The 1,095,759-nt window shown below is 39.4% G+C and overlaps 3 protein-coding genes, 1 long non-coding RNA gene and 2 pseudogenes across 20 annotated transcripts in view; 4 read left to right on the top strand and 2 right to left on the bottom strand.

Annotated features, from left to right (window-relative positions):
* Window positions 1-86,808, top strand: part of CDK13 (cyclin dependent kinase 13) — a 122,890-nt gene extending 36,082 nt beyond the window's left edge. The window contains exons 3-15 of one of the 4 annotated variants that reach the window (XM_032305812.1): window positions 1,290-1,460; window positions 2,788-2,927; window positions 4,380-4,550; window positions 40,771-40,960; window positions 42,168-42,224; window positions 63,300-63,401; window positions 63,500-63,577; window positions 73,100-73,216; window positions 73,758-73,889; window positions 78,850-78,897; window positions 80,399-80,604; window positions 82,857-83,129; window positions 83,758-86,808. In XM_032305812.1, coding sequence (XP_032161703.1) covers window positions 1,290-1,460; window positions 2,788-2,927; window positions 4,380-4,550; window positions 40,771-40,960; window positions 42,168-42,224; window positions 63,300-63,401; window positions 63,500-63,577; window positions 73,100-73,216; window positions 73,758-73,889; window positions 78,850-78,897; window positions 80,399-80,604; window positions 82,857-83,129; window positions 83,758-84,608 — 2,536 coding nt within the window. In that variant the 3' untranslated portion in view covers window positions 84,609-86,808. Of the gene's footprint in view, window positions 1-1,289; window positions 1,461-2,787; window positions 2,928-4,379; window positions 4,551-40,770; window positions 40,961-42,167; window positions 42,225-63,299; window positions 63,402-63,499; window positions 63,578-73,099; window positions 73,217-73,757; window positions 73,890-78,849; window positions 78,898-80,398; window positions 80,605-82,676; window positions 83,130-83,757 lie in introns of all 4 variants that reach the window. The other 3 variants (XM_032305810.1, XM_032305813.1, XM_032305811.1) reach the window with 3 other exon arrangements.
* On the bottom strand, window positions 50,360-80,401 carry LOC116569518. Its single transcript, XR_004277064.1, has 3 exons — window positions 79,363-80,401; window positions 72,557-72,719; window positions 50,360-51,130 (listed from the first exon to the last, which is right to left on the bottom strand). It is a non-coding gene; the product is annotated as an uncharacterized LOC116569518 (long non-coding RNA).
* Window positions 86,809-121,620: 34,812 nt separating the features above from the next.
* MPLKIP (M-phase specific PLK1 interacting protein) lies at window positions 121,621-125,281 on the bottom strand. Its single transcript, XM_032304196.1, has 2 exons — window positions 124,675-125,281; window positions 121,621-123,713 (listed from the first exon to the last, which is right to left on the bottom strand). The coding sequence occupies exons 1-2, from the start codon at window positions 125,011-125,013 to the stop codon at window positions 123,513-123,515; spliced, it is 540 nt and encodes a 179-aa protein (XP_032160087.1). The 5' UTR covers window positions 125,014-125,281; the 3' UTR covers window positions 121,621-123,512.
* Window positions 125,282-125,388: 107 nt separating this feature from the next.
* Window positions 125,389-912,432, top strand: SUGCT (succinyl-CoA:glutarate-CoA transferase). Of its 14 annotated transcripts, XR_004276715.1 has the most exons (15): window positions 125,390-125,591; window positions 153,995-154,046; window positions 155,220-155,293; window positions 162,234-162,319; window positions 162,806-162,856; window positions 169,181-169,301; window positions 238,036-238,127; window positions 273,771-273,914; window positions 325,969-326,064; window positions 474,695-474,766; window positions 481,201-481,298; window positions 531,360-531,462; window positions 664,513-664,622; window positions 665,476-665,488; window positions 665,695-665,764. XR_004276715.1 is itself a non-coding variant. In XM_032304183.1 (14 exons), the coding sequence occupies exons 1-14, from the start codon at window positions 125,492-125,494 to the stop codon at window positions 535,296-535,298; spliced, it is 1,224 nt and encodes a 407-aa protein (XP_032160074.1). In that variant the 5' UTR covers window positions 125,389-125,491; the 3' UTR covers window positions 535,299-535,603. The 14 variants fall into 14 exon arrangements, 13 of the variants coding, with proteins under 13 accessions (XP_032160074.1, XP_032160078.1, XP_032160070.1 ...); XM_032304183.1 differs by lacking the exons at window positions 664,513-664,622; window positions 665,476-665,488; window positions 665,695-665,764 and adding exons at window positions 532,871-532,945; window positions 535,239-535,603 and having other exon boundaries at window positions 125,389-125,591; XM_032304179.1 differs by lacking the exons at window positions 664,513-664,622; window positions 665,476-665,488; window positions 665,695-665,764 and adding exons at window positions 805,604-805,667; window positions 910,550-912,432.
* LOC116569500 lies at window positions 377,054-378,652 on the top strand (annotated as a pseudogene).
* Window positions 912,433-1,016,626: 104,194 nt separating the features above from the next.
* On the top strand, window positions 1,016,627-1,017,535 carry LOC116568890 (annotated as a pseudogene).
* Window positions 1,017,536-1,095,759: the final 78,224 nt, after the last annotated feature.

Genomic DNA, 1,095,759 nt, shown 5'->3' with positions numbered 1-1,095,759 from the left:
GTCAGTTAAGCCTCTGACTCTTTATTTTGGCTCAGGTCATTACCTTGGGTGGTAGGATCCAACCCTCAGTGGGGTCCATGTTCAGTGCGGAGTGTGCTCTGGGTTCTCTCTTTCCCTCTCCCAATGCCGTGCCCCTGCTTAGTTGTTCTCTGACACTAGCGCGCTCGCTCTCTTTCCTCTTTCTCTTTCTCAAATAAATAAGATCTTAAAAAAAAAAAAACCCTTCTAGTGAGTAACACAAAGTTATGAAGAAAAGGCACAGTTTTGTTATAGTTATTGGTAAATGGTTTTTATCAGATGGTATTAAATCATGCATTTGTACAACAATATTAATGTTCAGAATGAATAAGAGAAGTTAAAATGATTTACTTTGCTAATGTATTGATAATTTGTGACCCCAGTATTGTAGTCTCACTAAACTTTTTCATTATGGGACTCATAACTGATATGAAACTGTGGGAAGTCCAAATTCTACTAAAATAAGATTCTCTTTCAAGAAATATCTTACTATTAAAGAGATTTTTTTAGTAACTGGGAGGTTTAGTATACTTAAATTACCTAATTAAGATATATTTTATGCATTCAAAAAAGTACAGAACTAACTGAACTTAAATTTTTACCTGTAACATCAGTAAGCTAGAACCTTAAAAAATTTTAAAAGAATTATTGTCTAGTTTAAGAAAAGTAACCCTATAAAGGGGCAAAGCTAGACTAGTTGTTTGTGGTTATTTAAATGGGCAAGATAAATAATAGCATGTAGTGTTATTTCTTAGAAAACCTCTTTATGTCTCTAATAGTGTCAAACAAAACGCAATCACAAAACTATTCAATTTTTCTGTGAAGCATGGCAAGTTGACTTTTTTTAGTATTAATATACAATTTTATAGTAATTCTGTATCATCTTTAAAAGTATACTTTTTTTTGAACAGTGCTAGATTTGCGTAAACATTATGGTACTGCAGAAAGTCCCCATATACCCTGTAGTTAGTTTCTTCATTATTAACATCTTATATTAGTATGGTACCTTTGTTACAATCAGTGAACACATATCAGTACATTATCGTAACTAAACTTCACACCTTGTTCAGATTTCCTTAGTTTTTCTCTAATTCTGTATCATTTTTACCCCCAAATTTTATATTTTGTAATTGAATATAGTACATTATTTTAGCTGGAAAGTAAAGAAACTTAGTTTAGTATATTGCCATTGCTATTTAAGTGTGAGATGTGGCTGTGTTTTTATTTCTCAGATGTTTGGGTTTTATTTGTGTGACTCCTTTCTCTTTTAGCTTACGTGGAAATATTTCGGTAAAAGCGGTTAAAAAGGAAGTAGAGAAGAAACTCCGATGTTTACTTGCTGATTTACCACTGCCCCCAGAGCTACCAGGAGGAGATGATCTCTCGAAGAGTCCAGAGGAGAAGAAAACAGCAACACAGTTACATAGTAAAAGGAGGCCTAAGTATGTGCTTGCTTTCCGCCTGCTCTTACATTGGCCAGAAATGATTCTGGGTCATCATAAAATCATAAAACAAAAAATTAAGATTTAAAATAATAAAAAGTGTATTTATTCTTTAAACTTAAGTATATGAATAAATCCTAGAGTTTTAAAAAAATTTCACAATTCCCTGCATCCCTATTCAAAATGACTAATAAAACCAGATTTAATTTTCTCTCACAGTTTGTAATGTATTAATTTCTTGGGTTACTATATGTTAAAGATAATTTCTATAATTAAGATACTTAAATAATATAAAACACTGAAATTGGAGAAGATGGAAGTCAGCATTCAGTGAGCCCAAACAAAATTAGTAATGGGCAAGCTGCTGTGTTTTCCTTTGCTTTTTAGCTCCATTTGCTCCCCTAACTAAATGTATTTTTCATTCTGCAAGAGGTGGAGTGGAAGAAGGTTTGAAATCTGTATCCTAAATTAGCTTCAAGTAAGTGCCTAGAACCAACTCTTTCCCTTGAAACCTGTTTATCAGTTAAAGGGGGAGAACACTGATTCTTTTTTTTTTTTATTTCTACTTAATCAAGGGAAAGTGTGAGTAAGAACTTGAGTTAGATCTGATTTTAGAATTGCCGTTCAGGTGCCTAAAATTTTGAGTTTTGTAGCTTTATTCCTTTAGTGAATTTCTGTTACATAACAGAATATTGAGAGACTACAAAATAACCTATTTTTTTTTTTAAGAATGTCAAATATTTGTCATATATGTATATGACACACAGAAACACATACACAGGGTGGATTACTGAGAGTTGATTATAGTAATACTTTTGTACTTTCTTGGACTAAAAATCCTTCTTGTGTTTTCATTTTTAAGGGCCATAAGTTTAAATTTGTCAATAAGCTTTATAGTTAGATTTTTTGGTAATAATATTCATTATTAAACTTGTTCTTGAAAAATGAGTGACATATATATATATATATAATGGATGAAAAGAAAAACTTCTGGAGGTTGGTTAGAGAACGTTGACTCTTTGTATTAGTGTTGGTTTTATCCATTCATTGAAAATTGCGTTATATTTTTGAAAGTTCTTCATACAAGCTTTACTTCTTTTTCTCAGCTTGTTTGTCTGTAGAAGAGCTGGTATGGAGAAATGATGCCTTGACTTTCGTGATAATTTATAATAGCAAATTACAGTGTTACTTGTCTTACATGATCACAAGTGTTCGAGGGTGGAGGGAAATAAAGGATTTAAGATTGGGGGAGGGTGGGTATTAAGTATTAAACAGTTTATTCAGCTTGCTTGATTGCATATAAAAACTTCAGAACTATATTTGATAGAATATGTGGGCCTCGCTATGGTGAAATCAAAGAAAAAGATATTGACTGGGGAAAGCGCTGCGTGGATAAATTTGATATCATTGGAATTATTGGAGAAGGTACCTATGGACAAGTTTACAAGGCCCGGGATAAAGACACTGGTAAGTATGTCAGCTGCTGTGGATCTCTAGATCTATTGAATGTACTTAATTTGTTTTTCTCCTCAAATGTGTAATTTGAAGGGTTTTTTTTAAGTTAAATTTGAATTTATTATGCTTTTGTTTCGTCTTTTTTGTTTTATGTGTGCGCTTAATGTAAGGTATGAATACCTCTAAGTGGGTATGTAAATAAAGTTTTTTAGTATTTGTGATGTGTAGTATGGTAGGATTTCGATTTCTTTAATTGTGAATAAATTCTTATGTTATTAGTAATCAGGGAACAAAAGTATCTTGACCAACTTAGTAGTACATTTTGTTGTATTAAGTCTTATGTAACACTTTTTATTTTACCCAAAATATTCTTCTTTTGAAGTTACCCTTTGTTTGGAGGCTAGATTTAGCAGCCTAATCTTCTAGAACATAATCAGGAACCTGAGAGAAAGTTTTAAAAGTTTTTGCAGCAGAGTAAAAAAGTAACGATGTTAGAGGCTATGTATTTTAGCAAGTAATGGGTAGAGCCTGTACTTAATCTTTACTTATAATTTCTTGTTAAAATAAACCAGTAGATTAAAATAGCAGAGTTATTTGAAGCCATTTAGTATAAGAAAACTCTGGAGGGCAATTATAACATAGAGTAATAATATTTATAATGATTCCGTATTATCAAAAAGATTAAATTATAACTTCTAAGAGCTGTTTATTAAACAAGGAACCGTACATTTTAGACTTATGTCAAAAAGAATCAAGGAAGTTTTGATAATTAAAAACATAAATGTTATAAATGACCTTTTGGAAAATATTTAAGTACAAAATTCCTTTTTTCTCCAAAGAAGTGGAATGATAGTGAATTTTTTCTTATAATGGGGTATGTGTTTGTGTGTTCTATTTAATAGTTAGATCTTCCCTGATCAGAACTCATTGGTATCTGAATTGTGAAGCCATTTAGTATAGTGGGAAAGAAATACTTTTGAGATAGCTGATTCAGATTTTGAATCCCAGTTTCACTGCTAGGCACCTGGGCAGCCTTGTACAAGTTAATAGGTCTGAGCTTATTTTCTTACCTTCATAATGTACAGAATTTCTGTTCAGAGATTTTATGCATGTGTAAGCATATTGGGTAAATTTATCCACCCCTCCTTCACTTTTTAAAATTAGTATTGTAATACATCTACTGTTCATCACATCATCTGCTTTTTTTAACTTAATATATCTTGGAGAGCCAAAATAACAGTACTTATGTACCTAACCCCATCCTTTTTAACAGTCGTATAGTATTCCACAATTTGGGTAAATATTTTATAATTTTATCTAACCAGATACTTAATTTCTTGTACTATAAACATTGTAATTTCAAGAGGTAGGAACAGGCATTATGAATTAAAATAAAGTTAAAATTAAGAAAAATGTCATTTCGTTTTATCATCTGATTAACTTGATTTTACTTAATTTTTATAGGAGAAATGGTAGCCCTAAAGAAAGTACGTCTAGATAATGAAAAGGAAGGCTTTCCAATTACAGCAATTCGAGAAATTAAAATTCTCCGGCAGCTTACCCATCAGAGTATTATCAATATGAAGGAAATAGTGACTGATAAAGAAGATGCTTTGGATTTTAAGAAGGATAAAGGTATGCATGCATATTTACATAACCAGTTCTGCATATGCATGATGTTGCTAACTTGGAGATTTTGTCAGAGGTATTGATCAGTTGAGTAATTGCTGGGTACATAAAACTATTGTGTTAATGTCATACTCTAATTTTAAATGTGGTTGAGCTGAAGAATTAATTTACTTCAGTAGTTTTTGAGTCACCTTAGTAAACAAAAAAGCATATTTGTCAGTAGTAGTAGTTGTTTTTTGAACATAAATGTGTAATTTTTAGTCTGCTTTTTTTAGTTGAAAAATAATTTATAGTAGTATAGAATATATTTACCTTACATTTTTTTAATATCATGCCTTAACATATAAGGAAACTTTATGGTAAACATGTTATTTCTGAAGGTGTGGAGGCCAAAATCTTATCTGAAGTTGACTTTAATAAACTATAGTGGCATATGCTTGATATTTAGTAGAAAAGCTAAAAAGAAATTAGCATGATTATTAAAGTAGTTATCATAAGGAATATGGTGAGTAAAAGATTGTACTTCTGCTAGGTTTTGGATCTTCAGAGTAAGATGTCGGAACCAAAATTGACTCAATTATAATCTGTAGTTTTCAAAGAGAAAGGATAAAATAGGTACGTTCTGATTGAACATGGTATTTAGCCCCCTTCCATCCCCAACTTACACAGATGCATATGTGTGTGCACACACCCACACTTACTCTTCTGGGGAACAGTATCAAAGTGATTGACATAATACACAGTAATTTTGTAGAAAGGAACTTCTTTTGTCAGTATTCTGTATGTACTATGAAGATAATTAGAATCATCTTTTTAATTGGGGACTGTTTTTGTCCGTGATAATACCCATATTCCTTAGCTTGATTGTTAATCCAGTTTGTACTTTTCACCTTATTTTTTTTATTCCTTTATGTAGTAGAAAGGTGTGACTTGTGCTGCAATGTCTGGAATTCATCACTTTGCTTATGAGCAAGTTCTTAGCCCTTCTGAGCCTCTGACCTCTTCATCTGTTAAAGGGAAACATTATTTCTCTTACATTATTTCTATTCTATTCTATTCTATTATAATATAATTGTATTATAATATAATATAAATTAAGATCTTATACATGAGGGTTGTTTGTAATGTTGTTTTCCATTAACCTCCTCATGTAGTCAAATTAATATATTTGTTCTTCCTCCAACGTACCCTGGACCTCCTGCTTCTTTGATCTTTAGGATCATGCCCCATGCCTCATCTCTGCCGTTTTTCTGGTTTTTCCACCAAGCTTCAGTCATATGGGTGTTTTGAGTTGTCAAATATGCCAATGTGCTTCTCTGTCTTAGAAGTCTTTCCATGTGTAGCTTTCTGGGCTTACACTTCACCCCCATCACACATGTGTGTACACGCACGCATGCATGCACACACACCTGTGCACACACCATTTGGAAGGCTGGCTTCTCATCCTCTGGGTCTCAGACTGAATGTTACTTTATTTATCAGTGAGGCCTAACTGGACCACTTTCTATTTTATGTAGACACGTGCCACTTAAAAGGCTTATTTTTTTCTTCATAACTTTTCCAAATAACTGATTTGTTACTTGTTTACTCCACATGAGGATGGGAATCATATCTGTTTTATTCATTATTATAACCCTTACTGGTTAGCTCACTGGTTAGGCCATGGAAGAAGATACTATGAATAACTGATTGCTGGATGTCTAAGTCAGCTCTAGGTACTATATCCTGTCCATACTCTAAATGACTTTTTAAAAGACCTTATCTTTGAACATAAAAGTATTCATAGTTTTCCTTGTATTATATATATGGCTGTAAGTTATTTTCCTTACTATATTATAAATTCCCTTGAGTACTTTGTTTTTTGTTTTGTTTTGTCTCCCCCACAATGCCTAGCACTGTATTTTACAAATCATAGAATTTCATATATTTGCTTCCTCATCTTCTTTTCCCTCCACCATAATCCTGTTCATAATTATTGGAATCATGATAAATAAGAAAAAGTATTTTACTACACGAGAGGTTATATTCAGATGCCAAGTATTAGTTAAATATAGTACAGTATGTCAGGGATATAATCATGGGATATAATTTATGTCAACATAAAATTCTCTTTCAAAATTATTGAGATATAATTGATTTTAACTAATACAAGGATTATATTAACATACATATAATATTTAACATAAGGATTTAGTATTACATATACTGTGAAATGAGCACTGTAATAAATCCAGTTAACGTTCTGGATTTTTGTGTGTGTGTGTACACATAGAATATTTTTTGTGTGTGTGTGTGATGAGAACTTCTAAGATCTCTCCTAGTAACTTTCAGCTGTCGATACAGTATTTTTAACTATAGTAACCATAATGTGTATTACATCCTCATGACTTATTTATTTTATTATTGGAAGTTTATACCTTTTGACCCCTTTCGCTCATTTTGCTACCTCCTATTTCCTGCCTCTGGTAGCCACCAGTCTGTTCTCTGTATCTCTCTCTCTATATATATATTTTTTTAATTCTTGTTTTTTGTTTTGGATTTTGCATATAAGTGAGATCATACAATATTTGTCTTTCTCTATTTGACTTCTTAGTACAGTGCCCTTAGGGCCCATTCATGCTGTTGCAAATGACAAGAGTTCCTTCTATTTTATGACTGAATATTCCATTGTATATTTATAATACATTTTCTTTACTCATTCATCTTTTGACAGACATTTAGGTTGCTTCCATGTCTTGGCTATTTTGAGTAATGCTGCAGTGAACGTGGTGGGTGCATATATCTTTTTGAGTTAGAGTTTTATTTCTTTTGGATAAATAACTGGAAGTGGAATTGTTGGATCATATAGTACTTCTATTTTTAATTTTTTCAGGAACCTCTATACTGTTTTCCATAATGGCTGTACCAATTTACATTCCTGCCAACAGTGCCTGAGGGTACCCTGTTCTTACATCCCTACATTGTTATTTCTTGACTTTTTGATAATATACATTCTAATAAGTATGAGATAACACAATCCTTTTTTAATGAATCTTAATTTTGGGGAACCATGATGAAACAGCCTGATTTGGTGAAAAGGGAACTAGATTTAAAGTCTTTGGGTTCTAATCTAGCTCTGTGCCATTATACTAATTGTGATTGCTACCCTGTAGCAGAAGGACAGTATGGGAACTTTAATAGTTCATATTAAAATTCATAAGGCTAAAAAAAAGTAAAACCAAATACTTAAAGTTTATTTAAATATGAAAAATTTAGGGCGCCTGGGTGGCTCAGTGGGTTAAGCCGCTGCCTTCGGCTCAGGTCATGATCTCAGAGTCCTGGGATCGAGTCCCGCATCGGGCTCTCTGCTGAGCAGAGAGCCTGCTTCCCTCTCTCTCTCTCTCTCTGGCTGCCTCTCCATCTACTTGTGATTTCTCTCTGTCAAATTAATAAATTAAAAAAAAAATATGAAAAATTTAAACAACACACATACCAAGTAAATTTGCTGATATAAAAATATAAATATTTGCATTATTATAACACAAGTATTTGACTATATAAGAGTAACACCATAAAGAGTTTTTTAAAAACTTGGCTCTACTTAAAGATGAAAAAAAATTACAAAAATTGGAGAAGTTGAAAATAAAATACTATTTTGTTTAAAAAAAATTTTTTTTTTTTTTAATTTATTTGACAGGAGATCACAACTAGTCAGAGAGACAGGCAGAGAGAGAAGGAAGCAGGCTCCCCAATGAGCAGAGAGCCCGATGCGGGGCTCGATTCCAGGACCCTGGGATCATGACCTGAGCCGAAGGCAGAGGCTTTAACCCACTGAGCCACCCAGGCATCCCAAAACTATTTTGTTTCAGAAAGGAAATCATCTGGGCACCTGGGTTATCCTGGATAACCAAAAACCAGTGTTAATAATTGCTATGTTCAGGGTGCCTGGGTGGCTCAGTGGGTTAAGCCACTGCCTTCGGCTCAGGTCATGATCTCAGGGTCCTGGGATCGAGTCCCACATCGGGCTCTCTGCTCAGCGGAGAGCCTGCTTCCCTCTCTCTCTCTACCTGCCTCTCTGTCTACTTGTGATCTCTCTCTGTAAAATAAATAAATAAAATCTTAAAAAAAAAAATTGCTATGTTCAAATTAACTTAAGCTGTGATGCTTTCAATATTAGTATTTGAAGAGAAAATTCTGATTTGGAATTTTCTTAAAAATCAGGAAAAAATATTCTATAGTAAATGCGTGTGGCAAAATGTCACTGTATGGTTGAGGGAAAAAGTCTCAATGTCACTCTTTCATAATCTGTGATTTCCACATGGTACTCCCCTGCCTTTATCGCATGTTAACAGTTCTGTTAGACAGTGGAGCCCAATATCCTTCCATTCTAATGTCTTTGTACATAAAGCTCTTATTCCATCTGATTATTCCCTAAGTAAATTAATATAAGTAGGATTACTCGGATTTGAACTTTGAAATTTCTTTCTTTTTTTTTTTTTTTTTAAAGATTTTTTCTTTATTTATCTGACAGAGATCACAAGTAGGCAGAGAGGCAGGCAGAGAGAGAGGAAGCAGGCTCCCTGCAGAGCAGAAAGCCCGATGTGGGGCTCGATCCAGGACCCTGGGATCATGACCCGAGCCGAAGGCAGAGGCTTAACCCACTGAGCCACCCAGGTGCCCCTGAACTTTGAAATTTCTTGACGCGTATCACCAAGTTGCTTTACAGAAAGATTGTGCCAATTTATAAGGCAGGAATAGAACAAACTAGGAATAGAAGGGAACTGTCTCAACCTGATAAAGGGCATCTGTGAAAAACAAGGATGTCTGCTCTTACCATTTCTGTTCAGCATTGCCAGGGCAATTAGGCAAGAAAACTAAATAGGAGATAATAAGATTGGAAAGGAGGAAGTAACTATCTCTAATGTGTTTGTGGTACCCATATGTGTGTATATACACACTTTATAGAGAATTCTATAGAATCCATTAAGAAACTTTTAGAATTAATAAATGAGTTCATCAGAGCGGAAGAATACAAGATCAGTACTGAAAAATCTGTTGTAGTTTTGTACACTAAGAATGAAGACTCCAAAGTGAAATTAAGAAAAGAGTACAGGGGCACCTAGGTGGCACAGCCATTAAGCATCTGCCTTTGGCTCGGTTCATGATCCTAGGGTCCTGGGATCGAGCCCTGCGTTGGGCTCCCAGTTCAGTGGGAAGCCTGCTTCTCCCTCTCCCCCCAACTCCCTGACTTGTGTTCCTTGTCTCTCTCTGTCAAGTAAATAAATAAAGTCTTTAAAGAAAAGAAAGAAAGGAAGAAAGAAAACAGTTCAATTTGTAATAGCCTTAAAATGAATAAAGTATCTAGGAATAAATCAACAAAAAAATCTAAGGTCTGTACCTTGAAAATTACAGAATGTCATTGAAAAAAATTAAAGAAAACCTAAATAAGTGGAAAGACAGTCTCTGTTCATGGATCCTACAAATTCCATATTATTTAAGATGGCAAATTGATCTGTATATTCATTTCAATTTCTTCAAAATCCCAGCTGGCTTCTTTTCAGAAACTGACAAGCTGATTTTAAAATATATGTGGAAATTCGAGAGTGGTAAAACAGTCAAGAAATACCTTTAAACAGAAGAACTTATACTTCCTGATTTCAGATCTTAATACAAAACTAGAGTGATCAAGACTGTATAGTACTGGCTTTAGGGTAAACATAAGATCAGGAGAATAGATTTGGAAGTCTAGAATAAAACACTAACATTTTTGGTGGTCAACTGATTTTCAGTGAAGACACCAGGACAGTTTAGTGGTAAAGAACAACACTTCAGTAATCATTTCTGGCTCAGGTGGATCGCCATATGCAAAAGAATGACATTGGGCCTCTTCCTCACATCATACATAATAATTAACTCAAAATAAATAGGTGACTTAAATATAAGAGCTAAAACCTTAAAACTCTTTACAGAAAATATAAGAGTAAATCTTCATGACCTTGGGATTAGCTAAAGCCTTCTTAAGACACCAAAAGCAGAAGTAATAAAGGAAAAAGTAGATATATTGAACTTCATCAAAATTAGAAACCTTTGTGCTTCAATGGATATTACTAAAGAAGTGAAAAAACAATTTATAGAATGGGAGAAAATATTTGTAAAGTGTCTATTTGATAAGGAACTTATATCTAGAATACATAAAGAATTCTTAAAACCAAATAATAAAAAGACAACCTGTTTAAAAAGTGTACAAAAATCCGAATCAGCATTTTTTCAAAGAAGAAATGCGAATGACCAGTAAGCACCTGAACAGATGTTCAATATCATGGCTATCAAGGAAATGCAAATCAGAATTACAGTGAGATTCCACTTCAGTGCACAATAGGATGGCCATAAGAAAAAGGGTAGATATTAAGTGTTGGGAAAAATATGGAGATTGAAAGATTAAAACATTACTTACTGGTGGGAGACTCATACACTACTGATAGGGTTGTAAAATGGTACAACCATCTTGGAAGAAAATCTGGTATTTTTTCAAAATAGTAAACATAGAGTTATCATGAGACCTAAAACTTCTACTCTTCAGGATATATCCAGGAGAAATAAAAGCAAATGTCCACACAGAAACCTGTATACTAATGTTCAGAGCAGGATAATTCATTATAGTCAAAAAATACAAACAACTCAAATGTCTATCAGTTGATGAATAAATAAAATCTGGTGTATCCATACAGTGCAATATTATTATGCCATAAAAGGGAATGAAGAACTTACACCAACAAATTTGATAACCTGGATGAAATAGAAAAATTCATGGAAATGTGCAACTTAAGAAGAATTATGAAGAAATAGAAAATCTGAAGAGACCTATAACTGTAAGGGAATGAATCTGTAGCAAAAACTTCCAGCAGTCACAACTAAAAAGCCCAGAACCAGAATTTCACAGGTGAATTCTACCAGTCATTTAAAGAATAATTAACACCAGTCCTCTCCAGACTCTTCCAAAAAATTGACCATAAAGAAACACTTTGAAACTCATTCTCTGAGGACAGCATTACCCTGATAACAAACCCAGGCCAAGGCATGACAAGAAAAGAAAACTATAAACCAGTATTTCTGATGAATATTTATGCAGAAATTCTCAGAAAACACTAGCAAACTTGATTCAGCAGCATATTAAGAGGATTATGTGCTATGACCAAATGAGATTTATTCCTGGAATGCTAAGACAGTTAACATACGAAAATCAGTCCGTGTAATAATACATTGCTTCAACAGAATGAAGGAAAAAAATCTCACCATCATCTCAATAGATACAGGAAAAACATTTGACAGAGTTCTGCATTCTTTCATTTTAATGACACTCAACAAACTAGGAATAGAAGGAAACTATATCAACATATTAAAGTCCCATTTATGGAAATTTCACAGGCAACATCATACTCACTGCTGAAAGATGGAAAGCTTTTCTTCTAAATCGGAGAAAACAAGGATACTCACCTTTGTCACTTCTATTCAGCCTAGTGCTGGAAGTCCTAATCAGAGCAATTAAGCAAGAAAAAGAAATAAAGTCATCGAAATTGGAAAGGAAGAAATAAAATTACCTTTGTTTATAGATAATATAATCTTAATGTCGAAATCCCTAAAGATTCTACCATGCTAAATGTTGAATTAATAAGTGGACTCAGCAAATGGAAGGGTACAAAATCAATGTGCAAAAGACGTGAGTTTCTGTTTTGTAACAGCAAAAAATCTGAAAAGGACATGAAGAAAACAAGTTCATTTCCAGTAGCATCAAAAAGAATAAAATACGAATAAATAAACCAAAGAGATGAAAGACTTGTGCATTGAAAATTACAAAATATTTCTTAAAGAAGTTAAAGACATCATAAATTAAAGACATCGTGTGTTCCTGGATTAGAAGACTTAATATTGTTAAGATGTCAATACTACCCAAAGTAATGTATAGATTTAATTGAATTTTAATGAAAATCCCAACAGTGGTTGTTGCAGAAATGGAAAAATTCACCCTGAAAATCATACGGAATTTAAAAGGACCCCCATATAACCAAAACAATCTTGGAAAAGAATGAAGTTGGAGGTTTCAAATTCCTAATTTCAAAACTTACTACTGAGCTACAGTAATCAGATTGTAGTACTGTCGTAAATACATGTATACACCAATGGGATAGAATTGAGAGCTCAAAATGAAACCCTGACGTATATGGTCAAATGATTTTTGACAAGGGTGCTAAAATGGGAAAAGGCAGTTTTCTCAACAAATGGTATTAGGGAAACTGGATATCCTTATGTGAAACAATGAAGTTGGACTTTTAACTAACACCATATAAAAAAAAAAGCAACAAACGCAAAATGGATCAAAGACCTAAATATATGAGCTAAAACAAGAATACTCTTACATATGGGGGAGCTTCACTACCTTGGGTTTGGCAGCCATTTCTTAACATCAAAATCACAGGCAACAAACCCAAACAAACAAAAAATTGGATTACATGAAAACTAAAAAACAAAACAAAACAAAAAAAACCCTTTAAACTCTACACCAGATGTAACATGTGGCTCAAACTCATGACCCTGAGATCAAAAGTCCACATGCTCTGCCGACTAAGCCAACCAGGTGCCCCCCCAAAATTTTTTTATGCATCAAAGGACATAATCAAGAGAGTAAAAAATCAGCTCATGAGATAAGAGAAAATATTTGCTAATCACATCTGATAAGGTTTCGTATTCAGTTTAAGAACTACAACTCAACACAAATCAAAGAGCAAGGGACTTGAATGTATTTTAAGTATATGAAAGACATTCAACATCAGCATTAGGGAAATGCAGATTAAAACAACAATGAGTTACCACTTCATACCCATTAAAATGGCTATTGCCGAAAGAACAAAACTAAAAACGACAGAAAATAACAGGTGATGCCAAAGATGTGGAGAAATTAGAGCCCTTTCTTTTTTGCCAGTAGGAATGAATAATGGTAAAACTGCTGTGGAAAATGATACAGTGATCCCTCAAAAAGCTAAAAGTAGTTTTCCCATATGAGCCAGCATTTCTGCTTAGTTACTCAAAAGAACTGAAAGCCGCATCTTGAAGAGATATTTGTACCTTATGGTCATAGCATTATTCAGAGTATCCAAAACGTGGAAGCAACCCAGATGTCCTCAGATAGGTGAGTGGATGAGCAAAATGTGGTATATGTATGCAATGAAATATTATTCAGTTGTAAGAGGGAAGGTAATTCTCACACAGCTACAGCATGGCTGGACCTTGAGGACATTATGCTAATAATTAAAATAAGCCAGTCACAAAAGGAGAAATAAAGGATGATTTTACTTATGGGAAGAACCTGAGGTAGCCGAATTTATAGAGAAACTACTTTCTAGAGAAAGTAGAATGGTGGTTACCAGGGAGTAGAGGTGGGTGGTGCAAAATGGGCAGTTATTGTGTACCAGATACAGAATTTCAGTTTTGCAAGATGAAAACTGTTCTGGAAATGATGGTGTGATTGGTTGCGTACAGTGTGAATGAGCTTAATGCCACTAAACTGTATACTTCAAAATATGTACCATGCTTGATTTATGTATGTATGTATGTGTGTATATATATATGTATATATACATATATATAACCACAATTTTTAAGAATTTTTTAAAAGAAGAAATCAAGAACTGATAAATGTTGTAACATGGATGAACCTTAAAAACAATATGCTAAGTGGAAGAAGCTAGTTTAAAAAAGACTTGTATTATTCCATTTATATAAAATAGGCAAATCTGTAGAAAAAAATAGAGTGGTTGTTGCCCGAGGCTTGGGGAGGGGCTGAAAAAGAGGGGTGACTGCTAATGGGTATGTGGTTCTTTTTGAGGTGATTCATTGTGGAGATGGTTGCACAGCTCTGTGAAAACATTAAAACCAATGGAATTGTATACTTCAAATGGGTGAATGTATGGTATGTGAATTAGATCTCAATAAATCTGTTATTTAAGACAGAAGCCCAGAGAGCTCCCCCAGATTCTTGGTTTTGATGAAAATACCATGTAAGCTGAGAGGAGTTAAGTGTCAGTATGGAAGAGGAGGCTGGAAAGAAAGCCTAGGACCAAAAATGGTGCTTGACCTTAAATACAACGCCAAGACACCAAAATATTTTTTACTTTTTTCAGAAAAAATAGCTCAGAACAATGATTTTGTAGATCTTTGACAATTTGGATAGGTAAAAAATGGTATCCTGTCTTTTTAATAATTATTTTTATTACTGTAGAGGTTAGACAGTTTCCTGCGCTTATAGGCCATTTATATATCTTTATCCATATATTGCTTATTTTTATGTCCTTTGCCTATATTTTTTAAAGTGAGTGCATTTCTAGTGTTAGTGTTTTTCTTAATTGATTTGAATATATTTGTCACATAGTAAGGATGCTCGTCTCTGGAGTGACTTATATAAAAACTATCCAGGCGTCTGGTTTCCTTCCTCTCCTGTTTCTCACGGTAGTGTTCAGTAAGTGTTTGAGTTGAATTGAGGAGGAAAATGTTTATAAAACAGATTGTAGTCTGTTCCACAATAACCAAATGAACCTTAAATTATTGCAAATTTTGCATAATCAGTTAAAAGATATAGGAAAGTATTTAATTAAATATAGCATGTAACTTTTTAAAGGAAAAAATGTAAAATCTTAATTAGAGTGACTCTCTTTGGATCACAAGGAAATATAGAGTTAGCATCTTGTGTTGAAATTTATCGTTTAATTTCATTTATTTGTTTTTTTAATTAAGTAAGCTCTACGTCCAAGGTGGGGCTTGAACTCACGACCCCGAAATCAAGAGTTGTGAATTCTGCTGAGCCAGTCAAGCACCCCTGAAATTTAGAGTTTTAAGAATATAGAGAAGTCAGAATGTAGGTGCCCACCAGGAGATGATTTATGGCAAAAGGATTGTAGAATTTAAGGGACAAGAAATCTGTGGGAATGTTGGGAAGGAGTAGATGGGCATGAAAAGTGGGGAGTGCCTTTCTCTTGGCAATATATCCTTTACAAGAAGTATGTTCTTTCAGGGCACATGTTATAAGGTAGTAGTGATGAGAAATGTGTGTAATGGTTAGAAGTGTATTTTGAATCCATGCTTCTTCCATCGTGTGTTATATTATATGAAATAATGCATATGAAGCACTTAAGAATATTACAGACCGTAAGCACACAGTCCGGTTTGCATTTATTATAGTTTAATAGTCTATTGATTGAGAGGGCAGAAATAGATCAGTAATACAATAATTGTTTATAATTGAGCAGAGAAGATGGAGGTTTGGGAGAACTAAATATTTTAGTTTTAGTCCTCTAGTGAAATTTTATTAGGTAGAGAGCAGACCCAGAAATTAAGAAAAAGAAACTTTTTTTCTGAAAGCTTCAAAGTAGTCTCTAATTACTAATAGTAAAAGTTGTCAAGAAGATTGTAAAACTTGGGGTGCCTGGGTGGTTCAGTGGGTTAAGCCTCTGCCTTCGGTTTGGGTCATGATCTTGGGATCCTGGGATTGAGTCCCACATTGGGCTCTCTGCTCGGTGGGGAGCCTGCCTACCCCTCCCCCTCTGCCTGTCTCTCTGCCTACTTGTGATCACTCTGTCTCTCTGTCAAATAAATAAATACAGTCTTTTTTTAAAAAAAAGAAGAAGAAGAAGAGTGTAAAACTTGTCCCATATGAGTAGCTTTAACTGACTAGTTAACCTACCAGAAGTTAAAAAAGTGAGGTCCTCAGTTGGATCAAACCCAGGCCTAGAAAAGGAAGTCATAAGAATGAAACTCAGCAACAGGGCATGTAAGACAGATGCCGAGTGCAGAGGCCGTGGTATCAGTTTGAAATGGAGAGTAAAGGGGGAAGTGAAGAAGCAGGTGATCTGTCATTGAGAATACCTTTGCCATTAATAAAGAGAAAAAATTCTGCACTTGAATTCTGCAGCAGGGCTGGTGAGGGGTGGAAGTAGCAGAGCACCATTTAGGGCACCATCAGCATTAGAGCAGTAAACAAAAGGCTCAAGATTTTTCATGTTTTTTTTTTGCTATTCTCTGAATTGCCTGTTTCTTTGGCATTGGCTACTCACAGGATAGTTTTATGAAAATATAAATGTTTTGTGTATTTCACATACAGATAATTTTCCCCATTTCCATTGTTTGCCCTTAACTTTGTTTTTCTCTGTTCTTTGTTATTCTGAAACTTGTATGTGGTCATGTCTGTCAGTTTGGGGGATTTTTTTGAGGGAAGGTGATTTGTCTCATGCTCAGGAAGGCTCAACCCTCTGGAAAGGTATAAGAATGTTTTTTAGTTTTTTAATTGATTATTTTCAGGTATTAAAACAATTTTTTAAATTTTTTATTTAAATTCCAATTAGTTAACATACAGTGTAATACTAGTTTCAGGTGTACAGTATAGCGTCAGGTATACAATATAGCGATTCACTACTTCCCTACAGAACCCAGTGCTCATCACAATTGCGCTCCTTAATTCCCAACACCCAATTACCACCTCCCTGTAACCTCTTCTCTCTAGTAACCATCAGTTTGTTCTCCATCAAGACTCTTGGTCTGCGCCTCTCTCTCATTTTTTTTCGCCTTTGTTTAGTTGTTTTGTTTCTTAAATTCCACGTATGAGTGAAATCATATGGTCTTGTCTTTCTCTGACTTATTTCGCTTAGCATAATACTCTTTAGCTCCATCTGTGTTGTTGGAAATGGCAAGATTTCATTCCTTTTTATGGCTGAGTATTTATATATATATATATATATATATATATATATATATATGTAAAATCACATCTTTATTCATCTATCGATGGACACTTGGGCTGTGTCCATAATTTGGCTATTGTAGATAATGCTGCTACAAACATCAGGGTGCATGTATCCCTTTGAGTTATTTTTGTCTTAGGGATAAAAACCTAGTAGTGCAGTTGCTGGATTGTAGAGTAGTTCTATTTTCTGATTTTTAAAAAATTTCTGTTTTTGTTTTGGGTTTTTTTTTTTAAGATTTTATTTATTTGTTTGACAGAGAGAGCGAGAGAGGGAATACAAGCGGGGGAAGTGGGGAAAGGGAGAAGCAGGCTTCCTGCCAAGCAGGGACCCCAGGACCCCAGGATCATGACCTGAGCCGAAAGCAGATGCTTAATAACTGAGCCACCCAGGTGCCCCCTCTATTTAAGTTTTTAAAAATATTTAGATATCTGAATTTCTTATGTTATTCTGTCATGTCTATCCTGTATAAAATTTGTACATGTTCTGGGCTCTCCTGTTCTATAGATCCTTTTGCATGTCCTGTTAGCACACATTGTTTTAATTATTGTAGCCTCATATTACATTTTAATTACTGTTAGATAAAGGTCTCCTCCCAAATTCCACTTGCTTATTTTATGCATTTTAGATGTTTATGAAGTGTGAAAACTTAACAATGGAGATTTGACTGGAATTAATGTTCAGATTTATTTGGGGAAGGATAAGGATTTTTTTTTTTTTAATTTTCAGTGTATGAGATCATAGGTAAATTCATGTAATGCCTGAGAGTGAAAATTGGTAAAGTTTTCATAGAGTAAGGGCATGTATGGTACATGGCACACACTAAATGTGTAAGTATTTAATGTTGATCTTATAATAATTATTTTTAAAATGTAACGTGTTCTTTAACTTAGCAGTTCCTTATTAGAAATATAGAAGGAAGTAGTCATGACTTCACATAAATACAGCTATGAGAATGTTCTTCATAGTATGACTTACAATACTAAAATGTTAGAAATAATGTAAATATCTAACAACAGAGGATTATTTAACAGGACTATGGCGTATTATTACTGTGGAGTACTGTGTAGCCATTACAATTGTGTAAAAGTTCAAGATAAGGAAAATCGTTCACTTTATATATTATGAACTGGAAAACGTTTACAAAGGAATATATAAAGTTTAATCCATTTTCTGTATTAAAAGTATACTCCAGGAGCACAGGGAAACCTTTTGAGGGTGATGGGTGTCTTAGTTGTAGCCATAGTCTCAGAGGTGCTTACCCACATGAAAACTACTTAAAGTGTACCTTCTAATTTATTATTGTTAATTAACACATTAAAACTTTAAAACATTCTTGTTCTGTTAAAATGTAATAAGCTCAAGGAAAACTATTGAGTTTATTACTTCAAAAATGAAACCAATAGAATATATGCACATATAGGGATTTGTTTTAAGAAACTGGGTCATAGAATTGTTGAGGCTGGCAAGTCTGAAATTTGTGAGAGTGGCTAGTAAGCTGGAAATTCTGGCAGGAGTGTGTGTTGCAGTCTTGAGTTCAAAGGCGTTCTAAAGGCAGAATTTCTTTAAAGGACCTCAGTCTTTTCTTTTGAGGCCTTCAGCTGATTGGATAAAGCCTGCCCACATTGTTGAGAGTAATCTGTCCTCAGAGTCTATCGACTTGGGTGTTAATCTCATCTAAAAATACCTTCACACTGGTCATTGTAGCCTAGTCAAGGGAACACATCAAATTAACCATCATACTGTATCAGAGTGATTTTAGCAGTGACAGGAAGTTCAGTTGAAATGGTTTAAATCCTGTGGGAATGTATTAGCTTACATAAGCAGTGGTCCAGAGACTGTGCAGGCAGGGTTAGTTGATTCACTAGTGGCTTAGGGATGTCATCAAAGGCTCAAGTTACACCATCCACAGTGTCTGTTTCATTCTCACTGTAGGATAGGGGGAAGAGGTGATTGATTGTTCCTCTCTGGTAAGGGGGAAGCCTGGCTTCCCATGGCTTTCTAAAGTCCATGAAGGGTTCTCTCTTAGGGGCCTTCCTCAGTGCCTCAGTGGGCCCAAATCTGTGCTGTGCCTGCAAATCTGTGAACCACTTCCCCACGCAGGAGGGTTATTAAGAATCTACTTAGGGGCGCCCTGGCAGCTCAGTTAAGTGCTTGCCTTCAGCTCAGGTCACAATCCTGGAGTCCTGACGTCAAGCCCTGCTGTGAGCCTGTGTTGGGCTCCCTGCTCAGCAGGGAGCTTACTTCTCCCTCTCCTGCCCTTCCCCCCATGCATTCTCTCTTTCTCTCTCAAATAAATAAGAATCTTAAAAAAAAAACAAACTTACCATAAAATGTGCTGTAATTAGAATATGATTAAAAGAAAAGAAACTTAAGAAAAGTACCACTTTCGGCACTTGGGATTTGTTAGGAGGGAGGAGATAGCTGTGTCAGACAGAAGCTGGATCTTGGCCTCACATGAGATTTGAAGACACTGCAATATAATAGAAGATCAAGAAATACCTACTCTGTCATGCAAGAAAAAGTTACTCAAACTTTTTTCTGTTTAAGTTACTCTATGTCTCTAAGACAGGTGGGAATTGGCAGCCAAAATGCTGAGTCATAAAGTTAATGGAATTACTGATTGTTTTTAATTTAGGATATGGAAAGTTGCATTGATATCCTATTTTAATGTTCTGACTTCTGTGTTTTATTTTAGTGAATGTAGTAATTATTTCCTGACTGCTGCTTCTATCACTGGGCTTGTTTAGTAGGGTTTATGTTCATTTCACTCTTAAGTTTTTCCGGTACCAGACTTTTAATTTGGGGATTTGGGGTCATTTTTGGGTACAGTGGGATTTTTCTAACAAATGCTGTATAATCATAAGATTTTTCCATTATTACAGATATTTGGGGTAACAGGAATTGAATGAGTTTGTACTTCTCGACAGCTTTTTTTTGTTATTTGTTTCTGGTTATAATAAGTTTTCTGAAAGTGAATTGGAATTTTATAGTATGTTCTAGACTTAATAGAACCAGTAAACTTTAAAGTTCCACAAGTTCAGATTCTTTTACCACCTCGTATTATTTCTGCTGCAGCCACTTGGCCAGCCTGGATTCCCTTCACTGACAAGTCTACACGCTTTTACTCTTTATTTTAAAAGCTGTTCCTTTTCTCCCAGCATATTCAATTGCATAAGAAAGCCTTGATTGGCATGCTCTCCCTAAAATGCTTTGTGATTATATTTGTCCCAGAATGTAATTGAGGTCGCACAGACTTATTGTCCATCCAGCTCTCACAGCAGAAGCTGCATTAAATGATGTCAGTTTAGAGGTGCCTCGGTGGCTCAGTAGGTTAAGCCTCTGCCTTTGGCTCAGGTCATGATCTCAGGGTCCTGGGATCAAGCCCTGCATCAGGCTCTCTGCTCAGTGGGGAGCCTACTTCTCTGCTCTCTCTGCCTGCCTCTCTGTCTACTTGTGATCTCTCTTTCAGTCAAATAAATAAATAAATCTTAAAAAAAAATGATGGCAGTTTAATGGAGCACTCATGATTAAGGTAAATAGAAGTTGCTTAAACATAACAAAGATACTTTTAAGGGGGTGATAATTATAGCTGTAGGTAAAACAGGTTGTAGATAACATTTTAAAAAAGCAAGGCAACGGGGCGCCTGGGTGGCTCAGTGGGTTAAGCCGCTGCCTTCGGCTCCCGTCGTGATCTCAGGGTCCTGGGATGGAGTCCCGCGTCGGGCTCTCTGCTCAGCAGGGAGCCTGCTTCCTTCTCTCTCTCTCTCTCTGCCTGCCTCTCCATCTACTTGTGATTTCTCTCTGTCAAATAAATAAAATCTTTTAAAAAAAATAAAATTTAAAAAAAAAAAAAAAAGCAAGGCAACTTTAGGAAAGATTAAGCCTTACCGGGAAGTTACAAATGATAAAGTTATAAATTAAATTAATCTGAAAATCCCAAAGAGCAGTTGATGTGCTAGTCTTCAGAAATGATAATTTTGACTGTGTGAATGCTAGACATTCCTTTTTGAGGTAGATTCAAAAAAATTATGAAAACATCACTAAAAAGGTAAAGTGAAGGGGTGCTTGGGTAGCTTAGTCTGCTCAGGTCTTGATCTCAGGGTTGTGAGTTCAAGCCCCCTGCCTTGGGCTCCATGCTGGGCTGAAGCCTACTTAAAAAAAAAAAAAAGTAGAGCCAAATATATTTTTTTGAAAATTATTCAGAAAATTAATTTAACATATTTGAAAGATGAAGTAGTGTTTTATTTAGTAAAATAATAATGATGATAATGATGCTTACTGTGGGCAAGGCACTATCCTAAGCAGTTTATAAAGATTTCATTTAATCCTCATAAAAAATCTCTGAGGAAGAGAGAAGGAAATGAGATACAGGAAAAGTCAGAACCACTTTCCGATGTACACAATACCTGATATATGAAAAATAGTGACTAGAAATACTTCTTTTCGAGCAGATAGTCATTTCAGTTTGTTTGATTTTAGTAGGATGAGGGAAATTAACTGTGGTGTATCATAGTATACCTGTGGGGAAAGTTATTAGGAATACAGATATCAAGGCCAGGTACACACCTGTTTCCTCCCATTCCCAGTTGTGGCATTAAATGGATTTCTCCTCTTTCTGGTTCTTTTACTTTCACATGGTGGGTGCGTGTTTCCTAATCCAGCTCGCTGTCACTGGTAGTGGCCTTGGAGGCCGGAAATGAGGAATGGAGAACCTCAGGTGACGAGCCAGGAGCTCTCAGGTTTTCAGAGTTGGAAGCTTCGGGCCAAATCCAGATAAATATCTCTGGATTTGAGGTATTTGGTTTCAGGCTCTCACAAAGTCTCTCTTCTGCCATTTCAGAATTGATCTATTTCTCTTTTGATTGCTACTGGCTGCCACTCCCAGCTGCAACTTCTTGTAATGTATAACATGTATATATCCGGTTTTTTTGTTTTCTATCACTAATACCAATGAGAATGAGGGGGACGGGTTTCTGCCTTCTGTGTCAATACCCACACACCAGCCCCTTAACCCAAACACATTTTTCTGTCTCTTTGGCCTGTGGGAAATGTGAGCTACAAAAGTGACTTTTGAGTAAATAAAAATGCTGAAATAAGATTGTCTGGATACTTTCAGAGAGATTACTTAAATATTTGTCGAGTACCTGTCATCTACCATGCGTTGTTCTAGGTGCTAGGAATAGGCAGTAAATTAGATAGACAAGATTCCTATCTTACAGTGCTTAAGTTCTAGTTGAGTAAGGCGCAGGCAGTCTTGGATATTCTACCGTAAGAACTGAGGATTGGGGTTAGGCTGGGGCAGATTTAACAGAATAGGGGAATGAAGAAGATGCTTTTCACTGCTCCAGCTTGAACAGAATGACAGAATCAAAAGAGAGGGGAGCAGTGTCCCCCATCTACTCCAGTGACTCTGTGGCTGGGATGCTGGTGTTAGGTTAATAATTTCCTCCTGTTAAAGCAGGAAATGTTTTCTGGCAATTACAGATTAAAGGCAGAGATGACCAGAAGAAGAAATATTTTTGCTTTCTTTTTCTTTCTTCGCAGATTTGAGGCAGAAATGTTTTTGAATTTTATGTAAATGTCTTGAAAATTTATACATTACGAATTGAGTCTATATGATTCTTTTACTTGTTTTAAGAACAATGCACTTTAGGTGCCTGGGTGCGTGTTAGTTAAATGGCTGCCTTTGTGGCTCAGGTCATGATCCCAGCATCCTGGGATCAAGCCCTGAATGGGGCTCCCTGCTCAACGGAGAGCCTGCTTCTCCCTTTCTCTCTGTCTGCTGCTCTGCCTATTTATGCTCTCTATCTTTCTGTCAAATAAATAAATTAAATCTTTTAAAAAAGAAAGAAAACAAGGCACTTCTTGCAGTCCTTAGTTTTATAGTGAGAACTGTTAAATCATCTCCATAAGCTTTTCTTCCCTGATTATTTCTGATGTTATACAACTTATACTTTATTTTTGATTATACATTTTCAGAAAGTAAAGATACTTGGAGTCATAATTAATGGCTTTTGCCAGTCAACTCCTACCTCTTGATATTTGTCCTTCTGTCCTAGCTGTCTGCCCTAACCTTCAACCTTAATCACTTTTCTTTTAAAAAGATTTTATTTATTTGACAGGGAGAGCGATTACAAGTAGGTGGAAAGGCAGGCAGAGAGAGGGGGAAAGCAGGCTCTCTGCTGAGTAGAGAGCCCGATGTATGGCTCAATTCCAGGACCCTGAGATCATGACCTGAGCCGAAGGCAGAGGTGTAACCCACTGAGCCTCCCAGGTGCTCCTTGATCACTTTTTTGATACTAAACTTGCTTGAGAAAAATCACTGAAGTGTAAGGGTTTTCTTCCTCCCTAGGTTTTGGTTTATATTACTAGGACTTCAAGGCTCCTTAGACAACCCTTAGCTTCTTCTTTAAGTCTTCATAGCAAAGCTGATTCCTTCATGTTCCTAGCATCTTGGTTGCTTGTTATTTCTTCTGCATTTCATCCATTTCCCTTTTCTGCTCCTTTCTTTCAGCACTAAACTTACTTAGATCTCTTCTATCTTGAACAAAACAAAAAATTTTTTTCTGATAGGAGTCTACCATGACTCCATTACTCTGTCTTGTTCCTTTCCTTTATTGCCAGACTTTCAGAAAGAGTAATCAGCAATTGCTGTCTCTACTTCCTTTTTCATTCACAAAGTGGGTCTGAATTTTCCTACCCCTTTATTAAGATAAGGTCACTAAAGATCTCTTGCCAGCCAGTGGTAATTTTTCAGTTTTTTCTTTATGTGGGCAGCATTTATTACATTGATTTGCTTCTTGAATGTCTTCTTGGCTTGTATGAAAAATTCTAGTCAGATTTGCTTTTCTTTGTGGCTTCATAGTCTTAATTGTAGGCCCTTTCTTTGCCTTATCCTTAAATGTTGGTATTCCTCGGGGTTATGTCCTTGGTGGTCTTCTCTCTTATTCCAAATACTCTTGTTGGCTAAGGTTGTTACCATCACTGACTGTGCTATTACCTTGTAAAAATATTTCTACACCTGAGCTCCAGATAGTTACAGGCTATTCAGTTGATATCTCCATATTGACATTTCTCAAGCATTTCTCAAACTGAGCGTGCCTCCTGTACCCATCACCCTGCTTGCTCCTCGCCCTAATTTTAAGCCCCACTTAAAATATTCCTTCTTGATTCCCTAATCAGGATACCAGCTGCATTTTAGGCCTAGCAATTGAAGTATTGTAGTGTTATTTTATTTACTTAATGTCTGCAGTGCTACCTTATTAGGCTCTTGATGTCAGCAGCTCTTAGTCATCTTTGTACTTCTAAACAATAAACTTCTGTTGACTTTTATTGAAAAATGTCTCAGGTAAAATTATAAAATGATTGAGATCATATAAAGAGCTTACATAAAATATGTAACTAAAAAATAAATTACGATTTACAAATGGAAACTTGTAGTTTCTCATTCATATTCACTATTTCTGTTCAGGCATTACTGATTTATTAGCCTTGAACAGGTAGAATCAAAGTTAATGTAGATGATTTTTAGAATGGATAATTGAAAGTAGATTGGTCTTTCACAATCTTTCTTGAATAGTTTTCCCTATTAGGAATAATCTTACTGTGTAAGAATTTTAAAACATTTTTATAAATTGTGCTAGATGTGATTTTTTTTTTGAGAGAGAAAGAGAGCGAGAGCGTAATGAGCTGGGCAGGGGAGGAACAGAGGGAGAGGGGGAGAATCTTAAGCAGGCTCCACGCCCTGTAGGGAGTGGGGCGTGGGTTGGATCTCCAGACCCGGAAGTGCCCCACCAATTATTTTAAATAATACTTAATCTAAAACACCCCAAGGTGCATGTGCCTTGGTGGCTCAGTCGGTTAAGCCTTGAAAGACCCGCGGATCCCCTTACCCAAGAATCCAACACTGCCACTGGATGCAAACAGCAAGAGGTTTATTGGGACGCAGGTACCTATGTACACACAACATTCTGTCTTGATAATTGCACATGTGCCACCCTGGGCTGCTGTCAGGACATCTAAAGCCATCCTATTTATCTCTTAAGGGAGGGGACTCTCCAGGGCAGGGGTCTTTCAGCCTGAAGTCTTGATTTTAGCTCAGGTGATGATCTCAGGGTCGAGGGATCCAGCCTACTGTCAGGCTCTGCTCTCAGCAAGGAGTCAGTATCTGCCTCTCTCTCTCTCATTCTCTCTCTCTCTATCTCCACCCTCAACTCCCTCACCCTTCCCCTACTTGTAGATACTCTCACTCTCTTTTAAATAAATTAAATAAATAGATAGATAAATCTTTTTTTTAAAAGATTTTATTTATTTATTTGACAGACAGAGATCACAAGTAGGCAGAGAGGCAGGCGGAGAGAGAGGAGGAAGCAGGTTCCCTGCTGAGCAGAGAGCCCAATGCGGGGCTCGATCCTAGGACCCTGGAATCATGACCTGAGCCGAAGGCAAAAGCTTTAACGCACTGAGCCACCCAGGCGCCCCTAGATATATCTTTTTTAAAAAAAAGATCCTCTCCTCCTCTCCTGTACACACTCTCTAAAATAAAATAAAATAAAATAAAAAATAATATATTACATAATATATTAATATTTTGTAAGTATTTTATTTAAAATACAAAATATATTATCTATAAAAATAAATAAACAAAATTTCCTCAAGTACTATCATTTCAGCATGTAATGAGTATTTAAAATTTATTGAAATATTTTACATGTTTTTGTACCATCTTCAAAGTCCATGGTACATCCCGTCTCATTGAGTTTAGCCACGTTTCAGTTGCACCATAGGCACTTGTGACTGAGGCCTTTGAATGGACAACATGTTCTAGAATATAGCTTGATATTGGCTTTACTTTGGGGTTGATACAGTATTTGACATGTTTTGGTGTCTCCTACCACCAGTTTACCCTACTTCTTAATGTCTTATTTCCTGTAACAGATGTGGGCTTTTTGTTTTTGAGGCTCTACCTTTTACCTATTCATGTAGCTGTAGAGCTAACTCCACTCCCAGCTCCTTAGGGGCACACCACTGGCCAATTACAGTAAGGTTTTCCTGTCCATGAGATTGAGACTTAGTCCTCAGATTTCATGCATAGAGTGGGGTCCTCTTGCCTGTGAGTTATAAGCCTGAGAGCAAGAAGGAGCTGTTGTTACAACCACCACCTTGTGACAGTCTGGGTTCTACGTGTAGAGCTAGCACTGAGGGGTAGATAGGGAACCTAGACTTCTGCCATCTGACTTTGAGAGCTCTGTTTCATTCTGTACCTGAATCAAAGAATGTTTAGAAGATTGATAAAATTTTTTTTGTTGTTCAGGTCAGTGTGCATTGGCTCGTAGGTATGGATTAGGGAGGTCCATCTTAAAATGGCCTGTGGTCTTAGAATGCCCTAGTAGCACAGCGTTGTTCTGGGATTGATCAGAGGGTTTCTGCCAATTATAATTCAGGTCAAGTTGTGATTCCCAGGCCTCAGGCCTCAGATTCTTCACTTGACTTCTTATAAAGGGTTATTCTAGATCTGGTGTGGCAGACATTTAAGGATTTAATCTAATTACTATGAACAGCAATGACTCAACTATCTGTTCAGTGAAAGTGATCAGAAGTGCAAGTAAAATATAATTTAGCCCCCCCAATTTATTTGTTCTTCTTATTGCATTTTATTGCTTTGCCTTTGAGTGTAGAGCTTATTGTGATTAGCTTTTACTGAATTTAAAATCTCTTATATTCAAGGTCTTTTAACTTTTAATAAATTTTTTATTTTTTTTAAGATTTTATTTATTTATTTGACAGAGAGAGACACAGTGAAAGAGGGAACATAAGCGGGGGAAGTGGAAGAGGGAGAAGCAGGCCTCCTGTGGAGCAGGGAGCCCAATGTGGGGCTCGATCCCAGGACCCTGAGATCATGACCCAAGCCGAAGGCAGACGCTCAACGGCTGAGCCACCCAGGCGCCCCTATTTTTTAAATATTTTCTTGAAAATAAAGTTCTGTAATAAGCATAAAAGTAAAAATGATTTTATCCTAATCATTGAAATAATATAAATATATATAAAGAAAAAATTTCCCTTTTTTTTTTCTTGCTACTTCCCAATCCAGGGTTAATAGCATGTTACATATCCTTCAAGACGCTTTGTGCTTAAAAATGAAAATAGAAATAATAGAAAAATATATTTAAATGTATAAATTGAGAGAGAGTCAAACTGAAGCAGGGATACAGGGAATTCAAGTTTTGGTAGTCTGAGAGAGACTGTGAGAGACACAGGGAAAGAGAGACAAAGAGGCACAGAAAATCTCACAGGCACGGAGAATCTAACATCCCCATGCACAGAACACTCTCACTGTCTTAAAAATTTATCCTTGTGTTCCATCTGTTTATAGCCACTTTTTGAAACTCTGGCAAATACTAATTTTTTTTTACTGTCTCCATAGTTTTACCTTTTCCATAACATCATTATAATTGGAAACATATGGTAGGTAGCCTTTTCAGATTGTCTACTTTCACTTAGTAATCTATATTTAAGTTTGCTCCATGTATTTTTCATAGTTTCACACCTCACTTCCTTTTTAATGATAATTAAAATTCCATTGTATGGTTGTACTACATTTATTTTTCCATTCGTCCACTGAAGGACATACTGGTTGTTTCCAAGTTTTGAATAATTATGAGTAAAGCTGCTGTAAACATTCACATGCATGTTTCTGTTTGAATCCAAGTTTTCAGTTTTTTTGATTAAATACCAAGGATTGGTATTAATCCAACGATTGCTGGATCATGTAGTAAGAGTATATTTGGTTTTTGAAAAACTTTCAAACTGTTTTTTTTTTTTTTTTCAAGAGAGAGAAGAAAATTCATTAGGTAACAGAAAACTAAATAGATTCTACAAAACAAAAAAATGATATCATCCTGTGAAATAATTACCACCCAAAAAAGACTGGGAAATGACATCTCACAGGAACACCACTTGACACTAATAATTACAATCGGATTTAGTAGTCACAAACTCTGTTAGTGCTTGTTTGTCTGGGAAACTCTTGATCTCTCCTTCGATTCTGAATGGTGCCCTTCCTAGATAGAGTCTTCTTGGATGCAGATTTTTTTCCATTCTTTTTTTTTTTTAATTCAGTGAATTAACATCTGTTATTAGTTTCATAGGTGGAGTTCAGTGATTCATCAGTTGGGTATAACACCCAGTGCTCATCACATCAAATACCCTCCTTGATTTCCATCTCAGTTATCTCACCTCCCTACCGATTTCCCCTCCAGCAACCCTTGTTTGTTTCCTATAGTGGAAAGTCTCTTATGGTTTGTCTCCATCTCTGATTTCATCTTGTTTTATTTTTCCCTCCCTTCCCCTATGATCCTCTCTTTTGTTTCTTAATATCCACATTTGTCCAGAAAACAGTATGGAGTTTCCTCCCAAAATGAAAAACTGAGCTACCCGATGAGCCAGCAACTGCACTGCCTGGTATTTATTTACCCAAAGGATGCACAGAGATTAGAAGGGGCACGTGCGCCCCAGTGTTGAGAGCAGCATCCTCCCCAATAGCTGAACTATGGAAAGAGCCCAAATACCCATCGACAGACGAATGGCTAAGAAGATGTGTTATGCATATTGTGTGTGTGTGTGTGTGTGTGTGTGTATGGATATACAGATTATGGAGTATTCCTCAGCCATCAAAAAAATGAAATCTGCCATTTATGATCAAAAATTTCTTCCCATTCAGGGCATTGAATAGATCATGCCACTCCTTTCTGGCCTGCCGCGTGTCTGTGGAGAGATCTGTTCCTTCCATTTTCATGTTCATTGCATCAAGTGTTTCCTGTCTCAGTTACTGCATTTTTCATTTCTGATTTTTTTTTTTTAAACTTTTATCTCTGTGGTAAGGGCGTCCCTGAAGTTCTTTTCTTCATCCCAGCAAGTATCCTTAGGATTGCTTTAAGTTCTCCATCAGGTGTTTTACTGCCTCGCTTAGATCTCTGGCCATGGCTTTCTCTCGTTCTTTCATTTGGGATGAATTTTTCTGGCATTTTGTCTGACTCTCTGCCTTCTGGGTGCAGGAAAAGTTCATTTGTTTCCCCACTTTGGAGAGCAAGGGCTTTATGAAGCCGAGGGTATGTAGTGCCTGGTATCTGGCACCTGAGCAAGCGTCTGTGCATGCGTCGCATGACTGCTGCTGGGGTTTGGCTGCTCTGGCCTTCAGGCCAGTCATCGGCACAGGCTCTCCTGGCCGGCTGTGGACAGTGGTGGTCCCTGGCTGGAATGTGGCGAGTTTGCACTAGGTGTGCTCTGCTTTGCTTGTGAAATAGGACCTGATGCTACTCAGCTAGAATTGCAGCCCCGCAGAACACTCTAGTCGGGATGCCGTATGTGCGGGTGCTTGTGCTGCTCTTCTGGGCCGGGGGCCTGCCACTCTGGGACTGAGGCAAGCTTGACGGAGAAGGACAGCGGGGCCAGAGTGCCAGAGTGTGGGACTTGGCATCAGCAAGTTAAGCGGCCCATGTTCTTGCTGTGCTGCTTACCACCTCAGGTGACTCTGTGGTCATGGAGGAAAATGGCACTCTCCATTGTCCCTGGAGAGCAGTCGGCTTTTGAGGAAGGTTCTCTGAGAAGAACAAATCATCTCCCCCTGATGTGTCCCAGGGCTTTTCCAGGTTGCTCTTTCCAGGCCATATGCTCCTGGCTTGCCGGCCTTCCTCCTGACCAGGAGCAGCGCAGTTGCCCTGTGGGTTCTATCCCAGTCGAGCCTGCTGACTTCTCAGATTCTAGCCGTCGGGGATATGATGTGGGCAGGGGTCTGTGCTGCTCTTCTGGGGGAGGGTCTCACTGCGCTGGGGCTGAGGTGAGCTTGACCTGGAAAGACAGTCTCACCAGAGTGCAGGGAATTGGGGTTTGTTGGAAGCAAGTGAGGCAGCCTCTGTTGTCTCAGTGCCGTCTCCTGCTGGTGCATCTGTGTTTCTGCTGAAGGGAGGGGAGAGAAATGGCGCCAGCCCTCTTCTGTGTGTCCACTGAGGCCTCTCCAGGAATACTACCTCTCCAGCTCCTCCTGGAAGGGCTCTTCAGATGGCTTTTCCCATGCCCTCTGCCTCCGGGGTGTTTGCCTGCCTTCTCTCTGGGAGCAGGACAGCACCCTCAGGGCTCTAGGCCAGCCCAGCCCATCGACCTTTCAGACTCCAGGCTTGAAGCCCCGCTGGCTGAAAAAACTCAAAAAAACTCACCGCCTCTTTTTCCCAGAAAATGACTTTGGGGAAATGTTCTCCCGTAGGTTCCCCTCTGTTCCTCCTCTGACTCTCTTGCTTATTACTCTGTCTCTTTACGTCTCTCTCTCTCTCTCTCTCATTTCCTCCACCAAGGGTCTTCCTCCTCCACAGCAGTCATGATCCCTTTCTCCTCCAAACCACACCTCTGCCCTTCCTGCCCCCTTCGACGAGGCGGCTTCTCTCCGTTTAGTTGTAGAGTTTGTTCTGTCAGTCTTCAGGTGTATTTCTGGGGTACTTAGGATGACTTGATAGTTACCTCTTTGTGTTTCACCGACAAGACCAGCCTAGGGTCCTCCTATTCTGCTGCTATTTTAGCTCCTCCTCAAACTCTTCAGAAGTGAGCTGTATGATTTTGTGTTTCCGCAAGAAATGAATGAGATTTTGTTGTTCCATAGCCTCATTAGCCTTTAGTGTAGTCATTGTTTTGGATGTTGGCCTTTGTAATAGGTATGTATGGAACCCATTGTTGTTTCAGTTTACCATTCTTTAATGAGATATGATGTTGAGAATCTTTTCATATGCTTATGTGCCATCTGTGTGTGGGTATTTTTCTTTCTTTGTTTTTTGTTTTGTTTTTTTTTCTTGATGAAGTATCTGTACACATTTTTTGCCCATTTTTTAATTGGTCTGTTTTTTATTGTTGAGTTTAATGACTTTTTTGTACATGTTTTATACTAGTCCTTTATCAGAAATGCCTCTTCCTATGAATTGTAGAATTACTCTGTCAGTATTCATAAAATAACCTGTTAGGATTTAATTGGGATTGTGATAAATGCATAGATGTGACTGTGAAGAAATGACATCTTGACAATCTTATGTCTTCAGTGCATGTACATGGAATATCTCCATTGATAAAGATTTCTGTGTCTTACATTGAAGTTTGTAGTTTTTCTTATGTAGATCATGTACATATTTTATTAGACTTATAACTTAAGTATTTAATTATTTTTGTTCCTAATGTGAATCGTATAATGTTTTTAATTGAAAATCTCCATTCATAGCTGGAATATAAGAAAGGTGCTAACCTTGTACATCACTTTTACATCTTGCAACCTTGTTACAATTGCTTATTAGTTTCAGGACTTTTTTTGGTGACTCTTTGGGATTTTCTGTGTATACAGTCATGTAATTTGTGAGCAAAGACATTTTATTTTTTCATTTCTAATAGTGTATACCTTGTATTTCCTTTTCTTGTCTCACTGCATTAGCTAGGTCTTATAGTACTGCCTCAAATAGAAGTGATAAGAGGGGCTATCCTTGGCTCATTCTTTCTTGGTGGGAGATCTCTCACTGTTAACTATGATGTTAGCTCTAGGTTTTTGTAGATACTTTCATAGAAGTTCTCTATTTTTGGTTTGCTGAGTTTTGGTTCTTTTAAATCAAGAATGAGTGCTGAATTTGGCCAGATGTTATTCCTGCCTCTCTTGCTATGATCATAAGAATTTTTTTTTTTATTAGCCTTGATGGTATGGTTACATTAATGGATTTTTGAATGATGAACCTGGCTTGCATATCTGAACTAAATTCCACTTGGTCATGGTATAAATATTTTTTCACACATTGTTGGATTCTATTTGCTTAAATTTGGTGAGGATTTTTTTTTTTAAACTTTTATTTCTTTGAGAGAGATCGGGAGAATGATTTTGGGGTGGGGACAGTGAGAGAAGTAGACTCCTCACTGAGCAGGGAGCCCAAGGGACTTGATCCCAGGAAAAGTCAGAAAATGGCAGCGTAACAGGAAAGTAAAAATCACCCATCTGCTCACACAGAGATAAACTCCTCTTAGAATTTTGATATTGGACATTTTTCTAATTCTATGTATGTATGTAAGTTCCTACCAAAATGAAAGTTTACTTGGCCTGCTGTATTATAAAAATACTATAACATATGATTTTATTAATGTTTAAATACAATATAAGGAAAAATAATATGCAATAGAATGAGCTTTTTAAAAATGCAGGTTGTCGGGACACCTGGGTGGCTCAGGCATTAAGCATCTGCCTTCAGCTCAGGTCATGATCCTGGGGTCCTGGGATCAAGCCCCGCATTGGGCTCCCTGCTTAGCAGGAAGCCTGCTTTTCCCTGCTTGTGTTCCTCTCTCTCACTCTGTCTGTCTGTCTGTCTCTCTCTCTGTCAAATAAATAAATAAAATCTTAAAAAAAAAAAATGCAGGTTGTGAGACGCCTGGCTGGCTCAGTCAGTAGAGCGTGCAACTTTTGATCTTGGGATTGTGGGTTTGGGCCCCACATTACATGTACAAACTACTTAAAAATAAAATCTTTAGGGCGCCTGGGTGGCTCAGTGGGTTAAGCCTCTGCTTTTGGCTCAGGTCATGATCTCAGGGTCCTGGGATCGAGGCCCACATTGGGCTCTCTGCTCAGTAGGGAGCCTACTTCCCCCTCTCTCTACCTGCTTCTCTGCCTACTTGTGACCTCTCTGTCAAATAAATAAATAAAATCTTAAAAAATAAAAAATAAAATCTTTAAAAATAAATAAAAATTAAAATGTGGGTTGTGACCTACTAAATTGATTACATGACACAGTTTGAAACATTTGAAACGATTGGAAACATTGACTTTGAAACATTGCCTAAAACTATATAAATATAAACCTTGATAAAAATAAAACCAAAGTTAAAATACAGGAACAATATATTGATTAATTCAGGATAATTTGAAAGCCTGTTAAATTTTTTATTTATTTTTGTTTTGGACATTTAAAACAATATTATTGGGGTACCTGGTAGCTCAGTGGGTTAAAGCCTCTGCTTTCAGCTCAGGTCATGATTGCAGAGTCCTGGGATCGAGCCCCGCATCGGGCTCTCTGCCTGCCTCTCTGCCTACTTGTGACCTCTGTTTGTCAAATAAATAAAATAAAATCTTTAAAAAAAAAATAAAAATGAAACAGTATTATTGAAGTACTCAAACATACTTAAAATAAAACGGGATACTGAACTCCAGTTACCACATTTTACTAGTCTTGTTTTATCCTTCCCTACTTGTTTTTATTTTGCTTGACTATTTTTAAGTAATTCCCAGGCATCATATTGTGAACATAATCTGTCTATAATAATGAAATTGTGTTTATGTTAGAAAGAGGCTTTATACCTAACAAAATACACAGTTTTATAATATTATCTAACAGTCAGTGTTTACATTTACCCAGTTATCTTATAAATATTTTTTATAGGAGCTTTGTTTGACTATGGATGCAAACAAGATCTATATTGTATGTGGTTAATTATCATTTTAGGTCTCCTAGAATCTGTGGTATCTTCTCTTGCTTTTTTGACGTTTCATTCCACTTATTCATTGAGGAATAAGCCACATTTTGGATTTGGCTAAATGCTTCCTTTTAGTGTTTTTAGCTTGTTCTAACTCACATATTTCCTATGAATGGTAATTAGAGCTAGAAGCTTCTTTAGATATAATCCAGTTGTTTGGCAGTTATACTTCAAAGATGATGCTGGAAGCCATTATCTCTTGTGGTTTCTATGGGCAGAAAGCAGGGAGCCTGCTTTCTATGGGCAGAGATTTGGGAGCATCTTGGCTGGGCAGTTTTGTCTGGCTCAAGTTGTCTCATGAGTTCGCCATGAGTGTTGATCAAGGCTGTAGTCAAAAAAAGAAGGCTTGACTAAGTTGGACAATCAACTTCCTCACATGGCTGGCAGGTTGTAGTTCCATTACTCGTGGGATGTCTCAGTTCCTTACATTGGCCTTTCAACGGAGTTGTTTGACTATCTTCACAGCTTGGTGGCTGGCTTTCCCCAGAGCAAATTAATCCAAGAAACTAAAATGGAGCCTTTATGTGACCTTGCCTTGGTAGCTAGTGACATCACTTCTGCAATACTTTGTTGGTCACACAGACTGTCCTTAAATCCCTGTGTGAGGGCATAGATACTCGGAGATAAGAAGCATTGGGGCCATTTTAGTGACCTGCTACCATAGATTTTTTTTTTTTTTTAAGAGAAACTCTTACTTATTTTTTTATTTTAAGTAGGCTCCACATGCAACACGGGCTTGGACTCATGACCCTGAGATCCAGAGTCGCACATTCTATTGACTGAGCCAGACTGCTGCCCCTACCATAGATGATTTTAATTTAAAAGAACAGGGTGTCTGTTTTTTTTATCTTCTTTTTTTTTTTTAAGATTTTATTTATTTATTTGACAGAGAGAGATCACTAGTAGGCAGAGAGGCAGGCAGAGAGAGTGAAGAGGAAGCAGGCTCCCTGCAGAGCAGAGAGCCCGATGCGGGACTCGATCCCAGGATCCTGAGATCATGACCTGAGCCAAAGGCAGCGGCTTAACCCACTGAGCCACCCAGGCGCCCTGTTTTTTTTTTTATCTTAAACTTGTCTTTATTTTATACTAAAAATCTTGATTCCAAGATATTAATGTAGACCTACAATATACATAAAATAATTTTAAGATAACAGTATTACTATTAATTACTAAAAAGACTACTAACTAAAGTTTTAGATTTCATAGTGTTTCTTTTTATACTTAGAATATACCCCACTGGGGATGGTTAGTCAAAATACTATGATATAGACCATGTGCAGCCAGTTTGATACACATTTAGGTTCATCTGTTTCCAATTTTTAGGCATTTATTTTTTTACCCTTTTGGTTTAATGATATATATTAATCATGTAAAATATTATGTGATTCCAGACTCAAAACTTTATAATAAATAGGCCATATGCAGAATAGTCCCACTTCATTTCTCTTGTTTTTGTTTTCTCCCTTACCTATGGGCAACTGGATTTTATTTTTGAAAAGTTCAATTCATCATTTAGTTCCTATATATTCACCCTCCCCTCTGTATATAAGAGCAGCGTAATAATAAATGCTGTATTGTGTATCCTGAAGATTACTCCCTGTCAGTAGAGATTGTCGTCATCCCTTTTTATGGCTATACAGTACTCCACTGTGTGGATGTGCCGGTGTATTCAGTCAGCCTCCTACTAATAGACATTTGCATTGTTTTCAGTATGTTACTGTTAGAAGTAATGCTGGGGGCGCCTGGGTGGCTCAGCTGGTTAAGCGTCGTCTGCCTTCGGCTGGGGTCACAATCCCAGGGTCCTGGGATTCAGCTCTGTGTCGGGCTCCCTGCCCAGTGGGGAGTCTGCTTATCCCCTCTCCCTGCTGGTGCTGTCGCGCTCTCACTCTCTTAAGTAAATAAATAAAATCTTTTAAAAAAAGAATGGTGCATTGAATAGCTCTGTGCCTGCATCATTTTGTATTTTTGTCAGTGAATTTTGGGACAGGTTCCTAGAATTGGGCTTAAGTCAAAGGGAAATGCTAAATGTGATTAAACTTGATATTGCCAAATTCTTAGCAGTGTATGAGGGTTTCTCACAGCTTCTGCAGTAGAGTGTTGTGTCATTCTTCTGGATTATTGTCAGTTTGTTATTGTGGTGAAGTTTCAGTTTGAAAAATAAATTTTTTATGAGTAAGGTTAAGCATCTTTCCATTGATTTAATGGCAGTTTACTGTCCTTTCCTGCTCTCCTCCCGCCCACCATCCCATGAGTTTTCTGTCTTTTGCTCACTTTTCTGTAAGGTTGTTAATCTTTTTCTTTCCACCTTACAGGGACGTTTTATGATGGATATTATTTAGTTATCTGGAATGTAAGTTTCAAATGAATATTTGCCAGTTTGCTTTACTCTTCTAAATTTGTAGTGTTTTTAGCCATGCATTAGATTTTTTTTTTATAAGATTTTATTTACTTATTTGACAGAGATCACAAGTAGGCAGAGAGGCAGGTGGAGAGAGAGGAGGAAGCAGGCTCCTCGCTGAGCAGAAAGCCTGATGCGGGGCTCCATCCCAGGACCCTGAGATCGTGACCTGAGCCGAAGGCAGAGGCTTTAACCCACTGTGCCACCCAGGCGCCCCATTAGATCTTTATTTTTACCTAGTGACATTATTGAAGTGTTTTCTTCTTATTTTTGCTTGATTTGATTCATAGTTAGGAAAGTTTTCCTCGATCTGAGGCTATGAAGAAATTAATGTGTGTGTGTGTGTGTGTGTGTTTTTAAGATTTTATTTATTTATTTGACTGAGAGATCACAAGCAGATAGAGAAGCAGGCGGGGGGGACGGGAAGCAGGCTCCCAACTGAGCAGAGAGCCCAATGTGGGACTCGATCCCAGGACCCTGGGATCATGACCTGAGCTGAAGGCAGAGGTCTAAACCACTGAGCCACCTGTGCCCCCAAATTCATGTTTTTTAAAAAACCTGTTTTCATGACTTTATTTTTTTATATTTAGCACTGGTTCATGTGCTTTTTTATGCTGGTGTATGTTGTGAGAAACAGATCAGTTTTATCTGTTTCTGCCTCCTCAGTTCCTCAAATATTGCTAGTTAATCAGTCCATCTTTTGTCCCATTGACTTGATATGCCATCTTTATATTAAAGTTCTGTACATGCTTGGACTTATTTCTGGATTTGTTTTATTTCATGTTCACTTAGCAATATTACACTTTTTAGTTATAGACCTTAATACCTGGTAGAGCCTCATGCCTAGATCCCCTTTTCTCTTTTAGGTGTTTTCATTGCTCTTCTTTCTTTATTTTTCTATGTGGTTATAACATGGACTTCATGTTTAATTTTAGGGAAAAAAACCTGTATTTAAAAAAAATTGAGCTGTGAGGGCACCTGGGGGGCTTTGTTAGTTAAGTATCTGACTCTTGGTTTCAGCTCAAGTCATGATCTTGGGGTCGTGAGATTGAGCAAGCCTTGCTTGGGGCTCTGCACTCAGCGCAGTCGGCTTGAGTTTCGCTTGCTCTCCCTTTCTCTGCCCCTCTCCCTGCTTGAGTTTTCTCTCTCTCTCCCCCCCTTTTTTTTTTTTTTGAATAAATAGATAAAATCTTAAATAAATAAGTAGAAATTGAGCTTGTGTTTAATTTATAAATTATTTAGGGGAAAATTTTTGACATCTTTATCAGGTTGAGCCTTCCTAAGAATTTATGCATTTTTTTGTGTAAAGTTTTTTGTCTTCTTAGTTTATCTTTGAAGGATTTGGTACATTTCTAAGTTTAAAAAAATCTCTTAGTAGAAATGGTGTCTTCCCTTTTGTCTTTTAATTGGTAGTTATGTTAATGACTACTGAATTTTTTCTGCTGTTTTTCTAAATTGTGATACTGTTTTTAATAATTTTTTTGTTGAATGTTTATGTCTTTTGGGGAACAAAAGATCATGTTATCTGCATAGAGAGATAATTTTAGCTCTCTTATTTCAGTTCTTATATCTCTAATGCAGGTTTTTTTTTAATATTTTATTTATTTATTTGACAGAGAGAGATCACAAGTAGACAGAGAGGCAGGCAGAGAGAGAGAGGGAAGCAGACTCCCCGCTGAGCAGAGAGCCCGATGTGGGGCTCGATCCCAGGACCCTGAGATCATGACCTGAGCCGAAGGCAGCGGCTTAACCCACTGAGCCACCCAGGCGTCCCCTCTAATGCAGTTCTAATAGAAACAGAATGCAAGCCATTCTGTTTTATTTTAAAATAATCTCTTAGCTGCATTTTAAAAAATCAATTGCTAATTCAAGTATTTTTACTTAATCCAGTATATCTAATAGATCAGTATACTCAATACAACAGTTATTGGGGTATTTTGTATTCTTTTTTTGTTGCTGTAGGAAGTCTTTGAAATCTAGTGTATACGTCATACTTCCAGAACATTGGTCTGGCCACATTTGAAGTATTCAATAGCTGGTGTGGCTTTGTTGCACTGTGTAGACTCTAAGTACTTTCTCGTTATTTAATGCCATCAAAGATAGATCTATCAAGTAACTATTATTTTATAATCTACTTACTTTAACTCAATATGAGTAATACATTTCCACATTAATATTATACCTCTGCAGTGATTTTCAAAGTGCATGGTATGGTATAGATCTACCATAATAACCAGGTTTTTTGTTTTTTGTTTGCTTTTTGTTTTGCTTTTAAATATTTAATTCTGCATTGCTTTTAGTGAACATGCTTATAGCTAAATCTTCGCAATCTTTATTTCCTTATGCTAAATATCTATTAATGTACTTGCTATTGTAAAAGGATATGTCATTTTTAAAGCTTTTCATGTATATTGCCTGATTTTAATCCTAATTTTAATCTTCTGATTTACTAGCACTCTATAACATTATCTGTTTACCTTACAGTAAAGGTTGTTACTACTGTGTATTTATTGTCTGTCTTTTTGAAATCTTTTCCCTTTAGTTAAAAGTATTATATTACTTTGTATATTTTGATTAATAGTGGGAGTTTTCATGTATTTTGTACAAAAATATCATTTGCACATTGACAGTTCATTTTATTTCTCATTTTCTCTTGTGGGATTGATCTTCTTTTGTACTGATTTTTAAGACTTTGTCTTATATTAAGGATATTAACCCATTTTGTAGCAAATGTGTTTCTCTGCTTTATCATTTACTTTTCCCTCTCTTCCATATTGTTTACTTATATATGTTTTATTCTAAATTTTTATTTAATAAAATTTCTTGGTTTTTAATGGGGTTTTGTTTTGTCTTTGTTATATAACTCCCCATCTTACTAAGGTGTCACACATTCGTCCCATTAACCAGTTTGCCTCTTTATTTTCACTGATAGTTGCTTTCATAATTATTAGATGTATATTTAGGCTCTGTTTTCTGGTATATATCATGTTATACTTTCATATTTGTCCCTATAGGTCATACTAATCTCTGGTAGGTTAATTTTCAGAAACATTTTAGCCTGGTACTTTGGTTCTTGTTTAAGGTGAACTTTAGAATTATTTTGTGAAGTATTCTCTCAGTAAAAGAAAAGAGAAGCAAATCCTTGATTTTCTTATTGTTTTATAGTTTGGTATTTAATGAATTTGTATAGTTCTTGTTAAAGTTTATTCCTAATCCTTTGTAGTAATTTTTTTTTCCTTTTGTGGAGTTATTTAAATTTTATTTTCTAATGAGTTGTTAATTGCATAGATGAAGTTTTTTGCTTTTTATATATGATTTTCTCTAACCCAGGTACTCTCTTTATTCTGTTGGATTTCGAGGAAAATAGTCATCTTTATCAATAATTATATTTTTCTCTATTTCAGTGTTCATACATTGTCTTTAATTTTATTTACTAACAATAATTTTGCTTACTAAACGTTTAGAGCAGTTACTAGTAATGAATGTTTTTGTCATGTTTTACTGGCATTTTATTCTTCATTAAGACTTGTTGATTTGAGAGAGATACCATTATAAACTTAAAAAATAATTTTTAAATTACAGTTATAACATACAAGTGTTTCAAGTGTTAGTTTCAGGTGTGGAATTTAGTGATTGAACACTTGTATATAACACCCAGTGCTCATCACAAGTACACTTTTTAATCCCCAACTTTTAAGAATCATTCTAAATTTACTGTGAGTGAGATGTTTGTTTTTAATTAGGAACTGATTGTTAGCTTTCTTCAGATGACTTTTTTGACATATAAATAGGTTTTTTCTTTGATAGATATGTTGAATTTTGTTAGTTTTTCCATTCTTGAATTGATAAATTAAACTTAGTCTGATTGGAATATTTTTGGATACAGCTTTGGTTTCAGTTTGTATGAGCTTCAGTTAGGATTTTTGAATCACGATTGTTGTGTATGTACTATGTGCAATTTTAGGTTTGGGTAGCAAGTTTAAGCTGGTCTTATAAAATACAGTTGCAGTTTGTGTGCTTTCAAATGCTTTGGAGCTGTATAAACAGAATGAAATTATATGTTTTTTGAAGGTTTAATAGAAATCATCTAAAGTCCCAACTGGGCCCAGAGTCTTTCTTTTTTTTTTTTTTTTAATTAAACACAATTGTTTTAACACTTTTAGAATTTTCTTTGATGAACTACACTGATTTTATTAAACTTCTGCTGAGAGACAGTTTGTTCAATATATACAACAGTTAAGAACTTATTTTACATGAATCACCACCCAGAAACTATGCATTGTAGAGTTGATTTGATATTTTAACAGTTTTCTTCTTCAAAAGAAGAAAATTGAGTTAGATGTTTCCTTGGGATGCATTTATTTATATTAAATTCAGAGAGAAAGATGAATGTTACTGAAATGACAAAGTAGGACTTCTTTTCAAGGAATAATTTTCTCCATAGCATTTAATTTTTAAAAATTTTGAACCTATAGAAAAGTTATAAGAATAAAAACTTTAATGAATTAATTATTCTTCTTCTTAGGTGCATTTTATCTGGTGTTTGAATATATGGACCATGATCTGATGGGACTACTGGAATCAGGCTTGGTTCATTTTAATGAAAATCACATAAAGTCATTCATGAGACAGCTCATGGAAGGTCTGGATTATTGTCATAAGAAGAACTTTTTGCATAGAGATATTAAATGTTCAAATATTCTTCTAAATAATAGGTATGATGTGAGTTTGATATATGTGTTTAAAATGAGTGTTGTATAATATATGCCTTGATTCTGTTAAAAAGACCTAAATTTATTTTATTGCTCAAACTGTTTCAATATAATCAGTATTATTGCTTGAGGTATAACTGGACTTGTGTTAAATATACTTTAATTAATTTCTAATGGTAGTTTTTAATGTACATAAAATAATACTTAATTGAATTTCTCATTTGATATTCTTCCAAATAATGTGAATGGATATTCTAGTAATTAATAATGTGATTTCAGCTTTAGGTTAAGAATAGATCTAAGAATTTTTTATTTAGAAATTGTTTTTACACCAGTATCACAGTTTTAAAAAGAGCTTTTCTGACGTGTGTATACACACACATATGCATAAGTTGATTCCCCCACCCCCAAAAAGAAATGGCAAGTGGAGGGTGGGGGACAGAGGGAGTGAGAGAGAATCTTAAGCAGTCTCCACACCCAGTATAGAGCCGGACAGGGGGCTCGATCTCATGACCCTGAGATCATGACCTGAGCCTAAATCAAGAGTTGGACACTTAATCGACTGAGCCACCCAGGTGCCCCTGCATAAATGGATATTTAAAGTGTATGTTAAAAACATTTTACTGACAACATAACCTGAGCTCTGGTAATTCTGTTACAGTTGGTGTTACTTGTTAGTTTAAGTGAGGCATGCCTAGTTCGACTTTAGTGTGCGAAAGGGTTTTATGTCCCTAGTCCCTCTAAGAACTAGAAACTAAACATAGATTTAAAATAATGTGGTTTAGTCTTATGCATTATTGATTTGAATTTAACAGGTAATACTTCTAATTACTAAGTAGCAGAAATTATCTCCGTTTATTTTCATTGTCATATACTTTTCTAAATAGGAACTTAGGTAGTACTAAAATACTGTTAATACTAGTACAATAAAAATAGCGGTGGTGGTGGTGGTGGTTCTAGATAGAATAATAATAATAACTGAAGTCTCCAAAGGAGAAGTACTACTTTTTTACTTTGTTGTGAGTTTATCTTTTTGCCTTTTCTTTTAGGACTTAGGGTACTGCTGTGTGATCAAAGTTAAAGTTTACATATTTTTAATTAGTTTTAGGAACAGAATATGAATGTGTATAATTAGACATCAATGAATGGATACAAATGTGTATGATTTCAGAGAACACTAATGCTTTTTGTTCATTTTGTCTTCTACCAGAGGGCAAATAAAACTTGCAGATTTTGGACTTGCTCGATTGTATAGCTCAGAAGAAAGGTAAGAGTACTTTCAAGTGACTATTAAAGATAATAGAGACCAGTTTTAAGAATACCTTATTAATACTTTATTTTTTTAAGAAAAAGGAAATTTACTTTTCATTGTTAAATATGTGAAATAATATAATTTTGTACCATATTGGATTGACTATTTTAATTGCAAATTTTATGCATTTATCTCAATTTAAAAAGAATTGGGTTTTGGCATTTAGAGGTAAATATAATTTCTTTTTAAAAAACTCATACTTAAATTTCTAATGTAGACTCAGATATTAAGATGTTTATGATTTTTGTGTTTGGTGAAAAATCTTAATATATACCTTTTTTAATATTGTGTGTTTAAACATACACACTTTTAGTTATTATTTTGGACTTTTTAAAACTATACTTTTATCTACAGTTATATTTGTTTTAATCTCATTAGAGCCTTTTATTTAAACAAACTATTGTGAGGAATTTCCATTGCATAACTTTTCTTTGTGGAGCTTCTGTGGCTGCAGTTAGGATGTATATTTCTTTGGCTCCTTTGGACATGGTGGTGGTGAAATATGACTTGTCTTATTAGAACTAATATGGGGTTACTTGGCTGGCTCGGTCCATAGAGCATACGACTCTTGATCTTGGAGTTGTAAGTTCGAGCCCCACATTGGGTATAGAGGCTAGTTAAAAATAAAATTTTTAAAAAACAAAAGAACTGATACGGAATTTCAAAATAAAATACTTCTGTGATATAATGGATTTTATGTAAATATATTACAGACTTAATTCAGTTTAATATATCTCTAGTGTGACCCATTTCTTTCCTGTCAAACAGTACTGTTTCTTAATTTTCACTTACATATTCTAAAGTACTTTATGTTTGTCAATTCTGTAATTTCTTCAGTGTAACCATACTTTAATGTAATGATGCATCAGTTAATTGGAATTCTTAGAAGTAGGTGTTTACTTTCACTGAATGTTGGGCAGTTTCTGGTTAGTTGGTAAAATATTCATGTTTGAATTTTTTACAGTGAAAATTTGTTTATTTTTGAATCTTGCCGTGTCATCATGTCATTCTGAAAATTATTTTCATTATTTAGTGTGGAGAGGTTTTTAAATGGTGTGTTTAAGATCCATTAGAATTCATTAAACCCTTCAGAAAACTGTGGTGTAGACAGTTGTTTTGGACAGGGTTCCAGTCCCCTACACTTCCTTTAGTCAGAGTTTTCCACTTTTGTTTTACTTGCTACACTTTTTTAAAGAAACCATTGTGGGTTGGTTTTTTGTTTTTGCTTTTGTTTTTGTTTTTGTTTTTTTAAAGTTTAACACTGTTTAGGTGGCTTTGTGATGATCATTAGGGAGGGTATGTGCTATAGTGAGCGCTGTGAATTGTGTGAGACTGAGGAATCACAGACCTGTACCCTGAAACTGTTAATTTTTAAAAAACTGTTTTAAAGCACAAAAGCGTAACCCTCATTTGTATTTGAGAAAACTGAGACCTAGAAAGGGTTGGGTGACTTTAAAGATCAGAAAATATTTGTTGACAGAATCAAGAGTATATAATTTCAAGTTTCCAGCTATCAGGTTGTTTCTTGTTTTGTTTTCCATCTTATATAATAATACTTCTTGGTAGAAATTGAAGGAAAAAACAGACTGGCCAAATACACACTTAATTGAAAACTTCTCTTGATTTGTATTTGTATATTTTATTTTTTTTTTTTTTTTTAAGATTTTTTTATTTATTTATTTGACAGAGAGAAATCCCAAGTAGATGGAGAGGCAGGCAGAGAGAGAGAGAGGGAAGCAGGCTCTCTGCTGAGCAGAGAGCCTGATGCAGGCCTCGATCCCAGGACCCCGAGATCATGACCTGAGCCGAAGGCAGCGGCTTAACCCACTGAGCCACCCAGGCGCCCTGTATTTGTATATTTTAATAACCAAATTTCAATGACTGTTCTTTGGGGTGGGGGGAATTTTGCATAATTAAGGATTCTATTTGCATAGCTGGTTAATTGAGATTTCACTATAGTTTAGATCATCCTTAATACAGGTATATGTATTTGTCATTCTTGAATGTAAATCCCTTCATGTTTTCACGTTAGGTTTCAGTGGAGATGGAGAAGAGCTAAATTATTGTTTTCATCTTCTAGATTCCTTTTTTGCTGATATTTATTCACATATTAGATACATTCCAGGATAACTGACTGTAAAGTCAAATTTTACGTATTAGACTCCCATTTTTCCCTGTTTACTTTACCTTTTTTTAAAATGGAATGTTGGGTTTCAGTGGAGTTCCAAGGGTATGATATGTTCATTGAGCCATGATCCCCATTGCTCTACTGAATTGATACAGGAATTTTGAGATTACTAAAGTAGAAAATTTAAAATTTGCGTCTTCAGGTAACATATACTAAACTTTCCTGCTTACCCAAATTCGTAAGTTCCTAAAAGACAGGGCTTGGTGTATTACTTTGTTTTGTAAGCAAATATCCTGTCTTTTAGGGGCTTATGTATTCCCTTAAAACTTTTCTTTTTCATTTTTGATTTGAATAATTCTTTAAAATTAGAGAAGTAGGCTTAATTTTAAAGGAATGACTTTAAAAATACATGTTTTGTTCTAGTAAATCTTAATAACATACCAATTTTTACCATACTGCCTTTAGCAGATTTAATATTGTCCCAACTTTTCTAGATATTTCTTTTTTTTTTTAAAGATTTTATTTATTTATTTGACAGACAGAGATCACAACTAGGCAGAGAGACAGGTAGAGAGAGACTGAGAAGCTGGCTCCCTGCTGAGCAGAGAGCCTGATGTGGGACTCGATCCCAGGACCCCAGGATCATGACCTGAGCCCAAGGCAGAGGCTTTAACCCACTGAGCCACCCAGGCGCCGCTCTAGATATTTCTTGAAATAAACATGACAAATGACTTTTCATTCATATTTCTTTGTCATTATAAGCAGGAAGAAGGGTAAGCCTTTATCGTGATAATACCCATCCAAATGTTAAGTCACTTTGAATTATTTTCTATGTAATTAGCTATTACAGATAGAGTTAACTGAAGTGTTCAAGAAATTATTGCAGTGTTTTTTGTTTGTTCCCAAGCAGAACACATTTCAGCTAACTACTGTAATAGCTTAACTACATTCTCACTTACTTGGTTTCAGATATTTTTTTGAACTTGAGAACTGGGTGGAGTGTGATAGTCCATACTTAGGAATTGAGGATCAGGTGTGATGCGACCCATGTGGATCTCCTCTGTCATGTGTGCTAAGTGGAAGAAAAGAGAACCACTGGGTTAAAATTAGGGGGGAAAATTATTTCTTTAAACTTTAATAATCATTTTCTTTTTTTTTTTTTTTTAAAGATTTTATTTATTAATTTGACAGAGAGAAATCACAAGTAGATGGAGAGGCAGCCAGAGAGAGAGAGATAGAGGGAAGCAGGCTCTCTGCTGAGCAGAGAGCCCGATGCGGGACTCGATCCCAGGACTCTGAGATCATGACCTGAGCCGAAGGCAGCGGCTTAACCCACTGAGCCACCCAGGCGCCCCAATAATCATTTTCTTATTTTGTATATCAGTATTTATACACTGTCCCATCTGGCCTTGGAAAATACAGAACTGGAGACCATAGGTTTTTGCCCATTTCTTTATACCTGTTCATTTTTTTTCAGTAGCTATTTTAAAATCAACTTGTCCTGAAACTTTTAGCCACAGTAATATATAACCCATTTCTGAGTTTTTATTTTACCAAGTCGTTGCTCCAGTGTTTTTCCAAATTACAGGATATTTTTCTCTTTATGTGACCATTCCATATGAGTAAATACATGCTTTCCACATAAACTGAAGATAATTTCATTTTCTAGAGATTAAATTAGAACTTAGCACATTTTTTAATGAAAGGAACATAACACCCTTCGGGCTCAATCAGGGAGACTTTGGCTCTAGTCCTGTCATTGCCCTTTATTTAAGCAGTTGTGGAATCTTTGACAAGTTACTTAATCTCTATCTTATCATTCTCAACTATAAGATGAAGGATTGAAAATCTCTAAAATCTTTATTTAAAGGGTATTAGAAAACATCTCTTACAGTTCTACAAGTTACTGAGATCAAAATAAGTTTCTTGAACATTTTTAAGGCAATATCACCACCTAGTGGCTTTTCATAAAATTGCCATTAAAAGCAAAACTAAACTTTTCCTATACATAGGAAGGCTATTTATAGGTATCAGTGGAAGAGGGAGAAAGTATTACCTCTTGCAGCTTATCCAAGGACTAGATGAAATTTATATCCAGGACTTATTATTTGTATTCTTGTCTTTACACTCAAGCTAGAATTCTAGTCGATTTAAAGACAGGGACCATATTTTAAATGTTTGTTTTTTACCCTAAAGTTTAAAACATATTCACAGTAATTGCTTGATCAGTTCTGATCCAAGAGAAGGTCATTCTGATCTGGAGGACCCTCCTGATATCAGTTAGTGCGGGGAGCCTTGGGGACTGTAGATAATTCAAAGGATCTTCTGGGCCACTTATTAGAACCATAGTAATAAGATCATTAATAACATTAATAATAGTAAATAATGTCACTAATGTGACTAAACAAGCTTTAGGAATAGAAATCTCATTTAGATTGCTGACCTAATCATAAGATCAAGATTAAATTGTACTTCCTTTGGCGTTAATGGAGTAGCTTACATTTTTTAGTATGTAAAATGGGAAAGGCAATTTAATTCTCTAGGGTATGGTGTGCCCCCTCTTCATGTAGGGGAAATTTGATCCATTCCCTTAATGTTGAAGATTTACGAATCCCAACTTCAAGACTTCATCTTTCTTTTGATCTCTAAAGCTATGTGTGTACGGACAGCTCCACCCAGGTGATATAGGTACTATAAGTTAAACATCTTGTTACAAAGCCTGTCTTCACATTCCCCAGAAAAAAGTCTGCTCCTTTTCCTTTATTTCCTGTTTTAGTTGAAGATACCCAGTCACTTATAGATATGTCCCTGTAGACCACTGTAAATAGAATTATATTGGTTTTTGTGCTTCTGGTCTTTTTCCCTAACATTATTTTCTTAGGTCATTCTTACTACTGTCCCCTGCCTGCTACTCCCCACCTCAACCCCCACCCCGCCAAGCAACCCTTGAATTATTTGTAGTTCCCTAAACAAGTTAAATGCCTCTCTGAATCTGCATAAGTTCTTAACTTTTATATGGAGTTAGACTCTGCATTATGTCAATCTGACAGATTTGGTTTTTTGCTTCAGTTTAGTCACTACCACTCCTGAAAAATTTACCCTGATTCTTGTAGTCAGCGTTGGGCATGTCTTCCTTTATGTGGCCAGAATACATTTTTCATTAATTTACATAGTACTTAAAGTGTATTATTATAATTTCTATCACTACCAGACTCTTAATTAGGCTTTAAACAGTTCCAACCGTGTTGGTGGTTGACTCTTTCGGCCAGCCATCTCTTGGTTCTTAGTACAGTACCGAGCTCAGAGTTTCATAAATATTTGTTGTTTATAAAAAAGGAACAAACTTAACTAGCATTTGTGCATGGTAGTTTATTATATATAGTCCTCTTTCACAAGAATTATTTTAAGCAAAAGCAGCAGTTTTTCTGAAACAGGTGGTGTAGATATCATTCTTATGTACATTTTAAATATAATGAAACTGAAATTTACAAAATTTCAGTATATTTTCAAGATCACCTAATTAGTGGTAGAGCTAAGAATTAAACTCAAATCTTTTGACAGAAAGCCTTTTTATTTTCATTATACTGGAGTGCTGCTTCTGTAAGACTCTGGATCTAACCTTGATTTCCTAGAAGTATGTTCTTTTTAAATTTCCCACTTCTAAAAGTATCTTCTAAGTGCTGAATTCTAGGGGCATCTAGAGTCTGCTTTGGAGGTACCATTAGGCTGATGGCAGGTTTTTCAGTTGTCAAAACAAACAGTTACTGAATTTCATTGTCTCTATTTTCTTGGCCTTCAAATAATATATTTTATTTTTGCCCATTGAAGAATACTCATTTAGTTTTCCAGCAAGTTGTATGATATTTCCATTTCTGATTCTCCTGTAAAGCTCCTTAAATACCAAATGAGAAAGATGTAATTGAGAAGTATTTTGATAGCACCAGATATTTTAAATAACCTGAGATTTCACATGGAAGTTTTATTATATACAAGCCTGATGACTTACATTTTAAAACCTTGTTGACCATATTAAGGTAGAAGTTTTGAAATAACAAAACAAAGGGAGTATTCTTCTTGTTGTTTCTGAAGTGTTGGGTTTTTTTCCCCCTTGCAGAAAAGAGTATCTGCTTTCTTCTCAAAAACTATGAAGATATTCAATAGAAATTGAAATTCAGAATATTTACTGTTGAGACCATTATTTCTGGATCCTTACAAAGTTTAGTTTTTACTAAGAATAATAGCTTATTGGAATTACTGTTTTGTTTTTTTAAATTTAATGCCAGAGGGATTGCATGTGTTGTCTGTTTTGCCAGGTTATGGAATTTATTACTTGGGAGTTTAACTTAATTATGGGAGTAAATGGGGTGGTTTATTTTCCGGTTTTTGGCCTTTTTTTTTTTTTTTTTTTTAATTTACTTATTTGACGGAGAGAGATCACAAGTAGGCAGAGTGGCAGGGTGGGGTGGAGGGGAAAGCAGGCTCCCCACTGAGCAGAGAGCCCGATGTGGAACTCGATCCCAGGACCCTGAGATCATGGCCTGAGCCAAAGGTGGAGGTCTAACCCACTGAGCCATCCAGGCGCCTAGGTTTTCTTTCTTTTAAAAGACTTACTTTAGAGTGCGCAAGCAAGGGGAAGGGGAGAGGGAGAGAGAGAATCTCAAGCAGACTCCCCAGGGATTGGGGAGCCTGATGTGGGGCTCAGTCCCAGAACCCTGAGATCATAACCTGAGTCAAAACCAAGAGTCAGACCCTCAACCAACTGAGCCACCCAGGAACTTAGGTTGTCTTCTTTAAAGTGTATTTATTCTGTACCATCTAAGTACCATCTTTGTTTTTCATTCCTGTTTCTTTTTTCATAGTTACAAATTCACTTTTTATGGAAATACTGGGTAGAGATATCAAGAATGTAATTTTTTAAAAAATTCATGAAAGAAAAATAAAGCATCATATATGAGGTGTCACATCAGTTGCATTTTTGTGATCTAAGTAAGACCATCTTTAGGATGTTGATAATATATAGCTAAACTTGGTAACCAAATTTGACAGGTTTTTGGGGATTTTGGTTTTTCACTTATTTGTCTAATTTTGGATGTTCTGTTTTCATATTACAACAGTACTTTAGTTTTCTTTAGATTTAAACTTACTGGTTTTTTATTTTTCAAAGATTTTGTTTCTTTATTTGACCCAGAAAGAGAGAGACAGAAAGAAAGGGAATACAGGAAGGAGGAGTAGGAAAAGGAGAAGCAGGCTTCCCATTGGGCAGAGAGCCCAATGTGCGATTTTATCCCAGGATTCTGGGATCATGACCTGAGCTGAAGGCAGACGCTTAATGACTGAGCCACCCAGGTGCCCCCAACAACCTAGTTTCAGAACATAGTTTTGGTTATTTTTATTTTCATCATTATGTTTGTAAAAACAGTTTCATGATCATAACATAGAATATTTTCTTTAATACTTGTTTGTTAATCATTTAAATTAGTGAATTAGGTGATTTGAAATTGACTTTATTTGCTAACTCCATCTACCTTGGAATTTGCTTTTATGATTAATGTCTTTTTCTGTCTGTGTACTTTCTCAGTGTTTGCTTCCTTCTCATTTAACACCAAGGTGGAAAGTGAGTCAGGACACCTGTTTTGCAAAATTCTTGAATAAATGGTGTGTTTTTTTTCTTGAGTAATAAAACCATTTTCATTATCTTTTGTCAATGTTAACTTCTAAAAGTTTATTTTAAACTAGTTTATTAAAAAGCTTATTTAAAATGTTTATTTAAGGGGCGCCTAGTGGCTCAGTGGGTTTAAGCCTCTGCCTTCGGCTCAGGTTGTGATCCCAGGGTCCTGTGACTGAGCCCCCATCAGGCTCTCTGCTCAGCGGGGAGCTTGCTTCCCCACCCTGCTTCTGCCTGCTTCTCTGCCTACTTCTGATCTCTCTCTGTCAAACAAATAAATAAAATCTTTTAAAAAAAAAAAGTTTATTTAAAAAATGCCTATCTCAAACATTTAAAACATAATTATAGCACCACTGTCTTCTTGAAAGTTTTCCTGCCAGCTCTGCTCTCTCCCTGGCTTTTTCTCCTAGCTGTAGAAAATGAACATTTGCTCAACCTTCTAAGGGAACTGATGGTTCATTGTGGTTGGAGCAAGAACCAAGTAATAGATATTTTTATGGGCCTTGTGTGCATATTCTCTAGGAGGTAGGAGGCAGCAGTGTGTATTAAAGGTATAAGATACTGACATTTAATGCTATCACTTTGACTTTATTTTGAAAAGGGGATTGACCTTGTAAGTATGGAAACAAGGGCAGTCAGTTAGAAAGCTGTTTCAGTAAACCTAGGCAGGATGATTATGGTTAGAATTAGGGAATGGGCATAGGTGTTAGAAAGATCAATTATATCATAAGATATAAAATGGTATTGTTAAACACATCCCAGCTTGTGCCCCTGCTGTAAGATTTTGCTTAAGCTGCTGGCTACACAGTTTGTTAGGGTAAGTTAAGCTTTTACAACAAACAAAACCTCAAAATTCAGTGGCATAAAGATAGGAAATTTATATGTAGTTCTCACTTAAGGATCAGGAGTGGTTGTTGCTTACCTCAGTAGACAATTAAGAATATTTAACCATCTCATTATCATTAGATCAGGGGGTGTCAACTTCATACAGTCATTCGGGGATCTAAGTTGGAAGATCTGCCGTCTTCATATGCCTTCCAAGGTATACCACCTCTTGTCAGCCAGAAACTAGAAAAAAGGAGGTAGGGGCGTTATGAGCCAGACCTAGAAACGGCACTTACCACTTACATTCATGTTCCACTGGTGAGGACTTGGACATGTGATCACACCAGCTACAGTGAGGATGGGAATGTAGTGTAGGTGGGCAGCTACCGTTGAAGAAAAGAACAGATTTTGGAGGACAGGTAGTAGTCTCTGCTGGAAGTGATGATGGTGTTTCCTGGGACAGGAAACAGGCAGCAAGTGGGTAGCAAAAAATGGTAAATGTCCTTTTGGATGTGTTTAGATACGGGTACTTACAGGACTGATAAATTTACATGAGTAGTAATAGAAAAGTGATTGTAAGATGATTTCAGTTGGGAAAAAATTACTTTGGTTTCTCTGTACCAGTGTTATAATACAGAAATTTCAGAGTTACTTTTCATGGAAAATATCAAAAGATAAGGGTAAAAATGTGTTATATAACATTTATGGCATAGGTCAGTTGATTAAAAATATCAATAAGTGCTTATTACTTTGTGGCTAACACCAACCGAGGTAATGCCTACAGGTTAAGTATTGGAACTGCAGCTATGACAGACAGACTTGGTCTCTGATCGCATTTACATGGTGGTGAAAGAAGGTAGACAACAAGTCTATGGAATAAAGAATTTAGAATACTTAAATGCTACAAAGCAAATAAAATAGTGACAGTAAGAACACTCTGGGCATATGGGTAATTTTTAGGTAAGGTAGTTAGTGCATACCTTTGACAAAGTAAAATTGAGCTAGGACCAACCTGAGTGATGAGAATGGGATAACTTAATGAAGGCATAGGCCACGGACATTGCAAGTAGAAGGAGCTCAGCAGCTGCAAAGCTTGGGACTAGACTGGGAAAGTTTAAGAGCTAAACATTTGCCCAGTGTAAAAATAGGAAATGAGACACTTGGGAATATGGTCTTACCCACTGAGGTAAAGTTTAAATGTTATGTAGTTACAGTAATATGAGCTGGTTCTATGCTTTAAAAAAAAAAAACCTTAAAAAAAAAAAATGGAGAAGGCAGGCTAGGGATAGGTACGGCAGAAAAACTAGTACCAGTGCAAAGATAATGGTGGCTCAGACCAAAAGATAATCTTGGCTTACACTTTCTGAAATTTTGGAAAATTGTTGGATTTAGGATCTATTTGGATGTAGAAATAATGGAAGTTGTTGATACATCAGATGTGAGATTTGAAGGAAAGAGAATAAAAGATGACAGAAGATTTTTGACTTCTGAAGCATAGGTGTTAAAATCAGACCCCAGATTTCTTTTGTAGGTTTGGTAGGTGTTTCTGCAGTAGATTCTGAGGGAAGACATGGCATTTGTGCAGATGATAAATTTTGTTAGCTGAAGGCTCTCCCATGTTTTTCTTAAAAATATTATAGTCTAAAAGAAGTATAGACTATTACATATGTTGAAAAAATGAAGCATTTAGAGCAATTTAGGTATTTCCTTTAATATAATTCTCTTTTTATTTCTTGTAAGGGTCTTTAAAATTAGCAGCTCTGGCTTGTGTATTTTAATTATCCAGAACCTCCCAAGTACCTCAAGGGCCTAACTAAGATCTTGCTCTGAGCAGTTGCTTTATGCCTTTTATCTGTTTAGACCAAAGGGCAGGCTCAGCCTTCTGCCAGCCTGGGGACACACCCTTAATGGTGGTACTTTTGTTTGTTGGGGGTGAAGGTAAGGAAGACCGTAACTATTTCTCATCTCCCCTGATCCACCCATCTTTTGAATTCCTGGGATTATCTAAGGGCAGAGTATTGAGATCTGTCTTTGATCTCGATTGATACGTCATTGGATGTAAAGAAAAATACATTGAAAATTCAGTGATGGTACTTTGTTTTATTAAAAGTATTTATCAGCCTGAATATTTTATTCATTTTACAAATGAAAGCATTTCCACAGTTTTGAGATATTTGTGTTTTAAAATTGAACTTCTGGGCGCCTGGGTGGCTCAGTGGGTTAAGCCGCTGCCTTCAGTTCAGGTCATGATCTCAGGGTCCTGGGATCGAGTCCCACATCGGGCTCTCTGCCTGCCTCTCTGCCTACTTGTGATCTCTCTCTGTCAAATAAATAAATAAAATCTTTAAAAAAAAATAAATAAAAATAAAATTGAACTTCTGGTGTGCCTGGGCGGGCTCAGTTGGTTAACTGTCTGCCTTTGGCTCAGGTCACGATCCTAGGAGTCCTGGGATGGAACCCCGCAGTGTGTTCCTGGCTCGGGGCGGGCCGGGGATGGGGGATGTAGAGCCTGCTTCTCCCTCCCCCTCCCGCTTCCTCTCCTTGTGTGTGCCTGCTCTCTCTCTCTCTCTCTGTCAAATAAATAAATAAATCTTTAAACGAATAAATAAAATTGAACTTTCTGTGTCATATTTTACAATTGAATGTGTTTTCTGACTTTACATAGTTCTTGTGGCAAAAACTAAGAATTTAGAAAAACTTGAAAAAGCCATTAATTGGTATACATGAAATACTTTTACCATATATTTAGAAGTATATTTCATCTAGTTTTGTGTTTAATCATTTCTTTAAAGATTTTATTTTTTTATTTGACAGAGATAGAGAATAAGTAGGCAGAGGGGCAGGCAGAGGGAGAAGGGAGAAGCAGGCTCCCCACTAAGCAGGGAGCCTGATGTGGGGCTCGATCCCAGGACACTGGGATCATGACCTGAGCTGAAGGCAGTCGCTTAACTGACTGAGCTACCAGGTGCCCCTATCATTTTCGATAATGCACTAAATATTTTCACTTCTAAATTTGATAGAAGAGTTTAAAAAAACTAGTCTTAATTTTAGCTGCTAAAGACAACTAGGTTCTAAATGCTGCCTAGAACTTAATACATAGTATATAAAATAATATTTCAAATATTCTTTTCAATAAAATTTAATAACTTTAATTTGTGTGATTTCTCTATATAATTTAACATATTTTTACTTTAAAAAATATATTTAAAAACACTAAAACAAAAAGATAAAGTATTCACTGTTTACAGAAGGATTTATATTAATTTAAACATTTTCTTGAGACCATAGGTATTCAGTTACACTTGAGTTAACAAGACCATAGGTTTCATATGCTCACAGATCCTTGAAATGTTTTTTGAAAGCTGGTCATTATAATTTTCACAAACTTTGTTCTCCCACCCAGCTAATGCATGTATGTCAGCTAAACTTAAAAGGCCACATATAGGGGCGCCTGGGTGGCTCAGTGGTTAAGCTCTGCCTTCAGCTCAGGTCATGATCTCAGGGTCCTGGGATCTAGCCCCCCATTGGGCTCTCTGCTCAGCAGGGAACCTGCTTCCTCCTTTCTCTCTCTCTCTCTCTCCCTCCCTCTCTCTCTCTGCCTACTTGTGATCTATCTTCCTGTCAAATAAATAAATAAAATCCTAAAAAAAAAAAAAGGCCACATATATATATTTTTAAAGATTTTATTTATTCATTTGAGACTGTTAGAGCGTGAGCAGAGGGAGAAGCAGATCCCAGAACCCCAGAGATCATGACCTGAGCCAAAGGCAGACACTTAACCGTCTGAGCCATCCAGGCATCCCTAAAGGCCATATACATGAAAGTATCTGACCCATGCCCCACGTTGTTCTGGGCTTTGTCTGTGGGGGTCATACCAAAAAATGGCACCTGGGTTTTTTGTCTTCTGGGAAAGATAGAAAACCTAAAAATAGAATATAGTCTTAAATATGATTTAAAAAATAAGAACGTGAAATTAAATTTGTTGATAATAGAGATTAGAATTTACAGAGATTGGTCTTTCACTATGTCTTGAAGGAGGTGTAGGATTAAAGGAGAAAAATAGGGAGGGGATTTCAAATTTGAAAGGAGTTAAGGCATAAACAGGTGAACTTTTTTTGATCAAGGTGTAATTGACATACAGCACCGTATTAGTGGGGCACCTGGGTGGATCAGTTGGTTGAGCGTCTGACCTTTGATGGTCATGATCTCAGAGTCATCAGACTGAGCTCTACGTTGGGCTCCACATTCAGCTCAGAGCCTGTGCTGCTCTGGGGCTCTGCTTCTGCCACCTGCCTGTCTCTCAAATAAATAAATAATAATAAATCTTTAGGGTTGCCTGGGTGGCTTAGTCAGTTAAGCATTGCCTTCCGCTGGGTCACAATCCCAGGGTCCCCGAATCAAGCCCCGCATCAGGCTCCCTGCTCAGCGGAGAGCCTGCTTCTCCCTCTCCCTCTGCCTGCCACTCTCCCTGCCTGTGATCTCTCTCTCTCTGTCAGATAAATAAAATCTTTTTTAAAAAATTAAAATAATAAATCTTTAAAGATTTTATTTATTTGTAAAAGATTTTATGTATTTATTTGAAGGAGAGACAGAGATAGCAAGAGAGCGAACATGAGCAGGGAGGAGAGCGAGAAGTAGGTGATGTGGTGAGATGTGGTGCTGGATCTCAGGACTCCAGTATCATGACCTGAGCCAAAGGCAGACGCTTAACTGACTGAGCCACCCCAGGAACCCCTATAATAAAGATTTTTAAGTAAAATCTTAAAAAAAAACACATTAATCTTAGAATGTAATGATTTGGCAGTTGTGTACACTGTGAATTGACCACAATAAGTCTAGTCATCATTTGTCACTATAAAAAGTTACAAAAGAAAAATTTCTCTTTTATTCTTGTGACGAGAACTTTAAAGATCCACTCTCCTGGCAACCTTTAAATATGTACTATAGTACCATTGATTGTAATCACCAGTCTCATATCACATCCCTATGACCTGTTCATTTCACAGTGAAAAGTCTGTGCTTCCTGAACCCCTTCATCCACTTTGCTCTCCCTCCTCCTGGCAACCACCTTTCTGTTCTTTATATCCATGAGTTTTTTATTATTTGCTTGATTTTTAGATTTCATATATAAATGAGATCATATGGTATTTGTCTTTTTCCATCCACTTATGTCACTTAGTATAATACCTTCATGGGCCATGCATGTTGTCATAAATACCAAGATTTCATTGTCTTTTATGGCTGAATAGTATTCCATTATATATGTGTAATCTCCCTGTCTGGGTTTTGTGTTTCACAGATTCAGATTACTGCGATTAACCCCAGTCCAGAAGCAGATGATCCTTCTGATGTATCATCAGAAGGTCACTAGTAGCCAAATGCTCCATCACAGTGCCTACACATCATTCACCTCACTTCATCTCCTCACATAAGCATTTTATTATCTTACATCATCACAAGAAGGATGAGTACAGTACAATAAGATAATTTGAGGGAGAGAGAGACCATATTCACAAGTTTCATTACTGTATGTATTATAAATGTTCTGTTATTGTTGCTAATCTCTTATTGTATCTAATTGATAAATCAAGGTTTATTATAGTTATGTATGGATTAGCAAAAAACATAGTATATATAGGGTTCAGTACTATTGTGGTTTTAGGCATCCATGGGGGGTTTTAGATGGTATCCCTTATGGGTGAGGGGGGACTTACTGTGTGTACCACATCTTTTTTATCAATTCATCCACCTAGAGACACTTAGGTTATCCCATATCTTGACTATTATAAGTAATGCTGCAGTGAACATGGAAGTACAGATTAGTATTTCCATTAGTGTTTCCATTTTTTTTGAATAAATACACAGAAGTAGGATTGCTGGGTCATATGGGATTTCCATTTTTAATTTTTGAAGAAACCTCCATACTGTAACACTCCATAGTGACTCTACCAGTTTTTACATTTCCACCAACAGTGCACAAGGGTTCCTTCTTTACATGCTTGGTAATCCTTATTATTTCGTGTCCTTTTGATAACAGCCATTCTTACAGGTGTAAAGTGATCTCATTGTGGTTTTCATTTCCCTCATGAATAGTGAAGTTGAGCATCTTATATGCCTTTTGGCCATGTGTGTGTCATCTTTGGAAAAATGTTTCTTTGGATCCTATGCCCATAATTTAATCAGATCTTGGGGGGGTTGTTTTGCTGTTTGGTTGTATGAATTCTTTATATATTTTGGATATTAACCCCTTAGGAGATACATGATTTGCAGATATCCTTCCATTCAGTAGGTTGTTTTTTCTCCTGTTGATGGTTTCCTTTGCTGTGCAAGAGCTTTTTAGTTTGATGTAGTCCCAACTTATTTTTGCCTTTGTTGCCTTTGCTTTTGGAGTCAGATCCAAACAAACAAACACCTGATGTCAGGGAGCTGGTTGCCTGTGTTTTCTTTTAGAAGTTTTATAGTTTCAGGTGTTAACATTCCAGTCTTTAATCTATTTCAATTTAAATTTTGTGTATGACATAAGATAGTAGTCCAGTTTTATTCTTTGGCATGTGGCTATTCAGTTTTCCCAGTACCATTGATATTTAAGAGATTGTCCTTTCCCCAGTATGTGTGTGTATATATATATATATATTTTTTTTTTTTTAAGATTTTATTTATTTAGTTGTCAGAGAAAGAGAGCACAAGTAGTGGGAGCAGCAGGTCAGGGGAGAAGCAGGCTCTTTGCCAAGCAAGACGTGCAGTGCAGGACTCAATCCCAGGAGCCTAGGATCCTGACGTGAACTGAAGGCAGACGCTTAACCCACTGAGCCACTCAGGCATCCCTCCCCAGTGTATATTCTTGCCTCCTTTATCATAAATTACTTGACCGTCTATTCATGGGTGTATATCTGGGCTTTCTATTCAGTTCCATTGATCTATGCGTCAGTTTTTATTCCAATACTGTAAAGTTTTGATTACTATAGCTTTGTAAATTTGTTTGAAATTAGGGAGTGTGGTGCCTCCATGGCTGTTTGGAGTGTTTTTGGGTTCTGTATAAATTTGGGGGTAGTTTGCATTATTTTTGTGAAAAAAATGCCTTTGGTCAAAAACCAGTAATGTATTATAGAGTGGCTAACCAAACAGAATAAAAAATAATGCCATTGGGATTTTGATAGGAATTTCATTGAATCAGTAGATTGCTCTGGGTCGTGTAGACATTTTAATGATACTAATTTTTCCAATCCACGAGCATGGAACATCTTTCCATTTATTTATGACTTTGGTTTCTTTCATCAGTGTCTTTATGGTTTTCAGTGTATAGGTCTTTAATCTTCTTGGTTAAACTTCTAGGCATTTTTTTTTTGATGCAGTTATAAATGGGATTGCCTTCTTAATTTCTCTTTCTCACATTTTATTGTTAGTGTATAGTTGATTTCATATCCTGAAATTTTACAGAATTTATTACCTTTAACAGTATTTTGGTGAAGTCTTTAGGATTTTTTATATATAAAATCATATCATCCACAAATAGTGACAGTTTTACTACTTCTTTTTTCAGATTTAGTGCCTTTTTATTTCTTTTTATTAACTAATTGCTGTGGCTAGGATTTTTCAATACTATGACAAATAGAGTGGATCGAGTGGGCATCATTGTCAGGGATTTTTGTATTTGTATTCATCAGGGATACCAGCCTGTAATTTTGTTTTTTTGTGATGTCTTTGGTTTTGTTATGAGGGTAATGCTGTCCTTATAAAATGAGTTTGGAAGTGTTCTCTCCTCATCAATTTTTGGAAGAGTTTGGGAAGGATAGGTATTAAATCTTCTTTAAATGTTTGGTAGAATTCATCAGTGAAGCTGTCTTTCAGGTCCTGGACCTGTTTGTTGGGAGATTTTTGATTACTCGTTCATTCTCCTTACTAGTAATCAGTCAGTTCGGATTTTATTTTTCTTCATGATTCAGTCTTGGAAGATTATATATTTCTAGGAATTTTTATTTGAGCCTTTTCTCTTTTTTTCTTGAGTCTGGTTAAAAGTTTGTTGCCTTTGTTTGTTTTTTTTTGTTTTTGTTCTTTTTTCAGAGAACCAGCTCATGGTGTCATTGATCTTTTCTGTTGTCTTACTAGTTTCTATTTCATTTATTTCTGCTCTTTGTTATTTCCTTCTTTATAATACCTTTGGGTTTTGCTTGTTCTTCTTTTTCTAGTTCCGTTAGGTGTAAAGTTAGATTGTTTATTTGAGATTTTGTTTTTTTGAGGTAGGCCTCTATCGCTTTGAACTTCGTGTTAGAACTGCTTTTGCTGCATCCCATAGATTTTGGTAAGTTGCATTTTCCATTTTCATTTGTTTTGAGGTTTTTACTTACTTCTCCTTTGATTTCCTTATTGACCCATTGGTTGTTTAGTAACATATTGTTTAATCTCTATGTATTTGTGATTTATTTCCCAGTTTTTTTCCATTCACTTCTACTTTCATACCATTGTGATTGAAAAAGATGCTCAATGTGATTTCAGCTTCTCAAATATATTGAGACTTGTTTTGTGGCCTAACGTAATTTATCTTGGAGAATGTCCATATGCACTTGAGAAGAATGCACATTCCGCTGCTTTTGGATGGAGTGTTCTGTATATATCTTTATAAAACCATATGATCTAATTGGTTGCTTAAAGCTGATGTTGCCTTATTGATGTTTTTTGTCCACATGATCTGTCCATTGGTGGAAGTGGGGTATTAAGTCCCCTGTATTATTGTGTAAGTCCCCCAATTAGGTCTGTTAATATTCACATTATCTAGATGCTCCTATCTTGAGTGCTTAAGCATTTAGAAATGTTAAATCTGGGCGCCTGGATGGCTCAGTTGGTTGAGCGACTATATTCAGCTCAGGTCATGATTCTGGAGTCCTGAGATTGAGTCCTCGATCAGACTCCCGGCTGAGCAGAGGGTCTGCTTTTCCCTCTGACCTTCCTCCTCTCATGCTCGCTTGCTCTCTCATGCTCTCTCTCTATCAAATAAATAAGTAAAAATTTTTTTAAAAAAAGAAAGAAAAGAAGTGTTATATCCTTTTGTTGGATTGACCCCTTTATCATCATAAAGGTCTTCTTTGTTTCACTCGCTCTCTTTTTTTTTAAGATTTTATTTATTTTACTTGAGATAGAGCACATGAGCATGGGGGTGCCGGGGAGAAGCAGACTTCCCACTGAGCAAGGCGTGCAGTGTAGGGCTCAATCCCAGGACCCTAGAATCCTGACCTGAGCCATAGCCAGATACTTAACCAATGAGCCACCCAGGCATCCCTCTTCCCACTAATAAGGGTCTCTTATTACACTCTTGGTTTTAAAATCTATTTTGTCTGACATAAGTAAAGTCACCCCTGCTTTCTTTTGGTTTCCATTTGTATGAAACGTCTTTTTCTATCTCTTTCAGGCTGTGTGCATTCTTAGATCTGAAGCAAGTCTCTTGTAGGTTGCAGATAGAAGGATCTTGTTTTTTTGTTTGTTCGTCTTATTTATTCAGCCACTCTGTGTCTTTTGGTTGGAGAATTTAATCCATTTCTATTAAAGTAATTATTAATAGATCTGTACTTATTACCATTTTGTTCATTGTTTTCTGGCTGGGTTTTAGTTCCTTTCTTCCCTTCTTGCTCTCTTCCTTTGTGGTTTGGTGGTTTTCTTTAGTGTTATGCTTAGATTCTTTTCTTATTATCTTTGTGCATCTCTTATAGATGTTTGCTTTGTGGTTATCATGAGCTCACACATAACAGCCTATATATAACAATCCATTTTAAGTTGATGGCAATTTAAGGTTTTTTTGTTTTTGTTTTTAAAGATATCCTTGTTTTAGTGAGAGCATGCATTGGAGCAGAGGGAGGGACCGAGGGAGAGAGAATCTCAAGCAGACTCTGCTTAGTGTGGAGCCTGGTGCAGGACTCCATTGACCTGAGCTGAAACCAAGAGTTGGACCCTCAACCAGGCATCCTGATAGCAGCTTATGTTTGAATGCATTCTAGAACTCTACATTTTTACTCACCCTGGCATTTTATGTTTTTGATGTCACATTTTATATCTTTTTCCTTTGTATATCCCTTAACTGATTATTGTAATTACAGTTTGTTTTACTAATTATGTCTTTTAACCTTTATAGTAGCTTTATGTGATTTAATCCACTGCCATTAGTCTATCTTTACCAGTGAGATTTATACTTAAATGTTTTCTTGTTATTAATTAGTAAAGAAAGTTTCTTTTCAGCTTAAAGAATTCCCTTTAACATTTCTTGAAAAGCCAGGTTAGATGATGAAATTATTTAGCTTTTACTTGTCTGGAAAACTTTCTCTCTCCTTTAATTCTGAATGATAACCTTGCTGGGTAGAGTATTTTTGTTTGGGATTTTTTTTTCTCTCAGCACTTTGAATATAATGTGCACTTTCTTCTGGCTTGCAAAGTTTCTGCGGAAAAATCTGCTGAGAGTCTTATGCAGACCTGGGGGAGGGGAGGTCCTTTGTATGTAAAAGTTGTTTTCCTCTTGCTCCTTTTTAGATTATCTCTTTCTTTTACTTTTGACATTTTATTTATACTATGTCTTGGTGTAGATCTTTTGGAATTCATTTTTATAGGCTCTTTTGGGCTTCCTGGATCTGGATATCTGTTTTTCCACGTTAGGGAAGTTTACAGCCACTGTTTCTTCAAATAAGTTTTCTTCTGAGGTTTTACCTTTTTCTTTCATTTGGACATATTTTTTCTGTTTCCTCTTTTTGTTTGATTGTGGTTATTTCTATGTTTAGGGAAAACAGCTGTCTCTTCTAGTCTTGAAGGAGTGGCCTTGTATAGGAGATGATCTTTATCTTTCAGCCTTGCTCTAGCTCTTCTGTTTCTCAAACCTTTGTGTTTGTCTAAGCAGTCTGATTTATATTTGATAGGAACCAACTATTGAGGATGTTCCAAGACCCGTCAGTGTTGCAAAGGCAGGGCTTTCAATCAGCACCTAGATTCAGGCTGATTGGAAGCCAGACCCTCAGGCAGTAGCTTTTAATGTATGCAAATATATATAGTCATATGGGACCACAATTGTAAATCCTCTGGCCTGCAGACCAGGTTATTCTGGAGTATCCCTTGGACTACAGTTGGAAAAGTCAGAGCATAAGATGAAGTAAAAAGCTCCTTTCTGAGAGGTACCAGTAATGAGGTCAGTAGAGAATGCAAGGATGGTGTCCCCTGCCCTACTGTCCCTGAGAACACCTCTGTAGACTTCAGATGTGCGGCAAACCTGAAGTCTGCCCCTTAGGCTGAAGCTCCAGGGCATCTAAGTAGGCCTGCCCAGAAAGACTAGGGGTTTGTTTCAGTCTGTATAATGCCCTGGGCATGGTAGCCTGCCAAGAACGGTTTGATTATTACTTTCCCATGGGACCCAGAAATGCAGGTTCCCCTGGCAACCAGAGCCAGGTGATCAGGGAGCATCTCCTTTGTGGAGTGTATGTGACCAACAGCTTTAGTGCAGCTGGGGGAGAATACAGGACTGGGGTGCACCTGCCAGCTTTAGTGGGGCCATAGGAGAGTACAGGGTCGGAGTGTACCACCAGTGCTATCAGAGTAGAGGGAAGGTGCAACAGTGGTGCCTGGCAGCACCTTTGTCCCTGGACAGAGCCCCAACAGGCCCCTGCCCCTCTTGTGGCTGGCTTAAGATCAGCCAATGAATCTTCCTCACAACAGTCTAGTGGCTTTTCAAACAGCTGCATTGTGTTCATCCCTGGCATGAGTGACTCTGCAGGCAAGCCTTTTAGAGAAGTATCTCAGTTCCATTCCCTACAGCCTATTTGGTCCACCAGATAAGCCCTACTGGCAAATAAAGAGGTAGCAGTATGTGTCTATCCTCTCTTTTAGAAGGTGACAAAAGAAATTATCTTGATAAAGTATTGTATCTATTACCAGTGGTACTTTGCAGAATAGATCTCAGCGACTACAGTCTACATTTACGTACTTTGTATTTGCATACTGAAGTGGAGTTGCAGTCAGTGAAATACTGTCAAAAATAAGCCCAAGTGAAAATTTTTGTTAGGTGATTCCAATTTGTACTATATCTTGCCACACATTAGTAATTTGCCAGATTTGGTCAAAATCAATCAACTTCCTTTAAGTCAGTTAATCCCCTTTAAAGTTATGGAAAGGAAAAAACAGAACTGAACAGTTGGGACCATTTTTTGACCAGATGACAGTTAAAATCAGCCAACTACTTGGAAATTTTCAGTTAATCATGTTGCTCTCAAATGTATTTTTTGATCACATATGTCAGATGTAATAGCATGGCTGAATTTAGTAGGAAGATGAAATTGGTTTTAGTTAGGATTGTAGGATTGCTTTAATGAGCCAAAATAATATTTCTTAAGAGAATCTCTCTTATTAACAGATATTAACTCAAAAGAGTGCTTTCTGTGTTTTTTAGTCGGCCGTATACTAACAAGGTCATCACTTTATGGTACCGTCCACCTGAACTGCTGTTGGGAGAAGAAAGATACACACCTGCTATTGATGTATGGAGCTGTGGGTAAGATAGGCTTACTGACTGGTTTAATTTACTTGAAATTTTTGGTAGTAAAGTAAAATCATATCATTTTATAATGATGCATATTTTTTTTCCTCTAGCTGTATCCTTGGTGAACTCTTCACAAAAAAACCTATATTTCAAGCAAATCAAGAACTTGCACAACTAGAGTTAATAAGGTAAGCTCCTGATTGTAATATTTGTTGAGGGGTGTGTAATACTTCATAGGAAGTTTAAAGTCTTTCAAGTTTGTGTCTTTAGGAGAACAGCATGGTTTTCTTGAAAGCTAATGATTGCTGCATGGAGGAGAAACTAGAATGTGGGTACTTCTTGATACTTGATCTAGTAAAATTAAAGATCTCAAAGTCCCTAAATCTTTTTGCAATTAAATGAAAGGGGGGGGGGCCCAAAAAATAAGACCAGGAAGAAAGAGTAAATAAATATGAGGAAGGAGAGAATAAATGGTAGATAAATTTTTTTTTTTAGTATGGCAGGATGGAAGAATTAGTGTTTTGGGGATACTGTAAAGACAAACTGTTTTATATACACATATGCATACATGTTTATATGTGAATGTTTATACATGGAAACATCTATATGTACCTACAGGCGTCAGTCTTCGTTATTTGGAGTCTATTGTAGTGCCTAAGTCATAAGGGCATACATAATCACTTTTCTCTTCATGTAATGTTTTAAAGTAATTCTTTTCTTTTTAAAAAAAGAGTTTTGGCTTTCATATATAATAATGTCAATTTGCAACTTCTAAGTTTTGTGTGTGTCTCAAAATATGGATGAGAACTTTTAGGAAAGATATTGGTATGAGGCACAGATACCAATATACTATGAACCTTCCCTTCAACAGACTTATTGGATTAATTGATGCTCTCCAGTCCCTCTGTAAGTAACAGTAGCATGATAACATGACACGCTGAATGTTTGCAGCTGGTAGACTACTACTCTCTAGTAAGACTATGTATTTATCCTACCCGTTGAAGTATAATGACTAAGAGATGGTTGTTTCCAATTTTGTATACCAACTTTTTATTATTATATGTGTGTCCTTTAAATATATACAGATGCAGTGCTTGCAAAGACTTAACAAAGTTGCTATCAAATTAACTGGGTGGGAGGCAAGTTACTTTAAGTTAGAAAGGTAAGTCATAAAAATTTAGAAGAATTTAGTACTCAAATTGCTTTAAATCCTTAATAATAATGTGGTTTGTTCAAGAAAGCTAATGCTGAGTCCCATTCAACAAATCCTCTGTTCAAAGAGAGGCCTTGCCCTGTGTCAGAAAATTGGAAAATGTATATTTTAAATTTTTCAGTTATAATAAAATATTTAAATTATGTATCTGTGTTTCTTTATTTTATTTTATTTTTTCATGATTCCCTCTTACCCATTTTTTTCACTTAATAAGGCAGTGGTCCTGATTCTTTGGATACTAGGGATTCTATTAATGATCCTAACTTTTATTTATACATGATGCAAGCATTTTTCTAAGAATTTCTCTTGAATTAGCTTCAGTTAAGCTTCATACAGCCTTCCATTTACTTTTTATAATTAAGAAAATGGAACCTTAGAAAGTGAAGAATTTGTCTAGGGTCATATAACTGGCAAGCAGCAAAATCGAGATTTGAATTTAGACAGTTCTACCTTAGTAGCGAAATTTTAATGAATTCTCTACACCATGTGGGAAATAAGGCTTCCTGAAGCTTTTAGGTTAGTATGACACATACATCAGTAATTGACAAAAACATCCTGAAAAATTTCTATAGAATATTAATCCAAAAATTCTGAAGGAAAGATTAGCCAGTCGTATCTAGCTTTTCATTAAAAATCAACTTGCTGAGTCAAGTAGGAGTCATTCAAAGAATACACGAATGTTGCAGTTTTAGGACATCCATTATTATAATTCACCACTTTTAGAAATAAGGTAATATGTTTTTCTTAGTAGGTGTTGAATAAGCATTTGCTGGAATACAAACTAAGTGTAAAAGTATATTTCTTTAACATGGTGAAAATATGTATTAGCCAGAATAATATTTAGTGGTGAAATACTAGAAGATTAAGACAAGAATGATAAAAAGCGTCTTCTAGTATCATTATTTTCGGAGTGTTTTAGAAGTACTAACTAGTAGGGCGCCTGGGTGGCTCAGTGGGTTAAGCCGCTGCCTTCGGCTCGGGTCATGATCTCAGGGTCCTGGGATCGAGTCCCGCATCCGGCTCTCTGCTCGGCGGGGAGCCTGCTTCCTCCTCTCTCTCTGCCTGCCTCTCTGCCTACTTGTGTTCTCTGTCAAATAAATAAATAAAATCTTTAAAAAAAAAAAAAAAAAAAAAAAAAGAAGAAGTACTAACTAGTTAACTGGTAAGTGACCCAGTAAGAGGTATAAAGAGTGGCAGGATGAAGGCAGTATTGTCATAATTTGTATATGAGAGCATTGTATACAGGCAGCCTGCAAGGAAATTACCTGAAACACCTTAAGTAAAAGAGTCTAATAAAATGACAAGTGTTGAGAAAATATGTGCTTGTGTATATTGTATGTAAACTTATGAACACAGTATCCTAATATGACATACGAATACATACATACTAAAGCAGTAGCTTCTTAAAAATATGTACCAGCAATAAGCAGTTAGAAATGTACATGAGGAAGAAGATGCCTTTAACAAAAGCACCACCATATATACTCCAGGGATATTGAAAACTATAATGTCTCACTGAAAATTGTAAAGTAGATTTAAAGTACCTATTGGGAATGGCATATCTCATTTTTGGTTGGAAGCCTTAACTTTTTAAATATGATAGTTCAACCTGTATTAATCATTATAGGCCTAATGCAGATTTCAAATGACAGTTTCCCTCCAGATAAACATTAAAATAACCAGAAAAAGTCTTAAAAAGAAGGAAAATTTGGCATATTGTATGTTAAAATTATGGCAACTAAAACCATTTTACTACAAGATACATAGATGAAGTGGTGGCAGGACAGGGAAAGTCCTGAAGTAAAGCAAGTTTATATGGACCTCCGAATATGAGACAGAAGTCATTTCAAGTCAGGGGGATTAACAGAACACGTATCCATTGGTTTCTGGTTGTGTGCCAGGGCACTGAGAATACAATGAAGAGTGGGGGTTGTATCCTCAGTGCCTAGTAACTAGCACACAGCTTCTTCTGGTTTCTAATTGGGAGAGACGAGACAAATGAATAAAATACATCAGGTGCTTATAAGGGTAAGGAGATAGAAAATTATAGGAGGCAGTGTTACAGAGAGAGTCCGGGAGTTTCTCCCAGAGGTATCATTTGAGTGAAGTGAGGGAACAACAAAGTAATAACGATCCTGAGGCATGAGTGTACTTGGATTATTTTATGAACATGTTAAGTCGGTTAGTGAACTATATAGAAAAAAGAAAGCTCAATCCATCCACTTGGTGATATACTGTATAGATATGAAAAAGGAAATGGTAGACCTGGGGATGCTGACACAGGAAAGCAACATCGTTTCATGATGAGCCGCTCCATAGAAGGCTGTGTTTGGTTTGCAGAAGAGTCTGGAGTTGTTATGTGAGCATGGATTTGTGAGAGGGCTGCGAAGAGGACTATTTTACATTCCAATTTATATATTTCAGCATGTTTTTGTTGGTAAAATACCAAATATTAATAATAATATAAAAGTGTTGCAATTTTGATTCTGTGGCATTAAGTAGTTTTAAAATATGAAGGAAAAGTTAAGTTTCTGACAAAAGAAATAGTTTTCTCCCTGTTAGGAAGGAGGCAGCAGCGTATTAATTGAAAGGGTGGGCTTTGGAATCTTACAGACCTGGGTTCTAATGCCAGCTCGGCTGCTTCCTGCCCTTGGGACTTAGGGTAAGTTCCATAGTGCTCTCAGTTTGTTTCTTCACAAGTAAAACAGTACTAATCGTATTCTTAGGGTTACAGGAATCCAATAAATGTAAGTTTCCTACATATTTCTTCCCCTCACTTTACCTGCAGTAATGCTGGGATATATCCCCAATCTAAAGCCCCAGGAATGATGAGTTCTAGTCTGCATGGTACAGAAATACGTATGAACTAATGAAAGGTGGGAATACTAATCAGAATCTATCTTAAAATGTTTCACACAGCAGTGATCAAGTTATTTGTACTTAGCTTGTTCCAAACACTATTTTAGGCAAAGTACAGAAGTTTTGTGATAGAAATAGAGGGGGTTTAAAAGTGATGGCAGGGGCACCTGGGTGGCTCAGTTGTTAAGCGTCTGCCTACGGCTCCGGTCATGATCACAGAGCGGGAAACCTGACTCTCCCTCTTCCACTCCCCTTGCTTGTCTTCCCTCTCTCGCTGTATCTTTCTCTGTCAAATGAATGAATGAATGAATAAGTAAATAAATAAAATCTTTTTTTAAAAAGAGTGATGGCAAAAAGCGCCTGGGTGGCTCAGTCAGTTAAGTGTCTGCCTTAAGCTCAGGTCATGGTCCCAGGGTCCTGGGCTTGAGCCCCACATCCCGGCTCCTTGCTCAGCAGAGAGCCTGCTTCTCCCCTGCTTGCCATTCCCTCTGCTATCTGTCTTTCTCTCCCTTGCTCTCTCTCTGTCAAATAAACAAATAAATAAAATCTTAGTAAAAAAAAGTGATAGCAAAAGAAAATGAAAAACAGGTGATGACAAGATGGGATGAATAAAGGCAAAAAATGTTTTTAACATAAGGGTCACACTTATAACCCTAAGCCTTTTAGCAGCCAGAAAGAACCTTTATATCACATAGTATACATTGCTTATGAAATTTTTTAAAAATTACAATCATGGAAAAAATTAGATTGGAATAAAAAGAACCCTTCTTCTGTCTGACCTCCACTCCCTTCCCCCGGCCCTATGCACACAAAGCCTGAGACCTAGATGGTCACACGGGTGAGATTTTTATAATTTTAAAGGCTTAGACTTTGATTGTTCTAGAATATAGGTAAAGAAGGGAAGCTCCCAGATTTTTAAAAATGAAGCATGTGTGTCTTCAAAGAACAATAGCATAAAAAATCCTGTAAATTGCTACTTTTTGCGCTAAGAATTTCTCTGCACTCCTAAAAATTATGAAAGATCCCAGGAGCTTTATTTATGCTAGTTATATCTATTGATCAATATTTATCATACTAGAAATTAAAACTGAGAAAGTAAAAATACCTATTTTAAAACAGTATGTTAACATTGTTTAATTATAAAACGTCTGTATTTTCCAAACTAAAATAAATGTTGGTGAAATGAGTAGCACTGTTTTACATCTTTACATAAAAAGATATTTTACATATCTTTTACAAAAGATTTTACATAAAAAGACATTAAAAGAAATGTCTGGCTTAATAGAGTAACATCTGGATTCCCTTTCTGTAATATGCTGGTTTCGGTTGTCTTTTCAGGTCATTGTACATGTTCTTCTTTGAAATTACACTAAGTAAGTGGTAATTTCTTATAGGTTAGTTGTAATATACGGTCTGAAAACATATGAAGGCATATTTTGTATTCTAATATATTAAAATGCATTAGTCTGTCTTGCACTCTGGATCTGTGATGATTTTGTAACACTGGTAATACAGAAAATAGTGGGTCCCCTATTTCAGCAGATCTTCTAAATGTAACATTTCTTTATATAATTTTGGTTATCACCACTAATCTCATCAGAAAAGCCCACAGATATTTATTGTGAAGCTGTCGAGTCTATGGCATAGATGTAAGCTTCCTAGTAATTCTAATTTTCTCTTGAAAGCTTGGATTTTATAATTGAACATAAATACTGCAGTCATCATTCTTGAAGTAACAGGTGGACTCGTTCACACGTGAGAAAATGTCTGGCAGACACCCAAGTCTGAGTGACCATAGTGTGTTGCTTGTTCATATAGGTAAAAATGACCGTCCATGAAAAACACATGGCTACTTCAGCTTGCAGCTCAAATAATTGCACAAGTGCTTCTCAGGGTAGCTGTCAGAATTTCTTGAGCAGCAGAAGTGCTTATGAGTATTTTCTGCTTCATCATTGAAAATATAAAGAAGATATATACTGTTCCAAATAGTGTTAGGGTTTAATAACATTAACGATTTTTTACCACTTCAACAAGTACATTCTTAAGTGTCATGTGGTGTGTCTCTTCCCCACCCCTGCCCCCACCCCAGGAGATGGTATAGTCGTGAAGAGTATTTACTGCCTGATAGTTTGGTGCCACTGCCTTGAATCTTGCTAAGGTGCTGGTCATTCTCCACCATAGGCTTTGTACCATCAGTGCAAAATCAACACACTGAAAAAGGCAAATAATGTATTAGTAATACCTTTCACCTAAAGAGTCTGAACTCCATTTTTGAGAAGTCCTGTGTACTAATCTCACATAGGAATATTGATGTACAATATCTAAATGAACAAGTAGGATACAGCATTACACTAAAATGATAGTATTTTACTAAGGCCAGGAAGTACTCCTCTATTGAGTGTAAGTGTGGGTATTAAGAATGCTTTTAGTATGATTCATGACATGAGTTATTCAGGGGGAAAAATGCAGATGATGATTATAATAGTTTCTAAAAATGAAACTAACAAAACGGAAGTATCTTTTAAAATTTAAAAGTTACAAAAATAAAGCCCACAGTAAAAAGGAATAAATGAATTCTTAACAGGATATATGCGTGAGTTTGTGTGTGTGGCTGTGATTATCTTTATTATGTGGTGTTTTTCTCAAACCACAAGTCATTATCCTTCCCATTTGTAAACAGTGAGAGGGAGTACTCCCATTAAAGTTAGAAACCAAACAAAACTACCCAGTATTGTGTGGCATCATTATCATTGTAACATTGTTTAGAAATTGTCACATACCGTACCATATCAGGAAAAAGAAGTATCCATGTTTGAAAAAACAGAGAAAAAATTATTATAGGTGATAAGATTGTAAACCTGGAAAGCCTCAAAGAAACTATTAAAACTGTGGTAGGAGCCATAGGCTCTCAGATGGCTATCTAAAACTTTGTATGTCATATATAAGAATGTCTTCTGTAACAGAACTTCCCTATTTACTGCTTAGACTGTAAATAGGAATAAGAATACATTCAAAAACGTCCCCAAAAACCTGATAAAAAGCAATATATAAGATCTAATTGAAGAAATGGAAATATAAAACTGAAGGAAATAGAAAAATGGGGTATTTCTGGGACAGAAGTGTTAAGCCTTCTGAAGATAGCAGTCCTTTCTAAATTAATCTATAAATTCAGAGCTGCAGTTGAATCCAAACAGATGCTCTTACTTTTGGAGTGTGACAGCATTGATGCTAGGTTCATCCTAGGAAAATGCTGAGGAGACTAATGGATTATAGAAGGCTTTGTTCTGTTGGCCTTACAAAAATTAAAAGCTACCATATGGTACTGATACATAGATCAGAATAGATTCCCAAATAGACCTCAGGTATTTGCGGATTTAGTGTATGATACATCTCAAGACCTCTTCGGTAAGTGATTTTGAGATAACTGGCTGGCTATCAGGCTAGTTTTTGCTAATAAGCAATTACCATCAATTGCTGTCCTGTCTGCTTCCTTAGTTCCTAGTAAGTTTCCCTGCCTCAGTGGATCTGTTCTGTCCTGTGTGCTACTACCAGCTAGATAACCACTCAGCTATCTTCCCACAACACAGAGTAAAATAATTGAAGCTTTTTAGCTAAGAGGTAATGAAACTTACTTTTATCGAAGGGCTTTTGAACAGTCCAGATGCCAGCTCATTTAATCTCACAGCTTTGAAGGGAAATGAACCTCTCTTTTACAAAAGAAGAAACAGATTCTTCAGCAATGCAGTTTGACCAGTATCACAGACAGGATTCTGTTTTAAAGTTTGTTTTCCAAGTCTGTCTTCATTATAGTTAGGCTTTTAAAACACTGTGTGGCTCCTATCTGTGCTCTCAGCTAACCCTCCCTGAGCCCCATGTTCCACCTGTTTCCTTGGTCTTCTTCCCACATGTCTGTCCTTGACTACTTCATGGCTCTGTCTATGGACTTCTCTTTGCCAGGAACATTTCCCTTACTTACTTTTGACCTGTCTGTTGCTTGCTTATCCTTGGAGCTGTAGCCAAAATTCCACACCTCGTCCATATCTTGAGTGCATGTTCCTGTATTTCTGCAGTTGAAAGTATCCTTCATTTTTAAATATTGCAGTGAACTTCATACTTCTGCAATAACACATCAGTCTGCCGGGGAGTATTTATATTTATATACTTACTTGGAGAAGTACACAAAACAGTGAGAGACACGGTTCACTTTAGTGAGCGAAACAGGCAGGTCAACCAAGATACAAAGCAGCATGAAATATGAAAAAGTGTCCAAAGAAGCAAGTAGAATGCTAAGGGACCCTTCTGAGTGGCCATGGGGATACAGAAGACTGCACTGAATGGATTACTTGATCTGAATCTTGAGCAATGAAAAAGATTCTCCACTAGTTAGAATCTAGGGAAAGAGAATTTGATCACGGACATTGAAGAGTGTGATTGGGCAGTGGGGAGAGATGAACTGGGGATTGAGATTAGGAAGGCAGATTGAGACCCAGGGTCAGCCTTGTTTCCTAAGGGAGCCACTGTATTTTTGAGGAGGTTGTAAAAATCCAGTTGGGAGGAAGAAGAGACTGGCCGTGTGCAAAGGATAGGCTCTTACTACTTTCTTAGAAGCTTGTGTTTCCAAAAATCGTAAACTCTGTTGAAACCAAAAAAGTACATTTTAGGGACATAGCTTAAAAAAGATGAGCAGTTGTCTTATGTAAATATGTATGTTTTCTGAGATAGCGTTCTACAGCTCAGCTGAAGGATGGCTGGACAACGTTAGTCATCCCTTGTTTATGCACACTGGTGCATTTATATTTATTACGTACAGAACATTTTTATTTTTAGTCGGTGATGCATGGACACTTCCTCTTCACATGTGAAGATCAGCTGAGGATTTTATGTTCAGTGTACATTTATTTTTGAGGTTCAGTATATGCAAGCTTACCATATTTAACAAATTTTTCATCTACTTATTGGCGAGTGAGTTTTTAAATGCTTACCAGCTGGAGTTACCTCTACACATTATTGTAACAGGGACTTAGTCGTTAGTACAAAAATAGGGCTTTCAAGCTACAGATAAGCACAGAGTAAAGCAGTTAAAATTTCTCAGTACCTTGAATTCAGTGGCATTACTTAAGCTGAAGAACTTCTGTGTTTCAAGAGTGTTACTTTGAGGGTCCTTCTGTTGATGGAATGCAGCAGCAGACATGACCGTATAGTTCCCTTCCTGTGTGGAAATTTGTTTCCGCAGTTCTCACAGAAGTAATGACAGGTACCTGTAAGACCAGAGAAAGACATAAACCTACACTCTGGTTCCTTAATTTATTGGCATAAAATTTTTCATCTCGGTTCAAGACATGGTCAGCGTATTTGGAGTGTTACCTGTGTTTTAAGACTTGATTTTGCAAATGTGAAGGTTTTCTTTTTAGGAATTGGAATGTTTGGAGTGTTAGAAATATCCACTGACAATAAATTGATTCCTTAAAACAAGTAATTAAGTTGGGATGCTAAAATATTTAATGAAATTTCTTATATATTGTATCAAGACTCCAACTTTTCTGTGTTGAAGGATGGGGGGATTTTTATATAGCAGTTGTCTGTATTTTTTTCTTCTGTGGAGTTTATATTGATGTACCTCTTTTTGTGTATTGTTCAGCCGTATATGTGGGAGTCCGTGTCCTGCAGTGTGGCCCGATGTAATCAAACTACCATATTTCAACACCATGAAACCAAAGAAGCAATATCGTCGAAAGTTAAGAGAAGAATTTGTTTTGTAAGAAGGGGATGCTTAAGTGTCCATATCGCATTGAATTTTTTTCTTTTTTTTTTTAGTTATTTCTTGAGAATTCTAAATGTCACTCTGTCCTCTATTGATCCAAGGTAGACCTATCACAGTTCTTCTGTGTCCTTTACTTTTGAGTTTCCCTTTGCTACATGCAAATTACCATCTCACTGTCATTATGGTATCGGTGATTTAGGGGTGTGTGTTTCATTTGGAGCTCACATGACAGAGCTGGAACACCATTTAATGAAGCTCCGGTTTTTATTTTGTTATAGGAAACTGTTCTATTCAGTTCTTAATTTACGGCATAATCGCAAATTTCCAACAGTAATAAGATACACCATTGTTGGCCAAATTTCAAATTATTTAGAATAGCAGTTTAAAAAAATTATGTGAAAATGACTGTGTCTTAAAAGGGAAATTTGGAATCTATTGGAATAAAGTAGAGCAAACATGTTACGAAATGTCAACTTAAAGAAACACTAAGTTGTGTCAGAGACCATGCATGACTTCTGTCGTCCTCTCCTGCCAGTATTCCTGCAGCCGCACTAGACTTGTTCGATTACATGCTCGCTTTGGATCCCAGTAAGCGCTGCACCGCAGAACAGGCGCTCCAGTGCGAGTTCCTGCGGGACGTGGAACCCTCAAAAATGCCTCCACCAGAGTAAGTGGCTTTTCATTATGTTAGATCCCATCTGGCCAGTTTTAATAGCATCGCTATAAAACAGTCAGAAACTCTTCCATGATTAGTTAAGTCAAAAGAAGTAGCATAAATCAAAAGAGTAGTAGTAACACACATAATTCGTACATCTAGAATGCAGAACCTCGTTTCATGTTCAGCTAACCAGGATTAGCAAAAGCAGCCTTCCTCTTTCTAATTTTACTAGATTTCAACTCTAATATTCCTGCTGCCAATATTATTCTGGTAGTACTTCTACCATACCTCATGTTTATCCTGCTGCTAGTTCCTATAGTTAAAAACTTGAGTGCTCTGCTAAGCATTTTTCTTGTATTCCCTCCTATCAGGTGGTTATTATTATTGTCACTGTTCTACAGAGGAAGAAGCAGGCTCAAAGAGGTTAAGAAACTTGCCCAAGAATACAAATCTAGTTCAGGGTGGAGCCAGCAAGTTCAGTAAGAAAGAGCAGTTCTGAAATGCTCCTTGGCAGACAATCCAGTAGGAAATCCTAAGAGCGTTAGTAACAAAAGCCAGTATAGAATGAATTTATTGTATGATTGAGAGAAAATGTATAGAGTTTGGGAGTCACAGTAACTGGGTTCTTGAACCTTCATTCCCTCGTGGCTCCTATAATTTCTCTAGATTTATTTGGGGGGGAGGGGGAGGGGACAAAGCGGTCCATTTGGTTCTTTTTGATAGGCTCTAGAAACTTTGTAGGGATAACTTTAAAAATTGATAAAAAGCAAGCCTATTTCTATAATAAAATGTTTCCATGTAATAAAATCAGTGTATTATGAATGAACAAACGTGGGCTTTGGAGTTCCAAATCCTGGCTCTTCCACTTATTACTTAGATTGGGCTTATTATATTTTCTAAGACCTTCATATTCAGCTTTATTAAGTTTTTATTGAACTATATATGAATTGCCATTACTGGATGGTTTGAAAGACAAAAAGGATCTATCATTTGAAGTTGAAGGATCTGAATCATTCTTTTGAAACTTTGACTCTTCTTCCTTCAAAGAAGAATTCTTTTCAACTTTTGATTTGGAAACATTTCACCTCTACAGAAAAACAGGAAGAATAGTACAATGAGCATTTGTATACCCTTCATGTAGATTCAATAGTCACTGACATCTGCTTTATCACTATATATAATAAGCCTTTTTTCCTGAACTATTATATTGTGAGAGTGACACAACACTTATCAATAATTTGCTGTGTTTCTGTAAGAACTAGGACTTTATAACTACAGTACGATTATAAAGCGTAAGAAATTTAACATTGCGGTATCTAGTAGATAGTCCATATTCAGATTTCTCCAGTTGGCCCAGTAATTTCCTTTATAGTCTGGTTTTTGGGGTTGTGTTTTTTTGTTTGTTTGTTTGTTTTTTTGTTTTGTCTTAGATGAAGAATTCATTCAAAGCTCACACATTTCATTTAGTTGCAGTGTCTCTTCAGTCTTTAATTACTCTTTGGGTAGGGCTTTTATGACATTGACATTTTTGAAGAGTTGAAGCTACCTGTTTTGTAAAACATTCTATAATCTAGCTCTGATTGCTTTCTTGTGATCAGAATTGAGTAACCTTGTGTATGTGTCAAGAATACTACCGAGGTAGTGAGGTGAGCTTCTTGCTTTATCCTGTCAAGAGGAATATAAGGTCATTTTTCTCCCAAGGTAATACTAAGTTGATCTCTTGGTTTAATTGGTCCACAGGAAAGATTTCTGGTAAAAGCTATATTGAGCATATTTTTTAATTGGTGTATAAACTTTTATTAATCAAGGGTTGGAATAGTTGCAAAAGATATAAATTTCAGTGTATGGTAAGTGTTGACATTTTCAAATGGGCAGTTATATCACTCTTGTAAATGTGTCCAGCGGGATCAAAATATCTTAGCATTTTGATATTCACCAAGAGTCATTTAGAAAATACAAAGCCTTTTTTTTTCTTCTTGATCAAATGATCTTTGCAAATATTACTAGTATGTATTTAAGTTTAAAAATGGAAAGAAAATTGTTGAATCACTATGTTGTACCCCTGAAGCTAATATAATGTTATATGTTAACTCTACTTCAATTAAAATTTTTTTTTTTAAAAAAAGGGAAGAAAGGGGTGCGTGAGTGGCTCAGTCAGTCAAGTGTCCAACTCTTTGATCTTAGCTCAGGTCTTGATCTCTGGGTCATGAGTTGAAGCCATGTTGGGCTCCATGCTGGGTGTGGAGCCTACTTAAAAAATAAAAAATGAATGTGTGTGTGTGTGTGTGTGTGTGTGTGTGTGTGTGTGTGTGTAAATTTGGTTGATGATGCAACCTAATGAAATAGTAGGGCTGTGATCCCCCATGTAATTTTAATATCTATCAGTTGATACTCCTTATTCTAGAATGACAAAGTCCCACATTAATTGTAATTTTATTTTTTATTTTTATAAGTACCCTTGTAAATAAGCCTTCACGAACAGATGGACTCTTGTCATAGTTTTGTCACTGATTTCTTTGCATTTCTTCCACATGGCTTGCAAAAATCACATAGTGATTTGTCATCAGAGATTTTTTTTTTTTAAAGATTTTATTTATTTATTTGACAGACAGAGCTCACAAGTAGGCAGAGAGGTAGGCCGAGAGAGGAGAAAGCAGGCTCCCCGCTGAGCAGAGAGCCCAATGCGGGGCTTGATTCCAGGACCCTGGAATCATGACCCAAGCCAAAGGCAGAGGCTTAACCCACTGAGCCACCCAGGCACCCTGAGATTTTTTTTTTTTTTTAAGATTTCTATTTATTTATTTGACAGAGAGAGAGATCACAAGTAGGCAGAGAGGCAGGCAGAGAGATGGGGAAGCAGGCTCTCTGCTGAGCAGAGAGCCTGATGTGGGACTCAATCCCAGGACTCTGAGACTGTGACCTGAGCCAAAGGCAGAGGCCTAACCCACTGAGCCACCCAGGTGCCCCTGTCATCAGAAATTATTATAATGATCTTTCAGATGTCAACTTTAGGATTCTTTCTCATAATTTTCTTGATAGTAAAGAATTGGAAACCACGTGACTTGAAGAGACTTTTTTTTAATCCAGTAATTAATCATTTTTTTCAAAATTTGAGAAAGTAAGCTAAAGAAGCTTTATCAATACTTAATAAATGCCTTCTTGTTTTGTTTTTTTGGTTTTTTTAGAGGAGGGCACATGAACCAGGGGTGGGGGGCTGGGGAGGGGAGGAGGAAGAGGGAGAGAGAGAATTTTTTTTATTAAAGATTTTTGTTTATTTTCGAGAGAGAAATCCCAGATCTGGGGATCATGACCTGGAGCCAAAGGCAGGCGTTTAACCAACTGAGCCACCCAGGCACCCGGGAGAGAGAATCTTAGGCAGGCTCCACACCCAGTACAGTTCCAAACATGGGGCTCAAATCTCTCAACCCTGAGATCATTACCTGGGCCTAAGTCAGGAGTTAGTCACTTAACCAACTGAGTCATCCAGGTGCCCCTAAATGACTTTTTACACTTGGTACTTTTTCTTTTATTAGTGCTTGTTTCATCTAGTATACGTAGAAAAGTTTAGGAAGTCAACATGTAATGTCAGTACAACTTGGCCAGTCTGTATGTTAGATTGTTTTTCTTATTAAATGTTATTGTGGAAACCTTGGAACCGTAGATACATCCCATTAATGGGAAGCGCGTGCCACGTAACCTAATTGGAAATTCTCTCCATATTGTCAAACACATCACCTAAATTCACTTAATTTTTATCAGAACACAACTGACTGCATTTCTCCATTAAAAATAAGGAGGTTAAATACACATTTTGGTGAACAGGCTGTAATCCAGTAATAAATTAGGGATATATCACTAAAGCAGTCAGGTTGAAATTATAATGCTATCGATTTAATATATAAATTAAGAGTTATAGAAAAATCTCATTATTTTGTAATATGTAATAGGTAGTTAAAATGATCAATTATCTGTGAGGTGAGGACTGTGAAGAAAAGCATTGGCGTGGTATTCCTTTGGGAGCTATGTGTATTTATTAAACTCTTGTCATTTTTTTTGGAATAATCAAATGAGAATGGGATATTAAAAAACCAAAACAACTACATTAATTGTATGAGACGTGGTGTCAGATTTTTCTGATTTAACGAAAAGAAGGCATTTTCTGCTAAAAAGTGAATTAGAGTGACAGCTAGCCTATAATTTTATTTTTTCTTAACAGCAAGTAAAAAGCACCGAACAATTTCTAAGATAAAATGTGATCAACTGTAATTGGAATAAATATTTCATGATGTGATTTGATTAAAGTAGTTTTCAGCTGTCATGTTGAATGATGGTAAATGGCATCAAACATGAATATAGTGCCTGCTGTGTGAGAGGCACTGTCCAGCGCCTGCGTATGTTAACATGTATTACCTCTACCCCATAAGGTAGATTGTATTGCTGATCTCATTTTTAAAGATAAGGAAACTGAGGCACAGAGGTCAAGTTACTTGCCTGATGAGACACAATAAGTAAGTGGCTGAGCCAGTATTTGAACCTTCAGAAAAGCAAATAAAAATGTGGTCATCCTGGAAAACATTGCTGGTGTATCCAGAGTCAGAGTCACTAACCTGTACGTTTCAGCTGTTTGTTGGGTATTGCTTCTCTTTCCTAGAGATGAGTGTTGAGATAATCCATAGAGGAAGCTCTTAGCTTTAAACTATGGGAGGGAACCAAAGCCCTTGTTAGTGGAGTTCTTTGCTTGCTTTCTTCTCATGGGGCTTTGCCACAAGAGCCTCGAAGTGAGGTCACTCCAGTTTCCCTACTCCGCAGCGTATCTGAATTCAGAATATCCCAGCAGGGACTAAGGCCACACATCTTATGATACATGCACACGCACAGCGCACAGAAAGGAAAGTCTTCGGCGGGTTTATGATGCCTTAAAGCTTCCCAATATCAATATTTCAAATTGTACCTTTGTTTGTTACTCCAGGAGGTTTTTACACGCTGAGGCAATGCACCATAGTAAGATGGCTGAGAGGTATGCCTTTGTTTTGTTTTTGGACCTCAGGTGCATAGACTTGGTTTAATCATAATCCTCGTGTCACTCATCATTGGTCCATGCATGGCTCTCTTTTTTTTCTTTTAGTTACTTAGTTATTTTAAATGATTTTAATAAGCAGCCATGAACCTACCAAATAAAAGCTAGAACCTTGACAATAACCTCCGTTAGTCATATCATCCCCTCTCCCCACCCCCTGCCCTACGACCTATCCCCTTGCCTCCCTCCACCTGAGGTAACCATCATCCCTGTTTTCTTTTGTATATACTTTTGTTGCCATCTATATGTATTCATAAAAAGTTATATTTAAAAATTTTAGTTGTTTTTAATTTTATTAAAAATTTATTAAAAGGGTATCATGCTGTTTGTAATCTTTTGGGAATGACTTTTTTTACTTAATATTATATTGCTAAGATTGGACCCTGTTGTTGCATATGCCTTTACCTTATAACGCGAGATGAGAGTAACTGGAAGAGGAGGTGTGAATGAACTTGCTGTGCAGGCCACTCTCAAGGATCGAGGTCAGGAAAGAGGACAGAGAGAGATGCGAGTTATTTGACAGCAGTTTCAGGTGTACCCCTTGGAGAGCGTCCCTAGAGGGAAACATATCCAGGTTAAAGGTGGCAGATCTATCACCAGGTTGGGGCTGTGTAAGGGCATTTGTAGTTATTCTGGGCAAGTTTATTAACCTTTCCAAGCCTCAATTTTCTCATCTTTAAAATAGATATAATAGTAACTTCCCATTGGAATTTTTATTAGCATAAGAAGAAATCAACTTCTAAATCAAACGTTTATGTCTTTAAGCAAAAGTTACTCTATAGTGTTTTCAGTTTTATGAAATGACATTAAGGCAGAATTGTTTCAGAATTGTGGGTAATTTTGATAGTTGCTAGTTTTTCAGAATCTTTGTTGACAGGTAGTCATGAGCCTGGATTACCTATTTTTGAAACTTCTCTGTAGCATAGTTTAATTTTAGAGCACTTCATTATGGAAGTAAATAAGAGGGCATTAAAAAAGTAAGACGCTTTTACTAGGAAGTTTTTCACAGATGTCATCTCCTAGCTTTTGCTACTTTTTAATCCTGTTTCCATTTTCTGCAAGTGGCATTTTTTCCCCTTTTTTCCCCATGTCCTGTTCAATGTGTGGTGGACTGTGAGAAGAACCGGCTTTAAAAGGTTGCACCAAGGATGATAGTAACATACTTTTATGAACTTGTGTTCTTCGTTCATAGTTTTACTAAATGATTATTTACTGATCATTCAGAAGTCACAGAAAAATAGTCTGGCTGTAGAGGTGAAGCCCTGAAGTTGGGGGGCGGGCGTCAAGGCTGATTTTTACTGAGGAGTCACACAGCATGTGTCTGCAGTCTTCTGGAACGACTGGCAGGGTGTGGGGGGGGAGCAGCTCTGTAGTGACTGTTAGCATTTTGGGGTGTTGTTAAGAAGTAACATTGCACACAATTGGATACTTTTTTTTCCAGCCTCCCTTTATGGCAAGATTGTCATGAGCTGTGGAGTAAGAAGCGAAGACGACAGAAGCAGATGGGCATGACTGATGATGTGTCCACAGTGAAAGCCCCCAGGAAGGACTTGTCTCTTGGCTTCGACGACAGCAGGGCCAGCACCCCGCAGGGCGCGCTGCCATCTTCGCAGCTGAAACCTCAGGCCAACTCGAGTCTCGCACCTGGTCAGTAGTGCTTTGCGCGGCGTCGGTGTTCTTCCCTTGTTCTGGCCTCACGGTGATGAGACTGCTCTAGTGTAAGCATCTGTGGTTGAAACATTCAGGTTTATTCCCCGCACTCAACACTTCCCTGGGAATTGCCTGCGCAGACGCTGCAGAAGTCACCGTGGGTTAAGATGGACTCGGCAGAGAGCGATCAGTGAGAGGCCAGGTTTCCTGACTTTCTGCCTGCTCTAGTGCGGGCGTTCATAGACAGATACAGGGAAACAGCCGAATTCCTAAAAGAAGCTGTTTTATATGGTTTATAATGTCCACTCACGCTTAATATATGTCCCATTATATTCTAGAATCTCAAAGATTGGACTCTCCTGTTGTGCCAGAAAGGACTTGATGTATGATGAAGAAGGCTATTTGGGGGAAACAGATTTCTTCCTCTGACTCAGTTGTTAGAAGAGTCAGCTTCTTCCTGAGAATGAAACCTTTTCAGTGTGGTTGGAAATCTTACTAAACTCATTCTGTCATTTAGGTTTAGGTTTTAAAGGTCAGTTGGTTGATGAAAACAGGTCTGATCAGATTCAATTTTTGGTGGTGGAGTATAAATATAGAGTAGATTAGCTGAGAAAGCCTGAGAGAGATTACCTTTAATGCTTTCCCATGTAAGCTGCAAGCTTATACTTGACCTTGGTCAGACTACATTAAAGCGCTGATACATGTTACATTACAAACCAAAACCAGTTGTTACTTGTTGGTCAACATTTCATTTTTTGTCCCCCCCCCCCTTTTTTAACTGTCACTGTTAAGAAGTGAGAATTCTGGTTTTGTGAAATAGAAATGAATCCTCTGTGCTCCATTTTTGTTATCATCAGCTGTCTTAAAATAAGAAAATGCCCTTTCTGTAGAGGAGAGAGCATCATTACAGAACCTCTGCTGATAGAGGTTAAACGTCCATGAACTGGAGAATGAGGGAAACTGGCTCTTAGCGCCACAACAAACAGGCTTGGCTCCTTACTTATTAATGCCTGGGGGTCATGAGAAGAATTTGCAAAAGTTTGTTTCAAGTTAACCTAAAAATAACTAAGAAGTAATAAAAGTATCTCAAGATATATAAAGAGAAAATAAAAGGATAGCCTTAATCATCAGTGTTTCATCTTCTTGAAGTCTCTCTTCTATTTGCCTTTTATTCTTAGAGAAATTGCTTATCGATGTAGTGTCACTGAGCTTCCATGGTAGTATATACCCTCGAGCCTTGTTCCATGTGACTCACAGAGGCTTGCACAAGAACCTGTGTAACCATCACAAGTCTAAATGGAAAATTCGAGAAAAACAGGTGTTTTGCTGATGCTGAGCTAAAACCCTCTTGTGTCCACATCATAAGCATGTTTCTGTAGGAGGTCCGAGCTTCCCAAAGTGAGTTAACTTAAAAAATGGTAATTTGAATAAAATACATTTATGAAAGAGTCACAACAATAAAAACATCACAGTGTGAATTTACTGCAAAAATAAGGTACAGTCCTTAGATATAAAAAGTATTATTTTAGATGAGCAGTACAGTGAGTAGAGCTGTGAGTCTGGAATCAGAGCACCCAGGTTCTCACCTCAACTCAGCCACTTAGAGTGCGTGACTTTGGGCATGTGAGTTAGTGTCTCCGGAGGTCAGTTTCTTCAGTTAAAAAAAAAAGGGGGCGGCGCATACTAATAACAGATCATGGTTTTAAGGTTGTTGTGAGGAGTAAAGGATGTGAAATGCTTAGAGAATGCTGACTCTGTAGGTGCCCTCCTCCTCTGCCGTCCTGGTTCCTGCTTCTGTGTAGGGTGTGGGCTTCCAGCCATAGTCTCACGTTTCCTTTGTGAAGTATTTCCCCCTGAAGAATGGGCCACAGTTTCAGTTGTTTTAACTTCAGAGCAGTTCCATCTTAAACGTCCATGAAATTAGAACTAGACTGAGATGCCTTTTTCACAGCATTTCTTAAACACTGTCCCACAAATGTACATTTGAATATGGTCACACAGGGCCGTTTTAGGGGGCGGGATGTGCTATGAATTATGGCAATGCTAATTAATACAAATTTTGTCTTTAGTAAAAACAGGCCCTGGACCGCAGTTAAACCACAGTGAATTGGCCATTCTCCTAAACCTACTGCAGTCTAAAACAAGTGTTAATATGGCTGATTTTGTCCAAGTGTTGAACATTAAGGTAAACTCTGAGACTCAACAGCAGCTAAATAAAATAAACCTTCCTGCTGGAATTTTGGCAACAGGTGAAAAACAGACAGATCCATCCACACCACAGCAGGAGTCTTCGAAACCATTGGGAGGAATTCAGCCTTCTTCTCAGAGCACGCAGCCTAAAGTGGAGACGGACGCTGCGCAGGCGGCCGTGCAGAGCGCGTTTGCGGTTCTGCTGACTCAGTTAATAAAGGCCCAGCAGTCAAAGCAGAAGGATGTGCTGCTAGAAGAGAGGGAAAATGGATCAGGACACGAAGCGTCGTTACAACTCAGGCCACCTCCAGAACCTAGCACCCCGGCGTCAGGTGAGTGTGCAGATGGCCCATCTCTAACACGCTGCTGCCCGCGCCGTGTGCGTGGTGTTGGGGGGCAGCGGTGACGCGGAGTGTCCGTGGCATCACTGGTGGACGGGTTCTGAAAAATCCCAGGTGGTGGGTTGTCTCCTTAGTCGTTTTATTTCTAGGAGCAGCTTCTTTAACAAATTCTCCACGTGTGACTTGGCTCATTATGAATGCTGTAGAGCCTTCTCATGTAAACCTGTAGTTGAGAAAGTCTTTACTCCAACTACAAGACGATACTGACCAAGGCAGAGACTCTGGATAGGAGCTTTTTGTTCTTCAAGCGATAAATAGGTTGATGTGAGACACCTTTGAGAAGTCAAATGCAATTAAATTTTTCAGTCACCGTAGACTTAAGCGGTAGCCTGCAAATTAGCACTTCCGTCCCTTTTTCCTTCTTTTGCTTTCCCTTCCCTTCCTTTTTTCCTTCTTTCCGTCCTTCCTTTCTCTCTCTCTCTCTCTTTTTTTTTTCCCTTTCTCCAGAGATGGAACTTCTGATGTTCATTACAACCACCCATAGGAAACATGGACTGTTTGGAACTTCTGGTTTTCCATGATAACTTTTAACTCTTCTTTTTTGCTTTGCGTCACTTAGGGCAAGATGACCTCATTCAGCATCAAGATATGAGGATGTTGGAGCTCACACCAGAACCAGACCGGCCTCGTATTCTGCCTCCTGATCAGCGACCTCCTGAGCCACCTGAACCACCACCAGTCACTGAAGAAGATCTGGATTATCGGACAGAAAACCAGCATGTTCCCACCACTAGCTCTGCGTTAACTGACCCTCACGCCGGAGTGAAAGCTGCCTTGTTACAGCTGCTCGCCCAGCATCAGCCCCAGGATGACCCCAAAAGAGAAAGTGGTATTGATTACCAGGCAGGAGACACTTACGTACCCACTTCCGACTACAAGGACAATTTTGGATCCTCCTCTTTCTCTTCCGCTCCCTACGTTAGCAGTGACAGTCTGGGAGGTAGCTCTGCTCCAACACTGGAACGACGGAGCTTCATTGGAAACTCGGATATTCAGTCTTTGGATAACTACAGTACTGCTTCATCTCATTCTGGTGGTCCGCCTCAGCCTTCTGCCTTTTCCGAGTCATTTCCCAGTTCAGTAGCTGGATATGGAGACATTTACCTCAATACCGGTCCCATGTTGTTTAGTGGAGACAAGGACCACAGGTTTGAATATAGCCATGGCCCCATTGCAGTCCTGGCCAACAGCAGTGACCCTCCCGCAGGGCCAGAGAGTACTCATCCTTTGCCAGCAAAGATGCACAACTATAACTATGGCGGTAACTTACAGGAAAACCCGGGCGGCCCCGGCCTCATGCACGGGCAGACCTGGACTTCTCCTGCCCAAGGACCTGGATACTCACAAGGATACAGGGGACACATTAGCACACCAGCTGGCAGAGGTCGAGGCAGAGGGTTACCATACTGAGTATCTGTTTTTCCTCAGGCACATCATTTTTATCTGGAAAGACTTTTCTAGCTGCAATTTAAGGCAGCAATCCAAGAGACTTGAATAATATTAATTCAACAACAGCTTTATTTTTATGTGGAAAAGGGTCTTGCATACAATAGTTAAAAAAAAAAAAGAAAAAAAAACCTTTGCTTAAATTCATGCTGTTCTAAAAACTAGATCTGTTGATTGTACATCTTCACAAATTCTAGTTAACAGTTTTATTTTGTATTCTTGCAGTTTTAAGTGGATGCTGATCTTAGGGACATAAGAGTCTTTTATGGCCCTCTTGCAGATCTTCTGAACTATGCACATTTGTGCTTTTTTTGTAAGTTTGGACCAACTTTTATGTAACAACCAACCAACCCCTCCCCTGCCCCCCTCAGTTTTACAACAATCAGAAAGGGCACTGATTTATTTGGTATTTTCTTTTTACAAAGCTACCTTTAGTCAAAGGTCACTGTCAGTCTTTGCACCTGCTTTCAGTGTTATTGTGAAAGGTGTACTTTGTGCTCACTTCAGAAAATAAAACACAACCTTTCTCTTGATGCAACAGTTTTATAAAAAAAAAAAAATGGTCAACGTTATTTTTGTTTTATTTTGCAGATTATCATAGCCGAGCAAAATGCATTCAAATGAAATAGTGGGTTTTATATGAAAAATATGGGGTGGGGAGGGTAAGTAAGTGCCTTAACAGGTAAGCTTAAGGTCTGAAAAAGCAGTTAACCTTTATACCCATTTGTCTTCTAAAGGGAATCAATACACTGTATTGAAGAGGCAGGGAGCTCTCCAGTGTTTTCGGGGCTGCCTGTCAGTTCCTGCTAGATCCATTCCCTCTGCCTGTCCCACTTCTTTCCTGCCTATCGCTGGGCTGTGTTACCTTCCACTATCACCTGGTCTTGATATGAGAGTGAGAGCAAACAAAGGGACTAGAACTCCAGTCAGGACCTCGTTACTTCCAAGAAGTTCTACAAAGTTATGTCATTTAAGTGGTTGAAAGTAATAGCTAAATGAGCATTTCCAAGTACCATTTTTTTCGAGGCTGCCATACTGTCCCTGTTTCATTTTGTCATGGATCATTGGAAGGCAGTAGTGTAGACGCGAGGCTTCAGAAACAGAATTTCCCTGATTCTGTTAAAGTTTATGGCGGGGGGGGTGGCAAACATCATATATCTTAAGTTATGCAATGCCATTTTAAGAAAAAATTAACTGTTCAGTTTGTTAACTAGAAACATTGCCTAGATTGAATTTACTGATGCTAAAAAGAAAAAGTAGTGAAAGAAAACCTCTTATCTTCCCTCCTCTTACCTTCTGTGAGGTTTATTACGACTTCTGCCAGACTTAGAGCAACTTTAGTTCATTATTAACATTTTTTTCTTTTTTTAAAAGCAACAAAGAATGACAGACTACCCCTTATGTAAGCCGTAATGGTGTCAAGTCTAACTAACTTTTCGTGCACGCTCACGCACACACAGAATTATAATAATTCTCGAAAGGAACCAAAGGTGAAGAACCAGTGTTTCCGTTAATCACTAAATGGAAAAATAAACTCTGGAAATGAGAGTCGTGCCAATTAGCCATTTTGTTTTAACTGCTCTCCGGTTAACTTACTTTTTGATTGGAATTGTAAATTGAAAGAACTGTTTTAGAATGGAAATTGCTCCAGTTCTAAACTCAGTCTTTTTACCCCCACGCCCTCTATCTGACTTGTGACCCTTCATTTCAAAACAGTATATGGGAAACATTGTAGTTTGGTGACAGGATATTTTGAAGTGGATATTTTACCATTTTACTGCTATAAAATGAGTTGATGTCAGTTGATCATTTTATTTTTTCGATGGAACTTTTTTTTTGTTGTTGGGGAGAAAGAAATGAATGGAAGAAAAATTATTTTGCTTTTATTTGAATATTGCGTACTAACAACTTATAATAAAACTACATTGCAGGAAGTGAAGAAATATTTTGAAATTTAGCAAAATAGCTACAGTATTCAAGTATCTGAAATTTTAATATGGTGAGTCTTAGCGCTTTAGACTTTCCTATAAGTGACAGTATCTAAGTTATTCTTAATAGTCACAGTCGATAATTCTGCTGACCATAGCAGCTAACCTAAAATTGAAGATATTTATGTGACATGAATAGCCTGTGTTTTAAAAATTAAATATTTTATATAAAATTGAACTGTGTTTGGATAGTTCTTCCAACATTTCAGTGACGTATGTATTTTGGGTGAGTGGCTGGGAGGACAGGGAAACGGTTGATGGAATTGGAAATCTGAACTACAGCTTCTAATAGTACCCTAAGACATCGTTAATTGTGAGACATACCAATATTTTACGTACCACTTAGAAAAAAATTGTTGCCGGGACGCCTGGGTGGCTCAGTTGGTTAAGCAGCTGCCTTCAGCTCAGGTCATGATCCCAGGGTCCTGGGATCGAGTCCCACATCGGGCTCCTTGCTCGGCAGGGAGCCTGCTTCTCCCTCTGCCTCTGCCTGCCTCTCTGTCTGCCTGTGCTCGCTCGCGCTCTCTCCCTCTGTCTCTGAAAAATAAATAAAATCTTTAAAAAAAAAAAAAAAAAAAAAAAAAAAAAAAAAAAAAGAAAAAAAAAAAAAAAGAAAAAAATTGTTGCCAATTAAATGACAACACAATGCTAAGATGCATGAATTATAAGACACTTCCCAAATTCAGAGATGTTAGTCTACAAAAGAATCAATGAAATATGGTAGTAAAACTCTTCATGCATCCCTTCTGTACCATTGAATACTTGAGCAAATTTGGTTTCATAAAAAGAACAGGGATGGAAGTCACTAATTCCAAATTATAATTACCGTAATCCCTGAGTATTCCGGAGTGAAATCTCAGGAACATAATATATTACTTAAGTTTTGGGGACAGACACAGGTAAGTCAGATGGCAACTATAAAGATGAAAGTTGAAGGCTCAGAAGCCTGACCTACCAAAACAAGACATTTTACTGTCTCCCCTGTGAGCTCCCTTTTGTGTTTCCTGACCCAGGAAGTTCCTGCATGCAACTCATGTCTCCTATTTGTTGGAGACTTGGGGTCACCCATGAAATTTTAAGAGACTCATTTAAGGGGTGATTGATGAAAATGGTTTGGGGGAATGTGAATTAGGATAATGCTCTAGCTGTGATTAGGGCTTCGTTCTGTCAGTGAACATACAGTCAGCGCCTGCCCAGTGCCAAGCACTCGGGACGCGTCAGTACAGTCGAGTACTTGGTATGTCAGTAATGCCTGCGAAGGGCATTAAGTCATACTTGTGGTGGGCTGACAGGCTACTCAGCTGTATCTAAATTACACGTAAGTGAACGTAAGAGATGACAATGTGAGTGTGAAATTTTATAGTCAAATTGGAATAGAGAAATAACATTCCAGAAAGAAATAGAACAGCTGGAAACTCTATCATGAAAACAAATTTTAACTTGCATCTGACCAGTTTGTAAAAAGCCAATCTGCAGAAAAGATCAGGATTTCTTAAGAAAGGTGGAAGGTGAAATGGGTTAAATGCTTCCAAACTACTCACAGGAACTTGTGTGTTTGCTGGGAGCACAGTCCAATTTTACGCAACTTTCCACCATAAGTCCTTTTTTCTTTCTTTCTTACCTTTTTTTTTTTTTTTTTTAATTAAGTAAACCTGAAATACAAGTTCTGAATGAAGATCTACGGATCCTCAGGGATACTGGTTTGGGTACTTTTAAAGTCTGAAACATACATTCTAATAATCTAGTATCATACGATACATCCCCTTGCTTTATATAGCTAAGAAGAAGATTCAGAGATGGGTTGCCTGGGCTGTCCCTCTAAGCCTTATCTAAATTCTGCAGGAAACACTTAACTTTTTAACAAGAAAATGGACTTAAAATAGTTACCAGTGTCTAAAATAAATTTATAAACTGAACAATGAGTTTAACACAAATGACTTCAAAAAGTCAACTTGAAAAACAAAAAATAGAGAAATAGAAAACAACAAGAAGCCTAGAGCAGGATGGCTAGGTTTTAAAAAGGAGGTTCCTCTTTTTTTTTTTTTTTTTTTTAAGACCGTAGTTATTACAATTCGGTAGTAAGACAAAATCTTTCATTTAAATCTGTTTTCTGTTTGTAGGAGGAAAATCAGCAGTCCTCTGCAAACATTAATTTTAAATTCTTCCAAGGTTTTATAATTTTCAATAGTGTTAGGAGAGAGCAACAGTTTCTCATTTATCAAAGCCTCTTCAGATAATTTCTTAAAGTGTTTTTAGTTTAATTAAAAATAAAGCTATTAAGAACAAATTAATAAGCTATCAAGTGACCCAGTTGAAGATGGAGAAAACAGAGTATTGACCATAATGGAAAAAAAACTTGTCCTTTGAATTATGTAGACTAACAAGTTTTGTGGGTCTTACTCCTTTCACCATGTCAAATGTCCTATTAAAAAAGAATTTTTAGTTCTAATTGCATTCAGAATGAGGCCCTGTAAATGAATCACCCTTTGGGGTTTTTTTTTTTTGTTTTTTACAGTCAGTTTGTTGTAAAGGTGTTGTGCTTTCTTGCAAGAACTTTTAGTAAAGTCTTGTAACTGTGAATCTGATGTGTTTAATATAAGCCATTTGTTTAAAAAAAAAAAAAAGGCTGTATATGTTAGTCTGTAAATAAACTGCCATAAGAATTCCAGGCCATTTTTAGCCTTGTTTTATTCTTGCTTATACCCAGAACAGACTTTCAGAAACAATCTTGTCTGACAAAGAGGAACTTGTTATCCATTGTGCCATGTTGTAGGGGCAAAGCTTAAAACCCAGAACACTGAATTCCCAGGGCGCCTGGGCGGCTCAGTTGGATAAGAACACTTATTTTTCCCTTTTTAGCCTGGTACACACCCGAAAATGTAGGAACACATCCAGTCATAACCATTAATATTTAGCCTTGATGGATGTATATAAATGAGCATCTACTCTTCTTACAACAAATGGGTTTATATTGCCCATAAGTTTGTGGTTTAGTTTTTTCATTTAATAATACATTGTGAACATCCTTCTCTGTCAATAATTACATTCTACCTTCTTTATTTTTTTCCTAAATCATAGAATCTTAGTGGTTTTTTTAAAGATTTTATTTATTTATTTGACAGAGAGAGATCACAAGCAGGCAGAGAGGCAGCAGAGAGAGAGGAGGAAGCAGGCTCCCTGCTGAGCAGAGAGCCTGATGAGGGGCTCGATCCCAGGACCCTGAGATCATGACCTGAGCCGAAGGCAGAGGCTTTAACCCACTGAGCCACCTAGGCGCCCCTCTACCTTCTTTTTGATGGTTATCAATTATTCCTTTATAGAAGAACCATAACCTAAAATGTCTTCATTGCCAGACACAAACTATTTCTAACTTTTCTGTTAAAAATGACAGTGTGCTAAGAATCTGCATAAATACACAATACCCATGATTTCCTTGGCATTGCTGGTGCAAAGAGTGTCCTTCTAAACCCCTGCTGAACCCAAATTGCCCAGGAAAGGTCTATAAGTTTTGCATTCACTTCTGTCACTCTTCCTTTAGCTCTGTTAAAACTTTTAAAGCTACCATTTGGACTAGTGATATATCATCTTAATTTGTATTTCTTTGATTGCTAATGAAATTCATTATTATTTCATGTCAGCCGGGTATCTTTTCTTTTATTAACTATTCACATGTTTAATTTTTAGGTGTTTATCTCTGTCTCTTTGAAGAGCTCTTTGTATAAGAAAGAGAGCCTTATGGAAACTATAACTTTAAAAATACTGAATGGTGTGTTTTGATGTAGGAAAATTTTAACAGTTACATATATATGTAGTCAATTCTACTCTGTTCCTATGGTTTTCCTTAGAAAAGCTTTCTCCAAGATTATTTTAATTTTCACACAAGTTTTGTTTTACTTCTCTGGCTTCCTACTCTTGCCCTTTAGTGCTAAACCATTTTAGAATTTAATCGATTAGATGTTGTGAGGTAAGGGTCCAACTTTGTTGCTTTCTTTGGGGGCCTTCTGTTGATTTGTAATGTTCCTGTTTAGCTTTAAATGTTTGGAAGACATGTAAATTATACAAACAGCCTTGGTGAACCGTACATCCTAGTCCTAGTTTGTAAATACCATCTATGTATTTTTGGAGTCTGTTTCTGGGCTTTCAGTTACATTACACCCTGATTTCTTTTGTTACAAGTTTACTTGGATCATATCTTTATAAATTATGCATCTGACATTGTAGTGTTTTTATCACTGTATTTTCAATTCTTAGAACAATGGGTAGTACATTGCAGACAGTAATACTGTTGTAGGAGGGAACTTAAGTGTCCCTTTTTCAAAGGTTTCTATTCTGGCCTGTTTATTTTTCCCTGTGACTATCAGAATCATTTTGATCACTTTTCCAATGGTATCCTCTTAGGATTGTAACTGGAAACATAAAGTGTTTAATTTACTTGGAAGTCTTTCTGTTGAGAGCACAGAATTGGGTTTTTTTGCATGTTCCTCCTTAAAAGTTCCAAAATTTTCTTTACCATAGTTCTGACATGTTGCTTTTTAAAATAAGTTTCCAAAAAATATTTTTGTTGACTTTAGAAATTTTGTTGACTCGTATTATATAAGTACAGTAATATCTTAAACTGGGCACTGCATAAATCAGAAAGGTGTCATGTGGGTTTTTAAAGCACTGTCCACAATAACTTTTTTTTTTTTTTTTAAGATTTTATTTATTTGGGCACATGGGTGGCTCAGTGGGTTAAGCCGCTGCCTTCGGCTCAGGTCATGATCTCAGGGTCCTGGGATCAAGTCCCGCATCGAGCTCTCTGCTCAGCAGGGAGCCTGCTTCCTCCTCTCTCTCTGCCTGCCTCTCTGCCTGCTTGTGATCTCTCTCTCTGTCAAATAAATAAATAAAATCTTAAAAAAAAAGATTTTATTTATTTATTTGACAGAGAGAGAGAGATCACAAGCAGGCAGAGAGGCAGGCAGAAAAAGAGAGGGGGAAGGCTCCCTGCTGAGCAGAGAACCCCATGTGGGGCTGGATCCCAGGACCCTGAGATCTTGACCTGAGCTGAAGGCAGAGGCTTAATCCATTGAGCCACCCAGGGTCCCCTGGCCACATTAACTTTTATTATGATTTTTAATAATTTTCAGTTGATTGAATATGATAATGAGCATTCTTGTTTCTGATTTTATGAATATCTAGTTTTTAGTATTTCACTCCTGTGTATAATTTTAAGTACGAATTAGAAATTGAATATTAAGAATATGCATGAAGCCCATTTATTAGGAACAGACATTAAATTTTTTTCAAATGACTTTTCAATGTCTACCGTTACACAGATTTTCTCCTTTGAGCTACGATAATAGAAACAAACTATGTAGTAGAATCTAATATTGAGCTGCTCGTTTAAAATGCTGCTGTATTCTGTTGACTAACCCTGTATTTAGGATTTTGTTTTTATGCATAAGAGACAAGTCTGGTTTTGATTAACAGGTTTTGATAGCTTTACAGAATAAACTGGGAAACTATCTCATGCTTGATTTAGAATAGTTTATATATTGTGAGGATTATGTTTATTGACCTTGACTCTTCTGCAAGGTGATTATTTCAGTTTTTTTACTTCCTCGTGTTCTTTCTTTTTTTTTTTTTTTTAAGATTTTTTACTTATTTGACAGAGAGACATCACAGGTAGGCAGAGAGGCAGGAAGAGAGAGAGAGAGAGGGAAGCAGGCTCCCTGCTGAGCAGAGAGCCCGATGCGGGACTCGATCCTAGGACCCTGAGATCATGACCCGAGCCGAAGGCAGCAGCTTAACCCACTGAGCCACCCAGGTGCCCCACTTCCTCTGTAAAGGGTATGTCCTTTGAAACAATGTGTCATGTAACAATTAGGTCAATGTTATTAATTGAATAGTGGTAAGAGTGTCTAGATCCTTCCTCGTGTTCTTGCTCCGTTCAGGGTTCTGTTTTTAAGTACATCTTGGTAGTTTTCCCTTTTCTGGAAATTCATCATGTGGTCTACCTTATATTTAAAATGTTTTCCTGGGGTGCCTGGGTGACTCAGTCAGTTGAGCGTCTGTCTTCAGCTCAGGTCATGATCCCAGGATCCTGGGATTGAGACCTGCGTTGAGCCCTGCATTGGGCTCCCTGCTGCACAGGAAGACTGCCTCTCCCTTTCCCTCTGCCTGCTGCTCCCCCTGCTTGTGATCTCGCGCTCTCTCTCTCTCTCTGTCAAATAAATAAAATCTTTAAAAATAAATAAATAAAAATAAAATGTTTTTGGCATTGGGGTACCTGGGTGGCTCAGTTGGCTAAGTATCCAACTTCAGCTCTGGTCATGATTTCCTGCTCCTGGGGTAGATCTCCCCCTCAACCCCTACCTTTACCTCCCCTTGTTGGCTCCACACTAGTGGGGAGTCTGCTTGTCCCTTTCCTTCCCTCTGCCCCTCCTGCTCTCTCTCTCAAATAAATAAATGAAATCTTTTAAAAAGTAAAATGTTTTTAGCATATAGTTGCACTTAATAATCTCAGTGTTGTAATACATTTATTATCTATTATAATATCTTGATCATTATAACATTATAGTATTATCTATATTATAATCTCAGTGTTGTAAATACATTTATTATCTATTATAATATCTTGATCATTATAACATTATAGTATTATCTATATTATAATGTATCATTTGGTATAATGTATCATAATGGCAACCTTTGTCCTTCCATTATTTCTTTCACCACCAGAGAAGAATAATCTCTTCCTCATTTTCTCATTTATTTCAGCATTTTGACTTTGATTCCTTTCTTCTACTTCCTTACTTATTCCTACCTCTTGAGGATCCATTACTGACTGATACACTTGTTTTCCTTTCTCCAATTCTAAAACCAAGTTACTGTTAGGAATTCTCTGATGGTTTTAACAATTTCCAGTTGATTGAATATGATAATGAACATTCTTGTTTCTGATCTTATGAATATCTAGTTTTTAGTATTTCACTCCTATGGCTCTATCCGATAGGTTGAGAATGGTGTGTTTTCATTACTGGCTGCAAATTTGATTGCTCGTTCGATCCAAGGATTATTTAGGATAGCGTGTTTCAGTTTCCAGGTGGCTGGCTGCATTTTTTATTTTTTTACCTTTTTGTTGTTGTTGTTGTTATTAACTTATAGCTTCTATTACATATAGCCAGTGCACACAGGCTGCTTTTTGAGAATTTAATAAGGATTTCTTTTTAGCATGCTAAGCAAACACATTTTGTAAATATTTCCTGGTTCTCTGTAAAGGGTATGTCCTTTGAAACAATGTGTCATGTAACAATTAGGTCAATGTTATTAATTGAATAGTGGTAAGAGTGTCTAGATCCTTACCATCTATGCTCTACTTCTCTCAAGGAGAAATGTAAATTCTCATTCTGCTCTTACGTATTTTTCCTTATACGCCTAATCCTCTTTGTCTTACCTAGTCTGTGCTACATTCAGGACTTACAGGTTCATAGATTCATAATCTTTATTCCATTTATTCAAGTTTTTTTTTTAAGATTTTATTTATTTATTTGACAGAGAGAGATCACAAGTAGGCAGAGAGGCAGGCAGAGAGAGAGAGAGGAGGAAGCAGGCTCTCTGCTGAGCGGAGAGCCTGATGCGGGACTTGATCCCAGGACCCTGAGATCATGACCCGAGCCGAAGGCAGCGGCTTAACCCACTGAGCCACCCAGGCGCCCCTATTCAAGTTTTTTAAACCTTTAATTCTACTAGGTCCAGTTTTAATATTATCAAACTTACCTAGTCTTTTGTCAGTTTATTTTATACTCTTCTTTTTTCAGTGTCACCTTGCTGGCTTTGTTTTTAACCTTCTGCTAACTTTCTTTTTCTCTCTCTTTAAAATTCGTGTTTGGGGGCCTTCTGTTGATTTGTAATGTTCCTGTTTAGCTTTAAATGTTTGGAAGACATATGTAAACCCATTTTTTGAATGAATAACCTCAGGTATAAAAGAGTTGCTGTAGACCATCACCAAATAAAAAAGAAATTTGCCCACTTTCCCCTTTTCCTAGCCCTCTATTTCCTAATGTATTTTTGGAAGTAAAATTCATGATTTTAGACTCATTTAAGAAAATAATGATGTTTCAGTTCTGTTACATAACTATTATAATCATTACCTAAACCTAAAGACACATGGAACATATTGGCACAGAATGTTAGACATGCTCGTTTTAAGATCAGGAAGGGACAAAGATGCCCATTATTAGTTACTACTTGGTATTCAGCATTTCGTGGCAGGTCTTTGTTACACAGTTACGAAAGAGCTGGGGAGAGAGAGAAAGGAAGAGAAAAGTAGGTTTGGAAGGCAAGAAAAAGTTCCTAATGGCAGACTATATGACTTTCCACACAGGACACCGAAGAGAATCTATAGGAAAGTTAATAGCATTAATACACGATTTGAGAAAGTTGCTAGAAACATTTATACAGAAGAAGAGAGGGCCGAGAATAGCCAAGGTAATTTGGGAAAAAAACCCAAACAAACAAGAATTTGGACTTGCTCTACCAGACATTAAGTTTGCTGGGACAATTGGTTATATACAAGTACAGATACTAAAGTCCAAAAGAGAAAATGTTTAAAATACACATTTGGGGGGCCCTGGGCGGCTCAGTGGGTTAAAGCCTCTGCCTTCGGCTCAGGTCATGATCTCAGGGTCCTGGGATCGAGCCCTGCATCGGGCTCTCTGCTCAGCAGGGAGCCTGCTTCTCCCTCTCTCTGTCTCTGCCTCTCTGCCTACTTGTGATCTCTATCTCTGTCAAATAAATAAATAAAATCTTTAAAGAAATAAATTTAAAAAATAAAATACACATTTTTGAGGGTCTGAATAACAAAAATTTAAAAATACTGAGGAAGGGAAAATGCACTTTGACAGCAATTCCATTTCTGAGAATCTGTTATAAATAACCTCATTATTTACAAAGTAATAAGCATGAATATCCTATAAACATCCATCTCTTGGAGAATATTGTTATGGATAAAAAGTATAGTAAGATTCCATTTGATTAAAGAAATATGTCTATATATGGTGTATAGAAAAATATTTTGAAACCTAAAACTGATTGTGGGTAATTATACAGCACAGTGGTTTAAAAAGCAGGCTCCTAAGCCAGCATCAAATTCTGGCTTTACCATATTTTGTTTTGTATAATCTTAGAGAAGTTATTGAAACTCTTATCCTCAGTTTTTACATTTGTGAAATGGGTACAATACTAAAGTGTTATGGGTTAAGTAACTCGATAGTGCCTGGAATATGGTAAGTGCTTCATGAATATCTGGTCTTGTTATTGACAGATTGGGTGGGAGTGGGGAAGGGCAAATTTTGCTTCCTCATTCATGCTTGCTTTTTATCTTAATATCTTTTTTATTTTTAAGATTTTATTTATCAGAGAGAGAGCAGAAGCAGGGGGAGCAGCAGGCAGAGGAGGTAGAGGGAGAAGCAGGTTCCCTCCTGAGGAGGGAGCCCAGTGCGGGACTCAATTCGAGGACCCTGGGATCATGACCTAAGCTGAAGGCAGCCGCTTAACCGACTGAGCCACTCAGGCGTCCCAATATCTTTTTTTTTTTTTTTTAAGATTTTATTTATTTGACAGAGCGATAGAGTGTGCACAAGCAGGCAGAGAGAGAGGGAGAAGCAGGCTCTCCACTGAGCAGGGAACCGGATGTAGGGCTTGATTCCAGGACTCTGAGATCAGAACCTGAGCTGAAGTCAGAGGTTTAACCGACTGAGCCACCCAAGCGCCCCTCTTAATATCTTTTTGTAATAAAATAAATTTTAAGTTGGAAGATACGAAGCTTAGTCAACAAATAATAACATTCACCATTGAGGCTTTCCACAGAATATAAAAACAGTCTTGAAATATCTCCTGTCTGGTCTCTTCTTCTTCTTCTTTTTTTTTTTTTAATTTTATTTTCTATTTTATTTTTTAAAGATCTTATTTGAGACAGAGAGAGAGCATGAGAGTAGAGAGGTCAGCAGAAGGAGCAGACTCCCTGCCAAGCAGAGAGCCCAATGTGGAACTCGATTCCAGGACACCAGGATCATGACCTGAGCCAAAGGCTGTTGCTCAACCAACTGAGCCACCTAGGCTGCCCTGTCTGGTCTCTTCTTAAACATCAAAGGAAGAGATTAACAGAGAACTGTGTGTTAATTCGTGCACTCTTTTTCCTTTAAACACTAATGTTTACTACCTTCAGATTTGGAGAAATGACTTTTTTCTCTATTTGCACCGGAGGAGGTAAGAGTGGGCTAGTTCTGTGTTTACTACAAGGAAATGGTCTAAGTCTTCCCGCACTGGAACCACTCACTCTGGAGATGTGGTCTCCCTCCGCGTTCAGATTGGCTGCCTCAGGCCACATTTGCATACAAACGCTTCAGCCCCAGGTGGGCATCAGAGTCACAGGTCAGTCTGACTTTTAACTTCACATTTAAACTTTTATGTAAATATAACATGGATACATTAATGTAAGAGCATCTAAGGCTTTTTTTCTATAAGTTTATACCAATGTAACTACCACCCGGATCAAGATAGACAACATTTCTATCACACTAGAAGGTCATGCTCCTTCCCAAGCAGTACTCCTAGCAACTACCCATCTAACTTTTGTCACCTTGGATTAGTTTTGCCTGTCCTTAAGCTGGATAATAAGCGGGATAGACAGTATAAACTCCTATTAACAAATTTGTTCCAATGAATTTGATAAATTTGATGAAACAGACGAATACAACTTAAGACTGACAGAAGAAGAGATTGAAAAGTCTTATTTCTATGAAAGGAATTGAACCTACAATTAGAAATGTTTCCCCCAAAAACAAAACAAATATAACTTCAGGCTCAGAATGCTTTGCTGATGAATTCTTCTGCCTCTTAGAGATTAGATAAGGGATGTGTTCCAACTCATATTAGGAGTTCAGCATAATCCTGACAACTCAAACCTGACATGGACTTTACAAGAAAATTGCAAGCCAGTGTCTCTCATTGAACATCCCTTAAAAAATGTTAGAAAATCCATATTAAAACAACAACAACAACAAACAACGATGGAGGCATGATGACCAAGTGGAGTTTACTCCAGAAATGCAAGGCTGGGTTAAAATTCTTAAATCAATGCAATTTACCACATTCACATGATAAGAAAAACTGTATCATCATCTCAGTAAATGCAGAAAGTATGAAGATCAAACACCCATTTAAGACAAAAATTCAGAAATAGAAGGGAACTTCCTTAATTTGATAAAGGGTAACTATTTAAAACCTTTTGCTATCATACCTAATGGAGAAATAGCAGACCCTTCCTCCCTGAGGTCCAGACAAGGTAAGAATGTTATCACTGCTGCTCATCAATATTTTACTACAAGTTGGAACCATAAGACAAGGGAGGAAATGGAAAGTTTGGGAAAAAAAGAAACAAATATGTCTTTATTTGCAGACAGAAAATACAAAAAAAACCCACAAAAAAGTTAATTTAGCAAGGAAACTGAATAAAAGATCAAAATGCAAAAATCAAATGTATCTGTATAAAATAGTACAGTTGGAAAACTGAAATTCCTTAAACATCACTAACATTAACATTAAAAAAACAATATTTAGGAATAAATCCTACAAAAGATAGTATATTTCTATGCTAAACTGCAAAACAGGGTGCCTGGGTAGCTCAGTCAATTAAGCATCTGCCTTCGGCTCAGGTCATGATCCCAGGGTCCTGGGATCAAGCCCCACATCAGGATCCCTGCTCAGTGGGGGTTCAGCTTCTCCGTCTTCCTTTGCTCCTCCCAACTTGTTCTCTCTCTGTCGCTTACTCTCTCTCAAACAAATAATCTTAAACAACAACAACAAAAAAACTACAAAACATTGCCAAGAGAAGTTAAAGGAGACCTGAGCATATGGAGAGAAAGAAAGAGAATGAGCTAGCTCACGGATATGAATACATTAAGCTCACAGATTGGAAGCCTCAGTGTTGTTATGTCAATTTTACTTGCACTCGGCTATGTGTAGATTCAATGCAATCCCAATCCCAGCAGGGTGTGTGTGTGTGTGTGTGTGTGTGTGTATGCACGAGAGAGAGAGAGAGAGAGAGAGAGAGAGAGAGGAAGAGGAGAGAGAGAGAATTGACACATTGAAATTAAAATTTAAGGGCAAGTGGGAAAGGAACAAGGATGGACCTTGAAGAGCAAAGTTGAAGAATTTACTCTTCAATGTTTAACATAAAGTAACAGCTTTTAACGGCATTGACACAGGGTAGACAGGGACCAATGGAACAGAATACAAGTCCAGAAATAACCCCCACATACGAGTTCACTTTCGTGTAATTCAAAGAGATAAAATCATTTTTTTTTTTTTAAGATTTTATTTATTTATTTGAGAGAGATCACAAGTAGGCAGAGCGGCAGGCAGAGAGAGGGGGAAGCAAGCTCCTCACTGAGCAGAGAGCCCGATGTGGGGCTGGATCCCAGGACCCTGAGATCATGACCTGAGCCAAAGGCAGAGGCTTTAATCCACTGAACCACCCAGGTGCCCCGATAAAATCATCTCTTTAGTAAACGTTGTTATTGTAATTAGTGTCCATGTGGCGGGGGGGGGGGGGGGGGGGGGGGAGGAATGAAGCTTGAGTCCTATATCCTATCATATTCAAAAGTTAATTTGAGATAGATCATAGCCCTAAATGTGAAAGACTGAGAAAGCAAAGCTTGTAGAAAACAAGAGATCTGTTGTGACTGAACGAAACACAAAGCACTAACAGTACTTCATCACATTTAGGGAGAAGGTCACTTCTTGTAGTCACTGTAAGTGGTATCCTCAGATTCAAGTGGAATTCAGAATATTTAAGTACTTAAATGTTAACGTCTTCTTGATAGTTTGCAGAATGACCTTAACTAACATTTTACTGTATGCCTTCAGCTTTTTATCTAGATACACTACTCGTGAAATTAGGACTACATTTGCAGTAAGTGATTCTTTAACCAACACTCTGGTGTTTACTGTGTTAAGCACTGTCCGAAGCCCTTTCTAAATATTAACGTACTTAATCCTAGTAAGTCTTAGGAGCTGGATACTAGTCATAGTACATTTTACAGAAGATCATACTGGTGAAGAAGCATTAAACAAATTGCCCACAGTCACATAATCCATTACAGGCAGGGCTGGGGTTTGAACTGGCCGTAAGAGACTACCACAGGTGGGGGGGCTGACATTTTAAATGGGAATTTGCTTCTCCCAGTCTGGAGGCTGGAAGTCCCAGACAAAGGTCCAGCAGGGTTCTTTTCTGGTAAAAGCTCTCTTCTGACTTGGAGATGGCCTCCTTTTCCCTTTCTCTGAGTGTGTGGGGAGGCGGGGGTGCGGGGAGAGAGAGCGGGTGAGCAAGTGCAAGGCCGACAGCTCTCCGGCATTCTGTTCTTGTAAGGACACTAATCCTCATGGACCAGGGGCCACTCTAATGACGTCATTTAACCTTAACTACTTCCTTACTCCATATTTAGCTACAACAGGGGGTTAGGGCTTCGGTTTATGAATTTTCCAGGTGGGGGGCCGGGGGGACCCAAATATTTGGTCCCTAACAGTCGGTCTCGCTCCAGAGTCCACATAGAAGCACATATTTTAAGGGCCACAGAAAAACAGTTTCTTGAATAAATCGGTGCAGGAAGAGATTCGCACATTGAGCACACTCTCCTCCTAAAATGTGTGTTTTTACAATTCGGGAACAGCATTGGAACACAGGCCTCGGTGTCCCAAAAGTTTTTAGAAATTCTTGGAAGACAGAAAGCAAATGAAGTCAGAAAAATTTGAATAGAATACAATGAAAACAAAGGGGGAGACCACACGGTGAAAATTTTCAGAGAAATTCCAAGCTCAGAGCCACTGAATGTAGATCCTTCTGATGCCAGTGGAATTGGTGCTGCAGAAAACTACTCACAGGGAATCCACTTACAATGGGAGGGTGGAAATGGGGGTGGGGGTTATAACAGGGAAGAAAGTTTGCCTGGTACCTGATCGTTAATGATTATGAAAGCTATGAGAATAAATGTATTAAATTTATAGTCAACAAAACTCATCATAATCACAACTGTACTGTTTCTAAAAGGATACCAATTGAATCGCCTTTTTTTTGGTTTTTTTTTTGGTCATTTGTGATGTAATATTTCGGATGAAGCAGTGTGAGAATGAGACCCTGTTCATTCCAGGCTTCGTTTTGTAATCTCTGCGTCCCTCCTACTTTTTCCTTCAGGACACCTGGCCTTGAGACGTGTGAAACAACAGCCTTGGGTCGGAAGGAATGATTCATGGTCCCGCAGTTCTGAGAAAGGCAGAGACAAGTTTATCTTTTTTCTCAGTCTTATCTCCTCCTTTGTCTTCCACCTCCTGGGGTCGAGTCTTCAGCTTTTCAGGTCCCGTGGTCTTGACTTGGATGGCAGGCTGTATGGAGAAAGGATTTCTGCTTTCGGGAAGGTCACCTTCCGCGTGACACAGCCCTTTCTTGTGGGCTACAAGAAATAGCCAAGTCCAACATCCTAATTATTCTTCCCACCATTTTGCTAAACTATGTTTCTGTAGGTGCACCGCAGAGTGTCCCAACATATAAGGTAACAACGTAGCCAAACGCCAAGGGTTGTCCAAACCTGGGACAGTGGAGGTCACGTTGTTTGATTTTCTAGCTCCTTCACCTTGCTAATTATATACACTTTAGGATTCGCCAGAACTACGCTACATATACATTGCCAGTTAACTCCTGAAAGGAGCAATGAGGTTACATGGTTAAAAGAACGTTGGGAGAGACATTTCTCATTAAGCATTTATTTAAAAAAAAAAAAAAAGGCAGGTGCCCTGGTGGCTCAGGCGGTTAAGCATCTGCCTTCTGGGGTGCTGGGAGCGAGTCCCACATCATGCTCCGGGCTCAGCGGGGAGCCTGCTTGCGCTTTGTCTCTCTCAAATAAATAAGGTCTTAAAAAAAAAAAAAAGAGGGGCACCTGGATGGCTCAGTGGGTTAAGCCTCTGCCTTTGGCTCAGGTCATGATCTCAGGGTCCTGGGATCGAGCCCCACATCGCACTCTCTGCTCAGCAAGGAGCCTGCTTCCTCCCCCCACAAACCCCGCCTGCCTCTCTGCCTACTTGTGATCACTGTCTGTCAAATAAATAAGTAAAATCTTAAAAAAAAAAAAAAAGGCTGACAAAAGTAAGAATCAGAGTTCTTGGGTATTAAAAACATGACTGCAAACAAACAAAAAAGTGGCGGGGCTGTGGAACCAAATATCCACAGCTGAAGGTCAAATCAGTGACCCTGACAGAAGTGCTGGCGACGGTCCTTCCCAACATTTGCCACAAGACATTTAAATGAAGAGAAGTATAAAAAATTGAGTAGGGACATAGATAACGCTATTTATCTGATAGAAACTCTGATAGAAAAAGGGGAGAACAGAGCAAATGGAGAGGAGGAAATAAGCAAAAAAGTAGTAGAAGAAAATTTTCCGGAGCTGGAAGAGGCAGGAGGCTTCTCATTGAAGAGGCTGGAGCAAGACCTGTGATCAAAGAGTCACACGTGAAATACATCAAAGTAGTATCTCAGAATTTTAAATTTTTGGAAGTTTAGATTTATTTATGTTGAGGAAGTGACAGAAGAGACCGTCCAGAGAAGACTCAGCCTGCCGTCGGACCGCTCACCGTGAACACTGGAGGCTAAAAGCTACAGCCAAGTCTAAGGGAAATAACTGGGACCCAAGGTGTCATTGCGTTCCCCAGGCCTTCCTGCTTTGACCGACACCTGGCTCCTCCCTAAGGACCCTGACTGCCCTGACACCTTCTCAGGTGACAGCTGTTTTCTCTTCCTCATACCATGGGGCCGGAATCTAGGTAGGTTTCCTTCTCGACCTTCGCTTTCCATTTCAGACTGCCCTTGCTGCCTCCTCAGAGTGACAGGGTTTCCACTCTGCTGTCATCAGACTGTTTGACTCCCTCACTCCGGCCTGGTTATTTTACTGACCTCCGAGTCATCCTTCCCTTTTCGCCTGCCCTCCCCACTGCACTCCTTCCCCTACGCATTCGGAGAGTTTTAATTCCTGGCTAACTCACTCTTGCCTCTTTCTATCTTGATTTCCACATGTGGATGATCGTGCAAGTCTTGGCTTGTTTCTTGGCCACTTCTCCAACAGTCTTATACTCCACCTCATCTCGTGGCTCATACCCTAGTCATACACTGGGCTTTATCAACACCGATAACGCAATCCTCCCACAAATCTCAGTTTCCAGCATACTGCTTGCACTGCTGTTTGAAACCCCTCCGACATTGCAGCTTGCTCCCCCTCATCCTGGGACTCTGGCTACCAGCTTCACTCGAATCTCTCCTTCATCTACCTCTTCAGCTGCCTTGGGCACCCCTTTGTTTTCCTGTACTCATTTGCAAAAATGAACACTATTTAGATCCATGCTGCAGAAACACTATTTATTTTTAAAATTTTACTTATTTGTCAGAGAGAGAGAGAGAGAGAGAGTGAGCACAAGCAGGGGGAGCAGCAGCAGAAGGAGAGAGAGAACCAGGCTCCCCGCTGAGCAGGGAGCCCAACGTGGGACTTGATCCCAGGACCCTGGGATCATGACCTGAGCCAAAGGCAGATGCCCAACCGACTGAGCCACCCAGGCGTCCAAGAAACACTGTTTAAATCCACTCTATGTCCACATGCCTTGCAGCAGAACATAGTTGGAAAAACAAACCGTGCTGACCAGTTTCACCTTCCCTCATTATCACGTCTCTCTGTGGACCCATGAGGCTATCCTGCCACATAATAGGTTCTAGAACGCACCCATCTTCACACTATGTATCTCCGGAATGAGGGTGTGTCTCACATGTGCCACTAGGACATGCCACGCTGTAACTGGCAGGGTTTCCCTTTCCTGTGGTTCCTAAAATATTGGTGTGTCTTTCAGTGAGCGGCATTTTAGATTCGATGAAGGATAGCATGATTCTCTAGTCCTTCCACGTGATCATTTCGCCCGCCCTCTCTCTGCAAACCCCCAGGACTTCCAGGAGGAAGTTGCTAGAGCTGCCAACGCTGCCTTCTTGCCGTGTATTCACACGGTCTTCCTTCTGCGTGTGCCCACGTGTCCTTCCCGTGTGCCCAAATTTCCTCTTATCTGGACACAAGTCATATGATTAGGGCCCACACTGACAGCCTCATTCTAACGCAATCACCTCTGTAAAGACGAATCTCCAGATACAGTGACATTCTCAGGAACCAGAGGTTAGGAGTCCAACATGGGGATCTTGAGGAGACTCAACTGAGCCTGTAACACTCTCCCATTCTAACTTTCAGTTGACGATGTTGTTCTTACAGATACAGAGATGAGAAATTCCAAAGTTCCTACCACATTACCTCCATCTTCCAGGAATCGCCCCCATTTCTTTAACTCCTTTCCTGTTACGAAGCATAAAGCATTGGACTCCCAGAAAATCTCTTCTTCCCAAACCAGGAAATCCAGCTCACTCCTCTATCCTGCGTTATCAATTTTCCCCATATAAACTCTGAAGGCGGGGTGCCTGGGTGGCTCAGTGGGTTAAAGCCTCTGCCTTTGGCTCAGGTCATGATCCCAGGGTCCTGGGATCGAGCCCCACATCGGGCTCTCTGCTCGGTGGGGAGCCTGCTTCCCCCTCTCTCTCTGCCTGCCTCTCTGCCTACTTGTAACCTCTGTCTGGTCAAATAAAAAACAAAACAAAACAAAACAAAACACTCTGAAGGCACTAGTTTGGTTGGTTGGTTGGTTGTGTTCTCTACTTCCAGCCTCTAGAAATGCCTCTGGCACACCATACAAACTCCATATCCAGTGAGCAAATACTGATTTTATATGTAAAAAGGAAACTCTTCGCTGGAAGTATAATTGTAACGACATCGAATGAGACAATAAAATGACATGAAGTTAAGTGAGTCAGTCTAAGAAAGACAGCACACTTGGTAGGAAAAGCAGCGGTCCCCTGAAGGAAAAAGCCTCCAAGTTCATCTCAGATATTACCATATGCCAGAGAAGAGATTCAGAAAGAAGCACAGCTGATGAAAAATCTCACTTGACTGTCCAGATACACTTTGCTCTTCTTTCAGTTAGGGTACACGTGTGTTTCCATTTCTTTCCTATCCTGATGGAGCCCATCCTTCCTCTCTTCCTCCTCCTCTTTCTCTTCCTCCCTCCCTCCCTCCTTGGTTCCTTCTTTCTGCCATCCTTCGTCATCTCCTCCCTTCCTCCTTCTAGCTGCAAATAACCCGTCTCCTTGCCACCACTGCAATACTAAGTGTGGTGAACTAGTTGCGTTTGTGATTCAGCCACACTTTGCCAGAAGGAGTTGTACTGTATCAATCCCGAAAAGAGAAATACAGATCATCCGGGGCTTTTTGAACTTCAGTATGAACGAATAACGAGACAGAGTTGTTCCTGTAAAAATATGTGTTTTGACATATACGGTAGCTACATTTTATCAGATGTCACTATTTAAAAAAGTGTATGTAAGTTGATTGCAGTGAATCCTGCATTGGATCCAAGAGAAGACATCAGTAATGGAAGCCTGATGAAATCCAAAGCCTGCCACTTAGTATTCTTAGTCTTGACAAATGTACTGTGGTTATGTAAGATGTTAGCATCAGGGAAAGTTGTGTGGACGCTATCTGGGAACTCTCTGTCCTATCCTCGCAACTTTTCTGTAAACATTAGAAATATAAAACAAAAACAGCGTATGTATAGAGAAACCTATATATGGCAACTGGGCTGCCGAGAGATGGGATGTCTTTTCTTACTTAGCATTCATTTTCCCTTTGTGAAGAATATGGTTTCTAATGGGAAGCTACGCATTCCTTCGCTCTCAGTCCTCATGATTAGGAGAACCACTAACTTGCCTCTCTGGGTGGCGGGTGCCCCAAACATGACCTACAGATTCACACCACATTCTCTGAGTCACATGACCTTCAGGGATGGGCACGGCCCTCAGTCAATGCCTGCGAGACTCAATTCCAAGACTCTCATGAGACTGTTAAGAAGGTAGGATCTCTCCTCTCCACTGGGGTTGCTAAGGGTTGTATCAGCCTTACTATCATGAAGCAAGTCTGCTGGAACATGGCACCAAGACAGGAAAGAGCAGAACAACCAGCCAAAGGGATCAAACCCAGGAAGTGATAACATTATCCAAGCTCCTCTCTCCAGCCATCCTCGGACTTGGTCAATAAAGTACATTTGCTGTGTGGGTCAATTTAAGTGGGATTTCCCGAACCTTGCCATTTGAATCCAGTACCAGAATATCTAACTATAGTGGGTTAATACTAACCTGTGCATCTAGTATGATACCTATTAAAATGTACTTGTACATATAAAATCTCTGAAAATATTTAATCCACTAATTAGGCTGGGGTCACAAGACTTTCACATCCTACTTTATACAACCCTGAATTGTTGGGATTTTTCATAAGAAATGTATGTTATTTCTATCATCAGAAGTAGCAAACATTAACCAGAACTGCTGTCCTACGAAGTATCCATGATAAAGAAAACAAAACAAAAAAAATAGCTCAACGTATTTTAATTTGCCTTGTTCAGTTAGGTAATTGAACCAATTCAAGGCATAGACTGAGACACTAAAACTTTTTCCTTAATAAATGCCATATAGCTGAAAGTGATAAACACTTAGCTCATGACAACGTACAGAACTTTGTGTAGGCATGAAAAACATGTGGCTTTTGAGAGAAAACTCTAGCAATGTGCAAACTTTTATTTTGCTAACATCTATTCCTTATAGTTTTGATTTTTGGTCCAATTCATTTTTGAGGGTTATGAATTCAAAATGATTATAGCATAGTACATAGTCCCAAAGTTTGAGATTAAATTTGTCATTGTTTTAAATTCAGGATTCATAATACAGTATTATCTTTCAACAGGAGTTTAATCACACGTTCTATAGGCTCGTGTAGTGATGTTAATTACATTAAAGAAAAAAATCACCATCATCTATTAAACTTTGTTGAATTACAAAACTGGTTGTAACATGTAGAATGTCAACCGAGAATTCCTTTATATCTACATATTTGGGAATTATTCAGAAAAGTTACTTAATAGATTCTAATCCTAGCTTAAATAGTGGCCTCCCCCCATCCCTGGCCCAGCATTTACTGAGTGACATTAAAAGCATTTACTAAGGGACAACATGTGTAGATTTCTCTGCTGACTGCTTAGAACAAAGGTCATAAACTGATGAGCCAAGGTTGGGATTCAGCTTATAGGTGGTTTTCTTTTACATAAAATGTTTTAACACTTAATTAATTAGAAACTGGGAGGGTTTTTGTAAAAAAAAGTTCAGATTCTAGGAGTCATTTGAAAAATGGGAAAACCTGGCATCATTGCATTTCTGCATCAGGCATTTCGTACAAACTTACAAAGCGATTAGTTTCTCTACATTAGGAGAAGAAAGGAAAAGTGAAGTGGGGGAAATTGGAGGGGGAGACAAACCATGAGACAATGGACTCTGAGAAACAAACTGAGAGTTTTGGAGGGGAAGGGGATGGGGTTTGGGTGAGCCTGGTGGTGGGTACTGAGGAGGGCACGTATTGCATGGAGCACTGGGTGTGGTGCATAAACAATGAATCCCGGAACACTGAAAAAAATAAAATTAAACTAAAAGAAAATTCTCTGCTTCTGTCATGTGTAAAAGTAGGTCAGAAAAAGATGTCAAGAGAAATGGCTCCTCCTCTTGCTCTCTCTCTCATAGCTGAATGTTGAAGATGCTTCAGTAACAGAGCTCACTGTTCTACAAGAAGCATTAGAGATTCTGATTTTCAAAGGATTAATAACAATATAAAAGACCAAAGGGAATGGTAATATCCAGTATTTATTTTAAATGTTGCTTGAGCAGCATCAAATTACAGCTCTAGTATGTTTAAAGGCCATTTGATAAAATCAAAACAAATGAAAAGCATGCTGATACTTTCTTATGGGGAAAGCTTACCCTAATTATAAAATGAAATAGAAGAAATGATATTTGAGTACTAGATACTAGGTATTTATACAAAGGATACAAACATAGTGATCTGAAGGGGTGTATGCACCCCAATGTTTATAGCAGCAATGTCCACAATAGCCAAAATATGGAGGGAACCCAGATGTCCACCGGCAGAAGAATGGATAAAGAAGATGTGGTGTATAAATATATACAATGGAATATTACTCAGCCGTAAAGAATGAAATCTTGCCATCTGCAATGATGTGGATAGAACTAAAGGTATTATGCTTATTGGAATAAGTCAGTCAGAAAAGACAAACATCATATGATTTTGCTCAGATGTGGAATTTAAGAAACAAAACAGATGAACATAGGGGAAGGGAAAGAAAAAATAAGATGAAATCAGAGATGGAGAAAAACCGTAAGAGACTCTCAACTATAGGAAACAAGGGTTGCTGGAGGGGAGGTGGGTGGGAAATGGGGTACCAAGGTGATGGGCATTGAGGGCATTTGATGTAATGAGGTGTTATATGCAACTGATGAATTACTGAATTCTACCTCTGAAACTAGTAATATGCTCTATGTTAAATTGTTTTAAATAAAAAAAACACAGAAATTTGAGTGCTAGACATGAAACTCAACCAAGTATATTTATTTCAGATGATATGGTCACCTAAAGAAAAATAAAATTTTGACAGTTTCCTTTGACTCTTCTTACTCTAGCCTCATGGGCACTGGTTTTTGGTGCTCTTTAACAAAACTTAACTACTAAAAAAGTTAGTGACCTATCAGGATTTGGATAATATAGATGGCCCAGACCCTCACTGATACTGGTGAGGTAATGAAAGTTGGTCTGCTGGTCTGTATGCAACCATTGCAGCCTAACAGGGTTATCTATCCATTCTCTTCCCATTCCTTATTCCCCATTACAAAAACAAAGAGGGATTTCCAGATAACAGCAGAACTTTACTTTTAGTATCTCTATGGATTGTTATAGCTAATCAATCAGAGTTTAAGGCTGAAACAAAATACACTATATTTATTAAGTGGGGAGGTTCTTTTTTTTTTTTTTTAGGATTTTACTTATTTATTTGAGAGAGAGAGAGACGGGAGAGCATCAGAGGGAGAAGCAGACCTCCTGCTGAGCAAGCAGCCCACTGTGGGACTCCATCCCAGGACTCCAGGGTCATGACCTGAGCCAAAGGCAGTTGCTTAACCAACTGAGCCACCCAGGCACCTGCGTGGGAAGGTTCTTATAACACCACCGAACACCCGAAGGAGCAGGATCTAAGCTGGGCCCCTGGAAGGCTGTCTGCAAATAGAGAAGTCGTCCTTAGGGAGGTTCGGGCACTGAGGGAAGACTAGAACTGGAGATACGACCAGCAGCAACTGCATCCAGATTAACAGGAAGACAACTACATCCAGGTACTAGGGAATTAGATCAAGAAGCTGGAGGCACCTAGAAAGCTGGCAAATGAACTCTGGAATCTTCTCAGGAAAACCACAATCTTTCTAACCTGTGCCAAATCTTGGGCAAGTGTATCTAATTGGCAAAACCAGATTTTGATTCAGAAACTGAGTCCAAAGGAGTCAGAGCATTTAAAAAAGCAAAACAGCTTTCTACCAATGTAAAGTGAAGGAAAGTTGAGGGCCCATTGAAGTATTTACTATATCCATGTTTTTGAAAACTACTTTGTGTCGAATTATTTTCACAAACGTATATTTAAAAGTATACAGAGTTAAGGTGGTCCAGTGACCATTCTATGCATTTACAAATATTTAACACAGATTATAATAAGGGAATAGGACTGAGAGAAAAACAAGAAATAATACCTCTCTCCACAGAAGCTGTAGGACTAATACCATAAACCTCCTTATTCCAGGAATCCATCTATTTCTAGCTCCACTATTGCTATTTTAATGCAATTCATGACCATCTCTGACCCTGATTAACTTAGTGGCTTACTAAATGGTCTTTGAGAATCTATCAACTCGTTTCCACACAAAGTCAAAGTAAAAAAAAAAAATTAAATTAACAGACTTTATTTTTCTCACTTCAGGTTTACAGAAAAATGAGTTGAAAACAGAGAAAGTTCCCATATATTCCTTCATTCTCCCTTGACCCCCATTTCCCCTGCTATTAATGTCTTGCATTAGTGTGGTACATATTTTATAGCCGATGAGCCATTATCAACACATTATTTAACATGTAAGGTCAGAGATTAGAATTCACTCTTTGTGTTGTACATGCTGTGGGTGTGAGTCAATATATACTGACACGTATCCACCATTAACAGCACCATACAGAGTAACACAATAGTTCTACAGGCCTAAACATCCCGTGCCTCAGAAACTTATGCCTCCCTCCACCCACCAACCCCTTCCAAATTCGATGACCATTTGTCTTTTTAAGTCTTCACAGTCTTGCTTCTTCCAGAATGTCACATTGGTGGAATGGTAGGGTGTCAGGCTTTTCAGACTGACTTCTTTCCGTTAGTAATATGCTTCTAAATTTTCTCATGACTTCTTGTGACTTGGTAACTCATTTCTTTTTATTGCTCGGTAACTTCAGTGTATGGATGTACCACAGTTTGTAACCTATTGAAGGGTAAGGGATTGTTTCTAAGTTTTGACAATTATGAATAAAGCTGTTATAGATACGGATATGCAGGTTTTTGCGTGGACATGTTTTCAACTCATTTTTGTACATGCCAAGGAACATGATTGCTGGATCATTTGGTCTGAGATCATTTAGTTTTTTAAGAAGTTGCCCCCATTCTGCATTCTCCCTGGCAATGCCTGAAGGTTCCTGTTGCTCTAAGGCCTTGTAAACATTTAGTCTTCAGTGTTTTGGATTTCAGCCATTGGATTAACCATTATAACAGTATCTCACTGTTTCATAAATGTTTTCCCCCGATCCATGGCTTGATTTTTCATTCTCTGAACACTGTCCTGAAGGGAAATTTTCAATATTAATGAAGTTTAACTTACTTTTTATTTTATGGATCATGCTTTTAATGTATTTAAAAAGGTCATCACCACAGCCAAGGTTACCTAGATTTTCTGTTATCTTCTTTTATAGGTTTGTTTTACATGTAGGTATATGATTAACTGAGTTAATGTTTTTTGAAAGGTGTACTAGATTCACTTTCTATGGTCTGCAGATTTCCAGTTTTTCTAGTGCCATTTGCTGAAAGACTGTCCTTTCTCCACTAAATTGCCTTTGATCCTTTATCAAAGATCAGTTGAGTATATTTGTGCTGGTCCGCTTCTGGTGGTTGTACTCTGCTCCACTGACCTGGCTGTCTGCTCCTCCGCCAATACCACATGGTCCTGGTTACTGCAGCTTTGTAGGAAGGCTTGAAGTCTGATAGTGCCAGTTCTCCAGCTATGTTCTTCAATATTCTGTTGGCTATTTTGCTTGTATAATTAACCTTACAATTGGTCTTTTGCCTATGAAATTCAATGAAGCTTTAGAATTAATTTGTCAGTATTTGCAAAATTACGTCAAGATTTTGATTGGGATCGGATTGAACCTATAAATGGACCTGGGAAGAACTGACATCATTGAGTTTTCCTGTGCACATGGCATAGCCCCACTTACTTTGCTTTTACCAGTATTGTAGTGTTCCTCATAGGGATCTTGCATGTATTTTGTTAGATTTATACTTGAGGTTTTTTTGTTTGTTAGGTGCTAATGTAGGTCACTTTGGATTTAAAAAAAAAGATTTATTTAGAGAGAGAGATGGAGAGAAGGAGCAGGGGGTGGAGGTGGGTAGGCAAAGGGTGAGGGAGTCCCAACCAGACTTAGTGTGGAGCCTGACCTAGGGCTCAATCTCACGACCCTGAGATCATAATCTGAGTTGAAACCAAGAGCTGACTGCTCAACCGACTGTGCCAATGAGGCGCCCCACCCCAGTGGATTTTTTGGTTCAAATTTTAATTGTTCACTGCTGTAAATAAGAACGGAATTAACTTTGATATTAACTTTGTATACTGCAAGCCTTTTATAATTGCTTACTTCGGTTGTTGGTTTTTTAATTGTGATTTTCTACATACACAGTAGTATTACTTGTGAATAGGGTTTAATTTCTTCTCAATTTGTATACCTTTAATTTCCTTTTTTTGGGGGGACTTCCAGTACACTGAAAAGCCATGATGTGAGGGGACATCCTTGCCTTGTTCCTGATCTTCGCTGAAATTTATTTTCTCCTGGGGTGCCTGGGTGGCTCAGTCCCTAAGCATCTGCCTTCGGCTCTTCATGATCCCAGGGTCCCAGGGTCCTGGAATGGAGCCCTGCATGGGGAGCCTACTTCTCCTTCTCCCACTCTCCCATTTGTGTTCCCTTTCTTGCTGTGTCTTGTCAAATAAATAAAATCTTTTTAAAAAAAAAAAAGCAACTTACTTCTCTCATTAAGTATGGAACTAGCTGTAGGTTTTTGTAGATATTCTTTCTCATACTGAGAAAGTTCCTTTCTATTCCTAGTTTGCTCAAAGTTCTCATCATGAATGGGTGCTGGATTTTGTCGAATACTCTTTCTGTATATATTGATAAGATCATATGATTTTTCTTCTTTAGCTTGTTAATGTGATGAATTACACTGATTTTTGAATACTGAATCAGACTTGCATACCTGGAATCCCACTTGTTCACAGTATATGACTCTTTTAATACCTTGTTAGATTCAATTTGCTAATATTTTGCTGATGATTTTGGCATCTTATGTTCATGAGATAATGGTGTACAATATTCCTACCTTGCAATCTGTCTGGTTTTTTACTTGGGCGATTCTGGCATTACAGAATGAGTTAAGAGGTCAAAATGAATTTTTTATTATGAAATACTTTGAAGAAATGAGGAAAATAAACATGTATACCTCATAGTCAGTCTTAATAAATCTTAATGTTTTCCAAATTTTGATAGCTTGTAATACACTCATCTATCCATCCACCCAAATTCATTTGAAGCCTAAATTCCCCTACCCCAAAATCGTTACTATCATGAAGAGTATTTCGTACTTTTATTCATGCTTTTATACTACTTTAGTTTGGCAGACTTTTAAATTTTCATGTAAAGGCTATCACTACCTTTTTTCTCTTCTTTACATAAAATTATTACTATTCTTGAAAAGATTTATTTATTTGACACAGAGAGAGAGACAGCGAGAGAGGGAACACAGGAGGGGAAGTGGGAGGGAGAGGCAGGCTTCCCACTGAGCAGGGACCCTGAATTGGGGCTTGATCCCAGGACTGTGGGATTATGACCTGAGCAAAAGGCAGACACATAATGACTGAGCCAGCCAGGCGCCCCCATAAAATTATTTTGGATTCATTAATATTGTGTCATATAGCTCTAATTAACTAGACTGCTGAATTCTATTACATTTTGCAAAATTACAACTTACTTAAGTTATCTTTTTCCTATTGATGGTCATTTTGATTATTGCCAATCTTTTGATCTTACAAACATCCCTGCAAAGAACATTCTTGAATGTATCTCTGTAAAAATACAAGCTCAAGTATTTATCTAGGTTACATACTGCAGAAGGAGACAGTTCATATTTTAATTCTCTAATTTATTTCTTAAAATAATTTCCCCAGGGAGATTTTCAGATACTTTATTCAGTAAGAGATTTAAATATATTTTTATGTTGAGTTCATTGTAAAAACAATGAGATCATGGTCAGCAGGTTATTATACAAAGTTTGTGAGCCAATTCACCTATAACAACTTAAGTAAACATAAATTTTATGCAAAAGTATTTTTTAAAAAAGATTTTATTTATTTATTTGACAGAGAACACAAGTAGGCAGAGAGGCAGGCAGAGAGAGAGAGAGAGGGGGGCAGGCTCTGCACTGAGCAGAGAGCCCGATGCGAGGCTCGATCCCAGGGTCCTGGGATCATGACCAGGGCCGAAGGCAGAGGCTTTAACCCGCTGAGCCACCCAGGCGCCCCTGCAGAAGTATTTTTAATAGTTTACTTTTCTATACCCTCATGTTGATATGTAATAATCCTTGGAGGACAACAGTAAGTGCAAATCTAAGATTACAGCAATGTCTCTGGGCTTCTGAGTAAACACTTAACATTTACCGTAGAATTTATAAAACGTATGCAAATATTCTTTTAAAAAAACTTTTCTAAACATATTTGCATTCTCCAAAGTACTTTTCGGTCTCAGAAAGCTTTCCTACTATAACCTTTACTGATTTGTCGCTAATGATTTCAGCTACAATTTTAGACAAGTCTGAATTACACTAACACTTATAATCTAATTTTGTTCCACAATAGCTAGATGTGGATTTGCTGGGTTTCAGGTTTATGGAGCATTTCCAGCTTTGCTGTCTTACCAAATGCTCTCCGAAGTGGTTCTACCTTATTATACTTTTTGTGGGAACTTATACTGGATGCTCTGACACTTTGTGTTGCCATAAAAGCACAGTGTGATAGCTCACTGCGACTTCAGTTTATAGTCTTTTAATTACTAGGGACTCATGTACTTATTGTCTGTATGGATTTGCTCTTCTATAATTGTCTTCTTGGCTCATTGAGTTGCTTGATTTTTTCACTGAATTGAAGGAATTTGTTATATATTCTGATATAATTTGTTATGTGTGTTGTAAAAATCCAACTTTTAAAAAAGATTTTTATTTTAGAGAGTGAGTGAGAGCAGGGGGAGAAGTAGAGGGGAAAGTAGAGGGGATGGAAAGACTCTCAGGCAGATTCTGTACTGAGCATAGAACCCCAGGCGGCACTTGCTCTCATGACGGAGATCAGGACCTGTGCTGAAACCAAGAGCAGATGCTTAATCAGCTGAGCTACCCACACACCCCGTGCCCCCTTTTGATTTTGTTTAGCTCTTTATTTTAGAGAGAAAAAAAAATCCCATCTTTTAACTGTTTATAATGCCATTTGTTGAGTTTTTAATAGTCAAATCCGTCAACATTTTATATGGTTTCCCTATGTGCTCTAAGAAATCCTTCCCTGGGGATGCCTGGGTGGCTCAATTATTAAGCGTCCGCCTTCGGCTCAGGTCATGATCCCGGGGTCTTGGGATGGAGCCCTGAGACCGGCTTCCTGCTCAGCATAGAGCCTTTCTCTTCCCTTGGCTTGTGGGCTTGCTCTCTCCCTAATAAATAAAATCTTTTTTAAAAAAAAAATCCTTCCTTATTACCAGTTGATAAAAAAATGCTGCTGCCCATGTTTTCTTCTGTTTATTTTTATTTTTACTGTTCACATTTGGGTCTTCATTTTACTTTAAAATTTGCTTTTGAGTGGCATAAGGAACCACTTTTACCTTTTTTGTAAGCCTCAATATTTTGACTTGTTAGCACTTGTCTGTCCCTTCCCCAGTGAATTCCAATTCTATCTTAACCATATATCAAGTTTCTATAAATGTGTTTCTGACGTCTCTTTTTTTGTATCATTAGTCTTTTTATTCCTGCGCCAACCAGCCATTATGTTTACAAGCTTCTTTATCTGGCACAGCAAGTCTGCTTACATTTTTCAACATTATTATGACGAATCTTGACCACTTCCTCTTCCATATAAATATCTGGATCATTTTGCAAGGTCTGTAAGGATTGAGATTTTTATTGGATTGAATTTATAATTTAAGGATGGACAAATTTACAATATTGTCTTTCCATCCATGAATAAACTCTCCATTTACTCATGTTTTCTAAAAAGTTCTTCAAAAATGCTTTGCAGTTTTCTCTGTAGTTTCCCCCTACAAGATTGATTGCAGCTTGCTATAGAGGAGGCGCCATTTTTACCTGTCATCTTTGATTGATGTAATGCTGTAATTCTGTATTGCTCTTGGATTCAGAGCAGTTAATTCAGAAGTTTGCCTCCCTTGCAGTTGTACGCAGATGTCATCTGCAATAGGATTAGTTTCTCTTCCTTTACAACTCTCATACCTCAGGTCTCTTTTGGAGTTCCCACTTCTCAAAGACTTTTGTGTAATTTTAAGAAATGATTTGTCTTCGTTAGTGTGTTATTAGTACAGATTTTCTCCTTCAATCAGGTGTAACAGAAACAAATTTTCAGATGCCAAAGCATCACTGCAATCCTGACATACACCCTTTAGTTTTTTCTTCACTTTTCTCTTGTTTCGTAATTGCTGAATTGTGACCTTATTTAAGATTTTTAACGACTATGTTCGTAAGTTAAAGACTACAGTTTCCATTTATAGTCCTTGGCCAGGCCTGAGATCAAGTTATTATGAAGATTGTAGGCTGTGTTCGATACTTTCTCTTCTCCTTCTTTTTTTTTTTTTTTAGTAAGTTTTTGTGATACAGGCATTAATGTGTCCCATGAAGACTTGGTAAGTCTGGTGTCCATTCATGGGGAGAATGATGATCAACTCAGTATCTTTCACCCCTACTGGTTTATTCTGGCTTCCCATTCTGTTTGAGTCAATTTTGATCATGGCCCTTTCTAAAAAATTACTCATTTCATCTGTTTTCAAATGCTTTGGTCATACTATGTTTGAGTGACTCTCAAACCCTCTATCAGTAGCAATGTAATTTCTTCATCTTAATCTTCAGAAAAAAGATAAATGTCATTTGTCATCTGGGTCCAAAAGACCCTTTTAATTTTATAAGTATTTTAAGTCAGCAAAATGTACAGAATATACAGTGAGACACAACTTTACTAGATATTAGAATAAAAATATAAACATAGCAAATCCAGTTTTTATTTCCCTGGTTTTCATGGTACTAAAATATGAGATATTGGGTAATGTACCTCGAATCCAATGGACATTCCTTAATTGTCCCAAAGCCTAGAACATATTCAGTGCATAAATCTTGACGCCAGATTCCAAGTATAACTCTAATGGGCTCTGAATTAGTATTCCTTTTGGTTCTTCTTACACTTGAATCTTCAAAATGCAATACAGTTTAAACTCTGATGTCACATTTTGGAAGAGGATGGCCATCTTCTGTGCTTCATAATTGCAAAACATTTTCACTTTTAGATGTGTAAACACCAATTAGAATGGTCAGTCCAATAGATTTTTCACTTTTATATCATTTACTTCATTTCAATCAACTTTGAATATGCACCTTCCTTTAAAGTTTGTCTCACAAACTCATCATATAAATTTTGATAAACAAACCCAAGAGGTGTTCTTATGACATAGTATTGTGTGATGAAGTTCTTTCTTTTGGATGACTAACTAGATGATGTATTTCCTTTTGTCCTTAGAAATGTATGTTCATTCATTGATTCCTAAATTTGAAAAAAATTTTCTAGGATAGTGTCAACTGAAAATTTTTTATAGTTAGGGTTAGAACCCAGAGTGCTCATTTGTCTAACAATCATGAAAAACCTGTTAATTTTTTCTTTGCCATATGAACACAAAATAAAAAATGACAAATTCCTAACTGTGCTCAATGAAAGCTTAAAAACTTTACATGGATAGTGTTCTCTAGACTTCTTTTATACCTTCTTGAAATATGATACATGACTGGGGCAATGCAATAAAAAAATGAAGGGTGATGCAATAATGAAGATTTATTTCATTTCACTATTGCATTATCCTTCTTGGTGATTCTATCACTGTTGTTTTCCTACTGTAGTCATTTTTTTTTTTTTTGCAGAGTTTCTGATGTTATACCAAATGTTAATATTATATATCCCCCCCCCCAACCAATTTTTGTTTAGTTTATCCAAATAGTCTTTTGCTTTCTTAACATTCATCATAGTTTGTCTTTTGTGTCACGGACTTTATTTATTCTTTGATGGAGGGTACTTTTTGTTTTTAAATTCATCAAACATTTTGGTCAGAAAACATGGTCTGGATATCAATTGTATCTTTGAAATTTGTAGACTTGGTGATTTAGAGCATTTATAGAAGTTATTATATGCTGTGTGTACTTGAAAAAATATACATATAATATCTACAATCTCTGTTTTGTGCACCATTTCTCTATCCTTACAAATTCCACATCTGCTTGCTATATCCATGCCTGGTAGAGCTGTGCTGAATTCCCACTGTGAATTTGAATCTTTTTATAACCCTTCATTTTATGATCTTTCATTTTACTTTTTTTTTTCTTTTTTGAGAGAGAGAGAGAGAGAGAGCACATTTGAGGGGAGGGATAGAATCTTAAGCAGGATCCATGCCAGCATGGAGTGTGATGTGGTAGCTTGATCTCACGACCCTGAGATCATGACCTGAGCCAAAACCATGAGTCGGTTAAGTGACAGCCACCCAGAGGCCCTTCTAACTCTTAATTTTAGATGTATCTTTGTAAAACAAGCAAATAGATGGATTCCATTTTCCTAATCCAATCTGATGTTTCTTTAAAATGAATTTTTATATTTCTTAGATTCATTGTGATAGATTTCCTTAGGACTGTCAGTTTTATTTTTTCTTCCTTCTCTGATTTCTTTTGGATTTATAGTTTACTGTATTGTATTTCCTTTCTTCCTTCTCTGCTGGAGACCTTTAAAATTTTTGGTCAAATATTCTCTAAAATATTTTGAAAAGTAATATACCCTCTTCTACATGGTCAAGTCAATATAAAAATATTTTTACCTAATCTTAAAAACTGTAAAGGAAGTTTCTGTAATACTGAAATTTTAAGCTAAATTTAGTACATTACAAAGATATCCAGCTGAATCAATAAATCACAGCAATTTGATATTCACTATCACTCCTTAAAACAGTTAACAGAAATTTTATGCTATTTTATTCCCAATTTGTATCTTCATTGTAGTCTCCTATGTAATTTTATCTCATTGCAATAGTGTATTGCTTCAAAGTTTTTTACTGATACTTATTATACATCTGTCCCAAAATACATGAAATACATATTTACTGAAATAAAAAATATTTTTAGAAATTAAAGAAATACATTTCCAACAACTATAAAGCTCCAAGTGTTGAACATTGTGCGGATTATTATTATTCAAACAATAAAAAATATATTAGTTTTTATAAATTAAAAACACAAAACAAGTTTTATTGGAAATGTTTCTCAATGAGATGGATGGTGCTGCATTTTCTCATACTCATGGATAAATTCTAGCCATTGCTAGAATAAAACATCAATTTTATTACTTTTTATGCTGAGGTATAAATGTGGAGAAAACACATGTAAAAAGGGACAGAAAGAATTGTTATAGTGATGCTACTCAATTCCTGGACTCCTTTTAAGTTATATGCCAAAATTATAAACTGAGCTGTCATCAAATTATTTTTAATAATTTTAATTGACAATCTGATTGAGGTTTCTTCAATTTTGAAAGCAAAAAATTGAAAACCACTCTCATGGGCGCCTGGGTGGCTCAGTTGGTTAGGCAACTGCCTTCCGCCCAGGTCATGATCCTGGAGTCCTGGGATCGAGTCCCACATCGGGCTCCCTGCTCAGTGGGGAGTCTGTTTCTCCTTCTGACCTTCTGCCCTCTCATACTCGCTCTCTCTCTCTCAAGTAAATAAATAAAATATTAAAAAAAAAAAAAAAAAAAAAAGAAAACCACTCTCACTAAAGACCTTGTTGTTCAAGCCATTCTCCTTAATTCTTTGGAAAGTTAACCAAAGATGTTTAGTAAGACTTATCTGTAACTTTTTCACTTACTCATCTAGCTGATAGAGCATAAAATTAAGACACAACTGAGTAAAAAACACCCTCTACAAAACTGGAAATAGCATAGATTTCTTGAGAATAACTCTATATAGATTAGAAATTTTACGTCTGAAAAACAATCATGTTTTTTAATAGAAATTAGGATGTATATAAATATCTGAAAAGGAAGAATTAATTATAACTAAACTTGTTTTCCAAAATTAAATGCACAATGTCCTAGTACATATTTTGGGAATATTTATTCCATTTACCTACACCTGAGTTTATGTTCTGCTTTTATGATTTTTGTTTGCAGTATCTTATCAAACTAAGACACACATCTGAACATTTTTGAAATTGGGATGCATCTTAAATTGATGGCATAGGGGTGCCTGGGTGGCTCAGTGGGTTGAGCCTCTGCTTTCAGCTCGGGTCATGATCTCGGGATCCTTGGATCGAGCCCCATGTTGGGCTCTCTGCTCAGCAGGGAGCCTGCTTCCCCCCCTCTCTCTGCCTGCCTCTCTGCCTACTTGTGATCTCTGTCTGTCAAATACATAAATTAAAAAAATCTAAAAAAAAAAAAATTGATGGCATAATTTACTGGGCAGTGTTTTTACTAAGTGGTATGTAATAGTGAGTCATACAATAGTGTCTTAGATTAGATGAAAAATTAGATCATGGAAATTAGGAGCAAAAAAGATAATGAATCACTAGCAAGTTCTGGAAACATGCAAGGTATACTGATGACTATTAGATGTCTTATTTACAACAAAACCCGTTAAGATATGTTTATCTTAACATGGGGGACGCCTGGGTGGCTCAGCAGGTTAAAGCCTCTGCCTTTGGCTCACGTCATGATCCCAGGGTCCTGGGATCAAGCCCTGCATTGGGCTCTCTGCTCAGTGGGGAACCTGCTTCTCCCTCACTCTCTTGACTGCCTCTCTACTTGTGATCTCTGTCAAATAAAGAAAATCTTTAAAAAAAATGTTTATGTTAACTTAAACCTAAATACATGTTAAGAAAGAATAAATAGGAAATAAAGAAGGCAGCTGAGCTAGGTAAAAGATTAATATGGATTTACAGAATATGATAATGAACTGGCAAAGGTTAATAAAAATGTTTCTCCTAAGAATCTGAAAAATATACCATCATGAACTTACCTTTGATATGGGATCTTTTCACTGGAAAATCTAGTATTAGCATATCAGAAATAAACATGGAACTTCTTACTTCTTCCTCCTTGAAACCATGCTAATTATGCTACTGAGACAGGTTTGAGACATATTTATCAGGCTCTTTACTGTTATGGAGAATGGTAAAAATAGCTTGCTTAACAGCATTCACCCAAACCCATCATGCTTTGCACCCATTTTGAATATTCTAAAATAGATGAGGCAAATAATCTAATTATTTGTTGCCTTAAAATAAGGTAACTTTACCTTCATGTTATGTTCTTGTTCTCTGCTTTACTTTCACATGATTCACCCACAGGAAAAATGGTTTTTTGAAGTCAGGAAACAAAAAAGTCAAGGCCATTAAACAAAAACTGTCATTATATACTATTTCCTACTTGACAACACATCTGAATTCTGAACATCTCCACATGGGCCAATAAACCCATTTCTAAGACCACACTTCACTAATAATGAAAACTAACTTCTACCATACTTTCTTAAATTGGGCAGTCAGAAAGGTCTGTCTGGAGCAGGTTGAAAGGGAAGGGCTGTAACTCCACATCTTGATGGTGATGGGGTAGTGCAAGGTTCTATAAGACTATGTGGGACCTGAAATATTGTTAGGGTTATTATAATACACATGCTTGTCATAGTTTTATTATGTAAAGTGGGAGAGGGTTACAATGAAAACACAGAAGGTAAAGAGAACTGGCATAATCCATTGAACATGGAAATGTTCTTTAGACAGATCATTTTAACAAAGAGTATACATATATGGGAACTGGGGATCTGGAATGTTTTCTATGCCTGCATTTCCCTTAGAAGGTTGAAGACTCCCAGAAGTACACATACCTTTGTCTGAAGACGCAACTTCTGTTCTTGAGTTACCTGAATATTTAAGATGCATACTTAGCCGAAAAATTTTCTAAGTTATATAGCATTTCTATGGAGGTAAACGTGTATTTTGGAACACTAAAAAACAATTATTTTTCATTTTAAAGAATGATCAATTCTTTGATTCAGCTAAACAAAGATAAACTAATAATAGGAACAAACCAAATTAACAATGTCACAAGAATTTTGTTAACTGAATACACTACCAACTAGAGCCAAACAGTAATGCACCTTTCCTGAGGTCAAAAGTTTCTCTCAGCAAAGTCAGAAAAGCTCGGCTCTGAAGTGGATGTTGGTGACTTAGCAAAAAAGAAATTTTACATTTAACTAAATATTTAATATTATACTTACAGTGAAATAAAATGCACGTAAACCATTAGAACTGTTACAATTTGTATATCTTCCAAATACACTATGAATACAATGAATACAATGGCACAAAATCCTTTCTCACTTCCTTTTTCATCTTTGCCAATAAGCCAGTGATCTCTAAGAGGTGGTTTAATAATTATTTCCAAATGCCACTTCCTAAAGATAGTATTTCTTACCTCTAAAATTCATTAAAAGGTTTACAAAAGTATTCCATTTGCTCTAATTTTCATCACACTTCATGACCTCAAATCATCTGGGAAAGACGTTAGAGAATAAAGACATTTCCTTTAAAATACTGGGGAAAATTACTAATTTACTATTCCTTTTATAACAGGAGACAAGGCAGAGCAATACAGTAGTTATAATCAGAATGCTTGCATTCATTCACCAAATATTTATTAAGCACCTACTATTTCCCCAGACATCATTCTAGCACCTGAGGCTTTATAGGGGTGAATGAGAAAGTAATAGCTACCATTTATTGAGTGCTTACTATGTGCCAGGCTCTGGCCTAAGAGTTGCACACATATAAACCCTTTTAATCCTCAAACACAACACCTCTATGACATGGGTACTATTTTCATTTTACATATGAAAAAATTGAGGCATAGAGAAGTTAAATAACTCATCCAGCTTTTAATTGGTACAAATAGTCCTGGCTGTTGTGGAGCTTCTATTAGTCTAAACTCTTTCCCTCTGCTTTTCTTCTTTGCCTCTGAGACCCAAGAGGTAAGAAACTGAGTATGGCTCAAACAGGTTGTGTGACCATTTCATTTTTAGATGTTTCTTTTTGGGAATGTTTAAAGAGAATTTTAACTAGCTTTATCTTCATCATGTTGTGATATCAAAATATCTAAAAAGCCCGAACGTTAGAAGACTTAGTTTTGTTAAAATATTTGGGAAGAAATAGTTAATTCAGGTATACACGTGTAGCATCCCTTCCTTTGGAAAACCACTTTTCTAATCCACGCAGGCCTAGTGGAGCCCTGTCTCATTATAGGGGAGACATAGCTCATAGCTCAAGCTAATTAGGCCTCATTGCTTGGTTCAGGAACACAGAAACATGATCCAGGTAGGACAAATCGGTCTTTCTTGGGATGGACAGTGTTGGGAGATGTTCTCTTCACAAAGGAAGTGATTTCAGAATGCTGGTACCCATCTTCCTTGGCTCAAGAGAAAATAACTCCAAAATATAGAGAGATGCTGAGAAATTCAGATACAGAACACTTTAACCTAGCTATGATCTATCATTGCCTTTTCCAGTTAAATGAATATAAAAAGTATAAATACCCTTTAAGTGGGTTTCTGTGACTTTCAAGTTTCAATGCATTTACAAAAGCATTACATAAAATATGCACAAAGAACAATGGTTATAATAAATATGAATAGAATTCTTTTCTGTTCTCTTCATTCACCCTCTTTCCCTGTGAACAAATATATAACTGTCTGTATCTCTAAGGATGGTTTATTTCATTTTCAAAAGTAGTATGCAAAATATTTACCTATGAATGCTAAGCAAGTGATTACAGGCAATATTTTAATAATTCTACTTCTTTAGCATATGACAAAACCACAATATATCTAAAAAGACGAAATGTTTTATTTTAAAACATTGGAAAACCACTGAAAGACAAATGTCCATTATATAACCATGAACGTTAAATATTTGGAAACTGTGAATCTTCTAAAATGTGGTAGGCACTTCCAAAGAGCTAAATATTGCAAATTACTCTACTGTATGTCTTCTCTAATCTCAACAATACTTGATAAGATGAAAAATACCAAGAAGACTGAACTAATTATTCAAAGTCACCATCTTAGGGTTCAACTTAATTACAGGAGTAAAAGTTTTGTCCAAGATGTTCCTGACACATGAAGCTTCCGGGTGAATTTCAGAAATGTTAACAAAAGTATCTTCCTTTTTTGCCTGTGAATGTTTGAGTATTGCTGTATTGCTGGTTAATATCCACTACAGATATTGGTTCTAGGCCAGCCCAAGGGTCTTCAAGCATTGAAGGCTTGAAATAATTTTCCAACTCATTAGACATTCTTTTTTCTCTACCACGCCCTGATCCAAATGGTGTAGATGTCCTTGGAGAACCCTTTAGAAAAAAAATCATCAGTTAAAAAAATGTTTTGTAGAGATAATTGGCACTTTTTTTTTTTTAAAGCTAGTGGGGATCACACTGCTAGTTAAAAGTTATTTTGAACTCAAGCATGTTCAACTGCAAAGTCCATTCTTCTTTTAATCTAGTGTTTTTGTTTGTAAAAGTATTTAAGCCAATTTGACATACTCGTTTATTAATAATTCCATTATGAAAGCTCAAATACTTTCTGATTTCTAATGTAGCAACTCTGCAGAACTGGTGATGAAATAACGAACTGTGCTTCAACCCTGCGGCTTCCAAATTCCATCCTATGCAATTTTATCTACTTAGCTCCAGACTCAAAAGGGGTGGGGTTGGTTTAGCACAATGGAAAGCAGAAAACCGTTTAAGTTTTAAATCACACGAATCCTAGGCACACCGGAAACACTCCCTCGGCCTCCTGTCTTCACGGAGAGTAACGGGAAACTTCCAAAAAGCACCGATTTTTCCCTAGAAGACGTGGAGCAGAAGCCGGTGTAGTCCGAAGCTCCCCTCCCCCCACCCGCCCACGCCAAAACAGTGGGCCAGTAGTGGGAAAACGGCGCCAGTCTCTAACCCTACAACCCAGAGAGCTCTACGCTGGGAGGTCATTCGTTCTACCCGTCGGAGGGAATTTACCCCGGCGAACCGGCACGATCGCTGGCAAGAACAGGAGTCAGGGAAGTGTGCGCAGGCACCGGGGTGTCCTAGTCCAAAGCGCGCGGGCTCGAGAAACCGCAAGTGCTCTGCTGCCTACGCTCACCTACAGTAAGTTACTTAACTTCTCTCTCAGCCTCAGTTTACTCATCTGCAAAACAGGGCCAACAATAGTATCTCACCTCATAGAGGATCAGACAAAATAACCCGTGTAAAGGGATTATTATTAGTACCATGCCTGCCATACAGTAAGAGCTCGGCAAACGCTGGCTATTATTACCTGGGGGTGGGTCTGCTGCTGCCCTGGGGAGTAGCCGAATTGCTGCTGGGACCCCGCGGGGGACTTGGAGTAGGAGCCAGGGTAGCCGCCAGGGGACGGAGACCCGAATCGGCCCCCCGGGAAGCTGCCGCCGTGTCGCGGAGAGTGGCTGCTCCCGTAGGGCCTAGACCGGGGCCCGTACGGCGGCGTGTGGTGCGGACTCCCGTACCCGTCCCGAGGGGAGGGCGGCCGCGGTCCGCCTCCGCCCGGGGTACCCCGGAAGCTGCTCCCGCTACCCCAACCTCCTACACCCGCGCCGGGGTAGGGAGGAGTCGGGGGTCGAAAACTCTGTCGGTGCATCTCAGGAGACGAAGACGAGGACCTCACCGCCGCCTTCTCCCGCCGGAACTGTCCCGACCAACCCTTCTCACAGACTTGGTGGTCCGGGCCAAAACAGTCCTCCGGCCGCCATCGAGGCACAGCATATTGGTTCCGGCCTCACAAAGGTTCTGGCAGGCGCACGGTAGAAGTGGGTTACTGAATTGGGCAGAGATCAAGCAGATTTAAATAAAGGCAAGAGAAAGAAAAAGGTCAAAAGCCGAACGCGGCTGCAGCAAACAAAGGCCTGCTCGGGACCGACAAACCGAACCACTGCACGAACTGGAAGCAGCCGCCCGGAAAGCACTAACGGCGCAAGCACTGCCCGGCGAGGCCCCGCCCACTAGGCGGGAGGGCGGGGCCTGGTTTGCTCACGGGCGCCCCCTGTGGCGGCGGGCCGCGGGCGGCGCGCGCTGCACTCTCTCCTCACGCCGGGACTAGGCTATCTGAGAGGCGCGCGATGCTGGCGACGCTGGCGAGGGTCGCGGCTCTGCGGAGAACCCGCCTTCTCTTCGGCCCGGGCCGCGGGAGGGGTTTGTGGACCGGCCGCCCGCAGTCAGGTACCCTCCGAGACGCGGTCCGGGCGGCGAAGGGGACTCCGGCCGCGGTCTCCCCCTCCGGCGGCGCCGTGGGGCGAGCACCCGCGCTGTCCCGTAGCGTCTCCTGCCCCCACAGCCCACCCTGTGGCCTTTCCCGCCTCTCGGGGCCCTCGCTCGGTGACCCCCCGGTGTGCCTGGCCCCGCACCTCGGCCGCCCCGGGGTCACCCTGCTCGGCGTCCGGGTCGGGGGCGGAGAGGTCGCGCCCCAGCGCGGTCGTCCTGGGCTCGCCTCGGCCCCTTCCCCCTGCCCTGCCTCATGTCCCGAGTTCAACACACTCTGAGAAGGTGCCCCGGCCGCATTGCAGAGCGGACTTCCGAGCACAGCTCTGCGGGACGGGGGAGAGGCCGAGGGAACTCCTGTCGGACTCGACTCCTTCCCTGTTCTCGTTACTCGGAGCGGGGGAGCGGGGTGGGGGGGAGCTCCGGCGCGCGGACGCTGATTCTCGAAGAGCACACTTTGGCCGAAGCTCTGAAATCCTGACTGTTTCGCAGACTTTCGGTTAGAGACACACGTGCTAATCCAAGCATGACACCTGATGTCTAATAAGACACGCTGTGGTACCAGACACCTGTCCCAGAACTTTATTTAGGGCTGCGATTTAAAGTTATGGCCGTTTTATAGCACTTTGTGGACTCCCTCGGAGCTTGGGGACGATGGTCCCGTGTGACTCCTGGAATCAGCTTGTGGGAAACAGAATCCGGAAGAGCTTTGGGACTCCTGAGATCACATTCCGGGGGGTGGCGGGGAGCCGCTCCTCGCTGTCGTGTGACACGTGCTTGGGGACAAGGCCAGCTGAAGTGCGATGTGTTCTCAGCTTGGATCCTCCTCGGGGAGCGGAGACACCAATGGCTTTCGGTTATTCTGAGGGAATTCTGTTCACCTCAGTTCTCCTGTCGACGCAGTTGTAGAATCCATCAAGTCAGGATAATGCCTTCAAGGAAGGCTTCGTGAAGCGTGTAGGGCGTGAGGACCCCAGATGATCCACTTCAGTGTTTATTTCTCTGTTTCGCCCCAAAATTTAGCCTTTGGGCGTTGTCTTGGTGCTTAGCTTAATGCCAGGTAGTTGGGCACTCAAATATTGATCGAATGAACCATGGGGTCGGTCACATCATTATGGTTCAGTGATTCTCTCTTGTCTTACCTTTCATATCACCAACCAATCTTTTTTGGGTAGAGGTGGCAGAAAAATGAAGGCGATGGGGACCAAAATTACTTTTGTTAATTTTTTTTTGTAACTGGCAATTGATTTGCAGAATTGATTAAAATACGGTATGTTGTCTTTTTACTTGGCCTACACTTCTAGAATGTTCTTTTCTGTACTGATCTTGCTGTCTTCTATACACGGGAACTTCCATTAGAAATGGGGGAAGGAAAGAAGTACAGTGCAGAATTTTTGACAGGTAGATTATACATAACAGTGTACCCTTCATCAGGTTTGCAGGGATATAGAAGTGTTGAGAGTTAATTCTTTTTTTTTTTTTTTTAAGATTTTATTTTTTTGAGAGAGAGAGAGTGAGAGAGAAAATAAGACCGTGGTGGAGGGTCAGAGGGAGAAGCAAATTCCCCACTGATCAGGGAGCCTGGTGCAGGGCTCTATCCCAGGACTCTGAGATCAAGGCCTGAGCCAAGTAAGACGCCAACCGTCTGAGCCACCCAGGCGTCCCAGGAGAGTTAATAATTATATGAAAACTCTGAATCCCACTTGGATCACTTCTGAGAATAGGCAATTTGCCCTTTTAGAGATGAGAACCAGGCCAAAAGAAGTTAAGTTACTAGCTTAAGTTCACACAACAAGCAGAGGTGCAATGAGCACTCAGGTTTCTTGAATCCCAGGAGATTTTTTTTTTCCCTTAAGTAAAGATATATGAATTGACAATAAGTCTGTCCTTTTTTTTTTTCCTTTTTTTTTTTTTTTTAAAGATTTTTATTTATTTATTTGAGAGAGAGGGATTGCACGCGTGTCTGTGCGGGTGCTACCAGAAGCCTGAGCTGGGGGGAGGGTCACAGGGAGCAACAGACTCCCTACTGATCAGGAAACCTGACACAGGGCGCCATCCAGGACCCTGGGATCGTGACCTGAACTGAAGACAGATGCCCAGTCGACTGAGCCACCCAGTCTAACCTTTGGAAAATGCAATAGTTAAGAGGCGCCTGGGTGGCTCAGTCAGTTAAGCATCTGCCTTAGGGTCAGGTCATGATTCCAAGGTCCTAGAATCAAACCTGCCATCAAGCTCCCTGTTCAGTGGGGAGCCTGCTTCTCCCTCTCCTTTCGCTGCTCCTCCTGCTTCTGCTTTCTCTCTCTCAAATAAATAAAATCTTTAAAAAAATGCAGTAGAGAAACGTAAAATTTTGGAAGTGCTGTATAGCGTATTATTTTAGATTTAGGGACTAGCACGTATAACCTTAATATTGAATTTTTATAAATGTCTCTAGAATCTTCCCATGTGTCAGTGTGGGAATTGCAATCTGGGTGCCTGAACTGGTGGGTCTGAGGCATCTATTTGTATTCAGTCTTTTTGTATGGTGGTGAGTGCAGGGGAAGAGAGGTGAAGGGAGGGGGAGGAAGTTTTATGTTGGGTTACCTGGAAGTAGAAAAGTGAGGAACTGGGGTGGTGGATATGAGAGTACAGTGGCTGCTCCTTGAACTCTGAGTCCCATGAAAAGGGCACCTCTTATTTTTGTGAGCAACAGAGGTTTTGGTTCCCTCCCGAAAGAGAATTACAGCACTGTTTAGGGAGGATCAGTAATAGAAAACAGGATACTGCATAGGGCAGTGCTTTCATGGAAGACACTACTAGTGTTTAGGTACTTTTTTTCAAGTGGCATTGTATACATAGGACATCAACAAGCAGAACATCAGGAACTTTCTGAGTACCTGTGAACTATATCTGGAGCCCCAGAAATAATTGATTAACTTTGTGGTGTTCTGTGTTTCATTAGGTTTCACATTAATGCAAATAAGAGCACCACATCAAGAAAATTTAAGTGTAGACATAAATGAAACCATGTGTGTTTTTATAAGACAGGATTTTTATTTAGGTTGCCCAGGAGTTTTTGGTGGGTACCACCCCTGCCAAGGGGATTTCAAATATATATATAGAGAGAGAGAGAGGGAGAGAGAGAGAGAGCGCCTTATCTTCAAAAAACATTGGAAGCCCCAAATTTGAGAGCAGATGGGATGTATTTGAAGCAGGAATTGGGGTTTCAGAGTTCTGCTCACTCTGCACTTCTAAATGCCCCCCTCAAAAGAGGCTTCTGGGGCAACTCTGAGGAATTCCCTAGGGCTCTCTAGAAATGGTGTCAAATATTTTAGGAGGTGTCAGATATTGACAAGGGCTGCAAATATAAATGTTTTGGTTCATTTTACTGTGTATTAATCACGAAGTATATATTTTCATGTTTCTGTATGGTCACAGCTTTGTAAGCCAAGAAAACTAGAACTTGGGTTAAAGGGCAAGACTTAGAAGTTAAAAGATTGTTAAGAGATTAGATTGTTAGAGAATGCCCAGGAAGTTTGTTTCTTCTTTCAAAGGGTTATAAAACTCAGAGCCTGAGACACATTCAAGATTGAGATTGTAAACCCTGTGAAGTTAATCTTCCCTCAAGAGACATTTATTTACATTCCAAAGGGTAAGAACTCTGAGACCTTCTCTCTTCTAAGGAGAATTTGCTTCCATTAGGAAGATTAGCTTTTTTTCTGCCTTTCTCTGGGAAAGTAGCGTTTGGGCAGCTATGATAGTTTTGGGGCCCTTCCCTATGATTCAACCCCTGTATATACAGGCCTAACCAACTGGCTCGCTATAGGATGCCTGTGACATATTAGGTGTGGGAAAAGTGGTATACATTTTTTGGTGTAGGTAAGAATAACTCTGATCTCTACTCCAGAACCTTGTGTTTACTCTCAGGCTAAAAAATGCATACATGTAAATATTAAAAACATGTTTTGATATAAGACATTTTGTTTTATAGGAGAGTATATTTAATAATTTATATGTATAGAAATGTTTATATGTGTACTTAGAATATAATATTTACCTTGGTATTTCCTGAAACTTTCAGATTATTTCCATTTTTCTTATAGAGGTCCTGTTATTAGCTGTTTCATGTGAAAGACTTCTAGTAGTAAAAACATCAGTGTATCTCTGGGATGTGATTAATTCAGTCATTTATAGGGTTAGGTCTATACTGAACACAGTGGATCACTTAACTATCACCTACATAATATTTTCAATGATAAAGCAAGTATTAGAAGCAACTTGTTCTCAGGAGTCTCTGAGAGCCAAACTTCACTGATGATCATCTTCTTTTCAACTCTAAGCATGTATGCATGGTCTGTGGTAGTCACGCACTGGTGAACTGTTTTTTTTTACATGATTACTTATTTGTAGGCTAATATTCTTTTAAAAAATACATATATATTTTAAATAATTATTTATTTGACACAGAGAGAGAGAGACAGTGAGAGAGGGAACGTAAGCAGGGGGATTGGGAGAGGGAGAAGCAAGCCCCCTGCTAATTAGCAGGGAGCAGGGTGTGAGGTTTATCCCAGGACCCTGGGATTATGACCTGAGCAGTAGGCAGACACTTAACAACTGAGCCACCCAGGGGGCCCTTAAATATATATTTTTAAAGATTTTATTTTTTTAACAGACAGAGCCAGAGTGAGCCCAAGCAAGGGGAGCAGGAGACAGAGAAGCAGTCTCCCCACTGAGCAGGGAGCCCGACATAGGGGCTTGATCCCGGGATCCCAGGATCCCAGGATCATAACCTGAGCTGAAGGCAGACGCTCTGTAGACCAATATTCTTTACTCAGGTGTAACACAGGTGTTGAAGCATTAACTCACGCTTATAAAAATTTTCATTGTGAATAAAATTGTAGACAGAATACTTCAATATGAAGGAGAATGTAAGAGTATAATTATTGTTTTTGAGACACAAATTTTTATTTTGAAATTAGAAAATAAAATTTTATTTTCACCGGAAGTTGTATATTTGTACTTTTCCAATTATAAAAATACAGACATTTTGTAGGTAACCTGAAGTGTTAAGAAAATAGAAAGCAAGAAAAAATATTAATTGCTATCCAAGAAGCAACTTTTAATATTTAAATAGAAAAAAATAAGCCTTAGATAGTTTTAGTCTTTAAATAAAATAGAAGCTTTTTAAATGGGAAACCCACCTATACATGAGCATTTAGGTGATCTAGGTTTGGGAAAACATCGTACCTGTGCAGAAGAGTTAACATATTTATTTTTTGAGAGAGAAAGTGGGAAGGATAGAGGGAGAGAGAGAGTCTCAAGCAGTCTCCAGGCCCATCTTGGAGCTTGATGCAGGGCTCAATCTTAGCTCTCTGAGATCATGACCTGAGCCGAAATCAAGAGTTGGACACTTAACCGACTAAGCCACCCTGGCAGCCCTGAAGCTGCTGTCTTTAGAAGGACCATCTTAGAAGTTTAGCCCTTGGATGGCATCTGGAAACTTGGGACTTGAACTGCTTCCTAATTAATAAGGGTGCCTAGATAGTTTGTACAATCCTTGTGATTTATGGTGAACCTACTTTTCCTCTGAGTCTGGAAAGACTGGGAAGCAGAGCATATCTATGTGAATAGCACTCAGTGAAAACCTTAGATTCTGAGTTTGTAATAAGATTTCCCTGAGCAGAAGCATTGGACTTGTTGCCTTTTTGTTTGTTTGTTTCTGGAGAAAAAAGCTGCTCGATGTGGCCCTTCACAGAAGGAAGAGAACATAAGAAGCCTGTGCATGGATTTTTCCAGACCCTACCTGTCTTTTTCCGTTGCTGATCCTGTCATATATCATTTTGCTGCAATAAACCTTAGTCACAAATACAACTGTATGCTGAGTCCTGTGAATCCTTTTAACAAATCCCTGGAAGTGTGGGTAGTCTTTTTTTTTTTTTAATTTTTAAAGATTTTATTTATTTATTTGACAGAGATACAGCGAGAGAGGGAACATAAGCAGGGGTAGTGGGAGAGGGAGAAAGCAGGCTGCCACTGAGCAGGGAGCCTTGATGTTGGGCTCTATCTCAGGACTCTGAGATCTTGGCCTGAAGGCAGACGCTTAAGATGAGCCACTCAGGTAATCTGGAATTGTGGGTAGTCTTTTCTTTTCTTTCTTTCTTTCTTTTTTTTTAAGATTTATTTATTTATTTGACAGACAGAGATCACAAGTAGGCAGAGAGGCAGGCAGAGAGAGAGGGAAGCAGGCTCCCCACTGAGCACAGAGCCCGATGCGGGGCTTGATCTCAGGACCCTGGGATCATGACCGGAGCCGAAGGCAGAGGCTTAACCCACTGAGCCACCCAGGCACCCCGGAATTGTGGGTAATCTTGAGGAATCCTGATACAGTACCAGAGGCGGAAAGTAAAATGATTTTTTTGAAAGCGAAATTCCAATATAAGTCAGAAGGCAAACAAGAGATAGGGAAAAGTTATTTTCACAAAATGTGAATGATAAAAAGTTAATATTCTTTCTCCAGAAAGAATCCATACAAATCAGTAATAAGATAAATGCGGCTTAGCAATATGGGGCAAGATAATTTACAAGAGAATTTATAAGAATAATTTATAAGAGAAGAAGAAGAAGAGAATAATTTATAAGAGCAAATATGATTTCAGAAGTCATTAAATGCAAATTAAAATGACAGTGGCATGCAAATTTTTAACTGTCAAATTTACAACAAACAAGTAAAAAAAAAAATCCCACAAAACCAAGAGATCATATCCAGGGTCATGGAAGATAATGGAGAATGTATACCATTTTCGTATACTGCTGGTGCCAGTATATATGGACAATTTGATAATTGGTATTAACAGTATTGAAGAGTTTGTAACATGAACACATGCTAGGCCTGCCTCTGTACTTGCAAACATGCTCTTTGCTTTCCCTTTTCCATCCCCCAAAACTAAAGTCTTGAAGAATAATTTTTATCCCTACTACTTGAAGAGAAGTTTCTGGGAGGGTTTCATAGATCCTCACATGGAAGCACTCTAAATTCTCTCTAGACCTCTCTTCTGCCCTTCAGAATTACCCACTGGAAGCTGTTAAAACAAATCAGGGGCCCCTGGGTGGCTCAGTGGGTTAAAGCCTCTGCCTTCGGCTCAGGTCATGGTCCCAGGGTCCTGGGATCGAGCCCCATATCGGGCTTCCTGCTTGGCAGGGGGCCTGCTTCCTCCTCTGTCTCTGCCTGCCTCTCTGCCTACTTGTGATCTCTATCTGTCAAATAAATAAATAAAATCTTTAAAAAACGAAAAACAAATCCAATTGTAAAACATATTCTTTTTCACATGTATGTCCACCCCACACACTTTCTCCAGGCTGTGCCTTCCTTTGCCTTCCCTTCCCCTCTATTCCTCTTAGTTAAATATTTGCAGTGTTTTGTAAAATAGGAATCAATACCTTTTTTGTGTGTTAAACGAGAGCTCATCCTATAACGAGAGCTCATCCTATTCACAGTCTAACACTGCAACGTCCCCACCCCTCCTTGCATACACATTTTTTTCTTTGCTGTGATTAAATGACAATTTTCCTCAACACCATCAACACATAATGATAGTGTTTCATGAACAACCTAGAGGGAGCCCTGTTTTGCCAGTTCTCTAGAAGGAGATGCCTTTTTCTAATTTGTGCAAAGAACTTACATTTGGTTAGTCTTCTCGCAGAGGACAGCCACACCACCAACGTTGAGTTCAAGGAGCCCCTGGGGTTTGTGAGCACTCATTTTCAATAGTTAGTAACTATCATTTGCTCCACTAGTTCCTGGTTCAGCCACTTTGATCATCTGAGTAGTTAACTTCAGGATGGCCCATTAATGAGTCCTGAACATTGACTTTTTTTTTCCTCTGGCTGTCTGACTTCTGGTTATAAATTCTATAACTCTAAATTGATTTACGTGGTCTATAAATTGGTAGTGTTCCTCCTTTCCACATACCAATCTATAGTAGTGGTCCATCTCCTAAAGGACTGAAAAAACAATCCCTTGCATATAAGTTGATATTTAAAAATTTTTATCGCTTAAAATACATTTTATAATAACTAAAGTGAGAGTAAGATCTGAGATGTGTAGGGAATATACTTTTCTTTAGCCAAGTGGGCAGAAGGGTTGTGAAAGAAGGCTTAGTTGTAGGCTGATTAATTTTAGGCAAGAAGATGTATGGAAGTTGAAAACCTGGAAATTGATTTCTTTAAAATGATTCATGTATCTCGTAGAAAGTCTCCCCAAATCTCAAGGGACAGTAAAACAATTCCCCTGAAATGGACTTATCAGTTGTTAGCTTTGATGCTGTGACATTGCCTCGAGGCTACCATTTTTCTCCTCCAATGCTGGGATCTCTAGTAGTCACAGTAGGCTTGGTTGTGTTGCAGTACAAATTAGCCCATGATCTTCGTGCCTTAATACAATAAAAACATCTTTTTTGGACATCTAACTTCACTCTTTGTAACTTGCAGCCTCCAAGGTCACGGTAGTGTGAGAAGAGAAGCCCGGAGGATTTCATGCAGTATTTTTAAGGGTCGGGCCTAAAATGGCTTTTGTTACTTGTGCCTGTTCATTTCATTGGCCAGACCTCAGGTATTGGACCCCAATCTAACTGCAAGAGAAAGTTGGGAAGTGTAGAAGAACAGAGGGATTTTGGATTGGCACTGACTTGTATTTTGGTTGTGCATGGTTTACTCATGACTCAAAAGCCCCCTTTCTGATCTTTTTACATCATTCTTTCTATAAACTCCTCAAGTTTTCCTTAAAATAGTGGCATCCAACAGTTCCAAGACCTGTTTGATTGCAAATCCCACAGAAATAGCGGAGTTCTTACGGGTGAAGGACAATTGTTAAGAAATAGGATGGGGGCAACTGGGTGGCTCAGTGGGTTAAGCTGCTGCCTTCAGCTCAGGTCATGATCTCAGGGTCCTGGGATCGAGTCCCACATCTGGCTCTCTGCTCAGCAGGGAGCCTGCTTCCCTCTCTCTCTCTCTCTCTCTCTCTGCCTGCCTCTCTGCCTACTTGTGATCTCTCTCTGTCAAATAAATAAATAAAATCTTAAAAAAAAAAAGAAATAGGATGTCAGCTATAAGTTATTGTAAGTAATTACCCACCTAACTACTCTCTGGTGGTCTCTGTGTGATCGCCTTGCAACTTGAGCATCACTCCCACTCCACCTTTTTACAGCTCCGAAATTCTACTTTCCTCGGAATGTCTTCCAGTGGATACTAATTTTTAAAGTACTCTAAACTCCTACAGATACCTGTCAAACTATACTGTTAGGAACAGAGCTTTTTTCCAAGACTTCTAACCCATGATAGAGAGAGAACATCCTGCTAACTATCCTAAATAAAGCTTCAGCAGATTTAGAGAACATGCATTGAGAAGATGTCTATCTCCTGCTTTCTTACTCCTAAGCTCTGGTAGTTAAGTTCTCTGTAAAATATCAAATTAAAAAATCCTTTTAGTGTATATTACATGTTCTATTTGACATAATATTTGATCAGTTTGTTTTATGACTTGTTTTTTTTTTTCCTTTTTTAATGTTGGCTAGTACAGTGGGGAGGGATGCCATGATTGCTGTCACACAGATGAGCCACTTAGGTGGGCATCTGTCAATTATGTCTACTCTAGTCTGCTTAAGTTTGTTTGTGTCCTGGAAACCTTAAGGCCAAATACCAGGGGAGACTTAGAAGCAGCTCTGGCAAGCATAGAATTGATGGCGCCTTCGTTATAATTATACTTCTTTGCGTGATTGCTCAGCTGTATCCTTATAATAGCTTTTACTCCTAGAGGCTAAATAAGGTAGAGCGGTATACAAGCTGCTTAATAGATCACAACAAATTAACAACTGATGCCCCTTCCAACTGTTTTCCCTCTTATAATCACCCTTTATTCCCATCCAGCTTATTCTTTTCTTTCACAAACTGGCAAAATAGGGGTGTGTAGATATCCTTCTTAAGTATAGGGTATTGAGAGTCATGTTTATTTCTGTTTCTTCAAATAATCATGTGGTTTTCTTTTCTTTTCCTTTTTTTTTTTTTAAGATTGTATTCATTCATTTGACAGAGATCACAAGTAGGCAGAGAGTCAGGCAGAGAGAGAGAGAGGGTGAAGCAGGCTCCCCGCTGAGCAGAGAGCCCGATGCGGGGCTCGATGCCACGACCCTGAGATCATGACCTGAGCCAGAGGCAGAGGCCCAACCCCCTGAGCTGCCCTGGCGCCCCATGTTTTTCTTTTCTTGTTTTAACATTTGGAATAAGTTATTTACTTTAATAGGTGGTGTGACTATATGTAATACATGTATGATAGTGATAATAATGACAAAAGGAAACTTTTAGTAGGGAGTTACCATATGCCAAAAAGTGTGCTGAACACTTTATATACAACATCTCATTTAACCCTTGCAAACTCTATGATTTAGGTGTTTCAAATGAGGAAACAAGTTTAAGAGAAGTGAAGTGATCTTGAAGGCCAGTGGAGGGTAAGTCCTGGGGCAGAAAATTGAGTCTAGTCAGTCTCCAGCATTCATGCTTTTCACTGTGTAAAACTCATTCATTTGACTTCAGTGTGCTCTGGAAGTTCTGTCTGGTAGTTATCTTGTATTATTTACTTGTATTATCTGTCTTCTCGAATAATACAAGTAAAATTGCCTGATGTGAAATGAGTTCAGTTTAAAAGTTTTTGCTTCACTAAACAAAGTTTTACTAATTATGGCTGTGAGTTGGCATCGGTAGTGAAATGTTATCTTGTATTATTTACTTGTATTATCTGTCTTCTCAAATAATACAAGTAAAATTGCCTGATGTGAAATGAGTTCAGTTTAAAAGTTTTTGCTTCACTAAACAAAGTTTTACTAATTATGGCTGTGAGTTGGCATTGGTAGTGAAATGTAGAGTTCTCTTAATAGATTTGTGATGAAATGAGATGTATGGGATGAAGAGACCCCTAAACGTATTTCATGCATCATTTCAAATAAAACAGGGGTCCTAAAAAGAGATCTGAGTACAGATGACCAGTACTTTTGAAGATCTATGCAACAAGAGGAATTACTTGTATATTCATTCCTAATGTCAAAATATTTTCTCATATCTGAGGTCTTTTTATGTTTTTTATTGTTGAAAGTATTTTTCTAATTTTGTTGAGTCTTTATGTTTTCATTTTTTGCTTTTTGTCTTCTTTTTGCTGATTAGAAGCATAATCACAGTAAGCAAAATTACAGAAATATATAATTTAGCTGGTAAAATTTCTCAATAAATTCTTTCCCCAAGATTTAACCACTGATAGAATTTTATGAATGCTCCTACAACTACCAACATTTATTATTATTATTTTTATTTAGGGAGAGAGAGAGAGAGAGCGAGCTCACATATGCATGAACCACGGGTGGGGGAGGGAGAGGGAGAGAGAGACTCTTAAGCAGGCTCTACACTGGTCCTCTATCATGACCCTGAGATCATGACCTGAGCCAAAATCAAGAGTTGGTTTGCTTAACTGACTGAGTGACCCAGGTGCCCCTACCAATATACACTCTTAATGTTATTATATATTTAAATATATGTATTTATATATTAACAAAATAGGATCATATTATACATCCTATTCTATAATTTGATTTTATTTTTTAATTTAGAAATGTATCTTGGGTCAACTTTTCATGTCAGGATATATAAATCTGTCTTATTTTTCTTAGTATCTACTTGAGAGTGTATTGTAACAATGTGCCAGTGCTTATTTAACATTTCACCTCTTGTTGGATTTTTGTATTGCTTTTAATATTTTTCTTCATTATTAAACTTAGAGGGGCAATTCACAAAAGAAGGTATATGAATGACCAATTATTACATGAAAAGTTGTTCAACATTATTCACCAGGGAAATGCAAATTAAAACCACAGCAAGAAACATTATCTACCCATTAGAATGACTAACATTAAAAAGAGTAACAATTCCCAGTGTTGTAAGGACGTGGAGCATCTAGAACTCTCATGCTCTGTTGTACAACACTTGGAAGATCTGTTTGGCAGTTTCTTAGAAAGTTAAAGATACACTCAGTGTATTACTCAGCCATTCTACCAGGTATTTACTCAAGAGAAATTAAAGCATGTTCACACAAAGACTTGTACTTGAATGTTCATAGCAGCTTGATTCACTTAAAATGGAAACAACTCAATGTCCATCAATAGTTGAATGGATAACAAATATAGTAGACTACTACTCACTTATAAAAATGCAACAACACGGGGCGCCTGGGTGGCTCAGTGGGTTGAGCCGCTGCCTTCGGCTCAGGTCATGATCTCACGGTCCTGGGATCTAGTCCCGCGTCGGGCTCTCTGCTTGGCAGGGAGCCTGCTTCCTCCTCTCTCTCTCTCTGCCTGCCTCTCCATCTACTTGTGATTTCTCTCTGTCAAATAAATAAATAAAATCTTTAAAAAAAAATGCAACAACAGGGGCACCTGGGTGGCTTAATCAGTTAAGCAGCCAACTCTTGATTTCGTCTGCCCCTACTCCTGCTCATCCTGTCATTCCCTCTCTCAAATGAATAAATAAAGTCTTTAAAAAAAATGCACCAACATGAATAAATCTCAAAATTATTATACTTTATGGAAGAAGCCAAACACAAAAGGATCCTTACTTAATGATTTCATTTACATAAAATTCTAGAAAATGCAAACTAAATTGTAGTAACAGAAAGCAGATTAGTAGTTTCCTACAGCTGGGATTGCAGGGAAAGATAGTTTGCAAAAGACTGGAGGAAACTTTCAGGTGATGGAAAGTTCTGTTTCTTGATTGTGGGCGTGACTTCACTGGTGTATGTATCTGTCAAAACTGAATTAATTGTTACTAATATTTTCTTAAAATTTTTTTGATCTTAAGTAATCTCTACCCTCAATGTGGGACTTGGACTCATGAACTCAAGACTCTGAGAGCAAGAGTTACATGCTCTGCCCACTGAGCCAGTCAGGTGCAAAACTTAATTAATTATATAATTTATTATATATGAATTATTTGTAACAATGCTGAATGAAAGACATCTGAAGTACAGCAGAAAATCAAAACAAGTTCTGCAGTGAACGTTTTACCTATGTCTAGGCATAGTTGTGGAATCTTTTTGTGAATTATATTCCATCAACAGGAGAACCTAGTCAAAGGATTTTAACATTAAAAAAAAATTTTTTTAAAGATTTTATTCATTTATTTGACAGACAGAAATCACAAGTAGGCGGAGAGGCAGGCAGAGAGAGAGAGAGGAGGAAGCAGGCTCCCCGCTGAGCAGAGAGCCCGATGCGGGGCTTGATCCCAGAACCCTGGGATCATGACCTGAGCCGAAGGTAGAGGCTTTAACCCACTGAGCCACCCAGGTGCCCCAACATTTAAAATTTTTATGGGAAGTGTTAAATTGCTGCAGTACAGAGTCATTAGTGATTTACATTCTACAGTGTATGAAAGTGCCCATTTCACCACACCCTTGCCAATACTGGGTGTTAATTTATGAATGCTTGCCAATGTGGTAAGGAAAAAAATTCTTACTGTTTAAATTTTCATCTTCTGCTTGTAAATGAAATTGGTATAAACATTTTTTGGTAGCATACTGGAAATTTTTATTTATCTATGAATTGACTATTCATATATGTCTTGTACTTTTCCATTGGGCTTTCTGTCTTACTGATTTTTTAAATATAATTTTTTAAAAAGATTTATTTATTTATTTGTCAGAAGGGGAGAGAGAGAGATGTGGGACTCTATCCTGCACCCTGGGATCATGACCTGAACCGAAGCAGACACAACAAACTGAGCCACCTAGGCGCCCCTCTTTCTTACTGATTTCTAATATTATTTTATATATTGTAGAAACCTTTTGCTTTTTACATATATTGCAAGTTTTCTATCCTTCGAGTCTGTTACTTATCTTTTAAGTTTAATCATGGTATCTTTCACTGTATTGAGTTTAAAATTTTATGTAGCCAGACTTATCAACTTTGATGATTTAATTTCAAAATTTTGGGGGGTAAAGAAGAGCTTTCCTCAACCTAAAACTGTAACATATTTCTTTCATCTTCTTCCAGTGTTTTAATGGTTTCATTTACTTAAAATTTAATTTGTATTTAGATCTTAGAACTTAATAGGATTATGTGTAGGTCACATTTCCTCTTTTTCTAGATGGATAATCAGTTTTCCCAATATTGTTTATTAAGTAATTTATCCTATTCCCATTGATTTGAGATTTTCTCTGCATTATGTAACAATTTTTCATTTCTTTGTATGGCTGTTTCTCTCTCCATTTGTTTTAGATGTTAATAGCATATTTTAAAAATTTTACTTTTTTTTTTTTAACTTTGTAGGCTAAATATTCTTCCTTCCACAAAAAATTCTGGGCTATTCCTGATCATATACTCATCAAGATGAATTTTAAAATCAATTTATCAAACCTTTGCTTTTCCTCTCCCTGTTGCCCACCCTTCTAAACTATGTTTGATGACGGTATTCAGTTTTGTTTCAATGCTTCCCAGGGCTGGTCAAGGCCGCCTTTGTTGAGCTAGCACTAATCTTTTTCTTACCTCTTCTATACAGGTATTTCCTGTTATTAGAGGTAGTTATATTCTATAAACTGAACACCTAGTTAGTGAATACTGAACCATTGCTCTTAGGGGAAATAGAGGATTAAGTTCCTGTCAGTCTTTGGTCACACATTTTTTTTTTTTTAAGATTTTTATTTATTCATTTGACAGACAGAAATCAGAAGTAGGCAGAGAGGCAGGCAGAGAGAGAGAGAGAGAGAGAGAGGAGAAAGCAGGCTCCCTGCCAAACAGAGAGCCCGATGCGGGGCTCGATCTCAGGACCCTGGGATCATGACCTGAGCCAAAGGCAGAGGCTTTAACCCACTGAGCCACCCAGGCGCCCCTGGTCACACATTTTTGACCACTGATAAATACACATAATGTTGTTAAGTGTGTGTGTTTTTGTTTAAACTCACCTTATTTAATATATATTGATGTTTCATTAACTTTGAACTTGGTGCATAGCATTATAATTTCTATAGTTATAGTCATGCTTGAACAAAGCTCAACTAACATATTTTCTCCATGGGGCACCTGGGTGGCTCAGTCAGTTAAGCATCTGCCTTCAGCTCAGGTCATGATCCTGGGGTCTTGGGATCGAGCCCCTGTGTTGGGCTCCCTGCTCAGCAGGGAGTCTGTTTCTCCCTTTCTCTCTGGCCCTCCACCAGCTTATGCTCTCTCTTGTCTCTCTCTCCGCAAATGAATAAATAAAATCTTAAAAAATGGGGGGGGGGGGTTTACCTGGGTGGCTGCCTTCAGCTCGGGTCATGATCTCGGGGCCCTGAGATCAAGTCGTGTATCAGGCTACCTGCTCAACAGGAGCCTGCTTCTCCTTCTTCCACTCTCCATGCTTGTGATCTCTCTCTCTCTGAAAAATAAATAAATAAAATCTTAAAAAAAAAAAAAAAAGCTCATCATAGTCTTCTTGCACTTAAAAACACCAGATAGCAAGCACTTCCACCACTCTCTTGGGGACCATTTTTTTTTTTTTTAAGATTTTATTTATTTATTTGAGTGAGCGAGACAAAGCCTGAGCAGTGTGGGGACAGAGGAAGAAGCAGGCTCTCCACTGAGCAAGGAACCAGTGCACGACTCAATCCCAGGACCCTGGGATCAAGACCTGAGCTGAAGGCAGACGCTTAACTGACTGAGCCATCCACACGCCCCTTGGGGGCCAATTTAAATGGCGGGATCACCAAAACAAGCACAGAAATGTGAAAATGTGATACTAAATAAACCACATAAAGGACACTTGCTTACAGTGTGAGACCTGAAGCAAGAAGGCCAGTGCGTTGCCCACTTTGACTTCAGATGGGAACATGTACATCAAGTGACTGAAAATTTTCTGCTTTCTGTTCCTGTCCTGGAATGAGTGCAGAAGCCCTGCAGTATTGATCTTGGAGTTAGCGAGTAGTTGGATTCTCTAATATAGAATCTGCGAGTAATGAGAATGGACTGTGATTCCCCTTTGAAGCTGCAGCCGCGTGTATGAATAATGAGTCAGGGAAGGCTTCAGAGTGACTGTGTTTGTCAAAACACTGCAGGGGGCATCACAGCAAAAATGACTCTTCACATGTTGCTCATCAGTTTAACATAACTTACTTGTTTTTTAATTTTTTGAAAATCAAGGTTTTACGTATACTTCAGATCTGTAAAGTTAATTATGAAAAACAGTAGCCTCTTATGTCTTTCTGTCCCTTTCCTTTTTCCAGAGATAACAAATTTCAGTTCTCTCAGTTTCTTTTGTTTTTTACCTCCAGATCTCTAATAAAGGTGATTATGATGCTACTTTTTTTTTTAAAGATTTTATTTATTTATTTGACAGAGAGAGAGAGGAGGAAGCAGGCTCCCTGCTGAGCAGAGAGCCCGATGCGGGACTCGATTCCAGGACTCTGAGATCATGACCTGAGCCGAAGGCAGCGGCTTAACCCACTGAGGCACCCAGGCACCCATGATGCTACTTCTTGATTTTGTTTTTAGGCGTTATCTGTAGTGATAAAGACTAGCTTTGTCTTACTGTCTTCCAAGGATTACACATACACTTTCCATCTTACCAAATGGTAAATTTTGCTAGACCAGTTCAGTACTTAAATTGTTAGGATTTTTTGATTACATTGCTGCCCCACACACTTTTTTGTTTTTTCCTTCTGTTAATATTCGTCTGGCTTCTTTATTTACTTTCTCAATATCTTTCCTGAATTCATTCCCAACTGTACCATAAGTGTAAATATTTCAGCTATTGTGTTAGTATTTTCTTTACTATCATCCTGAGGATTCCTTTCATCTTTAAGATCCTACATTTTCTGACACCATATCTTATTTCTTATTGTATTTTTGGTGGAGCATATCCTCTAGAAATCATTTTCCCAAGAAAGGATAGGAGGGCAAAGTTTTTGAAAATTTGTTTGATTAAATATATTCTTTTTCTACCCTCACACAAGACTCATGGCTTGCTTGGGTTTAGATTTAAAAGAAAAATTTTCCTCTCAGAGTTTTAAGGTTTTTGTTCCATTTTAATGTTTTAGTTTTCAGTACTGTTGAGAAGTTCAATGACATTCTGCTAGCCAGTCTTTTCTATATGCTTTTTTCTCCCTAGAAAGTTTTCAGATCTTCTTTTGGCAGAGAAAAAAAAAATCTTAATGTTCTAGATTCTTTTTTTTTTTTTTTTTTTTTAGATTTTATTTATTTATTTGACAGGGAGAAATCACAAGTAGATGGAGAGGCAGGCAGAGAGAGAGAGAGAGAGGGAAGCAGGCTCCCTGCCAAGCAGAGAGCCCGATACGGGACTCGATCCCAGGACCCTGAGATCATGACCTGAGCCGAAGGCAGCGGCTTAACCCACTGAGCCACCCAGACGCCCCATGTTCTAGATTCTTAAATTGAAAATTTTTAGCACTTTGTTATTTTTAAATTTTTCTATTGAAGTATAGTTGAAACAATGTTACATTAGTTTCAGGTGAATAATATCATGGTGTGACAACTCTGTATTATGCTATATTCACAACTGTAGCTACTGTCTGTCATCATACAATGCTATTACAACACCATTTACTATATTTCCTATGCTGTACCTTTCATTCCCATGAATTATTCATTCTTGGTGTGTGTCTTTATTTTTATTAATTTAATTAAATTAGTTAATTTTTTTCAAAGATTTTAGTTATTTATTTGACACAGAGAGAGAGATCACAAGTAGGCAGAGAGGCAGGCAGGGAGAGGGGGGAAGTAGGCTCCCTGTTGAGCAGAGAGCCTGATGTGGGACTCGATCTCAGGATCCTAAGATCTTGACCTGAGCCGAAGGCAGAGGCCCAACCCATTGAGCCACCCAGGCGCCCCAAATTAGTTAATTTTTTGAATTTTAGTGTAGTTGATATAGAATGTTGCATTAGTTTCAGGTATACAATACAATGATTTGACAAATCTGTACATTGATGTTATATTCGTCACAAGTCTGTCACCAGGTAATGCTATTATAGTATCACTGACTACATTCCCTAGGCTGTGCCTTTAATTCCCATGACGTATTCATTCTGTAACTGGAAGCCTGTATCTCCAACTCCCCTTTACCCATTTGCCCTCTGGCAACCCTCTCCCCTCTGGCAACCATCAGTTTGTATTTATAGGTCTGATTCTGCTTTTGGTTTGTTTATTCATTTGTTTTGTTTTTTAGATTTCACCTGTGGGTGACATCTTACATGATTTGTCTTTCTGTCTGACTTATTTCACTTGGCATAATAGCCTGTAGGTTTATCCATGTTGTTGCAAAAGGCATGATTGCATCTTTTTTCAAGGCAGAGTAATATTCCTGTGTGTGTGTGTGTGTGTGTGTGTGTGTGTACACATCATGTCTTCTTTATCTATTTACCTATTGATGGACACTGGGGCTGCTTCCATAGCTTGGCTATTATAATAATGCAGTAAATAATGCAGTAAATATAGGGGGTGCATATATCTTTTCAAAGTGGCGTGTGCCTTTTAAAAATCTGTGCAGGGCTTGCAGAGGGCCTTTTCAATGTGGAAATTCATACCCTTCAAATCTGTGAACATTTTCTGAATTATTTTTTTATTAATGTTGTCTTTTCTGTTTTTGCTGTTAACTCTTTGAGCAGCCTGTATTATCAGAATTCCTGGACTGATCCTTTATTTTTCCTCCTTCTTCTCTGTTTTTTACTTTTATTCTTTCTTTTTGTTCTATCTGGGTGATTATCTTTTTTTTTTTTTAAGATTTATTTATTTGAGAGAGAGAGGAAGAGTGAGTGGGGAAATGGACACACACACAGAGAGAGAGAGAGAGAGAGAGGCAGAGAGTCCTCAAACAGACTCACTACTGAGCGTGGAGCCTGAAGCAGGACTCAATCCCAGGACTCTAAGATCATGACCTGAGCCAAATCAAGAGTCTGCTGCTTAACCAAATGAGCCACCCAGGTGCCCCATCTTATTTTTATTTTTCTACCTTTCTCTTAAATTTTCATTCTTGTATCTTTTTCTAAAGTTCTAAGATCATACTTTTATTGTCTAAATATTATTTACAAGTATCTTTTTTTGTTTTATTGGTGCAAGTTCTTCATATTTCTGATAATGTTGATAATTTTTTATGGAGGTAAAATTTGCATACATTAAAATTCTTTTTGGTATATAGTTCCTTGAGTTTGGACAAATGTATAGAGTCATGTAACCATCACCATAATTAAGGCACAGAACACTTTCCTTCCCCCTCAAAATTTGAGTCATTCCCTCTCTTCATCCCCAGTTTCTCCCAGCTCTTACCTGTTTCCTGTCTTTATCTTTTGCCTTTTCCAGAATGTCATGTTGATGGAATCATAATGGTAGTTTTTTAAAAAAGTTCTTTTACCTGCCATATATCTGTTTTCTCTCAGTTTCTTTTTCATGTTTGCTTTTGTCTCTTTCTTGATACAGTTTTCCCTATATTTTGCTGATTTTTGGCTGTTCTACATGATAAGAGATGGATATTAAAAGAACTGTTTGGAAACTGCATGCATGGGTAGAACTTTATTATGGGCTGAATTGTGTCCTCTCAAATGCATATGTTAAAGTCCTAACCCCTTGATCCTCAGAATGTGACTATTTTTGGAGGTAGGCTTCTTAAAGAGATAATTTAGGTTAAAATGAGGCCATTCTGGTGGGCCTTTGCTGATTGGTGTCTTTCTTTTTTAAACATATATTTTTAAAGATTTTATTTATTTATTTGAGCAAGAGTGATTGAGAGAGAGAAAGCAGAAGAGGAGGGAAGTTCAGAGGGAAGCCCACTCCCTACTGAACTGGGAGCCTGATGCAGGTCTCAGTCCTGTGGCTCCAGGATCATGACCCGAGCTGAAGGCAGATGCTTAACCAACTGAGCCACCCAGGTGCCCATAACTTGTGCCTTTATAGGAAGAGGTTAGGAGAGATATCACGGATGTACTCCGCAGAGGGATGACCAAGTGAAGAGGCAGCAAGGAGGTAGTAATCAGCAAATGAAGGAAAGAGGCTTCAGGAGAAAATCAACTTCCTAATATCTTGATCTTGGACTTTTAGACTCTAGAACTGTGACAAAATAATTTCTGTTGTTTAAGGCCCTTAATCTATGGTATTTTGTTATGGCAGGGCTAGCACACTAAAGTAAGGCTTCTTTTTTTTTTTTTTTTTTTTAAAGATTTTATTTATTTGTTTGAGAGACAGAGATCACAAGTAGGCAGAGAGGCAGGCAGAGAGAGAGGAGGAAGCAGGCTCCCTGCTGAGGAGCAGAGAGCCCGATGTGGGGCTCGATCCCAGGATCCTGGAATCGTGACCTGAGCCGAAGGCAGAGGCTTAACCCACTGAGCCACCCAGGCGCCCCTAAAGTAAGGCTTCTTGACTGACTAATTTCAATACAGGATAATATGGCTGGACTTTTATGTATGAATGACTACTATCAGTATTTTCCGTTATTTTCTCTTGGGTTGATAAAATTCTTCCCCAAAGAATAATTTTCCAGTAAGCTCATTTGACATGAAAGCTAGAGAAGAAAGGGATTTAGAGGCTTAGCGAATGGAGAGGATTTGCAGTAGCTGTTTTGGGAAGAGATTGTTGTTGGGTAGCAATGAATTTGAAGTTAGGCAATTTAATTTTGTAGGGGACAAAACAGACAGCCCTCTCCAAAAGCTTGATATTTATGTTGCAGTGTGTTAAGTGACAAGGACGGTAAGGGTTCTTGAAGTCATGGTGTGTACTCTCATTAAGGGAACTGAATCAAAAACAGACAAAAGTTTCAAGTAGATGTTTAGTAGAAAAAAGACATGACAATGGCAAATAAACATATGAAAATGTGCTCAACATCACTTGTCATCGTGGAAATACAAACTAAAACCACTTTGAGTGCATTGCCCAGTTTCCAAGATGGCTGTAATGATCCTTTTTTCCTCATACCACCTTGTGTGAACACTCCCTAACTCTGCACCAGTTGGCCTGTGTGACTAATCGCATGTGGCAGAAGTGATAATATGTCGCTTCTGAGATTAGGTTATAAAACACTGCGGCATCCATCATGGGCACCAAGAAGTCCTACTTATCATTGCTGCAGTGGGCCTACATAATATTTTTTACAGTGTTCCATTATGACAGTCTATTAATACATTGTAAAATGTGTTACATTGTAATACATTTTATTGTATATTATATATGTATATTGTATATGTGTATTATATATTGTATACAATGTATGTATACATTGTATATATTACAATATTACAATATGTAATACAATATTACAATGTAATACATTGCAAAATGTGAGGACATTTTTTCTTCCATTCTGTCCTGTCTTTCCTTCCATAAATATTTATTGAGTTCTTACTACATTTCAGATGCTAGTGTTTGATATTGGAAACACAGAATGAAAGTCACTTTTCTCAAGACTTTATCATCTAGTTAAGACTGACTAGTAAGTCATAATTCAGAAGAGTGCTATTGACAGAGACTTGCTCAGGATGCTGTCGAGCAGGGATGCCTTCTAAGGATGTTGACTTAGGAAAGATGGAAGGACTTGTATAGGTGAGACAGGGCAAAGGATTATTAGAGTCAGAGGAAAGAGCACATACAGCAGCCTGGAAATGTGAGCGATTTGAAAGAAGTATGACTGGTAAGACATTTCTTTTTTTGCAGATTGAAATTGAAAAGGTGGACAGGGGTGAAATCATGAACAATGGTCTCGTTTGCAGTTTTAGGAGGAAAATAGACTGTAAGATTCATGAGGGAAAGGACCATGAGTGAATGTGTATATGAACAAGAAAGTGGCATAATGGGTTCTTCATTTTGGAAGATTACTCCGGAAGCAGTGTTGAGAATGGATTGGTAGGGACGGAGTTAGGCAGAAATAGGTTAAGATGCTTTTGCAGACAGTTGGGACAAGAAATGATGAAGGCCTGAGCAGAGGCAGTACCAGGGAACTGGGGAAGAATCAAGCAGATTTAACAGAAAATTGATGGCTGATTGAATGTGGGGAGTGAAGAAGAAGACATGCCTGGGAAGGTTCTAAATTCTATCTTAGAGCAGTTGATGATGCCATTAACTGAGATAAGGAAGAGAGGAATGAGAAACTGATATGGTTGAAAAGATTGGGCCAATTTGCATTTTGAAAAATAATTCTGGCAGCATTATGGAGGGTGCCTTTTCTTTTCCTTTTCTTTCTTTTGTTCTCTTCTTTCTCTTCTGTGCCTCCTCTCCTCTCCTCTCTTTTTTCAAAAGATTTTTTATTTCCTTATTTGACAGACAGAGATCACAATTAGGCAGAGAGGCAGGCAGAGAGAGAGAGGAAGGAAAGCAGGTTCCCTGCTGAAGAGAGCCCGATGCAGGGCTCGATCCCAGGACCCAGGGATCATGACCTGAGCTGAAGGCAGAGGCTTTAACCCACTGAGCCACCCAGGCACCCTTTCTCTTCTCTTTTTAATGTAGGCTCCACACCCAGTGTGAGTCCAGCAAGGGGTTTGAACTCATGGCCCTGAGATCAAGACCTGAGCTGAGATCAAGAGTTTTATGCTTAACCTACTGAGCTACCCAGGCGCCCCTATGGATGTTGTTTTGAAGAGAGTAAAGATTGAAGCCTGGCAGAAGAATTAGTAGGTTTTTAGAGCAACTCAAGAGAGAGTTGATCGTGATGTGAGCTATAATGGTGGCAGTGGGGATGAGAGAAGAGAAGCGAGCCAAGAGATATTTTTGAGAAAGACTGCAATGAGTTCTTTATTAAATTTAAGGGGTGCAAAAAGAGAGAGGGTTGAAGAATTTTGTTTGGGTTTTTGGCTTGGGTAACCAAGTGGGTAGGAGTGCCATTTACTGATTCAAGAAACACAAGACAAGTTTGGGGAGAAGGTAGAAATAATACTGACACGAGCTGACATTTATTGAGCACCATGGCTAAATGCTTGTAAGGCAAGATTTCATTCAATTTTTTAGTATCCTTGTGAGATAGGCCCCAGTATTTTCCCAGTTTTACAAATAGGGAAATCAAGGTAGAACAAGGTCATAAGTACTAAATAGAGTAACAATTTGAACCTAGGGTGATACTTTTTTTTTTTTTTAAAGATTTTATTTATTTATTTGACAGAGAGAGATCACAAGTAGGCAGAGAGGCAGGCAGAGAGAGAGGAGGAAGCAGGCTCCCTGCTAAGCAGAGAGTCCGATGCGGGGCTGGATCCCAGGACCCTGAGATCATGACCTGAGCCAAAGGCAGCGGCTTAACCCACTGAGCCACCCAGGCGCCCCTAGGGTGATACTCTTAATCATAATAGTAATTGTATCTTCTGGTTTTCCCTGGTAGATCATGAAATAGGAGGAAGGGGTATGATGCCTCTCATGCTGTATCTTCATAGAATGATTAGCACATAGTAGGGACAAAGGTTGTTTAATGGGAGCTTTTACTCTTGTCCTACTTAGTGTACCTATTCTACTCACTCTGCCACAGCTCCAACTCACCCTTTTTAAAAAAATCTTCCCAAGAACCACTCACATAAGGTATTTGGGTTTGTGCTAGACTTTGCTGAATGAACTTGGTAATTTTGTTTAGGTACCACATATAATGTAAAATCTAATGCTAACTCTTGTAATATATTAAAAAAAGGTCTTTGAGCTGTCTTGTTAATAGAAGTTTTTCCTAGGTAGTTTTTCTTCTGTCATTTTTCGTCAGCTTCCTCTTTCTGTCTTATTTTCCTTTCTATTCCAGCTACTTACCTATATCTTCAGATGCCCACTGAGAGTTCTTTGGCAGAGCATTTTCACTATGTCTTTAACTGTGTCTTTTTTTTTTTTTAATATTTACTTATTTATTTTAGAGAGAGAGAACACAAGAGTAGGGGAAGGGGCAGAGAGAGAGAATCTCAAGCCTACTTCCCACTGAGCACAGAGCCTGATGTGGGGCTCGATCTCACCACCCTGAGATCATGACGTGAGCCGAAATCAAAAGTTGGATGCTTAACCAACTGAGCCACTCAGGTGCCCCTAACTGTGTCTTTTCCCACTGTACTCAAGCTCTCTCCAGGTTAGAAAAAAAATCAGCTATCTGACTTTGAAGATTCTGGTCTCTTTCAATGATTTTAGTAAGTTTGGGCTGCTATAATAGAATATCACAGACTTATATACAATAGAAATTTGTTTCTTATGGTTCTGGAGGCTAGAAATGTGAGATCAGAGGGCTAGCATGGTTGGATTCTGGTGCAGTTCTCTTCCGGGTTGGGGGCTGCTTACTCCCTGCTCTGTCCTCACATGGCGGAAGGGGTGCAAGGAAGTTCTTTGGGGCTCATTTAAGGGTACTAATTCCACTCATGATGGTTCCACCCTTAAAGGTCCCACTTCCTAATATTATAACTTCGGGGGCTAGTATTTCAACTTACGAGTTTTGGGGGGACACATTCAGTCCATTGCAATGATCATATGAATTATTAAGTATATGAGTTCTTCCTCCCTCTCTCATCGCTTCCCCGTGTGACCTTTCAGCTAATTCTTAGAGAGTGCCTACTGTATGCCAGCCACTATTCTGGCAGGAGATACAAGACAGACAAGTCCGGCCTTCATTGAGGTTACGTTCTAGTGGAAAAGACAGTACAATAAATAAACATATCAGGTAATGTGAAGTCATGGTAGGTGTTATAAAGAAAACTAAAGCATACTGAGATCCAGAGGGGTGCTGTTTGAGATCGGATGATCAGGCAAGATTTCTCTGAGAGTGCGGTGTTTGAGCAGAAATTTGAGTGAAGTAAGCAAAACGTGCCAATGTGTGGAGGAAAAGAGTTCCAGGACTAGAGAATAGCAGGTGCAAAGGTCCTGTCACATCTCGGATTCTCCAGAAAGCAGATGTGGAGACAGAGTTGGAAGGACAGAGGATTTATTGGGGAGTAACACCCGTGAAAGGGAAAGGAAAGAAATAGGATTGGCCATCAGACTCGCGTGCACCTGTCAAATTCAGTACACCAAGGACAGCTGCAGGGGGTGGAGGAAACGAACAGGCCTTTCTGCCCAACTTTGCTCAGTCATTGGACCAGGGACTGTCCTGAAAACAGAGTGCTCTCAGCTGAGTGAGGAAAGGTGGACCTTGAGGAAACCAATGCTGGAGCTGTAAGTTGACCATGCTTCTTTCTTGTAGGTTGGGCAGAAATTCCTTTCTCTGAAGGGGAATCTTGGTGGTCCAGCTCTGTTTCTGCCATAGGCCCTAAAACAGAAATAGGCTCAGTTTGTTCAAGGGACTGCAAGAAGGCTAATGTAGCTGGGGAAGCCTGGGCGGGAGGGATGGGGTCATGGCCGGAGAGGTAGCAGAGGGCCAGAGCAAGCAGCATCCGTGGGCTTTGGGAAGATGCTGAGTTTCATTCTAAGTCTGGTAAGAAGCCATTAGAGGATTTCAAGCAGGGGCATGACATATGTTTTACATTTTGAAAGGATTGCTCTGCCATAGCCATTGTATCTGTTTATCTATTGCTCTACAACAGACCACTTCAAAACTGAATGGCTTAGAACAACAGTGGCTTATTTTTTCTCAGAGTTCTGTGAGTGTCCTGCTAGACTCACCTGAACTCACCTGCCTGGATCTGAGTGGTTTTTTTTTTTTAAGATTTTATTTATTTATTTAACAGATAGAGATCACAGGCAGGCAAAGAGGTAGGCAGAGAGAGAAGAGGTAGCAGGCTCCCCGAAGAGCAGATAGCCCAATGTGGATCTTGATCCCAGGACCCTGAGATCATGACCTGAGCCGAAGGCAGAGGCTTTAACCCACTGAGCCACCCAGGCGCCCCCCGGATCTGAGTGTTTTAAGATGGCTTCACCCACAAGTCTGGACCTCACCTGGGACAGCTACAGACTGGGATGGCTAAGCCTCTCTCCATTTGTTCTTTTGTCCTCTGCTTTTTCATCTGAAGGTGGAGGTGTTCCCAAAAGTCAAGTCCTACTATGTAATGTTCCCTTGGCTTAACGCAAGGCGGTTGTCCAAGCTCAGAGTCAGCATGGAAGGAGAATGTACAAGTGTGTGGATATCTGGAAAGGTGATTCATGGTTACCACATTGAACATTGTTGTAGTTACTTCCCTTTTTCTGATCCTCTGCTCATCAGTTTATCCTCTGCATATAATTTAGTTTCCTACGTAAGTGTGTTTCCAAGAAAATAATGCACCAGTCTTCATATATTTCCTACTGCTGTGATAGCATTTTTTTATTGTAAAAGAATACATTGACTGGTTTCAAGGACAAAATGCCTTTTTCTTATTTCTTCCTAGAGCAGTGTGGCCTGGGGACCCTCCTAGGTAAGAATTACTGTGCCACTGTGATACTTCTCAAGACTGTAATGGTGTATGTATAAATGTGTGACTCCTGTTACTTCCACTGGTGATGGAGATGCATTGAGATTTTTTAAAAAATGTATTGGACTAAGGAATTCTCATTCATTGCTGGTGGGAATGCAACATGGTACAGAAGGAGTGGAAAACTAAACATACTCTCATCATACTATTCAGTAATCGGTATTCCGTGATAGTTAACCAAATGGGTTGAAAACCTAAGTCCACACAGAAATGTGTACACAACATTTTAGCAGCTTACTTCATAACAGTCAAATCTTGAAAACAATGAAGGTGTCCTTTAGTAGGTGGATGGATAAATAAACTGGTGTATCAAGGTAACGGAGTATTATTCAGCACTGAAAAGAAATGATCTGCTGAGCCATAGAGGAAACTTAAACACATAAAGAAGCAAATCTGAAAAGGCTGCCTACTGTATGATTCCAGCTATATCATGTTCTGGAAAAGGCAAATTGTGGATACAGTAAAAAGATTGGGTTCTGGAGTTTTGAGGGGAGGAATGGATGAGTAATCAGAGCACAGAGGGCTTTTAGGGCAGTGAAACGAATCTGTATATAATAATGTTTGGTACATTCCACTACGTGTTCGTCTAAGTCCATAAAACATACGAGACCAAGAGTGAACTGTAAATTAAGTGATAGGGACCCTTCAGTGTATCTTCATCAGCTGTAACAAATGTGTCTCTCTGGTGAGGGATGTTCAAAGTGGGGGAGGTTGTGCATTCGTGGGAAAAGAGGTACATGGGAATTCTTGGTACTTTCTGCTCAGTTGTACTGCCCAAATCTAAAACTGCTCTAAAAAATAGTCTGATTTAAAAATGTACTGAACCAGTAGTTCATCATTTTCTCCCAATAATTCAGCTTGGTACCAGTCATTATGATATAAACTTTGTAAACCACTTGGCAAGAATTTAACGTTGTGATTTAATGTTGATGTTAAATGTTTTCAGTGAATTAGTGATATGATTGTTGACCTATCTACTTATTTTTATAGCTGGTGGGTAAAGAGAAAAAGGACATACACATTTGATTGTTTAATAAACCTTTGTTTATTAAATTGTTTAATAAACTTAAAAAAAAATCATTTTGTCTCCCTGTCTTAATGTGGAACAGGTTTGTGGAGGTCTTTGTTGTTCCTTTTTTGTTGTGTAGTTCATTATTTATTTATATTTTATTTATTATTATTATTTTTTTTTATTAAAGATTTTATTTATTTATTTGGCAGAGAGAAATCACAAGTAGACAGAGAGGCAGGCAGAGAGAGAGAGAGGGAAGCAGGCTCCCTGCTGAGCAGAGAGCCCCATGCAGGACTCGATCCCAGGACCCTGAGTTCACGACCTGAGCCGAAGGCAGCAGCTTAACCCACTGAGCCACCCAGGCGCCCTATTTATTTATTTTTTAAAGACTTTTAAAGTATTATTATTTTTTACAGCAGTTTCAGGTTTACAGCAGAATTGGGAGGAAGGTACAGAGAATTCCCATCTGTCCCTTGCCTTCACACATTCCCCCTTATCAGTATCCTCCCACCAGAGTGGTATGTTTGTTTCAGTTTGTTACATCATATATATATAGATATAGATATCTATATCTGTAACTCTCTCTCTATCTATATATGTTATGTTCAGTTAGCCAACATATAGCATGTCATTAGTTTTTGATGTAGTGCTCAACGATTCATTAGCATATTAGCATAGTACCCTAAAAATCCTTTGTGCTCAGCCGGATGTTCCTCCCCCACTACTTTTATTTTTCATTAGACAAACTATCTTAAGTGTAGCTGCGGACTTCATTAACTGTGTATTAGCCCTTGTAATTTTTACAGGTTGACTTCACTGAATCAGGTCAAGGTTTCTGTGTTACATAGAAAGCAGAAATATTGTGAAGGAAAACATATGTTTTTGGTAGTGATACAGATTACTTAAAACACAATATGAAGAATTCTGCATTCTTCCTCCTGAAAATTAGTAATCAGTACTCTTAAAATATTTTCTGTGTTTTGCCAGATAGTGACAATATGAAGCCCTTGGAGGGTGTGAAAATTCTGGATCTAACAAGGTTTGTATTGGTTTATCTGTGTTTTGGTGATTGAAGTTTTCCCTTCTTTCAAAAAAAAAATACATTTATTTTTTGAATTATATTGCTTACTATCCAAGTTTTAGAAAGGAAAAGAAAAAAGAAAATTTTTTTTATTGCATAATTCTAAGAGCAAAAAGTATATTTGTGCATTTTTTCTAATCTGCATATTTATATATAATTTTTAAAAACAAAAATTGGAACCATATTGAAGGTATAGTTTGGTGGCATCTGGGTGGCTCAGTTGGTTAAACATCTGCCTTTGGCTCAGTTGCTCAGCTGCTTCTCCCTCTCCCTCTGCCCCTACCCTTGCTCATGCTCTCTTTCTCTCAAATAAAAAATAAAATCTTTATAAAATTTGAAATTACAGTTTTGCCCACATTTAAAAGACAGTGTTATATTTTGAGTGTTTTTCTGTGTCATTCAAAATTCCAGAAAAATGTGAGATGATACTTTATTATATAGTTGTCATATAATTACTCTTCCCCTAATATTTCACAATTACAAATTAGGTTTCCTTTTTCATAAATCCTTGCCTCAGGAAATCTTAGGATTTCTTCCTTAGCATAGAATTCTGGAAGTGGAATTACTGAATCAATGGGAATATACTTTTTTGGAAAGATTTTATTTATTTATTTGAGAGAAAGCATGGGGCAGGAGGAAAAGCAGACTTCCCACTGAGGGGCTCGATCCCAGGACCCTGAGCTCATGACCCTAATATCATGACCTGAGCTGAAGGCAGATGCTTAACTGCATCACCCAAGCACCCCGCGGGAATATACTTTTTTTTTTCTTTTTAAAGTTTTAATTTATTTATTTGATAGAGACACAGCGAGAGAAGGAACACAAGCAGGGAGAGTGGGAGAGGGAGAAGCAGGCTTCCCACCGAGCAGGGAGCCCAGTGGGGGGGACTCAATCTCAGGACCCTGGGATCATGACCTGAGCCAAAGGCAGATGCTTAAAACTGAGCTCCCACGTGCCCTCGGAATATACATTTAAAGCTCTTAATACATAGTGCCAAATTGCTATTTTTGAACAGTTTTAATAATTTTAATTCTTACTATAATTATATGAGTTTATCTATGTTAGTGAGTTATTAAGAATTAATATAAAAATATGCAAGGTGGTAATTATTTATCATTGTTAATATTGTAGAGTACTGGCGGGACCTTTTGCTACTATGAATTTAGGAGATCTTGGAGCAGAAGTTATAAAAGTGGAAAAACCAGGTAAAGCTATTGCTCTCTTTAAAACGTGGAAACTAATACAAGTTTCTCTTTTTTAAAGATTTTATTTTTAAGTAATCTCTACACCCAACGTGGGGCTTGAACTCATAACCCTGAGATCAGAAGTCACATGCTCTTCCAACAGAGCCAGCCAGGTTCCCCAGACTACTACAGTTTTTAGCTGTTTTTAAAAAAAATAACTATGTGTCTGTATATGGGATGACGGGAGAATATGGGATGACGGGAGAATTGAAATGAAATGATTATTTTTTTTCTTCTCCATTCCTTACTTTCCTCTGAACCTATACTAGTGATTTCTTCTTACTCATTAAAAAAAAAATATTTTATTTATTTAACAGAGAGACACAGCAAGAGAGGGAACACAAGCAGGGGGAGGGGAGTAGGAGAGGGGCTTGATCCCAGGACCTGGGATCATGACCTGAGCCGAAGGCAGATGCTTCATGACTGAGCCACCAAGGTGCCCCTCCTCTTACTTTTTGTAAGTGCCAGGTTTTAAGGCTTTAGCCAGGCCCTTCACACGTACCTGAAAGCCTCCTGTAGAGACAGAGATGCACCATGCACTGTCACCATGACAGTGATGCTAGCACTTGCAGGGACAGGCACAGGTCTTAACATGAGGCCTGTATTAATTTATTTAATGTCTGCTACAACCTTATGGGCTGACCCTGTATTATTCTGAGATTATAAACACAGAGAAACAGAGACATAAAGCAGTTTGTCCAAAGTCACACAGCTGATCAGGAATATCCACGCACTCACCCTGGTCTGGCTCTCCTTAGCCCCGCGCCAGCCTATCATTGAGACTGACTTTAGAGCTGGCCTGACCACCCTTCCTTGCTGGGGGATGGAGGGAAGGCCAAGAGGGGGGGAGGGTAAAACGGTAGATGCAGGACACACAGGAAGGAGAAAAGGAAAAGGAATCAGCGTCCTTCCAAAAGGAACCCAGATACTCCAAAATAAGTCATTCTTTTCTGTTTTTAATAAAAGAAACATTTTCTCGTTTTATAATTGTAAGCATTTTGAGAGAGGAACACTGAAACTCAGATCAGTTCTTTGGGTTTGTTTTTCATCACATCTTTCCCATTTTTCCTTTCCTCTTGGTCCACCAAATAAATCTATTCGGTGTACACAATTCTCACTTTTATTTGGTGCCTTCTTAGTATTTGGGTGTTTAACTCATGCTCTTATTGAAAGTTATTTCAGTACTTACTATTGAAAGAAATTATTGTATGCTCCTTCTCTCCTACAAGCACTTAAAGAGCAGAGTCCATCTTCTCCATGTCCTCCATATCATCCTATAAGGAGCTCATTTTGGATGGTTTCAAAACTTAGCATTATTATTTAGTCTTCAAATTGGATCCTTATGGATATGGAACAGAATTACCAAATTAGTGAAAATGGTCTAGCCTTGAATAGTATGAGTATATCTGCAAGACTCATAAAAGACTAGTTTATAATTACATCACCTGATTAATTTCCCAGAAGTGATTAAACACTATAAAGTAGAAGATATGGTGTAGAAGATTCAACTTTCTGCTTATTAGATTTCTTAGGAGGACAAAGCAATTAGCAGAAGATTCTCTGATCAGCATGGGGAATACTCTGTTATTATTATATCGTATTTATTTGACCCTGTGTTTATCAGGCTCCGGGTGGTGAAAGAGTCTGGTGAACCCTGCTTTCCAGATGTAACGAAAGCTTCATTTACCTGGTCATTGATGTTCATCACATTTGGTTGTTGTGGGATGCATGCTGAATAATGTTTGCTTTCTGGCTGAATACCCTTTTTGTCTTTTCCAGGTTTCATAAAACTTTGATTTCCGTGTTATTATGCAAATTCAATACCATGGCACTTTCTCATTTTAGCCATTGGGTCTTCCCGTCCTAGATGGAGCATCAGGTCTACTTTCTCTTGCTATTTCAGTTGAGCACTGATCTAAATGTGTATGTTTATATTCATTTTAGAGATCATTATTCCCTCTCTATGTAGGCCTCATTTCTCCTTTGTACGTTTTCCTTTCTTCAGTAGAGGGTACCTTCCTTTGTCTAGGACTTTACATCCCATAGTCATACACTTGGGATTGAGCTTTGTTCGTAGTAGGTTGTTGTTCATTTTTTTTTCCTGATTGGTCTCTTTCCCTTAATCCTTCTGCATGATGCATTTTATTTAATTAATTAATTTATTTTTAAAGATCTTATTTATTTATTTGACACAGAGTGAGAGAGAGAGAGAGAGAGAGAGAGAGAGAACACAAGCAGGGGGAGTGGGAGAGGAAGAAGAAGGCTTCCCACTGAGCAGAAGGACCCCAGGATCATGACCTGAGCTGAAGGCAGCTGCTTAACAACTGAGCCACTCAGGTGCCCCTGCATGACGCATTTTAATGTTTCTATTATGTGTTTAACTGTTTCGGGTTTTGAGATAGTTATTCAACACAGATCTGAGGAAGAGTAATTTGGCAGGACTTTCAAAGTTCAGGAGAGAATTAGTCTTTTCTCAGGCCACTCCTCTAGTTCTTCCTTCCCGCTTGCTTGCTTGCTTCCTTCTTTCCTTCCCTCCTTCCTTTTTAAAAAAAATTATTTATTTATTTGAGAGAGAACGAGCATAGCAGGGGGAGAGGCAGAGGGAGAGGGAGAAGCAGAGTCCCCATTGAGCAGGGAGCCTGATGCAGAGCTCAGTCCCGGGACCCTGAGATCACGACCTGAGCTGAAGCAGACACTTAACCGACTGAGCCACCCAGGTTATAGCTTTCTGATTTGGGACTTAGACTATTCTTTTTTTTTTTTTAAAGATTTTAGTTATTTATTTTACAGAGAGAAATCACAAGTATACTGAGAGGCAGGCAGAGAGAGAGAGAAGGAAGCAGGCTCCCTGCTGAGCAGAGAGCCTGATGCGGGACTCGATCCCAGGACCCTGAGATCATGACCTGAGCCGAAGGCAGCGGCTTAACCCATTGAGCCACCCAGGCGCCCGGGACTTAGACTATTCTTATATTTGTAATCAAAGAGCCCATAGATTTTCTTTCTCTTCTTTCTTAGTTACTTAGCTGGGCAAAGTGGACTAGGGAAGGCAGCAAATGATGCTGCTGGTACTCGTGGCTTGTGGCCCTTAGGCAGGAGTATGAGGGCAGAGGTGTGTGCGGTCCTTTGTTCACTGCTGTGTCTCCTCTGCCTGGAGCACTGTCTGTGACGTAGTAGGTGCTCAATAAATATTTTTTATTGAATGGATTGAATGTGTCAAAATATCTTTTAAGAAAGCAGTCTGAAATTTTATATGAGGTCTCCAGACTTTGAAGTCATGGCAGCTAATTAAAAACTTTAAATTTTGTGTGGGTCCAATAAAACATCTTTCAACTGTCAGTTTTCCCAGTTGGTGACCTTTAGCCTTTATTTCTTGTCCATGCTGATTCTTTCCAGGGGCCACTGATCCTCTCTAAAGTCCTGGGTAGGAAAACCATGTAGGCCTCCAATTAAGATTCCTGACATTATTTCCACTTTGAGAGATGAATGTAAACATGTGAAATTACCTAATTTTAGCCCTCCCTTGACGTTGCTTTATTTTAAGAAAATTAGTGTTTTGAAAGCTTCAGGAGAGTAGATTGGCTGGACTTTCTCTTTACTCCAAGAGGTCCTGTCTGATCCTGAAGATCTAGATTCACACCTGCCGTGAAGACTCTTACTGGTTTATTCCTAGAAGATTGCCTTTCTGGGATCTTATAGTTCACTTTTTCCCCTTTTATTTTGAGCTTGCTATTCCATTTGATGCTTACCATGATTTCTTTGTTTTGTTATTGGATCATCTCCAGTTAGAAATAATGTGTCTTCTTTTTTTGTTCAGATTTTATTTATTTATTTATTTATTTGAGAGAGAGAGAGAGAGAGAGAGAGAGAGAGTGAGTGCATGAGTTGGGGAGGGTAGGAAGGGAGAGGGAGAAGCAGACTCTTAGCTGAGCAGAGAGTCTGACAGGACGTGGGGTTCGATCCCAGGACCCAGGGATCATGACCTGAGCCAAAGGTAGACGCTTAATGGACTGAGCCACCCAGGTACCCCTGGAACTAATGCTTCTTTTCTCCTCTGGCCTGTGTTCTGTTTTTTCTCTTGGGAAGTTGTTGTTGTTATTATTATTTTTCAATAAATGAATCTATTCTTTGGCCTCTGTTTTTTTTTTTTTTTTTTTTTCCCCAAAAGGTTATATCTGCTTTTCTTGATCAGTTTTAGTGGTAAAGTCTAATGGGCTAATAGGTTAATTATATTATTTAGATGAGATTAGAATTTCAAGTCTAACTCATATTCACAAATATTCTCTTCTTGGGGGCCAGTCTTTAATTGTAATTACTTATATAGTGATTAGTTTCTTTTTTAAAAAAAAAAAATATATATATTTATTTATTTGACACAGAGAGGGACACAGCGAGAGAGGAACACAAGCAGGGGGCTGGGAGAGGGAGAAGTAGGCTCCCCGCCAAGCAGGGAGCCCGAAGCTGGGGTCCATCCCAGGACTCTGGGATCATGACCTGAGTGAAAGGCAGACTCTTAACGACTGAGCCATCCAGGCCCCTCATAGTGATTAGTTTCTGATACCAATATTTAATCAGGCCTTATATTATAAGATTCTTAAATGATACTATTTTGTGCCATTTATACATTAATGGATTTTCTGAGTTTTGTCTACATAGTCAGTTGCTTTTTGTGCCAAGGAAAATTTTTCTGTAACTCTATAGTTACAGAATCTAACACAAACATGACTTGAAGTAGATGTCCAGAAAAAAACCCCTGTATTTTGATGGTTTTAAACTTCTCCTTTGAAGCAAGACCTAGGTGACTAAAGCTTTATTCTAGAATACTATTTGAAATTAAATGAATCTGCTGTTCAGTAACTTATTTTGCCTCTCATGATTTGTTGCTATAACACAAATGTTTTTCCTAGTTGTATTGAGAAATAGTCAACATACATCATGTATAAGTTTGAGGCACGTGGCATGATGGTTTGATTTATGTACATCGTTATCACATTATTACCACAGTAGGTTCAGCTAACATCTGTCTTCTCATGGAAATATGATAAAAGGAAAAGACAGAAGAAAAGAAAAAAGGAAAAAAATTCTTCTTATGATGAGATCTATTAGGATTTGCTTTCTCAACAAATTTCCTGTATAACATATAGCAGTGTTATATGTTACACCTTTTGACCACCTTCCTCCGGTTCCCTCCACCTGCACCCTCCACCTCTGGTAACCACAAGTCTGATCTCTTATTCTGTGAGTTCATTTGTTTTTTTAAAAAATTCCACATATAAGTGAGATCATACAATATTTGTCTTTGTCTGACTTATCTCATTTAACATAATGCTTTGAAAGTCCACCCATGTTGTCACAAATGGTAGGATTTCCTTATTTTTTATGGCTTAATAGTATTCCATTGTGTATATATACTACAACTTTATTGATGGATATATCCATCAATGGGCACAGGTGTTTCCGTACTTGGCTATTGTAAATAATGCTGCTATGAACATAGGGTTGCATATCTTTTTGAGTTAGTGTTTTTGTTTCCTTTGGCTATATTCCTAGAAGTGGAATTGCTGGATCATATTGTAGTTCTCTTTTTACTTTTTCTGGATCCTTCATACTGTTTTCCACAGTGGCTGTACCAACTTACATTCCTACCAGCAGAGCAGGGGTGTCCCCTTTCTCTGTATCCTCAACAGTATTTGTTATCTCTTGTCTTTTTGTTTATGGCCATTCTAACAGGTGTGAGATGATTATATCACTGTGGTTTTAATTTGCATTTCCCTAATGACTAGTGATGTCAAGCTTCTTTTTCTGTACCTGATGGCCTTTTGTCTGTCTTCTTTGGAGAAATATCTCTTTGGGTCCTTTGCCCATTTTTTGATTGGGTTATTTGTTTTTATTTGAGTCGTGTGAGTTATCTGTATGTTTTGGATATTAATCTGTTATCAGCTATATGGTTTGCAAATATTTTTTCCCATTCTATAGGTTGTCTTTTCACTTTGTTGATGGTTTCCTTTGCTGTGCAGAAGCTTTTCAGCTTGATGGAGTTCCACTTGTTTATTTTTGATTTTATTGCTTGTGCTTTTGGTATCAAATCCAAAAGAATCATTACCAAGGCCCATTTCAAGGAACTTTGTTCCTATGTTTTCTTCTAGGGGTTTTATGGTTTTAGGTCTTATGTTTACGTCTTTGATCTTTTGAGTTAATTTCTGTGAGTGATGAAAGGTGTAAGCTATGGGTTCAGTTTCATTCTTTTACATGTGAGTATCCAATTATCCTATAACCATTTGTTGAAAAGACTGTCTTTTCTTCATCAAGAGCTCTTGGTTCCCTTGTCATATATTAACTGACCACGTATGCTTGGGTTTATTTCTGGGATTTCACAGAAACTTAAAGATTTATTTATTTATTTATGATGCCATTTTATTATAAAATCTCGCTTACCATTATTCTGGTTTAATTATTTAACAAAAATCTTTCACAGACTCAGCATTTCTTTGCACATTTAATGCCAAGAAACACAGAAAGAGCTGAACTAAACTACCAAAGCCTTTTACTTTTTGACCTAAACTGCCAAAGATTTTTACTTTTTGCTTGCCAAAAACTGAAAGTAGGTTTTTTTCTTTTAAATTTGCCATTTATTAAATCTGAAGACTGCTAAAAGGATATTTCTTTCTGGATATTGACTTTCAGGGATGGATTCTAGTGAGAGATGATACAGTAGGACTTAGTGAATAAGGTGGAGTTTGGAGAGTTGCAACAAGTTCTTATGGCCCCTGTGGATTGCTTAATTCCCCTGAAATGAGGTGATTTTGTGAAGGCATCTGTGAATGTATATGATGGGTGAATGTTGGTTTGGATGTCTCATGATGTTTAAGAGTTAAAAATTAATAGCTCATACTGTTATTTTCAGGAGCTGGTGATGACACACGAATTTGGGGGCCACCTTTTGTGGGGACAGAGAGTACTTATTTCCTCAGTGTTAATCGAAATAAAAAAGTAAGAATATATTTTCTTTCTTTGTTTTTTTTATATAATTCTCTTGTAATAACAAAACTTTTGTTTCTATCCTTTTCTATCATTCGTTTCTATCCTTTTCTTGTATATATAATTAGTACTTAAAAGAAGGTGAAATTTTATTCATTCACTAGTTACAAAATAGAAACGAGAGCTTTTTACTAATTTTCCTTCTCTACTAACTTATTTCATGAGAATTTATAATGGTTTATAATGGAATAATTTTATTAAAGAGAAAAATCATTTGATTCTTTACATTTTATTCTTTCAGAGATTGCTAATTGCCTAACATTTGGTATTATTATTTGAAAAAATTTTACTAGAATCCTTGCTATCATCCTAATATATCGCCATTGCAAATAAAATCAGTAAAGATAGTTCAGATGTTTCTTCATGAGGTATCCTTATTGAACTGTCAGTAATATGAAAACCTTTATATTATTTTAATATATATATTTTAATTTTTAGAGTATAGCTGTAAATATCAAGGATCCAAAAGGGGTGAAAATCATCAAAGAGGTACAGTATGCTCTATGGAAGATATCTTACCACCTGGGTTGTAACTGGGGATTTGAACATGAGTTGAAGTGTTTTAAAACTTTATTTCATTGGCAATCACTAATTTTCCTGTAAACGCCATTTAAGAATTTAACTTTACATTTATTATAAGTGAAATTTGCTTTCTAATTTCTTATATGTTTTGTATAATATTTCTCTACCCTGTGAAAGTTTTCAGTCATAATATTATCTACTGTTGACCGAATGCCTACTCTGCATCACTCTTAGGCTTGGACACTTTCCATATATTATTCCCTCAGATCCTCAGGATTTGACTTGTAAATTGGTATCAGAATCCTCATTTTCACGGGAGGGCAGTGAGTCTCATGGCCTCAGGGGATGCTCCAAAGAGGACAGAGCTGGTAAAGGGAAGAGCTGAGTTTTGAACCCCGTGATGGGCGTCCCATCACTGGAGAGCCCAAGCTCTTCTAACCTTTATTCCGATGGCTAATATGTCCAGAGCTGATTTCAGCATCTTTGCTTGAGGGGCAGGATTGGGTACTGGTTTGGTGCACCCTAGTTCTCCACTGCTGAGATTCTAATCCTTCTTTCTTTACTTACTAATTTATGTGACTTCAGGTAGATGATGTAAGTTTTTTTTTTTTTTCAAGATTTTCTTGCCTTAAGATTGTTCTTGCCTTTATTCTCCTCTTTCTGTTCTCTCAGTATCATCTTCAGTGTTCACAGTTCCTGCTTTTTTTTTTTTTTTAAAGATTTTATTTATTTATTTGACAGAGAGAGAGATCACAAATAGGCAGAGAGACAGACAGAGAGAGAGATGAGGAGAATCAGGCTCCCTGCTGAGCAGAGAGCCCCATGCGGGACTCGATCCCAGGTCCCTGGGATCATGATCCGAGCCGAAGGTAGAGGCTCAACCCACTGAGCCACCCAGGCGCCCCCAGTTCCTGCTTTTTTGCTTCTATTTCAGAGCATTCTGATATTTTATCCTAAGTAGTCAAGGTTTCAGATTTGTTTGAGCAAATACTTTGTAGTTTCATTAGAGCTTCTCAATAGGTGGAATTCCTAATTCTTGCTACTAATGCGTAAGTGTGCTTTTGAGTATTTTAGGACTGCATGTATGATTCTGACCAAAGTACACAAATCTCTAGGACTTCCTTCTCGCTGTCCTGGGATCTTGCCAGTCTTTTACTATTCTACTTTGAATTATGTTTACATTCTACCTTGAATTAACTTTCTTTTTCTTTTTTTTTAAATAATTAAAAAAAATTTTTTTAAGGATTTTATTTATTTATTTGACAGAGAGGGAACAGAAGCAGGGAGAGTGGGAGAGGGAGTAGCAGGCCTCCCACCAAGCCGGGAACCTGATGTGGGGCTTGATCCCAGGACCCTGGGATCATGACCCGAGCCAAAGGCAAATGCCTAATGACTGAGCCACCGAGGCACCCCTATAATTAAAAAATTTTTAAATTTATTTGACAGAGATAGAAACAGCGAGAGAGGGAACACAGGCAAGCGGGGGGGGGGGGGGGGAGAAGCAGGCTTCCCGCTAAGAAGGGAGCCTGATGTGGGGCTTGATCCCACGACCACGGGATCATGACTTGAGCTGAAGGCAGATGCCCAGGTGCCCCTGAATTAACTTTCATTATGAGCTTGATTTCTCTTCATGTCTGATTGATAATAAAGTACATTTCAAGTCATATTAAACTTAAATAAATTGTATGGGGACGTTATTGATGTCTGTTGCTTTTAGCTAGTTCCATGTTTTTAGCTTTTAGTATGTTATATATCTTATTGCCTAGGGAAAAAATTATTTTTTGCCTAGTCTTTTTATGCTTTCTGGCATCGATTTCTCTTTTAGCTTAAGAGTAGCAAAACAACCTCTTTATTCAGACCATGGTGGCTATGATTGCTAATATATTGAGTTTAGTTTATGGAAACAGTTCCAAAGTAGCATACAAAGCAATCAGCTGGATACATGAGAGCTTCAAAAATATGACTCCTTTGTCTACTAGGCTAACTAGAAACAGCTTGAGCAAAAAACAAAACTCTGCTTAGAAAATCTATGTAGAGCCCAGTATTTTCATAACAATATGATTTGTTAACTTTCTGACATATCATTTATATTTCAAATAATTCTCTATGTTAACTAGTTGACAGTCACAATATCCATATTGAGTGCACATGATATGTTCCAAAGAGCAATGTCATGGATTTTATTTTCTTTCTTTCTTTCTTTTGTTCTTTCTTTCTTTCTTTTTTTAAAGATTTTATTTATTTATTTGACACAGAGAGAGATCACAAGTAGGCAGAGCAGCAGGCAGAGAGAGGGAGAATCAGGCTGTCTGCTGAGCAGAGAGCCCAATGCGGGGCTTGAGCCCAGGACCCTTGGGACCGTGATCTGAGCTGAAGGAAGAGGCTTAATCTGAGCCACCCAGGCGGCCCTGGATTTTATTTTCTTATGAGAAATTCAGACGTACAAAATAGCTGAAAGAAGAGTATAATGAACTTTCTTCAACCCTATGCCTAGATGCAGTGTTGTTAATATATTGCTGTATTTGCTTATTTACATATGTATGCCTATATGTGTGTTTGTGTGTGTATTTTTAAACTATTTTATATATTTTATTTTTCTAAGATTTATTTATATATTTATTTAAAGAGTGTGAGCAGGGAGAGGGGCAGAGGAAGAGGGAGAGAGAATCTCAAGCAGACTCTGCACTGAGCACGGAGCCCAGTGTGGGGCTTGATCATGACTCTGAGATCATGACCTGAAGAGTCCAACGCTGAACTAAGCTGAGCCACCCAGACGCCTCGTGAACTATCTTAAAGTGGATGATAGGAAACTTTGTGCTGAAATCTTTCAGAATACTTTTCCTACCAATAAGCATATTCTTCGATATAACATTTAAAAAATTACTTTATGATTTCTTTAGCAATGTGGTTAAATTATTATCATCACTTTCCTTTCTATTTCTGATCTCCACTGTGTTCTTAAATTACATGTAACAAAGGGATCTCAGAATTAGATACTCTGTATTTCAACTTAATTTTAGTTCTTATTTACTCTTTGGCTAGATGGAGGATTTTCTTTTTTCTGTTTTAGAAAGAAAAAGGTAGTAGCTTCTCTAACTCATGCAAAATTGTGCTTGCTTTTTTTTCTGGGCCAGATTCTAGGATACGTGTTTTAGGTGATTGATGAGCACTTAGATGAGGAAGAGGTGATCAGCAGTAAAACTGGAAACTAGTCCTCTCACTTTATTTCTTAGTAGATTATTGTATTTGGGAAATGCCAGTAAATAGTTGGTCTCCTTTGAAGCAATTGTCAGACATAACACTTGTAGTTAGAGTGGGGAGCAGTGTAACTCAGAGGGAGTTTTCTGATGTTATGATTTTAGCATCCCCTTTTTTTTAAAAGAGATTTTATTTATTTAATTGAGAGAGAGAGAGTGAGAGAGAATGAGCAGTGGGGAGGAGCAGAGGGAGAGAGAGAGAGAGAGAGAGAGAGAAGCAGACTCCTTGCTAAGCAGGAAGCCCAATGCAGGGCTCCATTCCAGGACCCCGTGGCCCTGCCCTGAGCTGAAGGTAGATGCTTAACTGCCTGAGCCACCCAGGCGCCCCAGATTTTAACACTCTTGTGTTAGAATTTTTATGAATGATTAGATGAAGCTTTAGAAAACATACATGATCTTGAAATGGGTGAATATCCTGAAACAGAGGAGGAGAGACTATGTTGAATGACAGAGCAACTAAGAGTCAATATCTAGTAAGTGGCTAAGACATCTTTAAAATAAATATTTATAAAATGGAGAAAAGAAAAATTTCTGCCCTATATACTTTTTTGGGATAGTTCTTTATAAATATTAGAATGCATACATACTCAGTTCTTGGGTAAGCTTAAAAACTACTGTGCATCTTGATGAGTAGAAATGTGTAGCTCGGGGCACCTGGGTGGCTCAGTGGGTTGAGCCTCTGCCGTTGGCTCAGATCATGATCTCGGGGTCTTGGGGTTAAGCCCCGCATCGAGATCTCTGCTCTGGCGGGGAGCCTGCTTCCCCCCCTCTCTCTGCCTGCCTCTCTGCCTGCTCTTTTCCAATCTCTGTCAAATAAATAAATAAAATCTTAAATTAAAAAAAAAATGTGTAGCTCTTAAACTCACCTGCTCCATATTTTTTTAATAATGTGATAGAGCCAGACCACCTGGTGCTCTGAGCACAGCTCTTGTTAGTTAAAAGAATATTTGTCATGTTACACAAATACTAATACATGTAAATGGAAAAAAAATTAACATTTTACTGTATCATGTCAAATCTCTTTATACCCTTGTATACTCATTTTTCCCCAAAACATGAGATAATGTAATGTATATTGTTTTTTAATCTGCTTATTTTGAGTACTTTATAATATTTTTAATACTTTTTTATTAGCATAACTTATTCGTTTTATTTATTTTTTTTGTCTTACTGAAATAGTGAATTTATTTGTGGTCCATCTGGATACTTAATGTAGGTTGAGATGTGATTTAGAGTTCCACAAGGTCTGAAAATACAAATAGCCTATACAGTTAAAATGTTTTTTGTTGTAGTAGAATATATAGAACATAAAAATTTCCATTTTAACCATTTTTGAGTGTACAATTCGGAGGCATTAGTTACATTCATAATAGTGTGAATCACTACCGCTATCTGTTTCTAAAATGTTTCTTCACCCCAGACAAAAACTGTACCTGTTAAGCAATAGCTCTACACTTCCCTCTCCCTCCAGCCCCTGATAAACTCTCATCTACTTTGTGTCTCTATGGATTTGCCTATTCTGAATATTTTATATAAGTGAAATCATACAAGTTTTATACTTTTGTGTCTGGTTAATTTCATTGAGCATAATGTTTTCAAGATTTGTCCATGTTGTACCGTGTATCAGAACTTTGTTCTTTTTTTAATGGCTGAATAATATTCTGCTTTATGGGTACATTTGTCCATTGATGGGCACTTGGATTATTTCCACCTTTTGGCTATTTTGAGTCATTGCGCTATGAACATTTGCATAAAAGTACCTGTTTGAGTCTCTGTTTTTGGTTCTTTTGAGTATATACCTAGGAGTGGTATTGCTGGGTCATAGGGTAATTCTATGTTTAACTTCTGGAAGTACCCACACAGGGTTTTTTAAAATTAAAATTAATTCATTAAATGCCGTTTGCAGGGCGCCTGGGTGGCTCAGTGGGTTAAGCCGCTGCCTTCGGCTCAGGTCATGATCTCAGGGTCCTGGGATCGAGTCCCGCATCGGACTCTCTGCTCAGCGGGGAGCCTGCTTCCTCCTCTCTCTCTCTGCCTGCCTCTCTGCCTACTTGTGATCTCTCTCTGTCAAATAAATAAACAAAATCTTTAAAAAAAAAATAAATGCCCTTTGCGTAAGGTACTACATAATGCACATGCTGAATGTATGCAACGAGAGCTGACCCATGTAGAAACCTACATGTGTTTGATGTAGTTTGTGTCCTTTACTGCCGGCAGGAGTGCCTACACGGGGTTACTGTTTAATAGTTTTTTTTATGGTTAATTAAATACATTTAGAACTTTTTGGAAAGGAAGCATCTGAAAAGTATAAAAGGATTTCTGAATGACATTTATATGTATTACATACCCATATGTGCAGGTTGTAATGAGGAATATTACATAGTAAGGATGGAGAATAGCAAAGACATTGTATCTAGTTTCTTCTACAGGATTTAAGATGTTTTCCATATATTTTAATTTATTTATTTAAAGGTTTTTCTATTTACTTATTAGAGAGCGAGAGAAAGAGAGAGAGAGAGAGACAGCGGGAGAGGGAACACAAGCAGGGAGAAGGAGAGGCAGGCTTCCCTCCAATCAGGGAGACCAATGCGGGACTCGACCCCAGGACCCTGGGATCATGACCTCAGCCAAAGGAAGCCGCTTAATGACTGAGCCACCCAGGCGCCCCTGTTTTTCATATATTTTTGTACATGTATTTTAACTTTTCTATCTAAGCTACTTGAGACTATATTAGGACCATGTAACCTAGATATTTCTTACATTTAATGTAAGCATATCCCCTTAACACCATGCTACTTGCTATTTTAGTGGCCATTGTCTTATTGTCCGTAATAATCTCGAAGTAGTTGACCCACTGGTGCCTTTATGTTCATTTAATTCTACTTTGTAATTCTACTTTTCCTGTGATTTTTCTTGACTATTACAATGTGAGGATCAGCTGTGTTTACTAAAATCCAAATTGTGTCATGTGGGGGTTTGTTCAAAGGTTGGAAGTCCCTTAAGAAGTCTGACTCATCTTCCCCTCCTTCCTCAGCTTGCAGCTGTCTGTGATGTATTTGTGGAAAACTACATCCCTGGCAGACTGTCTGCTATGGGCCTTGGATATGAAGATATAGACAAGATTGCCCCTCACATCATCTACTGTTCTATCACAGGTATTTTGATCCCACACTCTTGTCAGCGAATAGATTTTCTAGTTAGTTGGCTTTCTTTGTTCCTGTAAGAAGCCTCTTGCTCGTATTGGTTTTCTTGAAGTGATTCTGTTCTCCCTAGCCCTCGCCCTCTGATTAATCATTATAGGTAACCGAAATGAAGATTTTTCATGTATTTATTGGCTGCTTGTATTTCTTCTTGAATTGTACGTCTGTAGTTTTGTTTGTTTGTTTTTGCAAATTTTTCTATTGATATTTTACAGACATTTACAAAATACTTTGTATTTTGTATTTACAAAAATACTTTTGTATTTATAAAATACAAAATATTAATTCATACATAGAATTGTAGGTGAAATATTAATTGGCTTTAGCGTAGCACAGGAAATCAACATATCCCCTTAATTTATTCAAAGGTGTTAAGCCAGGTCAAGGAAAAGAGTTCAGTAGTCTTCCAGATTGTTTAGCTGGGGAATGTTGTGGGTGTTTGTGTGTGTGTATGTGTTAGGTCCAAGGAAACAAGGTTATTATTTGAGTTAGTTTAATCTATTTTTAAGCACTTATCTATTAATTTAGGGAGGTAATATAGAAAAGTGGCTGTGAAAATTCTTAGTTACATTAATAGTTTTTATCAGAAAAAATTATAGTATTTTCACTCTTCATTCATCTACCAAATATTTACTGCAGGTGTGTGATTTGCCGGGCAGTATTCTAAGGTTCTGGGTTGTGGCAGTGGATAATACATGGAGGTTTGCCTTATATTATAGGTTAAGTAGATATATAGTAAATAAATAAATAAACTTATTCTTTAAGTTTTTAATTTTTTGTAATTGAGCCCATTAATGATAAGGGCTAAAGAGAAATAAAGTAGGGCAAGAGGGATGGGGTGAGGAGGAGCTATTTTATACTTGGAGATAGACCTCTGGTCCTACAGCGTCTCCCTTGGGGGTGCCTGGGTGGTTCAGTCGGTTAAGCGTCTGCATTTTGCTCAGGTCATGATCCTGGGGTCCTAGGATTGAGCCCCACAGTGAGCTCCATGCTCAGCAGGGAGCTTGCTTTTCTCTCTCCCTCTGCCTCTCCTCCCCAATCCCTCACCCCACTCATGCTTTCACACTCTCTCTCTCAAATGAGTAAATAAAATGCTAAAAAAAAAAAGAGAGAGAGAGAAGTCTCCCTCGATAAACTGACATTTGAGCAGAGACCTGGATGAAGTAAAGGAGTGAATCATACAGATATTGGCAATGATGGCTTCAGGAAGGGGAAACAGCAAGTGCAAAGGACCTAAGGCAGGAGCGTGCTGGGCATGTCTGAGGACCATCAAGGATGGCTGAAGCAGGGAACAAGGGGAATGTAACAGTAAGAAAAACAGGAAGATGTTGGTTAGCAAGATCTCGAAGAGCTTGTTGGCAACTCTTAAGGAATTTGACTTTTACTTTGAATAAGTTTGTAAGTTAATGGAGTATTTTACAGAAGAATGATAATGATCTGACGTATTTTTATTATGTTATTTTTTAAAAATTTCACCTGTTTATTTATTAACATATAATGTATTATTTGTTTCAGGGGTACAGGTCTGTGAATCATCAGTCTTACACAATTCACAGCACTCACCGTGGCACATACCCTCCCCAATGTCCATCACCCAGCCACCCCATCCCTCCCACCGCCCTCCACTCCAGCAGCCCTCAGTTTGTTTCCTGAGATTAAGAGTCTGTTATGGTTTATCTTCCTCTCTGGTTTTGTCTCATTTCATTTTTTCCTCTCTTCCCCCATGATCCTCTGCCTTGTTTCTCAAATTCCCTGTATCAGTGAGATCATATGATACTTGTTTTTCTCTGATTGACTTATTTTGCTTCGCATAATACCCTCCAGTTCCACCCACGTGATCTGATGTATTTTTAAAAGTATCACTTTTCTTTTCCTTTCCTTCTCCTAACGTCCTGAGAAACAAAAACTGAGGGTTTTGGAGGGGAGAGGGGTAGGGGCTTGGGTGAGCCTGGTGGTGGGTATTAAGGAGGGGATGTATTGCATGGAGCACTGGGTGTGGTACATAAACAATGAATCTTGGAACACTGGGAAAAAAAAAGCCCCCCCCAATAAAAGGATCACTTTAGCTACCGTGTTGAGAACAGACAGTAGAGGACAACGTTACAAGTGGAAGAACAATTGTGAAGCTATTAAGCTACTCCAGGCTAGAGATACTAGCAGCTTGAATTAGGGTAGGAGTGGTGGGGGTAGTTGAGGAGCGATAGGATTAAAAATGTTTCTTTATTAGTCATAAAGTAATAATAACCAAAATACTCCCATTTCTATGCATTCAGGTTAATTGAGATATAATAATGCTTTGACTATGACATATTACTTTAGTATAAATGATGCTTTTCAAAGTATAATTATGTGGTGCTTTTTAAATGTAGATTAAGCTATAACTGCAATGTTTGGTCGATACTATTTTAGAGGGGATGATCGTTAACTTCGCTACTGAATCAACATGAGAGCCAGCGTCTGTAAATTAATAGATGACTCTTTATCACTAAATCTGACTCTTTCTTAAATGTACTATTGTATAGCTATGTAATCACACTTCAGTCTTTGTGTCTGAATATCAATATTTATATGTGTCAGAAAGAGGGAAAGGTTTTTCCTTAAAATTTCACAGTCTATTGGAAATGTGGAGGTCTAAATTACTAAAATAGGTAAAATATTATCTTCACATTACCTTGTTATCATAAAATGCTACATAACTTGCAAATGCACTATCTTCAATGACGGTAAATATTTATTTCTCATTCCCATGAATTTGCATTGGCGGAGGTTCAGCTGATCCATACTGGTTAGATTTGGCTCCAAGTTTCAGGGGTGGGGGGCCTGCTGTGCTGGTCCTGTCTTTCACACTCCTTGGACCAGTGGCCACCAAAGGCGCGTTTTCCTCATAATGAAAGGCAAGAGTACAAGAGAATGAGCCTAACCTCACAAGCACGTTTAAAACATTAGCTACATCCCGTTGGCTTGCATTCCTTTGGTCAAGGCAAGTCACTCGACCAGGCCCAGTACGAATGCATGGTGAAATATGTTCTACTCTTGTGGCAGGATCTACAGAGTCACATGGCAAGGCATGGATTCCAAGAGGGGTAAAGATTAGGAATAAGAATGTATTTTATCACATCCTCCAGCCAAACAAAAATGTTAATTCACTTGGGGGGCATCTGGGTGGCTCAGTCAGTCAAGCATCTAACTTATCTCAGGTAATGATATCAGGGTCCTCAGATGGAGCCCCAGGTTGGGCTGCCGGCTTCCCTCTCAGCAGGCAGTCTGCTTCTTCTCTTCCCCTGCCCCTTCCCCTGCTCCTGCGCTGTCCCTCAAATAAATACATAACATCTAAAAAAAAGAAAAGTTACCCCACTTGGGAAGCCTCACAGTTCCCAAAGTTTCACATCTATAACTAACTACAGTTAAAGCCAGCAGTTCTTCTGGGTCTTGGCTTGTGGTTAGAGGATCTCTGCATTTTCTTCCAGCTCTCAGATCCCGTGTTCACATTTTAGTGTGTCAAAGAGCCCTGGAGATAGACTGTATAATGTGGAAGTTCTCAGCTATGGGGAGAGTGCAGATTTGATATGCTTTTCGGTGATAGGGATGGGGGAATAAGGAGGTGATGGGGAGAGGCACTTACAGTCTGAACAAGGACCTTCCATAATTCTGTAATCCTCTACATCCCCATCTCCTGACAATCATGAGAAAAACACCCATACAGTTCATTCTCCTTTATTTCCTGATAAGGAAAGAGGTCCGCAATGTCCAAGAGACCTCTGGTCCTACAGCTATTTCATGGCAGATGGCTTTACAATTCAGGCCTCTTGACTAAATATTAATTGCCTCTGTGCTTTCCCTACTTAGATGTATATCATTGTTGTATGTTACATTGTTATAACTTAAATTGTCAAGTGATGACAAGACACTGAACAGCTTGACTTGAGAAGAATATAGTCTTGGTCTTTCATTTATTGTTAATCATATTTACTCGTCAGGGAGTCTAAATGTCAACGGAGTCTTTGGAAGCAAAGGTCGTTTATGAGTCATGAATCTATGTGTATATAAAGTAAGGCCATCTCTTTTGTAAAAGTTTGATATTCTGGTAATCAGTGTTTGTTTTTCATATTTTTTTTAAATAAGACTGATTAGATCAGTCTAAAGTTGCACATGCTATGATTGGGATCCTAGACTTCCCTGATGTTCCCCAGTGGCATTGCTGTTCTGTCAGTGCTGTCCAAGCCCAAATAGTCTGTTCTCACTCACATGTTGGCCTTACTGCTGATGAGAGTAATCTTAGAATGGCTGGGAGATTTAGTTTAATGCACTCTGACAGTTGTGTGGTTGAGATTGCCTCAGTCTGTGAAATCTGGTCTGCAGAACAAAAATGCTCAACTGATCACAAGGGAGGAAGGATTATTTTTGTAAGGTCCTCTTACCATTTCGGAGTATGAACATTAGGGGGCAGTGTTTAAAAAGCTATCATTCACTAGGAATTACTTCTTGAGGAAACTCATGTGTCCTTTGTACCAGGGGGTGAAGAAAATCTCCGAAAGGGCATATTTATATTCTTAAAGAAGTTTTGTTTTTTAAACTGACCATTCTCTACCTCTTTATACTTTTAGTATAATGATATTCTCCATGGCACTTTAATTTTAAGTTGTACCCTCTTTCCTTTGTTTCTTCTGAGCATGTTATTAATTATAAAAAGTTAGCAGTAAAAATCCTCTCTACCACATTTAAAAATATTTACTTCTTTTCTTCTTATTAGCTTCATTGCTCTTTTTTTCTAGAAGGATAAACATTGCATTATATTATTGACCAGAATAATTTTGTGGTAGGAACATTGTGTATGCCCTTTAATAATTTTTTTTGGGGGTTGGGAAAGGGCTTTGCCAAGTACCTTTTTGATTTTTGTGAATTCCCCAATGGCATTTTCTTAATCTCTGTCCTTGTATGGACAGATTACAGGATTCTGCTTGAGGATAGGTCCTCAAGAGGGACCTCAGAACTCATTATCAGAGAGAATATTTTAAGAGAATATTTTAGATCCATTCTTTAGTTTTAAGTAGAAAAAAATCTGAGAGCTCTACTTATGAGCTAAGAATAGCTAAGATAGTTATAAGGAAGAACCTGGTGGGCAGATTTGCCTTATTAGATAAAAAGACTGATACAACCTGTAGTAATAGTATAGTGTGGTATTAGTATGAGGATAAGAAATACATCGATGGAACAGAATAGAGAGCTCAGAAACATGCTGGCATATATATGGAAACATTTTTTTTTTTAGGGCTTATACTCCAGATCATTAAAGGGTAGAATATGCAATAATTGATGGTAGAACATTGGTTATCCTTAAAGGAAAAGATAACCTTGATCTTGAGTTTATTCTATATAGTAACATAATGTTGATTTATACCCTAAATATGAAAAGTAAAACTCTAAAACTTTTAGAAAACAATATAGGACAATGTCTTTATGACCTTAGGGCAGGGAAGAATTTTGTAGACAACATACGAAAAGTATGAACTACAAAGGAAGAGACTGATAAACTTGACTACTTATTAAAATGTAAAACTTTTGTGCATCAAAAGCCACTATAAAAAAGCAAGCAGATGAGTCACAGATCCCTGGAAGATAACTGACAAAGGATTAATAACCAGAATATCTTAAAATTTTTCTTTAAATCCAATAGAAGAAAAGAGAAACAGTTCAACAGACAAATGGGCCGAGCTCCAGAAAAGGAAACCCGAATGGCTGTAGAAAGTTACTCAGGGTCAGTAGTTTTTAGAAAAATGCAAATTACACTGTCTGTTAACTAACTAAAATTTAAATAAAAATAGAAAAAGGCAAATTAAAACAAGAATAGTATTCCACTTCACACCTAAGAGATTGACAGACATTTAAAAACCTGACTCTACCAGACAGAGGAATCTGTGAATGTTGCTGGAGGACAGATACCCAGGTTGATACCCAACATGGGAGTAATTTGGCAAGCTGTTTTGAGATTGTACACAAATCTACCCTATGATCTCCAGTTTTCACTTTTAGGTACGTCCCTATAGAAAGTCTCAAACATGTGCATGAGGGGACATGAAGAATTTTCATAGCAGCATTGTTTGTAATAGCAAAAAGGTGAAAATATGAGATGAAGTATATTTTAGTAGGAGAATGGCTAAATGTGTAATATAATGAATGGGATACCATTAAGCAATGGAAAGAGTAAGCTGGAACAACATGAATTCAGTTAGATGAATTTTCCAAACATAAAATTCAGTGAAGAAAGCAAGTTACAAACAGTTATATGCAGGATGATACTGTTTATGTAGAGTTAAGACAATAAAAATCGTATATATTTTTTAGTAATTCACTTAAGTGGTTAAAATATAAGTGGTTAAGTGGTTAAAATATAAAGACATACATGGTGATGAAAAATGCTAAATTTGAGAGAATGATTACGCCTGGGGAGTGGGGAAGGAGGGATATGGGACAGGGTAGGGACATACACGGGACTTCAACTGTATTTGCCAAATACACATGCATATTTGTTATATTATTCTGTGTACCTTTTTATGTTCAGCATAGCAAAAGATCCAGAAATGCCCAAGTAATTCCCTCTCACCTTCCCTCCCTTTCTCTGTCTCCCTTCTCCCACTCCAATGCATATTTCATGAAATTCTGTATTGCCCGGCTCATTGAGTGTATGGAATGAACAATACAGACATGATTTCTGCATTTAGGAGCTTACAGCCTACTGTTAGAGACATTTTATAAAGAAGTTAAAAAAATCGTATGGCAAGTACTAATAAATTGTGTTAGTACTATGACAGAGATTCATAGAGGAGGAGATGCATAGTGTCAGAAAAGCCCTTTCTGGGGAGTTATCATTTAAAGACCTAAAACAGGAGAAAGAACCAGCCATTTGAAGATCAAAGGGAGGAGCATTTCAGGCAGCAAAAATATCATGTGCAAAGGTCCTGAGGTAGGAAGGATCTAAAGTTCTTTAAAAGCCTACGAGAAAGCCAATGTGCCTGAAATACCAAAACAATCAGAATGCTTGAGAAGACACTGTGTAGGGGTGAAAATGCTATGGCATACAGGGAAGGATTTGAGCTATAGAGGGATATGATACAGAGTATATTAAAAATAATCTTTAAAATAGGTAGGAATCAAATACTGACTAACCTGCTGAAGGACCTTGATTAGTAACATTGGACATGGAATTATACAACCATAAAAATGGATGAGGTCTGGCATTTGTGATATTGAATGGACCTAGAGCACTATGCTAAGTGAAATAAGTCAGGGAAAGACAAATGCCATTTGATTTCACTCATATGTGGAAGCTAAGAAACAAAACGAATGAATAAATAAACAAAAATCAGAATCAGACCTAGAAATACAGAGAACAAACTGATAGTTGCTAGGGGTGGGGAGGGGGTGGGCCAAATAGGTGAAGGGAAGTGGGAGGTACTGGCTTCCAGTTAAGGAATGAATAAGCCCTGAGAATAAGAGGCACAGCACAGGGAATATAATCAGTAATGTAATAGTATTACAGAGTGATAGAATGTAGCTACATTTGTGAGCGTAACAATGTATAGAGAGTTGAATTACTTACATTGTACACCTGAAACTAATGTAATGTGTGTCAACTATGCTAAAAACAAAAAACAAAAAACTGACAAACTTCTAGTCATGCTGACCAAGATAAAAAGATACAATATTGGGAATGAAAGAAGGGTCATCACTTCTGACAACAAAGACATTAAAAAGATATCAACAGAGTATTGCAAATAACTCCATGCCCGTGAATTCAAAAACTGAGATGAAATAGAATAGAATAAATCCTTAGAAGACACAATGTACCAACACTTACTCAAGAATAACGTGAATTGTGCTATACCTATTAGAGAAATTACATTTTTTTAAAGATTTTATTTATTTGACAGAGAGAGAGAGATAACAAGTAGGCAGAGAGGCAGGCAGAGAGAGAGAAGGAAGGAAGCAGGCTCCCTGCAGAGCAGAGAGCCCGACGCGGGGCCCAGTCCCAGAACCCTGGGATCATGACCTGAGCCGAAGGCAGAGGCTTTAACCCACTGAGCCACCCAGGTGCCCCGAGAAATTACATTTTTAGTTGAAAACTCTTTGGAAAAAACTTCAGGCCCAGATGGTTTCACTGGTGAATCTCACCAAACATTGAGTAAGAAATACTACCAATTCTACACAATGTCTTCCAGAAAAGAGAAAAGGAGGGAATCCTTCCAAATTCATTTTATGAGGCTAGCAGCGTCCTGATTCCAAACTAAAGACATTCCAATAAAAGAAAACCAATGACCAGTATCTCTCATGAACATGGAAGTAAAAATTCTCAACAAAATAGGGACAAATTGAATCCAGCAGTATATAAAATCACAATACATCACAATCGAGTGGGATTCATCCCAGGAATTTAGGCCGAGTCAACTTTCAAAATCTATGCTAAGCATATTAGCGCACAAAAGAAGGACATAGGAGAAAAGCTGCATGACCTTTGGCTTTGGCAGTGACTTTAGACATTTGATGGCAAGAGCATGACCTACTTTGGCCATCAAAGGGAGTGTAGTCCTGCTTCATACTACAGATGGATGAACCTCAGAAACATCAAACTATATGAAACAGTGCAAGGTGCAAAAGGCTAGGTATAGTCTGATTCCATTTATATGAAATGTCTAAGAAAAGACAAACTTATAAGCTGGAAAGCAGATCAGTGGTTGCCTAAGGCTGGAGATGGGCTTGGGGGATTAACTGCAAAGAAGCATGAGGAAAGTTTTTAGATTGTGGTGATGTTTGTAAAACTCTGTATGTTGATTTATGGACTTTCAATGGATGTATTTAATGCTGTATAAATGATGTTTTCATAAAGCTGCCTAAAAAATGAAAAAAAGAAGCCACTGGACATTGAGAGAAGGTTCATATTCCAGAGAGTAGTGATTAAGATAAAATTTCCTTAGATTACTGAAGAAATCCCCATGCCTCCATAGTGTTTCAGAGTCAGTAGCAGAGAACGGTGAGCCCAAATAGCCATGGCAAACCGTCCAGTGACTGCATCCAACATTCATATCATGGCAACGACTACAAAACAGAACATTGCTGCACTTGGATTCTTAGGGAGTGAGCTGGTCTGTGTGTGTGTGTGTGTATCTATTCTCATCATTTTCTGCATATTCACCACATAACCTCATCTCTTAAAGAAGACTTACTGGGGTGCCTGGGTGGCTCAGTGGGTTAAGCCTCTGCCTTGGGTTCAGGTCATGATCTCAGGGTCCTGGGATCGAGCCCTGCATCAGGCTCTCTGCTCAGCCAGGAGCCTGCTTCCCCATCCTGCCTCCTTCTCCCCTGCCTGCCTCCCTGCCTACTTGTGATCTCTGTCAAATAAATAAATAAAATCTTAAAAAAAAAAAAAGAATATCTAGATGTCTGCCTGCACTGTAACCCCATAAACATGTTGAAGGGGAGAAAAAGAAGGAAGGAAGGAAAGGCAGGAGGAGTGGATGGGGGAAAGAAGGTTGGAAGAAAGAAGGGAAGGAAGGACAGAAGAGAAAGAATTAAGGTATGTGGGATAACAATGGGCAAATTTTATTTTTTTATTATTATTATTTTTTAACCTCTCAAGATTGTAGTCCAGTTTAGGGTACATGACATTCACATGGCAGTAAGCATCATTTCTAGACTGAATAAATAGTTTGGATATGACATTGAAAGGAATCCTTATAGTCAAAATAATTGGAAACTACTGGTCTGAATTATGAATGTCTTGGTTGCACCCTGTTCTCTCCGGAAATGTTTTTCTTTTCTCCAGAAATCCAGAGTATTGTGGCCATCTGTCCAACTTTAGAGTCAGTGATCCCCAGCAAAAGTGTGGTTTGACATATTTACCATTTCATACCAAACTCATTATTTAAACAAATAATGACACCATCTCTGCTGGGGAAGGGAAACTTAACACATAAATACAGGATTTCAAAACACAGCCCATAAAGCTAGGGACTGAGATTATATTTTGTCTGTAGACATGGACTGACTCCAGAAAGTGACTTTATGCCTTTATTTCATCCCCAAAGGGAATAACCTCTTTATCTTTAAATACTTCTTTTTACCCTTACACATATAACAGATGTGTTGTACGAGTTGGACTCAGTGGAGTAGATGCAGAGACTATTCTCTCCCACCCTACCTCTGCAACCTGTATCCTTGACTTATTTTCATTTTTCATGGATGAAATCCCAGACAAGTCCTATGTTTTTTTCCCTGGTTGTTTCATTTAAAGTATTAAAAAGTCCAGCCCAATCTAAAACCATAACTTCAGACTCTTGTGCAGTTTATGACTTTTCCCTTTCCCCAACTTGGGCCTGCCTTTTTGGGAGTCTGGGGAGAGAGAGAGAGAAGTGGAAGGGGAGAGAGAGAAGACAGAGAGAGAGAGGGAAAGAGTAGGTGTGTGTTGGAGGTTGACAGTTTCTTCATTCTTCCATGATTCTTCTCTTCCCTGTTGCTAGCTTCTATGTGTAATTCCTTCAGAGTCAGGCTCTCTTAGGGAAGGGGAAGTGAGTATCCCTTTAGGGTACACAAAAGCCTTTGATTGATGGGTATAGTTGGAGCCTTGCATTGGAGACTTCTGTATACCTGAAACTCAGTTGGTGGTTCTTTGTCTTGTGGGGAGTTTTGTAGGATCCTGAGACCTCGGACTGTAGTTCTTCCCCTTCAGCCCCTGTCTTTTTGTGGTCCTCTGTACACAGTCCTCTATACAACACACATGTTCCTATAGGCATCAGAATAAAGTTTCTGCTTAACCTTATGGGTAGAATTCCTTTTAAACAAGCTAGTTCTGCTCTTCTGATGGGACACTGATGGCTCACAGGGCATACCATCCGTTTCTATCATTGGGGGTTGTGCAATTTATTTACAAACCTGTTACTTTTGCTACATTTAACTGATGAAACCTTAACATCTTGCTTTTGGTATGTTTTTAGGCAACAAGTCAAGTCCTTAGGTAATTTCAAGTTCTCAGAACACAGGCCAAGATCACAGATGCTTTTTTTTTTTGGAAGTCTCCTTCAATTAGCTTGAAGTAATGGGGAAGCAATTTGCCCCTCCCCTGTGGCAGGGTGAAATGCATAGCATGCTGACAACTCTTTCTAAGGAAGCCCTTGCTAAAGGTTTTATTTGCCTCCCTACCTTTTCTTGCATACCTTCAAATGGATGATAAGCCAAGGGCAGCAAAACAGGTTTCATATTTTAGCCAGATAACACATGCCAGATAACACAGTCCTCCACACTGGTGTTCTGGCACTTCCGGCATTGTTTTTGGGTTTGACGCCTCAGATGAACAGAGACAAGGGAGTTTCATTTGAACATTCTTTAACTCAAATTTTGACAAACCTGAGATATTGGTCTTAAAATTTTTAAGTATGAAAGGATAATATTTGATGATAAAGTATCTTGACTGACTTCATATGCATTCTCAAATATTTAAACACAAGTGTAAAGGTCAAGTTTTTCCATATACACAATTTCTAAATAAAGATCTTTTCCCATTAGCAAATACTGCTTTAAGGCTGATACGGAGTTGTTAATGGATATAAGGAACATTATGATAGTTTCCCTTGGGAACTCTTCATGAAACTGTGAAATTAAGGGAATCTACTGGACTGGAACATGAATAAAATGACTTCCCATTACGTTAAAAGAGACGAAGTTGCTCTTCTTAAAAGAGTTCTGCTTAAAAGCGTTCTGTATTTATGGGATTTATGTGTATGCACTGAGTACTATTTCATCACACAGTTTTATACATGAATGTATGTTTGACCTACTTCAGTCCCTAGTTACTTTTATTTTTCATATACTATTGATCAATAAAAGAGGAGCTCAAGACCTGAGAAGGAGGTCGAGCTGCTTTCTGAATGCTTTGTACTTCCAGAAGCAAAGAAATCGGCTCGGCCTAGCAATATGGTATAAATCTAGAGTCAATTGGTTTCACCTTTGGTCTCTGATTTCTAATATATGGATGATAGTTCCCAATTTAAGGAACTCCTTGGGAACTCGAGACCAGCAGGAGGGAAAAAGATGACAACATTAGTTCATGTTAAAGTAATTATTTCAAAATCTTCACAAATCAGATGATTTATGGATCATGCCAGATAACACATGTCAAGACTTAGCCCTCATCCCAAAACCCTGTCATCAAACTGAATCATTTCCCTTTATGGTATTAGGCCTGGGAAATAAATCCATAAATTTAAAGAAGTAATGCTAGATAAGAAGAAATATTATACTTAAAAGGATGCAAAAAATAAATGTTAGATAAAATTTAGATAGCATGTATTTCATGAGTGCTAATAATACTTTTTCCATTCTGTCGATGGTCTTCTTAGCCAGCATTAGTGCACTGCTACAACTTTCAGTCCTTTACTTGAACTACAGTATTTTTCATCACAGAGCTTAAAAGTATGTGCAGTTACATCATAGTCACGCAATCCTGAAAGATCAGAGATCTTGATAAACTATCAGATTGTGGAATCAGTGATTCTGTTTTGTAAACAACGTAAAACCCACAAAAGTTTATCAAGTGAAAAAATACCAGTGTTAAAAAATTTGGCAAACATATTTGGATAGAAGGAAACCTAGTCTAACAAACATGCCAGTTAAAAAATAGGCAAAGGACCTGAACAGACATTTCTCCAAGGAGGATATACAAATGCCAACGAGCACATGAGAAGATGCTCGACAGTATTAATTGTTAGGGAAGTTCAAATAAAGACCAAAATGAGATACCACCTCATATCGATTAGGGTGGCTACACAAAATTAAGTGTTGGTGAGGTTATAGGGAAATTGGAACCCTTGTGCACTGTTGGTGGGATATGTAACCCACAATGGAGGCTCCTCAAAGATTTGAACAGAATTACCACATGAGCCAGCAATTCAACTTCTGAGTATCTATGCAAAAGAATGGAAACTGGAGGCTTGAACAGGTGTTTGCACATGTATGTTCATTGAAGCAGCATTATTCAGAATGGCTGGAAGTTGGAAGCAACCCCAGTGTCCATTAATGAAGGCATGGGTGGATGAAAAAACTGTAGTATATACATACAATGGGATAACATTCAGCTTAAAAGGAAAGGAAATTCTGACACTTGCCACAATGTGGATGAACCCTGAATATGTTATGATACGGGAAATAAGCCTGACACAAAAGGACAAATACTTACATCCCGTTTACAGCATCCTGATTCATAGAGAGAGGAAGTAGAAGGGTCATTCTGGGGGCTTGTGGGGAGGGGAAAGTGGGGAAGTGCAAAGGTTCAGTTTGGGAAGATGAAAAGTTTAGGACCCAGTCGGTGGTAATGGTTGCACAACATCAACGCTCCTGCACTGTACACTTGAGCCTGGTTAAAATGGTGAATTTTATGTTGTGTGTGCTTTATCACCATTGAAAATGTAAAAATTAGCATGAAAAAATAGAATAAAAGAAAACATTTTAGTAAAAGAGTTTAAACTACAAGGTAGACTATAGGAAAAATTATAAATATTATGTCACAGCCACAGGAAAATGTCTTGCTGTATCTGGAATAGTGGTACGCAGATACAAGTACTTGATGACTAAGTATAAAACGCTCCTTTGTTCAGGAATAAACTGATTCTTATGGGGGTAAATTAAAAACCCTTTATTTCAAGGATTTTTCTTTTTTGTTTCTTTTCAGTCTGATGGGATTAGCGTATATATTAGAATATACTTGTACATTTGCTTAATACTAAATACTGATCAACATTCCATTTTTGGGGAGTCAAAATCCTATTGTATAATAGTATTTCTATGCACCCTATATTTATCATTCCGTTGTAAATAATTTATCATTCCTAATATTGTCTAGGAAATACTCAAAGGGTTGAGGCAAATATTTATTCATTTAAATGAATACTTTCTGGAGAGAAGAATTGCCTGCTAGGATAAATAGTTACAATCATGCATTATAATTGATCAGAATTGCTGGTCTTAACTTTGAAAGAAAGGTAGAAATGCTTAAGTATTGTCAATCTGACAAATGAAATTTTATGGTCCCAAATATTTATTTATTTATTTATTTTAAAAAAGATTTTATTTATTTATTTGGCAGGCAGAGATCACAAGTAGACAGAGAGGAAGGCAGAGAAAGCAAAGAGCCTGATGTAGGAGCTCGATCCCAAGACCCTGAGATCGTGACCCGAGCCAAAGGCAGAGGCTTAACCCAGGCAACTGGTCCCAAGTATTTCTAAGAGGGTACATTTCTGCCACTCCAGCCAGAAATTTCAATCTTGTTTCTCACAGCTCTCTAAGGAAAGCCAAAATGATAGTGAGGGATCTACTTTTATCTCAGTTAGATACACCCAGAATTTTATGTGTTCTCTTTACTATCCTTATATTTTGAGTCTTCTACTCTTCCTGTACAGTGGTGTCTCATGTGCTTGGGCTTATGTATTCTCAGTTCTGTTTCTAACCCACCATATGGGTTACAAACAGTGATTCTCCTAAGCTGTACATCCTGTCCACACAGATAACTCTCATTTAGACCTTCTACCTGCCGGTGTTTGGTTGAAGGTGCTCAGGATCATTTATCAGCAAAAGTCTTCAGTGTTTATCTTCAGTGCTTCTGTGTGTCTTTCCTTCTTTGAACAGAATACTGTATGCCTGTGTCCTCTATTCCTCCATCATTTCCGGTCTGATCTGCCCTTTGGACTTGAACCGTTTCTTAGGACACCCGGAGACCCTGGGGGTTATGGCCGTAGGTTGCTTGGTCTGTCTTTTTGACTGTCATGAGTTATGCAGTCTTAAAAACAACCAGAGCTAATGTGAAAGGCATACAATCATTAACCGTGTGGCCCAAATACTTCTCAGGTGAAAAATAAGAAGTGGGAAAGAGGGAGATAAGTCACAGGAGGAATCTCACATTGTGAGACGTAGGTGTGGAGAGGCACCTTTTGGAATGTTTCCCTCTTGTTCCGCCTCCCACCGCACTCCCAGCATTTCACTGGATTCTTTGCAGTTCCCCAGTTCCGTTACAAGAGGAGGGGCCTGCCATTTTTGAACATAAAGTTTTATAGGAACACAGCCATGCCCATGTGTTTATGTACTGTCTACGGCTATTTTTGTGTTGCAACAGCAGAGTTGAGTAGTTCATCAGAGAACATCCTCACACCTCAACTCACAAAGCCTAAAATATTTACTATATGGTTCTTGGCAGAATTTGCAGGCCCCAGATCTAGAGTATTTGGTATGCATGTCCTGGATAGCAGGGTGACACCACAGGATGGAGAGGAAAAAACCCAACCTTTTCCTTTTATTTTATTTATTCATTCTCTTTTGCTCCCTTTTGAGGCAAAACTCTGAGGGTCTTTAAGATAGAAAATGCATTATGATGTTAAATTTGGGAGTCTAAGTCCTGTGCCTACATTCCCAAGAATGAAAATAATTCTCTGTAACAAAAGTGATTACAGATGTAATAAGAAACGAAATCAGGAAAATATTTGCATTTGGCTTGGCTATATAAAATAAATATATTAGATATAAAATATCTAAGATTTATTGAGTATTTATTATGTGTTAGGCGCTGTGCTAAATATCTATTATCACATAAAATAGCACATAATTGACATAATTTACATATAGGCAGATCTTGTAATTATATTGATTGCTTATCAATTATAAAAGACACTAGGCAGTGTCATCCAAAGAAGCTCTCAACGAGGATTTGTGAGACTTGTATGAGAGTGTCTTCTGACCTTGGGGAAGTCATTACATTGATCTGATCTTAAATGTTCTCATCTTTAAAATGGAGGTAAATCTGCCTGCTTACTTCATAAACTTCTAGTGGAGTCTGAGATATAATTCGTGAACGTTCCTTCAGATTTGTAAATTGTTATGGAGATATTAAAGATTAAGTCATTAAATATGTTTCAGGTTATGTTACATGAGTTTTATAGGGGGTATAATACTAGTCGTACTTGGAACTCTTTTTCATGAGACTACGTAATGGAGAACAAAGGCTCAGGGGTTGGGGGACCTGGGGTGAATTCCTAGTTCTACCGTTATGGCTGTTTAACTTCTGTCAAGTTTTTAATCTCTTTTAATTTCTGTTTTCTGGCTGTAATACAGGAACATTGATGCTGGCCGCTCCCCCAGCAGTGGTATTATAAGGATTCAATAAAAGCGCAAATGGATCCGTAAAAGTGATACAATCTTCACGTGTAACGTTTCTCTGAGACCTGAGTCTTCTACTCCTGCTCCTCCACAGTCCTCCAGACATTTCCCTTCCACACACTCTCTGCTCTGGCATGTGGACAATGATGCTCAAAACTTGACTCGAAGCTGCTCTCCTGCTACCATGTCTCAGGGCAGAGGCTGAACTAACTGTACTAATCCTCACATTCTAACATTTCCCAGATTCTGTGGCTCAGGGCTGCTTTCTGTGCTCACTTCACTGTATACTGTATTAAGATGCGGTTATTTTTGCTTTGTTATCTGAGCCAAAATTAAAAAGAATACAAATGTTAAGGAAAAAAAAAAAAAGAACTTGTGGAACCTATACTGATGTGACGGAATAGCTATCCATTCAAGAAATATGTATTGATGCACATACTGTGGTGAATAAATGGGGTGTCTCGATCGGATGGGGGCCCCCCAAAAGTGGGGCAACGATCGGGTGGAAGCTGGTGGTGTGGCAATGAAAGGGTTCACCGGAGGGAGAACAAAGGGGATAGAAGTTTAGATAGAATACACTTCAAGAGGAGCAGTGGGCAACTTAGCAGAGGAGAGACACTGTCTGCCGCGAGGCAGTGCGTGGGGCTGTTTTTAAAGGCGGAAGATGAGGAAGTATGGTGACATATGGAATCTTCCCCCTTTTGGGAACTGTGCCTAGTTGTAAGTAGATCATTGGGTACTCAGGGCTTCTGGATATTTTGAGGTGGGTCGTCTTATGGGCCTGCCTGTATTCAGCCAGGTGGTCACTGTGGGCCCTTTCTACATTCCATCGCTCAAGCCTGTTTGTGCAAAAGTGGCCTCTACAGATAATTTGATAAGTACCAGGAGCATAAAGATTAGTAAGACACAGGGGCAGCCAGCAGGCTGACTAATGCCGTGGTGGTTGTGGGGTGCTAGGGAAGTCTTAGCACAGGAGGTCATCATTAAGTTGACTTTGAAATTTGATTATTTTTTTTCTTCCCTAGGCAGGGAATGGAGGTAGAAGACATTTTAGACAATTTGGCAGAGGAACTGAGACGCAACTGACAAGGCATGTTCAAAGAGCAATGCAGAGGCCTGGGTGGATAGAGCGTGAGGTGGAAGATGAAGCTTGAAAAGTAAATTGAGGCCACAGAGGACTTCCTATGCCAGATTTTCAAGCTTAGTCTCTATCCTGTTATTAATAGGAAATCATCAGAGATTTTAAGCAGGGAAATGCCCTGGTCAAATCCATTTTAGGAGGATAATTAAGTGCAAGTAGAGAATTGCATTTAAGCAGAGCATATCCTGATAGCAGTTCATGATTTTCAGTAAAATAATGGGAGAAAACAGAAGCAGTGGGTAGAGTAGAGCAGGTGGATCAGAGAAGGATTTAGCACATGCCCCGAGTGACCAAAACAAAGGAGAAAGAAGGGAATCGAAATGATTTCAAATTGCCTGGCTTGAGCCATTCTGGGATCTGGGAGAAATGAGAAATGAAAATAAGTTCAATATCGGGGGGCACGGGAAGAGAGAATTTCAAGGGAAAGATAAAATGATCAGGGTCAGATACTATGCAGAGAACATTTTTGACTTGTAAGTTCATAGCCCTTTTTATACTCTTTCGATTTTAACATTTATTAGATTGTATTTATTCATCTAAACATGCAGGCATGCATGCGACCACCCATTCATTCATTCATTCATTCAGCAAAATAAGTGTTGTGTCTACTCCATGCCAAGCAATATAATGTAACTCTTGAATTTTTAAAATATTTTATTTATTTATTTGACAGAGAGAGAGAGGGAGAAAGAGTACAAGTAGGGGAAGCAACAGAGCGAGAGGGGGAAAGCAGGCTCCCCATTGAGCAGGGAACCCAATGTGGGGCTCGATTCCAGGACTCTGGGATCACGACCTGAGGCAAAGGCAGATGCCCTACCAACTGAGCCACACAAGCTCCCCAGTGTAATGTAATTCTTTGGCTGACTTCCTTCTCCCTTCAGTATAAATCTGTGATCACCTTGATAGCACTACTATGTCTTTTTTCCTTTGCACTCCCAATACTAGCACAATATCTGTAATGCAGGAGTAATTCAAACAGGTGCCTGGGTGGCTCACTCAGTTAAACATGTGACTCTTGATTTCGGCTCAGGTCATATCAGAGTGATGGGATCAAGTCCTATGCTCAGCATTAATCTTCTCCCTCTGCCCCTCCCCCACCCCCAACTCGTGCTCTTTTTTTCTCTTTCTAAAATAAATATTGTCTGCCTTGGGGCGCCTGGGTGGCTCAGTGGGTTAAGCCTCTTGCCTTCAGCTCAGGTCATGATCTCAGGGTCCTGGGATCGAGCCCCGCATCCGGCTCTCTGCTCAGCAGGGAGCCTGCTTCCCCCTCTCTCTCTCTGCCTGTCTCTCTGCCTACTTGTGATCTGTCTGTCAAATAAATAAATAAAATCTTAAAAAAAATATATGTCGTCTGCCTTTGGCTCGGGTCATGATCCTAGGGTGCTGGGATCAAGCCCCACTTTGGGCTCTCTGCTCAGTGGGGAGTCTGCTTCTCCTGCCTGCTGCTCCCCTTGCTTGTGCTCTCTCTCTCTTTCTGTCAAATAAATAAATAAAATATTAAAAAAAAAAACAAATGAACTCCTAAAAAAAAGAAATAATTCAAACAGATGTTCATTGGGTTCATTATTGATCCAAATAGGATATGGACTAGAAGAAAAACCATTAAACAATTAAGAGGCTAAATTAAACAATTGAAAGGTTATTGTTAATCCTGCAAGAACAATTCACTAGACTTCTGGGAGAAGAAGCCAAATTATAAGGGTGTTTAGGAGGGAATAGGAGGTGATAAAATAACAAGCTGTCAATTTTTCAAGAGTTTTTAGGTTAAGGGAGGGATGAGAGTTTGGATGGTTGTTTTGAGGGCAGAAAGTGTTGAGAAGGCTTTGATAATACATGTGTTTCCTGAAATGCAAAAAAAAAGTGTCTATATATATATTTTTTTAAAGATTTTATTTATTTATTTGACAGACAGAGATCACAAGTAGGTGGAGAGGCAGGCAGAGAGAGAGGAGGAAGCAGGGTCCCTGCTGAGCAAGAAAGCCCCATGCGGGACTCGATCCCAGGACCCTGGGATCATGACCTGAGCCGAAGGCAGAGGCTTTAACCCACTGAGCCACCCAGGTGCCCCAAATGTGTCAATATTATATAAAATTTTAGAGACTGGATAATGCAACATTTAACTGTATATACATTTTTAAAGTCAGTCTTTCGTTTTGCTGTATAGAACGGCAGATGACTTTGCTGACTGAATGATTTTTAAATTGTTACTGCCCAACTTTCTGCTGAAAATCCTTTCCCATCCCTAAATATGTCCTCATCAAATTCAAGGCAAGTACTTGTTCATATTTTCCCTTATTTCCTTAAGTACCGTACCCCTGGGCTGTCCCCATTTCTGTATTCTCAGTTTAGCAGACATATTTGCTGTCCAATGCCAGTTTACGTGTTGTATAGGTCAGGGTTCTCCAGAGACATAGAATCAATAAGGTATCTATATCTATCGATACCAATATATATGAGGAGATTTATTATAGGAATTGACTACTGACGTTATGGAGGCTGAGGAGTCCCAGGATCCACCCTCTGAAAACGGAGAGCCAGGAAAGCCAGTGGTGTGATTCAGTTCAAACCCGAAGGCCTCAGTATGGGGTGGGGAGGGGCCATGGTGTAAATCCTGGTCTGAAGAAGTCTGAGAACCAGCACTGTCTATATCGGAGGGTAGGAAGAGACAGACGGTTTAGCTCAAGCAGAGTGTGTGTGTGTGAGAGAGAAAAAATGTGCCTTTCCTCCACCTTTTTGTTTTATTCGGGCTCTCAGCAGATTGAATGATGCTAATTCACATTGGAGAGGGTGATCTTTACTCACTCAGACCACTGATTCAAACGCTCTTCTCTTCCTGAGACACCCTCACAGACACACCCAGAAATAATGTTTTACTGACTAGCTGGGCATCCCTTCGGCCAGTCAAATGGCTACATAAATTAACCATCATACATGTACTTCCTTGATTTCAAGAATCCTACCTTAACTAATAATAGCTTCTATTTATTAATCTTACCATGTGGTCAAAGCTTTAGATGCATTACCTCATTTGGTCTTCATAAAAATTAATGTGTACTAATTATTTTTATTTCAGTGATGAAGCAGAGGCCGAGAGTCTTGTCCAAAATCACGTCTGGTGCCAAGACTCAATCCTTAACACTAATAAATTACCTCAACTTTTTAAGATAGAATATTGCTATAATAACTCCAAATTCTCCATTACTTTATACACTAGAAGTTAATTTTTTTCTGATGTCACAGCCTAAGTTGTGTCAGTGGGGGCTTTGCTCATGCCGTCATTCAGGTATCTAGGTTTCTTAACTGTTATGATAAGTTCAAAAAACTCAAGTCATCTTTGAAAACCATCAGTGGGAAAAGGGGATTAGGTAAGGCCCCATAAATGGGGGGGGGGTGGCATTGTAGCAATGGCCTAAATGAAGTGAAAGAATGCATATATAAACTTGTGTCTCGAAAAAGTACATTCTAAGCAGGTTCAAGGAAACTTGAGCAGTTAATGTGGCTGGATCCGATGAGTGAGCGGACAATTAACGAAGTTTAGATTAGAGAGGGGGTTGGGGATTGGAACCCTTGGGGCCTTGTGAGCAGCTTTAAGGACTTTGGCTTTTACTCTGAGATGCCAAGCCCATGGGGGATTTTTGAGCAGAGGAGTGATTTGTGTTTTGAAGGAATTAAGGACAATTTGCACGTCTCACACAGGGGCAGTGCACACAGGAGTGGAGGAGCCAGAGAAGGGCCTGGGGAAGCCAATGGGTGAAGGATACACCAAATGCAAGAAAGTGGCTATTTGCCAAGGCGGGGGAAGAAAGGGAACTATAAGCTACCCACCCCCCCCTTCCTTTTTTAACCTTTGCAGCTGAATGTAAATTGAAGATTTGGATCAATTTGGACAAGAAAAGAAACGCCATTCTTTTAAAGTAGATTGAAGAAGTGATTTTTTATTTAAAACAAAGAAAGCAGAACTAGAGCATCTTCAATTTTTAATCCTTTCTTGACAGGTTACTTAGACCACTTGTGATTAACACGAGTAGAGAGTGAGTAACTGGCCGGAGCCTACGCCAGGCGGCGGTGCGCGTTGGTTTCCAGAGTCCTGCTTTGGGGGCGTCTGCGTGCGCCCATGTGATGGGGGGTCCCCGCGCACACTCCCCCAGTCGGTCGCGCCCGGTATTGCTTTGTTGAGTCTACAATGTTCTTACGAGGTTTTTGCGGTCCTTATTTTTCAGTGAGGACAGCCCGCAGTGGGTGCTGCGGCTGGGGTAGTTCACCAGCGCTGGGAGGGACGGGTTACTTGGTAGGTTTTGGTTGCTGACTTCCAGTTTTTAGCGCTCGTTACCGGGCAGACCTGCCCCCACTCGTCATTGTCCTGGTGATCTTTCTTTCCAGTGATGTTTGGTGGTTTGAACGGGTGCTCTGTTGGAAAGCTGATTCCCATGACAAGGGCCCCCTTATTGATGGAGACTGATCAGGAACAGTAAGTCATTGCCAAGGTAATGCAGTAGCTTCATCGACTTGGATGTGGCCCAAGATTTTCATTCTACCTTTGCGGGTTTCTTCTACCTCCTTCATCGGCCTCCGGTTGGTCGCTGTCTTGGATCTGGTGCTGCTCTACAATCCTTTAAATAGATTAACATTACCAGTCAATATCAAGGATTGTCAGACTAGATTAAAAAAAAAAAAAAAACAATGCACTTTAACTAAATATTGCTTATGGGACATACCTTTTTTTTTTTTTCTTATTTTTTTTAAAGTAGGCTCTACACCTAAGGTGGGGCTTGAACTCTCCACCTTAAGATCAAGAGTCACATGCCCTACTGACAGAGCCAGCCAGTGCTCCACTTATGAGACACATTTAAGACAAAATAATTCAGAAAAGTTGAGAACAAAAAGCTGGAAAACAATGTAAGCATTAAAAGAAAGTTGGGGGTCGCCTGGGTGGCTCAGTAGGTTAAAGCCTCTGCCTTTGGCTCAGGTCATGGTCTCGGGGTCCTGGGATGGAGCCCCCTGTTGGGCTTTCTGCTCAGTGGGGAGCCTGCTTCCCTTCCTCTCTCTCTCTGCCTGCCTCTCTGCCTACTTGTGATCTCTGTCAAATAAATAAAATCTTAAAAAAAAAAAAGTTGGTGAAACTATGTTAATATTAAACGATAGATTTTAAAGCAGAAAGCATTTTTAAACAAAAGAAAGGGTACCTGATAAGGATTCATGCCTTACAATTCACATAGTTTGTAATGATAAATTCATGAGAAGTCTGGAGATTCTAAAGATACATACCACAAATCCTATGGCCTCATAATACATAAGAATTGTCAAAACTATAAGGAAAAACACAAACTCACAGTTACAGTTGAAGATTTTCATTTTAAGATTTTATTTATTTGAGACAATGAGAGCAAGAGAGCATAAGCAGGCTGCAGGGCAGAGGGACAGGGAAACATGAGCAGGGAGCCTGGCACAGGCTCAGTGTGGGGCTTGATCCTGGGATGGGGGCTGAAGACAGACCCCCCCTTTTTTTAAGGTTGAAATTTTAAAAATTAAAATTAAATTTTAAATTAAATTAAATTTTAAATTTAAAAAATTTTAAAAATAAAAATTTTAAGGTTATTTATTGGTCAGAGGGATAGAGAGAAAGTAGAAGCAGGCAGAATGGCAGGCAGAGGCAGAGACAGAAGCAGGCTCCCTGCTGAGCAAGGAGCCAGATGTGGGACTGATCCCAGGACCCTGGGATCATGACCTGAGCTGAAGGCAGCAGCTTAACCAAGTGAGCCACGCAGGCACCCCTGAAGACAAACCATTAACCAACTGAGCCATCTAGAGACCCCTAGAGTTGAAGATTTTAGTACATCTTTTTCAGTAATTCATAGGACAAGTAGACCCAAAAAAGTCATTAACAATTTGGAAGATTTGGATAATACAATTATTTATCTTGATCTACTGGAAAGAAACCTTCCAAATTTTAAGGCAGAATGGTATTTTTAAATTAACATATAATTTATTATTTGCCCTAGGGGTACAGGTCTGTGAGTCATCAGACTTACACATTTCATAGCACTCACTATAGCACATACCCTCCCCAATGTCCATAACCCAGCCACCCTAACTCTCCTCCCCTACCCTCCAGCAACCCTCAGTTTGTTTCATGAGATTAAGAGTCTCTTATGGTTTGTCTCCCTCCTGATCCCATCTTGTTTCATTGTCTCCCTCCCTACCCCCCATGACCCTCTGCCCTGCCTCTCAAATTCCACATATCAGAGAGACCATATGATAATTGCCTTTCTCTGACTGACTTATTTCGCTTGGCATGATACCCTCTAGTTCCATCCATGTCGTTGCAAATGGCAAGATTTTTTCTTTTGATGTTTGCATAGTATTCCATTGTGTGTATGTGTGTGTGTGTGTGTGTGTGTGTGTGTGTGTGTGTATACCACATCTCCTTATACATTCATCTGTTGATGGACATCTAGGTTCTTTACATAGTTTGGCCATTGTGGACATTGCTGCTATAAACATTCGAGTGTTTACAAATGGTAGATTTGTACCCACACTATATAATACCCGCACTACTGGGTATTTACCCTAAAGATATGTGCACATTCCCCTACATTTTGTATCTTTAGGGTAAATACCCAGTAGTGTGATTGCTGGGCCATAGGGTAACTCAACTTTTTGAGGACCCTCCATACTGTTTTCCAGAGTGGTTGCACCAGCTTACATTCCCACAAACAGTGTAGGAGGGTTCCCCTTTCTCTGCATCCTTGCCAACACCTGTCATTTTCTGACATGTTAATTTTAGCCATTCCAACTGGTGTGAGGTGGTATCTCAGTGTGGTTTTCTTTTTTTTTTTTTAATTTATTTTTTATTTTCAGCGTAACAGTATTCATTATTTTTGCACCATTATTTTGCACCACACCCATGCACACACTCCATGCAATCCGTGCCTTCTATAATACCCACCACCTGGTACCCCAACCCCCACCCCCCCACCGCCCCTTCAAATCCCTCAGATTGTTTTTCAGAGTCCATAGTCTCTCATGGTTCATCTCCCCTTCCAATTTCCCCCAACTCCCTTCTCCTCTCTATCTCCCCATGTCCTCCATGCTATTTGTTATGCTCCACAAATAAGTGAAACCATATGATAATTGACTCTCTCTGCTTGACTTATTTCACTCAGCATAATCTCTTCCAGTCTCGTCCATGTTGCTACAAAAGTTGGGTATTTGTCCTTTCTGATGGAGGCATAATACTCCATAGTGTTTATGGACCACATCTTCCTTATCCATTCATCCCTTGAAGGGCAATTTGGCGACCGTGGCCATTGCTGCTATACACATTGGGGTACAGATGGCCAACACCTGGAAGCTAAAGACCACCTTGCTTAAGAATGCTTGGATCAACCAGGAGATCAAAGGAGAACTGAAACAATTCATGGAAACCAATGAGAATGAAGACACTTCGATCCAAAACCTATGGGATACAGCAAAGGCGGTCCTAAGGGGGAAATACATAGCCATCCAAGCATCCCTTAAAAAAATTGAAAAATCCAGAACACACCAGCTGTCTCTACACCTTAAGGAACTGGAGAATCAACAACAAATCAAACCAACTCCACAGATAAGAAGGGAAATAATCAAGATTAGAGCTGAGATCAATGAGGTAGAAACCAGAAATACAGTAGAACGTATCAATGAAACTAGAAGCTGGTTTTTTTGAAAGAATCAATAAATCCATAAACTATTGGCGACACTAATCCAAAAGAAAAGAGAGAAAGCTCAAATACATAAAATTATGAATGAAAAGGGAGAGATCACAACAAACACCAAGGAAGTAGAAAAAATCATCAGAAATTATTATCAACAGTTATATGCCAATAAGCTAAGCAACCTAGATGAAATGGATGCATTCCTGGAAAACTATAAACTCCCAAAATTGAACCAGGAAGAAATTGACAACCTGAATAGACCAATATCTAGTAACGAGATTGAAGCGGTGATCAAAAACCTCCCAAAAAACAAAAGCCCAGGACCTGATGGATTCCCTAGGGAATTCTACCAAACTTTCAAAGAAGAAATAACAACTATTCTTCTGAAGCTGTTTCAAAAAATTGAAGCAGAAGGAAAACTTCCAGGCTCTTTCTATGAAGCCAGCATTACCCTGATCCCCAAACCAGGCAAAGACCCTACCAAAAAGAATTTCAGACCAATATCACTGATGAATATGGATGCTAAGATTCTCAACAAGATCCTAGCAAACAGGACTCAACAGCACATTAAAAAGATTATCCACCATGACCAGGTGGGATTCATCCCTGGGCTATAAGGATGGTTCAACATTTGCAAATCAATCAATGTGATAGAACAAATTAATAAGAGAAGAGAGAGGAACCACATGGTCCTCTCAATTGATGCAGAAAAAGCATTTGACAAAATCCAGCATCTGTTCCTGATTAAAACGCTTCAAAGTATAGGGATAGAGGGAACATTCCTGAACTTCATAAAATCTATCTATGAAAGACCCACAGCAAATATCATCCTCAGTGGGAAAAAGCTTGCATCCTCATCCTTCCCGTTGAGATCAGGAACACGACAAGGTTGCCCACTCTCACCACTCTTGTTCAACATAGTATTAGAAGTCCTAGCAACAGCAGTCAGTGTGGTTTTCATTTGTATTTCCCTGATGCCAAGTAATGTGGAGCACTTTTTCATGTGTCTTTTGGCCGTTTGGATGTCTTTTTTGCAGAAATGTCTGTTCATGTCTTCTACCCATTTCTTGATTGGATTCTTTGTTCTTTGGGTGTTGAGTTTGATAAGTTCTTTATAGATTTTGGATACTAGCCCTTTTTTGATATGTCGTTTGCAAATATTTCCCCCCATTCTGTCAGTTGTCTTTTGGTTTTGTTGACTGTTTGGTTTGCTGTGCAAAAGCTTTTGATCATGATGAAGTCCCAGTAGTTCATTTTTGCCCTTGCTTCCCTTGCCTTTGACAATGTTTCTAGGAAGAAGTTGTTGCGGCTGAGGTTGAAGAGGTTGCTCCCTGTGTTCTCCTCAAGGATTTTGATGGATTCCTGTCTCACATTGAGGTCTTTCATCCATTTTGAGTCTATTTTTGTGTGTGGTGTAAGGAAATAGTTCAGTTCTATTCTTCTGCATGTGGCTCTCCAATTTTCCCAACACCATTTGTTGAAGGGACTGTTTTTTTTTCCATTGGACATTCTTTCCTGCTTTGTGGAAGAGTAGTTGACCATAGAGTTGAGGGTCCATTTCTGGGCTCTCTATTCTGTTCCATTGATTTGTGTGTCTGTTTTTGTGCCAGTACCCTACTGTCTTGATGATTAGAGCTTTGTAATAGATCTTGAAGTCTGGAATTGTGATGCCACCAACTCTGGTTTTCTTTTTCAACATTCCTCTGCTATTTGGGATCTTTTCTGGTTCCATATCAATTTTAGGATTATTTGTTCCATTTCTTTGATGAAAATTGGTGGTGTTTTGATAAGGATACCATTAAACATGTAGATTGCTTTAGGTAGCGTAGACATTTTCACAATATTTGTTCTTCCCATCCATGACTGTGGGACGTTTTTCCATTTCTTTGTGTCTTCCTCAATTTCTTTTATGAGGACTTTTTAGTTTTCTGAGTACAGATTCTTTGCCTCTTTGGTTAGGTTTATCCTAGGTATCTTGTGATTTGGGGTGCAATTGTAAATGGGATCAACTCCTTAATTTTTCTTTCTTCTGTGTTGTTGTTGATGTATATGTTGTTGATGCAGCTGATTTCTATGCATTGATTTTATATCCTGACACTTTACTGAATTCCTATATGAGTTCTAGTAGATTTGGAGCGGAGGCTTTTGGGTTTTCCACATATCGTATCATATCGTCTGCAAAGAGTGAGAGTTTGATTTCTTCTTTGTCGATTCAGATTTCCTTTATTTCTTGTTGTTGTCTGCTTGCTGAGGCTAGGACTTCTAGTACTATGTTGAATAGCAGTGGTGATAGTGGACATCCCTGCCGTGTTCCTGACCTTAGGGGAAAAGCTCTCAGTTTTTCCCCACTGAGAATGATATTCACTTGGGTTTTTCATAGATGGCTTTGATGATATTGAGGTATGTACCCTCTGTGCCTACACTGTGAAGAGTTTTGATCAAGAAAGGATGTTGTACTTTGTCAAATGCTTTTTCAGCATCTATTGAGAGTATCATATGGTTCTTGCTCTTTCTTTTATTAATGTGTTTTTTTTTTAAAGATTTTATTTATTTACTTGAGAGAGAGACAGTGAGAGAGAGCATGAACGAGGAGAAGGTCAGAGAGAGAAGCAGACTCCCCATGGAGCTGGGAGTCCGATGCGGGACTCGATCCCGGGACTCCAGGATCATGACCTGAGCCGAAGGCAGTCGTCCAACCAACTGAGCCACCCAGGCGTCCCTATTAATGTGTTTTATCACAGTGATTGATTTGTGGATGTTGAACCAACCTTGCAGCCCAGGAGCAAATCCCATTTGGTCGTGGTGAATAATCCTTTTCATGTACTGTTGGATCCTACTGGCTAGTATTTTGGTGAGAATTTTTGCATCTGTGTTCATCAAGGATATTGTTCTGTAATTCTCCTTTTTATTTTATTTTTATTTTTTAAAGATTTTATTTATTTATTTGACAGACAGAGATCACAAGTAGGCAGAGAGGCAAGCAGAGAGAGGAGGAAGCAGGCTCCCTGCGGAGCAGAGAGCCTGATGCGGGAGTCGATCTCAAGACCCCTGGAGCATGACCTGAGCCGAAGGTAGAGGCTTTAACCCATTGAGCCACCCAGGCGCCCCTGTAATTCTCCTTTTTGATGGGGTCTTTGGTTTTGGGATCAAGGTCATGCTGGCCTCATAAAATGAGTTCGGAAGTTTCCTTCCATTTCTATTTTTTGGATCAGTTTCAGGAGAATAGGTATTAATTCTTCTTTAAATGTTTGGTAGAATTCCTCTGGAAAGCCATCTGGCCCTGGGCTCTTGTTTTTTGGGAGATTTTTGATGACTGCTTCAATCTCCTTACTGGTTATGAGCCTGTTCAGGTCTTCTATTTCTCCTGGTTCTGTTTTGGTAGTTTATATGTCTCTAGGAATGCACCCATTTTTTCCAGATTGCCAAATTTGCTGGTGTATAGTTGCTCATAACACGTTCTTATAATTGTTTGTATTTCTGTGGTGCTGGTTGTGATCTCTTCTCTTTCATTCATGATTTTATTAATTTGGGTCTTTTCCCTCTTCTTTTTGGTAAGTCTGGCCAGGGGTTTATCAATCTTCTTAATTCTTTCCAGGAACCAGCTCCCAGTTTCATTGATTTGTTCTACTGTTCTTTTGGTTTCTATTCCATTGATTTCTCCTCTGATCTTTATTATCTCTGTTCTCCTGCTGGGTTTTGGCTTTTTTTGCAATTCTCTCTCCACCTCCTTTAGGTGTAGGGTTAGGTTGTGTCCTTGAGATCTTTCTTGTTTCTTAAGAAGGGCTTGTATTGCTATAGCCTTTCCTCTCAGGACTGCCTTTGCTGTGTCCCATAGGTTTTGAATAGTCGTGTTTTCATTTTCATTTTTTTCCTTGAATTTTTTCAATTCTTTAATTTCCTGGTTGACCCATTCATTCTTTAGTAGAATGCTCTTTAGCTTCCGTGTATTTGAGTTTCTTCGAACTTTCCTGTTGTGATTCAGTTCTATTATCAGAGCGTTGTGGTCTGAAAATATGCAGGGAATGATCCCAATTTTTGGTACCATTTGAGACCTGATTTGTGAACCAGGATGTGATCTATTCTGGAGAATGTTCCATGTGCACTAGAGAAGAGTGTGTGTTCTGTTGTTTTGGGGTGGAATGTTCTAAACATATCTGTGATGTCCATCTGGTCCAGTGTGTCACTTAATGCCTTTATTTCCTTGTCGATCTTTTGCTTAGATGATCTGTCCATTTCCGTAAAGGGGGGGTGTTAAAGTCCCCTACTATTATTGTATTATTGTCGATGTGTTTCTTTGATTTTGTTATTAATTGGTTTATAGAATTGGCTGCTCCCATGTTAGGGGCATAGCTATTTAAAACTTTTAGATATTCTTGTTGGATGGACCCTTTAAGTATGATATAGTATCTATCCTCATCTTTTATTGTTCTCTTTGGCTTAAAATCTAATTTATCTGATATAAGGATTGCCACCCCAGCTTTCTTTTGATGTCCATTAGCATGGCAAATTGTTTTCCCCACCTCATTTGAAATCTGGAGGAGTCTTTGGGTCTAAAATGAGTTTCTTGTAGACAGCATATTGATGGTTTTTTTTTTTTTTATCCATTCTGATACCCTGTGTCTTTTGATTGGGGCATTTAGCTCATTTACATTCAGGATAACTATTGAAAGATATGAATTTAGTACCATTGTATTGCCTGTAAGGTGACTGTTTCTGTATATTGTCTCTTTTCCTTTTTTGGCCTGGTAGTTTTAGCCTCTCTCTTTACTTAGAGGAACCCTTTCAAAGTTCTCTGTGCTTCCTGGATTTTGATGCTTGTTCCCTTTGCCAAATGAGGGAAATTCTATGCTATAATTTGCTCCAATATACTTTCTGCCCCTCTCTCTCTCCTTCTTCTTCTGGTATCCCAATTATTCTCATATTGTTTTGTCTTATTATATCACTTACCTGTCAAATTCAACCCTCATGGTCTCCTGGCTCTGGAGTTCCACAGTTCTTGTTGATCGGTGAACATGATCTTGGCTGGATGTTCTTGCTGATCTTCTGGGGGAGGGGCCTGTTGCAGTGATTCTCAAATATCTTTGTCTGAGGCGGAATTGCACCACCCTTGCCTGGGGGCCAGGCTAAGAAATCTGCTCAGGTTCGCTCTTGGTAGCTTTTGTTCCTTGAATACTTTCCGTACAGTTTTGAAGATGGGAATGAAAATGGCAGCCTCCCAATCTCTGACCCAGAGCAGCCGAGATCTCAGGGCCTAACTCCTCATTGTGCCCTCAGAGGAAAACTGTCAATCCCTCCAATCTCCCTGGTCTCTGGCCACACTCTGAGCTCATCGGCCTGTGACCGAGCATTTCTATCTCTGGCGCATGAGCCCATTTGGAGTCTTCAAACCCAGCAGATTCTTGCTGTGTGCTCCTGCACCACTCCTCCTGGAGGAGTAAGGAGGGAATCTCCCCAGATCTGGTGCTTGTGGGGTCTCTGTTTGAAGAGCAGTGGCCCAACTGTGCCTGGGATCATGGTTTATGGTAATCTGACCTGAGAGCCCCTCCTCGGCTCCATCTCTGCAGCCAGCTTCCCTGCTTCAATACCTGGGAGCTCTGACACACTCAGACACCTCTGGTGTGTCCTGAGACCACACTGTGCCTGTGAGGCCTCTGCCCTCACGCTTAGCTTCTGGAGCAATGTCCCTCAGTGTATCACACTTCTAAATTTGTGATTTTTTGCTCCGCTGCTCTCTCACTTGCCAGGAGCTGGCCCCTCCCCTGGCGGTCTATCTTCTTGTCACTTCAGATTCACTTCTCCACATGTTCTACCTTCCAGAAAGTTGTTGATTTTCTGTTTCTAGAATTGCTATTCTTCTTTTCTTCTCTCTCCTGTTGAGTTTTTAGCTGTTCAGAATGGTTTGATAACTATCTAGCTGAACTCCTGGGACTTGATGATATCTCAGTCTCCTACTCCTCTGCCATCTTGCTCCTTCCAAAATGGTACTACCCTTGAATTCTACACCCAGACAAATCAAGTATAAGAGTAGAGTAAAGGTTTTCAGATGTGTAAGTTTTACTCAAATTCAGAAGTTTTACTTCTTTGCATACTTTCTCTGGAAGTTACTGAAGGATGTTTTCCAGCAAAATGAGGGAATAATAATATAATTAATTGATAATTCAATAGTAGTGAAGGAAGACCTGGGTTTTGGGAAACAAGAGATTCAACAGCATAGAGCTAGGTGTAGGAAAGCCTTAGAAAGCAGGCTTTGGAGCAGGTCTGAAGAACATCTGGCCCAGGCTGGATAGGAGGACACAGGACTCCAATTAAAAAAAAAAAAGTGGAACTTAGAGATTGCCTCATGTGTTTGGTCATCAGATAGGAAGTTCAGTTCTCTTGGAAGGGTAGTGGGGAAAGATTTAGTATTAGGTATGTAAAAAAACTAAGCACACTGAAAAGTAGAGAAAAAGTAAGATAATGTGACTCAGAAGTAGACAATATTTTCTTTTCTTTTTTTTTTTTTTTTTGTATTTTTTATTTTAGGTAGGCTCCACACCCAATGTGGGGCTTGAACTCATGACTCTGAGATTTAGAGTCACATGCTTTATGGACAGAGCCTGCCAGGCACCCCGACAATATTTTCATGGCCATACCAAGATAAATACCAAAATTGACTATATGATTTTATCTGGGACATGATGTAAGATCGCAAAATCTTCCATAGTTGAAAGCTAATATTTAATGTCTGAAGTTGGAATTCTAGAAATAGTAATATGGATATCATTTTTAAAACTATTAAGATAAATACTTAAGAAATTATCCTATATTGTTTTCTAAAAGTTTTAAAGTTTTACTTTTTATATTTATGGCATAAATCACTATTATGTTACTATATAGAATAAACTCAAGATCAGTGTTATCTAGCTAAAAGGTTAGGAATAATTGTGGGTAGTGGGATTTGAGCCTAGGGAAGTGTGAGATGGAAGATTGTGTTTTGTTTTTTGTTATAAGTCTTGTAATACTATTTAACTTAATAAACTAAATATGTGTATTACTTATATGAAATGAAAAGTGCATTACAGCAAACTCAAGTTTAGCAATGAGGCGTTATTGACATTTGCATTAAATATCTCTAGCACTTCTTGTTGGAATTGGTGATAGTAAAACTCCTTTGTGGTTTTGTGTCTCCATTTGCTTGCTGCTGCACAGCTGCAAGTCAGTACAAAGTTAAGATTTGTGTTGTTCCTCCGCTCCCCAAAGGAATAGGGTACTTACCGCAGTTATACATGATGCCATTCTCTCAACGCTTTCCTTCTTTGAAATTACTGCAGAACCACGCACCATGATATTTGGATTTCATTAGGAACAAACTTGGCTGTAAACACATTAATGCATGCATTGAAATTCTGGGTTAGTGCTTAGTTATGAAGTTGTCAATTAGCTGATTAGGCTATGTTGCTGTTAATTATTTTGGGGGAGGGTTATTACTGAATTGAAAATAGAAAATTCAAAATTTTCTAAGAAAACACTTATCCATGAGAATATTTGCCAACCCTCTGCTGCCGTCTTTGGTTTGAAAAACTTAAACCTCTGCTCTAGGCCTTGTTATAATAAAGTCCTAAATCCTTAGAAGATGATTAGATCTCGTATAGGGCTGGTTTGACCTTGAATTGAAATGCTTTTTAGTTCAGGGATTTTTTTTGATTTAGCAGTGATTCATTTATCCGATAGGCTTTCAGAAAGACAAAGGCAGATTCAGGTTTTCAGACTGTCCAGGTTACCTCCTCGGCCCAGAAGGTTGGGGCAGTGTCTTGGTTGTCTCTGCTTCTACTGCTATGTTCTCCTCTAACAGCAGCCAGAATGACTGCAAAGCAGATCATGTTACTCTCCTGTTTTCTACCCTCCGGTGGCTCCCTCAAAACCCCTCCTCACGTAGGTGGAGTAGGATCTAAGCCTCTCATTATGGCCTGTAGGACCATGCCTCTATCTACGACCTCATCTTATAGTATATCCTAGGCTACCGTGCTCACTGAACCCCTGTCACTCTTGTGTTTTTCTTGTCCTTCAAACTTCCAGGCTAATTCTTAGTGCGGGACTTTTGTGCATGACATTTATGCCTAGATTTTCTTTATCCAGTCCTTCTAACGGAGGTTCTTGTGTCTTCATTTAGGACTCAGGTAAATGTGATCCCTAAGAGAGAGCCGAAGTAACTCTCTTTCCACCTCTCCCATCCCTGCTGTCGCTTTGCCCCTTTTTATTGTTTTGAAAGCACTTACCCCCTAAATTATGTGTATTTCCAATTCCATGCCAGCTCTTTTCTTTGTTTTCTATGGCTTTCTTTCCTCCAACATTTCTAACAATTTCCAGGAGTACTTACATGGGTGGCATCAGCATCCCTTTGTTAGTGGGTCCTGATTAATGTCACTTTTCCTCTAAGAGAGCATTTCTTAACCCTGGCTACACAGTAGCATCACCTGAAATCATTTAAAATATGCTGATGCCAGGCTCCACCCCATTCGGCCATAATCTCAGAGTGGGCGGGGTGAGGCCTGGCTCATACTTTTTGCAGATGTTCATCAGGTAATTAAAATGTGCAGCCAGGGTTAAGGACCTGCCTTCAAAGTTAGTGGAGGTGGCAGTGGAAGGAGGACAGGAGGGAGGACAGTGGTTTTTGTCATATATAACCTGAGCTACTGCCTGAAGCTTTCCAGGCCTGTTGCCCTTTCTGTGGCTGTTACTGTCCCCTAAGTTCTGTTGCTTCCACCAAGTGTGATCTAGTAAGAGAGAGCCTCTAGGGACCCTGCCCAAGCTGGAGCCAATCTGTTCTAGACCACTGGGCCCCTGCCCTTTCTTCTCTCCATCTCAGATGCTCTGTTTATTTTCTAACACTTATTGGTCCTATGTGGTAAGGATATGATAAGTTCCTAAAAAATTTGTATTTTGGCATAATTTTAGATGGACAGGAAAGGAGCAAAGATAGTGCAGAGAGTTTGTATATGCTCTTTGCCTTTTTCTAATAATGTTAACATCTCCTATAACAAGGATACATTTGTCAAAATTAAGACATTAACACTGATATCCTATGCTAAACCCCACTCTTTATTCAGATTTTACCAATTTTTCCACAATGTCTTTTTTCTGTCCCAGAATCCATTCCAGGATATTCCATTGCATATAGTTTACTATGTTCCCTTAAATTTTTCCAACCTGTAACAGTTCCTCAAACTTCCTTTATTTTTATGTCCTTGACACTTTCAAAGAGTGCTTGTTAGATCTTTCATAGAATGTCCATTACTTTGGGTTTATCTGATGTTTTCTTTTCTCTCTTTTTTTTTTTTAAAGATTTTATTGATTTATTTGAGAGAGAGATTGAGATCACAAGTAGGCAGAGAGGCAGGCAGAGAGAGAGAGAGAGAGAGGGAAGCAGGCTCCCTGCTGAGCAGAGAGCCTGATGTAGGGCTGGATCCCAGGACCCTGAGACCATGACCTGAGCCGAAGGCAGAGGCTTTAACCCACTGAGCCACCCAGGTGCCCTGAATCTGATGTTTTCTTATGCTTAAACTGGGGTGATGGGCTTTTTGGGAAGAATGTCACAGAGATGAAATGCCCTTCTCATGGTATCATATCAGGGGTACCCAATGTCAGCATGGTCCATCACTGATCATGTTAACTTTAATCTCCTGGTTAGAGTGGGGTCTGTCAGCTTTCTCTACCATAAATTCACTGCTTTTCCCTTTCTGTACAGCATTCTGGTCACTAAGCCATCCTACTCTCAAGCTGAGGGGAATTAAGCTGTACTTTCTGGGGGTGGGCAGTATCTACAGATACTTGTAGTTATTCTGAAAGGATGATTTGTCCATTCTTCCTCATTTATTTGTTTACCCATTCATATCAGCTGGACTCATGCATCTATGTCTTACTCATTTGGTTATAATCAGTTGCTCTTGTTATTTATTTTGTTGCTTAAATTTCTCCAGCTTGGGGCATCTGGGTGGCTCGGTTGGTTAAGTATTAGCCTTCGGCTCAGGTCATGATCCTGAGGCCCTGGGATGTAGCCCCACAGTGGGTTCCCTGCTCAGCGGGGAGCCTGCTTCCCCCTCTTAATTTGCCCCTCCTCTGTGTGCTCTCTCTTTTTCTCTGTCTCAAATAAAAAACAAAAACAAAAACTGTGAAAGTTTCTCCAGCTTTGGCCATGGGTTGCACTTTTAGGTTGGATTCTGTGTCTGTCTCCATCTTTTCCTTTCTTTTGCTCTCTCTCTCTTTCTCCCTACTTGTCTCTCCCTCTCTTCTAGCTTTTCTCCGCCTCTTTTTAGCGTCAGTTTCTGGCACCAGGACAAGTTTATTTTTATTTTCCTTGCCTTAGCCCTGCAACTAAGTGCTTTTAAAAATATATATATATAGATATAGATATATCTATCTATATATATCATATCATATCACCAAATCCTCAAGATAGCCCAATGAGGTGGATAGGCATTAACTCCATTTTTACAAATCTTTGAGGCTGAATCCATGTATCAAGTGGCCTACTGAGAAAATGAAACAGCATTGTTTGAACCAAACAGCACCATTTTGTTACTGACCACTAAGGTATGGCCTTCTCCTTCTGAGAAGTTCATTCTGAGACAAATCTGTGGAGAAAACACTGACTGGTATGGTGCAAACATTTTCCCATAACCCTTCTTTCTCCTCCCAGGCCTTTCTATCCCTGGGAACTCAGCAATGAACAAAACAGAAAAATCCCTGCCTTTATGGACTCTACACTGTAGTAGGATAATAATAGTAATTATTGAACATAAAGAATTTTAGGTACTGTTTGTCACTTTATATGTATTAAGAGAGAGAGAACTGAGTCACAGTGAGGGTAAGTTACTTGTGCAGGATCGCCCTTCCAGTTCAGTGACTCGTCCAGGATGCCCTTCCTGGTTCATTGACTTGTCCGGGATCACCCTGCCGGTTTAGGGACTGGTCCGTGTTTGCCCTCCCATTTCAGTAATTTGTCCAGGATCACCCTGTTGGTTCAGTGACTTGTCCAGGATCCCCCTGCCAGTTCATTGACTCGTCCAGGATCCTCCTGCTGGTTTAGTGACTTGTCTGGCATTGCCCTGCTAGTAAGCAGTAGAGCCAGACTTTGAACCAGGCAGTCTTGCTGTTCTGCCTTTACCACTACATACTCTCTACTGTTGCCTTCCTGTGAGGAGAGGAAGCATAGAGGGGTGAGTTACATATCTACACTCTAGACCTATGTTCATACTAATCCCATTTGAGTTGTGTGTAATAGAAGTTCCTGATAATTTGGAGGCCACATTACAGATTTCCTACTTTTTGTAGTTCTTTGGTTATTTCTGTTAGAATGGGCAGAGCTCACTATCTGTGCCTGGAAACCCACTGGACATTTTAAAATAGGGTTTTGATTAGTGCCTCTTTGTGCGTCAGAACTGTGGACTGGAAGCTGAGGTTGGGGTTACAGTGGCGTTCTTCATGAGGCGTGTCTTGGGTCTACCCTGAGACTTAAAGTGGAAAGGCTGAATGGAGATGAGGGAATGTGTAATCTAGAAGATAACCCAGGTGTCAAATTGATAGGCCTTGATGATGTGGGGAATCAGGTAGAGGATGAAAAAGATCCCCAAAATTTCTAGCATGGGCAGATATTTTAGAATCAATCAAAATTAGTGATGTCTCTCTTTTCCTGGGCTATATTATGTGTTGGTATTTTTAGCTATAATGATGCAGAACTTTTAGGATACCAACAAACAAGAGCCGGTCTAAGAGTTTTGTGTGTCATTTATTTCTTATCAAATGCAGATAATATTTAGAGTAAGCTGAGGGTTTGGAACTTTTATATTTTGAATGGCTCTGGATTTTGGAATGGCTGTTTCTCCATTCGTAAGTAGAGGTAGGTGACTGCAACCCACAGGCCAGATCTTTCAGGAAGAGCTGGCTCTAATTTTCTTTAGTAGGAGAGAGATATTGGTTCAAAACTGAAATTTACTTATAATTTTCCTCATAGGAAATCCCTGTTCTACTTCTTTTACTTGTTTTGGGAAATAAAACTGTTTAAATTTTTTTTTCATTTTTCTTTTCTTGGTGCAGACATACAGATAGCTTGCAAGAAAGCATGAAGGGAGGTGGGTAGGGGATGGACAAAACAGATAAAAAGGATTCAGAGGTACAAACTTGCAGTTATAAAGTACATAGCTCACTGGAATGAAAAGCACAGTATAGAGAACATCGTCAATAATTCTGTAATTACGTTGCATGGTGACAGATGGTGACTACACTTACCCTAGTGACCACTGAGTAATGTACAGAATTATTAAATCACTCTGTTGTACATCTGAAACTAATATAACATTGCATGTCAATTGTACTTAAATAAAAAAGGAAGCATAAAGGGACAAGCTGGCTAAACCTGCCTCAGAAGGGTGTTGTAATGTATCTGTACCCTCTTTCTGTTAGGAGGGGAGAAGGAAGACGGGCCCCTGGGGAGGCCACGTGCGAGGCTGTTGCTGGTGGAGTGTTCTCTTCTGTTCTCTCCACTAGGTTGCTGGTGCCTCCCCTCTCTCCACACTAGGTCGCATGGCTGATTGTTCATGGAATCCGTATCTGAATTTAGCTAGACGTTTGCTGCGCTGTGGTTTTTAGTCTCTTGCTTTTGTAACCTGATACTATGACGAAGCTAGGGCCGCAGAAATCGCGTGAAGTACCCTCCTACTCCATCCCCAGCCAAATTCCCGGCCCTGAATTGCTTCCAGAGTTACTCTTGTCTTCACTCCTGCTCACAGTGCTTTTGCTTCAGTATCAAAGCATCCTGGTATCCTGCTCGTCTACAATCCTTATGCAGTTTCTCCTCTGTTTTGTACTAGGAATTTGTTGGAATTTGAATGGTTATAGAAACAGAAAAGTGAATGGAACTGATGGTGGACCCAAATTCTGGTTCTGGAAATCTTCTGTTTTTATGCAGTTTATGGATTCTAGAATTACCGACTGTGCCAGGGTACTCTTGGAAAATCTTGCATTTGTGGACAGAGTCACTTGCTATGTGATAATCCTTCTGGAAATAGATGGCCTTGAAAAACTGTCACTAGTGTCCCTCGGGTAGGTCATGCGTGGTTAGGGAGTTTCATTCCAAGAGGACAGTTCACACAATTTAAAGGAAAGGGATGAAAGCAAGAGATGCTTATTTTACTGTTCAGGGAACTATATTACTATGCTATTACTACGTTGTGGTAGTAATTTTTCTTTCTCTCTTTTTTTTAAAATTTATTTTTTATTTATTTTCAGCATAACAGTATTCATTATTTTTGCACCACACCCAGTGCTCCATGCAATCCGTGCCCTCTATAATACCCACCACCTGGTACCCCAACCTCCCACCCCCCCGCCACTTCAAACCCCTCAGATTGTTTTTCAGAGTCCATAGTCTCTCATGATTCACCTCCCCTTCTAATTTCCCCCAACTCCCTTCTCCTCTCTAGCTCCCCATGTCCTCATACTTTTCTATTCCAGAACAGAGGAAACCTGGCTTCCAATGCTCCAAATGAGAAAAAAAAAAAAAAAGGTTTATAATTGGATATCACTCATTTATTGTCACTGGATGATCAGTCATCATAATTATAAACATCCGGTCACCTTGTCTCTTTGAGAGGCAGGGACCAGGCCATGACTGTAGAGATTCTCCTTGGGTGAACCTTTCTACACCAGTCATGCTGATTGTAGGGGTGGTGACTGCTGTCTGCATGCTTGAAGCAAATGTCGAGCAGACACAATAAAACAAAAGCAAAAAATTAAAAAGTTCTTATCTGCAAAGGACTGAAAGAAACCACTGCAGATAATAACAATGTAGAAATTAAAAGGGATCTTATTAAAAGAAATGCCTTTGACCAAACTTTTTTCCTTAGAATTTTTAATTTTCTGTTCACTGTCTCATAAAAAGTATCAATTACTTAATTAGAACCTTGTAAAGATAAGGAAGTCTACCCTAATCTCTGGCTGGTTTTCATTAGCATAGGAACATGTGGGGGAAAAAACCCTTTCTTTCCCCCTATTTGTTTGAAGGTGGCCTGTATGGTTCTGGTTCAGAATAGTATGCATGTGATGTATCGCTCAAGAATGTGCCTTTTAATTCTTTGCACCAATGATGCTTTTAGTGGAAAGTCTGCACCTGACATTGTTGGTGATGTTATCTTCCCTTCAAAGTTTTTTTCTTTCTTCCTACTCCACCTCCACTGGGCTCCATCCCCACCCCCCGCACCCAGGTTTTGATCTTTACTATATTTCTCTAGGTATTTTGATGGGATGTTGAGAGAAAGCGTATTGGCCTGGTAGTCTCCTGACATATTAACTCAGAAGTCAGAAGAACCCTGATACTTCATCTGGCTCTAATGATATTCCCAGAGTGCTCCAGATGTTTATTTACATCTGGTGCAAAGATAGTATTAATTAAAAACATAAAGCTGGCTTTGGAACTTGACTGTATCAGGAGGAAGCTTGGCATTGGTTCCCAACTTTGTGATAAGTCTGTTACCAAGTACTTTTAGGCTATCAGACCATCAGGCCGTGATAGTCCCTGAGTGATGATGGAGGAACGAGCTGCTTAATGGAAGTTGCATGTGGAAATGACAAAATCTGAAAGTCTGTAATCACTTCATCAAGGATATTTAACTGAGGGCCGCAACAGAGAATACGTGTTATGCAGTGATTTCTCATATAATTTGGGAAGTTTTCTATTCCTAGCACAGTTCCTTAAATAAATAGAAATACTTATTTCCTACAAAATAATGTTAGCCTCACCTTAGTTTCTTATTCTAGCATGGCAAATTCGAAATTATTTATTTTTGGATTATCCACAGAAAAATGTTGAACCTGGTTGGACTCTCCCTGACACAAAATGTTTGGAATCATCTTTCTTTGACCTTGTTTGGATACTTGAAAGGAAATGTAATTCTTTTTTTTTTTTTAAAGACTTTATTTATTTTTTAACAGAGAGAGAGAGAGAGAGAGAATAAGCAGGGGGAGTGGGAGAGGGAGAAGCAGACTCTTGCTGAGCAAGGAGGCCGATGTGGGGCTCGATCCCAGGACCCTGGGATCATGACCTGAGCCGAAGGCAGATGATTAGCTGACTGAGCCACCCAGGTGCCCCCAAAATGTAACTCATCTTGACGTGAGTTTAATTCAGACAATGAGGAAGATACATTTATTGACATAAAACCAGTTTTATAGTGGGAGTACAGTAACTGGCAATTTTTTTTTTCTTTCTTTGAGTCAGTGTCTTTATCATTAGTGGACATACCATAGATGAGTATAGTTAGATTTCTTCTTGACATTTGCCATGCAGTTAGGGGAAAAAAAGCAGTTTCCCTTCAATATTGGGAAGTATGCTTTGAAACTCTTGTTCATGGAACATCTAATTGTAGAATAAACCAGATATTTACATTATCTATGTTTTTCTTTAGTTAAAATATTTGTTACTGCTTTTTGTCAGTCACAATAGGGACAAATGTTTATTGTGGGAAATTCTGAAAATAGAGGACTATAAAAAAGGAAATGATTATGAGTTACAGTGCTACCACCCTGAGATAACTGTATATGATTTTGGTGCATTTCCATAATCATTTTTAAATTAAAAAATTTTTAATCCAACACTTGCAGTCTCAAAAGAAATAGTTCTTCTAATTTACAATCTTAAACAAAAGGAAAGGACCTTAAATGGGACCTCTGGGAGGATTTGGTGTTTGTTCCCTTGAGCTTGGTAGATAAGTGGATTGATAGTGATTCATGCCTGAGATATTTAGGGAGACAGAGGATGTCTGGAGGGCTGCGGTTTGGGAGCCACTGTGGTCTTGCCAATATTTCCTGTGGATCAGAGTGAGAAAGAGAAAAACACAGTGTGACTGCTTTAGATCCTGTCCAAGAGGGCAGAAGGAAGCTGTGGTGTGCTGATGATGTCTGGGGCTGAGGAGGGAACATATGTGATTAGCTGGAAAAGAGAGAGATTCTCCAGTGTCAAGAGACCCTAGAGGTGAGAAACCCGCACTGATGGAGTAGGGGAGTGTTTGAAGAAGCCTTTAAAGTACTCTATGAAAACAGTAGGCTTTTAACCTCTGCCAAGCCTAGATCAACATGATAGTGCCAATTAAGTAAGACATTCCATACTGACTATGCTCTCATTTTCCTCTACTCCCACCCCTTCTAGCATATGCCCAACCATGGGTGCACCAGAAACTGTACTTAGCAAAAGGGAAAGCTACATTGGGTTGGATTCTGTCATTATTGGACACCAATGGTTTTCCAATGGTAACATTTTTCTTAAATGCTACTGATTTTCTATCAAGTAACATTTACACATAGTAGATATTCAGTAGATACTTATCAAATCAATATTAGTGGAATAAAGTGTTGTTGTAACTGATTTACTAGAATGAAAGGCCTATCCAGGTTCCTGCTTTGGGTTTGAGCACCATGGTGGGTGTGCTTTTCCTTCCTGAAGTTTTGCCGGGGCTTAGCTCGTCCTGACCTCTTTCTTTATAGCCTTGGTCTTATGTGTTCACAATGATACTGTCATTGCAGCTTCAGGGAGGTATCTAGGAACATTATGAGGGAGGATAGTGTAATAGAGTGTTTTAAAGTTATTTGGCCTTTTCTTCAAATACTTATATAGAAGCCTAATGCAGAGAAAGCTGGACCTGCTTGAATCAAAGCAGGGCAAAGAGAGCAGGGGGTTGTCCCCAATATAGTGGACGGGTTGAAATGTTGGCTCTGTCACTTACTGCTTATGTGGCTTTGGATAAGTTGCTTACCCTTTCCTAGTGAAATTTTCTCATCTTTAAATTTTTTAGGGTTCTTATAAGGGTTAGTATAGGGTTATTACAAGGAAATGTTCAGGAAATGGTAGCTATGCCTCCTTCGATGCTGCTGCCTTCCCCTCCTCTTCCTGTTTATCTTCCTCTTCTTCCTCAAGCCTGGGGCAAGTTAAATGGTGTTCAGGTATGTGTTAGAACTCATTACTAAATAGAGATAATTAAGGAAATAGAAACAAAAAGAACTCATTACTTACTGCTTATTATCCCATGAAGTAGGATATAAAAATACTTTTGCTCTAACCTTCTTACTGCCTCTATCTATCTATCATCTATTTTCTTTCTACAATTTTAATAAACGCATTAAGAGTAACTTTTTACAAGTGTAACTTTTTATAAGTGTCCCTTTTTACAACAGGGGAGAGCTTTCCTTTTCCTTTCTGTCAGTGTTGGATTCATGTTTTATTCGATCAGTTCCAATCCTTTATTATCATTATTTATTTCCGTGCAGATTACCCCAGATTTGGCCAGTGGGAATAACTTCAGGGTGTCCTCTGTGTCCTTTTGATATATCCTCACCATTTTTTGAGCACTTCCTAAATTTTTGGCACGAGATGTTCTAGGTTTATCCTGTTTTATGTCACTCTTTCTCTCCTGTCCTAGTCATGGAATCAACCATTTCTCCAAGGAGCCCTGGTTCCATGGAACAGAGAATGGTATTTAAAAACCAAGGTCTGAGCACTGGATGTGCTCTCAACTGCAAACTTTTTAGAAGCTTCCTTCAGTTTATTCTACAAATGAAGATTTTCACCAGTGCCATTACATACTCTTTGTCCTGATTTCTTGTTATTTTCCTGGTTTTGCATTTGTTGTATACACATATATAATACTTTCTATTTCCTCGTTTAGGAAACATTTCTTACCCAGAAGTCTGCAGTTTTGGAAAGACTTTAATTGCTCCCAACTTTGGCCAGTTCAAGGATAACTGGATTTTATTTAATATCTTTCTTCCTTGGGTTACTGTTATGCTGTTGTTTCATTGATCTCTATCAAATAAAGATGTAGACTGCACTTAACTGAATATTTTTCTCTTGCCAATGAAAGAAGGCTAAAGGTGATTATTCTTAATTTGTTACTCAGTCGAGTTATCCGCTTAACTGGATTTGATTTGAGTTGGTGTTTAGTCTCTAAAAAGAGGTCAGTACTGCACATTTTTATGTTCTTTGCCTAGAATGTTCTTTCACAGTCTGACGTAGTGCTGCTATTTGGGGTGTGGGAATCTAGCTATAGGGAATTGGTTTTATGTGAGAGTCTGGCTGAATTTTTATTTTCTTTTCTACTCCAGAGTATGTTTTATGTTTCTGACATTTAAAATTTGATTTTGTACCTGAAAATGAAAAATACATAGCAGTGGAAATTCTGTTATTCTTTAATGATTTTGTGGGGTCATTTATCAGAATATGAGCTGCTTTTGTCTTATAGAAAATGTTGACTTTGGGGATATAGATATAACTGCTAATATAATTATTTTAGAATACAGCCCATGAAAATTGAGTTCTTTTTTTAAATTCTTTTTTTTTTTTTAAAGGATATTATTTATTTATTTATCAGAGAGAGAGAGAGAGCGAGAGTGAGAGCGCACGCGAGGGCAAGCAGGGCGAGCAGCAGGCTGAGGAAGAAGCTCCCTGCTGAGCAGGGAGCCCAATGCAGGACTCAGTCCCAGGACCCTGGGATCATGACCTGATCTAAAGACAGATATTTAACCCACTGAGCTACCGAGGCATCCTTATATTTGAATTCTTATTTGAGAAAAAATTTTGCAATTTATTTTCATTATATAAGTTTGGTTTATAGTAGTGTTGAATAAGTTCTGGGATTTAGGATAATTGGTTTGTGTGTGTGTGTGTGTGTGTGTGTGTGTGTGTCCCCGTGATTGCAGTGTAGTTAAAGTCATGTTTAACAGGATGCGTTGATGTGATCCTGAAAGTCTTTGAAATTGTAGATTCCAGTTTCATGATGGAGGTATTAAAAAGTTTTAATTACTTTTCCTTAAAAACATTGTGTATATTATAGACAAGACAGTATCTTGATATTCAATTATTCCTAACTCCGGTCAGTCCTGTAAAAACATTTATTTTTATAGTTTATGTGAAGAATATCATAGGCATGCGTGAAATACTGTAAAATACAAAAATATGCACCAGTCAGGTGACAAATGTTTATGTTAAGTGCTTACTGTGTGCTTATTGTTATGTTAACTAGTTGGAAAAAATAAAACCTATGCCTAAGGAACAATTCTTTTTGTTTGTTTGTTTAATTTTTTATTTTTTTAATAAACATATAATGTATTATTAGCCGCAGGAGTACAAGTCTGTGAATCACCAGGTTTACACACTTTACAGCACTCACCATAGCACATACCCTCCCCAACGTCCATAACCCCACCACCCTCTCCCTACCCCCTCCCTCCAGGAACCCCCAGTTTGTTTTGTGAGATTAAGAGTCTCTTATGGTTTGTCTCCCTCCCAATCCCATCTTGTTTCATCTATTCTTTTCCTACCCCCCCAAACCCCCCACTTTGCATCTCCACTTCCTCATATCAGGGAGATCATATGATAGTTGTCTTTCTCCGACTGACTTATTTCACTAAGTATAATACCCTCTAGTTCCATCCATGTTATTGCAAATGGCAAGATTTCATTTCTCTTGATGGCTGCATAGTATTCCATTGTATATATACACGACATCTTCTTTATCCATTCATCTGTTGATGGACATCTAGGTTCTTTCCATAGTTTGGCTATTGTGGACATTGCGGCTATACGCATTCAGGTGCATGTGCCCCTTCGGATCACTACATTTGTGTCTTTAGGGTAAATACCCAGTAGTGCAATTGCTGGGTCATAGGGTAGCTCTATTTTCAACTTTTTGAGGAACCTCCATGCTGTTTTCCAGAGTGGCTGCACCAGCTTGCATTCCCACCAACAGTGTAGGAGGGTTCCCCTTTCTCCGCATCCTCGCCAGCATCTGTCATTTCCTGACTTGTTGATTTTAGCCATTCTGACTGGTGTGAGGTGGCATCTCATTGTGGTTTTGATTTGCATTTCCCTGATGCCGAGTGATGTGGAGCACTTTTTCATGTGTCTGTTGGCCATCTGGACGTCTTCTTTGCAGAAATATCTGTTCATGTCCTCTGCCCATTTCTTGATTGGATTATTTGTTCTTTGGGTGTTGAGTTTGATAAGTCTAAGGAACAATTCTTAAACAAACATACACATATATATTAACATCATCAAATTGGATATTGTGAAACAAAGTGGTAATTCTGTGATAAACACAGGTATCATCAATGTAAAGAAACTTTTTTAAAAAATATTTTATTTATTTATTTGGCTCAGAAAGAGAGATCACAAGTAGGCAGAGAGGTAGGCAGAAAGAAGGGGGAAGCAGGCTCCCCCATGAGCAGAGAGCCCAATGCGGGGCTTGATCCCAGGACCCTGAGATCATGACCTGAGCTGAAGGCAGAGGCTTAACCCACTGACTTACCCAGGCACCCCAGTGTAAGCATTTTTTAAAATTTTGTATTTTCTTAGTATGCTTTTGCTGCATGGCAGAATACTGCTTAACTCACAAGTTTATTTACTCTTTCTGACTGGGAACATATGCTTGTTATATGTTATACGTTAATTATATTTAAAATGCTTTAGGTGCTGTATAATCAGCCAACCAATTTTGCTGCCTCTCTGGTAGAGAGTGAGGGGTCTAATTTCAAAGGCTATTGAGACAGCAGACCTAATGATTACTATATCACATTTTTGGTCTTGGAACAATGTATGAACTATTGATACTCATGGAGATATTTTGTAAAAGTGGTTGCACAGTAATGAGGGTCCACAGTTTGATGATGACTTACAGATATATGGTGAGTAGCTATGTGACCTTGGGGGAGGCACTCAGTCTGTCATAATTTTATTTTCCTCAATAGTAATTAAAGTGCCTCATGTACTTTTTGTGAGACTGTGATGAAATGTCACAAAGCACTAGCACAGTTCCCAGCATGTGCTCTGTACATGTTAACTATTATTCTTGAATCAATTGTATGAAATAGAAAGTGGCTCAGAAGATTCTTAAAAGATTCTCTTACACCGTACACAAAGATAAACTCAAAATGGATAAAAGACCTCAACGTGAGACAGGAATTCATCAGAATCCTAGCGGAGAACATAGGCAGTAACCTCTTCAATATCAGCCACAGCAACTTCTTTCAAGATATGTCTCCAAAGGCAAAGGAAACAAAAGCGAAAATGAACTTTTGGGACTTCATTAAAATCAAAAGCTTCTGCACAGCAAAGGAAACAGTCAAAAAAACAAAGAGGCAACCCACGTAATGGGAGAAGATATTTGCAAATGACAGTACAGACAAAAGGTTGATATCCAGGATCTATAATGAACTCCTCAAACTCAACACACACAAAAGAGGCAATCATATAAAAAAATGGGCAGAAGATATGAACAGACACTTCTCCAATGAAGACATACAAATGGCTATCAGACACATGAAAAAATGTTCATCATCACTAGCCCTCAGGGAGTTTCAAATTAAAACCACATTGAGATATCACCTTACACCAGTTAGAATGGCCAAAATTAACAAGACAGGAAACAACATGTGTTGGAGGGGATGTGGAGAAAGGGGAACCCTCTTCCACTGTTGGTGGGAATGCAAGTTGGTGCAGCTTCTTTGGAGAACATTGTGGAGATTCCTCAAGAAATTAAAAATAGAACTTCCCTATGACCCTGCCATTGCACTCCTGGGTATTTACCCCAAAGATACAGATGTAGTGAAAAGAAGGGCCATCTGTACCCAGTGTTTATAGCAGCAATGTCACGGTCGCCAAACTGTGGAAAGAACCAAGATGCCCTTTAACGGACAAATGGATAAGGAAAATGTGGTCCATATACACTATGGAGTATTATGCCTCCATCAGAAAGGATGAATACCCAACTTTTGTAGCAACATGGACGGGACTGGAAGAGATTATGCTGAGTGAAATAAGTCAAGCAGAGAGAGTCAATTATCCTATGGTTTCACTTATTTGTGGAGCATAACAAATAGCATGGAGGACATGGGGAGTTAGAGAGGAGAAGGGAGTTGGGGTAAATTGGAAGAGGAGGTGAATCATGAGAGACTATGGACTCTGAAAAACAATCTGAGGGGTTTGAAGTGGTGGGGGTGGTGGGAGGTTGGGGTACCAGATGGTGGGTATTATAGAGGGCACGGATTGCATGGAGCCCTGGGTGTGGTGAAAAAATAATGAATACTGTTATGCTGAAAATAAATTAATTAATTAAAATTAAAAAAAAAAAAGAAGATTCTTCAAAGGAATAAAAGTCTCCTTTTCAGATGAAAGAGAACCTGGTAGGGAAAAGAAATCTTGAGTGTTCGTTCTAGTTTTGCTAATGATTGGCTTTATGACCTTGGACAAGTTACTTGACCTCTGTAGTCCTCAGTTTTCATGTCTGTAAAGTAGGAATTTTTGCCCCAGACCCATTCAGCTTTAATATTCCTTGGTGTACTTTAAGATGTACACAGTGAAATTTTCATATCATTAAAAATTTATTTTTTGACATTTAATGTAGTTACATGAAAGTAGAGAGAGTAGTATAATGTTTCTTGAGGTACATGTACAATCATCTCATGGCCAATCTTGTTTTGTCTATAATCCCACATATTCTCCCTCTCCTGATTATTTAAAAACAAATCTCAGATTTTATATCATCCAATTTCTAAATATTGCAGAATATATCCAAAAGAAAAGGACTCTTTTTAAAGCAGCAACTCCTAATACATGTAAATAAAAAAAATTAGTATAATTCCTTAATATCATTAAATATGCAGTTGGTTTTCACATTGTCCGAATTCTCTCCATCTTTCACTTTACAGTTTGTTATTTTGAATTGGGATCCAAATGAAGTCTAGTCATTGCAACAGATTGTTATGTTTCTTTCTTTAAAAAAAATATTTTATTTATTTATTTGAGAGAGAGAGGGCACACAAGTTGGGGCAGGAGGGATAGCGGGAGGGAGAAAGCAGACTCTCAGCTGAGCAGGGTGCCTGTTGTGGGGTGAGGACACTGAGCCCATGACCCTGAGAACATGACCTGAGCTGAAGGCGGATGTTTAACATACTGAGCCACTCAGGCACCCTGCAACTGATTGACGTGTCTTAAATCTTTAATTTATATAGTTCCTCCTCAGTCTCTCTTTTCTTGTAACTTATTTGCTTAAAAAATAAGTTTGTTGGTTGGGTTGTTTGAGTTTGCTGATTATATTCCCATATGTTTAATTTTGTTGTTGTTGTTCTTTAAAAATTGACATCTGTAGGCTTGCTCAGATTTTGGTTTGATTTGTTGTTGTTGTTGTTGTGAAGACTACTTCATAGGGGGTGCCTGGGTGGCTCAGTCATTAAGCATCTGCGTTCAGGTCATGATCCCAGGGTCCTAGGATCGAGCCCCAGGGAGCCTGCTTCTCCCTCTTTCACTTCTTCTGTTTGTGTTCCCTCTCTGGCTATCTCTTTCTCTGTCAAACAAATAAAATCTTAAAAAAACAAAAAAGAATATTTCAGAGAAGGTGATGTGTAGTTCCACTAGGAGGCAGATAAAGGCTGGCTCTTGCTCTCTTTGTGATGTTAGTAGTCATTGATGATGATTGCCTAGATCTATTAATTCATTAGAAATTAGAAAATGATAACATCCTAATTCTGCCATTGGTTCCTCATACGTTGGTTGGAAAATTTCTATAAAAGGATAGCCTCTCATCAACTATGTGATTAGCTTGGATTAATAAAGGCAAGATGCATGTAAATTCTTTCCCTTTATTTAATACTGGTTGTCTTAATAATGAATTTATTTCCTCTTATCCTCCAAGGGTGACTGATGACTTAAAAAAATATCATATGGCTTTTCAGAATCTAAAACATTTGATTTATTTCAGTCCATTGCAGCTATTATTTTTATTCATACTCAAAATGATTTCATTTTTGGCTATCGTGGGCCTTTTCAGGTGTGGATTCTGCATTTTTTTGACATGACCAGTAGTCTTTGATAGCTTCCTTGATTTCTGGTATAACAAGATATTCTAGGTGGATTTTCTATGTTTCCTGCCCCATCCTGGAATCAACAATTTCTCCATGTAATCCTAGTTCCTTTTCGTAGGAAATGGCATTTAGAGACCGCAGTCCGGATGGAGGAATGCTCATTGCCACTGGGTTAGTTTTTGGTTCTAGGCCTTTCCAGGGGACAGATAAAAAAAAAAAAATAAATATTAAAAAAAAAAAATCCAGGGGTGCCTAGGTGCCTCAGTGGGTTAAACCTCTGTCTTCAGCTCGGGTCATGATCTCAGGGTCCTGAGATCGAGCCCCACATTGGACTGTCTGCTTAGCGGGGAGTCTGCTTCCCTCTCTCTCTCTACCTGCCTCTCTGCCTACTTGTGATCTCTGTCAAGTAAATAAATAAAATCTTAAAAAAAATAAAATCCATTAGTAGTTCATAATCTATCATTATTGATTCAGAAACACTTTACACATGAGAAAATGAGCAAAGAAAGAAACGAAGTCAAGATTCAGTGGTTCTTGAAAATGTGGGGGTTAGAGGTGTTGAAATTCATGCAGTTGAAACTCTGTATAAAACTTTTGGCCCTCCAAACTTAACTACTACTAGCCTACTGTTGACTGGAAACCTTTCCAATAACATAAACAATCAATTAGCACATATTTCATATGTTCATATATATTATGTACTGCATTCTTAAAGCAAGATAGAAAAAAGAAAGTTTTATTAAGAAAATCATAAGGAAGAGAAAATATATTTACAGTACTGTGCTATATTAGAAAAAATCTGCGTCTAGGTGGACCTGCATGGTTCAAACTTGTGCTGTCCAAAGTAAACTGTATTTATATGTATTTTGAAGGCTACTTTATTTATTGTAAAATATTTTATTATTGCCTTCTGATCTTCTTTCAGGTAAATAATCTATTGTTGGAGTTTCTGTAATTGCGGAAATAGTCATATTACCTATCTAGTGAGTATTAGCTTTAAACATACTTCTGTTTTGGTTTTGGGTTCATTAACAGGATAGATAGTAGTCCTCTTTGAAACCTCCTTCTTTATTGTCCTTACTAGCCCATTATCAACTAAGTCTGTATCTTGAGGAAGAGTATCTTTACTAGACAGGTGGGGGAGGTAGGTGGGGTCACAAGTAAAATGGCACATACAGAGGCCCAGAGGAATGAAAGAGCCTTGAATAATTGGAAAGCAGCTATACCAAGTATGAGCTGCTTTGGAGGAGTGACAGGAGACAAGATGTATGGAGTAGTTAGGGGCCAGGTCACAAAAGACTCAGTCTGTCATATTAAGGAATTTTTATCCTGTAGGGCAATTGGAAATGAATTGATCATAATTACATATTTGAAAGGTCTCTGTAGCCATGTGAACAATAAACTGAGACGGGGGACCAGTAAGGAAGCTCTCCTAAGACATGAGGGGTTAGATGGATTTCAGAGTTAGGATATTGAGGGACATGGATCTCGCCGCCAGTGAGCTCAGCATTTATGACAAACTTTCAGAGACTATTGCTTTGGTGAGACTAACAGGCCATCACTGTGGCATGTCAGAGAAGGCAATTGAAAAATTTATCCGACAGCTGCTGGAAAAGAATGAACCTCAGAGGGGGCCACCCCAGTATCCTCTCCTGATAGCTACATGTAAGGTCCTTGTAACCCTGGGATTAATCTTGCTTACTGCCTACTTCGTGATTCAACCTTTCAGCCCATTACCACCTGAACCAGTGCTCTGTGACCGATTGAATATGAGCAGGAGCTGAAGGAATTTGTGACTGACTGGATATGGGCAGGAACTGAGAGAAAAGAGTCCAGGACGCCTCTTCAGTTTCTGGGTTGTGCAGATGTGTGGGTGTGCAGATGTGTGTGTGTCAGTGACGTGAATGTGGGAAAGGGAGCAGTCTGGATCGATGGCCTTTGGGGGTGACTGAGGTGGAATGATACTTTCTGATTAGGGTATCTTTAACTTGTGGTACCTTCGATTTTTTTGGTGGGGATGTCTGTACACACACAAGCAAACATCTTTAGATATAAGGATTCAGACTTGGGTTAAAATCTTAGCTCTGCTACTACCTATCCATGTGGCCTTGGACAAGCCACTTAGCCTTTCTAAGCTTCAGATTTTATAGCTGTAAAAAGGGGATAAATGGTACCTAACTGGTAAGGTTTTTATGTGAATTAAGTGATCTTGTGGACAAACATATACCAGTGTCTAATATGTAATGACCTGATAAATAGTCATTATTATTCTAGATAGGGGGTTGCCAGTATCTTGTTTGGAGCTGCAGTAAGGAGGAAAGTCATGAGAGAGAACACTGAAGATGGGAGGGGACCAACGATATATGGATTCCTGGGGAAGGTCGGCAGTTGAACCTGGGGAATTTAGTTGCCTCGACCTTCCCATATGGTTTTTCTGCCCAAGCCCCAACCAGGTTATTTCAGGTATTACTAGAGGAAGTACAGTTTAATCTTTGTTTTATAGCCAGTAGAAGATAAGTGTTATTTCATTTTCCCTAGCTTATTTATTAATATTCATTTATCTGTTAATACACATTTACTGAGATACTGGTAGACCTTATTCGAGGTGCTGAAGATATCACAGAGAACATACACCCCTGTCACAGCTAACATTCTAGAGGAGAGACATACATTCATCTGAAAAGTTAAATATCAGATAGTGATAAGTACTTTAGAGAGAATGAAAATATAATAAGTTGCTAAGGAGTTCTTAGAAGCCTCTGTTGGATTGGGTGGTCAGGAAAGGTGTGTTCAGGATCACATAATCAGTAGTAGCCAGCCATGTGAAGATTGGAAGAAAGACCATTCTAGGTCGTGCAAAGTTTCCAGGACGGAAATAAGGAAGCTATGGGTGTGTTCAGAGAACAGCAAGAAGACCAGTAGGACCCACGATAGAGGGCAGTGAGAAAATTGATGAGATTAGGCCAGAGAGCAGACAATGACTAAGACACAAAGATACGGAGTTTGGATTTACTCTGGGTGACTTGGAAAGCCCATAGAAAGCACTAGGCAGGAGAGTAGGACACTCTGATTTAGATTTTCAGGAGATCACTATGATCACAAGAAGCGAGCATGAGGGAGGGAGACCAGAGCAGGAGGCTAATGATAGAGGCTGTGAGAGATGTTTTATTTTGTTCCCTCTTTTCTTTTTATGATCAAGTCAAATCGCTAGGCGGGAGCTCTCAGTTGTTTGGAAGCCTCACAGCTGTCCTTGAACTGATACCCCTCAGGAGAGTTATGCTGATCATGGAGGTGCTGTGGGCCTGGAGTGGACAGAGACAAGCAAAGGATTTGCTTGCTGAGGGCCCTTGACCTGCCTCTTCACCAGAGCTGCATGAATGGGATTTGAAATATGTTCAGTTATTTTCTTCTGGGGAGAGTTCATAGCTTCTCTCGCCGGTTTGTCAAAGGCCTGTTTGGCCGTCAGAAAGTTAACCTTTGATAGTGTGTTGAGCACTGTGGGAGGTGTCATAGGAGTCATAGAAAGCAAAAGCACCAGTGGGAGTTCCTGCTTTCTAAGCACTCAGAAGTTAAGAAGAAAAAGAAAACACAGTTAGACACAATTAAGAAGAAAGGTGAGTGAAGCCAGGAGCGGGAAGGCCAGATCATCTGGTATTCAGGGCAAATATTAAAAGAAGAAATCTTTTCCCTTTAGTTTCTTTTCCTCACAGTTTGGCTTGTATGTCTAGGAATGCAGGTTTTGCTTTATCGTCAATGTTCATAAAAGCCACAAGATGGCGGGGTTGCTCCTTAAAATGAATGTGAGTAAGGGGGTGGGAGGGAAGAGAGGAGAGATAGATTGACAGACAGAGAGAGGAGAAAGGGAGGGAAAGAATGAATCTATGTGTAGTGTTCCTCTCAGATTTTTCATAACCTTCTTAATTTTCCTCACCCCATTACTTGAACATACAATAGAACTGGCATGCTTAGATATTTTCTCTTTAATCTAAATTTTGATCATGGTGGTTTTGGAATTGTAAAGCTAGAATAAAATTAAAAAGAAATACCCGGATCCCATGCTTACCATTTTTTTCAGCTCTTTATTGAATTATTAATAAATCACTCTTCACATTGCTTTACGAAATACCATTTGATAATATCAGTTCCCTGCTTTAAAGCTTTCTATTTATTGTCAGAAATATTTGGTGGTTGTCCCAATAGTCAATATTCAAATAGTTAAGGTTAAGTGTAAGATGAAATGGTAGAACGATTTTTGACTAATACTGTTGCAGGATGGTCAAGTACAATGGTCAAGAAAGAATTCTTGGGAGGTTTTATGGTGCACCTTAGTAAGTTTATTTAAGTAGCATGGGGAGAGGGCCCAAGGGCAGAAAGAGCTGCACTTTTTGCTGTATGAAGCTGGCAGTTATATGGTTAGTGTTCAAGGGGGGGAGGGATGTGCAGGGAGTATTAGATCATAAATGTCTTAGAATTTTTACTTATAAAATAGTTTCGCAAGATTTCTCTGGTACTTATCATTCATTTTGATACAAACTGCCAGTGAGATGTGTAGGCAGTCATGAGACCCTTTAAGAATGTGGCAACCAGCACATATTTGATCTTTATAGAAACTGCAGGCTGTAGGTCAGCCTTCCAGGCTAAAGATGGACATTTTTCTACTTCTATCCCTCATCAGTATGTGTGTGTGTTTGTGTGTGTATTATATATATGTGTGTGTGTGTGTATTGTATATATATACCACATATATAATTATGTATATTTATTGTTAGCTTCTTCTCTAAAATGAACAAATGCAAGTTTCCAAGTACAAAACTTCCATTTTTAATGTTTTTTAACAACATAATTACAGTGCTTTGAATATTTATATATATATAATATATTTATATATATAATATATTATATATATATAATATTTATAACATACCTTAAGGCAACCTTCTTTTTGTTATTCTCAATATGTTGTGGAAAGGGTAAGCTACTATGTTATTAGTATATTAATTAATTAATACATTAATTAATTAGTATATTAATTAATATTTATCAATGAAGTGTATTTAGCTTTCAATGTAAAATGTGCTTTGGTTATGCTGTCTTATCAAATAGAATCCCCATAAGAAATCTATGTGATAAATGTGAATATTGCCATTTTACAGATGAGCACATGGAGGACCAGGGAAATCAGATAAATTGTTGAAGATTTAGTAGTTCACACAGGGATAATTTGAATCCAGGTTTTTCCAATCCTGAAACTCATCCTTATTCACTATGCCATACTACCTCCATAAGAATATATTTCTCTTTATTTTTAAAAAATTAAATTATTTTTGAGAGAGATAGAGATAGATTTTTAAATAATTTTGAAATTATTTTTTGAGAGAGTTTGAGTTGCAGGTAAGGGCAGAGGGAGAGATAGAATCTTTTTTTAAAAAAATATTTTATTTATTTATTTGACAGACAGAGATCACAAGTAGGCAGAGAAGCAGGCAGAGAGAGAGGGAGGGAAGCAGTCTCCTGGCTGAGCAGAGAGTCCAATGCAGGGCTTGATCCCAGTACCCTGAGATCATGACCTGAGCCGAAGGCAGAGGCTTCAACCCACTGAGCCACCCAGGAACCCTGAGACATAGAATCTTAAGCAGGTTTCACGCCCAGTGCAGAGCCTGATGCCTGGCTCTATCTGACCATCCTCAGATCATGACCTGAGCAAAATCAAGAGTTGGATCCTTAACTGACTCAACCACTCAGGTGCCCCTGTTTCTCTTTAAAAGAAGTACTTGGGGGTGCCTGGGTGGCTCAGTTGGTTAAACAACTGCCTTCGGCTGAGGTCGTGATCCCAGAGTCCTGGGATTGAGCCCCACATCGGGCTCCCAGCTCCGTGGGGAATTTGGTTGCTTTTTCCTCTGACCATCTCCCCTCTTATGCTCTCTCTCACTCTGTCTCTTCTCAGATAAATAAATAAAAATCTTTAAAAATATATATATAAATGAAGTACTTGTAAGTTGTAATTTAAAGTAATTAGGTATTTATGCCTTCTCTTTGTTGTAAACTGAACGAAAGAATTTGTATCACAAGGCCACTATTCTGGTACACTTTTATTTAGCAAGTTGTTTGTTTTCCTGAGCATATTTTCCTGCAGGCCTTTATTTAGAAGACTCCCTTTAGAGTCATGCTAATGGTGAGGGTCCTCGATTTGTCCCATTTGAGGGATTTGGGCTCCTGGCCAGATTCCTGAGCACCTGACTTTTTTCCTCACTGAGAGCGGACTGAAACTTAATTCCTTCTCTTGACTTCCTGTTGAGATAACAGGTGGTTCACGGAACCCAGCGTTCCTATCTTACGGTGGAGCTTCTCTCTGCTCCAGGGGGCCAGTTTAATGCTGTAGATACCGTTGTGTTAAAAACTATTTTGTGGAATATTGGAAGCCTCGTGTAGGGTGCCCTTTATAGTTGTAAACTAGATGCTCTGGAATATAAATTCACTCCTAATTCTTAATATTAATATCTGTATTTTTGCATAGAGAATGTTGCCTTAACATTGTTTCCCATTATGTTCCCTAGGTATCCCATTTATGCTTATCTAATAAAGATTTAAAAAGTAACAGTTCAGAATTTACAGATTTTCTTTTTTTTGAAATTGGAATACAAATATGACAGAGGGTAGGATTTTGTGTGACTAGTTTTTACCTGAATCAAGACTTTTTTTTTAATGGTTTTACTTTGTTCTTCATATAATAGTTTTTTAGAAAGATTTTTAATAAAAAATTGAAAAAAATTTTTTTAATTAAAAAATTTAAATTTTTTAAATTTAAAAATTTAAAAATTTAAAATTTTTTTATTAACATAAAATGTATTATTTGTTTCGGGGTACAGGTCTGTGATTCATCAGTCTTACATAATTCACAGTACTCACCACAGCACATACCCTCCCTAATGTCCATCACCCAGCCACTCCATCCCTCCCACCTCCCTCCGCTCCAGCAACCCTCAGTTTGTTTCCTGAGACTGAGTCTGTTATGGTTTGTCTCCCTCTCTGGTTTCACCCCATTTCATTTTTCTTCTCTTCCCCCATGATCCTCTGCCTTGTTTCTCAAATTCCACATATCAGTGAGATCATGTGATAATTGTCTTTCTCTGACTTATTTTGCTTAGAATAATACCCTCTATTTCCATCCACATCATTGCAAATGGCAAAATTTCGTTTTTTGATGGCCATGTAATATTCCATTGTATATACATACACACCACATCTTCTTTATCCATTCATCTGTCAATGGACATCTAGGCTCTTCCCATAGGTTAGCTATTATGGACATTGATGCTATAAATATTGGGGTTCAGGTGCTCCCTTCTTTTCACTACATCTGTATCTTTGGGGTATATACCCGGTAGTGCAATTGTTGGGTTGTAGGGTAACTCTATTTTCAACTTTTTGAGGAACCTCCATCCTGTTTTCCAGAGTGGCTGCCCCAGCTTGGATTCCCACCAACAGTGTAGGTAAATGGTTTTCCACCCCCTCACTTTAAATATGGGGTTGTCTTTGGGTCTAAAATGAGTCTCTTGCAGACAGCATATTGATGGGTCTTGTTTTGTTTTTGTTTTTGTTTATCCAGTCTGATACCTTGTGTCTTTCGATTGGGGCACTTAGCCCATTTACATTCAGGATAACTATTGGAAGATATGAATTTAGTGCCATTGTATTGCCTGTAAGGTGACTGTTACTGTGTATTGTCTCTATTCCTTTCTCGTCCGTGTTACTTTTAGGCTTTCTCTTTGCTTAGAGCACCCCTTTCAATATTTCCTGTAGGGCTGGTTTGGTGATTGCAAATTCTTTTAGTTTTTGTTTGTCTTGGAAGCTTTTTATCTCTCCTTCTATTTTTAGTGATAGCTTAGCTGGATATAGCATTCTTGGCTGCATATTTTTCTCATTTAGTACACTGAATATATCATGCCAGTCTTTTCTGGCCTGCCAGGTCTCTGTGGATAGGCCTGCTGCCAATCTAATATTTTTATCATTGTAGGTTACAGACCTCTTGTCCTGAGTTGCTTTTAGGATTTTCTTTTTGTCTCTGAGACAAAAGTTTTACTATTAGATGTCAGGGTATTGGCCCATTTTTATTGATTTTGAGGGGGGTTCTCTGTGCCTCCTGGATTTTGATGCTGTTTCCTTCTGCAAATTAGGGAAGTTCTCTGCTCTAATTTGCTGCAGTATAGCCCCTGCCCCTCTCTCTTCTTTTTCTGGAATCCCAATTATGCTAATATTATTTTGCTTTATGAGAACACTTATCTCTTGAATTCTCCCCTCGTGATCCAATACGTGTTTATCTCTCTTTTTCTCAGCTTATTTTTTTCTCCATCATGTGGTCATTGTCACTAATTCTCTCTTCTGCCTCATTTATCCTAACAGTAAGAGCCTCCATTTTTTATTGCACCTCATTAAAAGACTTTTTGATTTCAACTTGGTTAGATTTTAGTTCTCCAGAAAGGGATTTTCTAGTATCTTCTGTGCTTTTTTCAAGCCCAGCTAGCATCTTTATACTAGTTATTTTGAACTCTAGTTCCAACATCTTACTAATGTCCATATTGATTAGGTCTCTGGCAGTTGGTACTACCTCTTTTTCCATTTTTTGAGGTGAGTTTTTACATTTTATCATTTTGTTGAGAGGAGAATAGATGAATGAGAGAACGAAATGCTAAAAGGGTAACATTGACCCCAGAAAAATATTTGCTAAATTAATCAGAGAAGACCTGAAACTGGAGGTGGGGGTGGGGAAAAAGAATATGATCAGGCTGGTGAATAGAACAGAGCCACACACTAGATTGTGCATGTATTTTGGTCTATTAGAAGAAACTGTCACCCAACATTTTAAAGAAAGGAAAAATTACATATATACAAAAATAAGGGAAAATATGATGAAGGAATGACTATGACTATAAAAATGAAATTTAAAAAAGTTTTTTAAAAAAGGAATTGATAAGAAGTTGATTGAAAAAAGAAAGAAGAAAGATTAAAAAATAATGAGAGAGGGGCGCCTGGGTGGCTCAGTGGGTTAAGCCACTGCCTTCGGCTCAGGTCATGATCTCAGGGTCCTGGGATTGAGTCCCGCATCGGGCTCTCTGCTCGGCAGGGAGCCTGCTTCCCTCTCTCTCTCTCTGTCTGCCTCTCCATCTACTTGTGATTTCTCTCTGTCAAATAAATAAATAAAATCTTAAAAAAAAATAATGAGAGAATGTGATCAGGCAGGTTACTAGAACAAAGCCATACACTAGATTTAGGGTATATTTTGGTCTGTTACATGAATCTGCATCCCAAGATTTTAAAGAAAGAAAGAAAAAAATATATATATATATACACACACACAAATAAAGTTAAATACAATGAAGGGATAGAATATGACTGTAAAAATAAAAATTTTTAAAAAAAGATTTTAAAAAAGGAATTAATAAAAAGTTGGTTGAAAAAGGAAAGAAAAGGGGCACCTGGGTGGCTCAGTTGGTTAAGCAACTGCCTTTGGTTCAGGTCATGATCCTGGAGTCCTGGGATCAGGTCCTGCCTCAGACTCCTTTCTCAGCAGGGAGTCTGCTTCTCCCTCTGACCTTCCCCCTCTCATGCTCTCTCTCTATCTCATTCTCTCTTTCTCTCTCAAATAAATAAATACAATCTTTAAAAAAAGGAAAGAAAAAGAAAAAGAAATAGAAAATGAAAAAAATTAACCTTGAAAGACTAAAGAATTATGGGAAAAAACCCCATGAATTCTATGTGCTATATTCCACTATGGCTGGAGATTTGCAGTTCTCATTGATCAGTAAACTTGGTCTTGACTGGATGTTCTTATTGATCTACTGGGGGAGGGGCCTGTTGCATTAATTCTCAGGTGTCTTTTCCCCAGATGGAGTTGCACTGTGAGGGACCAGGCTAAGTAATCTACTCTGGTTAGCTATATGAGGTTTTTGTTCTCTGAAGGCTTTCTGTGCAGCTTTAGAGGATGAGAATGAAAATAGCTGCCTCCCAGTCTCTGGCCCTGGAGCTGAGTGTTTGGCCCCTCTCCTCAGTAAGCCCTCAGGGAAAAACAGTGAATCACTCCTGTCTCCCTGGTCTCCGGCTACACTCTCTACTCACCTGGCCTGTGACTGAGCATTTCTATCTTAGGCTCATGATCCCATTTGGAGTTTCCAAACCTAACAGATTCCTGAAGTGGGCTCCTGTGGTGTGCTGTTGTGCTCCTCCTCCCAGGGGGAGGAAGGGGAGTCTCCCCAGATCTGCCACTTTTTGGGTCCCTGCTCAAAGACTAGTGGCCCAGTGGTGCTGCAGATCATAGTTTATGGCAACCCCGAGCTGGCAACCCACTCCTCTGTTCACTTCTCTGCTCCAAAACTGGGAGCTCTGCCACACTCGGGCCCCCTCAGTCTTTCTGTGATCCCTAGAGTCCTGAGACAACACTGTTCTCAGCGAGGGTTCCACCCCTGCTTAGCCACTGGAGTGATGTCCCTCAGTGGAGCAGACTTCTGAAAGTTCCAATTTTGTGCTCAACTGCTCTGTTGCTTGACAGGAGCTGGCTGATGGAGTCTCTCTTCCCCTCTTGGTCTGTCTTCCCATATATTGCCCCAGATTCACTCTAAGTATGTCTTACCTTCCAGAAAGTGGTCATTTTTCTATTCATATAATTGCTGCTATTCTTTTCTTTGATCTCCTGTTGAGTTTGTACATGCTCAGAATGGTTTGATAACTATCTAGCTGAATTCCTGGGAACAGATGAAATTCAGATCTCCTATTCCTTTGCCATCTTGGACCTCTGAGTCATATAATAGTTTTAACTGAAAAATAAATGTAGTGGAAAGAAGACTGTCTATGAATAATTATGGAAGTTGCTGATGGATTTATTGTATGATTCTCTCTACTTTATGTATGAAACTTTCCATAATAATGCATAAAGGAGATAGATACATGTTGTGACATCTTTTCTGTCATCAGTCTTGATAAATATAATTTAATCTTGAACTACTTTAATTTCTTAATATTAAGTGATAATTTTATCTGGGGATTTTATTTTACATATCTATATTTTTTCTTTATTCCCAAGCCACATGAGAAAAATTGACAAAATTGTGTATATTTAAAGTGCACAGCATGTTTCTGTATCTTTGCTATTGTGAATAATGCTACAGTGAATATAGGAGTCCAGATACCTTTGGAGGCACTGATTTTATTTTATTTGGATATATGTACCCAGAAATGGGATTGCTGGATCATAGGTTAGTTCCATTTTAAATTTCTTTTCATAGGAGAGTTCCATTTTAGATTTGTTTTATTGAGGAATTTTCATAATGTTTTCTGTAATAGCTACACCAATTTACATTCCTATCAATATTGCTGAAGAGTTCCCTTTTTTCCATGACCTTGCCAATATTTGTTAGCTCTTATCTTTTTGATAATAGCTATCCTAACAAGGATGTGATAATATCTCACTGTGAGTTTGATTTGCATTTCCCTGATGATTAGTGAAGTTGAGCATCTTTTCATGTAACTGTTGGTCTGTTGTTATGTCTTCTTTGGAAAAATATCTATTCAGGTTATGTTTGCCCATTTTTAAATCAGATTACTTGATTTTTTGGTGCTACTTGGTTGTATGAGTTTCATATAAATTTTGGATATTAACCCTTTATCAGAAACATGGTTTGCAAATACTTTCTCCCATTCTGTAGGTTGTCTTTTCATTTCTGATTGTTCTCTTTGCTTCACAGAAGTCTTTTTAGTTTAATATAATTCCATTTGTCTATTTTTGCCTATGGTTTTGGTGTCATATCCAAAAATTATTGCCAAGGTCAGTGTGAAGGGGCTTTATCTTTATGTTTTCTTCTAGAAATTTTATGATTTAATATATTATATTTATTCCTTTAAACTATTTTGAGTTGATTTTTGTGTATAGTGTAAGATAGGAATCTATTCCATTTTTTTTGCATGTGGATATCTGTTTTTTTCAGCACCATTTATTGGACAGACTATCCATTACCATTCTGTGTTATTGGTACTCTTGTCAAAGATTAGTTGACCATATATGCATGGGTTTATTTTGGGGCTCTGTATTCTGTTTCGTTGGTCCATTTGTCTGTTTAATGCCAGTACCACATACTGTTTTGATTACTGTAGCTTTGTAATATATTTTGAAATCAGGAAGTGTGATGTCTCCAGCTTTGTTCTCCTTACATTAGCTTTGGCTATTTGGGGTCTTTTGTGGTTTCATATAAATTTAAGATTATTTTTCTAATTCCATAAAAAGTGCCATTGGGATTTTGATAGAAATTATGTTGAATCTGTAGATGGCTTTGGGTAGTGTTGATGTTTTAACAGTGTTCATTCTTCTAGTCCAAGAGCATGGGTTATCTTTCTATTTAATGTGTTTTCAGTTTCTTCCATCAGTGTCTATTTATAATCTTCATTGTATAGATCTTTTATCTTTTTGGTTAATATATTACACATGTATTTTTTAGAGATTTTATTTATTTGAGAGACAGAATTTATTCTTTTATTCATTTGAGAGACAAGTAGGGGGAGAGGGAGAAACAGACTCCCTGCTGAACTGGGAGGCTGATGTAAGGCTCAATCCTAGGACCTGGAGATCATGACCTGAGCTGAAAGCAAATGCTTAACTATCTGAGCCATTCAAGTCCCCCAGTATTTTATTATTTTTGGTACTACTGTAAATGGGATTGCTTTCTTCATTTCTCTTTCATTTGATTTGTTGTTGGTATATAGAAATGCAACAGATTTTTAAAAAATTTATGTATTTATTTGAGTGAGGGAGGGAGAGAACAAAAGAGAGTATGAATGGGGGAAGGGCAGAGGGAAAGAGAAAATCTCAGGCAGACTTACCCTTGAACACAAAACCCCAAAATGGGGCTTGACCACAACCTGGAGATCATGACCCAAGTGAAACCAAGAGTTGGAGACTCTACCGACTGAACCTCTGAGGCACCTCAGATGCAACAGATTTTTGTATAATGATTTTGTATTCTGAAATTTTACTAAATTTGTCTCACAATTTTTTGATGGAGTCCTTAGGGTTTTCTCTATGTAAGATCACATCATTCAAAAACAGTTTTACTTCTTCCTTTCTGATTTGAATGCATTTTATTTCTTTTCCTTGCTTAATTGCTTTGGGTAGGTCTTCCAATACTATGTTGAATAGAAGTGGTGTGAGAGTTGGTACTATTGTTTTGTTCCTGATTTTAGAGGAAAAGCTTTTGGCTTTTCACCATTTCATATGGTGTTAGCTCTGGGTTTGGCATATATGGCCTTTATTATGTTGTGCTACATTCCCTCCATAGTCAATTTATTCAGAGTTTTTATTAGAAATGGATGTTGAATTTTGTCAGATGCTTTATCTGTATCTATTGAGATAGTCATATGATTTTTATCCTTCTCTTTATTGATGTGATATATCACATTGATTGATTTGTGGATGTTGAACCATCCTTTCATTCCTGGAATAAATCCCACTTGGTCATGGTGTATTAATGTTCTATTGAGGGGCACCTGGATGGCTCAGTGGGTTAAAGCCTCTGCCTTTGGCTCGGGTCATGATCCCGGGGTCCTGGGATTGAGCCCCGCGTCGGGCTCTCTGCTCGGCGGGGAGCCTGCTTCCATTCCTCTCTTTGCCTGCCTCTCTGCCTACTTGTGATCTGTCTAACAAATAAATAAAATCTTAAAAAAAATATTCTATTGAATTTGGTTTGCTAATTTGCTGAGGACTTTTGTATCATTGGGGTTATTGACTTGCAATTTTCTTTTCTTATAGTGTCCTAGTTGGTTTTGGTTTCAGGGTAATGCTGACCTTGTAAAATGAGTTTAGTAGCATTCCCTTCTCTTCTGTTTTTGGGAAGTATTTGAGAAGGGTTGATATTAGTTCTTCTTTAGGTATTTATAGTAGAATTCACCAGTAAAGCCATTTGGTCTTGGACTTTTGTACTGTAGGTTGTTTTTGATTATTGATACAATCTCCTTATTAGTAATTGGTTGGTTCAGATTTTATATTTCTTCATGAATCATTCCTGGTAGGTCATATGTAGAAATTTATCCATTTATTATAGGTTGTCTCATTTGTTGTTGTATAATTGTTCATAATAGTCTTTTATATCCTTTGTATTTCTGTGGCATCAGTTGTAACTTGTCTTTCATTTCTGATTTTTCTTATTTGAGTTTTGTCTCTTTTTTCTTAATTATATACTAAAAATTGTTTTCTTAGTTTTTCATATTTACCTGTTCTGATTTTTGTTATTTCCTTCCATCTGCTAACTTTGGCCTTAGTTTGTTCTCCCTTTTTCTAGTTCCTTGAAGTGCAAAATTAGGTTGTTTGAGGTCTGTCTTTTTTCTCAGTGTAGGTATTTTTCACTGTATACTTCCATCTTAGAATGGCTTTTACTATATCTTACAAGTTTTGTTGAGTTGTATTTTCATTTTCATTTGTTTCAAGATTTTTTTTGGTTTATCTTTTGATTTCCTCTTTGACCCATTTTTTTTTTTCCAGGAGCATGTTTTTTAATCTCCATGTATTTGTGAATTTTCCAACTTTCTTCTTATAATTGATGTCTAGTTTAATACCTCATTGATCAGAAAAAGTGCTTGAGAAGGTTTCAATCTTCTTAAATTAATTAAGACTAGTTTTGCAGCATAACATACGATCTATTCTGGAGAAGGTTTCAGGTGTATCCTTGAGCAAAATGTGTATTTTGCTGCTGTTGGATGGACTGTTCTATAAATATCTGTTAAATCTATCTGGTTGAATGTGTAGTTTAAGTGCAATGATTTCGTATTGATTTTCTTTCTTTATTATCTATCCATTGTTGAGAGTAGGGTAGTCAACCCTACTGTTATTGTATTTCTATCTATTTCTCCCTGCATGTCTGTTAATATTTGCTTTAAATATTTAGTTGCTTCTATGTTAGGTTCATAAATATCTACAAATGTTATATCTTCTCATTGGATTAACTTTTTTATCATTATGTAATGCCGTTCTTTGTCTCTTATTGGAGTCTTTGGCTGAAAGTATATTTTACTTGATATAAGTATACCTACCCCTGCTTTCTTTTGGTTTCATTTGCATAGAATATTTTTTCTATCCCTTCATTTTCAGTCTCTGTACTTGAATCTTAAATAAATCTCTTGCAGGCAGCATGTAGTTGGGTCTTTTTTTAAAAGAAATCCGTTTAGCTATTATATGCTTTTGATTGAAGAATTTAGTGCATTTGCATTAAAGTAATTATTGATAAGTATGGACCTTACTGTGTCATTGTTTTCTGGTTGTTTTGTAACTGCTGTTTCTTCCTCTTTTGTTTTCTTTTATGATTTGATGATTTTCTGTGGTGCTATGCTTAGATTTCTTTCTCTTTTGTGTGTCTGCTATAGGTTTTTGCTTTGTACTATCGTGAGGCTTATGTAAAACATCTTACAGTTATAATAGTCTATTTTACTTTTACTTTTTTAAAAAAATATTTATTTATTTATTTATTTGAGAGAGAGCACACAGGAGCAGAGGGGAAGGGAGGGAGAGTCCTAAGCAGACTATCGCTGAGCATGGAGCCTGATGTGGGGCTTGATCTCATGACTCTGAGATCACAACCTGAGCTGAAATCAAGAGTTGGACACTCAACTGACTATGCCACCCAAGTGCCTGTATAACAGTCTATTTTAAGCTGATAACAACCTAACTTGGGTTGCATGGAAAACTTCTGAATTTTTACATTCTCCCCTGACATTTTAAGGTTTTGATTTCATAATTTACATTTTTTAATGTATCCATTAGGAAATTGCTGTGATTATGGGAATTCTTAATACTTTGGTCTTTTAACTTTTTTTTGTCTTTTAACTTATATATTACAGTTATAGAAGTGACTTACCTACCACCACTACAACATTAGAGTATTCTGAAATTAACTATATATTTACCTTTTCTGTTGAGTTTTATACCTTGACATGTTTTAATGTAACTAATTAGCACTCTTTCATTTTATCCTGAAGAACTCCTTTTAACATAATTGTAAGGCTGGTCTAGTGGTTATGAAGTCCTCCAGCTTTTGTTCGTCTGGAAAATTCTTTTTTTTTTTTTTTTTAAAGATTTTATTTATTTATTTGACAGAGAGAGATCACAAGTAGGTAGAGAGGCAGGCAGAGAGAGAGGAGGAAGCAGGCTTCCTGCTGAGCAGAGAGCCCGATGCGGGACTCGATCCCAGGACCCTGAGATCATGACCTGAGCCGAAGGCAGCGGCTTAACCCACTGAGCCACCCAGGCGCCCCGTCTGGAAAATTCTTTATCTCTAATTTGATTTGGAAGGATAACTCTTAGATAGAGTGTCTTTGGCTGGCAACATTTTTTATTTCAGCATTTTGAATATCTTATTCATTCCCTCTGGCCTACATGGTTTTTGTAAAATCCACTGATAGACTTATGACAATTTTCTTGTATGCATCAAGTTGCTTCTCTTTTGCTGGCTTTCTTTGTCACCTTTGACAATTTAATTATAATGTGTCTGCATATGACTCTCCTTAGATTCATCTTATTTGGTACTTCTTGGGCTACCTGAATCTGGACATCTTGTTTTTTCTTTCAGATAAGGACAGTTTTGAGGCATTTCTTTAAATTTGCTTTTGCCTCTTCCTCTCTCTCTCTTCTTCTTCTGGGATCTCTTTAATATGAATATTTTTCTTTTTGATGATGTCCCATAAGTCCCTTAAGCTATCTTCACTCTTTTTCCTCTTTGCTTCTCTGATTAGGTGTATTCCATTGCCTATCTTCTAACTTGCTGTTTTTTTCTTCCCGTTGATCTAGTCTGTGGTTGAGTGTCTCCATGAAATTTTTCACTTTAGTTATTGTATTCTTCAGCTCTGTCATTTCTGTAGCACTTTTTGATATTCTCTGTTGAAATTGTCACTTTGTTCGTACATCACTCTTCTGGTCTTGGTGAGCATCTTTATGTTATTTTGAGCTCTCTATCAGATAAATAACTTATTTCTATTTCTGTCAGATCAGTTTCTGGAAATTTACCTTTTTCTCTTGTTTGGAACATATTCCTGTTTCTTCACTTTGATTCTTCATGTTGGTTTCTATATATTAGCTAAAACAGCCACCTTTCTCAGTCTTGACACCGGTCTTGTGTAGGAGATGACTCTCATCAATCACTCTGGTCTGAGTGCCAGGTTCCCTCAGATCTTTATGATTGCCTTTGTTCTTTGTGGCTCCTCGTGGTTGGGGGTGTGCCAAGATCCATCTGTGTCCCCAGGGGAATGATAGCAGTTGGGACCTAGATGCATGTTGATCAGACAACAGCTGGGAAAGTATGCAGTCATACCCTTCTGGGGAGAAAGGTGAAACACCTGGTGAGAGACAGGTGTTTGTGCCTTCTCCTTCTGCACTGAGCTGGGATGTATAGCCATGGAGTTTGCTCCTGAGCCTGTTTAAAAACTGCTTCTTTGTCTGGTATAGCCCTGTGTCTGCAAAACCCATTGGCTATCAGAGTCAGGTGATCTGGGGGCCCATCCCTTGGGCAGTAGGTGCAAAGGCTGATGTGCCAGACATGTGTAGAAGCTCTTTCCAGAGAGACACTGCTTACCTCATATTGGAGTGAGCAGGAATGTGACCCACTAGTTCTTTTGGGTTCTAGGAGGGATTGCAGTGAGCACCTAGATATATATTAATTATAGTCCAAATCCTCAGGTAGCAGCTTGTGAAGTATGCAGTGAGACCCTTTGCAGGGAAAGACTGGGAGATGGATGGTTTACCTGATCCCTCTGTGCTGATCCCTGGAAAGATAGCTGTGGTTAGTGCTCCTGTGCCTGTCAACACCTTCTTTTTCTGTTTGTTATGGTCCAAAGGGACTCATGCATGTAAGCTCTGCTTGGTCTTACAGCTAGGTACTTTGGGGCCTGCTCCTCATGTGGGAGCCTTTAAAGTTAGGGCCCCAGATATGTGGTCCAAACCCTTCAGTCCTTGAGGAGAAACTATGAGTTGGGGGTTCCCTCTTGAATATATGGTGTTGTGCCTGGAGTGGGGTTTAAACACCCATTTAGATGTGGGTATTTTCTCTATCACCAATGTATAGGAATCAAACAAATAGTTCTGGATTTCTCTCAGAGGGAATTGCTCCACGTGGCGCTGTACATTTGTCGTGTCTGTGGGAGAGGGACAATCCAGAAAGCTCCCATATTGCCATTTTGGTAAAAAACAAAACAAAACAAAAACTTCTTTAGTTTTTTTTTTTATTAATTTAGTAGTTATAGTTTTTTTTAAAAATTGTTTTATATGACAAGTATTCATTCATTCATTCATTTTTATCAATGAGTGTTATTAAATTCTTCTCTAGATGCTGTGACTACAGCAGTGAATCAAATAGAAAAAAGTTCTGGAGCACAGATTTTGGTAGGAGAGGAGACAGAAAATAAATCAATAAACACATAGCTATATTATGTATCTTGTAATAAGTGCTACAGAGACAAATGTCAGGGGGATTCAAAGTGAGAAGTGAGAGTGCTCTTTTACAAGTGTTCTCTGGGGAAGGTCTTTCTGGTAAGGAGATGTTTGAGTGCAGCTTTGGAGGATGTGAGAGAGTGTGAGATGTGTGGATATATGGCGTGAAATGGAGGGAGAACATTCCAGCTGCCTGGAGAAGCAAGCAAAGGCCCCGAGGTACCTCTTTTTGATCTTTCTAAAGTGAGGTATGCAGGACATTTCAGCTAATAGCTGATGGCTGTTTCATGTGTCCTCTCTCTGGTTGATACCATAGGATATGGAGACAGATACATGTAGCACCTGAAATAATCTTTTCCATTTAACAGTAAGTGCCAGGACTGGAAGAGAGCAGGAGAAATTATTGTGTTCTTTCGATTTTTGCTGATGGCCTCCCCGCCCAAAAAAAAGGAAAGAGAAAAGAAAAAGTAATACCTTCACTTTCTTTTTGTAATCTTAAAAAGCACTGTTAGGTTACGTAATCATATTGTTTATGATCAAAAATTTTAGCTGGGGTACCTGGGTGGCTCAGTTGATTCAGTATCTGCCTTCAGCTCAGGTCATGATCCTAGGGTCCTGGGAGCTAGTTCTGCACTGGGCTCCCTGCTCAGCGGGGAGCCCGATTCTCCTCTCTCCTTGCTCCTCCCTCCGTCCCCTGCTCATGCTCTCTCTCTTTCTGTCAAATAAATAAATAAAATCTTTAGAAATAATTTTTAGTCATCATTTATATATATATGCATACACACACATATGTGAAAAATGTCAACAGCATCTAGAGAAACACTATTTTATTTTACTTTGTTATTGTTTTGTATAGAACAAGAGTAACACATATGAATGGAGCTGGGAGGCAAGATTAAATCAGTGAATCAGGCTCAGGCATTAAGGAGTAAGAGTCATGGAGGAATGGCAAATTGAGAATTTGTTTCCCTGTATAAAGGGAAGAGCTGTTATTAACTCTAATTAATTGTTGTGTGGGCCTAGTTTTGAACTATTTTCTGGTTTTTCAAGAAATTTGCATTCTATGTGCTATCTCCTGCTTTTTTAAAATGTTGGAAACTACATGAAGACATTTCAGGACCCTCTTCAGGACAGACAGAACATTCATGCAGTGGGATCTTGCCCTCAAGTTACCAGTTTAAAACGTTTTGGGATATAAGATCATGAATAATTTTTATTGCTTCCTTTTCAAGTACTATCGATCTCATAGTAATAAATTGCTCAAGATTTCTGGCTGCAAACATGTCATTTTACTCTTCTCTCCTTGCATGATGCTGCTGACTTTGTCCATTCTTCTCATTTTAGGGTATGGCCAGACAGGCCCACTGTCTCAGCGAGCTGGTTATGATGCTGTTGCCTCTGCTGTTTCTGGTCTGATGCATATCACAGGGCCTGAGGTAGGTATCAGTCTTTAGAATATTAATAAATTTCCCCCCTGTTTATTCCAAAGGGATTTTCTTATTCACTAACCTATAAGGTTAAATTTGAGTTAATTTTAGAAAGGAACTAGGGAAAGTGAAATCTTATTGAAAATGGAAGTGTTTATTACAAATGTACTTGAGGTTAAATGTCAATGTGACTCCATGGAAGAATAGCAATTTTTTTTATTAACATATAATGTACTACTTGTTTTGGGGGTACAGGTCTGTGAATCATCAGTCTTACACAACTCACAGCACTCACCATAGTACATACCCTCCCCAGTGTCCATCACCCAGCCACCCTATCCCTACCCCCACCCCCAGCAGCCTTCAGTTTGTTTCCTCAGATCAAGAGTCTCTTATGGTTTGAATTTGTCTCCCTTCCCAGTCCCATCTTGTTTCATTTTTCTCTCCCTTCCCCCCCAAAACCCCCTGCCCTGCCTCTGAAATTCCTCATATCAGAGGGATTATATGAATAATTGTCTTTCTCTGATTGACTTATTTCGCTTAAGCACAATACCCTCTAGTTCCATTCACTTCATTACAAGTGGCAAGATTTCTTTTTTGATGGCTGCATAGTATTCCATTGTATATATATACCACATCTTCTTTATCCATTCATCTGTTGACGGACATCTAGGCTCTTTCAATAGTTTGGCTATTGTGAACATTGCTGCTGAAAACATTCGGGTGCATGTGCCCCTTTGGATCACTACATTTGTATCTTTAGGGTAAATACCCAGTAGTACAATTGCTGGGTTGTAGGGTAGCTCTGGAAAATAATAAATTTTTTTTTTTTTTAAGCAAGAAGCAACAGACCAATTGATGAGCACTTGATCTGTTTTTGTATTATAATTTTGCATTTGTATTTAATTACTCAAGCTTGGTATAGGCCCTGGGTGTGACTTATGAATATTCTTTCTGTGAAGTAGAATAGTTGACTAGACCAGATGGCAGATGCCTATTTCTGTCAGAGTACCTTCATGTGGCATATGTACTCAGTGGAGGGTCTCTTTCCCTCTGCAATATTAATAAGTGGTTATGTATGTTAAAATTTGTTACTTAAGGCCTTAGGGGGAGTTGTGTCTGATTGTTGCATACATTAGGTTCTGACAGTGGGGGAATTATTTGATTTTATAGCAATCTTTCTTTTTTGTTAGAAATTTCCTAGAAAGTATACAGATGGCTAAAATGTGTTATCTTAGATGGAGGACTCTTAGAAAATGGACTCTTTGAGAAAACAGTAAGAATGGCATGAAAGTTAAAGGAAAGTGTGAGAGCCTAATAAATAAAAATAATGAAAGGCATCCATTCTCAAAACAGCTCGGACTGGTAGGTGTAAAAACTTTTTCCACTTAGGTATTCCTTCCCCGAATTGCTTGCGTCAGTGATTTCTTTAGGGAACACAGTTGCATTTCTGGGATGAGCGGAGGCAAAGTGACCTCGAGTTTTAACTTCTTTTTGTTAATTTTGTTAATTTTTGTTAATTTTAAAGCAGCTGGTGGGATTTCAGTGACCTGAGATATAGGTATTTGTACTTTCATTGTCTGTTTCATTTTCATAAGTCTAGGAAAAGAGATGTATGACCTTTCCTTAAAATATTTAAGGATACCAGATTTCTTCCCATCCTCTGAGAGAATGGAGCACGGATCTCTTTCTTTGCTCTATCCCACAGAAGTGCTTATGTGTGTAAGCACATAAGAAGTGCTTATGTGCTTATATGTGTAAGACAGGATTGTTGAAAGTCAACATGAGTTCAGCCATGAATATGTGAAAAGATCTTGGGCTGTTAAAGTTGCACATTCACATGTTAAAATGAATTAACTCAGAAATCCCTGCTATGAAGGGTTACTGTGGTTCCTTTACTGCGTGAAGCTCTGCTCTGACAGGGTTAACCACACAGCGCATGCTCGGCCTTGTCATTTGTCAGACACTCACAGGCCCTCTCTCTTCTATTGTACTACTGGTAGATGATGAGAGCATTGACTGAGTGCTCACTAGGTGCCCAGCACTACTTTATACACTTTACATGTGTTAAGTAAACTGCACTTCTGTACACCATGTTTCTTCCACGTGGACACACCCTTACGTCTTAAATCATCGATCCAGTGACAGGTCATTGCACATACTCCTTCTGTATGCTGGGAACTGGCAGGCACTTGGTGATACAGCGGGTGATGGGGTAGGCACAATCCTTAAGTAGAGAAACAAACATTAACAGAAAGTAAACAGTAGATACAAATAAAAAGAACTCTGAAAAAGGGCTTGGTATACTATTAACATATGTCTCAGTGTGCCTCAGACCATTAACATACTTCCAAAGTTCTCTGCAAAATGCAGTCTGACAATCAGGGATAAAAGCAGAAATGAGGAGAATTGGGGCATGTCAGGAGTTGCCCTTAATAGCACTCCCTGTTAGACAAACCATAAGGGACTCTTAATCTCAGGAAGCAAACTGAAGGCTGCTGGGGGGGGGGGGAGGGGTAGGGTCGTTGGGTGATGGACACTGGGGAGGGTTTGTGCTGTGGTGAGTGCTGTGAATTGTTTTAGACTGATGATTCATAGACCTGTACCCCTGGGGCAAATGATACATTATATGTCAAAAAAAAAAAAAATAGAACTCCCTGTTATCAGCAATGCATTCTGTGTCATGGCAGAGGAGGGGCTACTTCTGAAAGCCCTGGCTACCATCACAGGTGCATTATTGTCAGTTATATCGTGCTGCTTGTGAAATTTTATCGATACAAATACACAGCTGTGTATTTGTGCTGTAGCATAACTCCATTTTGTTAGATGACTGATGGGAACCCAGGCTTCTCCGTCATTTATCGTTATCTGGAAGCTTCACCATATCACCCTGTACGGTGCAGCCTGACCTTGCCAGGATGGAGGCTCAGAGAGGGCTTCTCTGAGAACCAGATGTTTAAAGTGGGACCCAGTTAAGCATTAGGTTGGTGACCAGAGGACCTCGCCATGCATTGTGTGTTTAACTGCTGGGGAGTCTGGTAGGTTTGAGGAGCCAAGGAATGCCAGTGTCACTGGGTTGTTGTGAGCTGGCAAAGAAGGGAGAAAATTAGGTTGGAGACGTAGGATGTGGGAGCTGGACTTACTATTTAGGGACTTACTATATCACTCAATATTTCGATAAGAAGAGATGATGTATTAGTATACACATACATTTTTTTTTTTTTAGCGATGATCTAATATATTCTTTTTTTTTTAAAAAGATTTTATTTATTTATTTGACAGAGAGAGAGAGATCACAAGTAGGCAGAGACCCAGGCAGAGAGAAAGGGGGAAAGCAGGCTTCCCACTCAGTAGAGATCCCAATGCGGGGCTCAATCCCAGGACCCTGAAACCATGACCCGAAGGCAGAGGCTCAACCCTCTGAGCCACGCAGGCGCCCCTGATGATCTAACATATTCTGCCTTGAAAATGAGTGATAGTCCCACAGTATAGAGTAGTATTTTGATTATAAAAACTCTCAAAATGCACGTTTTTTTTAAATAATGGGATAATATTGCCTTTTTTATCCCAGAAGGGCAGCATCTAAGTATATAATATATGATCAAATTTGTGAAAGCAGTCTTTACGATGAAATTTAAGCAAACTAGTGACAGTTGACTTCCAGTAAATCTAAAATCTAGCCTTTTAGGTTAGGTGTGCAGTGGTATAGTCAGATGAGATTCACATTTGATTTGGGGAAAGAGAGAACCAGTAACATGGGCCTACATTCTGCTAGACCCATGCTTGATCCTCACACTGATCCTTCCAGGGCTATTGATAAATTGGTATTGATAGGTATTGATAAATTCTGTAACTAAATCTTTTTTTTTTTTTTAAAGATTTTATTTATTTATTTGACAGACAAAGATCACAAGTAGACAGAGAGGCAGACAGAGAGAGAGAGGAGGAAGCAGGTTCCCCGCTGAGCAGAGAGCCTGATGCGGGGCTCGATCCCAGGACCCCGGGATCATGACCTGAGCCGAAGGCAGAGGCCTTAAGCCACTGAGCCACCCAGGCGCCCCTGTAATTAAATCTTAAAAGCTTAGATAACTTGTCCAGGTTGCTGCCTTGGTATACGAAGTGCTGAGGGCAGACTTTGAACTCAGGTTTGCTCTACTCCTTAAACTCTGATGCCTCGATCCACTCTCCCTACTGCCTGCAGAATGAATCCTGATTTTTATTGTATTTGTATCTTGCTTATGCATGCTACATGATATGATGCATTACAGTCAGTGAACCAACCATTTGGTGGCGTGAGAAAGCACTCAATTAAGAGTCTGGGGGCGTGGCTCTATCTAATTACTCTTGTGTAATGCTTACTGGCTGTCTAAACTTCTCCCCAGGAGAGTATGTGCCTTGTAGGAGTCTTTGCTTTGTCGCTGCTGTATCTCTATGCCTAGACCAGTCTGGAACTTAGTCAGCACTTGACAAATTCATGTTGGATGAAGGAATAAATGCATACCTGGCATTGTGCTAATTGATCTTGAGCATATATAGCTTTTCTGTGTTTTAGTGAAGTGCATCTGGAAGTGATACAAACTTTCTCTTCAAGATACGGTAATATGCAAATAAAATATCTTTTATAAGACATAAAAGCACACAATTGTGTATAATGCAAGATGCTACACAAAATAATCAGCCAGGGCTGGGTATATCTGCAGATTTCTCAGCTCCACTCTTGTGGGCTTTAACCCAGATCAGTAATGTGTATTTAATGATGGCTTCACATGCTTCTGATGGAGATGGTTTGTGGGTAACCCTTAGAAACACTATGAGAGGTGTTATTATTGAAAACCCCTTTGCATTAAAGGAGGTAGCAGATATTCTTTGATAGTCTCTAACAGAAGTTAATGACATGTTAAGGTCTATATATTATGATCTTCTGATTCAAATAAAGTATTTTTTCATATGCATGGCTCAGTGCTAACCAGTTATTACTCAAAGCAAGTATCTATCTATCTGTCTAGCTATCTCATTTTTTTTTTAATGCATAAGGAATTTGGAGAGGGGATTGGGAAGGAAATCAAGGAGTATGAGATTGTGGAAAGTAAATGACTGATAAATATGTAATATGTATTCTAAGTAATAAGTCATTAAGCATTAAGAAAGTTATATTCGTCAATTGATGAACAATGATGTATTGACTATATGGGTATAGTGTTCCCCATTGACGGCTTCTTAAACTAAGACAACAGAGTTTGCTGCATTGATTACTCTTTCTTTCATGAACTCTTTCTCAGCAAGTGATGCTGCTTGATAGCATTTTACCAGAGTTCATAGTTTGAGAGTCAGTACTCTCAAACAATGCCATTGTTTTATCAGCTAAGTTTATGTCCTATTCTAAATCTGTTTTAGTCATTTCAGCAGTCTTCACAGCATGGTCATCAGGAGTAGATTCCACTTTTTTGCTCACGCATCAGAAGCAACTCCTTGTCTGTTAAAGTTTTTTTTTTTTTTGTTCATGAGATTTGCAGGAATTCAATCACATCTCCATGCTCTAGTAGTAGCCTCAGATATCACCGATCACAGATCACCAGAACAAATAGAGAATGAAAACTTTTGGAATATTGCGAGAATTACCAAAATGTGACACAGAGACATAGCAAATGCTATTGGAAAAATGGTGCAGACAGACTTCCTTGATGTAGGGTTGCCACAGACCTTCAAAAAAATACAATATTTGTGAAGTGCAGTAAAGCTAATTGCATTAAAACAAAGCATGCTTATAACTAGAGATATGGCTTATCTTAAACCCATACACGTAAACACATATTTTCCTTTTTAAAAGTTCTACTGTATTTGATCATTGGTTAAAATATATGCTTCTTGACATTATTTTTATAACACTAGTGCCTAGTGCATTAGTTTGTACTCATTAACTATTACAAGGATTGTGAGTTCTTAGGTTCATCAAGCATATTTTCTTATTTTATGACTCATGTCAGGATAATATGTTTCCTTGATCTTAATCTTATTCATTAATTACGAATATTAATGTATTAATAAAAGAAGTTAGGGGTGCCTGGGTGGCTTAGTGGGTTAAACTTCTGCCTTCAGCTCAGGTCATGATCTCTGGGTCCTGGGATCAAGCCCCGCACCTGGCTCTCTGCTTAGCAGGGAGCCTGCTTCCCTCTCTCTCTCTCTCTGCCTGCCACTCTGCCTACTTGTGATCTTTGTCAAATAAATAAACAAAATCTTAAAAAAAAAAAAAGAAGTTAAATAGTCCATATTAAATAAACAACTTGCCCTTAATTCATGATTGTAAGGTGACACTGCTTAAACATAGCTGATCATTGATTTGTCAGAGTTAATGGTGAAGTAACTTGTAAGTTTTATTTATATTTTATTTTAAATTAAAGTAATTGATTTTATAAATAATAAATACTCATTATAAAAGGTTAGTTTGTGACCACTAAAATAGCCCTTCAAGAAATATTAAAGGGGACTCTCTGAGGGCAAAAAGGAGTTCAAATGTGGCAGAGACAAGAAAGGATTAGAGAAAATCTCCAGAAACAATGAAAAAGCAAGTAATAAAATGACAATAAATGTATATCTATCAATAATTACTTTGAATGTAAATGGTTTAAGTGGTCCAATTGAAAGACATTGAGTGTCAGAATGGATATAAAAAACAAGACCTATCTTTATGCTACCTATAAGAGACTCATTTTAGATCTAAAGATACCTGCAGATTGATAATAAGGGAATGAAGAAATATTTATCACGAAAATGGATATCAAAACAAAGCCAGAGTAGCAATGTTTATACCGCACAAACTAGTCTTTAAAACATAACCTGTAAAAAGAGACAAAGAAGGGCATTATATGATCATAAAGGGAACAATCTGACAAGAAGATATAACAATTGTAAATATTTATATTCCCAACACGGGAGCACCCAAGTATATAAAACAATTAATTACAAGCATAAAGGAGCTAACTGATGATAACACAATAATAGTAGGGGACTTTAATACCCCACTTACACCAGTGGCTAGATCATCTAAGCAATGTAAACAAGGAAACAGTGGGTTTGAATGACACACTGGACCAGATGGACATAACAGATTTATTGAGAACATTCCATCATAAAACAACAGAACATACATTCTTTTCATGGATACACAGGCATTCTCCAGAATATATCACATATTATGTCACAAAACAGTCCTCAGTAAATACAGAAAGATTGAAGTAATACCATGCGTCTCTTCTGACCACAGTGCTATGAAACTAGAAGTCAACCATGAGAAAAAAAACCTAGAAAGACCCAAAGACATGGAGGTTAAATAACATGCTACTAAACAATGAATGGGTCAACTAGGGAAGGGAAGAAGAAATTAAAAATACATGGAAACAAATGAAACTGAAAACACAGTGATCCCAAACCTTTGGGATGCAGCAAAAGTGGTCTTAAGAAGGAAGTATATAGAAATACAGGCCTACCTCAGGAAGCAAGAAAGATCGCTCAAATTCAACCAAACCTTACACCAAAAAGAGTAGAAAAAGAACAATGAATGAAACCTAAAACCAGCAAGAGGAAGGAAGTAATAAAAATTAGACCATAAATAAATGATAAGAAAACTGAAAAGAAAAAAAAAAAAGAACAGAGCTGCCTGGGTGTCTGAGTTGGTTAAGCATATGCCTTTCCATATGGAAAGGGTCCTGGGATTGAGCCCTGCATCAGGCTCCCTACTTCTCCCTCTCCCTCTCCTGCTCCCCCTCCTTGTGCTCTTTCACAGGCTTTCTCTCTCAAACAAATAAATAAATAAAATCTTTAAGAAAAAAAAAAAGAGCACACTGTTTTCCAAACAGTTGGCTGTACCAACTTACATTCCCACCAACAGTGTAAGAGGGTTCCCCTTTCTCCACATCCTCTCCAACACTTGTTGTTTCCTGTCTTGTTGATTTTGGCCGTTCTAACTGGTATAAGGTAGTATCTCAATGTGGTTTTGATTTGAATCTCCCTGATGGCTAATGATGATGAACATTTTTTCATGTGTCTGTTAGCCATTTGTATGTCTTCTTTGGAGAAGTGTCTGTTCATGTCTTCTGCCCATTTTTTGACATGATTATCTGTTTTGTGTGTGTTGAGTTTGAGGAGTTCTTTATAGATCTTGGATATCAGCCCTTTTTCTGTAGTGTCATTTGCGAATATCTTCTCCCATTCCATGGGTTGCCTCTTTGTTTTGTTGACTCTTTCCTTTGATGTGCCGAGGCTTTTGATCTTGATGAGGTCCCAAAAGTTCATTTTCGCTTTTGTTTCCTTTGCCTTTGGAGACATGCCTTGAAAGAGGTTCATGTGGCTGATGTCGATAGAAGAAGGGCCATATGTACCCCAATGTTCATAGCAGCAATGGCCACAATCGCTAAACTGTGGAAAGAGCCAAGATGCCCTTCAACAGATGAATGGATAAAGAAGATATGGTCCATATATACGATGGAATATTATGCCTCCATCAGAAAGGATGAATACCCAACTTTTGTATCAACATGGACAGGACTGGAAGAGATTATGCCAAGTGAAATAAGTCAAGCAGAGAGAGTCAATTTTCATATGGTTTCACTTACTTGTGGAGCATAAGGAATTAAATGGAGCACATTAGGATCAGGGAAGGGAAAGTGAATTGGGGGAAATTTGATGGGGGAGATGAACCATAAGAGACAGTGGGAGGTGGGGGGTTAGTTGATCCTGTTGGTAGATATTAAGGAAGGCATGTATTGCATGGAGCACTGGGTATGGTGCATAAACAATGAATCTTGGAACACTGAAAAAAATAAAATTAAATAAAAAAACCCAGAACAGATAAATTAAACCAGCAGCATTGAAAAATCAATAAAATTGATAAACTTCTAACTAGACTTATCAAAAAGAAAATGACCCAAATAAAATCACAAATGCAAAAGGAGAAATAACAATGAACACTGCAGAAATACAAACAATTATAAGAGAATATTATGAAAAACTACATGCCAACAAATTAGGCAACCTTGAAGAAAAGGACAAACTTCTGGAAACATATAAACTACCAAAACTGAAACAGGAAGAAATAGAAAACTTGAACAGACTGATAAACAGCAAAGAAATTGAGTCAGTCATCAGAAGACTACAAACAAACAAAAACCCAGATAGTTTTACAGGCAAATTCTACCAAACATTTAAAGAAGAGTTAGTGGGGTACCTGGGTGGCTTAGTTGGCTAAGTGTCCAACTCTTGATTTTAGCTCAGATCATGATCTAGTCTTGTGAGATTGAGCCCTGTTGTCAGGGTCTGCACTCAGTGCAGATTAAGATTCTCTTAATCTTAATGCAGATTAAGATTCTCTTTCTCTTTCTCCCTCTCCCCCTCTCTTCTGCTTACAAGTTCTCTCACTTAAAAAAAAAAAAAAAGGAAAGAAAGAAGAGTTAGTATTTATTCTTCTCAGACTATTCTAAAAAATAGAAAAGCAAGGAAAATTTCCAAACTCATTATTTGAGGCCAGCATTACCCAGATACCAAGACAAGATAAAGACTGCACTAAAAAAAGAGAACTACAGGCCAGTATCCCTAATGAATAGGGATGCCAAAATACTCAATAAAATACTAGCAAATTGAATCCAATAATATGTTAAAAGAATCATTCGGCATGATCAATTCAATAGATGCAGAAAAAAAACAGTTGACAAAGTACAACATCCATTCATACTAAAGACCCTCATCACAGTTGTTTTAGAGGGAACATACCTTAACATAATAAAGGCCATATATGAAAAACGCTCAGCTAATATCATCCTCTGCAGTCAGGAGAAAGACAGGGATGTCCACTTTCAACCCTGCTACTTAACATAGCATTGGCACAGCAATCAGGCAACAAAAAGAAAAGGCATCCAGATTGTCAAGGAAGAACTAAAACTTCCACTGTTTGCAGGATGACATGATACTATACCTAGAAAACCCAAAAGGATCTCCCCAAAGTTTGCTGGAACTGATAAATGAATTCAGTAAATTTGCTGGATGCAGAATATGCATTTCTATACACCAATAATAAAGCAGCATAAAGAGAAATTAAGATATTAATCCTATTTACTACACCCAAAACAGTAAGATACCTAGGGATAAATCTAACCAGAGAGGTGAAAGACCCGTACTCTGAAAACTATAGAATACTGATGAAAGAGATTCGAGATGACTCAAAGAAATGAAAGAGCATTTCATGCTTATGGATCAGAAGAACAAATATTGTTAAAATGTGTATACTACCCAAAGCAATCTACACATTTTATGCAATCCCTATAAAGAAATCAACAGCATTTTCCACAAAGCTAGAACAAAAAATCCTAAAATTTGTATGGAGTCACAGAAGACCCCGAATAGCCAAAGCAACCTTGAAAAAGAAAGCAAAGCTCAAGGCATCATGATTCCAGATTTCAGCCTGTATTACAAAGCTCTAGTGATCAAAACAGGATGGTGCTGGCACAAAAACAGACACATAGATCAATGGAACAGAATAGAAAACCTAGAAATGAACCCACAATTATATGGTCAATTAATCTTGGACAAAACAGGAAAGCATATCCAATGGAAAAAAGACCATGTCTTCAACAATTAGTGCTGGGAAAACTGGATAGCCACATGCAAAAGAATGAAACTGGACCACTTTCTTACACCATACACAAAAATAAATTCAAAATGAATCAAAGCCTTAAATGTGAGGTCTGAAACCATAAAAATCCTAGAAGAGAACACAGGCAGTTACCTCCTTGACATCAGGCATAGCAGCTTTGAGCCTGCATCAAGATAAAAGGTTCTGCACAGTGATGGAAACAATCCAACAAAACTAAAAGGCAACCTTTGGAGTGGGAGAAGATTTTCATAAATGACATAGCCAATAAAGGGTTAGTATTGAAAATCTACAAAGAACCTATAAAACCCAACACCCCCCAAAACCAAATAATCTAGTTAAGAAGTGGGCAGAAGACATAAATAGACATTTTTTCCAAAGAAGACATCCAGATGGCCAACAGACACATGGAAAGAGTCTCACCATCACTGATCATCAGGGAAATGCAAATCAAAACTACAATGAGACGTTACCTCACACCTGTCAGAAAGGTTAAAATGAAAAATGCAAGGAACAACAAATATCGTTGAGGATGTGGAGGAAGATGAACCCTCTTGCACTGTTGGTGAGATTGCAAACTGGTGCAGCCACTCTGGAAAACAGTAGGGAGTTTCCTCAAGAATTTAGAAATAGAACTACCCTACCATCCAGCAATTGCACTACTAGGTATTTACCCAAAGGGGAAAAAAAGTACAAAATTACTACCTCAAAGGGGTGCATAGACCCCAACATTTATAGCAATATCATCTATAATAGCCAAACTATGGATACAGTCCAAGTGTTCATTGATGGATGAATGGGTAAAGAAGAGGTGGGGTGTGTGTGTGTGTGTGTGTGTGTATATAAATATATACATAGTGGAATATTACCCTGTCATAAAAGGGATGGAATCTTGCCATTTGCAATAACATGGATGGGGCTAGAGAGTAAATGCTAAGTGAAAAAAGTTAGTCAGAGGAAGGCAAACACCATATGATGTCACTTATATGTGGAATTTAAGAAATTAAAGAAATGAACAAAGTGGGAAAAAAAGAGAGAGAGAGAGAGAGAGAGAGCCAATCCAAGAAACAGACGCTTAACTGTGGAGAACAAAATGATGGTTACCAGAAAGGAGGTGGGAGGGAGGGATATGTTGAATAGATAGTGGAGATTAAGGAGGTTGCTTGTGATGAGCCCTTGGTGTTATATATAAGTGTTTTATCAACCTATTGTACACCTGAAACTAATAATACACTGTATATTAACTGATTGGAATTTAGATAAAAGTTTTAAAAAAGAAGTTAAGCAATGCAGGAAATAATGGATAAGAAAACAACAATTTTACCACTCAGAAGTTACTAGTAGTAATATTTGGTGAGCATCATTCCAGACATCTGTTTATGCTTTATAAGTGGACATAGTCACAGGGCATGATGACGGGAAATAATTTCATAACAAGATCATAATATATCTTGATCATAATATTCTTGTTAATTTAAAGCAAATAAGTATTAAGCTTAGTTGAATTTAACAGGGGAATAATAAACTGAAGTGAAATGGAAGGCATTGCTCAAATTTAGCTAAGTGTTTCTTTATAAAAATAATTGTTTGTAACAGATCCTTTCAAGGTTGAGACAAGAGATGATGAAAACCTTTAAAATGATGCTGGAGCGATTTCATGCTTTGTTAACTACCTTCATGTTCAATTTTAAACATTATGTGTTGATTTCTTTTCTTTTTAATTAATTAATTAATTAATTAATTAATTTATTTTTTAGTGGTTTTTTTTTTTTTTAATAAACATGTATTTTTATCCCCAGGGGTACAGGTCTGTGAATCACCAGGTTTACACACTTCACAGCACTCACCAAAGCACATACCCTCCCCAATGTCCATAACCCCACCCCCCCTTCTCCCAACCCCCCTCCCCCCAGCAACCTTCAGTTTGTTTTGTAAGATTAATAGTCACTTATGGTTTGTCTCCCTCCCAATCCCATCTTGTTTCATTGATTCTTCTCCTACCCACTTAAGCCCCCATGTTGCATCACCACTTCCTCATATCAGGGGGATCATATGATAGTTGTCTTTCTCCTCTTGACTTATTTCGCTAAGCATGATATGCTCTAGTTCCATCCATGTTGTCGCAAATGGCAAGATTTCATTTCTTTTGATGGCTGCATAGTATTCCATTGTGTTGATTTCAAGCTGTGAGTAGTTATTAGCACTCTTACATTTCTTCCGTCTATCTCTCTTTGTCACTTCCCAATTCTTGCCAATGAGTAGTTTTACTTAGTCAAAGTTTAGTTAGTATTTATACTTTAGTACTTTTACTCACTTATCCTATCTCTATTACCAGCCCTAAGCCAAGTCAAGTTCCATAGCCCTGAAGATCTGGACTGCAACAGTCACTTCCCCAACTTGGAGCTGCTTGAGGAATGGGTCGAGGGTGAAGAAAAGGTGTGGGATGAGGCCAAGTCTTGCAGGACTGCAACCTTTACTGGGGTTTAGTGTTGCTGTTTTTCTTAGACCCCAACAAGTGCACTGTGCTAGGTCAGCTTCAGCCAGCTAAGGGTGAATGGAACTCCCGTATGTATGGACAAGGATCCTGGTGGCACTTTTTGCCTTGGTTCTGGACCTTAGACTTTCTCCTTTAAGGTTATTATTATTATTTTTGAAGATTTTATTTATTTGAGAGAGAGACAGAGTGTGAGAGCACAAGCTGAGGTTGGGGGAGGAGTGAGGAGGGAGGAGCAGAAGGAGAGGGAGAAAGAATCTCAAGCAGACTTTGGGTTAATTTGATTAATCTGCTGCGGGGTTTGATTTCACAACCCTGAGATCATGACCTGAGCTGAAACCCACCAAGTCCAGTGCTTAACCAGCTGAGCCACCCAGGCTCCCCTCCTATAATGATATATTTTTAAATTTTTCTCAGAGTTTTTATTTTTTGTTTTCCCTTTCATTTTGCTTCTTTCCTCTTAAGAGATTTTTCTTCTGGATTCTCAGGATTTGGTCAAATAACCTATCTTTCCTTAATACTGTGTGGGCAAGGAAGGAGAAGGGAGGAGCTATACCTCATGGGTGCATCTCAGTCTTTGGCTCTTTTCATCTTTTCATGGCCTCTCCCATTCAGCGTTACCACATAAGTTTTCCCTAATCTGTAGTTTTATTATAATAAATGTTTTGGGATAGCATCCAGAAAATGGAAGATGTTTTTTGAGACACAGCAAATGTTAGTAAGAATTTTCAAATATTATTACTTCAGAAGTTATAAGTAATAATTCTCAAAGTACTGAATTTTTAGAATTAAGACATATCATTCCTCTCATTTCCTAACATCTCTCAGAAATATAGCTTATCAGAAGGATTTGATTTATGAAAACTTATGAAAGCTAATGAATGTTGTAATTGTGGTAAGGAACTGTAGTTTGGAAACAGTGACGCCATCTTGATCCGTATCAGAGCAGTTGTGTGTTAAAGGCAAAGAGCATGGACTTGGGAGTCACAGAGAGTTTGAATGCAGGCTCTGCTCTTTCTTATGTAAGTAACTTTAGACAAGCTGCTAGCAACCTCCATTTCTTCATCTGTAAAATGGCAGTAATGTACCTGTTTGTCATGGTTGTCATTAAGTTTACACCTACTTTGTGTCTAAATAAGAACATGTGCTCAGTAAATGGAATAGTTGAATTAATGTCCTACTAAGTAGAGTTCAATCCCAAAAGGGCAACAACCCTTTTAGCTTGTCCACCCATTTCCCTAAGATTTCCAGTTACTTTCCAATGCCTTATCCTTCTTTATTTTTCTTCATAGCACTTCCCATCATGTGTGAAATTATATTTCATTCTTACCAGTTTATCATTTACTCTCTGTTTTCACCTTTAAAATATAAGCTCTGTGAGGTCAGGATCATGTTACTTTACTGCCCGAATCTATGACAATGCATGGAACATAGTGGGCACTCAGATATTGGTTGACCGGATGTAGATATACTTTTACATGCATTAAAACAACTAGATCCTAAGTCAGTTCAGTGACACTGCCAATAAGTTTAGAGAAAAGAAGTCATCCCGTTTTTTTCCCTTGTGTGTAGCTGATTTGTTGGTTGACTTACTGACTATCCAGTTTACTTTAATTAGTTTAAATAGAATTGGATTTATTTATTTATTAATTTATATAAATTTTTTTTAAAAAGATTTTATTTATTTATCTGAGAGGGAGAGAGAGAGAGCGAGCAAGAGCACAAAAGTAGTGGGAGGGAGAAGCAGATTCCCCATTGAGCAGGGAGCCACTGCAGGGCTTGGGTCCCAGGACTCTGGGATCATGACCTGAGCTGAATGAAGGCAGATGCTTAAACTGACTGAGCCACCCATGCGCCCCTATCATTTAATTTCTGAAGTGCTATTTGTTTATTTTAGAGAACTCAAGAGACTGTGAGTGGAGGAAGGGGTAGAAGGAGAGGGAAAGAGAGAGAATCTCAAGTAAATGCCTTGCTGAGCATGGAGCTGAACAACCCAGGGCTTGATCTTATGACCTTGAGATCATAACCCTGAGATCATGACCTGAGCTTAAATCAAGAGTTGGATGTTTAACTGACTGAGCCACCTAGGTCCCTAGTGTTAATGACTCACATTAACACTACTGATATTTATTATTGAAGCTTATTTGATATTTTAGCTGTTATTCCATAGAATGTATTTGACAATGTAGTTTCGGTTTGTTTTTCTCACATTTGACCCCTAAATGGAGCTAAACACAAAGAAAGACAGGGTCATCTGTGAAATTAACGAAAGAATGCAAAAATTCTCAAATTCCTCAAAAACAGATTTCAAATAAGTGATTTCACACACATGCATGCATATACACTCACACAATCCCAGTTTTTCAAGAAATGAGCTATGGTTCTTTGGGGGAGGAAAGGACTCAACTATTTCAGATAAGTGTTTTCTTTCAGAGAAAGCATTTTGTTTTGGAAGGATTATGTCTTATTCTGAAATATCTAATGCTTGCTAAAAATTTCTTTATAGTATGAAAAGTATGCAGTTTCCTATAGTTTAATATGTTGAATTTATTATCTATCACTGTTCCCTTTTCTGTAACTCAGATGCTTTTAAAAACGTACCTGTTCTTTTTTCTAGAAAACTCCTTTTTCTTTTTCTTTTTTTTAAATTAATTAATTTATTTTCAGAAAAACAGTATTCATTATTTTTTCACCACACCCAGTGCTCCATGCAATCCGTGCCCTCTATAATACCCACCACCTGGTACCCCAACCTCCCACCCCCCCGCCACTTCAAACCTTTTTCAAAAATTTAATAAATGTATGTTTAATGATACTTTATTTTTCATAGGATAAAAACCAAATATTTGCTTTAAACTTTGAAAGAGAGTAGTAATAGAGATGTCCTTCAGTTTGAACTTATCCATAAATTGCAGTGGAAAAGAACAATAGGAGGGTTAGATAAGATGTGATTAATTAATTTTATATTTTTAGAGGGGGGAGGGCAGAGGAGGAAGAAGAGAGATAATCTTTTTTTTGTTTTGTTTTTCTTTTTTTTAAAGATTTTATTTATTTATTTGTCAGAGAAAGGGAGAGAGAGATGGTGGAAGACAGAAGGAGAAGCAGGCTCCTTGGGAGCCTGATGTGGGACTTGATCCCAGGCCCTTGGGATCAGGAGCTGAAGGCAGAAGCTTAACCGACTGAGCCACGCAGGAGCCCCCCAAGAGAGAGAATCTTAAATAGGCTCCATCTCACAATGCTGAGATCATGACCTGAGTCCAAATCAATGGCCAGATGCTTGACTGACTGAGCCACCCAGGGACCCCAAGATATGATTTTTTTTGCTTCATTCCATGAAAGAGTCAAAAAAGAAACAGGCTGAATAGTCTACTTATAATCTGTAGGTTTGTATATTTTCTCTTATTCATAATCTCATTTTCCCTTGACATTTCCTTTTGACCATCAGTCTAAGATTATCTCATCTAAAAAGCTGTATGTTGGGATTACCTAGACTGAGGAGTGAGGGTGCATGTGTATTACCCTTCTTGGGGTGAGGAAGTCTAAGCACCTAGTTTGTTTGGGAGTGAGGATTCTTACTGGTCAGTAGTTCTTGTTATAGAGGCTATTATTGTTACCAACTTTCTAAACTGTCTAGTAGATAGAATCTGAATTCGAATACATTATTTTTATTTAACATTTTACTCAACTGAATTATTTATTTATGTTGATTGTTTTGATATTGTCAATGTCATTTTGAGCTCTAACCACTCTTGTTTCACATTGAAGAGCAAGAAGATTATTATAGTTTATCTATATATAGTACTGGTACTCCTGGAATTATAATACTGAGTTGATTTGTAAACACCAGAAATGCCAGAGAAATGTCAACAAGTTGGAAACATCCCAAAAATAATGTTAAAAAAATAAACTTTTTTTTTAAACCAGGAGGAAAGACTGAAGTAAATATAAACAGTTTGTTTAAATGTTGTAGGACAAAAGAGACATTTAATACCAGTATAGAAAGGGATTATAGATTGGGATAATTGTTTTGAAGTATTATTTTATTATGTATGGGTAATAGTCACTTTTTTTTTTTTCCAAATTCCTCTCATTGGAGGATGCTCATTCTTGCTATTACACCTTCTACAAACTTCAGGCTAAGGGTGGTGTCCCAGTCTTCTTGCTGTCCACCCTTCTTCTAGTCTGTGGTCTACAGTGTAGGCCAACACTCACTCCACTTCCCAAATCTCTGCACAAACTCTCTGTTTCCCAGGATTCCAGCTTCAGTCATCCTGGTCTTGTCTCTCTTCTGCCATCCAGGAACTGGACTCTCACAGTTGTCGTGTCCAGTCCAGTTCTTGTCATTATCTTGAACAGTTTTAACATCTCCATTAATGACTGTTTAACACCTTCATTGCATGGCGTCAGGAATTAGAAATCTGGGTTTGAATGTTCGTCCTAGTCTATCATTCAGTGTACCATTCGAAATGTTGTCTGCATTTAAGTTTCTCCCTCTGTAAAATAGAGAAGATACCATTTTAAAATGGTGATTGTAGAGTTGTTAAGTGATGGTAGAAGCATCACATGAATTATAGGTGAAACTACACTGAAGTCTTACTCAGTGGCTGTTTTAGAGTTATGTTTACTCAATGACAGTTTGATAAACCAATTTATATGCTCAAGTTTTATATTCTATTTTCTATATGAAGATTGTATTTTGGGCTGTATTCTATGATTGCTTCTTCCACACTACAAACTCCTTGACCATATTATCTTGTAATCTTTTAAACCCATCTTCTTATTCATTTAGTCATTCACCTTTCTTTTACTCCATCTCCCCTGCTACTGTCCTTACTGAGAAGAAGTAGGATGATGGTTCTCTTCACTATGTTGGTTCTGAGCTTGAGGTATCCTGTGCTCTAACAATGGTTTTCATTTGGGGTAGTAGTCCTCACCCCTACCCCAGGGGAGTTTTAAAATGACATGTGAGGTATTTGGGTTGTTATTAACATTTTAGTGCTTGGGATTGGGATGGGTAAACATCCTTAATATTTGGGATGGGCTCACGAATCTAAAATTCTTTTTCCAAAATGCCAATGGTGCCCCTAGATATCCAGGACTTTTGTTCATCCTTTAGTTACTTTCTTAGCCTTTTTAAGGCAAAACTTGCCACTTCTTTCTCTATGTCCCTGTATAATTTTTGTTATGCAGTTAATTGTGTGTCTATCTCTGTCTTTAGAATATAAGGGGCATAATTCAGGGAAAGTGTCGCAAGGACACTTACTCTCGTATCCTAGGGTATAATACAGATCTTATGCATAGTTGGTACTCACTGAGCGTTTGCAACATTTGAATTTGGAATCTCTCTTTGTTCCAGGAAGGATTCAGCTTTCATTTGATAATAAGAGGTTGATAAAATATAGCAACTTTTTTGACGTTTGAGTTTCTTTCTAAAGTTCTTTAAGAGACAGAAAAATAAAAAGAGAATCTTTCCAATTGGGTAGATCACTTCATGTAAACATCTCATTCTCAGAAAATGTGAATAAGAGAATTTTTGGGTTGTGATTGTTTGGAAAAAATATGGTAAAAATATTTGAAAAAATGTACAGTCTGAGGTAAAGATTAAAAAGTATTTAAACAAGTTTCTTTCTAATGTTTTTGTTCTTTGAATCATAATGGAAATATCTTTTCCCTCCCTTTTTTTTTCTATCTTAGTAAATGGTTACTTTTTAGAGATTTGTGTTTATTTTGAGTCATTGTGCTTTGAAAAAGTTTATAATCAGGGAAGATCTTGAAAAAAGAATGGCCAAAATTATCCCAGGGATATAAAATAGTGTTTTTTGTTTTGTTTTGTTTTGTTTTTTTTCTCAATGAAATCCCATAGGGACTGGATTTGTTTACTGTAAATAGGGTAAAGAAATGAATTGACTTCTGTTTTTATCTGTGTTTGAGGAGAGAATGTGGAATAGTTATTTTCATTGTTCATAGAATAATGAATAGAAAAACATGAGCTCACATCAAAGAAGAGATTTTAGTTAGCTGAATGAAGCTTTCTGACCATTTGGGCGTTGAACAGTGCAGTGCCTAAAGAAACAGGTTATGCCTTTTCTTCTGGCATTGTGGGGTGGAAAGGCACTGGGCTTTGAGGCAGGAATACTAGTCACTTGTAATATCTCTGAACCCCATTTTTTAAAATTTGTAAAAATGAGAATACTAAAGCATGGCCTGAAAGATGTCCTCAGATTAAATGAGATAATGTGTAGGCAAGCACTTGGGAGATAATGCGGCTCTGTTCCCCTTTCTGGCACATGCCTAGTATGTCCTAGATTCTCAACAATGGTTCTTCTTCCTTTGGAGATCTTTAAGGAGAGGGGGATAAGCATCACTGTTGGAAGATTAAGAAATATACCTGTCAAAGGGTAGCACTATAAAGGAAGAGTTTAAAGGGGTCCCTAAAAGGCAGTAGGCATCTTTGAGGAAATAAGATTTAGGTCAGTTAGTCTTAATTCTGAACCACATTCTTTTGACCCATTATTATCCCTCTTACTTGCCATCAGGCACTATAACCCTCTTTGGTGGTAACTGAGAAATAGTTTCCACATTAATTTTTGAGAAGGAAGTTTAATTTTCTGTCTTTTACTACAAGTTCAAAGAGGAATAGACACCTGCATTTTTGGCATGAAAAAAATCTAAAATATTAGGAGGAATGAAGTCTGTAAAAAACAATACCTTTTAGTAGAGTCAAATGCGATTTTAGTCAAATGCTAGAAGTAGTGTTTCCCTTTATAGGCTGAGGATAAACAAGTGCACAAGTATTAAATACTGGGCTTGGAGTCATAGTCACTGGTGAAAAGAATTTTGGCTTTTTAGTAAAGCTCACACTTGTGTTAGTAAATCATAATTCCTCTCCTGACAGGTAAGGGAGGTTGAGGGACTGTCACCACAGAGGAGGGTCAAGACTGCAGCTGGGATCCTGGTGTTTCCTAGGTGTCCTTTCACAGTGTGTGCCAGTTTCCTTCTTGGCCAGTTGTAAGCTCAGATTTCTGTTCTGCTAATAATTACTGTGTAGTTAGTGACCCTCAAACTTAATGTCTTAAAACAGGAACAATTATTTTATTAACTCTCATAGTTTCCATGGGTCAGGAAATTGGGAAGGGCTTAGCTGGGTGGTTCTGGCTTGAGGTTTCTCAAGCAATTGTAGTAAAGCAGAGACAGTGGGGGCCGGAGCAGTGTGGGGCTGCCAGGCATCTCTCCCATGTGATCTCAGGGCTTCTCCACATGGAATGTTTGCATGGGGGCTCCAGGGTCTGCTTGCACAGATGTTCCAGTGAGCCAGGCAAAGGCACCATTATCTGTATGTTTGGTGACATAGTCGTGGAAGTCACGCTCTAACCCTTCGGTAGCATTTTATTGCTTCTCATCATGTCATAAGCCCACCCAGATTCACAGATCAGGAAGTGGCAAGGTACTACCAGAAGGGCATATGGGATGGGAGATATTGCAGCCATCTCTGGGAAATACAGTCTACCAGTCTCCGAATGTGTCGCAATGCTACGTGAAGAGCAGTGGGATGTAGGTGCAATCTTCCCACTTTACAGGGAAATCTATTAGTAACAATGGACTTTCTGTAGATTTAATTGATCTTTTCATGGCATTGTCTGTGGTAAAAATTGGTTTTGGACTAAGCTTTAATGATATCAATATAAACCTTCTTTACTGTTAGTGTTGTTATTAACCTAATTACCAAAGAAGGAACCAGGATGAGAGGAACAAAGCAGTTATCTCTCGACACATTCAATAGCAATATTGAGCAGGTAACATGATATGTTATCACTATTTATTCTTCACCTTTTAAAACTTGAATCTTAAGGACTTGATAATCCTTTTGGATAAAGCAAATACAGTGCCATAGACACCAGAAAGGTAAATTTTTCTTTATGTGCTGATGGTTTCTCATTAGGCACCAACATTGGTTCTATATATATTCTGTCTAACTTTTGTCATGACTAAATTACACTAAAATAATCATTTTCATTAGATTATTTCATGTTTTTATTTGGCTTATTCTGGCAATTCCATGCATTTGGAGGGTTCAGGAAGAGTCATATTGGATAACTTATGGTACTGATGTAGAAAGATTCTTCCATCAAAGTAATTGCATTCAACGTTCATAGTTTGGGTCTTTGAAACATCATTTATTGGTGGGGAAGTAAAATTAAATGAAGTAGGTAAAATCAGAGGATAGGAAAAGCCCTCAAGAGTTCATCTGTTTTGTTGCTTCTAGGTATGGCTTACTTAAGTTGTACCAGCTGTAGACTACTCCTGACTAAGGTCTGGGGTGGTCTTGAGCAACTTGCTGAAATACAATGTGAGGCTGTGTTCAGAGGAGGTTTTTAAAATGTAGGATTGATTATGGCAGATCTTAGTGGATATGAATGTTATTTTGTCTCAGAAGTTAGAAACATTGACTTTTAGTCTTCTTAAATTTATATTTGTTATGTCTCTTTTTATGTGATTTGATCAGGGGTTTCTTCCCTGTGTACGTAAAGAAAATGTGTATTCTGTTTTTCTTGGATGGGATGTTTTATATGAATCTTTGAGAACCGTGTATTCTAAGTATGCTTCAAGTAAAAAAAGTTCTTGAAAAACAACTTTAACTGCGGGTACTTGTTTAAAATAAAGCTTATCAGAGGGAGGCATGTGGGGGGATGGGTGAAGTAGGTGATGGGGATTGAGAGTATACTTTCCATGATGACCACTGAGTAATAAAAAAGAATAATTGAATCACTACCTTGTGCATCTGAAACTAATATGACATTGTATGTCAACTATACTGGAATTAAAATAAAAAAATATAAAAAAGAAACATTGACTTTTTTTTTTAACATTGACTTTTAGATTTGTTTTTGCTTCTTGCTGATGCATCAGAGAAAGCTATAATACAGAAACTATTCTTGAAGAACAACATGGAAAGAAGTAAAAAAATTTCCAAATTATTTCTTAGTCCACCTCTTAAAATAGCACAATTCCCTAACCATCCATTCCGTTTTCTCCCAGTCTTACCCTATTTAAACTTCAGAGGACAGCCAGGCGGGGTGATATTTTGGGCATTTCACTGTGGGAGTTAGCTCAAAATGATTTAGATGGTATTTAATTGCTGGATAAGAAAATATTGTAATTGGTATGTTAAACATTTTGGAAATTTGTAATTTTGTCTACTTTTCAATTTGGTGGGCTCCCAATGAGTGGATTTTTCTAATTTTCTGAAAAATGTCTGGTTTACATTTTTCACACTGGTAAAATCGTTTTTCTTGGTTAAGTGCATTAGATTGTGCGCAACTCACTTGAATTGCTTTGAACAAACCATCCATATCAGGAATGATGACTTCTTAACTGCAGTTGTAGGAATGACAAATCACCTCACCTCTTTAAAATTTTTGCTCTCTAGTAATCATCTGAAGAGGAGAGATATGAGGTATTGGTATTAGAAAAATGTACAGAGGCAAGATGGCAGCGAAAAGAACAGAAGCTTTAGGGTCAGGGTTGGTGAGCTCTAGTTCTAGTTGTACCATTTGCTGTCTATGATTTTGACAAGCTCATGTGTCATCTGAATCCTTCCTTCATAATCTGTAAAATGGAGGTAATATTGGTACTTATAGAATTACTGTTGAGAGCTAAATGTAACAGCATATGTTGAAGTATCTTGAAAAGCATGACATCTTATATATAGCACTGTAGAAATTCAGGAGACCTCCAGGGATCTCCTTACTGGCTTACCAAATAGAAGATAGTTAAGAATCTAGACCTGGTAATGAATCCTTAAGGAAGACAGTTGAATGCGGTAATATGGTAGAGGCAGTGAGCTCAAGGTCACTTGATTTGGGATCTCAGCCTGACTCAGCTACTAAATGGTTGTAACATCTTACAGTATTTAATTAACCTAGCTGTTCCTCAGTTTCTTGTCCATAGCAGGGATTGCTTACTTCTGATTGTGCAAAGAGTTAGATCCTGGTTTTAGAGTGCACTATGGAATGTTATATTCTGTAGGAATACCTCTAAGTTATACTTTTAATATTTAGAAGTAAAAAAAGTTTAATTTATTCCCAGAAAGAAATTCATAATAGGTAGCGAAGCATTCACTAGCTGCTGGAGAAAGGCTCAAATTGGTTTGTTTCATTTTCCCTTGAGCTGCCTGTTTGATATGGACTCTCTGATCTTTTTTCTCTTGTCGTCTCAATTTTTCTTTTTCTTCCCTCTTTCTGGGGTCCCAGTTTGTTGTGGTTTTGGCTTCTGACTTGTGCTTTGTCAAGGTTGAAATGGAGATGTGTGGATGATGGATGGGTTGGGCCTTCGAGTTTTTTTTTTTTTTTTTAGAAGATTTTATTTATTTATTTGATAGACAGAGATCACAAGTGGGCAGAGAGGCAGGTAGAGAGAGACAGGAGGAAGCAGGCTCGATCCAGGACCCTGGGATCATGACCTCAGCTGAAGGCAGAGGCTTTAACCCACTGAGCCACCCAGGTGCCCCGAGTCTTTCGATTTTTGATGAAGAAAATGATCTTCCTGTTCCAGTCTCTAGGTGAAATGTCTGAAGATTTTTGTCTTGTTGGTACTGTCCACCCCTGAGAGCCTGGATTTAATGTATTACAGTGGGAACACTGTTTGCTACTAAGTACCAGGGATTGATCTCTTCACAACTATATACTCTCCTGCTTTGCTGTCTTCACCTATAAGAGGACTGAACTATTAGATCCTTTCAACTTCTAAAAAGATGTGATTTAGGCTGGAGGCCTCTGTAGTGTCAGTGAGGCACGTACTGGCAGATTTTGTTTTGTCTCTTTTTAGGTGGGAAAGTGAAGGCACCTAGGAGTTGGATCTGCAGCGCTGAGTTCAGTGTTGTAGCCATTACTTGGAATCTCCTTCCTGTAAGGGAAGTATTGCTTCGTAGAAATTTGTGTGTGGATGTCAATATAAGCATATTTTTAGCTTTAATAAGTGGTTTGAGGTAGAGTGTGTGTTTAGAGCAGGAGGTTCAGATACTGTGTGATTCCATAGTCTGCACCTATGAAATGGAAGGCCATGACTATAGTGACCGCATTCTTGTGCGCTAAAATAATTATTTGTTCTGAATATACCATTTTTTTGTTCTCCGTGTTGCTCTTTGTACTAAAGATACTTTCCTACTAGTTGGAGCTGTAAGTCTTACTTACAGTGGTTTTCATAATCAAAATACTACTCTCATATTAAGAAGCAATTTCCTGTTGATTGTTTTTCCAAATTAATTTAATTTTAACCTCTCTTAACCCAATCCATACTCAAAGTCTAAGAATTCAAATTTCTAAGTATCTCTGGAGTCAATGTGTGCTCTCTTCCTTAATTGAGGTTCGCTTTGGCTCTCTCCCTTGGACTATTGCTAAATGTTTCTGATGGGTCTCCTAGCATGACACCAAGTATCTCATAAAATGTCACATTTGTGGGGTGCCTGGGTGGCTCAGTTGGTTAAGCGACTGCCTTGGGCTCAGGTCATGATCCCGGAGTCCCAGGATCGAGTCCCACATCGGGCTTCCAGCTCCATGGGAAGTTTGCTTCTCCCTCTGACCTTCTCCCCTCTAATGCTCTCTCTCACTCTCAAATAAATAAATAAAATCTTAAAAAAATCACATTTGTACATAAAGTGCTTTTATACATGTTTTCTTATTAAATTCTCATACCTACTGGTGAGGTAGATTTTATCATTACCTAACTTTGACAATTGGGAAAAAAGTAGAAAGACTAAGAACTTTCCACAGATTACATGGTGAGTAAATGGTGGAAGAATTCATATTTCAGAAAACAGGTCACTAAAAAATTCATGGCCCCCAAGGTAGAAACAAAATTTTCTTTAAATTACATTAGTATAGTGAATGACTGAGTATGAAATAAAAATATGACATCTAGACAGATACATTTAAGGATATATATATTTTTAATTTTGGAAATGAAGCCAACTACTTAAAAAAAGTTTTCACAATTTTGTTGTTTTGTGAAGTAATTAGTTTGGGTAATATAAATAAAAAGAAAAATGCGTGACTTCAAATTCATGCCACTTTATTGAATACGTGCCAGAATTGATTTATAGTTTCTTACATATTTTTCTTAACAAAACAAGGTTTTAAGTAATAACTTAGAAAAACACAATTTTTCTTTCTTCCATCCTTCCTTCCCTTAAAAAGTCTATTTGGTAAGCTCTGAAAGTAGTGGGAATAGATATGCAGAAATGAGTGAAAATATTATACAGTCTTAAATCCTGTATGAGAAATAATCTTTTAAAAATTCTTAATTTTATAATTTAGGTCACCATGATGACCTAAATTCCTATATGCTTTAAAAGTACCCTTATATATATCCTATATCCTTGAGCCCATACCTTTTACAATTTTAACTCTTTATGAAATGTTAACTCTTTATGAAGCCATAGTATAATGATCAGAACTAAGAAATTAACATTGGTGCAGTACTATTAACTCTACTTTATTTGGATTTCACTAGTTTTTAAAATTTTTATTTATTTTAAAAATCTTTAATTATTTTTTATTAACATATAATGTATTATTAGCTTCAGGGGTATAGGTTTATGAATTGTCAGGCTTTCGCATTTCACAGCACTCACCATATCACACACCCTCCCCAATGTCCACAACCCAACCACCCTCTCCATACCCCTCCTCCCCCCAACAACCCTCAGTTTGTTTTGTGAGATTAAGAGTCTCTTATGGTTTGTCTCCCTCCTGATCCCATCTTGTTTCATTTTTTCCTTCCCTACCCCTCAAACCCCACCCTGCCCCTCAAATTCCTCATATCAGAGAGGTAATATGATAATCGTCTCTCTCTGATTGACTTATTTCACTCTGCATAATACCCTTTAGTTCCATCCACATCGTTGCAAATGGCAAGATTTCATTTCTTTTGATGGCTGCATAGTGTTCCATTGTAGATATACACCACATCTTTTTAATCCATTCATCTGTTGATGGACATCTAGGTTCTTTCCATAGTTTGACTATTGTGGACATAGCTGCTATGAACATTTGGGTGCACGTGAAGTTTTTTTTTTTTTTTTAAACTAATGTTTAGGTTTTACTTTTGAAATGCATGAATGAATGGGGATGAGAGAGTTTAAGAAAACAACACAGGTAACAGTGAAACTGCAGAAATACATGAATGAATATGAAAACTGAGTAATTGAGAAGACTTAATTTTTAAAAAGATTTTATGTATTTATTTTTTTAAAAGATTTTATTTATTTGAGAGAGAGAGAGAGAGAGAGCACACAAGCAGTGGGATTGACAGACAAAGGGAGAAACAGGCTCCCTGCTAAGCAAGGAGCCCTTTGCAGGACTCGCAGGATTCCATCCCAGGACCTTGGGATCATGACCTGAGCAGAAGGCAGGGGTTTAACCCACTGAGCCACCCGGGTGTCCCTGAGTGGTACATCTAGTTATTGTTACCAAACAGCTTTGGATGAAATGTAACTTCTAGAGTTTCCACTAAATATATGTTCCTTAGCAGGCCTTTAAAAAGACTTCTTCAAAACTTCATTTCTAGGGGTGCCTGGGTGGCTCAGTCGGTTAAGGCCTCTGCCTTCGGCTCAGGTCATGATATCAGGGTCCTGGGATGGAGCCCCGCATCGGGCTCTCTGCTCAATGGGGAGCCTGCTTCCCACCCCGCCTCTGTCTGCTTCTCTTCCTACTTGTGATCTCTGTCTGTCAAATAAATAAATAAAATCTTAAAAAAAACAAACTTTATTACTAATTATTTCTGTTTTGTTTTATTATCATCATTATAATGATGTTTAGAAAAATAAAACAGTTTTATGAACATGTAATTCATGTACCATATAATTCACTCATTTAAGGTGTACAATTCAATGGTTTTATATTCATTGTGATTTTTATATTCACAGAGTTGTGCAGCTATCACCACAATCAATTTAAAACATCTTCATCTCTCTAAAAAGGAACCCCAAACTCATTAGCAGCACTTCCTGTTCCACTTCCTCTCAGTCCCTGGCTCTACTTTTTGTCTCTATGGATTGGCCTTTTCTGGACATTTCATATAATGCGTGTGTAAGGACCTATTTAGCCAGAGGCTTCCATCCAGGTTAAACAATAACTTTGTTGTTTAACCCTTAAACTTTCCCTGCCCCCTTTCCCCCAAGGGACTTACTCAAAAACAAGTCCCGGAAACCAGCCCCAGGTAACAAAGCCCAAATACAAGGGTGGGTCAGGCCAGGTGGAGACATCCTGTCAGTGGGGGGATGCATACTGTCTCCCTAGTTACCAAGGAGTATGAGCCCCGCCCTTTGGGCACCTTTTGGGCACCAATTCTGACCATGGTGATAGGCTGGTTCAAATGTCTACTATAGGGTAAATTATAATTCAATTGGTCACTTATGTGTGACCCAGCATGACTGTGCAGCTTTCTCTCTGCACAATTTCATTGGCCACCTGTGCATGGCTAGGCCCAACCACATGGCCTTTGCCCTTAAAAGCTAGTCTGTGAAACAGAGAGGTCGCCCTCTCTGTAAGAGACGTGGCCCTGGCTGGTCAGTTTGATTCTTGATGCTTGGTGCAAAATAAAGCTTTGCTTGACCTTCGCTTTGTATCAGTCTCCTTCCTTTAATCACGGACCCATTATTGGGGACCTAACAGTGTGCCGTTTTGAGACTGACTTCTGTCACTTAGCATAAAGTCAGTATGTATCAGTACTTTATTTCTTTTCATTGCCTAACATATCCCATTGTATGGCTATCCCACACTTCATTTATTTATTGGTTGATGGACATTTGGGTTCCTTCCACTCTTTGGTATCAGCTTTTTGTGAGGATGTAGGCTTTCATCCTTTTGGGTATATTCCTGGAAGAAGAATTGCTGGGTCATATGGTAAATGTATGTTTAACTCTTTAAGGAATGGCCAGACTGTTTTCCACAGTGAGCATAGCATTTCCAATCCCACCAGCAGTGTTTAAGAATTTTTATTTTTCCACATCCTTGCTGACACTCGCTATTATCTCTCTTTTTCATGACAGCCCTTCTAATATGTATGATGTGGTATCTCATTGTGGTTTTGATTTGCATTTCTCTGATGACTGATGACCTTGAGCACCTTTTCATGTACTCATTGGTTATTTATATGTCATTTTTGGAGAAATGTGTGTGCAAACCCTCTGTTCATTTTTAAATTGGACTGTCTTTTTGTTGTTTAGTTGTAAGCTCATTGTGGTTTTCATTTGCATTTCCCTGATGGCTAATGATGTTGAGCATCTTTTCATGTGCTTATTGGCTATTTGTATATCTTTTTTTGAAAGTGTGTCAACACTCTGCTCATTTTAAAATTGGGTTGTCTTTTTATTGTTGGGTTGTAAGCTCATTGTGGTTTTCATTTGCATTTCTCTGATGGCTAGGGATGCTGAGCATCTTTTCCTGTGCTAAAGGCCATTTGTGTATCTTGGAGAAATGTCTATTCAGATCCTTTGCCCATTTAAAAAAAATGGGTTATTTCCCTTTTTACTATTTGAGCTGTAAATTACTGATTTTCTTTATAAATTCTAGTTATAAGTTCCTTATCGGATATGTGACTTGAAAAAACTTTTAGGTTGTCTGTTCATTTTCTTGATGGTTTTCTTGGAAACACATATGTTTTAAATTTTAAACATGTTCCATTTATCTCTTTTTTCCTTTTGTTGCTATTGGTGTCATAGCTAAGAGAATTGCCAAATTTAAGATCATGAGAGTTTACTTCTATATTTTCTTCTGCTTTATAGTTTCAGATCTAGTGTCTAGGTCTAAGATCCATTTAAAGTTAATTTTTGTATATGGTGTAAGGAGGAGCTCTAACTTCACTCTTTTGCATCACCATTTTTTGAAAAGACTATTCTTTCCCCATTGAGTTATCTTGGTATGCTTGTCAAAAAGGAATTGAAAGTAAACCTGAGAATTTCCTTGGTCTGTATATCTGTTTTATTCAGTATATTTTGAAATTGGGAAGTCTGAATCTTCCAACTTTATTCTTTTTCTATATTGTTTTAGCTGCTTTCCTCATATTTCCATATGGATTTTAGAATTAGATTTTATTTCTACAAAACAAGGGACCTAGGATTTTGGTAGATGAAATTGCATTGAATCTGTAGATCAATTTGAGGAGTATTGCCATATTAACAATATAAAGTCGTCTGATTCATGACAGTGGGATGTCTTTCCATTTATTTAGGTCTTCTTTAATTTCTTTCAGCAGTGTTCAGTAGTTTTCAAGATATAAGTTTGTACTTCTTTTGTTAAATTTATTCTTAAGTATTTTATTCCTTTAATGATATTGTAAATAGAATTGTTTTCTTATCATTTTTAATTTGTTTATTGTTACTGTGAAAAGACAGTTGACTTTTATATATTGCCATCTATCTTGCAGACTTGCTGAACTCATTCATTAGTTCTGAGAGTTTTTTAGTGGATTGCTAAGAATTTACTATATATAGGATAATGCCATCTGCAAACATGGTTTTACTTCTTTCTTTCAGTCCAGATTCCTTATATTTCTTTTTCTTTCCTAATTGCACTGGCTAAAATTTCCAGTGCGATGTTGAATTGAAGTGATGAGAACAGGCATCCTTCTCTTTTTCCTGATATTGGGGGGGAAAGCATTCAATTTTTCACAGTTACTTATGATATGACCTGTGTTTTTCTTCACATATGTCCTTTGTGGGATTGAAGAAGTTCACTTTTCTACCTAGTGTGTTGAATATTTCATCATTCAGGGTGTTGAATTTTATCAAATGCTTTATCTGCATCTGTCGCGATGATCATTTTGCATTTGTCCTTTATTTTAATGATTTGATTGTTACATTGATTGATTTTCAAATGTTAAATCAACCTTGTTCCTGAGAAAATTGATCCCAGTTACTCATGATGTATAATCCTTTTGTATATTGCCAGATTCAATTTGCTAGTGTTCTGTTGGGAATTTGTGTTCACACTCATAAGACATACTGGCCTGTATAGTTTTATTTTCTTGTGATGTCTTTGTGTGGCTTGACCTTAGTATATTACTGGCCATGCAGAAGAGGTTGAGAAGTGTTCTTTCCTCTTCGAGTTTTTGGAAGCATTTGCAAAGAATTAACATTAATTCTTTAAATGCTTGGTAGATGTATGATTTTACTCATATGTGGAGTTTAAGAAGCAAAACAAATGAACAAAGGGGAAAAAAGAGAAGCAAACCAAGAAATAGACTCTTAACTAGAGAGAACAAACTGATGGTTACCAAGGGATAGGTGGGTGGGGAGAGACAGGTTAAATAGGTGATGGAGATTAAGGACAGCATTTCCTGTGATGAGCACCTGGTGATGTATGGAAGCATTGAATCACTATATTGTACACCTGAAACTAATACTACACAGTATGATAACTAACTAGAATTTAAATCAAAACTTTAAAAAATGCTTGGTGGAATTTTCCAGGACTTTTTGAATTTTTTTGGAAGATTTTGATTACAAATTCAGTTTCTCTAATTGTCGTATCTATTCAGTTTTCTATTTATTTGCTAGTTAGATTTATTTTTCACTTTTTTCTAAAAGTTCAGCTACAGGGGCACCTGGGTGGCTCAGTTAAGCATCCACCTTCAGCTCAGGTCATTATCCCTGGGTCCTGGGATCAAGTCCTGCATCAGGCTCCCTGCTGAGTGGAGAGTCTGCTTCTCTCTCTACCACTCCTCCTTGCTCATGTTCTCACTCTCTTGCTCTCAAATAAATAAATAAATAAATAAATAAGTAAAATCTTAAAAAAATAAGGTTCAGGTACAGATTTGTCAACTTCTGTTGATCTTTTCAGGGAGCCAACTTTTTTTTGTTGTTGATTTTTCTCCATTGGACTACTATTCTCTATTCATTATTTCCTGCTCTACCCTGTATTAATTCCTTCTTCTCACTTGCTTTGAGTTTTGTTTGCTTTTCTTTTTTCAATGTCTAAAGGAGGAATGCTAAGTTATTGATTTGAAATATTTCTTCTTTTAAAATATAGGTATGTACAGCTATAAATTGCCCTCAAATACTGCTTTAGCTCCATCTCATAAATTTGGGTATGTTGTACCTTTATTTTCACTTGTCTTGAAACATTTTCTTTTAAAAAGTATTTTTTTTTTACTTGAGTATAGTTGATATACACTGTTACATAAGTTTCAGGTGTACATCATAGTGATTCCACGTGTTTATATATTATGCTATGTTCACCCAGGTGTAGCTACAATTTGTCATATTCCTTATGCTGTGCCTTTTATTCCTATGACTAATTTATTCCATAACTGGAAGCCTATATATTTCTCACACCCCTTCATCCATTTTGCCCATCCCCAACCTCCCGTCCCTCTAGCAACCATTAGTTTGTTCACTGTATTCTGATTCTGCTTTTTGTTTGTTAATTCATTAGTTTTATTTTTTTAGATTCCACATATAAGGGAAATCATATGGTTTTTGTCTTTTTGTTTGACTTATTACATTTAGCATAATACCCTCTAGGTCCAACCATTTTGTCTCAAATGGCATGATCTCATTCTTTTTTTAAGACTTTGTAGTATTTCAGCATATCTGTGCATGTGTGTGTGTATGTGTACATACACATGTACATACATACCACCTCTTCCTTATCCATTTGTCTACTAATGGACACTTAGGTTGCTTCCATATCTTGGCTATTTTAAGTAATGCTGCAATAAATATAGTGTTTATATAAGTTAAATAATGCTGCAATAAATATAGTGTATATATCTTTTTGAATTTGTAAATATCTTCTCCCATTCATTAGGTTGCCTTTTTGTTTTGTTGGTGGTTTCTTTTACTGTGCAAAAGCCTTTTATTTTGATGCGATCCCAATAGTTAATTTTTGCTTTTGTTTCCCTTGCCTTAGGAGACATACCTAGAAAAATTTTGCTGCAGTTGATGTTAGAGAAATTAGTGCCTAGAATTTTTATGGTTTCAGCGCTCACATTTGTGACTTTAATCTATTTTGAGTTTATTTTTGTGTATGGTATTAGAAAGTGGTCCAGTTTCATTCTTTTACATGCAGCAGTTTAGTTTTCCAGCACCATTTATTGAAGAGACTGTCTTTTCTCCATTGTATATTCCTGACTCCTTTGTAATAGATTAATTGATCATATATGTGTGGTTTCATTTCTGGGGTCTCTATTCTGTTCTGTTGATTTATGTGTCTATTTCTCTCTCTCTCTCTTTTTTTTTTGGCAGTACCAAACTGTTTTGGTTGCTACAACTTTATTTTTAAAGATTTTATTTATTTATTTGAGAGAGAGAGAACGAGAGCACAAGTGGGGTGAGGGACAGAGGGAGAAGCAGATTCCCTGCTGAGCAGGGAGCCCAATGTGGGACTCAATCCTGGGACTCTAGGATCATTACCTGAGCTGAAGGCAGGCACTGACTGAATCACCCAGGTGCCCTTATTATTTTAGCTTTGTCGTATAACTTGAAATCTGGGGTTGTGATACCTCCAGTTTTGTTTTTATTTCTCAAGATTTCCTTGACTATTTGAAATTTTTTGTGGTTCCATATAAATTTTAGGATAATTTGTTCTATTTTTGTAAAAAAAAAAAACCCACTATTGGTATTTTGATAGGGATCACATTGAATCTGTAGATTGCTTTGGGTAGTATGCACATTTTAAATATTCTTAGTTCATCTAATCCATGAGCATAAAATATCTTTCCATTTGTTTCTTCTTCAATTTCTTTAATCAGTGTTTTATAGTTTTCAAAATACAGGTGTTTCATCTCTTTGAGTTTATTCCTATGTATTTTATTCTTTTTGGTGCAATTGCAAATGAGGTTGTGTTCTTAATTTCTCTTTCTACTATTTTGTTATTAGTATATAGAATGCTACTGATTTCTGAGTATTAATTTTGTATCCTGCAACTTTACTGAATTCATTTATTACTCCTAGTAGTTTTTTGGTAGAGTCTAGGACTTTCTGTGTATAGTATCATGTTATTCACAAATAGCAACATTTTAACTTCTTTACCAATATAGATGCCTCTTATTAATCTTGAAGTATTTTCTAATTTCTTATGTGATTTTGTTTGTTACTTGTTAATGCTTTGGAATTATGTTGTTTACTGTACACATATTTTTGGTTTTCCAAATTATGCCTCTGTTAGTGATTTTAAGTTCATTCAGTTATTATTTGAGAACATATTTTGTATGAACTCACTACTTTTAAATTTATTTTAGTTTGTCTTATGGCCTATGATATTGTCTGTCCTAGAGAATTTTCCATGTGCACTTGAGAAGAATGTGCATTTTGTTGTTGTAGATGTTTTCTAGATATTAAATATATTTGGTTTATGGTGTTCAAATCTTTTCTTTCTTTCTTGATTTCCTATCTAGTTGTTCTATTCACTATTCATATTTGAGTTTTGAAACCTTCTATTATTCCTGAAGTGTCTGTTTCTCCTTTCAAATCAGTCACTTTTGGCTTTTTGTTTTTTTCCATATATGGAAACATGTGCATATATGTTTATACTTGTTATATCTTCCTAATGCAATGATCCCATTTTCTCTTGTGACATTTTTTTGGTTTGTTTTAGTAACTCTTTGGTCTGATATTAGTATAGCCACTCCAACATTCTTATGGCTATTGTTTTCATGACTTATTTTTTCCCCATGCTTTCATATTTTCAGCTTATTTGTATCTTTGAATCTAAAGTATGTTAGCAAGCCCGATTCATACTTTGAATCTAAGTATGTTAGTAAGTTGGTGTTTCACTAAAATTATTTGATATAAATAATTTTATTACCTTTAACAGTGATAATGTTGTCTCTGATATATTGACGAGTTAATGTTTGTTTAATACTTATAATCTCATACTGTTATTCTGGATAATGATGTTTTTGGAATATTAAGCAGGTAATAAAAGCCTCCCCTTTTCAGGAAGTTTAAATATAAGATAAAGGATTTATTGTCTAATTTATTCCTATTGGTATGAGAAGTAGAGCAGATAAAATATGAGTTTATTCATTTTATAGCAAGAAAATGTGTCTATAAACTTAAATTTGTACTTTTCTCTCATTTTTTAAAATTTTATTTATTTATTTTTTCTTTTCTCTCATTTTTAACAATATAAATAATCTTAAATCCCAATGATGATTTTAATTTTAAATTTAGTGATTCAAGCCACTACAAGCTTTTCCAATCATAATGGGTAGGAAACAGCCAGAGGTTTCCAATTTTCATTGCTGTATCTTCATTGAAATTGTGTTAAAGAGCAGAGAAAAAGTTTAGTTATTAAATATTCTCATTTACTTGATTTTAACGTTATTTAGCACTCTCATAAGATGATTGGCGTAGTTCATGTATGGATTGCAGGAAAGGAAAAACTACCTTCTGAAAATGATTGAATAGCAGCTGGAATTAATGAATAAGGAGGTGATTGAATGAGTGTATCAACCAGATGAAATATAGGCTTTTTAATGTATTCTGTGTGATGAATGGATTAACAAAATTCGAGGTAGTGCAAAAATAGAAACTCTATGATATAACAATGAGTGATAATAATGTTAATGATAGTGTTAGCTGATTTTTATAGGAGACTTCTTGTTTGCCAGGCGCTATTCTGGTATCTTTACATACAGGTCAGTGATTGGATTGTCAAATCAGACTGACATGAATTGAAGATGTTAATCAGTATTAAGCTTTACTTGTAATTTTAAGGATACAAGGAACTGAAAGTCACAGGAAAAGCAGACAGAGGTCCTGGACATTGAGAGAGGCCCCTAGATTCTTTGTTCCCATGGTAGACAAAACTGTCCATCCCGGAGCAGTAGATATGATCTCTAATGATGTACATGGGTTACCTTGTACAATAGGGAACATTATAGGCTATGAAATATTCCATTTTATACTACGAAAATTGCATAGGTGATGTCTCTTACAAACCTATAGATTCTAGGTTTGTTTACCATAATGGTTCTAAAACAAGAGTATTCTGCTAAAAGCTTTCTATGGATGAGTACTTTTTTTTTTTTTTTTAAAGCTAATACCATTAGTATATTCGTCAGTAACTAACGTGCTTATAAGGAGAGTAGACCAGGTCTTCTGCCTTCTTTTTTCTTGGGAGACCCTCCTACCCAACAAGAAACAAAAACAAAGCAAAACCAAACCTCTCTTTCATTTCCAATGAATTTCCTTATTTGAATTCAAATTCAGTTATTTATTTTTTTCTGTTAAACTAGGTAAAATATATTAAGAAGGAACTTCAGGCATATTTAAAATAGTCTATTTTATTTTATTTGGTTTGGTTTGGTCTGTAGGACATGGAGTGAGAGATACAGTAAATAGAAATATATTCTTACCAGCAGCAAATATCCACTATAGCAGCTTGGTGTATTCCTTTTGTGTGTGTGAATGCACATGTCATCTACCATTCTTTCTTCTGTTTTCTCTTAGAATATTTGAGAAATCATATGATGGTTTCAATTTTCAATTTTCTCTGATTTTCTCTCCCCAACCCAGGATGGAGACCCAGTTCGTCCGGGAGTGGCCATGACTGATCTTGCTACTGGCCTGTATGCATATGGAGCCATTATGGCTGGATTGATACAAAGATACAAAACAGGGAAAGGACTGTTCATTGATTGTAACCTACTGTCATCTCAGGTACCAAGCCAAAGAACATTTGAGATTGTGGTGTAGGCATATGTCTGGGTTATACTCTTTCATATTGAATCCTATGGTCAAAAATCCCATCTGCAAAAAGAAAAAAAAAAAAAAACAAACAAACCAGGAAAAACGCACAAACAACAACAGCAAAAGCTGTTCTATTTTGGTATACTTAATTATTGTTAAGTTAAAATAAACAGGCCATGAAGATTTTGTTATATGTAGACATTGCTGTTGAATTAGAGTTTTAAAGACTGTATTAAAATGGGTCTATTACTATTTGTGAGAAAAGAGTACATTTGGTTCTATTTTATTGTCACATGAGCTCTGTAACTCCTTTTGACCAGGATTTCTTCACCTTTTATGTACTATGGTCCCTTTGAATAGTCTGGTGAAGGCTATGGACCTTTTTTCAGAATTTTGTTTTTAGATGCATAAAATGATATACTTATCATTACAAGGGAGCCAGTTTTATTAAAATATGGTTATTTCTATATAAAAACCAGTTTTGCGTTGTAATAACACATGTAGTTTTTTACTAATACATTAAACCGTATGGTCTATTATCGTAACTATTGCAATTTTGAGGTAATGTTGAACATAAATGATGTTTTAAGATATTTGCAATATCTAGAATATGATATGAAAATATGGATAGTTTATTCGTAATCAAGCCATATGAACTACTAGCACTCCTGGAGTTTGTTGCCTACATTCATAATTGAAGAAAATGCTAAATTTTGTTAGAAGTTGGATGAACATAGAGATATAATTTTTTTTCCATTTAAATTAATTACTTCCCAGAATTCTTTCCACGGACTCCAGGTTAGAATCCCTGGTTTAGAGAGTTATCAGTTATGTCATGCTAAAAACTAACCTGGTGGAATTAAAAGGCTAACTAACTCTAAGATTGCCATTTTGTCTCCTTTTTATTGGAGCAGACCTAGATGCCTATTCAGAACTGATAAATTTTCAGGAATAGAAAAAAAGAAAATACCAAATTTATGTAAGGTGATATTTTACTATGGGAAAAATTACTTTATAGATGGAAACCTCAGTTAGGAATTTCAGATTTAAATGGCATACCTGGGAGACTAGTAAACTTGGAAATCTGTTTGGAGATTTGTTCTCATAGACAAAATTAAGGACTTGTCTAGAGGTTAGAAAAAACATCAAAATGGTTGAAGGTAAAATACTGCATATGGGGTTTCAACATTAGCTTTCAGTCACAGTGAGCATTTTAATGGTTATATAAAAGGGTAAAATAATTCTCTCCAAATGAATGAACTGCCTTCTACATAGAGAAACACAGATGTTGGTTATGGAAAGAAGCTGAAAGCCTTTTCTTCCTTCCTCTAATTTTATATCTGTAAGGAACCTGAGGCAGGGTAAGTTCACTGGCTACAAGTTACACATTCAATAATGTTGGAAGCCAGGAAGGCTTCAGGGGGTTTGACCTGTGCAGTCACAGAGGGTCCTAGGCTTAGTTTAAATACTCTGTTATCACTGCCATGAGATTCTTAATTATTTTTGAATAAGAGACCCTACATTTTTTTCACTTTGCACCAGTACTTGCAAATTATGTGGCTGGTCCTGGATTTGGGACTCTATTTAAATCTCCTGATCTTTACCTAGTCTGCTTTACTTACATGTCAATGATTAATTAGCTTTGGAAGAAATTCTCTTGTAGCGTATGGTAGAATTTAATTCTCTTCCAGCACCTAGCACAGTGAGATTCATGGTGTGGAGGTGTGTGGTTCCCTGGGGATGGGAGTGGAAGAGGGGGTTTGATATCACCAGTGGGGCTGTTTCAAAGTGAGGGTACAGGAAGTGCAAACTCATGCATGCATACCTACATACACTGCTTTCCAGTCATTTGGGGTATGTGTGTGTGTTTGTTGCTCATGTTGTCCCCTGAGCCGATAAGTCCCATGAATGCAGGAATAATGTTTGTTCCTGCTTATAGTGGTATCTTCAAAGCCTAGCCCAGTACTCATCAAATAGCAGGCTCTTCCAATCTTTTGAGATCAATAGGACACCCACTGTTAGCAGTGGGTATGTCTCATGGCCCTTAGGTTTCATAGGAAAGTTAGAAAAACATAGAAAACCGTAGAGTTAGGATAAGCACTTGATAAACAACTAATGATGAGATGATTTGCTTTTAGCAAACTCGGTAGGAGGGATTTAGCCCATTTGCTGTAGCTGATCCAGTCCAAGGTTGCTAAAGTTATTAGTGTGTTTTAGACTCATTAACTACCTTTTTAAAATCGAGGTAAAACTGACATAAAACATTATATTAGTTTCAGTTATACAATATGATGATTTAATATTTGTATATATTGCAAAATGATCACCACAATAAGTTTGGTTAACATCCATCCTGATACATAGTTGCGGTCTCTTTTTCCCCACAGTATTATTAGCTATAGTCACCATGCTGTACATTACATCCCTGTGACTTATTTATTTTATAGCTGGAAATTGTACCATCTGACCCCCTTCACCTATTTTACTAGCCCTTTGCCTCTTGCAACCACCGATCTGTTCTCTATGAGCTCAGTTTTTTGTTTTTTTTTAAGCAAAAAAAAATTTCTTCTAGAGTCCACATATAAACAAGATTGTATTTCTCTGACTGGCTTCTTTTACTTAGCATAATGCCCTCAAGGTCCATCTGCGTTGTTACAAATGGCAGGATTTCCTTCTTTTTTTGATTCCTGAATAACATTCCATTGTGTGTGTATATATGTACAACTTTTTTTTTATTTCGTTCATCCATTTTTTTTTTTTTTAGATTTTATTTATCTAATTGTCAGAGAGAAGGAGAGAGCACAAGCAGGGGGAGCAGCAGGCAGAGCAGGCAGAGGGAGAAGCAGGCTCCCATTGAGCAAGGAGCCTGATGTGGGACTCGATCCCAGAACCCTGAGCTGAAGGCAGCCACTTAACCAACTGAGCAACCCAGGCGTCCCTATCCATTCATCCATTGATGAACACTTAGATTGTTTCCATATCTTGGCTCTTGTCATTACCTTTTAACAGTAAAAATGGATTAAGTCTTATTTTAAAGCCATGGATTTTCAGATCTAATGTTTTATATGATCTTCATAAGAATCACTTGAGGTAGGTAGGGCAGGAATTTTTTTAAAAGATTTTATTTATTTATTTGAGAGAGAGCACAAGAGTGAGAGAGGGGTGAAGGGCAGAGTGAGAGGAAGAGGGAAAAGAATCCCATGGAGACTCCATGCTGAGTGCAAGTTTGGACTCCATCTCACAACCCCAAGATCATGATCTGAGCTGAAACCAAGAGTTCAATGCTCCACTGGCACCCAGGTGTATAGGGCAGGACTTTTAATTCCTATTTTATTTGGAAAGAAACTGAAGCTAGGAGATGTTGATCTGCTTGACCAACAGAGTCACAGTAAGAATTTTGGTTTCTCTTTCCCTTACACAATAAAGACAAAAGCTTTGGCACCGAGGGACAGGCAAGATCTAGCTTTCCTGTGGTGAAGCTCCAGGGAAGAAGGCAAATTTAGTAAAAGGCAGAGGGAAAAAAAAGATCACTCAGTGGAAAGGGTACATGTAACAAGACCGGCCCCTCCTGTGCCCACGTTGCATTCCAAGAGTCAGAGTAAGACAGTGCGACAAAGTGAACCTGTCTGGATCATTATCTAATCATGTTCGGACTCATGGAATTTAACCTGATGGACAAGTGTTTCTGTTGAAATATGGGAATTTTGAGAAAGAGAACATTTGGAGTGGGTTTTTTATGAGCTCTTGTCAGCTGAGGACTCACTGTGCCCCAGGCGCTGTGGTAGCTCGGTTAGAGCGGGAGGTGACACGTCTGTTCAAGGCTTAGTAGTAGAGATGGTCTTGTCCTAATGGAGAGCTGGAGGTGATGCATGGTTCTCTGTAGGAGAGAATTTTAGAACACAGTTGGGCCAAGAGTATTAAGGGCCTCACATGTCATGCTTAGGAATCTGGATTTTTAACCTCTCAAGGCCTCTGGTTTTTTATCTAGCAGTTCCCTCGGTGATGGTCTTTTCAACCAAAGACTGTGTCTCCTTGGAGACATGCTATGGTTGCCACAACCAGAAGAGCTTCTGAGCTGGGAACAGTGCTAAGTTTTCAAGGGCAGTGGTATAGATAATAGTTTCTGTTGAAGCCAGTCTGAAGTGCAAGGTGGTGGGCGATAAGACCATTTTCATTCTCTTCTCCCGCTGCTGCCCACCTTCTGTTCTCGTTTTGCCTCTACCCTGTTTCTTTTCTCTGTAACTTCTTTTCTTCTCATCTCATGTGCCGCTCAAGTCTTGGGCATCTCTTTTCTCTTTTTCCCTCTCGTCTTTCTTTACTTCCCTGTTTTCCCTCCTATTCGGCGCTGCCTTTTCCAAGTCCCCTTTTCTCTGTCTTTCATTACACAGAGCTATAGTTGAAGCAGTACTGCTTCCAGATCTTACATCTTTATACTGTACCATGAGGGAAACTTACAGAATCTTTTAGCAGTTTCCATGGAAGAAAAAGGAAGACCTTTTTCATAGAAGCCCAGAAAACAAGACCATATATTTCACTGGCTTAAGTGACCATTCCTGAACCAATTAATGAGGACTGAAAAATATGCTGTTTGTCTTAAGCTGTTCTAGGTACCAGGGATGGGGTTCACTCCACCCAAACAATATGACCGTAACGGGGGAAAATGTGATTCCCCCAAAGAATGGTAAGGTTATTTTTTGGTCAGAGGCAGGGGAAATAGATGTTGGGAGCCAATCAACATTATATTAACAATACTGAGTTGTTTTGAGAATCTAGTGCACTAAAGGATGTGAAAAATTCTGCATAAATTAGAAAGTATTCCGATGACTTGCATTAATTTTATTAGGTTATTGAGAAAATATTTTGCAGTGTTAGAAATGTGCTGAAATTAAAAAGGTGGCTATTGACATAATGATTTTATTATCATAATTATTGTAGCTTTTCATAGAGAAATCTTGACTAACTTTACTTCGTCTTTCAATTTAACATAACATTTATAGATTCTAGATCCAAATACCAAACCACAGAATGATTAAACTTTGCTTTATGTAAATGTGAAGCACTATTTCTAGGTACTTTTCAAAGTAGTATAATAGGAAACTTCACCTTTTAAAAAATGTGTTCATTTTCTTTTTTTATATAAATGTTCACCTGCATTGAGCAGATAACATTTGAACTTAATTTCAGCTGCCTGGAAAATGATGGTGATTTCATGCCGTGGGTAAAAAAATGTACTTCTCTACTCATTTTGATTGCATTACATAGGATGACAAACGAATGATTATAACATTCGATATCAGTTGCTAAAAATGAAATTTTGAACTCCTTCTCTTAGAAGTGAGCTGGTATACAATTACGCAAATTACACTTGATTTGAATAGTAGCTAATTATTAACTCGTAGTTGATTGCCTCAACCACAACAAAACCATTTTATTGTAGAGACACGACAGTGGCCGGGATGTGGTTTACAAGTGGGCACCAAATTTTTCATAGTTCCAAGGCTATGAACTTTTAACCCTTGTCATAAAATTCTTTGATTTTTTTTTTTTAGTCTTAATATGATTTAAAGTTGTCAACTGAAGATTGTCTAACGTCAGCATCTAAACTGTATTCTTCAGATGATGTTGGTAAATAACAAGGAAGTGGGTTTGGATGTGGTTCCAATTACTCTGTTGCTCTTATTCTTCTGTTGTGGCTTGCAGAAATATCTTTTGGAAGTTTTAATATCCTTCCTGTACTTAATTGCAACCAGGCTTCCCTAATTACTACGACAATGAATCTTTTTAGCACCAACCTTGCATAATTATTTTCACATATAGAATGTTTTGGCATTTTTGATGTCATTATCCCTTCTCCATGTTTGTAACACTGTTCATATTTAGGGTAGATAAAATTTCAGCTGTCATTATTGTAGCACACCTTTCTGGATAAATTTCTGAATTTCAAACAAGTATCGTAATCTGAAATTCATCTTTTTCTGTCTTTAGGTACCTGTGTTTCTTCTTTTCTTTTTTAATTCTGTATCTTTTTTTAAAAAAACAGCTCTAGTGCTATGGTGAGTGCTGTGAAGTGTGTAAATCTGGCGATTCACAGACCTCTACCCCTGGGGATAATAATACATTTTATGTTAATAAAAAATAAAAAACTAAGAAAAAAAAACCCCCCCAAAACAGCTTTAGTGAGATGTATTTTTTAAAAAAGTATATGTGAAAGAGAGAGAGAGAGAGGGAGAGTGATAGAGCATGAGTGGAGTGAGAGGCGGAGGGAGAGGGAGCCACTGAACAGGGAACATGATGCGGGACTTGATCCCAGGACCCCAAGATCACGACCTGAGCTTAAGGTAGATGCTTAACTGACTGAGCCACCCAGGTACCCTAGTGAGGTATGTTTTGTACATCATAACATTCACCCAGTTTTAAGGGACCATATAATAATTTCTAGTACAGTTAGTAAGTTATGCAACCATTACCATAAATCAGGTTTTGAAATAAATTCTCATACAGTCATTTCTGATCTGGGTTGTACCCATGAGGCTAGAAAGGATCAGTTTTGAGTGGGAAAGAATGTAACACTGGGTTGACTTGGAATTCAGGGCCCATTTTGATTCTGTGGGCCTTAGACGATTTTACCTTTGTGGGTCCTTTCCTCCATAAAAATACTAAGAACTATCGCTGCATTGGTATAAAGATGAATATAATTCATTATTATGTATTAATTATTTTTGTGTTAGTTTTTTTCTCACTTTGAAATTAAAATTAAAACATTCTGTGTACCTCTGAAGTATGGTGAGCAGTAGGCCGAAAAAGTCCACTCTGGAAGAATTCCCTTAAAGATAGCCTGTAAGGGGTGCCTGGGTGACTCAGTCAGTAAGCATCTGCCTTGGGCTCAGGTCATGATCTCAGGGTCCTGGGATTGAGGCCTGCATCAGGCTCCTTGCTGGGCAGGAAGCCTGCTTCTCCTCCTCCCACTCCCCCTGCTTGTGTTCCTGCTCTCGCTGTCTCTCTTTCTCTGTCAAATAAATAAAATCTTAAAAAAAAAAAAAAAAGAATAGTCTGTAAATGTGCTGAATTTGTGAGGAAGGACATTATGTATCCAGGAAGGAATTGGAGGTTGGAAATTGAGATCTTGCTGAAGGGTGAACAGAGGATGGGAAGGGAGAGAAGCAGCAGCCTATGACCAAGGAAGCTGACAGCATGGAGCAGGGAGAGAAGAATGAGGAGCTCATATCAGAAAGCTTAAGAAATCAGAGAACTGTGAGTTTACATTTGAACCTCCCTTTTTTGACAAGCCTGATGCATTTCTGCCGTGAAGGTCTGTGTTAGCCTGATCATCCTTCATTACTTGGGGCCAATTTTTAATGCGTATCTGGTTTCCATTCTTAAGTGGCATTCTCCCTAAGTTGTCTCCTACCGTTTATTAAAGTTCAGGAGGTACAAATAAATATTAACATTTCTGATATCAAGATAACTAATTAGGGGGGCACCTGGGTGGCTCAGTGGGTTAAAGCCTCTACCTTCGGTTCAGGTCATGGTCCCAGGGTCCTGGGATCGAGCCTCACATTGGGCTCTCTTCTTGGCAGGGAGCCTGCTTTCTCCTCTCTCTCTCTCTCTGCCTCCTTGTGATCTCTGTCTGTCAAATAAATAAACAAACATTTATTAAAAAAAAAAAAGATAACTAATTAGGAAGGTAAAGACACACCCAAAAGTGAAAAATCAGATAACTTCCAAAGAAAATGAGAATTTTAGATAATCTGTTTTTTATGTTATTATTTTATACTATTGGTTGGATTGAATACAAGTTGGCTGTAATATAAAACATGGTTTGCTTTTTAAAATTTTTTTTATTTTTAAGAAAATCTGGTGAAATATGTGTTGGGAGGATGCTCTGGTTTTGTATAACTGAAATCCTTAGCTATAGTCATTGGCATTGAATATTTTTATATGACATGGACCACAGTGAGGGAAACTGGAGCTTTTAATTTGTGATAATTGATAATTACTAGTGGGAGACTATTTCAAAGGAGAACAGAATAAAACAAGACAAGTTTCATTGCGATCCAATTTAATTCTCTTATTAGATACTTTAAAACAATTTGATATTTTTCAAAATGTTCTGAAAAATAGAAACATAATTAGGAGCAAGATATAGAAGAGTCGCGGAGAAAGATCCATTGGTGTTGACAAATATTCACCAAATTTAGATTTTGTCTTCGCAGAATCTTGTAGAATAATGAATATAATGGACTGTTCCTAAAGGTGGGTTTAATAGTCTTAGAATCATCTTTATTCTTTCTTTTACCAGAGTTGGAACAATTTGTTTTTGTTGCTAAGTGAGCTGATCCTACCTTCATCCTTGTACTTCTTAGGACTGGAAAATTTTATGTAGAATAAAATGTAATCAGGGACACCTGTGTTGCTCAGTGGGTTAAACCTCTGTCTTCAGCTCAGGTCATGATCTCAGGGTCCTGGGATCAAGCCCCACATCCAGCTCTCTGCTCAGTGGGGAGCCTGCTTCCTACCCCAACCTTACCCCCCGCCCCGCCTCTCGGCCTACTTGTGATCTCTGTCAAATAAATAAATAAAATCTTAAAAAAAAAAAGTTGTAATCATATCCTTCTGTGTTAGCTAATTAATGGTGGCTCTATACCTGCCATAAGTTATGGACCAGCTGATTCCTACTGGAACTTGTCTATTTGGCCCCAATTTTTATTCCATCATTGTAGCTAAAGGATAAGTAAACCACTAGCATCAAGCATTGTGGCTGACATTTAATTTCTAGGAAAATCACTTTAACTCTTTACAGAATGTATATGAAGAATAATGGTGAAGTTTTTTTTAGACTTAGAGTCATTACATACCAGCAGTATATAATTTTTAAGGTTTTCTTTTCTTTTTTTTTTTTTTTTTGTAGCTATACCAGTAATATACAGTAAGATCTTGATTAACTAAAGCACTTAGCAATTTGGATATTCTGGTTGATTTCATTTTCTACATGACTGAGGGCTAAAAGGAAGCTACTTTGGTTTCAACCATTTTCATAGAAAATCCTCTAAAATGCTTTAATTTACCTTTCTGTTATGGTAAATACCATATACCAAATATATTTTCACCTTAAATATTATTATTCACATCTCTCTCTCTTTTAACCTACTGATACTCCCTTTGGCAGTAAAAAGTGAAGTTGAATCCTCACTAATAAACTATTTGTCATCTACCCATTATTCATCTATCCATCCATCCATCCATCCCTGTTTCTCTTCTACTATATGGTGGAGTATACAATACATGATAAGCCAGCAAGTTCTCTGCCATATCAAATTTACATTGTCATTGAGGATGTAGATAAAAAACAAGTAATAAGTGATGCATTTGCAGAAGGAAATAAACCGTGTAATAAAGATAACAGGGGCATTTCTGTTAGTGAGGAGGGCAAGATCATTCCAGAGAGAAGGAACAATAAATGCAAAGGCGTGTAGCAGGACAAGACTTGGCATGCTCTAGGAACTGACAAAATGTTGATATAACTGACCGAAAGACATCCCTTGAAGTTACTGGCATTGAAACTGGCTATTTATTAATAATCATCTGAAGAATAAACATGGGTTGTGACATTTAAATAATAACCTAGTAATCTATAGTTAGTAGGCCTGTTAGAAGTTAGGAGTCAGTAACAGAATCTGGTTTTAGTGGGGAAGGAATTTATTGGAGGGGACTAGGTCAAGCCTACAGGGTAAGGGTTGAGTTCTGATGCTGTTTTGGTAGGATGAGCGTAGAAACAAGGACTGCCTACAACTTTAATCTTTTCCGCCACTTGGGCTGACTGGAGGCCAGTACTGAGACGACTGAGACAGGACGGTTGTGATTATTAACAACAGTGCCTGCCAAGGTGCAGCATTGGGAAAGTGCCATTCAACTTGCCGACCTACTAGTAGACACTGTTTTATATAGGCTTCTTGTATTCTCGAAAAGTTGAATTATTGAGAATGTCTTTAATAACATAGTAAAACTTGTATAATGTTTACTTTATACTAGACACTGTTCTAAGCATCTTGCATATATAACCCAATTTATTTCCTTGGTGGCTCTTTTATTTCCCATTTTACTTAGGAGGAAACAGAGGCACAGAATAGTAATGTAACTTTCCCTATGTCACATAGCCATTCACTGAGTCGTCGAGCTAGAACCTGAATGGTCTGGATGCAGAGACTGCCGTACTTTTACTCTCGAGTGTATAAGGCCCTCCCAGTATTCACTATTCACTAATTTATTTGTGGACTTACATATTTAAATGTCCAACACTAGGAATACAGTGTTATGGCAAATAGGGATGTTTGGGAATATGTTTCAGCTATAAATCTTGACTTGTCTTTTGGGAGAATGATTTTAATAAGCACAGTGATCAGCACTGAGCAATAGAACTTAATATGATTGCATATTGATCTCATATCTTGCAACCTTGCTGGGCTCATTTTTCTAGTTCCAAGTGTATTTTAGTGGATACTGTAGGATTTTCCATATAGAAGACCGCATCATCTGTGCAGAGAGATAGTTTTACTTTTTCCTTTTCAAAATGGATGCCTCTTACTTCTTTTTCTTGCTTAATTTCCCTGGGTAGAAAGAACCTGAGTACAATGTTGAATAGAAGGAGCAAGAGCAGGCAACCTTTTCTTTTTCTTCATTTCAGAGCAGAGCATTGCCAGTATGTGTGAGGTGAGTTGTGCTCTTTTCACTGATGCTCTTTATCTTTTTTTTTTTTTTAAGATTTTATTTATTTGACAGACAGAGATCACAAGTAGGCAGAGAGGCAGGGAGAGAGAGGAGGAAGCAGGCTTCTCGCTGAGCAGAGAGCCCGATGTAGGGCTCGATCTCAGGACCCTGAGATCATGACCTGAGCTGAAGGCAGAGGCTTAACCCACTGAGCCACCCAGGCACCCCTGATGCTCTTTATCAAGTTGAGGAATTTCCCCTTATTCTTGGTTTGCTGAATTTTTTTTTTAATCACAAAAGTGTTAGATTTTTGGCAAATGCTATTTCTGCAACTATTAAGATCATGATTTGGCTCGCATCACTTATCCTATTAATATGTTATTTGATATTGATTGGCTTACATTGATTTTTGTATATTGAATGAGTTTTGCAATCCTGGGAAAAATCTCACTTGGGCAAGTCTAATCTTGTGTATAGTTGCTATATTCTCTTTGCTAGTATATGGTTAAAGATTTTGGGGTCTATTCAAAAGGAGAATTGATCTGTAATTTTCTTCTTCTGGATGTTTTTTGTATCAGGTATATCTCAAGAATGAGTTGTTCCCTTCTCTCTTAGTTTTGGAAGAGTTTGTGAAGAATTAGCATTTTTTAGAATTTTGTTTTTTAGTTCTTTGGTAGAATTCATCAGAAAAGCTAAAAAAGCCTGAATTTTTAATTTATTTTTTGTAAATTTTATGAGTACTAATTTATTTGTTCTAAGTTATGTAGTTTTTCTATCATTTGTCAGTTTCAGTAATTTGTGTCTTTGTAGCAGCGTGTCATTTTATTTAGGTTACTTTTATTGACATTATTGTTCATAGCATTTTCATATAATCCTTTTTACTTCTGTGAGTAGATGTCTCACTCTTTTATTCCTGATTTTAGTAACTTGAGTCTTTTCTCTTTTTTTTTTTCTCTCTTCAGTCTCCCTTAAGATTTGTTAATTTTGTTGATCTTTCCAACAAACTAACTTTAGATTTCATTGGTTTTCTCTATTGGTGTTGTCCATTCTATTTTATTTATTTCTGCTCTTTATTATTTCCTTCCTTTTTCTAATTTTGGGTTTAGTTTGCTCTTCTTTTTTTTGGTATCTTGTGATGGAGTGTTAAGTTATTGATTTGAGATCTTTTATTTTTAAATATTGTCAGTTTCAGCTGTAAATTACCCTCTAAGAACTGTTTTACCTTCATCTCATAAGTTCTGGTATGTTGTGTTTTCCTTTTCTATTATCTCAAATTACATTCTAATTTCCTTTTGTGATTTCTTCTTTGATCCATTGGTTTTTAGGAAGGTGTTGTTTAATTTCCACTCATTTGTGAATTTCCCAAATTCCCTTCTGTTATTAATTTCTCACTTCATTCCATTGTAGTTGGAGAACATTTTTTTTTTTTAAGATTTTATTTATTTATTTGAGAGAGAGAGAACTTGAGTAGGGGAAGGGACCAAGGGAGAAGTACAGGCTGACTCCATGCTGAATGTGGAGCTAATATGGGGCTCGATCCAGGACCCTAAGATCATGACCTGAGTTGAAGTCAGATGCTTAGCCAAATGAGCCACCTAGGCACCCCTAGAGAACATTCTTTGTGTGAATTTCAGTCTTTTTAAATGTACCAAGGCTTGTTTTGGGCCTAATGAATGATCTGTCTTAGAGAATGTTTCTGGTGTACCTTCTCAGGTGTGTTCTGCTGCTCTTATGGAGTGTTCTATAGATGACTGTTAGAACTAGTTTGTTTATATGGTAATGTTATATTTAATATTTTGAGGACCTGTCATTTTTTCCCCTAAAAAAGCAGCTTGATTTTACAGTCTCATGAGCAATTTATGAAATATCTAATTTTTCCAGGTCTTTGCTACTGCTTGCTGTTCTGTTTTACTTAAGCTACTGTAAAGTAATTAATATAAAGTGGTTTTGATTCGCATTTCTACCCTTCTATTTCTCTGTTGATTTTCCACCTAGTTGTTCTATCCATTACTGAAAGTGAGATATTTAAGTCTCCATGTGTTACTGTTGGACTGTCTCTTTCTTCTTTCAGTTCTCTCAGTTTTTGCTTCAGGTCTTTAAGTACTCTGTTGTTAGGTTCATGTATGTTTATAATTGTTACATCTTCTTGGTAAATATTATTGTTATAAAATGAATTAATTTGTCTCTAGTAACAATTTTTTGGTCGTAAAGTCTATTTTATCTGTTTTTTGCTACCATTTTCATCATGTATTATTCCCTTGGGCTATCATAATAAAGTACTATACATGGGTTGCTCTAACATTAGAGATTTATTTTCTCATAATTCTGGAAGGTTGAACTCTGAGGTCAAGGCGTTGTAAGGGTTGATTTCTTCTGAGGGCCATGAGGGAAGGATCTGTTTCAGGCCTTTCTTCTTGGCTGGTGGATGGTCATGTTTATCTGTGTTTTCACATCATCTTTTTTTGCACATCTGTGTTCAGTTTTTCTCTTTATATAAAGAAATCGGTTATATTGGATTAGGGCACATCCTAGTGATCTCATTTTAACTTAACTGCCTCTTAAAAGACCCTGTCCCAAATATGGTCACATTCTTATTTTTCTTTTTTTAAATATTTATTTATTTATTTGTTTAGAGAGAAAGTGCAAGAGAGCGCAAGTTGGGGGAGGAGGGGGCAGGGAGGAGGGGCAGAGAATCTCAGACAGACTCCTTGATTGAGCCATCCAGGCACTACACCAAATGTGATCACATTCTGTGGTATGAAGCTTAGGACTTCAATGCATGAATTTTTGAGGAATCACTATTTAGCCTATGACTCATGGTATATCTTCTTTCATCTTTTTAGTTTGACCTCTTTGTGGTTTTGAATCTAAAGTATGTCTCTTCTAGACAGAATATAGTTGAATCAACTTTTTTATGCCTTCTGCCAGTCTCTTTTTTTTAATTTGACATTTGCTATTGTTTTTTAATATATTTTGTGTTGTTTTTGTTTCTTTGTTCCTTCATTAATACCTTTTTTTTCTAAATACATATTTTCTAGTATACTATTGTAATTCCCTTCATATATATATATTTTTTGTTTGTTTGTTTTGTTTTGTTATTAGTGCTGCCCTAGGAATTACAATTAACATCTTAATCTAGAACAATCTAGTTGGATTAATACCAACTTCATTTGAATATTCTGTAAAAACTTTGCTCTAATATAACTTTGTTTCCTTTTTTCTTCTTTGCATTATTGTTCATACATATTACATCTTTATACATTGTATGCTCATCAACACAGATTTACCAATATAGGCTCTATTCAGTTCTCTTTTAAATCAGGTAGGAGAGGAAAGATTTATAGACAAAATATGTTTATATTATCTTTTATGCCTACTTGTTTTAGCTATCTCTACTTGTGCTCTTTATTTCTTTGTGTGGATTTGTGTTACTGTCTAGGGGTGGTTTTTTGTTTTTTGTTTTTTTTTTCATTTCTGTCTGCAGGACTCACTTTGTATTTCTTGTGGGGTAGGTTCGCTAGCAACAAATTCTTTTCCTTTTTTTTTTTTTTTGTTTATTTAGGAGTTTTTAATTACTCCTTTATTTTTGAAAGATCGCTTATTTGCCAGAAATAGAATTCTTGGTTGCCATTCTCCCTTCCCATAGCACAATGAGTATGTTCTTATCCTGTGGCATCTGTGATTTTTAGTGAGAAATGAGGTAAGAAATCTTGCTACTTTCAAGATTCTTTGTTTCCATCTTTTGACAGTTTGTTTCTGATGTATTTAGATTTGTATTTCTTTGGATCTTGATTGGCTTTTGTTGAGCTTCTTGGATGTGTAGATAAATGTTTTCCATCAAATTTGGGAAGTTTTTGGCCATTGCTTTTTCAAGTATTTATTTTTCCACTGTATTCTTTCCTCTCCTCTGGACTCCGATGTTATAGTCATTCTTACTCTTCTTTTTCAGACAGGGTTCTTTCAAGTCTTTGTATATAATTATAGTAGCTGATTTAAAGTCTTTGTCTAGAAAGTATAACACTGGAACTTCCTCAGAGACAGTTTCTGTTGACTTTTTTTTTTTTAACTTGCACATGGCCATACTTTCCCATTTCTTTACATGTCTCATAATTTTGTTGTTGTTGAAAACTGGATATTTTAAAGAATAGAATGTAGAAACTGTGGAGTTTGAATTTCTTCTGTTTCCAAGGGTTTGTTGTTTTTTTAATGACTTTACCAAATGAATTCTATAAAGTCTTTATCCTTTGTCTTGTGTAGCCACTGGAGTGTGTGTTCACTTAGCTTAGCGGTCAGCTACTGATTAGGCAGAAAATTTCTTTCTTGTCTTTTTTTTTTTTTTTTTTTTTAAAGAGATAGAAGTTTATTGAATACATTGCAAGGGAGCAGCAGGGAGGACAGCAAAGCAGGGACTATTTGCCAGGTGGCTATGATTGGGGTGATAGTTCATAGGGGAAGTAAGGAGGTATGGAAACATGGAATTTTCCTTTTTAGGTATTTATACCTGATTTTAAGTAACACACTGGTCAGCTCGGACTTATGGTTATTTTAAGGTGGGTCACCTAATGAGCCTATTTGCTTCCAGCCTGGTGGTCACTGTGGGCCCTTTTACCTTACTCAGGTTTCCATTCCTCAAACCTGTTTCCTACAAGTGGCCTCTACATTCCCCTGACAAAGATAGATTTTTGGCATTTGGGTGGAGGTCTCATCTTCAGTAGCTGCCTCATGCTGGATGGGGGTGGGGGCAGACTATCCCTACCTAAACTTGTTGATCATCGGGGATTCTGTGCAGTTATAGACCAGAGCATGATATTATATTAATATACTGGTAGGCGATTTGAGTGACATTTCTTGGTGGCCAGGTCAGTGGGATTTAGGGGGAGGGGATCCTCTGATGGTATATGCTGGAATCCTTGTTGAATCATCATTTGTATATGGAATTGTTGGATTCACTCCAGACATGTAGGGATGTATTTTGCCTGTAGATTGAGATGGTGGCTGGATCCGCAGGAACAAAGGTATAAAGGGGGACCTACAAGAAGTAAGGCAACTGAGAGTCAGCCAGGATCAGGAAAGGGTCCCATATGAGTTCAAAATGTGTGTGAATTTACCCTGGACAAGCTTCCACTGCCAAGTGCATCATCACATGTTGGGAATGGAGGCCTCAGGGGGATAGAGTGGGAGAGGAAAGGAGAAGAGTCCTTAGCCCTCACAGGCATGGAGAGTCTGGTCTGTTTTCCCTCAGACCTTCAGTCCACACCAGGGAGCTGACCTGGGCATATATCTTCAGTTGTCTGAGGAGTAGTAGGGTTAGACTATTGAAGGTCAGCAGAGAATTTCTTAACTGCCTTGAACCAATATATCTGTTAGCTTTTGCACCATGTGTGTTGGGGCAGAGTTCATAAGTCTACTTTTGCCTTCACTGAATATTTGTGGAGAACCTGAAGTTTGGCTGTAAGTAAAACATTAGGCCTTTTCAACTCTTTCTTGGTCATGTACATGGCCTTGCACATGCATGTGGCCTTCCAGATTCCCAGGGAATATGCAGGAGCTTCTCAACATTCCCTATGGACATGTCTTTTCCCCCATGTTTCTTTTTAAATTTTTGGGTAGTCTCTTGTTTGTTCTAATTGGTATTGCCACCTCAGCTAGCTGTAATGTTAAACAATTATTGCTGATTGTTTTTCACAAATACCCTCAGGATAGGGCTTTGTGTACTGAGTAAGCTCTGAGGCAGGTCAAATTAAAGCAACCCAGAAAATGGGACTTTTCCAGGTCACTGCCAGACAAGTTAAATAGTGACAATTTTCTTTTTCATAAGCTTCAAACTCATTCTGCTTACTTCAGTGGCTTCTAGGTTGCTGGTATTCTCAGCTACCTCAGCTAGCTGTTGGTTTTCAAAGTTGCCTCAGAGCTAGTCGAGATGGATGGAATTATGGCAAATTAAGACATCATAAAGCTTACTGTTCTTACATATATTCAGTCATTGTTTTTGAATACTCATTTTTCATTTGTTCCAAGGATTTGCTTAGCTTCCAGGTTCTGAAAAAGTTGATCTTGAGAATTTTTCCAGTGTTTTCATTTTGGAAGTTGTACTGACCAGGGTTCTCTAGAGAAGCAGACCTACAGTGTGTGTGTGTGTGTGTATACATATATATACATATATATGTGTGTGTTTATATACACACACACTGTAAGTCTGCTTCTATACATATATGTATATGTATACATACATATATATATGTGTATATATATATATATATGATATAGGAATGCCAATAATTTAATTCAGTCCATGTTTGAATGCCTAAGAACCAGTAGTGCTGATGTCTAGGGGCAAGAGTAGGTGGACATTCCAGCTCAAGCAGGTTGGATGATGGACTGGGTCAGTTGATGCCCACTTGAATTGGTGAGGAGATCTCCATTTGCTCTTTGTTTAAGTGCTAATTTTCTCTGGAAACACCATAAATAATGTTTTACTAGATTATCTGGGCATCCCTTAATCCATTTGAATTGACACATAAAATGAACCATCAAGGAAGTACTACTTCCCTACATATGTAATTTAAATTGTTCTAATAGCCACAATAAAAAAAGTGAAAAGAAACCAATGAAATTAATTTAATTATATTATCATTAATTTCAAAATTAATTATAATTTTAATTATATATTCCATTTAACAAGATATACCCAAGGTATTTTTATTTCAAATGTGAAATTGATATAAAATTAAGAAGGAGGTGTTTTACATTTTTTTTCTGTACCAAGTCTTTCACATTTGATAAGTGTTTTATACTTATAGCACATCTTAATTTGGAATATCCTCATCAAGGGCTCTGCGGTCACATGTGGCTAGTGGCTTTTGCAATGGGCGAAATAGTCTTAGAATGCAGGAGAATGGGTAGATGTGTTGAAATTCCAGTATTAGAAATTCTAGTAAAAGAAGTCTTTGCCTACTTGTGTTGCAAAGGAAAACTGTTTAACCATCTGCTCCTTCACTGTTACCGTCTGTGGTAGACTGGTTAATGGCCTTGAGAGATGTCAATGTCCTTATTCTAGAACCTATGAATATTTTACCTTACATGGTAAAAGGAATGTTGTGGATGTGATGAAGCTAGGATTTTGAGATGGGGAGAATATCCTTTGTACTTACAAAGGTCCTTATAAGAGGGAGGCAGGAAGATCAGAGTCAGTAGTTTGAGATACACCGTGATAGCAGGAATGTAGTGTTGTGTGAAGAAAGAGACCACACACAGGAGGAATGTAGATAGCCTCTGGAATCTTTTGAGGGGAAAGGAAACAGATTCTCATCAGAGAGCCTCCAGAAAGAACAAGCCTCATCTGCCCACTGACAGTGATTTTAGACATCCGACCTCCAGGACTGTAAGATAGCAAGTTTGGGTTGTTCTGAGCCTTTACATTTGGGGTCCTCTGTAACAGCAGCAATGGGAAATTAATTCACCATCTAAGCAGGCACGAGTAACTGTGGCAGAAAGTGGCAGAAAGTTTGTTTTTTTAATATAAATTTTTTTTGGGATTAAAGAATTCATGGTCTGTGCAAGTTAAGGTCCATATCAATTCTGACTCAAGCTTTGCATCGCCAATTATGGCACTCATTTTTAGTTTCAGCAATTTTACATTTTAGATGAATCTTTACAAGGGTAGAGGACTTAAAGAACATGGCTGAGAGACAATTCCCAGAAATTTCAGGGTAGCTCTGGAATCCATATATTTATCTCTAAAATTCCAGGAACACTGTGTCCTCTTGGTGGGATAGTTTGTTTTCAGTTCAATCAATTCTTTGTGAAACTGAACCACACTTACAGGATAGAAGATAATACAAATGCATTCTGAGGTTTCCTCTAAAGGAAGCTGCAGAAACTTAAAGCATGATTTGAAATCATGTAAACCATTGAGTCTTTTCTGAAATGATGACTTCCTTTCCACCAAATAGTTCTGTAATTCTTTATGTTTTTGATTTTATTGAACTCAAGCCAGGTCACGATAGTAAAATGAATACACGACACTTTTGTGTTCTATTTAATCTGTAGGCCCAGTGTGAGTCTGAAATTTGTACGTCTTTGGGTAGAACTGTACTCTCTAAATTCTGTGACTGTATTTTTCCACTGTATTCAGATATATTGTCTCAAATTTAATAATGTAGTGTCTTGTAAGCCACTGAGGGAAAACCAAGTGCATCTGTCAAGTGTTTTCAACCACAGAAAAAAGATTTGACCTGAGAAATCGTTTTATTTCTCTGACATTCGTGCAGAATTGAATATTTAGTTTGTTTTGATACACATTCTGCTTCAGCATCTTACAAATATCCCCAAACTGTTGCAGATTGATTTGTAACAGTATGAAAAAAATGTTCGTCACTTCCTCCATCGTATTATGTAATGAAACTGATTTACAATATTCAGAGCATAAGGTTTCTGTGCATGAAGGTTGGACTTAATAAGTTTCCTTTTTGTTTGACTCAAATCGTTGAAAAACTCGGCCCCCCCTTCTTTGTATGTTGTCATATTGGTAATAAGTATTTTTCCATGTTTAAACCATACTTAATTTTTCTTAATGGCAGTGTGTTAGGTTTTATTTGCTGCCACCATGACTAAGTGGGTATTAAACATTTTTTCTTGTTGTTATTGTTAAAAACTTTAAGTTGAGCATGTCTAGGTACCAAGGAGTACTGACTTTGGTCCCTGACTTGTACCTTTATAACCAGTGCTCAAACTGGGCTACAACTTGGGATCACTTGGATATTTCAGAAAGTGCTGCCTGTGTCTCACCCCCAGAGATACCAATAATTGGTAAGGGATATGACCGGGCATTGGGATTTTTAAAAGTGCTCTAGATGATTCTAATGTACATCAGAGTTTGACAACTTGTACTCCACAATCTGTGGATTCCCCAACTTAGGATGTATGGAAATCATGAAGGAACTTTTTTTTTTTAAAAGAGTAGTTTCAGGTTTACAACAAAATTGCAAGGAAGGTAGAGCTATTTCTCATATATTCCCTGCTCCTACACTGTTATCAACATTACTGTCCAGAAGGATACATTTTTTACCAAGGATGAACCTACACTGACACATCATAATCACCCAAAGTTTAACTTAGGGCCCATTCTTGGTGTTGTAACACTCTGTGGATGTAGGTAAAAGTATAATGAGATATCCATCATTTTAATATACAGAGTATTTTCACTACCCTAAAAATCCCCTGTGTTTGCCTACTGCTGATCATTTTACTATCTCTCATTTTGCCTTTTCCGTATGTCATAAAATTGGAATCATACAGTATGTAACCTTTTTGGATTGGCTTCTTTCACTTAGTGATATGCATTTGAGGTTCCTCCATGTCTTTTTGTGGCTTGACAGCTCATTTCTTTTTTATGCTGGATGATATTCCATTGTCTGGATGTACTACAGCTTTGATAACTATGAATAATTGAAGTTTTGGCAATTATAAGGTTTGGGAATTATGAATAAACCTGTTATAAACATCCTCATAGAGGTTTTGAGTGATGTGAGTTTTTAACTTTTTTGGATAAAATAATGCAGAGTGCTATTGTTGCATTGTGTGGTGAGAGAATATTTAGTTTTGTAGAAAACCACTAAGCTGTCTTTTTAATTTTAATTTTAATTAATTAATTTATTATTAAAACATTTTAGAAAAGATTTTATTTATTTATTTGAGAGAGAGAGAGAGAGAAAGAGAGCTAGAGAGGGAACACAAGCAGAAGGAGTGGGAGAGGAAAAAGCAGGCTGCTTACTGAGCAAGGAGCCCGACGAGGGGCTTAATCCCAGGACCCTGGGATTGTGACCTGAGCTCAAGGCAGCTGCTTAATGACTGAGCCACCCAGGTGCCCCTAAACTGTCTTTAGTCATGGCTGTTCACCATTTTGCATTCCCATTAGCAATAAATGAGAGTTCTTGTTACTCCACATCCTTCCCAGCATTTGGCATTGTCCGCGTTCTGGATTTTGGCCATTCTAATGGCTGTGTCGTGGTTCTGGGGAGATTAAAACAAACAAACCAGCAAATGAAAAACCCAAACAGACTCCTCCCAGGCCTCATGCTGGGGCAGGACTCAGGAGCCTGCCCTTTTTTAAATTTTGTTTTTAGGATTTTATTCATTTATTTGTCAGAGGGAGAGAGAGAAACAGAGAAGGGGCACACAAGCAGGGGGCATGGCAGGCAGAGGGAGAAGCAGGCTCCCCACTGAGCAAGGACCCAGGTGCGGGACTCAATCCCAAGACCCTGGGATCATGACCAGAGTGGAAGACACACACTTAACAGACTGAGGCACCCAGGTGGCCAAGGGGCCTGCATTTTGATGCAGCATCCCAGGTGACTCTGATGCACTAGACCCGTGGGTCACAATTTTAAAAGGAGGTGTGTGTTAGCATAAACCTGCAAGGTGTATCTCTGCCATGTACCGTCTTGATACTCTTAAAATTAAGTGGCATTAAAATTTCCCCAGATAGGGCGCCTGGGTGGCTCAGTGGTTTAAGCTGCTGCCTTCGGCTCAGGTCATGATCTCAGGGTGCTGGGATCGAATCCCGCATCGGGCTCTCTGCTCAGCGGGGAGCCTGCTTCCCTCTGTCTCTCTCTGTCTGCCTCTCCATCTACTTGTGATTTCTCTCTGTCAAATGAATAAATAAATAAAATCTTTAAAAAAAAATTTCCCCAGATAAAATTTTTTTTAAGATTTTATTTATTTATTTGACAGAGATCACAAGTAGGCAGAGAGGCAGGCAGAGAGAGAGAAAGGGAAGCAGGCTCCCTGCTGAGCAGATCCCAGGACCCTGGGATCATGAACCAAGCCGAAGGCAGAGGCTTTAACCCACTGAGCCACCCAGGCGCCCCTCCCCAGATAAATTTTTGAAAAAAGATTTTATTTATTTAAGAGAGAGAGGGAGCAAATGCACCCAGGAACAGGGAGAGAGGCAGAGGGGGAGGGAGAGGGAAAGGGAGAGCATCTCAATCAGACTCTGTGCTGAGTGCAGGGCCCTGAGACTGGGCTCAATCTCATAACCTTGGGGTCCTGATCTTAGCGGAAACCCAGAGCTGGATGCTGAATGGACTGAGCCACCCAGATGCCCCACTGCCACATAATTGTTTAATCAAAACTCAAGTCATACCTGATGTAACATTTTTGGCTAACCTGTGGGTTTAGTTGTTGGCATCACTGTACTTCAGCTCTTCATTCTACAAGCTTCCATGGGACCTTTAGCTAGACAGGGAACTAAAAGAACATAGAGGGGCTTAGAAAGAACCTCAGTTTTCTGACTGTAAGGTAAATTGACCACAACTTTAGGCAAGGATAGTGTGGATCAGCTGAAAATCAGCAGCTGACTGACAGTGTGACTTGCAGTCTCTAGGAGTGTGGGAACTCTTCTTCATCCTGAACCCTTGACTTAAAGGAAACCAGCTGGAGAGAGGGACATTCCAGGGACCACAGACATGAACCTCAAGTCAGACTCCACTTCTCACACGCTGGCGACCAGAGTTCACATACTTGTCTTTTTAATCACATTTACACCCATAGGCATGTTATCAATCATGGCATTTTAAAAATGAAAGAATTTAAAAAGCTGGCTTAGCTGGTAACTGGGAAATATACTTGACCAAATAATTGGGTTTGTAAGTCGTTCTTTGTTATTTTAAGCAAAAAGCTGTGTTTTAGAAGTGTATGTGAAAATCTCAATTGCATAATGATTGAAATGTACAAGGGATATGTAGAGGAGAGAGGCAGATGTCTTAGTCAGTGTTTCTTCCTGATGACCGTAGTAGAGTGAGCACAGGACTTTTGCTGCACTTTCAACAAAAGAAATGCATGTTCATAAAAAAAGAATGTTAAAAATATACAAATGTGTAACTTAGTAAGTGAAAGTTTTTTTTGAAATTCCACTCTTTAGCAATAACTACTTTGAAAAGTGGTGAATATTTCAGGAAAAAAAAGGTTTTATGAAAAGAACTCACTAATGAATTTTTCTTGAATGTCTTCCAGGGACATATATAATTATTTTGTCTTAAGATATAACCTGCTATGTAATATTACCGTTTTTGATGACAACGAAACCTTAGAATTCAGTTAAGTCATATGGTAAACATTCCCAGTGTGAGAATTTTTTTTTTTTTTTAAATTATTATCTGTGTCGGTCTGTCGATACATTTTGCCTTGTTTGGCGCTTGCTCAGCTCCTCTCCCTACTCATCTGACTCTCTTCCACCACCTGGTGCTACATCTGCATCATTGTGGAGGTCCACAGGGCAGGTCCTGCTGAGGGGGGCCTCCCCACAATTTGCGTTGCTATTTGAAGTGGATAATTCAGCTTTCCTCACGGACTACTTTTTTGAACTCTACTATCCATGAATTGAAAAGCTTTTTTTTTCTTTTTAAAGATTTTATTTATTTATTTGACATACAGAGATCACAAGCAGGCAGAGAGGCAGGCAGAGAGAGACAGGGGAAGCAGGCTCCCTGCTGAGCAGAGAGCCCGATGCGGGGCTCGATCCCAGGATCCTAAGATCATGACCTGAGCCAAAGGCAGAGGCTTAACCCACTGAGCCACCCAAGTGCCCCTGAAAAGTTTTATTAAAAAGCACTGATGTACTCCCTATGGTGACGGTATTGTAATGTCACTCAGTGAAAGATGCTATTAATCGATAGGTTGAATGATTTCTTGAGGAAAATGAAGTACTCTGCTACATTACCAGCAACCTTTCTTACCCCTCAGTTTAATAGTTTGGGTTGTTCTTGTCAAAGTCGTATTATGTTTAATTCGGAAATGAGTGGGGAGGAATTTAAATGTAAGGGTCATTTGGCAAAAGTTGTAGTAAATTAAAAGATAGGCATTACTCATGTAGGTTGCCTCTTTTGTGTGAAAAGTCTGGGTTAGTTATCAAAAGATTATGGTAACCTGCAGAAGACCATGGACACATGCTTCACCTACCTTATCACTGGATGGCGCTGTGGGCTCAGGAACTGCAGTAGAGATCCACTCTCTCTGGTGGTTGAAATCTTGTGCTCCCATCTTTCTGTTTTTTTTAATATGCATTTCTAATGTTTGTAATTGCACTTGTTACCTGTTGCCAAATATGTATTAAAATTTATACTGTGTTTGTTGGGTAGAACGTTTTAATCTGAATGCAAAATGTATTTTTTTTCCTTATAAGGTAAAATTTCAGTTCTTTTTTTCTTTTTTTTTTAAAGAGCTTAATTTTCAACTCATTGTTGAATTAACCTCTCTCCAGCTGGTAACCTTCCTATTTAGCTTATGCAGTAGTGGTTCAGAGCATGGACTCTCCAAGTCAGAGTGCTGAGATTTGACTCCTCAATGAGCTACTAAGTCGTAAAAATGGCTCTCAGCCTCAGTGTTCTCATCTAGGAAATGGGCTAACAAGTGTTTGTCTCCTGTGGTGTCTGCGAAGATTAAAATGCATTAATGTACATCAAGTACTTACCACAGAGCCTGTTACATAGGCGGCACTAAATAAATGTTAACTTTTATTATTATATTACCATTATCCTCGACCCCTCTTCTGCACACTCTCACCTTATCACGGCCTTCCTTAGCTTTGCATGTCCTCACATAGGAGCACACTAGTTGCAGCAGAGACTGATATTTTACCCAGAGCCTTTACTTTTTTTTTTTTTTAAAGATTTTATTTATTTATTTGACAGAGAGAGATCACAGTAGGCAGAGAGGCAGGCAGAGAGAGGGGAAGGGAAGGAAGCAGGCCCCTGCTGAGCAGAGAGCCCGATGTGGGACTCGATCCCAGGACCCTGAGATCATGACCTGAGCCGAAGGCAGTGGCTTAACCCACTGAGCCACCCAGGCGCCCGAGCCTTTACTTTTGATTAAGTCTTGCAGTTGATTACAATATAAACATTAAAAAGTAAAAGTCATTTTTTGCTACTGCCTTTTTTTTTTTTTTAATGTTAGGGAATGTGCATGCTACAATGCCTCAACCAAAATTAAACTAAAAACACTGATGACATATTGCCTATTGTCATTATGCAGGTGAGACCCGTGGAGGCTGGAGGGAGCTTAAGCTAGGCAGAGGGCTGAGTTCACTTGTTCTAAGTCCAGGAAATAACTTCCGTACCAGTTAGCTGCAGTATAAACTTCAGAATTTTGAGTAGAAATACTAGAGCTCACCGTGAGTTCTTTTACTGAAAGAACTCAGGACACCTGAAAATAATACAACACTGCATGTTAACTATACTGGAATTAAAAATAAAAAGAAAAGAACTCTGTTAATCTTGTGGTAACTGAGGCCTGGGCCTTTAGCATTAAATCAGTGAGAATATATTAAAACAAAGCTCTACATTTATTAGTACAGTTAGTACAAACTACTGAATATAGGTAAAATTCGTGCTCGTTTTGTTACTGTTTTGCTTTGTTTTTGTTTTTGGCACTATCAACAAACTTTTTTTAAAGATCATTTCCTGAGCTTTCTTTCCCATGTATACTGGAGAATGTCCCATGTATGGGATCTGAAGTAGAAAATCAGAAGAAAATGTTTTTCACTGCAATCAGTAATAGTATTTGGATTCTACCCCAGCTCAAAATTTATATTGAGCAATCTGTTGCTTTCCATCTTCTTCTTCCTCTTCTTCTTCTTCTTCTTCTTTTTTTAATCTTGGTCCCTTTCTCTCATGTTACCTCAAAACACGCTTATGACCTTTCTTTGCTCTTGCCCTCTGCCCCTCCAACCTTTCCTTCCTTTCTATTTCTTTCCTTTCTTCCTATTGCTTTACTATCCTTGATTTGTTGTTAAAGTAAAATTGAGCTTATTATAACTTGGGGGCTAGGATAGAATTCCAAATAGTTGCTATTTCGGGGCATCTCAAAAACATAAAAGAAAAGGCTGGTGATTATGCTACAGTAGGTCTGAAACTGAAAACAAGTTTAGTGGGAAGTAGTGGAGAGGAGATCGAATTTTAAAAGTGGTGCATTGAGGTGAGTCTCTTGATAAATGCCCGCATTGCCCCTTCCTTATGCTGATGGTGATTATTGCTAGGACAGTATCCAGAAATACAAAACCCAACAGTGGGAACTGTTTTAGGAACTTCCATTGGTTTGTGTTCCTTCCCAAATTTTGTTCTCTGTCTTTGTTCTTGGGGCTGTGGTAGTGGTTTCTGGAAAAATGCTTTTCTTCTGGTGGGTGAGACTGTGATGCTTATGCCCCAAGGGAAAGGAGGGATAAATGAAAGCATTATTGTGTTTGGCAGCACAGACCTATGTATTAGGGGAGGCTAAGCAACAGTCATCTGTGTGTGAACCCACATGGTGTGACATGAAAGGGAGTTTTCCTGACCACTATCATATCTGATTTCATGTTCAGACATTCTTATCGAGAGTCATTTAATCAGAGGTTTGTCTTGTGTCAGATTTTTTCTTCCCAGGTTTTCAAAATTTCTGTCAAATAGCCATTTGTCTGCAGACAAACTGAAAGCCTTCATAGTTTTATGAAGCAGTGATGATCTTTTCCCTCAGAAATAAAAAATAAAAATTCTCAGTTTTTCATTTTTTGTTTCTGGGAGTATAAAACTAAACAATACTCTTATCATTTCAAAACTATCTATTTTTGCCAGCTATTCCATTTATGACTTAAAAATCATCACAGTGTTCTTGTTTGCCTAAATAACACCATGATTAGAAAAGAGAGAAGAAGGAATCTAAAGATGGTATTTCAGTTTGTCCAACAGTATTCCATTTAAGCCTGGTCTTTGTTTTTAACTCTTAAGCAAGCATAGTGGTTTAGGTTTTTTAAAAAATTTTTTCCTTTGTTATCATCTGAGAGGTTTTTTTTTTTTTTTTTTTCCCCCATCTAAGTATTATTTTGAAAAGAGTATGCCTGTAAACCAGGAGTTGCAAAGTTAAATACTAAAATATGTCAGACGGGTCATTAAGATGAGTGAACTGAGCTAGAGAAACAGTGGGCAATGGTGGTGGAGATGGGCTAAGGAGGGCATTGTCACCATTCACTCCAACATTTGATGCCATGTGAGACTGCGGTCCCAAATGTGGCATATGCTTGTGCTTTCTTCGGGAAGAAAAGAGCTGTGATTTGTAGCATTTGACAATTCTCATTTGTGTACATTTTTCCACATAGCTAATTTTAAGCCTCTATTGAGATTGTGACTGAACATGTTTGGAGGAGGTATTAACAGTTTTACCATGCCATCGCCCAGTGTGGCCAGATTCCCAATTTTTTGAAGTAAGAAATTTGAATTTTTATATAAAACTTTTCAATTTTGGAAATACTACATAGCCCAGACAATACAGTCGTGAACTGAACCATGATCATGTTTGCAACCTCTGGTGATGAATCGCTGGTAACTTGTCTTAGAAATCTTATCAGAAATCATTTTTTGCAACTTTGTAGTCTAATTGCAGATTTAATCAATGGTTTTATTCAAATGGTTTGATTCAAACATTGATTTTTTAAAACAAATTTAATTCCAGTATAATTAACCTACAGTGTTATATTCATTTCAGGTGAAAATGTTGATTTTTAATCAGCGGTTCCACTGGTATTTTTCTGAACCAACAGTGTTTTATTTTTAATTATTTTTATTTTTATTTTTTTTTAAGCTTAAAACAACAGAAGTTTATTCTCTTACAGTTCTGGAAACCAAAAGTCTAAAATCCGGATGTCAACAGGGTCATGCTTTCTGGTAGAATCCTTCCTTGACTCTCCTCAGCTTCTGGTGGTAGCCAGTAATCCTTGGGGTTTAGGAGCCAATTCCATCCGAGGAGTTGGCTTATAGTTTCCATCTAATTCCATGCAAGGAATTGGCTTGTAGATTCTTTTTAAAAAAAATTTTTTTAAAATTTATGTTCAGTTGTTCAGTTAGCCACTGTATAGTACATAGTTTTTGATGTAGTGTTCAGTGACTCATTAGTTAAGTATAACACCCAGTGCTCATCACAGCATAAACTCCTCAATACCCATCACCCTGCTACCCCCCCCCCCCAACTCCTCACCCTTCTGAGACCTTCAGATTGGTTCCCGGGATCCATAGTCTCTTATGGTTCATCTCCTTCCCTCTCTGATTTCTCCCCCTTTAGATTTCTCTCCCTTCCTCTATGGTCCTTCTGAACCAAGAGTGTCTTAATGTGTGTTTTGATATTTATAAAACTTAAAAAGATTTGCAGTTCAGGAATTTCTTTCATTAATAAAAACAATCAATATACTTGGAATTTCTAAAGCTGATTAACCTGTTCTGCCATCTTTGGGAATTGTTTTTCCTAGATGGATTTTTGGTATCCATGAAGGATGGAAAGCACCAATCCAACTCATAGAAATTACTAAATTGTTACGTAGTAAACCCCGTGTTAGCTGTTTGGTCTGTATTGGTATGGACAACAGGTTTTTTTAAAGGGTAATTTTTCATGACGCTTCCTTTTGAGTATGTCCAAAGTGCTTTTACCATGTTCTTCTGAAATCATACAAACAAGAGCTGTGAGAAAGTTGGTGATGTTTTGCAAACTTGAGTCAGGGTTCAGAACTTTGTTGTGAAGAGCCAAGCTGAGACTCAGGATCCAGATTTCTTTCCACCAGACTGCTGAGGATGTCAGAAAGATTCAAAGACTCTGTGCTCTTCAGAACTGTCTCGCCCTTCAATTGTGGTTAAGGAGTAGGTGGCGGATGTGGCTAAGAATGATCATTGTCTGAGGAATATGAGAATTGACACAACAAAGCAGAGTGGCTCCTTACGGGTTCTATCATGTTACAGTCTTCCAGCATATAAAAACAGATTTGTGGATACGTTAGAATGCAGATCGTATGCAAATGCCCCAAATGAGGGGCATATGAGAATATGGATATATGATACAGTGTATCATCAAAGGCCAATTATGTCGGTGTACCTTTGAGGTCTTTTAGAGGTGATGTTGAAAAGTCCAAACCTGTCCACAATTGGCAGCTTAGATCTGAAAACCCATCCAGCCTGTGCCACGAGGCCTGTTGTTGATGAGTTCTGACTGTGATGTAAGTTAGCGAAGCTCTGAAATCAGTTTCCTTGATTTTGCTCTCTGGAAAGAGGTTCGTAAGAACAGAGAAGAGATCGTATAGGTGGCAGTGTATTCTCCTTGTTTCTGTTCCCCGGGAGGTGACTCTCAAATTCGTAAAGATGGCTGTAACGTGGCAGATGGATTTGCCAAAAGCATTTTGTGTGTTGGTGTCAGGAGGGGAGCAGGGAAGTGTGAAAAGAATGTGCTTATCATCCAAAGTCGACTTAGAGACCAGTCCCCGAGGTCTGCTTCCGGTCACATTGCTGCCCCCCTACCCCCAGACCTGCTTCCGGTCAGATCTCTGCCTCCAAAGTCCTCACGAAACTTCATGTGTTTAACAGGCCTTCTCACTAGATTCTGTGTCCCCTGAGGGCAGAGAATCCTTCACTCTCACTGCTGTGTTTCCAGCACCAGCCTGCTGCCTGCGGCATAGTCACTCAAGAAATATTTGCCAAATGAAACCATGAAATGTTAAATACAAGATTAAAGTTTCCGAGTAAACGGAGTTAATATATAAAATTACTGAATGTGTTGTTTTTTTCTCTTTTGGTGTTCTTAGAGTTTGCTGTTGTTGTTTCTTAATCACCGAGTTGGTTTTGTGAACTAACACGGCAAGCCTTCATGGCATGCATTTTTGCTTGAAGTGTAATGACATAACACATATTTTACCTGCTGAATCATTTGGTCACTGACATGATTTCTTGTCCTAATTCACGCCGGGCTTTGCGCTTTCCCTTGAACTCCCACGAGGACGCTTTAAGGAGAGTCATCGCTGAAGAACTTAATCAGGTGCGGCATGCTGGTGAGTCTGTTGTTCTGGGAACTGTTCCACAGAAGCCTGTAGAGCAGTGCCACGCGACAGGGCCGGGCAAAAATCATCATCTGAATCACCTTTACAGTCTAGCATTTTCATCAGTGTGATGGATCAGATGTAGGCAGAGTGTACACATTCGTTTCTGTTCTCATGTCAGAGCTTAGCTGATAAGTTGTTGTGTGCAGGGTTGTTTTACAGAGCTCTGCGACTTAAAGGTTTTAGGAAAGTGACCCAATGAGAAAATCCGTCTCCCATGAACTTGGGGGAAATGCCTGAAATTCCACTAAGAGAAATTCATTCCTTTAGCTCTAAGGCTTTTGTGTCTTCATTAGCTTTCTATTAAAGTCCATATACCCTGGAAAAGGTAACCTCATGCACAGTCTTCACTTGACACCATTTTTGGTAATTTGACTCACATTCCGGCTATTGTTCTGTCTCTTTCCCCTTCTTACTGCCAAACTTAACATATTATTGTATTTTAGTTTTCTGCCTTCTACCCACTTTTCTTAATCCTTGGCGTTATGATACCCCCTCCCGTCACTCTTCCGACACATACTGCCTTTGGAGGCTAATTCCTTTTCGTTGAGTCCGGGATTCTCACTGTCCTCCTTCTTGACCTCCCTTGGCTTATTTGACACATGTTCACTACGATTCCTTCTGACTTGCTTCTCCTTTGGCCTCCAAACACCACAAATTTCTGTTCTACTTACTACCCTTAGATTCCTTACAGTTCTATTCTTTTTTTGTCCCCTCCTTGGGTGACTCCCGTGCTGTGCCCTTGTCCTCTGCTTTTCCTCTCAGTACCCAGCATAGTCATCTACTTTGATGGCTTCAGCCTGTGTTAATTCTCTATTGCGACAGTAAATTAACATGAGTGTGGCTTGAAATAACACAAAGTTATCATCTCATAGTTTCTGTGGGAGAAGAGTCCAGGAAAGGCTAGATCATGTGCTCAGGTCTTAAAGGCCCACAGTCAAGGTGTCTGCAGGTCAGTGGCTCTCCCCTGGGGCTCAGAGTCCTCTCCCAGGCCCCTTCAGGTTGTTGGCAGAATAGTGTTCCTGTGGCTGCTGGGCTCATGCAGACTGGGTCGTCAAGGCCAGTGACGGCATGTCTCTCTGAGCTTAACTTTAATTAATTAATTAGCTTTTTAATTTAAATTCCAGCTCATTAACATACAGTGTAATATTGGTTTCTGGTGTAGAGTATAGTGATTCAGCACTTCCACACAACAGCCTGTGCTCATCACAGATGCCCTCCTTCGTCCCCATCACCTGTCCCCCAGCCCCTGCCCGCCTCTCCTCTGGCAACCATCAGTCTGTTCTCTATAGTTAAGAGTCTGTTTCTTGGTTTGCTTCTCTCTTTCTCTCTTTTTTTTCCCCTTTGCTCATTTGTTTTGTTTCTTAAATTCCACATATGAGTGAAATCCTGTGGACTGACGGACTTATTTCACTTTGCATTACACTCTCTAGCTCCATCCCTGTTACTACAAATGGCAAGATTACGTTCTTTTCTATGGCTGAGTAACGTTTCAGCATGTGTATGCACACGCACCTGTGTGTGTGTGTGTGTGTGTGTACCACATTTTCTTGATCCATTCATCTGTTGTCAGAACCTGGGCTGTTTCCATAATTTGACTATTGTAGATAATGCTGCTATAAACATCGGGATATGTTTATCCCCTCTAATTACTGTTTTTGTGTGTTCTTTGGGTAGATACCGAGTAGTCCATTTGTTGGATGGAATCTTCTATACTGTTTTCCAGAGTGGCTGCACCAGTTTGCATTCCCACCAACAGTGCAGGAGGGTTCTCCCTTCTCCACAACCTCACCAACCTCACTTGTAGCTTGTGTTGTTGATATTCTGACAGGTGTGAGGTGATGTCTTGTAGTTCTGATTTGTATTTCCCTGATTATCAATGATGTTGAGCATCTTTTCATGTGTCTGTTGGCCTCTGTCTTCTTTGGAAAAATGTCTGTTCATATCTTCTGCCTATTTTAAAAATAGAATTATTTGTATTTTGGGTATTGAGTTTGATACGTTCTTATATGTTTTGGATCCCAAGCCTTTATCAGAGGCATAATTTGCGAATATCTTCTCCCATTCCATAAGTTGCCTTTTATTTATTTATTTATTTATTTATTTATTTATAAAGATTTTATCTATTTATTTGTTAGAGATAGAGAGAGTGCAAGCACAGGCAGACAGAGCAGCAGGCAGAGGCAGAGGGAGAAGCAGGCTCCCTTCCAAGCAAGGAGCCCGATGTGGGACTCGATCCCAGGACACTGGGATCATGACCTGAGCCAAAGGCAGCTGCTTAACCCACTGAGCCACCCAGGCGTCCCCATAAGTTGCCTTTCAGTTTTGTTGATTGTTTCCTTCGCTTGCAGAAGCTTTTTATTTTAATGTAGGTCCAATAGTTTATTTTTTATTTTGTTTCCCTTGACTCAGGAGACATACCTAGAAAGCAGTTGTTACAGCTGTTTTCAAAGAGGTTACTACCTGTGTTCTCTAGGAATTTTATGGTTCAGGCCTCATATTTAGGGCTTTAATCCATTTTGAATTTATTTTTGTGTGTGGTATAAGAAAGTGGTCCACTTTCATTCTTTTGCATGTTGTTTCACTTTTCCCAACACTGTTACATGTTGAAGAGACTGTCTTTTTCCCATTGGATATTCTTTCCTGCTTTGTGCAAGATTAATTGTATAGTTGTGGGTTCATTTCTCGGTTTTCTATTCTGTTCCATTGATCTCTGTGTCTGTTTTTGTGCCAGTGCCATCCTGTTTTGCTCACCAGAGCTTTATAATATACGTTGAACTCCAGAATTGTGATGCCTCCAGCTTTGCTTTTCTTTTTCAAGATTGTTTTGGCTACTCAGGGTCTTTTGTGTTTCCATGCAAATGTTAGGGTTGTTGTAGCTCTGTGAAAAATGCTGCTGATATTTTGATAGGAATTGCATTAAATCTGAGTATATACATTTTAGCAATATTTGTTCTTCCAGTGTCTTTTCATTTCTTTGTGTCATGTTTAGTTTCTTTCATCAGTGTTTTATAGTTCTCAAAGTACAGGTCTTTCATGTCTTTAGTTAGGTTTATTCCTAGGTATCTTATAGTTTTTGGTGCAGTTGTAGATGGGATCGATTCCTTAATTTCTCTTTTTTTTAAAAAATTGTATTTATTTCTTTGAGAGAGTGAGCGTTAAAGAGAGGGCATGAGTGGGGAGTGGTGGGGAAGGAGGGGCAGAGGGAGAGGGAGAAGCAGATTCCCCGCTGATCAGAAAGCCTGGTGAAGGGGCTCGATCCCAGGACCCAAGATCATGACCTGAGCCAGAGGCAGACACTTAACCGACTGAGCCACCCAGGTGTCCTAGGCTCTATGGAACACTGAGAGACATCAACCAGGTCAGTGGGAGTCGGCCTTTAGTCAACTTCTTAGCCTCTGAATTCCCTCCTAGGACCTATCGGTACCCCTGTTACAGACTCACCTCTCTCCCACCCCAGGCTAATTCTGACTTAAGGGAAGAGTTGTAGTTTCCTCTTTCCACCCATTCGTAAGTCACGAGCATCATCTACTCACTTTTCGCCCAGTGAGGTCTTGACTCCTAAGATTCCCTTTTCCTCTCTGGGCCACTTTTGTTGTTTACTTTACCCTGAAGATGAGGCCTCGGGCCCTGACGTGGATCTCTAGCTGGGCCTTTCTGCTTATCCACTTGGTACATGGTAAAAGAGGGAATGGACTTGTGTGTGACTCCGGTGGGCAGAGTTAGCATTTAGAGGGACAAAGAGGCAAATCTCAACCTGTTCTTCACATTCTGTGAAGATGTCTTCTACTATTCTGTTCTTCTGTGGGGATTGCCTCCAAATTTTCTTTTTCACTTTCTCCTGCTCCCTCTGTCTCTCCATATGCCCCCACCTCTCTAAAATCTTAAAATCTTAAAAAAAAATTATAAAATTATAAATTTAAGAATCTTAAAAAGATTCTTCTCCCAAATTAGAGGAAAACTGTGTCATTTATTCATTTTTTAGGAGTTCAGTAATTACTGAGGGCCTACGGTATCTCTCAGGCAGTGTTTCTGCTGTTGGGGAGAGAAGCAAACAAATTACATCAGTCCTTTCCCTCATGAAGCCTGCATCCTAATGGACGGAGCCAGAAGAGGAAATGACTGCAGCTTAGCCGTTATTTAGGGTAGACGGCACTGAGAGATGATATTTTAATCATAACTCCTTCACTCGTACTTCCTTTCTTATCCTTGTCTATCTTGCTTAAGACTCCACACCTACAATTATCCCTTTTGCTTGCATAATTAAATGCACTTTAGGGTTTTTTTTTTTTTTTATCTTCCAAAATAAAACCTTTATCTTCCTGCCTAACATGTGTGAGCTGTGGTCCACTCTCTCTCCTTCCCTTTTCTTTTCCTTTATTATTTTTTTTTAAAGATTTTATTTATTTATTTGACACTCAGAGATCACAAGTAGGCAGAGAGGCAGGCAGAGAGAGAGGCAAGCAGACTCCCTGCTGAGCAGAGAGCCCGATGCAGGACTTGATCCCAGGACCCTGAGATCATGACCAGAACCGAAGGCAGAGGCTTTAACCCACTGAGCCACCCAGGCACCCCCCTTCTCTTTTCCTTTACACAAGCCTCAAAAGTACTCTTGTGGCTCCTGTGTTCTTTTCATTCATTCCTTAGCTCCCTTTAATCTTGCTTTTGTTTTTACTGCTTTACTGTATTGCATCTTAATGATCATTATGATCTCCTTTCTGTTCATCCAATCTAATGCCCTGTTTTTATTTTTCATTCATTCACTCATTTATTTGTTCATTCATTCATTCATTCAGAACCAATACTTTTCCATCTCTGCCGTGACTTTGCCTATAGTATTTCTTTCATGTGGAAGATCCTTTTCACTGTTTTTACATGACTACATTCTCTTTATCAAAGGGTCAGCTCAAATGTCATTTTTTATCTCAATTTGATATCGTTTTAAAAGTATCTTGTGGGACTGATTATTTCTATTTTTAAATTATAGATTTTAACTTTCTTGAGACAGAAAACCCTCTTTTGATGACTTTGGGATCTGTGACTGCACCTGACAAAGTGCTCTGCATATAATAAGGGCTTATTAAATATTTGTGCTGAATGCATGAAGGAAGCAATAAACAAAAGCAACTTTCATTTCTCATAACTTCTTTTTAAAACTAGGGTTGCTGAAAATAAAAAATAAAAATTAAAAATAAAAAAATAAAACTAGTGTTGCAGCACAATGTATTAAAACAGAAATTAAAAAAAAAATTGAGTATAGTTGACATACAACATTCCATTGGTTTCAGGTGTACAGCAAGTGATTCGACTTCTCTGTTCGCAGCCTGTGCCCAACACAAGTGTAGCTGCCATCTGTCACCATAATCACTGACTATGCTGTGCCTTCTATTCCTGTGACTTCTTCATTCCATAGCCGGAAGCCTGTATCTCCCATTCCCCTCACTCATTTTGCCCACCCCCTATACCCCTTCTCTCTGGCGACCCTTGGTTTGTTCTCTGTATTTGGAGGTCTGATTTTGCTTTTTGTTTGTGTATTCATTTGTTTTTAAAAACAAATATTTTAATATTTTATTTATTTATTTGATAGAGATCACAAGCAGGCAGAGAGGCAGGCTGGGGTGCGGGGGAGGGGGGAAGCAGGCTCCCTGCCGAGCTGAGAGCCCATTGCGGGGCTCCATCCCAGGACCCTGGGATCATAACCTGAGCTGAAGGCAGAGGCTTTAACCCACGGAGCCACCCAGGTGCCCCTAAAAACAAATATTTTAAAGATTTATTTGTTTATTTGCGAGAGAAAGAGAGAGAATGTGTATGAGTTGGGGGCAGAGAGGTAAAGGGGGAATCTCCAGCAGACTCCCTGAGTGCAGAGTTGATCCCAGGACCCTGAGGTCATGACCTGAGTGAAACTGTGTCGGACACTTAACTGATTGAGCCACCCAGGTGCCCCAGATACAAATATTTTAAAGCATGAAGTTATTTAAAATGCAAAAACATATTTGAAGAAAACATTTGAAACTGAAGACATCATGGGACTAAATAAGTAAACCAGGTTGTTAAATGCTACTTTTCTCTATTTCCACTTACTCATCACATTTTTTTCCTTTTAGTTATTTATAACCACTTTCTGAGTGAAATGATTGACTGGGTCAGTAGTTAATGGTAAGAAATATGTTTGATGTATTATCCTAAACATGCTTTTGAAATTCTGTCTCTCTGTGTTGTCTGGTCTTCCCTTCTGGCATTTGATATCCAGTTTCCTCCTGTCTGATTTTGATTCAGATGGACTGGCAAAATTATTCTGAGTATAATGCAAGTATTTTTTTCTTCTGCATTCAGTACATAAAATAAACCTCAATATGATTTGACTACGATTAATGATAGTTTAGAAGAATGTGAAATGTGTATGTTTCATTAAGTTAAAAAATTGCCATGAAGAAAAGGATTTGATAATATGTTTTTCCTTTGCTAAACAAATAAAAGTAGAGATTTTAAAATTACATTACAGCTCTACTGATTTTTTTCAGTGTTTATAGGTAAAATGTTTATAAGTTGAAGTTTATTTCTAATTACTTTGGAATAGAAGCCAAGACATGGTTGCTGCAAAGCAGAAATCTTTGAATCATAAGTATTATGTAATAATTAAGGTCATGTTTATCCGTAGAGGTTTTCCTGCTAGAAAAGGAGGTTTAATGACAGATTTTTCTTTACCAAGGTAGAACAGTTCTGTAAAACTTGTTCAGGATCGTGGCCAGCTTAACGTGGTAAATGTGGTATGAATGGGTAGAATTCTTATTCTTTTTTCAATATGGGACAGCCTCAGTACCTTCTCTATGATACTGCAGGACTCCATTTACTTTAAGCTGTGAGGGACAAAGTGTGGCAGATTCAATTGCCTAAGGAATTTTGAAATGTAAAGTAATGGTGTTAGGATGAAAAAGATGTCAAGATCTTAACAGTTCTTTCTGATGGGAGGATAAGTCTTAAAAGATGTCTTCTCTATGGATGTTGGCCCCTTCATTTGTTTTTAAATGTATTTTCCCCAGAAGATGTTTTATAGTTAGTGAATGAATGAAGTTGAGCAGAAGAAAGGGAGAATGACTGATCCAGTTAATGACGTGCTGTGTCAGCAGATATAGAGGACAACTCAATGATTGTGTAGGGATTCCAGTCCACTTGGTGATCTGGGGACCCGTGCAGGGAATATAGAGTGTGAAGCCAAGGATATGATGAAGGTTGTAGAACGTGAAACCAGGCACTACGAGGATGAGAGGGAGTGGGAGTCGAGACGTTGAATAGAGAGAGTGAGGAGGTAAGGAGGTGAGTTCATGTAGGGATGGGTTGGAGAGTAGAATGACCTGTGTGTCAGTCATAGTTTTGCCATTCAGCAGCTCGCTGTTTGATCTCCGCCCAGCAGAGAGCCTGATACAGGCTCGATCCCAGGACCCTGAGATCATGACCTGAGCCGAAGGCAGAGGCTTTAACCCACTGAGCCACCCAGGCGCCCCTGAAATACAATAAATTTTTACTGCTGTTAAGTCTCTTAATTGATGTGGTTGCCTAGAAACATTGCCCTAGATTTTTCACATGCTTTCTACAGGTCTCAGGTGAAGTGTAACATCTTCCAAGAGGCTTTTACTAACCTGCTAGTCTAGAAAAGCCCTCTTATCATTTCTTGATATTTTCCTGTTTGTTTATGCCTGAATGTACCTTACCCTGGAACGTAAGCTTTGTGAGAGCGCAGCCCTGTCTGTCTGGTTCATGGCTACATCCCCTGTGCCTCGAACAGTTTCTGGCACAAGGTAGGTGTGATATTGAGATCTTAAGAAAATCTTATTTATTTATTTAATTTTATTTTTTATTAACATATGATATATTATTTGCTCCAGGGGTACAGGTCTGTGAATCATCAGGCTTACGCACTTCATAGCACTCACCATAACACATACCCTCCCCAATGTCCATAACCCAGCTACCCTCTCCCTTTCCCCCCACTCTGACCCTCTTTGTTTCTAGAGATTAAGAGTTGCTTATGGTTTGTCTCCCTCCCGATCCCATCTTCTTTCATTTTTTTCCCTCCCTACCCACCACGACCCTCTGCCCTGCCTCTCAAATACCTGGTATCAGAGACCATATGATAATTGTCTTTCTCCGATTGAATTATTTCACTTAGAATTACACACTTTAGTTCCATCCACTTCATTGCCAATGGCAAAATTTCTTTTTTGATGGCTGCATAGTATTCTAGTGTGTGTGTGTACATACATGTATGTATATATGTATGTATATATATACATACACACACACCACATCTTTATCTATTATATATGCACATATATACATACATGTACATATATACATACATGTACATGTGGCTGTACATGTATGTATATATATGCATATATATATATATACACATACACACACACACCACATCTTCTTTATCTATTCATCTGTTGATGGACAATGCTGCTATAAACATTCGAGTACACATTCCCCTACATTTTGTATCTTTAGGGTAAATACCCAGTAGTGTGATTACTGGGTCATAGGGTAGCTCTATTTTCAAGTTTTTGAGGAACCTCCATACTGTTTTCCAGAGTGGCTGCACCGGAGGGTTTGCCTTTCTCTGCATGCTTGCCAACACCTGTCATTTCCTGACCTGTTAATTTTAACCATTCTGACTGGTGTGAGATGGTATCTCACTGTGGTTTTGATTTGTATTTCCCTGATGCCAAGTGATGTGGAGCACTTTTTCATGTGTCTTTTGGCCATTTGGATGTCTTCTTTGCCAGAATGTCTATTCATGTCTTCTGCCCATTTCTTGATTGGATTCTTTGTTCTTTGGGTGTTGAGTTTGATACGTTCTTTATAGATTTTGGATACTAGCCCTTTATCTGATATGTCATTTGCAAATATCTTCTCCCATTCTGTCAGTTGTCTTTTGATTTTGTTGATTGTTTCCTTTGCTGTGCAAAAGCTTTTGATCTCAATGAATAGTTCATTTTTGCCCTTGCTTCCCTTGCCTTTGGCGATGTTTCTAGGAAGAAGTTGGTGTGGCTGAGGTCAAAGAGGCAGCTGCCTGTGTTCTCTTCAAGGATTTTGATGGATTCCTGTCTCACATTGAGGTCTTTCATCCATTTTGAGTCCATTTTTGTGTGTGGTATAAGGAAATAGTTCAATTTCATTCTTCTGCATGTGGCTGTCCAATTTTCCCAACACCATTTGTTGAATAGACTGTCTTTTATTCCATTGGACATTCTTTCCTGCTTTGTCGAAGAGTAGTTGACCACAGAGTTGAGGGTTCATTTCTGGGCTCTCTATTCTCTTCCATTGATCTGTGTATCTGTTTTTGTGCCAGTACCCTACTGTCTGGATGATTAGAGCTTTTTAATAGAGCTTGAAGTCTGGAATTGTGATGCCACCAACTTTGGTTTTCTTTTTCAACATTCCTCTGCCTATTTGGGGTCTTTTCTGGTTCCATATCAATTTAGGAATATTTGTTCCATTTCTTTGATAAAAATTGGTGGTATTTTGATAAGGAGTCCATTAAACATGTAGATTGCTTAGGTAGGATAGACATTTTCACAATATTTGTTCTTCCCATCCATGAGCATGGGACGTTTTTCTTTCTTTCTTTTTTTAAATTTATTTTTTATTTATTTTCAGCATAACAGTATTCATTATTTTTTCACCACACCCAGTGCTTCATGCAGTCCGTGCCTTCTATAATACCCACCACCTGGTACCCCAACCTTCCACCTCCCTGCCACTTCAAACCCCTCAGATTATTTTTCAGAGTCCATAGTCTCTCATGATTCACCTCCCCTTCCAATTTCCCCCAACTCCCTTCTCCTCTCTAACTCCCCATGTCCTCCATGCTATTTGTTATGCTCCACAAATAAGTGAAACCATATGATAATTGACTCTCTCTGCTTGACTTATTTCACTCAGCATAATCTCTTCCAGTCCCATCCATGTTGCAACAAAAGTTGGGTATTCATCCTTTCTGATGGAGGCATAATACTCCATAGTGTATATGGACCACATCTTCCTTATCCATTTGTCTATTGAAGGGCATCTTGGTTCTTTCCACAGTTTGGCGACCATGGCCATTGCTGCTATAAACATTGGGGTACAGATGGTGTTTTTCCATTTCTTTATGTCTTCCTCAATTTCTTTCAGACTTTATAGGTTTCTGAGTACAGATTCTTTGCCTCTTTGGCTAGGTTTGTTCCTAACTATCTTATGGTTTTGCGTGCAAATGTACAAGAGACTGACTCCTTAATTTCTCTTTCTTCTGTGTTTTTGTTGATGTATAGAAATGCAACTGATTTCTGTGCATTGATTTTATATCCTGACACTTTACTGAATTCCTGTATGAGTTCTAGCAGTTTTGGAGTAGAGTCTTCTGGGTTTTCCACATAAAGTATCATATCATCTGCAAAGGGTGAGAGTTTGACTTCTTTGTTGATTTGCATGCCCTTTATTTCTTTTTGTTGTCCGATTGCTGAGGCTAGGACTTCTAGTACTATGTTGAATAGCAGTGGTGATAGTGGACATGCCTGCCGTGTTCCTGACGTTAGGGGAAAAGCTCTCAGTTTTTCCCCACTGAGAATGATATTCACTTGGGTTTCTCATATATGGCTTTGATGATATTGAGGTATATTCCTTCCATGCCTACACTGAAGAATTTTGATCAAGAAAGGATGCTGCACTTTGTCAGATGCTTTTTCAGCATCTATTGAGGGTATCATATGGTTCTTGTTCTTTCTTTTATTAATGTGTTGTATCACATTGATTAATTTGTGGATGTTGAACCAAACTTGCAGCCCAGGAATAAATCCCACTTGGTCGCAGTGAATAATCCTTTTCATGTACTGTTGGATCCTATTGGCTAGTATTTTGCTGAGAATTTTTGCATCCATGTTCATCAAGGATATTGGTCTGTAATTCTCCTTTTTTATGGGGTCTTTGTATGGTTTTGGGATCACGGTCATGCTGGCCTCATAAAATGAGTCTGGAAGTTTTCCTTCATTTCTATCTTTTAGAACATTTAAGGAGAATAGGTATTAATTCTTTAAATGTTTGGTAAAATTCACCTGGAAATCCATCTGCCCCTGAGTCTTGTTTGTTGGGAGATTTTTGATGACTGCTTCAATCTCCTTACTGGTTATGGGTCTGTTCAGGTCTTCTATTTCTCCTGGTTCAGTTTTGGTAGTTTATATGTCTCTAGGAATGTATCTATTTTTTCCAGATTGTCAGATTTTCTGGTGTATAGTTGCTCATAATATGTTCTTATAATTGTTTGTATTTCTTTGGTGTTGGTTGTGATCTCTCCTCTTTCATTCATGATTTTATTTATTTGGGTCCTTTGTCTTTTTGATAACTCTGGCCAGGTGTTTATCAATCTTATTAATTTTTTCAATGAACCAGCTCTTAGTTTCATTGATTTGTCCTTTTGGTTTCTATTTCCTTGATTTCTGCTCTTTATAATTTCTCTTCTCCTGCTTGGTTTAGGCTGTCTTTGCTGTTCTTCCTCTAGCTCCTTTAATTGTAGGATTATGTTTCATACTTGAGACCTTTCTTGTTTCTTGAGAAAGGGTTGTATTTCTATAGACTTTCCTCTCAGGACTGCCTTTGCTGTGTCCCATAGGTTTTGAACAGTTGTGTTTTCATTTTCATTTTTTTCCTTGAATTTTTTCAATTCTTCTTTAATTTCCTGGTTGACCCATTCATTCTTTAGTAAGATGCTCTTTAGCTTCCATGTATTTGAGTTCTTTCCAACTTTCCTGTTGTGATTGAGTTATATTTTCAGAGCATTGTGGTCTGAAAATATCAGGGAATGATCCTAATCTTTTGGTACCATTTGAGACCTGATATGTGACCCAGGATGTGATCTATTCTGGAGAATGTTCCATGTGCACTAGAGAAGAATGTGTATTCTCTTGTTTTGGGATGGAATGTTCTGAATATATCTGTGATGTCCATCTGGTCCAGTGTGTCATTTAAAGCCTTTATTTCCTTGTTGATCTTTTGCTTAGATGATCTGCCCATTTCAGTAGGAGGAGGTGTTAACGTCCCCTACTATTATTGTTTTATTGTCAAGGTGTTTCTTTGATTTTGTTATTAATTGGTTTATAGAATTGGCTGCTCCCATGTTAGGGGCATAGCTTTGTAAAATTTTTAGATCTTCTTGTTGGACAGAGCCTTTAAGTATGGTATAGTGTCCTTCCTCATCTCTTATTATAGTCCTTGGGTTAAAATCTAATTTATCTGATAAAAAGATTGCCACCCCAGTTTTTGTTTGATGTCCTTTAGCATGGTAAATTGTTTTCCACCCCCTCACTTGAAATTTGGAGGTGTCTTTGGATCTAAAATGAGATTCTTATAGACAGCATATTGATGTGTATTTTTTTTAATCCATTCTGATATCCTGTACCTTTTGACTGGAACATGTAGCCCATTTACATTCAGGGTAACTATTGAAAGATATGAATTTAGTGCCATTGTACTGCCTGTAAGGTGACTGTGACTGTATACTGTCTCTTTTCCTTTTTAATCTGGTAATTTTTGGCTCTCTCTTTGCTTGGAGGACCCCTTTCAGTATTTCCTGTAGGGCTAGTTTGGTGTTCGCAAATTCTTTTAGTTTTTGTTTGTCCTAGAAGCTTTTTATCTCTCTTTCTATTTTCATTGACAGCCTAGCTGGATATAGTGTTCTTGGCTGCATATTTTTTCTTGCTTTGAATATATCATTCCAGTCCTTTCTGGCCTGCCAGGACTCTGTGGAGAAGTCTGCTACCAACCTAATATTTCTACCATTGTATGTTACAGACTTCTTATCTCAAATGGCTTTCAGTATTTTCTCTTTGTCACTGAGACTTGTAAGTTTTACTATTATATGTCAGGGTAGTAACCTATTTTCATTGATTTTGGGGGCGTTCTCTGTGCCTCCTGGATTTTGATGCTTGTTCCCTTTGCCACATTAGGGAAATTCTGTGCTATAGTTTGCTCCAATATACCTTCTGCCCCCTTCTCTCTTTCTTCTTCTTTTGGGATCCCAATTATTCTAATATTGTTTTGTCTTATTGTATCACTTATCTGTCAAATTCTTCCTTGTGGTCCAGTAGTTGTTTGTCTCTCTTTTGCTTAGCTTCTTTATTCTCTATCATTTGCTCTTCTATATCACTTATTCTCTCTTCTGCCTCATTTATCCTAGCAGTAAGAGCCTCCATTTTTGATTGCACCTCATTAATAACTCTTCTTATTTCAACTTGGTTAGATTTTAGTTCTTCTTTTTCTCCAGAAAGGGATTTTATTTTTTCAGAAAAGGACTCTGTAATATCTTCCATGCTTTTTTCAAGCCCAGCTACCACCTTGATAATCGTCATTCTGAAGTCTAATTCTGACATCTTACTAATGTCCATACTGATTAGGTCCCTAGCCACCAGTACTGCTGCTTGTTCTTTTATTTATTAATTTTTTTTTGTGATGAGTTGTTCCACCTTGTCATTTTATCCAGATAAGTTAGATAAAGAAGAGAACAAAATACTAAAAGGTTAGCAACAACCCCAGAAAGATATACACTAACCAAATCAGAAGAGATCTGAAACCGGGAAGGGGGGAGGGGTAAAAAAGAAAAAAAAAATATACACATATATATATATTAAACTGTTGAATAGAACAGAGCCACACACTTGATTTTGGGTGTATTTTGGTCTGTAGAAGAAACCTCCTCCCAAAATTTTAAAGAAAGAAAAACTTACATTTATAGAAAAATAAGGGAAAACACAATGAAAGGATGGAATATGACCATAAAGATGAAAATTTAAAAAGATTCTTAAAAAGGAATTGATAAGATAAGAAGTTGGTTGAAAAGAGGAAAGAATGTGATCAGGATGGAGACTAGAACAAAGCCATGTGCTAGAATTAGGGTATATTTTGATCTATTAGAAGAAATTATATCCTGAAATTTTAATGAAAAAAATAACCCATATGTATACAAAAAATAAGGTTAAATACAATGAAGGGATCAAAAGTGATTATAACAATGAAAATTAAAATGATTTTAGAAAGATGTTGATAAAATAAAATAGTTTAAAATGTTAACATAGGAATTAGGAAAAATTTAAAAAGTAGAATAAGAAAAAAATAAAATTAAAAAAATTTAACTTTGAAAGACTAAAGGATCATAGGAAAAAGCCATGAATTCTATGTGTTGTTTTCTCTTAGCTTTTGAGTTCCACAGTTCTCATTGGTGGGTGAACTTGGTCTTGGCCAGATGTTCTTACTGACCTTCTGGGGGAGGGGCCTTTTGTAATGATTCGCAAATGTCTTTGCCTGAGGTGGAATTGCACTGCCCTTGCCAGGGGTCAGGCTGAGTAATCTGCTTGGTTTTGGTCTCAGGAGCTTTTGTTCCCTGAACACTTTCTGGACAGCTTTGGAGGACAGGAATGAAAATGAAGGGCTGCCAATCTGCAGCCTGTAGGAGCCAAGAGCTTAGGGCCCCACTCCTCTGTGTGCCCTCAGAGGAAAGCAGTCAGTCCCTCCTGTCTCCATGGTCTCCAGCCCTACTCCATGCTCACCTGTCCTTGACTAAGTGTTTCTGTCTCTGGTGCAACGCCCCATTTGGAGCTCCAAACCCAACTGATGCCTGAGCCACTCCTCCCAGAGGAGGAAGGTGAATCTCCCTGGATCTGCTACTTGTTGGATCCCTGCCTGAAGAGCAGTGGCCTGACTGTGCCTTGGATCATGTTTTAAGGTAATACTGAGCTGAGAGCCCTCTCCTTGGCTCTGCCTCTGTAGCCTTCTTTCCCACTCCAATAGTTCTGACACACTCAGATACCCCTGGTCTTTTTGTGACCCTGCTGGTCCTGAGACTACACTGTCCCTGCATGGGCTCCACTTCCCGCTTAGCCTCTGGAGTGATGTCCGTCAGTGAAGCAGACTTCTTAACATTCTGATTTTGTGGTCCACTGCTCTACCACGTGCCGGGAGCCGGCCCCTCCCTGCACAGTCTATCTCCATGAATGTTGCCTCAGATTCACTTCTCTGCACATCCTACCTTCCAGAACGTGGTCGATTTTCTGTTCCTAGAATTGCTGCTCTTCTTCTCTTCTCTCTCCTGTTAAGTTTGTAGGTGTTCAGAATGGTTTGATAACTACCTAGCTCAACTCCTGGGACCTGGTGATATTTAGGTCTTCTACTTCTCTGCCATCTTGTTCCTCCGATACTGAGATTTTTGAATAAGTGAATGAATGAATGAGGAGCTGGTTGACACTAAAATAAGTAAAATTTATAATACAAAAATAAGATAAACATTCCCTTTCTTTACCTTATGACTCCCCTTCTGTTTTATGCTTTATTGTAAGACTGGAACATGACATCTACAGATGAGCCTGGGGGAGCTTGGGTGGCTCAGTTGGTTGAGCCTCTGACTCTTGGTTTCAGCTCAGATCAGGGTTGTGAGATTGAGTCCCACATCTGGCTCTGTGCTCAGCAGGGAGCCTGCTTGAGATTCTCTTTCTCTCTTGCCCTCTTCCCTTCCACCCCACTTGTGCTGTCTCTCTCAAAGAAATAAATCTTACAAACAAATAAATATAAGCCTGGAGCATTTTGTAGTGCCACAAAAGGAAGTGCTAAAAACAAAAAAATCCTCACAATGATGGGTTGTGTGTCAGAGGGACACAGGCGCCAACTGAAAAGAGCTTCCAGTGGTCAGAACAAAATGATTTGAGCAACAAAATAGAGTAGTATTGGATTATAACCCAAAGTATAAAACAAATACCATGGCTCTGGGCTGATGTAAATAAATGATTGAATAAATGAATAGGGGAAAAGAGACAAAGTTCCTGGGAAGAATTCTAATAATTTATGGGGACAGTTCATTCTCAAGAAGGAGGAACACAGGGCACCTGGGTGGCTCAGTTGGTTGAGTGACTGCCTTTGGCTCAGGTCATGATCCCAGACTTCCAGGATCGTGTCCGGCATTGGGCTCCCAGCTCCTTGGGGAGTCTGCTTCTCCCTCTGACCTTTTCCTCTCTCATGCTCTCTCTCACTCATTCTGTCTCAAATAAATAAAATCTTAAAAAAAAAAAAAGAAGGAAGAACACAACTCCCCACCCCTTAAGTGTGGGCTGTGCTTGGTGACTTCCTTCCAAAGAGTACAGTATGGAAAGGGGGAGAAGTAAATAGAATGATTTTGCAGTGGAGATGGCTGATAGCCACCATCTCAGGCAGGTGATCAAGGTCAACGCCAATGGTGATAAGTCCTATCCACTGTTTTTAACTTGGATATAATATGGATATAATATGATGAAAATCTTACGCTTGTGGGTTTTCTTCCCCAAATTCACATGCCCCATAAATTTAACCCATAATTTTCTAATTATGAGAAAAACATATCAAAAAATCCCCCTCGAGGAACATCCTCCAAAAATATCTGAACTGTACTTCTCGAAACTGTCAAAGTCATCAGAAGGAAGGAATGTATGATAAACTGTTACAGTCAAGAGTAGCCTAAGGAGACAATGATTAAATATAATGTGATAGGTACGCTGAATGGGATCTGCGAACTGAAAAGAACATTAAAAACTAAGGAAATCTGAACATATGGACTTTAATAATAATGCATCAGTGTTGGCTCTTTAATTGTAAAATTCAGATCACACTGAGGTAAGATGTTAATAATAGGGGAATTGGGATAAATAAGTCACGGAGATGAAAGGTGCAGTGGGGAATACAGTCCGTCGTTCTGTAGTAGCGTTGTCTGGTGGCAGATGGTAGCTACACTTATGGTGAGCACAGCATAAGTATGGAGAAGTTGAATCGCCATGTGGCACACCTGAAATTAATGTAACATTGTGTCAACTAAAATTTAAAAAATAAATGAAAAATACAGCCAAGCTGAGAAAAAAAGAAAAGTAATAGGGGAACTGGGTGTGGAGTATATGGGAACTCTTTACCATCTTGGTAAGTTTTCTGTAAATCTACACCTGTTCTAAAATAAAAGTTGGAAAAAATTGTAAACGTTTCCCCACATGGGACTATGTTCTTCTGTCGTATCATTTGAATGCCTACTTTGTCTGGTATTACATATGGATATTGCAGTTTATTTAACTTACCCCATTTGGGGGTGTATTGGCACTGGTTGTTTGTACTTGCATCATTGGCCGTAACTATGATTAGAGGAAGGGCTGTTTTTGACATGGAGGCTTACATTCTTTTATCTTATTTATGATTTCTTCTTCTTCTTTCTCTGTATTTTCCCCTTAGGGAATGACTTTAAATACTTTCTATATGCTGACGACTCCAGCCCTGTCTCACAGACATCTCCAATTCAACATATGCAAAGATGGTTTCTTATTTTCTTTCCCTTTACCTCGTTCCTCTCTCTGACTTCGTTATTTCTGTTGAGGCCTTCTGAGCTGACCCAGATATTCAGGCAGAAACATGTTCTGTCCAGTCTGTCCCTAACATATATGTTAAGCCCACTAATTTTTCTGTTTCCACTGCCACCAACCTAGTCTGAGCTATCATCAGCTTATGCCTGGACCTGCACAATTTCTATAACTGGTCCCTTTTCTCTCTTGTCTCTATTCAGTCCATTCTTTGGATTTTATTGCAAATTCAGTGGGAAGCTCTATAACTTTTTAATAGAAGGATGATGTGCTATAGTTCTTGATTTTAAAGTGATCATGGTGAGGGGCACCTGGCTGGCTCAGTCATTGGAGCATGCATTTTTTGATCTCAGGATTGTAAAATCGAGCCCCACGTTGGGTATAGAGATGACTTAAAAAAACCAAAATGATCATTTTAAAAGGTGTGCAGAGAATGAGTCCTTCCTTACTCATGACCTGCAGGAGGTGGCATGATCTGTCAACCTCTCCAATTTCATTTCCCATCTTTTTCTTGTCATGCTTTAGTTACTTTGGGGGTACTTTCAGATTTTTTTTCCTTTTCTGTTTTTGTATTCTTTCCTGTATGCCAGTCTCTTGCCTTATGGCTTTCGCATGTGTTATTCTTTTTGTTTTTAAACTTTTCCCCATGGCAGTTCCTGTAACTGTTTAGTTGTCTTCTCCACTATTCTTGAGTACAAAGGGGGCAGGACTGCATCTTTCCCTTTACTGTTGCATACCCAGTACCTAACATAATACCTTCTACAAAGCAGCACTCCATATTTGTTGAATAAAGAAACTAGTAATCACTATTTTCATTTGTGTGTTAAAAAAAAAAATTACTGTAGAAACTCTACGTTAGGCCCTGTGAGAACGTATGAAGGATTTGCAGTGCGCAGTTCTTAACTTGGAATAGTTCCAATTTAAAAGGAGGGAAAGGATCAGCTATGAGTAATATTGGAGCGTGGAGGAGGACACTGTAGTTGGCGTAGTTTAAAGCGCTGTCATTAGCAAGCTCTGTGACCTCAGATAAGTTATTTCCTTCTCTGTTTCTTTCTTTATCCATGTCTAATATTAAGGGGTTTGGCTAGATTTTCCTGAGGTTTTGGTTCTCAGATCTGGTGTGCTGTGTATGATGTATTAGTTAAGTTATTTTTTTCCCCCAGGCTCCACCCCTAGAGAGTCAGATTCAGTAGGCCTGGGGCAGGATCGAGGAATTCTGTAGGTGATTATGATGCACAACTAGGTTTAGGAACCACTGATCTAGGTCTTCTTAACTTGCCATCTTGTACGTGTAGTACAGGGTTGTTGTAGTTGTAGTACAGGGTAGACTGTGAGAGTGCAGCCTGAATAGGTAGGTTAAGGTGTTGTGTTTGTTCAGAGGCAAGGAAAATAGTGTTTTTATTTGGTGATGAGGGGGACTTAATGGAAATGGTCGTGTAAGAGTGGATGGAGAGATGGGCAGGTGCAGAAGCGAAGCGTGACTGGTGTTCAGCGCAGCTCACGTGGAGGCCAGAATATGCAAGAGAGCAGGAGGAAAACATCCACCAGTAATGATGTCATGGACCAGAGTTCGAGTATTGTTTTCCCCACTTTACCCGTCATACTTGTTTGTCCTTTTGGAGATGAAAGGTTCTGTTATTGCAGCTTGATCCTCATTTGCTAGAAGTGAGGCATGGGGTGGCAGAGAGCATGGGGCTGCTTTGGGAAATAATTGGGTGTATTCTTCCTCATGTCTTTTGGGGCTGTGCCCTTTGAGATCCACTTTGACCATCCATTGGTTTTCTGGTTAGACACATAGGATACCAGGACCCACTATGTTATCTAAAATAATAGTTTTGCTGTCGGAATGATTATTATTAAACCAAAGTTAGCCTTTTTGTTTAGATGAAACCATATAAAGGCAACATTCTGAGTAAATTATATAGCATCCACATGATGAAATAATGAGCCTAAGTTTAGGAGATGAAAGTAATGATCTAATGCAATATTTAGAATGGATATACAGTATGTAGTTATTAACCTAAAAGTCACATCCCGCATTCCTTTGATTTGTGGAAAATTTGTCATTAATTGCCAGGAAGCCTGATTTTTCATACAGAATCACGTCATAACTGTTGACTTTCTCCCCCTTCTGCTGCCTTAAAATACTTCATTGTAAATAGTAGATTACTCTCAGATTTGCAAGCCCCTTTTAAACACTGGGTTGCTAAGTTTAGCCCTGTTGCTCTCTCTTTTTTTTAAAATAGAATTCTCCCCCCACCCCCAGATTTGCCTCTGAATACTGAAGAATCACACTTTGTTTTTGAGTGGCCATGGTTTAAAAACCTTATCTAACCTTTCTGCCCAGTGGGAGCCTACTGGTTCTGAAATACTTTTTGTTTTCATGAGTTACCACTGTGGAGGAAATTGATAGGGCATCCCATTTAGAAATAGCCTATGAGATGAGTTTTGATTGTCTGTTCAAACTTACTCTGAATAGGGCTGCTTTTATGAAATAGTTGTCAAAGATACAGCTTAGCAAGGTAGGGTCAGAAACACAGAAGTCAAAATTGAGAAGAAAGAAAGAGGTCGTGGACCAGAAATGAGGCAGTCAGGCTGATCTCCAGCCCAGAATCCAGCCCATACCTACTGCAGTCAAGCATCTCAGATCAGTTTAGGATTCACAGGTTAACCTGTGATCATCCAGTCAGTCCTACCTCTTTTTTTTTTTTTTTTAACTTTTTTCTATTTATTTGAGAGAGAGAGAGAAAGTGTGTGCACATGAGTGGGGGTGGGCAGAGGGAAGGAAGAAGTGGACTCCCCACTGAGCAGGGAGCTTGATGTGGGGCTCAATCCCAGTACCTCGGGATCATCATCTGAGGAAGGCAGATGCTTAACCGACTGAGCCACCCAGGTGCCCCATTCCACTTGCAGCTATGCTGATGTTGGTCTATTGCCTATCAGCTGATTTTGAAATTAAAAAAAGTAGAGATACCAAGCTTCTTATGATTCTTTGCTTGTAAAGTATTACCTTTATTAATGTGACTCATTGGCCCCCAGTAGCACCAGAATTTATTTCAAAGGGAACAGCCCCGATTCCTACTCCCAACAGAGGTAGATCAAAGAAAAACCTTTCTTATAGAAAAACCTCAGACTTGAGAAAATCTCCCCAATTTCAAGAAGAGCTTTTATGGGAAAATGACTATACCTGCATCTCTATTATCTGCCAGACTATTAAGAATAATAGTCAGAGGTGTAGACCTTAGAAGCAAATATAAGACCATTTACTACTTTGCAAATTGTGTTCTGTGTTTATGCTGCCCAGGGTGACATTGTGACATTGGAGGCCTGCTTCTGCTTCAACCAGAACACTGTGGGTATTAACCTGCTCACATATTAGGATTTCATGCATTAATTCGGTTTGATACAGGAGTTCGGCTTTAAAAAAAAAAAAAAGATTGAGAACCATCCCTTTTGGTCAAATGCCCAAGATTTTATAGAGAATGTGTCTGAAGGTTGACGTATTTCAATTAAATACCGAAAGTCGTACAACTACTTAGAGTTGACAGAAATGAAAAACCGTGAAACTGGACTTCCCATCCAGTGCATTTTTTACTACAAAATGTTGATTTGATTTTCCATTTTGAAAGACACAGAAGTGATCTGTGAAATGGCGATTAGCACTAGGCAGCCCCAGGCAGCCCTGGAATGCTCCATGGTTCAAATGCCCGAGACCAGATGGAGGTCCAGAAGTGGATGACTCAAAGTTTATTAGTTTTGCCACCTGGGCAGTACAGCCGAACCAGCTGCCATAAGGCAGTTCCAATTTCAACAGAGCAGTAAATGAACATAAAAGTGAGTGTAAATCCCAAGAATAAAGTAAAGGAGAATGTCTGCTGCTCTAAGGAGATTCGTGCAGGCTGAGCCCTATGGAGATAGGCTATGTGGGAGGCAAGCTGCCGGGCCAGGTAGAGGCCAATCACAGGTTGCCTCCGCAAGCCCTAAAAAACCATCCCTGGAGTTGTTCCAGCAGCCGAACTCAGTTTGGGATCTGTTTGACTTGCTGGCTTGGGAGCCACATCACATCTGATGATCTAGGGTGGGAAAAATGAGCCCATGGTATATCATGATTATGTTATGAGGCCAGAAGCTTTTTTTTTTTTTTTTTCTGGAAACTATGGAAGGTTGTTATTAGGTTTGTCTTTCATAGTTTGGGGCCCTTGGTGTCATGGGCGTTCGTGAGAACATAAGCTCCTTATGGCGGGTCACCGGGAATGGAGTTCATTCTCCTCCTGTTCTCCCCATATGGAATTGGATGGTTGTAGGTTTTTAAGCGATGTGTATAAAATACTGCGGGAGTCAGAGGTTGACCTTAAGGCTTTAGATGACCCCTTTAAATAGGTCTAGGGCTTTTGAAAACTGAAATAATTACAATAATGAGGCTGTGGGTTTAAGACTAAGTTGAGGGAGGGAGAGCACTTTTTGTGTAAATGAGGATGAATCACTGAGGAATTTTCACAAGTCAAATAATTTGGACTCTGTGTGTCCATTAAGGATGCTGTGGGCAGCTAGCAACAGAAAACTTGACTGAACAGACTTAAACAAAATAGAGGTTTATTATTGTTGTTTTTGTCACAAAATGAGAAACTTGGAGGAATATGGTTCATGACTGGTTCAGCTGCTCAGTGATGACACAGGCTCTTTTTTTGTCATCTTGACAGAAAGTAAAAGGATGTGGGTGAAGAGGGGAGAGGAACGTACCAGTTGCCGATGTATTTTGCTGTGGTCTTGACGCTAAAGGCTGGCCCAGGGTTTTATCTGTTGGGTCGACCTCTGTCTTCAGGTGATCTTTTTGAGCGCCGAGTGCTGTTCATACTTAATCTCATGCGATAATGTAATACTGCTCTTCCTTTCTTTGTACGGTGATGCCTGTATGTTTTCTGATCTGCTTGGAGTTGCTTCTCTCTCTTTTTGCAATGACATGAAGTGAATTCAAATGAGAACTTTCGTAGTATGACCTTCTGCTTGTGATTGTGGATAAACTCCTTTTTTTTTTTTTTCCTGGCAGGTGGCATGTTTGACCCAGGTAGCTGCTAATTATCTCATTGGCCAAAAGGAAGCAAAACGTTGGGGCACGGCTCACGGCAGTATCGTTCCTTACCAGGTAGGATTGATACACACAGCGAGTGTTGGGCTGCTCTGATCTGCAGTTTTGTATGATATGAGTTTGGGAGATTATTTCCCTTTGTAAGAAAAAAAAAATCCTTTCAAGATATTCTGTTGTATATCTTTGTCTGACTGTAACAAGGTCCTGTTGTTCATTTTAAATGCAGTGTTTTGCACATTTCTTTGTCAGAAGATTAGTAACAGGACACTTAAATGGATCAAAGGAACTTGCTGAAAGTGAGTGACTTTTGGCCTCATATGATGGTTTATTTTTTTTTTTTCGCCCCAAAGAAGCACTGATTGTAGCCATTTTATAAAGCATGGTTTGTTCACCATGTCAATTATAAACCAAATGTTACCTACCCCAGCTGACAATAATATTCTCACAGGGTTGGAGTAAAATGAATATTTGCGTGTGACGGATCTTTATTTTCAGAGCAAAGCAGATGGTTCGGGAACTGCTGTTCTTTATTAAGTGTCTAAACTTGTCCTTAGAAATTCTTGACGTTGGCTAGTGTGAATGAATATGTGAGGGAACTGTGATCCTTCACAAACAAAAATGAGAACAAAAACTCTAACTCTTCCTCCAAACCCCTAACCTTTGCTTGACTTAGTTGTAGTATGTCCTGCTGTATTTGTTATGTCCTCTGTCAGATGTTGGAGGTTTGAGAGTAGAGGAGTCTTTTTCATCACTGTATCCTTTCTCGCTTCCACCAGAAGCCATTCCAGGCACCGTATTAATATCCATTGAATGAAGGGGTAAATTTTACTGTGGCCATTTTGGAGCTTGTGCTGTGGACGGAACACATCAAAGCCAGCATTTTGCATTTGCCAGCAAATCCATCAACACTGCTAATCATCCTTTTAGTGTTAAGAACATTATTTCCTTCAGCTAAACTAGTTTCTTTCCCATTTCTTTTAATGCAAATTTGAGCAATTCAGTGACCCAATGTGAGTCTAGAATTTTTCGCTGTTTCTATTTATGGTCTCTTTACACGTAAGGCGTTACTGTGATTTCCCTGCAGAGCTGCCCTTTGACATAGCTATGGTTGTAGAACAGTCTCCTTAGTGCCTGCCCTCTTTTCTTGAGCGTGCTTTTATGACCAGCATTAGTGACATTTTGGTTCCCTACTTGAGAGCCCTGTACTCTTTGAGCCAGACCTACCATGTGTCATGAAAGTGGCAATTTTGCACCTTTTAGAGATCACCAGTTTTAGCCTTCTCTCTTCTCAGATAGCAAATTTGATACCTGAATTGAGTAGATGGATCCCAACTCTGATCTGCCTCCTTGTAGAGTTATCTTTTAGATCTGCTGCCTTTGACTGGAGAGTGCTAGGATTCCAGTGCCTTCTTGTACTCCAACCCACACCATCTCCATCAGACCTGCTCCTACTGACGGGTTGCATTGACTAACTGATCCTCATTGTTGACGATGGAAGTGCCTCTCACAGGCATTTTAGCAGAGGGAAATGTTGGAACACCTGGAAATTCATTGCTAATAACGGAAGTCCAGTCTTCAGTTTTTGGTGTGTGGAGAAAATGTGTTTGACTTGGAAAGCTTTACAGTATAATTCTACATCACATCACATGGGAGGTGTTCACTATGTTCTAGTATAAGGTTTATAGTTTTTTTTTTATTTTTATTTTTTTTAAAGAACGTCTTTTAAAAAATTTGGTATAGACCTCTGCTGTCCCTCCTGAGTGTTTGTAGTGAGAGCTCTGGCACCTTGGGTATGCTCACGGTTATTTCACTGTGAGGTAAAAAGAAATTTAGAATCCTTGGCTTTTATTATGGTAGGCAAAAGATACTCTGTGTATGTACGTGTGTGCGCGTGTGTGTATTCTGTAAAGACAGAACTATACTTTTCCTGCTTGAATTGCCCCAGTCACATAAAGTGGATATTGTGCTTATTTGATCTAGTTGATTGTAGCTTTATTATCTGCAAGAAATAAGAGGAGATCTACTAGGATCTTTCCTCAGGAACTCAGAATTAATTTGTTTCCTCTTGGTGGAGGACCGGTTCAGCACTGTGATTAAGGAACAAATGCAAATTCAGCTTGAATGAAACTAGCGTACTAAGATGGATCCTAGATATGCTTCTAGACCTTGGTCTGTTTTTAATTTTTAAAATAGATTTGGGAAATATTTTTATGGGTGAGTGCCAGGATAATTATAATTCAGTTTTCTAAAATAATTATAGCTTTGCATCTAATTTGAGTTGTCTGAGTTTTGAGCTGAAAGTCTATAATGGAGGACCCCGATGGTCTCAGGAATTAGTTAGGTACCCCGTTCACTCTCCTGAATTCTTGTTGAACCCCACCTGAAATATCACAGACCTTGAATGCATGAATATAAATTTCTGAAAAGTAGTGATCCTTGATTTGTGTTTTATTTTACATACACGTAATTTTTAACTTCTCAGGTTGATTATCCACTTGTGTTGTTTCCTCCCTATTCTTTGCCAACTTTATAAAAATGAGTAAGCTAAACAAAAGTAGATAGCATTGAGATAGTCATTTTGCTACTTGTAGAATATATTGATGGATGCTTTTCAGATTTTTAGATTGATTGATTGATTTTAGAGAAGGGGTGGCGTGAAGAGAGAGAGAGAGAACAAGGAGGGGGAGGGAGAGGGACAAACTGACTTTGTGTTGAGTGCAGAGCCCAACTTGGAGCTCAGTCTCACAACCCTGCGATCATGACCTGAGCTGAAATCAAGAGTTGGATACTTGACCAACTGAGCCACCCAGGTGCTCTGCAAGAATTCCGGTTTTTAAAAAGAACTTGTAGATTTCAGTGCTTCCTTTGTTTCCATTACCATTAGAGAAACACATAGCCCTTGCCCTTGAGAAACACATAGCCCAAGGGATAATAATTACATAATGTTCACGTGTGTGTGTGTGTGTGTGTGTGTGTGTGTGTGTCTATATATATATGATCTTATTTATTTGAGAGAGAGAGGCTGAGGGAGAAGCAGATTCCCCACTGAGCAGGGAGCCCAATGTGGGGCTCAGTCCCAGGACTCTGAGATCATGACCTGAACTGAAGTCAGAGGCTTAACCCACTGAGCCACCCAGGTACCCCAGAATGTTTCTTAGATGTTCAGTTATATTGATAATGACAGGGGGGGTTGTGGGGGATAGGATAGGAGAGTGCAGAGAAAGCAGTTGCTGGTCTTCAAAAAGAATGTGTTTTATTGTGTAAGATAGTGATCAGTGGGGCTGATGCCCTTTATGTATATAGGATTAACATCATAATCCCCCTAATTTCATAACCTGCGCTTATCCAAAACTCTCTCTCAAATTTCTTCAACATCCGAGGACCCTGTATTTGCATGTCTTCCTCTGCTTTGGGGGCTCATGATCCTCCTGAAACCTCAGCCTCTCTCCAGTCTCAACGAAGATCCATTCACAAGTAGAGTCACAAAGAGAGGAAACTATACTTTACATTTTCAAGGAAAATGGGGGAGATCTTTACAGAAAAATCTTGTACAGTCTCGGATAGGAGGCTTCATCTCTCTTCACCATATGCTTGGGCTGCTACTCGGGAGTTTCATTATCCTGAAGAGCATATGAATCTCCCGTTGTTTCTGTTCCTCCTTCTCTCCTTTTTTCTTTTCTGCTTCTCTTTGAGATCAGTGAATTTCTCTACTCTTAAACAGAATTACTGTGCTTGCTAGTGCAAGCATAGATCTTTGGGTGGCCACTTTTATGCTAAATGCTTCACAACATACTGCTTCTGTGCCCTAAGGAGAGTGCTGGCGTGTGGATCTAACAAAAGCCTGCTCAGCTCTTTCTGTTTCTGATAAGACCATCTCTCTCCCAGTCTCTACTGTCTGCAGCAGGTCTTGGGGGGAGCTCACGGGGTTCTGTGTGCTCCTCGTCAAACCATAGCTTCTTCAGCAACAGCATCGCCCGTGTGATCGGTATAGCCTGCTAAAGAGACTAGTCTGGATGCGACAACAACAACTACCTCCTTCCCTTAAAAGAACACCAATCCCATCACCCTTCAGACATTTGCCTCAGTCGCCAGCAGGACTCCAAGCCTTCCAGGTCATCTTATGACCCCCTGGACAGTCATTCGCATATGGCTCTGTGCATCTCTTCCTTTGACCCAGTCATTTCTTCTGCCAACAATCTTGGTGCCTTTACAATGCTCTTAGATCACCCCAGTAACATCCTTGATGATTTTTCTTGTTTACACTTGGCCACCACTCAGGTATTTCTAAGACTTTCACATGCATCCGAGTCTCTAAATAGACATCTTGTGAAGATGCTTTGCCTGATTCCTGGTGATACAGATGCTGCGCTGTGAGTAAGAAGGTTCCCAATGAGACTTTATTATTATTGGTGACGATGTTGTCTCCTTTGTATTCAGCTGGCAAAATCCAATTAAACTGCCGATTAAACTTCATTTGTAGTGTATGGCTGGAGGAAAACATAGCTACCACGTGTACAGCCTCACTCCCAGCTCGTGGCCATCTTTCTCAAGTGGGCCCTCAGCCTTACCCACAGACCTGGCACACTACCTACACATTTATTTCCTCTGGGATGACGACTTCACTTCTTCACTCTCCTCGGATCTTTCCCACCCCCCTCCTCTTCCTTAGCCAAAGATGGTTTCTTATTTCACTGAAAACAGATACAAGTGGAAGAGAACTATCTCATCTTTCCTCTGCCATACCCCCCAAGCCCCTGCTTGTGTGTTCTCTTCATTCCTCCCTATCACAATGAATGACTTGTCCCCTTCCACATTTTCTCTACTTAAAGGCATCGCTCCTGCACTTTATCTCCTCTGATACCTGCATTGCTATCAGTGGGTAATGATATGACCATGTCCTTCACCTTAAAAAAACCCAGCAACCTTCCTTAGACTCCCAGGGCACATTTTTCCATCTACCATCCCATTTCTCCATGCTCTTCTGTTACGCAATTCCTCAAAAGCGGTTTGGCTGGTACCTCCTGGGAGGAATCATTAGTCTCCAGTTTACATGGACCTCATAGGCCAAGAGACGTTGGAGTCTTCAGTCCTCAGCAGTCTGAGTGCTGCGGAGTAGCTAGGGGAAGTTGACTTTCTGAGCAGTTCATTAACATGACTCTTTATATACTTTTTCTTGAGCCTTCAAAAAGAATTTTTCCTTTAAATGGTCTGATAATTCACGTGGCAATTTCTTTTAAAGCCTTCCCCCCCCCTGCTCTGGAGTACCTTCTAATTCAAGAAATCAAAGAATACAATTATTCAGATGATTAAATAAAATCATGTCTCCCTTTCCTCAGTTTGGGCTCATTCAACCAAGGAATAGAGCAGGAAGCTGTGCTATGTTATTTCTGGTATGGACATTATACTGTATATTTAATTTGGCACAAGCAGAGACTCAGACAGGCAGTAAATTCCAAGTCTGAAGAGATGCAGCACTTTGCTATCATTCCTTAGAAACGTTAAAATGCTGTTAAATCATAACAGATTAGGTAACCTTGGGAATCTTTTTTTTAACCTATGTTAAGGATTTTTCAAAAAGTGAAAATGTAAATGATATACATGTGCCTCTTCTTTCGTGACTTTTTTTTTTTAAACCATAGTTACACTAAAGCATTCACTAAAGTTTGGAAGTATGATTTTAACAGGCATATGATTGTATCACATCTTTAATTTAATTGATGCATTGGTAATAACAGTAAAAATAATCATGCAGGCTTTCATTGAACATACATTCTGTAACCATTTTATGTATGTGTATATAATATTATATATATGTATAATAATATACATAATTTTTTTTTCTATTTTATATTGATGAAAGGGAGACCGAAGAGAGAGAAAGAAAGTTCACTATGGCTATAGGTAGAAAGTCAAAGAACCTGGATCAGAACCATGGTTTTAATATTTCAGAACTTGTTTCCTTTCCTTCTGTATTCAAAGTAGTCATCTTTTGGTGCTTGATACATTGTGGATGCCTGTCTTTTAGTTTCTTTGATAGATGGTAGAATTCTTTAATCTTTTCCATCATCTTTTTGACAAATGGCCTGCTTATCATAACTCTAGTAGGTATCAAACCCATAAGTGACTTTGAAGTATGTTTGAATTTTGAGCTATGGGGGCAGTTAATTTTAGGTTTCTGCCTACCACGTTTTCAATTTATGCTTTCAAAATGACTTTTGCTTCTTCAATTAAGCAACAATTTCTTGAGTCCCCTGTGAAGCAGGCAGTGGTTTAGTTCCTGAAGTCTTCTGGATGAGGAAGAACTGGGCCCTTGATTTCAAGACATTGAGAAGCCCTACAGCAGGCACAGCTGGGGGAACTTGAGCTTTGGAATGAGCACCAGGACTCAAAGCCTTCCAGGTCATCCGTTAGGATGTGTGCTCTGCCACTCACTGACTCTGAAATCTTGGACAAGTCTTTTAATATCCCTAGTGTTAGCTGCTTCCTATGCAGAAAGGTCAACAATGACAGTTGTTTCCATGTTTTTTGAAGGAATTAAATGAGACGGTGTACGCTAAGTGTTTTGTGCCATACCTGACTCTTGTAAGAATTCAGTGGAAAGTGGCTCCTATTATTATTTCTGTAGTTGACCTAATGATTCTAACTTTGTAAAATAGTTTCTAGGAAGCTACAAAATAATCTCTATGAAGGCTACCCATGGCAGCTAGGAGGCAGAGTAAATAAAGAATAAAGATACATAGATGAATTTCTTTCTTAAGGGAATTTCTACTTTAATTTCTTTCTTTCTTTCTTTCTTTCTTTCTTTCTTTCTTTCTTTCTTTCTTTCTTTCTTTCTTTCTCTCTCTCTCTCTCTCTCTTTCTTTCTCTCTCTCTCTCTCTTTCTTTCTTTCTTCCCAAATGGAAAGGAGAGAATACCACATGCTGTGGTATTTTTCTTTGTTTGTTTTAAAAAACTGTGCTTAGATCACCTTTTAAAGAACTTATAGTTGAGTTGAGTTGAGTCATTACTGAAATGTAGCATTCTTTTTCCCCACAGTTTTATTGAGAAACAATTGATATACATCACTGTTTAAGGCATACAGTGTGATGGTTTGATTTACATATATTGTGAAATGATTACTACAATAACTTCAGCTAACAGCCATCTTTTCTTATATTTACCCCCCCCCAAAATAAATAAATAAAAGAGAGAGGGAGTGAAAGAAAAAAGGAAAAAAAATCTCCTTGTGCTGAGAACTTTTTTTTTTTTTAAGATTTTATTTATTTATTTGACAGAGAGAGATCACAAGTAGGCAGAGAGGCAGGCAGAGAGAGAGAGAGGAGGAAGCAGGCTCCCTGCTGAGCAGAGAGCCCGATGCAGGACTCGATCCCAGGACCCCGAGATCATGACCTGGGCAGCAGCTTAACCCACTGAGCCACCCAGGAGCCCCATGTGCTGAGAACTTTTATACAAACTTCTTAAAACAAACAGAGTTTGAGGAGAATCGTATATAGCAATGTCACCTACTTGTGTCAAAGCGAATAAGGCTTCTAGTTTACTGAATTTTCTAGTTAATTGAGATTTAGTCTAAATTCATGGTTAACAAAATGAAGCATGACAAAAATGATTTTCCAAAGTAATCTCTGAGAAGCACACAATATGGGAACCTATCTCTATAAGAGATATATCTCCCTTTCAGAACCAAACATTGTGCTGATTTGTCCTGCTGTCTTAAAAACTGAGAGAACTACAGAGTATTTTAAGCATCTGTTCTTGTAACATTGAAATGCAGTGAACTTTGATAATCTTTACCCTGTTAAAAATGCCTAGAGGTTCACTTGGAACAGAAGTGCTTTTGGTGATGAGAGGGAAGACATTAGGCTACATCTCACAGGTTTCTGAAAAGTTCTGGATTCCTCAGTACTGACATCTTAGAATATTCCAAAGACTTTTTTTTTTTTTTTTAAATTAAGGCAGGAATTGTCCGAATTTCTCCCATCCCCTTTGTTCTAAAGCTTTTGGCAAGGTAGTTTTTGAATATTTGCTCTAAAGCTTATATGTGCCTCAGGTCCTTCTGAATTTTGGATTCTTGTTAAAACAAAAAAAATTTTTTTTAATTTGAAGGTTCTGGTTACTTTGAAGCCACGTGTCCAGGACTTTGGTGCACAGTCCTAAGAATATAGAGAATTGAGCAGTCCAACAGGCAGATAAAAAAATGGTGTATAGGCCAGCTGCTGGCGAACCAGCTGCCACCCTCTGGGCCTCTCCTGAGACAAAGTTCAGCTTACCTTGATTTAAAATAAAATTCTTAAATTTAAAATAAATTACACAGTGTGATGTTTAAGGAGATCGTATTGCACAAAGAATAAACATAGTTATGACTGTTCAAAAACTAATATAATTTTTAAAAATCAGAATTGCCTTCAATTGATATATATATAAAAGATTTTATTTATTTGACAGAGAGAGACAGAGTGAGAGAGGGAATACAAGCAGTGGGAGTGGGAGAGGGAGAAGCAGGCCTTCTGCCAAGCAGGGAGCCCGATGCAGGGCTCGATCCCAGGGCCCTGGGATCATGACTGGAGGTGAAGTCAGATGCCTAACGACTGAGCCACCCAGGTGCCCCAAATATATATATTTTTAAATGCATTTCACCAAGAGGTAAAATAGAAAGAGACACAAGGATAGGCACTGTTTGCTAAGGAATATATCTGAAATTCATTTAGGATCTTATTAGCTTCTCTTGCATTCTCAGTATTCTCAACATATATGCAGAATTGATGGTACTATTTGTTGTTTATGCCTCTCAGTTTTGACTAAAATTTGATGGTGGGAATGCCAGTTGGTGCAGCCACTTTTGAAAACAGAATGGAGGTTCCTCCAAAAATTAAAAATAAAATTATCATATGATCCAGTAGTTCCCAAAGACAATGAAAACACTAATTTAGAAAGATCTATGTATCCATATGTTTATTGCACATTATTTACAATAACCAAGGTATGGAAGCAACTCAAGTATCCATCCATTGATACCTGGATAAAGAAGATGTGCTGTATATATACACACACATGCATATATAAACAATGGAATATTACTTAGCCATAAAAAGGAACGAAATCTTGCCATTTGTGATGATTTGGGTGACCTAGAGGGTATAATGTTAAGTGAAATAAGTCAGAGAAAGACAAATACCATATAATTTTGCTCATATGTGAAATTTAAGAAACAAAACACAAACAAACAAAGAAAGACAAAGAAAAAAAAACAGACTCTTCAATACAGGGAACACATTGGTTGTTGCCAGAGGGGCGGTGGGTGGGGGTATAGGTTTAAGTGTTCACTTAAACTCTTTAGAGTCTAAGGGGATTAAGAGTTCACTCACCTTGAGCAATGCTGAGAAACTTATAGAATTGTTGAATTGTTACATTCTGTACCTGAAAGTAATATAACATTGTAGGTTAATTACACTTGAATTTAAAAAAAAAAGGCATAATAAATACCTAAAAAAATTTTGCAAATACCATTGTGAATATTCAGGTAAAGAAGAATATTAATAGACACTATTCCTAATAATATTATATTAATAATTGTAATAATCATTAGAGGTAACATTTCTTGAATGATGACAGTTACTAACTACCTTACATGTCTTAATTCAGTCTTCACAACAGCTGCATGAAGTGGGTATTGCTTCTGTCCTCTATTCAGATGAGCAGAGTGAGGATAGAGATGACTGACTTGTCCCAGGTCCCATGTAGTGCCATAACTGAAATTCTAACCGAGGCAGGGGCTCCCGACTATGCAGGCAAGCGATGCAGTGCTCCTTACTGAAACTGGCATGTTGAGTTTCGTTTTCTATCTTCATCCCCCTTTTGAGGAAGAATTATGTGACATTTTCTTCTACCTATTTTCCCCTTTAGGACTGCCAAGAGTAATTGAAGAGATATAAACAGTTCTGTTGTTTACTCATCACAGAGATCCTTAATTATGACTTAAAAGCAAATTTCCGTAAGGAAATCAGGTTGTACATCTTTTGAATAAATCCTTTGATTGCAGATGCTAAAACTGTTAGAATCATAACTAAATCAAGTTATAGTGAGACAGGTATCTCTAGCTCCATCTGGGGAATGAAAACAATGTTGTCCTTGAGCAATAAGGGAGTTTGGGATGGTTTTAGCTATTGTGAGAGCCATCGTTTCTGATTCAAACTGGGCGGTCGCTGGGGGTGGGCTTTAGAGTGGAAAGGAGTATTTGGGGCATGAAGAAAAGTATTCAGGGGTGTGGGGCAAGGGGCAGCCTGGGGAGAAATCAAGTGGGCAGATCTCCAAGTATTCCAGCTTCATTTCTGCCAAAACACTTTTGTGTTTGTTTGAAATAGGAATTTCACTGCTTAAGAAATGATCATCTTAGATCAACCCACTTGTCCTAAATGATTTTACTGGACTAGAATGTAGGTTTTGTACAGATTTGTGTGTGTGTGTGTTTGGGGAAAGAGAGACTGATTTTTCATCAATGGTGATGGCTTCTCGAACTGTGACCTCGAACCAAAGACGGGGTCTACTGTCGCTGAGGTGGGAGCCCTGGCAGGAGTCCAAGTGGGGCCTGGCAGAGCCGCTTTGTGGAGGACCTCACACCCGACCTTCAGCTGAGGGTCTCGCCTGGAGGCTATGTGTGGAGGTCAAGGCTCTCTGGCTCAGATAAATCACATAGGACTGGATTCTGGAAATGGCTGAATTTGGATGTAGTCACACATCCTGTTCTGTTCCTGGGGTGTCCAGGGCAAATGTTGCTGAAATTCTGAGTAGCTGTGCTTGGTGCTTAGACAATACCCCAACAGCCTCCTGCTCAGGTGCAGGGCATCTGGGAAAAAGAACTGAGTTCTGATATGGTACAAATTACCTTTAAAAAAAAAAAAAGATTTATTTATTTATTTTTTGACAGAGAGAGAGAGAGAGAGAGATCACAAGTAGACAGAGAGGCAGACCGGGGTTGGGGTGTGTGTGGAAGCAGGCTCCCCGCTGAGCAGAGAGCCCGATGCAGGGCTCGATCTGAGAACCCTGAGATCATGACCTGAGCTGAAGGCAGAGGCTTAAGCCACTGAGCCACCCAGGTGCCCCTGGTACAAATTACTTTTATATTATAATTCAGTATTGGGTAAATAAAATAATAACAGTGAAGGAAAACTTGCAAGATGTTAAGTTCTGAAGTGATCCTGTGTTGGAGACTTGAGCAACTCATATCACAAATAAATGTGATTGTGAAGGAAGGTCTTTTCCTTCTTAGTTTGGTCCCCGGCACTCCGGACAAGGAGTATGGGTATTGGGCCTCTGTGAAGGCAGGAGCTTGTAAGTGTGCATGCTGATTTGGGCTAGTGAACTAGGAACTTAAAAAACTCATGTTAATTCATTTGGCCTAATTTTATCCTGGAAACAGTTCTCAAATGTCCCTTCCTTCTTTTCTCTCCTGAGGGTAAAAGCAGGTACGAAATGTTCTAGGTCCTTGCCACAAAAGGTCCACGGAGCGGTGGCATCAGCATTACCTGTGGCTTGTTAGAAATAATAGTTTCTAGTGTATTCTACTGAATCAGAATCTGCTGTTTAACAAGATCCTCAGGTGATTTCGATGTCATGTTAGATTTTGAAAAGCCCTGGTCTCAAGTCCTTTTGAAATCCTTTTGGTCATTGCGGAAGAGTCCACTAGATGTCACTCTTGTAACCTGCTAATGGGATGGCACTTTTCAATGGGGACTTGAAAAAAAATATGTGAATAATGAGCATATTATTAGGTGATTTCCTCCCTATCCTTAGAGCTACTGATATTCTACATTGATTATTTAAGGTAAAACTACCTTTCTTTTTGGTTCAAAGTCCTGAAGAGTGATTCCTGGGGATGATTTTCATTTTATTAGCACTCATGCCTTTCCTCTCCCTCCGTCAAGCCCCCTGTTGCTTGGGCCAGTTCTGTCATTATATAACCTTAGCACAGACTATGCTGCAGTTGCTCGGACTGACTGGCTGATGGAGAGAACAGCATCCCGGCCTCCTCAGCGCAGTGATGCAGCGTAAATGTGTACAGGTTTGATTTCCGTAGAAGTGATTGAGAGCAGAAAGGAGGCAAGGCTATATCCTGAAATTAGCATCCATCTCTGCGTGATTGTGGGAGGAAGTGCGGACCTTTCTGAATTCTTTGGGTGTCCCCAGGGTGGTTTTACAAAAAAGATCGGTTCACTTCTGCTTAGAAAGAAATGTCCCGAGTGTAATCTTGGAGGGCGTTAGTTCCAGCCATGAAAATGAATATAAGGGACATTTATGGGTAAGTTTTACTGTAGAGTAAAATCCACAGGGAGATGATATACTTGCAGAGACATATGAGGCCCCTAGGACAAGTCCTGCTAACAACTGGTTAGGTCTGCGTATTAGGAAAGGGGGTGAAAAGGTTAAGGACTATGCTTTAGAATTTTCTTTTTTTTTTTTCCCCCCGGATGCCCAGCTTGAGAAAAGTTAGTTCTTGAAATAAATCAAACCCTTGCAAAACTCTCCTCCCTCTGAGTCTGATGTGGTTTTTCATCTGTTTCAGTTAACAAGGGTAGCAAACAACTCATAAAGTAGCAGGTGTGTGTGTGTGTGTGTGTGTGTGTGTGTGCGTGCGGGTGCATCATTGGGTGTGTTTGGTGAGCGTATGTTTCCTCTTCTTGGTCTGTGGGAGGGGCAGTTAATTTATAATATCACCATATAAATGCAGAATGTTTAATTTGGTTGATTTCAGTCAAGTACATCTTATTGATGTGAAAACAATATGGTTTTATCTTAAATAACATTTTTCTTTTGTTCAAAATAGTTAAGGAAACTGTAGTATTTACTTCTAAGCTTTAGAGTCCTTTTTGCAATGTCATTTATTATGATGTGATTCTTAATGACAGAGAGCAGAAGGAAGCATTTCAAGCATTTTACTGAAAACCAGTTTCATTTTTTAAAGCAGTATCGAAATTATGGAAAACAAGACAAAAATGCTCATTACCGTTCCTAGCCACGGTCCAAATTTCTACTTCTGCAGGGATAGGATTTTCCACCATCATCCCCTTTACTGTTGAATTTCCTTCCCTCCCATCTTTTTTTTTTTTTTTTTAAAGATTTATTTATTTATTTATTTGACAGAGAGAGAGAGATATCACAAGTAGGCGGAGAAGCAGGCAGAGAGAGAGAGAGAGGAGGAAGCAGGCTTTCCATGGAGCAGAAAGCCCGATGCGGGGCTCGATCCCAGGACTCTGGGATCATGACCCGAGCCGAAGGCAGAGGCTTTAACCCACTGAGCCACCCAGGTGCCCCCCCTCCCATCTTTTTAATTGTTGCTGCTGAGACGTCAGATGCTGCCAGATACGGCAGCAGACTTTAGATGTATTATTTAAAACCATGGGCTTTGGAGTCAGACCTTGGGCAAACTGCTTCCTTTCACTGAGCCTCAGTTTCATTTGTAAAATCAGGATAATATTTCCTGCCTCCGTGGGTGGTGGTGACAAATCAGCAAGACGGTGCATCTGAAGTATGTGGCGTAGAGTCTGGGACATTCATATTTAGCTGATGGTAGCTTTTATCATCATTACTGTGCCCATCCCACAGACCCCACGCCTGTGGCTTATCCCCATCTCTCACATCCACCATCTGTAGCAGGAGCTCCCGTTTCTATACTTGGTCTCTACCAGAGGACAGCTCTAAGCCAAGGAGTCTTCCTTTCCTCTGCCTGGCGGATGTGTGTGTGTGTGTGTGTGTGTGTGTGTGTGCTGAGGTGGTGGGTTGGTGTGGAGCAGATCACTAGGGTAGGAGAGTGGTGGGGAGGATGTGGATACTAGGACTGCAGCAAGGACAGAAAGCTGTCCTACACAGCCTACACTGCAACGCTCAGTGAACTGAGTTCGGCAGAATTGGGAGCATTGTTAGGATAGTCCATACGTCCGCATGACAGGCTGGGCCAGGATCCTGTTTGCCAATATAATTGATGTTTCTAACAGAAAAAACAAACAAACAAACAAACAAACAACCCCAAAAACCTCTGAGATGCAGACTGCCAAATCTCCATGAATTTCTGCAATATACGTTACAGCTTACCTGCTCTTTTTTTTTTTTTTTTTTATCTTATCTGCTATGGAGTGACCCCTGTGGTCCGGGAGGACCTCTAGACCGTGGGGTCACTAGAACATGACCTGGGTAGCAGAAGCCTCCATAGGTTGCCGTGCGGAAGTATGAGGAGATCTTTCATCCTGAGAACATCCTTGTAAGGGTCTTCACCATTGCATTGTAAGCCGCCCTAGGGTTTCATTGGATAATATTCCGTTGCTGAAGAACAATGGAGATTTTGATGGAACAGTAACTGTATGAGTAACTGTATGCCTCAAGTAGGAGACGACTGAAAATACTAAGAATTGTGAGTGTGATGCATTCTTAAAAATATACTCTCACTTTTTTGCTAGACTTTTAGAATCTGTATTGGAGTTTTTTTTTACATAGTTCATTTTAATATATATTTTTGGTTATTGTTTAAAATACCTTCTCAAAAAACCTTAAAAAGGGCACAGAACATTTTTTTCTTCCCTCCCATATCATTCTTGTCTCCATTGCAAGGAGTCAAATCAGTAAGTTCAGTCCAGTTCAAAGAAGAGGGGGGTAGGGCACAAAACTTATAATGGTGTTACTGTGTCGATTGCAAAAGAATCTGAGGTTTGTTCAGCAAATATAATGGTGCATTGAGGTGTTGTGTTAATGTGGGGGGCCAGAAAATGAGCTCTGTGTGTAGCAAATCTGTTAAGTGCCAGTTTAGCATTTAACCTAAAAATTGGGAGAAAGTTGATAAGTGCAGAGGAAGCATGAGACCCAGTTTGACACAGACCTTGCTGGGACGATGCTAGTGGGGTGAGGAGGGAGGAGCATGAGGAGAAGGGGATTCTGTGGTGTGTTGGATGAAGATGGGATGGCAAAACTCTCTCTTCATATAAACAGAAAATGGACAGTTTTATAGAAAAGGCAAAGCCTCAAGTATTTAAATGCATTCTGAATCTATAAACTCTAGAAGTATAAAAAAGAGTTGGTAGAGTGATTGGTAGCAAGTAAAGATCCCAATTCCATTTCCCCCCTCCCTTGGGGTTGGTAGAAGGAGAAAACTGGTAAAAATTGGAGAAATTGATACTGTAGGTTTAGGAGATCTATGGGAATATTAGGGATGGATGAAATGATGGGATTATAACATTTTGTATACAGAAATAATGAGAACAGAATAGGTATAATAAAAACAGTAAATAAACATGTACACAATACTGCTGGAGAAATAAATTCTCTGTGGATGAGAAATGCATGCTCAATAATAATATGTTTAGGGACACTGTGGACCAGTGACTCTTAAACTTTTTTGTTTGTTTGTTTCATAATTCCTGAGAGAAACTGGTATAAACTATGGTATTCTTTCTCAGAAAAGTACACATTCCCATAGACATACATGGTTTTGCCTATGATTTCAGGAGTTTCTCAGACCTCCCATCCCTGGGCCCTGGTTAAGAGTCCCCACCAAAGACCAACCGATTAGGGTCAGGATATTGAAATTCTATTGATATCACTGGAAAATTAGACCAAATAATAGTTATCAGGGAAACCATATCCTGAGACTGGAAGATCTCATATGTTTCTTCAGGCAAGAAGTTTTGGAATTGAGGAAGGAATGGAATTATACTGGATTTGGGCCCAAGATTAGACAGGGATTGGGGCAGGAAATTATCTGTGACTCTTGTAATAATGCTCACAACTCAATTACATTCAGCCTTCTGAAGGGGAGTAAAGGCAAAAAAAAAATCCTGTCACATTATTATTTAGTTTTAGAGAATGGAACTATGATCAAATCAATGTGTGCATGAAGTTAACATTGAAAGTAATATTTTAAAAAGTCTGTAACTTGTAGGAAACCTGGAAATGCTTTAAACATATTAATGGAAGGGCAGGAAAATATGCCACATACCAAAGATTAGGAGCTCACATAAAAACTTTTGCATCCATCTCATAAAGTGTAAAAGAAGAAAAAGTTAGGGGTGTGTTGGGGGGGAGGGAGGCAAAAAATTGTTCAAGTGAGAACAGGGAAGGCCTTCAAGTGTGACAGGTCAGGTGTAAATAAGTCAGACTGTAAAGGAATGGAAGAAACAGCACAAAAAGTACTGTCATCCAGAAATAAAAGCTTTTGTGTACATGAAAGGCAGAAGGTCCACTGGGGAATCAATGGGACTGCTTGATGATCAGGGCGCGAAAGATGTGCTCACGGGGAAGAAAGGAGATCTGGAGCCTCAGTGATTTCTTTGCTTTGGTCTTTGTTGAAACATAGAAATTTCCACTGTCATCATGTCTTTTGAAGCAAAGAGGTGAGAGATGTGGTATTAGATCAAATGGCGGTAAGGGAACCGGATGTTCTACCTGCTTGGCGTGCCGAATATAAGTAAATTGCTGAAACTTTGTGGCATCTGTTACAAGGGCCTGAAGAAGGGAATAAATGGCCCACGTGTAAGACAACTTATTGCACTTGTTTTTCACTATTTGTGAATTCCACTCTTCTTTCCATTCTGAGCTAGAAACCTGGTGAACATCTGCTGGTGAGTCTCATTCATATTGGTAAACTCCAAAAATTGTAGGACCATTGACCGCTTAGTGTGATGAATGGAGAAAAACATTCAGTTTTCTAGAACGTATCTGAATGGTTGGAGGAGGCACAGAAGCACCAGGAAAAGAACAACAAATGTAATCTGTTTGGACTTTCAAGGAGTCAGTTACAAGTTTTACAACAAAGCTATTCCAAATCGTGTTGCCGTGGTATTAGGAGGACAGTTTTGTCACCTGGAGGTATGAATGGAGGAAACGGAAGGAGGATGTGTGAGCCTGCTGTTGATGGAGATGTGTAAACAGGGAGGCCCCTCCAGAGATTTCTGCTGGGCCTCTTTAGTAAATGTGTTTATAGATAATCTGGAAGAGGAAGTACACAATGAAGTTTTGGAGGGTACGGGCCTGAGCTCTTTTGGCTAGTGAAATTAAAAATCAGCAGGATCAAGCTTTTGAAAGATTGTGTAAGTGGAGAAGAAGGTGGCAAGGCAGCTCCAGTACTGTGAGAAGTGCTCCCTATTTAGGGAGAAACCAGACTCACCTTGTAAAATTGTGGGCTCCGAATGAGAAGGGAAGGGAATTTGGCGCCACTGTCATTTCATCCTTCTGAGCAGGCCACATGGTGGGGGATCCTATGTGAAGCAAAACCTCTGTGTCTGTCCATTGTTTGGGTTTTGACTCTCCTATCTTAGAAAGGAACATGAGAAATAACCTGGTTTCAACTCCTGATACAGTCCCAAAAGATTGTTACGGGGACCAAATTAAATCTATGTAACATTTCCCTGAACCATGGTCCATGGCAACTATTGAATGCAGAGTCTCGGGAGTGGGGGATCTGATGAAATTAGAATCTTTGTTGGAAGAAATCATTCATTCTCTCACCTGGCACAAGATAGTCTGTTCCAGATGCTGATCCAGCTTCTCTCCAACTCAGCTACAAGGAACTTGCTTCTTACCAAGAAGACGATTTAATTTTTAAACAGCTCTAATTGTCACTGAGGACTTTATACTTGGTTGAAAGCTACCTTTGTGTAAGTTATAGACCAGCAGAATAATGGAGAAGAAAGACCTGAGATATCACTCCTTGCTTTGTGGATGAGAACGAGGAATGTAAAGTGAAATAAAATTTCAGGAAAGTAAAGGAGAGACAAATGATCAATTTCTGAACTCTGATTAATAATTAGTAGATCTTTATCTCAGAGTGATGGGCCTTGTGGAGAGTGTATAGAGTACTAGACATTCATTCTCAAGAGCCTTTAAAATAATGTCTGGGCCCCCTATTACCCATATTGACACCTTATAGTCCCAGAATATCAGAAGGTAAGAGAAGGTCCTAATATCTTAACAGATGGTCCCCCTCAGTCTTGAAGTGATGATGCCTAAAATATCTTGCTGATTTTAGAAGAGTGGCATATAACAAGTTTTCTATGTGATGTAAAGGCTGTTGATAAACATCTTTATTTGCTTGTTTATTTGTTTGTTTAAAATCCAGGTTGAGCAGTGGAGTGATTTCGCTAGTCATATGCAAGTACACACATCTGCATCAGCTTTTCACTCTCACGTTTATCTCAAAATGTTGTCCTAATCCATCTGTTAATTCCTAAGATTGTTATTGTTGTTTTTATTTGAGATTACCATTAGCTCACTAACTCATAGCTATTATAATTACTTGCAAAATATGGTTTGTGGACTAGGAACTGATGATATTTTTCTATATTAATGACCAGCAGGCCACCTCACAGAATGTTTCTGGGCAAGGTGACAGCAAATGAGACAGGCTTGGGACTTAAATCCAGATTTTTCCGAAAGCCAAGGAGTCAGAAATCTCTTTGAAAATATGCCTGGTGTTTCAGTCATAGAATCTTTTAGGAAAAAAGAAAAAGGAAAAGGAACCATAGATACCTACAGAGATGATGGTATTTTACAAAATTTATCAAGAGCAGAATCTCTTGGGCTGATCCTCGTACTTGAAACTATATCTTTTTCTTCCCACCATTCCTGGCTCCTTCTTCACCTATAAACATTTCTGTTAGTAGGAAGTCTGATCTCCTTTTTCCTCCCCACCTTCCACATAAATCTCAGGACTGTTTCCAGAAGGGTGAATAATCGCTACTCCAAATGCCTCTTTTAGCCCCGATGCAACTGTGGTGAGATACATTCTGGTTCAATACTTGCACTTTCTTTTCTTTCTTACTTCCTAAAACTCGGGAAATTATAAACTTAAATTGCCAGCTTGAGATGTGTCTCCACACACGTGAGTTCACAAAACATTGCCTTATTGATATTTTTGTTTGCATTATTTATTAGTGTGTAGGTTTCATTTTGATATTTATAAGCTCTTCATATGCACGACCGTCTTGACCTTCCTCTGTTTAGCATTCATTATCAGCTCCTAGTACTTATCCTACCTTCAGGTTGATTTAGTCCATTTCCTATATTGCAACTGGCAGTCCTGTAGAGCGGGGGCTGGCAGACTATGGCCATGGGTCAAATCCAACCTGTACTTGATTTAATGTGGTCTATGAGCTAAGAATAGTTTTTACATTTTTAAATGGTTAAGACAAATCAGGTAAATATTATGTAACACATGAACAAGTGGATATTTCATAACACATGAACATCATGTGCAATTTAAATTTCAGCGTTCATCAATAAAGTTTTATTGAGTCTCAGATGTGGTCATTTGACTATGTATTATCTATAGCTGCTCCTGTGCTATAACAGAAGAGTTGTGGCAGAGACTGTACTCCCTGCAAAGCTGAAAATATTTGCAGTGGGCCATTTGTAGAAAAAGTTTGCTGCCCTTTCTTTAAAGTGTCTTCAGGGTACCTGGGTGACTCAGTTGAGTGGCCACCTCCGTTGTTGCTCAGGTCATGATCTCAGGGCTCTGAGTTGGGTGTCCGTGCTCAGCAGGGAGTCTGCTTGAGGATTCTCTCTTTCCCTCTCCCTTTGCCCCAGCCCCCGCTCATGCATTTACTCTCTCTCTCAAATAAATAATTAAATCTTAGGAAAAAAATTGGAAGATCCCATTAGTATCACTCTCTATACCCCTTGGACCTTTCTTTCTCAGTTCCAGCTTAAATTTCATTTCCATCATGATCTTCCAAAAGTGTTGATGGGTAGCATCTCTAATAGCTTTATGTATATTAAGTTTTGTCTCAAAAAAAATATATTTTTTTTGTAAATATAGTCTTTTTAAAGGCAGGAAGGATGTAATATGTTTAGCAACATAGCCCTCAGCCAAGGATTAAGAATATAGTGCTTGATTCCTACTAGAGACTTGCTGAATTGAATTGAATTTCTTTAAAGTGAGACCCTCCAGAGTTCATAGAAGGAACCAGAGTGGGGAGGACAGGATTTTGATACAAATGAATTTTGTGATTAGTGCTTTAATTGGGGTTTTACCAAGAACTGTGGGAGTCCAGAAGAGCAGGTAACCAGAAGAGTCAGAAAAGGCGTTGTATAGGATATGAAGTTTGTGTTAAATCTTGAAGCCTGGGTTTATGCTTGGTAAGTAAGAGGGGGAATGGGGAGAAGAGGGCTTGAGCATTCAAGGCCTGTGTGCGTACTAGGTGTGGATTGATAGATGCATGAGGGAGACCTCCTGTTCCCTTCCTTCCCCAGACAGGAATAATACTGTCCTAAATCTGGTATTATCAGTATCATGAATATTTTTAGCCTTGTATGTACATATATCTTTTTTTTTTTTAGATTTTATTTATTTATTTGACAGAGATCACAAGTAGGCAGAGAGGCAGGCAGAGAGAGGGGGGAAGCAGGCTTCCTGCCAAGCAGAGAGCTCAACATGGGGCTCAGTCCCAGGACCCTGAGATCATGACCTGAGCCAAAGGCAGAGGCTCAACCCACTGAGCCACCCAGGCGCGCTTTACTATGTAAGAATACATAGTACTATTTTAGGTGCTGATATATCATTTTGAAAATTGCCTTTTTATCTTTCATTTTATGTTTTATCTGCATTAGCACATACAGTTCAAATACATTCATTTCCAGGCCCTATATTATTCCATTCCATGGGTGGCACAGTATTTACCATTTACCTGTTATGATGTTTAGATTGATTTCCCATTTTTTACATTTACTGTGAAATGTAAGCATTTCTTAGATTTTTGTTGTTGTTCATATATCTGAAGTTCTCTGGACCCTAGACCTGAGAGTAGAATTGTTGGGCTATAGGTATGTATATCTTCAACTTTGCCTGAATTATATAAATAGATTTTCTAATATTACATAATTTTTTGCATTCCCAGGAAAATCAATGAGTATAACATACCATTTTTACACCTTTATAGATTTATTTTTCTGAGTTTTACATCTATTTTACATTGTAAGTAAGCTGGCATAGAACTTTCTTTTTTCATGTTGTTCTTGTTTGTTTTTTATGTAAATTTCATGAAATGAGAGAGAAAATATCCATCCCTTTACTGTTCTCTAGATTAGAATTATCTATATATTAAAAGTTTTGTAGAAACAGTCTACTAGGCCAAATGGGCCTTGTAGTCTTTGGATGGATAGATTTTAAACTAAAGCTTTTTAAAAAGATTAACAACTTATATATATGGATTTTCTATTTCTTTTTAAGTCAGTTTTCTCAGTTACATTTTTTCTATAAATTTGTTCATGTAATCTAAGTGTTCTAATTTCTTCTCATAAAGTTAAGTATATTCTCCCATAATTTAAAAAAAAACACACATACCTCTGTTGTACCTATTATTGCTTTCTTCTTTTCATTCCTAACATAGGGAAAGTAACTATAGGGTAGTGAATGAAAGCACAGACTGTGTAGCCACATTATCTAGGCTTGAATTCAGGTTACACAATTTTCTGGTTATGTGAGAAAGTTATATAACTTCTCTATGCTTCAGGTTTTCAACTACAAAAATGATAGTAAATAGCATCTACCTTGCAGGCTATACTTAGAATTTTTTAAATCTAAAAACAGGTATACACACATAAGTACCTGTGGAGACACATATATGCATATATGTTCATGTATCTTATCTGCACATATATGTACACACACATGCACATATATACATCATTATGTATAAATACAGATGAAATCTATTGATTTTTGAAATATCCTTAAAGTTCTAGATTTCTTGAGTAGTCATTTATGATTTTACTGTGGCTATTCTAGTCTGTTTTTGGCAGCTAATTTTTGCATTCTTGGCTGGTTCTGGTCTTGGGTACTTGCTTGAAGATCATTCATGTTTCTAACTATCGCTTATGTTTTCTGTGCTTAGAACTATCTCATCATCTCTGACTTTAGTCATTGTGCCCCCATTTAATATTTAATATTTACTTAGATCCCAGAACAAACTATCTACCAGGATTAATAATAATTACATGATTTTTTTATGCTTAGGTATTTTGTAGAAACATTTTATTTTATATTAAACAATAAATTGATTTCTCTTAAGATCTGGATTTTTCTCATTTAGTTTTGCCTATAGAAATCCTTTTTGGGTTGTGTAGGCATAATGCATATGAGGAAGTGATCATTTTTATGAACACTGTTTAAAACTCACAAATCAGTGAAGAGACTATAAATACTAGTGATGCTGTTATACGTAGAAAAATGGATTGGATGGACTCTTGACTTGCTTATTATGTCATAGGTTATGTGTATGTACATAAGGATACATGTGCATGTATATATGTACAAATGTGTATATATCTGTGATATATTCTATGTGTTAAGTGGAGTCGAGAGGTTGTCCTGCTTACAGTTGAATTTCTGTCTTCTCTTGACCCTGTATGGCTCTGATTATAGATTATCCTCTAATATAAGCTTGACTGTTTCTAAATTTACATGTGAAATGTCATTATTGCCAAGAAAGAAATGTTCAGTAAATTACAAAGTTAATCAGGAAGCACTGGAAATAATAACAAAAACAATGAAATTCTATAATTTAATAATTGAAATTGACTGGATAGAAAAAATTTATGGCAATAATATTTTTATTTATTTGTATATATATTGAGTTGAGCTGCATGGATGGCAAATGAAGTTTTGAGATACCCAGAATAACCAGACATTAATTTTTATAGAGAATAAATATTGAGTATATAAAAAGGAAAACATTGGCTGAAATCCACCATCCAAGAGATAACTACTACTGAAATTTGTGTGCGTTTTTTTCTAGTCACTTCTTTCTCTTTTTTTAATGTGTGTGTACATGTGTTTATGTATATGTGTTTGTGTGTTTATTTGGAAAGGCTGGAGAGATGTATATGTTGGTGTGCATAGGTGTGCATATACATATATTTGTGTATATCTGTGTACACACATGTGTATATGTGCACACACATAAGCATATATATGGGCATGTCTATCTTCCATTTTCCTTTATCCTGAGCATCTGCCATATCATTATGTATCTTTCAAAAACATGGTTTTTAGTGTCACATGGGTTAAGAATGATGATGTGATGAATAGGCATGTATAGAACTATCAAAGATTTTTAGAGGAGGAAATTACCCACTTGGTTTTCCTAGCATTTTTGTGGATTTGATTATTATGTTTGATTATTGTCACTTGTAACATTAAAAAGCATCAACAGTATATTTTTTTCACTTGAGTTTAAATGTAAACTCCTCAACATATCACAGAAGGGATCTATCCTGTTCCTGTTTCAAATTCTTAGTATCTTGTCACTCTCTCCCCAGCCATCATCAGCATCTGCTCCTTGTCTTGTGTTCTAGCCCAACCCTAGAGGTTTCTATGTTCTGCTTCCTCCACCTACACTATCATTTTTCTGTTGGTTATTGGTTAGTAAGCTTTTTTGCACTTTTTGTTACATTAACCATTTATGTATTTAATCTTTTTCCTATTGATTTGTAGAACTTATATGTTGAAGGTATTAATCTTCTGATATATAGTTGCAGTATTTTTCTTATTCACATGTGGATTTTGTATGTGGTGGTTTTATTTATACAGGATAGTTTGTTTTTTTAATGGGATCAAATCCATCAGTCTATGGTTTTTGGAGTAATTCTTAAAATGACTTTCATAATTTTGTTTTCCCATTTTTTGGATTTTAAATTCACCTGAAATTTATTTTGCTATATAATATGAAGTAAATTTTATAGTGGGTTCCTCTTAATAATATGCTAATTATTCCAGAATTTTTAAATAATCCAATCTTTGTCCACTGTTTAAAGTGTTAATTTTATCACATATTAAATTGTGTTGATTCTGTTGATTCTACTGATGTCTTCTCTCAAACCTGTGTCACGTTGGGACTCTGTAATATGCCCTGATACTCTGTGGTGAACATCTGCCCCTTGTTTTCATTTTCATCACTTACTTAGATTTTTTGTTGATGATTTCTTTCAAAATAGGTAAAAAGTTTTTTAAAAAAGATTTTTATTTTTATTTATTTGACAGACAGAGATCACAAGTCAGCAGAGAGGCAGGCAGAGAGAGAGGGGGAAGCAGGCTCCCTACTGAGCAGAGAGCCTGATGTGCGTGGGGCTCAATCCCAGTGCCCTGAGATCATGACCTGAGCTGAAGGCAGAAGCTTAACCCACTGAGCCACCCAGGTGCCCCCAAAGCTTTTTTCAATTTAAAAATCCCTTTCAAGTGTTCTTCAGAATTGCATTGAACATAAAAGTTGTTGGACAGGAATTTTCCCTCTCACTTACTGATTAATGCATTAGTGTAATAGGTTTCTTTTTAAAAATTTTTTTAATAAAAGATTTTATTTATTTATTTGACAGAGAGATAGCACAAGTAGGGGGAGTAGCAGAGGGAGAGGGAGAAGCAACCTCCCTGATCATCAGGGAGCCTGATGTGGGGCTCAATCCCAGGACCCTGGGATCATGACCTGAGCCGGAGGCAGCCACTCAACCGACTGAGCCACCCAGGCACCCAGTGTAACAGATTTCTTAATATCGAGTTATTCAAAAATTTCTGGGACCAATTATATTCAGCAATAGTTTATTTTTCTTTTATATGCTGCTGATCTGATTTGGTAGCATTTTACTTAAAATGTTTACATCTACTTTTCTAAGTTTTGTGTGTTTAGTTTATTATGTTTCAGGTTGTAGTTTGAGGGCACTGCTAGATTTGGGGATCAAAGTAGGCAGTTTTCCAGTTTTATGAAGCTTTGAACTTCTTTCTTTAAATTTTTTTATTGTTAGGATTTAACTGACATACAGCATTGTGTAAGTTTAAGGCATAAAACACATCGATTTGATACATTTCTACATTGCAACACGATTACCACCATAGCGTTAACTAACACCTTGATTACGTCATATAATTATACTCTGTTTTTTGTAGTAAGAACATTTAGGAGCTAGTCTCTAAGCAACTTTGAAGGTGACCTTTATGTAATAGGAGATATCTTTTCTTAGACTGTTTGATGAAAAACTTTCCTAAAATCTCTGACTATAGGGCTTTTTTTGGGGGAATAATTTTTAGTTCATAGTAGTTTCTTGTCTCTTCAGCTGTTCCACTTACTTTGTGATCACTTCTCTCAATTATATAATGTTTCCGTATGATTTTATTAATTGCCTTTATTTGTCACCGGGTCTTTGTTCTAATTTTGGGTGTTTGGTTATTGTTCTTATTTCAAGTACTCAAGTTTAGTTTTAGTTTTTTTTATGAAAAAGAATCTCATCTTTGATTTATCAGAATGGTGGTTTTTTTCCCCCTGGGAATTGGAATTTGCAGTAGGATATTTTTAGGTTGATCTTCATTTGGTAATTTTTTTGGCTTTTAATTTACAAACCTGTCTTTTTTTTTAATTAGGAAGGCATACTCCCATTATCTTTTTATCTCTTCTTTAGAAATACCAGATTATCTATATCAGGTGTCTGTCTGTCCTCCATACTTACTATGTCTCCTCACTTTCATTCTTGTTCTTTCTCTTCTTCATTCTGGAAGAATTTTTGAGGTTTTTCTCCCACATGACTTACTCCAGTCTCTGCAGTGCTGAAATTTGCTTTTTGCTTTTAATATATTTTTGTCATAGTGTTCTTATCTGTCTCTACTCTAATTTCTTCTCTCAGCTCATGCTATTGTCTCAAAATCGTACGGCTTATTGCTTATCTCCAAGGGACCACATTTCCTTGAGTTTCGTTGAGTGAATAAAGCATGTGCATAAATAATTTTGAAATTTTTGTCTTTTCATGTTTCTGGAGTTCTATGTTCTTTTTCTTCTATGTCGTAGAATATCTTTTAAAAAGACTTATTTATTTGTTTCAGAAAGAGAGAGCATGCCAGCAGGAGGGGTTGAGGGAGGGAGGGAGAGACCCCAGGCAAACTCTACACCAAGTTTGGATTCCTTTGTGGGACTTGATCCCCTAACCCCAAGATCACAACCAGAGCCAAAACCACGAGTCCCACGCTCAACTGACTATGCCACCCAAATGCCCCTATGTTGTAGACTATTTGATAGGACTTCTCCATCTCTCTTCTATAGAATCCTCATTGAGTGAGTTCTCATCTGTGTTGTCTGGTGCTTGCTGAGAAATAAAGTAGGTGGCTTCACTTCTCTTTAGTGCTCGTAGCTATCTGGTTGCTGTTCCGAAGGCTTCTTTTAAATCTTAATGTGAAATACTCACTGATAAAAATTCAAAAGGCATCAGGAGAGTGAAGTCACTTTTTTGTTCCAGTATGTTGATTTGAGCTCAGCAACTGACTTTCTGTATCTGACATTATAATAGTCTTTTTTTCCAAGTACAAACTGAGTCCTCTGTCAGAAATATTTGAGTCTAGCCCTTGGTATTCTGCTTTTTATTTGGTATTGTCAGTGCACAAAATCCTCCCAGAGCTCTGCTTTCAAATACTGCCTTTTCTCAGTTGCAGAATGGAGGCTGTGGTGTTTGCTCCCACCACTTGTATTATCTTGTTGCTCTAACAAGGTCTTTTGCATTTTTGTCAATGTTGATTTCTACTTCTGTGAGTTATCAGTGGGTGCCTGATGATTTCATTTATTTTGGTTTGTTTAGAGTATACCTAGTGGAAAATCTTCAACATTTCTGTTCCAGTACCCTTTATCCTCGTTGTGTTCTTTTCCTTATTTCAAAAATCATTTCGTTGGGTAGCTCAGTCGGTTAAGTGTAGGACTCCTGATTTCTGCCCAGGTCATGATCTCAGGGTCATGAGATTCAGCTCCCTCCTTGGGCTCCCAGCTAGGCATGGAGGCTGCTTCAGATTCTTTCTCTCCCTCTGCCCCTCCCCCTCTCCCTCTGACATGTAGGGGCTGTCTCTCTCTCTCTAAATATATATATACATATACAGAGCTTATATATATTATACTTATATATATCATATATTATAAAAATATATTTATGTATTATAACAATCATTTTATGTGTATAATAATATATCCATTCAAATGGAGGTATGGGAAGAGTAATGGTTAATACTTTTACACTTTTCAGTAGTTACACATTGTTTAAAAAAAATCTTTGCTTATTTGATAGGTGAAACATACTCATAACTGTGTTGTTTTGTTATATTAATGATTCTGAATGCTTTTTCTCAGCTGTTAAGTACATACTGAACTGACTGTGATTTTCGAGTGTCACATGGTCGGTCCTCTCACTGGCTGGCCACGCCCATGGGCAATACCCCTCCCATTTTGCAGCTGTTGCAACTGCTTTTTTCCTCACTTGTCTCTTAGCTTTGTTTCTGTGTTTAATGTATAAAATGTTATGCTTAGGTATTACATTTAATAATTTTTTTTGGTGACCACACTGTTTTTGTGCTGAAAAAGTATGTTCCATCCAGACAAGGATTGATTCCCTTTTGTCAAATTTTTATGATTTCCCATGAAAATATTTTAATATTTATTTCCCCTTTTTAAAATAAAAAACCAATTATGTTCCAATTTCTTTGAATATATTACTAGATTTATTTTGGGATTCAATATAATATTCTAATAATAGTGTATATTTTCTTCCACTGTCCTTCCAAGATTCTCCAAGCCTTTACTAGCATTATCTCATTAATTCATAACATACCCTTGTGGGTTAGGTAATAACTGTGATCAGAGTCCCAAGCCTGCTTTTAGAAAATCTCCAGGACAAATAAGGCTTAATTTTGTCAACAAAACATTTATAAGCCGTCTTTAATGACTGCCTGACCTCACATTTAGATTTTGGGCTAAAAGCATAGTTCTATTTAATGGCAGTTTTGCCAACTTTTTTTTCTGACTTCATTTTTTAGTCTGTGGAAAATTTTCTAATCTCGTACATCTTTCTTAAATGATGTAAGATGGATTATGATTGAACAAATAGAGATTTTAATTCTAGACTAGTGGTTCTTGACTTTACATTAGAATTGTCTGAGAAGCTTTTTAGAAAATATTAGTACTCAAATTTCACCCCCAGAAATGACTGCTTAATTGTTCTGCGGTGGGACTGAATATTAAGAGTTATTAAAAAGCTCCGCAGGTGATTCTAATCTGTAGCCAAATAATGGTTTTCTTTTTGACATCAGCGGTTCTCAGAGTATGGTGCCCAAACTTGCTGCATCACCTGGGTATTTGTTAGAAATGTAAATTTTCAGGCCACATCTGAGGTCTGTTGAATCAGAAACTCTGGGTTAGGGCCTAGCAATCTGTGTGTGTGTGTGGGTGCATTAACTTTTTGTTATGAGATAATTGTAGATTCACATGCAATTGGGAGAAATAATATAGAGATCCCTTTTTAGCAGTTTAATGTACATTGGAGCATGTGTTTGGTTAAATGAAACTTCATGTGTCCTACCATCAGAGTCAAGATACAACAAGAATCTATGTTTTCTCAAGCCTCCAGGTAATTCTAATGCAGCTAAAACTTGAGAAAAATCACATAGTAATAATAATAATAATAATAAAATTAAAAAATAAAGTGAAATTACAAGAGCAGGAACAGAGAGTCGAACTACTCCAAGTCCCTAACACACCGCTTGGATAAATAGGTCTCACCAGGGAGCTTGACAGAAATGCAGAATCTCAGGGTCCATCTCAGACCTAATGAATGAGAGTCTACATTGTACCTTGATAACCAGGTGATTTGTGTATACATTGAGGATGAAGGGTATGTGACAAATGGGTAAAACAAAAACTTGTCAAACAAAAAACTCAGTTTTCTGAAATTGGGCTTAGGTATTTATTTTTGTAGTAATAACTCTTGTAGTCAAGATAAAATCAATTTTTAAAAAATATTTTATTTATTTATTTGAGACAGAGTGAGAAAGAGAGCATGAGTTTGAGCAGGGAAAGGGAGAGGGAGAGAATATCCAGCGGATTCCATGCTCAGTGCAGAGTCCGATGCAGGGCTTGATCCATGACCTTGAGATCATGACCTGAGCTGAAACTGATTATCAACCTACTGAGCCACTCTGGTGCCCCAGTAAAATCAATTTGTAGGCCAAACTAATATCAGTTTTTCTGCCTTTATAGCCTAGACATTTCAAGATTCTTTTATGCTGTTACTTTTATCTGGTGGAGTTGGATTTTTTTTTTTTTTACCACATATGATATAAAAGTTGAGATTTTTACATTAATTAGTCTTAATATTATAACATCTTACATATGAGAAATATGCAGCCATCATCATCTTCATCAATATCAAACATGAATGTGTCTGAACCTTTTTTCCCCACCTCTCTCTCCCTCTCTCTCTCCTTTTTTCCCCCACTTCAGTCACTTCTGATAAAATTGAAGATTCTGGGTTTGTCTCAGGTTCGTTTTGTAGCTCTTTTGCTGATTATCACTATTTTGTGTTTTCATTTTTATGCTATTTGTTTTAAGAGTCTGAGAAAGTATTTTAAGGAAAACCTGCTACATTGAGGAAAACAAGTGGGGGTAGGGAACCCTATTAATAATAGGCCATCATTTTAGGCCATTTTCCAACTTCCTCTTCCTTGCACCCCACCTAAGAGTAATGAGGACGTTTATAGTTTTTCATTGTCTCCTCCCTCTCTTCTTCCACACAATATAAGGTGCCAGAGATTCATCAGTGAGCAAGATATGACTCTGTTTCCTAAGGAGCTGATATTCTGTTGGGGACAAGTAAAGCCAATCACAATATGGTGAAGAAAGTATGAGAGGAACATCAACAAGAAAGTCCTCAGGAAAAGTGTTGCTGACTAGTGTTTCATAGAAGTACATCCATTCAGGCTGAATGTAGAAGGCTGAATAAGAATTTGCTAGGCAGATTTATCAGCCAGAGGTCAGCAGGAAGTAAATCCAGGCCTGATAGCTTAAATCTGGATACTGCATGTGACAGGGTAGGCAGAAGGCAAAGAAAGGATGGAGAGGCGCACAGAGTGGGAAACTATTACCTCTTTACATGACCAAAGGGACAAGAGGGAAACAGAGGTACCGGAGCCCAGTGTGAGCTGAAACTCTGTAGGAGTGGCCCCTTGGTTGAAGATGCAGTAGTGGAGGCAATGGGCTCTTTCCAGAGATACAGTGCCTAAGCTGGGAGAGAGCTGCTAAGAAATCTCTCCATCTCTTCCTCTTCCCATTAGTGCCTCTCATTGGTCAAATCTAATTAAAAGTCAGCTGGCAAGGGAACTGGGCCCTGCACCATACAGTCAGTGTTAAGAATACTGAGCAGAACAGAGCCCACTGAGAATGGATGGAGGTTGGACAAAGTAAAATAGTCAGGAGATAAGGCGGAAATGGTGATTTCAGGGAAAAGGAACATTATGTGCTGATGCACAGAAGTGCAAAAGGTTGGCAACTCAGGAATAACAAGGAGCACAGGAGGCAAGGAATGTGAAAGGAGAGTAGTAACAGATGTGGCTGGATAAATATTAATAATAGCCAGTATTTTTGGTCCCAGGCACTTAACTAAATACTTTGTATAATTTGTTCCATTCAGTCCTCACATGGTTAGGAAGTTGGCCATGCCATGTACAACTATGACTCGTGTCCACAAATACGTATGCAATTATTTTTTTTTTTACGTTGACTCAGATTTGGCTGTGAACTTATAACCCATCTTTGGAAATTGTATCTCAGTCATTATTTTGGTTCTTGAACTCTCCATTAAGTTGCATGGAGAGATTTGCATGGTGCCCAGATAAATAAGGAGGACTCTAATTTCCAGGCCACTGATCCTGCTGACCTCATCCTTGTTACTTCCCTGGATTCTCATCTAGGGACACGAAGCATCTTGGTGGAGGTTGTGGGTCCCAGAGGGAGTCCAGCCTCTTCATAGATTCTTTCTTCATCATCATTCCTGATGTGATAATTTGTGTCAGATGTTTTGGTAAGAGTTTTAGGAGGTAGGTTGTACTTTGTTCCTTTTTCAGACAAGGTTATACTTAAAGACTTTTTGATTTATATCAATCATAATCTATGATAACTTTTTATTTTTATATTTTTGTAACCTATTCTACTTTGGGGAATTAACAGTTTATGCTCCTTGAAGACTGTGACATGCTCCATTTTACCACCATGCTTTTTTTTTTCTCTTAGAGAGAGAGAGAGAGAGTCGGGAGGGACAGAGGGAGAATTTTAAGCAGACTCCACACCCAGTGCCTAACCTGATGCAGGGATTGATCTCATGACCGTGAGATCATGAGCTGAGCTGAAATCAGTAGTCAAAGCCTAATGGCTGAGCCATCCAGGTGCCCCACTGCCAACCCTTTTGAGCAGGGGTTGGGCAAACTTTTTTGGTAAAGGACTATGTAGTAATTTAGGCTTTGCTAGCCAAGAGGCAAAATTGAGGGTATTCTGTGAGAGCTTATATACTAAGAGAGAAAACAAATTTTCACAAAATGTTGATTAATTAAATAAGAAATAAAATAATTAAGTATAATTTTTTGATAAAACAGATTTGCTAATGAAAAGAATGGAATTTGGGGGGTAATATTTATAGTTAATTAGGGGTACAGAGTTAGTGCTATCACCAGAATTGGTTGCAAATGTTTTTCTCTTAATGTTGATGTGTAGTAAGAATTTACGTATTTCATCTTTGAAATGTTTTTTGTTCACAGAGAAATGTGCTGCCAAGTAGTGATATCAATCCACCAGCAGCTGATTTTAATCGAGCATATTCTTTGCCTGGACAGCATTTATAGAATTTAGTAGATTTTTCTCCCGGTACTCTTCTTTTATATGTTGTGATATTGCAGATTAATCACCTAAAATTGAAAGTTAGGTGGAAGGTCCTCAATTGCACAGTTAAATGGATTTTGAAATATGGAAATGTCCTTTGCGATTGCCTGGAAGCCTGAAAAACATTGCTGTAGTTTGCACTCCGAAAACATATCCACTGCAAGTTTGTGTGGGAACGGGACTCTCACTTTTTGTTTTAACTTTTGCCAGAATGGAAAATACAGAAAGCGGGCTGATGGTACTTGTGATTCAAACATTAGTTGTCAATGAAATGACTTTATCACCATGAAGGTTTTGCATATTAGTTCGTTTTGCCTTATAATTTTGGGTTGAATTCATTAAGAAGCATTATCAGTTCTGCAGGAAAATCTCATTTCCAAAGCTATTCAGTGTTCATTTATAGTGGTTGAGGGTTGTTCTTCTTATTCAGAAAAGACTCATTCTTGACCTTCAGCTTAAAACAAATCATAGTCAGACTTGACCATTGTTAAGTCATAGTACTGCTGTGTGGGAGAGTGGGTCAAGCTATTCAAGTTTTATTTTTTTTAAAGATTTTAAAAATTTACTTAGAGAGACAGAGTGAGTGCAAGCATGTGGGAAGGACAGAGAGGAAGGGAGAGGTAGAGAATCGCAAGCAGACTCCGTGTTGAGCATGGAGCCCAATGTGAGGCTCAGTCTCACAACCCTGAGATCAAGATCTGAGCCAAAATCAAGGCAGTTGCCTAACTGACTGAGCCACCCAGGTGCCCCTATTCAGCTTCTATTTTTGAGAAAACTGCATGAGACTAATGATGGTTAAGGCTATCAGAGCAAATGAAAACCACCATTAACACTGCAGGTCAAATGTCATTTGATAGATTAAAATGTTTTCCTCAGTAGTACCTGCTATCAATAAGACAATGACTAAGCCCTCGGCTTTAAACACCTGGCATTTTTACAAAGCTCAGCCAGCTTGGCCAAGTAAGTCTCTTTTACTCCACACATAATTTTTACCACCCTAAGTTGTAACACATCCTAGCAGATTCCACTTAATAGCTTAAGTTGTATTAAATTAATGCTTTTTCAACTTCTTTGGAAATATTCTTGTTTGTAGTTGTGCCATGCAGCCTATTCATAGAGGCTAAGTTTTCAGTCACTTCAAAATCAGCAAAATTGACTCTTTTTATAAAGAACAACTGAGCAGTATCCATAACATCTGTCAATTCATCAAAGCCAAGGAAAACCACTCAAAATAATTTGCCTCATTTTTAAGTTGACTATTGATATTGCTCCCAATGTCTTCAACTCTTTGAACAACTGTTCTTACCAAAAGACTAATAATCCTAAACAAGTTTATTTTCTTTGGACACATTTCTCCAGCTGCTGCAATCAAACACAATTTAATTAGCTCACCATTGGTAAAAGGCTTTCCTTGCTTGGCTAACACGTGAGCCACTCAGAAACTGACTGTGGTTGCAGTCTCATTTTTATTATTTTATACTTTTGTGAAGAAATTCTGTGATGAGTTATTCTGTTTTGAATTTTATGATTTTTCTGACCACTGCTTTTCCTAGGAGTTGGAATACTGTGATGAGCACTTAATTGTGTCTATTATATTCTTTTTGCATGGATCGAATATCACTGAATGATAAACAAAATACTTCGTTATCTAATTTAATAAAAAAATTGTCCATGTTCCAATGTGTGCTTAAAATATGGCACATTTCTCCTCCTGTTTTGACATGATGGATATGCATTGGTCATAAAAGATTGGGTAAGGTAATACATTTGAAATGCTGTTGAGTTACAGCTTCATCACTGTGATTTGTAGTGTGCCAGGCAAGTGTGCAAAGCCATGAGAGTGAGAGTGCCACGTGGGGTCATTGTCACCACCGCTTGAATTTTGTAGTGCAAAGGTAGCCGTGGATGTGAGCAGATTAGTGTGGCTGTGTTCTAATAAAAATTTTATTTATGAATCCTGAAAGTGGAATTTCATATAATTTTTAGCTATTATAAAATATTATTTTTCTTTTGCTTTTTAAAAACCATTTAAATATGTAAAGATAATTCTTAGTTTATGGATTGAACAAAAATGAGCAGAAATTATACTGATTATCTCGAGTCACTCAGAATCTTAGAGATACTGAAAAGTACAGATTGGTGCAGCCACTGCGTAAGACTTGGCATATAGGGATGCCTGGGTGGCTCAGTTGGTTAAGCTGCTGCCTTCGGCCCAGGTCATGATCCCAGGGTCCTGGGATCAAGTCCCACATCTGGCCCCTTGCTCAGCAGGGAGCCTGCTTCTCTCTCCTCTTCTGCCTGCTGCTTTGCCTGCTGTGCACTCGCTTTCTCTCTCTCTCTGACAAATAAATAAATAAATAAATAAACAAACTCTTAAAAAAATTATAAATTAGGAATAAATTATGAATAATAAATTAGGAAAAACTGACTATCTTGTTTAGCATTAAATATCTAGCAGTAGATGCCGAGTAAGTGTTTTTTTGAGTAAGTTAATGATAGACTATTTCTGGCATATAAAATATAGCCTATAGTAAGTCTATTGGATGAATGAAATGAAAGAATGATTTATTATATATCATACACATATATGGGATCAGGTAATTCAGGTGTGAAGGAGGTATAGCAGTTAAGCAAAAGAGTCTATAAGACTCTTTACCATTAGGTATTATCATTAAATCCCTCAAAAGTGTTATGCAGACTCTATCAAATTTCCATTGACATTTTACACAGAACTAGAACAAACGATCCTAAAATTTATATGGACTCACAAAAGATCCTGAATAGTCAAAACAACCACGAGAAAGAAGACAAAGCTTGAGGTATTACACTCTTTGATTACAAAGTCTATAAAAACAATATTACGAAGTATAGTAATCAAAACGCTGTGGTATTGGCATAAAAGTAGACATAGAGATCAATGGGACAGAATAAAGAGACCAGAAATAAACCCAAGCATATATAGTCAATTAATTTATGACAGAGGAGCCAAGAATAGACAATGGGGAAAGGACAGTTTCTTCAGAAGATGGTTCTGGGAAAACTGGACAGCTACATGCCAAAGAATGTAACTGGACCACTGTCTTATACCACACACACAAATTAACTCAAAATGGATTAAAGACTGTTAAGACCAGAAACCATAAAACTCCTAGAAGAAAACATAGGTGGTAAGCTCCTTGACATTGCTCTTGGTGATGCTGTTTTGGATCTGACTACAAAGGAAGTGACAACAAGCCAAACTAAACAAATGGGACTGTGTCAAACTAAAATCCTTCTGTACAGTGAAGGGAATCACCAACAAAATAAAAAAGCAACCTACTGAATGGAGATGATATTTGCAAATCATGTATCTGTTAAGGAGTTAACATTTAAAATATATAAAGAACTCAAATAGCTCAATACCAAAAACCCCAAATGGTCCAATTAAAAAAATGGGTGGAGGACCTAAACAGACATTTTTCCGAAGAAGACACCCAGATGGCCAGCAGACACATGAAAAGATGCTCCACATCACCAATCATCAGGGAAATGCAAAACAAAACCACCATGAGATACTACCTCACACCCATCAGAATGGCTATTTTCAAAAACACAAGCTACAACAAATGTTGGTAAGGATATGGAGAAAAAGGAACCCATATTCATTGTTGGTGAATGTAAATTGGTGCAGCCACTATGGAAAACAGTATGGAAGTTTTTTAAAAAAATTAAAAATAGAACTACCATATGATCCATCAGTTCTATCCTGGGTATTTTCCTAAAGAAAACAAAAACAGTGGTTTGAAAAGTTATATACACCCTGATGTTTATTGAAGCATTATTTACAATAGCTAAGGTATGGAAACAACCTAAGTGTCCACTGAAGGAAAATGGACAAAGAAGGTATGGACACACACACACACACACACACACACACACACACACGGAAATGTTATTTAGCTATAAAAGAGAATGAAATGTTGCTATTTGTGACAATGTGGCTAGACCTTGAGAATATTATGCTAAGTGAAATAAGTCAGATGAAGAAGGACACATACCATATGATTTCATTTATGTATGGAATCTAAAAAGACAAAAATTAACAAATAAAACAAAACATAACTCATAGATCAAAAGAATAGATTGGTGGCTGCCAGACGGAAGAGTGTGAGGGATGGATGAAATTGTTGGAGTCAAAAGGTACAAATTTCCAGTTATAAATAAGTTATGGGACTTTAATGTATCACACAATGGCTATAATCAATAATATTGTATTGTAGGTTGAAAGTTGCTAAGAAAGTGAATCTTAAAGACTCTCAGCACACACACAGAAATTGTTTTGTAATTTTGTACAGTGAGGGATGGTAACTAGACTTGCGGTGGTGATCATTTCACAATGTTTACAAATGTGGAATCATTATGTTGCACACCTGAACTAATATGTTGCATGTCCGTTACATTTCAATTAAAACAAGTTATGTAGAGACAATGAAGAATTTTCAACAAGGGAAGAATTTCAAGCCAAAGAAGGTAGTAGCTAATTGCATTTTCCAGGAGGGTGAACTCAAGTGTATTTTAGCTACTTAATATTCTAGTGTATTTAAATAAAATTCCCCTCACCAATTAATGTGTGCTTTAAGGAGCGTGGTTTGACTCCAGGATATAGGTAACTGTGACTGCTAGCCAAAGCTGCCTACTTTATGCTGCATTTCACACTCTTTTAGATCACATGTAAGTAAAGAACTCAGTCAACTCTTCAGCTCTGGCATGGGGCTGTGTTCCATGGATATGCACTATTGTATCCATCCCGCAGCCATAACTTGGTGTTCTGTTAACTAGAGCAAGATTAAACGTGACATGGCTATGTAAGTACAAGTTTCCTGTTCGTTTTTTTTTCCTGCTATAACGGTATATAAGAGAAGGGTTGGTATACTGGCTTTTTCAAAACCTAACTGTTCTGTTGGGAAGTGCTTCCCCTGACTGAGCCTTGGTTTATTCCTCTGACAAGTTGTAACATGATCTACTTTAGTGCTTGATTATGGAGATTAAATGAGACAATATGTGTCCACTGCTGAGCACAGTGCTTGGAGGATGGTAATGGTAGCTATTATTTATATTAAATGACAGATATCACACTTTAATATTTCTTAATATGAGATGACTAGGTGACTGTTGACACTGCATAATACAAGGTCATTATGGGCAGAGTTAAACAGTAACTACTTACAAATGTTGGATAAATGAACTACAGCGTTTTAATATCCACAGGGTAGCCCGTGGGTCTGCTGTACATGTGTGTGCAAGATTTTTTTAAACTACTCTTTTCCCTGTATTCTAACTTTTCTTGAAGAGGATTAACGCAAATTTTGTTGAGATCTGTGGGAAGGGATACTAAGGGTTATAATTAATTAGTTAATTAGTTAATTAATTGCTTATTTCCACAATACTGAGCACCTACAGTGCGCCAGGCACTGGGTGACAATGAAGAATAAGACATTGTCTCCGCTCCTAAGGAGCTCATTTGTAGTTGGGAAGACCGTCAAATCAGTGATTGATGCAGTAACAGAGTAAGGGCATGATGTTATGGGCTTGAGTGAAAGGGGCACCTAACTTGGTTTTGGGAGACTAGAAACTTCCCAGAGGAGAAAATCTGAAGCCAGGTGAAGCAGTGATGGGGGCATTGGGCTAGCAGCAGAGGGAGCGGTGAAAGCATCTGGAGAGATTTGTACGAGCCTCATAAACCATGTTATGAAATGTGAACACTATCCTGGAGGCAGGAAGGAGCCTCTGAAAGGTTTTATGTACACAAAGACATTTGTGTTTAGAAATACAATTTTGGTGGGAGTGCAGAATGAGTAAAGATTGTGGGTAAGAAGACCAGTCAAGAGGCTGTTGCTGTGCTCCAGGTGAGAGGAAATGGTGGTTAAGGGGATGGAGAGAAAGCAAACAGCTACAAGACCTGTTAAAGAGTTAGAAGTGATATTACTTGGTCTCTAATTGAAGGTGAGGATATATGAAAGATAGAGGACTTAATCATGATTCCCATGGTTTTTTGCTTTGGCCTCTGGGTGGCCATTCTTTGAGATAGGAAACATGAGAGGAAGAGCAGGTTTTATCTGGGGGAAATGAGGAAATGATGAGTTCTTTTTTTAGACATATTGATTTTTTTCATGCTTATGGGATCTTCAGTTGGAGATCTTCTCCACCCCAACATCTGCAATTTAGGAAAGGAAACTTAGGAAAGGAAAGGAAAATTCTAGCATTTGTCTGATTTCCCAGCAGACATTCTAGTCAATTTTTTGAGATACCAGCAAAACACAGGCATCTCACACCTCAAAAAAAGAGAGAGAAAATTAGAAAAATTTAGAAAGAAGTTACTTAAACTTCAGCATGCTTTTGAATTTTATGTTATCTTAAAAAGTAAAATTTTATTTTGTTGTTTAGTGTTGTTTTTATTTGAACAGTAAAGGCGTTGAAAACTGGAGATAACAGATTTGTGAGTCTTTGGTGTAAAGATGCTAATTAAAGTGACTGAGTGGATGAGATTATCTAGGGAGGGAATCAAGAACAGGAGTTTTCTTTCCTGACTGTACACTGAAATCCTTTGGGGAACTTTAAAATAATTCTGATGCCTGAGACCTGTCCCTAGACATTCTGACTTTACTGATCCATGGTCACCTGGGTCAAGGTTTGAGAAGCTCTAGCTTAGAGGGAGAAGAGATCCCGGTAAAGAACATGGAGGACCGTGACACTTAAGAGTCAGGTCAGAAAGGAAAGTAAGACAGGTGGGCTGACTCAGAGTCCAGGGAAACAATACTCTTTAGGGTAATTAGGTGTAGCTGCTTCATATGTGCTTGATTCAGATGATCGAGTTCAAAGAATAACAAACAACCGATCAACTGATCAATCATCGTAATCCTCCAAGGTCTCCCACACTGCCAACTAAAGTAGCCCTGCTGGGATGTGTAGGATGAAAATGGCTGCTCTGGTTAAAGACTTGGGTACTAAGTCTGCTGCTAGAGAAGGGAGCTTGGCAAAGGCATTCATGCATGTATCCATCTTCAGAGAGAGAGAGAGAGAGAGAGTGTGTGTGTGTGTGTATCTTTTTCCGCTGTAGTACTATATAGCTGTAAGTATTAATGATTATATCCAACACAGAGGGAAAGTTGAGAGTGGAAGCTTAGGTCTGGAAGCAATAATATAGTTTTTTAAAAAATTGAGATATAATTCATACTATAAAATTAATCCTTTAAAAATGTATGGTTTACTGTTTTTTTTAGTATATTCACAAGTTTATATAACTTACTGCTATCTAATTCCACAAAAAAATATAGTTTTGACCTATGTGATAGAATAAGAATTTGCATTTAGTCATTTTATTTGTAAAATGTGACTTAATCTAATAGTATATGAAAACAGTTCTATTTTAAAAATTACAAAGTGAAATGCAATCACCAAAAAACAAACCAAAAAAACCCAACCCATTTAAAAAAAAACAACTGCTGGCATTGAGATATTTACTAAAAGTATATCAACTCACTAAACAACACCACCCCCCCAAAAAAATCCCTTATTAAAAAAAAAATTATAGATGCCTGAGTGGCTCAGTTTGTTAAACTTCTGACTCTTGATTTGGGCAGAAATGTATGATCTCAGGCTGGTGAGTGTGAGCCCCGTGACAGGCTCTGCACTGTGTGTAGAGCCTGCTTAAGATCCTCTCTCTCTCCCTCTGCCCTCCCCCCACCCTACATGTGCTCTCTCTTTCAAAAAAAAAAAAAAAAAAAAACCCAAACTGTTTTACTTCCATACAATGAAACCCAGCATCATTTGCCATAAATAGGAAGGCAAGAATAAGAATAAATACAATGGAAATTAAGATAATAAGATTTAACTAAGGTTAGGATACTTATTTTCAGCGTCTCTCAGATCTCTCCTGTTACATCCAGTTACCTCCCTCACTGCTATGCCCCCCATCATCCCTCAGAATACTGTAGCTTCTCATTTCCCCCTGCTTGCCTCACAAGCACTGAAGACCCAGTTCTAACCTGCCGTCCTGGCTCGCATGAACTTTCCTTGCTTCCCTGCCCTTGTTCATCTCCCACCGTCCTCTTCCATCTTCACCGCACTCCATGTACGCTGCCTGCTCATTTCTTCACATGAGTCACTCTTCTTTCCACCTCCAAGTCTTTCTTCCTGACATTTTCCATCTCCCTGGAACACACTCTGGCCTCCTCTCTTGGCCTCATAAACTCCCACTAGTCTTTTAGTCACCTTCTCAGGAAGTCTTTCCTGACCACATTCTTCTGGCCCTTGCCTACCGAGTCAGATCTCCCTTTGTAAGACTTTATATGAATGTGTTGTTTTTGTGATTATTTGTGTAATGTTCATTATCTGTCTTAATGGGTCATAAATTCAGTAAGGGCAAGGGCTGGATCTGTTTGGCTTATTCTTGTATTCCCCTCACAGAGCACGTTGTTTGGCACATAGTAGGTTCTCAGTGTATATCGTCTTGAAAGAAATGAATGAATAAGTAAGCGAATGGGTCCATTGTCCTTGACTGCTTGTGTTCTGAGCTCCGTGTTCTGTCTTACTCTCTCTTCTCTGGATGCTTCTCTTCTGCTGAGCTGATAGGATGATGGCATTAATTTGTCATCTTCTTCTGCTGTCGTCTGAAGTTCAGACTCGAAGGACAGAGTGTGCTCATTGGCTACATATCCATAGCTGACATTAATATCGATTCTGACGTACCACTGCTCAGAACTAGGCAATCATAAAATTGAAGAAAATCCATTTTCCTATAATGTATGGATTCCCCAATTTGCCAGTTTTCAAATTCATCTGGAGACCTTATCGAAATGTAGATTCCTCTTCATGGGAGATTGGTGGGGTTTTCTGAACTCTACCTGCTCCTTCCTGCCCGTATATTCTTCTCACTTTGCCCGACCTGAAGGATCAAGACTGATTTTCCCCCAGAGGGGTAATTGTTAAGCCTCTCTGTATGAAGTTGATTGCTCTATATGTGGCTGGGGCTACAGGAAGAACTGCACATCGGAGTCCTCATCTGCAGGGGTTCTTTTCACCATGTTTAGGATGAGTGTGGAGTGTAGAATGAGAGAGGGAGAGAGAGAGAGAATGCAGGGACATGAAGATATACCTAAAGGCTAATGGTGATTATCTCAGTTGTAAGATTTGGGTAATTTTCGTTTTTTCATTTGCTTCTCAGCATTTTCTAAACATTTGTACAATTTGTGTATATTACTTTTTAATAAGAAAACAGTGTTTTAATAAAGCACCTCAGCTATAATTTGCATCTGTGCAAAAATGTGAACACAACATGATTTAAACCAACAAATAATAAGCTCAGTGGTAATTTATTGAGTACCTGCCCTATGTGAAACATGTCATCTTAAGTAACTCCTAGTAACATTGTGCAACATATATTATTATTATTATTATTTTACAGATGAATAAACTGATGCTCAGAGAAGTGACATGACTTACCCAGAGACTTTTGTAAAATGGCATAGAGCTAGATAGTCCCAACTCAGAAGGCCATAAATGATTCTTTTATGCTAATTGTTTCATCATTACGAACATTCGTAAAAAATGCCAGAAAAGAAGAATCCATTTTGACCAAGTTCTCAGCTGTGACTTATTCAATTTGTATTCTCTTTCTCTCTCTTTCAATTGCTTGAAAACAGTTTATTGCTATATAAGTACTCAGTAATGTTGCTTGGTTACTTTTCGTGACTCCCGAAGTTAAATACAGGGCAGGATGAGCCGGGAACTCTTATTTTATGCTTTGCATTCAGTGCTTTGTTTGATTTGTTATTTTGATTTCTCCTACAGCTTGTGAGCATACAGACGGTAGGCAGTATGCCAGTGAGGAAAGACTAAGAAAGGTTACTGTACAAAAAAAGTCAGTTATTAACCTTCGGGAATGGAGGTGTAGAGTCAATGGAAGGCAAAGCATGATTTCCTAGGCACTTCAAGTTTCTAAAGTAGTATAAAAAATGTAGATAATGAATTCATTATATTTTATTTTCTCCTGCTGAGTATGTTTGAGAACTTGACAAAATATTACACATTGCTTAAAAACATTACTAAGAAATCTTAGCTACACACCAGAGATTCACTAAACTTAATATTTTCAGAAGATATTTTCAGTCGTGAAAGACTTGGTATTGTTTCCTTAGTACCATAATCATCACTGCTCGGAGTAACATTCAGCATTGTACTGATATTCAGAAAGATTATTAACAAAGCTTCCATTTCATTTCCTGAGGTATGGGAAGAAAAGAATCTTTTGATTTTCTCCTCCCTAATTTAAAAATCATGTTCACAGGAAATTCTTTATAATTCTTTTAAATAAACAGGAAACACAATTATTTGCTTGGGGGTGTATATATGTGTGTGTTAAAAATAGTATAGGTTGAGGAGTACAATGTGTTTTTAAAAAAAAAAAAAATCAGGATTGTGTAACATGCTTCAAATGAGATCCAGGGTTGTGTGTGTGTGTGTTTGACATGGTCTTACTGGCTTAAGATTTTTTTTTTTAAGTTTTGTTTTCAAATTTTATTTTTCTGACACTTCCTGTTTTCTTATAAGTCCAGCAATGGAATTAGAGTTGAAGAGCTGGTGGATTCACATGGAGACAGTTTTTGTAACATCATCTGTCAGGTGTCTGCTTCTTCTTATTAGTCATCTGGCATTTTGAAGACCGATTGAGGCCATTACAAAATGTACTGAAGATCATAGACCTTACATCTTTAGTTAATTAATGTTCACAAAGCACTGTGCAATTGATTAATAAAACTGGCTGTTGAAACATACTGAATGGGTAACTCTTTTTATATTTTTCTCTTATTTCCACACCAAATGCATGAATCTAATTTATTTTTTTAAAATGTGCCCTAGCTGATCTTAAACACTTTTCTTTTGAACTTTTCCTATGTTATTTACCATTCTTATAGGGATATCTTTCACAGTTTTGCTTCTTCTGATTTTCCTGGTACATATATATTCCTGATGGATATAGATTTTTCTCAGCTGGGAAACACCATTCAAATGTTATTTTCATTCTTAATAGAATTAATTTTTGATATCAATGGAAAAAAATCTATAAAATTATTCAAGTCATTAAACCAACATCTATATAAACTTTGAAAGATGAAATTAAAGATCACAGGGAATGCTTTCTAAGAAAAAAGACTTTTCCAGGAAGAATGTTTATTTACAAGAAAAGGTACTATTTGTTATAAAACACAGCAATAAACGTGACTCTAAGGAGCAGATACATCATGAATCAAATAATTGTAAAAGATTCAATGCAAGTAAGCTAGGTATGCTGTCCTCTAGGAATTCATAATCTCAAATCCGTACTGATTCTTCATAAAAATAAGTTGTAGCACAAATTTATATAGACAGAGGATTATTAGTTTGCAAAAGCCAACTCTAAGAGTAAAAATTTATACTATACGTAAAAATTATATCCTGTGGTTTAATTGTATGTCTTAGCAGTAATTATTACTAAACAGTTTCAGAGAATTCATAGTTGAAAATACTATCAGTGAAACACAAAAGAAATAAAACTGTGATAGTATGAATTCCTAGATGATGTGATTTGAAGTTAGAAAATCCCATTTTTGTCTCCTTTTGCTTTGTATGGAGAAGTTAAATGATTCTGGAAATAACAGGTATTTAATTCTGTGGTTTTCCACTTCACTATGATAGAGTAGGATTTATACCAAATTTAGATCAGTGAAAGGTAACCCTAAAGTTTATAGATTTTATCCCTGAACAGCATTATAAGATTTTAAAATAGCTTTTAAGTTAATAATAGCCTCACAATCTGCAGATATTAATTTCTAATGTGAGAATTGTTCATTGGATGAATATGTATTCTTGAAGAAGGAATAAAATACAAAGAAGTCCTCATATTTAAATCAGGAAGATACTGAGTGTCCGTGGATGTCAGTCTGTCTATATGTGTGTATTTCTGATTGTCCTTGATGTTGGAAGTTGAATGCAAATTTATTTTTGTAAGTCACAGTGGAGATAGACAAGTGATTTACCTATGATTGACTCATCCTGTTTGTGGCAAATCACTTTTGGAAAGTATTTTCAGGCGTTTTGACAAGATAACTGGTTTTAATAGGAATGAGTCAATGACAGCAGTAATGGAAATCTGTGAGGATGTTTCAAATATTCTGTAGATAAAAAGTATATGCAAATTGAATTCATTATCATAAAGAGTTCACATAGGTAGGTACAAAATAGCTATATTAAATTTTTTTTTCTTTTTTTTTTTTTAAAAGATTTTATTTATTTATTTGACAGAGAGAAATCACAAGTAGATGGAGAGGCAGGCAGAAAAAGAGAGAGAGGGAATCAGGCTCCCTGCTGAGCAGAGAGCCCGATGCGGGACTCGATCCCAGGACCCTGAGATCATGACCTGAGCCGAAGGCAGTGGCTTAACCCACTGAGCCACCCAGGCGCCCCTTAAATTTTTCTTTTTATGTCTGCTGTTTATTGGCATATATACATACCTAGGCTCCCTTTTGTATCTGGTCAAATACAAAAATGTACTGGTAAATTAAAAAAAAAAAATTATGTTATGCTGTGAAGTAAGACTTGAAGCCTCTGAGTTACACTGCACTGTGTTAGAGAGGTACACTGCTACTGTACAGACCAGACCATAAGCCAAAACACTGATCAAATGTGCTGGGTACTTTCCTGGGCAAGTTTATACAGGAAAAGACTCAGGAAAGTGAGATATTAATCAATTTAGCCCTGAGCAAAAGCTATTTCTAAGTCGAGGATGAAGAAGATCAACAATTACAGTTTGAATTAATATTTATATAGTGATTTTTGCTTGTATTTTCTGATTCAGCCTTCACAGTGACCACCTGATGTAGGTGTTGTTATCTTACAATGAGGAAACTGAGAGTCAGAGATACTGCCTTCAATTACAGGTGAGCAAGTGAGTTTAACTCAAGTCTTCTGGTTCCATATTCTTTACGTTTCTTTCCATCAAGTGGAGACAGAGGCAAAGTGTTAGTTCAGGGGGTCAGCGCACAATGTTAGGGGAAAGACAAGACCTGAAAGCCTTAAAGAAAAGGCAAAATCTAGATGTGTGGAACTAGGGATGTCACACACTGCATGAATGATCCATTAAGTGGATTCAGCCTGCAGATGAGTTTGATATGACTAGTCTGGTATTTTCTTTCTTTTTTTTTTTTTTTAAAGTCTGGATTTGAATGCCTTACGTTTCTACCCAAGCATTTCCTGGTTGTCTCAGTCTCCACTACTCTCCCATCGAATTGCACTCACTTCTAATATCTGCTCAGACTCTGATGTTCTTTGAATGCACAGTCCTGAGTGGAGTGAGTCACATGAACAAGAACATGGAAGAAAAAATGAAGGTGAAGACACAGTACAATTCATGTGGCCTGATTAGAGGTTTTTATCCCAGGAACTTCAGTAGGAAGTTGTTAAGGACCAGATTATCGATGCTGTTTTTCCCTCTACATCCCCAACTGTCCTGCCTCTTCCGTGAAATCTAGTTTGGATGAGTGGTCCACGTCCAAGTGAGTAAGAATTATATTGTGGCCTATGAGGCTGAGTTCTTGGAAAGGAGGTCCTGAAATTTCAAGCTTAATTGAGGTGGGTCCTATTTCTTGGGACAGCACTAATGGAGAAAGGGTGACAAAGCTGTCTTCTGAACTTGCAAAAGGAGTCATGCTAAGTGAGGTAAGGTCCTGAGTGTTGCTCTGAACATTGGCTGATGTTACTAGTACACTTTTAAGTGACACTGGAAAAATGTTGTTTTATTGATAAGTTTTTTAAGGGTCAGAGGAAGAGTAGAAAGGTTGGTGTTTTTTGTTTTTGTTTTGCTCGCATGTATAAGATTGTCTCCTGGGATACCTAATTAAGGCAAGCCCCTTTGATTGGGTACTTTGTGGAGGGCATTGCTTCTTTTCTTCCAATGGACTTTTGAGTCTTTGGAGGGGAAATAAGATTATGAAAAATGACTTATATATATCTATATATGTATTTATATCTATATCTGGATTTTGAAATCATGGACTTCTTTTCCACCTCAGGGACTTTGCACATGCTTTATTTCCTGAATGTAATGTTCTTCTCCAATGGAGAAGATGGAGCTGATTTGTTTTTATCCTTGAAATTCTTTACCTATCAGCACAACTATCTCTCCTTTGAGAGATTGTCTCTCACCCATCTAAAAAGTAATTTCCTGTCCTAGACATATCTAGAAAATTCCTTCCACCTTTATTCTCTTCTTTATCTGTTGTTAATTTTCACCACAGCATTAATCAATTTATAATTATTTTGTCTACTTACATATTTGTAATAACATACCCTCATAGTAATGTACCCTGCAGTATCTTCATAGAATGTAAATTTTGTAAGGATAGGGATTCTGAAGTTAGAATCTAGTTCCACAACAGACTGGATCCTCAAATAAGTATTTGCAAATGAATAGATAGTTGGAATACAGTTGAAGAAAAAAAATATGATGGATATTGGTAGGAAAATATACAATAGATTCCCATGTCAGGTGGAGGGTGTGTAAGATGCTTTTCAGGTGTGTATTGTAATAGGAATTTAATGTGTAATACCAACAGGGGATCTTATATATATATATATCTGATGGAAGTTTCATACTACTGATGTAGAATATTGATTAATTCTTTAAAAATTATATATTGAGGGACGCCTGGGTGGCTCAGTTGGTTAAGCAGCTGCCTTCGGCTCAGGTCATGATCCCAGCGTCCTGGGATCGAGTCCCACATCGGGCTCCTTGCTCAGCGGGGAGCCTGCTTCTCCCTCTGCCTCTGCCTGCCATTCTGTCTGCCTGTGCTTGCTCTCTCCCACTCTCTCTCTGATAAATAAATAAAATCTTTAAAAAAAAATTATATAATGAATAAATTTTGAGTATAAAAAACTTAAATGACTGAAAAGGCTATAAAGAGAGAGTAAAACTTTTTCTTCCCCCAATTCCATTTTCAGTAAATTACTATTCATACATTCTTAAATATTTTTCTAGAAATTTTATGTGTATATATCTGTCATTGGTTTTATTTACCTTATTAGATAGTGAACTAGTTATCTACTTGTTACCTAAACCATTTTGATTATAATAGAAGTATGGTTCTGCCATTTGCAATTTTCTGGATATTTTTTCATGTGAACCTATAAATCTTATTTAGTTAGGGTGGTTCCTGGGTGGCTCAGTCAATTAGGTGTCTGACTCTTGGTTTTCCGCTGAAGTCATGGTCTCAGGTTTGTGGGATCAAGCCCACTGCAGGTCTCTGTGCTCAGTGCAGAGTCTGTTCCTCCCCTGTTGTCCTTCCCCCAGCTTGCATGCACATTCCCTCTCAAGTAGATAAATAAAACCTTTAACAAATCTAGTTTATATATTTATAGCCACTTCATTTCAGTATTATATAAAACTTGGTTTCTGTAGCTCCATTTTCTCCCTATTCCTTTTTGCTGTGATTTTTGTACAAATTTTATCTTTATAATTGTATATCCATCAACATGGACTTGTAATTGTTACTTCATGCAGATATCTTTTAAACCAGGAGGAGAAAAGAAGAGTTACAAATGAAGATACATTTATGCTGTTTGGTGTTCTTTATTTCTTTATATGATTCCGAGTTACTCTCCAATGTCCTGTCATTTCAGTTTGAAGGACTCTTCAGTATTTTCTGTAGGGCAGGTTTGCTTCCAGTGAATTTTCTCATTTTTTGTCTTTATTTTTTCAAATTTTAATTTATTTTTTTCAGTATTCCAAAATTCATTGTTTATGCACCACACCCAGTGCTCCCATGCAATATGTGCCCTGCACAGTACCCACCACCAGACTCACCCCCAGCCCCACCAAAATCCTCAGTTTGTTTCTCAGAGTCCACAGTCTCTCATGGTTCGTCTTCCCCTCCAATTTCCCCCAGCTCACTTCTCTTCTCCATCTCCCAATGTCTACCGTGTTATTCCTTATGCACCACATGTAAGTGAAAACATATGATAATTGACTCTCTCTGCTTGGCTTATTTCACTCAGCCAGTCCTGTCCATGTTGATACAAAAGTTGGGTATTCATCCTTTCTGATGGAGGCGTAATAGTCCATTGTATATATGGACCATATCTTCTTTATCCCTTCGTCCATTGAAGAGCATCTTGGTTCTTTCCACAGTTTGGCAACTGTGGCTATTGCTGCTATGAACATTGGGGTACAGATAGCCCTTCTTTTCACTACATCTGTATCTTGGGGATAAATACCCAGTAGTGTAATTGCAGGGTCATAGGGTAGCTCTATTTTTAATTTCTTGAGGAATCTCCACACTGTTCTCCAAAGTGGCTGCGCCAACTTGCATTACCACCAACAGTGTAAGAGGGTTCCCCTTTCTCCACTTGTTGTTTCCTGTCTTGTTGATTTTGGCCATTCTAACTGGTGTAAGGTGGTATCTCAATGTGGTTTTGATTTGAATCTCCCTGATGGCTAATGATGATGAACATTTTTTCATGTGTCTGTTAGCCATTTGTATGTTTTCTTTGGAGAGGTGTCTGTTCATGTCTTCTGCCCATTTTTTTGACATGATTATCTGTTTTGTGTGTGTGGAGTTTGAGGAGTTCTTTATAGATCTTGGATATCAGCCCTTTGTCTGTAGTGTCATTTGTGAATATCTTCTCCCATTCCATGGGTTGCCTCTTTGTTTTGTTGACTGTTTCCTTTGCTGTGCAGAGGCTTTTGATCTTGATGAAGTCCCAAAAGTTCATTTTCACTTTTGTTTCCTTTGCCTTGGGAGAAATGTCTTGATAAAAGTTGTTGTGGCTGATGTCGAAGAGGTTATTGCCTATGTTCTCCTCTAGGATTCTGATAGATTCCTGCCTCACGTTGAGGTCTTTTATCCATTTCGAGTTTATCTTTGTGTATGGTATAAGAGAATGGTCGAGTTTCATTTTCTACACATAGCTGTCCAATTTTCCCAGCACCATTTATTGAAGAGAATGTCTTTTTTCCACTGTATATTGTCTCCTACTTTGTCAGAGATATTTGACCACTGAGTTGAGGGTCCGTATCTGGGCTCTCTACTCTGTTCCACTGGTCTACGTATCTGTTTTTGTGGCAGTACCATGCTGTCTTGGTGATTACAGCTTTGTAGTAAAGCTTGAAGTCCGGCAATGTGGTGCCCCCAGTTTTGTTTTTCTTTTTCAACATTTCCTTAGCAATTTAGGGTCTCTTCTGGTTCCATACAAACTTTAGGATTGTTTGCTGCAGCTCTTTGAAAAATGCTGGTGGAATTTTGATTGGAATGGCATTGAAAGTATAGACGGCTCTAAGCAGTATAGACATTTTAACAATGTTTATTCTTCCAATCCATGAGCATGGAATTCTCTTCCATCTTTTTGTGTCTTCTTCAATTTCTTTCATGAGTGTTCTGTAGTTCTTCGAGTACAGATCCTTTACCTCTTTTGTTAGGTTTATTCCCAGCTATCTTACGGTTCTTGGTGCTATAGTAAATGGAATCAATTCTCTAATTTCCCTTTCTATATTTTCATTGTTAGTGTATAAGTAAGGAACTGATTTCTATACATTGATTTTGTATCCTGCCACATTACTGAATTGCTGTATGAATTCTAGTAGTTTGGGGGTGGAGTCTTTGGGTTTTCCATAGAAAGTATCATGTCATCTGTGAAGAGAGAGAGTTTGACTGCTTCTTTGCCAATTTGAATACCTTTTATTTCTTTTTGTTGTCTGGTTGCTGTTGCTAGGACTTCTAGCACTATGATGAACAACAGTGGCGGGAATGGACATCTTTGTTCCTGATCTCAAAGGGAAGGCTGTCAGCTTTTCCCCATTGAGTATGATATTCACTGTGGGTTTTTCATAGATAGATTTTATGAAGTTGAGGAATGTTCCCTCTATCCCTATACTTGGGATTGTACTAATCAGGAACGGATGCTGAATCTTGTCAAATGCTTTTTATGCATCAATTGAGAGGACCATTTTAAAATTATTAATTTGTCCAGGGTGCCTGGGTGGCTCAGTGGGTTAAAGCCTCTGCCTTTGGCTCGGGTCATGGTCCCGGGGTTCTGGGATCAAGCCCCACATCGGGCTGTCTGCTCTTCAGGGAGCCTGCTTCCTCCTCTCTCTCTCTGCCCACCTCTCTGCCTACTTGTGATCTCTGTCAAATAAATAAATAAAATCTTAAAAAAAAAATCTTAATTTGTCCTTAATATTTGAAGTGTAGTTTTGCCCAATACAGAATTCTTCGTTGACATTTTACTTTCTTTTAGCACTATAAATAAGTTATCCCACTATCTTCTGGCCCCCATGGTTTCTTATGAAAAGTCAACTGTTAATTCTGTTTAGACTCACTTCTATGTGATCAGTCTCTTCTTTCGCTTCTTTCAAGATTCCTTCTTTATCTTTATCTTTTGATTGTTTGATTATGATATGTCTATTTGTGGAACTCTTGATTTATCCAACTTGGGGTTCATAGAGCTTCTTGGATGTATAGTTTTTTTTTTAATATTTTCATCAAAGATATGATGTTTTGGCTACTAATTCCTTAAGTTTGTTTTGGTTCACTCTGTCTCTCTGTCTCTCTCTCTCTCTCTTTTTTTCTCTTCTTCATCTCCTCTTTCTCTCTCTTCTCCCCCTCCTTTTTCCTTTTGGATTCCCATTGTGTCCTATTGGTACACTTGATTATGTTCCACAGATCTCTGAGTGTTTTTAATTTTTAAAATTTTTTTTTCTCTTTCTGCTACTCAGACTGGGTAATCTGAATTGACCTATCTTCAACTTTGCTTTCTGCTGTCAGTTCAGATTTGCTATTGAGCACTACTAAGTGCATTTTTAATTTATATCATTGTACTTTTCAACTTCAAAATTTCTTTTTTAATTTTATTATTTTTAAAATTAACATGTAATGTATTATTTGCTTCAGGGGTACAGTTCTGTGAATCATCAGTTTCACACAATTCAGAGCACTCACTGTAGCACATACCCTCCTCAATGTCCATAACCCAGCCTACCCCACATCCCCCTACATCCCTCAGTTTGTTTCCTGAGATTAGGAGTCTCTTACGGTTTGTCTCCCTCCCGGATCCCATCTTGTTTCATTTTTTCCTTCCCTACCCCAGACGACTCCCTACCCTGCCTCTTAAATTCCTCATATCAGAGAGATCATATGAAAGTTGTCTTTCTCTGATTGACTTATTTCATTTAGCATAATACTCTCTAGTTCCATCTACATCTTTGCAAATGGGAAGATTTTATTTTTGATGGCTGCATAGTATTCCATTTCAACTTTGAAATTTCTATTTTGTTCTTTTTATAATTTCAGTTTCTTTATTGGTATTATTTGGTAAGACATTGCTTTCATACTTTAGTTCAGAAGACATGGTTTCCTTTCATTCCTTGAAGATATCTTAAATAGCTGGTTTAAAATTTCTGTGGTGGGCTGAATGTTGTCTTTGATGATATATTCATATCCTAAACCTTGAAGCCTGGCTTTCATGGCAGAAGAGTAATTTATGGAAAAATATGTGATTAAGTTAAAGATCTTGAGAGGTGGAAGATTATCTTGGATTACCTGAGTTGGCTGTAAATGTAATTGCATGCATCCTTATAAGAGATAGGGAGAGGGAATTTTGAGATACACAAAATAGGAGAAAGTAATGTGAAGATGGAGGCAGGGATTGGAGTGATAGAGCCTCAAGCCAAGGAGTGCTGGCAATCATCAGAAGGTGGAAGAGACAAGGAAAAAAATCTTCCCTAGAGACTCTGGATGGAATGTGGTGATGCCTGCACCTCCATTTCAGGTTTCTGATCCCCAAAACCATATGAGAATAAATTTACGCTGGTTAAACCCACCAAATTCATGATAACTTGTTATGGCAGTCATAGGAAACTAATCAAGTCTGTCCAGTAAGTCCAATGGTTGGCCTTCTTCAGGAACAGTTTCTGTAGACTGCTTTTTTCCATGTTAATGGCCATAAATTTTGTTTCTTTGCATATTTTACATTTTTGTTGTTGTTAAAAGTTACACATTTAATATAGTATTATGTGGCAGGTTTGACTTTTGCTGAGTCTTGGGGATGATTCATGTTAGGCCCAAAGTGCTTATGTCAGCATGGCTCCCAGGTTGGTGACTGGGTTCTTGCGTTCAACCTTCTAGCTGCTTGCATCTCTAACAATGTGACTGGAACTGTATTTAAGGCATTGGTGGGTCTTGGTCTCATCCATGTGGATCTCAGCCCAGACACTGTGCAGAGGAGATAGCATTTCATCCTTACCCCATCAGCTAGTCTGGTGATTTTATAGTGAGATGCTGTTCTTCACAGTGATGCGCATATAGCCATACAAGTCTATACCATCTTGACTATCCATCTCTTTGCATTCTTACACCTACAACCTGTAGAAACAGACATTTTAGCATATAATTTTGAAAATGCATCTCAGACATTTGATGACCTCTCAGCAAGATTTGGTTATAGACTCCCAGCTGAAGGTTTAAAAGGTTTTTTGATTAACTCAAAACTAGAAAATGCCTGTGAACCTATAACGGCTCCACCACTGAAAGACAATTCATCTGGTGCTTTCATTGTGTTGATTAGAAGACTTGATTGTAATTTTGATGTAAAGGTTTTAAATTCATAGAGAACAGGATACAAACCAGCCATAGTTCACAATATTGACTCTAATGACCTCATTAGCATTGGATCCAATGACATTGATGTGCTAAATAAAATGGACATTCCATCTGTCTTTATTGGGAAAGTATCAGCTAATTCTTTGAAAGCAAATTCACATAGGAAAAAAGGTGCCACATCATCTTAGTCTTAGAATTTAGTCTTCGTTTGGAATACTACCTAATCCCCTTGTTTATTGTAGTGAACATCTATCTGTCTCATCTTGATAGTTGTTTTCATTAAGTAGTAAATTAATGTTAAATATATTTAAAAAAATAGTATGGATGGTTCTAAAAATCCTTGTATTGAGTAAGAGGAGCCTTACATAAGGGAGTACATATTGTTTGAGTCAATTTATATGGTTGAGTCTGGAAAAGGTAAAGATAATCTGGGTAGAAAAATCAGAGCAGTGATTGCTTCTGTGGGGCTAGGAAAGGGTGAGAGATTTACTGAGAAGAGTATGAGGGACCTTTTGGGGGGTGAGTCTTGTTCTGTATCTTGAGAGGGATTTAGGTTTCACAAGTTTCTGTATACTTAAATTTTGTGCATTTCTTTGTATAGAAATTTTACCTAAGGAAAAGAAAAATTAAAAAAAAGTGTTAACTCTAAGTAATTCTACATCTGCTAAAATGGGGGGACAGATACTGATGATCTGCAACCTACTTTGAAGTGTACTGTAAAAGAATGAAGAGAAAAAGAGATGTATTGATGGGTCGATAGAGGGATGGATGGGTATGTGATAAAAATGCAGTGTAATGTTAATTGTAGATTCTAGGTAGTGGGTATATGGGAATCATATACTTTCTTCAAACTCTTCTCCATATATGTAAGTTTTCATGTTAAAATGTAAATAAAGAATAGTCTGAGGACTTGAAAAAAATATTATGTGGCAAATCTGGAAATCAGATTCTTCTCTCTCTTCAGGGTTTGTTGTTGCTGTTAGCCTAATGATTTTTCTGAGCTAAATCTGTAAAGTCTGTATTCTTCATTGTGTGTGACCTCTGTTAGCGGGGTGATCAGTTAATGATTGGACAGAGATTTGCATAAATGCCTGGAACCAATAAGATTCCCAGTTTCTGCCGAGGGTCTCCCCACGTGTGCTGGGACGTAGATCTTTCACACTCAGCCAGGTTGACAACTCTGCCTTCTGCTTCACTTCCTGCTTGCGCAGAGCTTCGAGGTCAGTCACAGCTGAGAACAAGGGTCTTCTTAGCTCTTTTCTGAGCATGTGCACAGCCCTGGTAAAGTGAACAGCCCCATACCTGTCAATGGACCTTTTAGATTTCCAGGAATATTTTGATGTTTTTCAAAGCTCCTTATGGACATTTCTTTCATTCCCCAGATTTCCCTTGATAGGCTTTTTGCTTAATCTTTTGTTTGTCCCAATTGTTAACCACTGCAGTGATGCTTAAACATCTAACAAATGCCTCCAGAGACAAGGCTGTTCACACAGGGAACTCCAAGTCAGAGTCAGGTGAAAAGAAGACTTCCATAAACGGTGTGCTTGTCATGATGAGCACTGCATGATGTATGCAGTTCTTGAATCACTGTCTTGTCCACCTGAAACTAATACAGCATTGTATGTTAACTATATTGAAATTAAAATTTTAAAAAAATTAATAAAAAAGTCTTCAAAATGGGGTCTTCCAGGTAGGTCAAATACTGACAATTATCTGGTAATGAGACTTTGGAAGTTCTAACCCCATTCTGTAGCCTCTAGTGGCTGCGAGACTCCTGGTTTTCACTGTGATTGCAGACTATTGATTTTCAAGGCTCCTGTGTACCTGGGAGCTGCGGGATGGGAATAGGTCAAGTTAAAATGCCATAAAGCTAACTGTTCTTACTGTGATTTAGGTGTTTTTCTGAAATAAATGCTCTCTGGATTGCTGTAAGCCTTCGGTTAATATTCAGAGTCCTAAAAAATTTTTTTTTTCAGAGTCTTGAAAAGGTTGTTATCGACCATTTTTGCCAATGATTTTATTGTTAGTGGAGGAGAGGATTTGGGGGGTCTTTAGTCTTCCTTCTTTCCTTCCTTCCTTCCTTTATTTATTTATTTATTTTAATGTGACTTCAACATGTGGTTTTTGAATAAAGTGTATTTTTTTGTTATTTTTTAAATTTTTAAAAAGATTTATTATTTATTATTATTTATTTGACAGAGAGAGAGAGAGAGATGGAGATCACAAGTAGGCAGAGAGGCAGGCAGAGAGAGAGAGGAAGGGAAGCAGGCCTTCTGCTGAGCAGAGAGCCCGATGCGGGGCTCGATCCCAGGACTCTGAGACCATGACCTGAGCCGAAGGCAGAGGCTTAACCCACTGAGCCACCTAGATGCCTCAAGTGTGTGTGTTTTGTTTTTTTTTTAAAAGATTATTTATTTATTTATTTATTTGACAGAGGGAGACAGCGAGAGAGGGAACACAAGTAGGGGGAGTGGGAGAGGATGAAGCAGGCTCCTTGCTGAGCGGGAATGCTGATGGTGGGGCTGGATCCCAGGACCCTGGGATCATGACCTGAGCTGAAGGCAAATACTTAATGACTGAGCCACCCAGGGGCCCCTGTTTGTTTTGTTTCTTTAAGTTTTTATTTATTCATTTTTTTGAGAGAGAGAGAGAGAAAGTGTGAGTACACAAGCCAAGAGGAGTGGCAGAGGGACAGGAAGAGAGAGAATCCTCAAGCAGGCTTTTCGCTGAGCAAGGAGCCGGATGTGGCGATCCCAGGACCCTGGGATCATGCCTGAGCTGAAATCAAGAGTCAGACACTTAACAGACTGAGCCACCCAGGCGCCCCTTGGGTGAAGCGTGTTTAAAGGATGGAGGGGAAAGAACTTCACAGTAGTTTTGCCTCATGACTTCACTATTGTTTTTGCATGATTTCTTATTTCTTTCTCTTTCCTTTATGTAAATACCAGTTTCTGTTTCTTTATTGAGGTAATGAAGAAGTGTGTAGCCTGCCTCCTAAACAGGGAATAGCCAAACGGCGCGTCCTTTGAGTTGTATTTTATGGTTTACCTCTGGAGGGACAAGATGCGTTGTGTTGGAGAGGCATTACTGGCTTTTCCCCCAACCCTGCCCCGTCCCCCCACAATCCTACTGGCCTTTTCTTTGGGTTGTATCTCATCCCCAAGATTCTCCTTCATTTCTGATTGGGAGATACCAGTTGGAATTTTCGGAATTTTCTGGATTCAGTTTCTCTCATCTCTGCAGTGCTTCTTCTTCTTCTTCTTCTTTTTTTAAAATGTTCTCTCATTTTATTTTATTTTTTTAAAATTAATTTATTTATTTTCAGAAAAACAGTATTCATTATTTTTTCACCACACCCAGTGCTCCATGCAATCCATGCCCTCTATAATACCCACCACCTGGTACCCCAACCTCCCACTCCCTCGCCACTTCAAACCCCTCAAATTGTTTTTCAGAGTCCATAGTCTCTCATGATTCACCTCCCCTTCCAATTTACCCCAACTCCCTTCTCCTCTCTAAAACCCCTTGTCCTCCATGATATTTGTTATGCTCCACAAATAAGTGAAACCATATGATAATTTACTTTCTCTGCTTAACTTATTTCACTCAGCATAATCTCTTCCAGTCCCGTCCATGTTGATAAAAAAGTTGGGTATTCATCCTTTCTGATGGAGGCATAATACTCCATAGTGTATATGGACCACATCTTCCTTATCCATTCATCCGTTGAAGGGCATCTTGATTCTTTCCCTAGTTTGGCGACCATGGCCATTGCTGCTATAAACATTGGGGTACAGATGGCCCTTCTTTTCACGACATCTGTATCTTTGGGGTAAATACCCAGGAGTGCAATGGCAGCTTCATAGGGAAGTTCTATTTTTAATTTCTTGAGGAATCTCCACACTGTTCTCCAAAGAGGCTGCACCAACTTGCATTCCCACCAACAGTGTAAGAGGGTTCCCCTTTCTCCACATCCTCTCCAACACATGTTGTTTCCTGTTTTGTTAATTTTGGCCATTCTAACTGGTGTAAGGTGATATCTCAATGTGGTTTTAATTTGAATCTCCCTGAGGGCTAGTGATGATGAACATTTTTTCATGTGTCTGATAGCCATTTGTATGTCTTCATTGGAGAAGTGTCTGTTCATGTCTTCTGCCCATTTTTTGATGTGATTATTTGTTTTGTGTGTGTTGAGTTTGAGGAGTTCATTATAGATCCTGGATATCAACCTTTTGTCTGTACTGTCATTTGCAAATATCTTCTCCCATTCTGTGGTTGTCTCTTTGTTTTTTTGACTGTTTCCTTTGCTGTGCAGAAGCTTTTGATTTTGATGAAGTCCCAAAAGTTTATTTTCGCTTTTGTTTCCTTTGCCTTTGGAGACATATCTTGAAAGAAGTTGCTGTGGCTAGTATCGAAGAGATTACTTCCTATGTTCTCCTCTAGGATTCTGATGGATTCCTGTGTCACGTTGAGGTCTTTTATCCATTTTGAGTTTATCTTTGTGTACGGTGTAAGAGAATGGTCAAGTTTCATTCTTCTACATATAGCTGTCCAGTTTTCCCAGCACCATTTATTGAAGAGACTGTCTTTTTTCCACTGTATATTTTTTCCAGTTTTGTCGAAGATTAATTGACCATAGAGTTGAGGGTCCATATCTGGGCTCTCTACTCTGTTCCACTGGTCTGTATGTCTGTTTTTATGGCAGTACCATGCTGTCTTGGTGATCACAGCTTTGTAATAAAGCTTGAAATCAGGTAACGTGATGCCCCCAGCTTTATTTTTGTTTTTCAATATTTCCTTAGCGATTTGGGGTCTCTTCTGATTCCATACAAATTTTTTGATTATTTGCTCCAGCTCTTTGAAGAATACCGGTGGAATTTTGATCGGAATGGCATTAAAAGTATAGATTGTTCTAGGCAGTATAGACATTTTAACAATGTTTATTCTTCCGATCCAAGAGCATGGAATGGTCTTCCATCTTTTTGTGTCTTCTTCAGTTTCTTTCATGAGTGTTCTGTAGTTCCTCCAGTATAGATCCTTTACCTCTTTGGTTAGGTTTATTCCCAGGTATCTTATGGTTCTTGGTGCTATAGTAAATGGAATCGATTCTCTAATTTCCCTTTCTGTATTTTCATTGTTAGTGTATAAGAAAGCCATTGATTTCTGCACATTGACTTTGTATCCTGCCACGTTGCTGAATTGCTGTATGAGTTCTAGTATTTTGGGGGTGGAGTCTTTTGGGTTTTCCATATAAAGAATCATGTCATCTGCGAATAGAGAGAGTTTGACTTCTTCATTGCCAATTTGGATACCTTTTATTTCTCTTTGTTGTCTGATTGCTGTTGCTAGGATTTCTAATACTATGCAGTGCTTCTTGAAAGGAGCTGAATGTTGATATCCTAAATCTTCAATCTCTTGTCTCTGACGGCCCTTATCAAAACTTGTGGTGTCCTCCGTTTGACTGCTGCTCACTCATTTTTGTTCTTTTTTTTCTTTTTGTCTCTATTTTGTTAGGTTATGGGGGTAGAGGTTTAGTGATTCAGTTTCTTCTTTGTACGGACTATTTGAGATGATTCAGAATTATTTATTTTAAAATAAATAGTAAATGTCTGTCAAATGAGAATTTTGGTTTTAAAAATGTAAGTGTGTAGGCCTTTCTTTCTGGTTGTAGTTTATTAATAAGGCCTGTTGCTTACTGCAGTCACACCTTGTTTGTGCCATCTCCATGCAGGATGTACTAATATTTCTTCTCAGTAGGAGGAGTCTAGTGGGACATGTCAAGAAAAATAAGATATAGAATCCATTTTGTTTTAGCTCTTTAAATACAAGTTATTAGATTCTTCAAGAGTCACCTCCATCTTATAATAGTTTTATGCTGCAGGTTTGTATGATCCTGAATGTGTCTGGGTATATAATACATAAATAATAGAAATAAAAATACTACTAGTAGTAGTACTAATAATAAGGAGTAATGAGAAACTTTTGATAATATTTAAATGGTATTTTTGTGCAAGAAGGTTATAAGGCAGTTGTATTATTTAGATTTATTTGTCCAAGTCTTATAGAATGCTTTCTTTTGTTCACATGGTTAGAATATCGAAATGTGAATATGTCATCTTCACAATTTTATGTTCTTTTAAACTCCAGTTCCTTAAAAAAAAAATCTACAAAGCATTACCAGTTTTGCTTTTGTAAAAAACAAAACAAACAACCTGCTCCCCAAAGAAACCCCTAAATTTATTGATTCGTTGTTCAGAAAAAATGATAAAATTCAGTAATTTCTAAATCGGTGTGATGAGGTTATTTCCTTGTCTCAGGAGACTCCCTAGACCCAGTGGTGTTGTTCTGGTGTGGATGTAATGAAACTTAATACATTAAGGATTATATTGGCAAGTCCATAATATGTCATTCCCCTGTCTCTCTTACTGTACCAGATATCCTAATTATTAAAAAATCACAAACAGACACACAAAAATTCCACCAAACCAGATAACGATATAACATCTGGAAAAATGGTTTTGGTTAAGGAAGAAAACAATGAATGGTCTTTTTTTTTTAATGCTAATCATTTGTGTTTAAATTTATCTTAAATAATACATTTTTAAAAATAAGCAATTATTTTATTTTTAAAGATTTATTTACTCATTTTAGAGAGAGAGAGAAAGAGCACACATTAGAGGGGAAGGGCAGAGGCAGAGGGAGAGAAAGAGAAGCAGACTCCCCCTGAGCATAGTGCCTGATGCAGAGTTTGATTCCTGGACCCAGTGATCATGACCTGAGCTGAAACCAAGAGTCAGACGCTTAACTGACTGAGACACCCAGGTGCCCCTGGACAGTTATTTTAGAAGAGATGATGAACTGAACTTAAACATGTAATACATCATACAAGTGCAGCTGATTATATATACCTGGAGTAAATGTAGCTCCTACCTTCAAAGGAGGGGTCTGTATAACTCTAGAAATTTCTTGAGTCCGATAATTAAGACATGGACTCTTATTTAATCATGGTGGTATTATTTTTCCAAAAACACCTAAGATATTTTAAATATAAGCACTGCCCTGTCATATATTTATTTTCATATGTCCCTGGGCAGCCTGTTTTAAGAGTTTTATGGGCATGTGGCTTTTCTGATAGACTGAATATGTTTTTCAGGATCCTACATAATCTAGTGACTCTCAGAATTATGTTGTCAGGAATAGAATTTTATTGGTTGTAGGTTTACTCTTCACATGCTTATACTCTTCATATATTTATAATTTAAAAAGTGAAGAGCTATTTTAAGGTGGAAGGAAGTGAGCTTAGCTCATCTTGAGTTGTCCTTTGAGAGAACCTCACTCTCAAGGATTTGGCACAGCCAATCCACTTTATTGGATAGGAAGAGTTCATGGGTTACCAGTTTCAGTCAGGTTCTCCATTTTATGGAAAAGAATATTCCCCAAGTGTTTAGAAAGAAGCATGTGAAAGAAGGTACAAAGCTTTGGCTTTGTGTCTAAGATCATACATTTAACTCACAATTATAGTGCCAACAAAATGGCTTATGGGAATGTATTGAGGAATAAAGCATTACAGCTTATTGAGTCTACTATATTTGTGTTAATTCAGATATATTCATGAGATAAAGAAGCCAATAAGTTTCAAATGTTCATATCAAATTGAGTATTTCAAAGTTTATTTCCTACTGCTTTGATTAGCTGTATTCTTAAGAATAGTAGTCTTTCCTTATTATTCACATAAAAGGTAGCATTTATGACTTACACGATTTACGTCAATGACTTCATTGATATTTCACTTAACTAATATGACTAATTTTTATTTTTTGATTTAAAAATCAAATATTAAATTGTGGCTGTTTACAAAGAAACATTTTTGTTTTTTTCTCTGCTTATAATAAGGGGTTTGCTTTCTATATCATACATAGAATCTCTAAATTGGTATTTTTACCTAATGATCCAAGAAAACATATGTAATGAGTTGTTTTATAGATACATTTATTTTAAGTAGAGAAAAATACGGATGAAAATAGCAAAAAGCTGAAATAAAACAAGAGAAATTAATTTAGGTTTCATGCTTAGAAATGTCTGAGACCATATTCTTTGAATATATAACCTTTGATGAAATGACAAATTGGATAGTTTGAAAATTACATTAACTCTTTGAAGTTGTGATCACCTAGCTTTTGTCCATATCTTTGAAAATCATTTAAGTGCTGAAACATACATGGTTATATAAGTTACAAAGGCAACTACTGAAAAAAAATACTTTATCTTTGTAATATCTCATATTCTAAGATAGATTAAACTCATTTATTCATTTTATTGAATATAGAGGGGATACGTGGGGATAGACTTTAATTAAATAATACAGAAATGAGTAGAAGTCATCAGTATCTTAAGTCCTGCAGAATGGAGATTTATAACTCTGTGAGAGCATTATGTGGGGGGATTTGATGTAGTCATGGTCATCAGGGAAATTTCTCTGTGGAAGTGATAATGAGTTGAGCTCTGAAAAAAACACTGAGAATTACCTGGCAAAGGGTAAGGAGAGTCATATTTCCTCTGCTTATATATATGTAAAAAAATAATTTATATATATATGTATTTTATTTTATATATATAAATATATATTTTATAAAAATATATTATTTTATTTTATATATAAATTATATTTTATCTCATATATATGTGTACATATACACACACACACACATATATATATATTATTGACATGTTCATTTTGGCCTGAGAGAGCAGCTCTAGTTCATGTTCTTTTTCAGACAAGAAAGCTAGAACCCATGGAGGTTAAGTGACCTGCCTAAGATTCATAGCTACTTCTGAGAAAAATTAAATGAGGATGTATGATTTATGATCAATGTCTTTTCTAGTAATCCAGGTTCAAGACCTACGAATAACAGAACAAAGATGCACTTAACTTCTTGTTCATTCATTTATTTACTCAACTTAGAAAGCACCACTGTGTGGAAGAGTCTGTGCTACTTGCTGTGAAAGATACGGACGCGAATAATAGGTGGCATTTGCCTTTAGGGAGCTTGTCATCTAATAGGGAATATAAAACAATATCTGAATTTATAGAGTAAAATTATACATGTCAACAGAAAAATACAGATAAAATATGGGAATTGAGATGAGGAAAGAATTACATCCATTTGGGATGAGTCTGTGAAGTCTTCCTGGAGAGAATGATAATTGAGCTGGGCTCAAGCATGAAAATGAAGGGCATTTGATGCAAAATGAACTGCGTGAGAAAAGAAGAAGGTTGTCAGGACATCAGCCGTTAGTTCTCGTTAGATGATACTAAAATGGGTCAAGAGAAAGATAGTGGGAAATAAATTTGGAACATGAAACTTGATTGTGGATAAATACTAAGGTAAAGGAGAGCCATTATTAAAAAGGGGCATAAATAAATATAAAACTAACTGTAGGTCAGTGCTAAGGGCACTGGGTTGAAGATAAAGATTGAATGCGTAGTTGCTCTAAGGGGGTGCTGGCGATAAAAAGATGAATCCATACAATTTAAGAATAGGAGTTAAGTGTGCTGTAGGCAATGTGGAGAAAACCAGGTATGAGAGTTTCATGCCTAGGTTAGGGCTATCTTCCTAACCTAGGCATGAGTTCTCCTGTGGAGAGTTTTCAAGGGCTATGTAGTTAGGTGGAGTTTCAGTCGTTCATCTCTTTGGACCACTGCGTCACTCCAAGTCAATCAAGATCCAGCAGTTGACAGTGGAGTCTTACTGAGCCAGGTGTTATGGCTATGCCATGCGTCCTTTAGCTTACAAGGCTGCCCTGGCTCCCTCAGTTGTTCGTTCACCAAAGGTTTACTGAGAGATTACTATGTGCCAGGCACTGTGATCAGGTGTTGAGTATCCTCAAGGGTCTTATGTCTGGCATGTTAAACCAAATAATTAAAAATACAGTGTGATCAGTGTTAATGATAGAGGAGGGGTACTGGGAAGTATGGGGGATAAAGCCAGGGCTCTTTTCAATGATCGTTACATTTTAAGGAAATTGAAAATAGCCCAATTAGCTCATATTTGAGTTGTCAGTGCCAGAGTCATTAATGGCCACTAGGAAAAAATAATCCATATTACTTCTGAAATGTATGAAATTTCCTCACTGCATAAGGGGTAAAGAGAGAAGGAGGACTCATAGCTGGTTGCATGGCCTTGGAGTCCCACTGTTCTGGCTGGATTTCAGTCAGTACTTACTTGCTGGGTGACCTTCTGTAAGCTACTTAATGTCACTGCCCTCAGTTTCTCCAGCTGTAAATGGGGGAAAATTAGATCCACCTCTTAGTCAGACTTTATTGAGATGAATATCTGAAGCATACTAAGTGTTCAATGAGCGACATCTTTTTTTTACAAAGATACAGTGCTTGTAAGAGAATGGAATCCAACCAGCGCCTTAACCTACATGTAGTATATGGACCCCACCTTCACTGATTACTGTCCTTGGGCAAGCAACCTGAACTTGTGCTGCTTCTCCCAAACACAAAAGGGATGTGTTGACCCATCGAAGTTTTTAGTAAAGGTCTAAATATTAATTCTACCATATAGTATCTTTTTTCACTTTTAGAGAAGATGCTACATCAAGAGTGTTCTATTTCTTTACTCAAATTTATTTTTCTACAAAGTTGAAAATGCTTCATGTCTCTTTCTGATCTTTTTTTTTTTTTTTAATGCATGTGGCTGTTTACAGCTTTTAAGGTGATGTGTGGACATTTCTCATGAAACTAATAATTTGTATCACTTTATAAATTATTGCCCGAGTCCTTTCTTGCCAATCTTCTTATGACATGTAGCAATTGTTAGGTGGGATGGATGCATATACAGATGCTTAACCAGATTTTATTGATTATAAATAAAATAGCTTAAAAATAAAACGTTAAAAATATAACGACTGCTGCCATTTTCACAAGAAATTCAGAATAAAGAAATATGGGGTATTCTCTTAGGGACGGGAACATGGTTTGATTCTTTCTTCACTGCATTTAGACATAGATGCAATCTAGAAAGCCATTTTCAGAACTGTTACAGTACAAAATAGAGTAAAAAAGAGCATTCGGAAGATAGGATTGGAGATGATCATGCTTTCAGAAAGGCCTTGATACTATTCTCTTAAAAATGAAATAGCTATAGGGCATATCAGTCTTCTTAGTAAGCTCCAGTGTTTGTAAGAAATGCCATGCTATTTATTTCTTTATTTAAATTTTATTTAATTATTTAATTATTTAATTTTTTAAAGTTTTATTTATTTGAGGACTAGAGAGAGAACATGAGCAGGGGGGAGGTGCAGAGGGAGAAGAAGCAGGCTCCCTGCTGAACAGGGAGCAGGGAACCTGATATGTGACTCAAACCCAGGACCACAGGATCACGAGCTGAGCCAAAGGCAGATGTCCAACCAACTGAGCCACCAGGCACCCCTTTAATTTTAATTTTTAAAAATTTTTAAAAATTGTGTTCAATTAGCTAACATATAGTACATTATTTCTTTTAAATAAACCTAAATCCAACTCTGAACTCCCATCCCACTAGCTTGAAGGGAATTCCGTTTCAGTCATAAGGGCACTCCTTCTCTCACTCACAAAGTTCTGGCGTCTGGTTCCTGGGGCTGTTGCACAGAACAGTGTTCAAGGGTGATCCTTGGTCTATTAGTCCAAATTAGTTTCCAGTTTGATACCCATTGTCCACCAATTTCTCTCAACTCAGTGTTACTGGCATTTTGGGTGGAAAAGTTTTTGTGGTGTCGAACTGTCCTGTGCACCGTAGGATGTTTTTGGCATCCCAAACTCTCACTCTTTTTGACGATGACAACAGCAACAACAAGAACACCAATAAAAGCCTCCCCTACCTTTCCAGAGTCCCTTAGTGGAGCCCCCTAATGTGTGACTTTCACCTCACCAGCCAATCTTTTGGGATCTGATGGCGATGTAGCTACTGCATCGCCCAGTATGTGGGGGACCCAGGGGTCTCAGGTGCTCCTGTGTGGCCACCTCGCTAGTGTTTCCTATGGACACCCAACCTCTTTCCTGGAACTCTGAAAGGGGGAGACCTGAGATCCTTTTACTGAAGATCCCACAGACCTCCAGCCCTTCATCAAGCTTGGGACAATCTTCTTAATTCCTCTTGCTGCTTGTGCCACGCTTGTCCCCACCTTTATCTGTGACTCTCACACAGAATGCATTAGCTTTTATTGTTGCTGTTTCTATAGCACAAGGCTTTTGGAAAATTCTGGCAAAGAAAGAACGTTCTCTTTAGGCAACTTCTGCCTCAGCCCTGCAGCCCACACTGTGGCAAAGGAGTGCAGAAGGTCTGGTTATCCATTCTTAGAAGGTAGAAGTGGAGCGTAAGAAGGCAATCAAAAATGCAAACTACCAAATGTTGTTTCAGTCTTTTGCATCATTCAACAATAGTAAAACCAAAAAGCTAGTTAAAATCTCAGTGAGTTCTTTATAGATCCTGGATATCAACCTTTTGTCTGTACTGTCATTTGCAAATATCTTCTCCCATTCCGTGGGTTGCCTCTTTGTTTTGTTGACTGTTTCCTTTGCTGTGCAGAAGCTTTTGATCTTGATGAAATCCCAAAAGTTCATTTTGTTTCCTTGTTGCCTTTGGAGACATATCTTGAAAGAAGTTGCTGTGGCTGATATCGAAGAGATTACTGCCTATGTTCTCCTCTAGGATTCTGATGGATTCCTGTCTCACGTTGAGGTCTTTTATCCATTTTGAGTTTATCTTTGTGTACGGTATAAGAGAATGGTCGAGTTTCATTCTTCTATATATAGCTGTCCAATTTTCCCAGCACCAATTGTTGTCTATTTCCCACTGTATATTTTTTCCTGCTTTGTCGAAGATTATTTGACCATAGAGTTGAGGGTCCGTATCTGGACTCTCTAATCTGTTCCACTGGTCTATGTGTCTGTTTTTATGCCAGTACCATGCTGTCTTGTTGATCACAGCTTTGTAGTAAAGCTTGAAATCAGGTAACGTGATGCCGCCAGTCACACAGAAAACTGATAATCATATCAAAAAATGGGCAGAAGATATGAACAGATACTTCTCCAATGAAGACATACAAATGGCTATCAGACACATGAAAAAATGTTCATCATCACTAGCCATTAGGGAGATTAAAATTAAAACCACATTGAGATACCACCTTATACCAGTTAGAATGGCCAAAATTAGCAAGACAGGAAACAATGTGTGTTGGAGAGGGTGTGGAGAAAGGAGAACCCTCTTACACTGTTGGTGGGAATGCAAGTTGGTGCAGCCTCTTTGGAGAACAGTGTGGAGATTCCTCAAGAAATTAAAAATAGAGCTTCCCTATGACCCTCAATTTCACTGCTGGGTATTTGCCCCAAAGATACAGATATAGTGAAAAGAAGGGCCATTTGTACCCCAATGTTTATAGCAGCAATGTCCACGGTCGCCAAATTGTGGAAAGAACCAAGATGCCCTTCAGCAGACGAATGGATAAGGAATGTATATGGTCCATATACACTATGGAGTATTATGCCTCCATCAGAAAGGATGAATACCCAGCTTTTGTATCAATATGGATGGGAGTGGAAGAGATTATGCTGAGTGAAATAAGTCAAGCAGAGAGAGCCAATTATCATATGGTTTCACTTATTTATGGAACATAACAAATAACATGGAGGACATGGGGACATGGAGAGGAGAAGGGAGTTGAGGGATAATGGAAGGGGAGGTGAACCATGAGAGACTATGGACTCTGAAATACAACCGGAGGGTTTTGAAGGGGTGGGGGGGTGGGAGGTTGGGGTACCAGGTGGTGGGTATTGGGAAGGGCATATATTGCATGGAGCACTGGGTATGGTGCAAAAACAATGAATACTGTTACACTGAAAAGAAATAAAAAAAAAAATCTCAATGAGTTATCTCAGCCTATACCCAACTATGGATTTTTATATCACATCCCTCGAAAACAAATGTTCCCTTGGGTTATGGACACTGGGGAGGGTATGTGCTATGATGAGTGCTGTGAAGTGTGTAAACCTGGTGATTCACAGACCTGTACCCCTGGGGCTAATAATACATTATATGTTAATTTAAAAAAAAGAAAGAAAACAAATGTTCCCAACCTATCTGTCTGGTCTGATTTCTTCACCACAGAGAATCAGAGCTCCATAACTTGGGTAAATAGGACCATGGCTGTGGGTTAAGCTGAGGCACAGAGAATAATTGGGTAGGTTTGAGGGCATATGTACTTTTTTCCATTGGAGTTGTTTTTTTAAAATATTTTTTTATTTTTTTATTTTTTATCCATTTATTTATTTATAAAGATTTTATTTATTTATTTGACAGAGAGAGAGACTGCAAGAGAGGGAACACAAGCAGAGGGGGTGGGAGAAGGAGAAGCAGACTCCCCACTGAGCAGGGAACCCGAGGTGGGGGCTCGATCCCAGGACCCTGGGATTATGACCTGAGGCAAAGGCGGCCGCTTAACCAACTGAGCCACCCAAGAGCCCCTCATTGGAGTTTTTCAACTGAACAACAGAATGCAGGGAACTGTTTGAACTGCTATCATTCACAATTCTCCTGGGGATGTTACTTTCTAGTTTGATAAGAGAGAAGTTAATTTGTTCCATGCGATGAATGCCTTAGGTCTTTAGGATTTATTTTTCTTGACAAACCCTTTGGAGTGGTTAGTGCTAGTCCCATTTATCTGGTCCTGTTGTCTTGCGAAAGAATCAGAACAGTGGTTTACAGATGGCTTGTCATCTGTTAAAGGAGGATGATAATAGGTACCTAGCCCACGGGGCTGGTAAAGCTTAAAGGAAGTAATGTATATCAAGTACCCAGAACACTGCCTGGCCCTCAGTAAGTGCTGTGTAAGGGATCATGTCTAGGGGTCCTGGCCATATGCTAAGTCCTTTACATCTTTGTGCTGTCTCATTCATGCTCCCTGAAACTTCCTGAGATGGGAATTATTAACCCCATTTCAGAGAGAAGGATATGAGGCTGAAAGAGTTTTCTACTTGCCCAAGGAAACACAGGCTGTGAGTGGAGTAGTGGGTGCTGGTTACAAGTACAGAAGGAAACATTCTCTTTGTATCTGAGAGGAGCAGAGTGGCTTGGGCCCACCGTATCGTCAAAGTCTCTGTGAGTTTTGGTTTCTATGTGCCTGCACCCACTTTTCAACTGCAAGTAGAAAAATGAAGTAGAAATCTAATCGAAACTGTCCCAAGGTTAAGAGTGGAAAAAAAAAAAAAAAAGAATCTGGTTCAGTCTATTGAATAACATAGAGTTTGCACCTGGAATATATTTGTTTGAGTCCCCCTTACACACCACTGAAAAATATGCTGTAATGATAGGCATTTAATGAAGCAGGCTAGTGGGTACGTTGGTAATAGGTTACATTTTATTTTCCTTAGGGTAATTATAACAGGCTTATACTATAATGAGAGAATTCTGGTTTTGGAATTGAAATTAGTTTAAATACAAATCACTGGAAAAACACAAGTCAGAACATTTTCACATTTTAAAAATTAGCAGATGTTCTTGTAGAAATTCACATTTTATATTATCACATCATGCTCTGAAGTAAAATAAAAGCAGGATCTCCTATTATTTTGGGTGTGGATAATGATTTAGTTATAAGAGATCTTTTTCTCTCTATTAAAAAGTCTCCCATGGTTCTTAGTGTCATATTTTTACAAATTAAGAACTTTAAAAATAGGAGATGTTCATTTATCAATGAGAAAAACCAAGCTTCCCTGTCTTTTTGTTGACAAGTCATTATCAGACTTCCCCTCTTGTTATTGTTTTAATATGTTTCAAGATAATTTCTTTTTGTAAGGAAGAGTTATTTGTGACCACTATTAAGACTAACTTAAGTAGATTAAAGTGTAAAAATATTTTGCAGATTCCTTTGCAAAGGGTAAGACTTTTGACTATGGAACACATGCATCAAGTTTTGTGTTTTGGCTTTAAAATCAACAGCAAACATTGATAACAACTAAAATTCTGAAAATAACTAAATTTTACTTTGTTAGATCTGTACTAAGTGCCAGGTTATATCCTAAGCACTCTATCTCATTAATTCCTAATGACAAAGCAGTAAGGTGAATATGATCCCCATGGTACACATGAAAGAACTGAAGAATTAAAGAGGTTACATGATTTTCCCAGAATGTTGACAAATGGTGGAGCAGGGGTTTTTGAATCCCAGACCTCTATCATTAGCCAGTTTCCTCAACTACTGCATTATGATATGACTGAGCTAGAAGTGCACAGGCCATTATGGACATACAGAAGTAGACACTTCACCAAACCTGGGAGGCTTGAGTCTTAAAGTACATAATGAGCTTAGGGTGTTTCTGGAGGGGACAGGGAGAATTTGAGGGGGGCGGGGAAGGAAAGGAATTCCAGGTAGAACATTGTGAAAATAGGAGAACTTATCACTGTTACTTGCAGTATACTGAGAGTATTAAATGAGACAGGGGACGATGCCAGTGAGGTCAGGTCCAAACCGTGGAGAAATCTGTGTTGAAGAGGTTAAGCATGTTCTTATAGGATAGAGAGATACTGATAGGTTTCAGGCATATAACTGGCATGGCTGTGTTTTTTTTTAGGTAAATCACTCTTAAATGGGTGAGGAAATAGTTTTCATAGACAAAACAGGAGGTGGGGAGACCAGTTTCCGTCTTCTGTGTGAAGAGGATGAAGACTTTGGATTAGGTCAGTGGTGCTAGAGGATCCATTTAGGATGTATTTAGATACTGATTTGCAGTATTTAATCGCTCTTAGCTCTGGGTGATGAGGGAGATCAAGGGATAAACAGTAAGTGACAGATTTCCAGCCTATATAACTCTGTGGATTGTAGAGTCACCAGTTAAAACTGAGAAAATAGAGGAGGAGGATCAGGCAGAAGGTACAATGAGTTCATGTTGGGTTGATACAGCCAAGTGGTAACAGTCAAAAGAAACTGACTAAACGGGTCTGATATTGTGGGCAGGGATTTGAGGTAGAGACAGGGTTAGGAATCATAAGCATTTTTGGTAGCTGCAACTATTAGAGTGATCAAGATCATGGTGCATGTGAGAATAGTAAGCTATTGATGGGCTATGGGGCACTTGGGTTGGGTGAATGAAGGGGAGTTGACTAAGGAGACAGAACAAGAATAATCAGAAATATGATGAACCAGTGGCATCAGAGAAGCAGAGTTTCAGGAAAGTGATTAACGGCTGTGCAGTGCTTTAGAGCGGTGTTACAAGAGCTTGGAAATGTCCACTGAATGAGACAATGGAGACAACCGGCAACTTTTGCAAGAAGAGATCTAGTGCAGTGGTGTTGACAGAAATCATGTCACACTGGTTTTAGATATAAACGTTAGGCTGGCAATTGAGACGGCAAGTTAGGAGTTTTCTTTTGAGTATTTTGGTTGATAGGATTGTGTAGTACTAAACGTGAATGTGTGTATGGACATGTCTCTGTGTGTGTGTGTATGTATGTGTGTATATGTGTAATGTTCTTGTACATGTAGTTTTTTTTTTTTTTTTCCAAGGGAGGGAATAGAATTTAGCAGATTTCTAGGCTGTGCGAGACGAGGCCACCGAGAGGGAGAGGCTAAAGACACAGGAGAAGCTATGACCAAAGTGCAGGCCCCAAGTGAGGTCCTAGGGCTGGATTAAAGAGATGGGGATCTGATGTGGGATTACAGGCCATTCCTTTCCTGGAGGAAGGAAGGGGAAGAATAAAGCTGGGTGTACTTGTAGATCACTCACAGGTCATGTGTGTTAGTATAGTGATAATACAGCTTGCTGGTTTCAGCCATCTGGAGGAAGAAGGAAGCCATGACAATTCTTGAGCATGAATGTGGTGAGAAATATAGAAAGTGGCAAAGCTTTGTTACTAGTCTTGAAGTGCTGGAGTTCAGAACAGCAACAACAAACCCAAAGAATTGTGCTTGGAATTGTGTCTTAGCTCCTAGTGACCACAATGCAGATGGTCATGCAGGAACAAGCTCTTGACCAGGACTTTGAGCTTTGACTTTGGTGACCTTGTTTAAATGTGCTGAGACAGGGGTTCAAAGGAGGTATTTCCTTTAGACCAGTGGTTTTCAAACATGACTGCTAATAGGAGTCAATTGGAGAGATTTAAAGAAATAATGACACCATTGTCACCCTCTTAGCTTCTGGATTCAAACTGATTTTGGGTGGTACATGGTCACCAATATTTTTTAAAGCTCTGCAGGTGATGTGACTATGTGGCCAGGGTTGAGAACCACTGCGTTAGACCATTGGTCAGCAAATGTTTCCTGGAAAGGGCCCCATAGTAAGTAGTTCAGACTTTGTGGGCTCTATAGTTCCCTTTGCAAATACTCAGCTCTGTTGTAGCTCAACAGAAGCCATAGATAATACTTAAATAAGCTAGCTTGGCTGTGTTCTAGTACAACTTTGCTTATGGACACTGAAATGTGAATTTTGTATAATTTTCACATGTCACAAAATAATGTTCTCCTTTTAATGCCCACTCCCCCTCCACCTGCCATTTAAAAATGTAAAGACCATTATCTCATGGGCCATATGGGTGTGGGCTGCAGTTTGCTGACTCCTGCTTTATACCTTTCCTGCTCAAAGTGTGGTCCCAAACTAACATAAGCATCACCTGGAAGGTGGTTAGAAATGCAGAATTTTGAGCCTCAACCCAGGTTTTCTGAATCATAATCTGCATTTTTTAAATGATTTTATTTATTTTATTTATTTATTTGACAGAGAGAGAGATCACAAGTAGGCAGAGAGGCAAGCCAAGAGTGAGAGGGGGAAGCAGGCTCCCTGCTGAGCAGAGAGCGCAATATGGGGTTTGATCCCAGGACCCTGGGATCATGACCTGAGCTGAAGGCAGAGGCTTTAACCCACTGAGCCACCCAGGCGCCCCTCGTAATCTGCGTTTTAACAAAATTCTCAAGTGGGTTATATACAGATTCACATATGATAATCATTCATATGCTCCAGGCCATCCTAATTCCTTCCCCCCCCAGCTCAGAAAATAGGGCACCTTCTTCATCTAGTTGTCTCAGTGACCTTTTAATGAAAGCTCGAGAGCATTTGAGGAGAACGCTGTGACAAGAAGCTGTCATCTGGGTGTTCTGAATTGCTTAACAATTTGGATAGTCTTGCTTTAAGTCTTAGAACTTTTAAGTGGAAGGTTAACATTCTTCTATGAAAACAAGGACTTTAATTTCTATTTTAGCATATATAGAGGTTCTGTCTTCCCATAGAACAGGCATACTGTGGTCCCTGGATGCAGAACCAAACTTTTCTGTAAGAAACACCTTGAACTTATTTAACAGCCTCTAACAAGAACTTTTTTGAGACTTGAGAAGACTACACCCAAGAGCATATCAGAGGTCATCTTAGCCTAGTCTTGTGGGAGGAAAATCATGGAAATCACAGATTAGCCTCTACACTCGTAGTGAGGCCATTACCCAAAGAAGTGACCCTCACTTTTTTGCTTTGCAGAGATTCAAAAAGTGAATTATTTAGCAAGTAGTACTTCCTACTAAGACTCATTTCAGGTAAATTGGAAAGAACATTAAAGTGGGAATCAAAACATCTTTTATCACAACTCCGACATGGGGAGGCTCTGAAAAGTAGGGACAGATTATGATGCAGGTGAGCTCCTGCTGTGTGTTTATGAGTCGGGCTAAGGCTGTGTATTTGTGGGTGGACAAAACAACTGTTAGGATGGTCCAAAACAGTCTTCGGGGTGAAGTATTTGTTCTATAAGAAAGAAACAATTTCCTTTTAGCTTCGGTTATTACATTTCAACAGATTTACTTCCCATTTGACTCTGGTAAGAGTAAGATTAATAAGGGAACTGTAGTGAGACTAAAATGTTAACTCCCCCAGGATGTGGAGAAAAACCACATGCATACAAATGTGTTTAACATGGATTTTCCCACATTATTTACTTTGGCTAATTTCCTTTTAAACTCACATATATGTGTAGACTTGGACACCTGTTGAAGAGAATATTAAGCCTTGACTTATTTTGTTCATTCGTCTTTTTTTTTTTATTACCTCATTCCAACTATTTAATAAGACAGTGGCCATCCCTTCTTTCTTTCGGCCATATTTGGACAAACCGAGATTAAAAAAAAAAAAAATCAGACTCTTAACTTTTATGCCATCCTTACATGATCATCAAGGAATGACCCCCTCTGACTTCCTACATTTCCTTTCAACAAGTTTGATATTGTAGACATTTTACAATGTGAACACTAACCTGGTATTAAAAAAATAATATGCAGATGATTGACCTTACCACTGGAGGCATTAATGTCATGCAGCTTTGAGGAGTTGAAAGCTCTGGTGATAAATTACTGAAATGGTTAAAAATGCATGCAGAGTGGTCTTTCTCAGCCTTATTCCCCAGCACACCTCTGTGATGTATACATTATGCTTCAGCCAAACCAGACTGTTCCTCAGAGGAGTGTGCATTTTTCTGTGGTTGGAGCTTTGCTTATAATATTCTCTATATTTAGAAAGCCCTCTAGCCACCTTTTACTGACAAAATCCCATCCATCCTTCAAAGCTGAGCTCACAAGCCCCCTCATTCACATATCCTTCCCGATCCTGCCAACTGGATGTGATATTTATCTCCGTTGAGCCCTCAAAGCACTTTGTATGTACCTCTCTTATGGCACTTAGTTCATTCTGCCTTATGGTTTAGTTATTTGTGACCTTGATTTCTTCCCTCTGCTAGGCAGCTGGAGAGTGGGGACTACGTCTTCTTTATTCCTGAAACTCTTGAAAGTTAATGCTCCTGTTTCCTCAAGATTGTTCTTGAGGAGCCTAAGGACAGACTGGTCAGAAAAAGGACAGGTTATATCAAGCGTAAGTTTCTTTTGTCTTTTGGATAATACTGATCAAAAGGGAGTAGATTAATTTAATATGGGAATTGTGTCTATGTTAGAAGTAGACATATGATGATATGTGAAGTAGGTGAATTAAGAGGCATGAGGAGACTGTAGAGATCCATGAGACAATGAGTAGGAGAAAGAAGGTCACGGTCGTGAGACGGCTTGAAATGTGTTTAACCGTGTAACCAATGCTGTTGATGCCTCACTCCACGCTGCTTGCATCTACTTCTACATTTTCCTAGTGTGGTCATGGCCAGTTTCCTGTCTCAAGCATTTGTGCCTCTGTTTCTCTGCCCGAGGGCTTACTTCCATGTCATAGTTGCTTGCTTAACCCACATAGGCTAGCTCAGAAATGCCAGGGAGTTCCTGCCTCCATGGGCAACCCTCAACCAGTGAGGGATGACTGTCAGTGGTATACATTCCATTTTGTCTCTTCCCTGGTGAGACAGTTCTAAGGTAGATTGTCTGTGTTTTGCAGGAAGGGCCCCAGCAGGATTGAGTCTCAGCTGGCCACACCATTTTTTTTTATTGGCTCCTCTACCTTCCTGATCTCATGTTTATGTCTCTGTAACTTGTGCTGCCTGTGATCACATAGCAGATAAGGCCTTCTTTTGGGTTAGCCCATCCTAAGACATTCTGACCAAGTAGAGCTGACATCTTAGAAAAGAACCTTCAATTGTGAGGTTCGATCCTTATATTAATAATGTGATGGGGCGCCTGGGTGGCTCAGTCAGTTAAGCATCCGACTCTTGATCTCAGCTCAGCTCTCAATCTCAGGGTCGTGAGTTTAAGCCCTGTTTTGGGCTCCGTGTACAGTGTACTTTAAAAGACAACAATAAGGAAATTATGTTATAATGACAGTAGCTGTACATAAAACAAGTGTAGGGTAATCAGAGAGGGGAAAATGTGGCTTAGTTAGCAACATTTTGGAGAAGGATTTTTGTAGGAGTCTAGGAAGAATTTGTGCAACGAACCAAGGATGGACTTATAAAGGGATGGCCTGGGATTGTGGAGAAAAGTAATTGTTCTGAGCCTTCATGCTTGAAAATGCAATGTGTACTATATACTTCTCATATCTCCTGTTGAATTTGGCCATAGTATAATTAAATATATGTTTTATATATCTACACTGCACAAATCTGCCATGTCTCATTGGCATCCTGCTGCTGTTGCAGTGAGGGAAGTGAATCTAGAAGCATCACAGATGAATCTACATTGTCAGCCTTTGGAAGAGGTTTATGGAGGATTGGCTTTGATTCACCAGTTAGAGATTAAAAAAAAATTTCACCATATTACATTTATTTTTCACACGTGTGACAGGATAATATCCTTATATACTAATTTATATGTTATTTTACCCATGCAAGGTAGATTTAGAGTCAGCCTTTGGGGTAGAAGAAAAAAAAACCCAGCAGGAAAAGAATTCAAAAGTCTAACCCTGTGGGGATTAAAGGTATGAAAGAAGATATTAGAAAAAAAATAAGATTCTTAAATGATAACCTATACTGCCTTAAGCTAAAAAAGGAATTTATTATTTCATATAGCTGAACAGTCCAGAGAGAGAACTCCTCTCAAACCAGTGTGATTCATGGTTCAATGTCCCTAGGTCATTTTCAGGCCCCACACTTAACGCAGTAGCTCTATTCTCAGACTTGAGATGTACCCCAGAGACTCAAGAGTCTGTTCACCACAAGGAAGGATAGCACAATAGGAAAGACAGTTCATACTCAAATTCAGTCCTCACTGGCCTGACTTGGGTCATGTGTCCATCTCCAAAGAGAGGCCATGACAGTGAAATGAACACACTAGCTTGTTTGACTTTCTGCTTTCTAATCTATATGCCAGTTGTGCCTTTTATCTTGATTTATTGCTCTGACTAGGTCCTCCAGTACAATGTTGCATAGAAAGAGTAAGAACAGGTATTCCAGCTTTTTCCTGATACTAGAGAAGAATGGTTTAGTGTTTTATCATAAAATACAATGTTAGTTTTAGGATTTATATAGATTTCATCTACCAGACTGAAGAAGTCTCTTCCATTCCTAGTTTGCTGAGAATTAAAAAAAAAAAATCATGAATTGGTGTTGAGTTTTGTTAAATGCCTTTTCTGCATCTCTGGAGATGATTATGTGGATGTTCTTCTTTATCCTGTTAATATGTGAATTACGTTAATGGATGTCACCTTGATAAGTTGTGTAAGTTGCTGAATTCAGTTGTGTGTGCATTTAATTTTTATGTCCATGTTCTTGAGTGGTATTGGTTTGTTGAATTATTTTGTGTAATATCTTTATCTGATTCTGGTATCAGAGGAATCCTGGCCTCAAAAGATAAGTTGGGAAGTGTTCCCTCTTCCTCTCTTTTCTGACAGAGTCTGTGTAAGAAGATGAACTTATTTTAATTCATGATCTTACTCTGATTCTCAAGTAGAGTCAGTTTTACCCAAGTGCATAAACTGACAATGGAAGAGGGGTGGTTCCTCTGAAAAAAATGGATATCCCGTTGCCACAAGAAAGAAGAGTGGGAAGCTGGGTGACAGACTGAAGTTATGACAACTGACCATTATACACAATGAGGCAGAACAGGGCTTTTCATCACCAAGACTAGATAAGATTCCTTGGTGGGGCAGGAAGGAGAGAGCAGGGTAGGAGGAGAAAATAGGGCTCTTAATCAGGGGTCATGAATAGGGGCAGAGTTAGTTTCTAGAGGTTGCCCAGTGTCCACTGTGATGGGAACCTCTTGGGAGCCAACTTGAGTCTCCATCTGAGTAAGAACTTGTTACTGCCTCCCTTGTGGCAAGCATGTGATGAACTGCTCTTCTCATTGGCCTTTGGTGGGGTCCTCACCCCCTGCCAGAAAGGCTTCTATTGACTTTCAACAATGTGATGCATTTTTGTGTCTCCACATTCGGCTTCCTTCCTACCCTGCTCGCCTATGTGGCAGCCCACCTTTTAGTGTCCTTGGATAATCACCCCCTTCAGCCCAATTCTCACAGGTAGAGTATGAGCCTGTACCCCCAAAAAAGTGGTGGAGTATGAGGTGGCAAAGCTTGCCACACCTGTAGTTGGATGGGTTTGAACAGAGCCTGAGACAACTCTCTGATGCAAGTAATCATAAAAAAAAAAAAGCTGTCTAGTTCATCTCGGAAGTTGTGAAAACGTTTTTATTTTGTACCATTTTTTCATCTTAATGTTATTTTATCTGTGATTCACCCCTTTCTTGTCAATGCTAAATTATTCTTCTTAACTTCTGAGATTAAGGAAAGGTAATTGGCCAATGCTTTTTCCTTCTGGATTAGCCTCAGATATACTTTTTTAAAAATTGCAGTCTTGGGATGCCTGGGTGCCTCAGTCTGTTAAGCCTCTGTCTTTGGCTCAGGCCATGATTCCAGGGTCCTGGGATCAAGCCCCACGTTGAGCTTCCTGCTCAGTGGCAAGTCTGTTTCTCCCTTTCCCTCTTCCCTCTGCTCATGCTCCCTCAAATAAATAATTACAATCTTTAAAAATAAATAAATAAATAAATAAATAAATAAATAAATAAATAAATATTGCAGTCTCTGGTCGTAAAAAGAAGAATTTTCCCTCATTACCAACTGGTTAAAAAATCTTCTTAGGCTTTTATTACACTAAACCTAAGAAATCATGATATGACAACACAGGATCTGTAGGGCGTGTTATATATCAGGTGGCAGCAGGGCCAGACCCTGGGATGATGTAGACGAAATCTCTGCCCCCTGGGGGCTCTGCAACCCTGTGGAGTAGACGTGGTGGGCACTGAGGATGGGACGAGATGACAGAGTGGAACAGAATGGGAGAGGCTGCGAATTTAGGCAGCACACTCTTAGGGGCCAAGCAGAGAAGAGTCAGTTAAACTTGGGAGCGTTCTAGAAAGGTAGGTTAAGGACTCTGTGTTCTTTGGGGTTTGTGCTTCCATTTTGCAGTCTTGGAGTTGGCCATTCAGTTAATGTAAGGAGTGATTAAGCCCTAGGGAAAACGTGCTCACAATGACCAAATTCTGATTTTAGCTAGAAACGAGTTGAATAACTTAAAATAGCAAATCCTTCTTCCTAGAAGGGAAGTTTACATAAGACCAGAAATAACAAGAGCTATAAATCAAGATGAGAAAGCAACCTGGTGAATATATACTGTTTGAATAAAGAAGGATCCCTAAGGAAGACCGGCCCCAAATCTTAGAGGGCTCTAGTTTCACTAGGGTTCCTCTGTCCTTAACCTGATTGCATTTCTTTCTGAGAATCTTTCAGAAATGCTCCAGCTTGCTCCCTTCAATATTTTTCATTACAACAAATCTTTTTTTAAACCAAACATTCCAATTTGCCTCATGAAAAACACATTTAGTGAGCACGCATAACAGTAATAGCTGATATTTATTGAGCATTTACTGTGTCTTCCTACTGTTCTAAGTGTTTTCTATGGATTATCTTCTTTGTGCCTTATGCCCAATCTACGAAATAAGTGCTGTTATCTACCCCCGCCCCCCAGCCTTTTTCTAATGAAGAAACAAAATCTTGTGGAAGAAAATAAGGTATATTACCCTGAGCTCACACTGTTAGGGAGGGTGGTTCTAGAACCCATGCTACGGAGCATCTACGATCCTCTCCGTCTTTCTTTTGAGTTGGTTGAGGCATTAGAGATGATCTGTTGTGATCTGTGTTCATTTTTTAAAATTTAATTTTATTTTTTCAGTGTTCCAGAATTCATTGTTTATGCACCACACCCAGTGCTCCATGCAAATACATGCCCTCCTCAATACCCACCACCAGGTTCACCCCTCCTTTTAACCCCCTCCCCTCCAAAATCCTCAGTTTGTCTTTCAGCACCCACAGTCTCTCATGGTTTGTCTCCCCCTCCAATTTCCCCCAACTCACTTCTCCCTTCCATCTCCCAATGTCCTCTGTGTTATTCCTTATGCTCCACAAATAAGTGAAACCATATGATAATTGACTCTCTCTGCTTGACTTATTTCACTCAGCATAATCTCCTCCAGTCCCATCCATGTTGCTACAAAAGTTGGGTATTCATCCTTTATGATGGAGGCATAATACTCCATAGTATATATGGACCACATCTTCTTTATCCATTCGTCCGTTGAAGGGCATCTTGGCTCTTTCCACAGTTTCATGTTTGGTGTTCATTTTTAAGATGAGTGAATGGAGAAGGTTATGGGAGTGCAGTTCATGGCTGGTGGACAAAGTCAAGCTGTCCTCTCTTACTGTGCTTTTTGACATCCTATGGCCTGAATATCAGCTGCTTCATTATGAAGGGCAGCTTGTGGTGGAAGAAGCAGACATTTTCTTTTTTCTTTTTATAACCTTCCATGGAGCAAAATCCATGATAAGATAGGGAAGTAAAGCTCATGAACAACATATTATCACAGAGACGGTGAGGTTTTTCTTTGTTCTACAGGGACTCTTTATTCACATCCATCTTTTTTCTGTTCTTTCCCAAAAATCCACTTTTGAAAGTCTATCTGACTTTTCTATTTTTGGCTTAAATATGTGGGGATGGGGGTTACTATTTGTAGTTCATGAAGCGCTACACTAAATGGTTTTGGAAATAAAGTCTCTCTCTTTCAATCTCTTTCTTTCTCTCCTCTCAACTTTTAGAAAGTCCTCTCCTGTTGCTTCCTGCTGATTGGGATGGACCCACCCTTTTTAGGGTGAGAGGAAGTTCAGTCTCCAAAAGGCTTAAGCTTTGGACTGTCCAGAGAAAGCATTGCCAACTTGCTGATTGATGTGTGGTTTTAGTGATGAGGACTACTGTCTTCCGTGGCTTTAGGTGAGACCACCAGAGACTTTTTACTGGAAAATTTGTGTTGCACTTCACTTCATTGCCAATAGGTTTGAGGGAGCTGTTTGAGGGAGGATCCTGTACGGGAAGGCAGTATCTGGTCTTGGTGTCTGTGTTACTACATTTCAAGCTGTGACCTTATTCCTCGTGTCCTATGTTCATTCTTACATATATTTTTCCATTTTCCTTCTTTTGCCTTTGGGGAGTGGATAGCTTTAAACTATGTTAAACACAATGATTTTCTTTTTGCTCTCATTTTCCAGAGTTTTATTAGGTTTTGTACAAAAATCCAAGGACCTTAGCTGCCCACCAAGCACAAAAATAAGGAAGTAGAGAAGCCAAACAATATACAAATCCTTCTGTCAATAAATAAAGAGTCCCATGCAAGTTTTGTTCACTAATGCAGAGAACAAGACTTGTCGTGCTGAAGGAAGCTGGTTAGGGTTTTATTCACCACACACTTGAGTATGATTTATCTTACAATTGATTTGTCTTTTGTATTAAAAACATGAGAACGCTTTCAGGAACACAGGCTTTTGCTAGAAGAACTGCAAGCCTGAAAGGAATAGCGTTTGCAAAGATGGACTAATAACTGTATTTTTAACTCAACTGTATGTTGAGGAAAGTTATACAGGCATAAAAATGGAGTATCCATGTAAAATTCACAAGAAATAATTTCATAACCCGAACATGTTCTGTGACTGGAACACAGGTCAGAGTAGCTCAAATGTTGAATCTCGGTCCGAGAGTGTCCTTGTCTCTGGCTTTGAAGTACTCAGATGATTCATAACTTATTTCTACTCCATTTCTTCATAGGAGAATGGAACTAATTTGATGCAGTTCGATGGCAAGCATGTTTTTGTGTTTTCTTTGTCTATATGGCAAACAGGTTGAGTTTACAGTGTGAACATGCCTTTTTAATCTCTTTGAAGATTAATTTTGGAAGCAGCATCTGCTCCTGGTGATTCTTTATGACTGGCTCGCTGGCTGATGAAATGTCATCAATCTCGTGGCAATCTTCATTCCAGTTCTTGGCCTGGCCTTGCCTCTCCTCTCTTCTCTTCTCTCTCTGCTTGCTTGCTTTCTCCCTTTCTTTCTTTCTTTCTTTCTTTCTTTCTTTCTTCCTTTCTTGTGGGTTTTCTTTTTCAGGTTTTCAGTGATCAAGAAAAGGAGATAAGGCAGGGATCAAGACAGGAACAGTACTGGCTTCATGCGGGGACCTAACTCAAAGTGCATGGGTGCGGGTCACTTAGAAACAGAAGCAGACACAGGAACACTGCTCTGTGCAACAGGAGGGCCCCTGCCTGCATCTCAGGAGGCTTTGTTCTGACCGAAAGACCTTGGGCAAGTTGCTGAATTTCACCAGGCTTGAGTTTTCTCATTAGTGAGATGAATTAGAGATGAGGAGGTTCCTTGTAGAGTTACGGCTCCACGATTCTAACAGGGAAAGTGACATCGGCTTTACTAACTAGGAAGCTAGGCAAGGCCCCTGACACCTTTCACAAGAGTGTGTACCGCGGTCATGATCTCTGTTGTCCTTTAGCTTCCTTGGTCTGAGGAAGACGTTCCTAGGTGCCTAGTTGCACTTGTGGTCTTTACATAGAGGAGTTCCTAATGTTCTGGCATTTTGGTAACATGGTTCTTGTAGAGGAAAAATACTCTTTAGGCCAATGCTTTGCTAGGTCTGTACTCCTCATGGAGTAGTGCTGGGACTAAGTGGTTCCTGTTCTTAATTTTAGTGTCTTGATGCAATTCGCTGGGCTTTGGCTTGAAACACCACAGCAAAGCTCCCTGGTATTCCGAGCTGGGGTATGGTGGTTTAATTTCTAGGCCCTCTTCACCACCTAACACCAAAACCCACACCTAAACCTCAGGACCTTCCGGCAAGCTGCCTAGGAAATCAAAGACGAGAGCCCCTCAGCAGATCCCCCAGAGACCAGGATTGAAATATCCAGACCCCTCCTGCACTGTTGGGGCAAGACTGTGGCATTAGTTTATTGATCTCTAGTCACGTGGCTGGAAAGAGTAAGAGAGTCCTGATCAGTGAGGACACAGTGACCTCATTCACACCAGTGTTTGATGCTGGTTTTAAAGAGGTAGGAAGTGTGGAGGGAAACTGTTTTTTTTTTTTTTTAAAGATTTTATTTATTTATTTGACAGAGAGAGAAATCACAAGTAGGCGGAGAGTCAGGCAGAGAGAGAGAGAGAAGCAGGCTCCCGCTGAGCAAAGAGCCCGATGCGGGGCTCGATCCCAGGACACTGAGATCATGACCTGAGCCGAAGGCAGCGGCTTAATCCACTGAGCCACCCAGGCGCCCCTGGAGGGAAACTGTTTTAACAGTTAGTATGTTGGACAAAAGAGGTTACATGAATATGGACCTCAATTTCCCCATTTCTGTAATGAAGAGAATGTCTTTTCTTTTTTTCATTATCATTAAGATAATATGTTTATGGCTTTAAAGTTAGCATTGGAATATGTGATGTCTTATATTTTATTTTATGACAAAGCACATTTGACTTAGCGTCTTATAATATCAGTGTTTCTTATTATAGAAAATATTTTATAAGCTTAGTATTTTTCACAATAAGGAAATGTCCCTTTCAATTTCAGAAATCCTATAATGCTGTCAGAGCAGATTTTAATAGTGATGCTGTTAGGAAAGTGAAGCAGCTTATTTGTGTTGGAGAGCTAATCTGATTAGGGGTAGTTCCAGTTCTGAGCTGATTTATACAAATCTCTTTTATTCAGAAAGTTGTAACTTAGTCATAAAGAGTAAATAATATTGCTTATTCATAGTCATTGACAGCTTAGAGAATTCTGAGTTTTACAATGATCATTTGGCTTGGGAGTAGAAACAAAAGGTCCTTCTCTTTTTATTTGTTATTTTTGCTAAGCTTTAATTTATACATGTAAACAGAAAGCTGGGAAATATAATGATAGCCTAGTTCTTGGTTTAAAAACATGTTGAAATGATGTTCAGCTTAACAAAAATAAAACTTAAATACATTTTGTATTTCATTAGGCTTCAGATATGTATGTGAGATTGTTAAATACAGTTTTGGGGCAGAAAAAAATAGTTTCAAGGTCTTCTTTTTTAAAAAAAAACGACAACAAAGAAAACAGAAAATATGAATGAAAATGAGGATTCATTTGCATACTAGAGAAATACTTGCAGTGGGTTTTGTTGTCATAAAATTAACTTTTGGTGTCAACACCTGTGTGTTGATTGAAGACACACTTTCCCTGACTTAACTTGGCTCCCCATATAAAAATATAATAGACGTAGCTATGCAGTGTTTCAAGAGCTGGATGAAATGGCTTTTACATCTACGAGCAATTCCAGTTATTTTGTTTCATTAAAACTAAAAAAAGTCAGAAAGCATTTGTCAGAATATTATATGAAATTAAGGTCAACGTGTTCACCTAATTGTAGCTCTTTTGATGAAGGTAAAGACGTCCAATTTGTGTGTACTACTACCGTGGCAAAAATTAAAAAAACAAAATGAATATCATTATTTCTCCTCAGATATATATGTTTGAAAGTAGTCCAATTTAAGTTGTAAAAGGATAGAAATAGCTTCAGAACTTAGGAGGATCCTGCCAAAAAAAAAAAAAAATTACATTGAGCTCAGTCTGTAAGTATTGAAGAGTAAACGCCATGGACAATGCTTTGCTTTTGATCTTTCCTCATTCAATTTTGGCAGTCCTCAGCAAAAGAATTTGGCAAGTCTGAGCTTTTAGAAGACTTTTTAAGGAGTATATGTAATAGGAGTACCTTTTTTTTATATACCCCCCCCCCCAATTTATTTCTCAATGCACACAGATTTGGCAATATAGACTAGAAGAGCATTTTCATTTATATTCAATCTAAACTAGACTATCTTAGCTTAAAACAGGACACATTCTCTGAAATAAGAGCCATCTGATTCAGTCCCCAGTGAGGCTGGGATAGTTTTCTATTACCATTAACTCACTAACCTACCCCTGAGTTCAAATGTTTTCTTTAGTCCTGTTTTACCTATTTCCCTTGGAAGGATATTAGTAACTTCTTGATTTTGATGCCAGCGAGCTTTTCCAAGACATTCAAACCAACTGTACCTTTTTATGGTCTTTTGGTGGTCATTATGTCAGAAAATTTAATAGGTAAATTAAAGGTGGTACCTTTTTGGAAAAAATGGCAATTTTCCTGGAGCATTCCTTCCAGTCATCTTCCTTCTTTGAAGGGACAGGCCGTCCTGATTTCCAGTGTTCAGCATATCTGTGTTCACAGCAGTGTTTGATGCTGGTTTTATGGCTGTATATTTCTCATGTATGTTGGAGTCACTACAGAGAACATAATCTTTAGTGATTTTTTTCTAGAGATTCTCATCTGCATTCATAGTAATTTAGAAAAAACAGTCACTCACATTAGACGGTTTTGGTTTGAGAAACGGTATTAGAAACAGGCCTCTGCCAACTGAGAAGAATGGGCCTTCTCTGATTTCTTGATCCCTCCTGGCGGCCAGCCCTTCCTACCCACAGAAGGAGGCCTCATCAAACACCTTTCTGACCTGCAGCCTCTCCCCAAGCCCTGCTTTTCCAGGGCGGTGCCCAGCTCACTGAGGTGATTTTTACCCCTTTTCTCTTTCACACATCATCTGGGATACAGTTTGTTACCAAAGCTGTTTGTGCCCCTCAGTTGCCTTTCACTGTGGAAGGAATCTCAAGTTTATAGGATTAAAACAACATATTTTCCTATTCTAATTACAACTCTGATTGAATCCACACCATTAAAATAACATTCATGAGGTTTTTCTAATTACACAATTAAAACCTTCTCCGTGCTGGGAATTTGGAGAGCTCCGGAAAATATCAAAGTGCTAAGGAAAGACAAAACAAATGGAAACACAACAAGATGAAAATCATTTGTAATTTTACTGCCTAAGTCCTGTTCATATTTTTATGGATTTCCCTCAAATGGTTGTCTCATTAACTTATAACCACTCGTTAACTTAACACTGAAGTGATACGAACTCATTTTATGAACACACACACTCAGGCTCATGCAGTTCTGGACTTTATGTTCTGTTCTATTGTCTCCCAGTTAAAGTCTATTATCACTATTTTAGCTTTAAAACAGATTCAGACTTATACTTTTTTTTTTTTTAAAAGATGATTTTATTTATTTGAGAGAGAAAGAGAGAGTGAGAAGAGAGAGGCATGAGCAGTGGGGGAGCGGTGGAGGGAGAGGGAGAAGCAGGCTCTCCGATGACGCAGGGAGCGGGATGCAGGGCTGGATCCCAAGACCCTGGGATCATGACCTGAGCTGAAGGCAGACAGACCCTTAACCTAGCCACCCAGATGCCCCAGACTTCTACTTTTTTAAGTTTTCTAACATTATTCTTTTTCAGTATTTTCTTGCTTCTTATTATCTGTGTATACTTGGAGAGAAATTTTGAGTCAAAATGTCAAGTTAAAAACATTTTTTCCAATTTGATTGGAATTGCTTTAAGTATAAAAAATTAATTTGGCTGGAGTCCTAACCGTAATTAAATCATCTCATCCAGGAACATGACACGAATCAACTCTTATAGTATACCCCTCAGCCAGGGTTTGCAGATTTTTTTCATGTTAAGTCATATGCTTTTTTTCTTGTCTATTCCTGGATATCTGACATGTTTTGGGAAGTATAGTGGGTAGGTTCTTTTCCCATTATGTTTGCCAGCTAGTAAGTAAGAGCTTATGATAATATGGCTTGTGACTGGCTACGTCACTAGAATCTTTTATTATTTCTTTTTTATTTTTATGTTTGTTATTATTTTGAATTTTTTATTTTATTTTTATTATTTTATTTTTATTATTTCTAATGAGCTCTAATTCAGATCTTGAGCTGTATGATATTCACTTCCCCTCATTCATCTAGTTATTTTAAATTATTTTTTAAAATTTGCTCTCATATTTTTTTGTCCTGAATTCTACAATTTTTTTGCTTGTGTGACATTATTTTACTTCTTGGGTATGACTTGGTCCAGCAGTGAAGGCCACAGAGAGACGTGACAGTTCTCTGCAGGGGTTGCATTGAGTCACACCCCTGTCTCTCTGTCAGGCGGCAGGATTGTGACTGTCATGGGCTCTGGGGCCAGACCCCTGGGGTTTGGTCCTGGGGATGCCACTTACTACAGCTTGACCTCAGGCCAGTTAATTAACCACTTCGTACCTCAGTTTTATACTATCTGTAAAATGGGGGTGTGGGAGTTCAGTCAGTAAGTATGTGTAAAATGCCTGTGATAGTGCCTAGAGCTTTCTATATACTATCAGTATTTGCTATTATCATTTTTATTCTTATATGTACTTTAAACCTTTTGGAATAATTTTGATTTAGATATCCCTTTTAAAATACAGTTTTAAAATAAATGCTTATTCATATATCACCAATATATTTGGTTCTGCTTCTTGACTTATATGATTTGAATTAAAAAAACAAAACAAAACAATTTTCTGTTGTTCCCTTTGTTTTGTGTCTTCTGAGACCTTGCTGTATTGCTCTTTTCTTCCTTCAAGGAAGAATTTGGAGAGTGTATATTTGCTTTAATTTTTACTAAAAATTATTTTGTGTTAAACTTACTTGAGACTACATTTTTCTAATTACCCATCTTAAGAAAAAAACCGTATTGATTGTTTCTCTTGATATGAATTTGTACCTTTTGATCTTCCTCCTACAATTTCCAGATTTGTTTGCATATTTTGTTACTTTTTCATCTCAGTTTTCATCTCAGTTACTACTTACTTTCTTCAGTTACTACTTATCTTTTTAATTTATGTATCATTTCTTTCAATAATTATTACACTGTTTAATATTTATATTTTAGTAGCTATATAGGAATAATTATGAGATTAAGTGGTGGCAATACTCATCTCCATTTCTTTCTTAGCTCAATTTGCATACCCATGGGGTTTTTGTCTTATTTAACCTGTCTGTGACTGAAATATCCCTCGAAGATTTTATTTCTCCTCCATTATACATACCTGGTATGTTTTATAAGCCTTTGCATATTGGATAATATATTTCTGTTGTCTTTATAAGTGAGTGACAATTTGTATGGCTATAGAATTCTATTTTTTTTAAAGATTTTATTTATTATTTGACACAGATACAGAGAGAGAGGGAACAAAAACAGTGGGAGAGGGAGAAGCAGGCCTCCTACCGAGCAGGGAACCCAAAGCAGGCTGGATCCTGGGACCTGAGCCGAAGGCAGACACCCACACATGCGCCCTGGCTAAAGAATTCTTAAGCAGTCTTTCCCCATTAACAACTATTTTATTCCATATGTCATATTGTGAAGAAGTGATCTAGACCAATCAACTATTTATTTATTTATTTATTTATTGTTATGTTATATTAGTCATCATTACAGTACATCATTAGTTTTTGATGTAGTGTTCCATGATTCATTATTTGTGTATAACACCCAGTGCTCCAAGCGATCTGTGCCCTCCTTAATACCCAGTCTACCATTTAAAAAATACTTAATGGGGCGCCTGAGTGGCTCAGTGGGTTAGGGCCTCTGCTTTCGGCTCGGATTATGATCCCAGCATCCTGGGATCGAGCCCCGCATCGGGCTCTCTGCTTTGCAGGGAGCCTGCTTCCCTTCCTCTCTGCTTGCCTCTGCCTACCTGTGATCTCTCTCTGTCAAATAAATAAAATCTTTAAAAAAAAATAAATACTTAAGGACGATTTATCTTTGAGAAATATTCAGCAGGGTTTTTCTAGGTCTAATTAGTTGTATCCTGTGTAGAGTAAAGGCTTCTGGTCAGCAGATTTCAATTTTTTATTCAACTCAGTAATATTTTTTTTTATGAAAAAGCTCTGATGAAGTGGAAGAAAGAATATAGACTTGGCAAAATGGCTCATCTCACTCCTCCCTAACTCACTGATATAAGCCAATGAATCAGGCATGTAAAAAAGGGAAATTTATTGAGTGTGGCTGGACAAAAAATGAGGTAGGGCATTCTTCCTGCCCCCTGTAACCCATCATCTTACTTAGTACCCTGATCATCTGCTGAAATGCTCCTCTTCTGGTTGGGCATTGCTGATGCAAGATATGATGGAAATGAGAATGGAAGTCAGAAGGCGCCAGTAGGATTTCATAGCTGATAATTCCTTTTATAGTGTCCCCTCCCCCATCTTGTCTCTTAGACCAGAGACGCTCCTAGTTGTCCATAGTCATTGTGACTCACCTCAGAAGCCACTCTCCTTTATTGACTTATTTCCTGCTAAGTTCGACTCACAAATGGAACACTATATTCTTATAGGTGCATTTATTCTATCCTGTTAGGTAGACAGGGTTTAATTAGGAACTAGGAATTTTTGGTGGCTGAATGTGCTGACCAAGACAATAGTCTTGTTACTGCCCAGGGGAATTGTAGTTTGTAAAAGTAGCTCATGCGTGTTCTTTCTTTATTCTTCCAAGAGAAGATTAAACAACAACTGTTCTTATTTAAGAGAGATTTATCATGCAGTATTAGATTTTTTTTCATTTGTTTAGATTTCTTCTTTAGTAAAATACATTATTTTTATGCAGAATCTCCATTTTATATCTTCTATACTTTTTATCATTTTTGGACCATTTTAATATTTTGTCCCTTTCTTGTTCAGTCTTGGCTAAGTTTAAAAGTGTTCTTCTGAAGACTTATTAGATTTTTTGCAGTACAGATGCTGACCTTTACAAGTTTTAGTTTTAGTGTGATTTTAAATTCCATAAAATCTTTCTCCTTTTGCTCTGTAGATTTTCTTTTCCTATAAGGGTTTTTCCTTAGCTCATCTTTACTCTTTTTGTTTGGAAGTCCAGAATGGTTTCTTTAACTTACTTGAGAGCATAAATAAGTAGTTTTTAAAATTTACTTATGTATTCTGTCATATTTACATTAAAATATGCAGTACCACTTACATGTTGTATTTATTTCTTTCATAACATCTTTATGGGTATTATTTTGTCTTTATATTGATACATTCTTTAATAAAAATGATGTATTCTGGCTATGTATTTACCAACAAATAGCATGAATGGATTTTTTTTGGGGGGGGGGGTCCTTCCACAATATTCTCTTGCATAATATTAGGATTCTTCCCTAAGCTCTACAGTGGAATGGCTTTAGGGGGTAAATTTATATTAGTGACCCAGCAATCTGGTAGAAGTTGGAGACATGGGGCACCCAAGCAGGGAAGTTCTCTCTCTGTGTGGTTTCTTCTCTATATGTAAGGAAATTTCAGTTCTGTAGGCCAGCTTTGCATAGCTACTTTCTTCTTCTCCTGGCTTCCCCTCAAATGTACTGTTTGGCTATGTCTGACCTCCTTCCTGGAGATCCTGCCTGCTGTTTCAGGCAAAGCCCCTATTTCAATAGTAGAGTCAGATTCCTAACTCACTTTATCCACCAAAATAAACTCCAGATGGATTAAAGATTTACATGTAAAAAAATTAAAACTCTATGAGTACTGAAAGAAAATATGGGAAAGTATTTATATACTCTTTGCGTGGCGATACACATTTTAAGTCCAATACAAGGACAAATTATATTACTGATAGATTTAACTATTTGAAAATGTATAATGTCTGTATGAGAGAAGGTTCACTCCATATAACACTATTATATGGTAAATAAAAATATATATAACATGATTTGATGTTTGAGAAATAAGTGCTTATATGTAAAGATTTTTTGCCAAACAATAAGGAAAATACAGAAATCCTAATAGAAAAATGAGCAATATTGAGATAAGTCATACAAATGGCTAATAACAACATGAAAAAACATTTGCATGTCATTAATAAGTATAGATCACAGCACTGAATTTTATTTTTATTATATTGAAAAATGTAAAGAAAAGGCAGTAATACTTATCTAGTAATAATACTTATTGTGGAATTTCATTTTCAAAATCTTCTTTTAGAAGAGTTGCATAATTTTTCATGGCTTGGTATAACATGATTTTTTTCCCCATTTATGGACTGTTTCCATTTTTTTTTGCTGCAGTAATAAATGCTGTAATTAACATTCCTTTAAGTATGAATAAACTATGCCTATTAGATACATCGGATAGGTTATCAGGAGTGGGATTGCTATAACTAAGGGAACAAAAGAAGCAATTCACATTTTTATGAACAGTAAACATGACTTCTCTTGTCCTACCTCTACTTTTTTCTAATACTGGGTATTACCACTCTTTAAAATTTTTGCCAACACTAATGGGTAAGAAATTGAAGAGCAATGAATGTCCTTTGTTATCATTTTTTAAAAGATTTTATTTATTGGGGCGCCTGGGTGGCTCAGTGGGCTAAGCCTCTGCCTTCGGGTTGGGTCATGATCCTGGGGTCCTGGGATCCAGCCCTGCATTGGGCTCTCCTCTCAGCAGGGAGCCTGCTTCCCTTCCTCTCTCTCTGCCTGCCTCTCTGCCTACTTGATCTCTCTCTGTCAAAAAAAAAAAAAAAATTAAAAAAAAAAGATAAAAGATTTTATTTATTTATTTGACAGACAGAGATCACAGTAGGCAGAAAGGCAGGCAGAGAGAGAGAAGGAGGGGGGAAGCAGCTCCCTGCTGAGCAGAGAGCCTGATGTGGGACTCAATTCTAGGACCTTGAGATCATGAACTGAGCCGAAGATGGAGGCTTAGCCCACTGAGCCACTCAGGCGCCAGCAATGCCATTTTAATATACAATCCTGGATATTTGAGTTTCTTATTTGTACTATATTTTTGATTGTTTTTATATTTTTCTTTATCAATATGTAGGAATTCTTTATTTTTATTTTATTTTTTTTTAATTTTTTATTTTTTATAAACATATATTTTTATCTCCAGGGTTACAGGTCTGTGAATCACCAGGTTTACACACTTCACAGCACTCGCCAAAGCACATACCCTCCCCAATGTCCATAACCCCACCCCCCTTCTCCCAAACCCTCTCCCCCCAGCAACCCTCAGTTTGTTTTGTGAGATTAAGAGTCACTTATGGTTTGTCTCCCTCCCAATTCCATCTTGTTTCATTGATTCTTCTCCTACCCACTTAAGCCCCCATGTTGCATCACCACTTCCTCATATCAGGGAGATCATATGATAGTTGTCTTTCTCTGCTTGACTTCTTTCGCTAAACATGATACGCTCTAGTTCCATCCATGTTGTCGCAAATGGCAAGATTTCATTTCTTTTGATGGCTGCATAGCATTCCATTGTGTATATATACCACATCTTCTTGATCCATTCATCTGTTGATGGACATCTAGGTTCTTTCCATAGTTTGGCTATTGTGGACGTTGCTGCTATAAACATTCGGGTGCACGTGCCCCTTTGGATCACTACGTTTGTATCTTGAGGGTAAATACCCAGTAGTGCAATCGCTGGGTCATAGGGTAGTTCTGTTTTCAACATTTTGAGGAACCTCCATGCTGTTTTCCAGAGTGGTTGCACCAGCTTGCATTCCCACCAACAGTGTAGGAGGGTTCCCCTTTCTCCGCATCCTCGCCAGCATCTGTCATTTCCTGACTTGTTGATTTTAGCCATTCTGACTGGTGTGAGGTGATATCTCATTGTGGTTTTGATTTGTATTTCCCTGATGCCGAGTGATATGGAGCACTTTTTCATGTGTCTGTTGGCCATCTGGATGTCTTCTTTGCCGAAATGTCTGTTCATGTCCTCTGCCCATTTCTTGATTGGATTATTTGTTCTTTGGGTGTTGAGTTTGCTAAGTTCTTTATAGATTTTGGACACTACTCCTTTATCTGATATGTCGTTTGCAAATATCTTCTCCCATTCTGTCAGTTGTCTTTCGATTTTGTTAACTGTTTCCTTTGCTGTGCAAAAGCTTTTGATCTTGATGAGATCCCAATAGTTCATTTTAGCCCTTGCTTCCCTTGCCTTTGGCGATGTTCCTAGGAAGATGTTGCTGCGGCTGAGGTCAAAGAGGTTGCTGCCTGTGTTCTCCTCAAGGATTTTGATGGATTCCTTTCGCACATTGAGGTCCTTCATCCATTTTGAGTCTATTTTCGTGTGTGGTATAAAGAAATGGTCCAATTTCATTTTTCTGCATGTGTCTGTCCAATTTCCCCAACACCATTTATTGAAGAGGCTGTCTTTTTTCCATTGGACATTCTTTCCTGCTTTGTCGAAGATTAGTTGACCATAGAGTTGAGGGTCTATTTCTGGGCTCTCTATTCTGTTCCATTGATCTATGTGCCTGTTTTTGTACCAGTACCATGCTGTCTTGATGATGACAGCTTTGTAATAGAGCTTGAAGTCCGGAATTGTGATGCCACCGACTTTGGCTTTCTTTTTCAATATCCCTTTAGCTATTCGAGGTCTTTTTTGGTTCCATATAAATTTTAGAATTATTTGTTCCATTTCTTTGAAAAAGATGGATGGTACTTTGATAGGAATTGCATTAAATGTGTAGATTGCTTTAGGTAGCATAGACATTTTCACAATATTTATTCTTCCAATCCAGAAGCATGGAACATTTTTCCATTTCTTTGTGTCTTCCTCAATTTCTTTCATGAGTACTTTATAGTTTTCTGAGTATAGATTCTGTACCTCTTTGGTTAGGTTTATTCCTAGGTATCTTATGGTTTGGGGTGCAATTGTAAATGGGATTGACTCCTTAATTTCTCTTTCTTCTGTCTTGTTGTTGGTGTAGAGAAATGCAACTGATTTATGTGCATTTATTTTATATCCTGACACTTTACTGAATTCCTGTACGAGTTCTAGCAGTTTTGGAGTGGAGTCTTTGGGGTTTTCCACATATAGTATCATATCATCTGCGAAGAGTGATAGTTTGACTTCTTCTTTGCTGATTTGGATGCCTTTAATTTCCTCTTGTTGTCTGATTGCTGAGGCTAGGACTTCTAGTACTATGTTGAATAGCAGTGGTGATAATGGACATCCCTGCCATGTTCCTGACCTTAGCGGAAAAGCTTTCAGGTTTTCTCCATTGAGAATGATATTTGTGGTGGGTTTCTCATAGATGGCTTTGATGATATTGAGGTATGTGCCCTCTATCCCTACACTTTGAAGAGTTTTGATCAGGAAGTGATGCTGTACTTTGTCAAATGCTTTTTCAGCATCTATTGAGAGTATTCTGTGGTTCTTGTTCTTTCTTTTATTGATGTGTTGTATCACATTGACTGATTTGTGGATGTTGAACCAACCTTGCAGCCCTGGAATAAATCCCACTTGGCGTGGTGAATAATCCTTTTAATGTACTGTTGAATCCTATTGGCTAGTATTTTGGTGAGAATTTTCGCATCTGTGTTCATCAAGGATATTGGTCTATACCTCTCTTTTTTGATGGGATCCTTGTCTGGTTTTGGGATCAAGGTGATGCTGGCCTCATAAAATGAGTTTGGAAGTTTTCCTTCCATTTCTATTTTTTGGAACAGTTTCAGGAGAATAGGAATTAGTTCTTCTTTAAATGTTTGGTAGAATTCCCCCGGGAAGCCGTCTGGCCCTGGGCTTTTGTTTGTTTGGAGATTTTTAATGACTGTTTCAATCTCCTTACTGGTTATCGGTCTGTTCACGCTTTCTATTTCTTCCTGGTTCAGTTGTGGTAGTTTATATGTTTCTAGGAATGCATCCATTTCTTTCAGATTGTCAAATTTGTTGGCGTAGAGTTGCTCATAATATGTTGTTATAATAGTTTGTATTTCTTTGGTGTTAGTTGTGATCTCTCCTCTTTCATTCATGATTTTATTTATTTGGGTCTTTTCTCTTTTCATTTTGGTAAGTCTGGCCAGGGGTTTATCAATTTTATTAATTCTTTCAAAGAACCAGCTCCTAGTTTCATTGATTTGTTCTATTGTTTTTTTGGTTTCTATTTCATTGATTTCTGCTCTGATCTTTATGATTTCTCTTCTCCTGCTGGGCCTAGGGTTTCTTTCTTGTTCTTTCTCCAGCTCCCTTAGGTGTAGGGTTAGGTTGTGTACCTGAGACCTTTCTTGTTTCTTGAGAAAGGCTTGTGCCGCTATATATTTTCCTCTCAGGATTGCCTTTGTTGTGTCCCACAGATTTTGAACCGTTGTATTTTCATTATCATTTTTTTCCATGATTTTTTTCAATTCTTAATTTCCCGGTTGACCCATTCATTCCTTAGAAGGATGCTGTTTAGTCTCCATGATTTTGGGTTCTTTCCAAACTTCTTCTTGTTGTTGAGTTCTAGCTTCAGAGCATTGTGGTCTGAAAATATGCAGGGAATGATCCCAATCTTTTGATACTGGTAGAGTCCTGATTTAGGACCGAGGATGTGATCTATTCTGGAGAATGTTCTATGTGCACTAGAGAAGAATGTGTACTCTGTTTCTTTGGGATGAAATGTTCTGAATATATCTGTGATGTCCATCTGGTCCAGTGTGTCGTTTAAGGCATTTCCTTGCTGATCTTTTGCTTGGATGATCTGTCCATTTCAGTGAGGGGAGTGTTAAAGTCCCCTACTATTATTGTATTATTGTTGATGTGTTTCTTTGCTTTTGTTATTAATTGGTTTATATAGTTGGCTGCTCCCACGTTAGGGGCATAGATATTTAAAATTGTTAGATCTTCTTGTTGGACAGACCCTTTGAGTATGATATAGTGTCCTTCCTCATCTCTTATTATAGTCTTTGGCTTAAAATCTAATTGATCTGATATAAGGATTGCCACTCTTGCTTTCTTCTGATGTCCATTATCATGGTACATTCTTTTCCACCTCCTCACTTTAAATCTGGAGGTGTCTTCGGGCTTAAAATGAGTTTCTTGGAGGCAACATATAGATGAGTTTTGTTTTTTTATCCATTCTGATACCGTGTGTCTTTTGATTGGGGCATTTAGCCCATTAACATTCAGGGTAACTATTGGGAGATATGAATTTAGTGCCATTGTATTGCCTGTAAGGTGAATGTTACTGTATATTGTCTCTGTTCCTTACTGATCTACCACTTGTAGGCTCTCTCTTTGCTTAGAGGACCCCTTTCAATATTTCTTGTAGAGCTGGTTTGGTGTTTGCAAATTCTTTCAGTTTTTGTTTGTCCTGGAAGCTTTTAATCTCTCCTTCTATTTTCAATGATAGCCTAGCTGGATATAGTATTCTTGGCTGCATGTTTTTCTCGTTTAGTGCTCTGAAAATATCATGCCAGCTCTTTCTGGCTTGCCAGGTCTCTGTGGATAAGTCAGTTGCCAATCTAATATTTTTACCATTGTATGTTACAGACTTCTTTTCCCGGGCTGCTTTCAGGATTTTCTCTTTGTCACTGAGACTTGTAAATTTTACTATTAGGTGACGGGGTGTGGGCGTATTCTTATTGATTTTGAGGGGCATTCTCTGGACCTCCTGAATTTTGATGCTCGTTCCCTTTGCCATATTGGGGAAATTCTCCCCAATAATTCTCTCCAGTATACCTTCTGCTCCCCTCTCTCTTTCTTTTTCTTCTGGAATCCCAATTATTTTTATGTTGTTTCATCTTATGGTGTCACTTATCTCTCGAATTCTCCCCTCGTGGTCCAGTAGCTGTTTGTCCCTCTTTTGCTCGGCTTCTTTATTCTCTGTCATTTGGTCTTCTATATCACTAATTCTTTCTTCTGCCTCATTTATCCTAGCAGTGAGAGCCTCCATTTTTGATTGCACCTCATTAATAGCTTTTTTGATTTCAACTTGGTTAGATTTTAGTTCTTTTATTTCTCCAGAAAGGGCTTTTATATCTCCCGAGAGGGTTTCTCTAATATCTTCCATGCCTTTTTCGAGCCTGGCTAGAACCTTCAGAATTGTCATTCTGAACTCTAGATCTGACATATTACCAATGTCTGTATTGATTAGGTCCCTAGCCTTCGGTACTGCCTCTTGTTCTTTTTTTTGTGGTGAATTTTCCCGCCTTGTCATTTTGTCCAAATAAGAGTATATGAAGGAGCAAGTAAAATACTAAAAGAGTGGCAACAACCCTAGGAAAATATGCTTTAACCAAATCAGAAGAGATCCCAAATCGTGAGGGGTGAGAAAGGGGATAAAAAGAGGTTCAAAAAGAAAGAAAGAAAAAAAAAAGAAGAAAAAAAAGAAAAGAATTAAAAAAGAAAACGAATAAAGAAAAATAGAAAAAAGATATATATTAGATAAACTATTAAAAAACGTTAAAAAAGAAAAGGGTAAAAGTAAAAATAAAATTTAGCAGAACAAGAGAAAAAAAAATGAAAAAGAAAAAAATTAAATTAACTGCAAGGCTAAAAAAATCACAGGGAGATAGTCATGAGTTCCGTGCTTTGCTTTCTCCTCCTCTGGAATTTTGCTGCTCTCCTTGGTATTGAAACCGCACTCCTTGGTAGGTGAATTTGGTCTTGGCTGGATTTCTTGTTGATCTTCTGGGGGAGGGGCCAGCCTGGTGTAGTGATTCTCAAATGTCTGTGCCTCAGGCGGAATTGCACCGCCCTTACCAGGGACCGGGCTGAGTAGTCCGGTAGGGTTTGCTTTCAGGAGCTTTTGTTCCCTGAGCGCTTTCGGTCGTGTTCCGGAGGACGGGAATACAAATGGCGGCCTCCTGGTCTCCAATCCAGAGGAGCCGAGAGCCCGGGGCCCCACTCCTCATTGTGTCCTCAGAGAACAGCGCCCAGTTACTCCCATCTGCCTGACCTCCGGCCACGCTCCGAGCTCACCGAGCCTGCAACGGGTTCAAGGTAACCCCCGAGCTGGGAGCTTACTCTCGGCTCTGTCTCTGTAGCCGGCTTTCCCGTTCCAATACCCGCAAGCTCTGCGACACTCAGACACCCCCGATCCTTCTGTGACCTTGTGGGACCTGAGGCCACGCTGATTCCGTGGGCTTTGCCCCGGTTTAGCCTCTTGAGCAATGTCCTTCAGCGGAACAGACTTTTAAATGTCCTGATTTTGTGCTCCGTTGCTCCGCCGCTTGCCGGGAGCCGGCCCCTCCCCCCGGGGTCTATCTTCCCGTCGCTTTGGATTCACCTCTCCGCCAGTCCTACCTTTCAGAAAGTGGTTGTTTTTCTGTTTCCAGAATTGCTGTTCTTCTTCTCTTCCATCTGCCGATGGATTTGCAGGTGTTTGCAATCTTTAGATAAGCTATGTAGCTGATCTCCTGCTAGCTGAAGTAGTCTCAGCCTGCTACTTCTCCACCATCTTGACTCCTCCCCCTTCAGTAGTAATTCTTTTTATATTGTTATTTTCCCATTCCAACTTTCATCTTTGGCTCTGTTTTTAATCTAGTCAATATCTAGTCAAATATGTCTGACTTTTCTTCTAGAACTTTTGGGCTTTCTACCTTTGATTAAAAAGGCCTTGATTAGGGGCGCCTGGGTGGCTCAGTGGGTTAAGCTGCTGCCTTCGGCTCAGGTCATGATCTCAGGGTCCTGGGATCGAGTCCCGCATCGGGCTCTCTGCTCAGCAGGGAGCCTGCTTCCTCCTCTCTCTCTCTCTGCCTGTCTCTCCGACTACTTGTGATTTCTCTCTGTCAAATAAATAAATAAAATCTTAAAAAAAAAAAGTAGTTTATTTAAAAAAAAAAGGCCTTGATTAAAAGATTTCTGAACATTTATTTTCTTAAATTTTATTCCATTTTTATCTTATTTTTACATTTGTATCTTTACTCCATAGGAAATATGGTTCTTTATATGATAGGAAGGAATGTCCAACTTAATTTACTTATAGATGGGTAGCTAGTGTTGACAATGTTTTGACTAAATAGTTTTTTTATCTCTGTCATATTAAATTCTTATACACGTTAGAACTTACTGCTGATTCTTTTTCATTCTACTGAATTATTTGTTTATTTCTTGTTTGACTAAGATGATGTTACAATAAGTGTTAGTAGATGTTTGACAAGTCTTCAACTTACTCATATTTATTTTTTCTCTTCTTACACATTTATTCTTCCATATGAATATTAAAAATTATTTTAACCTAATCAAAGTGATTATGATTCTAACTAGATTGCTTGAACCCAGAAGAAATGAAGAAATGAAATATACATGCTTTCAAAGTATATGCATTGGGAGGGCATATATTTATAATATTTTGGCATCAAATCTTCCTTTTCAAGGACATGCTTTGCCTCTTGACTTATTAAAATCTTATTTTGTGGGACGCCTGGGTGGCTCAGTTGGTTAAGCAGCTGCCTTCGGCTCATGTCACGATCCCAGCGTCCTGGGATCAAGTCCCACATCAGGCTCCTTGCTCAGCCGGGAGCCTGCTTCTCCCTCTGCCTCTGCTGCCCCTCTGCTTGCCTGTGCGCTCACTCGTTCTCTCTCTGTCTCTCTCTGACAAATAAGTAAATAAATAAAATCTTAAAAAAAAATCTTATTTTGTATTTGAGAATCAAATTTAATACCTCATTGTCTTTTTCACTATTGTGAATAGTGAATAGCAATTCTGAGTAACAATTTTGTTTTCTTATTTTAATTTCTTATGTTTGTTAGACATAAAATGTTAGTTTTGCATATGACATACCTCACCTTATCAAATTACTTTATAAATTGCAGCAGCTTTCTTTTTAGGATCTTGAATTTTCCATGTCTAATTTTCTAGATATATTGTCTTCATATATTAGAATCTCGAAACTCAATTTTGGCTAATAATTTTGATAAAGGGTCATCCTGACTTTAATAATGTTTATCTTTTTACATAATCTTTATTTATTTCCTTTCAATTTTTCTTTGGGCTCTTAGTAGAAATTATTGCTGAATTTTATAAAGTGACTTTTGGTACCATTCATAGAATCATACATAAATATGAATTTTTTTTAAGTTTTGGATGCAATTCTTTTGTTATATTTCTTGATCTCTTTTGGGTTCCCTCTTTGATCATAGTTGTAGCTATATCTTCAAATGTACATTTGAAGAATGTATCGTTCTTTTGAACTATTGCAAATATTGATATATTTGATTAGGAATAATTTAAATAACATTGGAATTTGAATCCTGTTAGTGGGAATGCAAACTGTTACAGCCACTCTGAAGAACAGTATAGAGGTTCCTCAAAATGTTAAAAATAGAACTACCCTGTCCAGCAATTGCATTACTAGATATTTATCCAAAGGATACAAAAGCACAGATTTGAAGAGGCACCTGTACCCTGATGTTTATAGCAGCGTTATCAACAATATTGAGGGAGCTGAACTATGGAGAGAGGCCAGATGTCCACTGACTGATGAATGGATAAAGAAGAAGTGGTATATATGTATAATGGAATATTATTCAACCATCAAAAAGAATGAAATCTTGCCATTTGCAATGACATAGTTGGAGCTAGAGTGCATTATGCTAAGGGAGATAAATCAGAGAAAGACAAGTACCATATGATCTTATTCATATATGGAATTTAGGAAAGAAAACAGATGAACATATGAGAAGGGGGAAAAGAAAAAAGGGAAAGAGGGAGACAAGCCAAAGAGACTCTTAACGATAGAGAACAAACTGAGGGTTAATGGAGGGAGGTGGCTGGGGGATCGGCTAGATGGGCGGTGGGCATTAAGGAGGGCACTTGTTATGATGAGCACTAGGTGTTATATGTAAGTGATAAATCACTGAATTATACTCCAAAAACCAATATTGTACTGTATATTATCTGCCTAATTTTTTTTTTCTTTTAGGAAATACTGGAAAGAGTTCAGTTGTAAATCTAACTGGGCCTAGTACCTTTAAAAATAATTAGTTTTAAAATTATAATTGCCTTCATAATCTTCATCATTAGTGGTTTGCTCAGGTTTTACTACTTGTTTCATTAGTTTTGGTAGTTTATATTTTTCTAGAAAATTAACCATTTATATTAGGCTTTCACATATGTACTTAGAATTGCATATAATATTTTAAAACTTTTTTTTCTAATTTCCTCTATATCTGTTATGTCTCTGTTTTAATTTCTTTTTGTCTACGTTAACTATTTGTCTTTTCTTCTCAGACTTGTGAGAATTCACATATTTTTTTGGTCTTAGCAAAGAGTCAATTTATTTATTTATTTGTTTGTTTTTTAAGATTTTATTAATTTGACAGAGAGAGAGACAGAGCACAGGTAGGCAGAGCATCAGGCAGAGAGAGAAGGGGAAGCAGGCTCCCTGCTGAGCAGAGAGCCTGATGCAGGGCTCAATCCCAGGACCCTGAGATCATGACCTGAACCAATGGCAGAGGCTCAACCCACTGAGCCACACAGGCACCCCGAATTTTTAAATTTTTTTCTGTTATTTTTCTGTCATATATTTCATCAGCTTTTTCCTTTGTTAATTTCTGTACTCTATTTTCTTTTGGTTTGTTTTGTAGCTTCTTTTTATATATTTAAAATGTGTACTTGTTTCCTTTATTTTCAGTTTTTATTTTTTCATTTTCTGTTATTTTTTTCAGAAAGAAAGAGTGAGTGCACATGCATGAGTGTGTGCATAGGGGGTGGGGCAGAGGGAGAGGGAGAATCTTTCTTTTTTTAAAAGATTTTTAATTTCTTTATTTGACACACAGAGAGAGGGATCACAAGCAGGCAGAGAGGCAGGCAGAGAGAGAGAGGGGGAAGGCTCCCCGCCAAGCAAAGAGCTGGACGAGGGGCTTGGTCCCAGGACCCTGAGATCACGACCCAGGACGAAGGCAGAGGCCCAACCCACTGAGCCACCTAGGCACTCTGAGAAAGAGAATTTTAAGTAGACTCCATGCCCAGCCTGGGCTCCATCTCAGGACCCTGAGATCATGAATTGAGCTGAAATCAGGAGTTGAAGGCTTAAGCGACTGAGTCACCCAGACACTCCCAGTTTTTATTTTTTATAATAATGTTTGAGGCTGTACATTTTTCTGTAAGATACAGTATAAACCCAAAGGTTTTGATATTAGCTAATCTCTTTTTCATTGTCTTATAGATAATTAGTAATTGCAGTTTTCATTGATTTTCTGATCTAGGGACTACTTGGGAAAATAATAATCAATTTTCAAAGAGGTTTATTTTTATTAACTTTATTATGTTTTTCTGACTTACTGGTTTATAAGCAGAAGTGGCCCATAGAATTTGTTGGGTTTTGAAATTTTTAAGCATTGTGTGTATGTGTGTTCAAGTATGTGATTTATTTAAAAAAATGTTCTGTGGACATTAAAAAGTAAAATGTTCTCCAGTTATAGTATGTGAAATTGTATATTATGCATTTTTATAATGTCTTGTTTTCTGATTGTATTATTTAATTTTTCCATTGATTATATTATTTAATTTTTCTATGTGGTTACATATTTCTAATGTACTAGCTCTGTGGCATTTTGAAAGATTAATATGTCTCTCTGATTATGTTGTTTTTGAATTTCTCCTTGCATTGCTATTAGTTTTTGCTTTATTTATTTTGTTTTGTTTATTTTACTTCTGATTTGCTTTGCTTTGTTTATTTAACATTCTTGTTATTTAACTTTTAAGTTACATGTTTTTGAAATTGAATCTTCCTTGTATAAATCGTTTTGTATTATTGTATAATGCCTTTCTCTGTCATGTTTAATCCTTCTAACTTAAATTCGGCCTCATCAAAGATTCGTATTACTACTCCCGCTTTCTCTGTGTTTGCACTTGAACAGCAGTTGTTTTGTTTTTCTTTTAATTTTAGTCTTTTTCTATCACCTTTTAAAAAGCATAAACTTATATTGATTTATAAAATATGTTAGTATAGAATGCATTTTGAAAAGAAATTGCTAGGTAAAATTAACTTCATTTTATGACCTATAATGAGCTCTTATGGATTGAAAAGAAATACATCAATAGAAAAATGATCAAGAACATAATTTGCATTAATAACAATACAAACTATACATAAATACAGATAGGCTATTTCAGCCTTACTAGTGATTAAACTAATGTGACTTAAAACAAAAGCTTTCATTTTGCAACCTTTAAATTCACAAAAAATAGATAATACTTGATGTTTTAATGAAGTTAAATAGTTTCTCATTGCTTTGTCCTTCTATGACTAGGTGATCTACTTTTTAATTAATTAATTGATTTTTAAAGATTTAATTTATTTGAGAGAGAGAAAGAGACAGATAGTGACAGAGATAGTGAGAGAGAGTACAAGCAGGAGGAGAGGGAGAAGCAGACTGCCTCCTGAGCAGGGAGCCCGACACAGGGCTTTATCCCAGGACCCTGGGATCACAACCTGAGCAGAGGGTAGATGCTTAACCGACTGAGCCACCCAGGTGCTTGGTAAGCTACTTTTTGAAAACTGCTTGGCAGTGTCTTTCAAGAAACATGTAGTGATTTTATATCTTGGCTCAAAATTCCCACTTTTTACAAATTGTTCCTGAGGAATTTTATTTATGTCAATAACTAATAGCAAATCTGATCTCTAATGGAGCATGGTATTTTACATTATAATGTATCAACTTGATGGAATCTTTAGGCACTGAAACCTAATAGACCATATTGGGAAAAGCTTATCTCATTTGTTTCTGTGCTATGACAACCACTGTATAAACATAAATACATGAATCTATATCTGTCTATTTATCTATCTATCATCTATCTATCTGTCATTTTTCTGGATGATGAGTGGAAAATATTATGTAGAATGTTCATCAGCTTGCCTTGGGATTATGGGATTTGTTCTCTTTAAAGTTATTTTTATTTCCTTTAAAAGTGTTAATTTCATAAGAACATTTTTGCAGTTTGGTAATCTGTATTGATTTTGGCAAGTGAGGGTGTGTTTTGTGCTGGTTTCAGCCTATTAATAACCAGTGTTGTGGCTGGTCCATCCCTTTTGGTTCTTATAGGATTGCAAGACACCCTTCAGCAACACCATCAAGAAACACTGAAAAATTAAAAGTTTTTCACTTATAAGAGCTAGAAATTACACAGCATCCCTGGGGCCACAGTGGGATCACAGGTAGAGAGAGAGAGAACAAGAGTGGGTGGGCTGGGCTTTCTTCTTTTAGTAGGTTTGGGGATGGAGGACTGGGGTTTTGCCACCTCACTCTTTATTGGTGAATTTAAAATCTAAGAGTGAGAATTTAAAGTGTGGAAACGAGAAAAGAGGGGTGGCCAAATTTAGAAATCAACCAACATCTCTAAAAGAAACGTGCCTTGGGGGGTTATTGTTGGTGGTGGCCTGACTCTTTACTTAGTCCTATGGCTTGCAATGTGTTTATTCAAGAAAGTCCTGTTTGGGGCATCAGAGTGGCTTAGTTGGTGAGGCATCTGACTCTTGATCTCAGCTCAGGTCTTTGACCTCAGGGTCATGAGTTCAAGTCCTGCATTGGGCTCCATGCGGGTGGGGAGCCTACTTTAAAACAAAACAAAACAAAACAAAACAAAACAAAACAAAACCCCTGTTTGAAGTGGATGCCTCTTTGAAATAGGTGCCTAGGCAAGCAAAGATTACCTTCAGCTCTTACACTCCAGAGTGTCTGTGTGGGATTTTGCATTTTGAGCTAGTATTTCCTCCTAATTTTCTGAAGACATTTACAAGGTAGATGAATTTTGAGTCGCTTATTTTGCAAACAGAAAAGGGAGAAGCACAGTACTCAGCGATGGTAATTGTCTGAAGTGGCAGAACTAGTTAGGAGATGAAACTTGGTGGTCCCATGCCCTTGTCTAATTCCCTCCTCTAGAATACGGTTGGAACTGAGGACTTGTTTCTAGTCCACAGAACATTTGGAAGGTGATGGGATAGTCATTGCTATGGTTCTGTTGCAGTATATGACTCTGTCTACACGGACTAGGGTGAGAGACAGTCTCCTGATGGCTATAAAGAAGCAAACAGCCATATTGTGAACTCCTTTTGTAGAGGTATGGCTGCTAGCAGCTGAGGACCTCAGTCCTCCAACCATAAGGAAATGAATCAACCAACCAAGGGAGCTTGGAAGGGAATGCTTTCCTAGGTTAGACTCCCATGGGAACATATCCTAGCCGTCACCTGGATTTCAGCTATTGGGACCGCGAGCAGAGAACCCAGCTGAGCTATGCCCAAATTTGCCATATAGAAACTGAAATAATAAATCGGTTCCATCTTAAGCCAATAAATTTATAGCAATTTATTATGCAACATAGAAAAATCAATACGTCGGATAAGCATTTCCTTTTCTTTTTAATTAATTTCATTCATTTGACAGAGAGAGAGAGCACAGGCAGGCAGAGTAGCAGGTAGAGGGAGAGGGAGAAGCAAGCTCCCCACTGAGCAAGGAGCCCGACGTGAGGCTTGTTCCCAGGACCCTGGGATCATGACCTGAGCCAAAGGCAGTCGCTTAACCAACTGAGACACCCAGGCATCCCCCTGATAAGAATTTCTATTTCATATGAGCCCCAGGCTTCACATTTCAGCTGGTTTCAGACAAACATGTATTTTTGTGTGTGAATATAATCCCAGAGTTTTGTATTTCTTTTGATGTTTGAAGAGGACAAAGCTTCCTTTCTGTTATATTTCTGAATTCTACATTTTACGAAATTGTTTCTTTTCCTTAATTCTGAAATAGCCATACCAATTATCCAATAAACACTATGTTAGAAATCACCATGTTTCTAATTGCAGACAGAGATGCACTAAATCAAAAGATGTTCATTGTGAGGACTCACAGATTGGAAATCTCAGGAACTGTGTCTTCTCTAGGATCTGGTCTCTTGGCCCGCTCTGCTTCTCCTCGGATAATACCATGCTCTCCCAATGACTGGCTTCCTTCCCAGGGACTCAGTATTGTTTTTGCTTCTTCCTTATTTTGGGACACATGTATCATTGCCTTGCCATGTCCCTTAGTCACTTTCATATTATATTTTTCTACGAGCTTCACATCTAATGGCCCAGCATCTCCTTTTCCCAGTGTCAGAAGTTTGGGAGAATAATGAGATGGGACCAGTCCAAAGTTTTGGTCAGGAGGAGGCCACTGACTGGCCTGTTGATGGACTGCCACTGCTCCGGTGACATTTCCTAACTCCCAGGAACCAAGGCAGGAGAGGGGTTCCATGGTAGATGAAGGACTAAGCCACTTAGGGTGCAGAGTTATAAATGGGCACATTATGGGGAGGTCTGGATAGTCAGTGACAACATTACTTGCATAATCTGTCAGTTACCAAGAGATTCTTTAAGTGAAAAGCATCATCATTTTTAGTTTTTCTCATTTGTAGAATAGAGGAAGTGACATTTTCCCATTTATTCTCTGCATGTTGGGCAACTTAATTTTGGAACAGAAATTAAAATGACTTGTTAAGCATCAGAATCCATAAACTGTAATGTATTTATAATCAATTTTAAGATTCATTAGGGTCCTGAAAGAATGCTTTATGTTTTTTCTTCCTCCCTGCCTACAGCATAATGCTGTAAATATATTTGCAAGTTACTATGGCAAGAGATGTAATTGTAAAGAAGAACATCAGTGTAAAGTATGTTAACTAAGTTTTTTGGTGTAATGAAATGCAGCGGAATCATAAAGGAATGTGTTCGTTTGTGGGGCACTGTGATCCCGCTGCATGGAGAAAAAGGCCGGGCTCATGTTTCTGTATTGTAAATGGATACTGCAAATGGATAGTTCTTCCTGGGTTTTATTTTTTTAATTTTTAAAGATTTTATTTATTTATTTGACAGAGAGATAAAGAGATCACAAGTAGGCAGAGAGGCAGGCAGGGGGAGAGGAGGAAGTAGGCTAACTGCTGAGCAGAGAGCCTGATGCGCGGCTTGATCCCAGGACCCTGAGACCATGACCTGAGCTGAAGGCAGAGGCTTTAACCCACTGAGCCACCCAGGCACCCCTTCCTGGGTTTTACTGATTGAATTTCTTTGGCTGACGACACAGTTACTAAAAAGGAGTGCAAATAGAGATCTGATAGCAGGCATTCATTTCTTTTTTGCTTTTACTTAATTAACCACATACACTTTTGTATATTGCTAGCCAACTCCAAACCTAGATTCCCCAATATACTCATGAATCACTTGATTCATTACCAAAGGGGGGTAAATAATTTTTTGGCTTGAATTAGAAAAAACGAGGAGAGTTCTAATTATTAATCAGTAAAAAGCTTCTTTCCCCCATTTTTTTCATTTTTTTTTTCTTTTTTTAATTCTGGCCACAGCGATACACTGAGTTCAGTTTGTACTTCTGGTGCTCCCTCTTCACATTTTTTTCTTGTCCAATATCTGTGGGAAGAAATGGCCCGTTGATTCAGGAGCTTGGTATCTCTCTGTGGATGTATGGTCCCCATCTGCTCTTGGGGAGGTCCACTGCCAAGAGACCTGTCTGCATGGAAGGAGGCTGGGAGACTAGAGAGCTTGATAGGAAGTCTGGTTCTAGTCCTCGACTTTGGTGGTTACCTTGGGCAATAGCCAGGTCGGCTTCGTTGTTCCATCTGCAACACAGCAGAAGTGCCAAAGAAAGAGCTGTCGAAGTCAATGCTTCTGTTTTAATCCGTTTCCAGGTGCTGTCTGTCTCTTGTGTTTTGCATTTGTCCTGTGACATAGGTATTACATGCATTTGGCAGAAGAGAAAGGGGCCCGAGGATGTTATGTGGGTGGTAAGCTGCAGAAAAGGAGCCTGTGCTTCTAGTCTGTGTGTTCATTCCTTTCCCTCTGATGGGTTACAAGCTCCTGGAGGGAGAGCAGAAAGGTGAATCAGCACCTTGCATGGGGCATGGGCCGAGGCAGACAGTGGAAGGCTGCTAGGGAGGACACAGACTATGGGAGGTTGGAGAACTTGGGGAACATCAGAGGCTGAGGTGAATTTTAAGGCATGAGAATAAAGAAGGTGGGGAGAGAACATTCTGGTGATAAGGGGTAGCATTCTGTGAGGTTCCATGGGTAGGTAACTGTGTGGAGTGCATTATTGCTACTTGTGCGGAGAAAGTTTCTTGAGACTTATGATGGGGTGCAAAAGTGGGCAGGATTCATATCAGATAAAGGACTAGTGTCCAAAATCTATAAAGAACTTAGCAAACTCAACACCCAAAGAACAAATAATCCAATCAAGAAATGGGCAGAGGACATGAACAGACATTTCGGCAAAGAAGACATCCAGATGGCCAACAGACACATGAAAAAGTGCTCCATATCACTCGGCATCAGGGAAATACAAATCAAAACCACAATGAGATATCACCTCACACCAGTCAGAATGGCTAAAATCAACAAGTCAGGAAATGACAGATGCTGGCGAGGATGCGGAGAAAGGGGAACCCTCCTACACTGTTGGTGGGAATGCAAGCTGGTGCAACCACTCTGGAAAACAGCATGGAGGTTCCTCAAAATGTTGAAAACAGAACTACCCTATGACCCAGCGATTGCACTACTGGGTATTTACCCTCAAGATACAAACGTAGTGATCCAAAGGGGCACGTGCACCCGAATGTTTATAGCAGCAACGTCCACAATAGCCAAACTATGGAAAGAACCTAGATGTCCATCAACAGATGAATGGATCAAGAAGATGTGGTATATATACACAATGGAATACTATGCAGCCATCAAAAGAAATGAAATCTTGCCATTTGCGACAACATGGATGGAACTAGAGCGTATCATGCTTAGCGAAAGAAGTCAAGCAGAGAAAGACAACTATCATATGATCTCCCTGATATGAGGAAGTGGTGATGCAACATGGGGGCTTAAGTGGGTAGGAGAAGAATCAATGAAACAAGATGGAATTGGGAGGGAGACAAACCATAAGTGACTCTTAATCTCACAAAACAAACTGAGGGTTGCTGGGGGGAGGGGGATTGGGAGAAGGGGGGTGGGGTTATGGACATTGGGGAGGGTATGTGCTTTGGCGAGTGCTGTGAAGTGTGAAAACCTGGCGATTCACAGACCTGTACCCCTGGGGATAAAAATATATGTTTATAAAAAATAAAAAAATTAAAAAAAAAAGTGGGCAGGATTCAGATCCCCTTACGTAGTTGCTTTTTAGGAAGGTTATGTGTGCACATTTCTTTGAAGTTTCTAAGTACTAGGGGGTTGCTTCTGTACCTGGCTGTCTGTGCTGCTGGGATTTCCATCTCCATTTCCAGGGACACAACCCTGACTTGGTGACTCAGTTTTGTTTGCCTGGACTCCTATACAAACTTGACCTTCTCCCTTCGTTTTTCTGATATGGACTTTCTTGAACCTGGAAACAGAGCTTTGATCGAGTCTCCCCTGCTCACAAACTTTGCAGAGGTGCTCGAAGGTTTTATCAATTAAAATCCGGCTTTGGTAACATGGATGCTGTCAAAGGCTCCAACCCATTTTTCCAACTGTGTTTTCGGCATCTCCTTCAACAACTTTGGTTCTTATCAAATGCCATTGTTCATGTTCTTACTGAGTCCCCTTCTTGACCTTCTCACATCCTTGGGTCTTTAAAGGCTGTCTCATACAGCCAGTAAGAGAGTTGTAATAGATGCCTCTTAACTGATTCCTGAGACCCCCTGGCACCCTTCCAAGACTTTTAGGAGCTACCCTCTGCAGCTCTGGGGATTTTTCTAGTTTCTGACTTCTGCTTTCCACTTATATCTAATTTCTTAAGTTTCTATCTTATTGTCCAGTTCCTGGAGATCTGTTGCTCTCTTTTCCTTTGTTTTCTCCTCAATACCTCACCTCTTGTATCATCAACATTTGCACTGAGAGGTAGTAGGGCGAGTGACACCTTCCTCTTAGTCCTGACCAGACCAGGTTCTAGGATCTTTTCCCAGAATCCAAGCCTAGGATTCCTCCTGCCCTCTGGTCTGAAAGAATGGTTGGCCCTGATTCCATGAGCCTCTGTTGATTTGTTTTGTCATCTTACCAATTACCAACTGTGTGCCAAGCACTGGATGTAGTGGTGATCCACACAGTAGGTACGACACCTCTCTCTAAGGATGTCAGGAAATGCCTCCTTGAGAATTCCCCAAGGCTAGTAGTTGTCACCATCCCTAAGACTATCCATTAATCCTGGGCCGTTAGGGTTATATGAACAGTTGTCAGAAAAGGGCTCTGTTCTCCCAGCTTTGAGCTCTTTATTTTCCCCCAGCTCTTTTCTATGGATATTAAAATATTGGCCATATTTTGGTGAATTCCAATATCTGCCACTTTGTGTCATTTGCTCCCAGATCAAGACCAGGTCTAGGTGACTGAAGGAACTATTTGTAACTTGTTTAAAAATCTGATTCCTAGGGGCGCCTGGGTGGCTCAGTGGGTTAAAGCCCCTGCCTTTGGCTCAGGTCATGATCTCAGGGTACTGGGATCGAGCCCCGCATTGGACTCTCTGCTCCGCGGGGAGTCTGCTTCCTCTTCTCTCTGCCTGTCTCTCTGCCTACTTGTGATCTCTGTCAAATAAATAAATAAAATCTTTAAAAAAAAATCTGATTCCTAGAAGTCTGTACAACCAATTAAGATGGATTTAAATCCTTTTCTAAATTAGTCTTAAATTTATAATAAGCATGTGATATGGTGGGGTCAAGTGCGGGGGTTCTTTGTTTATGCTGGTATTATTTTGTTAGTGGTTAGAATGAGGTGTAATTAAATTTTTAATAAACAAATAATTGATTGGCTAGCAGTTTTAGTAGTTAGTATGTGGCAGGCACTACGCTAAAAGTTACCATATGTATTATTTCATTGAATCCTTTGGAAAAACTGTCAACACATCTTTCATTGTATCATGTGTAAACACTTTCTTGGGCTCTTTGTGATTTGGCTTACACCTTGTCCAGACTCATTTTTTCCACTGTCTTTGAACCTTTTGTGACAACTAAACATATTCTTGGCTATTTTGTGTGTTCTTTAGTGAATGTTCTTTCTTCTACCTAGAATGCATTCTTTTCTCTTCCTCTGAGTGAAAATCTTACCCTTTTCAAGATATTCCAGCCAATTCATATTGGATGTGATCTTTGGTACTTGCCATAAATAAAGTAGAGGCTCAGCAAATATCTGTTCAAATTAAACATTACCCGCTTGGGGGTGGTTTTGTTAATTTATCTCATTTAAACCAGACAGATGTTCTTTCACAGCCAGGTAATTAATATGATTTGAAATGGTTTGCTGCTCTTCATCCTGCCGTCTTAGAGAAATAACCAACTGCCAAAACTAACATCCTTTTTAAAACATGTCATCACTAAGCATTTCTTCATTTTGAACACTTTCCATGATTTAAGAATACCTTCTACTGTAGTTTAATAAAGGAAGTCCCAGGAAGTCTGGCTTATAACGGTTTGCCCCAGTTATAGTTTCTGAATGAGTGGGTCCTATGCGACATGTACTGTTATTACTATCAGATTAAAAATGTGGTACAGAGACATTAGATACTTTGTCTGGCTCACACAGAGTAACCAGTGGCAGAGCTGACACTGATGTGACTTCCCAACTCTGTCAGCAGTTTTCAAGGGCATAATTCTAAGTTGAGTCTCATTTCACATTTAATTCCATTATTACTCTTTGTTAGACCACCTTTCTAGGACTACCTGGACTCCCAAGTCCTATGACAAGGGACTGTAGAAAAACACTAATGTCACTGCTGATGCACGTCATATCTGGGAAAATAGTACATGTCAAAGTCATGTCATGTCATGTCACAGATTATTTTATAGGAAAAGAGAAGATTTAATTTATTTGGCAAAAGCTTCCAAAATATATTATAAATCTAAATGTCAAAAGCTTTTATTTAATTTTCTGATACAGTACCTGTTCCTCAAAATTAATTGAAAAAATCTTCCTCTGAATGATCACCAGTTGCATTTCTCCCCCCACTTTTAAAAAAATGTTACTGAGAACACAGATGCCAGATTTCACTTAATTGCATTTTTATGTGGGGTCATTAACTACTGAAAAAAAGTAACTTAAATGGAAACACTGACATAAACCTCATTACACTGGCTCCAATGTTTTGCTGTCATAAAGTATCCATCTTCTATATGTGTATGTTTTCATAGGATGCTATTGAAAAGGTAATGGAAAATTAATGTTGCAATGGAGAATTTGATTCTGTGTATGTATTTTTAAACACTCTAGCACAGTGTATGTTTACAACATCAAGGGGTTTATTTGGAATTAAAGTTTATCATAAATTTTATGATACTTAAAACATATTTTTACAACTGGCCATATATTATTTATTCTCCCCATTTTGAAGTTCTTCTTTCTTTGACAAAATATTTCTTATGTTTTTCTCTGTAGGCTGAACAGAGTGTCTACACTCAATTTTCAATAATTTCAAGAAAAAACCCTTAGGATTTCAGAGTGATCAATTACACTTTCTCTAATAAGTGTTTTTTGGTGTTTGAATTTTATTTAATTTTTGAAGATTTATTTATTTGTTTTATATACAGAGAGAGAAAATGTGCATGCAAGAATGGGGAGGAGCGGAGGGGAAGGGAGAGAATCAGACTCCCTGCGGAGCATGGAGCCCAACACCAACATGGGGCTCCACTGATCTTGTGAGCTGAGATCACGACCTGAGCTGAAACCAAGCGATGGAGACTGACTCAACTGACTGAGCCACCTAGGTGTCTGGATGTTTAAATTTTAATGTGTATTCATATTAATGGTGGAGTAATGTGTCAAATCATAGGAATCGTTGAGTATATAATAATCATTTCTAAAATATCATGGTCGTCATTGTCACCATCATCATCTTTGACTTGACTGGAATAGGCACAGAAACTTTCCCCACATACTTTTCATAAAGAAGGGACCCATGGGGATTCCTAGATGGCTCGGATGGTTGAGCATCTGCCTTCAGCTCAGGTCATGATCTTCAGGTCCTGGGGTCGAGCCCCACGGCTGGCTCCCTGCTCAGTGGGAGGCCTGCTTCTCCCTCTGCCTCTCCCCCTACTCATGCTTGGAATCTCTCTCATATGAATCAATAAAATCTAAGAAAAAAGAAAATAAAAGAAGGGAACCAAAGTGTGGGGAATGGAAGCAATTGTCAAGACAGAGTCGAGACTCTGTGGTCATTGTCTTGTCAGTCTGATCATCCTGACTGACCATTTGTAAAACTTGAGAAGAAACTTGAGTACTTTTCCTTTAGAACTTTCCTACACGGTAGGCACTTTGCAGGAAGGGGTTTGCAAGCATTGCTCTTTTTTTCACTGCATAACCCCCGGACAAGTTGCTTACCTTCTCTGGGATCTTGTTTCCATACCTGTAAACTGGAGATAATAATAGTGCCTAGCCGTAATGTTGCTGGAAGGCTTACGAGGGTTATTGCACAATAAGGACTCAATAAATTTTACAATTATTATTATTTAAATAACGAGCAGATTTATTTTGAGTTATTTTGAGGCCGAATGGCAGAGCAGTGTTCGACAGAGTTGGACTCTCATCTTGGTTTCTTATTTAATGGTGTTCAGCTAAGCTTCTGAATTCTCTGAGGCCTGATTTTCTTCGGAGTAATATTGCATAATAATATTTGGCAGTCTTTGGAAGAATGAGATTATGTATGTAAATTACCAAGCATGGAGTTGCACCCAATAGTGGGTGCTCCATGAATGGAGCCATTATAATTACTTACAAAAAACAGAGTAATAATTAGATTGAGTGCCTAAGGACACTAAGTCTTTACAAAATAGCATTACTTTATTCAACAACATAAAGAACAAAGGTCAGTGTTCTGAGAAACTCATGTAGTTGAACATTACCTCTCAGCCAAAAGAAATATATTATAGAGTAAGTGGTTGTAAATGCTATGTTCTATTTATACATGATGAGGGTGTTGTGAACTCTGGAGCCACATTTTAAATATCATGTGTGAGGGCTTTCTTGTTTCTTACCTTATAAAATGTCCTCATTTTAAATGTCTCTAAGTGTATATAAACATATATAAAATAGTCTCAAACACTTGCTTTAAAATAAGCAAGATCTTCTAGACCAGACCATTTTCTTCCTTTTTCACTATTTTATTACAATCCTCCTATCAGAATTTTGTGTTTGATCTTAAAATCACAGATTTTTATAGCTGGAAGGGACCAGTTCAACACCCTAAATTTATGCGAGGAGACTATGACCTGGCAAGTTTAAGTGACTTGCTTAAGGCTAATATAGTAAGTTAATAACACAATCCTGGTCTCTTGTCTCTAAGCCAGAACATTTAGGGAGGACAAATGACATAGGGATTCAGACAAAATTGAAGCTTTTGTAAACGTAGGACAGGTGGTTTTGGGATCCTACAAAGTGAACATCAGCTCTGTGACAGACAGGCAGCATATAGCTGAAGCAAACGGTTAGGGGAGGCTGGTGCTGGAGACCCCCACCTGGTGGCAGAGGCTGGCCCCTGTGAAATTACCCAGAGGGAGCCATCCTCCATTGTGAAGGATATTGCGATCTCAGGTGTGTTCAGATGGCCTAAGGATGTCAGGTTGAATCACAAAGTCAAGCACCAGGTAGATATCTAGGTAGTGTGGCAGTAGATTCAAGGTCAGAAAAGCAAGAGCACTAAGCTTCAGGGAGGCTCTACTAATCGATAGCTTGAGGTTGCCACTTGCCTTTGAATACTTTGGTTTTCTCAACAGTAAAGTGTGCTGGTAACCAAACCATGTAATTCACTAAGTGGGGTTAACATAGTGTCTGGCAGGTAAGAACTGCTTAGTAAATAGTAACTATCACTACAAGTCCAAGTACTCAGTCTATCTGTGGTGGAAGATGTTATAGGGACATGAATTCTACCCCTTGAGAAGGTACTTCGAGAACTTACCTACCGTGTTTTCGGGTCCTAACAAAGTCACCCACGGTTTAGGATAACATTCTAGTCTGAACAGATAAAAGGGGTACTTAGTGGAGAAATCAAGGCAGAAACCTTTTCCCTGAGCTGAGCAACAGGTGGATAATCAGTATTCTTGGAGACTAAAACCTCCGGAATGTGATGCCTTCCAAGTTATACCAGTGACCTGGATATATCTGACTCAAGAGCTCTGAGTTTCAGACACATTTCAGTGTTCTTATTCAAAGACTCAAAGAGCACTGGGGGAATTTCCTCCTCCATTGTTTTAGAAAGATAACTTCTTTTAAAAAAAGATTTTATTCATTTATTTGGCAGAGAGAGAGAGAGAGAGAGAGAGAGATCACAAGTAGGCAGAGGCAGGCGGGGGTGGGGGGAAGCAGGCTCCCTGCTTTGCAGAGAGCCCAATGTGGGGCTTGATCCCAGGACCCTGAGATGATGACCTGAGCTGAAGGCGAGGCTTAACCCACTGAGCCACCCAGGTGCCCCTAGAAAGATGACTTGTAAATAATGTCAGGTTAATATCTCTTATAACCGTTTACTTTAAAACTGACTGGTAACTAGTAGATCTCTTCTTTTAGATATGGCATTTTCTAATGTGTCTATTTTTTGTGTGTCTCTTTCTTTCTTGCTGCAGCTCCAAAATGAGTTGTCAGTGCTGTGCCGACTGGCTACAGCTCTGTGTAGGGTTTAGTCTCTAAAATGCTGCTCCAGGTTTTGATAAAGCCATATAACAATCCATCTCAACCTCAAAAATGTCAGCAAGAAATTTGTCCCAACCACAAATTTCTGATGTATCCCAAGACCTGAAGATATGTGGTTTGTCTTAGCTGTTTCTGTGGCTTAATTCCTGTCTATTCATCATAGACCCTTATGGCAAATCTTTGCAGCTTGAAGTAGCTCGAGTAAGGAAATGATGCGGGCATACTACATGCAGAACCTGTGCACTAAAGATTTACAAAAGATACATAAATAAATTTACAGTGAGTAAGAACCATTTATTTGTACATTAGCTCTTCCCAGATTTTTCTTAAAATGTAGACATAAGCATTGCAAATTCAAGCCAACAAACTACCATAAAAAGAAAATGTTGAAACAAATAAGACAGAAGACATTTAATTTTTTATTAACCCTCACATTTCTCCCTTTCTTCCAAAGATGCAAGCTTTTACATTAGACTTCTTAGAAGTATATTATTTGAGTTTGTATTCCCAGTGCCTAATATGGTGCTCAGGAGATACAGTAGGTGCATAATAAATATGTATTGGATGAATGAATGATGGTGGCTTGAATAAATAGTCCTGGGACAAGGAATACCCTAGCATATTTGGAGAACTTTTGGATGTTTTTGTTGTACGTGTAGAATACTCTCTTTTAGTTCTCTTAGTAGGAGAACCTGTGTGATCAAATAAAACAACGTACATGAAAATTCTTTATAAATTGCAACATGCTCTGCCAAAAGTAGTCTTTGCCAATACTTGGAGAACCTGGGAAGACCACACCCTCTGAATAAAGACCAAGGTCTATGAGTAAGGAAAATACTGAAACAGACCAACCCAAACAAAGGCTAAAGCTAATTCATGACAAGCACTCAGGTAATTCAAAACGCTTGCCATAACAAAACTTAACACAAACATCCTGGAATTTTATAAAAGTTAACATCAGTCAGAAACTTAGCCATATATCCTTTATAATATTTAAACCATGGCTGAAAATTTGGAGATGTGAAAAGGCTGGGAAAAAAAAATCACTAATAAGATAAAATCATCAGTTGCAACAGACACAGAGATGATGCAGATGTGTAGATTTTTAAATTTTTATTTGGTTTTATTAATTGATATAATTAATTATTTATTTATTAATCATGGTTAGTATGTCAAAAAAGATGGATTAAATAATGATAATTAAAAAGATAGGCTATTTCCACAGAAATGTAAAAGGAATTAAATGGACATTGGAGAATACCAAAACATACCTGAAATTAGAACTCATCAGATGGATTTTATCACAGACTGCACACAGCAGGACAGAATTGGTGAATTTAAAGATAAGTCAGTTAAAAAAAATCCAGACTGAAATTCATGATAGAAAAAAGGGGAACCTGGCTGGCTCAGTGGGTTAAGTGTTCATACCTTCAGCTCAGGTCATGATCCCAGCATCCTGGGATCAAGTCCCTGGTCAGGCTCCCTGCTCTGCAGGAAGTTTGTTTCTCCCTCTGCCTCTCCTCCCATTTGTTCTCTCTCTCTCTCTCTCAAAAAAAATAAAATCTTAAAAAAAAAGATAACCACAATAGCCAAACTATGGGAAGAGCTCAGATATCCATCAACAGATGAATGGATAAAGATGTGGGTGCACATGTGCATACAAACATGCACATGTGTGTGCACACGCGTGCGCACATACACATACACTGGAATATTATGAAGCCATCAAAAATGAAACCTTGCCATTTGCAAGGATATGGATGGAACCAGAGGGTATTACACTAAGTGAAATAAGTCAATCAGAGAAAGACAACTACCATATGATCTCACTGACATGTGGAATTTAAGACATAAGGCAGAGGATCATAAGGGAAGAGGGGAAAAAAATCAAGCAAGATGAAACCGGAGAGGGAGACGAACCATAACAGACTTAATCTCAGGAAACAAACTGAAGGTTGCTGGGGGGGGGTGGGGTGCAGGGATGAGGTAGCTGGGGGATGGACATTGGGGAGGGTATGTGTTGTGGTGAGTGCTGGGTGTTGTGTAAAACTGATGAATCAGAGACCTGTACCCCTGAAACAAATCATACATTATATATTAATAATAAAATTAGACTTACTTAACATAATAAAAAAATTGCAAAAAAGTTAAAAAAATAGAAAAAAAGAACAGGAAGAAGAAAAGAATAAGCAGAAGAAAGTATAAGGTACAGACTGTGTGCAAACACTCAGACATATGTGTAATTTTAATCCCAGAAGGAAGGGCTAGAGAAGGGGATTAAGCAGTGTTTGGAGAAATTATGGCTGGGAATTTTCCTAAACTGATGAAAGCTATCAACCCCTTGATTCAAGAATCTCAGGTAACTGAAAACTTCAGGACATCAGGATCTTATGAATCTTCATTGACTAAATGAAGCCAGAGTAGGGAGAAAAAGATCATCTGTGAAGGAGCAACATAAAGAATAATGAACAATTTTTTAAAAAAAGATTTTATTTATTTATTTGGGAGAGAGAGAGAGATCACAAGTAGGCAGAGAAGCAGGCAGAGAGAAGGGGAAGCAGGCTCCTCGCTGAGCAGAGAGCCCCATGCAGGGCTCGATCTCAGGACCCTGAGATCATGACCTGAGCTGAAGGCAGAGGCTTAACCCACTGAGCCATCTAGACGCCTCATAATGACTTATTTTTAAACAGAATCTGTGGAAGCCAGGAGAGAGTTTGATGACCTCTTTAAAATGCTGAAATTAAAGTGGAAAAAAAAAAGCCCTATTGGTATCAGACCTGCTATTACTGCGATGAATTGCTTTGACATCTGGAGCCAGGAGAGCCTGGAATGGCCTAATTGCAAGTTCCTTTCTGACTTTGCTCCCACGAATAAAGTCCTCTAGCTGATCAGCTCTCCTTATCAAACAGACCAGGCACAGCTCCTGCTGATTCCTGGGTAGCGCGTCTCAGTTTTCTGCCAGCTCATGGAATTATCCAAAGGAGCCAATCACGTGGTTCTGTGGGAACTAGAGGGCACTCTTCACTCTTGAACCTGCAAAGCCTGCTTCCCTGAGCCCCTGGTCATTCACTCTGTTCCTGAGTGCACCGCCCCCCACCACGGCCCCCCATGTGACCCTGTGTGGTGTGCACTGCCTTCCTTCCTGAGGCTGTGGGTACAAGTGACAAATAAACTGTTGGTCTTATGTGCCCAGCTTTAGATATGCTGTGCTTGACCATCCCTTAATCCTAGCGCAGGGGATCCCTCCATCTTTAATAGGGTGACGAGAAGGCAATTAAAACAGGCTTTCAACCTGTGATGCTGTACTATTGTACAAGGAGTTACGCTATGCACAGGGGCAAGGGTACTGATAAATGAGAAATCATCTCTTACTTCAAAGAGCTTATGACTTAGAGGGATAAAAGAGAATAATCAAAACCTTAGAACCGGGATTATAGGATTAAAGCCAGGATAGTTGGGTCCTGCGATCAATTCTGGAGCAAAACATTAAGAGGAGTAAATTAGAAAGGAGGATATCAAGGTTTAGAGGGCTTAAAGTAATACCAGGAATGTTTTATAAAAATCGAAACCCCTGGCCCTCACCCTTACCCATTCTGATCCTGTGATATTTGAAAGGCTTTCATGTGATATTAGACATGTCCTATGGTTAAAAACTACCTGAAAGAAGAGCAAGCCACAAAAAGACTGATTTGGATTAAAAAATAATGTCACCTCTGTTAGTGGTCAGAAATACCTGTGTAAGGACTTGGTGACTTGGGCTGGTACTGACTTCTGCATCACTGAAAGTGTTACTGCACACGCAAGGCAACCACCTTGTGGGAATTCTAGAATTGGATCTCAGGCTCTTAAAGTATTAGAATACTGGAGAATATGTGGATTTATGGTCAGTGAAGGTTTATGGAAGTAGTGGGCTGAGGTATGAGTAGAAGGCATGGAAGTAGAAAGACATTTTTTTCTTCAGAGATGATAGATTATGAATTTCGAGCAAATCATACAAGATAGGTGTAGGGGTGGTGAGGGGTGAGATTGAACGGGTGGGCTTGTATTAAACTATGGGATGTTCCTGGTGCTCTTAAGGATTTGGGGTTTGATAGATAACTAACAGGTGATAAAAATAAGGATACTTGCTATGGTCTGAATTGCACCCCTCCTCCCAAAAGTCAAAGGTTGAAACTTAATCTCTGAGATGAGAGTATTAGGAGGGGGCCTCTGGTCATTAGGTGGTGCCCTTGTGAATGAGACTGGTGCCCACAGAAAAGAGACCAAGAGAGCTCCCTTGTGTCTTCCACTGTGTGAAGAAAATACAAGAAGTTTGTGACCCAGAGGAGGGCCTTCACTTCACCAGGCTGGCACCTGATCTCAAACTTCCAGCCTCCAGAACTGTAAGCAATCAGTTTCTGTTATTTATAAGCCAACTGATTTGTGGCTTTTTGTTCTAGCAGCCCAAATGGCCCAAGACATTCTCCTTGGGATAATCTGCACATTGTTCTAGAAGGTGGATGTTATTTTTATTTTACAGAAGCGGTCACTGAGGCTCTGTGATTTGTCTAGAGTCACGCAGTTAATAAGTTGGTGGAACTGAGATTCAAACTCAGCTCTGTCTGATTTTACTCCATGCAGGTTCCCCTTCGGGAGTATAGACACTGTCTACTCTTGTTTCTACATCTTGTCTTTCAGTAGTTACTTTTCAAAACTTGGTTACTCTCTCTGCCTTTTCAGATACCATGTGCAATGATTAAACGCTACCCATAATCCCTATATATATGTTATTGTTGTTGATTCCTGGGTTTTACCTGAACCCCATCATCAGTCACTTGTTAGTTCAAGTCCTCTGTTCCTTACTGATCTTCTGGGTCGACGTTGCACCCATTATAGATATCAGGGCATTTAAATCTCCTACTATTATTGTGTCGCAGTCTGTTTCTCCCTTCAGTTTTGTCAGTGTTTGCTCTGTTCATTTGGGTGCTCTGAGGTTAGGGGCATGTATATTTCTGTTTTATCTTCCTGGTGAATTACCCTGTTGCCATTATATAATATCCTTTTTTTGGGTCATGTTTGAAACTTTTTGACTCAAAGTTTCTGTTTGTCTGATACCAATATATCCACCACTGTTTTGGTGACCATTTGCATGGAATGGCTTTTCCATCCTTTCCCTTCCAGCCCATGTGTGGACTGGAGCCTAATGGGAGTCTCTTGTCCATACTGTATAATTGGATCTTGTTTTATTATTCATTCAGCTGTTCTGTGTCCTTGATTGGAAGGGCTTAATCTGTTTATGCTTAAAGTAACTACTGATAAGGTCCCGCATCGGGCTCTCTGCTCAGCAGGGAGCCTGCTTCCTCCTCTCTCTCTGCCTGCCTCTCTGCCGACTTGTGATCTCTCTCTGTCAAATAAATAAATTTAAAAAAAAATTTTAAAAAAAAGTAACTACTGATAGGGAAAGACTTGCTATTGCCATTTTAATTGTTTTTTTGTCTTTTCAAAAATTGAAGTATGACTGACAATTTTATGTTACTTTCCTTTTTCATATATATATATACTTTTCAGTGTAATAGTATTCATTGTTTTTGCACCACACCCAGTGTTCCATGCAATACTTGCCCTCCCCAGTACCCACCACCTGGTTCCCCCGACCTCCCACCCCCCACCCCTTCAAAACCCTCAGGTTGTTTTTCAGAGTCCATAGTCTCTCATGGTTCACCTCCCCTTCCAATTTCCCTCAACTCCCTTCTCCTCTCCATCTCCCCATGTCCTCCATGTTATTTGTTATGCTCCACAAATAAGTGAAACCATATAATAATTGGCTCTCTCTGCTTGACTTATTTCACTCAGCATAATCTCTTCCACTCCCATCCATGTTGCTACAAAAGTTGGGTATTCATCCTTTCTGATGGAGGCATAATGCTCTATAGTGTATATGGACCACATCTTCCTTATCCATTCGTCCATTGAAGGACATCTTGGTTCTTTCCACAATTTGGCGACCGTGGCCATTGCTGCTATAAACATTGGGGTACAGATGGCCCTTCTTTTCACTATGTCTGTATCTTTGGGGTAAATACCTAATAGTGCAATTGCAGGGTCATAGGGAAGTTCTATTTATGTTACTTTCATGAGTATAGTGTAGTGATTTGACATTTGTATACATTACAAACTGCCCAACACATTGAGTCTAGTTACCATTTGTTATACAAAGTTAATACCATGTTATTGACTGTATTCCCTATGTACATTACATCCCCATGACCTACTTGTTTTATAAGTAGCAGTTCGGACCTCTTGATCCTCTTCACCCAATTCAACCCCTCCCCACCTGACTCAAGAACGCTCACCTGCTCTGGCAACCACCACTCTATTCTCTGTACCTATGAGTCTGGGTTTTGTTTTGTTTGTTTGTTTAGATTCTACTTGTAAATAAAATCAGGTGGTATTTGTCTTTCTCCTTCCTTATTTCAATTAGCATAATACCCTCAAGATTCATCCCTGCTGTTGCAAATGGCACGATTTCATTCTTTTTTTATGGCTAAGTAGTATTGCAGTGTGTGTGTGTGTGTGTGTGTGTGTGTGTACACCAGATCTTCTTTACCCATTCATCTATCCATGGAAACAGTTCCTTCCTTACCTTCGCTACTATAAATAATGCTATAATGAGCATAAGTTTATATGGATCTTTTTGAATTATTAGTGTTTTTATTTTTTTATTTATATTATATTTGTAGTACATTTGTTTATTTTTATGTTTTTATTTTCTTCACATAAATACCCACAAGTAGAATTACTGGATCATATAGTACTAGTTTTAATTTTTTTGAGGTAATTCCATTCTGTTTTCCATAGTAGCTGCCCCAGTTTACACTCTCACTGAAGGTGCATGAAAATTCCCTTTTCTCCACATCATTGCTAGCACTTGTTATTTCTTCTTTTTGATACTAGCCATTCTGAGAGGTGTGAGGGGATATAGTGGATTTGATGGGCATTTCCCCGTTGATTGGTGATACTGAGTCATATGTATGTATGTATGTATGTATGTATGTATCTATCTATCATAGGCTTTATGTTCTGAGCCTACTAAGATCAAGACCTGAGCTGAAATCAAGAGTCAGACACAACTAACTGAGCCACGCAGGCGCCCTGAGCATCTTTTAATGTGTCTGTTGGCCATTGTACATGTTCTTTGGAAAGATGTCTAGTCATGTCTTCTCATTTTTTAATTGGATTGTTTGTTTTCCTGCTTTGAGTAGTATGAGTTCTTTATATATTTGGGATATTTGCCCCTTATGAGATATATGATTTGCAAATATCTTCTCTCATTCAGAAGATTATCTTTTTGTTAATGATTTCTTTCACTGTGCAGAGCTTTTAGTTACTCAGTTTAGTTTGGTTTTGATTCTGTTACCCTCACCTTTGGAGTAAACAAAACAAAACAAAACAAAACAAAAACCCCAGTGCTGAGATGGGTATCATGGAACTTACTATATGTTTTCTTCTGGGAGTTTTATGGTTTCTGGTCTTATGTTGAAGTAATCCATTTTAAGTTAATTCTTGTATGTGGTATAAGGAAGTGGTCCAGTTTCATTCTTTTGCATGTAGGTTTTTTCATCATTATTTATAGAAGAGACTGTCCTTTCCCAATGGTATATTCTTGCCTCCTTTTTCATAAATTGACAATATATGGTTGGGTTCATTTCTGGTCTCTTTATTCTGTTACATTGATCTATATGTCTGTTCTTATGCCGATACCATACTGTTTTGATTACTATTTCTTTGCAGTATAGTTTGAAACTAGGGAGCTGATACCTCCAGCTTTGTTCTTCTTTCTCAAGATTTCTTTGGCTATTTGGAGTCTCTTATGGGTTCATATAAATTTTAAGATTAATTTTTCTGGTTCTGTGGAAAATGCCACTAGATTTTATAGGGATTGCATTGAATCTGTATATTACTTTGGGCAGTATAAACATTTTAACATATTAATTCTTCCATTGTGTGAACACAGAATATCTTTCCACTTCTTTCTGTCTTCTGTTTCTTCCATCAGTGCCTAATGGTTTTCAGAGTACAGGTCTTTGGCCTCCTTGATTAAATCTATTCCTAGATATTTTATTCTATTTGATGCAATTTGATGCAATTTGATTCTATTTTCCTTGATTTCTTTTTCTGATAGTACATTAGTAGTGTATATATACACAGATTTTTTTGCATATTAAATTTGTATCTGGCAACTTTACTGAATTCATTTATTAACTCTAATGGTTTTTTTGATGATGTCTATAAGACTTTTTACATACGGTATCATGTAATTTGCAAATAGTGACAGTTTTAATTCTTCCTTTCTATTTTGGATGTCTTTTATTTCTTTTTCCTAAGAAAAAGAAATTTCCTAATTTTCCTGGCTATGACTTTCAATACTATGTTGAATAAAAGTAAGAAGAGTGTGGACATCCTTACCTTGTTCCTGATCTCAGAGGAAAAGCCTTCTGCTTCTTACCATTGAGTATGATATTAACCAGGGTTGGTTATATATAGCCTGTATTAAATTAAGGTACATTTCCTCTATAGATACTTTGTTGAGAGATTTTTTCTTATCATAAATACACATTGAATTTTGTCAAATGTTTTTTTCTGTATATATTGAGCTGATCATGTATTTTTTTTTTAATCTTTCATTTTGTTAATGGGGTGTATCAGTGTTGATTGATTTGTGGATGTTGAAACATCCTTGCATTCTTGGAATAAATCCCACTTAATCTTAGTATATGACCTTTTTAATGCATTGTTGAATTTGGTTTGTTGAAGATTTTTGCATCTATTTTCTCATGATATTGATTTGTAATTTTTTTTTTGTTTGGTGTATTTTTCTGATTTTGGCATCGGTGATACTGATCTCGTTAAACTGAGTTTTAAAGTATTCCTTTTCTTCAATTGTTTGAAGAATTCGAGAAGGATTGCTATTAATTATATGGCTAATTAAATTGGAATTCTTTTTGTGTTTGGTAGAATTTATCAGTGAAGCCATCTCATCCTGGACTTTTGTTAGTTGAAAGGTTTTAATTACTGATTCAATCTCTTTACTCATTAGGGGTCTATTTACTCATTACTCAGTCTTGGAAGATTGTATATTTCGAGTAATTTATCTATTTCTTTTAGGTTGTCCAGTTTGTTTTTGTATAATTGTTCATTGTAGTCTCTTATGACCCTTTATATTTCTGTGGTATCAGTTGTAGCTCCTTTTATCATTTCCTGTAACACAGATCTAATGGTAATAACTTCCTTAGCTTAGGTTTTTCTGGGAAAATCTTTATTTGCCTTGTATTTTGGAAAATCCATTCTTGGTAATCTGGAAATCCCATTCTTGGTATTCAGTTCTTTTATTTCAGCATTTTGAATATATCATCCCATCTCTTCTGGCCTGTAAGGTTTCTGTTAAGAAATCTTGCTCACAAAAATAAAAAATAAATAAATAAATAAATAGATAGATAGATAGATAGATAGATAGATAAATTTTGCTCATAGTCTTATGGGAGCCTCTCTGTGTGTGATGAGTTGCCTCCCCCACTGCTGCCCCCGTTTTCAACATTCTCTTTATTTTTGACTTTGGACATTTTAATTATAATGTATTTTAGTGTGGACTTTTTTTTTTTTTAAAGATTTTTTTATTTACTTGAGGGAGAGAGGAGAGAGTGCGTGCAGAGAGGAAGAAGGAGAAGCAGATTTCCCACTGAGCAGGGAGCCTGATGTGGGGCTCGATCCCAGGACACTGGGATCATGACCTGAGCTGAAGGCAGACACCTAACTGACAGAGCCACCCTGGTGCTCCTTGGTGTTGAGTGCTTTACATTTATTCTAGTTGGATTCCTGGGGAGGAGTGACTTCTTGAATCTGGATATCCATTTCTTCTCCCAGATTTGGGAAGTTTTAGCTATTTTTCAGAATAGCTCTTCTGATCCTTTCTCTATTCTCCTTCTTTGGATACTTAAAATTGTATATTTGTCTGCGTGATTGTGTCTCATAAGTTCCTTATACTTTCTTCATTCTTTTCTCTTTTTTTCTTCTGAATGAATAACTTAAAATGACCTGTCTTTGAGTTCAATGATTCTTTCTTCGATTTGATCAAGTCTGCTATTCAATTTAGTGAACAATAAATTCTTTCTTTTTCAGTTCAGTTATTGTATTCTTTAGCTCTAAGGATGGTAATGCAAATTGCTGCAACCACTTTTGAAAACAGTGTGGAGGTTCCCCAAAAAGTTAAAAATAGAGCTACCCTATGACCAGCAGATACACTACTGGGTATTTACCCCAAAGATACAGATGTTGTGAAAAGAAGGGGCACATGCACCCCAATGTTCATAGCAGCAGTGTGCATAATAGCCAAACTGTGGAAGGAACTGAGATGCCCTTCAGCAAACGAATGGATAAAAAAAGATGTGGTCCATATATACAATCGAAGAGTTTGGTTCTTTTTAATATTTTCTTTACTTTTGATGTTAGTCTCATTTTGTTCAAACATAGTTTCCCTGAGCTAATTGAGCATCTCTATAATGGTCATTTAGAAGTCTTTATCAAGTAACTCATACATACCCATTTTTTAAGAATCAGTTCTGTAGATTAATTTTGTTTCTTTGATTGGACCGATATGTCCCTGTTTCTCCATGTACCTTGTACACAAGTACACATGTACTTGAAAAAACAGCCACCTTTCCAGTTTTTATGCTCTGGCTTTGTACAGGGAAATACTGTTACTAGTTATCCTGGCAAGATATCCTGGGGGTTCCTCAAACCTTTTTGGTGGATGTATATTATCTGGACTGGTTTGTGTAAATTTACAGTTAAAGGGATTTGCCAGTTTTGTTTTTCAGGTGCCCATAATCTTTTGCTCCCTCTGGTGTCTGTCTGCATTACTGCAGTTTCTCTGGAAGTGACACAAATTCCCAGCAACCTTTTATCCTCATTTCACCTCCCCTTGGCATCTCACCCCCACCCCCACCCGGGGCTCCAGCCCCAGGTACCTAGTGTATGTTGTGTCAAATCAGTGCTCTGAGACTGGAGTGACAGGAACTAGTCCCTTGAGCAGCCCCTGAGGTGCCAGAATATTGAACGTACATGCCCCTCCTCTCTCCCTGCCTTTGAGTGAGAGGCCCCCTCACTGTACAACACTCTGTTATACTGTGGTTCCTCTGAAATTGTAGCATGCCACCCAAGTCTCTTTTTTAGTCTGCAACCGAGGCATCTAAAGTATGCTCTGTCCTTATAAGTGTTCTGAGACTTGCACAACAGAAACTTGTCCCTTGGGCATCCCCCTGAAAATATGGAAAATTATACACATTCCCCAACTCTTTCCCTCCCCAAGGAGAAGCCAGGACTTGGGAGTTTTCTTTCACTTTTTCTACAGTGAACCAGGGAGAGGGACTACGGTGAGAGAGTGTGTGCTAGTCCATACCCTCTTGTTCTCAGCAGCCCACAACCTAACATCCCTTCTTGTTATCACTTAGATTCAAGCAAGACAAAATCCAGTTCCTCAGGTAGCCCTTCAGAAAGTCTGCATATTGACCATCCTTTTTTTCTTTTCTTTTCTTTTCTTTTCTTTCCTTTCTCAAGGAAAAGTCAGCAGCTGGGGGGTTTTTGTTCAATAATGCCTCACTGAGCTGGGGCAGGGAGGGACTATGGCAAGTGAGTGCCACAGATTTTCCTACTGGCTTTGATATGGTTTGGTTCATATTCAGTTGGGGTGCACCAGGCTTTCAACCATTTTCTGGATTTATCAGAAAGGATATGGATCTATGTTTTGTTATTGAGTCAGTGTTTCCAGGTGGGAAGGGCCTGGGCCTTCCCGTTCTGCATTATGCTGATGTCACCTCACATCAGGTTCTCTCTTTAAGGAGATCTTGGTGCCTCATTTCCATTGCTGCCATATTGCCACCACTGCCGCTGCCACCACTACCATGATTACTCCTTCCCCTCTTCTTCCATCCCCCCTTCTTCTTTTTTCATATTAGTGTTTTAGATTAACTCATATATATTTTGTGTGTGTGTGTGTGTGTGTGTGTGTGTGTGTTTTAAAGTTTTTATTTATTGACAGAGAGAGACACAGCAAGAGAGGGAACACAAGCAGGGGGAGTGGGAAGGGAAGTACCAGGCTCCTCGTGGAGCAGGGAGCCCGATTTGGGGCTCGATCCCAGGGGACTGGGATCATGACCTGAGCCAAAGGATGATGCGTAGTGACTGAGTGACCCAGGTCCCCCGATTTTGTGTTTTTTTCTCTTACCATTCCTTTTTGTATCTCATTCCTTCTAGATTCAGTTTCTTCCTAAAGCATATTTTTTAGAAACCACTTCAGTGAGGATCTGTTGGTGATAAACTCTCTCAGATTTTGCTAGTCTGAATATGAGTTTATTTCAAGGTCATTCTTTAAGAATATTTTAATGTATAAAATTCTTTGTTTAGAGTTATATCTCAGTTTTATCATCTGACTTCTATCATTGCTATTGGGCTTTTTGCTACTTGTACAAATGACATGGATATTCTGCCCTTTCTATTTGGATTATTTTAACATGCCTCTTTTGGCTTTGGTATTCTTTGGTTTTACTATGGTTTATCTAGTTGTCCATTTCTTTTTGTGTGTCCCATTTGGGATTCACTGAGTTTATAGAATTAATTAATTCTGGATATTTATCAGGAATCATCTTTTATATACTATGTTTCCCCCATTTTCTGTGTTCTTTCCTTCTATAACTGTAATTGGATATTTTCATTATAACCTCCTTGTCTCTTAATATCACTTTAAAATTTCTATATCTTCTTTCTGCTTAATTCTATCTAGCTTATTTTTCCAAATGTCTATTTCAGGCAAGAATTCTTATTTCCTGTCTACTGAGTTTTAAATTTCAATAATGCTTTTACTTTTAAAACTGATACTCTGTTCTTTTAAAAATGTACCTTTCTTAGGAGTAACTTAGACTTTTCTCATACGCTTGAATCTATACTCCATTAAAAAAGTCTTAGCCATGCTTATTTTATACTCTATTTCTAGAAATACCATTATTTTAAGATCTCGTGATTCTATTCTGCTTTTTATTTTTGCTTTCAACTCTGGCTCATGGTAACTCATTTCCAGGTACATTGTATAATGTTGGATTATAGGCTCAAATACAACTGGACTATCTCAGTGAAAATCCTCTTCAGTTTGGGTTGAGGGTTTCCTTCTAAGTAGGATTTGTATTTCCTTCTTGCATAGTACCCAAAGGCAATGAAAACAGAGACCTGTTTTTCTGCTAACATTTTGGCTTTTGCAATCCATGCACTTATGGATAAATTTGAACCTCTCTAAGGAAAAGCCATGATTAGGATTATTCGGGGGAGTTTTTTTTCTCTCTCCCCTTTTCTTATGAACATATCGTTCTCATTTACACTTTACTGGTGGAATAGCCCTTTATGTGTCCCAGCTTTATGACACTGTTTCCTTGGTTCAGTTTGCCAAGTTATTCCTTTTCCGGTTTAGACGGTAGTTAAGTAGTTGAGTTTTTTTTTTTTTGTTGTTTTGTTTTGTTTTGTTTTGTTTTTGTTTTTTGTTTTTTTTTTTTCTGGAGCACCACATTTCTATTTTTTTATTTATTTTTTAAAATTTTTTATAAGCATATATTTTTATCCCCAGGGGTACAGGTCTGTGAATCACCAGGTTTACACACTTCACAGCACTCACCAAAGCACATACCCTCCCCAATGTCCTAATCCCACCCCCTTCTCCCAAACCCCCTACCCCCAGCAACCCTCAGTTTGTTTTGTGAGATTAAGAGTCACTTATGGTTTGTCTCCCTCCCAATTCCATCTTGTTTCATTTATTCTTCTCCTACCCACTTAAGCCCCCATGTTGCATCACCACTTCCTCATATCAGGGAGATCATATGATAGTTGTCTTTCTCCGCTTGACTTCTTTCGCTAAGCATGATACGCTCTAGTTCCATCCATGTTGTTGCAAATGGCAAGATTTCATTTCTTTTGATGGCTGCATAGTATTCCATTGTGTATATATACCACATCTTCTTGATCCATTCATCTGTTGATGGACATCTAGGTTCTTTCCATAGTTTGGCTATTGTGGACGTTGCTGCTATAAACATTCGGGTGCACGTGCCCCTTTGGATCACTACGTTTGTATTTTTAGGGTAAATACCCAGTAGTGCAATTGCTGGGTCATAGGGCAGTTCTGTTTTCAACATTTTGAGGAACCTCCATGCTGTTTTCCAGAGTGGCTGCACCAGCTTGCATTCCCACCAACAGTGTAGTTCCCCTTTCTCCGCATCCTCGCCAGCATCTGTCATTTCCTGACTTGTTGATTTTAGCCATTCTGACTGGTGTGAGGTGATATCTCATTGTGGTTTTGATTTGTATTCCCCTGATACCGAGTGATATGGAGCACTTTTTCATGTGTCTGTTGGCCATCTGGATGTCTTCTTTGCAGAAATGTCTGTTCATGTCCTCTGCCCATTCTTGATTGGATTATTTGTTCTTTGGGTGTTGAGTTTGCTAAGTTCTTTATAGATTCTGGACACTAGTCCTTTATCTGATATGTCGTTTGCAAATATCTTCTCCCATTCTGTCAGTTGTCTTTTGATTTTGTTAACTGTTTCCTTTGCTATGCAAAAGCTTTTGATCTTGATGAAATCCCAATAGTTCATTTTTGCCCTTGCTTCCCTTGCCTTTGGCGTTGTTCCTAGGAAGATGTTGCTGCGGCTGAGGTCGAAGAGGTTGCTGCCTGTGTTCTCCTCAAGGATTTTGATGGATTCCTTTCGCACATTGAGGTCCTTCATCCATTTTGAGTCTATTTTTGTGTGTGGTGTAAGGAAATGGTCCAATTTCATTTTTCTGCATGTGGCTGTCCAATTTTCCCAACACCATTTATTGAAGAGGCTGTCTTTTTTCCATTGGACATTCTTTCCTGCTTTGTCGAAGATTAGTTGACTGTAGAGTTGAGGGTCTATTTCTGGGCTCTCTATTCTGTTCCATTGATCTATGTGTCTGTTTTTGTGCCAGTACCATGCTGTCTTGATGATGACAGCTTTGTAATAGAGCTTGAAGTCCGGAATTGTGATGCCACCAACGTTGGCTTTCTTTTTCAATATCCCTTTGGCTATTCGAGGTCTTTTCTGGTTCCATATAAATTTTAGAATTATTTGTTCCATTTCTTTGAAAAAGATGGATGGTACTTTGATAGGAATTGCATTAAATGTGTAGATTGCTTTAGGTAGCATAGACATTTTCACAACATTTATTCTTCCAATCCAGGAGCATGGAACATTTTTCCATTTCTTTGTGTCTTCCTCAATTTCTTTCATGAGTACTTTATATAGTTTTCTGAGTATAGATTCTGTGCCTCTTTGGTTAGGTTTATTCCTAGGTATCTTATGGTTTGGGGTGCAATTGTAAATGGGATTGACTCCTTAATTTCTCTTTCTTCTGTCTTGCTGTTGGTGTAGAGAAATGCAACTGATTTCTGTGCATTGATTTTATATCCTGACACATTACTGAATTCCTGTATAAGTTCTAGCAGTTTTGGAGTGGAGTCTTTTGGGTTTTCCACATATAGTATCATATCATATGCAAGAGTGATAATTTGACTTCTTCTTTGCCGATTTGGATGCCTTTAATTTCCTTTTGTTGTCTGATTGCTGAGGCTAGGACCTCTAGTACTATGTTGAATAGCAGTGGTGATAATGGACATCCCTGCCGTGTTCCTGACCTTAGCGGAAAAGCTTTCAGGTTTTCTCCATTGAGAATGATATTTGCGGTGGGTTTTTCATAGATGGCTTTGATGATATTGAGGTATGTGCCCTCTATCCCTACACTTTGAAGAGTTTTGATCAGGAAGGGATGCTGTACTTTGTTAAATGCTTTTTCAGCATCTATTGAGAGTATCCTATGGTTCTTGTTCTTTCTTTTATTGATGTGTTGTATCACATTGACTGATTTGCGGATGTTGAACCAACCTTGCAGCCCTGGAATAAATCCGCCTTGTTGTGGTGAATAATCCTTTTAAATGTACTGTTGAATCCTATTGGCTAGTATTTGGTTGAGTATTTTCGCATCTGTGTTCATCAAGGATATAGGTCTATAGCTCTCTCTCTCTTTTTTTTTAAAGATTTTATTTATTTATTTGACAGAGAGAAATCACAAGTACACTGAGAGGCAGGCAGAGAGAGAGAGAGAGAAGGAAGCAGGCTCCCTGCAGAGCAGAGAGCCCGATGCGGGACTCGATCCCAGGACCCTGAGATCATGACCTGAGCCGAAGGCAGCGGCTTAACCCACTGAGCCACCCAGGCGCCCCTATAGCTCTCTTTTTTGATGGGATCCTTGTCTGGTTTTGGGATCAAGGTGATGCTGGCCTCATAAAATGAGTTTGGAAGTTTTCCTTCCATTTCTATTTTTTGGAACAGTTTCAGGAGAATAGGAATTAGTTCTTCTTTAAATGTTTGGTAGAATTCCCCCGGGAAGCCGTCTGGCCCTGGGCTTTTGTTTGTTTGGAGATTTTTAATGACTGTTTCAATCTCCTTACTGGTTATGGGTCTTTTCAGGCTTTCTATTTCTTCCTGGTTCAGTTGTGGTAGTTTATATGTTTCTAGGAATGCATCCATTTCTTCCAGATTGTCAAATTTATTGGCGTAGAGTTGCTCATAGTATGTTCTTATAATAGTTTGTATTTCTTTGGTGTTAGTTGTGATCTCTCCTCTTTCATTCATGATTTTATTTATTTGGATCCTTTCTCTTTTCTTTTTGATAAGTCGGGCCAGGGGCTTATCAATTTTATTAATTCTTTCAAAGAACCAGCTCCTAGTTTCGTTGATTTGTTCTATTGTTTTTTTGGTTTCTATTTCATTGATTTCTGCTCTGATCTTTATGATTTCTCTTCTCCTGCTGGGCTTAGGGTTTCTTTCTTGTCTCCAGCTCCTTTAGGTGTAGGGTTAGGTTGTGTACCTGAGACCTTTCTTGTTTCTTGAGAAAGGCTTGTACCGCTATATATTTTCCTCTCAGGACTGCCTTTGTTGTGTCCCACAGATTTTGAACCGTTGTATTTTCATTATCATTTGTTTCCATGATTTTTTTCAATTCTTCTTTAATTTCCCGGTTGACCCATTCATTCTTTAGAAGGATGCTGTTTAGTCTCCATGTATTTGGGTTCTTTCCAAACTTCCTTTTGTGGTTGAGTTCTAGCTTTAGAGCATTGTGGTCTGAAAATATGCAGGGAATGATCCCAATCTTTTGATACCGGTTGAGTCCTGATTTAGGACCGAGGATGTGATCTATTCTGGAGAATGTTCCATGTGCACTAGAGAAGAATGTGTATTCTGTGGCTTTGGGATGAAATTTTCTGAATATATCTGTGGTGTCCATCTGGTCCAGTGTGTCGTTTAAGGCCTTTATTTCCTTGCTGATCTTTTGCTTGCATGATCTGTCCATTTCAGTGAGGGGAGTGTTAAAGTCCCATGCTATTATTGTATTATTGTTGATGTGTTTCTTTGATTTTGTTATTAATTGGTTTATATAGTTGGCTGCTCCCACGTTGGGGGCATAGATATTTAAAATTGTTAAATCTTCTTGTTGGACAGACCCTTTGAGTATGATATAGTGTCCTTCCTCATCTCTTATTATAGTCTTTGGCTTAAAATCTAATTGATCTGATATAAGGATTGCCACTCCTGCTTTCTTCTGATGTCCATTAGCATGGTAAATTCTTTTCCACCCCCTCACTTTAAATCTGGAGGTGTCTTCGGGCTTAAAATGAGTTTCTTGGAGGCAACATATAGATGGGTTTTGTTTTTTTATCCATTCTGATACCCTGTGTCTTTTGACAGGGGCATTTAGCCCATTAGCATTCAGGGTAACTATTGAGAGATATGAATTTAGTGCCATTGTATTGCCTGTAAGGTGACTGTTACTGTATATGGTCTCTGTTCCTTTCTGATCTACCACTTGTAGGCTCTCTCTTTGCTTAGAGGACCCCTTTCAATATTTCCTGTAGAGCTGGTTTGGTGTTTGCAAATTCTTTCAGTTTTTGTTTGTCCTGGAAGCTTTTAATCTCTCCTTCTATTTTCAATGATAGCCTAGCTGGATATAGTATTCTTGGCTGCATGTTTTTCTCGTTTAGTGCTCTGAAAATATCATGCCAGCTCTTTCTGGCCTGCCAGGTCTCTGTGGATAAGTAAGCTGCCAATCTAATATTTTTACCATTGTATGTTACAGACTTCTTTTCCCGGGCTGCTTTCAGGATTTTCTCTTTGTCACTGAGACTTGTAAATTTTACTATTAGGTGACGGGGTGTGGGCCAATTTTTATTGATTTTGAGGGGCGTTCTCTGAACCTCCTGAATTTTGATGCTCGTTCCCTTTGCCATATTGGGGAAATTCTCACCAATAATTCTCTCCAGTATACCTTCTGCTCCCCTCTCTCTTTCTTCTTCTTCTGGAATCCCAATTATTCTAATGTTGTTTCGTCTTATGGTGTCACTTATCTCTCGAATTCTCCCCTCGTGGTCCAGTAGCTGTTTGTCCCTCTTTTGCTCGGCTTCTTTATTCTCTGTCATTTGGTCTTCTATATCACTAATTCTTTCTTCTGCCTCATTTATCCTAGCAGTGAGAGCCTCCATTTTTGATTGCACCTCATTAATAGCTTTTTTGATTTCAACTTGGTTAGATTTTAGTTCTTTTATTTCTCCAGAAAGGGCTTTTATATCTCTCGAGAGGGTTTCTCTAATATCTTCCATGCCTTTTTCGAGCCCGGCTAGAACCTTGAGAATTGTCATTCTGAACTCTAGATCTGACATATTACCAATGTCTGTATTGATTAGGTCCCTAGCCTTCGGTACTGCCTCTTGTTCTTTTTTTTGTGTTGAATTTTTCCGTCTTGTCATTTTGTCCAGATAAGAGTATACGAAGGAGCAAGTAAAATACTAAAAGGTTGGCAACAACCCCAGGAAAATATGCTTTAACCAAATTAGAAGAGATCCCAAATCGTGAGGGGGGAGAAAGGGGATAAAAAGAGGTTCAAAAAGGAAGAAAGAAAAAAAAAAAGAAAAAAGAAAAAAGAAAAGAAAAGAAAAGAATTAAAAAAAAAGAAAACAAGAAAAATATAAAAAGGAAAAAATATATATATTAGATAAACTAGTTAAAAAACGTTGAAAAAGAAAAAGGTAAAAGTTAAAAAAAAATTTAACCAGAAGGCGAGAAAAAAAACAAAAAATGAAAAAGAAAAAAATTAAATTAACTGCAAGACTAAAAAAAATCACAGGGAAAAAGCCAAGAGTTCCGTGCTTTGCTTTCTCCTCCTCTGGAATTTTGCTGCTCTCCTTTGTATTGAAACCGCACTCCTTGGTAGGTGAACTTGGTCTTGGCTGGATTTCTTGTTGATCTTCTGGGGGAGGGGCCTGTTGTAGTGATTCTCAAGTGTCTTTGCCCCAGGCGGAATTGCACCGCCCTTATCAGGGGCCGGGGTGAGTAATCCGCTCGGGTTTGCTTTCAGGAGCTTTTGTTCCCTGAGCGCTTTCCGTAGAGTTCCGGAGGACGGGAATACAAATGTCGGCCTCTGGTCTCTGGCCCGGAGGAGCCGAGAGCCCAGGGCCCCACTCCTCAGTGAGCCCTCCGAGAACAGCGCCCAGTTACTCCCATCTGCCTGACCTCTGGCCGCGCTCTGAGCTCACCGAGCCTGCGACCGGTTCAAGGTAACACCGAGCTGTGAGCTTACTCTCGGCTATGTCTCTGTAGCCAGCCTTCCCGTTCCAATACCCGCAAGCTCTGCGACACTCAGACATCCCCGATCCTTCTGTGACCCTGCGGGACCTGAGGCCACGCTGATTCCGCGTGGGCTTCACCCCGGTTTAGCCTCTGGAGCGATGTCCCTCAGCGGAACAGACTTTTAAAAGTCCTGATTTTGTGCGCCGTTGCTCCGCCGCTTGCCGGGAGCCGGCCCCTCTCCCCAGGGTCTATCTTCCTGTCACTTTGGATTCACTTCTCCGCCGGTCCTACCTTTCCGAAAGTGGTTGTTTTTCTGTTTCCAGAATTGCTGTTCTTCTTCTCTTCCATCTGCCGATGGATTTGCAGGTGTTTGCAATCTTTGGATAAGCTATCTAGCTGATCTCCGGCTAGCTGAAGTAGTCTCAGCCTGCTACTTCTCCGCCATCTTGACTCCTCCTCAGTAGTTGAGTTTTGATTATCAACTTTGATTAATTTATTAAAGAGCTTAGAGGTGGTTCAGTATTAGAATGAGTATTCCTATAGAAGTTATGGTTGAATCTTTGTAACAGAGAGTGAGTTCACAGAGCCAAAGTGTAAGGAGGAGGAAGAGAGGTCAGCTGAGGAGGGAAGGTCAGGAAATCCCATAGAGTGGGAGGAGTTGGAGTCTGGAGGAAGTAGGATTGTGTCGTTTCTCCCTACAGTAAAATGGGAGGTTTGGGGACAAGGAGATAAACAAAGGTAAGGACTTTGAGAAAAACATATTATATTAGGATGTCATTTGAGAGTAGTTTTGCTGTTGTTTTGGGACAGCACAATCCCAGGGATGGAAGGAAGAAGTGAATGGTAGGGAAATAGAAGCAGAGAGAGACTACTACCTGATAAGCAAAATAATCTATTGTACATAATGTAGATAATTAGAAACTAAATTTTACTTTATTATTTATTATTTATTTTAGTGAGGTATAATTACCATAGAGTGTTGTATTAGTTTCAGATGTAAAACATAACGATTCAACAATTCTATATGTAACTCAGTGCTTATCACGATAGGTGTGGTTACCTGAATTTTAACTTGTAACATTTAGAGGGTTTCCTGAAGAATTTAAACTATTTGGTCTTTGCAAATGTCACTCTCTTCTCAGAACACTGGATTTACAAGATTTAAAGGTCATTAAAAAAAAACAACTACTTTATCTAAATAATTAGCTATCATATTAAAAAACTGAGATTATTGGGTGGAAAATATGGATTAAGGTAAACTAAGTTATAGCATTTTTATTTTGGCATATAGTCAAAGACTTTGTTTAAGGACTTGTATACAATTTCCAGCAGAGTTTATCCATTAGGGGGTATATTAAATCAGACCTTAAGTAATTCACTTAATTGGTGAAACTAACCCTAAAGAAAATGAAAGATCACACTCATTGTCATTAACACTTTCTGGAACAGTGTTTTGTGGAGTTAGTTTTGGGAAATACCAGTTTAAAATCTCTAGTTAATCTCTAGTTGTTATTGTTGTTGTTGTTTTTGCCCTGTGCTAGGCAAATAGATATCGAGTCCATAAGATATAGACCCAACCTTCTTATTTGGCCCAACCTGCTCATTTGCTGCTTCCCAGAACTCTTCTAGCAAGAGAACTCCAGTCGTATATTGATCCTGAATTTCCATCATATAGCACAGTTTAGGAAATCTATGATTAAGTCTTTTTTGATTCTAACAAACAGAAATTTAGTCAAACTAATTCTGATAAATAGAGATGAGGCAGATAAGAGGGGGTGATTACTGTAAGGCTATAGAGATTTTTCAGAACCAAAAGCATAGTCTGGTTTCATGAGAATCAGGATACAATCAGACAGGGAGCAGTTACTTGGTCCGTATCTGTTTCTTTTGTGTAATCTCATCTTTTGTCTCAGTTGTGGCCTTTCTGAGGCTTTCTTAGTTACTTACTTAAGCCTACTGTGGCCATCTCAGCCCTACCTGAACATGATGTTTGAATTCTTAAGTTAGTGTAATTGATCCCTGTCCCGTGAATCCATTAGCTGGCTTGGGATTGGTATCCACACTATTCTAGTCAACCAGGGATGAGGAATGGTCAGCCACATGAAGTGTAGAGGTGCTTCTTCAAGTGGGGTTTGGAATGGAGTGGAAATTAAACATATTTAATGCCATTGAGATGAGGGACTGTAGTGTTTGAAGACACAGGGAATGGGTAAGTTATTTCCAGCACATTCTGTTATTATGCATAAAAATTCTTTAAAAAAAAAAAAGATTATTTATTTATTTATTTGACAGACAGAGGGCACAAATAGGCAGAGAGGCAGGCAGAGAGAGCGGAGGAAGCAGGCTCCCTGACTCACAGAGAGTCCTGGGCTCCATCCCAGGACCTTGGGATCATGACCTGATCCAAAGGCAGAGGCTTTAACCCACTGAGCCACCCAGACGCCCCTATGCATAAAAATTCTTATGCAGAACAAGTTTCCACCTTCATTTACAGAACGTGAGTCCCATAGGAACTAAAATATAACAGTTATTCATATAGATAAACTCTAAAATAAAGCAGAATCTCCTGCTAACTTTGACTTTGTAGCTAATATGACCTATTAATGTTGACAGGGAATCACAGAAGTACCAAATATCTTCTCTTTAAGTGCTTATGGAGACCAGAAAGGAATTATTGCTTTCTTCACCTTCTGACCTACTGGAAGGACTTACTTAAAATTCTTCTCAGGTTGTTTGTAAGAATGCTGTGCTGTTAAGTTACTTTGGAAGGGAAAGCCTCCTAGTTGGTCTAAATTTTGATGCAAAATAACTTTGTGTAACAGTCCCATGACCTCAGTCATGGTGTATGTGCCCATGTGCGTCCAACTTTTTTGGGTCACCAGTGATTAGAACAGGAATGTGTAGAATAATATTCAGAGTGCATTGTTTCTTCTTTTGAGAGAATTTCATGAAATGTAAATGGTTGGGGAGCATTTTGAGATCTCTTTCTCTAGTAATTCAGCCTGACTCCTTTTGTTGAATGAGAAGTCTTATTTCCCCCTGTTTCTTGTAGCCACACACAGAAGACTCTACTGACCTTTCCAACGACAGATTCAGGCTTGACTCAGTATCCAGATGCATGTAGACTTGAGACAAGAAGTAATTCATCCATGCTTAATTCTGACAATTTTGCCTTCTGATTATTAGTTTCCCAGGGAGATAATTTATGGAACATTTAGTCTTCCAAGATTCTGGCTTCTACTATGGTTCTTTCTCACTCTACAGTGGTAATTCATCACCTTGGTGTCTACCTTAATCTCACATACACGTTAGATGCCCTGAGTTAGGCTCCCAGGTCCTGATCACCTGGAGAAGGAGTATGGGACCAGTCCAGACCCTGAAGTATGGCAGTCTCAGAAAAGTCTGATTTTGTAGCCTACCACCTTTTCTATCACTTTCCTTAGAAATGTTTGCAGATATTTAAGACAGATCTTTCCTGTGCCCTTTTTCTGACCCTTGAGTTGACTTGTTTTAGATACTTGATTATCCCATGAGGACTGCATCTTACCTCTTCCTGTGAGTTAGCAGGGCCTTACAAAAGTGCTTGTTCTCCACTGTGTAACTTCAGTAGCTTCCCATGATTTTTGGCCAAGTCCAAAGATGTTTTGAGAATCTGTAGAGTTTGATTCCAAGCCTCCGTACAGGAACCATTTTATACTGGGTGAAAAATAAATTTCAATTCCAGTTCACATCTAGTTAAGTGGTAGCAACTATCTGGAGGGTCTGATGGAAAGAATACTAAGGGTGATCCTATATGCTTCAAGATGGAGTACCAGAGTTCCATAAAAACCTCTGTCTTGGATACTGCATTGGGGTGATGATGAAGGAATTGGTGGCTGGAGGTAGTGGCAGTATGAATGAATCCTTGCCCAATGGGAGATGCTAGGAGAATTCTCTTCATATTCTACAGGATGGCAGCTTCCTTGCCTCCAAATATCATGACGGGCTGAGAAAACCTTGGCTATGAGTGTTAGGGAGATAAGGGAAGAGATCTTTCAGCCAACTAAAATGGCCTCTGAAAAGGGACATTGTACATGGGCTAAATTTTGGCCATGGAAAGAAGGAGAAGTCCTTAATTAGGGAGACTATGTCCCACATTGTTCCAACTATAGGACCTATATTCTCCAGCTCCCCTTAAACTTAATCTTCACCTTTAAATTTAGGTAATCATCAGTGAGGAAGGAAGCTTGTGGAAATCCATGCTAAGTATATTTGCCATTATCAGTACATGCCTGTCTTTGAATCATTGACACTTCCTCATCTCTTCTACTGCATGATGTCCAGTTTTGCCACCATGCCTTCTCTATAGTAACAGCTCCCGAATTGCCTAGTTTGCTGTGATCTAGCATTAATACATTGGCTTTGATTTAACAAAATGTACGAAGCGCCTGTCATGCTAGATATTGTCCTGGATGTTAGGTGTAACTACAGCGGGCTCTACATTCTTACCTTCCCACCAGACCTTCATGGGTCACTCTCTTTGCTTCATATGTCTTTGTTCAAAGGCTCAGGCTTCTGCTTTTGTCTCCGACTCTGAGTTACTCATCTATTTAACTGCCTGGTTCCTGTCCCTCTACCTTTTGCCTTATCTTCACAATTTCTTGTGCAGGAATTTGGAGGAAAGACTTTGAGCCTCTTTCCTATCAGTGGGACCCTGTAACTTCTGTCTGTACATCTCAGTGGCCAACTGCCTGCAGTAGGACTTTCAAGAATTATTCGGTCAGAATTTCTCGCCCTGTCCCCTACCTGTACCTCCGTACTTTATCTTGCTGACTGCTTTCCTGAGCCATGTTATTCAAACCTTTCAGACTCTGGGCTGAAAATTCTTGTCACTGGACTTGTACCCAGTGACTCTTTAGGTCTAGAGTGTAGGTCTAATGTCAGAGCCTCACCCCAACTCTGTTCCTACTGTGGATGTCCTATGTTTTGTCACTGAAAAATATTGAAATATAATGGAATTAAGCTATGTTTGGAAAACCTTGTTGGCAAGCCACTCTGTGATCTACATTAGAATATACTTATTCTATTTTAATTTTAATTTTTTTAGAATATTCTTATTTTAGTTATAGTTAATATCCTTTTCTAGCTTGATTTTTTGCTTGAAAGTGACATCTTGAATAATGTTCTGGTCTGTGAATGCTTTGAACTGGTCTGAGATCAGTGTAGGCTTGCTGTCAGAAATAATATTTTCGGGCGCCTGGGTGGCTCAGTGGGTTAAGCCGCTGCCTTCGGCTCGGGTCATGATCTCAGGGTCCTGGGATCGAGTTCCGCATCAGGCTCTCTGCTCAGCGGAGGGCCTGCTTCCCCCTCTCTCTCTGCCTGCCTCTCCGTCTGCTTGTGATCTCTCTCTCTATCAAATAAATAAAAAATCTTAAAAAAAAAAAGAAATAATATTTTCATGGATAGTCTGTAACTAGTATGGGTCTGGTTATGGGATTGCTGTAATATGTTTGAGATATAACTAGTATGGGACTGTGGTTGCTACAACATGCAGAGAACACTTTAAAAATGCTTAACGCAGGGGTGCCTGGGTGGCTCAGTGGGTTAAGCCTCCAACTCTTGATTTTTGGCTCAAGTCATGACTTCAGGGTTGTGAGATTGAGCTCCACATTGGGCTCTGTACTGAGCATGGAGTCTACTTGAGATTCTCTCTCCCTCCTTGCCGGTCCCTGCTACTCGCTCTCTCTTAAAAAAAAAAATTAATACAGTCAAGGAATTTTTACCTTGAAGTGCTCCTGAAAAATCAATATGGACTTGTCTGAGATTTTTGTTGCTTGCCATTAAATGGTAGGCACTTTTGGTAGGCTATTTCAAATAATCTGACTTACCATTCTTTATAGTGAAATCAATTGAGGATCATCAAAATCAGTTCCTGGCCCATACCATCCAGTAAAAATAGCACCATGTGCCATATTCCATTGTGTCCAAGATGCATGATGACTGCATCTTTTATGACGACAGCAGGCTTTCATGACAAAGGACTTATTCTATAAGAAAAATAACACCCATTGACAGTTTGTGAAGAATATAGAAACAATAAGACAGCTTCCATTTTCTTCCTCGCTACTGTCTCCATATCCAGTGTCAGAAACTGGGTGATTGAAGACCGCAGATCTGTTTGATTTTAGTGAGATTGAATTGATTTGAAGAACCTCCAGTATATTTTTGAACAGTCAGATTTCCTGTGGAATTGGAAAATCCCGGCCTGGATCTGGGATTGCAGGAGATCACCACATCATGTCTCTCTCAAGGCTATTCTACAATTCAAGGCCAGGGTTTGTATTTAGAAATAAGACTTCAAAGTGGCTTATTCACGATGATGAATGATGTCCAGACAAAGCCAAATAGTAGGTGAGATGAAGGACTCCTGGCCTTACTTATCCACTTGTTGCAGGGTCCCATCCCGTGGAGGACACTGTTCTTGAGTTGTAAGTGGGTTTGTGCCTCGTTGCCATCTGGCTCAGCCAGCTTCGGCACCATAAGGTGAACTGAACTGTTTGTGGTAGGAAATAGTGCTCTATATTTGTCACGATGTACTAGCACAGACCCAAAGTCAGTAACTGCTTGACATTCCAGAAAACGTTCTCATGGCAGTGAGTTAAACTTCAGGGAATGTCTTTTTCCAGTGGATGATGAAGTCATTTAGCAACAGTTACCTTTTGTGGAAGAAAATTTTGTTAAGACTTAGGTAGCCCCAGGAGGCCCAGGAGTTTTTGCTCTTGTTTTTGAAGTAGATGCACTACTCATTGTGTACTTTATTTAGACCAGAAGAAATACTTATGTGTCAATATGATAGCTTAAGAGGGTGACACAGAAAGTTTCAGTTTTACTTTTTTTTTTTTTTTCATTTTCCTCTTGACCGTCTGGTATATTGAGTTGCTGTAGAACTTCTGGAGGTATTTCTGTGGTTTTAATCATAGGCAGTTCAATAATTAAGAGATTATCCATCCAGGTTAGCATGCCTGGAAACTGGGAAAGCAGAGCATCTAGGAAGCAATAGAAAATTCCAAGAGCAATGGGAATTCCAACTTGACCCTTTTATTTCTCTGACATCATGTCTGCTCAGTGTTCTCTACCCCTGTATCTTATATGGCCAGCCTTCAGTCTCTCAATGGGGTCCCTTTTATACCTGAAACTGCTCTAACCAGAGGAACTGAACTCTAACTCTGTCTTCATGTTTCCCAGATTGCTTCTAAGTCATGCAGTTTCCTTGGGATGGCTAATCCCTTGACCCATCAGTATTTTTCTCAGTCTGAGAAACACCTCCTTCCCCAAGAAAGGAAGTATGTTGTGACTAGAATGTGAAGAAAATTGTCAAGTTTCTGTGTGATCTCCCCTACCAGTGACACTTGTCACCCTTGAATCAGCACAACCCCCAGCAAGGAGCATTTCTTTTCCTGGGAATAATAAATCTGGTGTCCTAAGAGGAATGGCTTGGGTTTGGCCTCGTCCTTTTAAAGCTGTAAACACTGGTCCCCGTTTCCCTCTCCCTCAGCATTTCATGCAGAAGCAGTGGCTTCTTTTCTCCTGAGGCCTGAATTCCTTATATGAGAAATACTCTAGCCATGAGAGTACATAGCCCAATTAGGTACTTTTGATGCAAATTCCCCCTGTGATGGAAAGCCTGCTAGCAATGTGTGTGTAGGGCATGTTGTCACTTGTTCAGTATGGATAGTGAGACTAAGGTAATAAGAAGAAAGAGAGGAGTTGTTTGGAGATAGATGAAGGCCCAAAAGTTAGGATCTAAGGGCTTAGAGCACAGTTGGAAGTTCCTTTTAGGTAGATGCAGTATATTAGTAATTGTTTAATAATAATGCTATCTATTGAGTCCCTACTCTTTGGCAATGAGTCTATGGATCTTATACTGTGGCTCTCACATCTCACTGGATCTGCTTCATTTCATCAAGCACCGAATCAAGTATTTAACAAGGTGACCATCCATGGTCTCCTGTTTTTCCACCTTGGATGTACAAGCATCTCCTTCATGATTGTTCTTTGACTTCATCAGGATTTCTTATCCACTGACATCTTTCCTTTTGTCCTATGTATAACCTCCTCCCATCTTCACCACCTTTTTCCATATCCAATTAGTCCATGGCCCATCACCCAGTAACATTATGGCCAGTTTTCCAATTTTCCTGCATCTTTTACTTTTTTGTTATTTTCATCTGACAATATCCCAGTAAATGCAAATATCCATTTGTTTTATGTCTGTGACTGAGAGATGTTGGAGACTATCACTCAGTGGGACTTCCAACACGACTACGTGTATCTTTTTTTTTTTTTTTTTTTTAAGATTTTATTTATTTATCAGAGAGAGAGAGGGGGAGAGAGCGAGCACAGGCAGACAGAATGGCAGGCAGAGGCAGAGGGAGAAGCAGGCTCCCTGCTGAGCAAGGAGCCGGATGTGGGACTCGATCCCAGGACGCTGGGATCATGACCTGAGCCGAAGGCAGCTGCCCAACCAACTGAGCCACCCAGGCGTCCCACGACTACGTGTATCTTGTCACTCGGCTGTTCCACTCTTCAGTGGGATGTCAGAACTTATACACTCTTTTCAGGCTTCCAGTTTCATGTGTCCCAACCCTGCTCTCAGTTGCTGACCTCACTCCTTATTTCATAGGAAAGTAGAAGCATTTAGTGGGAACTCATTCATCTTCCTACAACCACACCAACATGGCACCTGCATGTGCTCAGTCTGTGTTCTCTGTGTGTTGTTGATTCTTTTCCTTCACAACCAGATTTATCAAACAGATGTTTGCATGTGCTCTCCCCATTCTCTTAACTGTTACTTTGTCCCTGATTCACTTCAAAGTTCATTCGATCCACATTGTGATACCAGAACAGCATTTGTTGAGGGAAGGAAAGACCACCTTGTGGGCATTCTTTGGTCCTCCTCTTACTCCTGTGGCTAACTCCTCTTCTGCTTGGACTTGAGATGGGGGTGACCTTCAGACTCATCCCTTGGCTCCCCACTTTTTTCCTATTCAACTGTTGAACTCTTCCTACATGACTTCATCTGTGTGATGGCTTCGCTTATAGATTATAATAAACCACTCTCAAGTTCTCCCTACAGTTCAGACTTGCATCTGGTCTCCAAGTTCTGTTCATTTGGAAGCTCCACAGGAGTATCTCAAAAGCTCCTCAGAAACCTAAAGCTCACCATGACATCTTGCTTTCCCCCAGTCTTCACCTCTTGACCATCACATTCAAGTCATTAACAACTATAGCAGATTTTACCACCTAAATATATTTTTTGAAGTTTTTATTTTAATTTCAGTTAATTAACATGCAGTATTATACTAGTTTCAGGTGTATAATATAGTGATTCAGCACCTCCATACATCACCCAGTGCTCACCATGACAGGTGCCCTCCTTTTTTTTTAATTTATTTTTTATTTTCAGCATAACAGTATTCATTATTTTTGCACCATACCCATGCTCCATGCAGTCCGTGCCCTCTATAATACCCACCACCTGGTACCCCGACCTCCCACCCCCCGCCCCTTCAAAACCCTCAGGTTGTTTTTCAGAGTCCATAGTCTCTTATGGTTCACCTCCCCTTCCAATTTCCCTCAACTCCCTTCTCCTCTCTTTCTCCCCATGTCCTCCATGCTATTTGTTATGCTCCACAAATAAGTGAAACCATATGATAATTGACTCTCTCTGCTTGACTTATTTCACTCAGCATAATCTCTTCCAGTCCCGTCCATGTTGCTACAGAAGTTGGGTATTCGTCCTTTCTGATGGAGGCATAATGCTCTATAGTGTATATGGACCACATCTTCCTTATCCATTCGTCCGTTGAAGGGCATCTTGGTTCTTTCCACAGTTTGGTGACCGTGGCCATTGCTGCTATAAACATTGGGGTACAGATGGCCCTTCTTTTCACTACATCTGTACCTTTGGGGTAGAACAGTGTGGAGATTCCTCAAGAAATTAAAAATAGAACTTTCCTATAACCCTGCAGTTGCACTCCTGGGTATTTACCCCAAAGGCAGGTGCCCTCCTTAATCCCCATCTCCCTTTTCACCTAGACCCTCACCCATCTCCTCTCTGGTGACCATTAGTTTGTTCTCTATAATTAAGAGTCTGTTTTTTGGTTTGTCTTTCTCTCTTTTTTCCCTTTGCTCATTTTTTAAAATTCCACATATAAATGAAGTCATATGAGATTTGTATTTCTCTGACTGACTTATTTCACTTAGCGTGATACTCTGTAGCTCCTTCCATGTCATTATGAATGACAAGATTTGATTCTTTTTTATGGCTGAATAACCATTGTGTGTGTGTATGTGTGTGTATACTATATCTTCCTTACCCATTCATCAATTGATGGACACTTGGGCTGCTTTCATAATTTGGCTACTGTAAATAATGCTGCTCTAAATATTTCTTGATTCTGTTTTTTTCCATCTCTGTTGTCAGGGCCCTAATCTAATACATGATGACTTAAAAAAATTAAACCTAATTTTGTTTTTGAAATAACAGTAGATTCATATGTATTTTAAGAAATAATAGAGATAGATCTTGTGTACCCATTACCCAGTTCACTCCATTTTCAGATTGTATGAAACTATAGTGCAGTGTCACTCAGGATACTGATACGGATTCAATCAAGATACACAATATTATCATCATGACAAGGATGATTCCTGCTGTCCTTTTTTTTTTTTTTTCCTGCTGTCCTTTTTTTAAAAAAAAATCTATAAATTTTAGTTTTTAGAGCAGTTTTAGGTTCAGAAAAAAATTCAACAGGAGATACAGAGATTTTCTGTATACCTTCTTCCCTACACGTGCACAGCCTTCCCCCATTGTCAACATCCCTCACCAGAGTGCTGTGTTTGTTATAACTTCTATAACTACGCTGACATAGTATAGTCAAAGTCTGCAGTTGACATTAGAGTCCACAACACACATATTGGTGTTGTACACTCTGTGGGTTTGGACAAATGTATAATAACATGTAGGCATCATCATAGTATCATGCAGAGTATTTTAGGTCATAGTGGTATGCATTTAAGGTTCCTCCGTGTCTTTCATGTCTTGATAACTCATTTCTTTTTAGTGTAGAATAATATTCCATTGTCTGGATATTTATTTATCCATTTACTCACTGAAGGACAGTCAGTCAGTTAGTCACATGGCCACACTGTTGGTGTTTTCTTCTGACCATGCTTTCTCATTTTTTTACAATATAGATAGATTGGGAATTTTCCAGATTTTCAATTTCTGCTGCCCTTTTCCAGAACAATTCTGTTTTTAAGTAATCTCTTTTTTCACATTGTACTATAAGCAGTCAGAAGGAGCCCGGCTGCACCTTCAACATTTTGCTTAGAAATATCTTCAGCTAAATACTTAATTTCATCACTTGCTAAGTTCTACCTGCCACAAAAAGCTGGGGCGTGAACACAATTCAGCAAAGTTCTCTGCTGCTTTATAACAAGGATTGCCTTTCCTTCAGTTTCCAACTACATGTTCCTTATTTGCATCCGAGACCTCATCACAGTGGCCTTTCCTGTCCATATTTCTAAACATTTTGTTCAGCATTCCTTAGGTATTCTCTAAGAAGATAGAGACTTTCTCTCTAGCTCTCCTCTTTTTTCTCTGAGCTCTCAACGGCTCAGCATAGGCTCTTCACAGCAGTGTAGACTTTCTCTAGCATGTACCTGAGATCTCTCCCAGCCTCTACCCATTGCCTGCTTCTAAATTACTTGAACATTTTTAGGTGTTTGTTACAGCAGCACCCCACTTCTCAGTACCAATTTCTTAATCCTCAGGCTGCTGTTACAGAATACGGCAGTCTAGGTGGCTTAAACAACAGACATTTATTTCTCATGGTGCTCCAGGCTGGGAAGTCCAGGACCCCAGCAGAGGCAGATTTGGTATCTGGTTAGGGTCTACTTCGTGATTCGCAGATGGCCATGTTCTTGCTTCTGCTAATCTTAAAAATAAACTTGGCGATTATTTTTAAAGTGAAAATAGGTTTATTTGGGAATAACAGATAACTGTGACTCAGGACATACAAGCTATGGCAAAAGCAAGGCAAGTTCAAACAAAGAAGAGGAGGAGGAATGTTATTTTATGGAGATGAAGGAGGAAGTTGGGAGGATTTGTTTTGAATGAGAGACCACCAGAGGAAAGCAAGAGTTCAGGGTGATGATGGTTGATGGTTTCTCACTTGCTGAGCTGCAGGGGCTGTTGATTTCGTGTAGAGGATTCAGTGGACATGTGGCCTTTGAACAACATGGGTTTGAACTGCACCGGTTCATTTATACTTCGAGATTTTCCCATAAGTACAGTACAGTACTATAAATGTATTTTCTCTTCCTTATGACTTTCTTAACATTTTCTTTTCTCTAACTTTCTTTACTAGAAGAGGTATTACTATAGAGGTATTACTATAATACCTCTAAGATTCAAAATATGTTAGCAGACTATCGATGGTATTGGTAAGGCTTATGGTCAATAGTAGGCTATCAGTAGTTAAGTTTGGGGGAGTCAAAAGTTATACTTGGATTTTCAACTGTGTTTCGGGGCATTGGTGTGGTTCAGGGGTCAAATGTACATCTTTTCCTGTGGGGTCTGTAATCGATCCTTCTTTCCTATTGATGATTCTTCTGTTGGGGTCTGTAACTGACAGTTCTTCTTGTAATTGACACCGAGTGGTATGACTTTTCCTTCTAGTCTCCTGACTTCAATTTAGTGAGATTTCCCTTTATTAATTACTGCACTCATAATACCATCATACTGAGATTAGGGTTTTAACATGTGAAACTTGGGCAGACATAATTATTTAGTCGTCAGCCAATAGTATTGTTTTAAGTTTTTACTTAAAATATATTTATTAAATATACACTGTAGCAATAGTAACAGGGGACAAATAAGTATTTCAAGAGCTCATTTTTACCTTCATCCTTACAAATCTATTTGGTGACCTTTAATTGTGTTTGGTAGTTCAGCTACTAATCAGTCTTCATTTTCCTATGATCATTAACTAGTTCTCTGTGCTCGAAATTTTACAAATTATATATTGATAAAGAAATATTTCATGGTATAGTTAAGGCTTAAGGAAGAAACTCTTCTGCATTAATTAAAAGGAAATGAGTATCTTCCAAAATGTAAACTTGCTGAATATCATGTCACTAATCTAAAATTTTTGAAAGTCTTTTTTCACATTATTCTTGGTAACACACATTTTTACTTCACATTACTTACCCACTCCCCGACTTAGACAAAACAAAACAAAGCTAAACAAACACGCAAGCAGACAACGTGTGTACCTTCACGCTGTCAACTATGTTGTTGAGACATCTCTGCTCAAAATCCTCTGCCCCTCTCTCACAGGTCCACTGCAAATTCCCTTTCTGTGGTTTGAGAAACACTAATGCATTATTTATAATACTAACTTTGCTTTTACCCTGTGAACCAGGAAAATAATCATTTAAAATAGTTCATGTGTTATCTTTTGAGTAGCATTCATTACCAAAGCAAGCAAAAATGTAAATAGAATAAACCCCATTACAGTGTTTTGCTTGAGATTCATTTTAGCCACAATCCTATTACATGGAAGCAGTTATCTGAGAGATTCATTACATTTTACAACCACTTATTCATTGCCTGACACTCTTCAGGTATCAGGTTAGGCCTGGTAGGTAGAATAAGAAGAAAACCTACAAACTACCAGCTTGGGTCTCCCAGCACCCCATTGCAGGACTTTGAGCAATGACGGGAATGCTGTCTATCTGTGCTGATGTGGCAGCTACCAGCCTCATGTAGCTATGGAAGGCTTGACTTGTAGTCAGTGCATCTGTGAACTGAACTGTTACTTTAATTTTTTCCTAATAGCATCTCTATTGAGATATAATTCACATGTCCTATAATCTGGCTATTTGAAGTGGACAGTTCGGTGATTTTTGGTGTATTCACAGAGTTGTTCCACCATTACCACAGTTGTGGAACCTTTTCATCATCTCCACAAGAAACCAAGTACTCAGTTATAGTTGCTCCTCAAATTCTCCCAATGTTCTCAGCCATGGGTGACCGCTAAGCTTTCTGTTATCTATGGATTTGCCTATTTTGGACATTTCATAGAAATGCAATCACAATATGTGGTCTTTTGTGAATGGCTAATTTGATTTTAGTTTAATTATACTCAATAGCCACGTGTGCATAGTGGCTACCGTTAGAAGCAAGTGTAGTGGAAGACCCCTTGCAGATCCTTAAGGAATGCTGAAGGCTAAGAAGAAAATCATGAAAGGGGGCATATGGAATATAGGTCAAGAGATTGGAGATGAACCAAAGTTGGAGCCTAGAAATAAGATAGATTCCTGGAGGAAGGGATGGTTAACAGTACCAAATAATACAGCGGGGTCAAGAAGGTATAGTGTCAGTGTAGTGTTGGGGTAAGAACCCTGATGACAAAGAGCATCAGAATATGGTATTGGTGAAGAAGTATAGGCAGGTAGAAATTTTGTATCTTTTAGAGATGGAGAGAAGGAAGAAAATCTCTAGATAGCTTGAGAAGCATGTCAGGACCGATGGAAATTTTGTTTTCCTGCTGTTAATATTTTTAGTGTAGGCCTGAGCCTAATTGTAGGCAGAGAAAAAGGACTCAGTGGGAATGAAGAGATTAAAGATGACCGCAGGGTTCTGAAGGATGTGAGTGAAGGTGGGACCAGGGTTAGCGTAGGAGCAAGCCCTGGCAAGGAAGATAGAGGTCATCTTTCTCAGAGGCAGCGGTAAGTGAAGAAAAACTAGGTGAAGATACAGAACAATTTTTATGTAAAAAGGAAGGAAACGAAAGAAACTCATTTACTTAAGGAAAAATGAGGACGAGGCCTTCTGAGGGTAAAGGTTGGTTCATCCAGCCAGCACTGGGATCAAATGTGGAGAAGGGAGTTCTCCAGAGTGTCTAGGACTCTGGGAGGTGGGAGTATCAATTATTTATATTCTTTTTGCTGCTCTAAGAAATATGTCTCCTAGAAGCGACAAACATTTTTCAGGTACATAAAACCACATGAGGTACACAGATTCACATGTGCCAATTTTCACTTACAGAAGAGTGATGATGTCCAAGAGTTTACATTTGAGATCTTCAAAGATGAAATCTATCAGCTTAGGTACCTCCCTCCCTCCCTCCCTCCTTCCTTCCTTCCCTTCATTCTTCTTACATTTCGTAGAAAGCTGTGTACCCTCTTGCTCTTTGCCCTCCAAGGAAAAATGGAAACAAAGAAAGCATAAAACTTTGGAATAGCCAAACAATTCATACAGTAATGAATATAGAATTTTGTGTTACTATTACAACAAAACTATTTTAGTTTAGTTTAGAATTTTCTTTATTTTTCTAAGTTCCCTACCCCCACCCATGTTACAACAATTAGTGGAAGAGTTGGAGAGTGCTTTGAAAATGCCACATAAAAATAACTATGCATATATAAAAGCAAAATATACTAATTAATTGATATGGTTTTAATTAATAATGTTGATTTAGAGCATGCTTTCTGTGTAGAAGTTTTAGAAATTGAAGCTAACTTCTATGGTATTTTCAATATATAAATTTATATATTTATGTATTCATTTATTTATTTTAGGCTTTTAAAACCAAGGATGGATATCTTGTGGTTGGAGCAGGAAACAATCAGCAGTTTGCTACTGTGTGCAAGGTAATCAGTAATCAGTGGGATGGGCCAATGATCTATGCAATGACTTGTTTTGTCCAGAGCCAGGAGAGTTCAGTTTCACCTAGAACACTGTCCTTAGGTCTATAGCTAGCTCGAGACCCCTACTTTCTCCCCTACCCTGTGCAATTTTTACACTCCAAATGCTAAGGACATGGTCTGAATTAGCATACTGACTTTTTTTTTTTTTTTTGAGGTATCTAGCTATATTTTGAAATGAACCAAAGTGTATAGTACCAACATGACCTCGACTATTAGTCCAATGAGGAAAGGGAAAGAAAAAGAATTCATTTTAAAGGCATTTTTAGCATCAGGATATTTTTTCTTTTTGCTTTCCCCTTTTTTTTTTTCTTTTCTTTGTTAACAACGTGAGACCTAATTAAGCCCAAATACAATGTAATACCAAATTATTGTTTTAGCCAGTAGAAAACCAAACATTTTTTTTTTCAAATTAGCCTTTGTTTAATGAGTACCTTTCTGCAGAGTTCATGTTTTAAGTTAAGTTTTAGCAATTAAGATTGTATTAAAAATGTTGTTCCTCAACAAGATTTTTAAAAAAAGGCCTTGGAGTCATTAAGGATAATTTTATGTTGAAGATTTTAAGTTTTTGGCATCACTTGGATTTTTTTTATTTGATTTTTTACTACTAACCTAGATTTTTTTTTTTTTAATTTAAGTCTTTCGGTTCCTGTTCACTTTTTCCAGTTCTAATCCCAGAAATATAATCTAGCTTTAAAAATCTACATTTAAGTTTTCATTTTAATTTCTCTTACAGGTAAAAAGAAGTCTTACCTGTTGAGGATGTTTTTCTGATGGGCAGTTTATTTTCTTGTACTAATTAATCATAGATAACCACTCACTGTGAGCCTTCAGGTTCATTAAAGATGCCTGTGAATTCCTTAGGGGAACCTTCTTTATTGTCATTAACTTCTTATGTACAAAAATTATTTATCACTGTGGCTCTTTTGTGCGAGAGGTTAATGAGCACAGCGGAAAACCACAGCAAAGCGGTGGGAAGTACCGCGGAGAAGGTGACAAATAGAGACAGTTCCTATTGCAGGAAAGGCTGGAACATCTGAGGTGGGAAAGAGGGGAGCTTTCATAACGGTGACTCTGAGTAAGCGGAGAGAAAATGGATTCAAACATTTGATCTAGGATCAAAGAATCTTTATTATGAACGGTCAATGTTAAAAATATGAAACATACGGAAGCCGTTGCCTGTGAAGTCATTTACGTACTCTAGCTGCAGAGATGTAAAAGCCAGTTCATTGCTATAAATGAGTACAGATTTTCTTCCTGGGCCATATGTTTTGGAGTTTTCTCTCTCCAGAAAGGGGGGTGGGGGGGGGGGAATTACTGGTTGACATATTCTTCACTGTTGAAAATAACTGTACTGAATTCTTTTTATTTTTGATTCATTACTGCTGATCAGTTTGAAACTTTTGAACTTCCTCATAAATATCCATAAGAACGTTTTTTTGAAAAAGATTTTTGTTTCAAAGTGGAATATTTGCCATAAGTTTCAGTACTAAAATATGACTTATTGGGATGGTGTGTTATGATACATTTGCTTAAAAGGAGAGCATCAGAGGGCCTTTGAGAATGGCATACTTGACCTTTCTTTTACCATATGTGAGTTATGAATAATAATCCCTGTTATGAGGCTTAAGACAATGTCTATCAAATCCTTTGAGATACTCAAGAAAAGTTTTGTGAGTAGAGGATTTTAATTTTATTTCCATCATTTATAGGCATCTTGAGCAACCTTGCAAACTGATTGACTTTATTTATCCTTACATGTAAACTTGCCCTAAAAACCCTTTTAACCTAAGAAAAATGGCCTGTTTCCCTTTTCCATAAATAGTGGGTTTCTCCTAAGTACTTTTTGTTCAGATTTATCTGTTACTGAGGGGCTTGCCATTCAAACTGGCCATGTGGAAGATGAGGTCCCCAGTTTTTTATAGTAAGCCCATCAATGGTTCTTTTGCCAAGTAAATAGTGAAAGATAGGGCAGCTCTATCTCCTAGGGAGAAATATAGCAGTATTATCTGTGATGAATGCATAGAATTTACTTAGGCCTATTCTCTTTCCAAAATGGAATTTGATATACTGGCTGACTAATGCTACTTGGGGATGGGTCCTTTTAAAGAGCTCTTATTGTCAGGAATTAGAGTGAGAACAAGAGCAGGGGGTTCAAGGCTTGGCGTTCAGAAAATCTTTCTGCATATAAAGTGAACCTTGGCTTAGAACAAATCCTATTTTATGTCTCTTAACATGATACAGAAGAGTAGGGAACATGAGCATATGTAAGCTATTTTAAGCTGATTGATGCCAATACTAATGGGTATTCCTATTTGAAGTACATTGACATCCTTTTAAAAGTCATTTAGACTGAAGGTTTCTTGTATTGCAGGGGATGTGCATTGGTTCTCAACTTCAGCATGCAGAGGGAATCTCCTGGAGCTTCATTCCCCAAAATTTCGACTTAGCATGTCTGAGGTGGGGTACAGGAAACTCCAGTTCGAGTAAGCATTGTTGTTGATGCTGGAGTGGGTGGTCTGAGGACATGAAAGCAGACTTCTAAGGCATACCATGAGTCTTGACACTAGTTGGGTGACCTCTGGTGAGACACTTAATCTTGGCCAAGCATCTGTTTTCTTACAGTCAAATGAAGATTATGATATATAACTCTCCTAATATATAACTTTTGGAGTTTTCTAAGAGTTAGATTGGATAAGTAAAATACTCAGTCCAGTCCTGGCTCACAGAATGTGCTTTGTAAATGGCCTCTATAAAAATTAGGTTTGGAGATTCTGGTTCTGGATAAGATAGAGTAAGCACACTTCTCCCTGTCTCTTCCACTGAATATAATGATAAAACCTGGATAGAATGTATGGACCGACTCTAAGAGGATGCTGAAAAGTAAGTAGTGGTAGGTAAACCGGGGAAGAACACCAGAATTTAAAGTACCTCTGAAAAAAAATAAAGTACCTCTAGTGCTCCTGAGGGGCTTAGTCGGTTAAGCGTCTGTCTTCAGCTCAGGTCATGATCCCAGGGCCCCGGCATCAAGCCCTGCATCAGACTCCCTGCTCAGCTTCTCCCTCTCCCTCTGTGCTCTCCCTTCCTCTCTCTCTCTCAAATAAATAAATATTATCTTAAAAAACAAAACAAAACAAAACTTTCAAACCAGAATTAAGTTTACCAGCTTTCTCTACAGTGATTTCCTTTCGTGGATACAGTGGAGCCAAAAACATGGAAATGGGCACTAGGAAACAGAGCTGAGTCCTAGGAGATGCCCTTTGTTCCTGGAGTGAGGAGCACGAAAGTGAGCTCTAATAGCAGAGAGAGTGTGGAAATCCTGCATCTGCCCCTCAAAAAGAGGGAGGAATCTTTGTGGCTTTTTCCTCTGTCCTCCCACTGCTTGGCCTCCACCCTGGAAGTGTGCAGGGAAGTAGGCTAACTATAGGGGAGCCCCAGGGAACTGGAGGGAGTCTGCCGAGAGGGATGAGCTTTGGAAAGTGAGCTTTGAAGGTGTTTGTGAACTTCTGCTCTCAGCCCTGAGCTGCATGTACACTGATCTGATCTTAACCATCCCACCAAGGAAGTTGCAAACCAAGTTAACACACAGAATACTGCTCAGGAGGCAGCCTGACCATTAAGTGGGACACACGCAGGACGGACTCAAACAGCATCGCAGGGGCTTTGAGAACTGAACTAACAAAAGAACCAAAGCACACAGAAGGCGGGTTGGGGCTTGCAGCCTGGACCTAACCAAATCAGTTGCTTGCTAAAAACAATAACAATAAAATGTTGCTGTAGGATTTAAACAAGACCCAGAGGCCCATAATATACTATTTAAAACATCCAGGATACAATCCAGAATTACTCAGCATATGAAGAACCAGAGCTTGCATGAGAAAAGACAGTCAATAAATGCCAATGCCAAGAGGACACAGATGTTGGAATTAACTTACAAAGACTTTAAAACAGCTATTATAAAAATGCTCCAACAGGCATCACAGACACTGTTGAAATAAATGGGAAAGGAGAAATGTCCAGCAGAGAAAAAGAAGGTAGGAAGAAGAACCAGCTAGAAACTGGAGAACCAAACAATATGACCACCAAATAAAAAAAAGAAACCCCTCACCAGATGAGCCCAATAACACAACGGAACTAAGCCAAGGAACTTGGAATAGGTAAATAGAAATTATTCAATCTGGAACAACAGAGAGAAAGAGAAAAAAAGATGGTCCCCTCCCCCAAGAAATGGAAGAAAGAAAGAACAGATTTTCAGGAGCCTTCAGGTTGGTAATGAAAAGTCTAACATTGATATCATTGTAATCCCAGGAGGAGCCCCTCATTGTAATCCCAGGATGAAGAGTACATGCTGAGGAAATATTTGAAGACATAGTTGCTGAAAACTTCCCAAACTTGGTGAAAGATAAAAACCTACAGATTTCACAATTTCAGCAAATCCCAAATAAGATAAACCCAAGTAAATCCATGCCTAAACATACCCAAGTCTTCCCACTGAAAACGAAGGGCCAAGGAAAAGGTTTTGAAAGCACCTGGAGGAAAGTAATAGGTTACCTGTGGGGAAACACAGCCTCAGCTGACTGCAGACTTTTTGTCAGAAACTGGGAGCCCAGAGCCACCTGGCACCAAACGGTCCACCCAGAACTCTACATCTAGTAGAAACGTTCATAGGAAATGAAGTTTCATTAAAGACATTCTTCCTCTCCTTCCTTTCCTCCCTCTTTCCTGTCCTTCCTCAACAAGCCCACACTTCATTATTTCTTTGGGGGGAAATAGTACCTCGTTGGACTACATCACATGTATTTGCTGCTCAGTAGGTCAGGCACTTTCGCTGACATTGCTTCATTCGCCCAGGCGATGCTTCCTCAAGCTCGTAAGGGCTGGTTGTGATCACAGCACTGGAAGCAGTCTCTAGAAACACTGTGAAAGGCAGCATGGCTAAGGACAGAACCATAATTACCTTGACCCACTGTTTCATACCAACTTGCTCAGAGAAAAGAGGTCCGATGAGTCAAATTCAGAGAACAGCATCCAAGGGCATCCTGGTTACCACTGAGTACAATGACTGAGCAGCTTTTTATGCAGCTTACACTATTTCTGGGTGAGGCCAGATTTTCAGGTTTAACCTGTGATTTGGGGAAGGCACTTGCTTCTTCCGGAAATGACTTATTCACTCCTAGAGAGGGGAGGGCGGGTTTCCATACCCGTACAAGCCTGGTGGCTGCTTCTGAAGTCATGAAATCAGCTGGGGTGACACGGAGGTTTTTAGGAAAGCCGCTCTATGTGGTGTTGCTTTTTAAAATCTGGGGGAGTAATGTTGTCTTTATTATTCCTCAAGGAAACGAGGAAGTGGAGCCCGCAAAAGAGAAAGGGCAGAGTGGAGATGCTCTCTTTACTCCAGGGAAACTTCTTCACTTCTCTGTCCTTTGTGAGATGATTAATGGATTGGTTGTATTTAAACTATGGGAAACAAATGAAACCATTAAGTGTTTATATTTCAAGCAAATACATTACTCAAGGTAGCGAAGCTTTCTGTTGGCCCCGTGGCCTGCCCCGAGCCCATAAATGCTCCTTCTGACTTTCCAACACAACTGCCAAACACTGCCTCCACACATTCTTTATAAAACTTCTTTTCCATCCCAAATCCACTTGGTACTTTCATTATGGTCTCGTTAAAATTGCAAGATGTCCAAAGGGACTTGCAAGATAGATTTTCCCTTTATTGAGGAGGAGCAAAAGAGGAAGTATATAAAAGCATTTCTATTTGTTATTCCTTCAGGGAGACATAGTAAAGAAAAATAGTGACACTTCTATAGGAAGAATATCTTTTAATTTGACATTGTTTTAATGGCGAACATTTGGGGCAAATGTATGTGCTTTTCCTTTATTTTAGCACCTTGTACAACATCCTGGATAGGGCTTCTGGGACGAATAATATTATTTTATTTACGTGTGGAACAAATAAGTGGACGTACCTACAAGATTTATGTTGATTCTGGGCTTCACGTAAGTGCGGATATGTAGTTACGATATTGGCTCTCGGAACTAGGTCAGTTCTATCAGGTTTTGTCTCTCTGTACCTACTCTCTCTAGACAAGACTTATTGTGAGGATCTGATAACTTTTGTTCTGTGCTCCCATCTGTAGGCACATACCTAAATGTAGCCCAAACTTCTCATAAATGACAAAGTTAGTCCCAGCATCACCTGCCCTGCTTGCATGATCCTTCCATCTCTGTTCCTTTTTTGCTCTATTTGCCTTTGTCTGGAAGTGTAAAGGTCAGCAAGGAAGGATCCCGGGGAACATGTTGGTAAGCCTGGAACACTCACAGGCAGGTATGTGAAAAATTGTGAATTATGCATTAAAATTATTTTTCCTTTTTAGATCTTGAATTTGCCTGAACTAATTGATGACTCCAAGTATAAAACTAACCACCTTCGTGTACAGAATAGAAAAGAGCTTATCAAAATACTGTCTGCACGGTAAGCTTGGATCTACTCTTGGTACATTTAAGAATAAATATGTCCTTAGCATTTGCCTGGTTTGTGTCTGTGTGCGTATTTATGTGTATGTTCTTTTTTGCCTTTTTTAGATTAATTTGTAATTCTCTTCCATTTCGCAGAATGGGTTAGTGGAAAGATATTTCAAAGCTATGTTTTCTGTTCTTTATTTGAAAGTACTTTACGTGTCTTAATGAGTACTGACTCGTAAGAATGATACCGATTAGAAAATCACAATGGCTTGAAATAGATCTCTTCTCTATAGCATGTGTGTTTGGGTTTAGTCTCTTGTAAATACTAATAACAACAATATTAATAAAAATAATTTAACTTTTTTTTAACCTTTAAATGCTCTACATAGACCATCCCATTTAACCCTTACAGTTATCCTGTGAGGTAAATTCTATTCCCATTTTACAGATGAAGAAACTGAGACAAAGAAAGGTTAAGTCGAAAGTTCTCTTGGGAAGTTTGTCATGATGATGTTTTGGAAATGCCAGATTGAGTTATGGGTCACAAGGGATTAATATTAATCAGATTTTTTTGATTTACAGATTATTCTGTACATGACATGTTATGCTTTTGTTAAAACCTGCATCAAATCTTTCAACTTTCTCTCAGAAAAAGGTGCTAATTCTTTTAATATTATTTTATTTCATTTTATTTTTGTTTCAGTCTTTCAAAATTCATTGTGATTTTTAATATGTCCTTTTTTTTTTTCATTTTATTTTACTTCTTTTCAGTGTTCCAGAATTCACTGTTTATGCACCACACCCAGTTTTCCATGTAATACGTGCCCTCCTTAATACCCACCACCAGGCTCACCCAACCCCCACCTCCCTCCCCTCCAAAACCCTCAGTTTGTTTCTCAGAGTCCACAGTTTCTCATGGCTTGTCTCCCCCTCTGATTTCCCCCAACTCATTTATCCTCTCTATCTCCCAAAGTCCTCCATGTTATTCCTTATGCTACACAAGTAAGTGAAACCATATGATAACTGACTTTCTCTGCTTGACTTATTTCATTCAGCATAATCTCCTCCATTCCCATCCATGTTGATATAAGAGTTGGATATTCATTCTTTCTGATGGAGGCATAATACTCCATTGTATATATGGGCCATATGTTCTTTATTCATTCATCCGTTGAAGGGCATCTTGGTTCTTTCCACAGTTTGGTGACTGTGGCCATTGCCACATTGTGAACATTGGGGTACAGATGGCCCTTTTTTTCACTACATCCGTATCTTTGGGGTGAATACCCAGTAGTGCCATTGCAGGGTCATAGGGAAGCTCTATTTTTAATTTCTTAAGGAATCTCCACACTGTTTTCCAAAGTGGCTGCACCAACTTGCATTCCCACCAACAGTATAAGAGGGTTCCCCTTGATCCACAACCTCTCCACCACATGTGGTTTACTGTCTTGTTAACTCTGGCCATTCTAACTGGTGTAAGGGGGTATCTCAATATGGTTTTGATTTGAATCTCCCTGATGGCTAATGATGATGAACATTTTTTCATGTGTCTGTTAGCCATTTGTATGTCTTCTTTGGAGAAGTGTCTGTTCATGTCTTCTGCCCATTTTTTGATGTGATTATTTGTTTTGTGTGTGTTGAGTTTGAGGAGTTCTTTATAGATCTTAGGTATCAGTCCTTTGTCTGTGGTGTCGTTTGCAAATATCTTCTCCCATTCCATGGGTTGCCTCTTTGTCTTGTTGACTGTTTCCTTTGCTGTGCAGAAGCTTTTGATCTTGATGATGTCCCAAAAGTTCATTTTCACTTTTGTTTCCTTTGCCTTTGGGGACATATCTTGAAAGAAGTTGCTGTGGCCGATGTCAAAGAGGTTACTGCCTATGTTCTCCTCTGGGATTTTGATAGATTCCTGCCTCACATTGAGGTCTTTTATCCATTTCGAGTTTATCTTTGTGTATGGTGTAAGAGAATGGTCGAGTTTCATTCTTCTACGCATAGCTGTCCAACTTTCCCAGCACCATTTATTTAAGTTATTTTTTCCACTGTATATTTTTTTCCTGCTTTGTTGAAGATTATTTGACCATAGAGTTGCGGGTCCATATCTGAGCTCTCTACTCTGTTCCACTGGTCTGTGTGTCTGTTTTTGTGCTAGTACCATGCTGTCTTGGTAATCACAGCTTTATAGTAAAGCTTGAAGTCAGGTCCCTTCAACTGATGCAGAAAAAGCATTTGACAAGATACGGCATCCATTTCTGATTAAAACAATTCAAAGTATAGGGATAGAGGGAACATTCCTCAACTTCATAAAATCTATCTATGAGAAACCCACAGTGAATATCATCCTCAATGGGGAAAAGCTGACAGCCTTCCCTTTGAGATCAGGAACACGACAAGGATGCCCACTCTCACCACTCTTGTTCAACTTAGTATTAGAAGTCCTAGCAACAGCAATTGGACAACAAAAAGAAATAAAAATGTATTCAAATTGGCAAAGAAGAAGTCAAACTCTCTCTCTTCACAGATGACATGATACTTTCTATGGAAAACCCAAGATTCCACTGCCAAACTACTAGAACTCATATAGCAATTCAGTAATGTGGCAGGATACAAAATCAATGTACAGAAATCAGTTGCTTTCTTACACACTAATAATGAAAATATAGAAAGGGAAATTAGAGAATTGATTCCATTTACTATAGCACCAAGAACCGTAAGATACCTGGGAATAAACCTAACCAAAGAGTAAAGGATCTGTATTTGAGGAACTACAGAACACTCATGAAAGAAATTGAAGAAGACAAAAAAGATAGAAGACCATGCCATGCTCATGGATCAAAATAATAAACATTGTTAAAATGTCTATACTGCCCAGAGCCATCTATACTTTCAGTGCCATTCCGATCAAAATTCCACAGGCATTTTTCAAAGGGCTGGAAGCAAACAATCCTAAAATTTGTATGAAGCCAGAAGAGACCCTGAATTGCTAAGGAAATGTTGAAAAAGAAAAAAAAAAGGTGCTAATTCTAATCTTTCCTACCTGCTTCACTTTTGTATATGTCTAAACTTCTCCGTATAGAGTAGGCATTGCTTTTTTTTTTTTTTTTTTGCAGATCTAAATGCCCACATGAGCTGTTCTTCAGTGTGGAACATTTTCCCCCCTCATCATGCCCATAAATGAAGTACTTTTGTTCCAATATCTGGTCTTGTCTTTTGAAAGAGCCCTTGTCTTTCTCCGTAGTGTGTTTCAAAGTTCTGAGACAATACAATTCTGCTACTATAATTTTATTTCTGTCCGCCCGGGATTGGGGCATCTCTGGGTGAATCAACAACGTTCCTTACCTATTTACCCTTCCCTGGACTGCTTGCATCTCTTCCTTATGCCCCAGACTCTTTGATCAATGGGGGCTCTGTGTGGGGCTGATGCTTGGAGAACATGGCATGGGGCTCCCCTGTCTTGGTCGTTGGTGAAGTATCAGTCTGATTCCCCCACAGAGCCTAAGAGCCCTCGATCATTAACCTTTCCCCACATGAGAATTGGCCATTTATTTCTGCTTCTTGCCTCTTTGCCTCTCCAGCAGTTTTTAATCCATTTAATTCACTGATAGGACTTTTTCCTTTCACACCATGGTTACCCAGTTTCAATAATAGGCATTTGTGAGAGCCTTATCAAAAGCTCTTTGATAGTCTAAATAAATCACATCCATGCTGTGAGAAGAGTGGACCCAAGAAAAATCCGAAACCTTGGCAGATACAAGTGTCATCTTGTTCTTTAGATGCTGGCCCTTTTATAACTTCAGGAACCACAAAGTTAAGTTTTTGGTGTCCGAGGCCCTCAAACATTTATTCCTGGCTAGCTTCTGTCCTAGAATTCCGCTGTGGAGAGACTTCTAGTGGCATCTGTAACACATTAACTTCTATTTTCTCTCTTTGGGGTGAATAAAGTAATTTGTTGCCTTTTTCTTTCTCCTGTTCTAGACATAGGAGTGGAAATTTCATCATTTTGGAACCCTTCAGGTTCTTATGTCTTAATTAGGATGTAACAAGGAATAAGGAATCGAATCCCATGGTAGAGACGAGGGGTAGCCTGAAGAGAGGAAACTTAGAGGGGAAGTCATACTGTCCTGGGTCCTGCTGTTCAAACGCAGACCACAGGGAGCCTGTGCGTGTTGTTGGTTTTTGGTGCTCTCCTGGGGTCTGCAGTTCTTCCCTCTCTGCCAGCTCAAGTCTCTTCTGCCTGGAGGATCCAACAGTGACGAGCAGGGGAGATTAGGATGCGATTCGTTCCCATCTACAACCCTGTCCTTCGTTTTCCTGAGCAAACGTCACTGGATTCATCAGTACCTTTCAGTGCTCGGCATTTAGAAATCAGAAGCCTCTGTGAAAGTGCAAATGTGTATCGTTTCACAAGATGATTCCATGTTTTCTATGGAATATTCGAAATGTTTAGTGGCTCTTGATTATCGGATTAAATCTGGTCTTTTTAGTCTGACATCATGGTCTTCCACAGCCTGACATGATCTTTTCTTTCCACCTTTTTCTCAGCCTAAAGTCCCTGCTAGGGCCGCACTCCCATTCTGTGTCTTTTGTTCTCTCTCTGGAATGCTTCCCAGACTTATTATTATCCTGAACACAGTCGTGCCTCTGGGTCTGTCCTACAGTTTCAGGAAACCATCCTCAGACGTCTCTATTTGGGGTCCCGGCCAGAAGACAACACTTTCAGAAAAGAAGTCCTCCTTGCCCGCTGACTCAGCACCAGCCTACCCTTTATCCAACCCACACAGGATCTGCTTTACCTTCTGCGGGTGGTCTGTTCCACGTGTGTGGAACACACTGTTCCTTTCACTGGACAGCTGTCTCAAGACCTGTGAATCACAGGCACACTGACGTCCAGCTGCAGAAAGGAGGCAGGCAGAAAGAAAGGGGAAGAACCAGCATTTATTAGATGCCTTGACTTACCAGAGGAGCGTTGTTATTTCCGCTTTACTGATGAATATTCTGTAGTGTAGGGAGGTTAGTTTCAAGGTTCCATATGTAGTGAATAGTTAGAATTCAAAAGGCTACTTTTTTTTCCCCCCTATGTCCTATCGCCTCCCTAAAGTGCTACCTGAAATGTTACTCTGTCTTTATTTATTTACTCAATAACTATTTACTGAGCACTGGGAATAGAAAAATAAATGAGACAAACTAAGCTGGTGACAAATAATGCAGGGAAGGAAAATGAGAAGTGGCAAAAGTTGGTTGTGAGACTGGCTGTTCCATTTAAGCTGGTCAGGGAGGGCCTCTCTGATAAAGTGACGTTTGAGCAGAGTCTGGAAGGAGGTGAGGGAAAGGGCCTGCAGATAACTGGAAGAAGCTTTTTAGGCAGCAGGTGTGTGGGTGGGAGTTTAAGGAGTAGCAAGGAGGACAATGAGCCTGGAGCTCAGTGATTCAAAGGAAGAGTGGGGGGAGGTGAGTCGAGAGAGAGAGAGACAGAGAGAGAGACAGAGAGAGAGAGTTGGGTCCAGGGAAAGGGAGTGGATGGCAGAGGGGTTAAGGAGGGGATTGGTGGGGCAGGTAAGAAGGTCTAGGGAGAGAGAGGGGAGGTGACCAGGAAATCACGTTATAAAAGTTATGATAGACTTTATAATAAAGTAGTTACTTAAACTTGTGAAATAAAGGAATTATTTTCATCATAAGGTGAGTTTGTTTCTCAGCAACCACTATTTTCTATTTAGCCTGAGACTTTTTTTTTTTTTTTAAAGATTTTATTTATTTGAGAGAGAGAGAGAGAGAGAGCACAGAGGGAAAGGGGCGTGAAGGCTCCCTGCAGAGCAGAGAGCCCAATGCGGGGCTTGATCCCAGGACCCTGAGGTCATGACTTGAGCCAAAGGCAGATGCTTAACCAACTGAGCCACCCAGGTGCCCATGAAGACACATTTTTTCCAGTTTTATTGAGACACCCTTGACATACGACATTGTATAATTTAACATGTACAACATAATGATTTGATATTTGTATATATTGCAAAATGGTCATCACCATCACTTAATATCCATCACCTCACATAGTTACACATTTGTTTTTCTTGTGATGAGAAGTTTTAAAATGTACTCTCTTAGCAACTTTCAAATATACAGCACTGTTAACTACAGTCGGCTTGGTGTTCTCCTATGAAATCTATAGACTTTGTTGGATAGCCTACCAGAAATGTCAGTCACTTCCCTCACTTTTCTGTTATTCTTGCTAAGTGTGGTCCGATGCTCCACTCTGAGAGCCACCAGGCTCACTCAGGAAGGCAGCTGCATGTTTTTGTCATCAGCTTAGTTGTCCGCAGCCAGCACACACATAGTTCCCCTCAGGTGCTCTCAGGTGTTACTATTCCCCAACAGTGGCCGTGAACAAGTTTTTTTTTTTTTTTTTTTAATTTAAAGGTGAAGACTTTTCCCATGAGCTTGCCATTTTATCCAGGGTGTTGCAGAAAGTCTGTTTACCCAGCTGCGAAGGCTGAAAACTATGCAAAGCATGTTAAAAGTCCCCAGCTAGAACACCAAAGAGATAGAATAGAGACTAATCCAGGGCCCATTAAAACAAGCCCCTTCTTTGCAGTGCCAAGGAGCAGCGTCTCCTAAGCCTATGCTACTCATGCCCTGGATCACAGTTTTGCAGACGTAAGGACCTCAAGGGAGAGATTGAAAATCTGGTGTGCGTTGAAACCAAGAAGAGAAGAATAAAGATGTAGTGTCGGGAGTTGGGGAAAAATAATGGGAAGACATGGAATGAGGAGGAAGGAAGCGAGAAATGATGGAGAAAATAGACATACAATTCATTTTCTTTCTCTCTCTTCCTTTCTTCCCCATTACTGGCCACTGACCATGTGCACTTGTCCTGCAGCTATAGGGATGGAGGGAGAGATCTGGGCTCTCGAGGAGTTTATGATCTAATTAGGAAAATAAACAAGTAAAGCAGTGGTTTAAGTAGTGCGTGCTAAGTGCCACGGTAAACATATAGGGTGATGAGAGCACAGAGAAGGGGCAGCTACCTCAATGTAGGCAAGTCAAGGAAGGCTTCCTGGAGGTGGTACCACCTCAGATGAGTCTTAAAGGACAAAGAGAAGTAGGTGGAGGAAAAAAGATACCACAAAGGAGGAAATATTGAACAGAGTGTAATTTCCTCGGGAGAAAACACAGTAAGTCATATATAAATGACATATAAAATAAAGCAGCTTAGAAAGAAACTGATGACAACTTTTAGATTGCTTTTTGAAAAATGCTACATGTGTTCAGCAAGTGAATGCCAATTATTAAAAAGTTGGTTACAGTAAGAGGATATAAGTAAAAATTAACAGTGTAAGATAAATTTTCCTTTTAAAATGCTGTGGCAGTTACTTAGGTGAAATAGTATTTTTGATTTTGAATGATCTGATTTTTCTTAAGATTCTGGTATGTAATTGAATATTTACTTATTTTCAGAGTTTACAGTATGAAAATGCTGTGAAATTAAGTGCTGTAGTTCAGGGTCCTCTAAACAGAAGTGCTAAACAAATACTTGTTGAACTCAAAGTTTATTAATGAGCCGCATCTTAACTAATCACTTCCAAAACTTGGTGTCAAATTATTTTTAATTGGCTTGTTCAGAATATTGGAGAGCTGGACCTGGAGCCTTTTTTTTGCTGTTGAGAGAAGGACTGTAATGTCAGAGGTGCCTAAAGATAATGTTAATTTTTTTTGTTAAAGATTTTATTTATTTATTTGACAGATCACAAGTAGGCAGAGAGGCAGGCGGAGAGAGAGGAGGAAGCAGGCTCTCTGCTGAGCAGAGAACCTAATGTGGGGCTTGATCCCAGAACCCTGGGATAATGATACAAGCCAAAGGCAGAGGCTTTAAACCACTGAACCACCCAGGCCCTCCCCCCCCTTTTTTTTTTAAAGATATATTATTTATTCATTTTAGAGAGGTGAGGCAGAGGGACAGAGGAAGAAGGAGAGAGAGAGAGTCTCAAGCCAGCTCCACACTGAGCGGTCAACCCCACGACCTTGAGATCACGACCTAAGCCGAAACCAAGAATTGGATTGCGTTACGCAGGTGCCCCAAACTATTTACCTTGCCACATGTAATCACCTGCCACCTTGCTGCATCTCCTTATAATGTGGCCTGGTGTTTTAACCCTCTGTGTCTTCCCATCTGCTCATTGCTTTTCACTAAAGGATATAATTTCTTTGTCTCCCTGGCTGCTACCTTCAAAATGAGCTCACAGTATGGGCGCCTGGGTGGCTCAGTGGGTTAAAGCCTCTGCCTTCGGCTCAGGTCATGATCTCAGGGTCCTGAGATCGAGCCACATATCGGGCTCTCTGCTCAGCAGGGAACCTGCATCTCCCCTCTTTCTGCCTGCTGCTCTGCCTGCTTGTGATCTCTCCCTCTCTCTGTAAAATAAATAAACAAAATCTTTAAAAAAATGAGCTCAAAATTCAGAGCTTTTCCTGCCTCACTTGTCTGTTGTAAGCAGCCCCTCTCACACCGCTGCGTCCAAGCATCTTTGTCCTTAACTATCATCTGTTGTCCTCCTTGACAAGGTGGTCAATTTCTAAATCTCTTAGATAATCTTGAAATTTCTTAATTTCTTATTTAAAAACTGTGTTTTTAGAGCCAGTTTAGGTTCACAGCACTAATGAGAGGAAGGTACAGAGCGTTTCCATGTGACCCCCGCCCCCATCTGCCCCCACCAGAGAGGGACATCTGTTGCAATTGATGAATCTACACTGACACACCATAAGAGACAATACCTTTTCTGATTTTTTCATTTTTATTTCTAATGTCTCTTTGGGTTTCCAGCACTCAGAAAAGAAATGTTTTTGGGGCGCCTGGGTGACTCAGTCATTAAGCCTCTGCCTTCAGCTCAGGTCGTGATCCCAGGGTCCTTGGATCGAGCCCCGCATTGGGCTCTCTGTTTAGTGGGGAGCCTGCTTCCCCCTCTTCTACTCCCCCTGCTTGTGTTCTCTCTCTCTCTGTCTCTTTGTCAAATCAATAAATAAAATATTAAAAAAAAAAAAAAGAAATGTTCTTTTAGTTAGTGAATTGGAGTCCGTGAAGGACTGAATGTGAGGCAGGAGCCTTCCACTGACTAACTCTGTGGCCTTGAGCTTGTGCCCTGATTCCTCTGAGCCTCAGGTCCTCATGTGTAAACGATGTGCATAACAATTCCTGCGTCATCCTGAGAATTAAAATCCAGAACGCACATGAAAGCGACTTCACAACACTCAGTACACAGCAGAGCTCATTCTATTTTAGGGAAATCTCAATCTCAATCCCTCAACATCCTAAATTACAGTTCTCCGATTTTTTTTTTTTACCGCCAAATTTTCTCCTGTATCTTTTTTCATAAAAAGGATTGAATCCCCTAGTTTTGAGAAATTTTTCTCTCCCTAGCTGTAAAGAGTTCGTGAGTTCCACAGTTTTTATTTAGTAAAGTTCTGTGGAACTGCCAGTCAAATCCTGGTTAGAATGATATAATGAGTATTATTGTATTAATTTAAATCCAGCAACAGGAAAGCATGATATTGTGTAGTTGGCCTGTGTGGCCTTATTGCAGCTAAATAAATGATTTCTGTTAAACCCTTTTGAAATATTAAAAATAGCTCACAAGACTTGGGATACATTTAAATTTGTACAGCATTCTTAATAAAGGCTATTAATACTGCTTTGTTTTTTTAAACCAAAAGTGGACCTTAATGGCTCATAGCCTATTCCCTTTCAAGAGACACTTGTTTCTCAGTGTGGGCAATGAATTTGGAACTTGTGAACACTCCACTTAAATTATTCCTTGCATTTGTGGCTGTACCCTCATAAAGAATGAAACATTTTGTGTTCCTTAGTTGCTATGCAGTGTTAATAGCCTGTATGAAAAGCTTCAGCTAGGGCCTTTGAACTGGGAAGTAAAATATACCCATGGGTTCCCCTGTGTCATTTTTACAGTTAAGTTTTACAAAGTTTTAGTGGATATTTTTGGTCTTCCTGAAAGCTGTTGAATTTAATTTTCTGCTAAACCCTATCTGTAATTTTCTTAATTTTTATTCTTACTAAAAAATGAAGCTATAGTTGACCCTTGAGCATAATGGGTTTGAATTGCACAGGTTTGCATGCATTTTTTTCTGGTAAATACAGGACAGGAATGTAAATGTACTTTCTCTTTCTTGTGATTTTCCTAATAACGTTTTATCTAGCTTACTTTCTTGTAAGAATGCAGTATCTAACACATTGTAACATACAGAATATGTATTAATTGACTGTTCATCTTATCAGTGAGGCTTCTGGTCTACTGTAGGCTGTTAGTGGTTAAATTTAGGGAAGTCAAGGGGCACCTGGGTGGCCCAGTGGGTTAAGCCTCTGCCTTTGGCTCAGGTCATGATCTCAGGGTTCTGGGGTCAAGCCCCACATCAGGCTCTCTGCTCAGCAGGGGGCCTGCTTCCCCCTCTTTCTCTGTCTACCTGTGATCTCTCTCTCTCTCTCTCTGTCAAATAAATAAATTAATTAAATATTTTTTAAAAAATTAGGAAAAACAATCTGAGGGTTTTGAAGGGACGGGGGGTGGGAGGTTGGGGTACCAGGTGGTGGGTATTATAGAGGGCACGGATTGCATGGAGCACGGGGTGTGGTGCAAAAATAATGAATACTGTTATGCTGGAAATAAAAAAATAAATAAATAAATAAATAAATAAATAAAATTAGGGAAGTCAAAAGTTACACACAAATTTTCAGCGGTGTAAGGGATTGGTGCCCTTAACCTCTGTGCTGTTCATTCATTCGTTTGTTTATTTATTTATTTAAGATTGAGAAAGAGAGAGTAAAGGGCAAAGGAAGAGAGCCAAAGAGTGAGTCTCCCCGCCTGAGCAGAGAGCCCGATGCAGAGCTTGATCCCAGGGTCCTGGGATCATGACCTGAGGTGAAGGCAGATGCTTAACCCACTGAGCCCCCCAGGTGCCCCTAGCCTGTGTGCTGTTTAAGGGTCAACTCTACTGTATATTTAATTTCCAGCAGATATGATTAACTCCTTCCTCTTCCCGGCTTCTTAAATCCCTATTTTAGTGCTTCTCTTGTCTTCCTTTCCTGGCTCTAGTTTCCTAGCCTTATCCTATCTTTTATAGTTTGAATTGTTTTGACACGAATTTACAAATGGAAATTATGTATCACCTTCCTTTCCCTTATTTGCACAGAGGCTTCACTGAATAAGTGGTTTGCTTAGAGAACAAGGGAGGATTTTATCAGTGCCCACCTATGTGATAGAATTTAGAAGGACAGGAAAGGTCCTCCATTCCACGGAATATAACCCTCCCTTATACATAGTTTGCTGATTTCAGGGGTTGGGCAAGTATAGATTTTTTTTTTTTAAGATTTATTTTAGCGAGTGGGGGGGGCTGAGGGAGAGGGAGAGAATCTCCAGGGGACTCCCCACTGAGCACTCTCATTCCTTAACGTAAGTAAGTTTTCTCAGACTTCCTCTTTAGAGAAATGTGGAGAAAGCAGAGAAATCTTTAAAGCTCAGACTGCCCAAGGGAGGCAAAGAGCAGAGGGAAAGGTGGAGAGCGGTCACGGTCAGGGAGCCCCAGGGATCCCGCTCCCCCTGCTGATTCTTCTGCCAGGCCTGGGAGGCTGGGGCAGTCTCTTTTAACTCTGATTCATTCCTCCCCTCTCTAAACCTGGTAACCATCGACTCTCCTATGTCTGCATGTTTTTAATATATGTAGAGAAACTTATTGTTTGCTCCCTCTGAAACTCTTTGGTTGGTCTAATATTCTCTTTCCCATAATGATCACACTTTAAAATCTTCCTGCTAGCCTCTCCCACCCCCCACCCCTCCCGCCCCACCCCCCCTTTACTTCTATTAGTACCTTATGAGGCTGCATTGCATGTGATTTATGTATATCCTCAACCTACATGTTTAGTTTATTGCAACCTCCCTCCTGACCTCTTATAATGCTTTGAATCCCATTCTTGTAGGTTTATCTGGCATTCACTGCAGAGGGCTGATTGGGATAAATGGATCTGATGTTTTGGTGATTTGTTTTTTTACGTACTCCATGGCAGCTCGGCCATTATCAGCTAATAGATGGTTCCTTGTAAAATGTCTATATTTTATGTGGTACATTTTCTGGATGTTGGTTCTTTGGAGATAGGTTTAAGTGGCTATGTGTTGTTACTATAAAATCAGCCTGGAGGGAAAAATAATGAAAGAAACACAGCCCTGGAATGTATCCTTTTGGCTTACAGGATGCAAGGGGAACTACTGCAACTCCAAACAAGCTTCTCGTGACCAGGGAGCTTTCCACCCTGTTAAGAGAATTCTTTGTGACTGAGAATCAAGTGATGTCTTTAAGTGAGTCAGGATGAAATGGAAGGTCATCTCCCTCCTCCCTGCTCCCCCATTTTTTTTTTTTTTCTTTCCAGGAGGGCCATAAACCATTCCAGGCTGCCTTTTAGTAGAAAGAATTAGATGGTAGTGGTGGGATATTTATTTATATGTATGTGTTGGGGCAGCTGGGAGGGGGAAGGGGGGCAATGGTGGTGGGAGGGAGTCCAGTAAACGCCATTTCCCTGGATAAAACATTTAATATGCTCATTTCTCCATTGGAACTTAATGTATAGTTTTGGATTTATAGAATGTTAGAGTCCTAAACACTTGGGGAGCTGGATAGAGCTTCAGACACCGTTGGACTTAACCCTTCCTAAGAGTAAGAACTAGAATTTAACAGCATCATGGCTAGAGGCTCCGTGCAATCTGGCGGGAGACTCAAAGCTAACTCAGAAGGCCTTCCTTTTGGGAGGATGTAGGCACAGTTCTCCAGACTTTTCTGGCTGACCCTGTTTTGCTCTTGACTTTCGAACTGGACAGAGAATTTGGAGTTTGATTTCGTCTCTTGACACTCTGGTTTGCTCTTCAGACTGCAGACTTGTCCCTGCCCTGCCCGATTTCCTGCCTACCTTCGGCGCAGACGCAGACGGAGTTCTGTTCGGCAACTCCTTTGCCCCTGCTTGCATTCTGTTCTTATCTCCTCTGAGCTTTGGAGCTCTAGCGTAGGCCTTCCTCTGGTCTTTGATCTTACGTTAACTGATGTTTCTAGTAAGAGCTGACTCCACCTCTCCCCTAGTGCTGACAGCTGACATCCCTGCTGAGTCTTGATTTCCACCAGCTGTCCTGCAACCCGGACCATTTCCCTGGTGACCAGCTTCACCTGGACAGTCCACAGTAGTCCTGGCAAGCTGCTCACTGCTCCCCGATGTCAGACTAAACCTACCTTACTTCCAGTTGCACATGTTTTGGCCAATAACACACAGCTCTTTGGTGAGGCTTACATTGGAAATCTGATTTTCAATGCCTTTTCCATAGTACTCACAGAATAATGGCTTTTTCCTCTTTTCTCTGAGTATAAATGTTCTCTTAAGGATAATACTGTCCAGGAAAAGAAAATAAGTGTACATTCCGCACCCCACATTTACAAACACACATGCAGACACACACACAACTTTTAATCTCTGAATTTAAAAAATTTACATTTTCCGTTCTTAATGATTTTTCTTCCCTCTATTGTGAATTGTTTTTCTTTTTCTCATTTGCTAACTTTGGAAAGAAAAATCCAGACATTGGAATGTCTGAGTTTATTTAAGTCTCAGTACTCTGTTCAATTTAATGAAGGGAAATAAAAAAGGGAAAATCAGAGTGCTGGCCGGGATCTTCATGGCCCTAGGGTTGACCCTGTCTGGTGGTCACTGATATGTACTATATCTGTGAAATAAGAGTAATTGATTGTTCCAAGCTATTTTTAAACACGTCAGGATATAGAAATATACTCTAAAATATAGAAAGAACGCGTATAAAGTTAGAAATTGTGAGAAACATAATTGTTTTTATATTAATTAACATGCTCTTTTCTAAAACAGATAAAAAAAGGGAAAAGAGGACTTATTTAGTATATTGAATGTCATATTGCATACCCAGCTAACAGAGAGCACGGTCTTTTCTGGTGTCTATAGAATATTTACATTTCTAGACCAGGTCACAGAGAAAAAAATCTTAGTAAGTTTCAACAAAGAAAAGTCAACTACAATGAAATATTTTAAAAAGTAGTGATAAATTTAGAAATATAAGCATAGATAAACCTATAAAGCATAGTGTATAAATTAAAAATTTTAAAATGGGATTAATATTTTAAAATCTTAGTTACCTATTGTGGTAGGCAAACCATCCTAAAACTTAACGTTTTAAAACGAGTCCACAAACTGTTTCTATAAAGGGCTAGATAGTAAATATTTTTGGCTTTGGGGACTAAATGATCTACACCACAGCTGCTTAACTCTATCAGTGCAGTGAGATAGTAACCATAGACAAGACTTCAGTGAACAAGCATGACTGTATTCCACTAAAGCTTTATTCATAGATACTGGAAGCTGAATTTCTTTCTTTCTTTCTTTCTTTTTTTTTTTTTTTAAGATTTTGTATTTATTTATTTGAGAGAGAGAGTATGAGAGAGAGAACATGAGGAGGGGCAGAGGGAAACAAACAGAAATGGAGAAGCAGGGGCGCCTGGGTGGCTCAGTGGGTTAAAGCCCCTCTGCCTTCGGCTTAGATCATGATCTCAGGGTTCTGAGATCGAGCTCCACATCAGGCTCTCTGCTCGCAGGGAGCCTGCTTCCTCCTCTCTCTCTCTTTGCCTGCCTCTTTGCCTACTTGTGATCTTTGTCAAATAAGCAAATAAAATCTTTAAAAAAAAAAAAAAAAGGAAAGGGAGAAGCAAGCTCCTTGCCGAGCAGGGAGCCCAATATGGGGTTTGATCCCAGACCCTGGGCTCATGACCTGAGATGAAGGCGGATGCTTAACTGACTGAGCCAGCCAGGTGCCCCAGAAGCTGAATTTCAAACAATTCTCATGTGTTAGGAGATACTCTTCTTTTTATTTCTAACAACCATTTAAAAATATTAAATCTAATGAGAACTCATAGGATTTACTGTATTAGTGTTCCTATATGTCATACATCAGTGTTAGCTATGGTCATCATGGTGTACATTATATCCCTAGTACTTACTTATCTCATGACTGGCAGTTTATATTTTCTGACCACCTTTCTCCATTTCCCCCTCCCCCATCCTCAACCTCTGGTGATCGCAAGTCTCATGTCTTTTTCATGACTTTGATATTTTTTTTTAGATTCCACATATAAGTGAGATCACACAGTATTTATCTTTCTCTGTCAGACTTATTTCACTTAACATAATGGCTTCAAGGTCCATCCATGATATTATGAATGGTAGGACTTCCTCATTTTTTATGGCTGAATAATATTTATTTACATATTCATGTACATGGGGATAATAAATTTAATATTTAAATTATAATAACTAATCATATTATTATAGTATATGTTATATAAGTAATGACTAATATTAATAATTAGTGATATTAATTAATGATAATAAATAATATATGTTCACATTTGTGTCATATAACACATGCACTGACATGTATAGAACAACTTCTTTATCCATTCACTCACTGATGGACACTCAGGTTGTTTTCACATCTTGGCTATTATAAATAATGCTGCTATGAACATGGGGTGTAGATATCTTTTTCTTTTTTTTTTTTTAAAGTTTTCATTTCCTTTGGATCTATTCCTACAAGTGGAATTGCTGGATCATATGTGGTAGTTCTATTTTTAATTTTTTGAGGGTCCTTCATACTGTTTTCCATTGTTATTGTATCAATTTACACTTCTACCAACAGTGCACAAGGTTCCCTTTTCTCTACATCTATAACAGCATTGGTTATCTCTTGACTTTTTGATGACCATTTTAATGGGTGGGACATAATCTCATTGTGGTTTTAACTTGCATTTTCCTAATAACTAGTGGTGTTGCACAGCTTTTTATGTACCTGTTGATCTTTTGTATCTTTTCCTGGGGGTAATGTGTATTCAGGGCTTTCTTCCATTTTTTAATTGGGTTATTTTGTTGGGTGGCATGGTTCACTATTAAGTTGTATGAGTTCCTTTTATATTTTGGACATTAACCCCTAAACAGCGATATGGTTTACAAATATTTTTTCCCATTTTGTAGGTTGCATTTTCATTTTGTTGATGGTTTCTTTTGCTCTACAAAGACTTTTAGTTTAACGTAACCCTCCTTGTTTATTTTTTATTTTGTCCATTTGCTTGTGCTTTAGACGTGGCATCCAAAAAACCATTACCAAAACCCATATGACAGAACTTTAATCTTATGTTTTCTTCTAGGATTTTCATGATTTCAAGTCTTACGTTTAAATCATTCATCCATTTTGAGTTAATTTTTGTGAGTAGTAGAGGATATGGGTCCATTTTTGTTCTTTTATGTGTAAATATTTAATTGTCCAAGTGCCATTTGTTGAAAAGATTGTCTTTTCTCCACTGAGTATTCCTGGTTCCTTTGTCAAATGTTAACTGATTGTATATGCTGGTTGGGTTTATATCTAGATTCTTGATTCTGTTGCATTGGCCTATTTGTCTGTTTTTATTTCAGTACATTATTGTTTTGATGACAATAGCTTTATAGTATAGCTTAAAATCATTAAGTGTGATACCTTCTGGTTTGTTCTTTTTCTCCTTTGGAGTTCTTGGGCTACTTGGAGTCTTTTGTGGTTTCATATATTTTCAGAGTGTTTTTTCTACTGCTGTAAAAGATGCCATAGGACTATTGATATGGGTTATACTGAATCTATAAATAAGTTTGGTAGTATTGACATTTTAACAATATTAATTCTTCCAATCCTTGAACATGAGATATCTTTCTGTTTATTTTTATTATTTTTTTTTTTAAAGATTTTTTATTTTTATTTATTTATTTGATAGAGAAATCACAAGTAGGCGAGAGTCAGGCAGAGAGAGAGAGAGAAGCAGGCTCCCGCTGAGCAAAGAGCCCGATGCGAGGCTCGATCCCAGGACACTGAGATCATGACCTGAGCCGAAGGCAGCGGCTTAATCCACTGAGCCACCCAGGCGCCCCTCTTTCTGTTTATTTGTGTCTTTTTTACTGTCTTTCATCAATGTCTTGTTTTCAGAGTAGAGGTCCTTCAACACCATAGTTAAATTTATTCCTAAGTATTTTTTACTGGTTTTGATGCTATTATACATGGGATTTATTTATTTATTTTTCAGAAATTAGTTGTTTGTGTATAGAAACACTACTTATTTTTAGATGTTAATTTTGTGTGCTTCAACTTCACTGAATTCATTAATTAGACCTAGCAGGGTTTGGTTGAGCATTTAGGGTTTTCTGTATATATTATCATGTCAAAGTGTGAAGATTTTATTTCTTTCCCATTTCTGAAATTTTATTTATTTTTCTTGCCTGATTGACCTAGTTAGGATTTCTAGTATGATGTTGAATAAGAGTGGTGAGACTGGTCACCCTTGTTTTGTTCCTGATCTTAGAAAGGAAGCTTTTACATTTCATCATGGAGTATGATGTTAGCTATGAGCTTGTACTATTTGGTATTTACTATGTAAATAACTCTTTGTTAAGAGTTTTTATCATGAATGGGTGTTGATTTTTTTCAAATGCTTTTTCTGCATCTAAGGAGATGATCATATGATTATTTTCTTTCATTCTATCAGTGTAATGTATCACATTGGTTGATTTGCATATATTAAACCATCCTTGCATCCCTGGGAAAAATCCCACTTGATCATGACATGTGATCCTTTTAGTGTGCTGATGACATCAGTTTGCTGATATTTTGTTGAGAATGTTTCCATCTATTTTTATCAGGGATATTGGTCTGTAGTTTTCTTTTACAGAAAAAATTTTTTTTTTCTGGTTTTGGTATCAGGACAAAGCTGGTCTCATAAAATGACTTTGGGAGTGTTCCTCCTCTTTGATATTTTTCAATGAGTTTGAGAGGATTGATGTTAATTCTTTAAATATTTGATAAAACATCTTGTCCTGGACTTTTTTGTGTTGGGATATTTTTTGGTTACTGATTCAGTCTCTTTATTAATAATTTGCCTATTCAGATTTTATATTTCTTCCTGATTTAGTCTTGATAAGTTATATATTTCTCAGAATTTTCTCATCAAGATTGTCCAGTTTATTGGTATTCATAGTAGCCTCTTAAGGTCCTTTGAACTTTCGTGGTGTTAGTTGTAAAGTCTACTTTTGTTTTTTTTAAATTTTTTCAATTTATTTATTTTCAGAAAAACAGTATTCATTATTTTTTCACCACACCCAGTGCTCCATGCAATCCATGCCCTCTATAATACCCACCACCTGGTACCCCAACCTCCCCGCCACTTCAAACCCCTCAGATTGTTTTTCAGAGTCCATAGTCTCTCATGATTCACCTCCCCTTCCAATTTCCCCCAACTCCCTTCTCCTCTCTAACACCCCTTGTCCTCCATGATATTTGTTATGCTCCACAAATAAATGAAACCATAGGATAATTGACTCTCTCTGCTTGACTTATTTCACTCAGCATAATCTCTTCGAGTCCTGTCCATGTTGCTACAAAAGTTGGGTATTCGTCCTTTCTGATGGAGGCATAATACTCCATAGTGTATATGGACCACATCTTCCTTATCCATTCGTCTGTTGAAGGGCATCTTGGTTCTTTCCATAGTTTGGCAACCGTGGCCATTGCTGCTGTAAACATTGGGGTACAGATGGCCCTTCTTTTCACGACATCTGTATCTTTGGGGTAGATACTTTTTCACTTATAATTTTGTTGGTTTGAGTTATTTCTCTTTTTTAAGTTGGTTATCTTAACTTAGGGTTTGTCAGTTTTGTTTATCTTTTCAAAGAACCAACTCTGAGTTTGGTTAATCATTTCTAACGCTTTTCACTTCTATCACTTATTTCTGCTTTAATTCTTATTATTTCCTTTCTTCTGCTTATGTTTGTCTCAGTTTATTCTTCTTTTTCTAGTTCCTTAAGGCATATGATTAGGTTGTTTATTTGGGATCTTTCTTGCTTCCTATGTAGACCTTAATTCCTATGAATTTCCCTTTTATTATTGCTTTTGCTGCATCCCACAAGTTCTGATATATTGTTTCTCTCAAGAAACTTTGTTTCCACTTTAATTTTTTCATTGATTCAGTGGTTGTGCAGGAGAGTGTTGTTTAATTTCCATGTATTCATGAATTTCCAGTTTTTTGGTTTTTTTTTTTTTTTTTTTTGGTCATTGATTTCTAGTTTAATGCCATTGTGGTCAGAGAAGATACTTGTTATAGTTTCAGTCTCCTTGCATTTGCTAAGACTTGTTTTTTTGGCCCAAGATATATCCTAATCTAGAATATGTTCCATGTGCACTTGAGAAGAAATGTATTCTGCTGTTGTATAGACTGTTCTCTATACATCTTTTGGGTCTGTTTGGTTTATAGTGTTATTCAAATCTACTGTTTCCTTATTGATTCTCTATCTGGATGATCTATCTGTTGTCAAAATTGATGTATTAAAGTGTCCAACTATTATTGTATTACTGTTTATTTCTCATTTTAGCTGTATTAGTTTTCACTTTCTATGTTCAAGTGCTCCAGTGTTGGGTGCACATATATTTACAACTGTTATGTTTTCTTCATGGATTGGGCCCCATTAACATAATATAATGACTCTGTTTGTCTCCTTTTCCCATTTTTAATTTAAAATCTATTTTGTCTGATATAAATATAGCTAACCCTGCTTTTTTTTTTTTTTTTTTTTTGGTTACCATTTGCTTGAAATGTCTTTTCCCTTTGCTCTCAGTCCATGTGTGTCCTAAAGGCTAAACTGAGTCACTTGTAGACAGATCACTTGTTGGATTTTTTTTTTAAATCCATTTAGCCATTCTATGTCTTTTAATTAGAGAATTTAATCTGTTTACATTTAAAGTAGTTATTTTTTTTTTTAAGTAGTTATTGATAAGTAAATAAGGACTTAACTTTTGTCTTTTGTTGATTAATTTCTGGTTGTTCCTGGAGATCTATTGTTTCTTGTTTCTTATCCTGCTGTCTTTGTCTGTATGTGTTTTGATGTTTTTGTATCAGTATGCTCTGAGTTCTTTATTGTGTTATTTTTTAAAATGACAACAGGATTTTCCTTTGTGGTTACCACAAGGCTTACATGAAATATCTTACTTCTTTTTTTAAAATAATTTATTTACTTATTTGATAGAGAGAGAGAACACAAGCAGGGGTAGAGGTAGGCAGAGGGAGAGAGACAAGCACAGAGCCTGACATGGGCTGGATCCCAGGACCCTGGGATAATGATCTGAACTGAAGGCAGACGCTTAACTGTCTGAGCCACCCAGACACCCCTAAAATGTCTTAATTTTTTAAAACCCTGTTTTAAACTGATGACAACCAACTTCAATAGAATTCATGAACTTTATACTTTTATTGCTCCTTCCTCTCACATTTTTGGCTATTGCTTTTAAAATTTACATGTTTTAAATACTGTGCAACTAATATTGTAATTATTTTTACTATGCTCATTTAAAAAAATTTTCATATATGAATTGTAAGTGAATAATGCACTACTCAGCATATTGCAGAATCTAACTACACATTTACTGTTATCAGTGAGATATAGCTACCTTTTATGTCTTTATGATGCTAATTATCATTCTTTTACTTCTACTCTAAGGACTCCCTTCAGTATTTCTTATAAGGCAGATCTGGTGATAATGAACTCCCTCAGCCTTTATTTGTTTGGGAAAGTCTTTATCCCTCCTTGTCTCTGAAGGACAGCTTTGACAGGTCTATACCTATATTCTTAGCTGACAGCTATTTTATTTCAGTATTTTAAATATGTCATCCGATTCTTGCCTGTCTTAAAAACTTTCTGTTAAGAAATTTGCTGATAGCCTTATGGGGATTCCCTTGTGTAACTTCTCTCTTTACTTTTGTTGCTCTTAAAATTCTTCCTTTACCTTTGACTTTTGACAACTTAATTATAATGTGTCTCAATGTAGTTCTATGTGTGATCAGTCAGTTTGGGGTCCTTTGGGGGTCATTGATCTGAATGTCCTTTTCTCAGGTTCGGGGCATTTTCAGCTATTTTTGCTTTAAATATACTTTCTGTCTCTTTTTCTTTTCTCCTTCTAGATTTCCCATAATGCCAATATCATCTATTTCCATTGTGTCCTATAATTCCTGTAGGTTTTCTTCACTGATTTTCATTCTTTTTTCTTTTTGTGCCTCTGACTGGATAATTTCCAATGTCCTATCCTCCAGGTCACCAATTCTTTCTTATGCTGGTCGAGTTTCCTTTTGAAACTCTGTTGCATTCTTCAGTTAAGTTATTGTGTTTTTGAACTATGAGATTTCTGTTTGTTTAATTATTGTTTTTTTTTTTTTGATGGCTGCTATTTTATTGTCAGACTTCTTATTTTGCGTATGCATTATTTTCCTAATTTCATTTAGTTGTCTGTGTGTTCTTATAGTTCACTAAACTGCTCTAAGAGGATTATTTTGAATTCATTGTCAGTTAAAATAGATCTCCATGTTTTTAAAACCAGCTATTAAAGCTTTATTGCTTTCCTTTGCTGATGTCATATTTACCTGTTTTTGATCCTTGATTCCTTATGTTGGTATCTCTGCATTTGAGTAATCACGCTCTTCTTCCAGACTTAACAGGTTTGTTTTGGCAGAGACAGTTCTTTACCAGTCAGTTTGGGTTTCTGGGTATGTCTCCCAGGAATGTCCTTGGGCAGGTGGGGACTATTTTGATTTATGGTTTATTTTTGGGCAAAGCACTGTTTAAGCTGTGAGGATGGGGATGGGGTGCTGTGGTAATGCCTGAGGACAGTTGCATAGGACTGCTGGCTTGGTTCTCTGTCCAAGTGAGGCTTTTAAGATAGACGCATGTTTTCCTGGATTCTCTCGCAGGCATACTGGATGGTAGGGACTGGGTACTGTTTTCATTAGTAGTTGGAGCTATGGTTTAGCCTCCCTGCCCTGGCAAGGCAGCAGGATGGGACCTGGTGGGCCTGTATAGCTCATTACTTGGGGACACAAATCAGGCTAGACTATGCACTGAATTCCCCGGTCAGGTGAGGCCAGTGGTTTTGCTTTGCAGATGGGGAAGCCACAGGCTGTGTTGTCTGTTCAAGTGCCACTCTATGTAGAGCTTTTGAAAGAGCTCTGCAGCTTCCTGGGTGTTTTGGTTAGGTTCCCTGGATGGACAAGCTGAACACTGTATTCAGTGGTAAGGGGGACTTTGAATTAGAGTCCTGCTGGGGTATAGTAGGAGATGCAGCTCCACAGCTGGTAAAGCACTTTGTTTTCTTAACTCAAGCCATCCTGTCCCTAAGATCCTTGACCAAACAAAGCTAAGGGCTTTGTTCTGCAAACTATAGGCTCTGCCAGCCCACCTTCCCACTCAAGTGCCACTCGGCTACACAACTTCCAGGAGTTGTTACTGGCCCTTCTGGTCAGATGGGCCTGAAAGACACTTCTCATAGTTGAGAAGCTGAGGCCCTGTCTCAGCTTCCTTGCATGGGTGGTGGAGGGAGGGGCTGTTCCTGGCTACTCTCATTTTCTCAGACAGGCCATCTTATTGCATGAAACTGGTAGCTACCATCAGCTTTGGCTATGAATTATTCTTTTGCTTGTATTTAGCCTGGGATGATTTCATGCCCATATAGCTCTGTTCTGGGGGAGATTAGTTCTGCCTACTTATTTCTCAGCTTGAGCAACACTGGGCAGCCCAGGTAGCAGGAGTTGTCATCAGCCTTTCTGGTCAGATTGGGCTGGAAGACACTCTCCAGGAAGGTGGCGCTGTGATTCAGCAACTTGCCTGGGCCTGAGCAAACTGGGCTCCAGGGCCTGCAAAATTCCTTGTTTGAGGATCCAAATCAGGCAGATCTACACTCCACACTAAGTTCCCTGGTCAGACTGTGCCCCTGATTTGGTTGTGCAGATGAGCAAAACCACTGGTTGGGATTACTACTCAGGCCGTTCAAGTATGCCCCGGTTGTTGCAAGCCCTCCCCTTTTCTCCTTCACAGTCAGATCCCCAGTGGTTGCTTCTCAAGACTCCCCTATAATTCCTGTGGTTTGAGGTCAGAGTAGGGGTTCCTGCAAAGTGACCCACAATGCTAGGGAGGGGTCTAGTTGTTCCCCTGGGTTCTTTTTCTCCCTGGGGGAAACATAGGCTCAGGGGAGACCTCTGGCCTGGGTAAGGAGCAGTATGGTCAAGGTGTAGCCACTTGTCTTAGTCTTCTGATGCAGTCTGTCTTGATCTGTGTGGGGCCTGGGGGTGCTTCAGCCTCAGCCCCCTGTTCTAGTATTTTCTCAGTGGTGTCTTGTTCTTAAATAGTTGCTGGTTGTTCCTGTGAGGGATAACAAAGTCAGGAATGATGTATATTGCATCTTGGTGATGTCACTTCTAAAATCCATTTTTAGTTTGAGGGTTGTATAAAAACAGGTGAACTAAATATGGCCCATAGGTCACATTTTTTAGAGTTTGATCCCCTGTTTTAAAACTACAATGATTTATTATTTCTCATGATTCTGAAGTTGGCTTGGTGGTTCTGCTGGATTTGGGGGCCCACTTAAGTGGTTGATTTTAGCTAGTGGGTTATTTGGGCTAGAATGTCCAGAATGGCCTTACTCACTTGTCTGGCTGGTGCTGGCTATGGGCTACATGGAATCACTTGGTTCTCTTCATCTTTTTAATGCTTCAGGCTAGAGAGACTTGCTTAGTCTCTCTAAGACTCAAAGAGAGTGCTCCTTGAAGACTGCTGAAGGGCAGAAGAACAAGACTTCTTGAGGTCTGGAGTCTAGAACGTGCATAATGTCTCTTCTATTAAATTTTATTCATCTAAATGAGTCCCAAGGCCAGCCAACATTTAAAATGAAGACAAATATTTTATTTTTTTGGAGAATTCCTTACAACGTTAATATGCTGATGTCTTTTATGAATATCTAGGGAGAAACGTAGCAAGCAGTGATTTCCAAATTAATGTGGCCAGAGAAACTTTTTTTTCTCCTTTCTACTCCACTAGCTCCAACTCCTATTAACATATCAAGCAAGGGGTGTTAGCATGCCTTGGAACACAGTTTGGAAACTAGGATATATAATCTAATATAATTTTGGAAACTGGATACTGAAATAATATCAGATAGAATATTAAAAATATTAAAAGAGTAAACTCTATAATTAAGTAGACCTTATCTCAGGAAGTTCTGGGAAACCTAGAAGTGAATTTGCACAGGGGTTCTTACTGTTACTGTTATATTACAGTAGAGTAGAGTTATGTAGTTCTTGGACTGAATTATTCTTGGACTGTTCTTGGACTTGGATTATTTTAACACCAGAATGAAAGGACTGTGTGTTCATTACCTAAGACAGATTGGAAACCCTACAGGATCTTTCCAGGATTTTATCGAGGGTTTGGAAAATACCAGATCCAGAGAATGGGTTGAAAGTTGGGAGAGAAAATAAAATTGGTATCTGAATACACACTAATAAATACAGACTGTTCACTAAAATGATTATACTTGTCAGATGAAAAGTATCAAAAATTATCTGCATATTATATTAAAGGAATAATACTTTAGAAGAATTGAATAATGCTTTAGAAGAAGAATTTGCAACTTAACAATAGAGTTAAGCATGCGATCAAATACAAAAGCAATGTACAGGAAATAGTGCTTTCCTCTATCATCAAGAAATGGAGGAGAGATTCCATACATGGTTAGCAGCAGCAACCCAAATACAAAATACCTAGGGAAAAGGTTAATGAGGTATGGATGGGAGTTACATGGGAAAAAAACTATAAAAACTTACTGCTAAGAAAACTGAGTATTGTAAAGATGTCACTTTTCCCCATTATTAATAGTTTAACAAAATCTGACAAATTTTGTCAAAATTAACAAAGGGTTAATTTTGGAATTTAACAAATTCTAAAATTTGTCTTCAAGAGTAAGTAGACTAGATGAATTTTTAAAAGGTATTAACGGGGTGCCTGGGTGGCTCAGTGGGTTAGGGCCTCTCCCTTTGGCTCAGGTCATGATCTCAGGGTCCTGGGATCGAGCACCGCATCGGGCTCTCTGCTCAGCAGGGAGTCTGCTTCCCTTGCTCTCTCTCTCTGCCTGCCTGTCTGCTTACTTGTGATCTCTGTCTGTCAAATAAATAAATAAAATCTTAAAAAAAAAAGGTATTAGCGATGTCAGTTCCTACTGTATATTAGAACGGCTCTAGTGTTAACACCATAAATAAATTGAAAGAAAAAAGAAGTGGGGAAAATACTTCCAACAAACAGATAATGGTACTTATTTTACAAAGGGAACAGTCAAATAGATTCGAGAAAAAAAGAAACCCCACAAGAACCTCAGCATCTTAACCTGAAATAACTCATAAAAGCTGAAATGCTAATGTCAAATTTATGTATGAAAAAGCATTTGGTTTTACTAGTAATTAAATATATGTAAATAAAGATGGCAGAAATATGCTTTTTTTAGTCATTCAAATATTTATTAAACATAAATAATAATTGATGTGTCTTAACACACGGTAAGATACTAAAGCTCATACCATGCTGAGGAGAAAGTAATTGGACAGTGGGTGTATAGAGCATTGAAGTGACTAGTCTTAGTGACTTAATTATTCTATTTTAAAATAATTGTCCTTTACATTCTAGCAAATGTCTTTAGAGGAATCAAGATAAAGACACTTGCAGAGTTGTTCACAATAATGAAATATGAAAAGCCCATAAACATCTAACATTAGGGTGTTAGGTAAGTACTTACTTTAGAGTATTGTGCATTCACCAAAAATTAAATTTAATGATAATTTTTTATAGGAAGAGAAATGCTTATTATATAATATTAACTTAGGAAGGAAAATTATAAACTGTATTAACAACAAAGGAAAGGCACCAAACGAAGAGTGTTAGCTAATATTAACCATGGTCGTCTCTGGAGAAAATTACAGTTTCACCCATTTTAAGAGCACAAACAACATAACACCAAAAATAAAACCAAAAAATAAATTCTGTGCTCTGACCTAGTTGGTAAACATACCAACAGTTTTATTATAAGCATTTGGTCATTGAGGGCCGAGATTAGCATGGATCATAGAGGTCAAAATAAAGGTAAGAATTTAATGCTATTTAAGGAAATGCCTCCTGTCATTAGTTCATGTTCTTAATTTGACTTGGTATAAATATCAAAATCAAAGGTAGTTTTGATTTTTTTCTAACCTTAATGTTAATCTAGATAAGTAGCTAAATTTTTATGATAATGTCCTATGCATTTTACTTGTTTTCACATGTAGTTTTCTTCCTTATAAATTTCCCGAGAAAGTTGTATATATCCTTTGCTTTGACTTATAGGAGGGAAAGTGTAAAATTGGGTAAGAAGAAAAAGTACCATGTCTTTTGTTTGTGTGCTACAAAAGTTTTAATTTTTCAGTGGGGGAAAGATTATTTTGATGAAACACAGTCCACCAATGAATTCTGCCATAAATAGCAGAATCTCCTAACAATTTATGCATGCTTTTTGTGGTTGTTTATGGTGTTGTTCAATAAAACTTACATATTTGTTGTAACAGTAACCATATGAAGCATCTTAAAGCAACATGTACATGCAAAAGCTGTATATTTGAGAAATGTCAATAATTTTATGATAGTGTGTGACCTTATTTTTTTTCCATGCAGCAATAGCAGTAAAAGACAACATGTAATTATTAAAATATTATTTTCCAGGAAAAAAAAAAATAGCTACAAAGTAAGATCGCATTTAGGACACCTTCCCAAGCGGCCTTTGTTTTTCCCATTCCCAAGCTGTTTTGAAGTCTGCATTGTTCATTCTATAAGATAGCAGCCTCGGAGCATTACTGATTTGTCATTCACACTTCATTGCCTTCTAAAAGTACTCCTGGGGGAGGGGAGAGTACTCTCGGAGTTAGAAGAGTAGAATTGCGATCTACAAATGGTGGCATGATTTGGTTTTCCAGTTTGCCAGCCTAGGTTGGTTTATTTTTTTCTGAGTCCTCCTAACTCCCTTTGAGTTTATCCAAGAAGAAAATGATTTCCAGAACTCATGCGTTTCAGAGATGTTTCTGATAATGAGGCATTCTGTAATTCGGTACTGAGAGTCCACTGGTGGGTGATAAGGAAGGCGAAGACCTACATTTCACTTGAGTTACAGTGATTAAGTTCAGAATTCCTGTCTCATATACGTCTTCCGTTATTTTGCCATTTTCCTTTCCCCAAAACTACTACTGGGTTTATTGGTGACCTAAAAGAAATTCATGCTAACCCCTTTAACTTTCCCCCAAGACATGCTCTAGTTTAGCTTATAACATAAAACAATCAAAGCACATATAATGAATGGCAGAGCTATCCATGATATAATTAAAAAGACAAATTACCTCAAGGATTTACCCTAAAGATACAAACGTAGTGATCCAAAGGGGCACGTGCACCCGAATGTTTATAGCAGCAATGTCCACAATAGCCAAACTATGGAAAGAACCTAGATGTCCATCAACAGATGAATGGATCAAGAAGATGTGGTATATATACACAATGGAATACTATGCAGCCATCAAAAGAAATGAAATCTTGCCATTTGCGACAACATGGATGGAACTAGAGCGTATCATGCTTAGCGAAATAAGTCAAGCAGAGAAAGACAACTATCATATGATCTCCCTGATATGAGGAAGTGGTGATGCAACATGGGGGCTTAAGTGGGTAGGAGAAGAATCAATGAAACAAGATGGGATTGGGAGGGAGACAAACTATAAGTGACTCTTAATCTCACAAAACAAACTGAGGGTTGCTGGGCGGAGGGGGGTTGGGAGAAGGGGGTGGGATTATGGACATTGGGGAGGGTATGTGCTTTGGTGAGTGCTGTGAAGTGTGTAAACCTGGTGATTCACAGACCTGTACCCCTGGGGATAAAAATATATGTCTATAAAAAATAAAAAATTAAAAAAAAAAGACAAATTACTTAAATTCTTAAAGAAATTAAGTAATTACTTAATTACTTGAAGTTAGTGGAAGATTTCAGAGTGATTCAGAAGTAGCACAGGGTGGTATCTTAGTTGGGTTTCTCCCAAAGCAGACCCTAATGCAAGGACTTGGGTATAGGTAGTTTATTAGGGAAATGATCTCATGAAACACAAACAAGAGGAAAATAGGACAGAAAAGGGTGCATGAAAGAGTAGGTTGCCCTGAGGGCAGCTGGGGCTCAGTCCTGCTGAGAACATTGAAAACAGTGTGGATCATGCTTCAGAATCATCTCACCAGAGAATGGGGATATTGGTCCTTTATCCACCATCTCATTTCCCAAGTGCTTGAGGATTGCCCCTGCAGGCGTGGCCTGGCAAACTCCTGTCCTGCTGGAGAAAGCCCACCTAGAAGGAAAAGGGGCAGGAATATGAGACAGGAAGCCATCAGCAGGCTGGAACTCTCTTAAGCTGTAGCTGAACTCATGCTGGTCAAGGGCACATGGCCTGCGGCATCCACGTCCCCCAGAGCCATGAGTGTCAAGAGGGCTAGAAAGGCCTAATAGAATTGTGGTTAACAGAAGCTGAAGCTAGAATTAGACTGCTCAGATTTCAACACATGTCCTGTCCTATTAATTGTAAGTGATTAGGCAAACTGTGTGACTTTGATAGTCTAGATTTCGCGGGATGGTAATAATAATCCTTACCTCTAGAATTGTGGAAAGCATTGAGTGAGTGAGTGCACACAGGTAAAGCTCTCAGCAAAATGCCTGGCGTACGGCAGGCCTGAGGTCAGTGTTACTTCTTGTGGGTACAGGCCAGGAGGTGGTATCGTGGAATGATAGTTAATGTGTTTGGGGTAGGAGTTCTGTTGTTGTCTGAGCTTTCACTCTTGTTTGGCAGCTCTGTGGCATATTGACATGCATTGAGTAACCACAAATCACCTTTTTAAAAAAAGAAAACAACTCTGGCTACCAGTAAGCCCTGTTTCTCTGTGCATTTATTATTTTTGGACTTCAATACATTTTCTATTAATTTTGTTTAAGACAAAATTGGCTCTGTTTAAGCCAACTTGATTGCTGTCTCTACCAATGTCTTGTTATGCACAAACCTAACCAATATGACATCATCCCGATGCTCGTTTAATTTCAACAGAAACCACCCTTACTCCCTAGGATTGAAACCGAACTCTCTGGGTGTATGGTTGCCTGGCTTCAAATTTACCCATTAGGTCATTATGCAAACTACATTTCTCCAACTTATCCACAAACGATATTTTTAATGACCCTGTGAGTAGCTTTGGTGGAATCCAGGAACACTGCCGCAGTATTTCTCTCACATACCTGTCTAGAACCCAATCAAAAAAGAAAATAGATCGGCTTGGTGTTATTTGCCTCTAAGAAAATCATGTTGGCTGCTAAGTCTTTTTTTTTTTTTTTAAGATTTTATTTATTTATTTGTCAGAGAGAGACAGAGAGAGAACATAAGCACAGGGAATGGCAAGTGGAAGGGGAAGCAGACTCCCTGCTGAGCAAGGAGCCCAGTGTGGGACTCGATCCCAGGACCATGGGATCATGACCTGAGCTGAAGGCAGATGCTTAACCGGCTGCATTACCCAGGCATCCCTTGGCTGCTAAGTCTTACAACTTGTTCTTGTTCTTCTTCTTCTTTTTATTTTATTTTATTTTCCTTATTTCTTTTCAGTGTTCCAGCATTCATTCTTTTTCTTAAGTATTTAAAAGTTATTTTCAAGTCCCGCATTCAACAAATACATTGAGCTCCTGCTCTGCGAAGCATCATTTTTGTGTCTTGGGGTGACTTTTCCAAGATTCCACAGCAAGTGAACAAACCCACTTTCTTCGTGTTAATGAACGGGCAGTAATAATGCATCCTTGCAACATTGCTCCTATGATTTAGTGAGATAATGTTTGAGAGCACTTGGCACAGGGCCACCATGGAAAAGGGTTTCCTAGGTAAGTTGCCTTTCTCAGCTTCCAGAGAGAGTAAATGCAGAGAGCTCATACTCTCTGTGTTCTCATCCTGGATCTTTGACTGACTGTGACTTTGCCAAGTCACTTAAACCCCTCACTGCCTCGGGTTCCTCATCTATCAAATGGGAACGATAATAGTATTTATGTTACAGACTTGTTGTATTAAATATGTAAACCATGTGAAGAGCTTAGAACAGTGGTTGGCAGATAGAATATGCTATAGAAAGGTCAGCTTTCGAAAGGCAGGCTTTGTCCTGGTATAAGGATACAACAGAAAATGAGTCAGGCCCTTTCTTGCTCCATAGTACTTAATGGTTAGTGGGGATCCCCGTATTCTTCTCAAAGCCATGAGACTGCTTTAATCATCTTGATTTCTTTTAAGGATTTGAGAAATTTTGAAAAAAAGAGAGAATACGATGAACAGTTAGGGCTATTTATATCTTGCCAAATTGTTTTGTGGAGTTTTGTTAATGTATATACATAATTAGATATAATTATATGCACATACAATTGTGAGTTCTGTTTTTGCATTTCCTAAAGTATTTTTGTGTATATTGTATAAAGTATTTAGTGTATATTGGCTATATATTTACTTTAAATTGCTTATGTACTAACCTGTTGTATAAATATTCTGTAGTATACAAAGGCATTTTGCTGTTTTCTAGGCATTCAGGATATTTTTACTTTTTTACTGCATTAGAAGCTTTTGATTTGAATATCACTGTACAAATGGAATCATTCAAACTGCATGAACAGATTTATAGTTCGTATTACTTCTTAACAGATTGTTTTCAAGAAAATCTGAGTTAATTTGTAGGACCTCAGTAATATGTAACCATACTTTTTTCCCATTTCCTACAGTGTATAATGATACCTCAAATCATTTAACTTGCATTTCTTAAATTACAAGTGGGACTGAGCATGTTTTTCTGTGATGATTTATTTTCATCTTTTCCCTGTGAATAAAATGTTTTTCTCTACTGATGGGTAGGCTGCGAATTGTTTAAATTCTTTATGTGTGCCAAGTTGAGGCAGAGGTAAAGGATGTCAGGGTGTTTAGCTTAGAGAAGAGAGGACATGACGGAAGGCCATGGTCCGCTGTTTTAAAATATTAAATGACTGATGTGGAGAGGAACATGGTATGAGGCTCCTCAGGACTCAACAAGGATCAATGGGAAGACATTTCCAGAGCCAGATTCTAGGATAGATGTGAACAGTTGTGTTCTACCATTTACAGCATTGGTTCTCATCTGGAAGGAATCTTAGGCTCTCTGTCTGGGAAAGGAGACCAGGGTGGGTGGAGCTAGAAAGGAAAAGAAAGGAGCAGAAAGATTGGAAAATTAGAATTCTAGCTCAGAGATTTCCAAATGTGAAGTGGGTTCCTTTGGAAAGTACTGTCTTCCCTGGCAGAGTACCTCCTGCACTATTGACGTGGAAAAGCAGGTGGGGTGACAAGGCTTCCGGGTTCTGAGGTTTGGAGGACATTGTCAATAGAACTCATTCTACCTCTGGGATTCTTTGGAATAAAAAAATAGCATTCTCTATCCTATAACTCTTTTCCTTCATATCATTTTCATGTCAATGTGTTGTGTACAGTAACAAAATAATGTGCCCTTTTCCTAAGTAGTAGAATTTCATACTTCATCCTAAAATATCTTTTGTTTAGTGAGTGTAAATCAAATTCAGTAGAAATGCATTAAAAAACAGTGTTTTGAAACAAGAAAATTAAGGAGCAGTTGCAGGCTTGCGTTCTATGGTATGTTGTTTTCCATTACCATATACCTGGATTTAGACTATGTTCAATATGATGCTGATGCACTGAATGTGTATTTTAAGTCAGTAGAAGAGGTAGATATCACTAATCACCTGCATTCTATGTTTGAGTCCTGCTCAGGACTAGTAGCAAACAATGAAGAGATGACTCCCAGTTTGGCAATGAGGTTGAACATGGCCAGGAAAAATGATAAAAATTGAATCATAAATGAGTTTCTTTGCAGCTCAGAATGGCAGCTGACTTGTAATCTATAGGGAAGTGTCTCCAAATTTCTTAAAAAATAACACCCTTAAATTTCTGGGGACATTGTGGTGGCAGCCTTGTCTTTGGATCTCCCAAATCTCCACATAAAAACTGAGCTACTGGAACAAAATGAGAAAAAAAACCATGGAAAACATTTACAACAAGAGGACAAGGAATCTTCTTGAATTCCAAAGAACCTCCACCAAAAACCATGGGACCTGAATAATAGCAGCCTCTATCTGTAAGGGAAATAATGGAAGGTAGCACTGGGGCCTCTCTCATAGACTTGAGTGCAAGTCCAGGATAACCTAGAGGTTTTCTTCAGAATGGGAAGAGCAGTTCTGAGGACAGCAACCGAAACTAGGAGCTGAGTGCAGGGGGTTCCTGATAAGCTCTGAAGAAACTGGGACAGGGTAGCTGCTCTGAAGTGTTGAAAATCACCCTCCAGGAGAGGACTGCATGCTGAAAAACTTCAGGGGGTGAAATAAAAATTGAGCAGGATATGGACCTGACAGACAAGGACAGAACATACAGATAAAAGAGGAGAGGACAGAGCCAGGAAGTTTTGGAAAGCAGGCTACCCTATATATTTTTTTAAATACTGCACAAAAATACTGAAGATGGAATTCTTTTTTTTTTTTTTAAAGATTTTATTTGTTTATTTGATAGAGAGAGAGAGAGAGTAAGAGAGAGCACAAGAGAGGAGAAGGTCAGAGGGAGAAGCAGACTCCCCACAGAGCTGGATGCGGGACTCAATCCCGGGACTCTGGGATCATGGTCTGAGCCGAAGGCAGTGGCTTAACCACCTGAGCCACCCAGGTGCCTGAAGATGGAATTCTTCAAGTATTTCAGGGAAACTAATTTTAGGTAAAAAACTGAAAGTAACATAAAAGTGTTGAGACTCAAATTCTATACAGACTTTTTATAAAATTTAAAAAAGAAAATAAGTAGAATCATATTCCTGTAGGTAATAAAAATATGCCATAAAGACATACTCATACAACAGATAAAAATGAAGTAAAAGACACTAATAATGATAGAAAATATGAAAGAATAACTTGACTTTGAATTTGAAACACACAGAAATTAAGCGAAAGAACTCAGGAAAATATTAGGTACAAAAGAAAAAAATCAAGATTAAATTAGAAGGAACACAAGAGGGAATCAACACAGATAATTCTTCGTGAAAATAAAGAAAGTTGTAAAAATTGAAAAGCAGTGGAAAAATGTATTTCAAACAAGAATTTGAGGAAAGTACCAAATGTTGAAAATGGTGGGGGGGAAAAACACATGACCTACAAGAGTCTCCAAGGTATGAAACTAACAAAGGGGAAAAAAACAAATATAGGAACAATAGGGTGTTTATAAAGTATAGAAACACAAACTAAAGTACATCATGTCAAAAAAGACATTTTAAGCAATATAGGTAAGGGGCGCCTGTGTGACTCAGTTAAGTGTCTGTCTTCAGCTCAGGTCATGATCCTGGGCTCCTAGGATGGAGCCCAACATTGGGCTCCCTGCTCAAGGGGAACCTTCTCCCTTTCTGTCTGCCACCACCCCCAACCCCGTGTCAAATAAATAAATAAAATCTTAAAAAAAATAAAAACATTAAAAAATAGGTTAATATTGATTTAAATGTTAAAGCAAAATAATCAATGAATGCCCATGAAAGCTGTACCCATTCAAAAACCAGAATGTGAGTCCATCTGTGTGTTACTAACCTATGTCATCTTCCTGTTGCCTCCTGGGAAAAAGGAGCAGCTACACTGAATTTTGTGTTCATTTCCTTCCTTTCTGTATGTGGTTTCCTCACATATTTGGTAGCCTAAGCGAGAGGTTGTTTAATTCATAAAGACATTTTAATATGTAAGAACATAATAATATCTGTTCACAGACTTTTAAGATAGTCACTGTAATTGAAGAATATTTCCTGGGGTTAAAAGAAATCATTTGAAGCTATATATTGGAATAGCTTACCATGTACCCAAGAGTATTGACTCTAAAAAACAACACTAAGACATAGTAAAATTATTGGACTTTAAAGGAAAAAAAAATATCCTTCAAATCTTTAGGCAAAAAGAACATAGAATTTATAAGGGAAAGAATTTATATTATCAGACTTTTTTTCCCCAGGAGCAATGTGCCCAAAAAAGGGGGGGCGGGGCATAACATTTTAAGATACTCAAAGAAGAAAATTCATATGCACTAAACCTGACCTTAAAGTCAAAAAGGATACAAATTTTTAGTAATTATGTGAGAATTCAGTAATCTACTAAAGATTGAGCTTCAGATAACAAAATTGACTGTAGAGATATTGACCTAAAGACTGGTGGCAAGCCTCATTTATACATGTGAAATACATATAATATAACCAAATGAGAGTGGAAAGGATAGTCTGAACAGTGGTAGTGTATTCTGACCGTGTAGATACATAGATACAGAACATTAAACATGGGGGTAGAATTGAGCCACAGAGCCCAAAAAAAAATTTTTAAGTCATATTTGTAGTAAGATTAAAATAGTTATTCTGAGATTATTGTGTATGTGATACAGGATAACACAAATGAGTAATTATGGGTTCTTCTAATTTCATTAAACCTATGTCCTTGAGAATCAGAATTATTCTAAAAATTCCATACAGTAAAAACCACCATAAATAAAAGGTAAAGGTAAATACAAAACCTGTCAAAACCTTTCACACATTAATGAGAAAGAGGAAAACCCAGTAGAAAATTGTTGAAAGAATATTGTCAGGCATTTTGTAAATCAAGATATACAAATAATCAACAGTGTTAGTAATTAGCAAAAATGCTTTCCCCCCCCCTTGGCTTATCAAATTGGGAAAAAGCAAATCAAATGATAAAAATAATACCAAGTTTCTGAGTTTTTGTAAGAGAAACTGTCCATACGATGCATTTGACAACATTTATTCTTTTCCTTGAGATTTTCTTAAGTCATCCTATTAATAGTGCAAGCACTCATGGAAAGGGTTTATTTTCTACTTTACTTTTCTCCATAGCACTTTCACAAGTAATATGGATTTTACTCATTTATTCTCTTTCCTAGGCAAGCTTCAAGAAGATGAGAACTTTTGTGTTTTATTCACTCCAATGACCCTAGACATTTCCTAGCAGTTAGTAGGAACTCAGTAAATACCTGTTCAGTGAATGAAATATAAAAATGTTCTGAAATTATGCACATTTAAAATTTTTTCATTTCTAGGAATGAATCCTGAGGAAATAAGATCATGTACAGAGATTTAGCTGCAAGGATGTTTATTGAAGCAATATTCACACACCATAGGAAAATAATACAAATATCCAAATGCCGTAGTAGGTAACTCTTCCTTGACCATTGGACATATGATTGCCAGATTTCAAATGGTTGCAAAATGTTGTGAACATTTATTCATCCATGGACACTTGGGGTGCTTCCACATTTTAATTACTGTGAATAATGCTGCTATGCACACACATGTCCAAATACATCTTTGAGACCCCACTTTCACTCCTTTTGTGTATACACTCAGAAGTGGAATTGCTAGGTCACATGGAAGTTCTATTTTTAATTTTTTGAGGGATATCCATATGGTTTTCTAGGTGGCTGTATCATTTTACATTTCTGCCTATAGCGCATGAGTATTCCAGTCTCTCCACATCCTTGCTAACACTTGTGGTTCTGTTTTCTGTTTTTTTTTTTTTTTCTTTATAGTAACTATATTAATGAGCATGAGGTGGCATCTCTTTGTGGTTTTGATTTGCATTTCACATAATGATTAATGGTGAGCATCTTTTCATGTGCTTTGGAGAAATGTCTGTTCGAGTCCTTTGGGCCATTTTTAATTGTGTGGTTTTGTTCTTGAGTTTTTGGAGTTCTCTGTATATTTTGGATATTAATCCTATATCAGATAAATGATTTGCAAATATTTTCCCCATTCTGTGCTTTGCCTTTTTACTTTATGAATTGTGTCTTTTGATGTACAAATTTGTAAAATTTTCATGAAGCCCAATTTGTCTATTTTTCTTTTGTTACCCATACCTTTGGTGCCCTATCCAAGAGATCATTGGCAAATCCAATATTGTGAAGCTTTTGGCCTGTGATTTCTTCCACGAGTTTTATTGTTTTGGGTCTTACATTTAGGTCCATGATCCATTTTGCGTTAATTTTTGTATATGGTGTTACATAAGTTCAACTTCATTCTTTTGCATGTGGATATACAGTTTTCCCTACACTAGCTGCAAGAAAATTGTCCTTTCCTCCCTTGAATGGTCTTGGCACCATATCAGAAATCATCTGATTGTAAATGTGAGAGTTTATTTCTAGGCTGTCTCTTCTATTAGTCTCTATGTCTATCTTTATACAAAAAAGCACACTGTTTTGATTACTGCAGCTTTGTAATAAGTTTTGAAATCAGGAAGTGTGAGTCTTCTCTTTTGTTCTCTTTCAGGACTATTTTGGCTATTTGGGTTCCTTGAGATTCCATTTGAATTTTAGGATGGGTTTTTCTATTTCTACAGGTTCCTATTCCAATAGGAAATGCACTGAATCTATTGTTTGCTTTGAATTAATATTGATATTTTAACTATACTAAGTCTTCTAATCCATGAACCTGAGACCTGTTTCCATTTATTTAAGTCTTTAATGTTTTTCAGAAATGTTTTGTAACTTCTAGTTAGTCTTAACAAGGAAGGAAATTCTGTAATATTCTTGACGTGGGTGAACCTTGAAGATATTACGCTAAGTGAAACAAGCTAGCCACAAAAAGACATGTACTGTGTGATTCCATTTATATGAGATACTTAGAGTAGTCAAAATCATAGAGACAGAAAGTATAATGGTGCTTGCTAGGGCCTGGAGAATAGGAGACATGGGAAGTTAGTGTTTAATAGGTATAGAGTTTCAGTTTTATAAGAACAAAGAGTTATATGAATGAATGGTGGTGATGGCTGCTGGAATGTATTTAATGCCATTGAACTGTACAATTAAAAATAGTCAAGAATAGGGGCAGGGGACACCTTCATGGCTCAGTCATTTAAGTGTCTGCCTTTTGCTTAGGTCATGATCTTAGGGTCCTGGGGTGGAGCTCTACATGAGGGTCCCTACTCAGTGGGGAGTCTGCTTCTCCCTCTCCCTCTGTGATCTCTTTCATGCTCACTCTCTCCCAAATAAATAAATAAATAAATAACTTTAAAAAATGGTTGAGATGGTAAATCTCATGTGTATTTCATTTTATTTACTTATTTTTAAAAAAGATTTTATTTATTATTTGACAGAGCAAGAGAGATCACAAGTAGGGAGAGAGGCAGGCAGGGGCTGGGGGAAGCAGGCTCCCTGCTGAGCAGAGAGCCCAACTCAGGGCTTGATCCCAGGACCCCGCGATCATGACCTAAGCTGAATGCAGAGACTTTAAAGCACTGAGCCACCCAGGTGCCCCTCATGTGTATTTTAATACAGTAAAAAAGAAAAAACCTGTATGATCCCTTCTTATTTCTTAAAATGTATATTCATGCAAAAATGCTAAAGAATATGTATAAACTAAAATTATTTCTGCATACTAATGTTATCATTGATTTTATTTCTTCTTTTGTGTCTGTTGATATTTAAATATTTTTTTCTGTAGAAATTGTCTATTGCTGTACTAGTGGTTCTTAATAAAGAGATCTCAATTCAAGAGGCTTGCTTTTTAGTGTGAGAAGCCCTGATGTAAGTGATTACTGGATCTTGGCAATGAGGGCAACTTCCTTATATCATGTTTGCAATGATGCTGCTTGGGCTGTATGGACAGTCACAGCAAATGCTGGTCAAACGGTTTAAACATATAACCCGCACTTCATTGAAAATCTGTACAAAACAGAGTATGTTTCTGAAATGTGAATGATCATTTCTATGGATCTGAACTGTGAATGTGGTGATAATTCGTGGTAACTTAAGAAATAGTGGCTACTCAGCCTACTAAGTGTCTTGATGTGTTTAAGAGCAAGTTGTAGGAAAGGTTCTGAGTGGCCCTGTACTGGAAGGCACTGACTGGGTTCTCAGGATGGACTTTCGCTCCATCTTCTGTAGGGCCTGTAGCTTGTCATTCAGATGAAGGAGAGAGCTAGTGAATGCTAGAGGGAGAAAAGGATAACTTTAACTATAATTTATCAAAAATAGTAGAGATAAATTCCTAAGAGGAAATAAGGTCTGAGAAGATTACAGGAAATATTAAATCAGTGGTTCTGTTTACGGTAGAAACGCTGACCAACTAATTCCAGCTGTTCCTCTGTGGGTTATAGAAGTGTCACAGGCCTGTTTACAGTTACTGCTTTTGTAGACTTCAGCCCGGATCTTACAGAATCCCATTGCTTTGGTTTGGGTTGGTCAGACCTTATGAAATGTAGCCCTGTACCAAATTTTTGTTTCCAAAACTTCTAGTTTCTTCCCCCTCCTTACCAACATTTTGCCTTTTCAATAATATAAGTGTAGTTTTATCTATTTAATGTGACATATGTAGCACTGACTTGTACCACGCACTGTTACATATGCCTTCCATTTAATTCCTCATGACAAACTTAACAAGTTAGATATACTTCGTAAGTCAACATGAAAAGCAAAAATCTTACAGGACAAGAATCATGACTTGTCTGCATAAAATTAATAGCTTCTGTATGGAAAGGTAAATAAGGCTAAAGGACAAGCTGTAATCTAGAAGAAATCGAAACTGCATAAATCAGTAAAAAAAAGAAAAATGATCCGAGAAATGTGCAAAAAATACAAAGAGGAAAGAAAAGAAAAAGAAAACTCATCTAATAACCTTTAAGGTGGTGAATAGATGTTTAATTTCTCCAGCTGCGAGAAATGCAACTTAATTTAAAGTAATCATGAGATACCATTTTACCTCTACAAGACTGACAACACTTTAGTGTGATAACAAAAGTTGATGACAACACTTTAGTGTGATAACAAAAGTTGATGGCACTATGGAGCACGGAAAATCGGCACCAATCTCTTTGGAGAACAGTCTGGCAATATCTAATGCAGCTGATGATGTGTCTACTTTACGACTCAGCAATTCTGCTTCTTCATATATACCTTAGGGAATCAGTCCTGTTGGAATAGACAGAGAAAAGTGTGAGGTTCCATTGAAGCATTGAAAGTAGCAGTAAGAGACTAGAAACAATGATAGACCACAAGCAGGAGGAAAGGTAAACTGTGGAATATTCACACTGGAATGTGCCCGGTGGATAAAACACTTGAGCCAAATCCTTGTGTATGAACACAGATAGATCTTAAAATTAAAATGTTCAATAAGAAAGCAAGTTCCGGTATTAAGTTTAAAAACCCACATGATACCTCGTGTCTCTCATGGATTAATCCAAACAGATATATACACATATGTAATAGGACAGTGTTTCTTTTGAAGAGAAGAAAAAGGACAATAAGGTAAAGGAGAAGTATAGAAGGGGCTTCACCTGTGTTGGTAACATTTTGTTCCTTAAAGATGTGAGGCAAATATGCTAAAATGTTAAGATTCTTATGATGTGGGTGGGTGATGGGACGTAAATATTTGTATTATTTTCTTTTTAATAGTTTTCATGCACTTTTTGGTATGTTTGAAATATTTTACAAGAGTAAAATAAAAAATAAACTTAATAATTTAAGAACTAACTCTAGTGGATAATATTCCTGAATTCTCTTTTAAAAACCTTAGGGAAACATTGCTATAATATTGAAATAAACTCTTCTGAAAACTTTTATGTTATGTGGACAGCATATCTTTACAAAGTTATATTCAGTTCTTACTGTCTTCCAGTGTAATGTATTTTGCAGTTCTCCATTGTTTTTGTTAAGGCTCTGCAAGATTTCTTTCTTTTCATTCATTCATTCTTTCTTTCTTTCTTTTTTCAAAATTACTTGGAGTATAAAGGCACAGTCTTTCGTAAATCAAGAAGGTGGCATGTGAAGAGAAGTTTGTCTCCACTATTCTGGAGAGTCACCCTTAGGGGAAACCCACAAATGTATTTGTATTTATTTTTGTAAGGGGATGGAACTGATGTATACAAATTTTAAAAGAGTGTGGGTTCTGGATATATAAATATTGAAATTTATTTCCAGAAAACCGTGGTTGGCAAATCTACAACTCTACCATAGAAGCAGTATATAACAAGACCAGGTATACTTTTCTACTTATGCAAAAATGTGAACTTTTTGCAAATTGATTCATATTTCCAATTATATGAATAAATCATTGTGTGCATTGAAGATTGTTTTTACAACATAAAGTTGTATTTCAATGTTAGTTAAGTTACATTTGGATTTTCATATAAAACCTCTCTGAAAATACAACTAACTAGAACCCCAAAATAACTTACATTTTTGAGTCCTGAATTTTTATGTGGAGGAATGATTGAGGGGATTCAGAGATTTAAAGTCTTGTCACAGAGTCTGTGCATATAGTTTATCCTTGAAATACTTTTCTGTTCTGACCCAAAAGTGGGGAAAGATTCATGAAACCAAGAAGGATATGATTTTACTTTTGCCACAAATCTTGCCATACTCTCTGCTCAAGAAACTCTGAAAATCACGGGAGAAAGTGTCTTTGAGCATCTCACAAAGTCTAGTGGGTGGTAAGGATAAAGGGTAAAGGCTCCAAGTTGCAGTCACTGACTTTTAAATTTTGTCCCAGGGGCGCCTAAGTGTCTCAGGGAAATGGGACCTTACCTAGTTGTGAACACAGCATGACTCCCAGTAGGCATTATCACCAACAGGAATTGAGACTTTGGGCTTCCTCTGAACCACAGGATGAGACCAAAAAAATACAAGATTTAACCTCTGTGGCTTCTCTACAAACTATATTGATGTTGGTACCTCTTTAAACTATTTCAGCTCTCAGGGTTACTAGCCTGGTGAAATGTGTTTGCTTAGTCTGAAATTTCTGCATTGTCACTAGCTACTCTGGAATTTCCATGTATAGTGAAGACCAGTGGAGATTCCTGATACTTGTGTCTTCACCAGTCCCCAAGAAGCTTCAGTACAAACAGTGATACTTTGTAGAAAAAGAGATAACGAGTAGCAAGTATATACACTTTAGAAGTCCCAGAGACTTTGACTTTTTATCTTTAAATTAAAAATAATTTTTGACTGAGATATACAGTTGACCATTGAACAATGTGGTGGTCAGTGGTGCCCAGACCCCCACACAGTTGAAAATCTGTGTATAACTTTTGACTACCCCCAAATTTAACTAGTAATAGCCTACTGTTGACTAGAAACCTTACTCATAATGTAAACAGTTCATTAATGCATTTTGCATGTTATATATACTATATACTGTATTCTTACAATAAAATAAGCTAGAGAAAAGAAAATGTTATTAAGAAAATCAAAATGAGTGGCACCCGGATGGCTCAGTCATTAAGCCTCTGCCTTCGGCTCAGGTCATGACCCCAGGGTCCTGGGATGGAGCCCTACCTTGGGCTCCTTGCTCAGCAGGGAGCCTGCTTCTCCCTCTCCCACTTCCTCTGCTTGTGTTCCCTCTCTTACTGTGTCTCTTTGTCGAATAAAAAGATAAAATCTTAAAAAAAAAGAAAAACATAAGGAAGAGAAAATACCTTTACTGTATTGTATTTACTGAAAAAAAATTGTGTGTAAGTGGGCCCACACAGTTCAAACCAATGCTGTTTAAGGGTTAACTGTAATTGATGTATAACATTATATTAGTTTTAGGTGCACATCATAATGATTTGACATGTGTATGCTTATACTTTTATAACCCTAGAATATCTTGAGAGTTGATCAGCAATAAATAAGGTCTGCTATATGAATTGTTAAAATTCCTTCCCTGGATTTTCAATTTTAGACATATTTTATTATTGTATTTATTTTTAGTGTGAGTGACACTACTACTAAGTGAAATAGCAGTTATTGTGTGCTCCCTATATGCTGGTGCTGTGTTAAGCAATCTATAACTGTAATTTTCTTACATCGGATGAGAAAATTGGAGCTTGGAGAAGTTAAAAAACTTACCCAACATCACAAAGCTAGGTGAGGTTAGGAAATATATTTCATTTATTGATTTGTTTGTTGATTATCTTTCATAAATGGCAGCAGTGCATAGTGAGATGAGCTCTGAGCCTGGGATACAAAGACCGAAGTATGAGTCTCAACTACACTTTAATTTTTTCATCTTCGAAATAGGGATAACTTGTCCTTTCTCATAAGATTCTTAAAAAGATCAGACTGGAATATGGTGGTCAATATTATGAGACATTATAGGACCATAGAATTGATCAATGGTCAGTGGGAAAGAAATTGGGAATATTGAAGCCTAGGCGACTCACTCGGTACAGGGTTAACTTCCTTCTGTCCCCCAGCTCTGATTTGCCATGATAAGGGTGGCACTATGTGCTGGACTTAACTGGGTTGATGCTGACTTCTAGCTGGTCTACCCTATTGAATGAGCTTAGAGAAAGACCAGTTCAAGATCCCACCAGTTGATAGATTTGAGCTAGTAGCTTTCTCTTATATATACCTCCTACTTGACTTTTCTATGCTTTAATTTCTTTAGTCATCAAAATAATAAAACTCATCTTACAGGATCATGATACTAGAAATAATATGTGCAAAGTATTTCCTGTGGTGTCTGGTACATAAAGTGTTCTCAGTTAAGACTAAAGTCAAGAGGCTAGGCTTCAACTACTCCTTTTTCAGCCTTCTGTGGGACTGGTCTTTGGCAGCACATAACTCACAGAGCTTTGTCTGGTCTGTTCTGGATTTTGCTACCTAGAATCAAGCAGTAGAAAATGATGGTTAACTCTTGGGCTTAGAACGCAAGATAGACTTCCAGCTTGACTACTTAATGTTGATGTGACTTAAAAAGGTTACTTAAACTCTCTTAACCTTGGTTTACTCATGTTTCAAATGAGCATAATAATGATACCTATCTCACAGGACTGTTGTGAGAATTAAGCTTTGATTTGAAAAATTGTGAATGTTATTAACTGATATTTTTATTTATTTATTTATTTACTTTTATTAAGGTCATATGGGTGGTAGGTGCTGGGGGCTGTGACTCAAACCCAGATCTATCTACATCTCCTGCCTTTTCTACTCTAGTACACTTCCTGTGTTTGAATCCTTATAGTAAGTGAGTTGCCAGTATGCTCCTTATTATTAGAAATATTTTCAATGCACATAATAGGATGGTTTTGTAGAACATAGAAAATAATAATTTATTGATTTGAGAGAGACAGAGTGCACAAGTCGGGGAAGGGACAGAGGGAGAGAATATCCCACCAGACTCCCACTGAACATGGAAACCAAAGCTAGGCTGAGCCATGTGATCAGGACCTGAGCTGAAACCAGGAGTCAGGTGCATAATCGACTGAGCCACCCAAGTGCCCTAAACAATAGATAATTTTTAAGGTCTTTAGAGTTCCTAAGACCTTATAATTTTCTAGATAACATAGTCCCTACATTGAAATATTATGTTTGTAAGTTAGTTCTTGGGAACTTGAAATTTATTTTTGATAAGACATGAAAAATTTAGAGACTGGGTGGAAGAAGAAAGAAAAGAGAAGAAGGAAAAGAGAAGATACTGTGATATTGATTTAAAATGAAGACCGTCAAATTGTCTTCCTTCTCCTAGCCACAATGTCTAAATAAACCTAGACTCAGGAAGATTTTGGGATAAAGTAATCCACCCCACTAATTCAAGGAAATATGACTGAGACCCTGTAATTCTGACCAATTAGTTGTATATTCCTTCAGCAAGTACTGAGTGCCAACTGTCTTCTAAGTTATGGGTGTACAGCAGTGAGGAAACAGTCTATTTCTCTAGTGTGAAAGAAGATAGTTATCCTTGGGAAAGAGACAGTTGGACAGATTTGAGACATAACTAAAATTCGTTTTACTGAAAGGAGGAAAATAGGAGGCAATAAGTTTTATTTTTTTAATTTAATTTTATTTACATTCCCTTAATTAACATATAGTGTATTATTAGTTTCAGAGGTAGAGTTCAGTGATTCATCTGTTGTGTATAACTTATAACCTTATATAACTTATAGCTTATACCTATAACTTATAACCCAGTGCTCATTATCTCACATGCCCTCCTTAACGCCCATTACTCAGTTACTCCTTCTCCCATCCCCTGCCCCTCCAGAAACCTTCAGTTTGTTTCCTATGATTAAAAGTATCTCTTGGTTTGTCTCTCTCTCTGATTTTGTCTTATTTTATTTTCCTCTTCCTTTCTCTATGCTCCTCTGTTTTGTTTCTTAAATTCCACATATTAGTGAGAGGATATGATAATTGTCTTTCTCTGATTGACTTATTTCGCTAAGCATAATATCCTCTAGTTGCATCCATGTCATTACAAATGGCAATATTTCATTTTTTGATGGCTGCGTAGTATTCCATTATATATATATACCACATCTTCTTTATCCATTCATCTGTTGATGGACATCTGGGCTCTTTCCATAGCTTGACTATTGTGGACATTGCTGCTATAAACATTGGAATGCAAGTGCTCCTTTGGATCACTACATTTGTATCTTTGGGGTAGATACTTAATAATGCAATTCCTGGGTCATAGGGTAGCTCTATTTTTAACTTTTTGAGGAACCTCCATGCTGTTTTCCTGAGTGGCTGCACCAGCTTGCATTCCCACCAACAGTTCTCCTTCCTCCGCATCCTCGTCAACATCTGTCGTTTCCTGACTTGTTTAATTTAGCCATTCTGACTGGTGTGAAGTGGTATCTCATTGTAGTTTTGATTTGTATTTCCCTGATGCCGAGTGATTTTGAGCATCTTTTTATGTGTCTATTGGCCATCTGGATGTCTTCTTTGGAAAAATGTCTATTCATGTATTCTGTCCATTTCTTGACTTGATTGTTCTTTGGGTGTTGAGTTTGATAAGTTCTTTATAGATTTTGGATACTAGTCCTTTATCTGATATGTCATTTGCAAATAATCTTTTCCCATTCTGTAGGTTGTCTTTGGTTTGTGGACTGTTTCCTTTGCTTTGCAAAAGCTTTTTATCTTGATGAAGTTCCAGTAATTCATTTTTGCCCTTGTTTCCCTTGGGAGGCAATAAGTTTTAATCAACTGTTGCTACAGTTCAAGTGTGAAGAATCAAGGGACTTGAATTGTGGTAGGAACAGTGGGACTAGATAAATAAAACCTAACTGTTGAAAAGTTGATTCTACAGGCCAATGATGTGTAAATTATAGGAGGTGATGAAAAGAAAGAGTTCCCAATTTAGCCAAGAGTGTGAATTCAGGCAAGGGAGAAATACAAGGTTTATGGGGGAAATGGAAGTCTTAGTCATCTATGGGCATGTCGTATTTATGGGGGTGATAGTGGATCTAAGTAGAAGTACCCCATGGTAGCTAGGAAGAGGGACTTGGGGAAGGTTAGGGCTGAAAATAGATTTGGGTATCATCTTCATGGAGATGACAGGATTACTGAGATGAGTAAAAGAGTACAAAGGAAATTGAGACTGGAAGAAAAAGGTAAAATAATTAATAAAAGAAACAGAAATGGCCACAGAAGTATTAAAAATGCAATAAGTACAATAGCATAGGATATAAAGATAGGATAGTCAACAGGATCAAATGCACAAAGAACGTATAGGATGAGGACTATGAAAAGAATATTGGGGAATGGTCCCTGAAGACCCTTAGTGATCGGGCAAGAAAAGGTGTTGGTGTACAAGTCAAATTTCAGAGCCTCAGGCAGTCATGGCAGACTGGAAATGGAAAATAGGATAGGAACAAAAGAGCTAAGAATGTCCAGAAAACTTTTTTTTTTAATGAAAAATTGTTATTATTTGAAAGATTTTATTTATATATTTGAGATAAAGAGAGAACGAGCAGGGTAAATGGCAGAAGGAGAAGCAGAGTCCCCAGCAAGGAGAGAGCCCAATGTGGAGCTCAGTTTTGCGACCCTGGGATCATGACCTGAGCAGAAGGCAGATGCTTAACTGACTGAGCCACCCAGGTGCCCCCAAGACTTGTTTATTATTGACAATAACATGGAAGGTATTGATAGAAGGGGAGATTTATTTTTTTTATTTTTTTTTTTAAAGATTTTATTTATTTATTTGACAGAGAGAAATCACAAGTAGATGGAGAGGCAGGCAGAGAGAGAGAGAGGGAAGCAGGCTCTCTGCTGAGCAGAGAACCCGATGCGGGACTCGATCCCAGGACTCTGAGATCACGACCTGAGCCGAAGGCAGCGGCTTAACCCACTGAGCCACCCAGGCGCCCCAGAAGGGGAGATTTAAAGATGCATCAGAGGGAGAGAGTCTGTTGCCTCCTGTCAAGTTTTTTTGCCTGTTGTCTCATCTGGATTCTTCCATTCCCTGTATTAACACTGATTATGTCAGCCCCCCACTGAAAGACCTCTCTGGGTGTCTCATGGCCAGTGGCAAAGCAATAGCCGCAGCATAGCAGACAAGATGCCTTGCACTCTTGTTCTAACCTTCTTTTCCCATTTTATCCTTTGCCACTCAGGGCACAGGAGATTTCAGAATTTTTTCAGGTTGGGTCTTTGTACACATTGCTCTCTCTGGAAAGCCCTTCTTTCCATCTCCCACATCGAAAATGCTAACTTATCCCTCAGCCAGCTGGCTCAAATGTCACCTGGCTTTTGAACTCTTTCCTGACTCCCCAGGCCCAGTTCAGGTCTCCTGCTTTGGTACTTCAGCTGTAGGCTGGACACTCATTTTTGTCAAAGGCATCTTGCACCGCAAATCATCAATTCCCTTAGCAGTGTTCTCCATTAGACTGTATGATCTTTGACAACAGGGACGTTTTTATTTTTGTAATCCCCATGTCTGGGACAAAACAAACTCTTGCAAAAAGCGTCAGGAATGAATGAGTGTTAGTGTAAGGAGATGTATCTTGAGCTATAGAGGATGGAAGTGCTAAGTGAAATAAGCCAGACACAGAAATACAAATACTGCATTGATCTCACTGATGTGTGGACTCTAAAAAGTCAAACTCACAGAACCGGACTGTTGAATGGTGGTTGTCCAGCACTAGGGTGTGGGGGAAATGGTGAGAAACTGAGCATAGGGTACCAGCTTTCAGTTATAAGATGAAAAAATTCTGAGAATCAGTCACTGGAGGTAATGCCATATTTCATACTTAAATGTTCTTAAGTAGATCTTAAATGTTACCACACACACACACACACGCATGCACACACACACAAATGATAACCATGAGGTGAAGGATGTGTAAATTAATTTGATTGTGGTAATCATTTCATGATGTGTATTGTATTAAATCACTGCACTGCACAGCACTGCACTCTAAAAAACCATGTTGTACAAAGTAAATATATATAATTTTTATTGGCCTGTCATGCCTCAAAAAAGTATGGTGAGGGGAGGAAGCTTTATGAATTCAAGTGAGTTAATTTCTCTGAACCTGAATTTCTTCTTGGTCATATGAGAATAATACTTCCCTTACAATGTGCTCGTGAGGAGAAAAGCTACAAGACATGGTAACCTGCATTTAGTAATCATTAAGGTTAGAATTATGTCCAACACTACCTTCACAGCCTCTATCTCTTAGTTTCTCTCTTGTCTTGGGTTTGGCTGCAGCTTTAATCCATTCTCTAAAGAGAAGTTTTTTGTTTGTTCTTTAAGTAACATTTTGATGCTAAGAAATTTAAACTCAGGTCCTTCTTCACGTACTAATGTTACATCTTCCTAAATGAGTCACTTGACAGGAAGTGAATTCAGCAAAAATCTAAAATTGAATATATGGGTTGATTTAGCAAGTTCACAATGAAATCTGACTTGTTTTAAGAGTTTTCCAAGTAACTTCCCAGAGGAGGCCGAAGCTTTGAGGCTTCCTACAGTACATGGAAGGACACCCTTCCTGTCTTATCCTCAGTACTGTTTTGCCCTAAGTGATTTAGAGCAGCTCTTTCCATTTTTTTTTTCAAGCAGCATTTTTGTGGTTAATAAAAACATGCGCTTTCAGCTTTTTTGCATAGATAAAGGAAAAGATTCCACATCAGATTTAGATCAAGAGATAGATTTTTCAGAAGAAAATGATGGATGTGTCCTCTGGGAGCAGCAGAATGCCGCAATGTTCTGTCTCTGGCCGCCGAGTTGAAGGCATTTATGAACACTTCCACGCCCACGCCCACGCACATCCACAAACAGTGGTCACCACCGCAGCTCCAGACATTGTCTCGCTCCCCAGTCTCATTTCCAAAGTGCATCCGTTGTTTTCCATAACATGAAATAAATCCCCCTCTCTTGCCCAGTGGTGAAAAGCTTATATAAATACTAAAACTTCATCTATTCCCCTGAATGTACTGTTGGCAGGCCTGCAGCTATGGGTTTGCTGGGATCTTGACACGCATTTTCTGTGCAGATCTTTGAGGCCACTTGGGTGAGTCCGGTGGTGATAAATTCACTTGTCTTGAAAATTTATCAGGTTAGCCACGATAATGCTCTGCTTATGGAAACTTAAATGATTGACACCCAGTTGAAAGGGCTCCAGGTTCAAAGTATCTCTTTTATTCTTTCAGCATATATCATTCTGGTGATATATATGTCTTAGGAAGTCTTGGCCAGGAGATGATTTTAACAGTCCTTAAAAAATAAAAATAAGGTGAAGAATCGATTAATATAAGACATTTCATCTTGCATGGTGGTGTTCCCATAAGAGAATGCTTTTCAGTATGTAGGTGAAGTATTTGATTGTGTACTAAGTAGGCATAGTTAACATTACTGCCTTTAATTAAAATGGACAATGGAAAATCTTTATTCATCAAAATGGTGAGATTAGAAAAGTGTCCTCAAAGTACTGATATTGTTTCCACCCTTGTTGTAAACGGTGGAAGAAATAGTGCATTCTCCATTATAATTTCCCGTGGCATCTGCAAACCTAAGATTAATTCTAGTTATGTCTACGATTGCTGAGTAGAAGTCTGTGAATACTATTTCTACTATATTTCCACTTGCCTGCCCATAGTAGTGAAGCCTTCTGCTTGCTGCCAATAGTCTATTTTACCTAATGTTTTTTTTAAAAAATCTCTTTTCACTTAGATTATTACTTAACTAGAAATAGTTTGCTATTTTAAAAATTAGTGATTCTATATTCTTCGTATATTACAAATTATGACTGAGGATCCAAGATTTTACTTCTGTTCCACTGTCTTAACAAGAGGAGATATAAAACAGTGAATCTCATCAATGAATTAGGTCCCCTTTCCTTGAGACCTAAGAGAGAAAACAAAGTCATTCAAATAAGCTTTTTATCTGTGAAGTCTAATGTAAATTACAGAAAAAAAAACAAAACAGAGGAAAAGGACGTGGCTGGATTTGAGTGTTGCTGTCTAAACAGATAGATCCGTCTTCACATACCTAGATTTGTTCTGATTAGTAAGTAGTATTGCAAGTAAGTAGCTAAAGTTGTGTTGCGGCTGTTAATTCTGGTATATTTTAAATATAATGGAGGTAGAACATATATATTTCTCTTTTTTAAATTAAAGACTGTCTATTTGAGAGAGAGAGAGAGAGAGAGAGGTAGAGTGAGAGCAGACTCCTTCCTGAGTGGTGGGGCTTGATCCCAGGACCCTGAGATCATGACTTGAACTGAAATCAAGATTTGAACGCTTAACTGACTGAGCCACCCAGGCACCCCAAACATATAGCTTTCTTTTAAAACTACATTTGTTTTTGTTTTGAGAAATTTACCTTAAGCTGATGTACTACTATGCCTGAGACCTAAAAAACACTTTGCACAATGACATCCCCTCCCAATTGCAACTATATTATTGTATTTATAAAGTGCTCAATACCACAACAATTTAAGCTCAGTTAAAATCATTCCCCACACAATCTGTGTCTTCTGCAAGGGATCCTCTGTCAGAAAGCACACAGGGTCAGAAATAGGAAGGATTATATCTCTAATGGTAGACCTTCCAACAATGGGAGCCGGGTGGCTATTCTTAACCACTCCGGGGCAAGTCAAAGTTGTTTTCATTAGGCAACATCCTCAAAACTAGAAACAAAGAAAAGCCAAGGAACATATTCTTGTCATTACTGGTTGCTTCAAAAGAGGGCCATATGAGAAAAAATGTTATACCTTCTTTGTAAAAAATGCCTCTTTTTTGGGTCTGTTCCTAGGTTTGAAGAAGAAATGACCAGCAAATGGTTATACCTCTTCGAAGGCAGTGGGGTTGCATATGGCCCAATCAACGACATGAAGAACGTATTTGCAGAACCCCAGGTTTGGTTTTTGAACTTTTTAGTACATGGAAGTTGAAAACACAAGAAATTGCCTCTCTTTCTTTATCCAGTTTGATTCACATAAATACACGTGAGCCATTGGCCACGGGCTTCCGTCACATAGTGTGATTTTTGATGGTGGCATTAGATTGTGAGTCTGAAATAAAAAGAATCAATTTAGAACTGGTTGTCTACAGTCATACCCATCAGATCTAACGTATTTCTGCAGCAGTCTCTACATAAAGTTTGCAAGTTCAGGACATTTGTGTCTCCTGAAAAATCAGAAATGTAGACAATTGAGAGATTGGGCTCAGGCCCTCAGAGAACATTCTGTGTAGAAGGAAGTATGACAACTTTTACAGTTGTTATTTAGTTTGTATAGTTTTTAGTTAGAGCCCACATCTCACCAGATGGCTATCTTAAAGTGTCCAAAGCAAGTCAGAGTTAACTTTGCAAATGGGAGGCTTTTATATGATTAATAAAGTACATTATTTGTGAAGAATCAATCATACTTCAATAGGTTTGTACTGTACAATTCTAATAAACTTCTTCTTGGGCCCCAGGAATAAGGATCACCTGAAAGAAAAAATGAGGTTTTTTCTGTAACATTGTTGAAATTATTATTTTTAGATGCTATCAAAAAATTTTTGATTTATTACTTTAATCAGTATCACTGCAAGCAATTTACTGTTTCTCAGAGTCACATATTAATCCCAAAAGGTAGAGGAACCCCATTTTTCTACGAAGCTTTCACTATGATTGTTCACATATCTTAGCAGCTTGCAACTCTTCAAAATTATAGGCCTGAAAAGATTCTTTATATTGTAACCGATTTTTCTTTGAAATGAAGTACTGAAAATGGAAGATGATTTTTCTGAGGAGAACTTTGTTGAAAACTGACTTAACTCTTTAACTTTGGTACCTATCTTCTACACGAGTATCTGCTGCAAGGAGAATTGACATGTGTTTAATTCAAGGTTGACAATATTTACTGGAGAAAAAAAAATGAATGGATTCAGAAATTCTGCTTAGTGTTTTCTTCCTGCCCAGAACCTGAATGTGGCAAGGCTTTGTCCAGAATAAAACAGTGGCCAATAAGTATTTGAGATAAGGGTCCCGCTGGATACGCTGGATACGTAGTGAGTTTATGTGACCAGGTCCCCGCCGCATCAGCGGGTTAATGTCTGGTGATCGATGCCTCCTCGCCCCGAGGCTGCAGTGCGCATGCTCTGAAATGTACCAGACCCCGAGGACCAGTGTTCTCACATTGTAGCTTCGAATGAGGCCAGGCTTTGGCTCGAAGTTGTTGTGGGGGAAGGGGTGGGTTTTACTATTATTTTCCTGCTGAAAAGTGGTACCAGCTGTGTAGGATTTGGCGTTTAACTCGATTTGAGGGTATCTTTCTCTAGAGATCATTGCTGAGAGTTTTATCATCGGCATTTCCATCATTCAACCTGTGTTTCTTCAGGCATAAAGACACCAAGGTAAAGAACGTTATTTTAAAAATCTCTGGCTATCTTCTAACATTGCCTATTGTCTAGGTTTTGATGAACAAGGAACCAAGGTTCCACCCTTCAAGTTGTTCATTTTATGGGCTGCTTCAGATTGAATATAGGATAGTTAGGATTTTCATTCCCACTTTTCCCTTGGAGTTCGGTTCATTTCTTTAATCGTTCTATGGCAACTCTTGGACCCTTAGTAGTTTCTAATATTGGTATGGCATATTTTTAGCATTTCAGTCATTTTTCAAATGGAAAAGATTGCTATTACCTCAGCCAGAATACTGGCTTTTGCTACTACCCCAGGAGTCTCTGAAAATTGCCTTCTTATCCACCAAAAAGTAGATTCTAACTGTTACCATTCTAACATCAAAAATTCTTAATCATCCAGTGATAATTACTGACAGTTGTACCCAAGCTCCAAGAGTAGAGTTGGTCTCTTTAATATATAATCTCATTCTTTGCAGTTTAAAATACCAAACGTGCACATAAAGCTTACCTGGAATTTTAGACTAGAGAGCAATGTAGTATTGTTACATTTTAAAAATTAACACGGATGACTCTGGCCATTGTGTGTAGAACTGTTTGGCCCAAGAGGTAAGGATACTTGGCTCTTTTAAAAAGAACTCCTTATCATTTTGAATATTGGAAGGAATGTAAAGCACAAAAAAATCAGGGAATTATGTTTTTGGACTACTTAAAAAAATTCATTTGCCAAACCTTTATTGTACTTACGTACCAAGTGTTAGGGATTTAGCATGACTTTAGTAATTCTCTTCCTTTCTGAAAAAATAAATTTAAAATCGACTTAGATAGCAGATACAGAGTAAATGCTGTTGATGTATGAATCAGTGAATGAATGAGTTGGTTAACTTGCCAAGTATAGGTTTTCCAAATGACGGAGAGGCTATTGTGCTCCCAGTGGTGGGGCTGACAACCTCTTTGTATAGCCTTTATTTGGAAAACCTGTGTTGAAAAGCGCTGCATCATGGTTAAGACCCTGGAGTGCTAGCTCCCGGGCAGTTTTATAAACTTTCTGGGCTTCAGTTTTCTCAACTATAAAGTAGTGTTAATAGGATCTTTTTTCTATACTGTCCTGTTACGTGAGATAATGTTTATCAAGGACAGCAGGGTTTGCCAGAGGTAAAGGTGCAAGACACGGTATTAGCTCCGGTTATGATCGTACCCTTATTTACTGTAATATTTTGGTTAAAAAACAAAAAACAAAAAACAAAAAAAACCTTATTTGGTGGAGACCTTTGCTAAAGGTTATGTTTTTGTTTAAAAAACTCCTTTGTTTGGTGACTACAAACAAATTCAATGCGGCAGTGGGACCGGGGATCCCTGGCTTACAAATCAAACTGTAATAATTCTTTTTAAAAAAGGCATCCGCGCGCTCTGTGCCAAGAACTCCTCAGCCCTTCATCATTCCTGATTGCTGCAACCCTCTTATTTTTTGTTTTCCGTAAAAGTGTCCTTTCCGTTTAAGGTGGCCTCCCTTGTTTTTCCCCCGATGAGCCGCAGAGCTTCTTGGCTCCGGGTGCATGGACCAGGCCACGCGCGCTCAGCGGTGGGACCGCGCGGCTGGCCCGGGGCCGGCTCCCCGCGCGCATGCGCCGCCGCAGCCAAGCTGCTCCACTGGAAGTTCATGGGGCCTGGAACGTGGCGCCGGAAGTGGGGCTTTGGGGAAGTGCAGAGGGGTATGTCTAACCAAAAAGAAAAAAAAAAAAAAAAATCAGAAGCATCCAATGCAAGAGAGGGTTTTCTGGGGGCCTGCTTCTCCGGTGGCCATTCGCCTTTCATCGGTGGTTTGGGCTCCCTCGGCAACAAAAGTGTACGTGATGGGAGTAACTATTTCTAACCTAAATAATTTCATCATGGCCTCCAGTTCTGAGGAAACTTGATTTTTTGGCTCTGCTGAAGGAGCAGATGATTTATTTTTTTTTCTTGGCTAGATGAGAGGTTGTCCGTCACCTTTGAGCCTCTGATTATCTGCTGCAGATGCAGAAAGGTTGGAAGGATCCTCCAAGCGTCCACTGTTAATTTAAGTCAGTCAAGAACACCGGGGGCGGGGGGTGTCTGTATCTACTGAGAGCTTAGAGAAATTTTGATCCAAAAGCCTTTTAGTGGTAGTTTTATTGCTTTTCTCCCTCGGTGATAAATTATCTGTGGAAAATTCTGTGTATTCTGTAGAACTGTGTAATATTGATTATCTGCATGTAGATTTTAAGAGTCATTTTTTAAGTGCTCTCTTAAAATATCTTTTTTTTTTAACCAGGCCAAGATTGTGCAGTACATTAAAGGAATTCTTAAAAAGTTTAAAAAACTTGCTAGATGACCTCAGTATGGTCCTATTTAACATACCCTGGGGAACATGTGCATGAAATGCATTGTGGTTTGAGGTTTTCCAACCCAAACAAACTTAAAAGAAAATGCAGCTTTTAATAGAAACTATTCAGATTCCTGCAAAAATAGGTACAGATCCCACCGATGAGCGCAGTTAACAGCATCATTATCTACCATGAGAATCAAAAGAGATTGTGTGATCCTGTTTTTTTGTATTTTACCTAAGACCGTGTATCTGGTGATTCCAAGTGTATTCTTCGACCGAACTGTGCAATTAAAATATACATAGATATGAATGACCGAATCTCTGATTAATGTTTTGTTTTTGTTTTTTTTTTTTGTTTTTTCCTCCTGGATGCCATGACCCATGGGTGGGGAAGAGAGGGCAACAGGTGTCGCCAAACTAGTGTTATTTAACAGTCTTCACATTTCTACCACACAAGTTGAATCCATCAGGTGTAAGACATCACCCCGAAGCATCACTTCTGAGAACTATTGGGAGGGAAGTATCAGAACTGAAATATCACAGCTGGCCCTGATTTTAGCTGGTGCCAAACACCTGCAGGCTCTAAAAGGATACCAAAACAAAACCCCACCCCGTGGCAGCAAGCCATCCCTTAACAACCCTTCCTTAACTTTGTATCACCATCAAAATTAATTTAACACTTTCTACAGAAACCTTCTTCTTCCTGTCCCAGAAGGCCATTACAACTCCTTTAGCAAATCTTTCGTATGGGATGAATATGTCATAGAAGCAAACAGAGCAAAGTATTGAAATATTTGATAGCTTCAAATTATCTGTTGTTTTCGTATCATTATTTGTGGAAGCCTGTGAAGTTGGAGGCTTTATTAATCTCTAGGCTAGCTCATATTCTCCAGGCGATTTGTTTTTTTAGCACATTCTGGCAAACTATCTGAGCATCTGGGAAAAAAGTCCTTCAAAATTCATATAGTAAGTGTCAGAATCACCCCAAAATACAAAGCTGTTTTTCAAGCCCTTTCTACACTCAGGCGTGCACGCGCTTCTGCACGTGGGTGCAGACACACACACAGACACACCCACACCCACGCGTTGTTGATGTGTTTTAAAGATTGCCTTCTCCATGAAATTAGCTAATATTTATTGAAATGTGGTTGTGTAGTCCTGGTGGGCTTATACACCTCAAGCACGATTATGTGCTCACTCAGTGCTTACACTGCTGGGAAACACATACATGCAGGGTTCCCTGCAACTGGAAAACAGTTGATGAAGATCTAGACAAAACAATATGTCTGGAAATAATCCCTGGTAGACAAAGGAGTAAAAAAAAATAAATTTTGTATGTATCTCCAAACATACATGACGTACTTCAGGTGGTGAACAAATTCAGATACATTATGTGTGTGTTTGTCTTATGATATCTGGGGATAATACTTTAAATTTTTGAAAAAATAATCTGCTTTAGGTTTAAGGGTTTAAGGGATTAAATGAAATAAAAATGGACAGTTTAAACCTTCAATTTTATATTAAAACATAAAGTATTGGGGAGTAATATCTTATTTTATTTTGTTGAGTTTAGAAGAATCCTAATGCAAGAAAACTCATCTCTTATTACATAAGAGGAAAACCAATGAAATGTCAAATAAAAACTAAGGATGTAGCACAACATTACTGGCGTTTTACGTTCATTTTTTTTGAATATAGCTAAGAAATTTGGAGGCACCAGTTTCTTTGAATTATAACACAAATATACTTAGCTAGCCAACTAGAATGCCTTGGACATTCCTTGATTGATGTTGATGGAAATAAGATTGTAGAATTTATGTTAAAGAAAAAAGCCTTCTTTTGATCTTTTTGTGAAAATGTGAGAGACGTGGTTCAGGGCAAAGGAGAATGTAATCGCTTATTCACTCAGTCAGACATTCATTCATTCATTTAGTAAATAGTAATTGATAGCTGTCACGTGCTTGCCCTCCCTTTCTCTCCCTCCCTCCCTCTCTGTCTCTCTCTGTACAAGACTATGTTATGTATCCCATACTATACACATAGTCTTGTATTAGGTATTGGGCAAGGAGAGAGTATGACGGAAAACTGAATCAGCAAAGACAAAGCTATGAAGCATTCAAGGAGGTCCTCCAGTCCAGTTTAAGGTAAATTGTGTCCAGTGTCACAGAAGAGTTACACAGAAATGTGGGTGTTTGAGCAGTGAAAAGTAATAAGCATAAGGAATCCTATTTAATGAATTAATAAAAGTTTAAAACCTGACAAAGGGTTGCAAAATGTCTTAATCACCCAAGCACGATTATAATACCACTGACTATATGCCCTACTCTGCACCTTTTATTCCTAGGATTTATTCATTCCGGAACTGGAAACCTGATCTCCCAACTTACCAAAAAGCTCTTTATCCTTTTAAAGCCTTTTTGTAGTCAGTTTGTCATATTACTCATAAGTTCCATCTCAGTGATTAAGAGGAATTTAATGGAGGGTTTCCACTTCTACTGTTCAGTGATTTTGAAATTATTGTGACCTGAGAATATCCGAAAATTTCCTTTTTTTTTTGTAAAGTTATTCTCTCCATATGTGTTCCCTCTCTCTTACAGCCAATATTAAAGGTTATGATTTCACAGATTTATTCAAATGAAAACATTTTTCATTATCATTTTATTGTAGTTTCTACATTAAAAAGTATTTTAGTTGTATTATTGGTAGTGCTGAACATGAGCAGTGATTGACAGGGACCGAACACCACTGATGTGTGAAGAACTTTTCTAAAATGATTAATGATGAAGGAGAAAGAGGTACAAAATGGTGTATTCAAAGCTTACAGAGACCTTGAAATGGAGTTCTATATTCTGTAAGAACTCAGCAGTTAAAAATGGAGCCTGAATTCTCAGTTTGTCTCTTTTACTTTGATTACCTGTGCTTTAGGTGTTGTACTAAAAAACCATTGCTGATCTAAGGACATGAATATTTACTCCCATATTTTCTAAGAGTTTTATAGTTTTTACATCTTACATTCAGGTCTATGATCCATTGAGAGAGAGAGAGAGTGAGAGTGTGTGTGTGTGTGTGTGTGTGTGTGTGTGTGTGTGTGTATGTGTATCCTGTAAGATGTGAAGTCTAACTTCACTATTTTGCAGTTGCTTTAGTATCATTTGGAAAAAGACTAATATTTTCCCATTGAATTTTCTTGGCGCTATTGTTCAAAATCAATTAGCCATTAATGTAAGGGTTAATTATAGAACTTTGGTTATTTAAAAGTGTTTTTATTTATTTCCACATTTGTATGTATTTCTCAAACTTTCTAATACTGATTTCTGATTTCATTCCTTGTGTTTGAAAATACATACTTTGACTGATTTCAGCTCCTTTAGATTCACTGAGGCTTATGTTATGTCCCAGCATGGGATCAGTTCCGCAGAATGTTCTCTGTGTTCTTAAGAGTGTGTATTCTTTTGAATATGCTAGAGATGTCTGTTAGATGTCTATGCTAGATGTCTGTTGTTTGTTTGTTTTTACCGTTGTTTAATTCTTACATTTCCTTTTTCATCCTCTGCCTAGTTGCTATACACATTATTGAAAGTTGGGTGTTGAAATCACCAGCCATTATTCAGGAAGTGTCTGTCCCTCCTTTCAGTCAGTTTCTGCTTCATATATTTCGACCTCTGTTCTTACACGCATATATGCTTACCACTGTTATACCATCTTTAAGAATTATACCTTTATCATCTTAAGAAAGAGATGATTATTTCTGGTTATATTTTTTTGTTTTGCTATCGGTTTTCTGCTATTAGTATAGCCACTGCATTCTCTCTCTCTCTCTCTCTCTCTTAAGATTTTATTTATTTATTTGTCAGAGAGAGAGAGAGAGCACAAGCAGGCAGAGTGGCAGGCAGAGGGAGAGAGAGGGAAGCAGGCTCCCTGCCATGCAAGGAGCCCGATGCAGAATTCTATCCCAGGACCCTGGGAACATGACCTGAGCTGAAGGCAGAGGTTTAACCCACTGACCTGCATTCTCGTTTATGATTGTTGTTTTCATTGTACATCTTTTTTATCCTTTTATTTTCAACCTATTTGCATGTTTGAATACAAAGTGTCTCTAATGTAGACAGTATATAGTTGGATCCTGTGTTTTTTAATTCGCTCTGAAAATGTATGCCTTTTGATTGAACTGTTTAAACCATTCATGCTTAGTTACTATTGATTTGGTTGGATTTACACCTGACATTTTTCTTTTTGTTTTCTATGTGTCTCTTGTATTTTTTAGTCCTTGGTTCCTTTCATTGTCTTCTTTTGTATTAAGTAGATACTTCCTAGTATAATATTTTAATTTCTGTCATAACTTTCAATGACATTTTGAGTTTTGTTTTTTTTTTAAACTGATTTATTTAGGGCCTATAATATATACCTTAACTTTATCAGACTTCAGCTTCAACTATATTGACTTCAGCTTCTTTTTGAGTAGTTAACACACAATGTTACATTAGTTTCAAGTGTACAACATAGTGAATCAGCAACTTTATGCTGTGTTCACAAGTATAGCCACCGTCTATCACATACAACACTATTACGATACCATTGACTATATTCCCTATGCTGCATCTTTTATTCCCGTGGCTTATTCATTCCATAACTGGAAGCCTGTATCTCCCATTACCTTTCACCCATAATTCTACTATGGGGTACTTACCCAAAGAAAGTGAAAACACTAATTCAAAGAAATATTGCATCCCTACGTTTGTTTAAGCATTATTTATAATAACTAAGATATGAGAAGCAACCCAAGTGTCCATCAATAGATGAATGGATAAAGAAGGTCACACACACACATACACACACACTGGAATATTACCAGCCATAAAAAATAGGAGAGCCTGCCACTTGCTACAAGTGGATTGATCTAGAGGTCCTGGAGAAAGACAAATACCATGTGATTCCACCTTTCTGTGAAACCTAAAAAAAAACCAAAACAAATGAATAAATGTTTGTGAATGAAAAGCAAAATCAGACCTATACATAGAGAACAATCTGATGGTTGCCAGAATTAAGAGGGGATGGGAAGATGGTCAAAAAATAATTGACTTCAGTTTTATACTTTTTTTTTTTACAGTGAAATATGGAAACTTTACTCCTCTCTCTCACATCTATATATATTATCAACTCAACAATACACCATTATAATTATTACTCTAAATAATATGTTATATTAAATATTTCAGGACAGCTGATAAAAGAAATGAGATCAAATACATATTTATAGAATTTTTATATTAATCTTTTTATTTTATCTTGTTTTCCTAATTTCTACATATGGATTTGAGTTAAAGATTTGAGTTGGATCTGATGTCCTTTCCTCAATCCAGTACACATTTTTGCCCTTATCCACTCCCTTTGTGCTATTATTGTTAAATACATTACATTTATAAGTTATAGGCCCAACATTACACTTATATACAGATTGTATACTGCAGTAGCTTTTTAAATCAGCCAAGAGAGGGGCACCTGGGTGGCTCAGTGGGTTAAGCTGCTGCCTTTGGCTCAGGTCATGATCTCAGGGTCCTGGGATCGAGTCCCGCATTGGGCTCTCTGCTCAGCGGGGAGCCTGCTTCCTCCTCTCTCTCTCTGCCTGCCTTTCTGCCTACTTGTGATCTCTCTGTCAAATAAATAAATAAAATCTTAAAAAAAAATAAATCAGCCAAGAGGAGAAAGGGAAAATATGTAATTATATAATTTTTACAATTGCCTGTGTGATTATTTTACGGCTATTCTGTTTATCTGTGGTAAATTTATAGTGCTATGTGGTATCATTTATTTTTAGCCTGAAGAACTTTCTTTGATATTTATTATAATAAGTCAGCTACCAACAGATTCCCTGTTTTGGTATAACTGGGATTATCTTGAATATGCTTTCATTTGTGAAAGATAGTTTTGCTGGATACAATATTCTTATTTGACAGTTTTTTACTTCTAACACTCTTAATATGTTTCCTTCTGACTTCCATGATGTCTGATGAGACATTACGTTAATCTTATTCAGCTCCCTTGTATGTCATTTTGCTTTTGCTCCTTTAAGGGTTTCCTCTTTGTCTTTCAATATTTTAAGTTTATGTTTGTGGGTGTGTGTGAGTCTCTTAGCATTTATCATACTTAGAGTTCACTGAACCTGAATGTATAGAATAATGTTTTTCATGAAATCTGCAAAGCTTTAAGCCATTATTTCTTCGATATTGTTCCTCTCTTTCTCAAATGTCCTTCTGGTTCCGCTATTTATGTATATGTTGGTGCTTTTAATGGTATTTCACACTTCTCTAATGCTCTGTTCTCTTCATTTTTTTCCTCTCTTCAGATTGCATAATCTCTATTCATCTATCTCTAAATTTGCTGATTCTTTCTTCTGACAATTCACATACAGGGTTGAGCCCCTCCAGTGAATTTTTCATCTCAGTTAATCTTGACTGCAAAAGGAACCCATTTGGTTCCTTTTAATAATTGGAATATTTCTATGTCTCTATTGATATGATATCTTGGATGAGACATTGTCCTCATATCTTCCTTTAATTCTTTAAGCATGGCTTCCTTTGTTCTTTGAACATATTTATAATAGCTGCTTTGAAGTTTTTTCTTGCTAAGTCTACCATCTGGGCCTCTTCAGAGGTGGTTTCTATTGCCAGCATTTTCTTTCTGTGTAGTGGTCACACTTTACTGTTTCTTTGCATGTCTCATAATTCTTTGTTGATATCTGGACATATTCTTTGTTGATATGCTTTGACCCTGGGAGCTGTTTTGTCTGTCTCTTAACAGGTCAAAGAGCAGTGACTTGGCTGCACCAATTCTGTGAAGTCCATTTTCCCTGCAACACCCTTAATCACTGAGGTCCCAGCTCAGATGGTTTCCACCTGCTTTTATCTTTTACCCACGGGTCTCTCCCAAGTTGGCATAAGCCATTTATTGGGTGAAGGCCATTTTAGCCAGTTAGATTCTTATCCTTTGTATGGTTGTGTGTGTGACTTGGTTGGTTGTTTGTGTGACTTGGAAGCTGCTGTCACAGTAAAGGGAATTTTTTCCTCCCTGCTCTCAGGCAGGGACTAATAGCTTGGGGATTCCCTCTGTGATTTGCTACTGTGAGAGCACAACCTTGGGCACTCAGTTTCCCAGACTTCCAAAGATAAGTGAGATTTGATTTTTAAGCGTAGCTTCCTAGACATCACTCCTGGGTCAGAATAGCATACTTAAGTCAGTGTTTGGTAGATTGAGCCCGTGCCAGTGAGGCTTTTGATTTTTTGATGGGTCAGGGTGCAGCGTGGTGAATGCTTTCAGATCTGTCTTCACATCTGGCTCTGATTGCTCCTAGTGGGCACAGCCTAGGACGCATGCACCCCTTCCTTACCGTGAAGAGTTGCTTGTGATCCCAGGAATGCTTTCCCCAAAGGTCTCTTTCCCTGGTTCTCTCTTCTAAATTTTTGGTGATTCTCTGCTGTTTTGCTCCTGTTCTGGAGCTACCACCTTTCTTTTAATTGCCCTCCACAAAGATCCCTATTGTTTTCAACAACTCCCGCCTAGGTCACTAGGCGTGGAATTTCCATCCTCTCTTATCAAAAAAGCCAGTGGCTTCAGGGAGAGCTGGGGAGCTCTTTATTTTGATGACCTACTATGTCCTCCCAGCTATGCCTGTCTGGACTATAGCTTCAGGAAGTCTAAGGGAAGTCAGAGATATAGTCGCCTGTCCCAAATGGTTACAACTGTAATCCCAGAGTGAGAGTTTGGCAGAGAGCAAGCTCCCATTATTTTGGCCTCACTTGCTTGGAGTAGAGTGCTGGGTTAAAGCTTTCATCACATGGAATTCTGGAGCTTGGTGGTGGTGGTGGAGAGGGCATATCAGCGGAGTGAGCCACGGCTCCAGTGCCAGATTCTCACTTCTTTCTAAGATTCAGTAGGTTTTCTTAAGAAATATTTCTTCATCTGCTGTATGCCCTCACAATAATTTCCAGGGATTTAAAATTATATTTAACATTAATTTCCACATGCTAACTTGCTATGTCATTAAGAAAAGGGTCTGCTGAGCAGTTTACTCCATCATTTCAGAAGTCCTACCTGCTTGCATTCCACCTTGCCTTTTCGGGACATCCTGAAGTTCTTTGGCCTGTCAGAGTATCCATGTGCTAATTTCTTTTACTTTGTACTTTGTGCTCACCCTCCTTCCACTTACACTTGTACCTTTAAGAAGGTCTGACTGTGCTCTGCTGGGCTTCTTTGTCTCCTTGTCCTCACCTTGCTATGTATGGTCTCCCCTTTATTGTTCCTTTTGAAAGACAAATGTAAAAGTTTTATGGTAGTGTTTTTACAGTGTTCTCCAAAAGAACACCTGGGTTAGAATCATCCAGGGGCCTTGTTAAATTTCATATTTCTGGAGCTAACCAAGCCCAGTGGTTTTTAATGTCTTTGGATAAGATTCAAGAATTGGCTTATGTAGATTTCCCAGAATTATTCTGGTACAAACTGTATTTTGAGAATCATTATAGGGGATGGTAGAAGATGATGTTGGAAGTGTAACTTGGGTCCTAATCATGAAGCACCTTAAATATTACTCTGATGGATTTGGATTTTTCCGTGTGGGCTAAGTGTTGGAATAAAAAATGGCCTTATATATCATATATAAAAAGTACTAAGTATCATCTGTGTCCCCTCACCTTCCCTGATGCACCTCCCTTTCTGTTACCGACACTTTGTGTGCCCCTCACTCACCCAGTATGCACTTAGGGCCCTCATCCTTTTTTTTTTTTTTTCTCAAAGGTTTATTTATTTTTCTTATTTGACAGAGAGAGAGAGAGAGAGAGCACAAGCAGGGGGAGCAGGACAAGGAGAAGAAGCGGGCTCCTCGCTGAGCAGGGAGCCAGATGTCAGGCTTGATCCCAGTAAGCTGATATCAAGACCTGAGCCAAAGGCAGACACTTTAACCTCTGAGCCACCCAGGAGCCCCTAGAGTCCTCATCCTTTATCAGTCTCTATTTCCTCTCCTTTCTTTGCCTCTGGCTTCCTACAAGCTCAACATTTCCTCATCTATCCTTCCCCTCTAGGCTCTTAAAGCATCACTTTGTTTCTTTCTTTTTCAAATAAAAACTTTAGAGACCATTTCTGCAATACAAATGATTTTCTAAACCAGATCCTGTGTGTAGGGAGTTATTTTTAATGTGATTGCTTTTTCTACCTGCTTCCCTGTACTGCCTTCCACTCATGCCACAAGAAAAAGGGACAGTAACCTTGTGCCTAAATTCTGAAATATTATCAACTCCTAAAATTCTTTAAGACTGTCAGCTTAACATAGGCTTTGGTTAAAAGTGAAGGATTTTTTTAACAAGGCTGTGTAAATCAAGAACTTCATATGTAGGAAATATTAATTTCCTTCTTTTTTAAGAAAAAAGGTTGATATTCAGGATCTATAAAGAACCTCTCGGGGTGCCTGGGTGGCTCAGTGGGTTGGGCCTCTGCTTTCGGATCAGGTCATGATCTCAGGGTCCTGGGATCAGGCCCCACATTGGGCTCTCTGCTCAGCAGGGAGTCTGCTTCCCCCCAACCCCCCCACCCCTTGGCCTGCCTCTCTGCCTACTTGTGATCTCTGTCAGGTAAATAAATAAAATCTTTAAAAAAAATTTTTTAAAAATGAACTCAAACTCAACACACTTAAAACAGATAATCATGTCAAAAAATGGGCAGAAGACATGAAAAGATACTTTTCAATGAAGACATACAAATGGCTAACAGACACATGGAAAAATGTTCATCATCACTAGCCATCAGGGAGATTCAAATCAAAACCACATTGAGATACCACCTTACACCAGTTAGAATGGCCAGAGTTAACAAGATAGGAAACAACGTGTGTTGGAGAGGATGTGGAGAAAGGGGAACCCTCTTACACTGTTGGTGGGAATGCAAGTTGGTGCAGCGACTTTGGAAAACAGTGTGGAGATTCCTTAAGAAATCAAAAATAGAGCTTCCCTATGACCCTGCAATGGCACTACTGGATATTTACCCCAAAGATACAGATGTAGTGAAAAGAAGGGCCATCTTTACCCCAGTGTTCATAGCAGCAATGGCCCCAGTCACCAATCTGTGGAAAGAACCAAGATGCCCTTCAACGGATGAATGGATAAGGAAGATATGGTCCATATATACAATGGAGTATTATGCCTCCATCAGAAAGGATGAATACCCAACTTTGGTATCAATATGGATGGGACTGGAAGAGATTATGCTGAGTGAAATAAGTCAGGGAGAGAGAGTCAATTATCATATGGTTTCACTTATTTGTGGAGCATAAGAAATAACACGGAAGACATGGGGAGATGGAGAGGAGAAGGGAGTTGAGGGAAATTAGAGGGGGAGATGAACCACAAGAGACTATGGACTCTGAAAAACAATCTGAGGGTTTTGAAGTGGCGGGGGCTGGGAAGTTGGGTGAGCCAGGTGGTGGGTATTATGGAGGGCACGTATTACATGGAGCACTGGGTGTGGCACATTGAATTCTGATATTGAATTCTGGTACACTGAAAAGAAATTAAAAAAAAAACAATACACAGGAAAGAAGATCTTCTAGAAAGCTTTTGCTAATAGAGCAATTAGAAGATTGTGTTGCTGAATGATTCATCTATGCGTCAGGTGTTCAAAGCCTGAACTACAATGATTATGGTGGGTCTGGAAAATAAGAGATAAAAGCCACACTAAAAAGAAGTGATTGAACTCAGTGAGTATTCAGTGATTGGGAACTCTTACAAGTTACAGTGAAAGATACCATAAGTATTTAGTATCCGGAATATATAAGGAATTTCTACAACTCAACAATGAAAGGACAAGTAACATAATTAAAAATGGATCAGGGATTTAAATAGACATTTGTTCAAAGAAGATATACAAATGGTCATTGAATTCATGGTAAGATGCTCAGCTCATAAATTATTAGGGGAATATAAATCAAAATTATAGTGTGATGTAACTGGGGGACTGTAATGAAAAAAGACAGTAACAGGTGTTGTTAAGTGTATAGATTAATTGGAACCCTTGCACAGTACTGGTGACAATGTGAAATGGTGTAGCTTCTTTGGAAAATAGGCAGTTCTTTAAAACTTAAAAATGCAGTTACCTTTGGACCCAGCGATTTCAGTCCTAGGTATAAGAAGTGAAAAAATATGTTTGTACAATGTGTGCGCATATGTTCATGGAAGCTTTATTCGTATGTCTGAAAGGACACAACATAAATTTTCATCAGCAGATGAATGGATAATCAAATGTGGTATATCTATGCAATGGAATATTATTCATCCATAAAAGGGTATGAAGTACTGATATATGCTGCAGCATGAATGGCCCTTGGAAACATGCTAAGTGAAGGGAGATACACATAAAAGGCCATCTTTTGTATGACTCCATTTATATGGAATATCCAGAATAGATAAAACCCATTCAGAGAGACAGAAAGTACTTTAGTGGTTTCCAGGGACTGAAGGAAGGAGGGGGTAGGGGAATGGTTGCTAAGGAGTATGGGGTTTCCTTCTGGGGTGATGAAAATGTTCTGTAATTAGATAGTGGTGATGGTTGCACAAACGAGAATATATTTAACGTACTTTAAGAGGATGAATTTTATGTTATATAAATTATATCTCAAAATAAAAACAAAAGATACCATAAGAGGTTAGAAATTCATTTTCCAAGAACAAGTTAGTGTTGGGAGGATTTAAGTGGTTGCATGGGGATGAGCATCGAGAGTTAGGTCTTGAGTTTTATGAAAGAGTAGGATATCGCATATACTCCCTTAAAGCTGGTTCCTTTGGTTTATTGGTCTTTGTGCCCCTAATTACAAGCACAATGTAGACCTAAAAAGTGGAGTTGTAAACAGGATGAATAGAATATTCATAGATTCTTGTTGTTGTCCCATAGATCACTGAGACCTTGTCATTTTTATTCAATTTTCTTACCCTCTACTTTTCACATGACATTGATCCTTTCAAGGTGATTGTGTTCAGACTAAGTTCTGCTTAGCCTTTGAAGGGAAAAGGTCCCAATGTCAGTTCAATTTTCTAACCTTTCGAAGAGCCATCCAAATCTGGGGGAGTGTATATACCACCTCATAGCCAGTCTGGCTTCTGGGTGGCGTTGTATCTGTTAATTCAGTTCTCAAAATGTGATTTGTTGAACTTGATGTAGGCATGCGTCCAGGTGTTCATAAGTCATGTAATGCAATCATATTCCCAAGTTCTCTCAGGATCTCCTTGGTCATTTCCAGTTCCCTGGGGTGCCTCGTTTTGGTCCTCTGGCTGGATATGATGGCTCTTCTCCCGTTCACTTTCACAATGGCAGTCTTGCCACTTGTCTTTGGGGCCAAGTGGCAAGTGAGTGGAAAAGTGCAATCAGATTTGAGTCCACACTTTGAAACTGCAGTTCCATCAAACCTCAAGGGATGTTCCCTTCTCTTGGGATTTTGGCTTTTGCTGGTTCCCATGGCCTTGCTCATCAAAGCTGCCACTATCCTGTCACCACAGCATTTTCTGAGAGCTGGGGGAGGGGCGGGGTAGGAGAATAGATAAAAGAAAGGGAAAAAATGGGGGGTTTCCACACTCTTCTTGAGTGTGCATTCCCTTTCCCATTCTTTGAACCAGAACTAAAAGGCTTCTGCCTATGCTTTCCTGTTTACATCTGTGCTAATCCATTCGAGCTGCTATAACAAAAATACCATAGACTGTGTTGCTAATAAACCATGGAAACTTATTTGTCACATTTCTGGAAGCGGGAAAGTCCAAGTTCAAGATGCTGACCACTTCCTGGTTCATACTCTGCTGATTTTATGCTTTGTCCTCTCCTGGTGGAAGGGATGAGGGAGCTCTTGGAGGTCTCCTTTATGAGGATGTTAATCCCATTCCTGAGGGCTCCACCCTCCTGACTTGGTTGCCACCCCCCCAGGATCCCACCTCCAAATACCACCCATTTTTGGACTAGATTTCAGCATGGGGGATGGGCACAAACATTCAATCTATAGCAAAGTCCCAGCACTCACTTCTTTGTTTCCTATGTAACGAGTTCAGACCAGGGGATACGGCAGTAAAAAAATTGGTAAACTTACTGCTTCTATGGTGGTATTTGAATTCTGTTCTTCCCCAATCCATCTGCTGCTGTTTACTTTTGAATCCTCAAATAGCCGCTGCATGTATTCTGTCGAGGTTTTTAGCCACATTCAGCCGGAGATAGCGTGGAGTATACTGATTTCTCTGTAGTACCCAGAACCTGAGTGTTTCAACATTAAAGCAAAATTTCTTACTATTTTTAGAAGAGTTCCTGAATAATTTTCCTTGAAGAGAACCCTGACATGTTAGGTAGAAGCGCTCATGTACTTTGTAGCTACTTTGTCATGCAAATGAGCCTTTTCCTGAAATGGGTAATCAAAACAAAATATAGAAATAAATTGAATGAAAAAGGTCATTAAGTAACTGAAACTATGATATAGAACCCTGATTTTTATACCGGCTGTAGGGTAAGTTAAATATTACAGTTTTGAACATTGTATTTATACTAATATACTAATACACCATTGCTTTTGAATGCTTTGTATATGGGGTTTTGTTTATTTTTTTTTAATTAAAATAAAGGATTTTCTGCTAAAGGGAAAATCTTTGGACTGTAGGAATGAATCGTTAGCTTTTCCTTAAGCTACTTTCCATAAATGTCAATTTTCTGTGTCAGTCATTTAACGTGTATCTAGTACTTCTTCCCTGTTCTCTGGCAAATGATATATTTAAGAGTATGAGGGAAAACAGAATTTTCGGAAAGAGGAATAAAGTGTCAGAGCCAGCAGTGGTCAGGGAGACTGAGGAAAAAAAAAGTATATTTTCTTGTTTTTGAGCAGTAGTAAATCTTAAAGCATTCACCCAGTTTTTCACAGCAAATATAGTATAACTCATCATGTGATGACAGTGAGGGGGTGCTCATAAAATGATGGGAATGTGGAAGAAGTAAAAAAGAACCAACTTCAAAGAGTTCCCAGGGGTCAGAGTGGGACAATCTAAGTAACAAAAATAAATGGAATATAATTATAGTAATGAATCTTAATCCATAGATTATCCACGAGTCCATCCTAGTATAAATAATTGAATCAGTAAACAAATACAGAAGAATGGAAAGAGCTGGCCAGATTGTAGGATCCCAATTAGTAAATGTAGAAGGAATGGGGGAAATCGAAAATTACCTTTAGGTAAACATCCCAGTAAAAACTGTTGCAGGAAAGAACCACTGATGGAGGCTAAAATTACAGTGGAAAAGAAGATATTTGTAGACTCTCAAAGGATCCCTCCATATTTTCTGTCACAAAGGAAAAATGATTAACTTTTCCCTGAAGGAGTCTCACCGATACCAGTTTTAACCAAGTGACCCAAGTTAGTATCCCCAGTAGTAAGATCTATCAGCATCGGGATGCCTGGGTGGCTCAACTAGGCATTTGCCTTCGGCTGGAGTCTGTGATCGAGTCTTGCATTGGCATCAGGCACCCTGCTCAGCGGGGAGTCTGCTTCTCCCTCTCCCTCTGCCTGCTACTTCCCCTAGTTGTTTCTCTTTCTCTGACTAAGAAGAAAAAAAAAAGGTCTATCAGGATCATGAGTTCTTTGAAATGATTCATAACATCACCTTCTTGCCCCAAATGCATAATTTTACTAGAGGCTGAGGAACTGTCCCAGATGGGAGAAAGCTAAAAAGGTATGGCAGTTAGATGCAGTATGTGGGATTCTGGATTGTCTTGTGGTCCATAGAGAAGGGCCAGTGTGATCCTCGTCAAAATTCACAGTTTCTCAGTAAGAAAGAGAGTACCCATGTACAATGTTTGGTTTTGATAATTTTATGGTGGTTAGGAAAGCTGTTAATGGTAGAAGCTGGGTGGAGTGGTATTTGAGGACTGTGCTTTGTAACTTTTCTGTAAGTCTAAAATTATTTCCAAATAAAAAGTTAAAAAAAAAACCCCCACACAAAAAAATCTGATTTCAAATACTTCACATTGTCTAGCTACAAAAACAATAGGGATTGCATTAAAAAAAAAATTAAAGTGGAATGGGGGCAAAGGGGAAGTCCTCTCTAAACATGCAAAGTAAAATTTCAAATTTCATTGCCCTTCCCTCAGATTTCTGTCACTTTAAAACCATGCTTATTGAAATGTCAGAGGACTGTTCTATGCCATTGTTTGTGTTCTCTCACATTTCAAATGGACTGATTATAACAATTCTCCCTTTGCTGTTTCAGAGACATAAAACACTGAGTAGTTGAAGCCTGAAGGATTGCTGATATTTCTGCACCATAGCTGAGATTTTATTTCTGATGCCTGAGGACCACTAAGACAGCCACACACTCAATCAAATGTTCAGATCTTCTCCACCCAATTGTAGTTGATTCCTTGTCAAAAATTTAAATGAAAGATAATTTAAATTCATTTTTCTTTACAAAACAGATTTTTGCTAATTTATAAAATGTAATTAAAATGTTACCAGAATGCAGTTACTCTTGGAAATACTTCTCTACAGATTCTCATTTTTGCAAAATAGATATGTCTCATTTAACTTTTATGAAAAATGGTTAAATTTTCAAAATTGGTTTCAGATGCTGTCCAATTTCTTCGTGGTACGTGGAAGTGTCAATAGTTGTTGTAAGCCCTTTTATATCATCAGGCGGTGATTCTCAAACAGGGTAGGCATCAGTCACCTGGGGAACTTTTTCAAAATAGAGATCCTTCAGGTTCTAGCAGCAGGATTTTGATAACACAGGTTAGTATAGAGTTAAGGATATGTGGATTTTTAGAAGATTCCTCCAGGATTCTATGGTAGAAGCACAGAATGCTTTGGAGGGAGGAGAGCGTTGTTTATGAACATGGTCTTTATAGTTGGCCAGAACTGGCTTTTATTCGGGCTCTGCCACTTCCTCATGGAGTGACTATGAGCACCAATCAACCTTCCTGTGCCTCAGCTTCTTCCTCTGTAAAATGGAGGTTTGAATCATTTCTGCCCCATTAATTAAAAACAAAACCAAAAACAAACAAAAACAAAACTTCAATGAGGTAATGCATGTGAAGAACTTCAAATGAAGGCACTTATAATTGATTCTTTTTCTTTTAAAGATGACTGGATGTTTTCTGGAAAATGTAATGGTGGATGGGAAAGTACTTCAGGTGGAAGCATTAACCAAGCAATGAAGTGGGTGATGTGGTACTGCCTGGGGGAGGGCAGGTGTGAGAAACTCATACGGTGGGTTATGGCTGGAGCATGGTGTGTGGAGGAGATAGGGTAGGAGATGAAAATGGGGAACCCAGGGTCAGTTTATGGAATACTTTTATGCGGCACTGAAGGGTTGGATCTATATCCAGAATGGCAGCCCACGCGGTGTGATGCTGGCTACTGGAAGTGGAGCCCATGAACTCATACGAGCGTGCTGGTGGTCCTGGGTAGCAGGCAGTTGTGGGGTTTACGTGTGCCTGCAAAAACCATCCATGACATATGTAGAGTTTTTCAGGTTCATGACAGAAATTCGGGACAGAAGATAGAATTCCTCAAGTCCAAGCCGTATTTGACAGAGCCTACCCTAAAACATGCACGGTAAGAGCTGGTAGAAGCTTTTCATTCTTCGTTTTATATCCTGTCAGCCAGAACTGTGGCCCTGAACCTCTCATAAACTCCAGTTCTGGTAATAATCCGGCTACAGATAACCAGTGTGTGAGCATTGTGAAGAAGTACTCTCCAGGTTACAGGAAATTGGCTACTTTAATAATTATAGACATGTGTGGGCATCTTGGGGAGTGGTATTGCTGTGTTGCAACTGGACTGACAGATCTCATTTAAACCTTGTTCCTAGCCATCTCGGATGGTCAAATTTGTTTTAAAGAGCTTTCTCCAGGATACAATTCAGTTCCTGGTCCCATGGAGATCTATCTTCCTTATCCTCAAATTGTCACTGCAGTTGGGGGAAGCCAGGACACCTGTATGCAGGAGCACATAGTAGACTAGGTACCAAAATGCTGTTCTATACTCTGGGATCCTCTGACCCAAGGCACACAAAGACATTATATCATTATGTCATTGAAAAAGTGGATTTTTGTTGTTGTTGTTGTTGCTAAGTGGCTCTTATCTCAAACAAGTTTACAAATACCACTAGGGCTTACCTAAGTTATGAAATTCTCATACAAACAGTGGCAATGGCATGGTCTTTAAGCTCAGAGAAGTATATTCCTGAAAACTATAGAAGTACAGTGAAAGGACTATATTTTTTCAGAGACTGAGAAATTTATATGTGGAAAAGAAGATGCTTTGGGTTATTGCGATGTGTCATTGTTGATTCTTTATTTGTAAAGATGTAATTGGTGGCAGATGTTGATAATGGGTTATGCGTGTGTGGGGGGTGGGGAGAAATGGAAACTCTTTGGACCTTCCTTTTAGCTTTGCTGTGAACCCAAAACCGCTCTAGAGAATCTTTAAATAAGCAAAAAGGAAGATGCCCTAATTAGAGTTCCTTGATGCTTTTAGACGATGCTTCACAGTAATGAAATGGTGGTACCGCAGCTGTTTGCTGAGACCTAAAGATGACAGCTCATTCATAGTCAAATAGTTCATGTGGGTCAGCTGTGTGCAAAGTGTAACACGCCAGGTGCTAAGCACCAGCGAAGAAAGAAGCCCAGTATGAGGTTGACTCTAAGCAAATAGGAGACTAATCAATAAACAGGAGTACCAAATAATTGTTTTGTAACGAGAGATATATTTATGCCTCAAAGTCTGTAATATGTTATATTTAAGGTGTCTTTTTCGGGATTCAGGAACTCGTTGAGAAGCAGGTTAATCATTAAGACATTATTGACAAAGATTGGATTCGAAGACCATTGAAGGTTTTTAAAATACTTTATTCACTTTTTATTTAGAAAGAGTTAGATTCGCAGGGAGTTCCAAAGATGATACAGAGAGGTCCTGCGGACTCCTCACTTGCTTCCCTCGATGATTACATCTTACTTACATAATTATAGCGTAAGAGCAAAACCAGGAATCTGACGTCAGTAAAATGTGTGTATATATAGTGTGTGCTGTTTTATTACACGAGTGTGTAGAGCACTGTAACCATGGCCATAATTCAGGCACACAACTGTTCCGCAACCGCAGTGATCTCCCTTCTGATCTCACATCAACCACTGGCCCATTCCTAATGCACGGCAACCATGAATTTTCCTTCCATCTCTATAATTTTGTCATTTCAAGAGATGTTAAATAAATGCAACCGTGCAGTGTGTGGCCTTTTAAAAAACTAGGAGCTTTATTGAGATGTTATTCATATACTGGAAAATTACCCTTTTAAAGTATGTAACCCATGGTTTTCAGCACATGCATAGCACTGTGCATTCTATCACCACTGTCTAATTGCAGAATATTTGTATAACCCCTAAAAGAAGCCCATTAGCATTTCTTCTCCATTTTACCCTCTTCTTATCTTCCTGTCACCACTAATATACTTTCTGTTTTTATGGATTTGCCTGTCCGTGCATTACATATAAATAGAATCATTCAACATGTGTATGTGAGTGGCTCTGTAGTGTCATGTTTTCAATGGCCTCCCACGTGCTAGTATATACTCCATTCCTTTGTATGGCTGAATAATGTTCCTTCGTATAGATGCACCACATTTTACTCTTGCATTCCTCAGTTGATGGGGATTTGGTTTATATCCACATGCTGTCTATTATGAATCGTGCTTTTATGGAAATTCAAGTACAGGCTTTGTGTAGACATGTGTTTTAATATAGCATATTATATTGCATATGTGGCCAGGAGACTCATACAACTCTGTGTTTAACTTCTTGAGGAACTGCTAAACTGTTTTCCAAAGTAGCTGCCCTGTTTTACAATCCCACAAACAATGCATGAAGGTTGGGATTTCTTCATGTCCTTGCCAACGCTTATCTTCTTTCCTTCCTCCCTCCCTCCCTCCTTGCCTCCCATATTTCCTTTCTTCCTTCCTCTCTTTCTCTCTCTCTCTCTCCCCCTCCCTCCCTCCCCCTCCTCCTCCCCCTCCCTCCCTCCCTCTGTCTCTCTCTTCCTTCCTTCCTCTTTCTTTCTTTTTTCCTTTATTCCTCCCTCCCTCCCTCCCTCCCTCTCTCTGTGCCTTTCTTTCATTCTTTCTTTTTTTCTTTCTTTCCCTCTTCCTTCCTGGCTTCCTGCCTTTCTCCTCCTTCTTTCTTTCTCCCTCTCCCTCCCTCCTTTACTCCTTTACTTTTTTCTTTCCTTTCTTCCTTTCATATCCATAATAGTGGGTATGAAGCGGTATCTCTCTACAGTTTTCATTTGCATTTCACTAATGAAATGATGTAAAAAATACTCTAAAGTGATTATTGGCCATTTGCATGCCTACTTTGGATAAATGTGTATTCAAATGTTTTGCCCATTTTTCAATTAGGTTATTTGTCCATTATTATTATTGAGTTATAAAAGTTCTTTGTGTCTTCTGGATACAAGTCCCTAATCACATATATGACTTGCAAATATTTTCTTCCAATCCGTAGGATGTCTTTATAGTTTCTTGATGGTCTCTGAAGCACAGATGCTTTTAATTTTCATGAAGTCTCATTTATCTATTTTTTTCTTGTGCTGCTTGTGTTTTTGATGTTGTATCCAAGAAACCATTGCTTGATCCAAAGATATAAAGATTTATGATTATGTTTTCTTCTAACAATTTTAAAGTTTTATTTATTTTACATTTAGGTCTCTAATCCATTTAGTTTAATTGACTCCATGAGTTAGTTTTGCATATGGTGTGAGGTAGGAGTCTACCTTTTTCCTTTTATATAAAAATAACCAGTGGCCTACCACCAATGATTGAAAGACAGTTCTTTCCTGCATTGGATTTTCTGGCACCCTTGTTGAAAATCAATTCATAGTAAATGTAAGGGTTTACTTCTGTTCCATTAATCTGTATGTCTGTTCTTTTGCCAGTACCACACTGTCTTGAACTGTGCCTTTGTCATAGTTTTGAAATGAAGAGTGAGTACCCCAAATTTGTTTTTTATTTTCAAGATATTTTTCCCCTTGCATTTCCACATAAATTTTAGGAGTAGTTTTTCAGTTTCTGCTAATTAGTTAGTTGGGATTTTGATAGAAATTTTGTTGAATCTGCAGATCATTTTGGTAATATTGCCATTTTAGCAATATGGTCTTCTGATCCTGAAGATACTGTCTTTGCATTTATTTCATCTTTAATTTACTGCAAAATGTATTCTGTAGTTTCAGTATGCAAGTCTTGTACTCCTCTGGCCAATTTTGTGCTTGAGAATTTTACTTTTGGATGATATTGTAAATGGATTGATTTCTCAATTTTAGGTTTATATTTTTAATTAATACTGCATGGAAATAAAATAGATTTTTCCTTCAGTCATGCTGAATTCATTTATTAGTGCCAAGAAAATTTTTTAGGGGGCGATGTGGATTCTTTGGAAATTTTCTGTTTATAAGATCATGCTATCTTCCTACATAATCTGGATGACTTTCAATTTTTGTCTGAATTCCTAGGTAGAACCCCAGTATATTGAATAGAAGTAGCAAGAGCAGACATTCTTGCCTTGTTCCTGATCTAAGGAGCAAAACATTCAGTTTCTCACCATTAAGTATAACTTTTGCTGTGGTCTTTTTATAAATGCCTTTAATCAGGATTGAAGAAGTTACTTCAGGGGCGCCTGGGTGGCTCGGTGGGTTAAAGCCTCTGCTTTCGGCTCAGGTCATGATCCCAGGGTCCTGGGATCGAGCCCCGCATCGGGCTCTCTGCTCAGCGGGGAGCCTGCTTCCTCCTCTCTCTGAATGCCTCTCTGCCTACTTGTGATCTCTGTCTGTCAAATAAATAAATAAAAAATATTTAAAAAAAAAAGGTTACTTCAAATTTATTGTTTGTTGAATGCTTTTTATCAGAAAGAGTGTTGCTTTACTGTATCTATTGAAATGATCTTTACTTTTTGTCTTTTCTTACTGATATGGTGTATTACTGTAATTGATTTTCAGATGTCAAACCAAACTTGCATACCTAAGATAAATTTGAATCAGTCATGGTGTATAATCCATTTTATGTATTGCTATATTTGGTTTGCTAGTAATTTGTTGAGGATTTTTTTTTCTATTTTCATAAAAGTATATATGTATGCATGTAATTTTCTTACATCTTGTCTGGTTTTTGTTTCAGGGTAGTACTGGCCTCATATAATCAGTTAAGAACTCATATAATGAGTTGGTCTCATATATACATATGTTTAATAGGACTTCTTTCATATTTAGTTAAGAGGAGAAAGATGAAATATATATTTATTATCTCTTTTATGTTTGATATTTGCCTTTACTGGTTTTTTTCCATATGGACTAGAAGAACTTCCTTTAATACGTCTTATAAGGTCTATTAGCAACCCATTCTCTCAGTTTTTGTTTATCTGGGCATATATTTAGTTCATTTACCTCTATTTATTTATTCTAGACAGGGGGAGGGGCAAAGGAAGAAGGAGAGAGAGAATCTCAAGCCAACTCCCTGCTGAGCAGGGAACGTGAGATGATGACGTGAGCCAAAACCAAGAGTCAGGCACCCCAGTTAACCCATTTACATTTTGAAAAACTGTTTGAAAAATAATTATTTGATAAATAATTTTGTGAGATGTATCTATGTAAGATTCTTGATTGATTTTTTTTTTCAAAAAATTTCAAAACTTTTCAATATAATAGCCCCTGCCTTCTGGCGTGCATTGTTTCTTATGAGAAATCACCTGCCAGTCTTACTAGTGTTCCCTTTTTGTTCCAAGTTATTTTCCTCTTGATTTCAAGATTTCCGTTTTGTCTTTGGTTCTCAACATTTTGATTAAGATGTGTCAGGGTGTGGATTTCTTTAAACTGATCCTAGCTGGAGCTCACTGAGCTTCTTAGATGTGTAGATTAATGTTTCATCAAATTTGGGAAATGTTTAGCCACTTTTTATTTAACTATTTTTGTGCTCCTTTCTTCCCTCTTCCCTGGTATACTTATTAGCCTCTGTTGTTATACTTAATGGTATCACATTTTTCTGAGTCTTTATTTTTCTTCATTCTTTTTTCTGTCTGTTTTTCAGACTGTGTAATCTCTTATCAGTTTATCTTCAGGTTCACTCATTCTTTCTTCTTCTACTTCAAATTTACTTTTCAGCCCCTCTAGTGAATATTTTGTTTTAATTATTTTATTTTTCAGCTCCAGAAGTTTCATTTGGTCCTTTAAAAATAATTTCTTTCCCATTATTGATATTCTCTATTTGGCAAGACCTTTTCATCATTCTTTCCTGTAATTCATTAGGCATGGTTTCCTTTAGTTTTCCGATCATACTTATAAGGCTATTTTGAAGTCTTTATCCATTAGGTCTGACATCTGGATACTCTCAGAAGTCGTTTTTATTGCCTACTCTTTCTTGTGTGTGAGTCACATTTTCATGTTTCTTTGCATGTGTCATCATTTTTTTTTTTTAAACTGGACATTTTGGATAATGCATTGCAAGCAATTTGGGTTACATATTCTCTCGCGACCCCTCTGCAATGCTTGTTGTTATTTTTTTATTTGTTTAATGACTTTTCTGGTCTGATTCAGGGAAATCCCTCCTCACCCTCCCCCTTTACAGTTTGAACTCTGATGTTTATATTCAGAAGTGTCGCCTCAGGCATGTGTATTCTGAGCATAGGATTACGGTGGTTTTAGCAGAGCTCTGTTTGACTTTCCCTCATCTCTCTGTTAAATTGTCTGCCTTGATTGATATCGTATCTGGATGTTAGGCCCCATTAATTGCCAGGTTTTTCTGCGTTGTTTTTAGGAATGCTTCTGGGCATGAATAGCCCCATAGTCTGATCCAACTAAATTGGTTCCCCTTTGTGGGGATAGTTTTCTGAGGCCTGTCTTTGTGGTTTGTTCTGCCTACAAGAATAGGTCTATTTAGTTTTTCCTTTCTTTGGTTCTCTCTGATAAATAAGCTGGACTCCAGTTTACTTTTGTTTTCCTTTCATACAGCTACCATCCTCCTATTAATTGCCTACCAGCAAATCTTCATTATTTTTAAAATTAACATATAATGTATTATTTGTTTTAGGGGTACAGGTCTGTAATTCATCAGTTTTACACAATTTACAGCACTTACCATAGCACATATCCTCCCCAGTGTCCATCATCCAGCTATCCCAACCATCCTACCCCTCTCCCCTCCAGGAACCCTTAGTTTGTTTCCTGAGATTAAGAGTTTCCTATAGTTTGTCTTCCTCTCTGTTTTTGTCTTATTTCATTTTTCCCTCCTTTACCCTATGATCCTGTCTTATTTCTCAAATTCCTCATATCAGTGAGATTATATGATAATTGTCTTTCTCTGATTGACTTATTTTGCTCAGCTTAATACCCTCTAGTTCCATCCATGTCATCATGTCATTGCAAATGGCAAGATTTCAGGGTTTTTTTTTTTTGATGGCCACATAATATTCCTACACACACACACACACACACACACACACACAAATACACACACACACACACAAATACACACACATATCTAAATCTATCTCACATCTTCTTTATCCATTCTTCTGTTAATGTTTTTGAGAGCATCCTTAGTCCTCAATTTCTCCATACTCTTTCCAAATACATTCAATTCCTTTGGGGGAATTCTTGATCTTTCCATTCTTATTGCTTCCTTCTCTCTGTGGGCAGTCTCTGAGGCGTTGTGGAGCTGTAGGCAGGGGCAGTGGTAGATTCTCAGAATGATACCCCTGCTTTATAAGCAGGGCAGTTGGTGGGATTGGTAGTTTCTCGTTTTGTTTTTGCCTTTCCCAGTATGGAATCTCTGTTCTATGAGCAAGATGGGACAAAATAACTGGGATCTCAGTATTCTTGGCCTGTTCTTCCTGGGGGTAAAGCCTCAATGAGTCAGAGTTAGGCAGAGGAAGACAGCCCCATATCTCTAACATTTCTTGTCTGAAGTAGTGACTTTGCAATAGTGAGCTTGGGGTGGGTGTGGGTGTAGGGGAGGGTTGGTACAGAAACTTTAAATAGTTGTTCTTAATAATGATTTTTTACCAGCTGTGATTGTTTCATTGAGGAGTGAATCCATGGAGCTACTCATGTTATCATTCTGGAAGTTGCCAAACACCCCTCCCACCCCTATCCCCACCACACACACACATCAGGTAAATTTTAAGTTCATTTTGCTATATGACGGCAGCCAGGAACAAAAGACTGTATATTATGTAATTACATTTATATAGCATTCCCCAAAAGGCAAAAATACAGAGTTGGAAAACAGATTAATGATTGATAGTGGTTAAGAGCTGAGGGAAAGATTATTACAAAGGGGCAGCACACAGGAATTTTGGGGGTGATTGCACTGTTCTGTGTGGTACTATGGTGGTCAATACAGAAATTTATACCACTCCATAGTATGAAGAGTATGTAAATTAATAAAAAAATCAACCAGGATGTCAAGAAGACCAAAAATGCGCTATCTTGACTGTGACTCATGAATGATAAACTACACTGAAAGAAATAGGGAAGAAAGGAGCTGACCTAAGTGACTTTGGAAACCAGAGTTTTGACTGGATACTGTAAGGCTAAAGACAAAAATGATGACACACATTATGGTTGGTAACTTTGTTTTTCAAGTGGGCATGGGTTAGCAATTCTGAAACTACTTTACATGTATAATAGGATTGAACAGATGGGCGGATCTACTGTAGATAATGAAAGCCAGGTTTCTTTTGTTGTCAAAGCATTTAGAAATAAACACAGTAATAATAGAACGAGCCGTGTGGTGCTAGATTGGAGTCAGAGATATCAATATCAACCGTGTGTGTGTGTGTGTGTGTGTGTGTGTGTGTGTGTGTGTGTTTTAAATATATACAGATAAATAAATACAGAAATAAATACAGATATACGTGTGTGCATTAAAAGGTATTCATATGTGTGAGGTTCCTAGGAGCATTGTTTCCATAGTAATCATGAACATACTTAACTCCCAGATCTTGCTTTTTAATATTATCCTCTTATTAAATAGTATCAGAGCTTCTTGAAGTAATAGTTGATTCCAGGGCTTGTGGAGGAAAATTCAAGGTAAGCCCTGGACATCAGGTGATGCCAGAAAATATGGCAGTACTAAAACAAAAAGTATAGGGACACACCAGGAGGATATAGGAGCTAAACTGAAAAAGCTTCCAATGGCCTGAGTTAGAACAAATGGAATAACAAATGATTCAAGCAAGAGCGTAAACCCCCAAAGTATTTGAATTACAGCTCAAATAAAAAAACTATCTATTTGTTCACACTGACTAATGACTGATTAAATACATGAATATGTGAGATGAAGAAACAAGTCTTTCTTGCAGAAATATTTCAGTTAATGCATGTAGAAGAATGAAGGAAATAAAAAACCACTGTTAGAACATCACAATAGTAATTACAGTAGGCAAAATCCACCACTGAATGCTTACATTGGTGGGTGAATGTTTAATAAGGAGCAGAGTATTTTCAGAATGTCACCATCCTCTCCCAAATATTTATGAGCAATGATAAGAAGAATAATAACTTGACAGAAGAGAAAGCTGGCAGACACACTTTAACTCTGCAGCCTGGTACCATCCCTGGTGATGATGTTGATGATGTATGCCGAATTAGGTCCTTGTATAGAGAAACGACATTAGGGGAAAATCTAGTAAAATTCAAATAAAGCAAAGCTAGGTAAAGAGTAGTAAGAACACTTCCTGGTTTTTTTTTTTTTTTTAAACTCTTCTCTATGTTCAAAATTGTTGCAAAATAAATAATTGTAATAATTAAACAAAAATACAGTGAAACAACACTGTATAAAAGAGGTCTCAGGGTGCCTGGGTGGCTCAGTTGGTCAGGCATCTGACTTTTGATTTCCGCTCAGGTCATGACCTCAGGCTTATGAGATCTAGCCCCCAGTCAGGCTCCTAGCTCAGCGGGGAGTCTGCTTGAGATTCTCTCCCTTGCCTTCTGCCCCTTCCCTGCCCGAGCTTTCTTTTGCTTCCAAAATAAGTAAATAAAATCTTTAAAAAACTGATTTCACAAGATGTTTTATGTATAGTAGATACAAAAAATTCTTTGAGCTGAGAAAAGAAGAGTAAGAAAAATCTTGACAGTATATATCTGAATTAAATCTCTGGAACAGACTTCCAGAGGAGTAGAATTTGTAATAAAAAGTACCATGATGATGCAAGTCATAAAGAAAAGACAAACTATTGATGAGTTTCATTAGCTTATAATAGCAGAAAAACGGATTATTTCTGCTTAAGAATACAAGTGGGTTTTCTTTCTAGTAGGGGAATTTTATATTGCCAAGACAGAATCAGTGTGAATTTGAGGGAGCTCTAGGGCAGAAGTAGGATAATTTGTAAAGGGGTCCAACAAACTTTGTTGAAAACCTCATTCAACAACTTATTAATTCCAGGTACTGTGACTCGTATCATCTGATATTTTGGAATTTGGACCATCTTTAAAAAGAGGAAGCTCTGGGGTGCCTGGGTGGCTCAGTGGGTTAAAACCTCTGCCTTTGGCTCAGGTCATGATCCCAGGGTCCTGGGATGGAGCCCTGAGTCCTGCTCTCTGCTCGGCAGGGAGCCTGCTTCATCCTCTCTCTCTGCCTGCTTCTCTGCCTACTTGTGATCTCTGTCTGTCAAATAAATAAATAAAATCTTAAAAATAAATAAATAAAAAGAGGAAGCTCTGATAGCTTCTAATTTTAAAGTTTGGAAAACTATGGGAATAAACAGTAGGAAACAGGCTTACTTAATACAGACAGAGAGAATAACCAAAGGAGATAATAAGGAATTTTTATATTGAGTTAAAGGAAAAGAAAGGTCCAAATAAGTGAACCTTATTTGTACATAGAAGGTACTAATAGCAAGTTTCTTAGACATATGGAATATAAACAAAGCATTAAAAAGCACATGATATCCTTAAAATGCTAGAGTATCCCTAATTTTTCAATATGTCACTTTGAGTATAATTAGAAAGGCTAAAGATGAGACCATTTGAAGAAATTCTGGAGGCTATTAAGGTTAAATTTTCTAGGGGCTTTCATGGTTTAGAAGACATTTGGGAGAGAAAACCTTGTTTTCAGTCCCATTATCTTGAGGGCTAGTAAACCTCAGCTTCCTGTGAAATGGTAGTAATATTGATCTCCTAAGGTTATCATGAGAGCAAATAAAATAACAAATATGAAGGACTTCGGCTAAATATTAGCATATTTTTAAGAAAATGCTACAAAACTCGTTTCAAAACCTGAAACTTAAAACATGCAAGTCATTTGCTCAATAGAAAGAAGAATAGAACCAATTTGTGGCCTGAAGAAACAAAATGCGAGGTGAGGGATTTGCCACTCCATGTATGCTCTTGCTTCTCTAATACTTATGGTTTGTGGACAGATGTATCCCAGGTACGGTGACTTGAATCCAGGGTTTCATTCTTCCCTTATACGTTGGCAGCACACTGATGCGGGGCTGCAAAATCCCTGGGCGAAGGCATTTACTGCCGCATTTTCGATGGCTGGAGAAGGGATGGAAAAACTTATAAGGGACTTGTTCTCTTAGAGTCACCATCCAGATTGGCAGGTACAAATTAAAATATTTTGGTTCTAAAACAAGATCTCAATCCAAAAGGTCGTAAGTAATTTTGTTGCCAGAGTGTCTTAAAGGATTTAAAACACCCGGAATTGCCAGGCAATGAGGAACACAGGGGGAAAAAACCCTAGATTATGGAGAATAGGATAGATGTAAGTAGGATGGGGAGTGGTCAGGGTCGAGGCCAAAGTTTTGTTTCCCTTGTTCTACATTTAAATGGGGTGCATACGAACTTCTTGTTCAAGAGTCTTTAAGATCAAGAATTATTGCCATTACGAACTGAACTGTTTAATTTCAAGGAATTACTTCTCTTGTTTACACCAACCCTTCTTCCTTCCCTCCCTCCCTGTCAGGTTCCCTCCTTCCCTCTGGGCTTCCCTCCCTCTCTTTCTCCTCCACTAGTCTAGCACATGGCTTTTGGAAGCAGACCGTGGTAACTGTCTCTGTCACTAATTATGTAACCCTGAATGAATTACCTATCTCTAACCCTTAGTGTCCTTCGTTGTAAAATGGTGACTATAATATTGGCCATTGTAGGCTCGTGATAGCAAGATGAGATCGCGTGAATACTGCATCGCGCAGTATAGGTACATGTACAGCCTCAGGAAATGCAAGCTGTTGCTATAATTACTACTACCGTCACTAGTAATTCCTGTTTTTGACTGTCTCCAATGGACTGCTCACTGTTGCTGGGTGAATTCACGTTTTTTAAAATAATCTAAGTGGTTCTAGAAGTAGATACCATTATAAATTCTCCTTTATTTGGGAACTTCAAGAATATACTGGATTTAAGTTTGACTTTGCTCATCCAGTCTCTGCATACTTCTTTCATACACGTGTGACATTAACACGACCTTCAGTGACATTCCTTGCCTCCTCTCTCTTTGGTCAGCCCTTTCTGGTCTTCTGTTTATTGCCACCCACCGCCGTCCCCTCCTTGTCCTTTGATGACCATGCTGATCTTGCAATTTCTGGCAGGCCCTGGTGATATTTGGTTACTATCTCCATGTCTTACCTAAAAGGTGATAAATGATTTTCTATTAGTCTATTTTAACCTCTTGCCTTGTCTGTTCAGTTCTTTGCAACACTGACCTTGGTGAGGAGCCTCACTTTTGTTTTTTAATTTTAATTTTTTAGCTTTAAAAAACTTTTAATCTATTTTACTTACTTATTTTATATATATATATATATATAGAGAGAGAGAGAGAGAGAGAGAGAAAACATAAGCAGGGGAATGGCGGAGGGAGAGGGAGAAGCAGGCTTCCTGCTGAGCAGGGAGCCCGATGACGGATTTGATCCCAAGACCCTTAGATCATGACCTGAGCTGAAGGCAGATGCTTAATCGACTGAGCCACCCAAACTTTCGCTTTTTTTTTTTTTTTAAATATTTTATTTATTTATTTGAGAGAGAGAGCATAAGCATGGGGAGGGGCAAAAGGAGAGGGAGAAGCAGGCTCCCCACTGAGCAGGGGGCCCAACATGGGGCTCAATCCCAGGACACTGAGATCGTGATCTGAACTAAAGGCAGCTGCTTAACCAACTGAGCCATCCACGTGCCCCAAGAGCCTCACTTTTAAAAACTAGGGCTTGTTCCTCACTTGTTGGTTGGTTTTTTTTTTTTTTTAGCCTTATTGATAATGTAATCATGTCCTTTCTCTGTTTCAGTTTCATTTCTGGTTCCTGTTCTTGCTTCTTTTAGAGACACTAGAATAGTGAGAGATTGTGTAGTCTAGAATCAAACAGATTTGGGGGAGAGTTCTTGCTCTTTTGGTTTCTCTTCTGTGACTTGGGGCAAGGAACTTGCCCCAAGGAAGGAACTTCCTTGAAATTACTTCCTTGAAATTGCCAAATCTCTCTAGGCTTCAAATGTCTTATTTATAACCTATTGCCTCCCTCCCCTGCATAGGTGTAGAGTGTGAAGATAATTGTGTTCCATGTTCATGCTCATTAGCAACTCTCAGGCAAACAAAATGACACATTTTTTTAATGGATGTTGGTAAGCCTCTTTTCTCAGCCACCACAGTCCCTGCTCAATGGGCCCATGCACAGCATAGCCATGGCACAGGGATAGAGGCTGTGGATGGGCTCAGCAACATAGATTACTACTCCCCAAGGGTTGTGTCTTGTTTCGTGCCTGCCCTTCCAATCGCAGAGAGCACTTCATGGTGGGTTGATTACTTGGGACCCATGCCATCATGGGGGTCACGATTTCCCCACCAATACTGATATGTAATCTTGATACCGATTTGCCTTCCCTGCCCCTAATGCTTCTGCCAGGACCGCCATCCATGGATTCGCAGAATGTATTATCTGTGATCATGGTAATTCTGTACAACTTTGTGCAGCGTCTCACAACTAAAATGTGTAGCCATTGGCTCCAGGCTGTGAAGTTAACTTGTCTTACGCCTTATCTCATCACTCAGAAGCAGCTTTCCCAGTGGATGAGTGGAATGGAGACTATAGCAGGAAGGACGGTTGCTGTCTTCCAGAATGCAGTTCCACTTGGAATCAGAGTCCAATGTCTGGTTGCTGTCTCCCCTGTGGCCAAAATACATGGCTCAGGAAATCAAGGAGTTGGCTCCGTGAATGATAATGTCTGAAAGCCCATTCTCAGCATTTTGGCTTCTCCCTCTACAACTTTAAGCTCTGGGGGTTTGGTAGCCACACTTCATAAGGAAAGAAGGCCTCTATCAGGTGACACAGTACCGATTCATTGAATTGAAGATGAGGCAGCCACCTGACTTGTTAGGGATTTAAATGCCACTGGAGCAACAAGTAACACAGGTGGTTGCTGCTGGCTGAAGTAATTGATCCTGATTACCAAGGGAAAATAGGGTTGGTAACCATTCCATGAGGCCAGGGAGAACCGTGTCTGAAACCCAATGCATTTTCTTGGGAGCCTCGACTTACTTAGTAGTTCCAAATCGAATAATAGAAGTTACATCAAAACCGGATTCAGACACATCAGGAGTGAATGTTTGGGTTGCCTCACCAGATCAGAACACAGACTTACTAAACTTTTGGCTGAGGATAGAGAAAGCTTGGGACAGACAGTGAAAGAAGGAAGTTGTAAACGTCAGTGACATCCTTGTGACCAGTTGCGTAAATAGCGAAGCAGTTTGTGTATTTTCCTCTTTGTATTTTATAGCTTTCTTGAGATGATTCTCCAATTAGTAGTTAGGTAAGAGAAAATGCAGATGGGACCGGGGCCAAATTTGGAGAGTAGAATTGCATAGGAATAGATACTGAGATTGTTGAGATCTTTGTCTCCATTGATTTTGAAGGGAGGGTGTCTTCATTTATACTAATATGACATCATTTGTACTAATACACATTCATGTGCATCTTGTTACGTGCACACAGCTGTGCTGTTGGTGTTTATAGGAAAGCGTATTGGTGGACGTGCATCGTGGAAGGGCTGAACCAACTGCTGAGCTGTTTCTGAGGGGTACATCCATGCTTTTGTGCTCTGCTCAGTGATGTTGGAGTTGGGACTGGAAACCACATTGCTGCTTCGCCTTCTGACTTCCTGTTTGAATCGTGCACACGGGAGGCACTAGAGGGAGTCACCAAGGTGGGAAGGGGACAAAAAGACATTCTCTTGCCTGTTTTTCTGCTTTCTTCCCATGGATTCCAGCTCATTTGGGGTTCCTATGCTCATCATGTCGGCAACACCCCCCACCCCCGCCCACGGCAGCAGACTTTTCAGGAGGCAGCAGCTAAGTTCAATTTGAAGTTTTCTGACACTTGCATATTCACAAACGTTTCCTGTCTCTGCCCACCAGGGATTCAAGGCTGTTGTAAGTGAGGCCCTAACACCTGTAGGCAGTGCCAGCAATTCTCTTCCTCAGTGGGAAATTCCCAAGTAGTTTATTTGTTAAAATCCATTTCGGAAGTTCCAAGTGACACAAACATTTTGCTTACTTTCTAAAAATTTCAAGATTCAAAAGTCTACTACATAAACTATGTTTTATGCATAAATGCTCAATAATGTGTTATAATGAATGTCTGCCAAACTCTTAAGTGAAGCTGACAGTGAAATATAGAAATTGAGTGTCCCTTTTATCCGTATTTTAATAATAAATAATTTTATAACATTACCTACAGAATCCAGGAAGATATGAAGAATGCCCTAATAGCAAAGACTAAGATATTTAGGACAAAGTTGTAAGTTTATTTACTCTCAGCCAATAATATCCAACCACCAAGGTCAATTTTATATTACCTGCAGGCATCTGAGGAGTTCTAAAGTGATAGTGTATCAGCAGATATAATGAAATTATACATAATTAAAAAGAATCAGAGAGTCTTATACTTTGACATTTAATATCTATCTGAAGAATTATAATTTGTACCTATTTCCTCCACTGGAAGGGCTGTGATCTCAAAGGCAAGAGCATGTGTTAGTGTTTGTATCACCTGATACAGTGTCTGATTGTATTAGTTTTCAGTTATTGCTAAAACAATTTTTTTTTTTTTTTACGTAACTGCTTAAAACAATACAAATTTATTATAATTCTGGAGGTCTGAAATCTGAAATAGGTCTCACTGGGCTAAAAGTCAAAATGTCTGCAGGGTGAAATTCCTTTGGGGGCTGTGGGGGAGAACTAACTTCCTTGCCTTTTCCAGCTTCTAGAAACTGTGCATGTACTTGCGCTCATGGCTTCCTTCCATCTTTTAAAGCCAGCAGTGGACATTTGAGTCTTTCTCCTACTATCCATCACTTTGAAACAGATTCCTCTACCTCCACTTTTCTCTTTTAAGGACCCTTGTGATTGTACTGGGCCCAGCCAGATTTCTCAGGATAATTACCACATCTCAAATGCCTTGATTTAATTATACTTAGAAGGCCCTTATTGCTGTGTACAATAACACATTGACAGTTTCTAGAGATTAGGCTGTGGACACCTTTGAGAGGTTATTTTTTTACCTACTGCACTGGTCATTAGCAGAGAACCATTTTTGACTCAATGGACACAATAAAGTTGCACATTGTACCTAAAAATGGAGACAGAGAATTTCCATGTAAATATTTAGTATGCAGTGGTTAAGGGTATGCAATGGTGGGCAGTGTGGTCAGTATTTTGAGAGAAATTATCTTAAAGAATTTGTTTTCAAACCCTTATTTATATATTATATGTTATGATACTAATGATGAATTATTTAAATATCTAACTATTGTCAAAGAATACATATTGGTATGTGGGAATAACACATTTTTGTAAATGGCACGTATGTGACTTGAAATGTTTAGATGCACAGAGTAAGACAATGTGCAAGTTTTTCTAGAATAAATTCCTTGAAGTATGATTTTTGGTTGAGCAGGTAAGCACAATTTAAAGTTCAGGGAAAACTACCAAAATGCTTCCCAAAAGGCTGTGCTGATTTATACTCCAGTCAAAACTGAATGGAGAATGCTATATTCTCACATCATTGCCCATACTAGATGTTACTAGTTCCTGATGCTGATTCAAAAAGAAGTGACATTTGCATTTCATAAATGTTAGCACTAGTACTTTCATTTCCTAGATTAAAACTGAGAATGGGAATTTTTTAGGTTGATTTATCTTAACTGTTAAATATCTATTAGATTTCAAGGAGTCCTTACTTTTGTATATTGTAGAAAAGGGGTTTTAACCCCTTTTCTATTTATAAACAGTAGTCTTGTTCCCCTGAGTGATGCTTTTCAAAAAGAACTTATTTATTTATTTATTTTACCAAACAGACATTTTGGTTTTTAGTGGTCAAATAAGTCAGTTTTTTTCTTTTATGGCACCTGAACTTTGTGTCTTTTGTAAGAAGACCTGCACTCTCAAAGTTATTAAAATATCTGGGGTGCCTGGGTGGCTCAGGGGGTTAAAGCCTCTGCCTTCGGCTCAGGTCATGATCCCAGGGTCCTGGGATCGAGCCCCGCATCGGGCTCTCTGCTCAGCAGGGAGCCTGCTTCCCTTCTCTCTCTCTCTCTGCATGCCTCTCTGCCTACTTGTGTCTGCTACTACTGTCTGTCCAATGGATAAATAAATTTTTTTTAAAAAGTTATTAAAATATCTGTATTTGCTATTTCTTTGACATTTTTATAAATCTGTTTTTTTTTTTAAGACTTTATATATTTATTTGACAGCAAGAGAGAGGGATCACAAGTAGGCAGAGAGGTAGGCAGAGAAGGGGGAAGCAGGCTCTTTGCTGAGCAGAGAGCCCGATATGGGGCTCGATTCCAGGACCCTGAGATCATGACTTGAGCCAAAGGCAGAGGCTTAACCCACTGAGCCACCCAGACTCCCCTATACCTTTGTTTTTAGCTCTTTATTATACCAAGAATTTTTGTCTATGATATAAGATTCTAAAATAACTTTGTTATTTTTTGTTTTAAACCAGGTAAAAAGCCATGTATCCCAATGACATTGATTGTTGTTAGTCTTGTTTCCTGCTGGTTTGAGATAGAACTATTATCATGATAAATGTCATATGTGTATGGATATTTTTCTGGATTCTCTATTCTGTTTACAGTCCAGTCTATATATCTCTGGATTAGTTTCTTGCTGATTTTTAATTATCCTATTTGCATAGTATGTCAGGCCAGATTTTCTTCTTTTTTAAAAATGACCTTGCTCATTTCATGAATCTATTTTACATAGATTTTAGAAGGATGAGGGATTGTCTTTAATTTATAAATTAATTTGGGGCAAATTCAGTTTTACAATATCAAATCTTTCTAACCAGGAACATGGTGTTTTTCTAGGATTTAAGCCTTATTATAGGTCCTTCGTAAGATTGACAGTTATTCTAAAAATATCTTTTGCACATTTACTTTATCTTTATTCTTTGTTATTATGTGAGTGTTGCTTGAATTCTGAATGAAATCTTTATGGGCTTTGTCTTCTAATTTGTGATTGTTAGCGTGTGAGATAGCTACTGATTTTTATGTTGATATTGTTTCCATCTGGCTTAGTAAACTCATATGTATTTTAATAATTTCCTAAATGTTTTGCTGGACATCACACTGTTGGTAGAGAATGCTAACTTTGTTTCTTACACTACATGCTTGATTCCGTATGTTTTTTTTTTTCTTAGTGTTTTTGCCAAGACCTATTTTTTGTCCCTTTTATTCTACTGTGGGAGACTTCTTATGATCTTCCAAATCACTAATTGAAATTTTTCTCATATGCATATCCACTTTACTATTTATTCATCTGTTTCTATGTTTTATTTCAGCCACATTGTTTTTAATTTCCAAAAATTCTGGTTCTTTCCTTCCTTCTCTTCCTCCTGTTTCTTCTAGTCTTTCTTTTCAACTTTTTTTTTTAAAGAAGGCAGTATTTTCTTTAGTCTTGTTGTTTATAATAATTATAATCCATTTAAAAGTTCTTTTTATTTCTTTCATAAATTCTTACTTTTTAGGGATTAGTTCTTTTTGGAATCCTTTTTTAAAAGATTTATTCATTTATTTGAGAGAGAGAGCATGGAGGAATGGGGCAGAGGGAGAGAGAGAGAATCTCAGGCAGGCTCCACAGTGAGTGCAGAGCCCAATGTAGGTCTTAATCCCACAACTCTGAGATCATGACTTGAGCTGAAGTCACAAGTTGGATGCTTAAATGAGCCTCCCAGACATCCCTGGAACATTTTTATCACTCCATTGGTTTCACTTAAATGTTGGTGATTCTTGTTAGTTTTTGAAATAGAGTTGAAGGACTCAGTTGATTGGTTTCGGTAGTTGGATGGTTATTTCCTAAGGGAAAAATAGGAATCCCTATTCTTCCAGCAATTAATTTGGTCAAATCCCAGGAATCTTGGCTGTTGTGGTGCTTCTGTAGAGAGAGGAAGGAGGGAGTTGGGTATTTGCTTCACGTCATGGATGTGAGTCTCTGGAGCAGAAGCTTTCTTCCTTTATAAATGGTTTTATCTCTGGCATCTGAAAGCTCGGGTTTGATATTTAAGCCAAATGCTGCTGTATAAGCTAACCAAAGACCCATATTAAACTTCTAGACACCTCCTATTTTCTCCTAACAGTTACAAATTCAATATGGCGGAATAAAGAAATTGGAAACACTAATCTGTAATCACATCCTGAAGAGTAAACAGACATTAATTTATTCTGTGCTTTAATGCCTGTTTTCACTTTGCATTTCACATCCATCATCTTTTGTCTGAAGCTGTGGGGAGGGATGTAGATTTGCTGGAACATCCATGACATGCTTGGAGACGATGATTTTGGAATGGCAATTCGAGTTTAGGATTCACTTGAGGAGACTGCTGGAGATAAAGCTGGAGCCAGGCTGCAAAGATGTTCACATTTATGTTTGGGGAGTTTGGACTTTATCTTGTCACTAAGGGAGTATTTCTGATGGGGTTTGAGCAAGGAAGTATCGTGATAAAAGTGACTTTGAGGCTGGTCTCCATGATAAATATGAGAAGGAGGTTCAGATGCCATTGTGGTCATCCAGGACAAGATCGTAAGGGCCTGGGGTGAAGTAAGGGAGATGGGAATGGAAAGAAAGTGACATATACAAGAGTCTGAACAATATGATTTTAGGCTTTGGTGGTTTCTTGGATGAGAGAATGAGGAGAAAGGAATGTTCAAAAAGACCTCAAGGTTTCAAGCCAAGTCACTACATGAGGTAGTAGAACTATGTAAGGGGATAAAAAGAGGCTGTTAGTTTTTTTCCTGATTTTAGCTGTCATTTAAACACTTCAACCCCATCATCTTTATCTTTATCTTCATCTAATTCTTTTCATCAGATGATTCATGCTTAAAAATATCAAATGATCAGAAGTGAATTATTTTATATTTTCTGTCCCCCAATGCTAAGAATATCTGTTGCTTTCCTAAGGGTGGAGGGTTGGCCGCAGGGATGGAATGTGCTGGTACCTGCCATCCTACTTACCACCAACACTACTCAGTGCGTCTGGGTAGCTGGCCCCAGTCCACATCTCATTCTGGACCAGAATGAAGGCTATTGGAATGGAACCAGTTCAAGGAGTTGATTCACGAAAAAGCTAGACCTTGACCTGTTTGCTTTTCCAAAGAAATTTCCAAATTTCAGGAAGGTTTTTGTCATTAAAAATTGCTTCAGAGGTGCATGAAAATCCTCTCTTCATTCCTCTGTTTATTTTCTCAGTACATCTACATTCAAGAAACCCACTGTTCTCATAAGAGCACTGTCTTTTCTTGGGAACTCAGTTTCACTGTGCCCTGTCGAGCCAGTGAGTGGCGTGGATATAGCAGCTACAAGGTTGACAGAAAGGTTAAATGAGTGACTGTAAGTAATATGTCATGCAGAGCTTTGCTCAGAGTAAGCATCGGTAACTCCTGACTCTTACGACTGTTCAGATTCAAGGGCGTCTCTTCCTTGTATTGATCATGATGTGACATTTAAGGCCATGGATCTCAAACTTCAGTGTGCATGAAGATAATCTTTAGGGTTTATGAAAACATGGATTACCAAGCCTTATCCCCAGGGTTTTGGTTCAGCTGGGCTTAGGTGGAGCCTGAGAATTTGTATCTCTAGCCAGTTCCCAGAAGATGTTCCTGTGGCTGGTCGGGCAAAACTGAGTTTTTGAGAACCAATGGTTTGGGGGCTGGGATGAGGGTAATGTGGTTTGTATTCATAGTGGAGTCAGTTGCTTTGCCATTAGGAATTCCGTTCTTTCCTGGCTGTACATTCTGAACCCTGATCTGATGTGCTCTTTGTTTTCTGAAGCAGCAGAAACCAGTCAGCAGGTGACAAATTTCATTACTCTCCTTTCTTTGAATTTTCCCAGGGATTACTAAGTATACCACTGTTAGTGCTGGCACTTTTCTGTTATTTTAAGGATTTGTTGGTTTCTCCAAGGTGGTTTTCCCTTGACGCCAGAAGATGTGAATAGGAACCATCACACGGCGATGCTCGGTTCTGTGTTGGTATTTGCTATCCTGTAGAATTTATATGTTTCACTTAATATCAATTTTAATCCCTGCTTTTCTTCTTCACATCCTTTTAAATTCTCATTTAATTAGTCAGAGTTACAAATGGCCTCGCTTATAAACATCCTCGTGTAAGCCGAGCAATGTGGCTTTCGGCATCTCTATAATGAAAGTTTAAACTACTTGGAACTCAAGCTTACATTCCTTTAAGTCTTTATGATCTAAATATTCTTTTCCATGATGCCAAAAAGGTTCTGTGTGATCATCTAAAGTTTGAAATTCGTTTTCAGATTAAAGGCACTGCCAAACTGGGAAGCAACTGTGTGAAGAAAATGTGTGGAAACACCAGTCATTACAGGTTGGTTTATAAAAAGAGTTGCGGATTGATCGGTCTTTGAAAAATGTTTGGTGACACGAAACTCTTTCAATCAGTTCCAAATCTGGCAACTCTCTTGTTGCATTAGATTTTCTTTCCTTCACTTTTCTTCTCTTTCTAACAGAGACAGACACATCCCTTTTCCTGCGTCCCATTTTAGATGACTGACGGAAAAGTAAACACCAAATATGAGCATGTGGGGATGGTTTATTTCTTTTTACATTGACTAGAAGGCAGTGTTGAAAGGGAGACACTGCTGTCATTTCACAATGTAGGAAATTTAGAAAAGGTGTGAGAGCTGTTTTAAATAATTTCTATTTTTGGATTATGCCATTCATGAGGGTATGTAGTCTTTCCTTTAGAGAAGGAATTTGTTTAAAGTATATCTGAGATCGCTTGGTGACAAATAAACAATGTGTTCAAAAGAAAGCCCTGTAATTTTTTCATTAGATGATTCATGCTTAAAAATGTCAAGTGATCAGAAACGAAAGACCCAGTGATCGGGTCATTTGAAACATATGGTTCTGGGAGTTATTATGCATGCCAACACTAAACATGGGACGTCGGTCCCTTCTTTTGTCCTTATAAAGATAGAAGAGCCCTTAGCGCCTGGTTCTTTTCTTACACCTCACATTCCGTGCCCTCACGTTTCGCTCACCTGTGTGGTGGTGCCAGTGTCACGGTGACATGTAAAGACGTGGCGGTGGGTTTGCCAGAGTTCAAATAACTCTACTGGTTAGCCTTTGAGTGGTGTTGAGGAAACTACTTGCCTTCCTGTGCCTCCATTTCCTAATTTGTCAACTCAAAATGGGTCTACTTACCTAGACCCATTATGGCAAAGGTTAAATAAAATTAACACCAGTAACGCCCTTAGAGCGGTTCCTGGCACATAATAGCAGACTCACTCCATGTTAGCTTTTCTTTTTCTTTTCTTTTTTTTTTATTTTTTAAAGATTTTATTTATTTATTTGACATGGAGATCACAAGCAGGCAGAGAAGCAGGCAGAGAGAGAGGAGGAAGCAGGCTCACTGCTGAGCAGAGAGCCCGATGTGGGGCTCGATCCCAGGACCCTGGGACCATGACCTGAGCCGAAGGCGGGGGCTTTAACCCACTGAGCCACCCAGGCACCCCCACGTTAGCTTTTCTTATTTACTTTGGTTAGACTTCCTGGTGTGATCAGTTATTTCCCCCTGAGAAGGAAGATTGTGACAACTAACCTCCCTGTAAATTGCTATTTGGGGTATCATTTGGGAATAGTATATAGTTAAAATGACTCTATTATAAATGCAGACCCATTTTGATGAAAATTAAATAAGTGATATTTTGGTCTTGAGTTCTATCTCTGCAAATTAGAAACCATATTCTACTACAGTAATTGCTCTGCACACTAACAATGGGAAATTCTTTTAGGCCAGTAGATTTCAGATTCTTTTGCTTAGTGAGATCTGTGATTTTTATTTCTGCTCTGTTTTCTATGATCAGTGAAAAGTTTGTATAAAAAACATAATTTGTTAATTCCATTGAACCATTACAAATGGTTCAAGTTAAATATAACTTCACAGAAATGAATTCTTCTGAATGTATTTATATTATATATAATGTACATATTTGGACTTGAGAGGCACATTGTATCAGATGTATCAGATTTATTTTCCCAAGTTCCTACTTGAACCTTGGTTCTTCCATCTCATTAAATCAATAACATCCATTACTTCTGGGAAGGAAAGCCCTATAAGAGAGTCATAGTTTGACTTTGAACTTTCAAATAGAATTTGTCACATTGATAGCAAGATCGTGGTCCTGAAGTAAGCACCTTTTGTTGACAAAAGCCATTCTTTCTCGAGAAGGAAAAAAAAAAAAGAGGGGTAATACATAGTGATTTTCTTATAAATCAAAACTTGGAGGCGGGATTGAGGGCAGAGCAGAGCAGTGATGTTCCCACAGCATGAAAAGGAGCAAATGTCCAAGTGCTGGAGGGAGTCGCTGGAAGGGAAGTAGGTTAAGAAAGGGGACAGAATACCTTTACTTCTTTTTCACTTTTTTTCTAAAGTTTTATTTATTTATTTGTCAGAGAGAGAGCGTGAGTGCACAAGTAGGGGAGTGGCCGGCAGGGGTAGAGGGAGAAGCAGGCTTCCCACTGAGCAAGGATTCCTTGTTGGACTTTGTGGGACTCAGTCCCAGGACCCTGGGATCATGACCTGAGCAGAAGGCAGTCAGTTAAGCAACTGAGTCACCCAGGCATCCCCAGAATACCGTTACTTCTGCATCCTGTGGCCTTCTGGTGGGATCTAGAAACTGGGAGGGGAGAATTAAATATTAATAAATCTGTCTGAATTCGAGAACATTGAAAGTCAGTACTCCCTTTTACTTGGGGGAAAGCCTGGGAAGGTTGCAGACCCTTTCTTCTTCGCGGCAAAATGTCCAGCAGAGAAAGAAGCTGAAGTCTTCTTCCCTATTCCCTCTCTACTATCCCCTTTCTGGGAGGACCAGTGAACCAGAGGAGGATGTGGGATGCAGGGATCTCACTGCCAGCCACAGTGGCAATCTTCATGGTCATTGCAGCGGGTGCCAGATGGACACTGTAAAAATCTGGGCCCAAGAAATCAGTCTCACCAGCAGAGATGTCCCAGCAGATGGCAGATCATGGGATGTCTCAGCGAGGGCAGAGAGAACCCAGAGGCTCCGGGAACCAGAATGCTCCTCTTGACACAGACAACACCGTCTTAAGAAGTCTTCCTTTTAATGGTCAAGTTAAAAGATTTTTTTTTGTTTGTTGTGTTATCAGAATGAGACCTGAAAGGAAAACATTATCAGAGATAGAAGGTAAAGTAGCTGAATTTACAACAGAAATTTCATCCCAGCACAGAGTATTAGTGAAGATCATGATTATTCTGTGTTTAAAAGTACGTGAAAGGTAATGCTTTCCAAGGCCTGAAAATGTGGCAATGTAAACACAGCTCATTCAGCCCCACGACGGACCATATGCACCCAGAGTCCCACTGTTGGGAGGGTTTTTAACAAATTGCTCTCCTTTAAATTCTGTCCTGCACGTTTCAGAAGCCTCTTTCGTCAAATAGTTCCTTAGCTCAGAAACCTCAGTGATGCATGTGTTTGTATAGGTATAAAGTACTGTGATTGACTCTTATGGTTTATTTCTTGATTTATTGCTATTTTTGTCCCTTTTGAACAGTTGTAATTATAACATATCAAGTTGGGAGGAGTTAGTCTGTAATTTTTAGCTACAGAAAAATGACTATTTGGAATCAGTTCTCTTTCTCTGCCATTACTGCTATTTGAAACATAATATGTACATTCTGGCTGAGGATTTAGTTTTTTTAAGGAAGAATCATATGGACCAATAGCAGGAGATGGGCATAGCCCTTCAAATTCTACTGCTAGGCAATTGAATTCAGTGACCATACTGAAACTTGAGAAAATCATGCTTACCATTTGGCTTTGTGGTATATTGACGTCTTGTATGTCAGTTTTCCTGTTTCATGGGATTTGTAAGCTTGAAAGACCTTGATGCTAACTTAATACAAACAAGATAAAGCGTTCTTAACAGAGTGTGCTGACCATATGTGGGGTTCATTTCATGGTGATTTTCATTTCCTTTAGAAAACTTCTCAGGAACCCTAGCGGTTATTGTTCAGAAGCTTAAATGGCAAGACTAAAGGGATAGCGTGGCAAGCATAGGCTGCATCATTTCTTTTTTTTTTTTTTTTAAAGATTTTATTTATTTATTTGACAGACAGAGATCACAAGTAGGCAGAGAGGCAGGCAGAGAGAGAGAGGAGGAAGCAGGCTCCCTGCTAAGCAGAGAGCCCAATGTGGGGCTCGCTCCCAGGACTCTGGGATCATGACCCGAGCCGAAGGCAGAGGCTTTAACCCACTGAGCCACCCAGGTGCCCCGGCTGCATCATTTCTAAACTTCAGATTGTGCTAACTGAATCTGAAGCCATACTGTATCACAAATAACCAAGCCCGATGCTTTCCTGCATGTCGTACATTCATTGACTCGTCCATCCAGTTCCTCCCCGATTCCCTGCCCCCACTGTGGGTTAGGGGTGTGCTAGGAACCAATGATGAGATGAGGGAAGACATAGTGTAGGAACTCGAGGATTGTAGAGTGTGGTCAGGGCGTTGCACCAGTAAACAGGTAAATATTACATTTGTGCAGGTCGATCTTGGGGCCTAGAGGATGAACTGATTCAACTTGGAGATGGTCAGGGAAGGGTTCCTTGAGTGCTAGTGAATTAATCCATATTATCCAAACGGAAGAAGAAGGTTTTCAAACCAAAGGGGTAGAATGAATGTGAAGCTTTTAGAGAACCTCGAGGAGTTTGGTGTGACCAGAACATAAGATGCATGTTGAGAAAATATAAAGATACTCCAGTCTAAGGACTGAAAATTAGGGGGGATGTCAGATCATGAACCACCTAGGTTAAACCCCATAAAAACGCTGTCTGGTAGGTGCTGTTGTGTCTGCTTTACAGATGAAGAAACAGACTTGGAGAGCTTAGACATGCTTTTAGCTACACAGTGAGCAGCAAAGATGGGGGTCTTCTGACCACAAAATCAGTGCTATGGCAGAGGAGTTTATTGGATTTTTTTATTTTTTTAGTCTCTTAATGACCTCATCTGCTTTTAACAATATAATCAGCCATAAAATGTGAGAAAGTATTAAATTAAAATTGCTTTGAGGTTGTGAACAATGCTATTTAGAAAATTAAATTAGTGAAAAATGCATTAATACTAGTAATACTACTACTACTACTAATAATAATAATGTGGTTTTTGCTCATATTGAAATGGGCAAGAAGTTCCTAGTCACCTCACAGTCTGTACTGAGCATGAGCATTTAAAAAATATGTTTCTGCCACGTGTATAGAACAGTCTTTAGCTCAGTCTTTCTGAATATCCACCTGTCCAGAAGCCCGAGAGAGGAGACCACACAGCCGAGGGAGCTAAGGGATGGAGCAGACTGGAAGGTTGGCCTCATGTGGATTTTTATAAAATCAATGCATGATTTCTTCAGGAATAAGGAGCCAACACTACCAAATGGTTTGATGTTTTAGAGTGACTTCACCATAGCAGAAACATTATAAGAATTTATTTTAGGGCACTTGGGGGGCTCAGTTGGTTAAGTGTCTGCCTTTGACTCAGATCATGATTCCAGGGTCCTGGGACTGAGTCCTTCATCAGGCTCCCTGCACAGTGGGGCGTCTGCTTCTCCCTCTGCACCACCCCACTCCCTGCTCATGTGTGTGCTCGCTCTTGTCTCTCTCTCTATGATAAAATCTTCAAAAGAAGGATTTAGTTTAGAACTCTTGCAATGAAACAAAGCAAGCCAAAACAAAACTAACCCATGTCTTATCATCCTTTGGGGACCCAGAGGGAAAATCAACCTTTTTGAAGGGAAAATTGACTAACCTGGGGCCCATGCTCCCTAGGAGAGAGCCTATGTTAGGCTTTAGCCAAGGGTAGGCGTGTATATAATACATCTGAAATGGAGGGAAGGAACTATAAGATTCCTTTATGTTCTCAGAGGGACCAAATAAATCAGGAAAGATTAAGAACCATTTTAAGTGTGCCACCCCAGACTGAGTGTGTATGTGTGTATGTGTGTGTGTTGGGAGAGTGGTGGCCTCAGATTACTTTTAAATTTGTAGTATTGAATTCTCCAGATTTGATCCTAAACAGGCAAGAGGTTTCAGAAAACATTTCATATTAGTATTTGACAAAATAAGGTTTTAATTTTTTACATATTGAGCGATTTTCATAGAGCAACATACCGAGCCCATTATCTCATCCAAACAATAGTATCAACGTTGTTCCACAGCAGTGAAGCTTATGGACCTATAATGAATGTTTAATATGTGAATTATAACAGAATTTTAATTATGATGAAATTAAGTCAATACCACATCATCCATCTCTCTGCTCATATAAATGCATAGAACGGTGGTCTTTAAGTTCAGTTGAGTTGATTAACAATTCCTGCTTTTTAAAATTTGTGACAGGCTACTAAATCTCTTGATAAATCCCCCTTTTAACCTCAAGACTTTTTCAGATAATTCAGAGTAGAATATGAGTTGCTATAATAACTGTAAGCTAAAGTAATATACCATGCAGCAGCCATGAAATGTGGGGTACATTATTATGAAGTTTGTATTAAATAAAAAGCCTGAGTATGTAAAGGTAATTCAACCATAAAAAACTGAACAAACAAAACAAAACACTTTTCATTTTATGTTACTGATAAAATTAAAATCTGGGAATCATGTTTGTAATCATCTGTAGGATTTTTGCATATCCTCAATTATTTAAGTGTTATTTCTTTTAAAGAGTAGCTCTTTTATTTTGCCCAAAAGGTAAATTTAAGTTGGATAATATTGCATCCAATTAAGCAGTACATATTTCAGAATAGTAACTAAATATCAATATTTATCTTTTTTTAGGAGAACTATGGAGAAATATGTAACTCAAAAAGCGGTAGTCTTATCTGAGATGGTTTTGTTGATCTTTACATGTTTGGAGGATATTTTTTTATATGAATTCCACCCTTTTGCAAATCTATTTTGAAATGTAGCTGAAGATAAGAAAATGTCTATGATTCTGTTTAACCTTTTTATAAAGAAGTCTTCTAACTCAGCATATGATGAAGAAATTTTGAGCCCAATGTAAATTCAGATTTGCAGCAGAATGTCACCAGACCCCTTGATATATCAGCCACCTTTTTGATTGAAAAATCATTTTCTGCAACATCCAATGTTCTCATAGCTTTTGGAATGTTTCAATCACACCTAATAATGCACTATAATGCAGGTCCAACATTGTTTTTAAAAAGTATGTAGCTTCTTGCACATTATTAATCTCTACTTGTTGATATTTTGAAAAAATGGCCAATCCTTTTGCGGATGTGTACAAAGAATTGCAAGTATTGGGAACGGTTTGCAATTCTTTAGTTGCCATCTCCTCAGAGAACTTTATCACTTCTAAATCTGAAAGACATATAGGACAGAGTAGTTACACTTACATTTTGCAGCAAAATGTCTACATGTGTCAATGGCACGATACTAGACTTGGTTTAAATGTTTCAGAAAATAATTCTGAATTGGTACAATTGAAAAACAACTTAATGTAAGATGATCCACTGTTTTCTACTGTCTCCCTTTCATCTGGTTTCTGATGTCAATTGCATGTATCTGATACAAAAAGATGCTGTCTTCTGTGGTAGACCTGTTGTCCCCTCTAATATTACTGAAGAGACTGAAGGACATTAAATCTCATTAACAGTATTTGATACGAATTTGGTCCTTGTTATACCAGTGCTTTTATATGGAATTTAGGCAAGTCTGTAAGAATCAAAGACTTAATTCTTAAGTTAAAACAATTTTCTTTATCTTTCATTCTGATTTTCAGTAATTTCCGAAAACCTTCAGTCACAGTTGAAAATTTATTTATGCCATCTTAATGGTAAGCATGTTTTTAAGAAATAAGATGTTTTCAACCATAAGTTTCGCCTACTCTCTGTTTTTCTTAACATGTTTTTATAATTTATGGGTGACAGTTGATCACAAAGGGATTCATTCCAAAACGGCAACTATTTTAAATATAATTATTTGTATGACTTATGAATATTTTTAGTATTTTGTGAGTCACTCTTCTCTATAGATTTTTGATGGCAGGACAGATTTCTATCAATTTAAATGTAATATCCCAATTATCATTTATCTAGGTATTGAGATGTTTTAAAAGATATTGAGATCTGCTTTAAAAATTTTATATTATAGGGCGCCTGGGTGGCTCAGTGGGTTAAGCCGCTGCCTTCGGCTCAGGTCATGATCTCAGGGTCCTGGGATCGAGTCCTGCATCGGGCTCTCTGCTCAGCAGGGAGCCTGCTTCCCTCTCTCTCTCTCTCTGCCTGCCTCTCTCTCCATCTACTTGTGATCTCTCTCTGTCAAATAAATAAATAAAATCTTAAAAAAAAATTTTTATATTATAGAGATAATTGTGTGCTTACAGTATCACTTATTTTCATTAACTCACACTATGCAGAATCCAGGTTAAATACAGCACTGTTATCTATGAATACGTTGATGGCAGATCTACATCAACAAAATATTTCAGGTGTTTCATCTTTTTGCCATTAACGTTATGGCTTGACTTCCCCATTTTAATGAAATATTATAACACAGACTTTCATCTTAACACCACTGCTGAGCTAACTAAAGCTCATAGGAATCCCGCATCAGTGACTTAACATTGACTTCTAAGTTTGCCAAGTTGTACAAGTACTTGACAGGCATTGTTTACGCAGAGAGGTTTCTGTGTAATGGAGAGGCAGAGCCCCAGTAACATAGGTTCAGGTGTTCCTGGAAGTGAGCGAACCAGTTGGATTGATCTTTCCAGGAGCTTGGCAGTGAGTGGAAGGTCAAAGGGATGATTAAAGAAAGACATTGGATCAAGGATGGGGGAGCCTTGCACACTTCCCAGAAGGCACTACCACGAGAGAGGAAAATGTTGTACATTCTAGAGAAAGAAGGAACAGAGCAAGTGGAGTAAGATCTTGAACATGCAAGACATGGGAAGGGAGAAGAAAGAGAACCAGGGAGATAGGCACTGTATGCCCCGAGACTGGCAGGACAAAGGGGGAGATGGGTGGTGTGAAGGTGAAGAAACAGGAAGTAGAGGGAGTACACGGCTTTGTTCATTTCCTCAGTTCTGGTGGAGGCATCATGATTTGTGAATCATAGCAGGGGAAGACAAGGCAACTGTGAGGCACATTAGGATGGAATGGCTGTTCTCAGATCGGAGGTGAGCTGGCCAGCCAGGGCCAGTCAAGTACTTAGCTGTAAGATGCTGAGACCCATTAACTTAATAAGTATTTCCCGAAGGCAAGCCATATATTCAGGACTTGGTTAGGCTCTGGGGATACAGAGATGAAAGACCTGGTTCTAGTCCCTCAGGAGTTTACAGACACGTAAATCACTAGTTACCACACGGGTGCTACTGTGGGAGCTGGGAGAGGGATGTGTTTCTCAGCCACAAAGAAGAAAGAAACTGGATAATTTTCTTTTAAAGGAGAGCGTCTTAGGCTCTTTTATGTGCCTGGTTAGCTCTACTTTATGCATTTCAAAGAAGATTATCTAGTTTTCAAGCTAATTAGCAGCAGAAAATTCTAAGGTCTAAGTTATGCTCTAAATGGCATCTGACAGAACAATAAGAAATAAACCACAAAACCTAAAAAAATGAGTACAAACATCTTAGACTCTCCTATTGGTTAGTGACCAAAATCTAATTCAAAGTGGATTAAAGAGAAAAGAATGAAATTAGAAATTCACATCATTGCCAAAGTCTGGGAGGTGCTCCTGGGGTCAAGACTGGCTGCATTTAGGGGTTCAAATAATATCATCAGGTGTTGGTCTTTCTACAGTTTTTGAGAAAGGAGCCTCTTCTTTACTCTGGCGATTTCACACCGCAGCACCATCAAGCCTGCGTATTTCTCTTTGGGAAGGAAACATTTCCCTTTTGTGTAAGCAGTGTGGCAGACCTGTGAGCCCAGGGTCTGGAAAGCTGTATTTCATATCAATATGGACCGGTGAATCTGATGGGAAATTTTTGCCTTCCCATGAAAGTAATAGAAAAAAAATTTTTAAGCTATTATTCATATTTTGTTTAAAACTAGGGGTAAAACTATAAAACCCACAATTAAACTTATCATGACTTTGTTTCCCCTATGGATTACTTGAGTATTTTTTAGGCTTTTTTCATTAATCCTGAAGCTTCATCTTCATCTTTACTAACCAAGTAGTCATTAATTACTTCAGTATAATTCTGAATACATCCCTTGTGCAGCTCTGGTGTTAACAGAGAGTAAACAGCAGAAAACAGAAATATACATTAGAATCTTCAATACAGGTAAAGACTAAATCATATGTGCTTGTCTGAGCAATAATTGTTATGGTCATACAGTTCTGAATAAAGCATCATCAAACCTTTTCTGTGGTGTTCCCTTTATATTTGGATATACTGGCCTCTTGACAGAGATTGTAAAGATTTTGAACTTAATGTCATCCCAATGACTATTAAGCACTTTTCCTAATAATGTTTACTACAGATAGGAAACAGTCAGGTGGTGAGAATTTAATATTCCCAGACATTAAAAAGAAACAGTCAAAACACAGCAGCATAAGGCTAGTTTTAGACTGACTACAACATGAGCAAGGGAGTTTCTATTTGGGGATGTTTAGAAAATATCATATACACGTTTTATATAATTAATCAATATGAGTCATTTTAGTGCACCCCATTGCATCTATTTGAATTTCTCTACTCCTTTGTTGTTGTTAGAATAATAACCAGGAATATCTACAGAACACTCTTTCTTTACTTGATTTCCTTTAACCCTTTTACAATCTCAGTGGCATTCATCTGTAGATGATCAACTTAATTTGATTATTGGTGTTGCCTTATAAAAAAAAATCAAGTAAGAAATTATATCCATAGTGAAGCAGGCCATATTGTGTTTTGGTAGTTCAGTTTTATTACTATGTTTAACGGTGGTGATAACTATTATTATTTTTGTCATTTAGCATTGATATTTTTTGACATAAGAAGCCATCGCCACCTCTTCGTCCCCTTAGCATTAATAATTTGTAATGCTTGGATTTTGAAGTCCTGTGGGAAAGCAGTTTGAAGGATGCAAATGTTAGGATTATTACCACTTACCAAATAAGTGTCCTGGCAGAGGAGATATTAAGCAATATAAAAGTTTTAAAGCTTGTGTACGGCCTACAGAGGAAAGTGAAGGCAAGACCTATGATTTGATCTTTGAAGTCAAAATAATCCTCTCCCCTCCTTCCTAATACAAACTGAATCAGATAAGATTACAGCTTTGTTCCCCTCCCTCCTTACACTCACACCGCTGACCCTGTAAAGTAGGTGTGCAGGTGAAGACCGAATGAGATGTTCTGGGACTGTCCAGGGGCAGGAGGCAGACGCACAGATAAAAGATGGCGCTCTCTTGTCAAAAACTTTAAAGTAAAGCCCAAAACTCACTCTTTGCTAGTCACTGAGATTGTCCTTTTCCTTATTTAACTTTCTTCCTCAAGAAGATAAAAGAGCAAGTAGGAAAACCTGGGCATAGAAAAATCTGTGTACAAATAATAAAATATGCCTTGGAAGGGTTGAGAACACAAAATCCAAAATGCTGTTTAGTCCAGCACATTCAGAAGTGAGCTTGACTTTTGGTCTGAGATTTCTGGCAGCCAGCAGAAAAAAAGGAACCAAGATCACTTACAAGCATCACCATTTTCATAAAATAAGCCGTTGGTCTAGACAAGCAAACTTCTTCACTCACACTGTAAGAGTGACATTTTTCTTGTTAGTTCTTCTCAACTTAGAGAAAAGGTGGTTCCTTGTCTTTTGTCTCAAATGTTAGGTAGAATCTTCTCATTTACAGAGTACCGAGTGAAAGTTGAACATCTCTCAATGATAAGGTAAAAGGAGAAGGATTTGCCAACATTACTTCATCCCTGGATAAATGCTTCTGACATTTTGAATCATAGAATAGGTTATTGTTTTAGCACTAACTAAATGCCAGTAAAAACTAAGGTGCTGTCAGACTTTGGAAATTATATTAACATATTTTATGCTATTTTATAAGTAGCAAAGTGCTCTCACGTTCATTATAAGATCCAATTTTTGCAGCATCTCAGTGGGGTGGATAATTCTTTCTCTATCGAAGGTGGTCTGCATCCTGGTTTGAGGTCAAGAGACTAAATTGCCTGAACTAAATTGCCTGAACAGCAAGGAGGTGGTATAAATGGGGCTCAAACTAGAACCAAATCTTTCTTTCTGAAAATAGTATCTTTTCCCCACTATAGTGCCTGCAATTCAATTTTGCAAGGAAAACCTCCAACCAAATAATTTCTCATAGATATAGACATTTCTTTCCAATACTTACTTCATGCATTGGCAGCATACTTTCATCTATTGCTTTAATCTTGATAACGTAGAATGGGCTGAGAAAAAAATAATAGGCATTATAAAATAGCCACCAATTGTCAAACACTATACCATTATAATAACCATTGGTTATTAAAGCAGTCCTATAAAGCCAGCATGATGGTCCACATTTTGCAGATGACAAAACTGGTGTCAGAAGAAGAAAAAAAAGTTGGTATGCGGCAGTCAAAAATTCTAACCAGATCCGCTGGACTCGAGTGACCTCGTTTTGATCACCAGAATGTGTGGCTTGGCAGCTCTCATGATATACAGCCAACAAGTCTTTGTGAAGGAAGTGGGAGACCACTGTTGCTCAGTCCTTATCAGAGAAGTTCTAGAAAGTCGAGCTGTCTGTGCTGGTGACTGGGTAAATGCCGACTTACTCCCTAGGATATACTCCTGCTGGCGAACAGGACATTCTTCTTAACCAGTCTTCATACCCGTGTTTAAGAGCAGGGCTTTGGGTCTTATCAAAAGAAAGCTTCCAGCCTTACATCCATTAGGTCCTTCAAGTGAGTAGCGGAGAGAACGTGCTTGCACTCTGACTAGTATGTGTAACCGTAGAATCCCCACTTTAGAATTTGGCACCTTCTTCCCCTCCTCTCCTGCTGCTGGCATTCTCAGTTCAGTTAGCCAGGGAAAATGATAGTATGTATGTATGTATGTATGTATGTATGTATTTATATTAACATATAATGCATTATTTGCTTCAGGGGTACAGGTCTGTGAATCATCAGTCTTACACAATTCACAAAATTTACCACAGCACATACCCTCCCCAATGTCCATCACCCAGACACCCTATCCCTCCACCCCCTATTCCCCAGAAACCCTCAGTTTGTTTCCTGAGATTAAGAGTCTCTTATGGTTTGACTCCCTTCCTGGACCCATCTTGTTTCATTTTTTCCCCTCCTACCCTCGACAGCCTCCCCACCCTGCCTTTCAAATTCCTCATATCAGAGAGATCATATGGTAATTGTCTTTCTCTGACTGACTTATTTTGCTTAGCATAATACCCTCTACTTCCATCCACGTCATTGCAAATGGCAAGATTTCTGTCTTTTTTATGGCTGCGTAGTATTCCATTGTGTGTGTGTGTGTGTGTGTGTGTGTGTACCACATCTTCTTTATCCATTCATCTGCTGATGGACATCTAGGTTCTTTCTATAGTTTGGCTATTGTGGACATTGCAGCTATAAACATTCGGGTGCATGTGCCCCTTCAGATCACTACATTTGTATCTTTAGGGTAAATACCCACTAGTGCATTTGCTGGGTCATAGGGTAGCTCTATTTTCAACATTTTGAGGAACCTCCATGCTGTTTTCCAGAGTGGTTGCACCAGCTTGCATTCCCACCAACAATGGAGGAGGGTTCCCCTTTCTCTGCATCCTCGCCAACATCTGTCATTTCCTAACTTGTTAATTTTCGCCATTCTGACTGGTGTGAGGTGGTATCTCACTATGGTTTTGATTTGTATTTCCCTGATGCCGAGTGATGTGGAGCACTTTTTCATTTGTCTGTTGGTCATTTGGATATCTTCTTTGAAGAAATGTCTGTTCATGTCTTCTGCCCATTGGATTGCATTCTTTGTTCTTTCGGTGCTCAGTTTGATAAGATCTTTATAAATTTTGGATACTAGCCCTTTATCTGATATGTCATTTGCAAATATCTTCTCCCATTCTGTCAGTTTTTTTTGGTTTTGTTGACTGTTTCCTTTGCTGTGCAAAACCTTTTGATCTCGATGAAGTCCCAATAGTTCATTTTTGCCCTTGCTTCACTTGCCTTTGGCAATGTTTCTAGGAAGAAGTTGCATGGCTGAGGCTGAAGGAGTTTCTGCCTGTGTTCTCCTCGAGGATTTGATGGATTCCTGTCTCACATTGAGGTCTTTCATCCATTTAGAGTCTATTTTTGTGTGTGGTATAAGGAAATGGTCCAGTTTCATTCTTCTGCGTGTGGCTGTCCAATTTTCCCGACACCATTTGTTGAAGACTGTCTTTTTTCCATTGGGCATTCAGGAAAATCATGGTTTAGCAAGAAGGTGAACCATATCCAACTTATTTTAAAATTCAAAGCACTCATTTTTTTCTGTGACTTTTTCTATCCACTCATATTTCCATGCTTTCAGTTTTGTTTTGTGTACATATTTTGTCTCTCAGGTGCTGTGGTACGCATTGTAATGACAGCAAAAATGAGCAAAACACAAATCAAATTTAAACAAACCCTCCTGAAGGGAATTTGTGATCTTGCAGTGAGCAAAGAGAAACAAGCAAATATTTTGGTTAAAAAAATCTCCAGGCTGTGTAAGCTAACTGTCCAAGAAAAGTAGAACCATGAAAAATAAATGCATTAGTAAGCAGAGAGATGCAAATAAAAACAATGATGTTTACACTGAGTAAAGTAGCAAAAATTAGAAAACTGGAGAGAGCCAAGTGTTGGCAGAGATATGGGTGTATCGTGGCTAACATGCACTTTTGGGAGATTATGTACCCATGCAGACAGTCTGGAGGACAGTTTGGCATTACTTAATCAATTTCTTGTGGCCTTGCAATTCTTCTGTTCAGTATATATGCCAATAAAATTCTCAAACAGGTCCATAAGAGGTCATGTATGAAGATAATCATTTCTGGTGACCAGGAGAATATTGTCAAAAGTGTAGGTGAAATGTGGACAGTGCATATCAGGGAGTATTTTTTTTTAAAGATTTAAAAAAATTATTTGAGAGAGAGAGAGAGAGAACAATCAGGGGGGAAAGAGGGAGAGGGACAAGCAGACTCCCCGCTGAGCAGGGAGTCTGATATGGGACTTGATCCCAGGACCCTGGGATCATGACCTGAGCCAAAGGCAAATGCTTAACCGATTGAGCCGCCCAGGTGCCCCACATCATGCGGTATTATGCAACAGATCACAGTACCCGTAGCAACATGGAAAGATCACAGAGCAGCATGGAACAATAAAAGATGCAGAATAAAATTTATCATAGTATCCATTTCAGTAAATAAGTATGCATGCCTAAAAATAGTATATATTTTCCAAGAATGCTTCATAAAAACACATATATTTAATATATTAGAATGGGTTTTTGTGGAAAAGGAGAATGGAACTGGGAATAGGGAGTAAAAGGGAAAAGAAGTACAATAGAGGGATGATCCATTAGCCCGTCTTCACAACATGACATTCAACAAGGAGCATTTTGAATTCAATGCTCTACAAAAGGGAAAACAAACATGGAGATTCAAGGGGGCAGGATGTTACAACCTGAAGTGTCGAGACATACTTCATAGAAAAGTGGCATTTGATTTATATCCTAAAAGATGGCAAAAATTGGACAGAGGTTAGGGAAGATGAGAAGCTAGTCCGGGGGATAGATACCAGTTTATATGAGAAGAGCCTTCTGGAGAAAATAAGGCCAGCAACTGCTTGGCAGTGCAGTGCCCAGGCATCAGGGTTCAGCGAGGAGGGAAGGGCTCACTCTGGTTGGTGCATAGGGTAAGACTGGAGCACAGTAATAACAGCCGACATTTGGCACCAAGTGTCAGGCTTAGTGCTGAGTCCTTCATGCACCTTATCTGATTAATCTCCATGATGGCCACGTGACATCCATAGTCTACTCCTGGCCATCATCAGTCTTCATTATTCACCTCACTGATGAGGCAACTATGTCTTAACGAGGTAGGTCCCTTTTTCAGCCACACATCCTGTGATTGCTAGATTCGTGACAAAAAGCCTATGCCCTTCACCCCCATGCTCAACTCACTTTCGAGGAAGTCCTCTGTCAGTGTAGATGCAGAAGGGCCTGGTAGTGAATTGGTTAACGTAGCCCAAACTCAGCCCTATGCTGGGTATGGCTTTAATTATCCCTTACTACTGATTAGTTTGATAGCAAAAGGATATTCGAGAAGGAAGCTGCCCATATTATGAAGTTCTGCCTATATTTTAAAGGCCTTTCTGCTCATGTGTCTCTCATTGACATGATGGAGGGGCTCTGCCAACATCAAGCTAAATAAGGACAAAACATTTATAGGCACCCATTTAACCCTGTTGGAGCTGTGCATTCCGAAATCCCTCCAAGTAACAAGTGGGTAAGCCCAAAAGGGGCGAAACTGGCCCTTTTTAACTACAAAGACTGAGGTTTAAGCTTTATCATGCTGTTTATCACGCTGCCTTCATTAAACTCCAAGCTTCTCTGCCATAAAGATGGGAGAAATGGCCCCGTCTATATGGTAGAGTTTGGAGTCTTGGCTTGCTGAACTCGAATGCAAGACAGATCATTCAGGTCAAAAGAGGAATAGAATTTGGTTTGTTGGAAATGAATGGCCAAATCAACATTCAGGCCAATTACTATGACAGTTTCCATGTTTCGGGAAGCCCCATTTGCAACATGAGAAACTGAGGTATAGAAGCCCGTCAATGGAAAACAAAAGCCAACGTGTTTAGAAAGGGCTTTTAGTGACAGACCCAAGTGAACTGAAGTTTCAGCAGGTCTGGTTTTTATTTATGCCTTCCTCTTTCTTGCATCCACACCCATTTCTCAAATTCTTTCTTTGCTATTTACACATCAAAACATCTGGGATTGGGCTCCCAGCACCTGCTATAGGAAGCAGAGATTTTTTCCTGCCGAAAATACACTTCTCAATGGCAACATTTAAATTGAATACTCCTCATTTTGTTCCAAAAGAATGTGTGTTAAGGTCTGGTTCTAAGCAAATACATGGCTTAGAAAACGAGAAGAACCCGATCATCCTAAGAAAAGAAATCCCCGAACCTGAAGATCTTGATAAAGGAATAAAACAAATGAAGGATTCAACACACAGACTGAAAACAGACTCTTCATAGTTTAGACCTGGAAGACTCTACAGTACATCTGTTTAGCATCTTACAAGCTGAAGAACTCTGCCTTGAAAAACCTTCTGTACCAATGACACACAGAATGAAAGGTTATGTTATGACTTTCAGATGGAAACCTGCAAAAGTTTATCTGCTGGACGGGATGGTTAACTCTTACTACTTCGGATTCCAACTGTTAAAGAGATTTTTTGCGTGTGGATTCTAATTAGCTTCTTAAGTTTCTATCAGAAACACCAGAAAGAATTTTTGTGTGGAGAGAGCGAACGGGTTGTGGACTGACCAGAATGTTTTAGCTGTAATCTCCATATGGAACTAAAGCCCCCCCAGTAGTGATTTTATAGAGTGCATTTTAATAATAAGCATATATGTCTATATATTGGGCTGGGAACAGAAATACCATATTTGAAGTATGAGCGGGTTACAAAGCCTCTATAACTGGTAACAGCCATTGAAGTTTTGCCGAGATAAAGGAGGCTATTTGTTTCCAAGTGTGGGTGCAGAGAAATGCCCTTAGACTGATGTGGCAAAAATCATACTTGCTGAGGAGGTACCGTCGTTTGTCATAAAGTCTTGGAAAAATTGGAAAAAAATCCTTTTGGCGATGAGTTTGCTACCGGAATTGTATCGTCTTTGTTTGCAATTTACTTGGCCCCACCCCGGGGTGGGGAGGGGTGGTGGGTAAGAATGAAAAAGGGAGGTTTCCATACGCAACAGGTTCTCTCCCCTGCTTAGTGGTCCCAGGGATGAACATTTTCTTGACCCGTAGGGAGGAGCTACTTTCTTCTTTCCCAGCCACATGGGAGGCTTGCTGCCAGCTCCTTTGCCTCGGTGCCCCCGGCATCCAGCAGACGCATCTCAGAAACACTATTTGAAGTTGTCTGTGCAGCAAGTGGGTGTGCGAGGGAAGGAGAGGTATCATTTCCTTCGGAGACATACACACCCTCCGACCCAGACGGAGGAAGAATCTGCTACCCAGCGGGCTCGCTGCAAGGGATTTTCCATGTGCGTTTTATTACACTGAAGCTGACTGTGGTGACAAGCTGCACATTGAATAGCTATCTGTCTTTCCTGAAATTTCACATTCTCTTCTCTTTTGTAGGGAAAGTGATGTAATACCCTCTTGCTTGTGTAAACAATATCATTTAATTAGAGGGTGTCTGTTTTCTCTTGCATACCGTGAACGCTGCATTCTCCTTGCTCGGATGCCATCATGCACTTGGTTGCACGGCGATGACCTGTGCTCTTGGGGACAGTGAGGTGCGCACGCTGACACCGTTAGTAGCCAGAAATTTTTGCTGGGGAAATAAGTTTAGGACACTGTTATTAATTTGGTTTAGAAAATTGTTGCACAGCACTCCAATGAATAAGACGTAGCCGAACACATGGTCTTCGTTATTCAATAACTATCCCTCTGCAAAGGAGACATGGTCTATTTCCCATTTGAGAAGGAGCTTACAACCAACTAGTAAATATGGAAAAAGGGCTACACATGTACTATAATTTTATTGAAGAGTGCACTTACGTAGCCCTCCCCCACCCCGACACACTCACATAACTTGTCCACATCGATGTCGTCCCAGCTGGTATCAGCAAATCATTACCACATTATAAACAAGCCTGTGGAAAAATAGCCTGAGAGGTTTAGATGGCTCGTTTTATAAATGAAGGCAGGTGGGGAGGGAGAAGCCAGATATTTTGGCAACAAATTCTTTTTTTTTTTCCCCCCCTCTTTAGAAATAATAGGTTAGATCTCATAAACCCCAATTAGTGGCATGGACAGAGGAGATAGAGTTGAAAGGACTCATGACACATTCAGTATTCCGGGATCGAAGTCAACCAAAGGCTTACCGTGGAGCCCCTCCCCTGGAAGAAGTTCTTGTTTGATGGAAATGTTGAGCCTCCCTGTGTTCTTTCCTACTGGAGCACGAGTGGAATACTTTTCATAGAGTTCCTGTTGGTCAAGGTCTGGCTCTTTCTTTCTTTCTCTATTGTACTTTTGCCTGGAGTTGACCAGATGAGAAATCTGGACTTAATAGCTAATTCCAAGTTTTCTGCCAAGACCAGAAATAAAATATGATGTAAAATATGGCCTTACCTGAAAGCTTCAGGACATTAAATGCTGTTAGATCCAGGTTTAATTGTAAGAAGAACCCAAGACAGGGAAAGGAAATGAGTTTTATGAAAGTAAACCTGGTGCATGTGTCCAGGTTCTAAGAGATCAGACAGCAGGCTGAAAAGAGGTTTAGCGTACTCCCCCTTTTCTTCTTGCTCTTATTCTATGGACTTTGACAGGCATGCAGAGAATAAGTAAGTACGCTAGCCACAGAAGGATCGGGGCTATGTTCTTTCCAACTTCTGACGGGAGCAATACCCAGAGAACAGTTTGATTGGGGTGAAGATGGCACTGGTGAGTGTGGTTGAGGCAATCCCCTCTCTGTGGGTTTACTACGTCTTCAGTGGCCTCGTGATCTGTTTGTAAGTTGCCTTACTTTGATCATATGGGCTTAACCATCTGCACCTATAAAACCAGAATCATATATAATACGGATCCCATGAATTTCAACATCCAGGAAGTAAATCTTTGATTACAGTACTCTTAACTTTGACGTGAGATTTGTGTGTGTGTGTGTGACAAACAACATATATTTTCTCATAGTTCTAGAGACTAGAAGTCAGAGATCGAGGTTTGGTTTCTTCTGAGGATGTCCTCTTCATTGGCTGGCAGATGACTTACTTCTTATCTGATATGAGATTTCTAGTTGGAATGAAGTTAACAAGGCTCTCTCTTCCTATGCTGGCTTGGACTGAGGTAGAGGTAAACATGGTAGATAACAGACCTATGGGAAAGGAATGCCCACATATGAAACTAGCACGATCATCTGCTTTACTGGAACCTCGCTTAACCCCTGTGCAATATCCTCAAATTGCATCAAGTGCTGAAATTACTTAATGTTTCATTATAAATAAATTATCTGATATGAAATGTGTTATTCACATAAATTGGCTTTTTCCATGATTAAGAAAGAGAATTAGATTAAAAAGGGCCTGTTTCAAAACGACATGGCCAGTTTTCCTTTATATGTTTGCTAAGTTAATAAAGTAATTGATATTGCAAAGACTTGGCCAAAAGGCAGGACATTTTCAGGCCCTACAATTAAACCATCATGTCCACAAGAGCTTGCTTAATGTATTATTTATGGAGCACTGATGGGATGGATATTCAGTGTAGTGTAAGAACAAAGTGAAGCCAGTGTATCCACAGTGTGAGTAAAAGCATCTGAGTATTGTTTTCTATTGATAATAGAAGCTCAGATTTATAGGACAGAAAAGGACCCTGGAGGGTTTCTGGTAACAACTCATTTTATAGATGAAGAAGCAGAGGCTGAGAGAGGGGGAAGTGACTGACTTACCCCAGGGCAGAATAATTCCGCTGGAGTTAGAACTCAGCCCTGTTGATTCTCAGAGCACTAGAGCTGTCCTCTCCCACTGGCTCCACCCCAGGCCCTCCCCTCATTCTTTTTGCCCCATTTCCAAACGATTTTGGAATTCTGAAGAATTCCGGCTGGATTCTGAGCCTCTGCCCACTGCAGTCTGTCCTGCATGCCAGTATAAGATGAACCTTCTGTAAGTCCCGTTCTTTTCAAGAATCCCTTCTGTATTAGGATTCTCCAGAGAAACAGAACCAGTAGGAGGTAGATGTAGGTACCCCTGGGAGGACGTGGGGTATGGTTCTGGTGTGAGCATGTGGGACACATATACCCGTAGGAGGAGGTGTGGTGTGGTTCCAGTGTGCCCATGCGGGTCACAGGTACCCGTGGGTGGAGGTGTGCTGTAGTTTTGGGCTGAGTCTGCAGGTCCAAGGACCAGGAGAGCCAATGGTTAAGTTCCAGTCTGAGGGCAGGAGAAGACCAGTGTCCCAACTCCGGCTTGCAGACGGGTGAAGCTCCCAGCGTCTTTGTTGTATTCAGACCTTCGGTTGACTGGATGACGGCCACCACATTAGGGAGGGTGATCTGCTTTATTTAGTCTATAGATCCAAAGGTTGGTATCATCCAAAAATATCCTCACAGACACATGTCTGTTAATCTCTGATCAAATATCTGGGAACATCATGGCCCAGTAAAGTTGATGCATCAAACTAACCATCATACTTTCCTTAAGAGCATATAATGGCTATGTCTTCTTCTTGCTTTTTTTTTTTTTTTCTTTTTAGCCAAACTTTTTATTCATTTCAAAACTCTTTCTTGGACTTAATCTTATTCTATCATCTCTTGGACACAGAGAGAAGGGAAGGAAAGGCTGACTTTAGTGCCAAATTGCTCTAAGACACTACAAAAGTCTTTCAGGGCTTATTTCTGTTATAAAATAAATACATGTTTACATTAAAAAATGCAGATAATAGAGATAAGCAAAAGAAGGAAATAAATGTTTTCCTTAACTCAAGAGGCAGAGTAAACTCTATAGCCTTTTAGACTTTTCTGTTTGTGGTCATATAAAATTTATATATGGTACTCATTCTCAATGCTATCATTTTTCATTACACACCCATATACCTATGAAAGGAATATTTTTCATTTTTTCACAGTATTCACTTTATGAATTACCCATAATCTGTTAACTAATTCAAGATTGGATACCAAGATAATTTCCATTTTATGCTGAGACACCACTTTGGACATGCAGCCTTGCATACATGTCTAATTATTTTATAAAAAAAAACACAGGTGAATTTTTATTTTCCTGATCACAGCAACTCTAAAACAATTTTGCCTCATTTTCACCTTCTCATTCTGTGTTTTCTTTAACTTTCTAAAGCAAATCTTTTAATTTAGTGAACTTGGGTTTACATTGTCGTGTATTCTTTACTTTTTCATGTGTGCTATTTTAGTCCTCCAGAGAAGTTATGAAGTTCTTGAAGGGAAGAATCATATTTTATATTTTCATATAAAGATATAAGCAAATAATCACATAGTTAATTTGAATTGTTCATGAAACATACTGTGGGTTGTTAGACTATTCTTAGTTCAGTAGTCTACCACCTAAAGAAACAATTTTACAGAGTTCCTATCAGCTTTGAAAATTTGATAACTCACCACTTAAATGTGAATAGTGAGTTTCTCAATCTTCCCATTGGTTGACACATATTATTGAGGATTTTGTGTAGAATATTGCTGTGGTCACATCTGAGAGTGCCATGTAGCACAAGAGACTGTTTCTACATCTAAAGATATAGCCAACAACCTAGGTCACATATAATCGGTTAAAAATTATTCTAGACACTCTTGTGCTTGTCCTGGTATGATGTTCCATGAAGAAATTATTCCATTTAACGAATGGCACGAAGGTTGCCTATTGTGAATGTGACATTCACTGTCACTTTATTGTTTGGATTTTTATTTGATATTTGGTCTTATGATGTATACTTTCTATAGGCTTGATTAATAAATTATGGACAGAAAATATTATTGCATTCTAATTAAGAACTCTTTTTTGGTAATTATGAATAAATACTAATAGGCCTTGGAATAGTCACTAAGTTTAAATTGAACATGAAATTAGAACAAGCATTAAAGAAATATAAGTGTAGGATGCCTGGGTGGCTCAGTCGGTTAAGCATCTGCCTTCAGCTCAAGTCATGTTCCCAGGGTGCTGGGACTGAGTCCCACGTTGGGCTCCCTGCTCAGCAGAGAGCCTGCTTTTCTTCCTCTCCCTCTGGCTGCTGCTCTACTTGTGCTCCCTCTGTATCTCTCTGTCAAATAAATTAAAATCTTAAAAAACAAAAAGGTAAAATCTCACTGTGGTTTTAATTTGAATCTCCCTGAGGGCTAGTGATGATGAACATTTTTTCATGTGTCTGATAACCATTTGTATGTCTTCATTGGAGAAGTGTCTGTCCATATCTTCCGTCCATTTTTTGATATGATTATCTGTTTTGTGTGTGTTGAGTTCGAGGAGTTCTTTATAGATCCTGGATATCAACCTTTTGTCTGTACTGTCATTTGCAAATATCTTCTCCCATTCCGTGGGTTGCCTCTTTGTTTTCTTGACTATTTCCTTTGCTGTGCAGAAGCTTTTGATTTTGATGAAGTCCCAAAAGTTTATTTTTGCTTTTGTTTCCTTTGCCTTTGGAGACATATCTTGGAAGAAGTTGCTGTGGCTGATATCGAAGAGATTACTGCCTATGTTCTCCTCTAGGATTCTGATGGATTCCTGTCTCACGTTGAGGTCTTTTATCCATTTTGAGTTTATCTTTGTGAACGGTATAAGAGAATGGTCAAGTTTCATTCTTCTACTTACAGCTTCTCCAATCAAGACATACAAATGGCTAGCAAACACATGAAAAAATGTTCATCATCACTAGCTCTCGGGGAGATTCAAATTAAAACCACATTGAGATTTCACCTTACACCAGTTAGAATGGCCAAAATTAACAAAACAGGAAACAACATGTGTTGGAGAGGATGTGGAGAAAGGGGAACCCTCTTACACTGTTGGTGGGAATGCAAGTTGATGCAGCCTCTTTGGAGAACAGTGTGGAGATTCCTCAAGAAATTAAAAATAGAACTTCCCTATGACCCTGCAATTGCACTCCTGGGTATTTACCCCAAAGATACAGATGTCGTGAAAAGAAAGGCCATCTGTACTCCAATGTTTATAGTAGCAATGGCCACGGTCGCCAAACTGTGGAAAGAACCAAGATGCCCTTCAACGGACGAATGGATAAGGAAGATGTGATCCATATACACTATGGAGTATTATGCCTCCATCAGAAAGGATGAATACCCAACTTTTGTAGCAACATGGACGAGACTGGAAGAGATTATGCTGAGTGAAATAAGTCAAGCAGAGAGAGTCAATTATCATATGGTTTCACTTATTTGTGGAGCATAACAAATATCATGGAGGACAAGGGGTGTTAGAGAGGAGAAGGGAGTTGGGGTAAATTGGAAGGGGTGGTGAATCATGAGAGACTATGGACTCTGAAAAACAATCTGAGGGGTTTGAAGTGGCGGGGGGTGGGAGGCTGGGGAACCAGGTGGTGGGTATTATAGAGGGCACGGATTGCATGGAGCACTGGGTGTGGTGAAAAAATAATGAATACTGTTTTTCTGAAAATAAATAAATTAATTAAAAAAAAAAAAAAGAAATGTAAGGGTAGGCTGAAACTTTGGGAGGAAAACACCTAGATGGTAAGACTCTGCCTAAGTCCAGTTGGAGATTTGGACACATACAACTCTCTAGTATGCCATTTTCCCAAGGTGATGCAATTAGGCATTAACATAATTCAAATATATAAGCAGGGATAATTACTGTGACTAAGAGGATTAAGGAAGGAGTCATTGGGTAAAAACATGGGAGCAGGGGCTTGAGAGAGAAGTAGGATTTGCTGTGTGAGTGGTGGAAAGTAAATTATGAGTGTTAGGGATAGAATGAAGAGGCAGTCTAAATATCTGAACATACTTATTCCTAGAACGTTAAAGGGTGTAGTATAGTGGGGAAAAAAAGATGAGGGAGGAGGAAAATGATTGAAGAAACAAAAATGGAAGTATGACCTGACTCAGGACTATTCAGTGTCACTCTAAGCAGTTCAGAATTCATTCTCTAGGTACTGGAAGGCAACTCTGGGACAGGATTTTAAGCAGAGAATGACATGATTGGGTTTATTTCTTAGGTTAATATTCTGACTTTGTCAAAAAAGATAACTTGCAAAGGCTAGACACTGGAGGTTAAGAGAACCACTGGGAGTGTACAAACTAAAGTTTGGGTTGACTATCCATAATCATGAATTGTTACTTATAATAGTGGCTCTACCACCTGATAAAGAGTTTTTTTTAATAATTAAAAAAATTTTTTAATAAACATATAATGTATTATAAGCCCCAGGGGTGAAGGTCTATGAATCGCCAGGTTTACATACTTCACAGTGCTCACCATAGCACATACCCTCCCCAATGTCCATAACCCCACCACAGTCTCCCTACCCTCCTCCTCCTGGCAACCCTCAGTTTGTTTTGTGAGATTGAGTGTCTTTTGTGGTTTGTTTCCCTCCCGATCCTATCTTGTTTCATTTATTCTTTTCCTACCCCCCAAGCCCCTCACATTGTCTCTCCACTTCCTCATATCAGGGAGATCATATGATAGTTGTTTTTCTCTGATTGACTTATTTCACTAAGCATAATACCCTCTAGTTCCATCCAGGTCGTTGCAAATGGCAGGATTTCATTTCTTTTGATGGCTGCTTAGTATTCCATGGTATATATATACCACATCTTCTTTATCCATTCATCCGTTGACAGACATCTAGGTTTTTTCCATAGTTTTTCTATTGTGGCTATTGTGGACATTGCTGCTATAAACATTCGGGTTCACAATTTTAATGGAATTTAAACTGTCTTGAGGTGCTTGGTTGGCTCAGTCGGTTAAGTGACCAACTCTTGATTTTGGCTCAGGTCATGATCTCAGGATCTCAGGATCTCATGATCTCAGGCTCAGATGGAGCCCGGGTTAGGCTTTGCACTGGGTATGGAATCTGCTTAAGATTCTCTCTCTCCTTTCACCACCCTTCCAAAAAAAAAGAACACAAAAAGCTGTCTTGGATTTTATCTGTGACTTTGGATCTTCCAGTGCTTTTATGAGGTATCAGTGCCTTTCATCTTCCCTTCTGCTCTCTGTCAGATCTCTCTAGGAGGCTATGTTTGTATTGTCATAGGTGGTACTGGTGGTACTCAGTTTTTCTGATCTCTAGCAGTCCAGATTTCATCTTCTCTTCAATACTTAGTCTTTTATGAGTTTGTGTTTCCTCTCGTGGACAGAGTCTTCTGTTTTGACAGGAAGGCAGGAAGAGAGGCGGAGCCAATCAAGAACTGTCCATTCCTGCTTGGGTGAAGAATGGCTACTACTCACATGTTATAGCAATGTCCTTACGGGGGCTTCTCCTGAGACTTAAAACCAACACAGATTTATTTGAGCAGCGTGTAATCATACACTGTGGCCAAAACATTAACTAAATGTTTGAAATGATGGTATGAACTTCACAAACAAATACAAATATACCACTATACTTCTTCTTGGCCCTTGGGCTCCATTTACGGGGGAAGCTCTCTCTCACCAGAATAGCCATGGCTCTTTCTCCGTCCTGTTAACTCTCACACTTTCTTTTCTGTCCTGCAAGGGGCTCTCGATGTCTTGCAAGGTCCACATACGTTTCACCTCAGTCCTGAGAACCTATTTACTATATTCCCAGAGTTCTCCTGGCCAGGATGTCTTATGGGGACCCTTTCCCTTCTTGCTGCTTTCCCTTTTACTCATTTTGCCTGTTTCCTTTTTCTCTTCTGTGGTTTTTCTCCTTCTTTGGCAGCCTGCTCCATGCCTTTCATCATCTGTGACTTGGTGCTCACCAAGCCCTTCTCAGGCCCCCTGCATTCAAGTGGGCATGCTCTGTGGCTGGTGGGTGCCCCTCGGACCCCCTCCTGATTGTTCACTCAGGCCACTTTTGTTTTTATGGATTACAACTTCCTTGTTCTCCCGTTTTCCTCCACAACTCCCCTCCCCTCCCCTCATCTGCTTTGGTTAAATCCTCGTGAAGGTTCTGGCCTTCATGCTGAAAGCTGCTTTCTGGTCTAAAAGACATCTTGGTTTCTGCTGAATATAAACTTTTATTTATTTTTCCTCAGAATATACTATCTCTTCAGAGGGAGAGAATCAACTTCCAGGCTGAATGCCATCATCTCTGTAAATATATTCAACCTATGCTTGCATAGAACTTTAAAACACGTTTTATTTTATTATTTTATTTTATACAAAGAAATGGTTCAGTGAGTTCATGAGGAAGTATACAATGTAAGCCAGAAGAGAAATAAATATATACTCTGCTAGGTTGTGATAAATATTGACAGCCCAGACTGAAGTATATTTATTTGTTCACAGAATGCATAGCAGTGGAATGTGGTATGTGCTAGGTTCCTTGGACATGAAGCAGTAGGAGGCATACTCTCCATTTGCAAGAAGTCAGTCTGGTTGGAGGGACAAACTTGCATAGGGATAGGAGGATTCCGGTGATTATGGTGATTATGGTGATAGTGATTACAGTGAGGTAGAATGGGTGCCCTGAGACAGACAGGGGAAGTAATCCTGAAAGCCCAGATAGGAATGTAAATTATTCCCACCCAGCCCAGGAAGGGGCTCTGCAGGGGATGGGGATTGGGGGCCTCAGTTAGCCAGCCTGAGAACTGCAGAAAGGCTGGAAACCAGCCGCCCTCTCAGACTGGCATCCCACCTGGTTTGCAAGCCGCAACGCGCCACTTTCAGCTCAGTTACAGAGTTTATCGGAATCGTTCGACTTGAGCTACGCGATCTTGGAGATCTAGCCCAAACTTCAGGGATCCAAGTTGTCCAGACAACAGAAGCATCTATGAGATGCTTGAGAGTTGTTCTCCAGAGGTCCTGGGGTTGCTGTTTCCCATGTCAAGTCGACACTTTCCCTTGACAGCGTGATAGCAAAACGGTAACATCTGTTTCTCTGCGACTCTGCTGTGAGTACGTTGAAAGGAACACAGGCCGTGGTTCAGGGCAGCCTGCGACTTGTAAGGAATTTCATATGGAGAGAATTCGACTCTGTGGTTCCGAAATTAGGGTGAAGAGGAAGTTGCTTTTATTACTGTGGCATAAGAGGCCCCTCTGCCCTTGATTTGTCTTTCTTTTTCTAATTTGTAACCATTTCCTGACCGACTTTTGTGTTCTTGCTTTTTGGTAAGTTCCCCAATGCTTCCAATCAGTTAGTTACTGTCCAGGGCTGCACCGGGCAGGCCCAGCATCCCTGCACCTGCGCTCAGACCAGGGATAGATCACATGGGGCTGGTGCGGGCTGGCCAGGGCACATGGAACTGTTCAGTCCCGTGTCCTCCGCCACGACGATCATGCGCTGGGGGCCTGCCCGGCTCGCTCCTCTCATTTTCCTTGTCAGCATGACCAAGATCAAAGTGCAAGACGGCTGCATAAATGATAACCTAGAACTTGGCCCCAACACAGAGGCTGCGATCACACTTTCCCCAAAGGCACGGAAGGAAAAGGGCAAATTATGTTTAAGTACAGCCTTTCTCGCAAGGCCGCTTCCAAAACAACACCCCCTCGCTTTGTTTCTCCTGAAGCCATCAGAGTCGTATTAATCAATTGGTTCAGGGATTTGAGATTTCCTGACCTAATCACGGGATTTGAGACATACTGATTTCTGTTTATGTGAAGCAGTGGCCGTGATTGCAACATCTGTACCTGACTGAGCTCACATCTGTTCTTCCATATTCGGGGATTGAGATGGTTCTAGCCATTCTCCTGAAGGGTGGCGGTGAATGATCTCTGCTTGGGTTGTAAGCAGAAGGTAGTTTATTTTAGGAATGCGTTTTGTTTAAAACCATATTTATTAATTCAGTCTTCATTGACAAACAATGTTCATAATGGCAATGCTAATTTAAAGAAGTGATCAGATAGGTAATAATTACCTTTGGGCTTGTGTTCCAGGTTTAAAAAAAAAAAGAAAAAAAAACACAAAACCTTGCAGTGTTTCTGAGTTGACTTAAGTCTTGCTATATACTTCCTCTCTCCAAGATGAATATTGGTGCCTTAAAGAAAGCGAGACCTGGGTTGGGGATATAGCCTAAAATTAGGGAATGACTGGGAGTTGAGTGAAAGGAGTCATTCTTTTAGAAAAATAACACAAGTTTCAGTTAGCAAAATTTCTAGACTTGTTCTCTAGGTGGACGCTGCCTCTGCGATCATGCTTCACGTGCAGCAGGCCTGGAAAGTCGAGACTGAATAATGCACCTCTTGCTTAATGCCGTCATAAGTGTTTAGTGTTTTATCAATAGGATTGATTATATTTTATAACAGATGATAATTCCTCCCTGGATTCCCAGACATCCCAGGTAGTCCACATGACTATTCTCGTCCCTTTCTGAAAATGGGTATCTCTGTTATTACTGTCTACATAATCTCTAGCTCCGTGTATCTACCTACATGCACACAGATTGATGTACCATTAACTGGTAGTGGAGAGCGGAAGTATAGACGCTGCCACGCTCCTGTCACCTTTACTAAACTGCCGCGTTTGTGCGTGTGTGTATATGTGTGCATGTGCTCCTGGGCACGCACACTTGATCTTGTACATATCTTCACTGCTGTCGGCTGGGTTGATATTTCAGATACTCTGCTTCCTTTCCCAGAACTGCCAGTATGTTTTGGAAATGCTGAAGCTGATCCCAGTCAGTACGCACCATCCCAGGTAGTGAGTCAACGTGGCCCTGGGACTCAGACAACTCGGGTTAGGTCTTACAGGTGCATTCTTGGTGACCTGGACGCTTACTTTCTCTGGGTCTCATGCTCTGCACCTGTAAAATGGTGACACTAATGAGTACCACAGAGGGTTTTTACAAGGACTAAATTAAAAGCTATAATGTATGGAGAGATATGGCTTTAGTGCTTTGGATTCTGGCCCTGGAGTTGGCATATATGGATTTACATCCTGGCTTTTTTTTTTTTTTTTAAGATTTTATTTATTTATTTGACAGAGAGAGATCATAAGTAGGCAGAGAGGCAGAAAGGGAAGCAGGTCCCCTGCTGAGCAGAGAGCCCAATGCGGGAATCAATCCCAGGACCCTGAGATCATGACCTGAGCTGAAGGCAGCGGCTCAACCCACTGAGCCACTCAGGCGCCCCTGGCTTTGTTTCTTAAAAGCTGTGTAATGTCAGGCAATTCATTTAATCCTCTGTGTCTCAGCAAAAAAAAAAAAAAAAAAAAAAAAAAGAGAAAAGAAAAGAAAAAAAGGCATAAGACATATAAAGAGCATAGAGCCTGGCACATACTAAGCACTCATCAAGTATTTGCTATTTTTATTTAATTGTAGCAGCTATGCAGATGTTAACTTCCTTACGATGAGCTGATAATAAGGCAATGTCTGACTCTGAGGGCGAGTGGTTTCCTAAACCTGTTCTAACAGCTGATCTAGAGAATTTAGTGGCATGCCAATTAGCATTTTGTTTTATAACCTGCAGGCTTTCTGAGGAAGGGAATGTATTTGCAGGCTTAAGCCAAAAGTGTGATCACATGCATGTGTCTTAAGGACACCTAGAGTCGGGCGCCTGGGTGGCTCAGTGCGTTAAGCCGCTGCCTTCGGCTCAGGTCATGATCTCAGGGTCCTGGGATCGAGTCCCGCATCGGGCTCTCTGCTCAGCAGGGAGCCTGCTTCCCTCTCTCTCTCTCTCTCTCTCTGCCTGCCTCTCCATCTACTTGTGATTTCTCTCTGTCAAATAAATAAATAAATAAAATCTTTAAAAAAAAAAAAAGGACACCTAGAGTCATTCAGCATGTCCACATTTCAAGAACGCTTCAATGGTAACTGAGAGAGTTCAGTAGCTTCTCTGTGGGGATAGTTTTAATGGCTGTTGTTCTGTGGGTAAGAATGAATTTTCTGTTTCAGAAAAAAAAAAAAAAACAGACGTTTGTAGAGGAGTTGTTTCACCTTAATTTATATCTTCAGTCTGCAGAAAAACGTTTCCTTGTCATTCCTTAGTTAAGTATTTGCCAATTTTATCTAAGAATTTCCTATTTTTTTAATGCTTTTCCACAGTTCTACTTCTGAGCATCCTAAGAGGTTTCCCTTCTTCTGGGATCTTTTCTCTGTAAGTCTTTTTGCACAACTTGCCAGAGACACTTACTAAAGCTCAGGCTCTATTCATTTCATGGCCTGGCCTAATGGTTCCTCATCCTCACCTAGGATGCCTATCCCCAAAATCATATTTCCAAGGCTCCTTTCTGCATATTGTCCCACTAAACTATGCTATTCTTTCCTAAAACATAATTTTATATATTATTATTATTTTATGGGGGGAGATGAAGGGTGGCAGAGGCAGAAAAATAATCTCTCCCTTTGAGACAGCCTCAATCTCATGACCCTGAGATCATGACCTGATCCAAAATTGAGTCAGATGCTTACCAACTGAGCCTCTTAGGTGCCCCCATACTTTTATATGTTATATATTTATGGTCATTTCTAAACTGTTTGTTTATAAGAATTATGTGATCTTTCATATAGTGTTTGATTTGCAATTTCAAACTATGGTGGTGCTGCAGACCTCATCTCCTATTGGCATAAACTGTTAGCCTGTCATTTTTTGAGTATTGTGAGCCCCTGGACCTGCCCCAGACCCCAAGGAAGGAGGAGGAGTAAGAACTTTTAGAACTCCCTGGAGACAGAGAGGGGGGATGGCCCCCATGATGGTCCACGCCCTCCCCTCTGATCAGCAGAATTGTTCCTCTGTCATTTTTTTTTTTTTCCCATTGAATTGACCTCATGTTTCTGCAATAGCTGAGCTTCAAGCTTGTAGGTCCCAAAAGGCTGCTCTCTATTATGGCTATCCCTTCTTCTAGTAGAAGATCCACTTTTATCCTGTGCTATTATTCTTCAGCTAAAGGATAGATACACAGCAGTGAAGAGAGGGAGTTGGGGAGTGTGGTGGTGGGCAGGCAGCAGAGTCAGTGACAACCTAGGGCACCTGCAGCTCAGGGCAGCTTCCATGGAGCAGAAGTTGAGGTGGTGGCAGAACATGTCCCGCCACCTTGGCCATGCTTTAGAGTCACCTTCATGGCTTACTGAAATAGACTGTTGGACTCCATTGCTGAGTGTCTGATTCAGGTAGGTCTGGGGTGGGGGCATTTCAAAACACTTTTTTTGCATTTGCAAACACTGTTTTGGGGAACTCGTTATATTCGGTAGTACAGTGTTGCTGAACACTGCCTGATCGTGAAGGTGCACTGTGCTGTCATTCCTCTGTGGGGTTGTTCTGTATTTCGATTGACCTTGAGGGCTCTCCCCAAAGCTTGCCATTTGTAACACTCAGGTTGAACGCCACTTCTTTAGTGATCTTTTTTTTTTTTTTTTAAGGATTTTATTTATTTATTTGACACAGAGAGAGAGATCACGAGTAGGCAGAGAGGCAGGCAGAGAGAGAGGGGGAAGCAGGCTCCCTGCTGAGAAGAGTGCCTGACAGCAGAGAGTCTGTCTCAGGACCCTGAGATCATACCCTGAGCTGAAGGCAGAGGCTTAACCCACAGAGCCATACAGGTGCCCCCTCTTTAGTGATCTTTTATGAGTCTCTCAACCAGGGCATAAAACAGTTATTCTCTCCAATTTCTTAGCAATGTATTTGCCCCTCATAGTAATTACCACCATCTACACTCTATAAAGTAGGCATGTCTTGACTTTGCTACTTGAAGGCAAATGTATTAGTTTCATTTATCTCAGTTCTTCAAGTGTTTTCTATAGTACTTTACACACACAAGGTTCTGTTGGTGGGCTCTGCCCACATCTCCTAGATCTCTTTGGAGATTTACCACCCTTGTGTATTTATCCTCTAGCTTCGTATGCTTTGTTCCTACCAACCTGAAGTTCTTACTTTCTCTAGAGGACTAACCTTGAGCTACTTGAGCCACTTATCTCAGACACGTGAAGAGCTATGATTTTCTGAAAGTTCACACCCCCAGCAGAGTGACTTGCAGCTAGTACTGTAGCACAAAAATCCTTTCCCTGAGGTGGACACACACACACTCCACAGCTCTCACCAGATCAGGCTGAGACAGGGACCTGACCTGGAATCAAACTCTTGTTTGTCATCTTCTCCTTCCCTATCCTGTCTTTACTCTCTTAATGGGTTGCACCTAGGAACGTTTCCTGAATAAATCACTGATACATCCATGAACTCTTGTCTCAGGGCCTGCTTCTGGGGAACTGGCAGGCATTGTGCAAATGCCTAATGAATGAGTTCTTGAAAAGGATTATAACATTATAGTTGGAGCTTGGGCTCCACAGCTGCACTGCCTGGATTCAGATCCCAGTTCTGCCACTTAATGAGCTCTGTGACCTTAGGCAAGTTATTTAACCTCTTTGTGTTAAGTTTCTTTATCCATAAAACAGAGTTAAAATAGTCTTTATGGAGGTGTTAAGAGGATTAAATAAACTAATACTTGTAAGGCATTTAGAATAGGGTAAATGTCAGTTAAGTGTAAAAACAAATTAAAAAAATAAGTGCATTTTCATTTCTTTCAGAAATTAAAGAAAGCATCAGTAATTCAAAGACATACTATGTTCAATGATAAGAAGGCAATATGTAGATGATAGTACTACCCAGATTGATCTATGGATTCAGTGTAATTCCCATCAAAATCCCAAAGGCTTTTTTTTTTTTTAAGAAATAAAAGTACTAAAGGGAATCTGAATAGCCAAAATAATTTTGAAAAAGGATGAAGTTGGAGGACTCATGCTTCCCATTCTGAAAACTTATTATAAAGCTATAGTAATCAAAACGGTGTGGTACCAGTATAAGGACAGGTATTTCGTGGCTATCCCTCATACAGGCAATGAAAACCTTCGGTTATATGGTCATTTGTTTTTCAGCAGAGGTCCCAAGATGTCTGGGAGGGCAGTCTCTTCAACCAAAGTGTTGGATATCCACACACAAAAAGCTTATACCATATACAAAAATTAATTCAAAATGGATCAAAATCCTAAAATGTGCAACCTAATACTATAATACAGGTTGAAAACAAAACAAAACAAAATGGGAAAAAATCTCCATGACTTTGGATTTGGCAGTGATATTTTTGGATATGATTCCAAAAGTAGAGATAGCAAAAGAAAAAAAAATAGATGAAATTGACTTCATTAAAATTAAAAACCTTTATACATCAACAACCCAGAGATGGGGAAAACATATTTAAAAATCACCTATCTGATAAGGGATTAACATCCAGAGTATATAAAGAACTCCTACTACTCAACAACAAACAATCCAATTAAAAAATGGGCAAAGTACTTGAATAGACATTTCTCTGGAGAAGATATATAAATGGTCGGTAAACATATGAAAATATGCTCATCATCATTAGTCATTAGGGAAATGCAAATGAAAACCACAGTGAAATACCACTTCACACCCATTAGGATGGCTAGTATAAACAATCAAAACAGAAAATAACAAGTGTTGGTAAACATATGGAGAAAGTGAAACCCTTATGCAATGTGGGAATGTAAAATAGTATGACTGCTGTGGAAAACAGTTAGCAGCTTTTCAAGCAGTTAAACATGGATAATCTCATTTACAATTGCACCAAAAACAATAATATATCTAGGAATAAACTTAACCAAAGAGGTGAGAGACATGTACTCTGAAAACTATGAAACACTGCAGAAAAAATTCAAGACAAAGCAAAGAAATGAAAAGAACTTCCATGCTTATGGGTTAGAAGACCAAATGTTATTAAAATGCCTACACTACCCAAAGCAATCTACAGATTTAATGCAATCCCTATCAAGATACCAACAACATTTTTCACAAAACTAGAACAAACAATCCTAAAATTGTATGGAACCACAAAAAACCCTCAAATAGCCCAGGCAATCTTGTAAAAGAAAAACAAAACCAGAGGTATCGCAATTTCAGATTTCAAGTTATATTACAAAGTAGTAGTAATTAAAATGGTATGGTCCTGGCATAAAAACAGGCACATAGATTCATGAAATAGAATTGAAAACTGAGTACTAAACCCACAATTATAAGATCAATCAATGAGTCAATGAATCTTCAACAAATGAAGAATGCATATACAATGGGAAAAAGACAGCCTCTTCAACAAATGGTGTTGGGAAAACTGGACAGTCACATTAAAAGAATGAAACTGGGCCACTTTCTCACACCAAACACTAAAATAAACTCAAAGTGGAGCTAAGACCTAAACCTGAGACCAGAAACCATAAAAGTCCTAGAACAGAGCACAGGCAGTAATTTCTCTGATATAGGCTGTGGCAACATTTTTCTAGATATATCTCTGGAGGCTAGAGAAAGAAAAGCAAAAATAAACAAAAAATAAACTATATAAAAATAAAAAGCTTTGTGCTTTGGTGAGTCCTGTGAAGTGTGTAAACCTGGCAATTCACAGACCTGTACCTCTGGGAATAAAAATATATTATATGTTTATAAAAAATAAAAAATTTAAACATTAAAAAAATAAACTATAACTCAAAAAAAAATAAAAAGCTTATAGAGGGCATGTATTGCATGGAGCACTGGGTGTGGTACATAAACAATGAATTCTGTTACACTGAAAATAAATAAAAAAAATAAAAAGCTTCTGCACAGTAAAAGAAACAGTTAACAAAACTAAAGGGCAACCTATGGAATTGGAGAAGATTTTGCAAATGACTAATCTAATAAAGGGTTAGTATCCAAAAAATATAAACAACATTACAACTCAACACCTAAAAAACCAAATAATCTAATTAAAAAATGGGCAGAAGACATGAAGAGACATTTCTTAAAGAAGACATATAGATGGCCAACAGACACCTGAAAAGATGCTCAACATCACTTATTATCAGGGAAATGCAAATCAAAACTACTATGAGACATCACCTCACGCCTGTCAGAATGGCTAAAATAAAAAACACAAAAAACAAGTGGTGGTAAGGATGTGGAGAAAAAGGAACCCTTTTGCACTGTTGGTGGGAATGCAAACTGGTATAACCATAGTGGAAAACAGTATGGAGGTTCCTCAAAAATTTAAAAATAGAGCCACCCTACCATCCAGTAATTACACTACTGAGTGCCCCCAAAATGCAAAAATACTAATTCAAAGGGATACATACACCCCTATCTTTTTTTTTTTTTAAAGATTTTTTTATTTGTTTATTTGACAGACAGAGATCACAAATAGAGAGGCAGGCAGAGAGAGAGGAGGAAGCAGGCCTCCGGCTGAGCAGAGAGTCCGATGCAAGGCTTGATCCCAGGACTTAGGATCATGACCTGAGCTGAAGGGAGAGGCTTTAACCCACTGAGCCACCCAGGCGCCCCACATACACCCCTATCTTTATTGCAACTTTATTTATAATAGCTAAGAAGCAGCTCAGCTGTCCTTTGATTGATGAATGGATAAAGAAGAGGTGGTATGCATATATAATAGAGAGGTGATATATATATAATATGCATTTATATATAATATATATATTATATATAATATATATAATATGCATTTTTATTCAGCCATAAAAAATAATGAAATCTTGCCATTTGCAATGACGTGGATGGAGCTAGAGAATATAATGCTAAGTGAAATAAGTCAGTCAGAGAAAGACAAGTACCACATGGTCTCACTCATTTGTGGAACTTAAGAAACAGAACAAGCAAGCAAAGAAGGAAAAAAAAAAAAGACAAACCAAGAAACAGACTTAACTATAAACAACAAACTGATGGTTGCCAGAGGCAAGGTGAGTAGGGGTATGGCTGACATAGGTGTTGGGGGGTGGAAAGAAAAAAAAGTTAAACATGGAATTACCATATGGTCCAGTAATTCCATTAGTAGAAACATATCCCAAAGAAATGAAAGTAAACACTTAAAAAGATACTTGTATACCAATGATTACAGCAGCATTATTCACCATAGCTGTAAGGTGGAAACATCTCAAGTGTCCATTACAGATGAATGTATGAACAAAATATTATATACAATGGAATATAATTCTATATTATAATTCCATATAATGGAATATAATTTAGCCAAAGGAATGAAATTCTGATACAATCACAACATGGCTGAGCTTCAGAAACATTCTGCTAGGTGAAATAAGCCAGACACAAAAGGACAGATACTAATAATTTCACTTACATGAGGTATCTAAAACAGGCAGATTCATAGAGACAGAAAGGAGAGGAGAGTTTACTGGGGGAGGAATGAAAGTGGGAGGTTATTGTTTTACTGATACTAAGCTGCTGTTTAAGATGATAAAAACATTTTGGAAATACATAGTTGTGATGATTGTGTACATACATATTATGTATGTACTTAATGCAGTTGTGTACTCGGAAATGGTTAGATGGTTTATTTTATGTTATACATGTTTTAAAAAGAAAATGCATTAGTTCTAGTCTTTCCTGTCTGTTTTGGGGACTTTGATTATCTGTCTCATTAACGTTTCTTTTCTCCTTCATGAAAGAAAGATGAGTGACTTGTCTGTGGTATTTAAACAAAATGCTTGAGTAGCCGTGAATTTTTAAATATCCAAATAAAAGCAGAGAAATGAAAAAAAAACCCACTGTGGATAAACATGAATAAATAAAAAATATATCATTTGCAAATTCTTAGGTTTAGTCAGAATTTGTTATAACCCCGTGAGTGCTGTGAAAGCAGTCTGAGCCTAGAGTTTTCTTCAGCTTTACCGTTTAGGATTTTATAAAAGCTGTCCATATGGGTCCACTTGGTTTGGGCTCATAGGCAAATTGGTCTCCAGCCAGATGCTCCATCTTCTTACGTATCACACCTCTCTGTAGAGCTGAAACGTTCCCCTGAAGAGAAACTTTTAAAAATCCCACAGACTCTAATTTAGATTTGGCAATCACTGTGCTGTGATGTTTGAGTGTTTTAGACTTAGCAATAAATAATGTTTTAAAATTTCCCATGTTTGGTGTCTTAGTTGCTGTGCTGTTTGTATCTATAACAAAAACCCTAGACATAAGATTAAATTAAGTCTAATAGTCTCTTTTTGGCCAAGATTGTTCTTCCCACCCCATCATCTCAGATCCTCCTCATTTTTATTATAAATAGTGAAGTGAAATGAAAGAGGTAAGGAGAAGAAGTTCATTTGTTCACGAGATAGCATTCCTCAAGGAATCAGTAGACAAGTTCAAATAATCATGACATTTACTCTGATATATCTTTGTCTTCGCTTCATACAACTTTTGCATCTTTATTTTAAGACGTTTCAGCCATCATCTGGCCGGTCCGGTGTTGGGGGTCCGTGGGACAGAGGACTGACCCACTCAAATATATATTATCCTGCTCCCAATTTCATCAAGAGGGATACCATAGGAACTAAAGGCCAAATTCCAGTTAATAGTAACTTTCCCGAATTCAACCAGTCTCACACTTACTCCAAACAAAACTACTCTAAGTCCTTTCTGGAACAAGACAAGACAAAACAGTAATTCGTTGAACTATTTAACACAGAAGAGTTGAATATGCAATAGTATAGTGTTATCTTTGCTCCTTGGATTCAAATCAGCTCCTTTTTTGTCATTGGTCTAGGGTTCTTAGGCGAAAGGGGAGTTTGTTATAAATTAGCCTGCTTAAAGCATCTTGATGTGTGTTACTGGTGGATCTGCTGTCAGAGACTATAAATATAATACATCTGTTCATCCGCTGTGCATGGAATTAACTTTGATGACAGATGAGTACCCCTGAGCATGTAGCTTGATTGACCTAGTGAGTATTTAGTCAATACCCACTGGTCGAAACTCTGAGTGTTTGGAAAGGGACACACACACACACACACACACACACACACACACACGCACACATATATATCCATGTGCACATAATACATACAGGGCAGCTATGTGTATTTCCATCCCCAATGGACAGAGAGGCAGAAAAAACAATGGGCACAGACAGCGCAGAGGGCAGCATTCATTAAGGTTTTGGTTGTCAAACTAATTTCTGGGGGCTCCTTGCTCTCTCCACACAAGGCAGAGAATTATTCTCACAAAGTTAACAGCATCACAGCATGTTCCCTTATGGCAAGCGCTGAACTCCTGGAAAGTCTCTCAGGAGTGATATATCTTAAGTTAAGTAGAAATCCTGTACCCCCAAAGATCTTCGATTCCTGAGTAGAGATTATACCAGTAGAGACAAATTGGTTATTTCCACCCAAACTTCCAAACCCCACTGTTCGGCTTGGTATCAAAAATCGAAAGTAAACCTTTATTTATTTACCTTTACTGCAAGACTTGGTTGGTGGAAGTTTGTTGATGTGCAGCAAATCCCTAGTGGGAAATTACTACAACTAACAAGACTAGGAATATTTGTTTTCAAATGGATTTTTAAATTGACCTTGATAGTTTTCAATGTTTCTTAATTAGTGTTTGCAAATCTGCTGATTTTATGAAAAATCTGTTTCTTGCTGTATTAGAGTGTAGCATCACAACAAAATTAGCATTCCATATGTTGTTTTGTTAAACATACTTGGTGACTTTCTTTAAAATCCCTTGGGAAATGTTTTGAAATTTGTTGAAACAAATATGCAACACTTGAAATTAAATGGTGATTATCACCACATTGTTCTTTCTTTAAAGCATCGCCTGTGTTTGGATTCATTTAGGAGTGCTATCACTGAACACATACCCTTCAGAAATTACTCATGAATGGGTAAGGCTTAGATACCAGCCTTTCAACCTAGGTAAGTAAAAGCAGCTTGCTACAGAATTCTCGCAGTGCCTTGATGAAGCCCAGCTACCTTACCAAAGCCTGGAGTGGCAAAAACCATCATTTGAAAAAATAAAAATCAAACCAACTTTATTTAGGTTTTCTCTTCTCTAAGTGGCATGAGAAAATCGAGCTCCGTTTTCCCAAAATCTCCTGCAGAGCTCTTAAACAGGAGCAGAAGTTTGTATTTCATTGGGAATTGGACAGCTGGGTTGCCTCCCATAGGTAGCACTGATCATTAATCTTCAGTTGTTTATTGCATCTGAGGATGTCATGTCCATGTCTTCATTTCAGCCTTAACATTTAGTCAATAAACAAATTGAACATCTACTATGTGCCAGGCATTGTGCTAGGGACTGGGGTTTCTGTTGGGAATAGCACATGTGGATCGGTAGCTCTCATCTCAGGGCATCACAGTTTAGGGGGCAAATAATGGGCAGCGCACTAGGGCTAAGGGGCTGAGGGAAATTAGTCAGTGCTTAAGCATCAAAGCAAATGCAAGCTTACCAGATAGAAGAGTCAAGAAAGGATCTTGCAGGAGGAGTGCCTGATTCATACAGCACTGAAGTATAAAAGTTTGCACGTTGTTGGTGACCATGTGATGGCTGGAGCAGAGGGTTCAGGGTGGGCCTGGGGTTGGGGGAAAGCATTTGAAAGGTAGGTGGGTGTGTTTTTCCATCATGCTGAGGAGTGTGGATATGGAGAGATTCTGGAATATTTTAAGAAGGAACAGATATTGATCAGTTGTATGAGACAGAGGGGAAGGGGCTGGACGCACTGGAAGTGAATCCTAACAGTGGAATTAAAAGGCTCTCCTATTGGGACACCTGGGTGGCTCAGTGGGTTAAGCATCTGCCTTTGGCTCAGGTCATGATCTCGGAGTCCAGGATCAAAGCCCTGCCTCAGGCACCCTGCTCAGCGGGGAGTCTGCTTCTCTGTCTTCCTCTGCCCCTCCCCACCGTGTATGCGTGCTCTCTCTCTCAAATAAATGGATAAAAAAAACTTAAAAAAAAATGCTGTCCTCTTTTTAGAGCTGAGAGAGATTTAGGAAGACATGATTTCACCTGAAGGAATGAAGGCCAGAGAGGAGTCATGCTGAACTCCAAAGTTTGTGGTTGTAGTTACTGAGGACATCGTGGTTAGCAGAGGTTTTGAGTGGAAGGAAACGAGTTCTAATTTGGACATGTTGAGTTCAGGTTCCTGTGGAATGTGTAGGCGGTATGGATCTTGGATAGCTGAACGTTTTCTGCCTCCCTGTAGTGGTTTGGGCTTTTCTTCCAATGATTAGAGGAGGGTCCAGGCAAGTGAGTGGGATTATTGCTTGTCTCCTAGTAGCAGCTGAGCACACTTGCCTGCAAGTGCACTGAAGGGGCTCTCTCCAGCCTCCTGTCCTATGGGTACGCATGCTAGTGTGTGGACCTCTTTCCTGCGCCTTCCAGTTATCCTGTCATGCTCCCTGATGGTCAGACTTATTTGTTAAAACTCTGCCACAGGTGAAATATTTTCTGTGTCCCACCTCTTCCTAGAGGTGGGACTTTGAACTTTGAACTTTGGTTCCCCTGGTTGCCCTGCTTCTTTAAGCTCAAGGGTGTGCTCAAGAGAAGTCATGGTGGGGTACCTGGGTGGCTCAGAGGGTTAAAGCCTCTGCATTCGGCTCAGGTCATGGTCTCAGGGTCCTGGGATTGAGCCCCTCGTCAGGCTCTCTGCTCGGCCGGGAGCCTGCTTCCCTTTCTCTCTCTCTCTGCCTGCCTCTCTGCCTACTTGTGATCTCTGTCTGTCAAATAAGTAAGTAAAATACTAAAAAAAAAAAAAAAAGAGAGAGAGAGAAGTCATGGTCTGTAAATTATTCAGCCCTTTCTCCTTGTTAAGGGAAGAACCTCTTGTGGCTTTCTGCATTCTAAATGGAAGCAGTACTCCCTCTAGGGAATCCATTTTGATAATTAAGGAACTGGCAATTACTTTACAGCGTGATCTGAAAGGACAGCTTCTGGTGGGTAGTCACAGTAGGACTGTAGGTATACTTGAGAAGCTTCTCTACATTGTTCCCCAAATCAGAACTGTTTCCATTAGACTGCCTTTACCTACTATCTCTTTTACCCCCCAGCACCTTGAGGGCACCACTTTGCAGCTGAGGGTACATAAAGCAAAAAGCGAAAAAAACTATAGTGTGTCCCTAAGCCTCTAATAATTCAATATGGACATGCTGGTTTGGAAACTCAGATTATGGCAGTGAAAAACCTAACCAAGGCAAAAGAAATACGGAGGAGGGGGTAGTTGGACACATGCATTGTATTTTTCTTCTGGGAGGTTGATGGTGGGGGAAGGCGTGGTCCAAACACTTCCTCTGTAAGGGGCTGGCCAGACTGTACCAACTTCAGGCTTTGCAGGACTTAACAGTCTGTGTAGCAGTCACTCTTGCAACTGAACTCTGCCATTGTAGAAAAGAGCAGCTGTGGTTAATACACCAATAGGTGTGGTTGCGTTCTAATAAAACTTTATTTATAAAAACAGGTGGCCATTGGATTTGACCCACAGGGCTACAGTTTGCGAGCCCCCAAGTTATCAGATTGATTCAGAAAATCCAGCATACAACATCACCATTTTGGTAATGACAATCTATCTACATCACACACGTTTGCAAAGAAACTCATTGATCCAGGCCTAACCAGATTTATTGAATCAGAATATTTGCCTGTGAGACAGGGTTCTTCTATAATATGTGTGTGTGTGTATATGTTTATATATGAAATAACTGAAAGGAAGGAAACATACCAAAATATTAATCTTTCTTAGATCTGAGTTGTTGAATTGTAGGCAATTTACATGTTAAAAATAGGCAAAGTTTCAAACAATAAGTCTGTATGACTTTTGTCATCACCCAAAAATTATTTTAAAATAAAATAACACTAATGTAAGTATGATGGGGAAAGAAATGCACTTGAAGTTGTTGTATATGTAAGAATTAATGTTAATCTATTCTGTTTACTTTACCTCAAATCATTAATTGGAATTACGTTTTTTTTTTTTTCTTGCTAGAGATTTATCCATTTCTTTAGACTCTGATTTAACATCTGAGAATGAAGATAATTTTGTAACATTAAAAAAGGCTTATTATTACTGAGCCCTGGGCCAGTGGTTCTTGTTAACATGGCCTGTCATAGGAGGGGCTGGTCCTAACTTCCCGTACCCAAGGATGAAAGGACTCAGATCTTTTTAATAATTAGTTTTCCTTTCTGCTACTGAATTGGACACTCTAGAAGACATTTATTAATTAAGAACAGTCTTTTAGTATATTAGGAATGAAGATAATTTTCCAACCTCCAAAGGGCCCAGTATTAGTCTGGTCTAGATAAAAGGCATTTAGTAACTGTATTCTCTTAGAAGTAGAACCACATCCAACTTCCTGTGCCGTGGGAAGAATGATCATGTGGGCTGAATAACCGTGCCCTTTGACCAGAAGCCCTGGATCCTGCAGAAGTAGGGTGGGCACTGGAGACACGTTGTGGATGTGGGCAGGTATCATTATCAGGACTGGCCTTTGGGCAGTTGAAAAATAGGCAGGATTCCTTGTTACTGTCTTCCTACTTCCCCATTCCATAGTGTTCTCCCAGTTCTTTATTATTACCCAATCACTGTTAAGAAGCTAAGACACAGCGTTTGTTCCCTAGATCTCTTTGTTACCCAGAGGCTGACGAAGCCGGCTCTCTGCTTGTAGTCACACTGGGCAGAATCAACTAATTCTTGATACACACTGATGACTTACATGACTAAGTTGCGATATTGCTGTGGTGTATGCTGCAAGGTTGAAGGGAACATGGTTTTGATGAAAGGAACAAAGGCCTGATGTAATGGTGGATACATTTCTGGGCCTCGTCTGTTACTGCTGTGTTTGCTATTCTGTCTTTGTGGGATGCTTTTCTGCAGACAACCACGGGTCTCCCTTCCTTATTCAGGGCTCTGCTCAAATGTCACCTCAACAGAGGTTTTACCTGACATGGTGCTCTTCCTTTATTCTCTGTTCCCTTTCCTGGCTTTATTTTCATTATATTACTCATCAACACCTGGCCTTAGATCTGGATATGTACTGTGTGTGTGTGTGTATGTGTGCGTGTGTGGCCTTTCTCTCCACTAGAACATAAATGCCATGAGCTCATTTTTTTCTATTGTGTTTATGGTTATGTTTCTAGCACCTAGAACAGAGCATGGGCATAATATACAAACAACAAACAACAAATATCTGTAGATTGTTGGATGACTGCTCCGCTTGGAGCACCTATAATTCTTCTTCTTAATCTCGAGTTCTTGTCTCCTCACCAGCACATAATCGGCTAAACAAAGAAGGAAGAACATGACTGAGCCAAAAATACTTATTAAGGGAATTAAATCAGAAGTCCCAGTCACTTACCAAAGACACAACTAATATTAGATCCACAAGTTCCTTTCCTAGAGCCTCATTTTCAGGACATTTGGCCGTTGTGACTTTGGTTTGGCTCTGCTGTTATTTTTACATGGTGTTAATGTGTTCCTGACATATTTCAGAGACCAGGCTTGTCATTTTCTTTGAGGGTCCCATGAATTTCTCTCTTACACTTTTGAAATGAAATTTCAGAATTGACTCAAATTTATTGTTTCAATCAAAATGGATTTGATTTACAGATGTCTGATCCCTTAAAAACAGATCTAAAAAAAGAAAGCTTCCATCAACTTCAATTCTTGTTTTCTTGTCTCCTCTAAACAGGAACTCAGAACTTTCTATAAGACATTTTCTGTAAGACTTTATTGTGTTAAAAACATCGGTGCATGTTAAACCAAGTACATCATATTTGCTTGTGTTTTAAGGTTCATTTCATCGGGGAAGTAGTATAATCCACTAGCAAGTTGTGTCTGCCTTTTCAGAATGTGATTATTGCTCATAAACGTGGTTTTAATTGAAAATTTTATGTCATGGATAGCCTATAGCAGTCTTAGATCCACATACCTATATTTATGTGTCTATAATTTATTTTTTAAGATTCCCTATACAACACTATTTTGAAATTACTAAAAGGGTTTTCTTTATTTTTTTGTTATTCATCTGGGTGACTTAAAAAATATATTGCTGTTGTGTTCAACTGTTGGCACCGTTGCAGGCAACTAAAACCTTAAGAAAATTATTCCCCCTCCTCTCCCCTCCCAAAGCCACATCTAAAAAGGTCACAAAAGGAAACACACAATTCAAATAATCTCCATGCTGTATCTGAGATTAACTCGGACACAGATGTTTTAACTTATAGTTTGATCTGGCATAATATATACATTTAACAAAATCCTGTTTTGTATTGCTTCTATAAACACTGAAGTCTGATAAAAGTGTATTGATTTTTCTGCTATTTAAGAGCTTTTGAACCAGTGCTTAAAGTGGGTTTTCTCCAAGGCCTAAATTAACTCTTTCAGCTTCTGACCATGGTTTCCGTGTAGGGGTGTGTGTGCATGCAAGAATGTGTTTGTTTATGCTTGAAATGGATTAGAATGGCAAACCATTTTGTGGTTTGCAATATTTTACTTGCTAGGGATAATCATTAGACTTTGTTCTTGATTTTTTTCTTCGAAGATGAAATGATTCAACACTGTTCATTACTGTTCATTTCCTAACCACACTGTAATCGTTATAGGCCTGCATATTGGCTGAAAAGTCAGTGAAAATATTAATGCAACATGAAGAGGGCTTTCCTCCCCACTCCTGGGCATTTAAATATGGACTTCATGCTTCCTCTCCCTGGTCCTCAGGCCTCCAGCTGATCTTAACATGTCTGCTCTTCCGGAAGTGATCCAGGGGACATCAGTCAAGTTTAAGTCTGTCTTGATTTCAAAGCCATTCCCACATCTCTTCTTGCTTGGCCCTCATTCTAACGTCCCACAAGGTCAACTTCCCACCTTGTGAGGAGCAGGGCAGCCTCCACAACCAGACCAAAATTGTGACCTTGGTAACTCCTGGGAAAAAGATATCCCTGAATTTAATAATGTCAAAAGGAACACCAAATCTAGCAACACCATGACCTTCTGAAACTACAGAGACTGTTGCCAAGTGGAATCTCCTATGATGGTATAAAAAGATAGATTCTGAGTTAGTAAGACTCTGGCTGATTAATATGAGGGCCTATTAAGCATTGTCATTTACAAAAAGTCTTTTTAGTTTTAATCTTATTTATTTATTTATTTGTCAGAGAGATAGAGAGCACAAGCAGGCAGAGGCAGAGAGAGAAGCAGGCTCCCTGCTGAGCAAGGAGCCCTATGCAGAACTCGATCCCAGAACCCTGGGATCATGATCTGAGCCAAGGCTGCAGTTTAACCAACTGAGCCACCCAGGTATCCCTTACAAAAAGTCTTCACCCGAATGACTTTATTTGAGTCTCCATGTAAATTTCTGAAATAAGTGTCTTAGCTATCTCTACTTTGCAAACAATGACACAATCTCCAAGAGAGGGAAAGTGGTAGACCAAGAACCTAAATCCTGCATTTCTTTTATTTCACCAGATAAAGGGTATAACGGACAAACAAGCATTTAATTTATTGGGAAGTTAATCAAATAGTGCTTTTTGTGTTGTTACTTTTTAAATTCGTCATTCGGGTTCACAGTAAGGACGACATATTAGTAGCAAGAACATTTATCTACTTATCAGCCACACACGTGTGTGTGCCTCCCCCACCAAAAGTCTGGGATAAAAGGTCAAGGGATAAAAACAAGTGCATACTCCAAAACTGGAAACCAATAAAGTTTTTTTTGTAAAGGATTCTCTCCATACCTTAAAGAGTTTTCTTGAACAAAACTTACAGAACATCAACATTTATTTCAGTGATTGCTGTAAAAACCACTGTGCATAGAATTTGCATCTCAGCTACCAGAGGCTGTCTGCTTCCCTGAGACAGAGCTTCCAAATTCCTTTAGGCCGGGGTGTGGGGGGCAGCATTGCTTATCACCTCATCACCTCTGCAGAGTGTAAACTGGAGGTGTGGCTTGTCCACACATGGGCTGCTGGAAAGTGACCTTGTAGGCCTCTTGGGAAACCCAGAACATTGTCTCAGGTAATGTTAGTATTTATTGACGTCAAGATTATAGAATGTGTTTGTGGACGTTTTCTTGAAATTCCATTTTTATAAAAGAAAAATGTCTTCCTTTAGCAGTAAACACTCAATAACTTCCTCAGTGAGAATGGGGGTTCTATCCGCAACAGTGGAAGTCCAGAGAATAGTATCATTCTGAAGGGTGTGGGTTTCAATCCCAGCACTGCTATTGGCTAGCTGTCTGATCTTGGCTAAGCGAATTTTCTCTTTGAGTCTCCGTCTTTCTCATCTGCAAGAGGTAAATAATAACATCTACCTGGAAGGGTTGTTTGAAAGGTGGCAGAGAATGTACACATTGGCCCAAGATGACTCTGAAAAATTCAGGTACTGAATTTATGGGATGAATGGGACTTGGGATCATGAGAAGTTTCATCGCAGGACATATATCCTACCAAGGACCTGTAACTCCATGACCTGACCAAACGAGGGCGATGGGATTAGGGGGCTGGAAGGGGAGGGTGTAAGGAACAGCTGAATCCTCAGGAGAGGTGCCTCCCCTTGCCCCAGTGGTGGCTGAACCTTTTGTGAAGGCAGCAGTCATCAGATCAGTAGAGTGTGAATGTCATCCTTTTGCTTAATATCTCTTCCCGTGTGTCTTTGACTTATATCGGCTCATTTTACCCACCAAATTTGCTTTGATTATCTTCGGCTCTGTAGAGCCAGCACATCTCTGCAGGAATGAGCTGGATCTGCTTCTGCTTCTCACAGCCCTGACAGAGCTGTCAGCTTCATTTCCATCATGAAATCTTGGTAGCTCAGCAGGGTGTCAGAACTCCGTGTTTCCCGTCCCAGGTTGTATTGGCACAGCTGGGGTGGAGAGGAATCTTCTTTCGACTTGTGAACTGAGCAACTTTGGATTAACAAATCATTGAGAAGATAAAAATGTGGGCTTGAATTTTTACTGTTAAAAAATCTCAATTATCTGAATGTCAAAAAGATCATAAAAATGAACTTGGAATTAATATGTGGGTGGTTGAAAGTTACATTAGGCAAAACAATCAGACCATCTGATCCCTTTGAGAGACCTGTGGTCTGTTCTGAACAATATAATTGCCTTAAGAAGCTTTTAATCTTATTAAACCTCGAGTCCTAACCCAAGTGAATAAGCTGATACTGTCTTTCATTTAATTAAACAGAGAAAGTAATAGCCAGAAATGTAGATGGTTATTCTCCCACCAAAATGTGAAGTATGGCCTTCAGAGTTGACGATACATAGCTTTCTTCCACAAAAATGAAGGCTGTGTAGCCACATTGTTATCAAACCTCTCCTGTGTAGAGTAAGGAAAATGTGGGTTTCAAGAGAAATGACTGCATTGGGGTAATAGCTTAGTGGTGATTGTACTGTATTTCAGAAAATAAGGATTCTTATAGTTATCTGAAGTTGCTACTGTTTTTATTTATCTATTTATTTATTTATTTATACAATTTTATCTGTTTATTTGTTAGAGAGAGAGCAGCAGGCAGAGGGAGAAGCAGACTCCTCACTGAGCAGGGAGGCTGATGCGGGACTCTGATCCCTGGACCCTGGGATCATGAGGACCCTGGCAGACGCTTAAGGACTAAGCCACACAGGTGCCCCTCTGCTGTTTTTATTCTTAAGACGGACTCATTTTAAACATCATGGGTAGACATACAGTTGTGCGTATTTCACTCTTCTTTTGAGCTAGAGTAGACTAGAGAGAGCTCTTTTAGAAAGACACAGAATTAACATTATAGATACTTACTCAACAAATATTTGCCTGGTGCCCACCGAGTAATGGTTGCCATATAAACCTCATCTAGAAGAAAGAACATGGCCCCATGAAGCCGGGGAAGGAAAGGGTTCGAAGCAGAGACAGCCCTAAGGTGGGAAAGAACTTGGCAACTTTGCAGACCCCAAGAGCTGTGTGGGTGGAGCTCAGCGAGGAGAAGGAGGGGGAGAAGGGACGGAGCAATTGCATGAGAAAGACAGACTGCTGGGGCAGTTCAGCCTTGCGGGGCAGATAGTGGAACATGTGGAGTGATCGCCCTCAACTTGCAGGCCACGGGGCTCCTGTACGTCATCAGACGCATGCGCCGTTTTTATCTTGTAGCGCTTCGGAAGTTCTTTCCTCTAGTGTCTTCATTTCTTGATATTAATTCTTGGAGTTTGCAGCCATGACTGCATCTGACGCCAGGAACTCCATCTTCTTTCTTTCTAATTTGCTTTCTGTTGGGTCGAAGGATCAAATAACCAAACTAATTAGAACGATGTCGAAGGTAGGAGTGACAGAGCCATGAATCTCAGGCAAAGACAGTTTCCTCCAGGCAAAATCAATAAGCCTTCATCGCTGGGCCACTTTGTTCTAGACCTCAGCGTTTGCTTCTGTAGAAGCTGACTACTGATCAGAACACCCCCGAGTGTCCTTGCAGCCTGTAATTTGACCTATAAGAGCTTTATAAAAGACCTTTGAACATTAATTGCATTTTGTTGTGCTTACCATAGTTAAACTTGCCACATCTTAATTATCTGGAAGTGTTAGCTACTTCTTTAAATAGCTGCACCCCCCCCATGCCCTCCTATCGACTAAGAGAAATTAAAAAATTAAAGTGTTGAAAATCTAAGTATCCAAATGAGGATCAATATTTAATTATAAATCATTTCTCCGCTTACATTTTTCTTCATCTGACTACAAAACGCATCATGAGACTGTGCACTCACACACATGACAGTCTAATGATTTCTGCCCTTGGGAGATGTATGTTGTTATTTTCCTAGTTCAAAACTCTAGACTCTAAACTTTTGAGCAGAGGAGTGAGCTGTTGTGCTTACACTATTAACTCTTCGAGGGGAGAAGTTGTTTCTTCTCTTTTCCTATCACTGAAGCATGGGCCCCAGCATTCTGAGCAAATTAGATGCTCAGAAAATGTTTCTTGAATGAATGCATACATGAGTAAAATCTGTTGGCTTGAATCTGACCTCGATTTTGCTAAATGTATCAGGAGTTAGCACTCAGCTGCTTTTTTGTCTTCAAAAAAGCTTTTGTCAGGCATCGGTTCCTTAAAAATAAAGTGTGAATGTGTGGTATTCTAGAATTCTCTGGGATTATGTAAGAATGTCTAAGATGGTCTTCAACTGTCTCAGGAGAAAAGGGTTAGTAAGAAGCACTTACACAGAAATCAAATAGTTTCAGACAGTGGTCAACCTCAGCAAAATATTTGCAAAACAGTCATCAAGTGGCTTTTTCCCTTTGCTTTTGGAATGAGAAGCTGTCCACTTACCTCCAGATCTCACGCCTGGCTAATTGCAGGGAGGGATGAGTGGAAGGCGGGGTGCTAGACAAGGGCTGACATCTGTCCCGAATGTGGCATCTTATTTCCTGCAGGCTCAGGTCTGTTTAGCATTACACAGTGCTTAGCTTTGGTCAGGATGTGGTCAGTTTTTTGGAAGGTGTATAATACGAAATTGGCTTTCCAGGAGGAAAGCTCCCGACAATTTACACTGTGCATGCAAATTTTCGTGTCGAAAATTGCCTGTAAAAATTCAGGATGCGGGATGGTGGGGGGAGAGGGGAGAAAATTGGTTTGGCAGCAAGGAAAATATTTCTTTTGCCTCCCCCAAGAAAGAAATTCCATAGGGCTTATCATCTATATTTGGAGAGAAATAAATCCATCCCTAGAAATATTTTGGCATCACTGGCTCTCATGTGGCTCGGGGTCCATTCATCAGTGGTCAGATGATTCTGGAGAGTTTCGTGGGGGTCAGGGAAGGAGACATGAAGAGGTGGGCTGGAGGGCCATGCAAGGATGGCAGGTTACTCTGGTGTTAGAACAACCCTTGAAGATCATGAGGAAGTAGCGGGAATTATTTATTGAATTAATCTGTGCCTTAACTTAATGGGGATTATCCTTAGTTTGAAGAGCATTGGGTGAAAAAGGCATCTGGGGAGAAACTTGAACAACTTCTGGAAGAAATTTATGATTTTAATCTCATCATATTACTGTACATTTACAGTATTAACTCTTCCTTAAGAGTAAGCAGCTAAACTGATGGTGTGTGAAGTCCCCACTGGCTTTAGATGCTGGGATTAATGAAGAATGGAGGGTGTGTCTGAGACAGACCTGATGCATCTCCTTATTTCTAAATAAAATAGTGTCATTGGTAGTACTTGGGGTGGCATGAAATTCTGTGGGAGAAGAAGAAACAGGACTTAAGCCTGTGGGGAAGTGATGCATGTTGATGAAGAGATCGTCCTTGGAATTGTGTGGAGAGTTGGCTGTGGAATCCAGGTCTGAGGAAGATGAGAGGAAGAAAAATATGCGTCCCATCACAAGGTGTGAGCGCAGATGTTCACTTTTTCTTTCATCTCGAGCTGTGACCTCTCCAGATTGCTTGCTCAGCCTTTCCTCATACTGAAGCAACTTAAAAACAAGTCACTTAAAAAAAAAAAAAAAACCAGAAACTGCATAGAGCAGCTCCTTTGGGTCTCTGACTTTGACAGGATTCATTCTGAAATGGTCCTGTGGTCCACAACCTATACAGCAGATTTGTTACTTCTATAACGGAAGAATCAGACAAGATTTTCCAGAGTCCAGCTGCAGCTTCTTCGACTGTCGTCATGTTACTCAGAACAGAACAACTGTTTGAACTGAAGCCAAAGATGTCCTTGAATCATTTGGTATCGGGGCACTAATGAGCTCTGCAGACATTTCAAATTCCTTTTCCTTCCCTTCTCTCCCTCCCCTTCCACCTTAACCAGGTGTTACTTAATCCAGTTTACGTTTCCCCTAAGTAATAAACTGTAATCACAAACACACACACACACACACACTTATATACATATGTATATGTACACACATAGGATTTATGTACAGACAGTTATTTTAGTGTGAAGGGAGTTTTTAAAAAAGTGGGTTTCTTTTTAAAAAATAAGCACTAAATACTTTATTGATGTGTTTTATGAACAGGTATATAGAAGCAGAGCTTCAATTCATTATCTCCTAGGCTCTTTAGAGATGACAGACACCTTAACAATCTGGTAAGCCTGGTTGGGTTTTGGAGATGAGAAAACCAAGGCTCAAGGTTTGAAGAGATTTCCCCAAGATCACTCAGGTGGTGGCTGGTGGAGCTGGACTGGACCAGCCCGTTGGGACTCCTGTGTTCTTCCCTCTTGAACACATGATTTTTTTTTAAAGATTTTATTTATTTATTTGACACAGAGAGAGAGAGAGAGAGAGAGAGAGATAACAAGTAGGCAGAGAGGGCAGGCGGGGGCGGGGTGGGGGAAGCAGGCTCCCTGCTGAGCAGAGAGCCCGAAGCAGGGCTCGATCCCAGGACACTGAGATCATGACCTGAGCCAAAGGCAGAGGCTTAACCCACTGAGCCACCCAGGCGCTCCTTGAACACATGATTTGAGAGCTTTATTCAGTATATCTCACTTCTCTCATTTTTCTCCGCTTAAAATTCTCTGCTAGGCATGGGCCAGTTTTATTCACCAATGACGCTTCCTTTTTCTTGTTTTTTATGATGAGCTTGTGAAATTATGTGATCCTGAAGTCACATGTTATGTGAACACCTTGAATTTCTGTTTGTCTGGTAAACTTGCTGCTCCCTCTGCCTCCTCTCACCTCATCTGTCTGAAGTCCTCCCCCGATAACCAAGACTCAAGTCCTCTATGAGTCTGTGCAGAGTGAAACCTTCCCCGGATAACCACCCCCAGCCCCCACCTCCCTCCAGCTGTGCTCTAGCAACCATTCGTGTATGTGACAATAAACGCTTTTTACATTGTCTCATACCGAGGGATTTATTCATTCACTTAACTCTTTTTATCCTCACTTCCACAATATAGAAAGTGGAATTCTTTTTAGAACAAACCTTTATATAATTTAAAACCCTTTTAACCTTTATTTCACATTTTGTTTCTCAAAACGTGTATTGTCTCAAAGGGGGTCCTATTAGTTTAGTCTCTCAAATTGTTGGTGCATCAACCTTTACCTTCAGTTAACTGACATTTATTGAGCACTTACTATTACAAATAACCGTAAGAGTTGCTCCTAGGGAGATCCCAATGAAACCCTTACAGCAATCACAGGAGATAAGTTGTCATACTCAGTGTATAGCTATGGAAACTGCATTGCAGAGACTATACATCTTGCCCAGTGTCCATTTAGTGGCTTAATCTAAAATTAATCCAAACCCAAACCATTGGAACAAGTCCTCAAGTGTGGTTTTTTTTTTTTTAACCTTACATCCATTCTTTCCTCGTTTAGCACTTTCTTGAGTATGCCTAGACTTCAATACGATGAAAGAGTGGCTTTGGGGAGGGAAGTTGAGACAAATTTTGGAAATTTGGAGAAAAATTCATTGCATTATCTGCCTCATGTGTATTTTTTCAAAAGTCACTACCACCAATGTCAAAAGGTTGAAAATCTTACACTTTTGAACAAAGGGGACTAAACATCCCTCAGTGTTTTCTTTTCTTTGCTATTATTGCCTTTATTTCTATTTATACCTTGTCTGGTGTAATTTCTCACTATATATATATATGTATTTTAACTAAGAACAACTTTAGTATTCTGACCCCTGGAAGATAGCTCTTAATTATCTGAGAGTCATGGAAAAGGGGATAAAATTTAAATTACTGGTTGATTCAAATGTAGAATTTGGGGATGCCTGGGTTGCTCAGTTGGTTGAGCATCTGACTCTTGGATTCGGCTCTGGTCATGACCTCGGTGTTGTGAGATCAAGCCCCACAGTAGGCTCCATGCTCAGTGTGGAGTCTGCCTGTCCCTCACCCTCTGATTTTCCCAGCCTCTCTCTCTTTCTCTCTCGCTCGCTCTCTTGTAAATAAGTTAAATCTTTAAAATTAAAAAAAAATGTAGACTTTGTTTCAAAGTTCTCCCACTAAATTTTTTGTCAGAACTTCTAATTCACATCAAACAGAAACTTCAACTCCTTTTTTAAAATCTTTTAATCTCAGAAGTCCAGTGGATTCTTTAAGTAGACATAGATAGAATGGTAAAGAGGAAGAGAAGTTAAAAGTCTCTTAAGTGTTCATCACACTGAATTACCTGTACCTGAGTAAGTACATTCCATGTAATGGTGGTCTTGTGTTGTGGAAGGGAGGCCCGTTTGCAGAACTGTGATAAATCAACCTTTCCTTAGTCATTGTTGCTCTTATTTGGCATTTGTTTCTTCGTACTGAAGAGTAGAAGATGGGTCCTTTATTCACACAAGATTAAAACAAACAACAACAAATGAGGCTTATAAAGTTTGCTAAGCGTTTTGAACAGCTCAGCTCTAGTGGCCAAATAGGAATGTGTTTAAAAGGATTACAAGGAAGGAGAAGTGTTTCTCCGAGGGTCAAGCATTAGCTTGAAGACTGAATGTTAGCTGGAGCTTCGCAGCTTTCGGTGGTTCGATCTAGTTCATTTTCTGCCTTGCAGCTGTCAAATATGGGTAGAAGTTTTTAGAAAGGCAAGAGAGAATGGAGGGAAAGAGGTCTGCCCTCACCAGAGGAATGTGCTTTTCCAAAACGGTTTATAAACTTCTAAGAAAGCTGTTTCAGCCTACCAAAAGTGTAACAGACAGACAAACAAACAGACAAACAAAAAACAACTCTTCAGTTTGTTGAGAGCAGAGAACATGTGAACTTGGGAAATCAGAAGGCTCTTAGAGACCTGAGTGTTATTGTAGACCTAGTATGTGAAAGTTAGAATAAGGTTGCAGGGGAAGGCTGTTCAAAGTACCTACTGGGCATTCTGGTCCAGGTGGTCAGCCAGACCAGGAAGAGAGCATCACCAGCATTGTCCTCCTTTTACAGGAAAAAGCTTGGCGTTTTGTTTAGAGCCATTGTTTTCAAATATATTTCTCATCACTTGAACTCTTTTATCCACTGCATATCAATATATAAAGCTGATAACAACAGAGCTGCTTTGGTTGAAGTGGGGGAGAGGCTCTGGACCCCTGCCTCCTTAGCATCACCTTTCCTCTTATACCTGACCCTCAAGCATCAGATTTTCCCAGGACACAGGTTGGAAACCATACGATCACGTTTGGAAATGAACCAGTGGTTCTCAAATTGTGGCCCCGGGCAAGCAGTATTGGGATCACCTGGAAACTTGTTAGATGTGCAGGGTTAGTGTCAAAATCCCTTGGGTGTGGCCCAGCAATCTGTGATCGAACATGACCTGCAAGTTTGAGAACCATTGCTAGACCATTGGTTTGGACTTTTAGATTTCCCAGACCAGTTGTATAACTGGGTCCTCAGAGAAACAGACACCAAGATGAGATTGAACTAGCAAGGATTTTAGTAGAGGAAACACCAGTGAGAGAAAAATGGAGAGGGAGCTGGGAAAGGCGGGGAGAACTGTCCAAATTCAATGCAGGTCTACCCTGAATAGAGGAGACAAGGAAGAAAGATAGGATGGAAACATCTCAGTATATAGATTTTAGTATCTGGTCATTTCCATTGTTTAATTTTTCTCTTGAAAATGTTTTATTTTCCTGAGGGTGTTTTGGAAAGGAGGAAGTGCATATTGAGTATATCTGGCTTGTTTTCTGGTCATTATGAATGATCTGTTGTAGAGATTCTGTATTTTGGTATATGCCCCTGAAGAGTCCTGGTTTTCTAAGCAGACTCTAAATTTTGCAGGACTCAAACTACAAAATCTTTCCCCTTTGAATTTCAATTCTTGGTTCAGTTCTTCTTAGTCTTAACTGTCAGCGCTACAGGGACAAGCCAGGGTCATCATTGTTTGGGCAGAGTTTGTAGACTTCCCTTTCGGCCTCTCTCCTTTCTGAGATTCCCCCTTCTCTTTCCAGTGGCTGGAATTTCCTCGAGTTTGGACTTTGGGTTCTTCATGCCAGTAAGCCTATAAGTTTTCTAGAGGAGTTTTATGCTTCTCTCACAGATCCAACCATTTTGTGTTTATTTGTTTATGGTTTTTGCTTTAAATATTTAGTTTTGTTATGGTTTCTTATATCCACATTCATGATTGGTATTTATATATTTTAAAAAATAAATTATGCCTTTTCCATTACCTATCTCTTGAGTTTTTTAGTGCTTTGTCCTCAAATTTCTCATTTTTGATACTAATATTGGTTCTTCTACCTTCCTTTTATTGTGTGTGCCTATCTTTTCATTTATTTGTTTATATTAAATCTTTATTACTTGGTTTTAATTTTTAAAAATCTAGTCTGCCACTCTTTAAGTGGGATAATATGCCCATTCACATTTATTTTACCATTGATATACTTAGTGGCTTTTTCCCCCATTTTTTTTTTTTTACATTCAGTATTTATTTCCTTTTTCAAAAAATTTGTAGCAATTTTCTGTTGCTGTAATTTATTTACTTTATTCCCTTTTCTAAATTAGTTTTCTATTCCACTAGTGGTTGTCTTCACTTTCTAGTACTCACAGTATCATAAATATTTTTAAATTATCACAAGGAATCAAGATACCAGAGTTTCCCTTAGCAATGTACTCTATTCCTCCAGGGAGATGAATTGAAACTTACAGAAAATTTTTACTATCTATTCCTCTCTCCCCATATTTTTAGCAAACTTCTAGGTTGTTCTGAGATAATGTAATGTTTTAAGTTGTGGGGTTTATTAAATTTTCTCTCATGGTATATCTCTTTTCATCTCAGGAGTCCCTATTTAGCGTCCAATTAATACATTTGTAGACAGTCTGACCTAGGTTTAATTATATGCAGATAACATACATGTGTATGTGTGTGATTTTCTCATTAATGTTTCCTCCTTTCTTAATCTTTTCTTAAGGCTTCTGTTCATATTTGTTGTTTTAATAGATCTGTTTTTTGAGTGTTTTTTCTTATAGTTGGGCATATGGGTTGTTTGTTACCTAATTATTTGCGTATCTCAAGATATAAGGTTTTTTCCTGGCCTAATAATGAGTGCAAGTTCTTTGAGTTGCAATTCAGTGGACTCTTTCAAGTCCTTCTTCTCCTGTTGTTGTTGTTTTTAATTCGTTTGATACTTATTTTTCCTCTGTTAGTTCCTCTTTTCTACCTCCCAGGCTTCCCAGTGTTTGGATGTTAAGGGCTTCTAGATTTATCCATAGTTGGTTTTTCTTTTTCTCATGATTTCCATCTTTTGGCATGTTCTCTCTTTGGTTTTCTAGGCTAATTAATTTGATTCTCTCTCTTTGGTTTTCTAGGCTAATTAATTTGACTCTTGATAGAGGCCAACTTCTCTTTCAGTTTTTATAACAAATTTTTTAGTTTAAAATTTTGGTGGTTTTTGGTTGTGTTTTTTAAATCCTCTGGTTAGGGTTCCACAAGCAGTTGTGATCCTGGGGAATGGTAGTGGGCAGGTTGTCTCTGATCTCAATGAAGTAACAAGCAGATGGTGAGCTTTATGTCCAAACACCAGAAATCCTCTCCGTTCTTTGGTTTCCATGCCATCTGTCAGCCTCAATGGAGAACATGCACCCTACCTGTTCAGTATTACTCAGTATCTCGGGTTCCAAGGACACCAGTAGGCCCAGCTTTTCAGAACCAAGTCCAGAGACTCTCCTTACTTGGTCACCAGGGAAGCAAGAAGGTCCACAGGAGAGCAGTTCCTTTCATGTATCTCTAATATGACATCCCTTAGGTCCCGTTTGACTGCCTGCTGGCTTCGCCACCTGCTTGGCTCAAGACAGATGCTTGGATTGGAGTGGATTTGGGAATGGAGGGAAGAGAAGTGGACTAAGCCCCTCCATTTCTAGTCCAAAGGCAGTCTTGATGACAAGGCAGAGCATTGTCACTTTTTAATTCTTTGAGAAGATAACAAGCACATATTTTTTGACTGTGAGTAGTTTGGCATTAAATTAATAAGGTACTTTATTCTGAGGAGTTTCACAGTAGTTTAAGCCTTATGTTGACTTTTTTTTTCTTCTGATTGTTTAAAAACCATAAACATGTGTTTTATTTCTTGAGCACAATAGGCTTTCCACCAGCTTATGTGTTCATAAAATTTGAAGAGACTCTAATATTTTTCCCAACTAGAGGCATTATGAAAATATATCTGGGTGAGATCCATCCTTCTTTCTTTTCTTTCTTCCTTTCTTCCTTTTCTAACCAATGTCTACTTCTCTAACCTTATCTCTGTTATAGACATGGTTTTCTTTTGCTCTCTCAAATTTTAGCCTGCATCAACATCATGGGGAGGGTCTCTTAAAACACAGATTTCCCCCCCACCAGTATTTCTGATTGCCTAGAACCAGTCTTTGAGAACCGCTTCTCTAACTAGTTTTCCAGGGACAGCTCCAGTTTTAGCACTGAAGGCCAATGTCCCTGGAAACCCCCCAGTCCTGGGCAAACCAGGATGACTGGTCACCTTACGTGAAACACAGTGGTCCATTGCCGTTTTCTACAGAGTCTTCTAGAACACCGATTCTTGGCCCTCACTGCTCCACAGTCTGCTCTATTTATTGGGTTTAGGGTGTGCTAATGGCATCTTTAAGTTTCAAGTCCTCTAGGTGATTCTAATCAAAGGTTTATTAGTCATTGCTGTCATTATAAGCCTCACTCCCATATGAAGACTTTTGTACTAAGCAGTTTCTTGGCTGGAATGTTCTTTCTCTTGAGTGGTTCTCATTCCTGGCCGTTCATTAGAATTGGCTTGGGAACATTTAAATATACCAGTGCCCAGGCCCCACCACCTAATCCTGGTGAAATCAGAGTCTCTGATTCCTTAACTCCCCCAGTAGTCCTCATGGGCAACCACAGAGAACAGGTATTGTGATCTAATGGCTGGCTCTAGTTGTTTAGTGAGGAAGACCCCTCCTAGTGGTTAAATTCAAATTAGCTCCTCAACCCCTCACCAGGACACTTTCCAATAGCATTTATGATTTTCTCATATTTTCTTCTTTATTTAATTCTCCATTTATTTGTTTCCTGCCTCTCCCCCCACATAGAATGCAAGCTCCATGGAAGCAAGGGTTTTGTCTTGTTGGTCGCTGTATCCCCAGATCTTAGAGAAGAATCTAGAACATGTAAGCACTTAATAAATATTAATTCATGCCAACAATGTGCTAAGCACTATGTTAGGCCCTAGGGACAGTACAGTACTAACAATAGATGAAAAAAGTAGTGCTCTCTGCCTTCATAGAACTCGCAGTCTAGTGGATTACTGTTTTTTGGCTTTTTTTTTTTTTTTTTTTACATTTTATATTATTCTATTAGAACATCAGAAAAGTAAATGATAAAATAAAAGGGAACATTTCACCACTTAAAGACAGTTACTAGCATCCCATCTTTTCATTGTAACTATCAGCAACACATTTGCACCATTAAATAGGCTCAGTGATTTATAGAAACTGAAATGACATTTCAACCCTACCTTCTAACAACATGAGCCATGGTTTTTGGGGGCTCGGATTTCCTCTGCCTTCCCTCGCAGCTTAGTGCTCTTGAGGAGCTGTGAGATGCTTCTCCCACACAGTGGGTCTTCAATGGGATCCTCGCGGTGGTCTGAGACCAGAGCCGAGCCGTCCTGCTGTGGTTGGGCTGCAGGAAGTACTCTGTAGTCCTTCAGTTCAGCTGGACAGACACATGAGAGGGCCTAAGAACACACACAGAGAAAACACATAAACAAGTGCATGCTCATCCATTTTTATGGAAACAGACATAAATGGTGTGGGTGTGCTTTAGCACATGGCGCGTCTAGATTCTAGAGAGTTTAATCAGGAGACAGTGACTAAATCTTGACAGGAGAAGTATCAGGGAAGGGGGAGCTCATTCAGGGAGGTCAGAACTGAGTGGAGCACTCAGGCCAAGTGAACACATGTGCCAAGTCTAGGAGACTGTAGCTAATGTACCTTGGGTGAGGCCCAAGTGAGTAGTCCCTTTACTGATCTTTGGGGGAGTCCTGCCTGCCCTGGAGCAGGATAGTTCAGGGATGTGGTAGACTTGGAATTTCTTCATGCTGCCTTCCTTCTGAGAGAATTCACCTATCTGGTCAGATTTATTATAGATAGAAGGGGTACTTGGAAAGCAGTTTATTCCTCCATTTGAAACAATCCTCATAGCCAGTCTAGACACTATAAGGAAACAAACATCAACTTTGACTAGCTTTATCTAGATTTATTATGTCTTTAATTATGAGGCCATTAAAAAGCTTAGTCTAAAGCTTTGTGTTTGCAATGCAGAATTTAGACAGAAATCCATTGGTTGATTGATGCATGAGGAGGAATAAGAAATATTCTCCCATACACAGTTTTTTACAGTATTTACTCTGTCTATGTATTATATATGTTCTATACATACTATATGTTGTATATAGTATTTATATGTCTATCTATCTAAATGAGTTGACAAACTCTTGGTTTCCCAAAAGCTAGTGAATATTTTACTTAAGAAAATGTGTCCTATAAGCATTTAAAATATTTATGTGTTCAGTGAAGAAAGTTTTTTTAAAAATGCTAGAGGACTTGTAGCTTGTCCAGGCATAACCTCTGCCTATTTATATTGTCTTTTAAATTGTGATGTGGGCCAAGTACCCAAGCCACTCTGTCAAAGGCATGGTGTGAAACCCTGCCCTGTGCTTTGTTTAGAGTTAAGTAAGCAAATCAGTCCCCCAATGACTCCACAAAGCAAAGGCATTCAAATGTGATGGGCCAAGAGGAAGGCACGTGACATTTCTTGATTAATTTTTGATTGTACATTTGTGTGAAAATATATTTGTACTAGCAAAGGAGAGTGCCAGCATTTTATGACACTGCATTGTGTTTCTTTAAACAACTTCCTAAAAAAAAAAAAAAAGCCTGTTGTCTGTTTTAATGCTTATTCAATTATTAATTCAACACATTATTTCTTAAGTATGTATCACATGCCCTGCTACTGTGGTGGCACTGGGTATATAACGGTTAACATTTTTAGAAATTTGCAATTAGGTGGAGGAGGCCAGGCATTAAAAACTCTATTATGAGGTGTGGTCTTACTTAAATGAAAATGGGTTATGAGAAACTGGTGTGGGGAATACAACTTATATCGGAGTTGGGGCAGCTCTGTGACATTTAAGCTTAGGAGGAGTTAGCCAGCTGACGAGTACTTCACATTTCAGGGTTTCCATAAAATCTTCAACATGACATATTTTGTTTTCCTTTCTAAACTAAAGGAGGAAGAGGGACAGTAACTTATTTTAGTTTTTATTGCATTTTTGGAGAAAGATATGGAAATTAATTTTCCCCCTTAAATATCGTAATTGTGGAGGAAGCCTAAAAAAGATTGCTTTATTTTTGTTTCAAAGTTGTGATTTTTATCCCACACATTTAATACCCTACCCCCCCAAAGATGTGTGTGTATGTGTGTGTATAATCTTTTTCCTGATACATATCAAGTAAAAGACTGTACTTGCACAGGAAATAAGAAATTGGAACACCCACAGGCTAGAATATTTAAATAATTCCTGCAAGATGTAGTACAAATAGGGTCTAATTTAGGGAGGTTCTGCTCAGCCTGCCATTTATAGCTTGGGAAGGAAAAGGCCACCTCAAAATAAGTGGAGAGAGTCTCAAAGAGTCGCAAACCACCTCATGTTTGTAAAGACTCGTCCATGAAACTAAAGACAGGAAACTGATGGGCACAGAAGTAAATGTTCCTCCTCCCACATGAATAATCTGGGGAAACAGAACTTCAGGAAACATAATCTTCCTTCATTATACTTCAGTCCTGGGAGTCTGAAACAGGGACATGCATGCTCTCTAGAAGATCCCATTATAAAGTCCAAACCTGGACGGACATATACCAAGTCTTATGAGGATGGAGGGAAAAGCTACTAGGAGAGATTGCTTCTGGAAACAATGACCAAACTAAAAATATCCTCATTTTCTTCACAAGGAAAACAGGGTCATTATAGACTATAAAGCTACACCTGTATTTGGGTTTGAAGCTAGAGTCATCCCCTTCAAAATGTCCTCACTGGAAAGATTATGAAGTGCACACTTCACTGCTGTAATCAATATGTTGTTTCCTAATGAAGATATATTGACAAATTGTGTGATGTCTTGGTGTCTCTCAACAATGATATATTTTTTAAAGTTTATAAAAAATGGTGGTTTTTTTTAGTTTTTATTTAAATGCCAGTTAGTTAACATACAGTGTACTATTAGTTTCAGGTGTATAATTTAGTGATTCAGCACTTCCCTACCTGGTGCTCATCACAACCCGTGCCCTCCTTACCCCGTCACCTTTTTAACCCATTCCCCCACCCACCTCCTCTCTGGTGACCGTCAGTCTGTTCTCTATAGTTAAGAGTCTGTTTCTTGGTTTGCCACTCTGGTTTTTTTCCCACATGCTCATTTGTTTTGTTTCTTAAATTCCACACATGATTGAAATCATATGGCATTTGTCTTTCTCTGATGGACTTATTTTGCTTAGCATGACACTGTCTGGCTCTACCCACGTCATTGCAAATGGCAAGTTTTCATTCCTTTTGATGGCCGAGTACTATTCCAACAATGATGCATTGGAATTCCATTATTGTGTTTCACAACCAGAACTAAAGTTTAGTCACTATTTGCCGCTAAAGAATTCTAATCAAGGTATACGGTCTAAAGTTTGTTTTTCATTCCTGAAAGTGCTATAAACTTTATTCATCATTTGGTATTTGATTGTGCTTTTTGGGTGGACATTAATTTTTGATCTACCCTGAAGATACACTGTGGTTCAAACTTTGAGGTATAATTTGTTTACAAAAGACTTTTACTGAAGACCTGCCTCTCCTCTGACAGTTCCTGCTGCAAACACAAAATTAGGTGGCTGTGTGAGAGTAAGTGCTCCGGCGTCACATGACTCCAGCTTTCTCCAGCCACTTGCCTTAATTCGTTATCGATACATCCGGGAAACTAGTAGTCACTCTTGTGTTGAGTGAACCCTCATCTCTGTGCTTGTCACAGAGCCCAGGCTGAGTATATATTAGCTCTAGATCCTAAAATGTTAGGAAAACAATGGTCTAATAATATCAATATTGGAATTTTTAATAATAATAATAATGCTGATATTATTATTTCCTAGATACTGTCTTTTTTTGTTTGATTTTTTTTTTTTTTACAAAGAACCTTAGGTTAGCTCTATGTTACATTGAGGTACCCCTTCCTTAAAAATTAAACCAACTCAACAAAAAATGGACTCACTATGCGAATACAGTTTTGTGGAATTCAAAAATTGGCAGCTCAGTAACTTGCTTTACAACATAATACCCTTAAAAAACAATTAGCTGGTTATCTGAAGCTTTCTAAAACCACAAATTCATTGAATGGCCAGCTACATCAATAAAGATAGATCTGCTTAAAAACACTTAAAACTCAGTAAAGCTCAAAGGTGAAAAAAAATAGCCCTTGAATTCCTATAAGACAGTATAAAAGTCTGAACCTTAATGGTTAATTTAAAGTGAAAGATTCTTTTTTCTTGAATATAAAAGGAGATAGATTTTTTTGTGCTCTATGAAAAAAACTCTGTTGTCCCACATGGAGAGATCTTTCCTTGGTTCTTCTAATAAGCTCATTTTAGCATTACATGTTTCTCTTGAAGAGATCATTAAAGGTCAAATATTCTTGCCGTGGTTATTTCAAAATAAATCTTCCAAAACAGATCTTGCTCATCAGAATTGTCTGATGATCTTTAGCGACACTGAGTCAGTGTTTTCACCTTCATATCAGGACAGTTCAGCTGAAAGTCAATTCTTCAATGCACACACACACAAAAAAACCCAAAACAAAAAACCTATTTCCAAATTAAACCAGTGGCTCTTTTTGTATCCGCAGCATGCCTTAATTTCTACCACATATGCGTAAATTGGCAAGTAACTTATGGACTATAATAATCCTGATGGCTTAGAATCAGGGTTTTACCATCATCAAACAAGTCCTGAGCCCATCTCCCCTGACTCCCTGCATAAAGATAGAGCTCCCTCCCGCCGTGCACCTGGTCAAGTTGTGCAATGGTGACCAATAAGCAGCTGCTAACAATGAGGGTATTGTGCTTATGTAACACAGCTCAGGATCTGATGTTTAGTCTCTTGATAAATGGTGAAACGCTAGGGAATTCTCTCTTGCCAGGATGCCGGCTTCATGGAAAATACCGGGTCTATGTTGCGGCATATCCTTAAATCTACTCTGTGTGAGTTGGTGGACTCGGATTCTAGAAGACCACAGTAGCCTCCCCACTTGGTCTTGAGGGGGTTAAGGATCTGTCCGCCAAGAAATGGCCATACAGTGTGGTAGCGAATGTAATTTTAGGAACTGTTTCCTGTATACTTGTTTTACCATGTTAACAAAAGTCTGTATTATGTTTCTTCCCATTGATGTGGGTGTGTCCTTGTGTGTGTATTCAAGAGAAGCTTCCGTTTGTTGAGTGATCTTCATGCAAACATCTTGGAGTGCTTTACAAAAGAATTTTAAAAATTAAACCAAACAGGATATGAAACTGTGCTGCCAAACAAGTAAGTCTTTAGGCATGATTTAAATTTAGTTAATGACATAAAGAGCTAAATCTGTGAAAGGAAGCAAGTTCCTTGGATCAGAGAAAAAGAAGCAGAAAACAGATACTCGTATTTGTGTAAGTCTTCATTTGAGTAGCTCCAAAAATGTTCTTTTAGAAGTGCAGTTGGAAAACCCCAGGCTAAGTGAGTTCCAAGGCACAGTATTTTAGGGAAGAAGACCAAATAATAGCTCCCGTGTGCATAGTGATATGCAGAGTACAAAGTTTTCCCAGCCGTTATCTCCCTGGATTGTCACAACACCCCACCAAAGCAGTTAAGGAATGTGCTGTCCCATTTTACAGATGAGTATACTGATGACAAGACAAATGGAGGGTTCCACTAAGGTCACCTGGCTGGAAGGGCAGAGAGCTGGGATTCTGATGTGGCTCTTGATCTAAATCTGGTGTGCCCTTTATAGGTCCCCGAGTCTGTGGCATGTTATTTATGCCTGATACTTTTCTCCTGCCGTCCTAGTCCTCTGAACCTGAGGTAATATTCTGGCTTCCCAGGATAACCTGGGAATTCTTCGCGCTCTCGGGAGGAACTTCTGACATTCCTGTGTAAGTGGGAAACTAGAGACCAGGGTCTTCTACTGCAAGGGCATTGCCAATGATAATGACATGGATTAATCCTTTAATAATATTCAAACTGACCTCGATGGTTTGCCTTTTATTTTTTATGATTTTCTTTTTTTAATTTTAATTTTATTTTTTCAGTGTTTGCCTTTTAAAAGTCAGCCCCCAGGGCGTCCCTGATTGCTGCCCAAGGAGATGTGATTAGAAGGATAGGGGCACTGGTTCCCGCTGTTGTAGGTAGCTTCTTGTGGTAAGAGATTGTCGTGGGCATAGTGGGGAATTCTTAATGAGCTTCCTGTTCATCACAGACTTGGGCCAAGTGTGGTTATTCTAGAAACTCTGAAGATTATAGGAGCCTTGTGGTTTCAGACAGTAAGTCTTGGCCTTGTGCCCGAGGAATGGGTGATGTCGTATCTGGATTGGGTCTTGAGACTTACAGTCTCTCTTTAAGGCAGATCCCTCAGAAGGGACTGGGCTACTGTTGGCAAGCTTCATTGTTGTTGTGTTGCCTTTTCCTCCCAACACATTTGATTCTCATCCAAGGTCTGGACTTTAGAAAGTTTACATTTTCATTGATAACTCAGTTCGCTGCAGACAAGCTGGGAAGAACACTGTTTTGTGACTCGAGATGTTTTGGCAAAACACATGTGGTGGAACCAACAAGCAGCAGAAGCTATCTGTGTCTCTGGGGCCAGCTTCTCAAGCAAGTCGCTTGAGCCAAATATGAGCCCAAGAAGACCACGTGAAAATGGAGGAATACCATTGGGGCAGTGAGGGCCTCGAAGGAAGCCAGTAAACTTGAGGATGTTACTTCTTACCCTACATTTCAATAGAGGTTGGTTCCCCCCCCCCCCCAATCTTTTACCTTTATGCTTCAAAAAATATTAATAATAAAGGCTTCAGCTGTCTTGCCATTAGCCAGTAAACATAGCATATCCAAAAGATTTGTATGACTTCCATATGTCATTTGAACATCTGAGACAGGAGACAAACCATCTCATCTGGAACTATCAGGGATAAAAGGTAGGTGGGACAGCATTTCCAAGCTGACTGCACTCCCCAGCCTGGCCTCCAGCATGGGCACCCATTCTCTCCTCCTTCAGTCTCTCAGGTGATGAATTATTTCTGGCTGGACTGTGCTAATCTTTGGACTGTGTTTATCTCAGTATCACTTTGATTGCCTGTTCTCTTTTCATCTATTCATTTTTTTCAACTTGACCTGACTTTGCTTCTTAGCTCGTACCTCTGGATTTGCTCTACGCACACCTTTGCCAATCTGCCCTGAGTTCGATCTGCTTTGAGCATCTGGTTTTTGGCTGCTCTTTCCGTGGCCGTCCCTCACACACCACCCTCTGTCACGTGACCACATTTAATCCTGTTCCGGATCTTTGGGTTCCCCCATGTCTCCGTGTGTTAGTGATGACCCCATCATGGGATGTAGTGCAGTGCCCGATGCTCTGGAGGGAATGTAGAAAAGTATAAGACAGGGTTCTGCCTACTTTGTACATACCTTGGAATACTCTTTTTCATTTTTGTCCTACATGTTCAATGACCCACTTCTTTGCCAGCCAGACCTTGGTAATCATTTCTTCTTTTAAATTCCTTTAGCTTTTATCTTCCAGAGGGCTCAGCATCACCTAAAAGATGCTGTATCATTGTTTGCTGCTAGTGGTTGCTGAAGGCTGGGCTGGCTGTGGCAGTTTCTTAAAATAAGACAACAGTGAACTTTGCCACATCACTTGACTCTTCTTTTCCAGAACGACTTCTCTGCAGCAGGTGATGCTGTTTGATAGCATTTTACCCACAGCAGACCTGAGGCAGGATTGCAGTCTGGCCTCTCAGACCTCGCTGCTGGTTTCCCAGCTAAGCTGATGTGATATTCTAAGTCCTTTGTTATGATTTCCATAGCCGTCACAGCATCTTTACCAGAGGTAGATTTCATCTCAAGAAACCAATTTCTTTGTTCCTCCATCAGAAGCAAGTCCTCCTTCATTCAAGTTCTACCATGACATTGCAGTAATGCAGCCCCATCTTCAGGCTCCACTTTTAATCCCAGTTCTGCTGTTTCTCCCCCATCGGCACTTACTTCCTCCCCCAGTCTTGAGCTCCTTAAGACTCCTCCAATCCATTCATGAGGATTGAAATCAGCTTCTTCCAAACTCCTGTTAATGTGTATACTTTGACCTCTTCCCACAAAACACATGTTTTCCTAATGGTGTGTAGAAATTGAATCTTTTCCAGAAAGTCTTCAATGTATTTGGTCCAGTTTCATCAGAGGAATCACTATGGCAGTTTTAGCCTTATGAAGTGTATTTTTAAATGATAAGATTTGAAAGTCAAAATCACTTCTTGATTTTTGGGCTGTGGAGTGGATGTTCTACATTAATTTCACTGTCCATCTTCATCAGGGCCCTCAGGTGACCAGGTGTTTTGTCAATGAGCCATCCTATTTTGAAAGGATTTCTTTTCCTTTATTTTTTTCATTATTATTATTATTATTTTTTATTTTGAGTAGTGGATCTCAGCAGTGGGCTTAAAATATTTAGCTAACCATGTTGTAAACAGATGTGCTGCTATCCAGGCTTTGTGGTTCCATTTGTAGAGCACAGGTAGTATAGATTTAGTATAATTCTTAAGGTCCCTAGGATTTCCAGGATGATAAATGAGCGCTGGCTTCCACTTAAAGTCGGCAGCTGCATTAGTCCCTTAAGAGCCAGCCTGTTCTTTGCAACTTTGAAGCCAGGCATGGATTTCTCTCCAGCTATGGGAGTTGTAGATGGCATCTCCTTCCGGTAGACGGCTGTTTTGTCTACACTGAAAATATGTTGTTTAGTGTAGCCACCATCACTTAGTATCTCAGCTGGATCTTCTGGAGAACTTGCTGCATCTTCTCCATCAGCACTAGCTGTTTACCTTGCACTTTCATGTTCTAGAAGATGGCTTCTTTCCTTAAACCACATGAACCCAGCTTGCTAGCTTCAAACCTTTCTTCTGCAGCTTTCCTCCTCTCTCAGCCTTCACAGAGTTGAAGAGAGAGTCAGGGCTTTGCTCTGGATTAGGTTTTGGCTTAAGGGAAAGTTGTGGCTGGTTTGATCTTCTATCCAGACCACTAGAACTTTCTCCATATCAGCAATGAGACTGTTCTGCTTTCTCATCATTCATGTGTTCACTGGAGTAGCATTTTTAATTTCCTTCAAGAACTTGTCCTTTGTATCTATAACTTGGCTAACTTTTTGGCACCAAAGGGCTAGCTTTTGGCCCGTTTTGGCTTTTGACATGACTTTCTCACTACACTTAAACATTTTTAGTTTTTGATTTAAAGTGAGAGGGCTGCAACTCTTCCCTTGAACCCTTAGAGGCCATTGTAGGGTTTTTAATTGGATTAATTTCAATATTTTTGTGTCCCAGGGAACAGGTTAAAAGCGGGGGAATGCAGGAATATCTGGTTGGTGAAGCAGTCAGAGCACACACATTTATTAAGTTCATGATGCCCCAAAACAATGATGATAGGAACATCAAAGATTGCTGATCACAGATCACCATAACAAGTACAATGGTAATGAAAATGTTTGAAATATTGCAAGAATTACTGAAGTGAGACAGAGACACCAGGAAAGTAAATGCTGTTGGAGAAATGGCACTGAGAGTCTTGCTCAGTACAGGTTGCCACAAACCTTCAATTTATGAACGACACAGAATCTGCAAAGCACAGAGAAGTAAAGTGAAATAAAATGAGGCATGCCTGAGTCTTCGTTGTCCAATATGGCAGCCACTAGCCACATTTTCAAGTTATACACCTGAAATGTGATGACTGTGCCTGATTTTTTAAGCTGCGATTCATTTAAAATTGAAAAGCCACATGTGGGTAGTTGCGGCCAGGTTGGATAATGTGCACTGTAGGAACGTGGAGGGTGGAAAGTTAAATGGGGACTATGGTTTGGGATGTGTGTGGCCTTTCTCATAGGGGAAGATGAACTTGGGCCTTGAGGATGGGAAGCAGAGAGAAGGGGTGATGTATTTTAAGTGAAAGGATATAGTGGAAACTCTGAGGTGATTGAAGATGTTATGTTTGGGATCAGTTTGAAGACTAGAAGTAAGGCAGAGAATTAGAAATATTGAGAATTAGAGATAACAGTAACAGCAGCTATTAATTGATACTACAAATCACATACTAATTTAATCTTGACAGCAGTACTATGACTCAGAAAATACAAGTAATTTGCCTAAGAGAACATGCAGACCTTGGATTTGAACTAAGGTCTGTCTAGATCAAAATCCTAGGCTCTTAACTACCATCCTATAATGGCTCATGCTTTGACATGTTAAGAAAGACTGACAAGTAGAAAATAGCCCAAATGTCCTTCATCAGGTAAATAGATCAACAAATAGTGTGATGTACCCAACCAGCGGAATATTCCTTAGCAATATAAACAGTTGCAGAATTACAGATAAATGTAACAATATGGATGAGTCTCTAATGTATTAGGCTCAATGGAAGAAGCCAGATACAAAAGACTACATACTGTATGATTTGGTTCATGTAACATTGTAGAAAAGGTAAAATTGCTGGCGCAGGAAACAAATCAGTGACTGCCATCAGCTAGGATGAAGCGCAGGGATTGACTATAGAAAAATGATAAATTTGGGGGCATGATGAAATATTCTACATTTTGATTGTTAGAGATGGTTACCTGACCCTGCATTTGTCAAACTCACAGAAACCTGAACCAGAAAGGGTGAATTTCACTGTATGTGAATTGTACTTCAAAAAGCTTGACTGAAAAAGAAAGAAAGACTTACAAATAGATCCAAGTTTATTTTCACAAAGGCAGGTGGGAATATGGTTGGTTACTCTAACTCAGCTATTTTGAAAAATAAATAATTCTAGTTTTTTGTGTCTAAATATATCCTCATATTTATTATATGTGTATGTGTGTCTACACATACAAAAAGCAGAAAAGTGGTGTAGGAATTTATGACTCTTAAAAGAGGTGTGTGTGTGTGTGTGTGTGTGTGTCTAAAGCCGTTAGATTTCTATTTAACATGGATTGACACAGCAAACGTTTATTCAACTTGGTGTTTATTTGCCATTGGCATGGGAAAGAGGCTGGGGTTGGAAGAGGAAAATATATTTTAATTAAACTTGAATGGCAAGATGTCATATGATTTATTCCATTTTCTTTTTATTTTGTTTAAGTGAAGAATAACTACCACATGAGGTCATGAGCCCCTTTGAAAGCTTGCTTTAAAATTTCCCACCCAATACATAATGAAATTCTTGTTTTTACAACAAGCCACTTATATGAGACAATAGTATAATGGATATCTTTTTGTAGATACTGATTTTCTCTTTTTATATTTCCAAGAAAGCTGTCAAGCAGAATTGATTATCTAAAAGGCTTACATGACTTTGTCTTCATTCATGTCGTTGTGTGTTCATAAAACCATGGATACGTTAAATATTTAGGTAGAGGGGATGTCAAAATATTATACGGCACAGTCTGTTGTCTGTGAGCAGATAAGGGGTTATCTCTGTTTTACAACTGAAGAAATCATTTTGTAGTGGACATAAAGAGTAGTTAAATAAGTTTCCCATGATCACATTTCTAATGGGTAGGGTTTTATGCTTAAAAAGTGATTAATCTTAATAAAGAACTGTAAGCAAGATTAATTAATGAGTATGATTTAAGCATTTTTCTTGTTTTTCTGCTTTAAGCATTCCTCTCGATTCAGGCTTTATTAACATCATATATAATAATCCTTCAATAATCCTGGTTAATCTTACAATAGTCTTCTTAGGGAAAGTATAAATTACAGGATTTTTTTTAATAATTCCATTTACTCATGTGGAATTTGAGGTGATGAATATGAAAACACTTTGTTGGCTACAAAGCCCTGAATGAATGTTATTTTTTTTTCCTTTGATTTTTATCTTTCAGTCATGTATTTGTTTTTCCTAGAATTCTGAGTGGTATAATGCATACATTTTGCAGAGAAAGCTGACATCTGATATTTTTGATAGCTAGGAAATGTTTCTGTTGTGGTACAGATAAATGTGTAATTAAATATGTGCATCTATGTATAATAAAATTTCAAAGAGATCTAATTAAAATAATGTAAATAAAAGTGCTTCTTGAACTGATACAAACTCAGTAATTGGTGTCACAGGGGCTCATCACTTTGTTTAGTAATCTTGTAGATTATTTAAGTATATAATATACCCGTGTGCATGTGTGTGTGTGTGTATCCTTACAACTGTGATCCTAGGCACCATTTTCATACTTACCCCCTTTATTTTTCTCCTTGTAATTTCATTTTAAAAATATATAGGGGGTTAGCGACACATATAAGCAGGGTCAGAGAACTTGACTCTTAATTATGTTAGGGTGATAGTACTATCTCCATGACAAAATTTTTTTAGACAGAACATGAAAACCTAAAATCAAAGAACCAAACAGTAACTTTGTCTATTTCATGGCTTCTTTTTTGGATTTTCTACTAGATTTAAAACATTTTAGATATATTCTTTTGCCTTTTCTATCCATTTCTAGTTCTTTCTTTTCACAAAAAAAGAGTAAAACTGCAAAAGGACAGAATTATTTCGCTGTGTGGCAAGAGGTATCAAATTTACATTGGAAGATAAATCTCTGGTAATGTTGAAGGACAGATGTAAACACTTGTTGAAAATTTGGGTTTGATTTTCATTTTCATTAAAGTCACTTTCTTTTTTCGTGAATTGCTCATTGCCATACTCATGAACTGGGCCAGTTTAGCTACTCGTAACTATGGCCCAAAAGACAGGGATCTGGTCCCATCATTTCTGTCATTCCCTTGCAGCAGAGACTCAGACATAAAATGATGAATCTGCAGGCTTGACGATGTGAAGTCTTATAGTCACTGGTTGTCTGGAAGAGAGCGTATCAGCTCATGTTGACCAAGTCTGCAGGCGTTGGGCAGAGGAATGGTGGGCATAGGGTTTGCAGCAGAGAACCAGTGGAAATAAGATGGTAGGGTCTATTTACACCCTAAAATGTGGGGCTCCTAACTTAGGGAGATGCAGATGGAGTGGGGCCTGGGGTCATATTTGGAAAACGTGTAGTAAACTTAGGAGGAAAGTCACGCCTGGGGCTTTTCTAGTTGATTTTAGATTACATTCAGGTTCTGCTGATGAGACACTGACCTTGAGTTAGGCAACATTTTCAATATGGTTTTAACAGAGCTATTTTGATGTGTATCAAAGACAGAGAGAGGGAGAGAGAGAGAGAAAGAGAACCCGTGCAAGGTAGTAGTCATTTGCTAGTGTCTCCCCATATGAAGGAGGTAAGGATGGTCTTCAGCTCAACTTACGGCTATTCCTCATCGTTGGGTGTTGGGAATGGTGACTAAAGGGCAGAGATGCACTTAGTGCAAATCTGTTGCACACATTTCTCAGTTATAAACAGTGATTTTTCCATTTGTATTTACATCAGAAAGCTCTCCAAAGAGCTAAGTGAAATATCCTGCTTGGAATTAAGGTCACAGATAAGAGCCAGGTGATCAATCTAGATCAGAGCCAATTGGGAAAAGCATAGCTATGGACCAGACGCAAAATGACTAAGTGACAGGAAGAGGAAAAGGACATGACCAGGTGAGAAGGCAGAAGGCTCTTGGAACTGTTAGCTGTTCAGAGCCATAGAGGCTGATGTGGCCTTGGAAGAGGGACCAGGGAAGTAGCTAAAGGCCCTGGTTCTGCCCTGCTCAAGTCCAGGGTTCAAGAGATCCAAGCAGGAGCCTCTCTTGGTTTGACTCATTCTCTCCCCTGCCTCTCCAAACTCAGACCCTCCCTGGAACCCAGCATCCAGCATCAAAGAGGTAGAAACAGTTAAAGTGTATTATCCCCAGATGCTTATTTCAGGCCTGGAAGTGGATTTTGATGATGACTGGAAAACAGGCATTGGCAAAGGGGAATGGCCAGAGTCGTCACCCCGAGAGTCTCATCACCCCGAGAGTCTGATCTGTCTGAGGGGTTCATGGGCAAGGAAGTTTGAAAACAACATTCTAGAATAGTAGCAAGAAAAAAATCTTCAACGGGAAGTTTTTGAGTTCAAAAAAAAAAAAAAAAAACCCTCGGAACTATTTTTTCAAATAAAATGTCGTGCAAAATGTTGTCACCTCTAGCTAAATTATAGTATGTGATCATACTTCCTTTTCATGCCCAGTTGTTATGACAGGAACCTCTCCTTGCCAAATGGCGGAGAACGAGCCTATCTCAAAACACTCTCCAACAGTCTAATTACCCCACCTGGGGTAGGTGACTTAACTTCCTTGTGCCTCAGTTTCCTTCTTTGTATAATCAGGATATCTACCTAATAGAGTTCTGGTAAGGATCGAATGAGTAAATAACCGTAAAGCACTTAGTGCTTGGCACATATAATGCCATAGACATGTTAATTTATTATTTTTTTCTGTTTCTGCCTCATGCCTGCCCAAGAATCAGCACCTCCTTCTCCCTGTCCCCTGTTTGTCTAGCTCAGGCTCTTGAAGTCACCAGATGGTTGCCTTGGGAGAGTGTGGTAGCTGAGGTGCCTTTGTCCAGTGACAATGACACTCCATATTTTGGTTTCCAAAGAAAGACCTTATACTACTACTTTTCTCCAAATGTGGATATAATTCCATCAGAACTCACCACGTCACTTGCTATGAGACACACCTGTGATCGCCCGGGATAGGGGGTGACAGAGGGAGAATGCAGCCCAGGGTGTGACTCTTGGAAGCAGCCTAAGTCCAGACCCAGCCCAGACCCTTTGTAGGCCAGCAGCGACCTAACTCAGCTTCCCCCACAGGGCGGGGATAGCTCGTCCTCTGCCACCTAAACCACTCAGCCTCCAGCCTGGGAATCAGGGCCAAACCTCGGCCCCAGATGTGCCTGCCCTACTCAAACTTTCCCAGGCTTACTCACAGTGAGAACAGCTGTCCTTTTCTAGGGAAACGCCTTCTCCCTTCATAGGACTAGAGCCCGGTGTGTGGCACCAACAAGAAAATGGTAACTAGGCCATCACTGGTGCATTTCCTAATTTTACCCTTATACTCGGTCAGGAAGAAACAGGGCAGAGGACAGCTGCTTTGGTGGAAGTAGGGCAAGAACCCTAAAGTCTTGTCTGCTTGGGGCTTCCCCAGCACCCCTCTCCAGCCCTGCAGGCCACTCTGCTGGGTTTAGAACGAAGATGGCACCTTTAAAACATCCTTTCTCCTCGGAGTAGTTCATTGATGCTCTCCTCTTTCTGTATTATCACTGAATCATTCTCGCTTTGGACTCACCACCTACCTGGATCGTGAAAAAAAGAAGGATTTTTTTCTTTTTTTTTGGTCAGACATTTGGAAAAAGAATGTTTTCCATACACTTCATATTGTATAGAAGAAATAGCTTTAAATATCTTACCTCGATGCCATCTGCCATGACTTTGTGATGACACTGTCCCCCTCCACAGGGCGGCTGGTGAAAATGGGCTCCTCAAAGAGGTGAAGTTACTCGGCCTAGGTCATAATGCTGCAATGATGGATCTGTACGGTGCGAAAGGCTGCATTCTTTCCATTCCCCCGTTCCCTCTGTGGACGCTTCAGGAAATGTATTGTGCTGCTTTTATTTCTGCTATAATATGATGAGTGTTAATGCCTTGGGCAGAGAAGCAAATGGCGTAAAACCGGCGAACCTTGAAAGGCATTTCATAGAAAGCTGGGAGTGGTTCATTGGCAAGTTGAAGTTAGTAAGACTGACAACACATTAGAGACAGAGGACGAGGACTCGTATGACTTCTTGGACAGAGACTCGGAAAAGGAGAAACTTCAGGAACTTTCAACAGTTGCCTTTATGTTGTGTATCTCCATGAGCTACTAGATACACTCCTTCCTTTTGCTTCTCCCCCCCCCCCCTTTCTGCCATGGAAAAGAAGAGTACAGTGAATTTTTGATGTAACCTGAGGAACTAGCTAGAACTAGCTAGAGCTAGCACCAGGATCACTCAGCAGACATAACTTATTAAGACTGAAATGTGGTAACCAAAATATGGAGATGGTGTTTGCTAACAAAGTTCAAAACATAACAGAGCCTAGGGACACCTTGGTGGTTCAGTTGGTGAAGCATCTGCCTTAAGCTCAGATCATGACCTCAAGGTCCTGGGATTGAGCCCCATGTAGGGCTCTCTGCTCAGCAGGGATCCTGCTTCTCCCTCTGCCTCTGCCCCTCTCTGCTGCTGGTGCTCTCTCTTTCTCAAATAAAATCTTAAAAAAATGTGTGTGTGTGTGTGTGTGTGTGTGTGTGTGTGTGTGTGTGTAAAACATAGCCTATTCACACCCATGAGCTGGGTAGGATTTAGAATTTGTACCAGTAGTTGGTAGCTTATGATCTTAAATTTAGTTGCTTAAACAATTTATATTCATCAAAAGCAGTTACTGGTACCTTTCCCCCGCCTGAAGTTGATGGAAAAAAGTGCCCTAAATAGGACAAATAATTGGAAGGAAAATCATCTTAAAATAACACTAAATCTTGGACATGTTGAAGGGCAAATAGTCACATTCCCATGTAGTGTGAAATCTTCATTTTATTCAGAACATGACTGACATGTTTATAAGCTAAGGTTCTTTTTAGACCCGAGAATCCTGCAGATGTCTCATCTGGGAGGACTTATGGGCCGTGTGACTTACTTTATTGTTATTGTTAATAATAAAACAAACGGTTTAATTTAGAAACCATTTCTTATCCTTTTCATTGCTTTTTGCACATTTTCTTTGTAGCTTTCAAAAGATCCTTTGTATTTTAATAGTTTACTCACTCCTTCCAATAAAAATAACTAAAAAATAAAACTACAATAGGCATTGGGAGTACACCAAGTCCTTGGAAGACACGTTGGTACCACCAATATTAAAAGGACCGCAGAGGCACGGAGAAAATTCTAGAACTGCTTTAGCGAAGATATAGGGAACATTTTGATAATGTGGCATGCTGCTACTGCCGTGTATATCTTAGGACGTCATTTGGAAATTGGAGTCTTTCAAACACGGACAAATTATTCTAAGTTGAATACCCAGGAAGTCAAAGGAGAACGCTTACAGGCCCTATGAGCCAGCCAAGAAGACATGAAGCTTCAGCTCATGAACAGGCCCCACACTGACCGGTTTGACTTCACGGAGCTTTTATGTGGACGTATGTTTCATTGCACGCCGGAAGTCCAGGGGTCAGGGTTGGATGAAGAGCTCTCAGTTGCTCCACTGAAGTGCTAAAGTGTCCCTTTGCCTCTTGTTTTCCCATCTTCCACATCACTTATTTTTCCTATTACCTCCGTTTAGGGGCTTCTATTCCAGTGCATTTTTAAAAAAAGATTTTATTTATTTATTTGACACACAGACAGAGATCACAAGTAGGCAGAGAGGCAGGCAGAGGGGGTGGGGGAAGCAGGCTTCCTGCTGAGCAGAGAGCCCTATGCAGGACTCGATCCCAGGATCCTGAGATCATGATCTGAGCCGAAGGCAGAGGCTTAACCCACGGAACCACTCAGGCACCCTATTCCAGTGCATTTAACACATCAGTGAAAGTCTGAGTAATTTTCATAGAAGGCTGTCACGTGTTACTACATTCTGTTATTTAGAGCCAAGTGATTTCAATCACTAATGATAATTAGGTTATAAGATTCATGAGGTCAGGGATCGTGCCTCTTTTCTCTTGGTCTGTATTGCCAATGAAATTATGAATGAAGTCCAGCCGAGTGCCTGTACCAGTGGATGTTGAGTGGCTATCCCATAACTGGATGAAATAATGTTATCTGTATCTGGGTAGAAACACTGAAGCACATAAACTTCTGAGACTCTGAGATTAAGCAGCAGGGAGGTGGAAGATGAGGAACTTCTATTTCGTAGATTTTTGCCATTCTAATCAAATTTTGTTTTCCTTCAGACTTTGCTTCCTTTAAAAGGAAATTCTTAACTGCCAAAAATCTGATTGTTGATAACTAGATTAATTTTTCCAGTGTTTTAATCAAACAACGGGAGCCAGTCTGGGCAGGCTTCCTTAGTGGAAGTTCTTACAGGTCTAACTGTGCTTGTGATTGTGCCATGTCAGGTTCCAATAGATTTTTCTAGAATCTTTCAAACCGGATGCAGAGACTTTCAACATCTATGAACAATGTGCATTTTATTCATTGAAACTAAATCAACAGGAAGACCTATTTCACTAAAATATCATTCAATTTATTGTAACAACTCTGATCTACTTTACAAGCTTGGGGTACAAATAAGGTCATGTGGTAGTCATCAGTGCTGTTTACCAAATATTTCCAGCTTTCTGCCTTCTGGCAACATGGTAAGACTGCACTTCTTGGCTCTCTGACAGCGAGATGGGCCTGTGTGACTCGATCTGGCCAATGTGTTGTGAACAGAGAGTGTATGTCATTTCCAAGCCAAAGCATTTAGCATCAGGCCTGAGACCCTACACAGGGTGTGGTGGACTGATGAATGCTTGAGATGGCAGCTTCTCCTCAGCCTGGGCCCCTGAGTGATTAAAAGGAGCAGAGTCTACTACTGACCCAAAGTAATTATGTAGCATGTGATAAAAAGGAGTCTTTGTTGTTTTAAACCATTGGGATTTGGGATTGTTCCTGTAGCATCACCTAGCCTATCCTGATGGACACAGATAATATTTCTCTTCTTTTTCCAGCTACCCTTTGGGACGTTCTAAGACTATCATCTGCCTTCTCCATCAATTTGTGCCCACCTTATTTTACCCAAAAAGGTCATCCAAAGGACTTTAAAGTCTTATTAGTCCACTGCTGCCTTTTCTGCATGTCTGCCTGTAGTGTGCCCACAGTGTCCCACAAAGTCACTTTTTTGTTCTCTAGGGTGATCATATTCTTTCTGGTCCAGATCTCCACGTAGGTCCAAGGGATGCCACATGCCAAGACATTAGCTGCTCTGATCCCCATCGCCATCCCAAGCTGTCACCCAAGTAGAGTGGTGTGAAAGCAGAAGCGGTCCACAGCTCGCTATCCGGAACCACCCCTCGCTCCTAAGTATGGGGCAGAGCTGGGCTCTCTCCAGACCTGAGCCCTTGATGCTCTAGTCTGTCAGTAGATGATAGTTAGAGGCATGACTGTCCAGGGAGATTCCAGTCATCTTGGCCACCATTGTAGAGGAAATCAATGCCTTGATCCTTGCGTGGCAAGACGCACACATACACAATGAATTCAAGTAGACATCAGGCTCTGTAATTATTATAGAGCCAGAAACTCTGGTGAAGGGTGATTGGAGTGAGGCCTTATAGAAGTGGTCATTAATTTGAGTCTCAAGTATATGATTTTTTTCCTGATAGAAAACTGCAGAAAGGCCCCATGGCCAGAGCATCTGTTTAGATAGACAGGAAAATGCTACGGGAATGGTGAATCCCAGGTGGCTGGAGCAGGCGTGGATCTCATGAGAAATATATCTGAAAGGAGTTTCTTGGGACATGTAACAAGTGAGAAAAAACTGTAGGATATGGCTTGGAAAATCACATGGAAAAGCAGGTGATGGAAGATGGTAACTTCGACTAGTGAATGATGCCGCCATCCCAAACACGGCGATCTTTGTAAACAGGCTGCCAATTTCCACACTTCTCACGTGGGATACATGACTTCTAGAATCCAGAGTGTTCTCTTTCAACCAACTCGGAAAGAGAGAGCACACTGGATTTTCAACATACTGACAAAGGAATAGCGATTCCTAAAAAGATTGTCTCCATCACCTCCAAAACCATAGATCTATTTTTTCTATCCACAATTCTGAACATGTTGGTGGCGGTAGAGATGGACTTGTGAGCGAAGCCGAAATGTGGTTCACGGTCCTCCTCCCTTCCCTCTGAATAAAACGCTGTCTCTCGTTTCTGCGGCTTATTTCAGAAGCCGCAGGAAGCAGCGATGCTTTGTGGTCAGATGCAAGAAGGGGAGGTTGAAACCAATCCTTTCGGGGAAGCCTCAGAAGCTGGTGCTTGAGCTGGGCTTGCCATGTTGTCCTTGTGTGGGGGGGTCATTTCGAGAAGGTTGCGGGTGGCTTGTGCATTCCCATTAATTAGGAAATTAGATTGTCGACTATAAATTGGAGGGTTCGGAATGTCTTTATTTAAAGTGGAGGAAATGAAGCGTGGGAGGTTAGATGATAGCTAATGGCTTTTTGCACCAAATTGCCGTGGTTTACTTGCCTTTGCTTTGGGGTTACATTAACGTCGGCACCAAAGCTGGTCCCTCAGGAGGTTGTTCAGCCCTCCTCTGGAGGGGTTTGTTTTACGAGATTTCCTGTGTGGCCGCGATTCTGAGTCATCTGAGTAACGTTATTGATTACAGTGCTTTTTTTTTAATCTTCCCCCCTCAAACTGCCTATCGGATTTTCTTAAGAATCTCTTACTCTTTCTAGAAACAAACTTTAAATCCACTTTATTTTTGTTTTTTTGTTTTTTGTTTTTTGTTTTTTTAATTTCTAAACCAAGTTTCCCTAGGCTTACCAGCTTGTGGATAATACACAAAAAACTGAAATACTATGTCCACTCACTAGCATAATTCCTAGTTTCTAGTCGCCCTCTTCATTTTTCTCCACTTCAGCTGCAGAGGCCCTTGCTGGTCTCCAAACACCAGGGTGAGTTAGGGGTAACGGCTTATGTGGCCACCAGGAATCTAGGCTCTAGGAATCCTGGAATCTGCAGGAAAAGAGCAGGCAGCAGGGCTGTTCAAACTCAGCGTGTCCCTGTGGTGCTGGGGTCCCTGTGTATCTCACGGTGGGGAAACCATACTGGGTTCTGTCATGGTCTCTTCCTGGATGTGCACACAAAACCGTTTTACCATTCATTTTCAAGAACCTGTCCTCCAAACAAATAAAAGCAAAAAATTCCAACAATGAAAGCCAGAGTTTTTAGCCACCCACTGGTCAGGTGTGTGCAAACCCCTATCTGGATTCAAGCTGGATTCCACGCATCTAAAAGTTACCTGGTGCAAGTCTTTTTTAACCAAACCAAAGAAGACATGCTGAAGAATGTCTTCACCAGAATCCAGCCTGTCTTTGTTGCTGGATGAAGAGGTTATCATTTGCAGGGTATCATCCAAGGTATTAATTTTAATGTTACAAGCTTTATCACAGAACCTCTGGAGCCTACTCTCCAGAGCTTTTATAGAAGTTTAGGGAATGAAGTCCTGTTCCTTTCCTTTGAAAGGAACAATTTGAATCATTTGAAACAATCCCTGTTCCTTTCATTGTGGCAGGAGACACAGGATACTTGGTGCTTGACTTCCTATGTGATTTGAAAAATCAAGCTTCAGGGGCGTCTGGGTGGCTCAGTCCTTAAGTGTCCCATTCTTCATCTCAGCTCAGGTCTTGATCTCAGGGGTCGTTTGTTTATTTGTTTTAAGATTTTTATTTATTTATTTGACAGAGAGAGAGAGAGAGATCACAAGTAGGCAGAGAGGCAGGCAGAGAGAGAGGAGGAAGCAGGCTTCCCTGCTGAGCAGAGAGCTCAATGCGGGGCTCGATTCCAGGACCCTGAGATCATGACCTGACCCGAAGGCAGAGGCTTAACCCCCTGAGCCATCCAGACGCCCCTTGATCTCAGGGTTTTGAGTTCAAGCCCTGTTGGACTCCATGCCCAGCATGGAGGCTACTTTAAAAAAAAAAAAATCAAGCATCAAATACTTTGGGGAAAAGTGGAATTGGTTAAAATCAAAGTAAATTGCTTTTCTTTTCTTGATCATGGGGACATACCATTCAGAATTTCTAAAGAGTTAAGGCAGAGATGTTTTTCCTAACTTGTGGATTAGATTCAATTGATGGGCATTCGTTGTGTGTAAAGGAGGTAGATATACCCATGGGCTGAGCATGGGACACAGGATTTTCTAATTGAAGACAGCTTCGTTTTGTTTTGAAACCATCTTTCTTTGCTGTTATGGGTGGTGTTCAACTACATTTTTTGGTACCTGTGTTCTATATCCTGTTCCAATATTTTTCTGGAACATGGACCTCTGTCGTTCTAATAGCAACATACATGCACGTCTCTGAATCTGGTGTCCATTCCAGAAAGAAGGAGGAGAAGGGGACTATGTTTTTCAGGTCCCAGGTTTCCAAGAAACACAGAACTGCTCAGGTTAGAGGGAAAACAAACAGATCCCCGCCTAGATGGTACAAAAGGAAACAAATAGCTTCCAGGTAATAATGGTACAAGTGAGAAACATGCAGTGTGTGGTATCTGCATGTACATGCTGGATATTCCTTGTTATTTGAGTTTATCTTCTGTCCTGTTGTGTTCATGTGACGCTCCTGGCCCATCTGATCAGGAACCAAAGGGAGAGATCATGGGCCTGCAGATCCCAGCCTCCCCTTAGGTCCCTAACCACCCGGCATACTTTGCCACAAAACCACGTAAAGGATTTCGGTGATAAACTAATACCCCTGAGAAAAAATTTCTGAAGCTTTCGAGTGTGTCAGCGGAAACAATTATGTGAACCACACAGTATCCTGGCTTCGCGTTGTGGTTCATTAACACGAAATTCCATGATGTGGACAATCACAGTATCTCTCTCTTCCTGCTTCCGGCGCTGGATGATAGCGGCTCTGCTGTAGAAGCCCACGCCGAGAAAATATCACACAAAATCAGATCTAAACGTTCCAATGGCCAAATTCAATGTGTATTGGAAAATCCAGAATTGCCCTCTGCCTGGAAGTTTTCGTTTTAAAGCTTCTAGCATATCTAATTAGAAATAGTTCCTTTGGCGTTTTGTAGACATATGATTTCAATTTTGCATGGAAACGAAAATGTTAATTTATGTCATTATTTTGAAGGCCTCTACATGTAACAATACTTAGGATTTCAAACGTGGTTCGTACTAACTAATCTCAGCTCGACTGTGCCGAGTGGAATAGAATTCCTTTGTTCCCTAATCCTGTCTGCTATAACACAGGGTCAGACTGTAGGTCTAGCCTCTAGCTACGGTTCTGTGCTGACTCCGGGCTTGGGGACAAACAGACAAACCAACCCAAAAAGTAGAGTTACTGAAGCAGTGGGAAGTCCTCTCACCTGCGTGAGAACATACTAGAACCAATAACCTTCCTTTCTGACCTCTTCAGTTCTTTTTGTCATCTACGTCAATTACTTCTGGGTGCACTCTGCCCCCCTTCTAGGGATTAGCAACCGCATACTAGCCATTATTGATAGTAGCCCCATCATCCTTTTTGACAGAACTGATGTCCTTAGAATTTGCCCACTCGCTTCCTGAAAATGACAGGAATCTCCCCAAGGCCCTGGGTGGCTGCGGGATTGTGGAGCAGTTGGGCTGGCATAGCCATTTTAAGCATAAATGGGTCTTGGGGAACAAAAGACTCTCATCTGAGTTTGGGAATATAAATTTTAAGAGGAAATAGGTACATTTTTCACTTACAGTCATTCTCTAGTTTGGTGTTCACTTTTTTTTTTTTTTTTTTAAATATCCAGCCTTTGTTTGTAGGAGAAATACAAGTTAAGAATATAGGAAAAAAATATTGATTTAAATTTGATTTTTCTAAATTCAAACTAAATGCCCTTACTTGGAGAATTGGGTGTTAGAGACTAAGAGGCCTTAGATACTTAGGAATGCATACAAATGCACCAAAAGTGCTTTTGTTGGTATGTTTATTTGCTTTAAGATACTCCATAAAAAAAGTGTTTTCCTCTCTACTTGATGTGAAGGAGTCTATGAGTTTCTGGAAGACAGAGATTGCGTTCTATTAATCTCAGAGTTCCCAGCAGAGTCCAGCATGGTGGTTTAACCTACTAGCAACTCTGTAAGTATTTGTGAAATTAAACGAAGCTCCTGTCTAATAAATACTACTTTTCTAACTGGAAAGTAGTGTTGCAAGGTAGGTCACTTGAGATTTTATTCTGAGTTCAGCTGGCTCTAGGCCTTGTGGTCTGCAAAAACGGGGCCCCAGGTCTAGGATAGGCTAGAAATGGAAGACTCTCCCCATTCTTACTGGGTATGTCCCGGTTTTTGGAAATAAATGCATGCTCTTGCTAGGCCTCATCGGAATTAGCAAGCATGAAATTTAATTGAACATTTCGTATTTGATATGCATAACCTCAGCCCACTGTCTTCTATTTCTAGAGTGATCTTCCCAACATGCAAATCTGACCATGGCACTCCCTGCAGAAACCTCTGCAGTGATTTCTCCTGGCATTGGGATAAAACTGTACCCCATAGTACGACTTGCCATGAGCTACAACAAGCTTGTCTTTCACTTCTCCTCGGCTTTGCACTCTGTTCCCGGTCAGGAGCGCCTGTGGGCTTCCAACAGTCATTCCCCATCCTGCTTCCTGAGCCAGGTGCAAGGGGTAAAATTCTCTGTAGACCTCTCATGACTGCCTGAAGTGTATTTTGAAGGAAAAAGACAATTTTTTGAAGACTCTTTCTGTGTATTAACAAGAGGCCCTTGCTATGTGCTCCCTCCCAGCCAGGTTTTGGTGTTAACAGAGCAGACAAACCATCTCCCCATAAGGACTGAGATGTCCCTTTGTTCTCCTCAATGGAATCACTGTGGGGTTCCTTGTGAGTTCCTTGAAATCTGTTCAGTTTATTTATTTAAAGATTTATTTATTTATTTGACAGATAGAGATCACAAGTAGGCAGAGAGGCAGGCAGAGAGAGGAGAGGAAGCTGGCTCCCTGCTGAGCAGAGAGCCCATGTGGGGCTCAATCCCAGGATCCTGGGATCATGACCTGAGCCAAAGGCAGAGGCTTTAGCCCACTGAGCCACCCAGGTGCCCTGTTCAGTTTCTTTTTTTTTTTAATTTTTATTTTTTTATTATTTATGTATTTATAGTTTGCATTTTAAAGATTTTTTATGCATTTATTTGACAGAGAGAAATCACAAGTAGATGGAGAGGCAGGCAGAGAGAGAGAGGGAGCAGGCTCCCTGCTGAGCAGAGAGCCCCATGCGGGACTGGATCCCAGGACCCTGAGATCATGACCTGAGCCGAAGGCAGCGGCTTAACCCACTGAGCCACCCAGGCGCCCCTAATTTTTATTTTTTTTAAAGATTTTATTTATTCATTTGACAGAGAGAGAGAGATCACAAGCAGACAGAGAGAGAGGGAGAAACAGCCTCCCTGCCGAGCAGAGAGCCTGATGTGGGGCTTGATCCCAAGACCCTGAGACCATGACCTGCGCTGAAGGCAGAGGCCTAACCCTTTGAGCCACCCAGGTGCCCCTGTTCAGTTTATTTTTTATCTTGCCTTTCTAGACCAGCGCCCTTACTCTTAATGACGGAAGCATCTGTCTCTAGAATCTGAGAGTATATGATATTTTTTCTCCTCTTCTACTAGTTAAGCCTCTTAAAACGTGACTCCCTATTTAGGGAAAGGAGTTTACCCCCCTCTCAGCCTTTTACTAGCCTGATGACCTACGTGTTGCCCTTCTGATGCCTCAGCCATCTAAATCAAATCGCCAAGAGCAGAAAATACTTTTTTCAAGTTGGGGGGAGGGGCAATTTAAAAACCGCCTCTCTGTTCCCTTTCTCACCCTTAGCAGGTAGGAATCAGAGTGTGTGCTACAACCAGCCGAGGATGCTTTTTTGTAGCTGTCCTGCTAAGGAAGAGTGAGTTAAAGTCTTCTTTTCCAAGAAGTCATCACACTCCTAAATGAACAGCCTCCCCTTTGCCCTCTCCCGTTTGCTCCAAACCCGGTGTGCCTGAGAGCTGCAAGATCACTGACACCTCATTGTGAGTGGGGAGAAGAGAACAGAGCGCCAGGGAGCAGGCAAGGACAGGAGGTCAGCGCACTGACCCGGATTTGGAGGCTTGGGTTTCTGGAACAACATCACCCGGGTTCTACCGGGCTGGCGAGGTGTTGGGGGCCGTGCGCCCTCTGCTGGGCAGAGCAACACATGCGGCTGCCCACCTGGCAGGAGAATTTCACGCTTTTGCTAACACTGGGGGCAGATTTTCTTCTCAGAGGGGATGCTTTGCTGGTGCAAGATGATGGTCCTGAAAACAGAGACTGGAGTTTTTAAGGGGTAATTTTAAGTCTAATCTGAGCCAACAAACAAAAACTTATTTTATGTTCCACCCTGGTCAACTTCGTACTCACCCATTTCCTCCCTGTGCTGAATGTGGCTTTAATCATGTTGTAATGGCATTGAGTTCAATGGCACAGTACATCAAAGTGTGTCTTTGTGCTCAGAGTAAATAGAATCACGGGAAGAATAACTTACATTTTCTGCTTAGCATGTCATACTAGGGGGAGAGTGGTAGATTTTGGCCCATATGAATGCTTTCCCTTATGTTTAACTTAGCTCTTTCTAAACATTAATATTCCAGTATCAGGACCTAAAATTGTATTTGAGTTCTGTGCATTATTTTTTTTAAAGATTTTATTTATTTATGTGACAGAGAGATCACAAGTAGGCAGAGAGGCAGGCAGAGAGAGAGAGGGGGGAAGCAGGCTCCCTGCTGAGCAGAGAGCCTGATGCAGGGCTCAATCCCAGGACCCCGAGATCATGACCTAAGCTGAAGGCAGAGACTTAACCCACTGCGCCACCCAGGCACACACACCGTGCATGATTTCTTGAGTCATTTAACAAACATGAACGGGCACTCACTCTATAGCAGGCAATCTGCTGGCAGGTGTTGAGCACTAGGAGAGAAAGAAAAAACACCTAAGACTTTCAAGATGCTTGGTCTACAAGGGGGGCTTTTACACTTGCAGCATAAATAGGTCTTAAGAAAGAAAGGGCTCCAGCACGCTGAGCAGATTGGATCGTACAGCCGGCAATGGGGACACATGGAAAGTTTATAACAAGGAGGCAGAAAGAATGCTTTTCATTGTGGAACTATCTCAGGAAGGTAGAGCATGGATAGAGGGTGGGGAAACATTAGATTATCAACAGGAGGCTATTTAAGAAACCGTTGGAGTATACAAGAAAAACAAATGAGAGTGGGGCTCCTGGGAAGAGGTTTCACCAGACTTTGCTTAACAGTTGGACCCGGATGAGGAAGATGGAGGAAAGAAGGCAGCTTGGCTGGTGGATGATACCAGGCTGGGCAGAAAAAGATTTGGTGGAACCTGAGTGAGCCGTTCAACTTGGGGCATGTTGAATTTGAGGTGACTGCCTGTAAGGGTATGGCCTAAGTAGCAGGAAAGAGAGGGGAATGTGGCTCACCCAGGTAGTGGGAATCAGTGTGAGTGTCCAAGAAGTCTGTGTAGACGGGGAGAGAAGCAAAACTGAAATGTCTCACACGCCTCTTTCACTTAATCGAGTTAGGTAACAATTGCATTACGTGCTTTTTATATATATTTTTTAAGATTTTATTCATTTATTTGACAGACAGAGATCACAAGTAGGCAGAGAGGCAGGCAGAGAGAGAGGAGAGGAAGCAGGCTCCCCGCTGAGCAGAGATTCCCTATGCAGGGCTCGATTCCAGGACCCTGAGATCATGACCTGAGCCAAAGGCAGAGGCTTTAACCCACTGAGCCACCCAGGCACCCCTATTACATGCTTTTTAAATATTAAATGTTGTCGAGCATGTGCATTTGAGTCACATTTTATTTTGATGAGAAACCTATTTAAAAGTAAGTTTTAAAAAAATTGTGCCCCTACGTGATTGAGTCCTCATTATGGAGCCCCGGAGCTTTCGCATCTAATGCATGTTCTCAAAAAGTCATATTAAATCAGAAATGACTTAAATCTTGATGAACTTGATCTGTGCAAGTTAAAGCTGGGATTAAGTTATATATGTGATAAAGCATCAAAGATTCAATTCTTTTCGGGTGGGCTTTGCAGTGGGAAAATGGAAAAAGATCTAATTTGTTCTGATCTCGGGGGATCAACATTCATTTCAATCTCTATTCATATGCATAACTAGTTCTGAAAAATGGCTAGAATTCTAACCTCTTAGTGAGGAGGGAAAGAATTTAGAGATCATGTGGTAAAATCTTATATTTTATAGACGAGGAAACGGAACAGTGAATTTAAGAAGCACTGCAGGCTGCATCTTCTGTCTCTTTGGGTGAGTCATAATTCACCTGGTCTCATTAAAGGCTCTGAGAAGTTCTGCAGGAAAGAAAATACTGATTTTGTTTAACTTATTTTTTCCAGTCTTATTTGATGACCAATATTTCCCAGAGTTTGAACACTGGTTCTTAGAAGTTTTCCTTTATAATTAAATGGGTCAACGTAATATATCCAACAACTAGCCCCAAAGCTCGATTTATGTAGCAGACATTTATTTAGTCCTTAATATTTAGGGGCACTGTATTAGGTACTCAGGGCCCAATGATTATTCATAAAGTAACAATAATAAATAACGATAATAACTGTAGTTAAACTTGTTAGTACTCACCAGGTGCCGGTAGATTTGCTAAGTATTTTACAGATACCATCTCATTTAATCCTCCCAACCCTGTGAAAGAAGAAGGTAAAGGGATTTTCCTAGAATTGTGGACCTAGTGAATGACAGAATTGGTATTCCAATGTAGTTTCCATCGGATCCCACCGCTTACAGTCTTAACTATCATAGTTTCTGGAGAATTTTCAGACTAAATGGTGTCTCTAAGCATTCCCAAGATCGGCTTCAGGTATTCGGGCTTGAGCTTCTCCAAACTGTGATGTCTAGTGGGAACCCCTGACATCGCCTTGACAGTACTCTTGACAAGTCTATGTTTACCTACCAGGGTAGCCTCTTTCTGCATCTGAAACTCTGGGTATCAAACGGCCCTTTTCTTTGTTGGGCTGTAGTATCTGGTTCCTTCTGCATGACATAATGCAACAGATATGAAGTAGATCAGGATATAGCTAATTTACAACTTTCCTGTATGGTTCCTGAATGTCCCTTTTTATATTTTTTTGTTTTGTTTTATTTTAAGTGGGAAAATGAGCACTAGATTTTAAATCTTCTTTATACACTCTAGGCAATACTTAAACATTTAACTCTTAGCAATTTATGTTTTTAATGGAATAGGGTTTTCCTTTTGGGTCATTTTCATAGAGTAACTTTGGTTGTCCAAACATACTCTGAAATACGTTGGGGATTATGGTTTCAACACATGTAAGCCTAAGGCCAAAGTATGAGTAACACAAGATATTTTGTTACATTTCGTGAACAAACCACTGTTTTGTGGTATAATCCAAAACATAGCTAAGTAGTTTAGATCACTATCAGGCATTACAAGGTTAGGTTTTCAATTTATGTGATTACTCAAAGCTCATTAGAAGTATATTCTCTAGCTCCAGGGAACACAGCCTAGAAAATTGTGGTTTCCCCTGTGAAAATGGTATATTTTTAGTCCATTTATTATGTTTTTAGTTTATCTCAATTACATCCCTTTGTACTTCTAGTACAATAGTTGAATTCACAAATGAGCTTACAAAGTCTACTTACCAATGAGCCAAACTGGGTGAAAAAAAAAAAGAAAGAGAAAAATACATTATTTTTATTTATTAACTTAAGCTCTGTCTTCAGAATGTCATGGACTTTCTATCAGTGAAACTGCTCTTCCAGATTTCTTGTCTTTAAGATCGTACAGACTGTGATCTAGTAGAAAAGTTCCAAGTTCTAGTTCTGGCTCTCACATACACTAGAAAGAAAGCTTGACTTTTTATTTTTCAATTTCCACACTTAGCAAATGGGCCTCCTATCACGTGCCCTCCTATGAGAGAGTTCTTCTGATGTATATTGGGAATAACACGAGTTTCCCAACTGTGTATTTATGGCGAGAATACTCCTGTTGGCTCTGTGATCTTGAGTGAATTTTTGAATCTCTTTGAGCCTTGGTTTCTTCATTTGTAAAACAATGATGGTGGTAGCATCTACCAGATAGGATTATTCTGGGGGACTTAATGAGATAATATACATGTGTACCAGAGACCTGGATGGTATATTCGGGGTAGTTTCCCACTGCGTGTTAAATTACTTCCCTTCTTCCTTCCTGATTTTTGTCTTTTATAAACTTTCTTAGCTTTGGTTTATTTATATATGAGTACTTCTAAAATTGCACTTAAAATCCTTAATAAATCGCATGAGAACAATGGCTGTGGCTTATAATTCTACCTGAGGAATTGGGGCTAATTTGATCCAGCCCTTTTACTGAGCTTTTGCTGTGCATAGTACATAGGACCTGCGAAGGAGACCTGATCTCTTTCTCAATTGCTGGTGAGTCCACATTTCAAAACTGGGAGGCTTGTCCTTTTGCTTTGTTTTTGTTTCACTTTTAGCAAAAACGAGAATGCATTAGTGGAATAGAAGGGCCATCACTTGGTCATAATACATTTCCTTGGATTAAAATAGGAACCTTGACCATAGTTTAAAAACTGAAGTTTGTAGAGACATTCCTTCTAGAGTCTAGAGGCCTTTCTCCTGGGAAGGGCTGCAGGATATTCCTCTGAAAGAGACACAAGTGAAGGAAACATTTTCCTAGCATGCATCTGTGAGTTTTTAGTAGATAGACATTCATTGAAATAGTCTGACCTGTAATTCTGAAGTAATCATTTAAATCTGGCTGCATATCTTCAGTCCCTTTACCTTCATTTTAGAGACCTTTTCTTTATTTGGTCTGACCATCAGGAAACTTAAAATTGAATCTGTGACCCAATTATATTCACCTGTGATCTTTAGCTTGGGTCTTATTTTTCTTGGGCCCGATTTTTAGAATTTGTTTTTTTACTAGTTATCTCATAAATTTTGTTGAGGAAGGCATATTAACATAATAAATAGATACATACATAAGGAAAAAAATATCTAATTCAACCTTTTGTTAGAAGAGATCTAGCTCCCCAATGAGCCAGACATTTAACTGTGAATGGGTAAGAAAAACATGGGTCAGTTTACACCTCATCTGGTCCCTTCTGGAAAATACAAACCCCAAATTGAGTGTTTGGAAATGGGGCATTCTTAGAAGAGACCAGAAAATCTCCATGATTCTGGACTGCTCTTGGGGTTAGAGTGCAGGTTTGAACAATAATCCTGATTTTTTAACAGCTTGTTATATGTGGCTCTACTTTGCTCAAAGGAGATTTATTCATGCTCATGACTTCAGATTCTAGCCTTGAGCCTCCATGTTGCCCCAAGTCAGTTTACGATTAATTATGGTAATTCTCAAGGCCTCGGAATGCAAGTCAGAGTTCCCCTCTGAATTGACACTCATCCTCAGAGCCAGAACCCAGGCTGGGGAGTCTGGGGAGTCTGGGGAGGCTAGGGAGGCTGGGGAGGCTAGGGAGGCTGGGGAGGCTGGGGAGGCTAGGGAGGCTGGGAAAGGAAGTAGACTTTGGGGAAGGACAATCATTTCAGACATTTCTCCTGAGCATGGTTGGTTCCAGCACATGAGGCTCGACTCCCCACTGTGACTAGTACAAGTGGGCACTTTCATGTGTACTTGCTGTACATTTCCTGGCTCTCGCATCCATTTTTATAGTCAGGATACGTAAGATTTAGTAACAAAACTCCAGAATGACCATATTCTTTGAGGTGCAGTTCCTTTTCCAACACAGAAAATGAAAAGGCAATTAGGTCGTGAATCTGTAAACAGTTATTCTCCTGTTCAAGTAGGACAAGTTAATATCAGTAAATTCAGTTTTCTTTATTTTTTAGTGTTTTTAAACATGATTTTATTAATTTATTTGACACAGAGAGAGAGAGCACAAACGGGGAGAAGCAGTCTCTCCACTGAGCAGGGAGCCCAATGCGGGCCTCTATCCCAGGACCCTGGGCCAAAGGCAGATGCTTAACTGACCAAGCAACCCAGGTGCCCCCGTTTTCTTTAGAATGCCATTTATGTCCCCATGCTGTATCCTGATGGTTGGTAATGACTTAAAAATAACACCCTAAGAAGTTTCCTATGTTAGGTTGCCAATGGCGAGATGATCACCAAGAGGACGCCAACACCCTAGGTGTCCTTGTGCAAATTTTAGGAAATGGATTTCTTGGGTCTTCACCTAGAGCGCTGGTTTTCGTTGAGATCAGATGCTATATTCCCTACATCACAGGTGCTCCAATGTTTCTCTTGGGGCAGTGCTTCTGTGAGGGAAACAAAATTACACGATATACTGAGTTAGGTAGCAGAATTGTATTGCTACTATATAGAGCTGATTTTTTGGATTATCTGCCCAGCCTTTCTCTAAGTACCTTATCTATATTATTGTGTTTAAGTATCACAATCCTAGAAGGCAAACATTATTTTTATCTTCATTTTAGAAGTGAGGAAACTGAGTAAAGTAACCACTTGCCCGAGGTCACATAGCTAATAAATAGTAAAGTTCATTTTCTGATCGGATATTTTTATGTTTTTAAAAGACTTTATTTATTTATTTTAAACAATATTTAAATATATAAATACATAAAATATTTATATATTATTTATTTATCTATTTATTATTTATTTTATGTTTTCTGATCGGATATTTTTATGTTTTTAAAAGACTTTATTTATTTATTCACAAGAGACAGAAAGACAGAGAGAGAGGTGCAAAGGCAGAGAAAGAAGCAGGTTCCCTGCGGAGCGGGGATCCCAATGGGGTGGGAGGGCTCGATCCCATGACCCTGGGTTCATGACCTGAGCTGAAGGCAGAGGCTTTAAGGGACTGGAGCCACCCAGGTGCGGAGGGCTGCTGCTTTTAAGCCACTGTCACAGAGCTGACTCCTTAGTCTCTTTTTGTTGTTAATATTTTATACATTTACATTACAGGAAAGTACTGCTGGAACTAGACTAACCCCCCCTTTAAAAATCACATGCCACGGACTTGTAGCAGCATCCCTGTGATGCTGTTAGGATGATGATTGATGTCATAGTGATGTGTTGCAAAATTTGAGGCAATGTGCATCATGTCTGATAGCTGACATTTACTGATACACCTTATCAGGCATTGTTCAAAGTTCTTTACCTGCATTAAAACATTTAATCATTAAATATAATGACTACCTACTTTGTAGAATTAAGTATTTTAATATTGCAAAGTGTTTGGAATGCATGGCATAGATAAGTGCTCAATAAATTCTAGTTATCCTTACATTACAGATGAAGGACCTGAGGTTATTCACTTGCTCCCAGACACACAGCTGGTTAAGAGGCAGAGCGGGGCTCTGAACTGAGGCTATCATGCTCCAGAGCCCACGCTCAACCGCCAGGTGAGCAAGAAAAATCAGGACATCTCTGCATTATACTTTTGTTTTTACCTGCACTGATAGCCAAGCAGAAGTGAAGCTTTTCTTTTACTAATGAGAGGCAGCAAGGTATCAGGAGTCAGAGGACAGGATCTGGAGTCAGCCTGTCTACACGGAAAGATTATCTCTATCCCTTGGTAGCTGTGCAACCTTGGGAAGTTGACCTAAACTCTCTGTGCCTTGGGTTTCTTATCTCTACAGTGGGGATAATTCTATCTCACAGGCCATGAAGATTAAATGAGAAAAACCTATCTAAAGCTCTTACTGTAGTTCCTGGAGTATGGTAGCATTTGAATCAGATTAGTTAACATTATTACGGTTATTAGAAATGAACTTACACTTGCATTTCACAAGTGTACTTTGAATTTTAAAGCCACAGATTCAATCCTGGGAGCCCAATTCAATGAATACTTTTAATAAGCTGTCACAGGCTCTGAAAGTCAGAGAGCGGGCTGTTAGAAGAGGGCTGAGGGGGAACACCGTGAGTGAGGCTAGAGTAGCCAGTGCGGGGCACGGCCTGAAAATGCCAGAATGATCCACACTGCTACATTGATGTTGGGCACTTAGAAACCGTGTTTGGATAGTTTATTCTCGGATTGTGTGGGGAGTCAGAATTCACTTAGCCTCAGTCATGACTATTTTCCAGAGCTGAGATAGAGGAAGAGGAGAGAGGGACAGTGGGGAGAGACAAAGAGTATATACAATGACTTAGTGACGTAGCTCCTTCCCCACTTTCGATGCATTAAGTATTTTTAAATAATTTTTAAAAATAGAACTTTATATACATTTTTAAAGATTTTATTTATTTATTTGACAGATGGAGATCACAAGTAGGCAGAGAAGCAGGCAGAGAGAGAGGAGGAAGCAGGCTCCCTGCCGAGCAGAAAACCCCATGTGGGGCTCAGTCCCAGGACCCTGGGACCATAACCTGAGCCGAAGGCAGAGGCTTAGCCCACTGAGCCACCCAGGGGCCCCTCGATGCCTTTATTCTTGGGCAGTAAGCCGGGTGGCACAGCCTTCCTGCGACAGTCAACAGCCGCGTGTGTGTTCCCTTCCCGTCTGACTGTGCACCCAGCCTTTCTAAACAGCACAGCAGTGAAGGCTGAAGCTTACACTTTTGATTTCTATTAATTTTTAGGTTGTTCCTGTTGGGTTTTGAAGGTTTTATCTGTGCTTATTCATATGCTCAAGATTGATTGATTGATTGATTGATTTTTTTTTTTTTTTTTACAGTCCTTGTTCACTGAAAGCCTAAAGTTTCCTTCAGGGACTAGTTCTGGGAAGGGGGAAAATGATAAATAAAGAACCATAAACAAGCCCAAGGCAGCGCTTGTTTCAAAACCCACTGCATTATCCTGTTGACTCTGAGGGATGTTGCTTCATTTTTTCTTGCATTCTTCTCATTTCATTGAGTTCCGCATTCGAGAAGACAACACACTCCCATGTGGCTAACAGCCTGCTTCCCCAGTCGGTTTACAATGGCAGTTCGCAGGATGTTACTAGGTGCTCTGCTGATAGCATGGGCTGTTGTACATTAGTTTGGGACCCACTGGCTTGCCTGTGCAGCACAACTGGGCTTCTTCTCTGCTGGGCTTTCTAGGGACTTTGCCAGCCCAGCATACTCATCAGTCTCTAAGAGGAGATGCTCCTAAAATGTGTTTATTTCTCTGTGGCATCTTTATTTCTTGCAGCATCTTAGAGTTGGAGGACCATGTTCTGAGAAACGCTGATTTATATGGCCATCATTTTTATAGGGGATGTTTAGTTAAGGAAAGGTGCCAGAGCTTAACGGTACCTGTGCTATTATTATATTTGAAGCAGTAAAAATGTCCTACCACAGTGTATTAAAAATATGGAAATCTTGAATTCAGAACTCACTGGAATGTTTTCCCCCCAATATCAGAAAGAAGAAAAAGAGGAAAATGACAGAGCTCATTTAAAAACTCACTCTGATTCTCTACCAAATCCTGAATCCCCCAGCAAGTTAATCCAGTCAGATTCATAACTACCTGCAGAGTGTCGAGAGACACCTGGGTCTCAGCTACCACACGCCCCTCAGCTATCAGAGATGTTGTTGCATTTCTTCCTCCTCCTCATCCCTCTTCTACAGATGCAAGACAGTGCAATATAGATTAACCAACCCCTGATCATTTTTTATAAGAGAGATTGAAACAAAAATATTTCTGCACTGCCCCAATGATCCAGGAATCCATTTTTCCAGAATTTGCCAATGCCAGCATCGCAAATGGGATGATCTATTGTCATATTTTAATTTATGCCCTTTAATTCTTAGGTGGGAAGACATTCGCTGGTTGCTCTCATGAAAATAAGAAGATAATAAGGCAGAAAATCAAAAGGTCTTGGTGACCTTGTTGAGTCCAGATCCCAATAGTCACAGAGCCTGATACAGAACAGCTACCCGATGCCTGTCCGCGGCACGAACTTCACCTAGCTTTGACTTCCCATCTGTTCAAAGGAAAGGTGGGGGAGAAGACAGGACCTCTGAGGTTCCTTAGAGATGGGAGGGCAGGCTCTGTGGCTCCTAGATTGTTAGGGAACAGGCAAATGTTAACTGGAGCAAATACAAACAGTTTTCTGTTTGCTGTAGATAGTAAGGACAAGTATATGCTTTATTTTAAAAATTTTAAAAATCTTTCTTCCTGCTTCGGCTTTACCCTATTCGTTGTCTGTGAAAACCTTTCAAATGTGAAGCATGAGTCCTCTTCTTTGCACAGAAAGTAAATCAAATTGTTATTGTTGTTGTTGTATACATGAGTCTGCTCTCAGTCTTGAAAGTCACCCACCATTTAAAACATTTAATACGTCATTAGGACTTAATTAATGCACTTAGTTAACTCTTGGAAACAGGAATAGTTCCTTTCCCTCCAAGGCCTCTTTTGTATACTTTGATTCCGGGATGACTATCTAAAATGTCAAAAATATAATAATACTTACTGAATGCCTACGATGTATCAGACACTACACAATACGTTTACGTATTTATATATATGATCTTCCTTTTTTTTCCCCCCCAAAGAAACCCAAGAACTAGGTACGATAAAATTGAGAATATCAAAGCTGAGGTTCAGGTGATTTGTGTGAGATCCAAGAACTGGTTAATGAAGGAATCTAGTTATCTTCGGAGAAAAAGAAAAGTATTTTGGGAATAAGTAGTCCATTTCCAGCTTGTGACGGACTATGTAACTGTGGGATTAGTAGGAAGAAGGAAGAACCAGAAGGTGGCAGTGGGCTAAGGGTCCCTGAGCAAGGCTCTTCCGTAGAAGTGGGGTGTGACCCCCTTTTCTACCTTGCGCCCTGAGCAGAGCTTAAACCTTACGAGGCGTTCCATTCCAAATGGTGTGGCCTTGAGGACAGCATATTTATCAGGATATTTATTTGCTTAAGTTTGGTTGTCCTGGCAATGTCTAGATTTTTTCCATTTGCATATAAATGAATCCAGATACTCAATAAAGTTTCCAGTTCACATATGAAAAGGATATCCTTAGTGGATTAAAGGTCAGGAATAGTTATGACTGTTTTTCGTACCAAGCTATAAGGCAAGTGAGTATTATGTCTTTTCTTTTTAACTCATACTTCATTTTTCACCTTTGTTTTACTTCTTGTTTAATGTCTGAGAAAAAACATGCCAAAGACATTTGCCTCTACTTCTTACCATTTGGAAGGACTCATTCTAAAGATTGGGGTTATGTCTTTGAAAGGTGGATGAGCACCATTTTAATGTCTAGCTGAACACCTTTGTCATCCAGGGGCTTAATGAATGCTCTTGGATGATCAAGGGTAGATGAAAGCATGGGGAGGCCATCTAGTCCCAGGCTTTGAATAAGATCTCCTCCACGGTTGCTGTTGGGCTTGAAGCTTTATACTTTTATGCTATCTGAAGTTTGCCCATGAAATGCGTGCTTTTGACATATTTTTAAAAGAAGAAGTTTTGATTCTCACAGTAAAAGAGCTCAGAGGTCCAGTGAAGTGCTGATATAAATTTAGCTTGTTGGATTTCTTTTCAAAAAATCATTATTTAATAATAATAGGGAAGAAATAATAGGTCAGTGAATACTGACCTTTTCAAGGAAAAAAGGAAACTTAGCTACTTAAAACAAGTCACTGTGGATCCTTACTAAGGATACTGTATATAAAAATAACCCTTAGTGGTGCTGAAGAGTTAAGTTTTCAAATGTGAGAAGATTTAAATCAAAATATCTCAGAAATTTTGTTTACTTTAGACCATTGCCTGTAAGGTGATTCTGAATATTGAAAACCAATAACTACATACATATCTCTAGTGGAAAACAATGACTGTACATTCTTCCTTTCAGTGATAAGCCTCCTGTGCTACTTAAAAAAAAAAAAAGGCCAAGTAAATTCTTATTTCTTACATTTTACCAATTTTTGAAAATCATGTCATACTTCAGGTTTTTCATAATTATTCTGTAGATTATCTCAAATAATATTTTTCTCCCTGCTTTTTTCTGCCTTTTATATACTTAAGACAACAAATGTATTTCTACTTTATTATACCTCTGCTCTGTAATCACATTCTGTATTGCTTGTAATCCATTTTGTTCTTTTGCTAGAGCCATTCTTGGAGATTTCCACTGATTTCTGTGTTTTAATTTTGACCAGTTGTTTTCTAGGCCTGTTGCAAAGCTAACATCCCAAGAATTATTTTCAAAGGACTCTTGAACTGGTTTCAACATTATATGCCACCGATGTCTTTCCTTTTGGTCTTTTTGTTCCTATTTCGTTAGAGTATTACTTGACATTTCCTCTTAGATGTCTAATAAACATCTCAAACTTAATTGATCTTCCCGCTAGACCTGCTCTACCCAAAGTCTTCTTCCTCTTTCTTGAAGCATGGTGGCTCCATGCTTCCGCTGCCCAGGCTGGAAATCTTGAAACCATGCTTGACTCTTTCTCTCACTCTCCAAGTCTAATCCAACAGGAAATGCTTTAGCTTTCCTACCAAAATACTTCAGAATCTAACCAGACCTCTGCTGTGACAAGGGGGATTATTGAAGTGGTAGGCATATGCTCTTTCAGAATTATAATGAGCCAATAACTTTGTAATCATTAACAAGCTGGAGCACTTAGGAAGAGAGGGCTAGCATAGTAATATGTCTTGATTCATTCTGTTTTGAAATATGCTTCCCTCCCCTCCACACCAAAACAAAAACAAAACAAAAAAACCCTTGGTGGCACTCGGTAGTTATTTTTAAATAAGTTAGGGTCTGTCAAATAGAGATAGTAAGAAGTGATTGTTGAGTTCATGTCATGTATTCATTGTATAGTGACTTAGAGTTTATAAAGCACTTTACATCATTATGTCATTGGATCTTCATAGTCTTTCTAGGTAGCTATTTTATCAGTGTTTTGCAGATGGAGAAACTGAGGCTTGGAGTCTAAATGATTTGGTCTCAACCTAATGGGGACGACATCAGAATTGAAGTCTGATTCTTTTTTTTTTTTTTTTTTTTAAAGATTTTATTTATTTATTTGACAGAGAGAGATCACGAGTAGGCAGAGAGGCAGGCAGAGAGAGAGAGGAGGAGGAAGCAGGCTCCTGCTGAGCAGAGAGCCCGATGCGGGACTCGATCCCAGGACCCCGAGATCATGACCTGAGCTGAAGGCAGCGGCTTAACCCACTGAGCCACCCAGGCGCCCCAAGTCTGATTCTTGTGTTTTTAAATCTTACATGCTTTCTGTTGCCATGTCTGTCTTCTGGGAGGCATAATTAGGATCAGTGGTCTGAACTTAGACATCTTCACTGAGCAAAAAAGGACACCCTTGGAAATGGAGCCGTCCAATGCTAAACTGTGTTCCAGAGATGACGAGTTTTCTCTCTATGGTGGTGGCAGGTAGAGGCAGATCCCCCCCATCCCCCCAACCTCTGCTACCTCCACCACCTCTCCCGTTCTGGCCAGGGATACCATGGGAAGCCCACATTGGTTAGGTAGCTTTTGGGGATGCCTTCCACACATCCTTTCAGAGGTGAATTTCTGTTATTTATAAAGGCCTACGAGAATGTTGGCTTCTATAGGAACCCATATGTTGGAGATACTGCCAGGCTTCTTGTATTCTAATTTTTAAAAAGTATTTAATTTATTTATCTTGAGAAAGGGAGAGAAAGCGAGAGTGAACACGAATGGGGAGAGGGGTAGAGTCAGAGGTAGAGGAAGAAGCAGTTTCCCTACTGAGCAGGGAGCCTGACAACAGGCTTGATCCCAGGACCCTGAATCATGACCTGAGCCGAAGGCAGACACTCAAGTGACTGAACCACCAGATGTCCTTAATGATTGGTTTTAAAGTCAATGTTGGCAACCTACCTTTACTCCAATCAGCTCTCTTCTTCTTGGGCACTGGCACTTATAGACGCCATAGTCTCATCTTTCAGAAAGGAGAGATGCTTTTCTCCCTTTCCTTTCATTAATAGTCATGAGGTAGACCAGTATTGCAGACATTGACTTGATGTGTAACTTTAATAGATGATTTTAGAGTATTTTGGAGAGTAACAAGTCAAAGATATTTGAGTGATTTTAGCCAATGTGGGGTACAGGTGAAAGAAGAGGAGGAAAATCCCCGATGTTATAGTTGAGGACTAGGTATTGTGACTTGACTTTATTGGATTAAAACATTTGGTTTTGAAGAAAAACAAAATCTTAAATGAAGAAATTGGGCCCTGTGTCAAAAGAATGATGATATTTCCCACCAGTAGACTTGTCATACTTTATATCATTTTTTTTTTGCTATATTACTTCCAATTCAGCTTTGAAAGTTGTCCACAAAGAGTTTTCACTTTTTCTTTTAAAGACTTTATTTATTTATTTGACAGAGAGCAGGAGAGAGAGTGAGAGAAAGTGGGAGCAGGGGGAGCGGGAGAGTGAGAGGAAGAAGCAGGCTCCCCCCTACACAGGGAGCTTGATGTGGGTCTTGATCCCAGGACCCCGAGATCATGACCTAAGCTGAAGGCAGTTGCTTAATCTACTGAGCCACCCAGTTGCCTCAAGAGTTTTCACTTTTGATTCTAATCTTACACAGTAACAACTGTATAATTGGGTGCCCTTCCTCTATGTTTTACCTTTTCAATAAATAAAAAAATAATCCGATTCCTACATATTGTTTGGTAGCGTCAGGAGAGACACATGGCCAGTGTCCAATTTCCATATTCATAGGATCACAGGAATGGTGCAGTGGATGACTATTCCACTCTCTGAATAAGGCTGGCTGGGATTCAAACAGTTGTGTATGGGATCCCATGCCACAGCTCAGATGTCACCGTGCCCATCCCCTTCCCAGCTCTGTGCTCCATGACATCTCCTTGGCAGCCTGAGATCCCTTACTGGGAGTATTTATATCATGGGAACCAGCAGATATTACAGAACTCTTCCCTGACCCCAAAGAGCTGGTTGGTAAACATTTACCAGCACAACCCTGGTTGGACGCATTCAATTTATGTGCCTTTGCTCAAGCTATTTGACCTCTCTGAGCCTATATTCCATCTCTGTAGGGTATGGGGAGCTAGTACCTACTTCACAAAATTTTTGAAAAAATTTATGCAAGATAACTTAGATGACATGGGACTTCATTAATGGCTATGCTAACGACATTAACAATAAAAATAAGGATTTCAAACACAGATCGCTGGTATTATTTTACAGGGTTGCCTCACTCACTGTTAGCTAAGTAACAAGAGGAGCAAGATTGCAAAATACTGGGCGAAACTTGTATTTTGGGGTGGACAGAGCCTCCGTGAGCTCTTTCTCTTATCAGTCTTTAAACTTTTTGATTTAATTCAGCATCTATTTTCAGTATACATCATATGGCAGACCACTATGGTAAGTATAGTGAGGAGTATGTTTTGTATTTTGCAGTCTGTTTCCTTTTGCTATTCTGAAACAGTAAAACAGTTCTAGAAGTAAGCACCAACAATTTATTGCGTGTTTTTATTCATTCTATCTTCTAAGACATTTTTATCATATTTACTTATTTATATGTGTAATACATATTATATACATGTTTGCTATTCTGTTTATTACCCGAGCAAGTGGAGAAATAAATGGAAAGCAAGAAAATGAAGATACACAAGGAAGTCAGCAATGATAGCCCAGGGAATGCAATAGAAAGAATGCTGTTGAACAGGGAGTTTTTCCATGTTGGTTACTTTGGTTTTTTTTTTCCTTTCTTTCTCCTTGTATGGATCAGAGACAAAAAATGGGCTAGTGTGGATCCTCTGAGCATCAGCTGGAGATGCTAAGCTGCATTTTGCTCCCCGGCCTGTAGTTGGAGAGGACAGAGGCTCAAAGGTGAAGTGGGTGGACATAGGTACCTAAGGAGAAGGAGCTAGGTTAATTCTCTAGAACCTTTGCCTACAGAGCAGGGGAGGCTGGTCTTGGCCAGTGAGCCAGCCCTTAGGCTGTTCAGAAGGGGCTAGAGTGAGGTTTCCTGACATATGGAGCAGTTGGAGAAATTTGGAGATAAAAGGAAGAAGGGTGGTTGAATAGTTTGAGGAGAAGGTAACAAGCAAGAGAAAATCAGAGATGCAGGATGTGAAATGAAATGATGGAACTTTCCATCTTAATGTAGACCATCTGGTCATCTTATCTTTAAAGCAGTGATTTCTCAGACATTTTTCATCTTATATCACAATGACCATATGTCCCAGATTTCCTAGGATGGGCCAGATGTCAAATATTTTTTGCCATTGTTAGACCATTGGTCCCAAATTAGGGTTGGAAAATATGTCACTATTCTTACATCCTCCTCTCCCAACTTTTGTTTACCTTTATCACATTTGGTTTCCAAGTAGTTAACAGCCATCACCAAGCAGTTATCCAAGGCAGTGGTTCCCAAATCTGACTGTGTGTCTGAATCAACTGGGACATTTGTTAAAATGCTAGTTCCTTGGTACCTGCCCCACCTTTATAGATCTCCAAATTTAGATTCTTTAGGATCCGGAAGATACTCAGATGTTTGTTTGTTTTTTAAAGATTTTATTTATTTGACAGACAGAGATTACAAGTAGACAGAGAGGCAGACAGAGAGGAAGGGAAGCAGGCTCCCCACTGAGCAGAGAGCCAGATGTGGGGCTCGATCCCAGGACCCTGGGATCATGACCTGAGCTTAAGGCAGAGGCTTTAACCCACTGAGCCACCCAGGTGCTCCAGATGTCTGCATTTTTAACAAGTATCCTATGTGGTCTTAAGGCAGTTGGCTTATGGACAGGTTTTTAGAAGCCGCGGACCAGTCAACACCATTCATACCTTCCTCTGAGCACTGCAGAGCTGCTTACAACAAGGCTGCTCATACAAGGGGTCCTTTGACTTCCAATCTTGGAACTCCTGAAATTTTAATTCTAAATTTTGGAGTATGGGTCCATAAGCAATTTCCGGGGGGGAGGACCACAGCTTTAATCACGTTCTCAATGGAGTTAATGGATAACAAAGGTTGCAAACCCAGGAGTATAAGATCATCAGAAGATAGAAAGTACTTTCTCCAATAAAAAAAAAAAAAAAAAAAAAGAAAGTACTTTCTCCAATGATCTTAGACTTCACTACCCTCCTGTTTCACTTTGTTTTGCTCATCTTCTAATTAATCATATCTAATTACTGATCTAGTTGAAGTCTTTTTTCAGGGTTTAAGGAAAATGCACACATACACATGCACACACAGACACACACACACACCAGTGACTTATTCTAAAACAATGATTCTTCTTGCAGACAAGTATTTTTTAATTTATCAACCAATTGTGTGTGTGTGTGTGCGCGCGTGCGTGTTTGTGTGTGTGTGTGTGTGTGTGTGTGTGTGTGTGTGTTGAGGGTGATGGTTGGTTGGATGGGGAGATCCGGTCACCTCCTTTAACCTCCCTGTTTCCTCCGCCATCCCTGCCCAGTCTTCCTTTGCACACCAGCTTTCCCTGTGTATCCACTGAAAAAGGTTACAGATCTGTGATCCGGTGAAATCCTGTCTGTTTGAAACTTGGGGTTAATACTCTCCAGCTGTGTTGCCTCAGCTCTAGGGAGACTTCTTCTTTGACAAGCATTTGTGGTTTAAGGAGCCAAGCAATAGACTAGAAACTTGAGGGCTATGAGTTCTAACTCTGGGTCTGCCCTGACACAGCGTGTGACCTTGGGCAATTCATTTGATCTCTGTCCAAACTCTCTGATGCTTGATAACAGGATTTTCTAGAAACCTTCCTGCCAATAAAGACATATGGAACCACTCCTTGGTTCCACAAGGGAAGGCTACACTTCATTATCCTTGAGGCTTTTAACTCTCTTTCTCCCTTTGCCCGCTTCCCCATGCCAGGGACTGCTGAGTCTTACTGTGGCTCTCTTCCCAAGTCTTAGAAACTACTTTCTTATTTTTCTTTCCAAAAATGTGTCAGCCATGCTCCTCTATTTCAGCTTGCCCCAAGATGCCAAACTTTGTCCCCAGATGCATACCCCACAAGACACAATTGCCCAGGCAGCCTTGGAAAAGTGTGGGTTCTGGGGAACTGGACTCTGCCCTGGATTTCACGTGGCCACTGTACGGACAAGCAAGCTGTTTCCCTCTCACCCCCTGCATTCTACAAAGGACAATTTATTGCTTTATGAGCCTCCACAAATCATTTTTATACTCCCTCTACTTTTTAACATCTCCTTTTATAGAAAATGATTAAGTTAATAAATTTTATTAAAAGTGATACAATTCCAAGAATTTTTTTTTTTTTTTGGTAGAAACTATGCACTATTTCAGCATTTGGCCTCTGTTAGAAGATCATTTTCCCTGATAATAGGGGTCTTTTAAGTTTTGGGAACACACACACACACACACACACACACACATTCCAGTGGGTAATATAGAGTTTTGCAGGGTGGCAGAGGAGAAAATGATGTTTTGTAGAGAACTTTGAAATTCCTGATATTGGCTCTCCTTTGAGAATGCAGCTGGAACAGTAGAATTGTGAGTATTTCTTTTTTGCTGGTATCTTGCTCTGCCTCCTGCCTTAGGATACCATACCCTTCTGCGCACTGGATTGGGATGTTTTAGTCACCTCAATTCTGCCAATGATAATTAAAGGTCCTTGGACCAAAATACTAAAAAAAGAGTCAGCATGTGGTTTGAAGGAAATCAGTCCAACAGATTTGAGTTCCCCCGTGAGTGGACTCACTTCGTTGTGTGTTTTCACTCAGATGCCCTCTGACTTGGAATGATAATAGTGGTTTCTTTTCTGAGTTGGAGAGCCTTCCTTCCCCTGCCCATCACTTTCCTCTCAGTCTGAGGCTCCCCCAGAGCCTCCCACCAACCCTGATGTTTCTCCCCAGTAGCTTCCTCCTGCTGTGGCCCATCCTCTTTCCCTCTCCAGCAAGACCTCTTCGGGGTAACTACCAACCTGGAAATTACTTGATTATCTAATATCTACACATTATTTCATTACCAAGGAAGTATACTAAAGTAACAATAATAGTTAACGTTATTTATTCTGTGCTAAGTCTTCTCACCGTACTTGACATGTAACACTGCATTTCGTGATACCAGTAATCCTGTGAGGTCTTTTATACACATATATGAAGAGCAAAAAAATGGTTAAGGTAATTTGCCTAGACTCAGTGGGTAAAGGCAATCTGATTGGAGACCTTGTATGCATAACTAATATGCTCCTCTTGTGTATTTCCTTATTTCTTGTTTATTTATTTATTAAGTAGGCTCTATGCCCAACATGGGGGTTGAACTCATGACCCCGAGATCAAGAGTCACATGGTCAGCGGACTTGAGCCAGCCGGGTATTCCTGAATGTGCTCCGTCTTTGAAAAATAGGCAGATGCGCTGTTATATGTGGCCTTAAAACTGGGGTGGGAGCCTCCCACCCCCTCCCCTCGCCCACCCTCACAAGAGCGGCTCTAAGGGGGACTGGAAAGTTGACGGTGGAGGGAGCAGGTCGATGGGGCTGTGCCCCCCTTCTCCTCTCTCTCTCTCTCTCACACACACACACACACACACACAAGCATGTGCACACACCAAGCTGAATAGATATTCTTTTATCTGTTTTCACAATGGACTTCCAAGTCATGTTTCTTTTGAAGAGTTTCTCTGTGAAATACAAACAAGCTTTGAAAAGGACTGCTTTCCACCATCCCACTTACCACCACGCAGTCTTATCTCCCCTCCCACCCATGTGGAAATGCTAGTGTAACTCAGATGGTAGCTGAGGTCACCCCTTGTCTCTGAGGCTGCCCTGTCCTTTGAAATTTAAATAAAATTGTCTCTAGCCCCCCTTTCCTATCTCCCGCAAGGTTCCAATGCCATCTCCCAGACTGCTGCACATTCTCTAAACTGTTTTCATGGGCAGTGCTTCCCGGTTCAACTCTTGACCTCACTGAGTCTTACCTCCCACAGCTGCCTTTTCCTTCGTGTTCCTTGTTGACCTAGAGGGGACCTCAAGCCTTTTTCCTTAACTTGCCCCCCTCCCCCACTTCCTTCGCAGTTCACTCCCACAAGGAGCTGTTCCATAACGAAGACCTGCAGGCCACAAGGGAGGGCTTATATCCCAGCAAAACATTTAAGTGGAATATTAAAGCATCCTCGTTCCTAAACCATGTGAAGTCACTTTGCCACCAGGAATTCCTAATTGACTGCATTCCTGTGCGCAGCAGGCCCAGGCCTTCTCACTCTCCCTTCCTGCACCCCACCCCCTCCTCCCCTTTCTCTCCCCCTCCTCCTCCCTCCTCCCCTTTCTTCACCTCCCCCTCCCTCTCCCTCCTCTTTCTCCTCCTTGCCATCCCTCAACTCAAAATCCTACATTTCCTCAGCCAGGTTTTCCTTCCTTGCCTCTCTTTCACCATGTCTCCCTGAACCGTACCTTTTCTATCTCAAGCAGCAAGCATTAGGGTATTTTTGTAGGCAAAGATTATTTTCTCTGCAGAGAAATTGTGGTGCAAGCCAATGAAAGGATTTCCCTCAGTTCCGTGAACACGGGGTAGCCGTGTTTAAGGGATGGGACCAACCCATGAGCAGTCCAGACCAGAGGCTGACTTCAGCCCTTACTGAAGAAGATTCGGGGTCCTGCGTAAAAGGGTGGGGAAACAATTTGTCTTTTTCCTGAGCCATTAATATGGAGTTATCAATGATTAATCAGACGTTCAGCCTCAGGCACTGTGCTAAGCACCTCACCTTTTTCATCTACTTGAAATCTCACACTGTACGAAGTACATATTTCTGTTTCCTTTTGGCTAGTTGACCAAGGTGAAGCCCCGGGGCCCAAGTTCACAGTTAGGAAGTGGGGCAGCCTGCCTGGGGCCCTGCACTGACCTTCCCCACTCTGAACTGTACAGGAAGGCGCTGTTCAGCCGCCTAGCGGTCAAAAGAATACTTTCTTCTCAATGTTTCGGTCCACCTTCTGGCGTCCCTTGCTCCCCACGGAAAGTTCCTCAGACTCCGTGTCTTTTTCCTGCCTTCTGAGAGACTCTGAGGGATGCAACTATTTTCGGCTCCCTTCTGGGAATATGTGCTTTTTCCAGTACACGGCGAAGAACTGAGCTTATCTGCAAGTCATGTTAACTGTATATTTAGATATCTGTATCTCTAAATGAAATGTGCTAAGTAAACTTTTTTTTTTTTTTTTAAACAATAATGACAGAGCTCATGGTGAAAGGGTCCAGACAGTCATGGGTCTAAATCCTGGCTTTACATCTTGTGTGTCCCATGACAAGATGCTCATCTTCTGGTAGTTTCCATTTCTGTGTCACGTGCACAGTCCTGCCTCCTTCCCTGTGGAAGTGCTTGACCCGCAGAAAATGCTCAAGAAATATGAGTCTGTTTCCTTTTATATTTCCAGTTGAAATTCTCATCTTGGCATATGCACTCAGTTTTTGCTCAAAATACCAAGTGATTTCAACACTGAAAGTTGAAGGAAGGGGGTGCCTGGGTGGCTCAGTCGGTTAAGCGTCTGCCTTCAGCTCAGGTCCTGGTACTAGGGTCCTGGGATCAAGCCCAGTGGCATCTGGCTCCCTGCTGGGTGGCGAGCCTGCTTCTCCCTCTCTCTCTGCCTTCCTCTCTGCCTACTTGTGATCTCTATCTTTCTGTCAAATAAATAAATAAAATCTTAAAAAAAAAGTTGAAGGAAGGTGCTATATGATCTTGTTCTATTTTTTCAGTTTTCCTTAACTTTTTATAAGCCTTTTTCTTATTAAAAAAAAAATAAATAAGGCCTTTGATCTAAGCTCCTACTTTTGGTGAAGACTGAAAGGCAGGCAGACAAAAAGGGGGAAGTGGTTGGGCACCCCAGGAGGTGAAGCTGCCTTTGTTGGGGCCTGGACTGCGTGAAGAAGGTGAGCTGGTTTTCAAACATGGAAACCTGCGGCCTGCGTTCATTTGAATATAGTGGTTCACGGACCATTTGGGATTTTTACATGATCGACATATACTGTTCTGAGTGATTCTATTTCCAAATTTACTGTAAATGTTTGTTATTTAAAACAGGCTCATTCAAATGCAAGGTGTTCACTGCAGCAGCTGAGGATCTGACAGTGATTTTCTCTCAATAACTGAGCGCAAACTACCTATCTACACCGTACCTGTCTAGAACCACTTATCAGGCAGATGGGATTTAGTCATTGGAGTCAGCCATTGAATTTCACTTGACATTGGTGGTTCCCTGTCAGGTGGGACAACGGCATCAGGCCCTCTGGCTGGGAAGGGCACACCCAAGGGGGCCTGTCATCTTCAATGTGGAGATGTCATCTGGCAGCCAATCCTGCTTGGGCTCAACATCCGTAACTACAAGCTAAAAGGAGACTCATGTCTGAGGTAACGTGTTCATTCTCCCTTCAGGTTCTAAATTATCTCAGGAAGTGAATAGTAGTAAAACACTTGAAACTTGCTCTCTGTTTATGCCCAATTATTACACTGGTTCTCCAACCTCACTCCCCAGCATGACTCCCAGATCCCTACATGCCACTCTCTGTAGGTTCTGATTAAGTTAACTCGGATGGAATCCAAGGATCTTGACGTTTTAAAAGTGTCTATTTTTATTTTTTAAGGATTTATTTATATATTTGACAGAGAGAGAGAGAGATATCACAGGCAGACAGAGAGGCCAAGCAGAGAGCCTGATGCGGAGCTCGATCCCAGGACCGAAATCATGACCTGAGCCAAAAGCAGATGTTCAACCAACTTAGCCATCCTGCTGCCCCAATAAAGAATTTTTTTTTTTTTTACATTTTTTAAATCTTAATTCCAGGGTTTTAATTCCAGTGTTAGGTTAGTTTCAGGTGCACAATATAGTGATTCAATGATTATATACATTACTCAGTGCTCATCATGATGAACTGTACTCTTAATCCCCATCACCTGATCTTCTTGAGAATTTCTGTACAGAAAGTGCCTGTCTTTCAATTAGCTGCATTACAGTCAGTACATGCACCTAGCTGCTTCTGCTCCTTTTCTATCTCTGAAATACCTCTTTGTTCCTCTGCCTTTTCCTCTCCTGCCCAATCCCATGTGGTTCTTTATAAAAAGTTGTTTTATAAATATTGTTGGGTTTCCATGGGCTCTGAAGTGAAAGAAGGAGCTGCAGGGATAATTAGCATAGATCACTGTTATGCAGGGATCTCAGTAAGTCTGATTTGCCTAAGCTGTGCTTGGATTCCTGTCCAGGACTCTATTTACTCTGCTTGGTCGGGAAGCGATTACAGAACCTTTCCACTGTCTTCCTCCAAGGCTGCCACTGACTCTGCAGGAAACTGATGGTAAAGAAGCTATTGCTACCAGAGTTCTGCTTCCCCTGCTGCCCTAGGAAAGCAGCAGTGACTGCTTAGCCAGGAAGAGCCTAATTCAGGAACAACACAGTCTCTGGCAGAAGGGGGGGTGGGTATGCTCCACACTCTGCTTCTCTCTCCATGTGACTTACTATTTGACATCAAAATTTCATGGAAGATCCTCTGATTGGTGGAAACTAAGTCTTGCCTGAAACCCTAGTTACAAGAGTGTCTTGGAGTTGTGTCCCCCCTCCCCCAAATTTTAACTCTCCAATCTCTTGCTAACTAGAAGGGAGCTAGAATAGATCTTGGACCAATATATTCCCAGCATCTGCTAATTCCCTTGCAGCTTGAATGTTTTCACTTCATTTTATTATATTTTCAGAAGTGTCATCATTTAAAAGTTAATTTGGGTCCTAGAATTCTGCGAATACTTTATTATAGTCATTGTTTCTGTGAGGGGGAAAAAACATTTCCAAGATCAAAAAACATTCTTATCAATATATTTTTAGATTGACGCTCTTCATAATGTGGAGACTGCCTGTTTGGAGAAGTGTTCTTGTTATGTATATGCATATGTATGGATGTCTCTGCGAATGTGTGTTCTATTAGTGCAAATGACCTTGACCCCGTACATAGGCTGTCATGGCTATTGACAGTCATAATGGTTAACTAGAAACCCTGGCAGATTCTGAAGCTTCATAATAATCATAGTAGATAGCATTTGCTGAGCCCTGACTGTGTACCACGAACCATGCTAGATGTGTTCTTATATTTAAATTCTTAAAATTCTGTGAGTTAGCTATCATAATTACCATCCCATTTTACCAAAAAGGAAACAGAAACAGAGAGATTAAGTACTTTGCCAACAACCCGTAGCTGGTAAGCGACACAGCCAGGACTTGAATCTAGTATTCAAATCATCCAGCAAAATTCATTAATATAATTTTAGTATAGGTGTTTTATTTTAATCTAATACCAGATGGCATAATTTGTTCTTTCTCCATCTCTTTCTGCCTCTTTGCTGGTGTGTGTGTGTGTATGTGTGTGAGTTCGGTTTTGGACATGTTAAATTTGAGGTCCTATGCGGGGAGGTGGGGGCATTCTTTTATCTCCCCATCTTTGTTTAGAATGAGATTTAAGATAAAAAGTTTATTCAGCTACAGTTCCAAAAGAAATACTAACCCACATTTGTCCAACTGGTGAGCAGGAAAGGAGAATGTATAGGTTCACAGCTCATCGGAAAGTAGAGCACTTGTGATACTTCACCATCTGGTGGTCAGAAACTCAAGTGAGCCATCTGGGCACTAACTAAGCAAAGACCATGTTATTGAGGTACCTTCTTACTTAGCTGAGAATTCTGTTATAACTTGGCCATTAGCCAGTTCCAAGGACTGCTGGCTCGCTGTCATGTGAAAGTAGAATTCTCAGCTCCTGCTCTAAACCATGCAGATCTTAGCGTATCTGCCGATCGTGTGAATTCCTGCACGCCACTGTTCCTGATCCTGCGTGCCTCTGCTGCAAACCTCTTCCACGGAGGCCATTTATGATCCTTCTAGGCATACCCAATCCCATTTTGCTCTCTTGACCACTTGCCCTTCCTAAATTCTGTCCTCCCATCACTTCTGGAGGCATACATCCCCTTCTGTTTTTTTCCTCTACCCCTTCCTTCTCATGGACCTCCTTAAACATTCCTCTTATTTTGTTGGCCCCTAAAATTTAGTTATGTATCAGGGTCCTGTTTTTGGCCTTTTGGGTTCATTGGGGAGCTCTCAGCAAGTCTTTATAACCTCTAACTCCTAACTTCATCCCCAAGGAAGAGGGGTGATGAAACGGGTCAAGGGTAATAACATTTATTAGATCCAGGTGCAGGGGATTCTCTCTATATGTATCTCTTGATTATTCCCCTTATACAGTCCCTCTCTTCCTCCCATGAGACTGGGAGTGATGTGGATTTAGAGCCATTACTGCCAGGGAAATACCTTATCCCGAGAATTCCTTGGTGCCTGGATTAGACGGTTTCTATTGTAGATCATGGGAAAGGTCCCTACTTTGTCCTCTTGTTTACGTCAGTCTACTTTACCTTCGACGCACTTTTTCTTGCCATTGGAGTGGTCAGAGACAGAGAACGGAGACCTGTGTTTCAGTTTAGGGCAAATGGACTAAACAACCTTCTCAGCCTACTTGAAACATTGTAGATCCTTTCTGTCTGCCTCTGGCCTTAGAGCATCGGTGGTCCAGCCTCACTCACCAGGGCACTTTCTATAGTGATGAAGGTACAGTGGTGAAGTGTTACAGTGTAGAAATGGTAAAGCCCATGCTTTGACCTTGTCTATGTTCTTGAGGTTTGGGCTTGTATTTGCTTGGGGAATTTGTGATGGGAGCTTGAGGGTGAGGGGTAGAGCTTGGGAATTCATTGGCAAGACAAAATTTAGGGTTTTGATTTCTGAATACCTCCTAATAGATTAGTCATTGCTAAGAAGACCTACTTCTTATTCTATCTATCTATCCTTCTTTTTGCTTGTAAATAGAACTCAGCTACCATGTGCATGCTGGCTTTTCCAATATTCTTGTCTTTAATCAAATTGTCTCTACTATATTCCAGATACATACGGTCCTCAGTCATCTGGAATTCTTCCTTGAATGTCCCCCAGCCCAAGATCTTAAACAAGTCCCAACTAACCTCAGACCTTTCCTATTCTCACCCCCTGAATTTGCCCTTCCTCCTCTGGTTTGGCAGTAGCAGGCACTCCCAGTCAGAAACAAACCTGGTGTCTCTTCACCCCCACATCCAACCTGGCATTAAGTTTGACAGAGAGAACCCTGAAAGTAGCTCCTTTGGATTGGCCCTCTCATCTTCGCTCTCGGTGCCACTGCCTTCCTTAGGCCTTTATCATTTCTCACATGTTTTAATCATGGTCCTAAGAGGTCTCCCCTTCCCATCACCACCTTACAGCCCCCAGGTATACAGAAGAGGGGGTCACCTGCTGTCACTTTTTCAGAACAAGACCCAAAGCCCCCATCTTGCTCCCATATGGTCAGCTCTGTCCTCTCTCTGCCTGCGCGGTGTTCAACTGCACAGCCTCCCATCATCAGAGTGTGTGCTCCATGCATGTCCCAGAGAAATGGGAGCCCAGCCACTGCCCCCTCCACCCCTGTTGTCCTCACCCTGAGGACTCTGCTGCTCAAGCTACTTTCTCTTTCTTTCTAGCCTCTCTGCTTGGGACTCATTCCTTCCATATCATTATGTAGCTCCTTTTGCTTTTCTCTGTCATAGTACTTGCCTCCTCATATTATGATTTTTCCATTCCCTCATCTGTTTACTCATCTTCTATGAAACTGTGCTAGCCATAAGATGAAGAGCTAGGCCTTTTTCCTCTTTTGCCTAAACCCAGCAAGACACGCAGCCTGGCACTTACTATGCATGGTTTTTGTAATTTAAATCAATGAATGATGTATTTATCCAGAAAAAGAACTTGTGTACCACCCCTCAGGGTATGTATTATCTAAACATTATAGCCCCATCATTTGAAATCAGAAAGTCTCTCATCTAGAGAATAAGTAATAAATCAAGAGCGGAGAAAAAAATTGTCTCTTCCTAAACATCATTAGAATAGTCAGGGAGAGCCTCACAGAGCTTCCAAAGACCTTTGAGGATAGCCTTAGAGGTACACTCAATTTTCCAGAGGCACAAGAAGCAGAGGGACTTTTCAAGTTATAGCTGTCAAGATGATGTCTGTGGGCTGGCACCTGGCTGGTTCAGTCAATAGGGCATAAGACTCGATCTCAGAGTCGTGAGTTCAAGCCCCACACTGGGCATGGGGCCTACTTAAAAAAAATTTAAAAAAAGAAAAAAAGAGAAAAAAAAGATGATGTTTGCCTACCTCCACTAATCCTGTGTGGCTGGAATGGGAGGTAGCAGTGTCAGAGGAGGTGGGGGTCAATTCCAAAGGACCTTGAAAGGGAGAGTGTATCATTTGAGGCCAGAGTCTGTTAATAACTAATTTGAGAATGGAGTTATTTGAGAATGAGCCGGGAAAGGTATTTTTCAAAAATCAGTGATCAGCGTTAAAGATGGCCCCATCCATCAGGTTATGTATCATGAACTGTCAATCTTGTGAATCTGAAATATATATTCTAACCAAATATAAAATTTGAATTACACATTAAATATCAAGGGATGAAAATGTTTATGACCCTTTAAGAGATCTGTCAATCCATAAGGCAGAGCTCCATTTGTGAATTGCAGAGTTAGAATGGAAAGCTACAGTTTGCAAAGAAACATCTCTGTTTTTGAGGTCAATTTCAGTGGGGGGTGGGGTGGGGAGAAAAAACCAGCACTTCCGGAGAAGAAAGTTTTTGGAGGCAACATGCTTGTATTTCTCCTGACTTTGGACTTCCTCTCCCCACCGACTTTTTTTTTTTTTTTTTAAAGACTTTATTTATTTATTTATTTGAGAGTGAGCACAAGCAGAGGGAGCGACAGAGGGAGAGGGAGAAGCAGGCTCCCTGTTGAGAAGGTCCATCCAGGACCCCAGGATCCCAAGGCTTAACTGACTGAGCCACCCAGGCATCCCTGACTTCCTGTCTTTTTGATTAAAGGAAGCCTACACTTAGGCAGGGAATGCCCCTTACCTCCCCTGTCAACCAGCCAGCTCAGTCCCCAACTCTATGCATGCTGACACTTCCTCTATCCACTTCCTCTGTGCCTTCAGGAACCCGCTTCTCTGTCACCCCACCCCCCTCACTCCACCTGCTCCTCCAGACACTCTTCCTTTCCCCAAACCCAGAATCCTTAGATACCAGCCACCTACCAAGTCCCATGGAAGGAGGAGCCTCCTCTCTGCCTCTCTGTTGGCTCCTGGGAAACGGGGAAGTAGATTTTTTTCCTCGTTTCTCTCCTGCTTCTTCCATTCACACTAAGATGCCTTCTATCCATTCATAGCTGCTTGACCCAGTCTCTGAGAACTACGATACTATTTCTTAGGAGAGTGAGCACAAAACAAGGACAAGCAGACACTAGAAATAGCAGACCTCTGATTGTCACATCATTTGTGGGAAAAGGATTTTTCTCGTGCACCCTCGTAACATGGGGACTTGGGTGTCGTCTTTCTCTTGTTCTCGCTTCCTTTCTCCAACGGAGACAGGGGCCCTTGTGACATGAACAGTGAAAGTTAGAAAAGCAGAGTTGGAAAAGAACATGTTTTCAAGTACCTACTCTATGCCAAGAATGTTCCGAACCCTTGTGACTGAAAGATAAAAAGATACATGTTCTGTCCCCAGTGAGCTCTCAGTTTAATAGAGAGGGTAAATTTATAACAACTACTTATAGAGTTTCTTATGCTCAAGTACCCACAGGATTCTGAGCTAACAGAATGGGAATTGGTTAACCAGTGGCTGTGTGTGTGACTGTGTGTGTGTGTGTGTGTGTGTGTGTGTGTATGAAGAGAGAGACAGAAAGAATCTCATTTGTTCTATATGAAAATCCTATGAGATAGTTATTAATATTTGTTTTATAGGTTTGAAGGTTGAAGCTTAGAGTGACTGTGTAATTTGACCCAGGTCATGTAGTAGGTGCTTCATGGGACATTCACACCAAAGTCCCAAGTTCTCTTCTTTCACTCCACTGGCTCTTGTCTCCATATCCCTGTGTCCTAGGATGATAGAAGGGAACAACTGGATGAAAACAGCAAACAGTATTTGTTATCAGCAGTAGCGTATCATAAAGATGTGTTGCATAGCCTTTCTGTGGATGGTTCTGGTTTCTCTTGCCTGCCTGCCTGAGTTCCTTTTCCTTCCTTCCTTTCTTTCTTTCTTTCTTTCTTTCTTTCTTTCTTTCTTTCTTTCTTTCTTTCTTTCTTTCTTTTATTTATGTGTCAGGGAGGAAGCAGGGGCAGGCAGAGGAAGTAGCAGACCCCCTACTGAGCAAGGAGCCTGATGTGGGACTCAATTCCAGGACTCTAACAAGAAACTGATTGGCCTTCAACATGGACTCTTGATTTATGTCTTCCTAACTTGGGCTTTGTGTGTATGGTTATGGATTTTGAACCTAATATGCACCCAGATGAGAGTTAAGATTACAATGGGACCTTCGTTATTCCTGCCACCAAATGTTTAAGTTTAGTTTTACAAATTTAGCATTCAAGAGCTTGTTTTTCAACATTGGAAACCTAAATCAACAGATGCCCCACAAAGTGTCAAAAGAGCCATTTTGTGATCTTAAACCCTGTGCCTGGATTGGATCAGGATAACTGTGGTAGGGGTTGTAATCAGGAAGGGAACACCACAGATTTTTTGGATCAGATCCTTCCTGTAGATGACCATCTCTCCTGAGACATAAGACCAGTTCCATCTCAAAAGCCTACATGGAGTATGACAGACATAGAGAGAAGACCATGGAGTTGAGATTCCCTTGATTATTGAGAACCGCCCCCCCCCATCCCGCCCACCTTCTCTAGGGAAATAAAGGTCTACTTGGTTGCTGCACAGATTTGAACCTGGAGTCATCCCCCACATGTACATTTACCTTTGACTTTTATCCCAGCTTGTTTTTGAAGTTACTGGATTCTTTCTTTGGACTCTGACTTTCCCCTGGAGATGCTCCCAGGCCCAGAGTCCTTTCTGTTTTACTGGAATGCCAGCTCTGTGGACGAAGGGCTTCCTTTCCCACAGCATCTCCACAGCCTGTAGTGTCTTGTGTAATATGTGTGGCATGAATTTGGCCCAACTAGACACTCAGGATGATCCATTCATGTTTGAGATTGTTTCCTTCCTAGGATGGAAGTTTTGTTCCAATCTTGGTCATATAGCATCACAACAAAAGCCTTTAAAAGTTTTTTCCATTTTTTTAAAAATTATTTTTATTAACAAATAATGTATTATTTGCCCCAGAGGTACAGACCTGTGAAACATCAGGCTTATACATTTCGCAGCATTCACCATAACACATACCCTTCCCAATGTCCATAACCCAACCACCGTCTCCTTACCCCCCATCCCCCAGCAAACCTCTGTTTGTTTTGTGAGGTTAAAAGTCTCTTATGGTTGTCTCCCTCACAATCCCTCCTTGTTTCATTTTTTTCTTTCCTACCCCTCAAACCCCTACCCTGCCTCTCAAATTCCTCATATCACACAGATCATATGATAATTGTCTTTCTCTGATTGACTTATTTCACTCAGAATAATACCCTCTAGTTTCATCTACATTGTTGCAAATGGCAAGATTTCATTTCTTTTGGTGGCTGCATAGTATTCCATTGTGTATATGGACCACATCTTCTTTATCCATTCATTTGTTGATGGTCATCTAGGTTTTTGCATAATTTGGCTATTGTGGACATTACTGCTATAAAAATTTGGGTGCATGTGCCCCTTCAGATCCATATATTTGTGTCTTTAGGGTAAATACCCAGTAGTGCGATTTCTGGGTCATAGGGTAGCTCTATTTTCAACTTTTTGAGGAACCCCCATGCTGTTTTCCAGAGTGGCTGCACCAGCTTGCATTCTCACCAACAGTGTAGGAGGGTTCCCCTCCTCCACATCCTCACCAACATCTGTTGTTTCTTGACTTGTTAATTTTAGCCATTCCGACTGGTGTGAGGTGGTATCTCACTGTGGTTTTGATTTGTATTTCCCTGATGCCAGGTGATATGGAACACTTTTTCATGTGTCTGTTGGCCATCTGGATGTCTTCTTTGCAGAAATGTCTGTCCATGTCTTCTGCCCATTTCTTGATTGGATTATTTTTTCTTTGGGTGTTGAGTTTGATAAGTTCTTTATAGATTTTGGATAGCCCTTTATCTGATATGTCATTTCCAAATATCTTCTCCCATTCTGTCAGTTTTCTTTTGGTTTTTGTTGACTGTTTCATTTCCTGTGCAAAAGCTTTTGATCTTGATGAAGTCCCAATTGTTCATCTTTGCCCTTGCTCCCTTGCCTTTGGCAATATTTCTAGGAAGAAATTGCATGGCTGAGGTTGAAGGGGTTTCTGCCTGTGTTCTCCTCAAGGATTTTGATGGATTCCTTTCTCACATTGAGGTCTTTCATCCATTTTGAGTCTATTTTCATGTGTGGTGTAAGGAAATGGTCCAGTTTCATTCTTCTGCATGTGGCCGTCCAATTTTCCCAACACCATTTGTTGAAGAGACTGTCTCTCTCTGTGTCATATAAATAAATACAAATCTTTCCTTTTTTGCCGAAGATTAGCTGACCATAGAGTTGAGGGTCTATTTCTAGGCTCTCTATTCTGTTCCATTGATCTATGTGTCTGTTTTTGTGCCAGTACCATACTGTCTTGATGAGGACAGCTTTGTAATAGAGCTTAAAGTCTGGAATTGTGATGCCACCAACTTTGGCATTCTTCTTCAACATTCCTCTGGCTATTCGGTGTCTTTACTGGTTCCATATCCATTTTAGGATTATTTGTTCCATTTCTTTGAAAAAAGTGGATGGTATTTTGATAGGGATTGCATTAAATGTGTAAGTTGCTTTAGGTAGCATAGCCATTTTCATAATATTTGTTCTTCCAATTAATGAGCATGGAACATTTTTTCCACTTCTTTTTGTCTTCCTCAATTTTTTTCATGAGTACTTTATAGTTTTCTGAGTATAGATTCTTTGCCTCTTTGGTTAGGTTTATTCCTAGGTATCTTATGGTTTTGGGTGCAGTTGTAAATGGGATTGACTCCTTAATTTCTCTTTCTTATGTCTTGCTGTTGATGTATAGAAATGCAACTGATTTCTGTGCATTGATTTCATATCCTGATAGTTTATTAAATTCCTGTATGAGTTCTAGCAGTTTTGGGGTAGAGTCTTTTGGGTTTTACACATAAAGTATCATATCATCTGTGAAGAGTGAGAGTTTGACTTCTTTCCCAATTCAGATGCCTTTTATTTCTTTTTGTTGTCTAATTGCCAAGGCTAGCACTTCTAGTACTATGTTGAATAGCAGTGGTGATAATGAACATCCCTGCTGTGTTCCTGACCTTAGCAGAAAAGCTCTCAGATTTTCCCCATTGAGAATGATAATTGCTGTGGGTTTTTCATAGATGGCTTTGATGATATTGAGGTATGTACCCTTTATCCCTACACTTTGAAGAGTTTTTTTTTTTTTTTTACGATTTTATTTTATTTATTTGACACAGAGAGGAGATCACAAGTAGGCAGAGAAGCAAGCAGAGAGAGGAGGAAGCAGGCTCCCTGCTGAGCAGAGAGCCCGACATGGGGCTCAATCCCAAGACCCTGAGATCATGACCTGAGCCGAAGGCAGAGGCTTAACCCACTGAACCACCCAGGCCCCCCCTTTGAAAAGTTTTGATCTAGTAAGGATGCTGTACTTTGTAAAAAGCTTTTTCGGCATCTATTGAGAGTATCATATGGTTCTTATTCTTTCTTTTATTAATGTATTATATCACATTGATTGATTTGTGGATGTTGAACCAACCTTGCCGCCCAGGAATACATCCCACCTGGTCCTGGTGAATAATCCTTTTCATGTACTGTTGGATCCTATTGGCTAGTATTTTGGTGAGAATTTTTGCATCAATAATATTGGTCCATAATTCTCCTTTTTGATGGAGTCTTTGTCTGGTTTTGGGATCAAGATAATGCTGGCCTCATAAAATGGGTTTGGAAGTTTTCCTTCCATTTCTATTTTTTGGAACAGTTTCAGGAGAATAGGTATTAATTCTTTAAATGTTTGGTAGAATTCCCCCAGGAAGCCATTTACCCTTGGGCTCTTGTTTGTTTGGAAGATTTTTGATGACTTCTTCAATCTCCTTACTGGTTATGGGTCTCTTCAGGTTTTGTATTTCTTCCTGGTTCAGCTTTGGTAGTTTATATGTCTCTAGGAATGCATCCATTTCTTCCACATTGTCAAATTTTCTGGCGTATAGTTTGCACATATGTTCTTATAGTTGTTTGTATTTCTTTGTTGTTGGTTGTGATCTTTCCTCCTTCATTCATGATTTTATTAATTTGGTACTTTCTGTTTTCTTTTTGATAAGTCTTGCCAGGGGTTTATCAATCTTATTAACTCTTTCAAAAAACCAGTCCCTAGTTTTATTGAGTTGTTCTACTATTATTTTGGTTTCTATTTCATTGACTTCTGTTCAGTCTTGATTATTTCTCTTCTCCTGCTGGGTTTAGGCTTTCCTTTCTGTTCTTTTTCCAGCTCCTTTAGGTGGAGGGTTAGGTTGTGTATTTGAGACCTTTCTTGTTTCTTGGGAAAGGCTTCCACCCATATATACTTTTCCTCTCAGGATGGCCTTTGCTGTGTCCCAAAGATTTTGAACAGTTGTGTTTTCGTTTTCATTTGTTTCCATGAATTTTTTAAATTAGTCTTTAATTTCCTGGTTGACCCATTCATTCTTTAGTAGGATTCTCTTTAGCCTCCATGTATTTGAGTTCTTTCTAACTTTCCTCTTGTGATTGAGTTCTAGCTTCAGAGCATAGTGGTCTGAAAATATGCAGGGAATGATCCCAGTGTTTTGGTACTGGTTGAGACCTGATTTGTGACCCAGGATGTGATCTATTCTGGAGAATGTTCCATGTGCACTAGAGAAGAATGTGTATTCTGTTGCTTTGGAATGGAATGTTCTGAATATATCTGTGATGTCCATCTGGTCCAGTGTTTCATTTAGTGCCTTTATTTCCTTGTTGATCTTTTGCTTGGATGATCTGTCCATTTCAGTGAGGGGGGTTGTTAAAGTCCTCTACTATTATTGTGTTATTGTCAATGTGTTTCTTTGATTTTGTTATTAATTGTCTTATAGAATTGGCTGCTCCCATGTTAGGGGCATAGCTATTTAAAACTGTTAGATATTCTTGTTAGACGGACCCTGTAAGTATGATAGATAGTGTCCTTCCTCATCTCTTATTATAGTCTTTGGCTTAAAATCTAATTTATCTGATATAAAGATTGCCACCCCAGCTTTCTTTCGATGTCCATTAGCATGGTAAATTGTTTTCCACCCGCTCACTTGAAATATGGAGGTGTCTTTGGGTCTAAAATGAGTTTCTTGTAGATAGCATATCAATGGGTCTCTCTCTCTCTTTTTTTTTAAAATCCATTTTGATACCCTGTGTCTTTTGATTGGGGCATTTTGCCCATTTACATTCAGGGTAACTATTGAAATATATGAATTTAATGGCATTGTATTGCCTGTTAGGTGATTTGCTATATATTGTCTCTGTTCTTTTCTGGTTTGCTACATTTAGGCTCTCTCTTTGCTTAGAGGACCCTTTCAATATTTCCTGTAGGGATGGTTTGGTGTTTGCACATTCTTTTAATTTTTGTTTGTCCTGGAAGCTTTTTATCTCTCCTTCTATTTTCATTGACAGCCTAGCTGGATATAGTATTCTTGGCTGCATATTTTTCTCGTTTAGTGCTCTGAATATATCACGCCAGTTTTTTCTGGCCTGCCAGGTCTTTGTGGATAAGTCTGCTGCCAATCTAATATTTCTACCATTGTATGTTACAGACTACTTGTTCTGAGCTGCTTTCAGGATTTTCTCTTTGTCACTAAGACTTGTAAGTTTTACTATTAGATGAGCCCGTATGGACCTATTTTTATTGATTTTGAGGGTAATTCTCTTTGCTTCCTGGATTTTGATGATTGTTCCTTTTGCCATATTAGGGAAATTCTGTAGTATAATTCTCTCCAATATACCTTCTGCTCCCCCCTCTCTTTCTTCTTCTTCTGGGATCTGAATTATTTTAATATTGTTTCATTTTATGCTATCACTTATCTCTCAAATTCTCCCCTTATGGTCCAGTAGTTGTCTCTCTTTTGCTCAGCTTCTTTATTCTCTATCATTTGGTCCTCTATATCACTAATTCTCTCTTCTGTCTTTTTTATCCTAGCAGTAAGAGCCTCCGTTTTTTATTGCACCTCAATAATAACTTTCTTTATTTCAACTTGTTTAGATTTTAGTTCTTTTATTTCTCCAGAAAGTGATTCTCTAATATCTTCTATGCCTTTTTCAAGCCCAGCTATCACCTTGATAATTGTCATTCTGAACTCTAGTTCTGATATATTACCAATATCTGTATTGATTAGGTCCCTAGCCATTGGTACTGCTTTTTGTTTTTTGTTTTTTGTTTGTGGGTTTTTTTTTTTTTTTTTTTTTGGTGGTGAGTTTTTCCACCTTGTCATTTTATCCAGATAAGAATATATGAACAAGAGAATATGATACTAAAAGTGTGGCTTTTTTTCCATTTTTATTGAAATATAATTGCCAAATAATATTGTATAAGTTTAAAGTGTACAACATAATGATTTATGAGTATAAATTATGAAATTGTTACCACAGTAAGTTTAGCTAACTCCCATCATGTCACATAGTTGTAGTGTTTGTTCTTGTGATGAGAACTTTTAAGACCTACTCTTAACAACTTTCAAATATACAAAAAAATATTGTTAACTATAGTCATCATGTTTTATATTACATCTCTAGGACTTATTTATGTTACAGCTGGAAGTTTGTACCTTTTGACCCCCTTCATCTAATTCCTCCTCCTCTTACCCCCTGCTTCTGCTAACCAGAAGTCTAATATGTTTCTAGGATTTTCATGTTTTAGATTCCACAAATGAATGAGATGAGACAGCTATTAGTCTTTCTGTCTGACTTACCTCACTTAGCATAATGCTCTCAGGGTCCATCTCTATTGTCAGAAAGATTGGATTTCCTTCTTTTTTATGGCTGAATAGTTTTCCATTATAAATAAATAAATTAAAAAATATATATATACACACACATACATTTTTTTTCTCACATTTTCTTTAGATAGCTAGATAGATAGTCTCACATTTTTTTTAATCTGTTCATCTGTTGATGAACATCTTCATCTTCAGCAAAAAATGATACCTTTTAGCCGGTACTTGGTGCAATCAGGCAATCAGAAGTTGTCTTTGAAAATTAGAAGATCTAGAGAACCAGCTCTCACTCAGCTAGAGTAAGATTCAGTAATTCAAAAGATGTAAAGTCTCCTTGTGGAGTTATGGAGATCTACAAAGGGTTTGTTTCCACTGTGAGGAATGTAACCTGTGATTTTCTGCTTATCGTCTACTTTCACATAAATATGCACACATATTTGGAAGTTATATTCTTTTGGTAGTACCAGCCCTGAATCAGATATTCATCAGAAATCTGCATTACCTACAGCACTTGTTTCCTGGTATTCTTCTCAGTTCTTTATTATAGTAAATATGTTATCTTCTGCGGTGGCAGACTTAATTTACCTCCTCTTTGTCATGATAAAGATGAAATTTTTAACTATGAAAATCATTGAGATTTTCATGCAAAATCAAGGATAGGAATTAATTTTATTCCAAGCTTTTTCTGCATCCGAGACGGCAGAGTGAGTACACATGAGTGAACCTCCCCATTTAGGACACAGAAAATGAAAAAAAAAAGAGCTTTGCAAAAATAGAAAGTATCACTAGTAAAGCAGAATTGAAAATAAAAGTCTCTAATGACCAGAAAGAGAATGAAAGTCCACACAGCAGGGAGGAGCGAGCTGAAGTACACAGGGCTCTGAGACTGGATAGTGGGAGCAGGATTAACGATCCAGGCCACGTGAGGGACTAAATGTACCCACTGTGTGAGCCATAGGGGCCCAGGCCCTCTCTGATGTCAGGGGCTATGTTAGAATGACCTGATGAGGAAAGGCTCATTTATTCCAGTGGATTTTCCAATAATGTCTCCATCTGTTACCACAGTGACTGTGGACTCCCCATTGGGCAGGGACCCAAACAGCTAGTGTAAGATCTTGTTCTGAGCTGTGGATTCCGGGATCAGGCTGAGGCAGTTGTGGAACTGTCCACTCTGTGGAGATGAGTGTAGGAAGAGATAAAAACAAAGAAACAAAGCAATTAAAATTTCCTGGGCAAGAAGAGCTCACAAGCCTGACCCAAGAACACATGTGGATAAATATGGAGAACAAATTGATAGTTGCAGAGGAGAAGGGAGGGGTAGGGGATAGGCAAAATAGGTGAAGGAGATTAAAAAGAACAGACTTTCAGTTATAAAATAAATAATTTACCTGGATGAAAAGTACAGCATGAGGAACCTAGTCAATAATATTATAATAACTGTGTGGTGACAAATGGTAATGACAGTTATCATGGTGAGCATTTCATAATGTATGTAATTGTCAAATCACTATGTTGTACACCTGAAACAAATGTAATATTGTAGGTCAAATATATTTCAATTAAAATATTTAATACTTAAAAAAATTGTATGTGGACATTTAAGACTTTGAGGGGAATTACACTTAAGGATTTAGAATTAATCAAACATTTGTCAAATGATTTCAGTAACAGTATTTTATAAATCTTTGAAAGAATAGAAAAAAGACCTCATATCCAAATTGAACTGTAATAAGAGACTGTGAATAAAAAAAATTTGTTTTGAAAGTAGTATGGATGAATACAGCTAAGAACCTATGAGAAATCTTGCAAGTGAATTTTTCATATAGATTAAAAATTGAAAAAAAAGACTAATAAAGAAGATAAAGAATAGATTGGACACAGTTGAAGCAATAGTTAATGAAATGGAATTAGAACTGAATATGTGACACAGAATGTTGAAAATAAAAAAAAACATATGAAAAATATAAGAGAAGAGTTAGAGGATTAATTGAGACATTGAAATATATTTCTAAAAGGAGTTCCAGAAGGACAGAATGAAGGAAAGATGTTAACAGATGATAACAGCTGAGAATTTTCTAGAACTGGAGTTCTCAACCAGAAAAAACATGGAGCAGCAATCAGTGTAAATGAACACAAGACAACAAAAATCTGTCTGCAGACACATTTTACTGAAGCTTTAAATGAAGGGAATATTTTGGAACCTGAGTTTTTTTCCTTTAGGCTTACTGTTGCCAGAACACATCACCTATTATCCTGTTTTTCTCACCAATATTTATTAAGTGAAGTGGCAAGCAATTAAAATAGCCAGAATTTGAATTTTGTTTTCTTACCAGAGAACACACTTTGGTTTTGCCAGTGTTATGTGTATCCATGAATAATAGATATTTTTAAAAGATTTTATTTATTTGTGAGCGTGAAGGAGAGAAGCAGGCAAGGCAGGCAAAGGGAGAAGCAGGATCTCCACTGAGCAGGGACCCTGATGTGGGGCTTGATCCCAGGACCCCAGGATCATGATCTGAGCCAAAGGCAGCTGCATAACCCTATCTTCCTAATTTTTGAGTAGAGTTGACACACAATGTTCCATTAGTTTCAGGTGTACAACATAGTGATTCAGCTTCTGTGTTATGCTATTCTTACAAGCACAGCTCCCATCTGTCACCATATGATGCTATTATAGTACCATTAAGTGTATTCCCTATGCCGTGCCTTTTGTTCCTGTGACTAATTCATTGCACAGGTAAGAATATTCACTCCCAAGGTATGAATGTTACTAGCTATTACTAGCTATTATGCAGATACTCAGGTAACACTGTTTGACTCAAGGCTGTTAATCTCTTCTTGCCATAACTTTTGTCTAAGTTATTATGTCTTCTGGATTCCCTGGAATGGGTTTCTGATTTTTTTTTTCTTGATCTATGATCTATGAGATACGTAAAGGTCTTGCATTCAGCTGATAGACTCCTATGTGAGGTACTGGCCAGCACTGACCCTGAATGGTTGTTATTTCGGTGATCAATTGCCACATAACAAACTACCTCAGAATTTCATGACATAAAGCAATTATAGCATTTATCTTGTTCACAATAGGAGCAAGCATGGGAGGGCTCAATGAAGCCAGCTCCTCTCTGTTTCACTTGCATCAGTGCAGTGGCTCCAAAGTTGGGGGCTGCCCTTACCTGAGGGCTCGCTCCCATGTCTGATCATTGATGCTGGCCACTGGCTGGGACTCCTGTTGGGGCTGTGGCCAGAATAGCTACATTTGACCTTTCCTTGTGGCTGCCCGGCTCCCTCAGACTCTGGTGCCTGGGTTCTCAGGGTGGGAGAAGAGAGGAAACCAGGGGAAAGCTGTAGCTTTTTTTGACCGAGGTTTAAAGTTATTCAGGGCCCACTTTTACCTCGTCTTATTCATTAGAAGTAAATTACAAGGGGAGAGAAATTAAGTGACTTTTTAAAAACAAGATTTTATTTGTCAGAGAGAGAGAGAGAAAGCAGAGGCACAGGCAAGTAGAGGGAAGGGGAGAAACCTGCTCCCCACTGAGCAGGGAGCCTGATGTGGGACTTTATCCCAGGACCCTGGGATCATGAAGGTCATCTTCTAAAGGCAGATGCTTAACCAACTGAGCCACCCAGGGGTACCAAGGGCAGAAAAATTAGACTCATCTTTTGATAAGAAAGAGTATCAAAGAATTACAGAATTAGAACCATTATGGTCCTTCCAGGGGGTACACAGAGAAGTCAAATTTACAGCAGAGGTTCCTAGGAGCTGGGAGGGAAGGGGAAGGGGAGCTATTGTTTAACATGTACAGAGTATCTGGGGGAAGGAAAAAGTTCTGGAAACAGATGATGGTGATGGTTGCTTGATATTGTGAATGTACTTAATGTCACCGGATTATACACTTAAAATGGTTAAAGGGTAAATTTTAGGTTATGTATATTTTACCACCATAACAACCACAACTGCAACACATAGTCTATGTTTGCATGAATCAGTGCCTGACTATTTTGGTCTTAAAGTATTTTAAATATTCCCCTGAGTACATATATGTCCCCAAAGTATTCTTTTTATTTTAAATTTTATTTTATTTTTCAGTGATCCAAAATTCTTTGTTTATGTACCACACTCAGTGTTTCATGCAATATGTGCCCTCCTTAATACCCACCACCGTGCTCACCCAAACCCCTACCCCCCTCCCCTCCAAAACTCTCAGTTTGTTTCTTAGAGTCCACAGTCTCTCATGGTTCATCTCCCACTCTGATTTCCCCCAATTAACTTCTTTCCATCTCCCAATGTCCTCTGTGTTATTCCTTATGGTCCACAAGTAAGTGAAACTATATGATAATAGACTCCCTCTGCTTTACTTATTTCACTCAGCATAATCTCCAGTCCTGTCCATGTTGATACAAAAGTTGGGTATTCATCCTTTCTGATGGAGGCATAATATTCCATTGTATATATGGACCATATGATCTTTATCCATTCATCTGTTGAAGGGCATCTTGTTTCTTTCCACAGGTTGGTGACTGTGGCCATTGCTGCTATGAACATTCGGGTGCATAAGTCCCTTCTTTTCACTACATCTGTATCTTTGGGGTAAATACCCAGTAGTGCAAATGTAGGGTCATAGGGTAACTCTATTTTTAATTTCTTAAGAAATCTCCACACTGTTTTCCAAAGTGCCTACACCCACTTGCATTCCCACCAACAGTGTAAGAGGGTTCTCCTTTCTCCACATCCTCTCCAATACTTGTTGTTTACTGTCTTATTGATTTTGGCCATTCCAACTGGTGTAAGGTGGTATCTCAATGTGGTTTTGATGGCTAATGATGATGGACATTTTTTCATGTGTCTGTTATCCGTTTGTATGTCTTCTTTGGAGAAATGTCTGTTCATATCTTCTGCCCATTTTTTGATGTGATTATTTGTTTTGTGTGTGTTGAGTTTGAGGAGTTCTTTATAGATCTTGGATATCAGCCCTTTGTCTGTAGTGTAATTTGCAAATATCTTCTCCCATTCCGTGGGTTGCCTCTTTGTTTTGTTGACTGTTTCTTTTGCTGTGTAGAAGGTTTGGTTCTTGATGAAGTCCCAAAAGTTCATTTTTACTTTTGTTTCCTTTGCCATTGGAGATGTGTCTTGAAAGAAGTTGCTGTGACCGATGTCGAAGAGGTTATTGCCTATGTTCTTCTCTAGGATTTTGATAGATTTCTGCCACACACTGAGGTCTTTTATCCATTTCGAATTTATCTTTGTGTTTGGTGTAAGAGGATGGTTGGGTTTCATTCTTCTATACATAGCTGTCCAATTTTCCCAGCACTATTTACTGAAGAGACTGTCATTTTTCCACTGTATATTTTTTCCTGCTTTGCCAAAGATTATTTGACCATAGAGTTGAGGGTCCAAGTATTCTTAAAGGTGTGGACTCCTCATTCCTCCCTTGGCTGGCAGGGATTTCATGAAGACAGAGGTGAATATTACTAATGAAAGGAGTGGTGACTTATGCTGGCTCCATGCTCTTGGGGCCTCAAGTTCCAGACAAATTTGGAGTAAGCTATTTTATTCAGTGAACCACCTAATTGGGGAGCTCCTGTTCATAAATGAGATGATTGATGAAGCACACGTTTTCCATTTCTGTTTGATGCACTCAGAATTTCGTTTCACTCTAGGGAAAACTCACTGAAAGGAAAGTTATAATGGAGATTTTCAACTTCTAAACCTAGCTCCCTCTTTCTTTCCATCAAGGAAGGAAAAACCACATAATCCCCAATGCCTCACGGGGTTACATGGGGACTGGTGAGAAGCGTGTTAACACTGACCACCTAGCAAACATCAGCCACAGGACCTTTGTATTCTTGTCATGCCTCGTGCCTCCATGAAGACATTGGAATTCAGTGTCTGGTATCAGGGACGAGAGTGGCTGTGTCATAAGAACCAGTATCTGGGAAAGGTAGAAGTGTTGAATTTTGAACATTGGGCACTCAGCCCTGGGATCGTTTTGTACAGCATTAGACCCTGGACCACTCCTGTGAATAGCAGTGTCTTCCTGGTATATTTGTTGCTAATTCTTTAACATCAGAACTCAGTCAGAAAACTGTCACAAAACATGGCTTACCAGCCTTAGAAAGTTGGCTGCCTATATTTCAGCATGATGGCTTCTCTTTCTGTAGGAATCCCAGAGTCTGTTGTCTTCATGTTTGGCCACTGACTGACAATCCCCACAAGTGTTCTAATATATTTACCTCTGTGGTTTCTTAGTTTTCTAGTAGTGATAACATCCCCACACTAACTAATTGATTATTATGGTAACAGCACAAATTTACTCCTTTGAGAATGTGGTATGATGGTTAAAACAGTCTTTAAAATGAGAGGTTTAGTAGATGCAAAACTTAACAAAGTCAGCCAATGTGGATGGAAAGCTTTGGGCTTGGTATTGTGGTGTTTCTCCTTCTCACTTTTATGGGGTATCTGGAAATATTTGATAGCATCATTTTTAGTTGCGATACTGCTTGAATTGTCCAGAAAGTGCCACAGGGTAAATGTTTGCACATACGTGGTTAATTTTATCGGATCTATGCACGACTTAAGATAATGGATCATAAAAAAGTCTCACATGGGTCCCTATTTTAGTTAACAATGCTTTACTCTAAAAGTAAGGGTCAGTTGCCTTTAGAAGGCAAGGTAACTGGTCATTGTCTTGTGGTTATTTTTGGTGGCGGGTTTAGTAACACAGTGTCTTTATTGTAAGATGTATTATAAACCTCAATAAATGCTTACTACAAGTTAAATGAAATTTTAGAAGAACTTATTAAAAATAAATTAGATCAAATTCAAGATTTTCCCTTTAATACTATCACTCTGATTTGTGTTCATAAAGGCTTTCTGGGTGGAGGGGAGTAGGTGGAGCTATGATGGGATCACTCCATGTCATCATCTGTCATGAGGATGTTAAAGAGTTCTGGCTCGTTGGGCACTTTGAGTTCATCTTGGCACCTTGCTTTGGTCTGCTTTTGAAAAATCTCCAGTCCAGAATGACTGAGCACGTGTCTCAAAGTGGTGAAAGCTGCATTAGAGTGCTTCCAGAAAATTTCTCATTTTCTGCTTAACGTATGGGAGGAAAGGACAAAGGTACTGAGAATGATACCACTTTGTCCTACCCACCTGTGGGGCGTGTTGATTCCTGGTGTGTGGAGATGCTGCAGAGGTCAGCAGTGGGGAAGGGAGAAGGGACGTGCAGTAGGGGAGGGGTGGCGTAGGGATGCAGAAGGACCTTGAGGCCGTGTAATGCAGACGAAGGGGGCACTGTTGGGTGGGGAGAGGGAGTAATGGATGGCTTCAGGGATAGCATTAGGACACACAGAGGATGTGACAGAGAGGAGGACATTATAAAGTCTTGAAATCCAAGGAAAGAAAGTCGGTTATTCTTTTGTTTGCGTTTAAGAGTCCTTTCAGTACTTCGGCTCTTATTATTCTATTTGGCCCCTCGGAAATCTCAGTCAAGCAATGAACACTGATTGGATGATATCCATTTAAATGGAAACATCAAGATACTGAGATTGAATTGGGTGAGCAGTGGGATGACTTACGGTTTTAGGGAGATGAATGTGATGACTCAGTAGGTATTTTTCTGTAGTTTTTTGTGCAGCCTGCAGAATTTGTACCATCTGGCTAGGTCCAGTGTGTGGTCCCTAGCATGCTGGACTGCCTGCTAATAACCCACATTTCACTTATTAGTACTCCTTTTATGTCTGTCCTCCTGGCTAAATTGTGAACCGCCAGGGCAGGACGACATCTATGCCACTAACTTGTGCATTCCCTGTACGGTGCCTGGCAAAAAGTCATTGCTAACTAGATGTTGGCAAGGAGGAAACATAATATAGGGAAAAGACTGCAGTGTCTCAAACCAGACGACCTTGAATTTGAATTCTAGGTCTATCATTTACTTAGCAGATTTCTAACTTGAGCCAGTCGTGTGAATTATTCTGATTTTCAGCCTTTTTTTCTTTGCCTATAAAATTAGGGTAATAGAATTTGCTTTATAAAGATATTAAGAATTAAAGACAGCGTTTGTAAAGGAGTTCACTTTCTGGTTCTTAGCAGTTGCTCAATAATTGCTTTCTATTATTTGTAATAGTAACATTAAAGTCACCTTTCTCTGGTATTTGTTTTATTGAAGAAGTTACGAAGATTCTAGCATCACTATGTTTGAAAACGTAGGTGAGAATGTGCAAACCATTCTTGAGATGCTTGCTAGAAATTATTCATTTCAGAAGATTATAAAACAATGCTTGCATCTTCTTCGTGAAGTTTCCATTCAAACTTCCGGGAGCTGTCCTTCTCCATTAAGCCTAGTAAGTCAGGAAATCAAACAATGAAACCAAAAAAGCAAAAACTAACCATAGGAAGTGAAATAAATATTTACACATGTCTTCCATAAGCATGATATATGTTTATACCTTTAGTATGTCTTGATTTGTGTATCCTACCACCTCAAGATGTAAGCTTCTAGCAGCTGGGATCCTTATCCTAGATGTATTTTGTTTGCTTTTTTAAATATCTAGTGACTTCAGTGTCTACAGAGAGATACACTAGATTTAGTGTGGATGTGTGCCTTGCCCTTCTGCAGGCAAGCATTTCTCCTTTTTCTCCTCCTCCTCCTTCTTCTTCCTCTTCTTCTCCTTTTCCCCATACTTATCCGTATTATCCCCCCCCCCCCCCAGCAAGCATTCCTATCTAAAATGTTGTGTTTTTGCTTGACTGCTGTGTCAGTAGACTCAAAGGCATGGCTACAGCTGTCCTTAGAGTCTATCTGTAGAAGTGCAGGTGTTCAGCATTAGCAAATAGTTCTCATTATATGGATCGACTTTTGGCAGCTAGTAACGATGTTTCCTGAGATTGAAAAATGATTTTCTATCTTAAACAGTGGTTTCACATTACTGGAATGCCGAATTACCAAAAAAGAAAGAAAGAAAGAAAAAAAGCCACACAAAATTCCTCTCATCAAATAGTACTGAAACTGTTTTTGTTAGTTGTATACATTTCATGATTTGTATATTTTATAGTAGAATGTAAGCCTTTCTTTTTAACTGTTGTGGTTAGGTTTGGGTCCTTTGCCAAATGAAGCAGACTATAAAGAATTAGGAAGGGTAATGCATCCTGGGGTTCTGTTCCTGGTAAAGGGGACCAGGACCTGGCTAGATGCCAAAGAAGGACCTGGCTGGAGATGTTTTCAAGGCTTTTAAAAATATCAGGGCATTTTTGTGTCCCAAAATTGGAGGCTTGTTTTGGCATCATTGGATATTAGCAGATGGCCTTTTCTCCCCATTTGCAGGGGATTCGAATGCCTTTTATGATGTCACTCGGCCATGCAGAATTTGAGGACCTTGTTGAGAAATCCTCTGTTTGCATTCTGTTTCCTGTATGCCTACCTATTGCTTAAACCAGAGGAACAGCTATAAAGCTTGGTACCTCTTAACTTCTAGGTGAAAAATGCAAGACTAAAAACTCAAAGTACGGGACAGAGATATTGTGCTTTGGAAATTATGTGGAAAAAAATAGGAAGATCATTTGCAGAGTGCAAATGAAGCTTGCCTCTAATATTTGCGCTCTTCACAGGGCAGCACCAGGGAAACCTGCTCCACTAAATAAATAAATGACAAGAGAGTGCTATTAGGTGGATGGCGTTGGAGGGGACTATCACTGAATTGATCTTAAGAAAGACCAGTGCTGTTAAATAAGTAATTTTCCTTCCTTTGGCAACACATCACTGGCTTTTTGGAATCGTGACAAGGCAAGTAAGCCTTGATATTGAGGAAAACCAAACAAACCAATGTCAGTTACCCGAAATACGCACCGCTCTAGCGGACTTGAGTTACGGCCCGTGGCGGGAGCATTCAGAAACGTTCCACATGCGGAGCTTTCCCCTTTATCATCTCCCCTTCCCTCTCCTTCAGCTCTTCACAGCGGAGTGTGCCTCAGGTGTTTGTTCCGCCTATGGAAGGCTCAGTTTCAAAGGCAGGGGTTTTCGCATCCTTGTCAATATCACACATTGAAATGTGACACGGGTACCTGGCTGCATACTTTCTTTAAACCTGAGCCAGGCGGGCTGCAGAATATGAGGGGAGGCACTCTTTCATCTCACACTTTAAAGTGAAAGGTTTGTTGATGTAACCCAATTTCCAGCCTGCGGAGGTCAGCCTGTAATGCAGCGCCACGAGGATAAGCCCATCAATCCTGTTTGATGTTCAAATTCCCCTTCCCCTGGTTTCACCCCCACTTTGTTTTGTAAAGTGAGTTTAGTAATAGTGATATTCTGGCTTGCCAACATGTGATGATGTGATTGCCCCCGACACCCACAGAGTGGCCTTTTTAAAACTGTGCATATGCTTTGTAGGGATTATACCCTGGATGTGATTATGAGAGGGAGAATGGAAATAGGTATGTTCCTACATACTTTCAGTAGTGTTCTTGGGAAAGGTAAGTGATCAAATGCCAAGGTACTCAACTCTGGTTCCTGGCTCAACTCCTGTGGCCTCTGACAGTGGTGAAAGTGGTTCTGCTCTGTGAGCATTCCGCAGTGATAGGAAATCAGGCGGTGGTCTCGGAGTGGCCACTGGGTGGTGTGTGAACTGAGGGTAGGAGACCACCCCACCATTTCTGGTCCCTGTCCTAAGCCAAGAAACAGAATCAGGGAGAAACATGGACCAAAGCCTGTTACCTAGCATACTGGAAGGTCCAAGTTGATTGGGTACCAAGCCATTGGAATGGAAGTCGAAACATGTAAGCAAGCCAATACTTGGCTGCTAATGATTTATTAAAACAAAACAAAACAAAAAAACACCCCAAAAACGTACAATTCAATGTTTCCATTTCATTTGATTTCAGTGATTCAAACTAATGCTATCTTCAGTAGCCAAATCGTTTTTTTTTTAAGATTTTTATTTATTTATTTGATATATAGAGAAAGAGACAACGAGAGAGCAAGTGGGAGAGAGAGAAGCAGGGTTCCTGCTGAGCAGGGAGCCGGATGCGGGGCTCGATCCCAGGACCCTGGGATCATGACCTGAGCTGAAGGCAGACACTGAAAGACTGAGCCACCCAGGTACCCTGCCAAATCAGCTTTATCCTTCTCTTTACCCCTTTCTCCGGGAAGACCAGGCCTCTAGTGAGGGCAGGAGGTTCTAACTACCAAATGTCTGTTGGGACAACACAGGATTTTCCTTGTTTTCCATCCCTTTTGGATAGGACAGACAGCACGACTCCGTGTTCAGATTCTAGTGTTGGAGGGCAGCTGGGAAGCTCCAGGACTTTATCCGTTTTCCTCCTGGTTGAACCATATGATCATTATTTACCCTTTCATAAAGATCTGTGTCAGCAACAATGGCAATAAAGGGTATTCAACCCTTTCCTTGGTGATACTTTTCAGTGTGAACTCCTCGGCTACGTGCAGCCGCCTCTAAGACCTGGGGACATGACTAGATGGGGTGTATGGCAGTCAAAAAAGGAGACCAGTGTTAATTTAGGTCCCTTGCAAGTGAGTCGAAACTTTCTGTGTTGCCCTTAAGCCCCTCTCAAGGTGAGGGTTTCTGTGATGGTTCCAGTAGCCCCCCTTGTCACCAGTGACTCAGCTGGACAATTTGGCTTCGCAGTTTTCTTAGTAACTAAGAAACATCACCTTGGCTTCCTCTGAGTTGCCTTTGGGTGGTTGCTGAGGAAAGGAGGGTGTCCCTGTAGGTCCCTGCCCGGGCTTTCCACACCTCTTACCTTTCGCTCCTTTTGGGTAGAATGGCTCTGTCTCCTGTATTTTATATCCAAAGAGTGACTTTGACAACTGAAAACAAAACAAAAGAAAACAAAACACATTGAAGGCCCCTGGAACAAATGATTGTCAGGTCTTATAGCTCATTGAGAAATTAGAATTTTTCCCATAAATATCAAAATGTAAAATCTTGACGGTGTACACCAGTACAGTGCAAAGAGAATGATTTCCTTCCTTTTCCAGGCATCCCTTTGGAGGCCCATAAAATAGAAGCATCTGTCCTTCTGGAGATACTGGGAAGGGCTTTCAGCCTTTCTTTCCACCCCTCCCTGAAGGAGAGGGCGACTCCTTTGATTGCTGAATCCGGGGAAAGGAACTGACTGTGTGTGGCTCAGTGCCCTGCTGGGTTTTCTTTCTGGAAGGCCAGTGGGCCTGCAAGCCAGGCATGCTCTTTCCTCCTGGGGGGAGTCAGACAGGGCAGGCTGTCCCTCTGCCTCAAGAAAACCTGTTGTTTGGAATGGGTGTGGGGAAGTAGGGAGTCTCACCGGGACCTCAGCACTAGCCGCATTCTCTGAGCCAGCTTTACCAGCAATAAAGCTGATGGATGGATCCCTGTGTGACTCTTGCATCAATTTCTTTGTAAGTTCTGGAACTAAAGGTCTGGGAGATGGAGGAAGTTTCCTTGGAGACATTCCAGCAGCTAAATCCTCGTTCCCTGGCCATCAACCCTTGGTTTCCCCCGTATACACAACAGCCCCCCTCTGGCTGTCTTGGCCTGTGTGATGGTGCCTTCCATGTCTGGATGAATCATCTGTCCTCGTATATGTCTTCTCGCCCCACCGTCTGTCTTATTCCGGCTAAACCGAGGTGCCTGTCACCTGCAAGCTGGCAGGAAGCTCGCAGCCTGGCATGAAGTTTGCAGCTCCAGGAGAAAACCCCCGTTGTTGCCCTGTCTCCGCATTTCTCTCCTGGGCAGGCCCTGTGGCCCTTGTCCCCAGACTGCTCTGTGGGTCTGAGCTCATCCCTGCCCCTGATTTCAGGGGGAAGGCGGACCCTATGCCTTTCCCTAGTTGCACTGCTGCTGTGTTTTCTGTCTCGACTTTTCTCAGGGGCTTCTGGCATGATACATTTCAAAATGCGTTTCCCGCCCTTCTCCCGCTCCTGCCCCTTGCTCGTGCTCCACTCCCATGGCCTGGTCCTGTCCTCCTGCTGACCGAGTCAGCATGTCATTCATTGCGGCAGGTGCTGCTGTTCTCCGCACAGACGTGCTCTGTGTCCTGCTCTTTTCCACCTCTTCGTCCGCCCCTGCCTTACTGTCCAGCACATACCCGAACTGCTGGCGGCTTCTGCCCAGGCTGTGGCTCAACGGGGTGCCTTCCTTTCTCTTGGCTGCTCTGTCTATAATGCCTTCCCCAGCCCCCTACCCCTAGGGGTTGTGTAGCGAAAACAGGGAGCGTCTGATCTGGAGGATCAGAGAACAGTCCTAGAAGAACCCCAGGGCCGGGTGCCATTGACATGGCACTTTCCTCTCTCCCGGGTTGCTGCGTCCTGGGGGAGGACCGGCTGTTCAACAAGGGCCAGAGGCAATGTGGACAAGAGAGAAATGCTGTCAGGCCTGTCTTTCTTGTACGCTCCTCAATTCCTGCACTTGAGCATATGCAGTGGAGCACAGAGGCGCTCTGTCCTGTGATTTTTCTCACCCTCGCTTCCCCAAAACACTGGGATTTATCTTCCTTGGAGACACACTACCTTTCACTAAGACTCATTTGAAATAGATAGAGTGCCCGGTAGAACACAGGTGCATGGTCCACAGCAGGCCAGATTTGGATCAAAGGAGGCAGACTGTGGTTCTAGAAGCCTGGCAAGAAATATCTGGGTCATTTTGGTCTAGATGTCATGCAGGATCCCAGTGGGATCCAAGAGTAGACCCCAGCCTCCTGCAGGGCCTCCATCTCAGGGAGAACGGTGAGGTGGGAAGTCAGTCCCTCAGCCAGCAAAACTGGGGTTCAGGACAAGGCTTTAGTCAGAGTAGGAACTATCTCCCAAGGTCTGCGTAGTTCTGACCCTGACTGACTTCCCCTTTTTTATCTGGAGCTGACGCCTACATATCAGTTCCAGATTGTGTATCTCCCAACTGCCTCCTTTCATCTCTAATGGGGAACTAGATGTCGGCCAGGTATTTGAAATGTAGGATATTTCAGTTATCCCATGCAAGACTCAACTCTTACCCTCGTTTTCTACTCCAGCGTCACCAGCTCACCAATGAGATTTTCTCCATGCCTAGCCTCTGCATCCATGGCCCTGCATCCAGGCATTTGCTCAAGCAAGAGTCCTGATAAGATTTCCTCTTCCTCATACACAGTGTAGTAGCAAGCTCTACGGTTTCTTTCCCAACAGAAAACTCAAACACACCCAACTCCCTGTCTCTGCATAGGTCCAAGGCCCCGCTACTCTTGGGGAACTCTTCCCGGCCTCTCCACTGGTCTCCCCATTTCCACGCCTTTTGACCTTCTCTTTTCCAGAAAGGAGCCAGTGTTATAAAAACACAATTTGAGTAACTGTTGTTCCTTTGCTTGAAACCTATCAATGTCTTCTCAGTACAGTTAAAACAAAATAAGGTATTTCTTATTGCATCCTACAAGACCATGGAAGGGCTGGCCTCTCTGGTTAGCTCGCCGGTATCTTTTCTTTCTCCCCTGGGCCTTTGCACCTGCTTTGTTTCTATCTTTATATTTGTCTAGGACTTTCAGGACCTTCATGCAGTATATCCTCACCTGGGTCACTGTCCCACCCTTCTCTTTGCCTAGACTATTCTCTTTATCCTTGGGTTTTGAATACATTGTTACCTCTTCAAAGAGGCCTTCCCTGACTACCCAGTCTGACTAGTTCACCTCTTCCTGTTTCCCCCCATCTTTGCACCCTCTTAGTTCCTTCATACTGCTTATTACAATGTATAGTTCTATATCTGTTTAGTGCTTTAATTCACTATGCTCCAGGAGGACGGGTGCTATCTTATTCAGCATCTAGTACTGGTCCGTCCTGGTATTCGGTAGCTGTTTGTCCTGTGCCTGAGTCATCTAATTCTGCATGGGTCTGGGTGAGTGGGATGGTGAAGCCAACTCAGAAATTGTGTGACTCCCAGACTGCTGTGCTCTTGGGGAGAGGGCTCTGAGCACAACACCCAGGGGTCAACAGGCTGTGCTGGGTGCACACAAGGGCCACAGACCTTGAACCCCTGAAGCTTGATGGGGCAAGACAGAAACAGATGAGAACTACCAGTAGCAGAGCCCTCAGCATCCCCTGTGGCCTATTTCACTGGGGGCTGGGCAGGTAACTGCAAGTCTATAATGTCAGATCATTACCAGATCAAGGCATTTGAAGGATATAAAAAAATATGTGCAGATGTATCATTCTTGCCTATGTATTCGGTAGGGGAGGGGAAGGAACAAGCCAGCCCTCATTTGCATCACCGGGACCTCTGTGCCTTATGTACAGTTGAAGTCATCATACTGCCTTTCAGGGCAATGCACTGAGTCAGAATGTACATGTGGAAATTTAGAAGCTATGTTATTACTACCACTACTTCTATTCCTACTAATACTACTAATATAAATACACCATATGGCATTGTTGGTACCTGAAATTTCCATCTCATACACCGTATGACATTGTTGGTCAAGTTGTAGGTAAAAAGAGTTGACCCATTGGTTCTGTTGAATATGTAAGCAAAAACCTCACCAAAACAATAGTCTGAGTCCAGCCCTATAATATTCCAGTTTACAGATTAGGACAGTGAAACACACAGAGGTTAGGTTTCATACCTGCTCATGGAGCCAGGAAGGAACAGATCTTGACTGCAAACCTGGGTTATTGGTATGTGATCTTAACTAATATGTTACTTGTAAACTTAAAACCATCTCAATCCCACACATGCCTTGTGCTCTACTGAATTCCTCCAAAAACCAAACACCAGCCTATTCCCAACTGCCAGAAGGTGGGTATGGGACATACACATGACATTCACTGTTATAAAGCAGACAAAGACTATGAGAGTCTAAAAAAATTCTAACTGTAAGAAAATGTTGACAGGACTGCGGTTATAAAGATGGTAATAAAAATCCCCTTTAGTCCTGTCAGCCAGTGTTAAGCACTATCAATATTTTAGTGTGTTTTCTCGGAGACTTTTTTCTCTGCATATTTTTGCATAGATTATTTGACGTCATTACATCTTTTTACCTACTTATCTGTTTATATTTTAATATTCTTACTTGATAGCCTATCACTACCATTTCCTTACATAGGAATTAATCTTCCACATCTGATTTTTAGTGGTTTCAAATATTGGATTACGTAGATGCATGCTAATTTGTTTCTTTATTGTCACCTACGTAAATTGCTTCTAGATATCATGTAGGTGTTCTTTTGTACATGGTACATCACTATGATGGATTGAATCGTGTGCCACAAGAGACAGGTCGAAGTCCTGGACCTGTGAATGTGACCTCATTCATAAATAGGGTCTTCGCAGATGTGACTGAGTTAGGATAACTCATCCTGGTGGGTGTTGGTCCTAAATCTCATGACTAGTGTCCTTGTCAGGAGGGAGATATTTAGAAACAGAGTCATACACGCACAGAGAAGGTGCCCGCAGGGGGACGGAGGCAGCTTCCTCTGAAGGAAGGCTACAGCCTGCGGGCGAGCACCAGCAGTTAGAATGAGACATGCAAGACCCGTCCCTAGAGCGTCCAGAGCAAGTGCAGACCAGCTGACACCTTGCTCGCCTCCAGAACTGGGAGGGAATACGTTTTCCTTGTTTTTAGCCCCCCCAGTCTGTGGCAATTTGTCATAGAAACCCTAGGACCAACTAATATAATAGTAATATGTTTTTTGACTAGATTTGAGAAAGATTTTTCTTTACAAAACATTTTCCTTTGCTTCTACCGTTAATATAATTTAGTCTAATATCTTGGATTCATTTGATTCTTTTATATGTGCTTCCTTCTCTTACTCTTTTGGGGGGTCTTTTTATTTGTTTATGCTTCTCCATTGTTTTGAAAAATATCTATTTTCTTACCTCTATACTCTTCAAACTGTTAGTTGTCTTGTGTTTTTTTCTGATTGTCAGAATGAAGATTGAAACAGCAATATCTGAGTTGGCTATACTGGAGGTGGGGAGTGGAGCAAATTTACTTTTTCCTTCATTTCCACTTTCAGCTCTTAAAATACAGTAACAACACCTCACATTTCCTGAGTGGGTATTACACTACTGTGCTAATGTTTCATGCAATAGCATATCTCTGCTTCACAGATGAGGAGACTGAAGCATTGGATGACTGTGGAACTTGCCTGAGATTACTATGCTAACTTAGTTGGCCCAGTGCTCCCACAGGGTCTGCTACTTCTGGAGCTGTGTTCCCTCCCACTATACTATCAAGTCTTCCAAATAAATTCTGGGGCTTTAGGCCTAAATCGTAATAGATTATGGCGATCTACGTTAATGATCTCTTCTATTTTAAGATATTTTTGGAGATTTTACTTTGGTATTAAAGATAGATTGATTGAAATTTAAATAAAAACTTAAAAAGGCAAGCAAAGAAAGTCAATCAACATGTGGTTTCACTTGTTTGTGGAACCTAAGGAATAGCGTGAAGGACATTAGGAGGAGGAAGGGAAAAGTGAGGGGAGGAAATTGGAAGGGGAGATGGACCGTGAGAGACTGTGGACTATGGGAAAGAAACCAAGGGTTTTGGAGGGGAGGGGGGTAGCGGGATGGTTGGCCCAATGGTGGGTATTAAGGAGGGCACGTATTACATGGAACCCTGGGTGTTATATATAAACAATGAATCTTGGAACACTACATCAAAAACTAACGATGTATTGTATGGTGACTAACATAATAATAAAAAACGATAGATTGATGGATGAATTAATTAATTGAATAGCTGATTTCTAAGTCTGTGTAACCTATGATCACAGACTTGGTGGGATTCAGCACATGTATCTAGTGCTTTCTCAGATCACAGGTGACTCCCATCTCAAGACCAACACTGATTTTCAGTTATTTAAAGATAGGCCATATGGTAGAAATCCCAGAACACCAAGTGACCCAGAAACCAGTCAAAGAATTATGTTCTATCCCCTTATTTTTTACTCACTGTTAACACGTTATATATTGGTTATCTAGTGCTGTGTAACAAATTACCCAGCACTTTAGTGAGTGAAAACAGCAAACATTAAATTATCTCGGAGTTTTTGTGTCAGGAGTTGGCCTGGTTTAATTAGATGCCTCTGGATGGAGTCTTTTGTGAGATTGCAATCCACTACACGGGCCAGGCGTGCGTTCCCATCTGAGGCCTCAACTAGGAATTGTTGTTTGCAGGGTTCATTTCCTCACAAGTTGTTGGACTGGAGGCCCCAGTTCCTCACAAGTCCTTGGTGTGGGGTCTCTTTCAGTTCCTTGCCATGTAGGCCTCTCAACTGGGCAGATTATACCACGGCAGCAGGAGATTCCGGGGTGAAGGGGTAGAATGAGAGGGCTCAAGGCAGGAGCCACATTCTTTTTGTAACCTAATTCTGAATGAAACATTTGGTTACCTCTGGCACATAACATCTGCTGTAAGAGGTAACTAAATTCGATCCACTCTCAAGGAGAGGGGTTACACAAGAGCATGAGTACCAGGAGATGGGGATCACTGGAGGCCATCTCAGAGGCTGCTTACCACATCCTGGGTTCAGCTCTCTGCTCATGTGATAACATTTCAACATCACACTTCTGGTGTGAAGGTTTGAATCACCTGAGGTCTTTTAGAGGCAGCTGATACTGAGTTTGGACTACTGCTGTGCATTTGCTTCTGGGGAAAGGTTCTGCCACCTCTAACAATCTGTTTCAGGAAGAAATGATTAGCCGTGATCACGTGGATGTGCTTTAACTGAATTTCAGCATGAATTAGATGTTCCTTCACTGTCATTTTCTCTGTAAAGTTGCAAAGAATATTGTTAAAAGGGATCAAAATTGGTTGCTTTGTATTCTTGAACTTGGGAATTTCTTCCACTTAATTTTGTACTTTGGGATATGCCTAGGCCTGCACTTTTTCGCTGCTTTTTCTGTGAACTATAAGCTGTTGACCACTGCTGTCTGCTTATACAGGCATTTCTTCCTCCTAAGGAAGTTTTTTGTCTTATATCTTTATTATTGCTAGTTTTCTTTTATTTCATTCTTATCTTCAGAAACCATTTTCAGACCTAAGTCGGCTTTATGATTTTCATGATCTGTAGGTCTCATTTCCTTCTTCCTGCTTTAGGTTTTCCTTTGTTGTAAGAAAACTTCTATGCCCACCATGATAGCTTTGAGTTTTGGTATCATTGGTTCTGCCCTAACTTCAATACAGATTGTAAAGACGTTAATTCTTTTTTTTTTTTTTTAAAGATTTTATTTATCCATTTGACAGAGAGAGATCACAAGTAGGCAGAGAGGCAGGCAGAGAGAGAGAGGAGGAAGCAGGCTCCCTGCTGAGCAGAGAGCCCGATGCGGGACTCGATCCCAGGACCCTGAGATCATGACCTGAGCCAAAGGCAGTGGCTTAACCCACCGAGCCACCCAGGCGCCCAAGACGTTAATTCTAATAGTATGGTTTTCGTGTCCTTGCCATTGGTTCTTCATTTTATCCTCACCTTTTAACTCCTTTTATTTTTCACTTCATCAAGATTGTTTGTTCCTATTCATAGTTACCTTGTCTTCTTGTCCTTCATTGAGGAAAACAAACATTTTCTTGAAATTCTCCTCAGCCCTGAAATAATATTACAAAGTATTTTATTCATCCCTATCTGCTGAATGCTATTTTTTCTTTTCTCTTTTTTCTGCAAATTATTTCCTCCACATCAGTTTTCTTTTTACCCATCTTCAAATAAGGGTCCAGACTCACTATCTTTCAATAAACAAGATTAGATTGACCTTTATATACCCTGAGATTGAATAACTTTCTTGGTTTTGCACATGGAGGCAGGTTTATATATTTATGTCCTGTTATACAACAGGCTTAAACTATACTGCATCTCTACCCTATTGAAGGAACAACTCTCTCCTTCCCCGACTTCGACAAATTGATTAAATAACATCAAAAACTTTAACATTTGTGATCCCGGGGTTGTGTCTATACTGGTGTTCCAAAATGGATCATGCTATATCTCTAGAACCTTCTCCTCATTACTTACTATGCAATGACTTTTTGGCTTTCTGCTGCAAATAGAGCCTTGGAGAGACATTAGGTAGCCTGGCTCCACCTGTCTTCTACTTATTGTTCATTTTTCTAGATTCAGATATTATTGATACTGGTTTTCGGTGTATTTTACTTTGTCTGTGTCTTCATGGACACAGAAAAAAGAAGTTGGGGGAATTGCCCTGGGGACTGTTATCAAACATTGTTTTTTAAAAAAAATATGTATAGATAAAATAATACTTATCCTCTCCAATCTGTTTGCAGCAATCCTGCTTAAAGATCTTTGTATATGTGCTGCCGAAGCGAGCACTTTAAAGATCTTTGTAAAAGGCATAAATTACATCACTCTCTTATCAGAGCCCCTGAATGTCCTTCCTATCCAAACTTCTTGTCATGGGATCTTCAATCTGCAAAATCTTGCATCTGCCTAAATCTCCAGCCTCAGCCCTCACACTGGATTCCGACCTTCTGTGCTTGAACTAGTGGCCTTCCCTCTGCCTATGTTGTCCTTTCTTTTCAGTTTGTCCTGAACATGCTTGATCAAGACAGCTCTGGCTTCATCTCCATGAAGAGGGGACTCGATAATTCCATTTTTGTGCTACCATCAGGCCCCAGGCGTGAGCTCATCTCAGTATCTCTATCTCTTTATCACTTTTACTTGGCTGTGGTTCAGTAGAGAAGCTTTCTAGTTTATTTGTATCCCCAGAACCCGATACCCATTGTTGGGCCTGATACAGACCGATACTGTCTGGTCTATCCAATGCAAAATGTCAAGTACACATTGAATGCATTAAAAAATGATTTCAGATTCAAAGAAAACTGGGTGTTTAAGTACATTTCTTCTTGTTCCCAGTAAAATGAAGAGTGATAAATATGGGGGCTAGTTCCTCTGTTTAGGTCCTCTTGTTGCTTAAGGATTTACAGTTCAATTTTTGAGGTTTCATTGTTGTTTTGACCAAAATGAAAACCTCTCATAAGCTGCATTGTGATTTTAGTGCTTGTGACGCCCACTGTGTGACTATCAGGTATGCCCACCCTCCTACTGGAAGCAAGGAGGGTAGCCGACTCATAAATGGACATTCCCCAAGTGCATTTAAAAATCTGAATCCTATCAACCCATCCTCTTCCTCTTCCTTTCAGTTCCCATCACTCCTTTCCAGGGTTGTTTATAGTTTAAAAAACCAGAATATTCTGGGAGTTGCCTCGTCAGCTGCATGGAGGCTTATGCTGGTGTTGGCGCAGTTAAGCTGTAAATCCCCGAGGAAACCATTTACCCCTGTGGGTGTCTCACCTTTAACCTCTGAAAAACAGGTTGACCTGGTTTTCACATGCCACTCAGCTATTAAGTAGCACAGAAGTAGTGTTGTTTTTCCCTTCCTGGATGCTAAAATTAGTTTTTGTGGAAATGATTTAGTTGTCGCTAGCAGTATTACGGACTCCTGTGTGACACAGTAGCAAGTACACATCAGCTGTTAAGAAACAAAGATCTTGCTTTCCTACTGGAGACATATGGTTAAAACCACAACAACAACAATTACAAAAAGTACCAAAAGGATATTTTGCACACACTGAAAAAAAAAAAAAAGGCAAGAGAATTAGTTTTAAGTCATCTATCGCCGACTTTTCCTTGAAGTATCAGGAGCTCAAAAACACTGAATAGCATTGATCTGATTTTTGGAAAATTCGATGTTAAATTAAGACACGAGTTACTTTAGCAACAAGGAGATGGATAGAGTACGTTAGGGAGTGAGAAGTAGTCTTTTGCTGTTGTCACTTATGAGAATTAAAGTATAAGAAGAGCTCAGGCAAAAAAAAAAAAAAAATTCTAATTGCAGTGCAATCCACAAGTTTGCACATCCTATAACAAGAAAGCTCCTTGTTAGCTGCCAAAATCTGCCATCCAATCTGTCTGGTAGTTGATTTCATTATTGCATTTTGATGTGCCCTTGACAAGCTTTAGCACACAGAAACTCAACACCTCCTCCTGAGCCCTCCAGAACCAGAAAGATCATGGAGGGATGACAAAGGCCTGTGCTTGGCTTCTTATTATTCACATCGCTGGAGTGTTTATAAACAGAACGAGTGTAACGAGAGCGAAAAGCTCAGCTCCATCGAGCGGCTCCCTCGCGTTGCGTGCCATTTCAACATCGACTCTCCCTGGTCCTGCATCTTGTGCTTCACACACACAAAGACCCAGACCAAGGAAGGGCCTGAAAACTGTCCTTAAGGGTTGAAAAATGTGGACAAACAACTCTTCTTTTCTTTCGGCAATTCCGATGCATTGTTCCACCACTTCATGTCTGTGGCATCTGGTGTTTTTGAAACCATCTTTCCATGTCACCCTGATCCGCACAGTCCCAGCAACAGCGCTCGGCCCTCTCGGTCCCTGACACATCATCGGAGGTGGACTCCCTCACCGGGTCTCGAGTGGGGAAATGGAAAGGATGCAATATTACTATTAATTTTATGAAATACATTACAGACCTCAGAAGAACTTAAGGGAAAGGCAATAAAAACCACCAATGCCATGGTGCCTTAGCAAATATAATTAGATCCTCCCTCTCTCTCTTTTCCATTTACTGGTGTTAATGTGATATAAACGCTTTGGCTGAATTTCATTTCAAAGGTCATAACCTGCTCCTCGGGAGTGAAATGTTGCTTTCAGCATCATGCTTAGCTACACGGAACTTCTTCATTGCAAGGCAGAACTCCTCCTACATTCTGGATAGAGTGTCACTTGATAAACTTGTCCATAGGTGACTGCTAGAGAGATTGGTTACAAAGGAGATGATACCTCTTGCCCAGGATGGACTCTAACCCCAAGGCTCTTGACTGTCCTGATTTTGGTGCATTGAGATAACTTTAATATGCTACTGTTGACTATTTTAGGGGAAGCAGAGAGGGCAGTGGTGAAACCATAAAGGTACAATTTGCTACCATCACAAAAATATATCAGGGTGTACATTTCAGGGAGTCCTTTAACTTTCAAATCCATTAGTATGTTTTAATTTCTTATACTCTCTTGTGCTATCCTGCTGACATTTTAGGTTGCAGGGTACATACATACAGCTTCCTGTCTCCTCGTATTTGCCAAAAATATATTGCTTTCAGAAAAAATAAGCTAACAAAGAAGAGAGTCAAGAGATTTAACATTTGTGGATTACCTTCTATAGCAGCACAGTCTCATAATTGTTGTTTTACATATGCTATGTAATTTAATTTAATATAATAATCAGAACACAGATCTCACCCAGATAAGAATTATTCCCATTTCCCAGATAAGAAAAGGATAAAGAAAGATTAAGTAACATCCCCCAAATCACACAGCTAGTAAATTAAAATCTAGGTCAGTCGGATGCCAAAACTATGCCTCTCTCTCAACGTCTTTTCTTTTAAAGAGATAAGACATCTGAACACCTAGATATGACCCAAACACACAGACTTTCAGGCAAAATGTGCAGCTCAAAGGGGCATTCAAAAATTGACTTTAGCTGACCAAGAACTGAAAGAAACCACGTACGGATATAGTCCTCACGATTCTGGTTGAAATAAGAAGCAAACATAGTCATTATCTAGCGGTGGCCTGTTTGCATTTGAGATTAGCTGGAAATCCTAGGTTACTCTTTCTTGTTTTTAAAAATGTAATTAAACCAACTGTCCTAAGAAAACTCTTCCTTCTGTTCCACATATAACCAATTCCAGATGTGAAACCGTTTCCCTGCAATAATTGGTTCACGTTTTACTTTGACTGGCCTGACCTTCCCTGAAACTGACTCGTCTCTCAAACTCATTTGCTGGTTTCCAGACTGAAATCAAATTTGGACCCAATGTGAGGAATGTCTGCAGCCTGAAAATTCCAATTTAATTCACACACCCTTCTCGAAACATTAGAAGTCGAAGGGAAGGAAGGAATGATGATCTCCCCAGGACCAAAGGTCCAACCCCGGTCTGGTGTGTTCCTGCGGCGTATCCCCTCTCCCAGGCAAGACCCTCGACTGGGGCTTTCTTGGCTTGGAGTCATTTTGCTGCACTTAGCATTCAGTTCACACATCATTAGGTGAAGTCCCGGTTACAAAGATACAGTGCTCTTGTCATGGCAGAAGTATGCTGCGTGCACCTGCAGTTTGAAGTTTTTGTTGAGGGAATAGACTGAAATGAATGAAAATATTGAAACCATTTACTTTTTTGGTGACTCCACCTGCTGTGGTATATTTTTGTTGGACAGGATGACTGGAGGTGTGTTTATGGCTTTAGGGAAAGGATACATTAGGGGTTACGTGGTTTTAAGGCTTTTTTTTTCTTTAAAGCTATAAATCAAGTTTCCATGAAGACAGTTATACGTACATAACTGTTATAGATTTCATGTATGTATGTATATATGTGTCATACTTTCTCCCCTCCCACTCTTTGGTGAGTCAGGAGGGAATTATTTCCTTCGTGGTTGTCAGCCCAGGCGTAATTTGCTCATGGTACAGGTGTGTGGGTACCTTACCCATGTTGTATTTGACGTTGACAATGAGGTCAGAATAGAACCTAGCCTACCAATCCTTATAATTTATCTTTATCAGATTCTGCTTCTAGAGTCTTTTGGCAGAGCACATTCTGTAACAAGGGTCCATTTGGGCCCTGCAACATTTCCTGAGTAATCTCTTCAAATGCATTTCATGATCCTCACTTTCCAGATGAAGAACTCAAAGTCAAAGGAGATAAAGGACTTGGGAAGCTCCTGTAGCACTTATGTGATAGAGCTGGGCTGAAATACTTGGTCTGCGGACACCAAGTACGGTGATCGATGACCCAACAGTACCACTGTTAAAAACTGAAGCCCCAAATGACAGTCAAACATACTGTCCCTCTATCAATATGTGTCGGTCCTTCTGCTAGCCCATTCATTTCTACCTCTGAATTCTCAGTATTCCTTCTGTGTGTCATTTCAGTCATCGACCTCTAAATATTAATACATCAGAATGACTCCATGTAGTATAACCTCTATACTGAGGCATCTCAACTCACCAAGGCAAAGACATGAAATGGCCTTGATGTTTACCAGTTACTGATTTCAATTCAGTAATATCAGACCCCTCCCCTACTTTCCTAGCTACTATAACATTGGTGTGACACCATAAATTTCCAGTTATGTTAATATCAGGACAAATATTGGTCTAATAACATACTCATTTTAAAGTCCTCTCTTTTTCTACCAAAGGTTGAACATCTCCTTCAGAGTGGAGGGATATATGTCCTCCCTTCTTTCCATCTTCTTCGAGACTTAGATCCCTATCTATTGGGGTCAGACAGGAAGAATAGCACGGGGAGATATCTTCTTTTCATTTCTTTTCTTTTTCAAATCCATTTTTTTTCTAGACCTTTTTTTTGAGGTATGATTGACCTATGAAGTTATAAGGTATCTGAAGGGTACCACGTGATGATTTGCTGTACATCAATGTTGTGAAAGGATACCCACCATCAAATTAATCAACATATCCATAACTTCTCATTATTTATCTTTTTTTTTTTTTTTTTGGCTTTGGGTGAGGAGCCCCACCACTCTGCTCTTTCTGCTTTGACACACTGTACTACTTATGAAGTAACTCACCTCTTAGTTCTCTCTCCATATAAACTAAGGAGGAGGGATGTGGAGTAATGCTTGGTGGGTGTAACTACTAAATTACATTTTAGTAATTTGGGGAGAAGGGCTCTGACTCTAATTATGAGATACATGATAGATACATATTAGTTAAAGTAGTATTAGCTGGGTAATATATAAACCCTGCAAATTTCATTGGCTTATTCAAGAAAATTTGTATTTTCCTCACATAAAGCCTCTTAACCAGGAGAGTTGCTCTGTATAGTCATTCAGGCCAAGAGAGGCTCTGTCATACTCTGTCACTCTGACCTTGACATCCAGCCAGTGAAAGCACCAAGACAGAAAGCATGGCAAGGGTTAGTGGTCCAGGCCTGAAGCAGACATTCACATCCCTGTTCAGGTCTCACGGACCAGAACTTCCTTACACCTGACTCATGCCTCCACCTGACATCACAGGGGGAGGGTGGAGGAGATGTCTGGCTGGAATATGTAGCCATTGGTTGGGAAGCTGCCTACACTGAGAAAGGGGAGTTTGAATCTTTGCTGGATAGCCAGTCATAACAGTCCAAGGATGGCCTCACAAATGTAATGTGACGCACACGTGAAGCGTGACACACAGGACACATGCTCAGGGAGCCAGCCCCTCCCAGGAGGGATGGCCCCGCATTGCCTAGCAACCACAGGCCTCCTCCAGCTTCCCAGCCACTCAGTGCGCAGACTCAAGGTCAGTCCCAGCAGTCCCCACATCCTAGTTCCCTTTGGGGCTCCCCACCTGCCTTGTCCCTTGTGCCCTTGTGCCCTTTTGCTTTGGGACCGCCCCAGTCACATCCCCTTTGCCATCCCCCACTCTCTCATGCTCCAAACCTCCCCATCATGATCTCCCCTCCACTTCCTTATACCCTCCCCCTTCACTTGGAAAGCTCCGGTCACTTTCTTGCTCTAACTATAACCCAGCCTGGCCACCTCCTGAGCCCGCTGCCTCTCCAGCAGCCCTCTCCCGAGACGGCCGTGTGGACTTCCCACTGCACTGATCTCAGGGCTACAAGGCCAGGTGGGGATTCCTTTCTCTATTTTCTGCTTCTGAGCTGTCGTGCCTTCTTTGCTCTTTGACATGCATGTCATCAGACTTTTCTACCCTTGGCCCTTCCTGTTGTCCTCTCTCGGGCTTCTGGCGTCTTAGCTAATGATGATGTCAGATGATGTCAGATGTCAGCTTATCTCACTTTTGACCACCCTTCCTTTTGGCAGTTTCCACATCCAAGCTGGTAAACCAGACAATACCCCCGCACAGTGGTTCTCTTGACCCGTTTGACGTCCATGATCTTCTCTACTACTGCATGCTGACAACTTCTTGCAGTCATACCTGCAATGTTTCATCACTGACAGATGTGCCACCTCAGAAAACTTGATTTGATAAAAGCAACCCAGAATGAGTGTCACCTCCTATATTTCCAACTGGCTTCCTCTGGTTCTCCCTTTCCAAGAAGAGCTCTCTTACTAATCTAGCTATGTCTCTTCAACTACTATCATTCTCCTGGTGTCCTAACTTCTCTGCCTACCGCCCTGGCTTCCACTGCTCAGCACTTGCAAACTTGCATTCCTTGCTCCTCTGTCTTTTTGTCATACTTGACTGGCAAAACCCCAAGTCTAGTTAAATCCAACTATCTACTTATGCCACACATGTATCTGTGCAGCTGAACATTGCTAGTGGAAAAAAAAAAATACAACTTTACTGACTGGACTCATTTCAAATTTATGACCCAAAATCTCAAATGGGCAGTAGTCTTGGTTTCCATATATAGAATACGGGAAGGTTTTACTACTTTAAATGACATTAATAAAAATTTAGCTTAATGTCCAAATAATGGCAAAACATTAGTGTGCTAGTATATCTCTATATGGCAGTAAAGAATTATTGCCTTCTTTTATGAAGATAAATAAAAGATTGTTTAATTTTATTGCTTTTGTTTGTTTAACTTTTAATTAAGGATAATTCTTTGAAAAACAACATTTTTTCCCTTTTCCTGCTTGTAATACATAAGTATAAAATTTAGAAAATTTATATAAAAAAGACAATTTTGTAAAAGTGTTACTTACTTTTAAGACCAGCAAGAGAAAACTATTTATGACTTTTTGGCGTAATGTATATGTGTGCTTAGTTATTTAAAGTACCTTACGCCTTAGTCTCTCTTGGAGGTCCTCTGTGAGCAGGGTGGTCTCTTGTACACACGTTCTTAAATTAATCCACACCATAGCCATGACTGGTAACCCATTTCTAGCACTCTTCCCACCAGTTGGTTATCCATTAGGTAATTTCATTCATCTAGAATAGGAGGGTCTAATGCATAGGAAACAGATCTGTGAAACCTTGCTATTCAAAGTGTGATCCATGGACTAGGAGTATCAGTGTCACCTGGAGGTTTGTTGGAAATTCACATTATTAATAATCTCCCCCCTGGTTTGTCTCACCCAAATTTATATATAAAGGCCTAATCCCCAGTGATATGTCCTTTGGAAATATAGTCTTTACAGAAGTTATCAAGTTAAGATAAGGTCATTATAGTAGGCTCCAATCCAGTATGACTGTGTCCTTATTAAAAGGGGAAATTTGGACAGGAATTTGGAAATTTGAATTGAGGGAAGGTGCCATCCACAAACTCAGGAGAGAGGCTTGGGACAGACCCTTGTCTTAGAGCCTTTAGAAGAAACCAGCACTGCAAATGCCTTGATCTTGGACATATCGACTTCAGGATTTTGAACACATTTCTTTTGTTTAAGCCACCCAGCCTTATTTTGTTACAGCAGCCTTAGCAAACTAATTCCCATTATAGACCAGTGAATCAGAATCTGCATTTTAATGAAATAACCAATTGATTTTTATGCACATTTAAACATGGAGTTTTATGTACATTGGAGACATGGAGTTAGAATGCTTTCAAGAGCAAGTAAGGAAAACCCTAACTTAAATAGTCATCAGCAACAAAAAGGCTTGGTTGAAGTGGTTCAGAACACTTGTGGCACATCAGAATCACCTGGAGAGCTTTTAAAAAATATGGCTGTCAGGGGCGCCTGGGTGGCTCAGTGGTTTAAGCCTCTGCCTTCAGCTCAGGTCATGATCTCAGGGTCCTGGGATCGAGCCCCACATTGGGCTCTCTGCTCAGCGGGGACCCTGCTTCCCCCTCTCTCTCTGCCTGCCTCTCTGCCTACTTGTGATCTCTCTCTGTCTATCAAATAAATAAATAAAAATCTTAAAAAAAAATATGGCTGTCAGAGGCACAACTCAGAACACATAAGTAAGGCTCTCTGAGATGGGTTTCAAGTGTCAGTAGCCTTCCCAGAAGAATATAAGGGACAACCAGGGATAGGAACTACCAATTTATTGACTTAAGTAACTGAAAAGTCCTGCATAGTGTGGGCTCTGAGTGTGATGAATCAGAGTTTTGACTTTGATTCTCTGCTGGTCGTGTTTGATTTGTCCTCAGATGACTTCCTTCAATGTCAACAGCTTCTGCTGACTTCAGTTATGGCTGCATGCTTCCTCAGCCCTCTCCAGAGATGGAGGATCCCTTGCTTTAGCTTGAATGGGCCTAATTGTGACATTGCTTGTCCTTGAACTATAGCTAAGGCCCAGGGAACACTGGGTACTTAAGGTTTGAGCCTGGTTTGTGTGCCCATTCCCCGATCTATAATGATGATGATGAGGGTAGAGGAGCCACTCTGAATGACTTAGACCAAATGAAACTAACCTCTAAAGCTAAAGGTTTGGCCATTCTCCTCTAAACTGTTGGGCTTTCACAGAGTGTGTGTGTGTGGTGTGTTACATAAAATCTCTTTGTTTAAATTGTTCATTTTAATTCTCCATGTGCCAATAAATACATACAGTAAATAGATAGGAGGGAAGGAAGGTGGCTCTGCTGAATCAGAGTTAAATAAAGTCAGCTAAAATAGAAGGTTTAAATGAGATCCAGAGTCTCATTACATAATATTAAACTGTGCAGGTTTCAATCACTCGTCATACCAAGAACTAGGAATACCTCAAATTTAATGAAAAATGACAATAAGTGGGTGTCAAAACTGAGACAATAGAGATACCAGAATTATCTAACAAATATTTTAAAGCAGTCATAGTTAAAATATTTAAACTATCAATTATAAATATGCTTGAAACAAACGAGAACAAAAAAAGTCTAAGTAAAGAAATAGAATGTCTCAGCAAATAAATAGATGATACAAAAAAGAACAAATGAAAAACATAATAATAAAAAAAACCCTGTCAAAACCCCAATACTTAACAAATGGATTCAATAGCAGAGCAGAGGGGAAAGAAAAAAGAATCAGTACACTTCAAGATAGAACAATAGAAATTCCCTCATATGAACAACATAGAGAAAATAGACTGGGAAAAAAGAACAGAGCATCTGGGACCTGTGAGATCTAACACTCCTGTTACTGGTATCCCAGAGAGACAAAATCATAAGGGTGGGGCTGAAAAAGTACTGGAAGAAATAATGACTAAAAACTTCCAAAATTTGGCAAGAGATATAAATGTAGAGATTTGGGAAGCTGATCAAATCCTGAAGAAAAACAAACAAAGAAATCTATGCCAAAGCACATCATAATTCTGAGAACTTCTAAAAACTAAAGACAGAAATTTTTTTTTAAAGCAGCCAGAGAAAAATGACACCTTACCTATAGAGGAAAAACAATTCAAATAGCAGCATAGTTCTCATCAGACATCATGGAAGCCAAGAAAGAAGTAGCACAATATGATTCAAGCACAGAAAGAAAGGAATTGTCAACCCAGAACCTTATAAACAGCAAAAATATGCTTCAGGAATGAAGGGAAAAAGGAAGATGAAGACATTCTCAGATGAAAGAAAACAAAGGGAATTTGTCACTATCAGACTAAAAGAATGGCTAAAGGAAACTCTAAATAGAAAGAAAAGGATAAAAGAAGGAATCTTGGAACATAAGGATGGAAGAAAGAGCATGATGAATAAAAATATGGGTAATTACAATAGACTTTCCTTCTCGCGAATTTTTTAAAATCATATTTGAAGATTGAAGCAAAAATCAGACACTGATGTAGTTCTAAATATATGTTGGGGAACTATTCAAGAAAATTATAAACAAGGGAGGATAAACATGTAAAAGGAGGTAAGGTTTCCATACTCCATTTAAACTGATAAAAAAGTAAACTGGTAAAATGGTGATAGCAGTGGACAGCAATAAAATATGTAAATATAATACCTAGAACAGTCATTTAAAAAGCTGTACAGAGGCACACAGTTTGAAAATATGATACCTAAACTACAATGGAATTTTTAAAAGTATTTGAATAACCCACAGGATGACAGGAAAAAGAAAAAAATCAAGAGAAACAGAAAACACAAAATGGCAGACTTAAGTTCTGAAACATAAAAAAACTATATTATAGGTAAGTGGTCTACATATACCAATTAAAAGACAAAGATTAGCGGAGTGAATTAAAGACTCACCTGTATACAATCTATAAGAAACTTACTTCAAATTCAATGAAATTCATAGGTTGAAAGTAAAAGAATGGAAAAAGTTCATGAAACATCAATCAAAAGACAATGAGATTGACTATATTAATATCTGGTAAGGTAGACTTCAGAGCTAAGCTAATTACCAGAGGAAAGCTGGATATTATATAATGACAGAGGTATAGATATACCAAGAAAAGAGCAAATTCTACATGTGTATGCAGCAGACAACAGAATGAAAAATGTGCAAATCAAAACTGATAGACTCAAAGGGAAATTCTCAAATTTATAATTATAGTTGGAGATTTCAACACTCCTGACTCAACAACAAGAGAACTGGAGAGAACATCAGCAAGGAAATAGAAGAACTCAATAACCATCAGCTGACGTCTAGCAACAGCAGAATACGTATTTTTCCCAGGTGTCCACAGAACATATACCAATGTATATCATTCCCTGGGCCACAGGAAGCACCTCAACCAATTTAAAAAAGTAAAAATCATAGAGTGTACTCTGGCCACAGTGAATTGAAACTAAATCAGTAGCAGAAAGGTAATAGAAAAATCTCCAAAAATTGGGAAACTAAACAACACACATCAATAATTCATGGGTAAAAGAGAATTAAGGGAGGTCAAACAGAGAAACAAAGCTAACCGAACAGAATGAAAATATAGCATATCAAAATTTGCAGGACACAGCTAAAGCAGCAAGGAGAGGGAGATTTTTAGCACTAAATGCGAACCTCAGAAAAGAGGAAGTCTCAGCTCAATAAGGTTACCTTCCCACCACAGAAACCTAGAAAAAGAGCAAAATAAAACAAATGCACATGGAAGGAAGGAATTAATAAAGATAAGAGCAGAAATCAATGAAACTAAAAATAGAAAAGCCAATAGAGAAAATCAATGAAACAAGGAACTGGTTCTTTGAAAAGATTGATAAAATTGATGGGGTAACTGGGTGACAGACATTGAGGAGGGCACGGGATGTAATGAGCACTGGGTGTTATATAAAACTGATGAATCACTAAACCCTACCTCTAAAACTATGCACTGTATGCGTAGTGCTCTACATCTAAAACTAATAAGCTATATGTTAATTAACTGAATTTAAATAAAAAAATATTGACAGACCTCTACAAAGACTAACAAAGATTTAAAAAAAAAAAAGGAAGAAGACAAATGACCAAGGTCAGTGATGAAACAGGGGGTATTATATCCAAAGGATAATAAAATAAAGAATGACTATATGCACATAAACTCAACAATTTAGATTAAATGGACCACTTCTGCAGAAAACACTAACAACCACAACTCACCCAATATGAAATACTTAAATAATCAAATAAATAATTTGAACAGCCCTATAACAATTAAGAAAATTTAAGTCATAATTTTAAACCCCCCAAAGAAATATTAAAAAAGAATTAATATCAATTCCATGTAATCTCTTCCAGAAATTAATTTTAGAGATTAGAGATTAGAACACATTTTATTTAGTTCATTTTGTGAAGATAATGTTACCTTCATATCAAAACCAGAGAAAACAGTACAGAAAAGAAAACCACAGAACAATATCCTTCATGAATGTAGAAGCAAAAATCTTAAATAAAAATTAGTAAACAGGATCTGGCAATATGTAAGAAGAATTATATGTTATGACGAAGTGGAGTTTATTGCAGAGATGCTAGGTATAATATTTAGAAATCAAAACGTGTCTATGTCCTGCTGGGACATAGTAGGAATTGTGTGAAACCTATTTATCAAATTGGGAGACTCGCCATGTTTCTAGTGTTGAGTCTTCCAATCAATGGGTTACCATAGATTCACTATACTAATAGGCTAAAAAAGACCCATGACATATCATATCAACCAATGAAGGAAAAGCACTTTAGAAATATTTAAAAACCATTTATGAAGAAACTTTAAAAAATAGGAATAGAGGAGAATTCCATCAACTTGATAAAGAGCATTTGCAAAATTCTGGAAGTTCTAGCCCCTGCAATGAGACAATAAAAGGAAATAAAAGGCATACACATTGGAAAGGAAGAAAATAACACGGTCTTTGTTTGCAGATGACATAACTGATTATACAGAATATCCTCAAAAATCTACAGAAAATGCTTAGAACTAATGAGTGAATTCAGCAAGATATCAGGATCCATGTTAACCATACCAAGATCAATTTCATTTTATATACTGAGAATGAACATGTGGACAGGACAAAAAACTTAAAATACAGTATCGTTTATAGTCTCTAAAAAATAAATGTGAAATAATTATGTGTATAGGACTGGTATTCTAAAACACAAAATGCTGATGAAGGAAATAAAAGAAGATTTAAATAAATGCAGAGACATGCCATGTCTGTGGATTGGAATACTCATAATAATATAGGTTTAATGGAATTCTTAGAAAAATTCCAGCAAGATACAGACAAGCTTATGCCAAATTTTATCCTATGCCTAAATTCTAGGCAGGTCCAAGACTTACATAGCTACAGTAATCAAGACTGTGGAATAGGAGGACAGCTAAATGTGTAGATCAATGGAAGGGAAGACCGAACCCAGAAAGAGACTCCCACAGATATGCCTACCTTATTTTTGACAAAGGTACAAAAGCAATTCAACAGAAGAAAGACAGCCTTTTCAACAAATTGTGCTGGAGAAATAGGACAACCACGAGCAAAAAACAAACAAAATAAACCTAAGTCTAAGACTCACACCTCATACAAAAATTAACTGAAAATTTTTTACAAACTTGAATTTAAAATATGAAACTATAGAACCTTAAAAAAACAGGAAAACATCTTTTGGGATCTAGGACTTGGTAGAGAATTATTAGGCTTAATGCAAAAGCACAATTCACAAAAGAAGAAAATGATAAGTTGAATTTCATTAAAATTGAGAACTTTACTCCATGAGTACTCTATTAGGTAGATAAAAGACAAGCTACAGAGGAGAGAAAGTATTTCTAATCTACATTATCTGGCAAAGGACTAGCATTCCTAGTTTAAAAGCAAAATGATGTACTATCTATTGGCTAATTAAACATAATAATAAAAAAATGGAAAAAAATTAGAAAAGCAAAAAAAAAGGCTTAATACCACAGTTAAAAAAAATCTGATTAGAAAATGGGCAAAAGACATTAACAGATATTTCATTCCCCATTAGGGGAATGCAAAATAAAGCCACAATGATATAGTATTACCCCCTTATCTGGTAATAATAATAAAAAATAGTAATAATGCCAAATGCTGGTTGAGGACATGGAGAAGCTGGACCACTTGTACCTTACTGATTGGAATAAAAATGGTATGGTTACTCTGGAAAAGTTTCACAGTTTCTTAAAAACTGAATATTCAACTACCACATGACCCCATAATTCTACTTGTGGGCATTTATCCCAGGTAAATTAAAAGTTATTTTCATATAAAAATCTGTATTTGAATGTTTATAACAGCTTTATTCTCAATAATCCCAAACTGGAAATAGCCCAAGGATGAATGAATAAACAAACTAGTATACCCATACCATGGACTATTACCCAGCAATAAAGAAGAATTAACTAGTAAAGCATAGGGAGAAGGCTTCATGAAGTTGGACTTGGCAATAATTTCTTGGATATGACACCAAAAGCACAATCAACAAAAGCAAACATAGGCAAATAAGACTACATCAAACTTGAGAACTTCCACATAGCAAAAGAAACAATAAACCCAATAGAAAAACAACCTAAGGAATGGGAGAAAATATTTACAAATCATGTATCTGATAAGGGGCTATTATTCACAATATGAAAACAACTCCTGCAACTCAACAAAAACAACAACAAAAATAGCCTGATTAAATGGGCAGTGGACTTGAACGGACATTTCTTCAAAGAAGATATACAAATGGTCATTTAAACATGTACATATGCATATACAAATTCATATGAAAAGATGCTCAACATAGGTTGTCATCAGGGAAATGCAAATCAAAACCATGGTCAGATATCATTTCACACCCTTTAGGATGGCTACTATCAAAAAAGAAAGAGAAAAAAGAAGAGGAAGAAGAAGAGGAAGAAAAGAGAAGAGAAGAGAGAAGAGAAGAGAAGAGAAAAAGCAAGACATCTGATAACAAGTTTTGGTGAGGATGTGGAGAAAGTAGAGTGGTGGTTACTAGGAGCTGGGGTGGGGATGGGGAATGTGGAGCTGTTCAATGAACATAGGGTTTTTGTTTAGCAAGATGGAAAAGTTCTATTAGAGATTTTGGCACAACAATGTACATATAGTTAACCCTACTATACTATACACTTAAAATGGTTAAGATGATAAATTTCATGTTGTGTGTTTTTATCACATTTTTTAAAAAGCAACAAACTTGTGATGCAACCTTTATTGATTTCCAGGGACTTGTGATGAATGAAAAAGCCAATCCCAGAAATTTACATATTTTCATTCCTTTTAAATGTACATACTTGAAATGACAAAATTTATAGAAATAGACACTAGATGGATTGTTGCCTGGGTTTAAGGAAAAGGTGGGGACAGGAATGAAGTGTGTGTGTGGGTATCAAAGGGTAACAACAGGGATCCTTGTGGTTATGGAAATGTGATGAGGGAATGTATCTTGACTGTATCAGTGTCAGTATCCTGGTTGTGATACTGTACATAGTTTTGCAAGATGTTACCATTGGAGAAAATTGGATGAGAAGTACCTAGGATCTCTGCATATTATTTCTTAGAACTGCATGCAAATGAACAATTATCTCAAAATCAAAATTCTAATAAAAGTAAACTTTAGGTAATTTACAATACAGTAAAATGCATTTTTTAAAGTAATCTCCATGCCTAACATGGAGCTCAAACTCATGGCACTGAGATCAAGACTTGCATTCTCTATTGACTGAACCATCCAGGCACTCCTAAAATGCATTTTTTTAATGTGTATAGTTTGATGAGTTTTCACAAAGGTATACAGCTGTGTAACCACCACCATGAACACTTGGGAATCTCTGTCCTCCATATCTGCTATTTTCTTTCTTACATTGCTTTCATTTCTTTGTCTCTTTCCTCTATGTAATGAGAGAACTTTTAATCTCTATCCCCTAAATCGCTGATTTGATTTCCTGTAGAGTGGCATGTTTTCCAAATATGAATATAGATTTAGATACTTCTGTATCCAAATATTTGCTTAAAAATTTCTCAAATACTACCTGTGGGTCCTGCTGCTCATATTGCTGTTCCCAAATCTGAACCTCCTATGCCCTTTTACAATTTAGTTTCTTTTTGGTTGCTATTCCATTTCTGCCAACACTCCTCCTGAATCACTGAGTCACTTCCTCTATTTAAACCTTGCATCAAAGCTCTTTTTTTTCCCTTTTTTTACTTATGAATGAAGCTCTCAGTAAGGAATTTTGTGATTCTATTTAAGGACACTATGTAAAGCTGAAGAATATTATATAACCACCCATAAAACGTCTGTGACTGAAATAAAACATACAAATGGAAGATTTACGATTTGTAAACTTCTTTTATAGTCACCTATCACTTAATAAATATAAAGGAATCATAGGTATCACATTTTTCCTGTTGTTGTTGTATAACCAGTCTTTGAGACCAAATTACCTGTGTTTTGGAGCCAGTTTTAAGTTTCATGGCCAAAATTTGCATGCATTGTGGATTCGCTATCTTATGGGGGAGAAATAATCCCTCCCTCAAATTTACAAGCAGTTTTTGCTCCCTTAAAGATACTGCAAATATCTAGAAGCCTTTTCTACACCCCAAACTCATTTCCTGCCAAAGTCATTTAAAACAACATACAACCACAACAACAAGAAAAACAATGAAAACCAAGTCCAGATTTTAAACATTTTAAAGTTCTAAAATTAAGGTGAAGAGGGAGAGTAGACTGAAGACTAAACTGAATTATTAAGGAAATAAATGCAAAAGCCTTAAAATGTGAGACTGGGGCACCTGGGTGGCTCAGTGGGTTAAAGCCTCTGCCTTCGACTCAGGTCATGATCCCAGGGTCCTGGAATCGAGCCCTGCATCGGACTCTCTGCTCTGCAGGGAGCCTGCTTCTTCTTCTCTCTGCCTGCCTCTCTGCCTACTTGTGATCTCTGTCAAATAAATAAATAAAATCTTTAAAAAAAATGTGAGACTGTTCTTTCTTTTTCTGAAAGAACAAGTTTGTCATTGCAGTACTAAATGGTATTTCTTCCTGGAAAGAATGGATTTTCTGTAGGGAGTAACTGCATGGAACAGAGACTTTTACCACAGGATGTAGTCTATGGAAACTTCATGTACCTTGTAGTGCAAGCTCCCTATTACAGCCTGTTGCTTAATCTGACACTTCACTTCCAAGAAATTCAGCTGCTTTGTGCCAGCTGAGACAGAAGAGTCCTTTGAAGGGCAGGCAGGGCTTATTGGTTCAGAATGGCATCATATTCACATTTCATAATGTGCCCTTTCTTAACTTTCTACTGAAAGACTTATGAAGATATAGGAACTTTTACAGTTATGAAAAGAATGACAATAGTGAGCCATCTGATAGCCACTAGAGGAATTCCATCAACCATAAAAACAAAACAAAACAAAACAAAACTGGATGAAGACCCAAATCTGTGGTCTCCAAATGCATGCTTTAACTTCTGGAAAAGGGCAGCTTCATGCAATGAGAAATTAAAAATTAAAAAAAAAAAACCCTAAATATAAACTAGAAAATTAGAAAAATGACTGTAGTTTAAAAATAGATAAGGGGAGATCCAGATAGATTTTGTTTTTGTTTTTGCTTTTTTTTAAGAGAAGGCAGTTGATATAGGGAGAGTCTGCAAAAAAATATTTAAGTATATAGCACTATTAGAATCTAACTGGTTAATGCAATCCCTATCAAAATCCCACCCATTTTTTTTTTTAAGAAATGGAACAAATAATCCTAAAATTTATATAACCAGAAAAGACCTCAAATAGCCAAAGGAATATTGAAAAAGAAAGCCAAAGTTGGTGGCATCACAATTCTGGACTTCAAACTGTCATCATCAAGACAGTATGGTACTGGCACAAAAACAGACACATAGATCAATGGAACAGAATAGAGAGCCCAGAAGAAATAGACCCTCAACTCTATGGTCAACTAATCTTCAACAAAGCAGGAAAGAATGTCCAATGGAAAAAAGACAGCCTCTTCAACAAATGGTGTTGGGAAAATTGGACAGCCACATGCAGAAAATGAAATTGAACCATTTCCTTACACCACACACGAAAATAGACTCAAAATGGATGAAGGACTTCAATGTAAGAAAGGAATCTGTCAAAATCCTTGAGAAGAACATAGGCAGCAACCTCTTTGACCTCAGCCGCAGCAACTTCTTCCTAGAAACATCGCCAAAGGCAAGGGAAGCAAGAGCAAAAATAAACTATTGGGACTTCATTAAGATCAAAAGCTTTTGCACAGCAAAGGAAACAGTTAACAAAAACAAAAGACAACTGAGAGAATGGGAGAAGATATTTACAAATGACATATCAGATAAAGGGCTAGTGTCCAAAATCTATAAAGAACTTAGCAAACTCAACACCCAAAGAATAATCCAATCAAGAAATGGGCAGAAGTCATGAACAGATATTTCTGCAAAGAAGACATCCAGATGGCCAACAGACACATGAAAAAGTGCTCCACATCACTCAGCATCAGGGAAATACAAATCAAAACCACAATGAGATATCACCTCACACCAGTCAGAATGGCTAAAATTAACAAGTCAGGAAATGACAGATGCTGGTGAGGATATGGAGAAAGGGGAACCCTCCTACACTGTTGGTGGGAATGCAAGCTGGTGCAACCACTCTGGAAAACAGCATGGAGGTTCCTCAAGAAGGTGAAAATAGAACTACCCTATAACCCAGCAATAGCACTACTGGGTATTTACCCTAAAGATACAAATGCAGTGATCCGAAGGGTCATGTGCACCTGAATGTTTATAGCAGCAATGTCTACAATAGCCAAACTATGGAAAGAACCTAGATGTCCATCAACATATGAATGGATTAAGAAGATGTGATATATATACACAATGGAATACTATGCAGCCATCAAAAGAAATGAAATCTTGTCATTTGTGACGACGTGGATGGAACTACAGGGTATCATGCTTAGTGAAATAAATCAGTCAGAGAAAGACAACTATCATATGATCTCCCTGATATGAGGAAGTGGAGATGCAACATGGGGGGGGTTGGGGAGTAGGAAAAGAATAAATGAAACAAGATGGGATTGGGAGGGAGACAAATCATAAGTGACTCTTAATCTTACAAAACAAACTGAGGGTTGCTGGGGGGAGGGGGGAGAGGGAGGGGGGTGGGGTTATGGACACTGGGGAGGGTATGTGCCATGGTGATTGCTGTGAAATGTGTAAACCTGACGATTCACATACCTGTACCTCTTGGGTTAAAAATACATTATATGTTTATAAAAAAATTAAAAAAAAGAATCTAACTGGTGATAGTAAAGAACTATAGAAAATCAAATCAGTGATTTAGTAAAGAAAGATGAAAAGTTCTCTCATCCATAGATTAGAAGGGGGAGGTGGGTGTAAATATTAGGAAAACAATTTTTAAGTGAATCTTAGTCTACTTAGAGAGTCAAGGTGTGGTAAAGGACATTAACTAGGCTGACTACACTCTAAAGTTGAAAGGGAATCTGTTCTGTTAAATAATTATATTTAATTATAGATGTAGATATAGAATGTTCTAATATATAATTATTCATCATCTAATATATGTACAAAATACACATCATTCACATGTGTAGAAAATGGGTGTATTTTATGAGGAGAATGAGTAATTAAATGTGCAAGTTTAGTTAGACCAGGCGCTTGGGTTCTTTGTTGCGTCTGTGAAACTAGCAGAATACTGCCTATAATTACATAAATGCGGGTAGCGTGCAGTGTGCCAACAAAGTTTTACTGTGATAATTTGGTGCTAGATGTGATATAAATTAATGGACAGAATGCAGTTTCACTTTCGTTCATTAGAAATTGTCAGCTCTTTGGAATAGGTTGTATCTTGACCAATTTTGATTTAAATGAGCATGCAGACATTTTTTTAAAGGAATATGCTGAACGTCTATTGAACACGGGGAGCACAAGGATGAAAATTACCTACAGAATCAAGCCAAGAGAGAGACAAAGACGAGACAGAGAAGACTGAAATTTACAGAAGCACATGGTGCTTGAGTGATGTCTGAGATGAAGGACGTGTGGGAGGTCGCCAGGCCAAAACAGTTAGAGAAAGTGCTCAGGCAGAGGGGGCAGTCTGGGACAGAAAGCAAAGATGTCTGTGAAAGCAAAGGAAGCAGGAGGACACGAGATGAGCTGGGAGAGCTAGGAGATAGAAAGAGGTGTCAAGACAGGGGGTGGGGGGAGGGGGATGCCGGGAGCTGAGGCTGGCGGGCAGGGAGTTCGTGAGTGACACAGAGCTCTGAGGTGTCACGTCAGGGAGTTTTGACTTAAGTCTTTAAACAATAATGTATAAACATGAACAAGTATAGACTTGAGAAGGATGTCTTTGGCTGCAGCCAGATTGGAGGAGATCCAGGGACACCAGTGAGGAGGTGGAGGCCAGTCCCATCAGGAAAGCAGACAACACTGAGGAATATTCTAAATAAATAATTAACAGAAACATTCAGAGGCATTACAACATGATGATATGAGTAAAAGCTCTGTAGCCAAACGAGGCTGGGCTTCCTTTGTAAGCATTCTCAGTTTTCTCCTTTGGCAAAGGGACTGTTGTGAAGATTACATAAAGTAATGTGTATAATGTGCCTTAAAGCCTCTACAGGCTTCATATGTGGTTACAACTACCTTCCTATTCTATCATAGGACAAAGAGTGAAATAAACATGTTTCATGAGGTCTTAGGCCTGCTAATTGTTATTTTCCATTTGTAGGCTAACCGGGAAAAGTATATATCTGAATCTACAAAAGTTTTCTTGCTTGTTATTTATCAAAGCAGAGGAAAGACAAAAGGAGAAAAAATTTTTATGCTTTGAAGTCGCCTACTTAGTTTCACACAATTGTTATGGGAAACCACATGTACAAACCCAAAGCATTCAGAATGACTACTTGGTGTGTATGTATCCTCTTTGACCTGCCATGCCCTGAGGTGTCCACCAAAGTCCTTTACCTCCCCATGTGAATTTCCTAAACATTCTGAAACAGCCAAGAAAGGTGTATAGAGAAAAGACTATCGCAACCAGTTTTTCTGCATTTTCCCCTAACACAACATTTTTTTGTTTCAATACGTAGTCTGTATCCCAGCAGGCAAGAGTTGAAACAGATGCTTCCTACGCATGACCAGAGTGATCCTCTTTCCAGAGATAGCTGAACCTCATAGCCTGTCCTACTTCTCTCCTCAGCCAATTCTACATTTTAGGGTCTGTAATATAAAGCCCTCCCTCTTGGTTTCAAAATCTGCTTTAGTGAGGAATGCTGTCAGCTGTAAATAATAGAAACCCCAACTAATAGTGGTACAACAATTGGGTTTATATTAGTCACTTTCCACGTTGGGAGGATGTAGCTGGCACTCATTCACCTAACCAACAGTGTTGTTGGGGACCTAACCTCTCTTCTGTTTACTCCATGCTCCTTTGCTGCATCCCACTGTTAGATAGCTGCCTCAGCTCCAGACATCATTATACTCAAAGCAGAAACTTAGGGGGAAGGAGCCATGTGAGGGACCTCTCTGCTTGTACCTCTTCCTTTTCCAAGAAATCTCCCTTAGTAGACTACCCCTTTGGTCTCATTGGTCAGAACAGGTTCTATGACCACTTCTAGCTACAAGAGAAGCTAATAAGAATCAGTATCTTGCTTTTTAAAACCTCTATGATAGGAGACTTTCAAAATAGAATGGAGTTGAAAATGCTGTAGGCAGTTAGCTCCCTATTGCTTGCTATATAACAAATGACTCCCAAATATAGTGTCTTTAAACAAAATAAGTGGCATATTTTCTTTCACAGTCCCTGTAGGTCAGGAATTCAAGAACACCTTAGCTGGGTGGTTTTGCCTTGTCGTTTATAGTTGCAAGTTGGCCTTGTCCACAGTCATCTGAAGGCTTGACTGGGGAGGCAGGGTCTGTTCCAACATGACCCACAGTCATGGCTGGCAAGTTGGTGCCGGCTCTTGGTGGCTGGCTTTGGTTCCTCTCCAAGGAGCACAGCAAATGGCTTCCCACAGAGCAAAGGGTTCAAGAGATCAAAGCATAAGCTCTGGTCATTTTTATGACTTATTCCTGGAGTTCTCATACCAGGACTTCTGTAGTATTCTATTGATCACGCAAGTCAGCCTTCTTCCAAATAGGAGGAGGCCGCACAAATCCAAGAGTACTAGAAAGCAAGGATAATTGGTTGCCATTTGGGAACTGGCTACCACAGCAGCAAAGATCTAAGCTATTGCTCCTATTTTATCTTTCGCCTCAGAGTGTTTTCTTGGCAGCCACGGTGACATTTTTACAGTTTTCTCTCCTCCTGATCTGTGAGCAGGAATGAATGAATGTGTGAAGTAAAGAGGCTTGATCTAGAGTTACATTTAGCTGTCAAGAGACAATTATCCATACCTCCTCACTTCACCAGAAAAATCCTTCTGAACTGCCAGTCATCAAAAGAAGGAAAACAATCCACAAATAAGGCATGCATGGCAACTCTGGCTTTCCCTCTCTGAGTAAATGCACTGAAAAAAATTCCACTACAGTAACATAAAGTGGTTGGTATGAATTGTTTTTCCAGGGGTGAGTAGTTCACATGGTATATGAGACCTAGGGGCAAGGAACTATGAAATTTTGAATACAACTTCGGACTTTTAAGACAGATACTGTTTTCTCATATGAAGAAAATATAGGCAATTTTGTTCAGTTAACCTCCCATTAACAACCAATTTGGTTTTCTTGCCCCTAGTTTTTAGGAAAGTCTCTTGATTGCAAAGGAACCTTAGCCAACTTGCTTATTCATAACCTTTGGGTCCTTTCTGGTTGGTTTTCGTAGCTGCCTAGAGCTCCAGATAGGGGTGACCAACAATTGCTCAAATCAGAGGCTGGATGCAAGACTTCGTCAGGGAGCCTAGGCCACCATTCTGAAAGGTAGAGGCTATTGGGCTTACCAGATTCCCAGATGTCATTTGTGAGAAGGTAGAAATGCCCCTACCATATTTCTATCACATATTTTGCTACTAATATCACGATTAAAGAATATTTCTAGGGGCACCTGGGTGGTTCACTTGGTGTCTCTTGGTTTTGGCTTGGGTTACCATCTAAGGGTTGTGAGATCCAGCTCCATGTCAGGCTCTGCACTGTGTGTGAAGCCTGCTTTGGGATTCTGTCCCTCCCCTCTCTCTTAGCCCCTCCATCCCCCTGCTACACTCATGTTCTCTCTCTCTCTCAAAAAAAAAAAAATTCTCATATTCAATCCGTTAATGAGCAAAGCCCCTGGTATTAATCAGTTTTGAAGATTGCTGAAGAATATCTTGTGGTGACTCTATTTGGAGCTGGCTTTTTAATTAATTTATTTATTTTTTATTTATTTTCAGCATAACTCTATTCATTATTTTTGCACCACACCCCGTGCTGCATGCAATCCGTGCCCTCTATAATACCCACCACCTAGTACCCCGACCTCCCACCCTCCCGCCCCTTCAAAACCCTCAGATTGTTTTTCAGAGTCCATAGTCTCTCATGGTTCACCTCCAGCTGGCTTTTTGATTAAGATTTTTCCCATGCTAGTTCACCAACTCTGGAATGTGTACCCCTGATTAGTGCAGATGACCAGCCCAAGGATATCAATAAAAACTAATATGCGTAGATACATCAGTATCTATCCTGGAGTATTTTAAAGAAGGCTACAGTCTTGTAACAACCACTCACTGGAAATCTGGACAAGGCTTCAGCCCACTGCACACATCTGCCATCTTAGTCCTTCAGTAAAATCAAGATCTTTTATTAACAACAGTGAGTCGTACTGTAGGTACTTTTCTACTTGCTCCTGTTTTGTTGCTTAGGCCCCTGTTTTGGTGGCTGGAAGCAGTGGCCACTTTGTCTGGCATGGACAACAGAATATAACAAGTTGATAAAATAGTGATAACACTGGAAAATTTATAAGAAAAAAGCCCAGATGTTAGGATAGAGTCCTGAGTCCAAGGCCAAAACCCTCATGAATTAAATTTGCTTGCTTTTGTTAAATTTCCCCTCCCTTTTTCCAGTCTCATTTAATATCCTGTGATGGGTCCCCTCTTACTCACTCCAGTATTCCCCCATGATAGGAATTTCAAATCCAGACTAGAGAATGCCTTAACTTAGAGCCACTTGCCATACCATAGCATTTTATGCCATGATAAAAACATATGCTATTTCATTTTTAAGCCAGTATTGCTAATATGTGTTCCTCCATCCTAAATTAAAGGTCTAGGAAAAAAAAATGTAATGCCACATTTTGGATCCTTGGCTTTTTAAGGACCAAGTCCTCATGAGGTCATGTCTTTCCCTTCACAGAGTTTATTTTTACAGAGAAATACAACCTTTTTTTTTCTGGGACAGAATAGAGAGGAAGGATTTCCTGTCAAAATAACCTAACTAAACAGAGCTAATTTTTTGTTGTTGTTGTTTGGTAATAGATGGATTTGGTTCTTTAAAAAATTAAAGTCAGCTGTTTAACACCTGCAAAAGATTCAGAATCTATTATGTTCAATAAGTGTTAACTTTTTAAAAGGGGAAAAACTAGCAAATAAAAAAAAATTCTTAGTACAATAAATGTTAGCATCTGAGGCTCTCTCTTTGGCTTATTCATGAGTGTTACTTAGAAGTCCGTCTGAAGCTCATTAGGCCATTTAAAATCACAGGTCTATACATATGTAGACCAAATGTTTAAGAAAGGATTGCACACCCACAAAAGAAGTAAAAGAAAAATAAAAGACCTAACAGTTTTGCCTTGAAAGTCCCAGGGTACATTCTATTGTCAAAGGTAATTATATCCCCCACCCTCCATCCAGGGATGTTCCTTGTTTCATGAAGCTTTATAGGGAAAAAAAAAATCTCTATTTCACATTAGTAAAGTTCCAGTCTGGAGGGAATCTTGACATCATTTATGACTGGAAATCTCCTAACTCTCTACATTTTCTATACATTCTTTGGTTATGGTGATCATAGTTTCCAGATCCAAATCTGGGATGTGTGACCAGTGTAGCCATGGTCGTGCTACCTGGAGATGGGGATCTATTAAGTAGTAGTACTTAATAGTACTATCTAGAGATAGTAATGAGCAAAGAGATGAAGCACTATGTTCAGTTTATTACCATGACCCATTTCAACATCAGATAACCTCCACACTTCCATTATTAGGAAAGCCCATGACTTTTTTTTTTAAGATTTTATTTATTTATTTGACAGAGAGAGAGGTCACAAGTAGGCAGAGAAGCAGGCAGAGGGAGAGGGGGAAGCAGGCTCCCTGCTGAGCAGAGAGCCTGATGCAGGGCTTGATCCAGGACCCTGAGATCATGACCTGAGTCAAAGGCAGAGGCTTAACCCACTGAGTCACCCAGGTGCCCCGAATTTTCTATAAATTAAGCAGAACTTACAGTTTCCACAGCACAGGTCAACTGAGGACTTCTTTGGGACATTAATCTCAAAACATCCTGATCCCCCTTTGTAAATACACTTTAAGTACCGGGGACCTTGAGGACATTACATAGAAAGCTGAGGCAAAAGACAAAAATAAATCCTCTTACTCTCCTCAGGGGGAAGGAGAGAATTTCATATCTTATTTGTTTTTATATAGCTTGAAAATAGTCTTTATTCTTTATTGCAAATGAGGACATAAGTTATATTCTTCTTATTCTAGTCCGTTCGATGTTTCCAAAAGGAAAGGATTTGAAGAATGTCTGTAGTGCAAGAGTTGAAAGGATCAATTCCATTTGTATTATTGCTATTCTTAAAGGGTTTTGGACCTTGTGACGTGTCTGTAGTGGAAATAGGGTTTCTTTTTGTATTTTGTAGTTTATCAGTTTATTTCCCTTGCTTTGTATCAGTAATTTACTCTTCTAAAATTTTAAATTAGATGCCTTTCCTGCTTAAAGAAACCCTAGACTTTTCCGAGTAGAAATTATGATAAAAACAATTTCCCAATTATTCTGTGTAAATTTCATAAGGCTTTAATGTAGTAAGAAAAAAATCATGAAAATTTAACATCACAATCAATAGGCAAATGGAAATGATGATATTACCTCACACCTGTTAGGATGGATGGCTATCACCAAGAAGACAAGAAATAACAAATGTTGGCAAGGATATGGAGAAAAAGGGATCTTGCTGCACTGTTGGATGGGTATGTAAATTGGTGCAGCCACTGTGGAAAACAATATGGAAGTTCCTCGACAAGTTAAAAACAGAGCAACCATATGATCCAGCAATTCCACTTCTGGGTATTTATCCAAAGCACATGAAAAGATGATATCAAGAAGATATCTGCACTCCATGTTTATTTCAGCATTATTTACAATAATCAAGACACGTGATACATACATACAGCCTCAGGACTATTACTAGAATGGAATATTACTCATCCATGAAAAAGAAGGGAATCCTGTCATTTGTGACAACATTTGTGACAACATGGATGGACCATGAGGGCATTATATTAAGTGAGAGGCCAGACAAGTACTGTATGATATCCCATATATATGGAATCTGAAAAAGATGAACTCATAGAAATAGCATAGAATAGAATGGTGGTTACCAGGGGCTAGGGTAGGGGTCAGTGGCAGAACTGAGGAGTCACGCATCAATGGGTACAAACTTACAGTTAGAAGATAAATATGTTTTGGTGGTCTAATGCACAGCATTGCATCAATAACTCTGTATTATATACTTCAAAGTTGCAAAGAGAATGGATCTTGAAGTTTCACCACAAAAAGAAACAGTAATTATGTGACATGATGGAGGTGTTAGCTAACACTATGGTATTGCAATATATAAATGTAGGAAGGCAGAATGTTGTACACCTTAACACACACAATGTTATACGATAATTATATCTCAATTTAAAAAGAAGTTTACAACGAGAAAAAAAAAAAAAAAAAAGAAAGATCAGAGCTGTTGTCTTCATTTGCCGGCTCTCAGGTTGAAGTTAGAGATAGTTTGTGCCTTTAGTTAAATATGAGTTAGCTCTGCAACGTTTGCTGATGTTGCTACAGAGACCTGTTGGAGCAGGTCAGTTTCTCCAGATGCTCACCTGTGCTCAAGACTGCCTTCTTCTTTTTGCAGTGCCTACTTGTGAAGTGAGATACTCTGCTTTTATCTTGGGTGTTTACAAATATTTGTATTCCATCATAAACCCATCCCACTGGCTTGGATGCACTTGATAGGAATGGCTCTAATAGGAGAATATGGAAGAATTTTGGATGTTTGAAGCTTCCTTTTCCATAGTGGGAACCTTCAGACCTTTGGCCATGCTCAAAAGTACTGATCAGTGTTTGATGGGTAGGTGGTGGTCCTCCATTGCTTGACTCACAGGTGGCCCAAGTCACTTCTATTGAGAAGATAAGATGACCTTTCTGGTGAATTTTAAGTTTATGGGTTTATTAAGCCTATTGAGTGTCCACATATACTCTCAGACTTCCACTCAGATTCTCCCAGCAATAGTAAGTGAGTGAGTTGGTTTAGGAACTGGCAGTATGTTAGTTTTTCTGTTGTTGCCATGACAGATTACCACAGATGTAGTGGCATAAAACAACACAACAGTATCATCAAAAAATTGTGTAAGTCAGAATTCTGGCATGGGTCTCACCAAGCTAAAACCAAGATGTCCGTAGTCTGCATCCCTCTGTGGGGACTTTATGGGACAATCCATTTCCTTGTCCATCCTGGTTGTTTGAAGAATTCAATTCCTTATGGTTGTAAGATTGAGGTCTGCATTTTCTTACTGATTATCGGCTGAGAACTCTTCTGCTGCCTTCCTTGGCCATGGCCCTCTTTCTTTACCTTCAAAGTCAACAAGGGTGGGTTGTGCCCTCTTATGTTGTGTCTCTCCTGCTGCAGCCGGTAAAGGTTTTCCACTCCTAAGGCCTCATGTTATTGAATTGGACCACCAGATAATCCAGGATAATCTCCCCATATCAAGGTTTATAACCTTAATTACATCTGTATTTTTCTGATCTAAGGTAACATCACTGATTACAGGAAATAGGACATGTCATTTTTGGAGACCTAACAGTCTCTGTGTAGCTAGGGAATAGAAATGCCAAAGCATGAGATTTTACTTGGAGTTCAGCTCTGAGACTCTAATCCACCCTTTTATAGTTCTTCCTCGTAATTAAAAAACATCATTTTATCAAAGTAATACATACATGTGCTTTGAAGAAACAAGTAGAACTCATAGGTTTACAGTGAAAAGCAACATCCTCTTGCCCCACCATCTTCTCTTCCAGATTCTCTTTTTCTGAAACTCTAAATGTTGTTTCTTCTACTAATTACCTCCACATTTCTAAATAACATAGTCCTATCTCCTAACTTCCTGAGGTTGTAGATATATATTTATTCTGTCCTGTAGACAATGAGGATTTAGCTCTCTGGAATCATTTCCCACACAACTCACAACCTGTTTTTCACCTCATCCTTTTCCAACATAATTGGTGACTGTTTCGGGTTAAATCCATAGCCAGTATTTGCATTACTCTGAGGAAATAAATATTTCTCACAGTTGAGATATGTACTGTTTTATGAGTATATTTTACTTTTTAAAATTTTTTCAAAGATTTATTTATTTATTTGAGAGAGAAATAGAGAGAGAGCGCGCGTGCACATGTGAGTGGGGGAAATGGCATAGGGAGAGGAAACTTGACCAGGCTCTAACCTAGGACCCTGAGATCATGATCATGATCATGCTAGCCGCTTAACTGACTGAGCTATCCAGGAGCCCCTACATTTTCCTGAATTTAACAGCTGTCCTATTTACCCATTTCTTAGTTTTCTGTGTTTATAGTAGTAATTCAAACTTAAATTCTCCATTGGAGTTGTTAAACTCCACTGTAAGGTGAACAACAATAACAACAAGAAAACAGATGATTATCAGCAAGTATTGATCTAAAGAGATCCCTCCGATTGCTCTGATTTGGATTAGTTCTCTCTAGTTCTACCATCAGATGACTTCTTGATGTCATCTGCATCACCAGTTTGGGGCTATTTTCTAGAACCCTGTCTTCCTATCAGAAAAAAGACGCAAAGGACATAATTTTGTTGAGACTTGGAAAAGCTTTTTATTTTGTTTTCACCTTTGATCAGTACTTGGTTAGGTGCCACTCATTTTCATCTGTCTTTCAGAGTCACTGGTGAGATGCCTAATGCCATTCCTTCATCTTCTTCTTTTTTTTTTTTTTTAATCAGAGAGAGAGAGGGGGAGAGAGCGAGCACAGGCAGACAGAATGGCAGGCAGAGGCAGAGGGAGAAGCAGGCTCCCTGCCGAGCAAGGAGCCCGATGTGGGACTCGATCCCAGGACGCTGGGATCATGACCCGAGCTGAAGGCAGCTGCTTAACCAACTGAGCCACCCAGGCGTCCCTCCTTCCTCTTCTTCATTTTTACTTTCCTCCCTCGAAACTTTTAGGACACTCTTTGTTATATTTGGTGGCTGAATGTTTACCAGTTGTGTGCCTTAATATGACTCTTATCATTTATTATGCTGATTGGATATTCATGGGCTCATTTAATCTGGAGTTTTTCTTGTATGATTTCTTTGCTAATTTCATAGTCACAGCTTACTCTGTCTTTTCTAGATAGATCTAGATAGATTTAGAGAAAACTCTCCAATTTTCTTTGTCTTTTACTTCCATAATTCTATTTTATAACTCACCTATTGAATCTTCTGTTCTCATATTCTTTTGTTCTTTGAATAAGAGCATCTTGGTGTTTTGTTTAGTTTTGTTTTAAGTGGGTGCAATGAGTAAATTGAATAAGTGTGTTATAGTTGATTTACACTTTTCTTTTGGCCCCTGGTTCCCTGTTTCCAGTGTTTCCCTTTTCCCTGTTTGCCTTTGTCTTTACATTTATTTCAAGGCATTACAATGTAGAGATTAGAAGCATGGGCTCTGGTTCCAAACTAAAAGATTGTGAAACTGGTCACACCACTTCGATGCTTGTCACCTCGAGCAGGTTATTTCATCTTTAGGTATCTCAGTTTCCTTATTGAGAAATGGGAACAATAATGGTACTTACCTTATAGGGTCGTTATGATGATTAAATACATTATATGTATTAAATATATTTATATGTATTTATATGTGCAAAACAATACTATACATAAAGGAATAGATGAACAAATTTGTGTAAAAAAATGAAAATATGCTTTGAATGATGCTTAGCACATAGAAAGATAGCATTGGGTCTATTCATATTGAAGAAGGTGACACTAAAAGGCTAGCTGGAAGCTTGTAGCTGAGGGCAGGGTTTGTGGACTTATTGCTTCTTGAATGCAGGCTGATAAGGAACCCTTTATTTGGGGGACCCCAAATGTCAGCATCTACACATCTATTCTCTTGGTCTGTTTAATTCTCTAGAAAGAAATCCTACAAATCTCTGCCTGGGGTTTAAGCCTGGTCGTCTGTGTCCTAGGAGTCAAGTTGGGGAAGGAGGCTAGGGAATCTCATGATTGCCATGCAGACTTTTATTTAATTGTCTGGTTCCCTGCATTGAATATTAATTTTGGCTCCAGATATGTTTTGGACATAACAGATATGTTTTGTCCATGAACTTGTTTACCAAGGAAGTGATTTGATAATATGGAACTATTCATCCTTTAATAACATTTATTGAACATTCAAGATGTTAAGACCTACCTGGCAGGTATTACAGGAATATCAAAATCATAGTAGTATTCTTAGTGCTATGTAAGTATAGACCTTTGGCCTCTTATGGCATGATGAGTCTTAAACTTAACCTTCTTGCTCATGTCCATGTGACAATATGGATGCCATTAGCAACCCAATCTTCCTCTCTCATCACAATTCCAGCTGGAACTGCAGAGTCCAAAGAGGTCTCTGTTGCCAGAGATCTAAAGTGAGTTGCTTCGAGATCTACTAGCCATTGTGCTTTGGAGTTCCAGTTTGTCCCAATACCTTGAACACCAGGTATTGTTCCCAAATACTGGGGTAGTTGCTATGGCACTTTTATTTATTTATTTATTTATTTATTTATAATTTTTTTGTTTGTTTGTTTTCCTTTATTTTTCTGTATTTCAGGTTTATAAGCAATGACTCTAAACAACTACCATATTTTACATCTTCTTCACTTTATTAAGCCTAGTCATTCTTCCCTTATTCCAGTAATGCACTTTTATTTATCTTGAAATTATGTTTGTCCCCAAGGTACCATTAATAATAAAAAGTTAAAAACAACTTTCAAAGTCCCAAAGCAGTTATATCTAAATAATAGATTATCATCAAACCATTAAAAAGTATATAATATTTCAGAGATGATAACAAGACAAAATTTCTAATGTACTTTGAACACAATTGTAGTAACATTAATGCACAAAATAAAAAAATTTTGGAAGAAAAATTATACTGAAATGCTAATACTAATTGTGTTTGGGAAGGAGATTATGAGTAAATTTTCTCCTTTAAAAAAAATTTTCTGGGGCCTCTTGGGTGGCTCAGTTGGTTAAGCATCTGTCTTCGACTCAGGTCATGATCCCAGCCTCCTGGGTTCAAGTCCCACATTAAACTCCCTGCTCAGTGGGGAGTCTACTTCTCCCCTGCCCCTCCCTGCTGTTTGTGCATGTGCTTGCTCTCTCAAAAATAAAGAAATAACATCTTATAAAAATTTTTCTGCATTTTCTAAATTTACTATAATGAAATTTTATTTTTTTAATTTATTTAAAAATAATGTATACATATTTTATATGTAATATAGATAACATATTATATAGTAATTTATATGTAATATATATAATGTATCATATTGTCATATAATAATTTATATGATAAAAATATATTTACCTTAAATCAAAATGGGCATATTTGTGGATGAGATGAAGTATTTAAATTCTATATTCATATTTTCAGTAAATTTGTGGGGAAGTAAACATTCTAAGGTCCCCCTGTGGAATTCTGAAATGGAATGGATTTACTTAAAGGCTAATTTATGGGACTGTGGGACCAACGTGGAAATTTTATACGTTGTCTCCTCCTTGTACAGTTTGTCACTGAAGGAAGGAAAGGAAGATATTACTTAATTCTGTGAGGCAAAAGACTCAACTTTACATTTCTTTAAAACTTACTGTAAGCAAGAGTTTCTCAGAAAGCCACAAACTGATCGTTTTGTATTCCAGTTCCCACCACCCTGCATTTCTCTCTCTGTGTTTATTCATTTTAAGCCTATCGAGTAATCGAAAATGCAGACTTTGCTGGAGCAGACATCTCATTGTTCTAGAGATCTGGAATGTCCAGTCCATGGCAAGAGATGGGTCTCCAAATTCTGGGGAAAATAAAAATAACAGAAAGGCAGTATGTCTTATATTTTTATGTCTGCATTCACACACACACAAATCATGGATTTTCAAGCAAAGAAAGAGCAGTATAGTTTGCTTAGAATGTCACTCTCAAAGGTTAAGGGAGATTATTATGAGGGTGGCTGGGCGATGGAAACTGTGGAGGGTATGTGCTGTGGTGAGCGCTGTGAATTGTGTAAGACTGATGAATCACAGACCTATACCCCTGAAACAGGTAATCATTCTATGTTAATAAAATAAAAAAAGAAAGATTATTATGAGAAACTTACTCATGAAATAATTTAACAACCTTAATGGAACAACCATCCTCTGATTTTAGACGGAGCCTTTCAGCTGCGGGTTTGCTGGGTCCCCATAAAGACAAAACTTGCCCTTGATCCATGGTTCCTTCCTTCTCTGTGTGAAAGACATCGTAGAGTAAAGGCAGGGGAACTTCTTGGAATCGTGGTGTGAATGATAGGAAACCATGGCAGAAGGATCATTTCTTATAAATAGACCAAGTCTGTTTGCTGCAACTCACACTCTCGTAGCAAACTTTGCCAGACATTTCTCATTTAACTGAGTAGCTGGGGGTGCTGTGGATGGACTGGAAGGTGAGGCAGTGGGTAGGGAGTTGGATGGATGAGCACCATACAGAGTGAATGAGGAGGATTAGCTGTGCATATTATTTTACTCAGGCTACTCTCTTCCTTAATCCCTTGGTCTACCCCCGTGGATTTTCCACGTTTAAGCAATAAGTAGCCACTGTAAATTACCACTAATAGGATCAGTTCCTCATGTCAGAAATCTAAAGTGTTCCAACAGAAAGGGAAGTTAATATTTTGCTTTTACTTTCCGAGGATTGATACATATGGTCACCACACTCCAAAGAGTTTCAAATTCATATTTAGATAAATGGATTTGTTCTCTGATGCATTTGGAATAGCAACAAAAGGGCATCTTCATAGTTTGGCCCTTATTGTTGAGTTAAAAAAAAATAATAATAAATGCCCAAAACATGTGGAGCTTGGGATATGGGCCAAGATGGTAAACATAATGGTTACAATTTGGTTGTCTGCGACTGTTGCCTTAAAGCTCTTTTTAAAACTTGTATTTACAGTATCGTTATATGTATGAACAAGAACATTTTTGTGATGTGAGCTGACTTCTGTTCAAAAGAGAGTTTAAAACAAGAAAATGTTTTAGGCCTTAGATTTTCTCTCCAGTCTCCTTTAAATATACTTTACAAATCAAATGTCATTGTTCTTAAGTGCTGACTTCTTCCCCATGACTAATTATGCTACATATTAGTTACTGAAAAGCTACATTTTCTTAGGTCTTACTGTGAGTCACATCGATGAATTAATAGGAGAGATTCATCTATACAAATGTTTAAGCTGGAATCTTCAGGACTTAAAGATTGTGGCCAAAAATCACTGACAAGGTTTGTTTCTCCTCCAACAGCAAAAGTAATAGTCCATCAAGATCAAATATACCTTTTGCATTTGGCTCTCTGATTTTTTTCTTGGAGACAGAAGAGGAGGGAGGGTATAGGAAAAACTGAGATTGGAACTGCTTTCTGTTAGAGAACTGAGGATCTTAAAGAATACCAAAGAAATCTATAGGAACAGGGGAGAAAACAAAGCTAAATGACATCTTGGAGTGACCTGAACTTCTCCTCGAGGATGCCAGAAATCATGTTTGTGGTTAGGTCGATGCATATTGTCTCACGTAAGATAAAATGTATATGAGTTTTGTGGTAGGCTCCAGAAAACTGATTAATTTACTTGAGCAACTTACTGAAATAAGACCAGAAGTTTTCTTCTGACGGGCAGATCATAATCAGAAGCCATGCTATTTCCTGATTGTGAAATATCACAGCCATAGGGGTCTGGAAAGAGTCAAATCAGCATGATCTGTAATTCTCCCCAGAAGGCAGGCCCAGCTTTCTGGTGAGAGTGGGACCAGAAAAATCATGTTAGATATATTAAAATTTTAATGGAGCCAAACCAAGATAGCCTGCTGTATCTACTCCATAATGGTGATGACTTTGTCAGTGGGCCCAGAAATATTAATGTCCACTGGTTTACGGTCCAACACCTAGGGGTGCCTGGGTGGCTCAATCAGTTAAGCATCTGCTGTCGGCTCTGGTCATGATCCTAAGGTCCTGGGATCGAGCCCTGCGTTGGGCTCCCTGCTCAGCAGGGCGTCTGCTTCTCCTTCTCCCTTTGCCCCTCCCCTCTCTCATGCTCCCCCCTCAACTAAATCAATAAAATCTTAAAAAAAAAAATCCTACATCCATCTCCACACTAAGGCCACATTTGCTATCAGGTTTGTGGTATTCAAGTCAAGTGGTTACCTTCCCCTCTTAGGCACTGCTCAGAGGGATTCTCCTAAAACCTGTCATTATAATTCCTTTTAGCCAAAACTTTCAACAGCTACATTCCTCTGTCATAAGAAGAAATAGTGTGTGCGTTGAAGAGAAGTGGAAGAATATAAAGAGAAGAAAATGTGTGCAAAATTTAAGAGAGACACAAAAGTTTGTCGAATGTGCGCCACGTAGCAAAGATGTTTACTTTCCTTTCTCATTTACGTCTTGTACCAATACTGTCTGTTTCACAGATGAAGAAACAGAGGTTTATTTATAGGGTCTTGCTTATGGTCATATAGCTAGGAGGTGACAGGACAAGAATTTGAATGTAGATTCGTCTGACATCAAAAATCCTATTCGTTCTCACTACACCTCTCCTACGCTCTGCCTCACCTACCGCAGTCACGTTTTAATGTTTTTTTTTTCCTCAGTAAACCCTGCCAAGTGGCTATTACATCTCAAGACTGTATTAGGTGCTGAACAGAGAAAGATCACAACACAGTGTGCCAAATGTGATAGGCTCATGAGAAACTGAAGAATGCAAAGAGGGTAAAAATGTTGCCTTGCAAGGGGACACGGATGTTTATGTGGGCTGGGAAATCTGCAATGGAGTGTGGCGCTTGTCTTCCCCTTAGAAGAGGGGTCGGAGTTTTTCAGGCTAACGGGGCACACCGTCGTGGGGCAGGACAGGGAAAGAAGGTATTCGAGCTTTTGAAAGAAGAGCAACAACAAACACTGGGAAGCTTGAAGGTCCTGCTTTATGGGCTTCTATGATTCAGTCACTGAAAATGCAGAAAAAGTGTCTTTGAACGTGTACCGAAGGGATGGGAGTCTGCATTGAGGGGAAACTGGATGAGAAAAACGGAGACATGAAATTTATGCTGTGGACACTTTTGTTGACTGGAGAACACCTCAGGGAGCCTGGGTTCCTGGCAGGGATAGTGGCAGAGGAGGGAGAGTCCTAGAAGAAAGACAGGTGCAGATAAGGCTCAGGCACTGACCTACCTTTTAAAGTCCTTTGAGAACTTGCTAGGCCTCTTTGCGTTCACCCAGAAGGCAACGGAAATTCAGTCAGGCAGCAAAATTCTACCAGTGGCAGATCCGGTGGTGATGAGAGACGCACGTTCTTGGGAAGGTTGTTGGGACAGAAGGAAGAGAAGGACTTTCAGATATTTACGCTTTGCGCTAGGTGTTAGGAAAGTGACCTGGCTAAGCTAAGGGCAGAAGGGTTTTGCCAGCGGTCATCTTTGTCATCATGTCCCTTTACCCCCTTTTCTAAGTGCTTTGGAGAGAGGAAGGAAGGGAGTTAAGGATGCCCCCTCGACAGTCATGGAGAGTTACTTCCCGGGCTAGGAATTTTCCTGATTTTGGCCCTGGCAGCTATTTACTTTAGTAGCAAAGACCACGCCTTCCTCTCCATGGTCCTATTCCCAAACACATTATATAGCGGAGCTTGGCTTTGGCCTGAGAACAGGTTATTTCCAGTACTGGCTTCACTACTTCTGAGCTGTCTGTTCTTGAGCAAGTGGATTTACCTATCAAATCGTCACTTTCCCATCTGTGAGACGAGAATGATGGATAGTACTTGCTTCACACGGTCTGTGTGAGGACGCAGTTAGATGAGGAAAGCCAGAATTGATGGAGAGCTTAAAATACTCCGGGCACTGTTCCTTCAAAATACTTCGCAAGCATTCACTCGTTTAACGTTTGATACGATGACCCTGTAAGGCAGGTAGCATTACGATGCCCCCTTCACAGATGAGGAAGCTGAGGATCTGAGAGGTTAAATAAGTTTCCCAAAGTCACACAGCATCAGAGCTGGGATTTGACCCCAGACCTCTGGACTATAGAGGTCACGCTGTTTGGTTCCCGTGTTATGCTGACTCTCAATGAGTTTTAAAGCATTTGGGCAAATATCCTGGAAAATATTATCATGGAATAAAGATGAGCCAGCTTTTAGAGAGCCTGGCTTTTTACTGGAGCCCGAAGTCCCGCATACTCCTCAGTGGTAGCATTTCAAAATCTTCCTCTTCGCTTGATGACCCTTTAACTGATACTTCCTCACAAATCCTAGTTGCTATATGCAGGTAAAATATTTCCTCTTTCTGTGATCTGGAGGGATCCGAGGAGTAGTACGCCCTTCCATCACTGTTTTAAAGCAATTTCCTTCTGACCTGTGGAAGATAGAAGTCAGCAGCGTATCAAGCAAACCCTCACAGAAACTCTGCCCTGCTGTGTTTTCACCACACTGTTTGAAAACGTTCCCACAGCTCAAACAAATGAAGGACGTCGTTTTGCATGGTGTAAGCCACCCATACCTGGATGTTTCTTGCGGGTGCCTATTCATAGCAGTCCCCGCCCATTCTGGTTTTATTGGCCGTGGTCCTCAAAAGCGATCTCCAGATGTTGTGAACGTTATGATCTTGATTTTGACGGGCTGCCATGTTTGTTTTCCATTTTGAAAATTTCTGTCAAAGGTCCCAAGTGTGAGTGAGGAAGATTACCTTTAGCACAAAACGTACCAGCTTGTTTCCATGCTGCAGAAAGCGGACACTGAGAAGACTCAGCGAGGATGTCAGGTTCGCCCTCACATATCTATCCTGGTTTCCAAGGCATGTGAGCCAGCTCTTGGCAAAACCCTTAGGAGGGGAACTTCCCCAGCTGTGGCTCTAGCCTGCCATCCCTCCCTCGAACTTGGCACTTAATGAATCGGTCTTTGGCTTGTTTGCATCTCAGAGTCAGGCTGGAGTCAGCTGCATTCTCAATGTAGGGTTTTTCAGTTTTGTCTCTAGTATTTCCTTTGCAATAGAAATTTTATTAACATTCATAAATAAAGTTTTCCACATACTGTCATCTATCTCTCTTCCACCTAACTTATCCCAGACTTTCTGGGGATTGTCTGAAAACGATTCACATTGTTAGTGAACAATTTCCACATTGTTCTTCCTGGTCTTTAAACAGAACCCTGCCCTTGCTGAAGTCAATGAGCAAGATAGGAATGTGTCCTCTTTTGGTCTCGCTAAACAAATAAAACAAAGGAGACATTAAATGATGTTTGCCATGTGTGGCCATTAGCACTCCTTTTAGAAGGTGTCACTGCCTAGGAAATGGTGCTGCACTTTCTAAGATAAAATTAGTGCCTCACTTCAAAAAGTAGCAGCATGATTCTGGACCGCATGCCGAGTGACATTTTGGGGGGTTTAGACTGCCCCTGGGTCACCTGGTTTTTTAGTGGCTTTGGCTTGAAAAACACCTACGTTTGTGGTGACCAGCACATAAGTCTTGGTTTCAGGAGAGATGGAAGTCAGCGTTGGGCACAAGACGAGTACTTATAAGGTACCGCTGGGAGGGGCGAGGTGTGAAATTGCCATCTGCTCTCAAATAGCCCATACAAATTACCCCAGTTAAGAATGCCTGGAGAGGTCGAGCAGCTTTCTTAAGGTCTCATGGCTGGTAAGTGGCAGAGCTGGGACTCTAGCGCCCTCCTGAGTGTAAACTGTTGGTCTACCGTCTGATACCACGAGTGCCCTCAACCGTCCCCTTTCTTCTCTCTTCTCTGATACCGTACGTCTAAGGGGCATTTGCTTAGTGCACTGTATGCTCAACTGCACGCACCCAGGTCCAGCGAATAAATACCTGTTAATATTTCAAAGTTGCCTTTTTCTTTTTCTTCTCCTCCTTCTCCTCCTCCTCCTCCTCCTCCTCCTCCTTCTTCTTCTAATATAGAATGCTTTCACATTTGCATGCCATCCTTGCACAGTGACCACGCTAATCTCTGAGTTGCTCCCACGTTAGCACACACACCGTGGAAGCAAGTAGTGTTTCAACTCACTCTTAAGGTAACTTTGCACTGCTTCTTAGGCATCATCAGACGGGAATGGTGGAAAACAAAATTTACACTTGGGTCATTACAGTAGCTGTCGCTGAGTCAGGAGTTACATTCAAGTGGGTTTCTGTGGTCAAAAATAGGAGTTCAAACCCGGAGTCCCCATTACAGGCGTCCCCTTATTTCCTAGTGGGGCTCTGCTTAACACCACCCAGACTCTATTTCTGGTTGGAATCACAGACCATCCCAGTGACCAAGGGATAAATCAGACGATGTGAAAAGGCTTCTTACCCATGCGCTGTTGTGAGACAGAAATGACACGCGGAGCTGGGACTAGCCAATTGTATCCTCTGTTTTTCTTCCCATCCTGTAGTCATTATCAAAACCTCCAACCTCCAGAGCTTCTGCCTCCTGTCTGAAACAATGAAGCCTCCAGGAAGATGTGGGAATGCTACTAGATTTAGTGTTGTGTTTCATTCACTCCTGACTGTTGACATCAACTCTTCATGCTCAGCAACGTTTTCTTCATTCCTTCATAAACACATGAATATTTATTACTGTGGGGGAAAACATGCTACTGTTCACAATGACTACTGCTGAAAAAAAGGGTAATAAACATGAGTGATTAACAGGGCTCGGGAGAGGAAGCTTTTCGGGGATGGTAAGCCAGCCGGGGTCTGCGGGATGTTAAAACCACTGTCATCCAAAGAAAAGCTAAAATGGGACAGACGTGTGAGAGGAGGTTGTGTCGGCAGAAAGTAACCAAGGTGAGTTTTAGATGATAGTGTGTAATTGGTGTGTAATTAGTATTTGCATAAATATTCATACCAGTGTTTTCTGTGGTTCGTAGTAGCACGGATCCAAAACACACTCAGGCATGCACACACACACACACACACGCACACATACACACAGCTAAACGGTAAAAAATATATATATTCGTGCACGCATCGGTTAAGATATGCCTCCACACTCATCTCCTTGGCTAAATCTTGCCGATTTCCCCTACAAAGAGCAGCTGCTGGTTCCCTCAAACCTGGATGACTCTCCCCTCTTTATAAATCTATTGTGTATCTTGACTCCAGACCCCTCTGGACCCTCGGTTTGGCTGGTATTTCTTCCACAGTGCCTAGTGAATGCATGTATGTAGTAGACAGTCCGGACATGATGGCTGGGGACCCCTAGGTGGCTCAGTCAGTCAAACGTCTGCCTTCAACTCATCACCATCCCAGGGTCCTAGGATCAAGCCCTGCATCAGGCTCTCTTCTCAGTGAGGAGCCTGCTTATGCTTTCTCCTCTCCATGATGCTCTCTGTCACAATTTCTGTCTCTCAAATAAATAAATAAATAAATAAATAAATAAATAAAATCTTAAAAATAAAAAAACATGATGGCTGAGTGAACAAAGATTGGTCAGGGGAAGAATTATATGGTTCAGAGTCATTCGGCTAACTGGTAACCTGCACCAGGCGCCGCGTTAGGCACTGAGGAACATTTCGGAGAATGTTGGGCCATTTCTTCCCGGTGGTCCGAGGTGAAGGCTAGGACCGTGCCACCTTATTGCTGTAGAATCATTCCATTAGTCAGCCAGCCAGCACTTTCTTTCTTTAGTTCTCCTGTGTGCCAGACATTTGCTGGACTGCTGAGGGCACAAGTAAGATGTGAACAGGAATTACTCTGTGGTGTCAGGATTTGGGGAAAACGGAGGAAGAAGGGATGCTAACTCAACCTGGAGGTCAGTCAAGTCTTCCCAGGCCATGTGAGCTGTGTCTTGAAGGGCTGGGGTTGGCATGGCAGAGGCAGGGTGCGTTAGAGCTCTGGGGCCACTGGAGAGGGAGGGCCATGTCCATGGGATGAGTCATGCAGGTTCAAGTGGCCTGACAGAGGCTTTTCGAGGGGCCCGCGGGGAGGAGATGGCTGGGGAAACACTAAAGGTTTCAGAGGGTGAACAAAAAAGGCTGAGGCCAGGGGTTTGGGCTCACCCCTGATCTGTCTCCGGAATCTTCGGGGATGGAGTACAGACACTTTCGCACGTGTCCATCTGCCAGTGAAGTGCAAGGTCAGGGCTGAGGGGTGCTCGAGATGCAGTCTCCTTCAGGGTTGGGCCTCCTCACGTCGTCCCCATAAAGAGCAAGCAGCCATGGCCCTTGGTTTTTTGCATGGAAGGCTCGCTGGTGCTTTGAGTTATACCTGTCGGGATATCAGCCTCATCTTTTTAAAGAGCTTGCCCTTTTTTGGTGGATTTCTTCTTCGATTTCAAAGTCGACTCTGTCTAATTGGTGGCTAAGATTGTCCTTCGCATTCAGTTAGGGTTGAAACATTCCATCTTACTATCTAAATCATTGGTGAGTTAAAAATACTTCCAACAGTTTATGACTCATACTTTTCAACTCATAGATGAGGAAAACCAAAGGTGGGTGACTGTGAACGCCTGTGACTTCGGTGCCAGCTGAAGTTCCAGTGAGTTCTAAATGGGATTTCTGGCCTGCGAGGAAGGCCCCGACACTCCCAAGTCACCCCAGACTTGCTGCCTGTGTCTGAAATCAAATAGAGCCACAGCCACTGGATTCGAGTGTTCCCTGCAGGGATATACAGCATTTTAAGTTCCTGTCAATCACGCGGGTTCTGGGTTTGCATGATCTGGGCATAGAGGCTCCCGAATGGCGGGAGTCAAGGTTGGGAATGAGCAGTTGCAGGAGGAAGGTCAATGCACACGATTTACCTGTCTTGCAATTTTATCAGATTGATTCTGTTTGGTTTAACTTGCCAACGAGTGATGCACGATGGGTGCAGTGCTGCGTCCTCAGGCCAGCAGAGATGGGCCTCACGCTCCTTGCCCTCAGTGACATTTCCGGCTTTGAGGGACACAGATGAGTAACGAGTCACGGAGAGGAGCTTACCACGGAGAGGTGGAGAGGGCGTAGGTGTGTGTGTTCAGGTAAGAGAGGCCGCGACTTGGGGAGACGGGAGCTCAGGCCATGTGGCGTGGTCACTGAGCAGGAAGGCCACACTGACAGTGGCTTGGCTGATACAGGAATGTGACCTTTGGCAGGTTACGCAGATCAGGCTTGGCTTGCTCATCGGCAAATTAGGGATGACGAAGTTTCCCCTTCTCCATCAGAGGTTTGTTATGAAGGTCAAAAGAATGACTTAATGTTAAAGAACTTGAAATCCATCCAGGGTATATTTCATTATTTGATTGTTAGCAGGATCAGAATTGGAACCCCAGAGCCACGAACACTGGGAGACTTTCTGAAACTTGTCTTCTTTTTTAATTTTCGTTGGACTTCACTTTATTGGGAACTCTGTGATTGCTGTAGGCAGCTGCGTGTGTCTCTGGATTTCTAGAGGAGGGTAGAACAAGGACAAGGGAGATGATGACACTGATGAGTGTGGGTGAAGAATTCTGAACGTCGTGAGTCAAATACAATTCCCGGGGCTCTGAAGATGCGTGGCAGCTCTCGAGAGACCGCCTTACTCGCCACGTTTTAAACTGCACTGTGCACAGACATCAGCTCCGTGGGCCTGCTCTCACGTGGCCAGTCCCATCTGAGGACTGCAGTTGCTGAAAACACTCAGGGGAACTTGTCTTCTTCTCAGGGGGTGGGGCTTTCAGGCCCTGCCTGCGCGGGATCTGACACTGCAGGATTTAAGTGGTCATGACACGAGAGACTGAAAACTGACAGGCATCAGAGGGAAGGCTCCATGGCTTTCCCTTGTCCCCGGCAATCCCGAGAAAGAACACTAGGTAGCTGTGTCAGTGGTTTTCTATCTAAGTTGTGGCCCCTGTCCAACTCGATTCTTGTCCCGATTTCAAGCAGCAAGCATTCAGACAGCCAGGTGACGCATCAGGTAACACATTTTGGTGGAGACCACAAGGAGTGTGGGATGTACGAAACAGACTCCCCTTTAACTTCTTCAATCTCTGTATGGTGGGAGCATGAGAAGACGAGGTCTGAGACCTGCAGCCACTCACTGAGGATAAAAGATCGACCCCAGAAACAAACCCACACCCCACACCCCCTCTGAAAAGCTTCCTGCAGCAAATGAGCCTCCGCTGACAAGCCAGGGTCGGCCGAGAGGGAACCTTCTCTCCCCCTCTTTGGTTCTGCTGGTAGTAGCCTGCTGAACCCCTGGCTCCTTTTATCATTCCTTCCTTTTATAGTCTCTCCAGGAAAGCCCCGGGCCTCTGAGGCTGCCTGCCACCCCCATCGGAGATTTTAAATGGGAGGACAGGAAACGCTCGCTCGGCTTCGTCATTTTATGACACGGTTGCCCACTCCCCCTCCCACACACTCTCATTTGGAGCCTCCTGAGAAGTTCTGCCAACGTGAAGCAACCATCTTTTAATGTGGCTTTGGCTGAACTTGTGCTCTAGGAAGTGAGTGTGGCGGGGCACCCCCGTCCCAGCCTATCCAGCCGCTTCTGAAAGCTGAGCTCATCAACCCCGCGGGCACCCCGGGGCCCAGCCTGCGTGGGCCGCCTGTGACCAGTGCCAGCGGCCCAAGGGCACCGGGCTGCCTCCGCAGGACAGGCTGGCTTCTCCTCAGACCAACCCTGGCCTTCTTTTAAAAGACAGACGTCACGAGAAACAGTGGCTCTAGGCATGGTCATTGACAGAGGATTACCTGGAAAAGGACAGAATGTTTTAAAGGAAATAGAGAGATACCTATAGCGATGAAAGGAATTACTCATAGCCCACAGGCCCCTTGGCCATTGATGGGAGGGAACTCTCCGCTCTCCTTTCCACCCGATTGCCTCCCACAGGCTGCGTTTGGTAGCTAGGGCATGTTCCCCGTTAAGAAGAGTGTCTAGAGCAATTGTGAAAACGTGACGGGCTCTGCCATCTTGGTAAGACGCCCCTATGTTCTGTGCTGTAGGTAAGGGGGGGCCTGGCCCCTGCCATTCAGTGGAAGAAACCGAGGTGGGGAGTTCAGATGCTGCCTGGAGCCAGACCAGAATTTAAGGGGAGGCAGGTTCTAAAAACTTGGTCCTGTAACCCAGGCGTGGAGTGTCTGGTGTGCCTCTGCGTCCCTGTTGGGTCCCTTCTTCACTGACCCAGGCTTGTCAAGGCCATGAGCAAGAAATGCGTAAGAGACTCCTATTAGTGGGAGCCCCGCCTGGGTTACAGGACCACGGGATGTGATTCTCACTCTGTCTTTGTCATCAGCCCTTTATGGAAACCCAGCCAAGCGCGAGCTTCCCAAAATAACCCTCGGCACCACCAGAAGCCTGAGTCTGGTCTCCCTCAGATTGTCTAGGAGGCGGTAGAGAGAGAATTAGCAGTGACCAGCTTTCTCTCGTGTCTTTACCATTTCCCTGGACAGGCAAGCAGGCTGTAGAACGAGCTTAGAAGAAATTTAAAATCCAGTTTCTAACTGTTGATTCTGTGGACTTAGTTTTCCTAATGCGAAAGCGGCTTGGCACTGTTTCAGATGAGGGAAATAATAGCGTGGAGAACATGCATTTTCATGTGACTTTTCCATGCAAACATCAAAGTGGAGAAAACCACGTGAAGTCATTATTCATTACCTCTGGAAGCTGCAAGTTACCTTCTTGGCTTTTCAGGCTTTGGGCATTTGTCTGCCTGTTCCTCCCCCTGTATTCAGCATTGGGTCTGGAGCCTTTGCTGTTGGTCCGTTGGATTTATGTGTATTTTAAAGGCACTGAGTCTACCTCAATTTAACCTTCTTTGCCCTCGGGGTCGACCTACTGTAAAGTGACTTTTTTTTGTGGGAATCTGTCAACATGAGTGCTCTATGTTTTCAGGGCCAAGAGAACTGTGGAACAAGGTGTTCTTATTAATGTGCTGCAGGCCCCCGTGTGTGATTTCCAACCCCATGAAAGGTCACTGAAATGCCTTTTCCTGGGCTAGTTTCTCATTCTGGGGGGCCCTCACCTATAAACCAGAGCTAAACATGGAACATGTTACAGTCAAAAACCATGCCACTTTCAAGTCAGCCCACACGATGTGCAAGAAGATTTTGGCTAGAGGCAGTTTTTCTTTTGTAGGCGTAACGAAGCCATTCTTCCATTCTTGCCCCCTCCTTCTGTGATTCCAAGGAAAAATGTTGAAGTAATATCTACACAGAGTATTATAATAAGAGAAGTATGCATTGTGTGTGGGTGGGGGCACAGATCGAGAGAGAGAGAGACGGAGACACAGAGGGAGAGAGAATGAATGTGTATGCATACCTGTGTCTGGCTGTCTTCTCCATGAGTGCTGGTTGTGGCCCAGGCCTAGATGTGTGTGTTGAGCCCTCTCCTCTTCCCACCTTGCCCTATCTCTCTACAAATCCTCAAATGCCTTTGGAGACTGGAAGGATTGGAGGTGCTACTTTGCAGAGTAGATTTCCTAAAAAGTGATAAATTCCTTTCATAATGTGGGGAAAGAGATCCGGTAGAGTTTAATCACTTGCCCAAGATCACACTGGATAGTGATTTTATTGAGAATTCTATTCTTAGCTCCAAGGGCTAGCAAAAGAGCAAAAACCCTTTCTCTTCCTTGGGGCCAGGGTGACTAATAGTTCAGGTATCTGGACTCATAATCCAGGGGGTCAGTCATATACAGAAAAGCTTCTCAAACAGAAACCTGGACCAAGTCTGCCTTTTTGAGCATTGTTCCAGATCAGGATGCCAACAATCTGAAGTTATAGTCCGCTGTACTAGTTGTTTTGAGTGGATACAGATAATGACAGCATGTGGTCCCTGTATTCTATGAGGCTCCCATCTGTTTGGGGAGACAGAGCTCTAAAGCATCTTACAGAACACAGAAAGCAACATGTGCTCCTACATTGAGTGTGGCCTACCTTTCGCAGCAGTTGACTTGCCAGGACGAGACTTGTGTGCTAAGTACTCCTATTTGGAACACTGACAAGAATCAGGAAGAAAAAAGTAAAGCCCATCAAGAGTCAACAAAGTTGTCCAAAAGCCCATGCTAGAAAAATGGGAAGCACCATCGATCCTTACTGGGAATCTTAGCTTAGACATGGTGCTTCTAATGTGGGTCCTAGAGGGTCCCATCACTCTTGAAATATCCAAGTTTTTGATTCAGAAGAACTGGTTTTGAGATTTGTTGCTACTTTTGGCTGGTCGTATGATCCTGGGCAGTCACTGACTTCTCTGTGTTACCCTCTCTTCACTAAGTAAGAGAGTCATATTTACCCAACAAGAACGCTGTGAGGGTTAACAGAGGTATTCCATGGGGGATGATGACACCGGATACCAGCACAAGGGGCTGTCAGGAATATCCCATTACCCAGTTACAGTGGGCTTGAAGCACCATTAGGGGAGGAGGCATGGATAACTGCAGAGGTAGATGTGTTGAGGAGAGCAAAGAATTCTGGCTCATGGTGACCACGAAGACAAAGTGTTGCTTACTACAGATCATCAGCTGTCAGAATAAATGTCCCAGCCCGACTCAGTGTGAGGATATATTCATATTAGGCCAGTCTGTCCAGAGTTATTGAGAATGAGTTTATCCTGGCCAGATCCTGAGTAGCTGAGAGTCTGGCATCACAGAAGGATTTACCTTTTTTTGTTTCAAATAGTAACAATTATAAGAATGACAACTAACTCAGCCAGTACAGCACATGTTACTATGCTCCAGATATTATTTGATTAACTCTTTTAATCCTCCCACCAGCTCATTGAGGAAGCTACCACCCCCATCTCACAGATGGTAAAGTGAAGGTAACTTTCTCAAAGTCACGTGCTATCACGTGATAGAGCCATGACTTTGAATCCAAGGATTCTGCTTCTTTCAACCAGAGTCCACAATTTTAGCCAGGATATAAATGACACTAAATTAACTAAACTTCGATTTGTCATATATGTAGAAAACATCTGACTACCTGCCTTTCAATTTTATATTTTTGAACATTAGAAAATTTTTCATTTATAGGTGGTTAAATTGATCAGGTTTTTTTTTTTTTTTTTTTTTTTTAAACACTAGATTCTTCCTTGGCCATGCCAAGTTCAGCTATTCTGTCATACTACAGTCAATCTCTTTTATGATTATTTTTAAATTTTATTTTTACTTTTTATTTTGACATGATTATAGGTTCACTAGGAAGTGGCAAAAATAGTAGAGAAGTCTTGTGTGCCCTTCACCCAGTTCCCCCCAATGGTTATGTCTTACATAATTATAGTACATGATCAAAATCAGGAAACTCTCAGTGGTGCAATGTGTGTGTTCCTCCTTCTAAGCCATTTTATCACAGATGCAGATGCATGTAATGATCACTGTGATCAAGATACAGCACTATTCCATTGCCGTGAAGATCTTTACACTTTCATTTTCTAACTTTCTTGGTTCGTCTGGAATTCATCGTGATGTATGAGAAGTAAGGACACGATCTTCTGATTTCCAATTTTCCCAGCACTGTTTATTTCACAAACCATCGTGTTGATACTGATTAGAAATTTTGCTCTTCGGTTCCTCGTACGTGATCATGAACCCCACATCCTCAGGCCTCAGAGCCATTGCTCCTTCCTGCTGGGCCACATTACCTTCTAAAAATTGGGTCTTGGCAGCAGTGGGATTTGATTGTTATGCCCTCAGAAATAATAGAGCTTTCATCAGGGGCTTGGGCCATTTAATTATACTGTTGGTGTGAAATTATGGCCTTTTTTCCTGGAAATTTATCCCTGGGTCTCACTTGGACAATTGGGAAAGCTATACCCAGTGGGGGCTCCCTTCCAGGATACCACATCTCAAAAACTCAGAGGGCCTTTCGTGCGGGATCAGAGTTACAAAACTCTAGGTCCAATCACTTTTCTAAATTTTCTTACTTTGTCTTCAGCTTTAGTCTCCTCATCTAAAAAATGAGGAAGATTATATCTATCTCAGAGGGCTATGGTTTTTATGAGGGTTAAATGAGGTAATACATATAAATGCACAGCCTAGAAAGGGCTTGTGTGTATGTGCCTTCAATCACGATGGTATTTCTTAGTCCCTCTTGAAAAGTCAGTATGATAGAGTCTTAAAATTGAGGAAATGTGGTCATTGTAAGATTTGAGTACAGTTGATGACCATTGTTTCAGTCTGTTGATGCTGTGATAAAAAAAAAATACTATAAACTGGGTGGCTCATAAGCAACAGAAATTAGTTTTTCATGGTTCTGGCAGCTCAGAAGTCCAAGATCAAGGTGCTGACAGATTCAGTGTCTGGCGAGAGCCCACTTCTTGTTCACAGGCTGCCTTCTTGTTGCTGTGTCCTCAGGCCAGAAAGGGAGAGGAACTCTCTGGGCCTCCTCTCTAAGGGCATGAATCCCATTCATGAGGGCTCCACTTCCATGACATAATCACCTCCCAAAGGCCGCACCTCCAAATGTCATCACACTGGAGATTGGTTCCGACATACGAATTTAGGGAAGACACAAATCAGTGTATAGCGATCAGTATACACTTTATGAGTGGTATTCTTTATGAGTGGTATTCTCATGACGGTGGCTTCTGTTGGCAGTAACGCCCACTCAGCTTCTTTCTAGAGGCTTCTCTGGTGTAGGGACAACTAGCCTCGATCCCAAGACTACCTCCAATGGGGAGCTGTCTCTAGGGACCTTGCTAAGTCTTAATCTAGAGGAAACCACAGCATTGCCAAGAGTCTACAGGCCTTTTGTATGATAATTTCATGTCCAGGAAGCAAGGCTGTGTAACTCAGCTGCCCCCCCCACCGCTTCTTCATCTTGGCGACACAGCCCCAAAGACCCTCCCTCACTTCGGGCCGAAGAACAGACATGTTCCTTAATGGAGTTATCACGAAGACTGCGGTCATCTCACAGCTCTGATGTAGAGCATTTCCTACCCTCACTGCCACCTTGAAACTCAAGAGTATTTCTGTGTTAGCATGCTCCAACAACAGCCCTGGGTATCCCATAATTGCTTGGGGTAGGCCTAAACTTTCTAGTGACCCAGGTTACGTAAATTCACATCTAACACTAAGGAAACATCTGCCTTTAAATGAGGGGCATAGATGGGAAGTCCCAGTGTAAGCTCTAAAAATACAGCAACAGCTACTATTTTTTTTTAAATAAGGAGGGGCAGTTTGGGGGGAAAGGAGAACATTTCTTTCCTCTCCTTTCTCTGCTTCATCCCCACTTTGTTTGGAAAGGTGTTTTGCACTCACCAGAAAACACAAGAATGCTGTCATTGCCATTTTCGAAAGAGGCGCTCCTACAGGAAATTGGGCTGCGAGGGAGGAAAATTGTGTGCTTTCCTGAAGGAAGTGCTTGTAGAAAGCCAGATCTGGGAAACAAATCATGGGGAAGGTATACATAAACTTCTGGCCCTTTGTATTTTGAACGGTGAGCTAGTACCTTTGGTTCCAAGGAGAGCAATTTCTTTTGGACACGATCCTTTAGGCACGTGAAAGATTCAGGCTTAATTTTAAAACCAGCACCTTCATTCTTCCCATTTTCCCTAAACCTCCTGACCACAGGCACACACGCTGCAGCCACCAACATCGGCAAACTTACAAATGGGAAAATTGAATTCCACTTGGAAAAGGGGTATTAGAAATCTCTGTGGAGTGAGGCCTTAAAAATTGTTTCGGAGTAAGCTCTGGTGGAGTTTTGTTCCTTTTGACAGAATTGGCTTCCTATGATAAAACTTGCTTGGGTTATAAATTGTAATTGAAATCTTTTTTCCTTGCATTTAAAAACTTAAAATAAAATTTTAGCAAATAATAGATTTTATTGGGAGCGAAAAAAACGAAGTAGAAATTTTTTATTGTTAGCATACATGATATCAAATGTCTTCTTTTATGGTATTGTTTAACAGCATTATTTATATACTATGAATACAATGAAATGGAAAAAAAAATGCTCCTTACATTGTGGCTTTAGAGAGCGGAACTTGTTCTCAGTAAAACTTCCCAGATCTGCATAGTACCATATAAAACAACAGGAAGCAGGAAGCTGTTTCACGAAACATAGTAGTACTAGTGTCAAAGCTGGGATCCAGGATTGAAGCTCTTCCTTGGTACTCTGTGCAGTGATGATGTCTATACCTAAAGCAGTCTGCGTGTTGGAGAATCAGTGCTTTCATAAATCCTTTCTTCCCGCTGCAGGCTGTGATAAAGTCCAGGGGGAAGGAGCGTTGCATAGAGTATCCACATAGCCTAGGGCCCTTGGAGCTCTCACTGGATTAAAGTGAGTGAGTAGGGGGTATCCGAGGGGCTCAGTCAGTTAGGTGTCTGCCTTCGGCTCAGGTCATGATCTTGGGATCCTGGGATCAAGTCCCATGTCAGGATCTCTGCTCAGTCAGCTGGGAGTCAGCTTCCTCCCCTCCCCAACATGCTCATGCTCTGTCTTTCTCTCTCTCTAAAAAAAAATAATAAAAAATGAAATTTAAAAAAAAATAAATATATAATATATATTATATTTATTTATAATATATATATAATATATATTTATAATATATATTCTTGTCTCGTCTGTGGCAGGATCCTCTTATCTGTGGTCTTTGATTCTCTTGCCCCACCTACAGTCTCTTCTCTATAAGGATAGACTTTTAAAACATAAATCCAATCACGCAACTGCCTGCTCAGAACCCCTGTGGGCTTCCCATCAGGTCCTGTGCATGCTATGACCTACCAGCCTCTACACGGGCAGGGCCCCGGTACTTTCTGAACTCATCTCCTGCTCCTGGCCCCCTCACTAACCAAGCCCTTTCCCAGGGTCTTTATACTTGGATTTTTTTCTGTCTAGAATGCTAGAAATTCTCATGACTTTGCTCACTGCTGTTAAGTGTGTGCTCAAATATCACCTCCTCAGTGAGCTCCCCTCCTCCTCCCCATTATTACTCTCTACCCCCTCCCTCCACTTTACTTTTCTTCATAATATTTCTCACTCTTGAATATTGGATTACACATATTCGTCTTTTTACTGCCTGTTTTCCTCGTCAGGATGGAAGCTCCCTGAGGATGGAGACTTTACTTGTAAAGTTTACTATGCAAGCCCCAGGGCCTGGCACTTAGGAGCTCAACAAACATTTGTCGAATGAATTGTTTTATGTTAGTGAACGTCAATATCTTCCTCTCTTGGGACTTCTCGTCCTTTCTTTTCATAAAATTGAACATAAATAATATTGTATAGTAGTCACTACTAGGGATTGTCATGACCTATACATTTCAGAATTTGAACGGTCAATAGACGTCGTCTAGCCCAACAGTGTTCAACCTTTATTTTCACCTTCCTGAAATGCAGAGTCGAGTCGGGTACACTTTTGAGAAGACTCCTGTGGGCATTCCCATATTTGGGAACTCTTCTCCTCACCAAACAGTAACTATTCCCGAACCCATCGTTGCTCTAAGAAAAGCTTTGCCATCATTTCTGCAGATATGTCCCAACTATTAACAGTGTCATAGTCTGGTTCCTTAGAAGGAGAAAGTGTGAAAAGGATTTAGGTGCACTGATTTAATGAGGGAACAGACTTTAGGAAAAACCTGGACGGGAGTGAGGAGAGCGAGATAGGGAAGAAGAAGGAGTCCCCAGGTATGTGGTGTTAGGTCAAGTCTAATCTTGGCCTGATGCCCAAGGCTCACAGGGCAGAGCGGCCCTTCCCTTCAGAGGGTCTAAGCTTAACAACCTTATTCCAGTTAGTCATTGGGTCCCGTAGACTGGGGTAGCCGTTGGGGTGGCTTCCCAGGCATCTTTCCTTATTCTGTCAGTCAAGGATGAGTGTGGAGAAGGCCATGGGAGTTAATCCTCAGTTGTCTTACTCAAAGCAGCCCACAGTTGGGTGCACTAGATGGTCAAGGGGCCTGCAAGGGTAGACACCAGCAACCTCCACCACAGGTGGTTTCTCAGTAGTGACTATTCGCCACAAGGGATGGTTCTCAAACTCAGCAAGCATGGGACTCACTTGGAAGGCTCCTTGAAATCCATATTGCTGGGTTCCAGTCTCAGAATTTCTGACACAGGTCTGGGGCGGGGCCCAAAGATTTATCCTAACAAGTTCCCAGGTGGTGCTAATGCTAGTCAGGGGTCAGGTGAACAACTTTAAAAAGGTGTTTTTTTGTTTTGGTTTTTTTTTTTTTTTTAAAGATTGTATTATTATAAAGATTCCCTTAAAGTCACTCTCAGATAAAAGAAACACAAATCTTACTCCAAAAAGCACTGGAAGTAATAGAGGTCTTTACTGAAAGTCTCTTGAAGAAGGGGTAGGAGTATGCCATGCTGCACTCAGCAAACTTTCTAAGAGATAGATTTTAGATACTGTTCCTCTGTTCAGATTTTCATTCCTTCCCCAAACTACCATCTCCCCCAGTGTTACAAAATACTTTCTGTATGTTTGTTATAAGAAGGGCCACTTCTTTCCCATTCCAGAAAGTATTGTAGAATGTGGGGCAGAAATACTTGACTACAAGCATATCTTTCAGTTTGCTTTTATTTACACGGAAACAAGCTATCTGTGCATTTTTATTCTCCAGGTCTTAGGAACAAATTACTTAGGATCTACCTCATAGCTGAAGAGTAGATATGTCCGAGACTCTATTCTGGAGCTGATGAGTAGAGGGGCCTTGAGGGAGTGAGGCCTTCAATGTTTTACCTCAGAGTCTTTGGAAGTTTTCTTCTACTCCATTCCTCCTCCAAGCTCAGGTTTCTAGATCTTGCTTAAAAGGGATAGTTTTAGAGATTAGAGTTTGTGTGTGTGTGTGTGTGTGTGTGTGTGTGTGTGTGTATAAGAGAGATTGAGAGAGATTTCTAAAATCATGCCGAAGGAAAAAAAGAAAGAACAAAAACAAAAAAAACGCCGGTTAGTGACATTAAAAAGTAGTACAGGAAAAAAAAAAGGTGCTAAAACTAGGTAATTTTATTTGAGTGGACAAGTTGCAAATCATCATCAGTTTATTGAAAGATCAGCCTGAATGCTCATTGGCGTTTTTATTATTATTTGATTCCCCCCCCCCCGGGATCTTAATTTGAAAACATTTCCTTTAAGAGTTTTTGACCTGAAAAGATGCCATCTAAAATAAACTCCAGGTTTGCCTGTCATCTTTCTGTGCTTAGAGTGTGGAATGCAACCCTTGAGATGTTAGAAGAAGGGTTCTTGCCAGTGGAATGGGTAAGGAAAGGAGTGGGGCATAATTTGTGGTTGCCCAAGTGGGCTGATGTTCACTTAGGTTAGGGTCGCTCTTTAACCAAGCTGGTGAAACTTCTAGTTCGGAGATTAGAATCCCAAATACCTACTAGGGCCATTCAGGGAACGCTGATAAGTGAAGGCCAGAGTGTGTAAGAAACGCTAATGGAGGGTGCTGCGGTGACCCCGAGAGGGTGATATGTTTCCTCTTCCGGGGCAACACAGACTCAGCTTCTGTCTTTAGAAGAGAAACTGCGCCAAGATTTTGTTGTGAGACCTTCCAATGGAGCCACACTGATTCCTTTTTTCCTACCCAGACCTCTCCTGAAGCTCCTTACACCATCCTCTGGAAACCCATCGCCCCTGTGGTTCCCTGCCTCCTGTGGAATCCTAGCTCTGACTCTCTGAGCCGACTTGTTGAATCAACACTGTTCTGTGAAGTGTCTTTCTCTGGACATTTGAATCCCTGCTGAAATGTCTCTGTGTGTCCCCACTAGATCATAAGCTTGTGAACTCTCTGAGCGCAATGTCCGGTCTCCCGTCCTTGTCTTCCCTGGAGTGACTCATCCCCTGACATGTATGGAACAGGACTGCAGGCCACATAAGTCGTGCTTGCTTTGTGTCCTTACTCGTTCTGTCCTGAGTCCTGACTGTGGTGTGGTGCTGTCAGGGAGGCCTGCCTCGAAAATGAGGCAACGGCGCCCCAGGGAGCCCACCCTACCTGGCCCAGGCATAAAGGAAGAGCTGGCCTTGACTTTGCTGCCCTTTATGTTACTGTCTCTGTCAGTTCAGGCCGCAATGACAGAAATGCCATCAAGTGGGCTACTTGAACGGCAGACATGGCTTTCTCATGTCCTGGAGGGCGGGAGTCCAAGGTCAAGGTGCTGGGCAACCTGGTGTTTGCTGAGGCCCAGCCTACCTCAGGTCTGCAGAACCTTCCTCTCACTATATCCTCGCCTGGCAGAGAGCGCTGAGACAGGAAGCTGTGCTTGACTTATAAAGGCAGTAATCCATTCAAGAGGGCTCCACCCTCAAGACCCACTTCCATCCCAAAGGCCCCACCTCCAAATACCGACACATTGGCGGTTAGGATTTCAACCTATGAATTTTGGCGGGTGAGTGGGGGTCACATTCAATCCATGGACATTCAGTCCATCACAACTACATAGACTAGAACTTCTCGGTTGGTAAACGGGTATTTTCAATAATGAATCCGTGAATATTCCAATTATTTTTTATACTGATGGCCAGATTACAATCTTCTAACTTTCAGGATATGCTATTTGTTAAAGGAGGCATAGTAACAGAGAAGGAGGTTAGTGAGATCTGATCAAAAATATAATCTACCTCCTTTTAAACTCAAGGGATTTTATAAGAATAGATCAGCTGTATTTTCTAGCCAAATAAAGTCTATTCCGTTTCATTAGGCAGAGCTGGAAAGCAGTGTATATGTCACATTATATGGTAGAAGTAACTTGATTTCTCCCATAATTTCTTGTAAGATGTTGCACCTACCCTCCCACAGCATAATGTGGTGTAGAAGGGAAACTATCAATTGCCTCTGTGGAGAAAAATGGTTTTAAGATCGTATAAAACTTGATTTGAGTATGCAACCCTTACTTGTAAAGAAATACCGACCATAGAAAGTGCAAGTATATTCCTTTCTTATCTTTGTTAGAACCACTACTTGTAGGCTATCTTTGCAAAGAAGGACATTGGACCAAATGTTTCAACACTGAGTATCTGACAGCTGCAGAGAAGGACCAAGTCTCTGAGTGGAAGAGGTGGGTCCCTTGTGGGGCCCTTGGCATAAAAAAGCCTCACTTCTCCCTACAGTTAAACTTAGAGCAGATTTTAGGGGATGCTGACAATCCTTCATTTGTTTTACACCTTTGGATTTTCTTGCTGCCAGGTCTTGGGAAGATCCTATAACTTTTGCAGGGAGTTGATAACAGAATTTTCACACATCTCTTTCTTTCTTTCCTTTTTTTTTTTTTTTTAAGATTTTATTTATTTGACAGACAGAGATCACAAGTAGGCAGAGAGGCAGGCAGAGAGAGAGGGGGAAGAAGGCTCCCCACTGAGCAGAGAGCCTGATGCGGGGCTCGATCCCAGGACTCTGGGAACATGTCCTGAGCCAAAGGCAGAGGCCCTAACCCACTGAGCCACCCAGGCGCCCCACCCACATCACTTTCAATGACGAGATTCAGCTCAGATGTAATTCATATGTCCATTCCAGCGTGATCATACAATGTCTGAACTTATTTTAAAATGATACTCTTATTCTCCCCCGCCCCCCTCAGCAGGCCCACTTCAATTCAGAAGTCTGCAGTGGTGGGGGCGGGGGCGGCGTCTGTGGGGCTCCGTCATTAAAGCCTCTGCCTTCAGCTCTGGTCATGATCTCAGGGTCCTGGGATGGAGTCCCACATCAGGCTCCCTGTTCAGTGGGGAGTCTGCCTCTCCTTCTGCCCCTGCTCATGCTCTCTTTCGCTACCTCTCTCTTTTAAATAAATAAACTAAATCTTAAAAAAAAGAAGTCTGCAGTGGGGGGCAGAGGAGAGGTACATAGTAGGCTTCCTTTCTGCTTTCTCACTTGCCCCCCTCCCCTACCCATGCTCCTCAGCCCCCAGTTCCCACCCTGCTGGTGGGATAAACCTCTGGCTCCTTCCTCTCTTTGTTTCTCTTTCCTTCCTTCCTTCCTAAGATTTTGGTTATTTATTTGACAGAGAGCAATAGAGAGAATGGGCACATGATGGAGGAGAGGCAGAGAGAGAAGCAGTGTCTCTGCTGAGCAGGGAGCCTGATGCAGGGCTCGACCCCTGGATCACAACCTGAGCTGAAGGCAGACACTGAACTGACTGAGCCATCCAAGCACCCCCTCCCGTACTTTCTTAACTGTCTTCCTCAAGCTGCTCTTATTAAGCCATGGCGGGTGGTGGGGGGGGATTTTTTACATGGCCAGAGGCTGTTACGCTGATCCATGCTTCCATGCTCTGACATTTTCACATGCACGAGGTGGAGATGGAGTGAAGGGTTACGAACCAATTTTCTCCATTTCTTGTAAGTCCTACAAAGGTGGTCTAGACCCACAGCCACCTGTTATTTTGTGTTTAACCTTTGGGCCTTTTGTGTTTAACCGAAACAGAGGTAGCGATGGTTCTACTTTAATATCCTGTAGCGCTTCTAACTCTTCCTCCGGACGTGGGCATCGAGCAGGGGTCCCTCAGAGTATTTGTCTGGGAAGTATCCGTTGTGTGTGGAATTGTGTGGATTGTTCTTTCAGACCCCAGCCCCGCCTTCTCCAACCCTTGCCCCTACCCCCTGCCCAGGACACCTTGTTTTATACCTTCCTTCATATTCTCTTCCCTCTTTGAAAGGAGGCACGGTGACCACATCAGGGGATATCGTTTCGTATCTACCTCGCTTTTGTTGCGCAGAAAATGATCCCAAGTTATTAAGAAATATTCTAAACCTCGTGTCACTTTCCACGGTGATACTATTTAGCTAAACTTAATTATTGAAAACAAAACAGAAAACAAAAGAAACACAGCTACTCCCTCCTCCACCCCTCCAAAAAAGTCTAAAGATTCCCTGAGATTTGTCATATACTGAGTTCAGTGTCTCTAAAACCTAGAGCTACGGTTTTGCTGGAGTTTTCTACTTAATTTCCCAGTTTTGCCTGAAGCCATGAAGTCGACCTCCGAGCAGAGGCTCTCTCCAGCCCTTATTGCGAAATGAAAACCATGTGCTTGTGTGGCGTTTCTTTGTTTTTCTTTTTAAAGTTCTTCTCCATTATTTAATGAAACTATTTAGTAATGCATAGGTCTTAAATAATACGGTTCGCATGGGCTGTTATCAATTAAGTCACATTAACACAAACACTTGTTCTCAGAAGCAAATTTAACTCTGGGCATGTTTAAAGCCGTTGGTAACACTCTGGAGGAGGTGGGAAACTCTTTGAATTTTTACGAGTCAGACAACCCCGGACAGTGCGTAAAAATACTGTGTGTCTGAAAGACTTAATGCTCGCACAGCCCCCACTGATCTTTTCCTCCTTTCAGGAAGGCAGTTTAGCCGCCTCTCTCCCGTCCCGGCTAGTTTATTTCTGACCCTGGTGTAGCGGGAGACAGATCTAATTCCCCCCGGGGTTTCACCCCGTCCCAGAAATCGGGATGCGAGTCACAGGTCTGCGCGCCAGGTGAGCTGTGACGATGCCTCCTCCTTCCGCCTGCCGGGGGTTAAGAAGAATTTCAAGGGTATGACTTGGACGGGGAAGATCACCCTTTTGATTCTACTGGGGAAGTATTTTAAAAATAAATTCCTTTTTCTGTTTGTTTGTTTTGAAAACAGACCAACCTAGCACAGACAGGTCATCCTTGAGTATCATTCTTGTGCAGCAAACACAACAGAGGTGTTGATGGCGGTGGGGTGGGGCACTCTTGCCACTGTGCCCTCATCTGTGAATCGCAAACAACGTTTGCACTCTTGAAGCCCCTTCTCCCATTTCCTGGCATCCCCGTCTCCTGTGTCTTTGCACGATGAAAGGAAGGTCACTCTATGGCATGCTCCCACATAAACTCTCCTTAGTTCCCACAAATCTAACAAGTGAAAGAGCTCCACTGTCCTTTCCCAGCGAGCGTGCTCTCACGCAGGAAAGCAAACGAACGAGGGTGACTGGCAGTTGGATGTGACTGAGTCTCCACTGAGCTCCAGACTCGTAAGTGTTCAGCTGTGGGCTGTCATGCACTAGGCTTTGCCCACTGGCAGCAGCTCACACTCTACTCACGTGAACGGACTTTCCCTCTGTCCCGTGTCCTGTGTTTGCTATCTCGAGGCTGGGCATAGGCATGTTACCAAACGTACAAGCTACTGAATGAGCCATCTGCCCCGATGTCCTGTCTCTACCTCTCCAGGGTCCACCAGCTGTTAATTGCTAATTCCACCTCCTTACGCGGTCCCTACCAGACTATTGTTCAGTCCCCGCACACCTGTCACTGGACACACTCACGGCCATTTTGGTGCCCAAGCCCACAGATCTGCTTGCCATTTCCTCACCCAGATGGGCTGCCGGTCTTTGGATCCCCTGGATTCTTCAGAGACCTCTTTCACGTGGTTTTCTGTCCTCCTCTCTTCCTCTCGAACCACTGTCCCCTTCTTTGTTCTCTTACTGCTCTCCCACTGGACACACTAATCCGAGGATTGGATTCAATGGCCCTTCCCCGCAATCGACCTGCCTTTTTCCTCCGCTGGCTGGTTCTCTGAGGTTAGACGTGTTTTTGTTCCCATCTCGTCGGCACGAGGCGCAGAGCAGCTGCTCAGCACGTGGGGGTTGGCTGCGCTGACTGGATGTGGACATTGTAGAAGATGAGCTTCTGGGCTCAGGGGCTGAGCTGGGTGGGGGAGGTGTTCCTGACTGGAGCCCCGGTGGGCTTTCACTAAATTCCTGTGGAGTCTGGTTGAGAACTGAAAGCAGAGGCTCTCCAGCCTGCCTCCTTCGTCACCCTGCCTCCCTGCTTCCAGCAGGCCAGAACGATGGTCACCGGCAATGAAAAACACTGGTTTTCAGTTTGGTGGGTCCTCTTGTGTGTTGTGTGGCTGAAACAGGGATGTGTCAGGAAACCAGAATGGCCTTTCACCCCTAAATCTAGAATCCCTTCAGAAGGGCAGAACGGTGACACCGAAACCTTAACTTAGACCAAAGTCTACAAATTGTTCCTACAAATTGAATTCATCCATCAATGGAAATCTATTAAATGCTTGTTCTGTGGACCCAATTATTTAACAGGGGTTACTAATGTTTACTCAGATTAAACATGATATACGAGCAAAAGAATTGGTCAATGAGTATTAGGGAAATTGGTGTATTCATTTGTGAAAAAGTAATTTTCAAGTTTATTAAAGAATTAAGCATAAAGTATAATACAGGAGAAAACATAGGTGAATTTTTTTTCCATAAAATTAGAGAAATCATGAACATGACAACTAATGAAGAAACCATTTGACTATCTAAAAACTAAAATCCTGGGGCTCCTGGGTGGCTCAGTGGGTTAAAGCTGCTGCCTTCGGCTCAGGTCATGATCCCAGCGTCCTGGCATCAAGCCCCGCATTGGGCTCTGTGCTCTGCGGAGAGCCTGCTTCCTCCTCTGTCTGCCTCCCTGCCTGCTTGTGATCTCTCTCTCTGTCAAATAAGTAAATAAAATCTTAAAAAACAAACAAACAAACTAAAATCCTCTGTGTGTCTATAAACATAGCTACATAATATAAAGGCAAATACCATATTTTATGGCATGTAAGACATTGATTATATGATACATCACTTTATTAACAATGTCACTGAGAATGGGAAAAATAACAAACCACCAGTTAAAATATGATATGCTGTCAACTGGGAAGCATGAATTGATTTTAAGGATGTTAAAATGTGGGGGAAATGTGCTTCTTGGGATCAAGGAAGTATGGTAGCAAACTAGGAAAAAAATGACAGAAATACGTCATCTGCTCACCTCCAATGGGAATATAACTTAGTAAAATCTTTCTGGATGTAATTTAGCAGTTATGTACCAAGATTTTTGAAACACACATCCTTTTGACCCATGAATTTTACTTCTTGGAATTTGTGCTGAGGAAATCATCAAGAATGTGTAGAAAGATTAAACTACATATTTGTTCACTGCCATAACATTTATAAAACCAAGACATTGAATCACTTAAATGTTCAGAAATCAGTGATTAGTTTCTGCAACACATTATAGCATATCCCATATCAAGGGCACTGTCTTCTGTCGTATTTAAAAATGATGCTTAATTGAATATTTAATTTAAAATTTAATTTAAAAGTGATGCTTAATTGAATGAAAAAAGTGAAGATTGAAAAATGAAAAGATCTTCACTGCATGTTTTGACTGTTTCTCTAAGAAAACATCTGTAGATGTAATATATATTATGTATATGAATATACAGAGAAAAAACCTGGAACTAATTTATTTTTAATTTTTACTTTTTAAATTTTTAAAAAAAAATTTTAAGATTTTTTATTTTTTATTTGACAGACAGAGATTGCAAGTAGGCAGAGAGGCAGGCAGAGAGAGAGGAGGAAGCAGGCTCCCCGCTGAGCAGAGAGCCTGATGCGGGACTCGATCCCAAGACCCTGGGATCATGACTGAACCGAAGACAGGGACTTTAACCCACCGAGCCACCCAGGCGCCCCTGGAACTAAATTTATATGAGAAGTGACTGTGGAGGGAGGTACCATAACAAACTTTTTTTTTTTTTTAATTCATCTATTTTTTTAAATATAATCTATACTAGCACAATAATAAAAAGTTATTTGCTATTTGAAATGAAAATCTGCCTTTAATAGATGTAAAAAGACTATTGGATGCACAAAGGGGAGAATACAAATGAAAATCATTGAGAAAGAATATAAACTGGGCCCTTGACTTTAGTCGTTTGTGTAAAATCGTATTTCGTGCCAGGTAATGAGCATTTTGTATAAAAACTAGTTTCTCCTTGTTTTATTGCTACTTTGATTAATAACAAGTCAAGTTCCTATTTGTGTCTCATGTGTGTCTTAAGACGCTAACCCCTGCAACGAAATTCAACAAAACCTTGTCAAAAATTTTAGAAACGATTCTTGAGAAGTAACCAGGCGCTTAAAAATTAACAAGTATTCAGTGTAACCCGACCTTGACTGTCACATTTTAACATCTGTTTTTCATGTTGTGATACTTATTTGAGATCTGGTATTATTAAGTAACAAGGAAAATATCTGACTGTTACCCTAGGTAACAGGGCAGTAATTTGAGGCGGATGGAGTGGCATACTTTGTCCATATAATGTAATTCAAATAAAGTCATAACATTATGGCTCTAGACTTCATCCGTCAAACATTCATACATTTTTTTCTCTGATAAATGAACTGCTAGGCTTTATGACTGGTTAATAATAGTCCAATAAAAAGGAAGAGAAACAGCCTTTGGCTTTCCATTTAAATTTGCCATCGGCGGCCTGGAGATTTAGGTATATACGTAAGCATTTTAAAGTGATTCTGCAGTGGCATTTTTTTTTTTTCAGTGAAGGAACTTTGAGTATTTTAAATAATACTTATTGAAATGAATTCCACATACTTGTGTCCGAGCCAGTGTCCACACTATTGCCACAAACTCTGGGAACAAATTCTTATAATATTAGAGACTGCAAAAATATTTATTTATAGTCTTTCTTCCCAAAGACTACATAATATAAAATTTTCTAAAAACCCACAGATAGGAAAGAAGGCCACTTGGAAGAGGCGATTGAATACGGCTCCTTCAGTTATGGAGACTTATGTGGAGACTTCCTGAGCAACATTCCTAGAGGGGGAATTTCATCGAGTCATTGCACGCTTAAGCTTTCCAGTATCTCTCCGTTGTCCTTACGATCAAGTCCTAGCCCCCAGCACAGCTCACGTGTGATCTGGCGCTGGCCAGCTTCCGTACCTCGTCTTTCCCTGTGACTGCTTCCCACTCTCCCCTGCTCCAGGCAGCACTTCCTTTAGGTCATCGGATTAGCCAGCCTTCTGGCCATGGGCCTTCTCTCGTGCTCTTCTCTCGGAAATAATCTGGTCCCTCTTTCTCTCGCCTGCTCTTTGGTCCTCCATATCCGGATCCATTTCCTCTTCCGTTCCCAGCTGTGAGCCTCATCCTGTCCTCCTCCGAGCCCACCGCCACCTTTTCCCCCTTCCCCTTCTCCCTCTCCTCCTCCTCCACCTTCTTCTTCATCTTCGTCTTCTTCTTTTTCCTCTTCCTCTTCTCTTTCTTTTTCTCCTCTTCCTCCTTCTCATTTAACTTTCTCACTACTCGAGGTGTCTGGGGTTTGCACTAGATCAGTTTCTTCAGTCTCGAGTCTCATCTCCCTCAGAAGCTTTTGGTTCCACTTGCTTTTCCCCCTTGGGTCCCCTTGGCAACATACACATTGTAGCCTGCCCCCTGGACCAGCTCAGGCCGACCAGAACTGGGTCAGGCAGGGAGTTACCAAAGCCCATGAACATTCAAGAGCAGAATGAGGTTGAGAACTGGGTGAACATGGAGGGAGATTTGGGTGAATAAGAGAGCCTGGTGGGCTCGTTGAGGCCGGAGGCACAAAGCCGGATGAAAAAGAAAGGTGTGGAGAACCAGCACGAGGACACGCAGGCTCAGGAACCGCGTCCAGGTCAGTACCCAGCACACGTGACTCCATGGGACCATCAGACACTTAAATTCCAGTCTCTCTCCTGTTCCCCATGACCTTGGGCGAGTCCCCTAATCTCACGTGATGTTAGTTAGAGTCATGGGACTTGGTGAAGTCACACACTCTCTGGGCTTCAGTATTCTGATCCATCAATAGAGCAATTTGGGTGAGATCTGTATTTGCCAGTTTGGCCGTAGTGATCACCAGAGGTGCAGGGCGCTCTGGCAGGAATTCACAAAGCCCCAGGATAAAACACGGCACACCCTCTTGCAACATTCCTTGTCTATAATGGAGCAACAGTAAGCACCATTTCTTTTATATTTTTCAAATTTTATTTATTTATTTTGAAAGAGAGAGAGACAGGATGAGCAAAGGGAAGGGGCAGAGGGAGAAGGACAATCAGGCTTCCTGCTCAGCAGAGAGCCTGACATGGGACTCGATCCCAGGACCCTGGGATCATGACCTGATCCGAAGGCAGATGCTTAACTGACTGAGCCACCCAGGTGCCCAAATATCATTTTTTAATTTACAGAAAAATAAGTATGTCATGGAGTCAAATGCAAAATCTAAATACGGTTTTAAGATAAGCATGAGATGACAAAGAGATTTTATCCATAGACTCTGTGGGCTTCTCTGCAAATCCCTAAGGGCCTCTCTACTGTTTGGGGCCTTCCAGTGGGCCATGTGTGAGAAGGCTATAGTATTACCCAGACTCCTTCCAGCTCAAACAAGAAGTTGTTTTTTTTTTTTTTTAACAAAATAAAAAAAGATTAGTGTAACGTTTAAATATGAACTCTGTCAAGAACAGTACTCTGCCTCTTTGAAATAGGTAACATAATAACCTTCCTATGACCAAACACCACCTCTCTCTGTCCTGTTTTTCTTCTCGGATGCATGTATCTCGTATTCAAACACACCTTTACGTATCGTCTTTGACCTGGGGCAGGAAGCTACATGACATTCTGACAACACGAAGGAAACTCTACCACTTTACATAAAAGATTTTAAGACAGAGCTGTATTTCCTCTATCAAATGTCTCTCTAGGTTATACCTGCGGTGATAACAGTGGGATTTTTCCCTCCCCTGGTCTTTATGAGCCTTATCTCTCAAAAATGCAGCTAAGGTTAATTTTCCCAAATACTCCAACAGTGAGTCTGGTGACAGTAATTGGGGCTTTTGATTTGCCCACTTCAGTGACTTGTTTATGCAAAAGCCCCAAGCAGCCAGGCTCTGGAGCCGGTCTGTGGCAGCTCGCTTCCCTCTGAGGACGTGCTGATGGATGAAAGCAGAGCCCAGACAGTCAGGACCTGTCAGTTGCGGTGTGAGCGAGCACCCCTGGATTTTGAATAGACGGGGGGCAGATCACAGGGCGGGGAGGGAACAGAACTGGATGAGCAGGAATGGAGCTCCCATGTATGCTGTCCTGCACTCAAGTGGCCCTCCTTCTGGTTTCTTTTTGTTTTTCATCCCCTAAGAGATACTGTGGGCTTTCTTCACTGTGTGTTGTATTTAAGGCCTTCGGATAGTTTGCTGTCTGCAAGGGGGGTGGCATATCAGGAATGCGATCAGCGTGTCTCCCAGGGAGACAGGAGGGTGAAATGTTGCAATGCGTGGAATTTTATTTGGGCCTGCAATTTAATAAATGATGGACTATCTCTGGGTCAGATCTAGTCCACATCAGTCACTACCATCTGTCACCAAGCTACAGCCAACTGGCAGCTGGTTGGTGGCCATTATGAAATCCATTAGTAATTTCAGTCCACTTCTTAATTAACAGACAGACTTACGCACAGAACATTCCATAATTGACCATTTTCTTAAGTGGCTTCATTCTGTTCCTATAACCTGGACATTCTTGGCCTCTGAGGGGTGTCCTCTGGTGGTTAGTTGCTAGAATGGGGATAGAGTTTCTCCTGTCTCTGTTCCTCCACGCGTATACGGTCGGCGGAGAAATGGTAGGTTTGGAAATCTCGGTTTACATTACAGAACAGGATTCCCAACGAGACTTCCTTCTGGAGTTGGAAGCACTTCAAGGCTGCCCTTCCGTGAGGGCTCTTCGCGCCACATCTATATTCTGGTCCTGGATGAGAGCAGGTCTTACAGAAGGCTGTGACAGTAAAGAAAACCTATCTGTTGAAATAGGAGGCAAGCTGGTCATGTTTGGGGCTGTTTTCCCAGTCGGTTTTTATTTTCTCTGAACAGTTTCATCCACCACAGATTGACAGAGTAGAGAACTGCCTCTTGCCACCGTTACCAACAGGCACACTTTGCTACCAGTAAATTCTCCTAAATAATAAGCACAATGAATAGCAACCGATTGGGGGGAAATTTTTAACATAAAAAAAAAAAAGGCTTGACAGCTGTGGAAACAAAACAAGCATGCAGATCTTCAATTTAAAGAAATCCTAGCTCGCTCTTATACTACAATGTAGGAGAGTCTCTTGGCAGAGTCATCGTTTTGCTCTATTTTTGTATAATAAATACACATATAATCAAGTGAAAATAGACCTTGGTGCAGTGCTCAGCCATTCCCATGCTGTGACGATATAGCTCATTTAAATGCTCCTTGGGAATGTTGGCTCGTTCAATGAGAAAACAGTCGGTTTTAGACCAAATATAGTCAATTCCAAAAAGCAGTCAAACCAGTAGCATGAAAATGAATTTTTCGCTTTTCCACTGGTTGTTTTGGCATCAGCACAGGCAAGAAGATGGAATGAACATTCCCAAACCGCACTGTTTATCCGCTCTAGATACAGTGACCCTCAAGGATGTCTGGCGAATCTTCATTTTCGGAAGATGCTTGTGGTCCTCTCCAAAGAGGACCTTTCAGGGGAGGGATTGGAAGGGCTGCTCTCTGGATCTGTTCGGTTGGAGTACAGATGCTCTGGGATCCTGGGCTGGGTGGTTTGCTGAAGGCCAGAGAGTGCTCTCTTCCCCAGAAACCCATGCATGGAATTTTCACCCCTTGTGTGCAGCTGATGAGCCTGGAACACAGACTATACTCAATTCTCCTGCCAAGGCCAATGTTTCTCCTTACGAGGAATTAGCTTCAGGACGAAATTAAGTCAGATTCAGGGGCTAACCCTTTATTTTGTACCTACGCCTCGATGAGGGCTCTGTTCCAGGAGGTAGCCCTTGAGGAGATAAAACTGTGTACAGAATGTCCCTCTTGTGACTCTGTGACTCGGTGACTCACTCTCTGTGTTTCCCAAACTGTCAGGCAGGGGGTCCTGGGCAAGACTTACTGTTGTATTCACTGATGCCTTGATCCGGTGAATGAGATGAATAGAAGTTAAGGAAAAATCAAACGCAAATCTCCATACCATGTTGAACCTTCCAGAACTCCTGAGTGTGGATTCAAGAGTAGTCGGAGTGGAATGTGGAAGACTCCGGGCAGATGAGCGCAGACGGACAGCTAGTGTCTGTTTCTAAGGGGTTTTGGTGTTAGCCTTACTAAAACCAACGGTCATTAGGTTGACACTCAAGACACAAAGCGAAACAGGACTACCCCAGATCTTTCTAGTTTTGCAAAAGCCTCCCCCGGGCAACCTGAGATGGATAACACATCTTTGCGAGGTTTACACTTCTCATCTATAGTTTGGGAAACTGGTTAAACAGGTAATTTAATCTAGAAAGTCCACATCCTGAAGTTTCCTTGCTCAGAGAGGAAAGAAACTGTAAAATCAAAGTAGTGTACATTTCCATAGTCTTGTACACGTTGCAGAAGTGTTGCTCATCCGTGGCCCATCATGCCAACAAAGGTACAGAAAAGCAGACGTTCTGGAAGATGCTTGGCTTTTTGGTCCAAAAAAGCTCACACTTGGAAGTCTACATTAATTTGATTGGATCCATTCAGACAGGTAATATAGTAACTAGTTTACCTCATATGGAAGACAATGCATTTAAGCAAAATCTAGTCTGTTGAGCCTCCATATTTGAGTATAGGCCGAGATTTGAAAAGAGAAAAAAAAAAGCAACAACAACATAGGAATAAAGAGAAAAAACAATAACAACATAGGAATATCATAGATGAATAACTCCCACGTAAGTCTTGCAGAATGTAACATAATGTAAATCTTGCTGAAACGTAATTTTTGTTTCTTGTAAAGATTTTATTTATTTATTTATTTATTTATTCATTTATTCATTTATTTGAGAAAGAGAAAGGGAGAGAGAGGTAGAGCGAGTCAGAGTGGGGGGAGAAGCAGAGGGGGAGGGAGAGGGAGAGTCTCCAGCAGACTCCCCGCTGAGTGTAGAGCCCAGCACTGGGTTTGATCTCAAGACCCTGAGGTCATGACCTGAGCCAAAATGGAGAGTCCGACTCTTAACTGACTGAACCACCTGAGTGCACTCCCCCGCCCCTGCCATGAGGTAGTTTTTGAAGAAGCGTAGCCACATATTATCTTTTGTAAGTTTTGCTCTTCAGGGTTTAGACTTCTTAGAAGGATACGTGGCATATATAAATAAATCAGTAGTTTAGAAGCTCATTACTTGGAACTATGGGTTGGTAAAGCCCCTGCAGGGACGTGTCCAGAAGACATAGCTGATAAATTGTTAAACATCCCACATGTGTAAAAGAGATTTTCTTTTAGTTTGAAAACAGAAGCAATCAGTAAATAACTCTTGAATGTCTGAAGGAGTAAAATACGTTTCCATATACTGTTCAATACATATACAGTTGTTCCCCAAGCTCAATTACTCTGTTCTATTTGGCTTTTCCTAGCACATCTTTTTAATGTGCCCCTTTGAAGTGAAGTATTCCCCTCCCCCCACACACACAGACAACAAAACTCTTTTTTTGGTCAGTAAAATGTCCATGTGGCACATCAGGACGATATCCTTCAATCTGATAAAGTTATTTATAAGCTGTATACATCATAAACAACATCTGTACTTTAAAGTAATGTTTGCCATCTGACACCAATCTACCAATAGTGCTGTGTAAGTGATTTGCTTCCAAGATCAGCTAGCTTGGGGTCCAAATACAGAAAGCAAACTGGCAGAGTTTTCTATGAGATTCTCAGAGGGATAGTGGAACTTCTAGATAACTGAAATAAGAAAATGCTTCTGCAGAATGAGGGGGGAAACTGGGGGTCCTGCCACTTCCTAAGTGCATGGCTGTATTGCTATGAGACTGGACCTCAGACGCTCACCTAGCACTGGATACAAGGTCTCCAAATTTAGTGGGAGGTAGGTGGGCTGGATGCTGTCTCTCCCTTTCCCAGCAGATGTAGCCATAGGAGCTGTTGCTTTTTCTTTTGCTTTTGGTTCTATTTGCAGAAAGATAATAAAAGCACAGATACCTTGAGTGCTCATTGGACAAGGGATGTCCCGTTTCCCCAAAGTCATGGTTCTCTGAATGAATGGGAGTTATTTTGATTTAACAGGAGCAGTTTCTGATCCTCATTCCCAGTAATGGACTCCTACTTCAGATTCTGACTTCCAGTTAAATCATAAAACCACAGGAAACCTCTGCCTAATTTTTTTGTTTTGTTTTGTTTTTGTTTTAAAATTTTAATTTATTTATTTGTCAGAGAGAGAGAGAGAGAGCAAGCGCTCAAGCAGGGGAAGCAGCAGTCAGAGGGAGAAGCAGACTCCCCCTTGAGCGAGGAGATGGCTGCCGGACTTGATCCCAGGACCCTGGCATCATGAGCTGAGCTGAAGGCAGGCACGTCACCGGCTGAGCCACCCGGGTGCTCCATCTGACTGATTGGTTTTTAAGAGGAACTTCTTGGCCATTAAAAACTATGACTTTCTAGGACACATAGACACATAGGACACATACTTACAGACAACATCCCATTAATTCAGACCCATATTGAGGATGCGGAGCCCTTCACCTACTACCCACTGTGGTTGTCCGTCCGTGTTGCCTGTTGGCGTGGTCGCGAGAGGCGATCTTAGTCCCTCCCATTCTCAGTGCCTGCCGCTTGAGAAACACTTGGCCGCTGCTGCTGCGTCCACAAATGCATCCACATTTATATATTTCCTGTCGACTTCCTAACAGGATTCTAGGCACTTTGAAACAGAACAATAAAGTTAATATAAGAAAAAGACCAGACACAAACAGAAGTGGAAAGATATTTATGCCAAGGGCCAGGGTCTGCTGTGAGCTCGCTGAAGCGTTTGACTGAACTCTACACTGAAGCCAAGAACCAACTCCTGATTAACCGCTTCGTTTTCTTAATCTGAGAACACGAAACAAAAGGGGGATTTCTTCACCTGGGGGCACCAGCAAGTGTGAGGATACTGGAGCTCAATGTTGCCACCTCTGACCCTCGCTGTGTCTGGCCAGCATAGCTGTTCACTGTTCTCTACTATTTGAGAGATCCCGGTGGCCTGGAATCCCAGGTCCAAGTGCAGCCAGTGGTTGACTGACCTCTCCTCTAAAGTCGGTTCAAGGCACTGAATATGTATTATATGTGTAATATATGCACTTATTGCATACACGATATGTTCTACAGAAATGTATATACACATTTATACATACAGCATATACGTGTGTTTATGTCATATGCACAAGAGCCAAGTCTCTATTGGAATCAACCCTATATCCTTTATCTAAAAAAATGGAAGCAGATAAAACTTTAACAAACTTATTTTTATTTAACGTTTGAAAAAAGCAAAAGGAAAATCCTTTTAAACATCTACTGAGCTGCCATAGAAGGGACCTCTGGCTGCTAAAGCAGGTGGACACTGAGGGTCATAAAGGATGCTGGGAGGTAGAGATCTCTGTTCTCTTCCCCCCAAGCCTTTCTAAGCCTTCCCATTTTGTTTTTCTCTTTCTTACCGCTCTCCTTTAACTATTGGAATTCACTAGAACTTTCTGTTCTTGTGTTCGGCTCACATGCTCACATGCTTAGAGATGATCTTTTTAATCCTATATTAATTGTTTATGCCTCCCATAAATTCTCAGCAGACTTGATCCAAGTCTAATTCCTAGAATTGTCTCCAGTCCCAAACTCTTTTCTATGTAGAAATTGAATATTGCCTGATTTGTCCTGCTTTAAATCCTTGAACAACCTTGATTCAGGAGGATATATATATATATATATATATATATATATATTTCTTTAAGACAAGGAACCCACCAGAGGGAGTAAAGAGAATGTGGGACTTTACCAAAAGCAATATTTCATGAAGAATAATAGCTAACTTTATGACTCAGTCAGTTAAGGGTCCAACTCTTGGTTTTGGCTCATGATCTCAGGGTGGTGAGATGCAGCTTGCCTTCGGTCTCTATGCTCAGTGCAGGAGTCTGCTTAGGATTCTTTCTCTCCCTCTCCCTCTGATCCTCCCCACTGCTGGCACTCTATTTCTCTCAAATAAATAAATAAATAAATGTAAAAAAAAGGAATAATTGCTAAGTTTGTAATCAGGAAGGCAGTTAAGAATGGCGGTTGCTCTGGCACCCTCCAGCTCTGCCATTTATTTATTTATTTATTTATTTATTTATTTATTTATTTTTAAAGATTTTATTTATTTTTTTGACAGACAGAGCTCACAAGTAGGCAGAGAGGCAGCCGGGGGGGGGGGGGATGTAGGCTCCCCGCTGAGCAGAGAGCCCAATGCAGGGCTCTCCCAGGACCCTGAGCTGAAGGCAGAGGCTTTAATCCACTGAGCCACCCAGGCCCCCCAGCCCTGCCATTTAAACTAGTGGGGCGACCTTGGCAAATTACATTGACTCTGTGCCTCAGTTTCTTTGTTTGTAAAATGGGGCTAATAGACCATGAAAGGAAATCATCCATAGAAAATGCTTGACACACAGTAAACATTCCTTAAATGTTGCAGTTACAAGCTAATATATACTAATCTGTATGCTCAAGGCACTTAACTCTCAAATGTCCCTAAATACACTGAAGATGTTTTATCTTCTATTCCGAGATAGTAACTCACAGAGAGAGATGACATGTGGGGCAAGGTGAAGGACAAGGGGAAGCGTAACACCAGTGCGGTAATCAAGCAGCTGAGTCACTGGGGTTTGATCTTGGAGGGCGTCAGCAATGGGGGCATCTCCCCTCCACCCCGAAGGCACACGCTGTAACTGAGTAAGCAGGTGCCACTGGGGCAGGCATCTCTATGCCAGGAACAAGCTGGATTATCAAGGGAAGGGTAAGTGCTTATAGCCAAAGGGCTGTGCACTAAGAAAACCAAGGCTGATACATAAACAAGGCACAACACTTGTGTGGCAGGTGAAAGATGAATGAGGTACTTAAGCAAGGCTCTCGAGACAGAGCAGTGTGTGTGACTGAAAGGCTGCACGACTATGTTTACTGTGTTTGGAGAAACAGGTGAGGCCCCTGTGGGCTGTCAGATACTGAATAATATATTCGTAAGAACGGTATCATGTTCTTGTTAGTGACTCCTTGTGCGCTGTTAGCTAAGGCAGTAACTTTTTCTCTATGCAAGGATTTCGTGACCTTCAAGATTGCTTTTTTGCCTTCTGCAAGTGCATTTTCAATGCTTTATACAAAGATGTCATGATTTCTTTAGGAAGAAATCTATTATCGATGTCCCCTGGAAGTTATTCTTTAGCCTGTCCAAGAGATACGAGTTCACTTCTGCGTTTCCCAGTCACAGTGGTTGGCTCTCTAGTCTCAGGGGCTAGAAAAGCTGCAGGATTTGGGGAACTATACGCCAAGCATCCTTCCTCATCTTCAGCAGCAGACTGTAACCCACTGGGCGTTCCCTCTCTTGGAAGCGCTTTGCATTATGTGAGTCCCAAGGGCCACTGCCTTCGTATCTCATCACCCACTTGTACTTCCTGACCAATGTCGACCATTCCACCAAGAATATCCAGTTGTGCTTTCGTGTCTCATAGCGGTGCCGAGGCTCAGCAAGAAATCCTTCCATGGCTTCATCCTGTTCATGTTAGAGCTCAGCTCTTCACATTTTGCTTCTTGACAAACAGCGTCACTCTCCATGCGACAGAAACTTTTTGGCTGGTTCTGAATGCTCTGATGAGGTACTTAGCGACTCTAGGCAGAGAAAGGATTTGGTCTACCATAGGAACGCGGTGGTTCTAGAAGCCTACCTACCGAAACAAGTGAGGTGTGTTTCCTACCATCTTTTTTTTTTTTTTTTGTATTTGGGATTATCTTATTCATACAGATTGGTATCTTGAATTTCTTTTCAAGATTTATGGATTTTTTTTAGAGAGAGAGGATGCAGTTGAGTAGGGGGAGGGGCAGAGGGAGACAATCTCAAGCAGACTCAACGCTGAGCATTGGGCTCAGTTTCACAACCCATGAGATCTTGGTGAGTCCCAGGCACCCCTGTATCCTGAGTTATTGACTTGCCTGCATTGTCAAATAACTTTGCGAATGTCATTTTAATGGCTCTTGAGCATTCAGTCATGCATTCATATTGTTAGTTATTTATTATTCTATTTTTGGACACTGAAGTTACTGCCAATTTGATAATGCTACAAATATGTGGAGATGAACCTTATTGTGAATGAGTCTTTTTCCTTTTTAAAAGGAAAATTCTTTAGAATGAAAGGTACATATTTAAGGTTATATGCATATATAGTATAATTATTAATCAGTGTGTTTATATACTAATATTTTATATTTACAAAGTTCTATGTGTATATATATACACACATAGAACATATATATATATATACATATATATGTGTATATATATATATATATATATACAAAAACACACAACCTTCTCAAAAAGTTATATAAATTTAGAGCCTTGCCTTTGAGGTAAAGATTATGTGTCTGCTTTCACTCTTGAAAGATGTGCCTTATTTAAGAATATACATATTTAGAAATGTCATAATTAAAATCTGATGTTTAATTGTTGTCTTAGGCATATCTTATTGCTTGATTTAATTTAACTAGGATGACTTCTCTCCAATAAAGTATATTTGTTTAGGACTAAACTGTAGCTTTAGGAAAAGACTTTTCTGAAGGGCAAAAAAAGGGCATCTCAACTTCCTTAAATATATATAATTTCTACCTCATACAAGTAGAAGGTGAGATTTAGAATGCAGCTGTCCCATGAGAATGCTCCTCTGTAGGTCCAGTTTGTGGGTGTGTTGTAAAAGGGAGATTTCTTGATGGAAAGAAGTCTTTGTATAACAGAACAGTAACAATAATTACAGCTAAATGTATTAATGATAACTGGGTGCCCAAAGCCATTCAGGGCTTTATAAATATCTTATTTAAGCATCTCAGTAACTTTTGAAACAGATGCTATTAGAATTTCCATTTGCAGTTTATCAAACTAACTTAGAAAAGATACTTACCAAACACTGAGCGGTTGGCAAGCAGAAGAGCTAGACGTTGAACGCAGAAAATCTATTCCAGAGCCTATATCCTTAGTGCTACGCTATGATTTTCTCTCTTGCTAGGATCCCACATGGAGAACATTCGTATTAAACTTTATGATGCCTAATATTGTTTACTCCAGTTCAAATAAAATTTATTGAGTGCTTTCTATGTACCAAATAGTGGATAAGCACCTCCGCATATCATTATTTTTTTATTTTTTTATTTAAAAAGTTTAATCAATACTTAGGAACATCTATCTATACCAGGTGCAGGGGGTAGGGGTATGAAAGGAGTTGGTGGTGCCTTTCCTCGGGATTGATAGTACGTCTACGGGTAATTAGAAACCAATGTGGTACATGGTTTAATAGCATAAGATTAGAAGCAGCACAGAGTTGTTCTGGGCTGGCAAAATAAGGTGACACAAGTAGTTCCATGTAAATAGTCTTATAGGATACATGTTTGCAAAGAAGAAAACATTGATCGGTGTGTGTGTTGGATGTGGAAGCGTGTTAAAAGCCAAGGTAGATTGAAGGAATGTGATGTTCAAGAACCTGGAAATGTTCACACTACATTTTGGTGACATGTGACGGTAAAGGACGTCTTTAGACTTTATGCTATGAATTCACCTGTAGGTGACAGGCAGGTAATCAGACCAGGTAAGCGGGAGTGGCAGAAACAGGAAAGCGTATGCCATAGCTGAAGACAACAGCAGCCTCTCAGCTCACGTAGGTTAGATCAGGCTTTCCAGACCCTTTCACTTTTCATGAAAATTCATAAATCCAGGTGTATATGTAAAATCTCCCTATTCTTCATCTTGGCCAGTAAGATTGAAAATGGTGATGATGATAAAATATTGTGCAAGCCACAGAATGCTGTTTGGCTCAGGCTGTGCTAAGCAGAGGGGCTGTGGAAGGATGTAGAACAGGGGAGCACATTGTCAGATCTGGAGTCTCGAGACTCAGTTCAGATGGTTTGTGTTGGTGGTGATGCATGAGGTCCATGGGGAGACCCATTCAGAGACTTTTTAGTGGTCCAGGCAGGTGGTTCTGAAGTCCTGATTTATGGCCTGTCTTCAGAAAAAAAAAAAGGCATATTTGAAAAGTGATAGAATTTGGTCATGAATTTAACTTGACTAGAAGAGAGGTGGCCAGGAATAAGATTGGGGCAAAAGTCCAGGAGACTTCCCGATTAGGAGACGTGGGGATTCAAAGGAACAGGTTTGAGGTTGGATGACCATGCGTTCGATTTGGACCCCAGTGAACTTGAGAGTCTTTCAGGGCATTCAGGTAAACATAGTTTAATTCATCTGATTCTTTTAACAAGGTGATGAGGTAGCTCCCATTAGCCTAGTTTTTAACAAGTTGACGTTTAAGCAGGTTGAAGTCCAGAGAGGTGAAAAAACTTTGTCCAAGTTTGTAGCCTGGTTCGTCGCAGTGCCGAGATGGGTCAGCGTTCCTGCCTCTAGTGACTGTGGTTTTCAGACAAGGCCAAGGTCTTCTGAAATACCCGTCAGATGTTCATCATTTCCTTATCGCGGTTTCTGAGGACTCTGATGTTATAGGGAAATACAGGTCATTTTAAAAGCATGCCTTCCTACATTAAGGGAAAACTTGGGAAAGTCAAGATTCAGGAGTCCTCAGAAATTAACTGTGTGCTGCCAGTGAACCCAAATAGCGAGGATGATGTACACCTTTGTTTACATGGTGCACACACCCGTCTAACAGTCCTTGAACCTGAACTCAGGTCCTTTGCATCAACAAATCAATGAAGTGGAAGCCAGAAACATTTGATGGGTACATGGACCACATCTTCTTTATCTGTTAGTTTGTTGAAGGGCATCTTGGCCCTTTTCATATTTTGGCTACTGTGGACATTGCTGCTATGAACACTGGGGTGTATATACACAGTGGAATATTACCCATCCATCAGAAAGGAAGAATATCCAACTTTTGCATCGACATACATGGGACTGGAGGAGATTATGCTGAGTGAAATAAGTCAACGGAGAGAGTCAATTATCATATGGTTTCACTTGCTTGTGGAGTGTAAGGAATAGCATGCAGGACTTTAAGAAAAAGGAGAATTGAAGGGGGAGAAATTGGAGTGGGAGATGAACCATGAGAGACTATGGACCCTGGGAAACAAACGGAGAGTTTTAGAAGGGAGGGGGATGGGAGGATTGGTGAGCCTTGTAATGGGTCTTGAGGGGGGCACAAGATTGCATGGAGCACTGGGTGTTATACACAATGAAATCATGGAACGCTACCTCAAAAACTAATGATGTACTGTATGGTGACTAACATAACGCAATTAAAAAAATAAAAAAGAAAAATTTGATGGGAAAACAGTATATGGTTTTAAGTGTTTACCAGGTTATCAATGAAAATGGCAAAGCTAGTTCCAAAAGAGTGCGAAGTAGGATTGGAAAAGAATATTCCTTCATGAAAAGAGCTTCAGTAAGATGCCAGCTGGTTGATCGAAGTCTGTACACTGCTCAAGACATGGCTGTCTCCTTTATGTAGGACCTCTGAATCTTACTTGGATTTATAAGAAGTGGCAGGCAGGTTTTTTTTGGGGGGGGCAGAAGATGTTGCTTAAATAGGGGTCCATGAATGAAACAGCTTCTGAGGCTCTGTCTGGTTGGAACGGAAGAAGTAGACCAGTGCCTCCCAGGGGCTGTCACATGAACATGAACTTAAATAACAGACATTTATGCTCCGTCAATTCTGGAGGCTGGAAATCCAAAATCAAGGTTTTGGCAGGACCCTACTCCCTCTGACAGCTCGAGGAGAGAACCTTCCTTGCCTCCCCAGCTTCTGGTGGCTCCAGGTGGTCCTTGGTTTATAGCCACCTCACTCCACCCTCAGCCTCTTTCTGGTGACAGTCACCTCCCCTTCGGGGTATTGGTATTAACTTCTCTTGCTTGTCTTTTATCAGGACACTTGTGATGGCATCTCTGGCCCACTCAGATAATCCAGGGTGATCTTAGCACTTTAGAATTCTTAACTGAATCACATCTGCAATGACTCTTTTTTCCCAAATAAGGTCATGTTTGTAAATTCTGGTCATTAGGGCTTGGTATCCCTGGAAGGCCATTATTCAACCTTACTACATACAGTATAATGGTTGATTCAAGGACTAAGTTAAACAAGTTGTGTGTTTGACCACAGGGCTCAGGTCTAAAGGAAAATCTTCATTGTGAAAAGAAGTGAAATGTCCCAATCAGAGTAGTGGTATCAGGTCCAAAAGATACAGCATGGTTATAAATAGGAAGACAGATCACACTGCTAGAATTCAGAAGCCAATGTTTTCCATGATACTCCAGGAAGCAAACCAGAGGCAAGAATCACGTTCCCGGCTGCTCCATTGAGATGTGACACTACTATGACTATCCAGACTGACAAATGTATCTATGAGGCAAGTGGATCACATGTGATTGTAACTATGAGCCACCGGATGCAAAAAGCCAGCTAGGAAAATGAATGTGTCTAAAGGGAGCTCAGGGCCCACTCTCAACTGGGTGCACGTCCTCTCTCTTCTGGTTTCTTTGTATCACTTTCCCTCCCCTTCTCCCCCTCACCCCCCATATCCAAAGAGTTCAAGCCACAGTCACATATATATGACTCAGCCATTTCTGACTGATAAAATCTTCTGGCTTAGCTAAAGGGTCACTTGTCCACAAAATTATCAGTGACCCTCCCCCCGCACTTATCGATGTTACCTCCCCCACCCCTCGTCATACAGACTCCTTCCTAAAATACTTCTCCTTATCTCTCACCCCAAAGCAAACTGGCATCTGCCTCTGACATGTTCCTCCGAAAACCAAATCAAAATGTAAAATGAAAACACAGAGTTTATTCATTTTTTTCCAACCACCACCTTAAGTGCTTTTGTCTTAGAAACATGCCAATTGTCATTATGATTCTGTTCTGTTCTGAATCAGAGCAAATCCTGTGACTGATGAATCAGGTGCAAGAGGAGAGATGGTGGGCAGTGTCCACGATCTGTCCATGGCCACAGGACCGCCATCGGATTGCCTCTTGGGTGGTTCCAGTTCTCTAGAATGGCCGACCTAAAGTATACAAATGCTCATGGCAGAGGACTGAGTAATCATCCCGTTTATCAACTGCTGTTCTGCTCTGTGGTTGTTCAGATTATCGTGTGTGTGCCACACCACCATTTCCTCTGTGGTTTCCTGAGTTGGCAATCTTTCCGGGTGAAACCGATATCATACTGTATCGAGAGTGATAACGAGTCAGACATATTTGGCATGCATGACTTCATTCAAGAAGAAATTCTTAAGGAATCAGATGTCAATGCTCTGTTATGGCCCGCTGTCCTTCGTATTCCTGTGGCCTTTGTAAGGAAAAGCTTTACTGCAGCGAATGAAGAGATGCCTTATTGTAATTAGCTCCCAGAGGAGAGTTGATCTCCGTAGAGTTTACAACACACTACCATCAAAGAGACAGAAAGGAAGCCCTCCACAAAATACTGCTTGTGTCTCACTGTATCTGAGCTCCCAGGCAGCGCTCGAGCCAACAGAAGAAAAATGGCTGGCGGCAATCATTTGGAATATTTGGTGTCCCCAGTGATTCTTTCTCTTTAAATCTGTGTTGCACTCAGGTCAAGAACACGACAATCTTATTATAGTGGGAAAAGGTACTGAACACTTAAGAGATGGCATAATGTGGTGGAAAAAAATATATGCTTTGCTGGCAGAGAAGCATGAGGAAGGCACTTTTTTTCTGCCTGTTAATGGGATTAAAGTCATTTTACCTCTCCAAGTCTGCTGCTTCATCTATAAAATGGAAATAATCCCACCCACGTCTCTGGGCTTCTGTATGGATGACAGGAGCCAAGGCATTGCAGATCGCCCCGTGATGGCAGGCAGGCGCTAAGCTCTCACACGCACTCCTTCCATTCTTTACCTTCACGCTGGCTGGGCTGTTGAATCCCGACACGTCACGTAGAACACTGTGCCCACTCAGAGAGTCCACGTAACATTTTTTGTTGCTGTGCTATATTTTTACCCAACTGACTTTTTTCCTTGTCACACTCAGTTGTTACTTTGGTCCTGGAAGAGTAGAGCGGTTGGCACGATTCATACTTAAGTGATGATTTCTTGACCAACAGATGAATCTTAATAAGAAATAGGATGATTTCCAGGGTGACTAGGCGGCCCAGGCGTTAGGCATCTGCCTTTGGCTCAGGTCATGATCCTAGGGTCCTGGAATGGAGTCCCGCATTGGGCTCCCTGCTCAGCAAGAAGCCTGCTTCTCCCTCTCCCACTCCTCCTGCTTGTGTTCCCTCTCTCACTGTGTCTCTCTTTGTCAAATAAATAAAATCTTTAACAAACAAAAAATAAATAAATAAAAAAAATAGGATGATTTCCATGGCTGCTGGAAACAGTCAAGAACTATTCATTAAACAAATTAGATCAGATTATGCACCTTAGGCTGTGCCCCCAAATCTTTGCCTAATATCTTCAGAGTGTCCAGGAAGAAGAGGACTGTATTAAGAGAGATGACACATTTCAAACCTCCTGACCTGAAGCATCTAGGTGGCTCAGTTGCTTAAGCTTCTGCCTTCCCCTCAGGTCCTGATCTCAGAGTCCTGAGATTAAGCCCCGCTTCTGCTTCCGGCTCCCTGGCTTCCTGCTCAGTGTGGAGTCTGCTTCTCCCTCTCGCTTTGCCCAACCACCCCCAAACCCTGCTCATGCTCATGTGCTCTCTCTCTCTCTCTCAAAACAAACAAACAAACAAACAAACACCAAAACAAAACAAAACAAAAACATTGAAACCTCCTTATCTGTTCCTAGAACTTGTCAAAACTCAATTTTCCCACTGGAAAATTGGGAGGTTCCTAAGAACAAAGGATTTGGTTCTTGCTACATGAAGACAGCACACACAACCACCCTGCTGATGACCTCTGGGAATGTCTCCTTTCACAGGGCTGGAGGGGAACAAATGCTTTCTCAACCCCCCCCAAGTTTGTAGCAATGGGTTCTGGGATAATTTCATTTAAGGCCCCATTGCCAAGGAGGACTGAGTTAAAGATCTAAGTCCAGACTTCTAATATCCTGACTGTCAAGTTCATAAATCACCTTTGTATGTCACTGGATTCTGTTGTATTTTCTCTTCCATTTACTAGGTGTTATTTTTCTTCTTCTTGGGGCTAATTAATCTTGGGAAAATTGGAGCACCAAATGAAGCCTGAAAAATGTATCTTAGAGAAGACGTCCAGAGGAATATCGCATAGTGACACCCAGAGGAAGGATGACAGCAGACGACCTCTGTTTCTGTTAATGTGGAGGATTGTGTGACCTGAGAAATCCTGCTGGCACAAAAGTCGCTAGAAAACACACAAGCAGAGAAGCAAGCACTGGACCAACACTGGCTAAGACCTCCTGGCTTAGACTTGGACTTGAGAGACCTTAACAAGTGGGGCTAAAACAAAAATCCTGAAGCACATGCTAGAAGAGACATTGGACTTCTGAATAAAACTTGGACATCCCAAAGTCAGCCTATTCCATGGGTGAACTAAGTGAAAAATAAAACAAAACAAATAAATGCCAAACCCTTCCCTGAGTGAAAAAGGGAAGAGTTGGCAGTGTAGCCTGTCTTGACTTTGGCTCTTGGAGGAAAGATAGAAAGAGAAAATCTTTCATGAATGTCTTAGCCACAAACCTACTGTTCTGCATATAAGACAAGAATTAATCCCATTGGGGGACCCAAAATATACAAGGATAAAATTTAATTTAATGTTGGTGTTGCCCCTGAACACTGGCTTGGAAGAAGCAAATGCAATCATCTTTGGATAAAGCACAAATGCATGACAGACAAATTAAATAGCAGAGGAGACGGAGCATAAGAGAGGATTTGTGATCTGATACATAGATGTGACTAAATTAATTAGATTCACCCAGAGAGACAGAGGGAGCAAACGTATGGCATGCAGAATCCTATAGAGTGATTAAGTTCAAAGCATAGTTAATGTATGTCTAATATACATCTAATTGGAGTTCTAGGAGACGCTAGAGAGAATTGGCAGAGACAATGTTTGAATGTGATTGGGAATTTTTCCAGAGCTTGTAAAGACCTAATCCTCAGGGTCATGAAGTACTAAAGACAAAATAGATTACATAAAAATTGCAGCATCAGCTGAGACTGATGCTGGAAAACCAAAAACAGAGGGAGGGTGTTTAATCAGCCAGATTACCTACACAGGCATGACCATTAGGCCTGTAGCTCACTTCTTAAAAGCAACAATGAAGATCACTAGACTGTGGAAGAGTATCATCAATGCGCCGACAGAAAATAACCATCAGCTTAGGAGTGTATAACCGGTAGAGGCATCTTTCAGAATGGGGGCAAATTAAGTAACTTCTAAGAGGATAAAAACAAAGAGGATTTATTATGAGCAGAGGACTAAGGGAATTCTAAAGAACATCTCATAGTAGAGGGAATACAACTGGTTTAGGAAAGTCTACAATAAAAAAAAAAAAAAGTGAGCCCAAAATCCTTGACTATGAGAAATAGTATTGATATTGATATTGTCTGAGTTTTGAATTACAAAATAGAGAGAGAGAGAGAGAGAACTCAAATATAGAGCAACAAGAACATTGAACTGTTGTTCCCAAGCTATTTATTGAAGCACCCACAGCATCCTAGTGAACACACAAGGGAACCAGAAGTTACGAGAAATTTCTAGGGAGACAGAGCAACATCTGTTGGATGCAGCATGGAATGCTAGCTCAAGGCTGTTCATGGTTTCCATATTGAATTCATTATGTTCCTTTCGATTCCATCTTATCTGTATGAGACTGAGTTTTGCAATGGATATTTCTATGGAAAAAAAAAAAAAACCCAAAACCCGAATACCAGAAGAAAATACATACTTAACAAGAAATAAGGGTGGAAATGTATCATTTTATTCCAAGATTTGAGAAGTTGTATAGTGCCTAACAAGTGTACATGTGGTACAAGAAAATAATTGTGGTTTTTGGAGAATGAAACAAAATTATTATTTCTTCCTTCAATTTAAATCTATTACTTTTTTCAGATAGCTCCCAAGTTGTTAGGATATAAATACACGATAAGTTGTTTTGACCTAATTATTTAATAAACAAAATGAAATTAGTTAATAAAACCAAAGATTCTTCTTTTTGCTTTGGGGCACTGTGAAGAAATTACTGAGACATTACAGACACGGGGAGCAGAGAAAGTTTGGGAATATCCGGATTATAAATTAGCATGGGGATAACGGGGTAGCTATTAACCAGATTTGTATTTTATTAATTTAAATGGGTATGTTAAAACTTGTAGGGGAAAAGAAAAGCATAGGTGTGTATCTTCCAAACCAGTAAATATGGGGAAAATGGAGTGTGGGAAAAAAATCTCAGCTAATCCCAAACAAGGCAAGATGAGATTCTTTTCCGTAAGTGTGACAAAAAGAGTATTAAGTATTAATACTTAATACTTAATTAAGTATTAAGGTGCTAGAAATAAATTCAAATTTATTAATAATCCTGATTCCCATGTAAATGCACTAAATCCTCCAATTCAAAGACTGGCTAAGTCCTGTGATTTTCTATTTTCAGGAGACTTGCCTAAAATGTAAAACTTAGAAAGATTTATTGTAAAGGCACAAAATGATACATGAAGACAAACCAAACCAAAATGAAGCTCATGTAGCTTTAATAATGTTAGTTCAGACTTTAAAACAAAATGCATTACTATAGAAGTCTACCCTATAATAATAAAAAGTTCAATTCACTGAAAAGATGCAATAATTCTAAAATTATATGATTAGTAATGAAAAATTTTAGGACAACAAATTTGAAAAGCTGGTGTAGTTAAACTCCCAGAAAATATGCATTATTGAAACTTACTCAAGAAAAAAAAAAGAATATCTAAAATTCCCTATATTGAATCAAAGAATAAACTGGTAATGAAAAATCTTCTCACTAACAAAACACCAGCCCCAAAGAGAGAGTATGCAGGTGAGTTTCCATCAGGACCAGATATTCCAATCGTACACAAATGCTTTCAGAAAATAGGAAAAAAGGGTTTACTGCAGCTCACATTATGAAGTAAGAATTACTCTGGTTTCTGAGACTCAAGAGCAAAACAAGAAAGGAAAATTGCATGCCATTCTCATTCATGAGCTAGATTCAAAAAAATGTTAAAGCAGTAGCAGATAAAATTCGAAACTTATTTTTTTTCTTGAAATGTAAGATTGATTCAGTGTTAGAAAATTAATTCATGCATCATGTCAACAGATTAATGGAGGAAAATAATGTATTCTTTTAATAAATGGATAAAAAGAACTGATAAGAGGCAACATCTATGATAAAAGTTCTCAACAAACTAGGAATATATTCTGTATCCTAATACAGTGTGCCTACAATGCTTTGGTGCAAAAATAATGATGAAACATTAAGTATATTTCCTTTAAAATTGAGAACAAGATAAAAATGTTTTTTGCTAACACTATCAATATACTGGTAGTCCTAGCCAATGATATAATATAAGAAAACAGAATAAAAGGTATAATTTGGAACAGAAAAACAAAACTATACTTATTCAGAGATGATATCATTAATTTTATAGAAAACCAAAAGAATCTACAAATGAGTTATTAATAAGACTGTTTGCCAGATATAATTTTATAGTAAATTTTATTTCTATATAATAGCAATAAGCAGCAACTTAAAAAAAAAAAAGATCCATTTCACCTTGGCAGCTAACATGGACTGCTTTTATAAGGGACAAATATAATGAAAAATGAGCAAAGCCATTATGAAAAATGCTAACACTTTATAAAACATATTAAAAATGACTTAAATAAATTGAAATTATTAAAGTAAACATTTAATGGGTAGTAAGATAATATTGTAGTGATGTTATTTCTGCCCAGTAGGGTTTTCCTTGAACCTGAAAGGCTGGCTTTAAAATTTATAGACAAGAGCAAAGGTCCAAGAACCCCTGAAGACGACGGACAAGGCAGGGGTGTGGTGGGGATCTTGCCAAATGAAACACTGGTCCTTATGATGAAAGAGAGGGATTTGGTCAGTGTGGTATTGGCCACGGGGTAGACAAATGTACCCACAGGACAGAACAGAGAGCCCAGGAGCAGCCCTAACATGTATAGAAGTGATCTACCCCAGAGCTGGTATTACAGATTCATGAGGAAAGGAAGGAGACTGCTCCGAATGGCTCTGGGGGAAACGTGAAATCGAATCCCTTCCCACATCATATGTGAAATTCAATTCCAGTTTTTCCCAAAAGCAAAATATGGAAGACCAAAATTTAAAAAAAAATATTAAATTTTATTTTTAAGATAATTATGGATTTTCATGTAGTTGTAAGAACTAGTACAGGGATCCTGGGTGGCCTTTTACCAGGTCGACAATAGCAACATCTTGCCAAACTACCTTGCATCAGAACAACCAGGGTAATACCATGGGCACAGTCAAGATACTAACAGCTCCATCATGAAATCCCTCCTACTGCCCTGAAAACCATTCAGCGGCCATCTTTCCTGAGTCCTCTACTGGAATCCGTTGCCTGTTTCTGGAATTTCATCACTTTGAGAATGCTGTGTAAATGGAATCAACCGTACACTATGTACTCTTTGGGGATTGGCTCTTTACACTCAGCACAATTCCATCAACCTTCATCCAGGCTGTGGTGGGAATCAATGGCTTGTTTCTTCTTATTTTCAGTATGGAGTATTCCATTCTATGCTGTACCGCAGTTAGCTTCATGAGCCACAGGTTGAAAGACCTCTCTGCTGTTCACAGTGTTGGGCGATTACAAATAAAGGTGCTATGAATGTTCATATGCAGATTTTTAAAAATTTATTTTTATTTTTTATTTCTTTTCAACAAAACAGAATTCATTGTTTATACACCACACCCGGTGCTCCATGCAATACGTGCCCTCCATAATACCCACCACCTGGCTCCGCAACCTCCTACCCCCCCCCCCCCCCGCCCCCGCCACTTCAAAACCCTGATTGTTTTTCAGAATCCATAGTCTCTCATGGTTCACCTCCCCTTCCAATTTCCCTCAACTCCCTTCTCTCTCCCTATGTCCTCCATGTTATTTGCTATATGCAGATTTTTGTCTGACATTCTCCACAGAATCGTGTGAGTGATCTCGTTTCTGTTTCCTAATGTTTGGTGTCCCTTTTTAAAACTTTAGCCATTGGTATTATGTCATTATGCTTTTAGTTTATATCTCCTTCATGAGTAATGATATCAAGTATCTTCCCATGTGCTTATTTGCCATCTATGTATCTCCTTGGGCAACATGTCTGTTTATGCCTTTGCCTATTTTCTTTTCTTTTCTTTTTTTTTTTTTTTAAGATTTTATTTATTTATTTGACAGAGATCACAAGTAGGCAGAGAGAGAGAGAGAGAGGAAGAGAAGCAGGCCTCCGGCTGAGCAGAGAGCCCAATGTGGGGCTAGATCCCAGGACCCTGGGATCATGCCCTGAGCTGAAAGCAGTGTCTTTAATCCACTGAGCCACTCAGACGCCCCTAAGCCTACAGCACGCAGTATTCCCAGGCGGTATCCCATCCAAGTACTAGCCTTTGCCTATTTTCTAACTGGATTTTTTTTTTACTGTTAAGTGATAAGAGTGATAAACACACACACACACACACACACACACACACACACACACACACACACACAAGATACTAGTCCATTGTCAGATATACAGCTTGCAAATATTTCTCTCATTTTGTAGCTTTTTTCCCATCCCTTGCACACAATCTTTGCTAAGCAATATTAAAGATTTTTCTCTACGATTTTAGAACTTTAAATTATACATTGAAGTCCATGATCCACTTAAGTTATTTTTTATATAAGGAATGAGATTTAGGTTGAGATTTTTCTTTTTTCTTGTGATTGTTCCAGTACCATTTGTTTAAGAAGCTGTCCTTTCTTCATTGCATTTACACCTTTCCCAGAATTATCTGGGCGTACTCTGTGTGGATATATTTCTGAGTTCTCTATTCTATTCCATTTTCATACTCTGTAAGTACCTATAGGATATATAGCATCTATCCAGTATACCTTAATATCTGGGACACTAGGTCTCTTTCATTTTACTCTTATTTTCAAGATTGCTTATTCTAAGGTCTGTGTCTTTCCATATAAATTTTAGTATAAGTTTTTTTACATCTAAAGAAAAACTCTGCTGGGATTTGGTAAGAATTACATCAAACCCATAGATAAATTCGAGGAGATTTGACATCTTCACAATGTTGAGTCTTCAAATCCAAGAACACAGTACACTTCTCCATTCGTTTTAGGTGACCTTTGATCTCTCTCATCAGCATTTTGTAATTTCTGGCATCCAGAGGCTACACCTGTATGTTGAGTTGGTATCCAAACATTTCATTTATTTTTAGCAATTGTTAATGGTATCATGTTTTTCATTTTTGTTTCCTCAGGTTTGTTGTCGGTATGCGGGAATGTTTATTACTTTTTTAATTTATTACTTCCAGAAGTATTTATTTATTATTTATTTATTACTCCCTCATTTATTTTTTGGGATTTCTATGTGGACCAGCATGGCATCTGTGTGATTACTTCCTTTTATTATATTTCTTTTTATATTTCTCCCTTGTACATTTACTTATTCTATTATTTTTCCCTTACAATCTGTATATCTTAAGCAGATTATGCCTTTTCTCTGGATTTATTTTCATGGCTAGAACTTCTAGTAATATGCTGAATAAGAGTGGTGACAGCAGACATCCTTGCCTTGTTCTCAGCATTAGAGAAAAGGTTTTCAGTTTATTAGCATTAAATACCATGTTGTCTTCAGGGGTTTTGTAGACAATCTTAACCAAGCTAAGGTAATTCCTCTCAATCCTTGACTTGCTATGAGCTTTTATTATAAATAGGCCAATGTTTTAAAATTTTAATAGGAAAATTTAGGAGACTATCCTGTCATCTAGAGTTGGGAAGAATTTTTAAAATATGTCATAAAAGATACAGAACATAAAGGGAAAATTCAATAAATTTCAGAAAGCTGAAAGTAAAAACTTCTGTTTGTCAGAACACCACAAAATGAGTGAGAAATAAAGCCATAATATTGTCAATTTATGTTCCAATGAAGGATTCATAACCAGAATACATAAAGAACTCACGAACCAGTGAGAAAAGATAATTAAGCAAATAGAAAAAATGCAAATGACTTGAACAAACATTTCATTGAAGGGGAAATAAAAAGCAGGGAAAATATATTCAGTCTCATTAGTAATCAAGGAAATGCAAGTTAAAGCTTCGTAAGATAGCATCACAAAGTGATTAGATTGGCAAATAATATTCACTACTGGTAGGAATGCTGTTACCTAATATTAAAGATACATGTACCTGGTGTCTAGGTTTGTGCCTAGAGTCATTGTTGCATGAAGAGATGTTTAGTATGACAGCAGTTTTTGTTGTAGCAAAATAACTGAAAGCAATGTAAGAGCAGAATGAATTAATGAATTATGATATATCTATATAATGACATAATTTACATTAGTGGCTGTAATTGCCCATGGCCATGATACTTCAAAATGGATGAGTCTCAAAAACCAGGTTAAAGAGAAAAAGCAAATCAGAGAAGAATACACACACATGATTTCATTGATATAAATCTTATAAATGGGTGAAAACAGGCACTAAATTCTTAGAGACATAAACATATAGGCTGTAAGAATGAAAAAAAGGAAGGATAATTTCAAAAAATCAGGAGATGATTATTTGGGAATAGAAGAGGGAGGAATTGGGGCAAAATCGGGGCTGGAAACACTTGGGTAATGTTCTTAACTTTTTACATGTTCTCATTAACCTATACATACATGTTAGAATAGCTCTTTGAAAGACTAATATTTGTGTTTTTCATTAGAAAAAGGAGGGAGAAAGGCTGTGTCATGTGCATTAACACCAGAGTAATTTTAGCGATAGCAATTGTTTCAAAAGGAGTAAGACAAAAGAAAGTGTCAGCACCTAAATCTGCTCTCCATGATCTAAGTTAGGGATTTACTTATTCATTTTTTTTCATGAATTGTGTGTTACATTTGCATCTTTTTCCAGGAGCGTTGAATTAACTTTCAGCGTACTAGTTGTATGTTACGCCTTCAGTTATTGAAACTTGACCACAGCTGTTTCTCCTCTCAACCTACAGGAATGACTGAGTGATAAAGGACCATGGAATGAATGAGATCATTGGAATGCTTTGTTGCTTTCTAGGATATCCGTGCCTGTTTTGGGAATCGTTTTCTGAGTTTTCCCAATGAGGAAGAATACTATCATTATTTTCTTCAAGTGCGGTAGATTCACTTCACACGTATAACGCATGTGCCCACTGTTTCTGTTGAATTCCTGCATCCCCCTTTCTGGCTTTTCTTCACTCTTAATGACCATGGTCCTCAAGGAGCTTCTCCTCTTGGCCTCTGCAGTGTTTTCAGATAGGGTCCCTATACCTAGGGCAGATTCCAGATACTTGGAAAACTTTAGGAAGCTGAGGGAATTGCGGCAAAGTGACATTAGAACTTGATAACTAAGTTCCTACAAATGAGTATATTTTGGGAAGCCAGTAAAACATTTTCATGTCTAGAGAAATCTAGGGATTTATTGAAATTTTAAAAGAGACAACACCCCCCACTAAATGAAGAAACCAAAAGGAACCACTTGCTACTTAGTTAATTCAATTTAATCAGTTAGTTAATTAAATAAATGAATAAATAAATGTAGTTTGTTAAACCCAACAAAATATTATTTAGCATCTATCAGATAGTCCCAGGTAATGTTCAAGGCACTGGGGATATAGCAGGGAACTAAACAGATATTTTAAAGTAAAAATAGCAGTCTGGTGGATACCATTTAATTAAAAAATATGCCTTATACGACTGTAAGCTTCTGGAGGGTAAGGACCTTGCTTGTTCTGCGACTTAGTTTTTTTTTTTTTTTTTCTTCTCAGCACTTAATAATGCCTGGAACATTAATATGCATTTAATGCTTATTATTGATTATCAATCATTGCTGTTGATGTGTTTATTTTTGTTACATGAATGAATGCACCTTAAAGCCCTACAGCTTGTCCTTGGTGGAGATGGAGTTTGAACCCAGTCTACTGATAATGATAATTAGTTGCCATTAATTGTGAGTTTACTCTGTCCAAGGTGCTATGCTCGCCATTTTATACTCATATCTTACTTAATCCTTACGAACTCCTGAGAAAGAGATATTATTGCTACCTTCTTATTGAGGAGGGTTTTGAGCCTCAGAGTATGTAAGTGCCTTGCCCAAGGTCACCTACTGGGTCTGTTCCCTTCAAAATCTGAGCCAGACTGGGGCCAAAATCCTTCCTCTTTTCAGAGTCTCTGTATCTGTGGTAGCCTTGGCTCCCAGGAAGGGAGCAGCTCAGTTTATTAACTAATTGGGCTACATGATGCCAAGCAATCCGTTTGGCTGATTTTCTTTCCCTAGCAAATTGACTAATTTGTTTTACAGAATTGACCCCATCAGCTAGTTATTTTAATGGTAAATCAAATTATGCTTGACTTTTTTTTTTTTTCTTTTCTTTTACTGAGTCTCCAACTGGCTAAAAGGTTAGGGTCAGGCATACCTTAATTATACTCCAGAGTCAACCATTTATTAACTGTGAACCTTGAGCAAGTTCTCGACCTCTTTAGGCTTCCATCACCTATCAGTAGAAATGCAGATGAGAATAATTCCTACCCGGTCTACTTAATGAGACGATTGGATGGAGACAGCTCTTTCCCTTGTAAAACAATGTCTGACCCTTAAGGAGTTTTGTGGGTGATAACTGCTGGTATTATACTTTTCCTTGCAGTTGCTAACCTGGCATTTTATTTTGATACTATCTTTGTGCAGTGCCTTTTACTAGGTCCTGCAGCTTCTTTCCAAGATAGACAAAGTCACTTACTTGTTACTTATTGGATTTTGCTCCTTCACGTGGAGCTTAAACTGTTGTAAAAATTGGCTCAGGTCTCTTATTCCCAACCCTCCCTTCTAATTACAGGCACTTTGAATGCAAGTTCATTCATCTTTTTACTGCCAGCCCCATCCTATTGTCTAATATATAGGTGCTCTGTGATGTTTGTTCAGTGGAATGAATAGGTCACGTCTCTGTTCAAAGTTGGGGTAGGTCAGTTCACTATTGCACAACACGGTTAATGTCATTTGTGGGATTATATTGATTTTCAATATGATCTTTACACATACCATTCGTGTATGTCACTTAACGCCGGCAGTCTGTCTCTTTTCCTTTGTGTATGTTTTGCTACTTCTACTCTTGACCCAGAGCTCTTGCTTTCCTTAGAGATTTTTACCACCTATAGAGTGGGTAATGCTTTTTTATTTTTTACATTTCTTTTCTTGTTAGTGCTGTATTACAGACTGGGTCTGCCACTCCTGCTATAGGACTATTCAAAAGACTTTCCTACTTAAACTTTTATTTCCCACATCACTTTAAGGTATACATTTTACCCTTCCCCCCACCCCCATCATTAATACATTACCATTTGACTCTGTCATTAGGCTGTCAATCTGTGAAACTCTTGAAGAAGAAAGAAAAACCTTATTTTAAATCGGCCTGATACTTTGCTAAAGAGGTTGGTGCACTCGCTACAATTCTATTCTTGTCAGGAATAGGCTTTTGCAATTATAAGGAGAAAAAATGAAATTTAGCAGAGCTACCCCACCATAAGAGATCTAGGGAGGATAAAATAAGGAAAAGAAGGACAACATTCAGTGCAAAGTTCTAGGGAAGGTTCTTTGCCTCATTTAAAAATAACTAAATGTGTACCCCAAATGCTCCAAATAGCCAGTCTGAGGGGTTCCAGCCATGATATTGCCTTAAGAGAAAATGGTATCGGAGGCCTCTAGAGCTGAGGTCCCCATTCCATTGTGAGTGGTCAGAAAATGAAACACGTTCAATCTGAATTTCTAGGTTAAGGTAATAGAGTTTAGGGTGTTGAGCCCTGGTGAGAAAAGGAACGGGGAACATTTCGTCACCATTGCCAAGGAAATGTTATCCAAATGCTGGTGCATGCCAAGGTCCTGAGTTTCCAATGAAGTTAGGGGGAGACAATACGCTTGAAGTGCAGGAGGAGAAATTTATGCTGAAATTCAGACAGACTGCCTGGGTTCTGAGATTCTCGAATATGTTGCTAAACAGAGCAGGACTCGCCCCACAAACAAGGCTGGAGAGTTTTCCAAGATTCCGAGTCATTAGGCAGGGTTTCCAGGGACAGCAGGGCTCGGCTTCAATTGTTCCCCGAGATCATCTGACCTGATTCATGAAGGAAGCCTATGGAATTGTATCGACTCGCGGTTTTCCATAAAAGTGCCTGGTGACCCAGCAGGGGAATCGGCCCAGGCTTTCTGAAGATGTGGGTGCAGGCTAGCCCATTTATTTCCTAACTGTACAAACGCTATAGCAAATGAAAAGCTGCAGTTAGCTTCCTGTGCCAAGCATGGGAACGATTTATATTTCTGCCTGAAACTGAGTGATTTTTGATGCAAGGGAAGCGATGAGGCTGGATTACAAAGTTTCCTCTCAGGAGGGTCATATACAAACAGCAATGAGGGGAGGGCCGAAGGAAGTACCTTCTTTAAGCTGCTTCCCCAAGAAACTTCAATCAACTGCGAGGTTTTGCTTGCACAAAACTTGGACGTATGTCCCTTGACCTTTACCAACTACCCTTTCACGTTTGACACTTAACGTTTCCACCACGATCAGAATTCAGCGTTAATTAATTTCAACAGTATCAGTTAAGTTATATTTAGCTAAAGAACACTCACTTTTGTCTTTTGTGAGTAGCACTGCAGTGTTATTACGAAGAGGCAGTCAGGAGGGCAACAGATAGGAGAAGAGAAGAATGATTCAGTGCGCAGATAATTGTTTCGAGTGAAATTTAGCTTGGTATTTTTGTTCCTGTCCTCAGTAGAACTGAGATTTAGCACCTCGCCTTGGCATTTAGCCCCCACACCCACATAGGAGGAGGCTGTGCTGGGCGGGTGCTGAGAACGAGCCACACCAGAGTTAAATTATAGCTCAGTTCTAACACTGGCAAGAATTTTCTCTGGCCAGCTCCTGGGTGCAAAGCTGGTGATTCCAAAAGAGAGGCAAGGCATCCCTAGAAAGGATCTCCATATGGTGTGGCATCACCCTCGCCGAGGGGGGGGCGGTTGACGGGGTTGTTTAAAGAGCATCGCCCCAAAGGTGGTGACCGTTCCCAAAGAAAACAGTGGTGCCCCAGAATATTGAGACCCAGCATGGTCATACTTTTAACCTTAAAATGTCACCTGCGAGGTTGTCTTACTGGCTTATTCCGTAACATGACCAAAAAGCTCCCTGGACTTGGAGAGAGCCCAAGAATTTTGACCTCTTTCCCCTGGGTTGTCCAAGGGAGAAATCATTTTTGTTAGTTAGTTTTTTTTTTTTTTTTTTTTTTTTTAAATTCCATGCTCTTTTAACTCTGTGTGAACAGACTATGATGAGGGTATGGATATGCACATCTTGTTTTTACCTGAAGCTCAACATCCTGTAGAACCATTACAACATGTGGCTCTTTGGGATATTAGCATGAAAGCCTGGTCCGTAAGTTTACTGTGCCACTCAATCCCTTCTGCCCCTTAGATCCCTGCACAGAACGGGAAGAGAGAAGCTCTCCATTTGGTAGGCAGTACAGGTGAAACCAATTCATACGTAAGCTGCCCTTTTATGTCTCAGTGAACATTCAGTAATAGGAATAGTAAATTGAATTTGGGGGTTCTTTGAGACAGTATACCCAGGTAGTCTCCAGTTGTTAAAAAAATAAATAAATAAACAAAGGAAACCAACTTTTGTAGCATTTTCATTTGTGTTTGACCAAACGTTTTGCCTCCCATAATTCAGATTTCACATTCTAGAATCAAGTTCCAAGTCCTCGTCTTATCCTCCACCCGCAGTTGGAGGACTCTTGATCCTTGCCACATTCTGGATTCCTACCTACCTAGTAGGAAAACTGAAAGCCAAGGATTTAGGTAGCTCTGTTCCAGTGATCAAGCAATTCAACATCAAGTCACATTTATGTTTCTCTAGTCCTGATAGAATGTCCCTGGCCTAGTAACTGGCCTTGTGTCTTAACCCTGAGGTCAAGTCTGCCTCGTGTTCTTGATCCTGGTCTCCGTGCATGGGAGTCTGACCAGCCCTCTAGGATGGGGTCTCTGTTGTTGCTGTTGTTGTTTTCCTCAGTTTTCTCCTTGCCAGCTCCTACTGACTCATCGTTCTGAGATGTAGTCTGATCGTTATGGTCTTGTTATCACTGAAAACATGTCTGGTTTCCATCTCCTGCTCAAGCGTCTGACCTGAGTCCACTCGGGGCTCCTGGCTCTGGTAAGAGCAGCCCTGAATCTGTCCACTCCCAGCAGCCACTAGGCCTTCTAGTTCTGGTTCACCTTTCAAACTGGTCTGTCTCCCCACACCTTCCACTGAATACATTGCCGGGAACACATATACCATCCCCATGGGCTGCCCTTTTCCAGGTCCTGGTTCTTCTCGCATTCTGTCCTTCTGCAGTTGACTTTGGCCATGTCCTGCAGTGAGGTAATGCAGGAAGAGGCCAAACTTTAGTATTTAGAGGATCAAACATAGATGAAAGGGGGGGGAAATCGTGCCCTATACTTAGGAGCAAATAACATTTTGAAGAGTGGGAAGACTTTATTAAAAAATGCAGTTTGCTAGTCCTGGAATCTTCTAATTCTTTTTGGCTTCACTTGATTTAATAGAGGATAGAAATATTTTTATTTAAAATATTTACTTCCAGGGACGCCTGGGTGGCTCAGTGAGTTAAAGCCTCTGCCTTCGGCTTAGGTCATGATCCCAGGGTCCTGGGATCGAGCCCCACAGTGGGCTCTCTGCTCAGCGGGGAGTCTGCTTCCGCCTCTCTTTGCCTACTTCTCTGCCTACTTGTGATCTCCATCTGTCAAATAAATAAATAAATAAATCTTAAAGAAAAAAATAAAAAAATAAAATAAAACATTTATTTCCAAATTAAAATTCCAAACATCTTTACGTTTTGCAATATCTTTTCTTCAATGGACCAAATAGATGGCTTTTTGAACTCCTTGAGACTAAATAGTTTTATTTTATAATTTATTCTCCTGTCTGTTTTTACATTTAAAGGTGTTACACAATGGCCTCATCATGGAGTTGAAGCATCCAACCGTGGGGAAGATATCAGTGCCAGGTTTGAAAATTTTTGTCATTTTCCTTAATCCCTTCCTTCCTGAATTTTTCCCTGTGCTGATCGCTGCAGATAGTTGGTGACCCCCCAGCTTGTCAGGATGTTATCCAACTTCTTTGTTTGGATAAAAGGGAAGCCCTAGTTACGTCACACCCACGAGCATATGCTGAAGCTACAGAATTGTGTCTCGGCTTGAACGAACATCCGACTGCCTTGGTGACCCGAAATGCTCTTATTATCTGACTCCATTTTTTGTAATCATTTGCTCACAAAAGTACATCATATAATTGCCAAAGATAGACAAGCATAGAGACGGCACCTCTCACAAATGAGGGCGGAAGCTGGGCACCATGGAGTTGTTGTCTACTGACATCTGAGGCCAGGGACCTTTCCTTTTGAACTGTGGTTTACAGTGTGGTTCTCAGCTTTGTAGATAAGGAAACTAAATGTTTTCACTTCACTCAGGATACACTGAATTTTTCTAACTTGACTCATACCAAACAAACTCCCTAAGACATTTTGGTCTAAGCCAAGATGCCAACTTTTTCACTTCTGGGAGAATTCTCTTTCCAGAAGCCAGAAGCCTCGTGCCTACTTTCAGAGCATCCAGAGTGTCGTGAGAGCTCATGACCAACCTCCGGCCCCCACAGACTTCACTCCTCTAATGATCATAATGTTACCATTCCTTAGATCTGCTGTCTGCTCAGGGCACCACTGGGAAGGCATGCCACATTCTTGTCCATCGGGTCCCTATTTGCTAGACTAGACACAAACCAGACACTTATTTCTGTCTCTTCTTCTGACAAAGGATAATGAAATTAGTTAGGACTTCGGTCACTGTTTACTTGAAACTACATGCTGGTTACAATGCTTGAAACTTGGGCATTCCCCAAAGCCCTCACCTCAGACAAATAACATAGAGCATTTACTTCTGTTGAATCACATTTATTGAATAACTGTTATGGTTAAGTTCATTCCAAGTATAATCTAATTTTAAGATATAGGATTAGCTTGGTAATAATGTTCTAGAAGAGATCCGATCATGGCCATCAGTGCCAAAAGGATAAGAAGAGGGAGGCATGGTGAATAAAGCAAGTTGAAAGGGAAAATTCTGATGTGCAGGGGTAGAAGGAACACCATACATGAATTAAGGAAGGTAACTAAGAGAGAGAGCAGCTGTGAGCACATCAGAGACTGGGGCCACGTGTTAACAGGGAAATACTATACAGCGTAGGCAGGTGGTAGTGAAAAAAAGGCCTGTTGATAAAAGCTAAGGAAGTCACTTATTCATTCATGTGATTGAGCATATACCATATGCCAGGCAAGACTTTGGGTCCTGGAAATACAAAAATAATGGAGCTCATACTCAATGGAAAGTCAAATAATAAAAGTAGCCAGCAAATGCTCCCGTAAGTGTAAGTCATTATGAGTGCAAAGAAGAAGGCGCAACGTCCAGGTTGTCATGGAGAATGATGGAGGCAGACGGGACCTGCATTTGTTTGAGTGATCCATGACAGCCCAGTGGCTTAGCAATGGAAAACTGTAGGTTAATAAGAAGTCAACATGGGTAGAGTAGGGGAAGAGTGTTCCAAACAAAGGCACCAGCATGGGAGAAGACTCTGAGGGGGAAAGAGCTGGGTGTGTTTAAGCCAACATGGGCAGGTGAGGTAAGAGCCAGGAAATCAGACTGCAGAAAGGCAGAGCCCAAGGCCCCACCAGTTGTAGTTTTACTCTAATTTGATGCAGGGGAATGAAATGGCATAATTTATAACATCGCAGGGAGTACGTCAGGAAGTTGTGATGGAAGTTGAGGTGATCATATCTTACGTTAGGGTTCATGGAGGTAGTGATGAAGAGACGGAAGTGGCCAAAACAAAACCCCTAAGCACAGTGTTTTCAGTGTGAGGAGACATTAAAAAACATTTTGTCGAGTGGTTTTTAATTTTACTTTTTAAGCAGAGGAACTAATTTTCCAAGTAAAATCTCAATATTCTCAATATCCGAGATAGATTAAAACAGAGTTTTGCTGGTGGAGAGGTTAGCACTTCAACCATTTAGCTTTTTCCTCCTCTGCTTCCCTCATGCTGTCTCCTCCAGACACCTGTTTGGAGCCCTGGGACCCAAAGGACATTCAGGAACCACTGGTGTAATTTAATTCTACAAGTTTACAGATGAGGTCACAGTCAATAGTATCCCCAGCACATGAGAGGAAAGGGTAAACATTTGAACATTAATACGATTGTTAGTATAGGAAGGAGGAAAGTGAGTCAGTGGCCAACCTAGAAGGAACTCATTGGATGTAACTCTCTAGATCAATCAGATGTGAATTTTCTGATTTCCTGGTAAAAGAGTGAACAGTCAATCTCGGGAAGAGAAAAGTATTTTTCCAGATTCCTAAGGGAAAGGCGCACCCTTTTTCTCATTTTAATGTGTAAATGTATCAATTAGCTATTGTCAGAATAATGCTGTGTAACAGAAACCCACCAAATCTGAGTACCATCCAGACAGAAGCTTTTGTTCATTCCATGCACGTACACGAGGGGGAGGACAGTCAGCCAAGGCCACACTTGGGTGGCTTTGCTTCTAGATGCAGGTCTGGCCAGGTGTCTCTGTGAGATGGACTCAGCTCTGCCCCACGCATTGCTCACGTTCTTGTGGCAATGGCAAAAGAGCAAGGAGGCAAACAGACACCACCGTGTGCAATCAACAGACCCTTCTGTCCACATTCTGATGGCCAAACCAAGTTTTAGGCTGTGTTCCAAGGACTGGGGAAATCTTTCTCTCTTTTTAAGAGAAACAACAAAGCTACCTGAAAGAAAACATGGGCGCAAGGAGGGGCAAAAACTGGGGCCCAAAATTCAATTTATTGCAACAGAATTCTCAGATCTACAGCTATCTCCTTTTTATGTGATATCGTTACCTTTATTTCCCTTTGGAAAATTCCACCTCTTTAATATCTATTGAGCTTAAGCATATTTTTGATATATCTGCTTTATTGACTTATATTCCTTTTCTAGAACTTTTATAGAACTGTCACTATACCAAGTCTCAGATTTCAGGTGACATGGATATGTTTAGGTTATTTTTGGAATTAACATCTGAGTGTCTTTTGAGAGCTGCTGGCACATTGGGCTCCCCAGCAAAGAGAGAGACAATTCTGCTTATGGACATGAATCAGTTGCTATTCTGTCTCCTAATTCCCTGTATCCTATCAAGAGACCACGCATATAGGGTAAGAGATATTAAATGCAAAGCGGATTTATCAGTAAATAATTATTTTTGTTTCCTGTGGATTTCCCCCTTCACTGGTATTTATTTAGGTATTTACCTAGGTATTGACCTATGATCGTTCTGCCTTTCTTTGTAAGAGATGTCCCCATTGGAGACCTCATGAATGCTATAGAAATGACTGATTCTCCTGCAATGCCTCAATGAGGTGAATCTGCCAAAACAGGAAGCCCAGAGTGGAGTTAAAAGTGATATTATGCTACATTGTGTTCTAGTTAGCTAGTGGAGACATATTTTTGAATTCATTAAATGTAGTTATATATATATATATATACACACACACATCTATATATATATATACATCTTTATTTTACAGGATTTTTACTGTAAAATATTACTTTATAATACTGTAAAATGTTACTTAAAACTACTTTAATGTTACTTTAAACTACTTATTAAAAATAAGTAGTTTTATTTCTGTTTCCTATGTTTATTTATTTATATTTATTTACTTATATTCCCTATGTTATTAATGAACTTCCTGGAAACTTTACTAAATTTTCCATACATTGTACTGATCTGCCTGAAACGTTTTCTACCTTGGTCATTTCTGGAAACTTGTCTCTTGAAGAACAGCAGTAATTCTTATACAACATTTATGGCACTGTTTTTCCAAGATGTGTAAATGCACTCCATTCCCTTGGATTCTCAGTTTAGAGCTTGCACCTAGGAGACTGCTAATTGATTCATACCTTCAAGCTACTACTGATCAATCAATGTTTAATATACTATGAACAGGGATGGGAAATTATTAACCTCTTCAAAATTCCTTTTGGCTACTTCAATAATTACTGTAAGTACTACATTGTTCCGATGTTTGTTATCATTACCAATATTAAAGTAAAGCGAGTAGTATGACCTAAACTATGTGCTTTATTAATTTATCTCTATTGCTACATCCTCCCTTTTCATATTGTTTCTCACTACTTGCAAAGAATAGGAAATAATTTAAGAAGAAATTTGCATTTCCTTGATAAAGCATGCAAACTAGTTAATGCTCATACATTGTCTCTGTGAGTTGTTGTTAGGCTAATACTATTGTTCTTTATTTCATATGCTGTTCATTAAACTACTCTCTCCTTTGAACTTTAAAGCCTATTTGATAGTTCAAGGTGGAGAGAGACTAAGAGGAAGTAATCACTAGCAGTGGGGGTGTACATGAGAAAAGGTATGATGTGTCTTTTTGCCAGGCTTAAATATTCTGGTGTTCTAGAGTCCCCAGGAGAGCGGCAGGCCACTATTAGTTGAGGGACAGAAGTATCCACATAGTGGGCACAATGTACTACTAATTTGCTCCTGATTAACTTATGTAATTTGAGTACTGAGTTGAGTAGTCAAACCTCAAACACACAACCTCGACTGTTGTCTTCCCTATGCTAGATGGAGCTCTGGTGAAGCCGCTCGCGGGGCTACTCTTCATCAGGGAGGGCAGCGTGAACAATAGATGGGGGCAAGGGGATGACAGTTTCCACGGAGAACTATACGCCATAGCGGGGGGGAGAGTATGGACCAGGAAGACCTCCCCGGGGGTGTGGCCTCACAGAAGGCTTCCCTGAGAAATGAAGTGTAAACAGACACACCCGCAATGGGCAGCTGTGCTTTGGGCCAGTGTGGTGTGGGCTGCAGGGGTGGTGAGGAGGCTGTGTTGGCACACAGAAGAGCTGAGGACGGGCTCCCAGGGAGAAGCCCGGAGGGGCCAGGCTCACCCTCAGTCACCCTGGAGAGGCAGGTGGAGGCCAGAAGAATAAGACCTAACACGGAGCTGATGCACAAACTAAAACCAAATTAACATGGAAAGGAGATGTGTGCTGAGCTGTCTGAGGTCCCTAATCCCCGGAGGAGAAGGGTCTTGGAAGAGGAGCTTGGGTAGGAGCCGCGATCTGGTTTGGCAGATGTCCTCACGGATGGCTTTTAGCAATTCCAAAAAGCCTTCTCACTCAGTTGAAAAGTTTTTGCAAAGCTCCTAGCATCCTGACGTTTAAACTGTGAAAGCGATGGCAATTGGGGTTCATTTCTTACCAAGTTAAAAGGTACATTCTAGTTCATAACACAAAGTTTCGTCAACCAGAGACCGGCCGTTAGAGAAACATTCGCCTTACTTGTGACTCGAGCGGAAAGACCTCCCGTTAGTTGTTATATTCCAGAGGACTGCCAGTTTCCACTGAGCCCTTCGCCATTTGCATCTTCTTCTTGTAATTCTGCTGCCCATTGGCCTTTTAGCCAGGGAGGAACACGCTGTCCTTCCATGTACTCTGTAGGTGCCAAACCGCCTTGGTTTTGAGTTCCAAACTTCAAAGGATGTCACTGAAATAGAGTTTGATGGGTAACTCTTAAGTTTCTCACCGTAACCTTTTTCCAGCGACTTCCCTGTGACCATGCTTTGCTGTTGCCCATCCCTGCAGCATTTCTGGAAAGTATTTTTGTGGTGAGTGTGAAAGGGAAGCCGTCTTCTGTGCATGCAAAATGACTTGAAATTGAATAACCCTTGCCTGCTGGTACCCTGGTCTGTGTTTTTCAGCAAGCAGCTCTAAGCTCTTTCCAATAAAACTTTTGTTCAATCTTTCCCCCGTAATATTTTAATATTCCTATTTGGAACCTGCAAACAACATTTACCTAGCTGGTGTTTGGTGCCGAAAGGAGTCGCCGACTTCCTGGACGATGGAGGTCTGGCTTTGACAGTGAATTTTTCCAAAGTTGAATGTGGCGCTTTATTTTATTACCTGACATATATATATTTTTAAATTTCTGAATGTTTTGCAAGGCTTTATAAATGGTGAACATCTTTTGTAAAGCTTCTGGAGGACAAAGATACTATATCCGTTTAAGTCAAATGAACACCACTGAGCACTTGATAGACATTTTCTAGATGTTGATTAGAATGAAAAACCATTGGGGAAAATAATTAAAAACATTATTTGTGACCATTTTTAGCAGTATGCATTCTTTTATGAACAGACTGGTTACCCATGGAAGTCATCTGAAATATATTTATTTTACTTCTTTAGTTTGTTTCCAGTTTGGAGTACTTACATTATATGGAGTGACCACTTAGTCCCTCACGTGGTCCCCATTCTCTGTTTGCTAAGCCTTCATGCTGCCCTGATGCTTTTAGCTCTTTTCTCCTTCAGACAGAAAATCAGATAGTGTCTCTGAAATCACATATCCTCAAAGTGCACTTAAATTTCTATAACGTTTAACAGCAATGGGGAAGACTGTCACAGATGTCACCAGGGAGAAAGAAAAATTAAGAGGAGCCCAAGCTTCAGCTTATATCCCTCCATAAAGTTTAAAAAATGTTGGTCCTCCTAAGGAATTCTATGTAAAGCCAGTCTGAGAATGAAAGGTGAGATAAGTTATTCCTTCCAGGTAGAAAAATCTTTCAGATGACAACAGGAAGAGTGTGTAAAGTTTTCATGTTGTGTGTAGTGCTCAATCTATCTTCTAGAAAGAGCATACTCCTTCAGGGACCAGGTTAAGCTGTAAAGAGAGGAAAGAGATGAAAGCAAGGTTCTACAGTCTGTCAACAGAATGAGAGAAAGCTGGCAGGGAAATGAATTTTCAAATAGACTAGCCATGGTACTTCCCAAAGTCCTCCATTATGTTCAACTTTATTAAACCCTTAACCCACAGCAATGTACTGAGAGTTAAATAAATCAGTGTATTCCCGGATGATTTGACATTGAGTGCCTGCAGCCTTCTCTGGCAGTCCCGTTACAAAGAGGCAGGGTCGTAGACATTGTTATACTTTAGTGAGAAATGAATAGCACAGTGACTTCCCTTCCTAGGAGAGCAGGGAGGAAGCGGGGGGGTAGTGAATCGCATCTCCAGGAATGTCGTTCCATCAGGAACTGGAGAAGCCCTAGGAGCCAAGTTACTGTCGCTGATATGACTTAGGGATCTCCATCAGCTATGCTTATCTGTGCCACGAGGAAGAAATATTTCGTGAGAGCTGGGCTTTCATGCTCAGGGAATTCATGTTCCTGTTAGTTGGGACTGGGAAAGTGGCCAAGATCTCAGTTGTTCCTCTTCAGCATGTCCTCATCAATCTCGACGCTAAGATAAGTGAATCTGTCTAACAGACGAGAAACTCTTGTTGCAAGGCAGTCCTAAGTTATCAATAAAGTTCTGGGATGCAGAGTTGTTTTCACTCTTAGAAAGCGATATGTGGCTGACGAATTTTTCCTGGTGAATCTCTAATTGGATTTACACATTGTTTGAGGTGCTTTCTCTGATGTAACCCTATGCGGAATGATCCTTTTGAGGTGAGAGGTGTTTGAAATCGTCTGAGAAGACCACTCCATGGTGAACCAAAATCTAGAAATCAGAACAAAACAAAATAAAAACAAAAACAAAAACAGAAAGCCACAGGAAGAGGGGAAGGCTCAATGATGGTCAAGCATTTTTTTCTTAGCTTGTTCTGAAAGGTGGGAGGACACTTTCTGGGATCCACGCTTGAGTCCTTGCTGTTGCAGCTGCAGCCGACCGTCACTGGGCACCCAGAGAAGTCTTTTTCTGGGTCAAATATAAATACTAACTTTAATATAAGGTTTTAGAGAATACATTATTTAAACATAATTAGGCATGCAAACTGGCTGGAGAAGTAAAATCAGAGCACAAAAGGGTTAGAATGATCTTTCGGTTTGGACTTCCATGTTATGAACTTACCTGGGGTAATCAAGAGGTGACATCATTTTGCCTCCAAGTGGGCTTCAGCTGAGAGTGACTTGCTTGCCTTCATTTCTGGGTTTATTCATGGTTGGTCCTCTCTGGAAGAGGGATGGCTTTGCTCTCCTCTAGCATTAGCAGGTAGAAAGTCTTTGGTCCATGAAGAGGTATCAGTTGTGCTGAATCCCATTTGAGAATTGTTTTCTTTAACTATGCTTCCTTAGGGAGCATGGGTGGTTTAGTCCATTAAGTGACTCTTGCTTTCAGCTCAGGTCATGATCTCAGGGTCTCGAGATCGAGCCCTGCATGCAGCTCCGCACTAGGCAGGAAACCTGCATAAGATTCTCTCTCTCTCCCTTCATCCTCACCCTGGACTCGCACTATGTCTATCTCTCTCAAATAAATAAGTAAGTAAATAAATAAATATGGTTCCTTAAGATATAGTCAAGATATACTCCTGTTAAGAAGACTTAGCAAGAGGGACACCTGAGTGGCTCAGTTGGTTAAGCATTTGCCTTTGTCTCAGGGTGTGATCCCAAGGTCCTGGGATTGAGTCCCACAAAAGGCTCCCTGCTCAGTGGGGGCTCTGCTTCTCCCCCTCCCTGCTGAGCTCTCTCTCTGACAAATAAACAAATAAATTTTTACAAATCTTAAAAAGAGAGAGAGAGAGAGAGAGATTGAGAGAAGACTTAGCCAGAGAAAATATCAGTGGAGTTAGCCATCTTTTTGTTAAGAGGATTATCGTTTCATTTGGACCGGGCATGTAGTGCTGTACTGATATTAACGGAAAGGGTTGGGGGTGAAGCAATGGTAGTAAAGGGCTAGACAAGAACCTCCAGGAATCTTAACGCCACCGATAGGTCATGTTGCAATATTCCATTTATTACATTGCCTCCAAGTGATAAGGATGTATGGCTTTGACCTGGGTCTGTGGATTCATTGCTTATGTCTTTCTCGGCGAGAGCGAATGCTGTCTTGTGTGTGTCATTATGTGTCAGCTTCTCGGGAACCATATTTCTGTGTTGTTGCGTTGTTATCTGCCATGGAATTAGCAGTGAGTGTGTTTCTGGGTTCCTCCTCTGAGTAAGATGAGGACCCTGCATGGAGGGGGAAGAGGTGAGGGACCTTGAAAAACTTCCCCAGCTTGTCCTCCATGAGAACATCAGAGAAGGCACAGTGGCCATGGGACTGTTGTGGGGGCTACTCAGAACCCTGTGTCTGTTGAAAGTGCTCCCAGGAACCCTGCTGTCCAATTTATCATAAGAAGCCACGTGCTTTCAAACAATTAAGCAAAATCAAATTTTAATTAACTTAAAAATGCAAGAAAAAGTTAACACAAGATATTTTAGTGATTTTAGCTGTTTGCATGGTGAAGTACCAACAAGCTGGGGAAACACAATTGCCCATAGATTTAAAGAACGTCCTCAGTATATCCCCATGAACCCCTCAAAGACCGAACCTACATTCTCTTTGTGACTGGCCCTCCAAGTCTGCATCGGATCTCAAGTAACTCACTTTGCCTTGTCTTCTTTCCCAATGAACTTTCCATCCTTTCAATGTAAAGGATAAAATGGAGGTCACTGTACTATGTACAAATATATGTTTGTGAAGAGATTTTAATGGCCTCATTGTGGTGGAACATTCAAATTTGAAACGAGGGAGTACAAGTGAACCTCTGTCGAGTCCTTCTCTATATATGGTGGAGATATGAGCACTTTATAGACACAGTTGTTTAATCTCCAGGACAATTCAGTAAGCCGTTCGTTATTATTATTGGAAAACTGACACTCGCTGAGTGTCATGGGGCCAATGGGAACCCACGTCTGGGTATCCCTGAACGCTGTCCTCTTTTCTCTGGTTACTACCAACTCCTAAGTTTGGCCAACCACAGAGTTTTGGTTTTTTTTTTTTTTAAAGATTTTATTTATTTGTCAGAGAGAGAGAGAGAGTGCACAGGCAGACGGAGTGGCAGGCAGAGTCAGAAGGAAAAGTCCCGATGTGGGACTCGATCCCAGGATGCTGGGATCATGACCTGAGCCGAAGGCAGCTGCTTAACCAACTGAGCCACCCAGGTGTCCCCAACCACAGAGTTTTTACTTTACAACTCTAGTCCTTAATCTGAAGGCCGCTTAATGTGTATCTTTAATGTTTCATTTAAAGAGCAGCTTGGCAATTTATTTAAAGAATGCTTAAATTTTAAGAATCTGAACTTCGATTGAGTCTCTTTCCTTTGGGGATTAAGGTTGTGTGTGTGTGTGTGTGTGTGTGTGTGTGTGTGTGTGTTCTATTTTGGTTTATTTGTTTTTAACCAAGGCTATAACTGTGTTTCTATGAAAGACAGAAAAAAGCTATTGGAAAATATATTGTTAGGCCATTTTGATAGTCTCAAGAGCATGTAAGTGTAAATGCACCAAAACATGTGGATTACATTTCCCTCAAGTTGTACTGTTTTCACACATTAACAGAAAAGCAGTTTGAAAAGGGAAAAAAGAGACATGTTTAGGACATATATGAAGATTTCAATCATCAAAAGACCCAGATCTTAAACTGCCACCCAGACTTACCTGGATTTGCCATCTTTCCTGGGATCTGACCATGCCCTGTATAGGCAAATTTCCTCTTTCTCGCAGAGGACTGCTTTTGTTTTAAAGTTAGAGCCCTATTCCTTTTGAGTAACACTAATTAACTGCAAAAATGTGGTGTTGGTATAAGAAAGTTAAGATGATTTTTCATTGTTGTTCCAGTGAGTGGTTGATACTCTTTCTAGAGCAAGAATTTAAATGTTAACACTGACAAATTCTGTAAGACGCCACTTACGTGAAGTACCTAGTGTAGTTAAGTTCATAGAAACAGAGCGGAAGGGTGGTTTCTAGTAGCCAGCAGAGGGAGAGTTGGGGAATCCGTGTTTAATCCGTACAAAGTCTCAGTTGTGGAAGATGAGAAAGTTCTGGAAATGGATAGTGGTAATGGTTGGGCCACTGTGTGACTCTCCTTAATGCCACAGAACTGTTTGGTAGGTTTTATGTTCTCAATATTTTGTCACGACAAAAACATGATTACTAAAAAAATGCAGCTAACTTCTAAGGTGTTTTCCTACGTCCAGGTGGTGTATCTGTGTGGAGTGCGTATCGGCTTAGCCAGGGAGACCTGAGTTCAAAACCTGGCTCTGCAGGTCACAACTGGAGGTATAGACCCTCTTCCTTGTCTGTCTCACCGATGTGTCTCATCTGTAATCCAAAATCAAACCTGAAACTTACGGTCATTAACTATTAATATGGGCCAAGGCTCTGCACACAGGCGTGAGTGGAAGTGTATTGTAGATCATTAATAAACTCTTAACAGTATATGCAGGAGCAGTGACTCTTGAGGGGGAACTAAAACTCTCCACATTACTACTTACCTGTCAAACATTAACAGTAGAAATAATCATAACTATTTCTCTAGGATATCCGGTAACACAGGTCATTTTTCTGCTTAATGAACATTTATCCAGTATCTACTAGGTGCCAAGCACATGCTGACAAGGAACTCAGTCTAATGGGGCATTCGACGGTGACCAATCAAAGACACGCAGTGGGGACCAGGAAGCCCCCCGGTCTGTCACTGCTGCCAGATGTGTGACGTAGGCCAAAAGCAGCCTCTCTGTTCATCTTCCAACTAGGAGCTCTCGGATATGTGTGTTGTGTGTAGAGTCAGTGGAGACCCTGCATCATAAAAGCATCCGCCCCAAACAGCAATGTTCTCCGACAGAAGGTGCGGGTGAAAATAATAACTCAGGGATCCCAGATGAGAAAGTAAGAGTTTGCTGAGAGGGAGATTAGAGACACCATGCAGCGTTTCCAGAATATACTCCGCGGACACAGCGTTTCTAATGGTCCTAATAATCATCCCACCAAGAAACGACTCTTGTCAAACAACTTTGGACAACTTGTGTTAAACAAAGGTCAATGAATGTCCTTTACCTCCACGTTTCTCAGAACTGTTAACGTTCTAAGATACGTTTGGAGCCTCTAAGAGGGAGATATTAAATGCTGTGTTTCCTTACGTTAGGAAAACAAGGGACCTTGTTTTTCGCCCTCAAAGCTCCTGCTAGGATCCCATGGAAAAGCATTTTGTGGGCCATCCCACTAGAAACATGTGTCCCCTGCAGCTGCAATGGGACAGGGTGTAATGGTCCTTTCCTGGAGAAGTTGGCTGGTTTATACTAACAATGGGAGGGGAAGCCAGATAAGAAAACTGACCATCCACCAAGGGCTAGAATCTTCTCTTGTTTCTTAGCTTAAGGGACCAAGGGTCCTGAGGCATTAGAAGTTTTTTTCTGCTTTTGTTTTTGTGTTTTGTTTTTCCTTCTGTGAAGGTTGAACATCTAGAAACACTGGGCAGGAGAGGGTGAACCAGGAGCAGAGCCATGGGGGTCTGAGGGCGGCCAGGAGCATGGAGTGTGTGGGAGGGCACCTTCCCTCGAGGCTGGCTCAGCCCCCACCAATGAGAGCCGCATTCAGCAGTGAAAGGCCCTGGGCACGGATTGAGGGTGACGCCGGAGTGCAGCTCAGGAACAGCTCACACGGTGATGCTCTTGCACTAGGAGCAGAAACTATCCGGGGATCGAAAGAAATCACTTAAGGAGAAACACTTTCTCTTCCCTGCTCCTCGGTAAAGCTGCATGAGGAGGATTCTGCACAATTGTTCGTACACTAGCAGGGAAAATGGAGTTGATTAAGTGGAAGGAAAATTTTTAAATGTGACAAAGATGATGAGGTGATTAAGGGGTAGAATTGAAGTGGCAAGATGTGGAGAATTGAAGATGTATGAGTGAGTAGCGATGACAGTGGGGTACGCGATAGCTGCCTGTAAAAACCCAATTAATCGCCTAATGTGGTAAATGAGAAGAAACAGGCTTGAAGCACAAAAAGGGAAGCTTGAACTGAAGTCTGTTAGGGAAACAGTATTTTCCAGGAAGGGCGATCTGACTGCCATCACACGGGAACTCGGTGGAGCTATCTGGAAAGCGGTTCGGGCTGACACTTTTCTTTTTTAGTATATCCTGGTGCCAACATAGTTTCTTCCTTTAGAACGAATGTGTAAGTTTCCATGTTCCTAAGGAGCAGACATTGAAGAACAGAGAAAAATATTTGATTGGCAGCTGGGTCTTATGGGCTGGTAGCAACATGTAGGGCCTCTTCTGGCCTCTAGACATGTTTTCCTTTAAGCTGAATTATACAGTAATATTGTTGGTGGTAAGAATCCTAGAAAAGGTTTGTATTGTATTACACTGTGTGGGGGAGATACAGCTTGTAATGTAAAGCAGAATACGAATAGTTCCTTTTGGGGACACCTGGTAAAACTAGCCCCCAGGGACTATGATTATGGACAAGGTGCCTTCTACAGATTGTCTCTATCGTATCAACACCTCAGGGAGTCTTTAGTATCCCCATTTGACAGATGAGCAAACTGAGCCTCAGACCAACTAAAGAACCTGACCAAAGTCACACGAGCAGTCTGTTACCGACCCAGGATTTGCCTTCCAGCTTGAGTTCCTAAAAAAAAAAAAAAAAAATCCCTGTCCTTTTATTGCGATGTTCTGCTGCCTCCTGAAGGCATTTTTGATCTTCACTTTCATACGCTTTAGACCAATGGCTTAGTGTCTGTGAAACACTCGTGAGAGCGAAATGGGCTGCTCGTGTTTGAGAGCACGTGGTCACCAAGAGCGTTGCCCACACTCGGTGCAGACCTGGACGGGGCTGGAGGAGAGGACGGTTGGCTCCAGCTCCCCCAGCAGTCAGAGCTGGTGCGTGGAGCTCCATCAGATCTCCAAAACAGCATCCAGATTGGATTATGACTTCTCTCTGTGGTCTTTGAAAACTTCTGTTATTTCTTCCGTGGCCTCATGGAGTCTGGATCTATTTTCACATAAACAGAAATGATTCCTCCTTTCTGAGCACTTCATTGCTGGTGGCATTGTGGAATGTCCCAGGAAGGGGGAAATGGGGCCAATTATAAAGGAGAAATTCCTCTCCGGCTTTTATGTTTATATGAAAATGCCAAAGCCACCAGCTGTTACAATAGCAGGCCTCGGTAAAGCCTTCCTTTCCACTGCCCAACGGTATACACACAGCAGGGGGAGATCATCCCAGCTGAATCCAGGAGAAGACGGAAAAAAGGCTCCCCGCAAAGTATCACCCTGCATTCCTGAGTTTTACAGGAAATATAGGAAGTCTGCACTTAGATACACTTTCTATTTCAATAGGAAGTTCCCAAATTGTAAGCATGCAAGCGACAACTCAAATTCTAGCCGTTCTCTCAAATACCTTAGCTCAGCTTACCACTGAGCAAGGAGTGTTCTTCCTGAATAGAGGGATATACATTGAAAACAACAACAACAACAAAAAACCCCTAATTTCACATTCCTGTTTATCGGACATCTGAGACCAACAGTCCCCCAGGGTGACCATTCTCTCATTCACCTCTTTTCACCATCAGGACCGACTACTTATGTCTTTTACATCCATGAAGCACATTGCAAATCTCAGGAATTCGGTTCCATGGCGGGACCTTAGCAGAAAAGTTATGTATCATCTTGTTTGGCTATCTTTATAATGCTTTCTTCTTTCCTAACCACCCCCCCCCACAAATGGTATATTAGTACTGATGGGAAAACCAGATCTAATAGGAGGGTCTTAAACAATTCTTCTGGAATAATCCAAGGCAGTGGGATGGGACAGACTCTAGAAACAAAAGAATATAATCTTAAAGATTACATTTTTTTTTTAAACTAAGTTTCACTGGAGCTGTTTTACCCTATTAAACTTGGCCAAGTCATCTTCCCCGTCAACACTCCCGATCAAGGTAACCCCAGTCCCGTTTCCTGCCTCTGCCACCTAGTGTCTGAGGAGAACCACAGATTTCCTGGACGGGAACAGGAGTGCAGCTGGGACACACCCAGCTCGCCAGGACAGGCCACAGCATGCCCCTTCCAAGGAGCGAACTCTCCATTCTCTCCTACTACCACTTAAGGGTCCTGTGTGTGCAGGGCAGCTCAAGCTATCATCAGAATGTTGTTCTCAGTTCCTTTGTCCCTGTGTAGCCATGGGGTCCCTCAGGCCTCAGAAAGCAAAAGTCACACTTCCTCCATGCTTGGCATTTTATTTTATTTTTTATTTTTTTTAAGATTTTATTTATTTATTTGACAGAGAGAGATCACAAGCAGGCAGAGAGGCAGGCAGAGAGAGGAGGAAGCAGGCTCCCTGCTGAGCAGAGACCCCGATGCGGGGCTTGATCCCAGGACTCTGAGATCATGACCTGAGCCGAAGGCAGCGGCTTAACCCACTGAGCCACCCAGGCGCCACCATGCTTGGCATTTTAGACTCAGCAGTTCATCTGTAGTGACTTATAGATATTTTTCTTGCTGGTTTGTTTTTCTGTATCTTTTTTTTTTTTTTTTAAAGATTTTATTTATTTATTTGACAGAGAGAGAGAGATCACAAGTAGGCAGAGAGGCAGGCAAAGAGGGAGAGAGGAGGAAGCAGGCTCCCCGCTGAGCAGAAAGCCTGATGCAGGGCTCGATCCCAGAACCCTGAGATCATGACCTGAGCTGAAGGCAGAGGCTTAACCCACTGAGCCACCCAGGCGCCCCTGTTTTTCTGTATCTTAAATTGTGAAAATTTTCGGTAAGACAAGGAAGGACAAAAAAAAGAGCTGTCACTTAAACACATTTGGTCTTAAATCAAATTAAAACGATAGGAATTCCAAACCAGAGGTTGCCATTCCAGTTGAAATACCGTGATATTTTCTGTGGAAATAGACTTTTTTCCTTAAAAAATCAAAACAAAACAAAACAAAACAAAACAGAAACAAACTTTGCTGGAAGCAGCTTCCTGGGCTCCTGCATTCAGTCATCCCCGGATGCCCAGCCTGGGATCCAGAGTCCGGTACAAACATTGTTAGCGGCATGTTGTTTTAATTAATTTTTTATTTTTTATAAACATATATTTTTATCCCCAGGGGTACAGGTCTGTGAATCACCAGGTTTACACACTTCACAGCACTCACCAAAGCACATACCCTCCCCAATGTCCATAATCCCACCTCCTTCTCCCAAACCCCCTCCCCCCAGCAACCCCCAGTTTGTTTTGTGAGATTAAGAGTCACTTATGGTTTGTCTCCCTCCCAATCCCATCTTGTTCATTTATTCTTCTCCTACCCACTTAAGCCCCCATGTAGCGGCATGTTGTTTTAAAAAAGAGAACAAAAATTGTGTGCTTCCCTTGAAATAGAAAGTAACCGAACTTACTTTTAGACCTTCACGTCCTCTCTTTGGGTATTTGAGCCAAAAGAAAAATCAGAGAATTGGAGGTTTCCAGACCAATACAAAAAGCAAATTGGACCCATCTTAATCATTTGTATCCTTTGCTTTTATTTAAGGAGGAGTAGGAGGTCATGACCAAGAAAACCAAAGGAAGGCAAGCCAGGGTGGGGTGGGGGGGACAATTGAATTTATGAGTGGAAAAAAATGGAGGAAATACTCATATTGGAACAGTTTTGAAATGGCTTAAATGGCTTAAACCTTCCCCTCTAGTCAACCAGCACAACTTCTCTGAGACGCCACCAAGATGGCGGCTTCCTGTGTGTTCCTTGAATATCACATCAGCCCCCTACATTTTCAGGCATGGATATTATTTTCTTTGGACTGCTCTTGTTTACTCTTATTAAGTTCTTCACTGTACAAAAAGAAATGTCAACATTTAACCCTTCATGTGAGGTGGGAAAGGAAAAATGTTTATTTCAGCTCTCTTCCATTTAAATGGAGCAGAATTCTGTTATAACTTTTTATTCTTGAATTCCTGTGTGATTAGGTTGAAACCATGACCCCCAGAAAAGTATAGAAAGAAGCAATATATATCGTATGTACACAGATCCCAGTGTCCGTTCTGGTATTATGAGAAAATTCAACTTTACATTTTTACGTATGGGTATTATGCTTGTTTCTTTCTCCCCCAAATTCAAATTCCTGCAAATCCCAATGGCAATTTATTTTTGTTTTCTAATAAAAAATGTAAATCTTTACATGTTAGTGATAATTAAGCCTTTGAATTAATTTTTCTCTGCAACACTCTATTAAGGTAAATATAGAGAATTTCTGGGTAATTTGAAAAGGAACCAGTTTTATACTTGACCAGAAACAGGTATGTTTGATATAATCATCCCAGTACTATCCTTCTGGCCTTATATGCACCTTGATGTGTTTATGTGTTTGTGTGACATATTTTCAAATGTCCTGCCAACTATTACATTAGGTAAATGTCAGTAATTGCTATTACTGTGTATGTGCCATGGGAAATTTTACAACATAAAATGGAGGTGATGGATTATAGGTCGTAGTGTTGGCCTAAAAACCGGGTTCCATACAAAAGGAGATCTCATTCTTATGATGATGATTACGCAACAGCAATATTTCTACATCTAACGTAAAAAATGTTTAGACACATATTGTCTGGACTATTTACTTATTAGGTGCTTTTGAAAATGTTCCAGTGACTTAAGACCTTTAAATCTGTATTTAAACAAACAAACAAACATTAAAGCTTACCTAAACCACAAGACTAAAACCCAATAGCCTAGGAGGAATTAATCTCCTATTTTTTTTTCTTCTTAATAATGTAGGTGGTCTCTTCATAGACCTTTCTAATATTAATTCCTGTGCTTGGAAAAAACCCTCCTCTTACACTTCATACACAAAGGGTATGCTATAGAACAGAAGTCATGTGATATAAAAGAAAACTGGATGGTATTTCGAAGCTTTAGCACTTCAAAAACTATCTTAATGGGGTATTTTTCAAAATAGCATTAGTCCAAAGGATGACTCATGGGATTCCCTGGGTGTTACAATCCTGGGAGTGGCAGCGTTATTCCCCTAGCAGGAAGGAGTAGCCTAGTTAGGTAAAAACTCACAACAGGAAAGATATGCTGGTGTGGGTCAGAGGGATGGCGGGGGACAACCTACCTACTGGCCATGGAAAGAATGGCACCCCATTAAGTGGGGCATGATAACTGGTAAGCATGATGTCATATTTACCAAGAGATGGCAAGGTGCCCTGAAAGGCAGTGGATAAAACACACACTGAGATTGTAGGCTCAAGGAACACCACAGAAACCTGAGCAGTGGCCCTCAGGTAAATCCTTCTGCTTAGCAAGATTGGTATTTAGGAGAAGAACTCAACTCCTGACATAAGAGAGAAAAACGCAAGAGCAAAACCGCATCATTGATTTTTCCAAATCCTGGAAGGACAAGGCAGCCAGGATAGTTTGAAGGCTAGAACTGAGTCTCAGGACAAAGGCAGAACCTACTTCTCAAAACTTAACTGAAAGGCAGGCTTTGGTTTCGGGGCAAGGTAAAGCACACGACTGGGTGCAGTGAGCACTGGACCAGCGCTCTGTCTTCTGAATCCAGTGCTGTGAGGAAGGATCCCAGGCTCGCGGGCTCCACAGAAATGAGGAAGGACTATCAAGGGGGCGGAGAGCCAAGCCGAATATTGCCCAGCGAGTGTTTCCCAACTCAAGTTTGGGCTTTTTCCTCTCTGTTCAGCAGATGAGAGTCCAGAGGCAATGGCTTCAAGCTGCTTAACAGCCTGTTTCTCAGAATTCTGCACAGCTGCTCCTGGAAGGATCATGGCAGTCGGTCTGTAGGAATCGAGGCTGCTCCCCTGCCCAGACAACTCTTTAGGAATTTTCTAGGGTCCCTGTTGGGACCACAGACTCTCAATCTCTGTGAACACCATCAGGATTTTTCACCTTCTCTAGGCCACTTTGTGGGAGTTACCTTTTGGCCAGCAGGAATCTCTTCCATTTATTGGGACAGATGACAATAGATGACAACAACCGACATGTTTTAAAGACCTCACAGAGCCACCCACCTGTCTTTTCTATCACCATTTCTAGAAAGCAGGTATGTTCAACATGATCAACACCACAAATGGTGCTCTTCAAAAGAATATTGGCTATGAAGCCCATGCTGGATTTACTTTCAAAATAATGTATTTACCATATTGCAATCCAGATGCCTTCATGTTGTGGTCGATGCTGCTGCTGACCCTTTCATGATGCATCTAATATGTGTGTGCCTTTTTAAATGGAAACACCTAATCAGGCATTCCAACACACATCAGCACCTTGCACCGTCAGACTGCTGTGCCATGTATCTTGATGGGGAAGGTGGGTGTGACGAATTGTCCCTCGAGGAGAGAACAGTCATCAGGGTGGGGATCTTGAAATCGTGTCCTGCACGGGGCATGCACATGAGAAGTCTCGGATCCCGTGGTTACTTACAGAGGCGTATGCCTTTGTAGGACCAAGCTAAGAACAATGGATGTTATAGGGAAGGCTACTGGGCTCAAAATAAGGACAGATTTTCTTCCACGTGGAGCGGTAAAGAAAAAGACACGGGAGGGGAGAGTTGATCTCCCTGGCAAGATGGTGAGCCTCATGAGAATTTTGTGGACGTAAACAGTGGGTGGGCGCTTCGCAGCAATGTCGTGTTTACGGGTAGAGTAGGGAATTGGCTGATGCGGTTTTAAGGCGAGTGACTGAGAATCAAAATTCTAATTTCCCAATTTGTAACCTGGAATTCTTCCCTGATTCCTTGCTGTGATAGGCCAAAAATCGTCCCTGGGACACATGAATGTTACCTTCTATGGCAGGGGGGACTCAGCATATGTGATTTAGTTCAAGGTCTCAAGTTAGGGAGATGACCCTGCTCTTAGAAGTATGTAATCCAATAAGGAAGAGAGACTGTAGCAAAGGTAGTAATGTGTTGCCATAGCTACAACTCAAGGGAACAGAGAGAATGAAGGAGTGACCCTGGGGACTGGGGAGAACATTTCTTCAGAGTATTCTAAGGGATACCGGCTCAGATTTTCCCACTACCTTCTACCTCAAGAATGGGTTAGAGGATATGAGAATCAACACATGAAAAAATGTTCATCATCACTAGCCATCAGGGAGATTCAAATTAAAACTACATTGAGATATCACCTTACACCAGTTAGAATGGCGAAAATTAGCAAGACAGGAAACAACATGTGTTGGAGGGGATGTGGAGAAAGGGGAACCCTCTTATACTGTTGGTGGGAATGCAAGTTGGTGCAGCCTCTTTGGAGAACAGTGTGGAGATTCCTCAAGAAATTAAAAATAGAACTGCCCTATGACCCTGCCATTGCACTCCTGGGTATTTACCCCAAAGATACAGATGTAGTGAAAAGAAGGGCCATCTGTACCCCAATGTTTATAGCAGCCATGGCCACGGTCGCCAAACTGTGGAAAGAACCAAGATGCCCTTCAACAGATGAATGGATAAGGAAGATGTGGTCCATATACACTATGGAGTTTTATGCCTCCATCAGAAAGGACAAATACCCAACTTTTGTAGCAACATGGACGGGACTGGAAGAGATTATGCTGAGTGAAATAAGTCAAGCAGAGAGAGTCAATTATCATATGGTTTCACTTATTTGTGGAGCATAACAAATAGCATGGAGGACATAGGGAGTTAGAGAGAAGGGGGTTGGGGTAAATTGGAAGGGGAGATGAACCATGAGAGACTATGGACTCTGAAAAACAATCTGAGGGGTTTGAAGTGGCGGGGGTGTGGGAGGTCGGGGTACCAGGTGGTGGGTATTATAGAGGGCACAGATTGCATGGAGCACTGGGTGTGGTGAAAAAATAATGATACTGTTATGCTGAAAAAACAAAAAAAAGAATGGGTTACAGGACAGTTAATGAACATGCTCTTTTTCACCCTGCTCCTTAAAATGAGGGTGACCATAGCTTCCGGTGTGCTTGGGACTGTCTCCTTCTGTGCCTGTTGCCTGTGTGGTTACCCAGCCTTCCTCTCTGACATCCTGAGTCAGCCAACTTAGAACCTGTCCCTCCAACCCCAGCAACATGGGCTCTCCCACACTTCTTGATTCTCCTTTGTTTTCCACACTTAAGCATGGAAGAGCAGGAAAGGAGAGCAACTCATTCTCCTGGAAAGCTCAGTTTCTTGCTCTGGCTCCCATATTCCTGTTACCACCTGCTGAATATTAGCCTTCCTTCAACCCTTGCAGCTTGTGTCAAGCTCCCGTGGGTTATGGACTAAAGCCTTTCTCTGGAGGAGAATGTGCTTCTGGTTTAAAGAAGAAAAAAAAAAGGTGGGGGGGGAAGGACAGTTCCATGTTTGAGGTCCAAAGCATTTCTTTAGATTTAGTAAGATCATCCAGTGCAGAGTATACACTCTTTTTCAAACTGAATGATTGGGTCTACTGGTGCTAATTTGGTGTTTGGTATTTACAGATGTTTTCTTCCAAGGGAATGTGTTGTTCTGTAAAGGTGACTGTGGTCTATGGATTGATCGGTTGGTCAGTGGATCCGTTGTAGGTGGGTCACAGAGCTTACCCTTTAAGTGCTAATCCTTTAGAAATGTTTTCCTTATTTGATGGAACCTTATAAAATGACTTAAATACCTATCTGGCTATCTTAATTTATGTGTATGGAAGAAAATGAAACATTGTCTGTTTTCATAATCATTAGAAATGTTCATTATTCTTTCTTTTATATAATAAGTGATGTCCTCATGGACTGTGGAGGCATATGGGATTGCTTGTGCTTTTCCTATAATTTTTGAATAAGTATCTTCTTCTATGTCATATCGTTTTAGGTTTATTGCCTCTGTTAGTCCCTCTGTCTTCCTCCTGATTTGTTTCTTCTCATCTGCTATGTAGGCTCGGAAAAACCAACATCAGTGTAGTGATCAGAATTGTTAATGAAATCAAGGTAACTTTGCTCTCACCGATCAGCCACTCTCCGATGGGGAAAATGTATGGGTTTTTGTGACATCACTTTTGGCTGCACAGATACTTTCTTGCTTGCTTTTTGTCTGTGTTCCAAGTAGTGGGGTTTGTCGAATAGTTGACCTCTAGATAAGGAAAGTGTTTTTGTAATTCTATTTGAAAATTAGTGTGGAAAATTAAGGTGTGCACCCCTATGGAGAAAGTTGAGGTCAAGTAATTCATTCCTGAAGCTGTGCAGTCATAAAGATTCACATACTGGGCTCAGAACTAGTATTAACCAATCAAATTGCCCCCAGAGGGGTGCTCACTTCCTAGGTCAACCCTTAAAACACTCCACATAGCCATTTTAGGCTTCCAAATACTCGCTTGGTGAATGAACAGAGAAACAGGAAATCAGAGTGAAAATGGATGCTATAAATCTGTTTTGTACAGAAATGTGTTGAACAACTTTTAGGGAGGGCAAGTGTACTACATCAGATTTTAGGATTCCACAATGCTGCTTAATTTATCTGGGAAACTAAATCTTTCTTTTGTTCTGCTTTTTTCCCCCCTAATTTGAGACTCAACAAAATTGTGGAAAGCTGCTGATTATTTCAGAGTTTTAGAAGTTAGTCCTCCTTCCCTTTTATCAAAGGTTAGAGAACAATTTTATGAAGTAGATTTAACTTACCTAGTGGAAGGCCACGGTTATTATTGCCAAAAGAGCGCCGTCAGAAACTAAAACCACGATTTGCTCTAATTTACAGGAAGGGAGCTCAACGAGTACAATCATATTTATGTGTCTGTTACTCTCCATTTAGGAATCGATGCTAAAAATTGACCCTGAAAAGGTCTCAGACACCAGTGTCCCAAGAAATTAATCTGTCATTTTCTCGTTATCCATTGTGGACGTGGGAAGAGAGTTGATCCTGTGGATTCTTTGCTACATTTTGGTTTTTAGAAGCTCAAGTAGAACCCGGAGGCCAAAGACACTGTATCTTGCCTGTATGCAATTATATTTCCCAACAGTTATTTCTGGTGCTGATGATATTTGTATACAGATTATTATAAAGACTTGGAAAGACTTCTGGGTTTTGATTTTAGGTTGGCTTTCTCCACAAGTTACATATTTTCAATCTACCCCTCAAATACTGCAATTGTGAAATATAATAACTAAGGCATTTTGGCAAATCTCACAAATTCATTCTGAACGTCAAGATATAATGAGTTGTTGTGGCCATTCATGCTCTTCCATTAGGAACATTTAGGGAAAAAGAGGGAAAAGTTATTAAAATGATTCACATTAAAAAAAAAATTAAAACAACAACAGAAAAACCTTGAAGTGGGCCAAATGCTTATTAGTGGAAAATGTATATTTTGCAGTAGTATTTAATACTTATTTTTTGGTAAGTGCCTTTTACTATACAATATGATTGCATTGTATCACTGGGGGTTGTTTCTGCACAGAAGGGATAACAAAACAAAAACAAAAAAGCAAAGAAACAAACCAAATAACAAAAACAAACTTCTAGAAGAGTTACCTGAATGTTTCTGAAGGTTTTAAAAGATAAACCTACTTTCCCATCTGCAGCCATCAATGTAGCTCATACCCAAAGGAGGTGGTCTTAAGGATCCCAGCACAACTCAGCAAGCTCTGCTCCTAATGAGTGGGGTGTGTTTGGTGTCCTGACACACCTTGACTACAAGTAGATGTATTTTATTTCTGGACCCAGCCACCAACTTATACCTGAGGTCTCTGGCACGGCGTGGAGTCCCACTTCTCTCTTTTGGAAAAGTAAGCTTCCACTGGCATCGACAGTGAACAATGCTAGGAGGTGTATCTTTAAACTAGTAGTTGCTATGCACTGAGGGCTGACTCTGTCAGACACTGGATTCAGGGCCATCTTGCAAGGTAGATACTATTTTGCCTGCTTTGGAAAACCAGAGTTCGGATTGATGTAAGGTCACACAGCTGGTAAGAGACAGGACCCACATTCCAACTGATGTGAGTTGGATTCCAAAACCATGCACTTTCTTTTCCTTTACTTCGCCAGAGAGGAGAATCTCATCTGATTTTAGATGGATGCACTTTATGCCTTTTATTATTTTTAATTTTTTAAAAGGAATATTTATTTGAGCTGGCAGGCACAAGTGGTTGGAGGAGAGGCAGAGGGAGAAGCAGACTCTCTTGCTGAGCAGGGAGCCTGATGTGGGACTCGATCCCAGGACCCTGGGATCATGACAGGAACCGAAGGTAAACGCTTAACTGACTGAGCCACCCAGGTGCCCCACTTCATGCCTTCCAGAGTGCAAACTTAAGACGTCAAACTGCCTCTGGCTTAAGCATAAAGTGAGTGGATTATTTCTGCTTTTTATCTCACTCGTGGAAGTATAAATAATATAGATGCAGTCCTCCAAATTCCTTTAAAGAAGCAGCGACATAAAATCCTGTCTGCATGTGGGATCCGAGGGAGGCGCTTCGTACGTGTTTGGAACACAGATGAGGCTTTCAGAAGTGGTTCGGTTTCTTCAATTAGAGCCTGGCCTTTCCTGTTTTCAAAGTTTCAAGAGTCTGTTCAGTTGAGATGTCTTGTCCTTCTGTGTCAGCTAATCTCCTGACCCCTCCCCTGAACCCTGACTAGGAGGAGCCTTGGCCAAACTCCCGGTGGGCCATATCGCCCTCTGCAGGAAGGTGCCCTGAGGGGGCCTCCCTGCTGTTATTGGGAAAGCTAGCTGGGGAGTCCCGGTGTCTGATGGCCACAGAGAGTCAGTTCTGAAGCAGCTCCTTTATTCTCTTTGCCCAGAGTCGGCTATTGATTCACTTTGGGGTCTCAGAAGCAATTTTCCTTTTTCACACTGACTCAGTTTCCTAACTATCAACCTAAAGAAACACAAAGAAGCCATGTTCTGAATGGAGAATCCAGCCTTATCTAGATTAGGTTCTCAAAAGGATTTTTGAGGTTTTTTTTTGTTTTGTTTTTGTTTTTTTTTTTTTTAAGAATCAGACCTCCAGGGGCACCTGGGTGGCTCAGCGGGTTAAAGCCTCTGCCTTCAGCTCAGGTCATGATCCCAGGGTCCTGGGATCGAGCCCTGAATCGGGCTCTCTGCTCAGCAGGGAACCTGTTTTCCTTCCTCTCTCTCTGCCTGCAGCTCTGTCTACCTGTGTTCTCTCTCTGTCGAATAAATAAATCAAAAGAATCTTAAAAAAAGAATCAGACCCCCAGTTTATTATATCATCCCTGTTTTTTTGTTTTTTGTTTTCTTTTTGACTGGCATATGGTTCTTTCCCATCCTGAGAAAGGTTTTACTTCCCAGAATTGAGTTTTCATATTCTTCGGGAAGTTTCAGTTATTAATTAGTTACTGTTATTCTCTAAAAACCTGGAGGCAACTAATTTTGTATCAATGTTATTTTCTATATATTATTTTCATTTTCAGTGTCAACATCTCTATCTAAAAGGGATATTTGAAGCTGAATAGTTTCGTGCTAGGCTCAAAACAGCAGTGTGCTAAATCAAACCCTTGCTTATATATTACAGCTATAAAGTGAAGCTGGCCAGCGCTTAGCATCCTGGCTCTCTCCCTTCCCATGCCTATGGCAGACATTGCTAATCAATTCTGGGCCCTTTACCACCAAGCATAGGGGCCACTTGGCTTTCAAGAACTCTTTTTGGCACAGATCTCCAACAATCATTTGGAGCTGGCCTGCAAGATAAAATCAATTCGCCATCCATGGAACAGTGCCCCGTGTAATAAACACCAAGGCAAAGAAAGACTTTTCAGGGAGCACTTTGAAAACTTAATGAAAAGATATATTTTTTAAAAAAGATTTTATTTATTTATTTGACAGAGAGAGACACAGCAAGAGAGGGAACACAAGCAGAGAGAGAGAGGGAAGCAGGCTTCCTGCTGAGCAGAGAGCCCGATGTGGGGCTCAATCCCAGGACTCTGGAATCATGACCTGAGCCGAAGGCAGATGCTTAAGGACTGAGCTACCCAGGCGCCCCTGAAAAGATATTTTGTAGTGAAATACTGAACTACAGAGAAAGCCCTGAAATTCTTACATGCTCTAGGAGAGTGTAATGGACCCCCTCTATGAAAAATACTTTGTGAAGAAGTAAAGTTCTGAAATAAAAATCCCAGAGGCAGAGGGGGAGAGATAATTTGCTCCCCTTCCGTAGACAGTAAAAATACCATACTTAACCTGGAGAGATCGTTCAGAGTCATGTTCACCAAACACTGATGAAATTTCTTGTGCGTTGACCCAGATCTGAGTCTCTAGGGATGGTTCCCATTTACTTTTTTCTCCTTAGCTTGAACACCAAGATACGATCCGGAAGCATGTATGAGATGAACTCTCATCTTTTCCATGAACACTGGGATGAACTCCTTGCAATGAGTAGTAAGGTAATACATTCCTTTAACATTTACTGTTAGAGAAAAAGACATCACAGCCAAACTGAATAGCCATAATTCTATTTCTACGTCCTTGGTGGGGTTTCTTTCTTTCTTTCTTTTTTAATCAGCTCCCTTTTTTGAGTCACGTTTTAATCTAAGTGCAAGTAATAGAAAATTCCGGCGATACTTCATTTTAATTTTGGAGGAAGAATGACCAAATCACTCTAATCTGCCAGGAGCTGCCCTCGGGGCTCTCTCTTCCAGGAGCCCTGACATTGCTGTGGGTTTGGGGAGAGTTGCGTGTGCCTGGGGCGGCACACTGCGATGGTTGGACTACCCCACAAGGTCTTTAATCATTTCCTCAGGGGCCTTTGTTCTTCTCAAGGCTCTTTTGGTTACAAGAAACAGACACGCACTTAAGTTGCCTCATGTGAAAGAGGATTTATTGCAAGTTTGTGCATGGAGAAACTGAATGACCAGCTTCAGAAGGGTTTCTAGACACTAAACCACACTGCCTTTCTAGCTCAATCTCTCAGAGTCATCATGTTCCTGCCTCCTGCTCCTGATTTTCCACCCGGGTTCCTCTGAGCACTCGGAGTCACTCCGGTCTCATGAATTCCACACCCGGCTGGCCCGCAGTGGTCATTCAGGCTATGCCTACTTCTCGGTGAGCCCTCGAGGTTCCAGCGAACTAGCTCGGTGACTTTACGTCCCGGCTCTGGGCACAGCTTCTCTTTCCAAACCAGCCCATCGATCGTGTCCCCTCGGGGTTAGCTGTCCTTGAGCTTCCTCAGCTATGGCCAGAGGTTGCAGAGCGAGATTGTTGGCATCACAGCTGCCCTCTCTCCTTCGGTGTATGTGTGCTTCCAGCCCTGTTGGAGGTCTGAGAAGTTAATGACCAAGCCTGGCATTAGAATCACAGGAACCAGCGGGAAGTACGTGGGAATTAGTGGAACAAGGCAGGAGCCCCTCCCAAAGCTGACAATAGGTTGAGCATTACATGTAGAAATTTAACTATGTACATTTGCCGCCTGTGGAATTTGTATCCATCTTCACATCTTCTTTTTCTGGCTGAGATCGGTTCATTCCAGAAGCATTTCTTTTTCCTGTAATTATTGTCATTGGGTTACTTCATAATTTCACGACCTAAGGGTGTTCTGTCACCCAGAGGTGAGGTGAGGCCGCAAAGAAAGTGTTCTTCTTTTTGTGCTCTGCACTCTGCAAGTGATCGGAAATTCATCAGACTGCATCAGGGGCTGGGAGGTCCAGGAAGTTGGGCCACTAATGTGCACCCACTTGATATAAAGCTTATACTGTTCTGGCCCTGACAGTTCCAATTAATGAAATATGATGTTAGCACCAACTTGGGATCAGACCTGAGAACCTTGAAATAAAACATTTTTTAGAACTGTACCACTGTACCTCCTCTTGGTAGCTGTGATGAGGGTGAGAGCTTTTGCATGAGGAGATTTTCCATTTCACTCTCACTTTGTGGATGGCTTTTACCAAGCACAAATCCATGATTAGAGGCCGTGTATCCCGCCCTTTGCTTCCAGCCACCCAAGAAATATTAGCATGGACCTTGACTGACACTCCCTCTCCCAGCCCTGTAGAGGAGGCCAAGTGCATTCTGAGCAGTGACCTTGGAGAAGAAGATCAGGCAGGATGGCTCGAGGGTCTGAGATCCTGTGGGGTCTTTCCCTGCTTTCTCTCTCTCTTCGTCCTCCACCTGGAAAAATTCACCCCATCCCTTTCCAGGTCTTTTTTCCTCATCTGCAAAATGGGAATCCGTTGCCCTCGAGGACCGCTGATGACCATTATGAAGTTTGCTTGTTAATGATGCTAAGAATGCTTGGAACTTATAAATATTTCCTAAGAAGCACTGGTATCTGTCCTGCTATAAGATTGCAGGAAGTATGCAACATCTCTTCTGCTCATCTGTAACTTAGTCAGCTTGTGTACAGACTGCATTGCATTAAACGCTGAACTCCGATCCTAGTGTTTAAACATATTAAATACAAAATATGAGTAGTATAAATTGTGTGAAACACTTTGGTCTCCCACTTGGAGGCCTAACAAGATTTCAGTGCAGGGTCACCACAAACATTATACAGACACTGCTAACAAGGGTAAGTGGTAGTCTTTCAGACCAGGTGGCTCGATTATAGTCTTAACCCCCCAAGTCGGAGAAGGCCATCACTGGGGATTTATAAGTGGGCGCAGGAAAATTGAGGAGAGTCAGTCTCCACGGCGCATGGGTGGGCAAGGACGGGAGTTATTTGTTTATTTTATTTGCACATTAACTTTTATAATGCTATTGCTCTGAAGAGCACAGAAAAGCTTTACAAATAACAGACTCCAAGTTTTAAACTCTTCCTCCCCACGTCCCCACAGCTTTGCAGGGGTTTGCTGCCACAATTAATCAAACAGAACATCCACCCATTTCTCCCTTTAGGAAAATAAAACTCGGAAGACAAGGGCATTTTCCATTAGCGTTTCGGGAGATCCACCTCGTGTCAGATCCTGGCTCCAGATTTTCATTAATAAAAGTACCAGGGATCTGACACGCCGGGTATGTCCGTGGGCGGACGCAGCCCCGGTGTCACCGTGGAGAAGCCACTGGGGAGAAGTCTCGTCTTCCGTTGCGGGACTACAGCTGTCATGGTTTTTGTAATCCACAGATCCTTTAAATGATGCTTTTTTTTCCCCCCCTTCTTCCTTTTTTTTTTCCCAGAAGAAGTGGTAGTAATGTGTTGCCTTCCTTTGCTTTTACGTTTGGGGAGTGACTTGCAGGCCTCCACGTCGCTATGGTTGTTTCTCCAAAGTCACATTGGATACGGGTCGGGTACCCAGTGAATGTTTATGTCACAAGACAAATGGGAAACTCCTTGACCTTTTCGCTTTTTATATCCCGCTGTTTTCCGTTTGGTCCTGGCCTTGGTTTTTCGATTGTACTATAACAACCTGAGGTCTTTATAGTCTTTAATATTTTTGTGTGAGCCCAAGATGCAAAGGAACTCTGGGCAGAGTGGTATAAACTGTGGACCAGGAAAGTTTTCAAATGACCGTGTTCTGTTGCCATTTTCGAAAACGGTGAGCCGACAGAGAAACCTCAGCAGCTACACATACCGGCCGATCCCTGTGTCCTCTGAGAAGGGAGAGATTTATGGAATCCACGGAGGCGAGGGCCACATAACCCAGTTTGAGCTTAGAAGGCGTTAGTTCCTTAATGCCAAGTAAATTTTGGAAATGATTCTCCTTTGCTGACAGTACCCTCATTACTGATTGTGTAGAGTAATTTATCAGGCATTTCTTAAAATAAACCGTTCATTTATACTAATAGGACTTGGCAGGAAGGAAAAATTGGCAGGACTTAGAGTTCCTAGTGTGGGTTTTTTTTTTTTTCTTTTTTCTTTTCTTTCTTTCTTTCTTTCTTTTTTTTTTTTTTTTAATTTTCTTGTCTTTAAAAAATTTTAAAACACCAACATTGAACAGTTCTAAACATTTTGAGGATGCAGTTTTTAGGAGCCAGCTTGAAATCCCTGAAAACATAAAGAATTGCATCATAAATCTTCAAAATGGAAGAAAGGAAATATTTCCAATGACGGAGTTCAGCAAAGGAAAGAATAAGGACAATGTCACTGATTTTATCTTGCTGCATTCTTCAAGCATTGGGTTCCTCTTGTCGATGACTTTGTTCCTTGTTTTTGGTATCACACGGACTTTTGAAGAGAGCTCATTTTGGTTTTTCTCCTCTGTGTACAGTTAGTCTCCTCCTTGAAGCCCGCATCAGCTGGCTGTTTCTCTTCAGTTATGCACGTGATGTAGCAGTGTTGTTTATATATACCCAAGATAGTTAGCCTGGGGCTTTCTGATTATCTGCATGTTCTTAGCCTTGGGCCTCTGACAGTACTTTCCATCTTGCATTCCCTTGGAATTTAAAAGGACATCAGCAGGGATAGTAACCTTTTCTCCTAAATAAAAGGATAACCATGTAAATCATAATAAAACATATGTAACAATTGAATCTTTAGGCTCAGGGAAAACAACAACAACAAACAACAACAATGCTTCACCTCCCCTACCAGCCCTAGGGATAAGTAAGGGCTGAGAGCCAAATTCTGAAAAAATGCCCCACTACAGGAGTTATATACCTGTATCCTTCCATACACATATGCACGTATACATATGTGTTACATAGAAATTCACATACACAGACATGTAATATACTTGGACATATACATACATATGTATATACATACATGTGTGTATGTATATTTTTTAATAATGGTGTGTGGAAATTACAGCATGTTTTGAGAGGCATGCCAGTAAGTTATGTGACTTCAGATCAAAACAGAAAGAAGAATTTGTTGTTTTTGAGAATAAGCAGACTTCTTCGAAAGTTCAGGGTCCTTGGCTGATTGGATCAAACCGAAAAGGGTAACCTGGGCCAAATGGGACTTACAGGAAAGGGTTAGCAGTGGTTTATCTACCACTGAATTAGCAATGCTACTAGCCTATTGGGTAAGAGGACATCCTTGTCTGACTTTTTAACGCCAAAAGGTAGTTAGCTCTTTGTTTCCATCCTCTCTATTATCAAGACATTAGAGCTGGCTGTTTGTTTAAAACCCGACTTTTACATTGTTTTGTAATATTCAAGCTTTAGCATAATTGATAAATGAAGTTTGTGCCTCCTAAAAAAAAATGTCTGGAAGGAAATCCATCAAAATATTAATGTTGGTTTTGTGATGTTAAGAATATCTTTCTGGGTGGTAAGATTATGGGTGATTTTTTTAAAAAGATTTTATTTATTTATTTGACAGACAGAGATCACAAGTAGGCATAGAGGCAGGCAGAGAGAGAGGTGGAAGCAGGCTCGATCCAGGCTTGATCATGACCTCAGCTGAAGGCAGAGGCTTTAACCCACTGAGCCACCCAGGTACCCCAATTACGGGTGCTTTTTATCTTCTTTATCTTATTTAGTATTTTTCTAAATTTTTTACTGTGTGACTTTAATATTTAGAAAAAAATATTTCCAGAAAAATGAGGAGAAAAGGCAGGTACCTTATTTTTTAGAAGTACAGTATAAATAAATAGAATATTGCTTTTCCTAGAAAGTTTTAAGTATGTTCGTTATTTTTTTCCATTATGCAAGTCACATTGTGTTCTATATGTCCTTTTTTTTTTTTTTTTTTATATCCACACGTTCTAAATGAGCCTGACAATGCATGGGTAGCTTCTGATTCTCCAGTTTTCTCATCCTTACATCGTCCATGTTTCCTTTGCTATCACTTTTAGACTGACTAATAAGACAAGTGTGTGCAAACATTTCAGATATGGGCACCAGTGGCCTATCATATCTGGAAATCAGGTGGTAAATACATGGGCTTTGTCAGTTTCCTTTTCTTCCTAACCAAAGATTTCAGACAAAACTTCCTGCAGAATTACTCCTGTAGCCACCAAATTTAGATCATTGCCTTCGATTCCAAGATGAAGGATAGTCTAGAAAAGTTTGAGGGCAGTTTGTATCTGGATGGCACAGATTCCCTGAGTCTAGAAATCACAAGAGAATCCAGACAAAAGGTCATTGCTGTCCAAGTTGAAAGTAATGCCATAGGCTTCATTCCTTTCCCTTTTCCGGATTAAATCCCACTCATGAAGTTGTCAGAGTTTTTGTTTAGCAAAAGTAACTGGAGAACAGACGAGCACAGTTACTGACCAGGAAGACTTGCTCTATCACAGGGATTCCCAACACACTCGGGAGATTTCTCTGCTCCTGTGGTAACTTGTCTGGCTTTCGGTGGCCTTTGCCTTCCCTGCTATGCGTTTGCAGGGATCAGAGTCAGCAGGAATGAATGAGGGGCTAACTCTGCCTAGATGAGTGTTGTACGGATATAATGTTGTGTAAGATACCGGGCTTCAGCTGACCCTGTGCCGAGGGCGATTCATCCTGAGCATGGCTTTCTCCCTCCCAGCCAGAAATCGAAATGGAACTTGTGCCTTTTGCTAATAATGCTGGGTGGAGATAGCATTCTGAAACTTGCCATGTGGGGTCCAGCTGGTGCCAGGAAGGGGACATCAGCCTGCCATGCTCATAGAGTTTCCAGGTAGACCTAGAGGGTAGCCGCCCCCTTTTCAGGGAATCCGTATCGAATGAGATAGCCCGAGAAGCTAACCAGCTATGACAGGTCAGAAAACTTGTCCTAATTAGCTTGCCTGTAGATGTAATATTCTTGTTATTTTCCTTCTGTTTTTGAATATTTACTAGAGGAAACTTCTGAAGGTTTCAGCTGAAACTAATGAACAAAACCGATTTGTTTGTGTCTGTTTCAAGATGCTAACGGGAGAGGCAGTGGGGGTCACCTAGAGGGGAATAAGAATCAGGGGCGGAAACTTGAAAAGGGATCTAAATTCAAGAGGAAAGACCGAGGGGTGTTTTTCCAGATGTCTCTTCCCAGTAGATTCTCGGTCTGGTGCTCAACTCCGAAAGTCCCTAACTATGTCTTATGAAAGGAAATGAATGGTGAAATACTGAGAAACTGTACTGGTGTTGATGTGGGTTTGCTGATATAGACTGGGATGCTAGATTTGCTCTCACCTTGGAACTTATCAGAGATTTTGCTGTTACTCCAACTGGATCCCTATGATTTACTGACCCAGGAGATTTTTTGATTTTTATATTAAAATTATTATTGCTTCTTCAAATAGTTGATTCATGCCCTTTAAATTCATGTAAAACTAATTCATACCAGAAAGCCAATTAGATTCTGAGCTTGTAAAGGACAATGGTTATCTTTATCATTTTTGATTCCTGAGTACTGAGCATGGACGTGTGACTCAACCAATGCTTGTTGAATGAATCTGTACTAAGTCAGTGTGTGGGAAATGCCTTTCACCGTGTCTCAATATTTCTGTCCTTGCCAATAGTACCTTCTGGGTTCGAAAGCATCGGATGGCAAGTTGGATTTTGCAAGATGGCTTCAGTCTGGTTTGAGGGCAAGTAGAAGCAGGTGGGTTAGAGCGGTCACAGGAGGAGGGTTATCTCAAAACTCTGTGAAAGATTATTTCTGTTCCACTCAGCAGCAGATCTTTGCTGTTATCAGAGACCTGAGCTCCTCTGATGGTGTCTCCCTTGGGCAGGGTGGACAGCATTCTTTTCATTCTTATTTTCAGTGTTTCAAGTGAGTCATTCAGAACTGCTCTGACCATTGTCTCCTTATAACAATTTCTAACACTTTTATAGCATGAAAATCCCACGTTACCAGGATTACATGCAGAAGACCAGAGTCCCTTGCTTCTGGGAGAAGTTCTTATAGTCTAATCCCTTATTAATACCCTGTTAATTCCTGGGTCTCTTGGGCCAGAGAATGCCCCTTCTTTGACCTCTGTCTATTCTATCTTTTCTGTAGGGACTGGGGAAGCAAGTAAATTTAAAACAATTATAAGCCCAATGCTAAAATGACTTCAAAATGCCTTCATAATTGTTTTATGCAACATTACAGGCGTACCTCCTTTTACTGGGCCGTGTGTTACTCTGCTTCTGTGTTTCTTGCAAATTAAAGGTTTGTAGCAACCCTGCTTCAAGCAAGTCAGTCAGTGCCGTTTTTCTAACAGCATTTCTCACTTTGTGTCTCTGTCACATTTGGATGATTCTTTCAATATTTCAAAGTTTTCCACAATTATTAATACATTTATTATGGTGATCTGTGACCCGTGATTACAACTCACTGAAAGTTCAGATGTTGGTTAGCGTTTGTTAGCAATAAAGTATTTTTTAAAATATTTTATTTATTTATTTGGCAGAGAGATTACAGGTAGGCAGAGAGGCAGGCGGTGGGGGGTGGGGCAGGCTCCCTGCTGAGCAGAAAGCCCAATGCAGGGCTGGATCCCAGGACCCTGAGACCATGACCTGAGCTGAAGGCAGATGCTTAACTGACTGAGGCACCTAGGCGCCCCAGCAATTAGGTATTTTTAGTGAAGGTTTATACTTCTTTTTAGACATAATGGTTCTGCGCTTTTAGTAGACTACACTGTAGCATAAACATAACTTATACATGCACTGGGAAACCAGAAAATTCATCTCTCTTTATTGTGATGGTCTGAAGCCGAATCCACAATCTTTAGGATATGCCTGTATTAGACACAGAGAATATGCAACTACGACCTAGATGGTGGCCAGAAGTGAAGGACATTGAGCTAAGAGTTAGAATCCAGCTTTTCTACTTCCACATTTTGTTACCTTGAGCAAGTCACCTAATCCTCCTTCCTCCCTTCAAAATAAATAAAACTTTACTTATTGCCACATCTGCACCTATCCCTAGGTATATCTATCGATAGGATCCACAAATGCAAGGTACTATTGCATATAACATCTTGATAACAAATATCCTTGGAGAGACCACTTATAAGGGAACATTCTCATTTCTGATCACGACCCATAGCTGGTTGTACAACCTTGGATGGTTGTAGTCTCTTAATCCCTGCCACCACTATTCTCCCTTGGACTCTCTAACGTTTAAAGATTCTGCATTTTTTCCGTAAATTTTAACATGAAAATTGCCTTGTAAACTTAACCAGGGGTGCCTGGCTGGCTTAGTCAGTAGAACAGGTGTTTCTCAGTCTCAGGGTTTTGAGTTCAAGCCCCATGTTGGGCATGGAGCCTACTTAAAAAAAAAAAAAAAAAAAAAAAAGATAATAATAAACACACATACATAAAGTGAAGCAGAATGTATACAAAATTGAAAAAGTGAACCAGAATGTATACAGAATGTACATAAAATTGTTTTTATATAAGAAAACATAAACTGCTGGATTGTTCTTGAAGAAAGCTATTCTCACACTGAGATGTTCTGACTACCTGTTTTCAGTAGTTCTTTATGAGTAGGAACCATGATTACATTAGCTCAATATGAAATAAATTCTGACCATCTGGCAGGCTTCCCGTCTCTAGTAATCTACCCATTCAAGTAACTACAGATATATGAGCCTGCCTATCCCTTTTAAAGGAGCTTACTCCTAGTTAAACAGTGTAAGTTAGATATTGAGATTTCTTGGGCCTCAGTCGTCCACCAGGCCCTTGAGGTAGATCCCAGCCTCCGAAGCCTTGGTCACAATGGCTGGAAACAGTAATGTACCTATAATGCTGTTCCTTCCCCTTGTAGCATGCAGCACCATTTCCAAAGTAACATATGAGGGCAAAAAGAGTTAAGGCATTAAAAAAATTGCATGCAGTATCCTCTCAATTGGTTGGTTTCTAAGTGAAAAAATACGAGGAAGTGGAGATTTTGCCACTGTATGGCAATTTAGCAAAATCCTTAATTAGGCTTCGGTTTGCAATTTAGTTCAAAGAAAAATAAGCTAGCTTAATTAATGCCCTGAATCTCCCTGTAGAAGTAAATACGTGAATTATAAGTGAATAAGTGATTAAGGCTGGTGGTAAACATAAAACATAATATTCTCATGTGTTCTTGTGAAATTTGAACACATTATCTCAGACAAGCATAATGGCAATAATACTGAGACCACAGTTCAAGGAGTAAATGATTACGTGAATAAGAGAAAAATAAAGATGGCCACTATTAATGACTCTGCAATGATTATTTTCTGTAAGATGCGTTGGAGAGTGTTCTTAGTTTCATCTATTCAGTGTAACATTTTTGATTAGTAAGAGAAAATTATCCCAGCAGTGAGGTTAGCCTTATCAGAAGTTATTTGGCTTAACCTGGTAATTATGTCTGATTTTAATTATGTTAATAAAAGATAAAGATATTCATAGACTAGAAATCAAAATAGGGCTCATTAGCAGAAACAATTCTGAATATTTTTGCTTATTATATTGTTGCCTATCACCCAAATAAATGAAAGAACCATGGCCAAACAATTCTCTATGGAAATAAGAAAGAGGAAACTAAGATTAATTCCAATAATAAAAGAAAAACAAACTTGGATATACATTGCTCAGGTGTACACAGGAGTGGTGTTCAAAGTATTTAGCGATAGCTAAGCTCAGGCCCTTACCAAAAATGATAGGATGTTAGCCATGGGCGTCATCCTAACCAGTTGTTAGCCCTTTATATACATACTTTTTTTTTTTTTTTTTAATTTTTAATTTTTCAGCGTAACAGTATTCATTATTTTTGCACCACACCCAGTGCTCCATGCAATCCGTGCCCTCTCCGATACCCACCACCTGGTTCCCCCAACCTCCCACCGCCCTGCCCCTTCAAAACCCTCAGATTGTTTTTCAGAGTCCATAGTCTCTCATGGTTCACCTCCCCTTCCAATTTTCCCCAAATCCCTTCTCCTCTCTAACTCCCCATGTCCTCCATGCTATTTGTTATGCTCCACAAATAAGTGAAACCATAGGATAATTGACTCTCTCTGCTTGACTTATTTCACTCAGCATAATCTCTTCCAGTCCCGTCCATATTGCTACAAAAGTTGGGTATTCATCCTTTCTGATGGAGGCATAATACTCCATAGTTATATACATACCTTTAATCACTTTATTTATTTATTTGAGAGAGAGAGAGCACAAGCAGGGGGAGAGGCAGGCAGAGGGAGAGGGAGAAGCAGCCTCCCAACCGAGGAGAGAGCCCGGCACGGGGCTCGATCCCAGGACCCTGCAATCATGACCTGAGCTGAAGGCCTAACTGAATGAGCCCCCCAGGCACCCCAGCCCTTTACATTTTGGATCATTAGAAATTTCAATGGGATCCCAGTGTGGGGCACAGGGAAAGGAGGACAACAATTATTTAGTAATTAATAAATCAATATTTTAGTAGCTAATATGGATATACCAGTGAACACAACCTGAATATCAGCCATGGAAATACTTAATCATCCATTGGTTAACTTTTGATTCAGTTCCCATTAAACTTTACAAATGGAATCTGTCCACTGTAGGGTCTCCATTGTCGGAATTAATTTGTAAGCCTGGGGCAGGTACAAAAGATGAGAATGCCAGGGACAATGCTGTCTAAACACCAGTAGGAGATATCTGAGTGTTCTATAGTTGGTAATGCGGAGACTAGTGTTTAGCACACCAACCCTCCCAGCAAAAACAATAAGAAAAACAGGACAATTTTAAAAGATCTGTTTGAAAGTCCTGAGGAGCTATCAAGAGAGCTAGGACTTCAGAGACCAAGTCCCAAAGAGAAGTAGGGAAGTGGGACCAATGCACTCCTTACCTTTCCCTCAACGAGGACAGTACCATTTTTTGACACACAGGATCCGTAGTGACTTGGAACCTGCACTGTTTTGCTGGGTTTGGGTTTAGATTCTGGGATACCTAAGGCAGCCAGGACTTGATGTGTCAAGATCTGAGAGAAAAAAATAAACATTAAAGATAAACATAAACAGACTCTGAAAGATGGAGACAATAAGTCAAACCAGCTAGGGATGGTGGCACTCAGGGACTGACATAGCCCCGAGTTCCTTGGGTTTATTTTCTTTTCCCCTCACCTTATCACAGTTGGGGATTGGAGAAGCCTAACCAAAAATCCCAAGACCAAAAACCAAACAACAAGCAAAAAGAAGCTCCAAGAAATCCTGATTTCTCTTGCCAAAGGGCCAGGAAATATGCAGGCTAGAATGACAGAAGTCTTTTCGAGAATAACCTCCCTACTTCCCTCAAACACCACAGGCAAACCCTGCCGCCCCACTCTGCCTCTGTAGGCAAAGACAAAGTAGGGAGTCTAGACTTTTGCCCTTGCTTCACTGAGATGAGAGCCCCACTCAACACACACTCACACGTGGGTGCCATCAGAGCAAGCCAGGTGGGTAGCCTGGACTTCCATTTCCCCCCGGAAGGAATGAGAATCACCACCATGATGGAAGTAGAGACCCTTGGGCAGCTGAGCGGAAAGCCTAAGATTTTCAGCACTTTTCAGTGATGGCAAGCCACCCACTCCACCTGCTGGGTCAGTTGAAGCCATGTGCATGTGAGTAGGTATAACCAGGCACTCCTCTCCTTGTGAGCCAGGTTAGTATCAGCAGAGGATTAGTAGGGAACCCAAACTCCCATCTTTCCCAGCAGTATTGAGGAGGACCCTCCACCACATCCCACCAGCATAGGGTGTCGGTGGGGACGGAATGGAGACACTGGGTTTCCACCATCACCTTGGAGAAATGAAATAGCACTCCTCTTCCCCTTGCCAGCACAGAGTGTGAGGAGTCCTATGAAACAGATGTAAATAAGATCTAGAGATTCATAATATACCCAAGATGTCTAGGATATAACTGACAAACACTCTTCATACCAAGAACCAGGAAAGATTGTTTGTTTTGTTTAAGATTTATTGATTTATTTTTTTGAGAGAGAGAAAGAGAAAAAGAGAGAGAGAGAGAATGAGTAGGAGGAGGGGCAGAGGGAGAGAATACTTAAGCAGACTCCCCTCTAAGCCCAGAGCCAGGCTCAGTGTTTGATCCCAGGAGCCTGAGATTGTGATCTAAGCTGAAACTAAGAGTTGGGATCTTTTTTTTTTTTTTTTTAAGATTTTTAAATTTATTTATTTGACAGACACAGATCTCAAGTAGGCAGAGAGGCAGGCAGAGAGAAAGGAGGAAGCAGGCTCCCTGCTGAGCAGAGAGCCCGATGTGGGGCTCGATCCCAGGACCCGGAGATCATGACCTGAGCCGAAGGCAGAGGCTTTAACCCACTGAGCCACCCAGGCACCCCAAGAGTTGGGATCTTTAACAGACTATACCACCCAGGCTCCCTGAGAATAAGTCTATTTTATATTATAATTCTATGGATTAAAATAGAGAAAGGAACTATTTTTTTAATTTTGTAAATTAGCGTATAATCTATTATTTATTTCAGGGGCACCGGTCTGTGAATTCTCGGTCTTCACACACTTCACAGCACTCACCATAGCACATACCCTCCCCAGTATCTCTCATCCAGCCACCATATCCCTCCCCTCTCCTCCAGCAGCCCTCACTTTGTTTCCTGAGATTAAGAGTCTCTTATGGTTTGTCTCCCTCCCTGGTCCTATCTTGTTTCATTATTCTCTCCTTTCCCCCACGACCCCCCACCCTGCCGCTCAAATTTCTCATATCAGAGAGATCATATGGTAATTGTCTGAGAAAGAAGCTGATTTTTATTGTGTACTTACTTTAGTGTTTTCAAACCTCTGTACTGGATTTTGTAATCATCAACTCATCTAATTCTCCTGAAACCCAATGCGAAGAGTGTGATGCCCACATTTAACAAATGAGTAAAGACAATTAGTCTGAGTTCCCTGGACTTGTAAATGCCAGAGGTGAATTTTCAAGGTCTGAAATGGCTCACCTCAAAGATTGCCTTTGAATTAAGATTTATCTGTACATATATGAGGCAGATAGAATGTGAAAAAATAATTTCTCCATCGCTGGATTGTCACTGCTGTGGTACAACATTTAGATATATGCTTATATGAGAAACCAAACACTTGGTAGTGTGCTAATATACAAAGAGGAGAATTTTATCAAAATATCTTTTCTTTGAAGGTCTAATTCAGATTTAGAGAACAATTCCAATGGATAAATGGAATAGAGAATAAAATGTTGGTCTGTTGAAATTATTCACAGTCAAATAAAATTAATTTCAATGCAATAGTGAAATAATCCGGGAATACCATGTCACCCACATGCTTTCTTACATGCATGTAATCTTGAAACTCTGATCACTTTACCTGGGGAAAATAGAAATTTGAGGTATTATTGGTGTGCTTTTTAGAAGCACCCTTTAAATTATAGAGGGATGAATAAATATTTGAGAGCGATCTGTTTTAGATACAGGATTTTACTCTGTCCTTAGACAATGACCGATGTTTATTATTTCCATCTGTAAGCAATGAGTTAAATTGCTTTTTTGATGCAGTTCTTTTATTTGCTAGTCAAAGAATATTACGAATGATTGAAAGGATTTATAAAATGAGGTGGCTGAGATTTGTTCTTATTTGCTTCCAGCTGAAAGCATAATACACTTAATGTTTCCAGGATATGGAGGAGCTAACAGATGTCAAGAGAGCAGAGAAAGCTATTTTACTAAAGATTGTTCAAAAGCCAAACAAAGACCTTTTCTTTTACAAAATTCATAAACTTCATTTATCAGACATTAATTATATTTGACATAAAATGCATTTGTTGTTTACTTAGACCATATCTTTTTCCTTTTCAATTAAGAAAATAAAAGTTGTTATGATCAAGGTAAGACCACTGGATTAAAATGAGCAAAACATAAGTTAGTCTTCATCAAATAACCATTTACTGTAAACTGTATCTCTGTAACTCTTTACTGTCTATGGGATACAGACGAATAATTTTGCTTGAAGACGAAAACAAAATAATTAAAAATCAGAGACTGTTTGAACTCCCTGTTTTGCTTAACCAGGCTTCTAACTGATCTGAGTTTCCAGGATTTACTTTAGGGATCAGAGTTCTGTAAGGCTTGCTAACGAGGTCAACTTGGTAGACTTGAAAGAACGACCATAGTGTTACATGTTAGAATTTTAAGAGCAAGATGGTAGTTTGAAGGAATAAATTGCTTAATGCTGTTTCCATAGGTCCCATGTAAACAAACAGTAAAAGGGTGGCAAGTTTTTGCAATCAAGGCCAATGTTTAATAAAGGCAGGAATGAATAAAAAATGGAAATATTATTCCTGGATTTACATTTTGCTTTACCTCCCGTCCAAATTCTTACTGTTAAAACAATCCAAAAATATATTTAAGATCTCACCTGGGCTGCCACCCTGCTCTTATAAACATGCTATTTTAATGAATTGATTTGTTTCTGACAGATGCTCCCTTTGAAATTTATCAAGAATACTATGAATACGGCAACTGTTTGGCCTCACAAATTTCTATCTTCTTTCCCTCTTTTGTTTTCCTAGCTCCTCCTCCTCCTCTTCTTCTTCTTCTTCTTCTTCTTCTTCTTCTTCTTCTTCTTCTTCTTCTTCTTCTTCTTCTTCTTCTTCTTTTTTTTTTTCCTCCTAGGGAACCTCCTCCCGCACACATGGAGATCAGGACCATGTTGATCCTGCCCCTCAGGCCATACCTGATTACTTGAGGGCTGACCTAAGATAAACTGGGTAAATACAAGGCACCACCACAGAAATTTTGCAATTATAATGGAAGGAAGAGTTTGTATCCGTCGGCTGGAGCTGCTCTGAATTAATTTTTTTAAAAAGTCATATTAAATCTATACATCTGTCTTAAGACACATCTTGACTTTAGAAATGTGAACATGTGCTCATGTCTCAGAATAGAAGGGAACAGTATATATTAAAAAAAGTTTTAATCTGAAGCAGGGCTTGGGTGGTTAGCTAAGTGTCATCTGTGCTCATCCAGGTCCCAACCAAGTACCATCAGCGCCATCATCGGACGGCTACTGAGGCAGACGACCTCACCCACGGGGCTGGTTGTTGTCAACACACTTGCATGTTCCAGCCTTGTTGAAAACTATCGCTTTGGTGGGAAGGCTATTTCAAGGGACTTTCATTTATCTAGGGCCCCTTGTTCTGATTCCATATTCATCAGCAACCTTCTAATTCCCATGAAGAAAATATGCTGATGGGATATTCTAGACTGAATGTAGCTCTCTGGTACATGTGATAATGATAGCCCATGTAAATTGTTGAAGTCTCTTCTTGTAATTTTATCTCCGTACAGTTGACTATAGGTGGAGATGGGCCAATCATGTAAACATGAATATCTGTGCTTCACATGGCAGTTACATACAGTAAGGAGTGGCATTCTGGTATCTGTTTCAGTCTCTAAGGCAGTTTGATTTTGAGTTTTGAGTGGATCAACTTTCACGGGACTGAGAGCTGATAAGAACCAGGTTCTGGGTCTTTGAAGCGCAAGACTAGAACTAGCTGGGATTCTCTTAGACCGAAAGTTCCCAAACTTGTCACTGTATCAAAATCACCTAGAGAGCTTTTTGTTCAAGTAAAGATTCCTGTGTTTGAGATGCTGATTCAGTGGATCAGATATAGTACAGCTATTCACATTTTAAGAAACTCCCAGATGGTTCTAATGCAGAGCCGTGTTTGGGAACCACTGCTTTAGACTCTATTTCCATACGACATTCAGATGTGCTTTCTTTTAACTGATTTTTTAAAAGCCATAATTAGATTTAGGGAGTTGCTAGATTTGCCTGCGCTCTACTCATAAATTTGGCCCTAGATGGAATTCCTGGTTGAGCAACCATAGCACACATTTCTGAATTTGTAGGAGAGGTGGAGGGAGGGGACATGATTCAACAAACATGAGGAAAGGGCAGTGGCATCTGAGATGTGGTAGATAGGCAGCATGGCTCCCTGCTCCCTCCCCTGCAGACTTCAGTTCAGGAACGATTAGTGATGGCTCTACCCTTACCATATGGTACCCTTTCTCTAGCTATTCATTTAATTGGTCAGATTCTGATTCCTTTTACTTTGTTCCCATAATTACAGAATATTAACGAGGCCATTTGCAAGCACAGGTAACATCCACACCTCTGGCTTCATGTTTGCTGTTTGGATGTCAGCTGTATGTTCCTTGTGGGAGATATTTTTCCTTTCTCTCTCTGTTGCTTAGTTGAAAATTTTCTCCTGAACTTTTATCTCTTTTCCCGAATTTCCTGAAATGTATCTGGTTATAGATTTATTGATGTTTTTATTCTCTTACTTGGAATTTGGTAGGCTTCCTGAATCTGAGAAGTCATGTCTTTCATTAACCCCAGAAAATTCCTCAAATGTGAATGCTCTATTTTATCCTTCTGGACTTCCAGTTGGATATGTGTTAAACCTTGCCATTTGATTTTTTCACATCTTTTCACTTCTCTTTCACATTTTTCAACTCCTTGTTCCTTTTATTGCATGCTGAGTAGTATCTTTGGTTCTATTTTGCAACTGACTAAATGCCTCTTCAGCTGTGTCTGATAATGTTTAGTCTTTCCATTGAGTTTTTATTTTAATGATTTTATTTTTTTACTTCTAGAAGCTATGTTTCTGGATATTTCTGATTATCCTAATAGGCTTTTATTTTTTCCTTACAACTTTGATTATTCCTTTTATTTCTTTTTTTTTTTTAAATTTTATTTATTTGTCAGAGAGAGACAGTGAGAGCAGGAACACAAGCAGGGGGAATGGGAGAGGAAAAGCAGGCTTCCTGCTGAGCAGGGAGCCTGATGCGGGGCTCGATCCCAGGACCCTGGTATCATGACCTGAGCCAAAGATAGACGCTTAATGACTGAACCACCCAGGCACCCCTTCCTTTGATTTCTTTAACTCTATTAATATGCTGGATCTGATAATCTAATATCTGAAATATTTGAATATCTGATTCTTTCTTCCTTTGTTTTGCTCTGTCTAGTTTATGGTGACTTATTGCCAGGTGCATTTTATTTTGTGTGTTATGTTTGTTGGAACTTTGTCAGAAATTTTCACGCCTAGATTGACAGCATATTCCTTTGTGTTGGTTTCTGGTAGACATCTATGACACTTCCACACTGATGGTTTTTTAAAATACAGCTCTCCTTATAGTTTTTGTGATTTTCAAAATGGGGTGAATCCAAGCTACAAATCTGTATGAAGACTATATATGTGGTTATACATTCTCAAGGAAATTATTTTGTCAGTCTTCATCAGAATCAGAGTGAGGCAGAATTTTTCTTGCCATTCTGCCATGCAAGGTGGATTTTATTTCCAGTTTACCATTTCACTGAGGTCTCACATTTTTTTTTTTTTTAGGGGGGATGTAACATCTCAACTTTACTTTGGGGGTCTCAAATATGACTTTTTACCTTGTATAAACCATAGGCTATGTCTTCTGTTTTTCCACAGTTTTAGGTCAATAAGCACTGGTAGATGGTCTTGGGATACCTGCTTACTTCAGAAATTACTTAATTAACTTTTTATGATTTTCTATCTCTGTTGGGTCCTCGCTCTCTAACCCCAGCCCCAACCCCTCACCACCATGCAAGGATTTCTTTTACTTTCTCGTTAGCACAGCCATACATTTAAAACATTTACAGAATATATCCTAACTTTTTAAAATGTCTTAGGTCAAGAGGGTTTTTCCATGATAGTTACTCCACCATATTTCCATAAACAGAAGTTTCATGTTCTCTCTAAAATGAAACTGAGAAATTTTTTTCATTCTCTAATTTTCCTTTCATACCACAGACATTTTTTAGCAATCAAGCAGTACAAAATTTTACAGGAATCTTAATATATGTTTTTCTAATACCCTCATCTCTTTTTCCTGATGAGTAAATGTATACCTGGTGTAGTGTTTCCCAAAGTGATTTCCATAGAACATGGATTTTGTATTTACGTGGTCAAATAAGCTTGAGAAACATTGGTTTAAACAAAGTGACAGATTTCCTCACTGAAGAACTTGTGCAGTGTGTATATTATGTTGTGCATCTCTGAGGGTGGGATAACACAGCACTTCCTTGAGGTGCACTTGAGGAAAGCTGGCATAGAGGTAAAAATGGCTTCCCTAAGACCATAGAGGTAGTTAACAGGAGAGCCAAGACTAGAACATGGTTCTTCTAACTCTGCCTTCCTCTTTATCATCACAATGAAACATTTTGTAAATAGCTCCTTGTGACACTATTTCCAGTAGTACCCCATCCTCAAATTGAAATGCGTTTGGAGCCTGTCTTCTTTCACTAAATGAAAGGAAAGTTGGCTTTTTTCCCAAAAGCAGTTAAATAGGAAAGCTCCAGAAGTTCTTCAAGGAAAATAAAATCTGAAGTAGAAAAGCAAAGGTTCCAGATCTTGACCTGACATAGAAAATCAACGTTTTCATGGGGCTTCCATCCAAATCAATGCAGTGACATAGTCATCTTGTTTGATATTTAAGAGGGTTTGTACTCTCCTGAAAAAAATCATAGTTTTTAGTTGGCAGGGAAAAAACTCCCAAGAACAAGTTGTGACAGAAAACTTTTTAAAAAACTACTTTTGGATTTCAACCAGCAGAATGTGCACAGTTTCTGACTGTTAGTGTATTCTTCCCACTATTGCCCAGAAAATGGACTGTGAGGCCTTGGGAAGGTGAAGCACAATGTTATTTACATTTTTGTGCCAAAACATTATGAAGGGAAATAGTCAAACACACTAACTGAGGGCAGCATATGAAAATTAATAGGAACATTTTGAATATGTGATATTTTACTTGAAACAATATAAATGAAAAGGGTTCTGTCGAGGTACTTTTTTGACCTCCTCTAGATGTTTCTTCTTCTTTTCTTTCTTTTCTTTTTTTTTTTTTTTTTTTAACACTCTAAGTTGTTTATAACAAACCCCTTTGGATCCTAGACCTCAAAGTTCTTTTCCTTTAGAATTTCCTTTTCTCTTTCTGTGTACAACAAATACCTTTCAGAGAAAAAAAAAAAAAAAAAAAACAGTGCCTTGAGTCCTCTAAAGAGTCAGTTCATGACATCTACTAGCATTGAAATAGGGCAGCAAGGGTGAATACTGGGTTTGGAATCCAAGTGTTGGTGTCCCATTTAGTCATCAATCCCTATTAAAACAAGTGGATATATACAAAGGTATTCAAAAATGATGAGAACATTATAGATATTTTAAGTCAAGAACTTCTAATTGAAGGCTAAGCTGTGAGCTAAGCATTTCTGAGATGGTGCTTTATAGATGGCAAATTGACAGCATTTGCACTAGCAAAAATAATATTATGGAGAATTCATGATAAAGAAAGTGGAAAAGAAAAGAAGAAATATGGAGCTTTTACCCTCTGTCAGATACCAAGTTCATTACTATGCACATACTGTATTTTATTTGTACCTCAAAGCTAGGAGGGAGAGTCTGTTATCATCCTTGTTACACGTGAGGCTTAGGGAAGGAACAAACTAATGTAATCTGTTCAAGATCTTACATTAGAAATGGCAGATCAGGAATTTGAACCCAGTTGTTTTGTTTTGTTTTGTTTTGTTTCGGACACCATACCCCTGGCCTTAATTGCTAAGCTATACGTCTCCTACAGCAGGTATAGCTATAGGTCATATCTTTTAAAAAAATTTATTATTATTGAAGCATAGTTAACACACAATGTTATATTAGTTTCTGGTGTACAAATCCTGATTTGACAATTCTACACATTATTCAATGCTCACCCCTTTAAGTATGGTCACTATCTGTCACCATTATCACCAAGATTATATTCTTTTTTATATCTTCACCATTTTAGAGAAAGAGTTTGACTTTATGCAGTGAATCTAAACCACTTGAAGTCTGGAGCCAACTGGTCACCTCAGTAGTTTGGGCACAACCCAAGGGTGGCATTGAGTGGATGTCACCAATAGATGAGCCAGAGGCTGGTCCCTGGAGACAAGCCAAGGGCAGCCTGGAAGTTGAATGTCCAAGGAACAAGGCAGGGTAGAGTCAGGGTTAATTGGGATATGCACACAATAGTAAGAGGATTAGGACATTTCTGAAAAAGCATTTTCTACTGGGCATGGCCAACTTTCCTCAATTTGTGGTCTCTAGGGTATGCAGAGGAGCTCTTTTAAGTCTTACTATGACATGTCTAATAGGATGGAGAGGAGAGTAGGTGATAATAAGGTTTAATACCATGCATTTTAGGTTAGTATTTATGAAGTAGCATACCAGGAATTGATCTTTTCACCATAAAACTAACCTTTGACCTCAGTATTTAACTTAAGAACACAGCACTTCATAGTTGTAGTGATAACACAAGTTGAAATACCTGCCTCATTTTCCCACAAAAATACTGCCTATTGAGCAATTAGAAATCAAATTTTCATTTAGAAAACATGACTACTCTCTTCACAATACATCGCTATTTTATTTCAGTTTCCTAACTCAAGGTCTCTCTGTCTATCCTCTGAAATCTCTTCTTCCTCTTGTGTTTACTCCCTGAATTGTCAGCCCTATCAGTCACTGTAGCTGGAAACTTAGCAGTCATCTCTAAGGTGCTTCTTCTCCCTCATTCACATCTGTTCAATCAACAGAGCCCTCCATTCTAAGTCATACATGCTCTTACACACTTTTATATGTATCGCTTCTTCTCCATTCCTAAATTCCCTATCCTATCTACCTTATGGGCCTGTAGACCTTCTCATGTCCAATATTTGGGTCAGACACTGATTCTCAGCCTGGCTTATCATTGTCAGGCTTGTGGGGTCACATGATAAAAGGCATGGAATCCAGAAAGAATGACCAGGGACTGCTTTGCTTAGAAGGGATAATGCAAGGGGTGGGTATTTTTAGGGTTCTGAGCTTCTCGGTATTAAATCTGTACCATGCGTGGGCTTTGTATTGAGGTCAGAACTTAAATTCCTGGACTATGAAGACCTCACAACTGGGACCCCATCCATCTTCGTTGCCTTGGTCCACTCCCATATGTGTAAGCCACTTAGACATATTGCTACATTACGCTCCTGAGCTCGATGTGTGCACCCCCATCATGTTCACCAAGACATCCCTAATTCCTCCTTCAGAATTCAGGCATCAGCAACTCTGATGGAATCTCCAGCCACACACGTTCTCCAAACCAATTTACACCTCTATGCAGGTCCATTTTGTAGGATCTATCAAAATGTGTTATAATAATTTCTACTATGTCTCCCCCTTTACCCAGGGACCTTCTTGAGTGTAGACCCATATTTTACTTATCTTTTATCCGCAGCCCGTTTCTTGAGACCTGGGTCCATAAATATATATGTTCAATGAATGATTGTGTAAAATCAATTAATTACGACAAAGAAATTATCCTGGCCCCTTTGATAAATTCTGTTGTATTAAAAAAAGAAAGTGGTGTAAGATACTTTTTGTAAGATACTTTGAGAACTGTATACCTGATTCAATATAAGTGAAATAAAAAGATCTGTTTAGGATTGCTGAGTTAGAACATCAAGATATAGAAAAGACATAGACAATGGTTGATAACAGTAATAAGAGATAAAGTCAGGAGTCATTGCTTGCTGACATAGCTTTAATCAAAATAAGAGGTGAAGTTTTAACCAGTTTAGCATATATCTTCTTGCTAGTGGCTAGTATTTCGAAGTATGTTGGTATCTTGGATTTTAAATAAAAATATCACGTTTTCTTTAATGCTGTAAGTTTCAAATGCCACCACTTATTTTCTCTGTGTTCTTTATGCCTTGTGCATGCTACTTAAATTTTCTGAACAACATAAACCTTACCTTAAAGCCCAGAAAATGATACCGAGCTCGCATAATTATCACAATGATCCAAGGAAGTAAAATAGCTAAGATCCCCCCAATACTGGCTGACATAATTAGCATTTCACAAATAAATGTTGATTTCTTTATTTTTTGTTTTGTTTTTCTTTAAGTCATTTTTGTTAGATGGGCTCTACCCCAGAATGTTAGGTTCACAAATACATAATAACTCGTCGTTCCTAATTATGAGTTACAGTACATTGTACCATTATAAATCCTTATAGATCATCGCTTTAGGAAGATAGCAGTAGACTCCGTTGATGGATTTCTTTGCTTTGGTAGAGGCCAAATACTCTGGGCTGAGGAAACCCACAGCCCCTCTGGGAAAGGGATTCCTTTAAGGCAGAGTAGGTCCTGGGCCCTCACACATCTTTCTTTTTTCTTTTTTTTTTATTTTTAAAAAGATTTTTATTTATTTGACAGAGAGAGAGAGATCACAAATAGGCAGAGAGGTAGGTGGGGGTTGGGGCAAGCAGGCTCCCTGCTGAGCAGAGAGCCCAATATGGGGCTGGCTCCCAGGACCCTAGAATCCTGACCTGAGCCCAAGGAAGAGGCTTAACCCACTGAGCCACCCAGGTGCCCCCCCAACACATCTTTTTTTTCCTTCTTTTTTAAATATAAATTTTTAATTTTTTAATTCACATATAATGCACACACATCTTTAATCACATTTAAAAGGCTGAAAGTCCCCCAGAGCTGCTTTTCCCATGAAGGGCATCTTGAGCCAACCCTCTTGTGTACCATGAGGCCTTTTAGATCCTTTTAGAACTGGTCCTCTTATTTATCTAAATGTTCAAATCAAACCTTTAAAAAAATAAAAAGCACTAACATCAGGGTTATTGAAAAATATTGATAGTTTTGGTTAGGAATACCATACTACATTTGAAACCTTCTAAAGAAAGCATACTAAAAGCATCCTGTATATTTTCTTTGAAAAGTTATCAGAAGTTTGTTTGTTTGTTTGTTTGTTTTTAAGAAAATTACCTAAACAACCAGAAGAAAAGACAGAGCAAGGGATGGACAAGTGTTGATTGGTTGATGCTTGACAGGTGAAACACTTCACCATTCAAAAAATATTGAGGTTATTTGGGCAGAGGGGGAAATTGTTAAGGATTAGGTTTATAGCACTTGACCATGTCTCAGAAGTGCTGCTCTGTACAACTTGTTGAAGACAAAAAACGAATGAACAAACAAATAACAAAACAGAACAAAAAGCAATCCCATCAGGGAACCCGGGCTTCGCATCCTGTCACTTATTAAATTTGTCACTTGAAGCAGTAAGGATTATGGCGGTCAATTTATTAATCTTCAGAAAACCTGGCATGGGGAAGTCTTCCGGTTGGCACTAGGCTGGAAAATGCGGTGAGGGGAATTAGTGAAACAAGCACAATGCTGAGTACCTGCCGTGAGAAAGTCATTACCATAACAAACCTGTCACTGACAGAGCCAGGTAACAAATTTTGGAAGGGCTACCTTCCCGAGAATCAGCAAGGTTTTATGCAGAATCTTTTTGTGCAAAGGAAAATCCTTTTGTAGTACAAGTACTGTGGTGGCTCCAGGAACCATGGGCCTGGAAAATGACATTGTGCTCTGGGCAGACGTTTGTTTTCATTTCTGACATTCAAGACTCATTGTCATGAATGTCCAGATTCATACTTGCCCAGCCAGCCAAAAGAAAGGACTTACTCCATTCTCTTCAAAGAAGGATGGATGCCACAGGGCTCTGGGTCCTCTCGCTGACCACCCCTGCCCTGGGCGATGAGAGTGGGTATAATCTGGGGCACAGATAGGCAGGGGAGTTGTACTGTGGCCTTTTGAGGTCTTTGCTGATCATGATGGATACCACAGAGACCAATTTTTCTATTTTTCTATCTTTTTTTTTTCTCTGTTGCTCACCATAGATCCAAGTTTCTCTACTTCCTTCTTTTTTTTTTTTTTTTTTTTTTTCTACCCAGGAAGGTATACAGGATATACAGAAGCTTCTAGATTGTACCCTGAAGTTGGAGCTACAGGGTCCTAAATGTCCACTGTCCACAATTATGGAGTGTTTACTATATTTCAGGCTTTATTTTAAACACTCCGATATTAGTGAATTGAATCTTGTAATCTACACACCAGCCCGGGAGTGGGGGAGGTGCAATGATTACTACTGTTTGAGGTTTGAGGAAACCAAGACAGGGGGCTTGGGTGGGATCACAAACCCCAGTAAGTGGTGGCTGGCTTCAGGTTGGAACACCTTGCTAACATGATCAAGGGCAATCAAGGGTGGTAGACAGTCTGGTTCATGTGAGCCAGATCAGCTCGTCTATACAGAGGGACTTTCCATTCTAAGTACAGATAGCTGAAAGGGGAAGACAACCTATAGGAGGAAGGGAAACATAGTAAAAATCTGTGAAAGCTCTCTTGGATAGAGTCCCAATGACCAAAACATTTTGTACTCTTTATCATGCATACAAATCACCTGAGGCATTTATTAATTTTGCCCTCACCTACAAAAATTCCTGATCCATCAAGCCTTGGAGCTTTGGGGCTACATGAATGTAAGCACTCCCAAATAATTCAAAGTATCTTGAGGGTGTCTGAGAAATATTTCAGATTTGTGAGAGATTTGTGCCCTGTTCCCACAGTCTTGGGATGATTTCAAAAAGGATAGAAAGATACAAAAATTTTAGCCTGAACATCTCTCCTATCTTGTGGATGTGTGCCATGTAAGGAACGCTGCAGGACTCAAGTTCACCTTCATGGCCAGGTTTCACCCGGGCAATGAAGGAGGGCTTTGGAGACGCTGGCAATAGTGAGATAGACCATGATCTTAAAGCTCCTAACCATGAACATGAAGACTTGATTTTTTTAAATGATGCCCCTTCTTCTGGAAGGTACAGCAGATGGCAGTGTACTCCTCTGAGGAAGTCAGTTTAGAAATAAAAGCTTGTGGGACATTTCAAACAGGGCTGAACTTTGAACTCCTGCCTATAGGCATTGGACATAAGAATGGGAGGAAAAAAAAAAAACACAACAACCCTAAAGGTCATCTGTAGCTTATCAGATGTGCTTAAGGCCCCCATGGGCCAGGGTGGATACAACTAAAAATACCCTTGCAATTTTACTGGATGAGGGTTTGTCCCCACTAACCAGCCCATCTAGCTCTCTCTTGAAGAAAACAATCCGCATATCGTCTTGCGTCCCTTCAAGCCAATGTTAGGCACAGCTACAGAGGATTCAACCCAATCATTAAAGTGAAAAGAAAACAGAAACTGTTTCCTGTGACATGAATTTAAAGAACAGATGAACTCCCCCACCCCCATTGAATAGAAACAGTGAATTGAAGTGGAATAAAATTAAGCTAAATAAGAGGAAACAGTGAAATTTTGTAGACTGTGGAATGGTCTCGCTGGGAACATTTTGGAAGCTGTATCACTTAGTCATTTCAAACTAGACTAGACAAATGACTTGAAGATATGCTGTGAGAGGCAGGGTTATAGAGAATGGATGAAGGGATTTTTTTTCTGTCCCCTATGGAAATTTCCTCAGTGGTGTCAGCTGGCGTTCTCTCTCTCTCTCTCTCTCTCTCTCTCTCTCTCTCTCTCACACACACACACACACACACACATGCAGTTGCTTACTGTCATATGGTTTCCTTTCTGACTTTTTAATTTGATCATCACCAAAACAAGATTTTAAAACCTCAAAAGTCTCCTTCTATTGCTGGGGCTGTATTTACTATCTATTCTGATCCCTCTTTTCCTTCATTATGGATGAGGTTTTCCGTTCAGACTATAAAATCCTTACAAGTTTCCCTTTGTCATCTTTAAAGCCTTGTAAACGCCTTTCCTGGTGAGTCCTGGTGATTCCAAGTCGTGAGCAGTGAGCTTGATGGGGAGCAGAAAGGATCACTCAGTTCCCATCAAATGCAGATTTGAAGCCATGAACTTCACCAGGCTCATGCAGTGTACCCAACCAGAAAACCACTGCCCATTTCTTCTGTCCCTTGAGTAACACTTTTCATGGATAGCTGGTAGAAATCACAACATGGGAGTGCCAACCTCTTGCACATTTGGAACTGAAAGTGGGGATATTAAGCATAATCACCCCCCCCTTCCTATTCTCCAGAATTTAGCCTGTCTTGCACCAGATTATATATATAAATGACTGGATTTTATTTACTTTTTTGTTCTACTTTGTGTTAGCGACAATAAGAAATTTGATTGAAATTTAAAGAGTATTTATGATTCCATTATGCTTTTATTCGCTGATTATGAGAAATTGGGAATTGTTTACATGTTTCTTAAAAAAAATTCTGTATTTACCTATTCCAACTAGCTAGCAATAATGAAATAGAATAAAATATGGACTTTTATTTTCATCATAATTTTTTTTGGAAAACAAAGCTTTTTAAATTATAATTCACTCCTTTTCTTCTTCTCCTTGCTGCTCTTGGTCAAAATCAAGCAAGATTCTCCATGTGGCTTCATGACATGTCACAGTAATAAAATTACAACGATAGTAATAATAAAAAAAAGCGACCATTTATAGAGTACTCACAGCTATGCCAGATCTTGCATTAAAGCATTTATAGGTATTGTTCCATTTTATTGTCACAACAGCTTTATAAGTAAAATGTTCCATTTTACTGATGGGAAGATTGATCTTAGAGAGTCTCAGCTATGTTTAAAATCATACAACTAGTGTGGAGCAGGAGTCAAGCCAGTTTTTTTTTTTTTTTTCTGACCCCAAAGACCATGTCCTTAACTATCTGCCTATAAGCCTCAAAAAAAAAAAACCATTGTCATTTAAATCTTTTTAAGAAACTTTTAAAATTTTATTATTTTATGTTAGTCACCGTTTGGTACATCATTAGTTTTTGATGTAGTACCATTTAAATCTTAAGAAAATCATTGTATTTGCTGTGGTCCTCCCTTCCCTCACACTGTGGCTTCTTATTCCATCCTCCAGAAGGAAACAAGAGTCCATCTTCCAAAATAAAACATTTTTGAACCTTTAAAAATAGTATACACTCTTGTTACTGATTTCGACAACTATAAAGAGACTTACACAAATGATCATGCAACTAGGGATGGATTATTTGGGTAAGCTAAAGAAATCAAATAGTGGTTCTGAAGAAAATCATATAGAAAATTAAAAACCATCTCTAGCACATTTGAGCTATTGTATTTAGTATATACTCAAGTGCTATTTTTATTCAAGAGTAGAAAACATATTGTTACAATCCATAGTGGGAAGGGTGGTACACTGAATTACGTTTGCTTCTGGAAGAAGAGGAAAAGAGTGATTTATATTACTTTTTTAATCCATTATCCAGAAAGATCAGCTACACAATACAAAGTTCATTCACTTTCCACATGAAAAGCCGTCCATCATAGAGGGTGACAGAATGGAGTATGGGATTGTGAGTCAGTGGTGTTTTAGTCATTGTTTCCAATGTGCTGATCATAATCACCTAGGAACTGATCACTTCCCCGGAGAGAAAAGTGAGGAGACTTCTTCCTGTCTTCCCAACGCTTACGAATATTGGCAGCATCATACACCTTGTGCGTAAATATAACATTGGACATAAAACTAGAGAGCAGGTACTTAACAACAATTTAAGCAAGTGCATAAATGAACAGGGAAATATTGGTGTACTGATTTTCTCCACTCCGGATAGAATGCCAGCGGCATGAGAGCAGACAGTTGGCATTCTTATCAACTGCTATCTCTGTAGCACCTAGAAAAGTACTTGGCACATACTAGATGCTTAATAAGGACATCTCAGATAATGTGAGCTTTAACAGAAGGAATCGAGGAGATGCTGCTCCTCTCCCTGCATCCATTTCTACATGCCTGATGTCCACTTTCCTTTTAGGATTATCACTGTCTAGGCCATTTGCTCTTCTCGACAAGAAACATTCATTCAGTGTAATCAATATTGCAGGTGATTCAGGGACTGGATATCTTAAGTATAAGTTTCTGTTAGAAAACATGAGAAGGCACTCAAGGACAGAGTCCTTGTTATTTATATGTTCTGAATGCTGCCCACCTTCCCATGGGTGAACAGTGAGTCCAAATTGCCACAATAAAAGATCAGTGCCATTGCTGTAGAAGTTCACTGTGTCTCTCCCAGATTTTGAGCACAGAAAACAAATGCTGGCACCATGGGATGGATTTTGCACCCACGTGGAATAATTTAATTCCACTAATAATGCTAGAAATGTTAAGAAAACATTTTTAGGGGGAGAAAGCAGCAGAACATGGGCACATGCAAAACCAGTCTTTTCAACTGAACTCCAGGATCCATTTGTTTTCCATTGTTTGCTGTACTTATCCTGGATCTGTTTTCACTTTTATTTGTGGTCAGCTTGATATGTCTACACGAAAGCACACATCAGAAGTAAAATGACTGTGTCTTTTTATAGTATGACTTCAGTCAGTTGGACAGTTTTAGGACTCACTGGCTCCTGGATCAGTTTTCCCATGCCTGCTTAAAGCATGCTAGTTAACATAGTGCAGAGAAAAAAGGCATGGTATTTAAAGGCATATGAATCCAACTCATTGAGCCAGACTCTGGGCTCAAATGCTGCCATCAGACCTTCATGTAGAGCCCCCCCCCACATCCTACTTTACTCCCCTGAAATTCTCTCATAGTTTTCATTGACTACAGTGGGACTCATCTGGGTGTGTCCAAGGGCAGAGTCTGGCTGGCTGCATGTAACATACTGTTTGAGTTGGGGTGTAAAGCCAAAAAAGCATTGTTTACTATTTATATGGGCCTTCACCAATTTCTGGATGCCAAAAGTGGTGAACTCACTGCTTCTGAATAACTCATTCATCAAACCAGACATGAACAGTTTTCTTCCTTCAGTTTCGTTAGAAAGAAAATCATTTGCTGGTTCACTGCCTGGAAGCCTAAATGTGTTCGGGGTTCTCCACTTCAAGCCAAGCTGACAACCCATGAGCTGACAACACCTCAAAGCAGGATGACTTGCTTTCACGTGGAGAGGGGTGTGTGTGTGTGTGTGCAAGCTGTATGGCCATGAGGGTATAGAAAAAACTCTGAGATGGCCTTGAGCCTTCTCAAAGCTTTTCTCCAGAGTTCAAGTTCTTGCAAACCATTTGGGGAGCCATCACTTTGGTATCATCCAAATGTAAACCCAGCCTAGGAAATTATTAATGCCTCCAGTGTCAGAAATCAATATTTCTTCTGTATAGTTGATTTAATGGCAGTTGTCGTTTGTTTTATGTCCTTGTGAAAAGAGTACATACTCCTTTGGGCTACTTCTTAATATAAAAATGTTAGTGCTTTGCTTTTGGACATATTAAATGATTCCACGTGTGTTATCAAGCTATTGGAGGAGCATGAAATGAGGGTGTTATTTTGCCTCAGTCTAAGATCATTATGCATGGGTGACACGTCATCTAAGAAGCCTCAGAGAAGAACACCACAAATACAGCAGTGAGAAGAAAAGGCTCCTTAAATAGTGCATGCATCTTGGAAAGCACTTGGGGAAACTCCTAGAAGCAGTGGATAGATATACTTCCAGACCCTCAAATATCAAGCATCCAAGTGAAAATCATTAAGTTTAATAAGATCTTTTGTCTGTAAAAGAAAACTAAAAGGTTAAAAATTGTTCAAGTTTACAAGTACCTACAACTAGATATTTTAAACCAAATTCCAGCTTTTAAGAAGGGGGTGTGTCTGAACCCTTTACACACTGCTGAGGTTTTGTTCTCAAAGGGTTCCAGGTGGTCCTGAGTAGCCAGTACATCTCATCAAACTTATGGTCAAAAGTTGCAGATGTTCAACCCCAAATCCATCCTGCTTTAAATCTACTTTATCCTGTCCATACTTGTATGAACGTTCAGAGTAATTTTCTCCTGGGGACTTCTTTGAAGACTTGAGATTCCATTCAAGACAGCCACAGCATTCTCTTTTAAACCATCATCACTGTAACTTCCCTCTTCAACCTGATTTTCCTCTTTGCTCATCGCTGTTACTCTGTTCTCTAAACTTTATAAAATTAGAGAAACTCTGGTGGCTCTCATTAATGTTGCTTTTTAATGTCCACCGTTGGAGAATTGTAGCCTGGTTTATTGCTCCCTCCCCTTTTATTGGTTTTGTTAGGAAAAACATCATTATGAACATTTACCTTGAGATCAGGTACTGATTTCCACAGATTTGAACTCAAGAGTGGCTCCACCACTTAACCAAACCATTTTTAATGTCATGGAATCAGTGAAAAGTGATAATATTTGTAAAAATGCTGAGATAAGAACCCTGGAGTAAATAAATGGGGCCACTTGAGGCAGGGACCAGACTGTCTGGCGCAGGTACCTTAAGGAGTGAGATGATTAGATTACTCATAACCTATTCACCATGTGGTGCCATGGCCCAGCAGTCAGCAATCTCTGGCTTTGATTCTGCATATGTCAATTTCTTCATCTAGAGAAAGGAAGTAAGAAAGATATCTACTACACATCTCTTACAGTTGTAAAGATTAAGCGTGTTCATATATGTGAAGCGTTTAGCACAATGCCCATCACCCAGAAGATGCTCATCAGTAATGGTGACAATAGAAACAGCAGTAGCTTATCTGCTATTATGGTGACTTCACTTCTGTATAAGCTCATGAGTTGGAGAAGATCATTGACAAGCCATAGGCCAATCCTATATTCATCTCCAAAGAACAAGGATGTGATTTGTTGCATAATGCTATAGAATCAGAAATCTTGATGTGAGGCCTTACGTGATAGATCTTCAATAAACCAGATCTATTGGTTTATTGAACCATAAATAAATTTGGCAGGTGGAGTCTGGAGGACATTACTCCATTTCTTAGTAAAAACAAGTAAATTACTCAAGGACCAGGCCATGTAACTAAAATAGTCAATAGGAGAAAATTAGGAAAGGACTATGGGCCTTTGAGGAAGAGTCTGTAGGAAGAAGTTGGACAGCCAGATAGAAGCTCAGTAGTCTGATGAGTCTAACTTGGGGGTAGTTTGACCTGTGATGGAAGGGCTGTCTGACTACATGTCCCTAGCAACCGCAAACTAGTTTATCTCAGCAAACCATGTTTGTCAGCAGGAGATGCACTGGAGTAGGTGAGGGCAGCAATGGGGCTCAAATCACAGAGGAATTCCAGGCCCGAGAGAGCTGTTGATTCCCAGGTGCATCTGAAGACTGACCCCGACATCACCAGCTGATAGAAGACTTCAGATATCCAGCCGCAGGGGCCCAGACAGTCTGAACAAGTGGGAATGGCCATCTGGAAAACTAAGAAGACTTAGATTTGTAAAAACTGTGTTCAGCCAAGTCTGGATTATCTGCACAGAGGCATCTCTGTTCTTGGGCACATCTCCTCCCTCACTGCCCAAGGTCTACTTCCAGACCATGGTCTACATCCAGCCATGCTCCCTGGGGACATTGCCTCCATTTCCTAAACCTTACTCTTCTGCAGTTTCACAAAACCTTTTTGATTTAAATTCTTTGCCCTTCCATTGTCCAAGCCTAATAAGGAAGTCAGTCAGCTGTGGGTTGGGGTAAGAAACTGGCAGTGAGGAATAACATTCCTGCAAGGGCCTTTTGATCTTTAAGAGGCTATAAGTGGCCCAATTCCTTGCTTTTATGCAAAAATATCTCTTCTATGTGTCATTCAAATAGACTGTTTTCCTTCCCATAGTGTAATTGTTGTCTCTTGGAGATTTTATAAGAAACGGAATGCAGGCCATCCCAAAGCCAAGCAAAGAGGAAAGCATGTGACTTGACTTTGCTCACCTCCTAGACTTGTCTTTCTTACTCACTGATATCTGTCTTTAGGAGACATATATTTCAATGACAAGTGAAGATGTTCCATGGTAATTCCTGCCTAGTCCTAACTCTGTTCCTGACCAACTATGTGTCCTTGGAAAAGCTGTTTCACACCTCTGGGACTCAGTATTCTTATTTGGAAACTGAGCATATTGAACTTTGTGAGGTAAAATTGATAGGCAGTATTATTACTATTATATGATTTTGAAAATGAATATACCTGATTTTAAATCCTGGTTCTGTCACCTGCCATGGTGACTAAACCACCTCAGAGCCTCAGTTTTCTTACCTATCAACAAGGTTGTTATAAAGATTTTTAAAAGATAATGTTTATAAAGCGCTTATTGGTGCCTTGAGTATTTTGAGTGCTAAATAAATTTTAGCTCATATTATTTTTTCAATCTCTAATTTTCCTTCTGAGTGTATATTTTACATAAATCTATTATTTTCTACCATATATGCTAATATTTCTTTCCCTTAGTTTGAACAAATTAAAATGAGCAATGGTGACACTATATTTTTTATATATATATATATACACACACATTTGTGTGTGCACATGTATTCTCTCTCTCTCTTTCTCTCCCTCTCTCTCTTACACATACACACACACACACACAGATGAAACAAAAAAAAATAACTGGGTTTCATCTCATCAGCAGAACCTACGATATGCTCAATTAAAGGATAAGCTCAATCAAATACCAACATTTGGTTCCTCAAGTTCTTACACAGATAATTCCATTTGAGTCAATGGCTCATACAAACAGCAGTTTTAAAGCTGAGGAGGTTGTTAAGGGCATTCTTCAGCAACCCCATTGTGTGCAGAAGCACACAGAGATGGTGGGAAAGAAAGAAAAGAGATAGCCACATAAATAGGAGGAATACCAAGAAGACTTCTATCACCTAAGCACAAAAATAAGATGATTGCTAGGTGTCTCTAGTACTCATGTAAGCTTTTTGCTAGCAAAGCATATGTTCATTCAAGGTTTCTTAAGCAACAGTGGCTTTATGACAAGTACACACAGAAAATGAAGGACATAAGAACCCAGGTTTGTAGAGAAGAGGAACTGTATTCCTGTAGAGTTTTCCAATACAGTTTAGAAAGCAGAAGTTTGTTCAGGATATAACACAACTCTTGCAAATCAGGATAACTTGTTGCCTCCTGAAGGTACTACAAGAACACAGAGGAGGCACCATGATCCTTCTTCAGGCTTCCTGCCATCAGCCCTAACTCTCTGTTTCTCTATGGAGATCTGCATGCTTTGGCTCCTCAACCATATACTATCTCTACTGGCCTTTCAAGGAGAAAATACAACTGGTCTAATTCATCCCCATTTTTATAAATGGAGAAAGACCTCATAGTCCATAGATTGTGAAAGTCTTGGGTTACTTGTATGTTCTTAACCTCTGGATGCAGTCAGCTGTAGTCAGGGAGGCAAGGCATTATGGCACCCAGACCATGATTACCTCTTCATAAGGAACCACCAAGGACTTCTTTCTCCCACAAGTAGTCCTGGAAGATGCCTCCTGCTTTAAAGCTTATTCTTTATGACGATGGACATGGATAATGTGGAAATCTTGGCATCCTAGGAAGAGCAGTTTCAATGGAGTGGTGGAGATGGAAGCCAGGATTTGAATTTTAGTAGATTGAGGATAAATGGAAGGCAAGCTAGTAGAGACAGTGAATTCAGATGAGTCTTTGAGGGAAGGAAGAGTAAGAGGTATAGTACCAGAGCTAATAGGACCTTTGCTTCCAAGACATGATTGTCCTATAAGATAGAAGATACTTCTACCTACATATACACAGTAATAGAAGAAAGAGAGAAAAACATAGGGTATACATGCACAGGAAAGGAAGACTGATAGGTTGGAGTCTCTAAAGGGCTGGAAGGAATCTGGCAGAGCATCCTCATTCAGTTTATCCATTTCTACACTTGTCATTGGGCTTCTGATATTGTAGATGTGGAGAAATTCTGAGAGAGTGATGGAGAAGGACTAAAATGACAGTGAGAACTTGAAGAAAATGAAGGAATACCATGCATGAGCAGCGAGAAAGACCAACAGGGTAAGGAAAGAAGAGTGGGAAGGTCAAAGAAAGTAAAGAATCCGTAGACAGGAGTTTGACCAAATCCCCAAGGGACACGTTATGGGTCCTATTGGATGTTCTGATGAGTCTAGAGGTTGCATTTATTTCTCTGGCTGCAATTAGAAAGACAAAAGCAGGCCTTGTTTGTGATGTCTCTCTAACTCACTACCATAGCAGGCAAGTCCCCAGATATTCTAGGGCTTTTTATATTGCATCAATAAATATTTACTACTGTTGTATCACCTTAGTGATGATTTTTACCATACATCCTGTCTGAATTTCTTGGAACAATCCCTTAAAAAAAATTTTAATACCAGAAATAATCCCAATGGATAAGCCAATTAGGTCTTAAAAATAGAACCTTTGTTAAAAAGCCATTACAATTTCTCTTCTGGTGTTGGGCTCTGTCATTGATAAATTGCCCCCAGGCTCCTCTCTTAATGTCTTAGGTTAAGACTGTCTCTAGTACATACATATACCAGAAGCACTAAGATTTGTTCATTTAAAAATAGATCCAAAGGCAAACATATTTCAAGTGGATTTCCTACTACGGGGATTTCAAAAATTAACACTGGAAAATGAAGGTGGAAACTGTAGTTTTACATTTGTACTTAGCAAATGCAAGTTTTGCTCTGGTACTTTTTCCATTTCCTCCACTAAACTCTGCTACACTGCTTACTATAAATAAGAGTTGTAAGGGGCAGATTTTGTAAGCATTTGAGACCTCTTTTTCTGCTTTGAAAGGAAAATGGGCCTCCTAACAAGCTTTTCTTTTCTTTTACCTCTCTCTTTTCTTCCTCCTTCTTCGTCTGAGACAAGGAAAAAAATAAGTTATGTGATGGTGGATTAAAAGGTGGTATTTCTATTTAACATTTCATTTCCTTTAAGAATCAGATCTGGGATTCAAATAACCATGAATGAAGAGAGAGGCCAGACTGCTGTCCCTGTCCCATGAAATTGCCCTAATTCCTCTTGACAGAGTCAAAGCCGATTCGTTTCCTGGTTTATAATAGGTGCCAAATACTGAGGATAAAAAGGAAATACGTGTGAGTCCCTTTCCTAAAATCTCATGCATTAGTGGTGACCACCAAGTAGTTGCTAGATTAATGCCCCAATTCAGGCGGAGTGGACGCTCAAAAGAGAAAGTGACAGACAGCAGTGGATATAAAATTTCTCCTTCTTATTCATTCAGGCTTATGACAAGCAGCTAGCTATATCCTTGACTTCACTCTCTGACTGGAGAGAACAAAATATATTCCACGCTCAAAAGAATGTTCCCGAAGGAAAGAACTTTACGTGTAGCTATGAAGCTGATTGATGTCCTTAAAGCCCAAGGGGTCTTTGCTGACAGGCCTGCTTGCCATTTCAAAACCAAAAAAGGTTTCCCTGGTAAAGGGAAAGGGGTGTGTGTGTGTGTGTGTGTGTGTGTGTGTGTTGGGGAAGCAGGGATGAAGGGGAGAAACAGCAGGTCGGGAGACAGAAGGAGCACGTGTGTAGATGAAATATTTCCCATGTTTACCTTATAACATTAGGAACCTTACAACCTCTGGGTGAGGCAGGAAGTAATCAAGAGAGAGCAGCTGTGATTTAATATGGTGCAAATTAGTGGGGGTCAGTAATGCTAGCCACTGTAACAAGCAGCCCCTGAATCTCAAATAATTAATCCTTGTTTGCCCCTCTCACAGTATAACAGGGTTGCAGGGAAGGGGACATCATCTTACACAGTCTTCAGGCACCCACAAGCTTTCTGCTGTGATGCCACCATCCTGTGGTCCTGGAGGGTACGGAATAAGGGGCAGAGAGGTGTCGCAGATTGGGTAGGAGGAGGGAGGCTGCAGCCAGGCCTGGAGGTGGCATACTAAACGTTGCTTGCATCTCACTGGATGGAATCCAGCACTCACGGCCCAAAACTAATTGCAAAAGAAACTGGGAAATGTAGTCTTCCTGTGTGCCCAGAAGGAAAATAAATTGTTTTTTTGGTGAACATATGGCATTGTCTCTGACATGTGGTAGTACTTTCATCAAACTAAAATTGACAGTGATAAGAGTCCTAAAAAGCATACAACAAGTGAGGTCTTGCCCTTGTTGGAACACTGGCTGCCTTGTTTTCAGCATTACTTAGAAGACTTTGAATCTGTGTGCTTATTATTTACATCTCTCTCATTTCTGAGGTTTCAGATTTTCTGAGGAAACCTAACTTGAAGTGTATGTCACAGGCTAAAGAAGATGCCTGTTTGCCTGCCTGCCTGCCTTCTTCTCTTTTCTCTTCTTTTCTCTCCTTCCTTCCTTCCTGTCTGTCTGTCTGTCTGTCTTTCTTTCTTTCTTTCTTTCTCCTTCCTTCCTTCCATCCTTCTTGCCTTCCTCTCCATCTCTCTTTTATATGAATTACCGTGTCAATTACAGGCAAGAAAGGGAAAAGAGAAAAAGAAAAATCCCTCTTTTAAAGTCCTAACTCTCCACATGAGGAAGGGAAAATGGAGTGTGGCTTCAGAAGTGTTCACTCTGAAGGAGAGACTTCTTCCCAGCTCGGTCAGAGTTGACTCACTCATTAAGTAGCTGGCAGGTGCCCCATCCATCCCACTGTCTGATGGGTCAAAATAGACAACAGTGGCAGCCAGCGGGGCTGTCTTCTGGGATTCGGATTACATAGGTCCTTTCATTCCCAGCTTCAACTTCCTGTAAGTCCCTCTGGCATAGGAACCTACCTCTCTAGTTTAGCATCGTTGTAGAGATAACTAAATGATTACAGTACAAAAGTAAGGAAAAATAAACACTCAAAGGTCCAGCAGTACATTCCTTTCCCCCTAAGACTTTATTAAACGTTATAGACAATATGATTAAGGAGATTTAAGCTCAAAATGTAAAACCATAATAAACAATCCAAACACTATATTTTAAATTCCTCAGGTGAGACAACTAATTGTCTCTTTAACTTTTAAAGGGTAGTTGCTAAAGCAATACCATCAAGGATTACTTTTCGCAAAAATCACAGCTGGCTTTGAAATTAATTTGAAAATGAACATAATCTATAACAGGTACATATATAAGAGGTGAAGTAATTCCTGGCATCCTTCAACTGATACACTATCTTAAAAGTTTAGGGCAAAGCATTTAGTATTCAGGAAAATTACACATCAGATTGTATTTTATGATTTTTTTCCGTGGGAGTGTATGAACAAGCATTACAAACATGCTATACACCTGTAAGACTGAGCATTATGGTGGGTAACTAGGGAATATCCACTACACCAGAAAGAAATCTGCACAATGAATCAGGCAGAGAACAGCTGGTGGAGAAATCAGATGGAGAATCAGAGTGATCTGTGGAAGGTATTTGAGTTCACTATAAACATTTTGCAAGCATTGGGTGAAGAAGCTACACCTCTGGGCCTCACCACCAAAGCCCAGGCTTGCTGCAGGCTAGAGAAACGGTTTTCAGAAAGTACACAGCTCAAGACAAAGAGCTACCCTGTGTTTGTTTGTTTGTTTGTTTGTTTGTGACTTACGTTGTTTTGGAACCGCTCTCGAGGTGTTAGTCTTTGGAAAAACTGGCCCTGGGTTTCTAGTGCTTGGCCCCCCAGAAGCCCTGTCTTTCCATAAGTGCATTGCTAGACAAAGGTAGGGTATTTCTTTTAAGTATTTAGCATGTGCTGAGCAGGAAAGAGCCTTTGCCTGTCCCTTAGAGCACAAAATAAGAGCACTGTGGCAAGTAACAGAGAACTTGGCCAAGAAACGAAGTATGTCTGAGGTTAGGGAAAGCGGGATGCAAGTTTACTTTCCTTTGCCTCCAAACCCACTAGGTTTTCCTATCTTATTTTTCTTGGGCCCCTTTTACCTCAAATCTTTGTGTCATGCATGGTAAAAAAAAAAAAAAAAAATCCAGATGAATGAAAAGGAATCTTCCCTCCTCCGTACACATGAAGGAAGATACTCTGGGAGCTGGGGCCTTAGAAGAAAGGAGGGTTGGGCGGGGAAAGGGAAGCACAGGAAAGAAAAACACAAAAACAGATTCTGGAGTGAACCTGAGCACAGGGTCCAGTGGAAACCCACAAATGCAGGCAAAGGATCAGAGGTGACAGGGTGTGTGGGTGGAAGGTGCTGTCCTGCTCAGAGAGACACTCCTCGGTGGAGAAATTCCTCAGGACTCAGGCACCTGCTGCTTCAAGTTCAGAGCATCAGGTCTGGGGAGAGAAGCCTGAACTGGTGCATTGGGGGAGGGGGGTGGGCAGGAGCAAAGAGGCTGCCCCCACTTCGAGGCCAAAGTGTCACTTCTCTGCTTCCCAGCTTCAAGCTGATTCTCACGTGGCATCACCCCCCACCTCCCGGCCCCGGCTCTTCTAAAACCACCTGAAATGTGAAAAGTGCTTCATTCCAGGGAAAGATTAGGCAGAGGGACCTTGGCTCTTTTACTCACCTCAAGGGCCATTCCCCTTCCAGAGTGAATTCAGGTCCGGATGTCCCTTCCTCACCGTGGCTGTGGCCAAGGGACTTGAGATGCAGGCTTTGCCCATGCTGGGCTGTTCACCAACCATCTCTCCTTGGGTCCTGAGCAAGGCTGGCAGAAGGGAAAAAGCCACAGAACTTAAGCTTCACAAGAGTTGTAACAACACTTCCCAGCCCATAGCCCGTGGAAAGCCGCCCACCACATAGGCTAGCTGGTCTCATGGTGGCCTTCTTCGATACCTCAAGCCCAGAGGTTGCCATTCTGCCATCCCCTGGCAGCCGGGTCTTGAAAACCAGTCCTTTCCTCCCACTTATGCTCCATGAGGACATTGGTCAAATTGCCACTTTGAAATTCACGCCTGGATCCTTATGTGGAATGTGCCCTCTGTCTACCCTCTTTCATCTCTTTGGAGCTTAAATCCAAACATTGCCTCTTCTGTTAAGGCTCTGAAATAAAAATAAAACAGGTAGTTGGGCTACAAGAGAGCAGGAAAATAACAGTTACCAGCAAGTATCGCGTCTACGTTGACTTTTGACTTTGGTCATAGAAGTGAATGTGTCTGTCAGTTCATTAATAAAATGAGGCTGCCCGGAGTTCTAAACTCCTTGGGGGTGAGGACTCGTCACCCACTTTCAGCTCCTTGTTGGAGCCCATGCAGTGGACCGAGCTGGGGGCTATCAGACCAGATGGCCTGCGAAGCTAGCGTTTAATATTGCTACAACACCGAGTGACCCCGGCCTTCCTCTGCCCCAGCGGCACAGGCGAGCAGCCAGGCTGAAGGGGAATGGGATAGAGAGGGGGCTGGAGAGCAGGTGAGTATGCCGGACTTCCAAGCACCCCCACCTTTCTCTCTGTGCAGAGAAAAGAGAGTCTCTTTGCTCCCCCATTACTCTGACTTTCCATGCTGTGTCAGACTCGAAAGAGAAAAAATACGACACTTTGAAAACACAAATGTTGAGTGAAAAAAGCCAGGTCCAGGAAAATACAGTATGAGAATTAGCCATCTATGTTAATTTTTTTGAAAAGGCAGAAAACTGTACTGTTCACCGTCGTGAAGATCCATTCATGGAATACAAGCTAGAAAATGCATGAGGATATGCATCAGCACGATAATAACAGTAACAGCCACGTCCACCGCGACCACAGTGCCTGGCTTCATTGAGAGCGTTGGATTTGCTGGGTGCCGTTCTCATTAGCTTACTAAAGCTGCTGGAGGGAACAAAGGGGGGTGGGGTGAGACTTCAGTTGTATTCAAAATGAATGTAGCAAAGTGGCAAAATGGTCACAAATCACAAAGTTGGGTGGAGTGCACCTTATTTTCATTTCAGTATTCAGTGCATTTGAAACATTTCCTAATTACTTAGAAGGAAGCAGAAGCTATAACGAAGGGAAACATGCAGACTTTGGGTTAGAAAGCGCCTCTTCTGCCTAAGGACATGCCCTCTCAACCTCCACTCTCAGAGCATGTCCCCGCTGACCTTCACAGTGCTGCTCCGGTTGGGTGGAGGTTTCGTGCTTCTCTACTCTCACTCCCCAGATGCTGCATCTGCCCAGATGCGTCTTACAAGTAGCTCCTTAGTCCATCCTGTAAGAAGCATGCCTGCTGCGGCCTCCATAGCATGTATCCCAGGCCCATGTCCTTCTGCACCCTAGGACCTACCTTACGTCACACAGACTCCCAAGGGCACATCCAATCCAGCCTGCTCCAAGGTGAACCCGACTCCCCAAAACTATTTCTCCCACAGTGAATTTCAGTCTCCTTTGGAGTAAAAATAGCCACACTGATTTGTTCTCAGCTCCCTTCTTTCTGTTGCTCTCCATAGCCCACACATAATCAAGTCTTACTGGCTCTAATTTCAAAATGCCCCTTCCCTCAGGATGCAGCTCAGCCTCACCACTCCCACCCTGGCCCCAGGGCCATGGGTCCTGTACCACTGGTCAAGGAGCCACCCTCGCTTGCCCCCTTCACCTTCTGTGATCCATGCACCACAGTCCCTTTTCCGTATGGATTCTATAAAACCTTCCAGAGCACTAGGACTCCATAGAAAGTCCTCTCTGTGGTCTGGGGAGTACACATTGTGCGCTACCAGTCCCTCCCGTACCATCCTGTCTCTGCTCCCTCCATCACAGTCACAAAGACCATCAAGGGCCTTCTTCCAGGTTCTCAGTGAGGCCCAGACAAGCTCCAATAGCCTGGCTTTCAATCCTGCTCTTACCTGTGCCTTGGAGCCCTCTTTACCTAGCTAGTTTCATGGCTCTCTGCCTTCTTCCCATCACTCAGGTCTCTGGTCAGATCTCGTCACCCTACCCCCCAAAACTTGTTTTGTACCTGTCTATATAAACCCCGCTTTCCCCTCGGTCGGTGTGCTCGGTTAGCTGGAGCTGCCGACCACCCGCCGGTACCTGCGCCCCAATAAACCTCTTGCTATTTGCATCCAGTGGCAGTGTTGGATTCTTGGGTAAGGGGATCCGCGGGTCTTACACTGAACGTAACAGCCCTATCGCTTTCCTTCTCCTTGCCTGGATTCATTCTTCTAGAACACAGCCTGACCCATAGTGGGCACTCAACACACACCTGTTGAAATCCTGAATTAATAATACCTCTCAAGCACCAGCTGGTCCCAGCATTCACACACACATTAACTCATTTAGTACCCACCAAGCTCTCTGAGGAGGTCCCATCTGAACAGGATGGGCAACCGACCGTTGGAGAATGTGCACAGGCTCTCACTCGTGCCGATTCTAGGCTGGAACTCAAACCCCTACCTCTTTGCTCCGGTCTTTCCCCCATACCAAACTGAGGCTCTCAAAGGAGAAGAGCCAGGAGGAACGACATTCAACAGCGTGCTCTGCGCTGCCGGGGATGGTGTGGGTCACACGACCAGAAGGAGTTTCATCTTCACAAATACCCTCAGAAGTTAATGATATCTCCATTCTAGCGATCAGGAAACTGAACTTTCTGAGAGTTAAATACTTAGCTTAAAATTGCCACTTCGCCTCAGTGACAGAATGTGCCCAGCTCTGCCTTTTCTCCAGCTTGTGCTCTCTTAAAGAGAGCCATCCTGTTTGCCTCCAAGTTCCATTTTAATTCCCTTAAAAGGCTTCCTTCCCTGGAGCCTGTCCATGGCACAGGCTTCCTGATCCCTGCCTTCTCGTGAATGTTCCAACTCTGTCTCCTTCCTTCTTCTCACTCCCTCCCTATTTCCCTAGAACTTTCACCCTCTTCTCATTGCTTACGCCGGCTGTGGTCTCAGAGGAGCAATCATTCTCACTGGCCACCCAGAAGTTGGACATGAGAAAACAGGTTAGGTCGAAGAGAGCGAGTGGGAGAACATCCAGTGCTAGAAGGCAGATGGTGCCCAACTCGCAAATGGGTTTGTTTGCTCGAATTTCTTTGGAGGACAGTCGTAGGCAACCTGAAGCACATTTTCCCGTGGAAACAATATTATCGATGATGAATAGGGTCTCGGGGTCCTCCATGAAGCCCTGAATAATGTCAGTGTCTAATCAAGACACTACTAGATACTCCAAAAATTATTGAGCTCACTAGCTAGTCAACATCAGTCACATGGATTCTGTGGAAAAATGGGATTTGAGTTCCAACTGGGGACACCAAGAAACTTCTGCTCCCATTGTTCATCTCATGCTCCTGTCTCTGTGTGAGAGTCTCCTTGCCGTGTGCCCCACTGCAGCTGAAAGTCTACAGGGATGGTTGTTGGCCTCAGGTAGTAGAAGGTGCTGGGCTTCTGAAGGAGGAAAGAGTGAAAAGGGCTCCCAGAGGAGGAGATCCTTTGGCAGGGACCTGTGCTTAGAACCTGGAGGTAGGAGTGACACCAGTTTCCAGGCCCCGTGCATGTGGGAGAGTCTTCTGTGATGTAGTACAGGGATCAGAGGAAGCAGAGTAACAATAGGACGTTAGCAACAGCGAGGCAGTCACCATTCAGAAGGGGCAGCAAGTGCAGATGTGTGGCTGCTCCCCATGTGCATCCTGACGTCTTTGGAGAATATGGATGAGCCGGTGGCCACGCCCAGTCGTGAAATTACCCAGAACAGGAACCAGGAGGCCCCAGTCCTTGCTCTGCTTCCTTAACTGAGAACTCTAGGCAACATCTGATGTCTCAGAGCCTTATTTTCCTTTCATCCCATGAGATGGGAAAAATTCCATCTCAGGATCGCAATGACCATCTATGAGGATATAATTGGGAAAACGCTTCTATAGCCCATTCCATGCTATATTAGTATTAAGCTTAGTATTACATAATAGGCCGACTGCTCTCCAAAAATTAATATTGTTTGGTACAAAACCACTGAGAGAGGGACATATTAAAAAACTTCCATCTATCCACTGTTGTTTGTTTGTGTATTTTTTTAAACACTTCTGGCAACTGAGAATTATCTAAAGATGGAGATTTCAACCCAGACACCCATTTTGTTCCAGGCTGAGAACTGCTTCCCCCTCGTACTCCATGTCTGTTCACCTCTATCCCCTCAGACCGTGCAACTTAGCGCTCTGTGTGGCTTCATGTTCTCCCTTCAGAAGAATTTAAAGGAGCCCCTTTCTTTCTCTTGTTGTCCTTCTGGGACAGAATCTAATCAGTAATCCTTTTTAAAAGCCTAATCAAAATTGATCACCTTTTAGATGTAGATTTCTGGAGGGAAAAACAAAATCTTTATCCAAACCCCACATGCAGGACTTTGAGATGAGATGGGCTGTATTCCAGCACCCTGCATGTGACGAGGGGACATTAACAACCCAAGGAGAGGTCTCTATTTGGAAAACATTTTTTCCCTTACTTGCTGAATTATTTCTCCCCTATTTGGGACATTATGTTCCTATGTGGAGAGGAAGCATTGACTTGATTGACTCCTTTTAAAGATTTTTTTTTTTTTTTTTGACAGAGAGAGATCACAAGTAGGCAGAGAGGCAGGCAGAGAGAGAGAGAGAGGAGGAAGCAGGCTCCCTGCTGAGCAGAGAGACCGATGTGGGACTCGATCCCAGGACCCTGAGATCATGACCTGAGCTGAAGGCAGCGGCTTAACCCACTGAGCCACCCAGGCGCCCGACTGACTCCTTTTAAATGGCCTGTTTTCTGCAGGGGAAGTCAACCTGTTTAGTGCTTTGCCATTTCAACACGTGTTCATAAACTTATTAGTTAATATGTCATATTCTCTGTTTTAAGGTCCCAGACCATATTGCATGTTTGAAAACAGAAGCCATGGACACAAACCATTTTCAAGTTGGAGAGACATTAAAAACAGTTATGTCCTACAGTGTTTCCCTAGAACATTGCCTTTCAGGATCCTGGCACCTGCTACATCATTACTGTATAGCCACCTGCTTTGAGAACAGACGCTGCAAGTTTTCCTCTATTTGTCTCTGGACTGATGAGTCAGTGTAAGATTTGGTTCTAAAACATCCCAGCTGGACAGTGGTATGGGCAGCATTTAGAACGCTGAGTGCTTCTCTCCCAAAGCCAGTTCCAATAGTTCTGTACCAGAGGTATTAGGACTGTGGGAAATACCAAACTCATTAGAATTCAGCACCTTTATTATTGTATGAAAATCAGAATTATTAAAAAGGATTTCAGCATTGCTCTAATATAAAATTCTCAAGTTGCCCATTTCATTTAGTTCTCCAGGGCTGATGAGTTAGTTTTCTTTTTCTTTTTCCATTTTTTCTTCTTTCTTTTCTTTTCTTTTCTTTTCTTTCTTTCTTTCTTTCTTTCTTTCCTCTCCTCCTCCTCCTCCACCTTCTTCTTCTCTTTGTATTGTAAAAGCCTTCCTCCATCATCTTAAATTTGAAGATTTCAGTCTCTGCTTTTAGCCTTCTAGGGTATATGAAATATGTTGTAGGAAATTCAATAAAATCTAGATGACCAGGTATGTCTTTGTAGGTAAAATGAAGAAGCATGCGCTGAATACTAGTATGGCTGGACTGACTTGAGAATGGTGTTATCCACACTTTCATGATTATTGGGCTGGAGGTAAATGGTCATCAGAATTTTCCAAGGACTTGGAAAACATCCTTGATTTCTCTTGTCAACATTTTAATACTTATACTGGGAAAGATGTAGAAGGTCCTGCATTTGCATCCAACACAAAACAAACCGTATTAATGAATTTGCCACCTGAAATACTGAAAAGGACATTGGAGATCCACTTCCTGGACAAGTTAGTAGGAATAAGACACAAAACATGTCCATTAGCTGCTGCAGTGGGACACGTTAATCAAGGTTTTATTTGACTGAAGACTCATTACAAATAAATTGATTGGTGGGGTTACTAAAAAGACACTTTGTAATTTCAGTTGGTAGAAATAGAGACATAATGTCTAGAACAAAGGAAAAGATAAATCTTTTATACTCTGAGCACCTGAAACATGCACTTAAGTTTGGCACTTTTATGCCCTGAGCATCTTAACAAGCACAGCTATTTGATTAGAGAGCTGGGTACACTGGAATACAGAATTGTATCCAGGAGTGAACTGTGAGAATAATGAAAGACCTAAAGTCATAAAACAGTTTCAAGGTATAGGAATATTTATTTTGCCCTGAAAAAGAACTAAGGAAATAATCATTACTTGCCACAGGAAAGGATGTGTTCAAACACAGACTTGGACCACCAGAAGGATTCAAGCAGGTGACCACTGTTTTGATGTGATGATGTTAGGACCCTTTCCAGCCCCACCCTTTAAGGCTGCTATGGGAACACTTCTATGGAGCTGCCATTTTATAAAAGTGTGTCCTGATGATTGTTTCTACTTCCTTGGTGTTAGTTGTGATCTCTCCCTTTTCATTCATAATTTTATGAATTTGGGCTTTCTCTCTTTTCTTTTGGGTTAGTGTGGCCAGTGGTTTATCGATCTTATTGATTCTTTCAAAAAACCAGCTTATAGTTTCATTGATACGTTCTACTGTATCTCTGGTTTCTACCTCATTGATCTCAGCTCTAATCTTGATTATTTCCCTTCTTATGCGTGGAGTTGGTTTGATTTGTTGTTGATTCTCCAGTTCTTTAAGGTGTAGAGACAGCTGCTGTGTTCTGGATTTTTCAATTTTTTTGAGGGAGGCTTGGATGGCTATGTATTTCCCCCTTAAGGCCGCCTTTGCCGTATCCCATAGGTTTTGGACCAAAGTGTCTTCATTCTCATTGGTTTCCATGAATTGTTTCAGTTCTTCTTTGATCTTCTGGTTGATCCAAGCATTCTTAAGCAAGGCAGTCTTTAGCTTCCAGGTGTTTGAGTTCTTTCTGAACTTATCCTTGTGATTGAGCTCCAGTTTCAAAGCATTGTGATCTGAGAATATTCAGGGAAAAGTCTCGGTCTTTTGGTATCAGTGGAGTCCTGATTTGTGACCCAGTATGTGGTCTATTCTTGAGAAGGTTCCATGTGCACTTGAGAAGAATGACTATTCTGTTGTTTTAGGGTGGAATGTTCTGTATATATCTATGAGGTCCATCTGGTCCAGTGTGTCATTCAATGCTCTCGTTTCTTTATTGATTTTCTGCTTCGATGATCTATTTCTGAGAGAGGCATGTTAAGATCTCCTACTATTAATGTATTCATATCAATATGACTCTTTATCTTGATTAACAGTTTTCTTATGTAATTGGCTGCTCCCATATTGGGGGCATAGATATTTACAATTGTTAGATCACCTTGGTGGATATTCCCTTTAAGAATGATGTAGTGTCCTTCTGTATCTCTGACTATAGTCTTTAGTTTAAAATCTAATTTATCTGATATGAGAATCGCTACCCCAGCCTTCTTTTGAGGCCCATTGGCATGAAAGATGCTTCTCCATCCCTTCACTTTCAGTCTGGGTGTATCTTTAGGTTCAAAATGGGTCTCTTGTAGACAGCATATGGATGGGTCCTGTTGTTGTTGTTTTTTTTTTTTTTTTAAAGATTTTATTTATTTATTTGACAGAGAGAAATCGCAAGTAGTTGGAGAGGCAGGCAGAGAGAGAGAGAGGAGGAAGCAGGCTCCCCGCCGAGCAGAGAGCCCCATGCGGGACTTGATCCCAGGACCCTGAGATCATGACCTGAGCCGAAGGCAGCGGCTTAACCCACTGAGCCACCCAGGCGCCCTGGGGTCCTGTCGTTTTATCCAATGTGCAACCCTGTGCCGTTTTATGGGAGCATTTAGGCCATTCACATTGAGAGTGATTATTGATAGATACGTTTTTATTGACATCGTGTTACCTTTGAAGTCTTTCTTTCTTTAGATTGTTTCTATATTTCTGTTCAATGCTATTCTTAGGATTTTTCCTCTTTTATAGAATCCCCCTTAATATTTCCTGCAGTGTCGGCTTGGTGGTTGCATAGTCTTTTAAGCCTTGCCGGTCTTGGAAACTCTTTATCTCTCCATCTATTTTGAATGTCAGTCTTGCTGGATAAAGTATTCTTGGCTGCATGTTCTTCTCATTTAATGCCCTGAATATGTCTTACCAGCCCTTTCTGGCTTGCCAGGTCTCTGTGGACAGGTCTGAGGTTATTCTGATTTAAATTAAAAAAAAAAAAAGTTCTGAAACTTTGTAGCATTTTCCTTAATCGTCTGGATTGCAGCTACTCAATACTTTATTGAGATAATGGAAATGTTTTCTGTACTGTCCAGTATGATAGTCACTGGCCGCATAGAGTTAATGAGAACTGGAAATTTGCTACTCCAGCTGAGGAGCTGGATTTTAATTTTAGTCAACTTTAATTTTAATTTAAATGCCCACATGGGACTGGTGGTTATGGTCCTGGGCAGTGTAGGTCAATGTATTACCTTTCTTTTCCATTTCACCTTGCTAACAGCTTTGGTATTTGGTTTTTTGTCCCTTCCAGATTCACCTAAACACTTAAAAGAAAATGAGTAAAAGAATTAAAATCTAATATCCACATTACTAAATGTGAACTCTTTTTTTAAAAAATCCTTTCCAGCTATTTCCTAAGTTCCATATCCAGATTCTTTAAGTTTTTCTTATCAAGTGATGTCTGCTTCAGAGCACCTCCCACCCATTCCTTTCATGTTGAAATATTGATTGCAGAAATTAAGTTCTTCCAGAGCCTTCATTTTGGCAGCACTCATGATCTGTTGCAAGTTCTCCAGAAACGGTGTTCTAAAGGACTAGGGTTTCTACACTTAGCCCACTGTAAACTGATTTGTGTTACATGATAGGCAGTCCCCCAGGGTTTGCCAACAATTTGGCGGAATATATTTGATGGTTGTATTGTATTTTCTCATTTGGTTTCAAAACTTTAAAAAATACAAACATCATTTTGGAGTTGAGGCAAAGTTTATTCTTGGTTTGATGCAAAACTTCTTAACGCATTATTAAGCCCTCCAGGAAAATCACTTCCCTAAAACAATACCCCAATTTCAGGATCCATCCAGTTAATTTAGGAAAATACTCAGTACTTCTATTTGGAGGAAATTATTAATGTCGTCCATTTTCTTGAGATGAATTGTTCATTATGGAATGATTTGTAGTAAAAAAAAATTTAATCAAATGGAAGGTATTGCTTTTGTTTCTTTTGGTCTTTTTATGGGTTTTTCAAAACTTTTTATTTTGAGATAGCTACAGATTTATATGCAATCATAAGAAATAATTCCTTCACCCAGTTCCCTGATGATAATACCTTGTATAATTATAATACAGTCCTGCATTAGGCTCTTTGGTCAGTGGGGAAGCTGCTTCTCTCTCTACCTGCCTCTCCCCCTGCTTGTGCTCTCTGTCTGTCTCTCTCTGACAAATAAATAAATAAAATCTTAAAAAAATTATTTTAACATAGTCTTTCACTGAAAAAATATCTTTAATTTTAATAAAACCCAATTTATCAATTTTTCCTTTTATGGATCCTCAGCCCCAAAGATTTTTCTCCAAGTTTTTATTCTGAGTTGTATAGTTTTACATTTTACACTTATTTATATGATCCCTTTTGAGTAAGTTTTTTATAGGGTGTGCAGCATAGCATAAGGTTAGATTACCTATGGGTAGTCAATTGCTGCTGCACCACTTGATTAAAAGCTCTTTACTCTGTTTAACTGATTTTGCACCTTTGCCAAACACACTGACTCTTCCAATCATTAACACAGTATATCTCTGTTTACTTAGTTCTTCAATGATTTCTTTCACTAGCATTTTGTCATTTTCAGAATACTGATTTTGTATAACATTTGTTCATTTTCTTTACAGGAATTAGAAATAGTGTTGTTTGTAATCAGTTTCCACATTTTCCTTGTTAGTATATAGAAATATGATTACTTTTTGTATTTTTATCTTGTACTCCACAACCTTGCTGAAGTCACTTCTAGCAAGTCAACCTTACCAAAAGGTGTTTGTTATTTTGTTTGTAGATTATTTGGGATTTTTTTTCACATATTTATGACATCTGCAGAGGGAAATGTTAATTTCTTTCTAATTCATATGCCTTTCATTTCTTTTTCTTGTCTTATTATAGGGGCTAGAGCTTACTGTACTTATTGCTGAATAAGAATGGTAAGAGTAGACATCCTTGCCTTGTTCCTAATCTTAAAGAAAAGTAGTCAATCTTTTGCCATTAGGTATGATGGCAACTATTGGTTTTGTAAGTGCTTTTTATCAAGTTAAAGAAGTACCTTTTATTCCTGCTTTGCTGAGAATATTTTTCACAATAGATGTTGGATTTTGACTAGTTATTTTTCTACATCAATTGATATGATCATGATTTTTCTTTTTCAGCCTATTGATGTGGCAGATTGAATTAATTAATTTTCAAATGTCAAACCAGTTCTTGCATAAATGAACTAGATCCCACTTGGTCATGGAATATACTTTTTTTTTTTTACACATTTAGTTTGCTAGTATGTTGCGAATTTTTTTTTGATTAAAATTCATGAGATACTAATCTCTAGTTTTCCTTTTATGTAATATCTTTGTCTAGTTTTGAACTTAGAATAATACTAATCTCATAAAGTGAGTTTAGATATGTACCTTAATTTTCTATATTCTGGAAATGATTGTGTAAACTTTGTGTTAATTCTTTAAAAGGTAAAATTCTCCAGTGAAACCATCTGGATTTTTCTATATCTATTGAAATGGTCATGTGATTTTTTTGTCCCTCATTTTGTTTATGTAGTGTATCACAGTGATTAACTTGCAGGCATAGATCCGTTCTTGCATCTGTGGAGTAAATCCCACTTGATCATGGAGTATGATCCTTTTATTTTTTTTTTTAATTTTTTAAATAATTTTTTATTATGTTATGTTAGTCATCATATAGTACATCATTGCCTTTTGATGTAGTGTTCCATGATTCATTGTTTGCATATAATACCCAGTGCTCCATGCAATATGTGCCCTCCTCAATACTCATCACTAGGCTCATCCAACCCTCCAGCCCCCACCCCCTTAAACCCTCAATTTATTTCCCCAGTGTCCATAGTTTCTCATGGTTCATCTCCCCCTCTGATTCTCCCCCCTTCATTTTTGCCTTCCTTCTAATGTCCTCCATGCTATTCTTTATATTCCACAAATAAGTGAAACCATTTGATAATTAACTTTCTCTGTCTGACTCTCTTATTTCACTTAGCATAACCTCCTCCCATCTCATCAAAATTTATGCAAAATTTGGGTATTCATCCTTTCTGATGGCTGAGTGATATATTGTGGACATTGTTGCTATGGACATTGGGGTGCATGTGGCCCTTCTTTTCACTCCATCTGTATCTTTGGTGTAAATACCCGTAGTGCAATTGCTGGGTCATAGCATAGCTCTATTTTTAACTTTTTGAGGAAACTCCACACTTTGTTTTCCAAAGTGGCTATAATTACTTGCATTCCCACCAACAGTGTAAGAGGGTTCTCCTTTCTCCACAACCTCTCCAACACTTGTTGTTTCTTGTCTTGTCAATTTTTGACATTCTAACTGGTGTAGGGTGGTATCTCAATGTGGTTTTAATTTTAATTTCCCTAATGGCTGATGCTGATGAACATTTTTTCATGTGTAGGCATTCTTTTGAAATGTGTCTGTTTGTGTCTTCTGTCCATTTTTTGACTTGATCATTTGTTTTTTGGGTGTTGACTTTGGGAAGTTCTTTATAGATCTTGGATACCAGCCCTTTATCTGTAGTGTCATTTGCAAATATCTTCTCCCATTCCATGGGTTGTTTTTTTGTTTTGTTGACTATTTCCTTTGCTGTGAAGAAGATTTTTATCTTGCTGAAGTCCCAAAAGTTCATTTGCACTTTTGTTTCCCTTGTCTTTGGAGATGGATTCTGAAAGAAATTACTGTGGCTGTCGAAAAAGGATTTTGGATTTTGATGGATTCCTCTAGGATTTTGATGGATTCCTGTCTCATATTGAGGACTTTCATCCATTTTGAGTTTATCTTTGTGTATGGTGTAAGAGAATGGATGAGTTTTATCCAAAAAAACAAGAGTCCAGGGCCTGATGGATTCCTTGGGGAATTCTACCAAACATCCAAAGAAGAAATAATACCTATTCTCCTGAAGCTGTTTCAAGAAACAGAAACATAAGGAAAACTTCCAAACTCCTTCTATGAGGCCAGCATTACCTTGAGCCCAAAACCAAGTGAAGACCCCATCAAGAAGGAGAATCACAGACCAAATCCCTGAAGAATACAGATGCCAAAATTCTCAACAAGATCGTAGCTAATAGGATCCAACAGTATATTAAAATGATTATTTTTCATGACCAGGTGGGATTTATCTCCAATCCTTTTAATTTACTGTTAAATTTTGCTAGTATTTTGTTGAGGATTTTTGCATCAGTGTTCATCAGGAATATTGACCTGTACTTTTCTTTTCTTGTACTTTCCTCCATCTGATTTTGACATCAGGGTAATGTTAGCCTTATAAGTGAGTTTGGAAGCATTCACTTCTCTTTAATATTTTGGAAGAGTTTGAGAAGAATAGGCCTTAACTCTTTAAATGTTTCATGAAATTCACCTGTGAAGCCATCTGGTCCTGGACTTTTATTTGTTTGGAGGTTTTTGATTAGTGATTCAGTCTCCTTACTAGTAATCAATCAATTTTCTATTTCTTCATGATTCAGTCTTGGAAGATTGTATATTTCTGGGAATTTATCCACTTCTAGGTTGTCCAATTTGTTGACATAGAATTGTTCATAATAGTCTCGTATGATCCTTTGTATTTTTGTGGTATTAATTGTTAACTTCTATTTCATTTCTGATTTTATTTATTTGAGTCTTCTCTTTTTCACTCTTGGTGAACCTAGCTTAAGTTATATCAATTTTGATTATCTTTTCAAAGAAATAGCTCTGAATCTCATTGATCTTTTCTATTGTCACTTTACTATTTCACTTAATTCTGTTCTGATCTTTATTATTTCCTTCCCTTTATTAACTTTGGGTTTCATTTCTTCTCCTTTTTCTAGTTCCTATAACTGTAAAGTCAAATTGTTTGAGATTTTCTTGTTTCTTGAGGTAGGCCTGTAGTAATTATTTTTGCTGCATCCCATAGATTTTGATATGTCATATTTCCATTTCCATTTATTTCTACATTTTAAATTTCCACTTTGATTTCTTCAATGAAGAAATATTATATATTTTTTCTAGTGAGATTTTTATTCTTATGTTTCTTGCTATCAGTTAGTGCCATCCTTTTTTTTTTCTTTTTTTAAAATTTTTTATTTTTTATAAACATATATTTTTATTCCCAGGGGGTACAGGTCTGTGAATCGCCAGATTTACACACTTCACAGCACTCCCAAAGCACACACCCTCCCCAATGTTCATAACCCCACCCCCTTCTTTTTAACTTAACTTTTTAACTTAAAGAAGTCCCTTTAACATTCTCAAAGGTCAATTTGTTGGTGATGAACTCCTTTAACTTTTGCTCATCTTGAAAGCTGTATCATTTCTTCTATTCTGAATGATAACCTCCTCAACTCAATCTAAGTTTGGAGTTTTTTCCTTTCAGCACTTTGAATATGTCATGCCACTCCTTCTGGCCTGAAAATTTTCTGCCAAAAATTTTGCTGATAGCCTATTGGTTTTTCCCTGTACATAAAAAGTTGTTCTTCTCTTGCTGCTTTTATGATTCTCTCTTTATCTTTAACTTTGGACATTTTAATTATAATGCCTCCTGGTGTGGAACTCTGGATTCTTCTTGTTTGAAACCCTCTGGGCTTCTTGGATCTGGATGTCTGTTTCCTTTCCCAGATTAGGGAAGTTGTCAGCCATTATTTATTCAAAAAAGTTTTCTGCCCCTTTCTTTCTCTCTCTTCTTCTAGGACCCCTATAATGTGGATATTATTCTGCTCACTGTTGTCTTATAAGTCCTCAAGTTATCTTCACTTTTAAAAGTTCTTTTTTCTTTTTGCTACTCTGTCTGGGTGAGTTCCATTACTTTGTCGTCCAGCTCACTATTCCATTCTTCTGCTTCATCCAGAGTCCTAACAGGTTCCTGTCTCTTCAGCAGTCAGTTTAAAATCATTAAGTAGGTCTTTACATATACATAGACATTTTTGAAATTACTTCCTTTGTGCTGGGTTCCAAAGTGAGGGGGTCTTTTGTGAATTCTAGAGGAGCAGATTCTCCACTCCCTACAATTATATGGTTCTCCTAGATGCACTTCCCAGTGTTTTAAAAGCCAAACATTTTGGGGGCTCATCTCTTCAGTGGAGGACCCAGGAATTGGGGTGCCTTATATGGAGGACAAGCCCTTTGTTCCTCAAGGAAAACTTCCATATTTTTGAAATCCCTGCTGATTGTGTGTTGACATGCCTGGAATAGGATTTTTGGTGGAATGTCTCTACCAAGGGTGAGAGAGGCTTTTCTAGCATTTGTTGTGGATGTGCTATTCATTTAGTTTTCAGGACTTTTTCCTAGGAAATTATTCCATATGTGATAGGTTTGTTTTGTCCATAGGAAGAGGGGAATTCAGGATCTTCCTGTGCAACCATCTTGAACTGCCTTCCTCTAACATACATTGAGCACATCATCAGATGGTATTATAATTTTTCCTTCAATAATCAAATATGATTTTAAAACTAACAAGAAGGGTAACCTATTATATTTAACTTTATTTTCACCCTTTATTATGTTCTTTTATTTCTGAAGCTCAGAGTCTTCTTGTTTTACAATTTCTTTTCTGTTTAGAGAATTTTCTGTTTATGAGGGTAGGTTTGTTATCAAGAAATTCTTTTAGTCTTCCTTTTTCTGAAATATCTTGATTTCTTCTTCATTCCTGAAGGATATTTTTGCCAGATATAGAATTCAGAACTGACCATTCTTTCCTTTCAGTAATTTTATTTATTTATTTATTTTATTTATTTTTAAATTTTATTTTATTTTTTCAATGTTTCATGATCCATTGTTTAGGTTCCGCACCCAGTGTTCTATGTAATAGGCGCCCTCCTTAAAACCCACCACCAGGCTCACGCATCCCCCCACCTCCTTCCCTGCACAACCCTGTTTGTTTCTCACAGTCCACAGTCTCTCATAGTTTGTCTCTCCCTCCCACCTCCTCCAATTCACCTTTCCTTTCCTTCTCCTAATGTCTTCCATGTTATTCTTCATGTTCCACAAGTAAGTGAAACCATATGATAATTGACTTTCTCTGCCTGACTTATTTCACTCAGCATAATCTCCTCCAGTCCCATCCATGTTGATACAGAAGTTGGGTACTCATCCTTTTTGATGACTGAGTAATATTCCATTGTATATATGGTCCACATCTTTGTCCATTCATCTCTTGAAGGGCATTTTGGTTCTTTCCACAGTTTGGTGATTCCTGCTTCTCCCTCTGTCTGCCATTCTCTCTCTCTCTCTTTCTCTGACAAATAAATAAAATCTTTGAAGGGGCACCTGGGAGGTGCAGTCAGTTCAGTAATTTTTAAAAAGTTCCACTTCCTTCTGCCTTACATGTTTTCTGACAGGAAATCTCTTATCATTTGCACTGTTGTCCCTCATAAGTAAGCTGATGTTTTTCTCTGACTGCTTTCAAGATTTTTTCTTTGTGTTTTGTTTTCAGAAGTTTAATTATGATGTGTCTTGGCATAAATTTCCATGGGCTCATTCTATTTGGAGTTTGTTAAAATTCTTACACCAGTATATTTATGTCTTCCACAAAATTTTCTGAAGTTTTGGGCCATTACTTTTTCAAATACTTTTTCAGAAAGTCCCACTTTTTCCCTTTCTTCATCTGAGACTCCAGTGATAGAAGTGTTACCTCTTTTGTTATTGTCCTAATTCTCTGCACAACTATTTTTTTTCAGTCTACTTTCTCTCTGTTGTTAGACTGCTAAATTCTATTGATTGGTCCTCATGTTCATTGACTTTGTCATCTCTACTGTGTTGTTGAACACATCAGTTAATTAAAATTTAGTTATTATGCTTTTCAGTTGTATAATTCCCATTTGTTTCTTTTTAATAATTTCTATTTCTTCTATTTTATGCTAAGATTTTATATTTTTCATTTGTTTTATTTATGAAGCATTTGTATGTCTGTTTTATAATCCTTGTCAGATAATTTCAACAACTGATTTATCTTGACATTGGCATCTGTTGATTGCCTTTTCTCATTCAGGTTGTTATTTTCCTGGTTATTGCTATGATGGATGAATTTCCATTGTATGCAGGGCATTTTGGATATTATGTTATGAGTCTCTGCATCCTTTTCCATCTCTATCACTCTCTCTCTCCCTCTTTTTTTTTTTTTTTTTCTTTTTTTTAAATCAAACAACCCTCCTCTTAGGGTGGAGCATGAAGACTAGGTGGTCTTTATGTTCAGCTTCCTACTGGACTCCCCAAACCCACTCAGCTCACTGTTGGGTGACCATGACACTATCTTGGCAGGGTAATTGGAATACAACTTTTCTGTTGAATGGGGAATGAAGTATCTGCTCTCCGTTTTAGTCCTGCTGACTCCCCAGGGCTGGAAAGTCAGAGTGCCACTGCCTGCTTCTGTGAGGGTGGGGTTGGAGTGATAGGCCAGAAGATCAGCTCTTGGCTTGGCTATACTGAAACCACCAGGCAATAGTGGTAGGGAGGTCTTGCATTGGTGTTTGCTTAGAGTATGGCAGAAATTGACAGAAAGGTTTATGGTTCAGTTAGGCCACCCTTTCCTGGTTCTTTGGCTTGGAGGAACAAGCTTTTCTTGCCATTTGTTTTGTCTCAGGTTGGAGAGGCTTCTGTTGTGCCCTATCAAGGATGTATAGGAGGTAACAAAGAAACCCAGAAAACTCTTCTCAGTGGAACTCCTCAAGTTCCAAGATCCCTTGGCAGTCATCTTTTTGTTTCAACTTCTCAGAATTTTCCTATGATTTTTGCTGCCTCATGTCCAGAGTTTTTTAGTTGGAACAGGGATAACTTGAGAGGAATAGGGCTACTTCATCTTGGCCAGAACTGGCAGTCCAAGGTATTTTTTTTATGTAATGCTTTATTAAGCTTTCATCTTTTCTAATGGTAAAATAAATAGCCTCATTTCAGAGTCTCTGTGCACAAAGTTCAGACTAGATCCTACGCATGAGTTTGAATCACTGTTGATTATCATGAAGCAGGAACTCAATTCTATTAGCTCTTACCCCTAAAATCCTACAGTTAACAATAATAAGAAGAATGAGAAGAACTAGCAATTCTCAAGTGCTTAATACATGCTGGGTTCTTGGTTAAGTACTCGGCAGGCATTTTTAAATTTAATTTTACAAAGTAGTGTATGAACTGAATATGGTTATCACCCTCATATTCTAAATGAAGCCACTGAGGCTAAAAGAGTCTAAAATATTTGACACCAAATCCACATAGCTTGGGAGTGGCAGGACTTTTCCAACTTAGTGATTCAAAAAACTTCTGATTTTCATACTCAAATGCAGATGACTAGCCCTACTACCAAAGGTCCTGATTTGGTGAGTGTAAGGCCAGGCCTAGCAATACATAACATCGACTTGTCAGGCTAGAAAATTGAGGTAGGAATTCCTTCAGTAACACTTTGACAAACATCTAAGGCTTTTGCTTCATCTTTAGTAAGATGGCTCTCACCAATAAAGGGTGAAGAAAAAAAAGCAAATTTGTGTTTCTTAAAGAATACAAGAATTTGGGAATGCTTCTCTCTGGGTTTTGCCCAAGAAGATGTCCAAGGCTTTCTAATATGCTCGATGGGGTTTACTGCACATTCACTATCATACCACTGGGCGGGGCAATCGGACTCACTCCAGAGTGGTCACTTGGATGTTTCTTGAATGTTCTGTTTCATAGGAAACAAAATTGTGGTTCTCCTTAAAATATATATCATGTGTTTGGATGTTTTTGACTTTATAACACTCTTTTTATAGTGTGCCAACTACCAGATCCTTTTATAGTATACAAAAATAGTCACTTTCCTCACATAAACTGTTTTATACATTGTCATGTAATTTTAAGGTACAAAAACTTTCAGAGAAAGTTTTATCCAGAGAGGACTCTTAATTTACAACACATTATTGTTATAATGCATACCCTTTTTCTTTCACATGATTCAAAATGTCATGTAGAAACTTCTACTTAAAGTTCTTCTTATTTACTTATTTTTGTTAAGAAATTTACATTTGACAAATTATCCCTGAATCACTGTTCATCAAAAACTTTCTAACTTGGGATAATCTGTAATTGGGGACCAGGTCTTTTGTTTTATGGACCTTGTGAATTTAGAAACTTAAGAGTAGTAACATTTTAAATTTGGTTTTCATTAACTTTGGCTGTATGATCATTTAAATGTTTAGATGATCATTTTGAGGTTTATCTTTGTGCTATCTTGTTAAAGACAAATCCCTGAACAAATTATTGTCTTAATTATGATTACACAGGAAATGTTTCAAATGTTCCTAAAAATAAGCATGCTGAAACACAGAAAGAGTACCCTTTGTAGACAAAGAACTGATTTACTATTTAAAATCCACTTCTGTATATTGTTAAGTTTTCTTATGGATTTACAAGACATCTCTGGCCTAGTTTTATTTATTTGTAAGAAATGATGTTTCATATTTTTCATTTGCTTAAGCTGGATTATTACTCAGGCAAAATTAATGAAATTCCAATGTGGAAAGAATGTCTTCCCCCTCAGCATGGATTGAGGATATCCTCACGCATTTCAGAGACAACAGCCAACTCTACCCTTAGCGGAAGAAGAGAACCAAGTTTGTGTTCTTATAACCTGTGCAAAGAGCTTGATATGGAAGAGAATATTACCCATGCATTTAACTAACATATGAAAAAAGTAAATGACCATCTTCCAATTTACAATGTAACTGTGAAAATGAAAACAACACTTCAGATATTTAATAACCTTTTTAATCTTATGTGTTAAATACATTTAAATAATTCAAAAGGTACTAGGAAAGCATAACCACAGAATTAATGTGCAAGAGAGTCAGCAGGGCATTTTGTAAGCACCAATCTATATAGCTAACAAGGAGAATGTGGGAAAAGGGAAGAATCAATAAGTAGGAAAATGTTTGTATATCAAAACAGGCGTGTATTACTATTATGTGAAATTTACAACACCCACTAGAAAAGAAACAAAATTAAATTAATGTGCAGTTGTAAAAATTATAGTCTCATATAAATAAAACTGAGACTTATGTTTTCCAAATAGAGAAACAAATAGTCATTAAAAATCCAAAGACCTTATGTTCTTCCAAGAAGGAATAAACATTTTTTTAAGTCTGACAATGTTTTCGTGAGCTATTTTACATTGTTCATAGAGTTCTACATATTATTGTCAAAATAAAAAATTAACTTCTAAGTAAATTAAATTAAGGTAAAATTTGATATCATTGTACCAACATCCAGATGGTAAAACCTTTCTTTGAATGAATAGCAAAATAACCTTTCACTGCCTTGTTTATTTCTGAAAGTATAGGAGTTCTTTTTCTTCATGCATACATTCATTCAACAAGTATGTGTTGAGCATCCCAATTTATTGGCTTCTGGACATACAGTGCAAACAAAACAGATATGATTCCTGCCCTCGTGGAGCTTAAAAATCCTCCTGAACACTTGTTTTTATCCAATCTATGAAATGAATCTTGATACCCAAAAATTCTGCACAGCTGTTGGAGTATTGCATCTTTGGAATGTCGCAGGTGTCTGTCCTCATGGGTAGTGTAAGTCTAAGTTATACAATTGAATAAGCCAGATGTGGTAAGGACACATTGCATTTAACAATTTTCTGTTCGTGTGTAACTATTTTAGCTCACAGTCAACAACGGGGTTTTGTTTTGTTTTTTTTTTTTTACCTTGCTTTGGATCTGTTTGGCAGGATTTATTTTGCCAGAATCTTGAGGTCTAAGGCAAAGAACACTTTTGAGTTTCATTGTTTCAGAACTCTGAGAACTGAATTCAAAACTTAGTTGAATGAAATCATTCACTCACTTTCAGCAAATACTTTTTGAGGAAAACAGACAATGCTCCCTGCCATTGAGAAGTTTACGTTCTAGCAGAGGGAGACAAAGAACAGTTGACATACATGAAAACTACAATGGAAAAAAGAGAAAGTAAAAGAGGAAAGGAGATTGGAAGTGGTAGGGTCAGAATGACAGGTGGAAATGTTAAATGTAGTAGAGTTAGGGCAGACCTCGTGGAGCAAAGAAATAAAGGATTTAAGGGAACAATTAGTGTAAATATTAGAAAGAAAAATGTTCTAAAAGGGAGGTCAGCCAGAAAAAACCCCCCAAGGGTGAGCAGGCTTGGTGAAGAGCAGGAAACCGCTCCTTCTTGCGAGGTGAGTAAGGGTGCAGAGGGCAGGAAGGGAAGTCAAGGGTAGCTTAGTGGGGAGGCACGTGGATTATGTAGAACCCCAAAGCCCATTGTCAAGAGTGAAAAAAGGGAAGCTTTGCAGAATTTTGAGCAGAGGAGTGTTGTGATGTGACTTAGGTTTTTAAAAGGTGACTCCAGCTGCCTTAGTGAGACTATTTTGTGGGGGAAGCACACAGGCAGGGAGTCATGATAGGAAGCTCCCACAGAAATCCAGGCAAGAGGTGATGGTGGCTAAAACCAGGATGTTTATAAAAAAGAAGTTGGATTCTGTATATGTCTGGAAGTAGAGCCAATAGGATTTGCTGATGAGTTGGATATGGAGTGTAAGACAAAGAAGAATCAGGATAACTCCATTTATATGCCATATGAACAAGGCCTAATGTTTCTTTACTTCTATATATCATAGATTTCTAGTGGTCTTGTTTCCTAATCTAAGATTCCAGTTAGGTGGCTTTTATTTTTTTTTTTTGTCTAATCCTTCAGTTATTTACTGAACACTTACCATGTGGTAGGTGCTATGAGGGATACAAGTTGAACAGAACATTAATTCCGGTCTCAAGAATGATCTTAAGAGGCAATACAATTAGAGACTGAGATACACCATTGAGGTAAAGCAGATCAAATGTTCTAGGGAATCAGATAAGAGATGTTTCTTTGAATCCTGAGTAGAAAGGATGACTTGACATCGAGTTAGCTTGAGTAGAGCTTGCAGAATAACATGGCCTTGAGGACTGCCATGCTGGGATGCATTCCGGGTCAGCAAAGGGACGGGCACAGTGTCCGGTCCAGTCAAGAACGAATGCAGTTTAGCTGGATGGAGCAGCTGGGAACAAAGGTTAAGCAAGCTGTCCTCCTATTTCAGAATGCTTTGGCCCAAGGAGGTGGCAGGAAAGATGAGAAGTGTGGGAATGTGTGAGAGACATTTCAGAGGTAACACCACTGGGATAGCAAGTATCAAAAGCAAGGCTGGGGATGAAGGCTCTGTCATTGAGAGGATGATCCCACTGAAACAGAAATAGGGGCATAGAGGGGAAACATTTTCTAAAATATTTCCCTCTGGACCTCAGAGGTGAAGTGAAAGTTAGTTAACACATTTTCCCAGTGGCAAGTTTGGGGACCTGTTTTTCTTGATCGTCTATTTTCTTGGGCTATGACTGTGGTTTATGTGATCTCAGGCACTCTTGGGAAAGCCAGGAAGAAGATGGCAAATAGAAGACTGATTCCTTTAAGACAGAGATTAAGAAGCACAGAAAAATTTATTAAATTATAGAAGACCTTCAGAGGCTTCCAGAAGAGCTTTTCAAAGCTCATCTGTAGCAAGAGCCACAAATAACCACCTGCTCCAGCTCTGCTCAGTTCCTCCCCTCAAAACTGAATCGAAATGCAATCTGGCTTCTCTGACTGGAAACTTCTTCCGGTATTTTCCTTAATGGAGCACAGAGGCAGAGGAGGTGAGGAGAAGGTCACTACTTTGAAGGTCTATGAAGCTGAAAATGTTCTGGCTACAGATTTCAGCTGAACCAATTTTGTTTTCCATGGTGAAGTCTAACCAAACAAAATCCTGGGAATGCACCCAAGGAACTTGTATTGGATACTTGAATTTTTAGAAGGCAAAGAAGTGGGAGAATTGATTATTTTGGCAAAGAGTACATTGTCAGCAAGGTGTTTCTTCACCCTTTTCAGCATTTTCAGAAGTGTTGAAAATAATTAGAAGCAAGCCCAAATGTTAGAAAGAAGCATTCAGGGGAGCCCTTCCTCCAGTCCAGCATTTTTCAGAGACCTCAGCCTCAAGTTTGGGTAGCGCGCTCTGAGGAGAGATGGCATGTTTGCTAATGAATATGAATAGCATTTCCTTATGGGCCATATATTTTTCCAGCAGGAAATGGATAATCTACTATGACATTTCAGTGGGTTGGAACACGATAGATAAATCAAAAGCAAGTTGCCCTGTTTCTTTTTCAAATGAAAGATAAATGCCTTAATGGATTAGCAATCATGAAATATATAAGTATTTATAATACAGTACTGCTTTATAACACCATCTGCCAAAGAATGGTATTTATTCATCCACTGATATGAGAACAGATTTTCTTCCACATTATGCAGGGAGGAAATACATCCTAGTGTTAACGAGCATGCACTTTGTATTTAACCAGCCTAAGTAGTAACGAAATTCCTTAGTTGACTGGCTGTGTAATTTTGATAACATTACTTAACCCCACTTGCCTTGTTGATAAAAGGGTGTAATAATAATCTGACTTTCTAAAGTCATTTAGTCTATCAAAAAAGGTAATATATGGGAAGCATTGCACCAAATGCCCTACACATGTAAGTACTCAATATATAATAGCTGTTATCTTCATTCCAGTGGTCAAAATTGGCTCTGCACCAAGATGAGAGCTGCAAAGTGTTTGGACTCTCCAAACTGAACGCTTTTTAAAGGAGTGCAGAAGGGCTGGGTGAGGGAGTCCCTCCTTTGACCCCAGCAAACAAATTTCTGTATTAACGTTGAGGCATGTAATCGGCCTTCATAGGCTAGGTTATGCCGTAGTAACAAACAATCCCCAAATAACATCAGCACATGACCGCACAAATATATCTTTTGCTCACGGAAATCTGCATCATAGGTTGAGGGGCCCCGGCCTCATGGAGCAGTCACCATTTCACACTGCCAGGTCACTCCATCAGAGAGACGTAGAGGGTCTTAAATCAGCGATTGAGTGTTCTGGCCTGGAGGTGGCAAACCAGTCCTTCTGTTCACAGTCAGGTGACCTCATCCAACATCAGTGTGCTCTGGGATGGTGAGACCTGGAGATCGAAGGGACCACACTGATGACTACCACAGGACCATAGACATTATTGAAAATATCCTTTTACCTTCCAGGTAGTGGCTCTTAAGGACTTCTTTATTGAGTCACAGAATAATGAATTAAGATGTGTTGTGGCAGTAATGAGAAATGGTGCCTGTAAATTCTGGAAGAGACCAGGGTGATCCTTCCAAGCTGGTGGTACATACCACATGTTTGCCTTGAGTTTCTGGGATGCCTGACCACAAAAGCAGGGCCCCAGATTGAGTTCTTCTATTAAAGAGGTCCAAAGCCATTTTTGACTCTCTGTGGCTTTTTCCCACTGCCCATGCAAGTTTAAATGGCTTTATCTGTTTTTATCTCACATCTAATGGGCTTAATGTGTTCTAACTGTGTGGCTCCATTCGGCGCCTTGGATGCTATGGCTGAGAGGCGCCATATAAAAAATATTGTTATTGTTATGATGATGAGTTCAAGCACTGGAGGGGAAATTGTGAAATAACTTGGTACTGGAGCTATCATTATTTTCAGCAAAATGAAGTTTGGCTTCTTATTACACTACTAAGCCTTGAAGATTAAGTGGTATCTACAGCATGTATCTTAGCGATGGGCCAAAGAAGTCAAAATAAAAATGTTTGATATAGCATTTCATATATTATAAAACAGATGTTTGCTTTTAAGTATTCTTGATATTTTCAAAAGTTGACACCCATATCAGGCATTAAGATGAGAAAAGAAAAGATCCACACACTTAGTTTTAATTTTCTTCATTCTTGCTCCCATTCTGATCAGATGGGCCAGCTATGTTAATTAATTTAACCCTAAGTGTTGATCATTTGCCAGTTTGCTGTGAGGTTGAGCAATGGATTGTCTCATTGCTTTACGAATGCATCATCAAGACGGGAGGTGCATGGAGTTCTGGAAAAAAGGACTGTTTAGGTCCCTTCCCCCATGATGATGTGATATTATGTTCCCATTACTTGAATATTCATTATGGTTTCCCACATGTTTTTGGCTACCTCTGTTTCCTGCAACTGTTTACATTATTAAGTTGGTCTGGATTATAGAAATGTAGCATGAATGCTGTATATAGTTAGAAGAGCTTGGGATGTTTGCATAGATTGGGTAGATTCCCTTTTTAGCCTAAGAGAATCATGGAAGTTTTCTAAAAGGAGATGAGACAAAATAGTCAGGGTCTTGTTACTGAAGGGCCTCAAACCACAGATGGAAAACACTACAGGGCTTGTCTGAGGAATTCTCTGGCACACCAGGAACTGGCCCTCCCAGTGCCTTGAACCAGATAACTTTCCACAGGGAGCACAGGGAAGGCTTCGTTCCTTTTGGGGTGGGTAGAGGGGAAAGCTTTGGAGTACATTGCCTGACTCAGGAACCTGGGATATTGGGAAGGTACTGGTGCTGCTGTGATCCCAGGGCTTTCTACAAGGAAATAAGTGGTATATAACAAATGGATTTAAAAAGATGAGGCAGTAATGAATACATATTGCGTAAGTTATCTGGTAGGACTGTAATCTAGAAAGATGTAGACAACAGACTGGTCAGAAGATGAAATATAAAGTTGTTCTTGGCATGTTCTACTCCAAGACCTCTGAGTTTGGTTTCAAACTTAGACAATCTCCTCTACTTGGGCGTCTCTGTGGCTCAGTTGGGTAAGCTTCTGCCTTCTGCTCAGGTCATGATCCTGGGGTCCTGGGATCGAGCCCTACATCGGGCTCCCTGCCCAGAGGGGAATCTGCTTCTCCCTCTGCCTCTGCCCCTCCCTCTTGCTTGTGCTCTTGGGTTCCCTCTCTCTCTCAAATAAATAAATAAAATCTTAAGAAAAAAAAAATCCCCTCTTCTTTTGCTCTTTCCCTTTTTCCCTGGGAAACAGTTTAGCCCATTGGCAAAGACTGGGGGTTTGGAGTGAGACTGCGTATGAATCCTGGCTCTTCTAACTAACTCTGTGACCCTGAGCAAGTGACTTCCCTTCTATCCCTCTCAGTTTCCCCATTTATAAAACTGTAATGATAATTGTAGATTCTGGCATTATCTTAAGAGCTGAAGGAATCAAATGTCTAAATCCCATAAAATAGTGCCTAGCCCATAGTATTTGTTAAATAACTAAAATAAGTTCCATGTTTTCAAACTTGTTAAAATCTAAGGGAGTATAATATTCATCTCTGGTGTAGCTTCTGATGCTTTTGAAAACAGTAAATGTAGGGGTGCCTGGGTGGCTCAGTGGGTTAAAGCCTCTACCTTCAGCTCAGGTCATGATCCCAGGGTCCTGGGATCGAGTCCCGCATTGTGATCTCCGCTCAGTGGGGAGCCTTCTTCCCCCCTCTCTGTGCCTGATTCTCTGCCTACTTGTGATCTCTGTCTGTCAAATAAATAAATAAAATCTTAAAAAACCCAAACAAACAGTAAGTGTATACTTATCAGATGTGTGACTTGAGTAATCTAACCTCCCTTAGCCTGCCTTTTGCTATTTGTAGGAAGAGGGGAAAATACCTATTTCCAAGGGTTGTATTAGGGAATGAACAAAATAAACACTTGGAAAGTACTCATTATGTAATATGTGCTTAAGAAATGGTTGATTCCTTTCTTCCTTTTCCTTTTCTTTTGAATACTTGTATCCTTGACTGTGAGGGATTTTTATAAGTTAAAACTTTGGGGGCACCTGGATGGCTCAGATGGTTAAGGATCTGCCTTCAGTTCAGTTCACTATCCCAGGTCCTGGAATCAAGCCCCACGTTGGGTTCCCAGCTCAGCGGGGAGTCTGCTTCCCCTCCTCTCGCTCTCCCTCTCCCCTTGCTTGTGCTCTCTCTCTCTCTCTCTTAAATTAATAAATAAAATATAATAAAATAAAAGTTAAAACTTTGATCCCCAACTTGCTGTCATGAATCTGAAATGTAGCTAAGCTGTCAAAGTCCCGGGAGGCCCATGTCTGAAATTGGCAGGTGCCTCGGGCTCTGCCGAGGAATCTAAGTCGCAAAGGCAAGCACCACAGCAGAAGGAAAGAAAATGGTGGCAGCTGGCATGTATTAAGTGCTCACTGTGTGCTTGGTACTTTTCCAAGAATTTTCTCCTAAGTCCTTACAACCTGATAGGGTAGATGCCATTATCATTCCTATTTTACAGAGAAAGAGACTGAGGCTCTGGTAGATTTGTCGAAGACTCAAGGGAGTAGAGCTGGGATGGGAAGCCGCACGCTCTGGTTCCAGATCCCACACTCTTAATTACCTTGATGTATTGTTTCTCAAACCCAGTAGCTACGAAGTCAGCACATCTATATGGACATCTGTTGTATGTCCTTACACGCATTACATAACGTCTTGGAGTTCCATGCTGCTCTTCTGTGATAATGGAATAAAATGCATTAATGACTATTTTAAAAGTGCCTAAGGTCATTGTGAGGACTGAATTAGGGAACAACCAGAAAGCACTCAGCCCCGGGCCTGGTTTACAACAAGGGCTCACTAAGTCCTAATTTCAGATGTTCCCATGTATGAGTTATAGACTGTGATAGGACTGCTTCTTACCTGCCTTTGACTGTGATAGGATTCCACCAGCTCTTGAACTCTCGATTTTTATGCAGTTTATCAATTCTGCCTCTCAGGAATGGGCATACACAGAAGTTGAAGCACAAGAATCCTAGAATTTTTCTAGAATCCTATAGACTATCTATCCCTGAGGGAACCAGGGGATTCCGTGGGCATTTCACACACGGTCTTCAGTTAGAGGTGGGTAAGCCTAGAAGCTATGCCACCTGCACTCTTCCTGGCGAGGGGCATGAGGATACACAGGCCTTGACCACTAGTTGTTAGACTAGGTGGTTTTTTCAAAAGGACAGCACCTGCAGTTCTGGATTTGGTAACAAGTGAATTGCTACGGTGGGCACATGTTTCAGTGTTTTCTAGTTTGATTGACTTTATTAAAGCAGAAGAAAGACTTCCCCACCTTAGTTTATCCCTTAGTGGCTATGACCCAGTTTCCCTCCCTGTGCCCCTTTCTGCAGGCACAATGTTCATGGTTTTTTCCAAAATAAAAATGTCTGGGGTGCCTGGATGGCTCAGTCATTTGCTTCTGCCTTCAGCTCAGGTCATGATCCCAGAGTCCTGTGATGGTCTCGCATCGGGCTCCCTGCTCAATGGGAAGCCTGCTTCTCCTGCCTGCTGCTTCCCCTGCTTGTGCTTTCTCTCTCTGACAAATGAGTAAATAAAATCTTTTTTAAAAATTTTAAATAAAATAAAAAATGCTCTATTTTCAGCTGGCAAGCCAATGGGAATTTGTCTGGTTAAGGCCAAGGATATGGAATCTCTTTTAAAGGAATGCATTTATCTCCAAGATTACCAGCTATGGAGATCAACTTCTTATTCATTTATTTTTCTTCCTGTGAATACAAAACATTTTGACACAGTAGATATTGATCCAGAGCTTAGATAGTAGAGAGAAGACTGCCTAAACAACTGATTTAAATCCTCAGCATCAGGGCATCTGGGTGGCTCAGTTGGTTAAGCCTCTGCCCTCCACTCAGGTCATGATCTCAGGGTCTTGGGATTGAGCCCCAAATGGGGCTCCCTGCTTAGCAGGGTGTCTGCTTCTCCCTCTCCCTTTGCCCCCCACCCCATCTCATGCTCTTTTTCATTTTTGTTCTCTCTCAAATAAGTGAATACAATATTTAAACGAAAATCTTTAGCATCAAGGATGTTGGAATAAATACAGTTGCCATGAAAATACAGTGTTTAGGAATATGGAAGTTCAGATGGTAAGTGACTTCTACATTTGTATGTCCTGGCCCAACATTGTCCCTGAATTCCAGACTTGCGTATCTAAAGGCCCACATGCCCTCTGTCCTTGGATGTCTCATAGGCATCTCAAACAGCATGTCCAAAAGAGAATTTGACTTCTGCTTTCACCAAAACCTGTCCATGTACAATTCATTCAGTCTTCCTATGTGGCAAATGGCCCCACCAGTTTTCAACCCAGAAACACAGGTTTCTCCTTTGATCCTTTTTCCTTTCACAGCTACCCTGGTCCATGTAATCCATCAGCAAATCCTATCATTCTATTACCAGCATAGCTCTCAAACATACTTTTCTTAAACTCTCCAGGCACCAATCCTAGTCCGGGCCACCACCACATTTTTGATCTACCCACAGCAGCCTTGAACAGCCTCATTCTCTGCCGAGCAACGGGAGTGTGTGCTTACTGCTCTCAAAACTCCATGGAACCCAGAATAAGATCCAACTTCACTACTGTAACTTTTAAAAAAGATTTTACCTATTTATTTGAGAAAGAGAGAGAGAGAGAGGGAGCAAGCCCAACTTGGGGGGTGACAGAAGGAGAACAAGAGAAATAGAGAAAATCTCAAGTAGACCTCCTGCTGTGTGCTGACCTCACCCTGAGATGACGTGAGCTGAAACCAGGAATCAGACCCTTAAACAGCTCAGCCACCCAGGTGCCCATCACTACCATAACTTCTAAATTCCTGTGCATGCTCTACTCTGTCGCTCCCTCCAACTGCATTTAGAACCTCACTACTACTAAATTCTGTTCTAGCCATATTGGATCTTTTTTGAGTTTCTTGAAAGCAAACCTGTTCATGCTGCTTGCAATCTTTCCTCCACTAGTGGTATGGAGAGATTAGTTTAGGACTCAGCCTAGGGATCATCTAATCAGTTTGCCCTTATAACGCATGCCATCTAGAACAGTCCTTTCCTGGGACCCTGGCCTCTCCCCACTCTGCCCATGATGTTCTCCTCTTTCCAGCTAGATTTTAAATAATTTTATAATTTCTATAACATTTTTAACTATTTATGCATTGACTTGTTTATGGTGTGTCTCCCAAATCATATAAATTCCACCAGAGTAGGGACTAGGGATGTTGGCTAATACATATCTAGGTCATAGAACCAAGATCCTGGCACAGGGATAGATATTAAAAAATTATATGTTGAGTTAATTAGTGGCTAAATTAATTAATTAAAATGACATAAATGGTATTTATTCAACAATCTTTAACTGTTAGCAATCTTTAGTTCAACAAATTTATGTGAAATGACAGAGCATGGACCATGGACCATGGAACCTGATGTACAGGAGACCTTGTCCTAGTGCTAGCATTTTTTTAGCTGGATAACCTTAGACAAACCAACTAACCCTTTAAAGGACCTCAGTTAAAATGCCTGGTGGAAGAAGCTGTGCTTTCTTTTCAATGCGGCCGTCGAAGGAGGAGGCTGCATGAAGCACCATCAGCCAAGCCCTCCCAGAGGCTGCATCTGCGGGCCAGTTGCTGGGCTCTTCCAGGTGCAACAGAGCCTTTGAGGTGAAGATGAACGAAGGTCGTTCTGATGTTTTCCAGAAACTGCTCAGGGGATGGCTGTGATAAAACCACTAGGAGCACAACTGTGCACAGTGGGAGTATAGGTAGATGCAGATGAATGCTCAAGTCCATAACTCTCATCGTTAAACTTTTTTCTTACCTCAAAGCATGCAGTTGGAAGGAAAAATGAAGAAGGTCAAGAAGACATGAACAGAGACATGATGAAAACTGATATTTAACACTGATCACCTCACAATAAGCTGCATAGAAAATACCTGTTTGGATACTTGTAATTGCTGGGCAGTAAAGTCTATTATCTTTAAAATATATCAAATGTTTAAACAGCTCTATTCTCATAATCAATGGTTGACTACTTTTTAACATACTTTAAGGATAGTGTGTTTTTGTCAATAACTAGCTCAATTGTGGAATGGACTCCCTCCTTTGAGGGGGCAGTCAGCTGGAAAGACATTCTAGCACCTCAGTTCTCTTGCCTCTTTCTTACCTTAGGGGATTGCAGTGAACTAGATAACCATGGAGGCTTCCCCTTCAGAACCTGCTATGATACCTAACACAAGTATTTGGAATCTTTAAACAACTTAATGAATCATCCCTTACAAGTAAAGAGTTTACCTGTGACCTACAGAGTTTTTTTAAAATTTAAAACTTATTTTATTCTTTGTTTTTACCTTTGAATGAAAAAGTAATTGTGGGGGGGGATTAAAAAAATAGAGAACCTCAGTTTTCTGATCCATAAAATGAGAGTTATTATGCTCTGTGGGGGAGGCTGGGTGGCTCAGTCTGTTAAGCCTCCCATTCTTGATTTTAGCTCAGGTCATGATCTCAGACTTGTAGATCAAGCCCCACATTGGGCTGTATGCTGGGCATGGAGCCAGATTAAGATTTTCTCTCCCACTCCCTCTCCTCCCCTAACCCGCCTCACCCATGTGTGCTCTCTCTCTCTCTCTTTAAAAAAAAAAGGAGGGGGGAGAGAGTTACAATGGTGTCTATTTTATAAGTTGGAAAGTCCAGTGAGATAATGCAAATAAAAAACACAATCTACACTCATTATAGATCTTTAAGAAAGGATCGCTGCCATTATCTTCATTTTGTAGCACAGTGAAAAGCATAGAGGGCACATGATCAAACACAATTGCCATTTTCTTGCCCTCATAGGAGATACAGACAACTAAACAGATGATGTAATACACCATACTTAGTTCTGTTATAGAAGACAAACAAGTAATATGCCCTACTCGAATGATCTTGGCATCAAATCAACTGGAGTTTTTTGTTTATAGTCCATCAATCACTTAAGATCTTGCCACGTTATAATTTGCCTCATATTTGGATCTTCATTTTTTTTTTAACACAGATTTTCTTTTTTTTTTCCTAGAGTTTCCATTCCTTTTCCATTTCTACCTTATTGACTGTCCAGTTCTGAGTTATGATCCTGAGGTCTTCCTTCCCTGCACTCCCTGGTTGGTTCCCACCATGTACCAAAATTTTATCCTATTATTTACTCCCATGTTTTACTGGATTTAACATCAAGTAACTTACTTGGTAAACTTACTTAATCTTTGAAAGTTTGAACATGTCTTCATATTTGATTAATCATTTGTGTGGATATGCAATTGTAGGCTTAATACCATTTTCATAAAGAAAATTGAAAGCAAGCTTCATTTTTCTTCTAGTTGCTAGTACAAACTAGTAAGTTATTCTAAACTAACACAATCTCTCTGCTTTCTGTCCTACTTCTCTTCTAAGACCTGTTCCTCTCATAATAACTGATTTTAAGGTCAGAACCTCTTGGGGGTGAAATGGACTATTAGCATCCCCTTCCTTTCAGTCACCTTGTAGAATATTCTGGGCTTCATCTTCCTCTACCTCTTTTAACCTATCGGCATTATCCTGTCCATGTCATTCTTAAGTTTGTTGAAATATCTCATTTATTAGTGATGCTACCACCCATTCTCTTCACTCATAAAGTTTTATATTTGTTAGTTCCTAAGTTTTTATGTATGTGGCATTTCAGGAAAGAGTGGTTTGTGTTCAAAGCCACCCAAAATACAGCTTGAAATTACTGTACATACAGGTTGCCTTCATTTAAATGCACTGTAATTTATATAACCAGTTCTTAAGTGTTGGACATATTTTCCAAATATTTTTTCAATATGGCAGCTATGTGACCTTTTCATCTGGAAGGTAGGGGTAGGAGATAGACCTATGGGCACAGTATATGAAGGAATGTGTTGGTAAACACCTATTCCTAACAAAGTAACTTTGGGAACTTAAAGTTTTTTTTTTTTTTCAATGTACAGAATAATACACAAAGAACCCTTACAACCTAGAAGTTAGAAAGCTCTGTGGGAAGCAGATAGGTGTTAAGAGTATTGAGCCTATTTTGAAATTTGTATAGATCCTTGCCTGTGGAATTTGTGAACATCCTGATTAAAGCCATTGAAGAACATTTTTTTAAATTTTTAATTTTTTATAAACTATATAATATATTTTTATCCCCTGGGGTACAGGTATGTGAATCACCAGGTTTACACACTTCGCAGCACTCACCATAGCACATACCCTCCCCAATGTCCATAACCCCACCCCCCTTCTCCCAGCCCCCCTCCCCCCATCAACCCAATTTCTCCATTCAAGTGTGGGAACACTTTTTTTTTTTTAATATTTTATTTATTTATTTGACAGAGAGAGATCACAAGTAGGCAGAGAAGCAGGCAGAGAGAGAGGAGGAAGCAGGCTCCCCGCTGAGCAGAGAGCCCGATGTGGGACTCGATCCCAGGACTCTGAGATCATGACCCGAGCCGAAGGCAGCGACCTAACCCACTGAGCCACCCAGGCGCCCCGGGAACACTTTTAAAACTCTTCATATTTAGTTGACAAAATTCCCGCCAGGAGGACAATACCAACTTGCTCTCCTACCTGTCACTGACCTCTTAAAAACAAACCAAAATAGCCACAAGATTTGATAATTTTATAAACAAAATTGTACCTTATTATTATCTTCATATGTATTTCTTTGATAATTGCTGATATTAAATATCATCCATATTATATTACTCAGATGCTCAAACCAACCCTTAGTAGGCATTGTCAACCTTGTCTTAGAAATGTATAGACTGAGGCTCAGGGACTTTAAGAATTCTCAAGATCACACAGCTTGCAAGTGTTTGAAAGCATATGTGAACATAGATGTTACTTGCCAAAAAGTAATTTAAGAACATGTGACTTATCTGCTCATCTTTTTTTAATGGAAGATCAAATTATTCATTCTTTTTGGACCTTAGATGTAAATAATTATGTCAAACATTTTGTACTTCTTGAGTCAAATGCATTTTAAAAGGCCTTTATTCCTTGTGTGCAAAGCCTCCACTGGGAGGGATGTCCCTGGTACGTAGGATTATTGCACAGGACTGCAAGAACAGGAGATTTCAATGGACTCATGAGAACTTAGCTTTCTCTGGAATCTGGGTTTCACCTTTATTTGTCCCACTGCATGCATATATATAAGAGACTATAAATTTTGTTTATTTTAAATATAAATTTATACTTATTTTATTTTGTGGGTTAATAACCCACATGGCAAAATAATATTTTAAAAAATGTCTATACTGCCCAGAGAAATATATACTTTTAATGCCATTCCAATCAAAATTCCACCGGTATTCTTCAAAGAGCCGGAGCAAATAATCCTAAAATTTTTATGGAATCAGAAGAGACCCCGAATCACTAAGGAAATGTTGAAAAACAAAAATAAAGCTGGGGGCATCACGTTACCTGATTTCAAGCTTTATTACAAAGCTGTGATCACTAAGACAGCATGGTACTGGCATAAACAGACACATAGACCAGTGGAACAGAGTAGAGAGCCCAGATATGGACCCTCAACTCTATGGTCAATTAATCTTCGACAAAACAGGAAAAAATATACAGTGGAAAAAAGACAGTCTCTTCAATAAACGGTGCTGGGAAAACTGGACAGCTATATGTAGAAGAATGAAACTCGACCATTCTCTTACACCGTACACAAAGATCAACTCAAAATGGATAAAAGACCTCAACATGAGACAGGAATCCATCAGAATCCTAGAGGAGAACATAGGGAGTAATCTCTTCAATATCAGCCACAGCAACTTCTTTCAAGATATGTCTCCAAAGGCAAAGGAAACAAAAGCGAAAATAAACTTTTGGGACTTCATCAAAATCAAAAGCACAGCAAAGGAAACAGTCAAAAAAACAAAAAGGCAACCCACGGAATGGGAGAAGATATTTGCAAATGACAGTACAGACAAAAGGTTGATATCCAGTATCTATAATGAACTCCTCAAACTCAACACACACAAAAAGGCAAACATATCAAAAAATGGGAAGAAGATATGAACAGACACTTCTCCCATCAAGACATACAAATGGCTATCAGACACATGAAAAAATGTTCATCATCATTAGCCCTCAGGGAGCTTCAAATTAAAACCATATTGAGATACCACCTTACACCAGTTAGAATGGCCAAAATTAACAAAACAGGAAACAACATGTGTTGGAGAAAATGTGGTGAAAGGGGAACCCTCTTCCACTGTTGGTGGGAATGCAAGTTGGTGCAGCCTCTTTGGAGAACAGTGTGGAGATTCCTCAAGAAATTAAAAATAGAACTTCCCTATGACCCTGCCATTGCACTCCTGGGTATTTACCCCAAAGATGCAGATGTCATGAAAAGAAGGGCCATCTGTACCCCAATGTTTATAGCAGCAATGGCCACAGTCGCCAAACTATGGAAAGAACCAAGATGCCCTTCAATGGATGAATGGATAAGGAAGATGTGGTCCATATACACTATGGAGTATTATGCCTCCATCAGAAAGGATGAATACCCAACTTTTGTAGCAACATGGACGGGACTGGAAGAGATTATGCTGGGTGAAATAAGTCAAGCAGAGAGAGTCAATTATCATATGGTTTCACTTATTTGTGGAGCATAACAAATATCATGGAGGACAAGGAGTGTTAGAGAGGAGAAGGGAGTTGGGGTAAAATGGAAGGGGAGGTGAATCATGAGAGACTATGGACTCTGAAAAACAATCTGAGAGGTTTGAAGTGGCAGGCTTGTGGGAGGTTGGGGTACCAGGTGGTGGGTATTATAGAGGGCACAGATTGCATGGAGCACTGGGTGTGGTGAAAAAATAATGAATACTGTTTTTCTGAAAATAAATAAATTGAAAAAAATTTTTAAAAATGTGTAAAAATTACAATTTGAAAATTTCAAGTACAGTACATGTATATACACCATACTTTGATCTTAAATTACATGAATGAACCCCAACTTCAGAATCTTTCTGAACTCAACCATATACAAAATACCTGGTTTCTAAAGGGGCTTATGGGAAAGTATATACAATTTATTAAATTGTGATATGGCTTTCTTAATAACATACAATTTTTTAAGGAAACATAAACTTTCCAATTATACAGTATTTTTCCAAGTGCCTTAATGTTAGCCAGTCTAAAAAACAAACAATACCATCCTAGTTCTTTAATAATACCATTCTAATAAATGGTAGTTAGTAATACCATTCTGAATTAAGACTTTTTTGTGAGAGACTTAGGTGACTCAGTCAGTTAAGGGTCTACCTTTGGCTCAGGTCATGATCCTGGAGTCCTGGAATTGAGTCTTTCATCGGGCTCCCTGCTCATTAGGGAGCTTGCTTGTCCCTCTGTCTATCGTTCCCCCTGCTTATGCTCTTTCTCTTCTCTGACAAATGGATAAATAAAATCTTTATGAAAAAATGGGACTTTTTTGCACATAATGTTAAATACCTCTCATCTGCACTGGTAGCAGAGTCTTCGGGGTAGATCTAGAAGGTACCATGAAAGTATAGTGTTTAGTGGGAGTAACACAGGTAGTGTGGTTGTACCCGAAGATTCCCTCTTACCGTCACTGTGTGGAGGCTCAAAGTCCAGGTTCTTAGTACTGATCCACGCTGCTAGGTGGATGATCTCAAATATTATGCTATGTGAAAGAAGCCAGACACAGAAGGTCACATAAGTATGATTCCATTTATATGCAACATCCAGAATAGATGATTCCAGAGACAGAAAGGAAGTTCGTGGTTGTTGCCAACATTTCACGGGAGGGCTGAGTTGAGGGAGACTGATAGAGGGACAGAGAGTCTGACTTTGGAGTAATGGAAATGTCTCCCAACTCTTACAAAGAGGTGGTCATTGCACAGCATAGAGACTATGAAATGCCACTGAATTGTTCACTTTTTAAGGTTTTATTTATTTATTTGACAGACAGAGATACCAAGTAGGCAGAGAGGCAGGCAGAGAGGGACGGGGGGAAGCAGGCTCCCTGCAGAGCAGAGAGCCTGATATGGGGCTCAATCCCAGGATCCTGAGATCATGACCTGAGATGAAGGCAGAAACTTTAACCCACTGAGCCACCAGGTGCCCCTGTTCACCTTTAAATGGTTCATTTTCTGTCATGTGGACTTCATCTCAAAAATTATTTTTTGTTTAAAAACCTACATTCTTGCACCCAACAAACTTGGCAACTGATTCTTACTTCCTACTGTGTGATGTTGGGTAGGTTATTCTCATTCCCTAACCTGAACCTTCACTCTAACCCTTGTACCTGAAGCCTCCTTGGCCTCCACTGTCAGTCCAGATCTGTTGTGAGGGTTTCTCAGACATGATGACTCACTGACTGGCTCACTCTAAGTTCTGACAAAATGGCAGCTGCCATGCTGGGACCACCCGCAGTTTCCCAGCTGCATTGTCCAGCCCAGATTCTTGGTGTAGTCAAGTGACTCTTTCCACTTGGGAGTCTCACTCCAGGTAGGAAGAAGTCACATGACATTGATTCATTCAGCGGCATCCTTCTTTTGAAAAACATGTTTTAGGTTAAAACTGTTTTAATTAATGTCAAAATTGGAACAGACTTGGAGAGCAGTGAATAAGGATCACATCCCCAAAACATTATCAGACTTTTCATGAATGTTATGGATCCTGCCTCCCCTTGACCCTTGACTGAAAAGAGACTGATCAGTGAGGAAACAATTTATACTGGAGCCTTTAGTGTGAGCTTCCATGCAGATTCTAAAATGAAACAAATGAATAAACAAACAAAAAGCAGAGACAGACTCATAAATACAGAGAACAGACTGGTGGTTGCCAGAGGGAAGGGAGAAGATGGGCAAGATGGGTAAAGGGCAGTGAGTTGTATGGGCTTCTGGTTATGGAGTGAACGAGTCAGGGAGTATTGGAAATGTAGTCAGTGGTACATGTGTGTGTGGTGACAGATGTTGGCTACACTTGTGGCAAGCACAGCATAATGGGTAAACTATTTAAATCACGTGTTGTATGCCTGAACCTAATGTAACATCATGTGTCTACTCTACTTCAGTAAAAACTAAATTTAAGACACTGGCATTTTTCAAAGAGCTGGAGCAAACAATCCTAAAATTTGTATGGAATCAGAAGAGACCCCGAATTGCTAAAGAAATGTTGAAAAAGAAAAACAAAACTGGAGGCATTGCCTGATTTCAAGCTTTACCACAAAGCTGTGATTACCAAGACAGCATGATACTGGCATAAAAACAAACACATAGACCAGTGGAACAGAGTAGAGAGCCCAGATATGGACCTGTAACTATGATCAAATAATCTTTGACAAAGCAGGAAAAAATATACAGTGGAAAAAAGACAGTCTCTTCAATATAGGGTGCTGGGAAATTTGGACAGCTATGTGTAGAAGAATGAAACTTGACCATTTTCTTACACCATACACAAAGATAGACTCAAAATGGGTAAAAGACCTCAATGTGAGACAGGAATCCATCAGAATTTTAGAGGAGAACATAGGCAGTAACTTCTTCGATATCAGCCACAACAACTTCTTTCAAGATATGTCTCCAAAGGCAAAGGAATCAAAAGTGAAAATGAATTTTGGGGACTTCATCAAGATTGAAAACTTCTGCACAGCAAAGGAAACAGCCAACAAAACAAACAGGCAACCCATGGAGTGGTAGAAGATATTCACAAATGACAATACAGACTAAGGGCTGATATCCAAGATCTATAAAGAACTCCTCAAACTCCACACACACAAAACAGATAATCATGTCAAAAAATGGGTAGAAGGCAGGAACAAACACTTCTCCAATGAAGACATACAAATGGCTAATAGACACATGAAAAAATGTTCATAATCACTAGCCATTAGGGAGATTCAAATCAAAACCACATTGAGATACCACCTTACACCAGTTAGAATGGCCAAAATTAACAAAACAGTAAACAACATGTGTTGGAGAGGGTTTGGAGAAAGGGGAACCCTCTTACACTGTTGGTGGGAATGCAAGTTGGTGCAGCCACTTTGGAAAACAGTGTGGAGATTCCTTAAGAAATTGAAAATAGAGCTTCCCTGTGATCCTGCAATTGCACTACTGGATATTTACCCCAAAGATACAGAGGTAGTGAAAAGAAGGACCATCTGTATACCAATGTTTATAGCAGCAATGGCCATAGTTGCCAAACTGGAAAGAACCAAGATGCCCTTCAATGGATGAATGGATAAAGAAGATGTGGTCCATATATACTATGGAGTACTATTCCTCCATCAGAAACGATGAATACCCAACTTCTGTAGCAACATGGACAGGACTGGAAGAGATTATGCTGAGTGAAATAAGTCAAGCAGAGAGAGTCAATTATCATATGGTTTCACTTATTTGTGGAGCATAAGGAATATCATGGAGGACGTGGGGAGATGGAGAGGAAAAGTGAGTTGGAATTTGGAGGGGGAGACAAACCATGAGAGACTGTGGACTCTGATAAACAATCTGAGGGTTTTGGAGGGGTGGCGGATGGGAGGTTGGGTGAACCTGGTGGTGGGTATTATGGAGGGCACGTATTGCATGGAGCACTGGGTGTGGTGCCTAAACATTGAATTCTGGAACACTGAAAAGAAATTAAATAAGTAAATAAAAAATGATTTAAAAAACAGAAAAAAAAGGGGGGGGGCAAGGAGAAGAAAGATGCAAACATTTGACCATCTGTTGAAAGTTGCCATTTGTCTGTACCGGATGGTGTATGTCACACAAAAGTGTGGCTTGATGGTCTGGGAACGTCTGTGTCCTCTCTCTCTATCACCAACAGTGGCTTCAACCACATTACCCTTTTATTAATGGGATTCTCCGAAGAGCTTGAAGCACATTTGCTGCTCTCCTCACTCACCTTGTGTTACCTACATGCACTTTGCACCCCAAATCAAGAGCAGGCTGGAAGTATTTTTATGACATAGAAATGCACTGTTTTGTAGTCTTCTGGTGACTATATCATTTGTTTTCCCGAAGCCTAATCAAATGAGAGGTGAAGAACAGCCAACATAAATATCATTTATTGAGTGAGGCAGCAAAGGTAAAAATCTACTGAAACACTGTGCTCCCCAGTGCCTGGCCAGCTTCTCTGTGGAAGAGTGGGAAAGGAAGAGCAGGTTCCTGAGCTTATACAGAGTGCATGGCCCTCAGTGCCAGACTGTGCCAATGAATGTGGACTGGAGTCCCCGTGCTAGTAGTTATTTGCCATGTGACCTTGAGCAAAACTTGAGCTTTTGGGGCTTTTGCGTCCATACAGTGAAGTATGAGGATCATAAAATCCATTTCCAGTAGTTGTGGAGAGCGTGTTTGAGTTACCCCATGTACAGTGGCTCAGTGCTCTGCAAACAGCTGCCAATAAATACCCCCTCCTCCTTGCACGGCACCTGCAAACCCAGATCTCTGACAGGGAAACTCACACCCAATACCTCTTCTGCCACCAAAAGGCTTCAACAGGGTCTGGTGGTGGTTTAGTTGATCTGCAGCCTACTGAAGTAAACCTTACAGTCTATAGGAGACACTGAATAATAAATGTCTGGATTACCTTCACCTGGGGTCAGATTTCCAGCTTCAGAGAGAGACAACGTGTACCTGTGGTCCTTGTTCTTTTGGATGCAGAGAGTCAACCCAGTTGAGTGAACAACCTCTGAGAGTCTTGGTGACAGTACTGGCCACTTCTGCATGGGACTGGCATACACCAGGCACATACATGTCCCCCACGCCCCATCCCCACATGGGCAGGTCAGATGACCACTGCACAGCTGGATGAGTCCGAGTCAAGAGAATATCATGTAAAAATAGATTCATTTCCAAAATGTGCCACCATTTTGTAACTGGCAGTGATATTTTTGGCATTCATTGAAAACACCCCAGGCTGCTTGGGTAATGATTTTCCTAAGGTTAGTCATTAACAGGCTTCCTGCTTTCCTCTCTTTTTGACAGGCCCAGCTGTGAGATACAGTAAGTTCCAGATGTCAGAGGCCAGGCCGCCCCCCCTGCTTGGGCAGCACACCACGCACATCCTGAAGGAGGTCCTTGGATATGATGACAGGGCCATTGGGGAGCTGCTCGGTGCTGGAGTGGTGACCCAACACGAAGCCGAATGACCGAAAATGCTCTTAAGACCACAATCAGAATATACTTCACTAGCGAAGGCATTCGTCTTTCTGGACCCTTTTCTCCAGTTCTGGTGCCTGCCTCTGCAAAGAAAAGTTAGAGTAATTCCAGATTTCCTGCCTGGCGCTCCCAGAATGGCTCTGGTATCAGTGCATCTAGGGCTTTTGTACCCCACCTACTACTCCTTACTGTTCTCTCCCCCACCGCAGATAATAGATTAATTGTGGATTTGTGGAATTTTTTTTTTTTGGAAAGATTTTTTTTTTCCTGGAAAAATACATTCCTCATTCTAATTACATTAATAGCCTAAATGTTTGCCCCTCCAGCCCACGCAGGTCTGAAAAAGAGCAGATCTCTTGACGTTCTCTACTTGCACATAAAGTCTTCATTTAAACCTTTGTTAGGAAGTCAAAGCAATAAGCAGAATGACAGTTTCAGTGATTTATTTTAAACAGAATAACTTAATTTTGAGCTCATGAGTCCTTTGTTAATCTGTAATTTAAACCATGGATTTTGCTGATGTCCATTAGGAAAACTGAGCTTCTTTTTCCCCATGGGGGTAAATATTTGCTTTATGTTGTATTTCCCTGATTATTTTATGATATGTGGCAGAAAATCAATTTCCATCGTTGTATGTTGAGGTGCATGGATCTATCTGCATTAGGGGGTGAAGAGCGGTTCTTTAATCAGCACCTTAATTTGAGCCAAGTACAAATGCAATAGGTTTTTAAATGAGTGTCAAATGACCATCTAGGCATTGAATAATGTTTAAATATTAGGAGAATGAAAGGAAACCATTCCCTTGTAATCTGAGCACTCACCGGAGAAGAATATATCATGCCTTAGTATTAAGTATTTGCATTTAAATATTAAGGTATTCATCAGGGAACTTAAAGCCTGGAAAATGTTTTCTGTCCAGAAGGTGGCAACTGATTTGACTCTATGTTCCAGGATAAACTGTAACTCAGGCTGCCAGTCCCCCAAGCCCAGGTATAGACCAAGGCATCACGTGACCTCCTGATCAATATCCCAACGAAGTCATAACCATTAGGCACACAGTTTGCAGCTGTCTCATGACCTACCATGTGGCAATTGAAACTTCAGTTAGAGGTGTCTATCTTCCAAACTGTGATTTAGAGCTGGTTTTCCTTTAGTGTTCTTTTTTGATGGGGATGATTTGAGCCATGTGTCCATGCTGTGAGCCCCATATATTTCTAGAATCAAGGGTTGCAAATAAATAGGAAATGTGTCTTCTCACAAGGTCTCATGGGACTTTTTAGAAGAATGCCTACTAATTCTTGGAAGAGCTATTGTCCCCCCTGCTTTGCTCTTTGGGGACATTTAATTCTGAAGCACTCCTGCTGTGATTCCACGAGTTAGACTTTCATCCCACAAGGGTAAAGCCTGCTGCAGTGCTTTCCCCCCAATGGCTAGATACACATTTGGAGACATTTGCTTCAGGTCAGGCATCTAAATGAAATTCCTCCATGTCTATACAATCAGGGATGAAAATGGCAAAAGGCGAGATGACAGAGTATTGGCAAAGTCACATGATCTTGAAAACCAGATTCATCATTCTTCCTACAAGTCCAAGTAGATATCTTTAAATGCAGATTACTTGATTAGTGAGCAATCACCCTAAATATCTGGGTAGCCTTGTGTGGGAGGATACTGATCATTCACGGTCACAAAGTGACTTTAAAACCTTGAAATCCTTCAAGACTGAAAAAGAGTTACCACTGGTGACTGTCTCCAGTGTAATCCTATATCCAGATTTCCACCTACACAATTCAGAATGACCCAAGAGAATTTTGAACGTATTTATCACCCAACAGAAAGCATTTACTCTCCTGACTTAGTGAGAGAAATAATTTAGAATGTATTTCATGTTCAGATCGATAATTAGTCCTGAAAGAAACAATCCACTGACTAAAATTGCTAGCAATATGCCCAGATCAAGTTATGCTTATAAACAAATGTGCTGTTTTAATTATCAGGGCCTATTTTCTTACACATTCCCACAGCTGAGCACACCACTAAGAGACCATATGCTCAAGTTCAGAGTGTGTCAAGGCCTGCCTTCTGGCAGGTTTGTGTCTGAGGTTGACTTAGAAAATTCTTCAAAACTTAGTGGGTTAATTATTATGGAACTGAGGGTGTGTCCACAAGCAACGAGTCTTCCTTCTCTTGATTTTGTCCTTAAACATTTTGCTGCCATGATTTTCTGGTTAACCTGGTTAAATGCTGGAAATGGTATTTTCCAGCATGTGCTCTGATATTCTGAACGCTTCTCTAGAAGAAGAGAAATGAACATTGACCAAGTATGCGTGACTAGTGTGTGACTAGTCCAGCTACTTGAACTAGTCCTATGTCTTTGATCCGTCTACTAGGAGTTTGAAGTACAATCTTGATTTTAAAAGGACAGCAGGTCTCATGGGCTATTTCATGTGAGGTCATTAGGCTACCTTACCCATGTAGCCCCCTACTGGGGAGTTTTGCATGAAGACTTGGTGACCCCTGTTTTCAGCCTTTTTCAGGGAAATTCACTCTACTTCTGGGTCACCAAAATTTGATATTTCACCTCTATCTCTTTCATCCCATGACAGTAACATGCTGTCTGCTTAAAAAGCTTTGTAGATGTATGTCTTGCCTATCACTCTCCCATATGGCTTAATGCTGCCTTCATCCTCAGGACTCTGAGAAAGAATGCCAGCCTGGAGATGGACAGACTGTCTAGATCTACCTCTCCTCTGTCTGCTCACCATGGATTCTCAACTGGCAAAGGAGATGAGTGGGAAAAAAGGCACATGACTCACCCTCCATACCCTGACCCTGGGCTGTTCATATTCAAATCTTGTTCCTAAGATTATGAGATTCTTCTTATATTTGCCTCTTTTTATGGGAGACCATCTGCTATGGGAGTCAGCCCTTATAATTGATGAGATTCTTAAGACATAGTGGGTCTTAAAAAAATTGTTGTTCACCTTGAACACTGTAGTATCAATGATCCTTATGAGGCCAGAATACCAAGCTCATATCTTTTCCTTCTTTATTTTGAGGTACTAGGACAGATATAGTCATCATTTGATAGGGAAGATGAAAAAGTTAAAAAAAATACATATGTGGTCCATATACACTGTGGAGTATTACGCCTCCATCAGAAAGGATGAATACCCAACTTTTGTAGCAACATGGACAGGACTGGAAGAGATTATGCTGAAATAAGTCAAGCAGAGAGTCAATTATCATATGGTTTCACTTACTTGTGGAGCATAACAAATAGCATGGAGGACAAGGGGAGATGGGGAGGAGAAGGGAGTTGAGGGAAATTGGAAGGGGAGGTGAACCATGAGAGACTATGGACTCTGAAGAATAATCTGAGGGGTTTGAAGGGGCGGGGGGGTGGGAGGTTGGGGGCACCAGGTGGTGGGTATTAGAGAGGGCACGGATTGCATGGAGCACTGAGTGTGGTGCAAAAACAATGAATACTGTTAAACTGAAAAGAAATTAAAAAAAAAATACATACTTCCATTCCAAACAGCAGTTAAGAAAAACAAAAAAACACATCACATGAGGCTCTCCTATTGGTGTGTTGAAGTTTTCTCAGATATCAGGACAAAGTTGTGTTCCTTCTTACAATTCTAGTATAGCAACACCAGAGTTGAATGTTTTATAAATTGTTACTCTCATAAGATACTTAAATAGTTTCTCTATATAGACATACCAAGCTATCTTCTGAACACAAATGACCCTGAACTTTTAAACCAGGCTGTCTATGTGCAGGACACATTTATGTGGTGGGGTTAGTGGGCTATAAGCAACTCCAAAAGACACATATCCCCCAACACCCAAAAACAAGTCTTCCAGCGTCACTCTAGAAGTATTATTGAAAAATGAACGCAAATACTTCACACTCATATTTATTCCACATATTGGGGAGGGAAGCACAAAAAAGGGAGAGTTTTGAAAAAAAATGAAAGTTGAAATATGACAATTGGGCTAGCAGAAAATGAAAAGAGAAAGCATGCCCAGGTAAGACAAACCCAAGGTTGCATTTGTTCGGGAGACCCTGGTGAACCCATAGCAGTCTGAACCCAGCCTGACCTGTAGACGCCAACAGGGAAGGTGAGCTCTAAAAGGAGCTCAAACACTACCTGGGAAACAGACTTTATCCACCTTAAAATTTTTCTCAAGAAATAGCTCTTTCCCCCTATTCCTTAAGACCTTAACATTAAATGGCCTGCCCAGTCTCCTGTCTCTTTGCAACATTCCTAATGAGAGGCTGTGGTAAGTAGTATAATGGCCCACCAAAGATTCCTGCTTCCTAATTCCCAGAACCTGTGTTACATCACTGTCCCAGGCAAGAGAGAATAAAGGTTGTTAATCAGCTGACCTTGAAATGGGAAGCTTATCTTAGATTATCCTGGCGGGCTCTGTGTAATCGCAGGGGTCCTTCAAATGTGGAAAAGAGTCAATGTCAGAGAGATGTGATGTAAAAAAGACTTCAAAAACTGTTGCTGGATTTGAAATGGAAATTAATGAAGGAGTGTAGGTATATTCTAGAAGATGAAAAAGGGCAAGAAAAAGGGACTTTACTTTCGAGCTTCCAGGAGGAACACACCCCTACTTGATCCTTAGCCCAGTGAGACTGGTTTTTGACTCATGTTGGACTTCTGATCTCTAGAACCACCATGCGATACATTTGTGTCGTTTGAAGCCACTAAATGTGTGATATTTTGTTATAGCACCAGTAGGAGACTAATACAGAGGCTGTTCTGCCTTTATTTGAGTGTCCGAAGTGACAGAAAAATTACTACTTTCAAAGTGATCAATTGATACCTTGTAACTCTATTTTTTTCTTTCTTCCTTCCCTCCTGCCCCCACCTTTCCTACCTTTCTTTTTTCTCATTATTTGAAGCTCCAGTCCTTTCCTTCCCACCAGTAATAATATCCTTTCTCCCTCTTTCTGCGCAGTTCTAAATCCCTGTTACACAAACCTATATCCCCAAACCTGCAACTGACCTTCAGAAAAATAGGACTAGCTCAGTGATTTGGAAGGTAAACTTGTGATAATTCTGGCCATGACCTTACCTCCAATAGCAATTCTGAATTAATCTCTGGTGGGGGCGGCTCTCAAATAACTGGCTGTCCCCTTTTTTCCCCTGAAACTAAGGAAAGGAAATGAAAGAGAAATCCAAATGCTACTCTGGGCTGTGAGCAAGCCCTCAGGCTTACTAACCCTCTGTCCCATGTCCTCAGTCCTGAGAAAAAACTAAAATAAATAAAATATAACACAGAGCAGAGTTCAGCCTTTGTGATAGTCAGAATCCTACTGTTGTAGTTCGTGAGGCTTCAGCAGAGGAAGGGGAGGGAGGGCATGACAGTCAGTGATTCTGTTCTAGCAACTAGGCTTTAGCCTTTGTTTCTTGCTCTTTCTTAGAAACAGTGGGCTTGCTCAGTCCTCGGTTGGTGATGAGTAGTTTGTACCTTGGCATTTTAGTTCAGGGGAATGCTGCCTTCTTCCTTACCTTGGTTTTGGCATCTGTTAAACTGGGTGAGTGGATCCTCACCGCAAACTTTGCTTTCTTCTCTCAACAGGATGAAGAACACTTTGACATATCGCTGCTCCACCCTCCCGCCGCCTCCCTTGCCCTTTCTTTTTCTTTGCAAATTAACCACTTGACGGTCTGTTCAACTCAAGTTGGTTTCTTTGGCTTCTGACCACACAGATGGGAACAACAATGTTTTCCTGCTCCTCATCCCATTACCTGCACCCTTTCCTCCTGCCCAGAGCTGCACACGTACTCACCATGAATCGAGACACTGAGCTTCAGAATACACATCTGAGATGGTGAGAGAAAGTAACGTGAAACTGCCATTGGAAAATATCTTTCTTTCTGCCCCTTTACCCCTTTGTGACTCCCAAGGAAAAACTCAGACCTCCACAGCCTCTCTTGGTGTGAGACATGGCAACGTGTAACACACATTCACGCTGAGGGTCTTGGATTTATGTTTTCAGATTTTTGCTGAGAACTCCCTGGCTGTTCTTGACAGAAGCTTTGAAATAGACTATTAATGAACATTATTGTGTTCTTCCTTTGGAGGGCGTCAAGAAATTTGTAGCATTCACTTTGGGGAGACTGTTAAAGAATCACTATTTCTGGGAGTAGAAGAAAGAGGTAGGTATATTTCCCCAGCTAGTATTGCTCATATATACAGCCAAACATGCTTGCAGTAGCATTCGCATAGACTAGAGGGCAGAAGAGAAGTTCAATGACCCCCATAGGTCACCTCTGGAAACAGTGCCCAGTGATTAGAATCTTCTCAGCTTGATTTGCTGAACAGTGCAATGGGAAAGGTCTGAGATAAGAGCAAACTAGTGTCCCATTCTTAAAAATATGACAGAGTTGGAATACCCAATCACTGGGGCTTCCACTTCTGGGTCCATGTTTCCCATCTTCTGAATCTCAAACATGGTGTCTGGCTCTCCAACTTTACTTTCTGGGAGAATGTAAGTGAAGGGATGTGGGCTCAGTGTGCAAGCCGAGGCAGTGCTCAATTAGCTGAACTCAGTGACAAAACCATGGAGAGATGACAGGAATGGAAGCACAATGCTTTGTACGGCTACTCTCTTGTGACCCCAGTGACATGAGGTGAGTATGGTGGGTATCTGCATAGTGCACTTCTGGGGGAAGGTTTATTAACTCAGCAGCATGAGCACTCAGATCTAGAATAGGCCCAGTTGAGGAAGGAAGAAGACTCAGCCACTCGTCAGATGTATCTTTAATTTCCTGTACAAAACGGAAGCAGATTTATTCTATTCATCCCTATAAAATAAGAACTCTTATTGCATTCTTTTTTCTCTCTTAGGATAAATACCAGCAATTGTTTAGAAATGCGGGCAGATCTGTTCATGGGCTCTGTGTCTGGGGTTAAATTTGATGCTAGTAACATTTAGTAAGCATGGCTTGTAAAGCACTGTTCTAGGTAGGAGACTTAAATGTACCAACTCACTTAAAAAACATGCCTGAGAGGGACTGACAGGTGCTCCTGAAGAACATATCCTCCAATCTACCATATTCAGTGGGACTGAGTGATAGCTGCTGTTATTACCATGATACTACCCTGGAATCAGGTCCCTAAAGCTATGGTCCCTAAACTTTTATAATCTTCAAAGGGGTGAAGGATAAACACATCAGAAGCAAAATGGCCCTAGTCCAAATCTTTTCAACCTTTGCAAATGATCTAAAACTAACAAGGATCCTAAGAGAATCAGCTGAGTTCAGACACTGTCAACAAAACCCTGACAAAAGTCTTCTCAGGGAGGTTACTACAGTTTCTCATGTGTTACAAATCCTGAGAAGATATACTTCTACAAAATAGGACGTTAAGATGTTTTCTTCACCCCAGCAACTTTTTCTGGGTGAAAATTTACAGATACAAGTTTCTATTTTTACTTCTTTTGAAAGGTGAAGTGGGGTCATAAAGTTGGCTGATGAGGTAGGTCAAAGCTGCTCTCCCAAAGACCACTGCTGAGAACAATGAGAGAAGGTAGAGCTCTTGGATTTAACCACTTAAAGGAGCATCGCTTGGGCTAGACAATAGGCAGCGGACTGTTGAAACCCAAAGAGAAATTCCGGTGTAAATAAGCCTTGGCTTATCAATGGTGATTGGAAACTGAGCAACACCCATTTCTAGTTCCATTTCAGAGTCTTCTGGGACCCAAAAAAAAAAAAAAGGAAGTAGGAGAGATTCTAGGATGATAGTGATGACCCTAGCAGGAGTTAAGTTACATTAGTAGGAGAAAATTTTTTTAAAAAGTTACATTAGTAGGAAAATATTCAATTGTGTAAAAAACTACTCAGTCAGCAAATTCCATGAAAAATGCATTGTCCCAACTGAGAAGATACAGCAGTGAACCATGAAAATAACTTCTTTTGATTTGGAACATTTTCAGTGCATAAGAGTAGAGGGGAGAGGGAAGTACAGCTTGATGTTGGTCTCTTGAACCGTGAATGAAACTTCTTCTGATCTCCGCAGCTGGAAGTGATCCGTGCATCTTGTTTGCCATCTCAGTCCTCTGTATTTACCTGACCATAACAGTTATAACCTCTGAGTTATAATTACTGGTCACCAATTGCTCTCTCCCATTAAGCTATGATATCCATGTGGGTACCTTCATCACTGTTGTATCTAAAGGGATTATCACAATGCTTACTCTGTAGGAGATCCACAGTAAATATCTGTTGGATAGACATTCTCTCACCCACCAGATTACATGTTCTTTGAGAAAGGAACTGGTCATATTCATTATTTTCATTACTCATGGTGCTTATAATAGGTGATCTGCTGAAAGATGTTCATCATCAGTTACTCCTTTCCTATATGCACATGCCTCTGTTCCTATCAAGAGATACACTTTATTTCCCTTTTCCTGGAATCTGGGCTGGTCTGGTGACTTGCTTTTATGTTGTTGTTGTTGTTAAACTTTTTTATTTTAAATAGTTTTAGATTTACAAAAACTTCCAAAATAATACATCGAGTTCCCACATACTGTTTACCCAGTTTCTGCTAAAGTTAACATTTTATATAACCGGTGTATAATATCTAGGGCAGAAAATTAGCATTGATATGGTTTATAGATTGATATCAATATATAAATGCTCAAATCTTTCCAGCTGTCTCACTTTGGCAGGAAGAATTCTAAAACTGTCCCAAGGATTTGTAGGCCCTGTTGTACACACTCTCTCCCAGTTATTCATTCAAATACTAATCTAAGTGCCACTATGGAAAGGTTTTGCAGCTATAATTAAGGCCCCAAATCAGCTGACCTGAGGATAGGAAGATTACCTAGGTGGGCCTGACCTAATCATTGAAGTCCTTTGAATCTAGGTCAAGAGGTCAAAGGCATTAGACCAAAGATTTGAAGACATGGGAGAACTTTCCAAAAGGCTATATTTTCCAAAAGTGACTCACTTTGACCAATTAAACGAGGTGGGAGTGACACTATGCCATTTCTAGGTGAAGCCTTGGAAAGGTGTAGCATCTTCGTCTTCTGCTCTTAGAAATCAGCCACCATGAATGAAGTCTTACCATTATCCCCTGTGGAAGCTTATGGCCATTATCTTCTGAAAGTGGGGGGCTGGGGTGGGGGACTTGAGGGAGCACAATGACACCAGGCACAGGAGTGAAGCTTCTGTAGACCTCCTACCCACCCCTGCAACCACATGAATACAACTGCGTAAGCAACCCCATCCAGTGCCGCACAGAGCAGAACTGCCCAGCTGAACCTTACCCCAATTTCTGATAGCATAAATTGATGTTGTTTTAATCCATTCTTTTGAGGTGGTTTGTTATATAGCAATACATAAGTAAATGTCTAACTCAGGGAAGGATCTTAATACATATTTGATAAAGAAAGGCTAATGAATAGTTTTCATGGAATTTTGGCTAACTGAAATAGGAAGTAATATGTTATGGGTTATTAATTACTTTTTCTATTGAAAGGGCAATTAAAAATCTGCTTTTGTTGAAAGTTCTTCTCACCCGAATAGGCTTACTATTGTCACTTGAGGAACGAAGTAGTTTGAATTACTTCGATTATGTCATGCCTTGGGGTCATTGTTCTGACAAGATACAAACCCCTTCCCATCTTCAGGTGAAACTGAGGACACGTATGTCAGAAATCGTCATGTTTCTGATCTGGGAAGAGGTTAAACTTAGGACAGTTTTAGGTTATTGGGGGGTTTCCATGGTAGGCAGCTTCTAAGATGGACTCCAATAGGCCTCACCCCTGCTTCAGACATTTGCACTGTCCCTTCTCACATTGTACCATGGCTGGTCTGTGGAAGCAACGGCATATAGAAGAGGTGAAAAGGAAGCTTCTGTTCTCCCTTTCCCCTTCTTCCTCTGTCTTTCCATCTCACCCCTCACTCTGGGGGAAGGCAGTTGCCATGGAATGAGCAGCTCTGTGCAGAGGCTCATAGAACTAGGAACTGAAGCCTCTGGCCAAAAGCCAGTGAGAAGCTGGGGTCTGCTCAGAACCACATGAGTAACTTTGGAAGCAGATTCTCCAGCCTCAGTATAGCCTAATGTCTGTAGTCCCAGTCAGCAGCTTATTGATATCTAAGAGCCATGCAGTAGAGCTACTCCCAGATTCCTGCCCCTCAGAAACTGTGTGAAATAATAGGTAGCTGTTGTTTCAGACTTTTTTTTTTTACTACAGAATTTACATTTTTTTAAAAAATTTCTTTTTATTGTTCCAGAATTCATTGTTTATGCACCACACCCAGTGCTCCATGCAATACGTGCATGCCCTCCATAATACCCACCACCAGGCTCACCCAACCTCCCACCCCCTCCCCTCCAAAACCCTCAGTTTGTTTCTCAGAGTCCACAGTCTCTCATGGTTCATAGCTTTGTTTTTAGTAGATTAAGTTAGCTTCAATTTGGGGCAATTTGTTTCACAGCATTAGATAAATGATATAGTTCTCCATTGGATTATGACAAAAAGTTATTTTTTATATACAACTTTCAGTTTTGACCCTTAATGTTGTATTTTTTTTTAATCAGTTATATCCACTCTTTGTTAAGTGTGATACACCTGTACTGTTTTGTTGAGATAGGGCAATTATGAACAACAAGGGACAGTGTTGGCCTCCGAGGTGGAAATTGCAGCAGTAATGGTAGAGTTGGTGGAGTAGGGGAATGGAATACAACCACTAGTAAGAAATCTTGAGGACTCCTCAGAATAACCATATCCACAGTGTGTTCAGACCCAGTTCTAAAGTTCTAAAGGAGAGGGAGCCATTTATCTCCCATGGGACATCTGACAGTGTCTAGAAACTTTTTGGTTTTCATAACTGGAGCAGCAGGGGGGACACTTTGCTACTGGCATCTAGTAACTAGAGGCCAGAGATGCCGAGAAACATGAGCCCTACACAGGTTACCCCCCACAACAAAGAATTATTCAGCCTAAAATGTCAACAATGCTAGTACAAGAAATACTATACTACAGCAAGCTGGTCCTTGAGACAGAAGAGCAGGTGCCTGATTGTCACCTCTATGTTCTTTCCTCCTACATTATGTAAGTTTAAGGGAAAAGGGAGGTGGGTTTATTGAAGCATCATATAATCCCCAGATGAAGCCTACAATTTTTCTATGGAAATGCGAAATCTATTTTGACTTCTTGTCATAAGTGTGTTTTTAAAGGGGGCAGAGCAAAACATTCTAGTTAATGGTGGGAACTTGTTAGTTGTTTTTCATAGCTATGGTTACATTAAAGACATAAATCAAATTGTCAGGACAGTTTTAGTCCTTAATATAATCAGAGAACTATAATATGCCCAAGTGACAGTGGCCAGGCCACATTCCCCTCCTGGGTTGTAATTTACTCTGTAGAGTTAGGGACTTTGATGAGATAATTACTGAGATCCCTGTTTTAAATTCTTCCATTCTATGGTTCTTTCATTTAGGGTCATTCTGGGGATGTACGTAGTATTGACAAAGTGATGGACAGGTTTGAACAATACTATTTAAAGGAGAAAGGCAATTTAAATGAGGAATTAGGAGTGCCCCTTTTGGGTATCTGGTAATCCAGAATGATAGGGAAGTAGAATGTTTACAAAGTTAACAAATAGGAAGGGGAAATATCCACACAATCTTTGGCACATCCTCCTGTCTCTGACATATGCACTCTATGGATATCTCTCTGGAGGAGCATTGAGGGTCTCAGGGCAGGGTTAGTGGATCAGATCTCAGTCATAACTTCAGCAGAACTCAGCTGAGCCCTTGATTAGCACATGCCTACTAATTCCCCCCACATCTCTGAAATCCTGCAGGTCTGAATGTGGTAGGGTCTTCCCTATAACATTGAACTTTTGAGGGCATGAGGCGAGTAAGCACATGTGCAAAGCATTAACCTACACTTGCAATTCTGTCCAGTTGTTTTGACAAGGTTAAAGTAAGGACCAAAAAACTCACTGACAAGCTCCCACTGGAAAAAGTTACTTCGCCAAAGGAAATGATGTTTCAAAGAATTGAATGGAAGAAGAACATTTAAAGGTCATAAGATAGAACTTAAGCCTAGATGACGACTTTTTCTTGGCCCTTCTTGTCAACTCTATAGACCTACGCAAGTTGCACCTAGAAGATATGCAAAGGGAAGGGCATCTGGCATCCAGACTTTTGTATTTATTCAACTATCAGAACATGGCCAGGCTCCCGGATCCACCCATTCCTTTCCATGTCCACAGTCACCATTTTAACCCTCATCCATCTTGCTTCCTCTCCTTCTTGACATTTCTGTCATTTTTGTCCTTTCTTCCAATTCCAGTTTTAAAAATCCCCTCTTGGGGCACCTGGGTGGCTCAGTGGGTTAAAGCCTATGCCTTCAGCTCAGGTCATGATCCCAGGGTCCTGGGACTGAGCCCCGCATCAGGTTCTCTGCTCCGCGGTGAGGCTACCCCCCCACCCCCCGACCTGGCTCTCTGCCTACTTGTGATCTCTGTCTGTCAAATAAATAAATAAAATCTTTTAAAAAAGTCCCCTGTCTATGAAACCTTTTAAAATTCATTCTAGTCCATCCTAGTGATAATTGATTACTCTTTTAGTCTCCTCAATTCTCATGCCTAGTTTTATTTTGCTGTCTGCAGCATCATTGAAGGTTGTGTTTGTGAAGCTTTGGGCAAGTAGAGAGGGTGGGAAAAAGGTGTTTGACATCAAGGAACTGGAAATTGAACTGGGAAGACAGGACATGTATATAGACTTGATGCAGAGTAACTCGTGGCCCTACGTACGAATGCCAGTGCTATAGGAGTTCCGAGGAGAGAATGATCTCTGTAATCTGGTGTGTTTAAGAAAGTAATTATGTAGGAAATAAATTTTCATCCTCAAACAAAAATGATATTTAAATAAGTGGAGGCAGGAAGAGTGTTGTATGCACAGGTGAGCAGGCCATGGAGGCACGGAGGCCACATCTCATTTGGAAAGAGAAAACAGTAAAGAAGCCTTTTCTTTCGCCAGTGCATTGGAAGACTGGGGAAGAGCAGACTTTAGAGTATGTAGGAGGCCTTGAAAGTCAAGAGGCCAGTTTTTCTGCAGGTGCTGGAAAGCCATTGTAGATTTTCCATCAAGGCAGGGACTAGCCCAATGTTGAACATTGGGAAGGTAGCCCTGGTAGCTATGACAGAGCATGAGGCAATCCAGGAACTCGAGCCAAGGGGACTGATTGTGGCAATCTGACTGTGAGTCAGTGAGAACCTGGACCAGAGATCAGAGTCTTGAATGTTGCATTATACATTTTGTTCCACGTATCTATTTTGTATTAGTTTACCCAGATTATAAATACCTTATAAACCAAGAACATTTCCTCCTAGTTTCATAGCATGTTCCTTCCTGCCTACACAGTGCTAGAGATTAAGTGTCTGGTGGTGAGTCAAAGGTATTATTATTACTCTATACATTTTTATCAGACTTAGCTGCTCCACATGAGTTATAAACACACAGCTTTGGTATGGCAATCATGTAAATGTTGGTAGCAAATAATATATTCTCTACATAATATCTTCTTTAAGGCTAAGGGTACAGAACCACTTAGATCCAGTCAATCATGTTTGCATGTGAGTCCTCAGGGTAGTTGGAAGATGGAGCCTTGAGAAGCCATTCCACACTTCGGGAGCCCTAGCAACCTACCATCTTATCAGGCTTTCAGACTGATCCTCCTCTGGGAGAAGATATGTCTATACAAGGTCATGGTCATGGTGAGAGCTAACACATGAGATGCTAGGCATGAAAACCAGTGAGGCCACCTGTCTGCCTGCTCCATGGAAAGTATCTGTCCTTATTACATATTTGGGCTGAGCCCACATGCCAGTCTGCAAAATGGTGTTGCCGCTAATTAGGGGATTCTTGTTGGTCACTTTAGTCATGGCCAATTAAAATGGCTGTAGCAATTTTCTCAGGCCATGAATTCTAGGTTGTTTTGGTCTACTATTTAACCCTTTACTACCCTCATGCTTTATTTTCAGAGATAGATTGGAAGTTTCTTAAGGATAGAGCTGATGTCTTACATTCCCTTTATATTCTGCTAAGCACCTGACACAAAAGAGGAAAATGAGAATGTGCTTAGAAAATGGTTGTTGAATTGGTCTGTTGAGAAAGCTCATGTTCTCAGAAATCTGGAAGACCAATTATTCTGTCAAACTCATTGTTCAGTGATGAAAATGCACCCTTGGTTTTAGTCTGGAAGGCTTAAAGGGATGTTCAAGATAATTCTGTGTGGTCTAAGGTTTAAAAAGTGGCAGAGAGAAAGAGAATCTAATCGTTCAGTTCTACCCATGGCATTGAAGAAGACATACCTTGCACCTTGCACCTATTGCTAATTCCTACAACTGATGATTTTACCTTCCCCTTCCATAAATGGAACCCTAGAATTCTTCTTAAGTACTCCTCTGGACAGACACTAGAAAGAAATCTGAAGTGGCACAAGGAAAAAAAAATCCATTTGCAATTTCAAGACTGTTGAAGCTATAGCTGGTTGCATCTTTGGGAAAACTTCCTATAAGACCATAAAGTGTAACATAGTATGGACAATGATGTTAGTAAGAGATCATCCTTACTGGATATTTTAATGATCTTTCCTTATGTCCATTTCTCCTCCACAAGTGAGCCAGTCCTGGTGATCCTATTCTACTTGCAGTGATAATTTTAGAATGGGCTTGGGACCCAATTCTGGCCAATGGGATGAGAGAAGTCTACTGGAAAGCTTCTGGAAAATTTGCCTTGCCCTTTCTTATTGAACACAAATGAGAAATAATGTAGTCCTAGTTGCCAGAGGAAGCCACAAGGTGACCAAGAGAAGACACAGCTTTGAGATAAACCCATGCCAAGAGTAGACTATGAGAGAGGGAAAGAACCTAGGTTTTGGACAGCATATCAAGTTATCAATCATTTTGTGCAGGAAGTGTGCTCTTCTCGATTTTAGCTCATATGAAACACACATTTACTTATTGTTTTAGCCAGTTTGAGTTGGTGATTTTGTTGTTTGCAGCCACAATACCTCCAGGTAGGGGAATATCTTAACTTTACAGGGATTATTTTAATTAATCCTCATAGTAGCTCTGTAGGGTGGATACTATTTTCATCCTTATTTCTTAGGGAAGGACAGTAAGGATTAGATTGTGTGAAGTGACTTTCCTAAGGGCATGGGACACTTAGGCATTGGAGCTGTTATTTGCATTCAGGAGCCCACACTCTTTTTTTTTTTTTTTTTAAATATTTTATTTATTTATTTGACAGAGAGAGATCACAAGCAGGCAGAGAAAGAGGAAGGGAAGCAGGCTCCCTACTGAGCAGAGAGCCTGATGTGGGGCTTGATCCCAGGACCCTGAGATCATGACCTGAGCCTAAGGCAGAGGCCTCAACCCACTGAGCCACCCAGGCACTCTTGGAGCCCACACTCCAGTATGCTGGAGTCAAGCTGTCTGTCAACTTACTCTATGGGGAAAAAAGCCAAGCAGGTTAATTCTAGGAAATGTACAGGGCATGTTGAAGTTTCTAGAAAGTCTTTTCTAACATATTAGAGGAAAGGGAATTATGTGTATTTACCAAGTTGAAGACATGACTAAGGAGCTAATGGCCCCCTTAATTTAGAAGTCTATGTTCAGAAAGTGTTTAATTTGGCTTCTTTCCCTTTAGTGGGCCAGAGCTGTATTTCAGAAGGAAGGAAAGCTTGACCACCATAAATCAGAGGTTCCTCTCCTAACTCCACATGCATTGTCTCAGGCCCGTGGAAGGTAGAATTGGTACTCTGGGATGGTAAGGCACTCTGGAGTGGGTTAGCGAGTCATTGTGCTGAATGAGTGTGTGTGTGTGTGTGTGTGTGTGTGTGTGTGTGTGTCTTTTCTAGAGCTGTCTGACTTGACAAATGCTTCTCAGCATCACAGGTCTCACTGTGAACAGACACTATACCACTGCTTCTCCTGGGGAAGCCTGTGTCACCTGGAGCCATTCCAGACTTCCACATTATCAGGGTTCGAATTTTCCCTGGGATTAGCCATTTATGTCTTCCTCCCTTCCTCCCTCCCACCATCCATCCATCCATCCATCCATCCATCCATCCATTCTTTCTTTCTATCTTTTTCCTTTTCCCTTCTATTCTTCCCTTTCCTTTTTTTCTTCCTTCCCTTCCCTTCCCCAGAAGGGACAATGCCCTTCCCCAGAATTCATAATAACTTTTCTCTTCTTCAATATATACATGGATGTCCTTGCTTTTTTACTGAGAACCTGGATGAAGTTCAAAAGCATTTGAACTTGAAGTTGAAACATGTTGAAGTTTACTTAGGACTTTTTTGAAGAAATATCTTCCTTTTCTGTATTGATCACTTTAACCCACTTGAAGCCTCCTTTTGCCAAAGTTTCTCTTGGATTATGGCTTGTGATCAAAACTTTAAGTGATCTTTTTAAGAAAAAGATTTATCCATTTATTTCAGCGAAAGAGTGTGTATACATGAGCAAGCAGGGGAGGTGGGGTCGGGGGAGAGGGGGCAGAGTGGGCAGAGGGCGAATGACAAGAAGACTCCATGCTGAATGGGGAGCCCAATGTGTGGCTCAATCCCAGGGCCTTGAGATCATGACGTGAATCAAAATCCAGAGCTGCACACTTAACCAACTGAGCCACCCAGGCCCCATCAAAACTTTAAATGGTCTTTAGATAAAATGTAATAAAAAATTTCACAAGAGCCTCCTAAAAATATCTCTTATGTTTTACCCAAATATATGTCTATGTCTATGTATGTTTACTAGAAATCACGTTCATCAGTGGATAACTTCCTCTAAACCATTACCATATGGATTCTACATGCTTTGATAAGCATTTTTAGACATAGACTGTGCAAAGGTGATTTTGAGATATTTTGTGGATTTTCAATAATGTACTTGGAGGCACTGATGTATACTCAGTGAGTAGAGCATGTGTGTGAGTTAAAGTTCTTCTTAATATGCAAAGCTTTTCTTTCTACAAAAACTTCAAACATAAGACTCATCCAAAACTCACAAACTTTTGGAATTAAAATGACAGGAACTTCTCTAGGGAATTGTCTTTACTATGAGAGAAATTTGGTGTTTGTTTGTTTGTTCTTGGAACCTTAACCTTTGCACACCAAGTGCTGACAGTATAGAGGCTAGACTTTGAGATTTTTGGTTCTGGAAATAAAAGTCTGAGTGAGTTATTACATACTTGAGGATTTGCCTCTTAGGATGCTAAATCATCTTTGGTTTTACATTTCTAAAACATTCTCATCACATCAAATTGTTTCTGCACATGTGAGGGTCATATATTCTGAAAATGCATGATGGCAAAATCAGGCATGATGGAAAACTGACAGTTGAAACAAAGCTCTGGTATGCACTGCCCCTGCCCTTGCCCACTCCATTCACTCCTCTTCTGTGTGCCCCTAATCCCTGCCTCACCTTCCCAGGGATGGAAGGTATCTCAGGTCCTTTTCTTCTGGTAGGGCCTGAATTGTCTTCTTTTATCTTTTCTTCTTTGTTTGGATGGGACATAGTGGAGGCTGGGACTTAATTTTAATTCCTATCAGTACTTTAGCTTTGATTTTTCCTTTTCCCTTTTTTGTAGAATCCTATTCCGGTTTTCTGGATGCCTTCTTGTTTCAAATCCCTCTGAGAATATTAATTAAAAGTTTTCCCATTCTTGGGCGCCTGGGTGGCTCAGTTGGTTAAGCAACTGCCTTCGGCTCAGGTCACGGTCCCGGAGTCCCGGGATCGAGTCCCGCATCAGGCTCCCAACTCCATGGGGAGTCTGCTTCTCTCTCTGACCTTCTCGCCTCTCATGCTCTCTCTCACTGTCTCTCTCTCAAATAAATAAATAAAATCTTTAAAAAAAAAAAAAAAGTTTTCCCATTCTCTAAAATATTATCCTCTGTTTCCTAATTATTTCTGTTTTCTCTGGTGTTATTTTTCCTCTTCTCTGCTCTGTCATTCTGCAGATGTCCTTAGAAGTGCATGCACATTCAGCAGTGGAGCAATGGGCACCTGGGTGGTGTTCCTCTGTGGGTGGGGCTGATTGTCAGGTACAGGTCCCTTCAAGGTGAACATGTGGGGAGCTGACCATTACATTAAAATGCCAGTTTGGGGAGTGCTTTGCTCTTGGGTGTCAGTGTGCACATCAGCTGTCCTAGTTTTCCCAGACAGATTTTGTTTTGTTTTATTTTAAAAAAAGAAAAGAATTTGCCATTTTTTTCCTGGATAGCAAACACATTATTGGGCATCTTCTGTGTGTAGATGGGTGGATGGGGGATGTCATAATGTCAACGGCTGGTTATACAGACTTTCACTTAAACCCATTATTGTCAGTTCTGTGCTGTGCTCTACAGGGCAGTCAACACTCTTCTTAAGGACACTGTCCCCCCTGCAGACCCCCAACACACACACACACACACACACACACACACACACACACAAGAATGAAGCTTTTTCAATCTTACTTTCTAAATTACCCTTCATCCAAACACTGCACCTTCCAGAAATTTTGGAATTTTCTTGTCTAGTGACTCCCATTATATCCTGTTTGTCATTGTTTGTTAATGCCTTTTAGTTTATTTGCTATAATTTATAGATTATTTATAAGGAAGATTTAAAAATATACGTAAAGTTAGAGATAATAGTATAGCCAACCTCTCCATTCTTAAAGTCCAGCTTCAACAGTTATCAATATTTTGTGACCCTTATCCACCCTCTTATTCTCTTTTCTTGGAATATTCAGAAAAAAATTCAGGCATCCTGTCATTTAACCCATACATAACTCACATTATATCTCTAACTGAGAAAGTATGTGTATGTGAGTATGCTCACACCTGACAAAACTGACAATACCTCCTTCATATAACATAATACACAGACATTATCCAAATTGTTTCAATTATCTCAAAAGTGACATTTTAAGTTTGAATTCTTTGAACTGTGATTCATTATCATGGTCCACAGCATGTCTTCAATAATCACATTGCTTTAGTTTCTTTTCTTTTGTAACAGTTCTTGTGTGTGTGTGCATGTGTTTTGGGATGGGAGGAGGTTCATATTAAATTTGCCAGTTTTGTTGAGGTAAACAGGTGACCCCCAAATCTCGATTAAACTCTCTATCTAACTATTAAAAAATGTTAATAAAAGTTTTAATTTCTGGCTCCTGTTGCACATTGTCTGAAGTTTGGCAGTGGTTCAGCTCCTTTCCACGTGTCTTTGTATGCTAGGACCCAGCAATTTGTGTCAGGATGTTCTTGCCACAGACATAAAAGGGTAACAAAGCCAGTGACAGGATTGTTGGCAAACCTTTCTTAGATGTGGCCCGGTCTCACTTACTCACCATGAGGCAAAGTCATGAAGCCCAACTGGTATCAATGGGACAGGAGTGTAGACAGTTCCACTGGGAGAGTGACCATCCAAAAGGCAGTAAGCACAAATGTATGATCCAATTACAAATGAATAATCCTTCCTCTTGCAGGAAGAGGGAATGAATAATTGGGCAACAATAAAATCCACTGCCCCTGCCTTTGATCAATTAGAGAAACTAGGCCATTTGTTCTGTAGACAGTTCCATGTTCTGAATATGGCTGATTGTTTCCTCATGGTACTGTTTGATTTGTTCTTTTATGTCCTGGACACTGGTATTGAAACCTAGAAGATTGAACGGATACGAGTTTGATATTTTTTAAGGTCTCATGGATACTCTTCATATGTACTTCCTGTTGCACCTCTGAAGCCATAGAACAGTTGATTAACCCACTTTCACTAATGCTTTTTGTAAATAAGCTCAGTCGGTATAAGCCTGATCCTTCCATTAAAAATTTTTAAAAAGTCTCCTAACAACCTTTCATCTTAGGGTTCCATCCTTCATTCATGATTATTACCTGGACCCATTGTCTCATTAGTGACTGCAAAATGATGAATTTTTCCCTAATTCAATCCATCTTTATTTATTAGGTAAGAATAATAAAAAGTTCTGATGAAACTGCCATATTGAATCATAGCTACCAAATTTATTTTCTATTTTGGGGACTGAATAAAATTCTATTTGAAAAAATGTTATTTAAGACAGTTCAGAAATCACTGAGCCAGAGGATCTCTTGGGTACCTTTTAGCATTAATAGTTTATGATTCAGTGACCTGTGCTGAACCCATGTTTCAAGACAGGACAAAGAAGGACAGCTAGCGGAAGTTCTTTTGGGAGTGTGCAAAAGTAACCAGTTAAATTCTCCCTCTGGCCTCAAAGAAGGTGGATTACGATGAGGCCATGACCTGTGAGAAACAACTTCTTGTAAGGTAGAGGAAGAATGACCATCAAGACTTCAGTCCTTAGAAGCCATACCAAATTCTTATTATGCCAAGTTGTAAATGTATATGTTCCTCATACCAATATAAAGTTGTGATTAAAAAAAATTGTCAAAATGTCTACACTGCCCAGTGCAATCTATGCTTTCAATGCAATCCCAATCAAAATACCAATGGCATTTTTCAAAGTGTTGGAACAAACAATCCTAAAATTTGTATGGAATCAGAAAGACCCCAAATCACCAAGGAAATGTTGAAAAAGAAAAACAAAGCCAGGGGCATCATGTTGTCTGATTTCACATTATATTACAAAGCTGTGATCACCAAGACATCATGGCGCTGGCACGAAAACAGACACATAGACCAGTGGAACAGAACAGAGAACCCAGATGGATTCTTAACTCTATGGTCAAATAATCTTCAACAAAGCAAGAAAAAATATCCAATGGAAAAAAGTATCTTCAATAAATAGTGCTGGGAAAATTGGACAGCTATATGCAGAAGAATGACACTTGACCATTCTCTTAAACCATACACACCATACACAAAGATAAACTCAAAATGGATGAAAGACCTCAATATGAGACAAGAATTCAACAAAATCCTAGAGGAGAACATAGACAAAAACCCCTTTGACATCAGCCACAGCAACTTCTTTCAAGACAAAACTCCAAAGGCAAGGGAAACAAAAGTGAAAATGAACTTTTGGGCCTTCATCAAGATAAAACTTCTTCACAGCAATAAAATAAACAAATGAAGTAAAACAAATAAAATAAAACAAAGAGGCAACCCATGGAATGAAAGAAGATATTTTCAAACGACACTACAGAAAATGGCTAGTAATCAAGATCTAAAAAGAACTTCTTTAACTCAACACCCCAAACACAAATAATCAAGTAAAAAAATGGGCGGAAGACATGAACAGACACTTCTCAAAAGAAGACATACAAATGGTTAACAGACACATGAAAAAATGTTCATCATCATTAGCCATCAGGGAAACTCAAAGCCTCTGCCTTCGGCTCGGGTCATGATGCCAGGGTCCTGGGATCGAGCCCCGCTTCGGGCTCTCTGCTCAGTGGGGAGCCTACTTCCTCTTCTCTCTCTGCCTGCCTCTCTGCCTCCTTGTGATTTCTGTCTGTCAAATAAATAAATAAATCTAAAAAAAAAAACCCCAATTGAGATACCCCCTTATACAAGTTAGAATGGCAAAAATTGACAATACAAGAAACAACAAATGTTGGAGAGGTGGCAGAGAAAGGGGAACCCTCTTTGCACTCTTGGTGGGAATGCAAGTTGGTACAGCCACTTTGGAAAATAGTGTGGAGGTCCCTCAAAAAATTAAAAAAATAAACAGCTACCCTATGAACTGGAAATTGCTCTATGGGTATTTACCCCAAAGATATAGATGTAGTGAAAAGAAGGGCCATATGCATTGTAATATTCATAGCAGCAATGGCCTCAATAGCCAAACTGTAGAAAGAGCCGAGATGCTCTTCAACAGACGAATGGATAAAGAAGATGTGGTCCATATATACAATTGAATATTACTCAGGCATCAAAGGATGAATATCCACCTTTTGCATCCATGTGGATGGGACTGGAGGGGATTGTGCTAAGTGAAGCAGAGAAAGTCAATTATCATATGGGTTCAATTATTTGTGGAACATAAGGAATAGCATGGAGGACATTAGGAGAAGGAAAGGAAAAATGAAGGGGTGGGGGAAATTGGAGGGGGAGAAAAACCACGAGAGACTATGGGCTCTGGGAAACAAACTGAGGGGTTTAGAAGGGAGGGGTGTGGGGGATGGGTGAGCCTGATGATTGATATTAAGGAGGGCACATATTGCATAGAGCACTGGGTATTATATGCAAACAATGAATCATGAAACACTACATCAAAAACTAAAGAGGTAATGTATGGTGAATAACATAAAAAAAAAGAATTGTAAAAAAAAGGGGCATAACAAACACAACCTTGATCCTTATCTTCTCCCCATTCTCCACTATAGGACCTTTTGTATCCTCTAAAGTACCTGGAACTATCCCCATGTTTTATGGGATAACATGTGCTCCCTGTTCTCAGAAACACGGAGACATCCGTCACTAACCTCTTCTCATGACCCATCACCCAAAGACTTGGCTGCTTTGAAACCATAACCTGCCACTACTGAAGTACATATCTTTGCTATATTCTCTGACTTTCTTTGATTTAGGGAGAATTCCTCTCCATATTTATGTTTCATTTCATCACATGAGCAGAAAAACAATTCTCTTGGGTATGCAATGATTTCCAGAGATTTTAGTGAAACAGCCTCTATAGTTGAACCCACTGCTTCTCTTGTGACTCAGACACAAGTTTATGGGACTTAGGAGTGTGGATCATATGTATGATAGCCACTTGATTATCACATATCAAATGCTCCTTCTCTTGCTTCAGCTAGGACATGCAGGTGGCCCCATGTCCTGATATAAATGAGGACATTGTTGGGCCTTTTCTTAACATGAGGGATGAAGTGACTAGTTATGCCAAGTAAAGCAGCAGGATGGGAGATTACCTCAGACCTCAAGTGCGGTGACATCCTTCCCCATCTGGATGTTGACACTGGCTTCTACCACATAGGGTGGTCCTGTAGAAAGTCAAGATGAAACCTTGCTGATAGAAGGATTGTGTTTATTCTGAGGTCCTCACTCCCTCCTCAGGGAAAGCCAACTGCAGAAGGAGCAGCAGGGAAAACTGAATGGGAAGCCTGGGAGAAGCAGCCTAATCTAGGGTAACATTAAGACCAATGTAGAAAAAAATGTATTTTTAAAAGCCAGCAGACAAAGAGGGTCACTTGGTTTGCTAAGTAAATCAACATCAGCTCTAATTGTCTAAATCCCTGAGAAAGTTTCCTGTTCTCACACCTTTGCTTGCTTCCAAGTTTCCTTTTGGATGGGCTTGGAAGTTCTGAAATGTTCTTGTAGACATGAAAGCAACTCACTAATCCTGCCACAAGTAGGAAGCTCTCCTGTTACCCTCTAGGCATCAGATGATGACCCGTCAGGCTGAAAATTATAGAGGGGAAAATTCTTTAATTTATGAAGTTTATGACATATTAAACACTACAGTTTAAGTTCTTGAAGTCTGGCCAGTATAAACAATTTTACATAAAGCTCTATTTACTGCTATTCAGGAGCTGTCAAAATGACCCAGTTGCTCTGTGATGCATGGGGACCTGGTGTCCATCATCAACTGATTGGATTTCTTTACAGTCAGGTTACAGAGAGGACCGTTGTCACCACTTAGCTGTGGGTACAAATTTATCCTCTTTTCTCCGGTGGAAGGCAATACCCAATGATCACTGTAGAATGTGTACAGTTAGTAGCACACATCAAGGGTGTGTGTGTGCATGTGAGCTCTCTGGATGCCTCATGTCACTAACAGAAGAAAAGCATAGATGTGCTTAGTGTTCGAACAACACTCAGGCCTTCAGAGTGATGCTCACGCTAAGCACTTGTGAAGTTTGCTTCCCATTGAATTTGGGTTAAAATTGACTTAAAATAATAAAGATGCTGTGGGTAAACATAGGTCTTTTAGAAAGTATATAAATTAAAATTAATTATTATTATTTAAATTTAAATAAATTATTGTGCTTAAACAGAACAATAGAGTAGGTCATTGATTCCTCAGTCCAGTTTTAAAGACAAGAAAAAAGGGTGATCAGAATGCTGTTCATCTTATTTCATGTATCCTAGAATCAGTCATTTGTCCTTGGCATTTCTTAGAATGATTTGGTGTGAGGTGTGGGCTCAAGAAATTGGACCCATGTCTACCTTTCCCTTGTTTACACTACTAAAATACATGGATCCGTTTGCTTTACTTCTTCTTTTCTAATAGAGCTCTTTTGCTGCCCTAACCCTTGGTTCTGGCAACAGAGTGCCCAGGGTTAGGTAAAGAATTATCTTCACAGTTCACTCAGATTCTCCTCCTCATGGCTCAGTCGTCCTGCCTATTTGAAAGCAAGAGATTCCACTGAGGCAAACGGAACTTGGTGCTCCTGACTTACACTGTTGTGGTCAGTTCGTCAGGCCTCGCTATGCTTTCTTTTTAATAATCCAGGCTTGTTTGTTATGTAGCAGTCCAGCTCATGAGCTGCACAAGGTGGAGACCCTTCCCCTGTATATTTTCCCAGGTATATAGTCCCATAGAAGCAGCCTGCTTCTGATAATTTGGTGAATTGGCCCCCGTACCCTGGCTACAATTCATTCCTGTCGTCAAGTTCATGTTGACTTTGAAGACCTTGGGGGTTAGAGGTTGTGGAAGAAAGCACTTCTACTGGGACTCAGTGCCTTTTCTTGGACCCATAGGTATCATTACACAGAAATTAGTGGTAGGGGCTCTAGAGCCCAGCAGCCTTAATGTCACATCTTTGTCCTGACATACATTCTTTGTGAATTCAGGAAAGCTTCAAAACAATTCTGGGTCAGTTTGATCTATAAAATAAGGATAATATTTATCTCCTAGGATCATCCTGAGGATTAGTGAGATTATGGATGTAAAATGCTTAAGGAAGAGTAAGGTGTCCCTAAAAGTTAGCTGTTACAGTTGTTATAACCAGTATAAGATTAGCCTTCTGGGAAGTTGAGCATGGGGCCTCCCAGGATGTACTTATCTGTTTTAATATTGAAAAATGCAAATGCATTGAATGTATCCTGTAACATGGAGTGTGCTTTAACACCCCTGGCCCTGCAGCCACAAACAGGGTCTCTAGTCAATTCAGTTTCCAGGATCTTAAATAACAGGAAAACTCTGCAACTGCAAATTTGTTCCAGAAAGAGAAGTACTATGATCATGGCTCATAAAATCAGGCTGGGCTTTCCTTTCACATTCCCTTTTTTGTAAGCCTAATGCAAAAATAAATAAATAAATAAATAAATAAATAAAAATAAATTTTAAAAAATCCAACCATCAAGGAATACCTATTCTAGGCAAGATTTATGTTCAGCTTTTCTGACATTTAGTTCTTTTACTGTGACTCCAAGATGCTTATGTTTGAAGCATCCCCTGGAAAATTTTCCAACCCAGCAACAGGAGATGGCTACCTGGATGATCCACTCCTTAGTTGTTGGCACACACAGAGAAAAGACTCCAGAACCTTCAACAGATATCTGCCTCCCTGATGGGTCTGCTTGGGCCTTAACTCTTTATAGTTCATGACTGAAGGTGACATTCTAGGCTCCTTGACTTACCCGACTCACCTGTGTTGCCCTTGCCTCCAACCTTCTGGTGAGGGAACACATGCCTGGGATTCTTGGAGGGATGGACCTTCCCTGGGCTGCGTGTCCTGGGCTCAGGGTACTGTGAGGCTGGCAGTTGGTCTTGGGCTTGGTTCAGTCCTCACACTTTAAGATTTGGCCTGCATTTCCTGCTGTGATAGATGCTGGGGAAATTTTGTGAAAGAAAAAAATTTTCCCCTGAAATTTTCAAGCAGAGGTAACAGTGACCTGCTGGGAAGGCAAGAATGGCCATGATGATTTAGAATAGAAAAGGCATGGAAGCCACCTATTTTTTGGTAGAAATGAGAAAGAAAGCCATGGCCCCAAGGGAGAAAAAGTATATAATCATCCCATGATTCTAGAGAGTACCGTGGTGTCATTGAACACCCGCATGAGCAGACAGAGAAAAGGGGCTGTCAGGGATCTAGAATAGGATTGGTCTTTGCTTTATTATTTGTTTGTTCATCTTAACTCTTTTGTTCTTCCCCAAAAGGAATCTTCCATCTGGCACAGTGGTCAAGAGTACAGTCTTGGTGTTAGACTTGCTTGGCGACCATTGCAACTTTGCCACTTATAAGCATGTATCTTGGTCAGATTGCCTGATCTCTCTAAATCTTGGTTTCCTTATTACTAAAGAAAACAGCTCCTGTAGGGACACCTGGGTGGCTCAGTTGTTAATCATCTTCAGCTCAGGTCATAATCTCAGGATCCTGGGATCAAGCCCTGCATTGGGCTCCCTGCTCAGCAGGAAGCCTGCTTCTTCCCTTCCTGCTCCCTCTTCATGGGTTCCCCCTCTCACTGTGCCTCCCTCTGTCAAATAAGTAAATAAAATATTTTTAAAAAAAGAAATGAAAAGGAAACACCAAGCTCCTAGAATGGTACCTTCCAAGTAATGCTATGACGGTAGAGGGTAGCTAGTGGAGGTGATTGGGGACAGAGGAGGTGAAGGCTGTGGAGAGAGGCGGCAATGGCGGTAACACTCGTGGTAAAGTGTGGTAAAGAGGGGGCAGTAACACATGTAGTCTCCAGCTTTTCACCACAGGAATCAGTGGTCCTCCACGGGTGCCACAGCAGATATGCTAGCTTGGAGAGGAGCCAAGGTTTATTGGTCTCATCCCTTTTAGGGCCTCACCTCTCTACTTCTTTCTCTCACCACTCTGCCTACATTTAATGGAACTAGACTGACAAATAAGAAGGATCCATATTCCTGACACCTGCCTTACCTGAGCCCCTCAGAGATCTGGCAATGAGCATTTCCTAAAAACCCTGGGTAGAGACTGACCTTTGAGTATTCCTCTCTGGGGACCCCGTCCTCCATTCCTGGATCCCCAACCAGACAGGCCAGGTGTTTTTTCATGCATCAGACTGAGGTCAGATTCAACCTCATTCCTCCAAGGGAAAGGTACCATTTCCTTTCGCCAGTCCCCTGGAGCCAACCTTCATCCTGTGATTGGCCTTCTCCCAGAGTGACTCATCAACTCGGAGTCTGGCCTTGTGCTGACCCCTGACGTCTTCCTGAGACAGGGTGAGACCTGCTGGGAGGAAAGGCAATCATTATATCATCCCAGAGCTGAGGCCACATAAACACTTCCCTTTTCTAATGAGTGGGCTCCAAAGGGCAGGCTGACTTGTCTTGGTGTGGCCCTCCTAGACCAAGGGTGTGGATGAGAATTTAAGCTAATGTTGGTGTTGGGAACATTTAGATATCAATTTCCTGACTTTTTCTCATTATAACAGAATGCTAAGGCTATTGTAGAAAGACCCTCACCTTCCCCCCACCCCTTTAGGAAAACCTTACGGAAGCAGAATGAGAAACCACCCTATTAACAGTGCATTTTCCAGAATGTATCAGTGTCTCATATGCTGTGGAGGCCGACAGCATATGAAGACAACTCTCAAAGGCCATGGAGAGACAAGCATGCTTGGAAATAAGGTGAAATTGTGCCACGCCTGAGACAATGCCTGATGAAGCTGGACAGAAGTGGGCTTGAACGGTGACAGAGAGGGTGCCAATTCATTTTCTGAGCCTCAGCATCCCCCTGGGTAAGATGGGGAAATTCGTGGTACCTCCCTCATAGGTCCCATGCTAGAAATGTTAGACGAGGCTTATAAACTGCTTAGTACTGCACCTGAAGGGCTGATGCTCAGTCCATGACAGGATGTGCGAGGCACCATTAGTGGGAGGTAAATTCCACACCATAGAGCCCCAAGGAGCAATGCTACACTCCGGTTGGAACGACCACCTGGGTTTCAGATACTTGAGAGCCAGCATTCCATCTGGGCCTCCAAGGAAAGGATGCCATCCATAGTGGCTGAAGAAGAGGTATGGTTAGAAAATGAACAGAGAGCTGGGGAAGGTAGATTCTTCAGGCAATGGGGGCATCATGGATCCAAGTGTGGGGTGTGGGGGTGAAGTAATGAACAGAAAACTGAGCTGGGTGGACATGTTGGCAGGCTTGACCAACATACTAAGGAGCTTGTCCACAGTGGGATGACTCCTTGGGGGTCCATTCTTCAACACTGCTAAGTAGCCAAATCCCAAAATTATGAACTCCAAGAGGCAAGGGGATTTAGAGATACCCATTGTGATATGCCATAGACATCCCAGCGTATTCCAGGTCTGTTTCCACCTCAGGTATCCAGACCAACTGACAGCTTTGAGCTATACCCGTGGGATCCCTCACTTCCGTTCCTCATGCGCTTATGCCAGAGATGTATGTTGGATAAAAGCCCTATAAAGAAGAAACGGGAGAAAGTTCTAGGCCAAAGGAATTGTTCCTGCAAGGACCTCGAGGACCAATGTCCCTGTGTGACTAGGACATACTCAGTGGCGGTGGCAACAGTGGCGTGTGATGAAGTGCTGGGCAAAGCTGGCCGGATGGTAAAGAACATCCTGAGTCCTGGAGAAGGGTTTGAATTTAATTCTATGTATAATGGGCATTTATTGGATGCAGGCCGAGGGATTAAGGCACTGAGGGACTTGATTCGATTTGTGAGTGAGAAAGAGCACACTTACTTGAAGAGTGTACTGGATGGTGGGGTGAGGAGCAGGACAGGAAGCTGGCAGCCAGCGAGGAAGCTTTGGGAGCAGAAGGTGGTAGTGATCTGGATTGCTAAGAGGGGTTTGGGGTCATAGACACAAGTCTCCATTTAAGATTGGTTTAGATATAGAACCCTGGAGTTCAAGAACCACTTAGAAAAGTCAGAGTCATCAAGACAGGAGGGGTCGAATTGAGAACATCTTCAGTTTCTGGCTTGACTCCCCAGGGCAAGAGTGGAACTATCAGGGGAAATGAAATATTCAGGGATGAGGAACCTCTTTGGCAGGGAGAATCAGGAGTTCTGTTTCAGAGAAACGCGAACAGAGTCTCAAGGGAGTGTTTATTTCTCAGGGACCTGCTGGCATTCCAGGATGGGTGAGGCTGGAGATGCAAGAAGAGGGGGTTGAGATGCCTGAGGAAGAGGAAAAGGATGGGGTTCTGGGGCTCACTCATGATCCCCTGAAGCTTTCGTGTCTGGCAGAGGAAAGAAGCAGTGCTCGAGCTGGGACTGTGGCATGAAGACATGGAGACATGGGACACTTGGAAATAAGCAGGCCCTGCTTAGCAGGGCCTGGTGCCCCCCAGGACTGCATGGGCAGACAGGTGCTAAGCAGTGTCCACACAGCACTTTATCTGATCCCCAAGTGGCAGAGTGGGGAGTTGAAAACCAGGTCTGTCTGGTCCAAAGCAGATGCCCCTTCTGCCCCACGGTGCTCCTTACACATCTGCGTCCCTATTCTGCAGTTGAAGAACCGAGCATTGGGATGAGGCGGCCACACGGGTCAGCAGGGACTCCTGTGGGGTTGAAACCCAGGGTTTCTCTCCACCCACAGCAGCCTCTGTCTCCTCCTCTGCCCACAACATGGGTTGGGTTGAGAGATTGGGAATATTTGGAAATGGCTCTCCACGGAGGTGGAACCAGGAGAGTAGAGATACACTCAACCTGTGGTTGTCAGAGTAGAGAATCCCCCCAAGTTTGCTTTGCATAGGAAGCAACAAGGAATTCCATTCTTAGCTTCGTGCTTTAGAGCAGGGACGTTGGTTTTGTGGAAGCTGTGTCACAGGATCTCTAATGCAGACAGCTAAGCAGGAACCCTTAGGTGGATTGGGTGCCCTTGGGCATTCTCACCTTGGCGTGGGGAGCTTAGAAACTGGCAGACAGACACTGCTCCCTGCCTCAGCTGCAGCTGGAGAGGGCTGGGGAGAAGTACCAAGCAGGAAGCCTGGACAGAGCCCAGGTGCTGGCCCCTGCCTGTGGGTTGGAGTGCTCAAATGTAGCTAGGGTGCGGCAGTGTCCACTTCCGTTTCAGGAACCCTGGCTCCAGCCATGGCTTACCGGGCTGCTCTGCAGCTTTCCTCGCTGAGCTGTCAGAATCAGTTAGGCTGAGACAAACAGCCTGTGGCCTGATGCTGCATGATTATGTTTTATTTGACTGATTTTATTTTGACACAAAGGCTGCAGGAAAATGCCAGCATGCTGGAGCATGACGCTGATGGATGAAGCAGGGGATCCAGGAGTTAAGCTGTTGCCCTGAGGCAGCTCCATGGGCCAGACTGGCAGGATGGATCCTGGCAGTGGCAGTGGGAATGGGGCTCTGGAAGACTGGTGGATCAGCTGGCCAGGGAGACATCTAGGAAGTAGGGGGGCATGCATCTGGGGCTTATAGCTAAGCTGAGCAGTCTGGAAGTATGTGGCCTTCAGGGCTCCCTGGGGGACAGCTACTTTCAAAATTTGAGCGCCATGCACTTTGTGGGGCCACCTCTTCAATGGGAGGAGAGGGGCCTTGGAGCAGTGCACTTGGAGCAGTGCTAACCTCGGGGTGGACTTGGAGAAGGACCCTGGGAAGTTCATGCTTCACCTCTCACCTCCTGAATCCTGACTAAAGAGGCTACTGGAGGCCTTTGTTCTGGCTAACCACACACCTTCCTTATCTTCAAAATGGGAAACACAACACAAGATCAGGCCCTCTCACCCCAACCCCCTTCACCACCCCTTGTGAAATCTGAATGCTTGCAAAGTCAATTCTGCCATCACCCTGTTGTCGCTAAGCAAAAAAGCTTCAAAGAGCCTAAGTGCTGATTGAGAGGTAAATGGAGAGAAAAGTTGTGGTATATTCATACAATGGAATAGGATTCAGCCATGGAAAACCAGGAAATCCTATCATTTGCCACAACAGGGACGGATCTTGAAATCATGATGCTAAGTACAACAAATCAGACAAACAGAAAAAGACAAAGGATCTAAACAAAACAAAACAAATGAAACCCCCAAATTTGGAGCAAGGGAACAGACTGGTGGTTACCTGAGGCTACAGGTTGGGGCGGAGGGCTGGAGGAAGGTGGATGAAGGTGCAAACTGCCCATCACGGAGGACATGAGCACCAGAGACATAATCTAGCTAGCGCTGCGGTGTGATAAACAGGAAAGCTGGTAAGTGAGTAATCCTGATAGTTCTCATCACATTTTTTTCCTTTTTTTAAAATTGTATCTACCTGAGAAGATGGATGTTAGTTGAAACTGTTGCGGCAATCATTTCATAGTATTTGTAAATCAAACCATCATGTTGTATGTATTAAATCTATACAGTGATGTATATCAATTATTCCTCAATAAAACTGGAAAAAAACACAGCAAAAATTTATTACTAATAAGGCAACAAGGAGACAAAAATGGAACAATAAAAAATACTCATTGGAAAGAAGAGACAGAGAAAGGGGAAAAAAAGCAAAGAACAGATGGAGACAAAGAGAAAACAAACAATAAGCAAGATGGTAAATTTACATCAAATTATACCAATAACCACATTATATGTAAATAGCCCAAACACCCCATTTAAAAGACAGATTATCTGACCAAACAAAAAAAAGAAGACCAACTGTAGGCAACCTCCAAGAAATCCACTTTAATTATAAAGATACAGACAGGTGAAAAGTAAAAGAATGAAAAAGTAAACCGTGTAACACAAACTGAAGGTAGCCACAGCGGCTATATTAATATAAATCAAAGTGAATTTGTGGAAGAGTATTACCAGGAACAAAGAAATTCATTTAATAATAATAAAAGGAATTCATGAAGAGGACATTATAATCCACTAGCTTCCAATCCTCCCATAGCTTCCCATAATGAGGAGAAGAAATCTGAACATTCCCACGCCAGCTCTGACCATGCCGGCTTCCCTGCCCACATCTACTTCTCGGCCCTGCCTGGATGCTACTTCCTTGGATCCTGTCCCAGGTGCTCACTTGTCAGGCCTCTGCTCAAAGGTCACCAGCCCAGAGTCCTGGCCCCACACCCCATACAAAACAGTCCTGCGAACCCCAACTGGCCATAGGATTTTTTGGTATTTGCTCTTATGCCCCTTTTCTCCTACAGAATGCAAGTTTCATGGGATAGTTATTTTGCATCTCTCATTCAGCATTGACAGCATTCCTGACACCTAATAGTTGCTCAATAAATACTTAATCAGTCACTGAGTGAATAAAAGGTCCATGTGGTTGCTACATGGCAGATAATAGAGAGACAGGGGAGCAGCTGGAAAGTAAGTAAGGCTCAGAGTGTGCAGGCCCGTGAGTGATGTGTTAACATTTTTTTTTTTTTAATCTTCTAGGAGGTGGAAGAACCACAAAAGAGCTCTAACCAGGGATAGGAGCAAAGTTGTGCTGCAGAATGACCACTTTGGTGGCTGGAAAGAGTGGGTTGTGTCTCCCAGAAGCAGAGATTTCCCCCTGGGGGGCCACTGCATTTGGACCCCAGGAGCTGTCAGTGAGGCGAGGGCTTCCAGCAGGGCCTGAGGATTTTGAGAGGGGGAAGGAGGAGAGTGAATTGGGAGGGTGTGCGTGTGCAGGAGGTAAACTGAGCTCTCATGGGTCCGAGAGATGGTTCCTTTGATAGGAGTGGGGAGTTGCTCCAATCAGGGACAAACTGCAAATAAAACCACATCAGAACTTCCACAGGAATTGCCTAAAAGTGGAGTGGCTCCCACTGGGGCTGGGGAAGGGGCCCAAAGCTAAGTACTGCCCCATGATCCATGGGACTCCACAGTGGCCTCTGCTTGCAGCCCCCATCCTGGGGCTGGGCACTCCTGATGTGGGAGGAGAGGGGGTTAGAACACCTGGTGTCCTTACCATGCTGACAGGTGTATGGTGCAGGCTGCTGTCTGCTAACAGACCAGCCTCCCACCACCCTTCACCACCTTGGCAACAGAGGTTTTCTGTGGAGGCCACGAGGTGTACCCGTGGGAGGCTGGACCCTTCATTCTCTACCCTCCCCCACCCCGTGGCACCACTGTTGCTATAAATACACCCTGTGGAGGTAATTAAGCCAGGGAACAGCAGTGGCTCCAGAGCCTGCTGGCTCCAGGCTATTGTGTCAGCAATACACCTCTGAGAAACATATAAAAAGACAGACGACTCAGGAGGTACCACAGCACACGCTGAAAAGGAGAGAAAAGATTGTAAGGAAAAACACAGCAATAAGCACAATTCATAAGCCCACATTATGAGTATTCCCAGGAGAAGGAAGAGGCTCCAGTAAGGCACCCCAGTCCCTGGAGCACACAATATAGTTTTTATAAACTGCCATGACTCCCTTCTCTCTCTCTCTCTCTCTCTCTCTTTTTTTTTTTTTTTTTTTTTTTTACCATTTCACCTCTATAATACACTTTTTTTCTTAAGGAAATTAAACACAAAACACCTACTGTATATTTAATTTAAAGAGGAGGAAAAAAAATCCCAGAAACCCACTCAACGTTGAAATGTCATTAAGGAAGGTGACGCAAAGCTGGAAGGTCAGGAAATTGAGTCTCTAAGCAGCCACCAGGTCCTGACGCACCAAGCACCGCATCAGTGCACAGCGCTGGGCCCCGCGGAGAGATTCAGTTGGTCTGAAGATGCAGGGCGCCCAGCCCTAGGGTAGGGGTGGAGCACTTCCACAGCAGCGGGCAAGCCGAGGTTACCCCCAGGCAGAAAATCTCTGTTGCACAGGCACCATGGCCACCTTGGGTGTGGGGCTGCTGCCAAGCCTCCACCACAAAGCAGTGGAAGGAGCCTGAACAGGACAGCCTGTGATTTGCAGCTCTGGAATGCTGGTTCCAGCTTCTTCTTCAGTACCCTCCCATCTCTGCTAGTCTGGAATATTGCTGTCCTTCCAGGCCCAGCAAAGACCCTGGGCTCCATGAAGTCATCTCCAAGCTCCAGCTTTTCTTCCTCTGGGCCCTTTCTGCACCCCGTGGACTTGTGGCTGGAAGTCTGAGTTCAGGGTGACATTCTGCAACATTGGACTGATTACAAAGGTCTTCACGTTTCCTTGTCTGTAGGTGAACTAGCCGTGTGGATTAAGTGAGATTGTGCCTAGGAAACACTGGCCTATTGCCTATTAATTGCAGCCAGTTAAATCTGCCTGAGCTCCTACTTGGTTCCCACAGTTTGTAGGCCCTAGGGGGCCAGACGAGGGCTCCATCTTGAGGGACTCACAGCCTCTTGAGGAGGCTGGTTACTTCCTTGCTTTTCTTCTATGCCATAGTCACCTCTGTTCCTTATACTGTATTTGCCTCTCCCTTTATTTCCAGAAGGGCTGAGTTTCTTGCCCCCATTTGTAGGCCCCAAAACTGAAGTCCCTGAGAGATGAACTAGCTTGCAGAGGTTCCTGAAGCAAGGGACAGGTGGAGCTGGGACACCTCAGGCCCCTCTGTCTTAAGAACTCAGCCTCTCATTGATTCCCAGATTTTGAAGATTAAGAATTTGGATCTGTGCAATCAGGTGGTGAAGGACCACTGATGAGTGTACTCTCAGAACTGAAATTAGAGTCTATAATTCTACTTTGTTCCTAGGGGTCACTAATATGTTTTCATAGCAAAGGAAAAATTTGGTTTTCATGAATAAAATCTTTAGTAAACTTTTCTACATGTCCTGCCTTATATGTACTGTGTTAGGTTAATGTGCACAGTTGTTTGGCTCATCTTACAACTGTGAAGAGGAAGTGACTGATCCAAGCTCACACTGGGTGTTGGCTGTGGTGTTGCTGTCACTCCCTGCCTCCTGCCAGGCTCTGAGGGCATCAAGCTTAGGGGCGGATGTGGCTTCTTCCAAGGAGGGCCATACCCTCCAGGCTGCTCTTTATCCTTCACTAGTACTGCTGGGAAAACCTGGCTCAGAATTAGCTAGACAGCTTGTTAAACCTGCAGACTCTGAACCCAGCCCAGGGGTTTCTGCATCAGGCCTCATGGAGGTCAGGAATCCCACACTTACCAGCCCTCCAGTGACCCAGAGAACCCCCAGAAATGCCAGCGTTCTCCAGGGAAAGTGACCTTGTGCTGGTGTCTCTCATTCACCACCACCTTCCTCAAAGACCTTCACTCAGTCACCCAACAACTATTACTTAACACTCTGTGGGCATAGTAGTCGTAGAAAGAACACTAGTTTTCACCCCTAGTGATTTCCAGAGGTCATTCCACAGATTTGGTTGGATGAAATGGTAGTGCTTGTTTGGTTATTGAAAGTATGTTCCAGGTCCAGGCCTTGGCTGGGTGGGTGCCAATGGACACTGAGAAGTGTACTGAAAGCAGGAGGGTCCTTGTCCACAAGGAGCACACACACTCTCAGGAAGCTACCTGTGTTTAAGAAACCACAAGATAGGGATGCCTGGGTGTCTCAGTCAGTTAAGCTTCTGCCTTTGGCTTGGGTTGTGATCCCGGGGTCTTGGGATTGAGCCCCATGTCAGGCCCACTGCTTGGTGGGAGGTCTGCTTCTCCCTCTCCCTCTACATATTGCTCTCCCTGCTTGTGCTCTATCTCTCTGTTTAATAAATAAGTAAAAATCTTAAAGAAAGAAAGAAAGAAAGAAAGAAATCATAAGACAGCAGAGAAGCCATGCTTCCACAGGGAGCTTCAGGGACAGAATGGAGTGAGAACCTCTGGCTGGAGTGAGGGAGCCTCACAAGAAAAATAACTCTTCATTCGTTTTTCATTTATGAAGTGATTGATCTGTACATTATTTTTTCTCAAAGGATTCTAGGTGATTTTTGGAAAGCACATGTAATTTAAAATGTAAGTTAAATAAGAGCAAAGACAGATAAATAGAAAAAAAGAATAATATATAATATAATATAATATAATATAATATAATATAATAGTAAGTCCAGGCCCATTGAGCATAAAGGAGTAAAGTTAGGATGGGTGTGTGGGTGTGTGGGTGTGTGTGTGTGGGAGGAGTGGGGATGGGGGAGGGTATCTTGTCTGAGCAGACTCTTTTGGTGCTTCATCTTGTGATTCCTACCTACTTGGCTTTAAGTCCATTGCAGAGTAAATATTCCAGACAACTTCCAGCTCCAAGCAGAACTTGGTTACTCAGGTTTAGGAGAGCCACCCATGTTCCTTAGATACTAATGACCACAAAGGGGACAATGAAAAAGTGACTCAGGGAGAGGGCTAGTGAGGAAGAAGGTGACCACGCTCCAGTTTGTCCTAAGTCTCCTGCTTCCTCAACAAGATCCTTTGGCTACCTCTTTGGCCAGGCAAAGCTCTCTATGCTGTTTGTTTCAACTTACCAGTAATTGTCCAGGAGCCTGGCCCTCAGTCTCCTTTTCACGAGGATAACTGTTTAATTCCACAAATCTCCACAAGACAGGTTGTTCAGCAAGCATTGCCTCAGAGTTCTAGACTGTGCAGTTGGTGTGCCTCCATTTACAGGGTCACCCCAAGGTGTTTTGGAAGCTCAGGTGCCTCTGGACAGGGTTTCCAATCTGCCTTGATTTATGGTCATCTTCCAACAGAAGATTAAATTATATTCTCCACATCCACATTAACCACAGGGTTTTCTTGGCACATAGGTATCAAAGCAGGGATGCCGGGCCCCATGAATCAGGAAACAGAACTGAAAAATAAGCACAGGGAGGAGCAAAAGAAATCTGATTCTGATGGGAATAAGTTAGGTTACAGCCTTAAAAATCACTTAAAATAGTGCAGAAATGCTAAAGGTGAAAAAGGTTGTTGGATTTTTAAAAATTTTATTAAGATCACCTTTTAAAGCAGTTTTAGGTTTACAGTGAAATTGAGGAGAAGACACGGCAAGTTTCCATATACTCCTGCTCCCACACATGCAAAGTCTTTGCCAATATCAATATCTTGAACCAGAGGGGTACATTTTTACCATTGATGAACCTACAGCGATACATCTATCACCCAAAGTCCTAGTTCACATTATGGTTCACTCTTGATGGTATCCATTCGATAGGTTTGGACACCCGTGTAATGATATATCCCCATCATTATGGTATCACACCAAGGATTTTCAATACCCTGAAAATCTTCTGTGTTCCACCTATTCATCTCTCCCCACACCCCAAATGTTAGCAACCTCTGATGTTATTTCCCTGTCTCCATAATTTTGCCTTTCCCAGAATGTTATATAGTTATAAATCACACACTATGTATCTTTTCAGATTGGCTCTTTTCACTTAGTAATATTCATTTAAGTTTTCTCCATGTCCTTTCATGGCTCTATACCTCATTTCTTTTTAGCACCAAATAATATTCCCTTGTCTGGTTGTATGACAGTTTATATGTGCATTTACCTTCTGAAGGAAGATGCCTTGGTTTCTTACAAGTTTTGGCAATTACAAGCGAAGTTCTGGATATTTTTAAAATTATAGAGTCACAGAATCAGTTTCATGATGTAGTAGGGATTCACTGGTTATTTTTTTTTTTTAGGATTTTATTTATTTATTTGACAAAGTGAGAGCACAAGTAGGCAGAGTTGCAGGCAGAGGGAGATGGAGAAGCAGACTCCCCACAGAACAGGGAGCCGGATGTGGGACTCAATCCTACTGGGATCATGACCTGAGCTTAAGGCAGCCATAACCGACTGAGCTACCCAGGCATCTCTTCACTGGTCATTTTGTAGAGTGGTGCAAGGGCTATGGTAAAATACATCAAGCCTAATTCAGGCAGACTGGAGTGGGGAAGTGAGGAGGGCCTGGCATACAATGAGGTGTCATCATCCTACCCCATCAAGATGTATTCATGTTCTCACATGGGCCCCAGACTCTGTAGCACATACCAAGGCACAGAGTCACCGTCAACTCCAACAGCCAGCATTTACTGTGCAGGGGTGGTTTTGCAAGGAAATAAGAATGTGTTTTCTTTCCATGAGATCAGTGTTCAGGCCAGGATTTCTTGTGAATCTAGACATTATAGACAAACTTGTGGTCAGAATGATATGTTTACATTTAATATACTTTCTCTTTAAAAAAAAAAAGGACAAAACCACAGAAGATTAATAAAAGAGCATGTTTTAAGTCAGCTCCTTGTATTTTTTTTAGAATGATTTAATTTTAATAAAATCTCAAATTAAATGACATTTTCATGTAGGCCTCTAGGTTCTCTCTTCATCTCCAAGTCTAAGCAAAGGCCCTGACTGAAAGAAAGGTACTCTTATATCCAGTCCCTCTCTGCCCTTGTCTTTGTGAATGGGTAGAGAACTAAGGGCTCCAAGAGATATGCTCCAGCACAAAAACCAGAACTGTTAAAGTTAGAAAAAAAAAAAACACCTCAGAAAATGAGTTAAATTATATTATAGAGGATGTAAGCCACTAAGATAAAATTCTTTCCCCAAGTAGAGGTCTCCTGACTCCAATCAAAGTACTTTCCGTTACCCTGGGACCTGTTCTGTGGCAATGCCAAGGTGGGGTAGCCATTTTGTTTAGTCAAATTCTCCTCCTGTGAAGGGCGGCTTAGCTGGGTCTGGAGTGAGAGGCAAACTGAAGTGGGCTTCAGCCAGAATTAGTTTCACTGAGTGACAGTTCTCAATGCAGAGGGGGTGGTGGGCTCTGTGAGATCATAGTTTTGCTCAGACTCTGGTCTGTTGAGTCAAAGGATTAATACTGAGCTTATTGGGTCACCTTTGGAAAACCCTTCAGCAGAAAACAAGCCTAGTGATAGCAGACACTTCTGATCCTGAGGGGTCCCCCTTTTGATTACACATCCCCCACCTCAGAATGAATAAAAACAACCTCTTCCTCACTTGGCTAAACCTTCCTCCAGCAATTCCTGGGGAAAGGAGAACTTTTGTCACATGCAATGTAAGAGATGGGACACTAGACTGTCAATGAGAACTGTTTTAAGCATGAAATGTCTCTATCTCTAGCCTTCATTTACAAATATTATCCCATATTTTTCTGCCAAAACAAAGATCACTGTTGTTCGGGACTTGAGTATCTTGAAGGGTGTCTCTATACTCCCAACAAAGCTGAGATTGATGTTGGATCACTTGGTTAATAAACCATAAACCCATCGGCATTTAACATAGTTGGACACTGAAGATCACAGAAAAGATGAACCTCTCTGGAGGCAACACCGGATGGCCATGGCCCAAGCTTCGCCCAGCTTACATCATACATACCATCCTTTGTGGCCAGCCAACCATCCTTGGCCTCCCCGACGGTGTTTGTGCCAGAGATCATTATGACTTTATTACAGCCCCTTTCAGCAAGTCATGAATTTTTACAGCCAAATTACAAGTCTGTTTACAGTTAAGTGGCAGCAAGTACTTTTAAAGCAAGTACTGTAGATATTTTTATGACTGAGTTTGCACCGTCAGAAACACACAAAATATATAGGCAGGACCCATAATGCCAGTGAGACTTTTAGGGTTCAGCTAAATAGGATAAATAAGGGGGCTTTGTATTTGTCTGATGGAGGAAACTCTGCATCAGACCAAGACTTGGATTCCATCGCAAAACCATGAGGTCTTTGTATATACCTATAATGGATTAATCCTATAGTTTGGGGGATATAATTTGCTTGGTTAACAATACTAAAATTAGAATAATTACCTTGCAATTAAAAGAATTATTTGCTATTGCATGATGTTCTACTTATATGAGATATATAGAATAGTCCAATTCAGAGACAGAAAGTAGGATGATAGTAGCCAGGGGTTGGAGAAAAGGGTAAAAGGGGAGTTACTGTTTAAGGGGTACAGAGTTCAAGTTTGGGAGGATAAAAATTCTGGAGATGGATGGTGGTGATGGTTGCACAATGAGAATGCACTAAACTATCCACTTAAAAATGGTTAAAAATGGTAGTTTTTTTAAATATTAAAATTTTATATTCATTCCTCATTTAAAAAATTATTTTATTTTTTTAAGTGTTCCAAGATTCATTATTTATGGTAGGTATTATGTTATGTATATTGTGCCACAATACAAAAAGTTTTGGAAGCTGAAGACATACACTCTTGTCTTCAGGTAGAGGATTGGGGTTTATGAATACCTTTGTTGAAGTACATATTTAACTTCATCTTCTCCTCTTTGGTAATAACAATGTCTAGGGTTAATATAAGATGATTAAAACATTTTAGCTTTATCACTTCAGCCAGTAGATTATGGTATTTTTATTTTACTTTCCAGCCTTTCATCATCTCGATTACTAAACAAAGATATTAATATCCGTATCTAAACTTGAACTTAAAAATTTTAAATTTATATGTTTTAAAATTTATAATTAAACAAATGTAATTAAAGTAGAGCCAGGCAATATTAAGTGACTGATGAAGATATCATCACTTAAAAAAAGGGGATAAAGGTAGACTCATTGGATTGAAGCATGTATGATTTTATTTAACATTTTTTTCAGTAAGTCTAATCCAAAAAGCAAAGGTTAAAGACAAAAATATACATAGTTCGAAGAACTAAATATCTTAACCATCAATATAAACAATTTAAAATGTAAAAGATCATGTAATATGAATTATCTTGGACACTAATTTGAAAAATATCAAAACATTAAAATTAAAATTTTAAGCATATACATGTTACATATTATGATATATTATATGCAGTATATATGCTGTACTCCTCCCCCAAATGTTGAAAACTAAACAGAAATAACATATATGAAAAAACTGAGGACATTAAAAAGATGAGAACCTTTCTTTATGGTAAGTCTCACAATGATAACTGTATAAATCTCCCATAAACTTGAGATTGACAGGTATTCCCCTCCTTGACACCTCCATTTGAATGATTCATTGCCATTCTGAATGTAACATCCCCCAGAATGAACTCTTTATTTCAACCCTGCAAACCTATTCATCTGTAAGTCTCCAAATCTTTTCAATGAGACACTTACACCCATTTGTGGGAGGCCAAATAAGGGCCTTCCAAAGAAGTCCACATCCTTACCCCTGGAATATGAGAACATGTCACTGGACATGGCAGAAGGGAGCTTGCAGGTATTTCCCCAGCATGTGAGAAAAGACAATATGAAGTAGAAGAGAGTAATAATACATGCAGAAAAGAGGGAGAAGTGAATAGGTTTAAATGAAGGGTGAAGAACAAGAGAGAGAGACAAGAAGAAAAACAAGGAGAAGGGAGTGGTGGAACATCTGGACTAAACTTCTTAGTTATATAACCTGATGCATTCTCATTTGGCTTATGAAAGTTTGAAATGGACTTCTCTTAAAGAACTCTAAAAACACAGAGTCAAGAACAAAACTGGTGCTTGGGTGTCACAGACTAGTTGGAGATATTAATGCAAGTGACAATTACACAATACTCAGGTAAGAACTGTTATTCTTTTGCATATAGCAGTCCAGAGTCAGATAAACTACCATATATTTCATCTTAGGACTCACCTAGATATTTAAATATGGTGGTTTGTTGTCTACTTTTCTGGCTTTCAGCAAGAAAGAGATATGTTTCAGTCTAAGTTTGCTCATCTGAAAGCAAAGATAGGACTTTAATTTTCTTAAATGGGTCCTTTTTGCCCATGAATTGCTATTTATGAACAGCTATACAATTTCTAAATAAAATAATAAAAATTCCTACTGTGCATCAAAAACAAAGCTCTATCACTCACTTGTTTTGGTTAAAAACAAATCACATTGCTTGTAGGATATTAGCAGGTGTCTAGATCTGAATTTCTCCACACATGATTGAGGGGAATAAAAAAGGGCAGAGATAAGTTTTAGATCTGTATCAGAATATTTTTCTGGCTTTATTGAGATATAATTGACATATAACACTGTGTAAATTTAAGATGTACAACATGTTGATTTGATCCAGACATATATTGCAAAATGATTACCACAATAAGGTTAGCTAACACACTCATCACCTAATGTAATTACAACTTTTTTTTCATGTACCTGTTGGCCATCTATATGTCTTCTTTGGGAAAATGTCTATTTAAGTCTTTTGCTCATTTTTATTTTTTTATTTTTTTTCATTTATTTATTTTCAGCATAACAGTATCATTATTTTTTCACCACACCCAGTGCTCCATGCAATCCGTGCCCTCTATAATACCCACCACCTGTTTTGCTCATTTTTAAAATCAGGTTGTTTGTGTTTTCATGGTTGAGTTGTAGAGGTTCTTCATATAATCTGGATATTAATCCTTTATCAGAATGTCATTTGCAAATACTTTCTTCCATAACATGGGTTATTTTTTCACTCTATTGGCAGTGTCCTTTGGTGCACAAGTTTTTAATTTTGATTTAATCCAGTTTATATATTTCTTTTTCTTTTGTGGCCTATAATTTTGATGTCATACCCAAGAAATTATTGCCGTCTTCCATGCTGTGGACTTTTTCTCCTATATTTTCTTTTAACAGTTTTTTTTTCAAAAAACATTATTTTTAAGATTTTATCTATTTATTTGACAGACAGAGCAGAGCAGAGAGCCTGATGCGGGGCTCGAACCCAGGACCCTGAGATCATGACCTGAGCTGAAGGCAGAGGCTTTAACCCACTGAGCCAACCAGGTGCCCTCTTTTAACAGTTTTATATTTATATAGGGCTATATTTATATAGCCCTTATACTTAGGTTTCTGCATAATTTGTCCTTAAGGTGACCAATAAGTAGGGCATTACTTCTGGAAAGGATTAAAAATTAATGAGACATGGTGGATCAGATTGATGAAAATGAACATTTTTGGAAGACTTCTATGGAATGCTTGCTACTCAATCCTTTCATTTTCAAGCTTTTTTATCATTTAGTTTCGTTTTCAGAAAGGTCTCAGATCATGTCCATTTCAAACCCATTCAGCCAACCCATCTAAGCATTACTCTATGAAGTGCTGCTGTTATTCTGCAAAGAGGACAGGAAATTGATCAAATTCTCACTACCAGTATCCTCCACATGCTTGAAGGGAGAATATGTTTGCTGAGAGAATGAACTTTAAGATATGCCTTCTGAATGAGAGAGTTGGAGTTGCATGGAGCCTGGCAATGGTGGCTTTGAATGGAGGAAAAAAAAAAAAAAAAAAAAAAAAAAACCTCCACCAGGAGGATGACGTTTCTTGGCTCTTGCGGGAACAAAAAGCTGGTTGATCAATACATGAGTCCAAGGCAGGAAACTTTTTGTTTAGTTAACATCTTGAGAGTATGGATTACATCTTGTATGAAATACAGAAATTAAAGAAATTAGCTTAATGTAACTATCTGAATCTTTGTGTCATTAATGCTTATCTGAGTATATGTGTCATTTATGCTTCACTGAGTACATTTCTCTAAATTTCTTATTTATTTCTTTGCTTTCTTCAAAACTTAGATTCCACAAATGGAAAAAATCCTGTCTTACATTGCTCACATATGATAACCCATAGGTATCAGCTACATTGGAAATATTAGGGAAGATTATTTCAGGGAGGATCCTGGTTCCTGGCCTGGAATTACAGAATAGAAATTTTGGGAAATAGTGTTCAAGAATCCAAGATAATTCTGATGTTGTGTTCAGTTTGAGAATCAGGGTCCTCACTATACCAGGACATCCATCTCTCATCTGATTTGGTTAAAGGCAAGTCACATTGCCTGTAGGATAGCAGATACCTAGATCTGAATTTCTCCACAGATCTTCCAAAAACATGCAGGTTAAAAAGGAATATAAATAAAATCATTCAGAGCCCACACTTAAGAGTATACCAAGAGAGTGAGATTACTACACATTTCAGTTTGTGTGTAAGAGGGAAAGAAGCACCCAAACTAGAGGAGTTGGCTCTGGAGCCAATACTGGCATTGAACCTTAGGTGAATGCTGCACAGGCAAAAAGGGGAGAGCATTGATGGCTAGTGTTGGTGACTCTGTTAGTTTCCTAGGGCGTCTGTAACAAATTACCACAATCTAGGTGGCTCAAAGCAACATAAATTTGTTCTCTCACAGTTCTAGAGGCTAGAAGTCTAAAACAAACTGATTTAATTCCTTCTGGAATTAAAAGAAAGAATCTGTTCAATGTCTTTCTCTCCTGTTCTGGTATTTGCCAGCAGTTCCTAGCATTCCATGGCTAGTAACCTCACCACTCTAATCTCTGGCTCTATGGTCACATGGTTGGCCGTTTTTCCATGTGTTCTTATGAGCTGCTTCTTTCTGTGTGTGTCTGTGTCTCTCCTCCAAATCTCCTTCTCATAAGGACACCAGGCCATTTCATTTAGGGCCCACTCTAATCCAACGTAACTCCATCTTAATTAGATTAAATCTGCAAAGACCCTATTTTTAAATATGGCCCCACTGATGGGATCTGGATGGACATGAATTCAGAGGAGACACTATTCAACCAGATACAGTCTTACATGGATACAGAACAACACTCAGAAAGTGGGGGGGGGCACCCTGAGTGAGGAAATATTGAAACCAGGTCTGAGATCTGTAAGTGAGTCTACTTGTGTTTGAAGAAATTAAGGAAGGAAGATGGTGTGAGAACAGTAGGGGGCAGACATGGCCACCTTAGAAAAGCCCCAGTTCCAGGAGAAAATGGGCAATTTGGGAGCCGAAGGAGGCTTTAGAGGTTTAGTAGTAAAGGTGAAAAGTAAAGGCATTACAGAAATAAAATTGAACCACCATGTCAGCAGTCAGAGGAACCCCTCTTGCAACCTCCAAAATGTCAGCAATCGAAGAAACTGCACTTTGCACCATCACCCTAAGAGGGGCCTCTCAAAGTAAGGAACCTAACAAGCGATTCCTGCCTGCACAGAGTCTAATACTGGTGATAGGAAACCAAGACATTTTAAAACTAATAGAAAATGACAGGCAACATCTGAACAGAGTTACTGTAAAAAGTAAACCTAAAAAGAAATAGAACATTTCAGCTCATGAGGAAGCCTTTTTTGCTCCAAAATAAAATCACAAAGCTGAAGGAAATGGTTAATACCCCAACCTGAATTAAACATCTGTAAATGGGCATTTGTAGGTATGAAAAACTCCTTGAAACTGAAATTTAAAAACTCAGAACAAAAAGGAATAAAAATCAGGACAATGTGAAATGCAAAGAAATCAAGCTCAGGAAAGAAACTTAAGAAAAGAATAATATCAACTCCAAAAAAACCACTTTTTTTCAAGGCACCCCAGGGAAAATAGATTTGACTAAAAATATAATAAGGGGCATTAAACAGAGGAAGGGAAAAGAGCCAAGGGAATGAAAACACAATTTAAAAAAGCAAGTAAAAAGAATCAGAAACATGTGACAAATAAAGAAGACCAGTAAAGAAGAGTTAGCATTACCTAGTTGAAGTCCCAGGGGAGGTAAAAACAAAAACAAAATAAAAACAATAACAGTGAATAAGAACTAAAAAGAAAATTCTAATTCAAGGAAACTTTCTTGAAAAAAAATAAAGGCCTGAATCCATAGGTTGGAAGAGCCTACCATATGTCTAAGAAATTATGGAACAGTCAACTCTGAGACATATACCAATGAAAATGTTATACTGTAAAAGTAAATTTAAAAGTCCTCTGGGCCTTAAGGCAAGTTAAGAAATTAGGTTTTACATCAAACTCCTCAATAATAAACAAAATCTTAGTGGAAAACAATTTCAAGAAATTCAAGAAAGTGATCCAAGCATTATACCCAGCCAAGCTATCCTTCACCAGCTTTGAATATGTACAACTCATACCCTCCTGGACTCCAAGCCCTTCCTGAGGGCTGCCCAAAGAGAGAAGCTTCCTTTAAATCAGAGGGGCCTGGGGAAACTTTGGCAGAAGGACTAGCAGTGAGCCTTGGATATGTTAATTGTAGATCTAAGTCTAAATGTGAGACAAGGAAAGAAAAATAGCATAATTTTTTATTATTCTGACAAAGTATAATGACATATCTAAAAAACTGGAAGGAGGAAAACGGGAGAGAATAAAAGAAGCACATGGATTGCTGCCTAAGAAATAGGTGGGAGTCAAATTTAAAAGCTGATATATAATTTAGAGTTGACAGACCAAGTAACAAAATACTCCCAGAGACAGAACTATGCCTTCAAGCTTCAGTGGTCTCTTACAGACTCAAGATGGTTCTCTTTCTTCCATCATGGAGGTGCTGGTGCCAGGAGCTATGGACTTACCTGGCTGTTTCTTTATTCTTATTATAGGACAAGCTTGAGATCTGGGTAGAAAACTAGAAGTAAGGATCTATTCCTCAGGAGAAATATCTGTCCTGAGTATGAGTGTGGGGCAGGAGTGGAGGTTGGAGTACGTGAGGGTACACATGTATGTATAGGCTTGTGAGGGTGGGGGCTTGCTTTCTGACTCATGATCACAAGTTTCCTGGCTCATGCAGTTCTCGTGAACACAATTATGATTAAACACTGTCTCAGCTCAGAAGTGCAGTGTCTGCATCCCAACTTAGCCTACCCTACTATCGTGTTATACGTTGCATTCCCAGACACAAATCAACCTCACCATAAGGGGTGGTGCCTAATCTAGCTTGTACCTCCCTGGGCTCTGAATTCCTCATTCTAATTGTTAGAGTCCATGAAGAACAGGTGTAATAATAATAGTTTAATAGAGCCAACACTTATTAAGCGATCATTCTCTGTCAGGCATTATGCTCGTAAAGCAGTGCCTAAATGTAGTGAACATGTAGCTCTTATTATTTTTATATGTGTTGCCTCATCTAATGCTCACAAAAGACCCTATGAAGTAGGCGTTATTGCTTTTCCCATTTCACAGCTGAAAAAACTGAAACTGAGATGAAGTCTGCATTATATTGCCCAATGGCACATGGCCAGTAGGTCGCATAGAGAACTGGAATCCAGATTTGATTCTCATCACAGCCCAGTCACTTCACCACGATGTCATTTATGGATGGGATCTCTGACTCCGAAGTGTGTAGGGATAAGGAGAGCGTGTTGACAATACATGAGACACACTGCCTTTTACAGCTATAATCTAAGATAAAAGTCTGACATCATCCTCACCAAAACTGAAATAGTAAAAGAGAAGTTTGTTAATTATTTATCTTATGAGAGAGGGTTGATCTTTACATTTTCATTCCTAACTCCAGTAAATAGAGAACTAGTTCCATTACTTTATATTTTCAAAATGTTCAAAAGTAACTACTCTATTTTTAAAACTACATATTTGTATAAATCAGTAAGAAAAAAACTCACACTCAACCAACTAGGAAAATGGGAAAGGCATCACTATGAAAGTCACTGCTTTCAAGATATGTCTCCAAAGGCAAAGGAAACAAAAGCGAAAATAAACTTTTGGGACTTCATCAAAATCAAAAGCTTCTGCACAGCAAAGGAAACAGTCAAAAAAACAAAGAGGCAACCCATGGAATGGGAGAAGATATTTGCAAATGACAGTACAGACAAAAGGTTGATATCCAGGATCTATAATGAACTCCTCAAACTCAACACACACAAAACAGACAAGCATATCAAAAAATGGGCAGAAGATATGAACAGAGACTTCTCCAATGAAGACATACAAATAGCTATCAGACACATGAAAAAAATGTTCATCATCACTAGCCATCAGGAAGATTCAAATTAAAACCACATTGAGATATCACCTTACACCAGTTAGAATGGCCAAAATTAACAAAACAGGAAACAACATGTGTTGGAGGGCATGTGGAGAAAGGGGAACCCTCTTACACTGTTGGTGGGAATGCAAGTTGGTGCAGCCTCTTTGGAGAACAGTGTGGAGATTCCTCAAGAAATTAAAAATAGAACTTCCCTATGACCCTGTATTGCACTCCTGGGTACCCCAATGTTTATAGCAGCAATGGCCATGGTCGCCTGTGGAAACCATGGAAACTGTGGAAAGAACCAAGATGCCCTTCAATGGATGAATGAATAAGGAAGATGTGGTCCATATACACTATGGAGTGTTATGCCTCCATCAGAAAGGATGAATACCCAACTTTTGTAGCAACATGGACGGGACTGGAAGAGATTATGCTGAGTGAAATAAGTCAAGCAGAGAGAGTCAATTATCATATGGTTTCACTTATTTGTGGAGTATAACAAATAGCATGGAGGACATGGGGAGTTAGAGAGGAGAACGGAGTTGGGGGAAGTTGGAAGGGGAGGTGAACCATGAGAGACTATAGACTCTAAAAAACAATCTGAGGGGTTTGAATTGACGGGTGGGTGGGAGGTTGGGGTACCAGGTGGTGGGCATGGATTGCATGGAGCACTGGGCGTGGTGAAAAAATAATGAATACTGTTATGCAGAAAATAAATTAAAAAAAAAAATAAAGAACAATGTTCATAGCAGCAATGGCCACAGTTGCCAAACTGTGGAAAGAACCAAGATGCCCTTCAATGGACAAATGGATAAAGATGTGGTCCATATATACTATGAAATATTATGCTTCCATCAGAAAGGATGAATACCCAACTTTTGAATCAACATAGACAGGACAAGAAGATTATGCTGAGTGAAATAAGTCAAGCAGAGAGACTCAATTATCATATGGTTTCACTTATTTGTGGAGCATAAGGAATAACACGGAGAACACTGGGAGATGGAGAGGAGAAGTGCGTTGGGGGAAACTGGAGGGGGAGACGAATCATGAGTGACTGTGGACTCGGAGGAACTAACTGAGGGTTTTGGAGGGGAGGGGAAGTGGGAGGTTCGGTGAGCCTGGTGATGGGTATTGTAGAGGGCATGTATTGCATGGAGCACTGTGCCTAAACAATGAATGCTGGAACACTGAAAAGAAATTAAAAAATAAAAATTAAAAAAAAACATTAAAAAATGCTTAGTAGCAGAATATATAGCTACCAAAATTTTTATTGTGTTGTGTAATAAAGGGATCAGCTAATTTTAGAAGATCCCCACAATTAAATATCAAGTAGCTATTAAAACAAAGTGGACTATTTGTAGCTTTAGATGGTCAAGTGAATTATTAAAGAAAGAAGAACTTACAACATAATAGGGATGTTTATGAGTTGGACATTTATATGTGCATTTTTCTGGATATATGTTATATTTATGTTTTTAAAATTAATATTGATACTATGGTTCCATTTTTGAAGAATATGCAAGGATACCTCATATCCAGAAGAAAATCTTTGGAATGGGATACTTTAAAATGCCCACAGAACTCTCTCTGGGTGGTCATTCTTGGTTTTCTCTCCTTTAGTCCCATTTCTTTTGCTAAAATGAATATATATGGCAAGCACTGCAATAAAATTTTATTAAGTACAAGAGAGTGCCGACCCAATCATCTGTTGTGGCAGAAATACAGCCCCAGCCATTTCCAAAGTCAACATTTCCTGCTCAGGTCACCTGGGCCGGAGCTCCTCCAAGGCAGGCCGGGGTCTTGAAAGCAGTAGATCACTTGGGAACAACCCCACAGCATTGGTTGGGTTTCTGAGTATGGCTCGTACAGCATGTGCCTCATTGACTTACTACCTCGCAGTGCGGGGGACACGTCATCCAGGGTCACTCAGCTCCTGCTTGTGGGCCACAAGCCAGGGCTTTCTGGCTGAGTGTTGGTTTATTTTATGACAGTCAGAGCTGGTCACCGAGGTGTGGGCTGCTGTCTTCCTTGTGATGTCACAGGGAGGAAAGCATAGGAGGAAAAGCTATCCTTAAAAAGGTCTTTGCTAATGGTTGCCTTTGCTTGGCTTTTTCTTTCAGTAGAACTTCATCTGGAATTCTGTTTTTTCATTCTTACTTGCTTCCAGATCTGCTTCCAGATATTTCACGAGAGATTTCAATGAGGCCACTTCTCTGGTTATTCTGGCACTTTCCAGACAGGCTGGCTCCAAGGTTATGAGGGAGTTTGGACTCATCTAGTGGCTTTATCAGGAAGGTTTTTCTGAAGACTAAATTTATTTTTATGAAATACCTGTAGAGTGGTGGCTTTTAGAGCCAGTATGTCTGAGTCTAAAAACAGAAACTTGGTTAGACAGCGGTCCTCCCAGGTACATCTTCCAGGGATGTGCTCACATTACCAGCTGACTCCTTAAGTCAGGGTCCAACAGGTGAACTCACTTTTCATTTTCCTTGTTAGAAGCTGGTGACAAGAGGGAGAGCAACTAGAGTTGGAAAATTGTAATCCAATCCAGTGGCTCCTGCATTATTAAATTGAATGGAGGTGGGATTTTTTCAGTTCTGCTTTGTTTGCTTGGTTTTTCATGCTCCACAGGGAAAGTGCTTCTCCAAGTCCTATTGCCCTTAAGGGAAAATTCTGTGAAGAGCCCATTGAGTAGACAAAGCTTCAAGACATGAACCGATCATAGGCTTAAGAAATATGTATCAAGCTGTAGTAAGGTGATTTAGCTAAGGATGATGAATGTTAGGTCAAAACACAATAAATATGCCCAAATGCCCAATCTGAGAAAATTAACATTTAATGAAGAATAGCCAGAATTATAAACTTAAGTTGGTATTTGCTATCGGTGGAAAATGGTTAACCTATCATGTGTAGGGTTTATGAGACATTGAGATGCCTGTCTATAGATGCCTAGAAGAATGTGGGCCATTTTTATAATGAGATATAAACTTGACAGTTGATCTGTGTTTATAGTGTGACTGGAGTGCAAACCTAGAGGTGACATAATGGCATTTAGACGTGATGAGAAGTGAAGATGACTGTCTTTGTGTGCTTAATGCCAACCAAGGGTTTTATTGCCCTATCCAACTGAAACCAGTTTTGGTGAATTTGGCAAATTCAGTCAGCCTCTGCTGCATTTGGCTTCCTATTTTCTCAGCTACTCTGCCACCTATTGAGTGGGGCTTAATATTGATGTTAATCCCATATTTCCTTTCTTGGAGAGCAAAAAGCATACTTTATCTATGTCCAAATACCCAGTAGAGTCCATAGTGCATGATAGATGTCAACTACATTTACTAATTTGCATTTATTTAATGATTAACTTTGACATGTAGAAATTATAATAGGCCCTAGGGAAAATCAGGGTTTCGTTTGCTTGTTTGTTTGTGAAACAGATCATGCTGACACTGGATTGTGATTTAAGGAAAGACAGGAGATTTATGGAGACTCTGGTAACAGACTGCTAAAAATAAGTCTGGGCTTTATTCATATATATGTTTGTGGCCCCTCCCCCTCCCAACCTCTTCCCTGGGACCACCGTCACCAGGCATGACTTTCCATTCTTCCTGAACACTTCCCTCAAAGTAGCCACTGGTGACTCTTTCATCTCAGGATATTGCTTAGGGGTGGGAAAAGGCCAGGAGACCAAAGAAAATAAACAATAGACAAAGCAAAATGATACAAATGCCCAAACAAACAATACAGCCCACTGAAACCTTTAACGAAGTCCTAGGTTACTTAGATGTTGTGATTCCTTTTTTGAAAATCATCTTCCAAACTGAGTGCCATCAACACTGAAAGTCGACACTATTTTACAATCTTCTACTTATGAACCGCTACAAAAACAATTGCATAGTGATTGTTACTAAATACTCTGAGTCCTCTAATTACCATTAATATGATACATTCAATATAAGAAGCTATTAATAATAGTATTTAGGAAATAGTAAATATTAGCCGAATCCATGTCTATTGTTTTTCTGGAAAACAGTAAATGAAAGGAAAGCAAGTTCATTGAAATCAAGCAAATTTTAACCCTAGCACCATCCACTTCCTTCCTGCCTCCTTTCCTTCTTTCCTTCTTCCTCTTTCCATCCACTTATTCATTTATTTAACAAATATTCACCAAAGCACACAAATGTGCCAGGCACTAGACTGAGATCACAGTGATGAACAAAACAATCAAGTCTCTTGCTTTCCTTGCAGATTAACTCTGGTAGGCCTGCTGATAAGAAGCACTTTTTGTTGAGCAATAAAAGAGATGGTCAAGAATCATCCAGGTAAGCTGAATGGCTGAATCCATATCTTTGCTTCTGTAGTACAAATTTTTGTGTAAAGTACAGTCTTTCAACTTCAGCACTATTGACATTTACAGATGGATAACTTCTTGTAGGGGGCTCTCCTGTGCATGGTAGGACTCAGCATCCTTGGTCTCTACTAACTAGAGGTCAGTAGTGGGGACACCATCCAGTGTTTGGTCAAGAAAAACTAGGTTTAGTTAAGAACCACCAGCCTGAAGGGACCACGAAAAGGAGTTCTTTTGGTGTTGCTTTTCACATCCTTATGTTCAGGGATGGACACTGGAGGAATTCTATTATGACTCATCCAGAAGGGTGTGTCCACACAGGTGCCAGCTAATTATATATAGAGATAGATGGAAATGTCGACAATTTAAATTTAAAGGCTAGTGGTGTTTTGTCCTAAACATCCTTCCCCAAGGTCTTGCATTTCAAGAAATAATATTGGCTTTTATTTGACATATTTACAGCACTGGAATTTATTGAGAAATAAAGAATGCATCAGTTAAATTTACTGTGACAGCTTGCTTTTCTTTTCTTGAAGACTTAGGGCCATACACATCATCCTACAAAAGTCTTAACTCAATGTTTACAATAGCTATTTTTCTATTAGTTTTAGATTGGCTAAATTTATGATGCATTAGGCTTGTATTTTATGTATTATTGGTAAATTCTTGCCCATTTTATGGGACTGGGATCATAATTTTACTAATTCAAATGATTTGGGAGGTTTATGGTTGTTGTATCTTGCTTGTATGACACATTGTTGGTTATATCTATGATTTATTTCTTGCTGAGTCCTTGGTCAGGAACACAACCCCCAATTATCCAACCAATTATAATATCATTCCGTGGGAAAACCTCAGCAGCTGAAACTGTTGACTAACTGCAGTCAAACAGAGCAGCTTAATATCTGATAAACTGAAGCTAAACTTTTGTTTTGGTTGACAGTTGCCAGCACTCACAAGGCGACAACTAAGTTTTGTTTTTTTGTTTTTTTTTTCATCATGGTTTTTTGTTGTGTGATTTCCCATGCTGGATGGGACCATGCTTACAGTTTTTTTTGTTGTTGTTGTTTGTTTTGTTTTTGTTTTTTAACTGTCAAGATGGTCATTTGATAATAACTGTTCTGAACAATTTCCAAATAAAAAATAATTGCTTCGTTACTGCATGATACAGTAAAGTAATCTGGGTTCTGAAAAACTATGCATTCAGGCAATTAGGCATATTCAAAAAAAGCTGACTTCACCCATACCGCAACGTGGAATTCTCTGTTTCGTTTTCCCAACAGGATACTACTTTGCTTCACTCAGTTAATTCATACTCTCTCAGTGTTTACTAATGCTGTTTAGACACTTAACACACCAGTCAGTGAGCACAACCATCATCAGCTATAGTCCTGCCAAACCCTGCATGTGCCTCTGGACTTCTGAATGGCTGGACTGTGAGACCCACTTAGTCGGCCTTTAAAGGACACGTGACTGGGTGGGAGGAGCAGAACAAGGAAATGAAGAAACTACCATCCACCAATGATTGATTAAATAACACATGCTGGGACAGAAATGTTAGAGTGGAAAAGGGTACCTCTTAGAACTGACAACATCCCATCATCCCCCAGATCTCTATTAGCCCATCCAAGTAAACCTTCCTTCTGAATAAAAACAATGTCCTTTCCAATACCCACCAAGTGGTGGGTATTGGAGAGGGCACAGATTGCATGGAGCACTGGGTGTGGTACAAAAACAATGAATACTGTTACACTGAAAATAAATTTAAAAAATTTAAAAAAAAAGAAAAAAATAATTAAACATGATTAGCAATTAAAAAACAAACAAACAAACAAACAAAAAAACAATGTCCTTGCTCTGGAAATACAACCTAAAGATAATTTCCCTTGTTCTCTATTCCTGCACTTAGAAAGAAATTCTGCTTTTAGAAGGAAATTCTGGAGCATCTATGGCAAAAAAAAAAAAAATGTCTTGATAACTTGCCAAAATAATGCTGCATGACAATCTCAAAGCTCAGGAGCTTACCACACAAGCATTTCTTCTTTTATAGTTATGCAGGGTGCCTGCAGTTCATCTAGAATGGACTGATCTAGAATCATCATCTAGAATGGCCTAGCTTGAGGTTGTGGACTGGATTCAGATCTGCTGATGCAGGCTGATGGGGCAGCTCTAACTGCAGCATGCGCTTCCTATGGCATATTCAAGGCACAAGAGCCAAGTCAAAATACACAAACACATGTAAGGCCTCTTCATGTCATGTCCATTAACATCCCATCAGCCATAGAAAATCATATGGCTAAACAGCACCAGTGAGTGGGTCAGGAAGACAAACTTCACTCATGGAGGGAAGAGGAAGAAATAAATATTTGCTTAATAATAATTCACACTTGTACAAAAATATGGCATTTGAGAAACAGACTAAAAGATCTGTTCAAGAGAGATTTCTTTTTTCATTGTTTTGTTGTTGGTGTTGGTTTTGCTTGAGTTTGCTCAGGCAACGTTGTTTTTCCTACATATCTAATTTTTGTCTAAGGATTCTCCTCTCCTCCTCTTTCAGTCATGGATGTCTATGTGGGGTTCCATTCTCATCCCAAGAGTGTAGTACTTGATCCAAAGAGCAAGTTGTCTCCCTTTTGCCACAGTGATTAGCATCATCATTGGACAAGACTTCTAACTACTGGGACAAGGACTCTCATTTTGTTTTTTAAAGTCACATGCAAAATCAGGTCTTCTACTGGGCTCTCAAGTTTCGTGAGTCAATTAACATCTGTGCTTGATACCTCATATTTAGGAAATCAAGCACAGATAGGATCTTGACTTAAATCATTACCAGGAGTGTGTATAGTCATTAACCCTAAATTATGAAAATGCTAAGCTAAGGGAATAGAGGGGAAGGCATTGAGAACTCCTATTTACAGCTTAGAACTCAGTGAGTCAATTTACTCATCAGTGTAGTCATGTCCCAAACTGCTATATGTTAGACCTTAGACCACATGCCTGCAAACGCTGCTGCACTAGGGAATTTGGTAGGAGAAATTCACGATATTGGAACACATGAACCACTTTTTGTGGGCTCTTAAAAGAGATAATAAAAGTCCCAGCAGAATTAAATAAGCATATGTTAAAGTTGGCATATTTGAAATCAGAGGAAGAAAACTACAATTTTGTTGAAAGTTGTCCTTTTACATGAAAACTGTAGAATAAGCAAGGAGGGCATGTCATGCATGGAGTCCTGGGTGTGGTGCATAAACAATGAATCTTGAAACACTGAAAAAATAAAATAAAATTAAAAAAAAAGTTGAGCATTAGGTGATCTAATATTTTCAGGGTTGGAAAAGTTTATTCCCTACCAATCAAAAGTTAATGCAAACCAAATCAAGAAGGTAAGAATCATATCAGAAGATACTAGAATATGGGGCAAACTTACTTTCATATCACAGCCAAGCACCTCCTGTTATGTTTCCTACATGACAAAGAGAATGATTACCCACATGGGGCACACATGGTTGCTGCCTGAGTGGCAAATGATTTTTTTTAACCACAACCATTTTTTCATATTGCTCTGGGTACTACAAAGATGACAGTCACTAAAGGAAGGATTTCAGGGATGTAGAGAGCACTTATCCTATTACTGAGAAGCAGAAATTCTTTCTATTGGAGAGAAATTAGTCAGGTGATGGTCGTAAGGGGAAGTGGGAAATGTCTAGCCATGAGCTGAAGAAAGGAGAATGAAACTGGTGGGGAAACAGTCTTTGCCACATACCCTGTCCCCTGAAATCTTTAGTGAGAAAGGGGAAAATATGGAACCTCTATTAACCTACCAAAGCAAGGCCCAAATTAGCATGGGGATGATTTACTTGTTTTAGAGACATTTTCACTTATTCAGGCCTTACAGCTAATCTGCAGGGTGAAATGAGTAGTACCCACTGAGACCAGAGCCCTGGGTGAGGATGACTGGAATAACAAGACGGACGGGAATGGACAAGAGAGAATGAACTCCATGAGGTCCGTCCTGGCTTCAAAAATCTTTGTTTATGCCTGAAATTTCATTCTTAGTGGTTCTTTCCTTGGTATTAAAACACTGAAGCAGCCAGAATCCCTTAGAGTCTAAAATTCACAAGGATAGGTAATGCTTAAGTTCTTATGCTATTGTTTGATTCCAGTGTTTGTCATTGGTCAAAAGATCTGGTGCCTGGGGGGACTCTGAACAAGTAAAAAAATCCCCTCCAAAGCGGTGATGGGAAAAAGGTTATCCTAAACATTCTGATTTACTTCATAGGAATGAAGAGCCACCCATTTTAACTGTTGGGATTTTCCAGAGTTTTGTCTTTCCTCTCTCCTCATTCCTGAATGAGCTCATTGAATCACATACGGTTACCCACCTTTTAGGTATAGATGACTCACATGTTTATTTCTGTAACCATGACCTCTCTTCCAGCTCCATACTCATATGCCCACCCAACGCCTACTAGATATCCCCACCTGGATGCCTCACAGCCACTTCAAACTCAACCCATCTAACACTCCTATTTTTCTCCAAGTAACCTTCCTCCTGTATCCTCTATGTTATTTATCAGTGCAGTTGCCAACTGAGTCACTCCAGTCAGATACCTGGAAGTTACTTTTGAATCCTATGTCTCCCATTTTCCATTTAATTGCTCAGAAAGTCCTATAAATTTTACCTCATAAATAACCTCATCCCGAGAGGGTTTTAATTCAATTTTTATGATCTCTTAGCCATTAATATTTTAATAACTTATTGGCATGTCTTCTTGTCCCAGTTTTTTCCTTCTATGCCACCCATTCTCCCAAATTCATTTTTCAGATTATTGCTAGATGGTTCCTCACTCCCTTGTGCAAAACTTTTCAGTGACTCCCTGTTGTGTACCTCACAAAGTCCTACACCTATGCATGAATTCAGGTCCTTCACAACCTGGTTTCCCTTGACTTTCTGAGTTCATCTCCCATTATTTCTTCCTAGCATCACCTCTAATTCCCAGAACACATCTTGCTGACCAATTATTTCACTCCTGCTCTTCATCCATAGTTTTTCTTCCAGAATACCCTATTTGTTCTTCATAACTCATCCTAGGAGCACCTTCTCTAGGAAGTCCTCTTGACTACCTTCTTCCACTTCTTCTGCTGGGTTAAAGTTCCCTGTGTATGCTCAGTCTCCTATACATTCTAGAATTCATCCACTGTGACCTAGTATTGAAAATATTTATACGTCTAGCAGTTATTTTCTCTGGAGAAGTAATGGTGTGCTGGTCATTCTTATTTCCTAAGTGCCCATATCTGGCATATAGCATGCCATGACAAATATTTCTTTCTTTGATTTGGCATTATCTGTGAGAAAAATACTCCATGTGCAGGACAAATGGTAACTATGAATGAAGTTAACCAGAATGTCATGAAAAGCTTTGGAAAGTTCCACATTTATTGACTCCTGCCCTGTACCTGCTGATATTGCCAAACAGAAAGGGCTGAAGGAGAGGATAGGACTTTTCCTCTAGGAATGGCTGGAAGGTCACACTCTCACTCAGCCCACCTGGCAGCAACTTCCTGTTTGCAATTGCTTCTGTCAGATCCTTCAACATGAACTGTATTTTCCTTTTCTTGTTCTTAATTATCTGGTTGGTTGGTTGGTTTGGTTTCTTCTTTCTCTTCCAACATTCTTGCCTTGCAAGAAAATTATCATCTCAGATTATTAATTGGCAAATCTTGTTTGGTCTCAGGATGTCCCTGGATTCCCAGATGAAAGAGAAAGGATAATTTCTTTTTAGATGTTATCAGAGACAAATGGAGAAGTCATGTGAGAGGATGTGGCCAAGGTAAGTGAAAGTTAAGTGGCTTTAAGACCTAAGTACTTAGTACCTTTGTTATTTGAAAGACAATTAAAAAAAAATAGAGTTGGAGGGGCCCTGGGTTTCTCAGTCTGTTAAGTGGCTGCCTTTGGTTCAGGTCATGATCCCAGAGTCCTGGGATCAAGCCCCAGGTTGGGCTCCAGCCCCAGGTCGGGCTCCCAGCTCAGTGGAGAGTCTGTTTTTCTCTCTCCCTCTGTCTGCCATTCCCCCTGCTTGTGCTCTCTCATTCTCTCTCATAAATAAATAAGTAAGTAAGTAAATAAATAAATGTTAAAAAAAAAAAAAGAAATGCAAGGCATGTTTATTTGGATGGTTACTGAATTGTAGTCCTGTTGCACCTTTATCCCGAGCCTCCCTTGAGGAAAAAACCCAGGCTAGAAGTAGATAGGTTGGTGTTGACCCCCAGGGTAATGGCCCTGGGTTGAGTGACCTTGGATCCAGCCTCTGTGTCCATGTATCCCATGTAGGTTGGGCATTACTGACACCTTTGCATTTGCCAATTCTCTAGAGAGATAGATGGAAATGCGCTAACATATCCAGAAAATAATAATGTTGTAAGACTCCTTTTAACAATGTTGGCAAGGTGAAATATTTATTTATTTATTTATTTATTTTTCACAAAAGAAGATGTTAGGAAGAGTGGTGGGTAAATTTGCACATGGACTACAGGGACCTCCTAAAAGCGGGGAGATTCAGGTCCCTGAATCTGGGTTTTTGAAGTTCCAAGTTGTTGAAAATTGTCTGGGTAGAAAGGTCTTGGTGAAGGGGATTTACAAGGTCTCTGAAACAGAATATCGGTGGAGTTAGAGAGAGGCAGAGGTAGGTGGAGCCTTCAGCTGAGGTGAATAGCTAGTTGTTCTGAGGCTTGACAGAGCTCAGGTTTAAGGTCTCAGGGAGAGGCTGGGGGGTTTGAGAGACCAGGTTTGGTGTGGGCAGCAACCTCTTCACCAACAATGGCCATCATACCCAGTGGAGAAGGGTCCAGTTAGGAATGGCACCAGCAGATGCCTCCACATTTCCCAGACAGCTGCGGAGGCATTTGCTGCTTCCAAAATGACAAGCTTCTGGGAGTGGTAGTTGTATTCTCCTGTGTCTCAGGAGTTCCAGCTGCAATGTGAGGCTGTCCATTGCGGAAGGATTGTGTGCGTGCGCGTCTGTGTAGGCGATCATTATGCGAGGGAAGACTCTTGACTACAGAAAAGGACGATGCCATAATAAGGAGGTGGCAGGCCCAGACACTTATTCAGAACATCACAACAGAATATTATCATCTTTTTCATTTTCACTTGGAAAAGTTACATATATCCAAAATATTAATATAAATCATATTAGAGTCAGTTAATATGCACATTCAAAGAAGATTCAAGGTATTCCTATATTAGCTCAGATAAGTTAAGAAGAAAAAAATCTTATCATCATTGGAACTGTTTCCTCAGGGTTACCCATACTTGTGAAGGGAGACACTTGAATTTTTGGTCAGGATTTTAAGGGGTGAAAGGCTCATGGACGATAAATGTCTTAAGTGTTTCTCTGAATTGGATTGTGAAGTGAACTCCCAGGGACCACTTTTGGACTTAGTGAAATGATTGCCACATATTCCAGTGTTTCTGTAGAACTGACCAGGGGAGAAGGCATCCCACCTGGTTTCTGTGGAGGAGGAGCATGAGAGCCTACCCCTGATTCACAAAAGAAGACATTGTTAGGAAGAGTAGTGGGTAAACCCTTTATCTCTTTGATTGTGCCTGCTAAGACTTGGGCACTTCTGGGGAAAATAAAAACAAAAACCAAAAAACACCACAAAAAAACCCACCTTTGTTCTCCATCGGGTGGCTCTTTCAACCCGCCTTAGAGTTCATGCCTCAGCAGTCAGACCCTGAGTCACAGGGCAGGGTTCTTGGTCCCTGCCAAGGAGCCCAAGACAGCAGCCTCAGGCAAAACTAAAATCACAAGCATGCTTGAAAGGAAGCAACAAAACACTGGCTCTCCTCACTGAGTATGTAGGTTCACCATGGCTATCTTTTCTCTGGGAAAAAAACCACCAGTATATTTCATTTCATCCAAAAATGAACAGTACTCAAGGACATGCCTAGTGAGCTTTGAGTTAATAAACAGGTGCCCTTGGCTTTTACCTCAAATTGGAGTTAGCAACTTCATGATAATGGTAATTGGAATTTACCTTGCAGTAAATGGCACAAGTAATTGACTTACCCTAAACAAGTTTCTTTATGGGCCTCTACTTTCCCCCTCTGTGCCTAGTGGTATTTACTGCTCTTTGGCTGCATTACATAAGCAGGCACTGGTGCAAGGACGTTGCATATGTGTTTCTGAGAAGGTCAGAAAGCTGAGCTAGGGTCAGGAGGTAGACATAATGGCAAACACATTCGAGATTCATTTGGAGTCTCTATGATAGGAGTTTCAGGAGATCCCTTAGCCTCTAAGTGAGAAGAAGGAGAGGAAAGAGATAAATAATGTTCCATTTAAAGTGTGCATCCTGTGGGGGTTTCATCTAGGAACTCATAACCCAGACCCTTACCTGGTTTTAAAAACCATAATTGCTTAGCAAAAAGTGACTACAAGAGAACATCACAGAATTGTCTGCTCTGTATGTTGAAGATATTACATGTGATGTTTGGTGGGCAAAATGACCTTTGAGGATCAGAAAACCAAGGTCATAAGAAGTCTAGCTCAAATTATGATATTAGTTTGGTCATTAATAATAACTAACTGCATTTTTGTACCATTCTTTCATTCAGAGCACATTTACACATTTACCCTTAGCCAGAGAGTTATGCTATAATTACATGATAATCATTAGTACAAATGAAACTGGCATTTTTATTTTAAAGGGGTAGAAAATAGTTGCCATAATTTCTAGTTTGATTAAAAATATACAGGTCCTTCAATCTTCCCTCCTCCAAGATACAAGCATTGGTTGATCAAAGTTTGCCGGGAGGACCCATCTATTCTCTAAATCTGCAGTTTTCTCCAGCCCATCATTGCCTGCATCCATGGTGTTGCAGACCCAGTTCTGAGTTACCTCCTCGAAGTGAGTCCTTGTCACTCTACCATACTTCATGCCTTCAATGTCAGGTGAGTCATTCTTGAGGCCACAGTCTTGATTCCTCTGAAACATGAACGGAGATTTTTCCCTGTTGGGAATGAACGTTCTCATTTGGCCTTTAACTAAGGTAGCTTAGTTCTTTCAGTTTTCTGTATTTAAACTGTATAAGATGGTTGCCCAGTAAACTGGAGGATTAACCAGGATTAGCCAGGGGTCCAAGGACCTCAGCTCTCTGCTTTATATAGGTACCCATTACAGGGCACACTTCAACACAGCTCGAATATAAGGCCTTGCATAAAACAGTCCACATGCCCAAGAAATGAACAATCTATTTAGATGGTGAGAACAGAGGAAGGAGACATAGAGGGTGGTGCCTGTTAATTATTAATTTTGTATCATCGATACTCTGGTAAAGGTGAACTTTTTTCTTCACTCACATTTTAAGATGCTTTCAAGTTCTTGCGTACAACTATAATACAAATTATTTTTTTATCAAAATATAGTGTGCTACTGTAATGTCATGCTTTATTTATCCATTGTCCAGTCACATGGATATCACGCTGGTATGAAGATTTGTGTACATAGCTCCTGGTGTAAGTTTCACTAAGTTTAATGTCTATGCACAGAATTCTTTGTGGTCTGTGTTTCAGAAGGAAGAGAACTGTAGCAGGCCACAGTTCCCAAAGCTTAGCATGTCTCTGGGATATAAAAGAGAGCCCTTGATTTTTCTCTTAGAATAATTCTACTTTTTCTTGAGTGAATCTTGACTTTTTACTCTTTTTGGACTTTTTAAAGCTTTCTGATAATAACTGGATGCCAGGGGTGCCTGGGTGGCTCAGTGGGTTAAAGCCTCTGCTTTCGGCCAGGGTTCTGGGATCGAACCCCGAATCAGGCTCTCTGCTCAGCAGGGAGCCTGCCTCCTCCTCTCTTTCTGCCTGCTGCTCTGCCTGCTTGTGATCTCTGTCTGATAAATAAATAAATAAAATCTTAAAAAAAAAATAACTGAATGCCAACATTCACATTGGGAATGGCTTCCCATAGCATGAGCCTGCATGGCATTCCCCACATGTAAAGACCGGTTTCTGCCTGACACCTTCAGTTTGAATCCTTTCAGGGAAAGGAATGCGTCTTCTCTGACTTGGTCTTTAGTACTCACAGTAGAATGCAATCAAGTGCATTAATCTCCCTCACTTATCTGCACATATATTACCTGCCCAGGGATGACTATTGTGACAAACCATAGCAAGTTTCCAACTTTTTGTGATCTTAGCACCATTTATGCTAAGCGTTACCACTCTCTATTCTGCAAAGCCCCTCAGAGTTCCCAGATTCACTTCTTAGCAAAGGACAGTTCTTCTGGGCTTATGCTTTCCAGAAGACTTGAGAACCTCCAGTTCAGAGTAGAGAGGAGGAAGTAACCAAACCAGAGGTCAAGATAAGGAAAGAGGACTCTTTCTTATCACCTCTAAAACGGCATCTTTACAGGACAACTTTGGTGTTTTACTTGATGTACAAAATTCAAGGAGCCTAACAGTCAAGCTTAATAAAATGAACATTGGATGAAATGTTGCTTGAAATTTTTCACTCCACTGCTCATTCTGCTAATTGAATACTACTGATGCTGAGTAAATACAATCAAATACAGTTTGATATTTTCCAAACAGGGCCATGCATGTTACTCAATATTTCAATGATAGAATCCTGAGCCTTCTATTTCTTAGTTTATAATGGGAAACATAGAAAAGAGCTCTTCAGAACTAGTAATATTGTCTTTGTCTTGGACTGTTTGTTTGGGGTTACTTAGCCAAACATGCACAAAATTCCTTCCCTCAAGGAGAAATGGGCTCTTCATGGATACTAGATCAGGTGATTTCCTGATAATGCTGATGGAAACCCGAAGGGTGATAAAGAAAAAAAAAAAAAAAGAAAACTTTGGGTAAAGTTAATCAGACATTTTCTAGATTCAAGTCGATTTTTCTGTGTTGTGGACTGAATGTTGTGACCCCACTCCCAGATTAATGTATTGGGGCCCTGATGACATTTGGAGAGGGGGCATGTGGGAGATAGAGCTAGATGAGGTCAGAGGGTAGAGCCCTCATGATGAGATTAGTGTTCTTAAAAGAATAGACACAAGAAAGCATAATGGTTTTCTCTACTGTGTGAAGACACAGTGAGAAGGTGACCACCTGTAAGCCAGAAAGAGAGCTCTTTCTGGGAAATGAATCAGCTGGCACCTTGATCACGAATTTTGCAGCATTTAGAAGTGTGGGAAATTGCTTAGTTTAAGGTGCACAGTCTATGATATTTTGTTATGGCAGCCCAAACAGGTTAATTCACTCTGATTTTGTTTTGTTTGTTTGTCTTTCTATCAAAAACAAATATTGGTTTGAGCTCGATGTCAAGTAGTGAAGACTGATTAATTTTAATAAAGCTTCTGGGACTCTTGCCTACCTGAGTGTACCTACAGTTCCTGAAAGTATAATTGTTTAGGCTTTGTGGATGAAAAGATCTTGTGCAGACTCTATGTGGGAAACATGTTTTGTGACAGGAAAATAATGTACAGAAATACAATTAATTTTGCATATGATCTTGTGTCCTGCAAACTTGCTATACTTGCTTATTAGCACTACTCCATTTTTTGTAAGTGTGGATTCCACAGGATGTCTATGCAAAAGATGTCATAGCAAAAAGAAATAGTTTTACTTCTACCTTTACAACCTAGCTGCCTTTTATTTATTTTGCATCCCTAACTTCCTTCACTAGAATCTCCAGTACAATGTAGAATAGAAAGGGTAAAAGCAGACACACTTTCTTAATCCTAAAATTATCAGGAAAGCTTCCAGTCTTGGGATTTTTTTCATAGATACCATTTATCAGGGTACGATATCACTGTTATTCTTAGTTGAATGTTTTTATTTTTTTATCATAGAAGATACTAGATTTTGTCAAATGCCTTTACTATTGAAGTGATCATATTTTTTTGTCCTTTATTTTATTCAGATGATACAGTACATGGATTAAATTCTGTATGTTTAACCAACCTTATATTCTTGGGATAAATTCCACTTGGTCACGGTGTATAATTAATTCTACATGTTGCTGCAATGGGGTTACTTATATTTTGTTTGAGATTTTTTTTTAATTTTATTTTATTTTTTCAGTGTTCCAAGATTCATTGTTTATGCACCATACCCCGTGCTCCATGCAATACATGCCCTCCATAATACCCACCACCAGGCTCACTGAACCCCCCACACCCTTCCCTCCAAAACCCTGTTTGTTTCTGAGTCCACAGTCTCTCCTGGTTCATCTCTCCTTTCAATTTCCCCCAATTCACTTTTCCTTTCCTTCTCCTAATGTCCTCCGTGTCATTCCTTATGCTCCACAAAAGGTCTTCAAATTGACAAAGAAGAAGTCAAACTCTCTCTCTTTGCAGATGACCTGATAATTTATATGGAAAACCCAAAAGACTCCACCCCCAAACTACTAGAACTCATACAGCAATTCAGTAATGTGGCAGGATACAAAATCTGCACAGAAATCAGTTGCTTTCTTATACACTAACAATGAAAATATAGAAAGGGAAATTAGAGAATCAATTCCATTTACTATAGCACAAAGAACCATAAGATACCTGTGAATAAACCTAACCAAAGAGGATCTGTACTCGAGGAACTACAGAACACTCATAAAAGAAATTGAAGAAGACACAAAAAGATGAAAAGAATGCCATGTTCATGGATCGGAAGAATAAACATTGTTAAAATGTCTATACTGCCTAGAGCCATCTATACTTTCAGTGCCATCCTGATCAAAATTCTACTGGCATTTTTCAAAGTGCTGAAACAAACAATCCTAAAATTTGTATGGCACCAGAAGAGATCCCGAATAGCTAAGGAAATGTTGAACAAGAAAAACAAAACTGGGGGTATCATGTTGCCTGATTTCAAGCTTTCCTACAAAGCTGTGATGATCAAGACAGCATGGTACTGGCACAAAAACAGACACATAGACCAGTGGAACAGAGTAGAGAGTCCTGATATGGACCCACAAATCTATGGTCAAATAATCTTTGACAAAAGCAGGAAAAAATATACAGTGGAAAAAGGACAGTCTCTTCAATAAATGGTGCTGGGAAAATTGGACAGTTATGTGTAGAAGAGTGAAACTCAACCATTTTCTTACACCATACACAAAGATAAACTCAACATGGATAAAAGCCCTCAACGTGAGGCAGGAACCTATCAAAATCCTAGAGGAGAACCTAGGCAGTAACCTCTTCAACATCGGCCACAGCAATTTCTTTCAAGACATGTTTGAGATTTTTGTATCTATATTTATAAGGGACACTACTTGTGTGTCACTTTCCTTTCTTGTGATGTCTGCCTGAATTTGGAAACAGGAATGCTGGCTTCATAGACTAAGTTGTTAAATGTTTTCTTGTTTTCTATTTTTTTCAAAGAGTTTGTGAAGTATTGCTAATATTGATTGATTGATTGATAGAATTCACCACAAGTAACTTGTGTCTGGGCTTTTTTAAAATTATCTTTTCATTTTTATTAAATTTTTAAAATCTTTTTATAATTTTTTTTGGTAAATTTTTATTATCTTTTCAATCTCCTAATTTTCTGTAAGTATATTCAGATTTTCTTTTTTCTTGACTCAGTTTTGATAGTTTTTATCTTTTTAGGAATTTGTTCATTTCATGTAGGCTGTCTTAAATGTTGGCATACAATTATTTATAGTGTTCCCTAAAATCCTTTTTTATTTATCTAAGGTCAGTATTAATGTGCCTTCCTTCACTCCTGATTTAAATAATTTGAGCTCTAGCTAAAGGTTTATCATAATTGTTGATCTTTTTCAAAGAACCAATTTTTGGTTTTGTTGGTTTGCTGTAATGTTCTTCTGTTCTCTATTTCATTTATTTAGTTTCTAAACTTCATTATTTTTTCTCCTTCTTGCTTTAGCTTAGTTTTCTCTTCTTTTCCTAATTTCTTAAGATAAAACCTCAGGTTATTAATGTGAGACTTTCTTTCTTTTCAATATATGTATTTGAGCCATAAATTTCCCTTCTATAATGCTTTAGCTGCACCTCATATAATTTGACATGTATTTAAAAGATTTGAGTATAATTGACACAGTTCTACATTAGTTTCAGGTATATAACAGAGTTTTTCAGCTTCTCTATATGTTATGTTATGCTCACCGCAAGTGTAGCTACCATCTGCCACCATTCAACACTGTTACAATATCATTGACTGTATTCTGTATGCTGTGCCTTTTATTCTTGTGATTTATTCATTCCAAAACTGGAAGACTGTATTTTGGTTTCATTCATCTCAAATTATTTTCTTTTTTTGTTGTTGTTTCTGTTTTTGTTATTTTTTAGAGAGAGTGTGTGTGTGTAGGAGCAGGAGGGGACAGGGAGAGTCAGAGAGTGATAATGTTAAGCAGGCTCCACACCCAGTCCAAGTGGGGCTCTATTTCATAACCCTGAGATCATGACCTGAACTGAAATCAAAAGTCAGACACTTAGCTGACTGAGCTACCCATGTGCCCCCATTCATCTCAAAGTATTTTCTAATTTCCTTTGTGATTTCTCTTTTGACCTATTGATCACTTAAGTTTGATTTCCATGTATTTATACATTTTCCAAATTGTTATTGATTTCTAATTTCATATCATTTTATGGAATGTTAATCTTTTGTACAATTTCACTTATTTTACATTTTTGATACTACTTTTATGGCTTAAAATCATCTATCTTGGAGAATTCTTTATGTACACTTGAGAATAATATGCATTCTTATTAGGTGCATATTAGGAGTAGTCTGTTATTAGGTGGGGTCTATGGATGTCTGTTGATCTAGTCAGTTTATAGGGTTGCAAAATCTTCTATTTTTTAATTATTCTTTGTAGTTGTTCTATCCATCATTGAAAGAGTTATTAAAATCTCCAATCATTAGTGTTGAATTGTATATTTTTCCTGTCATTTCTGTCACTTTTTTCTTCAGATGTCAGGTCTCTGACATTAGGTAAACATATGTTTATAATTGTTATGCCTTCTTCATCTATTAACCCTTTTATTATTATAAAATTTCATTCTTTGTTTCTACTAGCAATTTTTTTATTAGAGTTTTTTTTTCTTTTATTAGGATATCCATTATAGCTCTCCTGTGATTATTGTTTGGTTAGTATATCTTTTTTCTACCCTTTTCCTTTCAGTCAATTTGTGTCATAAATCTAAAGTTTTTGTTATAGCATTTAGCTGGCCTTTTTCCCCCAAATATTTGCTATTTGACTGGATTAATCAATTTACACTTAATATAATTGCCAGTAAGTTGCATCTGCTGTTTTGCTTATTGCTTTTATACATCTATTATCTTTTTTGTTTCTTTATTCCTTCATTAATTCCTTCTTTTTTGTTAAACATTATCTTATGTATCACTTTAATTCCCTTGTAATTTCTTTCACTATTTATTTTAGTTATTGTCTCAGTAGTTGCCCTGGGGATTACAATTAACATTTAATTTTTAACAGTCTCATTTGGATAAATATCTGTGAATTCAAGTAATATACAAAACTTTCCTTCTTCCCCCTCATTTTATTATTTCCACGAAATTAAATCTATATATATATAATACGACCATAAATATTTACGATTTTTTATGTAATTTTCTCCTAAATCAGAAAGAACAAAAAAAGTGTTATAAATAAAAAATACATTTGTGTTATCTTTTATATTTGCCTATGTGCTTACCCTTATTAGCATTCTTTATTTCTTCATGGGGATTTGACTTATTCTATAGTGCCCTTTTATTTCAACCTAAAGAGTTCTATTTAATAGCTCTTGTAGGACAGCTTTGCTTATGACACATTCTCTCAGCTTAGTTTATCTGGAAATGTCTTCATTTCTTCTTTAATCTTATTTTTAAGAACAATCTGCTAGATATAGAATTCTCATTTTTTTTCTGTACTTTGTGAATGTTATCAGAATATCTTCTGGTCTTCATGCTTTTTAAGAGAAATTAGTATTAATATTATTGATGATTATTCCTAGTATAAATTTAGTTGCTTCTCTCTTGCTGATTTCAAGATCCTCTTTTTGACTTTGTCTTCCATCAGTTTGATTATGGTGTGTTTTGATTAGGATATCTGAATTTATCCTACTTGTAATTTCTTGGAAATGTAGATTAATATTTTGCATCAAATTTGGAAAGTTTTCATACATTATATCTTCAAAATTCTTTCTTTTTTAAAAAATTTTTATTTTTTGTAAACATATATTTTTATCCCCAGGGGTACAGGTCTGTGAATCACGAGGTTTACACACTTCACAGCACTCACCAAAGCACATACCCTCCCCAATGTCCATAATCCCACCCCCTTCTCCCAAACCCCCTCCCCCCAGCAACCCTCAGTTTGTTTTGTGAGATTAAGAGTCACTTATGGTTTGTCTCCCTCCCAATCCCATCTTGTTTCATTGATTCTTCTCCTACCCACTTAAGCCCCCATGTTGCATCACCACTTCCTCATATCAGGGAGATCATATGATAGTTGTCTTTCTCTGCTTGACTTCTTTCGCTAAGCATGATACGCTCTAGTTCCATCCATGTTGTCGCAAATGGCAAGATTTCATTTCTTTTGATGGCTGCATAGTATTCCATTGTGTATATATACCACATCTTCTTGATCCATTCATCTGTTGATGGACATCTAGGTTCTTTCCATAGTTTGGCTATTGTGGACATTGCTGCTATAAACATTCAGGTGCACATGCCCCTTTGGATTACTATGTTTGTATCTTTACGGTAAATACCCAGTAGTGCAATTGCTGGGTCATAGGGCAGTTCTATTTTCAACATTTTGAGGAACCTCCATGCTGTTTTCCAGAGTGGCTGCACCAACTTGCATTCCCACCAACAGTGTAGGAAGGTTCCCCTTTCTCCGCATCCTCGCCAGCATCTGTCATTTCCTGACTTGTTGATTTTAGCCATTCTGACTGGTGTGAGGTGATATCTCATTGTGGTTTTGATTTGTATTTCCCTGATGCCGAGTGATATGGAGCACTTTTTCATGTGTCTGTTGGCCATCTGGATGTCTTCTTTGCAGAAATGTCTGTTCATGTCCTCTGCCCATTTCTTGATTGGATTATTTGTTCTTTGGGTGTTGAGTTTGCTAAGTTCTTTATAGATTCTGGACACTAGTCCTTTATCTGATATGTCGTTTGCAAATATCTTCTCCCATTCTGTCAGTTGTCTTTTGATTTTGTTAACTGTTTCCTTTGCTGTGCAAAAGCTTTTGATCTTGATGAAATCCCAATAGTTCATTTTTGCCCTTGCTTCCCTTGCCTTTGGCGTTGTTCCTAGGAAGATATTGCTGCGGCTGAGGTCGAAGAGGTTGCTGCCTGTGTTCTCCTCAAGGATTTTGATGGATTCCTTTCTCACATTGAGGTCCTTTATCCATTTTGAGTCTATTTTTGTGTGTGGTGTAAGGAAATGGTCCAATTTCATTTTTCTGCATGTGGCTGTCCAATTTTCCCAGCACCATTTATTGAAGAGGCTGTCTTTTTTCCATTGGACATTCTTTCCTGCTTTGTCGAAGATTAGTTGACTGTAGAGTTGAGGGTCTATTTCTGGGCTCTCTATTCTGTTCCATTGATCTATGTGTCTGTTTTTGTGCCAGTACCATGCTGTCTTGAGGATGACAGCTTTGTAATAGAGCTGGAAGTCCGGAATTGTGATGCCACCAACGTTGGCTTTCTTTTTCAATATCCCTTTGGCTATTCGAGGTCTTTTCTGGTTCCATATAAATTTTAGAATTATTTGTTCCATTTCTTTGAAAAAGATGGATGGTACTTTGATAGGAATTGCATTAAATGTGTAGATTGCTTTAGGTAGCATAGACATTTTCACAATATTTATTCTTCCAATCCAGGAGCATGGAACATTTTTCCATTTCTTTGTGTCTTCCTCAATTTCTTTCATGAGTACTTTATAGTTTTCTGAGTATAGATTCTGTGCCTCTTTGGTTAGGTTTATTCCTAGGTATCTTACGGATTTGGGTGCCTTAATTTCTCTTTCTTCTGTCTTGTTGTTGGTGTAGAGAAATGCAACTGATTTCTGTGCATTGATTTTATATCCTGACACTTTACTGAATTCCTGTACAAGTTCTAGCAGTTTTGGAGTGGAGTCTTTTGGGTTTTCCACATATAGTATCATATCGTCTGCGAAGAGTGATAATTTGACTTCTTTGCCGATTTGGATGCCTTTAATTTCCTTTTGTTGTCTGATTGCTGAGGTTAGGACCTCTAGTACTATGTTGAATAGCAGTGGTGATAATGGACATCCCTGCCGTGTTCCTGACCTTAGTGGAAAAGCTTTCAGTTTTTCTCCATTGAGAATGATATTTGCGGTGGGTTTTTCATAGATGGCTTTGATGATATTGAGTTATGTGCCCACTATCCCTACACTTTGAAGAGTTTTGATCAGGAAGGGATGCTGTACTTTGTCAAATGCTTTTTCAGCATCTATTGAGAGTATCATATGGTTCTTGTTCTTTCTTTTATTGATGTGTTGTATCACATTGACTGATTTGTGGATGTTGAACCAACCTTGCAGCCCTGGAATAAATCCCACTTGGTCGTGGTGAATAATCCTTTTAATGTACTGTTGAATCCTATTGGCTAGCATTTTGGTGAGAATTTTCGCATCTGTGTTCATCAAGAATATTGGTCTATAGCTCTCTTTTTTGATGGGATCCTTGTCTGGTTTTGGGATCAAGGTGATGCTGGCCTCATAAAATGAGTTTGGAAGTTTTCCTTCCATTTCTATTTTTTGGAACAGTTTCAGGAGAATAGGAATTAGTTCTTCTTTAAATGTTTGGTAGAATTCCCCCGGGAAGCCATCTGGCCCTGGACTTTGTTTGTTTGGAGATGTTTAATGACTGTTTCAATCTCCTTACTGGTTATGGGTCTGTTCAGGCTTTCTATTTCTTCCTGGTTCAGTTGTGGTAGTTTATATGTTTCTAGGAATGCATCCATTTCTTCCAGATTGTCAAATTTATTGGCGTAGAGTTGCTCCTAGTATGTTCTTATAATAGTTTGTATTTCTTTGGTGTTAGTTGTGATCTCTCCTCTTTCATTCATGATTTTATTTATTTGGGTCCTTTCTCTTTTCTTTTTGATAAGTTGGGCCAGGGGTTTATCAATTTTATTAATTCTTTCAAAGAACCAGCTCCTAGTTTCGTTGATTTGTTCTATTGTTTTTTTGGTTTCTATTTCATTGATTTCTGCTCTGATCTTTATGATTTCTCTTCTCCTGCTGGGCTTAGGGTTTCTTTCTTGTTCTTTCTCCAGCTCCTTTAGGTGTAGGGTTAGGTTGTGTACCTGAGACCTTTCTTGTTTCTTGACAAAGGCTTGTACCGCTATATATTTTCCTCTCAGGACTGCCTTTGTTGTGTCCCACAGATTTTGAACCGTTGTCTTTTCATTATCATTTGTTTCCATGATTTTTTTCAATTCTTCTTTAATTTCCCGGTTGACCCATTCATTCTTTAGAAGGATGCTGTTTAGTTTCCATTTATTTGGGTTCTTTCCAAACTTCCTTTTGTGGTTGAGTTCTAGCTTTAGAGCATTGTGGTCTGAAAATATGCAGGGAATGATCCCAATCTTTTGATACCGGTTGAGTCCTGATTTAGGACCGAGGATGTGATCTATTCTGGAGAATGTTCCATGTGCACTAGAGAAGAATGTGTATTCTGTTGCTTTGGGATGAAATGTTCTGAATATATCTGTGATGTCCATTTGGTCCAGTGTGTTGTTTAAGGCCTTTATTTCCTTGCTGATCTTTTGCTTGGATGATCTGTCCATTTCAGTGAGGGGAGTGTTGAAGTCCCCTACTATTATTGTATTATTGTTGATGTGTTTCTTTGATTTTGTTATTAATTGGTTTATATAGTTGGCTGCTCCCACGTTGGGGGCATAGATATTTTAAATTGTTAGATCTTCTTGTTGGACAGACCCTTTGAGTATGATATAGTGTCCTTCCTCATCTCTTATTATAGTCTTTGGCTTAAAATCTAATTGATCTGATATAAGGATTGCCACTCCTGCTTTCTTCTGATGTCCATTAGCATGGTAAATTCTTTTCCACCCCCTCACTTTAAATCTGGAGGTGTCTTCGGGCTTAAAATGAGTTTCTTGGAGGCAACATATAGATGGGTTTTGTGTTTTTATCCATTCTGATACCCTGTGTCTTTTGACAAGGGCATTTAGCCCATTAACATTCAGGGTAACCATTGTATTGCCTGTAAGGTGACTGTTACTGTATATGGTCTCTGTTCCTTACTGATCTACCACTTGTAGGCTCTCTCTTTGCTTAGAGGACCCCTTTCAATATTTCCTGGAGAGCTGGTTTGGTGTTTGCAAATTCTTTCAGTTTTTGTTTGTCCTGGAAGCTTTTAATCTCTCCTTCTATTTTCAATGATAGCCTGGCTGGATATAGTATTCTTGGCTGCATGTTTTTCTCGTTTAGTGCTCTGAAAATATCATGCCAGCTCTTTCTGGCCTGCCAGGTCTCTGTGGATAAGTCAGCTGCCAATCTAATATTTTTACCATTGTATGTTACAGACTTCTTTTCCCGGGCTGCTTTCAGGATTTTCTCTTTGTCACTGAGACTTGTAAATTTTACTATTAGGTGACGGGGTGTGGGCCTATTCTTATTGATTTTGAGGTGCGTTCTCTGAACCTCCTGAATTTTGATGCTCGTTCCCTTTGCCATATTGGGGAAATTCTCCCCAATAATTCTCTCCAGTATACCTTCTGCTCCCCTCTCTCTTTCTTCTTCTTCTGGAATCCCAATTATTCTAATGTTGTTTCGTCTTATGGTGTCACTTATCTCTCGGATTCTCCCCTCGTGGTCCAGTAGCTGTTTGTCCCTCTTTTGCTCAGCTTCTTTATTCTCTGTCATTTGGTCTTCTATGTCACTAATTCTTTCTTCTGCCTCATTTATCCTAGCAGTGAGAGCCTCCATTTTTGATTGCACCTCATTAATAGCTTTTTTGATTTCAACTTGGTTAGATTTTAGTTCTTTTATTTCTCCAGAAAGGGCTTTTATATCTCCCGAGAGGGTTTCTCTAATATCTTCCATGCCTTTTTCCAGCCCGGCTAGAACCTTGAGAATTGTCATTCTGAACTCTAGATCTGACATATTACCAATGTCTGTATTGATTAGGTCCCTAGCCTTCGGTACTGCCTCTTGTTCTTTTTTTTGTGGTGAATTTTTCCGTCTTGTCATTTTGACCAGATAAGAGTATATGAAGGAGAAAGTAAAATACTAAAAGGGTGGCAACTACCCTAGGAAAATATGCTTTAACCAAATCAGAAGAGATCCCAAATCGTGAGGGGAGAGAAAGAGGATAAAAAGAGGTTCAAAAAGGAAGAAAGAAAAAAAAAGAATTTAAAAAAAAGAAAACAAATAAAGAAAAATATAAAAAAGAAAAAATATATATATTAGATAAACTAGTTAAAAAACTTTAAAAAAGAAAAGGGTGAAAGTTAAAAAAAAATTTTTACCAGAAGGCGAGGAAAAAAAAAATGAAAAAGAAAAAAATTAAATTAACTGCAAGACTAAATAAAATCACAGGGAGAAAGCCATGAGTTCTGTGCTTTGCTTTCTCCTCCTCTGGAATTCTGCTGCTCTCCTTGGTATTGAAACCGCACTCCTTGGTAGGTGAACTTGGTCTTGGCTGGATTTCTTGTTGATCTTCTGGGGGAGGGGCCTGGTGTAGTGATTCTCAAGTGTCTTTGCCCCAGGCGGAATTGCACCACCCTTACCAGGGGCCGGGCTGAGTAATCCGCTCGGCTTTGCTTTCAGGAGCTTTTGTTCCCTGAGCGCTTTCCGTAGAGTTCTGGAGGACGGGAATACAAATGGCGGCCTCCTGGTCTCTGGCCCAGAGGAGCCGAGAGCCCGTGATCCCACTCCTCAGTGCGCCCTCAGAGAACAGCGCCCAGTTACTCCCGTCTGCCTGACCTCCGGCCGCGCTCTGAGCTCACTGAGCCTGTGGCTGGTTCAAGGTAACACCGAGCTGTGAGCTTACTGTCGGCTCTGTCTCTGTAGCCGGCTTTCCCGTTCCAATACCCGCAAGCTCTGTGACACTCAGACACCCCCGATCCTTCTGTGACCCTGCGGGACCTGAGGCCACGCTGACCCCGCGTGGGCTTCGCTCCAGTTTAGCCTCTGGAGCGATGTCCCTCAGCGGTACAGACTTTTAAAAGTCCTGATTTTGTGCTCCGTTGCTCCGCCGCTTGCTGGGTGCTGGCCCCTCTCCCCGGGGTCTATCTTCCCGTCGCTTTGGATTCACTTCTCTGCCAGTCCTTCCTTTCAGAAAGTGGTTGTTTTTCTGTTTCCAGAATTGCTGTTCTTCTTCTCTTCGATCTGCTGATGGATTTGCAGGTGTTTGCAATCTTTAGATAAGCTATCTAACTGATCTCCTGTTAGCTGAAGTAGTCTCAGCCTGCTACTTCTCCGCCATCTTGACTCCTCCCCCGCTCAAACATTCTTTCTGTCCCATTCTTACACTTCTCTCCTTCTGAGACTCCCATTATACATATGTTTGTATTCTTGATGGTATCACATAGGTCTCTGAGACTCTTCATTTTTCCTTTTTTCTGTCTTTCAGATTTGATATCTCAGCTAGACTATCTTCAAGCTTGTTAATTCTTCCTGTTACTGGCTCAAATTGCTGCTTCTCTCTTCTAGTAATTTTTTTCCTTTCAATTACTTTTCTTTTCTATTTTATTTAGTTATTTGGCAGACAAAGATCACAAGTAGGCAGAGAGGCAGGCAGAGACAGAGAGAGGGGTAAGCACGCTCCCTACTGAGCAGAGAGCCCAATGCAGGGCTTGATCCCAGGACCCTAGGATCATGACCTGAGTTGAAGGCAGAGGCTTTAAGCCACTGAGTCACCTAGGCACCCCTCAATTACTGTACTTTTCAATTCCAGAATTTCTATTTGGTTATTTTTATAATTTCTATCTTCATTGATATTCTACAATTGATTTTATATATATATATATAATATATATTCTCATATTTCTATTTTTTTAGACATCGTTTCTTTTAGCTTAAGGGCATGTTTAAATTATCTTATTTAATGCCTTTTTCTAGCCATCAGGGAGATTCAAATCAAAACCATATTGAGATATCACCTTACACCAGTTAGAATGGCCAATATTAACAAGAGAGTAAACAACATGTGTTGGAGAGGATTTGGAGAAAGGGGAGTCCTCTTACACTGTCGGTGGGAATGCAAGTGGGTGCAGCCACTTTGGAAAACAGTGTGGAGATTCCTTAAGAAATTAAAAATAGAGCTTCCCTATGATCCTGCAATTGTACTACTGGGTATTTACCCCAAAGATACAGACGTAGTGAAAAGAAGGATGATCGGTACCCCAGTGTTCATAGCAGCAATGGCCACAGTTGCCGAACTGTGGAAAGAACCAAGATGGCCTTCAACAGAGGAATGGATAAAGAAGATCTGGTCCATATATACTATGGAGTTCTATGCCTCCATCAGAAAGGATGAATACCCAACTTTTGCAGCAACATGGATGGGACTGGAAGAGATTATGCTGAGTGAAATAAGTCAAGCAGATAGAGTCAATTATCATATGGTTTTGCTTATTTGTGGAACATAAGGAATAATACAGAGGATATGGGGAGATGGAGAAGAGAAGGGAGTTGGGGGAAATTGGAGAGGAAGAAGAACCATGAGAAACTGTGGACTCTGAGGAACTAACTGAGGGTTTTGGAGGGGAGGGATTTGGGAGGTTGGGTGAGCCTGGTGGTGGGTATTGTGGAGGGCATGCATTACATGGAGCACTGGGTGTGGTGCCTAAAGAATGAATTCTGGAACACTGAAAAGAAATTAAAAAAAATAAATAAAATTTTTTAAAAAAAGCCTTTTTCTAGTAAGTTCAATGTCTGGGCTTCCTCACAAGATCCATTGACTACTTCTATTCCTGTGGATGAGCCATACTTTATTTCTTTGCATGTCTCATATTTTTGTTGAAAATTAGACTTTTTAAATAATATAATGCAGCAACCCTGGAAATCAAATTCTACCCCCTCCACATAATTTGTTATTGTTGCTATTTTTTGGTTATTGTTTCTGATGTTGTTAATGACTTTCCTAAACTAATTATGTAAAGCCTGTATTCTTTGTCATGTGTGGACATTGAATTTTCTGTTCAATTAGCTTAATGGTCCACTAATTACCGGAAAGACTTTCTTAAATGCCTGTTTACCACTTTTTGCCAAAGACCTCTCTGTATGTCTTGAGGGATGTTGTCAATGCCCAAGTACGCAGTTTACAACTCTGCCTTAGCCTTCACTTATTTCTTGTTCAGAGCCTCAAACTAAGACAGCAGTTTCTTGGTGAAATCATAAAGAGCATCAGCAGGAATGGTTGAGCCTTTATTCTATTCACCATGCAGCATGACTGCATCTCTCATTTAGCTAGTAAAGCCCCCATTGCCATTTTGAAGACAGCAAATAAATGACTAATGCTCTCTCATTATGTGTTTGGAAAACACAAGACATACCCTTAGGCTGGTTTGCTTCTACAAAGAAACTTTATGGATGTCTTGGAGGTTCTCATGTACCATGTTATTGCACAAGTAGCTGAATGCCAAATGGAAAATACCAGCACAGCTATCTCTTTTAAAAAAAATTTGCCACCCATGATTGTATTCCAAAGTGGCTGCAAGACAGATTGCTAAAACAACATTTAATAGATGACTTTCTCCATCATTCCATGATTCATGTCACTTGCACTGGAATGTAACCCACAAACAGATTTAGTGTCAAATCTGGCAATAACCCTGCTCCCCAGAAACCTTTGATGCTACATTGCCCAACTGCCAATGATGACCATTAGATTCTGAGCCCCTTGTGAAGTGGAAAAAAACAACTACCCACAAAAGGGCATAGCACATCGTTTGAACTCTGGCCTTCAAAGTTGTTTCTCATAGTGGTCTCTGCAATTGTTTTGGAAGCTGAGACTTGACAAATATAGATCTTATGTTCATGTTAAGTCTTTCATTCCCACACAGGTTTATTCTTGCAGCAGTCGTTGAACATAAATGACAACAGTATTTGTAAAGAGAGTCCCATTAGTGCCATTAGAAGGATCCTCCATTTTGCTTCCAAGTCCAGACAAGAACATTTAAAACCAGAGTAGATTTTGCACAATATATAAGTATTCCAGATACTATAAAAACTTTCAAAAGTCCCATGAATCTAAAAGATGTTGGAAATTTAGACACATGCACCTTAGTAGCACTAAAAATATACTTTTAAAGAGAAATATTACACATATATGACATATCAATTTGGTAAAGTATGAAGTGTCTTTTTTCACTTGTTCTTCTTCCAACCTTTCTCATGCCTCTAGATATTCTTTTTTTTTTTTTCAAAATAAAATCTTTGGTATCACATGTCATTTTATATTTCTTAGCACATTACTTCTCTTCCAGAACTTCAATGCATCAGTCCACAAACATAATGTGTGTGTGTGTGTGTGTGTGTGTGTGTGTGTGTGTATGTTGCAGTGAGTGTTCAACAGCAGCTCCACATATTACTGGTGATATGACAACTTATCTGAAAAGACATATCTGAAAAATATTACCATAAGGATTTTTGAAGTCAAATGTTTATTCTTAAAAAATTAGGATACTCTCTTATGAAGGGGGAAAATGCTGTGTAACACAGAAGAGATAATGAGCCACTGTCATGGTTGACAGTAACTGGATGTAAATTCTCCCCTTCCCCACCCATAGCAGGTCACTTTAAATTACATAGTGAATTCAATACATTTAGAAAGACTTGAATAAACTTGAATGGTTTCAAACTGCAGTAAAGTTTAACAAGTCCAAGTTAATTGTCTTTTGAAGGTTGAACTTCCTATATACACACTGGAACTCTCTGAGTGAAGGCTCTGAGGCAGATGGGTTCACACACAAAACCGACTCAGCCCTCCGAAAAGGATGGGGGAGTATAACCAAAGACTCCATATTTGAAAACTCTGTGATGCTTCCAGAACTCTCATCTGTTTCTTTTCTTTTTTGTTATCAGTCACTCCACTCCCTGGCCTTGGCTTCTGCTAGGTTGGACTTTATCTTCCACCTCTTATTGCTGAAGAGGGCGGGAAGAACTCAGAAAAGCACAGTTTTTCTGTAATTATTTCAAATGCAATAAAAACCCGAGATAGAACAGAGGTCGGGTGGTTGTTGCCCCTCTTCCTCAACTGGACAATCTGTGTCTCTATATGTTTCAGATTGAGTGATATCAATAGTTCAATAGACTGCTCCCCAAGATTCCCAACTCCTACTAAAGGGATCCTTTTAAAGATAAGTCATACACAAGAGTAATAACAACAATGAACTCAATAAAATACTGAGTTTGGGCTAGACAGGCAGCACACTGGCAGTACTAGTAAAGAATTCTAAGTTGAAAAGTTCTCATCAATGTCATGAAAATAGTATGCAATTCAATGGGAAATAGGTGGGTTATTTGGCCTTTCCTGGACTGATCACACAATGGCTCTAGGTTGACTTTTGATAAGGAATACAGCAGAATTCAATATGCTTGTTAGATAGGAGTGCTGTGGATCAGTTTATGGAAACTTTTCTATCCTAATCAGCTTCAGCCTGTTTATTTTCAAATCTATGTATCTCTCTTTTAGGCTGGTTTCCAGGTGTATCATCTGGAGATGAGTGTTTTTCTAGTACCTTGCCCTTAGAATAAGGGCAAAGAAGCTGACCAAACCAAAAAGACTATATTTTAAGCATCAACTGTACCTTTCCTGGGAATTTCAGTTAATAAGGTAACAGTACAACTCCAGCCTGTGCTTTAATAAGTTTTCTCTTCTGAGTTATACCATTTCAAAATTTACCTAAATATTATGTGAATTATTCCCACATGCATGTATGATGTTTATTTTATTTTCAAATATTTTGGTTTTTGTACCCAGAAGTAAGAAAGTATTTTTGGCAGATGTAAAAGTATTGTTGGCTGCCCAAGTGGAGACTGTCACCAAGCTCCTCAGCTCACTGAACAAGAATATATCCTATCCCAAATCCACTTTCCAAAGAGATAAAGATGTTCGCTGATTTTTATTCTTCCCAATGCAACTAATGCATTGTCTGCTTGGATATTAGACTCCAATTAGATAGCTTTTTAACATCAATTTTGTTTCTGCTTTTGGGAATAAAAATAATTTTCTCCAGAAACCTGAACAGCAGGACATGTTTTCATGCCTTACCTGGAGCCAATTTGTACTAGGAAGAATGTTTTCGCATTGCTCTTCTTAAGAAGAGCGTGTTAAATGAAATGAAATACTTCTTTCCAAACTTATTTGCATTCAAAATTTAATAATGTTAAATGGCCCTCTATGGGATAAATATGGAGAAATATTACCTACATAACCAATACTTCAGTTATAATTACATAGATCTATATCCTATTCACTATACATGCAACTATCAGCATGTACTTATTCTTTTCATTCTGGCAGGGCTTACACATCTAGATGATCTAGAAACAGTTCCAAATCATCAAGATATGTTAAAAATAGGTCAAACATAGCAACATTTTATATTATTCAATATTTTGATCCTTTGAAAAGATGTCAAATGCAAATTTAGATTATGCATTTGCATGAAGCTGACTTGCTCATCTAGCCTGATTAGGACCATCATCAGGAAGGCTATCTTGGACTTGTCAAAAACAACTGTTTTTCCTTCACTTTAATTCTAGAAGTGATGTCTCTCAGCCCACTGAATACTGAATTGAACAAATGGTATTAGGAGTTTTCGGAAAAGTTTTCATATTCTTTATAGTATTCTTTGTATTTTTTGAAGATACTGAAATTTTTTTAAAGATTTTATTTGTTTATTTGTTTGTTTACTTATTTATGAGGGAGAGAGAGAGAGCACAAGCAGGGGGAACAGTAGGCAGAGGGACAAGCAGGTTCCCTCTTGAGCAAGGAGCCTGACATGGGACTCGATCCCAAGATCCTGGGATCATGACCTAAGCTGAAGGCAGATAGTTAACTAACTGAGCCACCCAGGTGTCCTGATGATAAAATGTCTTATTAACCTCCTCTCAAGAAGGACATCTGTATTTCCTTCCAAAGAATCATTTATAAACTAAAAAAAGATTTGTCTCTCTGTGTTTGAATAATCATGAACCTTGTCCATCTAGTTCCTGGTCAGGAGGGTCTTTCTGTGTAGAAAGAGAACCCCATTGAGGTAAAAAGGACAGTATATGAGAGGAAACAGAAAGGAACTTAAAATTTAAACTTAATTTTAAATGTTACATTATATCCTGAAAACAGAAGTACACGCAATCTTTGTAGGGACATCTGTGTTGACTATGCTGATCAGTAAGAGGGCTGGTTCTGAGACCCAGATTCTGGAGAAGATTTCAGGAAAGCACAGTCTAAGAAAGGGCCTCAAATGCCATTGGCACTTGGCTTCCTCTGGATGGGACCTAGTCACACCACATCACAAAACTCACATTATGGAAACAGTCAGATGTTTGCAACACTGAGTGAGGATGCTTTGTCCCCTAGAGCTGCTTCAGTCTCAGTCTGTGCAACTCCATGGGAATGATCCCAGCTGGGTAGGCCCCCCAAGGGTATAGTCTTCTTTGTTTGCAGAAGATGTATTTTCAATTCTTTATATGCTAAGTAACTTTTTGTTAGAATTTGTGCCTGTATTTACCTCCAGGTAAAAATAAAATTAAAAATTAAAAAAAAAAAAAAAGAAAAGAAACAAACAAACAGGTCTGAGGGGAGGAGGGAGAGCCATCAATGAAGACTGTAACCACTGCTAACCTGTAGCTTGGTTGGGATACATCCTTGTGTTGTGGCTGAGTCTCTCTGGCTGGGAATAATTGATCTGCATTCAACCATTTCATCATACCACTGGCCTTCCATGGCTTAAAGGCAGCAATTAAAGTGTCTTTTACCAGCCTCCACCAAAAAGTTGTCTAAAAGTTAAGTACTCCATTCATGCTGCCAGTCGAGTTGGACTCACAGAAAGTTTTATATTTGGACTTAAAATTTGGCTAAATTTGCATTTTAATTTTGTGCCCTTGATTTTTAAGGGGTGCTCTGCATGGTGTACTTGCCTGAAGAACTCCAGTTGAATATTGTGTGTGACATCACTCAGTGTTTCCTGTATGAGGTCCCATCAGTGTGATTTCCTTGAGAAATTAATACAAGAAAAATATATTTGCTTTCCTGAGGAACTAGTGTGCTTCTTCTTATCTAATAATAAGAACAGTGTAATGGTTCATATCTACCTTATTTTGCTTGGGCTGCCAGAAGCCTTAGAACCAAATTTAATGATGTTTTCAACTGTGTAACCTCATATGGCCTGTATATTTACACTCTTTTATCATCCTCCCTTCTTTTCTTTTTCTTTTCTTTCTTCTTTAATTCATTTGTTTTAGTTCTACCACCATCAATTAATCTGAGAAAAGAGGCAGAAAGTTAATAATAACAGGAAAAAAGAACAATATTTGATAATTTTCTAAATAAAAATTTTTCACTTCAGCATGATTATTGGCTAATTTCTAATGACAACTCTATGAATCATATTAATTGGGTTGCATATGGTGTTTCTTTTAAAGTATTATATATTCACACTAAAACAAATGAACAAAATAAATACTTTTGTGTTTTTTTGGTTTCAGTTCCAAGAATTTGTCAATTCTATTTCTGAAGTTCCAAGAATTTGTCAATTCTGTTTCTGAAAGATAATTTAGCCCCTTTTGGAAAAGCTGATAATCAACCTATACAGCTACGACCAGAGATTGAATCCTTCATCTAAAAATGGGTAATGGCAAATAAAAACAAAAGTTATTTACATTAGCTGAACTTCACTAATTTGTAGATACCATTGACTGAAAGAAGATAGTTGGTTGAAAATCCAAAATATTGTGAGAATTTAGTCATGGTAATGGTCTGATTTCAAATACCACAAGACAAAGACCTGTTGTCTTTCCCCTACAACTCTTTTCTTTTCTTCTCCATCCATCTCTCAGTCAGTAGCTTTCTTTTTTAGATTAATCAGAGAATAGAGATCAGGTTGTTTTTGCACAGAAGATCAAGGCTATGCAATAAGAAGGGAATAATATTATCAAAGTTTTTCCATGTGTATTTTAATTATGGAGAACGTAAAGCTACTTCCAAGGATAAATAAGACTCTATAGATTCGATATAGTTTCCAGAAGTGGTGAAGCTAAATGGGTCAACTGGTTGGGAACCAGGGTTCTGGGTGGAGGGAAGCAGGACATAAATAAGATATATAAGATAAATAAGATAAATAAGAGAGGCCAGGAAAGAGAGGACTCTCGAGAAAGATTCTACAATAATGGGAGAACTGAAAACTAATAAACCTGTTTTGCATCATCCTCTAAACATATATTAGTGGTCTTATGATAGCAATATTTCCTTTCTAGTTATGGATTGTCGTCTTTTGCCTCTTCAGAAGTTAATAACTCTATTGAGGGATGTTTAAAATCTTGCCTTAATATAGAGCAGTAGTTTGCCATGTTGGAAAAGATTCATAGTTTGGTTGAAAGAGCTTGGAGAGGAAGCATGTAACTGTCCCAGAGGTTGTTTCACTAGGCCAGAGATGTTTAAGTTAGCTCCCTGTCCCCTACTCAGAGAGATATACATGTGCATCCACCATATTTCTTCCATCTTTTGTAAATTTGATGATTATCAGCACATGACCCTGGCCAGAACCATACACATCCTTCTCTAGATTCATTATCTACAAAGCACAACCTAGGAATTACTCAGAAGATCCCTTTTGTTGCCCAGATGGGGTGAGAACTGACATGCCCTGTGCTTTCTCTCCCATTACTACAGAATCCTGTACTGCCCAATAGCTGCTGCTTCTGAATGGGCCAGTCTATAATCTCACTGGCGTGGGAAAGGTGCTGCTAGGCTCCTGGGGGCAGGGATGTTATCCTTGTTACAGCTGGAAAAGAGCAAGTTGAGATTGGATCATGAAGTGTTATTGTAAGTCACTAAGTTCATGTGTAAGTTATGAGAGAATCACAAAATCTTGATTTAATGACTAAGACGAGCACAGAACCCCTCAGCAGAGAATGCATATCTTAGGAAACTGATAACCAGATCCTCCCACACCCAAGTAATTAAAATAAAATAACCTCCTCCCCATTTCCCAATCTCACACACTCCCACCCTCAATCAAAATGATGTTGATGAGGTACTTGTTTAAATTCTGGCTAAGTAGCTTTGAATGTCCTTTTTCAAATTTTGGGAATTTCTGGAAATAAAACAGTGATTTCTCATATAGAAATGCATACAATAACCACAAAAAGTCACTCTTTCACTATTTCTTCCCTAATATAGAGCCCAATACTGAAAACAATGAAGAAAAACTAAACATGATGAACATTTCCAATCTGTAGGGCAAATTTTATTTATTTATTCATTCATTTTTAAAGATTTTATTTATTTATTTGGCACACACACACACACACACACACACACACACACAGAACACAGGCAGGGGGAATGGGAGAGGAAGAAGCAGGTTTTGCACCAAGCAGGGAGCCTGATGTGGGCCTTGATCCCAGGATGCTGGGATCATTACCTGAGCCAAAGGCAGACGCTTAATGACTGATCCACCCAGGTGCCCCTGTAGGGCATAATTTTAATAACATGATATGTAATAAGTTTCTATGTAACCCACCCATTTTTCTTTTCTTCTTTCATGAACCTAAGGTAATTTCCAAATGAAAAGCATACTCATTCTACCATTCTATAAGGTTTGGAACAGATTCCTTCCTTTGTCCATATATTTGAATCTTATTTATATACTTCTGTAAAACCAGAAAGAATGAAATGAGGCATCTAGACATCTCTGAAATATTTATGAAATAATCCCTCTTTTTTCTTCCAACAAATCATTTACAATACCCATAGACTAAGTCACAAACTGAACCATATCCAGGACTTCAAATAATAGAACTGTATTTGCTTAGTCAGCTGTGAGAACTGTTTTAAGATAGCCTCATCTTATTATCAGGGTTAAACAACTTAGACCTGGGTTGGGCATAGTAAATCATGATCAGTTGATTATGCTTCCAATGTGTATATAATTTGATGGATGGTTCTAGCTCTGGGGAACAGAGAAACCGATGTAGTGTGGTGTCCACACATTAGTTTCGAACCTTGATCCAACCAGTTCAGAGGTGGAAGTCAGCTTCTGGTGCCAGAAGAGACATCAAAATAAGACAACAAATTTCTCTTGGGACTGTCAGGAAAGAAGTAATACTGACCACAAGACAAAAAGTCTGGGTTGCCTAAGGGTATGAAGATGACATAGGGCTTAATGATTAAATAGCCAAGATGGAATAATCAAAAGAAACCTATGAATGGGAGAGATACCTGTAAATCTTATATTCAATAAGGGGTTAACATCCAAAATATGTAAAGAACGTTTGTAACTCAACACCAAAAGTCCCCAAATAATATGACTAAAAAATGGACAGAGGACCTGCAAAGACATTTTTCTAAAGAGGACACCCTATGGCCAACAGATACATGAAAAGATGCTCAACATCACTAATCATCAGGGAAATGCAAATCAAAACTACAATAAGATACCATTTTACATCTTTCAGAATGGCTAAAATAAAAAAAATACAAGAAATAAAAAGTGTTGGCAAGGATGTAGAGAAAAATTAACCCTCATGCACTCTTGTTGGGAATAAAAATTGGTTTGGCCGCTGTGGAAAACAGTATGGAGTTTCCTCAAAAAATTAAAAATGAAATATCATATGATCCAGTAAACCCAGTACTGGGTATTTGTCCAAAGAAAATGAAACCATGAATTGCAAAAAGATATATACACCTTTATGTTTATTACACTATTGTTTACCGTGTCCAGGATATGGAAGCATCCCAAGTGTCCACGGATAGTTAAATGGATAAAGATGTTATGATAAAGTTAAATGGGTAAAGAAGTTATCCATTTAAGTTAAATGGATAAAGATTAAATTTAGTTAATCTTCAGTTAAATGGATAAAGTAAATGGCTAAACGGATAAAGAAGATGTGAGAAATATATATATATAATATAATATATTATTTGCATATTTATATATAATACATAAATATACAATATATAATGAAATATTACCCACCCAGGTGCCTCTGGGTGGCTCAGTTGGTTAAGGATCTGCCTTTGGCTCGGGTTATGATCACAAGGTGATGGGATGGAGTCCCACATCAGGCTCCCTGCTCAGCAAGAAGTCTGCTTCTACCTCTCTCCCTCTGCGGCTCCCCACCACTCATTCTCTCTCATAAGCAAATAAATAAATTATTTTAAAAAAATAAAAAGAAACATTACCCAGACATAAGAAAGAATGAGATATTGCCATCTGCAGCAATATCAAAGAAGCTAGAGGGTATGATGATAAGCGAACTAAGTCAGAGAAAGACAAATACCATATGATTTTAGTCATATGTGAAATTTAAGAAACAAAACAAAGAACAACAACAATAAAATAAAGGAAAAGAGCCAAACAAAAGAACCAGACTCTCAAATACAGAGAACAAACTGGTGGTTGCTAGAGGGTGTGGGGGGGATTGGTGTACTAGGTAAAGAAGAGAGTACACTTATCTTGATGAGCACTGAGTAATGTATACATTGTTGAAAAAAAAAAGAATAAAAAAACAAGAGGAGCAAAGAATTCTCTGAAGCAAAGCCTCAAACAACAAGAAAACTGTTGCTACATTTATGGAGGTCTGGGGTAGACTTACTCCAGGATATACGGTGACTCTTATTCTGAGTGTTGGCTGCTCTTACCTACAGGCTTAGTCCAGTTCAGAGCCTTCCGCTTGAGCCCCTGTGATATGAAGTGTTCAGAAGTCCTGCTTCTAGCTATGTGGATGCTGGGTGAGCTCCCGAGACCCAGTACCTTCCAGAAGACCCTAAGTTATGCTTTTATTCTAGCTCCTTCTCTAGCCAACTGAGTGAGGCCAACACATGGTGCCAAGTATCAGGAGGGAGGATAAAGAAGCTTTAATGACAGGATAGCTGTCCTGCTTGCAATTTAAAAGATAGCTCTGTAAACTCCTCTGTCACTGATTGTTCCAGAGCATTTCTTGGCAAAAATCTTCATATTAGAAAGGGCTTATCAAATCCTATCCTGTTACAGCGTCTGTCTCGACATTTTGACCTTGTGGGAAAAACTTAATTATGCCCTGTTTAATATAAGGTTCATACAGAAGTAAAGAAAATTCTGAGTTTACATTTGATCTATCTTTTAGAGTCCTATTCCAAGTGAGACATTTTAAATGGAATACAGAGAATGCCTGGGTGGCTCAGTCGGTTAAGCATCTGCCTTCGGCTCAGGTCATGATCCTGGGGTCCTGGGATCCAGCCCCACATCAGGCTCCCTACTAAGCAGGGAGCCTGCTTCTCCTTCTGCCCCTACCCCTGTTCATGATCTCTCTTTCTTTCACATTCTCTCCTTCTTACAAATAAATAAATAAAATCTTTAAAAGCAAATAAATGGAATATAGAAACCTGATATCCAGATTCAGTTCCGCATCCTATGAGGTCAGTCATGTCTAAGGATTTTATTTGCTTTTTCTACAACTGCTTTGATTTTCCCAAATTCACGTTTGTTTCTGTTCTTGAATGTTTTTCTTAATAAATTATAGGAAAAAAGCTTAGAGTATTTAGTACACTCAGTTCCCTATGACTATCGTATAAAGCACACAGCATACGTTATTACAGTGTAAGTTCATCCTGCTGGCTCTCCTCCCAGGTATGTGGACATTCCCAAGGTGTTCTCTCGCCAATGGCAGCAGAGGGGCCGCCCTGTGGCAGACAGAAACACCTGTTTCCAAAGCAACATTCTTTGCAAGTGAGAATCACCCATTTTATTCCTTTTGGGGCAACAGAATATTGATAGCAACACATTCAGAGTCTGTCAGTAGGGGTTCTTAACTTGGATCTTTCAGAATAAAGGTTTTCTGGGTATGACCAAACTCAGACTCTTACGTTTTAACTGCACTTTTTATTTTATGCATAGATACTCTCTTTTGTGTCAAGAATAGGACTAGATGTTGATAATATAAATATAATTAAGATCTACTCCTTCCCTCAAAGAGCTCACAAGCCAATGGGAAAGAATGGCATGAAAAAAATAAAGGCAAAGGATGGTAAACACTTTGATGAATTTGCATGTGATCTATTTGGGACTCCAAGGAGGGAATTCAACTGGGGGATGTGGTTATGACACAATTCCTGCAAAAGCAGTATCCTCAAACAAGCATTTGCCTGACAGGGTTGAAGTGAGGGCATTCTGTAAGAAAGGGGTTTCTTACCCCAATAAATGAGTCTGGGCACAGACCTGGGCACAGAGGACAAGAAGGAAGTGTGGTGAGACAGCTGGTGTTAATTACTGTGGGCCTGGCCTGCCAGACCATTTTGTTGGTATTTGGGAGATATGGAAGCATTTGAGGTAAAGGATGTGTTGTTTTAATCACGTCAGTAGTTACAGATAGTCCAGAGAGTTGTGAAATAGAGACAAACCAGTTCAAATATTATGGAGAAATCCAGGAAAATAATGGGGAAGACCGAGATTCAGGCCAGAGCAGTCAGATGAACTGGAAGGGAGGGACCTAAGAGATTTCGAAAAGCATATATGTAGAGATGAAACAGTGAGATTGAAGGCCAGCCTCAGACTTCTGGTATAAATCATGGTATAACTCATAGATAGGACAGATTGTCTTTTTGTGAAATTTCAGCTTTGTTGAGGTGTAATCAATATATAAAAGTGTAAGATATTTTCAATTATACAATACAAAGTTATCAACTGTATTCATCATTTTACATTAATCCTTAGGCCTTATTCATCTTACAGCTAAATATTTGTACTCTTTACCAACCCCCCCATTTCTCCCCCACCCTCACCCTAAGCTCCTGGCAACAACTTTTTTACTCTCTAGTCTCTGTTTCTTTTAACTTTTTTTCTTTTCTTTTTTTTTTTCTTTTTTTTTCAAGATTCCATATGTGAGTGATACCATGAAGTATCTGTGAAGTATCTGTCTTTCTCTGCCTGGTTTATTTTACTTCATATGATGCCCTCAAAGTCTGTCCATGTTGTCTCAACTAGCAGGATTTCCTTTCACACTGTTGAATAATTCTTCATTGTATACCTATACTACATCTTCTTTATCCATTAATCCACTGAATGACACTCAATTTCTTTCCATATCTTAGTTATTGTAAATAATGCTGCCATAAGCATCAAAGCCTCTGTACAACAAAGGAAATTGTCAATAAAATGAAAAGGCAACCTCCAGAATGGGAGAGAATATTTGCAAATCACATTATCTGATAAGGGGTTAACACCCAAAATATTATCAAAAGCTGTAAGAACACATACAACTTGAGAGAAAAACCCTAAATAATCCACAGAGGTATATAAAGGTGGATCTTCTATGCATATTTCTTAGTTACCCACTTTTCTTTACTCAAAAATACACTGTTATATTATCTCCATGTCAACAAAGATACAAACTGAAGTAGTTTTAAATGTCTGGACCATATTTTTTGCATGTTTGTAGTATAATTAATCAATTCTCTTTGGAGGCCATTTAGTGTCATTATTTTTACTAAACAATGCTGCTTTATGTTTCAGGTTTGGGATTGATTTTGTCCTACTTGCCAGCTCAGAAACAAGCCAAGTACTATGTTATAGATGCTGGCACAGACACAAAATTTCTGGGCATCAGCTGTGCACTGGTTCTCCTAGCCCCTAAAAGCCGCAGCAGCGATTCCATGGGCCCAGATGGAAACTCTACACACATCAAGTTTAGGGAATTTGCTTCTACGAAAGCAGTAAGAAAGCCTGCTTTTTGCCCCAGGAGATGTGACCTTAAGGTCACCTGACTTAAGCATAAGCCTGAGAAATGCCCTGGGTAGAATGGTATAGATGTTGCCTTCTTGGCATACACAGCAGGATGTGTAGGAGCACAAAAGAACCCGGAAGAGCTCTCTCCTAATAATACATATTTTGCCTATACATTTTTAAATAACCTTTGGGTAAATTCCAAGGACTGAAAATACTTAACCAAAGTGTTTGCACTGTACAGACTTTCCATACATGTTAACAAATCATCTTTTAGAAACTTACTCTTTTTTTTTTTAAAGATTTTATTTATTTATTTATTTATTTGAGAGAGAGTGGGTGACAGAGAGCATGAGCAGTAGGGAGGGGAGCAGCAGAGGCAGAGGGAGAAGCAGGCTCCCTGCCGAGCAAGGAGCCCGATGTGGGACTCGATCCCAGAACCCTGGGATCATGACCTGAGCCAAAGGCAGCTGCTTAACCAACTGAGCCACCCAGGTGTCCCTAGAAACTTAACTCTTGTACGTTTGCTTTCTCAATTGTGTTCTGTAAAATGACTATTGTTGTTGACTTGCTAGCAGGAATGACTTCTCTACATTTGAGTACTCAGACCCATGTTGGTGTTCTTTTCCAGGGATATGTCTCTTTTGCATTAACATCTAGGGTATTGTAGCAGAGCCATTTTCTGTTTGGTTTCAAGCTAAGAACAGATCACATGCCCCAGGTTGGTGGGAAACAGAAATGCTAATAAGCATAGCATCATCTCTCCCCTTCTGCTGCAAGTCAAGTCTCTTCCTATTCAGGGGGCCCAGGACCCGTCTTCTTATTTGATCTAACACTATGGACAGGTGGAATGCTGTATGTGTGTGTTAGTAGGTGAATTTTAATGACATTTCAACACATTCTGAAAAAAACTAAGTAATTCTTTGGATTTCTTTTGTCAAAGAATACAATTATTTGACATAAGTTTCATTGAAAACAGATGTGGAAACATGCAATTCTGACTTTTTATATATCCTTCCCTGGGGGCTCTTGGCTTATGCCAATCTGAATTTTGATGTTGAAAGTTTCAGCCTCTTTTTTTCAGGTATGTTGTCTTTAAGACATAGGAAAACTTTGGGAGAGGACCCTTGAGCAGTAGCTCACACTGTTAGAAGCAAGACTGAACCATCAGAGGGTTAAAAAAGATAGAAAAGATTTGTCCTTAGATCAAGGTCTCCTATAGGACAGGACTGCCATTCATGGATTTTGATAGTGGCTGGGTCCAGTGGTTTTAGGCAGGGAAAACTCTGTTTTTATCATAAGCTCTTCCTATGCCTTTGGCGTATTCTCTTTTTCTGTTAAATGAGAATGCAAATATCTGACCCTGACCTCAATTTGAGAGTCACCCGAAAAATCCCTGTTTTTACTTATGTGTGTTGAGACCCAAGTTTAGACCCCAGGCAGCATTTTATATCCCACCTATAGCCCCTCCTTTTTCCCCCCGTAGTGGCTCTCCTTGGTTCCCCCATGGGTTTCCTGGCACTAGAAACTGATCTGTTGGCCAAAGACAGTGTCTCCTTGAAATGAATGAGCTGGGCTTCTGCAGAGGGAGATCCTGACTACTATACCCCCCAGGTGTACTATTTTTGTCCTTGTGCCAGGGAAGCACATCCTATTCTACTAGAATGTTTAATGGAAAATCCACAGTGTTTAAAGAGCTAAATTAGAAAGAAAATGTCCCTGATTTTCTTCTTGATCATGTGGTAGGGCTCATAAAGAGTATTCTCCAGGCAGGCAAAATCAGGCATTCTTATGGATAGAAGTTCGTGTCCCTCCCCTCTCCAAAATTCATATATTGCAGCTCTTCACCCCCAGTGTGACTGCACTTGGAGATGGGGCCTGGGAGGAGGTGATGAATGTTAAATGAGGTCCTAAAGATGGGGCCTGAATCTGATAGGACTGGTACCTTTAAAAGAAGAAAGACATCCAAGCTTTCTCTTTCCACTGTGTGAAAATATAGCAAGGAGGCAGCTGTCTACAATCCAGAAAGGGAGTTCTCACCAGCAACCAACCATGCCAGACCCTGACCTGGGACTTCTAGACTTCAAAACTGTGAGAAAATACATTTCTGTTGTGGAAGCCACATGGTCTGTGGTATTTTGTCATTGCAGCCTAAGCAGACTAACAGAGTCATAAAAACACTCCAGCAACAGCCACTATGACTAGGCAGGAGGAAATCCAATCACTTTTTGAGATGACCTGTCAAATGTGTCCAAGAGCAGTATTTCACCCTGACTGGTCTCAGCCCAGTCCTCTCAGCTCTTTTCTTGGGAAAGCACAAATGCTAGGTGAACAACAACAGAGCAGAATATTATTATTATTTGTTCTTAGTTATGCTGAGCTACTTTTCATTTTTCTGTGAAACTTATGCATAGCCCAATTATCCAGACGTTCATCAACTTTAGAAATGCTTACTGAATCATGTGCCTTGAGATCCATATTATAGTTTTCTGAAAGCAGATAAATCATATTTACCATGGAATATGTGTACTTGGCATTATTACTGGTGTCCATAAACATCTGTTGCATAATTAGTAAGTGGATGATTAGTAATAAATGGAACCTGAACTGCTATGGTGTCTGGTCAACATTCCAGATTATTCTACATTTCTTCTATCTTTGCAATAACCATTTTTACCCAAGGTTTCCTATACATTTTCCTTCAAATAACCTAAAAAAGCCTGACCAGGATACCTTCATCCAGTTCCAATCTGTAAAGGATGGAAGCTTTAGAAGTGGGCTTATCAAGGACCATCCTTCTTACATGTACAGTGTCGTCCTCTGGATCTCTCTGTGTAGATGGCTTTCTTAGGCGCCCCCATCACAAATGAGATGTTATCATTTAAGTTAATTTCATATCCTTCAAAGGAGTGCAATATTCTACTAATTCTAAGCTTAAGAAGCTGCATCTTCTGTTTGGAAATATCAGAATACTCAACTCACAGAGGCTTAAACCAATAGCTGCATCTTTCTTTTTATGTATGTTACAAAGTCTAGAGGTAGACTGTTCAGGGCTGATAGCCGATTTCAGTGATCTTTTCCTTTTTTAAAAAAGTGTTTTCCAGATGGCTTCTGCCCTTTCAGGCACAACATCTGCTTTCCAGTCAGCAAGAAATGGGAAAGGCACATCTCTCCTTTTTTATTTTTGAGCCCATAATCAAGCCCAAGAATTGTGCCTTTGTCTCCTTGGCCAGAACTGTATTGTATAGCCACCCTTAAATGCAAGGACAAGAGGAAGGCAAGGAAGAACTTGACTGAGAATGTGTGTTGAATGAACCAGATCTCATATCTTTCATATTATCTTAAGTAAGAAAGGGAAGATTTTGGAGAACCCCAAATAAGTCTTGGAGAGGTAGAAAAAAAGTAACTTCTATGAGTTCAGCAACAAGAGGTTATGGGCTTTCCTCTTATGGCTCCACTTAACTAAGCTCCATAGAGGCTCATGTCTCTGTTACCTTGTTCCAGTCTGAATGGCCAACCCAAGATCATCAGGTACCCCTTCATATGTGAACCAATCGTGACTATGGGTCTGCTGGCTGAGGGTAAGTGTTGGGTAGTTCAAATGTGGGTTCATATATCTGATCTTGAGGTGGTTTTGGATCCCAGTTCTGGACTAAGATTTTGGGCAAATCATCCCTTAGACTTCCATTGCTTTATCTCTGAAGAATAGATAAATTATAGATTAAGTGAGTAAATTGAATAAGCACTTTCTGGCAGGGGTAAAGCCTTGTGTACAAAGGTGTTACTTTGATTTTTAGAGCAGTGCCAAGATGTGACTTCTTTTTCTGGACATTGATATGTGTCATGTCACTGAACATCTCATGAACACAGGCAATTAATATTTATAAGAGTCTTCTTTGCTATAGTACATTCTTAGATATTTCCAGGCCACTTGTCACCTCTCCCCAGCCATATTCCTTTTCATGAGTGGGTAGTGGGAGATATGTATAGGATGTGTATGGGATACATGTCTGCTAGAAGCAGTAGCCATATTCCATGATACCATCTGTAGTGGACGGTGAATAGAGAAGACAAAACCTCACTTTGCCCTGCTCACTGGAGATCACACAGAACCCAAAGGGTTAAAAGAAATATTCACATGAGTTGCACAATGGAGTCTCTATAACACTGTCCAATGAGATAGTCGCTTGAGCACATCACATTCAGTGAGGTAATGGTCCCACATGCATCCTCTCTTCTCCTTGACGGAAGGTGCATAAAATATAAATAAATGATCAAGTTACAGTATGAACTCTGAATGACCAATTTTGGTTCAAGTAAAGGCTTTCTCCTACCTCACAGTTCCCTGATGATAAATCTTTCAGCAACAGGTTGATACCGCTTAGAAACAGACTGTCTAGCAATGTTTTCACCTTCTGTACTTGTCAGGATAGAGTGAGTGCGAGTTGGAGGCCTGAACACACATGTGACCACAGACTAATGGCCTTGAATGTGTTTCTTCTTCCAAGAGCCTTTGGTCAATGTTCTGGCTGCTGCTGGAAGGGAGAGAAAAGGGAACAGGTTGTAATGTTAATAGCAAATGCAATAGACCATCTGTAAAAGGGAGCTACTGATCTGACTTCCACAGTATGCTAGTTATAAAATTAAAGGGACAGGACAGGGATCCTTCTACTAAAGAGAATGGCAATATCATCTTCAATTTCTCCATCCGCTTAGTTTTCCCTTAGGGCAGATTACTTAAAGTCTGTCATGAGTCTACAAATTCATAAAACAACTTGCATGTGCTATCTCATTTTACTCAGGTCTATCTGCATTTCGTGGGAAAAGGAGAATGAAAGAATTAGGGCTCCAGCATTTCTCAAGGGATTCTTTGGTGACAGTCTGCATGGAACTGACAGGGAAGGAAGTGGACATAAACTTATAAAGCTGCTGCTCTGACCAGAAATGGAAGCCACTCTTTCCCATGGGAATGCTGGTTTTGATAAAGAAAAGGGACAAGGTTATTCTGCTTTCCCTTATTTTTCTGGTTCCCCTGGTGTTTGCTTTTCTCTCCAAATTAAAGTCAAACTGCATTAAAGTGACCAGTACGTCCCTTCTTAGGCAGATATTGCCTAAGTGCCACTGATTCCTGTTCTTGAAGGAGACTGTAGCGTTGGCTATGGCTAATGCCCTTCTATGATCCCAAGGATGCCTCAGAGGTCCAATGGGTTGGCTCAGGTTTACATGATGTGTAAGGCCTGAGACTCAAATTCTTTCTGGTCATCACCAGCTTGGAGGTCTGTACTCTCTTTAATTATTTACAGGGTCCTGGATAGCCCCTACTGCATCTTTGTGTGAATTATCCAAGGCTCCCTGCTCTTGGCAGACCAACCAGAAAGCATCCCTCTGTGGACTGAAGCAGTTGGGGGGGTGGGTACATGTGAAATGCAGGCTTGTACTCAGCCTCCAGGTGCACCCACTCTACCCTCACAGAGATACATGCTATGGGCCTTGGTGGCAACACCCTTCATCTTTATCTTTGCCAAAGTGTCACAAAGAGGTTGGCCACAGGACAAGTCAGGCAGTGCTAGTTCTCCAGGATCCTTTGACTTCTGCATTAAGCAACTGCAACATCTTGGCATCGACAGGGACAGCTCAGCACTTGTCACAAAGAATTTAAACTCATTCATTCATTCAACAAATACTTACTAAATACCTCCCAAATTCTAGGCACATATAAGGTGATGGAACACAGACATGGTCCCAGTGCTCATGGGCCTTGTCTAGGTAGATGACAGACAAAGTAATTTCATAATGTATGAGTGCTAAGGAAGTTATGAGAGCAAAAACAACATCAAACCAGGGAGTGAGACTTGGGTTGGAGAAGTAATAATACCAAGAAGGGTAAGACTAAGCCAACGTCAAGAGGAGGAGCAGTACTGTCTGAAAGAAGCCCTTCCCATGTCAAGGCTACAGGGCAAAAAATGACAGACATACTCCAGGAACCAAGGGGAGATTGGTATGAGGGAAAGAAGCTAGAAAAGAAGAGAAGGCATTAGATTAGGGTAATGGAATGTGCACAAGACAATCACTGCAGGTCAGGTCAGGGCTTTTCAACGTTTTCTTCATCTAGTGGGAGGGACTGAAAGGCTTTAAGCAGGACAGTGATGTCATGTTTTGGTTTCGGACTCATGATAATTACATGGTTGATAGCTCTAGTTGTAGTATGTTGTGTTATCTGTATTTTGTAGCTCTATGATGAACCTCCTTGACTGGAGATAAGTTTAAGTGTGGTGGACTCCACACATTAAGGGTCTCTTGTCCCCACGCTTTTTTCATCATGGCCCTTTGCCTATGTTTCCACAAAATACTAAACCCGACATCTACAAGAGGAGCTTCTTAGCTTGGGTTTACCTCTTAGTGTTACAGGAATTGTTCCTTGAGTCTCCACATGTCCTTGGTCATGCTTCTTCAAAGAATGAAGAGATAGAGCGGTAGTCAGCAAAGTTTATTGAGCTATAGTAAGATTAGAGTACGAAGCTCCCAGAGGATAGGGACCTGAGAGGTTTGCCAAACTGGAGTTCTAAGTCTAGGGGTTTTTATGGGCTTGTGGGGGGACTATTTTAATCTGATTAACCTTCTATGCCCCAGTCATCCAATCAAATTTTATCATCTATCACATTTGGAAAAGGGTGGAGAGCTCCTTCCAGGATGGTGTAAAATCCTCTTACGAGTGGTTTCCTCTTAGAGTGGGGCCCCTTGTCCCTGCCAGCCTTTCTTCCAACTATCCACCACTAGCATTTCCCATAATCAAGCTCTAAGATATCCATAAGCAAACATCCTTGGGACCCTTCCTTCCACTCATGTCACTCTACTCTATAACCAATCAGTAAGTCTTTACCAAGAATCAAAACTGATCTCAAACTACATGTGAACTTGATACATTGTATGTAAAGACCAGCTAAAGACCGGAAATGCTGTTGCATTTACCTTTAGTGCCTATGTTGGTACTAAAAATATGTTTGTGTTTTTATCAAGTGCTCCATTTTTACCAGACCACAGAAGGTTAGCACACAGTGGTCTGATGAACTGCTTGGAGTGTGTGTCATTGATGGGCCCTCTGGAGATGCTGTGGTTGTGAAGCCCTTTGGGGACCAGGCTGCATCTGGTGAAACTTCATTTCAGCACTGGTGTTGATGACATGGTCAAGTCATGTAGAAATGAGAGATTCAGTTGCTCCTTCCCTTGGTGGCCTGTCTAAACATCTTCATGAAGGGAGGAATGGAGAAATTTCTGTCCCTCCGTTCAAAGACATTTTAAGAATGAAGAATAAATCCAAGCACCTGGAAACGTCAGTCAAGTCATATTTTTATCTATCCCATTGTTGTCAGGGGATTGTGAAAGACTGAAACATATTTTAAGGATAAAGCTAACTGTCTAGAGATCTTTTAGGGACAAATATTTTATTGAAAGTGTAATATAATCATGGGGGAAAGTCCTCAAATTAGACTTATGGGTTCAAATCCCAACATTACCATTTCCTAGTTATGTGTCTGTCTGCTTGGGCCGCCATATTAAAATACATAGACTGGCCAGCATATACGGTAAACAACAGAAACTTACTTCTTATAGTTGTGGAGGCTGGAAGTGTGCAATCAGGGTGCCATCATGGCTGGATTCTGGTGAGGTCTTTCCTTCGGGCTTAGCTGACTGCATTCTCTGTGTGTCCTCACATGGAAGAGAGAGGGTGAGAGGGAGCCAGAAGCGTGAGCACCCAAATTATAGTCAGATGTCTCTTCTGATAAGTGTACTAATCTCAAAATGAAGTCCCCTCCCTCATGAATTTATCTAAACCTAATTCTCTCCCAAAGTCCTTGTCTCTGATTACCATAACACTGGGGTTTAAGTTTAACACAGGAATTTTGGAGAGACACATTTAATCCATAGGATTCTGCCCCTGGACTCTAAAAATAATATTTTTCTCATGTGCAAACTACATTCACTCCACCCCCAAATCCCCCCAAATCTTAACTTGTTCCAACTCTAAAGTCCAAAGTCTCATCTAAATATCATCTATATCAAATATGGATGAGGTTCTAGGTATGATTCATCTTGAGGCAAAATTCTTCTCAGTGTGAATGGGTGAAACCAGACAAGTTATGTGCTACCAAAATCCAATGTTGGGACAGGCAGAAAATAGAAAATTCCTATTCCAAAAGGGAGGAATTAGAAAAAAGGGAGGGGTGATGGGTCCCAAGTGAGTTAAAATTTAACAAGGCCAGTTCCATTAAATTGTAAATCTTGAGAATAAGCCTCTTTGATTTGATGCTTTGCCCTCCAGGCCCACTGAGGTGGCAGCATCCCCTCCAGGGCTCAGCCAGGTGGCCCTGCAAGGGTGGCAGTCCTGACCCTTGAGGTTGAGGCAGCCTTGCCTCCTGGGCACAGCCTTATCTCCCAGGCATGTGGTGGCAGTTGAGACAATCTCTGAATTACCTTTGGAGTACCTCTTCCTATTGCTTGAAAGACAGGGCAGTGTCCCATTTTGTAAAACCCCAAATCCAATAGTCTTCCTTCCTTCTGTCCCATCTTTTCTGCCCCGCTTTAGCTCAAATTGGCAGCTGATTATATCTCAGCTGATATAATCTCATCCTTATTCTTTCCATTGAGGTAGTAGATTGTTTAATTAGAATTCAGGATCTCCTATCAAATGGTTGTTCAGCCACACTCTTAGTGTTCTCTTCAAAAGAAGCTTTCTCATTTTTTTTTTTTTTTTCAGTAAGACTGAGAATTCTCCAAACTTTCAAGTTCTGGTTCTTTGGTGCTTAGAATTGTTTCTTCAATTTACTCTCTCTTTTTACTTTGAGAGGTCAGAAGGAACCAAACCACTCCAACACTTTGCTTAGAAATATCCTCAGTAAATAATCAATTTCATCACTTACAAGTTCTACCTTCCACAAAACGTAAAAACAAACACAGTTTGGTCAAGCGCTTTGTCACTTTACAATAAGGATCATTTTTCTTTCAGTTTCTAATAACATGTTCTTCATTTCTGTCTGTGACCTCACCAGAAATGTCCTTAATGTCCACATGTCTAACATGTACCTCCAAACTCTTTCAGCCTCTACCCATCATTCAGTTCCAAAACCACTTCCACATATTAGGGATTTATTACAGCAGCATCCACTTCTCAGTACCAAAATCTATCTTGCTTAGTCTAAGAGGTTGCCATAACAAAAGGCCATAGTGGCTTAAACAACAGAGATTTAATTTTCTCACAGCTCTGGAGACTGGGGTCCCAAGATAGCACTCAGCAAGCTGGTAACCCAGGAGATGAGGCTTGATGGTGGAAGGTCAAATCTGACTCCAATGACCTGAGAACCAGGCAAGCCAAGGTTGCAAGTTCCAGTCCAAGGCCAGGAAAAGTCAATACCTTAGCTCAAGCAGTCAGGTAGGCAAAATTCTCTCTTACTACCTTTTTTGTTGGTATTCACATCAATTGATTGGATGAGGCCCACCCACATCCAAAAAGGTAATCTGCTTCACCCTGTCTATTAATTTAAAGGTTAATTTCTTTGTTTTTTTTTTTAAGATTTTATTTATTCGTCAGATAGAGATCACAAGTAGGCAGAGATCACAAGTAGGCAGAGAGGCAGGCAGAGAGAGAGGAGGACGCAGGCTCCCTGCTGAGCAGAGAGCCCAATGCGGGGCTCGATCCCAGGACCCTGAGATCATGACCCGAGCAGAAGGCAGAGGCTTTAACCCACTGAGCCACCCAGATGCCCCAAGGTTCATTTCATCCAGACACACCCAGAATAACCATTAACCAAATGTCTGGATGCCTCATGGCCTAGTCAAGTTGACACACAAACACAAAAAAAGCCATCACAAGTATGTGATACCCAAGATTCTCATTCTTTCTGTTGATCAGTTTCTTATCTGTAAAATGGGGATGGTAATAAAATCAACCTCATAGAATCTCTTTAAAGAGTAGACTATTTGGGGCGCCTGGGTGGCTCAGTGGGTTAAAGCCTCTACCTTCAGCTCAGGTCATGATCCCAGGGTCCTGGGATCGAGCCCCGCATAGGGCTCTCTGCTCAGCAGGGAGCCTTCTTCCCCACCATCTCTACCTGCCTCTGCCTACTTGTGATCTCTCTCTCTCTGTCAAATAAATAAATAAAATCTTAAAAAAAAAAAAGAGTAGACTATTTAATGCATATAGAGCACTTAGCAGCATCTGGCCTACAGTGAGGGCTCAGGGCATGATGGCTATTCTTATCACTGGGTTGTCTACATCATCAGGTGACAAGTCTAACTAGGAAGTTAGAATTTTCATAAATGAGTTCACTTCTGGTTATTCATAATACCGTAATGTCAAATGTCTTAGTCTCAAGCCTATTGTTCTAGGACAACATAACCTGGCATTACAACTATTAAAACTAAAAAACCTTAGTGGACTCTTTTAATATACTGAGTAAAGTTACCTATGTTAGAAACATCTTCAAATCAGTTAAAAATACACATCTCTGGCTCTACACAAAAACCATTATAGTAGCACCTATTGGGCAAGAGGTCCAAGGATCTGTATTTTTTAACAAGAGCCACAGATAATGTACACAAAATGTTAAGAACTACTGCCATGATGGAACTCTGCACAAGCAACTGATTCACTATTTCCTTTTTTCTTGTTTTATTAAATTTATGTGAATGTGCTTAATGCTATTGCACCATTTGAGCTTCTATTAGCATTTTATCCCTCTTATATTCCACTAGTTGTATATTGTATTCCTTGAGAGGGAGGTTCAGGGCAGTTTTCTGCTTTGATTGATGCTTGTCGTCCAACACCTCCTCACCCCAACCTTGTTGATCGTTGCTGAGCTCATGATCCCCTTGCCACCCTCAAACATAACAGTCCTGCCTACTCGCTTCTGACTTAATTCTGCATTGTAGTACCTTCTCTTCCCTCATCCCCTTGATGACTTAAGGAGCTGTTTTTATTCTTTTTTTTTAAGATTTTATTTATTTATTTGACAAAGAGAGAGACAGTGAGAGAGAGGGAACACAGCATGGGGAGTGGGAGAGGGAGAAGTAGGCTTTGTGCTAAACGGGGAGTCTGATGTGGGACTCGATCCCAGGACCCTGGATCATAACCAGAGCTGACAGCAGACACCTAACGACTGAGCCACCCAAGTGCCTTTATTCATTCTAGAGCCAACACATTTGTCATACACTTCCCTCTAACATAAAAACATCAAAAAGTCATTGGTTACTGAATACAAAATCATGTTGCCCTTGATAACCATTTCTTTTATAACTGATATTAACTTGGCGAGCCTGAATTTTCTGAGCTTCTACTCTCTGACAGTACTTTGCTGCCATTTAGTTCAGGTCCCTAAACTCATAGTAGATAGAAATGCCTCTCAAGCCCAGGTTTGTGTATATATTTGCTTAATCTTGTGAATTAAATTTTGTGGTTCATCCACAATTCATGACCTCTATAGACTACTCTTTCACCATAAGCATAGGAAATTAAGCTGTGGTTCTTACTGAGTAAGTGATAGAGTGCAAATTGTGTTAACAATGGACTGTGAGTACATTGGAAAGGATTTCTCTGTCTCTATTAGAATTACATAATGAGCATCTTAACTACTCAGAAATAGTAGAAATCAAGTTTATTAAACCTAAACAAATAAGGAATTTGCTGGAGGATATCAGAGAACTCCCTGACATGCAAAGCTCAGAGCACATATATGAACTAAGGGAAACTATCACTCTAATCCTCTGGCAGAACGCAGGCAGAGCAAGAGACTGGGAAGGGTGTGGTATTAGTGCAGCAGTCAGTAAGATTCAGAGCCCCAGGCAAGAAGTTCTGATTGGCTGAGCTAAACCAGGCATTCACTCTCCAGCTGACAGCTTCTGTAGTAGAAGGTGAGCCTTACTCCTCCCAGGCTTCTTTCCAAATATTAAGAACATTTGGATATTGTAGCCTCAAATGACAAGTCTACCTCAAACATGCTTCCCACTACAATAATAATACCCATCAGTTTTTGAGGACTTCTATTTTTTCAGGCACTGGGCTAGATGTTCCATATGTAGAATCTCTAATCCTTATCACAACCTCTAACAAAGATAGCAGTCTTTTTTTTTTTTTTTTTTTGCAGTTGAAGAAACAGTTGAAGAGGTTAAGTAACTTCCCTATGGCCATAGAGGTGATAAGTGATAACCCAGGACTTAACTGATCTAGAACTGATGTCCTGTCCACTCTATCACAACACCACCTCTACACATTATCTAAAAATGTTCCCTGTATCCCAAATAGGTTACACCAATAGGACTTGTTTTTTAGCCCTTACATCCACATCTGCATAAGAAAGGGTATTAACAAAACAACTTCTAAGGCTCCATGCATCTGTGCCATTCTGTATTTCAATAACTATACTCATGGCTACCATTTTAAAATGACATTAAGTATATAACTACAGAGCAGATTTAGAAGATGTTGGTGGAACCATTATTGCTATTAGGTGTGAGGCTGTTTTCTTTGGTCTTGTGCAGCTTTCCCTGAAAGACTGTACTTCCCCTGCCAAGTCAGTTCCCTGAAATCTGTTTGGAAACTAAACGCAGGCCTGTATCCCTGTGGAAGTGGCTGTCAAACATACAATTCCTGCTGTCTGGCTGGTGACAGGCTAATCATCCTTTGTTCTTCTAAATGAACACATCTCAGCAGACTCAAAGAAACTTTCAAAGGAGAAAGCGTTTATGTTCACCATTTTTATGGGGACAAAGTGAGGGGTGGTTCAAGTAATCACTCCTGATATTCTCTTGGGTATATGTGGTTTTAACTAGAAACTAAAAGCTACTTGGACACTTTTGCAGAGCCATATCACTGGCTTCAGTCTGGAACTCATGTCTGAAACTGCAGCTAGCAAAAGGGTATTAAAAAGCATGAGCTCTGGGTGTGTTCCTTCTTCCTGAGGAGCAGCTTGCAATTCATTTTTTCAGTTGTGTTATAAATGGACAGTTATGAAGCACCTGCTTGGGGTAAATATTGTATCAGTGTTGAGATTTTACCTGCAAAAAAAAAAAACCCAAAAAACAAAACAAAACAAAACAAAAAAACATTCTCAGCACAAGAGTGATGGAAATGTCACGTTATGAATGCCCGGAGAATGTACTGTCGGAGCACCAAAAAGGGAATTACTGGATGTTGGGGGTAAGTTGGAAGAAAAATCTCAGAAGAAGTTATATTTGAGTGGAGTCATAATGAAAACAATTTTACCCAGAAGATAAGGGAGAGGGTATTTGAAGACTTGGAAGACAAAAGCCTGCAAGTGTCAGGACATAGGAAGTTTGGGCGATCAAGAGTTGCGTAAGAGGGGAATAATAGCTAAGTGAAAGAAGAATTTAAAAAGGAGTTGAAATAGGCCATGGTGTGAACAGTCACATATATCAGGTGAAGGTGTGTGGATCATGTTAATAAGGTATTACTGAAGGTTTCTACATGGAAGGTGATGTGACCAGATTGTATTCTGTCTGTTGACAGAGGGATGGATTAGAGCAAGGAAGGCAAATGAGCCTTTACAGATAGTCAAATAACAAATAAAATTTTACTGTTTTGATAGGAATTTACAGAAATGTGGGTAGATTCATTATTTTTTCATAGTCTCCTGAAAATATGAAAGCCATGAAGATCTGATATGAAAATATGTAGTATTTTCATTAGGAAATAATTGCAGTGCTTATTTTCTTTTACTGGCCTAAAGCCTTACAAGAAAAAAAAAAAAAGGCGGTAGGCCAGCACAGTGTACCTTGACTTTTCTAAGTTTTATAGAGCATCAAATTTTGTTCACTAATTCATAAGATAATTACCAACAAAATCTTCAATCACAGTGAGTTAATAAGTTATTAAACAATACTCTTTCTTATTTGAAAGCTTTCCCACTAGTTGTTTAGCCACTAAAAGTGCTTGCTTAACATTCCATGTTGTACTTAAGAATGACTTTTGAACATCTACCATGTACCATTGAACTAAATCAGAAGATGTGAATGTGCACTGCTTTAAGACATGTCAAAATGAATAAGTGTTTTAGTAAGCTGTTCTATTTCTAAGACCAGGCAGTGGGAAAAAAAAAAAAACAATGAGCAAGTCTCCAGTGCTAAGATGGGAAAATACAAAAACCATCCCAGCTTAGTCCACTCATCACCATGGTTTCATCATCTATTACACAGTAAAACAAACATAGCCACTGACTATAACCCTTAATGAGCATATGTGACTCTGATAATATTTATCAGGTTTATTTGTTTGAGGCCAACTGAAATGAAAAGAAAACAGTACAGCATTGGGTCATTAGTCTCTTCTGACATGTGCTGTAATTCTAAGGAAAACATTAGTAGCTTATTTTTAGTAAGTAGCAAGTACCTTCATCCACTGAAGTGATAATGGCCCAAGGAACCATCCCTGGGATGGAAAACAGAAATTTCCAGAATTAAACTTCCTTGCCCATCTGTTCCATGGTTGTAGATTATCTATCAGCATTGTCATTTCTCATTAGCATCAAGGAATGTTTTACTTCAGACCGTTATACAATTCTCCTAAACTAGACTGTCTTTCACCTTCACCTGTGCTAACACAAGGTCATCACAGACAAAAGAAATGAAAAATGTCACCTCCTCCAGGAAACCCCTTCACCTAAAAATGTCATCACTTGTATCTTATATTATTTTTACTTACATAATCTGTTTATTTTGTATTTTTTATTCAAAAATGTTATTTAAATATTTATACAGAAATGATAGAGCAAGACACTGTTCTAAGACCCATACTGATGTTATATGGGGGAGACAGCAGATAGATAAAGAAAATACAGTTTCTTTCTTATGGGAGTAACAAATCCAGTAGGAGAGATGAGGCAGATAAATAGGATCAAAAAGTGGTTCTCAATATTATTTCCATCTGAGAAGTATGTAACTTCTTGCCACCCAACCCAAAGATTCACCATTGATTGACAGAAGTGTGTGATGTGATGAAGTGGTCACAATCCGAGCTGGTGTAATGGGAGGAGGGGAGGGTATGGGAAATAGTTTGAAAATTATTAAAAGGCATCAGTAATTCAAAGCAGGGCCTATGAAATAAAACACATGGGTTAAAATGTGAGGACTTCTACTATTTGTGTGATTTTGATTAATTACATAATCATTTTAAAACTCATAATTACGATCACTAAATGAGTTACTATGAAAGGATGTATTAAAATGTCCAGCTTAAAAGTTCTCAATGAAGGATATGTATTATTTTGTTGGTATTACGCTTCTTGGAGGGAAGAATAGCCCAGTTAAGAATTATTTAACCTAGTGAAGAATCATTGTATTAAATTGTGAAATGTTCCCCAGGGGAAACAGAGTCTATGCTGGGGAGTTGAGAAGAAAAGGAATTTTAGGATCTTGGAGAGGGGATCAGAGAAGGATTCTTAGAAGAGACACCCATTACAGCTGGCTTATAAGGGTCACCTATGATTTGAGGAAGCAGTGGTAAAGGAGGTAGACCATCCAACCATGAGCCAAATGATAAATGGAGAGCTTTTGCACATTTCTTTCTTGGTTTTCTAACATGAATTCCAGGCATTTGTTGGGTATTCCCACTAGAAAAGGTAAGCTTCTTAGAACTGGAACCATGATTTTACTTTTTATTTATTATTCCCAAAGAGAAGCCAGTATAAATAAAATAAATACTTTTGTTGACAATCTGGGGTCTATGTAGAGGCCATTCTTATAATCAAGAGATTGATTAATACATTGTGAAAGCTCTCTCTCTCTCTTTATCTATATCTCAAAAACATAATAGGAAGGAGGTGATTCAAGAAGGCCATATGGGGAGATCCTGAACTCACCTTCTCCCACAGACAAAACAAATCTACAGATACATAGGGAATACTTTCCTCTAAAAAGTCCTGAAAACTAAATGACCAGCATATCCATAACAAAGAATAAAAGGACCAGATTGAGATAGGAGAGTCAAACACTCTCACCAAAAACCCTACCCCAGGTGTGGCAACCCACTATTAGGAGAGGCAAGCAGAGAGAGAGAGAGGAGGAAGCAGGTTCCCTGCTGAGCAGAGAGCCCGAGGTGGGACTCCATCCCAGGACCCTGGGATCATGACCTGAGCCAAAGGCAGAGACTTTAACGCACTGAGCCACCCAGGTGCCCCTCCCCTTTTTTTTAAAAGGTAGCTCTCTAACTCTTAAGTTCTGCATCGGAGAAAAAATCCCCCTAAACATAAAACAAACAGGAATTATGTTCAAGAGAAACATGTAACTGTAGGGAATGGAGAACCTACCCATAAAGGGTTACAGAGACTCACCCTGAGAACATTGTCAAAGAAGCTACTTGAAAACTACCAAGAGTACATGTGAAATAGACTTACTTACTAATCTTAAAGTGATGGCTAGAGAGTTAGGGACCTGTTGGGATTCTCTCCAGGGATGGAAGAACTGGTGAGCACTGTTTTTTGCAATCCCATTATATCTTGCCAATCCCAGTATTAGAAGATGACATTTGAACACTCTTCCTCTAACCTGTTAGCATGGGTGGATTAGCCTCAGCCCTCTACAGCCCAGCTGCACCACAACTGGCTGGGCAAGGACCCCACCCTTCCTCCTTGGAGTTATGACTGTGCCACAGCTGGGCAAGTCCCCACCCCACCCCCACACCTAAAGCCACAGCCCTGCCAAAGCTGGCTAGCACATGCAGTCCACACAGGGGACATCCCTGGAGCATCTGGCTCTGGTGACTATGAGGATTGTGATCCTGGGCCCCATGGGTCATCTCTTATATAAGGCCATTCCTTCAATATTGGGAGAGACAGCTTTTTCACATAATACAGAGAAACAAACACAGAATCGGGCAAATAGGGAAGACAGAGAAATATGTTCCAAACAAAAGACCAACAAAGCCTCAGAAAAAGACTCTAATGATATGGAGATAAGTAATCTACCAAAAAGACTTCAAAGTAATGGTCAAAAAGATGCTCATGAAACTAGGGAGAAGAATGAATGAACATAGTGACAATTTCAAAAAAGAGATAGAAAATATAAGAAAGTACAAAACAGAACTGACAGAGCTGAAGAATATAATATCTGACCTGAAAAATTTACTAGAAAGGTTCACCAGCAAATTGGAAGAAACAGAAGAACAAATCAGTGAGCTGGAAGATGAAGCAATGGAACTCATCCAGACAAAGAAGAAAACGAAAATAAAGTTTAAAGAAAATACCTTAAGAGCAATCAGAGCTTCTAGACGTGCCTCTCTCCCAGTTTCCTGGAGTTTCCTCGCAGCATGGCCCCCAAACGCCAGTCTTCACTCCCGCCTCAAACGAAGAAACCGAGACAGCCTCCTGCCCCCAAGCCAGGGCAGACGTCAACATCTCAGCACTTGCATAAAGGAGACAAAGAACAGCAAGAAGCAATTGAACATATTGATGAAGTATAAAATGAAATATACAGACTTAATGAACAAGCCAGTGAGGAGATTTTGAAAGTAGAACAAAAATATAACAAACCCCACCAACCATTTTTTCAGAAGAGGTCGGAATTGATGGCCCAAATCCCCAATTTTTGGGTAACAACATTTGTCAACCATCCACAAGTGTCTGCACTGCTTGGGGAGAAGGATGAAGAGGTGCTGCATTATTTGACAAGAGTTGAAGTGACAGAATTTGAAGATATTAAATCAGGTTACAGAATAGATTTTTATTTTGATGAAAACCCTTACTTCGAAAATAAAGTTCTCTCCAAAGAATTTCATCTGAATGAGAGTGGTGATCCATCTTCAAAGTCCACTGAAATAAAATGGAAATCTGGAAAGGATTTGACGAAACGTTCAAGTCAAACAGATTAAAGCCAGCAGGAAGACACAGCATGAGGAACCAGAGAGCTTCTTCACCTGGTTTACTGACCATTCTGATGCAGGTGCAGATGAGTTAGGAGAGGTCATCAAAGATGATATTTGGCCAAATCCATTACAGTACTACTTGGTTCCCGATATGGATGACGAAGAAGGGGAAGGAGAAGAGGATGATGATGATGATGATGAAGAAGAAGGATTGGAAGATATTGATGAAGGAGATGAGGATGAAGGTGAAGAAGATGAAGATGATGATGGGGGGCGGAAGGAGAGGAGGATGAAGGAGAGGATGACTAATGGAACACTGATGGATTCTAACCTTCCTTTTTAAATTTTCTTCAGTCCCTGGGAGCAAGTTGCTGTCTTTTTTTTTTTTCTTTTTCTTTTTCTTTTCTCCTCTCATGCTCATTTGCCCTGTTTTTTGAAGTCTCCTTTTTCTCTCCTTTTATACCATGGTTCTCAGCTTATTTTGGGGGGAAATACCTTGAGCAGAATACAGTGGGAAAAGAATCTCTACCCCTTTTTGTTCCAAATTCATTTTTGTCCCTTCCTGTCTCAAAAAAACAAAAACTTTATGGAATCAACACCACCGTGCTCTGTGGGAAAAAAGAAAAACTTTCTGCTCCCTTAGCTCTGCTGGAAGCGGGAGAGTGCTAGGCCCCTGTGTAGTAGTGCATAGAATTCTAGCTTTTTTCCTCCTTTCTCTGTATATTGGGCTCAGAGATTACACTGTGTCTCTATGTGAATATGGACAGTTAGCATTTACCAACATGTCTACTTTCTCTTGTTTAAAAAAAAATTTAAAAAATAGGGTTATAGAAGGTCAGCAAAGGGTGGGTTTGAGATGTTTGGGTGGGTTAAGTGGGCATTTTGACAACATGACTTCTTTGGCATGTTTAATTGTGATGTTTAACAGACATCCTTGCAGTTTAAGATGACATGTTTAAAATAAAAATCTCTCCTAATGATGACTTGAGCCCTGCCACTCGATGGGAGAATCAGCAGAACTTGCAGGATCTTATTTGGAATTGACATTCTCTATTGTAATTTTGTTCCTGTTTATTTTTAAATTTTCTTTTTGTTTCACTGGAAAGGAAAGATGATGCTCAGTTTTAAACGTTAAAAGTATACAAATCAGTTGCTTTATTATACACTAATAATGAAAATACAGAAAGGGAAATTAGAGAATCGATTCCATTTACTATAGCACCAAGAACCATAAGATCCCTGGGAATAAACCTAACCAAAGAGGTAAGGGATCTGTACTCAAGGAACTACAGAACACTCTTGAAAGAAATTGAAGAAGACACAAAAAGATGGAAGACCATACCATGCTCTTGGATTGGAAGAATAAACATTGTTAAAATGTCTATACGGCCTGGAGCAATCTATACTTTTAATGCTATTCCGATCAAAATTCCACCAGTATTCTTCAAAGAGCTGGAGCAAATAATCCAAAAATTTGTATGGAATCAGAAGAGACCCCGAATCGCTAAGGAAATGTTGAAAAACAAAAATAAAGCTGGGGGCATCACGTTACCTGATTTCAAGCTTTATTACAAAGCTGTGATCACCAAGACAGCATGGTACTGGCATAAACAGACACATAGACCAGTGGAACAGAGTAGAGAGCCCAGATATGGACCCTCAACTCTATGGTCAATTAATCTTTGACAAAACAGGAAAAAATATACAGTGGAAAAAAGACAGTCTCTTCAATAAATGGTGCTGGGAAAACTGGACAGCTATATGTAGAAGAACGAAACTCGACCATTCTCTTACACCATACACAAAGATAAACTCAAAATGGATAAAAAACCTCAACGTGAGACAGGAATCCTTCAGACTCCTAGAGGAGAACATAGGCAGTAATCTCTTCGATATCAGCCACAGCAACTTCTTTCAAGATATGTCTCCAAAGGCAAAGGAAACAAAAGCAAAAATAAACTTTTGGGACTTCGTCAAAATCAAAAGCTTCTGCACAGCAAAGGAAACAGTCAACAAAACAAAGAGGCAACCCATGGAATGGGAGAAGATATTTGCAAATGACAGTACAGACAAAAGGTTGATATCTAGGATCTATAATGAACTCCTCAAACTCAACACACACGAAACAGGCAAACATATCAAAAAATGGGAAGAAGATATGAACAGACACTTCTCCAACGAAGACATACAAATGGCTATCAGACACATGAAAAAATGTTCATCATCACTAGCCATCAGGGAGATTCAAATTAAAACCACATTGAGATATCACCTTACACCAGTTGGAATGGCCCAAATTAACAAAACAGGAAACAACATGTGTTGGAGAGGATGTGGAGAAAGGGGAACCCTCTTACACTGTTGGTGGGAATGCAAGTTGGTGCAGCCTCTTTGGAGAACAGTGTGGAGATTCCTCAAGAAATTAAAAATAGAACTTCCCTATGACCCTGTATTGCACTCCTGGGTATTTACCCCAAAGATACAGATTTCATGAAAAGAAGGGCCATCTGTACCCCAATGTTTATAGCAGCAATGGCCACGGTCGCCAAACTATGGAAAGAACCAAGATGCCCTTCAATGGACGAATGGATAAGGAAGATGTGGTCCATATACACTATGGAGTATTATGCCTCCATCAGAAAGGATGAATACCCAACTTTTGTAGCAACATGGACGGGACTGGAAGAGATTATGCTGAGTGAAATAAGTCAAGCAGAGAGAGTCAATTATCATATGGTTTCACTTATTTGTGGAGCATAACAAATATCATGGAGGACAAGGTATGTTAGAGAGGAGAAGAGAGTTGGGGTAAATTGGAAGGGGAGGTGAATCATGAGAGACTATGGACTCTGAAAAACAATCTGAGGGGTTTGAAGTGGCGGGGGGATGGGAGGTTGGGGTACCAGGTGGTGGGTATTATAGAGGGCATGGATTGCATGGAGCACTGGGTGTGGTGAAAAAATAATGAATACTGTTTTTCTGAAAATAAATAAATAAATTTAATAATAATAAAAAAAGTGTACAAGTTGCTTTGTTACAATAAAAATAAATGTGTACAAAAAAACCCAGAAAATACCTTAAAAGACCTATAGGACAGCATCAAGTAGAATAACATTCCCATGATAGGGGTCCCAGAAGAGTGAGAAATATGCAGGAAACTTATCTGAACAAATATGGACTGAAAACTACATTAATCAGGGGAAGGAAACAGGAATACAGGTCCAGGAAATCCAGAGACCCACACCAAGGCACATTATTATTAAAATGTCATAAGTTAATGATAAAGAGAGATTCTTAAAGGGAGTAAGAAAGAGAGAGAGAGAGAGAGAAACAAAATTATTATATACAAGGGCAACACCATAGCGCTCTCAGCAGATTTTTCAACCAGAAACTGCAGGCCAGAAGAAAGTGGCATAACATACTCAAAGTACTAAAAGAAAAAAATTTCCAACTAAGAGTACTCTGCCCAGTAAGGTGTCATTCAGAATTAAAGGATAAATAAGGAGTTTCCCAGACAAACAAAGGTCAAAGGAATTCATCACTACTAAACTAGTCTTACAAAAAAATTGAGAGGAATTTCTTTTAATGGACAAGGACAAAATTAGCAGCAAGAAATTTTGAAGGGAAACAATTTTATGAGTAAAGCAAGCATATGATAAATGCAGTAGAGCAAATACTTATAAAACTAATATAAAGGTTAAAAGACAAAAATAGTAAAATCAACATATATAAAAAATTAAATGGACTCCAAAATAAAGAGATGTAAAATATGAAAACATATATATAAAACATGAAAGGGGGAGTTCAAATAAAGTTCTTTTAAAATATGTTCAAATTTAAGTGTCATTAACTTAATATATGCTGCTGTTTATTTAGGATGTTATATATAATTCTCATGGTAACCACAAACCAAAAACCTTTAATAAAGAAAGTTAACAATCACAAGCAAAGAGAAAAGAGAAGAAACAAAAAACAACCAGAAAACAATTAACAAAGTGGCAATAAGTACATACCTATCAATGATTACCTTAAATGTAAGGGAGTTGGGGGAAATTGGAAGGGGAGGTGAAAAAAAAAATAATTACCTTAAATGTAAACAGTCTAAATGTTTTAATAAAAAAAAATGGGGTGATAGAGTGGAAACAAAAAATAAACCCATCTATATATTGTCTGAAGACACTCATCTCAAACCTAAATATACATGCAAACTGAAAGTAAAAGAATGGAAAAAAAATATTCCATACAAAAGGAAATGAAAATAAAGTTGGGGTAGCAATACTTATATCAGACAAAATAGATTTTAAAACAAAGACAGTTATAGAGACACGGAGGGCATTACAAAATGATAAAGATATCATTCCAGAAAAGGATATAAAAATTATAAATACCTATGCACCTAAGATTGCAGCACCTAAATACATAAAAGAAATATTAACAAATGTTTAATATCTGTTACAAAGGAGTTGACACTAATGCAATAATAGTAGAAGAATATAACTCCCTACTTGTCTCAATGTATAGAGGCATCCAGGCAGAAAATCAATATGGAAACAGTGTCTTTGAACAACACATTAGACTGGATGAACTTAGACACACACAGAACATTCCATCTGAAAACAACAGAATACACATTCTTTCCAAGTATTCTCCAGGATAAGTCACATGTCAGGCCACAAAATGAGTCTCAATAAATTTAAGAAGATTGAAATAATACCAAACATCTTTTCCAACCATAAGGGTATGAAACTAGAAGTCAATTACAAGAAAACCTGAAAAAAAAAAAAAACCCAAAGACATGAAGGCTAAACAACATGCTACTAAACAACCAATGGATCAATGAAGAAATCAAAGAATAAATTTAAAAAAATACATTAAGACAAATGAAAATAGAAACACCACAATCCAAAATTTTTGAGATACAGCCAAAGCAGCTCTAAGAAGGAAAATTTATAGCAGTATAGGACTCAAGAAGTAAGAAAAATCTCAAACAATCTAACCCTATCCCTGAAGAACCTAGAAAAAGAAATAAAAAACAAAAAAACAAAGCCTAAAGTTAGTAGAAGGTAGAAAATAAAGATCAGAGCAAAAAATAGAGACTGATAAAATAGTAGAAAAGATCAATAAAACCAAGAGCTGGCTTTTTTTTTTTTTTAAGATTTATTTATTTGAGAGAGCTAGTGAGAGAGAGAGAGAGAGAGAGCAAGAGAGAGCACAGTGGGGAGGGGGAGAGGGAGAGAGAGAATTCCAAGTACACTCCCCACTGTGTGTGGAGCCCAGTATGGGGCTCAGTCTTACAACCCTGAGGTCATGACCTGAGCTAAAATTATGAGTTGGACAGCTGGGGCACCTGGGTGGTTTGGTCAGTTAAGTACCTGCCTTTGGCTCAGGTCATGGTCCCAGGGTCCCTGAGATGGAGTACCACACTGGGTTTCTTGCTCAGCAGAGAGCCTGCTTCTTGCTCTCCCTCTGCATGCTACTCCCCCTGCTTGTGCTCTCTCTCTTGATCAAATAAATAAAATCTTAAAAAAAAAAAAAAGAATTGGATTATCAACCAACTAGCCACCCAGGTGTCCCAAGAGCTATTTTTTTTTTAAAAGATAAGCAAAACTGATAAAACTTTTGCCAGACTCATTAAGAAAAAGAGAGAACCCTAATAAATAAAATTAGAAATGAGAGACGAGAAGTAAAATCAACACCACAGAACCAAGGATCGTAAGACACTACTACAAACTACAATATACTTATGGACAATTTAGAAAAAAATTGGAATCGGAAAATTGGAGGAGGAGATGAACCATGAGAGGCTATGCACTCTGAGAAACAAACTGAGGGTTTTGGAGGGGAGGGGAAGGGAGTGGGTGTTAGGTGAGCCTGGTGGTGGGTATTAAGGAGGGCATGTACTGCATGGAGCACTGGGTGTGGTGTATAAACAGTGAATCTTGGAACACTGGAAAAACAAAAAAAAGAAAAAGAAAAAGAAAAAAGAAAAAAAGTGGATTAATTCTTAGAAACATACAATCTTCTAAAACCGAATCAAGATAAAATTTAAAAACTGAACCGACTAATTACTAGTGATGAAATTGAATCAGTAAACAAAAAACCTCCAAGAAATAAAAGTTCAGAATCAGAGAGATTCATAGGTGAATTCTATGAAACATTTAGAAAAGAGTTAATATCAATTTTTCTCAAACTATTCCAAAAAATATGAGAGAAAAGAAAGCTGCCAAACACATTCTACAAGGCCAGCAATACCCTGATACCTAAACCAGACAAAGACATGACAAAAAAAGAAAGCTACAATTCAATATCCCTGATGAACATAGATGCAAAAATCCTCATCAAAATATTAGCAAACAGCATTCAACAGTACATTAAAAGGGTCATTCACCAAGATCAAGTGGAATTTATTCCAGGAATGCAAGTATGGTTCAACATCACAAATCAATGTGATAACATCATTAATAAAATAAAGGATAGAAATTATATGATCATCTCAGTAAGATGGCGAAAAAATATTTGACAGAATTTGTCATCCATTAATGATGAAAACTCTCAACAAAGTGGCTTTAGAGGCAACATACTTCAACATAATAAAGGACATATATAATAAATTTGTAGGTAATCATATTCAATGGTGAAAAACTGACCACACTTCCTCTAAGATCAGAAACAAGATAAAGATGTCCATTCTCGCCACTTTCACTCAGCATAATACTAGAAGTCTTAGCTACAACAATCAGATAAGAAAAAGAAATAAAAGACATCCAAAGTAGTAAGGAAGAAGTAAAACTCTCAGAATTTTCAGAGGACATGATACTATGCATAGAAAATCCTAAAGAGTCCTCCAAAAAACTATTAGAAGTAATAAGTGAATCCAGTAAAGCTGCACCATACAAAGTTAATATACAGAAATCTGTTGCATTTCTACACATTAATAATGAAGTAGCAGAAGGAAAAATTAAGAAAACAATGCCATTTACAATTGCACCAAAAAGAATAAAATATTGGGAGGGAGACAAACCATAAGTGACTCTTAATCTCACAAAGCAAACTGAGGGTTGCTGGGGGGAGGGGGGTTGGGAGAAGGGGGGTGGGGTTATGGACATTGGGGAGGGTATGTGCTTTGGTGAGTGCTGTGAAGTGTGTAAACCTGGTGATTCACAGACCTGTACCCCTGGGGATAAAAATATATGTTTATAAAAAATTAAAAAATAAAATTAAAAAAAAAGAATAAAATATTTAGGAATAAACTTAACTACAGAGGTGAAAGACCTGTATTCTGCAAACTACAAAACAATGATAAAAGAAACTGAAGAGGACACAAACAAATGAACAGATGTACCGGCTCATCGGTTGGAAGAATTAATGAAGCTGAAATGTCCATACTGCTTATAGCAGTCTAAAGATTAAACTCAATCCCTATGAAAATACCAATAATATTTATCCCAGAACTAGAACAAATAATCCAAAAATTTGTTTAGAACCACAAAGACCCCAAATGCTGAAAGCAATCTTGAGAGAGAACAAAGTTGGAGGTATCACAGTCACAGATTTCAAGATATATTACAAAGCTATAGTGATCAAAACAGTATGGTACTGGTACAAAAATAAACACATAGATTAATGGAACACAACAGAGAGCCCAGAAATAAGCCCACGCTTATCTGATCAATTAATATTTGACAAAGCAGGCAAGAATATACAATGGGGAAAAGACAGTATCTTAAATAAATGGTATTTGAAGAATTTGACAGCCACATGCAAAAGAATGAAACTGGTCATAAGTCATGTATTTAATGAAAACTACATATACAAAAATTATCTCAAAATGAATTAAAGACTTGAATGTAAGACATGAAATCATAAAACTCCTAAAAGACATAGGTAGTAAATTCCTTCACAGAAGCTTTAGAATTGTTTTCTTTTCTCTGACTCCAAAGCTAAGGTCCACAAAGCAAACAAAAGGGCAAAATAAACACATGGGACTCATCAAACTAAAAAGTTCTCCATAGTGAAGGAAACCACCAACAAAATAAAAAGGCAAGATACTGAATGGAAGAAGATATTTTCATATCATATATCAGATAAAGGGTCAATATCCAAAATATATAAAGAATTCATATGACTCAATGAAAAAAAAAATCTGATTTAAAAATGGACACAGTCAGGGAGTTTCCCCAAGAAGACGCACAGATGGCCCACAGGCATATGAAAAGATGCTCAACGTCATTACTATCAAGGAAACACAAATCAAAACCACAATGAGGTATCACCTAACACCTGTCAGAATGCCTAATATAAAAAAGATAAGAAAATTGTTGGTGTGGATTTAGAAAAAAGGGAGACTTGTGCACTTTTATAGGAATGTAAATTGGTGCAACCTGTATGGAAAACATTATGGAGGCTTCTCAAAAAAATTAAAAATAGAACTACCTCATGATCCAGCAATTTTACTTCTGGATACCTATCCACAGAAAACAAAAACACTAATTTGAAAAACATAGATGGATCTCTTTCTATAAAAGTCAAGCTATATCCACTGGTATTATGCTAAGTGAAATAAATTAGAGAAAAATAAATATCACATAATTTCACTTATAAATGGAATATAAGAAACAAAGCAAATAAAACACAGGCTTGCCAAAAAGGAGGGTGGTTGGGGTGTGTGAAATGGGTGAAGGGGATCAAGGAGTACAAACCTCCATTTATAAAATAATTAAGTCTTGGGGATATAACAGACATCATGGGAATTACAATCAGCAGCATTGCATTAACTTTGTATGATGACGGTTACTAGATTTATTGTGGTGATTAGTCTGCAATGTACACAACTGTTGAATCACTATGCTATACACATGAAACAAATGTATGTCAATAATATTTCAATTAAAAAAGGAGAAAAGGAATTTTGGATAAAGTGGGGATGGATCTAGGAGGTAGGGTGTGGTCCTCTTGTTTCTAGATGGTTTCATTTGTGTGAGTTCCCATCTATATTCCTCAAAGATCATGACATTTGCAATAGAATCATTGTACTTTAAGTTTATTCATTTTGTGTAATTCCTCATTCATTAGTAAATTCTTTTATTTTATTTGTAAAAAGTCCAAAATGTTTTGCAGTTAGGCAAAGGGGTAACAAGGTGAAGATAATTATTTTGAATGTGTGCAGAAGTATTAAAGGCCACAGAATGGTGGGTGAGGCAACCCCCAGGAAAAGGAAAGTGGGCTTATTGCCTCATGACCCCTACCCATGAGAAGATTCTCCTTTTAGTGCTACTAAGTTCTGTATTTCACTTTTCTTATTTGTTCATTCATTCATTCATTCATTCATTCATTCATTCTTTCTTTCTTTCTTTGAGAGACAGGATGTTCATATATGAGTGGGGGAGAGGGGCAGAGAGAGAAACTGAGGTGTTACCCTTGCAGCATGGAGCCTGATCCCTAGACCCTAAGATCACGACCTGAGATGAAATTGAGAATCTCACACTCAACCAACTGAACCCCCCACACATCCCCTGTGTTTTGCTTTTCTTAGGGAATATCTACTTTTCTAGAGGGGATCTCTTATAGAATGGCATGAGCTATTGAAATAATAATACCAATAAGAGGTGTTTCAACAAAATTCATCTTAATGCTGTAGAGCTGAATAGATCTTAGAATCTGAATATTGACATTTAGGATAATAATGATGTTAAAAGAAAAAAGTGTATGTTTAAAACTATGTTTTAAGTATGTAGTCTATGTAATATATGTTTGTTGAAGAGATAAATCAAAATATTGAGAAAAGCATCAAGAGTAAAAGTCTCCGGCCACCTGGATGGCTCAGTCATTAAGCATCTGCCTTCAGGTCAGGTCTTGATCCCAGGGTCCTGGGATTGAGCCCTACATTGGGCTCCTTGTTCTTGGAAAGCCTGTTCTCCCTTTCCTATTCCTCCTACTTGTGTTTCCCCTCTCGCTATGTCTCTCTCTGCCAAATAAATAAATAAATAAATAAAATCTTAAAAAAAAGAATAAAAGTCTCTCATAGCCTATTATTTCTAGCATTCTTTTATGTACCCTATTTTACAGAGAAATAATTTTTTAAAAAGACATAGAAAATGCTAATTTTGTTTTGTGACTTCATTTTTTCCCAGTTAATATAGGATCTTGTCCATAAATGTATTTCTTACATTTAACTTAAGCACAGTCTTAACTTTTGTAGAGGTGTAAAGGTTTGTTTCCTCTGAGCTATACTTTCTCATTTCACCTCTTGTATCCTGGATATTGTGGGGTGGGGTGCAGAGGGCAGGGGAAGATAATTTACTTCCTCCTGTTTAGCGATGTGATTGGGTGTAAAGACCCCACTCACAGCTCTAGAAGTACACCCAAATTGGTTTAACTTTGTCAGAGTTTCTACCTTCAGCCCCTGTGATCAGTACAAGAATGGGAGTGAAACAACTTGGACCAATAACAGATGCCAGGACAAGTAGACAGATCAGAAGAGCCTTTTTCTCTTCTGCATGATGTTTGGATTGTGAAGCTTAAAGTCCCCATAGCCATTTTGTGACCATAGAGAGGAGCCCAGAACTGCCCAAGGAAGTCTCCCTTCTGTGAGCCTCCAGGATGGGTTAGAATTGCCTTTCCCCTGTTCTGGAGAGCCTTCCCCCAAAAAGAGTGGGCCACAGAGGACTTGTATAGAATAGTTCTGGTCATAATAAGATGCAGCAATACTTCGTGGCATTCTTACTCTCTGAACCTCAGTTTCAGTGCCAGTAAGGTGGAGGGAAAACCATAACTACAACTGGTGAGAATTTAAGGAATATATTGAAGAACCATGAGTATTGTGAGATTGGGGTGTTGTGAAACACCAGACACAACAATACAGAGGAGTGGGGAGAAAGCGAGAGAGGGAGACAGAGGGGATGTGACTAGGAGTCTGGCCCTGGGGATCTTGCTCAGATGCAGACTATTCATTGAGAGGACTAAGATGAGGCCTGAGTTTCTGTGTTTCTAACTAGCCCCCTCCTCTTGGTGATACTGATCAGTTGGTTTGCAGACAATTTGGGAAGCAAAGTTCTAGAACACAAATTAGGATGGACCTCATTATCCTTACTTGCATTCTCTAGAAGCCCTCTTTCTTATCCATTCAATGTCAGTTCTGGATGTGTTCAATGTTCTGTGTGCTCTGTTTGTTACTACATAGAGGAAAAGGCTTTATTATGGCAGGCAAAGGGGATGCCCCATAACCTCTGTTTATCCTGTGTAACTTAATTGGAAACTCCTTTACAAACGGAGCTAAGCTCATAAGTCAGAAAGCACTCATGGAATCATGGCCAAAGATGGGTGGAGGGCTTCTACGGAGGGAAGGTAGGAAATGAAAGGTTCTCAGTGTCATCAATTCACCATTGTTGGATGTTCACATCTCACTGCACAGGAAACAGCTTCATCTGCAGTTTCCTTCATGAGTACAGGAAGATCAAATTACACTTTGGATAAAAGGTAGGTAAGAAGGCATCCCATCGGCAAGAATTTTACATGTGGCCAGAATCCAGTATCAGGGTTCTGCACACTTGAGACATAATTGAAGAGCAATAGATTCAGACTCAGAAGAACTAATTACCTTCAGAGGTCTGAAGTTACCTGCTTAGATTCTTGGACAAGCTACTCAAGCTACAAACTTGGACAAGCTACAAATCTCCCTGAGATTTATATTTTTCACCCGTAAAATGGAGGTATCAAATAGCACAAGCTTTCTAACAACCCTACCATGAGGAACAAGTAAGAAAATAGATGGAAGAACTTTGAAAAACAAAAAGAACATTATATAGTTCTGAAGAATTATAGGGACATGAGTTCTAAGGCAACTTAGCTACCCAATTGTCCAACTGTAAAATTATGGCTAAGACTTTAAAAACCCATTAGGTGGGACCTAAATATACCCAAGGAAGGGTAAAACATAGAGAAAGGTGCACAAGCTGCTCAGGAAATCTATCATGTACCATGCTGGTACATGGCTAGTCATCCTTGCCTCCAAGGTCAGGACAGAGCCTGCCAAAGCAAGACTCCAAATGATGGACTAGGTGGCCCCTTAGAGGTGTGTAGTGTGCATTTAGCTTGAAGCTAAAGAGCTCTTACTGCTTTAATAAAGCACATTTGAATAAGAGGATGGAGTCAGTTTCTTCCATGTTGTTGATAGTAAAATGAGAATACCCCAAGAATCCAATGTAAGGAGGGAAAAGAACAGAGAAAGTATCCATACTTCTCCTCCACCAAACAGTTATATACATTCTGGAAGCCTTCCAACTCCTGAATATTCTTTTCTAACTCCTTGATCTGAATTAACAAATACCATACTCTTATGCTGAAGAGATTGGAGCACATGCTCTGGATTGGTTTCTTGATGTTTTTGGAAGAAGCACGAATAACTCAGAAACTACCTGGCATACATAGCAGAGGATCTGGGACCTGGCCAGAGGAAAGCACAGAAAACAGACTGGTTATAAACTCTTGTGTCTTAGTTTGCATGGTCTAATAATCAGAAGATGTTGTTTTAGACTTCATGAACAATATGATTCTTATAGGTAATGAAACTGAGGATACTGGGCTGGGAATAGAGAAGATGAGCAAGTCAAAGAATCAACTCTGTCCAAAGAATCACTCTTCCATTTTGCCATTAGATTCTGTTCAAATGTTTTCTTCTAGGTGTGTCTATCTCTGACACCTGTTAAGAAAATTAATACCCACCCAATGCATATAAACACATTGCATCTCTCTTCCTTCCTTGTTTATCTCAGCACTTGGCATCCTATATACCTATATATATTTTTTTCAGTTATCTCTCTTTGACACTATATGGTAGTTTCATGAAAGTTTGATTTCTTTGTTTACTATTGTATACTCAGCATGTAGCACAGTCTGAAAATAATAGGGGCTCAATAAGTATCTCTGAAAGAATGACACTGTGATATCAATGTCTCTGAACCCGTCCCTTCCCTTACAGTTTTAGATTATTCTTATGCTTCCCCCCATTCTTCTTATCTCCTTCATTATTTTTATTAGCCTACTTTAATAATCATCACTATGCTCATCGGATAAATTTTTCTGTATTTCTATTTGTGGAGAATTTGAAAACCTGTGGCTCTCCAAGGCAACACCTTCCTGGCAATATAGCCATTGAGCACAAGAGGGATGATCAATTGCATTTCAAATCAAACATTTCTCAATCTCCTTCAGGGAGATGGCTTCTTTTGTGAAATGCACTTCTCAAGGTATCTTTCTCCCCTGGGCATTTATGAAAAGTGACTAGGATAGTTAGATAAAAGAAAAGTCATCAGATCACTTTCCTAGTGATATCATAAATCAGGGCAAATGGTATGCCAATGTTCTAACTCCCTGAATGGCACTGTGATTTCTGAGTGGCAAGAAACATATTTCTCTAGTGTGAGAAATTTTGTCACAGGAAGGAAAATATCATTGGAAAATGTTTGACCTATAGTAAGCACTCAAAATTTTTGGAATGAGTATGTGGATGAAATCCCCCTGGATGCTTCCTTTCTCCTTCCTATGTTGGTGGCTTGAATATGGGGATTTGTGGTAGAATTAACTACATGTCCATACTTTTTTCTCCAAAACCCAGCTGTCCCTGTGTAGCCTCTGTCTTCCTGTACATAAAACATTCCATGTGCATCTGGAGACTCAGAGAAAGGACCCCGCAAGTCTGCACATGAAATTTGCAGCAAGCTTCTGCACCTGTGGGCTGAGCGATCTGGAATATATTTGTGTTCCCCGGTCACACTTGGAGCAGTGAGATTTGACCTTTAGAAAGCAGTGGTTTGTTGAGAGCCTGTTCTTAGTTCTTTTTAAATCATGTACACATTGCAAAACTCGGACACCTCTGCCTACCAAAGGCTGAAAGAATGTGCCTTGAAGCCAAGTCTAGACAGAATTCCAAGGCAGGGGAGTCAGTGGGACAGGGAATCACTACAGGGTCTATGCCAACTTTCTGTCCTGCTATTTTACCATTTTTGTGTTTCTGGATTTTAGCCAACATGAGAGGCCTTTTGTGCCAAGAATGACCATAACAAGTGGGTTGGGGTTTCCACTGAAGGTTAATTTAAATGTTTCACCTTCCTTCAGCTCCTCATTTAGCGTGTGTTACTGTTCCCGAGGCAGCCCCAAGACTTTCCAGGCCTCTGGTTACTGAGGGAAGGAGCAAAGGGAGGCCAAGCTTACTCTGTCATTTCTTAGTTTATAGACACCTGTAATCAATCATCAGATGAATGGGGATTTACAAAAACAATTGAATTAGGAAAGTACTAATCCCAGCTGTCAATGTGATAAGTAAAATACAGAATGAAGGTGGAGAAGACAGACAAGGTATTTCTATAGCACTTTCTACAGATGTGCAATCCAACTTAATAACTCAAGGCTGTGCCATACCTGAACCACACAGCTTATATTCTATTAAAAGCTGGCACCCCAAATCCTCATGAGGTTCATGATCTTTATCTTAAACTGTCTGTCCCCACCTATTTCAAACTCTGTGTCCTGAGGGTGACATTCTCACAATGTCCGACTTTCTTTGTTTATAGTCAGCTCTCTCTCTCCCTCATCCCACACATCTAATCAGTCTTGAGTCCTGCTGATTTTACTTCCTGCCCATTCATATCCACCTCTACTGCCACTGCCCTGGCACTGGCCCTACCATCACTCACCTAGACCACTACAGTCATCTTTGACTCACCCTCCTCAGCCATATTCTCTATCCCAAACCCACTCTCAAACCCATTCTCCACACTGCAGGCAACACGATGAATCTACCATATGAATCTGACCTTGCTCTTTCCTGCCTCACATTCTCATCTTTGGTCATACCAGACTGTTTATAAACCACCCAACACCACCCTCCACACACACCTCTGCGGTGTCAAAGGTGCTTGTGCCTTTGCCCTTGCTTACCCACTTCCCAGGCATTCCTAACTTGCTTCACTAACATTTACTTCTCAAGACTTGGGTAAGGTTATGTTTTAGAAATCTTCTCAAATACACCAGTTTGGGACAAATGTCCTTTCTCACTCTGCTCATAACTTTCCATGTAGTTTTTAAATCATTTGATAACATATCTTCCTTAAATTCTCAGATCCCACAAGGTAGGATATTACCTACAATGCTTGGTCCAATACTTAGAACACAATGGGTACTCAAGATGGCTTTGTTCAATGGAAATTATTAACTTCACTTTCTCCTCAAATCAGTTTGAGATTAGCTTCACTTACCTTCACAATTAAGCTTCACTTTCTCCTCAAATCAGCTCTTGCCATTGATCCCCTTGACTTGGTTTTATTTCTTGTCTTGGCAATGGTTTAGACTATTCTTCTTCTAGTGATGATGCTCTGTTGTCTTGGTGAAGTAGGACCACTACTTCTATATAGGACCAGTACTGCGAGGGCATCTCTCAGAGGAGCTCAGGATCCAGTCTTGGAACTCTCAGTGGCCTCTTTACAGTTCTAAGAAGCTTTTTCAATGAAGATTTGATTCCTCAATGACTTTGAAGTTACGTTTGGTGAGTTGAGTACATGATTACTGTGAAATTAAAAAATTGTCTCAGAATAAAGTCAGAGAGGAATATGATTATATGGAAGAGATAACAACTGTATAGCATCCTACAGACACTAAGGTCTGGTCATCTTATTTGGAGATGTAGGTAGACCTAGTACCCAGTTAGTAATGTTTCTTTTATGAATTCTGGCTAGAAACTTTCAGAAAAGCTGATAGCCAGGTACAATCCCAGAGATTCTGATTATTTATTTGATCCAGGTACAGCTTGAGTATTGGCATCTTCTAGAAACTCCTCCAACAATTTTCTCTCCATTAGCTTCTTCCAGGTTAGAGTGAGTCTTGTCCATTGTGCTCCTAATGATAGTGGATTTCACAAAAGCTTAGGTGATCTCTCTTTAGCACAGCTTCAAATGATACTTCAACCTGGAATTTCACTATAAGAGCCATTTGTGGGGGAAAAAAGAACTACAGAAGGATCACATTTATGTTTTTCTAACAGTTAATTTAAGCTTTGCTAGGTACTTGCACATATAAATATATACCCAATGCAAATGTAACATATCTTGTGTATAAACAGTATGTAGGAGGACAGGAATTCCTGTGCTGTCACCTGCTGAAATAACATACTTTTAACTTATTTGGAAAAAGTCTGGGGATTGGCCTTCATAAACCTAGGTGGGAAAACATTACAGGGAAGCAAAATTTGCCATCCCAAAATGTGTCTCTTTGGCATGTGGATTATTTCAGGCTGATAATTCTGAAAAACAAAAAACAACAAACAAACAAACAAAACCCAGAAGACTTAAGAAGCTTTTGTTTTTACCTGTCCTGGTAACTGCCTAAAAGAGGGGAGCACTGGATGTGGTGTACAATTGAATTTTGGAACACTGGAAAAAAATTAAATTAAAACAAAAACAAAAACAAACAAACAAACAAACAAAAATTTAGGGGCACGTGGGTGGCTCAGTGGGTTAAATCCTCTGCCTTCAGCTCAGGTCATGATCCCAGGGTCCTGGGATCGAGCCCGGAGTCAGGCTTTGCTCAGCAGGGAGCCTGCTTCCCCCCCTCTCTCTGCTGCCTCTCTGCCTACTTGTGATCTCTGTCAAATAAATAAATAAAATCTTAAAAAAAAAAAAAAGAATTTAGATAGAGGACCTATTCCAGGAAGGGAGTTATCACCACAGATAACTAGAGTATTAATATGAATGAGGTATGGGAGATAGGGAAGAAACTAGCAAAGCCTGTTTGATAAAAAGTCCTATGTTTCTGAGTAGCTCAGCAAATATTTGTTTACTGAACATTTATTCTTTCCATTCTTCCCATGAATTGTCTCCCCTCTCTGTGAAGCCCAGGACCCCTACCCCCTTCTCATTGGTCCAGAATGACAGATATACCTCATTTTGCTGACTATCTTTGGAATCTCTCATATATACATGGATTCCCTTTACATGTGTAATTACATCTGGTTCTCTTCTGTTAATCTGTCTCATGTCAATTTAAGTCTCAGATCAACCAGAAGATTATTAAAGAGTGGAGAAAAGTTTTTTCCTCCCCAGCAATAGCTTTCAGGATGAAGGGGCTGCCTGAAAGACAAGCTCTCCTGTTGCTCAGTTTTTATTCATTTATTTTTCTTTTTAAAGTATTCCTCATGTTTTCCCGAAGGAAGACCAACCACCATTGAGAAGACTAAATAGTATATCCACCCTTGGCAATATAACTTGTTTTTTTTTTTTTTTTCATTTTTCAGGTATTTCACACCTGCTACATTGGAGTTACAAATTCAAAAATTCTATGCTCACATTTCTTTAGGTCTTTGAAGAGCATCCACCTTGAGAAGGTAGGGTAGCTGAGGTTAAGCAAAAGTACTTGATACTTCATATTCATTGAGGAGACTGTAGGTTATATGACAGTGATTATAAAGCAATTAGAGTGGTGCCTTGCACCCAGTTAGTCATATATAAGTGCTTGTTAAACAAAACCAAATACAAATAGTAGAAAGCTGCTATTTTTGCTTCCTGAAGCTCCCAAATTTATTCTAGGGAGCAAAGCTTCCAGGATCAGGGCAATAGTAGGACATTCAGGTATACATTTCTAGCACTTTTATCTTCATTGATTCCTTCCTAATAGTCTTATATTATAGCAAAGGGTTTTACTTTGCCAGTTCTTTTCCTTTCCAGGATAATTTAGGAGTGCTTTGTTTTGTCTCTGAGATTTGGGAGCAGGCAGAGTTCACAGAAAAATTATAAGTCAATTTAAAGCAACTCAACAAGTTCTTATTAAGTATCACTATGTTTGTGTGTGCATATGTATTTCTAATTATACACACACACACACACACACACACACACACACACACACAACCTATTGGTTTTGGATGGAAGGAGTTTGCAATCAGGTTGATATGTCCCTAATTTATCCATTTCCCAAACATTTTCTTGCAAAGAGCCTGACATTAAACAGAATAATTTTCTTTAGGGTATATAATGACAGATATTCTACTGTAAATAACTAAGTTAGACTCTGCTAGCTTAGGTTAAAAAAATGAATTTGTTGGAAAGATAGTGGAGAAAACTCAGAATTAAGGAAAACTTCATGATTATTTTTCTTCAAGACACTACACTATATCGTGTTTTGTTAAGGTGAGAAATTGGATGTAATTACAATGAAAAAGGAAACCATCGATGGATTTAAGGGACAGATGTAGTGTGATCTGATTTATATTTTTAGGTAATGGCTCTAGCTGCTGTGTGGCTAATGAATTGTAGATGTGGGAGATAGGATCAGGATAGTCAGTTAGGAGACACATTTCGGCCAGGGGAGAAATGATGGGGCTCTTGCTAGTGGGAAATATCCACATGGAGTGTAATGGATAGAGGTGAAACATATTTTTAAGTTTAGGGAAAGGAAAGAAGTATCAAAGGTTCCTCATCACAGACTCTAGGACTTCTGACAGGACCAACGAGGTGAACAGTCACGCTACATACTAAGAAGAAAAAAACTGAAATAGAAATATGTTTGAGTATGTTATCAAAATTATTGTTGTGGCAGTTTGAGGTGCCTATTATATATCCACATGGAAATGCTAAGTCAGGAGTAGGTATCAGAGTCTGGAGTTTCAGAAAAAGACCAGGGCTAAGGGGTATCTCTTTTTAATTTTTATATAGGTAAATTTAAAGTGGTGGGGGTAGATGAATTTTCTGAATTAAAGACACACAGAATAAAAGAGGGGTAGGATGGCACATTTGAGTGGGCACTTTAAAGGTCAACAAGAGGAGACAAGGGAAGAGGGAAATCAGGAGAGTGTGGTGTCACAGCAACTCAGCAAAGATGAATTAAACCTTGCTGAGAAGTAAAGAGAGCAGAGAGAGGCTGCCAATAGATTTGGTGGTGGCATAGAGGTCATGGGTGACTTTCACAAAGACAGACACAGTGGTAGAAATAGAGGACTTATTGGGATATGATTTTCTTCATTCTACCTAGAACATTCTACCTAGAAGCAGAGAAAGGAATACTAATTGGAGGGAGTGTAGCCTCAAGGTGGGATTATTTTAAGGTTGCCTGTTTGGATGCTGATGGTAGTGATCTAGTAGAAAGGGAGACTGTGATGATTTAGCAAAGACTGGAGCCAAGTCTTTGAAAAGACAAGAGGGCATGAGATCCAGGTGTGTAATTGGAACACTTACCATTTGATGAGAATGGGAACTTCATCCCTTAGCAAAAGGCAGAGGGCAGAGAACTGGTGGTCAGCAAATATGGTGAAGGAGAGATGAAAAAGCTCCTACCTACTTGTGTGTTTTCTCCATAATTGTTACCTCAATAATAAGGTAACAGCTGAGGGTAAGAAGAGCCTTGGTGTAGAAAATATGAAGATAAATGGGTAGAAAATAGTTGTTTGGGGAGTTTAAAAGTGAACATGAAAGGGAGATACTTATAGAGCTGCCTGGTACTATTGGGTGTCTATTTCAGATTTCGGACATGAAATTTGAGACCAGTCTGTATAATGGGGTTTTTGTCTACCAGTGTTTAGCTGCAATGGGACAGGACCCAAGCCTTCTATTATTATTAATAATACTAGCTAGCATATATTGAATGCTTACTTTGTGTCAGATACTTTTTTAAAAATATTGCTTCATTCTTTATTATCAAATGATCAAGATTAGCAGTTCAAAAGTGAAGATATTTAATTATTACCAATAAAACTATTATAACTCCTCCTTTCTTTTTTTTTAAATAACTTTTAATAGTCATTTTTTAAAATTTCTTTTCAGAGTAACAGTATTCATTGTTTTTGCACCACACCCACTTCTCCATGCAATACGTGCCCTCCCTAATACCCACCACCTTGTTCCCCCAACCTCCCACCCCCACCCTTTCAAGACCCTCAGGTTGTTTTTCAGAGTCCATAGTCTCTCATGTTTCACCTCCCCTTCCAATTTCCCTCAACTCCCTTCTCCTCTCCATCTCCTCATGTCCTCCATGTTACTTGTTATGCTCCATAAATAAGTGAAACCATATGATAATTGACTTTCTCTGCTTGACTTATTTCACTCAGCATAATCTCTTCCAGTCCCGTCCATGTTGCTACAAAAGTTGGGTATTCATCCTTTCTGATGGAGGCATAATACTCCATAGTATATATGGACCACATCTTCCTTATCCATTCATCCGTTGAAGGGCATCTTGGTTCTTTCCACAATTTGGCGGCTGTGGCCATTGCTGCTATAAACCTATGGACCCTCAGCTCTATGGTCAAATAATCTTTGACAAAACAGGAAAAAATATACAGTGGAAAAAAGACAGTCTCTCCAATAAATGGTGATGGGAAAATTGGACAGCTATATGTAGAAGAATGAAACTCAATCATTCTCTTACACCATACACAAAGATAAACTCGAAATGGATAAAAGACCTCAACATGAGACATGAATCTATCAGAATCCTAGAGGAGAACATAGGCAGTAACCTCTTTGATATCAGTCACAGCAACTTCTTTCAAGATATGTCTCCAAAGGCAAAGGAAACAAAAGCGAAAATGAACTTTTGGGACTTCATCAAAATCAAAAGCTTCAGCACAGCAAAGGAAACAGTCAACAAAACAAAGAGGCAACCCATGGAATGGGAGAAGATATTTGCAAATGACAGTAAAGACAAAAGGTTGATATCCAGGATCTATAAAGAACTCCTCAAACTCAACACACACAAAACAGACAATCATATCAAAAAATGGGCAGAAGATATGAACAGACACTTCTCCAACGAAGACATACAAATGGCTATCAGACGCATGAAAAAATGTTCATCATCACTAGCCATCAGGGAGATTTAAATTAAAACCACATTGAGATACCACCTTACACCAGTTAGAATGGCCAAAATTAGCAAGACAGGAAATAACATGTGTTAGAGAGGATGTGGAGAAAGGGGAACCCCCTTACACTGTTGGTGGGAATGCAAGTTGGTGCAGCCTCTTTGGAGAACAGTGTGGAGATTCCTCAAGAAATTAAAAATAGAGCTTCCCTATGACCCTGCAATTGCACTCCTGGGTATTTACCCCAAAGATACAGATGTGTCAGATACTTTTTAAAGCACTTTACAAGTGCTTACTTTATGATGTATGTGCTATCATAAGTAAGGAAACTGTGGCACAGTTTCCTTGTTCAAGGTCACACAGTAAGCAGTAGCTAGAGCACATTACAGATCCTAGCAGTTAGGCTCAAATGACCACATACTTTGCACTTCATAGCATTATTACTAAGAAAAACAAGCCAATGATATACAAAGCATCTAGCACAGTGTTCTGCCCATAAGAATCATTCAGTGAATTTTAGCTAATAGGAATAACAGCATTTAGAAATTTACTTCATAGAAATTTTGTAAAGTTTAAAAAAGCTGACATGTGTGAATTCTGAGATTAGCACCGGGAACTTAAAATGTTGGTGCACTCCTGCTCTATCCTTCCCCCACCAACCAGGTAATCAGATCAGATCAGATTTGACGGCCAAGAGCTGTGTTGCCAAGAGAGACCACTAGGTGGCGCCACTAAAGAGCAAGCCTGTTCCATTCACCTTTGGGTCTTTAATTCAGATACAGGTGGGCAAGCAGAAGCGGGACCTTGGCAACCAAAACGAAGAGTTGTCATAAATAAATAAATGGACAGAGAAGGGGAGAGTTGCATTTAAAGCATCCATCTGGGCAAGCAAATAAAGAGTATGTATATCCAAAGAAACTGTTATTTGATAGGCCAGCAACAAAAGCCAATGCAAATTTCTTATGCTTGCATGCTAAATAAGACAGGAATCTTGCCTACTTTCTCTAAATCAGGCTATGCTCCAAGACTGTTAAATCCATAGGTCAGACGAAATCTCAAACAGTGGGCACGGACGTACACATCTTTCCTTTTCGTGCCTCCTGCACAGGTAATTGAGATGCAGTGCTGTAACTAAGTAAGGTCTGTTCCTGCCTCCAGCTTCGACCCAGCCCAACCTATAATTTGATAGCTATCTCTCTCGTGGGCAGCTCCATCCAAGGGCAACAAATGAAAACACCTAGTGTTCAAGGAACGTTGCCTCAGAAGGCGACTATGCCAGGTATCCTCGTTGGGGCAGCACCTACATTCCATTCGTTTCTTTCTGAATGGCAGCAGTCAGCCACAGAACAGCACAGCATACTTTCCTTATCTTTGTTTCCCTCGGAGCAGTGATGTAATGTGATGGAAATCTCTGCCTGTTTATTGTATCATCAGCAATAGCTCTACGACTACATAGTATTCTGAAAAGGGCACAGATGCAATTAAAATGTAAGTAAACTAAAAACCCACCTCACCACATTATCATGGCCCTTGGGTACATTTTCCAAGTTCCACCCTTCCTAACCCCGGCCATGTTCAAGTCTTGGTATTGTTTCCTGGATTGCCCCACTAAGGCCATATGTATCTGCTTGTAGCCAGTGCAACTGAGCTCCCCAAACACAGATTCCCATGAAAACGGAACAAAAAAGAAGGGAGAGGCAGAGCATGTTAAATGTCTCATTAGGCCTTCTGTCTGATTCTCATTAGATTCGCCGACTGCTTCTCATTAGGCCCAGGGCCTCAACTTCTTGCAGGCCCTGAACATGTAGGCCAGTGCTTATTGTCATGGTTGGTCCAGAAGATCCATTTCATTTATTCACAAATTGAATGTGGCTTCTGAAAAGTCCCGGGCAATTTTTATTTTTGGCAAAGTTAAGACAGGCTTATTGTTTTTATTTGCTATTTTTCAAGCAATCCTAAGCAGGGCAGGCAGGAGAAATAATTTAAAGACCCAGCACAGAAACCTCAAACTCTGCTGAAGAACTGGGGTGTTGGGAGCCAACTGGTCAGTCTGAGGTGCAAATATCAGCAATGGGTGACATTGTGGGCAAAGTCACAAATGCCACTGGGTCAGATATAACAAGGTGCCCACAGGCAGGGTATGGAGGAGGACAGCCATCAGGGGCCATCGGTGAGGAGCAACTCCCATCCCCACTGCTCTCTGGGAACATTTGCCCCGTTGTTGAATTGAGAGCCAGATGATAGTACGGAAAAGTCACCATACAGTCGAGTATTCTACAGACTATGTGTGTAGCGTGAAAAGAAATCATTTATATCTTAATATTCTTCCCATTAAGGCAAGTGGCTGCTTCCTTGTACTGGGAAGAAAGCTTCCGAAATATGGCGCTATTGGATGACATCAGTGGACGTGGCCCTGAATTTTAGTACAAAATGTGTATCTTCACAGGAGGAAACAGATATAGATGAGCATTTGCTCAAAGAATGGCAAACAAATGCCTACCTTCTATGTTGTCTCTTTGGTCTTTTTTTCTGTCGTGATGTTTGAGTTTCTTATTTGATGAACATGATGCAAGATGGTTTTGAGAGTTATCTGACATCTGAAATAAGAGAAGTGATACTCACAAGGAATTCTTCTTCTTATTATTATTTTCTTCTCTGACAGTCAAGTTCGAAGGAGGAAATTTGGTACCTTCACAAAGCAAATGTTTCTTTCTGAACTGATACGTGATCTGGGTTAGATATATAGACCTGTAGAGGAAAATGAGATTGCTCAAGAGAAACATTTGTGAATTTAGATATCAGTATAAGATTTGATACCTTCTCCCTCCTTTATAGGAGGAGGGAGCCTCCTCCTCCTGTATATGCCTTACACAGAGGGGAGAAAAAAGGTGCCTCCATAGAAAACCCTGTCCTCTGTCAGGAAGTTAAGGCTGGTATTCCCCAAGGAAGGAGGAGGGTGATGACTCACTGAGGAGGCAGTGGGTGTGGTCCCTTTTAGACATGCTCCAGCTGCTCCATAAGCTGGAAAGACATGGTCACTTCTCCTTTGTGGATTCTGCCTGAGTTTGCACTGTCCCGTTTCTGAGATGGAGCTGAAATCATATTTTTATCCTATCTCATATGAAGAATTTCTGTTTTGGCACATGACTGTATCAATGCAGTAACATTTTTTTTTGAAGATTTTATTTTTATTTATTTATTTGACAGAAAGAGACACAGTGAGAGAGGGACACAAGCAGGGGAGCAGGAGAAGGAGAAGCAGGCTTCCTGCTCAGCAGGGAACCGGATGGGGGGCTGGATCGCAGGACCCTGGGATCATGACCTGAGCCAAAGGTAGACACTTCACAACTGAGCCACCCAGGTGCCCCAGAATAACTTATTTTTAAGGTTACTGCTACGTGCTCAGCCCTAAATGATCCTGTGTAGAGACTAGAGAATAGAACTTGCTCGTGTGAAAGGGTATGGCCATCTCAAAGACGAATCTATGAAAGTTTTTTTTTTTTTTCCCCTCCCCGCCAATACTGACTTCTAAACGAGTTTCAGCATCCTTCGTGAGCTGCCCTCATCCTTTCGTAAGTACTTTATCTTTGGAGGACTCGGCTTCTGAGCATTCCAGGAAATGTGTATCCCAGACTGCAGTGTTCATTCACAATATTCTCAAACAAAAAATCTTTTTCTCCTAATTGGCTGGCCACAGAGTACACTGTTTTATGAAGCCCTTCTAAAATGGCAGGCAGATCTCTGTGCGTTAGTATCTGGAAGAGACATTCTTGTCGGTGCCCTGGGCCATGATTGTGGAGATGACATAAAAATTTTGGCTCAAAAGCTCTTTAGCAAAAAGCTCAGTTCAGAGACAGGCTAGAACAATGGGCTGAAAATGATCTTGGCCTTTCAAGGGCTTTATCCTATCCAAAGTTCCAGGAGGAGAACCTGATCTCCCAGAAAGTATTTCTTTTATTGCCAACCATAGAGAATCACTGACAAAACTAATTAAAGAATTTGAACCTCATTCTGTCTTTCCTTAGCTGACCCTCAACCAGGGGCTGGACTCAAAACAAAGACACAAGATATAGAATATGAGGCTCTCACCAGGGTAAAGAAGGCTGCGTGCTCTCATTCCCCTCTTTGAAAGAGCTACTTGAACGCAAAATACCTCACACCCCCCCCCCCTTTTTTTTACAATGGAAAAAGCTTTGGGTTGCCATCAGAAATAATGAAGTTTGAAGTTCCTGAATGTTATCCGTTTATTGGACTCGACTTTCCACCCTTTCCTTGAATTCAAGGAGCGAGGTCAAAACGGTGAGTTCTCATGGAAAATTAAGCACTTTTGCAAAGGTGCTTAAAGAAATATGGTTGTTTCAGGTTTCAGACTCTCCAGGGATGATGGCCATTGATTTCTAGGCTTAAGACAATGATAAAGACTTCCTGATATGAATGGACTTATGTGGAATCTGGCCAGTCTACCTGAAAGGCTTCCTGCCATAAAATACTTGGTCCTGTCCTGGATATTCACCCCTCTTGTTCTTTAAGCCCCACCCCCCACCCCCACCCCACATTTTAAGATTGCATAGTTTGGCAGTCACAGCAATGATCACATGGAATGGCATTTATTGATTGAATGAATACCTTGGCTGATTGAAGAATAACTATTTTAAGATTGTGAAGTGATTTCTGAAAGCTACATAAATACCCACTGAAGTGATCTATTATAACATACATCTTTATTAGTTATGTACTGATATAAATTTGAAGGAGTGGGGCCTGAGGGAGGCTCCAGAAAGAATTTTTCATTTTGATAAGGGAAATACTAGGCTTAGAGGTTCATAATTTATTTTTAAAATTAAAGAGCAGAAACACAAATGCTATTTTATTTTAAAATGCATTTTCTTGGTTTTAGCTTTGGTAACAAGGAAACAAAGGTTTGGGCTCAAGAGTCATGATTTCAAAATAATGGGTCTCCTTCCTTGACTTGTACACTAACTTGACTTACTGTTACTGCATTGATTAGGCTGCACAATCCTGTTTGATCCGTTGAGATTGCCTCTGTAGAACAGGCTTTTCCAAAGGCATTTTTACATTAAGTCAAGGCCCCCTTAATCCAGAGTAAAGCTATGTATATACAAGAGTGGCTAAATACAAACAAGGGTAGTCTCAAGCATGTGTTCCGATTGGGAACTCATGTGCTCCTCTCTGAGTCTGGCTGGAGTATTGTTCCTGCTGTGTGCACGCCTTAGGAGATCACCCAGGGAACCGGATGCAATGGTTTGGCACATCATCTAATCCCCTCACTCTGGAGACCTAGTTTTCAATGCCAGATAGATTCTCTTGCAAATGACCAAATACTTGACTTTGAACTTTTGATGAAAGATTTAATGTGGGGTGATCAATGGGTGAAACTACATTATGTAACCCCAGAAATATGCAAAAAGAGGGAAAATAAAATGGGAAATTAACATTCTCGGATTATTTGACCATGAGAGAACAAAAATTACTTGAAGTAAAGGCTTTTATGACAATGGGATCTTGAAGGAATTGCAACTGAAATCCAAAGAAAAATGAAATAGTTGTATGTATTTTTTTAAAGTTTCTGTGTTCGATTGTGCTCTGTAGAATCCACTATTTTCTTTTCCTTTAACAAAATCTTGGGCGTATTCCATAACTTCCTGGTCACATTTGGTAATTAAAACTTAGTGTGGCTTAATTTAAACCCTTAATTGCATATCCAATTTACAGCTAGAGCTGTGACTCTGGCTGCTTACAAAGAGGGTGGGGGGCAAGATCTGGCTCTGGATCAATACTGTCCCCTCCCTCCTCTAGACCCAGCTCCTCAGGCAGCCTGAAGGAGGGCTAGGGGCCCAGAAAAATCCCTCCTTGTCTACTTGCCCTCAGGAGGGAGGAACCTTCGGACATTGTTATCATTCTTCCTGATTCTGTCTACTACTACTGGTGTCACATAGGTGGCATATGTGTGTTTTTGAGCTGGTCCCACTCTCCCCAAAGCAGCCTTGTCCTCCATCAATCCTGTGTGGAAATTCCAGCTCTTTACTTGGTGGATACTAGAGGAAAATCATTGCTCCAGCTCCTCCACTAATGTTTGAGCTCCTTTAGTTGGAGCCAATGAAAGGCTGGGGCCCTTTTTCACATCACCCAGGGATGGGGAAAAAACAAACAAACAAACAAACAAACAACTAGGTGGTTTAGAGATCACCCTGCCCTTTCCAGGCATTGCTGCAGCAGTCCTTCCAAGTTCTAATGTCTTCAGAAATTTCTAGGATGCAAGAGGGTCACAGATTGCATAATTCTGTATGCCTGTGGCATATCTCAGGGGCACACATTGGGGTCTGCCCAAAATTCTGGCACCTATTCCTCCATGGAGACATGTTGCAGAAGGGTCTGCCAATTTTGGAAGCTCTGGAAGCCTCCAGGTGGAGAATATGAGGTCAGTTTCTCCTTATGGTGGATACCTCAGTCATTATGAATGACTCTCTAAGAGCCCCCTCAATCCATTTCAAAAGGGGAAACACACTTTCCCCTGCTTCTCAGTTAGGGGTTAGAACATGCATTGCAATTCCCACAAGGCCCGTGCTAAGCATCTCCCCTCTCCTGACATCTTTTCCAGGCTATGGAGAGCCTGGTAGGACGGTTCCTGGCAAAAGTGGGACTGTCCTATTGCCTCTCAGCCACCCTCAGGGGAGGTAGTGTCTGGTCCTAATACAGTATGGTTTCTTGAGGATCTTGAGGCTTCCTGAGGGCTATCTTTATCTCCAGTGGAATTAAATATCTTGTTCTGACAGCAAAATTGGTAAAAGTGACTTATTCAGGAAATACGTGATTCTAAAAATGTAACTATTTTGGTGGACAATTGAATGAAAGATTACATTTAACACAGTCTATTTTAATTATTCATTCTCAAAATGATTTTTATACCTAGAGCTCAAAGAATAAGCATTTGCTTCATGAAAATTAGAGGAAGGAGATCGAACCGAGCTTATCTTCTCAAAGCATAGTCTCAGGGCCACAGCACACAGTTAGAGTCGTAGTCCTATGTTGTATCATATGCCCACTTGCTTAAAATCCTCTTGTGAGTCTGGCTACTGATTTATAGCCTAAAAGTCTTTGGGTCCATTCATGTATCCATCCTTCCTTCTGGCCACTCTTCCTCCCTTCCTCCCATGCATTCATTCATCCATCCATCTCAGTGTTCTGATCATCACTTGAAGTGTTGCAGTGTTTTATTATACAGTCCAAGGGTCAATTGCACTGGAACATCTGGGCCTACATCTGAAACAAGTGCCCCAGATGAGTCTAATTAAGTTTGAGAAACTGATGAGACATTGAAGTTTCTAAAACTTGGCTATGCTGAAGACTAAAGAGAGACACCTTCTCATCAGTGAAATTGATCACCAGTCTCCTCAGTGATATTTTCCCAGACATAACCCATCTCAAGAAGATCTTTCCCTTGAGATGTGCTCAACATGTTTTGTCCACATGCAAGCTTTGATGTGCACATCTATGGATTCAGAGAGAGAGTTCAGACGAAAAAGAAGCAGACTCCCTGCTCTGTAGTCTCAGAACATCCAGCAGTAAGTACTTCCTCACCATCTGAAATTATGGTTCCTTTATTTGTTTACTGCTCACTATCCACCTTCCCAAACCTGTACGTAAACTCTTTTGATATTAAGAACCTTGCCTGCTTATTCACTGTGATCTGCAGTACCCAGATTAGTACCCAACCCAAAAGAAACACGCTGTCACTGTCCCTTAATGACTCAGTGAGCCACATAAGAATACATAAGGAAAACACAATTCTTTTCCAAAATAATTGGAAGGCACTGAAGTAAATGAAGGACCACAGTGTAACAAAGAATGGATGGGGTTAATTTTGAAAATATTCCAAAAGGAATAGATCTTGAACTCCCATCTGTAAACCCTTCTGAAATGTGTAGAAAATGAATAGCGAGATCTTGTTCCTCGTCTGTAGACCAGTTCAGGCAGAAGTCTTAAGGCAGACCTTGAGGAAAGGGTTCTGAAAAAGACCAAGCCCAGACACATTGGAGCGGAGAGACCCTGGAGAAGAGAAGTAACAAATGAGAGGGGCACCAGAGTGGGGTAGGCAGAGGAGAGTTGGAATCAATGGTCAGAAGTTTCTATTTGGTCCAGATGGTAATAGGAAGCCACTGGAGGGCCATGTTTACACATTTTCAAAATCCAATTAGGATACCACATGTTTTTATGGTCTAATCACCCATTTTGGACCCATTAAATAAATTAGTTGAAAGAGAAAAACAAAAGGAAAAAAAAATAAAACGATGTGTCATTTGATAGCATTAGGAAATCATGGGATAAATGTGTGAAATTGGAATGTTTGACCTGGAACCAAATTAATCCAAAAATGGTCTTGGTGACTGAGTCTTGAACTGAACCAGGCCCATGCTGATGCTTGAAAATTTGAACAGTGAAAAAAATACAAAAGAAAGGATGGTGGGTCAGGTGAGGAAAATGGGCCCCTCTCTCCTTCTGAACGGTTTAAACATCTACTTACTGAGGGTGGAAGCCTAGGGCAGCTGATTTCTCATGCTCGATTCCAAGCTCTAGATTCTAAGCGTTCTATAAGAACGCTGGTGGATACACATGAGGAGGAAGCAGCTGTTTCAGTAGAATTCCCTCTGGAGAGGAAGGAAAGCCAGCCATCCAGATGGAGTCAGGCAAAGGGAGGAGGGGCTAGGGGAGAAACAGGCCTGGGAACAGGCCTGGGATTTGGTGTGGCACCTGCTGTCCATCCTGTCCTCAGCCTTAGCCACAAGTTAGAACATACAGAAAATGAGGTGTAGTGACAAAACAGAAGTGTTTTCTTGGGAGAAAGAAATCATCTCATTCTCTCATGCTGGGGGGATATTATTTTTTAGAACCCCATGACTCAAAGTGCTGTTCCCCAGCTAGGGCACCCACAGCTGCTAGGGGCTTGTTAGAAATACAGAAACTCGGGCCTCAACCCAGACTTACTAGAGAAGAATCTGCACTTTAACACTATTTCCCAAGTGATTCATAAGCACATTAAAGTTTGCAAAGCATGGTGTCAGAGGGTTTAAAGCAAAGCAGATAAGATAAAATGAGGTGAGAAAAGTGAGAGAATCCTAATCCCATGGGACAGAAACAATGTAAGTAGTCCCCCACCTTGCCAGCTGAACCTGGACAGGGCAGACCCACCCACATATAGCCCACCCGGAAGACAAACTCACAGATGCACATTTGTGTACACACAGGAGGCGCCGGGAAGACATTAGCGCGAGCACTTCTGCTGTTCCAACCCCAAACCAGCTCATTTTTTTCCCTTTACAGTGTAACTCTGAAACCACTGTCTTTCCTCTGAATTACACCCAGTTCCTTTCATGAATTATATTTTATGTTCTTGTCCCTGTTTCATTTCAGTTCTACTCCCGTATCTTTCTTGAGTGTAGCCCCAGGTCAACCAATAACTGAGGAAGCCCAACCGAGTGTGTGTGAATCCTAATCATTCACTGTTCGGCTTGCAGTTTCTCAAGTGTGGAAATTTCCAGGAACCAGACTCTTTCCAGGGACCAGGGACCCTCCCTCATTAGTCCCAGTGAACTTTCTCTCACTCTGAAGTATTTACTTATACTCCTCATGAGGTTCCAGACTTAATTAGCTCACATTCACATTCTCTGCTTCTTCCAGTCACCTTTCAAACTCCTTACTGTGTTTTTCTTTCCTTCCTTCCTCTCTCCCTCTTTCTCTCTCTCTCTCTCTCTCTCTCTCTCTCTTTCTTTCTTGTTGGTTTTTTAGTCTCTGTAAAGGGCGGTGCACTATAATGGCTTAGGGGAGCAGTCATGTCTGATGGATCTAGGTTCAACTTAACTCCACTACTCTGTGATCCTGGTCAAGTTACTCAGTTTCCAGGAGTGTTGGTCTCTTTACCTGTAATACATGAATAATAACAGCAGCTGCACAGAAATTTGTCATTATCAGAAAGACGATATTACCAAAGTTGTCAGCACGCCACCTGCACATAGCAAGTGCTCAAAAAATGATAAATGACAGTTATCTGAGGCCCTCAATGGTGAATTCACTAGGTAATATTGATTTGTAAGAAATATCGTATAGAATGGCCTCATTTATGTTGTGGTTACTTCCATTCTCTCTGGACAGAGTTGCCCTAAGACTCATGTAAGTTTTAGGTGAGGAGACTGCCACCCATTCATCCAATTACACTAATCTTATATCCAGAGAAACTAAAAGAAAAATGAAAATAAACCAAAAGAATGCAAAACCAGGAGATGTTTCAAGCTAGAGCTGAGGGTGTACTTTTTGACTCTCAGGATCTATAATAAAAATTCTAAATAAAGGCAAGAGAGCTTGACCTTATTTAAGTATTTCCACATTCAGAATTCTTGTAAATTTCTGTGTGAGTTACACAGTCGCCTGCACAATGACACCACCTGTAAGTCACCACTGATAATCCAAGTGAAGAACCTCTGATAAAAGCTTACATTACTTTTTTTTTTTCAGAGTTACTTAAGTGTTTGCAGAAAGTTTTGTCCCACACAATCTACTGTGCTGTTTCAGAACAATGATAAATACAAATGGCATTTCACTTCAAACTGCGGAAATAATACATGATTTCTGCTCCTTTGGCTGACCAGTCATTTATCACAGGTCATTTACATAGAGCGAGATGGCTTGGTAAACTAATCACTAAGCTCTTTCATGTGGTACTGTGTTCTTCTTAGTACATCATGTGAAATTAGTTTGATGATTTCAATTCCTTCTCTTGGGATCTATAACCCAGTTCATAGACGACCGAAAAACAATTTGGCTGAACCCACCAGCCTGCATCCACATTGGAGACTGTTGTGTCTTGATGTTGAATTCATTGATAGCCAGTGACTCAGTTCAGACTTCTGAGAAAGAAGCTTTGGCTGAGGACATAGATAAAAGTATAATAAAAAATCATGTATGTGTATACATTTGTATGTGCATGTGTATGTATAGGTATTATATGTGTATATGATATGTATGTGTGTGTGTGTGTGTGTGTGTGTGTGTGTGTGTGCAGTGTTGAGCCAATTTAGGAGGGCAAATATTCTAACAGAATTTCAAGTGGCTACTTGATAACATTTTGATCATGGCATATTTAGCTGCTTAAAAAAGGGAAAACATTAATTTTAGATTGTTTTCACTAATTTATGTTCTTGATCTATCATAACAATATTTCTGGCTTTCCATGCTCTTCTAAAACTTTGCTCTTTTTCCACCAAAAGGTAGGTCTAAATCCCCTCTCCATGAAATCGCATAGGCCTTTGTGACTGGCTGCAATGAATAAAATATTGTGGATGTGAGGCTGCATGACTTCCAAGGCTAGGCCATAAAGCATATGTAGCTGCATGCTCTCTCTGTCTCCCTCAGTTTCTCTCTCTGGAAGCCCTGAGCTGACATATAAGAAGTCCAGCTTCCCTAAAGCTATCTGTTGGAGGCATCCTGGGGAGAGAGCACATCTTCGAGTGACACAGATGCCTGAGAAGACAAGTGTCCCAACTCCCAGCTCTACGAGTTTTTCCTGCAGAGCAGGGAAATACAGTTGTGGCTGAAGGGGCGTTCAGATGATTCCAAGACCCACCCCTACTCTGCCATAAGCCTGCCAGCCAAGCAGAGGCCACAGGAAACTGCTGGCCTTTGAGCCTTCCCAACTGATATGGAGTGATACAGCGGAGCAGAGAGAAACTGTCTCTACTAAACCCTGCACAAATTGCCCAGATTTGTGAGCTAAATAAATGGGATTTTTAAAAAAGTTACTACATTCTGAGTTTATTTCACAGCACAGATAACTGAAACATACTTCATCTGAAATTAGCTTGATAATTTTTCCTTTTTTTTTTTTTGGAGGGTAGGGGCAAAGAGTGAGGGGGAAAAAGAGAGAATCTTAAGCAGGCTCCACGCCCAGGGTGGAACTTTTTCTCACGACCCTGAGATCATGACCTGAGCCAAAATCAAGAGTTGGACACTTAACCAACTGAGTGACGCAGAGACCCCTCTTTTTTCTTTTTTTTGAATCACTTTTTCCAGTCAGGGTTTTTTTTTCCTTTGGGTAACTATAACCCAATTCAAAGACAAACCAAAACACTTGACTGACTCTATCAACTTGGGTTGACACAACAAAGCAGTTGTGACTTGATGCCAATTCAGTGAAAGTCAGTGAGTCAGTTTGGCTTCTGAGAAGGAAGCTTTCTGTGGATAAGCAGATAAGATTTTTTATTTTCATTCATTCATTCATTCATTCATTCATTCATATTTTTCAAAACGTGTGTAACATATTATATGTACTAGGGTCTATATCCCAGTTTTAATACTGTACTATAGTTACAGAAGACAAAACCATTGGAACAAACTAGATGAAGGGTATGTGCGACCTACCTATATGGTCTTTGCAATTTCATGTGAATCTAATTATTGCAAAAATTTCTTTAAAGTGGCTCTATTTGAGTACATGTGTGTATGTATGCGTATGTGACTGGGAGATGGAGTTATTTGGTATGACAAGTATTCTGATAAAACTTCCAGGGACTCCTTAATAAAAGTTTGATCATTACATATATTACTCTCTCTCTTTTTTAAATAAACATCTAATTTAGGTATTTTTATTAATACAATCATACATCCTTCCCCTAGTCTCACATAAAATTAGTAAGTGAGAAGGGATCTTTTATTTTCACCTTTTCGGTCAATTAGCAATAATTTCCATATTGGAACACCCTAATAAATAATGATAAGAGGGATTTGAAAACTGTTAAAGAACCCAGCCTCTCCTAGCAAGTTCTAGTTTCTTTGGGGGAACTGAGAGGACATGGGGGTTTGCCAGGCTGGAGCTGATAATCACTGAAGGGGAAAGTACCAAACTTGACATTAATCCTAGCAATCAGTTTGAACTCATTACTAAAGAGGTGGTTATTTAAACAAGGAAAAATGAAACTAGGGAGAATTGTATAGCAACACAGAACCCCTAAGAAAACTTTTACTTAAACTTTCTGAATTCCAGATAGAAAACTTTTACTAAACTTTCTGAATTCCAGAGAGAATACATTAGACCGTATAGGCAGGTCGCACATACCCTTCATGCGTCGACAGCATCTGTAGGAGCAGGTTGGAGAAACTGAAGACGATCAAATGAAAGCTTATTGCATACGATTATTCCACGTATAGTGGATGCTGGTAATCCGTTCGTTTCTCAATGAAGTATTTAGAATTGTGATGTTTCAAAAACAAAAAAGAGAAGCATTGCTGTAGCCTGAACTTTTTTTTAATTAAAAGAGAAATTAAATAAAATTGTAGGCAGGAGATATTGATGTGAACCATTATCCTTGAGAAGACTTTCTTCCCAGCAGTCTGATGGTCATTGAAGGAGTTAGGGGTGAGAGAAGGGATAGTGGAACAGAGGTGTTGCTCAGACAAGAGGCTCTCATAAGTTAAAAAAACGGGAGAGAGAAGCGCCTGGGTGGCTCAGTGGGTTAAAGCCTCTGCCTTCAGCTCAGGTCATGATCCCGGGGTCCTGGGATAGAGCCCTGCACTGGGCTCTCTGCTCAGCAGGGAGCCTGCTTCCCCCTCTCTCTCTCTCTCTGCCTGCCTCTCTGCCTACTTCTGATCTCTGTCTGGCAAATAAATAATTAAAATATTTAAAAGAAAAGAGAGAGAAAGATGGATTAATAGTGGAGTGAACAGACTTTTTACCTCGCATTGATTTGATGGTGTGTGTATGTGTACACACACATTAAATTGCTTAATTTTAAGCAATTGATTCAGTGAAATAAATTAGTGTATTACTAATTAGTGTGTCAGGCTATTACTGAAAGTGGTTGTGAACAGAGGTTTTCAAACTTGGCTGATCATTACCTCCTGTAACATTGAAAAAAAAAAAAATAGAGATTCTCAGGCTTCCTTTTAGACCTGTGAGTCAGAATCTTTGAAAGAGAGAGCATGAGCGGGAGGGGCAGAGGGAGAGGGAAGACAGTATGAGGCAGAGTCTGCTGCGTGCAGACCCCAGTGTAGGTCTGTGATCCTGTGATCACAACCTGAACCAAAATCAAGAGGCAGGCACTTATCCGAATCTGCCATCCAGGCACCCTCCCTCCAATTTCCATATTTTTCAATGCTCCCCAGATGATTCTTACTATCACCCAGATTTGGGCTATGTAGAAATAAATGGGTGTTTCGGTGTCCCATCCTTCAGGTGACACTGGCACCAGGTCATTTCTGTTCAACTGCACTGAGGTAACAAGACTGTGGGGGTGGGGGCGGGGGCATGCGGGGCCCTTCAGACAATGAACTCGCTGAGACATGGCAGACTCAGAGTGAACACAGTATGGAAAAAGCACATTTGGAGTGAATTTATTTCTAGATTTGCTGCTTTAACCCCCAAATCCGGTGTCATATAGTCCCCCAAATACTTTAACTGCTTCCTCTTTTGAATGCCAACATTCACGACACAAAATGTCCCTAGGCCAGGCACTGCATGTGTGTGGAAGTAGGGGTGGGGGTGCACCAAGAGGGACAAGCTCAGGAAAGACCCCTTATCAGCATGGTTTCTGCTTTCAGTTGAAACATCACCTCACAAATGGTGTTGAAGGTCTACTGTTTCTGGGAGGTCTCTGGCCTGGAAGGAATTGCTGAAAGGAAGAGATGCTCATAAGATTGGCTCTCTCTTTGAAAACACCCTAACTGGCCAGATTGTCAAAGGGATAGGCAGTCTCCCTTGTAGACAGATTCTTCACCATTTGTGACTGGCTGAGAGTTTCATCCTGATCACCTCTGTGTTACTCAGGGAAGGATTCACTTTGAATCTCTAAACCTCAGTGGTTTCACATAACAAAGTTCATTTCTCATTCATATCACAGTGCACTGTAGGCCACTTAGGGCTGTGGTCCACAAGGTCATTCAGGGAGCCAGGACCTGTCCTTGTCACCTCTACCATTTCCTACGGTTTCAGATTCTCCACTGGAATCTTTGCCTTTGACCAGAGGGTGAAGAATGAAAAAATAATGTGGAAAATCCACGGGGTTTGTTGTGAGCAAAGCTTAAGAATTCTGTTATCCAGAAACCAGCTTCATGGCCTCACTAACTTTAAGGGAGGCTTAGAAACCATGAGAGACTATGGACTCTGAAAAACAATCTGAGGGTTTTGAAGGGGCGGGGGGTGGGTAGGAGGTTGGGGTACCAGGTGGTGGGTATTAGAGAGGGCATGGATTGCATGGAGCACTGGGTGTGGTGAAAAAATAATGAATACTGTTATGCTGAAAATAAATAAAAAATAAAAAAAGAAATATAGTCTAACTATGCACTTAGGCAAAAACAGAAATAGGTTTTGGTGAACATATAGTGTTTTCCACAGTTTTCCATTATCTACTTGGCAGCTTTAAAGATGTGAGGAGAATGGCACTTTTATCTCTGTGGTTTACCTCCTCAAATGCATAAGCCCCATCTAATCATGAGAAAACACCACACAAACCCCAGTTGAAGAATATTCTACAGAATGCCTAATAAGTACTCCTCAAAACTGTCAAAATCATCAAAAAATAAGAAAAGTCTGAGGAACTACCATAGCCAAGAGGAAGGAACCCAAGGAGATAGGATAAGTAAATGTAATGTGCTATCCTGGCTGGGATCCCAGAACAGAAAAAGGACAGTAAATGAAAACCAAGGAAATATGACTATAGTATGGACTCCCATTAATAATAATGCACAGATATGGATATTTGTTAATTGTGACAAATGTACCATATTAGTATAAGATGCTAATAATAGTGGAAACTGAGTCTGGGGCACATGGAAATGTTCTGTATTTTCTTCAAAATTTCTCTATAAATCTAAAATTCTTTTAAAATAAAAACTTTTAATTTTTTTTTAAGTGTGTGCCAAAAAACCTCTACTATTCCTGTTTTCCCACAACAGCCATGAGGAAAAACAAAACAAAAAGACAAAAAAACTTTTTCTGCTGAGAAGTCACTACTTTCCCTTACACTCTTTTTTTCCCCTTATATCTGCTGCTTCTATCTTGCCTCATCTCACCAGGATCATTCCTCAAGAACCAGCTTGTGTCACCTTTTTAATAACATGCTGCAAGCTCTTCTAAGAACATGAGTCAAAACATGATGATAAACAATGAAAAAACGAAAAGCTATTATGTTCTTGTGTTAAAACAGACATGTACATCCTTAGATATACATGCACGCACGCATGCACACACACACACACACACACACACACACACACACACACACACAAGATCCAGGAAGCTTCTCACCTGGTTTTCACTGGATCACCACTTTCAGACTTTTCATAACACTAACTCTATTATTAACATCAACAGCTTCTTTGAAAACTCACTGCCATTTTATTTTAGCTCCCTTCCCGTGTCATTCCAAAATGTTTTGTACAGTCTGTCAAATATACTTGAAAGTTTCTACCAAATGGGAATAGAGTAGAACTCTCCCACATTACTCTGAGAAACACAGTACTCCATAAGACAATTTTAAAGACCTACATAGGAATGTAGAAGAGTCTGAGAACTCCCACAGTAAATAAATTTATCTCATTTGGTTTAATCCAATATGTCCCAAACTTCCTTGACCTGAAGCTTTATTTTCTTTTGTTTTCATTTTTCTTTTTTCCGTTCTTGCCTCTAAGCCATTAACCTCATGTGGAACTAGTGAGTCTTCAGACATATTCTAGATAATGTAACACTCAAAGGTGCTAAATTAAATATTTTTTGGTTTCCTCCCCTCATTCACAGAGAAGAGGTGAGGAAGAAAGTGTATTTCTCCAGCCTTATTTTAAAAAATCATAAAAAGAGGGGCGCCTGAGTGGCTCAGTGGGTTAAGCCTCTGTTTTTGGCTCAGGTCATGATCCCAGGGTCCTGGGATTGAGCCCTGCATCTGGCTCTCTGCTCAGCAGGGACCCTGCTTCCCTTCCACTCTCTCTGCCTGCCTTTACCTACTTGTGATATCTCTCTGTCAAATAAATAAAAACTTTAAAAAAAAATTATAAAAAGATATTTTAAAAATATCTTGAAATTAGAGGGAAAAAGTAGCCCTTTTTCCTACCTGTTCTTTTGGGTAAGTTATTTTATCTAAACTTGGACTTCCACATTAAAATGGGCCAATAAAAATTCCCACTTGGGGAATTTGTCCAGCAGAGTTAATGACAAATTTAGCCTATCTATACATAATTATTCCTCTCTGTGGCCAGGCTAGGAAAAAAAAATTTAATTTATTTGACTTGGGACTTTATTATTAAAACAAAATGCAGAGACTGTAGAAAAAAAACAGGTTATCAACAGTAAACAATATCTACATATGCATTCAGAGGCACACTTTTGGTGACAGAAGAGATTGAAACACATGCAGGCATCTCAGAAGCAGCTCTCAAAGAACCTAGCTTTCTTGGATTTTAAGAATGCCTAAGATCCTCTCCTTCCTCCCTGATCTTTCCAACCCAAACAGTCCATCAAAGGCCCCATATCAGGAATTTTATAGTCCACAACAGGGGGTTACCTCTGCAGAAATACTGCAAAGTAGTGCAAGATATCTGGGTGACCTGGCAGCTCAGTCTTGACTCCAAAGGCTGACCCTAAAGACTTTCAATAAATCAAGAACCCCCATCTTGGACAAGAAGGAGTAAAACTGGTTCTCAGTGGTCAACAAGTGAGGTCCCACAAAGGAAACAAGTTAGGAAGGAGTGGGGTGCCACCTGGAGATTTATACGACAGCAGAGCTACACGACTTAGTACCAGTCCTTAGAGCTGACATTGAGTGATCATCAGTATGTTTGAGCACTGAGGCAAGTGCTTTGCACATATTAGCATAGTTATGTTCATAGTAACCCGTGAGGAAGGTCCTCTAATGACCCTCATTTTATAAATGAGACTGGTTAGGAAACATGTTCCTGGCTAGTAAGTGGCAATGCCACGATTCTAATCCAGGCAGGCAGACTCCAGAGCCCAACCTCTTACTACTATATTACCTGGGTATCATCTTTGACTTTTTAAAAAACCAGAGTGAAGAGGTGAAAGCTTTTTATTGTTCTCCCCCTACCCCTTCTGGGGAAATACACTTTCCTGACCCAAGTCCTTTTCCAGGAGGGGATAGGGCACTAGCACATCCCCTCCAAGTCCTGTGTTTCTAATCAACGTGGAGGGGTGGAAATTTATGGTTCATTTTTATATTTTTGGTAAGCACATTCAGAGTGAACACATGTTAATTAATTTTGGACACTGATGCACATATAAAACAAAATAGAAATCTATTGTTTTACATTTTAGAATGTAATACCTAGCAGGATAGCACATTATAGCTAGGATGAACTTGCCAAGGTACAGCCTGTAGATTTCTGTCTCCTTAGCTCACCTGATTCGGATTCATATTTTTTTTTTTAAAGATTTTATTTATTTATTTGACAGACAGAGATCACAAGTAGGCGGAGAGGCAGGCAGAGAGAGAGGAGGAAGCAGGCTCCCTGCAGAGCAGAGAGCCCGATGCGGGGCTGGATCCCAGGACCCTGGGATCATGATCTGAGCCGAAGGCAGAGGCTTTAACCCACTGAGCCACCCAGGTGCCCCTCGGATTCATATTTTTTTTCTTTTTCTTTTCTGTTAAACTTAAATTTGCTTTTTTTTCTAATTACAAAAACATGGTAGAAAACCTAAGAAACACATATTAGCCAAAAAAAAAAAAAAAAGAAAGAAAATAATGATTTCTTGTAATCCCACCATCTAGCAATAACCACAGTTAACATCTTCCAGACATTTTAATATGTATACTTATATGTATAAGCCAGATGTCAAATGGGTCTCTCTGCTCCTTATTATCTAGATAAGATGCCTTGGTCCTTCATTTCATTGCTCTTCTCAGGATTCTGGCAACTTCCCAGAATCTCACATTCTAATGATCACCTGTGACTCCGACTTCCTGTTTCTTCTAAATTCCATTCTCTACTGTTCAGCCTACAGCTGTTGCTTTATTTTGTTCTGGCCATAGACCCAAATGTGGAAATCGGGTTCTTTCTTTGACTCGACAGTAACAACAAATCATCCAAACGAGGATTTTTTTGATGTGTAGCCCTCTTCACTTCAGGATGTAAAGACTATTACATTTAAATAGTAGACATCCTTTTTGTATGAATTTTTTTGAAGCCATGTTACTTAGCCATGCACTTTCTCCCACTTATCATTGTGTTTTTGCTTTTTCCCTCTTGCAAGGAGGAATTGTATCCTTCACTTTTTTATTTTTTTCTGGCACAGGAATTCAGATGTATAAGACCTTGCCCACAAATTTAACTTCAGGAATTCCCTTTCTATACATAAAGTCTCCTCCAAAGCTTTGACACTGTCTTGATCAAAAGTTAGGGAGTTACTGGATAAAGGCCATTCATGTCCCCCTATGTGGCATGTAGTTTCCATGAAGATATAGAGATGCAATATGTGGCAAAGACAAAGGAATTTGAAAACAATATATTCCACGTGGTAGGAATTCCGAGGGAGATGTTAAAAGACTCATTTCCTGGTTCTTAGGACTCTCCCTCACATCAAGGATATAAAAGCAGAAATAGAGATTAGGAAAGGTTTTAGAAAGATTTCACTGAATAGAGCAGTTAGTGGGATGCAAGAACCCCCATTCCAACTAGGAGATGGGGAGTAGGATGCTTTCCACTTCACCTCCAGTTGTTTAAAATAGAGAAGCTTTGGGACACCAAGGTGGCTCAGTTGGTTAGGTGTCTGCCTTTGACTCAGGTCGTGATCCCAGAGTCCTGGGACTGAGTCCTATTTCTCCTTCTGTCTCCACTCCCCCTGCCTGTGCTTTTTTTTTCTCTGACAAATAAATAAATAAAATCTTAAAAAAAAAAAAAAGGAGAGAGAAGCTTCAAGGACCACTCATAATTGATTTGATATGTGTTCTCCTTAGTTGCAGAGACCTAGTAGATGGATGACCGACTTCTGCTTAGAAAACTTAAAAGCTGAGATGAGCTACTTGAACTAGGCTGGGTCTGCCTGCCTGCAGAGGGAAAGGTAGGTGGGTGCTTCCCATGGGCCATATGTGGCCTCACAGATAGCAAGAACTGGTGGGGCCATCTTCAGTGCAGCCCAAAAGGATTTCCTGGACATCCTGGGACTTACAGACTCTTTGTCTGGTGGGCTGCTATGAGGATGGTGACTAATTTTAGGGAACATGTGCAAAGTCAGGGAAAATGCAATCAACTGAATCCAGGGGAGAGCTCCCAGAAGTTCAGTGCAGGGCCCAGCAAAGAAAGAAAGCTTCAACCTCCAGCCAGACCCCAGGAGCATGGTCCCTTCCATTAAAGAACCATTCAAAAAAACTTTTACCTCTCTTACCTCTCTCCTCCCCCACTGAAGCCCTGAAAAAGTTAGAGCCACAGTTCATAAAATAGGAAAATGGGGGAAAGGTGAGGAAATTGAGCACAGCAGGAGGGAGGCATAAGAAACTACCAGCCCTTCTAGACCATCTACCTCCAGAAGGCCCAAGTTAGATAAATAGAGAAGTTTTCTCCTAAAAACAAGTTCTAAGTTTGGAGAATTACATGCTAAGAATGATTTTAAAAAATGAAACAAAATATATGGATCCCTGTTTCTAGAGGAATTCCATCTACATGATAAAGTCTGGAGAAGCAGTGGTAGACAAAAGTAAAGGCTAACTGATGCATTTCCCTGTGTTGTGCGAACTATTATGTAAATTGCTTTGCAATTATTAACAGGTTATAAATAATTATTAACAATTACTGACAATTCTTTAACCAGCCTCATTGAACTTGGGTTATTTAAAAAAAATTTTCCATATAGACAATACTGATAGGATTACTTCATATATCCTTAGATATGTCTTTTGACTGGATCAAGGTTTAGATCCATGCTTCAAGCTTTAGCAATGAATTGCCAAATTTACATCAACTTACATGTCAACCATGCCTGCCCTTGCCACAGATATATCAGAACCATCAGTTCTACTATATTAAAGTGGCTTTGTTCTCCTGATCCCGAACCCTTGTGGGTCGATTTCTAATGTAAGTCTCAAAGGACAAAATTATTTCCCAGTTCTCGAGATGGTACCTCAGTTCATTCCTATTCTGGTCCTGTTCATGTATTAGTACCTGCCTTTGTATTGTTTTCATAATTTTTATGTTTATGAGATAGAAGATACACCAAAGGCATAATTATTTATATTAACCTTAGATAGACTGCCTACTTATATTTGGGTTGGGAAAACATATTCAGCAGATCAAATTTTCCAACCTCATGTTTTTGTTCTGAGAATGTTGCATTCATCCTTCTCCTTACCTCCCAACCTCAGCTAAAGCTGTAATTAGAGTTGATTCAGTAAATACAACTTCCTCCTGGGTGGGTAGGAGGGGTATTCTCCACAAGAGCTCTGGTCTTGAATGGTGCAAGGAGCAGGACTATGATGGGTTTTCTGGGGCTTTGGCTATAGGGAAAACAAACAATTTGGAAAAAAAAAAAAAAAAATCTTAAGAAATATCCCAAAACAGTATTTCAAGAGCAGTAATCCCCTCTGTCTATATTTGGCTATGAAGTACCTTCCCATGAAATATAATTCCTAACTGGCTGTCACTTGTCATTTTCCCTGTGTTCAATATTCACCAACATAAAGGTCCTATTTTGCCAACTCCCAGCACTTAATTTTCATTCCCATTCATTTTACCATTTCTCTTAAAGTGAAAATAACACTCAATTGTCAAGGGGATTGAATGAATTGTAAATAACAAATGTTATCTTACTCCCTGGAACTTATCTCATGCTATGTTATGGATTTACCAGGTCCCACAAAATATCAGATATACAAGCCTTAAAGGGGAAAAGTCTCCATACTAGTATATGAAAAAATTCCTAAATTCCAGAAGGGTAAGTGAACAGATGGATACTTTTGGGACATGTGTGTGTGTCATTTTTGTTTTACATTTCCTTGGCTCTGGAAGAGAACGCATTTTCTACAAAGTATGGTAGCTGCAGTGAAGGATAATATTAAATGAAACCTGGAAACAAGAAATGAGAAGTAAATAGTTTAACAAAAATGCAGTTCCATATGTTAATTTTGAAAAGTTTCATTATTAAAACACAGATTTAGAACAATGCGGCCATGACCGAGACACAAAAGGTGTCACTGACTGATGTGATGGAGAGCAGTTTTCTTACTTGGAGGAGTAGATACCATTCTAATATACTTATATACATATTTCCAAGTTTTATTCATTGAGGAAATTCAGTATTCTAATAAACTTCCATAAAAGTAATTACAGATTGGTGATATTTTTCCCTGAGTAGTGATTTCTTGCACAGAAAGTAAAGCTCTGAGTGGTTCCAGCAATGTGGAGCCCTGATCTATTGGACCTCTTGCCACAACATAGAAATTCTGAGTGATTTATACCAATGCAGCAGTCTATAAAACATATCTGCAGGGAAAAGTACACAGAAGGAATCTCCAGTTGTCAGGAATGAAGAGTGAACTCAAGGTCAGCGCACGGCTAACTTAGCAACAGCCTGATAGGATAGTGGGGTGATTGAGACTTAGATAAGTGTCCTACGGTTGATGGGCTGAAGTACTAACACTCACATGTGCACAGAAAGCCTGGACTTTGACTCCACAAGGCCTGGTGCTTGAACTGAGGCTGCTTACTCTCTCTGTGAAAACACTTTCCTAGGAAAACCACCGGGACCAACCTGGCAAGCGGCAAGAAGCTTGCTCTAGCCAGGGCTCAGTGAAGAGTAGAAAAAGAAGCAAGTCTCCAGCCTGTCACACGCACAGAGTGACAATCGGATTTATAGTGCCAGCTAGTGCAGAATCTCAACTCGGTAATTAAACATGAAATCTGGTCTGAGACAGGTGAAATTCTTGGGTTCCTTGAAAAAAAAAAAAAAATTAGGGATTCAGAGCTGGTAACTTAAAGACAAAAAAAGAGTTTTCTCCCTCCCTCTCTTTTTTTCCCTTAGATATGTTTTAAATACTGGTCTGTTGTTAAAGTTCATACAACACTTGTGTATGTTTGCAGCTTGTAGTGAAGGTGAGTCCCTAATGGTTTGCTAGATCAGACTGTGAGTTACTTTTTATGAGAAATCACCCTCTAGGAAAAAAAAAAATGCCAGTCTGAATAACATCAAGAAGAACTTTCAGGAAAAGCACTACAAACAATATGAAGCAATTAATGATTCACCATAAGAGCGAGTGAATACACACAGTAGGAAGACGAGATCCCCTCCTAAGTGCTAGAATAGAACCATCTGAAACCAGGAAATGAGATTATCTGAGATTATTATTTTATTTAAAAGGAATAGAAAACTTGCTGAAAGGCATGACACTGTGTATGAGAATAATTAATCAAAAGAACTAAATGAAGCCTCTTTCCACAAGGAAAAAAACCTGCAATTAAAAATTCAAAGGATGGACTATAAGTCACATTAAACATAGTGGAAGAAAAAAATCCACAAACAAAAATATAAAATCTGGGAAATTACCTGGAATGTAGCATAGAGCAATACATAAATTGAAATGTGAAAGAGAAGGTAAGCACTATGCAGGAGAGATTTAGACAGTCTAAAACATGGCAAATTCAATTTTCAGAAAGAAAAGAGTGACAAGAGAGGCAACATTCAAAGAGATGATGGCAGAGAATTTTCTAGGTTTGCTTAAAGACATCAAGTCTCAGATGTAGGAAGCTTGACGAATCCTAAGTAGGATACATTACATGTGAACACATTACAGTGGAGCTACAGAACACCAAAGACAAGGAGAAGGTCTTCACAGCCACTGGTGGTGAAAGATATTGAAAGTTAAGAATGATAATTAGGCTTATAATGAATTTATCATAAAAAAATGGAGATCTGAAGATACTGGGATGGTATCTTCAAAGTGCTAAATAACTTTATATTGAAAACAATGGTCAGTGTAAAATTCTAGAAGTAGCCAAACTTCTTTTTAAGAGAAGAAGGCAAAATAAAGACACTTTCAGACAATGAGTGGAAGTTATTTCTTCAAATATGTTTGATAAAAGAATAACTCGCTATAATCAAATTAGAAGAAAATAAACACTGAAATGAGTGGCAGGATATAAAAAGCAGTAGTGAGCAAATGATGGTTAAAATGGGTGATAAGTCTAGAGTATTGACTGTTAAAACTAGTTTTTAAAAACTAGACAATAACACCACAGACAATGGAGGACATTCCATAGAATCACTATATTTTGAGTTGTGATATAGAAATATTGGTTTGCTGCATTAAATGTACTTATTAAAATCTAAGGATAAGCAAGTAACAATAGAAATTGTATATATATTCTTTATCCCCAACAAATGAGAGGAAAGGAAATGGATAAGAGAAATAAAAGCAAGGGAAGTATAAAATAAAAATTACTTCATATACTATTATTCACAGTGAATATATAATAAATATAATAATATAATACTCTTAATGCTGCCTTTCACACAGAGTTTTATTTTAACAATTTAAATATCAGCCATGGCAGTTATTAATGTAGCTCACTAAATATTTCTTATTCTCATTCTGGACTTGTGCTTTGTATTTCAGTCACCTGTTCCTTGGTGAGATTTGGCTCTGGAAGTTGTTATGACCAATTTTGCATAAACTGAAGTGATGTGTGTCACAGTGGGGTGGAAGCATTAGCATCCAGTGCAGGACATATCAAGTTTTTCCTCTCTTCTGCTATGTCCTCTAGCAATACTACAGGGAGTGGCTGCTCTGGACTTACGGTAAGGACAGATGGAGCAGAGGCCCCTGTGGAACCTTGGGGGACATGCGGCTCAAAAGAGAAATAACTATTTGCTATTGTAAGCTGCTGAAATGTTAGAATTGTTTATTATCACCATATAGCATGGCCCATCCTCACTGATACACACAAAAGAAACATATACAACATAAAGAAATAGACTTTGAAAGTAAAGGGATGGGAAAAGAGATACAAGAACATACTGGCCAAAGGAAAACCAGCATATTAACATCAGTGTTAGGCAAAGTAGTCTATAAGATAAAAAAGGATCATTAAGGAAAAAGAAATAAAGAAAAAATACAAAATATATTCTCACATAAGAATAAAAGGAACAATCTGCCAGGGAGGTCACAATCCCAAATCTTTAAATATCTAACATCAGAGTCCCAAAACATATGAAGTCAAAATGGATGACAGAATTACAAGGAGCGATGGACAAATCACAATAATAAGTCAGTTCCTGTTACCCCATTCCCCCTTGCTGGGCAACAGATGGCTGTCTATCGTACCCAGGACTGGGTGATGACATGTAAACAGAAATCCCTAGAAGGGCTTCTGAGAAAGGACCCCCCCCTTTTTCTTTCTCTTATAAAAAGTAATGAATGACTTTCATGTCCCCACCCTTCTCTCTGTCTTTGAATGGGATTTCGTGAGAAAGTGATGGAGGAAGGAGCAATAGCCATGTCCTGTCAGACTTCTTACTCCATGGTACTTTTTAAACCCCCACTCTTTATGCCAGTATTAACTGCAACCCAAAGCATCTTCATGAAGAATTAGGCATCAATAATCGTGATCAAGTTACATCAATGAAAACAGCATGGTGTTAGGGAGGGAACAAACTGACTGATGGAAGATGAACTTGATATATGACAGAAGCGGCCTTACAAGTAGTAGAGACAGAATGTGCTATTACAAAATGGTCTTGAGAAAATGCCACTGGAAATAAAGTAAGTTAGCATCCTACTTCAGAAATATTAACACCTCACCTAATATAAATGTCACCTCTTTCTGCAACATAGAACATTATATTTCAGGAGGATTAAAGACATAAATATAGAGCCTGGTACTTTAGAATATTTAGAGGACTATATTGGAGAAATGTTAAATTTTATGTTATGTAAATTATATCACAATTTTGAAATACATGCTATGGACAGATACCTAATTATCAATACAAAATTATGAAGTTATATTAAAAAAATATGTTGGAGAGTATTTTTATAAGCTTGTATTAGAGAAGGATTCCCTAAACAAGATACAGAAACAACAGCCTGTAAAAACAAATAATGATGAATTTCATCACATTAAAATTAAAATCTTCTGTATAACAAAAGACTATCCAAAGTAAGAGAGTAGGCCACAGGCCAGAAGATGTTTGCTATAATTTAACTGGCAAATAATCCACACCAGAACATTATAAAGAACTACCTCATAGCAATACGAGAAAGACAAACAATCTAATTTCTTTAAATGGCAAAGGATATAAATAAATGCCTGGCGAAGAGAAAACCCTAATGTCCAATAAACATAAGGAAAGACACTTGATCCCATCAGTGACAGAAATGAAGATTAGATCAGCTATGAAATGTCTCTTCACACCCATCAGTATGGCAAAAAAAATCATGGCTGGTAATAAGTGTGGGAGGGATGTGGGATTTGGGGACTCTCACATACTGATTGTGGGGCACAAGTCAGTCCAGCCCTGAATGGATATTGTCATGCTGCTCCCAACTTGCTGATGTTCAAACTCTACAACCCATAGCTTTGAGAAATGTGTCCACGTGCACATGGATGCGAATAGCAGGATCTTCACTGCACCATGTTTACAATAACAAGGAACCAGAAAGAAACAGAAAGACTCATGCATGAGGCATGAATAAATTATCCTATATGCATATAGGGACTTACTAAACAGCAGTTAAAATGAATATCCTAGATGTACTGTATCAACATAGATCTATTCTGAAAGTGTTGAGGGAATAAAAAAAACAAGTTGAAAATGTATTATATAATTTGGGTACTATGCTAAGTGAAATAAGCCAGACAGAGAAAGACAAATACCATATGATTTCACTTATATGTGGAATCTAAAAAAAACAAAAACAAAAAAAATGGATGAACAAACAAACAACAACAACTACAAGGAGGGAAAGACTCATAAAAAAAAACAGAGACAAACTGGTGCTTGCCAAAGGGGAGGGGATGGGGGAATGGCTGACATCGGGGAAGGGGAAGAGCAAAATAGGTGAAACTTTCAGGTGTAAAATAAATCAATCACAGAAATGAAAATCACAGCATGAGGGATATAGTCAATAATATAATATAAGTACTGTGTAAGCATTCCATCATGCATACAATTATTGAATAACTATGTTGCCTATCTGAAACTAACTTAATATTATACTATTATTTATTTAAGTTATATATATTTGATACTTTGTATCAAAGTATCATGCTTCCATACTTAAAGTATCAAAAGATACAACTATTGATGGGGAAGTTTTAAGAACTTCAAGATTGTGGTTAATTCTGGAGTAAAAGGGGAAGGAGTCCATGGAGTATTTAAATATGTTTTCTTTCTTTCTTTCTTTCTTTCTTTCTTACTTTCTTTCTTTCTTTCTGTCTTTCTGTCTTCCTGCCTGCCTTCCTTCCTTCCTATCTCTTTCTTGCTTTCTTGCTTTCTTCCTTTCTTGCTTTCTTTCTTGCTTTCTCTCTTTCCTTCAAGTAGGCTCCATGCCCAGTGTGGAGCCCAACATGAGGCTTGGGCCCAATATGAAGCTTGAGCTCATGACCCTGAGTCAAGACCTGAACTGAAATCAAGAGTCAGATCATTAGATCAGATCATTAACTAACTGAGCCTCCCAGGTGCCCCACCCCCCCCCCCCCCCGTTAATATACTTAAGCAATCTCTACATTCAATGTTGCGGCTCAAACTCATAACCCTAAGATCAAAAGCCACATGCATTAGCAACTGAGTCATTTCTTTCTTAAAACAAAGAAACAGAGCGGAAAGAAATATATCAAGCGGAAAGAAATATATCAGTGCAAAAATTTATTAAATCTAAGTTTAGATATGCTGGGATATCTGTCTATTACATTTGAAATGTAATTATTTTGCATGTTTGAAACATAATCAATATTTTAAATAAAACATGAGTAACAAGTTACAAAATAGACAATGAAATAAAATGAGTTAGTTATGAATAAAAGTGGAAAAAGTTTAAATATCAGGTTTGGAAGAAGACATGTGTTCTGTTTTAGACTGAGAAGAAGAGAAAAGAAGGTGTGTTAAGTCTCTACCTTGAGTCCCACAGCTTTCAGAAGAGCTTGCCAGGTTATCAAGGACTCAGATGCAGCTGAGCTCTGAAACTCTGAACAGGTTTGCATTATGAAATCTGGGAGCTGGTGGAAGTGGTAGAAGTATGGATTCCAGGAGCAACAGCATAGCATGGAATGGGCTCATGAAAGCTGAGCCCTCAGAAGCTACCTCAGAAGCTACCTCAGAAGCCCAGGCCACTACCTACAACATCCGTTTGGGGTCCTGCTCTGGGTTTAGAAGCCTGAAGAAGAGAGCAAGCTCCAGTCTCCATGTGCAGCTGCTGTCAGCTTGGTCCACCGCCCTCTCCTGGCTGAGGCCAACTTCATGGGCCTCTGACCTGTGCTGTCACATGCTGCCTGACACCCAGAAGGGCCCCAGGCTAGGTGTGTTGCTCTGCTGATCCTGTCTTGACAGAGGACCCTGCGTTTGCATTTTGCACTGGGCCCCTCATATCGCATAGCTAGACCTGCCAGAGGCACCAACAGAGGAGAAACTTCTGTTGAAAGGGTCTGTTCCTCTGCCCTTACATGGCCACCACTGCTCTCCACACTTCAATGGAACCTCTCATTTACATTAACTGCCAGACCCCTGCAGGCCTCTGCATCAGCTGCCTCTATAGGACAGTTCTGATCTTGTGGATCCATCTATGCATCACCTGGAGAAAAGAGCTCCATCAGCCACAGAACTCTGGGAAACCTGAGGTATCCAGGGCAGAAGGCCAAGGTCGTCTTGATATTGACATGTTGGTACTAATTCTATTTATATTCATCGAAACTAAAAGCCACAACTTAAAGGAAACTTGCATTAAGAAATGCAGTTGTGGTATCTCATAAGTGACTATTTAGGCTCTATTTAGGTAAACATAAGATGATTGTATTTACACAGCATTAACAAACACTCCAAGGAGGCAAGTCTTACACAGTCTGCACCCATGTCAAAGGCACTTGCCCAATGCAGGCTCTCATAGATGTTGATTATCTTGTTCTTAGCATTTATAATATATTTTTTTTAAAGATCAGTATTATTTCTAGAACCGAGAATGGTTAATATGTTTGGTTTTAGAATCTGAAGCAATTTTGGAAAAAGAGGTCAGTCCTTCTGCATAGGACCTTAAGGGCTGGTGCTTTAAAATTTCTAGGTCGCATCCTGTGTCATTGTCTTCTACAGACTTCTCAGGGAATTTCAAGGTAAGAGTCCCAAAGAAAGGACTGCTCTGGGCACTGTGAGTGGTGGGACCAGCCCTTGGGAAGAAGGCTTTGTCCAGGGCAAGGGCTAAGGATGAGCCACGGGCTTTGGTTGCTCCCACCCCCCATGGCTCTGTGGTATCTATGAAGAGAAAAATGGTAATCCCACCATGTTACCGATTAGGTTTGAGGCTTATATTATATTGGGGTGAGGGGGGAATTCCCCTTTTAAGAAAACCTATTAATTCCTAGGTATACATAACATCCTGTGGTGTAAGAAACCTGGAACAGAAGGGACAAGTATGCAGGAAGTTTGTATGTCCGTTTTATACATACCACGATCTGTGGTTACAAGAGAACCAAAGGTATTCAGGGCAATGACATGCTCACTCATGGCATTCCACTTGGCTCTTGGGGAATATAAACCAGTTGTCTCCAGTGGAAAAATCTCAAGCTCCCATTGGGAAAATATTGGGAGAAAATAGACACAACAGGGACATATTTGATTTTTTGATGTGATGTAAAGACTACAAAGAGTCTGTGATATGAAAGACTCAAATTCCTGTCTGGTCTACTTAAGCTGCATAGTCACCACATAATCATGATGTGCTGGGGCTCCAAGAGACCAAAACAACACTGTTGTCATCTCAATGTTGCCATGCCTTCTGCTTCTGTGCAAGTCTGCTGACATCTCCAAGGCTCACATTCCTCCCCTGTAAAATGTAGGTGACGGTGAGGTCCTCATAAGGTTTTGGGGTTTAGATGAGTTCCTGCACGAAAAAAGCTTGGTATGATATCCAGCATTTGGAAATCCCTTGGTGGATGATAAGGGTGATTATTAGCATGGGCTGCCAGGTGGTGGGACAGGGCCTTGGGTGTCCAGAACTGATCTCCTGTCCCTAAATCTAGGGCGGAGGGTAGCTGTTTAATGGCAATAGAACTAGAAGTCAGGAGGAAAAGGAGACAGGCTCCTGTTCTTCTAAGGCTGAAGCCCTGGCACATGGGGAAAACCAGTGTAGAATAAAAGGGGACTGAGTAGATCTCAGGAAGGCCTTGGGAAAGAAAAGCACTAGGATCTCCTGCTTGTGTTGAAACTAGGTAGTCTCTGAGAGGACCCCGGACATCGGTAGCCATGCTGAGTTATTAACGTAGAATGAAGTAGGCCAGAGTGAATCAGCTGTCCAGCTCTACAGTGGGGGCAGTCCTACATGCTCTGGTGGTGTACTTCGGGCTACTCCCTCCACCTGGAGCCCAGGTCTCATGCCTCCCTTGAAGACTTGCTGGAGTGTTACATATTAAGTTCTCAGGAACGTCAGCCAGGAGTCTTGAAACATGTCTCCAGAGGTGAGCTACCTTTAGAGGACAAACCACAGTTTGGGCATGTCTCTTGGATCAAAACTGTAACATTTCTAAATGTTCACAGCCCAGTTCAGTTGGTCTGTCCTGTTGCCCTCCTCCCCTCGTGTCCCCAGGAATGTGGGAGCCCTCGTGAGGACTTCTCAGCCAGTCAGCCCACATGCCGTGCAATGACCTGAAAACTCGGTCATCTGAAGAGTCTGACGTGACCATGAGTCATCTCATTCTAAATGTTACACTCTATGAGGACAGTGCTACTTGTTTGTGCAATGGGCCTAAACTGTAAGGATCACGTTTCCTTGACAACTCTTAATCACACATTAATCAGACCACCCTCAAATGAGAGGGGAGAGCCCACCTCCAGATTTTGCCTGTAACTTATGGACTCTCCTGAGTCAGTGGTGGTAGCCAGCCCCTCCAGCTAGGGGACAGGGGTCAGGTGCACACCTGAATGCATGGGTCTCCATGAAACAGTCCCCTCTGTCCTGCGAAGCCCCCATCTCTGCTAGGCCCACCATGAGTATCTCAAACTTCCATGTCTTCATTCTAGAAAAAAACTCATGCCAGAGAATCCTGTTCATAGACTTCATTTTTCGGAGAAGATTTAGGTTTTCAGAAAAATTGTGTGGAAAGTACAGAGAGTTCCTTTCCACTCTCCGCCGGGTTTCTCCTATCATTGCATGTTGCATTAGTGTGGCACATTTATTACAACCAATGAACCAGGAACAATACACTATGATTAACTGAAGTCCACAGATTACATCAGGGTTCACTCCCGAGGCTGTGCATTCCATGGTTCTTGACAAAGGCCTACCGCCATGTATGTTACAGCGCCATCCATAATAGTTTAGACACCTTAAAAATCTCCTACCCACCCTTCATTCCTCTCCCCAACCCCTAATAACCACCGATCTTTTCGCCATCTTTATAGTGTCACCTTTTCCAGAATGCTATATATGTTAAAATCCTATAGAATGTAACCTTTACTGATTGGCTTCTTTTGGTCAGTAATTCACAGCAAAGGTTCTTCCATGTCTTTTTGTGGTTTGATAGCTCGTTTCTTTCATTGCCGAACAGTATTCCACTGAAAGGATGTACCACTCACCAGTTTGGTCATTCGCCTTTTCGAGGATGTCTTGGTTGACACCGATTTTTGGCAATTATGAATAAAGCTACTATGAACACTCATATGCAAGTATGTGTGTGGACATAAGTTCTGCATGGACAGAAGGATTTTCAGATTGACCAGGTCTTCTGCTTCTACTTTGTTGTTCTCAGAAAGTCTGTGAGCTGAGACTTTCATTTTAAGGTCTTTCTTACCAGGTGGGTTGGTGAAGTGGGGAGTATGGGATTTCATCCTTCAGGAGTTCACTGAACCTCTCTAAACTCTGACTTCCTCATCTACTGGAGGAGGGCTAACATAAAGGCTGGGAAATATGTGTGAGGATGATGGTTATATAGTAAGAAGTGACCAAGAAATATCCCTTTACTCCCCTTCCTCATTCTCCCTTCATCATTTTCTGTTAAGAAATTCAGAAAAGTAGATTTCCAGATGATCTTCTGCTTGAATTTTCACACATTTTAATTCAGTATCTGAGGATTTTCAATACCACCCTGATTTCCATCCTTGAGTAATCACACATCATAAATCCTGAATATATGCTGACATTTGTCTTTGGGATCTGCACTTACGATAACAAGAAAAATTGGAAGGCGCCTGGGTGGCTCAGTGGGTTAAAGCCTCTGCCTTCGGCTCAGGTCATGATCCCAGGGTCCTGGGATCGAGCCCCGCATCGGGCTCTCTGCTCCGCGGGGAGCCTGCTTCCCCCTCTCTCTCTCTGCCTGCCTCTCTGCCTACTTGCGATCTCTGTCTGTCAAATAAATAAATAAAATCTTAAAAAAAAATTGGGTTAATTCCAAGGTGAGTCTTCACTGGCTCAAAGTAGCAGTTACCTGCTGAGTGGCGGGAGGGCCTGGTGGCCCAAGAGGGAGCAGGAGGACAGCCGAGGAGGCTCTAGGGTGCTTGCTCGCAGTTGACGGTTCATTAAAGCATCACAAGTCAGGTACTGGGTTCTATGCTCAGTTTATGCCAAGTCTGGATGGCTTGGGACATGGTGTTAGATGTCACAGTTCAGTGAACACACTAGCAGTGTGGTCTGGCCTCTCTGATTCATAGATTTTGGAAGCTGTGTCTATACGATACTGCTCTAAAAGACTAAAAATTAAAGTTGTCTGTTTCTTTCCCAGTTGCTTCACCAGATTAGAGGAAAACCATTAAAATGGAGTTATCTGAGTTAAAGAACTGAGAGACATTGCAACATGACATTCTGGGACCATCCTGACAGCTGCTTCTGGCTCTTCTAGCTTCCCGTGCTGTCCCCAACAAGGGCATGGTGATCTGACCCTTGCCCATCTTTCTCCTGATGGCTTTTCCTTGCTTTGCACTCTGGATTTCAAACCTGCTGCTCCTTAAATGTTTCCAGGAGGCTGATATTCTTCCCCCAGATCCTTTGGAATGTCCTGGTCATTTTTTCTTGACTAGCCTGCCCACTTGTCACCACTGCCTTCCTTCTGCATTACCTTCTGAGCAGTATCCCTTGCCCCGCAGCAGATCTGGCATCTGCCGGATTGTGTGCCCTATTGCATCACCTCCTTTCCTATCACAGCTCTCCTCTCTGCCTTGTATTTACCTGCTCTTACGTCTCCCTCCCTCTACTGGCACGCAAGCTCCATGACAGTGAGAGTCTGCCTCCCTCCATCATGTCCAAAGGGTGGGGGGCTTGTGCCTGACACTGAGTGGGTTCACAACAAACAAATGAATGAATGGACTTAAAACTAGACACAACAAGCTTGAGGTACCTGTTAAAAGCTGGGGAACTATGGGAAGAGAGAAGGATTTTAGCATCAATGCTACTCACACCACACTGTAAGGACAAGCAAATACATAGAACAAAGAAATCATCTTCCCCAGATGAGCCAAGGGCACATCTTTATGCCTGGTCACTCACTGCTCATTACCTACCCAGTATCTGCATGTTTCTTCTTTACTAATAGCAGACCAATTTTGTTCAAGGAGACAATGTTCCAAATTTTTAAAATAAAAGCTACATTTGTCATATTCTCTTGGAACCGGAAGTAGCTCTCTCAGATGTTCTAGCTGGTGAGAAGCAGAAGACTTCTGGGGCTTTCAGGAAACCTTTGGTTTTCCTGAAAGAAGTTTTGCCTTTCCTCCTTGCTTCCCTTTTCCTCCTTTTGCCTGGAATGCAGAGGGAAGGGGAGCGTACAACCACCATAGGGAGGAGGCTACATTCTAAGGAAGGCAGATCAGAAAGACAAAAGGAGCCCTGGGCTTTTAAAATGTGGTGGAGCCTACCTTCAGATGTATCACTGAGTGAGAAAAAAAACTGGGTAAGCCACAGTAGAGTGATCTGTGCTCCCCATCACTTTTGAAATAATGATACCAGGCTTCGTCTCTCGGCTCCTGCAGTGAGTGCCTCTGAGAGCAGGGCAGTGGGAGGGGGGAAGCCCTGGATCCAGGCTCCTATTTTGTAGGATCAGTGTGTACAGGTCAAAGGAAACTAGTAGGGCCCACACATTTGGTCACTCAACACTCAAATTAGAGGTGGCTCAGGAACATTCGTCCCGCCCCTATGGGGACATCAGAATAACACTCATGTTCACAAGTCGCAGGCAATCAGATCAACAAGTGCAAACATGTTCCCCACTCCTCCTTCCCAAGGTTATCTCCCTTTCTAGTATCCCTTTCTCTTTATACTCTCTTAACATACCAGCTTTCATTTCTGGCCTTTGTATGATGGGCTGTGGCTTGGCTGCTTCTCTGCTGACTTTCTGCAGAAGGAGTCATTGATTCATGGACGGGAGAAGCTCACATACACGGAACTCTATTGTCCAAACATGTTACATGTGTCTCAGCCTAGATCCACTCTTAGAGTGTTGTCCTACAATCTCTAAGTCTCTAGGGTTTACAAACTTCTCTTAGAGCCTTTGGGAGGCCAGCTACTTTAGTTTAGGTGATGTGCACATGCACGTGTGTGTGACTATGTGTATGACTATGTGTGTGTGTGAGTATGTGCACAAAAATGTGCACATGCATAGAAATTACCTGGGAAACTTAATGAAAATTCTTGTTTTTATTTCCCACTCTTAAGAAATAGTGATTCGGTTGGTGGAGCCGCAAAATTCAAATTGTTTACAAGCACCCACCTGTCCCAGCTGTAGGGGGTCCTGAATCAGACTTGAAAAAAAACCACTGAACTAAAATGGGCCAGAGCTGGCTCTGCCTGAAGGAGCTGATCCCTACTGGAGCACAAGGTTTTGAGGAAGAGAAAACTAGGAGGGGGCCTGCTGGTGCCAAGTAGAAAAAGGACACGGGAAAAGGAAATGGACCTGGAGGAGAGGAAACGACACCAGAACAGAGGAATGAAACTGTCAAAAGACAAAGTGCCCGTCTTCACAGAGGTCCGGTCCTGTCATTGCTGTCCTCATACTTTACGGTGACAGAATGTTAGCATCAAATCGTCTGTTTAGCTTAACGACCACATACTTATTATAATAGGTTGTTAAACCAATAAAGCACAAGAGGCATAAGCAATTTAATTACGCTACTCATTCTGTTTAAAGCACTTAAATTAGGCTATGTTGACACGGTCCAACTTCTTACTCAGAATCAGATCCTCTGAATTCAGAAGAGTCTACATGGAAGCGTGTGTGCAAGGGAGATAGAGGTTGGTGTGTCTTGATTCATGTAATACCTGTGCGCTCGAGAGAATTCTCATTTTAGAGAAAAATGAGACTGACTTCAAAAAAACACTTCATTACCTCTGGGCCACAATCCCTTTTTTTCTTGGGTCAAATGAGCGAGCATTTGAAGCTGATTCTGAACCTTGAGAAAACAAGATTCCCCATAGGGCTTTTGGACCTAGGAACACAACCCGAGCCAGAGCCGGAGGGGCCAGAGCCGCTCGCACAGAACCCCACCGAAGCCGAGCTAATGAGGATTAATTGGGCCTTCCTGTGCACCAGGCTGAGGGTAATTGGGTCCCTGGCCACGCTGACCTTTTTCATTTACTCACCATTTAGCACGAGCTCTGGGCTACCGTGTTTGGAGCTTCAACACGGTACATTTAAAGCAGCAGCTGCATTCTTCTGCACGTTCATCCATCCCACCTTCATTTCTTTCTTCCCTCCTTCCATCTGCCCTTCTTGTGGCCTTTGGAGGAAGGCGGAGGGGCCTCTGAGTGGCACTGTTCAGCCAACAGAAGACCCACATGACTTGCTGTCTGGCCCTCTCTCTAGGGGTGAGGACAGGCATCACTTAATGCGGCCCCCGCCTCAGCAATGGAGCTGAGAACCTGAATAGCACGAAGTTGCTCCTGGGCGGTGGCTCCAGCTGCCCCTCCAAACCCTGTCGGTGCGGTCTGGCCAGACTCCCCAGCTCCCGACCCCACAGGCTAGCTGACAGGCTGTGAAGTGAGCGCTTGTGCAACGGGGGCCACGACCCTGTCTCTGCACCTCGGTGGCTTGCTTTTTTTGCCACTAGCTGCCTGCTGGGCTCACTCAATCTGTTCCTTCAGCCAGTCAGTGGAGGGCTGAAGTCCCCAGTCCACACAGGCCAATGCTGATTTGCACTTAGCCTTGACCTCTTAAGGCTGCCGTCTTCCTACTGCTAAGATGACAAGGTTCCTAAAATTATATCTCTGGCTATTTAGTACAACCAGGTGGGCTTGCAGAATCCAAATACGATAAAGAGCAGGTGGATTCATGCTTCGTCTTTTTAAGCCTTCACACCACCGCTCACGATGCAGCTGGCCTAGGCCTACACAGGTGACTTAACTTCTCACCCAGGAACCTGCAGGCCCTCCCTTGCTGAAATGACATGCAGAATACCACGTGTGAGTGTACGTGCTCCAGCACACGCGGGTGCCTGGAGAGGATCCCTGTTTCCTTTATACTCTCAAGTGGTCCCAAGTCTCGGAAGCTTAAGACCCACGGGCTGGAGTCTCCCTTTTATGTTCTGGCTCAGGGTGTTTGCACTGTGCTGTGCACGTGGCAGAGGATTTGTAAGATACATGGATGAGTATTTTGAATTTAAATGTCTAAGAAAAAATAATTATCCATGGAGAAAAACAGCAATTTTGCGAATTCTTCAATTTGAAGCAAGATTATTTTTAAATAGTTGATTTAAATAAATATATCACCAAAATAATTATGCAGATGGCATGCTGATATATCAAAAATCAGGAAGAAGGCAGCTTCTTGCTATTTGGGAACGCACTCTAGCCACTCGGGCTTCTTTGTGGTTCCAGGAAGCACACTATACAAGGCCCGGAGATTTACCTCGCTGGACTGCCCCTGCCTCCCGAGCTCCGAGCCCCACGGAGAACCCGCCTAACACCAGCTCATCTCCTAGACTCAGACCGGGCCACTTCCTCTCTGAATCTTTTCTGACTTTTAGGAAGACCAGCCCCTAATCCCTGGTGCCCCTTGGTGGTCACACAGTTTTCTCTCATAATGCCTACAGCAGGGGAATGCTTTTGTTGACTGTCTGTTTCCTCAAAGGCAGAAAGTTCCTTCAGTGTGTAATCGGGTCTCCTTTACACAAGGATCCTTGCTGACTTGCCTGTTGCCAAGTTCATTAGGGGTGCTCAAAAAAACAAAAAAACAAAAACAAACAAACAAAAACCTAAAACACACAAATGGATGAACAAATGTGTGGATGAATCAAGAAGTGCATATATCACCTCCTCAGGAGGAAAACCAAATTAAGATTCCTTTCTAAAAAATGTTTGTACCTATCAAACGTTTTGTGACAATTTCTGTCAGAAAATTTTCTGCATCAGGAAACATAATATTTAAGAGCATGCAATTATAAGACAGACCTGGGTTCTAAATCTGATTCTGACAAACTAGCTTGATGGTCTTAGACAAGTGGCTTAAGTAATCCTGAGGTTCCTTACTGTGAACTGGAGGGAGCAACAGCCAACAACTCATCCTTGGAAAATTAAAATAGCCCACATATATACTAAACATAGTACTGGACACATAGGGAGTAGAGAATGTTTGAGAAAGTTATCCACATAAGTTGTTTCTTCATAGCATGGACATTCCTGTGTTTATCTACAGAAGGTATCAGACAGAATGTAACGTGCACTTAATTACATGAGAACATCACATGTCTAACCTACTTCTGTCTCCTCCACTGATAGTAGGCCACCAGATGTCAGTTTTCCTCCAATCCTACCTGCCGCTGATAACTTCCCACCATATTTCTTCATTGCTGCAAATCCTTTCTGTGGGTTTCTATCTTCCTCTGTAGCTCCGTATCTCACTCACCCTATAATAGGCTTCATGTGCAACACAGACTCCTGACACGGCTTTCACAGAGAACATGAGGACAAGAGTCAGGATTGTTCCCTGTTCCTCCTGAGGGACCTTCACATTTATCTGCATCATCTCTTATCTCTGCAAGGCTGACTTCTATGTGGCTCCCCCCGGGGTTCTTCTTTTCAAACTTTCTGCCTCTACCTTATCCCAGAACCTTCTCTTTTGCACTACATTCTGCCTTCTGCATACAAACATTTTTAAAAATCCTCTATCTGGAAACAGACCAACCAATAGAACAAGGCAATCCTTATTTTGTCCCATAAAAGCTCAAGACTCAACTCTCACCCTGCATTCATCATCAGCTTTCTCGACATCTTTGCTTTCTTATCCTCACCTTCCTCTTTGTCCTGTTCTCCGCTGTCTTCTTACCTTAGGGCTGAAAGTCCTATCTCTGAAAAACTTCTAGTTTGCCAAATTGAATGGCTATTCCCCTGTGTAATCTCTTGACAGCATTTATGGCATTTATTGACCCTATTCATTCCCTAGAACTCTCCTCTCTCATGGTTTCCATGATGTTACCTCTCTTTCTGCTGCTTCGGCCAAAATCCCAATTCGATCTGTCCATCTTCAGTCTCTTCCCCTTACCCCAGGATCCTATCTATAGCTGTTTTTCTCACCACGCACTTGCCCCGGCCAACCTCACTCTAAACAATCTGCCTGTGCTCCTAAATCTCCCTCCAAACTCTCTTCGAATCCTAAGCCCTTCTTTCCAGCTCAGCTGCTCTCATGTGTACCACAAGCATGACATTCGAAGAGCAGAACGCATTACCTTCCCTCCTGTCCAAAGACTGTCTGCCTCAAGCTAGAGCACATCTTGATTCTAACTCACAGACCATGAATTAGAGGCCTGAGCAAACCCTGTTTAACTGCGTTGTAACCGTGGACAAGAAACTTTGTCTCCTGTTGCCTCAGTTTTCTTACTCATAAAATGGAAAGACTAATTCTGGAAGACTGGGAACCCACTTGTATGTGAGCTGATAAACTAAGATAATGTTTGTAAAATCCAAAACACAAAAGAAACCCCCTCTCTCCAGGTTGTCTTATTAGCCTTGTCAACCAAGAACATTTATCTTGGTCATTCTTCTCTAGTCTGTCCTGATGCTCTGAGGTAGAGCATTTGTCCTCCACATTGACACGCCCTTCCTTGAAGTGTGGATTCTGAACTTCCGTAGATCTCCATTTGCATGCTGTCTTTCCCTCTGCTTTGTGATCTCCTGAGTTCGTACTGAGTCTCTGAATTCTCACATCTGGCATTCAATGAACCGGGCACACTTAAGCATTCAACACATATTAGGGGAATTGCATTAAGTTGAACAGAGCTTTTTAAAAATCATATAATATGCAATTTTCAATAAGATTCTAGAAAGAAAACAGTAAATTCCATGTCTTTAGACTCTTTTTGCCTTAAAGTGCTGAGTTCCAAAAAATGGAGTTTACTGACGGAAACAATGCAAATTTTTTAGGTAACCTGGGTAAGTTCACTAATTAAAGGGCCTATTCCAACAGCAATCCCAGAAAGCCTTCTGGAGGCAGCTTTGGTGTTCTTGGCAAATCTCTGGGCAGGCTTTCCCATCCAACACGCAAACTGTGGAAATGCCTTAGTTATCAGTTCACTGCCGGGTATGTACTTTTTTTTTTTTTTTTTTTTTTGGAAAGGTACGTTAGAGTTTCCCTCCAACTTCTCTTGAGAAAAGCTGAAAAAATGGAAACTTCTTAAGTAATTGATTTAGCTTCCCTGAAGCTCCTGGTTCTTGGCAGGTCAGATATTGGAAACTGCAGTAAGATTTCTTTTTCTGTTGTGTTTTCAACATTTGGTTCTTAATCCATATAAAAGTGCAGTTGCTATGAGAGAATGTTGTTGGGTCACTCAGAACACAGGAAAGGCAAAGAACGATCGTATAATGCGTACACACCCTGCAAGTCGACAGGAGGGATGGGTGGTGCTTCTTATCTTTCTTAAATTTTTCTTCCTGAGAAAGCCTTGAACTAGGGGGTGGGGAAAGGGTGTGAAAAGGCCTTGTGACTAGACAGCTCAGGTCGCCAGATTGTCTGCCCACTTGTTGCTGGGACAGGCAGAAGGGGAGGTACCCCTCCTCCCTTCCTCCTACTTCTGTCGGTAGAGGGTACAAGCAGAGGGTTGCTGCAGGGCTGTGTGGGGGACTCTCTTGAGACTTCCCACTGATGCCTTCATCATGGGAGCACTTCCCTTAGTCCCCCCTCAACCACCACTATTCTGCAGGCAGCAAACTGAGGCCCTGAGAAGCTAACCCTCAAAAATGGCACCCTGACTGAGAGCTCCAATGGACCTCTTATCTTCTGACTGTTCAGGGTACACTCCACAGGCCTATTCCTATTCCTACGTGGGACAGATGCTGCTCTAAACAGACCAAGTAGCCATATTTTACTCACTAGTAATGTACCTGACTCTTGTGTGACCAGTGCGGGTTTCAGAAAGGGGAAGGGATGAATCGCCTCTTGACAGTGGGAGAGTACTGTGCTGGGCAACTGCTTTATAAACCCAGACTGACATTCCCAAATGCTGGGTCTACCCACGGAAGGGCAAGAGATTAATCAAAGTGGGGCAGATGTCCTCCTCTCAGACCCAACCTCAGAGTTTCTGTGAAGGAGAGCATGTGAGCATATGGGCCCTCATCTCCCTTCTCCTGAGTTGCAGCATGAGCAAACTGAGGACAGAAATGACATTGGCCTCATGGTGTGGTTATCAGAACTAACCAAGACAGTCCATGTGTCATTCATCAAGTAGAGCCTGGTGAATAGAATAAGTACTCTATAAATCAATAATGATTGTTTTATTTCATACACACACACACACACACACACACACACACACATATATAATCTTGTTTACCTTTCTCATTTTACTAACTCTTCTGTTGGCAACTCTTTCTCCACTAGAAACCCTTTTCCTCATTTGACGATCCCCCAGAAATCCCTGTTCTAGCTAAGAGAAGGTGTCATGAGGTTATCTAACAAGTATTTGTCACCTAAAGCAAATCTCTCAGAATCTCCTGTGTAGGGACACCAAGGCCTTAGGAATTGGTACTTGTGAAATAGCCTCAAGGCAGGAAAAGAAGAGTCCAGTGTGTGTGTGTGTGTGTGTGTGTGTGTGTGTGCGTGCGTGCATATGTGTGCATGGATGTGTGCACACATGCACATCTAGGGTTTGTCAAGAGCTGAGGTGAGAGGAGTTGGGGGTTTGGATGGGGAGGGTTAATTTAAAAACCAAGGATTTCTTGGAAGGAGAGGCCACTGTAGTGACGCTCAGGGGATATCTGAGAAGGAGAGAGCTCCAGGGAGTGGGCAGAGTGAAGGAAAGGAGTAAGAGGAAGAAGTCTCCTTCCTGTGCTTCCCGCTCTTTACTCAGACTGAGGAAGGCTGCTGGGTTTTAGGACAATCCAGGGCTAGCAATGTGGTGCTGAGAAAATCTCTGCAGTCACTCACCACCTGTGTTTCTTATACTCTCATCACTTGTGTTCTAGTCTTTTTGCTCCGTTTCCTTGGCTGTGGCATAATGACTGGTCTCCAGACTCCCGTGGACTTCTTGCTGCTCTCTTCCAGTGTGCTAACAATATTGTCTTTTCTCATATTTCTTGTTGATTGTATTTTTTTTCAAGAAAGGGAAAAAAGGTTTCTGTATCCATTGCACTGATCCAACCACACTGCCTTGGATTAAACGAGGTATTTCCTGCAGAGTTTGGTGTTTTTTTCTGCCAGGCTCTAACCCTCTGCCACTAAAGTAAAAACTGGAGAGGAAACTCCCCTTTCTGAATGGTCTCAACCTCTGTGGGGCTTCTTTAAATTTCACTCTGTTTACTGTCCTGCTGCTCTAGGGTGTGAAGATGGCACAATTTCTCATCCAGAACAGCTCATCTAACCATGAGATTTGGCCAGGAACCTGAACTGAGTGGCTAGGGGACTAGAGAGATGATGGGAGATGATGTATGGCTAATTCTAAGTCAGCTGACCAAACTTACGAAGGATGGGGCAGATATTTTCAAATTCTTGTTAAAAGTAATGCTCTCAAACTGGAAGACTGTTCTGGCATCCATACTGATTGTTCTTAGGCAAGCCAGTTTTGTGTGGTTAAGAACTCCAGGGTGCCTTCAGCTCACCTCACGACTCCTGGGTCCTGGGATTGCACAGCACATCAAGCTCCCTGCTCAGTGAGGAGCCTGCTTCTCCCTCTCCCCACCCCACGCCCAGCTTATGCTTTCTCTCTTTTTGTCAAATAAATAAAATAAAATCTTTAAAAAAAAAAGAACTTCACTCCATTTCTGGACTTCAACAGTCTTCTCTATAATTATATTTTGCATCTTCCCTTTAAAACAGGTCTTTTGATAGCTGCAGCAGTCTTGAAGAACAACAGAATTAGAGGTCTCAGACTTCCTGACTTCAAAACCTATTACAAAACTACAGTAATCAAAATAGTGTGACACTAGCATAAAGACAGACATACAAGGGGCGCCTGGGTGGCTCAGTGGGTTAAGCCTCTGCCTTTGGATCAAGTCGTGATCCCAGGGTCCTGGGATCGAGCCCCACATCAGGCTCTCTGCTCAGCAGGGAGCCTGCTTCCTCCTCTCTCTCTCTCCTTGCCTCTTTGCCTACTTGTGATCTCTCTCTCTCTCTCTGTCAGATAAATAAATAAAATCTTAAAAAAAATTAAAATAAAAAATTAAAAAAAAATACAGGTATACAGACTGATGGACTAAAGCCTATAAGTAAACCCTTGCATATAATGGCCAAATGAATTTTGACAAGGGTGCTGTGATCATCCCACAGGAAAGGACAGTCTTCAACAACTGGTGCTGGAAAACTGGATAGGCACAAGGAAAAGCCAAATGAAAACAAACAAACATACATACAAAAAAAAAAAAAAAGAGAGAGAGAGAGAGAGAGAGAGAGAGAGAAAGGGAGAAAAAGAAAAAGAAAGGAAGTTGGACCCTACCTAGCATCACATATAAAAATTAACTGAAAAATGGATTAAAGACCTAATTATAAGACCTAAAACCATAAAACTATAAGGAGAAAACTTAGAGGAAAACTTCATGATATTGGATTTGACAATGATTTCTTGGATATGACATGAAAAGCACAAGCCATAAAGTAAAAAATCAAATTGGACTACATCAAAATAAAAAACTTCTGTGCATCAAAGGACACAATCAACAGAATGAAAAGGCAATCTATGGCATGCGGGAAATATTTGCATATCATCTCTCTGATAAGGGATTAATACCTAGAATATATGAAGAACTCCTACAACTAAACAACAACTAAAATAAAGTGATTTAAAAATAGGTAAAGGATTTGAATAGACATTTCTCCAAAAAAGATACACAAAAAGCATATGAAAAAGATGCTCAACATTACTAACCATCAGGAAAATGCAAATCAAAACCATAATGAGATACTATTTCATACCCATTAGAATGGCCACTACCACAAAAACAAAACAAAACAAAAGTATTGGCCAAAGAAACATAAAACATATGTTGGCAAGGATGTAAAGAAACTGGAAGATTTGTGCACTGTTGGTGAGAACGTGAAATGGTGCAGACTCTATGGAAAACAGTGATCCAGATTCCTCAAAAAATTAAAAATAGAATTATCATGTGATTCAACTATTTCACTTCTGGATCTATAACCAGGAGGATTTAGAGCAGGGTCTCAAAGAGATAGCTGCACACTCATGTTCACAGCAGCATCATTCATCACAGCCAAAAGATGGAAGCAATCCAGGTGTCCACTGGTAGGTGAATGGGCAAATGAAACGTGATATATACATACAAGAGAATATTGCTGAGCCTTACAAAGAAGGGACATCGTGACAAATGCTACAGCATGGATGAAGCTTGAGGACATTCATGAAGTGAAATAAGCCAGTCACCAAAAGATAAAATAGTGTGTGATTCCAACGGTATGAGGTATCTAGATTAGTCAAATTGATAGAAATAGAGAGTAGAAGGGTGGTTACCGGGGGCTGTGGGGAGGGAGAGTGAGCTATTGTTATTTAGTGGGTACAGAGTTTTAGTTTTGCAAGATGAACAAGTTCTGGAGGTGAGTTGCCCAACAATGTCAATGTACTTAATTATTCAACTGTATGTTTAAAAATAGTCAAGATGGCAAAATCTATGTTATATGTATTTTACCATAAACAAACAAACAAACAAACCCAGGTCTTTTGGTGAAAGCAATAGTTTGGCCTCAAACAGATCAGTCACATTGAATCCTGTCACATCACTAATGTTAAGCAAGTGGCTAAACCTTGATTAAGCTTCAATTCCCTCCTTTGTTAAATGTAGGGTATACATTGCCCCATTGGGTTGCTTTGAGGATCAAATTAGATATTATTTGTAAAGCACTTAGCACAGAGTCTATTACAGAGAAGGCAATCAATAAATATTGGTTCCCTCTACCTAATATTCACGAGCACACATCAGTGAGGGCTCACTGGATTGCAAATGGAATGAGGTCTACACAGAAGGTCTCTTGTCAAGACGTGGCTATGTACACCTTGTGGACTCTGTCTGTTTTTCTGCCAGATGGAAGGGGTTGAGGTGCTGTTCACTGCAGACTGGACAGGCCAGTGATGTTTGGAAGCTGTGTTTCTGGTGCTTCCGGGGGGGCTCTTACAGCTGATGTGCCTCCTTATCTCTGCTGACAGGAAGACAGAAATCCTCCCACACAGGTTTGCTTATTTACACTGGAAGTGCAAGTTGGGTAAGGGGCACAGAATTATTTATACGTACGGCCCACATACTGCCTTTTCTTTCAATAGCTGATGTTTCCCAGTTCCCCACAGAAACTCTCATTATGCTATGGTTTTTGCTGGAATACTGGTGGTTTCCCAGAAAAGCCCCGCTTCTTTTCTAAACCTCCACTTGGCAATCTCATGATCTTTCAGTGACAGAGATGAGCTAGGGTTTTCTTTCCTTAATATTAAATTTGAGGAATGTATTTGAACACCAGCACCATCTTGTCTGTATTGGTTGGATATCAGATTAAATGATGCTTCGTCCATTGCAGAAGGGTCAGTCAGAGCTGTCTTGGAGTGTTCAGGGTAGCACTCTTCCAATGTAATGAGGTAGGGAAGGTTGTGGGGAGGGGAGTGGAAGAACAGATGAAAAAGGAACTGAATTCTCTGGTATTCATGGGCCGAGTGAAGGCAGTGACCTTTAAGCTATGTAAAAATACTGTGTTTCCTTTATTAGCCAAGAAGTTCTGAGATTTCCAAAGTCATCTCACCAATAACAGAGGTATGAGCTCAAAAGTATTACAGACCCTTCCTTCCTCTAAATCTTTTTACCCTTCATGACCTAATGTGCCAGAAATAATTTCTACCTTTGGATTTTTTCTCATTTATATTAAGCAATAAGTAGTAAATTAATGGGTTATCTAAAACTTTTCCTTGGAGATGAGTTTATCAACTTCCTGTCTCTGAGACCAGAGTTGCTTGAGAGGCCCGGGCAGGAAGAAGTAAAGGCTCAGTGTGTGTGAAGTGACATAGCAGAGAAAGGCAGCACGGCCAGTGCTGGGGTCCCCACAGATACAGTATTTTTACAGCAGGAGCATCATCCAAGGATGCAAATGCTTGGACCCTCCCCAGACCTTCTCAATGAGAAACTTGGGGCTGCACCCAGCACTTTGTTTTAAGAAGCTTCTAGGTGATTCTGATGTCCCCATAAGTTTTACTCCTTTACTAGTCACAAATCCTCAGTTTCTGTGTGCCAAGTACACACTGTGCTCCTGGCTTTATTTTAGCTGCTTATATAATTTTATCTACTAATTACAGCAATCCTTTGAGGTTGAAAAGCCTGGCAGTAACCCCTTCCTGCCCAGAGATGGAGGGAGCGCCCCATGCTGAGCCAGTGGGTTGAAATTTTCTCCCAGGACCAAATAGAAGGAAAGAATGAGTTATTCTCACAACCTCTGTGCCCTAAAAATGTCACTTGTTTTTCTCAAGGCCCCAAGGTATGAAAATAGGAGCATATTGTCTACACAGCCCTTGCACTAATGGATACCACATGTGATTAAGAGAGGAGCTGGTTAATTAATATCCAGGATACACTTAGCCTTGTGCACGTTCTGAGTATACTAAGCTTTTCCCTGTAATTCTTACTCCCCCTTCCCCAATTTTGATTCCTAGGTCTTTTTTCTCCAGGCTACTTCTATCTCACTAAAATGTCATTTCTGTATCACTTCCTTCATTATAAATATTACCCATGTTTTCAAGTTCAGCTCTTCTAGAGCTTTCTTAAATGCTCTCTTTGGAAGATTCTCATCCTTCCCTCTATATTCCCACAGTCTTTCATCTTCACAATTTCACAAAACCCATGATGTGCTCAGAGAGTCCAGCACATCACAGACATCAAAATCCCTCGTTAAATGTAAAAACAAACACCACCTTGAACAAAATCATAGGCATTCGGAAAATACCAGTTTCTCTTATTACTGTCACCAGATGAGATGTTTTGACTACCTCATATTCTTCCTCCAGGTACATTCAGAGATTTTTTTTTTTTTTAATGGAGACAAAATCCCCCTCTCTAATACATTATGAGTATGTGTTTATTTTACTCTTCATTGTCAAGTTTCTCTTCAAAATAGTCTACAAATACAGATGATGAATGGGTTCCATCTTGTGTGCCCATCCAGCATCCAAACTCCTCTTCACTTCTGGGGTCCTGTATGATGTCTGCCCTAGATGTGGCCTCTAGGAGCTGTCACCCACGTACTGTAGGTATGCTCATCCTTGTCTGCAGTTGCCTCAGCTTTCTTTGATTTACTGCTTCTTTACCTCTCCCCTCTCTTTACCTACTCATCATCATTAATTTATTCATAATTTCCCCAAGGAGAAAAGAGTGGGTGCCTAAACCATGTGCCAGAAGTTTCCTTACTGCTGGGTAAGGAATGTAGGCAGAACAAGCCCCGTGAAGAAAGGCAGGGGCATGGAACCTTCAAAGAGCTCCCATTGCCCACTGAGGTGCCTGCAAATTACCTGCTCATCCAGTCTCAGAAGGCTGCCTGATGCCTGCAGGTGGCACTGACCACCCACACTATGGCACTGTACTATGCTTCCTAAGACCCAGATCATGATGTCACACACTTACGTATGTTTCCTCACCAGTCTCTCTGCTAGCACTCCATCAGCCCATCAGTGAGAAGCATGTCTTATGCATATCTGTCCCTTGGGTCTCCCTCCGTCAGGCAGATTGGGCACTTGAGTATTTTTGAATGACTATGAATGCACTGTTGGGAGAAATAAATAAATGAATTTAATAAATTTGAGGGATATGTACCACATTTATACATTTCTGTATGTTTCTACATTTCTGACTTAATCCACCATTTTGCCTGAAAACAACAGAGCTAAAGAATTATGAATTGGGGACGATGTGTGATTCTTATTTACCAAAGACTTACTAATCCTACCTGATTTCAACAACTGACATTCCAGGGATTATCACAGGAAGGTAAGAAGAAAGGAAAGCTGTTTCAGCCAAATTTTTAACCAACCCTAGAGTGGCCCGGTGCATAGACACACATCATGAAGACATGGCCTTCTGGAAGGTGGCGGTAAATGGTGCCGTTGGAAGTAGGATTTGATTTCAAGTAGCAGCTGAACCTCGGTGATGGCCCCTGGCTCTCTGTGGTGGGAGAGAGTTTAATGACTTACAAGAGAGCAATGGGCCCAGAGAGTGAGTCATTTCCTCTTTCTGGCTCTCTGTGGGGTTGGCCTGCAAGACTCTGATTTGGAATGCATTTGGAGTGACCCCTGATGTGTTCTTACCCCCCACAAAGTAGCCTTAAAAAATATTTTTGTGCCTAACCGGACGTGAGTTAAACTAAAAAATGACTCCGTGCTAGCCAGTAACATAGGTCATCAAGCTAAGGGGCGGGGGTGCAGCTGGTGAATGATGTTTGTGTTGTCTCCCCAAAAGTGCCTCTTGGGGAGGGGAGAAATGTCAGGGAGGACATCCTACTAAGAGGGGCAAGCTTAGCCCTCAGCCAAAGTTTCTTAGAACAGCTACTGAATGAGGCTGCGTCATTCTGATGACTATACTAGTGGGACCCACGGGAAATGTGGAACCTTGCAGGAGAGCTAGACACACACACACACACACACACACACACTCACACGCACGGACACCCCAGGGTGGGTGCATTTTGTAAAGGGATTCTTACGCTGTCAGCACCTGACAAGTGCTGAACCTGAAGATTAGCAGGGTCAGCGTGACTGGGTGCATGTTGGGGAGGGTGGTGCAGGGATGGATTAAAAGCACCTGCCCCCAAACACATCTTCTTGGTGACAACAGGCTTTGGTGACAATGCACAGGCTTCCTAATCAGCTGAGCGTATCTGTGAGCTAGGCACTGAGCGCGCTGGGGAGAAAGAGCCAGAGGAAGAGAGGGAGCCAGCTCTAGTTTGCTAAAAGAGATATTAAATTTCAACCCCTGAAGGAAAACAAAAAGTGAAAACGAAAAGTAGAAAATGCTAAAGCCCGGGTTTATTTTTGGTGCTAATTTTGTTTCCTTAGAAATGCATACCTGCCTTTTGAACCCTTCCAGAATGTCAGAGACATGTTTCAATCATGGCTGCCTGGATGCGGCCTGGGGTAGTGGGGCATCTCCCCAACTTTTCTTTCTGGACAGAGTGGTGATGAGGAGAGGGAAGCCTGACCCTCCACATTCTGTCTGATCCAGCACAGCTGCATTTTCTCATTCCTGAGAACCGGACGAGTTTCCTGAGCCCTGGGCTGATACTCTGTACCATCTTTGGTGCAGCTGTAATTTTCACAGGGAGAGCTGACTTGACCCTCTCTAATCCTTACTCCAGACACCTTGAACTCCTGAGACTGGTGTGTATGCATGCATACATATTTTTAAGGGTTTTTCAGCTGTGTCCTTGAGAAACTGGCTACATCCAAAATTTAAAAAACAAGAAAGAAAGAAAGAAAGAAAGAAAGAAAGAAAGAAAGAAAGAAAGAAAGAAAGAAAGAAAAGAAAAGAAAAAAAAAAAGGTGGGGAGTTGGTTAGTGACACAATCGCCTGATTCTGACCATGAGCTATTTCTGTAGCTTTAATGTTTACAACAGCAAAAATAACATTATTATCCTAGGCTCACCTAGTTGTGTCTTTCCATTCCTGTTTCTTTTTCTGCGGCTGAGGGATAGATACCATGCCCCCTTGTCTGCTCTGAGCCGTGTTAGAACTAATCCAGAATTAAGAGAATGAGAAGCATTTAGCGGGGCAAGGGGGGAGAGGGTCTTAGAAAACAATTGCAGCTAGTTGTAGAACTGCACAACCAACTTCAGATTTTTTTTTTTTCCTCAAGACTTATATTTTGGGAAGGAGCTGTTTTATGAATGGATATAGGCCTGACACACAAAACGCGTGGGATCCGTCTGAGGGCCCCGTCTGGGTCAGCTGCGACATCTGGCTCTTATGAATCTGGCATATTGTGACTCATGGATACACAAATAGTAATCCTTGATAGCGTCCACTTGTGACTGCCGACAAATAACATCAAACGCCAGGGAACTGGTGTGGCCACCTCAGCTGAGCCACTCAGGCCACTGTTGCTGTGCCTGCTGCTGTCCGGGAGGAGCCATGGGACTCCCAGGCTTCTGGCCCTGCTAGGACCCCAGGCGACCCCTCCTACCCCTGGCTGGACAGCTTACAGCCTGGCAGGCTCCGGAGCCCTCCTCTCAGAAGACACTGGTGGAGGGCATGTGGCTCTGATGGCAGATGGCCTGGACTTGAACCCTGGCTATGCCATGTCTCAGCTGAGAATGTGGCCGATTTTTTAACTTCTCTGAATCTCCGTTTTTTTCATCTCTTAAGCAAGAAAAGTTAGATTTTATGAAAATTGCTAACATTTACTGGAACTTCCCATGCGTCAGGCACTGTCCTATGCATGGTAGAGGTATTATTTCGACTAGAAATTTCTAAGATATGATGTGGTTGGCACGTTGGCCAGTGAAGAGACTAGCGTACAGCTGCAGTGATAGTAAGTCTTGCCACTGGGAATCCTCTTTCCTAGGGCCCTACAGCAGCGAATCTCGGCCAGGGCTCATTTTGATTCCTGGGAGATATTTGGCAATGTCTGGAAACATTTTTGGTTGTCATGGCTAGGGCAGAGAAGGATACTACTGGTATTTACAGGATTGAGGAAGACAGGGATGCTTCACATCCTATAGGGTCTAGGACAGCCCCACAACCAGGGATTACCCAGCCCCAAAGGTCAATAGTGCTCTGGTGGAGAAACTGCGCCCTAGAGTCTGTCGTCCCAGGCATCACACTAACTCTAAATCATACCTGCTAGGAGGGGCATGGGGGAAGACAGAACGGGGCAATGCATGGAAAGCACCGAACATAATACCTGGCGTGTAGTAAGTGTTCAGTAGATTCAAACTGCCATTTTTCATTCCCAACCTCTTTTCTGTTCTTAGCAATGTCTTGAAGGGTACCTGGACCTTGGTGTCATGTCCCTTTGCCTGAAGGGCTCATGAGGTATAGTAAAAGAAAAGGACTTATTTTCTTTCACTTCTTAGTGCTTGCTGGTGTTGCTTCACCCACAAAATGCCTTCTGTGGTCAGCTCTTCAGGGAGATGTGTGCCTGGCTTTATCTGGGATCTGCAGCCTGAAGCTTTGTTGGAGAGGTGGCTCTTTTCTGTGCTTTCTGTGAAAATGCCCTGGGCTTGACTCTCCCCAGTGAGGGCGAACTAGCAGGTTCATCTAAGAGTGGGTAACGCCAATTATCAGGGACTAGGAAACTGGTTTCACAAAGGAAGACTCGTAAATAAAGGATGTGAATGTTTTCCTGTTACATATCTAGACTATCTTTAAAACTCTCTTCTTTCTCTGGGAGTTGGGAAGCTGGGTGGGTCAGGAGATTGGAAAGAAAAGGCATGACTTGAAGGATCAGCAAATGCTGTACTTACTATAAAAGGTAACCTGGGCGGGGGAGAGACAACTTGACTTTTGTTTACAGCTCCTTCTAGGCCTCTGGGAGAGCAATTTCGAGCCCCAAGTGCATATCTGTCATTTGCTGAGAGCTGCCTGAGAACCTGTGGCTGAAGTCCTTCTTGTTCTGTAGGCCGCCATCAGTGAGGCCAACAGACGGCCAGTTCCAGATTCCTCTGCGCTACTCCGCCAGCCACTCCATTGTGTCAGAGTGTAGACTGCTATAGGCCAAGATACTTACAATTCCACAACTATACTATATTTCGTGAATGTCTGCCACATGCTTGGAACTGTTCTAGCCACATAACCTGTATTAACTTATTTAATTTCATAATAACCCAATAGGAAAGGTTCTAGTTTTATCACCATTCTAGATACCAGGAAACCAAGGCCAAGAGAGACTAAGTAGTTTGCCCCCAGCACACAGACAGAAGATGGCAGAGCTAAGAAGTTAAACTGGGCCACACAATGTCAGCGGTCACGTTCTCAGCCACTAGGCGGAGCTGCCTCTACTTAGCAGGAGTCAGATGGCCGCTAGTCAAGGTGGTCAGAGGTTCCACAGCTCAGCAAATCAAGGCGGTCAAGAGGCAACATTAATGCCTGAAACATCTAAGTTGCCTGTGTTCTTTATGAGCGCTTTTATATTTTGCAGAAAGGGCAGAAATTGCTGAAGGGGTACACATCGTGGATGAAAGAGCCCTAGTTGCCCGTGGTATCAGACAGCAGGTGAGGAGACCCAACCAGAAGATGTCACCCTGAGCAGTATATGGGGATTCCATCTGGGGTTGGATAGGGTCTGAAGTGTTGACCTTTAGCTGTGAGCTTCATCCAGCCCTAGTGAGGTAGTCGCAAACGCACACCTTCTACGAACCACTCAACATGCAGGTTCTGTGCGGTGGGGAAGCGGTCAGTGCACACGGGTGCATCCGTGGAGAGGTACCATGATGGCTGGAGGAGGCACTCACCACATAATCCCCAAATACAAGTTAGCCTGTTCAGAGAGATGTTGTCGAATACAGAATTGGTCTGTAATTCTGTTACATGTTAGAGTTGTTTAACCTACATTTTAAAGGATTCAAGGATTAGACATGCTGTAGGGACTGAGTTAGAGAAATGGAAAAAACCCTACACACAGGTGAGGCCCTGGAATTCTGGCCATCTTGGAATATCACTTCTAATTAAACTTCCAAAACCTACTACACTATAATTAAGAGACTCTCGATCATTTGGTTACATCATCTGTTAACTGAAAATGCTGGTATTAGTCATTTACCAACCTGTTACCCACTAGACGGGAAAGGGTGGTGAGGGAGCTTTATAAAGGCATCAATGTTCTTTGGATTAGCATGCTTATACATCCATCTGTGTATACTGATCCTTAAAATTCTTCCCTCTATATTTTGAGAAGAATCTGAGTCCTTTCACGTTCTTGGAGCGCAGATACCAGGCCATGTGCATTGTGTTTTAGAGGATAAAGAGACTAGACTAGAATGCTACTATGTACTCTGTGCACTTCCTAGGAGTGCCCTTGCACAAACTCACAAGCTCTTCTCATCCTTTTATAACCAAAGGTCATGCGGTTGCAGAACAAACACCAGGATTAATGTGATGATCTGTGTGGTTCACTCACAGCCTTCCACCCTCCCAAATCCCCCACCACCGTCTCTCCCTCCTCCCCACCCCCCAACACAGTACTGCTGCTCTCTGGGAAGAACCAACATTCTGCAAAGTCTGGTGTGCAAGTACCAATCATTTTCTTCCTGGACATTCACACTATGTGACACATAATCTTCTTTCATTATATGATTTTACCCTCCTCTGGGACTTAGCATTCTTCTGCTCTCCCTCACGCCTTCCAGCAATGACTTCTCAGCTTCAGAGTGCTCTCCATAGACAACTGGTAGCTGGGTGGATGCGCTCCCCCAGTAATCTCAATTTAATTTGCCCTTGGCTTAATTCTGTTTCCAGCCCATCCTCGCTCCTCTCTGAATTCTGTACCTTAGTAAACATCAGTGCCATCCTCCTAATAACCTGGTCAGAGGAGAGAGAATGAACTAAGACTCCCAACTTTTCTTATTCCTCCCCCAATCCTGGGAACTACCAAGTCTGACCTCTACGTTTGAATGTATCTGGACTTTACTCCCTTTCCACAACCGTTGTCTTGTTCAGCCCATTGTCTTTTCCCTCTTGCGCAATTGCACCAGTGTCCTTTGCTGCTCTGCTTTCCTCCACATCTCTCCTTTCGAAACTATTCTTACCACGGTCAGTCACATCTGGGCTACATTTGGTATTTAGGTCAAAGGACCTGTCATTCTAGATTCCAAAAAAATGTCATGTTGTTTAATGTAAAGAATGCTCACAACATAGAATCTGAGGAAGTGTTTTTGATGTCTGTGTGTGTGTGCACGTGTGTGCCCACACAGACACGTGTATTCCCCACCTCAATGACTCAGGATTTAAAGTGTCAGTTTGCAAGTTTCTAAAAGCATATATATATATTTTTTTTCAGAGGAGGTACCCTACAGTAGAAATCGAGGAAATCAGACAGGCAGTTACATGGAAATTAAATTAAATTAAATTACCTTAAATTAAAATGTAAGCTCCTTAAAGACAGCTGCTCATGGTCCCTTGTTATGCCTCACAGCACTTAGCAAAGTACCTTGTTTAATGTGATTGGGTTCAGACCCAGGAAAGAGAGAACTTGCATTAATCAAAAGCAGATGGGGGTAGCTGAACCTCTACAGGTTAAAACATGTCAGTCTTTGAGAGAAGATGGAAATGGATTTCCAAAGTGAAATATTTGGGTATGATGAGTTGGAGTTGGGAAGTTTTTATTTTTTCTGTGGTTTTGTTTTTGTTTTTGTTTTGTTTTGTTGGTTTTTTTTTTTCTTTCTGTCTTTCTTTTTTCTTTTCTTTCTTTTTTTTTTTTTTGAATGGAAAAGAAGACGCCCAAAGGAGCCAGGGAGACGCTAATGGATGAAATGCTTTGCACATATGGGATGGAAAATTGTGCTCAGTTAAGTCAAAAAGCAGCTTCTGAAGAACGTATTGTGGCTGCGGCTTCACAGGTGCCTGACCCGCTGGCCCTGCGACATCACTGCACCATGTGTTTGGCGCTGGCCCTCCGCTCCAGCCGCCATGCGGGAAGATCATATTCAGTGAGGCAGAAACTTCCAGAACTGCTTGGAACTGCTGCTCATGCCGGAGAAGATCCCCTCCTTCTCACCCTTTTATCCACACACAGGAGCATTAAAGAACTAAACAGCTCTCATCTCAACTTCCTCCCAACCTCACTCTTGGCTCATTCTCCTCGGAGGAACAGCTGTTTTTCAGCTGATGTTTAAGCACACACTCTCTAACTTAAATTACTCAATTTCTTCATAAAGGAAAGAGCTCCTTTTCTCTGGTTTGTTTTAATTTCTCCTACATATCATTCCTATAGGAGTACCTCACTTTACACATTTGTACCTCTCCTCGGGAACATATGGTTTATGCACTGCAGTATAAATCCAATACTTGCAAATTGAATCAGGGTTGAAATTCACCAAGAAAGGATGCCATTTAAAGAGACCATGTGGGGAACCCTTTAGAAAAAAAGTTTTTTTTAGTGTTTTTCTTTTCTTTCTTTGTCCTTTTTCCCCCCTGGAGCAAAGAATCCTTTGATAATGCAAGTGATTGATTCTCTTCACTCTTTTTCCAGAAAACTCCACTCTTTTTTACAAGCTTAGCAGATTTGGTGGACGTGCATTGGGGCTTCTCAGAATGGGACACCCACTTGTTCCCAGGCAAGTATTACACTTAGGCCAGGGCCTAGCTCCATATGTTTCTCCTCCTTTTCCCAGCTTGCTCTTCCTCTTCAGAAAATGGTGTCTGTGATAAAGATATTAGGGTTCATACACTTAAACAACTGCCATCCCCACCAAGTCATCATGTTGGGACAACCTAGAGTTTTCTGGCACTGTATATCACAACTGTTTTTAGTTCCAGTTTGGAAGCGGCACTAGATGGGCAGTCTATGGAGCCTAGCATCCCGGCATGCCGGCTCCAGGGACAGCTATGGTTCTGCTGAGTGCTCTGGGCCCGATCATCAGAAAGTTGGTCTTCAAGACTCTCAGTCTCCTATCCCTGTCCCTGGGCCCTTACCTCCTCAGTGGTACCCTCCTTCCCACCAGACCCTCTGTCTTTATTTTTATTCTCCTTTAGAAACATTAGCAGCTACATTTAAATAGTGTCAACTGCACACAGGCACCATGCTACCCAATTTACACACACCAACTTATCTGCACAGTAACTCGATGTAGGGCATGCACAGTCAGCCTCTCTGTCTTGCACAGAAGGGAGCTCAGGCACAGAGAGGTGTAGGTCACACCGTGGCAGAGCTGGGACTCCAAGGCTGAATGAGCATGTCACATGGCCATGGCTAACCCCACCCTGACCGTGAACAGTGTCAGCATGTCCATGTCCTTCCATATTAATAACTCATGTTTACTTTGCACTTAGCAGATATAGGGCTTTGCTGTCTTATTTTATTTAATGCTTATAATATTCCTCAACAACCTTGCAATTATCACCGTTTGTAAATGAGAAAGCTGGGTTATGTCCAAGGACACAGAACTATCAAGTTGGGGGAGAGGGCATTTACTCATTAACTTTACCCATTGTGGTGTGTATAGTTAAGCTGAACAGAATAAATAAAATCTTAAAAAAAAAATGCCATCTACCAAAAAAAAAAAAAGAAAGAAAGAAAAAGAAGAAGAAGGAAAGGGTCAGGCCTCCATTAGAGGAATTTCAGAGTAGCAGGAGGGGTAAGCAGGTTTTACGCATAGGGTTTAGAAGTACCTGAAATTTTATCATGCAAATCTGACTCTTCTTATCAGATTTACCTCCTCTTCGAACAGACACACACACACACATGTACACACCCACACCTTCAGACACATGGACATGTACATTATGTACAGGCACACTGGTGTGCTCTCACACACACACACACACACACAGAGGCATGCATACATTCCACACCAATACATACCACCCCCCAAAGCTGCTTCATAAAATAAGATTCTCCATTATAAAATGCAGAACTCTTTTTTTTTTAAGATTTTATTTATTTATTTGACAGAGAGAGATCACAAGTAGGCAGAGAGGCAGGCAGAGAGAGAGAGAGGAGGAAGCAGACTCCCTGCTGAGCAGAGAGCCCGATGCGGGACTCGATCCCAGGACCCTGAGATCATGACCTGAGCCGAAGGCAGCGGCTTAACCCACTGAGCCACCCAGGCGCCCAAAATGCAGAACTCTTACAGCAAGTTAAAATCAGCTGAATAAAACCCCATGCCCACAAAGAGCCCATGAGGATCCCCTCCCTCCATGAGGCAGTGCTTGACTGGCTGGGGCGCAAGGTGGGTGGAATTTCAGAGTTAGTACCTGTTGCTGGAGCAGGGAGTCGCTTGTACAGATAAAGGAAATGCTACCTGGAGGGCATGGCTCCTGCTCCCTGCCTTTAAGCATCTCAGGAACATCACAGGGAGACCAGAAATCAAATCAACCCCTATCCCTCGGGGATGCTCCTCACATACTTCTGCGTTCTCTGTGCCAGGAAAGGGGGTCTCCTTCTTCTTGAACATCTAGAACCCAAGCCCCAGTGTGGTCTTCACCTTGAACTTCTCACTTATCCACACAGCCCTCAGGTCACTCTCTCGGTCCACTTGTTGGCACTCTGGCACCACGGGTCAGACCCTTGCCTTTCAGCAGTCTCCCCACTGTTTAGCTACCTCAATCCTCCAAACTGTCTGTTCTTAGACTTTATTTATTTTTTTTTTAAATGTGGTTTAGGATAGACTTCCTTTTCTATATGAGAACATGTCCTAACACCTTATTCTAGCAGTTAGGGTCTTTTTTAGTATATTCCAAACTTAACTCCCCTGTTCAGTCTATTGCCCTTTTCTGCCATTACACGCCCTGCTCTCTTGTTGCATGACTTAATTAACTTTAAACATGCCAAAAACTTTTATTTATTTCTTCATTACTTTGTACTTGCTGTTTCTTTTGTCTCTTGTTTCCCTACAACTATTGAGTTCTTTTGTCTGGGGTGTGACTTACTTGTGCTTCTTCCATGAGGTCTTCCCCAGTACTCCAACCCCGACATTATCACCTGAAAGTCCTTAAATACAGATAAGACACAATAATAACAGTTATGGTTCACTGAGTGTGTGCCAGGGCCTCTTCTAAACACTTTACATCTATTAACTCTTGTGCTCTTCTTAACAACTCTGTCTTCATTTTACAAATGAGGAAGCAAAGGCACAGACAGGTAATGGACCTCACTCAAGATCACATGCCTGGTAAGAGGTAGAGCCAAGAACTTAAGCCAGAAAGACTGGTGCCACCTCATCCTCTTTTTTTAAAGTGCTTACTCTGGTATCAGCCAGCATGAAGACTGGGGAGGGCAGGAGATGTTCTGTAGGGAGTCTTGTACCTTGTACCCCTTATTCAAGGGGCTTTGGGACATGCTTATAACTTCGGGAAGATGTACTGATGCTTAATGCAAATTTATGAAATAACTGAAGGAAGATCTCTTGATGAGTCAGACCATTCCAGTTCCTACTGCCTTAGGATGGGAGAGAAAAACCAAAGAGGGAAATTCTCTT

This window comes from Mustela erminea, chromosome 11 (genome assembly GCF_009829155.1).
Source record: "Mustela erminea isolate mMusErm1 chromosome 11, mMusErm1.Pri, whole genome shotgun sequence".
NCBI classification, from domain to species: Eukaryota; Metazoa; Chordata; class Mammalia; order Carnivora; family Mustelidae; genus Mustela; species Mustela erminea.
This window is presented reverse-complemented; position numbering and strand designations above follow the sequence as displayed.

Excerpts from the sequence above, each read along its gene's own strand:
- MPLKIP (XM_032304196.1), bottom strand. The coding sequence starts at position 125,013 with ATGCACCGACAGAGTTTTCGACCCCCGACTCCTCCCTACCCCGGCGCG. Across the intron at positions 123,714-124,674 it reads AGCAGCAGACCCACCCCCAG|GGTTCTCCAAGGACATCTAC; the intron begins GTAATAATAGCC and ends TTTTTTCTAAAG.
- SUGCT (XM_032304179.1), top strand. The coding sequence starts at position 125,492 with ATGCTGGCGACGCTGGCGAGGGTCGCGGCTCTGCGGAGAACCCGCCTT. Across the intron at positions 155,294-162,233 it reads TATAAAAGTGGAAAAACCAG|GAGCTGGTGATGACACACGA; the intron begins GTAAAGCTATTG and ends TGTTATTTTCAG. Across the intron at positions 273,915-325,968 it reads GTAACCTACTGTCATCTCAG|GTGGCATGTTTGACCCAGGT; the intron begins GTACCAAGCCAA and ends TTTTCCTGGCAG.